A 1,153,433-nucleotide genomic window follows, 5' to 3' on the forward strand; every position below is an offset into this window, starting at 1 on the left:
TTAAAATTCCCGACCCTGCCGGGAATCGAACCCGGGACCCCTGTGACCAAAGGCCAGCACGCTAACCATTTAGCCATGGAGCCGGACATGCATTAATCATTGCCCCAGAGGAGTGTGACAGGCTTCAACAACCGGCACAATTCCTGTCGTCGTCGCTAGATGGCGGCTTCATTCATTCCAATCCTGACCCGGTCGAATGACTGGAAACAGGCCGAGGATTTTCATTTTCAGTAATAATGGTTACCGTGATTCCCATGGCCCAGAGAGGGAAAGAAGCGTGAGGGATGAATGGCTGGACAAAGCATGATGCAAAATTTAAAATTTGTCAAAACTATCTACAAAATTTCATTATCTTTTCTTGTTATTTGAGTGTTCAACAACAACCAAAACAGAGTTTAACAAGAGGAATATTTCACCAAGGGAGCTTAGAAGCTCGGAAATTTACAACAGGGGAGCTTATGAACTCGGTTTACATGATGGGCAGAAGCACTCTCATCTCGAATAAGTTAGTCACAGATTTCCGACCCGTAGTTCTCATCATTTTACGCAAAAGGATAGGCTAGCCTGTACATAACTGGGAAAAACAGTCAATACGGTTCAGAGAAAGAAACCGTAGCTTCCGTAACAAATTTACATCGGACGGGTCTGGAACACTAGAGTTCAGTTTAAAATTACATTTAGAAACGGCTTTTGTTCTCCAGGGGAGTACATTCATGGAAGTTGTCTGACCACAGACACTTGAAGCACAGCCATTCCAGTTGTTACGGTTATTACATTTTTACTAATTTAAAGCCCTTAACATTAAAATGTAAATGCTTTTTGCGAACTTTTTAAACATGAAACGCAGTAACTGCTAATGAACTCCCTACTTAAGAAATTTTGTTGAGTAAAGTGTACTACTATTCCGGAAACTGGGGGAAAAATGTTCGGTCACGGATGTTACAGAATTTGTGAACTCACCTTACAGGCTGTGAACTGAAATTAAAAATTAAGGTAACTGCCTTAGACAACATTCATTTTACTTGCATTGTGTTGATCTGCTAGCTTTACAGGTTCTAATTCTGATATATTAATTTTAAAAATAGAAAAAGGATTGACTTTATAATTGCTTTATTCTTGTCACGGATGTTACATGGAATTTGTCACAGATGTTACATCTGACACGATACATGACGTATTTATAAGATTACATTGTATAATTAACACAGTTATGCAGTAATACATTCTTAGGCCTCTAATTAGAAATTAGAGCAAATCATTTTATTTATTGGATGGAAGAAACTATAGATTGCCTTTTTTTCTTTACGTCGCACCGACACAGACAGGTCTTATGGCAACGATGGGATAGGAAAGACCTAGGAGTTGGAAAGAAGCAACCGTGGCTTTAATTGAGGTACAGCCCCAGCATTTGCTTGGTGTGAAAATGGGAAACCATGGGAAACCATCTTCAGGGCTGCCGACAGTGGCATTCGAACCCACTATCTCCCGGATGCAAGCTCACAGCCACGAGCCCCTAACCGCACGGCCAACTTGCCCGGTGAAACCATGGATTGAAGAAAAGGGTAATGTGTGGCCATTATCCAATTTGTAATTATAACATGAAGTTAAAGACTTTTCTTAAAAAATACTACTACTACAAGCAGACTTCGCGTCTGAAATCATAAATTCGGACACTCCCTGGGCTAAAAGTCATATGCCATTTAATTTAATGTTGTTTGCTTTACGTCCCACTGACTACTTTTACTGTTGACGCCGAGGTGTCGGAATTTAGTCCCGCAGAGGTTCTTTTACGTGCCAGTAAAACTACCGACACGAGGCTGACGTATTTGAGCACCTTCAAATACCATCGGACTGAGCCAGGATCGAACCTGCCAAGTTGGAGTCAGAAGGCCAGCGCCTCAACCGTCTGAACCACTCAGCCCCGCTCATTAAATTTCGAAATTATGTTCTAGTTCATTTACTCGTATGTTATTTTCAACAGATGTATCATCATCTTCTTCATCAGGATTCGATTCAGATCCACTGCCAAAGTCAGATGAATACATATCACGCCACCGCAATTTACTGTTCATACATAGTGGCCCTATTTCTGGAAAGGCAATTTGTACTTGTTTGACATATTTTGATGTCAAGCTAACAGTTACATGTATATTATCCATTTTCTTGATATGATGTATTTCTCGTATTCCTGGTGTTGTACGGACGTACGCCCACCGTTCGTTCAAGAATATTGAAGTTTCTTCTATCTCTTTCTTGGTAACAAAAAGACCTACATTGAGTTTCAGCGACTTTGAAAAATTCTTCACTATTTGAACAGTACAACGTGTAGTTGTTCCTAACTCTCTATCTTTTGAAACATGTAAATCTGCATTTATATTGAAAATTGTGAAATATCTGCACTTAAAATGTAAAATATGAAAATTAAGCTTCATTAAATAAAATACACAATCGTCGAACCTTGTACTCACACTTACTTCTTACCTGCTTACTTACACATACGTTATTTGAAGGGCGCCAGCTACCACTCAGTGCAGCAATAATAGAATGAGAATCCTGACTATCTCTAGGGTGTTGGGTAATAAGCTTACTTTTGACAACATACCATATAAGTTCTGGGAAAAGGAGATTGGCGTTCGGTTTCCCCATTAAATTTGAGGTTATCTAATTCTGTCATTGAAATAATACTATAAATTCATTTGATAGAACAAAATATATTCTTTAAATAATATATAAAAATAGTGAGTCTTGTTGCGATAAAACAGATGAGAATATGAAATTATGACATTGCAACTGAAAGAAACTAGGCATGAATTTGAATTCTTCTTGACCGGACATTTAACAATTTATAGAAAGTATATCCCTCACTGTTTCACTTGACTGTACCTTCAACACTTTGAGTGTAATTACGACGTATTCCTTAAATCTGGTGTTTACTGTAGATGTGTCACGCCTAATTTGGTGATGTATCCATCTGACTGCTTCTTCTCCGTATCATATGATTTCTTGGTAAATCTGTATGGTATTCAACTAAGTGACCGACCAACTTTGGCCTCACTCTCTCAATTACCAAAGACTAATTGCTCCCTGAGTCTTCTCCATCTCGTTCACACTCGTTGACTCTCGTTGACTGACCGACTTAGGCCTCTTCATCTCGTTCACACTCCGACCAACTGTCGCCTCTCCTTCCAATTGAATAATGACTGTTCACTTATCCATTTTGGCTTCTTCACTGTACCGCTTCCGTTTAACTAATGACTGACGCTACAATATGCAGCCACCTTATATAGACGTTAGGATGGCACACACCTACGTAATCTCCAGAAATAACTATAATTTACTCCCACCCGCCTCAAACCGTTGCATGTAATGGTGAAATCCCCTGGGGCGGCCTCAGTATCTGAGCGCATTGTTAAATGCTCACATTGACGTAGCCATGACGTGGCGATGACTCTGCATTTACTCCAGCAGTATTGCACAATGTAACGATGTCACATCCAACATCTGATATTTAACAATTCTCACTGTACATGTCTTGAGTGTTATTCTACACATACAGTACGTATATATGCATACATCTAAGTACAATCATGCAAGCGACAAGCATTGCAAAATTGAATTGAATAAGAATGATAATACAATAAGAGTAATCTCACAGTTAATAATAATACGGATATAATAATAATAATAATAATAATAATAATAATAATAATAATAATACAGATAAAATAATAAAATAATAAAAATACAGCTATCATCTTGTAACGGGATTTGAACCGTTACAAACATTGTGATTTTACTGCTGTCCACACCATTCGTTTAACTTGCAGGCCAATGGCATCTACTACTCCTTTGCCATGGCCAGCTGCAAAATAGTTCCACTCTACAGTTTCCACGATGAGATGATCAGGCAAGTGGCACGTATTGAAAGCCGTATACTTGCTCTTAAATTGAGAAGAACAGTTATCTTAGAATATCATTAGATTACATAAAGGTGCATCCGGGGTACCTGCTCTGAAAATGAGACACTATTGTCTTCCTGAAAGTCCAAGCTGACTGTCTAGAATGACTCAGATCATCATTTACAACCATACAAGAAATTGTTCTGTCGTCAGACCACAAGCAACAGGTGAAAACTGAAAGTTGAGAGGGTTGCCAGTGAGCTGACTGCCCTTCATCCTGTGAAATAGCACTGTAATTCTCGACATAGTCCACCTGTTGCTTCACACCTTTTCAAATTGATGATGATGATGCTTGTTGTTTAAAGGGGCCTAATATCTAAGGTCATGGGCCCCACCTTTTCCTGTTCTCAACATAGCTTGCTTGTTCATCCTTCACTTACATGTACGTCTTGAATTTGGGAAGAGAGGTATTTATTTCTGTAACCAGCTCCTCTAGATTTGTTGTCCTCTCTTCAACAACTAGCTGCCCATTGGTCTTGATCCACAGTTTCCATTTAACTTCCTTTGAAAAGTCACAGTCTGTTTCCAATAGATATTTTGCATCATACGTAATACCAAAAGTACATTTATTTGTAATGCAGCGGTCTTCACAAATATTGCAGCACATTTTCTGTAGCAGTGCCCTTGGTGTTAAAAGCATTTCCTTAATAATCAAGGCAGAAACGAGAAATAGCATGAGCTAAAAATCTGAAATTTTCATGTTTAATACAGATACATACATTGTGGGGAGTTTCTTTTATTGGTTTCGCATGTTTGGGACGTGTTTCAAATAATTTTGAAAGATATACCCGTACTTCAGGATGTATCATTAAGAATCGTTGGTAAGCTTCTGCAACATTCATTACAAGGAAGCGTTTCTGTCTTTTCTCCTTCTTCCCCATGACTTCATCTTTTACTGCAGTGCCGTCTCTTTGGCCAGTTGTTTGCCAGCTGATGCCATCATTTTCAGAAAATGATTTCACTGTTTCCAAATCTTCCTTTGAGTATGATCGTCCCCTGAGAGACACTATAACTGTCGTAACTTGGATATCCAACTTTGGGAAAGCTTCTTTTAAAAGTTGCCTGACAACAGCTTTTTTTCTTCTTTTCGAACGGATGAATGGTAAAGCCTTACGTGCTTTGTGGACAGCTTTTCGAAGTGTGCTTGTTGAAGAATGTGAGCCCAAAGCTGATGGGTTTGGAGATGTATTGTTCTTCATTGCTTCTGCTCCCCCCCCCCCCCCTTTTCCACTCCTGCACCCTCAATCTAGTCTTTTCTCTCTTCAAATTAAAAAGGTTTTTGTCTTTTTCACAATTCTCTTTTTCTTGTTGCCTTTTTAACCTATTCCTTTCTCTATCCTTCTCCAAAGTGAAGACCATCTCTCTGGATTTTTAGATTTGATTTTAGCTCTTATTTTGCCATTCTAGGAGCAGACTTTACGGGTGGCATTATCTGCAACAAGAGAAAACATGAGCTTAGACTAAAATATAGGTTATTTTATGTTTCTGTTTACCTACCATTAATTTAAGGACATTTCATTATAACAAAAAATAAATTATAGATGGAATAAAGACAATTCATTTCATTTTACACTATGACTTAATAAAATCAAATTCTACACATCTGTAATATATTTTAAATCTGTCTGAATTATCCCAGTAATAGCTTATGTAACATGGACTCTACTTCATAAAGTTAGACAGCCTTAACCTAAAAGTATCAGTGGTGATAGAAATGTAACATCCGTAACGTCTATTTTATTCTTATTTAAACTCAGATATTATCTTTAAGATGGTAGGGTGCACGTATTTTAAATAGAATGTCAACATTTTCTACCTTTGACAGAAACACATTTAGTTCAGTTACGTAATTTTTAAAAGTTTCTTCTTGTTTGCCACGGATTTTACACCATGAACATCTGACTACTGTTTTACATTTAATTAATAACCTTGCTCACCTTGGTCTCTAAAATTCATTGTGTAGAGTCTCAAAACATAAAATCAGCAGTAAACTTGCCGACAATGGAGTTAACAGTTGAACTGCATGTAAATATGTGCTGCCAACTTCAGTGAATAGAACTGGCCGTATACTGCCAACTTAAACCTTCTACTTCCTTTAGCAATAAAACATATCATTTTTTTTTTCAAAATATCTCAGCAGAATGCTTAAATTATAAGTTTCATCTACTCACTTCATGAAAATAGAATATTAAAAAAAATGTTTTTAGTAGAATTCTCTCTTTACCCGGAATGGCTGAGCAGCAAATACTCTCTCCTTTAATAAGTGTATAAGTTAATCCCCTCGTTAATCTTGATAAACAGGGGAAGCACTCCAAAGAAGCCTCGAAAGACGCGGGAAGATTACATAGGCTATGAGCAGGAAAGAAAAAAAAGAAGGTGCACTAGAAAGGCCGGTAAAAAATTAATAATGGAGCCTGAAACACTTATCACTCCAATATTCAAGTTTAAAGTAAAACCTAACAAGGCATAAGGCCCGATGACGCAGTGGAAATTAGGTAGCAGAATTTGGAAAATGGTAAACTATGACCCATAAGCAATTAGAAGAAGGAAAACGAGGGTACACACTCGTGGTTCCTTACATTTTACAAAATCCCCATTAGTGGTACATTTTATTTAATTCTTAAGACTGTATAGAAGGCGGTGACCGAGTTTGTTCATTAGAGACTGAAGGCTACCTATTTTTTCATTATTTACTTGATTTTAAGGGTTTTAGAGCATCCTGTGTTCTGAATGGTGATTTTTTGATAGTTTTTATAGCGTGTGTCATTTGTTGGTAGTTTACAAAGAAAATAATGATTTTTTGATTCTTTTGCAATAGTATAGGTTACCGGTTTTTTAAACGATGTTTTCTCTGGGTGACATGACAGGTATCTAATTATGTACGAACCGGAAGTATGTTTATCACAATGTATTTTATACTAACGGGATAGAGTTTGGCTCATCTTATGATATATTAGAATTTACATAACCACGGCAACTTATGTTTCAATAAGAATTAGGTCGCCTTAATTTCATTTTATAAGGCCATTTGTTCTGAGCCTAAACTACAATATGTGTGCTACTGTTGATATTATTGAGTTCAGCTGCGAGCTTGTGTTCGGGAGACAGTGGGTTCAGGCGAAGAGGTGCCAATTACGTCATCTGGTGAGCCAGCTGATCACATTGACAGTAAACTCTGTGGTAAGACCTTTACCAGAAGGGGTATTAATATACATTTGACCAGTAGTCATGCAGCATCCCAAACACCTAAACAATGTGAAGAACCGAATACGGTGATGCTCTTTCTTAAACGTCCCCACTCTGCAAAAATCTGCCAGTCTGCACATGGTGTCAACATTAGAGCTCACCCACAAGTTCATCTTGCTAAAATTGTAAACAGTCACCAACAGAACACTCCTGCCATTTCACTTCCCCCAGATCAATCTTCTTCAACGCCTCAAATAAAAGTTAGTGCTCCCGTTGATTCTAATCAAAACCAATATAAACAACAAATCTCTGCATTTAAGGTGAAATTTAAATCTCAGCTTAACGATCCCGTAATGAATTTAATACCATAGTTGAAGAATTTCTAAAATTCCTTGCTACTGCAGTTGATATGTTACCTGATCCGAGGCATCCCGCTAGGAAATACCGTGAAGCACGAAAGTTTAAGCGTAACATTCATGCATCCCATGCTTATACAAAATCAAGTCATCCGAAAAGAACTTTTTTTTTTGTTTGCTAGTGGCTTTACGTTGTACCGACACAGATAGTAATGTGTAACCGAGTGTGTTGTACGGGCCGTATAGATGTAGCTTGCATTCTGGAGATCGTAGGTTCGAAACGCCATCATCGGCAGCCCTGAAGATTGTTTTCCGTAGTTTTACACCAGGCAAATACTAGGGCTGTTATTATGGCCACGGCTCTTCTTCCCCAGTCCTCTTATTTAAACAGTAATCACCGCCATCACCGCCAGTTGCCATTTCCTGTCTGTTAATTACCGAAAACTTATACGAAGTCGAAGTGACCTATAATTCAATGGAAATTACCCCATGCTTATAATATATCGGTTGCCAAGAATTGTATTCAAGTTGACGGTTGCCGGACTGTCCCTTTGTCAGTATCAAAAAACAAGTCTCTTGTCAAATGAATATTGCTGCGATTTCGCAGCGGGCGACCCACAGAGAGGCCGGCGAACTAACCTTTCTTCCCGGGATCGTCTCAACATAATACAAATTACATGTTTCATGGTACATAACCTCTGATTGTGATTCACTCTTCTCATTTGAGGTTAAACAGTGCTCTCGGCAACAATGGCGGCGCGTGACTTTCATCACTGGGGGTTCAAAAGAAGAAAAAATCCCCCCCCCCTCCACAACCTCTCTTCTCCCCCAGCACTTTTTCCGCTGTGGACCGTAACCTCCTAAAATAAGATGACAGAAATTTAAGAAATGTGATCAAATACGAGAGAAGCAGTCAATACGGTATGCCTACATGCCAACATTTACCACGTGCAAAATAAGAAATGTTTCACAATCAACTTACCATAATATGCAGACAGCTTATACAAAAAATCCATTCTGCAATCCTCGAAGGACGCAAACTTATCTATAACTGCTTCATTGAAGTCCGCAGAGTCTCGAAAAAAGCCCCTTTCAATTGACAACATAGCAAGAGCTTTAAGTCTATCCTCGGTCATGTGCTGCACTAGGAAGTCTTTATTCACTTCAGGGTAGAGAAGCACCTTTCTGCTTCCGATGTCGTCATGGGAATAGTAATAACTATACTTAAAATTCATTGGTATTACCTTGCCGCTATTAATTGCCGCAATGATTTTTAAGTAAAGTTTCTCTCCAAAAAGTAATTATTCCAAAGATGGCAAATGCATAGATGTTTAGTAAGTATTGATATATTTCGGACATGATATCAATTGGAATTTGGCAGTTTAATGTGACTTTTGGTAGTAATGATGCTTTACAACACTAGCGCTAGTTACGTGCACTATTCTCTGTTAACTAGTTAAATTTCCGCAAGGGCAACAGATGGCAGACACATACCCCAACAACACGACTTGCGAGAGACGTGAGAGAGTGGCATATTGCGCATGCGTAAAGCACACATCCATTTATCCTGGTCTTGCCTTAGTGCACGAGCGTCTAGACCGTTGCCTACGCTATAATACAAGGCGTTGAAATGCATTCGTAGAAACGGGTTGCTTCCTAGTTCACCATTCAGCCGCTAGGATCGCATTCTTGCCCCCTTGCATTCGCATGGCCGTATATGTCAATAAGTAAATTATATCCTAAATAAAAAGAACTGAATATTTTTGCGAGTATTGACAGTACTTTATTTATAGAGCGGTGTTGCATTGGCTTGGATATGTCATTGAAGTTTCAAAACTTTCCTTTTGAGGGGCTTCTTATCTAATTTTAAAACTTTCTCTCGTCTACTTGAGTGGCTCAGAGCAATGTTGTCTAACAGAGGTCTCAGAAATTTTCATAGTAGAAAAAGAGGTGGTTTGTCGCCTTTACACTTTCCACACTTAATTTCACTGTTGAACATGTCTTTCGAAAAAATAAACGTACACCTTTTAGTAACTCTTTTCGGGGCAAGTACTGCGTAGCGGAGGTGACAAATTCCGTCGTTCACTGCAGAAGTGCCACAGACGATGATTTTCGGTATCTGAGGGCTCCTCGGTCTTGAAAACGAATAAGACACAATGTTGGACTTTGAGTAGCTCGAGAAGAGATATGTTCTAAACAGCCTTTACAGTCTGTTTTTTCTTTTGCCACACGAATCATAATGTCATTTTATTCCGCTTGGCGTCTTAGGTAGCTGAAGAAGAGCTCAATGTTATAGCTCTTTAGGTTCCTCGTCAATGCATAATGCAAATGTGTACTTACGAGTTATTTTACGCAGACCATAGTGGATTGGGTAGTCGAGATCTATGCCTGATACATTTCTCTCATGAATCTTTTTTACTTTCTCTGAATGCATTTGAAGTTTCTTAATATATGACAGGAAATCATTTATTAACCAACTGAGGAGTTCATCTTCAGTACTAAAAGGTGGTTTTTTTTTTTTTTTTTTTTTTTTTTTTTTTTTTTTTTTTTGCCAGTGGCTTTACGTCGCACCGACACAGATAGGTATTATGGCGACGATGGGATAGGAAAAGCCTAGGAGTTGGAAGTAAGCGACCTTGGCCTTCATTAAAGTACAGCCCCAGCATTTGCCTGGTGTCAAAATGGGAAATCACGGAAAAACATCTTCAGGGCTGCCGACAATGGGATTCGAACCCACTATCTCCCGGATGCAAGCTCACAGCCGCGCGCCCCTAACCGTACGACCAACTCGTCCGATTAAAAGATGCTCGTTTGTTCTCGTTCCTGGAATATGTACCATGTGAGGTGTTGCAGACGTCATACGCATCGAACAATTTCATAAAATTTTCCATAAAGCAAATGGCTTATTCTAAATTGCATTTAATGCTCTCGGGACAAACCACCTCCATACTTTTCAAACCAGAGACTGTTTCGGGGGGAAATACATTTTTTTAAGCTCTTGCTACATTAATTTTCGCCAAATTATTTTCCTCGTTGGTTTCCTAATTTAAGATTTCTGAGTTTGAAGATGCCTCTCAAATGATCGCTGGTCACGGTAGCATTGTTTACAAAAAAGTCCAGCGACAAATTTTGGGATCGCCCGATTCTTATGACGCAACTCGGATCAAAACTAATGAATAGAGGCCTACTTCGATCAGCTTGGATTCGTATCTCATGCGCAATACTTTTTCTGTATAATGTTTCGAACATTGAACACTCACTGGAAACTTGTGAAATGAAATACCACTACCTTTAATTTCTCGTGAATAAACCATGACTGGAACAGCGAATGCTTAACATCAGACGAATACATAATAAGTTACATTCAGCACCAACTCAGTTAATGAACACTTTTAAAGGCGCGAATCTGGTAGACAGGGGGTCAAGAAAGCGATCCTAGCGGCCCGGCATTGAACTTCAGTGTAACCACTTCCATAGCGTTTTACGGGCTCTATTTCCAGGCCTTGTATTATAACGTAGGCAACGGTCTAGACCCTGACAGACATTTCGCTCCATGTGCCCGGAAGTGAGCATAACGATACCTCTCTGTCTTTCTCTCGCTCCCTTGAAGCGAGCATAATTTGAGAGTGGAGCGGAACACGTGTTTCTATGTTGTGTATAATTTGAGAGTGGCGCGGAATACCTGATTCTGAAGCGTTGGTGTAGTGTTCATGTGTTGTAGGCTGTGTATCTATGCGAAAGTCCAGTTCATGTGTTGTAGGCTGTGTATCTATGCGGTAGATTATACTAATCAAAATGTTCCAGTGTGCGCTGTGTGATAAAGTGTACACACAACATAGTAATTTAAGACGACATGTAAGACTGTCCCACAAAACAGTAGACACAGTCCCGTCCTTAAAATCAGATCCTGTCGAGTGGCTTCAGTGCTCCGTTTGCCCGGGAAAGTTTAGAAATAAAAGACTTTTGAGAAGGCATAATTTAATCAGTCATCCAGATTGTACAAAGAAATCGAAACCATCTGCTAGTTCAGACAGGAGAAACGTTTGTCCTTTACAATGTGGTTTTGACTCTAATGATAAGAGTAAGTTTGCCATTCATTTTCAGTCAGATCATGGAATTGAAATTAAATCAGAATCTCTTACGTTTTCCACGTATGCATCATTTGCTACATGGAAAGAGAAAATAGAACATGACACAAAATCGAAATATATTGTCAGCCATTCCGCAGCAGCATTTAAGGCCAAAACTCATTATTTTTCATGCCATCGCTCTGGACAGTTTGTATCAGAAGGTAATAATATGAGAAGCCTAAAAACACAGGGGAGCAATAAAATCGGCGGATTTTGTCCGGCAAGTGTTAAAGTAATAAAAGACAATCAGACCGGAGAATGTCAGGTTGATTACGTACCCACACATGTAGGACATTCAAATGATCTGGGTCACCTTTCGTTAAGTACAGAAGAGAGAGATGCCCTTGCAATGAAAATCGCAGCCAAAGTGCCTTTTGATGCCATTTTGGACGACCTCCGAGAAAATATTTGCAGCTCTTTGGAGAGAGTACAACTTGTAACGAGGAAAGACCTCTATAATATTGAAAATGCTTTCTCTTTGGCATCTGGCGAAAAAAGGCATAGTGATGACGGGACAAGTGTTTCCTGGGTTCAGCAAATGAAGAACCAGGATTCTTGCATTTTATTTTATAAACAGCAAGGAGTGCCATGTACCGACGAACGATTTCCCTTTCTAAAAGAAGAGGATTTCGTACTAATTTTGATGAATGAGGGACAACGTGAAATGCTTCAGAAATATGGAAGTAATATTATTTGTATCGATGGCACACATGGCCTCAACAATTATAATTTTGAGTTGTTCACACTCTTAGTTATAGATGATTTGAATCAAGGTTTCCCGTGTGCCTTTATGTTCACGAATAAGAGCGAAGAACAACTAATGGTACTCTATTTTCAGACAATTAAGGACATAGTAGGTAGTGTCAATCCTAATGTGTTTATGAGTGATATGGCTGACTGTTTTTTAACGGATGGGGGAAAGTTATGGGCGAACCTAGAAAACGACTCTACTGTACTTGGCATGTGATTAAAGCTTGGCGGAAAAATCTTACAGAGAAGATTAATAATTCAGATAAGAGGGAAGAAGTATACAGACAAGTCACAACTTTACTGCAAGAAACAGATGTCAATACATTCAATGTAATGCTTGAAACTTTTGTAGAGAAAACTGTAAATGATCCTGATTCCGAAATGTTTGGGAAATATTTTGTGCAGCATTACGTCCCTACTGTAAACTCTTGGGCATTCTGTTACAGATTGTGGGCACAAATTAACACCAACATGCATTTAGAGTCTGTCCACAAAACTCTAAAGTATTTCTACTTATCCGGCAAGAGAGTGAAACGTCTTGACAAGGCAATACATGCCATGATGCGTTTCATTAGAGACAAGATATTTGACCGTATCATCACCTTAGAAAAGGGAAAAGTCACGTCAAAACTCAAAGATCTTCGAGCTAGACATAAAAGAAGTTTGAGCATTTCCCCTGAAAATGTATTCGAAGATGAAGATGGTTGGCTAATCCCCTCAGAAAAAGACAATATGGATTTTTATAAGGTTGGGAAAACCGAAATTAAATGTGAAAGCTGTCATCTTAAATGTTCTGAGTGTGATACATGTATCCACGAGTTTAATTGTACCTGTATAGATAATAGTATACGATGGAATATGTGTAAGCATATTCATGTCATATGTAGGTACAATGCTGTAAAGAACACAACCAGGAGGCCTTCAGATTCGATCGAGAACGTCAATTCCACTAGCACCGACGTCAGCTCTGCTCCTGACTTGATTATCGACAACATTAACGATAATCAACTAAAGCAAAATGAGACTGAAGTACTAATTGCGGCTCTAAACAAGAACAGTGCTACAAGTAAGAGTGCAACTTTAACCCTAGAGGCGAGGAAAAGTAAAACTTTGAATATGCTTCAGGAAGTAATATCCTCTGCATGTTCTCTGGAAGAAATGGATGCAATAGATGAAATAATTGCAAAAATAAACCCGACTATTTCAGCAGTCCGTTCAAAAATTGGAATATTTTCCTCAGCCTCCAGAAATGTACCAGGGAATAAAAATGTGGATCAACAAAAACGATTTTTCTCCACTAAGAAATCTACACCTAAATTGTCTAGAAACTTTCGACGTATGGACCCCGAAAAAAAGAAACTGGTTTCGTTGTCAATGGTAATTGAGGGCAAACAGAGAGACGGTTGACCGTTGTGTTCAATGTTCTCAATCGCTAGTTATTCGATGAGAAAGAAGGTAGCGTAATTTATTACAATAATTTATTTAATGTGTAATTGTGACATGAGCCTAGCCTTAACTTCTGTGATAAACCACGCACACAAAATTAGAGACACACGGACAATAGAATTCGTGTTAATAAAGTTTGACTTTAAATAAATGTGACGTTTATGCTAAACTGTAGACTATAGACTATAGCGTGTTAGATGGTGTGCATGGACAGTAATCCACCTTCAGGTCTTTGTGAAAGTGTCCGGGAGTCGTCTTCAGCAGACAGCAGTTGTGGTGAGTTAATTAATAACTTTGTTTTAATGTATGCACAGTGTACCTTACACGGTATTTTGTTGTTCTGTTCAATGTTTGGCTCCTGAAGGAAGGGAAATAGTAAATAGCTACGCGCATGCGCCAAATCAGGATCGGAGCGAAGGAGCGAAATGTCTTTCAGGGTCTAGACGCTCGTCCTTAGTGCTGGCCGACGTTCCCCCGCACTTCGCCACTCCCTTCGCCTTTGTACGGACGGAGAGATCGCCTTGCAAAGGGGGTTCATTACAGACGAGTATCCAGCAGTGTTGCCAGCTTATATTTTCAAGATCCGCTAAAATTCCGCCAAGAAATCCGATATCAAATAATGGGAAATAATAATAATTTGAGGAAAATTCTCGGCCCCCGAAAAACAGAAGACGGATATAGACTGAGGTCACGCAAAGTGACAGAAGAGCTTTCCAACGTTGCAGCAGATATCCGCAAAAGACATCTGAAATTTTATGGGCACGTCCGCAGACTGCCGGCAAGTAGACTGACACACAAGATTCTCACCTACATAGAACAGTTAAAAAATATTCCATGGGTAGTGGAAGTGAAGAAGGGTCTGGAAAAAGCCCAGATGAACTCAAATGACACCGCGGACAGAAACCTCTACAGGAAAAAAAATGAATGGATGGAAAGTGCAACCAGAGAACAAAGTGAAAAAGATGACTGGAGCAAAGTGGACAGAAGAACGAAAAAGGATCCACGGAGAAAGGATTAGAGGTGTTTGGCAACTCAGAAAACAGAATCGTTAGAGCTTTGCGTGATCCATTGGCTCCATAAGCACATAATAATAATAATAATAATAATAATAATAATAATAATAATAATAATAATAATAATAATAAATGTCTGTACTCACCTGATCTGTGAGTTCCACTGGGATTAACCCCCTGCTTGCGAGCCGGCAAGCTAAAATTTGTAGGCGTTTTAAGGCCCGGTGCTAACTAGGTGAATCCGCTACCTCAAGGGCCACACACAGAACAGGCCAGTTCATTAAACGGTCTTCCTTCATAGCATAAATATAAATGCTACTCTCTCACAGCTTCATTATCTCTCGTCATTCGTCAACTAAGAGATAAGTAACCTCTCCCCACGCATTGCAATTTTATGATACCACGATCTCATAATATCAAATCATAATAACATGTTTTCCTCAGCTAGCTCCTGACAAGAAATACGGAATAGTTCAGAGATAGACTGGAGTAGAATTTTTAAAAAATTAAAGTGAATAAAACGCTAAATTCCGTTATAATAAATATAGAATTCCGCCAAAAAATCCGCTGTCCGCTAAATGGTATATTTCTCCGCCGACAGTCTTCTAATTCCGCCAAATTTAGCGGAAAATCCGCTAAGTTGGCAACACTTGTATCCAGCCACAGACCTTGTGCAGCTCGCATGAAATGAAAGCCAGTACGAGTATGTATATTACGGATAAAGGGACTAAGCAAGAGCTTCGAGATTGACAAGGGAGTTATGAAAATTACGTAGTTGAGTACAATTTGATATAAAGTGGAGGTTCGTTGCTCCATTGCGCTATACCAGAAACCGCCACTGCTCGGCAGTGTTTAAACATGACCGGTTGAACATCGTTTTAGAGAGTGTCTAAGTGATAAATAACGTCTCTGCAATGCGGCTCAGTTCTTGTAGCCTCTTGTGAGACTGCTGGTTGAATGTGTAGATGACTTCGGTAATGAAGTTAATCAACATAGTCTATATGCACTGAGTGGCCAAAAGTCACGGGAAGGGGTGTCGCATTAGAAAATGTGCCGTATATGACCCCTGAGCGTTGCGGCTAGCTGCGTCGTAGCTGAGCAGTCTATCACAGACACCGTTGTCGTGACGATGGCAACACGTCGCGAGTTAACCGACTTTGAACGTGGGTTGATCATCGGCGCACGGCGCATGGGTCATAGCATTGCGGAGATTACACGCGAATTCGGGTTTCCGAGGTTAACAGTGTCGAGGGTGGATATCTGAGAGAAAATGTTACCACCTGCGTAAACTGCGTCACGGGAAGACCACAGGTGTTTTTAACGAACGAACATCACGTTGTCTCCGCAGAATCATACTGGACGCTCGACGGGCTACTGTGAGGCAGATCACCGTCCGGTAGGATGTTGGGAGTCAGGAACCCATTTCTACCAGGGCTGTAAGGAGGCAACGCATAGGCTTATCAGCCGACGACCAGCTCGTGTCCCTTTGCTGACACCTCGACACAGAGCTCAACGACGTGCATGGGTCCGCGAACATCGGCAATATACCATGGAACAGTGGCGGCGTGTTGTTTGGTTCGATGAATCCCGGTTCCAGTTGTATCGAGCTGATGCGCACGTGAGAGTGTGGCGTGTGCCGCTCTCACACTAAGGGGTTTGAACACAGTGCTACTGGCTACACAACACACGATGACTATTCCTTGGTTCGACTCCATAGACAGTGCAGTAATTCAGTCATATGCAGTGAACAGCTAAACAGCAACAGGTTATCAGTATTCAACAGTATGACGATATTCACAACAGCGAATATTAACACAAGTTCGATTACCCTAACATTCACGGTAACTCCCTCAATCGCTGACTCACAGTGGACCTCCGTGCACACACACACACAGAGAGAGAGAGAGAGAGAGAGAGAGAGAGAGAGAGAGAGAGAGTACTCTCAGGTAGTACACAGTCTTCCGTTCCGCACTCTGTATTCAGTTCAACTATTCGCTGGGTACTACGACACACCCACCACGACAGCTAACACCTCTGTCGCCCTTAGCCCAGCCACCGAACCCCAACACACTTTGCCTCCACTACGGAGTCCAAAACTGACCCCAAGTCCATTACCAACTATGACTGACTGTCCGCGGCTAGCCTCCCTTTTTATAGCTCAGGTGATATGCACCAGAATATTCGCTATGTGGCCAGAGACGGAATATTCTCGTTGCATCTCCAAGGAACTCACAGGTAAGCCAGCCGACGGAAACAATACTCGGAAATGCCAAACATGCCCTTCAGGCCGGCTGGGAGCTCCCCGGTCGGATCACTCACTAGTCTCTCCAAGAAGTACCGAAAGGGGCTATCACAGGGTTGGCACGTAACCGTATCATAATTGATATTGAGTTGAACATACGCCAGAGATGAACAAATTTTACTCCAAAATTGACCGATGAACTGCGGTCATGTCTTCCACACAATATAAATACTATGGAAATGACAAGCCTTTTTGTATTGTTGGGAAATCCCTGAAAGTACTGAAGCCTTCAATTGTTGATATCGCACTGTTGTTCCTGATAATATAGTGGAAAAATATTACATCAAATAACAAAATAGTAGATTACAACATTTGGGTTGAGGTAGATGATAGTGAAAATCCTTATCAAGAACTTGCATTGCTAGCCTTTCCTTTATTAAGACTACCATATTCAAGTGCTGATGTAGAACGTGTCTTTGATCATGTTAATATTGTATAATCAAAATCAGGAATTGGAGTGACACAGACATTAGATGTCATTCTGCTTGTACGTTTTTGCCCCAAAAGAATCTTAGCTGCTGTCATTCATACAAACTCCCTACAAGTGTGCTTAAAATGTTCGGCACCACAGCAGCATATTCTTTTCGCGGGCGCTTCTAATACAGCTACTGTATCTTCTGTTACCTCTAGTAATGCTTTACAATGGCGAAAAATGAGAGTATCCAGTTTGAAATTGCTGTTTTGTCATTTTTACTAAACTAATAATTTGTAAACTATGAGGTCCACAACCTCACCATGTGCTACTATTATTCATTTCCATCTGCATCATTTGTTTTCTCATTCCCTTGTTTCTTAGGTTAACGCAGTTTTTAGTTTCAATTATTATTGTACCGGGCGGTACACCTCCACTCCGCTAATTTAAAATGTGCGCCAGTTGAAACTCCTCTGCTGGAGGAAGTCTGAACTTTATCTACGCTATTAATTCTTTACCTTCTCAGAAGATGTCACCACGTGGAAAATTTTGAGTTTTTGAACTGTGTCATTTTTGATGTGTTTTTGTTTCGCTTGAAGTAAGAAGTGTGAACTTTCTCTTCTAGAGGACACTACTGAAGATCAACAATAGTGCACCCTAGTGCGGAGTCAAAGAACTATTTTGTTGGAGAAATTTTTATTTCAAATGTTTGTTTCTTGCTAAATTTCTTTCTGTTATTGTTTAAGTTGACTGTATACCCCTCTTTTCCCCCTTGTTTTAGATTTATCCAATCCCGAATTTCTTTTAGTAATTTCCGACCAATCCGATGTATCTTCCCCCATCTTGGATATGTTTCTGTACCCTAGCCAATAAAGTAATTGTGGGCGGGTGTTTTCATTCCCCTAACGCCTAGAAACTTCCGCGAGAGGATTTAAACTGCTGATTTTAGGGTCTCCGGGCCACTTCTGTTCCATCTTTCAGTGTATAAAGTACATAGCAGGAGGCGGGAAGCGCCTCTTTCCTCGGCAGCGGTCATCAATAAGGTAATGGCCGATTAATAAATTCTTTCTTTGCTAGCTCAGCAGTTTAACTCTCGGGGCGGGTGCGAAGCGTTCCTCCATGTAACCTTTTCCTAAAATGTAACGATCTTTTCTTCTATTCTCTTTTAAGCTGCATATTGGGATAGAGAGTGCTAACCCTCTCGAGCTCCCACTCACATTGTCTTGAGGTGAACTTATTTTCTCAACCTATTCTTCGTTAATGTAAAACAAATCGCTCTTTTCTAAAGTCACCTCGGTAGTATGGGATTAGCCCTTGCATTAGTGGCCTAGAGCCAGATTAGGTTTTTAAAAACAAGTGTATTAGGAGTGCAAGATCGCCTCCTCTCAAACTGTTATTTTAGAGGTCATGTAATTGCCCATTTTTTTAATAGACCTCAGTAGGTTGGGTATTTTACCCCTGTGTATATGTCTAGTGAGGACAACTTGAAGGTGGAGTTTGGTGTGGCCTGGGAGAGGCTTAAATTTTGAGAGCGAGTGGCTCTTTTGAAAATTGAGTGTTGTATGCCTCGTGGAGGCTTTTCTGTGTAATTTGGAGCAAGGGCTCCTAGGTATGAATGGGGTTTTCTGCCCCTCTGTTAAAACTCGTGTTTGGGGTAAAACTGAGCTGATTGCCCAAGCTGTGTAAAATCAGGGCGCGAAGCCCAATTCCTGTAAATATTGTAACTACCCTTTTTTGACTTGCTACTTTGTACCTGCCATGCTTGTTATTTCTTGTTTTTGAAAAGAAAATATAACCTTGTTAAATTTTAAATTAATTTTGCTTTCGTAGCTGGAGACCTATTCACACCCGCACCTTCTTTCACCTCTACCTACCACGGAAAAACTCCGTAACAATTATTTTAAATTAACACTTGTTTCACTGAATTTTGTCGCAATAAGTTGTTTTTTGCTCTGCATATTGATGTAAATATTGTATATTTGTGCTAATTTTGTTTCCATCTTGGCTCTCTTTTGTTTGTTTTTTCATTTGCTCTTTCATTATGTTTTTAAGCATTTTTTCAACTTATATTATGTAAATTATTCCAACCCCGCTGATTTTTTCACTGAAGATGGCTCAAGCGAGCCGAAACATGTTTGAATTTGTTTGCTTCGTCTAATGACGGAATATATGATGTATTGAACAGGAGGATACTCTCATTTTTCGCCATTGTAAAGTGAAAACCGTCGATACGGAATGATTCTAATATCTTCTAGTAATGCTGTTGAAAACTAAAAGCAGGATGAGGAGACCACATTTTTCTATAATTGGATGAGTTCATCTAGGCTTTTTTAAGCTATTTCAGTCTGTAATTTTATCCTTTTAGCTTATTTTTGATACATTCGAGCTACTTTTTGTGTTTGTGAGTTGCTCCTCCAAAGCGTCTGTTTCGCTATATGTATCTACAAGTCACAGGGTCAAGCGCTCCGCACTGCAAACGTCGATCTGCGAACGAACTGCTGCTCCGACGGATAGCTTTACGTAGCTTGCTCCCTGTATGTCTGCTCTTCCAGTAACAAGGCACACAACGTTGTGTACAAAGAAGCTTTGCGTTAAAAATAGGGGACCTGCTTGACGCCACTACTACGTGATACGGCGACATAAAGTTAGTATCAGGCAAATAGAGGTGCCGTACCGCTGTAGGCCAGGAGGATTGGACAGGCGTATGGCCTGTAATGGGTATCAGAAGGATGAAAGGAAGATGGTGTTGTGTACACAGTTGCGCTCAGGATTTTCTGAAATTTTCTTGTGTCCTTCTTGACTGTCCTAAGATGCCCTAAAAATAAATAAAAAATAATTTGTAAAAACAATTTCAAGTGCACAGAGTCGCGGGCACTGCTAGTAATTTTTATATTCCTCAGAAGTTATTTAGGAGTAGGTCTACCCGACTTGCCTTGTCTGTAGTCGCTCCTCCAACTTTCAGCATTTCACTTGTAATCAGGACAGGTCTCTTGGTGACTTAGTTGTTTTTCAACTGGGTTAACGCTACTGTCAATTCAATTCTGGTCCATCGATGGTCTGCAGTTTTCGGATCTTTCTCAGGCCCTTCCAACTGTTGCAAATTTAGACCTGCGGTTAGGTTCGCGCAGCTGTGAGCTTGCATTCGGGAGACAGTGGGTTCGAACCCCACTGTCGGCAGCCCTGAAGGTGGTTTTCCGTGGTTTCCCATTTTCACACCAGGCAAGGGCTGTACCTTAATTAAGGCCACGGCCGCTTCCGTTCCACTCCTGACCCTTCCCTTTTCCATCGTCGCCATAAGACCTATCTGTGTCGGTACGACGTAAAGCAAATTGCGCAATTAGAGCTGACTGGCCGTTAAGTCTTGTATAGAAGATTTCGACGATTTTTTGTTTGTTTGTAAAATTATAGATCTGACTGTTTATTGAGTCAATAACGAAGGGATGTATTTTGTAGCAGTAACAATTTGGACATTAAATACCATTTAGAATCTTTAAAACCATCTCATAAAATCAAATTAAACAGGTGACTAACGGAAACTAACGGTAGGATGTGGACAGCGGAAGGAACCCTAGGAGGTTGTGGATCGGAGAACTTTTGTGGCCGAAACTTCGAACAAAGAATAATTTAGTTAACATCCACCTATAGTAAACACTTGTTTATTATAGAAACATCTAAAAAGGGACTAATAAACACTACCGTTAATATAAAACTCAAAATAGAAAAGCTAACAAACAAATTGCAGTCTTACAATCTTACCTATGCTAGTCTTCATGGAAAACGCTTTAAATGTGAAACGACCACCTTCACTAAAAAAATACAGGTCGAAGGGAAATAATTCCAAAAGAAGCAGATTTACTGAGGTCAGGCTTAATGAAAAATGATTTAAGTTGCAAAACTTAACAAAATGCTGGCTCGTGGCAACGTGAACATGGATATAAAATCTCTTTACACCATTGAAATTTACAATACTTTCTGGTAGGAAAAATCGACGGGTAAACTCTTGTGACAATTAAAACGAGAAATAAAATAACATGTCCGCCTCTGTGGTGTAGTGGTTAGTGTGATTAGCTGCCACCCCCGGACGCCCGGGTTCGATTCCTGGCTCTGCCACGAAATTTGAAAAGTGGTACGAGGGCTGGAATGGGGTCCACTCAGCCTCGGGAGGTCAACTGAGTAAAGGTGGGTTCGATTCCCACCTCAGCCATCCTGGAAGTGGTTTTCCGTGGTTTCCCACTTCTCCTCCAGGCAAATGCCGGGATAGTACCTAACTTAAGGCCATGGCCGCTTCCTTCCCTCTTCCTTGCCTATCGTTTCCAATCTTCCCATCCCCCACCAAGGCCCCTGTTCAGCATAGCAGGTGTGGCCGCTTGGGCGAGGTACTGGTCATTCTCCCCAATTGTATCCCCCGATCCAATGTCTCACCCTCCAGGACACTGCCCTTGAGGCGGTAGAAGTAGGATCCCTCGCTGAGTCCGAGGGAAAAACCGAACCTGGAGGAGAAGCAGATTAAGAAGAAAAAAAAAAAAAGAATAAAATAAGTTACATTACGAAATTTAAGATTTGCTTACCCCAAGATAAGTCAGAGCTCCCATGGAGCACAAGAGCTCCCGGACAACACGTCCGCTCTATACGATGCCAACACCCTGGGACGCACTTCCCGGAGGTATCTCGTGCCGGATGGTGCAGCCGGAAGCGGCCCCGCAAAATTAATGACCAGTGACTGCACATGAGTTAACTTTTGATTTACCTTTTGATTTATTTAAGCCAATCGAATTTAAACATTTTTATTTGGAAAGATCTCGAATGTGCAAGTCCCAGAAAAATCGACACGTGTAGTACAGTGTGTCCCACAAATTTTGACGATAAAATTTAATACAATTTAAAGTAATCCAAATTTTACTTAAACTCTTGCAGCACACGTTGCATATTTTGTTAATACACTTCTTAGTGTATGGGCTAAACTGTGTCAGTTGAAATTATTGTTTCAGAGAGGAAATATAATAGTATGTTTAGCACAAAATAGCTTTTAATATAGCTAGGTCGTAGGCTGCAGAGTCTCAGTCTATGAAAGTTTTCATTACGGCATCAGTCTGTATTCGGAATATTTCAGAATACAGGCATCTCAGGTTAAGTCAGGCGTTTCTTCCCCAAGTGCCAGTGGCCTTATCCGCTGTGTTTGGCATGTAAGTATGCAGTGGTAACATCGGTGTACTATAGCCATCGTCTTCAGAGGCTGTGTGTCATTCCAACCCACGACCACGCCGGGAGCGAAACGCTAGCTTTATAGAATGCGAAGCTCTATTATTATTATTATTATTATTATTATTATTATTATTATTATTATTATTATTATTATTATTATTATTATTATTATTATTATTATTATTACGGAGATATCCGTGGAGCAGAAAGAGGTGAAAGAAGGTGCTGGGGTGAATGGGTCTATCTACAATACCAAAATTAATTTAAAATTTGAACTGAAGCTTGTATTTCTGCAAGAACAACAAACTTAACAAGTTTCCACTGAATGCACATAACAACATGCAGGAACAATTAGCAATCTTGAAACAAGGCTTGGAAAAATCCCAGATTAGTGAATTTTTACGAAATCTCTATGGTTAGACAGGGACGGAAATATCCCGATTTAAGAGCACTTGCTCCAGAAGTTACAATATTTAGGTTTCTTGACGCACCCTCACTATTACAAAACTTTCAAAAGAGCTTACGTGCTCTCTATTTCTTACAGCCCACTCAACGCAACATTACATCAAAACTTTACACTCTATGGCCTCACAAGGCACGATTTACAAATGGAAATGGTTTTACACAGGGATATCTAGTACTCAACCTACTGGGCCTTTGCGGATAAAGAACAGGTTAAATAAATGGCCCGAACACAAACTGAAGGAAGGCGTACACTGCGCTCCCAGATAATGAAATATTAAAAACCTGCAGGGCTCTCGGCCGATGAAACTGGGGTTAGTCCCAAGCTACTGAGGTGGCTCGCATGGAAATCATATATTACAGGAAAGAAAACAGTTACGAAACAGGAGTCACCTCAAACCAAGATGAAGGGGAGCTCGAGAGGGTAACTCACTCTTTATCCCCGATTTTCAATTAAAGACTTCATGAAATATTACACGAGAAGGAAGAAATTCACATTAAAACGGTTACATAGTTAAAAATTCGGACCTTCCCCTCAGATAAAACAGCAAGAAAGATTGAATTTATGTGGCCATTATCTGGCTGATGTTCTGCCTGCCGAAGAAAGAGGCGCCCCGCCTCCTGCCTTAACACACACACTGAGAAATACGACGATCAATGAGACAAGGAAACTTGAAAAGCCGCAACTTATATACCCTCAGGGAAGGTTGGAGAGGATTCTGGGCTAATCCGGACACACCCTCTCATTTTTATTGGCTGAACCCGAAAGTTACACTCAAAACCGAACAAGAAGCCTGTGATAGGCTGAAAATAAATTACAGAAAATTGTCATTGGCTAGATTCAAAACTGGCGGAATGCGACAGAAGCGTTGCAAACCTAGAATTACATAAGAAAACAAATGAAAGTTGCAAAAACCTATAAACACAAAATTTCTTTCAATAACACTTCCTTTACCTTACACCAGAGAGCATGACTATAGTTTTTGGGCGGTGACATCTGTAGAAAAACGTCCAAACTTTTTGATGTAAACAAACACACAGCAAATAAAACCAGTCAGTTTAGGCAACTTCAGAATAACAGTTACTTAATACTTTAGTGGTGACATCTTCTAATTAAAGTCTCAACTTTATGTAGTAGGAGCAATTTCACATTTTGGTCGATAGAGGAGTTCATTAAGGCGTTTATTTTGAATGTGCGGAGTTGAGGTGTACCTCCCGGTACAATTATTATTATTATTATTATTATTATTATTATTATTATTTGAGTCATCAGTCCATAGACTGGTTTGATGCAGCTGTCCATGCCACCCTATCCTGTGCTGACATTTTCTTTTCTACGTAACTATTGCATCGTACATCTGCTCTAATCTGCTTGTCATATTCTTACCTTGGTCTACTCCTACCGTTCTTACCACCTACACTTCCTTCAAAAACCAACTGAACAAGTCCTGGATGTCTTAAGATGTGTCCTATCATTCTATGTCTTCTTCTCGTCAAATTTAGCCAAATCGATCTCCTCTCACCAATTCGATTCAGTATCTCTTCATTCGTGATTCGATCTATCCATCTCACCTTCAGCATTCTTCTGTAACACCACATTTCAAAAGCTTCTATTCTCTTCCTTTCTGAGCTAGTTATCGTCCATGTTTCACTTCCATACAATGCCACGCCCCACACGAAAGTCTTCAAAAACATCTTTCTAATTCCTATATCAATGTTTGAAGTGAGCAAATTTCTTTTCTTAAGAAAGCTCTTCCTTGCTTGTGTTAGTCTGCATTTTATGTCCTCCTTATTTCTGCCATCGTTAGTTATTTTACTACCCAAGTAACAATATTCATCTGCTTCCTTTAAGACTTCATTTCCTAATCTAATATTTCCTACATCACCTGCCTTCGTTCGACTGCACTCCATTACTTTTGTTTTGGACTTATTAATTTTCATCTTGTACTCCTTACCCAAGACTTCGTCCATACCATTCAGCAACTTCTCGAGATCTTCTGCAGTCTCAGATAAAACAACAATATCATCGGCAAATCTCAAGGTTTTGATTTTCTCTCCTTGGACTGTGATTTCCTTTTAAATTTCTCTTTGATTTCCTTTACTGCCTGTTCTGTGTAAACATTGAAAAGGAGAGGGGACAAACTGCAGCCTTGCCTCACTCCTTTCTGGATTGCTGCTTCTTTTTCAAAGCCCACGATTCTTATCACTGCAGACTGATTTTTATACAGATTGTTAGATAATTCTTCGTTCTCGGTATCTGATCCCTATCATCTTCAGAATCATAAATAGCTTGGTCCAATCAACATTATCGAATGCCTTTTCTAGATCTACGAATGCCATGTACGTGGGCTTGTCCTTCTTGATTCGATTCTCTAAGATCAGACGTAAAGTCAGGATTGCTTCACGTGTTCCTACATTTCTTCTGAAGCCAAATTGATCTTCTCCCAACTCAGCTTCCACTTGTTTTTCCATTCTTCTGTAAACAATACGTGTTAAAATTTTGCTGGCATGAGATACTAAACTAATGGTGCGATAGTTTTCACACCTGTCAGCCCCGGCTTTCTTGGGAATAGGTATAACAACATTCTGCCGAAAATCGGATGGGACTTCTCCTGTCTCATACATCTTGTACACTAAAAGAAATAACCTTGCCATGCTGGTTTCTCCTAAGGCAGTCAGTAATTCAGAGGGAATGTCATCAATTCCAGGTGCCTTGTTCCTATTTAGGTCACTCACAGCTCTGTCAAACTCTGACCTCAAAATTGGGTCTCCCATTTCATCAGCATCAACAGCCTCTTCATGTTCCAGAACCAAATTATCTACATCTTTACCTTGATACAACTGTTGGATATGCTCCTGCCATCTTTCTGCTTTGTCTTCTTTGCTTAGAAGTGGCTTTCCATCTGAGCTCTTAATATTCATACAACTAGATTTCCTTTCTCCAAAGGTTTCCTTGATTTTCCTGTATGCAGCATCTACCTTTCCCAGGACCATACAGCCTTCGATATCCTTGCACTTCTCCTTCAGCCATTCTTCCTTAGCTACCTTGCACTTTCTATCCACTTCATTCTTTAATCGCCTGTATTCTTTTCTGCCCTCTTCATTTCTAGCATTCTTGTATTTTCGTCGTTCATCAATCAGGTCTAGTATCTCCTGAGTTATCCACTGATTCTTAGTTCATCTTTTCTTCCTTCCTAACATTTCTTCAGCAGCCCTACTGACTTCATTTTTCATGACTCTCCACTCTTCCTCTATAGTGTTTCCTTCAGCCTTTTCATTTAGTCCTTGTGCAACTTGTTCCTTGAAACAATCCATCACACTCTTTTCTTTCAACTTGTCTAGATCCCATCTCTTTGCATTCTTTCCGTTCTTCAATTTCTTCAACTTCAGATGGCATTTCATGACCAACTAGTTGTGGTCAGAGCGCACGTCTGCTCCTGGGAAAGTTTTGCAATCCAACACCTGATTTCTGAATCTCTGCCTAATCATAATGAAGTCTATTTGATACCTTCCAGTGTCTCCAGGTCTCGTCCACGTATACAGCCGTCGTTTGTGGTGTTTGAACCAGGTATTGGGAAGGACTAAATTATGATCAGTGCAGAATTCAACCAGCCGACTTCCTCTTGTCCCAATCCAAATTCTGCTACTGTACTACCTTCTCTTCCTTGGTCTACCACCGCATTCCAGTCTCCCATCACAATTAGATTCTCGTCACTTGTACATATTGTATTAAATCTTCTATCTCCTCATATATTCTTTCGATTTCTTCATCATCCGCTGAACTAGTAGGCATATAGACTTGCACTATTGTGGTGGGCATTGGTTTGGTGTCTATCTTGACGACAGTAATTCTTTCACTATGCTGGTCGTAGTAGCTTACCCGCTGAGCTATTTTCTTATTCATTATTAAACCAACTCCTGCATTTCCCCTGTTTGATTTTGTGTTGATAATTCGGTAGTCGCCTGACCAAAAATCTTGTTCTTCCTGCCAACGTACTTCACTTATACCAACTACATCTAACTTTAGCCTATCCATCTCCCTTTTCAGATTCTCTAACCTACCACAACGATTCAAACTTCTAACATTCCACGCTCCGACTCGCAGAATGTCAGTATCCATCTTCCTGATGATCGCCCCCTCTCGTGTAGTCCCCTCCCGGAGATCCGAATGGGGGACTAGTTTACCTCCGGAATATTTTACACGGGAGGAAGCCATCATCAGTACATCATTCATACAGAGAGAGCTGCATGTCCTCGGAAGGTATTTATGGCTGTAGTTTCCCGTTGCTTTCAGCCGTGTAGCAGTATCAACACAGCTAAGCCATGTTGAGTATTATTACAAGGCCGTATCAGTCAATCATCTAGACTGCCGCCCCTGCAACTACCGAAAGGCTGCTACCCCCCGTTCGATGAACCATTCGTTAGTCTGGTCTCTCAACAGATATCCATCCGATATGGTTGCACCTGCGGCTCGGCTATCTGCATCATTGGGACACGCAAGCCTCCCCACCGCGGCAAGCTCACATGGTTCGCAGAGGATTATTATTATTATTATTATTATTATTATTATTATTATTATTATTATTATTATTATTATTATTATTTGGATAAGACGAAATGTTGATTTGCTTATAGGAAGTTAGCTTATGATTTGAGAATCTAAAGATATTATAACTTTTTTCTGTAGTTTTAACGTGTAAAATAAGTAATAATCCATTCATGATGACCATAATTGCCACAGTATGTTTCTTTCCCGCTTGTTCTTTACATTTGTTGAAGGTAAACCTGTGAATCGGCTCCTAAAAACACAGTATTTTCTATTGCAGGCTGTTCCAAATCCATGAGTTTGAGTATGCGTACGCGCGAGTAGGCAGCAGTGTTGCTCGGAGCACTGGTGGACGGGTATTAAGGATTGAGGGTGATAGCCAATACTAGGGATGGGCTGCGAACGGAGTCGCGAAGAGTCGAGACTGCTACCTCTGGAACCGACACTCTCTACTCCACTGATGCACTAACGCCATCTAACAACTATTGTCGAAAGTGCTTGGAATTATAGTTCCACGTTCCTCCCTTGGTGACGATGAATACAAGATGATTATCAGCCACCAAACATTAAATATAGTTTCGGGATATTATCATCGCTAGTGTTCATGTTGTAGGTCTATTTTGGCGACGACGATGATGATGATGATGACGATGATAGTAGTGGTAATAATAACCTGACAATATACTTTTACACAATCCCCAATATTAACTTAAATCAGTCCGGCCTCGCGGTATAGGGAGCAACGGGCCGGGTCAGAGGCTTTTAATTGTAAATGATTAAATGTAAATAATTCTTAATTATTAATTGGCCTGGGGACTGGATGTTTGTGTCGTCCTAAAAGTTCCATTATATCATTTAATATTTTTCTAAACTTCAATGAAAACAGAAAAGAAAAAAAAGAGAGTGCTTAGAGTATGATTTTACAACAAATATTTTACCAATCATTGTGCGTCATAATAGCCGCCTCCACAGACTAGGGAGGCCCCGGGATCGATTTCGACCAGGTCAGAGATTTTTACCTGTATCTCTGGTTTCGTTATGACGGTGAGGTAGAGACCGGGTCTAGAAAGCCAGAATAACGGTCGAGAGGATTCGTCATGCTGAACACACGTCACCTCGTAATCTGCTGGCCCTCGAGCTGGGCGGAGGCCACGTGGTAGGCCAAGGCCTACCAGGGCTGTCGCGAAAAGGGGCTTTTGTATATAATAATAATAATAATAATAATAATAATAATAATAATAATATTTTCTGACATAATAATCTTCGGTAATCGCCAACGTGAACTTGAAGTACATAATACAAACAACTTTCATTTACTAATGGAATATTACAACACAAATGTTTCACCAATTGTTGTTTATAATATTAATAATGTATTATGACAGAATCGTAAGTAATCGCCAGTATGAAATTCAGTTACACCGGCGAGCGTATTACGTATGAGAACAATTTATCAGTTATGGCTTATAATAATAATAATAATAATAATAATAATAATAATAATAATAATAATAATGCAACAAGAATTAAACGCGGTCCTTGATGGCCCCAGCGAATTATAATGAAAACCTACAACCTGTTTTCCAGTCAGTGACCGGGTCAGGAATGGAATGAATGAAGCCCCCATCTTGCGGCGAGGATAGGAATTGTGCCGGCTGCCGAGGCCTGTCGCACTCCTCTGGGGCAATGATGAATGACAGATGAAAAGAAATGATATTGGAGAGTGTTGCTGGAATGAAAGATGACAGGGAAAACCGGAGTACCCGGAGAAAAACCTGTCCCGCCTCCGCTTTGTCCAGCACAAATCTCACACGGAGTGACCGGGATTTGAACCACAGAATCTAGGGGTGAAAGGCCGACGCACTGCTGCCTGAGGCACGGAGGCTTATAATGGTTTAATCTATGTTCGAATTATGTTAGTGAATTTGCCCATATTAGATTTTTTTTCATCGTTCATGTGCAATTCATAATGATTTACCATCGGTATCTGTTCATCAATTTCCTGATCGGGACAAATAAAGACGTGAAATTAAATGCCCGTGGTCTCCTATGCCGATACTTTCTGACCTGACACGTTTAATTTTATTTCAACTACACCATTACGCTCGTCGTCTTCGTTAACGATACCGTACTTCAGTCTACAATACCCTTAAAAATCCCAATAGGCAAATGAGCAGCAACATGTATGATATTTCATGTTATTTTCCGCGCCTCGACATGCTAGCGGCTCCACAATGAGAGTCAAGTTAGCTTGGAGTCGCGAGGCTTCATGCGAACCGAGCCCGGTGTTCGGAGTCGATGTAGTCGACGCTTTCGATTCCAGGCTTCAGTCGCGCCCATCCCTAGCCAATACGTCACTGAGCGAAGTACAGAACACAAGTCCTTGCGCTTTCTGTCAGTCTTGATGCTGTGTTGTTTCATCACTACATAGCACAGTATTGTCACTATGTCAAGCCGGGGAGCTCCGTTGCCTAGTTCGTGGGAAGAACAGCTCATCTTGACCGAAAAGGACGGACCCTCACAGTGTGTGATGTGTCGAAAAGTGCTACATTCAATGAGGAAATTGAACGTACAGTGTTATTTCACGCTTCATTCAGCTTTGTATTGAATAGATGGAAGGCGAAGCACAGCAGGAGCTCGTATCTAGACTAAAGCCGACATACAGAAAGACGTACGGTACGTTTTTAAAAAGAAATATCGCTGTGGATTTGTTTGACATAAACCGTTACAGAATAAAAAGGAAAACGTATTCATACTTTCCTTTCCAGGTGAATTATATTGAAGAAACAACCAATCAGGCAGAAATTCGAGCATGGTACAAAGTCGTTCACATCATTACGATGAATGAGAAACCGTTCTTAGTGGGGTCTATCTTGAAATCGTGTTTGCTCGCTGTTGCGGAATGTTTAACTGTGGGGGAGTTGCAGAAATTGGATGTAATTGATTACGGTTAGCTAACTATATTTGTGAACGGTGTCGACATGGGCTGCAAGTTACGGAGGAACTCTTAGGTGTGGTACCGCTGGAAATGAAATGGCTTTTAGTGCCGGGAGTGTCCGAGGACGAGTTCGGCTTGCCAGATGCAGGTCTTCTGATTTGACTCCCGTAGGCGACCTGCGCGTCTTGATGAGGATGAAATGATTATGAAGACGACACATTCACCCAGCCCCCGTGCCAGGGAAATTAACCTATTACGGTTAAAATTCCCGACCCTGCCGGGAATCGAGTCCGGAATCTCTGTGACCAAAGACCAGCACGCTAACCATTTAGCCATGGAGCTGGACGGTACCGCTGGATTTACACTGCTACTGGTCAAGATACATTTTGAGGCGGTTTGTGAATTTGTGGACAACATAGGTTCTTAGCACAAGTCCATGCGCTTCCTGAAGTTTTGTTGTCTCATCACTGCATAGCATAATATTGTCACTATGTCAAGCCGGGGAGCCCCGTTGCCTGGTTCGTGGGAAGAACAGCTCAGTTCCTCTTATACCGAAAAGGCCGGACTCTCGCAGTGTCTGATGTGTCAACAAGTGCTCTTTTGTTGTATCTGTTGTAGGTTAACCAGTAAACTAATTCTAGTTTTCTAATTCTTGCCCTATTCCCCTCTTTATCCAATCCGTTAGGTTCTATCCATAACCCTAGATATTTAAATTTCTCAGTTACTTTTACAGTCCCATGCTTCACTTCTAATTGTCTCTCCTCTTGATGTCCATATTCCATGTATTCCGTCTTCTCATATGAGACTTTGGAACCCGTTCTCTCAGCGATCTCATGTAGAGTAGTCAGCATAATTTGGGCATTTTCTCGGTTGTGAATCAAGAGGGCAAGATCATCTGCGAAAGCCAAACACTTAATTTCTAAGTTCTGCATCATCATGTTGAGACGATTCCGGGAAGAAAGGTTAGTCCGACGGCATCTCTGTGGGTCGCCCGCTGCGAAATCGCAGCAATTCATTTGAAATGTACGGAAAGGTAGAGCTTAAAATAATATTTCGCTTTTCAAGAGACTTGTTTCTTGAGACTGACAAAGGGACAGTCCGGTAACTGCCAACTGGAATACAATTCTTGGCAACCGACGGGGCCATTTCCATGGAATTATTGGACACTTGAACTATGTAAACTTACATGACAGAATTACTTGTCCCAATCGTCAGAGGGCTGTCACGTACATCAGCCGGGAGTGATTCACTTATATTTACTGCCAAGTAAGCACATATAACAGTGAAAACTAGGTTGTATGTGTTTTATATATATACTAGCTGATGTACCCGTGCTTCGCTACGGAATTCTACATTGTATACAGAATTGTAGGTTAGGTAGAGTACACGTTGTGAGCAAAACTGTATTAAATTGCATAGCTTCCCGCCAATATTCAGGCACACTGTTATACTCGGTACGCAGCAGTAATCCCATATATCAGAGTTGAGTGGCACCATAAGAGACAAAGATTATCGCAATAAACAATGGTCAGTGTAATGTTATTGTTGATCAATGTTATGCGCTTTCGATATTGTAGGCCTTCACATTTAGTTTTCTCCCGGCTCTGAAATACCACTCTTATCATAGTCGGAACGGTAAAACTGAATAAAACATAAATGATCGGAAATTGTATTATCTATAACTTTTGTTATGTAATACTTTTCGATAGGACCTATATATATATATATAAAAGAGTTTTGTCTGTACATTGCTCAGAATTTGAAAATAAATTGCATTTCTGTATCGGTCATGTCCATAGTAACAAGGAAATGCACCTTTTACTTTTCCGTGATTTCTGTCTGTCTGTCTGTCTGTCTGTCTGTCTGTCTGTCTGTCTGTCTGTATGTCTGTATGTCTGTCTGTCTGTCTGTCTGTATGTATGTATGTAATGTACCCGCATCACGAGAAAACGGCTGACGAGAATTTAATGAAAATCGGTATGTAAAGTCGGGGGATGAGCCACTACAATCTAGCTGTAAATAATTTTATTCGCGCCGAGTGAAATGGTAGTTTAGGGGAAGGCCTGAAATGTAATTCCCAAATATTTATATTATTAGTGGTCCTATTGATAAATACTGCATAACTAAAGTTATATAGAATTAAATTTCCGACCATTTATGTCTTATTCATTTTTACCGTACCGGCTATGATAACAGATATTCATGAATTTGTATTTTTGTTGCCAAGTCCATATCAATGCCGAGCCACGAGAAAATGGGTTAACAGAGTTTAATGAAAATCAGTATATGGAGTCAGGGAATAAGAAACTACAGTCTAAGCTATAAACAATTTTATCCACCGTGGATGAAATTGTAGTTTAGGGGAAGACACCTAAAATTTAATTTTTGAATACCTATGTTATTGGTCCTATCGAAAAGTACTACATAACAAAAGTTATAGATAATACGGTTTCCGATCATTTATGTTTTATTCAATTTTACCGTACCGACTATGATAAGAGTGGTATTTCAGAGCCGGGAGAAAACTAAATGTGAAGGCCTACAATTTCGAAAGCGCATAACATTGATCAACAATAACATTACATTGACCATTGTTTATTGTGATATTCTTTGTCTCTTATGGTGCCACTCAACTCTGATATATGGGATTACTGCTGCGTAACGAGTATAACAGCCTGCCTGAATATTGGCGGGAAATAGCTGGGGAGTTGGAAAACTTTCTTCTTTAACATGCCATTCCTCTGGTTCATACATTTCCTGATACTACTGGTATGTAACACAGTGGTTCATCATAGTATTTCAGCTATTCGATCCCTACTCTGACGCGCTGTTTTGAATGAGCAGTGTGTACATTTACGGCAGAGACTCCCTTAGTAGAAGTAGCATGCCTTGGTCTAGAATTACAATTTACCGGGCGAGTTCGCCGTGTGGTTAGAGGCGCGCGGCTGTGAGCTTGCATCTGGGAGATAGTGGATTCGAATCCCATTGTCGGCAGCCATGAAGATGGTTTTCCGTGGTTTCCCATTTTCACACCACGCAAATGCTGGGGCTGAACCTTAATTCAGACAACGGCCGCTTCCTTCCAACTCCTAGGCCTTTCATATCTCATCGTCGCCAGCGGGCCTACGATTACAATGTACATTCCCTAACCCAGTCTTCATATGAGAAAAGACGTTTGGTGACTTCCTCGTCGCGTTTCTAGGGTAACGTTGAGAGCTGTGCGATTTAATACAATCTTGCTCACAACGTGTACACTACCTAATCTAGAATTCTGTATACAATGTAGAATTCCGTAGTGAAGCACGGGTACATCAGCTAGTTATATATTGCGCCGTTCCCGCGTCCAGGCAAGGACACAAGAGATTCAGACTAGCTCTAACTTCAATAAATCAGGTGACTGAGTTCTACGGGTGTGAGTTCCGCAACGGAAAAACAACCAGGTCAAACAACGGTATTCCCTAACTAACGCAGAAAGACGTCTCTTACTCGTATTTAGCTAGGTACCATTCTCATTAATTCTTAAGAAAATCGTCGTCGATCGTTACTACTACAATCTTACAACTAAACCTTATGCTAAGAACACAGAGAAAGAGTTTTTAGGTTTCACCATACAAAATTTATTTAAATATTAAATCAAATATTCAAGCAATTAGTTCAAAATTTTACTAATGAAGTAACCTTAGTATTGACTGACTCATCGTCGACCTAGTAATCCCTATCCGTCGATAACGTTGGAAAAATTACGTCTTTTCACTTCACCCTAAGTGATTGAATGTCTTCTCGGCTTACATAGCTTCCTTTCTTAGTACAGTACTCATTCATCTCCGAAATCATCAATTAATATTGCAAATGACATGACACATGTGGGAAGATTCTTAAAAATAAACTGCCCTATCCTTCTCTTTCAATTCACCTAGCGAGTTGGGTGATGAATAAATAAATTGAATGGGATACAGCTACTAGTATTTACAAGTGCCTTCTTGGCAAGAAAATAAAACATGAAAATTATTTACATTAAAAATATAGGATGCATCCACAGAAAAGAAAAGAAAACTCCTATCAACTACTATTTATAGTCCTTCTAGTTGTATTATTTTGAGAAATAAAGAAACACATGTGGACCTTCTGAGCCATTCTTCAGTCAAGAAATGGAGTTCTATTTGTTTAAGTCAACCGTCCTTGGACATCGCATCAGATTATGTTAACTAATACTTGATATTTATTCAAAAAAAAAACTATCACAGTACTTAAAATTCAACTGACTGATTGACTGACCGTAGCTTTAAGACTATCAATGAGGGTATTCTAAACTCTTCTTGCGTTATTCTGACAAGTACACACATATACGTTTTACGTCTTAAATACTGCTCTCTGCCTATTTAGTTGCTTTTTTTTTTTTGACACTCATATTTCCTTATGTTACACATCATGAGCTAAGCTACGTCCATTGTAAGTCGTAATCATCCAATAAGTAACATCTTCGCAAGATTTAATTCATGAATTTAAGGTAATATGACCTTATCTTATTGACATAAACTACGTGCGTACGAAATGGCAAGAAACGTCATCACTCTGGTTCTACAAGGTTATAACAACACATGCTACCAAATGGAAAATCTACTTAGTCGGATGACAATATCTCCAGCTAAAAGAAATTGATTCTCCTTCGAAACCCTAGGTCACCAGCGATCGGCCTATAGATTGAAATTCATACAGAAGTGTAATTATTCAGTGAGTTCTCGAGATCTTCCTAAGCGGATCAGTGAAGGCTCCAAACTATCCAGAGTAAACATTTGCTTCTCCAAGTAACTTAATATGGATAAAGAAACATTGCACTCGACGTCCTGAGATCATGTCCTGAGCTAGATAAAATGCGTAGGCTAAAAATCATTGCGTGGAATTGGCGAGAAATCAGTGATCTTCTCCATTATAACATTTGAAATCACGAGACCTTATTTCATGCAACTATGACTCTCTCTCGAAGAAACAATAACTACAACCATTATACATCATCAACAACTCTATATCATATACATGACGCGATAATTATTACTCTTATTTCATATAACCACACTATCACTTCATCACGTAACTCATTACCTCAACTTGCACATGAACGTGCCGCGACATTACTAAAATGCCTACTCTATTTACTACAGTCATAGTACCAAATTTAACGTAACTTGGAATAGTCTACTGCCATTCCTTCATAACACAAATCCTATGCATGATCTCGTACAATTTGACGTTGCTTAAGTTTATGACACGCAGATATAAATGCCTACTTCATTCTTACACATCACTGGTAATAATAATAATAATAATTTTAGCGATCTCTTCACGCATGTCTCTGGAAAACATTACGAACGAACATCACTTGGTGACCACGCCTACAAATGGAATTGACGTTTCGTACAGATGAATACCTACTTCCAATGAATTTAGCTAGATGTTTGTTTACGCACTGTGTTCGCACCAATAAATATTACAAAGCAAAATAAAGAAAACAATATCTTCTTACTTACGAAAACGACTTGGACATTGGACTTAACTTTGCTCAAGATGGTCTCGGCGTTTCCTCCTCTCCGGTCATCTGAGACTATGAGCTGGTCATCTGGTTCCTCCACCAGTGGTTGGGTACATCGTGGCTTCTCATCATCTCTCACTGGTCATCCGGGATAGCCAACATCGTCTCGCCTCGTCAGGATCCAAGCAGCATCGCCTTGCTTCCTTACAGACCCATGATGAAGACTCGTGCGTATGGAACAGAACAATGATAGAATGTTTGACTCATTGCTGACATTTTTTCAAGTACTATAGCTCTTGCGTTGCTCAGATTGTACAGGTTTTTACTGGAAAACAGTTAGATCAATAACTAGTCCAGAATTGTCTAAGACTTATATTCAGTATATTCTGATTCGAAAATAAATTTCTTTCCGCCGTCTTTTATCAGCTTAAATGCATTTAATTTACTGGTCCGTAAGTGTCTTTCAATGTTAACCGGTGTCGGGCAAATTTCATCAAGGGCTTGCGTCACTGCGTGACGTAGTTCCACAGTAGTATATCTTATCTCTTATTGTTTCTTGTATTAAATCTCTCGCGCGGCGTTTAAATCTTGATCTCTGCCAAATAGAGTGTAGTCGGGAGCTAATCTTCGTTTCCAAATCTCCAATATATCGCTCCGCTGAATAATTCCTTTAAAATTGAGTTTTTCGTCCTATTAATACACCGAAGTCAGATTAGATAGTAAAAGATGAGCATCTTTTTTTTCTTGAATAATGGTTTCAAATAATGTCCATCTGTCATTTTTTTCTGCGCCTTCTAAACGCGGCTATTACTGTAACCGACTGACGAAAAGACTTATAATTTGGCCCGTACTGACGTTAAATGTATTTTATTTGAGATTTTGACCGCAGAGACTCCATCTTTGTTGCTCTAGCTCTTATAAAGAAATGTGAAACGGCACAATATATATAATCGTCGCGCTAATTCAGATACGTTTTCGGCAACTATGAGATAGGAAAAGACAAGTGGTGGTGATGGTGGTGATTATTGTTTGAAGAGGAGGACTGGGAAAAACAGCCGTGGCCATAATAACAGCCCTAGTATTTGCCTGGTGTAAAAATAGGGAAACTACGGAAAACAATCTTCAGCGCTGCCGATGATGCGTTTCGAACCTACGATCTCCATCTATATGGCCTGTTCAACATATTTGGTTACACATTACTATTGTTTCATCTTCCCTTCGTCGAAGCTATTTACGACTAAATTACACTATGACAACGCTATAATCAAAGCTACAGTTCTCCGTACGTTGGCGTGTCGCTTTAGTGTCGATAATAATTATGAGTTCCACCGAAAGCGATATTCTTATCTGTGGGCAAGTCATGCTCATGCTTGGCTATATTTGAGTAACGTGGAGGAAGACAAACAGCTGACTGGCGTTCGGCGCGCGCGCCAACGAATTTCATTGGTTGCGACAAGCAAAAAGTTGCATGAAAGATTCTTCTATCTCCATTTTCAAACCAATATTGAAACTTTAAACGATGTCTAGTTAAACACCGGCTGAACATTGTTTATGCAATGGAAGATCGTGCTCAATTTAGACGTTGTTTAGGTAGACGTTGTGTAAGGCTTAAAACTAGCCATCGTTTCTGCATACTCCTGGAGGGAGAGGGAGGCCCAGGACTCGTCCACCTCGTGAAAAAAATACCGCCGGCCGTGGTGCGGCAATTCATCACCAAGGAAGAGAAATGTTTACGTCCTATATTTATGCCAATAAGGTGTACAGAGACAAAGTATAGGACAGAGGGCATGTTGAAGGGTTTGTCAGGTTATAGGTACCACCCCTGTTAAAGAATGATAATGTTGTTGATTTTACGTCCTGTAGCACTTTCAAATACCACCGGACTGAGCTAGGATTGAACCTGCTAAGTTGGGATCAGAAGGCCCGTTCTCTGTTGTCTGAGTATAGTTGGGTCGTTCGTGAACTAACTAGATCATTTGAACGACTATTTTATTTGAACTGGTACGAGTTCGTTCAGATATTTTGAAAGGGTCGTTCACGTGAGCATACAGCATGTTAGAGGGCGAAGACCGAAGCAAGCACCATCTATTGTAAAATGTACGTACTAGCTCGCGCCTCGTTCATTTGAACGACTTCGTTGAACTACCTCGTTCATTTGAACGACAAAATAAGCTCGCACATAAATGGCCAATGGCGTGCAGTGTTAATGATCACATGACAGCACATCTCCTCTCACACTTCTCAACTGGCGACGGCGCTGTGCATTGAGTAATTACTTGTTTTCTGTTCGTGCTAGGAGTTCCGAAAGACGACAATCCAATTCCAAGTTCGCAGAATGTCTTATTTGCTTGCTAGCTATAACTGAGCTCATGTTTGTTCGAGTCCGGTTTTATGCAAGATACAGTCCACAATACACACAATGGGGTTATAATGTCGTTGGTTTACCTCTTAAAACATTACGAAAAGAATAATAACGTGTTTACAGTCTGGCACCTACGTACTGTAAGCGTTCGATAATACACGACAGTTGTGGGAATTATACACGGGCACTGGTAAATAAATACTTTGTCTACACCCAAAATAATCAATGTTAACAACATGAGGCACAACGAAATCACACGCATTTGGAGCGGAGTAGCAAAATCATGTTATCACATGGTAACCGACACGAGACTACGGCATTGTATTCAGTACGCATAGGTTATCTTAAGATGAGTGTATCGACGTAGAAGAATAATCAACTAAAATAACAACATGTTAAAATTGTTCCTACCACATAGAAAACGCTCATAAATGTCAAGGTGCCCAAATACGACAGCCTCTTTTCAGAAGATTTACTGGCACGTAAAAGAACTCCTGCTGGATAGAATTTCGGCACCTCGGCGTCTCCGAAAACCGTAAAAGAGTAGTTAGTGGGACGTAAAGCAAATAGCATTATTATTATTATTATTATTATTATTATTATTATTATTATTATTATTATTATTATTATTATTAAGGAATCAGCTTAGGCCTACACTCTCATAGAATAGAATAGATTTATTTATCATCAACAGGTTATTTTCCCAATTAAAGATGATTCAATAAAACATAATATACAACAAATACACCTTAAGTAAATAACACTAATTTCCTAAAATAATAACCAAGTTCAAACTAAATCTAGAGACCTTTTTATATGCATATTTACAAAACCTTAAATAAATAAATAAATAAATAAAACTAAATCTCCTTAAATAATTGGCATTATTAAACTACGTCTAGTAACATTTACATATCTTACAGATAGGCCCTTACATTCATGAGGTCATTAGGGCATGTCTGATTTTAGACGAGGGTGAGTGAAAAGGTCCACCGATTCACCCACCTCATTCAGTGATGTTAGTGCTCTCACAAACCATGAGTTAGCCCGAGCCACAGTTCTCACTTTAGGCAGATGAAAAATTTACCTTTGCCTAGTATTGCGACGAGGAACATGTAATTGAATCAGCTCCAGTAATGTTGAGCAATCCACTCTATTCGTCAGACACTTATAAAGAAAGAGGGCATTGGCATATCTGTGGCGTGAGTGCAATGTCCTCGTGCTCATAGTCTCACAAAAAGAGTCGTAATCGGACGAAGAGAGAGAAATACCCAAACCCTTGTAGCTGACCCATTTCATGAACCTTATTTGGACTCTTTCCAAGTTTTATATTAAATACTGCTAAGAAGGTAGCCACACCTCGCAACAGTATTCTAACGATGGCCTGATTAGAGTGCAAAACAAAGTTATTAGAGTTCTAGGAGAAACAAATTCGGCACAATTTCTTCTCAGAAAGCTAAGTAATTTAAACCTTTTCCTAGAAATCTTGTCTAAATGTTTCTCGAAGGAAGCATTACAACACGTGGAGAATGAAAATAATAGAACAGAAATCACTGAAGGTACGAAATACATACACTCTAAATGTACATTAGCTGCAATAAACTTTTTTTTGCTGGTGGCTTTACGTCGCACCGACACAGATAGGTCTTATGGCGACGATGGGATAGGAAAGGCCTAGGAGTTCGAAGGAAACGGCCGTGGGCCTTAATTAAGGTACAGCCCCAGCATTTGCCTGGCGTGAACATGGAAAACCATCTTCAGGGCTGCCGACAGTGGGATTCGAACCCACTATCTCCCGGATACAAGCTCACAGCCGCGCGCCCCGCAATAAACCTATTACCGGTATTAAATGTACATTAGGCCAGTCCAACGATTTAGAAAGAGGACTTCTCATTATACCTCGTTGTGCCTGTCAATAACCGACTCGTAAATGTTTTTATTTTTATTTTTTATTTTACAAAATATGGAATGTACTTTCTTCTTCGCAAGTAAAACTGCCGTTTCATGTTCGTTTTAAAGTTCTCCAGAAAAATGGTTTTATATTTAAATTTCTTAAACAGACATAGGCCTATCGTTTAAAACATTATAAAATGCCTGGTCATGATTTAGATGGTTTATTACAAAGGCAAACTTCTGTCGCTCATACATTCAAAGTTGTGAAATGTGTGGCACATTAGGACTCGGGCAAAAGGGAAATGTTCAATAAATTTCCAAGTTCTTTGAAAACATTGGACAAATGGCTAGGTATACTATTGATAGGGAAGCTGCCACCTGAGCGATCTAACACCACTCCTGTGCATCTCTGAAGATCCTGATTGAATAAGGTGGCAGTAGCATGGGCATTTGACATGCCGAAGGCAACAAATATCGATTCTTCCAGCGAGTTGTTTCACGTTGTCGACCAGCAACAGTTTATTTCTCCCTGAAACTTTTTGAAATTTTGGAGAAATCACTCTCACTCCAACACTAGCGACACACACTTTCATATCCGTGTCACAATTCGTATATGGTCAGTAGCAGAAATGGGTACTCTTGCCGTGCTTATGCATGCTGTCTATATACCACTAACCTTACAAGCGATGATGTTGAACTGATGGACAAGACAAATGCCTATCGGACAAATATCAAACCTGATCTGGGGTTAGATTCTCATTGTATCTCAGACATTGGCCTATAGTACATACTGTAAATATGTCCGAGGTACCATGACATATACCATGTTAAATCAATGTAAAACCATTTTGAGCCATGAACAAAAATTCCTTCATCTATAGTAGTTCTTTTCGGTACATTTATTTCAATGCAATACAGATCATGATGAACCAATCCAACTACTGGTGTGCTAGCTGTGGAGACTTTAATTTCAATCAATCATCATTAATTTGCATTTAGAGCAGTTTCTATGTGGAGTGATGGCATATGATTCTGCTGATGGTGACTCATCTGTTGGATGGGGATGTCAGGCTTGCACAGACCCTTTGATAGGAGTAAGGTAAGTGCCAACACCGGGTTTCATCCTCTCCCTACCTTCATCATACGCAGATGCACAAGTCGCCCATGAGCATAAGCTAGAAAGTCCTGCCTGCTCCTGGCTTCTCCAGAGTCCACATACCATCATGTAATGGATTAGAATGGTTTCCAATTTCATCCCCAGTGAAAGCATGGTGCCTTTATAATAATCCGCTAATACATTATGACTGTTTCCTTCCTACTACTTACCCTAGTTAATTGCAAATACCAAACCACTTAAGCAGAAGTCATCAGACTGATGGCCATAATTGTAACATAATATTCATAATTTCATATGTTACAGATGTGTTTATTGTAGGGACATACTGCTCATTTTGAGCAGTGCCTGTTGGCTCAGTTTTGACATAAGTTTTTCACTCACCTTTGCAGCTGCCAGTAACATGTGTTGATCAATATGCTTTTTTAATGTAATGTGTTGAGGAGAAAGTAAGTCAGTCAGCTTGTGTTCTTACAACTGACACATCTGTCTGCATGTATGTATAAACATTATTAATAAAGAGATGCAGTTTTATTTGGTACACCTATCTAATACTTCAATAAGATACTGCTAGTTTTATATAGAGAATGTCACAGAGACAGTCAATGTCCAAGCAAAAAATAACTTTTCAGAAAGAGGAAGATAATTGCTTGCTTCATATACAGATATTCATATTGCAAAATATCCCAAGAGAGGTGTTACTTGGACCGTGAACTTATTTCAAAGTAAAATGTGAATTACAACAGTGGTAAAATGACTGGAATTTACTGAACGAAGATTATCAACTTTAATCCTGATTCTGACACTGTGTAACAGTTGACAACCTACCCAATGCACAGGCTCCATCAGTATTTTAAGGGCCTAAAACAAATGGGCGTGGTTATGAATCAAGGACACAAGGCGCAGGAGAAATGAACAGTACACAATTTTCTTCATTAGGAAATTACTAAAGTCTGTAATATATTTTTAGAAAGGCAGTTACAGTGCAAAATTGCTTATTACATAAAGAAAAAATCATAATATACTCATCAAAAATGTTAAGGATATTAGCAGTTTACCTACCAATGTAACATTTATGCTGTATTTATGGTTAGACTCTGAAATGCATTGTGAAGAAGATTTAGTAAAAATTGTGACTGGCAATGGATTTAAATGTTTATAAAGTACATTATCCAGTTCCACGACTAAATAGTTAGCATGGTCCAAAGGGTCCGGATTTGATTCCCAGATGGGCCGGGGTGTTAACTTTCAACAGTTAATTCCCATTATTCGGGGGATGGGCATGTGTGTGCCGTCGCCAGCATTAGAATTCATCATAGGTAAGGCCCCATTCTTGCAGACACGCGAATCGCCTAACAGGCAACAAGTTAAAAGACCTGCATCAGGCCTCTTCGGAGGCCACACAACATAATTATTATTACGTACATTGTTTAAATCAACCATGGCAGCCCTGCCTGTTTTAATTTTCACACTGGATCCTAAGTTATTGAGTATATTTTAATTGTACTTATTATTCTAAGTTTCACATGAAACAGTATGATATCGGTTCTACTTGGAAGCAACAGAAACTGGTATACTGTACCCGCTCAAAGCCTGAGTCCCAACCAGCATTTATCTCAGGGAGTGTTACGGTCCGAATCCATCGCAACTAATACTCAATAAAAAAATATTTTGAGATATAAGATCTCAAACTAAATGTAAGGGCGCCATCCAATCAGTACTAAAGGGTTGAACGGGACACACTAATCTTTAACTTTAAGGCTCATCATAAAACACACAAATTATATATATTCAGATCAAAGGGAAATTATGAAGGCTCCGTCCTAGGAGTGGAGACGGATATTTAAACGGTCACCAAGGGTTTACTATTCTACAAGAACAAGAACCTGGAACTGTTTCCTTGCAAATGCTAAAGGAGCATTTTATTTAAGTAAACAAATTAAATTTTACACACAATCAAAATCTGTTGACCTTTGATTTGCCGGTAATTTGGCAAATTTATTCCTGAAAAATGATTACATAATATTTATCACTTTTGACCACCCTCCCATTTGGGTGGTAGAACCGTTGATATCTGAAGGTATCAGATTTACCTTCGTTAACACCATGACCATATTTGATCATGGACCAATTACCTGTTGGCTAAGTAGGCGCGATCACATGGACCATGTTATCGCCTCCATTTTGATTGAGATGAGACCAACCCGGGAAACTACAAACTCTCCCCGGGTTCCTAACCAAGATATGCTAATCGTTAGTTGAAGGAATACGACAAAGGGACTCTAACCTAATGGTCCAGATGTAGGGATTTGCCTTCATTTTACACATATTAACTTAACTTATTATTTACAACCAATTGACATTATTACGTTAATTCGCCAGCTGACTTCCCTAGTATCATCCATCATCAGCATCCGAAATAATAAGAAAAATAAATTTTAAAAAATATTTTATTAAATATTATTATTATTATTATTATTATTATTATTATTATTATTATTATTATTATTATTATTATTATTATTATTTGTGGAGATCATGATTATCGTAACCCGTAATCGTCCTCGGACTAATATTTCAACTTTTCGCGATTTTTTTACTTTCATCTGAAATAAATAAAAGTAGCTTCTTTGATTATTATTCTTCTTCTCCTTCTTCAAATATTCTCATTATTATTATTAGTTAAAAATCTCAGATTTTTAATTTCAACTCCCAACATCATTATTATGTCCAAATTATAAAAAAAAGTAAATTCTTCTTCAAAAAAAGTAGTTTTTTATTTATTATTATTATTAATTTAAAAAAATTAATTTCGCCTGTTACACGGTAGTCCACTCTTAATATGTTTAACGCATAAGCCCTTTTACAATTCCGATTTATTTTGGCACTAATCAATCCAGATATGATTTACTTGGAATATTATTATTATTATTATTATTATTAATAGTATTATTATTCTTTCGAGAATCTTTATTTTTATTCCCCATCTTTATAATTTAGTCACATACGTTCTCTCCCAAACAGAAATCACCAAGATCCGAATTCACATCGGTCGGGACATAATAGTGTTCGAACCCGCAATCTTATTTTCGTACTGTCGTTAATTCATGGAGACCATATGCTCCTAAGACAATTCTCAAATCCCATAACACCTTGCAGCTGGGCAAATACCTCCAATCTCTGCAAGTGTTAAATTATTCCTTCCTTTCCATTTTGAAGTCCATTTATCCATTGGAACTCTTCAAAACATTTTCGCAAATTAACCCTCGGTGTGTGGACTCTATTCTGCCACTCAATACACCGGTATATAAATACAACCTCTATGTGGGCCTTAAGATCCATCTATTTCTTCATCAACATCAGTACAATTCACTTTCATTTCGGGCCGGATTTCTGTCCCTCAAAACTCCAAATCTCAACTTTTGGCTCATATCCCTCTGGATCTCAAACATAGCGTGACCATATTATAAAAGTGCCTATCTCGTTTCTACCAAAATTATTTATGATTATTATGGAGTCCAAAAACGTTAAATCAACAATTAGTGTTAAAACCGGATTCACTGCACAAATTATAATTATTCACGGCACATGTGATCTCCACATTTAAATTACTTTAACTTGCAATCATTCTATCCAACTAGGCCCGTGCCTTTATTCTCAAAGATTATTATTAAACACGCCTTTACACATTACCAAATTTTAATGTACTACTTCGACACTTGTACAGATTATTATTATTTTGTCCACTGGCGAACTTCGCGATATTTACAAACCAATCAATGGACTTCATTCCGTCCCACAACAATTTAAATCACTTGGCAATCCTACCTCTGGATTATCTTAACAACATGCCTTAATATCTATAAAAGTTCCGATAACGGAAAAACACTTTGGAAGCACTTCTAAATGAATATTACCATTATCTTTACGTGAAACGTGCTCCATATCATATCAAACAACTCAAGCACTTGAATGAACAACTCAACCCTACTATACTCTATTTAATAATCAAATTATGATGAGTGCTCGATCTAATCTACATATTAATTTGTCCCTTTGTCTATCTATCTTTGAATTTATACGAGCCGTAACGGCTCGTTTCACAATCAAGTTACCATGATAAAATAATATGATTTCCTCCCCCTAACGATAGCAATCTACAAATGTGTTAAAAGTTTACTCAACTCTGCCATTGTAGTCTGCTAAAACCGGACGAGAAGCCATAGCCCCTCCGGTTTTTAGCAATGCATTCCACTGGTATTCATGCCAGCTTGAAGAATTAATCCTTGACCCTTTTCAACTTTACACATTTTGAATAAAAACAAATAAATTAACTGTTGCACTTTGGAATAATTTCCACCCTAAATTCTATTCACAAATTTTACACTCTCGGCCTTGTATCTAGCCCACTTAATGTAGATATACATTCTTCATTCCTTTCCCGGACACTAGGAACATGGGATACCTCGGGATTCCCTTTACAACGGCCCGTGCGCGCACTTGAATTTCCCGTCTCACGTTCGTGTAGCTGACCAGGTATCAGTTTAGAATCGACTGTTTACTAGGTGACATAAACACTCGTGACCGTTCTCATGTAACGCACTTCCTAATCTGTTGGTAGAATCTCACACTCCGTAAGTTATGCTTTACTGAGTCCTGTCTATTTGAAACACTTCATACTAGTATACTGCTCAAGACTGTAATATGAGCTACATCACGTCATGAATCACTGTACTATGTTACAATATAATACTTCGAACCCTACTCCACGAGTAAGTACACACTCGCACCCCTGGCGTAATCACGGCTCGAACAAAATATCAGCAGTTGTCACGCACCCCGGGCGTGCTATCAGCTCGAACACACTGTCAAAAGTAGTTACGCACCACGGGCGTGGTATCCGCCCGAACACTTTGTCAGAAGTACTTGCCAGTCGTTGTCTACGACCTCATATTTATACTTGTATCCCCTCTCTTCCGAGTTCAACGGAGTTCATCTTCGGATGCGCAGTCCCGATATCTTCATACGACACTTTGCGGTTTGGCCCGTGGCTTTAATATATGATCCAATGATGTAATCATGTTCTCAAATGCTCTATACCAATTCTCAACTATTATCGTTCGCTGGTAATGGATATATTCGCGAATTTAGCTGCCGTATCCCGGCTCGGGATTTCGCGCTCTTTTGTGGCTTCCTTTGCCTTCAGGCAATCATCGAATAGCGTCCATGAATTCTCAGAATTACACCATGCAATCTCCCGCAATTATTAACATTTTATAAGTTTTATGGTATAGTAAGGCTCCTAAATTCCACTTTATTCTGAATCGATACTTCACTTCTTTCTATCAGTTTAATCCACGGAGTTTGCCTCGCTAGTGCTTCTTACAATACGAAGTTGTCGCCTTGCTTTGGTCAAGTGAATTTTTCCATTGGTCCACCTTAACCACGTGACCGGGAAGGCTCATATTTTTTCTTCCAGTGCCAACCCCGCGTTCAACTCCCGCTAGTTGCATGGAGATACCCCTACGTCATTTCTCAGAAATTTGCACTCGGCTCTCTGCGCTGTTGCTATTACCAAGACTGCCCGGGGCTATGAAAACTTTGGCAACAAGTTATCCTCTCTCTTTCCTCGCTGTCACAATTTCTGAGAATTGTAATTCTGTCACTCATTGTGTTTGTTAATCTCAATGGAGACAACAGTCTGTGGTATGGTGAAACCTACCATCTCGGCCTGGCCTGTTCTTACTGTATGTACAGTAAGATACTATTTATTCTGAAATGAAATATATATATTCTTCAATAATTCATCATAATTACAATTGCATGACGCTTATCACACCCCCACCCGGGTGCAATACACTGAACATTTTTTGACTGGGGTGTATTTTTACAGGGACATTAACAATATATATAATACTCAGAATTGGTAAACAAATCCAGTGCGCTAGAACTGAAGTGGCGTACAAGCAAACTTGTCAGTGTGACTCCCTTCTATGAACTGAAAAACCTCATCCTACACTGTCTACGGCAGATCGTATCACACTAGATAAGCTGACGATAACATTGTGACATGAATCAAAGTGTTGGTTCCAAGTTGTGGGAAAAGTTCCAAGAGCCCCATTCAGTAACAGATGGCCATTGTGCAGGCCATTCACGCAAAACACCACCATCTCAAGAGCAATACATATGAATTTAAGCATGGAAACACCCTATACACACAGCTTCTACTCTGTGACACGAGCTTTGAGACAACAGAAGAGTTATTGTAAGTACACAAACTGTGCACTTACTGGTGGGCAACTAATCAAGATAACCCCCTCAGGACTCCTCCACATGGTGGATTGCATTCAATGGGCTAGAGCACATCAGACTTGGGCATGAAATCTATGATCCAGAACATGGTTCACTGATGAAGTGAGAATTGGTTTACACCCTGATGATACCTCCCCGCGTGTGTGGAGGGCAAGAGAGGAACGTTACAATGAATTGTTCTCGGTAGAATGTCACCAACATCTTGGAGGTTCGGCGCTATCCTGGACAGGCATTGTTTCACCACTGGTTCACATTCAACGTGACGGCTGATGTGTACAACGCAACACTCTCCGACCCGTAGCAAGTCATCTTGCAGAGACTGTAGGAGATGTATTTACTCTATAAGACGATAATGTTCGTCCACATCGTGCAGCAGCTGTGAACATAGCTGGAAGGATATGTGATCGGCAGAATGGACTGGCCAGCATCTTCCCTGGACATGAACTGCATAAAGCATGCGTGGACCCTTCTTAGAGTAGCAGTTTCAAACCATCAACATCCACCACTAACGATTCAGGTCCTAAAACATGCTGCTATCTAGAGGTGGGATTGTTTGCCTCAAGAAATGTTCAGTAATTTTGTACTGAACATATCCCGCTGTATTCAAGAGTGCCACAAGGTTCGTAGAGGACAAACACGCTATTGACTATAGTCGGCGTCAACTCAAGTCCTAAGCGGTCCCTTTTAATGTTATACAGGTAGGCAACAGAAAAACTGAGGAAAATATCATTCCGCGTGTGAGCGCTTCTTCTCTTTCCCCTTCTCCATCTTCGTTCTTCTATTGAACCTGGCAGGTAACGTAAGCGGCTTTCATATAACATGCATAATATTAAAGGGACCGCTTAGGACTTGAGTTGACTCAGGCTATAGTAGATGCATTAAAAACTGTCTTTAATGTGTGGGGTTTAGTTACATACTAAGTGTTTTAATTTTCACACTGGATCGTAAGTTATTGAGTATATTTTCATTGTACTTATTATTCTAAGTTTCACATGAAGCAATATGTTATCGGTTCTACTTGAAAGCAATAGAAACTGGTATACACTGAACATTTTTTGGCTGGGGTGTATTTTTACAGGGACATTAACAATATATATATATTATACATTATAATTAATTACAAAAGCAATCAGAATACTCTAGCATTAAGTACATTCAGCAATACAGTATTTACAGAGAATGAAAATATTACAGCAAACATGAAAGTTCAAATATACATACACTAAATTTACAAACAAAAATTATATTACACCTGCCAATAACCAACTGTTAAATGCACCCGGGTAGCGAACATTTAAATCATATTTTCTCCCAAAAATAATATTTGGAAAAAAAAAACAGTAATGTACACCATTATTTTCAGCTTATTAAGGACTTTCAACTTGTGAGATTACTTTGATTTTAAACACGATTCTTCACTAGAAAATCAAGTAAAGGCAATATTTCAATCAAACGGGCATGTGTTCGGTTACACCTAGCTTTGAGGTAACAGTCTTTTGGACTGCAATTGGATGACCACATTGTGGCAGTTGAGGTGCCTGGTGTCCAGGCTGCTTGAAATTTCTGCCCTTTTTTTAATAAGTGAAGCTAATACAGGAAGCAGGAAAAGTAAAAAGGGACTGAGCAAGTTGGCCGTGTGGTTAGGGACGCACAGCTGTAAGCTTGCATTCGGGAGGTAGTGGGTTCAAACCTTACTGCCGGCAGCCCACAAGATGGTTTTTCTCTGGTTTCCCATTTTAACACCAGGCAAATGCTGGGGGTATACCTTCATTAAGGCCACGGCTGCTTCCTTCCAACTACTAGCCCTTTCCTATCCCATCGTCACCATAAGGCCTATCTGTGTCGGTGTGACATAAAGGCAATCGAAAAAAGAGGAAAAGGTCAGGTGGTGACAGAGACGTACAATAGCCAGTTATTCAGCTCCTCATGGGTGCAATGTTTTTCATTCCCTGCAAGCCTTCTGGTAAGACTTTATAATGCTGCCAGGTAATGCCTACATGAGATACACCACAGGGGTGGTCGAAAACAACAGGAACCGGGAATATGAGCATTTGAGTGTTGGTCAACCTGATAAATATTTTGAAAAAAGTAATTCAGTATCTCACGTCGTCCTTTTATCAGCTGTTGAATGTCAAATGGGCAATGCGAGGCAGTGTTGCTAAATCTGCACATGACATGATACTGCTTGAAAGCACCAATCGAAGAAAGAAATTCGCCAGGGGAGGAATTAGACCCCGAAACTCTGAGCAGATAGTATCGCACCATAGCAAGTATGCTTAAATGACACCAGCTGAATCCATGGTGTGTTTGTCTTTGATGCTGATTTCTCATAATCGGTACCTGAGGGGCTATATAAAATGTTCATTAAGCAGTAGTGGACATGGACTCACACTGTAACGCAAACCTAGTCATTGTCGACCGCCGTCCAGTCGGCATCGATTCTTCAATTGGTGCTGTCGAACTGGTCTTAACCATGTGCAGATTTAGTAACAGCTTCTCCTAAGGCCCATTTGAATTTGCCCATCAAGTGATTGATTCGCTAAATTTGGCAGCTGCTAAATTGACAACGGTGAGGAATATGGAATTATTTATCAGTGCGGCCAATACTATAATGCTCATGCACCTGGTTCACTTTGTTACCAACCACCCTATATATTCAAAAGCCAATTAAATCCTACAAAGAAACAAAGAAAGTCGGGGGAGGCCACTTATCCTCAGCGTAATACTTCGTATAACTCTCAAAGGCAACAATAATTTAATTGTGAAAATCAACTTGTTGGAATAACAAAAACATGCCAAAGTAGTCACAGAACATTGCCAATAACAGTGCATGAAAGTGCTAAGAGAGTTGCAAAGAAAACACACAATCGGTTTCTCAGTCAGCTGAATCTCAAATTTGACTGTTAGAAATCTAGAGCAGTTTCTAATTTCACACACATGACACACATTACAGTCAAGGAAATGAGCAGGTACTGTGTTAATGTGTATGGTTTAAGAAACTACAGATTCAAGATGAAAGTGAGCAAAAACATGACGGTCTCTGTTAAAAAGGGGCATGAAAAGTGAACATATTCGCTCTACTAAATTGATGGAGCTATTATTGATTCAAAGTATTTCAATAAATAATGTTAATCTTAAACATAAACATATTTTTAGGAAAGGTCTCGTAAATGAATGTATGCTTATAAAATAATAAAAATCTGTTTCCAGCCACAAGTCTTCTTCAATGATTTACTCCCCTGTGTATTTCAAAGACTTTGAGCAAATCTTTTCAGAGTGAGGGGTCCGGAAAAATGTAGACACCCTTTGATAGTCAATATTAATGGACAAAATGACACACCTTACAATCCTTGCATGGAATGAAGTTCATTTTCTGTGTTCAAATTGACCCCCATTACCAGCCAAACAACGTCGATGCCGCTGAACTGCTGACCGAACTATGGCTGTCAGGGTTGCCAGTGTGATAGCCACACAGGATGAGGACGCCTCGATGGCTTCTGTCGATAAACTTCATTTTTCAACATCTCCCATACGTAGAAGAGGTGTAAGTTCTGAAGGCCGTAGTGAGTACTCAATACTCCAAGTAGGCTCTGACATATCTGTGGTATAATAGTAAGGTAGAGCGCCATCTTGTTGTAGGTAATATCTTTCATTTCTAAACACCTCTTGGAAGGCAGGCAAAATTGATGTTCGTAGCATATGAAGATACACCTCACCAGTTACGGTACATTGAAAGAACAGGCCAATCAAACCGCGCGATGAGAGAGCGTACCACACACCAGGTAGATTAACATGTTGTCCACGTGAACGTGAGGATTTTCAGGAGCGCAGTATACGCAGTTGTCGCGGTTTACAGTACCGTTCAGTTTGAATTGCGCCTCGTCTGACCAGACAATCATCCCTTCAAACCGTTCATCCTCGTGAAGCATGCCTTCAAACCACTCGCAGTACTCCATCCTTCGATCCGGATCGTCTTCGTTCATAGCGTGCAACGATCTTGGAACGTACACTTTCCCACTTTACAGCCTTCAGAATTCATCGTACGGTTAATCGGCTTACCCCGCTTTCACGTGCACCCTGCTTCACAGGTTTTTGAGGTGACCTGGTAAAATGTTGCAACACAGCAGCGCTGGAAGCTGGATTTGTTGATGTTTTTGGTCAGCCAGACCTTTTCTTATGCACATCCTGAACAGTACCGTCGGCTTCAAATTTATCCCGAATACGATAATTGCTGTACGTGTTGGCGGCCGAGTTCCGTACACATTACGCCATTGCCACTTCAATATGGCCTTGCGTTGTTCAAACGACAATCTTACTTCATTCATTGCTGCACTGTCATCTGCTGGAAAACGCGCGCCAAGATTGTTGCGCCATTCACGTGATCATTGATCTGTTGAGAATACAATGGACTACGCTACTGTGCAAGAATCGCAATGATATGTAATTTTGTTCCAAAGATATTAACTATCAAAAAGTGTCTACATTTTTTGGATCCTCTGTAGAACTTGTGACTGGTAACAGTTTATCTCATAAAGAATTAATAAACTTTGCCTGTATTTTGACAAAGACTGGAAAAGCCTAGAAGATATTACAGAAAAAGATATATCTCATTTCACGGTGTACAGGCCAAGCTACTGCCCTTTAAATAATATTAATTTTGTAAACATCTGTCTCACTTGCTTTTCTCCTGCCTTCTCAGACCTGCTTCTACAAACATGATGCAGTCTACGGGTAAAACACTGATGCAAAATTAATTTAATGAGCGAGGCATAATGAGATTCCTCACCTGGTTCCACGGCAGTGAACAAATGATCAAATTCGAAAAATAAACAATTCGGCAACAAACTTAACACCTCAGTCTGAAGTTTTAACATTACTTTTCTTTCACGCTTTCTCAGTAGTTCATAATCATTTCTAAAAACTTTTTCAGCAATTTTACATAGTTTAACTACATCTTGAGATGGATTCACAAGAGAACCATTCACATTCTTTTCTACTGCTAATTTACTTCCGTATGTACTGCTGTTAGCCAATAGAACCTCTCAACATTGTAAGCATTTCAACTTCTTAGATGCCTGACGAACTACACTCCCTGCAATGTACTCAACTACATTATCAACATATATACTAATTGAATATTAGTTACGACTAAAATAGTCATGATCCAGTTCCAGTGCATTTAACATAAATCTGTTGTCGATTGTATTCTGAAGAGAACTGACACCACTGGCAGGGACAAGGACATCACAATCAGAAAGTTCACAATTTGCATTTTCAGATGGCTGCACACGTGCAATCAAACATTTCCTATACGCCGACCTAAACTGCAAAGCACTTGGATGATTCCTGTTCTCACCTCTAGAGCGTAAAGAAGAAAATAATAATTCCAAATGATCTTGGCTCAACCTACGCGTCAGAAAATATTTCATAATAGGGTCATCATTCCAAACATATGCCTCAGCCAACTCCTTAACAGCCACAAGATCAACAATGAGCCCATGAATCGGCATTTTCCTATTTGAGTTGCAAACAAGTGTTCCATCTGAAAGTTTCAGGTGTTGTAGATAATTGATACAGTCCTTAATTTGATTGCATACAGTTACTGTTCTTTCTGGAAATAGGAGATTTTGTGCCTTTACCCATTGGATGACAGGAATTCAAGATATCAAATATCAAATCAATAATCTTAACAAATTTAACAGTGGGTTCACATCCTGCAAATTTCTGAAACCCTAATGCATTACAGAAAGACAGCACAACCCACTGACCTGCTAAATGTCTGAGCAGCAAGGGCAACTTTCATTTTTTGGGTTCCATAGTAGATATATCGTCGTCTCAATTTATTTGCAGCATGTAAACCCTCTTTTTCCTGGAGAGTAACTAGACTACAAAAATACTCCCATTTAATCTTATTTTCGTCACTTCCTTGAATAGTACCATCAACAAGAACTTCCCTTTCTGCCAGCAAGTTCCGCATTAACTTTAACATATGTGCAGCATCAAAAAAACAATACACTATTCTCTGCTGAAAAGATGGGTGATGGAACCAGCACTGTACATTATCACCAGAAAAAGTTATACCTAATTTCTGCATAACAGATTTATTTGTAGGTGTTCCATCACAGACTACACTTACTATACTGACTCCTGTTTCATGCAGTTTCGTAAGATACTGCTCTATTAAATTAGCTTTCATAGAAGCTGATGTGCCATCTACAAGGCAATACCAACAGGTATCTTCCAGTTACGATTTAAAGCTGTAACCATAAAAACAAGAGCTTCCCTGGCCAAGGGACAGTCATAACTTCCAATAAAACCCTGCCCTAAATTTACATAACCACACATTTGATTACCGTCCCACACAAGATCTTTCTTTATTGGCATGTTATCAAACATTAAAGAAGCAAGGATAGGCTCGGCACTTCCCTCTACCTCCTGTGTAATTTTCACGAAACTTTCCTGTGTGAAGGCTGGATTACCATCCAGAACTGATGCCCAACGACGGAGAGTCCTTGGATGAGGAAGTTTAACGTGTTTCCTGAGATACTGATAGGCTCGTGAGGAATAAAAATGTAGCGTCAATCTTCTTATCTCCTCAGTATAATTCTGACCACAACCCTTGATCTGAAGTTCTAAAAGTTCCTTCAGTATACCTGTAAAACACTTGTCTAAAATTTCAGAGCCAGATTCACACAGTCTTTTATTAAGTCCTAAAATTAGCTGCTGGTAATTAATTATTTTACTCCTCTTTCTAATAATGTTCTGTTGAAGACATTTAATTTATTTCTTTAAATTGGCATTTTCTTCCATTGCATTGTCATACATTCTTTTCATTTTGCGTGGACTAGGGACACAGTATGCATGATCATTTCTTATGATCTTCAGTTCAGCACTTCCTGAAAAGAGGAAAAAAGTAAAAGTGAAACAAACGAATACACATAATCCACTGTTACCGGTAGCATTACTATTGACAAATAAGGACTAGATCTTTCTACAAGGAAAAAATTGCCAGTTTACTGGATGTAGCGGCATTCCGAGAGACTACATCTCTGATGACTTGAGACATGCTAAAGGAAAGCTATACGGTACTCAGTCTTTACAGAAGCATTTGATAGTATTAACAGACAACAATACGTTAAAACCATAATGATAGGAAAGGCCCACATACTGGTAATTACTAAAATAGTTAGCCTACCGTATTTACTCATGTATTAGATACCGTATTTACTCTTGTATTGGACCCCTTCGCGTATTACAACCCCCCCCCCCCCCAGTTGGCTTTTCGAGACGAAGAAATAGAAAAAATAAAACTTGCATACAAGACCCCCCAACGTAATTCATCAAAGAACAACGATTCCGCTTTGAAGCAGCTACAAGCCTTATGCAGCTCTGATAATATCACACGAATTTGTGAATAGTTTCGTCCGTACGACTCACGCAATGTAAACACGCGTCAAAGTCATGCAGTACATCTGTGTTTTGTAGTTAAAGGTCTGCCTCCGTAGCTTAGGCCTACTGCAACTCTGATGATGTCGCACAAATAGGTGAACAGCTTCGTGTCTGACCAGCGCATTGCAAGCACGCATCGGTCATGTATATATGTCTGTGTTTTGCAGTTAAGAATGTTCGCCAGCGTAATTGTTAGCACAATTAGCTGCCGTTCTCGGGAGCCTGAGTTCGATTCCCCGTACCGTATTACCAGAGATTTACGAATGGCAGGAAGGTTGATTTGCTGTAAAAATGGTACATGCAGCTCCCTTCCACTGGGGGCATGTCTAAAAAAAAAAAAAAAAAAAGAGCTGCACCACCTCGGTATGAGGAAACAAATTTACTTAAGAAATATTCACTGTTGTTGCTAGGCCTATTAATATAGGCAGGCGAGATCATTAACAAAGTGATCTTCTAATATCTCGTAACTCGGGCCAGTATAGGACTTTTTGGGAGAGAAGTAGGTTTAAAACATGATAAAAACAATACAATCACAATTGTTTTACTCGCCAAAGTACCTAACAATTAATTTTTTTTAAATGTCCCCACTAATTTTGGAGACGCCAAAGAAAACACACTAGGGTATGCGTTAATAAAAAATGGGAGACAACGAACGCACGAAATTAAATATTATGATAATAAAACGCATTACCGCCACACCTGTAGATATCCATAAAAGCGGCAAACTTTCCTGTTATTTATTTCTATTCTTTCCGTCTTGGAACTTTTGGCACCATTCGGGCGATACCATACCTAACCTAAACAATGCGGTCTTACTTATCTCATTTACAGCTGTTTAGGTAAATCCTGATGTGATATATGTAGAGAAATAGGCAAGAAATATACTTAAAAATAAGGATCTGACTTTCAACAGCTGTAGTTATCAAAACAATGCTTCCAGTCACTATGTAATACATTCGGAAATACAACTCGTAACATACCCTTGTTATCAGCTGGTGGTTTGGCACGCTTTCAACAACATGGCTTTATTCAGGAGGAGTGGCTTCTGCTACAAATACACCAGCTGGGAATATCAGAGACCATCTCCAGAAACCATTTGGGAATAGCTTCACACAGTTTGGACTCTACAGTCGGGAACGAAACTATTTTTAAAAGCTTCAAAAAGACAGGACCTCGAATGCTCTCGGTCTTGATTGCAGTTGCAGTGCATGGCTGACGAGGTAGCAGTGAAGATGACGTCACTTGGAATGACGACACGCCGGTAGCAGGGAAGTTAGCTGCACAAGACAATTAAAATGAAAGCTGTTATCAGGTTTACTGTGTAGTAGGCCTACCGCTCAACTGACAGAGACAAAAGACTGGCCATTGAGTTATTTTGCATCAATATTGCATAATGTGATAATATGATACCCTTATCCCTTTTCTCTATGGGGTAATATGATACCCTTATCCCTTTTCTCTATGGGGTCGAGTATGAAGTGAGACAAATCTTTGTAGCGAGTTTTTAAGTCCGGCCCTTCCCGATGTCGAACTCATCATAGGAACGAATAATGTGATATGAGTAAGTAAAACGGATTATATTTATTTTATATGTAGGCCTAAAAGTAGTGTCCACCATTTATTGATTTTTAATATTTAGAAATACTGCCTTCCAACGAAAATGGCCAGTATAACTCAAATACATTCATAGGTTTTGTACATGTAAACATTCTACACTGTTCTTTAACAAATTATAGTTCTTTATGGCCTTGAAGTCGTGTGTTCACTGCACAAAATTTGAGGTTATCGCATATTGGACACCCCTTTACTTTTTTTGGCTGTAGAAATGGGGAAAAAGGGGCCTAATGCGCGAGTAAATACGGTACATGCATACTAAGTAAAATAATAACGTAGTAATTCAGGACAGTGTTTTTTTTTACTTTACGTCACACGGACACAGATCTTATGGTGACAGTGGGATAGGAAAGGCCTAGGAGTGGAAAGGAAGCGGCCATGGCCTTAAGGTACAGCCCCAGCATTTGCCTGGGAAACCACGGAAAACCATCTTCAGGGCTGCTGACAGTGGGGTTCGAACCCATTATCTCCCGGGTGCAAGCTCACAACTGTGCAACCCTAACCGCATGGCCAACTCGCCCTGTGATAGTGTTATTCTATCACAACCAATTCAGCAAACAATCTGGTTCTACAGGGGGATCCTCTGAGCCGCATTTTTAAAAATATGGTTACAGGAGATATAAGCTGCATTGCCAATTCCACAAAAGTAAATATTTACACATACGCTTATGACCCTTCTACATCAAAAGAAGAACTGGAGTATGGTATCTCTTAACATCTTGCAGCGTGGACAGTGAATTGGAAATTGACCTCCAGAAAACAGAGTCCCTTGAATTTCACAGCAAATGATGAAGATTGGCAGGAGATTGGCAGGGATGACATAAAATTGTTAGTGTTGAACTGTAGAACTATTGTAAGGAAAGGAATAGAATTAAGTAATTTAATAGATATATATTCACCAGATATTGTAATAGGTGTCGAATCATGGCTGAGAAATGATATAATGGATGCAGAAATTTTCCCACGGCACTGGAGTGTGTATCGTAGAGATAGGATAGCTGAAAATTACAGGCCAGTAAGAAGGACATTCCAGGAATAATTAATGAACAAGGGGAGTGTGTATGTGAGGATCTTCAAAAGGCAGAAGTATTCAGTCAGCAGTATGTAGAGATTGTTGGTTACAAGGATAATGTCGAGATAGAGGAGGAGACTAAGGCCAAAGAAGAAATAAAATTTACATATGATAACAATGACATTTACAATAAGATACAAAAATTAAAAACTAGAAAAGCGACTGGAATTGATCAGATTTCTGGGGATATACTAAAGACACGGCCGACTGGATACCTCGCTGCGCTCCTTATACCGGCCTTGACAATCGCTTGTGAAGCCCAGCATAAAACTGTAATTGGAAAGTTTCACCATAATGCCACTGGAGCGCTGGCCTACTACCCAATGACAGGAAGCTGTATACCGCAAATTGCCGCATTTCCAGTTTTATTTTTTGGTTTTGCTGTCGTAAATGTTGGCAATGTGTTCGCAATGAGGTGCTTGTTGGCTTGATAATGAAATCTGATAGTTATGCGCTAGTGAGTTTATTTTTTATTGTGTAGTGTGGTGATTATATTTTTAAATTGTGTTTACAAATCTTGGAATCTGAGACATTCTTGTGCACCTTTTCGTACTTCGAGCAGAAATTTTATGGAAACAAGAACAAAGTGATTTCTCGCTGTAACTTCGTCCTGAACAAGGATTTTAATTTATGTGCTAATTCGTTTTTTAATGGTGTGTTGATTTGCTTTTCTTTAACTCTGTTAGGAAATATTCGAATATATATTGCTGTGTGCCTTTTTTGTATTCCGAACAGGAAAAAAAAAGCAAAGGGACACTATCATTTCACGAATTCTCTGTAGACCAGGACAAAACTACGGAGTGGCTAAAAGCAGGTAACACTCTCGTCTTGGTTTTCCGTTTCTATGTCGAGTATTTACCTTCGTTCTTTCTTTCTCTTTTCATACTCTGTTTACCCCTCCAGCGTTGGCTTTTCTCTCGGACTCAGTGAGGGACCCCATCTCTACCACCTCAAGGGTAGCATCCTGGAGAGTGAGACTGCGGGTCGAGGGATACAACTGGGAAGGATGACCAGTACTTCGCCCAGGCAGCCGCAACTTCTATGCTGAACAGGGGCCTTGTGTCGGGGATGGGAAGATTGAAATGCATATCCAAGGAAGAGGGAAGGAAGCAGCCGTGGCCTTAAGTTAGTTACCATCCCGGCATTTGCTTGGAGGAGAAGTGGGAAACTATGGAAAACCACTTCGAGGATGTCTGAGGTGGGAATCGATACCACCCTCTATACAGTTGACCTCCCAAGGCTGAGTGGACCCCGTTCCAGCCTTCGTACCACTTTTGAAATTTCGTGGCAGGGCCAGGAATCGAACCCGGGCCTCCGTGAGTGGCCGCTAATCACGCTAATCAGGTATTTTTACCCATGAATTTTCTTTCATAGAATAATCCTTTAGGCGGTGTCGTATTTGCCATATGACAGCAACACAGCACATTTTTGTTCAAGATAATCTGAACTTTAACATTTAAACATTGCCAAGTAAGATTCACTACTGCTATGACGGCAAGGGCAGCGTATGAAGTGTTGTTACCTGAGCAATGGGGCCGATGACCTAGATGATAGGCCCCTTTAGACAACAAGCATCATCATCATCGAGCAGAGAACAGTTTACATTTTATTTACTCAAAATACTTTTCTCTCACTGAATTTTTATTTAAAATTCTTCTTCTTCTTTCGCTATTTGTTTTACGTCGCACCGACACAGATAGGTCTTATGACGCCGGTGCAATAGGAAAGGGCTAGCAGCGGGAAGGAATCGGCCGTGGCCTTAATTGAGGTACAGCCTGATGTGAAAATGGGAAACCACGGAAAACCATCTCCAGAACTGCCGACACTGGGGTTCGAACCCACTATCTCCCGGATGCAAGCTCACAGCTCCACGCCACGCGGCCAACTTGTTCCACCCTACTGCATTTCAAGTAAAATTTATTTTCTGAATTTAGCATGGCCAGCTTGCCCGGTATTTAATATTCTAGTGAAAGGTATGAATGAAATGTAATCTGAAACTATATATATTGAAATTAACATTTAAACATGTTTGAGTCAAAATATTTATGTTCTGCATACAACGAATATGGAAAAAGTAAGACTCTTATGTTTTGTCCAGCCACTTTCCTGAGAGCAGCGCTTGAAGAATTTTAAAACTCTAATTGAACAATGACTCTTAATCTCATTATTAACATCAGAAGACAAAAGCATTGTGGTAAGTTCTTCTATGTATCTAAATGCCATGATAATAAAAACGAATACTATTATTCCTCACAATTAAGGAACGTCAGTTGGACTACTCCATCCTCCGCAGTTTCATTTCACGACGTTGTTTTGGCACATATCAATGAAAGTAACTTTTAGGATTAATCATTTTAACAATATTAGTCAATGTAACATACTATTTCATTCCCTAAATTAAGATACATCGGCAATCAGAGTCAACATCAGAACGTCAGCTGGACTAAGTCATCTCCCCGCAGTTTCATTTCACGACATCATTTTAGCAAATATCAACGAAAGTAACCTTTAAGATTAATCATTTTAACAGTATTAACCCATGTAACATTCTCCATAGCTCTAAATTACGATAAATCGGTAACCAAAGTCAATATATTTTCCATAAAGAAGTATGCATTTCTACCGCAAATAGGTCGGCCGCCAGCGCCACGTGTCGAGTTGTGTAACTACTCCGATTACAGTGCGTGGACCCGATTGTCAAGGCCGGTAAGGAGCTAGCTAGAGCGACGCATCAAGTCGGCCGTGCTAAAGACAATGGGTTGGGATATAGTACCATATCTGAAGTACTTATTTGATTATTGTTTGGTCGGAGGAGCTATACCAGATGAATGGAGAGTTGCTATAGTTGCCCCTGTGTATAAAGGAAAGGGTGATAGACATAAAGCTGAAAATTACAGGCCAGTAAGTTTGACATGCATTGTATGTAAGCTTTGGGAAGGCATTCTTTCTGATTATATTAGACATGTTTGTGAAATTAATAACTGGTTCGATAGAAGGCAATTCGGTTTTAGGAAAGGTTATTCCACTGAAGCTCAACTTGTAGGATTCCAGCAAGATATAGCAGATATCTTGGATTCAGGAGGTCAAATGGACTGTATCGCGATTGACCTGTCTAAAGCATTTGATAGGGTGGATCATGGGAGACTACTGGCAAAAATGAGTGCAATTGGACTAGACAAAAGAGTGACTGAATGGGTTGCTATATTTCTAGAAAATAGATCTCAGAGAATTAGAGTAGGTGAAGCTTTATCTGACCCTGTAATAATTAAGAGGGGAATTCCTCAAGGCAGTATTATCGGACCTTTATGTTTTCTTATATATATAAATGATATGAGTAAAGGAGTGGAATCGGAGGTAAGGCTTTTTGCGGATGATGTTATTCTCTATAGAGTGATAAATAAGTTACAAGATTGTGAGCAACTGCAACGTGACCTCGAAAATGTTGAGATGGACAGCAAGCAATGGTATGTTGATAAACGGGGTTAAAAGTCAGGTTGTGAGTTTTACAAGTAGGAAAAGTCCTCTCAGTTTTAATTACTGCGTTGATGGGGTGAAAGTTCCTTTTGGGGATCATTGTAAGTATCTAGGTGTTAATATAAGGAAAGATCTTCATTGGGGTAATCACATAAATGGGATTGTAAATAAAGGGTACAGATCTCTGCACATGGTTATGAGGGTGTTTAGGGGTTGTAGTAAGGATGTAAAGGAGAGGGCATATAAGTCTCTGGTAAGACCCCAACTAGAGTATGGTTCCAGTGTATGGGACCCTCACCAGGATTACCTGATTCAAGAACTGGAAAAAATCCAAAGAAAAGCAGCTCGATTTGTTCTGGGCGATTTCCGACAAAAGAGTAGCGTTACAAAAATGTTGCAATGTTTGGGTTGGGAAGAATTGAGAGAAAGAAGAAGAGCTGCTCGACTAAGTGGTATGTTCCGGGCTGTCAGCGGAGAGATGGCGTGGAATGACATTAGTAGACGAATAAGTTTGAATGGCGTTTATAAAAGTAGGAAAGATCACAATATGAAGATAAAGTTGGAATTCAAGAGGACAAACTGGGGCAAATATTCATTTATAGGAAGGGGAGTTAGGGATTGGAATAACTTACCAAGAGGGATGTTCAATAAATTTCCAATTTCTTTGAAATCATTTAGGAAAAGGCTAGGAAAACAACAAATAGGGAATCTGCCACCTGGGCGACTGCCCTAAATGCAGATCAGTACTGATTGACTGATTGACATAATGTACATATACACATTTCAACTAGTAAATGTAAATAAATTTAAAAATCTAGGGATAACTCTTCATACTCGGGGAATAGTTTTCACTACCCACGTCAAAGAAAGGGTAATTCAAGCTACTAGAGCAATGCGGGACACACAACATTTATCCAAGCTATCCCTTGCGTCTGCAATGAAACTTTTCAAACTAAAAATTAACCCAATCTCTCGTAACATAGGTCTATGACTTCCATACATTCTGGGAATATCGGTACCGCTTCCATACCCGGTGTGCAGACTTAGGTATGATAAAAATCATATAAAAATTATGTGCAACGATACCTTAAGTAGCAGAAAGGAGAGATCCTTCTATTATGCTTGCCAGAAACCCACCATCCCGCCCCTAGAAGTATTCTTACTTATATAGAAGAATTAAAACCAAGACTGTGTGGTATTACATATAGAAGAATTAAAACCAAGACAATGTGGTATTACTCCAGCCCAGTTGAAAACATATTTCTAATGTTATAAGTGGAAACTAATGAAAACTTACTTGGAGTGCGTCTCAGAGGAGAGATATGTTCATTGTGATGTCCAGGAACCCACCATTCTGTCCCAAGAAGTAGTACATTCACTTTTATAACCTAATGAAGAGTATTATACGCCATTTTCATTTCTGAAGTAGCTACTTGCATTCCTATTGGCCAATGTAAAGTAGCACGTGATCTCGCTCCCGTCAGTAATGTTAATCCACCGCCGTCTCGATCTTCTTATACTGCCTGCTCCATGCCACGGGCTCTATTTCCAGGCCTTGTATACAAGGCCTGGAAATAGAGCCCGTAAAACGCTATGGAAGTGGTTACACTGAAGTTCAATGCCGGACCGCTAGGATCGCTATCTTGTCCCCTGTCTACCAGGCTCGCGCCTTTAAACGTGTTCGTTAACTGAGTTGGTTGTGAATGTATTATGCATTTGTCTGATGTTAAGCATTCGCAGTTTCAGTCATGGTTTATTCACGAGAAATTAAAGGTAGTGGAATTTCGTTTCACAAGTTTCCAGTGAATGTTCAGTGTTCGAAACATTATACAGAGAAAGTATTACGCATGAGATACGACTTCAAGCTGATCGAAGTAGGCCTCTGTTCCTAAGTTTTGATCCGAGTTACGTCATAAGAATCGGGCGATCCCAAAATTTGTCACTGGACTTTTTTTAAACTATGCTACCGTGACCGGCAATCATTTGAGAGGTATCTTCAAACTCAGAAATCTTTAATTAGGAAACCAACGAGGAAAATAATTTGCCCAACACATTTCACGAAAATGAATGTAGCAAGAGATAAAAATATTGTATTTTCCCCTGAAACAATCTCTGATTTGAAAAGTATGGAGGTGGTTTTGTCCCGAGAGCATAAAATACAGTTTAAAATAAGCCATTTGTTTTATGGAGCATTTTATTAAATTGTTCAATGCGCATAACATCTGCAACACCTCACATGGGACATATTCAGGAACGAGAACAAACGAGCATCTTTTAACCGGGCGAGTTGGTCGTACGGTTAGGGGCGCGCGGCTGTGAGCTTGCATCCGGGAGATAGTGGGTTCGAATTCCACTGTCGGCAGCCCTGAAGATGGTTTTCCGTGGTTTCCCATTTTGACACCAGGCAAATGCTGGGGCTGTACCTTAATTAAGGCCACGGCCGCTTCCTTCCAACTCCTAGACCTTTTCTATCCCATCGTCGACCTAATACCTATCTGTGTCGGTGCGATGTAAAGTCACTAGCAAAAAAAAAAAGCATCTTTTAGTACTGAAGATGAACTCCTCAGTTGTTTAATTAATGATTTGCTGTCATATATTAAGAAACTTAAAAATGCATTCAGAGAAAGTAAAAAAGAATCATGAGAGAAATGTATCAGGCATAGATCTTGACTACCCAGTCCACTGTGGCCTGCGTAAAATACCTCATAAGTATACATTTGCATTATGCATTGACGAGGAACCTAACGAGCTATGACATCGAGCTCTTCTTCAGCTACCTAAGACGCCAAGCGGAATACAATGACATTATGGTTCGTGTGGCAAAAGAAAAAAAACAGAATGTAAAGGCTGTTTAGAACATATCTGTTCTCCAGCTACTCAAAAGTCCAACATTGTGTCTTATTCGTTTTCAAGATCGAGGAGCCCTCAGATACCGAAAATCATCGTCTGTGGCACTTCTGCAGTGTACGACGGAATTTGTCACTTCCGCTACGCAGTACTTGTCCCGAAGAGAGTTACTAAAAGGTGTACGTTTATTTTTTCGAAAGACATGTTCAACAGTGAAATTAAGTGTGGAAAGTGTAAAGGCGACAAACCACCTCTTTTTCTACTATGAACATTTCTGAGACCTCTCTTAGACAACATTGCTTTGAGCCACACAAGTAGAAGAGAGAAAGTTTTCGAAACTTGATAAGAAGCCCCTCAGAAGGAAAGTTTACCGAGCTCGATAGCTGCAGTCGCTTAAGTGCGGCCAGGGGCCTATTCCACGAACGAACTTTGCAACTTTTCACTTTTCACTTTGCACTTTTCAGTTCAGATTTTGTTCCACCATCACTTTTCAGATTTAACTTGCAAAGTGAAAAGTGAAGAGTGAAAAGTTAGGAATCTTTTCACTTTTCAAGCCTGTTATGTTCCTCCATTGGTACAGAAATGCAAAGTGCAAAGAAATGAAGTAAAAAGTTTTCATAAATCTTGCAAAGAGATGATTCCCTTTTCATATGTTAATTAACAAGTATGTACACTAGTTTCTCGGCGTAGAATTTGGTTTAGTGATATAAACACGTTACGACGTGAGCTTTTATTAGCATCAAGTGGGGGCAGTGATGAAGAATCCAATAAGAGAACGTACAAAGACGAGATTAATTTTCATAACCTCACTTCGACGGACTTTCGCGAGTGATTTCGTATTACCCCAACACAGGCTCATTATATTCTTGAAATGATCGGACATTTATTGAAACATGTAACAAAAAGAAGTCAATCCCTTTCCGGAAAAGAACAAATTCTTATATGCTTACATTGGTTAATAAATGGTGCCCAGCTGCACGGTGTAACACCAATGCATGTGACATCAAAATTATTTGCGAACTGTTACCAAAGTCGTAGATGTTATAGTAAATGTAATATTTCCTAACAGTACGTTGGCCTGATAATCCACTCAATATAGCGACGGCATTTCTAATGAAGGGTGAATTTCCTTTTGTGTGTGAATGTGTTGACGGCAGCCTACTCTCGTTAATATTGATGTGTCATAATTTGAGAGGTTATCTTTAAAGTTGTCGAAAAAGTATGTCACGTTTCTCCTTGACAACTTCCAGCACAGCCAGCTACTTGTAATAACCTTTTTTCCCATGATAACAACGTAAACTGTACGACAATTATACCGTCAAATTCGCCGCGAAAAGTAAAGCATTAAAATCGTAGAGTATTAGGCCTATACAGTTTGCTCATGGAATAAACTCAATCGTATCACTCATTCGCAAAGACTTTTCACTTTGCGAAAAAATTGAAAAGTACAACCTAGACCATGGTGGAACAGAAAGACTTTGCACTTTGCAAAATTTGAAAAGTGAAAAGTGCAAAGTTGAAAAGTTGCAAAGTTCGTTCGTGGAACAGGCCCCAGTATCCAGTATTCGGGATATAGTAGGTTCGAACCCCTCTGTCGGCAGCCCTGAAAATGGTTTTCCGTGGTTTACCATTTTCACACCAGGCAAATGCTGGGGCTGTACCTTAATCAAGGCCACGGCCGCTTCCTTCCCACTCCTAGCCCTTTCCTGTCCCATCGTCGCCTATCTGTGTCGGTGCGACATAAAGCAACTAGCAAAAAAAAAAAAAAAGAGGAAAGTTTTGAAACTTCAATGACATATCCAAGCCAATGCAGCACCGCTCTATAAATAAAGTACTGTCAATACTTGCAAAAACATTCAGTTCTTTTTATTTAGGATGTACTTTACTTATTGACATATACGGCCATGCGAATACAAGGGGGCAAGACCGCGATCCTAGCGGCTGAATGGTGAACTAGGAAGCAACCCGTTTCCACGAGTGCATTTCAAGGCCTTGTATTATAGCGTAGGCAACGAGTTTAACACAGGAAGGCGCGACTACCAATATTTCTCCAAGTCGCCGTAAGAGTGCAGCAGTAGACACACAATCTTCGCTGTCAGTGTGGGTGTAGCACTGTGTTATTGGTGCATGAATGTGTGTGAAAACCTGAGTTATTTCGTACAATGAGTAAACGTGTCTGGTCACTTCCGTTCGTACAAGAGATATTTTGTATAGAACTGTGAAATGGATTAATCATGTTATGCTTATAGATATTTCAAAAGTGATTTTAAGGTGTTGATACTTGTTTATTTCCGTTCGTGCAAGGTATATTTTTCGTAGAACTGAAACTTCAGATTCTTTCCCCTGTTGTGTACCATTTTGCCAATCTCGGCAAGATGGTTCGCAGCCAGAAAAGATACGACTCCATGAAATACCGTCTAGAAGGGAATTAAGAGAAAAGCGGATGTCGGCTTTATCTAGGCAAGGACCTCAGATTACTCTCGCATCTGTGCCTTTACACCTTTCTTCAGAAGGTGATGAAGCCTCCACGGTTCAGGCGGCAGAGCGCCGGCCTCTCACCGCTGGGTTCTGTGGTTCAAATCCCGGTCACTCCATGTGAGATTTGTGCTGGATAAAGCGGAGGCGTGACAGGTTTTTCTCCAGATACTCCGGTTTTTCCTGTCATATTTCATTCCAGCAACACACTAGAATATCATTTCATTTCATCTATCATTGATTAATCATTGCCCCGGAGGAGTGCGACAGGCTTCGGTAGCCGGCACAATTCCTATCCTCGCTGCTAGATGGGGGCTTCATTCCATTCCTGACCCGGTCAAATGACTGGAAACAGGCTGCGGATTTTTTTTTTTTTTCAGAAGGTGATTAAAGCCGTGGAGGATAGTGGATTCCTTGTGATAGGAATTGTGACGGACAATCACAAAACAAACGTCTTCATGTTTAGACATTTTGGACAACCTCAGATATCCAGATGATAATATTCCAATCAAACTAGAAACAGGAAATCAAATCCTAATTTGCGGGTATTAGGTTCTTGTTGTTAAAGAGAGGAAGGAGTGTGACATTTGTGTCAGCAGCATCTCACTGCCTAGAGCAGGGCCTCTCAGGGTGCATGCGCGTGTTGCATGCACTGTGCACGGTGCAAGAGACGACTTGGCTTGGTTGAACAGAGTGCAGACCCCCCACTCCTCGATTTGAAGCAATAGCGCTTACTCTCTCTTTCCTCACGCCTGTCTCGCTCGCTCCGCCTGTCTCCCTCTGCCCCACTTGCGCCGTAGCGCTCCAAATCCAGGCTGACTTGAGCCGAGAATAGGCGAGTTGAGCCGAGCTTAGCCGAGTAGCCCAGAGACGAAGCGTTGATCCGAGGCATGCCGAGCGGCAGCGATGCACAGTGCACGGAGCTCTTGCGCCTCTATCTGCACGCGTGAGATTTTGGGCGTTTGAGAGTCCCTGGCCTAGAGCTTCGACACCGCTAAATGGAACTGATTATGCATCAGGACAAAGGAGGAGTTAGATACCCAAAACCTTGTTTTGTTGCTTTGGTGAAGCATCTGCAGGAGTTCGTTTAAGCTGCTGTGCCCTATTGTCGAAGTCCTTCAAACGTACGAGCATAATACGAGGATTTGCGACGTCTTCCCTTTTAGAATACCGGGATAGTTGGCCGTGCGGTTAGGAGCGTGCAGCTGTCATCCGGGAGATATTATGTTCGAACCCCATTGTCGGTAGCTCTGAAGATGGTTTTCCGTGGTTTCCCATTTTCACACCTGGGGTTGTACCTTAATTAAGGCCACGGCCGCTTCCTTCCCATTCCTTGACCTTTCCTATATCATCGTCGCCATAAGACCTATCTGTGTCGGTGCGACGTAAAACAAATAGAGAAAAAAAACACACCTTTCAGAATGTGTTTTGTTACAGTGTGAGGTCAAAGAACATCAGCAAACTGTGAGTGATATTATCCTAACCAAGTTCGTAAGACCTATATTATTTGATATTGCGTTGGCAAGAACACAAAAAGTACGGTACCACTCCAAGCCTTCGTTCCGGAAAATTTTTAAATTGTGCATGAAGAGGCGAACTGCGACTTCATATAGGTAATATTGTCGATATTTAATATTACTGATGTAATTTACGAGCTTCAGTGAACATATATGACCATACTGCACAGTGTTTTGTAGGCTGTCGTCATTAGAATAAGTTTAGAACATTGTGCGTCTATATCTGCCATCTAGCGGAGAAATTTTGTCGCAGCGTAGTCGCAAAAAGGCTCGCATACAGCAGGCAGTATAGGAGGATCGAGACGGCGGTGTGTTAAGCATAATCCGTTACCAACCCCAGCACAAGAAAAGCGCAAGAAAATGTACTGGCAAGAGCCACTCCAGACCAATGGTCTTGTCCAGGTCCTATCCTAACGTCTGCACGGCAAGAACCAGTCCAGACCAACCGTGTTTCCACGCGAAACTAGGGGCCTAGGGCCCCAGACTTCCTTTGCTTATCCCTATATCACTGGTTTTGTCCAGGTCCTATCCTAACGTCCGCACGGCAAGAACAACTCACCAATCGTGGAACAATAATCACCACCACCAGCTATCGAAGCATCACTCACTCATTAGTTCCTAAGTACAGAGCACCGCTTGACAACATCCTTCCCGAGAAGGCCGCGAGCGTGTAAACAAACGACAGTCGTTATGCGGGTGTGAAAGTCTTGTCAACCGGACTGGAGTTTGGGCTCACATCGTGTGCAAGTACAGGGCTGCCATATTCGCTAAAAGTGAGAGAACCATCAATTTCACTCTCACTTCTTGAAATTTTTGTCTAACATATGCAGACCAATGTTTTTTTCACTAACCTACCGTAACCTATCCAGACCAATGGTGGTGTCATGCAGGATACTAAAGGCCTAAGGGCCGGTAAGCGACTCTAACCTGTACGCCCCCAGGCCAATGGTCTAGTTACTAGCCGGACCTATCCAATCCAGACCAATGGTTTTGTAGCTCCTCCGACGTAACCCACCCAGCCTATAATGGTCTTGTCACTCCCTGGACCTAACAAATCCAGCTCAATGGTCTTGTCACTAATATTGTGTAAGTTGGCAAGCCTCCCGAGTGTTACATGTGCCATGCTGGATCTCTAACCTCACTTTCACACACCGGTTATGAAAGTTTTACCCCGAATACTGTAACAAAACATCCCATAGCGATAATGATGATAGACCGAACACTTCGTACGATAAACCATTTGAAATACTTATTGTGTTAATGTCAATTATGTTAAATCGCATAGTTACCTGAATTGTTCAATTCCATGTTTGTGGACGAAGATTCGAATAGTGGCGGCGCAGGACTGGAGGCTCTCATATTGTTTCGTATCATAGGTGGAGGTCTATACACTGTATTTTCATAAGGTGACTCGGAAAATCAAAAACTGTAGGGATGGCTCTGGACAGCAAGCGTCTTCTATCAGTGTTGATCACTATGTATTTTTCTTCAAAATGTCGTGAACACAGGAAACTGTGCTTTGTCGGAAACCATTTATCACGTTTCATATTTATTACCCATTGTTTCGTGAGTTCCTTATCTTTCAGAGGGAACCTACAAGAGAAAAGCATAGACTGATTTACAAACACTGACAACGGGGAAACAGACTCTGCTAATGACCAAAAATTGCATTTTCAAAAAAAAAAAAACTACTTACCTGAAATATGATATATCCTTTGAGCTGCCTGTACGGAACGTGCAGTGGATTGTTGCACATATAGGCGGCATATTTTATGCAGTTAATTTATCAGATTCAGTGCAATAAACCACGATAAGAACAGACCATAACCAGAATAAACCTTAAAACACAGGCGGATATAATATGGCGTCGCTATTTTGCCTTGGCACCGCCTAGAGCACTGTAGCAGACGTGTTAGCCACTCTATAGTCCTCTTTCTAGCTCGTTGGTCTGAGCTTATCAGCCCGGTCCCTATTATAGATAACGGAACATGAGACCAAGTCAGTCACAGTCTGGCCGGGTAGTCTACAACAGATCACAGCGGTCAGAATGAACGAGGGAGCAAGTGAGCCGGAAGCGAGGGGTAAGAGAAAGGAATGCTGGAATGTGGCAACATCATGAAGTGGCACGTGCAATGCTCCTCCCTCCAGCCCTACCTCTCAGGGTACATCTTAAGGTATTAGAGGTATAGGGATTTACAAAGTAAGTCCGCAATGAGTACAACCAGGAATCTGGAGTTCTCGCAACCTCCGACCAAGAATCCCTCTTCGGTTAAACCCATAGTGTTTAAATTAGTTACCTATGCAGAACTTGACATTGTACTAATTATGTTATTTTTTTTTTTCATTTCTAGGTGAGTGTTGGTGCCACACATTTGGTGATTAACCACAGTTACCAGATACATGTGAGTCAGACAGTCTTCTTTGGGTAGTATTTACTCATTCATGTAAGTTCACAAAGATATTTTGATTTTATTCTTTCTATCCCTTCTTCCGTCAAGTACGGCTCTCCCCACGAAGTGTTGTACCACTTACCAGTACAACACATGCATATAACTTGCCTTGGGACAGTACCGGTATACGTAATTTTCAGAACATAAACTCTAAAGTAAACAAATTCAATTCATTGGCATTGGAAATATTTGACAAGCACGAACCAAAGAAACAGGTGAGGATCACTCGCCATTCATCCGCGTGGCTAACGGCCGAGATAAGATGTGCTATGGCCAGTCATGACAAACTGTAAAGACAGTACAAACTAACGCTTGACGCAGATGATTTTCAGCGGTACAGGATTCTGAGAAACAGAACCAAGCAGCTAATTAGGAATTCTAAATATAAATACTTTCAGGAACTGATGAACACTAACAGCCCGAGACAAAAATGGAGTAAATTCCGTACGTTAGGTATAGGTAAAACCGTAGAACAACATGTACCAAGCATATCGCTAGAGGCTTTAAATGATTATTTCGCACCGCCAAGAATAGCCTCTACCTCCTTCCCTAAAAGTTCACTACCCTTGTTTCAACAGCATTCTGTGCATGGGCAATTCTTTTTTAGAAGTATCACTTCGAATGAAGTTAAAGGTGTGATATACTCTAGTACGATCTAATGCCACAGGTAACGATGACATTCCTATATCGCTGATTAAAGATATCTTGGGAGCTGTTCTGCCAATACTAACTCATATATTTAACTACTGCCTGACAAACGGAGTGTTCCCAGATGTTTGGAAAGATGCACTAATTAGTCCCATCCCGAAGAGCTCCAAGTTAGATTCTCCTTCAGATTATCGTCCAGTATCCATCATACCACGCCTATCCAAGATACTTGAACGCCTAGTTCACACACAAGTTACTGAATACCTTACCAAGCATTCTCTCCTCAATCCCTTCCAATCCGGCTTCAGGAAATGACATAGACCGCGACAGCTTTACTACGAGTGACAGATGGTATTAGACGTGCAATGGACCAACGGGACGTGACTATACTGACATTATTAGATCTCAGTGGTGCCTTCAGCACTGTCAACCCTCAGTTACTACTGCACAAGCTTCGAGAACTACATTTTAATAGTGTGTCGCTTCGGTTCTTTTCCTCTTACCTTGAAAATCGCCGGCAACGTGTAACAGTGAGAAATGTGACTTCAGGTTGGCAAAGTAAGACCCTCGGTGTCCCTCAGGGGTCGGTCCTAGAACCAATGTTACTTATCATCCAAATGAATTATATATCAAAAGCTCTTATTATCGGTACCAGTAAAAACCTATATTCTCTCAAGCAACGGGACATCTCTCCAATAATTTTAATAAAATCATTTCCTACTCGACTTCAGTGACTTAGGAATTATTATGACTAAGACACTAAATTGGACTCGACAGGTTATAAGCACATGTAATAAAGTACACAAATGCTTATATCCTCTGAAGCGATTCTGTAATGCATTCTCGGTTCGACTTAAAGTACAACTAACTCACTCACTTATGCTACTTATACTTGACTATTGTGACACTGTGTTGACTGAAATTACCTGCGACAGTAACAAGCAACTGGACCTGAGCCTGAATAACTGCGTAAGATATATATTTAATCTGCGATATGATGCTCATATATCACCATATTATAAGGAATTGTCGTGGCTTCGAGTGCACCAGCGCCGTGAATTTCACACGTTATCACTTCTGCACAAAATACTTTCCACTAATACTCCCAACTATCTTTCTTCACCTTTTTCTTACCTCTCATCATATCAGGACCACAATACGAGATCTGGTTCCTCTCTTACCATGCCTGTAAACCGCACTGTTGCTTACAACCGCTCCTTCATCTCTGCGTCCCGGGCATGGAATTTACTACCTGCGAACATTAGGGACAATCCCTCTCATCGCAAGTTTAAAGTGGCGTGCCGCGAGTATTTGTTGAGTAGATCCTGCTGACTTGCTGGATAATTGTTGAGTGAATGAATTAATGGGATGAATGGGCGGATTATTGCAGTTACATCACTGCATTTTACTTTGCGTATTTTAGAATTAAGAATTCTTTTGTTGTCATTTTTCAATATTATTACTATTATTTTTGCTATTAATATTATTTGTACCGAGCTCGATAGCTGCAGTCGCTTAAGTGCGGCCAGTATCCAGTAATCGGGAGATAGAGGGTTCGAGTCCCACTGTCGGCAGCCTTGAAGATGATTTTACGTGGTTTCCCATTTTCACACCAGGCAAATGCCGGGGCTGTACCATAATTAAGGCCACGGCCGCTTTCTTCCAACTCCTAGGCATTTCCTATCCCATCGTCGCCATAAGACCTATCTGTGTCAGTGCGCCGTAAAGCAAATAGCAAATATATTAGCAAATATATATATATTTGCGTTATTTGTATTTGTAAGTACTGTATAAGTTATGTACATGTATACTCTTCTAGTGGTTAAGTGTAAGAGAGCGCCTTGAGCCCTAACTTCGCCACCAGTAAAGGCATTATCTGTCTATCAGTACATCACAAGCATCGAAAACTCATAGTAGCCACCGACAAGAATTAGTAATCGCAGAAACTGAAGATCCCGAGAAAGTATCCACACCTGGGAAGCCATGAAGTGCGTTATTGCCAATTGTGCCTGAAAAAATTCCCTTCTCAGTCGCGTTCGGCTCAGAAGTCGTATTCCACCAGGGCGGGGGAGAGGGGTGGTGGTGAGACTTCCCCAACCAGGGCTGAAAGAACGTTCTCTTCACGTCAGATGTGGTTATGGGGGAATATTTAAACTGTGTTAACTGCTCAACAGAGAGAGGCGAGTCTCTTTTTCTCGGTTTTCTTTCGAGAATGTCTCGAATATTGCAATCTGTTTATAACCAGGTTGTTCGAAATTGCGTAATTTACGTTCACTTTTTATCATATACTACCAGGAACAGAACTGCGATTGCTTGCTGTTAACTGGGCGTCAAATTTATGTGCCTTATCACCTGTCCTAATCTTCGCCTGGCTGACTCAACGGTAGAGATCGTCGAGCGTCCGGAGTGGGTCTCCCAAACGGTGGCGTGCCAGATGCGACCGTGCCGCATGCGACCCGTGCCACTAGCGACCGCATAATCTGTAACCGTGCCGGATGCGACCGGCGTTGACAAGCAAATTGTCATTTGATAAGTTGTGTCATCACCCAAGATAAGGTAAGCTAAACGAAGTGCAATGCCATTTCAATAAGTCCTATAAGCAGCTACTGCCCTTACTTTACATAACACTTCTGGGGGAAACTCGTTTTACAACACGAAACATGATGATGCGTTTACGTCTTTTCCCACCGGGCGAGTTGGCCATGCGGTTAGAGGCGCGCGGCCCTGCGCTTGCATCCGCGAGATAGTGGGCTCGAATCCCACTGTCCGCAGCCCTGAAGATGGTTTTACATGCTTTCCCATTTTTACACCAGGCAAATGCAGGGGCTGCACTTTAATTAAGGCCAGGGCCGCTTCCTTCCCATTCCTAGCCCTTTCCTATCCCATCGTCGCCTTAAGACCTGTCTGTCGGTGCGACGTAATGCCACTAGCAATAAAAAAGATCCTAATTCTCTGAAATTTATTTACGACTTAAGCCTACTTACTTATCGTGTCCTATCAGTACCAGGGGTGTCCGAGGACGTGTTCGGCTTGCCTGGTGGAGGTCTTTCTACCTGACTCCCTTGGGCGGCCTGCGCTTCTGGATGTGGGATTATGATAATGAAGTAGGGAGGGATGAAACCCGGTTTCGGCACGTAGCCTACTCCTCTCGATTAATACCAAGGAGTCTGCTCAATGCTTTACGTCGCCATCCGACGGCCGAATCACTATCAATAGCATCATGTCCCTTCACTCCTTTTGAACACGGCGAAAGGGTTTGGATTTGAATCCAGGCTTTTGGCATCCAATCTAGTGATTAGAAACTGTCTACCACCAACTTTCCTACCCTGCCGGCCAACATTCTGATGGTGATTTTTTTTTCATCCAGGCTAAGTAGCTCAGACATTTCAGACGGTTGAGATGCTAGTCTTCCTACTACAACTTGGCAGGTTCGATCCTGGCTCAGTCCGGTGGTATTTGAACGTGCTCAAATACGTCAGCTTTGTGTCGGTTGATTTACTGGCACGTAAAATAACTCCCGCGGGACTAACTCCGACACCTCGGCGTCTCCTTAAACCATAAAAGTAGTTACTGAGACGTAAAGCCAGCAACATTATTCTATTTTTATTTCGACCAACGGCACTCGTACCTGCTAACAACGGTGTCAGACCTTTATTTTAGAAAAGAACAAGTTAGCTACTTATAAGCAATCTGCCACTTGGTGACAGCCCTTAATGCAGATTAATTATAAGTGATTGATGGGTCGCAAGCGGCACGATGTTTATCCGCTGGGTCGCTATTGGCACGATAATGGCCGGGTCGCATCCGGCACGGTCGCATCTGGCACGTAACCTCCCAAACTATCTAGCTAAATTCATACTAATGTTATCAGGACAGGGATCTAAATACATAAATGTGAATGAGAGCTATTTAGATAGGGTGTAAGAACAAGTTTATTGGACCCAAACAAGAACGCGGACTGATATCACCAGTGAAAAATCACACACATATTGTACAACAAAATACGAAAGTCACGGAGTGACGGTGGGCCTCGAACCCTTATTGAATTGAATTTACACCCCGGAATGTGAGAAAATTACGTTGACGTGTGAATGTACTCGCAGTAAGTCTGAACATGATCTCCCAATAGCCTCGAAATCGGTCGTCCATAAACATGAAAAAGTAGAAAATTTTCGCATTTGTCGAAATTAAGCATATAATTCCCTACAAATTCGGGGACACGTAACACAAAACAATAGCACACTTGGTTTGAAACCGGGCCATACATCCTCCAAACTGACACTGCTTCTAACATAGGTCGCCGCTTATAATCACATATTAGGACTTCACCTCGCAACCCTGCAATAGCACTCGAGGTAATCACCCTTAAGCGACAGTCATCAACACAACAAGCAAAGATATATACAGGAACAAAAATCAGACGAATAAATCAACACAAGCCGTGGAATCCTGTAAGGGAAGTACACATACGAAATACACTTAACTTGATGTCTCGAGGTCATGGCCCGAACTCATGTCCATAGACTGCCAGTGACATCCTCACGTACGCTCAGCCAGGCCTTGGCAATACCAAGGTACGTAGAATTCAAGGTAGGGATCACGGGAGAGGTGCACAGTAGCAAAGCAGAGTTGTGACGTCACGCAGGACCCTCGCGTTGAAGCTGTCCAGAATGAGGTAGAGGTAGTTCGAATAAGAATTGCTGTGCACACAGAAGCTAGGAGCTAATAATCCAAGATAGTAACATATATGTGGTGTATGAGAAACTGTGTTTTTATGTGATAAAACGTAAAAAGCAATAATAGTGTACACTTTTCAGTATGGTTTGTTGTGCCATTGCAGGCTGCACAAATCATAGCAGGCACGCGAAGGAACGAAACATACACTTCCATGTATTCCGTAAAACCACTGGCCTAAATAAATGGTGGCAGTAAGAAGTAATCAATACTTTAGTGAAAGCTATCTTTCACAGCTTCGAGAGTTCGGAAGATTTCCTCTTCCGACAGCTGTGACACGAAGGGTGAAATCATTGCTTCTCAGCCTCAGTGCTTCCGAGGCGATACGAAATTCCAGCTGTTCTTCGGAAGATTATGAAACATTACGTCCAAATATGTTATATGCTACTGATGAAGTCGATCAAAACTCTGATATCGTGCGTCGGTCTAAGGCCAGTGTTGTGCCCACAACATCCTATTCTTTACCGGAGGATGAGCAAGGGTTCGTTAAAGCCCTTGAAGAGCTAGTGGAACAGCTCGAGGACAGTCGCGAAACTAAGCACCGTGATGCGCTTCTTGAAGACTTCAGTGGCTATATAGCTTTTTGGGTAAATAAGAACCTCGATATAGAAAGTGATTATGGAGAGAAAACAGGTCAACGTACAAGGGGTGGAAATTAGATTTCAAAGACGTCTAGAGACAGTTTGATGCTGCCTGCAGAGAGATGGTACACCACGGTAGTGCAGATGAAAATAATAATAATAATAATAATAATAATAATAATAATAATAATAATAATAATAATAATCGTATGTTCTCAGCTACCGTGTGCAGACATTTCAATTTGACGCCATCTGGCTGTCTGCTCGTCAATTTCGACGTTCCGTTTTACTCTAGGCCCGCTAGATGGCAGACCGAGTAAACAGAAACTCTCTTGGGCGTCTATGGCTGAGATTAATGAATTTTGGCGGGTAAACACCAAATGTGTCACCAGAGATCTTTTATATGGAGTGTCGAATGGACTTTTTTCCGCCCTTCAAAAACCGACTACCTCTGCCGGGTTTGAACCCGCTATCTTGGGATCCGGAGGCCGACACTCTACCACTGATCCACAGAGGCAGCTAGGGAAAGATCTGAAAGAGGGTTCTAACATCATCACAAACCTTACGGATATCCTGAAGAAGAAATTCTCCGAAATTTATGAGTTTGCATGTTGCTTCGTGAGAAGCCGTTCTTTTATTCGAATGATCGTTTTAAACAAAAGTGACCACGAATCTGCTACGCTGGCGCGTTCCAAGTGGCGGATAGGGGGGTCCTAACCAGCTTGCCGGCGGTCTTGAGGGAAATAAAGTACCTCTCGCGGACCAAACACACAACCACCTGTGGGTGGGGGACGCAGACGAAGAATACACCCACGGTATCCCCTGCCTGTCGTAAGATGCTATTAAAAGGGGCGACCAAGGGATGATAAACTTAGAGCCATGATACTACTTGTAATTAGTACCACCACGCAGGGAACACCATGGGTCGCTTATACTTGCGCGTAGTACCACTATGTTACGTACAAAATAGGTTTGTGATTAGTAGCAATAGAGTACGTTGCCGGCTTCTACATTAGCTGTGATTCGTACCCCTATATGCGCAACACCATGGGATTAGCGACACGATGGTTCTGCCTTCCCTATGCTTAGTACCCAGTATGTGAGGAACACCACGGGATAGTGGGGGTCCCTGTGGTTAGTCCACTTATGTGAGGAACGCCATAGGTTTGCGTTGCCTGTAAATAGCGCCGCAGTGTGCGAAGCACCATAGGTCTGTGTTACATGTGCGAATTTCATTACCTGTGAGTAGTACAATAATGTGTGGAATACAGCGAATCTACGCTACTTTTGATTAGTACCGCAACATGGCAAATAGCATGGTTCTATTTTCCTAGCGGTAAGTACCATTTTGAGGGGTCGATGACCTGGATTTTGGACCCGTTTCGACTACAAGCATCATCGATTCAGTATTATGCTTTAGACGCAATCCCTTGGTCAGTGATACTATTATTTAACGCTAGTTTCTGGGAATGTGGAGCATTGGGGGTGGGATCCATTGATTGTTTTAACTTCATATACATCCGTTCGTTCTTCGCCCTCATGTTTTCAAATCTGGTTAGTGGAGGATTCTAGATTTTAAATGCTCATAACATTTCGTCTCATTTTGTACCATGTTAGGCCCTTTAAACCACAAGCATCATCATCAAACAAAAGTGAGACATTTAGGAGTCTGGGTTTCCGTTAATACAGTACCGATAAAGAAAGAAGAAAAGCGAAGTAATTTTGTATTTGATCTCCTATTATTACTCTAATGTAATAGTGAAGTGGAATGCCTTTTCTGATGGGATGTTAAAATAACAATGAATTTCTCTTATCTCTAACTTGCGGCTACATCAGAATAGCTCATAGCTGTGCATTACCTCATAGATAGGGGCCTTATTTTTTGGTGAAATAAAACTTGATTTCGGTGTTGAAACTGACACTATTTCAGTTGGTATTTCGTGAAATAAATTGTTATACTGATTGATGTTTCCTGCGAAATCTTCGTTGTAGTAGCGTATGGGGTAAATGTAACTAACTTTGTGATAAGGGGTTTTAAAGTAATCTCTTGTAATGTATCATTGTTATTAAATCTTAGAAAAACCAAATATGCAAATTGTTATAGAAATAAATATATAAATCACTGATACTTCGAAATGAAGTTAGGTGATCTGCCCTGTGATATACATTTATACATAGCCTACATTTTTAGACGTTGAATTACTTGTCTCCAAAGTACAAACTAAGCATGGTTTCAACATTATCAGATGCAGAGTTGTGCAACAGTCAGAAAGTGTCTTTGTGTAAGCAGAGAAGCTCCTCTCGCTGACCACATCAGACGTCGGAAACCATAATGCTTGCGAACACTTGGATGCAAATTCACTGTGGTCTTTTATAAAACCTCCTAAAACTTTGCTAACACTGTCTTCTTTCACTTCCTCAACCAGATGTGCTTTCATTGCATTTTGCAAAGTCATATAGCTCTGGAAGATGTTCATGGATATACTTTTTTTCCCCGGTCGGGGATGAGAGGCTCGGATGGTTAAAGCGTTGGCTTTCTGACCCCAATTTGGCAGGTTCGATCCTGGCTCAGTCCGGTCGTATTTGAAGGAGTTCAAATACGTCAGCCTCGTGTCACTAGTTTACTGGCACGTAAAAGAACTCCTGCAGGACAACATTCCGGTATCTCGGCGTCTCCGGAAAACGTAAAAGTGGTTAGTGGGACATAAAAACAATAACATTATTACTACTCAAACAGGCGATTTATTTACAATAGGCCTACCAATACCGTCATATTTTACAGTAAAGACAGTATTATTTATCTTTCCTTTTATATTTATTCTCTTCCTTATGCCAGGATTATCCTATTTTTCTAGAGGCATGTTGGCTTGCATGAATGCTTTTTTGTGTCTATTACAAATTGCTCTCTGTAATTTTTCAACCCTTTACGATCTGTAAAGTATCGCCGATTGTTATTTGCCGCTTAGAATTATGTTCATTCGCTTCATTCTGATTCTCTGCAGTGTATATCGCACGTTTCAACTTGACGAATATTACCGGTACACATACATACAACCCCTCACTGTTGTATTCTTCGGCCCTCGAAAAACATGTTGTGACTTCAGTTTTCGGCATTTTTATACTTAAATGTTGGACATTTGCCGATAAGAATGTTCGTAAGTAATGAACTCTCATTGCGCACTGCTGTATCTACGACCGGTCTTGTATCTTCTTACGACCACAACGCTATTTGCTGTAATCGATGACATATTGATTTTTATCGACTGCCTTAGAGATCGCGGAACTGAATACACATACTTTCGATACACAGTGCGTACCGCTTTGTGTGCATTTGTGTGGAGAATGTACAGCGCTATCAAGCAAATGAGAAGGAAACTACAGTACTATAGTCAAGTTCCCAGAAGCATTTAAACGTTTATTGGAGAGCTCTTCCGGTGCCATTTCGCATTTTTCGCACCAAGTGGTGTATATTTCGCGATTATTTGCCCAATTCGCGCAATAAATCAAATTTCGCCATATTTCGCGAGTTCATTTTGCTAAAATACGGTATTTTTAGTACCTGGGAAGTCATATATAGACAAGAAAGAAGATATAAGAAAAACTCGTGCATATCGTTATTACCAAAAAAATACGGCCACTACTCATAGAGAATACAAGGTGCTGAGGGTTCTCGATGACGTCACCGACGGCCAAGCGTGGTGGGGAGACCTGCGCGTGATCCATACCTCTTTCTGCCTTGGCAGCTAACTGCATTCTTGTCGTACATGACATCTCAGCGGGTCTTAATAGCAATTTGCTAATCTGTGCTTTTCGTCCGGTTAGCTCACACTACTCTCCCTCCATTCATAACTGCGTAACAGGTCCATTCTACTTACAGCGGCCCAGCTGTCAGTGAGATAAACTTTCGCTTGTCGCCTCGCCAAGGGATACACACCCCCGTAACGACACGCTTTCGAACACAAGTCCAAGCTCCTCGGGACTGGGTGTATGTGTCGTCTTCATCATCATTTTATCCTCATCCCGACGCGCAGGTCGCCTACGAAGGTCAAATAAAAAGACCTGCTTCTGGCGAGCCGAACATGTCTTCGGACACTCCCGGCACTAAAAGCCATACGACATTTCATTTCATGGCTTTGATCTGAGGAGAGAGATAAAATAAAGAAAAGTATGAAAACGCTATCAATAGTTATGTTTTGAGGAATATTTACGTACAGTTAGAGTAAAAATTTAACATACCCTTCACTGTATAGTCGGGGATTTGTAAAGTCGCTGATCTGAAAATGATGTGAACAGATCGTATAATTCTTATTCAAGCTTAACGTCCTTCTTTCATATATACCTTATCGAAGTCACTTCTCTGACGTTTCAAAACCCATAGTTCACACCTACAACAGATCGGTATTTAAGGTTGCTGTACTATGTAATGAAAAAGCTTATTATATTTTTAGCTAGTTAAAATGTGGGTCGTGCAGGTCATAAGTTAAGGAAGTACTATAAGAATCTTTGTCACTGGGAGAATATATATGTAAACACAATATTTACTTACATTTTCTTGTCACGAGGGAAACGGAAGAAAGACCGCGAATCCTTGTGCACTTCATATTTAATGCTGCCGAACAGCACATATCCTTCCACTCATGTTGAGAGGAGATATAAAGAAATGATACACGCTACTATTTACTTACGTTAACTTACTGCAAACGCATAAATAACACCAAAACCTTCACAAACAAAGACACGTGCTCTTAAGACAGTATCAATAACTCCAGGTCACTCCGCTAGACAGAGCTCCAATCGCTGTCTCTCGATATCTCGCAGACTGTCGTGTAATATCTCTAATCTATTTGGTTACGTTGCCTGTACGGTGCACTCCTCTAAGAACTTATATAGTCTGTGATGGAGTATGGAAATGACTTTTTTATTTTCTCCAAGTTCATTGTTCTAGTTCAGTGTTGTCTGCGATTTTGTCTTAGCTACTATTATTGGGAATTTTTCCGCAGGACGTGAGATACCGAACCGTCCGTGTTGTGATGTACCCCTCTTAGACAACAATAATTGAACGAGAAATGCAACTATGCAAGCTAAGGGCGCCAGTCTTTAAGTTGATGACTTAAAAACAAAAATTTATAATAAAGCTTGGACGGACTCTCATCACAGGGATGGGGTGATAGTGCACTAATCATTAAGCAGGAGAATTAGAAATCAAAAGGCTAATTAAGGCAGACTGATTAAAATGAACCAAGAGAATAACATTTATTATGCTAAATAAAAATGACGACGGTTTGATGAGAACTGAATTTAAAATAGGAAATGAATTTAACAAAAAAATGAATGACTCTACTTCGCGAAAACTTGCAATATTTTTAACTCGCTTGCTCACCATGTAGTCTTGTTCTGCTTGTCCTGAGAACGCCTCCATCCTTGTAGCTGGAAAACTGCCGGTCGTCTTTGAGGTCTTTCCATCTGCCGCCAAGTACCATTCCTGCCTTGCCAAATGCATCGACCACTAATTGGAAGATGGCTTCGATACTAACACTCCCTATTATGCTCTATCCCATATATTGGAGATGAGCCCTAAATCATAGTTAGAAAAACCTCCTTGGGTTATGTGGAGAGGATACTCAATTAACAATCCTTCCAACTTTACTGAAAATTTGCACCGAAGTTTCATTTCTATCTAGTTTAATGCTACCTATTGTCTTAGACTGGTACAAACTGGTCTAATACAGAGCTGTTCGTACTTCTTGATAAGAGTGGCTATACACCCATCATTCAGAAATCCTAAGTACCACGTTGTGGTAACGAAGTAATGAATGTAGAAGTGATAAACTATCACACTAGTCCACTATGGTACAACAACCATAAGACAAGTTATCAGACCTAAAGCGAAATACAAGATAGAAGAAGAATGATGCCAAGAGCTCCAACACGCCCTTAAGTAAGCTTTACTGGCCCTAATTAATGGTCAAAACACGTGGTCCAATCAGGTGACACGTCTCTCCCTTCTCCAGATATTAAAGTTGATGGGTCCCAACCATGATATCAACTGTTCTTCTATTAGCCCTTTCACTCAGTATCCATGGCAACATGACGCTCCTTTGAAAATATAGGCGGTGATCAGTTTGAATTACTCAGCTCGAAATACAGTAGCTGTGGTTACAACGCTTGAACACGTGCTCGCTTTTCCCAGAATTTGATGTCTAAATTTGTCCTTCCTTCTTCCTCGGTGATGTGGCAAGATAGAGGAAAATCTACTGCAAGTTAAATTTAAACGAATGTCGCAAGAATCTAAATTAATATTAGGATATTCAGCCCTCATTTACAAGTCGTAGTTACAAAGTAATGAAATGATAGTGAGCAAATGATCAAACATGAATTATAATAAAATTACATACGAAGATAAATATCATGACGTAAAAATATATCATACTTGAATTAATTAAACATAATAAAATTACCACAATTACACTGTTAGAATGAAGATCAAAAATTCTGAAGGGGGTAACACACTCAGCCTGACTCCCGTGAGAGTTGGGTTTTGAAATTCGAATCCGTATATGAAGTGGCTTTGCAGTCTGAGCTCGCCTTCTAATCTGTACCAGTAGGTTAATTCCACATAAATAGTTGGAAGTGCGCCCTTGCCCCAGAGCCTGAACCTTTAGAGATAATTTTTGAAGGCGTTTTCTTCGTTATGGGGATTGCAAAGCATTGTTTATTAAACAGAGAATGTCTCATAAACCGAGCGAATTGGCCGTGCGGTTAGGGGCGCATTCGTGAGATAGTGCGTTCGAACCCCACTATCGGCAGCCCTGAAGATGTTTTTCCGTAGTTTCCCATTTTCAGGCCAGGCGAATGCTGGGGCTGTTCCTTAATGAAGGCCACGGCCACTTCCTTCCCACTCCTATCCCATCGTCGCCATAAGATATGTCGGTGCGACGTAAAGCAACTCGTAAAAAAAAAAAAAAGAATATTTTAAAGTTATAAAAGTAATTATTAAGTTCGTCTGAAGCAGTCGAGGAACTATTGACGATGGCACTGTTAATTGTTCATTAGTGCCGGGAACGCGCTTCCTTCCCTGACCTGACCTTTGTGACCCATCTGTGCATCTCCCCACCACCACCACCGCTCTAGCCACCCTTCCGCAGCCTGACGTCAGAACGAGCCCGTACCCTCTCCGCCCCTTTTCAACGTCATCCCGTATTACGGAGAAATTCTGGTTTGCGGAGTGTGTCCAAGTGTTCTGTGCTAATGTAATCATTTGCTCGTTCCAAACGTTTTCCCGATTGCGCTTGCGTTGCAAAGATTCCAAAACAAACTCTGGAGGCAATCTGACTTTCTTGTGACGTCATCGCATTGTGCAGTGTGTGTATTGAACGGTGTGAGGTTCGTTATTTGATCTAGGTCAAGGTTATCAAACGTAGTATTTAAGAGCAATGATGCTGATGATTGTGGTAAGTGGTGATGAGGCTATTATATACTACTTTTGACACACTGTCTTCTGATATCATGGAATTTGTTCCTATATCTTGAGCGTTTAGGGACATTCGACTTGAATCCTTGTATGTTTTGAGGCGATAACACTGACTTGCAAGATAATGCCCAGTGCCTCAAAGGAAGTTAGAAAATCTGAACGCGCTACCCTTCGTTTTCGATGTCGGAGAGAGAAAATAATTTTGCATCTGGGCCAATTAGCCACGTCGAAAATAATAATTTATCGTTTGACGATTTCGATAACATGTAATTTAATGCAGATACGAACGTGGTAGTGAATCATAATGTTTTATGATCTGGAAACTGGTTGTTCATGATTTCATGTATAGGTTTATGTCGTGCCATCATCTCCGTGTCCCAAGCGGTTTGTTATTTGTTTGTTTTCTTTCGAATAACGTATGGAGTCCTACTACTGCTTGCGTTATGGAATACACCCATAGTTACGGATTGGGAATAATTCAGGCCATGATATTTATTACTGTTTCGCTTTTTTGTGCATTAAATATGGAGGAAAAATTTGGTACAACTGAATCGTTCCACATGACTTAGGCTCAAAAGTTTTTTCGTTACACGTATCAGTTGTGGAGATAATTACAGAAGCATCCCTTTATTGATGTAATTTGTTGGGTTAAATGACTAAGTAAAATCCGTGAAATTCTAAACGAAGTAGGAAAAATGGAAGTTCTATTTCGAATTTTCGACCAGTGTACTTTCTAGAGGTTTGATAATTTAATTTTATTCCGTTTTATAAGTTATTGATGCTCACTTTTGAAAGCTATTTCTATGATCCGTGTATGTTTTGTAGCCATTCCGGAAAGTAAATATTTCAGAACCGTCATACGTAAGCAAATTCTGACAGATTAATGTGTACATCTCTTTCTTACGCTATGATCAGAAATCTCTCTGTTTAGTTTTTTCTCATTGCAAGAGTTTCTGTCATTTGAAAATGATTGATTTAACTCAAGCTCGTATTCTACTACAAAATAGAATTATCGTCTTTTTTCAGCTTTCTTAATGTCAATTATTTCTCTTAACGTCATATTGTTGTGTCCATGATACTAGTTATTGGCATCACACGAGTTGGATTAATATTTAATTTAAATTCCATTTAAAAGTGCTAGCCACATTTTAGATATTATATTGAATAGTTAGAGAGATGAGATCATTGTAAAATGTTTTAAAAATAAATTTATTGTAGGACATACATAATGAACACTTGGTAGTACGCCCTCCCTGCGTCCAGGTTGGTCAACGCAAAGGATTCCCAGCCAACTTCTCAGGGAATGTCAAATTTGGTTCAGTTTAACGTGGGATCCAAAAGATTATTAAATGCGCCGATAACTATGTCATCAACTTCGACCTCACTGATGGACGTCTCCATCCGACACATCATGGCAATGTTACCCAACTCGAGAATGCAATACCTTAACTCTAATACATCTATAACTATTTTATTAAACATAATGAAGTAAATAAAGAATAGGAAGAGAAAAATTTCACTATGTAAACTGTCTTCCAATAGATAAACAATCATTGAACAGCTGATTCCTCAATTTCTACAACTAGTCTTCATATCTTACTTCCTACCTTCTCCCTGTCATTAATTGAAATGAGTTCGATTTTTTCTTTTTATATTTTCTTACAAGTTGAAATTGATCATTTACCATTTACATCTGACTATTCATATTATCCTAAACTGATTTCTTTACATTCTTCTTCTTGGTCTATGCCCTTAATTAAGAATTGGAGCTTAGCATCATATCTAACCAAAATTATACTATTCAATATCATCAGGTCAGTATCCTAACTCAAGTACACTGTTCTTTCACTATTTCTTCTGACTCTATCTGATCTGAATTACATTTGAAATTTCTAGTTGGACTTTATTAGCTGACATTTTATTATCTAAGATTTATTTATCTGAAATGTAGACTGTTATGTCATCTGAAGTTAATTATGTCATCTGTCATTTAGATTTCGGAAATGCTCAACAAGTTTCTTATATGCAGCCAACATATGCTGTTATTAACCTATTATTCACAACGAAACATTTCTACATCTAACATACACATATTAAATTCATGTAACACATTAGCAAGGTTCACTAGGTCATACCTATCTTACATTCTATATAAATGAGCATTAGAATTCAAACATGTGCCAAGAATGTATTGTACTTCCTTCTGTGGTGATAGTATAAGCTGACACTACATTATGCTCTCATGTGCCATTTATTGAATCACTTCATAACCTCGATCTTGACTTGCTCTGGAAAAACGCAGTTCTGAATGTGTCAACATTTTTTTGCTATTGGTTTTACGTCGCATCGACACAGATAGATCTTATGGCGACGATGGAACAGGAAAGGGCTAGGACTGGGAAGGAAGCGGCCGTAGCCTTAATTAGGGTACAGCCCCAGCATTTGCCTGGTGTGAAAATGGGAAACCACGGAAAACCATCTTCAGGGTTGCCGATAGTGGGGTTCGAACCCACTATCTCCCGAATACTGGATACTGGCCGCACTTAAGCGACTGCAGCTATCGAGCTCGGTGAATGTGTCAACTAACCCTATCGTATTTCATTACCATGATATCTACACTGGCCGGCAAAAAAAGTGGATCACTTTGAAAAAAAATTGTTTCAATGGATATAGTGTTAGTCCAGTGTCCTAAATAAATAATACTGATAATACTAATCAAACATTATGTTACCTTCACGTTTAACACTAAATTCACTTTCAAAATTTATCTGACATTCACTTTATTATGACATTTTATCGTTTCTGTAATTCCTGTAATTTTTACTCATTTCCATGTCTTTCACTGTATTTAAGTTAACTCCAATTTTAACACTTTCACTGATTTACACTGTCAGAAAATGTTTTAGCAAACCACTAGAGACATTAAAATCTGGTGTTTCCGCCTCTGGCAGTGATGACCTCCTGGAGGCGTTGTGGTACACTGCGCACTAGATTCCTAATTGTTTCCTGAGGAATACTGTTCCATTCTGTCACCAATCGTGCCCTCAGTTCAGCCAGAGTCTCGATATTCTGAGACCGAAGTCTTCTCCCAATCATATCCCATACGTGCTCTATGGGATTTAGGTCAGGACTCCTTGCTGGCCAGTCTAGAGTTTGAATTCCAACTTCTTCTAGGTAACGGGTGACGATACGGGCGACGTGCGGGCGAGCATTGTCGTGCATTAAAATGAAATTGTCGCCCGTAAATTGTGCAAATGGGACAACATGATCCTGCATAACTTCTTCCACATAGCGGTGAGCAGTGAGAGAACCGCCATCAAGAATCACAAGCTCGGTACGGGATTCAAAGTTTATGCCACCCCACACCATCACAGAGCCTCCCCCAAATGGTGTCCTTTGGGAGAGAGTTACGGGTGAGAATCGCTCTCCAGGCCTCCTCCACACTCTTTCTCGCCCATCTGGAGATCTCAGACAGAAGCGGCTCTCATCTGTAAAAAGCACCATGCTCCAGTCCTGAATGGTCCAGTTTCGATGCTGCATCGCGAACTCGAGTCGTCTTCTCCGATGCTGCCCCGTTAATAGTGGCCCTGTAGCGGGCCTTCTTGAAGTAAGGTTAGCCTCCTGGAGCCTTCGTCTTACGGTTCTCTCACTCACACGGACATTTCTTGTAGCCTCTAGACGATTTCTCGCCTGAACCGCTGTTGTTCTTCGGTCTCTCATGACTTGGAGGACAAGAAATCGTTCATCCCTGGCGTTCGTAATTCGTCGACGTCCAGATCCCGGTCTCCTTTCGCATGTTCCACGTTCACGATAACGTTGCACGGCCCGTTGTACACTTCCATAAGATGCTCCTACAGCATGGGCCGCATACCGAAGGCTGCGACCGTCTTCAACCAAGGCGATTACGCGTGCAACATTGTCTCTACTTAGAGGCATCTTGACTCATCAAGGATCGAACAAAAACTGATTTGGAACTCCCCAGAGTTTTTACAAAGAACATCTTATCACTGAAAATGTTTACAGTAACTTTTAACACTTGATTAGGGGGCGAGGAACCACGTTAAAAGGGACCGTCATAAAACCATAAAAGTTAAAAGGGATCGTCATAAAAGCTAATGGCATGGAAAATTATCTCTAATAGTCGATCAATTCGGACCATATGCACCACACACTTACCAGAGAGTGCTGAAAACATTTATTTATAAAGAAGAACATCACAAAATGAAATATGTCCTTAAAAATTTGTTTTAGCGAACAGAAAATCAACATTTTCAAAGTGATCCACTTTTTTTTGCCGGCCAGTGTATTTGAAGTATGGAGGCTATCAGCTGATTAGGGACATTGTTATGAGTTTTATTTAAGATTGGAACATGCTGTAATCATAGTATTATACTCTCTTCTTGACAAAAACCATTGCTATACAATAATTACCAAGTATGATCCTATTTTCGTGCCATCTAATATCAGAATTATTTCATCTTTCTTCAAAATCGACGACGAATGCACCTTCATATCTTTTACATTTCCATATTTATTCTGTTCAACTCTATCACTTCGTAGACTATGCATTTCTCATTTCATATCTTCTTAATATCTCTCATTCTTCATAGCATTTATCTTCCCTCAACGCTATTGCTTCTACACTGGCCCATAATTCACATAGGATCTATTTCTTCTTTGTGTTATACAGCCATCGTCCTTTGTATTAATACTACTATGGCTTAGAATCCATCTTAACTTCATACAGCACGTAACCTCTCCAGTACTCTTCGAATGACAACCACTTACACCTTCAATATGACTTTCAGTCTATATATTTACTCGTAATACCTTCTCCAATAGCATTAATAAAACTGTGGCTAAGATTGGAATTCGCATATAACATTATCACTTTCTTCACGGATATACATTGACTAGAACACCAATCCTTCGTAAGTTCACGTGAAATAGGTTAGCTCTGAAGATCACGTTTGGCACATTGATTATATGACACTTGCAATTAAGCTACTGAAGGTATTTTCTACTAAATGATACATCAAATTTTGAAAAACAAGAAACTTATCTCGTTTCCTCCACCTTTTTGGGATGGCCTCTTCTTCTCGGCTGCTACATGCGATCCGCGCGGTCGACTGCTGCTCAGTGTAATCTTTCATCAGGGTGGTCGATCATCTTGAGTTAAATGATTTAATCTTAAGCAGTCCATTCCATCATCTAAGAAGGACTCCATGGTAACGATATCGTTCACGAAATCATAAGATACAATTTGTATGAAATAATACATGTTGTTGCCGTTCTTTAAATCTCTATTATAGCTATTTCTCCAAGTATTTATGGTGAATATGAGATTTCTGATTATTGACTCTGATTTTCTTGGCTAATATGAGTATTGACCACTTCGTTTTATTCTTTCTCTTGTCTTGGTGGATTGCCTGAAGTTGCGTGTATCGCTCTCGTTTTCTTCCAATGTTATAGATCAATCTTCTGGAATTTTGGAATTTTCTTCACATAATTTTCGCTGTATATCGGCAATTGTATTACCGATTCTAGTTGGTCTTCTCCTAGATGAGCTTCTTTCTTTTGTAGCAATGATTTAATGTTATATTTTATCCTTTCAGTATACTTCCGTGTGTGTCTCAGAAAAAAGTGATTCAGAAGTAAGTTTTTTTTTTTTTTTTTTTTTTTCGTTTCAACAATCCAGCTCCCGTTTCGTGGTCTTTTACACGGCCATTATGATTCTATACCTTCTACTATGATGTTAATCTGGACTTCAATGACATTGTGTATTTATTTATTCCGTTTGATGCCGCCGCCGGCCATTGTATTTATTTCGGTCTCCTTAATATTTCCACTTTATTATTAGCGTAATGGTACAGTAGGAACCACCAAATACAGACATAATTGATCATTGTGTTGACTTCTGTAATATACACGTTTAGTTGACAAGTTTCGCTTGAACATAAACTGGAGATTCCTAGGAACTCGTTATTTCCTCTGATTTGTCCGGTACAGATTTCCCGTTCACCGATCTAATTTGAGTTCGAAGTACAGTATGTCTAATCAGACGACTGAATAGTTTTAAGATCCCCCTCCCTCTTAAAATTTGAAATTTGCTATTACATAATATGAAATAATATTTGGTGTTTTTTTCTTCTGATGGCGTTAATTTTGATTCTCAGAAGTCAAATACAGGAGTTAACACCATAGTAAAATATAATAACGTAATATGTGAGATCAGACTATAAGGTAGTTATAATTTATTTAAGAATTTCATACGTTAAAATACATACTAGAACCCAGTTAATCTACTTTTGCAATATATAGCCCGTTTGTTCAGTGTGTGAATTATGCCAAAAGTATCAGGTTCCAACTCGTCTTTAATTAAAAAGTGGTTACAGGAGTTTCTCCATTTCACATCAGATCGTAAAATTAGAATATTATTCTGTGACGTTTACAGGAAAGAGGTGAGTAAACTTGTTTATTTTCCCGTAACGAGTAATCACTTTAGCAAAATAGATATGGTATTTTAATTCACGCCTGTTAAAATACGTACAATTGAAGCTGCCTCGAAGTATTTTAGAACCTATTTGAGAGTCTTTTAGGCAGCTGAAATAACTTTTTAACACCTAAAGATTCGAGGTCTAGTAATCACTATTGCATGTTTCTGTGGTGGTTGGAAGTGCAATGTGTTGTCTGAATATTAAGAGAAAAGTGGTGGAATAAACACAAACACCCAGTCTCCGAGCCAGAAGAAGTAATTAGACAGGATTAAAATCTCCGATCCGGACGGAAATCAAATCCAGGACCTTCTGAAACGAAGGCCTCATCGCTGGCCATTCGGCCAAGGATTCGAACAAAACGAAATAATTGAGTTTTATTATTACTGTCAGTATTAACATTCAGCTTTCGTTGTAGAACGAAGCAAAAACCATTATTTAGTTTCATTATCAGTTTTAACATGTAACTTTCGTAGTATCATGGACATGAGTAAATGGTCTTCTTTTGGTGTAGTCTTGCATGTTACGGGGCAGGAGACAGTATCCATTGACCTGCTGGAGAAAAGAACTGCATTTCATTCGGACTGCACCCTGCCGTGCTTCTGCGCCACGCAATATCTGCGGGAGCTTCTTAAGGCATTTCGGGGAGTGTGGTTTACAGCTTCCCGATTTTAAAATTTTGTTTAAGATACTGAAAACAAGTCAGCAAATATTTTATTTTCTGGGAATATATTAAAGACATGTTTTACCGATTTAGGGATAAAAATCTTCATCAAATAACAATATATTACAAAATTCTTAATATTTACAAACAATAGGGCAATAATAATAATAATAATAATAATAATAATAATAATAATAATAATAATAATAATAATAATAATAATAAGTAGCTAACAAACAATGTAACCACCTAAAACAAAAAATCAAGGACAACTTATTGTTCACCAAGGTAGATAAAGGCAATACTACTGTACAGTAACCATGGATAAAACAGAGCATTTTCTCCCACAGATAATAAATTCAATATTGTCAAGAAAGACCCCCACTAATGCCATCCAAGAAAAGCTCAAACAAATATTCAAAAATTCTCAATTTTTGTTAAATGAACAACAGACTTCGAAATCGATTAACGTCAACCCCAACTACCAACTGTAAGAGCACTCCCTAAAATACACAAAATGAACATACTTATCAGGTCAATTATCAATTTCAGGAAGATCCCCACTTACAGAACTTAAGTTAATTCAAACATTTCTAAATATAACCATTTTGTAATTACCTGTTCGGTCCAAAATTCCATTGGTTTTTGTAATAAGAGAAAAAATATTGAGTTACAACCTCATTTTTTCCATTTATTCCCACGATATCACCAACATACATTTCAACATACCGACAGCGGAAACTATCCAACTCATTGAAAGAAATCTCATCAATCATAGCAAATTGAGTAAAATCTATTTTTTTTATTTTTATTATTATTATTATTATTTTTTTTTTTAAATGACTCTTCTTAAATTTGCTCGTAACATTTACTTTTCTTATAAGAATACCGTTTATAAACAGGACGGTCTTCCCATAGGATCCTCTGTTTCCAGCATTTTAGTCGATATTTACCTTGATAATTTTTTTCTTACAAGTTGCTTTGCGTTGCATTAACGATGGGTAGGAAAGGGCTATGAGTGGGAAGGAAGCGGAAGAGTCCCAGCATTTGCCTGGTGTGAAAATGGGATACCATGGAAAAACATCTTCAGTGCTGCCAACAGTGGGGATCGAACCCACCATCTCCCGAATGCAAGCTCACAACTGACCGCCCCTAACGACATGCCAACTTGCTCGGTCTTGATAATCTAAAGCACACTAAGATTATTAACAAATTTCAAGGAATCGTTTTCTGGAGGACATAGTATATAGAAGACATTTTTTTTCTATAATTGATCATTATTTCATCAAAGAAGAGACTTTGCTTAATCAATAGAACTCATTAGATGCGCATATTAAATTCATACTTGAATCTTAAGTCAATAATTCGTTAAATATTTTGGATCTCTCAATCACTAGAAACATTAGTATAGAAAACCCACACAAGCTTGCAACATAAAAAGACAAGATTCTCAACACGCGGGTAACCAGAAGAAAAGCTGCATTTTATAGTTTAATTTACAGAGCCTTCAACATTCCTCTTTCAACTGCTAATTTTAAAAAAAAATTGATAACATTTAGAATATCACATTCATTAATGGCTATAACAAGCAATTTGTTGACAAAATAATTCATAAATTGAAAAATAAATCCCCCACAACCCTTGTTAGAGGACCCTCAAACAAAAATAAATATCTCGCTACCACATACATCAATAATATTTTTCAGATACACTTATTTAGAAAACAAAATTTCGAGATAGCGTTTCGAGCTAACAACGCCAATTCTAACATTTTCTATAATATGCCTACATGCCAACGCTAGCAATATATATTCCAATTCAGGTATTTATATTCTTAAATGTCATTAAGTGATCCCAGCTACATACGCTAAACCGGCAGAAGTTACCAAATATGTTGTCAAGTGTACTTCGGTGCCAAGAAGCATAATAGATTTTCTGTCATGGGCAAGCACATCGCAGATTTTAATAATCAATTTACGACTACTGAAAAAAGGTCAATTGACTTTATGCAACAGAAATATTTTCATACATCTGGACCAAAGAAACCATCCCTTTATAATGTCAAGTGATATTTCTGGGCAGTCCAACATTCTTTTCGAGGCTTTAATATTTATTTCCAACAAACGCAAGAAAGCTAAAACGTATTCTGCATCTCATAACTCTCCCCGTAAAATCCTCCCCACCGAGCTTGATAGCTGTAGTCGCTTAAGTGCGGCCAGTATCCGATATTCGGGAGATAGTGGGTTCGAACCCCACTGTCGGCAGCCCTGAAGATGGTTTTCCGTGGTTTCCCATTTTCACACCAGGCTGTACCTTAATTAAGGCCATGCCTGCTTCCTTCCCACTCCTAACCCTTTCCTCTCCCATCGCCGCCATAAGACCTATCTGTGTCGGTGCGACGTAAAGCAACTTGTAAAAAAAAGTCCTCCCCTCCCTTCCCTCCTTATCTCTATCCCCCTCCATCTGCTTTCCTCATTTAACAGCTGACCTGGCTCAGCACTTCGGCAGTTCCCACTGTAGTGCACACTTATTTTCATGTTCCCCTAGTTCAGCATGTCAACATAGTCACATTTTTTGTCCTTAGCACTGCTTATCTCCCATGTTTCTATTCACATTACTTTTTACCCAATTATTTTTCTTTCTCTTTCATACATTTTTAGTTGGAGCATCATACAGGTCATTTCCATCATCAACCAATCACTGTTCTGTTGTTGACTCCTAACGTAAACGTATCAGTTATCACTAGAGCTCGGATTATATGCAATATAAAAATGAGAAATATGTACATAAATATGTAGCTAAAATTGACAAGATGTGTAATTAAACATATAATAAATAAAAATATGTAACTTAATATCTAAGCTTTACTTGATGTATTCTTGTACATAGAAAAGGAAGAAAATTCGAAAAAGTTAAAAGTGCAGATGTTATTCAACCTCTAATTTTTATTTGGAGGTGCAGTTAATAACTAAATATTTTTCTAAATGTTCTCCGGTCATCGAATGCCTCCTGTCTGTTAGGATGTTCTTATTTATAGAAAAAGACCTTTCACTTCACATGAAGTCACTGGCGCGTATTTCAAATTGCCCGGCAAAGAAATATTTAATTGTAGACTTGCTCAAGCAAGGAAGGTCCTTATTAAGAAAGAAGAAATTTGATCTCATGAAACACAGACATGCTTATTAGAAAAATGTTTCTGAAGACTTTTGTATGGAGTGTAGGCCTTTATGGAAGTGAATCATGGGCAATAACCGAAGAAGAAAGAAAGAAAAGAAAGAAATAGAAAAGGCGCTTTTGACATGTGACATTAAACCGAGGACTAGCAAAGGGATCACAAAAGAAGAGTCACTAAATCTGAGAGAACAGTGTGACAAAGTTTGTGCAAGGGAAGGTTGATAAACACAGCTCAAGGCACCCAAGACTTGCATTGTCAGCGTAGCTGAGGGATGCGATTCTTTAGAGAATACCTCACATTAAATTATTAAATTATTTTTAGATGTTAGAGACGTGGGCTTTTAAAACTATTTTCAAGTGTTTAATTAAAACACTTAAATCGATGTAAAATTAGTCAAAAAAGAATTGTTTTCTTTCAAATGCGCATTATCCTTCAAAATATTTAAAATATGTAATATTTATCAAAATATGTATTATGCATCGAAATATGTAAAAATATGTAGCTAACTTTAAACTCCTGGAATAATGGTCCTTTTAGTGTGAATCGCCGACATTTTAGCTTTTCTTGTAGTTACATGTGTAGGAACATAATATGTAATTACATATAATCCGGGCCCTAGTTATCACATTAACTCTATTTCCACAAAATGTGTTCATTATCCAAGAACTATATTTTTGCCAATTCAGATGCAAGAAACTTTATATTCCTCAGTATTCAAGAAGACATAACTTACCATTTGATATTTTGTATCAAAAAATGCTTTCAGACATATGTTTTTACGAGACAGATTCTACCAATTTTAGTGGATTTTTCCGCATCAAGATTAACAATTTTCCTACATGATCATTTTTATGAAAAACAATTTTCTTTACATCATTGTTTTTTCACTATTTTATCTATTAATTTTATTTTAATTTGTGGCTGAAGAAGGCCTAATGAAAGCCGAAACACGTACCATTTTATCACCATAATCTTGTAAAGTTTAATAGATATGATTTATATTGACTAAGGTGGATATTTTTTACATTTTTTGTTTTTCCAAGGGAATTTTTATGTGATATGTATAGTCAATATGTAACAATAAAAATATGAAATTCATAAACACTATGCTTTGTCAATGAAGACATCTCTTAACACACCTCAAATAACTCGCGAACAGTAAAAGATCTGGACATTCTGTTTTCACTTTCAGTTATGGTACCAAGGGACTCATAATGGGATATAAAACATCTTCTGGTGACAACATTCTCTGAGAGAACGGAAATACACTGTTTTCTATACTTAGCCTTAAACCTACAAACATTACTAATTCAGCACTGATTATTTTGAAAACTGAACAAGTACTTCTCGAGAAAATGTAGTGTATTCAAACGTGCTTCATTTGCCAGCTGGGGACTACCCTGTTCGATTCGCACTACGTATGAAATAATGTTATTGATATTTACATCCCACTAACTACTTTTTTAAGGTTTTGGAGACACCGAGGTGCTGGAATTTTTTCCCTCAAGAGGTTTATGTGCCAGTAAATTATTGACACGAGGCTGACGTGACGTATTTCAGTACCTTCAAACACCATCGGACTGAACCAAGATTGAACCTGCCAAGTTCGGGACAGAAAGCCTCAACCGTTTGAGCCACTCAGCCCTGTCTATGTATGAACCTTGAGCTAGCTGTTGACATACAGAGTTGCTTCACTTTTATTCTGACAGCTAAGGTATTCACTCTGCTGTGCTCATAAATACACTGTGATGAAATGTACGACTGAACAACTTTTATACCGCCGTAGATAATTACGTAAAGGAAAATGGATATGCTACAGGTTCTATGAGACATTAAACAACACAAGACCGAATGAGCTAACTGCGCAGTGTGGCCCGCTTACCTGTTATTGCATTTGGAAGATGGTAGGTTCGAACAACACTATCGGTAGCCCTGAAGATTGTTTTCCACTGTTTGCCATTTTCGTAGCATTTCTACTTTAATTAAGGCCATGACCGCTGCCTTACCATTCCTAGCCCTAGTCCTTTCCTATCCCATCGTCACTGAAAACCCACCTGAGTTAGTGCTAACACTAGGAAAAGAAAAGAAAAACATAAATGATTGATGTCAGGAAGGATATCTACTCATAAAACAGGGTGAAATAGACATGCGTGACACGGATCGCAACACATCCCCACCAAGTTGTTGGATAAGTAGCAGAGCAGAAAGGAGAAACATTAATGAACAAAAAGAAAGAAAAGCCTAGTATGAATGTTTTAAACTAATTGTGGTAGTGAAGGTATTATTCAGGAGCGTATTGTACGGGTTACCAGGGCTACGGGCGGTAGGCCAAGAAAACTACATTAAAAATAAAGAACACTGTATTACAGTTTCAACAGAGCACTCAAATGATCATGACATTCATGAGCATTCTTCTTGATCGAAAGAAATGATGGTTAGCGGCTACTGAACGCGGCAACGCTGTAGAAACCGCAACCGGAGAGCGGCAGCCTTAACACCCATCTCCCTCTCCCTCTCACTTTTCAACTTCACTCGTTCGGTGCAGGCTGGGCACTGAAAGCGAGCCAGTTGCCGCTACAGCTAGCGGTATCTCACTACTTAAAGACGTTTAAAGCAACAAATAAAAACGTTTAAGGCAACAAATAGCCTACGATATAATAATAAATTTATTGCAACCAAATGGTCATGATATATACACTTAAATATACATCAATAATAGTAATAATATGCAATCAATGCGTGCAAAACATGATCAGTTATTGAACAATTGTGTCAAGCTTCTTTTTCTACGGACACATTCGATGGCATGGTACAGTATATATCGCATCGTTGGTCACAAAAGAGACATACGCAGCCCGGTCCTGGCTTGTTAAATCCCATGGTTCTGCACACGTTATGGTGGAACCCGTGTACGGCAAACCTGGTCACTGTATACTCAGATCATATCCACCACGCGTCCAATCCCTGTTTAACATCGCATCATAGCCCACTTTGATTGCAGTTGTTGTAGCAACTCATTGTCGCTGAAAGTAACAATCTAAATCTTATGTCTTCAATGAAGTACGTTTCCTTTGCAAGAACGTATACTAGTCTTGATGATGTATATTTAGAAACACATAGAACTCTTGGAACAACTTTCGTATTAAACAGAGCCATGGCTGTCCCCAAAGATAGCTGTGGAAGGTGTTTAATATCACTAATGCTTCGTATAGCTGCGACGATTCTCTTATTTAGGTGTATTGTGAATGTTGTTCCTGTTACCTGTATTGTAATTCCCAGATATTTGTATTGGTTATTAATTCGTAATTGTTGTCCTTTACAAAGGATGTAATCTTTAGATAATTTTCCTCCCCTCCTGAAAACAACCAATTCGGTTTTGTTCGCATTAAGGTCCATTTTATTGTCTTCTGCCCATTCCACGGTTAAGTCCTACAAAATATATACCGTAGACATTATCACACGCATAGATGTGAAAGTTGTAGTATTTTCGATTAGGGATTTGTTGAAGTGCCTGTACAGTAGTGGCATTAATTCTGGACATTTTACTGAAATGTTCATTCATTATAACTTCACGAAATGTACGTAAGTTGTGTTACACTAAATCAATAAATTATGCTTTTATCTTTTGTTTATGATATGTATACTAAATACTTATCATTTTTCGAAAGTGGGATATGTTGTATTTTTATTAAAAATAAGTAAAGAGATATAACTTGTAACTGTTCGCTCTCCTCATCAAGACATTTGAGGAGATGAAAGTTATTATCTTGGGACACATGAATATCAAATAAACTATATGTGGCTTGCCCGCAAATTGCCACGCAAATAGAAACAATTAACATTCCATGGTTTCCCATTTCTCTATGTGATGTTTGGGCGCCACCAAAATTTATATTTACTAGCATAGAGACTTATACTTAAATCACAGGGGTAGGATTTTAAATAATTAACCATTAAGTATCGCTTAAGAAAGAAAATTAACGCAATATAAAATACAAATGAATTTATTATACAAAAAAAGGAGATGAATCGGAAAAGTTTAAAGCTTGGAGGGATTTAGAATTTACTTTACTGAATTTACTAATTGTTTGCTTTATCTAATTGAAGCTCACCAGTTGCAGCTTCCGTTGAAGTCATCTGGTTTCCGTGGTTACTCGTTCTCTTCTTCTCGATGTAGTATTGGCTCCGTGGACATCCTTCCTTCCTTCTCTGATATGGTACGGGCTATCTGGACTAGCACTACCTAATTGCTTAGTCTTTAAATTAGACATTGGCCCTATACTTGTAAAAACTGATCAGCGTTGATCGTATGAGGAGAAAATTCAGAGATATGAATTTTTCCATATTAGTAGAAATCTCAATCCAACTGAGCTATACAATTTATACGGTACAGACTAGTACCAAATTCCGTGGACTGGAACTAAACATAGTTCTTCGTCCAGAAGATTTACTGAATATAACACAAGTCGTAAGCTTGTTTCGTCTCACGCAGATCCGATAACATAACCGCAGCTCAGTACTGTATCGAAGCGATAACACATTGTACAAACATAACTATGTCGCGGAGCGACCACACACTGTTTCAAAAATCAATAACGTCGTGCACAATAGATTTTCTAATAGTAGATAGGTTCACAGCAGAAGTAGTAGTTAGGTGCCGTTCTCGTGGTGAGAATCTCTATATATCCGGGCTCAGGTGGTGGTGGTGATTATTGTTTTAAGAGGAAATACAACTAGGCAACCATCCTCTATATAACACTAATCAGAGGGGAAAATGGAAGGGATCCGACACTTCGAAAAATGAAGATGTCGGCCAAAGGAAGAGAAGGGCCACGAAGGGCGTGAAAATGAAAGACTCCCTAGCCTTCGCAAACCTAATAGCGTCGGGGTCGGAAAAGAACAAGAGTTCACCAAGGGAGGTCGGATAGGATAGATGAAAGTGAGGAGCCTGGCACAAGTAAGTGGAAGCAATGCCAGGACTCAGCTAAGGGCCCCGTGGGCGCCACCCCACGCTCCAAAGTTCAGAGCCCCTGGGGCCCCTTTTAGTCGCCTCTTACGACAGGCAGGGGATACCGTGGGTGTTATTCTACCGCCCCCACCCACAGGGGGATATCCGGGCTCATCCCCACTCTTGGTAACAGTTCAATCTCAAAACTCATATACAACGAAGTATCTGATTCGCAGATCGAATTATCAACTCCCCTTCTCTTCTTTCTTGACAAGTCCAGTAGGCGTGTCGATGATGTAGCTGACCAGCTTGCAAGCCTCGCGCGCGGGTCGCTGTTTACTAGCCTTGGCTCATGAGTTAAACCCATGAGTCATGTAATTTTCCACGCTCAAGAATAACCTTCTCCGTATACACAAATATGAGATGAAATGACAACAACAATATTTCAACATATTAACCAAATCCAATACATAATAAATTCCTATCTTCCATAATATAATAATAAATAATAAATGATGTTATAATATGTACAATATGATTGCAAAAACCTTATTTACAAATGCTTGACGTAGAATAAATATGTTATTACGAATAATTGCCGATGGCGGATAAACTTGATATCAAGTGATATCGCGTAAAATGATATTATGTTAAATTAGTAGGTCTGGAGAAGCCTGGACGGTTACAAACTGACAACGATTAAAAAACTTCACTATTTTATATGCTTTTGCAGCTGTAAAACAAGTTCGTTATTAGTTTTGTTCTGACAAATGAAACAATGAATGCGTATTATTATTGCTTTATCCAGTGAGAAAAAGCATGATCATTGTTGTAACAGTAATAGTCAGCAAAACATTGATGTTGTTGTTGTTGTTGTTGTTGTTGAAGTGTAAGATTTTTTATAAAGTGTGCTGAGTTGTGACGGACAGTATTGAAAATAATGTCTCCTGTACCGAAACGTGCTGATTGGTCACCGAGTAAAAGGAGTAAGGCAATAAAACTCCGTGAAAAAGGTTATACTTACGAAGAAATACCAGAAAAGGTTGGGTGGAAGCGCTACGAAGTCGGGTGTGAGGAATGTTTGCAAGCGGTATGACAGGTTTATATAACCTATACCACTCTAAAAACTGCATTTCTTTTAGTTAAAGTATGTCATTTCTTCTCCGTGAAACTTCTTCTCTCTCAGCATTTTGAAGGTAATTTACCGTAAATAGAGCACCTGAGCAAACACAAAATCTCTTCCAGCCATTTTTATTTTAACATGACGTTAAACAGCGTAACAGGACGGGAGTGCTACGTTAAATTAACGGAAAATTCAACGGCGCATTAGCAAGGTTGATGAAACAACCTTTCTGTTAACTATCCCATTAAAGCAGTTTAACGTGATGTTAAATCCTTAACGGAGTATGATGAAACTAGCCCTAAAGCTGAAGTAACGTAATTGCCTCGTCACGGTTACGTACCAGATGCGACCGTGCCGGATGCGACTAGGCCATTATCGTGCCAGTAGCGACCGAGTGGATAAGCATCGTGCCGCTTGCGACCCATCAATCACTTACAATTGAATTGATCTGCATTAAGGGCTGTCACCAAGTGGCAGATAGCTTATGAGCAGCTAACTTGGTCTTTTCTAAAATAAAGGTCTGACACCGTGGTTAGCAGGTTCGAGTGTCGTTGGTCGAAAGAAAAATATAATAATGTTGCTGGCTTTATGTCCCAGTAACTACTTTCATGGTTTAAGGAGATGCCGAGGTGCCGGAATTTAGTCCCGCAGGACTTATTTTACGTGCCAGTAAATCCACCGACACAAAGCTGACGTATTTTAGCACGTTCAAATACCACCGGACTGAGCCAGGGTCGAACCTGCCAAGTTGGAGCCGGAAGACCAGCATCTCAACCGTCTGAGCCACTTAGCCTGGATAAAAAAAAAAAAAAAAAAAAATCACGATCAGAATGTTGGCCGGCAGGGTAGGAAAGTTGGTGGTAGACAGTTTCTAATCACTAGATTGCATGCCAAAAGCCTGGATTCATATCCAAACCTTTCCGCAGCGTTCAAATGCAGTTAGGCGATATGATGCTGTTGGTGATGCGGCCGTCGGATGGCGACGTAAAGCATTGAGCAGCCCCCTTGGTATTATTCGAGAGGAGTAGGCTACGTGCCGAAACCGGGTTTCATCTCTCCCTACGTCATTATCATAATCCCACATCCAGACGCGCAGGCCGCCCACGGGAGTCAGGTAGAAAGACCTGCACTGCAAGCCGAACATGTCCTCGGATACTCCTGGTACTAATAGGACCCGATAAGTAAGTAGGCCTAAGTCGTAAATAATTTCAGAGAATTAGGATCTTTTTATTTTTTTTTTGCTAGTGGCATTACATCGCACCGACACAGGCAGGTCTTAAGGCGACGATGGGATAGGAAAGGGCTAGAAATGGGAAGGAAGCGGCCCTGGTCTTAATTAAAGTACATCCCCAGCATTTTCCTGGTGTGAAAAGGGGAAACCACAGAAAACCATCTTCAGGGCTGCCGACAGTGGGATTCGAACCCACTATCTCCCGGATGTAAGCTCAGGGCCGCGCGCCTCTAACCGCATGGCCAACTCGCCCGGTGGGAAAAGACGCAAACGCATCACCATGTTTCGTGTTGTAAACGAGTTTCCCCCAGAAGTGTTATGTAAATTAGGGGCAGTAGCTGCTTATAGGACTTATTGAAATGGCATTGCACTTCGTTTAGATTACCTTATCTTGGTGATGACACAACTTATCTAATGACAATTTGCTTGTCAACGCCGGTCGCATCCGGCACGTTTACAGATTATGCGGCCGGGCTGAGTGGCTCAGACGGTTAAGGCGCTGGCCTTCTAACCCCAACTTGGCAGGTTCGATCCTGGCTCAGTCCGGTGGTATTTGAAGGTGCTCAAATACGACAGCCCCGTGTCGGTAGATTTACTGGCACGTAAAAGAACTCCTGCGGGACTAAATTCCGGCACCTCGGCGTCTCCAAAGACCTTAAAATTGTAGTTAGTGGGACGTAAAACAAGTAACATTATTATTATTATTATTATTATTATTATTATCATCATCATCATCATCATCATCAGATTATGCGGTCGGTAGTGGCACGGTCGCGTCTGGCACGCCACCCTCGTCACACTCGCCTTGGTTGCCAAATGAACTGGCGCGCGATTGAAAGTTGTACTCCAACACTACAACATAGCACAGCTCACCGATTTTAACTTGAGCACCTTTGAAAGAATTAATGCATTAACGTAATCGTATTAGTGGAGTCCCATACCGCCACTGCTGTTTGAAACGGACTATGTTAGTAAGTACACCCACGTGGTCAAGGCATCTACTGAATAAGTATGGCAACTCCGCGTTGGCGCCAGCATTGACATAATAATAATAATAATAATAATAATAATAATAATAATAATAATAATAATAATAATAATAATAATCGTATGGCCTCAGCTACCGTGTGCAGACATTTCAATTTGACGCCATCTGGCTGTCTGCTCGTCAATTTCGACGTTCCGTTTTACTCTAGGCCCCCACTAGGTGGCAGACCGAGTAAACCGAAACTCTTTTGGGCGTCTATGGCTCCGATTTAATGAATTTTGTCGGGTAAACACCATATGTTTCACCAGAGATCTTTTACATGCCGACATCGTACGACATGGAGTGTCGAATGGACTTTTTCCGCCCTTCAAAAATCCGACTACCTCTGCCGGGTTTGAACCCGCTATCTTGGGATCCGGAGGCCGACACTACCGCTGATCCACAGAGGCAGCTAGCATTGACATAACTCGTGCTGACATGAGGCATGAAACACGCGCCCCCTTACCCCTCTCTAACAACGTGACGACACCGTAAGCGCAGCCCCTCTCACCCGCATCTATTCCTGGCTTATACTCTTATCTTCCGCTTTAGTCTGCTCAAAATCTTGCCCAGAGAATAAGAATTAACCTGATACTCATTTTTGGTATTGGTTGAATGATACGCAGGGCCGTGTGCACCTCCGGAAGTGGAAATCTCATTTCTTAAATATTTCGACTGCCTGGCAGGGAACCAACCCACGTCCTTCCGGGTGAACCGAGCACGCCTTTACTGCCTCGACCGGGCAGCCCATTTTCCTCCCTCAGATTTAAAAAAATCCACATAATGAAATGTGTGCTAATAACTAAAAGTTAGATGTAAGGCTTCTCAGGCGTTCTATAAAACCAACGTTTCGTTGTACAGAGCAAACGACTGAAAAGCTTTGCATCTATATTTTGATATGCCCTATTGGTGTGAAAAATCTAATTCTCTCATTGCGGAATTACTATTTGCACGAAACAGTTACATCAAATGAATGGAGAGTTGCTATAGTAACCCCAGTGTACACGGGAAAGAAAGGGTTATAAATATAAAGCGGATAATTATAGGTCAGTCAACTAGGCATGTGTACCATGTAACTCCGGGAAAGCATTGTTTCTGGTTATGGTAGACATGTTTGCGAAATTACCAACTGGTTTGATTAAAGGCAATTCGGGTTTCAGAAAGCTTTTTCCATGAGGCTCAACTAGTGGGATTTCAGCAAGATACACAGGATATTTTAGATTCAGGAGGTCAAATGGACTGTCTCGCTATTGACCTGTCCAAGGCTATTGTCACGTATTGGTACCTTCATTTTCTTGATTCGGCACTATGTTGCCGTGTGTTTTGCCATACATGCAGATGTTATGGAGGAACGTATGGCCATGACCTTGGTATGTCAGGCACTCTGAAAGCATCAAGCAATTAGTACAAACCTAGTAGTTTGAGTTAGTTTATTGCAGACTTCAGTAGAGCAGGGCAGTTACATTGCCCTGTTCCCAAGCTTGGGTGTTCAGTCCCGGCTGACAAGGGGTCATTCCCTACTCGTCACCACCGATTTCGTTCAAATTTATAGAACATGCAGGGCTTGGCTAGAAGTGAAATTACCCGAAGTGGGAACTCCAGATGGCCAAATGTATAGAAAATAAAAATAATAATGTTGATGCGACTCTCGCACCGTATAAGCCACTTACATTAGTGCGCACGCCGAGCAATAGTTGGCATAGCGGTAAGAGCTCGGACTGGTAATTCGATGGTCGTAGGTTCGACTCCCCGTGTGGAGCCTGGTTTCTTCTGTCAACTTTTATATTATTCATTTTCCAATTAAGTAAAGAGGTGAATAATTCATTTTATTTATTTATACGCAAAAAGCATACAAAGGGTAAAAAATTGTGATTTGTCAGATTTTTTCAATTGCGCCAAGAATCTATTGTTTGTGTAGAGCCGCCAGGAGCAACCTTCACTTGTCAGGTGAAAACGAATCTTACAGCGAAACGACTATTCACGTTTATGGCACATTCCCCACGGAGGGAGATAGCCAATAAAGGAGAAAAAAGAAGAATTTCTGTTTGAACCCGTCGGGAAAGTTCGCAACTCCATATTTTCTACAATTGTGAGCTCATTACAAAAATGACGTCCTATATGCCTTTTTCATACAAATAAATAAATTAAAATACATGAATAATATAGAAATTGAAGAAAATACGCTCCACACGGGGAGTCGAAACCACGACCATCGAATTACTAGTCCAAGCTCTTACCGCTACGCCAACTACTACTGGGCGTGCGCGCTAACGTAAGTGGCTTATGCGGTGCGAGAGCCGCGTCATCATATTTTTATTTTCTATACGCTTGGCCATCTGGAGTTCCCACTTTGGGTACTTTCATTTCTAGCCAAGCCCTGCATGTTCTATAAATTTGTGCGAAATCGGTGGTGACGAGTAGGGAATGCCCCCTTGTGAGATCAGCGGCATTTGAGGGTATGTTTAAATGCGACAACTCCATGTCGTTAGCTCCCACGATGTTAAGGAATTCTTCCAGAACAACATTCTGACATCCTGGAGCTTCTTCGAATCCATAATTATTGAATAGTTTATTAAGTAGAGCACTGTCAGTCACTTTTGTCAATCTGTATCAATAAAGAGTATTTCATATACTTTGGTCGAGATTAAATATACCTGTATATTCGCCGGTCATGTTCAAAATAATGACATGCTATTTTTAAATGTTTTAACGTTGCCGGCCACGCGATGTAAGGGGAGCGTGCCTGCCTCTTACCCGAAGGCCTCGGGATCGATTTTCTGCCAGGTCAGAGATTTTTACTTGGATCCGATGGCTAGTTCGAGGTCCATTAAGCCTACGTGATTACAATTCAGGAGCTATCTGACGGTGAAATGGTGGACTCAACGGCCGAGTGGATTCATCGTGTCGACCACACGTCACCGTAATCTGTAGCTCTTCGGGCTGAGAAGCGGTCGCTTGGTAAGCCATGCCCCTTCGGGGCTGGAGAATTTAATGGACGTCGGTAGAGGGAAAAGGCGTTTCTGTCTAGACTATAAATAATTTTATTCACGCTGCGTGAAATAGTTCAGTAGTTTGGGGGAAATTCTAAACACAGATTCTCAAATATTTTCTTTAATACTGGTCCTGTCGATAAATGCTTCAAAGCAAACGTAGAAAAAAATTTACGGCTTAATGCACAGTACGAATTTATCATACGACGAATAATGACGGAAATGTTTACGATTTTGTATAAGGAGTTATGTTCCGAAATTTTCTTTATCCAAGAAATTGAAAACAAGTTAAAGGAAGAACGCTGTTAAGTTGGCTACCCTGCATCCTCCGACATTCATTTTTGTGTCAAAAATTGGTAGTATCGCCGACCAAAGTGGCTGAGAAAAATGGCTTATGTTCCAAAACTGTCCTCATCCACTAAACAGTTGGCATCAAAAGTGGCATTATTCTTACCACGATATTTGTGAACAAAACTGACCGTATTGTTAATTGTTAATTCATTGCAGTTCAGATTTGCCGTTTCTGTGAGTTTATATCTGAAAAATAATAGAACTCTATCGTCCTTGGAGAAATAATACAGGAGAATTCAAATTATGAATATTTGGAGGTTACAGCCCGATCTTTTGTCAAACAAAGTTCCCGTCAAAGCGATATAGATAACTTTGAGAAGCACCACAGGAAACAGTTTGGTATGAGTAGATCTCACTAGAAAAATTGGAGTACTACGAGGAAGTAGTACCGAGAGGAAGAGGGGGTGGGGGGGTGGGGGGATGACGAAGATCCTGAGTAAAATGTCGAAGATACAGAAGACCTACGAGTCTGAAGAGAATTCAAGATTTCAAACATTAGAAATATGTGACAATTTTCATTTGAGTCGTGTAGTTGCAAAAGCAGCTACAGCACTTTTTTGTGGAATTGTGATTTTGCTGTGGTTGTTCCCTCCAAATAGTCCTCCTGTAAGTGCAGAACAGTTAATATTCTGATACATCATGCAGTTACAAGCAGGTAAAGTTGGGGGGTTAGTTTCAAAATCAGCCAAGTTACTATTTCACTTGCAAAACCAGATACATCGATGAGAAGGCACTGCGCGGTATACGACTGCGCTTCACCGTTTCCCGCCCATTGTCAGCTGTTCAGTCTGACTGCCGCTTGCGGATGGTTAGTGTCGATTGTTGTGTGGTACTGTTTTCGCATGTGAAATGGAGTGTCATCCAGTTGAAAGTGATAACCCATATATTAATCTATATATTTACAAGAATAACATACAAAACCTCCCACTATTTTAGTTATGTTCGAGTAGCATTCCCACAACAGGAGTACAATCAGTTTGTGTTATTTCATCCCAGCACGTATCGAATGAGTTTTATTCTCATTGCAGATATGGCCACCGGGTCCACCAAAGCTGCTTACATGTAACCCTGGAAAAAAAGCAGCAGCTTACCGCTGCAGGGAAGTAACACGAGCTGATCAGAATGCATTTCATAGGAGGTTCTACGATATTACTGGAAACGTATCACAGTTGAAAATCAAGCAAGACGCGTACATTTTAAAATATACTGATTCATTCACTCCTAAGATATCGAGGCCTGTAAACATCAAAAAGGGGACAAACATGTCACGGTGAAGTACACAATTTAAAAGATATCCACGAGGGAGCGTGTGCCAGTTTGTCCTAAGGCATTCCTAGACCGTGTTTCACGGCATTTTAGTTCAGGGAATAAATATGCCAGTAGAAAAGAGGGGTGGTGATCGCAAGCTCAAAATGTATGAGAAGTGGAATTCTGTGGTGGCGTTTATTAAGAAATTCAATGTGATAGAAAATCATTATTGCAGGAGCAAAACTAGATGCCGGATGTACTTACGTTCCGATCTAAACATTACAAAAATGTGGCGGTTGTATGATACCGCGGCATCAGACGATAGGAAAAAAAGTTAAATTATCTTACTTTCGTTATGTGTTCCGGACTGTTTTCAATATTGGGTTCTGCAGTCCTAGAACGGACGAATGTTCCAATTGCATCTCCCTAGATCAGGGCCTCTCAAACGCCCAAAATCTCACGCGTGCAGATAGAGGCGCAAGAGCTCCGTGCACTGTGCATCTCTGCCGCTCGGCATGGCTGGGATCAACGCTTCGTCTCTGGGCTACTCGGCTAAGCTCGGCTCAACTCGCCTCTGCTCGGCGCAAGTCAGCCTGGATTTGGAGTGCTACGGCGCAAATGGGGCAGAGGGAGACAGGCGGAGCGAGCGAGACAGGCGTGAGTAAAGAGAGAGTAAGCGCTATTGCTCCAAATCGAGGAGTGGGGGGTCTGCACTCTGTTCGACCAAGCCAAGTCGTCTCTTGCACCGTGCACAGTGCATGCAACACGCGCATGCACCCTGAGAGGCCCTGCCCTAGATGAAAGAATGAAAAATACAAGAAAGCCGGAGGAAAGACAGTCTTTGATGTGTGAGAAGAGATGCCATAAGCGAAAAGCACAAGCTTTTTACTCCCTTCTGGAAAGAAAGACGTGACGGCATCATGACAGTATCGTTTGATTGAAAAAAAAATCAGGTTTTGCCCCGTGTAACTGATCGAAGCGCGTATTATTCACGGCAACTATATAAATATAATCTAACCATAGTGGTCGGTGATTCAAAATACAAACAAAGGAGAACGTATTTATTTACCATTGGGGTAAGAGTGAGCACGGTAAAAGCTCTAATGAAGTAGGTTCAGCTGTATTTCACTGTCTGTCAAACCTTAACATTCCGGAGAGTGTCAAAGTAGTTCGCCTCGCATCAGATGGATGCGGGAAACAGAACAAGAACATTTTCATTATGGTCATGGTAGGTGTATGGCTTTTAAACTACGCTCCTCAGACTGTCAGGAAAACAGAATTTATGTTCCCAGTCGTAGGGCACTCTTTCCTTCCGCCCGACCATGTTTTTGCACGAATTGGGAAGGAAATCAAGAGACGTGATACTATACTCGATCCACAAGAATATACCAGTAATATCCCCCTGTGGGTGGGGGGCGCAGACGAAGAATACACCCACGGTATCCGCTTCCTGTCCTAAGAGGCGACTAAAAGGGGCGACCAAGGGATGATCAAATTAGAACCATGAAAACTATTTGTGATTAGTACCACTACGCGGAGAACACCATGGGTCGCCTTTACTTGCGCGTACTCCCACTATGTTGGGTACCAAATAGGTTTGTGATTAGTAGCAAACGTGGGCACGATGGATTTTTACAGTACCTGTGATTAGTAGCACCATATGAGCGACACCATGGGATGAAGGAACTCATGGTTCTGGCTTGCCTATGATTAGTACCCACTCTATGAGGAACACCACGGTATAGTACGAGTCCCTGTGGTTAGTACACTTAGATGATGAAGACCATAGGTTTGCGTTGTCTCTCAAGGGCACCGCAATGTGCGAAACACATTAGGTCTGCAATACATGTGCGAATTTCATTACCTGTGAGTCGTACCATAATGTATGGAATACCGCGAGTCTACGCTACTCTTGATTAGTACCGCAACATGGGAAATACCATGGTTCTATGTTTCTAGCGATAAATACCATTATGAGGGCCGATGACCTGGATTTTGGACCCGTTTCGAGAACGAGCATATTCTAATCGATTCAGCATCGTGCTATAGAAGCAGTCCCTTGGTCCGTACTACTATTGTTTTGTGCCAGCTTCTGTGCATGTGAGGCACTGTGGGCGGATCCGCTGGTCGTTTTAACTTCATATCAATCCATCCATTCATTCTTCGTCCTCACGCTCTGAATTCTGATCAGTGGAGGATTTTGGACTTTTAATTTGTCGTCTCATTTCGTACCATTAGGGACCGATGACCTCGATGTTAGGCCCCTTTAAACAACAATCAATCAATCATACCAATCATTTTTCCCAATTCGGAACCGTTATTCTTTTCGCAGGGAAGGTCTTGACTGGAAAAGTGTGATTACTAATACTGTCTGCCCACCTGCTCAATGGCACGTTCGATTTAATCCCTGCAAAATATTTTTCTTTAGAAGAGCAATAGAAATGATGTTCTTATTAAGGGGAGAAGTCCATTACAGGATTAACTTAGGATGCTACAGGACTGTCTGGAAAAGGTACAAAACAATCAAAGACGTGCTACCTCCTATTCTGATACCAACAGGTGTTAAGGTGTCTCCGTCGAAAGTCCGTGATGTTGCAGCATTACTCGTAAAACATTTCGGTCCTGATTGGTTGTCACTGGAGTCTGCCGTATTACAAGAACATAGTCCAGTTAACTGATATACATAGAAACTGCTGAAGATACTACGCAGCAAGCTTCTGTGTGTACAAATGCATGTGAAGTTACTGATTTGGTTGTGTAGGCCAGTGAATGGCCAAGAAATGTGAACAAACATAGCATTTCCATGCTTCAAACTTTCAGGTTGACTATTCCTCAACATAGAATTTACATTACTACCTGAATGTTCATATTTTGTTCATTTTTTAGAATGGTAGTTATTAAGAAGTATTTATATTGTTTCAAAACGGGATACATATATGCAGCTTGCTTCTAAACCAGATGACCCAAAATAAATTCAATGAATGAATGAATACTGATCTGCATTTAAGGCAGTCGCCCAGGTGGCAGATTCCCCATCTGTTGCTTTCCTAGCCTTTTCCTAAATGATTTCAAAGAAATTGGAAATTTATTGAGCATCTCCCTTGGTAAGTTATTCCAATCCCTAACTCCCCTTCCTATAAATGAATATTTGCCCCAGTTTGTCCTCTTGAATTCCAACTTTATCTTCATATTGTGATTTCCTACTTTTATAAACGCCACTCAAACTTATTCTACCGGGCGAGTTGGCCGTGCGCGTAGAGGCGCGCGGTTGTGAGCTTGCATCCGGGAGATAGTAGGTTCGAATCCCACTATCGGCAGCCCTGAAGATCGTTTTCCGTGGTTTCCTATTTTCACACCAGGCAAATGCTGGGGCTGTACCTTAATTAAGGCCACGGCCGCTTCCTTCCAACTCCTAGGCCTTTCCTATCCTATCGTCGCCATAAGACCTATCTGTGTCGGTGCGACGTAAAGCCCCTAGCAAAAAAAACAAACTTATTCGTCTACTAATGTCATTCCACGCCATCTCTCCGCTGACAGCTCGGAACATACCACTTAGTCGAGCAGCTCTTCTTCTTTCTCTCAATTCTTCCCAACCCAAACTTTGCAACATTTTTGTAACGCTACTCTTTTGTCGGAAATCACCCAGAACAAAACGAGCTGCTTTTCTTTTGATTTTTTCCAGTTCTTGAATCAGGTAATCCTGGTGAGGGTCCCATACACTGGAACCATACTCTAGTTGGGGTCTTACCAGAGACTTATATGCCCTCTCCTTTACATCCTTACTACAACCCCTAAACACCCTCATAACCATGTGCAGAGATCTGTACCCTTTATTTACAATCCCATTTATGTAATTACCCCAATGAAGATCTTTCCGTACATTAACACCCAGATACCTACAATGATCCCCAAAAGGAACTTTCACCCCATCAACGCAGTAATTAAAACTGAGAGGACTTTTCCTATTTGTGAAACTCACAACCTGACTTTTAACCCCGTTCACCAACATACCATTGCCTGCTGTCCATCTCACAACATTTTCGAGGTCACGTTGCAGTTGCTCACAATCTTGTAACTTATTTATCACTCTATAGAGAATAACATCATCCGCAAAAAGCCTTACCTCCGATTCCATTCCTTTACATATATCATTTATATATATAAGAAAACATAAAGGTCCGATAATACTGCCTTGAGGAATTCCCCTCTTAATTTTTACAGGATCAGATAAAGCTTCACCTACTCTAATTCTCCGAGATCTATTTTCTAGAAATATAGCAGTCCATTCGGTCACTCTTTTGTCTAGTCCAATTGCACTCATTTTTGCCAGTAGTCTCCCATGATCCACCCTATCAAATGCTTTAGACTGGTCAATCGCGATACAGTCCATTTGACCTCCAGAATCCAAGATATCTGCTATATCTTGCTGGAATCCTACAAGTTGAGCTTCAGTGGAATAACCTTTCCTAAAACCGAACTGCCTTCTATCGAACCAGTTATTAATTTCACAAACATGTCTAATATAATCAGAAAGAATGCCTTCCCAAAGCTTACATACAATGCATGTCAAACATACTGGCCTGTAATTTTCAGCTTTATCTTCCTTCCTGTCTTCTGTGAGAATCCTAATTATCTCCCTCAAACTTTCCAACTCCTCCCTCATACCCCTCAATGCCTCGCCACACCCACAGTTCGTACACTCGCGCTCCTTAGCCATTCTTTAAAATGAACGGAGGGATATATTGTCTGGGATAGTACTCAAAGATCACCCATTAAGGTAATAAATATACGACTACACTACAATACTACTTAGTCGTGCTCTATTTTTTATCCTACAACCCCTAACAGGATAAAAACTGCTGTTAATTACTGAATATCAAAAGTAATACACAAGAACTACACAATTCCAAACTGCAATTGAGCCTATCCTAATTACAACAACAGTATTTTAGTACGAGTTTCTACGGATACCTCTACTACACCAGTACTACACAAATATTTTACAATAATAAAATAAGCACACTGAATTCTAATTATTACAAAACTATTAAATTATTTAATTATTAAATTATTTACAAAACTATTAACTAATGATCGTTAATATCTAAGGTATATATGCATTTATCTCGTGCAAAATACTTGCCAGAATTTCAAGATTTTCTTCTTTCATGCAGTAGAGTTAGTGTTTTTTATGTCTCCTGAAAAATGTTGTGTTTGTGACTTATCTGCTTTTGAAAATAAACTAATTTTTAAATGAGATATTTGAAATAATCAAGGTGATTGCTGTGCCTTCAAGAAAACAGGGTGTGAAAATTGACTAGGTACTGTTAATTTCTGTTTATCTAGAACTCCTCTTATCCCCTCTAGTTTTTTTCAAAAGTCGTCATACCAATGATTTGGTTCCAAAAGTTGTCTTTGCAAGATTTATTTCTGTCATTCACGAAAGCTTAGCAAATTGTGACCCGTTGCGCGGAAAGGGACTCAAAGTCGGCAATAAAAATTTTACACCAGAGCTGAACCGAAGTATTGTCCCCGTTTTTACCATCAAGGTAATTTGCCCCAGGCTAGTCAGCCGATCCCAGGCGTGCTCAGTCCAAAATATGATAAAAAACAATGCCCTAAAATACGTACACCCTGGATTTTGATGGGGAGCGTATAACTAAATACGGACACGGTGAGGTCAATTAAAACTACAAATAAAGCAAGGCAAAGCATGACGTCAGTTTTGGAGGAAAATCTGTTTATTTAAAAGCTAACAAGATAAATATATTTTAAAAAATAAAAATGTATCAAATAATCCAGATTTACATGACTCAGATTGTTTTTTCCTTTCCAGCTGGATAAAGTCCATCTTGAGAATAAGAATACATTACAGATTTATAATGTACGCCGACACACATACGTAACATATCAAATCAATTTTTTAAGTTATTTTAAAATTGTTATTAATTTTAACACATGGGCTTGCGTGCTCGCACCACGCTCCTGGCTTTACTTTTTGCTAACTTTTTTATCTGTAGATGAGTACGTTCCAATTTCTGCACACTTGACATTGCAGTGGGGTCCCTAACCTTAAGAAAACACGTGATCTAATGCGCAAAATGGGGGGACAAAACTAACCTAACTGTACAATATATAACACGCTGAGTGGTAAAACATCCTGTGCATAAAATATACATCTCGAGTCATGAGCAATCTCATGAGAACAGTAAACAATGTGAATTGGAACCACACAAAATCAAAATCATATAAATGGCAAAATATACATTCAAAGAAACGAAACATGATATCATATTTTCCAGTGTTCGCCAGGGAAAGCATGCGGCATTCACGCAACTCGCATCCATTCAAAGCCTCAACGAAAATAAAAGGAAACCTAATTACACTTAAGCAACACTTCCTATTCAACGCAGGTTCCTGAAAATGATACAGGGCACAAAATCAATAAACAGGTGGACTTTACAGTGTCACGCTCACAATCAACGTGGATTCCTGAAATGAAATTTCGTGACACAAATACGTTTAAAAAATGATCTAATTCAACGTTGTATCCTGGAAAAGATGACATGACACAAATTATTCCTCAGCGCAGTTATATCGAAAAAGAAAATCCGGAACAAACGTCGCGATATAAAACTCTCGTCAACTACAACAACCATAGAGACATGGACAGAAACAATAAAATCACGAAGTATAGGCCGCTCAAATAAAACTCTCCTCGGTAGACAAACATATCACCCTCGCCAACACACGGCGGAATGACTCAAAGGGGAGATCGACGTCTCCCTTACAGCCGCGCGCTCCTAACCGCACGGCCAACTCGCCCGGTGGTCCCTCGATTTTGAGAGCAACTTTCAGTAATTTTCGTATTATTTTAAATTCCTCGTTCTATCGAAATATTGCTGAGTATGTGGCTGGTCAACAGTAGTTCTGACAACCAGAACCGGAGGGCAGTAAAGGGCAGGGTGGCCAGCTACACTGGCCAGCAATGTGCTCCTCTTTGGTCTGTAATACAGTCAAATAACTTCAATAATAGGAAGTAGAAGTCGCAAGCGAGTAACCTAACCTCAGAAGTGGCACGCCACATACGTCTACCCGGAGCAGGACCTGCGTCAGTGCTCGTGTTACGTCACGTAGTAGTGCTTCTTGGTTGTATATCTTAATTATGTTTTGACCAAAATGTCAAAAAATGTGATGCTGTGTTTAAAAGCGCTTATAGTGAAGAGTTTCCGTGTTTGAGTCGAGGAAGGGGCCGACGTTCACATTTCGTACTATATGTACAGTTGCGCATGGCGGGAAGTGCGTTATACTCAAACATGTGGAAACGAAGAAACAAAAGGAGAGTGTCCACTGTGTAGAAAGAAACCAGAAATTGTTTTCATGTGAAAACCAAGATGTAAATCCTGTGACGAATGTCGCGGCTTTATTTACGTAGGGCAAGGTCGGGAGGTATCGGACGGCGGCTGGTATCGGACAATTCACAGATGTCTTTGTTAACAGCATGTGGCAGAACCTGTTTAGCTACTCACAGGTCCGCCTGCATGTTTGAAGGATGGGTACATACTATTCAGTCGAAAGGCAGGGTCGTTTATGAGTGGTGGTGTATTTTTGTCATTTGTGTGATTTTCGGCCGGCACGGATTTATTTTTACCAAGAAGTAGCAGCAACAAGGATAAGTTGCATTGAACTTTAAGTACATTAGCAGAAGCAGTATTCCTTACTTTGTAATATCGTGGGTTTAGAATCAGTTTCTTTTCGAACGTTCCCATTCAGTTCCAGTCGTTTCTTAAGGGAGTCAATGGGGCGGTATCGGACGCGAAACTGGCGTGCGGTATCGGACATCATAGGTTGCAGTTCCGTCCAGATTACTGATAGTACTATCCTTTGTTTTAGGTAAGCATGGGGAAGATACGAGAATAATGGGAAGAAAGCAATATAATATTAGCCGTGAATAGTGTCAGGGACAATAGAATGAGTATTAGAGAGGCCAGTCAATGTTCCTCTGTTCCACAAAAGCACGTTAGATGATAGAATTAAAGCTCTTGAAGGTGGTAAAGAGATTCGAATAAAAGCGTGTACGGCGAACAGTGAGACTTTTCAGAGAACATTCTCAGATGAAGAAGAGAATGACCTGTACATGCATATCAAGGCCCCGACAGTCAGCTCATGCCACTCATCAGAACAGAATTTTTAAAACTTGTGTATCAATTTGCTGAGGAATTGAGAGCTGAACATAGGTTTAATAAAACTAAAATGATGGCAGGAAAGACCCTTTTTATGATTTTATGAAGAGGCATTAAGACCTCCGTTTGAGGACGGCTGAGTCTATCAGCTTGCAGCGAGCAGTAGGCTTCAACAAGGAGCAAGTGGACATATTTTTGATAAATTAAATGATCTTGTGACTAATTATTTGTTTAGTCCATCAAGAATCTTCAACGCTAATGAGTGTGATATTTGCAGAATGGCTAAACGTTAATTTGTTCTATTTTGAATATGAAAAAAGTAAATTTTTGTTAAAAAAGATTGACCGACCGATACTACCCTCCATTTTCAAACCTACGAGAGTGTAATGACCTTCTTAATTTGTTAATATTTTCCGTGTTTTTAATTGTGATTAAATATATTCAGTGAGTACGTTGATACAAGAATATAGATGCTTATAAAATGCATTACATGAATTTTTTCCTATTCCATAAACAAATTATGGCAGAAAAGTTAAACTGTCCGATACCTCCCGACTTTCCCCTAATTTAGGCCTATCGTAGAAAATAACCTGCCTGTAAATTGTGCCGACCAGGCGGGAGTTTTCTGCCGCGAAATGTTTCCTGGTTCGAAAATCTCTATATGATGTGGGTGTGCTAGAACGAAAACAGTAGCTATCCTTACAGAAATATGCATGAAAGAAAGGAGAAAATTTAATCTCATTTGAAGGTAAATGCATTTTCTGTTGCTACTGATTACAGCAATACAAGGGACTTCAAAATATATCCTATTTTTGTAACTGAACTCAATGAAACTCAGAGTTGTCTACTCTCTGTGCTTAATTTAGAAGGGGATGCTACTGGAGCTAACATTGCTATTCTTTTGGTCTCAACTTCTCAAGAATTCCGCATTCCATTAAAAAAACTGCGTAGCTCATGATGCTGATGTCTTATCAGTCTGTTAGGTCATCAGTCCACATGCCGGTTGGATCCTTAAATAGCACCACCAAAGGCTATGCGGTTATAGGTAAACAACAATAACCTAAGGTAGCGCCAAATCGAGGAAGACTTCTCAAAGAATGAGGTTTGAATTTAGACGTTATAATAAAAGTGGAGGTAGTAGGTTCATTCGTCGCCAGATGGCTCACCGGGCGCGGTACAGCCCTAGCGTTCGGGGCGGAAGCTGAGGGAACCATCAGAAACAGTCTGTGAGAGAGTCACATAACAGGTGTACACACCAGTGGCGTACGATAGGATCAAGACATGGACTTATGTTACTTATGTTACCCATTTCCGATAGTTGATTTAGTGAACGTCAAGCCTTAAACGTTTTGAGCCGCAGCTATTAGCCATCGGAGTAGCCTGCTGTGTTTAATAAAGAAGTGTCGATGGATGTGTCATAATAACATATCGATTCACTACCAGTAACAACTAACGTGCAACGGGTTTTAAACAAACGGTCTTCGTCGAAATATGAAACTAACATTGTTGATCTCAGTGATCATTACCGTCATTGTAGCAAGAGACGAAAATATTACATTCAGTTACATTATTCAAATAAAAGTAAAATACTCAGAGAAAGTAAGCCTATGACTCGATATCTGTGATAACTACCCTCATAAACCAAATAACAAAAATATTAATCGACATCTCTGAAAATATATGACACACTGTCATCGCCGACTGAACTTGCTATGATGACCTTCATGGAAAATAAACCAAACACTGTCATCGCAGACTGACTTATCTATGATCATTACTGAAAATGAACTAACCACTACCATTGCAGACTAAATAAACCTGCTGATCTCTCTACTGAATTGGATGTTGATACTATTCCGTTGATAAGGTTTGTAAATGCCATGACAAAATATATCTGCGTCGCTAATTTCTTAACCCTACTTTATTATAAAATTATTTCCAACAAAATGTCCCATGTGGTCACCTAACAGACTAGTTAACTTCATGGTAAAATACCTATAAGTCCGACCGCACTCACTATGATTTGTTTACTGGACCATATGTCGTATAAATCACCCGAAGCTCGACTGTCATAAAGAAACGTAAATAAACCAAAAGAAAGCAAAAATCGACCCGATCTAAAGATTAAACAGAATTCAAACATTAACTTCAATATCATAAATATGTGCAACACGCCTTCCTAGTCTTATTCCAAATCTCATCAGATGTCAACGAACTCAAATCCCAACTAATCTTATCCATATAAAAATCCCCAAATATTCTATATTGGTGCGTGAAAAACGAGCACCGCCATCATCATCTTTAAGAGTCGATAAAAATGCCACAACCAATCTAATAAAGTATTTCCACAACTAAACTAAATATGTCAAGTATTCCCAGTCGCAATTCCACCTACATCTCAAAGAAACGCTAAATCCAAATACAGTTGAAACCGCTTATAACGACTCCGAGGGGACTGCCAATTAACGGTCGTTACAGGCAATAGTAGCATAACCTGGTAATCTTTTCTTTTTTTCTAAAAATAATTTATATCTAAGGTTTAAGCTGCGCACTTACATAGTTAACAGAATAAAGTTAAAACTTCAAAAAATGTAATTGAAATAAATACTGTATTTCCAATATAGTATTTTTGGAGTGGGACAGAGAGGAATATTTCTTCTAATGTTTACATTACACAGTACGTAGGGCCTACCGCGATAATATGGCAGCAAAATATAATAAGCGAGGACAGAAGTAGCAACAGTGTAAGTTGATCAATATTGTCGCACATGGTCTTTGGCCAAGACCTTTTTTTTTTTTTTTTTTTTTTTTTTTTTTTTGCTAAGGGCTTTACGTCGCACCGACACAGATAGGTCTTATGGCGACGATGGGATAGGAAAGGCCTAGGAGTTGGAAGGAAGCGGCCGTGGCCTTAATTAAGGTACAGCCCCAGCATTTTCCTGGGGTGAAAATGGGAAACCACGGAAAACCATTTTCAGGGCTGCCGATAGTGGGATTCGAACCTACTATCCCCGGATGCAAGCTCACAGCCGCGCGCCTCTACACGCACGGCCAACTCGCCCGGTTTGGCCAAGACCGACTCCAATCCTTGGCCTTGCTTTGGCTAATAAATGATATGTTTTCTCTGTCCTTCCAAATTGTAGAAAAAGTTGAGTGTGTTCTCCCAATTCCCTCGCGACGGTGAAGTTTGATTTTGTAATCGCCATAAATTATGTGCGACTTTTCTTCAATATTAAACACTTTCCCTTTCTTTTGCGACATCTTCACAACGATGCTTGCATTGACAATTTAACAGACAGATTTGAAATCTGCAATCTACAGAAACAAGAGTTTGAAAATAAGCTTTACATTGTTGTCAGCAATCCCCAAACGCGTATCAAACAAAAATCAACATTGGACGTTAAAAGCGATTCATTTCTCCGAAAATGTGATAAAAATACGCCGTTTTATACGATATGTCGTAATTAGCGATGCCGTACTAAGCGTTTTTTTAAAATACGGTGTTTATATAGGAGTTAGACGGGACCTTAAGATTTCGCCGTTATATCCAATACGCCGTTAAAGCCGATATCGCAATAAACGGTTTCGACTGCATATAAAAAACTGTGTCCGTTCCCGACAAGCTTACGAAATAATATTGTATTACTACTGTTACATCCCAGACTGCTGTCTGCTAACGAATTAAAGAACCAATCCCTTCCAACTAATGAACTGGCCTGACTTTAGTCCCAGGCTACTCACCACCTGTCATTCTCGCCTACCTACAGTAAAATTTACAAACCTACAGAACCCTCTTGAAACAAGCCATATTTATGCACTTCATGAACTGATAACGGTCGGTACTCTCTGCATTTGCTCCAAATTCGATGCCGTCTCCTGCCGCACTAGTACTACTACTACTACTACTACTACTACTACTACTACTACTAAAAACGTTTTCATTCCTCCCCTGAAGGGGAAGGCGGGCCTCTTAGACGGTTACGCCGTCTCTCAGGCCAGAAGAGTTGTTGCGGTGAGGGAGATGTGCGGAGAAGGTGAGGGGGTGGGCGGCCGTGGCCTATACTACGAACTGTCCCGACATTCGCCTTAGTGCAAGAGAATGGAAACCCACGGAAAACCATTCTCAGGACAGCCGACGGGTGGGGCCAAGCGTGAAGTCCAGCCCTGTGTCCCTGTCCCGTTTTTCGAATGCAGAGGCGTAGAGCCACGGTAGAGCCGTGGCCACCTCTCCTCTGCTCGGTTGGCCGGTCAGAGCACAGAGCTGTTGGACCACAGACAAGCCGTGGCCTCTTAAGGGTCGAAACGCAAGGGCCGAAACCCACTCTGCATCTACCGACCTCCTGCCGCAGTCATCCGAACGTTTTTAAGTTCATAAGCATCATATTACAGTTACAAGTGCTAACGTACATAAGACTCGAAGCAGCCAGCAACAAGGTCCCATCAGGAAGAATACAATAACTAAATATCAGCATATTTCACACTTGCGTCGACGGGCCGATGACCTTCGATGTTAGGCCCCTTAAAATAACAAGCACTTGCGTCGACAATACTTTCTGAAAGAAACATCTAGATTTCAATTCCTTAAAATAGCAACATCTGTCTATAAAATTACATGTCTTGACTGACTGATTCATCATCGCTGAGCCAAAACTACTGGACATAAAGAAATTACATTTTCAGGATACATTTATATTACATTGTAGGGGCTCACTAAGGGAGGATATTTGGATATTCCCTTGCTAAAGGGGTGAGTGGGTGTACCTATATCTCAGACACTTAACAGTTTGACGACGTGAAAATCGGTATTTGGAATCTCCTTTAAAAGTAAGGAAAGACGTATTTTTTCTTCGGAAAATCCTCTTAAGGGGGGGGGGTGAAAAAGGCGAAAAAGGGGTTGAATACCTTTTAAGAGGGTACTTAAATCCCAAACTGAAGATGTTACACTTATGAAAATTGGTATTTGGAATCGCCTTTACAAATAGAGAAACACGAATTTTTTTGGAAAATCTACTTAAGTGACAAAGGGGATGAATTTTTAAAATGAGTATATCTACAATATATCTCAAAAAGTAACATGTTACATACGTCAAAATTGGTATTTGGAATCTCTTTTAAAAATAAAGTAACATGTATTTTTTTTTTCGGAAAATTCACGTAAGGGGGTTGTAAAAAGGACGGAATAAAGGGTTGAATTTTTCTATGAGGGTACTTATATCTCAAAAACTGAAGTAGTTACAGACATAAAAATTTGTACTTCGAATCTTCTTTAAAAATAAAAAAACAGGTTTTTCTTGGTTTTTTGGAAAATCCACTTAAGGGAGTGGGGTGGGTGAAAAGAAATGAAGAAAATGTTGATTTATTTATGAGGATACTTATATATCAAATACTGAAGATGTTACAGACGTGAAAATTGGCATTTGGAATCTCAAATAAAAGTAAACGAACACGCATAATTTGTTTTCTGAAAATCCACTTAAGGGAAAGTGTTAAAGGGGGTGATTTTTTAAAATGAGCATATCTACAATATATCTCAAAAACTTAACATATTACAGATGTGAAAATTGCTATTTTTAATCTTTTAAAAATAAAATAACACGTTTTTGTTTCGGGTATTTTTTTTAAAGGACTGAAAAGGGGTTGAATTATTTTTATGAGGATACTTATATCTCAAAAACTGAAGATGTTACAGACATGAAAATTTGTATTTGGAATCGTCTTTAAAAATAAACACTTCTTCTTTTGTTTTCGGAAAATCCAATTAAGGGGAGGGGGTTAAATGAATTGAAAAATTAGTTGAATTATTTGTATGAGGATACTTATATCTCGAAAACGAAGGATGTTTCGGACGAGAAAATTGGTATTTGGAATCTCCTTTAAAAATAAAGAGACACGTATTTTGTAGCAGGGGAGGGTCGGTGGCGGGGGGTGGAATCAACTTAAGGGCAGGTGTAAATGGAGTTGAATTTTTTATGAGGATGCAAATAAGAAGCGAACTTTAAAAAATAGACCCTTAAGGGTGTTTTGACTGGGGTGTGAGGAATGATGGCAAAAATATGCATTTATATGAAACTGTTTGAATTATGAAGTTAAAATTTCATATGATATCCTAGGTGTTAAATAACAGAAGGTTTGAAACAAATTGAACCGCTTAGAGAGTTAGGCCTAAATGGGGGTTAAGATCCGAAAAAAAAAAAAAAAAATCTCCGAAACGGTTTAACGTATGAAGACAACATTCCAAATAGCGGTATATATTTTAAATGCTAGGTGCGAAATAGGACATCTTTTTTTAACGTTCCACCCCTAAAGTATTAAATGAGGTTAGCTCCGTAAACGAAATTATTCATCCCTCCAAAACCCTTTGACGTACAAAGTTGTAATTTTACGTCTTCTTTTATGTCCTAGGTATAAAATATCGCATACTTCAAAATATTTCTCCCCTAAGGGGTTTATATGGTGGTTGACTCTCAAAAACACAATATCCATTCTTCCGAAATCGTTTCAAGCACAAATTTAATTTTGTTTTGAAGGGTGGTCTTCTATATCCTAAGAAACATTTACCCCTTAAAAAGTATTTCTCCATTAGTTCGATGTACAAAATTAAAATTTCACAGGTTGGTTGCCTTTACATCCTAGAAGTTAAGTAATATAGGGTTTCAAACATTCAAATTCTTCCGTACGGGATTCAAATGAGTGTTAGATCATAAAATAAATAATCATTCCCCCCAAAACCGTTAGATGTGCGAACTGAGGCGTATTTTACAGGCTCAGCTGACAGTGGACTCTCCAAAATGTAAAAGTTTGAATAATAACTTTCAGTTTAAAACCTAGCGAAGCATGGGTACCTTGCTAGTATTTAAATACAATTACAAACCAAAATTTTAAATGTTGACTTTTCAATTAATGGAGAGTAGAAGTGGCCAAACATTTTTAACAAAGTCAAATTTTAAATGTTGACTTCTTAATTAAGGTAATGGAAAGTGGAAGTGGCCTAACATTTTTAACCACACCTATGCATTTCGCATAACCATTTCTCAGTCTGATAAAGTGGGAAGGAAAATGTTTGAGTTGTCTCCATGAGGGAGTTTATACAGTGCCTATGAGGGAATTAACTAAGTCTCTGTGAGGGAGTTAACGTTACCTGAATGAATGACACTTTTTTTTAAAAGAGCCACGTCACTGCCCGATGTCCGGGCGATGTCTACTCTGTGTGCATTGCGCCTTATTCTTGTGCTGCATCTACAGACATGTGGACGGATGATTACAAAATAATAATTTTATTTCCCTTCTACGTTAACGAGTGGGCAATAAAAAGGGTTATTTTAATCTGCCTCTTCCCCAATACACCGATGTCTGGTGAAAACATGAAATACACAATGTGCTGCGTTAGTACTGCAGCTGGCAGATTTAAAAAGAGTTACTTTCGTAACAGATCATGGTGTGAATATTAGGAAGGCCTTAACTTTTTATGACAGCTTTACCTGAATACCTTGTGTAGAGCATTGCTATATATAGACTTTATTGCAGCCAATGGCCATATACAGAGTAAGAGGAAAGATAAAGAAAGAAAGAAAGAAAGAAGAAGATGAATATATATACACAGATTTTTAAAAAGGCTATATCACGTAAGGACTGTTTAACACAGCTGACTCATTGTTTTGCTTTACTGTATTCACTAAGTGACTTGGATCTTTTTTTCACATTTATCAAAGTGGTATCTTCCACAACTTTTCAGACACAGAATACACACGCATTTCTCATTTGGTTGATGGAAGAAGGTATATTTGCAGAATTTATGATGAAAACCGTATACTGCTAGGCGTGTTACGGCATTTCGCAGTTCTTGATTTGGTCTTGTCCAGCTTCTGTCCAACATGGCATCTGTCATGTAAAAATCATAGGAAATTTCGTTCCTTTTCTCTTTTCTCCTCCTCAGTTATTCTGTCACTTGGGGGGGGGGGGGTAGAAGGCAGAAGCATAGCGAACCTAACATCTTTTCAATAAAGGTGGTCTTTTTCGCCAGTTCAATAGACCAGTCGATTAGATGTTACCTTTGAGACACCGAGTGCTACTTTTAAAAATCTGGCCTTTAAAGACAGTTTTGCGGCACACATTCCAATATGATTTTCTCAATTCTCAGGCGCAGGACGTACAGTACACAATTAAGGAAACCAGTGGCGGCTGCTTTAAGGGCACAGGGTCACGTGCCCCCCACCCCACCTTTACCCTTTTATAAGATATGAGCCTCCTTGCTTTGCCGTGCTGAGTGGCTCAAACGGTCGAGGCGCGAGGTTCGATCCTGGCTCAGTCCGGTGGTATTTGAAGGTGCTCAAATACGTCAGCCTCATGTCGGCAGATTTACTGGCACCTAAAAGAACTCCCGTGGGACTAAATTCCAGCACCTCGGCGTCTCCGCAAACCGTAAAAGTAGTTAGTGGGACCTAAAGCCAAGAACATTATTACCTCCTTGCTTTTCAGGTAGAAATTAAAATTAGGAAATAATCGAAATTAAGATATTAACGTCATCATGCCATAATTACTACTACTAAAATGTTTCCATTCCTCCCCTGAAGAGGGGAGGCGGGCATCTTAGAGGGTGACGCCGTCTCTCAGGTCGGGAGATTTGTTGCAGTGAAGGAGATGCTCGGAGAAGGTGAGGGGTTGGCGGCCGTGGCCTATACTAGGAACTGCCCCGCCATTCGCCTTAGTGCAGGATAATGGAAAACCACGGAAAACCATTCTCAGGACAGCCAACGGTTGAGGCCAGCCGTGAGGTCTAGCCCCGACCCGTCTCCCGAATGCAGAGCCGTGGCCATCCCTCCTCTGCTCGGTTGACCAGTCAGAGTGCAGAGCTGTTGGATCTCGGACCACCCGTGGCCACTTACGGGCCGAGACCCACTCTGCATCTACCGACCCTCATGGCATAGATACAGCCAATTACATGTATCATTTGCTTCTATTCAGCTAGTCTCAGTGCTAAATACAGCATCCGGGCATAACCCCTCTGCGACTGAAGGAGCAATGTATAAGGAAACCTTTCCGCTACTTTGCCGCTGGTCATGTGGACGAGGGATAACACTGTGAACATTACAGAAGCTCGGCCACAAGTAAAGAGGATATAATAGAATAGAGATGAAAATCAATAATAAATTTCGGTTCCAAGACAGATGGCCCCTTGTAGTTTCAGTCCGCAATCTCTCGCAATCAGAGATTGCGCCGCAATGCGCATTGTGTGCAATACATTACTATTATTATCAACAGATAGCACAGAGAGGTGACTTCCGCCGTAGTGACGCACATCCGATTATGCTCACCACCCCTCCCACCACCCTCAATCCTATTCCTCCCCTCCACCCCCTCCCCTTCTATGACGATTATAATGCAGTTCTACTATGTCCAGTTCCAGTCATTATAATTCATATATTTTTATTTTCAAGTACTAGCTATGTCCTAAATAATGATCTGATCCCCCTAGTTCGTACAGCATACTATGTTATTGAGAGCATAACCTCACATCACAAAGTACCTTTACATTGAAATGAATGATTGACACATAACCACAAAGCTGATATTATGACAAACATGAAGTCCCTTCTGCAGCAAAACACCATTACACAGCATATGCAAGATGTGGGTATCACATCAGTATTCAAGTACCACATGAAAATAAAAATAACAGAATTAAGTGCACTGAGACAGGAAATATATAGAAATACATTAATAGAATCATTCAGCTTCTAGCCCCTGGGGTGTACTCACACAGGAAATACAGGATTTCAGGAGGACTGGCGAAGATATATTTCTAATATTTCTAATAAACAAGCACAAAGAACAAAGATTTACAGCACAAGCACATGGAATTCAAACGACACAAATACTGTAGCATCATGGGAACTATCGCTCAAGGCAGCACTCCGGAGATAAAAATATATTTTTACCTACTTACTGCATGGATTTTCACGAAACTTTGTGGGAATGTCACCTACATAAAAGTACCGTTATCACAAACATTTCTTTCTTATACAATTAATAGTTTTTCTAAAATATGTTTTTGAAATTTTTTATTCCATTTTTTCATGAAATTTAACATATTAATGTAAATTCGTAATTAGGCAGATAATACTTCTTTTAAAAGCACTACGTATCTATTTTTCTGTAGGCCTACATAATTTATACAAGAAGATATGCCGTACTAAAGTTTGTGTAATTTTTACGTTCTAAAATTTTGAACTTAAAAATACCTACTACTTGAAAAAATTCTGCAGTAAAAAATTCCATATGCAGGTTTCTTAATATAGCTGTGATACATATAGCATACACTTTTTTTTTTTTTTTTTTTTTTTTTTACACATTTGGCAGAATATTATGGGAGAAAAATGGGATTTAAATGTAAAATTACAGTTTGCAAACAAAGTATTATTATAGTGATAAATTGTTTGAATTCAGCGGAATAACTTTGTGACAAGAAAAAAAAGCTCAATCCTTTCAACTTGTCAAAAAAAATTTCACCAAAATGACCAAAATATCGATATTAATTCGAACAAGGTTAATCGATAAGGTAAAAAAAAAAAAGTCGGATTCAATTCTTCAATATTATCTCCATAATACTTGACGTTATACGACTAATTCTCAATATTATCTCCATAATACTTGACGTTATATGACTAATTCTTTGTCAGAAGGGACCACTGATTGAGGTTAGACTTGAAATACTTCACTTCGAGACAAACGGCCTTTAATTATTAAAATCACTCTTTTCATGCCTACTTGCCTGCCATCTACAGAACCTTCCTACAACTATCTATTTTTTGTGAATGACCTCCAGCGCCATCTAAAAATTAGGACTGGAACTACCTGAAGCTAGCTACAGATTGGAACCATAAGCCCCATGAGACTTTCACCGGGGTGGTCACAAGCTCGATGTGTCCGGAGCTCACTGCTTGCGCAATGGGAGATGGTGGATTGGGAGTTTCTAACGGCACTATCTTTTTACCCTGCAATGCTGTTCGAAGGCTGCAAACTTGCTCTTCTAGTCAACGTGTTATAGTTCATTCCATGTTAAGAAAACAGTATTGCTCTTATGGTCCTACAAGGAGTGAACACATCCCCTCTTAGACACTCATAATTCCTCGTGATTAAGGAATACTGTGATGTACATTATATTGTATTATGAGAGAAAGAAAATGGATGGGGCATGTTTTTGCCCATGAGTTATTAAAATAACTACGTAACATTCCCTATTTAATAGATACATTAACAGGAATGGCGGGAACAGGCATCTTTGCCTTCCTTCATTTTTGTCCTGTGTTATTCTGGTACATGCAATGCGTAATCCGTTATGCAGTGAATCGCCGGCAGATAATCACTCTTGAAGAAAAGTCATCTGTTTATATGTGTGTGTGTGTTCTAATATTCTTGTACTGTACAGCAGTTGTTCTTGAGATCTTGCGTTCTGGCTTAGTGGAATTTTTCCATACGACAAAGATATCTCATCTTGAAATTGATGGACCTGGTCTTGAAATTGACAGACCGGGTATTGAAATTAATGAACCAGCTTCTGAAAGATCATTTTAAAATGTAAGTTCTACCCTTTTGTGAATCATAATATTTTGCACATGTGTAGTATGGACGCACACCTATTACATAGGGCCTATATAAAATTCAACGCGGGAAAGACTGTTTTCTTTTATAGGCCTCGTTAAAGAAATATAAATGTTCATATTTAAACAAAATTTTAGACCGCAAAATGTGTGAGAAAGAAGCATAATTAACAATTAATAACAGTCTAGCTGTATGTATTTAAAAAGTACATACTGGTACCTTCCTCTGCAAGATTATTTTTTCACATTAAAAATATCTTAACACAGTCACTAGTTACGTAGATTTATCTGAACACACTGCTGACAACTGACAGTGCGAGACACAAGGATTAGTAAGGGGTGCAATGTTCACACAGCTGTAGAGATAAGATATGCTCTTTTTACCAGAGATAGGTTAATCGAAAATGTATTTTTGTCCGGCCAGATCTCTAAAATTCCACACGTCTATGGAACTCCCCATCTTTCTTTACCGCATGTAAGATATTCCTGAGAATTCTCGTCTCTCTGACTTCCAGTTTATCCGACAGACTTCTTCGGTTCTATGAAAGGCGCTCCGTGCTATACAGAACTTCTGGTCGTATGACTAACGTGTAGTGCTTCAGTTTCAGATTGCGTGGCAGGCATTTTTTTTTGTTAAAAGTGTTCTTTTTCAGTCGATAGGCCAGTTCCAACTTGTTGACTGTCACGGATAATGATGCTCTTTGTAATAGGTTGAGTTCAGTCAGTTTGCCAAAATACTTAAATTTCTCAGTCGTCTTGATTTTTTTTCCCTGTTCTGGTAGTATCTCTACTAGCTTCTTTGATGTTGTTGAAGAAATCTTGTTTTCTCCAATAACACTTGAATACCCGCTTTGGCTGCCTGTTTTCTGAGGCAGTTGACCTGTATTGTTGCTGTACTGTATCTTTGATATTCAAAACTTTCATTGTGGTGTATGTAAACATGCATGCTATTCATATAATCTTTTATTAAAACTAGCTAGGAAATTGCCAGTTTCCTGTTCAGAATCACTCTCATTTTGTCATACTTATGGACAGTCTATGTAAAAACAGAAGGCATGCAGTGATGTTCTGACGTCTTCATTGATTATCGCATCAACTTTCATTGTAATCGGTGCCTGTAATACTTCACATTCTGTTTACAACTGTAGCACCAAATTACTATTTTTTGAAGTCTGTCTTTTAGGTTATCAGCCCAGAGGCTAGTCGGATCCTGAAATGGCACAACGAAATGGGGTGGTGGTAATTTTTGTTTTAAGAGGAAGTTCAACTAGGTAGTCATCATCTCTGAACAAATTAAATGGAAAAGAAATTTAAAATAGAACAAAATTATTTATTCAAAGAAGGAATTTTGAAACGAAGTACAAAATGAAACAAAAAGGTGTTGAATTAAGCCGAAAAATCACTAACGAATCAAAAAGGAACGAGAGTTCCCTGAGTATACCCTTGATTAATCCACTGTCTCTCACAAAGCGGATGACGAGATCAACCGTAGTCGCGTCATTGGCTAATATGCGTTTCCTGCAGGCCGAGGCTTCGTCTTAGGCCAGAGAATTCGGCGCACTCTGTGAGGATGTGGGTCACAGTGAACTCGGCACCACAAGAACACACTGGGGGGGGGGGGGTGTCTTCCCCATTTAGTAGATAAGATTGCGTAGATCGTCCATGACCTGCCCTCAGCCTACACAATACTATGGCCTCTCTCCTTGAAGGCCAGAAGGAGGACCGCCACACGGTAGTTGTCTTCTTAATCGCTCTCAGCTTGTTGGAAGTTGGAATAGCTAGCCACTCCGATTCCCAGGATGCCAAGATGGTTCGACATAGCTGAGAACAAATATCTTGATACAAATGACAATAATGAGGCATTAAAACAAATGCATCATCAAATGCAAAATGCGTACGTGCATCTTAAGTGCAGAAGCAAACAAAGAAAGCTGATTGCCTTAAGCAGTACAGTTTACTGTGGTACGTGTTACTGTATTGCATTTGAAAGTTAAAGCAACTGGTTACAAAATATAAACAACCCTATCTTAGCCTATACTATATTATGTTTTCATAATTGCAATGTTAAGAAATAGCATTTAATGAGCTTTTAGGTGTTTTGTAGCTATGTGTGTTGGATTTTGCTTATTTGTAAGGTACAGAATATCACATTTGTAAACATTTTAAAAAGAGAAACATGAGGCAGTAAAGGCCTTCATAATTTATAGTATTATATTTTCTGTAGGAGAGTACATATAGCGTCCGGTACTGTATTTTCATTGTTGTGATGTAATACAGTAACTGGAATGCGGAGGTGTCGTTCATGGCTAGCATACTATACAGCACATGCTCAACATTTTATTTCATTTATTAGCCAAGACCAGTTTGCATTGTTGTTACTTCTTTCCTGACTTACAGGTTTTTATATTTGGTGGCAAATTATTGGTGTAAACATTAGAAGAAAAATTCCTCCCAGTTCCACTCCACAAATACTGTATTGTAAATACAGTACCTATATGTTTTATATATATTTATTGAAGTTTTAACTTCATTCTGTTATTTAACCATGTAAGTGTGCAGCCCAAAATTTACATATGAAACTGTGCAACTACTGGCTATAACAACCATTAATTGGCAGTCCCTTTGGATTCGATATAACCAGTTTCCACTGTGGTTATGAAAGCCACCTAGCTGAGTTGTATCAAGTGATATCCACCTATGCAGCCACCATGGTCTTATATGAAACCTGGGCATGACACAACTATGAGAGGTGACAGTCTTAATTCCAAGGGCCGAGTAACTGTGGATGGTGCGGCAGTTGGGGCGTTTTTACCCTGGTTTGTTCTTACATCTTCAGTGAAGACTGCCGCTACATATTCAGCTGGACACAGTTTCAGTTTGCACTCTGTTACAAATAATGACAATAGTGCAAAACATGTACTTTTCCAACAAATTACATTCTTTATGTACACGAGCTACAAGATGTGGTCGCTTAGTTTCCTCCTCTTTTACTCTTGCTGGGAGGCATCCCTGCTTTTTCTTCCTGTGCTAGTGTAGTCGTGTACTAGTTCCCCTGTTACAATGGCAAGTACATACTGACCTCTGTGATACTGACTATCTCCCCATACTTCTCATGTTCCTGAATGAAAGACAATCCAAGGTATCGAAGCGTTGGCTTCTTCATCGGGCAAATTGGCCAGAGTTTTCAAAATGCACAGTGATTGCAGATCATGTGCTGGGGTTTGTTGATGATTGTTTGAACCATAACCACTGGAATTCTGGCTGCTGGAGAGGAAACAATATCTTCCTCATCCAGTATCCCTTGCCAGAAACAGGTCCTATGGGGGACTGATGAAATTGCAACAGTCACATATGGTGGTTGGCAGACTTGTAAGCATGATGGCTGGAATCTCACAAGGGTCAATCATGTTGCCTTTAAGCGCCTACGTGCTAAGGCCCTTTTTTATTTTTTTAAAATTCTAGAATGCAATAAAGGAACTTGGGACAAGTACGTGTATTCCATGATGGCTCATACTTCATCACAAATGTGGACAAAATCCCTTCATACTGTTGGAGCCTGTATTACACAGAGAGTGCCGAGAATCTCCATTACTGGAGATGTAGTTAAGATTCCTCCATCACTGCATCACATTTTGGAGATACCATATGTCCTGTTTGGAGAGATATAACCTTGCTTTTCTTCCGATAAAGTGCTAGGCAGAGGCCCACCAACACCTCTCTTTTGGTTCTGCAGAGGAAACGGTATCTTCCTCATCCAGTATCCCTTGCCAAAAACAGGTCGCATGGGGGACTGATGAAATTCCTGTAATGTGCCTTTCACAGAGTGGGAATTGCGGAGCACGGTCACAGTCTGCAGGGTTATGGCTCCTGGTCTGGACAAAATACATAATCAGGTGCTTAAACATTTGAGTGACTGATGTCTCATTGACATCCTCACCGTATTCAATAGAATATGGAGTGAAGGAGTGTTTCCATCTCAGTAGTGTAAGGGAATTGTGATACCAGTTCCCAAGCCAGGTAAAGATCCAAAGCTTCTGGATAGGTATAGGGCAGTATATGTAATGAATGGCCTCTGTAAGTTATTTGAAAGGATGGTAAACTGATGATCTGTGTGTGCCTTTGAGGAGAGAGGTCTTCTGACTAAATATCAGTATGGATTTTGCTCGCATTGGTTTGCCACCGATCATCTGGTTAGACTGAAGAGCACCTTTCAGGAGGCCTTTCTTCTGAGTGAAGCACTTGATTGCTGTTTTTTTTTGTTTTTTTTTACCTTGGAAAATTTTGATCCTAGGTAGCGATATAGTATTATCTCCTCTCTATATCAGTGGGAATTTTGGGGAAATTTGCATGTGTTTATTGAGAACTTCATGTCCATTTGACTATTCCAAGTCCAAATAGGGAGGGCATACTCTCAGTATAATGTTAAAGAAAATGGAGTACCACAGGAATCTCTATTGAGCATCACAGTTTGCTATCACCATCAATAGCATAATTTCTGCTGCAGAGACCGCAGTCATTCCATTGCTGTATGTTGACAATTTAGATCTGCATTTCAGTTCTGGATGGACGACAGTTGCTGAAGGACAGCTGCAGCAAGCTATTAACCGAGTCGACAAATAGGCCCTGCAACATGGTTTTCAATTTTCAGCTGCGAAAACCTCGGTTTTACACTTCTGTTAACACTGATGTGTACATCCTGACCCTGACCTCTGCTTGCAAAACTGTGTCCTACCAGTAGTAAACACCTGCCGGTTTCTGGAACTCCATTTAGATAATAGACTGACATAGCTCCCCACATCATTCAACTGAAGGTTGCCTGCACGAAGAGGCTTAGCACGCTTTAGTTTCTCATTTGCACTCCGTGGGGTGCTGATCATGTGGTGCTGTTGCAGTTTTACATGGCTACAATTCTTTCCTGTATTGACTACAGTAGTGTGGTGTATGGTTTAGCAACCAGAACTTTCACATACTAGCCCATTTCCTAGCCTAATTACCAAATCGGGAGTTCACCTTCATGAAAAAGTCTGCAGCAGATACTTCTCTCATATGCTGTCAGAATTCATTGTTTGCTGAAGCTTTCAAGCCTCTTAAGTACCCAATATCACCAGAGGTAGAAAAACTGGCTGAATGCCACATGATCAGTTGGGATTAATATTAAATAGCTTCCATCATGAGTTAGATGTGGCTATTAGTGGTTGTCTTGAGTGTGGTGGTGGTGTTTATTGTTTTAAGAGGAAGTACAACTAGGCAACCATCCTCTATATCACACCAATCAGAGGGAAAAATGGAAGGGATCAGAAACTTCAAAAAATGAAGCTATTGGCCAAAGGAAGACAAAGGCCACGAAGGGCGTGAAATTGAAAGACTCCCTAGGCTTCGAGTGCTCTAATACTGTCGGAGTCAGAAAAGAACAAGAGTTGACCAAGAGAGGTCGGATAGGACAGATGAAAGTGAGGAGCCTGGCACAAGTAAGTAGAAGCAATGCCAGGACTCAGCTGAGGGTCCCCTGGTTGCCAACCCATGCTCCAAAATTCAGACCCTCTGGGGCCCGTTTTAATTGACTCTTACGACAGCCAGGGGATACCATGGGTGTTATTCTTCCGCCCTCTCTGTTCATCAGAGGTATTTCCATTATTTCATTCACCAATATCCAGGCGCACATTTTTTTTTTTTTTTTTTTTTTTTTTTTTTTGTCTGCTTCCTTGTGTCTGTAGCTTGTATATTGCAGAGTACTTAGCGCAAACTGCAGAGCTTTTATATGATGGCTGAGTTGCAAACGAGGTCACTTTCTCTTGTGTACCAACTCATTAAGTTCTCTGCAGTCCATGACTCATGTTTCCCACAATATCTGCTGGGGCAGCAGACTCATGACCTAGCCAGGTTGTGCAATTCTGGCTCCAGAATCATCTTCATAAGGCTTCCCAGCCACATGAAGATGCAGACAACAAATTTTCATATCAAGCTGTGAAAGAAGCAGTATTTCTACCACCTAGAATTTGAACATACCCTGCTAAGGATATTTGTTCTCAGCTACGCTTAACCATCTTGGCATCCTGAAAGTCAGAGTAGCTAGCTATCCAAACACCCAACAAGCCGAAAGTAATTAAGAAAATAACTACCGTGTGGAGGTCCTGATCGCAGCCTTCATGGAGAGATCACAGTTTTTATAAGCTGCAGATTAGTCACGGAAGATCTACGCACGCTTACCTCCTAGATAGAAGTGACCCCCATTGTGTTCATGTGGAGCCGAATTCACATTGACCCACATCCTGCAGAGTGCATTGAACATCGTCGTGCAGGAAACACTTGACTCATACTAGCAGTTGACTAGAATATTGCTGATCTCGTCATTCACTTTATGCATGGGATTAATCAGGTGCATATAATATCACTTGTCTTGTTAATCAGGGAACATACATAATATGTTTATGTCCATTTCAGCTTAATAAAATCTTTTTTGTTTTATTTTTTACTTTGTTTTCAAATTAGTTAAATACAAGTTTTTTCATTTAGAGTGTTAAGAGAGGATGGTTGCAAAGTTGTACTTCCTCTTAAAACAAATATCACCACCACCACCATTTACCATTCCGTTTATCTCGATAATATAGCTAGAATCCTCGTCAAACCTCCTAATGTTAGAGAGAAGTCAGTTGTAGGACAGAATCAGCACTTGTAACTTTGTTCTGCTACTTTCATGGCCGTTTCCTTCAGCTTATGAATAAGGTATCCCAAATCCACACAGTTTCACTCCTATATAACAAAGTCAGTTTGAAATAAGAGCAGTGCAAGGATAATTTTGTCTGGAAACTCACTTCCTTGTTGTAAAATATTATTGATTGCATCTGTAAACTTGCTGTACTATTACAGTTTTTCTGAACCTTGGTTCAGTTTCTTAATATATCATCGTTGTGGGTGATTATAATATATCATAGTACTTGTATCCTCTATCTGGCATTTTAGCCTTTGGTAGTTGAATAAAAGATTAATTGTATTTAAATCCTGGCAACTTTATGAAATGTATGTGGTTACAAAAACTAATACAGTACTTATATCGTAGATAAAAGTTCCAACATATAACTCTCTTCACAGTGTAGGACTTACTGGAGAATCAAATCTTTTCTTTCTGCATACTTTTGGTAATGATATACTGCTACTACTGTATTAGTAGGATGACACATAACAGCAATATATAAATGGAATGTATGCCAGTGTGCTTGTATTCTACAGGAGTCAAAAGAGAATTTGTTCTGCTACTTTCATGGCTGTTTCCTTCAGCTTATGAATAAGGTATCCCAAATCCACACAGTTTCACTCCTATATAACAAAGTCAGTTTGAAACAAGAGCAGTGCAGGGATAATTTAGTTCCCTTCGGGTCCCTTCGCTACTACTTTAGAGACAGGCAATGGTACGTGTTGTTGGGCCAGGGTCTGACTTGGCCTGATATCTATATTTATAATGGACCAGTTCTCTGTGCTACTGTTATGGCATGATGGTAATTAGTTGGACTGGTATCCATGAGGTCATGCATTCAAACTCAACCTACTGCTAGTTATTTTAGGAGAGAGAAAATATAAATGCTTCTTTTTTAACACCAGGTTCATGAATTCATTATGCCATGACTTTATCCTTATTTATTATGATATTTTGGCTTCATATAGAGTGAATGAAATATTTTATCATCAACAACAATATATTTTATGGCATAAAAAAATAGTAGTGGCATCTGCCTTAGAAAATTCTAACAATTAAAAAATTCAAAGCCTCGATTCAATGTAGTCCATCTTCCTCCCAACTTGATCACATCTTCCAGTTGAGTGGGCATGGAGTTGACTAGTCTTTTCAAATAACGGCTGTTCTCAGCCACAGCATTCCAGGTGTCCACAAAAAATCAGGATGTCTTGGAGGGGGATTGGGCCAATTTTTCTGCATATCCTTCTTGTGCCCATGTAATCCCAGTTAGATTCAAGTCAGGAAAGTGATGAGCCAGTCTATGAATTGAATATCCTGTATCCTTACAAACCAGTCTCGAATCAATTGAGATGTGGGGACTGGATGATTACCCTGGTAAGTTTGAAGAATTCCATCAGGGTAAAACCTAATATAAAAAACCATATAACATTCCAGCAGCCGTTCTTATTTATGCTTGTTCAGTTTTCTGTGAATGCATTGGACTGTGCCCACTCCACTCCATGATGATACGGATACTCGACCGCTGCAGGTGTGAATATATCTGTGGTTGAATTGAGTATCAAGAGGGTGATATACTAAAGTGGGTCTTCCTTTGTAGTAGAAAAGATTACTTCATCAGAAAAGATTAGCCTACCCTTTTCCAATCTTGATATCATAATTTTGTACTGCAAAAACTTAAAGCTTGTCTATAAGCTCCTGTGTAAGTTTCCTAGAAATGGCACGTTGAAATCTCAAATTGGAGGCCCTTAAATGATTTCTCACTGTGGTTGTGGCCCGAAAAATTAACAACTGCCTTCAAAGTAGTAAGTAATGTTTTATTTTATCTGGCCATCAGGCCTTTTCTTCCATCTAATCAGGCACAAAAACATATATTACATTGTATTATCATTATTATTATTATTATTATTATTATTCTGCTTTCATATTTGTGTAAAGTAACATAAGTAGCCTCAAGAGTAATGTAAAAATATGAAAATAACATATCCTGTTGGCCAGTTGCAAAATAATAGCTGCCCCAAAAATTGGGCAGTGGGCACAGGAGTGTAGAGGTAAACAAAGCCACTTGCCAGTGATGTCAGTTTGGATTAAAGCAAATGATGGTTTATTTACAGGACAAGAAACCCCAAAACACAAGATTATTCATACCAGTGTGTTTCCACCGTAGATATTTCTGACAAGTAGCTGACAGCAGACAGTTTACCAAAAAATCCTCAAAAGTCACTTGATTTCAGAGTTCCAGTGAATAGAAACTTTCAAAGCAGTTGACATGACATTCCACATTACACTTTATACAGTTCTTAACAGTGTTTTTGTGACGTCTAGCCCATCTAATGTGTGTTGCACTTGAAAATATGATATTCCAGTCAAAACCTGCTTCATCAGGTACGTCGATAATTTTGCACTCGCCCCCCGAGCTGTCCTTTCCAAAACGTGGGAATGCCTAGCTTCTCCTAATGGTGAGAAACCAAGTTCTATCACAGCCTGTATTACACTCTCTTTTGTTGCTTCACCACTTTGTGGAGTGATGTCAATCAGTCAACTGCAACATGTCAGGCAAAATTGGTGTTGTTGATTAATACTCGTAGTGTGTTAGCCTCTATCTAGGTCTTAAAAATAACTGCAAGCTATTCATAGTATGAATGTATTTGAAAGATTTAAAAGTAAATATAGGTCATAATCTCAACCTCAGAGCTGTAATTTCTTTACGAACGACCTTCATTTAGAGTTACTCTATCCACAAAATCAAGTCATATGTACTACTCGCGCACATTTTAGTGATAGATTTTTGTCCGGGGGTGAGGAGTAAGGAGGGAGCTCTCCCGGTTCCAATAACACTGCCAAATTAATGGAAATGAAATCTGAATTGAATCGATAATATGATCGATGAATATGAATTTTCTAAACCTTTATTATCTTAAGCCAACAGCTGTATCACACATACATTATATAATATTATATAACATTTCTTGATGCGAATCTTGTTCCTAGCATGAATTCTATAGTGTGACTTTGCTGTGTAAACAACAACAGTACTAGTACGTAAAGTGTACGCCAGATGTCTCACGGTGATGCATAACTGATTCATAGTTTGTGTTCAAAGGTTGCCAGTTTGAATCTCGAAGATTGCCAAGGTCTACCGATTCAGCACTAGGGTGTCCATCTATCACTAAAAGGTGCGCGAATAGTATAATTCCTTACTGTTGCTTTGGTTATAAGTTAGAAATACTACTGCGGCTGCAGCTGCTACCGAAACTACAAAATAATATTATTGTTGTAATATAAAGCTCATTTGGAAGAATATTAGAATTTAAATGGCAACGTCTCAGGTTCAAATCCTCATCGTTCCTTTTCATTTTGTTACATGAAAGTATAATTTAATAGTAGTAATAATAATAATAATAATAATAATAATAATAAGAAGAAGAAGAAGAAGAAGAAGAAGAAGAAGAATTAACACTAGTATTATCCACCCGTATTATTCCAAAAAACTTTTTTAAATTGGCTTTATGTCGCATCGACACAGATAGGTCCTATGGTGACGATGGGATAGGAAGGGCCTAGGAATAGGAAGGAAGCGGCCGTGGCCTTAATTAAGGTACAGCCCCAGCATATGCCTGGTGTGAAAATGGGAAACCACGGAAAAACCATCTTCAGGGCTGCCGACAATGGGGCTCAAACCCACTATCTCCCAGATGCAAGCTCACAGCTGCGGGCCCTAACCGCACAGCCAAATCGCCCAGTATTCCAAAACTAATATTTGTATTATTCATATTGCTAAAGAACAAAAACAAAATAAAAACGATAACTTCAGCAAGTCTTGAACTCGCAAATTTTGAATTATTAAGCGAGTGCTTTACTGCTGTTCTTTGAAAAGCAGATATCGAATGACTTCTTGAACACATATTTCTGCATAATTCACAGGGTTCTGCTGTACATCTGCTACTGCATACATCCATTTTATTTCATTACAGGGTAGTATAATGTAATAATTTAAGAAAAACTAACACTAATACACTCGCTGGCAAAGAAGCAGAACACTGCGTATTTCAGACAAAATTTAATGTTAGTCCATTTGAAACTTTGTATAAATTAAATGTTATGACATTACAATAATATGGCAACGTAGCGCAAGTTAATTAGGCCATTTGAGAAGTTTCAGTGCAGTATTGAATCAAGAAGGACAAGCCCACGTACATGGCATTCGTAGATCTAGAAAAGGCATTCGATAATGTTGATTGGACCAGGCTATTTATGATTCTGAAGATGATAGGGATCAGATACCGAGAACGAAGAATTATCTACAACCTGTATAAAAATCAGTCTGCAGTGATAAGAATCGAGGGCTTTGAAAAAGAAGCAGCAATCCAGAAAGGAGTGAGGCAAGGCTGCAGTTTGTCCCCTCTCCTTTTCAATGTTTACACAGAACAGGCAGTAAAGGAAATCAAAGAGAAATTTGGAAAGGGAATCACAGTCCAAGGAGAGGAAATCAAAACCTTGAGATTTGCCGATGATACTGTTATTTTATCTGAGACTGCAGAAGATCTCGAAGTTGCTGAATGGTATGGATGAAGTCTTAGGTAAGGAGTACAAGATGAAAATAAATAAGTCCAAAACAAAAGTAATGGAGTGCAGTCGAACGAAGGCAGGTGATGTAGGAAAGATTAGGAAACGAAGTCTTAAAGGAAGTAGATGAATATTGTTACTTGGGTAGTAAAATAACCAACGATGGCAGAAGTAAGGAGGACATAAAATGCAGACTAGCACAAGCAAGGAAGAGCTTTTTTAAGAAAAGAAATTTGCTCACTTCAAACATTGATATCGGAATTAGAAAGATGTTTTTGAAGACTTTTGTGTGGAGCGTGGCATTGTATGGAAGTGAAACATGGACGATAACTAGCTCAGAAAGAAAGAGAATAGAAGCTTTTGAAATGTGGTGTTAAGGTGAGATGGATAGATCGAATCACGAATAAAGAGATACTGAATCGAACTGGTGAGAGGAGATCGATTTGGCTAAATTTGACGAGAAGAAGAGATAGAATGATAGGACACATCTTAAGACACCCAGGTCTTGTTCAGTTGGTTTTTGAAGGAAGTGTAGGTGGCAAGAACGGTAGGGGTAGACCAAGGTATGAATATGACAAACAGATTAGAGCAGATGTAGGATGCAATAGTTACGTAGAAATGAAAAGGTTAGCACAGGATAGGGTGACATGGAGGGCTGCATCAAACCGTCTATGGACTGATGACTCAACAACAACATTGATGCTTGCTTATTGTTTAAAGGGGCCTAACATCTAGGTCATCAGCCGACAGTGCAGTATTGATAAACATTATTGATCATGACAATTATAACACCAATATTGCCGTTTCCCGCATTTGGACAAGAATAACTACTACCAGCTGTCTTAAGGTTTATTGCTGTGAATTCTCATGCCTCATATTTTTGTGGAGATTACGGTTTGTGTACAAAAGTTAGTCTCGCTTCTATGTCAGGTATAATGGCTCTTTCACCTAAAAACACAGACAGGGCCGTGGCGTTAGTGGAGGACGGGCGCAGTATACACTATGTAGCAGACGTTATAGGCATGTCTTGTTCTGACGTGTACAGAACTGTTAAAGGGTACAGAAAGGATAGTATCTACACCAGGAGGCCCAGTTCTGGTCGTAGAAAAAGCACTACTGAGTGCAATGATTGTTTTCTTGTAATGCAAGTTCTTCATGATAAACACCCAACAGCTGTGGAGGCCAGAAATCGTTTGCAGCAAGTACGGGGCACGAACATTGGCGAAAAGAGAGTAAGAAGGAGGTTGTATGAAGCAAGTTTAAAGTCCAAGAGGCCCGCCACAGGATCTCTGTTTACGCGTGAGCACCTTGTTTCTCAGATGTAATTCGCCAACGGCCATCAGAACTGGACTGTGGAGCAGTGGAGCTCAGTGCTATTAACAGATGAATCCAGATTCTGTTTGAGGACACCGGATGGAAGGGAGAGAATATGAAGAAGGTCCGGAGAACGTTATTGTCCCTGTACTTTCTCTGTAAGAACACAGTGGTCTGGGCTGGGATTACCACTGATGCACTCGCAGATCTTGTGTTCCTGCAAGTTATAAACTTCATGTTCATGGTCCGTATTGATCGTTATCTAATTTCAATGAGGTGGAAATGAATTTTTCTTTTTTAAATAAGTCCACCTTATCAGTACAAAATACAATTACAAAAATAACATATATGTTAAAATGAATAAAACAGGACATGCTTTTCTGTCTTGTCGGGCATCTTCAGCTGTTTGAAAATGCATGCCTCATCAAATCACATCTGTAACTGCGACTAGAGGGAGTAATACCCATTGTTGAGGCTGTGAAAATGTGTTGAAAACATGTGGACAAATAGACTGCATACGAAACGGTACAGAGCTCCGGGTTTCGACATTTCCAAATTTGTGTTGGTGGATTGTGATAGTTACAATAAATAATGTTTCTTAATTATTGAGCTGAAATGTTTCAAATGGACTATTTAATTTAAAATACATTGCTATATTGTTTTAATAAGAAGAAGAAATAAATTGATAAGTACCTTTTCAATACAATATACTCAGTAAATAATATTACATTAGTCTTGGGACTAGCTTTGGCCACTTAGTGGCCATCATCAGGCAAAATAAAAATTAAGCAGATCATATGATAACTAAAACATATGTACATAAGACAATGTTGCAGGAACAGTTTTCTTCTTCTTCTTCTTCTTCTTCTTCTTCTATGTCTCTACAGTTCATTGTGAACCGTGGCCTCTTCAACAATCTTCTGCCATTTATCTCGATCCAACGTTAACTCCATCCATCCATCTGGTTCTTGGTCGACCTTGTCCTCTCTGCCCCCCTGGATTTCCGTTTAATATCTTTTTAGGTACTTCTGTATCACTCATCCGTGCTACATGCCCGGCCCACCTCAATCTGGCTGATTTCACTATTATTCTTCTAATAGGTGGGTCTTTATAAATGTTGTACAATTCATGATTGTACCTCCTCCTCCATGTTCCTCTTTCACAGACTGGGCTGATGATTCTTCGAAGTCCCTTTCTTTCAAAGGCATTCAGCATTCCAGTATCTTTTGCTGTTAATGGCCAAGTTTCCGAGGCTTATGTAAGCACAGGTCTTATAAGTGTTTTATAGATGGTTAATTTAGTACTACGGGTCGAGAACCTTGAGGAGAGAAGCCTTGTTAGAACAAAATAGGCTCTGTTGGCTGCTATTAATCTCTGTTTAATTTCATGAGAGGTATCATTTGAGTAGGTGACTGTCGATCCCAGATATTTAAACTGCTCAACTCTCTCAAAGGTGTAATTGCCCACAGTTATTGAGAGTGGCATGTTCTCCTTACGTGCTTTTCCAGCAGTAATATATTTAGTTTTCTGCTGGTTGATCTTCAGTCCCATTTTCCTACTGGCGCGTCTCCCTACCGTACCCTATTTTGAAAATTTAATGTCTCAGACATCATTTCTCCCATTCTTATACTACTTCGTGTCCCACTCATTGTCATTCTCACCAGCCTTACCAATTTTCCAGGAATTCCCAGTTCAGTCACAACATGGTACAATAGTTCTCTGTCTATACTGTCATACGCTCCTTTGTAATCAATGAAGAGGTGATGCGTGCCAACCCCAAATTCGATTGTCTTCTCTAAAATTTGCCTTAAGGTGAAAATCTGATCTATAGTGGACTTTCCTGGGATAAATCCCAGTCTCTTTCTGAACAATTGCGAGAAGACGGTCAAATAGAATGTTGGAGAATACTTTATATCCCAAGTTAGGTAGCATAATTCCTCTCTAACTATCACACTCAAGCTGATCTCCTTTCTAATATATAGGACATATAATTCCTTCCTTCCATTGCTGAGCCATTTTCTCCTCAACCCATACTGAAGTAGCTATTTTTAGGAAAATCTCTTCCAATTCATTGCCACCTTGCTTGAGCAGTTCTGCTGGAATATAATCTGTTCCTGTTGCCTTGTTATTCTTCAATTTCTTCATGGCATTTATCACCTCTTCTAAAGTTGGTGGACCTATATTTTCATCAGGGTCATTTTTTCCTTCCTCATATAATTGTCTTGTTATCATTCTGAAATTCAAGAGTCTATCAAAACGTCGTTGCCATCTTTCACATATCTCTTTCCCCTCGCTAACAGTTTTTCCTGTTTCATGCTTTATCAGGCTAGTTTTGCCACAGAAGGGTTTCCGTGCAGCATTTACCTCTGTAAAATTCCTTGCCTCATTTTGATTTCTCAGAAGCTCCATTTCTTTGATATTTGCCTTCATCCACTCTCTCTTTTTCCTCTGATGGATCTTCTTTTCAATCCTGCGTTCTTCTTTATAAACTTCCTTCATTCTTCTTGTACAGTTTGATAGCCATGTCCTTCTCTATGCCATGTTCTTCTCTTCTGTTGCTATTTCACACTCAGTGTCAAACCAAGGAGATCTTTTATATCTTATTTCAATTCCCAGTGTTTCATTTGCTGATGCCTCCACTGTATTTTTAAGCATTTCCCACTGATACTCAATGTTGTTGCATTCTTCAGTATTTTCAAGGATCTGCATTATCCTCTCCTGGTATTGCTTTTTAACTTCAGATGATTCTAGAGCTGTTATATTGCATTTTGGTATGTTGGTTCGGGTTCCTTTAAATGCACTGGAGATCCTAGCCCTAATTCGCGCACGTACCAGAAAGTGGTCTGAGTCTATATTTGGGTATCTGAGAATGCTCACATCCAAGAGATCTGATTTGTGCCTTGGATCTATCAACACATGATCAATCTGGTTAACTGTGTTTCCATCCGGTGCAGGAACAATTATAACATTAAAATACATACAACAACAAGACATTAGATGTGCTGTATATATTTCACTCTAGAGATTTACTTCATTGCCTGAGATCCGCTTTGATTTGATTTAATTTAAAGACAGCATCATATTATGACACGGTCACAAATTTCTGTTATATGTATTTTAATGTTATTATTATTCGTGCAACATTGTCTTTATCATATGTTTTAGCTATTACATGATCTGCTTAATTTTTATTTTGTCTGATGATGCCCGAAACTAGTCCCAAGACTAATGTAATATTATTTACTTAAGTTACTATATTGTATTTCTTATAATTGCACTTCATTATGAAACAAAATGAAATTCATAACTTTAACATTGTTTTAATGTCATAATATTTTATTTCTACCAAGTTCCAAATGGAGTAACATTTTGTCTGAAATAGGTAGTGTTTCACTTTTTTTTGCCGGTGAGGGAGTTATGCAGCTGTATTGTTCCAAACCAAACATTTATATTATTTATATTGCTTATTTATTTATTTATTTATTTATTGTATGGTAATAGTACGCACAAATATTTGCAATTACTGTACATACACTGACACCTAACAAGACGAGCTTATAGCCTCAGATCTAATGTGCTGATGCACTAGAGGACTCCAGGTGTTGCCAGCTGAAAATGAGACAAGTCTCCTTGACATGCCTTTGTCTTGCTTTGTCACTATGGGCTGAACAATAGACTGTGGGTGTCCGGCCCCGCGGTGTAGGGGGCAACGCTTCCACCTCTCACCTGGCGGCCCCGGGTTTGATTCCCGGCCGGGTCAGGGGTTTTTAATTGTAAATTATTAATATCCTTGGCGTGGGTGTTTGTGTCATCCTTAATGTTCCTTTCCTCCCATTCAGTATTTACAAAATATACGCAGGTTCCTGACATATGGTACAAGTAGGGGTAAAAGTTCTTTCTAGGTCGACGCCCCAAACAAATAGCTTTTTTTTTAAAAACTATGGGAGCACCACATTTGCACTAAGGAGATGGGATTTTGCCCCACTTATAAATGGATTCAGTGCAGATTCCATGGTTGGACCAAATCCTGTTATGAGTAATCAAAGTTTCCTTGGTACCCGCGACCCCGCAGGTGTGGGAAAAGCTGTAGAGAAAGAATAAAAAGAAGAAAGTTTCCCTGGGTAGAGTAAAACCAGATGCAGGGATTTTTATCTTCAAATAAGACCAAAGCTGAGGACTGGTGTTCAACTGCCATTCTTCTCTCCACTGGGCATTTGAATCAAAATTACTCTGTTAATCTCTGGTCATAACTCTTTGGTGGATATTTTGATTTTATCCAGGCATGTCTTTGTGAATACGTGTCTGGGTTTCCTACGATCTTCTTGTATTCTCAAATCAAAGCAGCTTTCCTGCACAAATGAAGAGGCATGATTTTGCTGAGAGCTAGAAGTTAATAAGTGGGAGTCGGTCTGATTTAGGCCAGTGATTAATCTCGTGGATTTGTTAATTTGGGTATTGACTAACTTAATATGAGGACAGAACAACCAAACTGGAGCAGAGTATTTAAATGTAGAGAAGACCAGACCTAAAGGAGAGCACCTCAGAGTTGTTGCAGAAGCACCCCAAGTTGTACCACAAAGCTTCTCCAATATGTTATTTCAGCTTTTAAATTTGGCAGTTGTGTTTTTGATGATGATGATGCTTGTTGTTTTAAGGAGCCTAACATTGAAGCTCATCGGCCCCTAGTTGTGTTTTTGAGGTATTTCTTGAGAGACAGTGTTCTGATACCTGAAACTGTACTTGTATAACACTGTCTGCCAGTCTGGTGTTCAAATGGAAATGGGATACCTTGCTAAAGAACGATAACATAATAAAAACCGAGCTTGATAGCTGCAGTTGCTTAGGCGTGGCCATTATCCAGTATTACATGTTACAAATATCATGTTATGGTCCGTATTGAAATGAACTTGAAGTCAAATAATAATACTAGGCCTAGATTATAAATTCCACCTGTTCAATACATAAGAATGTTTTATTTAAATTTATAGTTCTTAACATATTGGATAGGCTATAGGGACATGTTTCACCCATAATGAGGGCATCATCAGCCTAAAAATCTCATACCTGAAAGATAGATCAGGATCCTGATTGTTCTTATACGTAGTTTTTAATGAAGGTCTAAAATATAAATAAGAGGATACTGTTTTAGGTACAAATGTGTATAAAATGACTAGCAAGTAGAATATAGTAGTTATAAGTACTCTTATGACAAAGTCTTATAATCAATTCTTATTGTAGATATTTACGAATGCCTTGCTTTTTAAATGTGGTAACAAGTAGTTAGTTAAAAGTTCAAAATGAATACGTATATTGCTGCATTGAAAATCTGGTAAATATGGTGCCTTATTCTTGAGATGACGTAAGGAGCTTATAATAGCTTAATATTTAGGATAAAAGTCACTCTTAGTGGTAGTTAAATTTCAATCCAAAGTTGAAGTTGTTAATTTTATATGAAATGAAATGTCGTATGGCTTTTAGTGCCGGGATATCCCAGGACGGGTTTGGCTCGCCAGGTGCAGGTCTTTATATTTGACGTCCGGAGGCGACCTGCGCGTCACGATGAGGATGAAATGATGATGAAGACAACACATACACCCAGCCCCCGCGCCATTGGAATTAACCAATTAAGGTTAAAATACCCGACCCGGCCGGGAATCGGGCCCGGGACCCTCTGAACCGAAGGTCAGTACGCTGACCGTTCAGCCAACGAGTCGTTAATTTAATATGAAAAGATAAGACGACAAACTTCTTGAAGCACTTAGGAGCGAGGACAAGTACTCGTCAGAAAATGTAGCTATTTTTATAATTAGCTGGGTAGACGTGGTTATAGTTTCTTGTATTAAAAGTCGAAAGGAAAATTTGCGAGGTCGAGTAGAGCTTGTGGTGTTATGTCCCTTCGACATTTATGTTAATTTGGTTAAAGATGAGGTAAAATCCAAAGTTGTTTGTCTGTAGAAGTTGTTAATTTTATATGAAAAGATAAGACGACAACTTGAAGCACTTAGGAGCGAGGACAAGTACTCATCAGAAAAAGTAGCTATATTTATAATTAACTGGTAAACGTGGTTGTAGCTTCTTGTTTACGTTTACAAGCTAATTATAAATATAGCTACATTTTCTGATGAGTACTTGTCCTCGCTCCTAAGTGCTTCAAGAAGTTTGCCGTCGTATCTTTTCATATAAAATTAACAACTTCTACAGACAAACAACTTTGGATTTTACCTCATCTTTAACCAAATTAACATAACTGTCGAAGGGACATAACACCACAAGCTCTACTCGACCTTGCACATTTTCCTTTCGACTTTTAATACAAGAAACTACAACCACGTCTACCAGCTAATCATCAAAATAGCTACGTTTTCTGACGAATACTTGTCCTTGCTCCTATGTGCTTCAAGAAGTTTGTCGTCTTACCTTTTCTAAGAAAATTAACAACTTCAACTTTGGATTTAAATTTAACGACCACTAAGAGTGACTTTTATCCTGAATATTAAGCTATTATAAGCTCCTATGCCATCTCAAGAATAAAGCACCACATTTACCAGGTTTTCAACTCAGCAATTTACATCTTCTTTTTGAACTTTTAACTAACTGCTTGTTACCACATTTAAAAGAAAAGACATTCGTAAAGATCTACGATAAGGATTGATAATAAGACTTTGTCATAAGAGTACTTATACCTACTATATTCTACTTGATAGTCATTTTGTACACATTTGTACCTAAAACAGTATCCTCTTATTTATTTATATTTTAGACCTTCGTTAAAAACTACGTATAAGAACAATCAGGATCCTGATCTATCTATCTTTCTTTCAAGTATGAGATTTTTAGACTGATGATGCCCCCCTCATTATGGGTGAAACATGTCCCTATATCTAATATGTTAAGAACTATTTATTAAATTTAAATAAAAAACTCTTATGTATTGAACAGGTGGAATTTATAATCTAGTATTATTATTTGACTTTCAGTATCCAGTATTCAGGAGATAGTGGGTTCGAACCCCACTGTCGGCAGCCCTGAAGATGGTTTTCCGTGGTTTCCCATTTTCACACCAGGCAAATGCTGGGGCCTGTACCTTAATTAAGGCCATGGCCGCTTCCTTCCCACTCCTAGCCCTTTCCTGTCCCATCGTCACCATAAGACCTATCTGTGTTGGTGCACGTAAAACAACTTGTAAAAAAAAAAAAAAACATAATAAAAATGATAACTTGAACATGACTTCTCGCAACCTTTGAATAATTGAGCACTTTACCGCTGTTCCACGAGAAGCAGATCGAATAACTCCTTCTTAAACACAATAGTTCACAGTGCTTCTATTGTGCATCTACAAGTGCAAGCATCATCTAACAGCACTGGGATCCGAAGTGGTACTTAGAATATATTCACTGCTCAAGTGCGGCCACATCCTTTTTTTTTCTTCACCACTTTGTTTTGGGCATTTATATTTAAGCTGCGACTTGGGAACCAGATGAGCAATTTAGAAAAATTATGTACTTGAATATAGTATATGTTTTGCGAAACTTGAATTGTCATTTATGATATTATTTGTATACTGAGTGTGTTGAATTATGAAGCTACTCAGAAAAAGAAAAGAATGAGTGCATGGCATATTGTATGTTCCAATATTTTATTGGATTTTATTTAAATTATTATCCAGATGTAATTCTCCTCCTACGTAGATAGAAACCATCTGGATACGCACATCCACAACAAGATACACCTAAAAGTTAAGTTGCTTCTGAAAAGCGTATATCTGCGAGGAACTTATATAATACCATGTGCTCACTTTTTCCTTTTTAAGGAACTGTACAACACTATCTAAAACATGAAAAGTTTGAGGTGTACTCTAGTGATACAAAACATCCTATTTTTCATGGTACAATTTTCTTTGATAGGTTTTTAAGATGTCAGCTATTTCCATGACCACCCAATCCTCTTAAAGGACCTATAAGACTCATTACTTCTTGTTTTTATAAATACTGATCATTAGCCTATTATAGCATAATATTGATCCAGTAATTGCAGATTATGGCTTATATTAGAACTAGGTAATAGCATTCAGTACGTATGAAAGAAAACACCATCACAGTTTGTTCTAGTTTGTCTGGGTGTTGGTAATATGGTATAAAAGTTTGGTTGAATCAGTTTGCTAATATTATTAAGTTAAACTTTCAAATTAATAAATTGTGTCCTGAAATTCACACTCTGTATGGTTGCCAGTGAAAGCACTAAATAACATTTTCTCTAAAATTCTTATCTACTTAGAACTCTTCAAGTTTGTGAGGGGAATATTCATATCGCAGGTAAAATTATTAAAGAACACAATTATTTTCTTTCTACTTCAGATTTATTCTATATAAATACCAATACATCTATAGAAAATAAGTTACTTCATTAAGATGTCAAGTTTGTATGAACCATTGGAAAAAAATACTGATAGAGAGCCTTGGTCGGTGTTATAAAAAAAGATCAACAAATCACAATATTCATCTTCTTAATACTTAAATGCAACAACTTAAATGATTCGAAACAATTCACAACTTTCCTTCATCCAACTCAACACGTAATGTAGGCAGTTAGCTTGTTGATATTACTAATAACAAGCTTACATAATTCTTTGGCAGATAACTCTGTCTTCACTCATATACATTACATGTCAGTGAAGCTATTAAGGAATAAAATTGTAACAATAAATACCACACTAATAATAAATTACCAAATATCAAAATGAATTACAGTAGAGGTAAAAAACATGTACCCTAATTTTAAGTATTCAAAATTGTTCTCTTTAATAAAAATATAACCAAACAATTCTTCCTTATAGGCAGTACTTGTCCATAGTCTTTTTTTTTTTTTTTTTTTTTTCCTTTTCTTTTTCCACAGTACACCGGGGCTACAGTAAATTGACAAACAGACGGTGGTGGTTTTAAGGGATAGGCATTTCCCCTTTTAGCACAAATCCGTATTACAGTGTATATAGCTTTTAACTACTTTCACCAAGAAAAGAAAATGGTTGGGTATCCCCTTCTTTAATGAGCAATAGATGAGCTTCCGCCACCAACATTTCTTCTTTCAAAAGTTAACTTTGGCAACTTTGGAAACATGCAGGTTATTAAAAAATTACCCATACCTTTAAGCATGTACAAATTAGATTTTATACGGCCTTACCTATAGGCTGTATCGATTATTCTAATGACATAGAACATGCAGAAGTTTCCAGTTGCAAAAGCTTACTTTTGGATTTACTCTTGTTCGTACTGTAGCAACTGCAGTTATTCGTCAAGACGTGACCGTGATATTTTACGTAGCCATATTGATGTACTCAGGCTTCCACAATTGATTACTAAAAAAACTATCAACAAGATCAATGTCATGATATTGTTTGGCAGACAATGTAATTTCTGGTTGTTTGGGTGTTATTGTAACTTCATGGTGTAACCTTGATGTGGTTAGCGCTTGCTGTAAAGGGCCCATTCTGCTGTGCTCATACTCTCGGGTCTGTCTCACATTACTAGGCGACACTGGTGCATCTCTCCACAACCCCACTTCACCTATCTGACCAACCTTGATTTGGCGTCTCGGAGGCGTGATGAGCGGTCTTCCACCTACTTCAGCGATAAGCTTTTCCCGTTGTAGGCGCACCCTCTTCTCAGTGATTGCAAATACATTCATGTAAGCTTTCTGGCAGACCTCGACCAGCTTCACACCAGGAGGACTTGGCCCTTAAACAGTAACAATATTATATTAAACTCTACACAAAATTATTTTTTTAAAATATAGTACAAAACTTAATCATTTTATTTATAAGTTACTTGAAAAGGAAATTCACATAGTGCTATTATGTGTGTCTGTTTGTTGAATAAGGGTTATGACTGATTAATTTTTAGATTTAAGTAGCTTAACAAGACCACCCAGAAACCATTCCAGTTTCCTTAAAAACTGAGGGCGAGTGGTTCAGGTAAAAATATGGCCATGAAAAGGAATAAATAGAATAAATATCCTAGTATTCAGGAAACTGAGCAGGTGGCTGGTGGTTTGGGTCACATAGCTATCAATTTGCATTCAGGAGAAAGTGGATTCGAACCATACTGTTGGCAGCCCTGAAAATGATTTTCCGTGGTTTCCCTTTTTCCATCCCATCGTCACCATAAGACCTGTCTGTGTCGGTGCGACATAAAGCAAATGGGGGGGGGGGGGGGAATTCAGGAAGCTATTAACATCAGAATCAAAAAGATAAAGGGAAGGTGCTGGCACAATTAAATGACAGTGATTATAGTTCCAGCTTTCTTTAGGATTTATGTGTGTCTTTATAATCTGGGAAAGTTAGGGCTTTCGGTCCTCTCTTAAACTACATATGGTACAATTGAGATTTGTCTGTATTCATTTAAAATATCTTGATAATCAGTTATAATTAACAAGAAAAACATGCAAGTCAAATAAGGAGTAAACAGTAATACAATGTACGGTATTACAATTAATGAAAAAGTATAGAATAAATAAGAGATTAAACCATAAGAGAAAATCATCAAACAGTATCTACTAATTAGCTTAAAACTTATTCTATTGAATATGAGGCAAAAAGAAAAAGAAAAGAAGTGAACTGAATATTACTGTTACAATCTCAATTTACTAAGAACTATGTTACAGACATGATAAGTTTGCACCGTATTCCTCATGAATACGCAAGATTTTCTTACGAAGACGCGGGGCAAAGTCCTCTGTGAAACAGAAAGAATTCTACCTTGTTTTCTCGACGCGGCAAAAGCCAAAAAGCTTGTCATGTCTACATTTATGGGCCATAAAAAGATATCAGTCTAAATATAAGAACTACGTTATCTATTCTTAGGACCAATGCATAATCTTAAACTAGAGGAATAAAACATGGAACGGGACAACCTTTATGATTTAATTCACACATATACCCTAGACGAAAAGCGGTTTTAATATCTACTGGGATTATGTTCCATACTCTCAAAGCAGTAACCAGGAAGAATAGGTTGTAGGCCTAGATATTATTATTTCGGTGTGGTGCTTTTTCAAGCAGTGATCCAGAACGAGTATTAATTTCATGAAATGAAGAAAGAAGCCTAAAATTGGACAATAGATTTTTTCAACATATACTCTAATCTTGGGGGAGTTCATGATTAGCTGTTAGTATTATAAATGATCAAGACATAATCTGCTTGCTAATTTAAAGCTGACGTACAATTTTGCCTTGTGGACTGCACTTACCAATACCATAGCCCACTTTGGAAACAGTAATTTTCTTGATTAGTTATTTACAATATTGTTTATTCTTTTGCTGGGATTGTCTAACATTCCTCCACTTGCAATAGATTTTAGGGTAAGTCTGGGAATACGAAACATGTCCTGAAGGAGTTCTTTAACAGTATCTTCTTGTATAACCGCATAGAATCACTTCTATTAGTCCAACTTTCAGGTCTCTTTGAAGGGATTGTTCGGGCTTTGTGGTCCTCCCAGTACTTCAATCTTCGTGCCCTTTCCTCGGTTGAAAATATGCATGTTGTTGGTCTGTTTCGTGTAAGGGTAAACAGTATCTACTAATTAGCTTAAAACTTATTCTGTCGAATATGAGGCCAAAAAAAAAAAAAAAAACCTGAATATTACTGTTACAATCTCAATTTACTAAGAACTATGTTACAGACATGATGATAAATTTGCACAGTGCTCCTCGTGAACAGGCAAGATTTTCTTCTGAAGATGCAGAGCAAAGTTCGAATGCCAGTAACCTTAATTGAAATAGGATTGAATCGTGAAATTAATAACCACTTTCTGTGAATTTGAAATTACTCTTTAAGGTTAATTTTGATATACATGAATAAATTTCACCATTGCCAGTTACAGATAAATTGATCAGCTTTATGATAGAAGAATATGAAAACTTTGCTGTAGGAAGGCTATCTGCAAACAGCCATTATTCTGTACAATCCTGAGATAAATACTTTCTTACATTTAGCTCAGAAGATTCAAGGAGGAGTGCAACATTTGTACTTTGCTGATAGGTACACTCTAGCAAAACTCCCAGTTGTTTCAGGTAACCTAATATTATCGTAGTTATAGACCTCTATAACTTAATAGCGTGTTTTTAAGTCAGTCATTGAAGGATTATTACTTCTTTCTTCAATGACTTCTATATCTTTATCTTAATGTATCATGTCTCTTACCGTATGTTATGATGAAGAAACTCGCTATAGAGCTTAATACATCTTGTAGAATTGTATAAAAATAGAATGACAGTTATTACTAAAATATGATTCTTCATGGTCCTGAACTGTGATTGGTACTTTTTAACTACAAGAACAACAAAATTGCAACAGCTAAGACAAACAATAAATGAGGATAAATCTATACTTGCCAGGCTGCAAAATGTAGTTCACGAATTAAAAATTTTGGCACTCCAACAGCCCGCAGGCTTGTCATAGTCTGCGCATTAAGCACAGCTACTTAACGACAAAAGGTACAGAATGACGGACACAAAAGATAGGTTACAACTACTAAATTACTTTCTCTTTTTTTTGCCATGCAGAAAGTATGCGCTGCAGCCATTGTAAAGATCCTCTCGAAAGGACTATTTGTGAGAGGCATTGGCCTGTATGTGAATTAATGTGGTAACCCTGTGGCCATACATCATGCAACCTATTGTCAGAAATAAAATGAACATTGCCTTCATCACAGCTAATCAGAGCTAGTCAGTAGGAACAAAGAAAATGGTAGCATTTTGTACATTATGGCTGTCTCGCTTTTAATTCTTCAATATAAGAAAGAATATTTTTGGGGTGAGCTGATAGGTTCCTGGAGAGCATACAGGAATGATCTCTCCTCTCTGCTACTTCAGGTACCAACATTATTTTTCTACAGTTCCAAGTTATTCCAAACACGTGACCTGTCTATCAGTGTCGCCTAAATGAGCACATAATAATACTATATAATCTGAAGAACTTCTGGTATCCACCCAGGAAATTTGTGGCTCATAGTTTTCCAGCCATTCAAGTTCAATTTAGAATGTTCCTTTTTTCATATCCTAATGCACTTGTCACAAATTTATGCCCAAATAATTCCAATTTTATTACACTCATGTAGGCCTAAACTACAAAATAACATTATTTTATAGGTTCGAACCTCATGACTATATACCAGGTTCATGGTACATAGGCCTACTTAAATCAAGCTAAAATCATTGTCCTCTGATCCATTTTGTTTTATAATTTACTGTACAATTAAAAATGTAAATCAGATTAACCTAAACTTTAAGGTACTATACCTGGTGTGATTGGAGGGCTTGAATTGAAGAGGAGAGGAATTTGATACTTGCAGCTTACTCTACGTTTATTGCGTCCTGGAACTTTAAGGTCGAGAGACCGCCGTTGAACTGCTCTAGTCTTAATGTGTGCCATAAGAAAGTCATTTTGAAGTTGATGATCACCTAATTTATAAAATTCTGTAAACAGCTTAAGTCTTACTTCAGCAGGTACTTTTTCATCACAGTGTTGTGGACACTGGCAGAGGGACTCTGTAGAAAACAAGAAAATATGTGATCAGTGGCATGAAATGTCAATATTTTTGTACAATTCATTCTTATACCTAATTATTGTTCTGTGTGAACTGATAAGGAGGCCGATGGGTTCGATTCCTTAACAGCAGTTATCTGTTGGATATTCTCTCTATATAGCCTACTGAGAAACATATCCAAATGAAAGGTAGTAGGGCCTATACATATAAGTATTTCGTTCTGGTTACAAAACCAAGGAACATTTTTTAAAGATTTATGTACTGACATATTACTTGAACTGATTGATATTAAAAAGTTGGTTCCGTTTTGCCACATGTCTTGGAAGTCGGCACAGTTTTCTATAACACTGTAAGGAATCTGCAAATTCCTACGTAATTATGTATCTTCGGTCGACATCTTAATTCAAATATCATAGTTTAATGTACAGCTGCTTCTAAACCGGAATTTAAATTATACGGATTGTATTAGTATGTGTTTTGAGAAGCTGTGGCATTCGGATTGATTATTCCATTGATTAAAATATGAACAATATAAGCAGAAGACGATTTGGCCCATTTTTAAATAGGTTACCATAAAGTTGTCAATGTCATTTTAGTAATAGATTATTCGTTAATGAGAAATATTTACCTGGCTGTGATTTGGCAGGAATCACTTTACCAGACCGTGAAATATACTCTAGTCCCGAACTTCTCAGTTGTTTCTGCAGTTTTCTTTCGTTTAATGGCCAAATTTCATCAGTCTTCTTTTCGATAGGCTCCATTTCAGACGCCATCTTAAAACACATCCGCTACATATCAGAAAAAAATAATCTCTGGTATAACTCCAGTGAATACTCTTTAAAATAGTTGCCATCTACCGACAAAGCTGTAAACCCATAAAAGAGTGAATCCATCTACTGTTGTAGTACGGAAAGCAGCCAAGCAATCGCTGGTGGTGAGTTGGTACGTAATATAGCTAAAAGATAGCGCTCCACGTGTTTTACTCCAGCTGTTTTTACGGAAGTAGATCGATACTGCCTTGGAGCATTGGATACTGCAGCGCTCTACGTGTTTAGCTGTTTTTACTGAACTTGATGTACATTCAATTGAATTGGCCTGTGCATTATCTACAGTGTTGGGAGATGTGTCCGCCTCCGTGGTGTAGTGGTTAGTGTGATTAGGTGCCACCACCGGAGGCCCACGAAATTTGAAAAGTGATCAACTGAGTAGCGGTGGGTTCGATTCCCACCTCAGCCATCCTGGAAGTGGTTTCCCACTTCTCCTCCAGGCAAATGCCGGGATTGTTCCCTCTTCCTTGTCTATCCCTTCCACTCTTCCCATCCTCCCCCCCCCCACCGCAAGGCCCCTGTTCAGCATAGCAGGTGAGACCGCCTGGGCGGGGTACTGGTCCTCCTTCCCATTTGTATTCCCCGACCCGGAATCTGAAGCTCCAGGACACTGCCTTTGAGGCGGTAGAGGTGGGATCCCTCGCTGAGTCCGAGGAAAACACTAACCCTGAAGGGTAAACAGATTAAGAAGATGGGAGATGTACCAGAAAAAAATAATTGGGCTGACTTACAGTTACCTGAGAAATATCTTGCTCAGCTATGATTACAAATCTTTTTTTTTTCAACAATTAATCAGTATAATTACAATTACTTCACCCGTATGTAACTGACATTTTCGCACATCTGGCTGGAATGATACTAACATTTGCAAGGAAAAATATATTACTTAATTTTTTATACAGGTTTTACAGCATAGAAACATTGACTGGAGGAACTTTCGAAATGATTTTTCCCCATAATTTTTATTTTAGTTAGTGGCTATTAGCACTTCAGATATCTTTCCGTTTACCCTCGGACTCAGCGAGGTATTCCACCTCTAGCTCCTCAAAGGCTGTGTCTTGGAGAGTGAGACTTTGAGTCGGGGGATACAACTGGGGGAGGACCAGTAGCTTTCCCAGGTAGCCCCACCTGCTTTGCTGAACAGGGGCCTTGTGGGGAGATTGGAAAGGATAGACGAGGGCGATGGAAGGAAGCGGCCGTGGCCTTAAGTTAGGTACCTTCCCGGCATTTGCCTGGAGGAGAAGTGGGAAACAACGGAAAACCACTTCGAGGATGGCTGTGGGAGTCGAACTCCTCTCTACTCAATTGACCTCCCGAACCCTCTTACCACTTTTCAAATTTCGAGGCCTCGGGAGCGGGGGAGGGGGGCAGCTAATCGCACTAACAACTACACCACAGAGGCGGACTACAAAATAATACATACACATTCATTATCATTATAGACCGTTGTGCCTTTCAGCGTTCAGTCTGCATGCCTCTGTGAATTTACTAAACGTCGCCACAACCCTCTATTTGCAACTAGTGCTGTGGCCTCATTTAGTTCTATACCTCTTTATCTTTTAATCGTAGAAACCGGGTCTAACCGTCGTCGTCTTAGTCTCCCTCTACTCCTCTTACCCTCTATAACAAAGTCCATTATTCTCCTAGGTAACCTATACTCCTCCGTTCGCCTCACATGACCCCACCACCGAAGCCGGTTTATGCGTACAGCTTCATCCATCGAGTTCATTCCTAACTTAGCCTTTATCTCCTCATTCCAAGTACCCTCCTGCCATAGTTCCCACCTGTTTGTACCGGCAATCGTTTTCGCTACTTTCATGTATATTACTTCTAACTTACGAATAAGAGTCCACCCAGCTGTCGCTCCCGTAAAGCAAAGTTGGTCTGAAAACAGACCGATGTAAAGATAGTTTCGTCCGGGAGCTGACTTCCTTTTTACAGAACACTGTTGATCGCAACTGCGAGCCCACTGCATTAGCTTTACTACACCTTGATTCAATCTCACTATATTACCATCCTCCGAGAACACAACCTAAATACTTAAAATTATCTACCTGTTCTGGCTTTTTATCACCAATCTGACATTCAATTCTGTTGAATTTCTTAACCCCCTGACATCAATTTAGTCTTCGAGAGGCTAATTTTCACGAAATTATCGCTACGCGTGGTATTTTTCTTTTTCAATCTGTTTGACGTCGCATCGGCACGGGTTCTTACAGCGACAGTGGGTTAGGAAAGGGCTATGAAGTGGTAAGGAAGGTGATGCTGATGATGATGCTTGTTGTTTAAAGGGGCCTAACATCGAAGGTCATCGGCCCCGGTAAGGAAGGAACCGTGGCCATACTTTAGGCACAGCCCCAGCATTTGCCTGGTGTGAAAGATAAACCATGCAAAACCCATCTTCAGGACTGCTGACAGTGGGGTTCGAACCCACTCATAGGCGAATTCAGGATTTCCTAAATGGGGTTGGAGGGGCTAGTATTGTTTTTTTTAACATACCATAACACAAAGCATTTTGTGGTAAAGCGAGAAGAGAGAACCGTAGTAAGAGGCTTCAACATATCAAACTTATTTTTACGATCGTATTAAAGCGTTCAGAGTTCCCGTTGTTATATGAGTACAATATTGCACTAAGCATTCACTATTAATAATTTTCATACATAAAAATTCTTCAAAAAATTTAGCGAGTTCCTTTTTATATATACACTCATGCTCATAAATTAAGGATAATTGCATATTGTGGTGCCACACAACGCAGCACTACACAAAACTGGCGCTAATAGCATAGGCACATAGTGAACACAAACGAAACATATCTGTAAGTCCACGGTATTGGTGATAAGTTGAGAAAACCGTCCCAAAACACATGTGCTACAAAATGCCACTGTTTCCTGCGCATGTATCCCGACATCAATATGGGATATGATCACCTTGCACACGTACACAGCCCGCACAACGGGTTGGCATACCCTGGATCAGATGGTCGAACAGCTGCTGGAGTATAGCCTCCCATTCTTGCACCAGTGACTGTCGGAGCTCCTGAAGCGTCCTAGTGGTTTGAAGACGTGCAGCGATACGTCGACCGAGAGCATCCCAGGCGTGCTCGATAGTGTTTACGTCTGGAGAACAGACAGGCTACTCCATTCACCGGATATCTTCTGTTTCACGGTACTCCTCCACGATGGCAGCTCGGTGGGGCCGTGCGTTATCATCCATCAGGAGGAAGGTGGGACCCACTGCACCCCTGAAAAGGTGGACATACTGGTGCAAAATGACGTCCTGATACACCTGACCTGTTACAGTTCCTCTGTCAGACATGCAGGGGTGTACGTGCACCAATCATAATCCCACCTCACACCATCAAACCACTACCTCCATACAGGTCCCTTTCAAGGGCATTACGGGGTTTGTATCCGGTTCCTGGTTCACGCCAGATGAGAATCCGGCGAGAATCACTGTTCAGACTATACCTGGACTCGTCCGTGAACATAACCTGGGACCACTGTTCCAGTGACCATGTACTGTGTTTTTGACACCAGGCTTTAATGGGCTCTCCTCTGAACAGGGGTCAGTGGAATGCACCTTGCAGGTCTCTGGGCGAATAAACCATGTCTGTTCAGTCGTCTATAGACTGTGTGTCTGGAGACAAGTGTTCCAGTGGCTGTGGCAAATTCCCGAGCAAGGCTACCTGCAGTACTCCGTGGCCGTCTGCGGGCACGGATGGTGAGATATCGGTCTTGTGGTGTTGTACACTGCGGACGTCCCGTACTGTAGCGCCTGGACACGTCTCCTGTCTGCTGGAATCGTTGCCGTAATCTTGAGATCACACTTCGTGGAACACGGAGGGCCCGTGCTACCACCTGCTGTGTTTGACCAGCCTCCAGTCGCCCTATTATTCTACTCCTCATAACGTCATTAATATGTGTTCGTTGAGCCATTTTCACTACACAGTCACCATTAGCACGTCTGAAAACATCTGCACACTTACTCGCTGCACCGTACTCTGACATGCACCAACACACCTCTGCGTATTTGGACTGCTGCCAGCGTCACCGTGCGACGACCGCAGGTCAAATGCACCACATGGTCATACCCCGAGGTGATTTAAAACCGCAAACCGCCCACCATAGCGTTGTTTCACCATGTATCAGCATTATCCTTAATTTCTGAGCATGAGTGTATTTATATGTAAGATTACTGCATACCTGCCAACTTTACCGATGTAGGCGGGAGACTCCCGATTTTCGACAGTTTTTCCCGCCTCCCGATTATTCTATTATTTCTCCCGATTTTAGCTTATTTTTTCTGGTGAACTTCAAACATTCAAATCCCGCCATTTCAGCTTTGTACGCCAATGGCCGGAAATCCTTCACTCTTTGGCTGCTTTCAAATAAAATATCGACGTTTATTAATACGAAAAACGCGCGCGAATGTGCGATGTTTATTGAACCTGTTTATCGCGACGCGTACTTCGATTGTCAATCTCTCGTTCTCGCGTGCTATGTTCGTGTTCATTCGCATCAGTCTAGTCAATTCTAGAGACTAGTCGCTAGATTTGAAGTTTTTTTTTTTTTTGTAGTAATTTAGTGAAAGAATTTTAAAGAGATTTCTAGAGATTTTAGGAGCTATTTGGAGGCAAATCTGGCGAATTTTAATTTATTATTTGACTAGCTGTTATCCGTGCCTTCGCTCGCGTGGATTTCGTAATGTGATAACAGTAATCGTTCCTCAGTACTGCACTAAGACGTAATCTAAAAATCCCCTAAAGTAGGAGTCTTAACATTTTCAGTTTTTGAGATATATGTACCAGAATTCAACTCCTCCTTCACTTCTTTTCTCCTCCCCTTAAGTGGATTATCCAAAAACAAAAATACATTTTTTTATATTTAAAAGAGATTCCAAATACCAATTTTCACGTTTTTAACATTTTAAGTTTTTGAGATATATGTATCATCAAAAAAAGAATTCAACCCATTTTCAGTCCTTTTCACCCCCTTAAATGTTTTTTCCAGAAACAATAAAAATGGTGTTACTTTGCTTTTAAAGGAGGTACCAAATACCAATTTTCACGCCTGTAACATATTTCGTTGTTTTTTGAGATATAAGTATCCCCATTAAAAGATTCAACAAGTTCTTCAGTCCTTTTCACACACCCCCCCCACAACCCCTTAAAGGATTTTCCGAAAAAAAATACGTGTTTCATTATAAAGATGATTTCAAATGGCAATTTATACGTCTATAACACGTGAAGTTTGTGAGATATACTAATTTCAAAAATTCACCCAATTTTCACTTCTTTTAACCCCTTTAAGTGGATTCTTTGAAAACAAAAAAAAAAAATGTGTGTGTCTTTGAAAGGAGATTCCAAATACCAATTTTTACATCTTGAGTTTTGAGATCTACTCATTTTAAAAATTCACCCCCATTTCTACTTCTTTTCACCCCCCCTTTTTTGTGTGGATTTTCAGAAAACAAAAAACGTGTTTCTTTATTTCTAAAGGAGATTCCATGTACCAACTTTCACGCCGGTAATATCTTCAGTTTTTGATGTAAGTATCCTCATAAAAATGATTCAACCCCTTTTTCACTTTGTATAACCCCCTTAAGTGGATTTTCCGAAAACAAAAAAGTATTTATTTTTAATGGAGATTCCAAATACCAATTTTGATGTCTTCAAACTGTTAAGTTTTTGAGATATAGATATACTGATTTTAAAAATTCACCCTCCCCCCCCCCTCCTTTTCACCCCCTTAACGATGGAATGTCCAAAAATCCTTTCTTTTGAGCACCTGTAATGTAATATAAATGTATCCTCAAAATTTAATTTCTTCATGTCTGGTGATTTTGGCTCGGCGATGATGAAACAGTCGGTCAGGGCATGTTATCTATATAAATGAAGTTGTAGGGGGTCCGCTGTCTGTAATTCCTTTTGTTTTGCCAATTTTTCCAGATATTTATTCGTTTTAGGTCAACTCAGGACCGAATAGGTGGTTTTTACTTTTCGTGTCTGTCTGTTCCACCATCACGTCGAAACGGCTGGATAGATCTCAACCAAGGGGAAGGTTTACCTAAGAATCACTGCGCCTAAATTTCTCCTCTGTTACCGCTTTATTATATCCATAACTCACACCGGCATAATTTATTGAGGGGCATTTGATTTTCTAGTACATTCACTTATAGTTCCGTTTTTATGAGTTTCGACTTGACAGTTAGCCGGAAGTCAGCCGGTGGTGCCAAATTGCCACGAATACAAACAGCTGATTTACGATACACATTCTTTGTAGCAACATACATGATTCACGTAAGATCAATAATGCACAACACATTTAGGATAAGGCTACAAGATAAAAATATGTCAGTGCTCGAACTGATAAACCGTGAGAAAATTAAATTTTTACTCACCATCTAGAAGATCTCGCGTTGCTGTAAGATTCAGTTTCCCGTAACGAAGGAAATAATCCTACAAAGCGAATATACCACTCATTTCTCAGTCACTATCGGACATTGTCATCGTCTGTTGAGGTTTCACTCTCGCCTGACCCCAAAGAGATAATAAAGTCTTCAACATAATCGTCTGAACTACTTTATGCCCGTTCCTTCTCGCTATCCACCACATAAACTGAGTACTGGGGCTTGTTTTGTTTCAAGAGATGCATAAGATTCCCCTTCCCCATATCATCGCGAACCGAAATATTGTTCTACTTCAACCACTTAATCAACTCATTCTTTCTAGCCGCCATTGTTGGTGCTTTGTCAAGAATGACTCTCTAACATCACAATTTCCCGGGCCCCGCTCCTTAGTGGAGTACCGGATCCGAAGGGCATTCTTCTCTTGGGAGCTTCATCCTTAAACGTAGGCGTCGACATGACAGAACATCAAATTCACACACGGGCCTAAAATTAACCTACTATATAACTACCGAACGAAATGTTAAACTAAGCTACTATACAAAATAGATCACCTGTTACACACTATTTACTACAATATAACGCGCTATACTATTAAACATACTAAACATTACATTTATAAACTCTAAACTGCGAAATATAAACGAACAACAACCTAGCACAAAGACACACAAATACCGCGAAAAGAACTGAGCACAATACAACACGCGGCTGATAGCACGTGGTTTCAGTAAACAACAGATCGACAACACAGCTAACCGCAACTGGAGTCTAACGCGCTCTATCGGAGCGATCGGCTGTCTATGATTGGCTGTTGATTAATTCACTTACCCTCCGCCAAAAGGCAGTGCTCAAACGTCAAGTCGGAACTCATAATAACTGAACTATAGCATTTACATATTTGTCGTTATCCGGATGTCCTCAGTTATAATCCATTTTGTATTAATTTCAACCTTCTTAACTGTATTATTTTTCTTCCTTAATTACTCCGTATGTATGCGAGTGCTAGAATCTACTGGATATATTTCCACCAAACTTCATATTTAGAATCCAACTGTCTTTGGGTAGGTTTTAGGGCAAATATTGTTTCTAAATCTCTGAACTGACTGGGGGTTTACACGAAACCGAAACAGTAATTTTGCACTCCCACAAAATATACACAACCAAACTTAATGGAAATCTACCTGCCTTAATGGAATTTAATTTCTAAAACTTCTTTTTCATGTGCATCATTTCGATACGAGGATTAATAAGGAAGATATCATTAACGGACTGTTTTTCGGTACAAGTCCCATCGGACTTTTCTCAAGAGTGGGTGCATGTAAAGCGTATTTCTTACAACTTGACAACTACTGAAGATATTCGATCAAACTTAATATTTGGCATCCACCTGTCCAAAGGTAGGTTTTAAAGGCCAATAACAGTTCATGTTCCCGGAATGGACTGGCGGTTTATAGGGAACGAAATGGTGATTTTACTCTTCCACATCAACCTGACTGGAAATCGACCAAACGTGATGGAATTCCATCTCTTAAACTTTTTTTTTCATGTGCATTTTTTCGTCAGGAGGATTAATAAGGGAGATATCATGAATGGTCAGTTTTGCAGGTTAAATCCAGAGGACATAGCCCAAAAGATGTTGTATGGGAAGCAGATTCTTTATCTATCTATATAAATAAAATCGTAACGACTGTGTGCCTCTACATTGACTATTTTGGTGAAATTTTCGTAAAGCTTTCCGTTTAAGGGGTAATAATGCCGATCTGCATATTTTTTGGTTTAGTTTCCTGAAAGTCCTAATTTTTACCCTCCTCGCCCAAAATCCAGATTGCGGCATAATCTGCCAGACGAACAAGAAAATTGAAATTTGACAAAATTATACGTTTTAGTCTGTAACGGACGGAAAACTTTCAAGATCTTTACATTTTTCACTTTTTATCCCCGAAGAATATCGAAATATGGAGGCAATTTTAATGATGGTGCAGACCTTCGGGAAGTCCTATCACATAACGGATTGCACAATCTCCGTTCAATTTGGAATGATATGCAACCTTGGTCTTATGACTTTTTGCCGTATCTGTATCCCTTTTACGTTTGATTTTTCTCTATTAGTCGATGTTAAGTAAATTTAGACTTTTCACATGCATAATTCATACTTTCAATCACTTATAGGAAATATAGAATCATCAAACTCTTCACGAAATTTGGCCCACCCAGTAGCCATTTGTGAGCCAAATGCTATGTATGTAGCTGTCACATAATTATCCGAATATTAATGCAATGTGAGATAATCTTACAAAAACATTACCTGTTCAACGTTTCTAACTCAATCTGACCCAAGAATGGATGAGATATCATAGGACCAGCCATTTAGGCCACTAAATCCGGCGTCTTATGATATAATCCTTTGTCGATATGACGTACGTTTAGTAGCAGTTAATCTGTAAATGAAGGTCTGCAATATTGTAAACACGCATATACTTTCGTATGTCGATCTATATAATATATTCACTGATGTCGATTTGTAGCGATCGAGAAAAGGTGTGTCTGCTGTTGTATCAGTAGTCCCCACGTCGACTTTGACTGACAGTAGGAATGGGATCCTTCTCCTACTCCTGTGTAACTGGCATTAGTAAGGAAGGGCTACCATTTAATGAATAGTTCACTTCTCGATTTGACTTGCAGAAGGCAAGGGAGCATGCAGTTTTGTTTAAAACTCCCCTACCCGATTGTGTTTGGCTGTAGGCAAGGGTGCCCGTCATTGTAATCAAATGTCCTAATCTAAAATGTGACTGGCATTAGGCATAGTGGCCTGCTATTTTGATGGAAACTGAAAGGGGCCTGACATTATATTGATAACTGCAAACTCAATTTCGACTGATAGTAGGGTAATTGCCTGCCATTATAATCAAAATTCCTCAACTGTTATCTTCTGGAAGTAGGAAAGAGGGGCTGCCATTGTAACGAAAACTCCCCAAATCGATTGTGACCGCGCAGTAGGCAATGGGGCCTGCAATTATAATGTAAACTTCCCAACTCGATTGTGAATGACAGTAGGCAAGTGAGCCTACCGTTATATCACAAATCCGTAACAAACACTTTACATTGGGAACAGCGTATGGGGACCTCCCCATGCTGTTTCTCGGATAACGCTATGAGACATGCAATTTTAAAACAAGCTTATTTACTGCGTGTACAGTATTTACTTCGATATTCGAATACAATGTAGAATACCGTAGCGAAGCACGGCTACATTTGCTAGTGTATATATAGATGATAGATAGATAGATAGATAGATAGATAGCATTGCGCTTCTCATAATCGTGCGGGTGCGTGATGCAATATATTAATCTATGCATTTGCTAAGTAATGGCATCTAAGTGCATGAGTAATCCACATGTGTGGTGCACGAGTTTATAATATTTTCAGAAGGCTTATTAGAGACCGATTGTCTCACTCACATACTTCCTGTGAGGGAATAGAGATGTGTAATTTTTAGCCTTGTAGCAATAGTCAGGTTTTGAGATAATAAGTCTTATAACCCGTATACCATAGTACGGTACTGCTGTATTGTTTGAAGTTGTAGTGGCAGTGTTCTTAATTGTTATCAGAAGTGTTATTGAATGTAATGTGTGATTATGGGGAAGCCGTCATATGTACAAAGCTAAGGAATCGGACCGAGTGAGTTGGTGTCGTGCGGTTAGGGGCACGTTACTGTTAGCTTGCATTCCGGAGAGTGGTTCGAACCCCACAGGCGGCAGCCCTGAAGATGGTTTTGCGTGGTTTCCCATTTTCACACCAGACAAATGTTACGGCTCTACCTTAATTAAGGCTACGGCTACTTCCTTCCCACTCCCAGCCCTTTCCTATCCCATTGTCGCCATAAGACCTATTTGTGTCGGTGCGAGGTAAAGCTAATTGTACAATGCCGAGACAAGGAAAATTTTAAAACATGTGTGCACCCGGTGGCTTTCTGTGGGCAAACGTTTATCCAGGTTGTTGGAACAGTGGCAGCCTTTGTCCAGTCTGCTCAATTATGAAGTGAAGTGAAGTCTGGTAAGACAGGTCAGCTTAGAAGTCTCGAAACTTACCATATTCCAAAGATGAAACGACCATCAGTAGAGGGTGTTGCCCCTTCAAGGAAAAGAACCAATGAATCACCAGTCCAAGAACCAATGAATCACCAGTCCCATGTACTTCTTCACCCAAAACAACTAAACAGGATCCCTTCATTAAGTGCAGTCTGTCTCGTGAAGAAAGGAGTTTTATATTCCTGTCATCAAATTTAAACAAGCCTTTATGGCTGTTTTTATCAAATGTTATACTGTACCTACCTTTGATAAATCAAATTTAATTTTGCAATCAAGTGTGCCTCACATCCATTTTCTGTAAGATCTGATGCTGGACACATTAAGGAATTTAATATCAAAATTTGTGCAACCTTCAGTGGTTAAATCCTCCTCTCTTTTGGAAGTCGATTACCACAGCAGGGGGAAACCAGAAGAATGATTGTGACTTGGTCATTCGTAAAGCATCTGAAGCTTGGCGAGGAGGGATTTTTCTAACCAGTTCGAACGTACTTCACTGATAGATTAGTTCGTGTTATTCTCGGTATTTTAACAATCCCTCGCAGTAACGCTGAATGTGAGAGGATATTTAGTCACGTGACTAAAACACGAACACAGTTCAAGTCGTCTATAGGTGATGAAAACTTTGAGAGGTTCTTGACAGTGAAATCAAGGCTACAGGGCAACTGCTTTCAACAAACCTTTGACAGAGGTTTTCTCAGACAGGCAAAATCTGCCACTGCTGCTTCTTTTAATCAACGGAAATGTTCTACTGATGGAGAAGTTTCTGTAAATCAGTAAGACGGAAGGAAGGTAGACCTACCATACCATACATGTTCTTGTACATTTTCCGTTGTATATGATGTGTATTTAGGTATCACTGAATATGAATACGTCATATGAGAGTAAAATATTTGTGGATTTTGATTTCACTGTTTCCCTGAAAATATGTATTAATTTAAATGTGGACTTGACGACATGATGCATTGAGTTAGGATAATGTATGTATTGTGCAAAACATGTAGAATAAGCAGTTTTGACCAATTGTATCTCCTGATTTTTGTATATACAAATCTCCTGATTTTTTGTTTTGCAAAGTTGGCAGAAATGTTACTGTAAACGTGGAAGATGTACCAAGCATGCAATGTCTTGCAAACTACCGCTAACCGATCTCAATAGCTGCAGTCGTTTAAGTGCGGCCAGTATCCAGTATTCGGGAGATGGTGGGTTCGAACCCCACTGTCGGCAGCCCTGAAGATGGTTTTCCGTAGTTTCCCATTTTCACACCTGGCAAATGCTGGGGCTGTACCTTAATTAAGGCCACGGCCGCTTCCTTCCCACTCCTAGCCCTTTCCTGTCCCATCGTCGCCATAAGACCTAACTGTGTCAATGCGACGTAAAGCAAAAAAAAAAAAAACTACCGATAGCAACTAAGTATTCTCCTGTTTTGGTCATGTGTGCAGTTTGTTATAAATTAATAATAATAATCAGGGTTGTGACTTCTATGTAAATACACATTTGTTTTTTTTTCATCAGTTACAGTTACATTTTTGTCATATATTTACGAATTAGGATATTTGGAGTAATTTAAGACATATTTTATTTCCCAGTCTGTTCATTTTTCCAGATTTAGTGCACACATTTACATAATATAAGCTTTATTTTAAATATCTTCAATATTTTATGGGTTCAAAGTTATTCCCCCGAGAAAATCATACAGGCTAAAATTTATTTTACTAGCATCAATAATTCTAAGCTGGAATCTGGTACTTAAATGAAGTATGGAAAGAAAGTTCTGTTCTATGCATGTGTTTTTCTTTCTTACAGGCTTTGGCCTTGTCACTCAACCCACTATCATCCATATCCAAAAGGTTAAACTCTTGTTCTATGACCAATTTAAATTTTTATTTTTGTGACTTTTATTTTCAAGCAATAAATATTACTGTACACCACTTAACATTTGATGCAATATAGCTATTCTTTACATTATTTTTTACCGTTTTTATATAAAAAATCCGTATCAGTCCATATTTTGACTTTTTTACAAATATGTGTATATATTTTGGCATTTTTATTACATATTAATCCTAGCCTTGATGATAATAAATAATAGTTATTTAATACATGGGTCTTTCAAATATTACACTCAAGTAAATTGATTAATTTTGTAGTTAAGTTTTTGCTCATCACTTACCAACCGCTTAGCGCTAATTGAAAAGTGATTTACTAGTGAACATAGCCCCTGTTTAATTCGCCTACTTGTTTTCCTGAGTCAATCTCAACGTCATTTGAGATAGTGAAGGACTCAGCTTTTTTTCATCATCTGCAGGTCCTTTCTCTTTTTCAGTGGTGATGGTGTCAACGCGCAGAATTTTGACATGTTTTTTCTTCTGTTTTTTCTTTTAAAAATTGAAACTGGAACACTAGAAAATATACGTTTGTTACTCATTGCATGGAAAATAGTAAACTTTCCGCTAGTATTTCAAGTATTAGGCCTACTCTTGAAGTAAAACTACTTTTGAAACGGTGAATGTGTTTATGCACCGCAATCCGTAAGTTCCTCGTAACTTCTTGTGAAGCACTATACTCGTATGGTTGCCGAGTTAAACGGCACATGCCGCCTTGCAGTCTATTGTTGCCAGTCCGCCGGACACAGCTAGGACGAGTCCAATAGTTACTATTTAAGGGATCTATGCTCATGCCTAGCCAACTTTGGCGACTTACATGTTATTTAAGGCAGAAATAAAACTTAGCATAGCGTATAGAAGAGAAAGTGTGCTCCCTTCACCTGTTTCAGACAATCATAGTATTGCGCTCTACGAATGTAAGATGGTGCGAAAAATAAGTTAGATTTGCAACCATTTTATTACAAACACGCGTCCTTTCTTACGCAGCGCACTAGGAAATTTCCCTAACAGTCCACTTAAACACATTCCAACAGGTTAAATTCAGCTCTAGACACAGAGCAAATAAAAATACAGTGTACCGAGCGAGTGGCTGCGTGGTTTGAGTCTCGTAGCTGTCAACCTTCATTCGGGAGATATTAGATTCGAACCCCACTGTTGGCAGCCCTAAAAGTGCTAGTTTCTTTTTTACGTCGCACCGACACAGATAGGTCTTATGGCGACGATGGGACAGGGAAGGGCTAGGAGTGGGAAGGAAGCGGCCGTGGCCTTAATTAAGGTACAGTCCCAGCATTTGCCTGGTGTGAAAATGGGAAACCACGGAAAACCATTTTCAGGGCTGCCGACAGTGGGGTTCGAACCTACTATCTCCCGAATACTGGATACTGGCCGCACTTAAGCGACTGCAGCTATCGAGCTCGGTAGTTTCCCATTTTCACACCAGGAAAATGTTGGGGATGTACCTTAATTAAGGCCACGGTCGCTTCCTTCCCGCTCCTAGACCGTTATTATCCCATCGTTGCCATAAAATCTATCTGTGCCGGTGTAAAGCAAATTCTTAAAAAAATACTGTGCTCATGTTGTTATCTCCGCAACGAGCAGGAATGGGCCGACAAGCGCAAGCAGTTTTACACAATGGGAAACCTGTTCATTTTTCCAAAATGATGACCTAGGGTTTTAATGGGCTTAACAGGTTGCTTTAAGTCTAAATTATCTTTTAAGATCAAACCCAGCGAATCTACTCCAGTATCATTTCTACATTGTATCCTGTTCCTCATCCTTATGATCCATGACAGCCATCTCAGTAGCGTAAGTTCCGTCTCTTTGCCGATCACAAATTTATCAGCCTTAATAATGTACGGTACTAGTCATGGAAATGAACATCATACACAGAACTTTACAGTGAGATGTCTGTCCTTCCGGGGAATAGCATTTGTCCACTTCAAAAAACATGTCGCTTTTTTTTCCGGGTGATTAAAGAAATGTCTTTCCTCATTATTGCTCCTTGTGTCCGGCTCTATTTCGCCGTTTTCCTCATTAGGCTACGTCCGCACCGGAGGTGGCTTGCGTGGGTAGGTGCCTAGCTAGGTGCGTAGATAGACTGTTAGGTAGAATGTGTGGTGGCGGCACTGCCGGGAGCTGCGTTAGTTGCTGTCAAGACGAGGACGACTTAAAAATGTCTCTGTTGAAGTTAGGAAGAAAATAACTTCTTATTGAGAAGTCTAGTTTGAAGTACGAACTACTACCTGCGTTCGTCTTCTTTTTGGGTACACGATGTAAACAAAAATGGAACTGTACCTTTACCTGAAAACATAATCCAACGCTATAATGGCCGCATTTATTTTCAAACAAACAATTGGTGATAGAAACATTTGTACTTACCATTTTTGCCAACTTCCTGCGCTCCCTCTTCTCAAAGCTTTCTGAGGACAATGACATTTTGTGTAGCTCGTGTGATGAGTTCTACACTGCTGACACAAATAACTAATCGATTTTCAGGTCAAAAGTGAACAAAAGTTACGCAAGAAAGAAAAACATGCATATAATAGAACTTTCTTTCCATACTTCATTTAAATACCAGATTCCAGCTTCGAATTATTGATGCTAGTAAAATAAATTTTAGCCTAGATGATGGATAGTCGCTAGGATGATTCATCCAAGCAAATGAACTCCCGAGAATGAATGGAAGTGGCCGCAGAGAAGCTTGGGAAAACAGCCCAGGGCATTCCTAAGACAACTGACAACCGATTTAGCGTATCCTTACGCGTCTTCTCTTCTAATTAGTAGGCTGCAACAATGAGGCCCTAACCTCCGAAGAAAGTTTACATCGCAGATAGTGTCAGGTTGCAGTTTGCAAAGGGAACAAGACAGTTGACATGTGTGCAATCTGTAGAAAACGGGTCTGTGCTTAAGGTCACTTCAAAGATGACCAAGCAAAGTGTGTGTGTACAGTGCGACAAATAAGTTGAATAGCAGAAAGTGATATTCATGTAGATATGTATATAATGCAAGCTAAAATGTGTAAGAACAACATTCTGCCTTACTAGTGTAGGTACTTATTTATTTATTTATTCATAATAGTGTTTATAAGTCCTACATGATAATAATTAAATAATGGTCTGTAATGTTTTTATACTCAATTCGAACCTTTTTCTGGCACCAATATTCTCAAGGAATGAATGTGTCTCTATCGGTCAAGATGACCGCTTCGATAAAAGTAGGTAGAAAGAATGTTTGGTAATCCTAGTGTTAACACAGGAAGGCGCGAATACCAATATTTCTTCAAGTCGCCGTAATAGTGCAGTCATAGACGCACAATCATCTGTCTTACTGATGTATGCATGTGTGTGAAAAACTGAGTTATTTCGTGCAGTGAGTAAACTTTCTTGTTCACTTCCGTTTGCACAACTGATATTGATGCTTTCACGGCCCGCAATTGTATACATGTACAACTTACTTTAAGATTGGGAGTATGTGCTGTATATTTGTGTAAATGGCCAGGACTTTAGGCATAATTCTATCCAAAAACCGAAAACATTCTCTCAGTCGTACGAAGCGAATGAGTGAGTTTTTGGGCCTAAAAGCCTCGGCGAGATTATGGGGTTAAGTAGAAAAATTATTATTGCCATCGTTGTTTTTAAACGTGATTTAAAGTGGAAACATGACGGTTGTGGTTTTATTCACCTTCTCCTGAAATGTTCGATTTGCTTCAAGATTTTAAGTTGTAAAATGACTTCCTTTAATAGAAAAGGATAGTAGAAAAATGTATGATTGAAAAGAACTGAACAGTTATCTACAATAACACAATTCAACAAGGTTTGAGGAACTGGGACGGGAAGTACTGGATTTGATTGCAAATAATGTACTAATTAGGTTGCCAAAACAGAACGTTTCTATCACATCAGGGCAAAAGGTTGTCGCTGTTTGTTTTTCGCTACATGGCAATCTCGCCCTGACTGAATCTGCACCCACACGTACTTGCGGAAGCTTTTCTCACTAGAAGTGCTGACTATGTGAAGCAGAAATTACAGCTGTGTTTATAGAACTTGCCGGAGTGTAGTATCCAGGTTGAAACCGTGTGGTGGTAGGTTCTACATCTTTCATACAGAGTGAAATTTTAAACCTGCTGTGTTGTTGTTGTTGTTGTTGTTGTTGTTGTTGTGCTTAAACAATGAAGAAGCAGAGACGTGTATGTATCAATTTCTCGGTTTGTTTTTGATACATCTGCGGTGAATTCACAACTAGTTAACAAAGGCAACCAATTACAAGTCTGTCGAAAACTGCATATCATCTGTATTTCGGCTGTCCGCTTGGTGACCAAGATACACGTTTCGCACCACATATAAGTTGCATCCGATTCTGTGTAAAACTAACTCAGTGGCCAAAAGGGGAGAAACAACGCATCCCGTTTGGAGTTCCAATGATATGGCGCGAACAAGAAAATAACAGGGCTTCCATTAAAAAAATAAACAGAAAATCTCACATCCCGATTTGCGTTCAGCCATCAGTCCAATACCTCATGGAAATGAGTTACCAATACCAGTAATTCCTTCACATTGGCAAGAACGTTCAGAAACAGAGGACAATGAATCAGACAACGGTGTAATAGCATAAACATCTAGTGAGTCATTTACAGTGCTATGGAAGGAAAGATACCCATATTTTCCATCACAAAACGAACTTAATGACTTAGTGCGCGACTTACATCTGTCAAAGCAAGATGCTGAAGTCCTGGTTTCAAGACTTCAGGAGTGGAATTTACTGGGAACGGACATGAAAGTTACCTTTTATCGAAATTGGAATCAAAGCATATTACCATATTTTAGGCGAGACGGTTCACTCTGTTTTTGTTGTGATGTGACTGGCTTGATGTCAAAGCTATACATTGCGTACAATATTGAAGATTGGCGCTTATTTATAGATTCTTCCAAAATTATTTTGAAGGCTGTACTACTTCACAATGGCAGTGAACTGCCATCTGTTCCTGTTGCCCATGCAGTTGGTATGAAAGAAACACATGAAAATATGCCATTGATTTTAGAAGCTATTAAATACAAGGAACATAACTGGCGTATTTGTGGTTATTTAAAAAGTTGTTGGACCTCCGGGATTACAGATTGGATTCACAAAATCCTGTTGCTTCCTGTGCCTGTGGGATAGTCGAGCTATTGAACAACACTACATTCGTAGTCTAAGTGTCCCAAGAGAGAAGAATTCGAACCAGGGAAGCAGGATATAAAGCACAAGCCATTGCTGAACCCTTTAAATGTGTATCTTCCGCCCTTACATATAAAACTGGGGCTCATGAAAAACTTTGTGAAGGGAATGGACAAAACAGGGGAAGGTTTCAAATACCTGACAGAACTGTTTCGAAGTATAAGTGCAGCCAAGATAAAAGAAGGAATTTTCATTGGTCCTCAGATATGAAAATTGCTTTTCACAATTTGATGCTAAGCTGAATACTGCTGAACTTAGTGCGTGGTTGTCATTAAAAAAAGTGGTGAATGGGTTTCTAGGTAACAAAAAGGTACAAAATAGTGATACACTTATCAATGATCTTTAAAATAACTACAGAAACTTAGGATGTAGGACGTCATTGAAAATGCATTTTCTACATTCGGACTTAGACTTCTTCCATGAGAATTTGGGTGCAGTTAGCGATGAGCAAGGGGAACGTTTTCACCAATATATACTACGAATGGAACGCAGATATCAAAGTAGATAGGATCGCTCCATTATGAGCAACTGTTGTTGGTTTCTTCAGCAGGGAGATCTATCTTCGCATAAAAGAAAATCCCATAGAAAAAGCTTCCCAACTGCTTCATGATCTGAAGTCTAAAGGTAATGTACTAGTAAATTCTGCATGTAATGTTTATTTAAGAACTTCGAATCTCCGAATTTAGTTCGAATCCTGTGAGGAACATCCAACAAAATCCGTGAGGCAATAAAATTATGGAATTCGTCAAGACCTACCTCACTAATGAGCCACTATTTCAGAATATACGAGATATAGAGATCTGATATTTTCACACGGTGTTTAAGCATTATTTCTTAGTGTGCCATTTCGTTTTGATGATATAAATTTAATAACATAAAACGTATATAATCTGTAATGAACTTCCAAAATAAAAAAATAAAAAATAAGACATGTATAGTAATAACAAAAGAACTGAGGGTGATGAAAAAAAAGAATGACAGATTCAATATCAGGATGGCCAAATTACGATAAATCAGGCACTTTCAACTGAGTTCCTTAATTTTTTAAAAATTTGTAGAGTTGTGTAATTTATTGTGCTTGTATGTTGTCCTGTATGACATTTGAAGGAACAATAATAATAATAATAATCGTGTTACTTTGTCCTCGAACGGCAAACACCACCACACCAGATTGGAGAGCTGGAATTTTGTCTCTTCATCGCTGGCAAGGTCTCTCGCATGTGGGCACTCTTAAATGCCAACCTGCTGCTGAGATAGCATCGGAACCTTGGGAACAGAAAGGGAATGCCTAACCAATTCTGGTGCGGAGCCGTTCTCTCACTACTGCTTTTTATGAGTAGATGGCGGATAGATAGGCACTAAAAATGGAAAAAAAGGCAGACAAAAAAGTACTTAGAAAGTTGAAGATTGGGCGCTTATGTAGGCATTTAAACTGAAAAAGGCACTTGCAAAGACAGTGGAACAGTTCTGGCCAGTATTATTATATAATTATATCATTCGTTGGGGCGATCTAGGACCACGCTAAGTCTTGCTACATATGGCAGTTTGCTGCGCTTTCTTTTGAGCCCAGAATTCCCTCATTCTCTGTGAGTGGGCCAGCTTACGTTCCGCTGTCCAGGTGGTACCTTGTCTTCTTTTCGGTTGCTTGTGTCGGTTTATCCCATTCGTCAGAGTCTTTTTGCGGAAGAGATCTCTATTGAAGGCGTCTTCGGGTTTTACATGCAGCATTTGGAGGTCTTCCTTGGTGTTCATAAGCCAGGGCATTGTGGTTTTGGGTTTGGACTTTGGAGTCAAAAAGGTGAAATATCTGTTTAGTCAGCCTGTTTCCGTCCATTCGGTTGAGATGACCGTAATATCGTGCCCGTCTCTTACGGATTGTTTCTGTAATTTTCTCTATTTTATTGTACACTTCCTTGTTGGACTTTTTTTTATAATGGGTTCCATTCTTGTAATTGGATCCCATTATACTTCTGATGAGTTTGCGCTCTTTTTTCTCCAGCTCTTCGAGGAGTCCTTTATTAGCATTTAGGGATAGGGTTTCTGCTGCATACATAACTACTGGCTTCAGAACAGTTTCATACTGATGTAGTTTAGTATTTTGGGACAATAATTTTTTGTTGTAGATTGAGCGCGACGTTTGATAGGCTATTTCAAGTTTGTGTACTCGTTCTTTAAGTGCTTCTGTGTCCAGTCCATTTTTCATCATGATCTCACCCAGATACTTAAATTTTTCTACTCGGTTGATCTTCCCGTTTTTTGTCTGGAGGTTTGCTGGGGAATCTTCGATGTTAGTCATTCCTTCGGATTTTTTCAAAAGATACCTGCAAGCCAGTTTGTTCAGCGATTTCTTTTAGAAGGTCAATTTGCATCCTAGCAGTTTCTACATCGTTTGACAGAATTGCGATGTCATCGGCAAACGCTAGACAGTCGATCATCGTAAATGCAAACCTGCTGCCGAGATCGGAACCTTGAGAACAGAAAGGGAATGCCTAACCAATTCTCGTGCGCAGCCGTTCTCTCACTACTGCTTTTTTATGAGTAGATAGCAGATCGATAGGCACTAAAAATGGAAATAGGCAGACCAAAAAGTACTTAAAAAGTTGAATAGGCGCTTAAATAGGCATGTAAACTGAAAAAAGGCACTTGCAAAGACAGCGGAACATTATTATTATTATTATTATTATTATTATTATTATTATTATCATCATCATCATCATCATCGTCAGCTACGATGTACAGGATTTAAAACACACTGCACTCCGAGATGTCCTGGGATTAAGGGGTGCAGTGATGTAGCATGGAGGACCCCTCGCTGAAAATGATTGTATCTGATTTAACACTTTGAAACTCACTTAATAGATCATTTAACAGTACTGTTTTGCGGTTTATGACGGTTTATGAATTCTTTGGAAATTGAAATGTTAATACATTTCTAAATATACTTGAGTGTGATTTGGTACTGTCGGATGATATTCTTTCAAGAACGAAAAGTGTCATTCTGTTTCAATTAAGTTGTTTCTTTTTCAGGTGTGCAGTAATTCTGCTATCATATGTTTTCTTTTACAGATAGTTTATTCATTTATTTATTCAAAATTAGTTTCGGCAGACTGAAAGATCCAACATCTATAAACATTTAAAAAACGTGCTTTTATTAACGTGCTAACCAACACTAATATCTGACGTTTGTGGTATGATATTATGCCGGACATGACTATTCTTATTCTAAGCGTATTTATTCATGTTCGAGACATTCCGTTTCTTTTTCATTTTCAGTATCTAAATTCTGCATGAATTTCAGTTGTAAATCAGTTTGTTTTATTTAACATTCAATATTTCCTTTACCTGTATCTGCAAATTTCATCGCCCTCTTAACATACAGTTTATTTTCATCTCCCAGAACCAGACGTGTATGAAGCAATTGCCACGTTCATAAAAGAGTCAAATTTACCAATATGAGATCTGCAGTGCTACAGTGCTGAAAAAAAAATCATTTTAACTACAGCAGTTGCAGTACTTTGAGAGAGACAGAGTAATCTATGAACCTAGAAAAATTAAAACTGTGGAAATCCAAGTACACTACCATGGATACCTTACATGTGTATTTGCAAGTGCAAATTTACTTCTAATCTTTTCGTTTGTTCCAAATGTATTTTTAGCTGACTGCTTCTTTTTTAAACAAAACCAACAAAATATAAAGACATTAAATATGCAGAAATTCTGTTCGTTAGTCACATCTGGCGTATCACCTTTTCATTATCGATTGAGACATCTGATTTTGCTCGTCTATATATATAAAATAATAATTTTGTCTGTACATTGCTCAGAATTTGAAAATAATGGTATTTCTGTATCGGTCATGTCCACAGTGACAAGGAAATGCACTTTCTTCTTTTCCGTAATTTCTGTCTGTCTGTCTGTCTGTCTGTCTGTCTGTCTGTCTGTCTGTCTGTCTTTCTTTATGTACACGCATCACGAGAAAACGGCCGAAGAAAATTTAATGAAAATCGGTACCGGTATGTAAAGTCGGAGGATTAGCCTCTAGAATCTAAGCTATAAATCATTTTATTCACGCCGAGTGAAATGGCAGTTTAAGAGAAGACCTAAAATTAAATTCTCAAATATTTATATTATTAGTGGCCCTATCGATAAATACTAAAGTTATACAGTATATAGTCACATTTCCGATATTTATGTCTTATACATTTTTATTTTGCCGGTTATGATAACACAGATATTCATGAATTTGCATTTTTCATATCAACGCCGAGCCACGAGAAAATGGGTAAACACAATTGAATGAAAATCGGTATATAGAGTCGGGGAATAAGGTACTACAGTCTAAGCTATAAGCAATTTTATTCACCTAGATGAAATTGTAGTTTAGGGAAAGGCGCCTAAAATTTAATTTTTAAATACATATGTTATTGGCCTATCGAAAAGTACTAAATAACAAAAGTTATAGAGAATAGAATTTCCGATCATTTATGTTTTATTCAGTTTTACCGTACCGACTATGGTAAGTGTGATATTTCAGAGTCAGAAGAAAACTGAATGTGAAGGCCTACAATATCGAAAGCGCATAACATTGTTCAACAATAACATTACTTTGACCATTGTTTGTTGTGATGTTCTTTGTCTCTCATGCTGCCACTCAACTGCTGCGTACCTAGTATTAGAGCCTGACTGAATATTGGCGGGAAATAGCTGGGGAGTTCGAAAACGTTCTTCTTTAACATGCCATTCCTCTGGTTCATACATTTTCTGATACTGCTGGTACGTAACACACTGGTTCATCATAGCATTCCAGCTATTGGATCCCTACTCTGACGCGCTGTTTTGAATGAGCAGTGTGCACACTTAAGGCAGAGGCTCACTTAGTAGTAGTAGTGTAGTAGTAGTAGTAGTAGTAGTAGTAGTAGTAGTAGTAGTAGTAGTAGTAGTGTGACCTAGTCTAGAATTATAGTTTAGGCCCATTCAAAATTATAGCACAGCAGTTCACTAAATAACTCAAAATTAAACCCTGAAAAGAGCCGTTTCTTAAGAAAAGCTTCTTCCTCTTCATTTTATTCAAAATTAGCAGCGAAGAGGTGTTTCTCCTCTGGCTTGGAGGAAACATTTGCCTCCAAGTCAGATTTTTCTGCCGCCAGTGTAGTGAATTAAGATTTTCCGACTCATCGGGTACTCCTAGGAAACATATTAGTAAAAGGGCCCTGGGAGTCTCCACTATTCGACCCTCACCTCGCCGAAAAAAGACGAAGAGTGTTCACGAATCACAGCTGTCTGCGGCTTGGTCATTCCAGCTTTGGAACTTTGGACTGTTGGATCGGCAGCGTAGTACTGTTCGTTAAAACTGAGAAAATGTGTGGTTTTTCATTTGATCGAGTATTTCATGTGAAAGCATTGCTTTTAATCGCGCCATTCCTTCTGACGTCATTGTAATGACCTGTGTTCATTTCAGTTGGGAAAACCACTAAGACAGTCTTTCTGAGGATGTGAAAAGACAGGTGGAGAGTGAGTGTCTGCCATTATAATGAAATCTCCCAAACCTGATTGTGACTGATGGTAGGCAAGCGGTCCTACCATTACAATTAAAATTCTCTAACCCAGTCTTCATATGAGAAAAGACGTTTGGTGACCTTCACGTCGCGTTTCTAGGGCAACGTTAAGAGCTATGCAATTTAATACAATCTTGCTCACAACGTGTACACGGTCTAACCTAGGATTCTGTATGCAATGTAGAACTCCGTAGTGAAGCACGGGTAATTCAGCTAGTTATGAAATAAATCGTACTTCAGAATAAAGTTTTCATTCTGTTCTAAGTATAGTTGAGTCATCGGGCTTGTAAGCTCTCGTGATTACAAATTACCTTTATCGTGGTAACGTGTGTTAGAGTTTGATCCTCGCTTTCCATTGGAGAAGATAAATATAGTTCGGTGCCTAAAATTAGATAAATGTTGGCATGATAGACACTGAAGTGGGCTTGTGTGTGTCATCTTTCAATGACGTAACCCTTATGGAATTCGTTCGAAAATATCTGTAGTCAGTGTAAAATTGCGTTCTTTCCTCGATTATTTCTGTATTGTTACCACTATACAGCATACCCACAAATTTTTATGTGAAAGCTCTTGTGCTGCAAGAATCGATTGAACTCGTGAGAAGTTGAAGCGCCTGTTGGTGCATATGAACTCGTATGGCGGATATGATCGAATTCTGCCGTATTCAATGCGAGTGTGGAGATTTCACTATTGTCAAGGTCACTGCTAAGTTCAAATTCCAGCTTCATAGTTCAGCATTACCGTTAGTAAAGATTTAAGTCTGATACAAACCCATGGTTTAAAGTATTATGAGTCGAGCAGTTTTATCATCGTTCACAAAGTTGTATATTTAATTTATGATCAGTTAATGTGAGGCACATATAACTATACACGGCATGACTGTATAGGTTACATTACAGCTTCTTTTGATGAACACATTTGTACGATTCTGCCCAACTACCTACAAACGTAAGATGTCCTATATGTCCAGAGGTCCTCATCAGTTTATCATTGGTTCCATAAATCCTAATCACAGGTTTCTTGCAATATAGTTCGTGTGCCGGGCTGAATGACTCAGACGGTTAAGGCGCTGGCCTTCTGACCCCAACTTGGCAGGTTCGAGCCTGGCGTAGTCCGATGGTATTTAAGGTGCTCGAATATGTCAGCCTCGTGCCGGCAGATTTACTGGCGCGTAAAAGAACTGCGGGACTAAATTCCGGTACCTCGGTGTGTTCGAAAACCGTAAAAGTAGTTAGTGGGACGTAAAAACCAGTAACATTAAAAATTAGCACTTCACCTAGCATACTTACTATGGCGCGATCTTGTCAGCTCGGACGTCCGTTTTCAAATTATTATTATTATTATTATTATTATTATTATTATTATTATTATTATTATTATTATTATTATTATTATTGCTTGTGGTTTTACGTCGCATCGTCACAGATAGGTCTTATGGCGACGATGGGATAGGAAAGGCCTCGGAGTTGAAAGGAAGCTGTCTTGGCCTTAATTAAGGTACAGCCCCAGCATTTGCCTGGTGTGGAAATGGGGAACCACTGAAAACCATCTTCAGGGCTGGCAACAGTGGGATTCGAACCCACTATCTCCCGGATACAAACTCACAGACGCGCGCCCCTAAGCGCACGCCAACTCTCCCGGTGTTTTCAAATTCCTCCCCTGGCAAAGTTCTTTACTTCAATTAGTGCTCTCATACCCGTCTTAAGCCACGTGCCGATTTAGTAAGATCGCCTCTCATAGCCTAATTGAATTCACCCACGAAGCGATCTAATTAGCTAACTTCAGCAGTTAATAAAATGAGAATAGGCCACAAACTTATTTTTTCAAATTATTTATCTGTATGACCAACCTTCTAACGCTGATATATCCGGTTCACATTTTTTCCGAACGTCTTGTGTAAGGATGAACTGCATCTATAAGTGCCTAACTTACTAGAGTAAGTGCTCGGCGATTTTATTTCTATAGATAGAGGCTGCGAACCGCCTGTAAAGCCATCAGCAAGTATATCCATGACTCATATAAAAGAAAAGCTGTCTCTGAACAATTGAATCACTTGTAGAGGCACCGACAACAAGCCTGAATCAATAAATGGCACGCAAGGAGCAAGATTTTAAAGGCAATGGCTTAAACCAAGTGAGAAGCATCTTTCTGTGCGTTCAGAGAGATGGTCAACATCGAAGTCGCTAATAGACTGCAGTCGGGTGTAACGATATTGAAAACTTTCATAAAAGTGATACGTGAATGTTCCTTCAGCTTGTTGAAGCCATTTGGGGAGTACGAAACTTGAATAGAATTCAATTTCTCATCACGCGGACTTTGATCTAGTTGGCATCTTTGTGAAGGTTATCCTTTAGTTTGTATTTCAATTGAAGGAAGAGTAAATAGTCGTCAGGGACCAAATCCGGATAATACATGGCATGATAAAGCACTGTAATATTCGCGGGGCCAAATTCTCCAGCACGATTCCAGCGTTGTGAGTCAACGTACACGTCGCAACGCACTCTGTAAATTCGTGCGATTAACCGTACGGGTTGGGTTAGATGGAACGTATTCATGGCTTTGCCAGTTACGAGTCTGAACTTCGGCCTCATGGAAGTCGCTTACAGATTGTATTTGGATGTTACGAGATCAGAACTTAACTTTCAAAAAAGGAGTCTCTATTGGATGCTGTGATATGTGAATGTGAAATCTATAGAAGTGTGCATGGGAAACCCGTGGGCTGTCATGAGCGGCGATACTTTCTAAATAGATGAAACAGTAAACTTTTTTCATCAGAGTGGTACCGTTGACTTGCATGAAACACTGGCCTTCGTTGTGAACCATCTAGTTTTAACTGTCAGATCTCATTCAAACAGGAACTGTCAACACTCATCCAGCCATGATGTGTTTGGAATGACCCCAAGTATTGGACTAACATTTGTCGCACCACGCGTCTTATTCATTATACTACAGCGGGCAAAAGCGAAGAGTAAAAAGAACAAGTCATCAGCATCCAAAGTTGATGTTAGCCTTTGCATGACAGGGTTGACGGACTGCTTCGATGTTTAGTTAGTATCTGCTTGTTGAAGGGCGCCCACTCCTTTGGTTATCTTCTACCACGGTCTTCTACTTCGTCCTGTCTCTCACGGAATCGAGCGTACCACCGAAAAATGTTTAAACGACTCACGACAGTCTCGCCAAACGCTTCTTAAATAATACTTATTTGGTTTGGGTTTTTGCCAAACGAACAAAAATGTTACCGCGTATTGTTGTTCATTAGATGCCTACATGGGAAAATGGAGTTACAATTCCTTACCACCTTTAAAGGTACAAACATGTTTTCACGTTCCTCAACAATTGCTTTAAACCCATCCCAGAGTCTGTTTACATTTTAATTTACCATTTTCCACCGATCATAGTTACTTTTTAAAAACTCCCTCATGCCAGTTTTATCAGCCATATAGTACTGCCTAATAGTCCTATTTTTAAGACTTTACTTTCTATCACATTTATTTTAAACTACCACAAAAACAGCTTCATGATCACTAATACCATGTATTACTTCGGTTTCTCCATAAGCTCATCTTGTTTTACCAGTACCACGTCCAGGATATTCTTCCCTATAGTTGGTTCCAACACTTTCTGAATCAGCTGTCCTTCCCATATTAACTTATTTGTCGTTAATTGGTCATGCTTTCTGTCGTTCGCATTACCTTCCCAGTTGACATTTGGTAAATTCAGATCTCCCGCTACAATCACATTCCTTTCCATGTCGTTTCCCACATAGCTGATTGTCTTATCAAACAATTCTGAATTAGCGTCAGCGCTACCCTTTCCCGGTCTGTACAATCCAGAGACAACAAGTTGCCTATTATCTTTAGAAATGAGCCTTACGCCTAGAATTTCATGTTTAGCTTACAAATTCTTCTTTTACCAGAATGAATACTCCGCCTCCCACCATTCCTATCCTATCTCTACGATCCACACTCCAGTTCCGCGAGAAAATTCCTGCATCCATTATATCACTTCTCAGCCACGATTCAACTCCTATTACAATATCTGGTAAGTACGAGGGCTGATCAACAAAGACTGAGACTGATTTTTTTCACAGATGTTTATTACCCCATTTCAATGTTTACATGATCTTTTTCAAAGTAGTCCCCTCCTACATCAGTGCACTTTTTTAGCGTCTCTGCCAGTCCTTGAACACATGCTGCAGACCATTCTTTGTCGGGTCCTTGGGAATCGCCTCAGTTTTCTTGAGCATTGCTTGAGTTCTCAAATCGAATGCCCCTAAGCTTTTCCTTTAGTGACGGGAATAAAAAAAGTCAGAGCGTGCAAGATCAGGGCTATAAGGTGGATGCTGTACCCAGGTAATGTTGAATCGAGCCAGAAACTGCATGACTTGATTTGCGACGTGAGGCCGTGCATTGTCATTATGAAGTCGCCACCCAGTCCGAGAAAGTTCTGGTCGTTTCTTTGCAATGTGTAGCCAATACTGACATATAGTATGCTGCTGTAACAGTAGTGTGAAGGGGAACTGCATTCTGGTAAATCATTTCATTACAGTCAAAAAGTGTGATCATCACTTTCCCTGCAGATGGAACAACTTTTGCCTTTTTTGGTGTTGGAGAACCTGGCGATTTCCACACTGTGCTGGCTTGTTTTCCTTCAGGATCATAATGATGCAACCATGACTCATCACCGGTATTAATCGATTTCAAAAACGCATCACCTCCATCAGCAAAGAGACGCATCACCGTTCACACAAACTTTTGTTCGGGAGTCAGAAGACGTGGCACCCAACGGGCACAAACTCGGGGCATATGGAGATGATCGTGCATAATCGTAAAGACACTGCCATATGAAATTCTCAACACTTCACTGAGGTTACGTAATGTTATCCGCCGATCCTCAGGGACAATCACAGCAGCTGTGTTGATGTTGACTTCAGTCACAGCAGAAGGCGAAACACCAGGCCCACCTTGCTTAACACAGACAAGTCGGCCTTCTGTGAAGTCGTTGAGCCACCTAAACACTGTTGCACGAGGTAGTGCATCTTCACCGTACGCTTGCTTCAGCTTTTCATAAGTTTCAGTGGCTGTATGGTTTAAACGAAAACAGAATATGATTGCGCTGTACTGCTCCTGTCGCGTCACCTCCATTGTTTCATGTCTAGTATGCGAAATGCACGCAGCGTCTACATAATAGAGCATTACTACCAACCTACCGATACGCGAGTGCTGCCGCATAGGGCATTATACATAAATACCCGCTCTTTTCCAATATTTATACTACAGATAGGAAACTATCACGAAAGCTACAGGAAAAAATCAGTCTGTCTTTGTTGATCAGCCTTCGTAAATATATATTACATTACTTAATTCTGTTCCTTTCTTTACAATACTTCTATAGTTCAACACTAACATTTTTGTCATCCCTACTTGACTTCCAGATCCCTGTACCTTTATCACCGCTCCCTAGACCACCCGGCTTCCCTGAATGTACCTCCCTGTAACCCTTCCAAAAAAATCCTAACTTATACGTACCAGTATCAAGAGAATAGCTGGTGCTACCTGGCAGAGAACTGCTCGAGACCGTTCTACCTGGAGAGTTCAGTTAAATACCTACCTGAGTTCACGACTTAAAGAGGTCACATCATGTAATGATAGAATTGTCTGATGATGATGATGATGATGATGATGATGATGATGATGATACGTACCCGTGCGGTTTAAGTGAAGGCCATCTGAGTGCAGATCCTTATCTCCTACTCACCCATTAGGATCTAGAAATCTCACTCCCAGTTTCTCACATACCCACTCCATAGTTTCATTTAAATCCCCAATCACCCTCCAGTCAGTATCCCTCCTACACAGTATTCCACTGATAACAGCCTCCGTTTCCTTAATTTTCACCCTTGCTGCATTTACCAGATCCCACACACCCCCAACTATGTTGGTACTAATACCTGCTTGCCTTGCGTTGTTGGTTCCAACGTTTAACACTACCACCTACTCATTCCCCTCCTCCACTTCTACTTTCCTCAACATCTGCCTCAACCTAATTCCTGGATACCCCTCTACCCTGATTCCCTTTCCTCCACACACTTTCCCCACATGTCTAACAATGGAATCTCCCATGACCAGAGCCTCAACCCTACCCATCTCATTTGATCCCCTCCCGTCCTGGTCAGCCCTACCTTTCCTGTCAGCTGCAGAAGCTACTTCCTCCTCTCTATTCTCCCTCCCATGGCGCTGTTCCACCTGTCTTTTCCCATCCTCTACACCACATTTCCCTTTCCTGCCTTTTCCCTTCCTTCTATTTCCACACTTCTCAGCAACAGTTCCCTGTTCCTGATCTTCCCTCTGTTGTTCCATTACCTGCAGTGACTCGTACTGATTTCTCACAGACACCTGCCCTTAATTCTGATCCTGAATAGAGCCCTTAGCCTGCAATCTCCTTCCTCTTAGAACATTAGACCACCTATCTTCTACAATTCCCCCTTTCCTTCCCATCCCTCTTTTACACCTGCTGTATCCTGTACATTGTTTGAGGGAGGCCTACCTTCATTCTTGTCTTCTGAGAGAATCGTAATTATCTCCCTCAAACTCTCCAACTCCTCCGTCATACTCCTTAATGCCTGGCCACATCCACAGTTCCTATACTTGTACTCCTTAGCCATTCTTTACGGAAAAATGAAAAGGAAAAATAAAGTAAAGAAATATTGTCTAGGATAGTACACAAAGATCACACGACAGATAATAAATACTGTGGTGAATACAGAAGTGAGCGTTATCCGAGATAATGACATCCAGGTTGTGGAAATCTAATATAACAGCAAAGTTAACTAAAGATGGCAGAGGGGATGAAACTGGGGTGAAACCCTGAAAACCAAAATAGTCAATCCTCCGAAACTGTTCACCGGACAAAGTTGACATTTCACTCAATTATTGCTCCTGTAAGCTATATGTTAATTAAGCCAATTGTAGGAAAAAATCAGCCCTTAGGGATTAAGTGGTGGTTATTATTTCCCTAAAACTGTTTGACATGCGAGGTTGAAATTTCACATGATAGTTCCTCCTACATATCGTAGATTTTAAATAAGAAGTGGTGCAAAACACGTAAAACATATCTAGACAGGAAGTGTTCCACAACACAAGTGATAAAACATGGTGGAACGGGCTCAGGAACTTGTGTTCGAAATAGTGCATGTGATAAAGGGTAGATGCTACAATTTGTTAACGTAATAAAAAGAATAATGGACTGGTTAAAGGCGTAATCGGTTCACCCGGAAGGAGGTAAGTTTCGCTCTCCGTTTGGAAGTCGAATTTTTTTAAAAAAATTACTTCCCTTGGGTTTACTGAGCCTTCACCAAAAACCCTACCTGGTTAATTCTTGAGGGCAAAGGCGGCCGGGCATATAGCTAACCTCGTGGAATGTAATTAGTGCCGAGGATAGTGTGTAAGTTCTCGCCCGTCCGCGTAATCGCGAGCTTCCGTCTGAGTGCTGCGCACCACCTTCACGTCAGCGTGCCCAGCGATCACTTCAACAGTCGAGAGAAGCCTCTCCGCTACAAGTGCACTTCACGTCAATAGCCGTATATAAATCCTCGATTGCTCACTACGAGTGTCTCGCATGTGGGTGAGTTTTTGACCAGAAAGGTGGTCGAGAAGCGGGGGTGTTTTTTTTCCCCTCACTACTGTGGGATGTTTAAATTTACTTAGGGCTTAATCTGTGCGAGCTAGTTCCCTCCTAGCAAAACTTTAAGTTTTCTACTGCTTAATGTTTTCATTCCGTACACTGAAGGACTTTCTAGAGCAGAGGTGCTCACGCTGGGCATTCCGTCCCGGGAACGCCCTGCACTGTAAGCGGGCGGGCGGACGGGCGGGCAGGCAGGCAGGCTATGAGCGTTTCCTATTCAACCAGTGACGTGGTTACTCACAGTAGGGCTCTCTAAAGACTAGGTATGCTCGTCCGCCATTATGGTTCATTCCTGCACTACGTTGGTAAGACAGTTGACCGCCCCAGTCTTGCATAATCCTCTTTTCTACTATTCTCCAACCTAGAAAATAAACTAACATAATGTAAAAATAATCATTATCAGTATTGCTCAAACGGTTGCTCAACATACTGTAAATGTTAGTAGGCTATATTTCGTACATTATTGTGGAATTTTTACTCGAGACAGTGATTGTACGAATAGCAAGGTCGTTGATAATTTGCCTTTTAACAAACAAACTAGGCATGTATTCTCACTGGAGAAATATTAGAAAAAGTAGCTTAGTAATAAATCTATTTATTATTAATAATAATAATAAGTAGAATAGGTTGTCCGTAAGCTATGCGCCGCGGTACCGTCAAATGAAATGAGGGATTCCGTGGTATTGATGTAGGCTACTGTCATTCTTAAATCGTGGAATTTGACGTGATAATCTGTCAGTGTCGAAGATATATAAATTGTGATAAAATATTTTGATACCATATAACCTCAGTCAGTATTTCATACTTGCGTGAAATTTATTTAGCGTTATTTTCAATGTTAACGAAATAATAAGAAAAATATTCTTCGAGCAAAACGCTGAAATGTGATGTACGAAGACGAACACACCCAAGTAACTGGGATTTTTTAAGCTTATTTCTTTCTTCTAAAACTTAGTACCTTTCCTTATTTACCAGTATTTAAAACCAGACCTTCTATGTGAAAAATAAACTTAATTTTTGGTTAGTGTTATGAATCTCATCAGCGTTATGCAGTTGTAATGAACAGAGAATTTCAGTTTCTTCAACCGAACATTCATGAAATAAATGTTATTACAAATTACATTCAGGAAGAAAATAGGAATAGAGTTACTACTTCTATAGCTGAATCTTTTCTTCCAACCTGAAGCATTGCACTGATAAAATCAGTTACCAATGACTTATAAGGGGAGTCACCCACGAGCTGAGGAGAACATTGTATTTTTTTTTTTACTTTGAAGTTAACAGTACATTTTTTATAGAGATTCCATTGGTTTGAGGAGAAGTAGTATGATTCATCAGCACGACTTACCTTGTAAAACTTCAAAGGGTCGCAACATTAGTTAATTTGCTCACGCAGCACATTTTTAAAAAATATGAAATTTAAGTAATATTTTACAAACTTACTGTCTCCTTTTATTACAGTATTTACAAAACAATAACATTCCATTCCTTGTTTACATTTTTCTCTTCTTTTCCCAAGCAGGCCTATACATTTTACCCCGTTTCCGTGCTTTCTTGTTAAAGTCCACAACAGCATAGAATCGAATTTTGAAGAAGTGTCTAATTTTTTAAAAATAATTACAGCACGTTGGAAAACATATACTGGACATTTTCATTCGAAATTTTCTCCATTACAAGATTTCCACCATTTTACAATATATAATGATTATAATCCCTATAGAAGACCTCACGGTTACAAATTCATATTTCATAACTTCATAACCTCGAAGCTGATGTTGGTTTCCACCTGTCACGTCTACAGTTTTGAAGCCAGATTGCTCTCCTAGAATTTTCAGAAGGGAATCTTAAAAACCTGTATCGCGCAGTAGAGACATTACTACAATTAAGTGCAGAACAACCCACCATTATGTAGTAAATATCCGCACAAATATTGCACAATTCTGTCATGCACGTGGTGATTAAAGCAATACGTTCAATGTGATGAAGCGAGCGTTTGTAGGAGAAACTACAGTTTGATCACATGACCCATTGCGCACGTATGAACCAAAATGGCGGCTAAGCATGCCCATCTTATAGAGCCTTAACTCACAGGCCATGAAGGTTGGGCGAAGTTCTCCTGGTCACTCTGTTCATGAATTAAACGCGTGTGTTGTACCATCACTTGTACAAAACTAAGGAGTCGGCATAAATGTTCAACTATTTCAGCGATTCTACATTGCAGGAATACACTAAGTGTCTTAGGAAAAACGTGTTATTCGTACGAACGTCCAGAAAAAGTTGTGCGTAAAATTGGTATCAGCGTATACACGGCCCAAAGCAGATCTTGTTGTGCAACCTGCGTCGTCTGCAGTAGACATTGTTGCCAACTCAGCGGATTTTCCGCCAAATTTGGCGGATTTTTAAACGGAACAGCGGATAAATTTTCCACTTAGCGGACAGCGGATTTTTTGACGGAATTTCAAACTTCTTTTAGCGATTTTCAACGGTAACGACATCACCTTTCATCACCAGGAGAAAAAAAATAATATAGAACTTAGTACGGCATAATAGTCCACTTATTCCCGTCGTATTGAACTTATGCTACATAATACCAGTCGTTTTCTAGACCACCTCTGCTCCACAGCCTCAGTAACTGTTACAGTCGTTACTGCTATTCTTGATGAGCCGGGTAGTGTCGTGTTTCTTTTGACATCAGGTTCTTTTTGGTACGTTAAAATGTCGAAAGAAAAGGTTAAAAAGTAGTCAGATATTTCGTAAATAGTGGTTAAATAATTAAACTTTAAAAGACTAGTTGGTTGAGCTTCCCAGTGATCCCAAATTTGGACGGTGCGTCTATTGGCAGTGCAACATTAATGCGAAATTGTTTGGCACGAATTCTTTCCGCACTTATCAAAAACAATGAAAACATTAATGAATGTGAAATGGATGTGAAAATTTCCGTATGGTCTTGCTGCTGTGAACTGCCAGCATATTCTTTGAAAAAAATAGTACTATGTGGCTTCATATGAAACCGTAGGACTTCAACTCAGAGCATATAGTGAGCGGAGGAGAAGATGATGAACTCCTGTTCTGAAACTGGTAAGTGTTGAGTTAATCTCTTTTATTACAACAGCTGGTATATGCACTTTTACTTCATTTCGAAATTTAGCGGAATTTAACGGATTTTCAACTAAAATTTAGCGGAGAAAATATTTATGGGTTGGCAACACTGGCTGTGGAGGAGCTGGAAAATTACGAATAATTTTTTTCTGACTAGGTACATGAATTTATTTTTTGAATTATGAAATATCACAACAGTACGTTGTAACTGGATTATGGTGGTTAATTCGATTTAGCGACTTTTAATTTAGAATTTGGCGACTTTTGGACAATACTAGTTGGTAAAACTGCATTCCATCATTCAAAGGGAAATCCCCGACCCCAGGCGCGGCTCCATAATACGATCTGCAGAGCTCCAGAACCACCAGAATGAAAGATGTAATATACAGCGATTAGCGATCCCAACCTTCATGCTGAGTATTGATATCGAGCCAGAGATCGATACCCAAACAGATGCTGGTTATCGGGCAACCCTGTTTAGATCTGTGAACGACAGAACATCAGGAGAGCCGTGGCTAATAGTCGCCCGTAAGGTTATGTATGAACTTCACGCCTTGCAGAACGGCTGGCCTATTTGCGTTGAGCATGTTGAAATAGCTGTTTCTCAAAAAGCTCCCTCTAATGTACCCATCAGTGTAAATAGAGAACTTTTAAAACTGTGTGGATATTGATATGGTTCAAAATTCTTACATGTCAACATTCTCAGATACTACAGTATAGTTGTGATGCTTCTGTTCAATAGAAGGAAAGCCCAAACAGCATAAATGCAGGAAAAATGCGTGATAAAAGATGATAACTGTTCATGTTAAGTCTTCAAACAAAGTACTTAATGACTGCAGTCTCAATCGAGTAGGCAGTGTGGACGGATGTGCTGAAGTATGGGGATAGCGCTAGAACTCTATCGAGTGAGGATTGGAAGTTGGCAGTGCAGGGGGAAGAATAAAACAGTTTTGAGTAAGACGGTGAAGGGTAAGGAAGTAGGGGAGATGGCTGCTGGTGGCGGTGGTGCTATCAGCGCTGCTCATAATAGCTGGAGTAGAGTTAAACCCAGGGCCAGGCCCAATTGGTGCCCTAGGGTGGAAAGAGATAGAGGCGCTAAAAGAAGTGCTGAAGGAGGCGTGTCAGATAGACCAACTAAAGGAGGATAATACGTGATCATTCCAAGGAGCTAAAGAACTTGAGACATAGCGTTAAAAGTGAGGTGGATGAGCTGAAGGAAAGGGTGGGAAGAAATGTGTCGCAGATGGAGGAAATGCGATTGAAAGTACAGTTACTGGAGGGGGAGGTGGCGAAACTCAAGAGAGAAATGGTGGATGGGAACCAAGAACGAAGGAGGAAAAATATTTTTATATATGGAGTTGAAGAAGCAGCGAAAGAAGATAAGGTGGCATTAGTTTATAAGGTAGTGAACTTGATACAGGACAGAATGAAGATCAATTTTAGTGAAGTAGATATTGATGAAGTACAGAGAGTGGGAAGAGTGAAAGGCGGAGGTGGGAGACCAATTAAGCTCACGCTGATATGTACTTTATAATTGGGGGTATATATAGGCTTATATTTCTTAATCTTTTGTGTAAATGGCCAGGACTTAAGCGTAATTATATCCAACGACCGAAAACATTATCTGTCGTACGAAACGAATGAGCTAGTTCTTACGCCTACAAGTAATTAAGTAATGGTAGCGAAATCTACCGATTTAGGTCGTCATGAAAATGAAAACAGGAACAATAGTACCCTCAGATGATGTTACCTCTCCATTAAGAAAGCCGACTCGCAAAGATGTATGCAGGCCTGGAATCTCTGTAAATATGAGTGTGTGGATACTAGATTAAAATTTTTTGATAAGCGGAAGAAAGGCTTTATTTTTTGTAACTTTTTAATTGTTGTTTTTTTGGTACAAGTCAGTTATTTATATCGTCGATCTCCCTCAAAATCGGGGTCTTACAAATTGAGATGTACGTCTACCTGTATTTTTTCTGTACTTTTTCGCGAACTTCACACTGATAGGACATGTAGCAAAACGTTTCCGCGGAGTTGGAGGACGGATGCACGCGAGCTCAGTTGGCACTTCCCGTATGCAATAAGAAGTTAGATGTGTCTATTAAACTTATTGCATTGACTGGGCGTTACAGAGCAGAACCACCTACATAATTCAGCACGAGCCGCCACTGCCCGACCCGCATTTAGAATCCGATCAGACTGGTAATTCAGAGTCGGTTGTGATCAGTTCAGTTGGCGACTTGGTGACGTGTGCACAAGTTCATATTATGAGTTCATGTAGGCCTACCAGTAAACCTAAGTATGTAAGCGGTTTCCAAAAAGCAAGAGAGAACACGAAAAGGAAGAATCTGTTAAAAATTTACAAAAAAAATGTTGTTTCCTTAAAATTGTAGGTGAAGATTCTTTGCCAGGTTCCAGTAGCAATAGTGTTCAGTCATGATAAATCCGTGTCCGGCGTGTCGGTGGAAAATTTAAGTGAGGCTGCAGTACAAAAGTCAGGGGAATGCAGTGTCTGTTTTAGTGACATTTCAGCACAGAGTGATTTTGAAACTGATTGTAATAATTTATATAATTTCGTGTGACTATTTCTAGCCGAGTGCAGCCTTTGTGAGTAAGACAGACCCTCCGATGAGGGTGGGCGGCATCTGCCATGTGTAGGTAACTGCGTGTTATTGTGTTGGAGGATAGTGTTCAGTGTGGTGTGTGAGTTGCAGAGATGTTGGGAAAAGAACCATTTAAGGTTAAAATCTCCGACCCAGCCGGGAATCGAACCCGGGACCCTCGGGACCAAAGGCCAGCACGCTAACCACTTAGCCATGGAACCGGACGAAACTGAAAAAGGAATATACCTAATTGACATTGATTGTGGTCGGTACAATGGTGACTTAGATCAAGATTGTTAATTTAGAACCTCACGAGCCGAAATGTCCTTTTCCGAAAGATCATTCAACTCTGAATATTATAACTTTAAACAAAGACAGGGCAAATCATACATAGATTCTGGTTGTGTTACTCAGCACTAAACGCAGTATACTGTTATGCTTGTTAGCTTTTCGCCGACCGGAACAACAAAATCTTTAATAATGCATGATGCAGTCGTATAATGAAAGATTGGCAGGGGTTGTCAGAAACAAGTAGTGATACATGAAACATCGATGATTCATCTCTCAACTTGTTTAACTTACGAGCACTGCAAGAAAAAAAAAAAACAAGTCGGTAGCTTCACATTTTTTAAAGAGAAATATGAAAGAATTACTGTTGTACTATCCAGGATATTGAATATAATTTTAACATTAGCCCGCTGCAACATACCATTCCGTGGTCATGATGAAAATATACTTCTCTTAAAAGAAGAAATATTCTAAGTTTTTATTGAGTTACTTGTTCTGTATGAAGGTTGATATTGACAATGAGAAAAGTAGAACAACATATTTAAGTCCTAAAGTGCAAAATGAACTAATCTCACTATTGTCAAACTCAAACTTATAAAAACATACTTGCGCAGTACCACGTCAAAGGGAAGGGAAGGTTTACTTTCCATTGGTAGTAAACCAGAAGTATTAATGTGGAAAGTGTGGTTAACGAGTTTCTGTCAATGAAACAACGATGCTTCGGAAAATTATGATGGGTGCCACTTCTGGTGAGTTTCAGTTAATTATAATAATCTCTTGTGTGTAAGCATGCGATCGATGGTTAACGTAGGGAGCATCGCTCTCGCACTATGTCAGAATTTGAGGAAAGGGCCCCAAAATATTTTGCTGGGGGAGGAGGGGCATTTCTTTGTTGCGCCACTGTGTGGGGAGATACTCAAAATTTGCTTAATGGAGCCGCACTTTTACAAGAACTGATGTCTTCTAGCCCGTAAATAGACATCTCGTTATATTGCTCCGGTTGAGAGAGATGGACCGATGGATTTCAGTATTGTAGTAAAAACGGCGAGATGCATGAAACTAAGTCGCAAGGGTATTTACCTAAACTTCTTGTTTGACTAGATTGGCCAAGATTCGAAGCACGGCCACGTTGGCAAGAAGTTACTGACGGTGAAACTGTGCTATAACGTCCCGAAATTGTCATAAGTAGATAGCACATCTTTTACTAGTTGTCCAATATTACAAAAAGGAATTTATACTATTTTTAACATACGCCCAGCTATTATATGTTACCGTATTGTTGTTTTGGAGGCCAACATACCACCTTAAGTAGAAACACATAAAGTAGAGCGAAATGATACATCTTTTACCTCGATTTCTTACCATTTTGTACTTTCTTCAACGCCGAGTCATTTACATTAGAAAGTAAGGATGATTTGAAACCTAATTTCAGCGAAGATTAATTCGGTTTCCGAAGTTTGAGTAACGTGAAGCAATATAGAATCCTCTTATATTCGTAAGAAATCTAATAAAGGAGCCCTACATTATGGTGATTAGGTCTGGAAGAGGCATTTGATACCGTCCACTGAACCAGGTCATTCGAGATTCTGAAAATAACTCGGACGGACTAAATACATAGAAAGAACTAAAATACAGCAATCCTCGTTATCATTCTATTGCCTTCAATCACAGGAATCAAATACGAGGCCATTTATTTTATGCTTAATTTAACAAGGAACTAACATGTTTTTGTGTATTAAACAATAAATTAGTGTGCCTAATGAAGCGCAATAAAAATGTGCCTTCTCTCTGTGATTACCTTCTTACCTAACCTATTAATGGACCAAAGTACTATCGTACGTACTACTGTACAAAGAAATGAAACGAAATAAGGGAAGTACGATAACTGTTCCCCGTTAATATTTCTAGTGTATTCCAAAAAGCGACTGTGCTTACAAATCGTTCTAGTTAGTGATAGAAAAAGGGTAGCGAGTACTGGGTGGTTTAGAACCATTACGATTTGCACTATATCGCCCATATACAACGCTTCTACCAACTGAGCTAGTACATCCCACTGTTGGAACAGGTCGCATAACCTACACTTTGCGATGAGGTACGTTATTAACGGGTTCATCGGAACGATAGCTTCTCGTTTACATTCTAGAAATAATCCCCCGCGTTGTTTATTGTTTGTGTGTTATATAAATCGATCTAGAAATTGGATCTCAGTGATGTCTATAAGCCAGATACTATATTTGCTTCCGTTTCACGGCCACTACTGTACAGATAACCTGATTGTTGTATCTCTAATGTGGCGAATTCTTCGATTTTTAGCTGGCGACCGAGGGTTTTTTTTTTTGGTTTAGTACAGAATCGCGACATGTCTTTGGAAAGGGCAGGCAACGGAAGAAGTCATGCTGCGAAGAAAGCTTGAATTTTGGCTTTGTCTTGCTATAATATAGCTCCAGCAATACTTTAAAACTACTTTGGGTTCACAAGCCCATTATTGCTCGAGACGTTTGTGATCCAGGGTCAAGGAAATCCGTCGCGAAGGAGTGAGATCAACCAGTCTTCTTCGAAGGAGACGTCAGTCAGTGGAATCAGACAATGCCTCGCCTGTTGGAGTGCTCCACTTTTCTGCTAACACTTGTAATGAAACTGTACAATCCGTCATTGCCATGCAGACGAGATGTATTTGCTGACGCCACAGCCCGTGATGTACTACTGGATTTCGGATTCGTCCGGGTTTGTTTGGCCCACTACTTCCACACTTTGTGTGGCACTATGTCCCATGCGAACAGCAATGTCATTGTAAGAAAATTCACCTTCACGCAGGTCGATCACTCGTTCCCGTTCAGACTCTGTTGTTGGTTTGCTTATACTGCTTCCATTTAGCGCGATGAGGCATACTGATGCATATAAAGGTTAACAGACTGTTGACTCTGTTACACTTATTCCCTGGCTACTCAGCAGTCCTATCATGACGGTCCAGAAGCTGGTGCTAAAACCGGAAAAATGAGAATCACTGCAGTTCTAATCACTTGTTTGCAATACTCTGGTTAGCATTTACTTTATGTTTCATAAATTTCACATCAGTTTCAGACGTTCATCAATCAGTGATTGAATGCGTGTGGCCTCTGGAGAGGCCCGGTACAGATATTTCTATGTGACCCCATCGTGACCTGCCCGTCTGGGTGTGAGATGATGATGATGATGATGTTGATGATGATGATGATGATGATGATAAGGTAGGGAGAGGTTGAAACCCGAGGTAGGCACACAGACCACTGCCACTCTTCTCGAATAACACCAAGGGGTCTGCTGAAGGCTTAATGATCCCATCTGATAGACTAATCATCAACAACAGTGTTGTATACCCTCAGATTTGAAATTGAACCCAGGCTGTTGAACATGCAATCCAGTGATTAGAAATTGTATGCCACCACAACTCCTTCCCTGCAGGCCAGCATTCTGATCGTGATGTTTTCCATCAACGGGACTCGAACCGGCTAACCGCAGGTGTTAGATCATAAAGGTTTGACGCCTTAACGGTAATGACCACCAGGCGGGCTAATCAATCACCACCAATCTGCATTCTCGAAAGAAGTAATTCTGGTTAGGGTTCCTTACACTGTAATCATACTCTAATTGGGATGTTGCCAGTGACTTACATTCCCCTTTACATCCTTACAACAACTCCCAAATACCCTCATAACCATATGAAGAGATCTGTACAGTTAGTCTTAAAAAATGCGATGGTGCACGCCGCGCTGTAATGCTGTGTTGAGAGCGGTATTGCTCAAACGGAAAACATTTCTTGGGTTTCACAAGCAACACACCGTACAGCTGACCACGCTCCAGTATGAAATCGTCTTCCGAACTTCGCATAGTGACGCTAATGCAAGCAGGTGGGCTGCCTGTGTCTTTTGGAAGGATATCATATTACCCGTCTAGCGCGGTCATGGAATCCAGCAGCTGACGTAACTTTTATTTGCGATCTCGTTCGTGTGATTTGCATCCTAAATTCACTTCGTTTGAATATACTCGTGGGCAATTGAATTAGAGATACCTAGCTGGTAGCGTGTAGCAACCCTTTCGCCTTGTTGAAGGGTGTGCTGCTGCATGGCAAGGACTCCACAAGACACCGAAAACGTTGAGGAGCCATTCTGAACCGTGATAGCTGCACAGCCTCCTTTACTCCGAGAAGTAATGACTTATGGCTTTTAGTGCCCGGAGTGTCCGAGGACAAGTTCGACTCGCGAGATGCAGGTCTTTTGATTTGACTCCCGCAGGCGACCTGCGCGTCGTGATGAGGATGAAATGATGAAGACAACACACACACCCAGCCTCCGTGCCAGCGAAATTAACCAATTAAGGTTAAAATTCCCAACCCTACCGGGAATCGAACCCGGGACCCCTGTGACCAAAGGCCAGCACGCTAACCATTTAGCCCTGGAGCCGGACTAATCCGAGAAGATGGGTCTGAACAGGGTTTAGGGCAAACACATCCCTCTCGACAGCATCCCAGATTTGCTTATTGAAATTGAGATCGAGGCTCCTCGGGGGCGTTCTCATCAAACAAGTCAGCAACAGTTCGAAAGCGATGGGGTGTAGGAACAGGTTCAATGCAGGGTGCCAGAGGCGAACAAAGGGGTGAACGTGATTTGCCAGCAGGTTCGTGTACCTTTCGACAGTGAGGGACGTTGTCGGATGTACCAGGGGTCCCATTTCCTCTCACTCGAACAGTCCCCATACGAGGATACCACCACCATCACCCTGATCTGTGTCCTGCTGACGAGAAGGATCCATTTCTCCTGTGGCTGACGACGCACTCGGACCCGGCCATCGGTGTTTACCAACTGGTACCTGTCCAGGAGACCTTTTTCCATGCTTTGAGTGTCCATTGGCGGTGTTGCTTTGCCCATGTCATTTATGCCTTCTGACGGGTATTGAACAGAGGCCTTCGTGGGACGCGAGATGGTTCTGGATGGTATAACCGCCCACACGTCGTTGTTGTCTAGCATTGAATTGACGAGTCATCTGCACTGTGGCCCGTCTATCCGATCTTACGATCCGAGCTAGCCAACGGCGACTCGCGTCTTAGTGCGTCGTACACGACAGTTGACCCTGCCAGTGGTGATTTTGCCAGAACTTCGGTACAGTCTTGATACGGTGGCCTTTCGAAAGCCCATTCGTCTGGCGCCGACAATCTGACCGCGATCAAACGCGCTTAGGTTTCGTGTCTTGCCCATTCTGCAGTCAACTGTTTTACTCACGTCTGACGTCCTCGCTCGCTGTTACATGCCTCGCTAGGGACCATCAGTCCCGCTTTTCGCAGGACAGGCGTATCCTGCTGGTTGTGAAATATTGCAGAAACTAGGATATGTCCGTTTTTCTTAAATGGCCGGCGAAATGTCCTGATTTTTAAATCAACATAACATATTTGTAAATAGTTTCTAAATTGATAAAAAATGATACTACTGTATTGTTTTTGTTAACTTACCCAATACGTTACAGTAAAAGTAGCACTGGGCCGATGACCTTCGATGTTAGGCCCCTTACAACACCAAGCATCATCATCAAAAGTAGCAGTAAATGAAAAGATAAAGAGCACTTTAATGTTTCTGAAAATAATCAGTCATGGTTTTCTGCTTTTGTGCCAAGAAACACTTTTTCTTTATTTTGCTTCTTAAGTTTCTCAAAACAAGCTTTTCGATGATGAGAGCATCATCCTGGTCCTCGATGTAGGCCTACTCCAGCAATGACTCGACATTTACCAAGGCATAACTGTTTGTTGTGCTTGGGCAATATTTTCCAGACCCTTTGTAATTCTGTATTACTGTAACTCCTAACACTCGTCCATTTTTAGTGTTTTGGATATCGCTATTAAGTCGCAGCGCGGTTGATCCGATTACGGTAAATCGAGAGTTGAGTGCATTTGTTTTTCTTACAGTCACAAAGAGGTGTTTGGTGTTGGGTTTTATAGTTGTTTACACATAACTTCTGTTGCTATCTTCATAGTTACGGCCAAAGAACTTTCCTAACCTCATATCCGAAACTTCTCTTACCTGCCAAAGCATTTAGACATTTTTATAAGAATTTACGTATTTATTGGAGTGTGTTGGTTTTCCACATCAATGGCTACTGCGACCAAATTTGTATGTACTACTCTAACTGATGAAACATTTAACCACAAAAAAATTGTCGGCATTCCAGTTTCAGTAATACTTACTCAAACGAATGCATAACCGATGTTCCACAGTGTTAAAATAGTCCAGTAAACCTAATACTCCATGCGCGATATGTGGACGCCGTTTTTGGTCCGTTAACACACAGACTTCTTGTGCTTCCGTTTTAGAAATGTGATTTAGTTGTGTCACGTAACTGCATCAGAATATGTGTGACCGTATTGTGCAAGATAATGATTCTTTATATTGCCAATTAGAGACTGGATTAAACCCACCTATCAAGGAACACCTTTGGTATTTGTTCAGCATATGACGTTAAACCTCGTCCACAGACCGAATGATCACCGGTGTAAGTGGCCCTCTGCTATCCAATGTCAACGGCCTCCTTGGAGGGCAGATGAGTGGGTAGGGGTCCAGAGTACCCTCTTGTCCTTGGAGTAGGAAACTACCTCCTTAAAGGCAGGAGAGCCACTAGATTGCCAACGGCATAGGATGCAAAAGGCAAGAAGAAACCAAAAATAACCATGCAGGATTGCATCTTCCAAAGTTAAATTAGTATCCGGAGGTAAAATAGTCCCAAACTCGGATCTCCGCAGGGGACGACATAAGAAGATGCAAATAAATAATAAAGTATGTAGAATAGGAACATGGAAGCTAATAGAAAAGGGAAGCGTTTGCTGGGCTTCTGTGCTAGTTTGGGTTTAGCAGATACGAATACATTCTTCAAGCATAAGGCTATTCACCGCTACACATGGGATGGTAGGGGTACCATAATATAATACATCTTAACCGACTTCGAATTTAGGAAATCTGTTAGGAATGTACGGTTTTTTACGGGGATTTTTCGATGAAACAGACCACTATCTGATCTGTAGTGAACTAAGTATCTCTAGGCCTAGGATAGAGAAAGTGAAATCTGTCTGCAAACGAATAAGGGTAGAAAATCTCCAGGACGAGGAAATTAGAAGTACATGCATATAATTAGTGAGAAGTTTCGAACAGTGGACAATAACCAGGTAAAAAAATTGCAACCTCTTGTCCTCATCCCGAGGTGGCGCAGCTATTTTCAGGCACACCCCCATTGGAGGTGAGCTGCGTGTACCATTTCAATCACATACCAGCCCTCCTGTCATTCTTAAATTTCTGGCAGTACCGGGAATCGAACCCGGGCCCCCGAGGACGGCAGCTAATAAGTAATAACACTAACCGTTACGCATTTTTTTTTTGCTAGGGGCTTTACGTCGCACGGACACAGATAGGTCTTATGGCGACGATGGGATAGGAATGGCCTAGGAGTTGGAAGGAAGCGGCCGTGGCCTTAATTAAGGTACAGCCCCAGCATTTGCCTGGTGTGAAAATGGGAAACCACGGATAACCATCTTCAGGGCTGCCGACAGTGGGATTCGAACCCCCTATCTCCCGGATGCAAGCTCACAGCCGCGCGCCTCTACGCGCACGGCCAACTCGCCCGGTCGTTACGCTATGGATGCGGACAATAAGCAGGTTCAGGATGTAGAAAGAGAATGGGTGGCATACATGAATGCTGTAGTAGCAACAGCAGGGGAATGTCTAGGAACAACTGTGTGTAAAGATGGGAAAACGCGAACATCTTGGTGGAATGATGAAGTGAGAGCAGCTTGTAAACATAAAAAGAATGCTTATCAAAAGTGGCTCCAAGCAAGGGCTGATGCAGACAGGGAATTGTACGTAGATGAAAGAAACAGAGCGAAACAAATAGTTGTTGAATCCAAAAAGAAGTCTTGGGAGGATTTTGGTAATAACCTGGAAAGGCTAGGTCAAGCAGCAGGGAAACCTTTCTGGACAGTAATAAAGAATCTTAGGAAGAGAAAAAGGAAATTAACAGTATTTTGGATAATTCAGGTGAACTCATAATAGATCCCAGGGAATCGCTGGACAGGTGGAGGGAATATTTTGAAAATCTTCTCACCGTAAAAGGAAATCTTCGTGGTGGGTCGCGAACAACGGAGCTCGGGGGGGAAGAGGAAAATTATGTTGGTGAAATTACGCTTGAGGAAGTGGAAAGGATGGTAAATAAACTCCAGTGTATTAAAGCAGCAGGAATAGATGGAATTAGACCTGAAATTATAAAGTATAGTGGGAAGGCAGAGATGAAATGGGTTGATAGAGTAGTAAAATTAGCATGGAGTGTTGGTAAGGTAGGGTCTACCTTCAGATTGGACAAAAGTAGTAATGGCACTTATCTACAAGCAAGGGAACAGGAAGGATTGCAACAACTATCGAGGTATCTCATTGATTAGTATACCAGGCAAAGTATTCACTGGCATTTTGAAAGGGAGAGGTTGAAGTGGTTGAGAGGAAGTTGGATGAAAACCAGTTGGTTTCAGACCACAGAGAGGCTGTCAGGATCAGATTTTCGGTATGTGCCAGGTAATTGAAAAGTGCTACGAGATGACTAGACAGTTCTGTGTATGTTCCATAGATCTAGAGAAAGCATATGGCAGGGTACCCGAGGGGAAAGTTGTTCACCATACTGGGAGACTATGGGTTTAAGTGTAGATTATTAAAATCAAAAGCATTTATGTTGACAGTTGGGCTGCAATGAGAATTAATGGTAGAATTGAGGTCTTGGTTCAGGGTAATTACAGGGGTTAGACAAGGCTGTATTCTTTCACATTTGTTGTCCGTAATTTACACGGATCATCTGCTGAAAGACATAGAGTGGCAAGGAGGGATTAAGTTAGATGGAAATGTAGTAAGCAGTTTGGCCTGTGCTGACAACTTGGTCTTTTGGCAGATAGTGCCGAAAGCCTGCAGTCTAATATCTCGGAGCTTGAAAATAGTTGCAATGAGTATGGTATGAAAATTAGCCTTTCGAAGACTAAATTGATGTCGGTAGGGAAGAAATCCAAGAGAATTGAATGTCAGATTGAGCTGGAACAGGTAGATTATTTCATGTATTTAGGATGTGTGTTCTCCCAGGATGGTAATATAGTGAGATTGAATCCAGGTGCAGTAAAGCTAATGCAGTGAGCTCGTAGTTGCGAGGTCAGCTTCCGGACGAAACTTTCTTTACATCGGTCTGTTTTCAAACTAACTTTGCTTATCGGGAGCGAAAGCTGAGTTGACTCAGGATATCTTATTCATAAGTTAGAAGTAACAGGCATAAAAGTAGCGAGAATGGTTGCCTGTATAAACAGGTGGGAACAATGGCAGGAGGGTACTCGGAATGAGGAGATAAAGGCTAAGTTAGGAATGAACTGGATGGATAAAGCCGTACGCATAAACCGGATCGGTGGTGGGGTCATGCGAGGTGAATGGAGGAGGGTAGGTTACCTAAAAGAATAATGGGCTCTGTTCTGGAGGGTAAGAGGAGTAGAGGGAGACTAAGACGACGATGGTTAGACTCGGTTTCTAACGATTAAAAGATAAGAGGTATAGAGTTAAATGAGGCCACAGCACTAGTTGCAAATAGAGGCGCCGTATAGTAAATTCACAGAGGCTTGCAGACTGAACGCTGAAGGCATAACGGTCTATAATGATGAATGTGTGTGTGTGTGTGTGTATGTATGTACTAGCTGATGTACCCGTGCTTCGCTACGGAATTCTACATTGTATACAGAATTCTAGTTTAATTAGTGTACGCGTCGTGAGCAAGATTTGTATTAAATTTCATAGCTCTTAATGTTACCCTGGAAACGCGACGGGGAAGACATCAAACGGCTTTTCTCATATGAAGACTGGGTTAGGGAATTTTCATTGTAATGGTAGACCCACTTGCTTACCATCAGTCACAATCAGGTTGGGGAATTTTCATTATAATGGCAGGCACTCACTCTCCACCTGCCTTTTTACATCCTCAGAATGACTGTCTTAGTGGTTTTCCCACCTGAAATTAACATAGGTCATTACAATGACGTCAGTAGGAATGGCGCGATTAAACGCAATGATTTCATATGAAATACTCGATCAAATGAAGACCCGCACATTTTCTCACTTTTAACGAACAGAACTACGCTGCCGATCTAATAGTCCAAAGTTCCAGAGCTGGGAAGACCAAGCCGCAGACAACCGTGATCTGTGAACACTCTTTTTTTTTTTTTTTTTTGGCGGGGTGGGTTCGAATAGTGGAGATTCCCAGGACAAAAACTATGCCCTTGAACTAATCTGTTTCCTAGGAGTACCCGATGAATCGGAAAATCTCAATTCACTACACCTCCTCTCCACTGCTAATTTGGAATAAATGGAAGTAGGTTTTGATAAAAGTGAAGATGAAGAATCTTTTCTGAAAAAGTGCTCTTCTCAGGGTTGAAATTTGAGTTATTTAATGAATTGTGGTGCTGTAATTGGGAATAGGCCTAAATTGTAATTCTAGACCAGGTCACACTACTACTACTACTACTACTACTACTACTACTACTACTACTACTACGTAAGCCTCTGCCTTATGTGTGCACACTGCTCATTAAAAACAGAGTAGGGATCAAATAGCTGGACCAGATGAAATCCCTGCAGAGATTTTACAGGCCCTATGAGATAAAGCCAAAGGCCATCTATACAAGCGAATGAATTAATTGTGCATAACTGGGAGACTCCCAAGAGATTTTGAGCGAACTATCGTTAATATTACCCCCCTCCCCCATAAAAATGAGTAGAACACAGCTGTGTGAAGATAGAGGAATGTTGAGGCTCTCTCTCGCATGCCTCTAAAATCCCAACTCGAATTATGTAATACTGAATAGAGAGAAAGACAGATGATAATATTTCAGAAGAACAGTTTAGATTTAGGATGGGAAGAGGCACTCGCGAAGCCGTTCTTAGCCTGAGTCATTATCGAAAAATCTCTAGAAAAAGGCAGACTAATGGTAATCGCGTTCATTGATATAGTTAAATCCTTTGATGACGTAAACTGGAATGTGCTGTTTGATATCCTAAGAAAGCTGAAAATAGACTACCGGGACGGAAGAATACTCCAGCCACCTTTTACAAGAATCAAATACCATTGATAGGCAAACAAAGAGAGGAAGCAAAATTTGGAATGGGCTTAAGACAAGAATGGGGCTATCACCATTATTATTTAACATCTACATAGAAGAAGCCATAAAGGAATTTTTAGCTACTAACAATCATGGCATACATGTTAATGGCAAACTGTACTGTACCATACGATTTTTAAATGATGTAGCACTGATAACTATAATGAAAAGGATATGGAAAAGATACTAAGTCACATGATCGAAATGCTAAAAGAGAGGTGCGGCATGAGAATAAACAAAAAGAAGACCAAGACCTGTACAAATGATAATTACCAAAGTGCCAATGTGCTGATCGATCAACCAAAGGAACCTAGGAAGTCTGATCACATCTGACGAAAAATGTACGAGAGAAGTGAACGCTCGGATTGCATAGGCGAAGGGAGCTTTCTCAACTACTCTACTAACGTCTAAGACCATCGGTATGGAGGTACGAAAACACTTCGTGAAAAGTTTTGTATGGAGTGTTTTAAGCCGTGAGTCAGAAACATGGACTCTGCGAAAAGTGGAAGTACTGAAATTCAAGGCGTTCGAGATGTGGTCCTGGCGTCGACTCCTAAGAATACCTTGGAATGTAAAGTCACAAATATAAGGTTCTCAAAAGAGATAATGAGACACGCACCTTGGTTAAAACCTTAAACAGAAGAAGAAATACCGTACATTAATGTTCATAAAAACTCATAAAAACCAGAACACTTTGAAAGACTAGAGATAGGATGTTCATATTTACAGGACATGCGTATTAGTATGTTCTGAAGAAATGACGAGCATTTAAACTATGTCGGCCCTCAGGTTCAAGGTCCACATACATATCTCGGCGCACCACCACCGACTGCACCTCTCGTTGTCGCTATGAACCGAAGGTAATGGTTCAGTGTGACTTGAGCAGACGTGCAGGATGCCTCGCAGACGCATGAGAGAACGTGATGCATCCATCCGGAAAATTGCTGTTCGTGTGGGACGAAGTGGGACGAAGACCGTAGAACACAATGAGATGGGTCTGGTCGCACCACCCAGACCAACCCCTGAGAAGATCGACACCTTATCGGAATGGCGTTGCAGGACAGATTTGCGTCCTCCTCAGCTCTGGCGCAACAGTGAAATAGTGTAACACATTGTACACTATCAAGAGTACAGTCCGTCGCCGTTTATTACGGTCTGATTCTAGGGCGCGTCGTCCACTTCTTAGCCTACCGTTAACTAAGGTGCGTAAACATGCTTGACTGCAATGGTGTATGAAACGATATCACTGAGGACAGGAATAGCAGCAGATAGTGTTTTTGGACGAATCCAGGTTCTGTTTGTTTGAAAATGATGGCCGCATTTTGATTCGGCGTAGGCAGGGGGAGAGGCATCATATTGACTGTATTCGCACAAGACATACAGCGCCAACTCAAAGCCTTATGGTGTGGGGTGCTATTAGGTGCAACCTCAAATCACAGTTGGTGCATGTCCAGGGCACTGCGACCAGTTTGACCTACGTGAATGACATGCTGCGACCCGTAGCCATACCATTTCTGCACGACACCCCAGACTCCATATTTCATCAGGACAATGCGCGACCACATGTTGCTGCATGAACACGTGCCTTCTTGTTTTCACAGGATGTCAGACTGTTGTCCTGGCCCGCCCGATCACCGGACTTGTCGCCAATCGAAAATGTGTTGGATATGGTGAAACGACGGGTGCAGCACTGTGACCCAATGCCAACCACCAAAGATGAACTGTGGAACTAGGTGAATGCAGCATGAATGGCTATACCCCAGGACGTCATTCGCATCTTACACGCGTGGATGCCATCACGAACAAGTTATCAGTGCCCATGGAAGACCCGGTGCCTACTAGGCAACAGGACACATACTGAACCTAGGTGACTGAAATGCTAACCGTTTCTGCAGACCATACTAATGAACAGAGCCTGTGAATATGAACTTCCTATCTCTAGTCTTTCAAGTTGTTCTGTGTCTTATGAACGTGAGTGTAGCTTCGTATGCCACTTGCTTCGTCATTCTGACTAGTGCACTTCCCTGTTTGAATGAAAAATGGAAGGTAGAAGGGCCAGAGGAAGATCTGGAATGCAATTTATAGACAAAAAAAGACAAGCATACCTCTTGCCACTGGAAGCTGTTGGCCAAAGAACTGAAACGCTTGGAAGACATGTATTTTTTTTTTTTTTGCTAGGGGCTTTACGTCGCACCGACACAGATAGGTCTTATGGCGACGATGGGATAGGAAAGGCTTGGGAGTTGGAAGGAAGCGGCCGTGGCCTTAATTAAGGTACAGCCCCAGCATTTGCCTGGTGTGAAAATGGGAAACCACGGAAAACCATTTTCAGGGCTGCCGATAGTGGGATTCGAACCTACTATCTCCCGGATGCAAGCTCACAGCCGCGCGCCTCTACGCGCACGGCCAACTCGCCCGGTGACATGTATGTTACCCATAACCTTAGTGTTGAGGAGAACGAAGAAGTAGTCAACAGTGCAAAGAAAATAGGCTTTGATTTTGATTAAATGCAAGATCTGGACAAGAGTGTGCTATTTCCGATCAGCCAATCAGAAAAGTACTTCATCACTCATCGAAGGTGGCTGATGGCAATTCGGTTTTTAATAATCGATTCATTTCGAGTGCTATAGTAATCAGTTCAATCTAGCGATAACTCGTATGTGCTCGGAGGAGGCAGCCATCGTAGGTTATAATTACCGATGTTGTTTGCTAGTGCTGTGCATTGAAGAGTAAAGTTTTACCACCGGAATGTCGAATGTCAACCGTAAATGTGTATTTAATGCTGAACTAGAGGGCCTTCATCCTTCCATGAGGAAAGATTAATCAGACCAGGACATAACCTGTACTGAGCGAGTGGCTGTGCAGTTTAGATTACGTAGCTGTGGGCTTGCAATCGGGAGATTGTACGTTCGAAGCCCACTGACGGCAGCCCTGAAGGTGGTTTTCCGTGTTTTCCCATTTTCACATCAGTCAAATACTGAGGCTGTATATTAAGTAAGACTACGGTCGCTTCCATCTCACTCCTAGCCCTTTCCTATCACATCGTCGCCGCAAGATTTATCAGTGTTGATGCGACGTACCAAAAAAAAAAAAAAAAGTAGAACCGCATTCGCTGTACGAAATGCTGTGCATTATTTTCGGTAGCTATTGGAGGGAAAGAAGAGTTAATAGGGCACTTGAATGAAAAAGAAATAGATCTTGTATTTGGGAGATAGTGAGTTCGAACCCCACTGTCGGCAGCCTTGAAGATGGTTTTCTGTGGTTTCCCCATTTTCACACCAGGAAAATGCTGGGGCTGTACATTAATTAAAGACACGGGTGCTTCCTTCCCACTCCTGGTCCTTTCCTATCCGTTCGTCGCCATAAGACCTATCTGTGTCGATGCGACGTAAAGCGAATTGAATTGTCTGCGTCTAAAAATAAAGAAATAGAAAACATCAATAAAAGGCAATGTTGCAGCATCCAGCGCATCATTGACAATTTCCTTCTGGGAGTAAGACATTTGGTTCGAAGGAGAAATTGGCTGCTGCCGAAGGATGTGTCCCATTTCACACGTTGGAACACAATCCTTTTGGTTGACTGACTATACATCAAAACTTGTTTTGATACCCAACATTCGTGTGCAAGAACAAAATCGCCGGGCTGAGTGGCTCAGACGGTTGAGGCGCTGGCCTTCTGACCCCAACCTGGCAGGTTCGATCTTGGCTCAGTCCGGTGGTATTTGAAAGTGCTCAAATACGTCAGCCTTGTGTCGGTAGATTTACTGGCAAGTAAAAATATCTCCTGCGGGACAAAATTCCGGCACCTCGGCGTCTCCGAAAACCGAAAAAGTAGTTAGTTGAACGTAAAGCCAATAGCATTATTATTATTATTATTATTATTATTATTATTATTATAAGTCCGCCTCTGTGGTGTAGTGGTTAGCGTGATTAGCTGCCACCCCCGGAGGTCCGGGTTCGATTCCCGGCTCTGCCACGAAATTTGAAAAGTGGTACGAGGGCTGGAACGGGGTTCACTCAGCCTCGGGAGGTCAACTGAGTAGAGGTGGGTTCGATTCCCACCTCAGCCATCCTGGAAGTGGTTTTCCCACTTCTCCTCCAGGCGAATGCCGGGATGGTACCTAACTTAAGGCCACGGCCGCTTCCTTCCCTCTTCCTTGCCTATCCCATCCGATCTTCCCATCCCTCCACAAGGCCCCTGTTCAGCATAGCAGGTGAGGCCGCCTGGGCGAGGTACTGGTCATTCTCCCCAGTTGTATCCCACGACCACGAGTCTGAAACTCCAGGACACTGCCCTTGAGGCGGTAGAGGTGGGATCCCTCGCTGAGTCCGAGGGAAAAACCGAACCTGGAGGGTAAACAGTTGATGATGATTATTAGCAAGAACAAAATCGGTGGCCATAGTGACGAATGTAATCAACCCTTCCGCAATTTCAGAATTACGGAATGACTTAATTGAGGTGAGTTATGTTTCAGTAATCTATTCAGACTCTTTCAATCGCGAGGCTACTGAACTTTTTCCGCTTGTGCGTTACTTCCGTCCTGCTAGTTTTGTAAACGTGATTCTCGATTTTCAGACTAGTGTGGGGAAACTACTGATAATGTGTCTTCATACATACTTGAGATATTGGAAAACTTGCAGATAATACTGTAATTATTTTGGTGGAGCAGCAATGAAATGCAAAAACAGTGTATGTACCATTATTAAGAATTCCCTCAATAAACCACTTGTGGGCGTGGGTTGCGCAGCCCATATTGTAAACAATACTGTGCAGACTGCTGTTCAGTGCCTTCCAGTTTGCATTGAAAGTGTGTTGCGAAACATTTATGGGTATTTTTACATTTACGCAGTTCACGAAGCTGCTTCGCGTGGATTCTGTTACTTTGTGGAAGTTGAATAAACAAGATTACTCAGATACAGCAAAACCAGAGGGCTTTCATTGTTACGTGCAAAGGAGCGTGTGCTACCCAGGTTTGTCATATTTGCAGTCTCAAGAGAAGTGTTCTACTGCTATTAAATATTTTAATGGCAATCCCTTATCTGAATTGTGGCTACAATTTACATACAGTCGAGCGGTGTTTTTTTTTTTTTTTTTTTTGAAGATCAACGTACAAGAAGCCTCAACAGATGTGTAGAACTGAAACAAAAGCTCTGTAGTAGACGTAATGCTGCATTCTTAACTCTTTCGCTCCCAGCTTCCGTATATACGGACGTCGAAGGTAGGCCTATGTGCAAGAAGTCCCAACGTCCGTATATATGGACGTTTCGTAAATATTTTTTGAAAATATAATACGCTCTCAATATACGCGTAACATACACCAAATTAGTCGGGAAGAAATGATCTACTCATATCAACCATTTCAACAAATTTTAGTGTAGTATACAGTGCCGAAAGAAGCGAGCGAAATCTAGAAGGCATTGACCTTGTGTGCCAGTTGCCTACGTTGTTGGAGGGAAGTGAACGGTGTTGTTTGTAGTTCTTCAATTCTGTAGTTCAGAAATTTAGTGGTTTTGTTCATTTTTAAATGTTCTTTTAAGTGATGTGGGGTTGACCAGCCTTTTTTTTTGAAATTTTGTAGAAATGTGAAAAAAATAAAAATGTTCTGATTTGGTCAGTAGATTTTGGAAAATTATATATATTTTTGCGTAACTATTTACTTTTGCATTTAGTATTTTTTAGAGTATGTCTTTGCAAATAAAATATAAACAATATTCAGTTTGGACAATAAATAAGTGAAATATGCATATTTTAATAAAATATACTACAATAAAGAAAGAAAGAAAGAAAGAAAGAAAGAAAAAGGCCTGGGATTTCTTGCACATACCCTGTCAAAATGTCAGGGTTAACAAGGGTAGTTCAAACAAAATTGAAGTAATGTGCAGAAGAAGGGTTGGTTTCTATTACCCAAATTTGTATCATCCGACTCAACTTCTCCCGTGTATTTGGTGCAGTGGACTTCTACTGAAGTTTGTATCTTTGGGTTAGGTTTTATCTGTGATATATTGGAACGACATACTAAGTTCCTTAACTTCATATTCAGAACATTCCCAGCAACAAATATGTGACCGACGAGATTTCAAATGTCCAAGCATTAAAGAATAGAACACCGCTCGTACCAGGTTATACCTGAGATGGTTGGAAAACTTTAAATGTTTTGAAGAATTGTGTATTTTCTTCAAGAACATAGAATTGTAGAGTTCAATTTGTGCCTTCGTGTCATAAATGTGCCAAATGTGTGTGTGTTCTCTCTATTCTGGGAGAGTGATAATCTAGTGATGTTAGTCATTTTATCCAATGCTGAGACTATTAGGTAGTTTTTGATGATATATACACGGTCTTGGAAAAGGAACGGAGCAAAATTAAATAAATAAATACATACATTGGACTGAAGTGGATTAATATCAAACTCAGAAACGAAATCTTAAAAGTGTGTAGATCTTGCTGCTTCGATAGTAAAATAACCAGTAATGTTTGAATCAAGGACTTTAGATATTGACTCACTCTCAAGCTGTGAAGAAGATAAATTAGGTCACGTCAATCTTAAATATGCATGTCAGAAAGTAGTGTACTAAATTCTTTAGTATGGATTGTGGTGTTATTGAGGCGAACATGAACAACATTTGGTGCAGATAGGGATTGATTAAAAACTGTAGAAGTTCGTTGCTATGAAATAATGGTGGTGAACGGGAAGATATTCTATGGGAAGAGAGAACTATTAGTAGAAAAGTAAGCAGGGGAGTTTCCTCCTGGAAACTTCGTGACTTTTTTGAATGGAAGGGGAGGTTAAGACATGAATAATGTGTTGAAATGGTTTCTTATATATTAACTCAGAATAGAATGACATGGCAATCTGCAGCAAATCAGTCCGTGGAGTAATAGCCCATACAACACACCTACTCGCGTCTATGAAATGTTGAATGACAGAATTCTCATTTAAGTTCTTGGTCGTGCATTACTTCGTGTTGCTCTGAACTTCTGTCCACATTATTATATCCTTTTCGTTTGCGCATTCGAATCGGTACAGAATTCCTTATATTCAGAAAAAAATATATCGAATAAGTCTTACCTCTCGTCTTCGTCTTGCGAGTGTACCGTACTGAAGATGTCTGTAGTTTGTCTTACTCCTTCACCTATCGAATGGCCCGAATGCGCCGTGTCTCGTCGCGACGCCTGGCGTCTGCTGCTCCCCGCTCCGCTGGCTGTCCCTTCCCATTCCGTCTCGCAGTGTGCGAGTGCTTGCCGCACGCGGAGAAAGACTTGACCAACCGGTCTGTCCCCATCTCGCATTGCGAGTCATGTGAGCAAGGCACAACAGTCAGTCTTGTGTTGAGTGTGCGAGTGCTATTGTGTGTGCCAGCACCACCGACATGCCAAACAAATCCGAGGTACGCCTACTCTACTTAACTTCTGACTTGAACTTTGACGAGGGTGGGGAGGCATAGAAATCCGTTCTACTGATTATTCAGTAGGGAGAGTATACACCTGTCGCTGCAGTTGTTGGTCATCGTATTTATGTATTATTTCTTAGCTGTGCGTAGAAACCAACTAGTTATGAGCGCCTGTTGGAACGTGTCTTTGTAGAACTCACAACATATTAGTAAAGTCTGCTAAGGTTTAGGAAGTTGGGGGTCACAGAGATCTTGATAGGTCTGTTATGCTTGTAAAACTTATGTGAAATAGATGGGAAATGTGACTTGGGACTTAATGTAACTAATTGTCTATTGCTTTCTTCGAGTTTGTAAGGAACTAGGAAGATTTACTGAGAATGTCTGTGCAAAGTCGGCGTGAGATGGTTTCATCAGTCAGTGCTTAAAGGGTTCGCTTATTCATCATTTTAACAATGTATATGGATCTTCTGCATAGGCCCGTTTCGAAATTGCTGTCACTTGAGTTTTTCACTGAGGAATATATATATCGCGGTTATCATCCACGTGTGTTTTGTGAGATAACCTTTTGTTATTGTATTAATGTGTGCACACTAATAATAATAATAATAATAATAATAATAATAATAATAATAATAATTCTATGGCCTCGGCTACTATGTGCTAGCATTTTGAATTGGCGCTATTTAGGCTGCCTTCATGTCAGTTTCGACATTCCATTTTACTCTTGTCAGATGGCAGAAAAATGTATCTCTTTTGGGCGATCTATGACTGAATTCTAATTTTGTCTGGTAAACTCTAAATGTATCACCAGAGATCTTTTACATGCAATCTTCGTACAACAGAGAGTACCGAATGGACTTTTTTCCGCCCTTCAAAAATCCGGCTACCTCTGCCGGGCTTGAACCTACGATCTTACGAACTGGAAGCCGACACGCACGCACCTATCCACGGAGGAAGATATTAAGTTTGGTTGCCTGTGACGACAGTGTTTGTAATGAATAAGGTTTCTAGGATTTCAAAAGTAACCATCACAGCAATGTCTCTAGTGCACTTGAAAATACTAGGGAAAATGCTAGCTATCGCCGTGATTTCAAGCTGAACCAATCGACTGAGTCCTCTCATGGTTATAGAAGGTGATTGGTACAGTATTTAATGTTGACCTAATTCTTTAATTCTGTTACAGATAGTTGTTAGTTTACACGCACTTAACCATGAATTAGAGTGATGATAGAAAGTGTATTCCACTGTTATGATCCTTATTGAGTCGGGCTTCTTGGCTGATTGGTCAGCATTATGATTTTCGATTCAGAGGGTCTCCGGTTCGTTTTCCATCGAAACGAGAATTTTACCAGGGTTTGAATAATTCCTCTGGCAGGATGTTTATGTTCGTCTTAATATATATCTCTATTTACGTATAGTCGCCGGCCCCGTGGTGTAGGGGAAGCGTGCCTGCCTCTTACCCGGAGGCCCCGGGTTCGATTCCCGGCCAGGTCAGGGATTTTTACCTGGACCTGAGGGCTGGTTCGAGGTCCACTCAGCCTACGTGATTGGAATTGAGGAGCTATCTGACGGTGAGATGGCGGCCCCGGTCTAGAAAGCCAAGAATAACGGCCGAGAGGATTCGTTGTGCTGACCACACGACACCTCGTAATCTGCAGGCCTTCGGGCTGAGCAGCGGTCGCTTGGTAGGCCAAGGCCCTTCAAGGGCTGTACCATGGGGTTTGGTTTGGTATTTACGTATAGTCGCTCAAAAAAAGGAGTGCATGTTATTGTATGTTCTTAGCATTTGCTATTTTATCAGACTTTCAAAATATAATTCACCTTGCATGTACAGTAGATACAGACCCTGTGAATACTCACAACAGAAGATGGTTTCCATTTTCACACCAGGAAAATGCTCGGGCTGTACCTTCATTAAGGCCATGGCCGCTTCCTTCACACTCCTAGGCCTTTCCCATCCCATCGCCACCATAAGACCTACCTGTGTTGGTGTGACGTAAAACAAATTGTAAAAAAAAAAAAATACAACAAACATATCTGTAGGTTCTATTGTTTCTGAGAAAAGTGTAATTGCGAGGAACTGTTTTGCGCTCATTGTTTTTTTTGTGGGGGGGGGGGGCGACTGTACAACACATCGCACTACGAATACTATAGAACACGCAATAGCAAATACATCCCTACGCATACTGTTGGCGTTCGGAAACTGGGTTTAATCCACATGTAGTGCTAACCTTAAGTAAATGAAGAAAAGCCAAGAGGAAGAAAAAATGACCCTCGTTGTCTGTTGTTTCTCCAGTTCGGTTTTTTTTTTACAAGTTTCTTTTACGTCGCACCGACACAGACAGGTCTTATGGCGACGATGGGACAGGAAACGGCTCGGAGTGGGAAGGAAGCGGCCGTGGCCTTTATTAAGGTGCGAAAATGGGAAACTACGGAAAACCATCTTCAGGGCTGTCAACAGTGGGGTTCGAACCCACTATCTCCCGAATACTGGATACTGGCCGCACTTAAGCGACTGCAGCTATCGAGCTCGGTCAGTTCGGTTCTAAGGTGACCCTTGTTGTCTGTGGTTTCTCTAGTTCAGCTCTAGGCAGATAGCGTGCTGGCGCCTTTCTCGTCAGCTACAGCCTTCCTTCGTACAAGGATTGCATCTGCATAGGTTGAGAGGTCGCATGCACGCTCAAAAAAAAAAAAAAAAAAGAAAGATTCTGATAGTCTCAATGTCCATTTTTCATAAAATGCAGCAGCGCTTTTGTTTTCGGTAAACGATTGTTATTGATAATTGAAATGTACTAAATTAGATTTCGTGGGAAGCTTGTGCAACATAATTACGCTGTTATTACTCGTTCAACTGTTTTACTGAAATGATTAAAAACAGTTATGACACTTCAATGATCTGATCTGAAGATTTTAAATTGTGGATTATAGAATGTATGACCACGATTAGTACAGTTTCGTGACTTTTTTTTTTTTTTTCGCTTGTGATTTAATGTCGCACTAGCGCGTATAATGTTTTCGGCTACGTAATGTTGAGAAAATGCTGGGATTAAGAGCGTAGCGGTTATGGGCCTAGTGTAAAAATGGGAATCCGCTGAAAACCATTCAGTGTAGCAGACGGTGTGCTTCGAACCCACATTCTTCCGAATGCAAACTCGCTGTTACGTGACGCGAACCACGTAAGCAACTTATTTGATACAGCACATTATTATGGAAGCGTTTTGTGTCTCAATTTGGTGTCTTGATTACATCCGTTTTAACAGCATCGTCTCGAATAATTATTCTTACTTATACCACTTATTTCGCAGCTGGGGTCATGAGTGAAAATATTGTGTGTCATAGCATCATTTTGCCGTTCATAATATCAGTTTAAAAACTAAGTGAAAATAACCACTATCTGGACTCATAATGATACTCATTAATAATAACCTACTCATAATTAATAATAATCGTAACACCCCTCACTCTTATTCAGTCATTAATGTACACATTCAGTGGTGTTGCCCGAGTGGATAGCTAGATACATAAAGCCTTTATTTTCTGTGGTGAAGTTAGGGCTCCTGGCCCTTTCTTACACTTAACCACACACACATATTATTACTTGTTAATACAATGACACTGATAAACTTAAAATACCAAGAACTACAAATAACACTAATGTTGAAGACAAAAGTATAAATATATACACACAAAGAAGAAAGAAAGAAAGAAAAAAGGAACTGCACAGATTTGAAAAAATTTCCATTTCAATACACAACGAAAGAAATACGAAAGTAAAAATACTAGTAAACTTAGTAAAAATATTAACTGAAATTTACACTAATTGTAATTTTACAATACTAGATCTAAGTTAAATACTGTAATTACTGCTAGCTATGTTTACTTCTAATTGGTAAATACAGTACGGATGTTTTAAATTTAATTCAGTTATCATTTTAACACAATTTTTTATTTAATTGTACAATAATCTCATAACATTAGTTTCACACACAATCACTCGCTCTACCCGTACAGGTTACCTTGCTGGAAGCACATAACGAGGAACTGCTGGTAAGAGGATTAAAATATACTTTTTATGCAGCATCCTTGATGTCTTTGAGAAGAGCATTCCACCATCCCGAAGCGGTGATAGTAAATTATCATGGTATGTGGTTGTTCGGTGGACAGGTATTTCTAGGAGGGACACTGAGCGAGTATCATGGAAATGTAAAGAACCAAGGTGACGAAAATTTCTGAAAAGATAAGCAAGGATGTCTTCCGAAAATACCTAGTACACAAGAGTATTTGAATGTAGTTTACGCCCGTCGTCTAGTCGTTACCAAGATAATTGTTTATAAGTAGGGAGAAACTCGAGCGGCGTCATACCGTAAATCCATAGCGTACTGAAGGCAAGCATTTTGAGTGCGTTGTAGTTTCAAGCTTAATTCATTTGTTATATCCGCAAAAATTACATCACAATAGTCAGGAATGGGAAATAATAATAAAAAATAAAAAAATAAAAATTACTGAACAAGTTGAACCGTTTTAAGGGGTGCAAGCCACAATACACCTTTTTACAGATATATCTTAACTTGCGCTGACCAGTTTAGAGTTTCCGTTATAATAACTCCAAGGTCAGAAACTGATTCATAATAAGGTATAACAGTATTATTTAAAATTATGGGAGGAATGCAATTTTGTTTTTAAATGTGAAGATTATTTGATGTACCGATGATAATGGCTTGCATTTTGTGGGGTTTTAATTTAAGCTTGTTTTAAATTGCATAGCCATTAATTAGCTCAAGGTCAGCATTTGCATTACATATTGTTGTTTTATATTATTGATTCTAGTGTGGTAATACATTTGCAGATCATCAGCATAAAGATGGTACTTGCAGTGCGTAATTGAACTGGTGATATTTGTATATAAAATGAACAGGAGAGGGCGCAGGACTGACCCTTGTGGGACACCAATATTTTTTGTTCATCACGTTGATTTTTTATTATTATTATTTGCAACCACACACTGCCGGCGATTTGTGAGGTAAGAATATAAACATTCCAGAACTTTCTGGCTAAAGTTTAAGGACTGTAATTTGGAACGAAGCAACCTTGGATCGACAGTATCAAATGCGCTACTGAAATCTCAAAGGGTAAGTATTGTCACTCGTTTGTTGCATATCTAATGTCATCTGTCACGTTTGGTAAGTGATTGGTAAGTGTCGAGTAAAGCATATGTATGTAGTACGTAAAGATCTTCTCGTGTACCAGGCGTTCCAGCACTTTGGACAGGGGTGGTAGGATAGAAACTGGTCGGTAATCTGAAGGAATACTGGGTGCATCCTTTTTCGGGATTGGGATGATGAGAGCATCCTTCCACACCGTATACTCCGCACTACTTCACTTCTAAATTGACGTTTTGGCCGATTTTGGCTCTGTCTTGTGGCTATGCGCTGAAACAAAGACATCTGACCAATCGCAAGCTGCCATTTATATCGACTTATATCGGCAAAGTGCCATCTCGAAAGCTAGTTGCCAACTCTACTATTTACATTCACCACGTGGTTTACCTATCTCGCTCAGCGTGTATGGTATTCATTACGGTTCGCGATCTTTTGCATTTTTCTTCAGTAATTAGTGTTTTTCATATTAGTCTTTTATCTCTCTAGTTCAGTACAGTATAGCGTAGTTTACAGTTTAGCATAGCATAAGTTAGTACAATACAGGTTTAATATTTCAGTACCGAGCTCGATAGCTGTATTCGCTTAAGTGCGGCCAGTATCCAGTATTCGGGAGATAGTAGGTTCGAACCCCACTGTCGGCAGCCCTGAAAATGGTTTTCCGTGGTTTCCCATTTTCACACCAGGCAAATGCTGGGGCTGTACCTTAATTAAGGCCACGGCCGCTTCCTTCCCACTCCTAGCCCTTCCCGGTCCCATCGTCGCCATAAGACCTATCTGTGTCGGTGCGACGTAAAGCAGCTAGCAAAAAAAAAAAAAAATATATATTTCAGTGTATAAAAATAGCTGTAGTTTTATTTTCGCCCGTGTATTGGTTGGTGTACTAAGCGGTTTACTATTCCCGAGGTGGAAAACCTCTTAGCCGAAGCCGTGGCGAATGTCAGTGCCGATGAATGGAGGAAAGTTGTGCGCGATACACCAACAATAATACGCGAGGCGTGGAAAAATGAAGGTGTAGTGGAGAATTGCATTGAAAGTTTAATAATATCTTTTGGAGCTGGTAGTGACAGTGAATCATGGTTGGAGGTTTCCAGTGACTCTTGAGATCAGTGAAGTGTTCCCTTTGTAGCCCATAACCTCCTTCCTGTGCCAGCCATTAGCGGTGAGTGATGTTTTTTCCTCATTCTTATTTATTCTTAATAATATATTCTCTTTTTAGTATCGGATGTTGTTAGTAAGTTTAGTTCTGTGAATTTGTTTTCTCGTCGCCGTAAGACCTATCTGTGTCGGTGCGACGTAAAGCCCCTAGCAAAAAAAAAAAAAAATGTTTTCAATCAAGGTTCATTAGCTTTTTTGAGATCGGTATTGCATTTTAAAATGGCTGTTTGCCGCCGTTGTATTGCATCAGCTGTTCTCGCGGCAGTAGCATGCTGGCAACAGAGGAAAGGCGATGCTCATGTGTTTTGCGAAACGTCAATTTAGAAGTAAAGCCGTGCGGAGTATAGATTCTTAACATACAATAGGCCTATGCTCAAGATTTCGGCTTGTAAAATTAAATGAGATATTTGCCCGATTGAAGGCTTTCTTCTTTCGCTGCTCTCCCCACATCATGGTGTGATTACGGGTGCGAACTGTACAATACGTATGGACTTGACCAGACTTTTACGACACCAGCCCGTAGGGCTGATATGTGTCTTTGGTGGTTGGTAGTGGGGTTGCCGTGGGTAAATGAAGATATATATAAACAATGACAAAACCCCACTCCCCCCGCCAGGGGAATTAACCAAACGTAACTTAAATCCCCGGCCTGGTCGGGAATCGAAATCGGGGCCTCCGAACCGAAGGCCCTGGAGCTGGACTCCCGACAACTCTCTTTGTTGCAAAACGTTTGCGTAGTCTAGGTTGCCTTGACTAAAATGGTTCATCCTATAGACCTAATGGTTGGGAAACCGGTACTTCGGCAGAGGCACACAAGGTGTTATGGTAGTGTCTGTTCAAAAGACTTGTTAACAGCAGCCGAGGCTTTGAATCAACAACTGTATATTGAGACGAAGGAAAATAAATCACGTTATATTACTCCTGGATATACTTGATTACTAATTGGTCACTATGGTACCTTGTAAACTAAAAAACCAAACCCCTTCGCACTACAGCCCTTGAAACGCCTTGGCCTGCCAAGCGACCGCCTGCAGATTGCGAGGTGTCGTGTGGTCAGCATGACGATTCCTCTCGGCCGTTATTCTTGGCTTTCGAGACCGGGGCCGCTATCTCACCGTCAATAGCTCCTCAATTCTAATCACGTAGGCTGAGTGGACCTCGAACCAGCCCTCAGGTCCAGGTAAAAATCCCTGTCCTGGCCGGGAATCGAACCCGGGGCCTCCGGGTAAGAGGCAGGCACGCTACCCCTACACCACGGGGCCGGCCTTGTAAACTAAAACCAGAGTTTTATTTAATTAATTAATTAATTAATTAACTTAAAATGGCCAAGAACAGAACGCAACATTGGCCTATTATGAAGCAGATCTGAGAATAAACTTACAAAAGATGTTGCTTATAAATTACGGTAACGCAAATTGAATGTTGTAAAGGCGTTCTCGTTTCTGTTCATTAATTATTAATATTGTAATAAAAATACAGTACCAATATATTGCAAATTGCTGATATACTGTAGATGGGCGGTTGGGAAAAGATTAATATCCGACAGAGGGCACGTATCTTGGTACATCAATTTAAATTTAGTGATTTACATTACAGTATGTCTAGGGGCTGCCTGGCCGAGGCGGTAAAGGCGTGTTTGGTTCGCTCGGCAGGACGTGGGTTCGATTCCCCGTCAGGAAGTCGAAAAATGTAAGAAACGAGATTTCCACTTCCGGAGGTGCACATGATCTTGAGATTCACTCAGTCCACGCCACCAGGTTAATTCCTGGGGATAAAGGCGGCCGGCCACCCCTCCAACGGGCTTCGTGGTATGTACGGAGATGATTTTTTTTTACAAAAATTAGAATTTGTCTACATACTGTAAATATCCTTCGCTACTAGAAACGGTGTCGAGGAGAAAAATGTAAGAAACGAGATTTCCACTTCCGAAGGTGCACATGATCTTGAGATTCACTCAGCCCACGCCACCAGGTTAATTCCTGGGGATAAAGGCGGCCGGCCACCCCTCCAACGGGCTTCGTGGCATGTACGGAGATGATTTTGCTTTACAAAAATTAGAATTTGTCTACATACTGTAAATATCCTTCGCTACTAGAAACGGTGTCGAGGATAAGCTATTTGCTTGTTGTTACCCTTATTACCGAACGCCGTGGCACCATGTGTAATGTATGCTGGTTTCTGTCATATTTCGTATGCTGTGATATCACACCGGATGTTTGTCTTACTCAAAGATTGTTGGTTAAAATCTATAATCTTAAAAATTTACCCTTAGACATAAAAAGGCTTTAGTTGGTGACTTATATTAAAAAGGTCGTTATCGAAGGTAAAGACGACGATGTAGCCACCCTAGGGACACGAACTTCTCCGAAGAACATGGATATCGGGTTCGAGTGCTGAGGGATGTCATATTATGTGCTCTTTCGCATTATCCTTTTTTATCCTTTTTGCCTGATCTACCCATCTTCCGGCTATATCTTCTCTTTAATCTTCTGTGCCGAAGAATACGTGAGTTCTCATGTCTTCAAGGAGAGACACATTTACAAAACCACAACTTTTCATAATTCGTTAGGATTTCGTATTTCTTCAAAAGCAGATAACTGTAGTCTATATGCCTGTCATGCTCCGCGACTGAAAACGTACGCTGGTCTTGACAGTTCAAATCTCATTCCATATGACTGCAGTGTCCACTAGAGACCCATCAAGTCCTTATTATTTTGTGTTATTCCTTATTCTTCATACTGATTCCTGATCTACAATTTTGGTGAAGAGGATACTGTGAGTAAACGTTATTTTTCTTTCTGCCAAATATTGTGTCATTTGGAAGTGTATGTGTTGAAAATTGATCAATGGTTGTGCTAAGTAATATAAGCAGTGTATACCTCTGTTATTGTTAAGACTGGGGGTTACCCGAATTTTGTTACTTATTCATCACACTACTAAAATCTCAGATTTTCCGTAACATTTTCTACTTCGATGCATTTTTAATCCAAATTCCTCATCTGCTGAGTCGTAAGCACATCAGTTATGACTGGTAAGAAATAGGCTTATTGGCAAAAACAAAATACGTTAACTTGCACTACAATGCCATAGATTAAAATTAATAATATTCCCGATCGAGAAAGCAGAGCAATACGGCTTAAAATGTCGTCACATTGACCACATGCCACTCAAATATATATATGTCTGCAGGCCAGCTGACTGGGTCTTAGCAGGTCAAGATCCTTCACGAGCTGGATAATTCATGCTACTTAGGTCTAACAAAGTAAGTATCCTGCATTAAAACCTGAGTTATTACTACTGAAATCGCGATGAGTATCACCTACGTATTAACTAAACGTGATCAGTAAGGCGATGCCTCGTGATGTTTATAGATCTTCATTGAGGTAATCACATAAATATGATAGTAAATAAAGGGTACGGATCTCTGCACATGGTTATGAGGGTATTTAGGGGTTGTAGTAAGGATGTAAAGGAGAGGGCATATAAGTCTCTGGTAAGACCCCAGCTAGATTGTGGCTCCAGTGTATGGGACCCTCACCAGGATTACTTGATTCAAGAACTGGAAAAATTCCAAAGAAAAGCAGTTTGATGTGTTCTAGGTGATTTCCGACAAAAGAGTAGCGTTACAAAAATGTTGCAAAGTTTGGGCTGGGAAGACTTGGGAGAAAGGAGACGGGCTGCTCGACTAAGTAGTATATTCCGAGCTGTCAGTGGAGATATGTCTTAGAATGACATCAGTAGACGAATAAGTTTGAGTGGTGTCTTTAAAAGTAGGAAAGATCACAATATGAAGATAAAGTTGGAATTCAAGGGGACAAATTGGGGCAAATATTCGTTTATAGGAAAAGGAGTTGGGATTGGAATAACTTACCAAGGGAGATGTTCAATAAATTTCCAATTTCTCTGCAATCATTTAAGAAAAGGCTAGGAAAACAACAGATAGGGAATCTGCCACCTGGGCGACTGCCCTAAATGCAGATTAGTAGTGGCTGATTGATAGTCGCCGAGAGTAGGGTATTGTGCATATTATATATCTACTATATTTTTCTTTCTTACTTTTTCATCTTGTGCAGTGGCTTGGTAGATAACCCGTGATAAGTCAGGCTGTTATAGAAAATGTAAGCGATGTTGAAAACATCACTGTTGTATTTTGTTCCAAACAGCATTAAAGTATCCTTGTAAACATAACCTTCGTAATTACGGTTGGAATACAGAGTTCTAGTGGTCTAGGGTTAACCAGCCTATCTCTTTCGCGGAGGCCTGGGATTCGATTCCCGGCCACATCAGGGATATTTCACCTGATCTGAGGGCTGGTTCGAAGTCCACTGACGGTGAGATAAGGCTTCGGTCTAGAAAGCCAAGAATAATGCCGGAGGGGATTTGTCGTCCTGTCTCGCGTTTTAGGCTTTTGCGTTGTCCTCACGCGGGGGGAGGGTTGGAAGTTGTTAACGTTGAGTACGGAATTTCGAGCCAAATATAAAATTGCTCTTACTTTTGCAAAGATTGTTGTCCAATATTCCTCTCGAGTGTCTCTTGGTCAGATGTTATTTTCTCCGGCTATGGCGGTATCAGAGGAGTAGGCTACTGTAAGCTGCCCGTACCTGAGTACGCCTTCATTATTAGGACTTTTTTTTTTTTGCTAGGGGCTTTACGTCGCACCGACACAGATAGGTCTTATGGCGACGTTGGGATAGGAAAGGCCTAGGAGTTGGAAGGAAGCGGCCGTGGCCTTAATTAAGGTACAGCCCCAGTATTTGCCTGGTGTGAAAATGGGAAACCACGGAAAACCATCTTCAGGGCTGCCGATAGTGGGATTCGAACCTACTATCTCCCGGATGCAAGCTCACAGCCGCGCGCCTCTACGCGCACGGCCAAGTCGCCCGGTCATTATTAGGACTGATCATCCCAACTTAAGAGGATGGTTGCCTAGTTGTACTTCCTCTTAAAACAATAATCACCACCACCACCACCATCATCCAACTATAAGGCTTAAAATTACAGATCTGTCAATGTTTATCCGTCGCGTGGTTGACCGTGGGGAACCTCCGCTTTCTGTGTAGACTGGAAGCTAAGTGTGATGTGTAACCAAATTTGCTATTCAGTATAGCACGTATATTATTGCATAAATGAGATTCGAAAAGTCGTAGGATAACTAATGCTGTGCTGTCCTCCTCATTCAACAGGCGACTGTTGCCTCTCAGTCGTCTTTGCGTTTTTATTGGCTAGCTCTTTGCGCTCCTGTGATCGTCCAAAGGCGCAATTACTGTCAGTGTTCGTGATTACATGAAAGTGTTATTAACTCCCAGACGAGGCTTGAAAAATGTTCAAAAAGCTGAGAGCTTGCGTGGGAGCTTTACTCTTTTCGCATTTTAATACTACACCCACATGCTCAGAGAAGTCGCCTTTCTACATATACGTGGGGTTTGAAGGGAGGAAGTTGTAAAGTTATGTTTAATTATTTAATTTAATTATGTACAATTGCACCATTTCAAAGCAAATCACTTGAAATATATACGTAGGTAGAGTCATAAGTCATGGCAACTATTTTTTTCCCTCGCGAACAAGAGACAACACGGAAAATCCAAGATATGCATTTGGAAACATACGGTATGTACTTGCGTATGATGCCACTAGATGGTGTATGTGAACAACAGTGTGGGTCTACGCATGCCCTCAAGTTCAGTGTGTGAATGAGAGCGTCACAAAATGGAAGTCAACAAGCAGGAGCAACGATCGTATATTAAAATAGCAGTTTGCGGCAGAAATGCACGCCAATGCCATGCAGAGCTGCGCAAGCATTTAGGTGTGCATGCCATGCCCTATAGAACAGTGGCGAGGTGGGTGGAGACGTTCAAACGGGGTAGAGTATCAACTGCCGATTTGCCTCGCCCAGGCCGTCCAATGTCCATGGACAAAAATGTACGGAGTAGATTATTTCGAGGGTGTGTAACCAGTGGAGACCTGTCCTTTGTACGTAGTCTTGTATATTTGCTGTCTATACCATAATAAAACAATGTTTACCATGGCCTGTGTTCTGTCACTTTCCTACGAAAATCTCTTGAAGTCAGAATTTGTCTTCAGGCACTATGCATAAGTACATGCCCTATATTTCCAAATGCATATATTAGATTTTCCGTGTTGTCTCCTGTTTGCGAGAAGAAAAAAAGTTGCCATGACTTATGACTCGACCCTCGTGTGTGTGTGTGTGTGTGTGTGTGTATATATACTAGCTGATGTACCCGTACTTCGCTACGGGATTCTACAATGTATACATAATTCCGCGTTAGGTAGTATACACGTTGTGAGCAAGACTGTATTAAATTGTATAGCTCTTAACGTTACCCTAGAAACGCGACGGGGAAATCACCAAACGTCTTTTCCATGTGAAGATTGGGTTAGGGAATTTTCATTGTAATGGTAGGCCCGCTTGCCTACTATCAGTCACAATCAGGTTGGGGAATTTCATTATAATGGCAGACACTCACTCCCCACCTGCATGTTTACATCCTCAGAAAGAATGTCTTAGTGGTTCTCCCAACTGAAATGGACATAGGTCATTACGTCATTACAATGACGTCGGTAGGAATGGCGCGAGTAAAAGCAATGCCTTCATATGAAATACTCGATCAAATTAAAAACCACACATTTTCTCACTTTTAACGAACAGTACTACGCTGCTGATTTAAGTCCAAAGTTCCAGAGCAGGAATGACCAGGCCGCAGACAGCCGTGATCCGTGAACACTCTTCGTCTTTTTTCGGGGGGGGGGGTCGAATAGTGGAGAGTCCCAGGGTAACTATGCCCTTTTACTAATCGGTTTCCTGTGAGTACCCGATGAGTCGGAAAATCTCAATTCACTACACTGGCGGCGGAAAAATCTGACTTGGGGGCAAATTTTTCCTCCAGGCCAGAGGAGAAACGCCCTCTTCACTGCTAATTTGGAATAAAATGAATGTAGAATTTAATAAAAGTTAAGAGGAAGAAGCTCTTCTTAAGAAACGGCTCTTTCAGGGTTGAATTTTGAGTTATTTAGTGAATTGTGGTGCTGTCATTTGGAATAGACCTAAATTGTAATTATAGACCAGGTCATACTACTACTACTACTACTACTACTACTACTACTACTACTAAGTGAGCCCCTGCCTTAAGTGTGCACACTGCTCATTCAAAACAGTGTGTCAGGGTAGGGATCGAATAGCTGGAATACTATGATGAACCAGTGTGTTACATACCAGCAGTACCAGAAAATGTATGAACCAGAGGAATGTCATGCTAAAGAAGGAAGTTTTCTAACTCCCAAGCTATTTCACGCCAATATTCAGTAAGGCTTTTATACTCGGTACGCAGCACTAATCCCATCTATCGGAGTTGAGCGGCAATATAAGAGACAAAGAACATCACAACAAACAATGGTCAGAGTAATGTTATTGTTGATCAATGTTATGCGCTTTCGATGTTGTAGGCCGTCACATTTAGTTTCCTCCGACTCTGAAATACTACTCGTATCATAGTCGGTACGGCAAAAGTGAATAAAACATAAATGATCGGAAATTGTATTTTCTATAACTTTTGTTATGTAGGACTTTTCGATGGGACCAATAAAATAGGTATTTAAAAATTAAATTTTAGACGCTTTCCCCTAAACTACAATTTTATCCAGGATGAATAAAATTGTTTATAACTTAGACTGTAGTTTCTTATTCCCCGACTCTATATACCGATTTTCATTAAATTCTGTTAACCCGTTTTCTCGTGGCTCGGCGTTGATATGGACTTAGCAACAAAAATACAAATTCATAAATATCTGTGCTATCATAGCCGGTACGGTAACAATGTATGACATAAATAATCGGAAATTTAATTCGATATAACTTAAGTTATGCTATATTTATTGATACGACCACTTATAATATAAATATTTGAGAGTAAAATTTCAGGCCTTCCCCTAAACTACCATTTCACTCAGCATGAATAAAATGATTTATAGCCTAGATTGTAGCGGCACATCCCCCGACTTCACATACCGATTTTCATTAAATTCTCTTCAGCCGTTTTCTCGTGATGCGTGTACATACATACATACATACAGACAGACAGACAGACAGACAGACAGACAGACAAACAGAAATTACCCAAAATTTTTGTTACTGTGGACATAACCGATACAGAAATACCATTCTTTTTCATTTCTGTACATTGCTTAGAATTTTAAAAGAATTGTATTTGTATCAGTCGTGTCCACAATAACGAGGAAATGCACTTTTCAATTTTCCGTCATTTATGTATGTACGTAGTCTATGTATGAGCATCACGAGAAAATGGCTGAAGGGAATTTAATGAAAATCGGTATGTATAGTCGAGGGATGAGGCACTACAATACTAATTTAATAAGTTTATTCACGCTGATTGAAATGGTAGTTTAGGGGAATGCCTAAAGTTTTATTCTCAAATATCTATGTTATTAGTGGTCCTATCGATAAATACTGCATAACTAAAGTTATACAGAATTAAATTTTCGATCATTCATGTTCTATACATTTTTACCGTACCAGCTATGATAACAAATATTCCTGAATTTCGATTTTGTTACTAATTCCGCATCAACGCCGATCCACGATAAAATGGGTAAACAGAATTGAATGAAAATCAGTATGCGAAGTCAGGGAATAAGGAGCTACTTGCTATAAATAATTTTCTTCATGCTGCATAAAATTTTAGTTAAGGAGAAGGCACGTGAAATTCAGTTTTTAAATACCTATGTTACATATCCCATCAAAAAGTAGTGCAAAACGAATGTTATAGAGAATACAATTTCCGATAATTTATGTGTTATGCAGTTTTACCATACTGACTAAAGAATGGTGGTGGTGATTATTGTTTAAAGAGCAAGTACAACTTTTTCTCTTTCGCTGTTTTCTTTACGTCGCACCGATACAGATCGGTCTTATGGCGACGATTCAAGTACAACTAGGCAACAATCCTCTATATAATACTAATCAGAGAAAAAAAAAAATGGAAAATCTACATGTCGAAAAATGAGAGTATCGGCCTAAGAAAGACAATGCCCACGAAGAACATGTAAGTGAAAGACTCCCTAGGCTTCCATACGTAACACTGTCGAGGTTAGAAAAGAACAATAGTTTACCTAGGGAGATCGTGATTGAACGATCGCTTGAAGAATAAGACAAGAGGGAGTCATTAAAGAAAGGAAGACTCCCTTTCAATTACATGCCCTAATATCACAGAGTCGGAGGAAAACTAAATGGGAAGGCCTATATTGTCGAAAGCTCATAACTGATCATCAGTAACATTACATTGGCCATTGTTTTTTGATATACACTTTGTCTCTTTTGTTGCCACTCATTTTAATATTTATTCATTTACTAGCTGATGTACCAGTGCTTCGCTACGGAATTCTACATTGTATACAGCATTCTAGGTTAGTTAGTGTACACGTTGTCAGCAAGATTGTATTAAATTGCATAGCTCTTAACATTACCCTAGAAACGCGACGGGGAACTCACCAAACGTCTTTTCTCATATGAAGACTGAGTTAGGGAATTTTCATTGTAAAGGGAGGCCCGCTTGCCCACCATCAGTCACAGTCAGGTTGGGGAGTTTTCATTATAATGGTAGACACTCACTCTCCACCTGCATTTTTACATCCTCAGAAAGACTGTCTTAGTGGTTTTCCCAACTGAAATAAACATACGTCATTACAATGACGTCAGTAAGAATGGCGCGGTTAAAAGCAATGCTATCATATGAAAAACCACACATTTTCTTACTTTTAACCAACAGGCTACGCTGTCGATCTCACAGTCCAAAGTTCCAGAGCTGGAATGACCAGAGTAAAAACTATGCCATTTTACTATTCTGTTTTCTAGGAGTACCCGGTGAGTCGGAAAATCTCAATTCACTACACTGGAGGCGGAAAAATCTATCTGACTTGGAGGTAAATTTTTCCTCCAAGCCACAGGAGAAACCCTCTCTTCACTGCTAATTTAGAATAAAACGAATGTAGTAATATCGTATTTAATAAAAGTGAAGAGGAAAAAGCTTTTCTTAAGAAACTGTTCTTTTCAGGGTTGAATTTTGAGTTATTTAATGAATTGTGGTGCTATATTTTGGAATATGCCTGAATTGTAATACTAGACCACGCCATACTACTACTAAGTGAGCCTCTGCTTTAATTGTGCACGCTGCTCATTCGAAACAGCGTGTCAGAATAGGGATCGAATAGCTAGAATACTGTAATGAACCAATGTGTTGCGTACCAGCACCAGCAGTATCAGAAAATGTATGAACCAGAGGTATGGCATGCTAAAGAAGAAAGATTTCTAACTTCCCAGATATTTCCCGCCAATATTCAGTCAGGCTGTTATACTCGGTACGCAGCAGTAATCCCATCTATCGGAGTTGAGTGGCAGCATAAGAAACAAAGAACATCACAACAAACTATGGTCAGTGTAATGTAATTGTTGATCAGTGTTATGCGTTTTCGATATTGTAGGTCTTCACATTTAGTTTTCTTCCGACTGCGAAATACCACTCTTATCGAATCGTTATTTAGTACCTTTTATAAGACCATTAACATGGGTATATAAAAATTAAATTTTAGGTGCATTCTCTAAACTACCATTTCATCCAGGGTGAATAAAATTACTTATAGCTTAGACTGTAGTTTCTTATTCCCACACTCTATATACCGATTTTCATTAAATTCTGTTTACCCATTTTCTCGTTGCCCGACGTTGATGTGGACTTGGCAACAAAAATACAAATTCATGAATATCTTTGTTATCAAAGCCGATACGGTAACAATGTATAAGACATAAACGATCGGAGATTTAATTCTCTGTAACTTTAGTTATGTAGTATTCACCGATAGGGCCACTAATAGTATAAATATTTGAGAATTATGTTTATGCCTTCCCCTAAACTAGCATTTCACTCAGCGCGAATAAAATGATTTATAGCCTAGATTGTAGTGGCTCATTCCCTGACTTTACGTGCCGATTTTCATTAAATTCTTTTCAGCCGTTTTCTCGTGATGCGTATACATACATACATACATACATACTGACAGACAGAATGAATTTAGAGAAAATAAAAAGTGACTTTCCTTGTTACTGTGGACATCACCTATACAGAAAAATCATTCATTTCAAATTCTGAGCAATGTACAGACAAAACTCTTATTTTATATATATAGAGAGATGCGTAGATTTGTCTTCTTTCAAGTGGCAAAGTTTGGGCGCATGGCCCTCTCTACAGTTAACCACACAATATTTGTCTGCAGATATATTAAGTTATAATTTAGTAGAATTACATTATGCCAAAACTCACGCCATCACTCTCGCATTTTGAAAGGAATTAAACTCTTATACTATACCTTAACCAATATGAAATGATATTGCTCGAACACACACACACAAAATAAATGCACATGTTACACAACTATTATCTGGGTTTACATATGCCAGAAAAACACAAAAGCCATTCACACACTGAGCTGAACAGTGGACATGTCAGTTGGTTTTTTACAACAGGTGATCTCGGCAAGATCTCTTGATTTTAGTTCGTGAGCCACTGTCCCTGACACTGACTGGTAAGGATTTCCAAAGTCTAGAACCGGTCACCGTAAAATAATTGTTACACATAGGTCAATGGTGAAGAGGAATTGCGCGAGTATTACAGTTATGAAATTAGGTGAGGAAGTGAAGTTTATATAGAAGAAATGTAGTGAGGCGAATTGCTGTGTAGGAGTCCATGTATTAATACAAGTATGTGATATTTACATCTTTTGTCAGATTTAACCAGTGAAGTTCTTGATAGTAAGGATTTATGTGCACATCATACTATATCTCAAGTTAAAAATGAATCTGAGGCAACAGTTTGAAAGCTCGCTGTAGTTTTATTTCTTTTCAATGTATCAAGCGAAGCACACACTTTCTGACATATATTTTTGGTATGTTCCGTCTAATTTAGAGTTTGTCATAGCAAAAACAGTAGACACAATACGCGACACTTGCGGATTTAGCCTTATTAAAATTGGAGACAATTCGACGGTGGCGCTCCTAGTGACTTGACCTGAAAAGTCGCGCTAAATTCAAATATCAATGGAAATGCATATACGAAAATGGATAAATAAATTACGTCTAGAAAGGAAGTATTATTGAGATATTAACTTCGAAGTTGCTAAAGCAATTCTGGATAAATGAATGAAGAATTATTTAAAAGGTTATTATTTAAAGACTAAAATTAGACATATAAACAAGATGTGAAATGGACTGCTGTGAAATGGGTTGATCTCTCATTTATGCATTACCTACTTGTTTTGCTTTAGCATTCCTGCCTGAACTTTTACGGTTAGATTTGTCTTTTTTCTCATTTGAGAAACATTGTATCATCACATTAAGACACTTGTCAATAAAAATATCGGCACATTCCTTACACACATGATGCAATGAATTAGGCCTAACATTTAAAAGCTGGACAATTTTCCTCTTAACATGAAGCTTACCAACAGAAAGAAAATCTATAAATCCCGGCTTTAATCTGAAAAGAGGGATAAAAGAAAGAAAAATATGAAAATGTTGTCGATAGTGATGCTTTGAGGAATATTTACGTACAATTAGAGTAAAAATGTAACATACCCTTGGCTGTATAGTCGAGGATTTTTAAAGTCGCTGGCCTGAAATGATCTGAACAGATCTTATAATTCTTATATAAGCGTAACGTCCCTTCTTTCTTGTACAACTTATCCAAATCACTTCTGTGACATTTCAAAACCCATAGATCACACCTACAACACCACATCGGTATTGAAGGTTAACTGCAGCACTATACAATAAAATATGCGTATTAATATTTTAAGCCAGTTAAAATATGGGTCACCGGGCGAGTTGGCCGTGCGTGTAGAGGCGCGCGGCTGTGAGCTTGCATCCGGGAGATAGTAGGTTCGAATCCCACTATCGGCAGCCCTGAAGATGGTTTTCCGTGGTTTCCCATTTTCACACCAGGCAAATGCTGGGGCTGTACCTTAATTAAGGCCACGGCCGCTTCCTTCCAACTCCTCGGCCTTTCCCATCCCATCGTCGTCATAAGACCTATCTGTGTCGGTACGACGTAAAGCCCCTAGCAATAATAAAAATATGGGTCGAGCAGGTCAGAAGATTATGAAGTACTATAAACATCTCTTTGTCACTGGAAGAACATGTATGCAAATACAATATTACTTACATTTTCTTGTCACGATGGTAGCGAAAGAAAGACCGCGCATTCTTCTCTACCTTCATAGTTACTGCAGCCAAACACAGCACATACATTTCCCCTCATGTTGAGAGGAGATATCAAAGAATGGCACACGCAATTATTTAATTATGTCAACTCACTGAAAACGCATAAATAACACCAAAAACTTAATACACAAATACACGTGCTCTTATGGCAGAATCAGTAGTTCCCAGGTCTACCCGCTAGAGAGAGCTCTAATAGCTGTCCCTCGATATCTCGCTGAGTGTCGCGTATTGTCTCTAGTGTATTTGGTCATAGTCACGCCAAGGTTTCTCACTGCTATTCATGAAGTATATTTTTGGGCTTATGCCGTGTAATTAATTATAAATACACTCTACGCGTTTCAAAAGGAACCTTGCCTTTCTTCATCAGGAGACAACAGAGAAATGAAACTATGCATTAAAGGTTGCTGGGACGCCATTTTAGCCCCATGCTGGGGATAGCGAATGGCAACAGTAAAGCATCATTCTGTAATGGTTCTGATAATAGGTAGCCATGATTCACTGAGGTTGTAGCCTGTATCGCGGTTGAAATTATCTGGGTGCTTTTAATCGCGACATTCCTACGGATTTCCTTGTAGTGATCTATGTTTATTTCATTTGAGAAACCACAAAAACCGTCTTTCTGATGATGTAAAAAGGCAACTGGAGAGTGAGTGTCTGCCATTATAATGAAAACTGCCCAACTCGATTGATGTCAGTAGGAAAGAAACCTAAGATAATTGATTGTCGGGTAGGAAATGCAAAACTGGAACAGGTTGATAATTTCAAGTATTTAGGGTATGTATTCTCGCAGGATTGTAGTTAGTTTGAAACAAGGTGCAGCAGAGCTAATTCAATGAGCTCGCTGTTGCGATTAACAGTTTTCTATAAGAAAGAAGTCGGCTCCCAGACGAAACTTTCTTTACACCGGTCTGGTTTCAGACCGACTTTGCTGTACGGGAGTGAAAACTGGGTTGAACCGGATTATCTTATAAGTTAGAAGCAACAGACATGAAAGTAGCGATAAGGATTTCTGGCACTAACAGATGGGAAACTGCGGCAGGAAGGTACTCGAAGTGAGTAGATAAAACTAAGTTGGGAATGAATCGAAGGAGGAACTGCATGCATAAACCAGCTTGGATCATACGAGGCGATTTGAGAATGATAGGTTACGTGCGAGAATATGGACTTGGTCGTGGAGGGTAAGACAAGTAAAGGGAGACAAAAACTTCAATGGTTAGTGAAGGGTTATAGGGAGGTACATTCAGGGAAACAGGGTGCGCTAGGCAGCGGTGTTACGGGAACAGGGAACTGGAAATCAAGTAGGGATGACATAAACCTGTTAGTGCTCAACTGTAGAAGTATTGTAAAGAAAGGAATAGAATTAATTTAATAGATATATACTTACCAGATATTGTAATAGGAGTTGAATCATCGCTGAGAAATGATATGATGGATGCAGAAATTTTCTCACGGAACTGGAGGGTGTATCGTAGAGATAGGATAGGAAAGGTACGAGGGGGAGTATTCATTCTCGTGAAAGAAGAATTTTTAAGCTACGAAAAAGTTAAAGATGACAAGCACGAAATTCTAGGGTAAGGCTCAGGCAGTAAGGCAAAGGTTAGCGCTGACGATTCGGAATTATTTGTTAAGATAATCAGCTATGTGGGAAACAATAAGAAAAGGAACGTGATCGTAGCGGGTGATCTCAATTTACCAAATGTCAATTGGGAAGGTAATGCGAACGACAGGAAGCATGACCAACAAATGGCAAATAAGTTAATATGGAAAGGGCACCTGATTCAGAAAGCATGGAACCAACTAGAAGGAAGAATATTCTGGTTGTGGTGCTGGTAAAACCAGATAAGCTCTATAGAGAAACCGAAGTAATAGATGGTATTAGTGATCACGTAGCTGTTTTTGTGGTAATTAAAAATAAATGTGAAAGAAAGGAAGAGATCAAAATTAGGACTGTTAGGCAGTACCATATGGCTGATAAAACAGGCATGAGGGAGTTTTTAATAAGCAACTATGATCGGTGGAAAACGGTAAATAAAAATGTAAACAGACTCTGGGAGTTTAAAGCAGTTGTTGTGGAATGTGAAAATAGGTTTGTACCTTTAAAGGTGGTAAGGAATGGTAAAGATCCACTATATTATAACAGGGAAGTAAAGAGACTGAGAAGGAGGTGCAGGTTGGAAAGAAATAGAGTTAGAAATGGCTGTGGAAGTAAGGAGAAATTGAAGGAACTTACTAGGAAATTGAATCTAGAAAATAAGTCAGCTAAGGATAACATGATGGCAAGCATAATTAGTGGCCACACTAATTTTAGTGAAAAATGGAAGAGTATGAATAGGTACTTTAAGGCAGAAACAGGTTCCAAGAAGGACATTCCAGGAATAATTAATGAACAAGGGGAGTGTGTATGCGAGGACCTTCAAAAGGTAGAAGTATTCAGTCAGCAGTACGTAAAGATTGTTGGTTACAAGGATAATGTCCAGATAGAGGAGGTGACTAATACTAAAGAAGTATTAAAATTTACCTATGACAGCAATGTCATTTACAGTAAGATACAAAAGTTGAAAACTAGAAAACTGCTGGAATTGATAAGGTTTCGGAGGATATACTGAAGACAATGGGTTGGGATATATTACCATATCTGAAGTACTTGTTTGATTTTTGTTTGCATGAAGGAACTTTACCAAATGAATGGAGAGTTGCTATAGTAGCCCCTGTATATAAAGGAAAGGGTGATAGGCATAAAGCTGAAAATGACAGGCCAGTCAGTTTGACATGCATTGTATGTAAGCTTTGGGAAAACATTCTTTCTGATTATATGACATGTTTGCAAAATTAATAATTGGTTTGACAGAAGGCAGTTTGGGTTTAGGAAAGGTTATTCCACTGAAGCCCAACTTGTAGGATTCCAGCAAGATATAGCAGATATCCTGGATTAAGGAGGTCAGTTGGACTGTATTGCGATTGACGTATCTAAGGCATTTGATAGGGTAGATCATGGGAAACTACTGGCCAAAATGAGTGCAATTGGACTTGACAAAAGTGTGACTGAATGGGTGGCTTTGTTTCTAGAAAATAGAACTCAGAGAATTAGAGTAGGTGAAGCTTTATCTGTCCCTGTAAAAATTAAGAGGGGAATTCCTCAAGGCAGTATTATTGGACCTTTATGTTTTCTTATATATATATCAAAGATATGTGTAAAGAAGTGGAATCAGAGATAAGGCTTTTCGCAGATGATGTTATTCTGTACAGAGTAATAAATAAGTTACAAGATTGTGAGCAACTGCAAAATGACCTCGATAATGTTGTGAGATGGACAGTAGGCAATGGTATGATGATAAACGGGGATAAAAGTCAGGTTGTGAGTTTCACAAATAGGAAAAGTCCTCTCAGTTTTAATTACTGCGTTGATGGGGTGAAAGTTCCCTTTGGGGATCATTGTAAATACCTAGGTATAAATATAAGGAAAGATATTCATTGGGGTAATCACATAAATATGATTGTAAATAAAGGGTACAGATCTCTGCACATGGTTATGAGAGTATTTAGGGGTTGTAGTAAGGTTGTAAAGGAGAGAGCATATTTGTCTCTGGTGAGACCTCAACTTGAGTATGGTTCCAGTGTATGGGACCCTCACCAGGATTACTTGATTCAGGAACTGGAAAAAATCCAAAGAAAAGCAGCTCGATTTGTTCTGGGCGATTTCCGACAAAAGAGTAGCGTTACAAAAATGTTGCAAAGTTTGGGCTGGGAAGACTTGGTAGAAAGGAGACGAGCTGCTCGACTAAGTGGTATGTTCCGAGCTGTCAGTGGAGAGATGGCGTGGGAGGACATCAGTAGACGAATAAGTTTGGATGGTGTCTTTAAAAGTAGGAAAGATCACAATATGAAGATAAAGTTGGAATTCAAGAGGACAAATTGGGGCAAATATTCGTTTATAGGAAGGGAGTTAGGGATTGGAATAACTTATCAAGAGAGATGTTCAATAAATTTCCAATTTCTTTGCAATCATTTAAGAAAAGGCTAGGAGAACAACAGATAGGGAATCTGCCACTTGCCCTAAATGCAGATCAGTAGTGATTGATTGAAAATTATATAAAGATAAGCGGTATGGAACTAAAACGAGGCGGCGGAGCTAGTTTCAAATAAGAGGATTGTGGAGTCGTTTAGTAATCGAAGGCTTGCAGACTGAACGCTGAAACGCACAACAGTCTATAGTGAAGATTTATGTAATGTTTGTATGTATGTGTAGACTTCAAATAAATGGGAATCTGAAGTGAATCAGTAAACGATTTTTATCACATCCAGGAGCCATTTCTGTCTCAGAAATTTGACTTAACGGCGTAAAAGTATATTATTGTATCCTTCTGCCAGTAAACGGCGTTTACTCAAACTTGAACATGGAAATTTACTGAGCAAGTTAGCCCTGCGGTTCGGTTCACGCAGTAGTGAGCTTGCATTCGGGAGATAGTGGGTTCGAACCACACTGTCGGCAGACCTGAAGATGGTTTTCCGCGGTTTCCCATTTTCTCGCCAGGCAATTGCTGGGCTATACCTTAATTAAGGTTGTTACCGTGGTTGGTGGATCAGCAGAGGTGAAAGAAGGTGCCGGGGTGAATGGGTTTAACTACCAAATCAAAGTTAATTTTAAAACTGTAACAAGGTTACGGTATGTTTTCTTTCCTTTTTTAGAATTTCAAACTTAACAATCTTTCTCTAAGTGAACACAATGATACATCAGGTACAATGACAACCTAGAAACAAGACAAGAAGGATCCCAATTTTAGTGATTTTTACACTCTTGGACTACGCGCCCCTAGTTTTACAATTTTGAGCCCTGAGCTCAATTTTACCAAAGCACAAATTTTAATGCAAGGGCAGAAATCCCATAATGCCTGGAGCACATGCTCCCAAAATGTCAATGTCAAGCCTCCCAGAGGCACCTTTACAACACTTGAAAAGAGCTGACACGCTCTCAGTTTTTCAAGCCTCTTAAAGGCAATACCAGACTTTACAATTAATTGCCATCAAGGCACAACTTACAAAAATGACACGGGGGTATCTTGTACCGAACCTACTGGGCCTTAGCAGAAAAAGAACAGGTAGGTTACATGGAAAAGTGTCGGACCTATCCCTCGGGTTAAACTGCGGAGCTAGCAAAAGGTGAAGATGTTAAGTGGCCATACCTTGTCGAAGTACTGCTTCCTGACGAAAGAGGCACCTCCCGCCTCCTGCTTCACATACACACATTTAGTTAGATGTTGATCAAGTGCCAAGAGACGTGGACATCCGTAGTTTATAAACCCTCGGGGAAGTTTCGAGACCTTTCCTGAATATTCAAGACACACCCACGGCGTGATATTGGTTAACATCAAAAGTTACACTCAAAATCGAAGAAGAAATACGTGATAGGCTGAAAGTTAATTACAAAAATTAGGGATTGGCTGAATTCAAAACTGGCGGAAAGAAAAGATAAATATTGCCAACCCAAAGATGAATGAACAAAATTTAGTAAACTTATGAATACAAAATTTCATCAAAAAAGCTTCTTTCATTTCGCACCAGGGTGCATGATCATAGTTTGTGTAGTGACATCTATGAGAGAATGTCCACACTTCTTGATCAATGGAAAACAAAACAAGTTGAAATTCACACAGTACTGGCAACTTCATAATCACAAAATTACGGTAGCGACATCTTCTGAGGAAAAGTGTAAGTAGGTCTAGTTCCAAGTTCAGTGTTCCTCTTGTAGAGGAATTCTAATTGGCGCAAGATTTAAATACGCGGCGTAGAGGTGTACCTTCCGGTACAAAGGTCACGGCCGCTCCTTCCCACTCCTAACTCTTTCCTGCCCCATCGTCGCCATAAGACGTATCTGTGTCGGTGCGACGTAAATGAAACCTTAAACAATTGAAATGTATGTTATCGTATCTATTACCCGTTATGCTCATTATAGTTCTGGACATGTACATTTTGTTTTTGGCAATTGATAGGTGGTCTCTGAAAAGAGTAATGCACACTTTATGTTAGTTTTCGTATTTTCCCAGCCCCTCGGTAATTACGACAGTAACGTGCTTGGACAATATGTCTGTTGCGAATTTCTTTCGACTTATCGTTAACATTCATTGTTATGTATCGTTCTGTTGTTTTCTAGCCGGGCTGAGTGGCTCAGTCCGGTGGTATTTGAAGGTGCTCAAATACGCCGGCCTCGTGTCCATGAATTTACTGGCCATAAAAGAACTCCTGCAGGACTAAATTCCGGCACCTCGGCGTCTCCGGAAACCGTAAGAGTAGTTAGCGGGACTTAAAGCAAATAAGATTATTCTTGTTTTCTAACTAATTAATGTGGGATGTTGGTGATTTCGTTTGCAACAGTAGTTGTTTAGATGTGGCGATTCTTGATCGAGACTTCACAATAGCTGCTAAGGTTTCACACTGCTATCGTGTTCGTTCCCGAGGAAGTTGGCTACACGGTACAGGTCGTGTAGGTGTAAGCTTTCATTCAGCAGAAGGTGGGTTCGAACCCCACCATTGGCAGCTTTGAAGATTGTTCCCCCTTTTAACTCCAGTCAAATCCAGGTTCTGTTTCTGTATTTAGCCGCCTCCTTCTCCGTCCTAAAACCTGACTCCGTTAGTGTGACGTTGAATCTTGCAACAAATTCGAAGATAAGCTCTGCATAACTCGTTCTTCCGCAGGTGTGTCTATTAAGTATCCGAGATAGTCTTTAGCCCGGGTTGGATTCTCAAATAGCACCATAAAGGAATATGTCATTGAAAAACCGATGGCGACGCCACCATGAGGTGTACACGCATGCACAGAAATGGTGCCCCGGCATAAACAATAAAAACTGCCCCACTCCAATAGTGAAAGGGAGGGGAGGGTAGAAGGGGTAGTGCTGAAGGCCACTCCAGTACTGAAAAGGACGGGGTGGGAGGGAACGGGTAGTGTAAAGGCGCTGGGTGTGTATTGTTATGCAACCGCCTATGTGCCCCGTTCAATCAACACAGTCTTGTAGCGGGCTGTCTATCTGCGGCAATGCATTAAGAGAGGAGGTGGGGGACGCCATGCTTTGTTTATATTGGACACCATTTCTGTGCATGCGTGTATAAGGCATGATGAGTGTGGTAGTTTGCCACTACTTTCTTCACTGGACCAGAAAGTACTGTTGCAGCATGATCAGCCCATTAATTAGCACCTTTCAGAACACACTAACGCACTAGTCGAACTCAGTATGTCATTACTCAGCGCCTCCCATATCCTAGCTGCTACCATACTGTCACAACACTCCACAATCGTACGTCAGACTAGGACTTCGGTGGAAGCTACATTTTGCTTTGGCGGATGTTAAGAGACATATTCAAAATACTGCATCTATGAAGTAATAGTCATAGGTGGCTTCACTAGTATAGTATTTAATTTCAAATGCACCTGAAAACGTCTCTTCTGTAGGCAGTAGAAGTTCTAGCGGCTCGTCTGTGTAGTACTGTCGTTTGCTAGCCGCGCTCTTTGACACGGGATAATGAGATGCTGAAGGACACATATGGTTCGTCTCGACATCCAGTTGATTGGCCCTGTAGTGTTCAGTGGCGCTGTGTGGAATTTGCTGCGATGCACAAACTCTTCAGAGAGAGCTGTAATGACAACGTTGACGTGTTGTGTATTCATTTAACATACGTAGAAACACTTTCACACGATAAGCTTCATGAATTATCTCCACGTTTGCACTTAACACATTTTGCTTCATTGTTAGCAAGTCGTTATATTAAATTTATACTGATTACCAGCCTCATTGCTCCATCCTGTCCTTATTCTACAATTCGTGGTGAATACATGTTTAGCTGTTTTTATAAGTTCCCAAAAGGTTCATGCCTGTGTTCTGATGATACATAAATGGCCATTAGTCATTACATACATAGGCTACGTCCTCCTTATAGACTGCTCTGGCTTTCGACGTTCGTTAAAATTTTGACTCGAATCGACGAGAATAATGGAAATGGACGTCGTTAAAATAGGAGCTCAGCTCTGAAACCCTAAGGCTGATTACACACGGAGCGATTTTAGGCGAGTCTGCCGCTGCGCGTGACAGATACACAGGGCGGTTTTTGCTGACTGTGACAAAACACACGAGTTAGCGCGACGTTAGATGAGGCAAGACAAACTACAATTTTCAGACCACACTACGGGAAAAACATGGCTGCCGTACCGCGCCAAAACTGACAAAGCCAGGAGTTACTTAATAATGTATGAATTGATACTCACCAATCATGCCGCGTAAATTCAGCTGAATGTATGTATTCAATCTATGACGCTAGAGCGCGCACAAAGTCTTCAAAACGCTCCCTGCACCGCCAGCACTCGACCGGCCGAGTCGGCAAATCTGCCGCCTGTCGGCGAGCACGGCTGTGTTTATTTCATCTCATCTGATACAATAGAAACGTGCGCCAACTCGGCAAAAACCGCTCCGTGTGTCATCAGCTTAAGAACAATTATAGCACACGTCATGTAAGGTTAACACACGTAATCAGCATAAAATAAGGTAGTTTCCCACTGAGCCAGACGTTACTATCACATATCAGTCCGCCTTGTCCACTACCTGTTAAATATTACATTTAACGCTAAAAATCAATTTTCAGCGCCAAACGGTTGAGGAGATAAGAGTAGTTAAAAGTGGTGGTTCAGCTCTGAAACCCTAGGAATAATTATAGCAGTCTATCTTACACTTTAGCGCACGTCGTGTAAGGTTCACTTACTCACGCATACACACACGTGACCAGCGTACCTCTTACACCAACCATATTACCTACACATAGTCAGCGTGACGTTAAGCCTGCACACATTGTCAGCGGCACGTGAAGACATGTAACCAAAGTGTTTCAGTTGAAGTCCAAAACAATAAAGCAAACGTCATATACACAGAGTGGCCAGAAGTCATGGGACGACACCGAATGTGTTAATAACGAGTTGCTACTCCGCGAGCCCTCAAAACGGCAGTAATACGACAAGGCATCTCCCCTACAAGGTGTTGGAATCGTTCTGTGGGGGGGGGGGGGTCTGGACCCACGCATCTTGGCATTGCTACCCACAATTGGTCTTGTAGTTGGTGCGGAGTTCATGGAGCGTACACCAGCATCGACAGCATCCCATAAATGCCCGATTGGATTAAGATCGGGGGATCTGGAGGGCCAATCCATGGTCGTAACTTCACTGGAGTGCTCCTCCAACCACCTGCGTGCCACCACAGAGCGGTGACATGGCGCATTGTGCTGTTGAAACATGGCATCTCCACCAGGGTACTGTAGGACCAAAAAGGGATGCAGTTGGTCTGAAAGAATGTTCATATAACGTGCACCTGCTATCGCTCCCTGCAGCCGGACAATGGGGCCTAATTGTGACCATGAGAATGCCGCCCAGACCAGAACTGAGCCACCTCCCGCCTGGACAAAAGTTTGTTGACATGCAGGATTCATAGCTTCATGGGGCATACGCCACACTTTCACGGGCCAATCAGCTCCATTTAACTGGAACTGAGATTCATCGGACCATACCACACGCCGCCACTGTTCCATGGTCCATTGTAAATTTTCGCGTGTCCGTGCACGTCGTTGAGCTCTGAGTCGAGGTGTCAGCAGAGGGACACGAGTTGGTCGTCGGCTGGTGAAGCCTATGCGGTGCTGTTGCCTCGTTACAGTCCTAGTAGAAATGGGTTCCTGACTCCCAGCATTCAACTGGGCAGTGACTCACAGTAGCCCGTCGAGGGCCTAATATGGTTCTGCGGAGGCGACGTAATGTCCGTTCATTAAAACATCTATGATCTTCCCGCGCGGCGGTTTACGCGGGTCGTAACATTCTCTCTTGCGATATTGAAGATCCACCCCTGACACTGTTGCCCTCGGAAACACGAATTCGCGTGTAATCTCCGCAATGCTATGAGCCATGCGCCGTGCGGCGATGATCATCCCATGTTCAAAGTATGTTAACTCGCGACGTGTTGTCATTTTCACGACATTGGTGTCTGACAGACTGCTCAGCTACGCCGCAGCTAGCCACAACGCTCAGGTGTCATACACAGCACGTTTTCTAATGGAACACCCCTTCCCGTGACTTTTGGCCACTCAGTGTATATTTAGCCGTTTACCTTACACATTGTTTCTGTTGAGCTGCATGAATTCATGTGCAGGCGAGTCTTGTTTTGCGCTCGTCAACGTTGGCATATTCCGTTATCTGGAGTTTTATATTTCAATTTCCTTTGCGAAACGATCTTCTTCAGTCTCGTTCATGTCAGCGAGGAGAGCGGTTGTGCTGAGGAGCGTGGGGAAACATGGGGAAACATGGGGAAACATGGGGAACTCGCTTGAGCAGTTTCGAGTGACGATGGCAGAGTGGAAAGTATAAGGAGAGACAAGAAGATTAAATGGAGAGAAAACGGTTATGCTTGGAGCCCCACTGGTGGGAACGGTTGTGGTGGTACTGTTAATAAGAGGTGGAGTGGAACTGAACCCTGGACCTGGACCAGCGGGAGGTATAGGATGGGTAGAACTGGGGGTAGTTAATGAGGTAGTGAAGGAGGCATATCAGACGGAGGATATAAGGGACGCTAATGAGCAGTCCAAAGAAATGCAGGACCTGAAACAGTATATTAAGGAAGAGATGAGGGAAATCAAGGGCAGGATAGGAAGCAATTCAGGTGACTTGGAAAGTATGAGGTCCAAAGTGAAGAATCTGAAGGAGGAAGTAAGCAAACTGAAGAAGGATGAAAGGAGAGGGGACAGTGAACTAAGGAAGATAAATATGTTCATTTGTGGTGTGGAGGAAGGTGAGAGGGAAGTTGAAGTGTCACTTGTTTAAAAGTGGTTGACCTAGTGCAGAATAAGATTACGGGCGGAATTCATAGACAGCACTTATACATAAGTGCCCCTTATAAGCCAGCTTTCATTTCATATTACCTACTTAAGTGTCCCCCTTATTGCTATAAGTGGACCTCCCACACACACTTAAGTGACTCATTTATGTTGCAGCAAGATTGAGGATGATTTTGCTGAATATGTTGCATTTCATTCACAGAATACTTTCCGTGCACACAGTAGAGATGGAAAATCCTGTCGAAATGTAATGTGACCAACAATTTAAAGAAGGTTTCGTTTTAGTAAAGTGAGAGTTGTGAATATTCTTGTTCCTTTGATTGAGAGAGTGAACATAACCTCTAGAGGACTCACTATCTCACCATTAATGAAGATATTGTTTTGAGATTTTATGCCACCTCTTAATTTCAGGTTATTATTATTATTATTATTATTATTATTATTATTATTATTATTATTATTATTATTATTATTGATATTATTATCATCGCTATCATCATGACCGGTATTTCGCTTAATTAACTGGAAATGTGTTACAAGTTGATAAGTTACCAAGACTGTAGGCCTATGGAATAGTAAAGAACTATACTGAGTTATAAGAAATATGAACGTGTTTCACTACCACCATTTATTTTACGGTTGATTTGTGCTAAGTATATTTGGTTAGTCAACCAATCGTTTGCCGGTATATATATCAGAAGTTTCTGAAATTATGGCATCGCACATCAAAACATACTAATTTCATTTCATTGGGGAAGTAATTAGGCCTATTACAACGAAACGGCTACGGATATATTTGTCAAATCATTAAAAGCGTTGTAGGGCTAGATATTCTACATTTGGATGAATATTTATATAGGTTCGAGTGCCTGGATAACTATAAACATATTATATTAAGAAGAAAATTAGACTGGGCATTTTCGTAGTTTGCATTATCCACAAAAAGTTTTTCCAGCGTCAATCATATTCTGATGAGAAACTGCGTCGGTCTACTTTTTCTATATTATGTGCATGTACTGTACTTCGACACAAGTTCTTGCAGGTACTGTCTCAGCTCGCTGTTTTATTATCCATTCCGATAATCAAATCCAATATAGACGATCTTTTAACCTCAAAAATTTCGCGCGGGTACGCGCGATGTCCTTCAATAAATAAAACACAATAGATCATCCCACTATTCGGTAGCCAGAACTACACGATCCAGGAAGCATAGGCATAAAATACAGCATTGCCACATCTCCAGCGAATACTTACTGTATCAATGAGTGTGCTCTATAAGTGCTGTCTATGAAATGTAAACTCATGTAAGTGAATACTTACTATAAGTGATCCCTTATTACTTAAGGATTCCACTTATATATAAGTGCCCCTTATAAGCCAGGTTTCATTTCATATTACCTACTTAAGTGTCCCACTTATTGCTATAAGTGGACCTCCCACACACACTTAAGTGTCTCACTTATGTTGCAGCAAGATGGAGGATAATGATTTTACTGAATATGTTGCATTTCATTCACAGAATGCTTTCCGTGCACACAGTAGAGATGGAAAATCCTGTCGAAATGTAATGTGACCAACAATTTAAAGAAGGTTTCGTTTTAGTAAAGTGAGATTTATGAATATTCTTGTTCCTTTGGTTGAGAGAGTGAACATAACCTCTGTCTAGAGGACTCACTAGCTCACCATTAATGAAGATATTGTTTTGAGATTTTTGCCACCTCTTAATTTCAGGTTATTGTTATTGTTGTTGTTGTTGTTATTATTATTATTATTATTATTATTATTATTATTATCATCGCCATCATCATTACCGGTATGTCGTTTAATTAGAAACGCGTTACAAGTTGATAAATTATCAAGACTGTAGGCCTACTGAATAGTGAAGAACTGTACTGAGTTATTAGAAAAATGCTTTTTTTTTTTGGCTAGGGGCTTTACGTCGCACGGACACAGATAGGTCTTATGGCGACGATGGGATAGGAAAGGCCTAGGAGTTGGAAGGAAGCGGCCGTGGCCTTAATTAAGGTACAGCCCCAGCATTTGCCTGGTGTGAAAATGGGAAACCACGGAAAACCATCTTCAGAGCTGCCGATAGTGGGATTCGAACCTACTATATCCCGGATGCATTAGAAAAATGAACGTGTTTTACTACCACCATTTATTTTAAGGTTGATTATTTGTGCTAATTATATCAGGTTAGTCAACCAATCGTTTACCGGATTATATCAGAAGTTTCTGAAATTATAGCATCACACATCAAAAGTAATTAGGCCTATTACAACATAACGGCTACGGTTATATTTGTCAAATCATTAAACGCGTTGTAAGGCTAGATATTGTACCTTTGGATGAATATTTGTATAGGTTCGAGTACCTGGATAACTATAAACATATTATATTAAGAAAATTCTGGGCATTTTCGTAATTTGCGTTGTCCACAAGATGTTTTTCCTACGTCATTCACATTCTGATGAGAAACTACGTCGGTCTGCTTGGACTATATTATGTGCATGTACTTCGACACAAGTTCTTGCAGGTGCCGCCTCACCTCGCCGTTTTGTTATCCATTCTGATATCCAAATATAATATACCGCGCGATGTCCTTCTATAAACAAAACGCAATAGATCATCCCACTATTCGGTAGCCAGAACTACACGATCCAGGAAGCATAGGCATAAAATACAGCATTGCCACATCTCCAGCGAATACTTACTGTATCAATGAGTGTGCTCTTTAAGTGTTGTCTATGAAATGTAGGGCCAAATTCATAGTCAGCACTTATACATAAGTGGAACTCTTAAGTAATAAGGGATCACTTATAAGTATTCACTTATATGAGTTTACATTTAAATGTTAAATCAGAACTCAGCTGGACGATTTCTAAGTTGATTCGTTTTATCTTTACTTTCCATCACTCATGAGTGTCAGGATTTATGCCAGTCCTTGATGTCATGTATCGAACCCTCTATCTCTGATCCACAGAGGCAGTTTATCTATGATTGTAAGGTTAGCAGGCTATTTATCTTACTAATATCGAAAGGCTATACCACTTAATCTCGTTTGAAGTACCCAGATAACTACAAGAATGAAATGAACTCTCTTCAGACACTGAGGCATTTGTTTGATATAAATTGCGTTACCAAAATTCATCTGTAACGCAAACACTATTTCAGAATTGTTAGTTACTTTACCTTCTTAGTAAAGAGATTGTGTATAGATTCATGGATTTGGGCATTAGTGTTACAAAGGTTAGACCATCATAAGTCACCTCGAAATTTGGCTGCGAAATAACAGTCTCATAACTGGACGTGCTCCTGTAATTGAGTCTGCGAATTTGTAATGATAAATTTAATCAACAAATTAATTAATTTAATAAAAACCACCTAATCGATACTTTTTTTGCCTTGGGCAAAATTGAAAATACATTCGCACACACAGAACATGTTTCGACCACTTAGTGCTCATCTTCAGCTGTATATAGATAGCTTAGATGAAAACATTTGGACAGTAAGCACATTAAACCTTAAAACTATGTCCCATGGGATAAATAAGATTTTTAACATGTAGACGCGAATTTTAATTTAAATATCCTTCTCACAAATGCCTGAAGACTGTTACAAACATTGACTTTTTATTTATGCCACCTAGTGTTATTACGAAAAGTGTATCACCATAGACGCTTTTAAATATTTTAAATATGTATATTATTTAATAAGTTTTTTAAACACAATTGTCGACGCGAATTGTAATTTAAGTATTATTCACACATATTATCTTACACCCCAACCTCCCCCCTCCCCCATCCTTTCTTTTAGAGCACCTAGAACAATAGGTTTTAGGATCCCATGGGGCATAGTTTTAAGGCTTAATGTGCTTACTGTCCAAATGTTTTCATCTAAGCTATCTATATACAGCTGAAGATGACCTCTAAGTGGTCGAAGCGTGTTCTGAGTGTGCTAATATATTTTTAATTTTGCCCAAGGAAAAAAAAAAAAAAAAAAGCATGTTCATGTGAACAACTGAAGCAATGAATAGTTCAGGTAATGTAGTAACATAGTCTCAAGGGAACATCTATGTATATAAAATAAGAGTTTTGTCTCTACAGGTAAATTGCTCAGAATTTAAAAAGGATGGTATTTCTGTATCAGTCGTGTCCGCAGTAACAAGGAAATGCATGTTTTACTTTTCCGTAAGGTCTTGTCTGCATGTACACGCATCACGAGAAAACGGCTGAAAAGAATTTAATGAAAATCGGCATGTAAAGTCAGGGAATGAGCCACTACAACCTAGGCTATAAATCATTTTATTCGCGCTGAGTGAAATGCTAGTTTAGGGGAAGGCATAAATATAATCCTCAAATATTTATACTATTAGTGGTCCTATCGATGAATACTACATAACTAAAGTTACAGAGAATTAAATTTCCGATCGTTTGTGTCTTATACATTGTTACCGTACCTGCTTTGATAACAAAGATATTCATGAATTTGTATTTTTGTTGCCAAGTCCATATCAACGTCGGGCGACGAGAAAATTGGTAAACAGAATGTAATGAAAATCGGTGTATAGAGTCTGGGAATAAGAAACTACAGTCTAAGCTATAATCAATTTTATTCACCTGGATGAAATGGTAGTTTAGGGAAGGCGCCTAAAATTTAATTTTTAAATACCCATGTTAATGGTCTTATGGAAAAGTACTAAATAACAATACGATAAGACTGGTATTTCAGAGTCGGAACAAAACTAAATGTGAAGGCCTACAATATCGAAAGCTCGCAACATTGATCAACAATATCATTATACTGACCAATGTTAGTTGTGATATTCTTTGTCTCATAAGCTGCTACTCATCTCCGATAGATGGAATTACTGCTGCGTACCGAGTGTAACAGCCTGCGTGAATATTGGCGGGAAATAGCTGGGGAGTTAGATAACTTTCTTCTTTAGCACGCCATTCCTCTGGTTTATACATTTCCTGATACCTGCTGGTACGTAACATACTAGTTCATCATAGTATTCCAGCTATTCGATCCTTACTTTGACGCGCTGATTGAAATGATCATTGTGCACATATGACAGAATAACGACAGAGGCTCTCTCATGACCTGATCTAGAATTACAGTTTCGGCCTATTCCAAATTATAGCACCACAATTCATTAAATAACTCAAAATTCAACCCTGAAAAGAGCCGTTTCTTAAAAAAAATCCTCTTCATTTTTATTAAATTCTACATTCATTTTATTCCAAATTAGCAGCGAAGAGGGGGGTTTCTTCTCTGGCTTACACTGTTGAGAGGATTTGCCTCCAAGTCAGATAGTTTTCTCCCGCCAGTGTAGGGAATTGAGATTTTCCGTCTCATCGGGTACTCCTATTAAACAGATGAGTACAAGGGTTTAGTTTTTGCCCTGGTACTCTACACTATTCACCGAAATTAAACAAAAAAATAAATATGTTCACAGCTGTCTGCGGCCTGGTCATTCCAGCTCTGGAACTTTGGACTCTTAGATCGGCAGTGTAGTACTCTTAGTTAAAAGTGAGAAAATATGTGGTTTTTCATTTGATCGAGTATTTCTTATGATAGCATTGCTTTTAATCGCGACATTTCTGTTGGCGTCGTTGTAATGACCTATGTTGATTTCAGTTGTGAAAACCCGTCTTTCTGAGGATGTAAAAAGGCAAGTGGAGAATGAGTGTCTGCCATTATAATGAAAACTCTCCAACTTACCTACCATTACAATAAAAATTCCCTTACCCAGTTTTCACATAAGAAAAGACGTTTGGTGACTTCCCCGTCACGTTTCTCGGATAATGTTAAGAGCTATGCAATTTAATACAATCTTACCCACAAGGTGTGCACTATCTAACCTAGAATTCTGCGTACATTTTAGAATTCCGTAGCGAAGCACGGGTACATCAGCTAGTGTTAGCTAAATTTAGACACATTACTTTGTTAACGTTACAATATTATGTTTTCGTATGAAATAGTGCCCAAGATATTTGTGGCATATTTCGTGTGTGTGTGTTTTTTTGTTTTGTAGGTCTCCATAGAGTATGGTGTGCCTTCTGTTTTAATCTCTCACGAAGAATTTTCCGTCGTACCTGTTTGGAGACAGACGTATATGGGGAGTGAGTAGGAACGAAGTGTGCTATCTTCGAGGTTAGACCTTCTGGTTTTTACTCCGCCTTTATGAAAATCAAGAATATGTTTTCAAACGAATAAAGTACATTAAAGATTAACGTTAATTTAATTTGAATGACCATCCTCGGTCTTTGTCTTCGTGGCTTGGTCTTCCAGCAATACTTCGTTTATATTTTTGTATTTGCCAAGGACTACTTAGGAGCACAATAATGTTAGATGTTAGGAATAGAAACGCTATATCAAAGTGTTACAGAGTGTGCCTTGCGCGTATACAAAATATATTATCCGTATCAGTTCCGCATCCGCACTTCCTTAACCCGCATCTGTGAATGGTTATCCTTGGATATTGTAAAAATTTAACTATATTACACCCAAGGTATTGAAACGGATAGATAACATAATACTGCACCCGTACAGTCGGTGTCATGGAGCTCGGCACTCAGGGTCTTGCACAGGTTCTTCTTATTTACGAGGTTAAATTGAGATAATCGAACGCCTCAGCTAACTAGGGTGCCGGAAAGCCGATTAAACGTGATCACATTCATTCTCGAATGGATTTACGACGAAAAATGACGATAAAGTCGAATTGCATTGAGAATCCTGTTACGGAGATATCCGTGGAGCAGAAAGAGGTGAAAGAAGGTGCAGGGGTGAATGGGTCTAACTACAATATCAGAATTGAATTAAAACTTTAAACGGTTATATTTCTTTTATAATATCCAACTTAACAAATGTCTTCACTGAGTGAACATAACAACATGACAGGTACAATAAGCAATCTTGAAACAAGACTTAGAAAATCTCAAATTAGTGAATTTCACAGCTTTGGGGCTTCAAGCCCTTAGTTTACAAATTCTGAGATACCGGATCCAGTTTACAATACTTACGAAATCACAATGGTTAGACGGGGACGGAAATGTCCAGATTTAAGAGCTCTTTCTCCAAAAGTTGCAATATTTAGCCTTCTAGATGCACCCTTCACTATTACAAAACTTTGAAAAGAGCTTACATGTTCTCGATTTCTTACAGCCCACTCAAGGCAACATTACATCACTATCTTACACTCTTTGGCCTCACAAGACACGAATTACAAATGGAAATAGTTTTACACAGGGGTATCTAGTACCCAACCTACTGGGCCTTTGCGGAAAAAGAACAGGTTAAATAAATGGCCCGAACCCAAACTGAATGGAGGCGTACACTTGCGCTCCTAGATAATGAAATATTAACACCCTAACAGGTTCTGGGCCCGACGAAACAGGGGCTAGTCTCAAGCTACTGAGGTGACTCGCGTGGAAATAAATTTAATACATTAGAGGAAGAAAACAGTTACGAAATCGTAGTCACCTCAAACCAAGATGAAGGGGAACTCGAGAGGGTAACTCACTCTCTATCCCCGATTTACATTTAAAGACCTAATGAAATTTTTACATTAGCCGCAACGGAACTTTACATTTTAGAAAATGTTGGTTACATAGTTAGAAATTCGGACCTTCCCCTCGGATAAGTATGCGGAGACAACAAGAAAGATAGAATTTATGTGGCCATTACCTGGCTGATGTCCTGCCTGCGGAAGAATGAGGCGTCCCGCTTCCTGCTTTAATACACACATTCAGAAAGACGGCGATCAAGTGAGACAAGGAAGCTTGAAAAGTCGCAACTTATATACCCTCAAGGAAGGTTCGAGAGGATTCTGGGCTAATCCGGACACATCCTCTCATTTTTATTGGCTGAACCCAAAAGTTACACTCCAAACCGAACAAGAAGCCTGTGATAGGCTGAAAATTAATTACAGAAAATTTTCATTGGCCAGATTCAAAACTGGCGGAATGAGACAGAAGTGTTGCAAACCTAGAATTACATAAGGAAACAAATGAAAGTTGAGAAAACCTATAAACACAAAATTTCTTTCAATAACAACTTCCTTTACCTTGCACCAGAGTGCATGACCATAGTTTTTTGGTAGTGACATCTGTGGAAAAATGTCCAAACTTCTTGATGCACAGCAAAAACAAAACCAAGAGAAATCCAATCAGTTTAGGAAACTTCACAATAACACAATTACTTAATATTTCAGTAGTGACATCTTCTGATTAAGGTCTCAACTTTATGTAGTAGCAATTTCACATTTTGGTCGGTAGAGGAGTTCATTAAGGCGCTTATTTTGAATGTGCGGAGTTGAGGTGTACCTCCCGGTACAAATCCTATTGGGCGATCAACATCCAAAGTTGAAATTTTGAGCTATCAAATCAATCAGATGAGTTTTGTATGGTGGCTAATTTAAAGCTCAATGTTGTATCATTTAATATACCTCATGTATGTTCAGTCCGTCAGCGATGCCGCTGGTGGGATCCTCAACAGCTTTGCCATCAGCTGTCATAGATGGCCTAGGCATCACTGAAGAGGCGTACTAGGTAATGAGGAGTGAGGTAGTTTCCCGTTGCTTTCTTCACCGAGCCAGAGTTGCTATTACATATCAGTCTGCCAAGCCCACTGAAATGCATACACCAACCGACCCTACGAGCAACATTTTCACACCATTCATAGCAGGGACTGGCTGCATAAGGATTGGCATTACTAGCATCACTCATACATCAGTCACTTTCATATTGTCAAAGCCAAGGATAAGACAGAGACAGATCTATGAGAGTAACAAAATTGCTCTAGCCCATACCAGAAGACATAGTGCACTGTAAACACTAGGTCCTGCCAGCAAAGGCATAATGTACCTCATGATCGCATATAATTATGATAATCGTCTTCAAGTTACCCAGACTCATGTTATTACTGTCGCCTCATAAATATTATGCACATGATCTCAAATTGTATTATCATGGAAGGTTGAAAATTTCTGCATTACATAAGCAACAACTGATTCATTCTGGATAGGATGGTATTTATTGAATTAAAGTCTCTAAATTATATTTAGACGAAACCAAAGAATTAACGTTAAGTTAAAATATTTGAAAGTGAAATGTTAAAATAAAAATCAATTATCAAATTCATATCTATCACAGTGTAATGCAGTGAACGTCAATTCGTATCACCTATCCAATTTCAATTTTTATATTTATACGAACACTAGTTCACAATAAATATTTATATTATTCTCTTCAATTATCGTCAATGCGCTGTATCATTTTATCTGACATAATAAACCTGAATATGTTAATCTGTTCCCTGACGACGACTTTTCAATACCCATGATTATTCCGTCGCGTATATCGCAGTTATTAATTTACATATACCGGTATATCACTTTGCAGTTCACATTTGCTTTCGGTACAGGATCCTAATTAATAATGTTCGTCCGTAATTGAAAAATAAATAAAATGAATCTAAACAATCCTACTTTAGGCGTCTCCGAAGACCTTAAAAAGTAGTTAGTGGGACGTAAAACAAATAACATTATTATTATTAATCCTACTTTAAAATAAAATTGCCCTGAAGATGCCAGCATATATATATATATATATATATATATATATATAAGATCAGACACATAATAATATTCTCACATACCTCCGAGGATCTAGCCTATTGATAATATATGATATGATGAATGAAATGATGTGAAATGATACCAAGAAAACAAATTCATATTTAGGAAATAAAATAAATGATATACACAACATCTAATCTACAAGTCCAAACTATTACTTATTTCATAAACAACTACAGTTAAGTTATATTTAAATAAAAGGTTAGCTATCCTCGCAGTTATGTATGTGGTAACCATTTCATAATAACGACGACACTTGTATCCCGTCTCAGTATCAATCATTAGGTAAAAATATAGCGATGAGGATCATCCATATAAAGATCTAAATTTCGCAAGTATTATCGTAATATTATAAATTACGGTAGTTCACGACTGGAAATCATGACCTCTGTCTTATCGATATTCTCACAAATATGCATAGAAATAGGGAGTACACACGCTTATTGCTTCACGCACGTACGATATGAACATAACACATGGATTCAAGCATTAACCTTAATTACCCTATAGGCCTATCAATAAAATCTGATACGGACTCGAATAACTTCACTCGCACTGCATGCCATAATAACACATACTAGTCTCATCTAAACATCCATACGCTTCTGACACATTTCGTAGAATAATTATCAATATGAAAATTATCATCTGTATCGACACTGTCGCTCATCAATACCTTATTATCAATAGCATTTCACCACACCGTAGACCAATCACACGTAGAATATCCATCATAAATTCAACACTACACACACGACTTACCCACGCAATATGTGTATGAAACCATATACCGTAACATTCGACATAGTTTCAACATACAAGCTATACCCTGGGCAATATTAAGCCATTAATTCAAGAATCCGGTTCATAGCATTCGCATAAAATAATACACCTCGTAAAACATATCGACATTTCTTCCCACATTGACAACACATCTTAAAGAATATCGTTATACATTGTAATCAAACCAATGTACGTCACACGCGTTTTCATTGCACTGTCACCAATAATTAATGATATTGACCACTGTTAGATCTACCGAGGTTGAAATATCGCAATAAAATGATCACGCGCACGCTTCTTAAGAAAGGTTAATTTAGAATGCAACACTCGAATAAGTACATATCGCGATACCTTAATTATTAACGACACTCGTAATTACTTATGTGTTTGCTCCATACTAGATTGAACTACTTCAGGACATCTAAATATACTGGAAATCACATACTACGTCTACACAAATAAAATAAAAATAACTACCAGAAGAACATTATTTCACAACCAAAATGACAAAGATTACCGACTTTCAAGCCAGGGTTTAGGTTGCTCATGGCTCAGTATCTCCTCTTTGTATCCACAAGGTTTACGAAGATTGGGGCTCACCTTCACATTTTAGCCTTCCATTTCTTTACTCTTATTTATATTCCAATTCAGCATATATTCTCCTCGGGTAGAATGAGCTTGAAACAATCTTTGATATTATTTAGCGTGAGTACAACAGTTTGCTTTCATTAGGTAGTGCCAATCTTTCTGCTTGTCGTCAACCTTATCATTATCCTCTCGAAAGCTTTTCTCTGAATTTTTACACACTCAGTAATCATCTGCTTTACCTTTCCAGATGAAAATACCTCGACCGCTATGTCGAACTTATGTTCGTGGCCCAATACCGTGTTCTAACCTTTCATCATATGAATCTGCATCTAGAACAGATAACAAACGGAAACAAACAACATGCAGGTCATACGACTTTTGGCCTGCCAGGACAGTACAGTTCATCCCGATGGCCTGCAGATATTCCCGTGTCACCTGATTTAGCCTGACGACATCCTCTGCCGTGTTGTTCGACTTCCGCGATCAGGTCCGCTGTCTTTCATATCAGTAGCTCCTCAGCTTGTCTCAGGAGACTGGGTGAGCCCCATTCGAGCCCTTAGCCGAAATTTATATTTTTGGATTGGCCAAATATCGATATTAGAGCCTCCGGATAGGAGGTAAGCTCGGTAAAACCCTACACCTCGGACTGGAATCCGGAACTGATGCTGAGATTAAATCTACTTTCGCCGGTAAAACATTGATTTTTTTCTCTTGGATTCAGTCATTACGTTATCTGCGCTCCTGTAAATGTTATATCCGAATAGCAAATTACACACATTCTGTTAATAATTCTCCACTGTAAACTGCGATATCAGGAATCCTGTGTCCGTAAGCACGTTTCGAAATAACATTTCCTTTCTGACATACCCAGGCTGAGTAGTTCAGACGGTAAAGCCCTGCCCTCTGAGGTCAAGTTGGCAGGTTCGATCCTGGCTCAGTCCAGTGGTATTTGAAGGTGGTCAAATACGTTAGCGTAATATTGATCGTTTTCGGTTAATTTTACATTGTTAGGGGTGTCTTACGCCAAGTGTCTTTTTCCTTTTTTAGATACTAAGTCACCTGTGCACCAAATTTGGTTGAAATTGTTCCTAGCGCTACACAGCCGTTGGAACAAACGTGCGTGCGTACGTGTATTATGAATATAGGTTGCAATGGTGAAGCGTAAGTTCAAATCGAAGGCATGCATAATTCAATTATACCAATTTCTGCGCATATTTTATTAAAACAATGGAATATAAATTTAATATAGTAATTATATTATAATTTACTGTTCGGATGTTAAGGATCTAGAAATCGTTTAGGATCTAGAAATCGCGAACATATGCTAGTAAATATGCTCTTAGAGTAGCTAAATATCGCCCCAAAACTGGAAAATATAATCAAATATATGTACTTTCAGCGAGTGATTTTTGCCACTATTTTTTTTAAAGATACTATTAATTATACAGTCTTCATGCACTGTTCTTTCAATTTAATTCCACTGGTCTTTATCATAAATGCATCATCAATCATTAAACTGTGGTCAGTACCGAAGATGTTTTTAATATTAATAGTGCAATTTACACATTTGTGACAAAAGACCACATCGCTGCTCTTGCAAACCAATGAAAATCTTATTAGTTATGGGAGTGACTAATGCCCCGACAGTCGCCATGGCCACACAAGAGTTAATTGAAGTAAAATATAAAGAAGTACACTGACTGAGCAAATGTCATGGGATAGCGGAGCACTGATGCGCAGGTGTGTTGTCTGCGCACCACACACCCCCTGTACCAGCGGCAGTTGTATAGGAGACCTTGTGAGCACTGGCTGTGCATGTGGCAGGTGTAACATGGAACGTCGTCGTGAGCTGACACCGTTCGAACGGGGTATGGTGGTCGGTGCCCGACGGATGGGAAGTGCGATTTCGGAAGTGGTGCGGGAATTCGGCTTCACACGATCAACCGTGTCCAGGGTGTATCGTGAATGGCTGAATGCGGTTGTCACCGTCCACAACAGACGAACGACCGGCCGTCCAGCCACCCTCGTTCATCGTGACCGGTGACATCTGAGACGGATTGTCAATAGTGACAGCCGGGCTACCGTGCAACAAATCACGGCTCAATTCAACACAGGCCGTGCTAGACACGTCTCCCAGTGGACAATTCGTAGGACATGGATCATATGGGGCATGGGAGCAGGCGCCGCACACGGGTGCCACTGTTAACCCAACGTCATCGGGTACAACGACGCGCATTTGTCGCCAGTCACCAGCGATGGACACTGGAACAATGGCGTAACGTGATATGGTCGGACGAATCACGATTTCAGCTGCACCATGCCGATGGGAGGCACCGTGTATGGCGCAGACCACATGAAGCGATGGATCCCGCCTGCCTCGAAGGTGCGGTCCAGGGCGCTGGTGTGTCTGTTATGGTCTGGGGTGCGTTTTCCTGGTATGGAATGGGCCCCCTAGTTGTTTTGGAAGAGACTTTGAATGGTACGCGGTATATTGAGCTGCTCGGAGACCGTCTCCACCCATTCTTGGCCTTCCAGCGCTCAGACGGTTCTGCGGTGTTTCAAGATGATAACGCGCCGCCACCATCGCCCGGGAATGGTTCCAGAAACATGCAGCGGAGGTCCAGCGACTGCCATGGCCACCCAGGAGCGCCGATATGGAACCTATCGAGCATATCTGGGATGTCCTGGAACGCAAGCTCCGTGCCAAGGATCTTGCACCCACGAACAGACCAGCATTGGCGGCCGCTCTGCAAACGATTTGGTGTCAGCTGCGTCTGGAGAATTACCAGGGACTTGTCGACTCACTTCCACGGCGTCTCACTGCAGTTCGCAGGGCCAGAGGAGGCCCCATATGCTATTAGGTGACTATCCCATGACATTTGCGAAGTCAGTGTACATACCTCTCATTCCACATTCATCTCAGCATTTTTGTGTCTAGCAGTGTCGCTATGCTGCTGTGGATTTAAAACTTCGCACACTTTGTTGAAGATTTTTACTTCGGGAGAGAAGCATTCCTCTCCGAACTCTTTTTAACGCACTTTCTTAATATAACACTTTCACTACACTTTACCGGGCTGTGTGGCTCCGATGGTTGAGGCGCTGACCTTCTGACCCCAACCTGGCAGGTGTTATCCTAGCTCAGTCGAGTGGTATTTGAAGGTGCTCACATACGCCAGCCTCGTGTCTGTAGATTTACTGGCACGTGAAAGAACTCATGCGGGACTAAATTCCGGCACATCGGCGTAGTGGGACCTAAAGCCAGTAACATTATTATGATTCACTACACTTTCTTTACTATTTGCGTTTGACGAGAAGTCGCGGCAGCTTGTAGGTACGGTGCGAGTAAAAGATACTGCGCTCTTACCTGCAAACACCAGTTGCGGCTGACAATGCGAGGTCTCTGAATCAATGCATATTCATTTTCAAATGGTTCATTATGCAGCGCAGACAGTAAATGTGTCGTCGTCGGCCGCTACTCGTTTCCGAGAATATGTTTTCTCCTGCAGTTCCTTTTAAAGTTGATTGGCTCTGTGGGGATGTCGCTGATGATTGATCAAGCCATCTTTGCATGAAACATGCGGCCACATAAGTCACATCTAAAGTTGGGTGGAGGGCGTGGTTGGACCTGACGTAGTTTCCGCTTTTCACGTGTTTCAATCTCTTGTCTACGACGTGCCTGGTCAAACAATGCGACACCTTCTGCAGTAGCTTTGCGTCGGAGAACACGGTTTTGTGCAGTTGTAGCCCAGGTGTTAGCATGCATGTTGGTGCTATTCATAGTCTGGTGGTGGTGATTATTGTTTTAAGAGGAAGTACAACTGGGCAACCATTCTCTATATAACACTAATCAGAGAGAAAAAATGGAAGGGGTCCGACACTTCGAAAAATGAAGGTATCGGCCAAAGGAAACAAGGGCCACGAAGGGCGTGAAAATGAAAGACTCCCTAGCCCTCGCAAACCTAATAGCGTCGGGGTCGGATAAGAACAAGAGTTGAGCAAGGGCGGTCAGATAGGATGGATGAAAGTGAGGAGTCTGGCACAAGTAAGTGGAAGCATTGCCAGGACTCAGCTGAGGGCCCCGTGGTCGCCAACCCACGCTCCGAAGTTCAGAGCCTCTGGGGCCCCTTTTAGTCGCCTCTTACGACAGGTAGGGGATACCGTGGGTGTTATTCTATCGCCCCCACCCACAGGGGGCTATTCATAGTCTTCTTAAGCTGGTCTTTATAACGTTTCAAAGGAGCACCTTGAAGCCTTTTGCCGTGACCAATCTCACGGCAGAGAAGTTGTTTAGGCAAGTATCTTCTGATCTTTTTTAGCACTTATCGCTCGTGACTACTTCGGGTAGGATCTAAATTACCTTTCTCCCCATACCTTTCTTAAGAATGTCAACAGAGGCAATTTTTCAAGGCTTCATAGCAATATTAACAGTGATAGTAAATGTGCAACTAAGGCACAATTACACTACCACTTCGAAATTTCGCGACAGCACCTCAGTTCGCATGAGTCACCGCGGACAAAATAGATGTTTATTGTCAAACCTTGAGACTTGAGATAGGCGCATGCGCGGTAGTCATGCTTACCTCTCGCACCTCTTAGCCCGCATCCACGCGACTTCTCGTCAGACGACTATAGTAGGTAACCTTGTGTCATCTCTATCACTGTTAATGTTGCTATGACGCCTTGAAAAATTGTGTCTGGTGACATTTTTAAGAAAGGTGTGGCGAGAAAGGTAATTTAGACCCTACCTGAAGTGGTCACGAGCGACAGGTGCTAAAATAGATCAGAAGATACGCCCTTGTAGTATTTCCTTGTCTCTTAATAAGGGTGACATTTCAATGGACGTAAATACCCGCACTGCACGTCCTCATAGTGATGTAAACTCAGACGAGATACAATAAGCGTAAACTATTCAACTTTGGGCACTGAGCTTCAAGTGTGGTCACAATGCCACAAACAAATTTACACAAGCAACATCGGACATCATATTCAAAGTACAGTACATTTTTCGTGCAAAGTATAACCAAAATATGACCTCAAGCAACTAAATTGACCGAAATACGACCAAACCAAAAGGAAAAAGATAAAATATGAATTTATATATCCTATAAAATAGATACAAAATTTAGTCAAAAACGCCCATCTCGTGCTTAATTCCAACAAATAGACAAAATGGAAGACGGGGAAAACATGGCATTTCCTGAACATCCGAATCCTAATATTAGTACAGTAAAATTTCTTTTTTAAACAGACTTGTTTATACGTAAAATCCAGCCGCCGCTCCTTTTTCACGAATTCTTCAAGTAGGCTATAGATGATCAGGTAAACGATTTTCACTCACAGGACTTCGTGCATAGGTTTTATACGTTTCAGCGTGGAAAAATGTTCGATGCCGGCGGTTGTCACTGGGATTGTGAGAATAAGATACCAGTCCACGGCCACTTAGTTTCCGAGCTCTTAAATATTAAAACATATGTCCATCATAATAGTTTGTTTAATTTTTCACACCCTGCTAACCACTTATGTTCTTCATACACTTTTGTATGTAAATGACGATTAAACCCATCTTTTATACTGCATGTCAAATGTGCTCATTTATACACTAGTGTCAAAAGGTTGAGCATAATCACTAAACGAGGCCATACCGCCTGATACGAATGTCAGACGGATTGCTGAACAAACGGAAGCTGAATCACATACTATAAGTCACACAACTTGTCCAAAAAGACAGTGTCAGAAAGGTTCTGATAGCTAAGGTGCACCTTTGACAACAACTAACAAAGCTTGGCAATGTATTCCACAACCAAATATGCTGTTATTAGGGTGCATGGCTACCCCTAACGGCCACACATGCTTCGCAGCGACGTGGCATGCTCTCTATCAGATGGCCCAAGAGCTCTTCTCGCAGTCGATCCCATTCCTCCGAAAGGGCAATGCGAAGGTCTTGGAGGGTCCTCGGTGGAGGCTGACGGGGTGCAATTCGCCTCCCCAATGCACTTCAGGCATGCTCTGTAGGATTCAGATCCGCAGACCTCGCTGGTCAGTCCATGGATGAATGTCTTTCCCATCCAGAAATTCATCCACCAGAGCAGCGCGGTGCGGTCGGGCATTATCGTCCATTAAGAGGAAGTCTGCACCAACTGCACCTCTGAAGAGTCGAACATGTGGCCTCAGTACCCCATCACTGTATCTCCGAGCGTTAATAGTGTTCCTCGGACCACCCATGAAGATGTGCAAGTCCGTACGGCCATTCAACATGATGCCGCCCCACACCCTGACGCCGCCACCACCACCACCACCACCACCACCATACTGGTTCCGTTCCACGATGTTCCTGTGGTTGTATCGGCTACCCGGTTCTCTCCAGATTAATGTGCGACGGGAATCGTTCTGCAATCTGAAGCGGGATTCATCTGTGAAGATCACATGCCTCCATTCATTCATGGTTCAGTTTCGATGTTGACGGCTCCACAGTAAACGGGCCCGTCTCTGTGCTGGAGTGAGCGAGACGCACACCGCTGAACGTCAGGCAAACAGCCCTGCTGTTCTGAGCCTCCGATACACAGTTTGCCGGGAAACGGCAACCCCTGAGACGGCTGCTTAGTTCCACCGACAATTTATTGTCTTGCAGGTGCACTCCGATTTCGTCGGGCGGTTAAGGCCAGATATCGGTCCTGCTGTGGGTGGTTACCCTTCGTCGACCTGGTACTGGCCTACGACTAACATCTCCTGTGTCTCGAAATCGTCTCCAAAGTCTGGAAATGACACTTTGTGGCACATTCAAGGATACGGCGACTTCGGTCTGTCTCTGGCCTGCTTCCAGGCGGTCGAGTATTCTACCCTGCAAAACGGGGTCCAAGTGGCGTCGCTGTGCCATTATGTTCTCACGTTCACCACGAGGCTGCACTCTGCACTCTATAACAGGGCAAACACGACTGAGGGAATATGGGGCGCAGGCACTGGCAGCGTTTACTTGCGGTTACGCCGCCAGTCAAAGCAGGGAACACTCCTTTCTTATACAGAGCGAACACGGAAGGTTGGTAGGTGGATATGTCGTGCGATTTGCTGTCTATTTCCTGTTGCCCTGCTTACTCGTAACTTATGCTTAACTTTTGGACTCTAGTGTAGTTGGACCCCCGAGAGTTGAAGTCTGGCGTTTAGCGCTACCGACGAGAAAAAGTTGTCTAACGCTGTTCGAAAATGGTCTGTTGCTATGGCAACGATAACAGAGATGCCACATTTAAGGATGCTATCGCCACGTGGGTTGGCGAGCTCTCAGTCGTTTTTGTGTTGTTATTCGGAGTGGTACTGTGTTAGTTGTTGTTGGTTTGTGTAATAATTTAAGTGATTGTTTCCTGGATATTATTTTCGTTGTAAGTTTTTTTTTTTGTAATCAGTGGCTAGTTGTACAGTTCTATTCTCTATTTCACATGCGCATTTGTTGAGGTTATTTAAATTAGTCAGTCAATCAATCAATCAATCAGTCAATCACTACTGATCTGCATTTAGGGCAGTCGCCCAGGTAGCAGATTCCCTATCTGTTATTTTCCTAGCCTTTTCTTAAATGATTGCAAAGAAATTGGAAATTTATTGAACATCTCCCTTGGTAAGTTATTCCAATCCCTAACTCCCCTTCCTATGAACGAATATTTGTGTCAATTTGTCCTCTTGGATTCCAACTTTATCTTCATATTGTGATCTCATGTTTATCGGCAATGACATGTTCTGTCTTAAATGCCGGAATTATTAGCACGAACTTAGGAACGGGTAAAAGTTTATTGAACTGTATTAGGCCAACATAGTTCATTAAATATTCAGTGATATTCCACAGATTAAGGTAACTATGACAATGCAGCGTACTTCGTAGTTATTGCTTTCGCCGCTCAAGTGTCAGACTTCAACTCTCGTGGGCCCAACTATAGGCAATGTTCGCCCGGTATCCCGAAAACGTATATTTTGCTTTCCCTTAGATATTAAAAGTCGGAAAGGTTTGAATTTATTTTTTCCAGTATCTCACTGACACATTTCGTTGCGATCACCCGTCAGCACAATGCTGTCCTACTCGTTGGCTGGTCAGCGTACTGGCCTTTGGTTCAGAGGGTCCCGGGTTAGATTCCCGGCCGCGTCGGGGATTTTAACCTTCATTGGTTGATTCCAGTGGCCCGGGGGCTGGGTGTTTGTACTGTCCCCAGCATCCGTGCAACTCACACATAACACTATCCTCCACCATAATAACACGCAGTTACCTATGGCAAATGTCGCCCACCCTCATTGGAGGGTCTGCCTTACAAGGGCTGCACTCGGCTAGAAATAGCTACGCGAAATTATTATAGCACAGTGCTAGATAAAACTACAAAATAAATGTTCTCACTGAAAACAATGCACTTAACATAGCAACCGGCAAGAACACTTTGAAGTCTGCACTGCATGATTATGGACAGAAAGAAATATGAGTTCTCGAATGCAGGTTGACGGTGTCTTGTGAAACAGTCCACTGCATGGAGAGCTCGGAGCTTTTTCAGAGGGTAAAACTGCGTGTTTCTCCACCTCTCGTCTCTTTTACCATGGCTTATTCCTGAGACGCATCAAGAGGCTCCCACTCACGTGGTCGAGTGTATGCGGTCCATATACTAACTAGCTTGACTTGCAGTCTAACCCGAAAAACTGTGGATATAATGATACATTGCATAAACAATTGTGTAACAGATGTATAATTACACAATTACCCTTACAGCAAGGGTTCTCAAACTTTTTCGCTCGCGCCCCCATCTTGAAACATGAAATTTCTAGGTCCCCACCCTGCTCCCACCGTATTCTTCTTTCCTTCCTTAGCATTTCTCATAGACTACTTCGTACAAAAAACGGATCACGAGATCTACAGTATTTGTTTCTGTCTATTATTCAAAAGAATGCTGGTAAAGCCTAATATCAGACAATCGTCTTGATATTTTCGCATTTTGCTTTTGAGTTCAGAATTGGTGTTGCTGGTGGAGGCAGAAGTGGAAGCGAAAGAACAATGCACTTTGATTAAATTCGAATCTTGTTCTTTATTACTACTGAATATTTTCGAAGGAGAGAAAACACTCGATAAATCACTTCCGCCGGGTTTCTTTTTACCACTACTAATACGCCGCTTATTCATGAGTATGGTGATACTTGTACTACATCAGTTTATTGTAAATTGAGCTAACCACTTCCACTAAACACGCACTAGAATTCACTTGTTCACTCACTCACTCTCTTTGAACTGACTGCAAACGCCTGGCTGAAATGGAGTTGGTTGACAATGGCAGAAATAGAATAATGTATTCTGGTAAGGAAGTGGCGGTCACATTGTCAAGCGGCTTGTTGTCATTTGTGATTGTTATAAGTGTTTGGTAAGTTGATACCGTTGCGGGTAGCTGGTGAAAGGGTGCTGTGTGGTAAATGTTACTCGCACCTTTTCCCTTTTCTCAAGAATACGTGCTGGCAGCATCTACTGCTCAGTTATTGTGTAATAAAACAGCAAAAATACGAGTCTATTAGTCTTTAATGGCTGGGGAAGAGCTTCCTGCCAAGGTCATGGATGGGAGAATCTGAGGATAGCAATATTTGTTACAGAATATGAGATATAAATATTTCATTAGAGCCGGCGCCCCCCTCTATCACTATCTGCACCCTCTCAGAGGGGTGGGCGCGCTCCCATTTTGTGGACAACTGCCTTACAGCATGTCTTACACTCTATAAAAATACGCCACAGGCCATTAGTGTATTGCGATCTTCATTCGACGTGAATTTTCGCTGACAGCCTCAGCTGACCTGTCGAAGAGTTGTGCCCGTCATTGTGGGCGCTGCTAAATCTCACAAAAGGCCGGGCTGAGTGGCTCAGACGGTTAAGGCGCTGGCCTTCTGACCCCAACTTGGCAGGTTCGATCCTGGCTCAGTCCGGTGGTGTTTGAAGGTGCTCATATACGTCAGCCTCGTGTCGGTAGATTTACTGGTACGTAAAAGAACTCCTGCGGGACGAAATTCAGGCACCTCGGCGTCTCCGAAAACCGTAAAAGTAGTGGGACGTAAAGCATTATTATTATTATTATTATTATTATTATTATTATTATTATTATTATTATTATTATTATTATTATTATTATTACTAAATCTCACAATACGGTGGTACCACGAACCTGCTATGCTAGCGTAGCGGGGGGAGAGGTGATACTCCCACTTGGCGCGTCTCAGGTGGCGGATAGGGAGGTCCAAACCGGCTTGCCGGCGGATCTGAGCGAAATAAAATAGCTCACGCGGACCAAGCACACAATCCCCTGTGCGTGGGAGACGTAGACGAAGAATACACCCACGGTATCCCATGCCTGTCGTAAGAGGCGACTAAAAGGGACGACCAAGGGGTGATGATTTTAGAACAGTGAGACTACTTGTGATTTGTAGCATTAGGTGAGGAACACCATGGTCAACTTTCCTTGCAATTAGTACCACTATGTGAGGAACACCGTGCATCTACGTTACCTAGGAGTAGTACCCTAATGTGAGGAATACCACGGGTCTGTGCGTTGCCTGTGATCAGTACTATCGTATGTATTCCATTGTGGTTGGGGGGGGGGGGGATTCGGCTACGCGGACTAGTGCCGTAACGCTGCGCTGGAATGTGTCTGTTCCCCTGTGTGTTCAGAATGAGTCTGTGCTGCCTATGAGTAGGACCACTTTCTGAGAAACTTCATAGGTCTACGTTACCTGTGATTAGTACCACTATAGGAAGGACACCATGGTTCTGCTTTACCACTGATTTGTACCATTATGAGGGGCCGGTGACCTGGATTTTGGACCCCTTCAGACAATAAGCATTATCCCAGTAATTTAGACATTGTGAATTAGATCCAGTGATCGTTTCTGTTTCACTATCGTTTTTTCGTCATCATTCGTTTTAGATTCTATTCAGTGGATACGTTTTGAAGTTTTAATTTTCATTTCGTTGCACGTTGTACCATTAGGGGCCGATGACCTAGTTGTTAGATCCCTTTTAAACAACAACAGTAATAATAATAATCATCACCATCATCAATACGATGGTATGGGTGACCCTAACTAAACCTAAGCTCTTGGACCTCACTTACACACACACTGCCTTTACTTGAACCCATCAGTTATCGTATCTCTCGAGGGGGGAAAAGCAAACAAACAAAAAATCAATTGAACTCTGGAATAACGATGTTTACCGTCCTGTAATTTCTACTCAACTGTAGCTCATACTCATAGGCCGCTTTAATTCATAGAGGTGCCACACCCCTACATATCACATTTTGTCATGCATGCAATATTGTTCTTGCAGTGGGGAAATATCCAAGGTATTTATGACTTCCATTTATGGTCTTTTTTATTTATTTTTATGCTTCCCATACTTTATTCTTCACCACCTCATTGTATGATGTAGTTAATGAGCAAGGGTAATATGATTATTATTAAATCCGTGTTTTTTTTCTCTTTCAGGTAAGAAACTTCTCCAGATTAGATATTTGTAGAGGACGTTGAGAGTTCCCGACCAGGTATGACGTGTTATTTTTAAACACAGTTTTTTCTTTTTTTCTTTTATTTGATCCGTATTGTACATAAAGACGACTCGCGAGGCTTGTTGAACCAAGTTTCTGACTCTCAAACTAGTCTACAATCTCTCTCTTATAAACCCAGGCCGAGCGCTCAGTGTTCGTACTCTGCGCTACAGGAGCTGCCTCATCCCAACTTACGCCGCGCACGGTCGCCCTGCTTTAAGCGTGTATACAATCTTATATGAAATCGTACCTCATAAAAGGTGCTGGAAGTGTGATCCTTCGTAATGAGGGACTTCATGAATACCATTAGGATTTTCTGCACACCAATAGCGAGAGTTATTACTGTTCACACGACTATTAAGATGAAACCAGGCCTCATCCGAAAAGAACACACACTGTGGGTCGAATAAACGATCATTCAATGATGCGAGATACCAATCACAATATCTCACTCTTATGGCTGGATCAGCAGGTTTTAAACAATGGGCCCGTGTAAACCTGTACGGTTTGATGTACAACAGCTTTGTAGCTCTATGTGCAGGGAAGAACCGAAGCCCCTACTCTTTGTGCTAATTTTGTGAGTGATTTATTCGGTGAGCGTTCAAGATTAGCACCATCATGATCTACTTAACCAGCACGAATTTACTTTTGTAATATAGTAATGCTGGGAGTTACATTATATCAACTTCCAAGTCTATTGCGGTAAAGCAACGCATCTGTACGCTTTGTAGCATTTATCATTTGGTTCACTCACATTTGTAGATACAGGCCCACACGTCTTGATTGGAAATGAGAAGCTACGGCGTTCGTAAGATCCGAATTCCGAAGCGAACACTGAAGTGACTATCCTCTTAGTTTTAGCCGTTCATTCTTTGAAGTACTGGCACGTCTTTTTTTATTTCTACATTGCAATAAATTTGTTATTAACAGTGTCGCCAAACCCCGCAACAACGGATCAGATAATATTTACGCACGAACTCATGGTGCTGACGAACAAAATGTTCTGATTCCGAATAAGTTACGAATGCATCCGAGAGATAGTGGTTTCGAACCCCACTGTCGGCAGCCCTGAAGGTGGCTTTCCGTGGTTTCCCATTTTCACTCCAGGTAAATGCTGGGGCTGTACCTTAATTAAGGCCACGGCCGCTTCCTTCCCATTACTAGGCCTTTCCTGTCCCGTCGGTGCGACGTAAAGCATATAGCGAAAAAAAATATGAATTGTATACTCTCTTAACAACAAGGAACCAGTTTATTCATTTATTTAATCGTGTCAGAAACATACATTATACTTACAATTATACAGGGCAATAACACATCTGGTACTGTAATCATTAATCATTTCTGATGGCAGGTACCGATGTGATTTATGTTCTACATAAATACTAATTAAGTGTGGTGTGACCAATAAGCGGCTAATTTACATGCTTCCTTGGTAGTGTCGATCACATTCTGGAGAGAGCAAGTAGTTGGACACAAGTTACAAACAAGAAGATGGCTTATTGTCTGTTCTTCACCACATTCACATAGAGTGGAGTCACAAACAAAACCCCACTTTTTCATATTGGTCTTTGTTCTTCCAACTCCTGAACGCAACCTGGTGAGCGTCTTCCATATTGACCAGCTTTCCTCGTGGCCTGGAGGAAGTCTTTCGGTGTCGTCCATCCTGCAAGGTGGCTGGATCTGGAACGCCATGAATTCACTCTAAAGTTTGATGGTGATTCAGTGAGGCTTTCAGTTGTATGGAGAAAGCTTTTCCTTGATTTGAACCGTTGGGTTGCTGGATGGTACCCATATAAAGTATGGGTCGTCAGGTTCAGTGCTTTAGATTTCTCCAGTCTGGATGCACACTCACGGCGAATATCTGGAGGTGGTATACCTGCTAAACAATAAACTTTATCAAGTGCTGTAGATCTCAAACATCCCGTAATGAGTCTGCAGGTTTCATTTAAGGCGACATCCACTTGATTAGCATGACTAGATCTACACCAGACAGGGCAGGCGTATTCTGCTGCTGAATGCTCTTAAAAGGAGAGGATGCGTCCCCCAGGTTGAACCCGTTAACGTTCATAGATGGATAGTAATTACTGGCATCACGGGCATGAAAGTGTGAAGTGTAGGGTACTCCTGAAATGTTAGCATGATGTTAAATACACTTAAAATTTGACGAGTTATCTGACTTCAAAACACACGCTACGCATTAGTTACTATAAGTTTCCCTTGCACCGAATCGATATTGAACTTACAAATCCTACCAATGTATTATTTTGCGTAGTTACTGGTCTAATATATTAAAAATAACTCCCACCTATATTTGCGTTACATTGCACGGTTGATCTGGGATATCTCGGTAAATGGTTTTGTGTTCTTTTGGCGGGCTGCTCTCTTCTTTGCTTTCCTACTTGACTTCCCTTTTTTAACTGCAAGGATTCACAATTTGAAAATGTCGCAATTACGGGGCTAGGGACATAACTACCTCGTATTTGTGCCAAGATCTCCTGTTTCATCTTTCCAATCCAACATTATTGTTCGGTCTGTGTTCGTTTTCCTACCTACCTCTGCAGCAGAACTATGAGGCTTAAAGTGATCTTGAACATTCTGCTGTTCACACCTTCTCATTTCTTAAACCACCACTCCCCACCTCACTTCCCTCCCCTATTCTTAAGAGTGGGCCAGGAATCTCCACCACCACCACCACCACCACCATTGTCTTCATCATCATCCTTATCGTGCGGTAATAATGCTTATCGCTTCGGGGTAATTGCTCTTGAACTGTGTTAAGGATGAATCCAACTTATATTCTGACTAAAATGACATTGTTTTCAGGTTTATTTATCGTATGGCTCTAAGTGCCGGGAGTGTCCGAGGACATGTTCGGCTCGCCTGGTGCAGGTCTTTCCATATGACTCCCATAGGCGACCTGCACGTCTGGATGTGGGATGATAATGATGTAGGGAGAGGGTGAAGCGCGGTGTCGGCACGTAGCCTACTCCTGTCGAATAACACCAAAGGGTCTGCTCAAGGCTTTACGTCCCCATCCGACAGACGAATCATCAACAGCGTCATATGCCCTCACTCCATATGAGCACTGCTGAGAGGTTTGGAATTTAATCCAGGCTTTTGGCACGCAGTCTAGTGATTAGATATTGTATGCCACCACGTCCTCTACCCTGCCGGCCTACATTCTGATAGCGAATTTTTTTCGACCAAAGGGATTCGAAGCGGCTAACCACGGTGTCAGACCATTTAGACTTCAACGCCTTAACGATCATTGCCACCAGATGGGCTTTGTTTTCAGGTGTCAAACCTCGATATCTTTGGTCCCTTAAACTCTTGTTTTCGGATAATGTTTTCGGTTTTAAACCCACACTAACTACTTCTGCAGATTTTGGAGAAATCAAGGTGTCGGGAGTTTTGTCCCGCTGGAGTTCTTTTTACGTGCCGATAAATCTACCGTCACGAGGCTATCATATTGAACTTGAACCGGATTTGGTTGGGACTGAATCCACGCTCTGCCATCTTAACCTCTGAGACTGGTAAACTTTTAATACTGATACCGGAGTATGTTTCGTTGTTCACTTTTCTTCGCCCTACATCCTCTGTAACCTAATATCGTCGTTGCGCGTAGAAAAACTATTATGTGATAATATTTTAGCTTAGAACTCTGACCAGAAAGGTTATGTCACTTGAGGTTCAGTATTGCATGAACTTTGTCAACTAATTTTCGTTCAAAGGATACATGCACAGGGGTCTCTTCCCGCATCGTGCTCACTTGTTTCTCTCCCTGTCCGCCTTCTGCGTGACGTCATGTGGTATGAGACAGCGGTCGCCCGTCCTGCTGACACGTATTACCACTACAGTCTAAAATGGTCATAACTTCTGAACCATTCATGCAAATAATGTCCTGACAAGGTTATTGTAATCCTTGTAAAATACTGGAGGAGGCCAAACAATTTTTGATGAGGAACTCGAGGATAATATCGAAATATTTATTTAATTTTAAGGAGTTACTTTTTTTTACCGCGGACTGTAGCATAAAATCGCTTCTAGAGGGCAGCCGGTTGGAAATAGGTATGTGCCATCGCGGACGTTTTTGTAGAGGATTCTATGCTCTTACATTTCGTACGCTTACACTTGGGGTCTATCGTTGATGGTTCACGCAGCGTAAGCCAAGAAAGCAAATGACCGACCGACATTTTTATCTCTTTCTACGTATTTACTGTATTTCGGATCACGGATATATAGTAATTTTATAGTGGTTCACTACGTGAACAGTGTTCGTGTTGTCATTATCTGAAGTAGAACCACTTTACTGATTAAAATGCAGTCAACATATTCTGGAAACGTGTGTGGCGCTATAAATTGTCGGCACGTAAAAGAACTCCCGTGGGACAAAATTACGGCACCTCGAGTCTCAGAAAACCGTAAATGTTAGTGAGACGTAACACAAATAACATTATTATTATTTCGCATATTATAAAGACAATAACGACAACAACCATAATAGCCAGTTAGTTTGCTACTGTGATGGCATAACAATACTTCCTCGTCAGTAATGCTTGGTTATTGAAACACTTTGTAATAAACTCTTGAATATATCCATTATTACAGCTCATACGGTAAAAAGGTGTCAGATATAAATGACTGAATGAAAATCATATTTTCTATAATCAAATGGTAGAACGCTGGCCTTCTTAGCCCAACTTGGCAGGTTCGATCCTGTCTCAGTCCGGTGGTGAAGGTGCTCAAAAACATAGTTAGTGGGACGTAAAATCCAATAACATTATTATGTGCTAATAACTTATATTTCGAAGCTCGTGAACAGTATCCGTGATCCGATATACAGTAAATACGAAGAAAGAGACAAAAATATCGTGCGAGAAGAGACATGTTACTGGATCTCGGTTATTTCAAAAGGGGGCTCACACATCCCAGTCATGAGTGGTTAAAAAATATAGCCCAGTTCGAAATTTCATTTGGTGTGTTTCACGGTAAGACTGTATGCAGATGCAAAAAAGTGAAAACTCTTACTTCTATTATTAAGTCAAAATTTCCAGTATTTCATGACAAAATAATTTGTCTCTACGTAAGGACCAGGCCATTTATTAGGATATGACATTTTAATGCAAAGAGTAAGGAGCTAGCACTGAGAAAATATGCCAATAAGAAGGCTAAGCTTTGGGTGGTTCATCAAGTAATTGTCTCCTGACACGTACGTTTTTAATATAATTCCATAAAGATGTCGATATGATGCATATTTTCCTATGCCATTTAATCTAAATATTTACTTCATCAGGAAATAAATTAATTATTTTGAGTTGCATGGCAATATTTTATTTCTTATCGTATTATATGTCATGTATTTGATAGTTGATGTTCTGCCTGCTCAGCATGTGACGAAATTTAACGCATTTTCACGTTTTTAAATCTATTGGAATTGCCGTTACTTATCGAATCGGACTAAACCAGACTATTATTTGATGAAAGATTGAGAAGATGTTTCACAGGCACGAGAAATCACAGGCTTGCTGTACTGCGACTGTGTTCCTTACTCGCTATCGTTCATACCGCGTGACGTCAGAGCGCTCCAGCCAATGGAAGCTTCAACGGCCAGAGTAGCCTACCTTATATTCTAGTTACCTTGGGATACATGTGCTTTGAGTCAGTATTTCTTCCGTCAACTTTGTCACGTAGCGGCCTTTCGGGGCGCAACGACCATATACTCATTCGGGACGTCAAAGTCTCTCCTACACTATTCTACGTCGTACTAAATGCTTTTCCGGTTTTCGGAGACGCCAGGGTGACGGAATGTTGTCCCCTAGTAAATATTTTACTTGCGATAAATTACCGACACGAGGCTGACGCATTTGAGCACTTCTAAATAACACCGGACTGGGTAGTGATCGAACCAACCCACTTGAGATTAAAAGGCCAGCGTTTAGCGCCTGAGCTACTCAGCCCGGCTCATTTTGTTAAATGATTCATCTTTATCCCTAGGTATGTTTTGATTATGAATATTTGCTCTCGGACTCTCATTCGATTTTATTACCACCTTCGTTTGCTCGGTATAATTAACAGACGATGGACGTTGTGGATTTTTTAGCAAAACCACTGGGCATTCTGTTGGTGCATATCGAGTGTTCCTGTCACAGATTCTTATACCTATCCTATAAATTGGAGATGAAGATGCTTTTTTACTTTTTCTGTCGGGATTACACGACGCCCAACCAAAACGTAACTGCGTATACTGCGTTTTCATTTGTAAGTAGCAAGGTTGATGTACATTTATACAAGTCAGCAAATGCTGCATTATCTCACAGGAACATAGGGTGTTTTCTCCTTCCGGAAACACCCAGTTTTGCTCTAAATTGGTTTTGCATTTTGTAACTCCCGTGCGTAGTCGGTTCAAAGTCTTTTCACACAGGGAACTTATGCCCAGAAACAAAGGGAAAGTAGCTCTCAACTTTTGAAGACTGATAGCTTCCCCGCTTCCTCTTAAAGGCGTTGCTCTTGCCACGAAGCTATGACGGAATCGAAGTCTAGCTCTGGCCGGTTGATGACCGTACAGTGGGTGTATGTGATCCATCCCTTGCTTGTTCTTTGCTGCCTCTGCTGAAACTTCTGTTCATATCGCTGGGTTGGGTAGCTCAGACGTTGTGGCCTTCCGAGCTTACGTTGACGGGTTCGATCGCGGCCCAGTCCAGTGATATTTGAAGGTGCTCGGATACAGTAGCGTTTTCTCAGGGCGTGTAAGTTGTGTGTGAACGCCCGAATAAAACCGAAAGAAAAATAATACTTTTTTAAATTTTTTAAAATGAAATATTACATTATAGTGTGTTTTTCTCTCGTTATCGTTCGTTGTTCTCTCAGTTACTCTCAGCACCGTCCGTGACCGTCTGCCATGCTGCCAAGGCGTTGGTTCTGTTTCCAACAACTCGGCAGCTTTACTCCCTGGAATCGCGCATGCACGCATACGCTGTCAAGACACTTACATCATGCTTTCTAAATCTGACCGAGACGTTGTTTCATTTACTAACACCCCCTGCGGGTGGGGGACGCACATGTAGAATACATCCGCGGTATCCCCTGCCTGTCGTAAGAGGCGACAAAAAGGGGCGACCTAGGCGCGGACATGGATTGCAGATTGGTATAATGTGTCGGACCTCCTGTGGGTGGGAGAGGTTGAATACATCCACAAGTAATCCCTGCCTGTCGTAGAAAGCGACTAAAAGGGTCAGTTGTAGACCATTTCCAAATTTTGATGTGCGTGCGGCCCGGAGATGGGCCTCTTGCGTGTGCGATTACGCCCAAAAGCCCGCAACTGCCCACCCAGGAACATTGCGGGTGGGAGCGCCATGTTCCTTGGCAGTAGTATCCGCCTGACAACAGAGGTCCCCGCACAGCAGAATGCCAGAAGGACATATTATTATTATTTTTATTTTTTTCTCTATATTTAGTGCTCTGTACTAGTGATGGGACATTCGATTCATTTTACTGAATCGATTCATTTGATTCCGTTTACGTTACTGAATCGATACAGTGATCCGATTCACGGCTCATTGGTTACCGCTCCTACTGTATCTGTGTAGTATTTGCTGGTAAGAGAGCAGCAACAGCATTCAGTGCTCGCAGCTGCCATCTGCTCTTCATAATATGAACTCCTTTCTTAGAAAAAATGCTAGTTACTCTAATACATCGAAGGTTTCCGGCAACGCAGGGTGGGAAAGGTTAGGATTAGGAAGGTAGCAGCCATGGCCTGAATTAAGGTACAGTCCCAGCATTTCCTGGCGTGAAAATGGGGAAACTGCGGAAAACCATCTTAACGGCTGCCGACGGTGGGATTCGAACCCACCATTCCCCGAATGCAAGCGCATAGCCACGCGATATTAACCGCACGACAACTCGCTCAGTCATTTTTGAAAATATGCATTTTTCTATCAGCTGAGGATTTTTTTAAATCGTCATATTTTGTATAGGCTACCCGAGATGTACAGTAGCCCGCTGGTTTTCTGATTCAACATACTGTTATTGCGTCGGTCCACATATGATTGAAGTCTTGTGCAACGATGTGACATATGAACTGAGAGAATACTGAGCCGTTCTTCCCAATATAAAACAGGTACTTTTGAGTGGTCATGAGCATGAATCATAGTCATAGGGCAGGCTAGAGTCGAATTTAATTGTCAAATGTCAACTAAGTTGTAATACTAAGATTCATTAAACTAAAAAATAGTATAACCTAAGCCTACCTACTTACTAGCTACTTCAAAATTATGTTGTGACTACCTTTTCAACACTGTAAATAAATCCATCTATTATTTAAACCTCCCTGTAAGAAGAGGACAGTGAATGCAAATGGGTATTATTTTCAAATGAGCTGAGCTCGAGAGTCCATTATAGCATACGATTATTTCAGTGTAGCATGGCTCACTGTATGTCTCGCTGCAGTGAGCCGATAAGGAGCCGTGTGTATCTTGTGTCTCACTGAGCCGGCTCGTTCACGATTCTTTCGGTGTGCCATGGCTCACTGTATGTCTCGCTGCAGCGGAAGCTTGGCTCCCCGTCAACGTCCAGTGAGTGCGCCACTCAGCACTGTCCACTGGGAGTAAGCTGAATCGTGTGCCGTGAACTCGCCGTTCCTGTGAATCGATTCACTCGGACACTTGAATGATCGAAACACTGTTTCGAATCATGCATTCAGTAGCCAACACTACTCTGTACACGCTGTGGGGTACATGCTACTGCGAGTGACTGGAGGAAGCGAGTCTTAGTGCTCATTGCCTCAGTCATCCCGTATTAGGCATCGTCCAACATCGGACCCCGGGCAGTACCTGCTACGACCAGGTGGGTATTGCCTCGGCTGCTTGGTTCGGATACAGAGACCCCTGATCGGAGTGGATGGCATTCGGGGAGGAAGGTTTCGGGCATGGCTTCCAAACGAAGTCGTCCCTCTCAAGGTGGTCCCCCATCTAAGTCTTTAACTTTTGTTTCCCTGAGAGGTTCAACTCCCCTGGAACATGTGCAGCGTGAAGGAATGGGATCCAGCTTCCCTAGTTTTCTGGTCGCTACCAGAACCGATGGGCATGATTTTAAGCTGGTAAAGTCGATCCTTTTTAGTAGACACATCGAAGGCGTCTACGGCGAACTTGAGGACCTCAAGAAAATGCGCAACGGTAGTTTGCTTATGAAGACTCGTACAGCACTGCAAGCTGATAAGTTGCTTAAATGCGACTACTTTGGCAAAATCCCCGTCAAAGTGGAGGAGCATAAGTCCTTGAATCTGGTTCGCGGAGTCATCTTTCACCGCGACCTTATTTTGAACACTGACGACGAGTTGATGGAAGACATGAAGAACCGTGGCGTGACACACGTCCGGCGCATTACGCGCAAGGTCAACAGTGAAGACGTTGCCACTGGTGCCTTCATTGTCTCTTTCAAGTTGTCAGTGTTACCAGAGAAAGTCAAGGTAACAACTTATCGTTCCGATGTGAGACCGTACATCCCGCCTCCTATGCCATGCTATCAATGCCAGCGATTCGGACATATGGTATCTCGCTGTTCGAATCAGTCTGTATGTGGTACCTGTGGAGGAGTAGCTCACGGCGCGGAGGAGTGCACAACTCCGCACAAGTGCACTAACTGCTCCGGTTTTTCATTCTCCTCGGGATCGGAACTGTCCGACATATCTGAGTGAGAAGAAGATCCAGGAGATCAAGACCCTGGATGGTGTTTCATACCAGGAAGCGCGCCATAAGTTTAATTCCACGAATACACCTGCCCGTACACTCGACTACAGCATGATAGCTCAGAGTCTTCCAGGTTCGTAATTTTCAACATCGTCACCTGTTCTGACCGCTGCTCCCAAGGCGACTGTTGCTGCTTCCAGCAACGTCGCAAAGAGTAAAAGCTCGAAGGAGGGGACCACTCAACCTTCGACCAACCAGAAGGGGAAGGCTAAGTCTCCCCTCCTTAAGAGGTCGGCGAAAGCCGTGCCCCAGCCGGCGGAGGCAGCATCGTCGACCAGGGCTGGGAAACCATCTCCCAGCCCGTCTAAACCAGAAAAGAAGAAGGTGACGAAGCAGAGCGCCCTTGCTGAGCGCTCTCGCACGTCCCTTGCGAAGGAGAAGTCATGCCCCCATCTGGGGGGTATGAGTCTGCGCCGGGAGGTACTCCTGCTTCCAAACCTGCGCGCGCTCTCCTCGTAGGGGACCTGCTCGCCCCCGAAAAACGTCTAAGTTCTGGGCGGCATCCCCGCGGTCTGTTAATGACGGGATGAATGTCGCGCTGTCCTCTAGATGTAAATGTTGATAGTGTTTAGGCTTGCGAGAATTTTGTCGCTCATAACCTAACACTCCTTTTCTAGTCCACACTATGGCACTGTTATAGTGGAATTGTAACGGTTATGACAGGCATCTTGCTGAGTTACGTCAGTTAATTAGTGAGTACGCAGCGAGCATAGTCTGTATTCAGGAGACCAACTTCACACCAGGTCATCATACGGTCTTGAAAAATTTCAGACTATACTCGCCCACCGGGCGTCTGGTGGCGTGGGCATTTTTGTCCGTTCTGATACCTACAGTGAAGAGGTTCCTCTGCGGACCCCACTGGAAGCAATTGTGGTGCGGGTTCCTCTGCCTCTCATAGCAACTGTGTGTAACGTTTATTTTCCACCAGGCTAGCCTCTTAACATAAATGATGTCACTGATCTTATAGATCAGCTTCCACCTCCCTTCCTCTTATTGGGCGATTTTAACGCCCGTCACCCCATCTGGGGCTCTGAGACGTCTTGCTCCTGGGGAAGAGAGCTGGAAACATTGGTAATAGAGCTGGATTTATGTATTTTGAACACAGGGGAACCAACACACTCAGTGTACGTTACGGCACAACGTTGGTTCCGCTGTTTCGGTGGAATACACACGATGATCTCTGTGACAGTGACCATTTTTCCATCATTCTTACTTTGTTGAAACATAAATCCGTCGAGGCTTCCCTTCGATGGATTTTCAAACATGCAGATTGGCCAAGATACACATCAATAGCTGTCTTTAACGACGATACCAGGCGGACCGTCGCCGAGGAAATAACTTACGTCGCCCAAGTTATTCTTGCTGCTGCTGAGGAGTCCATTCCGTTCTTCTCGGGTCCTCCTCGTCGAAAACTCGTTCCTTGGTGGAACGAAGCAATAGCAGCAGCTATCAGAGAACGCCGTCGAGCACATAAACGTTACCGTAGACAGCCTACTGTGGCCAACTTGGTAACATTTAAACAACTCCGCGCTAAGGTGCGAGTCCTTATTCGCCAAAGTAAGAAAGCTTCTTGTGAGAGATATGTGTCGTCTATGACGTCACATACTCCATCATCTCAAGTGTGGACTAAACTTCAACGTATTTCCGGTATCCAAGGATCATCATCTGTACCGGGAATTTCCATTGCAGGCAACATCGTCACTGAACCACTCTCGATTGCTAACCATCTAGCTAGCCATTTCGCGGACGTGTCTGGTTCCGGGAATTGCCATCGTGATTTCCTCGCTCTGAAGCGGGTGGCAGAACATCACCTTAGTTATGCCACACAAGCTTCAGAGGACTACAACGTGCCCTTTTCGGAGTGGGAACTCCGCAGCGCCTTAGCGCTTTGCAAGGACACGTCTCCTGGACCGGACAACATCCATAACCAGATGTTGAAATACCTTAGTGATGATAGTCTACTATATCTCGTTCGTGTGTTCAACCGTATCAGGATAGAGGGTGATTTTCCGTCTCAGTGGCGAGAGGGCATAATCATTCCTGTCCTCAAGCCTGACAAAGATCCTAAGTATGCAGGAAGTTACAGTTGTCTTACAAACTGCTTGTGTAAGCTATATGAGAGGATGGTAAATCGCCGACTCGTGTGGTGTCTGGAGAAACAAGGACTCTTGTCCGAATACCAATGTGGTTTTCGAGCCGCTTGATCCACCATTGACCACTTGGTACGCCTGGAAAGCTCTATCCAGGATGCGTTTCTCCGCAAACGGCACTTGGTAGCTGTTTTCTTTGACTTCGAAGGCCTATGACACCACATGGCGATATGGTATCCTTTCAGTCCTGCATCAGTGGAGATTCCGAGGTAACTTGCCGGTATTTATTGCGAATTTTTTGTCCCTCCGTCTATTCCGTGTCCGAGTAGGGAGGACATATTCGCAATACCACGTTCAGGAAAATGGAGTCCCACAGGGATCGGTCCTTAGTGTCACTCTGTTCGCGATTGCCATAAACGGTATTGTCGCTGCTGTTGGTCGAGCAGTAATACCGTCGCTATATGTGGATGATTTTGCTCTGCACTGTAGCTCGTGCAGTATGGCAGTCGCAGAGCGACAATTACAGCAAGCTATGAGGAGGGTGGAGCAGTGAACCTTAGAACATGGCTTTCGGTTTTCTGCCGCAAAGACCTGAGTTGTCCACTTTTGTCGTCAACGTACTCTTCACCCCCATCCTGAGCTATTTTTAGGAAATGTCGTTCTTCCTGTTGTTTACATCGATTTCTCGGGCTCCTTTTCGATACTAAATTATCGTGGGAGAGACACATGCGGCAGCTAAAAGTGCAATGCACCAAGAGGCTTAATCTCTTGAAGTTTCTTAGCAGCACTAATTGGGAAGCGGATCGCACGGTGCTCCTACGATTCTATAGGACACAAATATTTATCCCGGTTAGACTACGGCAGTGCGGCATATGGCTCAGCAAGACCAAGTGTCCTTTTCAAAGCTGAACAGCATCCACCACAGCGGGGTGCGGTTGGCGACGGGAGCCTTTCGAACAAGCCCCATAGCTAGCCTGCTCGCTGAGTCTGGTGTGCCGCCGTTACACCTGAGGCGCCAGCAAATGCTTCTTACTTATGCTGCTAATTTGCGACAGATGCCACTTCATCCATGCTATCCTTGCCTGTTCAACAATTTCAATCGTTTGCTGTACGCTGCTTGTCCTCGAGCAACGCGGCCGGTTGGAATACGCTTGGATAGCAGTTACAGATTGTTTGACGTACCTTCGGTTCCTTGCCTTGTCAGACAACCGAGTGGGGTACCTCCTTGGGTCGTTCGACGACCTGAAATAATCCTGGATCTGCACACTGGCCCGAAGTAAAACACGGACCCTTCGATTTATCGGAGGCTCATCCTGTCCGTTGTTGGCCGCTATCCAGGTTCAGTCGTCGTCTACACGGATGGTTCAAGGACAGATACCAAGGTGGGCTGTGCGTTCGTTGTCGACAATGATAGGTTTCTTTATGTTCTGGAAATCTGCAGTGTGTACACAGCAGAGCTCTATGCTATCTGTGGAGCTCTGAGGTACGCACTGTACAATGAGCGCCGACACTTTATTGTGTGTACTGACTCCTTGAGTGCGCTCCAGTCTATTGATACCTGTTTCTCTCGGCACCCTCTGGTGCAGCGGATCCAGGACCTGCTGGCCGCGTGTTCGGATGCCGGCACTGCCCCCGTTGCTTTTCAAGGTTCCAGCAAGTGATATTCGCACTCAGCTGAGACATCTGGTTATGTAATATTCTAAATTACATTAATTAGGGACTAGTTTCGGCCTGGGCTGGCCATCTTCAGCCTTAATGTAAAACACCTAATAACTAAACAAATGTACATGCACACAATTGACATAAAAACAAATGAAAACAAATATATACAAAGTGACATTAAAAACTGGGATGGAATATGAATAAATTTGAAAATGAACTAGGTTCTAACATCTTGAGTATGTTCATCATTGAGAATAATTTCAAGTTAACCTGATAAATTAGATTAAATTAAATTAACTTCATGGGCACCGCAATGAATCGCAAAAAATTTTATACCAGACACAATGTATCTGTGTTAACCACATCTGCATGTGCTGTCCTGACAATGTCCAACAACATTTCAGCAAGATTTAACAAGCACCATGAGAGCATCTCATTTATTATTTTGATTGAAGATGAAACAACATCTAACAGTTCCCTGTCAGGTAGTGGTTATTTACAGCAGTGTCCAATGGATTACATATAGCTAACACCACACATATAGATTTGATGACAAACTACAGGATCAACATTTACCAGTTCCTATTGAAATGATCAGCAGTATTAGAACTAACAGTTCTGTGTATATAAATTAATACTTAATACTTGAAATTATTCTCAATGATGAACATACTCAAGATATTAGAACCTAGTTCATTTTCAAATTTATTCATATTCCATCCCAGTTTTTAATGTCACTTTGTATATATTTGTTTTCATTTGTTTTTATGTCAATTGTGTGCTTGTACAGTTGTTTAGTTATTAGGTGTTTTACATTAAGGCTGAACATGGCCAGCCCAGGCCGAAACTAGTCCCTAATTAATGTAATTTAGAATATTACATATTATAGTATTGAAAGGTGGACCATTACTACATTAATTTAATAACTACATTGTACTTGCAATTCAATACGGATCAGAACCATGAAGTTTATAACCTATGATCTGGTTATGTCCCATTGGGAGATGGAGTGGCAGGCCATTCCATTTCCCAATAAGCTCAGAGCGATAAAAGGAACAACAAAGGTATGAAGGATTCCCCTTCGGGCTTCGCGGAGGGAAGCCGTGGTATTATGTCGTCTTCGTATCGGCCACGGTATCGTGATTCACTCGCATCTTTTGAAAGGAGAACCCCCTCCGGTGTGTACCTGCGGCGACCATCTTACCGTGGTACACATCCTTACGGAGTGTATGGACCTGGTCGATCTTCGCCGTAGTCTTAACCTCCCAGGTACTATCTCCCTTATCTTGCGAGATGACGAGCAGTGAGCAGACCTCGTCATCCGCTTTATGAGGGATAGTGGTCTGTTTTATCGTGTCTAATGATGTCCTTTGTCCTCGTGTATGTGTGTCAGTTGCGCTTTTAACCCATTGACTTCATTTTAGTTTGTGTTGCGTATTTTAATGTGTTATTTTAACGTCTAATGTAAATTATGTACATATATATCTGCACTACCAGGCAATGCCTTATTCCTTTTTTCCCTGTATTTTCTCTTATTTTATTAGAAAATAAGGCATTTCGAATTAGATCCACTGCTGTTTTAATCTCATACTCATTTTATCATCACCATTTTTAACTCTTGTCATTGGATACATTTTAAAATTTTAAATATCATGTATCATGTCGTCCATCTCGTTCCATTAGGGACCGATGACCTTCGATGTTAGTCCCCTTAAAACAACAACAATCATCATCATCATCATCATCATCATTTACTAACGCTTTGTGTTGATTTTTATTTTCGAGCCCCGGGCGAGTGTATTATTGCTTACGCAATCAAGTCTGAGGTTTAAACGTTTTAATATGGGTAGTGATAGCATACTAAAACTAAATTATTAAACACCATTTTCTTATAGTGAAAAAAGAAAAAAAAACGATCGATTGACCATGGTCGACCATGCCCAGCCATTTTTATGGGTGCCGGCGATGGTTTGCTCATTTTCTGTAGTTTTGCAATATTATATTATTACAGTACCTGTATACAAAATTTTACAATGGTGGACTGAGTGAAATTGCCAAAGTACGTATTTCACCTCTGAAGGAACATCGTAATTCTCTGCAGACTTCTTTTCTCTCCATACTTTTCTGTTACATTAATTCATTTCGTGATCTGAATAATCTGGTCAAAGAAATTGGGGGGTGGGGGTGGGGGGTGGGGGAGTCCTCGACTGCTGTGAAACATAGTGCCAAAGCTGATGTTCCGAATACTGTTGATTGTGCGTAAGCTTTTGTAGGAAGTTTTTTCTGGCATTAACCTTAGTTGTTATGTTGAGGCAGTGTTGTCTGAATGTAAGGCATCTATCCAGAGTAACTCCAAGGTATTTTGGATCAAGGAAGCTTTCTAGCCGTGGGGCAAATACTAACAGCAAGCTATGAGGAGGGTGGAGCAGTGGACCTTATAACATGGCTTTCGGTTTTCTGCCGCAAAGACCTGTGTTGTCCAATTTTGTCGTCAACGTACTCTTCATCCCCATCCTGAGCTATTCCGACAAACCATATACAATCTATATCACAAGCCCACAAAAAGAATTAGTAATAACAGAACGAGTTCCTTTAACCGATTCCACAGATATTTGTCGGTCGCTAATTTAAAGTTACTTGGGTATCGAAAACGGCAGTGCAGTTGACATTTTTGGGGCTAACAGATTGTCTTATATCTACTGTATTTAATGCATACTATGTACATAGCAAGCTGGCCCCGTGGTGTAGGGGTAGCGTGCCTGCCTTTTACCCGGAGGTCTCGGGTTCGATTCCCGGCCAGATCAAGGTTTTTTACCTGGACCTGAGGGCTGGTTCGAGGTCCACTCAGCCTACGTGATTAGAATTGAGGAGTTATCTGACGGTGAGATAGCTGCTCCGGTCTAGAAAGCCAAGAATAACGGCCGAGAGGATTCATCGTGCTGACCACACGGCACCTCGTAATCTGCAGGCCTTCGGGCTGAGCTGGGCTTGGTAGCCCAACGGCTGTAGTGCCATGGGGTTTTTATTTACATAGCAAAATGTACGGAAGAGTTGGACGTACTTTCTAAAGTTAGTCTCTCTGTAACCCCATGCGCTGTTATTAGTTAAGAGCCAATTTATGGTGGATAGAACTTGCTTCAAGTGATTGTGGTTCGCATTCGGCCGACACGTTTACAGTTACATGTGTCGTCCTTCTGAGAGTTCTTGCGCGAATATTTACATTTAAGAAACTCGGAATTCATTGTATACTGAAGGTACCTAATGTGCCGGGTCCACTCTAGCCTGGCGGAGTGAAGCACATTCTTGTGGCATCGTTCCCACACGTAGGTGGAGGACCTCTGGAGAGATGTTCAGCCTAGCCACTTGGATAGCCGCCCGTGGATCCTTCTTTTGTGCAAGTCCGAATAGACTTTTCATCCTGCTCCATATCCGAGTAGGTTTGGATCGTCGAACGTCATGATCACACATCTGAAACATCCTTTGCCGGAAACAGGCTCCATGGTGGACGGACGAAACTGAAGCAGCTGTACGTGATCCCCGACGGTCTCTTAAACATAATCGGAATCCTACGATGGCCAATTACATGGCATTTAAGCGCCTACGCGTTAAAGTCCGTTTCTTGATTCGAGAGAGTAAAACAGCGGCTTGGGAAAAGTTTCGTCTTCCATGACGACACATAGGCCTACGTAGGCATCGCAGTTGTGGACAAAACTTGCCGTATTGAGGGAGTATTTATGTATTTATTTATTTATTTATTTATTTATTTATTTATTTACGAAGCACAAGATACAGCTACACTGAGCAAAAAACTCACCAACAGTACCGGAATCCCCATTATTGGAGTTATCGTTTCGATTCGTTCAGTCACTGCAGATCACATCACGTCACATGTCTCAGATACAACCATCTTCGGGAAATAGGGCTCTGCTTTTCTGCCTGTTAAGTGGGAGGCAGAGGCTCTCCACCTCGTTTTTGCCTCTAATTCTTCGCATAACGTGCCTTTCACGGAATGGGAAGTGCGGTGTGCACTCGCGCTGGGCGGCGCCATGACTCCTGGGCTGGAAAAATCCACAATCAAATGCTCAAATATGACTGCGATATCTCCCATCTATTCAGTAGAATATGAAATGGGGGAGAGCGGAGAGTTTCCATGTCAATGGACTAAGGGAATTATAATACCAGTTCCCTAGTCAAGTAAATATCCAAAGCTTCTGGATAGCTACAGACCAATATGCCTAAAAATGGTCTCGGAAGTATGGTAATTAGATTGTGTGGGCATTGAGAGAATGTGATCTGGCTATTTATTAGTGTGGTTTCAGCTCTCACCTCTGCCACCGATCATCTGGTTAGACTGGAGAGCGCCATTCAGGACGCCTTGCTTCAGAGGACGCACTTAGCCATGCTTTTTTAACCTGGAAAAAGATGTACGAGACTACCTGGCGGTATGGACTTATCTCCACCCTACAACAATGGGGATTCCGGGGAGATGTGTCCACGTTTATTGATAACGTCATGTCTCTCCGGTTCTTTCGAGTAAGGAAGACAAATTCGAGAAAATGGCATTCACCGAGTGAGTGCCGTCCTGGTAGGGTCGCGCAGCTGTGAGCTTGTATTCGGGACATAATGGGTAATCCCACTACAGGCAGTCCTGAATATGTTTTTCCGTGGTTTCTCATTTTCGCCCCGCCAGGCAAATGCTTGGGCTGTGCCTTAATTGAGGCCACGTTCTTCCCACTCCTAGTCCTTTCCTATCCCATCGCCGCCGTAAAATCTGTCGCCATAATGCCTATCTGTGTCGGTGCGATGTAAAGCATATTGTAAAATAAAGGAGTTCCACAGGGATCTCTACTGAGTGTCACACTGGTCGCAATCGACATCAAGGGTATAGTTGCCACTACTGGGCCCGCAGTCGTTCCATCACTGTATGTAGACGATTAAGCTTGACCCCAGGAGGGTCGTCAGTCGGCTGTAGGTCAGCGATGGGGCGTCACCGTCCTTTTTCGGATGGGGATGTGAGGGTAGGTTAGGTAGCATTATGCTGCTTCTAACCTAAACTTCATAAATCCACACCCACACTATGGCACTGTTACAGTGGAATTGTAATGGCTATGATAAGCATCTTGCTGAGCTGCGCCAGCTCATTAGTGAGTATTCGGCGAGTAGAGTCTGTATTCAGGAAACAAATATCCGACCAGGTCATCATACGGTCTTGAGAAATTTTCGACTATACTCGACAGAACGACATTATGTTCACCGGGCTTTCGGTGGCGTTGGCATTTTTGTCTGTTCTGATACCTACAGCGAAGAGATTCCACTAAGAACTCCGCTGGAGGCTGTAGCAGTTCGCGTTCCGCTGCCTGTCATAGCAACAGTGTGTAATGTTTATTTTCCACCAGGTCAGCCTCTTAGCATAAATGATGTCACTAATCTTATAGGTCAGCTTCCTCGTCCCTTCCTCTTATTGGGAGATGTTAATGCCCATCACCCCATATGGGGCTCTGAGACGCCTTTGCCCCGGGGACGAGAGTTGGGAAGGTTAGTGACAGAGCTAGATTTATGTATTTTGAACACAGGGGAACCAACTCACTTTAGTGTACGTTACGGCACATATTCTCGCATAGACGTAAGTCTATGCAGCCGAACGTTGGTTCCACTGTTTCGGTGGAATACCACGATGATCTCTGTGACAGTGACAATTTTCCCATCACCCTTACTTTGTTGAGGGAATAAGTTACATCACCCAAGTTATTCTTGCTGCTGCTGCTGCTACTGCTGCTGAGGAGTCCATTCCCTCCTTTTCGGGGACTCCTCGCCAAAAACCCGTTCATTGGTGGAACATCGACATTGCAGCAGCTATCAAGGAACGGCGTCGTGCCCATAAACATTATCGTAGGCAGCCTGCTGTGGACAATTTGGTAACATTCAAAAAACTCCGAACCAAAGCGCGAGTTCTTATTCGCCAAAGTAAGAAAGCTTCGTGGGAGAGATGTGTGTCGTCTATGACGTCACGTACTCCATCATCTCAAATATGAACTTAACTTCGACGTATTTCGGGTATCCAAGGATCATCTTCTGTACCGGGAATTTCCATTGCAGGCAGTGTCGTCACTGAACCACTCTCGATTGCTAACCATCTAGCCGGTCATTTCGCGGATGTATCTGGCTCCGAGAATTACCATCGCCACGAACCTACTACGTTGGCGTGGCAGGAGGAGAGGTGATACTCCCACGTGACGCGTCCCAGGTGGCGGATAGGGGGGTCCTAACCGGCTTGCCGGCGGACTTGAGGGAAATAAAATATCTCTCGCGGACTAAACACACTACCCCCTGTGGGTGGGGCACGCAGATGAAGAATACACCAACGGTATCCCCTGCCTGTCGTAAGAGGCGACTAAAAGGGGCCCAAGGGGCTCTCAACTAGGGAGTGTGGATTGGCGACCACGGGGCCCTTAGCTGAGTCCTGGCATTGCTTCTACTTACTTGTGCAAGGCTCCTCACTTTCGTCTATCCTGTCCGACCTCCCTTGGTCAACTCTTGTTCTTGTCTGACCCCGACGGTATTAGAGCATTCGAGGGCTAGGCAGTCTTTCATTTCTACGCCCTTCGTGGCCCTTGCCTTTCTTCGTCCGTTAGTTCATCTTTCGAAGTGACGGATCCGCTCTTCTTTTCTCTCTCTCTTTACCCCCTGTGGGTGGGGGACGCGGACAAATAATACACCCACGGTATCCCCTGCCTGTCGTGAGAGGCGACTAAAAGGGACGACCAGGGGATGATTGAATTAGAACCATGAAACTACTTTTGATTCGTACCATTACGCGGGGAACGCCATAGTTTGCCTGTACTTGCGAGTAGTACCATTATATCAGGTACGAAATAGGTTTGTGATTAGTAGCAGCCAAGAGCCTGGCCTGGGGTTTTCCAGTACCCGTGCGTCGTACCCATGTGAGCAACACCGCGGGTCTGGGCGTTGCCTGTGAGTTGTACCACTATATGAGCGACACCGTGGGTCTGCATTGCCTGTGATTAGTACCCACTATGTGAGGAAGACCACGGGATAGTGTGGTTAGTACACCTAGGTGAGGAACCTCATCGGTTTGCGTTGGCTATGAGTGGCGCCATTGTGTGAGAAACACCGTAGGTTTACGTTACCTATACGAAGTGCAATACTTGTGAGTAGTACTATCTTGTGTGGAACACCGTGAGTCTTCGCTACTTTTGATTAGTGCCCCAACATGACAAATGCCATGGTTCTACTTTTACTCGCGACATGTACCATTCTGTGGGGCCTTCGACATGGATTTTGCACCCTGTAGACATCAAGCATCATTGTGCTTTATAAGTGGTCCCTTGGTCAGTAATACTATTATTTACGATCTTTTTTTTTTAGTCTGATCCACTTTTTGGGGGGGGGGGGGTTCTGTCCATCCATTCATTCTTCATGACATTTTTATTCTACTTTGGTCATTGGATGAATTTGAACTTTTTGTTATTTCATTTCGTACCATTAGGAGCCGATGACCTCGAAGTTAGGCCCCTTTAAACAGGCTAGGTCAAGCAGCAGGGAAACCATTCTGAACAGTAATAAAGAATCTTAGGAAGGGATGGAAAAAGGAAATGACTATTGTTTTGGATAATTTAGGTGAAATCATAATGGAACCTAGGGAATCACTGTACAGGCGGAGGGAATATTTTGAAAATCTTTTCAACGTAAAAGGAAATTTTCATGGTGGTATCGCGAGCAACCGAGCTCGTGGGGAGGATGAAAATGATGTTGGTGAAATTACGCCTGAGGAAGTGGAAAGGATGATAAATAAACTCCATTGTCATAAAGCAGCAGAAATAGAGGAAATTATACCTGAAATGGTGAAATATAGTGGGAAGGCAAGGATGATATGGCTTCATAGAGTAGTAAGATTAGCACGGAGCGTTGGTAAGGTAGGGCCTACCTTCAGATTGGACTAAAGCAGTAATTGCACCTATCTATAAGCAAGGGAACAGAAAGGATTGCAACAACTATAGAGGTATCTCATTGATTAGTAAAACAGACAAAGTATTCACTGGCATCTTGGAAGGGAGGTTGTGATCAGTGGTTGAGAGTAAGTTGGATGAAAACCAGTGTGGTTTCAGACCACAAAGGGGTGTCAGGTTCAGATTTTCAGTATGCGCCTGGTAATTGAAAAATGCTACGAGAGGAATTAGACAGTTGCGTTTATGGTTCGTAGATCTAGAGAAAGCATATGACAAGGTATCGGGGGAAAAAATGTTCACCGTACTGGGGGACTATGGGATTAAGGGTAGATTATTATCATCAATCAAAGGCATTTATGTTGACAGTTGGGCTGCAGTGAGAATTGATGGGAAAACTGATAGGAGAATAATGGACTCTGTTATCGAGGGTAGGAGAAGTAGTGGGAGACTAAGACGACGATGGTTAGATTCAGTTTCTAACGGTTTGAAGATAAGAAATATAGAACTAAATGAGGTCACAGCATTAGTTGCAAATAGAGGATTGTGGCAACATTTGGTAAATTCACAGAGGCTTGCAGACTGAACGCGGAAGGGCATAACTGTCTATAATGATGTATATACACTGACTGACAGAGCAAATGCAACACCAAGAAAGAGTGGTTAGAACTTTATGCCAATTGCAGGGTAGACTGACGTCACTGAGGTATGCTCATGATGTGAAATGCGCCGCTGTGCTGCGCACGTAGCGAACGATAAATGGGACACGGCGTTGGCGAATGGCCCACTTCGTACCGTGATTTCTCAGCCGACAGTCATTGTAGAACGTGTTGTCGTGTGCCACAGGACACGTGTATAGCTAAGAATGCCAGGCCGCCGTCAACGGAGGCATTTCCAGCAGACAGACGACTTTACGAGGGGTATGGTGATCGGGCTGAGAAGGGCAGGTTGGTCGCTTCGTCAAATCGCAGGCGATACCTATAGGGATGTGTCCACGGTGCAGCGCCTGTGGCGAAGATGGTTGGCGCAGGGACATGTGGCACGTGCGAGGGGTCCAGCCGCAGCCCGAGTGACGTCAGCACGCGAGGATCGGCGCATCCGCCGCCAAGCGGTGGCAGCCCCGCACGCCACGTCAACCGCCATTCTTCAGCATGTGCAAGACACCCTGGCTGTTCCAATATTGACCAGAACAATTTCCCGTCGATTGGTTGAAGGAGGCCTGCACTCCCGGCGTCCGCTCAGAAGACTACCATTGACTCCACAGCATAGACGTGCACGCCTGGCATGGTGCCGGGCTAGAGCGACTTGGATAAGGGAATGGCGGAACGTCGTGTTCTCCGATGAGTCACGCTTCTGTTCTGTCAGTGATAATCACCGCAGACGAGTGTGGCGTCGGCGTGGAGAAAGGTCAAATCCGGCAGTAACTGTGGAGCGCCCTACCGCTAGACAACGCGGCATCATGGTTTGGGGCGCTATTGCGTATGATTCCACGTCACCTCTAGTGCGTATTCAAGGCACGTTAAATGCCCACCGCTACGTGCAGCATGTGCTGCGGCCGGTGGCACTCCCGTACCTTCAGGGGCTGCCCAGTGCTCTGTTTCAGCAGGATAATGCCCGCCCACACACTGCTCGCATCTCCCAACAGGCTCTACGAGGTGTACAGATGCTTCCGTGGCCAGCGTACTCTCCGGATCTCTCACCAATCGAACACGTGTGGGATCTCATTGGACGCCGTTTGCAAACTCTGCCCCAGCCTCGTACGGACGACCAACTGTGGCAAATGGTTGACAGAGAATGGAGAACCATCCCTCAGGACACTATCCGCACTCTTATTGACTCTGTACCTCGACGTGTTTCTGCGTGCATCGCCGCTCGCGGTGGTCCTACATCCTACTGAGTCGATGCCGTGCGCATTGTGTAACCTGCATATCGGTTTGAAATAAACATCAATTATTCGTCCGTGCCGTCTCTGTTTTTTCCCCAACTGTCATCCCTTTCGAACCACTCCTTCTTGGTGTTGCATTTGCTCTGTCAGTCAGTGTATATATGTATGTATGTATGTATGTATGTATGTATGTATGTATGTACGTATACATTTTTACGTATTTCCTGTTTTATTTTAAAGTAGAGATTACATTAATGGCAATTTATCGCGTTATTAGATCCGCATTTCTTATCGACGCGAACCCAATTTTTCATAGGGAACTTCGTAATGTCTTTATGTACCTGTTCATCTTATTTGCATTATACAACTTCCCCTAAAAGCATTATACACTACACACATTTGGCCAGTTGTAAGTTTACTTCATGTAGCTTGAAAGAGATCTGATGTGAACTGCAGTAAGAGGGGTTCTGTTGACGTTTCTGAAAATGGTTATCCGAAATTATCGGTTTAATTTACAGAATTATTGACCTGTTCTGGAAGGGCAGAGAGGTACCAGAAAACATTACGCTTTTACCAGCGCAAATTTTACATGGCATTTGATTCTGTCCGAAAGCGATTAAAGAGAGTATGTATCTAGACGTTCGATGATCGGCAACTTCGTGTAACATTGAAGCTAGCGGGCTCAGATTTGAGGTGATCGATCGGCAATGTACTGTAGCAGTATGTGTGAAGCCTGGAATGCCTTGACTGTTGAGGCTGCCTGTTAACCATACTCTGAGCGTGACCGTAAAGGTAACTTGTCGCAGAACTTGCCTTGCCATATGTATTCGTAAACAAGTTTTACAAAAACTGGAAACTCTTAAATAAGTCTGTCGGTATTTATTACAACTTGGAGTATGATGACTCCTGCCTCTTTGTTCAACGTATTCTTTTTCACACGTTGGAACAGTATTGCTCGTTGCTCGTCGTATCTTGTTATGTGTAACAAGGGAATTGTATTTCATGTAATCAGGTGAATTACATCTCAGATACGAGTGCAATAAAGCAATTCTCATACAGATCCGTTTGTACAGAGATAATATATTCTCAGTACCTGCAAATTGGTTCAAACCCGGAAGAGGTAATCGTATATTTGAAGGGCGGAGGAAAGTCCATTTGACGTTTCATGTCGTGCGTTTTTGGTATATAAACAATCTCTTGTGGCATATTTGGTGTTTACCCAACAAAGTTAACTAAAACTCTGCCATAGATCGCTTATAGATTATTATTATTTTCATAACAAACTAACTGCATGTATTAATTATGATTACACAAATGAATACTCTCTCCCCAGTTGGAGGTCATTCGTGACTGGGAGAGGAGAGTATTCTATTCATTCATTCATGAGGTATAGGAATAGCACCTAAGCAGACTAACTTTCTGATGGACAAAGGATAACGCGAGCAAATCCTTAATATTGTACATCTGACCGTGAAACGTAGAGAACGCTCCTCTTAAACTATTGCTTAGTCTGGAGTGAGGCGTTTGATTGCGATGTATGTATTGTACCAGGAAAAGTTCGTGGGTATTGGGCATGAGAAGGACCTTAGGTAGTGGAAGGTGATTTTGGAGCCGATACAGAGCAGGATAGAACCGCAGGGTGAATAATAGATGGTTATGCTTTTGTTAACAATTTATTTATAATGTTCAAAGATTTATCACCCTGCAATATTAATATAGGACTCAAATCTTTCATAAAAATCAAAGGTTTAAACGGAGATCTTCTTGAAGTCAGTTCGAGAAAAAAATAAATGAATATCACTGATCCTATAGTCTTTTTAACTTTTATGAAAACACTAAGTATTTGTCTTGAACCTAGAGTCTTTCCAAGTATAAAATCCAAAAAAAAAAAAAAAAACACACATTTATTATTGAAAAATTGAAATAAAAATTTAACTTCTTGATGAATGTTTCTCAGTTCGTTAGCATTGAAATTAAGGATCATAAAACACTTGAAAACCCTAAAGTTCTTCTACGTAATGTGAACATGAATTCTTTATTAAATTTGAAAAATAAATCTATCACTAAATATGAACTTCTTGGTAATGATGAAAAGTTATGAAATATTGTTCACACGTAGCACTGAGAATATCACCGCTCAGGATTAATGAAAAGAAAGTCAGTCAGTTTGTGACTACTCACTTAGAAGAGAAGATTTTGCTTACAAATGTTGAATGGGAGTCTGGAACATTCCGCGGAGTGTGGACGGAGACTCGAACTCGGCGATGTTCCATGAAGAGACCACGTTGACGTCCCTCGATGGGTACCATAGATGAAATGATGTCTGATGTAACTAGATCTTGAAGTATTTCACCAAGGCTTCCGCTGCTCTGGGAGGTGATATTTGAAAACAGAAAGTTCAATTGGTGCGATTAGTAATCACAGATATTATCATTCACTGTCGTAAAACACAGTTTAGCTCGTATTCTAATTTTATGATGCTAAGTGAATAATTACAGTCACTATGGTTCATGTTTGTGGGTTACTGTAGTCACGTCCTAGTTCGTGAACCATGGGCAACGGCTGAGTGGCCTAGTAAGTGGTCCTGAGAGTCGGGATACCAGTTGCTATGGAATGGGAGTGGGCATCTCGGACATATTCTGAGTCGTGGCCCTCCTTGTGCTCAGGCGGCCAGGACTACACAATTCACCGGTGGTCCATAACCCGTTAGAGGAGAGATCCTCACTTGGACTATGTGCAAGTAGGGCAGCATCCTGCTTCATGAATTTACCGAGCTCAGAACACTTTAAGCAAGCCTCGGACCTATGGGAGTAATGGAGTCCCACTCCCATTTGACAGGCGAGGGACTCCTTGGAAACAACTTGGCGAACGAAATGGAATTCGATGGGGAGCTATCAATATTAATGGGGCTTATGGAAGAAAGAAGGTAGAACTTGCTGAGTCAGCAAAGAGGATGCATCTGGATGTGCTAGGAGTAAGTGATATTCGGGTAAGGGGAGATAAGGAGGAAGAGATAGGAGATTATAAAGTGTACTTGACGGGTGTTAGAAAGGGAAGGGCAGAGTCTGGGGTAGGGCTGTTTATCAGGAATACCATTGCACGCAACATAGTTTCTGTTAGGCATGTAAATGAGCGAATGATGTGGGTAGATTTGTCAGTGGGAGGAATTAGGACAAGAATTGTGTCCGTGTATTCACCATGTGAGGGTGCAGATGAGGATGAAGTTGACAAGTTTTATGAAGCATTGAGTGACATTGTGGTCAGGGTCAACAGCAAGGATAGAATAGTGCTAATGGGCGATTTCAATGCGAGAGTTGGGAATAGAACTGAAGGATACGAAAGGGTGATTGGTAAATGTGGGGAAGATATGGAAGCTAATGGGAATGGGAAGCGTTTGCTGAACTTCTGTGCTAGTCTGGGTTTAGCTGTTACAAATACATTCTTCAAGCATAAGGCTATTCACCGCTACACATGGGAGGCTAGGGGTACCAGATCCATAATAGACTATATCTTAACAGACTTTGAATTCAGGAAATCTTTTAGGAATGTACGAGTTTTTCGGGGATTTTTCGATGATACAGACCATTATCTGATCTGTAGTGAACTAAGTATCTCTAGGCCTAGGGTAGAGAAAGTGAAATCTGTCTGCAAACGAATAAGGGTAGAAAATCTCCAGGATGAGGAAATTAGACAGAAGTACATGGATATGATTAGTGAGAAGTTTCGAACAGTAGACAGTAAGCAGGTTCAGGATATAGAAAGTGAATGGGTGGCATACAGGGATGCTGTAGTAGAAACAGCAAGGGAATGCCTAGGAACAACTGTGTGTAAAGATGGGAAAAGGCGAACATCTTGGTGGAATGATGAAGTGAGAGCAGCCTGTAAACGTAAAAAGAAGGCTTATCAGAAATGGCTCCAAACAAGGGCCGAGGCAGACAGGGATTTGTACGTAGATGAAAGAAACAGAGCGAAACAAATAGTTGTTGAATCCAAAAAGAAGTCATGGGAAGATTTTGGTAATAACCTGGAAAGGCTAGGTCAAGCAGCAGGGAAACCTTTCTGGACAGTAATAAAGAATCTTAGGAAGGGAGGGAAAAAGGAAATGAACAGTGTTTTGAGTAATTCAGGTGAACTCATAACAGATCCCAGGGAATCACTGGAGAGGTGGAGGGAATATTTTGAACATCTTCTCAATGTAAAAGGAAATCATCATGGTGGTGTTGCAAACAGTCAAGCTTATGGGGAGGAGGAAAATGATGTTGGTGAAATTATGCTTGAGGAAGTGGAAAGGATAGTAAATAAACTCCATTGTCATAAGGCAGCAGGAATAGATGAAATTAGACCTGAAATGGTGAAGTATAGTGGGAAGGCAGGGATGAAATGGCTTCATAGAGTAGTCAAATTAGCGTGGAGTGTTGGTAAGGTACCTTCAGATTGGACAAAAGCAGTAATTGCACCTGTCTATAAGCAAGGGAACAGGAAGGATTGCAACAACTATCGAGGTATCTCATTGATTAGTATACCAGGCAAAGTATTCACAGGCATCTTGGAAGGGAGGGTGCGATCAGTCGTTGAGAGGAAGTTGGATGAAAACCAGTGTGGTTTCAGACCACAGAGAGGCTGTCAGGATCAGATTTTCAGTATGCGCCTGGTAATTGAAAAATGCTACGAGAGGAATAGGCAGTTGTGTTTATGTTTCGTAGATCTAGAGAAAGCATATGACAGGGTACCGAGGGAAAAGATGTTCGCTATACTGGGGGACTATGGAATTAAAGGTAGATTATTAAAATCAATCAAAGGCATTTATGTTGACAATTGGGCTTCAGTGAGAATTGATGGTAGAATGAGTTCTTGGTTCAGGGTACTTACAGGAGTTAGACAAGGCTGTAATCTTTCACCTTTGCTGTTTGTAGTTTACATGGATCATATGCTGAAAGGTATAAAATGGCAGGGAGGGATTCAGTTAGGTGGAAATGTAGTAAGCAGCCTGGCCTATGCTGACGACTTGGTCTTAATGGCAGAGTGTGCCGAAAGCCTGCAGTCTAACATCTTGGAACTTGAAAATAGGTGCAATGAGTATGGTATGAAAATTAGCCTCTCGAAGACTAAATTGATGTCAGTAGGTAAGAAATCCAACAGAATTGAATGTCAGATTGGTGATACAAAGCTAGAACAGGTCGGTAATTTCAAGTATTTAGGTTGTGTATTTTCCCAGGATGGTAATATAGTAAGTGAGATTGAATCAAGGTGTAGTAAAGCTAATGCAGTGAGCTCGCAGTTGCGATCAGCAGTATTCTGTAAGAAGGAAGTCAGCTCCCAGACAAAACTATCTTTACATCGGTCTGTTTTCAGACCAACTTTGCTTTATGGGAGCGAAAGCTGGGTGGACTCAGGATATCTTATTCATAAGTTAGAAGTAACAGACATGAAAGTAGCAAGAATGATTGCTGGTACAAACAGGTGGGAACAATGGCAGGAGGGAACTCGGAATGAGGAGATAAAGGCTAATTTAGGAATGAACTCGATGGATGAAGCTGTACGCATAAACCGGCTTCGGTGGTGGGGTCATGTGAGGCGAATGGAGGAGGATAGGTTACCTAGGAGAATAATGGACTCTGTTATGGAGGGTAAGAGAAGTAGAGGGAGACCAAGACGACGATGGTTAGACTCTGTTTCTAACGATTTAAAGATAAGAGGTATAGAACTAAATGAGGCCACAACACTAGTGGCAAATCGAGGATTGTGGCGACGTTTAGTAAACTCTCAGAGGCTTGCAGACTGAACGCTGAAAGGCATAACAGTCTATAATGATAATGTATGTATGTATGTAACGTCTGTAAATACATAGTTCAAACACTTGAAAATGCAACGTGTAATAATTTTTATCACAGTCTCTGAACCAATATCGTAAACAGATAAAGCTGATTTTCTGATCGTGATTATATTATATTAGCATGAATTGTCTAATAAAAAGTTCTTAATATTCACCAAGTTTATTACTGGAGAAAGTCATGTCCTGATATGGCACGAACACTGAGTAAATAAAGAGACATAGTTCAAGGATGTACTGTTTAAAAAAAATGAGTCCTAGAATAATTAGGGTTATCGTAACTGATGGTTTCTGTTTATCACACACGACAGTTTGAGATATCGTAGTAGTTCACTATTATGCGAAATTAACAAAGTTCACATGTCATGCGCTAGTCTGTGAATATCAAATACTTGACTTCTCACTTCAAAAGTTCACAAGTGTGATCTTCCGAAATGTTCTGAATTTCATCGTAGTCGCGGCACGATAGAATGAGTACGGTGCAACGTCTTTTACAAGTTCGCCGGCGATCGATTATGGCCATAATTACGGACTCACGAAACGCAACAGAGTGTATTTTCTTCGCGAACGAGACTGCACTGACAGACTGTACGAGGGTCAGACTGCTCTCTCTCCCTCTGTGTCACACATACACACTGCTTGCCGGCCTTGACATAGTGGCATATAGGCTATATGCCCGCCAGGAGGGATGGCGCTATGAATCATGTGACTGAGAGTGCACATTCTTCTCAAACTTTAAACTGTAATAATTAAAAAACTACTTACCGGGCGAGTTGGCCGTGCGCGTAGAGGCGCGCGGCTGTGAGCTTGCATCCGGGAGATAGTAGGTTCGAATCCCACTATCGGCAGCCCTGAAAATGGTTTTCCGTGGTTTCCCATTTTCACACCAGGCAAATGCTGGGGCTGTACCTTAATTAAGGCCACGGCCGCTTCCTTCCAACTCCGGGCATTTCCTATCCCATCGTCGCCATAAGACCTATCTGTGTCGGTGCGACGTAAAGCCCCTAGCAAAAAAAAAAAAAAAAAAACTACTTGGCAGATTGACTTGAAATTTGCTGGGTTTTATTTTTATAACGTCAGCTACAATTTAGCGTTGGTTCTGTTACAATCGGTTAAGGCGTTAAAAAGTTCATGAAAGGAAAAAAAAACTTCGAGAAACGTCTCTAGGGGAGGCAAGTTACAAGCGGCAGGTGACGTCACTTGACCTTGCCTGGCTTGTTCGTGGAGTCTGGTAGTTACTGGAATGTTCCTTCGCTCAGCTGTTCACATATCAGAAGGGAATTGTATGCTGAAATAAAGTTTTTAATCCACATGTGCCAGGGCCTAGGCATCCCTGGTACAGTATGTATGTATGTTTAGTCCTCAGCCCGAAGGCTGGTTGGATCCTCAACAGCTCCGCCATCAGCTGTCATAAATGGCCTAGGTATCACTGAAGAGGCGTACTAGGGAAATGAGGAGTGAGGTAGTTTCTCCATGCTTTCCTCACCGATTCAGAAGTTGCTATTACATATCAGTCTGCCAAGCCCACTGAAATGCATACACCAACTGACCCTATGAGCAACATTTTTACACCATTCATAGCAGGGACTGGCTGCATAAGGATTTGCATTACTAGTATCGCTCATACCTCAGTCACTTTCATCTTGTCAAAGCCAAGGATAAAGCTGAGACAGATCAATGAAAGTAACAATATTGCTCTAGCCCATACCAGAAGACATAGTGCACTGTAAACACTACGTCCTGCCAGCAAAGGCATGATTGCGATATATGGAATGAACTTTGTGATGTGCTGGAGGAAATGGCCGTCCAGCTCGCCTTACCAAGCTCATCAGAAATGTGCACATTGCTAGCAAGACAGTAGACTAGATAACCGAACTAAGGTCCGTTTGAACGTTCTAAAGGAGTAGGTGAATTCTATCGACAGTTCTATTCACCCATTTATAGGAAATAACGTATATCATTATAAGTGTAGACGGTTGGAATCACAGTTGAAATGGAAATGGCGTATGGCTTTTAGTGCCGGGAGTGTCCGAGGACAGGTTCGGCTTGCCAGGGACAGGTCTTTTGAATGACACCCATAGGCGACCCGCGCGTCATGATGAGGATGAAATTATGATGGCGACGCATCCACCCTGCCGGGAATCGAACCCGGGACCCCTCTGACCAAAGGCCAGCACGTTAACCATTTAGCCATGGAGCCGGACGGAATCACAGTTGAAGGTCTATGAAACGCCAGTCTGTGATTTGCAGACGACACCGCACACTGTGCTGAATTATTAAACTGAAATTTAAAAGAATGTATTGTTGGTCAGAGTTGAATATGAGAGCGAGAATGAAGTGACAATCAATAAAGATCAGATGAAAATCGTTATAATAGTTTGAGCCGAATTGTTTTTACAAACATTCAGGCTTGCTGTCTGCGTATGAGAATGTAGTTAAACTTATTTTTCTGTGATCTTTGGCCGGAAAAGATTGGCGGCTGGGTGGATTAATGTTGTTCTTACAAGAAATACTGGGCCCCATTTCACTTGTCATCCTGAAAGATCGCTCTATAAGTAGACGCACCAGTTGAAACTGCTGAAGACCCTAGCCCTAGTGCTTTCAGTTTTCCGTTGTGCCTCGGAAATATTATCATTTAAGGCAGCAGATTTTAAAATTCATGTTTTCAAGACACGTGCATGTAGGAGTATGTAAGGATGGAGGAAAGAACGGACAACTAAGTCCTAAATGAACTTCGATAAAGAGGCTCTGTGTTACCATTTTTTTCATTTTAGGGCCATTAGAGACCACGTCAAATAACTAAGGTATTTCTGGAAGCCTTTTTTGCAGCCTAAAAGTGTTGCATTCTTTCTCTGGTCGCCTGTCTTCTCTCTTCTGTTCAGCCGTTGTTCAGCTTTTGCTCATCGTGGAAGCCCTTAAAGTTATTGATCACTGACTTGTATTTTGATCGGTTAGAGATGTCCTGATACAGTCCCATGCTCTTGAGGTCCTTCCTTACTTCGCTGAACCAGTTATACGAGACGTTAAGTCTGTTGTCCAATATATTAAAAATCTGCTTCGTTAGTCGGGTTTCGTCTATTATTATTATTATTATTATTATTATTATTATTATTATTATTATTATTATTATTATTATTATTATTATTATTCAGTTTTTAGGGCCTGTTGTACTTCGACAAGATGACGACCTGGGAAAATGTTACAGGACAAAGGTCTAAGGAGGATACCTAATGGGATGCATAAACCAAATGGAGGAAAAAACGAACCGTACATTGGGCCAGCTACTGCCTGAAGCAGAAAATCAAGTGCAGTGAATAGTCAATTGGACACATTAGATGATGCATCACAAACTTTCAATCCTGAAGGATAATACAGTAGTTGAAAGCCATCCTAACAACTTTTCACATGCAACTGATGTAAGTTGCATTATGGATAGCAAATATGAGAATTTGTTACGATGGCTTTCAATTACTGAACGCTGCATTCTCCTTCCTTTCCGTTTCCATCGCACGAAAAACTGTAGATAAATCGGATCACTTCTAATGCACATAACATTCTCCACAATTAAAATAAAATATGGAAATCAGGTTTTTCGCTCTGGACTGATAACATATCATATGGATTGAAAATGCAGGTGTATCGTAACAATAGACTTTGTCGTAGCAATTTACGATAGGAGTGGTAAACTGTACCGTTCGGAGGAATTTGAAAGTTGGTGCAGACAGGGGCTTATTCCGTATATTGTTTCATCGACAGGTGTCTTTCAGAATAGTTCCTTATTTCATAGCACAGGACCAGTTGTACCCGCAGACCAACGAATTTCAGCTGTGCACAGACCCAAGAAGTTGTTGATCACCGACTTGTATTTTGATCGGTTAAGAGGAGCCTCCGTGGCTCAGACGGCAGCGCGTCGGCCTCTCACCGCTGGATACCGTGGTTCAAATCCCGGTCACTCCATGTGAGATTTGTGCTGGACAAAGCGGAGGTGGGACAGGTTTTTCTCCGGGTATTCCGGTTTTCCCTGTCATCTTTCACTCCAGCAACACTCTCCAGGATCATTTCATAGCATCTATCATTCATTAATAATCACTTTGGGAGTGGCGACCCCATCGTACTCACAGCCTATATCTGCTTCATTCATTCAATGACTGGAAAACAGGTTGTAGGTTATCATTTTCAGAGATGTTAAGAGATCTATCAGATTGTTCTTACTGTTATGGAAGAAAACCAGAGACGTTTCAAGCTCTTAACAAGGATCAATTTGTTGTCAATTCAGTTCGAACACCCAATGACGGACGGACTGGGATGGGATGGGATGGGATTGGATTGGATTGGATTGGATTGGATTGGACGAGATTAGGTTTCCTTTACAATTTGTTTTTACGTCGCACCGATACAGCAGGCCTTACGGCGACGATGGGATAGGAAAGGCTTAGGAGTGGGAAGGGAGTGGCCGTGGCCTTAGTTAAGGTTCTCGCCCGGTAAGACCAGGTTTGGTCTTCTAAATGGCACATGAATATTTCTTCTGAAGGGAAACTGCAAGTTGATTTAACCCTGCCAACATAATTTGAAAGTACTATTATGGAGGTTATTATCGGATTACTTCATGTTTGATTCAATTTTTCTTGTATCAGAATTTGCTCTTCTGTAGCAGGGTGCAAAATAGGAGTTGAGCAGACTACGAGACAGTAAACTCGTGCGTCATTGAGAATATACAAAAAATGTATCCCTGTTGAAATTTTGCGCGAGTCTGTAGTAGTTCTAAGTAATCTGTAACAATATTTTGCAAGTTGCTTTTCGTCGCACTGACACAGTTAGGTCTTATGGCGACGATGGGACAAGAAAGGGCTAGAAGTGGGAAGGAAGCGGCCGTGGCCTTATTTAAGGTACAGCCCCAGCATTTACCTCGTGTGAAAATAGGAAACTGCGGAAAACCATCTTCAGGGCTGCCGACAGTGGGGCTCGAAACCCACTATCTCCCGAATACTGGCCGCGCTTAAGCGACTGCAGCTATCGAGTTCGGTAATCTGTAACAATAAAACGGAGAGAGAGGGGGGAGAGAGAGAGAGCGAGTTGGACGTGCCGTTAGAGGCGCGCGGCTGTGAGTTTGCATCCGGGAGATAGTGGGTTCGAGCCCCTGTCGGCAGACCGGAAGATGAAGATGGTTTTCCGTGGTTTCCCATTTTCACACCAGGAAAATGCTGGGGCTGTTCCTTAATTAAGGCCACGGCTGATTCCTTCCCATTCCTAGGTCTTTCCTATCCCATCGTCGTCGTAAGACCTATCTGTGTCGGCGCGACGTAAAGCCCGAGTGGAACGAGTACAAGGAGTCGTTTTAAGTCGATGGTGTAGGAAGCCGCCGGCCCAGTGGTGATGGGGTAGCGTGCCTGCCTCTTACCCGAAGACCCCGGGTTCGATTCCCGACCAGGTCAGGGATTTTTACCTGGATATGAGGGCTGGTTTCGAGGTCCACTCAGCCTACGTGATTACAATTGAGGAGGTGAGATAGCGGCCCTGGTCTAGAAAGCCAAGAATAGCGGCCCTGGTCTAGAAAGCCAAGAATAGCGGCCGAGAGGATTCGACGTGTTAACCACACGGCACCTCGTAATCTGCAGGCCTTCGGGCTGAGCAGCGGTCGCTTGGTAGGCCAAAGCCCTGCAGGTCTGCAGTGCCAAGGGGGTGGGGGTGGGGGGTTGTAGGAAGCTATTTTCGGTCCCGGACACGAGGTGCCATATTCAGTTCGTGATATCCGGAAGTGTTGGTATGTGTGCGATGCCCGACCAAAATTCACGGAACATAGGCGTATTTTTAGCTGAATCTTTATACAGATAAAAATCTGTTTTCACAACGACATGAAAAATTCAGACTGCTTATCTGACAGTCGTTTTTGATTGTACGTGAACCTCTGGCAGCCATGATACTTGAAGGCAAAACGAACGCTTATTTTCTCTTAATCTACCCTAGACAGGATCTAGAGAAGTTGCTGTGTCTGGAACGTGATCTTTGAGAAGACGAAGAAGCTGAAAAAGAAGCATAAATAAAATAAAACCGAATTGTTGATTCATTAATACTCGTCAAGTGATCGCAAATACTTTATTCATCTGCTGAGCAATTTTAATACATTAATAATGTATTTTCAGTGTTATAAAAGAATAACATCATCAGTATTCGAGACCGTCTCCATAGCTAAATGATTAGCATGCTGGCCTTTTTCATCCAGCTGCAGCAGATAGTTGACATCGACTCGAGGAAAAAATGTTATCTGCGTCCTTATCACGCATAATAATTGTGTACACAGTGAGCTGAATGCGGGAATAAACAGCATGCCATTAAAGCATCGTATGCATCTGGCCTAAAGGATGAAAATATTTCATTTCATCTGTCAGTCACTTATCATGGCCCCAGAGAAGTGCGACAGGCTTCGGCAGCCGGCACATTTCCTATCCTCGTCGCTAGATGGGGGCTTCATTCATTCCATTCGTGACAGGGGCAAATGACTGAAAACAGGCTGTGGATTTTCGTGGTTGCTTGCCGCGATCTCAGCCAGACGAACTACGCACTGATTGGTGCATTGGAAGTCACCTCTCCCTCGCTGTGCTGTGTGTGCACTTGTTTCACATTATTGCGTTGTCTTCCTAGTGTTGAAGATGGCACACAAATAATAATTGTGATACGCAACGAACCCGCAATGTGTAAGTCCTCATACGTAGGAAAGAAAACTAAGTCATATCAATATAGACCCAGAAATGGTTAATTTCAACGTTTACTGGCTGTGTAGTGTGACCTTAATGTATGCTGTGCGCTCATTGGCTGAAACTCAATCCGAGACACTGATATGTAGAGTTGGAAATGAGCACGAATTGGATGTTTCTGACCATTTTTATCTTATTTTATAGGATATGTGAATGCTTATTTTACCTTTATTTTATTGTTTTGGTCATATTTCGGTCATTTTACTTAAGGTCATATTTTGTTTATATTTTGCACGGAAAATGTACTGTACTTTGAATGTGATGTCCGATGTTGCTTGTATAAATGTGTTTGTGACATTGTAACGAAACTTTTAGCTCGGGCCTCAAAGTTGAATAATTTACGCTTATTGTATCTCATCTGAGTTTACATCATTAGTTCTAGAATTACTTCCTTTAGAAGACTTGCAGTGCGGGTATTTACAGCTGCTGGATTGTCACCCTTAGTAAGATGCAAGGAAGTACCACAAGGGACGTATCATCCTATCTTAGCACTTGTAGCTCGTGACCACTTCAGCTAGGGCCTAAATTACCTTTCTCCCCTCACTTTCCTTAAAAATGTAAGCCATTAACAGTGATATAGTTGACATAAGGATTCCTTTTAGAGTGTGGTGAACGTGTTAAATTAAGAAACTGCGTTAAAGAGTTCGGAGAAGAATGCTTCTCTACTGAAGGAAAAACTTCTCTTCCGCAAAGTGTGCGAAGTTAAAGTACCATAAAGCGTTTTAATCTCCAGCAGCAAAGCGACACTACTGGATACAAAAATGCTGAGAATGGAGAATACGAGGCAAGCATTTTCTTCTATATATTTTACTTCAGTTGTGTATTTTGTGTCCACGAGGACTGTCGGCACATTCTTAATTCCGATAACTCATACAATTTTCATTGATTTGCAAGAGCTGCGATGTAGTCTCTGTCACCATTGTGTAAGACTGAAATATTAATTAATTAAATATTATTCGGTACTGAGCACATTTAAATGGTTCTTAATTTATGATGGAATTAACTAGTAAGGAAATTAATTACGTAGTGCAATAATATTGTATGATGAATACTTGTATCTTCAATATTCTTCTTCTTCTTAATCTGTTTACCCTCCAGGGTCGGTTTTTCCCTCGGACTCTGCGAAGGATCCGTGACGTCCCAAAACTCACGAGTCTCAAAACGTACGAATTCCAGGAAAAGGATTAATAAGAGCAAGTTTCTCTACCTGGACCAATCTCAAAACTAACGAATTCCAGGAAGAGGATTAGTAAGAGTAAATTTCTTACCTGGGCCAGTCCCAAAACTCACGAGCGGGGCCAGTTCTTCTTTGAATGGATAAATGTACACCCTATTAGTGATGGGATAATGGAATACTTTTAATAATCCAATAACTTCTATCTGATTGTTAAAATAATCGAATGAATAACCAAATCAAATAATGGAATGAGTTTCAAATATCATTCAGTTATATGCGCCATGAATATATTTTTCTTTTTAAGTGTGTCGGGTAGATAATCGACGAATCTCCAAATGTTGAAACTAAATGAGTGAATTAACTGTCTTGATCTATAATATCTCTAAATAAAATTCCTTATTGAAGCAAATGCCGCCTTGGCCGCGTAATGGATCTAAGCCCCAGTACTACCAACTGGCAGTTTCTTTTTACTAACAGCGGGCAATATACCTATTTTAATTTGATGTCGTCCGGCTTTATTCATAAATAGTTAGCATGCTGGCCTTTGGTCCAAGGGGTCCAGGGGGTCCCGGGTTCGGTTTCCTGTCCGGTAGAAGATTTTAACTTTCATTAGTTAATTCCTATGGCCCGGGGACTGGGTATTCGTGCCGTCTTCAGCATTAGACTTCACCTTAGGTAGGGCCTCATCCTCACAGACGTGCAGGTCGCCTGTATGGCGTCAACTCTAAAGACCTGCACCAGACCTCTCCGGAGGCCACACGCCATTATTATAAATTTATGTGAAAGGGAAAAGAATATATTAGCTTTAAGACAACAGCATCTTTAAAATAATAATAATAATAATAATAATAATAATAATAATAATAATAATAATAATAATAATAATAATAATAATACACCTCTGTCTCTTTCATTCACCACCCATTATTTTACCCCTGTGGGTTGGGGTGGCAGAATAACATCCACAGTACCCCCTGTTTGTCGTAAAAGGCGACTAAAAAGGGCCTCCAGGAGCTTTTAAATCATTTAAGAAAACTAGATAAACAACTGATAGGTAATCTGCTACCTGGGTGACTGCCCTACATGCATATCAGTAGTGATTGGTTAATTGATTGACTGACTGAGCAAGAGGACGTGGGTTGGCGACCTCGAAGCCCTTTGCTGAATCCGGGCATTGCTTCCACCTACTTGTGGCAGTCTCCTTGCTTTCATCTATCCGTAGTCAACTCTTGTTCTTTTCCGAACTTCGACGGTATTAGGTTTCCCGTTAAAACAGTAATAACCATCACCAAGTCCGGCTCCATTGCTAAATGGTTACCGTGCTGGCCTTTGGTCACAGAGGTCCCGGGTTCGATTCCCGGAAGGGTCGAGAATTTTAACCATCGTTGGTTAATTCCGCTGGCACGGGGACTGGGTGTACTTGTTGTCTTCATCAGTACTTTATCCTCATTACGACGCGCAGGTCGCCTACGGGCGTTGAATCAAAAGACCTGCACCTGGCGAGTCTAACATGTCCTCGGACACTTCCGGCACTAAAAGCCATACGCCGTTTCATTTTACAGTACCACCACCAACATTTACTTCATTGTTTTCAACCCTTACTGCTTTGTATTGACCATTTACACATTTTCTTGGCGTGGGAAAGAACCAAAGCAAAGTCATCTCCGTACAGGCCATGATGAAGGCCCTTGGAGGAGGGAAAGAACCAAAATCACAAAATATTACCATCATCATCGATCTGGAGTCTCTTTGAAGTCATTTAGCGAAATCATTTCAAAGATAGCGACCAACGACTTCGCCATATTTTAGAGAAAATTCTGACGAATTTTAATTTATGACTTGAAAAATTTGGTGGGCCAAGTAGCCAGTAGTATAGCCTTGCACTTCGCGTAATCGCGTGGGCGCGTGATGCAGAATATTAATCTTCGCATTTTATGTAATGGCATCATTCATACGTCTGCAGCATGAGTTCGTTTTATTTTTGGAAAGCTTAACAGAGACCGTTCGTCCTACCCGTGCACTTCCTGTAAGGGGGTGGAGATAGGTGATATTAATTTCCCTGTGATGAGATCGATGAGTTGATGACGTTAGGATTACTTCTCGTTCCATTATTTCGAAAGCGTTCACTATCTATTTGTCCCAGTCATTCGAATGGAATTTCAAATGAATAATCTAAAAAATAATCGAATCGAAGAAATACTGTAATTGAATAAACGAAAAATTAAGCAAATGGATTAATAGGATAAAATTAAATAATCGAATAATTTGGATTCGATTTTTCAATCACTACAACCTACCCACATAACGGCTGTAGATATTTGAAAATTTAATCGGAATTGTGTGACAAGGTCCATTGTTAGCGCCAGCCGGAACTGCGTGCCCTCTTGTAATTGGCTCTTCTCTCATCAAGAGGTAGGCCTGTCGTGTAGCCTCACACAAAGTATACGCGACAGGGGACTGAGAAACCCACGGACGCCATGGACCCGCGCGGATAACCGCACTCGGCCTTTCAAATTAAGGCCTAGTTCCTTAAGCCGCTGTAAAGCTTTGTCTTTTTCAATGCATTTTATTTTTATCTATTGTATTTTTTTTTACTATTTATATATTTCTGTCAATTGGTTTAGTATGCTTAATTTGGTTCAATTGGTCTTTTCCATTACTTTTATCTACATATTTACACGATTAATTTAACAAGGAAAGATTTACTTTTTGTTTAACCCATCTTAAGGATGAAGGAAGTGACTCTCAGAAATGCACCTACATCTCTTGTCTCATGTTTTTTTGTGTTTCGTTCGATCCTCTTATCAAGTTGGTAGTATTTGTTTCTTCTTTTTAAACCCTCTAGGTTCAACTCAATCTTCATAATCTTCTTATCTGATTTCTCAGCTTCTTGCTTAAGTCCTTTTATTAAGTCTTTTATTCGAGGGTGAGGTCTTCCCAGAACATTGTTTATTTGGTGATTCAACCCTTCCACATAATTGTTTGTTCTGTGTCTTCTGTTGTAGCATTTCCACGTTTCCACTGGAACTAGTGGATTTTGTAGCCAATGATCGACAAAATAGTAAAAGAATACCGTCAACATTTGGTCTTCGGGGGCGTTACTATGAATGTAGATCGACCCCTCGTCTACATCCTCAGGTGGCAGGAAGGCAAGTGCCGCACACATTGTAATTGTTTGTCGGACTTCCTGATTCGTTTTGTAGGCTTCAGTGAGCCCGACTTCCTGAACCTTTCGCCAGAGACTTTGACATAAATGGAAGAAGCATCCTTGCACTTTGATAGAAGGAAATACTTCTTTTATTGCTTTGATAGCGGCTGCCTCAAAGTCGACGTTTATTTCATTTGGGTTCCATTCTGGGATCTCATATTTATGATATTAAATAATCTAGCGTATGTTCCCGTTGTCTTATTAGGGAGAAGAGCAAATATGACAGTGTTATGTTTGTTTCCTCACTGGTGCTTACAAGGTCAGCATGTATTGTACATAGCTGTGAAAACTGACTGCTGCAACTTTTGAAAGTACCATCCATTAGAAATGTCCTATGCGCTTTGAGACATTCTCTTCGCTTTGCGCTTGAAAATACTAATATTCTTTCTCCATCCCTGTTGTCTCCAAGAAGAAATGTACTGCCATCGGTCATGCGTAGTGTCTTCATCTAAATTAATGTCGTTTCGATGTTTTGGCTCTTTTTGGACTTTTTGGGCTTTATTTCGGTGCCTGTAGAGTGATGTTTTTACACTGGAAAATTGAGGTACCCTAGTGATAAATTCATATCCTCTTTGCTGCAAGGATTCATATTCTTTTGTGTAGACCTGAAACAAGAAATATTGTCCTTACCTTCTTGTACCTAACTTATAGTAATAACCAATATGCCTTAAGTACTCACTTACTCGGAACAAATATAATTTATAAACCATTTCTGTTAATGCTTCTTGTTTGAAAGTGCCTACATCTAGGTCATCGGCCCAATTTCTATTGAAACGACACAGATAACAGGCTGTTAGCTACAATGCACGAGCATACACGCGCGCGATTTTATAACGGTCTTTAGTTTTGTCTGCGGAATCTTCAAAAATAAAAACGAGTGAGTTGGCCGCGAGTTCAGGGGCGCGCAACTGGGTTCGAACCCCACTGTCGGCAGCCCTGAAGATGGGTTTTCCGTGGTTTCCCATGTTCACACCAGGCAAATGCTAGGGCATTACCTTAATTAAGGCCACAGCCGCTTCCTTCCAACTCCTAGTCCTTCCCTATCCTATCGTCGCCATAACGTGTCGGCGTGATGTAAACCAACTTGTAAAAAATGAGTTTAACTTACCTCTGTAACTGATGTTCCATGTTCTTCGCGAACTCGTTTCTTGGCGTGGCTGACTGATTTTTACACATCGAGGCTTGTTTCATCAAGTACACACTGGTGGACTGTTTCAATGAAACACTATTGTCACTTGCAGTTATCATTTTACCGGCACACGCGGATGACAGTCTTTTATGGCAAAACCATACTGTTTCGCCCGACTTGTTCTCTCGTTGCTTATAAAACCTATAACCATTGTACACTAAATTTATTTTACACTTTTGTGAAGAAATGAATTGCATGTTGTGCACTGTTCGATGGCACGAAGCAAAACAATCTGAATAAAGATCGGTGTTACACTTGGAGAATTTGATCTTTGGTAGGATGATAATTCCTGTTAATAGTACATGGGAAATACCATTCTAAAAGTCGGTGGAAAAACATGGGTTGAAGGGAAGCGTGAGTCATCGCTCAGCTCATCCCTCCTGCGGTCATCGCAAGCACCTGCTGTCCGGAGTCGTGAATTTTGAGACTCATTAGAATGTTTACTTTAGCGACCAAGTTTGTATTCGTGAGTTTTGAAACTATTTGTAACTAATTTTAGCCCGTGAGTTTTGAGACATAACCGAGGGATCATACCTTTACCGCCTCAAGGGCAGTGTCCTGGATATCCCGACTCTGGGTCAGGGTTACAACTGGGGAGAATGACCAGTACCTTGCCCAGGTGGCCTCATCTGCTATGCTGAACAGGGACCTTGTGGAGGGATGGAAGGACTGGAAGGGACAGGCAAGGAAGAGGGAAGGAAGCGGCCGTGGCCTTTACTTAGGTACCATCCCGGCATTTGCCTGGAGGAGAAGTGGGAAACCACGAAAAACCACTTCCAGGATGGCTGAGGTGGGAATTGAACCCACCTCTACTCAGTTGACCTCCCGAGGCTGAGTGGACCCCGTTCCAGCCCTCGTACCACTTTTCAAATTTCGTGGCAGAGCCGGGAATCGAACCCGGGCCTCCGGGCATGGCAGGTAATCACGCTAACCACTACATCACAGAGGCGGGCATCTTAAATATTACTAGCAGCAAACATCATTCGTTGGCAGGATGTATGCTTAGTCATATTTTCCATTTTTGGGTAATATTTAGCTATTTTTAAGAGTATATGTGCCTGCATTTGTGGGCAATATTTTGGTCCTCAACATAATAATGATTAATAATGTTTTTTATGTCCCACTAACTATGATTTTACGGTTTTTGGAGATGCCGAGGTGCCGGAATTTAGTCTCCCTGGAGTTATTGTACGTGGCAGTAAATCTACCGACACGAGGCTGACGTATTTGAGTACCTTCAGATACCACCGGACTGAGCCAGGATCGAACCTGTTAAGTAGGGTTCAGAAGGCCAGCGTCTCAACCGTTTGAGCCACTCAGCCCGGCGGTCCTCAGCATCCGAACCTCACTAGTATGTTATCATGCGTATCCTATCTTGACTGAACTGAACACCGCTACATAAGCCCTTTGGAAAGAAATTGTGAGTCTGTCACAAAATATGATCTACGTGAGGAATGTCGGTCGGAATTTGTTAAGAACACTTGTATTCAGACAGTGGATGGACGTTTTAACCATTGGATTTAAATAATGGCAATGAAGTGCATCATGATTTCAGAAAATTACCACATTTGAATACAGCCCGCCTGGTGGCCATGATCATTAAGGCGTGAGGTCTATAAGGCGACACCGTGGTTAGCCGGTTCAAGTCACGTTAGTCGAAATAATTTTCACCATCAGAATGTTGGCCGACAGGGTAGGGAAGGTGGTGGTATGCAATTTCTAATCACTAGATTGTGTACCAAAAGCCTCGATTAAATTCCAAACCTCTCCGCAGTGCTCATACGGAGTGAGGGCATATGGCGCTGTTGATTCGTCCGTCGGATGGCGACGTGCAGCCTTGAGCAGACCCTTGGGTGCTATTTGACAGGAGTAGGCTATGTGCCGGCGCCGAGTTTCACCCTCTCCCTTCGCGCTATTATATATCACGCCATTCAGTTCATCTCATTAACTCTTTTGATGAGGTTGACTTCGGGAAGGGCATCCGGTGTGAAAATCTCGCTACGAAGATTCATCTCACTTCATACCCGACCCCGTAGAGAAACGGGAAAAGATTTGAACGTAGCCTACATACATACAGTAGCCACAGAAAGTATTCGTACACCAACATTTTAATGTATACCTTGTATATTAAGCACCATGAAGTATATAAACACATCCAGTGAGACATATGCATAAATAAAAGACACCTAGCTGTACATTTGCTATGAGATTTACAGCGCTCAACATAATAAACAAATAAACTCGTCTTTTAACACAACAAAAAGTATTCGTACACTACTAGATAATTCAAACACTGTCCGAAGTCTTTGTTCACACACAGTCTTAATACTTTGTATGCATGCCTTTAGCTTGGATGATCTGTTCCAGATGTCTTGGCATTGAGTTAACTAAACGTTTTCGTCGCCATAAGACCTATCTGTGTCGGTGCGACGTAAAGCCCCTAGCAAAAAAATAACTAAACGTTTGGTGTACGCTTCAGATATGTTGGACCGTGAATCTGAGGGTATCTCCATAAGATGTTCTTCACTAGTAGGATGGCGTTTTTGCACTTCTTTGCCTAGATGGTCCCACAGGTTCTCTATGGGAATGAGGCCTGGACTCTGCGGTTGAGTGAGAAGTCTTCTTGGGGCGTTGTACAACAACCATTCACTGGTTATCTTTGCACAATGCTTAGGCTCATTGTCCCATTGGAAGTGGAAGACTCCTTCCAGATGAAGCTTGTGTGCACTGCTGCTTAAATTATGGCGCAACACATCTATGTACATCCTGGCATCCATAATACCATATATAAATGCCAAGTACCCCACTGCATTTGCAGCCATGCAGCCCCAAACAATAACACTCGCTTCTCCATGTTTTACCGTGGGGATTACGTATTGAGATTCACGTTCGGTTTTTGGCTTCCGCCATATCTTCTTGCTCCTATCAGTTCCAAATGGTGTAAACTTTGCTTCATCAGAAAAAATAATGGTGTTCCAAACGTCCATTGTCTTTTCACAATACTCTTTCGCGAACTGTAGGCGCATCTGCCTATTTCTTTCACTTATAAGTGGCTTCTTTCGTGGACATCTACTGCGCAGGTTTGCACTGTGCAATACATTCCTTACAGTCTGCGCACTCGCCGTTTTGCTGGGCCTTGAAGCGAGTTCTGTGGCACTTCGGAACGGTTCCTTTCTTGCCGAGTGCACAATATTGTGTCGCTCCCGTATTCAGCACTTTTGGACGACCAGATCTGGGTTTGTTTTCTGTTTTCCCGCTGTGCTTGCATTTTTTAACTATTGAACTCACCGTGGTAAAGCTAATGCCGAGCTGTTTTCCAGTTTGACGATAACTTTTACCTTGCTTACACAGTAACACTATATTATCTCGTTGACTCAATGAATGTTCCGTCTTCTTTCGCCCCATACTAAATAACCTTGCGGCAACGACAGCACAGTGATGACTGAAGAGATAACCCCGCCTGCAGGCACAACTGTGGCGACAATTGATCACAAAGACAGTGCACCCGCACTGTACGAATACTTTCTTGGCGGTACGATCTGCAGTTTGTATAGAGTATAGTGCCGATCATGTTACATTTTTAAACGATCTGTATGTTCAGCGTGTATATCTGATGTCTGTCGTTATGCCGTTTATAAATCTGACTTCAGCTCGTAATTGGTAATGATGTTCTATCACTTTCTATAGGTGTAAGAATACTTTCTGTGGCCACTGTACATACATACATACGTACACACACACATACATACATACATACATACATACATACATACATACATACATACATACATACATACATACATACATAGTTGAAAATACAAAGATCATATTGACAGTCAGATAACTCAAAGTAAGGATTCCCGGAGCCTCGTAAATGTGGCATATTCTCTCTCTCTCTCTCTCTCTCTACGCATATATTACCATCAGAATACTTACGCTGTCTACAGAATTGCGTGCTCCAGCCTGAGTTAACCTATCCGGACTGTATAGAAATGTTTTATTATATTAGTCAGCCCTTCCCTTACGTGATATCACAGATGTTTTTCATGTATTTAAAAAATGTATAGCAAGACAACTCAAAAGACGCTTAAAGACGCTTATTGAAGTGCGCTTTGATTTGGGCGTATTGGTATGTATGTGATTTGCTATTTCAACATTGGTTGTTCCCCTCTCCTGTTCCTACCCTTGCCTTCTCAAGCGTAGTCTTGGCGGCTGGTTGTGTAGCGCATTTGATTCTCATTATTTATTTGTCGCTCTATCTACTTTGGGCTGCGAGCATCGGAGCGTAAGTCGCGAGTGAATGCTGCATGTGTATATCGAGTGAAAGATTAATACTTGTGGCAGCGAATGAGTGTGTAATTGGGTAAGAGTTATGCTTCTGTGTGTGCTGTGCTGTGTGGATGTGCCGGGTTCGTAGCCCAGCGGCCTATGGGCCAGTTGAAGGCCGATTCATTTTCCTAATATGTATTTCTTTAAACTACATTCTAGTAATACTTGTATTTCTTTAATCTGTTCGTAATAGATCTTATGTTCTCTGTTGAATGTAGGAGGTCAGTAGAAGTTTATTGGTTTATTATTGGAAGGGTGCTTCAGTTATGATATTGTAAATATTTTGTTACGTTTGAATAAATGACGGATGAATTTACGGATGGAAAACTCCCTAACCTCGGTCCACCTCGTTTCCCCTCTGGGTATGATCCTTTTTCCTCGGTCCTTCTCAGTGAAGAAGTTGTCCGACTAGTTGGCTGAACGGTCAGTGTACTAGCCTTCGGTTCACAGGGTACCGGGTTCGATTCCCGGCCGGGTCACGGATTTTAACCTTAATTGGTTAATTCCTACGACACGGGGGCTTGGTGTATGTGTTGTCTTCATCATCATTTCATCCTCATCACGACGCGCAGGTCGCCTACGGGAGTCAAATAGAAAGACTTGCACCTGGCGAGTCGAACCCGTCATGGGATATCCCGGCATTAAAAGCCATACGACATTTCATTTTCAGTGAAGAAGCCCTAGAACTTCTCTAACGTACCAAATTGCCAAGTAATTACCACGTTGATTATTATATAGTGCTGTGCTCTTCCCTGTTAATATCAGTCAGGGGAGATACCGTCCATTTGAGTTCGTTGCAAAAATTGGCAATTTCCATTCTTAAGCATGCAGGCAGTTACTTTCGGCGAACTTAGATCTTATTTTGAGATATAGTGAATTACACATTTTACAAATAGTACGCATAACTGCTTCACAAGAAATGATATAATTTACATGATTGTAAAACTACAGTATTCATAAATGTGTAAATTAATGTTGAACTTTAGTTAAACACGCAATTTATTTACCGGTTTCCGACTCGTTGGCTGGATGGTCAACGCACTGGCCTTCGGTTCAGAGGGTCCCGGGTTCGATTCACGGCCGGGTCGTGGATTTTAACCTTCATTGGTTAATTCCATTGGCTCGGGGGCTGGGTGTTTTTGCTGTCCCCAACATCACTGCAACTCGCACACCACACTCAACTATCCTACACCACAAAACACGCACTTACCTACACATGGCAGATGCCGCCCACCTTCATCGGAGGGTCTGCCTTACAAGGGCTGCACCCGGCTAGAAATAGCCACACGAAATTATTATTATTTACCGGTATTTTTTATTATTTCTACTATTTGCTTTGTGTCGTACCGACACAGATAGGATAGAAAAGGGCTAGGAGCGGGAAGGAAGTAACCGCGGCCTTAATTAAGATAGAAAGTACATTTGCCTGGTGTAAAAGTGGGAAAACCGGGCGAGTTGGCCGTGGGGATAGAGGCGCGTGGCTGTGAGCTGGGTTCGAATCCCACTGTTGGCGGGCCTGAAGATGGTTTTCTGTGGTTTCCTATTTTCACACCAGGCAAATGCTGGAGCTGTACCTTAATTAAGGCCACGGCCGCTTCCTTCTAACTCCTAGGCCTTTCCTATCCCCTCGTCGCCATAAGACCTATCTGTGTCGGCGCGACGTAAAGCCACTAGCAAAAAATGGGAAACCATGGAAAACCATCTTCAAGCCTGCCGAGAGTGAGATTCGAACCCACTGTCTCCCGAATTCAAGCTGATAGAAACGTGACCCAAACCCCGCAGCCACTTGCTCGGTAAAGACGCAGTAATTATCATTATTATCATGATTTCAAATTAACAACTCCCCATGAATGAAGGTATTTCATTTCTGTCTTAGTTCCGTATACGATTTTCAAACCGTAAGAGGAACATTGAATCGAATGTGTAATGAAAATACACATGCCGATATTTTACGTTATGCATTGAACATAATGGGAAAAGTATGAATCTGGTCGCAAGGAAAGTATTTATATCCTGAAACGGGCACTTAGGATTCAAATCCGTATCTAATTTGCAAATTAAAAGTGTCGCATATCTGTTAAACCCACGAAGGACTGAAGTTGTTCGACGGGGAAAGTAAACAAGGCTTGAAGTGTGAAGAATGGCCGCTCTGACGCATGACAGAATGTTTAAAATAGAACGTCAAATAATTCTCATTTGTAGTATATATCTTTAATATTCTTGATACAGGAGGATATTACCTTTTGTGTCTATAAACGAGGGGTGAGAAAAGGAGAGCACACATTAGTGCACTTACAAGCAATGTTACAACATTTTTGGACGTCTTATTGAAATTCGGAAAGCATGACATTTCGTTGTGACGAAAGAATAGCATTAAGGGATGAAATTCCCCTTTTTGTTTGTTTTGTTTAAATATTTAGATTGATTCTTTCACGGTCCGTAATAATAGACATGATGATAAAGCTTTTGCACTTTTGCCGTGTCTAAGGTGAAATTCTTTACGTTTCGCTGATAACTTTGGTCCGCGGCTTCAGAAGATAAGACTCAGATTCAGACCGTCATTATTAGAGAAGTGTCCCTCGTGAAGAGACTAGATGTTCTTCTGAAGTCGCGGACCAAAGGTCTCTGCGAAACGTGAAGTATTTTACCTTGTTTCTTTGACACGGCAAGAGCCCAAAAACTTAATTATCATGTCTTTTGAAATTGCTCGTTGTGTTCTTTTTGACACAAGTGCTTTAGGATGCGTTTAATTTCAATCCCTTCTTTTTTCCTATTTGCTTTACGTCGCACCGACACAGATAGGTCTTATGGCGACTATGGGATAGGAAAGGCCTGGGAGTTGGAAGGAAGCGGCCGTGGCCTTAATTAAGGTACAGCCCCAGCATTTTCCTGGTGTGAAAATGGGAGACCACGGAAAACCCTCTTCAGGGCTGCCGACAGTAGAATTCGAATCCACTATCTCCGGGATGGAAGCTCACAGGTGCGCGCCCCTAACCGCACGGCCAACTCGCCCGGTAATCCCTTCTTTGGAACCTATATATGTCATACTTGTTTCTCGCTCTTTCATCGTTAGTCATTTAAAATTAATCTCGGTGAGTGGAAGCACATGTAATAGGTGCGAAGAAGAAGAAGAAGAAGAAGAAGAAGAAGAAGACACTACCATTAAACTTTTTATTATCCGCACACTTTATCTTGGTGCATTTGTGTACGGGGGTGAGGAGTAAGGAGGGAGCTGTCCCGGTATCGATAGTGCTGCCTGGTGCTGCCAACTGAATGAAAATGAAATCTGAATTGAATCGAGAATATGATCTATATGACATTTCTAAACCGTTATCATCTTAAGCCAACAACTATGTCACATACACATTATATAACATTATAAAACATTTCTCGATGCGAATCTTGTTCCTAGCATGAATTCTATACGTTGGCTTTGTTGTGTAAACAACAACAGTACTAGTACGTAAAGTGTACGCCAGATGTCGCACAACGATGCTTAAGCGATTCATAGTTTGTGTTTCAAAGGTTGCCAGTACGAATCTCGAGGATCGCCGAGGTCGACCGATTCAGCACTAGCGTGTAAATGCACCAAGATAAAGTGTGCGGATAATAGGTACTATCTCTTACTTTGGAAGCATTGCCAAATTACGATGTTCTTCTTCAGCCATTTCTTGCGCTGCTTTTCTAAGTGTTAGAGTTGTTGAAACGTAGCGAGTGTTGATTTAAAAAGATGTATATGTATGTTCAATCCGTCAGCGATTCCGCTGGTGGGATCCTCAACAGCTCTGCCATCAGCTGTCATAGATGGCGTAGGCATCACTGAAGAGGCGTACTAGGGAAATGAGGAGTGAGGTTGCTTTACCGTTGCTTTCCTCACCGAGCCAGAGTTGCTATTACATATCAGTCTGCCAAGCCCACTGAAATGCATACACCAACTGACCCTATGAGCAACATTTTCACACCATTCATAGCAGGGACTGGCTGCATAAGGATTTGCATTACTAGCATCGCTCATACCTCAGTCACTTTCATATTGTCAAAGCCAAGTATAAGACAGATCTATGAAAGTAACAAAATTGCTCTAGCCTATACCAGAAGACATAATGCACTGTAAACACTAGGTGCTGCCGGCAAAGGTATAGTTAAAAAGATACTGTACGTCAAATAAAAAACAAAGCAAGCAAGCAAGCAAGCAAGTAAGCATCCGTCCATCCGTCCGTCCGTCCATCGGTTAGGAATATAACTGGAGCGATCTTGGTAAACCTTTACTTGTGGAATGGATATTGTAGATTTCGCTTAAAGTGAATTATTAAAAGAATATGTTGAGATTACACTGTCATGCTTCTGATAATAAAAGAGAAACGTGTTTCTCATTTGAGATAATTTTTATATTACACTCTGGTCCAAAAAATATCTCCACTACGTATACTGGCCCAATATTTCAATTTCATCCTCATTTTCTAACAGACTTACTTTGGTACTAGCGTTTTCGTGCTATCGGTTTATTTACTATGAAGTTAAGGCACTTCTTCAAGTGGTATTTGTTATTAAAAGCTCAGTGTTGATAGGTTAATTGGAGTAATGTGAATGATAGGATAACGTGATAAGATTTATCTTGATATTGGCCGTATTCATGGTACCAGCTTCCGAGGCACATTCAAATACGGCGCCTAGGAGACATTACAATATTTGGTCACAAGATGGCACGTACATGCCTGAAGTTCACAAGATTCCCGCCATATACCTCTAGTTGTACTTCCGTCTGACTTCTTATCAGTTATTCTTCAGTGAGCTGAACTGTAAAAAAGAGAAACCAATCTGGTATCACAATCGATCGATCACTACTGATCTGCATTTAGGGCAGTCGCCCAGGTGGCAGATTCCCTATCTGTTGCTTTCCTAGCCTTTTCCTAAATGATTTCAAAGAAATTGGAAATTTATTGAACATCTCCCTTGGTAAGTTATTCCAATCCCCTTCCTTTAAACGAATATTTGCCCCAATTTGTCCTCTTGAATTCCAACTTTATCTTCATATTGTGATCTTTCCTACTTTTAAAGACACCATCCAAACTTATTCGTGTACAGATGTCCTCCCACGCCATCTCTCCACTGACAGCTCGGAACATACCACTTAGTCGAGCAGCTCGTCTCCTTTCTCCCAAGTCTTCCCAGCCCAAACTTTGCAACATTTTTGTAACGCTACTCTTTTGTCGGAATCGCCCAGAACAAATCGAGCTGCTTTTCTTTGGATTTTTTCCAGTTCCTGAATCAAGTAATCCTGGTAAGGGTCCCATACACTGGAACCATACTCTAGTTGGGGTCTTACCAGAGACAAATATGCTCTCTCCTTTACATCCTTACTACAACCCCTACATACTCTCATAACCATGTGCAGAAATCTGTACCCTTTATGTACAATTCCATTTATGTGATTACCCCAATGAATATCTTCCCTTATATTAATACCTAGGTATTTACAATGATCCCCAAATGGAACTTTCACCCCATCAACGCAGTAATTAAAACTGAGAGGACTTTTCCTATTTTTGAAACTCACAACCTGACTTTTATCCCCGTTTATCATCATACCATTGCCTACTGTCCATCTCACAACATTATCGAGGTCATTTGCAGTTGCTCACAATCTTGTAACTTATTTATTACTCTGTACAGAATAACATCATCTGCGAAAAGCATTATCTCTGATTCAACTTCTTTACACATATTATTGATATATATATATAAGAAAACATAAAGGTCCGATAATACTGCCTGGAGGAATTCCCCTCTTAATTTTTACAGGGACAGATAAAGCTCCACCTACTCTAATTCTCTGAGTTCTATTTTCTAGAAGTTTTTAGAGAGCTATTGTTCTGTTTCTGAATAGATAGAATTGTGTTCCCATAGCTTACTGGCTTTTGAAAGAATTTAAGATTGATATTTGCTTTTTTTTTAGGTTGTGGGAAGGAAGAAAGACCTATCTCCAAGGAAGCATGACGTGATTTTTGCATTCAGTTCCCAAGGAATATCCAACAGGGAAATTGTTAGGTTATTCATTGACCATAAAACAGTGGGTAATGTTTTAAAGAAAGAAAAGGAGACAGGGAAGACATGTTTGAAGCATAAATGTGGTCGCAAGAAGCATGCCAGCCCAAGATTGTGCTGGGTGCTGAAAGCAATGGGAAACAAGGACGAATATTGAGTTCCAGGCAGCTTTTGTGCAAGTTGCAACATGATCCGTTTCACACCAAACAGTGTTAAGACGTCTCTCAGATATGAACATTGAGAAGAAAAAGCCTGCAAAGAAGCCATTCCTGACAAAAAAGCATATCCAAAACAAAAAATTTATTGGGATGTATGAAAATTGGACAGCTGAGGATTGGTGTAGGGTGATTTTTTTCTGACGAAAAAAATGTGTTCGGTAATGATGGTGGTGTAAAATTGTGGATGGAGCCTGGCGAGAAGTTAAAGAAGGAATGTGTTGTGGAAACTAAGAAATTTAGTGAAAGTGTTATGCTGTGGGGAGCAATAACTTCCAAAGGGGTGGGAAGAATTAAGGTTTGCACGGGTTCAATCAGTGGAACGGCATACTGTGACATCATTAAAAAGGAAGTTTTGAATACTGCTAGGGACCTTTTTCGTGGTGGAAACCTAGGAGCGTTCATTTTCCAAGACGACAATACCAGTTGTCACCGATTCAGGGTTGTCCAGCAATGTGTCTCAGATCTCTGCATTCAGCGATTATAGTGGGCCCCAAATTCACCCGATATGAACCCCATTGAGAATTTATTGGCTATTATGTCTGCAAAACTCAGGTAACATTGTTACACTACCAGAAAAGAATTGAAAAAATTGTTGACGTGTGGTATCATGAAATTGAGCCTGCTACTTGCGAAAAACCTGTTCAGTCAATGCCACAAAGAGTACAGGCCCTCAAAAAGGCTAAAGGTGGTCACAAAAAGTACTGAAGCATGTCACATATATTGTAGAAATCCTGTATATTGCTATCCTGAAACAAAACATTCAAATTCTTTCTCAATAGTCTCTTAAAATATTTTTCCTTAAAACATACAGGTGGGGATATTTTTTGGACCAGAGTGTATTCCCAGAAAATTATATTCTTTTAAGTGACTGCTCCCTTGTGTATTATAAAGCTGCCTATGTGGATCAGTGGTAGAGTGTCGGCCTCTGGATTCCAAGATAGCGGGTTCAAACCCGGCAGAAGTAGTCGGATTTTTGAAGGGCGGAAAAAAGTCCATTCGACACTCCATGTCGTACGATGTCGACATGTAAAATATCTCTGGTGACACATTTGGTGTTTACCTGACAAAATTCATTAAATCTCAGCCATAGACACCCAAGAGAGTTTCGGTTTGCTCGGTCTGCCATCTAGTGGGCCTAGAGTAAAATCGAACGTCGAAATTGACGAGCAGACAGCTAGATGGCGTCAAATTGAAATGTCTGCACATGGTAGATGAGGCCATACGATTATTATTATTATTATTATTATTATTATTATTATTATTATTATTATTGTGTATTGAAAGGGACTTACAAGGGAAGGGTGTTCACCGGAGAATCGCGGATCTTACGAAAATTTTGCACACACGTTAAATGAGTAAAAATAACAACCACCAAAACATCTCTTCTGGAAATTGACGTATGCAACCTGCAGAAAGCGTTAAAATTCACATGTTTGAATTGGCGCGCTTGGCTACGCAGGACTGCGGCACGTGCTGGGTTCACTCACGGGCCAGAGTCCTGCAGGGAAGCCCAGCCCGTGACGTCATCGCCTTAGCACGGGCCGGTCTGGGCAAGGTTAATAGAGAACAGTAAGGTTAGTCATTCCGCGTTACGGGCTGCCATTGGTTGTCGCTGTGACGTCACCATGGAACATCGCTGGTAGCCGCTGACGGCAGACTGTATTAGCGCGCGGGTAATGTTTCACATTTTAATAATATACCGAAGTGATAGGCCTATTTTATAATTTTTGAACGGCATACAATGTATTCTATAGAAACATACATTCTGTATAAGATAAAGTACGTGTAACATCGTAGCGCTACAAAATAAGAGGTACTTAGAAGTGCGCGATATGTTAGGTTTAAATCAACAGATTCGGGACAAATAAGACTATTTTTATTTACTGTTATTCACTCTTACCTCAGTGAAGATGATGTTGACGAAATGCATGGAATCTGCACCTCACTCTGACTGACAGATGGGTTTTGTTTTATATCACAAACACTGTTAATTTGTTCAACACTTCACGGTGAAAACTTACAGGATACATTGCGATATGTAATAACTTCAAGTCTTGGAACACTAGCACCAAATAAACGGTTTGTCTTTCTTTCCGTTAACATGAGTCTAGAAGAGTATCACAGTCTAGTATATTCACTATCTATCCGATTTTCATCAAAAGGGCTACAGTTCGAATCGTAGTCAATGAAAGCGAGACAGGGTATGAAATAAGTTCTTTTCCGAGTTCTGCGCATAAGGCAAAGGTCCCGTGGCTTTGCACACGAAGTTTAAAACAACAAATACAACGGTAACGAACATTTCTTGACATTTACTTTGGTGATAAATGCCACATTCTCGTTTTTCGCTTACGGGCAGCGTCTTTGCCGGCTGAGTGGCTCAGACGGTTGAGGCGCTGGGCTTTGACCCCAACTTGGCAGGTTCGATCCTGGCTCAGTCCGGTGGTATTTGAAGGTGTTCAAATACGTCAGCCTCTTGTCGGCAGATTTACTGGCACGTAAAAGAACTCCTGCGGGACAAAATTCCGGCACCTCGGCGTCTCCGAAAACCATATAAGTAGTTAGTGGGACGTAAAGCAAATGACATTAATTAATTCATTATTACGGGAAGCCTCCATTTTTTTATTTCTGTTTTGCAGCTAACCAACGCAAACGGAGTAAGGTTCGGATCTTAGCACATGATTTCAAGACTTGTGGATGGACGTCAGGAAAACGGCTTTTCAACTTCACAAACATATTGTTCACAACTTCTGGTTCCCTGTTCAAATCTGTTCGTCCGTGAACTTCAGCAAATATCAGTTCGAATTTAGTGATAATTTCCATAAAACTATCGGAAGGGACGAGCAAACCTCCCCGAAACAGCACGTGTACCCACCCCAGACTTGGGTCATCAGGTGGTATCAACAACTCTCCTGTAGGCGTGCCCAGGGACCTGTGAAATTTTCGGCAGCGATATGCGATGAACCCTGCAACGTATTTGAATCCCTCCATACTACAGTCAGTATTTTCCTGTAAGGATAGATCATCACTATCAACAGCTGGCAATTCAATGTCATTAATATCCTTGTCACCCTCAGTCATCGCCAGAGCTTGTCATATCCGGGAGGATGTTGCCAAACATAGCCGATGTAACAAATTCTCCTCCGGCAGGAGCTACAGGTGACTCATTGGAATGAGGAATATCGCTGGAATTGGCTCCTAACAACAACAGTCTGATGCTATTTTTCACATCAGGTGGAGATGGATGATCGTAAAAATGCCCAAGACCTCTTAGGCGCGAAAATATATTTTCCAGGCAATCTTGATTCACACTTGCTGTGAGAATGTATTTAATATAATTAATGTTATTTGTTTTACGTCCCACTAACTACTCATTTACGGTTTTCGGAGACGCCGAGGTGCCGGAATTTAGTCCCGCAGGAGTTCTTTTACGAGCCAGTAAATCTACCGACACGAGGCTGACGTATTTGAGCACCTTCAAATACCACCGGACTGAGCCAGGATCGAACCTGCCAAGTTGGGGGAGAATGTATTTAACGCCGAAAGATTCCATGTATTTGAACAGCACAAACGAAAAAAGAAACTAGGTCCTCTGACACTCTTTTAAACACCCGCGCACTTTAAAGGTAAACAAATACATCCGATACATGTGATAACTGAAGAATTTGCCTCGATCTACCCTGGTCCCGCGTGGCTAGCTGTTCCACCGTGACGTCATGCGCTAAGCGAGGAAAATGCAACACCTTCTGCGCACGGCTGAGTGCACCCCCCTGGGTCTGGGCAGTGCTCTGTCATTTGTACGCGGTGAGCCAAGGACAGCGCTGTGGTAGTTCTATGGGCTGCCTGCTTCAATGTAGTGGTGGGGACGGAGCGGTTCGGTTCGGAGCAAGTACTGTGCCGTCATTACTCGGTTAAACCGAGTACAACTTTATAGCGGTAAATTTAAACTTTATATTGACCTTCTAAGCTACAGTTTACATTTATAAAGAAGATGATCAATTATTATCAGTGGTACAATGCTCCGTACTTTCTATTATTGGTTATTTGCACAATTTTTATAATGCAATATAAATTTAACACATAACGTAACAAACAGTGTAATTACAAATCTGCGCTTAATATGAGGCATATCAAGTAGACAAAAATAAAGAAATAGACATAGAAATGAATAAATAAATACAATAAATATTAATGCATATGGATAAACGTACCTTATTCCATAATGTGATAATTGACGAAACGAAATAATCTAGTGCTCTGAAATGTGCCTAAACTCATATAATGTCAAACATTTCATTTATAACTATATGCTAAGGAATTAAATGAAATATCTGTTAAGATAACATCAGTAATGGAAATAAGTAAAGTATACAAATGAACTCAATTCTTCATCTTGAGACAAGCATTAAAATCAAGACACAACACGTTGTACACAGAGAGTAAGGGAAGTACCGTTAGTGTTCTGTATTGCATGGAGCAGGTGTTATATAGGAGGAATTTCCATTCAGAAATATCAGAGTTTCAGCTCGTTTTGCAGAAGGCGACACCCTTCGGTCTGAAAGAATTTGTCCAGCGCATGAAAACACCTCCTATGCGGGCACAGACGTAGCAGATACGGTAAGGTAAGCAAGTGCAGGTTCACTTAAGGGTCAATGAATATTGAATTTTCAAGACCGCATTGTAATCGAAATCGACTTTCAAGCTATTAGGTCGTGCTACGTACATTTAGTATGCGTCGAAGAGGTGTTATGTACAGAAAAAAAAATTGCCAACCGGGCACCAGTGTGATCCGAACCCAGAACCTCCCGAGTTAGCGTTGGTAGCTCTACCAGTTGAGCTATGATGACCCTGCTCTTTTTTGTTCTGTTGGAAAGGACATAAGCTATAGGTCTGGCTCTATTATCTACAACACTCAGTGACTGCATGTCTTCGCATACAAAAGTAGCCAAACTCCTATGCAACTTATTTTTTTCCTGCACTGTTTCATCCTACGTAGGAATGGAATAACTTTCACAATGCGCAACTGTATTTGTACTATGTCCTTACGATGCGCCCGTTTTATGTGATTCCATAAATTTGACGTTCCTCCACCTGCACGATAGATTTGATTGCAAATTTTACAAGTAGCGGATTTTCTACCTGGACTGCTAGTAAAATACTGCCATGCTTGGGAGGACTGTCATGGCATTATTGCTTCTTTCTTATTACAAATATCAGTAGAAAATATAGCGCAACAACTTTAAACAAAGATATATGTAGTATAAGAAAACACAAATAGAACAGACGTCTCAGTCTGGAGTCTAAACAACAGAACAGTGGTGTTGCGAGTGTAGCCTGACTGCACTGATCTCTATACCTGGATGGCTGGTAGCTTGGGTAGCAGTAAGCCGAATAGAAGATGACTGGCGTCGTAAGATGGCAGCGAGCGCATGGTGCAATAGACCACGAGGAGCGCGCTTGCTTTGTTTATGCTTAGTTCAGTGACGCCAGGCCTCTTGATTGTAGTTTCACGAGTGTTCTGTGCTGTGTTATTGCAAAGTAAATAGTAGTATATTTTACGAATTTAGGTTCGTTGCCTTGCAGTATGCTTGTGAATTACAAGATTAAATTTAAATATGTATGTGTTTATCTGAAATATGAATGAAGAAACATTCTACGGGGTATTAACATACCACAGTATTCAGCTTATGGATGTACAAACAGAACCGATCAGCAGAAGGAGAAATCATTTCATCGGGGAGTTTTAATAATAATGTTATTTGCTTTACGTCCCACTAACTACTTTTTTAAGGTCTTCGGAGACGCCGAGGTGCCGGAATTTAGTCCCTCAGGAGTTCTTTTACGTGCCAGTAAATCTACCGACACGGGGCTGTCGTATTTGAGCACCTTCAAATACCACCGGACTGAGCCAGGATCGAACCTGCCAAGTTGGGGTTAGAAGGCCAGCGCCTTAACCGTCTGAGCCACTCAGCCCGGCTCGGGGAGTTTTATACTGTACATAAGAATCTTCCTAGGGTAGTGTTTTCAGTTTTAGGTTTATTGTATCTTATTTCGCATATTCCGGGAGCAAAATGGCAATTATTTTTTGTAGGTTTCCTTTCTCGAGACCCGAACATCTAAGATCATCGATTAGGAGTATCAGGCGGGAGAATTGGGAGCCTTCTAAAACAGCTGTTCTCTGCTCAGATCACTTAGAGAAAGACTGTTTTGATAGAAATGGACAAACTGTACACCTTAGAAGTGATGTACAGCCAACTGTTTTCAATTTTGCTGAACATTAACTGCAAGTAAAGATTTACTTTTTTTTTAAATTTCTCATAATTAAACTGACGGTTTCGATGAAATAATTGACGTGACCTTATAACAATCTTAGAAAATGAAGTCTGGAGGAATTCTAGACCTTATTTACATCAGTAATAATTATGGGTTTCAGACACTGGAGTGGTGGGAGAAGGGAAAGTGTGGTGGGTGTTTGGGGCTATTCCATTATACTATTCGTGGTATTTGGGACTCTTTTAACTGGTGTTACATATTTCTGATGATGACTATCAATATCGCTTTGCTAGCTGAATTTAATTAAAGAGGTCTGTAATAGTACATTAAGCTGCAGGTAATGTGATATATTGACTAGTTTTGAATATTTGCTGGTTTTAGAAATGTGTACATTTGCTTCAATGATATTTTAATTTGATAATGTGCGCGTTATTTCTTGGAAACAGGAAACAGAAATTCATTATCAAGCACCGATTACGATATGTCGAATCTAGGCCTGTATATTGAGCTACGTTTATAGGTACATCATTTTAAGAATGCATAATTTCGTGGCATACATGTATACAATTTACAGCAATGTTTCCAGAAACTGGTTTTCACTCGTATTGTGTTACCGATCGCTAATTGCATGTATTGAGCACCTAAGTTAATATTTGCCGGCCGTTATTATACACTCATTTTTCTTGCTATCCCGGAGATTTACTGACCTCGGAATGACGTGTCAGTGATCCCAATGTCCTTATGCTTTGAGTGAACATGTCTCTATATTTTTAATTATTCCAATGCGCCATTAATTGCGACTTAAAATTGACTATATTATCATTGCTTCCCCATAAGGAGAGCTCGAGGTTGGGTACGCCAACATGGCGAACCGCGCGTTCAACTTGGCGTACTTTCTCCTGCAGCGGAGACCTGCCATCAGCGATCCATGTATAGAGATCAGTGCCTGACTGGAAGGTTTACTGAAGCACCCGCAGCGCTGTACAGAGTATTCGAGTTGAATCGGTGCTCCGCTGTGACGTCACGTAAGCCTGAAGAACCGAGTTACTCTACAGTACTCGCTCCATCCCCACCGCTACTTCAATGTGTACAGTGCACTGCGTGTCAGCGGAGTGCGTTGCATTACGGTCGAGTGGAGCCGATCAAATTTGCTGTGGTTTTCAGTTTGACTTCTCCGTCTATCCTGTTATCGGAAACGAATGTGGACTGTAGTTCCAAACGAAAAGAAACCGTGGCAAAAAAATCTTGAAGTAAAAAAAGCAACAAACGAACGAAAACCGCACAATACAAGACTTCTGAACCGGATCCTAAATTTAAAAGTCGTATTTGGTTGGTATTCAAACCTGCAGTTGACGGTGATGAGAAAGACGTTAATTTTTTGTGCTGTTCGATCTGCGGTGAACTTTATGTTCACACTAGCAGTTACCCGCGGCTTCTCGCTTGGATTTCGTAATTTGATAAAAGTAATCGTTCCTCGGCACTGTACTAAGTCTTTATCTGAAAATCCCTGAAGTATAAAACCCCAGAAACTCTTTGTAAATCACATTTGTGGTATTGCCTTTTGGGGCTAAGATGACCATGCGACATAGAACTGTACACGTGAGAACGTCTTCTCAAGTAAAAAAAAAAAAAAAAGTTTCTTTATGTTTAAAGGGTATTCCAAATACATATTTCCACATCTGTAACATCTTCAGGTTTTGAGATATAAGTATCCGCATTTAAAGAATTCAACCGCTTTATCAGCCCTTCCTCCACCCCCACCTACGTGGATTTTCCGAAAACAAAAGAAAAAGACATGTTTCTTTATTTTTAAAGGACAATCCAAGTACCAAGTTCCATGTCTGTAACATGTAAAGTTTTTGACATACACTGTAGATATTCCCGTACTCATTTTAAAAATTAACCTGCTTTTTCAATTATTTTCAGCCCCTTAAGTGGTTTTCCGAAAACAAAAAAATACGTGTTTATTGATAAAGGAACTGCCAAATATCAATTATCACGACTGTAACATCTCAGTTCTTGAAATATTTGTATCCTCATGGAAGTAATTCAACAAGTATTTCAACCCACCCCGTCCGAAGTTAATTTTAACCCCCCCCCCAAAAAAAAGAGTGCTTTTTTATTTTTAAAGGTGATTTCAAATAGCCATTTTCATGCCTGCAACATCTTTAGGTTTTTTAGATATAAGTATCCTCATACAAATAATTCAACTAGTATTTCAGTCCTTTCATCTCCCCTTAAGTAGATTTTCCAAAACCAGAAGAATAAGTATTTCTTTCTTTTTAAAGGAGACTCTAAATACCAATTTTTACGTCTGTAACATCTTTAGTTTCTGAGATATATTTTAGATATGCTCAGGGATTATGTGTACAAATTTTGGTTGGCAGCTATGCCCAAACGTAGGCTACACGTATAATCTCGCTGCTGTAGAATTCTGGCTCTGGCGTTGCCATGCTGACGGCAGTTCATTTCCTTATCCGATTCCGAGAGCAGGGGTAGTGTGGTGCCAATATCTCCATAACGGTCGGTTTTAGGGCCTTCGTAGGGCTTACCGAGATTTGTTCTTTAGGTCAAAGGGCTTAAAATGAGCTTAGTTTCGTCCTTGCACGACAAATTCGATATTTTCGTCTATATTAGCCTATTCTTTTTATATCTCCCCCGTCGCTCCCCACCTCGAATTGTTTTGAAAATAAAATACAGCCCATGTCCCTCGGGGATAACGTATATTTCTTTCTTTCTTAATCTGCTTACACTCCAGGGTTGGTTTTTCCCTCGGACTCGGCGAGGGATCCTACCTCTACCGCCTCAAGGACAGTGTCCCGGAGCGTGAGACATTGGGTCGGGGATACAAGTGGGGAATATGACCAGTACCTCGCCTGCTATGCTGAACAGAGGCCTTGGTGGGGGATGGGAAGATAGGAAGGGATAGGCAAGGAAGAGGAAAGGAAGCGGCCGTGACCTTAAGTTAGGTACCATCCCGGCATTTGCCTGGAGAAGTGGGAAACCACGGAAAACCACTTCCGGGGCTGAGTGGACACCGTTCCAGCCCTCGTACCACTCTTTCAAATTTCGTGGCAGAGCCGGGAATCGAACCAGGGCCTCCTGGGGTGGCAGCTAAACACACTAACCACTACACCACAGAGGAGGACTAATGTATATTTACATCAGAAAAAGGATTTTTAGAATCGGTCCAGTAGTTTCTGAGATTACCTTCCAGATATACACAAACTAACAAAATTCGCGCTCTCTCTATCGGCAGCCCTGAAGATGGTTTTCCGTGGTTTCCCATTTTCACACCAGGCAAATGCTGGGGCTGTACCTTAATTAAGGCCACGGCCGCTTCCTTCCAACTCCTAGGCCTTTCCTATCCCATCGTCGCCATAAGACCTATCTGTGTCGGTGCGACGTAAAGCCCCTAGCAAAAAAAAAAAAAATATATTATATTAGTATAGATTAAAGGAGTCGGACTGATTTTGTCTTTTCATGATTAGATAAAAATTTTACGATGAACGAGGTGTGCTTGAATGACGAGCATTCTAATGTTTCCGTGTCATCAGACTCCATGACTATGCCACAACCTGCCAAAGTAATGAAGTTTTCTTCGTGGACTGACGTTCATGATGCTCCTATTCCAACAGATGAGCTGGGAAGATATTTAAAGCATAATTGTGGAATGGAAGAAGATAGATATAGCGTCCTATTGGAGAACAAATGGACAAAACTATCCGAAATATCATCAGATCGCTAAGAAAGTAGTATGTAGGCAAGCATCCAGTTCAGCTTCAGAGAGAAATTTCAGTTCAGCGGACTTCATTCTCAGCGCACAACGGTCTCTTCTACAACCAGACAATGCTGATGCTCTTCTTTTCATTCACAGTAATTCCATTCCACCACATTAGCAATGACCAATAAACTACACACAGTAAATAAAAGCTATGTTCAGGTTTGTTTTTGTTGTTGGCATAATGCACGTCATTTCTGTTTGTATTTTATTTTAAGGTAAACGCGAATGAAGTCCTATGAATATGCTTCGTGTTATTTAGATTCATTTTCAGTTAACTTCATGTCAATTGCAGACGAATATTAGTTTATAATAAAGTTTCTGTTTGTTTTCAATTATTATTGTTACGAGATTACCCGTGGAGCAGAAAGAGGTTAAAGAAGGTGCCGGGGTGAATGGGTCTATCTACAATATCAAAGTTGAGTTAAAACTTTAAAAGCTTATATTTCTTTTCCAAAAAGAAAATATTTTCACTGAGTGAACATAACAATATATCAGGTACAAAGCAATCTTGAAACAATACTAGGAAAATCCAAGATTTAGAACTTTAACAATTTTTGTTTTCAAGCCCCTATTTTACAATGTCAGAGATACCGGATTAAGTTTACCAAAACTTTAATTCAAACTAAGGAATCATTTATCCAAGGGCAGAAATCCCCTTAATTCAAGAGCACTTGCTCCCTCAATTACAAATGAATGGATGAAAACCATAACGGTATAAGTGACATTAAAAAAAAAAAAAAAATGAGTTAAGTGCAGGATGTAACTCCGGGAGGATGTATCCTTTCACCAGCAAAGAGATACAAGTGATAGCGGTAATATTCTGCACTCTAGTGATGGGTGGCATAACCACGAATAGCATGCTTTATGAGTGTTAAGATGTTTAAATGCCTTTTTCTCTGAATGACCAAAATGCTACTTATACCATTATGGTTTTCATCCATTCAGATGTCAAGCCTTCCAGAGGCACCCTTCACAATTACAAACTTTGAAAAGAGCAGACAGGATCTCCATTTCTCACGGCCCGCTCAAGGCAATATTACCTCAAAAGTTACACTCTCAGAATTACAAATAACAAGGTTTAATACAGGGGTATCTAGTACCCAACCTACAGGGCCTTTACGAAAAAGAACTGGTTAAAAAACGGCCCGAACACAAAATGAATGGAGGCGCACACTGGCACTCCTAGATAATGAAGAATAAAATCCTAACGGGGTTCTTGGCCCAGAGATACAGGGGCTAATTCCAAGCTACTGAGGTGACACGAATAAAGGTTCAATTAATGCATTACGAAAGGAAGAAAAACAGTTACAAAACGTAGTCACCTCAAACCACGATGAAGGGGAGCTCGAGAGGGTACTTCACTCTCTATCCCCGGTTTACAGTTAAAGATTGTATGAAATGTTTACATTAGCCGGAAGAAAGTTACATTTTGCAAAGGTAGGTAGATTCGGACCTTTCCCCTAGGATTAAGCTGCGGAGGTAGCTACAACAAGAAAGATGTAATTTATATGGCCAGTATCTTATCGATGTTCTGCTGCCGACGAAAGAGGCCGCCCGCCTCCTGCTTAAGCACGCACACTCAGACGACGATCAATTGGCCAGGAAACATGAAAAGCCGCAGTTTATATACCCTTAGGGAAGGTTCGAGATCATTCAAGACTAATCAGGACACACCCTCTTAAATTTTATTGGCTAACACAAAGTGAACAAGAAATGCGGGATTGGTTGAAAATTAATTACAGAATTCCTGATTGGCTAGATTCAAAACTGGCGGAAAGAGAAGGAAGTATTGCCAACCCAGAAATAAATGAACATAGATCAGTTATGCAAAACCTAGGAATACAAAACTTCTTTAAGTTATAAGTTCTTACACCTTGCACCAGGGTGCATGATCATAGTTTTTGGTAGTGTCATCTGTGGAAGAATGCCCAAAGTTCTTGATGAATGGCAAACAAAACAAGGAGAAATTCACTCAGTTTAGGAAACTTCACAACAAAACAATTACTTAATTTTTCAGTGGTGACATCTTCTGATTAAAGTTCTAAGTTCCTGTTGTTGTAGTTTCCACGTTTGTTCTCTAGAGGAGTTCATTAAGGCGCTTATTTTGAATGCGCGGCGTTGAGGTGTACCTCCCGGTACAATTATTATTATTATTATTATTATTATTATTATTATTATTATTATTATTATTATTATTATTATTATTATTATTATTATTATTATTATTGTACCGGGCGGTACATCTCCACGCCGCTAATTTAAAATGTGCGCCAGTTGAAACTCCTCTGCTGGAGGAAGTCTGAACTTTATTGACGGTATTAATTTTCAAGTTTCTCAGAAGATGTCACTACGTGGAGAGTTTGGAGTTTTTGAACTGTGCCACTTTTGATGTATTTTTGTTTTGCTTGTAGTAAGAAATGTGAACTTTCTCTTCTAGAGGACACTACTGAAGATCAACAATAGTACACCCTAGTGCGGAGTGAAAGAACTATTTTTTTTGGAGAAATTTTTATTTCAAAAGTTTGTTTCTTGGTAAATTTCTTTCTGTTATTGTTTAAGTTGGCAATATTAACCCTTTCTTTCCCCTTGTTTTGTATATAGCCAATCCCGAATTTCTTTAATTAATTTTCCACCAATAATGTGTTTCTTCTTCATATTGTGTAGGGGTTTTCTCGGTTAGCCAATAAAGAGTTTGTGGGAGGGTGTTCTCATTCCCCTAACGCCTCGAACCTTCCGCGAGAGTATATAAACTGCTGATTTTAGGGTCTCCGGGCCACTTCTGTTCCATCTTTCAGTGTGTAAAGTACATAGCAGGGGGCGGGAAGCGCCTCTTCCTTCGGCGGCGGTCAACAACAAGGTAATGGCCAATTAATAACTTCTTTCTTTGCTAGCTCAGCAGTTTAACTCTCGGGGCGGGTCCGAAGTTTTTCCATTATGTAACCTTCCTTAAATGTAAAGAAACTTGTATCTATTCTATCTTTTAAACTACATATTGGGATAGAGAGTGCTTAACCCTCTCGAGCTCCCACTCATATTGTTTTGAGGTGAACTTATTTTCTCAACCCATTCTTCCTTAACATTATGTAAATTTGTTTCTTTTCTAAAGTCACCTCCGTAGTATGGGATTAGCCCTTGCATCAGTGGCCTAGAGCCAAATTAGGTTTTGAAACAAATACATTAGGAGTGCAAATCGCCTCCTCTCAAATTGTTGTTTTAGAGGTCATGTAATTAACCTTCTTCTTATTTAATAGACCTCAGTAGGTTGGGTATTTTACCCCTGTGTATATGTCCTTAGAGGGCAGTTTGAAAGTGGAATTAGGTGTGGCCTTTGACAGGCCTAAATTTTGAGAGCAAGTTGCTCTTTTCCCGAAAATTTTGTTTTCTGCGCGCCTCAAGGAGGCCTTACTTGTGTATTTTGGAGCAAGTGCTCCTAGGCTTGAATGGGGTTTTCTGCCCCTCTGTTGAAACTTGTGTTTGGGGTAAAACTGAGCTGATTGCTCAAGGATTGTGATCGCGGGGCTCGAAGTCCAAATCCTGTAAATATTGTAATTGTACTTTTGTTGCCTTGCTACTCTGTACCTGCCATGTTTGTTATTTCGTGATTTTGAAAAGAAAATATAACCTTGTTAAATTTTAAATTCACTTTAATTTCGTAGCCTGAGACCTATTCACCTCCCCGCACCTTCTTTCACCTCTAACTACCACGGAAAACTCCGTAACAATTATTATTATTATTATTATTATTATTATTATTATTATTATTATTATTATTATTATTATTATTATTATTATTGCAGTGCAGGAGAAATCTGTACCGTTAAATTTCAAAATGCGATTAGCCTACTTTGAAATATGTTATTAGCGTACGGGAATTCGTAGAGTGAGTGATCCGAATAGTAGTGTGACGTGAACATTTCGTTGTGCACGGCGCACATGTTATTGTGGAGAAGTACTCTAGGTTATTCTACTGGGCCCGCCCAGTGCTGTGGACTGCGGTGGGCTGTATGAGACCAGTGCTGTGGGCCAGTACGCTGCCGCGTCAGAAGAGAACGGCACTGCAAGGGCTGGGCTGCCGGAGCCCGTGGGTTTGAAGTGCTGCGCTGTGGGCCTGGCTGCAGGACTCTGGACCGCGCCACTGATTTTTTTTATTCCGTTAGTAATAGCGTAGCACGTCGCGAAAATGATATAGCGGCATTAAGAAAAATAATTTAATCCCTGCATTGATTGTGGGTCAATAAATGCAATAGAATAAGATTGTTATAGTGAAAATAAAGGTTAATCAGTATAACAAGGGACTTTACTCACGAAAGTAAGTTACTGCTTATAGTTTCTGCAACATTGATGATCGCGGTAGAAATGAAAGCACAAAGCAGTTCTACACAAACCACACCTAACGAAGCGAGGATAAGGGCAAGTGGAACATTTTAATTCACCGCTGTCAAATCAATATTGCACAGGATGCTCAAAGACTCTCGGGTTTTTGACAAGTACTGGCTTCGACGCTAGGCGTATTGCCACATGGGACGAAAACGAGGAGGCAACAGTTATTGGTATGCCAAAGATTGGATTTTTAGGATGGTGTTTCTCTGCGCCAGAACGATATCCAAAAACAATAATCGAACAGTGTCGGATAAACTACAGACAAAGCCTTTCCATACTGTAAACCCGCATACATCTAGTGGTTCACAGTAAGCTGTGGCACCAAGAGAGATCATCATTAGCTATACGGTATCTTCATTTTGTATAGATTTGTGTCCAGAAAAGCAACCCAGAATTGGCGTAACTTTACTGGGCGGTGTATTTTGTTTGAATACTCCATTAAACCATTTGTTCACATGTATAGATCCAACTTTTCTGAGTTTAGTGCAACTAACATGAATATTTTCATGCGAAAACATGTTCTGCATATAGGCCGCATAAGTTCGCCACTTGCGGTAACTGTCGGCATGATGATGTTACTGTGTGTGGTGGATACTACAGCTTGCACTACGGCGGTAACTGAATTTCTCCCATTTAAAGTCAGTGTCCTTCCCGTACACATCACTAGGCTGAACCCACTCTGATAACTGTTACACACGTTTTCGGGGCCGTATAATAATTTCGTGTGACTATTTCTAGCCGGGTGCAGCCCTTGTGAGGCAGGCCCTCCGATGAGGGTAGGCGGCATCTGCCATGTGTAGGTAACTGCGTGTTATTGTGGTGGAGGATACTGTTATGTGTGGTGTGTGAGTTGCAGGGATGTTGGGAACAGCACAAATACCCAGTCCCCGAGCCAAGGGAATTAACTATTTAAAGTTAAAATCTCCGAACCGGCCGGGAATCGTACCCGGGACCCCGTGACCAAAGGCCAGCACCCTAACCATTTAGCCATGGGGCCGGACTTCGGGGCCGTAGGACGCTATAACTGATTTAACTTCTACGAATATTTATGCTACTTGCCATGGTTTCTATTTCTTTGATTGTCTTCTTTTTCGTCGTTACAGGACGTTATTTTCCGCAACCCAGTACCATTGCATTGCTTAAAGTTACATACCCACGCGTGGCATGTTTTAAACCCCACACGTTCTTCGTCATGAGCAACTTGCATAGCCCACTGCTGGGATCACATCGTGAATTATTTTATTATTTTGATGGGCGACATCGATTTGATTTTTTGGGACAATACGTATTATTGCCCTCAGTTTGTCGCGCCGCGTCCCACCACTGTTCTTTACATGCTTTTCCCCACAAACATGCCTTTTTTTGCTTTTGACACGATGGACCGTTTGTTTCACCAACGAAAACCCCCTGTGGGTGGGGGATGCAGATGAAGAATATACCCGCGCTATTCCCTGCCTGTCGTAAGAGGCGACTAAAAGGGCCGGCGAAGGGATGATTATATTCGAACCATGAAACTCATTGTGATTAGTACCACCACGCGGGGAACGCCATGGGTCGCTTTTCCTTGCGCGTAGTACCACTATGTTAGGTACCACATAGGTTTGTGATTAGTAGCAAACGAGAGCGCGACGGCTTTTACAGTACCTGTGATTAGTAGCACTATATGAGCAACACCATGGGATGACGGAACCCATGGTTCTGGCTTGCCTATGATAGCACCCGCTATATGAGGAACACCACGGGATAGTACGAGTCCTTGTGGTTAGTACACTTCTGTGATGAACACCATAGGTTTGCGTTGCCTGTCAATGGCGCCGCAAAGTGCGAAACACAGTAGGTCTGTAATATATGTGCGAATTTAATTACCTGTGAGTAGTACCATAATGTGTGGAATACCGCGAGTCTACGCTACAAGCATAATCGATTCAGTATCGTGCTATAGAAGCAGTCCCTTTATCAGTAATGCTATTGTTTTACGCCAGCTTCTCTGCATGTGAGGCACTGTGGGTTGGTTCCACCGATCGTTTTAACTTCACATCCATCCGTCCGTCCGTCCGTCCATCCCATCCATCCACCCACCCACCAACCCACCGACCCATCCACCCATCCGTCCATCCATCCGTCCGTCCGTCCGTCCATCCGTCCGTCCATCCGTCCGTCCATCCGTCCATCCGTCCGTCCGTCCGTCCATCCATCCATCCATCCATCCATCCATCCATCCATCCATCCAATCCAATCCAATCCAATCCAATCCAATCCAATCCCATCCAATCCAATCCAATCCCATCCCATCCCATCCCATCCCATCCCATCCCATCCCATCCCATCCCATCCCATCCATCACGTTTTGAATTGTGGTCAGTGGAGGATTTTGCATTTTTAATCTGTCATTTCATTTCGTACCATTGGGGGCCGATGACCTAGATGTTAGGCCCCTTTAAACAACAAGCATCAAATCATCATCACCAACGAAAACTGGCCGCGCTTACCACTTCTCCAATATTGAACAGCCTTCCTTGTCAATGTCTAAATTCGTCTAGTATTCCTGATTGGCTATCATCTTCTACCAAATATTCGTCATCGGAATCGATTGCTTCGTGATCACGTGACATGTCATTTCAGGCAGAAGTGAGAAACGACATGCTGTTTATGAAAACGTTATTATTTTCGAGGCGGCTTCTGATGATGCATGTAAATATATCAGTACGTAAAAAGTTAAACACAAGCTTTGAAACAGATGCAAACCTACAAATAAACAGACCCATCAGTATATCGTCAATAGCATCCAGCACCCTCATGTTCTAGAAAGTTGAAAGGCATAATAATAGATGTTCCGTATTTTTCTTCCAACGTAAAATAACTTTTGGCTACGTATATAACCAACTAGCTGATGTACCCATTCTTCGCTACGGAATTCTAGTGTACACGTTATGAGGAAGATTGTATTAAATTGCATATAGTTCTTAACGTTACTCTGGAAACGCGACGGGGAAGTCACCAAACATCTTTTCTCATACGAAGACTGAGTTAGGGAATTTTCACTGTAATAGTAGACCCGCTTGCATACCATCAGTCACAAACAGATTGGGGAGTTTTCATTATAATGGTAGACAATCACTCTCTACCTGCCTTTTTACATCCTCAGAAAGACTGTCTTAGTGGTTTTCCCAACTGAAATGAACATAGGTCATTACAATGACGTCAGTAGGAATGGTGTGGTTAAAAGCAATGCTTTCATATGAAATACTCGATCAAATGAAACATAACGCATTTTCTCACTTTTAACGAACAGGACTACACTGCCGACCTAACAATCCAAAGTTACAGAGCTGGATGACCAAGCCGCAGACAGCCGTGATTCGTGAACACTCTTCGTCTTTTTTCGGCGGGGTGAGAGTCGAATAGTGGAGACTCCCAGGGCAAGAACTATGCCCTTTTACTAATATGTTTCCGAGGAGTATCCGATGAGTCGGCAAATATCAATTCACTACACTGTCGGCGGAAACATCTATCTGACTTGGAGGCAGATTTTCCCTCCAAGCTAGAGGAGAAACCCCCTCTTCACTGCTAATTTGGAATAAAATGAATGTAGAATTTAATAAAAGTGAAGAGGAAGAAGTTTTCTTAAGAAACGGCTTTTCAGGGTTGAATTTTGAGTTATTTAGTGAATTGTGGTGCTATAATTTGGAATAGGCCTAAATTGTTATTCTAGACCTGGTCATACTACTACTACTACTACTACTACTACTACTACTACTACGTCAGCCTCTGCCTTAAAAATGCACACTGCTCATTCAAACAGCGCGTCAGAGTAGGGATGGAATACTATGAAGAACCATTGTGTTGCGTACCGGCTGTATCATTAAATGTATCAACCAGAGGAATGGCATGCTAAAGAAGAAAGTTTTCTAACTCCCAGGATATTTCCCGCCAATATTGTCAGGCTATTATACTCGGTACGCAGCAGTAATCCCATCTATCGGAGTTGAGAAGCAGCGTAAGAGACAAATAATATCACGACAAACAATGGTCAATGTAATGTTATTGTTGATCAATGTAATGCGCTTTCGATATTGTAGGCCTTCACATCTAGTTTTCTTCCGACTCTGAAATACCACTCTTATCGTAGTCGTACGGTAAAACTGAATAAAACATAATTGATCGGAAATTGTATTCTCTGTAACTTTTGTTATGTAGTACTTTTCGATAGGACCAAAACCATAGGTATTTAAAAATTACATTTCAGGCGCCTTCCCCTAAACTACAATTTCATCCAGGGCGAATGGAACTGTTTATAGCTTAGACTGTAGTTTCTTATTCCCCGATTCTATATACCGATTTTCATTAAATTGTGTTAACCCATTTTCTTGTGACTCGGCGTCGGTATGGACTTAGCAACAAAAATACAAATTCATGAATATGTGTTATCATAGCCGGTACGGTAAAAATGTACTGTATAAGACATAAATGGTCGGAAATTGAATTCTATATAACGTTGGTTATGTAGTATTTATCGACACGACCACTAATAGTAAAAATATTTGGGAATTAAATTTCAGGCCTTCCCCTAAACTACTATTTAATTCAGCGTTTATAAAATGATTTATAGCGTAGATTGTAGTGGCTCATTCTCCGACTTTGTATACCAGTTTTCGATGAGATAGGGCCACTAATGACGTAAACATTTAATAATTAAATGTTAGACCTTCCCCTATACTACTATTTCACTCAGCGTGAATAAAATTATTTATAGCCTAGATTGTAGCGACTTATTCTCCGACTTTGCGTACCATTTTTTTTATTAAGATGGGACCACTAATAACATAAATATTTAAAAATTAAATTTTAGGCCTTCCCCTAAACTACCATTTCTATCAGCGTGAATAAAATTCTTTATGACTTAGATTGTAGCGACTTATTCCCCGAAATTGCATACCGATTTTCATTAATCTTCGGCCGTTTTCTAGTGATGCGTGTACATACATACTTACAGACAGAGAGACCGAGCTCGATAGCTGCAGTCGCTTAAGTGCGGCCAGTATCCAGTAATCGGGAGATAGTGGGTTCGAGCCCCACTGTCGGCAGCCCTGAAGATGGTTTTCCGTGGTTTCCCATTTTCACACCAGGCAAATGCCGGGGCTGTACCTTAATTAAGGCCACGGCCGCTTCCTTCCAATTCCTAGGCCTATCCTATCCCATCGTCGCCATAAGACCTATCTGTGTCGGTGCGACGTAAAGCAATTAGCAAGAATCCGCTTGACTGAGCAACAGCCTGTTAGTGCAGTAAATGTTCGAATAGATGGCCTTCTGCAGTAAGACACATTTGAGCACGCCGTTGAACTGACATTCGGGCTCGTTGTAGCATTATAGATGTTACGAATTCGCAGGCTTCCGTAATAAGGTTTCGAATGCTTTTTAGGATTTTTCGGCTGATGAGTGTGTATACTACATACTTCAAATAGGCCCATAGCAAGAAGTCCAGTGGCGTCAAATCGGGTGATGTAGCAGGCCAGGTGGCATGTCCTCCTTTTCCTGTCCATCGACAGGGGTGTGTAACATTCAGGTAGTAGCGAACATATGCTGACATGTAAGTGAGAGCTCGGTCGTGTTGATACCACATGGTTACACGCTAGCCCAGGGGTACATCCTCTAGCAACTGTGGCAGTTGGTCTTGAAGAAAACTGTAAATGCCGGGCTCCTGTCAAATTATCCTCAGAGAAATATTGTCCAATTAGGTGATCACCCAGTATACCACACCAGACATATACTCGTATCTTGCCTGAAATGCTGCCTGCCTTTACCCAGTGGGGATTTTTAACTCTTCAGTAGTGCATATTATGACAATTCACAGAGTCATCGTGACTCATCCGAAAATAACATGTGAGATACAAACGCGGGATCATTTGTCACTTACTTCAGTATACGCCCAGAAATCAACACGAATTTCGAAATCTCGTTCTCGTCCGTAGAGCTTTTTATATAGCTGCAGGTGATACGGACGAAACCAACTGGAATGCAAGGTCCGTACATCAGACGACTGATGTTGGCGAATTGTGCTACTGCCCGTGTACTCGTGTGAGGATTCCTCCTGGAAAGTGTCCAAAACCATCTCAGCAGTTTCACCGGACGTAACTGGTGCCTCTCTAACAGGAACTGTTTGGGGAAGGGACGAAGTTATACGCAAACGTCGCTCCACTCTCCTAAACGTATTTGAGATTGGTTGTCGTCTGTGTGAAATCTTTCGTGGTGCAGGCGCTGTGCACTGCTAGGCTACACCAAGTGTCAGTCCAGTACACATTGAATATGCATTCTGTTGGTCGAGTGTGGCACGAATGGCCTTGTGTTTGATCCTCAAAGCTTAAAATGTGAATAAAAATATTCAGCGCTTGTGGGATTTGAACCCACGTACCAATGGCACGTGCGTGAGCATGTCTGTGCTTAGCCCATAACACCCTGGTGACTGTTGCATCGAGCTTATCAGAACAAATACTTGTTGAAAACTACTTCCCGCTTCACGAACTCTCACACGTTTTCTATCGGTATGCCATCGCTTTTAGCGTTAATTTCATATCCAATCGAAAGCTTATAATTGGCACGTTCTTTCTACACAACCTTATGGCAGTTTGATGCATTGTGTCGCATGCATGTTTTTGTAAAAGTCTTTGCTGTGATTATAAGTTTTTTAAAGGTAACTGTAGCGTGTATACGGCAAAGGAGAACCGACCATCAGACCACTGACGTTCGTTGGGAGGCCTAACAACAGAAAAAGTCCGGCGCAGCGCACTCACCCGGTGCTTGTTACGAAAAAAGAAGTACTCTAATTATAATAATTTAAGTCAATTAGGTATGTGGATAATGGACCATTTCTTTGTGATAGAACATATTTTAATAAGTAAATAGCTGTATTCGTCATATTTTATTATTTCAGGTAGTAGTGACCTTTTCTCATGCAATTTCTTTCTGACCTGTTCATTTTTACTACTTAAGCCTGGCCTTTATAACATGGAGGGGCGGCCTGGCCGAGGCGGTAAAGGCGTGCTCGGTTCGCCCGGATGGACGTAGTCGTAAAATTTAAGAAATTAAGTTTCCACTTCCGGAGGTGCACATGACCCTGAGGTTCACTCAGCCTACACCAAAAATGAGTATCAGGTTAATTCCAGGGGACCAAAGCGGCCGGGCATAGAGCTAGCTATTGCACCCCATCAAGTGCCGAGGTTACGGATAGTGGAAGCCTTTACCTTCCACCCCTCATGTCCTTCACGGCCTGTACGGAGATGACTTCGCTTATAATCTGGGCACCGGGCTGCAGAGAAGTGTGTGGGAGGTTATTGAATCTTCTTGAAGTCCGAAGTGTGTGTGCTGTGTATTAGGCTTATAGTTGAGAGAAATACCTAAAGTGAAGCAAAGTATTCAAGTATAATTACAACAGTTCCTGTTTCAGTATGATGAAAAAGTGTTTTCGAGTGATGGTAAAATTCTGTACTGTAAACTGTGCGACGTAAGAGTAACTGCGGAGAAATAATTTAATGTTTAGCAGCATGTGGCAATAAAAAAATGAAAAAAATCATAAACTACGGCGAATCAAAAATGCAAAAACCCTACCGAAATTTCGTGAATTTTTTGGAAAATACACAGGCAAATCTCTTCCCGATTCTTCCACTTTAAGAAAGGACTACATCAGCCGAAGTTACGATAAAACTATGCAGTCAATCAGAGAACAGTTTTTTTAATTGAATGGTATCAATTGATGAATTCACAGGCAGTAGAGGAGGATATAATGCGAATGCCAGTGTTTGAACTTTGAAGTAAGATAGTGCAGGTGAAACGTTTCTAATAAGCTTAACATTTTGAAGGAAAAGACAAGAAGCAAATTTTTTCGCCATTAGTAAACTGTTCGACAGGTCTATGGGTGGCATATGGGCCGTAGGCGTTCAGAATAACAATATACTGTCTGCTCTTCGTAACGGATTCTCCTCCTCATAAGGTGAAAACTGCCGGTTCAGTAAAAGCATTACATTGTGAAATGGTGCTCGTTACTTGTTCAGCCCACGCCCTACACAGCGTTGCAGAAGAGATTCGTAATCAGTTCAGTGAGATTCATAAATTAATTAGGTATATCAAAATAGGTCTTTTTGAAAGCCTCTTCACTTGTTGCTTAATTTAAGTTGGTAGCTCCAGACGTTCTCTTGCCGTCTTCTCTCATTTTGACAAGATAAAACTGTGAATAAATTTTCCGCTGTCTCTGGTAAAGTGGGGCAATAAGTGTCTAAGAAAATGGAAAAGGTCTATTTCAGTGATTTTGTGTGGAAGGTTTTCTCTTAATCATCTAGAATTAGTTTCAAATGATATTGTCTATTTTGAGTATAAAGTAGAAATTAGTTTTTCAAAGTACAAGGCTTTGTTGGCTGAAAATAGGAAATATTTCTTATTTGAAATTTGTATATTGCAACTCAGGGCTCATAAACTGAAGTCAAAATAAGCATGCGGAAAATATCACAACATACGTTAATTATGTAGCCTGCTGATAAATTTAATAAAAAGCATACTACAATATCAGATTCCATAGTTTGGCTTGCTTCTCATTTTCGTATTATTGTTAAATAGTTTGTCATAAACTGACTTTATCAATTTATTTTGAAATTTAAATTTTAACTCAATATGTTTAGGATTATATTTTTATGTTACTGTTTATATTTTTGTAAATTTTAGGTCATAACAGCATTTTTATACGCTTATTATGGTAATTTAGGTCATAAAAAACCTAGTTCTAGTGATAAGGTATACTTACCTGCTGTTTTGCCAGTAAAACACTCTTGCTTATTACTGAGCTGAGGACATGTAGTAGACATTGCAATCTGTTTTAGGCAGCCTAAGTAGACATTAAAAATAGGCACAATCAAAATTTTGATAAACTTTTATTAATTACTTAACTATTTAAAATTTAAGTTATCTCCTGAACAATGGTAGGAGATTTTTTTTACTGTTATTGATCTAATTCTGCGAAAACAGAATGAAACTACTAACACTACTGAAACCGGGCGAGTTGGCCGTGCGGTTAGGGGCGCGCAGCTGTGAGCTTGCATCCTGGAGATAGTGGGTTCGAGTCCCACTGTCGGCAGCCCTGAAGATGGTTTTCCGTGGTTTCCCATTTTCACACCAGGCAAATACTGGGACTGTACCTTAATGAAGGCCACGGCCGCTTCCTTCCAACTCCTAGGTCTTTTCTATCCCATCGTCGCCGTAAGACCTATCTGTGTCGGTGCGATGTAAAGCCACTAGCAAAAAAAAAACCAACTATTTTTTTCCAAGCTGTTTAAAGTCGCATTAACTAAGACAGCTTTTCCGCGACGATGGGATAGAAAAGAGCTACGACCAGAAAGGAAGTGTTCGTGTCCTTAATTAAGGTACAGTCCCAGCATTTGCCTGGTATGAAAAATGCGAAACCACGGAAAACCATCTTCAGGACTGTCGGCGTAGGAATCAACCTACCGAATGCAAGGTTACATTGAAATAGCATGCTCTTCGGCTACATTACGGTTGATTTCTGTGTACGTTTCAAGGTTTCAAGGTTGTTTGGTGTAAATGTACACCCCGTTTCGGTCAGGATATTTTTCAATTGACGGGAAGTCCTCTTAACTTCAGAGGAGGTGATTGGGCTATATATATATACCTTCTACCGACCAACGAGATACAGTGTATCAACTACAAAAGTAAAGCAGAGTGGAATTGATTAAATTTAAAAATTACGTTTTAAGCCCTTCAATAGGCATTTATTGGTAAATAGGCAGCGACGGTCAAAATAGGCACAAACGAGTGTCCTTGCTTGCTTTTAGAATGACAACACACTACAAATTGCCCTAAACGATGCGTGTCACTTGTTATAGCAAATTAACGAGTAGACGAGAACGAATACGGTGGCACGAATAAATGCCTTTAGACGTCATAATTTGACCTAAAACGGATTTATCACGTTACTCTGCATTTTTAGCAGTTATGGTAACAAACATTTTAGGAAATATCACCAGCCTATTACATACTTATGAAAGTCTTTGCTTTTAAAATGCTTGAAATTGTCCTCAGTTATACTAGAGCTTGTCACTACATTATAATTTTTAAGTTATTACCGGCATCAGGTCATTGAATAGACTTCAAAGAAATAAGCCTTTTGAAATTTTTAATTATGCCCTGAGAATGAAAACTAGAACTTGCCATCTTCACAAACTTAACATTTTTGATAAATGCTGCGCTTAATGCAGATTTCTTTATTTCTTTATTCATATCTGTGTAAATACACTAACTGTTCACAAACTTTGGTGCCATCCATCGATATGGCCGTTTTATTAAGAAAATCAACTGGCCATGTTGTGTCTTGCATACTTTGTCAGAAGGAGACATCTACCACAAACAAATAAACCCTTCCAAGGATAGGGCCTACTGGTCATCTCTTCAATTATTCAAGATATCTCTTTCAACAACACAGCTTCACCTATAAAACGTTGACATTCCATTACTTTCTCATAACTTTCATTCTGAACATATTCTTAACAATTCCTTTGTCAGAATTGGCCTTTCTGTATTATGAACTTCACTCTTAACCTTTTTAAATAAAGCAGTGATTTTTTCACAGTATCTTGCTCTTTTCGAACGAAATTTGACACCAGTGAATAGATGGTAACTTAGAGAGAAATCGAAGTCAGCTTATTCCTGTATTCAGTATATTACAATTACATGTAGTACTGGACTCTTCTTAAAGTATAAAATATGAATGATCACAAAGTTACCTTACCTCTAAGTAGTATCTTAAAGTTGCTAAGCCCCCTTTTCAAGTTTAATAATTGCAGTAATGGACTGATTAGCCACAACACTCCGAATTTAATTTCTTCTCCGTAAAAAATTCAAGATTGTTCAGCAATTTTTCAATTCTTTACGTTGTACCGTCTCAGAGAGGTCTTAATTAAGGTACAGCCTCATCATTTATCTGGTGTGAAAATCGGAAACCACGGAAAACCATTTTCAGGGCTTGTTTTCAACCTTTTTGATTCTATTCGTAGTGGAAGATCGTCTTACCGTATGTAAAGCCGTGTTCATTACAGGCAGACACTTCGTAAATAATTTGTATGAGCTGGTAGACGGTGCACTTCCTGACACAGAAGGTGAACATCTGAGTACATTACCACCAAGACCGATGACATTTCCCATAGACATTATTCTAGGCTAGTTAATATTATGATGTTTATCTTCAGTTTCCCAATAAATGTTCGTCCTTGCTTGCTACAAATTACCCTGAACGATGCTTGCCACTTGCTAACATAGAAGAACTGTGCAAGTTTATTGGCAAAGTGTGTACTGCTAATTAACGAATACGACAAGAAGTATTTTAATACAGAAGACAACACGGGACATAGTTCTTTCTTGCAAAAGTCCGCTCAGGGTTTTTAAACATTTTCTTAAGAAGTGTACGTTTCAGTAGGTGGTGCTCCTTCATTAAACATCGATCATTTTCATATGCTTGTTTCCGCTTATTTGTGCACTAGTGTCCCATTGCTCATCAGTCAGTTTTTTCGTCGACATTTCCGTCCAACTCCAAATAGTACTTCTGTATTCATTGTTGACACCTCACAGATCGTTTCTGAAGAAGATCATTAAATCAATAATGTAAGTGGGATTTTTGAGGTTTGTTTAATACTGGCATTTCTTCCGATACGCTAGGGGCGCTCTTTCCAAGTGAGTCCTTTGTCACATTACTTGAATATAGGCTGATGCAGCGAGTTCCGCAGTGTAACAGTAGTGCGGTATCCTCCATACATACTGCATGGCAGCGAGCAGTTGCGTGCCTCGCGGACCTTGGATGCCGGCCGCCCCGAGGAGAAATCGATCTGAAGCAAGAAGTCTTCATCTGCATCAAACTCTACGTACGCCTTACGCAGAATTACTTAGCGAAACGTGCAATGTCAGAAACTTGATTCATTAAGGTAGCCATCGAGTTAGAGTGGAAACACAAGTTTCGGTAGGAGCACACTGTTTCCATTGTAGCAATTCAGAAATTTTCTCGACCACTGCCCAACGTGTTTTCTATACGAGCATAATCGGCAAGAGTTCGTTTGGTTTCGATATTCAATAAGAATTCCTTAGTATCGATCTAGGTCAGTGAGTCTCAAACTGTGATGTCCCCACGTAATTCTGAACGAAATCCACACTGTCTGATGATGCATAGAAGACTAACATAAAAGTGAAGTATTTTGGTCTCTGCACTTCTTCTAGATTGTTATCAGCGAAAAGTAGTTAAGCTGCGTGTACTATTTGAGATTATAGACAGTCCGACACGACGTGCGTTCATAGGAAAACTTCTACTAGAGACATGCAACTCAAACCACCTCTGCAAATTAGGCGTGTTCTCCTCATCAAATTAGCAGATCCTACGTGGCGCATAAAAAGGTCATAGTCCCACTCAGTTGAGAATGCTCTAGCTGAAACACAGTGACTAGTTTTGGTATTCTTTGATTTTGTAGTGATAAAAGTCACCGCCCCAAGTCCGTAGCTTCCATTACACGAATCTAAAAGGATGCTCGATGCAAAGTCAATGGAGTTTTAACCTGAGTAGGTTTGGAAACGTCTCTAATTTATATAACGGCTACTTAACACCGTTTGAAGCCATTCTTTCCGGTATCTTCTGAATGTTATAGAGAGTTAAAATGTCCGTTAAGAATGGAATCAAAGTCTTATGATTTAGATGCTTCTGATATTGAATTTGTTGTACTCCGGTTAGAGAAATCACTTAATTATCGAGACAGTATGTTACCCGTGCATAATGTTCATGTCATTATAAATTCTATATAGGTTGCACAGTAATAGAAACTGTACTGAACGTTAGTAATTTTAGTCACGGCATAATGGCTAGAAAACTAAATAGAACTGACCCACTCGAGCTAGTGACCTACTGCTCAAATGGTATGACCAGACCGTTTTAATTTACAACGATTTTGGTGCAATTATCGTGAGCTTAGGATGTCTAGCAGCGATAGTCCCGACATTGATATATTTTGTTTACGACAAGAGATTTAGTTACACACGTACGCGAAGGATAGGTAACAACATAGGATAATTTCGTCAATAGATCCTGTAATTTTATGGTAATAATCGGGAGGAAATAAGAAACAAAGCATTTTATGAATTTCAAAATCCCAGTACTACTATTTATTAGCGACTCATATCACGCTGATGTAGTGTGTGATTAATCATACAAATCCATTATTCTTTCAATAACTCCCTCTGTGGATCAGTGGAAGAATGTCCGCCTTCTGATGCCAAAAGATCACGGGTTCAAACCCGGCACAGATAGCTGGATTTTCGAAGTCTGGAAAATTTATCTTCGATACTCCATGTCGTATGATATCCTGTAAAAGATCTGTGGCGATGTAGTTAGTATTTACCCAACAAAATTAATGGAAGCCATAGATCACCCAACAGGGATCCAGTTTACTCTGTCATCTAGTAGAGTGAAACGGAACGTCGAAATTGAAGCGTAGCAACCTGGATGGTTTCAAATTAAAATACCTACTCATGGTAGCTGAGGTCAAATTATTATTGTTTATTTTTTTATTTATTTATTTATTTATTTCCGAATTTGGCCAAGTATGGACCGCATAGAACTTAAGGCTTCTTGACCTTTTATCTTCTCTGCTTTCTGAAATGGTCCGTTTGGGTCTCCCTTTTAGTAGTTTCTCTTCAGATTAAAGTCGATTCATCTTCTGAACTGTTTTCTATTGTGGGATCATCTTTAGTGTAATTCCAACTTCTTCTGCATCCCTCTTACCTTTTCTACCCATTTGAAGGTGGCCATTAGTCCCATGATGTATCTGAAGATCTTTTTGGTCAGTCGTTTGTCATCCATTCTTACTATAGGTGTCCGTAGAATTTCAGCCTTCGTTTCCGCATTGTGTCACTATCTTCTCAGTGTACTTGTAGAGCTCCTCATTGTTACTTCTGCGGTCCCAGCATTTTCATCAGAACCTTCCTTTCCTTCTTCTCGAGCTCTTGCAGCTCCCCTTTTTAATTTTATAATAATAATTGTACCGGGCGGTACACCTCCACGCCGCGAATTCAAATATTGCGCCAGTTGAAACCTCTCTACAGGAGAAACTCTGAACTTTAAAATCTGTATTAAATCAAAGGTTTCTCGGAAGATTTCTCTACTGTAAATTTTGAAGTGTTCTGAACGATGTCTATTTCGATTTGTATTTGTTTGCTCTGTAGCAAGAAGTGTGGACATTCTCTTCTAGATGCCACTACTTAAGAACTATAATTGTGCACCCTAGTGCGAAGTGAAGGAACCATTTTTTTTGAAGACATTTGGTATTCATAAGTTTGTTCTTTGTTAAATTTCTTTCAGTCATTTTTTGGGTTGGCAGTATAACCCTTCTCTTTCCTCTTGTTTTGAATTTAGCCAATCCCGAATTTCTCTAATTAATTTTTGACCAATAACGTATGTCTTCTCCGATATGGAGATGTTGCTTTAAGCTATCCAATAAAGTTGAGGGGGGTGTGGGTACTCATTCTTGAAAGGTCTCGAATGTTCCACGAGGGTATTTAAACTGCTGATTTTCTTGTCTCGGTGCCACTTCATCGACATCTTGCTTAGTGTGTGATTATCTAGCAGGGGGCGGGAAGCGCCTCTTTCTTCGGGCAGCAGTTCATCCACAAGGTAATGGCCGTTTAATAACTTTATTTCTTGCTGGCTCAGTAGTTTAACCCTCGGGGCATGTTCGAAACTTTCTCATGTGACCTATCTTTAAAATGTAATAGACATTTGGTAAAATTTCGTCTCTTTAACTATAAATTGGGATAGAGAGTGCCTAACCCTCTCGAGCTCCCACTCATATTGTTTTGAGGTGACTACGTTTTCATAACCGTTTTTCTTCCCTTCGTAATGTAATAAAGTTTTCTTATCGTGTCACCTCATTAGTATGGGATTAGCCCTTGCGTATGCGGCCTAGTGCCAAGTAGGTTTCAAGAGTGTATTAGGAGTGCAAGTTTCGCCTCCATTCTATTTTGTATTATGGGCCAGTAACTTAACCTGATGTTTTATTTTCCTCATGTAAAGGCCCTGTAGGTTGGGTATCAAATACCCCTGTTTCTTGGTGTGCCTTAAGGGCAGATAGAAATGAAGTTTGTTGTAGCCTTTGACAGGCTTGTCAAATTGAGAGCGGGTCTGCTCATTTTCTTAACACTGTAATTAGGAGCTAGTGCTCCTTGTACTTAGGGATTTTATGCCCTTCAGCAATAGTAGTTGTGAGCTGAGAGCTCAGGAATTATACTTGGGGCTTGAAGCCCAGATTTTGGTAATAACCCCCGAAATCTTGTAATTTCTTTGTACCTGATTTTGGGCTTGTTGCTGACTTGTTATTTGTTGAGTTGTGAAAGTCTATATGAAAATTGTTAAACCTTGTTGTCTGTTGAAAATATAACCTTTGTCAAAGTTTTAAATTAACTTTAATTCTGTAGTTGAGACCTATTCCAGCCAGCACCTTCTTTCACCTCTGCAAATCCACAAAACATCGTAATAATAATAATAATAATAATAATAATAGCTCTTACCCGCGGCTTCGCTAGCGAGGATTCCTAATCTGATAATCGTAATCGTTCCTCGGTACTGCATGCACCAAGACATTATCTGAAAATCCCTAAAGTATAAAAAACTCACCGAAAAATTGTGTTGCATTTACCCCAGAAACTCTTTGTAAACCACGTTGTGATATTGCCTTTTCGGGCAAGTTGACCAGGCAGAGGTAACTCTGGAACATGCGGCATGGAACTGTACATATGAGAAACACTCCTCGCCCAAGTCGAAAAAACTACGTGTTTATTTTTATGGGAGGTTCCAAATACCTACTTCCACATCTGTAACATACTCAGTTTTTGAGATTATCCTTATAAAAGGAATTCAATTCCTTCTTCACTTATTTTCACCCCCCCCCCATTAAGTGGCTTTTCCGAAAACAAAAGAATGCATATTCCTTTATTTTTAAAAGGAATACCAAAATCAATTTTCACGTCTGTAACATCTTAGTTTTTGGTAATATAAGTATTCTCATAAACAGAGATCAACTCCTCCTTCACTTATTTTTCACTCCCCACCATAAGGCGATTTTCCGAAAATAGGTGTTTATTTTTAAAGAAAATTCCGAATCCAATTTTCACGTCTGAAACATCTTCAGTTTTTGAGATATATGTATCTTCATAAATAGAATTCATCCCCTTCACTTCTTTTCATCCCTTTCCCCCATTATTTAAACTTTCCAAAAACAGAAATACGTGTTTTGATGAATCAGTCAGTCAGGACATGTTATATATATATATATATATATATATATATATATATATATATAGCCTCGTCTCATGTTGGGAATCCCTAGTTGCTCTTCGTTACGATTGGGTTATAACTCGTGTAATCCCACTGTTGATATCCTACATTTTTCACAGTTTCTTAAATATTTTTGCACATATAATACACAGCTATATTCTCAAACTGGACAGACTTACCCAAGTTGGTCCTATGACATGAAAGTACATCTCGATCAGGGCATGTTGGATTGCTATTTCCAAATAATTGGCGCGGTCATGAACCTTCTAGCAAGAAAGGTACCTCATAAAACATGGTGGCGTGTTCCCATCCTCTTATATACAGCTTATCTTACCGGGCTACAGTATAACGAATAACGATATTGCGTAAGCTGCTGTCGCCGAACGACAATCTGTCCATCAAGTCGATCCAGTTTTGGTGTGGGTTTGCAATTAAGATAATTATGTAAAGTTACTTAACATAAAAGAACTACGCATCGGATTTCGTTCAAATCACTTTTTAAACCCTCGCAGAAGTAATAAGAAAAAAATATGAAATTTACAGCGAAATCGGTCCAGTAGTTTTTAAGTCATCAGCCTCTGTGGTGTAGTGGTTAGCGTGATTAGCTGCCACCCCCGAAGGCTCGGGTTCGATTCCGGCTCTACCACGAAATTTGAAATGTGGTACGAGGGCTGGAACGGGGTCCAGTCAGCCTCGGGAGATCAGCTGAGTAGAAGAGGGTTCGATCCGCACCTCAGCCATTCTCGAAGTGGCTTTCCGTGGTTTCCCACTTCTCCTCCAGGCAAATGTCGGGATGGTACCTGACTTAAGGCTACGGCCGCTTCCTTCCCTCTTGCTTGTCTAACCCTTTCAATCTTCCCATCACCCCACAAGGACCCTGTTCAACATAGTAGGTGAGGCCGCCTGGGCGAGGTACTGGTCCTCCTCCCCAGTTTTATCCCCTGACCGAAAGTCTCACGCTCTAGGACACTGTCCTTGAGGTGGTAGAGGTGGGATCCCTCGCTGAGTCCGAGGGGAAAACCAATCCTGGAGGGTAAACAGAGTAAGAAAGAAAGAAAGAAAGAAAGAAAGAAAGATTTTCAGTCCATTCGAGACAGACATTCATTCATTTATATATATAAGATAATAATAATAATAATAATAATAATGAAAATGAAAATCCGCAGCCTGTTTCCAGTCATACGACCGGGTCAGGAATGGAATGAATGAAGCCTCCATCTAGCGGCGAGGATAGGAATTGTACCGGCTGCCGTAGCCTGTCGCACTACTCTGGGGCAATGATTTATGAATGACAGGTGAAATGAAATGATATTGGAGTGTGTTGCTGGAATGAAATATGACAGGGAAAACCGGAGTATTCGGAGAAAAACCTGTCTCGCCTCCGCTTTGTTCACCACAAATCTCACATGGAGTGACCGGGATTTGAACCATGGAACCCGCGGTGAGAGGCCGACGTGCTGCCGCCTGAGCCACGAAGGCTGCATTAATATAATAATAATAATAATAATAATAATAATAATAATAATAATAATAATAATAATAATAATAATAATAATAATAATACATTCCATCCATTGTCCTCGAGAGACGAGTGAGTGAGGCGAAGCAGGCATTATTTACCTTGAGAGTTAGTAGTGATTTGTAATGTAGCTAAGCCAGTTGTAATAGTTCACATAAAACGTATTTTTGTTTCTTTTGTTGCAGGTAAGTGATGCAGTTGTTCACTAGTCTGTTCAAGAAGTTTACGAAACAACATGGGACATACGGATTGGTTTGTTCCTTTTTAATTTTGCATTCTTACATAATCATCTCGCCTTAGAGATAATTTAGTATTGATTATCGGTTAAGTCTTCATGTTGTCCATTCTCTTACATAAAATTTCTTATTGTCTTGATATGATATAAAATCAATCTGTAATGAAGGGCTAAAATTATAGCGACTTAATGCTTATTATTATTTTTCTTCATAACATATTAAGGGATAAAAAGCACTCTTATATGACGATTTTGATTGTGTGGACGGTGTTGATGTCTTCTCTTGTAACAAGGATTAGCAAGTAAAGATGTGCACGAATGAACACTGATCGCGAAAGTCGGTTTCCTTGACTCTGGGGAGGAGTCAACCGTGGAGGAGTCGATTCGCATGCGAAGAACCGATTCCGAGCGCCCAAACAACTCACGGCAAACGTGGAAACAACTGTAGAAGTGCCACGATATTTATCGGAAACATCTCTGAACCCGTTTTAATATTTATTGGCGGTCGAGCGTACCGTTCGTTGGCATAATAAGCTAATAGTACGGTACTTAACTATCCCAGCCATATATCTCTGTGCCAAGCGAAAACCTTTTTTCAAAATCAGGCGTTTTAATGTCCCGACAACGGAGTAGGCTATTTTTTAATAAGAACTGAAAGTACAGTAGATTATCCTGGTATGTGAAAGGCGTAATTTTTTGTGTCATTTACGTTTATTTACGCACTGTATCAACATTTTTTTCATTTTTCCTCCGATCAGGGTTAATCCCATAGAGTTAGTAAATAGTACACTAGAGGTAGTAGCGGCGCCGCCGTCTGCCGGGGTATCACTTTAGCGGGCGGAGCATGTTGACATATTAAGGTGTTTGGCAAAAAGCTCACTCCTCTCTACTCATCAATGAAGATAGGGGTCCGGCTCCATGGCTAAATGGTTAGCGTGCTGGCCTTTGGTCACAGGAGTCCCGGGTTCTATTCCCGGCAGGGTCGGGAATTTCAACCATCATTGTTTAATTTCGCTGGCACGGGGGCTGGGTGTATGTGTCGTCTTCATAATTTCATCCTCATCACGACGCGCAGGTCTCCAACGGGTGTCAAATCGAAAGACCTGCGCCTGGCGAGCCGAACATTTCCTCGGACACTGCTGGTACTAAAAAAAGCCATACGCCATTTCATTTCAATAAAGATAGGGGACTTTTAAAACTGAGTGGATATTAATATGGTTTAAATTCTTACATGTAAACATTCTCATAGACTACAGTATACTTGCGATGCTTATGTCGAGTAGAAAGAAAGCTCAAAAAAGTAGAAATACAGGAGAAATGTGTGATAAAAGGGGACTGTGTTCAGTTGCAGCTAAGTAACACAAAATCAATTTACTGTTCATGTTAAGTCTTTTTACAACATACTTTTAGAATGGGGGCACGTATATTTCGCTTTCTTTTGTGTAAATGGCTAGGACTTGGCATAATTCTGTCCATCGATCGCAAACTTTTTCACTTGTACGAAGCGAGTATGCGAGTTTTTAAGCCTCAAAGCGTTGACGAGATTTTAAAGGAAAGTAGGAAAAATATATTGTCGTCGCCGGTTAAGACGCTGGCTTTCTGAGTCCCTACTTGGCAGGTTCGATCCTAGCTCAGTCCGGTGATATTTGGTGCTCGTGTCGGTAGATTTGCCGGCAAGTAAAATAACTTCCGTGGGACAACATCTCGACGTCTCCGAAAACCGTAAAAGTGATTAGTCGGACGTAAAGCCTGTATATCATTATGATTATTATATTATATCATCGCTGTTTACCAAGTGCAAGTGCAAATACTCGGTTGTGGTTTCAGTGTATTACGGAGTTTGGTATTTAGCTTTTCCTGAAATGATTGATTTGCTATAAGAATTTAGGTTGTAAAATGACCTCCTTTAATGGAAAGTGAGAGTGGCAAATTGTATGATTGAAGAGAGCTGAAAAATCTTCACGATTGTTTGTTTGTTTACAATTTCTTTACGTCGTACCGCCACATATAGGTCTCATGCCGGCGATGGAATAGGAAAGGTCTAGGAGTGGTAAGGAACCGACCGTGACCTTAAAGTAAAGCCCCAGGATTTGCCTCGTGTAAAACCACGGAAAACTATTCAGGGCTGCTGACAGTGATGTTCAAATCCACTATCTCCCGAATGCAAGCTTACACCTGCGCGACCCGAAACCCGCAGCCGCTCGCTCGGTATCATGCTCATCTATGGCATTACAAGAATAAATCCATCAGATTAATCTCTAAACAATGAGTATTCGTGACCATGAGGAACCAATTATACCCGTCAATATAATCAGTATTATGAGAAATATGTTGAGAGATCAACATTATTTTTAGATTATTGTGAGGAGTAACAGTGTATCAACTTATTGGTTACGAAACAGAATTGTCTTTGTTAACCTACTTCTAACATTGGAATCATGCATATAAGTTGTGATCTGCCAACACGATATATACATAGGCCTATAATCGTAAGGGGTCCACTCTTTCACGGCACTTTCTGGATATTCGCGTTCAAAGGCGTGGTCATTCAGTGAAATAAAAATGTCATCCCATATATTTATTAAAACATTAATTTCAGTCTTCAAGCTAAGGACCAAAGAAATTCACGCCAACAGGAGGTGGAAAAACTACAGTCAGCGCAAGTAGGCCAATCCATATGGCTATAAGTGTCACGCAAAGTATTATTTTGCCGGGCGAGTTGGCCGTGAGTTATGGGCGCGCAGCTGTGAGCTTGCATCCGGGAGATAGAGGGTTCGAACCCCACTATCGGCAGCCCTGAAGATGGTTCTCCGTGGTTTCCTATTTTCACACCAGGCAAATGTTGGAGCTGTACCTTAATTAAGGTCACAGCCGCTTCCTTCCTACTCCTATTCCTAGGCCTTTCCTATCGCATCGTTGCCGTAAGACCTATCTGTGTCGGTGCGACGTAAAGCAATTTCGTAAAAAATATTAATTTATACGCACGAAAAAGATTTTCAAATAAACATACCTGTGAAATGATACGTCATTGCCAGTTATGAACCTCTCTGTGCAGCCATACGTTGCACAGGAGACTGACATTTTCGTTAAGAGAGGCATAATACTTCAGTTCGTTGGGAAGCTCCAGTAGTGACAGTGGCAAACAATCTATAGTCCATCTTCGTAGTAAGCGTCTTTCTGGACGACCGGAGGTGTGGCCTGGCCTCGTGTGCGAGGAACTATGGGAGCGTTCGCGCTGGTGGTGGGGGAAGAACTTGAACCTTTCCTCCAGCTGACACAGTCGAGTTCAGGCAGCGGACGTAGCCCTGGGAACTGACTGAAGTAGTGTGGAAAGCTTAGGCGCGATACGTTCCCGGGTCGGGGTGGTCATTATGCAATGGCTCATTGGTGTACATACATCACACTAACTCAAAGGTGTAGGAATTACTTAATATGATAAACTAGTGAAAATAAAATAGTACCGTACATTGTACAAATCGAGTCTTATATTTCGATTGTCTGCCTTAAAACCTTGTCAATTAACTACACAAGCCTTTGAGCATAACATTCTAAAATTTCAGTTCTATTCCAGTACGGAAATACTTCGTAACTTTCGTCGTAAATGTTGGTGACGTCAAGAAATCAGAGGGTCATGCCTAAAAGAATTCATATCGGATGATGCTTTCGACACAACGTGAAATAAATCTCAGTGTATAGTAAAAGTGGAGGTCAATATTTTGGCACTCTGTAGCCTTTAATTTATTCTTATACATTCGTATTATACATTCTTACGAATATGAAATCTGTTATATAAAATTGAAAGGTTTGAACCATTTGGTAGAAAATCGTCCGCCTCTGTGGTGTAGTGGTTAGCGTGATTAGCTGCCACCCCCGGAGGCCCGGGTTCGATTCCCGGCTCTGCCACGAAATTTGAAAAGTGGTACGAGGGCTGGAACGGGGTCCACTCAGCCTCGGGAGGTCAACTGAGTAGAGGTGGGTTCGATTCCCACCTCAGCCATCCTGGAAGTTTTTTCCGTGGTTTCCCACTTCTCCTCCAGGCGAATGCCGGGATGGTACCTAACTTAAGGCCACGGCCGCTTCCTTCCCTCTTCCTTGCCTATCCCTTCCAATCTTCCCATCCCTCCAAAAGGCCCCTGTTCAGCATAGCAGGTGAGGCCGCCTGGGCGAGGTACTGGTCATACTCCCCAGTTGTATCCCCCGACCAAGAGTCTGAAGCTCCAGGACACTGCCCTTGAGGCGGTAGAGGTGGGATCCCTCGCTAAGTCAGAGGGAAAAACCGAACCTGGAGGGTAAACAGATGATGATGATGATGATGATGGTAGAAAATCAATTGAACATAAGACAGTAACTTGCAACTGGTAATACTGCGAATAAAGGAAGTTCGTTTGAAACTGTACTGTACTGTATACCAAGGAAAGGCGCATCGGTACGCGCTATCAGTTCATCAATCGCCTAACGAATAGGAGGAAGTTGTTTCCACTGACAGCCTGGAGATATAATCTACTTAACGTGATTTCTAGTGAAATACGTATAAAAGAGATTAATTAATGCAAATTTGTCGGGAAAATGCGGAGAAGAAGCATTAGTAGAAATACTTCAGCTACTTTCATAATAACATTAACAATGTCTACTTTTCTTGTCCATCAGAAGAAATATAATAATATATAATACTCTTGAATAACCTGCTATTGTTATGACAGAGAACAGGTCTCCTACAGCAACAGCAGCAACAAAAACAACGAAAACAGCAATAAAATGCTCCGGAACAATAGACAATATAAATCTGTCTCATAAAATCAGAGCAAAAATATTATCGGACTTCTTACGCGTTCTATGATCACTTTTGTTTAATATTCGGAGTTCGGGGATCTTATTTACAAATTATTCAGAATAATCTTCACTCTCGTCTGAATCAGTGTCGTCTGAAGTTTCACCGAGGTTGATGTCGGACTGGTCTAATTCTAATTCCTTATGCATGGTGTTGTCACGCTCCCAGTATTCCTGCTCAGTGTCTTTTACGTGGTCGCAACATTTTTTCCGTTTGTCTTGCGAATACTGTGCAAGCAATATCCGCAAAGAGCTTCCTTTTTGTCGAGTGTGTCTGCTGTCAAGTCACGAGTGATCTATAAGACAGAGAAATATTTCGTACAGAATAAGCATTTTTATTTATATTGGGAATAGGAGCGCGTCAATTATGAACAGTGAAGGCATTAGAGATGCTATGGCACACATTTTTATGCTAAAAAACTAATTATGCTGTATTACTATTAATTGAGATATTTTTTTTTTTGCTAGGGGCTTTACGTCGCACCGACACAGATAGGTCTTATGGCGACGATGGGATAGGAAAGGCCTAGGAGTTGGAAGGAAGCGGCCGTGGCCTTAATTAAGGTACAGCCCCAGCATTTGCCTGGTGTGAAAATGGGAAACCACGGAAAACCATCTTCAGGGCTGCCGATAGTGGGATTCGAACCTACTATCTCCCGGATGGAAGCTCACAGCCGCGCGCCTCTACGCGCACGGCCAACTCGCCCGGTGAGATATATTCTTATCACGGACCTCTCCTTTGATATCTCCCCAAACCGACTCAGTGTGATTGAGATCTGGATGATATGTTTCATATGTTCACTCATGGTATAAACACTTTCACGTGCCTAGCCTCGCAGTGGTCTGCCAGATTTAGAAGAGGACCTAGAAGCCATGCTCGTCACTTCAGTAATTTCAACTTAGCCCACACGTAACAACACGCGCCGCTTAAGAGACGTTTTCACTTCAGCGCTAGCCTGGCGACTGGACCTGCTGTAGGAGTGGGGGGACGATAGCTCCCACCACTGCATGCGCAACCATTTCTCGCGCAGGACGCTTTCAACCAAAACGGACTATACCTTGTGCCAAACAGCGCGCTGGTCAACTTCGCACGCGACTGCAGCGCCAGTGCTACCTGTCGTGGATATTTTACTTACGCTATGGTTAATCTAGGCTACACTAAAATATCACTCTTTTTACATTAGTCATGAAGGGGGGGGGGGGGGAGGGGGCTGAGAAAGACTCGCTTGATCTCGGAGGCTGTAATATCGCCGAACCAGAAGAGAACTAGAGATATGCGCGAACACCAAGGTCGCAAAAGTAATTTTCCGCGTTGCAATGTTTAGTCTTATGATGGCGACTGTAGATTTTTTTTTTACCCTACTTAATGAGCTATGGTCTGGATTGGCCGGTGTGTAAATATGCGCCTGATTGACATGCAAGTTCAGGCAAATTGTCTGCTATTTTAATTTGAACGTCAGTTTGATAATTCTCTCACAGAAAGTTTCTTTCATTATTCTGTATTTGATAACGATTACTCCATTTGCAATAAAATGTAATATAAAGCAATCTTCGTCTTAATTTTGGGATGTCGCTAGTGACTTTTCCAAAGAGAATACCTAAATACAGACACTTTTTACTGATTTTTATTGTAAATCGTTAACACTTTCGGTCTTTCTCTGTCTCTTCCCTTAAAATAACAAATTATAAAAAGCGATGCTTTGTCTAGTCACGTGTGGCAATACGGGACGATAGTAGACGAGTTTACGATACATCTTGTATTTAATCGATGCATTTTCTAGTCCACATGGGTTCGAACCCACTATCTCCCGGATGCAAGCTCACAGCTGCGCTCCTTTAATTATTAGTCCGACCTAGACTCATCTCTCAAATTTAAGTTATAGTGACTACACGATGAAATGAAATGGCGTATGGCCTTTAGTGCCGGGAGTGTCTTGAGGACAAGTTTGGCTCGCCGGATGCAGGACTTTTGTACTGACGCCTGTAGGCGACCTGCGCGTCATGATGAGGATGAAATGATGATGAAGACGATATATACACCCAGACCCCGTGCCAGCGAAATTAACCAATTAAGGTTAAAATTCCCGACCCTGCCGGGAATCGAACCCGGGACCCCTGTGGCCAAAGGCCAGCACGCTAACCACTTAGCCACGGAGCCGGACAACTGCACGATAAAGCTGTCATATCACGAACACAAATCAAATAGCGAATGACAAAAGACTCTCTCCACTAGTGACACTGAATGGATATTTCTCTCTGAATGCGTCCATACGAACGGTACGAGTGATCTGAGTCGAATAATATGAAATGAGAATCAAAACCAGACCGCGAATGATAATGAGAATGAAACACTGTCACCTTTCCATCATCTATTTAACAGCTTTTCAATTCTCGCCAAGGGCACTTTTCCCCTTGTCACTACCAACCAGTCTTCCAGTCATGTCTTGCGTTTTCTCATGACGCTACCCGTGATTGGTTTATCAATTTCCGCATGCGATTCCCTTCTTGCTGCCATCTCGACGCCTAACATTCGTCATGCAGTCTATATTTTTAGCTTTCCATCGCTTTGTCAAAGTTTCGCCCCTTTTTCTGGCCTACTTAACAATCGAACGACGTGACTCCCTCCTGGAGCGTTAACTTTATGTAGTTGTTCCGGATTATTGTATCTTTTTAAGAGTTCTTCTCAGATTTCCTGGCAGCTGCTGAGATTTTATGAGATTATTTCTAAAACTTCTTGTTCTCGAAACGCACATCAGCCTATCCCCTAGTGTCTTATCATTTCTAAAGTATTCTTGTCTGAGTAACTTATTTATGACTATTGACGGCTATCGGATGATGAGCTGACCCTTCTCTTGTTACAACAACCTTCTGGTGACTTGCCTATTGAAAACACTTTGTTTTGACTGCACTGTCCAATTACTTAATTTCAATCATATTCAGTATTCTCAATTTGAGCACGCATAGACGGGCTCAATCTATCTATATATAATACGAGTTTTGTCTGTACATTGCTCAGAATAAAAACAAAAGAATTGTATTTTTGTACTGGTTGTGTCCACAGCAGCAAGAAAATGCACTTCTTAATTTTTCATCATGTCTGTCTGTTCGCAGAAGGAAGTAAGTGCGAGGACTGGATAGGTGGACAAAGCATAAATCAAAGTTTGAGAAAGCCTAATACAATTTGAGAATTTTATATATTTTTTAACAGCTTAAACTCTTCAACCGTAATATAACCGGTGAGTAGATAACATTGAACGAAAACAGGAAGCTCGGACAGTAACAAGTTAAGCGTTAAGTTTTAGAAAGTTTAACGAGGGTACATCACTCGTGCTTCCTTATATCTTACAAAGTCCCATTAGGGAAAAATAATAAGTCCGAAAACGGAGAACTGAGGCCTACATCGAGTTTAAAAGAGAAAACCCTACATTTACAATTTAAAGAGATCTGAAACTGAAAAGTTACATTTTAAGAGGGGTCGTAGAAGTCTTTCGTAAGTACACACGCAGATAGCTCACATGATTGGTATTCTGTCTATCTCATAACTGCTTTCTCACGCCGGCTGCTCTTCCCGCCTCCAGCACACTCCCCCTTCAGAGGAACCCTCTTTTCAGTAACAGTATTTAGACTCCACTGCCGTAATACAAGAAATTAGTTTCATAAAAACCCACCCTTTAAATACTAAGAGCGTACTATATTGTTTTACACTTCATTTTTTCTACCCAAATGAAGTACAGTACATTACACATCAGTTCTTACGTCCACCTTCTCAACATAATCTCCTTGTAACTGTATGCACTTTTGCCGTCGATGTGTCAGTCTCTCCAGACCTTCCTGAAACCATTCTTTCGGAGTGCTGCGTACCCATGCCTTGACAGCTGTGTCCAGTTCTCCAAAATCCGCAAAACGGCGACCACGCAGAGGTTTATTCATGTTCCTGAACAGGTGGTAATCACTTGGTGCCAAGTCGGGAGAGTATGGTGGGTGTGGCAGCACCGTGAATCCCATTTGATCAATGGCAGCGGTGGTCTCTCGGCTAGTGTGGGCCCGGGCATTGTCATGTTGTAGAAGCACACCTTTAGCCCATTTCTTGGCCGCTTAGTTTGAATGGCACGACGTAAGCGCTTAAGGGTTGCTACATATGCTGCACTGTTAATCGTGGCCCCAAATTCCAGCCAGCCAATGAGGATGATGCCCTTTGTGTCGCAGAACACTGTCGCCATTCGCTTGCCAACTGATGGCACTGTTCGACATTTCTTTGGCGGTGGACTGTCCCTATGCTTCCATTTCATCGATTGTTGTTTTGTTTGTGGCTCGTGGTAATGGAGCCATGTCTCATCACCAGTCACAAGCCTAGGCACCATGAAGTCGGCTGGATCTTGATCATGGCGTTGCAAAAGTTATCTGCACACGTTCACACGCCTCTGCTTTTCGTCTGCAGACAAGAGTCTAGGCACCCACGTGGATGACACCTTCCCCAACTGTAAGTGGCCGTGCACGATCTGTTGCAGGATGTTTCGGCTAATTCCCGTGGCTGCCTCCTTTTCTGTAAATGTGATGCATTTGTTCCCTTGGATGGCCTGTTCGACTCGGGCAATGTTGGCTGGTGTTGACACTGTCACATCCCTTCTATAGTTGGTTCCCTTGTCCACCGATGTGTGCCCTGTTTTCCAACCTTCCACCCAGTTGTAAACTGTTTTCCGTGACGGCGCATGTTCTCCACAGAATACCACCAAGTGCCGATGAATTTCTGCAGCGGTCACGCTGTCCCTGACGGTTGCTTTCCATATTGTCTGCTCTTACGCTGACAGTGTTGTTATGAAATTGCTATGACGAGTGTATTCGTTGGCCCCTGTGCGTGTGCTGCTACCAAACGATGGAACAAGACACTAGCTACATGTCACCACCTTCAAAAGTGAAATGTGAACCATACCCGGACGTACAAAAAATAAAGTGTAAAACAATATAGTACGGCCCTCGTAGTTCGTGGGACGTAAAGCCAATAACGTTATTATTAAATAACTCATTCTATTCGTTCGGCCAGCGTAACCAGTTATTATTTTTGCTCGGAGTTTGAGTTTTATTTCGTGGTATATTTCCTTTAGTTTGATGGTGGTTGTTTTTAGGGGAAAGTATAACTAGTCAGTTATTGGTAAATTTAAGTATGTTGTTTGGAAAATAGGAAGCCGTGAAAACCGCTTACTTCTAGGATGACAGCGAATTTTTTACTACTCTTTTTAAGCGGTGTTTCCTGAGAATGTAAAGTTCGTGTTCCAGCCTTTCAAGTGAGTCCGTAATTCGTGACAGAGCTATGAATGGAATTCACATCGCATCATCAGGGCACGAATATACACCTTGCTTGTAGAGGCATGTTAACACACTTCATTAATTTGGTGAATTTTTCTGTAAACAGTTCTCTTCGGTTATTCATTAGTAAGAAAATCGTCATTCTTTACGTAGTTACAAAGCTTAAGATTCCGACGGCGTTATATTTCTCTCACTAACGTTGGTTCTTGTAGTTATCATTTAGTCGTTCACTTTGTATCTCATAAGCGAGTGAAGCGACTCTTATTGTCACTGCATAATAGTATCAAATTGTACACCTTTACGCAACCTGATATATCTCAGTGTTGAATGCTGTATATTTTATACAGAGACCTCGGAGTATTAGCGTTTCCTTAGTGCATTTTCGTACGATACACAAACAAAAGAATAGCGCACTAAAGCCTGCGATACTGTCTGGTGTTACCTGCATACCCGACCTTCTCCAGAAGGTGGCTTAGTTTTTATTCAGTTGCCAGGAGGAGAGTGATTATAGAATTAAAACTACATCCCAACTTCATCTTTTTTTTTTTTTTACTATGTCGTTGTTTATTTTAGTTGTTGAGGTTCTAAAGCAAGCAAGACGTCTTGAGTCATAGGTAAGATGCACTTGGAAACAGGTTGAGAAAAATCCAGCTGACATTTTAACACATTGGGCTTCCTGATCATTCCTTCTGTAACATGTATCCAGAAATCTGTATCGTGATGCTCAGGAAACAAAGAATCATATATCACGTACAGTGTGGTTGCATTAATCAGCTGATCACACCATGATGTTGCAGAAGAATATTTTTCGATAGTATTTAACAAAATACAATTTTAGACATGATAATGTTTTTACTCATCAGATGTTAATCACATAGCAAACGAATCTTCTTCTTACAAGCCGTCTACGGCCTTTGAAAATTGGAAGATGAAGGTTTCCTCTGTTCGTAACCTGGGCACTAAGAAAGATAGTGGTTAGCTCTATGCTTGGGCATCTTTACCCCAAGGAATTAAACTGATACTCATTTTCTTTGTAGGTGGAGTGAGCCCCAGGACCATATCCCGCTCCAGATGTAGAAGCCTCGTTTCGACTTCTTGATAGGGAATCGAACCTACTTCTTTTCGGGTGTACCGAGCACACCTTTACTACCTCAGCTAAGCAGCCCCCAGCATATAATGCCGTGAAATTTGTTTGTTCAAAGTATATGCCTATTTATATTGGATGAATAACAACAATGTTATTGGCTTTACGTCCCACTATTGTTTTTTTTTTTACGGTTTTCGGGACGAGGCTGACGTATTTGAGCAACTTCAAATACCACCGGAGTGAGCCAGGATCGCATATTCATTGTTCTTACGACAAAGCAACAACAGGCCTTGGATTACGTGAATATACCTGCTACCAGTCACGAATATCTCAACGTTTTCAAGTTGGTTCCATGTTAATTGTTGGATCAGTGAGACGGTCGTGTTTTTACTCACAACTCTTAATGATTTATGATACCTTTGGCCACCGTAACCGACTTGGTGAAGATAAACGTAAGGATGGTTGAAGTTCGCTTGAAATAAGGCATACTCATATTTTCAGTCTTGCGTTATAGATACAGAAATAGATAATGTAAGGTGAAGAGTGCCAATATTTTTGGACATCTTGCCAGCTAGCGCAGCTGGTAATCTTTACTCGTAGGATGCCAGATTTTCTAAATAGACGGGTTCCGAGTACTTTCTTCTTGTTGGAAATTACATGCATTACGTTCGGGGATAGAAATTTGTACATTGGCATACACACATGTACTACAAATCTGGCATTCTTTAGTTAATTGTTCATGGAATTTCATTCTATATGAAGTTTGGCTTTTTAGACGCAGAAGTTGAGCATTCTATAGATGCTATTAGGTGGTACTCTCTATTGCATGTTGGAGGCTGATATGGTTTGATGAATCACGACACAAGGTGGTAACGAAGTTTCTTTGTGTCAAGTGATTCAGACACTTTCCTGTTAAAATGAGTCTAAAGAATGCCCTGTAACACGTCCATTTATTTGATTTGTTAACTTCATTTTGAATAACTGTTTTCGGTTACGTGCCCTGTTCTGTTCAGATTGAATTTTGGCAGTACATTATGTTCATTTTACCACAGACTCGTCCAATTGAATAATATATATGAAACCCGACAATTTTTCCAATACTTTTCCCAAAACGGGTTTTCCCCATAACAAGTTTTGTCCATTGATAATTTTCCTAATCGAATTTTCCCAATTACTTTTTCCAGTATACTTTTCTTCGCAGTATATGTTTATCCAGTAGGAACATCAGTAATAATTAATTGCCAATCTTGACACATTTTTTCATGTAGAATTTTCAATATGTAAGAAAATTTATATTTTATAGCATAAAGTTATACCCTAATGTTCTAGAATAATCTTGAATTCTGTATTACGAGTATTTTATTCTGTACACTGTATTCCAGCACAGCTGAGTTTATCTTATCCTGTAGTCGAATCCACTTCGTTTTAGGTTGGGTTTTTATTGCTAGTCTGAGGGATAGCTGCATAAGAGATGTGTCCGTATCACTTGTTCTTTTTGCAATGATCTTCATGCGTACAGAAAGGGATGACGATTGCCAACTACGCTTTGAAATCGATGATGAAATCACTTAGAAATTTGTACGGTGATGGTCTATTACAGTTGCAGAGTAACAATTACACTTTTCGGGTAGATGATGGAGTGATGGTACAGAACGTCTATTCTTCTTCTTCTTCTTCTTCTTCTTCTTCTTCTTCTTCTTCGAGGCCTCCCAGAGATGTACTTTTGCTTGAAATAGTTGATGAAGGTTCACTAGTATGTCTTTTGAAAGCCATTCCAATTATTCCAAGACGTCAACAACTGATGCAAAAGAATTACTGTGGGGATTAATTTATATTAGGAAAGTGTGTTTTAAGAAAGAACGTCGGTGGCAAAATTAACTGTGGAAAAAAAAATTGTCATTGGAAAAAAATATAATGGAGAAATTGGTTTTGAAAAAAAAAATGATTGGGAAAACTGTTCGGGAATGACCAGGATGCATATGTAGATTTTGAGGAGGAAGGAAGCTTGTATTCCATTTGCTCTTTTATTGAGGTAACTTATTTTTTTTTATATACAAAGACCATTTTGTCTGGCATTACATATTGCATACGTGTGCTTGGATTAGAAGGCCTCGCTCCAGTCTGAAAACTCATTTTCGAGTATATCAGAAAGATTTTTCATCTTTTCTTCTACACGCGTGCGGTTGAATGGTGCTAGTGGTCGGTTGAGAACACAGTATTATGTTGTTATTTCTTTCTTTTTGTAACCAGATAGATGGTTTAATACTTACCGAGGATGCACTCTAAGCCGTAGTTTGCAGTGCTGCGATGACCGTTTCATATTTCTCGGACAGATACCCTTAGCGTAGTGATTAGGGTAGCTGCTAGTTTGTTGTTCAATTCCTGACTGACACTAAGAATTATTTTGTCGTTGAGTTCCTGACTGACGCTACGGATTATTTTCCTTAATCTGCCAATCGGACGCCGATGACCTCGATTTTTTAAATTTATTGGCTTTAGGTATCAGCTAGCTAGAAATACATTAGAATACAAAATATATACAGTAAATATACACTGAGAATACATAGACATATATGAATCTTCCATAATATTGTATTGGGATTACGTTCTGAGTCGTTACAGAATGCTCTCTCTCTCTCTCTCTCTCTCTCTCTCTCTGTGTGTGTGTGTGTGTGTGTGTGAGAGAGAGAGAGAGAGAGAGAGAGAGAGAAGATGAAGAATAAATTGAAACACTGCAACTTTAATATGTTCAGTTATTAACCTCGATTTTAGACGCTTTAAGATATCATCATATTTTTGGAAATTGCTGAATGCGTTGTCCTGTAAGATCATGCCTAGCTATATTTGTTGCGGAAAGTATATTACCGCGTGATGGGTCGCGTGACAACAAATTATTTCGTTCTATCCCGTGGGGTTTATAACGTAAGCCCCATTTCTGAGCTCTCATTTCTACAGCAGTCTCATAATTGCAGTTAATTAAAGAGGTCGTAAATTATTATTATTATTATTATTATTATTATTATTATTATTATTATTATTATTATTATTATTATTATTATTATTTAGATTGAAATGAAATGGCGTATGACTTTTAGTGCCGGGAGTGTCCGAGGACAGGTTCGACTCGCCAGATGCAGGTCTTTTGATTTGACACCCGTAGGCGACCTGCGCGTCGTGGTGAGGATGAATGGATAATGAAGACGACACTTATTAACCAATTATGGTTAAAATTGCCGACCCTACCGGGAATCGAACCCGGTGCCCCTGTGACCAAAGGCCAGCACACTAACCATTTAGTCATGGAGCCGGACTGTTTAGATTGCGTTTCTTTATTATTCTGTTCCCCATAACCCTTTGGACTGAAAACACATCTGTCCATTTATCTTCATATTTAAGGGTCTATATAGCTTAGGATGGTATCGCTAGCTTTTCACCAATGCGGATCCTGAATCCATACGTAAATAATTTACAGAATTAATTCAATTTTCTCGGTCAGTCAAACAATTCAGTTCATGGATGTATAGATTCTCGTAAATCAAGACTTTTGAGTTTTTATAAGTTACTGGAGTATAAACGCTGACTCTGTTAACCGGTAGACTGCACAGCAACTTAGGTTAACAGACTTAACGGCCTGTACTACGACTGTCAGATAACAGCCAGATACGTAGCCTGCAGTTTTGCAGACTAGAAGTTAAACATTTTCTTGCGTACTATCAACGGATTTTAACGACGGTATTGTTATGCGGAAGATGTAGTAACATTTTTATTACTCTGGTAATAAGTTTACTGAAAATATAGTGACATTTAGCGCGGTGGTATACGTGTTCCCTGGTGTTTTCGTTTGTCTTGCGCTATTCCTTTTGAAATTGTATTACTAGAGTCCAATATCAGACTCTTATTAAGCTATATTGTAGAAATTCGGGTCAAAAACAGAATTAGGACTGAAATCTACACATACGAAGACATGTTAAAATTAATTCTGTAAAGAAACTCAGAAATTGTAGAAAATAGAAAGACCTGGACGCAAAGGCTAAGATTCAGGTTATGTATCTTATCAAATAATTCCTACCACTCGGTATAATCTGGTTTTTTTGTCTAATATTATTTACGAGGATGCGCATTAGGCAAAAGTAAAGTTTATATTCGTAATGAATGCCACTGTTTGTGGCGTAGGATCATTAATTGTATTATTCATTCAATTTATTGTTGCTAATAAGTAGTTTCTTTTTTCCAAGACAATGTTAGAATAGTAACTGGCAAGCATTTATCTCACTTTAGTGGAAATACTTATTAGCTAGTTGTTATGAAGTCAAAGAAATATAACCTTAACTTCCTCATTCGACGGGCGAATCACCATGAACAACGTCGAATACTTTGACTCCATATGTGCGTCGCGGATAGATTTGGAGTAGAACCCAAGCTTTTGACACGTACTCTAATGATTAGGAAATGTGTACTGTCATCTCTAGCACCCTACCGACTAACGTTTCGAAGGTAAAAAAAAAAAAGACTAATGGGACTCGAACTCATAAATCTGTACCTCAGAACCGGACGAGCGTAAGTCACATTATGCTAACTTTACAGGAGAGCAGAAAAACTGAGACCGAGCTCGATAGCTGCAGTCGCTTAAGTGCAGCTAGTATCCAGTATTCTGGAGATAGTATGTTCGAACCCCACTGTCGGCAGCCCTGAAAAGGGTTTTCCGTTGTTTCGCATTTTCACACCAGGCAAATGCTGGGGCTTTACCTTAATTAAGGCCACGGCCGCTTCCTTCCCACTCCTAGCCCTTTCCTGTCTCATCGTCGCCTTAAGACCTATCTGTGTCGGTGCGACGTAAAGCAACTAGCAAAAAAGAAAAAAAAAAGTAGATTAAGGGAAGACAAACTGGACTTACGTCTTTATGGTTCTACATCAACAATGTATTTTTGGACTTAGTACTTTAAAAAGGTAAACCACATGAGCAATCACAATGACAATCTCTCTTTACTACTATCATAAACATTGGAAATGTGCAAAAATGTTGTTCATATTCAGTGTTGTAACGTTGTGTCTTAAAACCAGCAGATTAAGCAAAAACCTTACTCTAGAGTAGCCGAGTCATCCTTGGATTTCAGTAATACAACTGTTCTGTGTCCGTGTTTTATTCATTGAACAAACATGCCTCTTTCCACCTCTTAGTGTAAAAAAAAAAAGGTCTTCTATGTACCGTGCATCCTTTCACGACAAAGGGTTTTTGAACATGAAGCAAAAACCTTACTCTAAAGCAGTTGAGTCATCCTCAAGAAAGTTTCCTAGCTTCTCTTCATGTGAAAATTTTTCAAAGAATGGTCTACACTCTTCAGGAACCCTCTGCATTAAATTCATTAGGACTCTGTACTTGTCAGGTACTTATTTTGTTTTTAGTTACTCTTAATTTTGGGATAGCTGCTGGCCCTTTCTTCTCCCTGATTTCTTTTCAGTTCAACAGTTTTGAAGGTATTGTCGTCAAAACTTGTCTTATAGTACAACTTGGTGTCTCCTTTGCGAAGCTGCAACCACACTACATTGGATATCAAAAACGGTTCTTTATCTGTGTTTTTCTTTCTTGAAACAAATGAAGCTTCTTTGCTTCTCAAGTGCAGAAAAAAAAAAGTCTTCAAGACACATTCTTCTCACAACAAAAGGCTTCGTTTTCGAACAAGAAGCAATAAAATTTACCCAATTATTTCTGGTAAAAATGGTGTGGTTTTTAAAGGCTTTTTCGCTCTCTCCATCACACTATGCTGACCATTTTCTTCCATGTATATGTGTCCAGCGAGTAGGAACTTCTGGTTGATTTCCTCTAGAGTAGTAACTTTTTCTAAGAGCCATAGGTACATGAAAATCATATTCGTATATCGGTTTTGGCCACTGCAGTTATCTGTCCACACTTAAGTTTTCAGTAGACCTAGGAGGAATTCTAAGCTCTATATTCGCCCATGTGAACAAACCTGAATCTATTTCGTTTCCTCCTCGGCTGGCCGTAACTTCATCCCAAATCATACACAAAGTTTTGTCTACGGTTGTGCCATAAATTGTAGTACCGGTACTGTTTAAAGTCCAGAGTGTTCGCGAATAAAGAGAATGTTCTTCAAATCTGGCGTTGGAAGACATTTTTGGTGATCAGACATAACGACTCTGAAACTATTATCAGAGTGACATTTAAGTTTGCCTCTTTTTAATTCATACCTATGTGAAGCTTCTTAAGATGGTTTTCTTTTTCTAATTTAAATTTACTGAGTTTTCCACCATTCTTATTTTTAATTTCACAGTCTAGTTTCTCACAAACATTACAAGTGTCATTGTCTGGGGAGTGGAAAGACAAGTTGAAATCTTCATTAAAGATATGGGAATAAACACATTTTTCTCGGTTTCAGTTTTTCCATTTTCGCACACTCGTTTACATACAGCGAATACATTGTGGAAATGTTCAGGTAATTTGCCCAAATATTTACGTTTACATCTTTCCCCGCTGTAGTGGCTTTCATATACGGGAACTTTGAAATATGGTTTTTGATCCGTTGTAAACTATCATTCGGTAATTTATTTGCTGGATTATGTTTTCCCCTGAGGTCTAATGTCACAAAACCAGACTCACTGGCTTTTTTATAACGCAACTCTCATGAAGGTTTCAGAAATAGAAAGGGTATACAAGAAAAACGTTTTGCAAATAACTTCCTCATTGTTATCAAAGTTAAAAATAAACTTGTGGCTCACGGTTTTGTTTCCTCTTGTACCGTCTATTTTCCGTTGTCTAATGACAGGCTTAAATTTTATACATTAAAGAACGAATTGTCTTTTTGAGTCCCAGCTTCTATCAGCATTGCAGTACTCCGAATGTAATTTCAATCTCTGTTCCTCTGTAAACCTCAGCTTGTATTTGAGTCGACACTTGTTATGACAAGCACGCTTCATACTGTTTTCATTAGTGACAACATTTTTTGTATGAACATACCCCTTTCCTCTTTGTTTTTCTTATATTTTTCTTCCAATTTTTTTCATTTCTTACCTTTTCTTTCCTTTTTTTTTCATTTGGCATCTCGATATTTTCATTATCTTCTGTATCGGAGTCGCTATAAGGGACTAGGCGAACTGTATTCACCACAGGCACACTTGAATGACTGACGCCGCCACACAAGAATCACTTGAGGATGACCCAATTTCTGAAACAGCTCCTGGTGAGAATGTAGGATCATAAGTTCATTACCTGCAATGCCAGTGGACAACTCTTTGTCCTCAAAAACACGTTGGATTTCAGTGACGGGTGCTTCAATTGGGAGGTCGTAATCATCTGGGCCTGTAAAAATGAAATTTAAAAAAAATCTGTTCTTTTTTTTTTTGTTATTTGCTTTACGTCGCACCGACACAGATCTTATGGCGACGATGGGAGAGGAAAGGCCTGGGAATGCGAAGGAAGCGGCCGTGGCCTTAATTAAGGTACAGCCCTAACATTTGCCCGGTGTGAAAATGGGTAACCACGGGAAACCATCTTCAGCGCTGCCGACAGTGGGGTTCGAACCCATTATCTCCCGGACGCAAGCTCACAGTCGCGCGCCCCTATGAGCTCGGGTTCGAACCCTACTGTCGGCAGATACTGCTACAGCATGTGTTGGTTGCTGCATACGGTGTTGGCCCTGAATTCGTACTCATGCACGACAATGCCAGGGCTCATGTAGCCTGCATCACCGGAGCTGTCTTGCGAGGACTGGACATTCAAGAGATGGAATGGCCAGCAGTGAATCCCGACCTTAATCCCATCGAGCATTTGTAGGATAGGCTTGGCAGAAGTGTTCGTGAGCGTCCTGTTCCACCACAGACTCTCCAAGACCTCGAACAGGCTCTCATTGAAGAATGGGACCTGATAACGCAACGTGACCTTCGTCGACTTATACGGAGTATCCCACGTAGGTGCCAAGCTATGATAAATGTTCGTGGAGGACACACACCATACTGAAGCTCTCCAACTGTGATAAAAATCCATCCTGGAGGACTGTTATCACTTTGTTTTCGCCCCTATTTGGACATTTCCGTTTGTGTCCTGAAAATGAAAGCGAATCCATCGATGTTCTTTTGTATACCTCAACGGTAAAGAATAAAGGTTTAGTTGGTAATATATGTGGGTGTGAGGTATTGTTTCGTGGAGCATGGCGTAGTTCAAGAACATGTTCCCCTAATTTTCTTGAACTGTGTATAAATTGGTGTACTTAATTCGGTGAAAGTCGTTGCATTTGTTATAAAACTGTATTAAGTTAATACTGTAGCATTGCACGCTCTAGTACAAACAAAATAAATTATACTACAAATGGTGTATTTATTGTAGACCGCCATATCAAAAGTATTTTTACAAACAGCATTTATAACATAAAAGTGAAAATTTATCTTTCTAGATGGTTTAGAGCTCATTAGTATTTGGTTGGATTTACTTTTGATTTAATATCTGGGGCACAGCGTAAGGGCATGGAGTCGACTAATGAGGTCAAGCGGCTCTGGGGCGTTTTATTCCATTCTTCGCTCAAACACAGTAGAAGTCCGGCCCTCGTGTTGAACGCCCGTTGCATTAGTGTTACAAGAATGGGGAAAACCAATGCATGTTCGAGAGCAGTTATATGCGAAAGGTGAAAAGATAAAGAAAATATTCGAGAATGAAGCACGCCGTAGCACCACTGAACTAGTTGTAAGGGAGATGTATGATTTAGTAAGATATGCAGACTGTGCCTTCTCCAAGGTTTGATAAGTTGATGGTGAAAGTGAAAACTACGTAATCCGAGTAGATAAGGCAGCTAAGCTTAGTGAAAACGAAGCTTCATTTCAATTTCTTTCTGAGCTTTCCTTTTACAAAATGACGGCTGCAAATACGAGAATTGTTTGTACATATTTGCACATATTCCCACAAATGCTTGTCGGATTAAAATCTGGGCTTTGGCTTGGCCACTCAAGCATCCTAATCTTACTCTTCTAGAGACTTAGACGTGATGAGAGGTGTGCTTGAGATCATTGCCCTGTTAAAATTTCCATTTTCGGCCCATTGCCTTTTTAGCGCAGGGCAACATCCTTTAAGGATCACAGTACTTGAAGTACCAACGGACAGACATGTGGACGGGAGAAACATCTTCACACCATCACGTGTCCACGGCCGTGCTTTACAGTGCGTACTTGGTACCGGACGTTTTTCATTTCGTTTACAGATCTGCGTACATACCGAATTTCATCGGGGGAATACAAATACAATTTCCTCTTGTTACTCCAAACCACGCGACACCACTGTCGACTTTTTCAGTCATTATGCGATGTGGCAAAGGCAAGATGCGCCTTCATATTCTTCGATGTTACCAACCTCGATAGCTGCAGTCGCTTAAGTGCGGCCAGTATCCAGTATTCGGGAGATAGTAGGTTCGAACCCCACTGTCGGCAGCCCTGAAGATGGTTTTCCGCAGTTTCTCATTTTCACACCAGGCAAATGCTGGGGCTGTACCTTAATTAAGGCCACGGCCGCTTCCTTCCCACTCCTAGCCCTTTCCTGTTCCATCGTCGCCGTAAGGCCTATCTGTATCGGTGCGACGTAAAACAACTAGCAAAAAAAAAAAAAAAAAAAAATCTTCGATGTAACGAACAGCTTTTTGCTGGATCGTCGTCCTTGCAAATTGGACCATTTGAAGATCGATTTTACGCTACTATTGGATATGTTGACATTGTTGTATTGACGTAGCTCATTGTTTATGTCCACAGCTTTTGACAATCAATTTATGGGATCAGCTTTTGACAATCTTCGAATGAGATTTCTTTGACCCAAGGCGTGATTTTACTGGGTCTACCCGTTCTCGATTTTTTTGTCTGTAGTCTCTGTTGACCGTTTCTTTTTCCACCAAATGTTTGCTATTTGTCTGGACAGACCCACATCTTTTTCCACCTGTGGCTGCGATTATCCCTGTTGTAGGGCATTTATCACGGAATTTGTTAGATCTGTTGAATATTCCTTTGTCTTTGACATGTTGGTTGAGGTCTGAATAAACAAAACCCAACGTAAAATGTATGGGGCGACAAGCAGTATCAAAATCCTTTTTTTGACCGACCAAACTGCGATTTTTGTCTTCTGTAGTCACCACAGTTTGTGCCTAGCTTCGATGCGAGTGTTCACGCGTCTGCATCTGGCTGAGGAGTGTGTACGGACTACCAGGTCAACTACTGTAGTTGTGTGCTCAACTCGCGTTCTAGGGGTATTTGTCAAAATACTTATTGTCGCTACTGTGTATAAAAATAAACATACTAATTAACCCTTCACAAAGAAGCAAAACACTGGATAGTTTTCTCCCTAATATTTCAAAATATACCGGGTGGTCCACCAGCCCCTTGCGATCCAGTTTTATGCATCCCTTCATATTTACTACAATTCTGAAAGACGTGGGTCCCTCTCCCTAAACCAGGCTAATATAACGAGATATGTGTTTACGGGCTAGAAGACAGCAGGGATCGTGAGCGCCACTATTAATTCATTATGGGCACCACAAATTAACCCGTAAAACGAGTACGGATACGCAGAACATGTACTTTAAAACAGGAGGTGGACGCACAGACCGGGAGCACGGTACTCTATAGGCTGGGAAATGGGCGCCGTAGGTCAAGTGTCGCAGTAGTTCACATGGCAAGCGGGCGGGGAGATATGTGATAGTGAACAGTGCTCGAGGTAGGAGGTTCGAATCCCACATTAGATTTTTTTTAACAGCCAGTTGCCCGGAATGTTGTAAGGTTGCATACTTGATAGCTTCCAAGGACTGATTTGTTTATTTGACCCTGTAAAAGACCGTATGTATCGTTGCATTGGGTACAGTGCTGGGTTGGACGAGGATGTGCAGATGATGGTTTGTGGCCAGTATAGGCTGGGAAGTGGGCGTCTTAGGTCAAGTGTCGCAGTAGCTCACATGGCTAGCGCGTGGTAGGATGTGCGATAGTTGACAGTGCTCGAGGGTTAGAAGGTTCAACTCCCATGCAAGTATTTTTAAGCCAAGTACCTGGGATGTGGCAAGATTGTATTCATAACACTGGTATTTTTCACAGACTGATTTGTTTATTTGGCTGTTAGTATGGAGCTGGGTTGATAGAGGCTAGGAAACATGTGGCAGGATTTGTTATCCACGTCGTTTAACGCAGCACCTGCTTGAATTGACGACCTCTTGGTCGATACAAGAGCTGCGCGCGATGTTGTAAGGACTGTCTGGCCCGTTGCAATATCTGTGGCGAAACGGATCGGCTTGCCTCGGTGATGTGCTCTCTTAGGTGACAAGGACTGGCCGGCTCCTGTGCATACCCCAGTTGTTTTTACTTGGCCCCACAGAAAATAATCCAGGGGCGTAAGAACGGGCGATCTGGCGGTCGTTCCCTTCCTATCAATTTATCAGGATATGTCGCATGGATATGGTTCCGGACGACCACCGCCGCGTGCGGTGGAGCTCCGTCATGTTGAAACCACATCCTACTGCGGTCGAGGAGTGGCGTATGTTCCAAAAACGGCGGTGGTTCATCTTGGAGAAACAGCAGGTAGCGTTGACTGGTCAGATGGCCCTCAAAGAAATGGGGACCGATGAGGTGAGCACCCGTGATTCCACTCAATACATTCACGCCCCACTGTACCTGAAAAGCTGTCTGTCGCACCCAATGGGTATTATTCACACTCCAGTAATGCATATTATGGCGATTAACGGTTCCATTGTTGTGGAATCGTGCTTAGTCCGTAAATAAGAGAGTCGCTAGGAAAGCAGGATCAGTGTCCACATGCTGTAGGATCCATTGATAGAACGACACTCGGGCATTGAAATCATGATCGGAGCTCCTGGTGTAAGTGCAGGTGGTACGGGGGAAACCGGTGTGTATGCAATGCCCATATAACAGACGTTCGGCTGAAGTTCGTCTCCTGTGCAGTGGCCTATGTGCTAGTATGAGGGTTACGCCGGATAGTGTCAAACACGGCCTCTACATACTCAGCAGACGTCACGGGATGATCTCGAACAGGTCGTGTCCTTCCCAGGGATGCAGTATCCCGCAGGCGTCTTTCTACACTCCGAAATGTCACTCCCTTCGGTTGCCGTATATCCAGATAGCGTTCTTGGTACAGGCGTTGTGCCTGGTATGCATTTTGTCTAGCTTTTCCATAGATAAGTAGCATATCCCCATACTCGTCGCTGGAATACATCTCGGGGCAGTGAATAAACTTTGTGTTGCGAATTGCTGTGAAGGAGGGGAGTTCGCGCAGCTACATACTTGCCTGCCATCGCATGTTGTTATCGTTCCAATGGGCCATACTTTGCCCTACCTGTGGTCTACAAAGCTTGGAGCATGTACGACGTATCTAGCTGGCCACAGACCATCATCTCCTCATCCTTGTTCAACCCAACACCACCCAAAGAAGGGATGCATAACACTGGATCTCAAGGGGCTGTTGGACCACCCGGTATAACAAAGCAAAATCGGAAATAAAAGTACATCAGAAAACATGGCTCCTCTTCTTTAGCGACAAGATTGTTTAATATATTTTGTGCTATCTGGTTTACGTCGCACCGACGCAGAAAGGTTTTCCGGCGGTGACAATAGGATAGGACTGGGACGGATTTGACCGTGGCCTTAATTAAGGTACAGCCACCTGGTGTGAAAATGGGAAACCATAGAAAACCAACTTCGTTGCCGACAGTGGCATTCGAACCTATTGTACTGTCTCTCGAAAGCAAGCTTACAGCTAAGTGTCCCAAACCACTTAGTCAATTTTCTCGGTGACTCAAGATGATTGCGCGTTACTGCCATTTGCAGTAATCGTTGAACAACGGCGAATGAGTTCAAAAGTGGCACACTTAGCTGAATGTGTGTAACTATACACGTAGGATCTCCAATACTGTACCTTTCCATCACACACTGATTTTAACACAGTTTTAGAATTACTGTTCATTTGCAAAACACAAGTCGTCGTCTCCTCAGAACACACCTACGCTGCGAAAGCAGACCGTAGACTTGAACTAGTGCAGGTTTTCAATAACCGACCGTTTACAGATAGGCCTATTCGGTGGCAAACAATACACAGCAGGTAAATACTGTCATTTACTTGTACAGTTGTACTAGACAGTGTACCACGTTGAACACACCGTTACATAGGCATCGAATCATACCGACTCGGTACTTCATACAAAGATGATTCGTCTGGCTCCCAAGCCACATGGGTGTAGAGGGAATTGAATTAGCAGATAAGGCTGCCAAGGAGGCAGTTACACTGCCCCTGTTGCCTTAGAGGTTCCAGCAAGTGATATTCGCACTCAGCTGAGACATCTGGTTATGTTCCATTGGGACCGTGGTACACATCCTTACGGAGTGTGTGGACCTGGTCGATCTGCGCCGTAGTCTTAACCTCCCGAGTACAGTCTCCCTTATCCTGCGAGATGACGAGCAGTCAGCAGACCTCGTCATCCGTTTTATGAGGGCTAGTGGTTTTTTTTTTTTTATCGTATGTAATGATGTCCTTTGTCCTAGTGTATTTGTGTTAATTGCGCTTTCATCCCATTGACTTCATTTTAGTTTGTGTTGCGTATTTTAATGTGTTATTTTAACGTCTAACGTGAATTATATATACAGTGGCCACAGAAAGTATTCGTACACCTATGGAAAGTGATAGAACATCATTACCAATTACGAGCTGAAGTCAGATTTATAAACGGCATAACGACAGACATCATATATACACGCTGAACATACAGATCGTTTAAAAATGTAACATGATCGGCACTATACTATATACAAACTGCAGATTGTACCGCCAAGAAAGTATTCGTACAGTGCGGGTGCACTGTCTTTGTGATCAGTTGTCGCCACAGTTGTGCCTGCAGGTGGGGTTGTTATCTCTTCAGTCATCACTGTGCTGTCGTTGCCGCAAGGTTATTTAGTATGGGGCGAAAGAAGACGGAACCTTCATTGAGTCCACGAAATAATATAGTGTTACTGTTACTGTTTTAATTTTTTTTTTTGCTAGGGGCTTTACGTCGCACCGACACAGATAGGTCTTATGGCGACGATTGGATAGGAAAGGCCTAGGAGTTGGAAGGAATCGGCCGTGGCCTTAATTAAGGTACAGCCTGCATTTGCCTGGTGTGAAAATGGGAAACCACGGAAAACCATCTTCAGGGCTGCCGATAGTGGGATTCGAACCTACTATCTCCCGGATGCAAGCTCACAGCCGCACGCCTCTACGCGCACGGCCAACTCGCCCGGTAGTGTTACTGTTTAAGCAAGGTAAACGTTATTGTCAAATTGGAAAACAGCTCGGCATTAGCTTTACTACGGTGAGTTCAGTAGTTAAAAAATGCAAGCACAGAGGAAAAACAGAAAACAAACCCAGATCTGGTCATCCAAAAGTGCTGTCAGTACGGGAGCGACGCAATATTGTGCTTTCGGCACGAAAAGAACCTTTCCGAAGTGCTGCAGAACTCGCTTCAAGGCCCGACAAAACGGTAGTGTGCAGACTGTAAGGAATGTATTGCACAGTGCAAACCTGCGCAGTAGATGCCCACTAAAGAAGCCACTTATAAGTTAAGGAAATAGGCAGATGCGCCTACAGTTCGCGAAAGAGTATTGTGAAAAGACAATGGACTTTTTGAACACCATTATATTTTCTGATGAAGCGAAGTTTACACAGTTTGGAACTGGCAGGTGCAGGAAGATATGGCGGAAGCCAATAACCGAACGTGAATATCAATCCGTAATCCCCACAGTAAAACATGGAGAAACGAGTGTTATTGTTTGGGGCTGCATGGCTGCAAATGCAGTGGGGTACTTGGCATTTATTGATGGTATTATGGATGCCAGGATGTACATAGATGTGTTGCGCCATAAATTAAACAGCAGTGCACGCAAGCTTCATCTGGAAGGAGTCTTCCACTTCCAACGGGACAATGATCCTAAGCATTGTGCCAAGATAACCAGTGAATGGTTGTTGTACAACGTCCCAAGAAGACTTCTCACTCCACCGCAGAGTCCAGGTCTAAATCCCATAGAGAACCTGTGGGCCCATCTAGGCAAAGAAGTGCAAAATCGCCACCCTACTAGTAAAGAATAGCTTAAGGAGATACCCTCAGATGAACGGTCCAACATATCTGAAGCGTACACCAAACGTTTAGTTAACTCAATGCCAAGACGTCTGGAACAGACCATCAAAGCTAAAGGCATGCATACAAAGTATTAAGACTGTGTTTGAACAAAGACTTCGGAAAGTGTTTGAATTATCTAGTACTGTACGAATACTTTTTGATGTGTTAAAAGACGAGTTTGTTTATTATGTTGAGCGCTGTAAATCTCATAGCAAATGTAAAGCTAGGTGTCTTTTCTTTATGCATATGTCTCACTGGATGTGTTTATATTACTTCATGGTGCTTAATATACAAGGTATGCATTAAAATGTTGGTGTACGAATACTTTCTATGGCTACTGTATATATATATATCTGTACTTCCAGGCAATGCCTTATTCCTTTGTTATCTGCATTTTGTATTATTTTATTAGAAAATAAGGCATTGCGAATTAGATCATAATCTCATAATCATTTTTTTTTCATCACCATTTTTAACCCTAGTCAGTGGATACATTTTAAAATTTTAATTATCATATATCAGTCGTTCATCTCGTTCCATTAGGGGCCGATGACCTTCGATGTTAGGCCCCTTTAAACAACAGCATCATCATCATCATCAAGATGATTCGTACAAATTTTCCCGTGTGCGTCAGCACTGCCGAGCCACCACCCGTCTGGACACAACTTTGTTGACACGCAAGATCCATAGCTTCATGGAGCGTACGCCACACTGTCACGCGCCCGTCAGCTCGATACAATTGGAAACCGTATTCATCGGACCATATCACACGCCGCCACTCTTCCATGGCCCATTGCCATTGTTTGCGGGCCCATGCATGTCGTTGAGCTCTGTGTCGAGGTGTCAGCAAATTGACACAAGTTGGTCGTCGGCTGGTGAAGCCTATGCGGTGCTGTCGCCTCTTTACAGTCCTGGTAGAAATGGGTTCCTGACTCCCAACATTTAACTGGGCGGTGATCTGACTCACAGTAGCCCGTCGAGCGCCCAGTATGGTTCTGCGGAAGCGACGTGATGTCCGTTCATAAACACCTATGGTCTTCCCGTGCGGCGGTTTACGCTGGTGGTAACATTCTGTCTGCGATATTGAAAATCCACTCTCGACACTGTTGACCTCGGAAACACAAATTCGCGTGTAATCAAAATGCTATGACCCATGCGCCGTGCACCCACCATGATCTCTCGTTCAAAGTCTGTTAACTCGCGACGTGTTGCCATCTTTACGACACTGGTGTCTGTGACAGACTGCTCAGCTACGCCGCAGCTAGCCACAACGCTCAGGGGTCATACACGGCACATTTTCTAATGGGACACCCCCTTCCCGTGACTTTTGGCCACTTAGTTTACAGTGGGTAAACTAAGTATTCATACGCTGCATGTGCGGCTTGTCACATATCTTTAATGAAAACACAAATACTTCATGCCCTAGTACGTGATTTATATTTCTTAATGAAGTGTGGAGAACCATCTAAGGATAGAAATTATGCTGTCTTCACAACAAAACAAAACGAATATTATGTTCTGTCCGCAAAATTAATATTCATACAGGTTGAAACGGCGGGCTGAGTGGCTCAGGCGGTTGAGGCGCTGGCCTTCTGACCCTAACTTGGCAGGTTCGATCCTGGCTCAGTCCGGTGGTATTTGAAGGCGTTCAAATACGTCAGCCTCGTGTCGGTAGATTTACTGGCACGTAAAAGAACTCCTGCGGGACAAAATTCCGGCACATCGGCGTCTCCGAAAACCGTAAAATAAGTTAGTGGGACGTAAAGCAAATAACATTATTATTATTATTATTATTATTATTATTATTATTATTATTATTATTATTATTATTATTATTATTATTATTATTATTATTATTATTATTATTATACATGTTGAAACACTGTCCTCAAACCCACACAGTTTGACAATTAGTACTTCGTATGCATTCCCTGGATTTGTATAACTGCTGAAGCATTTGTGACATGGAGCTTGCAAGGTTTGATGTGGTTTCGGCATCAATTTTCGAGCATTCCTTCTTCAGATGATCGCTGAAGTCTTCTTTTGACGAGCATGTCCGTTTCTTTACTCTCCGTTCCAACAATGCCCATAGATGTTCTATGGAATTGCGGTCTGAGGACTGCGGAAGCATCGGAATTTGCTCACGAACATTACACAGCAGCCATTCTTTTGTTATACGAGCAGTATGCTTAGATTGTTGTATTGTTAAAAGAAGAAACGCGTCCTCAAGATTTAATTTCGCAACACTGTCCAGCAAATTGTCAGGGAGTATGTTCACATACGTTGTGGCAGTCACATGCTCAAGAAAAACCAGTTCTCCCACCTCATCCTAGCTCATGCATCCTCGCACCATGACATGACCCCTCTGCCGATCTCAAGAGAGTTCCGGATCTTTCCCCTCTGAGATGCTATAAAAGCTGGGCGCTTTAGGGCCTTATTGTCATCTTCATCTCTCCGGTCTAGTGTGTGTACGGCGTAATAAGGAGGCAGGGGCTGTAGACCCGCATTCGGAAGGCCCAACAGCTCAAGGTAATGGCAGACATTTCTCAGCATGTGATAGCCCCAGGCAAATATCTTGAGGGAAAGGGTTCAAACTACTTTAATTAATGTAAGGTTCTAAAACCACTGTTTAAATGTAAACTTTCGACAAGTCTGGGATCTTTGTTCAAATCCCTGCCGGGAAACATGTAATTTAGGAATTAGAGTGTGTTCACCCTCTGTTAATTCCCATTCAAGTTGGTATGGGGTGACTAAGATTTTCTAAACCTCTAAATTCTTAACTCTGCTTTTGTACTTAATATTTCGCATCTCGTCACCCCTTTGTAGTTTAGGCTTAGCCTCTGCAACTTCGAGCCATAAGCCCATTTAGGATTTCAAAAGGAGTGCTAGTGTTTCGCCTCCTAGCATTTTGTTCATGGCCGATAGTCTTAAACCTTGTATTGTGTACATTAAAGCCATTTAGAATCGGCACTCATTGCCCCTGTTTAAATTGTCATTATTTATAGACGAGCGTGTAACAGACTGTCGAGCAGACATGACAGTAAACGTATCATCTGAAGTTTGTCAAGCATGATTGTGCCTCCAAGAGGCTGGATTATATTGACTTTTGGAGCTCAAACTACTAGACGATGTGAGTGGAGCAAGTATGCTCTTGTAAAATAGTATACCTTTAGAGCTATATTGCTTATCCCTTGTAAATTATTGTGTTAATAATTTTCTCTGTTGTACCTGAATTCTGGACTTATACTCCACCCTTGTTATCCGAGCTAACGAGCTCTTTAACTGTTGTTTGCCGTTGCTTATTCAGATTATCTATCAAATTTTAAAACTCAGAAGGAAAAAACGAGGAAAGAAATAAAATTTCAAATTTTATTGCTTTAACTTATGCTCTGCGCATTTTCTTGTCCACCCATTCACCCCGACACCTTCTTATACCACTGTGAATAACGGAAATACGGTAAACACTATCAACTAGCAGCAGGCAATACACCTAGGCGTACTGTACTTCCATTTTATGTCAAAGGGGGAAAAATATTAGTATTAAGATCATATTATTATTATTATTATTATTATTATATAATTCACTGGGGCCATCAAGGACCACGTTAAGTCTTGTTGCATTTGACACTGAACTTGGCCTTCTTTAGAGCCCAAATTTCCCTCATTCTTTGTGAGTGGACCTGCTTACGCTCCTCTGTCCAAGGGGCACTGTGTCTTCTCTTCGGTTGCTCGTCTCGGTTTAGCCCGTTCGTCAATATTTTCTTGCGGAAGAGATCTCTGTTAAAGGCGTCTTCAGCTGAGATATGTAGCAATTGCAGGTCTTCTTTGGTATTTCTAAACCAGGGAATTGTGGTTTTGGGGTTTGAATAAAAAAGTGAAAGATTTCTTTAGTTAACTATCTTCTGTCCATTCTTTTCAGATGACCGTAAAATCGTGCCCGTCTTTTTCTGATTGTGTCGGTAATTTTCTCTATTTTGCTGTAGACTTCCTTGTTGGATCTCTTTTGATGGATTCCATTTCTGTACTTTGATCCCAAGATTCCTCTCACAATTTTGCGTTCTCTTTTCTCCAGTTCTTCAAGGAGTCCTTTGTTGGCATTTAGAGACAGGGTTTCGGCTGCATATAGAACTACTGGCTTCAGAACTGTTTCATAGTGACGTATCTTGGTGTTTTGGGAAATTTTTTGTTGTAGATTGTGCGGGATGTTTGGTAGGCTATTTCCAGTTTGCGTACTCGCTCCTGAAGTGCTTCTTTGTCCAGTCCATTTTTCATGATGATCTCACCCAGGTATTTGAATTTGTCTACTCGGGTGATGTCCCCGTATTTTGTGTTGAGTTTTGGTGGAGCCTCTTTGATGTTAGTCATTACTTCTGTTTTCTCAAACGATATCTGCAAACCAGTTTGTTCGGCAATTTCCTTTAAAGTTTCAACTTGAGCTCTAGCGGTTTCTATGTCGGTTGAGAGAACAGCAATATCATCGGCAAATGCTAAGCAGTCTGTTGCGATCCCCTTGGATTTGGTTCCTATTCTCAATGAACTGTAGTTGGTTTCCTGTAATCTCACCCGCCAGGTTCTGATGATCTTTTCAAGAACACAGTTGAAGAGTATCGGGGATAGCCCATCACCTTGGACTCCTGTTTTGATGTCAAAGGAATGCGAGAGACATCCGTGGAACTTCACCTTGGATTTTGTATCGGTCAGGGTGGCTCTAATTAATGCCAGCAGTTTCAGATCAACTCCAAATTCATTTAAGATGTTTAGCAGGACTTCCCGGTCAATGAAGTCGTACGCTTTCTTAAAGTCCACAAAGAGAGACACACACTGCTTGGACCTTAGTGTACAATATCTGATGATCGTTTTGAGATTTTGGATCTGTTCAGCTGTTGAGCGACCTTTTCTGAACCCTCCTTGGTATTCACCTATTTGATGTTCGACTTGTGCTTCCAAACGCTCCAGGATGGCAAGTGATAGAATTTTGTAAGTCACGGGTAGCAAAGATATTCCTCTGTAGTTGTTGATGTTCTTCATGCTGCCTTTTTTGTGTAATGGATGGATCAAAGCTATTTTCCAATCTTCGGGTAGGGTCTCCTTGTTCCAAATTTCTTCTATTTGCTTTTGCAAGATATCAAGTGATTCTTCTGGGGCATATTTCCATAGTTCTGCTACTACTGAGTCTTCCCCCGGCGCTTTGTTATTTTTGAGACGGGCAATGTGGCGCTTGATTTCATCTCTGTCGGGTGGTCTGGAATCTGGGTACCTGAGTAAGGGTTCCTTGGTCTCAATGGCGCTTTGCGGTTTAGAGCAATTAAGTAAATTCTTGAAGTAATCTGCCAAAATGCTGCAATTTTCTTCATTTGACGTCGTCAGTGTGCCGTTCGCTCTCTCAAAGCATAGAGATGGTGGTTTATAGCCAGTGAGTTTGCGTTTGAAGGCTCTGTAGTACTCTCTGCTTTCATTCTTCCTAAAGTTTTGTTCTATCTTTTCAATGAGAGATTTTTCGTATTTACGTTTCTCAGTTCTCAACACCCTAGCTGCTTGGGCACGTTGGGTTTTGTAGGTTTCCCAATCATTTTCTGATTTCGTAGAGTTGTACTGTTTCCACGCATTGAGTCTTTCTTGGAGGACTGATTCGCAGGTACTATTCCACCAGGCATGCTTTTTGCTTCTCTTGATTTCTGCAACGTCTTTGGCGGCCTCAACAAGGAGACTTTTGGCGTTGTTAAAGTCACAGTCATTTGGTCTAGCCTTCTCCTGGAACTCCTCGACCCTTTGCCGAAGTTTATCATTGTCGAAGCGTGTGATCTGTTTGGTTGTCTTTCTTGTGTTTGCGGGAATTGGTTTGAATTTGATAAGAGACATATAATGATCTGAGGCCACATTGATGCCTCTCTTTACCTTGACATTCATAATCTCAGGGCTGTTTCTCCTGGAGATCGCAACATGATCAATTTGGAACTCTCCGAGAGCTTGGACGGGAGAACGCCAAGTCAGTTGCTTTCTGGGTAGATGGCGAAAGTGGGTCGACATGACCTGCAGGTTGTGATTTTCACAAATGGTCACCAGTCTTTTGCCGTTGGGATTGGTTCTTTTGTGAGCAGGGTAATTTCCTATAACTTTCTTGTACTTCTGCTCACGACCTAGTTGGGCATTGAAGTCACCCAAAAGAAGCTTGGCATGGTGTTTGGGGATTTTGTTCAATTTTTCATCCAGTAGGTCCCAGAAATTATCAACTTCGTCTGGATCAGACTTGTTCTTATCGTTTGTAGGAGCATGTGCGTTAACTAGGGCGTAGGTTTTGTTCGCGCATTTAATTGTGGGTATAGACAGTCTGTCATTCATAGGTTCGAAATTTGCAACCGATTTAAGGATCTTGGTTCTAACAGCAAACGCGGTTCCAAGCATCACAGCTCCATTGAGGATTCCTCTTTGCGCTTTGCTCTTGAAAAATCGGTAGCCTTCAGATTCATAAATCTCTTCATCTGGGTACCTTGTTTCCTGTAGGGCCACTATGGATATCTGATTTTCGTGAAGAGCTTTGGTGAGGGTTTTCAGCTTGCCAGTTTGTGTAAGTGAATTTATGTTGAAAGTTGCTAGAAAGGTTTTAGATTTTGGCCTGAGTTTTTGACTTTTCGGGGTACACCGAGACGCTCCGACTCGTCTCTTGCATGATGTCGAGTCTCCCCCAGAATCCGAACGAGACTCGTGCGCCGTGGCGTTCACGACGAGGGATTTATCCGAAGATTTACCCCCTGGGGTATGTTTCTTGAAATGTTGTGCCATCATGCTTTTTGACTTGACTTTGCTTTGGACGGGACCCATCCTTTTACAACTAGGGTTGTTAGCCCTAGAGGTTGCCTCAAGATGTTTTCTGGCTTCTGGTCATTTACCAGTCTTCGCCGTAACCCTGGCAAGGGACCAGTTTTTTTTTTCACGGTGGTATTTTATTTCCCTACTACCCTCTGACACAGCTGGCGGCAGAGCCAGCGAGCTTCCCCAATTCCAATGGGACGCGCCCGATGGAGGTAACCGGTAAATTATTATTATTATTATTATTATTATTATTATTATTATTATTATTATTATTTATCTGAGACTGCAGAAGATCTCGAGAAGCTGCTAAATGGTATGGACGAAGTTTTGGGTAAGGAGTACAAGATGAAAATAAATAAGTCCAAAACAAAAGTAATGGAGTGCAGTCGAACGAAGGCAGGTGATGGAGGAAATATATGATTAGGAAATGAAGTCTTAAAGGAAGTAGATGCATATTGTTACTTGGGTAGTAAAATAACGAACGATGGCAGAAGTAAGGAGGACATAAAATGCAGACTAGCACAAGCAGTGAAGAGCTTTCTTAAGAAAAGAAATTTGCTCACTTCAAACATTGATATAGGAATTAGAAAGATGTGTTTGAAGACTTTCGTGTGGAGCGTGGCATTGTATGGAAGTGAAACATGGACGATAACCAGCTCAGAAAGGAAAGGAATAGAAGCTTTTGAAATGTGGTGTTACAGAAGAATGCTAAAAGTGAGATCGATAGATCGAATCACGAGTGAAGAGATACTGAATCGAATTGGTGAGAGGAGATCGATTTGGCTAAATTTGACGAGAAGAAGAGATAGCATTATAGAACACATCTTAAGACATCCAGGACTTGTTCAGTTGGTTTTTGAATGAAGTGTAGGTGGTAAGAACGGTAGGAGTAGACCAAGGTATGAATATGACAAGCAGATTATTATTATTATTATTATTATTATTATTATTATTATTATTATTATTATTATTATTATTATTATTATTATTATTATACAGCTCTGTCATTTATTTTACCAGTCATTATTTTCCCCTGGGTTTAGAGCCGTAGAATAAGATCCACGTTACCACCTGCCTACGTAAGAGGTGACTAGAAGGGTCACCAGGGGCTATTAAATTACATAAGAAAAGATTAGGTAAACAAGTGATAGACAATCTGCCACCTGGGCGATTGTTCTAAATGCATTTCTATGGTGATTTACTTACTGACCGAGAAGGTGGCTGTACGGTTTGGGTCACGTAGCTGTCAGCTTTCGTTCGGAGATAGTGGGTTGTAATTCCACTGTCAGCAGCCCTGAGATGGTTTTCCGTGGTTTCCTATCACCAGACAAGTGCTGCGGCTGTACCTTAATGCCATGGTCACTTACTTCCCACTCCTAGCCCTTTCCCATCCCATCTTCGCCACAAGAACAACCTGTCTGTGTGACGCAAAGAAAAAAAAAGTGAACGCATGCCAGGCCCGCGGTCTACGTGTAGCGAGTTTGCTTCTTACCCGGAGGCCCCGGGTTCGATTTTCGGTCAGGTCAGGGATTTATACCTGGATCTAAGGCTAGGCTAAGGATAAGATAACGGCCTCGGTTTCAAAGCCGAGAATAACGGCGGAGAGGATTCGTCGAGTTGAGCAGCGGTCGCTTGAAAGGATATGGACCATCAGGGCTGTAGCATCATTGGGAGGAGGGGTGTTGGTGGGGGAGGAGGTGTGAACGCAGGGTCTGAAGACATGCACATGCAGCAGTTTTCCAAAAGCAGAAAACAACACAACATGGATTAAAGCAGAATCTTCTTCTTCCTGAACTTCTTCCCCATTTATTGGGTTCGGCACTTCGTGTAGATTCGGCTCAGTTGTACGGCCGTGTGCCTTCCTGGCGCCAACACTAATGTGGAGGGATGTATTCACTATTGCGCGTATCTCTGGTGTTTGGTAGTAAGGTGTGTTGTATGTACTAAGCTGAACACAAACATCCAGTCTCCGAGCTAGAGGCCCATCCGACAATCGAACCCGGTACCCTCTGAACTGAACAACACTACGCTGACCTTTCAGCCAAGGAGCCGGACGTTCTTGGGTATGGAATACGCCAATATAATTCCACAACGACACCGACTCCTCTCTAGCGTTCAAAAGTGCAGAAGACTCACATGGAACTAAGCGGATTTCAACATTTACTATGGCTTCGGAACTAGTCCGTCTTAAATCCCATACAACACTACTGCGACTTTTCTTAAAAAGTACATCAGACGTCTGGATACGATATACTCCTTTATACGAACATAGACGGCTGCATTAAATACATCCTCGAAAATACTTCTACCCACGTCTTGTTAAAACATTGTTTTCGAAAATTTTCCACTTGGGCCCCCTCTTTTGTAAGGTCTTCAAACTCCACACCCCTCTTAGAGTTATTACATTTCTTTTTCCAGAAACACTTGCATTTTTTGGGAATATTGTAGTGTTTAGATTGCAGAATAAATGAGAGGGCTTCAAAATTAAAAATATTGCAGTAGTAAATTTAACAAAAACAGAACTGCTAGGAAACTGTTGAAGTTTATCATGAAGGTATCCAACTGTAATTTATCAAATTAGTTAATAAAATATAAATACCAACAATTATGTAACTACATAATAACGTAATATTATAACAATAATCAATCTCAAAATCGTAAATATCGAGCTGCTGCTTCAAATGCAAAGTGGTCACATGAAGAGAAAATTTCATTTGAAAAGCACGTAACAGTTAAATTACACTGTAACCAGGTTAATTATTTTAACTCGCATTATTTTATATTTCACCTGAATTTATTTAGCTATTTGTTTTTGTTCCGAGGTATCTGTGGAACAGCAGAGGTGAAAGAAGGTGCTGGGTGGAATAGGTCTCAACTTACGAAATTAAGGTTAATTTAAAACTTTAACAAAGGTTATATTTTCTTTTCAAGATAAATAAATAACAGAATATAACAGGTACCAAGTAGCAGATCAACAAATTAAGAAAGTACAATTTTAGTTCATTACAAAATTTGGGCTTCGAGCCCGACACTCACGAACCTTGAGCTATAAGCCCAACTTTACCTATATACCAAGTTCAAACAAAGGGGCAGAAAACCCCAATCATGCCAAGGAGCACTGGCTCCTGATTACCATATTAAGCCTCCTCGAGGCACACAGAAACCAAATTTAAGAAAGAGCAAACTCGCTCTCAAGGTTCAAGCCCATCAAAGGCCACAATAAACTATACTTCAAACTGCCCTCAAGGCATACCAAGAACAGGGGTAATAAATACCCAACCTACTGGGCCTTTTCAGTAAAGAAGCGGGTTAATTACATGGCCCAAAATACCAACTTGACTGGAGGCGTAACTTGCACTCCTAATACACCTTTAAAACCTACTTGGCACTAGGCCGCATACACAAGGGCTAATCCCATACTAAAGAGGTGACTTGTATAAGAAGACTTTATTACATTAAGAAAGGAAGAAACGGTTGTGAAAACAAAGTCACCTCAAAACAATAGGAGTGGGAGCTCGAGAGGGTTTAGCACTCTTTATCCCAATTTATAGTTAAAGAGACGAAGTTTTACCAAGTGTCTATTACATTTTAAAGATAGGTTCCATGAGAAAAGTTTCGAACCTGCCCCGAGGGTTAAACTGCTGAGCTAGCGAGAAATGAAGTTATTAAATGGCCATTACCTTATGGATAAACTGCTGCCCGAAGAAAGAGGCGCTTCCCGCCCCCTGCTACATAATCACAATAGGAGAGATGTTACAGAAGTGGCGACGAGACCAGAAAATCAGCAGTTTATATACCCTCGCGGAAAATTCGAGACGTTTCATGAATGATTACAACCCGCCCACAAAATTTTATTGGATTACAGCAAAAGCTAATACACCAGACGAAGAAGAAAGACCTTATTGGTGGAAAATTAATTACAGAAATTCCTGATTGGCTACATTCAAAACAGGCGGAAAGAAAGGATTATATTGCCAACCTACAACTGACATAACAAAATTTAGTTAAGACAAAACTTAAGAATACAAAATTTCTTCAGGAAGGTACATTCCTTTACACCAGAGTGCGATATTAGTTTTGGTAGAGACATCTGTTAGAGAATGTTCAAAGTTCTTGATATGGAGCAAACAAACACAAATCGAAATAGACACAGTTCAGAACACTTCAAAATTTACGGTAGTGACATCTTCCAAGAAACCTTTGAATTAGTACAGTTTGTTAAAGTTCATGCGTTCTCCTGTAAAGGAGTTTCAACTGGCGCAATATTTGAATTAGCAGCTTGGAGGTGAACCGCCTGGTACAGTTTTATTTATATTCATACGATGAGTCTCACAAGAACACAGAACAACAATATGAATAGCATTGCTTAAATTTAAGCAGCTCTTTAATGTTCGGTCACTTCCCACGTTCGAAAATCTGCAGTGTTTGGTTTTTATAATGGACAGTGTTGGAAATCCTATTCACATAGGTAAGTGAGTAAGAATTGTAGGAGAACTTTTAAGGCTTCCTTTGCTACTCTTGGGAAAACAGGAAAAAAACTAACACAAAATCTAAGGTCACTTCCCACGTTCGAAAAATCTGCAGTGTTTGGTTTTTATAATGGGTGTTGAAAATCTTGTTTCACAGAAGTAAGTGAATAAGAACTGTACGAGAACTTTTAAGGCTTCCTTTGCTATTCTTGGGAAAACAGGAAAACCAACCTAATGTCCTTGAAATATTTTCCTTTTTGAAATAGTCACACTGCAATCTTCCTTTCTTCCACGGTTGTTTCTTTCATTTTCCTTCCCATTGCTAGCTGAACGCGGAAACAATGCTGAATAATGAGCCCGAGTTGCGGCAGACAGTACGATATCACGATGATATTGTTTACTAGACCAATACTTCTTTGGCGTGTAATGACGCAAGCCGTTGTATTACTAGTCCGTTTGCAAAACAGCGTGAATCTCCTTGGCTCCATATTCAACCTACTGATGTACTTGACTGTCCTACTTATCTACATACGTGTAATTCCATTATATGTATCATTATTTGTACTATACTGTTCCGTTCATACCACGGGTGTGGGCAGACCAATACTTTTTTGAGCCACTGTAGTTTGCCCTATTGTTTCCTTGTTGACAACCAACTGCACGAATACTTCTGTCCGAACAGATGTGGGCATATTATGTCTGTTATTGTTGCCCTTAGTTACACTGATTATTTTCATGAAAAAATAAAGTAATAAAACAAATGTTGCACAAATTAACATTTTTTTTCCTTTGAACATGAAATGATCTATTAATTTTGCCGCTCAGTGTAGTTTGTGATTCCACGTCCCGAATTTTCACGGTTGGAAGACGGCAGGCATGGTTGGTAGTATCTCAGGAGAAGACTTTTGTACCGAACGTGACCTTGAGAGTTGATATTATTAGAATAAGAATGTTTGCTTTTAGGGAACCGTAATTATTCATTTCTGGGGAGACTGACTGTCTCTTCTGATATAATTTTGGCTTAACTATAGTACATACATACATACATACATTATCATTATAGACTGTTATGCCTTTCAGCGTTCAGTTTGCATCTTAGATAAATATGGGAAGTTTTTTTATGGTTGCTCTATAAGCCTGTAATCTGTGCAATGGCATGGGGCAGGTGCTAAATTTGTATCGTCCGTGGGGTTTAGAGGAAACGTAGACTTTTTAAATTTATTGATTTAAGCCCTAAGGGCAGTGGTAAAGAAATAGGGGACTGGAAATAATAATTTTGCATTTAAAATTACTCACATGTGGTTAGGACTCCATTTTGAATATTATTAGGTCCCGAAATGTTGCATTATTAGTGATTTTGTGCGTAATATTGGTAATAATTGCACATAAGAAGTAGGAGGATATATTTATGATAGCCATCTTTGTTTCCAGAGATGTTATGGTATAGACCGGTTACTTTGACTTTACAATGCAAAGCATGGATGTTACAACATAAAGCATGGATGTTACAACTCCTCTAATTTAGTAGCTGTAACTTATCTTTGCAAATTCAGGCCAAGCTCTGTAATTAGAACAGTGGCCCCCTTCCACACTCCCTTCGAGAGGCTGTTAACTATCGCCGCGGCGCATACTGCTCGCACGGCAAGAAAAAAAAAAATTAATAGCTGTAACCTATCTTTGCAAATTCCAGACCAAGCTCTGTCATGAGAATAACATCTTTGCATTGTAACTTCCATGCTTTCCTCACCTATCTGAAGTTCCTTGTTTTGCAGTAAAGTCAAAGTAACCAGTCTATACCATAACATCTCTGGCAAGGGGGTGACACTTCATAGGGAGCGTCCGAAGCAGTTCCGAGATGGGCCCTTCAATCTCCGCCAACTAGTGAAAACTAAAATTCTCATATAGAGGGTTAATTTAGAAGGCAGTGATTGGCATTACACATTCAGTTGCGCGGTACAGCAAATTCAAAACACAACACTGTTATCGTTGCGCGTGAAGGGAACTTGGTCGTACGGTAAGTAATAGTGCTTGTTAGACGAAAATTTGTTGAGATTCTTTCGCATTGAACGAGATTTTTGATCCAGTTTTTTGAGAGTATGGAGTGAAATTACAATTATACGCGTTCTTAGTGTGAAGAAATAGTATTATGATCATGAACGTATTTCACATTGAACTACCTAGCTGTTGCGAGTAAACGTGTGTGTGATTGTGCTTCTTACCTGCTGTTTGGAATAAAATTCAAAATATAAACTGTGTGCATTATGCTGTGTTTTACTTCTTCCTTTCTTTCTCCTGTTTTCCATTCCCATACATAAAAGCCGTGGGAAGGGTTTAACGAACGAGCGAAAGAATGAGGTTACGTTAGATCGTGATTGAGGCAAATATGGGCGTTTTGGGGTTTTATATGAATTGCATTAACATTTTCAGTAATCAATGTTGCATTTATTATTTAATAGATGTAAATGTACATTAAAATGCGAACGGTGAAACAACGATACAAGCTAACATTATAGCAGTATTGCCAACATACAAATACGGTAATTGCAATTTGCTTTTCAAGTAAAAGACACGAGAGAAGCTTTAGATACAACTTTCCTACCGAAATGCAATCATTATCTCTATCACAATTAAAATTTTAACAAAGTAACAACTGTTATTATCAAGTTTATTACGAGGTATTATCGTGGTATTTATTTCCTTATGTTGGCGGAGATACAGGGGCCACTATACCTTCCATGACCTGTTTTCTCACTGAACTATATTATACAGGAGTGACGGATCTATTTCTCTTATATGATCCTTGATCTCTGGAAACAAAGATGGCTATCATGAATACATCCTCCTACTTCTTATGTGCAATTATTACCAATATTACCCACAAAATCGTTAATAATGCAACATTTCGGGACCTAATAATATTCAAAATGGAGTCTTGAACACCTGTGAGTAATTTTCAATGCAATATTGTTAATATTTCCAGTCCCCTACTTCTTTACCGGAGCCATCCTAAGAATGAACTCTATTCGGCAACATTAAACATAATGCTGTGCGTTTAGTGTTTCCAAAGTTAGATTGTTGTTATCTCTTAAAAATACCGAAGAGCGTGCGAGAATTGACGAAACCGGACGAGTTGGCCGTGCGGTTAGGGCCGCTAGCTATGACCTTGCTTCCAGGAGATAGTAGGTTCCAACTCCACCGTCGGCAGCACTGAAGATGGTTTTCCGTGGTTTTCCATTTTCACACCAGGCAAATGCTAGGGCTGTACCTTAATTAAGGCCACGGCCGCTTCCTTCTCACTCCTAGGCCTTTCCTATCCTATCGTCGCCATTAGACCTATCTGTCGGTGCGACGTAAGGCAAATTGTAAAGAAAGAATTGTCTAGGCCTATTTATTCAACACTCAGTTACACACAAGGATTCAAAGAACATTCAATCAGTATTAATTACAGATGGCAAGATTTTGGTCAATTGAAAGTCAGAATCTGCAATATTCCTCCAACTTTATAAGGTATGGGTACCACGGTAATCTTTAGTGGCTAAAAAGGTTTCGATATTTACACTGACTGACAGCAAATGCAACACCAAGAAGGAGTGGTCAGAACTTTATGCCAATTGCAGGGTAGACTGACGTCACTGAAGTATGCTCATGATGTGAAATGCGCCGCTGTGCTGCGCACGTAGCGAACGATAAATGGGACACGGCGTTGGCGAATGGCCCACTTCGTACCGTGATTTCTCAGCCGACAGTCATTGTAGAACGTGTTGTCGTGTGCCACAGGACACGTGTATAGCTAAGAATGCCAGGCCGCCGTCAACGGAGGCATTTCCAGCAGACAGACGACTTTACGAGGGGTATGGTGATCGGGCTGAGAAGGGCAGGTTGGTCGCTTCGTCAAATCGCAGCCGATACCCATAGGGATGTGTCCACGGTGCAGCGCCTGTGGCGAAGATGGTTGGCGCAGGGACATGTGGCACGTGCGAAGGGTCCAGGCGCAGCCCGAGTGACGTCAGCACGCGAGGATCGGCGCATCCGCCGCCAAGCGGTGGCAGCCCCGCACGCCACGTCAACCGCCATTCTTCAGCATGTGCAAAACACCCTGGCTGTTCCAATATCGACCAGAACAATTTCCCGTCGATTGGTTGAAGGAGGCCTGCACTCCCGGCGTCCGCTCAGAAGACTACCATTGACTCCACAGCATAGACGTGCACGCCTGGCATGGTGCCGGGCTAGAGCGACTTGGATGAGGGAATGGCGGAACGTCGTGTTCTCCGATGAGTCACGCTTCTGTTCTGTCAGTGATAGTCACCGCAGACGAGTGTGGCGTCGGCGTGGAGAAAGGTCAAATCCGGCAGTAACTGTGGAGCGGCCTACCGCTAGACAACGCGGCATCATGGTTTGGGGCGCTATTGCGTATGATTCCACGTCACCTCTAGTGCGTATTCAAGGCACGTTAAATGCCCACCGCTACGTGCAGCATGTGCTGCGGCCGGTGGCACTCCCGTACCTTCAGGGGCTGCCCAATGCTCTGTTTCAGCAGGATAATGCTCGCCCACACACTGCTCGCATCTCCCAACAGGCTCTACGAGGTGTACAGATGCTTCCGTGGCCAGCGTACTCTCCGGATCTCTCACCAATCGAACACGTGTGGGATCTCATTGGACGCCGTTTGCAAACTCTGCCCCAGCCTCGTACGGACGACCGACTGTGGCAAATGGTTGACAGAGAATGGAGAACCATCCCTCAGGACACCATCCGCACTCTTATTGACTCTGTACCTCGACGTGTTTCTGCGTGCATCGCCGCTCGCGGTGGTCCTACATCCTACTGAGTCAATGCCGTGCGCATTGTGTAACCTGCATATCGGTTTGAAATAAACATCAATTATTCTTCCGTGGCGACTGTTTTTTCCCCAACTTTCATCCCTTTCGAACCACTCCTCCTTGGTGTTGCATTTGCTCTGTCAGTCAGTGTATATGTAAATAAGAGGGGGCCGTGAGCCCTAACTTCTCCACAAATAAAGTCATGACAAAAATACGTAAATAAATAAATAAATAAATAAATAAATAAATACTGATAGAAAAACAAAATAACTTACTCGGTTTGCACTAAGTACGACGGATGTAAGAGGAGTTAGTGGTCATTTTGCCTTAATGTTCTCGTCTGCTCTTCGTATGTTCTGATGGCGGTGAGAAGTTAAGTGTTTCCTGTCGCTCATTTAAATGTTGAAACTGTGCCAAACTTCCATTAGGAGATGTAATTGTTTGGTGTTGCATAATCCATCTACTCATTCAATCATGCGATGCTCTCCTCAGTACAACTCACTTACCTAGAATGTGACTAGCATTTAATCTATTCTTAGTTATCGACGAAACTTTTCTTTTTGGGAAGTTCCTTCGGCATGGCTGTAGTACAGTTAGAAAGCCGTTGCCGTTTGAAGCGAATCATCATGTAACTATTATGCATGCTAAGAAATACTATGAAATATACGTATCACACTGCAAACTGACATTATTTGCGCGCAGTTGACGTATACTGAGAAGTATAAAGCACTAGAACGACTTTGTTGTGAGCCAAATCTGTATGGCCGAACAGTTGCATTCGAATGATAAGCCATGGATTTTTCCAACATTTAAAACTCAGTCGTGTTTATAAATTATCTTAATGGGAGCCAAAACAGACTACTAAGTAATTTGTCATTATCCTTATCCACGTCTCAGATCTGCTGATCCTTATACTATGTGTGATGGGATTTAATGAATTCTGTCCTAATTACTCCTTTTATAGTTGAGCGTCACCAATTAGCGATCACATGTAGCCGCTCCCGCCTGCGTATAAACAAACATTTTTCTTACCATTTTAACACATGAGCTGCTGATTTTTTTAAATTTTACTAAATTTACAAAATAATTATATCAAAACCATTCACATTATACAGGGCTATTCACCTAGCATGTTACTCAGAAATAACTTATAACCCATTAAAGATATCGGCATTGTTTTCATATTCGTAAATGGTACCCAGGCCCTTGTAAAATAACGTGATATTAGTCTCATGGGGTGATTAATAACCGAGATATTGATACTAACTACATATTTTTAAATGGAACGGAACAAATTCATACAGCTGGCCTAAAAGATCAACTGCGTAAAAGTTCAAATATGTAAGTATTTTCAAAATTGGACAATTACTTTTTGGGATATAAATAAGAACAGCATGCGCGGTTTTGATGCCGCATTAGACGGCGTGAGTCGGGCAAGGCGCAAGCTGCTTCCTGGCCTTGATTCCAGCCACAGAACGGATACCAGGCATGTACTGTAAATATAATGTGATGTACCGTAACATACCCTGGGTGTGCAACGTTATTGTATGACTGGCGAACACACAACGGGGAAGGGAGATTAAAGTTGTTTTGTTTTGACATGCAATAGGTTGCGCTCAGTTTAGCGTTTTTTCTCACGGATGGGAATGGGAAGGGTTTGGAAAGGAAGTCGGCCGTGGCCTATCACAAAGGTACCTATCCGGTTTTTGCCTGGTGTTGAACATGGGACACCTTGAAAATCACTTTCAGGTGGGGCGAGGCAGGACTCGAACCTACGCTCTCCCGAATGCACGCTACTACAGTCGCGCTGGAGCTCTGCGGAGATTAATGCGTGTAAAATGAAACATACGTATATAGATTATTATTATTATTATTATTATTATTATTATTATTATTATTATTATTATTATCTATATCCACAACATATAGAATAATATTCCACACAGCAGTTGAACATTAGCCGGGGAAGGTGTAACCTGGCACAGCTGCATCAGTGGATGTACCTACAACCAGTTGTGGCTATGAAACAGACAATGATGATGGATGGATGTAAAGATTAATGTTTTGAGTTGTCATTGTATGCTGTATATTACATTTTCCTACTCTTTATTTAATAAATAATCACTTATATTTATATGGTATATAAATAATAGTAGGCATTATCTTAGTGGTGGTGTATTGAATTCTGAAAAAAAACACTAGTCCAATCCATTTTCCCTCTTCACGCCCAGAGAATGTACAGTTACTCCCATAAATATTCGGTCAGTCTGATTTTTCACACCCTTTTATTGGGTAGTTATTCTTACACTATAGTGATAACGTTTAATACAACGAAACATGTATGGAAACATAGTAACACGTTCTACAAACATTGTGATGTAATTCAAAATCTTCTGACAGTCATCAGTACGCCCTCTGTCGTACATTAAATAAAAGCAATAATTCCAGTGCCACCTCAAAAATATTCGGCCACTATACAAAAAGCAACATAAACTCGCATAATTCACAACAATGTTACACATTCAGTACTTTGTAGGTCCACCTTGATGTTTTAGGACCTATTCCAGTCGATTCGGCGTACTGGCGATAACTTTCTTGATATAATCAGGGCTTAATGCTGCCCATTCTTGTAGCAGTCTCCTCTTCAAGTCTCTGAAGGAACTTGGCCGCCGCAATTGCAGAGCTGCCTTCATTCGACTCCATACCTTCTCGATGGGGTTCAGGTCGGGTGATTGTGGTGGAGTTTCAAGACCTTCGGGCAGTTGTACAACAGCCACTCCCTGACAAGTTACGACTTGTACTTGAGGTCGATATCTTGGTAGAACTTGAAAGTACACTGTATACCAAGTTCTTCCGCAAACTGTCGCAAATTGTTTTTAGGATAGCCAAATACCCCCTTTTTTGTCAGAGTATCTTCAATGAAACTCAGTGCACCAACCCCGTTCGATGCTACACATCCCTACACGATTGCTCTTCGATGTGGACGGTCTTTGAAACAATAGATTCATTCCAATGAAGAATTATTTCTGATTTTTGGAGTCAGCTGAAGACCACTGTGATTGTCTAGAAGAGCTTCGCCATCTTCATATGCAGAATCTTCATCCGTTAGAACGCCGCAATCTGCGGGCTTGATGTATGTCTTACTGACATTAAGATTATCGACGTAGGCAATCTCAACGGCCTCTTGTAAGTGAAACCAGGCGTGGAAATAAAGAAACGTCGATTTACAATATTTGTCTTCCATAACTCCCATAATCTGCTAGCGTTACCATATGGTAACAGCTCTAATTCTCTCATCATGGCAGGAAGCAGAACCAGTATTTCGGTAAAATTTTATCACAGCATAATAGGATCATGTATCTGGAATACACATCTAGTATAAAAATAAATACAATCCTTTCTAAGCAATTAGTGATAATTCACTTATTGGAATCTGACATCTATTTTCCATGTGTGATAAGGCTCCCGTGATTTTAGCGCCACATAATCCCACCTGAAATTTCAAACTGGAATGAAAGTTATTCTGCTCTATAACTCAACATTCAAAGGGTAACCCATTATAGCCTAGACAATGGAACCTTAATACTGTTGTACGGTGTAGCAAATTATTTAAACAAATACTCCTCAGCCGTGCAACATAACACGAAAATAACAGCAATGACATTACGCTCCACAAACGCCTTAGAGGTTACGGGAAGGGGGAAAGGACAGGGTGAACAAGCAAAATATTCCAACATGTATCAAATTCAGCAATAAACTTATCCAGAAACAAGCAATTAGGGAAGCAAGCTAAAAACCCACCCCATAAAAAGGGAATGAGATCCCCAGGGTAATGTAAGGATGACTACTAAATGATAACATCCGAATACTTTAAATTAAAACTATAATTAATCTTAAGAACAGATTATAAGGAAACAATTAATTTGTGAAAATATAAAAAAAAACTTTTAATATATATATATATTACTTATTGGTGCACCAACTGAATTCAATTTCATAAATTTTGTATACAGGAATTTAGGTACATTTTATTAATTTTGAAGTCTCCAAAAATGTTGAGTGAATTAACGCAAAGATTTATGCAAATTCCCAGTGGAGGGATAACACACATGGAACAAAAACATAACATTAAGCATAGATCAAATTAACCAGTCCGATGTAATAACAGAAAAAGGATCACCCTGAAGAAAAATATTTAAACATACGAAAACAGAGCCCCAAAACTGTAAAAAATTCAATCACAGGTCAAACAAACCAAGATCAGAGCAAAATAAGAAGGGTCAGCAAACAAGCTAAATCAAGTCACATGGGTGACGAAATGATTAGTAATAATCCCAGACTCAGTAATCCATTCATCCATACACAGAGTATCAACAACAATCAATCCCAAGATCAAAACATAAACAAAATCCGCGTCCCCATGCTAGAACAAAAAGAAGAAGATGAATGTCATGTAACACTGACATAATTACGTCACTAAGCAAAATGGAGGGAGGATAAAACAACAATGTAATATAAAAGGAAGAATTTAAACGCTTCAAACACTCCACTAGGAACGTCATAAATCCCCACGTAATTACAAGCTTTAAGGAAAATATCACTCTTTTGAATGTTACAGTTTAAATATAGGTTTAAAATTTTTAGTGTTTTAATATTTACGGCGTCCCAAAGATTAAAGAATAATAATTTGACATTTTCTTTTAAATTACTTATATGTATGAATGTTAATGCTTAGTAAGCTATCAAAAATTAAAAGAAATGAAGGATTTGAAACATCCAAGAGAAATAAATATTTTTGCAATTAAATTATGGTAATAATAAATTTTAAATTTAAGCAAATGGTGATTTACTCAGCGCATGAGGTCAACACGAGGTAATTTACGGAATCAAAAGATAACGAAAATAATAAACCACAGCGGAAGAACCAAAATGAAAACTCAAAAGAATGAGGGCGAGGAATACCATAGCCATACAACACTCCTTTATCTGTTTACCCTCCAGGGTAGGTTTTTCCCTCGGACTGAGCGAGGGATCCCACCACTACCGCCTCAAGTGTCCTGGAGTTTGACTCTGGATCGGGGGATACAACTCGCCCAGGCGGCCTGGGAAGATTGGAAGGGAGAGACAAGGAAGAGAGAGGGAAGCAGCCGTGTCCTTAGGTACCATCCCGGCATTTGCCTGGATGAGAAGTGGTAAACCACGGAAAACCACTTCCAGGACGGCTGAGGTGGGAATCGAACCCACCTCTACTCATTTGACCTCCCGAGGCTGAGTGGACCCCGTTCAAGCTTACATTCCACTTTTCAAATTTCGTGGCAGAGCCGGGAATCGAACCCGGGCCTCCGGGGGTGGCAGCTAATCACACTAACCACTACACCACAGAGGCGGGCATCCACACAAGAAAAATAATAGGAATAACACCAGCACCAAACGAAATAGTACAAGAAATCACAATTAAACAGCCGAAATAATAAGAGAGGAATATAAAATTTGGATAAGCGGAATAGTTTTCAAGTTGACGGCCCAAACCATGCACAAGACATTTTTAAATATCAGCAAAATGGCGCTCAAACTGCGTAATAGAAAGAGAACTTAAAATATCAATATCTCACCACAAACCCCACAAAATTATGTAAATGACGCATAAGACACATTACATGGCGCAACATAAAGGATAAATAAATACAAGAGTGGTGAGGTATTCCATCGTAACTTACCCATGCCGACCTATGCACTAATAAATCACCGAATAAAACAGGAAATAAACTAAACGACATTATTAAAAGTGTTACATAGCTGTAACGATCACTATATCTTACAGGGGTATAATAGTAGTTTCTAACCGACCCCTGTCGGTTTGAGCTTCATCCTACCGAGCTCGATAGCTGCAGTCGCTTAAATGCGGCCAGTATCCAGTATTCGGGAGATAGTAGGTTCGAACCCCACTGTCGGCAGCCCTGAAAATGTTTTTCCGTGGTTTCCCATTTTCACACCAGGCAAATGCTGGGGCTGTACCTTAATTAAGGCCACGGCCGCTTCCTTCCCACTCCTAGCCCTTCCCTGTCCCATCGTCGCCATAAGACCTATCTGTGTCGGTGGGACGTAAAGCCCCTAGCAAAAAAAAAAAAAAAAAGAGCTTCATCCTAGCAGGTGAGGACTGAGACATGGCTTGATGCGTCCGCACATAGCCAGGTACAATGGCAAACAGCCCGCTTTCAGTACGCGACGGCGCGAATGTTTGAACAGGGTGAATTACGCGCACTCTGGCGGGAGAGTTCCTGCACGAGACTAGTAAGTTTATTCATTGCCAGATGGTGTCACATCTATTATACGTCTACGTTTTAATCATGCCCTTACTTCCCAACTTCCTGTGCTTGTGGCTTGTCTGATACTGACAGTAATCACCTTCTGTTACAATGTCCTGCTTTTGATGTTCCCCGCCAGCGCTTCCTATCCTCTTTGCTTAACATGGGCATCCCCTTCCCCACAAGTATTTCGTGTTTATTATCCTCTCTAACTCCTACTCTTGTGAACAGCATAAATCAGTTTCTTGATGATGCACATATTATATTATAATCCTCTGACAGTCTCTTTATGCTCACTCTCCATTGCAACATGTTTATCATAATTTTGGTAGGATATAAATCTCTTTACCCTCTGTCTATATGTCATCATCGTTTCTTGTGTGACTCCTATGGTATGTTTTTTCTATCAATTACATTTTAAAGTTCAATACGAGTGATACATGTGTCAGTGTTAAAGTAATTAATGTTTTCGTGACTGGACGATAACACATGAGTCCAACCACACCTTTCAAGAAGAAGAAGAAGAAGAAGAAGAAGAAGAAGTCCACAACAGTTCCCATGCAGCAGGTATGGACCGCTATGAAGGGATCATTCACACTAAGTACATGACGAACAGACGTAGAGTCATATTTAAAATGAGCGGAAGCAAATGTAGACTATATTCAAACACATAATTTTGAATACAGCAGTTTATTAGGGGAAAGTTTAACTTCTTGGTCAGCCAGACCTTTTCTTATGCACATCTTGAACAGTACCATCGGCTTCAAATTTATCCCGAATACGATATTGTTGTACGTGTTGGTGGTTGAGTTCCGTACACATTACGCCATTGCCGTTGTACCTCCATCATATTTTCGTATTTCCAGTAGTACCACTTCAATACGACAATCTTATACGTTCATGGATTAGCAGACTTAGGACTATCAGCACTAGCATGCTGGCATGGTTGATACCAAAGCGTACTTGGTGCAAGGTCAATTCATCAAATGGTAAAATAAAAACAGACCACCAGCACTATTATTGCTAGTATGGTTTACAACGTTTGAATGCAGAGTCACTCCGTCAAATGATAAAAAAGGTAAAGGTTTAAAAGTTACTGTATGTATTTTGTATTCCATCATTTTATGCAAAATGAACTTCTCTTCTTCGTGACCCTTCTCTGGAGGAAAGGGTTTCTTCTCAAACTCAAAGGCAGCTTCTTGCTTTAAAACAGTCACCTTGTTGGCAATATATTGAGTAACGGGGTATTCCAAGTTTACACTCAAAATGTTAGGAGCAGGTTTCATATCCATGATCTGCCCGAAACTGTGTCCCGAAAATTCATCTACATAGGGGTCCAGAAAAATGTAGACACTCTTTGATAGTCAATATTAATGGAACAAAAGAACATACCGTTACAGTTCTTGCACGGGGGAAGGTCATTTTATGTGTTCAAGGTGACCCCATTAGCAGCCAAATAACGTCGATGCCACTGAACTGCTGACTGAACTATGGCTGTCAGTGTTACCTGTGTGATGGCCGCACAGGACGCCTCGATGGTTTCTCGTAGCCCTTTCAGTGTAGCTGGCTTCTGTCGATAAAATTCATTTTTAAAGGTCGTCCATAGGTAGAAGTCAAGAGGTGTAAGGTCTGGAGACCGTGGTGGGTACTCACCAGTTCTTCGACCTATCCATCATCCAGGTAGATTTTCATCCAAGTAGGCTCTGACATCTCTGTGGTAGTGGGGTAGAGCGCCATCTTATTGTAGGTAAAATATTTCATTTCTAAACAACTCGCGGATGGCAGGTAAAATCGATGTTTGCAGCATATGAAGATACACCTCACCAGTTACGGTATCTTCAAAGAAGAATGGACCAGTCAAACCGTGCGATGACAGACCGCACCACACATTAACACAGGATAGATTAACATCTTTGTCCACGTGAACGTGAGGATTTTCGGGAGCACCGTACGTGCATTTGTGGCGGTTTACAGTACCGTGCAGTTTCATTTACGCCTCTTCAGACCAGAAAACCATCCCTGCAAACCGTTCATCCTCGCATAGCATGCCTTCAAACCACTCGCAGTATTCCATCCTTCGATCCGGGTCGTCCTCGTTCATAGCGTGCAACGATCTTGGAATGTACACTTTCCGCTTTACAGCCTTCAGAATTAGTCGTACGGTTGATCGGCTTACCCTACTTTCACGTGCAACCTATTTCACAGGTTTTTGAGGTAACCTAGTAAAATGTAGCAACACAGCAGCGCTGGAAGCTGGACTTGTTGATGTTCTTGGTCAGCCAGACCTTTTCTTATGCACATCCTGAACAGTACCGTCGGCTTCAAATTTATCCCGAATACGATAAATTGTTGTACGTGTTGGTGGTTGAGTTCCGTACACATTACACCATTGCCGTGGTACCTCCATCATGTTTTCGTATTTCCAGTACTACCACTTCAATACGACAATCTTAGTTCATTCATTGTTGCACTCTCATCAGCTGCAAAACGCGCGCCAAGATTGTCGCGCCATTCACTTGACCATAATTTATTGAGAAAATAATGGACTACGCTACCGCGCAAGAATTGCAACGATATGACATTTTGTTCCAAAGGTTTTAACTATCAAAGAGTGTCTACATTTTTCTGGACCCCTCTGTATGTGGGGCATATAAATCTTACAGTCCAGAACACCACATTAAATGCAGCACTGAATGAAGATCTTTAAAAGATGAATGATTATTTCAGAAAGTTGCGGCTCCAACCTAGTCTTTCAACGTCTGAGGTAGCACCCTATAGGCAAACTACCATCCTTGAGTGTGAAGCTCAGGAATCAATACGTGGAGTACGGCAGCTGCTGTAAGTAGTTACGTGTGACACGGGACAGGGCACTGACTACCTATATCATATCGAGAAAACGGCTGCAGAACTAAAACGTCGTAACAACTTACTCAATAGGTACTTCATGGGACGCTGACGCCAACCCACTCGGGGCTACGGGTCGGGCCGTCGAATATTCTCCAGCTGAACACTGCGCAGGCTTGTGGTTGAATAGTTCCCATTGTCAACTGCTTGATATTCAACTCCTTCAGGCAATGTGTGTCATCCCTGGTAGTCTGCATTGCACGCATTTCCAGTAGTTGCATGTACTTGGTAATATCGCTCTTTCCAATATGATGAAAATGAAAACTACAACCTATTTACCAGTCGATGATCGGGTCAGGGATGGGATGAATGAAGCCTCCAACTTGCGGCGAGAATAGGAATTGTGCCGGCTGCCGAGGTCTGTCCGCACTCCTCTGGGGCAGTGATTAATGACTGACAGATGAAGTGAAATGATAGTGGAGAGTGTTGCTGGAATGAAAGATGACAGGGAAAAACGGAGTACCTGGAGAAAAACCTGTCCCGCCTCCGCTTTGTCCAGCACAAATCTCACATGGAGTGACCGGAATTTGAACCACGGTATCCAGCGGTGAGAGGCGGCGCGCTGCCGCCTGAGCCACGGAGGCTCATTTGCAATATGCTTCCTATTCATCACGACGTCAAACAGCTCTCCACAACCAGATTGAAATCCCGAAAACAAACGTGCAGAACGGGTATGGATTTTGCATCCTCTCAGTTCAACCTCCGAAACGCCTTGTGAGACAAATGGTTAAACTCCTCACCTCGTGGACTCATTCCAATCTGTGACCCTACCACAAGCCTAGCTGGTTTCAATCTGTCTCGGAGAGTCTGGTCAAGATTGAACAGAATTCGGTGTGGCACTGCTCGAACTGGTGCTGCCTTGCATCAGTGGGGTTGTATTATTTTTTAATGGGAGTCGTGATTGAAATGTTGCCATTTTGACCAGAAAATCGAATTTTCAATTTTAACATTAAAAATCTCGCAGTTCTTCCTCTCAAAACCCGTTATCAGTTTTACCCTAACGCATTTTTAAAGCTCTAAATGCCGGATTTAAGGATAGTAGTCGGCGTATAGGCTATACAGTAGAGCAAGCCCACGCCCCTTTCTCTCACGCTGTCAAACAAAATTAGCTCCAAGGGTCTTTGGGACTACTATTTCAATAATACCGCTGGAATACTGTATATTTATCTCGTAGGAGGCCTACGCTATGCGTAAGAGGAGCAAGACATCTGAGGGAGTAATTCGCAGTCCAGGAGAGTCTTAATTAAAGCAAATATGTTTTTAAAACTTTCAATTGCTTTTATCTACCTTTAGACTTTTTCAGCTTTGCCATGCATAAAATGCTCTTTGCGACACCTGAAATTTTGAGAGAATGTTTGAATATGTACAGGAATTAAAATTAGTTCTGTATTTTATTATCAGTTGAGATCACTTTCATATTTTTACTCCTGAAGTAGCACGAAACTAGGTTTTTGCATATTGAATGGATATTGTAAAATTAGTCCGACTCCTTGGCTGAAAGGTCAGCGTTGAGGCCTTCGCTTCAGAGGGTCCCAGGTTCGATTCTCGGCCGGGTCGAGGATTTTAATCTCGTCTGATTCATTCCTCTGTCTCGGGAACTGGGTGTTTGTGCTTGTCCCAACATTTTACTCTTCATATTAATACAACACACTACCAACCACCACAGCAACTCGCAATAATGATTGTATCCCTCCACATAGGGTTGACGTCAGGAAGGACATCCGGCCATAAAACAGGGCCGAATCCACATTTGCTACGCCGCTCGCACCCGCGATCCCACAGGTGTGGAAAAAGCGGCAGAAAAAGAAGAATAATGAACAATTGAAAAAGATATATCTCCGATAGTTTATATACGACTGCGAAACACGGAGTTGTTCTTAAATATATGAGTATTTTTGACAAGCCTACCCCGAAAAATGAAAACTGTGCCGCAAAGAGAATTTTCCATTCAACATACAAAAATAAAAATTATTTGTCAATGATTTTGCAGCCAATTAACTAATAGACTCGTAATTGTGTGTGGGGCTATATCGTATTAATTGCTTGGGCTTTAAATCTGGTTTTTATAAGTGGTAAATTGTAGTTCAAAATTTCAGTCATGATTCCCTGTGTGTGTGTTCATGTTTTTTTTCTTTTCGATTTTCTTTACGTCGCGCCGACACAGATAGGTTTTACGGCGACGCACGAGTGTGTACCCTGGTTTTCCTTATTCACTCTTCTTTGTGGTGACTAAGTTTTCTAACTCTAAATTACAGTCTACTGTTTTGGACTTCAAATTTAACTTCTTTCTGCTCTTAGTCACCTTGCAATATGGCTTATCCTCTGTGTCACCGGACCTTCTTCCCCATTAGGTTTTATGACAAGTCATGTCTCAGGATTGCTTGAGATGTTCAACATCCCTTTATTTCAAGTTGTTCTCGGCCTTTCAGTTAACCTTTGCTTTCCATTTCTTGGCCGTATAGTATGAACTACGGCTCCTGTGTTTCTGGATCTTTCGATCCGTTATTTGGTGTGGATCTCCTATGGAATAAGATTAGCGAGTGAAGAACCTAACTAGCTTTTAGGAATAATAAGACGTGTTCTGATCTGAATTCTTAAATGTAAATCGGATGTGTATTATTGGCACATTGGGCGGTTGAAAACTGAAATTGTAGATTAGTTTTCGAGACCCTTCTGACACGTAACTTTGTAGTTGAGGGTTCGATTCCTCTGTTGGTAACATTGTTCTGGAAGCTTGTGCTTCTTTCTCAATTTGAGCAACGTAAGGTTCGATATCCTCTCTACGGAGGATCTCCTTTTTTAAAAGCCTTCAATAACCAAAGATGTGAAATTGTATTTGTCGGTAAAGACATAGTTTTGTGTGAAAAAATGGGAGCTTCTCCCTTGTTTGTATCCCGAGCTTCTCAGCTTAATCGTTGTTCATTGTTATGTCTTTTACATTTATTTCTTGTAGAAAAACTATTGTTGTTTGGAAAGATTATCTATCAAAGAAAAACAATCTTTTTCAGTAAATGCAGCTTTTAAAATTTAATGTCTTGTACATACCTTACCGAGCTGTTTAACCCTCGCGTTTGTGTCCACCTCTGACCCACCAAAGCAACGTAATAATAATAATAATAATAATAATAATAATAATAATAATAATAATAATAATAATAAGAAGAAGAAGAAGAAGAAGAAGAAGCATATGGCCTCGGCTACTGAGTTGCAGGCCTTTTGAAGTAGTGCTATGTACTATAGGTGGCGTGCTTGACAGTTTTGACATTCCAGTTGAGCTGCTGTCTAGCGACGAAGTAAAATTCTACCTGACCTTCCCGATAGCTGAGTTAATATAATGTTGTCCGATGCCCACTGAGTGCGTTTCCAGAGATCTATAACATGCCAGCAACTCAGGCATCGAGTGCCAAGATTTCTACGGCTGTGGAATAATTATACCGTATTCGATACTATTTACAGTCTGAGAGAGTGAGTCTGAAAACGATTGCTGAGGAAATCAGTTGAACTGAGCTAATTAAGGTCTGTGACCCCTCTTTCAGCAACTTCATGTTTGATTCAACTCTCTCGTATATCGCCATGTTTTTCACAACTTTTTCTCCTCCTCCTCCTCCTCCTCCTCCCTCCCCCCCTCCCCCTCCGTAAAGTGTTACTGAGCGATACATTTTATGCTAACTTCATTTCGTTGTATTCGTTCTTCCTGCGAAGTGTACTGGCTTTTATGAAACTAGACGTAAAAGAGAGAGTCCATTAGTTGCTGGACGTCACTGGCTAGGCGTCATAGTGTCATGATGTCATTGAAGGTGCTACAAAGTGCGTCAGGCATCGCGACGAGGTAGAGATAGATCAAAGCAGTCTGTACTGCTCTGACGTTCTGAGTTAAGTGCCGGACTGGATGTAAGCTGCACGCCTGCCTGTCTATATAGTCGTATCCGTATGAGCGCTGGAAATGACATTTCACCTTGTTTTGAATTCGACTGCGTGATATTTGTAGATCCGTGTGGGGTGTTATGCAGGACTCAGGTTAGATTTTTCTGTGACTGTCGTATGTTAACTAACTTTGGTTATGTGCTCGGCTCCTATGATAAAGATTACAGGATCATACTTTTGGCACAAGCTTTAAGGGCGCTTAAATACCTGACATCTTTGTCAACTCCCATTGGGTTGAAGAGGTAAGAACACATCTACGGCATTCTGCGTTTAGTAAGGGACGGCTAAAAGGGGAACTGGAGGGGCTGTCAACTTAAGAGCATGGGTTGGTGACCACAGGGCTCCTAGCCGAGTTACTGTTTCCATGTACTAGTGTTGAACTCTTCACTTTCACATTGCTTATCCAACAACCCTTGGTCATCTCTTTCTCTCCGACCCCGATAGTATTAAGTTTGTGAGGCCTGGGCAATCTTTCCTTTTTACTCCTTTCGTGACCAATCCCTTTCTCCGATTACACGCAGCCCGACATTTAACGGGAGCGTTAGGGCAGAGCATACTACTTTGATCCATATAATTAATGTTAAGGGAGGATGGTTGCCTAGTTGTGCATCCTCTTAAAACAATAATTCTTACCACCCACTCTGTCAGTAGATATGGTGGCTCGTAGCCTCCTGTTTCTGTGTCAGAATTTCTATAAACTGACATCTCTTATGGGATTTTGTCGTTTGTCGATGTCTGAACTAAATGAGTTCAGCTGAGAGCTTCAACGGCCAGTGCCCTGTGTTCGAAAATGGAGCTCGAGGTGGTAGCGTTTACTTCAAAAATTGTAGAGACCTAATTTATAGTGAGTGCTAATTTGTTTTAAATTGCAGCCCCGTGCGTTAATGTATGTATGTGAGTGTGTGCCTGTGTCCCTCCCCTCCCATCACACATAATGTTTTTGGTTTTCGTTTGTTTACCCACAGTGTTAGTTGTCAATCATCCGCGACTACTACACTCTGTTTAATCACAATGTCAGCACTTACGAACGGACTAGAGGGATTTCAGGAAGAACAAGAATAGCAGCAGCAACGTTCAATTCATCTTTGAAATCAACAACACCGATATCCGCAGTCTGTCCTTGACTAAGATTGTCGCACAACTTGGAACACTTATCAGAACAGAGATGCTCACGCTGGGCATTTCGTCCCGCGGGCACACAGAGCACTGTAAGCGATTGGGTAGGCAGGAGATTAGTGTATACTGTTCAACCACAGTGTCGTTGTGGTTACGTCATAGGCCGTGAAATCTGGACGAAGTTCCTCACTCACTCTCGATCACAGCGCGATACCAGAGTTTCAAATAGACGCAGCAAAAAGTGAAAGGGGGCTGAAATCCACGTCATTTTCAGTTTCCACCTTAAGGGCAATCGGCCTATCATAATAAAAGTCCTCCGCTACCACCAATGGGATCAAGTTTGGCGCGCTAAACGACAGCTGAAAGACTCCAAACTACTCATAACTGAATCCCTCACTAGGCTGAGAAAGGACATCTTGAACAAGGCACGAGACACTTTTGGACTGGGCAACACATACAGCCAAGATGGAAGGATAATCATTCACGTATCCGGCAAGAAATTCCAAGTGAACTCACTCGTGGAATTACAATCATTGATCAGGCAATGGTGAAAGCAACATATTATCAATGTGCATTCTACGTAGTTTATTTATTTTTAATTTAGTGTATAGTTGTGAATGTGTGAGTTTGTGTGAATCAGCTGGCCACTGTATGTACGAGGAAATTAAGGTAAGCGCACTGATCTCTATACATGGATCGCTGATGGCAGGTCTCCGCTGCAGGAGAAAGTACGCCAAGTTGAGCGCGCGGTTCGCCATGTTGGCGTACCCAACCTAGACCTCTCCTTATGGGGAAGCAATGATAATATAGTCAATTTTAAGTCGCAATTAATGGCGCATTGGAATAATTAAAAATATAGAGACATGTTCACTCAAAGCATAAGGACATTGGGATCTCTGACACGTCATTCCGAGCTCGGTAAATCTCCGGGATAGCAATATACATGAGTGTATAGTAACGGCCGACAAATATTAACTTAGGTGCTGAATACATGCAATTAGCGATCGGTAACACAATACGAGTGAAAATCAGTTTCTTGAAACATTGCTGTAAATTGTATACGTGTATGCCACGAAGTTATGCATTCTTAAAATGATGTAGCTCACTATACAGGCCTGGATTGGACATGTCGTAATCGGTGCTTGATAATGAATTTCTGTTTCCTGTTTCCATGAAATAACGCGCATATTATCAAATTAAAATATCATTGAAGCAAATGTACACATTTATAAAATCAGCAAATATTCAAAACTTGTCAGTATATCACATTACCTGCAGCTTAATTTACTATTACAGACCTCTTTAATTAAATTCAGCTAGCAAAGCGATATTGATAGTCGTCATCAGAAATATGTAACACCAGTTAAAAGAGTCTCAAATACCACGCATAGTATAATGGGATAGCCCCAAACACCCACCACACTTTCCCTTCTCCCACCACGCCAGTGTCTGAAATCCATAATTATTACTGATGTAAATAAGGTCTAGAATTCCTCCAGACTTAATTTTCTAAGATTTTTATAAGGTTACGTCAATTACTTCATCGAAACCGTCAGTTTAATTATGAGAAATAAAAAAATATAAGTAAATCTTTACTTGCAGTTAATGTTCAGTAAAATTGAAAACAGTTGGCTGTACATCACTTCTAAGGTGTACAGTTTGTCAATTTCTATCAAAACAGTCTTCTTCTAAGCGATCCGAGCAGAGAACAGCTGTTTTAGAAGGCTCCCAATTCTCCCGCCTGATTCTCCTAATCGATGATCTTAGATGTTCGGTTCTCGAGAAAGGAAACCTACAAAAATTAATTGCCATTTTGCTCCCAGAATATGCGAAATAAGTTACAATAAACCTAAAACTCAAAACACTACCCTAGGAAGACTCTTATGTACAGTATAAAACTCCCCGATGAAATGATTTCTCCTTCTCCTGATCTGTTCTGTTTGTACATCCATAAGCTGAACACTGCGGTATGTTAATAGCCCGTAGAATGTTTCTTCATTCATATTTCAGATAAACACGTACACATTTAAATTGAATCTTGTAATCCACAAGTATACTACAAGGCAACGAACCTAGATTCGTAAAATACACTACTATTTACTTTGCAATAACACAGCACAGAACACTCGTGGAACTACAATCAAGAGGCCCGGCGTCACTGAACTAAGCAAGCGCGCTCCTCGCCCGTGCGCTCGCTGCCATCTTACTACGCCAGTCATCTCCTATTCGGCTTACTGCTACCCAAGCTACCAGCCATCCAGGTATAGAGATCAGTGGGTAAGCCGCATGTTTTACATTCCTTTAGCATGCTTGAGTTGAGAAGTGCTATTGAAAGTCCCCCTCCTTGCTCCCTCCCTCACCCCTCAGCACTCATCTGTATGACAGACCCCCCTCACTCTCCCTTCACAGCCCTTTCACCGGAACATACGTCTGGAAGGACACGGCCTGCCTCTGACTGTTCCTCAACACTTTCTCTTTTTTTTTTTTTTTTTTTTTTTTTTTTTTTTTTTTTTTTTTTTTTTTTGCTTTACGTCGCACCGACACAGATAGGTCTTATGGCGACGATGGAACAGGAAAAAGCTAGGAGTGTGAAGGAAGCGGCCGTGGCCTTAATTACGGTACGGCCCCAGCATTTGCCTGGTGTGAAAATGGGAAACCACGGAAAACAATTTTCAGGGCTGCCGACAGTGGGGTTCGAACCTACTATCTCCCGAATACTGGATACTGGCCGCACTTAAGCGACTGCAGCTATCGAGCTCGGTCCTTCCTATTCTACCCATACCATTGTAGAGAAGGAACTGATGTCATTTAATCGCGCCCTGTTGTGTGCATATGTCAACAGCCAATCCATCGTTGCTCACCTCGACGAACTGAAGACGATATTTGAAGACAGTCCAATTCATATAGCTGCTGTAAGCGAGAGTTGGCTCCGTAGTTCGATTCCCTCAAGCATGGTTGACTTATCGGGCTATGATATTCACAGGCATGATCGGACGAGCAGACGAGGTGGTGGGGTTGCCCTATATTGTAAATCAATGCTCAAGAGTAGAGTTGTTCACACGTCTACTCCTGCTGTAAAAATGGTTCCTTAATATATGTTTGTAGAGGTGCTTGTCAATTCTTTAAAAGTACTTGTCGGTGTAGTATATAGGCCTCCTGGCGCAGTGCGAGACTTCCATGACTTAGAAGACAGCTTACTGAGACTGCTACCATCATACGAGCACGTGATACTTTTTGGAGACTTTAACACCAATTCATTAACTCTGAACAACGACGCCTTACGACTACAAAATATTTTTAAATCCTGTGACATGACTATATTACCCCTTAAACCCACCCACCACGTCCATACATCCACTATTTCCGCGGATACATTCATAGACCTAGTAATAACAAATAACCCTCAAAAAATCCTTCACCACGATCAAGTATCTGTTACTGACATATCTAAACATGACCTCATATACTTAGCAGACTCTCTTCGCGTGCCGAAGTACCGACCGAAATTTGTAACGTTTGGAGATTTTAAAAGGATGAATTTAATACAACTGAGACAAGATGCACAATTCTGCCCCTGGTATGTCATAATGGTGAAGAGTGATATTGACGAGAAAGTGGAAATATTTAATTCCCATTTACATGAATTGTACAACAAACACGCACCAAAGCGTTCTGTGAGAGTAACACGTCCACCCTGCCCTTGTCTTGATGTTAAGACTATGATGAAAGAACGAGACGCACTATCCCGACGCTATAAGCAGACTCAACTAGCTGACGTACATGAGCAGTGCCGTGTTTTTCGAAACCGAATTAAGCTTGTAATCCCTAATAAGAAATGTAATTATTTCCACCATTTAAACAAAAACATTAACACTGGTTCCACATGGCGACAACTTCGGTCACTGGGTATTGGCAAACCACTTGCGAAGCATACTGATCCCGACGTGTCCCTTGATGAATTAAATACATATTTCTCCACGGAGCGTCTCACTCTTGACACAACGACAGTACAAAACACCATTGACAATATATTAAGGCAACAATCCCCAGTCCGTCCTGTATTTGAATTTGATACCGTTACAGCGCATGAAGTAAGAAGGGAAGTTACTTCAATTAAATCTCACGCAACAGGAGCTGATGAAATTCCCATTTCATTCGTGACTTACATAATCGACATAATATTGCCCATTTTTGCGCATTTACTTAATACCTGTCTTACTTCAGGCAAAATCCCAATTAAATGGAAAGATGCACTATACTATTGTGCCTGTCCCAAAAACCTCTCCTGCAATCAATACATTTGACTACCGACCTGTCTGCATCCTCACAGCACTTTCTAAGGTTCTGGAGAAGATAATGCATAAACAAATTGTTAAATACTTGGAAAACCATCCTGTACTTGATCCCTTACAGTCTTGTTTTAAGAAAGGACACAGTACTGCAACAACACTAATCAAAATTACGGACATTAGACGGGCTATGGACGAACGAAAACTTGACTATACTTATCCTTCTAGACTTTCGCGGTGCGTATGACATTGTAAATATAGACATATTGTTAGCTAAGTTACAAAAACTTCACATGGCTCATTCTGCTATTCTGCTCTTGGACTCATACTTCAAAAACAGACGACAGCGAGTTGTATCAAACATGAAGACTACAGAATGGAGGACTGAACTATCTGGCGTTCCCCAAGGGTCTATTCTTGGACCTTTATTCGTAATCTATATTAATGAATGACATTTCTCCTCATCTGAACGACTGCAACTATCATCTTTATGCTGACGATCTTCAGATATACTCACACTTTAAAGTCCCCGACATTGACAAAGCAATTCACCATATGAACTCGACTTTAAATTCAATAAGCTCGTATGCTAAAGAGAACTGCCTATTAATTAACCCGAAGAAAACGCAAGCAATCATAATAGGACAATATAGACCTTCAAATACGCTAAACATCATACAACAGCCTAACCTCATGCTCTGTAGTGAAGCTATGCCTCTAAAAAACCTAGGCGTTGTTATGAATGACACATTAAACTGGAATGACCATATAACAAGTGTCTGCAGAAAAGTTTATGCATCTCTTCACCCCCTAAAAATGAAACAATTCATTCTTCCACACAGCATGAAAATAAAATTCAAACTCTCATTTTTCCAATAATTTATTACTGTGATGTCGTATTAACCGATGCAACTGCAGAACAAACTATGAAACTTCAAAGGGCAATGAACTCTTGCATACGATTTATATTTTCTTTGAACTTTAGGACACACATTCCCCCCTATTATGAGAAGCTATCCTGGCTGAAAATCGATGAACTAAGAAAATTACATACTGCGACACTAATTTTTCGACTTCTGAACGAATCTACACCTTAATACCTATCCTCACATTTTAACTTCCTCTTATCTATCCATGGACATAATACCAGATCGACTTCTACCCTTATGATACCGGTTAATCACTCATCTGTATACAGCCACTCTTTCCAAGTGTCTGGGGCAAGGCTGTAGAACACACTCCTTGTCAGTATACGTAATAGCACTTCAACAGTCTCATTTAAACGGTCTTGTCGAGATTTCCCTCTTAAATACGTGATCAGCTTGTATGAATGTTAGTGTGTATGAGTGCAGGTGTGATTTAGAACTATTGTTAGGTGATGTAGATGTAGATAGGCTAGACGATATTAATCATTAAAAGTAACAATTACAATCTGTTATAATATTACTCCATAATTTTAGGTAGTTCCTAAGGGACTGTTAATGCTATTTTTCCAAATTATGTGATTATGTACTGTATGTAGTAGTTAAGTGTACGAGAGGGCCGTGAGTCCTAACTTCGTCACACACAAAGGCATAAAATAAATAAATAAATATATATATATACAGATCAAAAACAAGGGATCATGTTTTTGAACGTATGTCATGCTCCATAAAACAATACCTCACACCCAGGTATATTACCAACTAAATCTTTATTCTTCACCGTTGAAGTGTACAAAAGAACATCGATGGATTCGCGTTCAATTTCAGAATACAAACGGAAATGTCCAATTGGGGGCGAAAAAAATTGATAACAGTCCTCCAGGGTGGATTTTTAGGTGTGTTGTCTGCGCACCACACGCCCTCTGTGCCAGCGGGCAGTGAGCAGTGGCTGTGTATGTGACAGGTGTAACATGGAACGTCGTCGTGAGCTGACACAGTTCGAACGGGGTATGGTGGTCGGTGCCCGACGGATGGGAAGTGCGATTTCGGAAGTGGTGCGGGAATTCGGCTTCACACGATCAACCGTGTCGAGGGTGTATCGTGAATGGTTGAATGCGGGTGTCACCGTCCACAACAGACGGACGACCGGCCGTCCAGCCACCCCCGATGACCGTGACCGGCGACAACGGAGACGGATTGTTAATAGTGACAGACGGGCAACCGTGCAACAAATCACGGCTCAATTCAACACAGGCCGTGCTAGACACGTCTCCCAGTGGACAATCCGTAGGAACATGGGTTCTATGGGGTATGGGAGCCGGCGCCGCACACGGGTGCCACTGTTAACCCAACGTCATCGGGCACAACGACGCGCATTTGTCGCCAGTCACCAGGGATGGACACTGGAACAATGGCATAACGTGATATGGTCGGACGAATCACGATTTCAACTGCACCATGCCCTTAGGAGACACCGTGTATGGACCAGACTACATGAAGCGATGGATCCCGCCTGCCTCGAAGCTGTGGTCCAGGGCGCTGATATCTCTGTTGTGGTCTGGGGTGCATTTGCCTGGTATGGAATGGGCCCCCTAGTTATTCTTGAAGAGACTTTGAATGGTACGCGGTATGTTGAGCTGCTCCACCCATTTTTGGCCTTCCAGCGCCCAGATGGTTCTGCGGTGTTTCAATATGATAATGCGCTGCCACATCGCTCCCGCGTCGCCCGGGAATGATTCCAGGAACATGCAGCGGAGGTCCAACGACTGCCATGGCCACCCAGGAGCCCCGATATGAACCCTATCGAGCATGTCTGGAATGTCCTGGAACGCAGGCTCCGTGCCATGGATCCTGCACCCACGAACAGACCAGCATTGGCGGCCGCTCTGCAAACGATTTGGTGTCAGCTGCGTCCAGAGGACTACGAGGGACTTGTCGACTCACTTCCACGGCGTCTCACTACAGTTCTCAGGGCCAGAGGCGGCCCCCCACGCTATTAGGTGACTATCCCATGACATTTGCTAAGTCAGTCTACAGTGCATAATTCTTGTATGTGCATCCCACTTGGCAGGTATAATGTCGTTATAATTTCTAAATAGTACGTAACCTACGCACGAGACTTGGATAAGTTATTGCATAAGGTGTTGGGAACTTGATGTTAGCGATTAAAAGTCTCGATACATTACTTTAAAAGAATAAGAGTGAAATATGTTGTGTAGTGGCCTATTTGCTTGCAGCAGTCTTGTTTGTACACGTTCACTACCTCGTATTCACTCGGGAACACTCCTAGTAGCTGGTGTTTATCTGTGCTCTGCTAGTGTTTTTTAGTTTCGCAGTTAGTGCATCAGGCCGTGTGTTACATAATTGATAAAAGAACAGAGTTTACTGACGAACTAGACAATGTAATTGTAGCTCTCGGATCGCAAGGGTATTCCCTGTGTGAAATTGGACGCAAAGTAAATAAACAGCATTCCACAATACGTTATGTGTTGAACAAATTCAGATATAGGGGAATCGCATAGAATTTGCTGAGGAAAGCAAAAGTAAAGATACTGAATAGGCAAGATGAACGTTATATTATGAAACAAGTAAAACAGAATCCACAATTATGTGCGCCTAAGATCCGCGTACTACTGGAAGTACGAAGAAGAAAATACCAAGTCAGACAATTTGTATGGTATTATGGAAATATGATTATCACGGTAGACGACAACGGGAAAGGCCATTTGTACAATTATGATTTGGGGGTGTATGCCGTCTTCTGGAGTGGGAAATATCGAAATCATCGATGGTATATTGGGCAGATGGGGTTATTTAAAGATTTTAAAGAACAATGTCGAACAGAGTGCAGTAAAAACGGGGTTGGGGTCTCGCTACATCTTTCGGCAAGACAATGACCCCAAGCACACAGCTGCTATTTGCAAGCAGTGGCTGATATGGAACTACCAACGCAACTGCGAACTCCTACCCAATCCCCTGACTTGAATCCCATAGAATATGTGTGAGTCGATCTAAGAAGGGTTCATGCAAGGAAATTCTCAATCACTTGAGCAGTTAAAGAAGTATAGTCGACGAAGAATTGGGTAAAACCGACCCAAAAAATGTGAGAAACTGGTTCGTTCCATGCAGCGAATGTTCAAGGAAGTTCTCAAGGCTAGAGGATACTCATCGGGGTATTAAATCAAAGGTAACAAGTGTTTTTGAGTGAACTTTTCATGTTCTTTTGTAGGTGTACAAAAAAGATTGTACATGATGAAACGCCCGGTTATAGTACATTGCTTGTATTTGTGTCAAGTTGTAATATCACGAATCTGTTTTTTATTATTTACATTATTAGTGTATCTAGTGTGACATAGGCAATACAATACACCATAATAATTGTATACAAAAGTTTTAACCATTATTTCATTGCAATAAGTTGGTGTTCAAACAAGACTGTTACGCACTGTATCTGTGTTGAAGCGTTGTAAAGTTCTGCTGACGACATTAATATGGGGGAGTATGTCATATCATATGACTAGCGAACTAAGAAATGTGAAGGTTTGCAACCATTCTGTCCGTATTTTCATTTTCATTCATTTCAACCAATGCACCATAAACCACCGATAAGAGGAATTGTAGCGTCAAATCTATTTTTCCATCGTTTACTTAATGGTTTCAGCGTTAGAGAAAATTTATAACTATCCAGTGTCAAGTTCACGCAACCCATCGAATTAAAGAATGAAGTTGCCTGTAATGATGCCTGTGCAGCATCATTCACTCCTAGGTTCAAGGCATGGCTACTGCAGGAAACATAAAATATCCTACAAACTTACAACCTGTCTTCCAGTCAGTGACCGGGTCAGGGATGGAATGAATAAAGCCCCCATCTTGCGGCAAGAATAGGAATTGTGCCGGCTGCTGAAGCCTGTCGCACTCCTGAGGTAATGATTAATGACTGACAGATGAAATTAAATGATAGTGGAGAGTGTTGCTGGAATGAAAGATGACAGGGAAACCGGAGTACCCGGAGAAAAACCTGTCCCATCTCCGCTTTGTCCAGCACAAATCTCACATGGATTGACCGGGATTTGAACAACGGAGCCTAGCGGTTAGAGGCCGACGCGCTGCCGCTTGAGCTACGGAGGCTACACATAAAATATCATAGGGCTTATATCTAAAATCTGCTTTTACATTCCTATATTCTTGCCTTTCATATTAGAACCATTACCATACCTTTGGCCCCTCCTGTCCACTAAATTTATTTTAATTTCCTCTATCTGTTCGAACACAGCTCCTGTAAGTGCGGTATCAGGCGTATCTCTTACAGGTTTAAATCGAAGGAAATGTTAACGAATTTTCACGTCATGGTTGCCAACATCCATAGAATTTACACAACACAACGCACAATAACTACCATTAGCTCAGTACCAGAAATATCTACTGTACAGTCCAAAATTGTGCTGTAATATTTACCAGCTTTCAGTTAAGACAATATTTTGTTGTTCATTTTTTGATGGAAATGTATCGCCGACTTCATGCATGGATTATTATCTTGTAATCATGTTTATCTTAATTTTCTCTTTCTGATCTTTTTTCTACACTGCCTGCCTGGGAGACGTTCCGTACCGCGAGACATCGCAAGGTTTTAAATTATCTACATTCACAACAGAGCGTAATGAAAGCATATCCTGTCACAATCAGAAAGCTTTTCGCACAATAAACCACTAATCGGTGGATATTGCAGGCCGAAAGTGCAAATATATATAATTATGCTTATGTAGAAGAAAGAAGGTGCCTTAAAGAATCTGGCATTAACACTAAAGAAAAAAGAGAGCAAATGTCTGATCTTGATAGGATTCAGTCTTCTTGTAGAAGAGATAAGAATAATTTCCTTAGTAACATTTGTTTTGATATTGAAGACCATGCAAATCAAAACCACAGGAAGGATCTTTTTGACAAAATTAGAATAATCACTCGAGAATTCAAGCCATATTCCAGGAATATACAGAACTCACAGGGTGATGATGTTATGGATATAAAGAATGTTCTGGAAACATGGGGATTGTACTGCCAGGATCTGTATAGTGAACAATGTAATGCACAAGACCAAGTGAAGATAGACAAACAGTCAGATCCTGAACCTGACATCCTCCGAGATGAAGTAGAAGTGGCTTTGAAAATGCTGAGAACTGGAAAAGCGTGTGGACCTGGTGGAATAAGTGCAGAAGTATTGAAAGCTACAGACGATGCTGGAATTGAAATGCTGTTGAAAATCTGCCAGGCAATATGGAATTCTAGAAGATGGCCCGAGGAATGGGTACAGTCAATCTTTTTCCCAATCCACAAGAAAGGATCGGGGAAAAATGTGGAAATTATCGCTTAATTACTTTGATTTCACATGCCAGTAAAGTTATGCTTCATATTCTACACAAGAGACTCCGGGCATTCCTAGAGTATCAAATTCCTGAAGTCCAGACTGGATTCATGAAAGAAAAAGGCACTCGAGAAAAGATCTTAAGCCTAAGACAAATCATAGAAAAGGCTAGAGAATTCAATGTTCCGGTATACCTGTGCTTTATTGACTACCAAAAAGCCTTCGATACTGTCAAATGGAACCATCTTTGGGAAATTCTGGATGACATGAGTTTGCCACTCCATTTGATTGATCTCCTCAAGTCCTTGTATAAGGAAAATACAGCCACTGTGATGATTCAAAACAAACAGTCTCAGCAGTTTCGTACAAGGGCTGGAGTTCGCCAGGGATGTAGTATCCTGTCACCGTTACTTTTCAATCTCTATGGTGAATATGCATTGAGAACTGCATTAGATGGCTGGGACAAAGGGTTTTCCATTGGGGGATGCAAGATCACCAACTTGAGATTTGCTGATGACACCACCTTGATAACATCATCTAAAGAGGAGTTGACAGAGCTAATCAAGAGAGTAGAGGAAGCAAGCCTAGAAATTGGATTACGCCTAAATCGACAGAAAACCAAAGTCATGATTGTTGATCGTTAGAACAACAGTAGTCCACATATCAAACAGATTGGAGGGTGTGAAGTGGTACATCAGTATGTATATCTAGGTTCCTTACTATCCAATTCTGGTGGTTCCAAAAATGAAATAAAGCGAAGAATTGAAATAGCAAAGGTAGCAATGATCCGTCTGCGGAAGATCTGGAAAGACAATAACATCACCATCAATAGAAAAAAGAAGCTCGTTGAATCTCTAGTCTTCTCAGTCTTGTTGTATGGCGCAGAGACGTGGATCATCCTCAAACGTGATCGTGAACGGATAGAAAGCTTTGAAATTTGGTGCTGGAGGAAAATGTTAAGGATTCCTTCGACAGCTCATCGCACGAACACATCAATCCTGAACCAACTTCAGATAAAAGTTCGTCCACCGTGTAAGGTCTCTCAGCGGATTGTACGCTACTTTGGACATATAATGCGCCGAGATGGTAGTCTTCAAAAGCTGATTGTTGAGGGCAAAGTCCAGGGAACCAGACAACGAGGACGAGTACCAACGCGATGAATTGATATGGTGAACGGCCCCCTGCAGAGTTCTCTCTGAGAAAGCACATTGAAAGCTTTAGATTGGGAAGAATGGCGGAGTATGGTTCATCGGCTAGAGGGCTGAATATTATGATAGTCTCGACGCCTCAGTCATGAGGCAAAACGAAGAAGAAGAAGAAGAAGAAAATATTTACCATCCTATTGTGCAACTTCGTAACTTACAAAATAAACTTTAAGATACTCTCGTAACATATAGAAACTGTCGCACAACTTCGGGCATACTATAGTCCTATTCAAACAACTTGCGCGTTGTGAGAGCTCGCAGCGTGGTAGTTCCAGTTGACAGTTGCTATGACAACCAGTACACACCTCCCATTTAACCCAATCACAGGTAGTCGCGCCCTCTCCCTTTTCCTAACCTATCTTAAAGGTCCTTTAGGCGGCTGGTCCGAGTTCCACGTTGCCAATTCAAGGGCCTTGGCTAAACATCAGCAGTGCTTTAAAGGTAGTCAAGGACCATCACATGACGGGTTATCAATACCAGAGAAAACTTGGCACTCTGCTCCGGATTTCAGTGAAAAGAGGCCTCATGACATGATCGCGAGTTTAACAACCATGCAAAACGACAAGTTGAAGGACGGACTTTTACCGATCACATCTCTCATTTAAATTGTGCCGATACATATGGCAGGGTCCGACTGATTTAATTTTTTTTTAAAATCTAAAGATACTTCTCCCATCCTCACCCAAATTTGAACCCGGAATATTGAACAGGCCAGTCTAATCATTATTGGCGATGATGTCAACGGACATTTCCACGATATAGGACATTTACTATTCTTCTTGTTGCGTTTCGGCCAACTAAGGACCACGTCATTTCAACTGTTTCCCTTGAGTTTTAATGTTGGTCCAGTATTCCTTCATTTGTATACGGTGTTGCTCCTTTCGCTCTTCCGTCTATGCCTTTCCAGTTTTCATCTTCGGCTTCGGTAGGAAACTCTGATGTTCTTGGAGTTTTTTCTTAACTGGGACACGCTCCTGGATATCTTCAAATGAGATCCCAATCTCCTGCAGATCTTTCTGTACCTCACTGAACCATGCCCCCTTTGCCTTTTTCTCTTGGAGGAAAGTGAAAATGCGGTTGGTTAACCGTGTTGAATTCACTCGGGCCATTTATTATTATTATTATTATTATTATTATTATTATTATTATTATTATTATTATTATTAGTAGTAGTAGTTAACAAGTATGATTGTTCAAATCTCATGAGTTCATTGATGGCTGTATAATCCAATTCTGGAACCATAGACTCTTCCACAATGTTGGCACACGGTGTTTTGGGTAGCGACTGGTCCTTGAGGGTTGATACTTCCTTCTGCTATTCATACGTTCTTTCCTAGTATTGCGTTTGTCGGCCAGAAGTTTCCTCTGCTGTACAGTGGCTCAAAAAGTATTGGTCTGTTGAGATAGGCTACATGTTAGAACGAGGAATCGAAGGGAATGATGATAAAAATTGGCATGTACTAGAATCCTTGGTTATTTATCTTCTTGTGTAATACGTACATTTTAATAAAAACATAATTCTTCCATGTCCATATAATTAAAAATCCATAACTTAAAACAATTGTTTTCACTTGGCACCAAAAAGTTATTGGTCTGAATTAGCATAACGCAGTTTCTTGATCTTTTGTGAACTCTTCACTACTTGGTACATCCTCCTTTCCTCTTTATAATCTCAGCTAACTTATTTGCGATCGATCGTATTGCCTTTGTTCTTTTGTACTTGTACACACTATTTTTACAGTTGTAACAGCTCTTCCAATAATTTCACGTATGTCCTTGAAAAATTTCCCGTTTTGAAGTAATCGCACTACAATCCTCCTTTCTTCCACGGTTATTTCTTTCATTTTCTTTCCCATTGCTAGCTGAACTCGGAAACAGTGCTGAATAATACCTTCCAACGTGTCAGCACAGACTCAGCGAGCCCGAGTTGCGGCAGACAGCGCGATGTCACGATGACATCGTTTACTAGGCCAATACTTGTCTGGCGTGTAATGACGCACGCCCTTGTATTACTGGTCCGTTTGCAAACAGCGTGAATCTCCTTGGCTCCATATTCACTACTGATGTAGTTGACTGTCCTACATATCTAAATACGTGTAATTCCATTATATGCTGGGTCGGGAATTTTAACCTTCATTGGTTAATTCCAGTGGCCCGCGGGCTGGGTGTTTGTGCTGTCCCCAACATCCCTGCAACTCTTACACCACACATAATACTACCCTCCACCACAATAACACGCAGTTACCTACACATAGCAGATGCCACCCACCCTCATCGGAGAGTCTGCCTTACAAGGGCTGCACTCAGCTAGAAATAGCCACACGAAAATTATATCGAGGTCATTTTGCAGTTGCTCACAATCTTGTAAGTTATTTTTACTCTGTACAGAATAACATCATCCGCAAAAAGCCTTATCTCTGATTACTCTTCTTTAGTAATATCATTTATATATATAAAAAGACATAAAGATCCAATAATACTGCCTTGAGGAATTCCCCTCTTAATTATTACAGGGTCAGATAAAGCTTTGCCTACTCTAATTTTTTGAATTCTATTTTCTAGAAATATAGCCACCCATTCAGTCACTCTTTTGTCCAATCCAATTGCACTCATTTTCGCCCTTAGTCTCCCATGATCTAGCTTATCAAATGCTTTAGTCTATTTGACCTCCTGAATCCAAGATATGTACTATATCTTGCTGGAATCCTACAATCTGAGCTTCAGTGGAATAACCTTTCCTAAACCCGAACTGTCTTCTATCGAACCAGTTATTAATTTCGCAAACTCTCTCTCTCTCTCTCTCTCTCTCTCTCTCTCTCTCTCTCTCTCTTTCCTAGCGTTTATCCCAAAGTATGGGATCCGCTGCTTTGCTACATCTCCTCCATTTCGTCCTATTGCTGACATCTTCAGCTTTTAAACCAACGTCGTGTATGTCGGCCTTGAAATTGTCAGCCCACCGCTTTAAAGGCCTTCCACATGGTCGTGTTCCTCCCGGATCAACTTGGAGAGCTGTTTTAGCAACTGGGCCATCCTGCCTTCTCATAACGTGACCGTACTAGCGGAGACGCGCTTCCCTTACTTTCTCCACAATTGGAGCGACGCCAAGCCTTTGTCGAACATCTTCATTTCTTATGTGGTCACATCGAGTCAGGCCAAGAGTCCATTGAAGCATCCTTATTTCCATTGTATGAAGAGTCTGCTCGTGCTTTTTTGTCAATGGACGACATTCTGCCCCGTAAATAGTTGCTGGGCGTATCACGGTCTTGTACAGTTTTGCCTTTAGATGGTGAGGCATCTTTTTATCGCATAGGACTCCGGTGATTTGTCTCCACTTGAGCCAAGCTGCATTTACTCGCGCTCAGGTATCAAAAGTGGCATCACAGTTCGAAGTGACAACTGACCCTAGGTATTTAAAATGCATGGTTTTCTGCAAGTCTTGATTATTGATCCTTATGGTCCCACTAGTTTGGGGGCCACATTCTAGGTATTCGCTTTCCTGGGTGTTGAGGCGCAGACCATTCTCAGATAATTTGTCGCTCCAAGTTTGTGTCTGGCGTTGGAGTTCAAGGCGTGTTTGCTGGGCAAGCACCATATCATCCGCATAAAGAAGGGTCCAGGGATGCGATGTCCGTATGTCAGCCGTTGTTGTATCCAAGCAGAGGATAAATAATGAAGGCGATAGAGCTGAGACCCACGGTGATACCAAAAGGCGGAGAGATTCCAGCTGGACTCCGGACCACACTAGTTGCATTATGATACATAAGTTGTACCCTGCTTACATAGGCTTGCAGGACTTCACGACTACGAAGAGCTCGCCAGATGAGGTCATGCGGGACTCGGTCATATGCTTTTTCTAGGTCCAGAAATGCCATTTGTACACTCTTCTGCCTCTCCCTATGTTTTTCCATCAATAGACGTGTGGCATGGATGGCATCGATTGTGCTGCAGCCCTTAACAAATCCACACTGGTTGGATGTTACTGTGACAGTGTTTCTGAGCCTGTTATCCAGCACTCGTTCAAATATCTTCAGTGTATGGCAGAGGAGTCGAATAGGGCGGCATGTTGAGCAGTCGCTCACGTCTCCTTTACACTTCCAGATTGGGACTGTCGTGCTAGTTGTCCATGCACGGGGAAGTTTGTTCTCCATGATGATCTGGTTGAAGAGTGCGGCAAGGAATTCTGCAGCGGGCTTGCCAAGAATTTTCCAGATTTCTGCTGGTATGCCATCTGGGCCAGTTGCTTTACCATTCTTCATCTTCTTTATGGCAATCATTAATTCCTCTGCCATAATCAAAGCCACGGGTCCATAGACGGGATCAGAGCTTGCAATCGGTGGATGATGAAATTCTTTGTTACTGATATCTGCAAAATAGTCTGACCATCGTTGAAGGATAGCTTGTTGGTCTCGTAGTAATTTGTTGTCAGCTCCCGTGATATGCATGACGTATCCAATGTCCTGGGTTGAAAGGTTATGGGACTTCGCGAGGCGATAAACGTTATTTTCTCCTGCTGATCTGTCAAGCTGGTCGTACAGATCCTGGTAACAACGATCTTTTGCAGCAGCCACAGCTCTTTTTTCGCTGCTGATTTCAGCACTTTATACCTCTGAAGGTCAGTATCCAGGCGTGTCTTCCACCAAGTCTTAAAGGCTACCTTTTTTTCCTTGATAGCTTGTAGGACTTCATCATCCCACCACCAAGTCTGTTTATCAATGTATTTTCGTCCGGGTTTTGTTTTTCCCAGAGTTACTGTTGCTGCCTGATGTATCTGTTTTACAGCATCTTCCCACATGTCCTCAACTAAGAAGTTGGTTAATGCTGTCTTCATTTCGTTCTTGTGGACATTCATTTTCCACCACTTGATACGCTCAGGTCCAGTTTTAGGTGACTTAGAACGTTTGACAGTTTTTCGAATATTCAGAACAAGCAAGCGATTTTGGGGGGAATGCTGTTATATGGGATCACTTTGGTATGCATTACCATCTTCAGATCTTGCTGTCGAACCATCCAGTAATCGATCTGAGTTGCATGACCTCCACTGGTATATGTGGCTAGATGTGTTATCCTTTTCTTGAAAAATGTGTTGGTCACAACTAGGTCATGAACCTCTGCACAATCAAGTATACGACATCCCTCATCGTTTCGCGTGCCAAGACCATATCCTCCATGACTTCGCCCATATCCATCCCGTTGAGATCCGACATCTCCATTTAAGTCCCCTCCGAGGAAAATGAACTCATCTGGAGGAATAGTTCCAAGATGGGCATCAAGACTCTTCCAGAACTCATCCTTCTCATCTTCCGTGCATCCAGTTTGAGGTGCATAGCAGGATATATGGGCAGTTATTAATGCTAAATCAATCTTGACAGACATGCGCCTATCCGACACTCTGACGATACTTGTGATGTTGTTGCCGTAGCGTAAGCCAACCACTATTGCCACACCATTCGATGTTGTGCTGGTGCCATGATCGATGAGTTTGTAGTCATCTCCAATTTATTTCGCCTTGGAACCTCTCCACTTGGTCTCCTGTATGCAGGCAATATCAACATCTTTGTTCTTCAACATTTCTGCTAGCTCACGATGTCGGCCAGTCAACGTTCCAATATTTAGTGTAGCAAATCTTACTCTTAATTGCCTTTGTTGGACTAACTTATTTAACCTACCCCGTCCATGGGAAGGTAACCCTTGCACATTTCTCACGTCACTCGAGCGCAAGTGGCGCACGTCGCTTTGGGGGAACGCCCTAGCATGTTCCGAATTTCGAAAAGACGTAGCCATAGATGCGACGAAGACTACTTCAACCGGCTGGTCGCTTAGTCTGTCGTTGAGGGCATTTTATACCTACTGCCAGGTGATATTTAGGCCGCCCCTAATATGGAGAACAGACGCCATTCGCAATCGTTCCACAGGAGTACAGATGCTGCTGATTTGCCCGTTTTAAAGTTGCCTGATATAATCAGAAAGAATGTTTTCCCAAAGCTTATTCATGTCAAACTGACTGGCCTATAATTTTCAGCTTTATGCCTATCGCCCTTTCCTTTATACACAGGGGCTACAATAGCAACTCCCCATTCATTTGGTATAGCTCCTTCATGCAAACAAAAATGAAATAAGTACTTCAGATACGGTACTGTATCCCAACCCATTGTCTTTAGTATATCCCCAGAAGTCTTATCAATTCCAGTAGCGCCGGGCAGAGTGGCTCAGACGGTTGAGGCGCTGGCCTTCTGACCCCAACTTGGCAGGTTCGATCCTGGCTCAGTCCGGTAGTATTTGAAGGTGCTCCAATAGTCAGCCACGTGTCAATAGATTTACTGGCACGTAAAAGAATCCCTGCGGGACTCAGCTGCTTTTCTAGTTTTTCAACTTATGTATCTTATTGTAAATGCCGTTGTTACACCATAGATAAATGTTACTACTTCTTTAGTATTAGTCACCTTCTCTATCTGGACATTATCCTTGTAATCAACAACCTTTACATACTGCTGACTGAGTACTTCTGCCTTTTGAAGATCCTCGCGTACACACTCGCCTTGTTCATAAATGACTCCTGGATTGTCTTCTTGGAACCTGTTTCTGCCTTAAAGTACCTATGCATACCCTGCCATTGTTCACAAAAACGTGTATGACTGCCAGTTATGCTTGCCTTCATGTCATCCTTACCTGACTTCTTTGCTAGATTCAATTTCCTAGTAATTTCCTTCAATTTCTCCTTACATCCACAGCCATTTCTAACTCTTTGTTTCTCACCTGCACATCCTTCTTAATCTACTTCTTTGTTATTATATAGTGGGTCTTTACCATTCCTCACCACCTTTGAAGGTACAAACCTGTTTTCACATTCCTCAACAATTGCTTTAAACCCATCCCAGAGTCTGTTTACATTTTCATTTACTGTTTTCCACCGATCGTAGTTATGTTTTGAAAACTGCCTCGTGCCTGTTGTATTAGCCGTATGATACTGCCAAATTATCCTACGTTTAAGACCTTCGTTTCTATCACATTTACTTTAACTAGCACAAAAACAACTTCGTGATTCACTAATATCATCTCTCTCTAGAGAGAACTCATCTGGTTTTACCAGCACCACGTCCAGAATTTTCTTCCCTCTAGTGGACTCCGTCACCTTCTGAATCGGCTGGCCTTCCTAGATTAACTTATTTGCCATTTGTTGGTCAAGCTTCCTGTCGTTCACATTACCTTCCCAATTGACATTTGGTCAGTTGAGATCAGCCGCTACAATCACGTTCCTTTCCATATCGTTTCCCACATAGCTGATTATCTTATCAAATAATTCTGAATCATCAGCGCTAACCTTTGCCGCTCTGTACACTCCCAAGACATCAAGTTGCCTATTATCTTTAGAAATGAGCTTTACACCTAGAATTGCATGTTTATCATCTTTAACTTTTTCGCAGCTTACAAATTCTTCTTTCACGAGAATGAATACTCTCTCCATCCTACCATTCCTATGCTATCTCTACGATACACTCTCCAGTTCCGTGAGAAAATTTCTGTATCCATATCATTTCTCAGCCATGATTCAACTCCTATTGCAAAATCTGGTAAGTATATATCTATTAAATTAATTGTATTCCTTTCTTTACGATACTTCTAACAGTTCAACACTAATATTGTTATGTCATCCCTACTTGACTCCCACATCCCTGTACCCTTATCACCGCTCCCCAGACCACCCCGTTTCCCTGAATGTACCTCGCTATAACCTTTCTAAACAAATTACCTAACTTCAACGTAAAATCTGAGCACAGATACCTATCTCCTACCCATCCATTAGGATCTAGAAATCTCACTCCCAGTTTACCACATACCCACTCCATAGTCTTACTTAAATCCCTAATCACCTTTCAGTCGGTATCCCTCCTTCACAGAATTCCACTGATAACAATCTCCGCTTCCTTAAACTTCACCCGTGCTGCATTTACCAGATCCCACACGTCCCCAACTATGTTGGTATTTACACCTGCTTGATTTACGTTGTTGGTACCAACGTGAAACACTACCACCTTCTCCTTTCCTTCCTTCTCCTCTTTTACTTTCCTCAAGATCTGCCTTTACCTAATTCCTGGATAACACTCTACCCTGTTTCCCGTTCCTCCAAATACTTACCCCACGTGTCTAACAACGGAATCCTCATAAACAGAGCTTCGACCTTTCCCGCCTCATTTGATCCCTTCCCCTCCCCTCATGGTCAGCCCTATTTTTCCTGACAGTTGCAGAAGCTACTTGCTCCTCCCTTTTCTACCTCCCATGACCCTGTTCCACCTGTCTTTTCCTATCCTCTACTCTACATTTCCCTTTGTTACCTCTTCCTTTCCTCCTCCTTCCACACTTCACAGCAACAGTTCCTTGTTCCTCATCTTCCCTCTGTTGTTCTACCTACAGTGACTCGTACCGATTTCTCACAGACCCTGTCCTGAATTCTGATTTTGAATAGAGCCCTTAGCCTGCGATGTCCTTCCCCTTATTAGTTCACCTGTCTTCTACACCCCCACCCCAATTTCTTTCCCCTCCGTCTTTTACACCTACCGTATCCCGTACATTGTTTACGGGAGTAGGCCTAATCCTACCTTCCTTCCTGTCCTCTGAGAGTATCCGAATTATCTCCCTTAAACTCTCCAACTCATCCCTCGTACTCCTTAATGCCTGGCCACAATCACAGTTCCTACACTAGCATTCCTTAGCCTTTATGGAATAATGAAGAAAGAAAAATGAAAGAAATACTGCGTAGGGTAGTACACAAGGATCACATGGCAGTAAGGTAATTAGTATATTACTATGCTACAACACTACTTAGTCGTATTATATTTTTATCCTTCAACACCCTAAAAGGATGAAAACTGCCGTTAATTACTGAATACCGAAAGGAATACACAAGAATAACACAGTTCTAAGCTGCACTTAAGCCTGTCCTAATTACAACGGAATTCTAGTAAGAGGGTTTCTAGAGATACTTCAGCTACACAAATATTTCACAATAATAGAATAAACATGCTAATTTCTAATAAAATACTACAAGATACTGCCCAGTGGTAGGTCCGTGTCTTCGTACGGAAAATTTCTGACACCAGTGATCCCTGTTTTCGGCTTCTTCCTTCATTCTGCTGTATCTTCCCCCATATTTCACGTCATCGAGATGTTTAATTCTTCTTCTTCCTCGTCCTGAAGTTCCTTTGATCTTCCCTTCGATGACGTCGTGTATGAGCCCCTCGTGTCTAAGTATGTGTCCAATCCAGTTGGCCTTCCTCTGGATAATTGAATACGGAATTATTTTCTTCTCTCCTCTTCTCAGTACATCGTCGTTTGTCACCGGATCTGTCCACTTGATCTTCTCTATTCTCCTCCAACACCACATTTCAAAACTTTCTGGGTACTTTTCTCTTTTTTTCTCATGGTCCACGTCTTTGGTCCGTACAGTGCAATGCTCCAGATGTAGCACTTAGAAGTTTCTTCCTTAGTTCCAATCTCAACTTGCTGGTCAACAGAGTCCTCTTCTTATTGAATGCGACTTTGGCCATGGCGATTCTTGCTCGAATTTAATTTTTGCAAACTACGTTCAGGCGTATCCTAATTACAGTAGGTTATTACTAAGTACAAACAGAATTAAAAATTACAATTAAAGTTTGAAATTCGCAAGAACTACTCAAGGATTACCACTAAAGCTAAATGCGTAAACAGAAGATTATTAATACTATTTTATCCTCCTATGCTCTAATAGAAATGAGAACTGCCGTTTGGTTAAATGCTGAGGTATTGTTAGGGTTACCGTACACAAAGATACACACGAATATAGTGGGCAAGATACTGTCTAATATACTTGTCTACACTACTATTCTCAACTGAAATGTTATGTGATTATTACAGCTGGTGGATTACTATATTTTCCCTACACCGCGGGACGGAGAAGAAAAGTGTCCTTAAATGCTGAAAAATAGGTTGTCTACAATAATTTAAAAAAAAAAACTTCTGTCAAAACTACGCCGGTGAATTGAATTGCAATTATTGGGATATAGGATTTGATTATTAACTTTTACTCGATGAATAATCGAAGATGCAAAGTACAAAGTATGCCGGGGACGTGGAACTACAAATGATCGGAATACAGTAATCAGCAGATTCTTGTATTTGTTTTCTCAATTACCCTATACTCCTTGTTCTCGTCGGAATGCAGCAAACAATCGTCAACAGTCCAAAGACTGAGTAATTCTCCTGTAAAATACCGTATATTCTCGTTAACTTATTTTTTAAAAATCAAAGTTTACAGGCGTATCTTGTTATTTAATTGAATAAAGTATTGCCTTCGTGATGGTTTGAACGGATATCTATATGGAATGCCGCGTCTATTGTCTGCTCGAATGTAAAAGCTGCGGAAGTTACAACTCCTTATGATAATCTGTAAGTCTTCGTAAGTATTATACCAACGAACTTACAGATATTTAAATTTAAGAATGTTAATATTATTGCCTAAATTATTTCCTAAACCTGAATTCGAAACAAAGTACACCTAGCTGGCCTACTTAACATAGAAAACGTAATCTACTAAACTACTTGTAAAATTTAAATAAATATCACTACTCCTGATTTCTATCAATAAGCACTTAACACCAATATATAAATAGCACTAAATGGATCACACACACAGAGAATGAAACAATTCAATAGGTTTAACTACTTTATCGTGTAACGGTTCAAATCCCGTTACAAGGTGATATCTGTATTATTATTAATATTATTATTATTATTATTTCCATAAACAAAAAGGTAAGCTAAATATAAGCTAATGGGTTTATACCCCGTAAATAGAATCGTCCTCCGTTTTAATCTTCACTACTCCTGCTATTATTTTATCTGTGAGATTACTATTATTGTATTATTTTTATTGCTCATTTCCATTCTGCAATGCTTGTTGCTTGCGTGATTGTAGTTAAATGTATGCATATATGCATATATGTGTGTAGATTAACACTAAAAACATGTACAGTAAGAGTTGCTGTATATCAGATGTCGATATAACATTGCTACATTGTGCAATACTGCTGGCGTTACTGCCAAGTATCGCTACGTCATCTTGCTTATTTAGCGGTGAGCTCACGTTCTTGGAGATACCTACTAGGGTGCCGCGGGTGATTTCGCCATAGTGTGAAACATTTGTCGCGAGGTGGGAGTAGATCATAGTTGTTTCTGGAGATTGCGTAGGTGTGTCAACCAATGTCTATAAAAGGTGGCTGCATATTGTAGAGTCAGTCATTATTCAGTTGGAAGCAGAGGCCACAGTTGGTCGGAGAGTGAACGAGATGGAGAGGCCTCAGTCGGTCATTAAGTCAACGGGAGTCTACGGGAAGGAGAGGACTCAGTGAGTTATTAGTCATTGGTCATTGAGAGAGTGAGGCCACAATTGGTCCGCCACTTAGTTGAAGATACGGACGGGAAGGCTTACCACGAAGTCATAGAAGGATAGACTTTCCAAGAAGTCATCACATTGATACTTAGTCGTCAGTGAAACAAAAAGGATACATCACCAAATTAGGCTTGATACATCTACAGCAAATACCAATTCAAAGGAATACGTCGTAATTACACTCACAGTGTTGAAGGTACAGTCAAGTGAACCAGTGATGGATCAATTTCGTGTATAATTGTTTAAATGTCTGGTCAAGAAGAATTCAAACTCATGCCTAGTTTCTTTCAGTTGCAATGTCATAATTTTATATTCTCATCTGTTTTATCGCAGCAAGGCTTACTATTTTTCTATAAAATTTAAAGAATATATTTTGTTCTGTCCATGAATTCATCGTTTTATTTAAACAGTAAACTGTCAACCTCAAATTTAATGGGGAAACCGAACGCCAATCTCCTTTTCCCAGAACTTATATGGTATGTTGTCACAAGTAAGCTTATTACCCCACCAAACCAAACCAAACCAAACCAAACCAAACCAAACCAAACCAAACCCCATGGCACTACAGCCCTTGAAGGGCCTTGGCCTAGCAAACGACCGCTGCTCAGCCCGAGGGCCTGCAGATTACGAGGTGTCGTGTGGTCAGCATGACGAATCCTCTCGGCCGTTATTCTTGGCTTTCTAGACCGGGGCCGCCATCTCACCGTCAGATAGCTCCTCAATTCTAATCACGTAGGCTGAGTGGACCTCGAACCAGCCCCCAGGTCCAGGTAAAAATCCCTGACCTGGCCGGGAATCGAACCCGGGGCCTCCGGGTAAGAGGCAGGTACGCTACCCCTACACCACGGGGCCGGCTCTTATTGTTGCTATTGGCTTTACGTCGCACCGACACAGGTAGGTCTTATGGCGACGATCCGGCTCTTATTACTCCACACCCTAGAGATAGTCAAGAATCTCATTCTATTATTGCTGCACTGAGTTGTAGCTGGCGCCCTTCAAATAACGTTTGTGTAAGTAAGCAGGTAAGAACTATGTGTGAGTACAAGGTCCGACGATTGTGTTTTTTATTTAATGAATATTAATTTTCATATCTTTTCATTTTAAATTCAAATTAGTATGTTTTCAAGTAAGTAAACGAGTTAAGAAATACTACAATCGTTACGATAATGCAAGATCAGTCTCAACAACCTAACGTTCACAAGCGCGTCCAACAATGGAAAAAAACGTACGTAGGTATTATTTACTGAACTTGGCATGTTTTCTTTGCTAAAGATCAAAATCATGCCAACTAAAGCCTGGCATGTGGACATACCGGTCGGTGAAAAAGAGAAAGGTCATACGTATTTTTTCTGATCCGTAATGGTTATTCAGAAAATTCTGCACGGTTTTTGATAGATCCTGATCATTCAGACTGGACAACTAGGGTATGCGGAAGCTGCTGCTTAAAAATTACACGTCAACTACGGTATGAATAGAAGTCAACGATATCGCCAATTTTGGCCCGCCAACGACGGGTACGTTTCTTCTTTATTTCTATTAGAATCGACTAATATACTGTGAATAGTCGAACGGATGGTTAAACATAGACCCAAAACTTTTCATCACCGGCATTATATGTTACATTTACAGTATGGTGCTGCTGCTGATTCAGGGACTGGGCACTTGTTCGATCTTCAGACCTGGGACTCGATTGTATGACGAATGTGTACAACTTGACATTTTAACATTCTGCGTATATTTAACTGCATGGTGGAATGGTTCGTTTCTTTCTAGATGCCCTCGCCAATTACTGCAATCCCGGATCAGCTTTTATTGATATGTTTAAAAATTATTTACGGAGCCAGTTGGCAGTCTGTTATTACAATCAGTAGGCCAGGAGGCCCTAATATACATCAATGTAAAACTGCACAGTGCCCAGGTTTAAGGGCTTAACATACAGTTTGTTAGTTTAAGAGTATGTATGGTGATAGGGATAAAAGACGGTTTCAAAGATCGAAGGTGTCAGGCAGTTAGACAAGAGATGAACCGTGAAATAGTGAAAAATGAACAATCCTCTAGAAGTGTATTGGTCGTAAAACGTTAAGAGCGGAGATATTGCCCTAACATTTTACTTCTAAGCTACACACAGTAAGAGGATATTTTTATATGCTTCCATGGAGAGAAATCTGTGTTGAATGTGGTAAGTGGAGGACCATAGCCAGTAGCAACGCGCGTGGCCCCTGTGTAAGTATTGCTTATCCAAGAATTAGGCGTGTGTTGCGCCCGGACCACCTTGCTCCGAGGCATTGACCCTTGATGGACCGATTCTGAGCTCCCACGCTTCACCCAAATGTTAATGCAACCTCGTCGTCCGCCTCGTCTTATATTGCCTACCATATTTTATGTTGTTTAAAATATGTCAGCTGAAATACTTTTCTTTGTAATTTAATGCCTTTGCCGTTATTGTATAGACTTCGTTTCAGAAGAAAAAGTTACTAGTGGATGTATGCAATCTGGTGTTTTGAAACTGGAAAAGAAATTAATTGCTTTGTGTGGAGTGTTGAGTTATTCTAACTTAGCTTTCAGAAGTAACATTACTATTGTCCTGTACCGCTTTTTCGTAATCACACAATTTGTCGATCTCTTATATGCTCTACAATAAGCGATTTTGTACATTCCCGTCGACATACAATGTTGTCAGAATTGATATTATATGGCTATAAGCGCTTATGCTTAAATAATTCGTATCTATGTTCGGTATTCAGTCCGACTCGTTGGCTGGACGGTCAGCGTACTGGCCTTCGGTTCAGAGGCTCCCGGGTTTGATTCCCGGCTGGGTCGGGGATTTTAACCTTAATTGGTTAATTCCAATGGCACGGGGGCTGGGTGTATGCGTTGTCTTCATCATCATCATCACGACGCACAGGTCGCCTACGGGAGTCAAACAGAAAAACCTGCACCTGGCGAGCCGAACCCGTCCTGGGATATCCCGGCACTAAAAGCCATACGACATTTCATTTCATTTCATTTCATTTCATTTCATTTCATTTCATTTCATTTCGGCTGGTTTGATCTTCCACAGCTCCGCCAACAGCTGTCATACATAGCCTAGGTGTCTCTGAAGAGGCATACTAGGGGAATGAGGAGTGAGGTAGTTTCCCGTTGCTTTCCTCACGGGGCCAGAAGTTGCTATTACATATCAGTCTGCTAAGCTCACTGAAGTGCATGCACCAACCGACTCTATGAGCGATATTTTCACACCATTCATAACAGGGACTGGCTGCATAAGGAATGGTATTACTAGCATCGATATCTCAAATAAGTTTCTTACCTTCTGCGCAGTAGCGGCGATTGGGAATTAGAAAGGGGGGGGGGGGAGTATATACATCAAAACCTAAGGGAAAAAAACCTACAAAATGGTAATTTTTTTGGCGCTCTCTGAGCGAATTTCGACAGAGTGGTAAAGATTCACAGTTTACCAACTGAAGTGTGTTAGTAGTCTAATAGTTTTTTGTTTTGTTTTGATATTTTTATTCAATATTCTTTCTTCCTTTTTCTCTTAATCCGTTTAACCTCCAGGGTTGGTTTTTCCCTCGGACTCAGCGAGGGATCCCACCTCCACTACCTCAAGGGCAGTGTCTTTTAGCGTAAGACTGGATCGGGACAGATACAACTGGGGAGGAGGACCAATACCTGCTATGCTGAACAGGGGCCTTGGGGGGCGGATGGGAAGATTGGACGGGGTAGACAAGGAAGAGGCAAGGAAGTGGCATTTGCTTGGAGGAGAAGTGGGAAACCACGGAAAACCACTTCAAGGATGGCTGAGGAGGGAATCGAACCCCTCTCCACTCAGCTGACCCTCTACTCAGCTGATCTCCCGAGGCTGAGAGGACCCCGTTCCAGCCCTCGTACCAGTTTTCAAATTTCGTGATAGAGCCGGGAATCGAACCAGGGCCTCGGGGGGGGGGGGGGTGGCAGCTAATCACTACACTACAGAGGTGGACGTGATTAAACACTATCTTCCTCTTCTTCTTCTTCTTCTTGCGTTACGGCCTCTGTAGGACCACGGACAGCTCCTTCATGGATTGCATTTTCTTCTTCTCCTCCCAGAACCTCTTCATCCTTTCTCTTCTTCTCTCCCGCTATTCTTCCGAGATATTTAGTATCCTCTTCTCTTGTCTACTCCACTGGTGACTCTCAATCCTTTTCCTGTACCCATCCCTATCATTGATCTCTGGCATATTAGTCGGTATGTACTTGCTTCTCCAATTTTCCTTTTCTTCCACCTTGATCCCCAATTCCGACCAATCTTTCCGGAGTTCAACTACCCACTTGGTTCCTGTCTTTCCTCGTGTCCTCGCTGTTGTTTCCCATACTCTTTTCGTCATTCTATCCATATTCATCCTGATTACATGTCCCGCAAACCTTGCTCTTTTCAGTCTGATTTCTTCTGAGATTGTCCTCATGTTCCGGTATAGTTCTTCCCTGGGTCTCCTCATCCATCTCTCACCTCCTCTCTTAGGGCCTAGTATTTTCCTCAATATTTTTCTCTTCTCTTTCTCTAGTTGTTCCGCACCATTTCTTCCTAGTGCTATTGTCTCAGCAGCATATAATACAGCATTTCTCACCATTGCCTTGTAATGTCTAATCTTTGCGTCTGTAGATATATTCTTTTTATTGTATATATCTCTGGTCATACAGAAGGCTGATCGCAACTTCTTTATCCTCTCTGTTATTCCTTCATTGCTCCTATTCCTTCCTGTTATAAATTCCCTCAGGTACTTGAATTTGTCCACCTTTTGCACGGTGCCTTCCGGTGTTGTCCAATCCTCAGTGGTATTCAATGTCTTTGTCTTGTTGTAGGGGATCCTCAGTCCTACCTTTCCGGCTATATTGCTTAAGTTGTTGAGTTGTGTCTTTGCATCTTTTTCTGTCTCACTTACTGTAGCTATGTCGTCCGCAAAGGCTAGACAATCTACTTGGGCCCTATTGTCGTTTTTGTCCCCAACATGCGTTTTTGGTATTTCCATTGTCTCATTCATTGTTCTCCACTGCCTGATGACTTCATCCAGAGTTATGTTGAACAACATTGGTGATAATCCATCTCCTTGTTTGACACCAGTGTTGATATCAAATTCTTCAGAGAGTACTCCTCTGAATCTCACCCTTGCCTTTGTGTCTGATAGAATTTCCATTATGAGTTCATGTGTAGTGCCATCTAATCCTCTGTTCTTCAGGATTCTTCCAAGGGTTTGTCTGTCGATGGAGTCATATGCCTTAGTGAAATCTACAAAGGTTACCACCGTTTTTTTGTTCTTTAAGGCCCTATGTTCTATCAGTTGTTTCAGTATAAATATCTGTTCTATGCATCCTCTTCCCTTCCTAAATCCTGCTTGGTAGTCTCCAATTGTACTTTCTAATTGTTCTTCCAGTCTATTGAGCAGGACTTTCGACAACACCTTATAGCCAATCTCTAGTAGCGAAATTCCTCTATAGTTGTTTGCATCCCTCTTGTATCCCTTCTTATGTATTGGTATTATGATCGCATTCTTCCATCCTTCTGGTAACTTCTTTGTTCTCCAAATCTGGCCGATGATGTTGGTCATGTTGTCTACTGCCTTGTCACCTCCCCACTTAATCATCTCAGCTGATATTCCATCTTCTCCGGTTGCTTTGTTATTCTTTAGATCGCTTATGGCCTGTGCGACCTCATCTCTAGTTGGAGGACATGACTCTCTCTCTTCTGTGTTTGTCCCCAGCTCCAGCTCTTCTTCAGGTGGTTCACAGTTTAACAGGTCATGAAAGTATTCTGCAAGTATCCTACAGTTCTCCTTCGCACTAACTATCAGATCCCCATTCTTATCTCTTATAAAGAGTTCTCTGCCTTTATATCCACTCAGGCTCTTTTTGAATTTCCCAAAAAAAGTCTCTACTATTGTTTTTCCTGAAGTTGTTTTCAATTTCATCCAATTCCTGCTTCACCCTCTGTCTTTTGGTCCATCTTATGGTTCTGGCTGTTTCCTTCCTTACTCGTAGGAAAACTTCCCATTTTTCCAGGTTCTTCTTAATGCTCCAGTCTCTCCAGGCTTTCCTGCGATTCTCAACCGCTTCCTCACAGTCCGTATTCCACTACCAGTGTTTCCCCATATTTCAGCCCGTTTCCTCATATTCAGCTTCATGTCATCCCATCCATTGCCAGTTTCTATTCCTTCCTCGTATTTGGATCGATTGTGCCGTAATTTGTCTCTGTCTATATTTATTTTTCCAGTTGGTCTACTTGTCTGTGACAGTCTAACCCTGTGCGGAATCCAAAGGCACTTGATTTCTGTAAGGTAGTGATCTGATTCTATTCTTGTGTTCTTTCTGACCTTTGTGTTCATAATCTCTGTAGTGTTTGTCCGATTGATTGCCACATGGTCAATCTGGAATTCCCCAATGTGGGTGCATGGGCTTGCCCATGTCTTTTTTTTTATTCGGTTTGGCCCTGAAGTGAGTTGTCATAAGTGGGAAACCACTGCAGTCAGCCACCCGAGTACCGGCGGGAAAACCGAAGCGTGAGGTTTGGAGGAAATGCCAGCCTGAGCTGAACATCAAGCTCTTATTTCATCTTCTGGGGCTAACAACCTCAGTCGTATAACTGGACAGTCCCGAGCTGTCCCAACAAACATTCCTTTTAGGTCATGGAATGGATCGCACTGTAGAATTGAGATTAAACACTATACAATAAAACTCTCACTCAGGGAACAATATTACACATGTATTATATTTAAATAGAAGTACGCGTACGGCGTGATTACACAATTAAAAATTATTTAGTATTTGACTACACACTAAGAAACTAACAGACCAGACACTAAAGAGATTGCCAGACTGACGAATGCGCGCGGCAAGCGGGTGAATCATACCTCAAATGTCCATGACCTTGGCAAAAAATTTACCCCTGTTACCCTTTTTCACCGCACATGCAAAGTGTCCACTACTTGCTGTGGTGCTATACAAATCGGTTAGCCGCGACGAACGAGTGTTTCTGCGTATTTCCGCTAATAATTGTGTTAATAATTAAAGAAAACAAAGGAAATAATTAGCTGATAATACAACAAGATTTGCACAAACTGCTTGTTAGTATTATACTTAGTTTCGGCCGTCTAAAATGGAATAAAAATCATTATAAAATATTAAAGCCATCTTATTAACAGTGCTGATAGTGGTACTTATTTAACTAGTCATATACAGTCGTATCAGCACACTAAATTTTATTTCAGAACGGGTTTTCGGAATCTAAGGTCCATCATCAGTGTTGAAATAGTTGTAAGACATTTGATTTTACATGAGTGTGTTGTCACATTGAGTTTTAAAACAATTAAAATGGAGCCCTCTTGAGATAAACTGTAAAATAAGAAAAAGGAAAAGTGGAAAAGTATGCTTACAATACATATAAAACTTAATGACGATGTAAACAATATATATGACATACCATAGGAAGGGCCGGATTATCCTCGGGATCTAGTATTAGACAAACGTTCAGGTTTAAGTACAGGGCACGCTAGAAGCACATGATAATGTGTCACCTCAAGGTTGTGAACAGTATGTTGCTTGCGACTGTTTCATTTAAAATTTTATCAGGTCCCGTGATCTGCGCCAGGAATATTTCAATGTTTTCGCGGGTATTTATTTCAAATCCATAATTATCTTTAACAATTAATTTCATGTCCTTTTCGATCCCTAAAAAGTTATGATTATTGTAATAAATGTGTTCCGCAAAAGCTGAATATTTGTTATACTTTATTGCCTTGAAATGATCTTGATATCTTTGATTTAAGACTCGTCCAGTCCTTCTTATGTAAAACATTTTGCAATCGTTACAAATGAGCCTATATACTCCTGAATTGGTGTAAACATCTTTTTTTTGTTATTTATTGTTGTCAGGGACTTCTGGATAGCTGATTCAGTCTCTGTTATTAGCTGTTTTCCACCGGGCGAGTTGGCCGTGCGGTTAGGAGCGCGCAGCTGTGAGCTTGCATCTGGGAGATAGTGGGTTCGAACCCCACTGTCGGCAGCCCTGAAGATGGTTTTCTGTGGTTTTCCACTTCCACACCAGGCAAATGCTGGAACTGTACCTTAATTAAGGCCACGGCCACTTCCTTCCCATTCGTAGACCGTTCCTATCCCATCGTCGCCATAACACCGTCGGTGCGACGTAAAACAAATAGCAAAATTTAGCTATTTAGTGTGGCATTATTACGGTTTCGTTTAAGATTGTGGTTGTGACCTAGTTTTAATAGGTTAGTTTCATCTTGAGTAAAAGGTGTGTCCGAAATGTTGACAACAGGTTCACAAAATTTGTGTTCAACTAAATCATCAAAGCTATTACATGTGTCTTTTTTCTTAAGTTTACTTAATTTGTTTTGAATTGTTTTTCGTTTTTTCTCAAGTCTAATTCCTATGCATCATGTACGATTAAAAAGTTACATTTCTTGGACCTCATATTAACAAAAATCAACAATAGGATAGATTTCGATATTTTTACAAAATCCACACCGTCCATCACTACCATCAAGAAAAACCATAACCACCTAGGAACTCACAAACAAGCAGTTTACAACAGCTATATTAATTAATAGATCATTAAAAATTCCCATGAGTAATGAAAACAAACTGAAAGAAATTAGAATAATAAAACAAATTGCCATAACAAATGGCTACAACCCAGAAATGATAGACAAAATTTTTTTTAAAATGGAGAAAAAAGGAATACCATGAGAGAAGAAAGGAAATCTCTGAACGTAGTCAATTTGTAACATTTACACATTTTGTAAATAAAGTTTTTAAAATCGCTAATATATTCAAGAAATGTCAACTCAAAACAGCATTTAGAACCAGAAATAAAAATCAGAACATACTAGCAGTTTCCCGCTGGCTCCGCCCGCAATGTACAAAGTATGGTGTTGTTCGTTAATATCCTCATGGATGTATTTGCAAAGTTTCGAGTTAATGAAATAAAGCACATAATCTGCTGTGGTAATAGAATGCAATTTTATGTCAACAAAACACTTGAAAATACATCACACAAATAAATTGATTTAAACGTTCCTTGGAACAACAGTACGCGCCGAACTGTTAAAAAGTCCAAAGATCTTCGTCATGGAGACAAATGTACTCATAACTTTTCTCAGAATCTACGAATTTAAGTAGTTATTACCTCAAAAGAAAGCGCTTGATCCACTGAATGTATTTAGACCAAAACGAACTGTGTACCTCAATTAGAACGAAATATATGATTGCTTCAATGAGAAAAAATGTTGAAGAAATGAGACGTCAGATTGAATGTTCACTCATAACTTTCCTCAGAATCAACCAATTTGAATAGTTAAGAGCTGAAATGAAAGAGCTTGATCCACTGAGTGTTCTTAGATCAAAACGTACTCCGTACCTGAATTAGAACCAAAGATATGATTGCTTCAAAGAGACAAAAAATTGAAAAATCAAATAATTTGACGAAGGCGGAAGTTAAGTGATTTTTAGTACCTGATGACAAATCTGTGCATGAATACCTTTCAGTTTTTTTTAAAAAATGAAGGAAATCGACCGGATAGAATGGCCAGACTGACTGACTTGAGTTTTCATTTTTAAAATGTGATATATAGATTTATAATGCACATATTATCGACAAAAAAGATGTCTACACAAAATCGGGAGTATACAGTATAGGCTAACTTGTAACGACTGCAAAATGTTTTACATAGGAAGGACTGGCCGAGCCGTAAATCAAAGACATCAAGAACATTTCAAGGCAATTACGTACAACAAATATTCAGCTTTGGCGGAACACGTTTATAACAATAATCATAACTTTTTATGGATCGAAAAGGACATGAAATTAATTCTTACAGGTGAAGCTTCCACGGTGTGAAGAATTGTTTAGTATATTTGACGGGTTGAACCGTGTTGCTGTTGTCTATACATTACGTACAGTTTGCTCACGTTCCGAATACATTGCAGTATTCTTTGTCAAGGCGACTGAAATACCCCTATTCGATCCGACGTAGTCAGTCTCCCAGGCACGAGGATAATCCGGCCTTCCTGTGGTATGTCATATATATTGTTTACATCGTCATTAAGTTTTATATGTATTGTATGCATACTTTTCCACTTTTTCTTTTTCTTGTTTTACAGTTGATCTCAAGAGGGCTCCATTTTAACTGTTTTAAAACTGAATGTGACAACACACTCATGTAAAATCAATTGTTTTACAAATATTTCAACACTGATGATGGACCTTAGAGTCCGAAAATCGGTTCTGAAATAAAATTTAGTGTGCTGATAGGACTGTATATGACTAATTATAATATGGAATAAAAATGTAATGTTTTCGCCACAAAGTGAGAGCCCCCTTCCTTCCCCACCCCGCGATCACCACCACTGCTTCCGCGGGCATCAAAACGCAGTTCTTACCTGTGCTTGGGAACGTGGACATGTTGTTAAATATAAAATGAAGAGTTTCTGGTATCTAAGCTTATGGTTCCCATATTTGAATCCGCGATAAGCTACCAGGGGATGAGAATATAGCATTGAGTCTTCCACAAACCTAAATCTACACTTTAAAATCTTTTGACACTTGGCAAGAGATCTTGAATTTCACAAACATTACATTTCAAAACTAATTACATGTTTTTTAATAAATAGACTTGATGTACAGAGTAGGTTACGTTGGGATTTATATTATCATTAAATAAGGAATCAAAACTAATTGCTAAAAAAGCAGGTTCCTTCTTCATATGAAACATTTGCAAGTTTGACTGTTTTGATTTCAAGTTATTTTAAATAGACTAGCTGATGCACCCGTGCTTCGCTACGGAATTCTACATTGTATACCTAATTCTACATTGTATACAGAATTCTAGGTTAGGTAGTGTACACGTTGTGAGCAAGATTGTATTAAATTGCATAGCTCTTAATGTTACCCTAGAAACGCGACGGGGAAGTCACCAAACGTCTTTTCTCATATGAAGACTGGGTTAGGGAATTTTCATTGTAATGGTAGGCCCGCTTGCCTACCATCAGTCACGATCAGGTAGGCGAGTTTTCATTATAATGGCAGACAATCTCTCTCCACTTGCCTTTTTACGTCCTTAGTCGTAGTAGTTTTCCCAACTGAAATGATTATAGGTCATTACAGTGACATCAGTAGGACTGGCGCGATTAAAAGCAATGATGTCATTTGAAATACTCGATCAAATGAAAAACCACACATTTTTTCGCTGATCTAACAGTCCAAAGTTCCGGAGCTGGAATGACCAAGCCGCAGACAGCCGTGATCCGTGAACACTCTTCGGCTTTTTTCGGTTGGGGGGGGGGGGGGCGAATAGCAGAAACTATGCCCTGTTACTAATATGTTTCCTAGGACTACCCGATGAGTCGAGAAACCTCAATTTACTACACTGGCGGTGGAAAAATGTATCTGACTTCGAGGCAAATTTTTCACTGATAATTTGGAATAAATGGAATAAAATGAATGTAGAATTCAATAACAGTGGAAAAAGCTTTCCTTAAGAAACGGCTCTTTTCAGGGTTGAATTTTGAGTTATTTAGTGAATTCTGGTGCTATAATTTGGAATACGCCTAAATTGTATTTCGAGACCGGGTCATACTACTACTACTACTACTACTACTACTACTACTACTACTACGTGAGCCTCTGCCTTAAGATTGCACACTACTCATTCAAAATAGCGCGTCAAAATAGGGATCAAATAGCTGGAATACTATGATGAACCAGTGTGTTACGTACCAGCAGTATCAGAAAATGTATGACCGGACGAGTTGGCGGTGCGGTTAGGGGCGCGCGGCTGTGAGCTTGCATCCGGGAGGTAGTGGGTTCGAACCTCACTGTCGGTAGCCCTGAAGATGGTTTTCCGTGGTTTCCCCATTTTCACACCAGGCAAATGCTGGGGCTGTACCTTAATCGACGGTCGCTTCATTCCCAGTCCTAGTCCTTTCCTATCCCCTCGTCACCGTAAGACCTATCTGTGTCAGTGCGACGTAAAGCCAGTTGCAAACAAACAAACAAACAAACAAACAAACAAACAAACAAACAAACAAACAAAAAAAGATCAAAAGGAGAATGTATGAACCAGAGGAATGGCAGGCTAAAGAAGGAAGTTTTCTAACTCCCCAGCTATTTCCCGCCAATATTCAGTCAGGCTGTTATACTCGGTACGCAGCAGAAGAGACAAAGAACATCACAACAAACAATGGCCAATGTAATGTTATTGTTGATCAATGTTATGCGCTTTCGATATTGCAGGCCTTCGCATTATTTTTCTTCCGACTCTGAAATACCACTCTTATCATAGTCGGCGGTATGGTAAAACTGAATAAAACATAAATGACCGGAGAAATTGTATTCTCTATAATTTTTGTTATTGGTCCTATCGAAAAGTACTACAAAACATACATATTTAAAAATTAAGTGTTATGTTCCTTCCTCTAAACTACAATTTGATCCAGGGTGAATAAAATTGTTCATAGCTTAGATTGTAGTTTCTTATTCCACGACTCTATATACCGATTTTCATTATATTCTGTTAACCCATTTTCTCGTGGGCGACTTTGATATGGACTTAGCAACAAAAATACAAATTAATGAATACCTCTGTTATTATAGCTGGTACGATAAAATGTATAAGGCATAAATGATCATAAATTTATTTCTATATAACTTTAGTTATGCAGTATTTATCGATAGGACCACTATTAATATAAATATTTGACAATTAAAAATTGGCCTTCCCCTAAACTACCATTTCACTCAGCGTGAATAAAGTAATTTACAGCCTAGATTGTAGTGGCTCATCCTCCGACTTCACATACCGATTTTCATTAGGCCTAAATTATCTTCAGCCGTTTTCTCGTGATGCGTGTACATACATATAGACAGACAGAAATTACGCAAAAGTAAAAAATGCATTTCCTTGTTACTGTAGACATGAAAATGAAAACATACAACCGGTTTTCCAGTCTTTGACCGGGTCAGGGATGCAATAAATGAACCGTATAGGCTATTAGTACGATGGGGTTACCACTCCCAAAGTGATTTGTTAATGACTGAGAAATGCTGCCGTCTGAGCCACGGAGGCTCTTACTGTGGACATGACCGATACAGAAATACATTTCTTTTCAGATTCTCAGCAATGTACAGACAAAACTCTTATTTTATATGTATAGATTATGTATAATTTAGTGTTTATTTTATTTTATTGAACACCTACAACCTGTTTTCCAGTCATTGACCGCGCCAGGGATGGAATGAATTAAGCCCCCCCATATATTGCGGCGAGGATAGGAATTGTGCCCGTTGCCGAGGCCTGTCGCACTCCTCTGGGGCAATGATTAATAAATGACTGACAGATGAAAGGAAATGATAATGGAGAGTATTGCTGGAATGAATGATGACAGGGAAAACCGGAGTACCCGGAGAAAAACCTGTCCCGTCTCCGCTTTGTCCAGCACAAATCTGACATGGAGTGACCGGTATTTGAACCACGGAACCCAGCGGTGAGAGGCCGGCGCGCTGCCGCCTGAGCCACGGAGGCTTCCTGTTTTTTATTTTTTATTTTATTACATTACAGAATTGTAGTTTTCGTTTGTTTAATGATGATGATTATTCTAATCAACCAAAGGAGAGGAATGGCAGAGATCTGTTCCTTCGAAGAATAAGGGTAGATAGAATAGAGAGGGTAAGGTTTTGAAGGCATTAAAATGAGACTCCTCAAGACTTGCAAACTTAATACCGTCGGAATCGAAAGAAAATAAGTGTTGAGGGGGGAAGGTAGAACTGAAAAGAAGAAAAGCGAAGATCCTAACACAAGGAAATGGTAGACAGCCATACCACAGTCAGGGGATACCGTGAATGTATTCTATCTCCCACCCCCAGCTATTCGTCTCTGTATTTCATAATTTTACGTTATAATCACTAATCCCTGATAGGAATTTCAAAAATCTATAAAAAGTATTTGATGAGTTTGTTATTTTAGTGTGCGAAACATTTGATAGAGTAAATTGAGTAATGACAAGTATTTGAAGAATAATTGAATTGTTTTTATAATATTTTACAAAGCTGTATAGATAATTACTTCATATGCTTTTTGGTTCCTTTCATGTTTTTCTAATGTTCATTGCCAAATATCCTAGTTTTGAGCCTAGGGAGGGATCTGATCGAAAGTCCTCTTTCTTACCGTTCATCCGTTACTTGTCTGAAAACCCGTGTTCTTTTATTTCTGTTATTATGCGTATCTATTGTGTCGACGAATGAACCATCTTTCAGAAAGGTGCCATCCCATCGTTTACTTTAATTCGAATTAGTGGATCATACAGTATTTATTAACTGAATGTCATCAGGATTCGACCCACCTATATCTCCCTTTACGCGCACTGAGTTAACCCTTATGTTTCTAATTTACAGTAATGAGTACTCCGTTGCGAGGCAATAAAAAGGCTAGCTTGATGACTAGAGAGTAGTTTTCGTCTTGTGGTTATGTTCGTGTCGTCGCGAATTGACCCAGAATCTGCTATGGTGAAGTGTCGTGTCCGCACCTAATGAAGGCTGAGAGGGCGAACGTGCCGAGGCCAGCTCGAGGCGGCTCTCCAGCTCTCTTCACGCGGGACAAAGCTCCCCGAGTGGAGCGCCACCCACTACAAGTGCCATTACTGCGTTTCAGATAACACTAGATTGCCTTCATTGTACGTGTCCATTTTATTTTTTTAAATTTATCTGATGGCGTTTGTTGGAACCAGTAATAAATGGGGAGAAACGTAGCATCTTCCAACACTTAATTAGGGAAATTGATCCTGGGTTCGAACTTCGTCATCGCTACAAGATTTGGCATTGTAAGCAGTTCACAGATCACAACAGTACCTGTTCGTATAGTGAACATGTGCTATATGCATTAGATTATCTTTATTTTCCTCTTAAATATGTGACGTTAAATCTATGTATATTCCTGAGAAACATGCATCCTTCAGGAATTGTTGCAGGGTGTGTGGCCCAACGAGCTAGAATAAATTGTATTATATTCTAGCTCGTCGGTGTGGCCTAGTGAACTCGTTTCGTGATGCATGACTACAAACGTACGAATGATATGCCTACTGATGATGTTACTAACATCTCTTACCGAAATACTGCGCTGCTTATTTTTGCAGAGTAGTTTTTCATCAGTTTCCTCCTCCTTGATTATCTTGCGATTATTTCTTCGGTTAGAATGTACAGTAAATCGTGTAGTGTTAAATGGACAAATAAGTTCACCACGCTCCATGTTTGGCACAGCCTATAAGAAAAACAGTTTCCTCACCTTCCTTATAACCACGCTTCAGTTGTCCACCGATCTAGTTACATTCGCGCTAGTCCATAAAAGGGAATAAACGAACAAGAATGAATGATAACCCAGTGATCGAAATGACGATAGAGGGAAGGACGTTGTACGAGAAAACGTGCTTCAGTATAGGTTATGGCGTTACAGCTTACCCTATATGATATTGCTGCTTGGTCCCTCAAAACCTGGTATTTGTATTGGAAATCTACCGACGTGTTTAACTATCATCGAACGTAGTCGAGGTGAAAATAATCTAGTTCCACTGTATTGCAGTCATTTGAATTCGTATTGCGAATTACTGCTGTTTGAGACATATCTATAAACGTGTGGATGATCAGTACGTTCACGCCCCTGCAACTCTAAATCCACCTATGCTATCTATATATATAAAATAACTTGTCCTGGCTGACTGATTCATCATCGCCGAGCCAAAACTACTGGACATAAAGCAGAGATGCCAACTTTCAAGAATCAATTAACATACAATTCAACCAGATGTAACATATTCAAAGACTGACATCAGGGAGGTTTCTTCGCGCATCGCACTCACTTGTTTCTCTCCCTGGTTGCCTTCTGCGTGACGTCATGTGATATGAGACAGCGCTCGCCCGTTCTGCTGACACGTATTACCACTACAGTCTAAAATGGTCATAACTTCTGAACCATTCATGCAAATAATGCCCTGACAATGTTATTGTAATCCTTATAAAATACTGGAGGAGTTCAAACAATTTATTTTGATGAGGAACTGGAGGATAATATCGAAATATTTATTTAATTTTAAGGAGTTTTATTTTTACCGCGGACTATAGCATAAAATCTCTAGAGGGCAGCCGGTTGGAAATAGGTATGTGCCATCGCGGACTTTTTTTTTTTTTTTTGTAGAGGTTTCTGTGCTCTACAATTCGTACGCTTACACTTGGCGTCTATCGTTGATGGTTCACGCAGCGTAAGCCAAGAACGTAAGTGACCGACCGACCGACCGACATTTTTGTCTCTTTCTACGTATTTACTGTAGGCTATATCGGATCACGGATACATAATAATTTTATAGTGGTTCACTACGTGAACAGTGTTCGTATTGTCAGTATTGAAGTAGAACCACTGTACTGATTAAAATGCAGTCAACATATTATGGAAACGTGTGTGGCGCTATAAATTGTCGGCACGTAAAAGAACTCCAGCGGGACAAAATTACAGCACCTCGTAATATATTATTGAAGCCTTACTAGACATATTGAAAGACTCTAAAACATCATATATCTTATATCCTATATCCTTATATCCTATATATCACTATTCATCATAACCTTCTACCATTCTTCACATATAAATTATTCATTTCACATTACACATCTCATGTCTCTCTACATTATAATAAACATTAATTCATCTCAACTTGACGCATGTTACTCTGTCGTCATTAGCCATCCATCTGATTATTCCATTCTGTTCTCAATCTTTTTTAAATTCCATGAAATATCTCATTTCATCTCAGCTTAACAGTACATGCCCTAATGTAAACCTAATGTTCACCACAATGTCGCATTATATTCGCACCTGTTTTCATTCAACATTGACAACATTGCGAACGTAAAATTAAATTATCACTGGCTAACCACTTCCTACATCAATGGATTTGTCATTCATGTTAGATGATTACCTAATAACCTCTAACCTCATTACTTTGGTTGTCTTTTCACGTAACATCACTTCTTTGGAAAACTTAAGATAGCACTTCATATATATCTTTCAATAAAGAAACATAAAATATAGAATGGCACTTTCCAAAACAAAATTAATTAAATTATATGAATTACTCACATAAGGAATAATTGTAATGACTTATCTTTCCTCCTACTTCCATCGTTGCTGTCACATGTTCAGCTGGCTAGGACATGCTGTGTTTGGGTTCACGGCATCCTCTCATCCTTTCGGAAACATCTGGGACGGTCTTAGGTCATCTCCAGTGGTCATGGGCTTGATTTATCGGCTCGTGTCACCATAACCCAGGTAGCTTCTGCCTCTGCTTCTTTAGCACATGATGTCTCTGGTTTCTTGCGCAGTTGGAACAGAAAAGTACATCAACATGGTCATTTTCGTCATCTTACGGACACACAACCTACTATGAACTATTGATAATATATGACTACCGCTTCTTAAATTGATATCTTACTTAGAGCATTTTATTCTACGGAGTTGACTAAATCCTTTATTGCCGATGTCTCACAATGTTCCCGTGGACAATTATTACTATTTTATCTTTAATTTTTGGTCTTCTTTCTTTAGGACTAGCCTTCTTCTCAAATTGATTCGCGTAGCGTTCTGCCAGTATGTCTCGAGTGAAATCGAATGTTATTTTTCAATAATAAATTTTAACGATATTCTGACGTCTTTCTTTCTCATCGCCTTCTATATTTCATTCCCCTCAAGCACCTGAAGAAAGCATCATTCTTTTAACATTTATGAATACTTTGACGTTTTATTACTGACGATCTCACGGCCTAGTCACCATTTTCGTTCCAAATAAACTTCACTGCAAACAGTGAAATGACACAGCATGAATACCTTTCAGTTAAAAAAGAATGAAGGAAATCGACCGGATAGAATGACCGGACTGGCTGACTGCGGTGTTCATAAATATTTTTAATATATAGATGTCAAGAATACAGTTTTCAGTTTAAGTGTGTCGGATAGATAATCGATTGAAATAAGCGAATTTATGAACTCTTACAAAAATAGACATACGCCTATTTTTTTCAAACGAAATGTTCAAGCTAAATGAGTGAATGAAGTATGTTAATCTTTAATATCTGTAAAATAAAGTTTCTTGTTTAAATAAATGGCGGCCTCTGACCACATAATCGACCTAAGCCCCGGTACTACCAATTGACACTATCTTTCAACTAGCATCAAGCAATGCACGTACTTTACTTTTATCTCAAACGAAAAATAAATTATATTAGCTTAAGATCACAGCAAACTATGTTGATGAATAGAGGATACTTCCTCTTAAAATACTAATCACCCCCCCCCCCCCCCAATGGAGTTCCGAATGAACAATCGAAAAAATAATCAAATGGAAAAGTAATCGAATAAAATAAAATAATCGAATAAAGTATTATTTCGTATTCGATTATTCCATCACTACAGTAGGTAGGAAGATGCGAGCGCCTGGCATGTAGAAGATTCCAGCTGCTCTATATCTTAAATGCGCCCGTCAGCACTGCAGCAATATGGAACTCTATACGAAGCACATGGCCACGTGCATTATTTTTAGCGACCGTTGAGTGATTTTAAAACAAGCCATGGATCCTGTGGAGTTACCCTGTTTCAACTAGTGGGAAACCTCCTATGTGCTGTAACAATTCATCTCAAGTGCTCATCTCATTGCCACTATGATGCCAACTATTGCCTGCTGCTCATATTAGTATCCACCATAGTTTATAATTTCTACTTTCTTTGGCTTATTCTCTTTCGTACACTAATGAGGTGAGCTGCAGTAAAATAAATGCACTGATATAGTGAAAAAGATGTGTTGAGGAAGTCGTGGTGTTACTTCCATTGATCAATCACTTACGGAAATCGTTTTAGAAATCCAGATTATTAAAACGAGAGCTAAACCTCCATGGCGCGTAAGCAACCGCGTGGTCAGCGCAACGAATCCTTTCGGATGTTATTCGTGGCTTTCTAGACCAGGGTCACTATCTCACCATCCATTAGGTCAGCATGTCAAGGTCACTAGTTGACTGACAGTTCTGCATGCTTTTATGGTTGCTGGCCCAGGGCGTTATCAATAGACATCGGATTTGTGTGCAAACGCATATTGTGTTTGCCGATATGTAGACCTCCAAAATCGCCAAGGAAGTGCGTCTGAAGGTGAAATGGGAGGAATTATTACGTTCAATAGTGCATATGCATATATGCATATATTTGAGACTAGCTAATGTACCCGTGCTTCGCTACGGAATTCTACATTGCATACAGAATTCTAGGTTAGGTATTATACATGTTGTGAGCAAGATTGTATTAAATTGCATAGCTCGTAACGTTTCCCTAGAAACGCAACGGGGAAGTCACCAGACGTCTTTTCTCATAATTGTGAAGACTGGGTCAGGGAATTTTCATTGTAATGGCAGGCCCACTTGCCTACCAGCAGTCGCAATCAGGTTGGGGAGTTTTCATTATAATGGCAGACACTCACTATCCACCTGCCTTTTTACGTCCTCGGAAAGACTGTCTTAGCGGTTTTCCCAACAGAAAAGAACATGGATCAATTACAATGACGTCAGTAGGAATGACGCCATTAAAAGCAATGCTTTCATACGAAATACTCCATCAAATGAAAAACCACACATGTTCCCACTTTTAACGAACAGTACTACGCTGTCGATCTAACAGTCCAAAGTTCCAGAGCTGGAATGACCAAGCCGCAGACAGCCGTGATCCGTGAACACACTTCGTCTTTTTTCGGCGGGAGGGGGGGGGGGGTCGAATAGTGGTGAGTCCCAGGGCCAAAACTATGCCCGGTTACTAATCTGTTTCCTAGGAGTACCCGATGAGTCGGAAAATCTCAAATCACTACACCGGTGGCGGAAAAATCTATCCGACTTGTAGGCAAATTTTTCCTCCAAGCCAGAGGAGAAACCCCCTCTTCACTGCTAATTTGGAATAAAATGAATGTAGGATTAAATATAGTGAAGAGGAAGAAGCTTTTCTTAAGAAACGGCTCTTTTCAGGATTGAATTTTCAGTTGTTTAGTGAATTGTGCTGCTGTATTTTGGAATAGGCCTAAATTGTAATTCTAGACCAGGCCATACTACTACTACTACTACTGCTGCTGCTGCTGCTGCTACTACTAAGTGAGCCTCCTCCATAAGTGTGTACACCGCTCATTCAAAACTCAGAGTAGGGATCGAATAGCTGGAATACTATGATGAACCAGTGTGTTACGTACCAGCAGTATCAGGAAATATATGAACCAGAGGAATGGCATGCTAAAGAAGAAAGTTTTGTAACTCCCCAGCTATTTCCCGCCAATATTCAGTCAGGCTGTTATACTCAGTACGCAGCAGTAATCCCATCTAGTATAGAGATGAGTGGCAGCGTAAGAGACAAAGAAGAACACAACAAACAATGGTCAGTGTAATGTTGATCAATGTTAATGCGCTTGCCAAATTGTAGGCTTTCACATTTAGTTTTTTCCGACTCTGAAATACCGCTGTTTTCATAGTCGGCGGTACGGTAAAACCGAATAAGATATAAATTGTCTGAAATTGTATTCTCTAAAACTTTCGTTATGTAGTACTTTTCGATAGGACGAATAAGATAGGTACTTAAAAATTATATTTTGGCGCCTTCCCCTAAACTACAATTTTAGCCAGGGTGAATAAAATTGTTTACAGCGTAAGAGTGTAGTTTCTTATTCCCCGACTCTATATACCGATTTTCATTAAATTCTGTTAACCCATTTTCTCGTGCTCGTCGTTGATATGGACTTAGCTACAAAAATACAAATGCATGGATATCTCTGTTATCACATCCGGTACGTTAAAAATATATAAGGCGTAAGTGATCGGAAATGTAATTCTATATAACTTCAGTTATCAGTAGGACCACTAATAATATAAATATTTGAGAATTACATTTTAGGCCTTCCCCTAAACTACCATTTCACTCAGCGTGAATCATTTATAGCCTAGATTGTAGTGGCTTATACCGACTTTACGTACAGATTTTCATTAAATTATTAAATTATTTTCAGCCGTATGTGCGTGTACATACATACATACATACATACATACATACATACATACATACATACATACATACAGGCAGAAATTACGGAAAAGTAAGACGTGCATTTCCTTGTTGCTATGGACATGACCGATACAGAAATACCATTCTTTTCAAATTCTGAGCAATGTACAGACAAAACTCATTTTTTGATATATATATATATATATATATATATATATATATATATATATATATATAGGCATGTTCTACAAACCATCTTCAAGAAAATGTGAAGTAATTAATGCCGTGAATTCTTTCGGCAATGAAACGGTTCAAAGGAAATTAGCCGATATGAAGACACTCTTCCAAATCATACCACAATCAATCAAGACGCTAGAAACACGTGAGTTACGTTTTGGTGATTCGCTGAACATTATGAAGAACATAAAACGTGAACTGGAAGGTATCGCAGGAAATCGCGGACTCCGTCTGCAAACAAAATATCTTGACGTCCGTAAACGAAATCCGGGCTATAACATCATGGTAGCTATAAATAAATATTTGGCTTATACTGATAATGTGGATACACCATAATGTTTAACATCTGCACTCGCTCCCGAATTCAAGTACATTTGCGATCGCAAGAATTCCGTGTGGCAAAGGAAACAGGTAACGTTTGGGCGAAGATTTTGGCCAAGCCTGAGGATGAAGGAGAAGTAACCAAGGCTACGTCACATGTGTTCGTCTATCAGGAAGTATGGCTTGCCACGTTGCGCACTCAGAGGCCACTACGAACCCCATTTATTTCGGGAACTGATTAAGATGTTTCCATAGTTAAACATCCTGGCTGTACTAGTTTTTCCTAATCAAGGAAAACTATTAATTAACTGTAATTTAATTGCAATGAAGTGTGCTCGATGTTATCCCACCCGAATATATGGCATTTAATTGTCTGATCAGCGCTGACAATAACTTCATAGGAACGGTTTTCCAAACGCACTTGCGTCTCTGATAATCATAATTATTTAATGCCAGGTTATTTTTACTTTTGTTTTTGAAGATAACTATTATTATTATTATTATTATTATTATTATTATTATTATTGTTATTATTATTATTATTATTATTTAATGCTATTTGCTTTTACGTCCCGCAATACTTTTACGGTCTTCGGAGACGCCGAGGTGCCGGAATTTAGTCCCGCAGGAGTTCTTTTACGTGCCAGTAGTAGTAGTAGTAGTAGTAGTAGTAGTAGTAGTAGTAGTAGTATTTAACAGGACCTATATTGACGAAAATAAGGTTCATTCTTTCTTACAGTGGTTGAGCGCGATGCCACTTGATAATGAAGTCACAGTCAAGACCGCTAACATTTCAGCCAGACCTCGCACACAGGAATGACAAAGAAACTTGAGAATTTGACCCTCAATGAGTTGGCATACACATTACGTCTGTTGCCTTGAAGGAGGCATGTGATTCCTCCCTTCATTGTCGAGCCAGTGGGACGTGTGGGCAGGCGGGGAAGCAAGTACCTTCCCCTCCGCGTGTGTTTCGTTCATGCTAGGTATCCTCGTACTTCGTTTTCTCCACACCCCCTCACTCTTCAGATGTGTGTGTTTGTTAACGCGTCTAATGGTTGTGACCAATGAGAGAGAGTGTGTAAGCAGGTACTGGGTGGTTCTGAGCGCTGTACTGATTTCTTGTCTGAAAATAATATTTTAGGACACGAGATACTAATAATTTCGAGTGTACTGTGTCTCATTCGTAGATGTAGAGAGATGATTATCGGCACTGAAGCCAGTTATAAGACATAAACGCCACAGATGTATACCAGAAAACTTGGAGAAGATTGTTTTAGTGCATTGCAAAGCAAATTACGGACAGGAAAAGTAGGGTGTGCTGTGTAAAATTAAAGAGGAATGTGTATTTAAGTCTGTTTCTTAATTTTTATGTTTTTTACACAGTTTTCTTACAACGTTACTAATTGATTTATCATTTGTATTAATTAACATCTTATCTATGAGACGTGTGCATATGTTTTAACAGTGAACACTGATAGAATGTTACGTCTCACAATGCACGGATTTAACCATTGATGCTTTCACGGCCCGTACTTACAGGCATGAAATAGGCTTTTGGGCCTATATCGTGTCTATATGCACGGATTGTTTGTACTAGTGGAACAGCCGCAGCTCTAAGTAGTATGATTTTTCATTCAATTGTTTATTCATGATAAAGATTATGTATTGGTGTGGATGAATCGCGTGAGTCTAGTAAATGAATTTCATACAAGTGTTTAATAAGAGCATACTTTAACCCATATTTTTGTGTTTTTCCCAGCATACTGTAGTTACAGTATATGTTTATACTAGCAAGATACCCGTGCTTCGCTACAGTATTATACTGAATTTTATAATTTAATGCTTATTGTTTTAGATATATAATCCGCCGAAATTCGCGATCTGACTCGTTTTTTGCGAGAATCTACCAAAATTCCCGATCTGACTCGTTTTCTATTAGATTACGGCACGTTTCCTCCCATTTTTCAATCTTCCTTTCCAGCAATCGATTTCGTACTTCCCGGGTTAGGCTCAGGTATTCCTCCCGGTCAGTTGGGTCCGTAAATCTTTGCCATCTTTTCCTATAATCATTTTAAATATGGATAAAATCCTTCAGAAGATACGGCGTGGTGTCATATTGGGTGCCTTGGCGGCACTGAACCCGCGGCCGGACTGCATTCTTAGTCTTTACCCGTCCAGGAGCCGTTTCCAGCGCGGTCAGCACATTTGACGACGGTCCGGAACATTATTATTATTATTATTATTATTATTATTATTATTATTAATAATAATAATACTATTATGTGTTGCTGGAATGAATGATGACAGGGAAAACCGGAGTATCCGGAGAAAAACATGTCCCGCCTCCGTTTTGTCCAACACGAATGTCACATGGAGTGACAGGGATTTGAACCCAGGAACCCAGCTGTGAGAGGCCGGCGCGCTGCCGCCTGAGCAACGGAGGATCCTTATAAGTACATTAAGAACAGTAAAATCAATTGGTCTCACCTCCTTTTACACCCCACCGCACTTAAGTTTATTTACCGCCAACACCCTCCCCCCCAAAAAATAAATTAAAAGAAGGCGTGTTTCTTTAAGTTTAAAGGAGATTCCAAACACCAATGTTCACGTCTATTACCTTCAGTTTTGAGATATATGTGTCCCCATAAAAATAATTCATTTTTTCACTTCATTTCCAACTGCTCCTCCCCCCACCCCCCCACCCCCCCACCCCCTAAGTGAACTTTCCCGCAAAAGATACTTGTTTCTTTAATAGTAAAGGATCTTCTAAATTCCAGTTATCACGACTCTAACTTCTTCATTTTTTGATTTATGTGTCCACATGAAAGGAATTCAACTCCTTTACACTCCCGCCTCTCAAGATGGTTTCCCCCAAAACGCGTTTTTTTGTATTTAAAGGAGATCCAAATACGAATTTTCACGTCTGTAACAACTTTAGTTTTTATTAGATGTATGTATTCTCATACAATTAAGTCGATTAATTTTTCAATTCTTTCACCCCACCCCTCACCCCTTCGTTGGATTTCCCGAGAATACGTGTTTCTTTACTTTTAAAGCAGATTGCAAATATCAAATTTCACGTCTGTAACATCTTCATTTTTGAGATACCAGTGGCCTAATTAAAAGAATTCAACACCATTTTCAGTCACTTTGAACCCCCCTCCACCTAAGTGGTATTTCCGAAAACTAAAAATACACGTTTCTTTATGTTTAATAGAGATAAAAAAATACCAGTTCTCACTTCTGTAACATGTTAAGTTTGTTTAGATATACCGTAAAAATTCTCATTTTAAAATTTCACCCCTTTTGAGTTCCCCTTAAGTGGAGTTTCAAAAAACAAATCACCTATGTTTCTTTACATTTACAGGAGATTCCAAACACCCACTTTTTACGTCTGTTACATTTTACGTTTCCAAGATATTCTGTAGATATAGTCTTTCAAAAAATTCACCCCAATTTGTCACTCCTGTTTAACCGCCATTAATTGGATTTTCCAAAAACTAAAAAATACGTGTTTCTTTATTTTTAAAGGAGATCCCTTATACAAATTTTCAGTTCTGTAATATCTTCCGTTTCTGAGATATATGTATCCTCATTAAAGGCATTCAACCCATTTTTCACCCTTTTACACCCCTCCTATTGGGATTTACAGGAAACAAAAAAATACGTGTTCCTTTATTTTTAGAGGAGATTCTAACTACCAATTTTTACATCTGTAAATTTTAAAGTTTTAAGATGTAGACACACTCATTTTAAAAATCTCACCACCCCCTTTTCACCCCCCAATATTTGGATTTTCCAAAAACGAAAACATACGTGTTGCTTTACTTTTAAAGTAGATCCCAAATAACAATTTTCAGGTCTATAATATCTTCAGGTTCTGAAATATAAGTAGCCTCATTAAAGGCATTCAACCCTTTTTAAACCCTTTTCCACCCTTCCTATTGGGATTTTCCGAAAACAAAAAATACGCGTTTCTTTATTTTTAAAGGAATTCTAAATATCAATTTGTACATCTATAAACTTTAAAAGTTTTGAGAGATAGATACACTCATTTTAAAAATTCACCCCCTTTTCACCCCCCATTAATTGGATTTTCCAAAAACAAAAAATACGTGTTTATTTTTAAAGGAGATCCCAAACACCAATTTTCAGGTCTGTAATATTTTCAGTTTCTGAGATATAAGTATCTTCATTAAAGGCATTCAACCCCTTTTTCACCCCTTTTCACCCCTCTTATTGGGATTTTCCGAAAACAAAAACAATACGTGTTTCTTAATTTTTAATGAAGATTCTAAGTACCAATTTTTACATCTGTAAACTTTAAAAGTTTTGAGATACAAATGCACTCATTTTTAAAATTCCACCCCCTTTTCACCCTCCCATTAATTGGTTTTGCCAAAAACAAAAAATACATGTTTCTTTATTTTTGAAAGAGATCAAACGTACCAATTTTCAGGTCTGTAATATCTTCAGCTTCTGAGATATAAGAACCGGAATCCTGATTAAAGGCATTCAACCCATTTTTCACCCTTTTTCACCCCTCCGATTGGGATTTTCTGAAAACAAAAAAATGCGTGTTTCCTTATTTTTAATGAAGATTCTAAATACCAATTTTTACATCTGTAAACTTTTAACGTTTTGAGATATAGATACACTCATTTTAAAATTTCACCCCCCATTTCACCTCCTTAGCGACGGAATATCCAAAAACCCTCTCATAGCGAGCACCTACATCTTAATATGAATATATCCTCAAAATTTCACTTCTTTATGTCCAGTAGTTTTGGCTCGGCGATGATGAATCAGTCAGTCAGTCAGTCAGAACAAGGTATTTTATATATATATATATACACACACTGACTGACAGAGCAAATGCAACACCAAGAAGGAGTGGTTCGAAAGGGATGAAAGTTGGGGAAAAAAACAGAGACGGCACGGACGAATAATTGATGTTTATTTCAAACCGATATGCAGGTTACACAATGCGCACGGCATCGACTCAGTAGGATGTAGGACCACCGCGAGCGGCGATGCACGCAGAAACACGTCGAGGTACAGAGTCAATAAGAGTGCGGATGGTGTCCTGAGGGATGGTTCTCCATTCTCTGTCAACCATTTGCCACAGTTGGTCGTCCGTACGAGGCTGGGGCAGAGTTTGCAAACGGCGTCCAATGAGATCCCACACGTGTTCGATTGGTGAGAGATCCGGAGAGTACGCTGGCCACGGAAGCATCTGTACACCTCGTAGAGCCTGTTGGAGATGCGAGCAGTGTGTGTGCGGGCATTATCCTGTTGAAACAGAGCATTGGGCAGCCCCTGAAGGTACGGGAGTGCCACCGGCCGCAGCACATGCTGCACGTAGCGGTGGGCATTTAACGTGCCTTGAATACGCACTAGAGGTGACGTGGAATCATACGCAATAGCGCCCCAAACCATGATGCCGCGTTGTCTAGCGGTAGGGCGCTCCACAGTTACTGCCGGATTTGACCTTTCTCCACGCCGACGCCACACTCGTCTGCGGTGACTATCACTGACAGAACAGAAGCGTGACTCATCGGAGAACGAGACGTTCCGCCATTCCCTCATCCAAGACGCTCTAGCTCGGCACCATGCCAGGCGTGCACGTCTATGCTGTGGAGTCAATGGTAGTCTTCTGAGCGGACGCCGGGAGTGCAGGCCTCCTTCAACCAATCGACGGGAAATTGTTCTGGTCGATATTGGAACAGCCAGGGTGTCTTGCACATGCTGAAGAATGGCGGTTGACGTGGCGTGCGGGGCTGCCACCGCTTGGCGGCGGATGCGCCGATCCTCGCGTGCTGACGTCACTCGGGCTGCGCCTGGACCCCTCGCACGTGCCACATGTCCCTGCGCCAACCATCTTCGCCACAGGCGCTGCACCGTGGACACATCCCTATGGGTATCGGCTGCGATTTGACGAAGCGACCAACCTGCCCTTCTCAGCCCGATCACCATACCCCTCGTAAAGTCGTCTGTCTGCTGGAAATGCCTCCGTTGACGGCGGCCTGGCATTCTTAGCTATACACGTGTCCTGTGGCACACGACAACACGTTCTACAATGACTGTCGGCTGAGAAATCACGGTACGAAGTGGGCCATTCGCCAACGCCGTGTCCCATTTATCGTTCGCTACGTGCGCAGCACAGCGGCGCATTTCACATCATGAGCATACCTCAGTGACGTCAGTCTACCCTGCAATTGGCATAAAGTTCTGACCACTCCTTCTTGGTGTTGCATTTGCTCTGTCAGTCAGTGTACATAGGTAACATTACTCCTTTGGTGAAGGTATTATTATACAGTATTTAATAAAAAACTTAACAAAAAATCATTACTACTGCACTTAAGTTGGTAAATTGCCAACCTTCACCTCTCCGTGATATTCGCTCCAAGATCATCAGAAGCTTTTTGTACCCTTTTTTTCCCCTTTCTTTCCAGTTTTGATGTATACATCCCGACCTCCCCACCCCGTCTGCTGTACCCCACAAACCCGCGTACTTTTTGTTGTCTGTACATGTTTTGCCCCCTGCTTCTAATTCCCAGTCGCTGCTACTGCTAGTGAGGAAAGCAATGACAAACTACCTCACTCCTCATCTTGCCTAGTACTCTTCATTTTGGCGCCGCCATCGGTTGTTGCGGGTTTTCCGTAACTGCATGACCTTTGATGGTGCTATCTGAGGATCCAACCAGCGTTTGTGCTGATGACCTAACATACAGACAAAGCTGAGAATCGAGGTAGGTAACCTCTCGTATCAATGGGAGTCTTACCGGCGGCCAAAAGACTTGTCACCGGGCGAGTTGGCCGTGCGGTCTGGGGCACGCGGCTGTGAGCTTGCATCCGGGAGACAGTGGGTTCGAATCCCACTGTCGGCAGCTTTGAAGATAGTTTTCCGTGGTTTTCCATTTTCACACCAGGCACCTTAATTAAGGCCACGGGCGCTTCCTTCCAATTCCTAGGCCTTTCCTATCCTATCGTCGCCAAAAGACCTATCTGTGTCGGTGTGACGTAAAGCAACTAGCAAAAAAGACTTGTCAGCCTGATAATGACAACTTTGTGTGATATTGCGTGAATGCTGGTGTAAGCCTGCCGGCACGCTTCAACTCTCCTGTACCTTTCAGTGCAAAATATATGAAAGAGGACTCACGTTGTTTTGAGTGTTCATTCGATGGCCTGTCTCGCAACAGCAAACCTCTCAATTAGGCTCATCAAGAACGTGTCCTGCTCGTTTTTAGGTCTGCCACTGTATAGGTTCTTAATCATATTTTCCTTTTCCTCATTACAAAAACTATCCACATTTTTTTTTTCTTGCACTTGTAGTTTGGACCAATAGCTTTGGTTGGGAGAAGCACTCCTGCAGAAGTTACAAACTCCTCACCTCGACGTCTTGCTAATTTTTCCTTCTCCCTGGCATGTTTCTCTTTATTATATTTTCGCCTTTTACTTCTTGGTTCACCACCACTGTCACTGTTTCACTATCTCAATGTGACGTCACTAATAAGTCAGACAAAACTTATTTAACTTGACGAATTTAGCGATAAGTGATCACGATCACAACGTACTTTCCACTGTTAACATCAAAACCCGAAAAAACTTGTCTGATAAATAATACATGTAAGTGAGCACTAGCGCTGCAGCGGTCGCCACTAGAACTAACGCAGCTTTGAGTTGAAAAAGGAACATATTCTTCAACTCATTTGCTTTTCTAACTCTGGTGCGCGGACTTAAACGTAAGTAAAATGTCCCTTCATGTCAATTGATGTAGATACCTTCAAAGAATAACATGCCTATCTCAGTATAGTTTTTTTGTTTTGTTTTGTTTGAATATATACCTTTTTCGACTCATCCATTCAATTTTAAATGACGAACCTTATCGTATTAAAAAAGGAAAAATGTAGGCGTAGGTAGATAAATGGTATGGTGATGTTTCGTCGCTGTCTATGTGCTTCAGAATGTCGAGTGATATAGATGAAAGTTATTTTACAAGAATCTGCACTTGGCTGGAGAAAAGTTCGGCTCGATCTTGGGAGTCTTAACAAAACTTACAAGTGCGGCAGATGGAGCAATCTGTACACTTTTACTTTAAACAGTGATTTGGAGGGATTGGCGAGGTTTGTAATAAAGGGTTTTACTGTATCAACACCTTCCGACTCATGCAATGGTTGTGTTTTGTCAAGCACACACCATCTCGAAGCTCGTCCATGTACAGAGCTGGACATAAGTATTCGTACAGATGGGTTTATATGGAAACATTTTATCAGATTTAATTATACAAGAGAACGTATTTAATTTATGAACATCTTTTTAATTAACACCTGAACATCTTTTTATTAACACCTCGACTTAAACATATACCTCCAGTATCCAGTAATCGGGAGATAGTGGGTTCGAGCCCCACTGTCGGCAGCCCTGAAGATGGTTTTCCGTAGTTTCCCATTTTCACACCAGGCAAATGCCGGGGCTGTACCTTAATTAAGGCCACGGCCGCTTCCTTCCACTTCCTAGGACTTTCCTATCCCATCGTCGCCATAAGACCTATCTGTGTCGGTGCGACGTAAAGCAAATAGCAAAAAGAAACAAAAAAAACAGAAAATCAGCAAAAATGACCCCTTACTAAAAAAATACAACTCATTGGGATATCATTTTAACGTAGAACATAAATATTCATACAAGTACTTATAGAAGTACCGATAACATCTCCTCCAAATCGTTTCTTAGTACTTGGTATGCATTCCTTTGTTATGGATGACGTATGTAAGCCGTTTTAGCATGGAATATACCAATTTCCTTGTTGTTTCGGAACCAGTTGCATTCCATTCCTGTAACAACGGTTTCTTTAGCCTTTGTTTGCTGGTAATGGCATTAATCCTTACTCTTTTCCCCAGCTCGTTTCACAAATGCTCGATTGGATTGAGGTCTAGGGACTGAGCTGGGGCTTTCAGGGTGTGTGGTGTATGATAGAGCAGCCAGAGACTGACAGTTTCCTCAGTATATTTGGTGTCATCTTGCTGGAAATAGAAATTGTCTCCAATGCCCTGTTTGTCGACACTATTCAGCAAATTTTCCTTCACTACATTCAGGTAACCAAATATGTCCGTAATTCCATCTATGAAAACTAGTTCTCCTACCCCTGAAGCTGCCATCCATGCTTCACAGTAGCCTGGATATTTTTGATGTCCAGCTCAGTATTAGGCTTTCTCCAGACCATCGTGAAATATAATTAAATCTACTTTCGTCACTAAATAAAATTCGGTCCCAAAATCCATTATCTTTTCCTACATACTCGCTGGCAAACTGCAATCTGGCTACTTGATTTTTCAGCCCCAGTCAGAACGTATAACAAACAAAAATCCCTTTAAACATAGCCAGGTCATTGCCACCGGTGAACTCGTTATGTAAATAAATAGACGTAGTCTTCCTTAAGAAATCTCTGACAGACAACACACGTCTCTCCCCTTTCCGCCATCTGCACTTTAATTACCGCTCTGTTAGGAGAGGTCAAGGAGCTACTCTTATCTCGCCCCCGCCAGAACCACCTCATATTTAAGTTAAATGGATTTTGCGCACGTAGTGCTCGGCAACGGAATCTTTTACGATCTGAAGTAAAACTGCTTTCTCTTCCTCACTTTCTCCACGCAGTAAAGAGTGTATATGTAAATAGACACCCATATGTGATGTTTAAAGTAGTATTTCAAGAATGTGCGGTAGTACAATTGAATGTGGGTGAATGTGTATACGTGCACGTTTGGGAGTGATTAGGATTGAGTACGAGCTCGGAAGAGTGTGTAGACAGCGATCCTGACTTTTGGGACTTTTCGGGATGTGAAATGGACAACTGGTGCACAGTGGTGGGATAAACGCCGTGCCCGACACAGCGAGCTAATGAAAACTTACTGGATCAATCGAAAACTGAGTAAACGCCAGAATGTAGCCTATAATGAAACTAGTTGGTCGATTAGCGAATAATAAATAAATAATAATGATGATAAAGCTGTTGGAGAAGAGAGAGTACAATGTTGGTTTGTTGATGTTTAATGTCACGCCAGTAAATGGCAATTTGCTTGACCTTTTAAAGGCCAGGAGTTCAGAAACTGACATTACGGATGTGATATTTTTGTAGCTTTGTACACTTAAAGAAGTTGAGAAGCTTGTTGGACGATCATTGCTTTATTAGTTCTCCCTTGAAGTCGGTATCCATTCGAAGATGTGTGGGGGGTGGCAATTCTCTTTTATATTAACTGCCAGTCTCCAAACATTATTTGCTAGACCAACTCGTAAACAAATGGTTTTGTAAAAAGAAAGAAAAGTGATTGAAAAAGAAGCCACATGAATATTGACAACCTACTTCGGGTGTCATTTGTAAATACGAAAAAAACGGTAGTAAATAACGCAATTTATGTATTTATTTTTGAGACCATTAGTATCTCTTCGCATAGTCCGACAAATTAACAGAATGTTCAGTATCTGTGCCTTCGTTTCAGAGGATCCTTGTTTCGATTATCGGCTGATTTGGGGATTTTTGCACTCGTATGGTCAATTTCTGTGACACGGGGATTGGGTGTTCTATAGTAATCTTAACATCGCACTCACTCGGATACGTTTCCGGCGACGAAGGGAATATCTGTGGGAGCAATGCCAGAAAGCAATATACCTTATCACAAGGTGTAGATCTTAGGCAACCAGTTATAAGCCGGTAAGTTTCATTTGAAGCAATATCTACCAGTTTGGAATGACGTGATACTAAACAGGGCATGCATATTCTGCTGCGGAGTAGCTCAGTGCTAAAGCAGTACTTCTCATTGTTTTGAGCTTGCATTCCCCATTTGGTACCGCATAACTTGCGAAAAAATTGAACTTCGCGTAGATACGTTGTGTTTGGTGTTAACACAATGTTGTTCATGCGTGAGTAGAAGATTCCGAGTTACCCCTAGATATATAGGTATTGAGCTACGATCCAAGAGAACACCCTCCCAGAAAATCTTCAGCTTTCTTCTTGCCTGCACATATTCTTTAAGTGAAAAGCGCAAACTTGCGTCTTTGAGGTGTTAGGCTTTAGATGGTTTTCTCTGTATTATGGACTCAGTTCATCTAAGGCTTCCATTAGTCTCCGTTCAGCACTCTTAAACTGATCACACTGGGTGACAATAGCTCGATCATCTGCATAAATGAAGCTTGTTGTTCCTTTTGGCAAGTGTTTTTCATTTGTGTAAATATTATTGGAGACAAAACACTACCTTGGGGTAGGCCATTCGTCAAGTTCTTCCAACGGCTATGTCTCTCTTGGAAATCTACAAAGAATCTTCGATTCTCAAGAAGACACCGAAGAAATTCAGTCAGCTTATTATCCTTTGTCATCTTATAAAGTTTACTCCACAGAATTTGGTGGCTAACTGTGCCATAGGCCGCAATTAGGTCGATGAAGACTGCCCCAGTTATTTTCTGATTTTCAAAACCATCTTCAGTATATTGGGTAAAATGGAGGATTTGTGATGTACAGTTCTTCCTTTTTCTAAAACTAGCTTGCTCTGGGATCAAACGTGCTCCAACTGTTCTTGTAAGCCTTACCAGAATAATTCGTTCTAAGATCTTGAATAAATGACAGAGCAGGGAAATTGGTCTGTAATTTTTAGGATCATGTTTATCTTTTCCTGGTTTGAGGAATGCTATAACTCTAGATTTCTTCCAGATTTTGGATATTCTGCATGTTCGAATGCAATTGTTGAATAGATTTAGTACCCATTATTTAGTAACAGGTCCCAAATTTGTTGAATACAGATTTCATCTACACCAGGAGCCTTTCCATTTTTGTTGCTATTTTTTTGCTTTACGTTGCACCAACACAAAAAGGTCTTGTGGCGACGATGGGACAGGAAAGGCCTAGGAATGGGAAGGAAACGGCCGTCGCTTTAATTAAGGTACAGCCCCAGCATTTGCCTGGTGTGAAAATGGGAAACCACGGAAAACCATCTTCAGGGCTGCCGGCGGTGGGAGTTCGAACCCACACCGCACGGTGTTTCCATTTTTTCTGATATTTGTAGCATCATTCTGTTCTTCCATGGTAAAGGGATTAGAAAGCATACTGATCTCTGGTATGAATTTTTTCTTAGTATTCATGTTTGTTTTAGAACTGGAGTTTATAGACTTGCCATTTTGGACGAGTTGGTGAGCAGTTTGATTTGTGGATACGTTACAAAGAGATGTTTTATTAGGATAATTACTGAGACGCCTGAGTAACCTCCAGGCCTTCTGGCTACTCCTATTCATGTTAACCTCTTCCATCAATTTTAACCACTGTTCTCGTGTAGTCTCTGAATTAGCAGAGAGAAGTAGTTGTCCGCTTGCAGTAGTTTCAGCACTGAAAGGATCCCTTTTGTACAAATTGAATTAGTTTGTCAGTAGGGAAGATGTTTCCCGGAAAAGACCTTTTATGTAATTAGTTCTGCATCCTCTTGGAATAGCGTCTTTAGAACACAATCTAATGGCATCAATAAATCGGTCATATGCGTCTGGTATGGGACTGATCATACTCATCTTTTTATCTAAGGAGAAAGTGAAACATTCCCAGTTTGTCTTTTTGAAATTATTTCTTCTCTTAAAGTAAACACTCCGTGGTCTGACAGCTGCTAATATCTGGCACATTATGGGACGATGTTGTGTGTTAAGAATAAGAATGCAGCCAGATTTAATACACTGATGGGCAATCCGCTCGCTCACAAAAATAAGGTGTGGATTATATCCACGTTTCCACCTTCCACTGTTGAAGGATGAAGGAAGTTTATCATGAATGAGGGACGGTTGGTGTGATTCTGCCCAATGCGTAACAGCTGCGTTATTCTATTGTGTAACTGCACCATACTATCAGTCTTTTCATTTCCACTCCGAATGCTTCGAATGAGTGGTTTGTGGCCCGATCTCCGGCGAACTGAAACAAGTCTCCTCAGAGATCACATGATCCCAATTAGATTTAAATTCATGTAGGCAAAGGCGCATCAATCGATCATCAGAGAAACGAAAATTAAAAATAAAACCAAGAAGGTATGCACTTTTCAAGCAGATCCCAGGCTTCTACGATATCTTGTACAATTGATTTATGCCAGCCTGTTTATGCTAGGGCCATGGTATCAGGCTGTGTAGGCCTGCCTGTGCAGTGTTGCTTTTTTAGTTCGAATACAACGTAGGTCATGCGTATTTGTGTTTCGTTTTAGTATATACTGGTGAGTAGGGCTAGTAATATGATGACCTAAAACTGCCAAAAATGCAAAATAAGAAAATGCTTTTATGACCTAAAAATGTGCAGAAAATGACCTAAAATTAATAAAAGTGACTTTTGATTTTCTATGATTTCTGTATTGTTTTATTCAAAACGAATTCAGGCTATTGATATTGGTAAAACAGAGATTTTGTAATACATTCTCGAGTTATGAATTTCGAAAATAATACTTTTTACGTGTTTACAAAACAGACATTTCTCAGTCATAAAGGTCCCAATTGTTCATTCCAAAATGTGTGAGTTGCAATGAACAACGAATACATGGTGTAGATTTTCATGTGAAAATGATTGTCTATCATCAGCTACAAAGCTTTATACATAGAAAAGGTCCTTTCTGCCTCCACCGATACAACAGGGGCATACTTAAAGCAAACAATGTCACTTGAATTTAATTCACTGTCGTCAACATCACAAAGAGAAAATGTTTCACCTGACAACATTTTAGCAATTGATTACATTGTCTGATACCCTTTAGTTTTCTCCAAAACCTTCTTCAACTTCTCAGGCACAGCTTGTCCCACTTAGCCACAGGCGCGATCTAAATCATTCACCACTTTCAGCTCAAGTTGTAACTGCTGCACTAGCGGCACGTCCGACTTTTCCAGAGCAGTTATGGCAGTAGGAAGAAATCCAAAATTTGCTTTTATATAAGCAAGTTTCCCTGCAATTTCACTGTCTGCCATAAGTTTTTGCGCTGCTTTGATTTATGCGGCTTCAGTGCTGTCGAATTAATCCACGATATGTTTCACCACTTGTAAGTTCTTGCTATAATACGTGCAGGCTTCAATCCAGGTTCCCCATCTTGTCAAAACGGAAGGAGGAGGAGGAGGAGGAGGAGGAGGAGGAGGAGGAGGAGGAGGAGGAGGAGGAGGAGGAGGAGGAAGTGGAATGTCTGGAGCTTCCGATTTGAAAGTTGAAACTCGAGAGGGTGCCTTCAAGAATACGTTTTTCACACATCCTATCAATTGGTCAACTTCTGGAAAATGACCGCGAACTTCCTTCGCGACTCGGTGTAACGTGTGGGCCAAACAAGTTAAATGCATCATCTTAGAGTAGAGAGCCCGAAGCGAATTAGCAGCCTTGACTATGTAGGGGGCTTTATCCGTTACTAAAAGCAACACATTGTCATGCCGAATGCCATCAGGCCACAATAATGTCAACGATTTATCAAGAACTTTGTTTATTGTTGAGTAGTTCACCTTTTGTAAATGCTCACAATAGAGTAGAAAGTGTTCCCCAGGAATATCCTCATCCAGGGTTCCTAGCACCACGTTAGCTACATATCGTCCTGAAGAGTCTGTCGTCTCGTCCATCTCGTCCATCGATACCCATAATTTTTTATTTTCAACTCTTTTCCTGATGTATTCCAAAGTGTTTTCATAGCATCATCTAACATAGATTTTCCTTAACGTAGAAGAATCCGGTATGGGTTTACCCGTGTGCTTCTCTAAGAAATTGTGCAGTTTAGGGTGGTTTAACGAACTCAATGGGATATCGGCACAAGGAAACACTCTACGCAGTTCTTCAAAGAATGATGAAAAGGATGAATGGATCCTTTCACTGGCCTGACTTTGTCCATGACTCCCGAATTTGGAGGAACTCTGATGTTTGTATTGTTATGGCGCCTCTGTTGGAACTTTGGAAGTCGAAGAGATGACAACTCCTGCAGGTCTGGCTCCTTAAGAAATACATTCAATTGTCAATATGGTATTTTCATCATAATTAATTTTTGTTATTTACGCTATACCATTTTCCTCAGAAGCTTCTGTTGTAGTAATGTTCCTTCATCCTGAAGTCGTTGCAGACCATGTTTGTGTTTCTCACGCGATACTTGATGTTCCACCGTAAACTTTTTTTGCAGCGGCCACTCTCACGTCACGAAGTTTGCAGTAAAGTATTTTCCCGTCAGTGGTGAAGACCTTTTCTCCATATTGCGAAACAAATTGTTTTAGTTTAACAGACACACACTACTTCACTTTAGGCATATCGTAACTTCGCACCTAATAGAACAGCGCTTCCGGCTCGAAGAAATGCCACGAACTCAATGGGTGATGTGAATAAAAATGAGCATGCACTCTTTACTCGCGAATTTAGAGGAGGCACTCGCAATGAGGTGAATAAAAACCGCTGGTCGGTAGCAGTCAGTCACAGCAGACCTGTGACCTTGAGCACACGCTCCATTCTCTCAGTAGCAGAGTGAGCGCTCCAGATTTCTGGTGAATAAAGATAAAGCAGGCACACATTTCCGTTAGCGCCTGTTAGTGTTTCCTTGAGCTAGTCCAGTAGATGACTCAAAGCGATAGTGTCAAGTTTAGTAGCATGGCAGAGTTTATGACAGTGGTTAATCGGAAAATAAAATTATATAAACTTCGCAGAGAATCATGTCAACTTGATTACAAAATATTATATAGGTCAGTAAGGAGCATGCTGAACGGTTAGCGGAGCATTTCTTTGGGCACTCCAAAGAAACAAGAGGTGGTGCACTAACAAACGAAGAAAACAATGACAAAATGACAATCTTATTGCGTTATGTTGGTGACCCTGGGTTTCAGAGTGGAGTTGAAGACATCTCGGAGCACTGTGTGAAAAAAAATTCGCAGGTTTTGACATGAATAGAAATGAAAGCAGATTATTAGATAAAATTCCAACAAATGTTGCTTAGATGCAGGAAGCACAGGCTAAGTGGCAAGAACGTTTTAACTTGCCTTATGCTGTCGGAGCTGTAGACTGTACTCGTGTACAAATTCAGGGAGTGACTATATTTACAGAAAAGGCGTCCCTGGTATTAATGTACAGCTCACTTGCAATAGAAAGGAAGAGTCAAATCAATGTAGATGTATCATGGCCTGACTCTGTCCATGACTCCCGAATTTGGAGGAACTCTGATGTTTGTAGAGTTATGACGCCTCTGTTGGAAGTCGAAGAGATGACAACTCCTGCAGGTCTGGCTCCTTAAGAAATACATTCAATTGTCAATATGGTATTTTCATCATAATTAATTTTTGTTATTTACGCTATACCATTTTCCTCGGTTTATTAACGTCGCAATTTTCAGGCTATGATTTCCTACCTTTCAGACGGCCGATGGTAGGGTTCTTCCCTTGCATCAGATTGATCAGCCGCTTCTCCCATTATTTTAACGATATAGGTTTGTTTCCAGTATGCTTTAATTCTGCTTTATATTTCAGTCTTGTTTTCATGTTTTGTAATTTTTTACCAACAGTTATTGGACGGAAATATTTAAGTTAAATTTAGCAAATAGTTCTCACTTAACTGCATTTATTGGACTTGTTTTCTTATGCTTCGTATCCGGTAACTGTGACTTTGAAAACAGAATTGTATGTTCCTTTAAAATGGAGATAAGCACGGACTTGAATTCCACACTGTCGTCTGCCATGTTAAGTATTGAACTATCCGGAAGTCAGCGAAGTGTTATATAGATGGCACGTGCATGACCTTGATCAGTGATACTGAGTGGCTGCTCCAGACTCTCGAGTTTACACTGTGCTTCCGCTCTACATTTTTATTCACCGCAAGTGCGGAGTGGAAGGTCATCGGCAAGGAGACACTCAGACACTCAGCGAGCACACGCTCACTCGCTTAGACTCATTTTTATTCACACCACCCAATGACTCATTGCTAACTGCAGCCTTCTACCTATGCGAGAGGCAAATGACTTCTTTGTATGGACGAGTCCATTGTACGCATAACTTTGGGAATAGGGGTAGAGGGTATCTGTTTCCTGGAAAATATATGTTATGCTTGTATGAAATCACACAAAATATTCAACACGAACATTTTTTAAAATACAGTACATAATTAAAATAGCTAAACATAAAAAATATCCTTTCTTGAAAATGGTAGAAAAATGACCAGATTGACGTAAAATGTCCTTAGAAAATGCCCTGTCCTTCAAAAATGGCAAAAAAGACATAACAAATAGACTTCATTGAACTCATTGTTTCATAAAACACACACACACACATATATATTGAAACAGGAACGCCCGTACTTCAGTTTATCGGAGAGCATGAGAAACGAGAAGGCGTGTACGGCCCATGCTAAGAGAGTGAGAGAGAGAGAAGGGTAGTGAAATTTTTTTTTTTAATGATTAAGTGGATCCTTCAGTTTATTCAATAGATATGCAAAGAATTATGTCACCTTTTACAGCCGAATCGTGGAATTGTCCTTGAAGGCGTGGAGGGGACGTCGTCCTGCGGCGGCTGCGTCGTCTTGCGGTCGGCGTCGGCGTTGTCTTCCGTCGTTGGGTTTTCTCTGTATTAGTGTTGATGGCGACTCGAACCTGAGGCAAGAACGGGGAAATGTGGACCTTCCACATCGGACGTCATGGGACTGTGATGTGACACCTCTCTAAGGCGAAGCACACCGAAATAGTTCCCACAGTCAATGATGTTGAACGCACTTTAGCAGCAAGGATAAAGTCAGAGTCACAGTTCCATGAGAATAAGATGGAAGGAATTATCGTATTTGGAATAATAAACAAACGAAAACAATCTAGGACCTTCCGAGGTGCAGCGATTAAGCACTTCACAAAGAAAATTAAATTCACCGGGTACAGTCTCTGCACTGTACACCATGAACACAATATTCACACACTTGTTGAAAATAAACGACAGTCCAAGTTCTGTTACGTCGTAATTTTTAGAAGATTATCACTGGCACTTAAGATCATACGTGATTCTGAACAGGTTTTGATGGGAATTGGCATGGTCCCTCGGAAAGAAATTACGATACCGTATTCCACAAGTTAATACTGTCTTTAAGAGGGAATGTTGGCATAGTTTATTACGAACACAGTTCAACGGATAGACACAGTCTTTAAATGAAATGAAGGTCGGCACAGTTTTATTACGAACACAGTTCAATGGATAGGCACAGTCTTTAAATGAAATGAAGGTCGGTACAGTTTTATTACGAACACAGTTCAATGGATAGGCACAGTCTTTAAATGAAATGCAGGCTGGCACAGTTTTATTACGAACACAGTTCAATTGATAGACACAGTCTTTAAATGAAATCAAGGTTGGCACAGTTTATGCTAGAAACACAGTCTTTAAATGAAATCAAGGCTGGCACAGTTTATGCTAGAAACACTATCGCTGTTTTCACACAGTCTTTAAATGAAATCAAGGTTGGCACAGTTTATGCTAGAAACATTCATAGTCCACAAACGAAATATAATCGCCCAGTCGTACAGACTGATAAAAACGAAATTACGTTTTTGTTCATGCACAAAGTTCAAGCCCACAGAGAAAGCTTCTAACACTAACGTTTCTGAACTCAAGTATACAGCCGGACCGAGTGACGAATTATATCGCGACGTGCTTACTTGCACACACGCACTGAACTCACGGCTTACTGCCGACTCCCCTCACTCTCTCTGCCTACGGCACACTTCAGCTGCACACTTCCCACACTGCACACTCTCTGCTTTACCCCAGGCTGGCGATTCGCTTATATTGCCGAAGGTCAGTGGGCATGGCTACACATGTGGGCCCCAAGAAAATGTTATATCTTGGCCATCTTTACACCGATTGACATGAAATTTCGGCTAGCAGCGTTCATTATTCCTGCCTGCAAGGTGACGTTATTGAAATATTGATATCACATTTCGTTCATGCTGCAATGCTATGGAACACGAAAGAACCTTCTGCGTGACGTCGCTTGATCTTGGCCGGTGTTCTGGAACAGCGCGAGCTTGCTTGCAGTTCCCACAATGCCTGTGCGCTCGGCGCAAGTTTTAAATGCTTACGGCCGGGTGTTAGCGAGTTCCTCTTAATAAATGAATGAAACGTGAATGCTCGTAGGGCGTTCCCGTTTCAATATATATATATATATATATTTGAACAACGTGTCAGCCTTACAAAAAATAATAATAACCTACTGATGAGCTATTGAATTAGGGATAGTTGTCGTGTAGGTGAAATGACTGTGGTCGGCCTGGTGAATGCAATATAATTGCGCGGCATATGACTGAGGTGCCTTCAGACCTCGTACTTTCCATGACGGTAATAATATTGAGCTCGGAATGAGTGAGACACGAGATATCTGCTTATTTGATCGCAGCCAGATCGTGGGGGCCAGACTTACTGTACAGGTTATTCCACCTCCCTATTCGTGCAAGCACTGGCTTATCCAAGGGTCATCGTGTCAGGAGTGAACGTGACTTCGTGGATTCGAACAAAACCATTGCAGTCAGTGTCACAAGCCGTGACGTACAACGTGTTGATGACAAGGGTTGTCGTTGGCTAGCTCGGATGCTGAGAGCTCACTGTCTGTCAACACTGCAGCTGTATTCACGAAGTCAATGCTGGATATAAGAACGGAGTGTAACACTAATCATACCTGCAGTGTTGATACAGAAGCTGTTATCTCGTTAGTGTACCTCCACAGACCGCACATCATAAGCCACAAAGATGGGCATGGTCAGGATAACATAACGCCACCATCGTATCATGACATCGGTAGGTCGAGTCATCCAAGCGATCTTTTTCCATGATTCGAGAGGTCATTGGTTAATTAAGGTTACAATTCTCGACCCGGCCGGGAATCGAACCCGGTACCCCCTGGGTCAAAAGCCAGCGCGCTAACCATTTACGCACGGAGCCATCAGATCATGGAGAAGGATGCCTGGACAGATGACTCGAGGTACCAGATGATACTCGTCGATAGCATGGCACGAGCGCAACGCCAAGCATATTAAGCAATGGATCCCTCTTGCCTGCGGGATACAATTCAGGTCCGTGGTGGCGCTGTCCTCGTATGGAGACGGTTCGCATGGCATGGTATAAGATGGTACATCTGCTACGTCCCCTGACGTTGCCCTCCAGCGTTAGGCCCCATACGAGCAATGTGTATGCATTAGCCCTTAGTCCCATAAGGGCAAAGTATACCTCCCATCTTGCCTAGTATAGCAGTTAGGTTAAGCATGGAATCAAATCCAGTCCTATAACGTTAAGCTTGCACTCTTATGCGATTAGCCCCGGAGCGTCGAACTTGAGTCTGTGAGGTTAACGCCCCTATAAGTTTAAACCTGGAGTCGGCTGTTAGGTTAAACTTGCACTCTTGTGCATCGAACCTGGGCCTGTAAGGTTAAGCCTGGAGCCGAATCCAAGCCTGTGAGGTTAAACTTACACATGTAGCCAGCGGTAGGTTATGATATCATGTAAGGTTAAGCATGCACTGTTCGTCAGCAGATCAGTGAGGAGGCTCTGGAGCCCCACAAAATCAGAACTTTTACGCCCGGCCGTCTTTGACCTCAGAAATTAACCTAGTACTCATCGTTGGTGTAGCCTGAGTGAACCTCGGGGCTCTGTGCACCTCCTAAAGAGGAAATCTCATTTCGTCGTTGCGCCTCGAAGTACAGTTATGTGACGGTCTGGAGGGGAAAAATACTGACCAGTAACACATGTGACACTCAAAACGAAAATTCCTTGATAGACTTCATGCAATACTGAAGCTAAGCTGAAATATCATATAGCGGTCTTTATAGGTGCAACGGCGATTTCTTAAATTGTTGAACTTCCTAACGGGGAATGGAACCCACGGCCTTCCGGGTGAACCGAGCACGCCTTTACTGCCCCGGCCAGGCAGTCCTTATTTCTTCAGGTATATGTGTTTGAAGCGTAATGTGTTTACAGTCTTTGACACTGCTTTACCTAGCATGTGCGGCAGGCATCTAAATAAATATCTTTTTCAACTCTGAATTTTCTGTCGATAACAGCTGCAAAGAAGGCAAATAAAGCCCGAAATTAAAAGGAGAAAACTGTAACTTACTTCTCAATCTTTGACGTTACTTAGACAAACTAAAATTTCGGCCAATGTGTATTTTCCTCCCCCTACTACCCCATCAAATATTTGTACGATACACGAATTATAAAGAACAAAGGGCAAGTCTTCATATTAGCACGTTAGATATACGGATGCTGAACAAGTAATAGTATCTCTCTTCTTCCTTCAGGATAGATTTGGGATTTTTTTAGGAAATCTGCACGTTAATTGAGGATATCGCATTCTCACGAGGGAATATTCCTAAAGCTGTTCGAAATTTGACATTGGTAAAACACACTGAAATGATGTTGAGACTTTCCCCCAGTTCCGTGAATTTTATGTTTTATATTCGTTCTCACGTCGCTTGAATCTTGTTACCCATCCGTCTCGTGCTTCCATCTTCAACTTACACAATTGGATTTAAAACCGGAGACAGCGAAATTAGCGAGTGTTCCGCGCCTGCGACGCGACCTGGTGTTGATGAACGTGCTCAAATTCTCTATCAGAGCGATGTCTGCCTGTCAGCTTGTTCCTTTAACGAGATATTTGATCTCTGCTTAGCTCAGCGATTTTCCCCTCAAGTTTCACATGAATATGGATGGCGTTAACAGCCTCTTCAATTGGCAAACTAGCTCTCCTCTACAGTCTATCAATCACAGATCAAGGATGACAAGTACGAATCGAGATGAGGTCTACAGAAGAGTTTTCAAAAGCTTAGTTAGTAAAATCCGCGTAAGGCGCAAATCTGAAAGCAACGTTGACGTAATACGGCACTAAGCAAAAACAACATGGCAGTGTTAGGTAAATATTAATTTCGTGTTTATAACCTAGATGTCTACAGTTTTACGAGGAATCCGAACCATAGGAAGGTGGCATTTAATTTCCAAAATACCACATGCATTGGCCAGGATTCGAGTACCGACAGCCTGGGTGAGAAGCCACCGACCGTGTCACTGACAAATGAATTCTTTGGTGGTGGTGGTGGTGGTGGTGGTGGTGGTGGTGGTGATTATTGTTTTAAGAGGAAGTACAACTAGGCAACCATCCTCTATATAACACTAATCAGAGGGAAAAATGGAAGGGGTCCGACACTTCGAAAAATGAAGATATCGTCCAAAAGAAGACAAGGGCCACGAAGGGCGTGAAAATGAAAGACTCCCTAGCCCTCGCAAACGTAATAGCGTCGGGGTCGGAAAAGAACAAGAATTAACCAAGGGAGATCGGATAGGATAGATGAAAGTGAGGAGCCTGGCACAAGTAAGTGGAAGCAATGCCAGAACTCAGCTAAGGACCCCGTGGTTGCCAACCCACGCTACAAAGTTCAGAGTCCCTGGGGCCCCTTTTAGTCGCCTCTTACGACAGGCAGAGAATACCGTGGGTGTTATTCTACCGCCCCCACCCACAGGGTGATGAATTCTTTGGGTTGGACCAGACCGACTGCAACGAAACTTGGTAGGATGATCAATTACTGTACGCCTACCGTTGTTCCATAGACCGTCCATGGCAAGACAAATAAGTGATTCTTAATCTCTATCCGTCAGTTTTCTCGTACTGGTAAAGCGTTGTTTTAAGAGAACGTAAGTTTATACAGATGAACAAGGATTCATGCTACAGTACTTAGTATTATTTTGTCTTCCACTAGGTGTTGGTAGAACATATTTGCAGAGCGAGAAATTCTGCATGTCGTCAAAATCTCACTTAGAAGTGTTTCATGTAATTTTAAACAGAACTATCGGTAAATTTCTACGGCTCTTATGTAAGGTAATTCTACATCATCAGCTAACTGGTACCCAGCTATTTTTCAGCAATAAATTCTGATGCTACCGTTGACTTACAAAAATGGTTTAAACTTAGGATATGGTAATCGATCATTCACCCAAGTTTCATTTAAATTTGTCTGTCTCAACCCATACAGTTCTCTTGCAAGTTATCAGGCGTATAACCTTGCTTAAAAATGAAGAAACGGTCTCCTGTGAATAGATAGTCTCCCTTCCCAGTAACTTTTAACAGAACCCCAAATTGAAGCTTAATACATCTAAAAATAATTGAACCAAAATATTATACTGTATCCCCAAGAACATTAAAACAAGTTATTAACCAATTAAAATAATCTGCATTTTACAGCGTGACACATTTTGGAAATCTTGCACCTGTAATGCTGGCTTAGTTAGGTTTACAAATAAGACTGAACAGAATTTAGTAGAAATCGGTATGAAGAGTCGAGGAATAAGGCACTACAGTCTAGGTTATAAATAATATTGTGCATGCTGGGTGAAATGGTAGTTTAGGGGAAGGTCAAACATGTAAATAGATAAGTTATTAGTGTTCTTTAAGCCTTTAGGCTTTTTCAATCATGAAATTACTAGCGTTTCTTGCGCCGTTATTAGTGGTTATTAAATACGTTCGAATGACGTAAACATTAAATTAAATTTCTCCCCCGGCACGCCTACACGAACACGCGCAGTTACAGTTAAAAACACAGCAACACCTTTACCCGTAAACAGTCCTCAGATGCACTTCGATTCGCTCTTTGGTTTTCATCAGCAACTTACATTTATACTGAAAAAATAAAACGGTATTTTCACGTGTTAGATACGTAGAACATATACACAATGAACGTACCAGTAATTCCACCAGTTTACTTGTTAATGTCTAGAACAAAATAATGCAAAAGAAGAACGCTCAGCTTTGCCACTCGGTGCCATACAAGAACTGTTTATACTGGAGCATTTTCCTCTTGTTTAACGTGCACATATGCGTATATACAGAAACAATAAAATGCTTTGATTTCACGATTGACGTCAAGATTAACGTAAAGTACCTACACCTCGTTCGTTGCCTCTCCAAATGCAAAGGAAAAAATACATTATACAGGTGAAGTTTCTTTCTACGCTTTAGCATTACAATGCACTACAAACGACACATTCAAGTTTTAGCTACGTAAGTTTTGTATCGCGAAAAGCTTCTCTGCACATTGGACCTTAAAACACATTAATGGGACGACCGGGCGAGTTGGCCGTGCGGTTAGAAGCGCTGCTGTGAGCTCGCATCCGGGAGATAATGGGTTCGAACCCCACTGTCGGCAGTCCTGAAGATGGTTTTCCGTGGTTTCCCATTTTCACACCAGGCAAATGCTGGGGCTGTACCTAAGACCACGGCCGCTTCCTTCCCATTCCTAGGCCTTTCCTGTCTCATCGTCGCCATGAGACCTACCTGTGTCGGTGCGATGTAAAACAAATAGCAAAAAAAAACCATATTGACATAAAAACAAATAGCATTAATAAATAACAGTAATAACATTAATAAATAATAATGATATCAAATAAGGTTGTGCACTTCTCTATAGTTCCATGAGTCAAAATTCTTTCCTTCAGTTATCTGACACTCTGTTCGACTCCTTCGTTGAATGGTCAGCGTTGAAACCTTCGGTTCAGAGGGACGTGGGTTCGATTCCCGGCCGGGTCGGGAATTTTAATCTAGTGTGATTAATTCTTCTGACTCGGAGACTGGGTGTTTGTGTTTGTTCCAACACTCTCCTCTTCATATTCAGATAACACACCACAGCGGAGCGTGGCCGGGTTTTTTTTAGCTAGTATTATATAGATGTACAGGGAGGGGTTACAACTGTATTCTTTGTATATTTATATCCTGCAGTCTCATGACGTTACCTACGAAATTACGCTTTGTTGCCACCTATAAGGTGGTCAAACTTTCAGGATACATTTCTCAGACGTAGAAGAAAATATCTTATATGGACATGGGTCCGGAAACGCTTTATTTCTATGTTAGAACTCATGTTCTACAGCTCTACATAGTACATTAATTACGAGAGAGATACAGAAAGAGATATCCTCGCCGCTAGAAGGGGCTTCATTCATTCCATTTCTGACGCGGTTGAATGACTGGAAACAGGCTGAGGATTTTCATTTTTCGTACAGGAACAGAACGTACCAGTATACCACATGTTCAAAATGCCCTCCATTAGCATTGATACTTGCATCCGGGCTAAGGCCCAGCAGGGCCGTAGCGCCATGGGGTTTGTTTATTGAGTTTTATCTATGGGGATAACTAAAGACTCTTTTTTCCTGAAGGGAAGGTAGTTTGATTAAAAAACAACTGGATATTTTTACGATCCCTCCCCCCTACTTTCACGTTTTGGTGGATGGCGAAGTGCAGGAGTTCTCTTACGTATGGTAAGTCTACCGACACGAGGCTGGCATATTTGAATACCTTGAAATACCACCGGACTGACCCGGGATCAAAACCGAAAGCCATTGCTCTGCCGCCTGTGATATCCTTAACCCCCAAAATGATTCAGTGTAAGGACTGGTGCAGTCTGGCTAGTATATCGTTTTTCATTCTTAATAAAGATGTGGCTTATGTAGCATATTTTGGACAAATCTTCCTTCGGGTGTGTACAGTTATACTGGTGGGTAAATACTTAAGAATGAAGTTCTATTAGCAGACATAAGGGAACTTAATTTACATATATGTGTATTAATTTATAACCATTGGGCTGGCATTGAGCATAAATAACGAGTCGAGCTAGGTATACAAAGTTAGGCTTCGTTTAGGTGTGTGTATTATGATTCTTAGCTTCTAGCTTCTGATTGATTTTTTACCGTAGTTCTTCTTACAGCAGAGCGCGTTACCATGTTGAACAAACAGAAAGGAAGTTTCCTCTCATTTTCCTTAATCTTATTTATGCTGTTACCTTCTTGTAGAATTTTTATCCATTTCATACCGCACTGTATACGTTATAACACTCGTATTTAAAGTAGAGTTACATAGCCAAGGGGTTTTACTGAACTAAGAATAATCCAAGTGCAGTAACGACTAAAGAATGATACCGGGATTCACTAGCCTCTACAACGAAGTATGGCACCTATATTCTTGGTGCTGATAATCTCAGTGTTTCAGAAGCTATATCAACTAATGGAATCAATCGCTGAAGAACACCTATGGGCCATTACACTATGACCACATTTTGACAGCAGAACCGCGGTCATTCGGCGAGCATCGATTCAACGAGATGGCGGAAGGTATATTGGGATATCTGGTATCACAAGTGCAACAGCAATTTCTTCAGTTGCTGTGCACTGCTGATGTAACACGAACGCGCTTCTCCAAGTCGAATCACGAATGTTCATATTGGGGCTTTGAGTGTGGGGGGGGGGGGGGGGCACGACATTTAAGCAAATTCTCTGTTGCGGAATAATGGGCCCCACTGTGTCCCATGAAAATATCCCCCAGATCATTTTACCCCCTCCTCCAACCTGTCTCTTCCCGACCGTGCAACCACGTGCCATAATCTCTGATCAGAATCGACGTACACGTGCTCGGTCATCAGCGTGATGAACCAGGAGTCTGGATCTATCGGACCAAGCGATTTCCCCCCCCCCCCCCCCCCCAATCATTCGTAGTCCAATGGCGATGACTTTTGTGCCCACTTCATGCCCTGCTTTCGGGAGAGTGTAGTCAGGATTGGGGTATGACTTGGTCGTCGACTCCGCATTTCCATGCACAGCAGTGTTCGATGAACTGTGCTGAGAAATATTAGCCTATTCACGACCTGTTGGCTCCGCGGTCGTTCCGCGACAGCGACAGTCTCCGCTGGCCCCTGGCATCAATGATCGGTGTCGACACATGGCTGGAAGAAGCGTTGTTCGTCCATTGTTGCATTACTTTTGATACGTGTTGACAGTGGCACGACAGCAGCCCACAAGTCGCGCCGTTTCAGTGATGCTGGTACCTAGGCGCCGTGCCATCACAATTTGCCCTCTATCAAATGGGAAGATATTGTCCGCTTTTCCCGTTCTGACGCCGGAGTCACTACTATAGCAAGCATGTCACGTGTTAAGGATAGTAGACACCTAGCGACAAAGTTGTGGAACACGTGTATCGCGACAAGTTCCAGGGATGTCCTGCGACATTTTTTCCGTGTTTGGGACTGTCGCGATACAAAAGTTGCATGTCGCAGGTCTCCCATTCGAAATGGGATACATGATACAAATGTTATACGCAACATCATGTAGTCTGGACGTGTCGCGAGACAAAGACCAGGGGCACGCCGATGCCAGTGTGCAGATAGCCGCCACGTGTTGGTGTTGTGTTTCGTGTTCTGTTGTTTTGCGATGGAAACTACTCTAAAAATAATTGAGGATTTACACACCCTTCCTTGTCTTTGGGATGTTATGTCTACCGAGTATAAAAACAGAGACAAAAGGAGCGAAGCAATGGAGTCTCTGGCTAAAAAGTTCGCTATGTCCATTCATGAGATGAAGAAAAAGATTCACAACATTAAGAGGACATAAAGCAATTTCTTGCGCCATTTCACGCCAATTCCTGTGGTGCAACTGGCTCTATAGATGTGGACGCGCGACATTGTATCGCAACAATCTAGAGACAGTGTCTCGCAACTGTCCCCATACAATGTCCCGCGACTTTGTCGCTAGGTGTGTACTAGCCTTTACTCTTCCCGCTCCAGGCGTGCTAAATGTTCCCGTGTTGGGATGGTCATAGTGCGATGGTTCACCGGTGTATCTTAAAATGTTCATGTAAAACTGTGTAAAATATGTATCACTTGCTTTGTGGACGTATTGCTCATAAATCACCGTGTATACGTATAAAAAACTATGTAGAGAATAAGAAATATAATAAACCTACATACAATCGTCACTAATACAATGTGTGGGAAGGGTAGGAAAGAAACTGTGTTAAGACCACGTATTTGCTGCAGGTGTATTTACTGTGAATATGCCCAAATTTGAAATTTCTGTAATGAGTTCGGAAAAAAAATGCACTTAATATTCTTTTTTTAATAGTTTAGTTTGTGTGCTCAAGGTAGTGACAAGACATACGTTCATTCTGCTCTTTCTAACTTTACTGCTTGTGCTAATGGTTATTCCTGTATTGTCGGCAAGGTATTGTACATTATAGTGTGTGCGTTGCTAAGTTGTATTCCCAATAACATAAGAAGTTCCATCGAGTTGCTTAAAATTGAAGGTCAGGTTAATATTACCAACAAGTTGAATGCTGTGCAGACTGTACAGTATATGGAAATGTGATCGGTTAGTCACGTATGCTAATTAATCCCTCGTTTTATCTTGTCCCAACATGTCATGATTCAAGCCAAGCCAATCGATTCGATGTCAGGCCTAATGAACCCCTTTTGCGAAGAGTTTTGTAGATGTAAATGTTTACGGTCAGTGCTGTGCAAATTAAAATTTACGTTATGATGCGTATATGCGGATACTATGCGATCCTGTTTAGAATTGCAATCATAATTCATTTTTAACGTTTATCCAGCCTCGCGTCAGGAAGGATTAAAGTCGGTGGTACAAACATTGTTTTGCACTCAAGGGATTGCGATTATTTAGCATCCTTCCAATAGCTGCATCTGTGGATTAGTAATAGAGAGCCGGTCTCCCAATCTCATGTTTGCGGGTTCAAACCTGGCAGAATTAACTAAAACGCAGCCTTAGATTGCGCAGTCGAGATCCGTTCTTCTCCCATATGGTGGAGAAAAATGGAACGTTGAAATTGACACTCAAGCAGCCTAGAATGTGTGTGATCAAAGTGTCTGCCCACGGTAGCCGAGATAGATTATTTCGTTCTCCGTTAGTGTCTTCTAGGGACCACGTGACAGTTTCAGTCCCTTCTTCCACCTATACTCCTTCATATGCTCCTTTTCCTCCCGACCTTGGAATACTTCCATTTTTAACACTTTTTTCTAATACTTCATTCTAAAAATCTCTCTCTTTTGCTGCTTCTTCTCTTATATTGTTTCTTTCCAAATCTTTCTTAACTTCATGAATCAGGTTGTTGTTGACTTCTTGTTTCAAAGATCTCTTTGGTTAACCCGTCGTCATTCATTCTGTATAAATGTCCAAAAAATATAAATCTCCTCTTCCGCTTTGTTTCTGTTATGCTTTCTATGTTCCAGTATATTTCATCATTACTTCTTGATTTCCAGAGTTCTGTAGTTCTTAGTGAACCGAGTATTTTCCGTATAGTTTTTCTGTCCAGCACTTGTAATTTATTCAGCTTGTAATTCAGTACTAGACATTCACTCATGTATAAGCATTCCGGTTTGACTACTGTGTTGTAGTGTTGTATTTTGAGTTTTAGATAAACATTTTTTGTTGTAGATATTCCTAGTTATACCGTATGCTCTTTCCATCGTATGTATCCTTTATTCCACAGCGGATTTTTCCAAACCATTTTCTTGAATTATTCTCCCAAATATCTGAATTTCTTTACCTCCCTTATTCGACCAATTTCTGTTATTATACATTTTGGAGCACTTTTTTATATTTGTCATAAATTTGCCCTTTTCTACAGAAATTCTTAAACCTGTTCTGTTGGCTATTTCTTCCAAGAGATTGACTTGTATTGCTGCATTTTTCAGGTTTTCTAAAAGTATGGCAAAATCATCTGCAAATGCTAGACTTTGCTTCAACACCTCTGTTCTTCCCAGTGTTATAGTGATAGCTTGTGTTCTTTCCGTTTTTCATTCCAGATTGTTATTATTTTCTCCTTGGCGCAATTTAATAGGAGTGGAGATTATTTATTCTGAATGGTTTAGATTTTTCACCCTTTCCACTCTTTCACTTTCACTTTTGATATGGTGTCTGTGAGGGTTTTACGATTATTATTATTATTATTATTATTATTATTATTATTATTATTATTATTATTATTATTGTGGCACCAGTGTGTTAATATTAATCGACCTACCTCGCTGCATGTACCTTTTGATGAACGGTAGGTGACACACACTGTTATGTTACGAAATAATAATTATCATAAGTTGTGAATAATGGTACAGCTTCTAAAGCACTTGACATTCCTTCCGGTTTAATGAAACTTATTATGTCAAGATCAAACCAAAATTTTTATGGAAAATAGAGAACTTGGAACTAAATCGTTGATAGGAACATTCATCCACATATGCTGTCTTGAAAGAGCTGTACTGCAAGCACGACAATGGGAGGGAATGGAAGTTACGGAATAATAAATGCAGTCAACATGTGAGTCGTGCAGACATGGGCGCCCGCAAGGGGGGGCAAGGGAGGGCACTTGCCCCCCCCCCCTGGAATTCTAAAGATGTTGATGTTCAATTGTTTAATATCATACCAGATTATTTAATAAACTGAAATTACTGACAAGTCATCTAGCATATGTTATAACTGGAAGTTTCTGTAAACAATTTAATGTTGCTGACGTTATATTGGTTTTTATATTCAAGAAAATTGTTAATGTGCCCCCCCCCCTGGAAAAGATCCTGCGGGCGCCCATGCGTGCAGACATGCAAATAAACAAATGTAGTTCTGCTCTGATTTTGAACCCCTATGTGCAATATTTAAAATACCATAAATTATGAATATTAGTGTTTAATAAATCAATTGTTTGCTCCCAAGTCTAACAAGAAGACCGAACCAACGAGCCCCTACAAATTTGATACGTTTTCAAGCCATGGTGAGTTTTTACTGGTTTCCGTCTCCATTCCCGTTTCTGAGAGAATGGAATTTGATTATTGTGTTTCGAGTGTGCTTTAGAAGACCAGCAGCGTGCGAAACAGTCGCAAAACGAACGTACAGCGCAATGAGCAGGCTTTCCGCTTCACAAGCTCGAGATCCACGGATCGAATCTTACCTGCGTAGTGTTTTCGTGGGTTTGTTATAACGTTCTGTTTGTACGCGTTTTTATTATACGCTCATTAAAGATGTTTACAGTAATGTGTTTGGCAGTAACTGTTGACTAATGTGCATATTGCCATCTGCTTCATTGATTGTTTTAAGAAATTCGTAGGTACAGTTGTAACTGATTACAATTAGAGCCGTTTTTGTTTTATGTTTGGTCAAATTGTTTTTTCACATCTTGGTCAATATCTTTTTTGGTCTATCATTTATGGTAAGAGTAGGGAATACCGCGAACCTGTGAAAAATTAGCAGCAGCAACAACTACAAAACTATGGAGGAAAAATTCCATCCGTGGATCATGATTATGGGCTTGTTAAGCTAACTACTCATTCATTGCGCTGTGCGATCCTTGTGCAGTGTGTTGTGTGCTGGAGAGTTGTGAAAGCACTCTTGAAATATTCAAATTAAATTTTCTCAAAACTGGATGAGAGTTGTGCCTTGCAATTTGAACTGTGAGAGTCCTTGCCATGTACTGCACGTGTATTGAAAATGGACCAAATCAGTAGGGACACGTTGACAAGGTCTCTCTGTAAGTTTAGAAGCGTTATTATAGGCGAGTAACCTTTCTTTCTTTCTTTCTTTCTTTCTTTCTTTCTTTGTTAGGAATCACTTCTTGATCCTCTCTGCATTTAATAATAGTATTGTCTAAGTACAGATTCTGTTGACCGATAGTTTGTCGGGTATTGATCAAGATTTTGGGTTTCTAACTCTGTGACTTTCAGTTCAATATGCAATCTCATTTTTGCTCCCAGATGTCATTTTTCTTTCAATTACACAATTTATTTATATTCTAGGAACAGGCCCATGATGCCAAGCAGCAAGCAGTCTCTCCAGAGGACACAGAAGACCTGTCTCCACTACCGTCAGCTGTCCAGCAGCCTGCCCGTCGTCGAGGAGGGATCTCGGCTGAACCTGTTTCAGAGGAGGATGCCACCAGCTATGTTAAAAAGGTATGATGAGCCAGCTTACTGACCATTTCACTGTCTTATTGATATCTCCCCCATTTTCTAGTGCTTTTGACTAAGATTAGTGATAATTTGGGTTTTTAACTTGTAAATATTTAATTTGCCTATCATTGAGTATCTTATTGGTTTCTGAATAAATATGGTGCATCATCATCTGACCATATGGAATTTTGTATTTCACATCAAAAGACATGCTAAAGAAAAACCCTGTTGGAGGTGGGGGGTGGCTACTAACAGGTCCACAGGTAGGGTGGTTTTTTTTTTTTGCATTGCACTGTCTTTTGTTGACAGTGGGATAGTAAAGCTAGGGGTGTGAAGGAAGCAGCTGTGGCCTTAATTAAGGTACAGTCCCAGTATTTGCCTGGTGTGAAAATGGGAAAACATGGAAAACCATCTTCAGGGCTGCCGATGGTGTGGTTTGAACCTCAAATCTCCTCTGGAATGCAAGCTGACATCTACATGATATTGTTTGTTTTATATATTAATCATAAATAAACTCACCGGGGGGGGAAGCGAAACACTAGATATTTCAGGCAAAATTTAATGTTAGTCCGTTTGAAATCTTGTATAAATGAAATGTTATGCCATTACAACAATATGGCAATGTATCATTAGTTAATTAGGCCATTTGAGAAGTTTCAGCACAATAATTCATAAACATTACTGATCATGACAATCACAACACCAATACTGCTGTTTCCCGCCTTTTGACAAGAATAACTACAAACAGCTGTCTTAAGGTTTATTGCTGTTAATTCTTGTGCTGTTTATATTTGTGGACATTACAGCTTGTCTACAACAGTTAGTCTCGCTCATAAGTCAGGTCATAATGGCTCTTTCATCTGAAAATGCAGCAATTGTCATAGGATTAGTGGAGGAAGGGCTCAGTATGCGCTATGTAGCAGACATTATAGGCACGTCTTGTTCTAACGTGTATAGAACTATTAAAAGTTACAGATAGGGCAATATCTACACCAGAAGGCCCCTTTCTGGTCGTAGTAGAAGTACTACTGAGGACGACGATCTCTTTCTTGTAATGAAAGTTCTTTGCGATCAACACACAATAGCTAGTGAGGTCAGAAATCGTTTGCAGCAAGTACCTGGCATGAACATTAGCGGAAGGACAGTATGATGGAGGTTGTATGGAGCAGATTTAAAGTCAAAGAGGTGCGTCACAGGACCTCTCCTTACACGTGAGCACCGCGCCTCTCGGATGCAATTCGCCAACGACTATCGAAACTGGGCTGTGAAGCAGTGGAGCTCAGTGCTGTTCACGGATGAATCCACGTTCTGTTTGAGGACACCGGATGGAAGGGAGAGAGTATGGAGAAGGTCCTGGGAATGTTATTCACCCCATATTTCCTCTGCAAGGGTACCATTCAGTTGAGGCTCTATGATGTCTGGACTGGGATTACCACTGATGCGTGCACTGAGCTTGTGTTAGACAAGAATGGAAGTCTGACAGCCTGCTGATACATCGAGGAGATTTGAGTGGATCACGTGTCATTGGCGAGAACTTTATCCTAATGCATGACAATGCTCGCCCACACGTTGCTGTTTGTCTACGTGAATACCTGGATAAAGTCTGAACTGAGCACATGTTGTGGCCTGCTTGTAGTCCCAACCTAAACCCGATAGACCATATCTGGGATATGCTTGGGAGATGTGCTAGGATTTGTTCCTCTTACAAACTGGCTCAGCTTTGGGTTGCACTCCAGGCAGAATGGGAGCTCATGCCACAAGAGAACATTCAAAATTGTATCCTGAGCATGCCTGATCGAATCACAGCTGTAACTGCGGCTAGAGGTGGCAGTACCCATTACTGAGGCAATGAAAATGTGTTGAAAACAAGTGGACAAATGGACTGCATACAAAACTGTGCAGAGCTCCAGGTTCTGACATTTCCAAATTCATATTGGTCATCATAACAGCCCATTTGTCCACTTGTTTTCAACACATTTCCATTGCCTCAGTAATGGGTATTACCACCTCTAGCCGCAGTTACAGCTGTGATTCGATCAGGCATGCTCAGGATACAATCTTGAATGTTTCTTTTGTGGCATGAGCTCCCATTATGCTTGGAGCACAATCCAAAGCTGAGCAACCGTCTGTGGGTATTTTGTTGTAAGGAAGTATGTATGAGTCAAATTCATATGGGGTGGTAAAGTCTGTATATTCATAACTTCAATATCATTGATTTCCAACAGTTTTTACTGTAATAAGGGGAACAACTCCTAGCAGATCTCCCAAGCATATCCCAGATATGCTCTATTGGGTTTAGGTCGGGACTACAAGCAGGCTACAACATGTGCTCAATTCAGACTTCATCCAGGTACTCACGTAGACAAACAGCAACGTGTGGGCGAGCATTGTCATGCATCAGGATAAAGTTCTCGCCGATGACACGTGATCCACTCAAATCTCCTCAATGTATCATCAGGCTGTCAGACTTCAATTCTTGTCGAACATGAGCTCAGTGCACGTATCTGTGGTAATTCCAGTCCAGACATCATAGAGCCTCCATTGAACAGTGCCCTTGCAGAAGAAATATAGAGTGAATAACATTCCCAGGACCTTCTCCATACTCTCTCCCTTCCATCGGGTGCCCTCAAACAGAACGTGGATTCATCCGTGAACAGCACTGAGCTCCACTGCTTCACAGCCCAGTTTCGATAGTCGTTGGCGAATTGCATCCGAGAGGCGCAGTGCTCACGTGTAAGCAGAGGTCCTGTGACGCGCCTCTTGGATTTGAAATCCACTCCATGCAACCTCCATCTTACTGCCCTTTCGCTGATGTTCGTGCCAGGTACTTGCTGCAAACGATTTCTGGCCTTACTAGCTATTGTGTGTTGATCGCAAAGAACTTTCATTACATACTATCCACTTCATTCCGTATCGATATTGTAATCAAATAAGAATTAAATAAAAACTTTTCCACCTGATCGATACTTTTATTATTTAACCTTAGGCTAAATATTGTCATTTAAAAAAAAAAAAAAAAAGCAAGAAATACAAAAGATGATAAATATGAACCCAGGATTGCCTACAGTAAGAGCCATGCCCAAGTTACATAAAAAAGATATACCCATCAGGCCAGTAATAAACTTCCGTAAGAGCCCCACATACAAAACATCTCAATATATTCACGAATTTTTAACAAAAAATTATGTATTCTATTCAGATACAACTGTAAGAAATGCTAGTGATTTTAGCAAGATAATCAAGGAATTCAAGCTTAAACCCTCTCATGTTACATGCTCATTCAATATAAAAGATATGTATACTAACATTCCCATAGAAAAAACAATCAAAATCATAAAAAACAATTTGTTAGAAAATAAACGGATAAGCAAACCCGAAGTAGAAGAGTTTATGGCATTACTGAAATTTGTACTCAACCAAAACTATTTTTTATTTAATAATAAAATTTATCAACTAGAAGGCCTTCCAATGGGAGCCCCAGCTTCGGGCATATTAGCCAGTATATATCTAGACCATCTTGAACATACCCAAATTGTAAACCATGTCAAAGGGTTTAGACCTGTGGGTACGCTATGTGGATGACACATATGCCATAATTAACAAGGACCTTAATGATAGTCTTAATGTTTTGAACTCCCTGAACAACCTAGATCCCAAAATACAATTTACTATTGAAGAAGAAGAAAATAATCAATTTTTTGGGCATAACTACAACTAGGAAAGGAAACCAATTTTATTATGGAATATACAGAAAACCAACATTCACTCCAACCACGATCCATAACAACTCCTTACATCCTGAATCACAGAAAAAATCTGCCTATCATAGCTTTGTTAATAGAGCTTTCGAAATTCCGCTAACCGACAAGGAGAGGAATAAAGAACTTAATTTCATTCGACAACAAGCCCTCCTTAACGGCTTTAACTTAAAAATGATCAACGGGCTAATCGCTAAACGCAAATATAAACAGCAAACGAGTCTAACTAAACAGACAGAACGGACCAAAAAATATGTGAGGTTCACTTTTAATAATCCGAACATTTATACAATCACCAACTTGTTCAGGAAACATGACATTGAGATAGCATTCTCAACGAACAACAACACTAGACACAGGTTCTTTAATCATAGCAAGGTCAACGAGAATAATGAAAGTAAGTTCCAAAACTCAGGAATTTACAAGTTAACATGTAATCAGTGTTGGGCCACATATGTCGGGCAATCCGGGCGCAATTTCATAATAAGATATCAGGAGCATATTAATGCAGAGAGACACAGGAGGTTTTCGGCAATGGGCGAACATATGAGAGAGACAGGACACAAATTTACAAGCATCAACCAGGATCTCGTAATTATCAAAAGACTAAGTAAGAGAAGACTAATGAATAGTTTTGAAAGTATACACATATTTCTGGACAAAATGTTAAATAAGGATAAAAATTTAAATGAAACAAACGAACAAAGAAACCCCTTATTTGAACATATTTTAAGATACATGGAAGTATTAGAAAGCAATCCAACACGCCCAGTGAAAGCAGGAACCTATCACAAAGCAGCTACGTCACAAATAGAAACCAATTCCCTTAACTCAACAGCAAATGACAACACACTCTCACTTCCCCTTCCCCCTCCAAACCAAGCCAGTAAAACGCACCTGTCACACAGCTATTACACTAGGTCGAAGACGGTAGAGAAGGAAATAAACAAGTAAACTCCGTAACCAGAATAAATTGGAGAGGGGTAAGTTTAAAAACAGTTTCTTTACGGCATAATAACTCTGTGCAAGTAACATGTTTCCAGATTCTCTTAAATAACCAACACGTTCTTCTGCTGGTTTCAGGTCACACCAAAAGTGCCAATCTCTTAAAGATTTAGAATAAATTTACACAACGAACAATTAAGTAGGGGTAAGTTTTGGCCTTTACAATTCTTTTCAAATACGTACAATTCATTTGGATAACAGAATCTTAAACAAAAATTCTTTTTAATTAATAATTATATCTTTCCTGCCGCTTACAGGTCGTACTTCAAACTATCCGTCTAAGTGAAATACTGAACAAATTCGACCATAGTTTACATAAATTCTTCTAGCGGACAATAAGAATGATCTAGAAAAATGAAGGACAACACATAATCAAGACAAGTGAACTGTGCATTGAGTGAAACACAGCTGAAACTAATGAAGAACGAATGTAGTGCCATAGAAGGGAGTTTAGGAAGTTTTTAGTTTAGAAATAGTTTTTTAATTTGTTCATCTAATTTTTAACATCCCCTCCCCCCACCCCCACCCTCCCTCACCATTAAGTGTTCTTTACCAAAAATTTTAATTATCAAATGTTTATATATTCTTTCGCCTAAGCTATAAGATAAGCAGCTGATGATGATTGCCAAGCAATTGAAACATGTACTGCAGTTTTTTTTTTTTTTAATGACATAATTTAGCCTAAGGTTAAATAATAAAAGTATCGATCAGGTGGAAAAGTTTTTATTTAATTCTTATTTGATTAAGAACTTTCATTACGAGAAAGGGATTGTCATCCTCAGTAGTGCTTCTACTATGACCAAAACGGGGCCTTCTGGTGTAGATATTGTCCTCTCTGTAACTTTTAATAGTTCTATACATGTTAGAACAAGACGTGCCTATAATGTCTGCTACATAGCGCATACTGCGCCCATGCTCCACTAATCCCACGGCCCTTGTTGTGTTTTCAGATGAAAGAGCCAGTATGACCTGACTTAGAAGCGCGAGACTAACTGTTGTAGACAAGCTGAAATGTCCACAAGTATAAACAGCATGAGAATTCACAGCAATAAACCTTAAGATAGCTATTTGTAGTTATTCTTGTCAAAAGGCAGGAAACAGCAGTATTGGTGTTGTGATTGTCACGATCAGTAATGTTTATGAATTATTGTGCTGAAACTTCTCAAATGGGCTAATTAACTTGCTATACATTGCCATATTGTTGTAATGTCATAACATTTATTTTACACAAGGTTTCAAACGGAATTTTGTCTGAAATATGTAGAGTTCTGCCTTTTTATATTATTCTTTTGTATATATATATATATATTTTATATTATTATATATTATAAACTGGGATATATTCTAATTAAATAAAAAAATAACGGAAAATTTCAGTGATAGCTTGTAAGCCTATGAGACATTCCTCCCCTCAGTTAGTAATTCTAAGGACCAACTAAAATATGATACTGGATTTTTATTGCGGTGGTTTCTCTTCTGTTTTGAACCCAGTATTTCATCATTGGGTGACTCAATAATAGATCCTCGTTATTGTTGCTTTGATACAAATGAATTAGAAGACTGTACTAAAGAAATTCGATCCTCAGATTCTGAAATAGAAGATGGCATTTTATACAGCCCTCTAGTTGACGCAGTATACTGAGAGGTCTTAAGCAAAGTCTGGTCATGTATATGTTACAAAACCACCAAGAATTTCATGTCAAAATGTTCAGAATATTGTGGGTGAAAAAATGTGACTGCATGCAGAAGGTAAGATGAACTCTACCAGAGAAGCTCTGGGACTATTTCTTACTCCCAATATTATGAATATTATAACTGCATTGAAATGAAGAAGCTAAACCTTTAGGTATTGCACATACTGATGAAAATGAAATACTTTATTTTGTTACATTGGTTTGTTGATTCCTATAGGTTCAAATCATGATTGTTACATACCGATACAAGATTTATGGCCTCGGCTACAAGGCTGGGAACTCTTTTATGGGGCTATGAGTTGCATTCAGTTTTCTGAGCTAGCAAGATTTCCTAGATTTGATAACAGGAATTCTAGAGAAATTCGCTGCCAGACAAGACAAATTTGCCATGATAACAACACTGTTTGAAAATATAAATATATTATTTCCTAAATATTTCATTCTGGGCAGACTACTGTGGATGAAATGCTCTCTTTATTTATAGGGAAATGTCCTTTCAAAGCTTTTTTGTAGGACAAACCCAGAAAGTATCATATTTTAATATGAATTCTGATTCGGAGACAATGTATGTTATTAGTATGGAAGCTTGATGTTTCAGTTGAAAGAGTGGAAAGTGTCCAAGATGCGTTCCTTTGTAGCCCAAAGAAATCAACACATTGTGCAAGTCACGAACTGGGCATTCCTCAGCCAACTGTGTGGAAGATTCTGCACAAGCGATTATGTCAGAAACCATACAAAGTATCACCTACAGTTGGTGCAGCCAGACGACTGCACCATCAGACAACAATTTTGTGAACATTTCCAGGAAGCAATGGAAGATTACTAATTTGCCTCCCAACTCATATTCAATGCTGAGCATAGTTCAACCTGAACAGAAAAGTGAATCATCGCAATATCCACATATGGGGCATGGAAAATCCCCATGTTACAGTTGAGAATGCAAGAGATTCTCCAAAGGTGAATGTTTTCTGTGCTGTTACATGTAGCAATGTTTATGGGCCATACTTTTTCCCTGGGAACAATGTAATGGGTACAATGTACCTACACATGGTACAAGACAGGTTGTTTCCAAAACTAACGGATGATAACCCAAACTTCATATTCCAACAAGATGGAGCTCCGCCTCAATGGCATAGAGAAGTGCGTCACCATCTGAACAAGGAACTTCCAAACTGGTGGATTGGGCTATGTGCTCCAGATGATTGGGCACTCTTCAGGTGGACTCCGGTCTCGTTACCTTACAGTTTGTGATTTTGTTTCTGTGAGTATACGTGAAATACATTGTTTACGTACCACCTTTGCTGACAACATTGGCTGAAGTCCAAGATTGTATCACTGCTGTGCTGGTGAACATTGACAGAGACATGCTTGAACATGTATGGGTCTAACTTGACTACCACGTAGATCTGTGTCATGTAATACGAGGGGGACACATAGAACGTTTGCAATGATATGTAAGAAACGCAAAAATGTGCTTTTCTGTACTGTATAATTCACTATTTTGTATGTAATACTTTGTGAAGTGCATTAATCTGAAACCTGATGAATCATTTGTAATCATCCTGTAGGAATAAGTACCTATACTGTTTTGCTTTTAAACTTCCCAAAGTGGATAGAAAAAATTCAAATTGCTGTAAGATTGTTCTTTCAAACTTAGGGATTGAGCTAATAAGGCCATATGTAGATCAGATGGCTGTATATTTATGCAGTTTCAGAAGTCAACTATTTTGGCCATGGAATGCCTTGACAGAAGGAAGCTGAAATGTTCTGTGGATGTACCAGGATCTTCATTGCAGCGGGAAACATGTGGTCGATGTCAAATGCGCTGCAGTTAGGCAATTCGTATAAGGTGAAATATAACTTTGGAAAATCTACAGTCACGTGCTCAAAGTGTTTCAAACGTGTGTGTGGGAAACACAAAAAAATAATTTGTATTATGTGAACAAACACACACAGTGACTTTATAACAAAAATGGAAAGGCAAATGGCCAGTTTGACCATCAAAATATCAATTCTGACCCCACTTGTTGGCTACCGTTGGAAAGCTGTCTCTGAGCCCGACATGATGGTATCGCAACGGTTGCCCTATGTAACTTAGGGACGAAGTTATGCAGAATAGAAAATAAGAGAATTTCATAATTTGCTTCATAGTGACTTCTGAGTGTAGATTATGATCCATGATGTATGTATCATTGTACAGCGATTCTTTCACAAAACATAACAGTATCATTGTGGTAGACTTAGCAATTAGGGCAAGAGTTACATGGTGTATGCAATTTTGAAAATTACAAAATGTATTGAAAAATATGCTTGAGCTATTTTGTATACTCTAATTAGCCAGTCGTGTCGCTAGGCAACTAACTTTAGTTGGTTATTTTAATCACACTTTTTTCCCCTCTTGTATTAACCCTCGCTGGAATTTCAACATTAGGGTTACCTTTTAGCTCCGTCGTCTATTTTATGCTTTAAGGCTTTAAGTTATCAAAACTAATACCTTCAAAGCTATAAATAAAGACAGAAATTTTTAAAGCCTTAATAGTTTACCTACTCCTTTAGAATTGCAGTCTAACGTCATTATTGACTAAGTTAAGTTCACAATAAATAATATTAATTATTATTTATTTTATTTTACATTTTGTGGCCAAAATAGGACCACTCCACTTACTTTTTACTAAAACTTTATTGTCCACCTAATCAATACATAGTTTACTTTCAAACAGTACTAGTTTTGAACGTATATAGTTGTCATCTTCATCTATTAATCATAAAATTAGTATTAGGACACAGTGACATCATAAACAAAAATAGGGAGGTGGGGGTAAACCTCCTGAATAAAGAAATTTATTGCTTATATATGACCACTCCAGTCAGTTATACAAAGAAAATTTAGTATTTCTATGCTTCCAGTATTTCTTCATCCTCTCAGATGATGACATCCTTTCTTCAGTTGAGAACACTGTACCTTTTGCCCCTTTATTAATTTTGGTTTGTAGTCTCGCATGTGAGTCACTGAGAATCGTAATTTTGTCTGTTTTGTTCTTGAGATCATTTAGAGTTATTTGGAGTTCATTAATATCATCTTTAATTTCCATTCCATTTAATTCCTGGTATTGTTATTTAATTTTGTTATCTTTCCATTATTTTTCTACTAATTCTAGTTTCCGGTGTTTTAATAAGATGTCCAAAGATGAGATGCTCTTCTTTCTAATAGTGCTCAATACTGGTTCGATTTCCTTATAAACTGTGTTATTTGACGCCATTCACCAATGGCCGTTAACTTAATATTGTTTAAAGTAATAAACTTCATGGTTGGGTTCCGTATTGAGTTAAGACTTAACTTAAAAATGAGTACAAAATTTTATTGTTCCACCTTCTCAATACTTAAAATCATTTAATTAACGTTTATCAAAACATTACAATATAACAATAACAGGTACTAGTTTCGGTCCGTTTTTTGGACCATCATCAGCCTAGCCAAAATTACAAGCAAAAGACATAATCTAAAAATGAAGTGATGTGGATGAACAAGGGGATGACATACAAAAGTAAAAACCTTATTCATATGTTACAATAAAAATGACCAGAATATGTTAAAATTAACAGATGAATAAAAGCATTGTGATGTCGTATAAAATCACTTGATGACAAAGTCTTAGGTTGAAGGTTGAACTTGTGTTGCACACTTAAATTCGAGTGAAATCTTATGTAAGTTCTTATGTTTCTGGAAGGTTCTAAAAGCGAGTTCCACAATGGCGCAGAGGGAATTTTCCAATATGACCAGTATAGACTTGACGATTTGAGAAAGATGGACTCGTTCTATGTAGCATGAACGATTGCTGTTTTTTAAAGGTAGTCTCAATTCAGTCAGAACCCAATGAACCTGTAGAACAAAATTAGAATTAACTTGAGAGATCTAATAGAGAAAATACAAGGGGAGGGAGGGCGAAATAACGAGTACTCACCTTGCGCCTTTTGTAGAACAAGCTGCTGGAATGAGTGCAACGGACAGAGTGAGTGTCACGCGGAATAGAACAGCAAAAGAGGAGAGGGGGATGCGGAGGGGAAGAGTGACGTAAGTGTGGAAGAAGGAGGGAAGGGGGAATGGTTCAGGGCAGCTTAGGAGAGAGGGAAGTTACTGGTATTTGTGGTGGTGGGGGACCCTTAATTGATTTAAAGAAAGGGTTATGAACAGCTGATTTATTTTTCCTATAATAGGAAATAAAAAGATCAAATAACATATTGGGTTTCTCTGTAATTTCATTAAGATTGTAGTTGGCATTAAAATATTGATCCAAATGTATGTAAAAACTCGTAATTATGTTGAGTAGAGGTCCCTTTTTAGCTATTTCGAGTATGTCCATGTCTGTTTCAATGTTCGTACTACTGTGGTTATAATCGACCATATGTTGGCCGATGGCTGAAAATTTGTTGTATTTGACTGCGTTGAAATGCTCAAATATCTAATATTGAAGCTCCTACCGGTCTGTCCTATGTAGGAAATATTTGAACATGTGTTACATCTAATTCTGGAGACACCTGAATTTGAGTACCTGTTTATTTTATTAATATGTGAGGTGTTATGTAAGATGTGCATGTTGTTGTTGCTGGTTTTGAAGGCTATTTTCATGCCTTTCTTCTTTAAAACATTAGTAATCATGTGAATTCCATTGACATAGGTAAAAGTGGAGAAAGAATCGTGTTTGAATGGTTCTTTTTTAAGCGTGGTCTTAGGACAGAGTTTGTGTTTCCTAATGATATTTTCTGTGAATTGATTATTAAAGCCATTGAATCTAGCAATGTGACGGATAGTATTCAATTCTGTGTGGAAATCTTTTTTATTCATGGGCACGTTGAATGCTCTATGTATAAGACTATTATAGGTTGCTTTTTTGTGGGGGAAGGGATGAAATGAATCTTGTCGGATTGTGACGGCCGAATGGGTGGGTTTTCTGTATATCTTGTAGATTAAGGATTCCTGTTGTCTAGTAATGGTAAGATCCAAAAAATTGATTTTTTGATCTACTTCTGACTCCAAAGTGAACTTAATGTGAGGATCGATGTTATTTAATGTTAGAAGTGTGGTATTAGCATCTTGCAGGTTCTTGTTAATAACTACAAGGACATCATCGACGTATCTAGCCCAAAAAATAATGTTATCAAATTTATTGTTGATTTTTGTGTTCTCGAGAAAGTCTAAATAGATTTCTGCGAGAATCCCGGAAGCCGTTGAACCCATTGCTATTCTTTATTTATACACATTCTAATTATTATTGAAAATAGTATCACTTTCACTTGCATAAATTACCTCTGGCTGTATGACTGTTTCATAATGTCTTAATATTGCTGCAATCAATAAGCTTTTTTTGTTGTATGTGATTTTGGTGACATAATTTGCTTGTTTAATTCATTTATTCTATTTTACCAGGTTGGTTTTTTTGTTTAAATTATCATTTATAATTTCACGTAAATACTTAAATTTATCAACAGTTTTGATTTCATGTTCATCAATATTAATTTTATTCTAGATTGGTGTATCATTTAACATGATTTCAATTTTTTCAAAAGAAATTCTAACGAGGGTACATCGGCAATGGTTAAGTCTCTGATCGCGGTGAAACTTAGAAAACACATTGAGGTACACATAAAAAAGATGTCGGCATCAATTTCGGGTGCCGACATTCATTAGGGAGTTAACTAAGGGGCCTAAAATTTGCAACATTTTAAGTTCCGTGCAAACAGCGATGAATACCTGCTGGCCAATACTAAGCTAGTACACTGCCTGTCTCCTGCCACACCTCTGCACCTCCTCCCCTCCCCCTCCTATTGGTTCACGCCACACTTACTCCTTCTCCCTGCGCCTGTCAGTCTGCTTAGCTGTTGAACCGGACCGGTGCTATACTTTATTTCTTTTCATACTATAATTATTGAAATCCTTTAAATAACGCTCCTTTTTCACACATAATGATAATAAATAACCTACTGGCAGAGTTGGCCATGCGGTTAGGGGCATGCGGCTGTTCGCTTGCATCTGTAGATAGTGAGTTTGAATCCCATTGTATCTTAATTAAGACCACAGCCGCTTCCTTCCAACTCCTAGGCCTTTTCTATCCCACCGTCGCCATAAGACCTATCTGTGTTGGTGCAACGTAAAGCCACTAGCAAAAATAAATAACCTAAACTAATATATCCATATTTTATTCAAATTTTATACTTTAATTCCTGTTAATTCTGGTGAGTTGTCACATTCTTGGGAACAAGCCCGTGTTAAGCACCATAGGGCATGGTCAAATGTGGGATGGGGTACCACGTCCGACCTACGCTTAAATTTTTATTTACTTCTACAACCACCTTAAAGCTGTTGGCAGCGTCCTCTAGAGTGGACATGCATATGAAATTAATTAAATTAAATCGCCCACATGTAATGAGATTCGGTACCTCGGGATACCAAAACCTTATTAAAATTACAAATGTTATTGAAAGAGGCTTATTTTGTTTCTTGTAATATGCCATAAATACTGTAATTTGAGAGTAATGACCTGCTCAACACAATTTCTCCATGGTCTAAGACCTCCCTGGTATTCTTCTAGCTCTTCTTCTAATTGTTCTTTAATTGTTTCATATAAAATGTGGGAAAAAATCTTGTACAGTCTTGGAGAGATAAGCCTCTATAATTATCAGAATCACTCTTATCACTTTTTTTTGTGAAGATACTCAATTTCCTGAATGTTGTTGGATAATAAATGCAAGGTCATCAGCGAATTGTGGTAGCAGAACTAATTTTTTTAGAACTTCCAATTATTATGTTTTTAGGATTCTTTGAATGTTGGAGGATCTATATGATTAGTTTTTATATTTATTTTTAAATTGGAGTATTTGTATGAATTTGTAGTAATTTCTTTGGTTCTGCACAGTTCAAAAGTTTGCTGTCGTCCAATTGTCAGGAAATTTTTCTGTGATCCAGTTTTTCAAAAGCCATGTGTAAGGAAATCTGATCTGTATTACTTGGATATTTCCACATTTCTACAAAAGTCTGATCTTCTCCACATACCTTATAGTTTTTCAGTTCCTTGAGACCTTTTTCTTCTTCTGTGAATGTTGGAGGATCTATATTATTAATTTTTTTTTAATTGGAGTATTTGTAGGAATTTGTAGTAATTCCTTTGGTTCTGCACAATTCAGAAGTTTTCTGAATGCTTTTGCCATTCACTATTTCACTATTATTATGTGCTAATTTACCATTTTCATCTTTTAGCATTAAAGTAGGAGGATCATACTTTTGTAGTTGTCTTCCAAAATTCTTATAATAATCTCTGGAATTTATTTTATGATAATTATGCTCTGTAGAATTTATTATGTCTTTATGAAATTTTCTTGTAATTCTTCTAATATTTTGTGTGAATTTCTTTTGAGGTTGATAGCATTTTCATCAGTTTTATTGGTTTTAAATTTTAACCAATAATAATAATGTTATTGTTTTTACGTCCCACCAACTACTTATGACTGTTTTCGGAGACACCGAGGTTCTGAAATTTTGTTCCACAGGAGTTCTTTCACGTGCCAGTAAATCTACCAACATGAGGCTGATGTATTTGAGCATCTTCAAATACAACTAGACTGAGCCAGGATTGGACCTGTCGATTTGGGGTCAGAAGGGCAGCGCCTCAACCGTTTGAGCCACTCTGCCCGGCTAAATTTTAAACCATGCTTGGTGTATCTTTTTTTTATTAAGTTCATCACATTCTGATGCCCACCATGCATGCTTTTTTTTTTTGGTATTGAATGAAACTAAATATTCAGCTTGTTTATTTTTTCCAAATCATTTACCAGTTTTATTGTTGTGTAATTTTCTTATAATTTTCATTATTAACTGGTGTGGGTCATAATTTTTCTTTACTTGATTAGTATTTATTTTCTTCTTCCTTAGTGGTGTGAATAGAAGTTTAATTTTGACAATGTAATGATCAGAACGTGTATGAATTCCTCTGAACACTTTGACATTATAAATTTCCTTTTGAAAAAGCTTATCCATACAAGCATGGTCTAATTGCCATTCCCCATTTCTCCAATCAGGATGTTTCCAGGTCATGAGTTTATTAGGTTTTCTTTTGAAAATTGTTGATTTGAATATAAGTTTATGCTCTCTACAGAGTTCTAGAAGTCTATAACTCTTTGGCCTGGTTTTCCGTTATATATTCTATAACCTTGAGATTCAAATGGTTCTTCAATTGTGTTTCTCATTTCTTGAAGTTCTGCTATTAAAATTGTTTGCTTATGCAATTCATTTATAAAACTCTCAAGTTTTCCAGTTTTCAGTAAGGAATCAATATTATGTGTTCCTATATAGTTCATTTTTTTATATTGAATCCTATATTTGTTTCATAGCAAACACTCAGGCTCATTGCTGTCTTTCACTGAATCCAAAATAGTCTTTTTCCTGTCAGTTGTTTAGACAAGTCTGTGGAATTGTTTTGCTAAAAGACCTTCTCATAACTGACTATTGAACTAAAAATTACAACTATGGTTATTAACCATAGAGGTATGATATTGTGTTTAGTCCGCAAGAGCTATTTTGTTAATCTAGACAATTGAGGTAGTCCACCTAATCAATACAATATCAGTTGGTACTTATGTTTATTTTAATCTTGGTACTAGTTTTGGCATATTGATATGAGGCCATCATCGGCCATAAGATCTTGAAACACTTAAAAGGCCATACGTATAACAAAAATAGATAGCATAATACTTGAAAATTGTTCTGATCCAATTTTCAGTATCCACTGATTAGAGGCCTTTGAAATGTAGTTACATAAGAGAATGCTCAGAGTACCCTGGACCAATTTTGGAAACAATAATGAAGTGTTAAGGAGAGCTAGAGCTGAGTAAGATCGGGCAAACATCATCAAAGCCAGGTAGAAAGTACAGGCTTCTACACCTGTGTACAAGGCAAGATAGAAGGCAAGCAAGGAGCTGGCAGACCACCAATTCAATACATTTTATTTATATGGGGCCGATGATAAGTCCAGTAAGAAATTTATAGCATCATAGTGGACAGTGAAACAAACTAACACAGATTAACTGATTTTACTTTTACAGCTGTTATGTAATTGCTATTATTTAACTCTTTTAGTCCTTGACTTGGAAGAAGTTTGTGCCCAGATCAGCAGTCTCCTAAAGATAGGATTGCAAATATCCTTTGAGAAAACAACTGAGATCATGCCCACGAATCCACTGAGCATACGTAAAGTCTTCATAAATGACCAAAAAATTAATGTAGTTCTATAATTTAAATATTTTGCAGAAATCATCACACACGGCTTAAACAAGAAAGAATCATGGATAAATTGAACTAACAAAATGAAAAAATGCCCAATTTATGACCTAGTCAATGTATAATAAGAAATACCTGTCAGATGTTAAAATCCAACACCATAAAACCATAACTCTTCTGGAAGCCACTTATGCTTGTGAAACCCTGTTCCAAATTAAAAGCAAAAGAAGAACTGATCAGCTCCTTAAAACTGAAAGAAGAATCATCAGAGCTTGCATAGATAAAAAATACCAGATCGAAGGAGTGTAGAAAATCCTTCATAAGGAAACTTTTTATTGAGGGATTGATCCAATCACCAGCACAATGAAGAAGAGAAGAATCTTGTATTTCTTTCAAATCTTGAGACTGTCAGGAAATTGGCTGTTATGACAACCAATGATGAAAGATCTTGGAAAGAAGACGAGAGGGCCATGGATCCATGAATTTCAGCAAGATCTCAAAGCAGTTGGACTCAAGATAGCAGATGCAGAGAACAAAAATAAAATTAACACCTTTCTTAAGACAAATTTTCAGCAGAAATAAAAAACATAGTAGGTCTATAGTGATTTCAGACAAATTGAGAAAATTGGAACGAATGAAAAAGTACTGGGCTAATCACAGAACCAAATAATTTATAACCAGGCTTCAAATAATTGCATATGAAATTGCATATTAGGAGCAGTTTTATCTTAACAGCGAATATTTTGGGGTTTTCTGCCTTTTAGGGCATATTTCAAAAGCATTTTTTTGTCTTGAGTGTAGACAGCAGATTCTGCAGGACACTATTGAAAAACATGACATATATTTGAGATAACTGTGGAGTGTTATGCTGTGCTGGTTATCCTCATGTAGGCTGTTTGACATGTTGGCAGTGTGTATAAATTTAGTAACACCAGCTCTACATCCAGCCATGACTGTGCATGGCTGCAATGCAATTAGGTGGGTACTGATTCTTGGAATCTCTGTCAAGGGCTGTCTTTTCCTCATTTCATAAATAGTTACCTTTCATGCACAATTAGTTCTTGTAAGTCTTCCTTTGGTTGAACTGAAACAGGTCATGGTTCATAGTACGTTAAATAGCTGTATCCTTGGTACTTAATTTATAATTCCTAAGGAGAAGAGAACTGTTGTTAAGTCTTGAAAGTGTATGTACACCATTTTCAAGACTTTTTATTGACAGAAGTGTGTTGTTTTGCAAATACTGTAGCACAGGTATCAAATTCAACATCATCTTCAAACAACAAAACACAGTAAATTGAAAGAGGTAAACTTGAAACAAAAACACCAGTCTGTTGTAACCACTTCTGTAGTTAAACCTGGACAACACAAAATAAATTCAATGAAGATCTCAGCAATCATCCCATTGGCTAAGGTAAACAATAAGAACTTAAATCAGTTTCTGCAGGAGTATACAAAACAACTAGTCCCAGATGAATCAACGATTAGGAAGAATTAGGTTCCTTAGCTTTATAAAGTAATGTTAGATAAACTAAGGGAAAAATTTGATGGAAAGTATATTTGGGTCTCACTAGGTGAAACAATGGACATGGATGAAAGATATGTAGCTAACTTCATATTTGGAATTTTAGGAGAGGAAGTAGAGAGGGAGACAAATCATATCTACTAAACTAGCTGATGTACCTGTGCTTCACTACAGAATTCTACATTTGCTAAACAAGAAAGTTATCTAACTCACCAGCTATTTACCGCCAATATTCAGGCAGGCTGTTACACTCGGTACACAGCAGTAATGCCATCTATTGGAGATGAGTGGCAGCATAAGAGACAAAGAATATCACAACAAACAATGGTCAATGTAATGTTATTGTTGATCAATTTTATGAGCTTTCGATATTTTAGGCCATCATATTTAGTTTTCTTCCAACTCTGAAATGCAACTCTTATCATAGCCGGTACGGTAAAAATGTATAAAACATAATTGATCGGGAATTTTATTCTATATAACTCAGCGTGAATAAAATGGTTTATAGCCTAGATTGTAGTGACTCATTCCCAGACTTTACATACCGATTTTCATTAAATTCTCTTCAGCCGTTTTCTCGTGATGCACATACATACATACATACATACATACAGACAGACAGAAATTACGGGGGGGAGTGCATTTCCTTGTTACTGTAGATATGATCTATACATAAATACCATTCTTTTAAAATTCTTAACAATGTACAGACAAAACTCTTTGTTTTATATATAATATATATTATATATGGCTGTTACCTAAGGTGAATCACTCAACAGTTGGTGAATTTTTCAGTGATGCATTTTCTTGTTTGTGGCCATCAGGCATTCTTTGTGATCATGTTCTTGTGGACCGCACTGATGCTGCACCTGAACTTGTGTAAAAGCCATGGGAGGTCATGGGATATTATATCCCAAGATGATGCATGTCACATGTGTAGCTCATGGACTTCGAGTCGTTGAGGCAGTCCAGGCTTCCTTTCCTGAAGTAAACACGTTGATTTTTATAGTGAAAAGAGTGTTCCTGAAGAGTCCACGCCGCAAGAAATTCTTTTTAGATGCAGCTGATGATGTCTCACTCTCGCCTTCACCAGTTCGTACAAGCTGGGGAACATGGCTTGAAGCTGCTGTTTATCATGCCGATTATTTTGAGGTAGTAAAAAGGTAGTTGAAGACCTTGATTCTGAAGAAGCTGCTTCTGTTAAAGAAGCTCAAGAAGTCTTGAGAAAATATGGTGTTTGTGAGCAAATTACAGTTATTCATTCAAATTTGCATTGCATACCTTCAGCCATCAAAAAAATTGCAAGAAAAAGGACTGCCTCTTCACATTAGTATTGAAATTGTTGAAGTCAGACGATCCCTAATGAACCTAATTATTCAAGATTTCTCTGAAAAATTGCAGAGTGTAGTGCTAGAAAACTCCAGTCTCCTCAAACATAAAAGGATTTGTGGTGTTATCCAAGGCAAACGCAAATTTGACAGTGCATTGATACTAGATGACTCTGATTTTGTCAAGTTGGAGTATGCTCCAATTTTGATGTGTGATGTGTTTTTGGAGTATAAGGTAATTTTAAGCAAAAATAAGGTGCAAGTTTGTGTTTCAAAACCTATTACATCATGCAGTGATTATGTGTAATCAGGATGTTTGAATTTCTTTGTCAAACTGGAGCATTTTATTGTGGTACGGTATGTAATTTTTATTTTTGGCAATTTTTAAAGTGTAATATCATTTCTTATCTTTGGACTATTCCTTTCAAGCAAATAGTGTTGCTAATACGCCGGTGTTATTGGAGGAGGATGTTAACAGAGCCCTTTCTGGTATGCATATGTATACCTCTCCTGGCCCTGATAAAATTTCAATGAGGGTTTTAAAGCATTTGAGCTCAGGAAAGTTCATCGCATTGTTAGTGTCTGCGATGATCCATTTTGGAGTGGTTCCAATAGAATTTAAAAGGGAAGAACTATGTAGGCAAGTCAATAAATATCTGCAATTTTGCTCTAATTGTCCTTAGGTTGGCTCAATGGTATTGTGTGCTCACCAGCTGCTAGATGGCACCATTGTCTATGTCTGTGGTGGATTTCAGCGCTATCAGATCAGTACAGCTTCACCTGTTGCAATGTAAAGATGGCCACACCACTCTCTGTTTGCACCAAGGAAGAACAGCATTCTGTAATCAGTTTTTTGTGATCTGAGGGTGGAAATTCATAGAAGACTTTCAGCACAATACGGGGACAATATTTAGCCACAGCGAAGTGTTTACTAGTGGATTGAACAGTTCAAAAGGGGTCGCAGAAGTAGGAAGGATGAGGAAAGATCCAGGCATCCATCTGCAGCCGTAACTGATGCCAATATTGAACAAGTGCGTGATATGATCCTGAATAACAGACGAGTGACTATTGATGACATGCAAACCATATGCACATTAGCCATGATTCGGCATATGAAATAGTGCATAAGAGGCTTAACATTCAAAAAGTCTGTTCGAGATGGGTTCCAAAACAACTCAATGAAGAGCAGAAGGGCAATTATGTGAGAATCTTTCAGCACCTACTGGACCGCCATGCTAACGAAGGTGAAACGTTTCTGAAATGGATCATCACTGGATATGAAACATGGGTTCACCAGTTTGAACCAGAGAGCAAATGCCAGGGCATGGAATGGAAGTATCCCAGATCTCCAGTCAAAATGAAATTCATGAGTCAACCTTCTGCAGGAAAAGTGATGCTTACAGTGTTTTGGGACTCTCAATGGCTAATTTTGGAACATTACCAGCAAAAGGAGGAACAGTAAACTTTGCAGTTATATGCTGAAACCTTTAATTTGCAACAAACACAGGGATCTATTGTCGGAAGGAGTTCTTTTATTGCATGACAATGTGCGTCCACATACCGCTGCCCGCTCAAACTCTTCAGATGCTGCATTTCGAGGTGTTGGAGCATCCTGCATACAGTCCCAATCTCGCTCCGTCGGATTACCATCTGTTTGGTCCACTTAAAAATGCTCTTAAGAGGCCGTCGATTCAGCTCCGATCAACAGGTAAGGAAGGGGTGCATACGTGGTTTGCTGTGCAGCCAAAAACTTTTTTTTTCAGAGGGTATCAGAAAGCTTGTGAAACGGTGGACCATGTGCATTGAAGAGCAGGGTGACTATGTTGAAAAATGATATCAATAAAAAGTGTGTACACTTTTTGTAATAAATTATAAAAATTGATTGTAGATACTTATTGACTTGCCCTCATATTCTTATATTCAAAGGTGGTAACCCATTTGATCTAAAAACTGGAGGCCTATAACCATTTTCTCAGTTATTAGAAAAACAATGGAACGTATGTTAGATAAGATGCTTTGCACTCTGTGGTCTGAGGGTGTACCATGAGCAGAAATTCAGAGAAGACTTTCAGCACAGTACAGGGACAATGTTTTGCCACAGCGAAGTGTTTACCAGTGGATTGAACAGTTCAAAAGGGGTTGCACGAGCGTGAAGGATGAGGAAAAATCCAGGCGTCCATCTGCAGCCGTAACTTATGCCAATATTGAACGAGTGCGTGATATGATCCTGAATAACAGACAACCATCAGAGGGGTTTTGTCTCTTCTCCAGAAGCACACACAAACACTTGGCACTGATTAATGGCTTCCTCAGAATAGCTAAGGCAAGGAAGCAGGCCTGTTGTGTGGCATTCTTAGATGTAACAAAAGGCTTCGATTCAGTAGGACATGAACATATTAGCAGATCATTAGTTTCCTGTGCAATGCCTGAGAATTTAAGAATGTTAATTGTGAAACTACTAATCGAGAACCATATTCAAATAAAAGTAGGTCCTAACAAAACAAAGGCAATCCCTTTAAATAGGGGAGTTTTGCAAGGCAGCCTCTGTTGCCAACTCTCTTCAACCTAGCAATCATCATCATCATCCTAAACCATCTCCAGTTTCCCGGGTGTGGTATATGAGCCTCCTCCATCTCATCCTGTCCTTGTACCATTCTTCCTCCACCAACTTGTCCCAATCATGACCTCTCAGCAGTACATCGCTCTTAACTAAATCTATCCATTTCCTTCATGGCCTTCCCACGGGTCATCTTCCTTCTACCTTTCTGTCAAATTCCTTCCTTGCAGTTCTGTTTACTGGCATCCTCTTCATGTGGCCAAACCACTTCAGTCTTGATATCTGAATCTTATTGAGGAGAGAATCATCTATTCCTACTTCTTCTCTAATTTTCTCATTCCTGATCTTGTCTTTCCTGGTTTTCTGGATCATAGTGCGTAGGAATTTCATTTCAGCTGCCTGAAGTGTGGAATTATCTCTATTGGTCAGTGTTGTGGTTTCGAGACTGTATGTAAGAATTGGTGTATAATAGGACTTGTACAATGCCATTTTTGTTTTCATGGGTATTTGCTCATCCCACAGCAGGTGTCTTACCTGGTGGTAAAATTGTGCTGCCTTATTGATTCGATTGTTCACCTCATGTTTTGCTAGGTTGTCATTTGATATAACGCTACCCAAGTATTTGAAAACTGGAACGCTGTCCAGTTGAGCTTCATTTAACATGACTATTGGTTCTGCTCCTTCCCCATACACTTTCATCACCACCGTCTTGGTCTTGCTGATGTTTAAACCATATTTCTTAAACTCCTCATTCCAGCTTTGTATTCTCTCTCCCAATTCCTCTTCTGAGTCACTCCAGATTGCAACATCATCTGCAAATGTGAAGGCTTTGATATCCATGTTCTTTCCTTTTAATAGATTTCATTACTACATCCATTACAATAATAAATAGAAGTGGTGACAATGAGCTGCCCTGCTGCACTCGTCTCTTTGTTTCAAACCAGTCCGACAAACCACATCCTACTTGAATACAGCTTCTGTTCCCACTATACAACATTTTCACTTTGTCTATGAGGCTGTCTTGCACTTGAAGTTCTTTCATGCATTGCCAAATTCTTTCCCTTGGTACACTGTCGTATGCTTTCTCAATGTCCAAAAATATTAGAAATAAAGGCTTGTTCTTCTCCCAGTATTTTTCCATTAGCATCCTAATTGCAAATATAAGGTCTGTAGTTGACCTTCCTGGTCTGAAACCATACTGCTCTTCTTCCAAAATTGGTTCAACAATATCTCTGATTCTGGTCTCTATTATTTTTTCCAATATTTTCAGGACATGAGACAGTAGTGTGATACCACGGTAATTAGTACATTTTCGTCGGCTTCCTTTCTTGAACAGAGGTACAATGATGCCCATCTTCCAGTCCTCATGAATAGTATTTTCCTCCCATATCTTGTTGAGCAGTCTATAGAGCCATTGGATTCCTGGAACTCCTGCTGCTTTCAGCATATCTGCACTTAGTTCATCTATGCCCACTGCCTTTCCTTTCTTCATGCTCTTGAGCGCATTTTCAACCTCAAGCCATGTAATTGGTGGTTCAGTTGTGGTTCCTCGACTTGGCTCTCCTCTATCCGTTGTTATGTTTTCTGTATCTCCATTCAGCAGCTTTTCGAAATAGATCTTGAGTTCTTGTTTAATTTCTCCCTCTTCTTGTGCCAGAGTTCCATCATCACGTTCTATTGCTTTTATGGTCTCTTGATCCCTTCGCTTGTTTTTCATTACTATGTATAGCAATTTCATATTTCCTCTACTGTCGTCTTCCAGTTTGTCTGCAAATTCATTCCATTTCTTCTCTTTTTCTTCCCTTACAATGTTCTTTACAGCAAGTTTCTTGTTCCTGTATACTCCTTGAAGTCTTTGTATTTCTTGTTCATTTCGTTCTTGTCCCTGTTTTTGTTTTTCCTTGTCCAGTGCCTTCTTTATTTGGTTTCTTTCTTTCACCGCTGTTTTCACTCTATCATTCCACTGTGGTGTCTCCTTTTTTCTTTTGATAGAACTTGTAACTCCACATAGGTTTTTGGCTTCTCTCACAAAGGTGTCTTTGAAGGCCTTCCATTCTTCATTAACGCTGGTTACTTCACACTTCGCAAACTCTGTTGAATCCTTAGTTTGTATTCTTCCTTTATTTGGACTTCTTGCAACTTCCAAGTTTTAACCCTTGGCTTTTTCGTAATAAGTTTCTGCGTTTCATTTGCCTTATGTTTGAAGTCTAATACTAACAATCTGTGGTCACTGTCCATGCTTTCACTGTGATGTATCTGCCACCATCTTTATTTGTGATTATGTAGTCAATCAATGTTCTATACTGGCCATCCCAACTGTACCTTGTTATTCTGTGACTGTCTCTTTTTTTGAAGAATGTATTTTTGATTATAAGATCATTTCTTCTGCACAGATCTAATAGTTGTTCTCCTTCTGGGTTCCTTTGTCCAAATCCATGTGGACCAATGATGTTCTCATACCCAAGTCTGTCTACCCCAACTTGCGCATTTAGATCTCCAATAATAATAATAACATTTTCCTCATTAACTGTATCTTCCAGGTCTTGCCGAAATTTCTCTTTGTCTTCCTCACTGCAGCCTGTCTGTGGGGCATACACTTGTATGATGGTGTACTTAGTGTTCTCCAGTTTCATGAACATTTTAATGATTCTATCTCTTTTGCAGATAACTTCAGCTGTAGCATCAGTCCTTTCATTAATTAAGAATCCAACGCCATTTTTCGCTACCTTCTCCTGTCCACTCCAGTATAATTTATAACCTCCACGAAGTGTCTTACTTCCAATCCCTTTCCATTTGGTTTCACTTAATCCCAATAAATGGAATAATTAAGGATCTTACTGACCATGAGATTTCTGATGTATATGGGTTTTCAGTAGTAGATAGATTAAGCACCCTATCTTGTCTTGCTTTTATGGATAACCTAGGTCTGATAGGAGATAACAAAACCAGCATAAGGCACCTCATTCAACTTGAGGAAAGCTCTTTGGCATCCATTGGTGTACAAACGTATCAGATATCTTGGAGATAGTGTTTTATAAACTAATTTTAAGACCTAAAGCATATCGTTATAGACATACAATTGCACTGTCACACATAGTGACATACACGCTAGTTCCCATTTTGACATGCCCCATTTGGACGTGACCAAATACTTGTTATCATATGGCATTCCCCAGACAATGTAATCTTAATCATAGCTTCATGATCTATATGTGAATGTATTGTTCAGCTGAAGATGACCCTATGTAGGGGGTTGAAACCAGTACTGTACCATAATAAGTGCAATAAATGAGTATTGATAGGTGGAAGTCTTTTCCTGTTTCTAATTGTGTAGTTCATCAGTATGGATACGAAGATCATAGATTACGATGTACATATTGTGTCATTCCAGAATTTTTTTTTTTTTTTTTTTTTTTGGTACATAAGCCAGCCTTGCGGTTTTGGGGTAGTGTGTCTGCATCCTGCCCGAGGACCTCAGTTTTGATTCCCGGCCAGATCAGGGATTTTTTTTCTGGATCTGAGGGCTGGTTTGAGGTCCACTCTGCCTATGTGGGAAGAATTGGGGAGCTATCTGATGGAGACATAATGGTCCCCATCTTGTCAGCCAAGAACAATGGCCGAGAGGATTTGTCGCACTGACTAAGCATCACCTTGTAATTCGCAGGCCTTTAGGCTGAGCAGTGGTCTCTTCGTAGGTCAAAGCCCATCTGGACTGTAGTGCTATTGTTTTTCTCTTCATGTTTGTACAAAAATGAATATTGAGCTCCATATCTAGAGCTTAAAAAAGAAAAAAAGAAAGAAGAAGAAGAAATATTACACACATCTACTTTCACCTTCCATATGTAAATTTCTATTTGTTGATTTAAATTTTTATAGCTTTCTCAGAGGTGTAAAATTCAGAGTGTCACCTGACCTTCCATAGACTGTGTACACTATGTTCATTCTCCCCAGAGACTACAATACCAGGTATGAGTAGAGGATTCGATCCCAGGATCCCGATCACTTTTCAATACCAATATATATGGTCCGTTATTGGACATTATAAATTTTCCAGCTAACTCATTCCTGGTTGCCAGCGTTTCGCCCTCGTGTGCTAGGCTGGGCTCATCAGTTGGTACCTAGCACACCTACCAAGACGCTGGCTAGTGCATACCGTGGAGGCCACTGCGTAAGCTACAGTAATTGTAGCCACCGGCAGTGCCAATGCACTATGAGACACTTTGTCCCATTATCAAAAATTGATGCCTGCTTGACCATCAGATGATATAGATGTAGATTTCAGGATTACGTTTTTGGGATCCCCGGATTTTTGGGATTGACATCATTTTAAAAAATTTGCAAAAGAGACTGCGTGAAGCGAAACTCTCAGTGCGTTATTTATGCGTCTTTTCGATGTGTAAATGCCTGTTCTCGTTTAGCACACGAGTTCATCCCCTATGTGCGTGAAAGTCTGACCAGAATTGCGTGCATTGGTACATTACCTCTCCCGTGTGAGTGAGATGAGTGAGTGCCTTCTTGAAATTTAGCGTCAAAAAGGCACTTATAGTTTGAATAATCCAGTGCAGTTGGAAGAGTCCGATTTCGAGCTCATCGATGAAATCATTAAAGTCTTGGCTCCAGTCAAATTAACTGTAGAAGCACTCTGTCGCACTGACGCGTACTTATGCACAACTGGTGCTGCCCTAAAGTTTCTTTTTAAGCTGTTAAATGACAATAGCTCCGAGTTGGCTTCCAAATTCAAGATACATTTACACAAGCGCATGAAAGATCGCCAAAGAAATGAGTTGAGTGGCGTATTATGCTACCTACAAAATCCTCATAGTGACAATGTGGCGTTGGCGTTCAATGATGAAATAAAGCGTACATTTTCAAGTCTGAGCAAAGTCCTGATAAAAAACACATTGTTTCTTTAATTGAGGCATTAAATGGTAAAAAAAGACGAAGAGGAAGAACTAAATATGCAAGTCGAGCCTACAAATACAGAAAAAAGTGATTTGACGCTCAAAGAAAAACTTCAGCTGGAAATAGAAAACAGCATGAAAATTATGTCTCCTGAAGGCATTAAATGCAAATGAATTTTCCAGAATTGTTAAGAAAGAAATGAACCTATACGAGTCTTCAAATTCTACTTGGAGCTATAACCTAGAGCAGGCTTATAAGTATTTACTAACGATTCCTCCAACTTCCATCGAACCTGAATGCGCTTTCTCAGCAGCTGCATATATGTATAACAAATTGAGAAGCAGGTTTGGTGATGAGACACTGGACGCATTGTTATTTCTCGGATCATATTTTTGCAATTCAAACTAGAATGTTGCTATTAAATTAGTTTTCTTTATATTTACGAGAAATGTGAAATGTGACTGGTAAATGTTATTTTTAAATACTTTTTGCTAAGAAACTTTCTACCTAATTATGTTGTTACATGAAAGTCGTCTATTTAGTCTATGTTCAGAGAGATTGTTGTTAATTTCTAAAGTTTATTTGCGTACTTTGTTACATAAGGGTTTTTTAACTTTATGTAAGTTTAAAGATATCTCACTGATTCTTGGAAAAGAATCATTTTAACATAGAGACTGAGTGATTTTAAATCTGGTTATTCTGACTCTAAGTCTGATTAGATTAGCTAGGTGTATACAGTACAATATGTTTATTTTGTCTAAATTTTGATTTTCTGATTAAATAGCTTATTTCTGTGAGAATATCTTGTTTTTTTATTTGTAACTTTCAATCCCGGGATCCTGGGACTGACCAAGTGTAATCCCGAAATCCCAGGATTAGAAATAAGGGCCGGGATCGAATTTCCTAGGTATGAGTCATAGATAGCCCTTGTCCTCTTGACCTTCAGTCTACTAAACATGAATGGGACATACTGCTTGTTCTTTAATGTGCCCTGTATTGCTATTGCTTCTATAAACTTACGACCATATTAATTTCCATATTGACTACTTACAGTTATAAATTTACTGCAGTGAAAAAACAGGAAATAAAAGAATCTGCCTTGTCAATACTAATCAAGAAAACTATTTAATATATGTTAATTAATTGTACATGTTTCAAGAACATATAATTTTCTTCTTCAGCAAAAGTATTTCACAATGTAAATGACTTGTTTAAAATAAATAGATGTTCAATTATTATCATTATATTACTTAAACAATTGAAACATAGCTATTGCATAATGTCTCTTTTTTTTCATCTTGAGAAATTAATTAACAGATATATATATATATATATATATTTTTGATTAGTATCGAGAAGGCAGATTCTTTATCTCCTGTTTTTTCAGTGCAGTGAGTTTACTGTTGCTTTTGGTTGTCGCTAACTTTAACTAGGTGGTTATCATATGACTTTTGTGCTGGAAGTATCAATCTGCATATTTGGCTTACCTGGTTAAGGTTTTTCTATTCAGTACCCATTACACATCTGGATGTGGGATGGTGATGATAATGAGGTATGGAGAGCTAAGGTTAGTCTACTCCTGTTGAATAACGCAGAGGGGTCTGCGCAAGTCTTTACATCCCCATCCGATGGATGAATCGCCATCAGCATCTTCATATGCCCTCACTCCATACAAACACTGCATATAGGTTTAGAATTTAACACAGTGTCAGACCATATAGACTTGATGTCTTAATGATCATGGCCTCAAGGCGAGCTACTTCAACTAGTCAGAAGATATTTAAGGTGAAAACTGAGCTGGGCCACCCTCAGCTGATCAAAAGTATCCAGGCACCTCTTTTTAAAAGTTGTGTGAAGTCTGGACATCACCAAGACTACAATTATTAATGTAAAAGAAGGAAGGTACTTTAAGTTTTTCATAAATAAGATCTACAAGCAGAAGGGGTAGGTTAGATTTGTGAATGGTAAGGTTGTAGAAGTGAATTTGCCAGCACAGAGCTCTGACCTCAATCATGCAGAGCACTTTTGGGATGAATTAAATATCAACATTACTGCAGACATTAATGAAGAGTTGCCATAAAGGCTGTCTATCCCAGTTTTGAAAAGGTTTCCAGATATTTTTTAATCAGATCCAGCTTGTATGGACATTTAGGCTACTTGTTCATGAACCACAAGTAGTTCTTGACCTTGGTGTAAACTACATGGATATTAAGACAAGACACACCATATTTATTATGCGTCTTGTTTAGTGATGAAGCAACTTTTACTAATCATGGCGAAGTAAACCTCCAAAACGTTTACTATTAATCCTTAAACATTCCCCATTGGCTTTGTCAGGTGGAATGCCAGCGTCCATGGAGTTTAAATGTGTGGTATGGGATAGTGAACCATCAGCTCATAGGCAACTTTTTTGTAGAAGGAACGCTAGATTCTCTTTCTCAACCTCGTAACTGACCAACTTCCACAGATGTACTGTGGGACGGGATATAAGTGTTCATTTCCCCACCACTTGTTCATATCATAACCTGAATAACTCTCAGTGGCGGATAGTGGTGCAGTTCCAGATGGAAGGTCGCCTTGGCACTTTTAAAGCCATCAAAATCAGTGTTTAAATTTTGTGATGAATTGAGAGAAACCATTTTATGCATTCTCAAAGGAGACAGTGTCCTTTGCCTATTATGTTGAGAAGTGTGAATGAGCTTTCACAAAAATAATATTTGACCAACTGTGAAGTACACTGTAAAATTTTAAAAAATTAGCTGCAAAATATCTGCTTGATTTCAAACTTAATTTATATCCAAAAAATGATTTTTGCAAATGAACTCTGCCACATCGAAACACAGACCCTCTTTAACTGAAGAACATCTATTGGTGCAGTTGAAAATGGCTTTCTGAAATAAACCCAAATTTTAGTAAAATACTAAATACAGTTTAAAAGTAAAATCTTGTAATTTAATGTTTGTTTATTGTAATCTAAAGTACATATAATAGTATATTATGCAACGAGCCTATAATGGCATTTATTAAGACGTGAGTGCATTTATGAATTTTTGTTTGTCCATAATTAAATGTCTATGTTTTGATGTTTTACAATATAGTTTGCCCTCTTACTTATTCTATCTGTACTTTATTGCTGCTTTATTGTTTAAGTTTTTATTTTGTCCTCTGATGGGATACAGGTGGCCTCCTAGATGGTTACACCCTCTATCAGGCCAGGTAATGTGTTGTGATGAAGGGGAAGAAGCCGTGGCCTGTAAAATGAACTGTTCCGGCATTTGTCGTAGTGAGGAAGATGGCAAACAATACAAAACCATTCTCAGGACAGCCAATGTTGGGACAGGTCCATCACCTCCTGAATGTAGAGTGGAAGCTACTCTGCTTGGTGTAATTTGTTGGGGGTGGTTACAGTTTTCATTCCATACCCAGACGGTAATGCTGTGTATTTTTTTGCTAGTTGCTTTACGTTGCACCGACACAGATAGGTCTTATGGCGATGATGGGACAGGGAAGGGCTAGGAGTGGGAAGAAAGCGGCCATGGCCTTAATTAAGGTACAGCCCCAGCATTTGCCTGGTGTGAAAATGGGGAAACCACGAAAAACCATTTTCAGGGCTGCCAACAGTGGGGTTCGAACCTACTATCTCCCAAATGCTGAACACTGGCCACACTTAAGCGACTGCAGCTATCAAGCTTGGTATTGCTGTATATTAGGCTAGGGAGATTTGTTTTGGTGATGTGATTTGCAGAGAGAGTGAAGGTGAGGTGGTGTGGCCATAGCCTATAATAGTGTTACAAATAAAACTCTTATCTGTTTCATTACTCTAATTTATTTCATACAAATTACTGTCTATCCACAAATCCCTCTGCTTATGGCACAGCAAGCAGTCCAGCCTGTTGCTATACCTGCAAATGGTTAATCCTTACTACTTTCACTTCCCCAAGTCCAGTCACTGCATGCAGCAGCTGTGTGTAGACGGCTGGATCTGAATACAGGGCTGTGGGCCACTCGACACACGGTGACTGTTCGTTGGTTCGACTCCACAGACAGTCCAGTAATTCACACAGTCACATGCAGTGAACAACTAAACACCTCAATAGTATTTAACAGCAGGATGATACTCACAACAGTGTACAATAACACAGGTCCATTTATCCTCACACTCGCGATAGCAGCTTCCTTCACTGACTCACACCGAGCCTCAGTCCACAGAAATACACGAACACACAGTACAGTCTTCCGTTCCATCGTGTCTAGCCCACCCACTCACTGGTCTCTCCGACACCACCACAACAACAACAACAGCAGCTCCTTGTTCAGACCTCAGGGGGACACTAGCGACAGCCATCACCTCTGTCGCCCTCAGCTCAGCCACCGAACCCCAACACAGCGAGTCTCACACTGACTCCACCACGGAGACCAACTCTGTGACTGACTGTCCGTAGCTGGCGTCCCTTTTTATAGCTCGGGTGATTTGAGCCAGAATTTTTGCAAGGTGACTAGAGGCAGAACATTCCCACTGAATCTAAACTCACAGTTAAGCTGGCCGACGAGAACAATACACAGAAAGGCCGGCCCCACCCCACAAGCTGGCTGGGAGATCCCAGGTTGTCTGAGTTACTAGCTCCTTCCTGGGGGTACCGAATGGGGCTACCACGGGGCTGGCACGTAACAATAGGAACTATCTGGACATTCATTTGAGCAAAAGTTATGGTGTTTTGAGGAATTTTGACAAAAAAGAATCATGACACTGGTTGAGATTGACAATACAGGCTAAGAAATTAATTTTGTTTCTTGTAATTCAACTTAATAGGCTACAGGAGAATGGAAGACCATGGTAATGCCCTCTCTCCTACCAAGGAGATTTATAGAGGTGTTTTGAAGTTCAGAGAAGGTGAGGGTTAGCATCCGTAACCCATAAAAGAATCTGTCCCACCATTTACCTTAGTGCAACAAACCATCTTTACAAGAAATACCTTGTTACAAGATGTACATCACTGGAATGAAAATATTGATATTCGTGAAACACCTTAATGATTTTATCAGAAATTACTAAATGATCCAGTATAGTGGAATGTAGTTTGAAAAATATCTGGCTTCAAAGTTCGAAGGATAAGTTCTCAACCATTACAACAGATGGCAGTCATGATATATGTTGACCGTGGGTGTTGCTGACTAGTTCAAGACATTGCTTGCATTGAGCAGCACTGTGATTTGGAGATTTTAACCTCAAAGGAAAACACATTAAGACACAGAAGTGGCTGGGAAGTGCTGCAGAAGCAACAGAAAGAAACTGAATAGACACAAGTATTTATTTCTTATTAATGAGTACATATTGCAGATGGCTAGATGTAACTTGTAATACTTGATGAAACATGTGATAGCCATAACTGCCATTTTGGATTGCTGTTGCTTCTTTTAAGCCAACCCTGTGGTGTAGGGGTAGCATGCCTGTCTCTTACCTGGAGGCTCCGGGTTCGATTCCCGGCCAGGTCAGGGATTTTTACCTGGATCTGAGGGCTGGTTCGAGCTCTACTCAGCCTACGTGATTAGAATTTAGAAGCTAGTGGCTGAGAGTATTCATCGTGCTGACCACACGGCACCTCGTAATCTGCAGGCCTTTGGGTTGAACTGCAGTCGCTTGGTAGGCCATGGCCCTTCGAGGGCTGTAGTGCCATGGGGTTTGGTTTGGTTTGGTTTGGTTTGGTTTGGTTTGGTTTGGTTTGGTTTGGTTGCTTCTTTTAAGGCTTGGGTATTGTTCTGCATATTGAATATAGTTAGTTAGAAATCAGTTGTTGTTATTACAACAGTACTGTAACGAATGGCAGTACTTTCACATGTGTCATGAAGATACAGATACATGACATGTGATTAACATACTATAATAAGTATTTGTCTGAGAATCAGCAACTGACACTGCACACATTGTCCATTTGTGCCTCTATCTATTGCTTCGTTCTGAACTACGTGATGTTTGCTGACTTTGCAGGTTGCTTACCAGGTGGTTTGGGGTTTGCTGATAAATGAGACTGTGGCTTCTAAAGTAAACATCATGAAAGTGACAGTTATGAGTAAGATATTGCTTATCATCGTATTACTGAATTGGTTTGTATGTTCCAGGTGGTTCCAAAAGATTACAAAACAATGGCTGCTCTATCAAAAGCTATTGCAAAGAATGTCCTCTTCTCTCATTTGGACGAGAATGAGCGCTCGGACATCTTTGACGCAATGTTTCCTGTGAATTTCTTGCCAGGTGAGACCATCATACAGCAGGGAGATGAGGGTGATAACTTCTATGTGATCGACCAAGGAGAGGTTGAGGTAAGTTAAAATGAAGACATATAGTGTTTACAGTACAGATCAAAATATATAAAAGATTAGAATTAAAACACTTGTAAAATAATATCCCATGTCTTTGAATGGGAAATCCTTTGTTTTGTTTAAAAGCAATAAAAGAAGTTAACTTTCTATAAGAGTGAAGGGGACTGCAAAATGAAATTTTCTCTGCAGTGTATCATAGACTGTCCAACACTGATTTTACAAACATCAGGTACATTCGATTAGTAGCAGATGGATGTGGAGGGCAGAATAAAAACACTGTGATGGTGTCAATGTGTTCAAAATGGTTGTTTGAATCTGCCCCCACTGGTATTGAGAGCCTAGAAATTGTTTACCCAGTGACCGAACACTCATTTTACCAGCAGATCGTGTATTTGGACACATAGAGAATGTCGTCAGGAAAAAACCGAGCATAATCCATCCTCAAGAGTATCATGAAAGTTACTCGCAGTTTGGAAATGTTCATTTGATAAACAATGACTTCCATGTCTATGACTTTAAAAATGTCAGCAAAGAATTTCAGAAACCACCATCTGCATGGCATTTCAAGATCCCTCAAATCAAGAGAATAATACTCAGAGAAACAAGCAGTGGAGTCACAGTTCAGGGTGAAGCACATTACCGCACTGATCTGTGTATCCCTAAAAGTATTCTCAAGAAGGGAGAGAGATTAGGGAACACTACTCTTAATATTCTTCCAAATGGTGTCCAGGTGAAAAAAAAAAAAAAAAAACTCGCAGACATAGACAACCTACTGAAAAAGCACTTTGGACTGGAATAGCGAGAAATGGAAAGTCTAAAATTCTACAAGGAACTCATCGATACGTCCAATGAAAATCTACACGAATTAGTGGAAGATGAGCCTGCCTGCGAAGGGAATGGGGGTGAATGTGTGCTTGATCTAAGAGTTTAAAACGATGTGAATGTTTTTCGATTGTCAAGATCTATTTGGTGAACCATAACTAATTCAGTTAACCATTATTCTTGAGTTTACATTTTTAAAAAGCTTTTTATTATTGAAATACGTCATTGTTAACGCAAAATACTTCATTGCAGAGACTTAACTTCTCATTCCTCTACATTACAGAATTTTGAATTGATGATTACTACCATGTTCCAACCAAAACCCTCCAAGTCCAAAATAAGTTCCACATTTACATAGAAAATACGAGGTATATGTTTATTTTTCTTTGCTCATATTATTCCCAAACCCCTTACATATCACTTATCATGTGTGTATTGGGCAACTACAAATTGTAAAGCAGAGGCACATTTTTCTGAATTTCTGAAAATTTTGTCAATGTGGACTTGGTGGCTTTTGCATATGATGTCCTCAAATGTAGTGGGGAGGGAAACACACGGGATGTTTATCCAGATCCTTTTTGATGGCCTTCCTACATAAATCTAGATTGAAAGCCCTCTTCTAACAGTATATTCATATTATTGGTTATTTCATTTACATTCTGACTAGGGTTTTGTTTTTGATCATTGTTGGGGTAATTGGGGCAAATGTTTGTTTATAGGAAAGGGAGTTAGGGATTGGAATAATTTACCAAGGGAGATGTTCAGTAAATTTCCAATTTCTTTGCTGTCATTTAAGAAAAGGCTAGGAAAGCAACAGATAGGGAATCTGCCACCTGGGCGACTGTCCTAAATGCAGATCAGTAGTGATTGATTGATTGATTGATTGATTGATTGATTGATTGATTGATTGATTGATTGATTGAATGGGACAAAATTTTCTAGTGAGATACCAGGAACATGTAAATGCCGAAAAATACAAGAGATATTCTGCCATGAGCCTACGCATGGCCGAATATAATCATACTGTAATTTTACTACATTAGAAAGAGACAACCGTTTTGCAAACTTTAAATAAGGGTAAATTGATGACTATTTTAGAAAACATTTATATTGAGATTGAAAGTTATCTACCTGTTCCAGCTTTGTATTCACAATTTCATATTCAATTCTCTTAGGTTTTTTACCTATTGACCTAACTTTAGCCTTGAAAAGGCTAATTTTCGTACCATACTCATTGCACCTACTTAAAAGTTTGAAGGCATTAAACAGATGGCTTTCAGCACAATCTACCATTAAGACCAAGTTGTTTGCATAGGCCAAATTGCCATTTTATGCATTTCAGTAGATGATCCATGTAAACTAGGAACAACAAAGGTGAAAGATCACAGCCTTGTCTAACCCTTGTAAGTACCCTGAACCAAGAACTTTCTACCATCAATTCTCACCGCAGCACAAATGTCAACATAAATGCCCTTTATCCTATAATCCCCCATGGCAGCCAACATCTTTTCCCTCAGTACTCTGTCTTATGCCTTCTCTAGATCTACGAAGTATAAATATAACTATTACCGAGCTCGATAGCTGCAGTCGCTTAAGTGCGGCCAGTATTCGGGAGATAGTAGGCTCGAACCCCACTGTCGGCAGCCCTGAAAATGGTTTTCCGTGGTTTCCCATTTTCACACCAGGCAAATGCTGGGGCTGTACCTTAATTAAGGCCACGGCCGCTTCCTTCCCACTCCTAGCCCTTTCCTGTCCCATCGTCGCCGTAAGACCTATCTGTGTCGGTGCGACGTAAAACAACTAACAAAAAAAATATAACTATTTCTCACGTAATATTTTTCAGTTACTCGCACATACTGAAAATCTGACCCTGACAGCCCCTCTATGGTTTGAAATGACACTGGTTTTCATCCAACTTGCTTTCAACTACCGATCGCTGGCTCCCTTCCAAAATGCCAGTGAATACTTTGCCATTGTATACCTGATCAATGAGATACTTAGATAGTTGTTGCAGTCCTTCTTGTTCCCTTGCTTACAAGTAGGTGCAATTACTGCTTTCATCGAATTACAAGATACCTTACTAACACTCCATTTTAATCTGATTACTCTGTGATGGCATTTCATCCCTATCTTCTTACTATATTTCACTATTTAAGGTGTAATTTCATCTTTTTCTGCTGCTTTATGAAAATAGAGTTTATTTACCATCCTTTCAACTTCCTCATGCGTAATTTCACCAACATCATTGTCTTCCTCTCCATGAGCTTGGTTGTTCGCAACATCACCAGGAAGATTTCCTTTCACGTTGAGAAGATTTTCAAAATATTTCTTCCACCTGTCAAGTGATTTCCTAGGATCTGTTATGAGGTCACCTGATTTACCCAAAACACCATTAATTTGCTTTTTCCCCTCCCTTTGGAAGATTGTTTTATACTGTCCTGAAAGGTTTCCCTGCCACTTTACCTAGCCTTTCCAGGTTATTGCCGAATTCCTTCCATGACTTCTTCTTGGAATGGACAATAATTATTTGTTTGGCTTTGTTTCTTTGGCCTACATACAGTTCCCTGTTTACATCAATCCTTATTTGGAGCCATTTCTGATATACTTTCTTTTTACATTTACAAGGTGCTCTCACCTCATCATTGCACCAAGATGTTTGATTTTCCCATCTTTATACACAGTAGTTTCTAGACATTCCCTTTCTGTTTCTACTACAACATTCCTGTATGCCAGCCATTCTGTTTCTATATCCTGATCCTGCTTATTGTCTATTATTTCAAACTTTCCACTAATTGTATCCACGTACTTCTAATCTCCTCGTTCTGAAGATTTTATACCCAGCCATTGCCCGTGGTTCACGAATTAGGATGTGACTACAGTATCCCACACCCCAAGCCAAATAAAAAATTAAAAAATGATGGTCTCTACTATCATATACATACATTTTAAAAATACCATTGAGGCTGACTATGTGTCAGTTTTGACATAATGTTTTACTCTACCAGAAAACAGAGAAACCAGAATTCTTTTTGGGTGATCTATGGGTGAATTTGAATGAATTTTGTCAGGTATGCTAAGTGTGCCACCAGAAATCTTTTACATACCAACATTGGACAAATCTGACTGCCTCTGCCAGGTTTCAACCTGCAATTTTGGTTTCTTGGTGCAGAGACACTACCACTGATCCACAGAGGGGGGGAAGTCCAGAACTAAAATCCTTGGATGAATGTAGAATCAAACATGGGTCCCTTAAGTAAGAAGCAGGTGCATTGACCCTACCCCACTGAAGTGGATCATAGTGTGGATGATACATGAGGAATATTGTGTGTTTTAAAATGTAATTTTGAACACTTTTCTTTTCAAAATAATATTGTGATCATCTACTTAAGAGTGTAATTTGGCTCCATATCTAATAGTTTCTTATTTTTTCTCTTGGCTCAAGGTACTGTCAATACTATACCCTGAGACAGTGCTGCCCAAACGCTGCACAGTTCATGGTGTGTACAGTTACCGCACATTGACTTTGCATGCCTGAAGAGCTTGGTAAGTGTGTCCGCTCTCAGGGAGAGAGAGACGTAATGTGATGGAGAGCAGCACTGATCGTAGAGTTGGTCATGTATATTGTATGAGTTTGACAGCTAGGGAACATAGCATACACGGTTCAAGACGGCGATTCATTGGAAATGCTGTTGGAAATGCATTGCATTTTGGAAAGCACATCAAAAAGGAGAAGTGGCAAAAATTTGAAATAGTTTAAAATGGACTGCGATTTGCAGTTCTTTTTCATGCCCAACAGAAACAAATCTGAATGCTTATTATGCCATCGAGCTATCGGAAATTTACTGTTGAGCATCACTATAATGCTGTCCACAAAGAAGAGTATGACACGTTAGTAGGCAAAGCAAGGCTTAAGGATCTGAAGACATGTGATTGCAGTCAGCAGGCAGATTTCGACGTAAGTTAAACATTTGAAAACATATTTTAAGATCCAGTCTTCTGTAGCTCACAACTGCAGTATGTTCAATAGTGTCCTTCTCTCCTACTTTCAGAAAGATTATCTTGACACGCCAGCATTAAGAGCTAGTTACAACATAGCGTGATTGGGAAAGCCATTTGCGGATAGCGAAATTGTGAAACAGAGCTTGGTTGACACAGCAAAACTTCTCTGCCCCATAGAAGCCAGCAAGTTTGAAAATGTTCGTCTTCCCCACCAAATAGTGACACGTTGCATCTGTGTCGTGGCTAATGATGTACGTCGACAATTAATTAATGCAGTGAAGGACTTTGTTGCCTTTTCAATCGCCTTGGATGAGTCCACAGATATATCTAGTACTGGACAGTTAATTATATTTTTCCAAGGAGTGGACAGTAACTTACACATCACAGAGGACCTTTTAGATACGGTGTACATTAACAACACCACAACAGGTATAGGCATCCTTAGAACCATAGAACATGTCATTGATGCAGTCGGTTTGGACTGGAATAAATTGGTATTGGTTACGACAGATGGTGCACCGGCAATGCAAGACAACAAAAAAGGATTCATTGCCTTGTTACGAAATAAAAATTGGGTGCAATGAGACCACGTTGACCGGCGGTCATTGCATTTTGCAACAAGCGCTTTGTGCGAAATCAGCCAAGTTAGTAGATGTCGTGTATGTTGTTGCACGCACTGTGAACTACCTAAGTTCCCACTGCTTGATGCTCCAGAATTTTAGGAAATTTCTGAGAGGAGACGAAGAGTATGATGACATTATGTACCACAGTGACGTCCGTTGGTTTAGTCGCGGTAAGGTTTCAAGCAGGTTTTTGAGTTGAGACTCACGATAGTTAACTTTTTAAATGAGAAAAACAAATATGAGTCAAAATTAGAAGGTCCTTAGTGGATAGCACACTTTGCATTCCTAGTTGATATTATCAATCATATGAATGCTCTCAACGTTGCTATGCAAGGTGAAAACAATGTAATATGTGATATGGTCGAGAAAGTGGAAGTGTTTAGTAGAAAACTTGTACTTTGGGAAAGCCAATTCAAGTGCGGGGAACACAGCTCGTTTTCCAACGTTAGACTCTTTGTGAATGTGCTACATTCGAAGAGTATGTTTCAGTAATCGTAGACATCAAGAAACAATTTGCAGAACGATTCCAAGATAGAATATCTCTCCTCTTGTACAAACATTTGCGAGATCATTCACTCTACAGTCAATGATGCTCCTGTTTACTTGTAGATGGAACTTATTGATCTCCAGTCTACCGCATGCCTTCAAAATTCTTCCTCGTCAAAAGTACAAATTAATTTTAATGAACATTTTCTACGAGTAAACTTTCCACGCCTCCATTACGAGGCTGCTAAAGCTTTCTCAATATTTGGTTCAACATATGTTTATGAGAGGTTTTTGTCTGTAATGAAACTTCACAAGCCGCAGTTGCGTGAGAGATTATCTGTCTAAAGCTTGCAAAACAGCTTGCGCTTGTCTGTGTGCCGTATGTTTGTGCCGGACATTGGTTTCATCATTACTTTGATAAAGCGTTGATAAGATACAATAGCATTTCGTATGTAATATCTTGTTAAGTTAAATTGTTACAGGTTTAGTTAAACAAGGACACATCGTATAGTTGTTTATTGTATATGACGTATAAACCACAATAAAATAATGTAATATTATAATAATAAAATAATGTGCAGTGTAAAATTTTTGAACTCGGAAAGGATGACTGCTACGACTAGATGGCTAGGGTGTCATACTCTTGTTAATTGGTGGGGTGGAAGAGCAGTATTCCCCTCCCGAATGGCTAGTTGAGTTGGTCCTGCTGGGAAGAGCAGTTCCGGAGGGGTGGTAACCTTATTGTGCAAGCATGAGGCCAGCTCATCACACAGCATATCAGTGTTCCACAGGTGCGACATTCCTGGCCACTGCTGCCCTGAGAGATAAGATGTCAAATGCCAGGTTTCTAGATACTGTGAACCAATGGAGATCAATCCTTCGCACAGTCCAGAACCAACATTGTATAGTAGGGTCATACACTGCACCACTCCTTTTTATTGAGAACTGTGGTAGAAGGCTTCATTGAAGGAAAACGTCTACGGGGCAGACCTAGAAACACTTCTTTAAACAAATTCTAAATTACAAGGAGGCACAGGTTTATTTATCACTGAAGGAAATCACAAATAACAGGATAATATGGAATTTTTTTTTAAATAGTACTGCAAACCAATGATATATTATCAGTGAAATGCACATTGTCTCTTTACAGTATCCTTAATGATTTTAGGTGTTGATTTAAGGGGAAATGGAACAACATTTTGCATTTCTTTGCTGTTTTCAGGTGTATGTTGGATCAGAGCTGGTGACTACAATTGGTGAGGGTGGTAGCTTTGGTGAACTGGCTCTCATTTATGGCACTCCTCGTGCTGCCACAGTTCGTGCTAAGACTGATGTCAAGTTGTGGGGAATAGACAGAGACTCTTACAGGAGAATCCTCATGGGCTCAACCATTAGAAAACGCAAAATGTACGAGGAGTTCCTGTCTCGTGTATCCATATTGGGTAAGAGGTTTTTCATTTTCTGTTATATCAAGATGATTGTTCATTAAAAGTCATAATCATTAGACAAAAGATAAGGAAAAATAACCTAACTTATATATATTATAATGTCAGAACATGGCAGATTTAAAGTGAATGTGTAACCCATTGTGTAGAGAGGAGCATGAAGTAGGAAATTTCATTTTTGAGATTATTTTTGGTTCTATAATTGGCATAAGGTATTTTAAAAAAGATTTCATGCTCCTAGGTGAGGTGCATTATTTCAGAAAATATTAATTACTGACTGTTGTTAGTAAGGAAAAACTCTTTTTTGAGACAATTGCAATTACAGGTTTCAGTAATTTTCTTACCAATTGTACAAAGTTTTCATGACATTGAGTTGCGAAGACTCGAACTGCTGCATAACTTACATTAGTTTGTTAAGAAGACCCATAGATAGCACAAGAAGTTAAAACATAGAAATGCAATTTTCACACCCCAGACACTTTTGTTCAGATCCCCTGTAAAATTTCCATAGGCGACTTTGGCTCCCTTTCTGCGCAACAGATCATATGTAATGTGTGTGTGTGCGTTTGTGTGTGTATGGGGAGGGGGGGGGGGGGGGAGGTTTGCAGGTAGGGAAAGTTGTGTAAATGTTAGTAGGTTTTGGTGGACGGAAGTTGAAAGCCATCTATTATTCAGGCCTCAGACTACCCAGAATAATATGATAAACTAGAATCTTTGGAACTAGGTAGTATTAGGTCCAATACATTGTTCATGGAGGCTAGAACCAGATTATCTCTTTAACCAGGACTGTGAGATCTTATGTCTACAAGGACAACTCTCATCAGGTGTGTCAACACTGTGGGGATGGGCAACGGTACCATAGTCCTATATTAGTGTCTAAGTCCCGATAGGTTCCTAATGCTATGGGGTGTAAGATAGGCCTCATGCACAGGGATACGTGTGAAGACGTTGATGGCAGCAAAGGCGGAGAAGATAAAATTTGTTACGGCGGAGCTGGCGGATAAGGCAGCCCATCGCTTTGGGTGTAGTACAGAAGGAACCCATTGCCGTGCGGGGTGTGGAGGGATGTGCAAAGACTAAGGGAGTAAATCCAGAAGAAAATATTTCTTCATATCAGGCCTAGCGAGATTGTTGAGATATATTCATGCAATTGCTTTCAATGAAAGGATGAGCCTACGCTCGAAAAAAATTTCATATGTTTAAATTTTATGTAAAAATTACATTGTATATACATGAAGTGGTTAAGTGTAAGAAAGGGCCGGGAACCCTAACTTCGCCACAATAAAGGATGCTTTAATAATAATAATAATAATAATAATAATAATAATAATAATAATAATAATAATAATAATTAAATATACCAAATGACGACCTTACTTCTAGCCTTTCTGGAATTAATGACGACCCGATGCTGATGCTCATCCTACAAACATGCAAAGAAATATCAATAGAAGACCTAACATCTGGATTAATCACACTGACAGGTAGGTGTGAGGAGAGACAGTAGTTACAAAATAAAATATTAATTAAGGTCAAGCTAATCAATACTTATATTACTTGTGGTGAGTTACAATTGGTCAGTACATGTTGCAGCTTGTGTCAAGTCGTCATCAGCTGACAATGGTAAACAATAATCATTCTCTTATAAACTGGAAGACATTAAAATATACATTAAAAACATGTGAACTTTCATTACGATGACTTAATATTAATGCCCCCTGAAAACAGTGGAATATCATGTTTAAATGTGCCACAAAGTGTCATTTCCAGGCTTTGGAGACAATTTCAAGACACAGGAGATGTTAGTCGTAGGCTAGTACCAGGTCGACCAAGGGTAACTACCCCACAGCGGGACCGATATCTGGCTTTAACCGCCCGATGAAATTGGAGTGGACCTGCAAGACAATTGTCGGCGGAGCTTGTTGCTGTCTCATGGGTTGCCGTTTCCCAGCAAACTGTTTACCGGAGGTTCAGAACAGCAGGACTGTTGCCCGACGTCCAGCGGTGTGCGTCCAGCTCACTCCAGCACAGAGACGGGCCCGTTTACTGTGGAGCTGTCAACATCGAAACTGGACCATGAATGAATGGAGGCATGTGCTCTTCACAGATGAATCCCGCTTCAGTTTGCAGAATGAGTCCCATCTCACATTAATCTGGAGAAAATCGGATAGCCCTTTTACAACCACAGGAACATCGTGGAACAGGACGAGCATGGTGGTGGTGGCGTCATGGTGTGGGGAGGCATCATGTTGAATGGCCGTACGGACCTGTTCTTCGTGGGTGGTCCAAGGAACACTGTTAACACTCAGAGATCTAGGGATGAGGTACTGAGACCACATGTTCGACTCTTCAGTGGTGTGGTTGGTCCAGACTTCCCCTTAATGGACGATAATGGTCAACCGCACTGTGCTACTCTGGTGGATGAATTTCTGGCTGGGGAAGACATTCATCGCATGGACTGGCTAGCGAGGTCTGCGGATCTAAATCCTATCGAACATGCCTTGGATGCATTGGGGAAGTGAATTGCATCCCATCAGCCTCCACCAACGACCCTCCAAGACCTTTGCATTGCCTTTTCGGAGGAATGTGATCGACTGCCACAAGAGCTCGTGGACCATCTGATTGAGAGCACGCCATGTCGCTGCGAAGCATGTATGGCTGTTAGGGGTAACCATACACCTTATTAACAGCATATTTTGTTGTGGAAGACATTGCCAAGTTTTGTTAGTTGTTGTCAGAGGTATCTTGACGGGCCTAAACCTCAGTGCTACCTTTTTGACAGTTTTTTTTTTAATTTTTAATTTTGGACAAGTTGTGTGACATAGGTGTGTGATTCGGCTTTTGTTTGTTCAGCAATCCATCTGACATTCCTATCAGGCGGTATGGCCTCGTTTAGAGACTATGCTTAACTTTTGGACACTAGTGTAGAACAAGCACTAACTTGTATGGCCTGCCTGCTTCCTCCAGCAAGTCACTTTTCTCTCTCTCTTTTTTTTTTTTTTTAGCATAGAGGCATTAAGCGCTTATCATCACTAAGCGAGACTGATACCTTCGAACTTATGAAATGATCCTTTCCCATCATTTTTATTTTAATTAATGCCTTTTAACATTTGAAATATTTTTTCCATTTACATTGCAAATATATTAATTGTTTCTTTGAGCTAGTTGGCCGTGCAGTTAGGGTGCACAGCTGTGAACTTGCATTTGGGAGATAGTGGGTTGGAACTCCACTGTCGGCAGCCCTGAAGATGGTTTCTGTTGGTTTCCCATTTTCACACCCGGCAAATGCTGGGGCTGTACCTTAATTAAGGCCATGGTTGCCTCCTTCCCACTCCTTGCCCTCTCCTATCCCATTGTCGCCATAAGACTTACGTGTGGTGGTGTAATGTAAGCAACTTGGAAAGAAAAAGTTCTTAAAATTCTCATTGCTAATCCTCAACGTTTTAAGGGGAAAGAACATTTTTGTATTTACGGAAAGGATGCCGTACACGGGCACTTGGAGGAATACCTGTGTTTAATTTTGAGGAACATTGTTGGAATGTCTTTGGAAGTACTAGAGAAGTAAGAATGTACCTTATTCAGAATTGGTGAGGCTACTGGTTCTGCTGTAGTAGAACTAAAAAAAGTTATCTTCATAATCATTTATTGTTTCCCGTTTCTACTCCTGTGCAATATATATCAATTACTAGAATATAACAGTTACTAGAATGTAATGATTACAATTTTATTTCAAGAAGTAAATTAGAAGTAAAAACTACATTTGGTAAAAAGTAACAATTACAAGTATGAATTACTAAGAATGTAATCGATACAAGTAAGTTGATTACTTCCCAACTCTGAATTGGTCTAAAGAGTTATTTTAATACAACTGAGGATTCGCACACTCATCATGCATGGCAATTTTTTTAAGAACCATTCTTTTTAGGAATTCCTTTTTGACAGTTTTTTTTTAATTTTTAATTTTGGACAAGTTGTGTGACATAGGTGTGTGATTCGGCTTCCGTTTGTTCAGCAATCCATCTGACATTCCTATCAGTTATTTTATTCATGTACATTGATTTTAATATGAAATTCCATTATTTTAAAGGGACATTTTTTAAGTCATCCTCATGAAGCTTTGCACGTTTTTAATGTATATTTTATGTATGTCTTTAATGATTATTGTTTACCATTGTTTGTCAGCTGATGATGGCTGGAAATAAGCTGAAACATGTGCTGACCACATTGTTCTCCCCAGAAATTTTCATCAGCTGGGTGGCAGGAATGAATAGCTGGGCGGGGAATACTACGTAAATAATGAATATGATGAAATTTCAATATATTCCCCTCAGGGCATGAACATTAATATCAGACAGGTAAACATTAACTGCAAAATTGAACTATTTTAGTGTTATCAGCAGAAAGACATAACAGAGTATTTTGAACTTTTAAGGTTCTACTGCTCGCTCATGAACATCTGTTTCTGTGAACTACCATACGGGTTTGTGATATCCCGCAGAATTGGGCGCTCGCTCTCGCATGCGATTCTTTGCTAATACAGACATTGCTCGCGCATGACACTATGTGATGCTCAAGCTAAACATTTAAACTCCTGTGTAATTGGTGCAATTATGCTGACAATAATGATTTATCATTTAAATAAACAGATTTACAGTACTGACATTTTAATTTGTAGAGTATGTTAGCCGGGCGGTCTGTAAAAAGAGCAGGGCAGTGCGCCCATTTAAAAGGTCCTAGGGAGAACACTGGACCAATTGTGACTCATCACAAGCACTACTAGGATTGATTAGGTTGGCTTAAATTAACATTTTATTTTGTAACTGATAACTGTCATTACAGATCAGAATGAAATTTGTAATGATGTGAGGAAATAGTTAAAGTGATGGAAAGGAGAATGATACATGTACGAGGACTAAATGAGGCAAAATGGAAGGGCCAAACTCCAAGAAACTGAGAAGAGAGTACAAGCTATACTGGCACAGGATCAACAAAGAAGCCAGGAATGGAGTCGATATTGTACCACTTACAGATATTGAAGCCATACTGATGCCTTGTATGCAATTGAACGAATCATCAAAGGTAGAATAGTTCAGATATATGTCCCAGAGCAAGGATGTGACGATGCTGAGGAGGAGGAGTTTCTGGAAGATCTGGAGGATCAAATAAGATAAAATAATATCATGATAATAGGGAATTTCAATGCTCAAATTGGAGTAGACAGATCAGGTTATGAAGAGGTTATAGGTAGAGCCTTGCATGGATGCAGATTTATGGCTTTGTGGTCTCAAGGCTCTTTATATATCACCATTCTCCCATACCACTGACAAGGGTCACCTAACCATAAACAAAAATAAGAGTATACCTGAGTGAAAATCAATAAACTTCATTATTTAGAAATTATCAGAAAAATTATCCACACTTCCATACAGTTTGCATCCACCAAGGCACTTAGGCGAAAATTTCCTAGAGTTTTGTGTAAGAAACAACTTGATAATAAAAATTAATTGTAAGAAATAAATTCTTTAACAAATAGGATAGTCATTAAATAACCATATACAGCTGGGATGGAAGATCTAAAACAGTAATTGCCTATGTGATAACAGATAAATTATTAGGAGAAAGCGTGAGAGATGCAAAAATTATTCACAGTGAGTGTCCAGATAGTGATCACTAAGGTTCAGAAGTTTATGACCTAAAGAAGAACAAAATATGCAAGCAAATATGCCCTGAAAACTAGCTAAATATGACCCAAGAACGATGAATTTTTATGAACATTAAACGTCTGAAGTACTGGTACCAAAACGTGATCAGTGATAATACACTAGACATATGCAAATTGACATAGAGCTACAGTATGTTAAAACATTCAACATTCGTTCAGTATCATATCCTTGAGGTACCCCGGGATTCCAGCTACCCTGTTAGTTTTGGGCCCGATTAAACCAGATACACACTAATCGTGGACGCTGTGCTGCCTTGGTATATAAATGGGGTTGGTAAGCATCGGCTGCCTACCCCCCTGTGGGTGGGGGCAGTAGAATAACACCCATGGTATCCCCTCCCTGTCGTAAGAGGCGACTGAAAAGGGGCCCCAGTTGCTCTCAACTTGGGAGCATGGTTTGGTGACCATTGGGCCCTTACCTGAGCCTTGGCATTGCTTCCACTTACTTGTGCCAGACTCCTCACATTCATCTGCCCTATCGGACCTCTCTTGGTCAACTCTTTTTCTTTTCAGTCCCTGATGGTATTAGAGCACTCGAGGCCTAGGGAGTCTTTCATTTTCATGCCCTTCGTGGCCCGTGCCTTTCTTTGGCCGATATCTTCATGTTTTGAAGTGTTGGATCCCTTCCTTCGCTCGGTTTCCCTAAAAAAAAAATTTTTTTTATTTAAAATGAAGTATTAGCATGTTCAATGGTATCTGTCGGCATAAGTTAGGTAACACTGCCTAACAGGAAGTTTCTTGAGTTCATTATCGTACGTACTCTTAATCTTCTTCTTCTGCCAGCATTGCACATCACAACCATGTGCATTCTCAGGCTATTAAAAATAAATCTCCTTCGAAGGTTGCTCAGTACTTTTTTGTACTGGAAGGAGCTCCTTTCTATATCACATGATGTCACAGGAGTGTATTTAAACGTGGTTTGTTCACTTCTGCTTAGCTGTGGGTCATCTTCATCTAAACCAAATCCACTACTGTGAGCAAGACACGTTAAAGGGACCATTTTTGGTATGAGTACATTAATTCCCATGCTGCTTTTACCATGTTTGGTGCAGCATCGCTTATTAACAACAAGATTCATTCTTGCTTAACTTTACCATCCCACAAAAGCTCTATGGCATTGTCAAAAACTACTGCAATTGTGAAATCTTTAGCTGCATGAAGTAAATATACATCTCCCGAATAAAATACGAGAAGCGGTCCAATTATACCATTCACAACATACCTCCCACAAACATCCGTAGTTTCATCAACGGATATCCAGGCGCTGTTGTTGCGTAAACTGATTCTAATGTTTTGAAGTGATTCCTTATAACAGGGGGGCAGGTAACTTTTTCACAATGTTGTCTCGTCTAGGATCGACTGCTTTGTGTATTTAGTTAAGAATTTTCAAAAGTGTTCGTTGTTCACTTGATTAATCAAAATATTGATAGATACCAACATTTCGCACAGGTCTTTTGATAAATCGGAAAATTTGGTAGACGAAGATTGCTGTATCAAACAAAAGAGCCTGCATGTTTCGTTCAGAAGACTTTCGATTCGCGCAGCATTTACACTTAGCAGTAGCACAGTGCTGTTGCACATCAAATCGCTTTACTGCTGTTACCTTAACTCTGCACGTTGTACAAAACAAAATTGTTCCATCAGTACTGAATATCTCTTCACTGAACTTTCACATAATTTCTTAATTTTACACCTTCACTGCACTTCACTTTTGGCATGATGGGGTTCACTGCAGTACTACAAGTGAGACCAGTCTGTTGAAATTCATTGATAGTGAAAAGGAGCTGTCGCTGGACTTATCAAGGATGCACTGGGCGAGAGATAACATGGAATTTTCTTGTTGGCTAATTGCTTCTGAGTTAAATATAAATACTGGAGTAACATTCTATTCTAAGGCAGAAGTACACTATTGTCATGTTCTGTGAACTCATGCTTTTAGTGTCGCTATCCAGCTTGTCCAGAAAGATGTCCGTACAGCAGCTCCTTCTTGGAATCAGGTCTTCTAAATATGTCACCTGTCTGTTCAGGGAAAAAGAAAAATATACTACACTATTTGGAAATCCTATGTTTGAAACTGTGCAAATAACACGTATCTTGTTAACGACATCTCAGTTTAAACTTGTGAAAATTTAGATTTTATAATTCCACCTTTACAATACTGTAATTGTCTTTATTACAAAGACTACATTAAATTACACTCGTGAAACATGTTTTGTCCTCTTATAGGACATCTTCAGTCACAAATACAAATACATAACATTAAAAATAAGGCAAGGACACATTAAAATAAGTAAATGCAAAGTCTTTGTATACTGTGACGCGGCGTGATAGTGTCTTGTCAATCTTCAATGTTAAAATGGTGCAGCGTGAACATGATATGAAGCATGAAGTCCAATTAAAATCATATGTTAAAACTGTTGTTCAAAACAACGAATTGTCAATTATAAAACTCCGTAAGTGGCTATGCAAATAAAATTATGTGCATATTGTACATAAAACAGTGTTCTGGTGATGCCACATTGTAATAGATTTCTTGATTAGGAGGTGGAGTTATACTGATGCAAGTTGAACCTGATTATGTGTTGACAATAGGGGCCTAAAAAGAAAAAGAAAATATGAATGAACTGAAGAATAAAATGCTGTTGAAATAATCTAAGTGCCCATCCCGTCACTCGCCTCCTTGCCTGTCCTACATCGACCACTCCACCTCAAGTGCTAAGGCTAACTGAGTGACGTCCTCGAAGGTCGTTGATGACTGACTGTGAGGGGAGGTTGAGAGGAGTTTGACGTAAGGGGAGAGGCGTGAGGTGATGTATTACTCATGCGCCTTTGTGAAAAGAATTTCTTTTCTTTTTATCGATTTTGGCCAGCTGTGGACCACGTAAATAACTCCTCATGATTTAAACTTTCTTTGGCGCCAGTACTCCTTCATCCTCCTGCTTGCTGCTTCTTTTCTTTCAGCCGTCCATTGTTGTTTCTTCTTGGTCGCTGTTTCTGGCTCTAGGAAACCCTTAAATGAGTGTAGCTTTTTTCTGAAGGTGGTTCTATTGCGGATGTCTTGCTGTGTGATGTTCATTTCCTGCAAATCCTTCTTCGTGTTAACAAACCATTTTTCATAAGAGCTGCTGTTCCTATTGGGCTTATTGAAGTGGTTAAAGATTTTTTTGGCAAGTGTGTGATCAGGCATTCTTGAAATATGTCTAAAAAATTTAACTCTTCGTTTTCGAATGACATCTGAAATCCTACTGCATGTTTGATATATTTCTTTGTTACTGCGTAATCGATATGTGTCAGTACATTTCTTTGGACCGAGGATTTTTCTTAGAATCTTTCTTTCCTTCTTCTCAATTTCTTCAATGTCTTTCCTGGTTGTTAATCCCAGGCATTCTGAAGCATACAAGCATTCTGGTTGAATTACTGCCTGATAGTGGTGTAGTTTTGTCCTAATAGAGATCGCTTTCTTGTTGTATGTGTTTTTTGTAAGGTGGAATGCAAGCTCCATTTTTCTGGCTCTCTTGCGGTTTGCTTCTTTATCAAGCCCATTAGGTTGTATAATCTTACCAAGGTATTTGAATTTAACAACTTTATCTATCTTATCATTGTTTGTTGTTACTATGTATCTTGGGGCTTCTTTAATGTTGGTCATGAAATGTGTCTTTTCAAATGATATCTGCAGGCCAGTTTTCATTGCTACCTCTATTAAAGTGTTAACTTGTATTATCGCCGATTCAATATTTTCTGATAGCAGTACAAGATCGTCAGCAAATGCTAAGCAGTTGATAGTGATGTTCTCTTTCTTGTATCCTATCCTTATTTGGTCTTTAATGCCCTTTTCTGCGAGTTCTTTTTCCCACTCTTTGATGACTTTATCCAGGACACAATTGAACAGCAGTGGGGATAGGCAATCTCCTTGTCTAACGCCTGTCTTGATTTCAAAGGGTTCAGATATCTCTCCCATAAACTTAACCTTTGAGTATGTGTTTGTTAAGGTCTCCTTTTAGCTGTAATGTCTTGTTATCTGTACCCATTTCTCTAAGGATGTTAAACAATGTGCTCCTATCAACTGAATCATATGCTTTTCGAAAGTCAACAAAAACTGCTACATACTTCTTGCCCCTGGCAACTCTGTCCTTCAGTATTGTCTTGAGGTTCCAAATTTGTTCCACACATGATCGTCCCTTCCGAAAGCCTCCCTGGTATTCGCCGATTTTGTGTTCAACTTGTTGTTCTAATCTTGATAGTAATGCCATAGATAGTATCTTGTATGTCTCTTGAAGGAGAGAGATGCCTCTGTAATTGCTGACATCTGTTCTGTCCCCTTTCTTGTGTAGTGGGTGTATTAAGGCTAATTTCCAATCATCAGGAATCTTACAAGTGATCCAGATTTCTTGCATTAACTGGCATAGGTTCTTGATCATTTGGGGGCTCACATGTTTCCATAGTTCACTCGTTATTGAGTTTTCACCAGCTGCTTTGTTATTCTTAAGCTTCTTGATTAGATTTGTGATTTCTGTTTCATCTGGCGGTGTGGAGTCTGGGTTCTGTTGCGTATGTTCTGTGGCGAGCTTCTCCTCTGGAACTGGGCAGTTAAGTAGCTGTTTAAAGTATTCTGCTACAGTTGGCAATTTTCTTCATTGTTTGTTGCGATGGTGCCATCCTCTTTCTTGAAACACAAGCTCAGTGGTTGGTATTTAGAAAGGCTCCTCTTAAATGTCTTGTAAAAGTCCCTTGTGTTATTCTTTTGGAAGTTTTGTTCTATTCCAGCCAGTTGTTCTTTCTCGAATTTTCTTTTTTCTCCTCTTATGATTTTTGCAGTTGATTTTCTTTGTTCTTTGAAGCTGTTGTAATCTTCCTCTTTCTTTGATGAGTACCACTTCTTCCATCTTTGTAGTCTGAGTGATATTGCCTGTTCACATCTTTCATTCCACCATGGATGTTTTCGTGATTTCTTGAGTAATGCTGTTTCTTTGGCTGCTCCTATCATGGTCTGCTGCATTTGCTTCCATTCAGTTGTTTCAATGTTCGTCAGTTCTTGGTACTTGTTGCTGTTCTGTTTTAGCTTTTGAGTGTCGAATCTTAGTACTCTGTTGTTTGTGCGTTTCTTCTTGCTGCTGGGAATAAACTTTATCTTTATGATTGTTAAATAGTGATCTGTTTCTATGTTGGCTCCTTTCTTAACTTTAACATTCATGATTTCTTTTTGACTTCTATGGGAGATTGCAACGTGATCAATTTGATATTCTCCTAATAGTTTGTTTGGTGATGCCCATGTCGTTTGTTTCCTAGGAAGCTTCTTGAAATGAGTGGACATCAGTTTCAAATTAAAGTTCTTACAGAACTCTATAAGTCTTTGCCCATTTCTGTTGGTTCTTCTATGAGTTGGGAAATCCCCCACTATTCTCTTGTAGACTTTTTCTCATCCTACTTGTGCGTTGAAATCCCCAAGTAGTATTTTCACATGATTATCAGGAATTTTTGATGTCACCAATTCTAATTCTTCCCAAAAGTCGTCTACCTTTTGTGGGTTAGTTCGATTGTCATCATTAATTGGTGCATGAGCATTAATGAGGGTGTATATTTTCTTTGCACACTTAATGGTTAGTAGTGAGAGCCTTCCATTTGGAGACTGGAAGTCTATAACCGAATTTAGAATCTTTTTATTGATTACAAATGCTGTTCCTAAGTGTGGCATATTCTTCAGGATCCTTATACCAACCTTGCCTTTCAGGATTCGATAGTTGCTTGATTCCATCGCGATGTCATCCGTGAATCTTGTTTCTTGAAGTGCCATGATCAGAATATTTTGCTGGTCCATTACGTCTGTAAGTTGTTTAAGTTTTCCTATTTTTAGGAGTGAATTTATGTTCAGCGTGCCAAAAAAGTGTTTCCGTTTAGGTCTTAATTTTAGTGTATTCAGTTTGGATGCGTGTGATGGCAATGGGTTTCCTAGATGCTCCGACTCATCTATGCATGGTGGTTTGGGCTCTCCAGAATCCGATGGCCCAAGTGCACTGCTTGTAGCAGTGGTGGATTTCCTCGAGGCTGCCACCTGGAGTAGTTTCCGTAAGAAATGTTTCCATCATGCGAGTTAATGGGAGTTGTTGGGGGAGCCGACCGGGGTCAGCTCAAGATACCACTAAAGTTGTAAGCCTAGGGTTGCTCCTTTCCAGCAGATGTGTTTGGATTGTAGCTCAACTGTCGGCGACAGGTTATTCTTCACCTTCACCACCGCAGAGGTTATGTATTCTATTTCTGTGAAAGCTGTTGGTCACCTTCTTCGTCTGTAAACCAGACAGGGGCCCTTACAGGGTGCTATCATCCGGAGCCAGATGAACCCTGGTTTTTTTACGAGGTGTTACTCCTCCCCCTCCTTCTTCCTCATTACTTGCGAGATGAAGCCCCGGGCTTGGGACCGGCACTGGCGGAGTTTGAAAAGAATTTATTGATTAATTCCTCGAAAAGTATATTGATATTCTCCGATATCTCATTAAGATTATAAATTGGGTTGCATTTTTGATCAATATTTATAAAGATGTTTTCTAAAATATTCAATAGATTTCCTTTCTTACATAAAAGGAGAATTTGAAGGTCTTGTTGTATGCCCGTGAATGTATGATTGGTATCGTCCATATGAGAACCGAATGCTGAGAATCTGTCGTACTTTGACGCATTAACATGTTCATTATACCTTATGTTAAAATTGCGGCCTGTCTGTCCAATATAACTGGCGGGACACTGCTGGCACTTTAATTTGTAAACACCTGATTTCTGAAATTTGCTATTGCCGTTATTGATAGTGTGCTGATTGAAGAAAAGATGAGTGTTGTTATTGGTTGTTTTAAAAGAAACTTTCATATTAAGTTTCTTGAAAACATTCGTGATTTCATATATTTTACTGTGACTGTAAGTAAAAAGGGCGTAATTATCTTCTTTCTTTTTGGTATCCTTGGTTAATGTGGAAAATGATTTCTTCTCAATTTTGCTAATAATTTTATCTACAAATTGCCTGTTGAACCCGTTTCTTTTTGCTATAAAATAAATAGTATCCAATTCATTTTTACGATCTGCTTCTGACATGGGTATATTATAAGCTCTATAAATCATACTGTAAAAGGAGGCCCTCTTATGTGCTGCCGGGTGTACGGAATTTTGTTTAATTACGTTTGCCGTTTGAGTAGGTTTCCTAAATATTTTAAACCTAAGTTTATTAGAGTCATTAATAATTGTAATGTCAAGAAAGTTTAATGCTTTATTATTTTCACTTTCGAAAGAAAATTTAATCTGTGAATCCATATTGTTTAATTGTTCTAATACAATTTGTAATGCTATGGTCATTTATTGTAAACGTATCATCTACGTATCTCAACCAGCTTATTATTCCTTTAATATTGTCAACACACAATCAGGTTCAACTTGCATCGGTATGACTCCACCTCCTAATCAAGAAATCTATTACAATGTGGCATCACCAGAACACTGTTTTATGTACAATATGCACATAATTTTATTTGCATAGCCACTTACGGAGTTTTGTAATTGACAATTCGTTGTTTTGAACAACAGTTTTAATGATTTTAATTGGACTTCATGCTTCATATCATGTTCACACCGCACCATTTTAACATTGAAGGTTGACAAGACGCTATCACGCCGCGTCACAGTATACAAAGACTTTGCATTTACTTATTTTAATGTGTCCTCGCCTTATTTTTAATGTTATGTATTTGTATTTGTGACTGAAGATGTCCTATAAGAGGACGAAACATGTTTCACGAGTGTAATTTAATGCAGTCTTTGTAATAAAGACAATTACAGTATTGGTGGAATTTTCACAAGTTGATACTTTGACAATACGAGCTCTAATATGAAATTTATAACGTGCAATCTCAGTTTACACAAAAAATGCTGAAATTATAACCAAATATGACCTTATATCACAAAAATGAGCAAAATATGGCCAAAATATGCATTTATGTGCAGCATCAAATTATTTTAAACAGGGACTCATCATTCACACTTATTTTTCAGATTTAGGGTAAAATGAGCGCAGGAAAAGAATATGATTTTCCCTTGACTTCCTAACAGACTCCTAGTGGCTGACTTGAACTATAAGGTTGTGCATACAGCAAGAACAAGAAAACCATCCAGAAAAAAGGAGTGGAAATTAAAAGTTGAGGTAAATAAAAAGGCTTTCCAAAATGTGTTAATATAAAAGCTACCGAGCAATGGAACTTGTTCAAAACAACATTAGCAGACTGTGCAGTAGAAGTTTGTGTTAGAACTAGAGGAAATGTAAACGTGGAAGAAACTAGTTGGTGGAGTGAGAAAGTAAAAATGGCTATTAGAGATTGAATTGTAGCAAAGAAAAATAAGGATGTTGAAAAATAAATGCAAGGTATCATACCACAAATTACACCCCCTTCCCCCAAAAAAAAAATAGCTGACCTTGAACAAAAATACAGATATAAGAAATTATTAGAAAAAATAATTGTGAAGGAAGAGGTGATTAAAACCTGGGAGACATTCACACTAAAACTCGGAGGACTGTATAGATAATCTGCAAAATGTTGTATGGAATATTGACGAGTAGATGATCAGCCAGAGACGTTATTAAGGCAATTGAAATGCAGGATGGAACTATTTTCTGGAATGTAGAAGAAATAAGAGAAGAGATGAACTATTTTGACAAACTATAACATGGGCAGGTAGAATAGAATGAAATCAGTGAATCTAGTGAAACAAAAGAAATAGAAGAAGATGGAAGCCCCATTACATGGGCAGAAACAAGAAATGCCTTGAAACTCATGAAAACAGCGGTCACCAGGAATAGACGGACTGTCAGCAGATATGATCAAAGCAGCAGGCATACAGGGCAGGGCGTACAGTGGTTGCATCGAACACTAGAATTAATCTGCAAAGAAAATTAAGATACCAGAAGACTGGAAGAAGGGAAAGGTCATACCATTCTTAAAGAAAGGGGGTAGGAAAAAGTGTATGATTTTCTGAGGAATTACCCTATTTTCACACTATATAAAAATAATAGAAAAGGTCATAGAGAAAAGATTAAGAACACAGATAGAGCACTGATTTGAGGAAGAACAGCTTGGTTTCAGATGTAAAAGAAGAACAGTAGACCTTGTTTTTGCTATAAGCCAACTTATGGAAAAATACTGGGGAAGGGAAAAGGATCTGATTGTTGTTTTCTTGGATTTAGAAAAGTCCTTATGACAGCATGCCAAGAAGTAAAATATGGGAATGTTTACATAAACCATAGGCTACAAATTCTTTAATCCATAAAATCCAATTCTTATATGAAGACTGTGAAAGCTGTGTTCAAATTGGATCAGAATGGTTTCGAACTAAGAGTTGCATTCAGCAAGGCAGTGCACTCTCTCCACGTCTTTTCATTGCTCTCATGGATGTGATTATTAAGGAAATCAAAGCTGTAGATTCTAAAAATAGTATTTGCAGATGATGTTGCTATTTGGGGAGATACAGAACAAGAGGTGTAGAGGAAGTTGGATTGTTGGAGTAACAAGTGTAATGAGCTTAAATTAACTGTTAGAAAGCAGAAAACAGTGTCAGTGAATATGACCAAAACATCTGCCCAGTGTAAACTAAATCTTGTTGGAGAAATGATTGAATATGTGGGAAGTTCTGGTTATCTTGGAAGCATCATCTCAAATCTTGGGAGTGCTAAGCAAGAAGTCCCAAAAAGAGTGTCCAAGTACTCTACTTTCTTCTACCAAGTGTGGTATCTAGTCTGGGATAATACAGTTCCCATAAGAGCTAAACAGACCATGTTCAAAGCATACCTTCTTTCAGTCATGACATAGGGCTTAGAGAATAGTCTTATTGAAGAGATATATCAGCAAATTATAGGGACGTGAAATGAAATGTTTGTGATCTGCTATGCAGAAGACTAGAAGAGACAGAATCAGAAATGACAGTATTAGGTTTGATATGCAGGTGACCTTAACAATGGAAGAAAGACTGTGCATTGCAGGGCTGAAATGGTTTGGTCATGTACAAAGGTGCCAAAGACATGCATTTCCAGACAGTACCTGGAAAGGAAGATACAGTACCTGGAAAGAAACCCGTTGACATCCCTGAGGAAAGTGGCTAGGAGGAACGATGTTGCAAGATATTGAAGAGGAGGAAGTCTATAATGATAGAGTTCATTGGAGGCATATCGTCCACTCTAATCTCTCCTGCCCACTGGAAGGATCCCTAGATGATTATGAAGAAGACAATACTGTTCACAAAGACAAGAAAAGACATCCGGCAGCAATTTACATCATCTATTGACATGTAACACTAAAATAACTTCAGCAAAATACACAAACAAGAATACATTTTGTGAAAAATATTCATATATATATATATATATTAACAGCTCAGTTCAGTATGGCTATAAATCTAAAATTTTGTTTAGGTACAGTGTATGTATATTAACAGCTCAGTTCAGTATGGCTATAAATCTAAAATTTTGTTTAGGTACAGTGTATGTACCCCTGGAACTAATCCGTAAATAATCCCACACCATGTGAGGCATATCAATCATAAGGTGTATCTTTAGTCTACCGGGCGAGTTGGCCGTGCGCGTAGAGGCGTGCGGCTGTGAGCTTGCATCCAGGAGATAGTAGGTTCGAATCCCATTATCGGCAGCCTTGAAGATGGTTTTCCGTGGTTTCCCATTTGCACACCAGGCAAATGCTGGGGCTGTACCTTAATTAAGGCCATGGCCGCTTCCTTCCAACTCCTAGGCCTTTCCTATCCCATCGTCGCCATAAGACCTATCTGTGTCGGTGCGACGTAAAGCCCCTAGCAAAAAAAAAAAAAAAAAAAAAAAAATCTTTAGTCTTGTTAAAAAGAAACTGCAAAACATGTTATCCGTGGGAAGAATAAATCTTGTTCTCTCAATCTGTGGTTTTCTATAGGCTTAACTCAGGTGGTTCTGTAGCAAACAATGTGGTCATGTGAAGATCTTAATTTGAACTAATGTTATGATTCCCAGTTTGATGTGGAATCATGGAGACCTGATGCAAAGATAGAAAGCCAAATTAGGCGTAATAAAATTTACGTAGACGAAATGGAAGTCAAGTGAAAAAAGGTGAACTCACCTTGAGTAGCGTATTGGCGCAGTTTTTGAAAGAAGTGGAGCTGGGCTACTGAAGAGTGCAATAATAGAGGCCGAGTAGCGGAGGGGAAGGGTGAATGAGGGGGAGGGAGGGGGAAGAGGAGGAGCCAAAGCAGGGGAGTAGGGCTAATGTGGAGTGGAAGGATGAGGGGTAATTGACGGGGATGCGTATTGCGCATAGCTTGAAAGATCGTGCTTGTGTTTGGAATTCTAATGTTTTTAAACCAGTTAATTGGGACATCGAAAAGAATGTTAGGCTTCTCAGAAATTTCATTTAAGTTGAAGTTAGGATAAAAGTATTGATCAAAATGGATGAAACAATTTTCAATTATATTCATGAAAGGCCCTTTATTAGCCATTTGAATGATCTCTAAATCGTGTTCAATGTCAGTAAACTTGTGGTTGGAGTCAGAAATGTGTTGACTTATTGCTGAAAACCTTTTATAGCGTTGACATGCTCTGAATACCTAATCGTGAAACTGTGCCCTGTCTGTCCCACGTATGAGGAACTGCATTCGTTGCACTTGAATCTTTAGATTCCGGACTTTGAAAAAGTGTTGGATACATTAACTGTTGGGGAATTGTGCAGAATTTTGGAATTTCTGTTATTTGTTATGAAAGAAATTTTTACGTTATGCTTTCTGAAGAGATTAGTAATTTTGTAGACATTGTTGTTTAAAGGTGGAAGAAGTGGCGGCTTTAGATTTTTCTTTAGTAAGAGTGGTCTTAGGTCGGTGTCTGAATTAATTGGTTATCTGTTCTATAAAGGACTTATTATAACTGTTAAATGTTGATTGCCCGAATAGTGTTAAGTTCGTTGTTTGAAATAGGTGTTGTGAAGGCACGGTGGATTAAACTATTATAGGCAGTACGTTTAGGTGCTTGGGAATGTGTGGAGTCTTGACGAATGGTAGTTGCAGTTTGTGTAGGTTTTCTGAAAATTTTGTCTGTAATTCTGTAAGTCAAAGTTGAGGGGTATCTATGAATAGTGAGATTTAAAAAAACGTATCTGGCCGTTAGAAGAATGTTAGGAAAGTAGTAGTTGTTGTTTATTTTTGAGTGTTCCAGATAATGTAAATAAATCTCCGCTAAGATTCCAGAGGTAGGTGATCCCATTGCTAATCCATCTTGTTGATGAATAGATTTGTCAAAAGTGAAAATGTTGTTATTGACGACTAATTTCAGAATGGAGATGAAATCTTGTATTTCAAGTTTGCTAAGAGGACTATATTTCTTTAAGTTACTTTCAGTTAATGGAGAAAAGCTTTGCTGTTTGTATGCTTGGATACGTGTTGACTATGTCAAAAGAGTGAAGGGAGTGGTTAGGTTGTTAGTCATAGATCCTTAGTTTTTCACTTAGTCAGTGGTGTTTTTAGTGGACTTATTGGCAAGAAAGTGATAGTTTTTAGCTAGGAAACTTTGGTCAAATTGAGAAGCTTTGTACAGAGGACTTGTTGTTGTTGTTTAAAGGGGCCTAACATCGAAGGTCATCGGCGATATACAGAGGACTAGGCCTATAGTTAATAATAGGGTGGATGGGAATGTTGGCCGTATGGATCTTTAGGAGGGCTTTAGCTGTAGTTAGATTTTTGTGGTCCGTAAAAAGAAAGGAGGTATTCTTTAGGGTTAGTTTTAATTGTCGCTGATTTCTTTGGGTTGGGCCTTTCTTAATTATTGAAAAGGTGCTGTTGTTAAAAAATTCCTTGTTTCTTGAGACAGTCAGTTTTGTTTATTATAACTGTGGTATTACCTTTATCAGCTTTAGTGATTATTAGGTCATTATTACTGATTTTCTTTTTAAGTTCGGTGATTTGTTTATGTTTAGAAATCAACTTATTGTCATTAGGATTAATGGAGGTGAATCTTTTGTTTATGTTGTCAGAGGTAAAAATTTTGTCTAATTTTTTTTTTACTTCGAATCTGAGTTTGTCGTGTTGTTCTGGCGGCATTTTGTTGATGGCAGCTTCAGACTCAGTAACTAAATTAGTGGCTATATTTATTTTGTTCATGTTTGGCCAGTTGTGTTTTGGGCCTTTCGATAGAATAGCGGTTACTTCCTCATTTAAAGGTACTTTAAACAGGTGTGTGTGGTTTCTCAATTATGTTTTTGACAAACTAGTCTCTTTAAACTTATTTTTCCATGGAGCTGTGTTCTTTTTTAAGGTGTTTAATTTTTTCTCTAAGGGAAGTTGCTTCTGCAAAAGTAGGTCGAAAAGTCTATTATTAACCCATTAGCGCCCACTGATACCATATGGTATCAGGAGACAGTAGAAGTTTAACTGAGCTGGTACTGGCTTGAGTTGCAAGAGGGGTTTAGTTGGAGTTTTATACGTTCTTTGGCTTGAAGTGACGCATGCGCCTGAAGAAGCTTCCGACACTTACGAGTGGTTTGTTGGCGGGAGCGCTTGCATGAATTCAGGTGTGATTCTCTGGAGTGAAAATCATGGACGTTCGATATGTGTAAGTATAATATTGTTCTTATTATCTATTATTCCTTTCTAATCAGTATATTATAACATTGACGATGAATCAAAGAAACCTTCTGTAACATTTGAATTTCAACAATGTTATTTGTGACAACACAGCAATGCCTCTAAGTGCGTGATACCATATAGTATCACTGGGCGTTTATGATATCAAGCCGTTGATACAGTAATTTTTAAAATATTATATCGTACATTCGAAGATTACTTATGTGCTAAATGTAGTTGATTACATATTTGTTTATCTTTTATTATTCCAGGGGTGGACTGACCTTATCAGAAGTGATGGATATATTGGAAGCAGACGATGAGTTAGGACATCAGACTGAGGATATTTTCATTGAACCACCGGATGGTAATGTTGACACAGATGAAGATTCAGCCAATGAAGATGAGGGAGGAATGGTTCATAACCTAACTGGACGTCAGCTGCGTGCTGCAGCTGAAATACGCTTAGCAAACAACGAACGTATTGGAGCAGATTATGAACCCCTTGATATTTCCTCTAGTACTTTCTCACCATCCATGCTGCCTACGGAGAAAAATCAACAACAACAGCAGCAGCAGCAGCAGCAGCAGCAGCGGCAACCACCACCACAACAACAACAACCTGAAAAACAAGCTCCTGAGTGGATTCTAGAAAGATTAGCCAACCCACCTATTTATGAATGGATTGACGGTGACTTAGAACGTGTTGATGTTCCCTGCCCTCCTCCTGACTACACAACCTATTCAAATATGTCCTGTGTTGATTTATTTGAATTGTTTTTTGATGATGAAACACTAGAATACCTTGCTGAAGAGTGTAAGCGTTATGCACAGTACCAAAATGAAACCAACCCTGAAATAACAGTGCCCGAACTGCGATGCTTCTTTGCTATTTTGTTTCTAAGTGGGTACAATCCTTTGCCTTCAAAGAGGATGTACTGGGAAACTAGTGAAGATGTTAACAATGTCCTTGTCAGCAATTCAATGAGGAGAAATCGCTTTCTTCAGATACAGAAATTTCTCCACTGTGCGGACAACACAAAACCAAATGTTGAAGACAAGATGTGGAAGATGCGACCACTGATGGACAGAATAAAGAAAAAATGCCTAACTAATTTTGTTCCAACTGTGCCATTGTCGTATGATGAATCAATGATTAGGTACTATGGACACCATGGTTGTAAACAATTTATACGCGGTAAACTGATAAGGTTTGGCTACAAAATGTGGTGCCTAAACACAAGTGATGGATATTTGATAGACTTTGACCTGTATCAGGGCAAAAACCCGCGTGGTGACAGTGACTATGACAGACTATTTGGCAAAGCTGCATCTCCGTTAGTGCTTATGCTGGATGAACTGCCTAATAAACTTATTCCGTACAACATTCATATGGACAATTTATTCACAGGAATAAATCTATTCAGTTATCTCAGGCATTTAGGATATGGCGCAATTGGTACAATAAGAGAAAATCGCATACCCAAGTCATGCCCCTTGCCACACAAGAAAGCTTTCTCTAAAGAGCCCCGCGGGAAGTTTCATCACACTATTGAACGCAACAATGGTATTGCTTTTGTACGATGGAAGGATAATGCTGTTGTCACCATTGTCTCTAACAGTACTGGAGTGGCTCCAGTAGGAAATGTGAAGAGATATTCCCAGAAAGACAAGAAAAATGTTATGGTTCCTCGTCCAGCCTGTATCGCAAAATATAACCCTGGTATGGGAGGAACAGACATAATGGACCAGGGTGTTGGTCAATACCGTGTCAGTATTCGTGCAAAAAAATGGTACTGGCCTATTTTCACTTGGCTGTTGGATATCGCCATTGTGAACGCATGGTTCCTTTACCGCAAGAATCACAAGGGCACATCACAACTTGACTTCCGTAGAGAAGTTGTTAAAGTGTATCTAAAACGCTATGGTGTCCCACAAAAGATTCCTGGGAGAGTAAGTGTTGCCCGAAATACAGTGCCAGCTTTGAGATTTGATGGACTCAATCACTTCGTTTCAAACTGCAATAGGAGAAGATGTGCCAATGAAGGGTGCAAGTCATTCGGCAGAACAATGTGTCTGAAGTGTAATGTAGGCTTATGCATAACATGTTTTGCTACATACCATACTCAGTGAGCTGTGTCAACAGGTTGGAACAATATTAACAATTTATTGTACCCTGTACAATGATAGCAGTGTAACCGCCCAGTGATACCATATGGTATCAGCTAATATTGCGTAAAATAAATTCTTGTTTGAAAATATTGTGTTATTTTCCCATTTCATATACCCTAACCATCACAAATTAATGAAAATATCATTAAAGTAGGAAAATTTTTTTTCTGGGCGCTAATGGGTTAATTTGGTCTGAGAATAGATTCCACTGTGCACTAGGGAGCAATTTGGGTGCTTCAAGGTGAGTCTCACATCATTGGTAAGATTAACGGCATTCAACACTGGACACGCTATGTAGATGACACGTTTGTTATTTTAGACTCCCAGTTGCTAACAGCAACATAGTACTTGAATTTCTTAACTCCATTGACCCACATTTAAAATTCACCATCGAGTCAGAAAACAATAATGCCCTTAATTACCTGAACCTAACCATTATGCGCAACAGCAACAACACTTTATCGTTTAATATATACCGGAAATCCAACCACACTATCACTACCATCCAACAAACTTCTGTGCACCCAGACATACATAAGAAAGCAGCTTACAATAGCATGGTACTCAGAGTTCCTTCATCTCGCAAGAATTACAAAAAATAAATTAATACTATTTACAATATTACAGAACACCACGGTTTCAGTAGAACCTTCATCAGCAGAATCATCAATAGATATAAGAGCAGACCCAAGACTACCCTAGAAAAAGATTCCGCTCCTAAAGAGAAGTTTTCCACTTTAATAGTAGCAATAATAATAGTAGCATTTACCAAATTTCTAATATCTTTAAAAAAATAGAACAACAAAATAGCGTTTAGAACCTCCCACACCAACTCCAAACTCATTTTCAGTCCACACACTGTCAACGATAACAATAATAACATTAGTAATAGATATTTAAACTCCGGAGTTTACAAATTAGAATGCCAATCCTGTAATTCCAGCTATGGAGGTCAAACAGGCCGCATTTTTGTCATAAGATACGCCGAACATCGCAACGCTCTCAAATATAATCGTTTTTCAGCTATGAGTGATCATCATAAAGCATCCAGCCATGAATACACATCAATAAATAAAGATTTTAAGATCTTGCATTATGATAAAAAAGGCACCTTACTCAATGTTCTCGAGAGCATCTACATCGATTTAGATCAGTTTATGAACCCCTCTCATAATTAAATGAAATCAACAAAACAAAAAGAACGTTCTAATTGAAACATTCATTCCATGTATTTGTCAGAACTTCTATAATAAAAACAAACCCTGTCTCCATCTGTCCAACTCACCACCACTCCTCCCTCCCCCCCTCTCCCCACTAGCCTTGCACCCCCTTCCCCCTCCACTCCTCCCATCCATGCAAACACAGATGAGACAACAATAGACACGATTGTACGAACGGGACCATTAACTTTGAGAAGGCCGGGCTGCTTTGAGAGGATAACCACCTTTTTAAGTACCATAAGTTTAAAGTTTCTTCATACCCATTTTACACTTTTTACTTATCAGCCCAAGTTTTTCACACAATCTCATTTTTTCCATTACAGATTGGAACTTCATTGATGGTTTCCACTATGATCACATACAGTTTACCATGCACCTGTTATCTTCTCTAACACAGCTTCTGTTTTTTCGCTGCCCTCCTAACCATTTAAAGTAAGGCAAACACACCTAGCCAACGTTGGAAATAATCATCGAGAACGGGACCACTAAATTGAGAAGAAATACTGCTATTCTAAATTTTTAATTCATCTGCGTTTTTCCATCACTTGTCACATACATTTCACCTGGCACATTGTCTCCTCTCCAACTTGGTTTTCTCAAGCTTTTTCGCTCCCCTCCTAGCCTTTCATGGTGATGGTGACTTTACAGAGACAGACTGTCAGTCTGAATTTTCAACACAGTGATTTCGTTCTCTTTTTGAATTGTTATCAAACTAAAAAGAAAAAGGACTAAGAGGTGAACTGACACTAAGAGCGCGACGAAGACCCAGTGCAGTGGATTTGGTCAAAACTAGCGAAAAGAAAACTGCCAGGAACTGGACTCGGGCCTCTTACAGATAAAAAACATATAAGAGACGCAAAGAAACAAAAACATGACAGTAATAAGGGTAAGAACATAAATTTATTATGGAGTAAAAATCAAAAGAAAATAGTATAAGTAAAACAAGGGGGCCAAAAATCAAATAGGTAATATCAATAATATGTGGCCCGAGATGAAAATACACCAGACACAATGATAATAGTATCTTCACACACGCTTACCTCAGTAAAGGACGTGACGAAAAGTTTGGTAGTATAAGGATTTTGCATCTATATTAATTGGTTGAAGAATATGAATTTAGGTGGGTACAAAACATTTCTTTGTAGCACGTCAGGTCAAGACAGTCATAAGTTTAGAGAGTAATAGCATCTCGTCATAACATACTCTCATTCAGTTCCTCAGTTAAGACACAAAGACTCCCAACAATAAAATCACGTCCCCAGAGAATACAATCACATAAAGTAAAAGGAGCATAAAAATGCGAGAAGAGGGAAGGGTGCACCGAGTTCTTAAAATTCAACCAGAGAGAAAAAAAGGGAAAAGGGGCGGTTACCATGGTTTCACGCAAAACAACAAAAATATGGAAAGGCAACCCTCAAGGAATAAAACATATTAAACTAGAAAATAGGTAAGGAAAGCCAATGACGGCAATGTGAAACGAGCAATAAATAAGTAAATTAGGCACAAAAGGTATCAAAAATAAAGCGTCAGAACCACCCACGCTCACACAGAGACCAAGGGGTCAGGTCATCGCAAATAAAGGGATCTATAAGAGCGTCAACGCACAGCACATAATAAAATAAACAACCGCTCTCGAGCTCAGACAATATGAACCAGAAAGTGGTCCATCAAAGAGACGAAGTGTCTCCAACACCGAAACACACAGAAGCAGGCAAATCGCGTAGTTAGCTTGAATTCATACCAGGTCTATGAAATGGACATGAATTATACAGAACACTTTAAGGTTAAGTTTCAATATTCCACCTTTACAATACCATAAATATTATTGTTTATTTATTTAAACAACATTATTAAATAATACGGGACATGTTTCGTCTAACTTGTAGACATCATCAGCCGTAAGATATTCAAGAAAAAGCTTTAAAAAGGACAAGGACAGAATAAACACAATAAAATAAATCGGTTGTCGAACAATGTCAATCAAATTGACATGGTATTGTAAAGGTGGAATATTGAAACTTAACCTTAAAGTATACGTACGACAATACGGACTTTACGATGAAATTTATTTTATGTAATAATTATACAGAACACGCGATAAAATAATACAACATGAGCTCAAGCGGAATGTTAATGAAGTGACCTGAGAAAAATGTCTCTGCCGGCACACAGCAAACAATCACATACACACACATGAATCCGTGTTACCTTCAGTTCTCAAAATAAACATATTGGATCAGTAAAAGAAAATCAAGGTTAACACACGAATAAATTAAAAAAAACACGTAATGAGGGAAACCTTTCTAACCCAACTAAAAAAGATTAAAGAAAAATAAGTACCTCGATTATATAAGCAATTAACATTCTCTACAGGTCGAGATGTGTACAAAGACGTCTTGAATTTCTTAAAATATCGTTTATATGCTACAAAGGCAACTTGGAAATCCAGTCCTTCCATCTTCTCGGGTCAAAAATCTCCCAACCACCAACCAGAAAGATAATCCAACAAGACTGGGCAGAAAAGAAATGCTTTGACCTATGCTATCGTATGAGATGCCATCTGCCGGAATAGGGAAAGATTACATAGTAACTACACATGATGGGAAAGAGTAATAGTTCATAGATAAAATACAAGAGATCGCTAGGAACGTGAAGACATCAGAAAAAGTAAATGTACCATAAAATGATATGGTGCGGTTGAGAGGTCCGCAACCTCACCATAAGCACTTATTGTTCGTTTCCCTCTGTATCATTTGTTTTCATTTCTTTTCTTCTTAGGTTTAACACACTTTTTAGATTCAATTATGTTTTATATTGACTCTTTTTATCACTGAATTTGTCCCAACAAGTTATTTATTGCTCCATCTAATGATGGAAATATTGCATATTGCATGTTTTTATTTCCATCATGTCTCTCTTGTTTTTCATTTGTTCTTCATTATGTTTCCACCACATTTTTAGCTTGTATTATGTAAATTACTTTAACCCCCGCTTATTTCACTGACGATGGCTCAAACGAGTCAAAACATGTTTGAATTTTATTACTCCATCTAATGATAGAATTATGTTATGTATTGAATAGGAGGATACATTTAATTTTTTTTCCTTTGTAAAGTGCTCATTCCTTTAAAAAAAAAAAGAAAAAAAAAAGAAAAACAAACCTGGCCCAGAGGGTTTGCCTGGTCATCAAAACTCGAAACTCGGTAGTGAAAAGGTTAAATGTGAGTTGCGTATATCAGTTGATTACGTAGATAGAAGCAATAGTTCTACTGTAAATGCCTCTGTTTGCTGTACAGTGCAGCGGTAGTGTTGCCAGTGCCGTCTGTGCGGTGGTTCACGTTTCTTCTATACGCTGTGGTTATGGTGAAGAACAAACTCAGTAGGGTACTGAGTGCAAATGAGGGATACATAACAAAGTGCAGAATTAGTGCCGTTTCAGAGGGCAATGGATGTACTTCCGGCAAAAACAATGCACAGCTAAGCAGCAGTGAACTGTGTTTAAATACGCTCCTGTGACGTCATGTGACATAGGAAGGAGCTTGTCCCAGAACAAAAATATACTGAGTGACATACAAAGGAGATTTCTTTATGACAACCTGAGAATTCACATAGTCATGATGTGCAATGCTGGCAGAGAAGAAGTTACATATGATAATGAACTCAAACTTCCTGTTGGCAGTGTCTTCTAACTTATGCCAACAGATACCGTAATGCATGCTAATACTACTTTCCTTTTTTTTTTGTTTTTGTTTTAAACGGAAAACTGAGTGAAAACTGCACCTCAAGGCTGTGATACTGAATGAATGTTGAAAGTTTTAACGTACTGTAACTCTCTGTATGATTAAATGTGTCTGGTATACTATCCTTGATCACATTTTGGTACTAAAGATGTTTAATGCTAGTAACACCCTAATACTTCCTACCTATCCTTAACATTCATGTCATTTTCTTTAAAGGTTATATTTAGCTAGTTTTTAAGGCATATTTGCTTGCATATTTTGTACTTCTTTAGGTCATAAACTTCCCAACCCTAGTCATCGCAATGCAAAGCCACTGTCATGGATGTGGACAGGTCCCTAATATAACAATAAAATCTAGCATTATTGTTTTTTCCTTCATTCATCCTTTACTCGCACCAGTTCTTATTGTTCTTTTGCATTGTTTCTCTTTTTTAAATATGTAGCAGACTTCATAAATATCAATTAAACCACACTGAAACAAAATTAACTTGTAACTTGAGAGCAAACAGATAAGACAAATATGTACAATGCTCGAGAACCTGTAAGAAAACAACAAATGGACATAGTCAACTGACATCAGCTCCATAACTGGTTCTAGGTGAAAAAGCTCAATAATGATATACAGTAATTACTATTACAGCCATATCATGGAAGAAAAATTTACAAACTAAAATACAATCTAACCTGAAAATAACGAATATTATACCAAACAGATAATCATAAAATCATGCAACGTGTTCGGTACATAGGTCTGCTTAAAGATCTCCTTCAGTTTCTAGATGATCAGCATTTCTCGCACACTCAGCTTCTTATAAGAATAAGGCTGAAATAGAAATAGTGTATTCTGTATAACCTTTCATCTTAATGAAAAAGTTCAATAAGATGGCTGCTGTTTTAACTGGATAGAGTTATAGCATAAAATATATATTTTAAATGCTGGAGAGAAAACATATGATTTGTAAAAAAAAGAAATGTAATTCAAATTTAGCTCACAGTTGTCAATTTAGATACTCTATTTTTTCATATTTATAGTTGTTTTGTTCTTGTTGAGGAAAATTTTTATTATTATCAAGAGAAAGAGAAAGACTGAACAAAAGACAGGCATGAAAGGTTCAACATCATATACGAGTTAAATAAGAAAATCATTTGTTTTAAAGAAATATTGTACCATATTCATGTTAACCTTTTGCACTGCTATGTAAAGTGGGGCTCAACATTAACATATTAGACTTGTGCTCCGATGTCGAGACAATAGCTCATGCTATGCTGTGTTCCAGTATTGTAGAGCTGTCTAGTGGTCTCTAAGAGAACACCTTTTGCTATTGACTATAGTTTGTGGGAATTGTATTGACGTTATATTCTTGAATATTTATGACAGTTTACTGATGATATAAATTGAATGTAAATGCTTCATCTTCACCCACATAAATAGATATTTTAGAACAGTTAGTGGACAGTATTGATGCTTTCAACATCTGGAAACAATTCGACCTTGGTTATCGACAGAAAGAAGCAAAACTGTGTTGGTTTTTCGTTACACGTCAAAGTTGGAAGGGGTTGATCACTCGGACCACTACACATCAAGCCATGCTTTTATAGTGAAAAGCTTGAAATGGTGGCAGAAATTGTACTTCTGGCTATTGTAAGTGGCAATAGACTACAGCATTACTGCACTGTGCATGGACATTCCATCGCACAAAATCCTTGCGTAAACAGGTGATCAATTTGTTGGTTGGCAAAGTATGCAACAAAGTTCAAAAGCGAGGAAGACCATCTACTTATGATGTTGAAAAACATTTGAATGGTAAACTGCACATCATCAACAACCTACCTGGAAAACAACATAAAGACTGCTGCCTGTTCAAACAGGAACAAGTAAGAAGGTAGGAAGGAAACGGTTTACTACTGCAAAACGTTTTCAAGATAACTCAGTCTCCACCCAGAAGACTGTTTTGAAAAGTACCACACAGTGGAAAAACTATAAGGATTAATGAATTTTGTGTTCCAACTGCAAATATTTAACATGTAACATAATTATATTTTGTGTTGTATAGTTTTGCAGTATTCACTTCCTGCAGCTGTTCATACAGTAGTGCAGACATTAATTCGGAGTGGAGCAGGAAGCATACGCTAAGGGTAATGGAGTTGAAAAGGTTAAATGTCCCGTGTCTTGGACAGTTCCTATCTGGGATGGCAAGTGTCCCGTATTTTGAACCTCGAGTGAAATACGCCAGTGTTTTCACCTCTAATAAGTAAAACCAAGAACTTTTGTTCTTTCTTTCAAAGAGGATAGATTTCTTCACTCCTTGGTTTCTTTATCTGGTGTGAGTTTGTAGATTTTTAAAATTGTTTTTTTATTTTATTGTTTGTAGTTCTCAGGTTGCCCATCCTGGTGAATAAAACGCGCAATAGTGGACAGCTACCTGAGGTAGTCTGAGTCCTCTACATATTCGTGTGAAATAGTCAGCTGTGAGAAATACTATGTTCTGTTGTCTTGACTAGGTCTGACTTGTATATTTCTGTTAAGTTTTTTTCCTATTTGTTTTTTGTCGCACTGACAGAGGCAGGCCTTAATGTGACGATGGTATATAAAAGGGCTAGGATTGAAATCGACTTTGGCTTGAAGACAGGCTGCAGCCCCAGTGTTTGCCTGTTGTTAGGTCTGCCAACAGTGGGGTTCGAACCCATTGTCTCCCGAATACAAGCTCATGGCTATATGACTCAAACCACATGGCCAACTTGCTCGGTACTATAAGTTTCAGTCTGTATATAAATGTTAAGGCGTGCATTAATCATTTTGAAACAAAGATTATAACTTGAATACGAGCCCGTTGATTTCCTCGATTGCACACGTCTGTCCCCTGTTTTGATTTCAGGTATCTGAGAACCCTGGTACTAGATGCGAATAAGTGGATATCACATGTCACTAAAGACTTAAATGGTTGTAATTAATGAAATATTGTAAAATTGGAGAATTGCACTTGTGGATGTAACAAGAATCAATACTGTTCTTGCTGCATGAACTCTACCATAAGATAAATATGAAGATTATCATGAGCCTGGATCAGAGAAGTTGACCCTGAGTGAATATAAATCAGCAAAGTAGTGAGAGCAAATAATATGATGTAATCTTTATTAGATGTCATGAGAGGATTTCACCTTGCTTCAGATGAATAGAATCTCTCGTAGTTACCATTTGTTGGTAAAATTGTGATGTTAGTAAAAAGTAATTTTAATTCTTCTCTACTATATCGTAGTGTCAGTGGAAGGCAAATGAATGACTATGGGCCGGTTCGTCCAACTGCCGGTAAACTGGCTGGCAGCTACGCGGGAGGTAAACTACCTGTGGGTGTAAATCAACTGGTACTTTGGCTTGCGTGCAACGACCTCTGTGTAAGTGCTACCTGGAGCTAGACACCGATATGCCGGGTTGGCTAGACTGATTTTCAGCGACTTCTCGCTTTCGAGTGAGGTGCTATCTATCGTTAGAGGTATGAAGCTCATTTGGATTGTCTTGTTTTCCTGTGCTTGAATCTTCTGATTATCACCAACAAGCCTAATAAGCTAATAAGGGGAGTCTTAAGAGTTATGGACAAGATTTATGTCAAGTTTTTGTGAGGTTAATCTGAGCTTCAAAATCAATACCTGATTGGGATTAAAATCTCGAGATTACATTTTCTTACGCCAGTTATAACCTGTCATTTAAGGCAGCGATTTGGAAAGTATTCTCTAAGTAGATTGGTCAAGCTGCTCGCTCCGTAATAGAAGGTACGCAGGTTCTCTTCGTCTTTCTAATTTACATTTTAAAATGTATTTTCATTCCCTGCCATTGTTCTTAACTCTCTTTTACATGCTTCCATGTACATATATACGCACACACATCTTCTTTATGAACTTATTGCCTTTGAGCATTTTATCTGCAGGCTTCTGTGAATTAAGTATCTCCATGATCCTCTATTTGCAACTAGCTCTGTGACCTCGTTTAGTTCCACATGCTTTCATTTATTGATTTCATTCTAATGTTTAACTTTATGACTGGAACATAGCAACTGCATGCCTCACAGTCAGTTCTATACCATGTACTAGGCAATTAATCTCCTTTAATGTCATGGTCCGCCAAGTGATGTACTGCCATATTTGGTCCTGTAATTTTAAAAATCTTCCTATTTAAAGGTGAGAGAGAGAGAGAGAGAGAGAGAGAGAGAGAGAGAGAGAGAGATATGATTTTTTTTTTTTTAAAGTACTCTGCTCAAAGGCCAGTTGGATTCTCAACTGCTCTGCCATTGGCTGTCATAGATGGCCTAGATGCTGCTGAAGATGATTAAGGGGGAAATGGGAAGTGAGGTAGTTTCCGTTGTTATTCCATATCAGTCAGCCAAGCCTACTGAAATACACACACCAACTGACCCCAAGAGTATCATTCTCACACTATTCACGACGGGCTGGTGCATAAGGAATGGTATTTTTAGGAACACTCATACCTCGGTCACTTTCATATCGTCGAAGCCAAGGATGAGACATGTCAATAAAATTAACAAACTTTATTAGTCCATACCACGAGATGTAGCACACTGTGCAGTGTGCAGTGCCATTAAGGGTAAGTATAGAAAGATAGAAATATTGAAAGAAACACATAACACAATCACAGATCCTTGTGGGAAGAGGGAGAAAAGGAAAGGAAATGTGCCATAAAACAGCTGTCTACTTCATAAATTATATGTATATGGTTTTGCAGAAATGTTTACGGATTTCTTGGCATTGATTTGGGCTATTCAGAATCATTTTTGAAACATTGTTCTTTCAGAGAGCCTGGATAAGTGGGAGCGTTTGACAGTGGCAGATGCCTTGGAGCCTGTTTCATTTGAGGACAAAGAGACTATAGTGAGACAAGGAGAGCCAGGTGATGACTTCTACATCATTGTTGAAGGTACAGCCTTGGTGCTGCAGTACCGCTCTGAAGGAGAGGAACCAATGGAAGTGGGCCGCCTTGGACCTTCAGACTACTTTGGTATGCTTATCTTAATTTATTCCATGAATATATCCAGTATGCTGCACTCCCTGAAAGTACTTGTTTTAATGTTTTTTCAACAAAGGTTATTCTGAAACATTTTTACGATTTATTTTATTGTTTTAAATCTGCAATGCCAAGTGATATTTGAATTTAAGTAAGAGGTTGTAAATACAGAGTGGATAATTATTTGACGTTTCTGTGCATTTCCTTCCTCAGTCTAAAAGTCCTATGTGTTATTCATATCCTCAAAGATCCTGTGTTTGTAAATAGTTACCAGTCTCATCTGATTTTAAATCATTGCCTAGATTGGTCTCTGCTTCTCTTACCTTCTTCAGCCAAGTGCTTTGATAGACCACTTCCTAGCCATTAGCATCCTGTGGCTTCTTTATAGTATCTGACTCTGACTTGTACACTTCACTAGCTATTTTACTTGGCTTGATATGAGAAGTCACCTACAGATTTTGATAATAAACACTGGCAAAAATAATGAAAAAATAAATTGTAGTTTAAAATACACTGTTTCCCACTTTAAAAAACAGGAAAAACCTGGGAATAAAATTTGAACCAGCGTCAAAATCTGGGAAGTTTCTAAAAACTACATTTTTGTCAATAAATTCATAATGTTTTCTTTTGAGAATGCCATATATTTACTTAAAAGATAATACAAACTCTTTTCTCTTCTCTGTAATGTGTGACACACTCAAGGAAACCATACCATACATTGGAAAATCTCATTTTTGGCTTATTTTATATTTTGATAGTAGGTAAATTTGCGATCATTTTTGTGAAAACCAGAAGTCTAGCTTAAAATCTGATCACTTTATGTAACTTTGAAGTTGTAAGATAGAATTTGTTGAATTTTGAGGAATTGATTTTAATAATAATAATTTGCTTTATGTCCCACTAACTACTTTAATGGTTTTTGGAGACGCCGAGGTGCTGGAATTTAGTCCCGCAGGAGTTATTTTACGTGCCAGTAAATCAACCAACATGAGGCTGACATATTTGAGCACCTTCAAATACCCCCAGACTGAGCCAGGATTGAACCTGCCCAGTTGGAGTCAGAAAGTCAGCGCCTCAACCATCTCAGCCACTCAGCCCAGCAAAATTGATTAGAAAGTGGGGTATTTTACTCCAATAATATATTAATGATTTAAGAAAGTCTGACTGTTTCACTGGATGCCAGAATGTCAGCTTTGCATATTAAAATAATTTTCATAAATATTTAAAAGTTTTATTTTGTGGAAATTAAATATGTAAACACATCCAAAATTTTAAAAAAGTGAAACAGGATGTTGTAGTCTTGCAACACTCATACATGCAGAAGTTCTGTTTTAAGATGTACCAACAAGATTAATAATAATATAATTATTATTGGTATTCTGTGGAACACAGAGGTGAAAGAAGGTGCGGGCTGGAATGGGTCTATCTGCGATAGTCCAAGATTAATTTAAAACTTTAAAATAAAGGTTATATTTCTTTTCAGATCTTAAATTTTAACAAAACTCTTCACTTGGTGAAAGAACAAGATTTCAGGTACAGAGCAATTTTGGTACAAAACAGAAAAACCAAGAATAGGTAATTTACATTCTTGAGCTTCAAGCTCATAATTTACAAAGGTCCCAACATCGCTAATGTTGGGTTTAGTTAGATAGACACAAAACACAATTTTCAAGAGCACTTTGCTCCAACGAATGCAAGTTACGGCCTTCCAAAGGCACCACTCAAAATTACACAAATATCTATTTCACTACCAATTCTCCCAAGGAGACTGCGCTCCCAAACACTTACGGCCTACTGAAGGCAACTCTTAACTTTTACCTTTGCATAATACTTCACAATTTCCGGCCTCTTAGGCACAACCTACATTTGACAAGACTGTAGCAGTTGGATTTAAGAAACAATTCAGAGGTATCGAGTACCCATTCTATCAGGTCTTTGTAGATAATAACAGGTTCAGTTACTGGCCCAAAAATCAAAATGTGTGGAGGCGAACACTTGCGCTCCTCGAAATCAGAAATTAAAACCCTACTTGGGCTTGTGGCCTGATGATGCAGAGGGTAACCCCAAACTACTGAGGTGACTAAATGGACAAGTTAATTTACAATCTACAAGAGAAAGGCAGTTACAAAATCATAGTTGCCTCAAGATAAATTGAAGGGGAACTCGAGAGGGTCCGCATTCTCTATCCCCGGTTTTCAGTTTAAGTACTTGATTTACTTGAACTATTACATGAGCAGAAAGAAAGATTTACACTTTAGAAAATTTACCATTATATTACAAAAGATATGGAACCTTCCTCTCAGGTCGGCTTGCGGAGATAACTGCAGAGATAGAAATATGGTGGCCATTACCTGGGCTGATGTTCTGCCTTCTGATGAATGAGGACCCCTGCCTCCTCTCTTAACACACACACTCAGTAATACGACGATCAATAAGACAAGTTAGCTCAAAAAGGTGTCAGCTGTTATACCTGAGAGGAAGGTTCGAGAAGGCTCTGGACTAAATCTGAACACACCCTCATTTTATTGGACAGGTAAAAGTTACAAGAAGCCTCTGATTGGCTGAAAAATCAATACACTTTTTTTTTTTTTTTTTGATGAGTCAGAAACAAACGCTGGCGGGGTGAGTAAGAAGTGTTGCCAACCTTGAAGTATCAAAAATAAGGAAAGTCAATTCAGTTTAGAAAACCTATAAACACACAATTTCTTTAAGTTTGTAGTTACTCCACTTTGCACCAGAGTGCATGACATCAGTTCTTTAATAGAGGCATCTATGGAGAAAAGTCCGAACTTCTTGAAATAGTTGTTGCAACCTGTGGGGGAAAAAAAATTAAAAAAAAAAAAAAATCAGTCATTTTAGGGAACTTTAAAACAACACCTTACTCTATCACTTTAGTAGTGACATCTTTTCAACGTCCCAAATTTTTGCACTAGTTGGTTCAATTTTTGTGTGATAGATAGCGTTCTTCATGGCGCTTCATTTAAATGCACACACAATACATTTCGCTAGTTGGCCCAGATTCAGCGACCTTAATGTTGCCTGGCCGTGGGCACAACAAATCCCTTATTTCTGCTATGCAGTACTTTTGAATATTGTTCAACAAATATTTCGTCCTTTCTGCAGTCATGCCTCATACTTCCAACTTCTTAGGCAGATTCTGAGGGAGATTATCTGCCTCACAGATCTTCTCAATTACTGTTGGACCATCCAGTTTTTTTATTACTAATGACCCCAGGCATATTCTTCTTTTCAGTAAAATGATGTGATCTGAGGAACTTCAAGCAGTTGTTTATACTTATCGAAAGAAAATTCATCACTTCATTGACTCCCCTTGTATCTGTTTACAACCACACCTCAACTTTAAAAACTTGTTTATCTTTCGGTCTTCATCCGCATCAGAGTTTTCAAAACCAAAGTCCAATCCTCAAACTTCAGTGCAGCAAAGAAACAGGTAAGAATCATCCGCCATTCTTCCGCATGGCTAACGGCCGAGATAAGATCTGCTATGGCCATTCGTGACAAACTGTACGGACAATACAGACAGATGCGTGACACAGATGATTTCGAGCGATACAAGATTCTGAGAAACAGAACCAAGCAGCTAATTAGGACTTCTAAATATAAGTACTTTCAGGAACTGATGAAAAATAACAGCCCGAGACAAAAATGGAGTAAATTACGCACGTTAGGTATAGGTAATGCCGTAGAGCAACATGTACCAAGCATATCGCTAGAGGTTTTAAATGATCATTTTGCATGGCCAAGAATAGCCTCTCCCTCTTTCCTTAAAAATTCACTACCCTTGTTACAACAGCAGTCTGTGTATGAGCAATTATCTTTTAGAAATGTCAGCTCGAATGAAGTTAAAGGTGTGATATACTCTATTACATTTAATGCCACGGGTAATGATGACATTTATATATCGCTTATTAAGGATATCTTAGGAGCTATTCTGCCATATAACTACTGCCTGACAAAAGGAGTTTTCCCAGATGTTTAGAATGATGCACTAATTAGACCCATCCCGAAGAGCTCCAAGTTAGATTCTCCTTCAGATTATCATCCAGTATCCATCCTACCACCCTTATCCAAGGGGCTTGAACGTCTAGTTCATACAGAAGTTACTGAATGCCTTACCAAGCATTTCCTCCTTAATCCCTTTCAATCTTGCTTCAGGAAAGGACATAGCACTGTGACAGCTTTACTACGAGTGACAGATGAATCAGGCGTGCAATGGACCAACGGGACATGACTGAACTGACATTATTAGATCTCAGTAGTGCCTTTGACACTGTCAATCCTCAGTTACTACTGCAGAAATTTCGAGAGCTAAATTTTAATAGTGTATCACTTTGTTTCTTTTCATCTTACCTTGAAAATCGCCAGCAACGTGTGACAGTTGGAAATTTGAGTTCAGGATGGCAAAGTACAGTAAAACCCTTGGTGTCCCTCAGGGGTTGGTTCTCGGACCACTGCTATTTATCATCAAAAGCTCTTAAAATCTGCAAATTGCAAGTGAACACGGATGATGTACAGATATTGTACTATCATTCAAAACCGAGTGATATTGATACTGCAATTACTAAAATAAATTCTGACCTTCAACATCTTAGTGACTATGCAAATCAAAACAGTTTATTAATGTACCCAAATAAGACTCAAGTTGTTATTCCCTCAAGCAACAGGACATCTTCCCAATAATTTTAAACAATAAAATCATACCTCACTCTACTTCAGTGATTAACTTAGGAATTATTATGACTGAGGCCCTAAATTGGACTCAACAGGTGATAAGTACATGTAATAAAGTACATAAATGCTTATATCCCCTGAAACGGTTCACTAATGTATTCTCTGTTCGACTTAAAGTACAAATAATTCGCTCTCTTATATTACCTATATTTGACTACTGTGACACTGTGTTGACTGAAATAACCTGCGACAGTAACAAGAAACTGGACCGGAGCCTGAACAGCTGCATAAGATATATCTTTAATCTGCGATGTGATGCTCAAATATCACCTTATTATAAGGAGCTGTCGTGGCTTCGAGTGCACCAGTGCCGTGAGTTTCACATGCTATCACTTCTGCACAAAGTACTTTCCACTAACACTCGCCACTATCTGTCTTCATCTTTTTCTTACCTCTTGTCCTATCATGAACACAATACAAGATCTGGCTCCTCTCTTGCCATACCTGTAAACCGCACTGCTGTGTACAGCCGCTCCTTCATAATCTCTGTGTCTAGGTCATGGAATTCACTACCTGCAAACATTAGAGACAATCCTTCTCATCGCAAGTTTAAAGTGGCTTGCTGCAAGCATTTGCTGGTTGGTGGATAATTGTTGAGTGAATGAAGGAATGAATGGGATGAATGACATTTAAGTGTACGTTATTTTGTGTATTTTAAAATTAAGGATTCTTTCATTATTATTATTATTATTATTATTATTATTATTATTATATATAATTCACTGGGGCCATCCAGGACCACGTCAAGTCTTGTTATATTTGACACTGAACTTGGCCTTCTTTAGAGCCCAAATTTCCCTCATTCTTTGTGAGTGGGCCTGCTTACGCTCCTCTGTCCAAGGGGCACCGTGTCTTCTCTTCGGTTGCTCGTCTCGGTTTAGCCCGTTCGTCAATATTTTCTTGCGGAAGAGATCTCTGTTAAGGGCGTCTTCAGCTGAGATATGTAGCATTTGCAGGTCTTCTTTGGTATTTCTAAACCAGGAAATTGTGGTTTTGGGGTTTGAATCAAAAAAGTTCAATTTTTCTTTAGTTAACTATCTTCTGTCCATTCTTTTCAGATGGCCGTAAAATCGTGCCCGTCTTTTTCTGATTGTGTCGGTAATTTTCTCTATTTTGCTGTAGATTTCCTTGTTGGATCTCTTTTGATGGATTCCATTTCTGTACTTTGATCCCAAGATTCCTCTCACAATTTTGCATTCTCTTTTCTCCAGTTCTTGAAGGAGTCCTTTGGTGGCATTTAGAGACAGGGTTTTGGCTGCATATAGAACTACTGGCTTCAGAACTGTTTCATAGTGATGTATCTTGGTGTTTTGGGAAAGGCATTTTTTGTTGTAGATTGTGCGGGACGTTTGGTAGGCTATTTCCAGTTTGCGTACTCGCTCCTGAAGTGCTTCTTTGTTCAGTCCATTTTTCATGATGATCTCACCCAGGTATTTGAATTTGTCTACTCGGGTGATGTCCCCGTATTTTGTATGGAGTTTTGGTGGAGCCTCTTTGATGTTAGTCATTACTTCTGTTTTCTCAAACGATATCTGCAAACCAGTTTGTTCGGCAATTTCCTTTAAAATTTCAACTTGAGCTCTAGCGGTTTCTATGTCATTTGAGAGAACAGCAATAGCATCGGCAAATGCTAAGCAATCTGTTGCGATCCCCTTGGATTTGGTTCCTGTTCTCAATGGACTACAGTTGGTTTCCTGTAATCTCACCCGCCAGGTTCTGATGATCTTTTCAAGAACACAGTTGAAGAGTATCGGGGATAGCCCATCACCTTGTCGGACTCCTGTTTTGATGTCAAAGGAATGCGAGAGACATCCGTGGAACTTCACCTTGGATTTTGTATCGGTCAGGGTGGCTCTAATTAATTCCAGCAGTTTCAAATCAACTCCAAATTCATTTAAGATGTTTAGCAGGACTTCCCGGTCAATGGGGTCGTACGCTTTCTTAAAGTCCACAAAGACAGACACATACTGCTTGGACCTTAGTGTACAATATCTGATGATTGTTTTGAGATTTTGGATCTGTTCAGCTGTTGAGCGACCTTTTCTGAACCCTCCTTGGTATTCACCTATTTGATGTTCGACTTATGCTTCCAAACGCTCCAGGATGGCAAGTGATAGAATTTTGTAAGTCACGGGTAGCAAAGATATTCCTCTGTAGTTGTTGATGTTCTTCATGCTGCCTTTCTTGTGTAATGGATGGATCAAAGCTATTTTCCAATCTTCGGGTAGGGTCTCCTTGTTCCAAATTTCTTCTATTTGCTTTTGCAAGATATCAAGTGATTCCTCTGGGGCATATTTCCATAGTTCTGCTACTACTGAGTCTTCCCCCGGCGCTTTGTTATTTTTGAGACGGGCAATGTGGCGCTTGATTTCATCTCTCTCGGGTGGTCTGGAGTCTGGGTACCTGAGTAAGGTTTCCTTGGTCTCAATGGCGCTTTGCGGTTTAGAGCAATTAAGTAAATTCTTGAAGTAATCTGCCAGAATGCTGCAATTTTCTTCATTTGACGTCGCCAGTGTGCCGTCCTTTCGCTCAAAGCATAGAGATGGTGGATTATAGCCAGTGAGTTTGCGTTTGAAGGCTCTGTAGTACTCTCTGCTTTCATTCTTCCTAAAGTTTTGTTCTATCTTTTGAATGAGAGATTTTTTGTATTCATGTTTCTCAGTTCTGAACACCCTAGCTGCTTGGGCACGTTGGGTTTTGTAGGTTTCCCAATCATTTTCTGATTTCGTAGAGTAGTACTGTTTCCATGCATTGAGTCTTTCTTGGAGGACTGATTCGCAGGTACTATTCCACCAGGCATGCTTTTTGCTTCTCTTGATTTCTGCAACGTCTTTGGCGGCCACAACAAGGAGACTTTTGGCGTTGTTAAAGTCAGTCATTTGGTCTAGCCTTCTCCTGGAACTCCTCGACCCTTTGCCGAAGTTTATCATTGTCGAAGCGTGTGATCTGTTTGGTTGTCTTCCTTGTGTTTGCGGGAATTGGTTTGAATTTGATAAGAGACATATAATGATCTGAGGCCACATTGATGCCTTTCTTTACCTTGACATTCATAATCTCAGGGCTGTTTCTCCTGGAGATTGCAACATGATCAATTTGGAACTCTCCGAGAGCTTGGACGGGAGAACGCCAAGTCATTTGCTTTCTGGGTAGATGGCGAAAGTGGGTCGACATGACCTGCAGGTTGTGATTTTCGCAAATGGACACCAGTCTTTTGCCGCTGGGATTGGTTCTTTTGTGAGTAGGGTAATTTCCTATAACTTTCTTGTACTTCTGTTCACGACCTAGTTGGGCATTGAAGTCACCCAAAAGAAGCTTGACATGATGTTTGGGGATTTTGTTTAATTTTTCATCCAGTAGGTCCCAGAAATTATCAACTTCGTCTGGATCAGACTTGTTCTTATCGTTCGTAGGAGCATGTGCGTTAACTAGGGCGTAGGTTTTGTTCATGCATTTAATTGTGAGTATAGACAATCTGTCATTCACAGGTTCGAAATTTGCAACTGATTTAAGGATCTTTTTTCTAACAGCAAACGCGGTTCCAAGCATCACAGCTCCATTGAGGATTCCTCTTTGCGCTTTGCTCTTGAAAAATCGGTAGCCTTCGGATTCAAAAATCTCTTCATCTGGGTACCTTGTTTCCTGTAGGGCCATTATTGATATCTGATTTTCGTGAAGAGCTTTGGTGAGAGTTTTCAGCTTGCCAGTTTGTGTAAGTGAATTAATGTTGAAAGTTGCTAGAAAGGCTTTAGATTTTGGCCTGAGTTTTTGACTTTTCGGGGTACACCGAGACGCTCCGATTCGTCTCTTGCATGATGTCGAGTCTCCCCAAGAATCCGAATGAGACTCGTGCGCCGTGGCGTTCACGACGAGGGATTTATCCAAAGATTTACCCCCTGGGGTATGTTTCTTGAAATGTTGTGCCATCATGCTTTTTGACTTGACTTTGCTTTGGACGGGTACCCATCCTTTTACAACTAGGGTTGTTAGCCCTAGAGGTTGCCTCAAGATGTTTTCTGGCTTCTGGTCATTTACCACTCTTCGCCGTAACCCTGGCAAGGGACCAGTTTTTTTTTCTTTCACGGTGGTATTATTATTATTATTATTATTATTATTATTATTACTGTTGTTGTTGTTGTTATTATTATTATTATTATTATTATTATTATTATTATTATTATTATTATTATTATTATTCAAAATTATAAGTTATGTAAATGTATACTCTCTAGTGGTTAAGTGTAAGGGAGGGCCTAGAGCCCTAACTTCACCACCAATAAAGGCATTATCTATCTATATATTCCAGGTAGAACTAAATTGTGTAAGTGTCAATTTCTGTAAAAATATTTTCTTTAGTTATTGTAATGAGAACAGGTTGAAGATTTTTGTCCTACAAGAAATTATACAAGAAGAAATTTTAGACTATATGTGAGAAAATGATAACCAATTCTGGCCTTTGGATTAAAACCTCAGACACACTCTATCATAAATGGTTATAAAAAGAAGTGTAAGTATGCATTAAACATCTGTAATTACCACTGACATGTAAGGTAGTGGAATACAGCAAGCACGTCAGATATTACCTTCGCAATGCTCCATGATCACATTAACTATCATTACTGGAATTGAAACGTGAGGAAAGGAATCATTATAAACTTCCTGAATATTAGCTCCACTAGGGAGAGAGTTACACATACCTCACTCCATATCTCCGCCAACTGTAGCGGAAACAACAATCATGTTTGATTCCTGTGCCTCACATCACTATGACTGGGCTCATATGCAGGCAGTATAGTTATAAATATGCAGCCCAGTAAATAGAGTCTGTAATTGTAACAATAGATTGTCTTGATGCACAAGCTGGTTATTTGAGCTTGTGCATATTTTGATACAAGAAGAAAATGTAGGAATATCATTGAAAAAATCATATCATAAGTCTCCAATGTTAAACTACCATTGCGATTTTAGGTATGATTTTGTTAGATTGCACGGCCTGTTTCCAAGCTTCTTTTGAAGACTTTTACGGATGGTGATATCACTGTCACTGCTTCCATCACGTATTTCAAAGATCAGGCTAATTGGTGGTGTTCAAATATAAAAATCAATATATCTGGCCTTTCCCATTTTTTTTCCTTTGTAGTATAAAATTGTGTCGCACAACTTAAGGTATGGTTTCCTGGAGAGCGTCACATATTTTGATCTTTTGATCAAACATTCTGCATCGTTATCAGTTTCATTTCCCCTTGTCCGGCTCCTGCCAGGTCAAGGTGTTTATGGCACTACCCCACCATTCCTCTTCAGTAATTGTATTCCAGTCCAGTCTTCTTTTTCTTGTACTGTTCTTGACAGAGTCCACCCATCTTGCTCCGTGCCTCCCTCTTGCCCTCGTTTCTTCCATCTTAGCCTCCAACACCTGTTTTGGTATCCTTCCCTCCTCCATCCTCATAACTAGGGCCCGGATGTTGATGACATGTCATTTTTTTACTGAGGTGTCTAAAACAATGCTGAAGCACATACAAACTTCGGCCGGGCAACCCCGTCTTCAAATATGTCATTTTTATTTTGCATCTTTTTGCATTTTTTGCTATTTTTTCATTTTAAGAGCATTTTTTAAGTTTTGTAGATTTTTTGGGTCATATTTTAGAGAAATCGGCCTTTTAAGGTCTTTTTTTTTTTCCCGACTTAGTCATGTCACAGCTTTATATGAGGGAGTTACGTCTCTCAGAGTTAAGAACAAGCTAGTAGCTGACACAAGATAATTTAAAATATTGAAATAAAATATTTCAGTATTGCTATTAGTAATAAAATATATATCTTGGATGCTGAAGGTTATGGGGGTAGGTATACAGATACTCTTGTTTTCGTCACAAACCAGTTATTAGCGGAATGGAATGTTACCTGCTCTGTTGACCAAGGTCAGCTGTGGCGGGGTAGAAAGGGGAAGGGGTGGATATTCTTGTCTCAGTTCCGCATAGTTCACGACGAGAGATATTAGTTCATTGATGCTTTCAAAATGCCTAAAATAAATCCGTGTCAGTGCATTTCAAAAACTAGTATCTGAATTTGGTGACAATGTGTTTTTTATCGATGGAAGCAGATTGTTTTACAAACTGTGTGGAACTAAAGTAGCTGCTGAATGATGATTTACTGTAACGCAACATATCGGTCGCGATAAATACATTCGTGCCCTTCAGCGTGTTTCAAATAAACCTGCAACTCTGCGCTTACTGCCTTCAGTTGCTTCAACTTCTGGCAAGTACTCACAATTCAGGAAAGAATTATGTGATGTATTTGTATCTGCAAACATTCCGCTGTATAAACTCAATGTGGATTTTCGGAAAAACACATGAATCAACTTTACGTAAGAATTATTTGCCGCAGTGTTACGAAAAAACATTAAACAAAATAAGATCTGAAACTCGCGGGAAGAAGATATGGGTGTCATTGGCGAAACTTCAGATGCTATGGGGCGTTATATAGCCAACATTGTGGTCGGAACTTTAGAAGTGAATACACCAGGTGAAATATTGTTATTGACTACCGAAGTATGAGAAAAGACCAGTTATTCTACCATATCAAAACTGTTTGATAGTGCTATGTTTCTCCTGTGGCCTGAGGGCTGTACCGGTTACGACCTGTACATGCCGTGTTATTTGATTATTAATTATTCCATCATCACGCAAGACGTTCAGAGCAAACTTGGTTTGTTTAGGTTCGGAGGAGCGAGCAGGCGACAGCTGTGTATGTGATGTAGCTGTAGGGGCAAGATAGACTACCCGCCTGACGCCACGTGTAGCCTGCATTACCTGGTATGGTCTGGATATGAACGTCACCCCTTTGCGAACATTTGATGTGGAAAAATTTTAAAACAACTATTATAATAATCTCAGCGACTTGAACTATATGTCATTTTGAAGAGCATAACATAAACGTCTCAAATTATGAATCTCAAGAAAATCCGTCAAGGGATTCGCGAGATAATCAACTTTGAAGAGATCACGTTATCTGATGACGTAGGAGCCCCAAACTGAATATAAGCTGAGCTCACTTGACCCTGATCAGACAGATAGCTGGGTGTTCGGCCTGACTCTCCACGCCACAGTGTTTGTCAAAGTGCTGACACTTCGAATGGTTCAAATGCATACACACAGGGAGCTCTTTTTTTTTTTTTTTCTTTTTCAAAAGATTGTTTTTGTTTCCATGCATTTTTACATTATAACCAATACAAAAGAGGTGAAGTAGTGCAAAAGTTTCACAATGACTTACTGGCTGTGATGTGTTCGGATAATCAATTTTGACTTTTATTTTATTTTTCACAGTTATAAGGGTTGGATGTTAACACTTAATCAGTGCTATTCACAAATATATGTATTTTCATTTTAAATTACATTGCAGTACTAGTTTTAGGCCTTACAGGCCATCTTCAGCTGGATATATTATAACTTTTATTTTGAATTTTACTAGGTTTGACTTATTCAGATAAAATCTTAATTGAAAATATTTACTATTTCATATTTGAGTCCTATACTTACCAGTATGGAAATTTAAACTCAGTAGTTAACATGAAGATGTGTGGGATATAACTCGGAAAGTTACCAGGAAAAACCATGATCTACGACCTGAAAGAGACTTTGAATTTGAAAATGCAGATATCCGAAAACAGACCAGTTGAACAAATGAAGCATGCTTGACAATAGGATATGTTCATCCATCAGCAATTGTGTAGAGGCCTTGGGGGTAGCACAATATCCAGAAATGGAAAACGATCTCATGGAGTCCGTACATAAAACACAAACAGGCAGATTTTCTGTTTTAACTGAAATGCTATCGTTTGAAGGGAAAAAAATTGCTGAAAGAAAAAAAATTCCTGAAAGTCAACTTAAAGTGAGTTAGGTTGATTTTGGTATTTCTATTTTTTATCTGTCAATAGATCTGATTTTTATGTGGAAGGCGTACCATCAGTCTCAAATACGTAATATTCACATGATATAAATATGGAGGCTTACTCATAATAGGGTTTATATCATGGATCCCTTTGGACTTTAAAAGAAAAATAACTTTTTCTACCATATCCCCTCACAGCTGTGGCATAAGGTAGTTTTGAAACATATGTAGATATGTGATGCCAGTTAGTCTTCTCATGAAAAAAAAATTGGTCCATACACTTTCATGGAACTTTATGCACAAAACACATTGAGTTTTGGTGAGTCCCGGGTATGTTCCAGGCAGTTTGTCGGTTTCCGAGTGTTCCATATCCTCGCATTGCAGTGGTTTACTGTACCACTAAGGTGAAAGTTTCAATGAACACAAGCTTATTAAGAAAACTATCATCTTCCATCCTATTCATCATGTCCACACAGAACTTTTACAGTTTCTGCTTGTCACAAGCACTCAACGCCCAACCCAGTAGCAACCTGTACCCCTTACACTACGATCGTTGTCGTAAACTTCTCCATGCTGTAGGTTGTGGAAAGGCCAGCTCGAAGTTTACATACATTCCTCTCATGGCTACCACAACATGATCTGCTACACAAGGGCATCCCTATCCTTTCTCTCGGCATGTCACGTAGCCACTCTTGCACCACGGATGTGTGACAATGTCTGACGTGCCGGGTCACCTTAATTTTAATATAAATAAATACTTGCTCATAAACTTTTCCATAAGCAATATCCCATGGGCACCAGCCTTCAAACTTACGGCTTGAAGGCGATAGTTGACAATTAATAATAATAATAATAATATATTTTTTTTTTTTTACGAGGGATTGTGGAAAATCTTCAAAAAGACACTTGTGAAGGGTCTGCACTCCACAAGTGTGTGGGATTCTTACCCACTAAAAACCACACACCCTTTTCCCACGATGTGAGTCATCACCCCGGAACCGCTCTCGCATTACTTCAGGGTGATATCGTGCTTTGTCTTTCAGACGTCTTCTTTCTTCATTTCTCCTTTACGAACGTTCGTATGCTTCCAAATCCTTTTTCTTCTGACGAAGGATATCCGCCACATGTACTGCCACGCGATCCCAGGATTCCTGGTTTCGCAGCATCGCCGAAATAACATTATCTGTTGTCAATTCTCCTAGTTCAGTTTCCACACATCTTCTCTGAATTGTCCAATGGCCGCATACAAAAAAAGGCGTGAGATACGTCGTCAATATCATCGCAATATATGCATGCTGCGTCACTCGCTCTGTCCACTTTATGCAGGAATTTCCGGAAATATCCATGTCCTGTTAGAAGCTGCGTGAGGTAGTAATTTACTTCACCATGGGCCCTTTCAACCCAGATATCCAAGCGTGGTATCAGTCGCTTGGTCCATTTGCCTCGAGGGTCACTTTCCCATCTGAGTTGCCATCGCCTCATCAGTTGACTGAAGGCGCGCTTCTTTGCACATTTCTTTCCCAGCTCTCCTTTGGTACGCCAGATTTCATGCCGCTCCAATGCGAGTAGGTCTATTAGGGCTATTGCTGCCACCGTGAGGATTGCCGGTTCGGAAACAGTGCGGTATGCACATGCAATACGTAAAGCCGCTCTCCATTGTACGGCAGCTATACTTCTCCGATACCAACCAAATCTCAAGGATTCAGCCCAGATTTCAGAACCCTATAGAAGCACTGACTGAACCGTCGACATGAGAAGACGTTATTTACTGGATTTCGGACCTTTAATATTTCCCATTAGTCTGCTAAGTGCAGTCATGTATTTTACTGCCTTGTCTGTCGCTCTCTGAATATGAGTCCAGAATGTGAGCTTGGAGTCAAGTGTCACTCCTAGATATTTTGTGCTCGCAGATGTTTCTATCACTAACTCTCCAACAGTCATTGGTACAAGAGTTTCGATCCTTTTCCTCGTCAGAAGAACTATCTCCGTTTTGTGTTCGGCTAATGTTAAACTGTGGCTCATCATCCATTCTTTTATGCGCCGCATCACCTGGTTCAGTTTAATTTGAGCTATTTCAACATTACGAGCTACTATCAAGGCGGCCACATCATCAGCGTAGCCCACAAGCTTCGTGTCCTCTGGCATCTCCAAACGTAACAAGCCATCATACATTATGTTCCAAAGATCTGGACCAAGGATCGATCCCTGCGCTGCACCAGCCGTCAGACGCTTTGTCTTTTCTCCATCTTCCATATCATACAACAGAGTGCGACCTTTGAAGTAATCTCATTATGCGCATAAGATATTGTGGTAGCTTGAAAGTTTCTTCAAGAGCTACCAACATGTCGCTCCATCTTGCCGAATTGAAGGCATTCTTCACATCCAGGGTCACAAGAAGTGTCAATTTACGGGAATGATGGTTGCCCGTTTGTGCCCTTTCTGCTGTATTCACCACCTCCCACACTGCATCTAGCGTCGAGTGTCCTCCCCGAAATCCATGTTGGCAAACAGATAGATCCGCTGCTAGTTGAACTGCTGAGAGGATTCTGGGCTGCAGAAGTTTCTCCAGGCCTTTTCCAGCTGTGTCCAGCATACATAAAGGTCTATAACCACCAAGTTTTCCTTTGCTGATCGGAACCAAACGAGCCATTTTCCATCGGGGACTAAAAACACCCGTTTGCAGGCAATGATTGTACATATTCAGCAACAGTTCTGGGCATAGTTCTGCTATTATCTTTAGCACTTCTCCAGGTATACCATCTGGTCCTGGAGTTTTCTTGTTTCTAAGAGAGCTAATAGCTCTATTCAGCTCTTCTGCAGTAAAGAGGGGTATATCATCCAGTTCTTTTTCGTCGTCACAGTCAATCCTCTCTGGATGGTCTGGGAATAGTGTATCCACAATTTGTTTAATTGTTTGCGGATCCGCACTCGGGGTTGAAAATGTCCCGAGTTTCTTCATGACAATCTTATAACCTTGTCCCCATGGATCATCTTCTACTTCTTTAGCCAGTGCCCACCATTTATCGGCTTTACTTTTTCTGATTGCATTACGGAGTTCCTTCTTCGCTGACTTGTACTCTGCTGTGACTGAGGTATTCTCTTGACTGCCTCTCATTCTCTGAGCCCTGCGTCGAAGTCGCAGACAATTCTTTCTCAGTTCAGCAATCTCTTCGGTCCACCAGTACGCTGGGCGCTTGCTGTTTCGTGGTCTCCTTCGGGACATTGAGGCGTTGCATGCTTGATGGATTAGCTGCATAGTGAGTTCAACACATACACCAGCTGCTTCTTTCCCTCTACGAGCAAAACATTTTTCAGTTATGTTGTCCATTCCATTCCGAATTACATCAATGAACGTTTCCTTGTCAATACCGGCTATGTTCCACCGTGCTGGCCTGCGTAAGATGTTTCTTTCTTGAGGAGATTCTTGGAGCAGTCGAAAGATGATATATTGATGATCGCTCCCCGTGTAGTTCTCGATCACTTTCCATTCGCAAATCTTAGGCGTAATATCCTCTGATGAGAAGGTTACATCCGGTATTGTTCCCTGACATCCTGGCCGTCGAAATGTTGGTACATTTCCAATGTTGTTGACCACCAAACCTGTTCTGGCTACCATCTCCATTATACGACGTCCTCTGGAGTCTGTTTGTGGCATGCCCCATTCCAACGCTTGAGCATTTACGTCACCAGCGACCACTAGTTTGTTTTCCATTCTGCGTATTACGTCCTCAAGACCATCAAGTTTCATCTGAAAGTTGGAAACAGATTCATTTGGTGTAAAATAACAGCTTACAATAGTGATTCCCCCAGTCTGTACCCAAACAAAACCGTCATCGCATCCATGTTGTGTTACTGGGACTTTTCCTGGATCTGGTATCCAAATTGCAGCTGTTCCGAGGTTATCCACAAACCACCCTGGATGGTCTCTCTCTTGATATGGTTCGCTAATAATAATAATAATAATTGTTACGGAGTATAGTGGATGTGCAGAGGTGAAAGAAGGTGCGGGGATGAACAGGTCTCAAACTACGAAATTAAAGTTAAGATAAAATTTAACAAGGTTATATTTTCTTTTCAAGATTAAGAAATAACAAATAGAACAGGTACTCAGTAGCCGAAACACAATTCGAAAATGTACAATTACAGTGATTACAGGATTTGGGCTCCGAGAGCCAGACACACAATTCTTGAGCTATAAGCCCAACCTTACGATATATAGAATTCAACAAAGGGGCAGAAGACCCCTATCATGCCCAGGAGCACTTGCTCCCAATTACACAGTAAAGCCTCCTCGAGGTGCGCAGAAAACAAAATTTTGGAAAGAGCAACCTGCTCTTAAGTTCGAGCCTATCAAAGGCCACACCAAACTCCACTTTCAAGTTGTCCTCCAAGGACATGAAAACAGGGGTAAAAATACCCAACCTACTGAGGCCTATTAAGTAAAGAAACAGGTCAATTACATGGCCTCTAAAATACCAACTTGAGAGGAGGCGTTCTTGCACTCCTAATACACTTTATATAAAACCTACTTGGCACTAGGCTGTTACTGCAAGGGCTAATCCCATACTAGAGAGGGACTTATAGAAGGAGACAATTTACATTACATTAAGGAAGAAACGGTTGAGAAAATAAGTTCACCTCAACACAATATGAGTGGGAGCTCGAGAGGGTTAAGCACACTCTATCCCAATATGTAGTTTAAAAGATAGAATTGATACTAAGTGTCTTTACATTTTAGGGGAAAAGTTATATGGTAGAAAGGCTTCGGACCTGCCCCGAGAGTTAAACTGCTGAGCTAGCAAGAAAAGAAGTTATTAAACGGCCATTACCTGGTGGTTGAACTGCTGCCCGAAGAAAGAGGCGCTACCCGCCCCCTGCTACGTACTTTACACACTGATAGATGTTACTGAAGTGGCCTGGAGACCCGAAAATCAGCAGTTTATATACCCTCGGGGGAAAGTTCGAGGCGTTTCAGGAATGAGAACACCCGCCCACAATCATTTTATTGGCTAACCACGAAAACCCCTACACAAGATGAAGAAGAAACACATTATTGGTGGAAAATTAATTACAGAAATTCCTTATTGGTTAAATTCAAAACTGGCGGAAAGAAAGGGTTAATATTGCCAACTTAAACAATAACTGAAAGAAATTTAACAAAGAACAAACTTATGAATTCAAAATTTCTCCAAAAAACACAGTTCATTCACTTCGCACTAGGGTGCACAATTATAGTTCTTCAGTAGTGCCATCTGGAAGAGAATGTCCACATTTCTTACTACAGGCAAAACAAAAATACGTCGAAAACGACCCAGTTCAGAAACTTCAAAATTTACAAGTAGGGACATCTTCTGAAAAACTTGAAAATTAACACAGTAGATAAAGTTCAGACTTCCTCCAGGAGAGGAGTTTCAACTGGCGCAAAGTTTGAATTAGCAGCGTGGGGGTGTACCACCCGGTACAACAACAACAACAACAACAACAACAATAATAATAACAATAATAACAATAATAATAATAATAATAATAATAATAATAATAATAATAGGTAATGATACTTTAAATACTCCCAGAGGAGGGGTGACTGACACTAACCATTAAATACACACTAATTTGGAAGTTAAGGATCATTAATAAGAATTTCTGCAATAACTAATTAAATAACTATTTATGAGGATGAAAAACGTGACTGCGCATATATGATCTCTGAACTTACGTAAGCAAAAGAAAAATTGAATGAAATAACATTTAATAGACTGAACTGTTGCGCTGAGACTTGCAGTAATTTATCCCAGTACTCACCATTTGTAGACTCTGTTATCTGGACACAATCTATGTAGCAGCTGATGTTTGATGGACCTCTCGTGCTGGTGTCGTCATCTCTCATTGTAGGTACCAGTCCTATTTCTGATGCGTGCATAGCTCATTAATTAAACAATGATTTTCCTGACTTTAACATTTCCTACAGTACTCCTTACATAAAGTTGTAATGAGTCCTAATTTCAATAGCAAAACCCTCTTGGGTTACATTCATGGAGAGAATACACTTGTATTCTTCCGTGTTACAGAATTGTACCATACCTAAATATATAACAAAATTTCTCCTGTCCTATACCAGTCGGTATAGGGACGAACGACGTAGCTCACGACGATGCAAAGAATGTAAGATCACAACTTAAACATACACTAGGGAAGCTGACCCACACTAACGTCTTTGTAGTGAATGTGCCCCACAGGCATGGTTTGAGTAGAGCCTCATGTGTGAACATTGAAGTGGACAAGGCAATACAGATATTGTTAAAATTTGTGAACATTTTCGGAATACTCAGGTTATTGAATGCAGCAGTTTTGAGAGATACTGTTATACAAAACATGGCCTCCATCTAAACAATTCAGGTAAACGAAAGATAGCAAATATTGTTCTAGATTTTATTAATCTTAAGATATGTACTATAAAACAGGCAACTCCCTTGAGTTATAATACTGACCAGGAAAACTAGTAGAAAGAGCCAGCTGTACTTCAAGCTGGCTCAGTCAACTAGAAAAAGAAACTCAGGATAGTAAGGAATTTCAAGTTACCCAATCGCAACAGTCAAGTTTTAGGGAGGAAGAGGGTCTGAGATTGCTCTTGGTAAACTGTCAAAGTGTAGTAAATACACAATTAAAATTCGGTACATTGATGGAATCTTATGAGACTGATCTGGTGATAGGAGTGGAATCGTGGTTGAAAGAAGGGGTGGGTAATAGAGAAGTATTTCCAGAAGGGTACACAGTCTATCGTAGAGACCGAGGAGATAAAAAGGGAGGGGGGTGTTTATTCTGGTGAAGGAAACTTATTGTTCACATGAATGGTTTACCGATGAAAGGGATGAAATATTAGGAATAAAATTAGTTTGTGATAATATGAAGGAGGTGGGACTTATAGGAACATACAGGCCTGGAAGAGAGGAAAGAGACATGGAAATCTTTGAGAAAATAATAGATTATACTCATAAAAACAATAATAATGATATGGTAATAATTGGGGGAGATCTAAATTTGCCTGAAGTTGAATGGAATGGAGCTGCAAGTGAAGCCCATGAACAGAAACTGGCAAATAATTTAATTTGGGAGGGAGGATTTACACAAGTAGTACAAGAACAGACTTGTCTCAATAACTTACTAGATGTATTCTTGGTTAAACCATGGGAAATTGTTGCTAAAAGTGAGGTAATTGAAGGAATAGGAGACCATAAGGCTGTAATAATGGATGTAGGACTCGTACCAAAAAGGCTTAATAAGAGGGTTACACAAGACAAGAAATTGTACAGAAAAACTAAAGTTGATGAATTTGGGACTTACCTTAAATCACAATTCAGTTGTTGGATAAGTGAAGGGAGTAACGTGGATACACTTTGGGCTAAATTTAAAGGAATCATTTGGGAAGGAGAGAAGAGATTTGTACCTGTTAAGAAGGGTAAAATGACCTCAGACCCTGTTTATTACACAAGGGAAATAAGAAAATTAAAAAGAAAATGTAGAATAGTAAACAGGAAAATCAAAGAGGGTAGGGAGAGTAGAGAAACCAGAAAACAGCTAATGAGGGAACTGAATAGAGTGAAAAAGGAAGCAAAAGAGAATTATATGAATGGCATACTTCAAGAGGGTAATGACCACAAAGGGAAATGGAAAAAGCTGTATTCATATATCAGGAATCAAAAAGGAAAAGGAATCCAAATTCCTACAATGGTGGGAGAAGGGGCTGAACACTATTTAACAGATACTGAGAAAACAAACCTATTTAGTAGGGAATTCAGAGATTCAGTAGATGATTGTCAAGAGTTGGAAACTGAAACAGAAGATAGAGAGGGAGAGACACAGAGGGAAACAAGAAGCTTCTCATTCACAAATGAAGATATTTTCAGAGAAATCCAACTGCTTCAGCAAGGAAAAGCAGCAGGAAGTGATCAAATTACTGGGGAGGTATTAAAGACAATGGGGTGGTACATAGTGCCATATTTAAAATTTCTCTTTGACTACGGGCCGGTTCTGCCATCTGCTGGTAAAGTGGCTGGCAGCTGCCCGGGAGGTAAACTACCTGGAGGTGTAAATCGGCTGGTACTTTGGCTAGGTAGCTACCCGGAGCTAGACACCGATATACGAAGTTGGCTAGACTGATTTTCAGCGATTTCTTGCTTTCGAGTGTGGTGCTATCTAGCGTCAGATGCATGAAACCCATTTCGATTGTCTTATTTCCCTGTGCTTGCGTCTGCTGATTATCACCATAAAGCCTAATAAGGGGAGTCTTAAGAGTTATGGACAACGATTCATGTCAAGCTTTCGTGATTTTAATCTATGATCTTCAATATCAAAACCTAACTGGGATTAAAATCTTGAGATTACATTTTCTTACACCAGTTATAACCTGTCATGTAAGGCAGCGTTTTTGAAAAGTATTCTCGTAGTAGATTGGTCAAGTCGCTCGCTCCGTAATAGAAGGTACGCAGGTTTTCATCGTATATCTAATTTACATTTTGAAATGTATTTTCGTTCCCTGCCGTTGTTCTTAAATCTCTTTTACGCGCTTGCATATACGTATATACACACACATCTTCTTTACGGACTTAGGCCTATTGCCTTTGAGCATTCTATCTGCAGGCTTCTGTGAATTGATTAAGTATCTCCGCGATGCTCTATTTGCAACTAGTTCTGTGACCTCTTTTAGTTCCAGATGCGTCCATTTATTGATAAAGCATTTCATTTTAATTTTTAACTTTATGAAGATAAAGATGGAAGGTACTGTAAATGTAAAGAACTAATCGGGATAAATATCCGTTCATAGGAAGAGGAATTCGGGAATGGAATAGTTTCCAATTTCTTCGAAATAATTTACAAGACTATGTAAACAACTAATAGGGAATCTGCTACCTGGGCGACAGTCCTATGTGCTATTAATCATAACATCACTTGCTATAAGTAGCATACATATAAAGCAATTTCCCTAGTAGACATAATATTGTGATAAGAACGTATGAAAAGAGGCATACAGATTAACACAACGCTAATAATGGAAATAAAAATGATTCGTCAAAATAAAGACTCGAACCTGCACACTTCGTATTACGAAGCGAGCGTGTTAACCATTACGCTACGAAAACGCTTGTGTTGGCTAGGATACATACAGTAATATATATCTTGTGTCCGGAACTGAAAAAGTAGAAAATTAAAGCCCATTTGAAATGATTTCGAAATAGATTTTGATTTTATATCCTTTTACAGTTTCTTTACGAAAGCTTGACGTATAAAATGTGTTCCCTGCGCTACCGATGCGAGAGGCTGGTGTGACCGTTGCAACTAAAGGGAAGCACTAATGTTCAAAATCCTGCAATACAATATCGATCACTGTTACAGTATACTGTTTTTTTTTTCAGTTTACTAAGCTAATTTGAGTTGCATATCACCAGAAATACAGCTAATAATGTTCAGCTCTCAGAACTTGCCCGGCAGGTAAAGTCTTATCGGGCCCTCGAAGTGGCCGATAAATTACGCGCCGGGTATCGACGATTTATGCTGCCGATAGCGCTACCTGGGAGTGGTTGGACGGAAACATCCTTTTACGTGGAGGGCAAATTATGCGCTACTTTACCAGTAGGTGGTAGAACCGGCCCTATGTCATAAATAATAGTGTAATACCAAAGGAATGGAAGGAATCTATAATAATACCAATTTATAAAGGAAAGGGTGATAAAAGGAAACCAGAGAACTACAGACCAATCAGCCTGACCAGTATAGTTTGTAAACTACTGGAGAGTTTAATATCGAAGTACATCAGAGGGATATGTGATGATAAAAATTGGTTCATGAGGAGCCAGTATGGATTTAGAAAGAAATTTTCTTGTGAGGCACAACTGGTGGGATTTCAGCAGCACATATCAGATCAGTTGGATTCAGGAGGTCAGTTAGATTGCATAGCCATAGATCTTTCCAAAGCCTTTGATAGAGTGGAACATGGAATATTATTAAAGAAATTGGAGGGAATAGGATTGGACGTAAGGGTTACACGTTGGATAAAAACATTTCTAAATTCAACGCTTCAGAAAGTCAAAGTAGGAAATAATGTATCTCAGGAAGAGAAAGTTTGGAAGGGAACTGCACAGGGTAGTATAATCGGTCCGTTACTTTTCTTAATATACGCAAATGATTTAGGGAACAATATAACATCAAAAATAAGATTGTATGCAGATGACATAATTGTTTATAGGGAAATGAACAACATTGAGGATTGTTCAGAATTACAAGGGACCTTGAAAGTATCCAATGGGTTGAAGAAAATAATATGAAGGTTAATGGAGGCAAATCAACTGTTACAACTTTTACAAACAGGAGCTTTAAAACTGAATTTGAATATACTTTGGGTGAGGTAGTTATCCCGAAAAATGGCAAGTGCAAATACTTAGGTGTGAGATTTGAAAGTAATTTGCACTGGAAGGGTCATGTTGATGACATTGTTGGGGGAAAGCATACAGATCATTACATGTCATAATGAGGCTACCTAAAGGATGCAGTGAAGAATTAAAAGAAAAAAGTTACTTGAGTATGGTTCGTCCATTATTGGAATATGCAAACAGTGTTTGGGATCCTCACCATGAATACCTAATAAAAGAAATAGATAGTGTGCAGAGGAAAGCAGCAAGATTTGTAACAGGGGATTTCAGGAGAAAGAGAAGTGTATCAGAAATGTTAAAGGAACTTGGGTGGGAAACTTTAAGTAAGAGAAGGGAGAAAACTAGACTTATAGGATTATATAGAGCCTATACAAGAGAAGAAGCATGGGGAGATATCCGTGAGAGGCTTCAGTTGGAAAATAATTATATCGGCAGGACAGACCACAAGTACAAAATTAGAAGGAATTTTAGCAAAAGCGATAGGGCTAAATTTTCATTCATTGGGAAGGGTGTGAAGGAGTGGAACAGTTTACCAGGGGTAGTGTTTGATCCTTTCCCAAAATCTGTACAGATATTCAAGAAGAGAATAAACAGCAAAGAGAAAATAAATGAAATGTTAGAAGGCATTCGACCAGTGCAGGTTATTGTAAATAAAAAATGTGTGTGAATAAATCAATTCCATCTCCTGGTCTAAGGAGTTTGGGCAGCCAAAGTAGGGGACTGCCTGTAGGGATGAAGTACAGTGGGGACTTCGAGGGCCCTGGGACCGCTACGGTAGCTGTGAAGGCCCTTCAGGAACTCTGAAAAGTGGTGGCAAAAGGGGCTCTGGTTAAGACGCAGCAGGTCGTTATGCTACTTAGGTTCCAGAACGGGTTAAAAAAAAAAAAGTAAATAAATGCAATGTAAATATTAATCTTATACCAGTTGTATAGTATCATTTGAAGTAATTCCACATACTGTATATCAGTTGACTATATTTGTAAGTAGTACAGGAGATATTATAAGTAGAATTTTGTAAACAATATAAATTTATTAAGGATGAGCTGTGTGTTTAATAGAAAACATTGTTAGCATAAATTGTATAATATTGTATTATAGGAAAATTTTCTTCTCTTGTTAATTTCATATTTAGTGCTTGACAATAATGTATTTTAGTGTAACATTTGCCACCGGGGTAGACACCTCATTTGCAAATAAAGAGATTTTGATTTGATTTTGAAAACCGGTCTCTCGTTGACTTTAACTCTCTTCATTGAGATAATCAGGTCTCAGTGAGAGTAATTTGGAGTAGTGCTCTACTCAGTTACAAAGTGAACTAAGTTAAGATCTTCAGAAGTTAAGACCTCCTTCGATGTCAAGACGTACAGCCCTCCTCCAATGTAATGATAGAATAGATTAGAATTGACCAATAGATGCTCTCTGGTTCTTGTCATGGATATATATATGCTCCAAAATCTCCCTCCATATGCCATATCCATCATCTTATTCCATAACGTCCATTCACATAGGTTGAACTTTCCCGGGCAATCAAAGCATCATCATGTAACGAACGTCAAAAAGTAGGCATTAACAAGGCTTTAACTGTCTCTTGAGAATATGGAAGGAGTAAGGACTCTTGCAAGCTTGATGACATCTTTTTCCTGGTAATGGGCTAAAATGAGCATGGTAGAGTCCGGTCACCTGACCTCGGCTACAGGAAATTTACTGCAAGCTATAAATAAGAGTGATGATGTAATACCTTACTCAAGAAGTCATTCATTGAGAATACATTATAGCCGTGATACAAAGAAATGATATGATGATGTGAAATGGATGACTAAAAACCCTATATATACATATATATAAAAATAATTAAAAATGACCTACCACTAATCAAATCTTTCCAATTAATTACACAGTTTGATAATTTTGTACATGCTGTGATGTTTCAAACATCACATATTCCCCTCTGAGCCTGAAACAAGTGGCACTTCAGACGAGGGTTCACACCTACACTCTGCCACTTACATTTCATTTGTGTTTGCACTTGTGTGTAAAGCAGCTCTACATTCCCTCATTGTACAACATAACACATGAAACAATATTTTACAAAATTATATCTTGGTCTCTTCTACAACTGACTGTTTGTAATCTTGATGCTTCCACATACAACTTAATTACAACAGATAATATTTAACATTGCCTTTGCTGGCAGGACCTAATGTTTACAGTGCACTAAGTCTTCTGGCATAGGCTAGAGCAATATGTTGCTTAGTCGGTTAGTGCATGCATTTCAGTGGGCTTGGCAGACTGATATGTAATAGCAACTTCTGGCTTGGTGAGGAAAGCAACAGGAAGCTGCCTCACTCCTCATTTCCCTAGTATGGCTCTTCAGTGATGCCTAGGCCATCTATGACAGCTGATGGCAGAGCTGTTGAGGATGTGACCAGCCTTAGGGCTGATGACTGAACATACATACACAATATTTAACACTTCAAAATTTCCTTTAAAAAATACACAATATTATAACTTAGCGAGCTTCTAATGTCTTACTTTTTCAAATGTTTATCATATCGTGTTGATTTCATGAATCCAGTGTTTGCAACACTCAACATTTCAATTTACACCTGTACAAAAATAACACAAATAAAATATACCGTATTACTCCTTCAAGTATTTATACGTTCTTGCACTGTAACTATCACTTCACACACGCTAACACATTCACGTGGTTTTAGTCTAGGTTAAAATTATTGCAAGTCTTTAGGTTGACCTTATATTGTCTACGGGGAATCTACAAATCTTAATCTCCAATATTAATGATCCTTGTTCAAATTCTAGATTAGCCCATACATGGCATTACATAAGGAGAACAGATGTATTGTTGGTAATGAACTTGTGTCTATCGTATACACACACACCGTTTTGACAGCAAAACAAATCTTGGAAAACTGCAACGTTCAGAGAGCGGTCACTCCTCTCCGCGACAGGTACATTATATAAGAGATAAGAGCAGCCTAGCCTACTGACCTACATCCCATCTCTACGGAAAATCCGCCGGACTCGTAATATATTTACACAGACTCCTAATGTTATATTTAATGCTCTAATTAAAGCTCCAGAACTTGTCTTAGTCCTGTAGGGAACGTGCTGAAAATGATACAAGCTGTACTTACGACTAAATGCTCTAAGACGCCTGTCCTCTACTCTCAATGGGATCTGCCAAAAGCTACTTCTTAAATCAACAGATGAAAACCATTTTTTACCCTGGAAACCCTGAATTAACTGTTCAATTGTCTGGGATTTTAACTAGTCAGCACAAATACGTTTATTCATATGCAGGGAACTGATTTCTGTGTAAATACACATCTCTTTAGGAAGCTAAAATTAATTATATTTTGCATTCTTCACGAATCATGACGTGGAGTTGAAAAATGGAGTATTTATTTTCTATATTTTTCCATATTTTGGAGTTTAGCACATATGTTCCATATTCTTCGCCATTAAAATCAATATAGTCCATATTTTGGCTAAAAAGTATTAAATTATATTAAATTAGCAGTCCTCTCAATAGTGGAGAAATAAATTAAAAATCTATATTCCAAAAATTAATATTTTAACTGGTATGCAGGTCATTATCACGCCTGTCCACGTCTGGGCTGATAAAATAAGCTGATAAGCAGTGCGAAGAAAGAGAGGGGTTGAGCCCGGAAGTGGTGGAGATCAGTCGGTCAGTACCATGATTATCTGAATCACACTTACAGAACTGATAAGCTGCATTACATAACATCGACTGTGTCTGTGCCATAATTTCGTAACTAGAGAAATCTCATTCATCGACAATGTGCTATTGGTTTCCGGATTAGTTCGTAATTTGGGCATTCCCTCTGATTGCTTCATAACTCCATCTAGTTCATCTATGTTACATTCAGCATAATTTTTTATGCATCACAAAAACAGTGTAAAGGCTCCAAAACTTGCATCTGTCACTTTCTGAAAGTTGTGAAATTGTGAATAAAACTGTGGAACAACTCACTCGTGGTACAGGTAAAATTGCAGATGTAGCAAACATGAAGATGGCCACTGTACTTTCAAAGAGCCTTGGATATGAAGAAATGACAAAAGTTGCTGCAATGCTGTGTGGAGATTTAAGTGTAAAATTAACAGTGGATTTAACCCTAGCAGATCTTGTGAAGTTGAATTATGCCCCCATTACCTCTTCCGATGTTGAACGCAGTTTAAGTCAATATAAATCTGTCCTTAAGAGATAATGGAAGAAGATTCACTTTCCAGCACTTAAAAGAACATTTTGTAATCCATTGTTTAGGTAACAGTAAATAAAAGATTGTGTGTTCTTCAAATATATTAAAATGAGAAGTGTAACATTGTGTTGCATGTAGATCTACTTTGTTTAGCTTCTTTGAACTTTGATATTAAATAGAAATGAATGTTTCAATAATGTTTCAATAAAAATAACAATATATATGTACATATTTCAATAATTATTAGTACATATAAACCCGTTCCCTGTTCATCTCTCTCGCATCAATACACAGTCTCACGCTTTCATCACTCTTAGGCACCATGATTAAAGGATTTAAATACGGGCTATTTTACACTTCAATCACCCCATGAACTAACATCGCTCGTATCTGATTGTCAACTGCCTTGGTATGTTTGTGTGGTATAGCATACCGTGGCCCACTGAAAGGACTGTCATCCAGTACTGAAAAAGTATGTTCATAAACATGGGTTTTACCGGGTTGCTCAGAAAAAATCTCAGCGTGTTCACACAACACTGCCAACAATTCGTCCCTCTGAACTTTCTCTAATTTACTGTTACTTGCAGCTTCAAATAATGCATCCTTCTGATCCTCTTTCAACCACAACTGATATAAATTAAACCCCTCTCCAGGTTCCTCCTCAAATCTAGGGACCTCAATAAAACTCCACATGGCACAAACATTAGTTTTCCCTTGAATTCCGTTTTTAGTTCGAGTTTGACATACTTATTTGCCCACTTCAGATTTACCGTTGCTTCTTTTTAATCTAACTGGGCCGATTTTTAGGTCAGCCAGTCACATCCCAAGATAAGATCAAATACCAGGTAAGGAATAACCAAACTTACCTGTATACTAATCAGCACAGCGACTTGCATGCAGATTTGTTTCGACTTTTTACCAACAGCTGTAATAATGAATGTTGACTTAACAGGCATCTCTTCAATCTTAATACCCTGTTTAACTAATGAATCATACCTTTCTGAGCTAATACATGATTTCTGACTTCCTTGTATCAATTAACACATTAACATACGCCCCCCATACTTCTAATTTAACTACAGGTGTGGCTACTCCAACCACTACTCTTATACCTTCATATCTTCCACATAATATAAATAACATTTGTTTGAGCGCCAGTTGCTTTTTTAAGAAAAACAACAAAATTCGGTAGAGCATACCTCTTATATCAATTATCTCAAGGCGTGAGGTGGTAAACTCACATATCTGGCAATATACAGGGATATGGATCAGGAAAATATTAAGTTACTGTTGCATTTCCACAATTGAGGATTGTACATGGAACTGGAATCACTTATTATAATTAAAATAAAACTGAGTTTCTGACTATAATTTACGTCATAATGAACAATCATTGACGTCTTTTAATTTAACAAAAGAAATATATCGTGAGATTTGCGGTACTAAATAAAAGGAAAATTTAATCTAAACAAAAAAAAACTATTGGCATGAACTTGAAGTGCGATGTGATATCGCCGCTGATTACACTCTTCTTCATGTTATGAATGCATAACATGGCTGATGCTTTAATTACCTGTAGTCTGCATACACCGCTGTTGAACTAGAAATTCTTGGGAAAACCTGTGAGCTGAAGTCGGGAGCCGTCTGCTGTAATCTTCTTATGTCACAAGGAGTTGGCCTACATACCATGTACGCGTGTAGGGAGCTCCAATGTAATTACGTCCACTCAATATATTTTAAATAATTGGAAAATATTATTGAAACATCTTGTGAAGTCCATCCTCACAAGAAGATGATGTTTCTTTATCAGCATAGTACCCGTCTCTGCTCGGATACAAGCACCACTTGTAGACTTCCTCGACGATTACCTCTTCAAACACAACTCTTAGCTCTGACCATCACACTAAGACTACTTCTTCCATTTGATACATCTGACTGTTACATATGATCTGCACGATATGAACTGAATACTATGAACTGAGTACCATGAACTGAGTACCTCTCCCTATCGTAGCATCGCCTTATATCACCTCGCGATGACGACTCATCTCCCCACTCACTGTTCATCCCTTCCACTTCCACATACAGTAGCTGGCGAATACTGACACTTGGTCGCAATCACGTGTCCACGCACTGATGTCATCAGTCATGTGTCGTCTAAGCGTACCCAAGCGGTCCGAGAATGACTATGCCGAATGCGTCACCGGGAAATCTCCTTGCACAGTTAAACATAGCCTCGATTGCAAAATACTATGCCAGCTCATCTAGCCAAAGTTACAAGCCACATCATGACAGTATGAAACCAACAAATCTCACTTACTACAATACAGAATAATTACAAATTAATTTCACTTACCCTATGATTAAATACAATAATATACGTGATACCTAATTATAACAATCTAAATGATGAGAAACAGAATATATAAAATCTAATGAATCGGGATAATAATAATAATAATAATAATAATAATAATAATAATAATAATAATAATAATAATAAATACTGAATGGAATCTGTAACCTAGTTGTACGGTTACAGAACGCCTCCCTCATGAAATAATCGATTAAATGAATCGATTGATTCATGAAATATATACATAACATGTCTGAAATCGAGTACACCATAGATACATGTATAAAAATGCCCTTTACAAATTTGGGTACATAGTATCATCCATCTGGATGTTCGTTGTTACACATATAAAACATTGATCAATTATCATTTTCACTTTGATTATACAGTATTATTTACATACAGAGATTACATTTCTTTCTCACTTCTGTCGTTTCAAACGTTCATTGAGTGTTCAATAGTAATTCTCGAAGACATTTCATTATATACACTGTCTCCAAGCACTGGAGTTTATTGCACTGCCATGCTTCACTTAATATCACAACACACGCTAATTTCACTGAAGTCCTGTTCGCAATGCCAGCTTCATAAAATATGGTGAATTAACATAATAATGGGAATTAATCAACAAACTCACATGATATATTTCTTAAGATTTCTTATATTATATGTGCCTACGATATTTCCTTCCTTGTCTTCTAATGAATAAGCACATTTCCCAATCCGTTTCACTACGGTGAAGTATCCCTGATATAACAAGAAAAACTTAGAAAATTGACCAGCTTCTGCTGATGACGGGAGTGACACTCTGAGTAATACCTTGTCACCAAGTTCAAATTCATCCAATATAGTCTTACAAAAATTATCATGCACAATCTTACCGTGTTATCCTTCTTAGGTATAATAACAAGTGGATTTAAATTAGGACTACATGATGGTTCAATTATATTATAATCTAGCATAATGTCAATCTGCTCTTCAACAGCGCTAGCGTATTTTAACGGAATGGGATATTTCGGTCCTACAAAAGTTGACTTATCAAGAACATTAAATTTGTGTTCGTAAAGATGTGTTCTACCAGGCCGGTCACTAAAAACATCACTCTGTGATATCAATAATTCACACAATTCGTCCCTCTGACTCTCCGCTAAATTACATTTCTCCACTGTCTCATACAATTCATCTCTAGAATCTCTCTGTATAGACACATGGCAGACATCAATATTTTTCCTAATATTAGGAATTTCACAAGATCCTTCCGTACTAGAACACACTTTATTCGCACTAATTTCTGACAAAACATCATATGGTAAACTGACTTCCCTGCTACACTTTCCCCAAATAAGATTGACATTACACAGATCAAAATTTAATTTAGCCTTGTGACACGTTAACCAGTCGGTACCTAAAATAACGGCATAAACTAAATTAGGCACAACTAAGCATGGTTGGAAAATACATTCTCCACTTATGCTAATGGGGACAGCTATTTGTTTATTCACTCTTTGAGACTTGTTTCCAACAGCTGTTACGATGAACGTATTCCTCACTGGAATTTCCGCTACCTCATACTTCTCTCTCAAAACTTCCTCATACAGCTTGGAATTTACACATGACTTCTCACTACCAGAGTCCAACAAAATCTTAACTTTTCTGCCCCATATCAGCAGTTCAATCGTCGGTGTAACAGTAACACTACTTAAATTATCCTCATTACATAATATAAGACCACTTAACAAATCTTGCCTTATATCTAAATTTAAATTACACTTATAAAATTTATTGTCTACGATTAAGTCGTCACTTAAAACATTTGAATTATTGCTACTTAGGTCACAATCATGTTCACTTACAACTATAGGCTGGTCGACATTAACATACTTATCTACCTTATACGTGAACTCACCATTTACGGACTGTCTCAGTGACCTGTTTATACAGTCCGTTGCGCGTTTAAAGTACTAGGTTCGGTTACGACTTGTTGGTTACACACCTCAGTCGGCCTCCCCTGTTGCCTATTTCCTCTAGCGTCATTATTATTATTATTATGGCCTGTATTCTCTCGCCTCCCAGCTTCTGGTTGATTACCATAATCACGCCTCCCAGTCCTGAAATTTTCCGAACTATTCTGATAATTTCTCTCCCTGTGGAAATTATTATTAGGTCTCTCCTGATATTCTCTTCTGTAGTTACGATTATTCATAGTCCTGTCCTGATTATTAGATTGGTTACCCCTTCCTTCTACATTCCTATTTAGTGTCCTACTATGATTCAAGCTACTACCTAAAGCATCAAAACTTTCCAACAAAATCTCCATTTCCTTAATAGTCTCCACTCTTTGCATACAAACAGCTTCTCTTATTCTATCGGGATAGTGCTTAGCCATAAGTCTAACTATATCAGCTTCAGGTCCAATACGTTCTAAATTTCTCCACACCAAAAACATGAGCCAAAAAGTATTCAGTCATTCTAACACCCTCGTTAGAATTATACCTGCCAAACATTACTCTCTCTCTCTCTCTCTACTCTGAACACCTTCACTCCAAAATTTAGCCATGAATTTCTCCTTAAATTCAGTTAGACTAGACATCGAGCTTTTATATACTTGAAACCAAGACTTAGTCTCTCCTACGAAAGCATTAGATAAGATCTCCAATACAGTTTCCCAGCTAATAATATTGTCTCTTAATTGAACAGCAAATTTCTTCTCTACTACTCTCATAAATTCCATCGGGTTAAATTCTTTCCCAGAAAACTTAGGTAAATCATGATCTCCAGTGATTAAACCATTATTTACAATTATCTCACGTACATTCTTACTATCACGCACTTCTTGCTGGAGTACTCTCTGGCAACTCAGAAATTTTTCTTCCAATGTTTCTTCAGCCTTTTCTTCAATTTTTCTTAACTTCTCCTGTAATTTTTTTTTCCGATTCTCTCACCTTCTGTGATAATGATTTTTGTTCACTCTCTAGATCACCTACTTCTCCAAGTTTTCTTTCCACATGTTCTACCCTACTAATACATTTCCTAGTTTCTTGCCCCACTGTATTGGTTATCTTTTCAAACCTTTCTTCTACTAACTCATTGATTTCTCCTTTATTAGACTCGATCTTGGCGCCTAATTCATCAATCTGTTTGATGCATGTCTCACTAATTTGCTCTATTTCCGTATGGAGATTGCTCCGACCCAATTCCATCTCAGCTCTGATGTCACTACACTCCCTATTTACCTTACTTTCTAAATTATTAATTTGCTTACTTATTTCTAACACCTTATGATCTATCTTATTACTAACATCATCGATCTTCTTATTAATACTAATACCCTGAGCTTCAATTTTCTCACTAATGATATTATTCTGAGATTCAATTTTCTCACTCATAATATTATTCTGAGATTCAATTTTCTCACTAATAACCGTTTCAATTTTCTCACTCTTAATTTTATTCTGAAATTCAATTTTCTCACTCATAATATTATTCTGAGATTCAATTCTCACACTCATAATATTACTCTGAGATTCAATTTTCTCACTAATGGCATTATTCTGCTCAGTCATTTTGGACATAAGCAAATTAAATAAACCCAGGTCAATCACCCCTTTACTTTGATCTTGCGTGACAGCGTTTTCCTCAGTTTCTACTATTTTCTGACTTTCAGCAGGTCCCACCTTAGTCACCAACTTCCTATTTATGTTACCACCTTGGATTTCCTTGGACACAATAACCTCAGCCTCATCACCTGACTGCATATTGCTATCCTTGTCCATCTTCGGTTTCCTACTAATTTTTCGCGATCTCAAAGCTATTTCCCCTTGCAATTCCTCTGACATTACCCCTTAAATACAAACTTCAACAAAATGACCTTCCTAACATTACTCGGTGAATTTAACATGTGCGTACTCATTAAAATAACTGATCCATGTATATTGCCATTCAGAAACACTTCTTCTGAACCTTTCGAGTCCCACGTTGCTGGCGACACTATGTGGCTACTCCAACCACTACTCTTATACCTTCATATCTTCCACATAATATAAATAACATTTGTTTGAGCGCCAGTCGCTTTTTTAAGAAAAACAACAAAATTCGGTAGAGCATACCTCTTATATCAATTATCTCAAGGCGTGAGGTGATAAACTCACATATCTGGCAATATAGAGGGATATGGATCAGGAAAATATTAAGTTACTGTTGCATTTCCACAATTGAGGATTGTACATGGAACTGGAATCACTTATTATAATTAAAATAAAACTGAGTTTCTGACTATAATTTACGTCATAATGAACAATCATTGACGTCTTTTAATTTAACAAAAGAAATATACCGTGAGATTTGCGGTACTAAATAAAAGGAAAATTTAATCTAAACAAAAAAAAACTATTGGCATGAACTTGAAGTGCGATGTGATATCGCCGCTGATTACACTCTTCTTCATGTTATGAATGCATAACATGGCTGATGCTTTAATTACCTGTAGTCTGCATACACCGCTGTTGAACTAGAAATTTTTGGGAAAACCTGTGAGCTGAAGTCGGGAGCCGTCTGCTGTAATCTTCTTATGTCACAAGGAGTTGGCCTACATACCATGTACGCGTGTAGGGAGCTCCAATGTAATTACGTCCACTCAATATATTTTAAATAATTGGAAAATATTATTGAAACATTTTGTGAAGTCCATCCTCACAAGAAGATGATGTTTCTTTATCAGCATAGTACCCGTCTCTGCTCGGATACAAGCACCACTTGTAGACTTCCTCGACGATTACCTCTTCAAACACAACTCTTAGCTCTGACCATCACACTAAGACCACTTCTTCCATTTGATACATCTGACTGTTACATATGATCTGCACGATATGAACTGAATACTATGAACTGAGTACCATGAACTGAGTACCTCTCCCTATCGTAGCATCGCCTTATATCACCTCGCGATGACGACTCATCTCCCCACTCACTGTTCATCCCTTCCACTTCCACATACAGTAGCTGGCGAATACTGACACTTGGTCGCAATCACGTGTCCACGCACTGATGTCATCAGTCATGTGTCGTCTAAGCGTACCCAAGCGGTCCGAGAATGACTATGCCGAATGCGTCACCGGGAAATCTCCTTGCACAGTTAAACATAGCCTCGATTGCAAAATACTATGCCAGCTCATCTAGCCAAAGTTACAAGCCACATCATGACAATATGAAACCAACAAATCTCACTTACTACAATACAGAATAATTACAAATTAATTTCACTTACCCTATGATTAAATACAATAATATACGTGATACCTAATTATAACAGTCTAAATGATGAGAAACAGAATATATAAAATCTAATGAATCGGGATAATAATAATAATAATAATAATAATAATAATAATAATAATAATAAATACTGAATGGAATCTGTAACCTAGTTGTACGGTTACACAGGATTGACCACTTCTTCACCTGAATCTAAATAATTATGATCTGGTTCATACATAAGATCTTTCTTAACATGTAGGTCATATGGCAATAGTTTCATAACACAGTTTCTAACTACTTGCGGATAAGGCTAGAATTCTGACCCTTCATTACAGCCTGTATTTAGTTTAAAGGTTACGCTCGTGAACCTATACTTGGTCGATTAGTAAGTTGTCCTCTATCTTGTTGGGCATTTCCCGTTCTATTTTCAGGTGCTCCATTCCTACCGTTATTCCGTGGCTGAAACTGATTATGATTCTCGTAGTTTTGCTGTCTCTTATTGTCCTTTGGCTCACTATGAGGAACAAAATTATGTGGGTTTCCTGTTTTATGCCCAATGTTTCCTAATGCATCAAAACCCCCTAATAACTGCTCCATCTCATGGATAGTTTTAATACGTTGCATTCACGCTGCTTCTAGTACCCTCTCCGGAAAATGTCATAACAGTAATCTGACTACATCTGAATTAGTCGTGATCCCGTCTAAATTCTAGCAATTCATAACGTGACAGGAAATACTCAGTCATAGAGACGCCTTCATTATGTTTGAACTTCCTAAAGACTACCCTTTCTCTTTCACAGCTTTGAGAGTGTTTGTTCCAGTATTTGTCTATGAATTTCGTCTTAAATTCCTTCAGACTTTTCATGTTGCTTTTATAGACTGAAAACCAGCAACACGTCTCTCGCACAAAAGCATGATCAGTAATGTCGATCGTCTCTTCCCAGTACATAAACCCCTCCTCAGTCCATTTCCCAAACGTTTTTCTACCATCTTAAGAAATTCTGGCAGATTAGTTTGTTTCCCATTGAACTTCAGTAATTCTATTTCCTTACTGTAAATCCCTCCATGACTTTGCCTCTCAGTTACCTTGTCTTTCTCTTACTTCTCGCCATATGAGTGTTTCTGCTATCGCTATGCGATTTTCTACATCTTTCTCTCTTCTTCAATTTCATTCACTAAAGTGTTCTGTTTATCTTTCAATGTCTTAATTTCCACTATATTGCCTTCTACAATAGCAAACTTTTCTCTGTGTTTCCTAGTGTTGTCTTCTGTCATACATTTAACCGTATCAATACTGTTTTGTACCTGTTCTTTAAATTCTCTTATTTCCTCCTTTTGGGTCTCAGCTTTATTATTAATACTTGTCACCTGTTTCTTTAACTCCTCTGCTCTACAGATTTCTTTTCTACCTCTAGTTTGTTTTGCTTAGTTTTCACCTTCTGTTCCACTATCTGCTTGTTAAATCTTTCATTTTGTTTAAATAATTTGTTTAACTGTTTGCTGTGTTCGTCCATCCTTTTATTAGCTTCGACCTTTTGTTCATTCAATGCCTTACTTAATTCTCATTTAGTTTGTTCTACTTCATCTTTAATTTGTTCCAATTCATTTTTTATTTCAGATTTATTTTGTTCCATTTCATTTTCTATTTCAAATTTACTGTCCTCTATTTTACTTAACATTAACTGCATCATTTCTAGTAACTGATTGTTACTACTTTCATTGTTAGGGTTAACCTCCGCCTCGCCCCCCTTCATACTATCGTCTGAATCAATAGTAACTTAATCATTCCTACTCTTATTTCCTTCGCTATCTTCACTCCTATTATCTGTTTCCTCTTCTACACATCATCTACCTCTTCCTTAGAATTACTTAAAGTACTACCCATCAGCACGTTCCCACTATGCAGCGTCTTGTCTTTCTTCTCTTGCTCAGCCATGCTACCCCAAAAATCAAACACAAAATAAAATATACTGTGGATACACAACAGTTACCCCTAGAAACACTGATTCTATCTTCTTTACAGCCGTTCTTATACAAGTATTTAATGATTTTCGAGCTCCACGCTTGCGATGACAATATGTGTCGTACTTACTCTTGCATCACGGATGTGCGACAATATGTGACGTTGCAAGAGACTATCCTCATTTTTTCCATATTGTAAGTCTGTTAAAAGGAGAACAGTAAAACTTTGATTTCTACCTATTCAATACATTAATAGCAATTATAAAATTAGGATCTCATCCTTATTTTATTGCTTAATTGTTAAAACATAGGACATGTTTCATTCATATTTTGAACATCTTCAGCTATAAATATTCTTACAAGGTTAAATTGATACCATAAAACTGACAAAACTGATGCACACTGTTGATTACACTGTAGGTTATGTATTTCGTCCTACTTTAAATATTTAACGTCAAAATTTGTCAAATTCACAAATTGCTTGTAGTCTTAACCAGGAGCAGGGCAAAATTCATAACCTATAATCAACAGTGTGCATCAGTTTTGTCAATTTTATGGACAAAAGGAATAATATTCACGCCTAAACTCAGCTGTTTTGAGAGTGTATTAAGATTTCAATTTCATATGGTACAACATGACAAAAAGTTTACGTCCAGTTGTAACAAAATGTTTTAATGTGTATATAACAAATAATTTTAAAACAATCAGCAATTTAACAGATTATAAATGTATTTATACAGAGATTAACTAAAGGCATTGTATTTTAAATATTAGAATAAGGTTTTAAAGTTTCAATCTCAATAAATAGTCATATTATTTTCAATAAGACAACGTAATATATAAACGCTTCATATATGAGGTTTTTAAAGTTTAGAATGGATAAGTTTGTTAATGGCAAACCATAAGTGTAAGTTCTAGAACAATGGCGCATATACAAACTCTGAAAGAAAAATTGAATGAAATAAAATCGAATAAACTGAACTGTTGCACGGAGACTTGCAGTAATTTATGCCATTAGCTCACCATTTGTAGACTCTTTTATCTGGACACGATCTATATAGCAGCTGATGTTTGATGGACCTGTCATGCTGGCGTCGTCATCTCTCGTTGTAGGTACCAGTCCTATTTCTGATTCATGCATAGCTCACTAATTGAACAATGACTTTCCTGACTTTAACACTTCCTACAGTACTCCTTACATAAAGTTGTAATGAGTCCTAATTTCAATAGCAAAACCACCTTGGGTTACATTCATGGAGAGAATAGACTTGTATTCTTCCATGTTACAGAATTGTGATGATAAAGATGATGGTCATAAAAGAAGAAGGATGATGATTCCCATAGGGAACCTGAAATATTTGTTCCGAATTAGTAAATTTAGAATACCATTATAGTTCGTCCATTATTGGACATTATAAATTTTCCAGCTAACTCATTCCTGGTTGCCAACATTTCGCCCCAGTGTGCTAAGTTGGGCACCATGAGTCTTTGTGGGTGTGGTATTTACCAACTGATGAGCCCAACTTAGTACACTGGGGCGAAATGCTGGCAACCAGGAATGAGTTAGCTGGAAAATTCATAATGACCAATAATGGACCAACAGTATTGGTATTACAGAATTGTACCGCAACTAAATGCCTTTGCTGGCAGGACCTAGTGTTTACAGTGCACTATGTCTTCTGTTATAGGCTAGAGCAATTTTGTTACTTTCATAGATCTGTCTCTGTCTTATCCTTGGCTTTGACAATATGAAAGTGACTGAGGTATGCAGCCAGTCCCTGCTATGAATGGTGTGAAAATGTTTCTCATAGGGTCGGTTGGTGTATGCATTTCAGTGGGCTTGGCAGACTGATATGTAATAGCAACTCTGGCTCGGTGAGGAAAGCAACTGGAAACTACCACACTCCTCATTTCCCTAGTACGCCTCTTCAGTGATACCTAGGCCATCTGTGACAGCTGATGGCAGAGCTGTTGAGGATCCCACTAGCGGAAGCGCTGACGGACTGAACATACATACCGTAACTAAATATAACCTGTGACAATAAAGTACAGATTCGACTATAGTTCTTTCATGGATTGCAGCATCGCCTACACAGTGGAAAACTTTCATTGCCAACAGAGTTGCCGAGATTCAAGACAGCACATCGACTGTAGATTGGAAGTATGTTGTTTCAGGAGATAATCCTGCGGATATGATTTCACGAGGACTCGCCACAAACACCCTTACCGATAAATCACTTTGGTGGAATGGACCACTGTGGCTTGTGGAAGATACTCTGTCCTGGCCTGACTCAATCCCTTCTGCGGAGACTCAGGACATCCCAGAACAGTGGAAGCCAGTGGCCAGTCTCATGGCACTTCAGCCTGAAGATGAGTTCATGAAGCGATTCTCTAAGTGTGCATGACTGCGGAGGGTGACAGCATACTGCCTCAGATTTGCCATCAACGCCAAACTTCGTCCTACAGAATGGAAGAATGGCGAATTATAGCTTCAAGAGTTACGTCCTGGACTATATGCATGAATCAAGAGCGTCCAAGCATCAGCATATGATGCAGAGATTGATGCCCTTCAGTCTACAAAGGCGATTAGTAAGAAGAGCAAACTTATATCCCTTAATCCATTCCTCTGCGAGCAAGGACTTGTATCAAATCATTCAAGCAACAACTTCGACGAGTGATGGAAACAGTATTCCTTACCTACGAAGAACTGGCAACACTCACAACACAAATCGAAGCCTGTCTTAACTCTAGGCCTCTAGTTCCCCTATCTGATGATCCCGACAATCTAGTTGCTATCACTCCAGGTCACTTTCTAATTGGAAGACCTATCACTACCCTTCCCGAACCAGATCTGAGTAATGTAGGCCTCAGTGTACTTTCTAGATGGCAGCAACTACAATGGCAGCTCCAAGGATTCTGGAAGGCGTGGTCAACAGACTACTCCCATCTGCAGCAGAGGAGTAAATGGACACTATCAAACAATAATGTGCAACCAGGCACATTAGTGATCGTCAAAGAAGACAACACCCCCGCCCCACTGTGTTGGAAGCTCGCGGTAATTGATCAGATCCACCCTGGTACTGATGGACTAGTACGCACCGCCACTATCCGTACTTCTTTTGGAGTATTTAAAAGGCCCATTGCAAAACTTTGTCCACTTCCCACTTCTCAAGGAGACGTTATCTGAACGTTGTGTGTTTGTATTGTAGATTTCTTCATGTTTGTTCTTTTTTGTACTTTGTTTGTGAAAAAAGTGTTTAACCCTATTTTGGTGGGCAGCATGTTTGATCACTAGACTTAACTTTGCCGCTTTGCTTCCACTCTAATTTAGCAAGCCCTCACCAGAGGTCAGATTAGGACAGTGCTACTTTGTATTACCACTAGGAGGGGGTAGACTACCTGCTACTTTCTGCCACCACCCCGAGGGAGTGAGTCTGCGAGATGAAGTGGTGACGGTCGGTCGTGTGACGTAAGACGTTGACATAGTCGGTGCAACTAGCACATTCGGAATTCTTATGCGAGTGTGTGTAGGGAGTGTTCTTGTATTGTGTATCATGTGTGTATTTAAGTGTAAATATATCTATTTTACTAATTGCACAAGAATCCAGTGATATGAACCAGCTACCTACCTCGTGTCCTATACATACAGTCCACTACTTTTCTCGTGCTATCCTTAGCTAAACCTTGTACATATCCTAACTCACTCAATTCGAACTTGTCTATATTCCTATCCCACCTCATTTCATGCTTTAAATGACAATATTGAGAAATATAATATGAAAATCAGTGTGCAGAAGAGCAAAATAGTGGTGATGGCGAGAGGAGAAAGAGAAGGAAAATCTTTAGTATCAGGAAACAAAACTTTGAGGTTGTTGAATGCTTCAAATATTTGGGAAGTGAAATAGTGCAAGATATAAGGTTGGATAATGAGATCAGCAGAAGGGTGTAAGCGGGAAATACTTTCTACCAAAACGTAAGGAACTTCGTGTGGAACAGAGAAGTTGCTATCAAATGTAAAGAGATAATGTACAAGATGTACTATATCCCTATATTAAAATATGCATTAGAGACTTGTACATTGACAGTAAGAGATGAGAATAAAATTTAGGCCAGTGAGATGAAGTTCCTGGGGAGTATGATAGGGAAGACAAGGAGGGAGAGAGAGAGAGAGAGAAAGTAAGAAATGTTGTGGTCAGAAAAGAAATAGGGGTAGAAAAACTGAGTGATAAGATGGAGAAGAATAAATTGAGATGGTTTGGGCATGTTATGATGATGGAGGAGGCAAGGATACCAAAACAAGTGTTGGAGGCTAAGATAGATGGAAAGAGGGCAAGAGGGAGGCACAGAGCAAGATGGATGGGGTCTTGTCAAGAACGGTATAAGAAAGAGAAGACTGGGCTCAAATACATTTACTGAAGAGGAGTGGTGGAAGGAGAGGTAACGGTGGAGAAGTACCATCAGCACCCTGATCTGGCAGGAGCTGGACAAGTGGAAATGAAAATGAATGACGAAGGAGCAGCGAATAATCTGTCTCAATGGCATCTTCCTTGAAATTGTTTACTGCATTTCGTGGCTTGCTACTAGAACAGGGTTTTGCCATTTCATGAATAGTGATGTTAAATATTGTCAGTCAAAGACACACACACCGAAAGTTCAAAGTACATATATCGTTTTTTTGTCAATACTGGTGATCAGTATTCCCAATCACAGACACAGACAGCAAAATTTAAACTATTAAAGAAATTCATACCGGAAATTCAATGTTTTGTATGTACTACTTTTGTAGCAGATAAGTTGTGACTACCAACAATTGTGTGTCCTGCATGTCTTGCTGGATGAGTCCCAAGTTTCAAGTCATTGTGGGGTGTGGGAGAGTTGCATAATTGTATAAGCCAAGTGTGTGCGCTTGCTTCTCTGAGTGTAGCACAGTATGCACAAACCATTGTTTGATGTAATATTATACGTGGGGAAATTGTCTTCATTTGAAAACTTTGATAATCATCTTTGAAGGGAAATCCAGCTATCAAAGGAAATGCAAGCCAGAAAAGTGAGTAAACAGGAATTAAATTGACTTGAATTTGGAAGTAGAATACATTTATGTTGTTGTTGATTATTTTATGTATTGGGGAAAAAGGGACTTCCCTTTAAAATCCAGTCTCTGGTTATTAAGACATAAGCATCTTTGTGCTAAATTAATATTATAAACTTATTTCTGAATCAAAGAAGCAAAAGTAGAATGTGTGTACTAACAGTGGAGGATTAAAAAAAAAAAAAAATTAAAACATGTTGCAAATGCAAGAAAACATTGTCAACCAAGTTTAAGTCTCTAAACATATAGAATAGGAAAGAAACTGGCAACATTAACACACACCAAGCAAATATTTACTAACTTTTTACAGCTACAAACAGTCAGTTGCCACCCTCATCGCTCACCAGACAAATTTTTTAATTTGAGTTGATGGCTTTAACTGAATTAATGAATGAAAGAAAATATAATGATGTGTTTTCCACAGTGATTAAAACTTATGGAAATGAATTAGAACTATTTATATTCCACTATATTAAAATTTTAACTAATAATTCACTAATATATACCTTACATATTCAATTATCCACACATTACAGCAATAATTCAAGGAAGTTCAATTCACCTCCTGAATCCTTAAGTCTTGTCACGGGGTCTAGAAATCTGGCAACAGCGTGACCACATGGCATTTACAATCATATTTTAAAGGGAGTTTGCCAATATTCATTGCTGCATTAATATGTCAGTAAAATCTGATATTTGGCTTTTATAATCCTTATCATTGATGTGCATGAAATGTGAATAATAAGGCATTGATACATTTCTGTTTGCAGGAGAGATTGCCCTTCTTCTTGATCGCCCCCGTGCTGCCACTGTTGTTGCGAAGGGGCCACTGAAGTGTGTTAAACTGGATAGAGCACGGTATGTCATAATTATTTTGCAGTAATATTGTATGTATGCGAATAATACCCACATTTTTTTAAAAAGGCACGAAATTGGGGTGCGGGTTTTATTTGCGTTAGTGTTGGCAATTTTTTTTCATAATCAGCCTTCCTAAAGTTAAGGCGCGGGGATTATTTGCGTAAATACGGTATTTCAATTTAAGTAGATTTAAATCCCATTTCTCAGCATAAATTAACCCTAGCAAAGAAATAAAGTCAAACTTGACCACAGTTATATCTAAATTTTTTTCTTTGTCAATACAGGTCAAAAAATATGTATAGGAAAACCATGCTGCACATTTCATTTTTATGAGCAGTTGTAAACTTGACAACAAGGTTAACTGTAATTTTCAAGTTATACATAGAAAGAACATGAATAGATAAACACAGGGATGGTCAATGTGGTAAGAGGGAGCAGGAGAAAAGAAAGACTAATGTGAAAATACAGGGTGCGGCAGAAATACCTGACGAATTTCAGACGTAAATAATTCAGCAACGCAACAAGCCATTCACAATTTTGTAGCGCAGTTTAAAAGAGCAAGGTTTGCCATATATGTCACATACAGTAGATTGGAGCGAACTTAAGGTCGTATTGGCCACAGCTTTCAAACAGGTGTTGTTATCGTGGTGCACGCGGTCTTGGCCATGGCCTTGGAGAACATGTGCATCGTCTCGCCTGGGCTAGTCAGTCAGCCAGCCAGTCGCTAGCATGGCGTGGAGTGGTGAACACCGAGGTTTTTCGATTGAGACTTGTTTAAAAAATGCCGACCCCGTACAGGGTGATGGTCCGTGGCCAGCCCGCTTCCCTGACCTCGTCCAGTGCGATTTCTTTCTCTGGGGATATTTGAAGGACCGCTTCTTCTGATGTAAGCTGTGAACACTACATGACCTGAAAGCTGCCATCCGTGAAGAAATCGAGGCAATACCACAAGACATGCTCAAGCGAGTCACGCGGAACTTCAGGGAGAGGCTTCAGAGGTGCTTCGAACAGGACGGTCGGCATTTGGATGACAATATTTTCAAAACCTAGTGTGTATGTATATGTGACGCAAATGGCAAACGCTACTCTTTCCAATTGTGCAACAAATCTTTAAATGGTTTGTTGCGTTGCCGAGTTATTTACGTTCGAAATTCGTCAGGTAATTCTGCCGCAACCTGTACAAAAGATGAAGGACAATCTACACATCTGAAGCTGCTGAGGGGTTTGCTGAATGATTTCCTCAAAGAAGGAGACCATACTGGCTCACAATTACAGCAGTTGTACAGAGAATAGCTGACACAGGATATGTTATGTCAACCCATGAACATAGTGGACCAAGACTTGCTCTTCGTGCAGAGGAATACATAGAACTTGTTGATGAGGTTCCCAGCAGGAGTAGTAGTCAAATTGTGGCAATAGTAGGAGTGTCCCATTGGACCATTTTAAGAGCATTAAGGGAGAACCTGCAACACCCATACCATCCACAGTATGTTCATCACTTATTTAAGAAATATTGTGCACCATATATGGTCTTTGGTGAATAGTTCCTCCCGTCAACCCACAGACTTCATACATCTCATTTTGTTCAAAGACTAGGCCTCTTGTTAGGGGATTTGTATCTTCTGAAATCAGCAAATGCACATCACAAAGTTGCGAATGTTGTGGATGTTACTCTAACCAGGGCAAATGAAGTATTAGTTAGATGTTGGAAATCGTGTAGTTCAGCGTTTCCACTGCAAAAGACAACTGCATACCCTTATGTGAAACAGCTGGGGCTTGTTGGTGCTAGACTGCTAATCTTCTGCATGTAATTTAAATACAGATGAATGCACCTATGGGTGTTCTGTATAACATACTGAATTAGTGTTTGCAGAAAGAAGTGGAATAATAATAATAATAATAATAATAATAATAATAATAATAATAATAATAATCGTATGGCCTCAGCTACCGTTTGCAGACATTTCGATTTGACGCCATCTGGCTGTCTGCTCGTCAATTTCGACGTTCCGGTTTACTCTGTCTGCCATCTAGCGGACCTAGAGTAAACGGGATCTCTCTTGGGCGTCTATGGCTGAGATTTAATTAATTTTGTCAGGTAAATACCAAATGTATCACCAGAGTTCTTTTACATGCCGACATCGTACGACATGGAGTGTCGAATGGACTTTTTTTCGCCCTTCAAAAATCCGACTACCTCTGCCGGGTTTGAACCCGCTATCTTGGGATCCGGAGGCCGACACTCTACCACGGATCCACAGAGGCAGATAGAAGTGGAATAAAAATGCAATACAGAGTACACACAATTTTAAATGCTCACCTCCAGTTGGAAGAAACTTGAAATAGTTTTCTTGGTGCTTTAGAAGATGACCTGGACTTAGTCAGTGATATTTCCTTCACCAAAAAAATACATCTGCAATTAACCCTCTTGGAGGTCACAGCACAATGTATTGTGTGTAGTTGTAAGTGCCGCTGTGGTTACGGCGCAATGTATTGCGTGTCGGAATTTGAAGTGATATATCTTCGTAACTGTATGTCTTTGGACAATTGAAAAACGGATAGCTCCCGACATCTGAAGTCGTTAGGTTATTGTTATCACCACAGGGAGAGCTGGAAATGAAATGTTTTTAAGCGAATGTCTTCAGCTTTAGTGAGTCAATCAAACAGTTGAAAATGGCTGCGCCAAGTTGAGCTGACTTGCTCACAAGCGATGATACGGTTCGTGAAATTCTTATGAATAATAAAAGTGATTGTTCAGTATTTGAAGACGATGTACTAGGTATATCTGGAAAGAATTCAAGTGGTGAAGACTTAAATGAAAGTGAGGATGAGGTCTTACAGTCGCCACGTCCAAAGTGAATGAAGGTAAATAAAATCAAATGGTACAAGAAATTGTTTTTCCATTTCTTGGAAGTGATAATACTAAATTGCTTCTTTATTGAGAGGATTCTGAAAGGAGACAAGAGGTCTCTGAAATCGTTTTGACTGGAAGTTGTTCATTCGCTAACTGAAGCAGGGCCTACAAGAACTTCATCTATTTCTGATGATCGTCCGTCTAGCGGATATAATCCGACAAGGCTAACTCACCGACATTTTGTTTTCCTTATCCCCCCAAACGAACCAGGAAGAAGACCACCTTCAAGAGTGTGCCATGTGTGTGCTCACACCTCAAAAAAGGAGAAAAGGAACACAAGGACTATCTACCATTGTAAGGAGTGCAACAAAACTCTTTGCCCTGTACCTTGTTTTGAGGATTATTATGGCAGCATCTAAAAATGAAACAATTCGAGCAACTAGAAAAAGTGAAAGCTATGTTTTTGAAAAAGGCACTATGTGTGTCGAGGTGTAAGCCTTCAAGGCTTGTATATGAGTTGACTCGCGAACCTTTCTACGTAGAGGATCTCCGTTGTCACCTACCGCTACCAACTACACCTACATATCTACATTTCATAGAGAAATTAAGAACAAAGAAGAGAGTCATATGGAGCGAATTTTACTCAACGGACACAATGATTTATGAAGACTGGCAAGGAGGAGGATATGAGCTCAGACACTTGATTACACACTTTGCAATACACGGATTTCATTATAAGCTGTGTAAAACAAAGACATTCCATCAACCAGACACGGACTGTGTATGTGAACGTTGTGGTAAGAGCTGTGAACGTTATCATGCCATGATTTGTACTTGTCACTCAAATCGATGACAGCCTTCTGCAAAGATGACTAATGTTATGTATTAATGTAAATATATTTTGGCCATTGGCTGCAATAAAATATATAATTATTATTATTATATACCAAAAAACATTACTAAAATTGATGTTTCACAATTTTTGTGCTTAAACTAGTTGTTTGATGTCTTGTTAACGTACTGTGTTAAATTCATTTGTTTCATTAAAATATAATGCCTCTTGAGGGTTGTTTTACATACATGTTCAAAAACTTAAATTTTGGGGTGTGCAGTGGGCTAAGAAACCTGACTCTCAAAGGGTTAATGTAATGAAATACTGTTGAGGGTAAATAAAATAGCAGATGATGCTCCGAACAGCACAAATTTCAAAACACTTTTGAAGTTCGAACATCATCTCTATGCAGTCTGAAAATATATCGCCTCACAACATGCCTTGTCCTCTTAGCGTTTCTTCCATTATAGCATCTACACGTTTCAGGATGTCACAGAAGGCTGACAGTATATGAGGTGTTTAAAGTCACTATTGCCAAAGCTCTGTACTGTAATTTGGAAAGAATTCTTACTTCACTAAGGACATACCAAACCCTTGAACTTACCGTTCCATCATTGGTTGTCTGCCTCAGCTGCTTCGGTAGAGCAATATTGTACTCTCGGATCTTGGGGTTGTTCCGAATCCTTTTCTGTCACTTCATCGACCAAACGATAGGGTTCAGAGGAGAGCATAACTACTTCAAATGGGGAGCAAAAATGTGCTTACTAAAATATTTATTCATTGTAAATCACAATTTATTAATTAAATGGGCAAGAAAAGTTAGTTAAATTTTCACAACATGTTATCACACAGTCACAATGCACAACGTGAGTGGTAAATATATTTTAAAAATTGTTTATTATTGTCTTCCAAAGAGTGAGAACGCACTGTAAAATTCGTGGACAGCAAAAACCAGAAACAGAATAGAAAACCTGACAATTGGAAAACATTGATCCAAACGATAACTGAGAATTAATCCACATGATCCATAGAAAATATGACCTTCAACAAGAAGAATTCCAGATTTGCATTTAATTAACGTTATCCACCAGTTGACTATCCTATTGGAACATCCCCCGAATGGATTCTTAATCAAACCAAGTAGACTGTCAGTTGCTTTGGATAGGTTGCAAAATATTACTTGAAAGCATGGTGTTCATTACAAGTTAACAGCAATTGTCACAAATAAAATTCCACCATGTATTGTCATCTCGTGACACCCTTAAGTTACAGAGGAATCCTGATGCTGAAACATGCATCACCCCAAACAGATGTTCAGAAGGAACCAACAACACTTGATCCAATGGGATCTTACGTTACATCGTTCTGAAGTAACTAAATTGCAAAATGCAGGAAAACATTAATTCATTATGCATTTAGAAGAAATGCCAAACACTGAAGTTAAAGAAAAGTGATAAATCTCTTGAAAATGTTTTTACTAAACCAACTTTCAGGTTACAAAACAGTTATTTTTAAAATACAAGTCCACAGTATAAAACAAACAACAGGAAATCTTTCCAATTCTCTATAACTATGACTACAATTAGAGATCTGTTCACCTACATTTGTCCCATTAAACCAAACTACAAGTGATCGGTAGATCAACATCTCACATAAATAATGTGAATAACCAAAAATGAAAATAAAATATACTAACAGCTGACGAATTGAAACCTTATTCGTAGTGTAAATCCTACATAAATCAACTAAGTGTCAACACACAGCACTACCATAATATACTGGACACCCGAATAATAAATAATAAAGGAAAGAAAGAAAGAAATATAAACGAAAGTTCATCGAACTTGAACACACGCAGCTAAGTAGTAGTGATCAGTCTCCATTAGCCAGGTTTCCACGTGGGACAACCCCTACATTCATGCCGCTACTGATGCAACACTATTATGGAAGCAGCTTATCAAGGATATTACCCAATGGTCGTAGTATGTAGGGTAATGAGAATTTTAATTAATGTAATAGTAGATAGATACATTAAGCACAAGTGGTAAAAGAAGGAGAAGCACAATAAATAATAATAATAATAATAATAATAATAATAATAATAATAATAATAATTGAACAATAACGATAGAAATGCGCAGTGAGAAGGAGCTAGGTCAAGAGAAAAATATAGGGACAAGAGAAAAAGAATAGTTAACAATGTAAATAAGATATATATGTAATGATGAATAAATGAGTAAGTTTGCTAGACATCAATATAGAGGAGACCTCAGAAGACTAGGAAAATGTGACGCTTTTACAATATAGAATATCAGAAATACATCAAGAACTGTATGAATAAGCATTAATTGTACAATAAAGAGTGATACAACTAAAATGAAAGGAAGCAACCTAAAGATGAAAAGAAAAGAAGTTGCAAAAAGAAAGGAAAGGAGAATGGAAGTAGGGATTGAACTGGGGAAAGGATTTACTTTGCAGGTGTTGTTACCCTTCAAGATATTTTATTATTGCAGAAAGTAGCATTGGTCCTAGAAAGCAGATAATGTGAGATCAAAGTTCCATTGTCCAAAGTACCATTCGTGTTAAAATTTTTTATGTATGTATGTATGTATGTATGTATGTATGTTCAGTCCGTCAGCGCTTCCACTGGTGGGATCCTCAACAGCTCTGCCATCAGCTGTCATAGATGGCCCAGGCATCACTGAAGAGGTGTACTAGGGAAATGAGGAGTGAGGTAGTTTCCTGTTGCTTTCCTCACTGAGCCAGAGTTGTTATTACATATCAGTCTGCCAAGCCCACTGAAATGCATCAACCGACCGTATGAGCAACATTTTTACACCATTCATAGCAGGGACTGACTGCATAAGGAATTGGCATTACTAGCATTGCTCATACCTCAGTCACTTTCATATTGTCAAAGCCAAGGATAAAACAGAGACAGATCTATGAAAGTAACAAAATTGCTCTAGCCTATACCAGAAGACATAGTGCACTGTAAACACCAGGTCCTGCCAGCAAAGGCATTAAAAAATTTAAGTAGGAATAAACTCTTGCATATTTAAGTTTGATGCCGGAATAAGCTGACAAAAGCAAAGTTCAACCGGGGCAGAATGCCCAATGAAGAATCTAATGTCAGAATAACATTATGATAGGTCTTGCACACCAAATAATCCAAAGAATTATATTCCAGATGGTAATGACAATATAAACGTAGCCCAGTTGTTCGGTGCTCCACCACTCCGAGACGAAGGCAGACTCGATTAAGAGAGGTGGAGCCCGAGAATATAAAGCGGTATAGAAGCGTTGAGAAGAATAGAGAAGTTGAAAGCCAGCATGTTCCAAACATAAGAATGGCAAGAGGAGAAGGCCTATGCGATGACATCACAGTCACGTGTTGAGCTGAGTAGCAGACGGCAGGTGAGCAGAGCAGTAGAGTGAGTGAAGCAGCAACAGCGTGGTCGGAGAAAAAGCAGCTTGCGAAGGTAGGAGATATACGTAGCATGTAGAGGAGATCGTAACAAATTCCCCACATGCCAGCGAAAGGGCAGCGTCAATGATGATGCAGAGACGATAGCGTAGCGATCTTCACAAGGGGCGCTGACTTGGAAGAGTGATGATCGTGAACTAGAAGGAGAAAGCAGACTGGCGAGAAATGGTGTACCCAAACGAAAAAAAAGGGGAGGGAAGAAAAGGGTGGGGAGGAAAGAAGGGTGAAGAAGGTGATGAGATGGACCGGTCCAAAGAGAAAAAAATAAAGGGGAGCAAGAAGGAGGGAAGGAGTTCACAAAATAGAGTGGTGTTATAAATTTTACAAAGGTTTTATAGTATAAAGCATACAGTATAAAGAATATGTGTGTGGCACAGAAGAAAATATAATATATATAGTTAAAATTGCATAGGTTTTCATAATAAATTCCATAAGGGCAAAGTAATAAAGAAAAAAAGTAAAATGTTTAGGCACTGTGCCCATTGCATTTTCTGGCACATTATAAAATGGCGTCAAAGTAGATGTATAGCCCACGCAAGACGGAATTGTGTAAAATGAACTATGATTCAGAAGTTCACTGCGGGCCGAAATTGGAGAAAGAGACCATAATCACGAAGGCTGTGGAAGAAAAGAACATTGAAATGCTAAGTGGATTGTTCAAAATAAACAAGATAAAATTTAATATATTACTAGCTGATGTACCCGTGCTTCGCTACGGAATTCTAAATTTTATACAGAATTCTAGGTTAGGTAGTGTAAACGTTGTGAGCAAGATTTTATTAAGTTGCATAGCTCTTAACGTTGCCCTAGAAGCACGACGGGGAAGTCACCAACGTCTTTATTCATATGAAGACTCGGTTAGGGAATTTTCATTGTAATGGTAGGCCAGATTGCCTACCGTCAGTCACAATCAGGTTGGGGAGTTTTCATTATAATAGCAGACACTCACTCTCCGCCTGCCTTTATAGATTCTCAGAAAGACTCTATTAGTGGTTTTCCCAACTGAAATGAACATGGGTCATTACAATGACGTCAGTAGGAATGGCGCGATTCAAAGCAATGCTTTCATATGAAATACTCGATCAAATGAAAAACCACACATTTTCTCACTTTTAACGAACAGTACTATGCTGCCGAACTGACAGTCCAAAACTACAGAGCTGGAATGACGAAAATGCAGACATGCGTGATCCGTGAATAATCTTTGTCTTTTTTTCGGCGGGGGGATTCGAATAGTGGATAGTCCCGGGACAAAAAATATGCCCGTTTACTTATCAGTTTCCTGGGAGTACCCGATGAGTCGGAAAATCTCAATTCACTACACTGGCGAGGGAAAGAACTATCTGACGTGGAGGCAATTTTTCCTCCAAGCCAGAGAAGAAACCACATCTTCGCTGATAATTTGGAATAAAATTAATGTAGATTTAATAGAAGTGAAGAGGAGGAAGCTTTTCTTAAGAAACGGCTCATTTCAGGGTTGAATTTCAAGTTATTTAATGAATTGTGGTACCATAATTTGGAATAGGCCCAAAATAATAATTCTAGACCAGTTCCTACTACTACTCCTACCAGTGGCGAATATAGAATATATTTTTGGGGGGGGCCAAGATTGATGTAAGGTTAGATTAAGTAATTTTTAAGAGGTCAGACGATTTCAAACACTTTAGAAAGGAAAAAGGAAACATTGATTGGGCTGATACATACATACATACATAAATACATACATACATACATACATACATACATACATACATACATACATACATACAGTACACCAATGGTTACAAAACGAAGTCCAGGTTTCTTGGTACACTTGCAAACTTATCAAGAACTTCTTCATCACTAACTATAATGTCTCTGTGGATAGAGAGTAAAGCAAGCCTGTTAAGCCTACTTTCAGATGTGCTGTTCCTTAAGTAAGTCTTCAGTCTCCTTAGGCTAGAGAAAGTTCTTCCCACGGTTGCGATAGAAACAGGAAGAACGGCGAGTAATTTGAGAAGGGTATAAATGTTGGGGAAGAAAGTCTTGTCACATTTTTCTAGAGAACTTACAGCCATTTTGGGAAGATTTGAAGGATTTTCCTGACTCCACTTTTCTTTCCACAACATAAACTCACTTTGCACAATCTCTTTATGTGACAGATTTCCTTCGTAGAAACTAAAAGCAGCCTCCAATGAACCGAAATCTGTTACGATACACAATTGTGGAACGATGTTTTGTAAGGATGCAACTATTTCCTTGTGAGATTCAAAGCATTATTTTAGTGAGTTACAAAAATCGTCCAGGTATGGCACATAAACTGCTAACTGTTGGCTCGGAATCTCAACAACGATCGAAAATTCCCATCATTTTGGTCCGGTTCTTCAAGGCTTATACATTTTTTCGGGGGGGGCCCAGGCCCCCTGGGCCCCCCCTTATATACGCCCCTGACTCCTACTACTACTAACTGAGCCTCTGACTTAAGTGCGCACACTGCTCATTCAAAACAGCGCGTCAGAGTAGGTATCGAATAGCTGGCATACTATGATGAACCAGTGTGTTACGTACCAGCAGTATCACAAAATGTATGAACCAGAAGAATGGCATGCTAAAGAAGAAATTTATCTAACTCCTCAGCTATTTCCCACCAATATTCAGTTAGGCTGTTATACTCGGTACGCAGCAGTAATCCCATCTATCGGAGTTGAGCGGCAGCATAAGAGACAAAGAACATTACAACAAACAACGGTCAGTGTAATGTTATTGTTGATCAATGTTACGCGCTTTCGATATTGTAGGCCTTCACATTATTAATTGTCTTCCGGTTCAGAAATACCATTCTTATCATAGTCGGTACGGTAAATCTGAATAAAACATAAATGATCGGAAATTGTATTCTCTATAACTTTTGTAGTACTTTTCCATAGAACGATGAACACAGGTAGCCTATTTAAAAATTAAATTTTATGTGCCTTCCCCTAAACTACCATTTCACCCAGGGTGAATAACATTGTTTATAGCTTAAACTGTAGTTTCTTATTCTCCGACTCTATGTACCGATTTTCATTAAATTATGTTTACCCATTTTGTCGGGGCTCGGCGCTGATATGGACTTAGCAACAAAAATCAAAATTCATGAATATCTGTGTTATCATAGCCGGTACGGTAAAAATGCTTAAGACGTAAATGATCAGAAATTTCATTATATATAACTTTAGTTATGTAGTATTTATCGATATGAACACTAATAATATAAATATTTGAGAATTGAAGTTTAGGCCTTCCCCTAAACTACCATTTCACTCAGTGTGAATAAAATGATTTATAGCCTAGATTGTAGCGGCTTGCCCCCCGACTTTACATACCGATTTTTATTAAATTCTCTTCAGCCGTTTCCTCGTGATGCGTGTACATACATACAGACAGATAGACAGACAGATAGAAATTACGGAAAAGTAAAAACTGCATTTTCTTGTTACTGTGGACATGATCGATACAGAAATACCATTCTTTTCAAATTCTGAGCAATGTACAGACAAAACTCTTATTTTATATATATAGATTACACAACTAAATTGTCGTAAAACTGAATGGTAGATGAAGACTTCAGCTGCGTAGAATCGTAAAAAAATTAGCCAGATCCCGTTAGAAGATATTGAAAATAACTGTTGAGAGAAGAAGATATAGCAGAACATTATATATTCAACACAGAAGAACAGTAGTCCAGCTGAAAATATGAAGATTAAGATTAAATAAGTGAGACAAGTGGTCAGACAAGGACCGTAACGTTGAATGCTGTTGGAATTAAAGATCGTCAAATAAATAGAGGACGAGAATTATTACAAGAAGAATTAAGAGACACAAGGGCATCGGAAAACAAAATTATTATTTTAATTCACATAAAAATTAAGGCTGAATTGGTACGTGAACTATACTAATCCCAGTATTATATATTTGAAGATAGTCAGATTAAGTAACAAACAGACAAGAACATTGATAGACTATTTTAAACTACTGGAGGAGTTGATATGAATCTGTACATATCAAAACTTTATTCTGTTGAGCCTAGTGCAAGAGAGAATATGAATATGTGCTGCTAAATCCGCACTGGACCGACCTGGAGATGAGTGTGTCACTGGCCAACCAACCAACCTGATGTAGAAGTGGAGACCAGCTGATCCATGGGTTCCAGCCGGCCGAGGACAGCAGTTGTAACTCAGAGGGCTATATAATTGTCATAAGCCAGAGAATGACAAGCTAAGTTTACTAGATTATCGTTCTTAATTAAATTAGGATATAGTATCATGAAATTATTCTTTTTAGTGGTGTGTTTAGGAAGTCAAGTGATTCAGTGAAGTGCAATTTCAGAATCTAGCTTTCAAGGTTAAGGGGACCTTGTAGGTAACGAATGTCCCATTTAATTCAATGCTAAAAGTGAACATATTTAGGTACACCCTGTAGACAATATAACCATTACATTAAAAAAATTCATGGATGTACGGGAGCTCATGTTAAACAATGCCATGCATATTTAGTACATTTGCACTAATGAGGTCTGAGAAATAAAATAAATAATTAGCTGATGCATTTTTCACAAAATCAAAATTTTCAATGCTCTTCACACAAGTATTTAAACTTCTACAAAACATATTGACCTAAATGTGCATCACTTTCATTATATGGGTATGGAAAGTAAGTTCAGTAGTTTTCAGTAGCTCTCTTACTTTTCAAGAAACATGTGAACTGAAAAAAATAACTTTTCTCGTAATTTCAATTTCAATTTTTACCAATGAAAATACTGTGTTGTCTTCATAATTAGAACAATCATGCCCCATAATCTGGATCATCTGCATCATTGGTTTCTTCACTCTTCCTTTTAGTGTTCCTCTGATACTCTCTGGCATCTTGCCAAGTAACGTTGGTTCGTTTTTCAGCCTTGATCACTCGCTAGTGGTCTATATCATTGAGGGTTGATTGTGTGTTGACACCTGGTTCAATACATAACAGCTTTAAAATTTTCTTCTTGCCAGATACTCCTTCACTGAATCACAAAACTGCATCATACACATCAAATTTCATTGTTTCCAATCCCACATACACAGGTTTTGGTAACCTTGTCCATATTACAGAATTGAAACATTCATTTGGATTCTGTGTGGCAGGAGATCCGGCTTGCTTGGTTCCTTGCAAATAGGCTTTATTGCCTCAATTACTGTACCATGTAAGGGATGTTTGTGGTCATAGGTGCTTCCTTCCTTTTAATTTTATCAAAACCTGCACCATGTATATGTTAGTTCAACTTTTCCTTGGAAGCACTTGCTTTGCCTTGGAGGTTAGGTTCACTTTTGCACTTACTGTTTCTTATTTCAATAATAGTTCCTTTAAACTCACTACACTGACTTATGTTACAGGTGTACTGATTACCTCTAAATTTAGCTTTGGGGGAGAACTTCTTTATTTTAGGCATTGTAAGATCTATATTTTTAACACAATTCAACACATGCACACAAATTACGAACAAGCTGAGAACTGGCATGTATTCCCGCCCAAACTCTGTATCCAGAAAATAAACAAGGCAAATGCACATACAGTACTGCCAATACACGTGTGTAAATATTACCTTCATGAGAAATATGCTTCCGTGACACTGCTTTACAGAGATCTATGTCGTTTAGTTTCGGCATGTATAAAAGGGGCGGGGCATCAAAAATGAACAGTCCGATATTCATGAAACAAACTAAGATTTATTCATAAAAGTATGCGTAATTAAACTAAACAATAAAATAAATATCCCAAATGTGACCCCTTTAGGCTACATGGTCCCCTTAAGTTATGAGAATCATTATATCTCAATTGGAAGAAGTGGCCGTATATATTGAGTGTAATATGATAGGTATGGAGAATTCATGATTAATAGTAGGAATGAGTAGAGATTAACACAGCAAATTGAAAGCATATGTGAATTGTGGATATCTGAAATGGGTTAGGAAACCGAACATGTTTGTTGGTCATCGTAATGGTATGATACAGAAGGGATATGCAACTAATACAAATTATTCCTTTTCAATGTAGAACGTGAAGAAGTATCTCAGTATACTAGATGGTTAAATGCTATTCTGAGGGGATGAAATGTGATCCAGCGAAGTGAATAAAGATTCAATGAAGTATAATACATTGTGGGAAAGATTGTATACGAGAAGAGGTTATGAGATTTTTTTAAAAGAAAATGGTTACGTTAAGAAGTTTTGGTGAATGAATTGAAGATTGTAATAAAGGAATAAGAAAGTGTTGAAGAGAGTTGATATGGAATTACATGCAGATATTATAAAATGATGGACGCAGAATATGTATATTTCGTTTCTGGATCGTATACATGAAGCAGATGCATAGAAAGAATTCATATCGAGGGAATATAGTAATATAAGGTAGGCATAGCTAACCCAAACGTGTAAGTCAAGGTAAATGATTCTTGCTGTAACTAAAATGTGGTTGCATTATTAGGAAATACCCATATTAAATATTCTATGGAGATAGTGCACAAGGTACTAGATGATATATATATTGCTGTGATGAATAATATTGACATCTGAGATTATATTGGAGCTATCCTGTTGATTTGAAAGGAGTAACTTAATTTTCAAGGCAAATGACATTTCATTGAGCAAAGCATTTATGTTATTGATTTTTAATTATTTTTTTGAGCATGTAATGATTTAAAGGAAGAGTTCAGACATTAAGTAATGATCGAGAATATAAAGTTAGCTCATGTCGGGACTGAAAATGAACATCATTAACCCTTACCACTCGTCTATTGGGTGAGGCCCGACATTACGATATTCCCGTTCCGGTCGCATGTCGGGGGAGACCTGACATGAAATTTTAGCGCCCACCGCTCGTCTGCCGTCTCTTAGCCAACAAAATACACGATGATATACTGTACTGCCATCTTTTGGTTCCGCGTGGAACTTTGTAGAATCCAGATACTATTTGACAGTCAGTCAAAAATCTATTATTTAGATGGCAGTGTAGCCGTCAGCTGTCCACTCACACACGAAAGCTCGAGCGATAGTAAACAAATATGGTCGCCATGTGCTCTTCTAGTCATGTATATGTTGTATATGCCAGGCAACACACGAAACCACAGTATTTTCGCATCTCAGCTCCTAATGAATATATCTAATAGCATTTCACGATGCCTAAAAGTGAACTGACGATGTTCGGTGTGTGTGCCGTAACTCAACATGTACCTGATGCTGACGGCCGACACAATTATAAATCAACAGATCCAGATTTCAAGAAATCGCCGTTTGCAGTGGTTTCAGCCTACAAACTACCGCGAAGTATGAAACCTGAGACTGAATAGTTTTTCAATTGCTCTTTAGCGATAATTTGTACACTGAAATTATTAATGAAACCAATCGGTATGCGGTAACGATAATAACAATAATAATAATAATAATAATAAAATCCAAAATAATTTGTCTTAAAATTCCACATATTGCTTTTATTTGCTCCAGTATAGCTTGCTGTAAACATGTGTAGCCTAACTAAATCATTTAAAAGCAAGTGTTATCTCCAAAATCGTGAAAGATAAATACAGGTCACATAGGATAAAAATTTACATTTAAAATACGAGTAGTAGAGACAACACAGAAAACTTAAATTCGAGGGGTAAGGGTTAATGAGTGCAGTTGTACATAAAATCAATGGATGATTTTTATTTTATTTCAAAGACAAGGAACAAAGACTTAATTTAATTTTTCTTTTTCCTATGCTTAATATCATGATAATAAACTAGTTGGTTAAGATTGAACATGTGTGACGTATTAATTTATAGGTTGATACAGTAGAATAGTGTAATGTTAAGTAGAGATAGTGTGATTAGTGTTACTTTATGTGTTGAGTTAGGTGTGAGGGATGGAGACGTTCATCCGATACATTGAGTAGCGATTTATATGCACTTATACCTCTCTTCAGAACTCACATTAAACGGAGCGACACAAGAAAATTTACCCTGAGATAAATTGAGCGGTCGGAGAATTTTTGTTACGCCGTTGGTGGATGTGGTAAGGGCGCAGGCACTCGTGGGGAGTCCGTCTTGAAACGGAATGGTGGAGACCAGAATATGATGAGCAAGATATATTAGAAAAAGGGCCGTAACAAAAGGGCCCAAAAAAAAAAAAAAAAAAAAAAAAACTGGTAAAATAACTGAACAGTACCAGGACAAAAGAACAAAAAAAATTGTTTCAAAGGAAGCAATCACTCCAGGAAGAAAATCTTTCCCCAGAATAGAAGTAAGGGGGAGGGGGGGGGTGAGGAGGGAGAGAGAAAAAAAATGTATTAGTTAACAGAAATAGGAACATGGAATTAAGCTGAGAATTATGAACAAATTTAACATCAAAGGAATCAAAAGTGGATTGTAAAAGGGCATTAGCAGGGGTAGGCAGGGAAATAATGCGAAATGGGCCTATCCACCAAGAAGCTAATTTAGCAGAAAACTGATCACTAGCGGAACTTTGGGGGTGATTGCGTAAGAGAACCATATCACCAAGTTTAAAGGGAGAAGGTATATGACTGGAGTCCTGTGTTTTCTTGGAAAGCAGTTGAGCAGCACAAAGATGAGAAAAAGCTTCGGTCCAAAGAGATTGAATAGATTTAGAGTCATCTGAATCTAAAAGGGTGTGAAGATCCCAAGTAAGTGATAAGGGAGTATGGAGATCTCGGCCCTAAAAAGTTTAGCAGGTGTTTGCTGGGTGGAACAATTTATGCTTGAATTAAAAGCACGGGCTAAAGCAGAAAAATTTACATCCCATTCCTTATGGTAGGAGTTGTGAAAAATAGAAAGAGCGATTTTAAGATTTCGGTGATAGCATTCGACGTTGTTAGCCTGGGGATAATGTGGAGAGGTATTTATTTTCATAATTCCCAGTTGGAAACACATTTGAAAGAAAGCTGTGAAAGTAAAAATAAAGGCGTTGTCAGAAACTAAATTAGAAGGTAAACCAATAAGGGGAAATATGATGTTAGAGAGAAGATTAATAATAATGGAAGAAGAAATTTTGCATAAAGGGTAAAGGACCAGATACTTAGAAAAACTATCTAATAAAGTGAAAATATAGGTGTTACCACGTGATGAACGAACAAGAGGTCCAACCAGGTCAATAAAAAATGTTTGAGCTGGAGAAGTAGGAGGAAGAGCAGAATGTAAGCCTGTAGATTTAGTTTTTAAAGGTTTAGCCAACTGACAAGGTTGGCAAGAAGAAACATACTGACAAATATATTTACGCATGTTAGACCAAAAATAAAGAGAACCAATGCGAGCATAAGTCTTGGCAAAACCAAAATGCCCTCCCGTAGAAGAAGAATGATAATAAGAAAGTATTGTGGGTTGAAGAATAGAAGGGACAACAACTCTAGCAGAAGATTTATGGGTGGCTTTAAAAAGAAGAAGACCTTTGGAAAACAAAAAGGGACCACAATAGAAGGGGTCAGAAACCAAAGTTTTTGTCTGAATGCAAAAATCATCCTGAAGTTGCCGAGATTGGCAAGACTGAAAAGATAATGGGAAATCGACATGAACAAATTAAGTTATCCAATGGGGGTGAATTAGAGTTGGGAAGCGAATGGAAAATGGTAGGAGAAAGAGGGATCAAACAAACGAGATAGAGCATCCACAACAGAATTCTGGGTACTGGAAATTAAGTTAAGGGAAAATTTAAGCCGGGAAAGACGGAGCAGCCAGCGGCCAGTTTTGCCAATCTTAGGAGCATTTGAGAGAAGCATGAGAGGGCTTGATTACAAGTTTTAATGATAAATTCTTTGTGATCAAGGTAATCAGAAAATTGTTCAAGGGTAGTCACTAAGGCTAAGGCTTCACGTTCATAGATGGAATAATTGCGTTCAGGGGGAGAACAACTTGATTAAGAACACCAGAAATAGCATAATCAGAAGCGTCATTGTGTACTTCGAAGGGTAAAGAAAAATCAGGGAACTGCAGAATGGGAGCTTTGATAAGAAATTTAAGAGCAGAAAAAGCATACTGTTGAGTAGGGGTCCAAAGAAATTTAACATTTTTAGTTTGAGATAGTGCAATGGTTCAGCAATATGAGAAAAATTGGGAATAAAACGGTTATAAAAAGAAACCATTCAAAGAAAGGTACGCAGTTGTTTGATATTTTTAGGGGGCGAGAGCTGAGTAATAGCAGCAGTACGGTCAGGATCAACAGAAACACCTTGGAAAGAAATGATATGGCCTAAAAATTTAACAGAAGTTGAGCAAGAGAAAGTTTGGAGGGGTTGATAGCAAGATCTGCCGTTCGAAGACGAGAAAGTACTTCGGTGAGATGAATAATATGGCAGTCAAAATTAGGAGAAAAATCAATAAATCATCTACATACGGATAAAGGTATTTGTATTTAATATCAGAAAAAAGGGAATCAACAAGACGTTGCATAACCTGGGATCCGACATTTGGTAGTAGGAATAAAAGCAGTATAATCAAGAGATGGTTCATTCTACGGTAAAGAGGTTACAGAAGAGGGCAGGTCAGAAGACAAGGTAGAATCAGTATTACATAAAATTACTATAAGAATTGAAAGTATCCATTTGAGCAAAGAGGTTACAGAACTGTGATGAAGGCAGTAAGTTTAGAACTAGCAGAATCTGAGGGAATTTGGTGACAAGCAGAATTACAGTGAAATATGGAAAAATATTTGGCATTAGCAAAAATTTGAAAAGCATTTTGCAGCTTGGGAAGAGGATAAGCATCATATTTAATTTTGCTATTGAGATGACGATTGTCATATATCTGGATCAACATTACAACAAAGACCTAAATCTTAATGATCCCGTCAAAATAAGAAATCCCTTACACGAGACTTTACCCAATTTATTACAATCTTTAAATCCAAATTTAAATAAAATCCTTAAAAATCTTGAACTAACTTCCAATAAAGATCCCAACTTCCCCTTAAAGGTAACTCCCTCCGTCCACCTCCTCTTCTCCATCACACCCCTCTTCCTAAATTCCACATCTTCAACAGCCAATAGCGCACAAGCTCAACGCCCCGCCCATTTCCTTCCCTCCATTACACCCCCCTCCCTCAGTTCCACACAGATACAATACACGACATTCAAATCTTAATCGTTCCAAGACCATACAGACAACCAGTTCATACTGCAAAAATCGAGAATGTAAGTAATTGAATATACATCATTTCGCCTAATTAACCATTTTTCCTCTAAACTTCATATCTTTCATTCTCTTTTCATTACAGATTCTTCACCATATATTCTTCAATAGTTAGTCTATATTCAAAACTACAGCCAACAACAAATAAGAATGTTCCCATTTAACTATCAGTATCCAAGTTAACAAAGATTTATACGGCAACATTCAATTATGAACTCTTTATAACTCCTTCAACAAGATTACGGAGACCGCGAACCCACTACGTAAATAACGAGACTAATGGATTAGTTGGATCCAACTTTATAATCTACATAGCGCCATACTACAGTTAAACATCACGACTTTTCAACAAGAAAATTTCAATGTCATCTCAAGCGGCTACTAAGTTCCATTAACCTTCTCTTCAACATGTAAATCAAGTTGCTTCCAGCCGAATTTCACTCTAACTTTGATACGACAACTTTAGCCTAGACCTTCTTGTTATTATGTGGTTAAGGCCTAGTTTGTCTAATTTATAAAATCATTTTTTAAATCACTAGTGTAATATCATACCAACTTCAAATATTTTTTCTTCACAAACATTTTAAATGAAGTTTCAATTTTAAATTATTATTTAAGAATCCATAACAATTTCTCACATTGTATAATTTCACTCTAATCTTATATTCTCATTTTATATTTTTTACCATGACAATCAGGATCCTGATTTTTATCTTTAAGTATGAGTGTAAAAATGCTGATGATGCCCTTTTAAAGGGCGAAACATGTCCCTTCAAATTTGTATTGAATAGGTTGATCCTAATAAATTTTAGTAATATATTAAATTGACGTAAATTTCAATACGGACCAAATATGAAATTTGTAACATGTAATGTGTGTGGACCTGGTCGCTCTGGGCCGTAGGCTTAACCTTCCCAGTACACTCTCCCTTGTCCTGCGAGATGACAAGCAGTCATCCGTTTTATGAGGGATAGTGGTCTCTTTTATCGTGTGCAATGATGTCCTTTGTTCTAGTGTATTTGTGTTAATTGCGCTTTTATCCCATTGACTTCATTTTAGTTTGTATTGCATATTTTAATGTGTTATTTTAACGTCTAACATGAATTATATATATCTGTACTTCCAGGCAATGCCTTATTCCTTTGTTACCTGTATTTTCTATTATTTTATTAGAAAATAAGGCATTGCGAATTATATCCACTGATTGTTTTAATCTCATAATCATTTTTCTTCATCACCATTTTTTTTTAGCTCTAGTTAGTGGATACATTTTAAAATTTTAATTATCCTATATCATGTCGTCCATCTCGTTCCATTAGGGGCCGATGACCTTCGATGTTAGGCCTCTTTAAAAAAACAAGCATCATCATCATCATCAATTCAGTATCAATAAGTCTTGTGTGATGACTGTTCATCCAGACCGTAAAACACTTGCCGAAGAATTCCAGGTAGTTCCACAAAGCTTATGAATGATGTTATGTGTTTTCAGTTTCTGTGCGGAGTTCAGCAGATGTTGCTTGTAGGATAATGTTCGATCCAAGGTTACTCAAGGTATTTTGGGTTCCAGTTGTGGTGAAGTATCCTGCTACAGAAACTCACATTCAATTTAGTATTTGCTAAATGGTTGTTCAAATGGAAACAAGATACCTCCGTTTTATTGGTGCTGGGCTTAAGTCTCCAGTTCCTGAAGTAAGTTTTCAAAATGGACAGTTTTCTCCAGTTCTTTGTGTTGCACAGCTAATGCTATATCGTCAGCATAGCAGAATTTCCATGATGTAACTTCAGGAAGATTATATATATAAGCTGAACAGGAATGGCAATAGGACTGAACCTTGAAGCAAACCATTTTTAAGCTTCATCTCCTTGGTCACATTGTTCCCGATGATAACCTGAAGCCTCCTATCGCTCAGCATATTGTTAATAAGTCTTGCTATCTTACTGCATGGTATGACCCAGAGAAGTCTATAGACCATACCTTCCCTCCACACGGTATCAAATGCAGCAGTGAGATCAACAAAAGCAACAGATGTTTTCAGTTTTGTTTGGAACTCGGTTTCTATGAATGTTGTAAGTTGCCAAAACTTGATCACAACAGCTGCGACCTGGTCTGAAGCCTGCCTGATCCATGGGAATGTGCTGTAAAATGGCACTGCTTATTCCATAGGTTTAACCTCAAGATACCCCACACGTGTCCCCTGGGTGGTGCTAAGCAAGCAACAATATATTTAGCAGCCAGTTTATCACTGCGATTTCCTGGCAATTACATACGACGTATCTATACTCGGTCTGTTTTCTCTGTCTGTTTGAAATTGCTAATCTCAGGGAGTTGGCTGCTTTCAAACGATATATCAACGTTTATTAATGCGAGAAATATGCGCGACTGTGTGATGTTTATTGAAACCTGTATATTGCGACGCATATATATCGATTTAAAGATAAAAATTTCATAATGTTCCGTATTGAAATGTATCGCAATGAAATTGAAATAGTAAATAAGGTAGTTCAACCTATTCAATACAAATAAATATGAAATGTAGTATTACGTTCCTATTTAATTAAAAGCGGAAGCAGTACCGGTTTCGACCCTAATCTGGGTCATCATCAGCCGAATAAAATGCAAAAAACAATGCATAAGTAAGCAAGAAAATAAAAGAGTGAGTCTTTCACAAAAACAGTTGAAGAGGCAAAATATGTTAATGGGGATTGGCACTGTGCAATTTTAAATTGTAAAATCTAGAAGTAGAAAGTCAGTCACTTATAAGAAGTAAGGTGCGATCTTCTGAATAGTAGCACAACACGCGCAAATTTCAGCAATGTCTCATAATGTTTACAAGAAGAGGTAAAAAGTTAAATGAGCCAGCAAATGAGGCATGATCTCACAATATAATTAATGAATATGAAGTCCCAAAATTGTTTAGAAGTCGAAGATGAGTCGCTTGATTGAAACGAATTGCTAGCTCCTGAAGATCAGCGCATCATTATATATCGGTTATCAATCTCTCATTCTCACGTGCTATGTTCGTGTTCGTTCACATCAATCTAGTCGATTCCATTCTCTTTGGTCAATTCTAGACTAGTCGCTAGATATGGAGTCTTTCTTAATAATTTAGAGACCGAATTTCAGTGATAACAACTAGTGACTTTTCTAGAGATTTTATGAGCCATTTGGAGACAATTCTGACTAATTTTAATTTATCTCTAAATAAAATAAGAGTTTTGGATTTTACATTGCTCAGAATTTAAAAAGAATTATATTTCCGTACCGGTTGTGACCACAGTAACAAGGGGAAGTGCACATTTAAATTTTCCGTAATTTCTGTCTGTATGTATGCACGCTCATCACGAGAAAACGGCTGAAGAGAATTTAAGGAAAATCGGTATATAGTCGGGGAATAAGTCGCTACAATCTAGGCAGTAGATAATTTTATTCACACTGAGTGAAATGGTAGTTTAGGGGAAGGACTAAAGTTATATATATTATTAAAATTCCCATCATTTATGTCTTAACCTTTTTTACCATACCGGCTATGATAACTGAGATATTAATGAATTTGGACTTCTGTTGCTAGTCCATATCAGCGCCGAGGTCCAAGAAAATGGGTGAACAGAATTTTATGTAAAGTCGGGGAATAAGGAACTACAGTCTACACTATAAATAATTTTATTCACCCTGTTTGAAATGGTAGTTTAGGGGCAGGTGCCAAAAAAATGTAATTACCTATCTTACTGGTCATATCGAAAAGTACTACATAACAGAAGTTATAGAGAGTACAATTTCCGAATATTTATGTCTTATTCAGTTTAACCGTACCGACTTTAATAATATTGGTGGGAATGGTGATTAAATTTTGAAGATGATTATAAGAATGAGAAAAGAGTCATGAAGGAATGATCGCTTGAATAACAACACAAGAGGGAGTCATGAAAGAAAGGATGACTCACTTTACATCAGATGCTGTAATATCACAGAGTCAGAAGAATACTAAATGTGAAGGCCTGCAATATAGAAAGCTCATAAAATTGATCAACAATAACATTACATTGACCATTGTTTGTTGTGATGTGTTTTGTGTATTCTGATGCCATTTATCTCCGATAGATGGGATTACTGCTGCATATCGAGTATAACAGCCTGCCTGAATATTGGCGGGAAGTAGCTGGGGAGTTACGATCTCTCTCTTCTTTAGCATGCCATTCCTCTGGTTTTATAAATTTTCTGATACTACTGGTATGTAGCACACTGGATCGTCATAGTATTCCAGCTATTCGATCCCTACTCTGAGGCAGAGATTGGAATGAGCAGTGTGCACACTTAAATGGAATAACTACACAGGAGTGTTTGCAGCCTGGTCATTCTAGCTCTGAAACTTTGAACTATTTGATCGACACCGTAGTACTTTTTGCTAAAAGTGAGAAAATGTGCTGTTTGTCTATTTATCGAATATTTCATATTACAGCATTGCTTTTAATTGTAACATTATTGTAATGACCTGTGTTGACTTCAGTTGGGAAAACTGTAAGGGCAGTCTTTCGGAGAATTCCGTAGCAAAGCTTGGGTACAGCAGCTAGTTATTTGATCCAAATAGCATTGCGCTTTGCATAATTGCGCAGGCAACTTGGTGCAATATATTAATCTACGCATTTGCTAAGTAATGGCATCTAAGTGCATAACTGATTCACACATGTGGAGCATGAGTTAATACTATTTTCAGTAGGTTTATCAGAGACCGGTCATCTCCCTCACATACTTCCTGTGAGGGAATAGAGATGTGTAATTTTTAGCCTTGTAGCCTCGTATAGCAACAGTCGGGCTTTGAGACAATGAGTGTTATAAATATATCATAGTACTGTACTGCGCAAGACATGTAGATTAAGCAGTTTTGACCAATTGTGTCTCCTGAATTTTTGGTTTTGTAAAGTTGGCAGGTATGCAGTACTAAAATATCAGAGAATTTAAAATAGCACAGATAAAAATCTTAGTGAGCCTGCCTATTTGATGAATGAATACATGATGCACAAATTGTTGACTGCCGTGTAATTGTGTGTAATGTGCACAGACTGTTGCAAGCCTTGGTTGCTTTGTAAGCAAATTTACAAGGAGGTGGAATATTTGATTCAACCGCATAAGTTGTTGCGGATTATGCCGCAGTAATGAAGTTGGCCTAAAAATAGAAAAAAATGTATAAGCAAGAAATAAAGTATAATAAATCGGCTAACTAATCCTAAGTAATGTAAAGGCACATCCGGCTACTCCCGTCCTGCCCCATGTGAATTGACTTGGCTCATCTTGAGTTCCATTGCTAACTAAAGGCGGAACCACACTGCTGTCACTTCACGTGAACTATCTTGGAGCTGAGTCAGCGTGGAGGGAAGGTTGATGATGTCACTGTTTGCGGTATGAAGACAGGAAACACACTGTCCTCACGTTCACAGTATACTTCGTCTGATGACAAGCTACGATAGTACATCCAGTTCATCGGATCTTTTAATGGCCTGTGATGTTTCTGTTGCCATGAGTACTGTCTGTTGCAAACGACTGTGGGTACATGAAAGTAATTTGCGGTGAATACCGCAGTTTATTAAGGGCGCTAAATGGGCATCCAGAAAAATTTCAGATGTAGTTCAGGCTGGAAAAAGAAATGAATTCGACTACTTACATAATCTCATCAAGGATGAAATTGTTGGCCGAAGTACGCTCTGCATTTGCAACTGATTCCAAGGAATCCTACACAAGCTTTACAGATATGAGAAAATTTCAAAAATTACTTCAACTCGCTTGAAGGCTCTGTGCCATGGCAATTACCAACAGTTCGTCATGGAAGAATAAATTGAACAAAGAAGAAAAGAACTGTGCTGTAGTGAAAGGACCATTCTATAAACATTTATTCACCGCTCTCTAATTCAACAGGATAATTTGTATTTGTAATTTGTGTAGGATTTAATTTATTATTATTATGTACGGCTCTGTAGCTAAATGGTTAGCGTACTGGCCTTTGGCCACAAGGGTCCCGGTTTCGATTTTTAACCATCATTTGTTAATTTCGCTGGCACGGGGGCTGGGTGTATGTCTCTTCATTATAATTTCATCCTTACCACTACGCGCAGATAACTTACAGGCATCAAATCAAAAGACCTGCACCTGGCGAGCCGAACTTGTCCTCGGACACTCCCGGCACTAACAGCCATACACCATTTCATCATCATCATCATCATCATTATTATTATTATTATTGGGATAATCATCATAAGCACAATTGTAGACTGTTTCAACAACTGAATGCCTATTAAGACGAGTAGGTGTAATCTTTAACTGCTTTCCTTTTTGTACTAAGCCTCGTGCCACATTTGCTTATTTCTATAGTTAATCGAACCTATGTCATACAGATTCTCATGCACCCGCACCAATTCAATTAACGTTTCTTCCATATCGCTAAAAGAAACTGCTTCTATTCACACTTCATGTCCCCAGATATGTGCTAGAGCAGAAAAATGTGCTCTGCGTGAAGAGCGCTGTCAACAGCCGTGACATGAGTGCAGTGTGATCACTGTACATTCCATACAGTGTGGAAAAGGCATAGCACATCTTTCTTGACAGGTTCGATTGCATCACGATACGTGCGAACTCGCGTGAAGTGACAGCAGTGTGTTTCCGCCTTAAGTGCTGTACTAGGAAGTTGTTTGGGACGTGAGCTACCTAGGAGGGGAAACTGCGGAGGGGCTGACCCAGCGTGGGGGATGGTGAGTGTGTTGACTTAATGTGGTGCCTTAGCTTGAGGAATTTAGCAATAATTTCTTCAATAAGAATGTTTAACTCCTCTGAGATCGCATTTAAATTGTGAGAGGGATTACATTTCTAATCCAAATTGATAAAGATATTTTCGAAGATATTAAGCAAATTGCCTTTCCTACTTAAAATCCGAACATCTTGCTTCAAAGAGGTGAATGAATGATTAAAATTGACCATGTGGTAGCTCATGACCAAAAATCGATTATATTTTGACACGTCAAAGTTCTTTGTATCTAAGAGCAAAGTTACGTCCAGTCTGCCCCACATAACTTGCTGGACATTAATTACAGTTAAGCTTATATACTCCCGATTTATTCTTGACCTTATTTGTAATGATTGTAGAAAAGCTGAGAAATATTAACTGTCTTAAAGGATACCCTTACATTTTGTCTCTTAAAAATATGTAATTTCCTATATGTTCTTATGAGTGTAAGTGAAAAGTGCGTAACTAATATTCTTTCTTTTTGGATTCTCTAACGTTGAAACCGGTCTATTCTTAACTTTTCGAATAATCTTCTCAGGTTCTCCATTGCATTGTATGAGGTTCATTGCTGAGCTGACCTTTCAGTGTTATTTGACAAGTCAGCAATGTGCTTACAACAGGTTACACTCTCTCCTGGCATAATCATCATGTTGCATCCAGACGTGCTGGTTGCCTGAGAGCCTCAAATAGGAAGACCACCAGGCGAGCCGAACATGTCAACAGACACTAAAAACCATTTGCTAGATATCCTTATCATTTATGTCTATGTCTGAAGTAAATACAGTATTCAGACAATTTAATTTCCTCCTTTTACCAATTTGTTTCACACTGTTTGGTTGGCAGTGCTGAAGTGGCACTCTTCTCCCTCCGTCATCATTTCCCCATATAGCGAATGCTCGACAAAACTCATGTGTAGAGTATGTTACTGAAGACAAATGATTGCAATAACATTAAAGTTTATTCCTTGGTAGTATAGCCCTTAATGCATAGGTGGGCTGTCTGTGTGTGTGTGTGTGTGTGTGTGTGTGTGTGTGTGTGTGTGTGTGTGAGAGAGAGAGAGAGAGAGAGAGAGAGAGAGAGAGAGAGAGAGAGAGACACCCCCCCCCCCCCACTTGAACTAATGGCATGATGTCTAATAGAGTGTGCTGTAAAGCTTAGATGGCGATGGCGATATGCAGTATGTTTATGCAACACAATCTTTGTTTATTTGACGTTAGTTGTTTATGTTGGTCTGCAGTATTTCTGTAAGTACAAATACAGGAAGGGTCAAGGGAGTATTGTTATCACATGTGAAAATAATTGTTTCCTATGCTTAACCTAATGAAATTAACAAAACTAAACATATTTTCTCAGCACAAGACATTTGTATACAATATAACTTTTTCTCACCATACCTACACGCACTGAGTAGAATGAGACTAGACAGTAAAAGTTTATCTCTGTTTAGATATGTGCACATTCACTAGTGTGAGAGGCATGCAGACTCTGCTCGTTTACCTACCCGAGCTGGAGCCCTGCTCACCGAGCCGATTTGTGCCCGTTTTTGCCTTAATGCAGTGCTGTAAAATCAATAATGGTTGGAAAGCAATTTACTCCATTTACTAGTTACAACATACAGCATCATTTTGGAGGAAGAGGAGTTGTTTTAGTTTTGAAAGTAGGAATACATTGGTAAACTGAGTGTAACTCAATATTATGGAACTGCAATGCTCACATGTTGAAAAAACTTCTTTTCTCATTTCAGCTTTGAACGAGTGTTGGGTCTATGTGCAGACATCTTGAAGAGGAACATAACACAATACAACAGTTTTGTATCGCTATCTGTGTAATGGCTTTGTAATGCAGCAAGTATACAACAGGCTTTGTAGCTTTCAAACAGCCAGCCATGATATTGTGGACATTGTTTACAATAAATTCTTGTTTTAGAGCCCAGCTTGCCTTTTGTATGCATTGCTATGGAAGACATGTAAAACATAAGAAATTTTCTGTGGTGTTATGTCCAGTCTCAACGTTATGCAAATATTTATATTATGTGTTAATTCAGTATTTTCATTAATAAGTTAACCTTTTCACTCATGACTGACTGCTCAATTGTTTTACAGTCTAGTTCTTTCATTTTTCATTCCCCTTAATAAGCATATTGAGGGAGAAGAAAAAGGTTGTCATTGATTGTAGACTAGTCTCATTTTAAAGTATTTTATTTGTCTCAGTAAATTTACAAACATGTATAACTGTGGTAACAAGGGAGAGGTTATCAATTTCTTTTTAACTTGTAAAAGGAATTGGAAGTGTTTCAATAATAATTGAATATTAAAAAAGAATAACACTATATTTATTACTGAATTAGAAAAGAGAAAAGGCATTATGTACATAAAACAACTTAATAAATGGTTTCCTCTGACAAACTGAGGAAATAAAAATACTACCCGCATAATTGCATACATAAATTCTTCTGAACCTTATCTCAAAGATCACAGTCCAAAATCACATCTTCGTAACACAGGTAAAGTTCACGAGTCGAGTAACAGCAGTTTGTTTTATACAAGTATTTACATATATATACACAAACATTTCCCATTCAAACTGTTAATTCCAGAATATATAACATAACAGCTAAGTTTACCACATTAAATGTATGAAAACTGAAAAAAAACTAACAAGTTTTTAATCTCGTAATTTTCATTCATTTTATGCGATTACTAGGATACAAACGTTTACAGGAATGTTGTAAGCTTAATAAAAACAATGGGAGGAGGGAAGGAGGTGAATAAATAAGGAACAGGATGGAGGTTAATTTTAAAATCAGAATGCAGCTGGGCAGAAGCAGTTGAATACCAAGGCCATTTATCTTCCTTATTCCATGGGGTTGGATGTGGCTGGTACAGCGCTGGTCTCGTCCCATCTCGTCTTCTTGTCTGCAAAGTCGTACCTGGTAACCTGATGATGCTGTAAAAGGTTGGTTATGTTATCCTGCCTATCAAGAACGAGAGAGAGAGGTCCCATTCCTAGCTAGTTGGAAATGCTCTTAATTCTCAGAAGACTGAATATTCCATTAAGGAAATATTTATTGTGAGGAACTACAACTGGATGATAACAAAATGATACAAAGCTGGACACTAGAGAAGAAACTAAAATGAAAAATTCTTATCTTCACGTGATGAAAGCTACGTACACTTTAGCTTGAAGTGGATCTTCATTGGACGATCTTCATGAAGAAAATTTAGGGACAGCATTATTGATTCCAGACACCTGCACTGGGAGAAAATGGTAAATCATGTTCAACTATTCTTCTCATTCATTTCCATCCAAGATCTTCTGTACTTCTTTCTTCTCTGAAATATGATGCAACCTGAGGTTTAAGAGAGGTAAAGGAATAGATTTTCTAAGGAAGGTAAGACAAAGTCATGATATAAAACCAGTAAGAGAGGATAAATGCTTGCAATGATGGTAAAGGTATCAAGTTGCATCATAAATGATGGTCTTTGTTCAGCATCAGAAACTCTTCCTTTGATGTAAACCATTTAAATACAATTTTGATCACAGCTAGTTACTTTTCTTTCTATTCCTGTTGACACAATCTTCAAAATGGACCGTCTTCTTCACATATTCCTCCTTGAAAAACAGAGCATGAAAGGTTTGTACATATCTTGCAAAGTGTAGCTCAGTTATCAAGATACTTGAAGTATGTCTGAATATTTAGTAACAAACTTCTGGATCAATTGTGCGAGAAATTTTGAAAGAGAAGTTATATTCCCTCCTCTCTTGTTTACGATGATTCTATAAAATATGATTGATGTTCTCTTAGTCTTACAAATCAGTACTTGTACCATTCCTCACACACAAGCGGTGATTCAACGATTTCAAAATTCCATCCGTGTCAGCCTTCAAGGAGCTCTTTTGACCAAGGAAACTGCAGGTACAATATGTCCTCTTCACACGATCAGATGAATAAAGACGTGTCTAACCTTGACAAGCGGACTGAAGTAGGGATTTTGACTCCAATGGCAGATCATTCCAGCCTTTCTTATGGCATTTCTTGGGATAAAAATTAATATAATTTGAATAATTATTAAGGCCAAAATATTTCCTAATAATATCTAAGATGCATGCATCTTGATGGTGATAGAGAAAATGTTGTTCTCAGCTCCATTTATTCACTCGGGCAATTATAAGAAAGGGGATCCAATCTTTCTCCATCTAGTGACATTTACCTGTTTAAAAATAATTTCCATTTCTTCTACTCTCACTTCATGACCAACTACTAATTTTGTAGGACTAGGGATTTATCTTATGCCACTGTATACACTTCCTGAGAATACACATTTCCACACCACTCTTGTTTGAAGTATGATTTTTTTTTTTTTTTCTTTCTGAAAGTCCATTAACAAAATTTTCACATTCTTCTTTGGTAACTTTTCTCCAAGCATATTCTGGCAAGAAAATTGGAGGGCATTTTTCTAAAAAAAATATATGTACACATACAAAATTTCCCAGAAAATACCCCATGACAATACAATGGCAGTGACGAGTGGTGATACTTGAAATGACGAAGACATGACAACCACAGTGTGGGACCTCTCAACAACCTCAAACGATGTGCTCAAATAGTGTTGATGGAACCAACACTCGCTTTACAATCTATCTTGGTCCTCTGGAGATCCTCATACACAAGGCCAAAGGGAGCAAGAAACTCTAGGCACTTCTCGAGCGATTCGAAAGCCAATTCCTGCATCACCATATTGACGGGGATAAACTGTCGATAGCTGAGGCAACAAACACAACACAAAGTTAAAAACACAATAGAAGGTGAAGACTAAAATACAGCTGAAAAAAAAAAGAAAAGAAAACAAAATTAATGACAAGTGAAGAAGAAAAACAATAACTGCAGCAGATTTTTAGACATGAAGATAAAATCGTATTTCAAATAACATATTAGCCTAATAGCATTATTCCATAGCATTTAAATGAAATACATTAAAACTTCAATTTTATGTACCTGAAATTAAACATCTCAATATTTAAAGTTCTTCATGGTTTCAGCAATATAATATTTACCATATTTTCTCCAATGTTTTTTGTTCAAAGTGGTGGTGGGGAGGAATGTTTGGATATTTGACACATCCACTTCCTCAACGATTCATAACACAGCTTTAAAAACCTGGTATTCCAAATACTGTGCAGATCTTATTAGTGTTGCTCTATTCCAGTCTGGTATAAACTTATTTTGTGAGCATTTTGGCTATACGCATTATTTTGAGATTTGAAAATCGTCTGTTAATCCACATCAGCAAGTATTTGAGTAATACTGCATCGTATAAACTCACGGGGGTCAGTTATGCCAAAACACACTGCAAGTATACTTGGGGGCCCCGAGTGCAATGTGTGCTACTGGCAGAAAAAGAACCAAGCAAGCAACCAACAATTCTCACAAAGCATTCTGCAGCCAAAAATGTGGCAAATTTCTGCAAGTAGGAGGAGGACCTGCAGAAATGAGATTTCTTTGTTCAATAATGGATATGCTGTTCCTCACAAAAATGCTGTGTTTTAAAGGATGAGAAATTGCTACAGCACATGGGATGAGTGATTTCATGGTTAGCTGAGAGTGAATGATTAATTTTATGAAGAGAAATGGACTTTCTCTTCAATCAAGATCATTATACCAAAGAATGCTGAATTATTTCAACCAAAAAGTCATTTTCATCGCTTCGTGACTGGGAAGCAATAAATGAAGAAATATTTGCTTCTCCCACACAGGAAACTCATAGCAGATACAAATCAATTTTGATATGCCACAGTCGAACAATTGATAAGAAAGGGACATTAAGTGTGTACACACTATAAGAAGTGATAAAATGATGCTGTATTACAATGCTTGCTGTAATAGCTGATGGCAGAAAGCTTGCGCCTTATGTTGTTCTGAAATGGAAAACAATGCTGAAAGTAAAATTTCTGCAGCAATCCACACTTTTATCTATCTATATATATATATATATATATATATATATATATATATATATATATATATAAAATAAGAGTTTTGTCTGTACATTGCTCAGAATTTGAAAAAAATTGTATTTCTGCATCGTTCATGTCCACGGTAACAAGGAAATGCACCTTTTTCTTTTGCGTAATTTCTGTCTGTCTGTCTGTCTGTCTGTATGTATGTACACGCATCATTTGAAAACGGCTGAAGAGAATTTAATGAAAATCGGTATGTAAAGTCGGGGGATGAGCCACTACAATATAGGATATAAATCATTTTATTCACGCTGAATGAAATGGGAGTTTAGGGGAAGGCCTAAAATTCAATTCTCAAATTTTAAGTGGTCCTGTCGATAAATACTACGTAACTAAAGTTACATAGAATTATATTTCTGATCATTTATGTCTTATACAATTTTACAGTACCGGCTATGATAACACTAATATTCATGAATTTCAATTTTTGTTGCTAAGTTCACATCAACGCCGAGCCACGAGAAAATGGGTTAACAGAATTTAATGAAAATCGGTATATAGAGTCAGGGAAGAAAAAACTGTGGTCTAAGCTATAAACAATTTTACTGAACCTGAGTGAAATGGTAGTTTAGGGGTAGGCGCCTAAATTTAATTTTTAAATACCTTCGTTATTGCTCCTATAGAAAAGTACTACATAACAAAAGTTATAGTGAATACAAATTCCGATCATTTATGTTTTATTCAGTTTTACCGTACCGACTGTGATAAGAGTAGTATTTCAGAGTCAGAAGGAAACTAAATGCGAAAGCCTACAATATCGAAAGCGCATAACATTGATCAACAATAACATTACATTGACCATTGTTTGTTGTGATGTTCTTTGCCTCTTATCGTGCCCTCAACTCCGGTAGATGGGATTACTGATGCGTACCGAGAATAACAGCCTGACCCAATATTGGCGGGAAAGAGCTGGGGAATTAGAAAACTTTTTTCTTTAGCATGCCATTCCTCTGGTTCATACATTGTCTGATACTGCTGGTACGTAACACACCGGTTCATCAGTATTCCAGCTATTCGCTCCCTACTCTGACTCGCTGTTTTGAAAGAGCAGTGTGCAGATTTGGCAGTGGCTCACTTAGTAATAGTTAGGGACCTGAAAAATTAGCACCTATTTGTTTCAAAATTAGCATCTATTTACAAAGTTAAAATAATCACATGGTATTATTAATTTTAACGATTCCAAGTTTATGAAGTGCAGTTATTGTCCTTGGTTCACACACAATACAAATTCATTGTTCAAACTTAAGCATTGTCAGTACTTCGCCATTGCTTTTTTTCAAATTGCACCGTCTGTCTGTAACCACTGTGTTGTAATGAGACAACACACGCTCGCTATCTACATTGTTCGTTGGGGTCCACAACTCAAGACAGTATTTAGCAAATATGCTGAACTCTGTCTGAACTGCAGTTAATGCAAGCATGACATCACATTTTTCACTTTCTTTCATCTGGGTTTGAATTGCATGTTTCAGAGAACAGTAACCAGAGCAGATATTGTTTCGTGAGAGATCTGTTACTCCAAACAATTTCTCAAGCTCATATAATTTATCAGTGTTATTCAAAATTATATTTTTTGGATGCAAAGCTTGAGAAATTGACACAAAATGCTTATGGTTGGGGTCTTTAGCTTTCAATGTGGCTAGCTTGCACTGTGAAGAATGAGCAGCTTTGACTAATGTGTCTCTACATGCAGCCTGCTGTAGAGGAGTGAGCTTAATCAAAGCATCATTAGTTGCCGCAGAAAAATTCCCCTCACAAATAAAGGTAAAACTGGCGTCAAGGTTCTGCAGTTTGGGGTAAAGGAGATGAGAGGTAGGATACAGAGATCTTTCAAGTTCAGTAAGGAGGTCAACCAATCCAGCTGCATGATCTGTGACAAAAACCATGTGGGAGTGAAGCTTATTCACTTCTCAGTCACTCAGATCAGTCAGGTACTTAATACCACAGTTGTTGATGTCTTTCATGTCAGACATCTTGAAAAATGTAACATCAGTGAAGACAGCCTGAAACCAGCTATTCCATCGGGTTATGACAGGTGCAGGAAAAAGCTTTGCTTCCTTTGAAGCACCATACTTCGATGTTAAGAATTGTAAATAATTATATTTTCGCTTTCTTGTGTTCAAAAATGCAGACTTTACCATCGCAACCACATGATTTGAATCTGTCATCACTGCGACCCAACTATTGCCAACCAAACTGATCTTATGTGCCCAGCACTGTACATGCATTAAATGATCCCCTATGACCACACTTAATGTTTCATAACACCGGGTCATGTACGGGGCACTGTCACTAACAAACACTTTAACTGCATCATATGGTACACTATAACTGCGCAGAACTTCTAAAACAGCACGAGAGCAGTTTGTAGCATTTCCTGCATCAAGATAGTTCACAGAAACAACGTGCAGCTCTCTTTTCGATCCGGATGGGACTTGGAATATGATAAAAACACAACGGCCCATTCTATCTGTAGTTTCATCACAGAGTATGTTGATGTTCTTCCCCACTAGAGCCTCTGCTGTTCTTTTCTGGTGGTCAGATGCAACTTCTAGAAAGGAAGAAAGACCTCAAATTATAACAAAATAATTTAAAATTACTGTGTCAATTGGGTACGGGTAAGATAGTTTGATATGGAAATCGCACTCAAATTCGGTATCCTTCAATTTTGCGTGTGGTTTCGATGTCATAATACCTAAACCGTACCCCATCAATAAAATCGAAACTTACCCGGTAAATATATTTCACGTAGAGTTCTTAAGCATGGCAGCTCTTCACTTGAAAACTCAGTGATCCAGGCTCTTAGCTCTTTGTTGTCCAGCTTTTCCAGAGCTATATTTGCTTTGGCAAATACTTCAACTGTGCGATTCGAGAAGTTATCTCTGAAAGTTTTCGTCTTTTACAACTATCTAACTGTGTAAGCACAGAAGATTGCTTTTTTTGAGACTTACTAGCAGCAGGGATTGAACTTTCGTTAACGCGTCGCTTACCCACGTGTTTTTCAGATTTAACATGTTTCACAATGCTATCCTTTTTTCCCCACCCAACTCGGCAATTACAATACTTGCAAAACACTGTCGTTGAATCTGTGGCATATAAACCATCCTTTGCATATTGCTGAGCCCTTTCGTGCGCAATTTTTGCCATGCGCCCCATAACCTAAACAATAGCTCGACTTTTTACTCTTCACTAGTTTCAGTTTTGAACCAAAGAGAACAACAGGAAAACAACACTGCACTCTATCTCGTTATTTCCGTGACACTCGATTTACATTTCGATAATAATCGATACAGATCTCATTCCCCTGGCTATTCCCATTGTAAATATCAATTAAAGTCAGCAAGCAGCAATCGATCAGCTACTTTTCTTCATCGATCGGAACGGTCAAAAGATTTATGCATCATATTTTGATTTCTGACGATTTTGCCGAAATATGTTGTTTTCGCCAATAAAATAGCACATTTTCGCAGAATTTGCATTTTGTGTCACAATTCGCATTTTGCCGCACTTCTATTTACGCGTAAAAATGATTTTATTCCACATTAGAATTACCGTAGGCTTGGATTCAGTACAAGATTAAAAAATTTGCATTTATTGCAAATGTGATTTTTTCAGGTCCCTAGTAATAATAGTATGACCTGGTCTAGAATTACAATTTAGGCCTATTCCAAATTATAGCACTACAATTCAATAAATAATTCAAAATTCAACCCTGAAAAGAGACGTTACTTAAGAAGCGTCTTCCTCTTCACTTTTATTAAATTCTATATTCATTTTGTTCCAAATTAGCAGTGAAGAGGGGTTTTATCCTCTGGCTTGGAGGAAAAATTTGCTTTAAGTGTGTTCACGGATCAAGGCTGTGCGGCTTGGCCATTCCAGCTCTGGAACTTTGGAATGCTGGATCGGCGGCGTAGTACTGTTCGTTAAAAGTGAGAAAATGTGTGGTTTTTCATTTGATCGAGTATTTGATATTGCTTTTAACCGCGCCATTCCTACTGACGTCAGTGTAATTACCTATGTTCATTTCAGTTGGGAAAACCACTAAGGCAGTCTTTCTGAGAATATAAAAAAGCAGGTGGAGAGTGAGTGTCTGCCATTATAATGAAAACTCCCCATCCTGATTGTGACTGATAGTAGGCAAGCAACCGAGCTCAATAGTTGCAGTCCCTTAAGTGCGGCCAGTATCCAGTAATCGGGAGACAGTGGGTTCGAGCCCCACTGTCGGCAGCCCTGAAGATGGTTTTCCATGGTTTCCCACTTTCACACCAGGCAAATGCCGGGGCTGTACCTTAATTAAGGCCACGGCCGCTTCCTTCCACTTTCTGGGCCTTTCCTATCCCATCTTCGCCATGAAACCTATCTCTGTCGATGCGACGTAAAACAAATAGCAAAAAAAAGTAGGCAAGCAGACCTACCATGATAATGAAAATTCCGTAACACAGTTTTTATACGAGAAAAGACGTTTGGTGACTTCCCGATTGCATTTCTAGGGTAACGTTGCTATGCAATATAATACAATCTTGCTCACGAGGTGTACACTACTTAACATAGAGTTCTGTATACAATGTAGAATTCCGTAGCGAAGCACGGGTACATCAGCTAGTATTCAATAAATTAAAAAGGATAGATGGATGGACACATCACTCGCACAAAACGATATGAATGGTTTGGGGAAACTGAGCAAGGCCTCTCCTATGAAGCCCACTCCTCCCAGTGTCGGACAGTTTTTATAGCCACCTGATGGAAGACAATATGGAAACCAATTTGTCAGCAATTCCTGGTGGATTGACATTGGTAGTTCTACCCTTGGACATTCAAGTACAATGTGTAAAAACTGTATCAGTGCTGGTGTACACAAACTTACAACAGGCAAGATTTGAAAATCACCTGTGCAACTACTATGCAAGTGGATATTGCATGCTTAGGACTAAATTTCTTCTAAGGTGATCAAAAAGAGCTTCAAGAAAACAAGAACGATGAATATGTTATATGGGAGTGAAGTTGACTCCTTATTGGGAGACATGAACAGTGAGAGCAGCAGCAATTCTTCCTGCAGTGCCAGTAGCTACGTTTATTCACTCTACATCATATCTATTATCTTGATGTATTGGTATTTTTAGTGACTTTGTATCTAATGCCTGATGTGCTGTAATTTAATGCCAAGCTGCAAATGAACTGAACCAATTTTATGTATATTTAATGAATCATTTGACTGTAAATACAATTTTTGTACATTGAATTCCTTTAATAATTTACACATACAAAATTTAGTTAATTTAGTTAAAAACCGTGTTAATTATGCAAGAAAGTACGGCACTAACGCCCAGTTAGTATTCCTCTCCTCACACACCATTCACCTTGGAACCAAAAATTTTAAAAGGGAATCTAAAATAGACATTGCTGGGCTGAGTGACTCAGACAGTTGAGCTGCTGGCCTTCTGACTCCAACTTGGCAGGTTTGATCCTAGCTCAGTCTGGTGGTATTTGAAGGTGCTCAAATACGCCAGCCTCATGTAAGTAGATTTACTGGCAAGTAAAAGAACGCCTGCGGGGCAAAATTCCGGCACCTCGGTGCCTCCGAAAAACTGTAAAAGTAGTTAGTGGGACGTAAAGCAAATAAGATTGTTATTATTATTATTAATATTTAATTTTTTAAATTTCGTGTGGCTATTTCTAGCCGAGTGCAGCATTTGTAAGGCAGACCCTCCGGTGAGGGTGGGCGGCATCTGCCATGTGTAGGTAACTGCGTGTTATTGTGGTGGAGGATAGTATTAAGTGTGGTGTGTGAGTTGCAGGGATGTTGGGGACATCGCAAACACCCAGCCCCCGAGCCATTGGAATTAACCCTTTCCGGCCCTTAGTGCCCGAAAGCGCCTGACTGCATTATCTGCATTCGTCTGTGATCTGCGCGATAGATTTTTTATTTTTCTCACCAGTGAAGTGTTTATAAGGCATTTATGAACAAGCAGTGCAATCTACAAGTCTTAGGAAATAAAGGAAGAGAGATAATCTGTCTTGACGTTGCCTAGGCAACGGTCTTGAACTTCCGCGAGCGCGGGTCAGCTGTTTCGTTCGTAAACATGGCGGGATTGAATATTGCGTATATTGAAACTGAGCTGAATATGGGCGAAAAAAGTGACACAGAATCCTTGAGTAGGGGTGCAGGTGAATTTTATAATGAGTGAATAATATATCAAAGAAGATAATTTTAGTGAGAACAGTGATATGAATGAAAACGAATATCGATAAATCGGACCTGATGGCGATGCCACGGCAATTCAGGTAACACAAATATTACGTTTTGTTACTCCGAATGATTAAATGGATGATGCTGAACCTGCGCATAATTCGGAAAGAGTATTAGGGGAAAGAGATTGTTTTTTACGTATGTTAGGAGGAGAAAAATTATTCAGTGACATAGCCTATTGCGCATATAACAATGCAGCCTTCAAACAGTCGCATTCCGGTAAGATAAAAACAGAATGGGAAGACACTTGCCAAGATGAAATAAAATCCTATATACATGGGCATCATTCCACTTCCAAAATCACGTGATTATTGTTTTTGAGGGATTCAGACAACATGGGAATGTGACAAATGCAGACTGTCTCTGTGTCGAGTATCACGAGGAGGGGGGTGAAAAACACATTATGACTCAATAAACAGAGAAATGGATGTGATGGTATATTTTCTAATGTTATTGAAAATTTGAATTCATTGTGATCAATAGTTTTTACTGTATTTAACTTTTTCTGAAACAATACGGTCTGTTTCAGTTTTTGCTAAATAATAGGTTGAAACCTGGGGATAAGCGGAGTGAAAATGCGGGCGGGAAAGGATTAACCAATGAAGGTTAAAATCCCTGACCCGGCCGGGAATCGAACCCGGGACCCTCTGAACCGAAGGCCAGTACGCTGACCATTCAGCCAATGAGTTGGACGTTATTATTAAAAAATAGACATTAGGTAACACTGTGGTTGGGATACTATGAAATCAAATGTAGAGAAGCTTTAAATAGGCTAGTCTAAATGGAGTTTGAAATAGGTCTATGTGGTTAACAATAGTCTAGTAAATGTGAAACAAAAAAATCCTGGGATATACAAAATTCCTTGTACTTGCGGTAAGGTATACATTGGCCAAACATGCCGGTCCATTGGTACTCGCATCAAAGAACATGAACGTAATATTCGTCTCAACCAGCCAGACAAATCAGCAATAGCTGAGCACGCTCTATCGTCGGGTCATGTCATGTTACAAGATGCTCGAGCTCTTACACAAGACACTACAGGTCCAGTCTTAGAGGTGAAGCTTCCATGGTGTACAGAATTATTTTATTTTCTGGGTTGAACCGTGTTGTTTTCTATACATTACGTACAGTTTGCCGACGTTTCGAAAATAAACTAAATAACTACAGGTCTAGAATTATAGGTGAAGCTGTGGAAATACGTAGAAATCCTAACAATTTCAACAGGGACACTGGCTATCAATTAATATCTGGTTGCCAGCCATTAAGGATTTACATAGGTAGTTCCCTTCCCTATCCTTTCACTATTGTTATTTTGTTTAGGTGTTTTCCAAATTCGTACGTTCATCGCCAGATGTTTCATTCCAGACTTGTGTCAATGTCATACCTTCATATGTGCGTACGCCTGTTATGTTATGTGACCCTTTCAGACTGATTCTGAGGGTTCCGTCAGGTTACGCTTCGAACGCTAGCGCAGTACCGCGTCCAAGGAACCATCTGGTGACGAATGAACGTACCATTTCCGCTTCTATTGGGTAATGTCTAAATTCAAAGCTCATTGTTTTGCCTTTCTCGAGGACAGTCGAGACTTTCTTCTGATGACGCAGAGCATGGTTCTCTGCGAAACGCAAAGAAAAAACCATCGCACGATAAAAGTATAGGTTCACTGCACATGCAAGGAAGCCTGCAGTAGGCCTACTACGATAAATGTGTAATAATCTGTTATACTCAATTACTGGTGCCAATGCTTTTATGGACAGGAATGCACAGATACAAATATTATGACTCAGTAGTATTAAAGGGTATCGTAATTAATATTTGATCAACAGAGGACAATGGAAAATTATTTGTCACAGAATGCAAATTGTCACCTATAACCTCAACCAAACGTATGACAGTATATTTCTTTCGCCTGAATTTGTTTTTGAATTTACTTTCACTATACTTCATTAGAACATTAGGTCGACAATGATATAATCGTGGTCGTTCTAGAATGTTGACCATTTCTACAATTTCTTCGTCAGAAGAAGATGAGAAAGCCATAGAAATATTTAACAAACACAATATTAGCTGTCGGTACTGAAGTTCTACAAACGTACCCACCAAGTTAACAAATAGATATCTCCTGCTCAGGGCCCTCTAAGTTAGTAGGTGATTTATCGAACCGATAGATGTAAAACTTAAGTTTGTGCAACGCCAAAACACAAGCTAACCATTTGATACCACTACAGGTTCGATATCACACATTGCAGAAAACTGGGCATAATTCTGCTTATACATGCATACACCGCTGGGGGAAAAAAACATGCAACATCCTCAAGAACAAGGTCATTTTATTCACCAGCAATGTGATGGGTAGTTCATCACTGCAGGAGTATGAGATTACACATTCAGACGAAATGAAACACACCTCACAGTAAAGGGTGCCCAGTCATCTCATCAATACACAGTGTAACCCCCTCTGGCGACAATGTAGGCGTGTATTCGCGCATGCAAATGATCATAAAGGTGCCAAATGGCATCCTCCGATAGACTGTTCCAAGTATCTTGCACCTTTTGATACAATTCGGGAATGGTTCTTGCAGGCTGTGGAGAAGGCGCAAGTTCCCGCTTTATCATGTTCCATACGTGTTCAATTGGCGAGATATCCGGTGATATTGCTGGCCAGGGATGATGTTGTACACCACATAGAGCATGTTGCGTCGCAGCAACTGTATGGGGACATGTATTGTCCTGCTGTAAAAGCACATCACCTGCGCAATGTAGCAGGCATTGGTCATGCTACCATGCAGAAACACCAACTGTAACCACGAGTTGTAACTGATGCCCCCCACCACCATGAAGCCTGCAGTAAGACCTGGGTGTTGTGGGCGAACGCACTCTGGAATAAGCCGCTTACCAGGTCTACGTCGTACATGTGTACGTCCATCACTTGCATACAGACAGAACCTATTCTCATCATTGAAGACAACTGAGCACCATTCCTCTCTCCAGTCTACTCTTTCACGACATCAGAGTAGCCGTGCTTGGCGGTGTTGTGACGTCTGTGGTAGCCTGGGGAGAGCCACACGTGATTGTAATCCTGCTGCAAGCAGTCTGTTCCCAATAGTCCTTGGTGACACAGCAGGTGCGACATGTGACTGGATTTTGTTCCTGAACGATGTTCGGTTGGCCACCGATGCACGCACAATGAGTGCGTCTATACTGTGCCGATGTCCGGAGCTTGGTCTACGGGTGTCGGAACGTTCCACAGACCACTGCTGAAAGCAGCGGCACACTACCGATACATTATACCCAACATGCACAGCCATTCGCCGATACGTCCATCCAGCTTCTCGTACACCCACAATGTGACAAGTTCAAATGGCTGCAGTTGTTCAACAGGAGCACGTACTCGATGGCAGGGCATGGCTGTACCCTAGAATGTATGTAACAAACACTGTTCACCTCTAACCTCAGCACAATCACTGCCTGTAGAGTCAAAACAGAGTACGCACGGACAGGCCTCCTGGGTGCCATAAGATCGGTGATGTCCACGAGACATGAATCATTAACACAACAACCCCTCAGTATGCACATCATATACCCTGCTACCACAGAACATAGTCCTTGAGGATGTTGCCTGGTTTTTCTTTCTTTCTTTCTTTCTTTCTTTCTTTCTTTTTTTTTTTCCCTTCCTCGGCAGTGTATATATAAAACACTAGGTCTAAGTGATACGTACCTTTTAATCATACATTTTAAGGCAGCCTTACGTTCTCTCTCAACAAACCAATCCACCAAATAGCCAGCCATCAGTGGGGCTTCGCGATAAAGTTTAAAAAATCTGTGATAATTGCCAAGCCACCAAGCAGACCGAAGTGCCAATGCATGCGCCACACATGAGTTGGCCTGATCTTCTGGTGTCAATGAAGCAAGAATGGTTGTTAAGTCTGAAACATAAAGAACAAATTTTCAACATAACATTCATAGAAAGAACTCTAGGATAGGAATCTTACAGAAGTAAAATCTAGTAAGTCATTATCCCAAGGATCTGCATCAAATTAAAAGTCAAGAATATCGCTCACAAATCCTACTTCTGGAGAGAAAGCAAAATGTCATACCTGTTCAGGTCCTATAATCAATATTTAGACTGTAATACCAATCAGTCACCATTGATCTGCTTTTAAGATAGTTGCTCGTGTGGCAATTCCCCATCAGTCGTTTACCTAGTTTTTTCTTGAAAAATGTCAAAGAAGTTGGAAACTTATCAAACATCTCCCTTGGTAAATTATTTCAAGCTCTAGCTCCTCTTCCCATAAAAAAATATTTCCCCCAATTTGTCCTTTTGAATTCCATCCTGTTTTCATGAATGTACCTCCCAATAACACTTGTAAACAAACCCCTGCATTTCAAGTGAAGGCCATCTAAGCGCAGATCCCTATCTCCTACCCAACTATTAGGACGTACAAATCTCATTCCCAATTTTCCACATACCCACTTCATAGTATCATTTAGATCTCTGATCACCTTCCAGCCTGTATCCCTCCTACATAGTATTCCACTGATAACTATATCTGCTTCCCTGGACTTCTCAAGCTGTGGTAACCAGATCTCACACATCCCAACTATGTATTTATTACCCGTTTGTGTTACATTCTTGGTACCAAGTGGAAAAACTACCACCTTCTTATGCTCCTCCTATACTAATTTCCCCGCATGCCTAACAATGAAGTCCCCAATGACCAGAGCCTCAACCCCACTTCATTCGATCTGCTCCCCTCCTGATCTGCCATATTTTTCCTGATGGCTGCAGAACTAACTTCCTCCTTCCTTTTCTCCTGCCATGACCCTGTTCCATCTCTCTTTTCCTATATTCTACTCTAATATACATTTCCCTCTTCTCTTACTTTTCACCTCCTCTGCAACAATTCCCTGTTCATCTTCCTTCTGCTGTTCTACCTGCAGTGACTCATACAGATCTCACCAATACCAGTCCTGAATTTTATGCCTGAATTGAGCCCTTTACTCTCAATTTCCTTCACCTTAAAACATTAGCTCACAACCTTCACCTAATTTTTGATGCCGAAGATCCATCCACCTTCCCGTCAGCTGCTTGGAACAAAGATTTCAATCCTGACCTTATTTTTGTCTCTAAGGATACCACAAATCCAGTCTAGCTCAAGCCAGTAAGAAGGACAGACGTGTCGTGTGGCGTGCGCCTGTTGAGTGGAGTGGAGTAGGAGTGGGGAAGCGGTAGGGTCAAGTGGACGGCAAGGAGATAGATAGGATGAGCTGGGTAGACGAAGTTATGAGGAAAGTGGTAAAAGAGGTAGTACAGGAGTTATGTCCGTTTGAGCAATTAAAAAAGATGCTTCAGGAGCAAGTCCAGGAGCACGAAAAGACGAGACAGTGGATCCAGGATTACATGAAAAATACGAAGGCAATGATGGAAGACAGCGAGAAAGAACTGGTGTCACTAAGAGAGAAAATAAAAAATATGGAAGAGGAGCTGGTAAACCTGAAGAAATAGCAGTCTGCAGACAGGAGCGTAAGAAGAGATCCATATTTATTTACGGGGTGGAGGAAGAAAATGCAGAATCTAAAGTGGACATTATTTACAAAGTGGTAGATCTCATACAAAATAAAATGAAAATTAATTTTAGTGAGGTCGATGTAGACAATGTGGAGAGAGTTGGCAAGGTGGGAGGGCACAGGGCCATAAAAGTGTCGCTGCTATCTTCATTGATGGAAGATATAGTGATAAGGAACGCTGGTAATCTACAGTGTGAGAAAATTGGAGTTAAGAGGGATTTCGGAAGAGAGTATGAATTTCAAAATTCTTAAGAAGCATTTAGTAAAAGCAAAAATTCAGGGGTTGAGAGCGTATATTAGTGGCCAGATACTTGTGGTGAGCAACAGGAATTGGACCCGAAAGTGGACAGTATCGAAACTGAAATTAATGGATGAGAGTTTGAGGCAAGAAGAAACTAGCAGGGCTGATGTGCATATTATCAAAGGAGGAGCACCGAGCAGAAGGGATTCCTGGGAAGCGATCGTAAAAAGAGCTGAGGAAAGAGTAAATGCAAGGAGGATGGAAGTCAGAAGTCAGGAAATTAATGAACGAACTAGTGACTGAGGTCAGCGTTAGAGAAGAAAGCAGGATGCAGGAAGAGAAGATGGAAGAAGAAACACAGGGGATGACAAGTGGACATAATCAGAACGAAAATAATGGTTTGAGGGAGGAAGCAGAAGTAAGAAGTGCCGTGGCTAAAGGGAGAAGCTTGAGTTTGAAGGAGTTACGGGGTAAAAAGGGAAAAATGGAAGGAGTAATTACGAGAAGTAAAAGAACAAGTAACAGTAGTAAGTAACCTGGTTTGCTTAAATGGTATTGGTGATAAGAGAGGTAGCGAAGTTTAGATGGTATTTATTCAAGTGATGGTGTCTGCATGTGTATTATATGATGGATGAAGGATAAGAGAGGTAGCGAGGTGATAAGGTGTTTTTAAGTGTATTGTAATTGTATGGTATTTATTCATAAGATGGATGATTTGTGGAGTTCGATAGATGGATGATAAGAGAGGTAGCGAAGTTTAGATGGTGTCTTTAGGTATAAGATGGGTGGATTGCGGAGTCTGATGATGGATGATAAGAAAGGTAGCGAAGTTTAGATGATTGTAGTTGTAAAGTAAATGAGGACTGGAATTGAAGTGTTAAGTATGAAAGGTGACGATGATGGATGGATGACAAGAGAGATAGCGAAGTTTATTAATTTTTCTTTTGCTAGGGGCTTTACGTCGCACCGACACAGATAGGTCTTATGGCGACGATGGGATAGGAAAGGCTTAGGAGTTGGAAGGAAGCGGCCGTGGCCTTAAGGTACAGCCCCAGCATTTGCCTGGTGTGAAAAAAGCGAAGTTTAAATGGTATTGGTGATAAGTAGGGGCCTTATTTTTTGGTGAAATAAAACTGTTGATTTCAGTGTTAAAACTGACACTATTTCGGTAGGTATTTTGTGAAATAAATTGTTATACTGATCGATGTTTCCTGCGAAATCTTCCTTGTAGCAGCGTATGGGGTAAATGTAACTAAGGGGTTTTAAACTCTTGTAATGTATCATTGTTATTAAATCTCAGAGAAACCAAATATGCAAATTGTTATAGAAATAAATATATAAATCACTGATACTTCGAAATGAAGTTAGGTGATCTGCCCTGTGATATACATTTATACATAACCTACATTTTTAGATGTTTAATTACTTGTCTCCAAAGCACAAACTAAGCATGGTTTCAACATTATCAGGATGCAGAATTGTGCGACAGCCAGAAAGTGTCAAGACAGTCAGAGAAGCTCCTCTCTCTGACCACATTAGACGTTGGAAACCATAATGCTTGCGAACACCTGGATGCAAATTCACTGTCGTCTTTTATAAAACCTCCTAAAACTTTGCTAACACTGTCTTCTTTCACTTCCTCGACCAGATGTGCTTTCATTGCATTTTGCAGTCATATAGCTCTGGAAGATGTTCATGGATATACTCTTTTTCCCCGGTCGGGGATGAGTAGCTCGGATGGTTAAAGAGCTGGCTTTCTGACCCCAATTTGTCAGGTTCGATCCTGGCTCAGTCCGGTGGTATTTGAACGATTTCAAATACGTCAGCCTCGTGTCACTAGTTTACTGGCACATAAAAGAACTCCTGTGGGACAACATTCCGCTATCTCGGCGTTTCCGGAAAACGTAAAATTGGTTAGTGGGACATAAAAACAATAACATTATTACTACTCAAACAGGCGATTTATTTACAATAGGCCTACCAATACCGTCATATTTTACAGTAAAGACAGTATTATTTATCTTTCCTTTTATATTCATTCTCTTCCTTATGCCAGGATTATCCTATTTTTCTAGAGGCATGTTGGCTTGCATGAATGCTTTTTCTGCGTCTATTACAAATTGCTCTCTATAATTTTTCAACAACTTTACGATCTGTAAAGTATCGCCGATTGTTATTTGCCGCTTAGAATTATGTTCATTCGCTTCAATCTGATTATCTGCAGTGTATATCGCACGTTTCAACTTTACGAATATTACCGGTACACTACTGATACATTAGAATCTTTCTTGCAGCATCAAATACATAGAACCCCTCACTGTTGTATTCTTCGGCCCTCGAAAAACCTGTTGCGACTTCAGTTTATAGCATTTTTATACTTAAATGTTGGACATTTGCCGATAAAAATGTTCGTAAGTAACGAACTCTCATTGCACACTGCTGTATCTACGACCGGTCTTGTATCTTGTTACGACCACAACGCTATTTGCTGTAATCGATGACAGATATTGATTTTTATGGACTGCCTTAGAGATCGCGAAACTGAATACATATACTTTCGATAGACAGTGCGTACCGCTTTGCGTGCATTTGTGTGGAGAATGTACAGCGCTATCAGGCAAATGAGAAGGAAACTACAATAGTCAAGTTCCCAGAACCATTTAAACGTTTATTGGAGAGCTCTTCCGGTGCCATTTCGCGTTTTTCGCACCAAGTATATATTTCGCGATTATTTGCACAATTCGCGCAATAAATAAAATTTTGCGATATTTCGCGAGTTCATTTTGCTAAAATACGGTATTTTTAGTACTTGGGAAGTCCTATATAGACAAGAAAGAAGATATCACAAAAAATCTTGCATATCGTTATTACCAAAAAATACGGCCCCTAGTGATAAGAGAGGTAGCGAAGTATAGATGGTATTTATTCAAGTGATAGTGTCTGTATGTTTATCGTAATGGTTAAAGTAAATGTGGCCTTGGAATAGACGTAGTAGCAGAATGTGAGTGCAACGGAAGTATGGAATCAGCAACCCCGAGGGAGTCAAGTAGAGGAAATGTAGGAGGAATGGATACCACAAATCAACCCGTTCAAGCCAACAGAAAGGTTCTTCAAGATTTCCCCCGAAGCTAGCACAGACCTGTTCATCTCGAACTTGGTATCCAAGTCCCTGTCATCTCATCTTTTCCTAGACCAAGATGGAACTTCCAGAAAGCTGATTGGTAGAATTTTGCCATAGATCTTGAAAAATGCTTGAGATGGATACCATCCATATCATCTAATTATAAGCGGTTTGTAGGCGCTGTAATATCAACAGTTGAACATATCCCAAGAAGTTATCGAAAAAGAGTATATACCTGGTTGGAATAAAGAAAGTGAAGAGCTTTATGAAGAATTCCTCAGAAGTGGTGACAATGAAATTGAGAGGAACTGCTCAGAACACAATAGGTAGCTCGTCGGGAGAATTGGATGCAAACTACAAAAAAATCTTGACTTCAAACATTCCAGTAGAAAAGCTTGGAACTTATTGAAGCAGCTTGGAGCTAGCCCACCTGTTCAGAGGAAGAAAACCCTGGTATCGTCTAACGAAGTTGCTGACTGAATAGTCTCTTTATCAAGATCTCCTAAAAATAAAATATATACAAGAATAATAAAACAGGAACTTAGAAAAGTCAAAGCTAATTGCAAAACTCGTACAAAATATTCACAACCATTTATGCAAGACACAACATAGTTTGTTAGGCACGTAAATGAGAGAATGATGTGGGTAGATTTGGCAGTTGGAGGAATTAGGACGAGAATTATCTCAGTGTATTCACCATGTGAGGGTGCAGATGAGGATGAAGTTGACAAGTTTTATGAAGCATTGAGTGACATCGTGGTCAAGGTCAACAGCAAGGATAGAATAGTGCTAATGGGCAATTTCCATGCGAGGGTTGGAAATAGAACTGCAGGATACGAAAGGGTGATTGGTAAATGTGGGGAAGATATGGAGGCTAACAGGAATCAAAAGCGTTTACTGGACTTCTGTGCTAGTATGGGTTTAGCAGTTACAAATACATTCATCAAGCATAAGGCTATTCACCGCTACACATGGGAGGCTAGGGGTACCAGATCCATAATAGACTTTCAAATTCTGGAAATCTGTTAGGAATGTACGAGTTTCCCAGGGATTTTTTGATGATACAGACCACTATCTGATCTATAGTGAACTAAGTATCTCTAGGCCTAGGGTAGAGAAAGTGAAATCTGTCTGCAAACGAATAAGGGTAGAAAACCTCCAGGACGAGGAAATTAGAAGTACATGGATATGATTAGTGATAAGTTTCGAACAGTAGATAGTAAGCAGGTTCAGGATACAGAAACTGAATGGGTGGCATATAGGGATGTTGTAGTAGAAACAGCAAGGAATGCCTGGAAACAACTGTGTGTAAAGGTGGGAAAAGGAAAACATCTTGGTGGAATGATGAAGTGAGAGCAGCTTGTAAACATAAAAAGGCATATCAGAAAAGGCTCCAAAACAAGGGCCGAGGCAGACAGGGATTTGTACGTAGATGAAAGAAAGAAGAGTGAAACAGATAGTTGTTGAATCCAAAAAGAAGTCTTGGGAAGATTTTGGTAATAACCTGGAAAGGCTAGGTCAAGCAGCAGGGAAACCTTTCTGGACAGTAATAAAGAATCTTAGGAAGAGAAAAAGGAAATTAACAGTATTTTGGATAATTCAGGTGAACTCATAATAGATCCCAGAGAATCGCTGGACAGGTGGAGGGAATATTTTGAAAATCTTCTCACCGTAAAAGGAAATCTTCGTGGTGGTGTTGTGAACAGCCAAGCTCATGGGGAGGAGGAAAATGATGTTGGTGAAATTATGCTTGAGGAAGTGGAAAGGATGGTAAATAAACTCCATTGTCATAAGGCAGCAGGAATAGATGAAATTAGACCTGAAATGGTTAAGTAAGTGGGAAGGCAGGGATGAAATGGCTTCATAGAGTAGTAAGATTAGCATGGAGTGTTTGTAAGGTACCTTCAGATTGGACAAAAGCAGTAACTGCTCCTATCTATAAGCAAGGGAACAGGAAGGATTGCAACAACTATCGAGGTATTTCATTGATTAGTATGCCAGGCAAAGTATTCACTGACATCTTGTATGGGAGGATGCGATTAGTAGTTGAGAAGAAGTTTGATGAAAACCAGTGTGGTTTCAGACCACAGAGGGGCTGTCAGGATCAGATTTTCAGTATGCGCAAGGTAATTGAGAAATGCTACGAGAGGAATAGGCAGTGGTGTTTATGTTTCGTAGATCTAGAGAAAGCATGTGAAAGGGTACCAAGGGAAAAGATGTTCGCCATACTGGGGGACTATGGAATTAAAGGTAAATTATTAAAATCAATCAAAGGCATTTAAGTTGACAATTGATGGTAGAATGAGTTCTTGGTTCAGGGTACTTACAGGGATTAGACAAGGCCGTAATCTTTCACCTTTGCTGTTCATAGTTTACATGGATCATCTGCTGAAAGGTATAAAATGGCAGGGAGGGATTCAGTTAGGTGGAAATGTAGTAAGCAGTTTGGCCTATGCTGACGACTTGGTCTTAATGGCAGACTGTGCCGAAAGCCTGCAGTCTAATATCTTGGAACTTGAAAATAGGTGCAATGAGTATGGTATGAAAATTAGCCTCTCGAAGACTAAATTGATGTCAGTAGGTAAGAAATTCAACAGAATTGAATGTCAGATTGGTGATACAAAGCTAGAACAGGTCGATAATTTCAAGTATTTAGGTTGTGTGTGCTCCCAGGATGGTAATATAGTGAGATTGAATCAAGGTGTAGTAAAGCTAATGCAGTGGGCTCACAGTTGCGATCAACAGTATTCTGTAAGAAGGAAGTCAGCTCCCGGACGAAATTATCTTTACATCGGTCTATTTTCAGACCAACTTTGCTTTACGGGAGCAAAAGCTGGGTGGACTCAGGATATCTTATTCATAAGTTAGAAGTAACAGACCTGAAAGTAGCAAGAATAATTACTGGTACAAACAGGTCGGAACAATGGCAGGAGGGTACTCGGAATGACGAGATAAAGGCTAAGTTAGGAACAAACTCGATGGATGAAGCTGTATGCATTAACTGGCTTCGGTGGTGGGGTCATGTGAGGCGAATAGAGGAGGATAGTTTGCCTAGGAGAATAATGGACTCTGTTATGGAGGGTAAGAGAAGTAGAGGGAGACCAAGACGACGATGGTTAGACTCGGTTCATAACGATTTAAAGAGGCACAGAACTAAATGAGGCCACAGCACTAGTTTCAAATAGAGGATTGTGGCGACGACTAGTAAATTCACAGAAGCTTGCAGATTGAACGCTGAAAGGCATAACAGTCTATAATGAAGATGTACGTTTATCCAAGAAGAGGTTAGTTTAGCACTTAAAAGCATAAAAGCTGGAGAAGCCTGTGGGTTTGATGGTATACATAATGAATTCCTACTGAATAGTGGCCCATATGCCAAACTATGGTTAGCAAGGTTCTTTGGTGATATTCTGAAGACGGGTCACATTCCTATAGAGCTAAAGGAAACAAAAATAATAGCAATTCCTATACCGGGAAAGGAAACAAATAAGGCAGAAAACTATTGCCCTATAGCTCTTCTCAGTGCTTGCTATAAACTATTGGAAAGAATGATTCTAAATCAAATCAATTGCAAATTATGGATCATATCCCACATGAACTAGCTGGTTTCCAAACAGGGAGGAGCTGTACAGATCAAGTCCTTAGTCTTACAACTTACATCGAGGCAGGCTTTCAAGATTGCATGAAGACATCCGTAGTATTTATTGATTTGACAGCAGCCTATGACACAGTATGGAGAGAGGGCCTCCTTTTAAATTTTGAAATTCTGAAGAGTGATCCCCTGCAGAATTCTAGCACATTTTTTTTTCTAGTGGCTTTACGTCGCACTGACACAGATATGTCTTATGGCAACAAAGCACAATTATTAAATAACATGCTATGTGATAGATATTTCCAAGTTATCCTGGGCAAAGAAATCAGTAAGCTAAGAACCTCGAAAAATGGTTTAATGCATCCACCACCCTCTTAAGACTCAACAATATTGATCCTCGTATCAAATTCACACTAGAATCCGAATCAAATCTAAAAACCAACTTTCTAGATTTAACCATCACTAGAAACTCAGATTCTTTCAGTTATAAAATATTCAGAAAACCCACTCAAACAGCCTCCACCATTCACCAAGATTTAGTGCATCCCCAGTCCCACAAACGAGCCACATACAACAGCCTAGTTCACCGAGCCTTCAGCATACCTATGTCCAAGAAAGATCTAAAGAACGAACTCAACACAATCCGCGGAATCGCAAAATTCAACGGCTTCAGCAACCATTTTATAGAAAGGATAATCAATAAACATAATATCGCCCAAAAACTACCCTCAAAAAAGAAACAACTAAACCTCTAACATTTTCCACCTTCACGTTCAACAATGATATCTACAAGTTAACCAATATCTTTAAGAAACAAGGCGTTAAAATAGCCTTCAAAACCAACTATAAGAACATGAACGTTTTACACAATACTTCACACATCAACAGGACCAGCAGTTTTTTAAAATCAGGAGTTTATAAGATCAAATGTAACACCTGTGGAAAAACCTACATCGGGCAAACCGGTAGAAACTTCACTATCAGATACCACGAGCACACTAACGCAATACAATACAAGTTTTCAGCCATCGGCCAACACATGCAAGATTATAACCATAATTTCACCAATATCGAAGAAGACATGGACATCCTCGTATTAGCAAACAAGGCCCCTTTACTCGACATAATGGAAAATTACTACATACACCTAGACCAATACTTTAATGCCAGTCACAATCTCAATGAAATCTCAGAGAAACCCAACATACTCTTCAATCTATTTATCACTTTCCTCAGAAACAATAATGCAGCCAACCAAAACTCAATCCTAAATTTAATCAAAGGTACTTTTCCGAGACAATTACCCTTTCTCCCGCACCCTTCAACCCCACCTTAAGCCCTCTTCCCCTCCTAAACCACCTCCACTCTTCCTAAGCCATATCTAATTTTATATATGTCATTTCACATTGCATTCTTCATTATAAGGACTTACTGTTTTCCATGATTATATAATTTTTACAACACTAAGCCCCCTTTTATACTTTGTTCCAAACCTCTTATGTATATTCCTTGTATATTTATTAGCTATTACTCACCTGTCCCATACTAACACCTCTTTTCATTTACCACATTCACTTGTTATTCCATAATAATCCTACTGTTAAAATTAACATGTTCTTAGGATTTCGTCAAGAGTGATCTTTGCTTTCATGTGGCTGATGATGACCCCTAGATGGGTCGAAACTGGTTCCATGTAATTTTAAAATATTGTGAATATATTTTGTATTGAATAGGTGGAAACCTTTACTGTGTTGTTACTCATATGTTATAGCTGGTAGTGATTGAGGAAACTGACAGCACAGTATCATGGTGATATTTTTCAACAGGGTAATGCTCATCCATACATGCCACTTGTCTATGAACTGTCTGCATGATGTTGAGGTACTCCTGACGCCAGGAACATCTCCAGATCGATCCATGATAGATCATGTGTGGGACCAGCTCAGGTGTCAACTCAGTCCCAGTGCCACTATCTAGGATATTAAGGATCCGTTACAACAGTTGTGGGCCAGCTTGCCCCAGTACAGGATGCAATGGCTTTATGATGCCCTTCTCAATCGTATCAGTGCATGCATCCAGGCCAGAGGGGATGCAATGCCATACCGATAAGCAAGCTTGTATTGACTCGATTTTGTGATCACTAAAATAACATCACATACCCTTTCAAGACGTTAAGTTTCATTTCGTTTCCTCCTGTTCTTCTGGAAGTTTCAATGTTTTCGTCAGACAGTGTATACAGAACCACAGCAAAAGTTAAAACTTGCAACAATATCCTGCACAAATTAACTTGAACCAGCAGGCAAGCAGATGCAGCTATTCTACAAATAATAGCTCTTTCTTTAGTTTATCCAGTAGGCGAGTACTGCAAGTCTGGTGTGGCTTAACAGTGTGCAGACGAAAATGACAGATGTCCAGTTGCCTGATTTAATAAAGACAATATCTGGAAACATTGGGTCAACACCTATAAAATGGCTACCAGTGTTGTCCAACATCCACAACTTCACAAAGACAGGTAACACTCAATAAAATATGACTGAAATGTATGGGGATGCCACAGCTACCCATTCATCAGGACTGTATCCAGAAAACATATGAAAGACAGAAATCAAGAAACCCTCCATGGAGAGTGGGGAATGGACTGAATCAAACTGGATTTAATTTAGATCAAGCATTGTAGAAGATCGGGCTACTTCAAACCCTAATGGGCTAGGACAGATAGCAGATCCTGTCAGCTGTCCCCCTTAGTCCAATCTAATCCCTCAACCAAATTTGGATAAATCAAGGCAGGTCACAATTCTGGCTGAAGTGGTATAAAGCCAAACATCCCTACTGTTGTTATGCAAGTTCAATGGGACCATTGAAGAGATGCACAGAGCAAACTAAAATGGAACAGAGGAAGTGAGATGCAAAGGTGCCAGGGTGCTCTCGGTTTTATGAACAGAAGCCTCCGTGGGTGCAAGTCGAATGCCATAGGACGGCTTACCTTGACATTACTGAGTCCTGCCCAGCACCCTACTGCTGCAGTTAAGCTTCACAATTTAGAAGGAATCCAACGTCACAATGGATGATTAAGTAACAAGAAGAGCTGCCTGCCTTCCCTCCAGTAAAAATCACCTCCTTGTGCAAACAGAGAGATATTGCATTTTTACAGAAGTCTCTCATACCCCCCTTTGCACAAACTGAGTCCTACAAACTAGGTTTCTTTGCTTGTTCAGTACATAACTGTTATACTTTTTTTACTTTACCTGTAAGTAGTATATATGATTTAGTGTAGAATTTAGGTGAATACACTATTACAACTGGTAGATAATTATTATTTTTTCCTGCTAAGTGAGATGGAAATTAAAACCGCTATTAATTTCTCAGTAACTTCTCCCAAAAATATGCCGAAGATTCGAAATGCATTTTACATTTTAAAATTTTACAGTTGTATGGGAAGGATTATTCTCTTTATTAACAGTAGTAAAAGAGAAGGAAAACAGAGTATGGAAGTCACAAAATAATGTTTCAACTCAAATTTTACAGGCTGAGTGGCTCAGACGGTTCACGCGCTGCCCTTCTGACCCCAACTTGTCAGGTTCGATCCTGGCTCAGTCCAGTGGTATTTGAAGATCCTCAAATAAGTCAGCCCTGTGTTGGTAGATTTACTGGCACATAAAAAAGAACTCCTGCGGGAACAATTCCGGCACCTTGGCATCTCCGAAAACCATAAAAAAAGTGGTTAGTGGGACGTAAAGCAAATTATCATTAATATTAGACAAGTTTATGAAATTACTAACTGGTTTGATAGAAGGCAGTTCGGAATTTAGGAAAGATTATTCCAATGAAGCTCAACTTGTAGAATTCCAGCAAGATATAGCAGATATTTTACATTCAGGTCAAATTGACTGTATCGCTATTGACCTATCCAATATTTTTGATAGGGTAATTATGGGAGACCACTGGCAAAAAATAGTACTATTGCACTAGACAAGAGAATGAGAATGGGTGGGTATATACAGGGTACGGCAGAAATACCTGACGAATTTCAAACGTAAATAACTCGGCTACCTAACAAACCATTTAAAGATTTATTGCACAGTTGGAAAGAGTAGCATTTGTCATTTGCATCACATACACATACACACTAGGTTTTGAAAATAATGTCATCCAAATGCCGACAGCGCTGAAGCCTCTGAAGCCTCTCCCTGAAGTTCCGCATGACTCGCTTGAGCATGTCTTGTGGTATTGCCTCGATTTCTTCACGGATGGCTGCTTTCAGGTCATGTAGTGTTTGTGGCTTACGTCGAAAGATGCGATCCTTCATATATCCCCCCACCGAGCTCGATAGCTGCAGTCGCTTAAGTGCGGCCAGTATCCAGTATTCGGGAGATAGTGGGTTCGAATCCCACTGTCGGCAGCCCCGAAGAGGGTTTTCCGCGGTTTCCCACTTTCGCACCAGGCAAATAATGGGGCTGTACCCTAATTAAGGCCACGGCCGCTTCCTTCCCATTCCTAGCCCTTTCCTGTCCCATCGTCGCCATAAAACCTATCTGTGTCGGTGCGACGTAAAGCAACTTGCAAATATCCCCGAAGGAAGAAATTGCACGGGGCGAGGTCAGGGGAACGGGCTGGCCATGGAATATTACCCCGTAAGGAGATGAGATGTCCTGGAAACATTTCTCTGAGGAGACCCATCGACGCCCTGGCTGCGTGTGCAGTGGCACCATCTTGTTGGAACCACACAGCAGGATTCCCTAAGTTGGTGGGTGTCGGCTGCAGGAAGTTGCGTAACAGCTGTATGTAACGATCTAATGTTACAGTTCTGTCCTCCTCTTCAAAAAAGTAAGGGCCTACAATTCCAAAATCAGCGACAGCGCACCAAACAGTAACATGCTCACTGTGGAGAGGTCACTCATGGAGCTGTTGAAGATTGGTTGCGGACCAGTACCGAAAATTTTGTTTATTAACGTAGCCTGACAAATGAAAGTGCGCTTCATCACTTGCCAGGACACTGGTGTCAGCTGCTACAGCTTCCAGGATAGTCTCACAACATGCTCTGCGGATGGCCCAATCACTTTCACCGAGTTTCTGAACACCCACCTTTTTGTACGGATGGAACTTCATGTCTGCGTGTAAAATCCTCCTTACGGTGCGATCCGAGAGTCCCATAGCACGTGAATGCCTACGCACCAAACGTTGAGGAGATTGCGTAACGGCGTCTCACTGCATGGACGGTCTCTGGTGTTCAGACGCTACGAGGCCTACCAGGTGGCTTCGTTTTCACACTCGAACCACGTTTTCTCAAACTGTTCACCCATAACAGAAGGGTGTTCCTGCTCGAAACTTTCTCATGTCTATTTAAGCCAAACTGTCTGCGAAACTAATGCTGTGTTGTGGTAACAGAGTCGGCATTTTTTAAGTAAGTCTCAATCACGAAATCTCAATGTTCGGCACTCCACGCCATGCTAGCGACTGGCTGGCTGAATGACTAGCCCGGACGAGGCGACGCATGTGTTCTCCAAGGCTAAGGCCAATACCGCGTGCACCATGACAATAACACCTGTTTGAAAGCTGTGGCCAATATGACCTTTAGTTCGCTCCAATCTACTGTATGTGACAAATAGCAAACCCTGCTCTTTCAAACTGCGCAACATAACTGTGAATGGCTTGTTGCATTGCGGAGTTATTTACGCCTGAAATTCGTCAGGTATTTCTACTGCACCCTGTATCTAGAAACCAGAATGGGAAAGCACTATTTGATCCTGTAATCATTAAGAGTGGAATTCCTCGAGGCAGTATTATGGGTCCTTTCTTCTTAGCGTTTTCCCGCTGGTGCAGAGCCTGCTGTTCTAATCATGGCTCGCTGTTTTGAATGGTCTTGCGCATTGTGTGGTCTTCAGTCCAGAATCTTCATATCCACATTCACTGTGTCATGCCAGCGCTGTTTTGGATGTCTGCGTGGTGGCTGTCCATTAATTTCAAACGTGTGGCTACTGCTCCAGGTGCAGAACGCAGGACGTGACCATACCATTGGAGACGTTTTTCCCGAGCCTTGTCAGTGATGGATGCAATGCCCATTTGCTGGCGGATGATGATGTTTTTGACATGATGCAGGAGTATGATGCCCATCGACCAGTGGAGCACGCAAATTTCCACGGCGTGTAATTGGCGCGCTGTAGCTTTGTCAGCTGGTCGACATTCAGCACTGTATAAAGCAACAGGACGTATTACCATGAGGTATATTTTGGTCTTCAGATATAGTGGCATCCTTTTGTTGCAGAGTACGCCTATGACTTCCCTCCATCTCATCCATGCCGCCTGTATCCTACTTCGTACTTCATCACGTATCCCACCATTAGTCTGTAGGCGAGATCCTAGATACTAGAAGCTTACAATCTTCGTGGTAAGGTCTCTCCATCAACTTGAATTGAGGCGTTGCTTGGGATGGTTTCCAGGTATTCGGTCTTTTCGTTCAAGTCCAAGACCGTACTGTGAGATACTGCTGTTCCAATTTTCAACTTGACACTGCAATCCACTTCTGGTGGTATCAGCAAGTGCGACATCATCTGCGTTTAAGAGAGTCCAAGGGATACTTCTCTACAGGCCCCGTGTTATTGTGTCCATGACAAGAACAAAGAGCAATGGAGACAATGCGGAGGTGTACACCGACTTTCACTGGGAAGCTCTCCGAGGTGCATGGTATGACTTGTAGCGTTTGTGTAAAGCATTTTGATCCAACTGATAAGCATTTCTGGTACACCATGGTCACGAAGTGCATACCAGATCACACGATGTGGAACACAGTCGAAAACCTTTTCAAGATCCAGGAAGGCCACATGCAGTGACCATTGATTCTCTCTATGCTTTTCAATGAGCATTCTGGCAATAAAGATGGTGTCGGTTGTTTCAGGACTTTTGACGAATCCGCACTGCTTGGTATTAATCCAGACAATATCACAAAGTTGCAAATCAAGGATTCTCTTAAAAATCTTCATTGTATGCGACAGGAGGCGAATTGGACGGTAATTTGCACTCTCTGCTGGGTCACCTTTTCCCTTAAAGATAGGCGTAATGCTTGTAGCCCAATCACTGGGAACAGAGCCAGATTCAACTAGGGTATTAAAAAGTTGGTAAGCCAGGTGATCGCAGGTTCTTTTAATTCCTGCAATTTCCACAAGTCTGCCGGAAGATCACCGGGTCCTCGCGCTTTTTAGTTCTTCATACTCCTGATGGCATTGGTGACTTCCTCTGGTGCGATGTGTGAGATAGGACCTGCTGTTGGATTACTTTCTGGAATAGGAAGATGTGGGAACTCAATGTTGGAAATCTCTTCAAAGTGTTGTTGCCAACGTTTGAGGATGTCCTGTTTGTGTTGGAATTGCTGACCATCTTTACCTTTCATGCACACACAGTGCTCAATATCCTGTGCAGACTTTGCTCTAGCTTTGGGCAGACGAAAGATAGTTTTCTCTCCTTCCTTTGAATCCAGTGTTGCATACAGGTCATTATAGTGACAGCGCCTAGCTTCAGTGACAGCTTTCTTAGCCTCACATTTGGCTATAAAATATCTTTCCCTGTTCTCTGGAGTCTTTTGTGAAACCCAGTTTCTATATGCCTTCTTGGACTTGGGTTGTCCATTACCATGTTTGTTTGTCAATACAGCGGGAACTAGGTTTTGTTGTACCCAAGGTTGCTGTGGCGGTTGCAGTGACAGATTTGCAGAATGCCGTTCAGGTGTTATCAATCGCATTCGGGTCGATGAGAGGAAAATTTACACTGTCTGTTGGGGTTTCCTTTTGGTCTTTAAGCTTCAAACACTTGATCTTTTTGGGGGCACTTATTCCTCCACTTCTACGATGTTTACAGATACTGAAGTCTGTCGTCATGAACAGCGTATGTTGAGGGACTACACAGTCGGATGGTATGACCTTCACATCTAATCTAGTCATATCACAGCGTCAAACAAGGATAAAGCTGCTATAGTCACCACTAGTGTTTTATGTTTTCATATAAACACATGGGTTTGTTTTTTAACACTTTGAAGATGATGTGGGTTTGTTTTTTAACACTTTGAATTCGATGTCACCACATGTGGGGTGACGGACCCTCATACAAAATATGTCACCCCTCATGGGGTGACACGTTAGTGTGTCCAGGCCTCTCAACTTTAGGCTGTCACGCGAAAGTAGCATGGGCGCGCATTCCCAACGATCTAGTGTCCAAAAGCTTTAAGAAATGTGGAATTTCAAATTCAGTGGACGGTAGTGAGGATGACTATTTGTGGAAAGATGCCAGCGACGAAATTTCCTAAGGTAAACTTCCGATGACGACGAATTGTGAATGACCCGAGTATTGGACCGATTTTACTTATGGTTTTTGTGATCACTTTATTAATTGTAAGCCGTTTGAATTTATATTTGTGGTACATTTGAAGAAAATTAAATAGGTATGCAAGTTATTTGATTTTTTCCCCGCATTTTGCCGTCTCAAATATAGGATGCGGGTCTTACTCGATGGCGGGTGGTATTCGGGATTATACGGTATATATATATAACATAATCTGGAAAAATTGCTGTAGGGGCAACAAACCCCTAAGATCCCTAAAGGAAGGGGTGAAATGTAAAAATCCGAAAAATGACATATTAGTGGAGAGTTCATAGTCTTTGGGGTAGCTGAGATGAACCGTGGCACTTTGGATGCCGTTTGAGCCAAAGTTCATTTCCAATCAGGATGGGGGTTAGAAGGGGCGAAAGAAATGTTCAAAATCACCGAGATAACGGATGTAAGTGTGCATATTCCAGCATAGCTCTCAACCAAACATGAATGACTTACTAATAATAATAATAATAATAATAATAATAATAATAATAATAATATTTCCTTTACGTCCCACTAACTACTTTTACGGTCTTCGGAGAGAATGACTTACTATTTGGGAAAGAAAACTGTAGGGTAAGTCACCCCTATGGGCGGGGCTTGAAAGGGGGTGAAATATTGACATAGAAAACGACCAACATTAAAAGTGAAAATGATGTATATTTCTTTTGCATTTAATTGAACGGTTTAAACAAATCCAGCGCGGTTGAATGAATAAACGCGGGTGAAGCCGCGGGCACCTGCTAGTAAATAAATAAAAATAAAGTTCGGATCCATGATACTGTTGTGAAAACTATTTGGTAACCAACTGCAAAATAGTACTCTTGCAATCGAATTTCTATTAGTTATGTTAGCAACTGAATAAGACCAGTAAGATCACAAACGTAAAAATTTTCTTTCATTTGTGTTGACGAATATGAAATACCAGTTTCCTGAGCTACTCTCCGAAGTGACTTACGTAGAATGACTTGAAGTCTTACCTGCACGTCTTCTAACCTCTCCCGTATGAGAGCTGTTCTCCTTCGCTGTTTTTTCTTATTAGTTACGGGACCAGTACTACGCCACATAGGGACGAGTTCTTGCACGAAATGTTTCGATAGAACTTTCGAACCGGAAACTGTCTACGGGAGTTTTGAAGGCACCTTTTAACTGGTTTCTTCTTCGTGTGTAAATAACACTTTACAAAAATTATTCTCAACAGTGTAAGTACTTAACCATCGCAATAATAATATCCTCATAACACACCTTAAAAGGTACAATGGTTACTAGCGAACTGAGCGAGAGAGAATTATCTCCTGCATCAGCTGTCAACACTTCTCATCTGGCCCAGCTTGATATAAGCCATATGGCACTTGGGGATTCCTGCAGTCTGTGACCAGAAGTGCAAAGTCTTAAATTATAAAGATCTTCATTAGGGTAATCACGTTAACGAATTTGCAAATAAACGGTTCAGATCATTGCACATAGTTATGAGTAATTAGGGGTTGTAGAAAGGATGTAAAGGAAAGAAAGTGCAAGTTTCTGGTAAGACCCTAACTAGAGCACGGTTCCAGTGTATGGGACCCTCACCAGGATTACTTGATTCTAAAACTGGAAAAAATACAAAGAAAATCAGCTTGACTTGTCCTGCGTGATTTCCGACAAAGGTGTAGCGTTACGAAAATGTTGCAAAATTTGGGCAGAAAAGACTTGGTAGAATGTAGACAAGCTGCTCGACTAAGTGGTATGTTCTGAACTGTCAGAGGAGAGATGGTGTGGAATGGCACTAATAGATGAATAAGTTTGAGTGGTGTTTTAAAAAGTAGGAAAGATCACAATATGAAGATAAAGGTGGAATTGAAGAAGTCAAGTTGGGGCAAATATTAGTTTATAGGAAGAGGTGTTAAGGACAGGATTAATTTACCAAGGGAGATGTTCAACAAATTCACAAATTCTTTGCAATTATTTAAGAAAAGCCTGTGGAAACAACAGATAGAAAATATACCACATGAGCAACTGTCCTAAATACCGACTAGCGGTGACTGATGAACAGCTACAATCACTCTGGCTATCATCAATTATTTGAAGAATATAACGTATAAATACCACATCAAAGGAAAGCAAATGTATGGTCACAGAAATTTTTAATTTATGATATGAATTTGTTATATGGCTCACCAAGGGTATTTTTTGTGAAGATGTAATATAGGATCCTGTAGGCAGTGAATTCCAGTCTGTTTTCTCCACCTACTTCCGAGTATAACATCTTCAGCTGAGTCTGGCACTGGTTGAATTCCTCGTGGTCTCCCTTCTCCAGAGCAATTCTTGCATGAGTTTCATATACTTGCACAGTGAACTCATCACGGATGCCTTGTACCTGTACAGACAGTACCAGATAAAAGATCAGCAAGAGCAGATTTGAGACAATTGTGAAACTTAGGGCTAAAAAAGAAAAGAGAGCGCTCATACATTTATTTCTGTCAGTATCTCAATTCACTCATCCCAGGGAATAACACAGTAAGTAAAAAAATTCAAGTTCTAAGGGTAAGAATTTTTTGTTTTGTTTTTAAACTATACGAAATCATCGATTCACCAAATGTTGTTACACCATTCTGCATTATGTTAAACAGTTTTTTAAATAAAAGTTTTGGTTGGATTTTGTTTGATTCAAGAAATGAATGAATTATCTGCTTTGGATCGTGAATGAAACACTTTTCCTATATTGAACAGGCATTATTTTCTTATGTGGGCCAGTAAAAAAAGAAGCGTGGAAGTCACATTTGTGTATTGTCAGCTAGTTTAGCAGAGGCAGCTGTGTAAATTCACTGCCAATAATTCATTTACAAGATAACAATGTCCATGTTCACAATAACAAGAGAAAATGTATTACAAATAAGACAATATGACTTATCTGGTTGAAGCCACATTTATCAGCAATATTCAGAATAATAACATGATAACTCAACTTGTTTTTGCCAGGACTGTTTTATATTCTTCAATAATCTAGAAGTAAAATTTGTCTATTACTTCAATATTATGATGAAATTACTAATCTTGTTAGTGTCAATAAAGAGCATTGGCCTTAGTAGGTTACTGCAAAAATGAAAAACTAACATGGTTTTCTGCAGGGATGAGGGATCACACTCTTTGGAGAGTTAAATGTACAGATTTACTGTACACACATACACAAACACAGCCGAGTCACATTATTTCCATCTCCTCTATGTATATTAGGGGCAGGGAACTATAATTTATTTACAAGTGAAACAAAAAATAATGTATTAGTTTTTCACATATATTACACTCATGTACATAGAGAACAAAACACCTTGAAAGACTAGAGATAGAAGTTCATATTCACAGGACATATTCTTTTTAGTATGTTCTGCAGAAACGATTAGAATTTCAGTCACCTAGGTTCAGCACGTGTCCTCTTGCCTAGTAGGCATTGGGCACGGATAACTTGTTCCATGTGTGATGGCATCAACGCCCGGCGTCCTGGGGTACTGCCATCCATGCGCATTCACCTGGTTCCACAGTTAATCTTTGGTGGTTGGCATTGGGTCATAGCGCCGCACCCGGCGTTTCACCATATCCCACACATTTTCGATTGGCAACAAATCCAGTGATCAGGCAGGCCAGGGCAGCAGCCTGACGTCCTGTGACAACAGGAAGGAATGTGTTCGTGAAGCAACATGTGGTCGAGCAGTGTCCTACTGATATATGGAGCCTAGGATGTCGTGCAGAAAGGGTAGGTCTATGGGTTGCAGGATGTCATTGTCGTAGGTCAAACTGGTCACAGAGGCCTGGACACGCATCAACTGTGATTTGTGGTTGTACCCAACAGCACCCCCCTATCATAAGGCCTTAAGTTGGCACTGTATGTCTTGTGCTAATGCAGTCAATATGACACCTCTTCCCCTGTCTGCGGCGAACCAAAATGCGGCCATCATTTTCAAACAAACAGAACCTGGATTCATCCGAAAACACTATCTGCTGGCATTCATGTCCCCAATGACGTTCCATACACCATTGCAGTCCAGCACGTTTATGCACAATAGTCAAATGTAGGCGGAGAAGTGGACAACGCGCCGGCAACCCAGACCGTAATAAACGGTGATGGACTGTCACTCCTGATAGTGCACGATGTGTTACACTGTTCCACAGTTGCGCCAGAGTCGAGGATGATGCAGATCTGTCCTGCGATGCCATTCGGAGGAAGAGTCAGTCTTCTTGGGGGGGGGACTGTGTGGTGCAACCAGACCCATCTCGTCATGTTCTACGGCCTTCTATGAACCATTCTGTACACACCTGTTGCACTGCCGACACACTTCGTCCCACACAAGCAGCAATTTCCTGGATGGATGCATCACATTCTCTCATGCCAAAACTGCTCCTTCTTTCCAACTCATTTGACGGTACGGTTCTCGCATACGTCTATGAGGCATCTTGCAAATCTGCTCGAGTCACACTGATCCATTACCTTTGGTTTATAGCGACAACGAGAGGTGCAGGCACATTTTACCAGTCGGTGCAGGCATCGAGATATCGATAACGACCTTGAACCTGAGGTCTGACATGGTTCCAATGCTACCTTTTCTTCAAAACATAGTAACGCACATGTCCTGCGATTATGAATTTTCTATCTCTAGTCTTTCAAGGTGTTCTGGTTGTCATGAACATGCGTGTACATTAAGGGCCGATTCTATAACCTATGGCTAAAGTAGAACGTAACTTGCGTTTTGAGTAAGAGGATATTTCCGCTCGAGTAATCCCGCATAGCGCTATCAGCAGTAGAAATAGCACATACCTGGTGCATCATTTATCGGCCACTTCGAGGGTCCGATAAGACTTTACCTGCTGGGCAAGTTTTGAGAGCTGAACGTTATTAGCTGTACTTTCTTGGTGACATAGAGCTTAAATTCGCTTAGTACAGTATTTACAATATTAAATAGAAGGAAGGATCCACCTTTCAATACTCCGTTGTTAAGCTGAATCAAATAGAAGTTACAATCTGTTCATTTGAGATCGGTTTCAACACATTTGAAGTGTCATCAGCCAATGAGCAAAGCAGTGCAAAAATTAAGTAATAAAGGTCTAAAAACAACTAACACAATGATCACAGGCAAAAATGTAACACTATTTCGTGCCTACAAGACCTGCCTAGGAACAACTATACATAACTGCATATCAAGTTCGATTTTATAACGAGTTATCCTTCAAGTTTGCATATTAGAACAAGTCCTTTAACTCGTTGTCGATCTCAAATACATCTTACGTCTTCATATGTGAATGCGGCATAACAGGATTGTACTAGACCTGCTTATGAACTTCAACTGCATTTGTTTCGGCATGAAATAGTGGTGTTCGTTTTTACTCTTTTGACTGTGATCATTGTGTTATGAACAACTGGAATTGCTTCGGCACAAAAGTGTTAAATTTTTGCCTGTGATCATTGTGTTAGTTGTTTTTAGACCTTTACGACTTAATTTTTGCACTGCTTTGCTCATTGGCTGATGACACTTCAAATGCGTTGAAACCGGTCCCAAATGAACAGGTTGTAACTTCTATTTGGTTCAACTTAACGGAGTATTGAAAGGTGGATCCTTCCTTCTATTTAATATTGTATATCTCTCTATTCAATATGGAACGATCATGAAATTTTTAACTTTAAACAGTACAGTATGTTCATAAAAGCATGATACCACAACAGTGATCGGTATTGTCCAGCAGGATTTTGAACATGAATGCTTCCCTTTGAGTTGCAACGGTCACACCAGCCTCTCGCATCTACAGTGTTAGGGACACATTTTATATGTCAAGCTTTCATGTAGAAATTTTACAAGGATACAAAATGAAAAATTTATTTGAAAATCATCTCAACGGGCTTTAATTTTCTAATTACAATTTTTCAGTTTTCAGACACCAATTTGTTATATGTATCTGTGGCACCGCAAGTGCCTCGTAGCGTATTGACTAAAGTTAAAATTGAAATAATTGATAAATGGATTCAACCTATTCAATGCAAAAGAATAAGAAATGTAGTAAATTACATTCCCATTTAATAATAAGTAGAAATGGTACCGGTTTCGACCCTAGTCCAGGTCATCGTCAGCCGATTAAAACATGAAAAAAATGCATAGGAAAAGGAAAAGATTAAGTACACTCTGGATCAGAAGAAGAGGCGATATAAATAAACGGGGGTAGACACTGTAAAACTCAGAAGAAGTAAAATGCAAGTCACTCAAAAGAAAACTGCGCAATTTTCTGAGCGGCAGCATGGCAGCACATGCAGCGCTAGGCAAAGTCCGACAAAGTTTACGAATAGCGGAGAACGGTTAAACGAGCCAGTTTTTAAACACTGTCAGGCACAAAGTCACATCACAATCGAACACATACGAAGATCCATAATCGTGCAGGAGTTGAAGACGAGTAGATCCATTGAAGCAACTCGCCTGCTCCCGGTGATCAGCGCGACACATTCAATATCAGGCACTGTGGTTTCAAGCGCCAAAGTAAAATGGAGAATAGCTTGAAGATCCAGTAATTTTCCTCGGTCGCGGGAAAGTAACTATATAGATAAATATAATACAATTCAATATAATTGGATAAGTAATTGTGCTCCTATAGAATAGTATTCTTGAAACCACAGTGCCTGATATTGAATGTGTCGCGCTGATCACTGGGAGCCGGCAAGTTGCTTCAATGGATGTACTTGTCTTCAACTCCTGCACGATTATGGATTTTCGTATGTGTTCGATTGTGATGTGACTTTGTGCCTGACAGTGTTTAAAAACTGGCTCGTTTAACCGTTCTCCGCTATTCGTAAACATTGTGGGACTTTGCCTAGCGCTGTGTGTGCCATGCTGCCGCTCAGAAAATTGCGCACAGTTTTCTTTTGAGTGACTTGTATTTTACTTCTTCTGAGTTTTACAGCGTCTACCCCTGTTCATTTATATCACCTCTTCTACTAATCCGGAGTGTACTTAATCTTTTCCTTTTCCTATGCATTGTTTTTCGTGTTTTAATCGGCTGACGATGACCTGGACTAGGGTCGAAACCGGTACCATTTCTACTTATTAACTGGGAATGTAATTTACTACATTTCTTATTCTTTTGTATTTAATAGGTTGAATCTATTTATCAATTATTTCAATTTTAATTGTAATATTCTTCAATACAGAACAATGAAATTTTTAACTTCAAGCGTATTGACTAATGCACTCACTTTGTATTATGAAGTATGCAGGTTCGAGTCCTCATTATGTCGAGTATTTTTTTTCATAATTAGCTGTTGTATTCATCTGAATGCCCCTTTTCATACGTTCTTTTGTTGAAAATAAATTTCATTGAAATATTTAATCATAATATTATTTATACTACGAAAATGTTTAGTGTGTTTGCTACTTATAGAAAGTGATGTTATGATTAATTCCAGTCATAACTGATCTGCATTTAGGACTGTCACCCAGGTGGCAGATTCCCTATTAATTGTTTACCTAGTCTTCTCGTAAGTTATTTCAAAGAACTTGGAAATCTATCGAACATTTTCCTTAATAAACTATTCCATTCCCGAATTCCTCTTCCTACAAATTGATATTTACCCCAATTTGTCATTTAATCTTCATCTTCCAACTTTATCTTCATAAAGTTAAACATTAAAATGAAATATATATATATATATATATAGATGGCCTAGGGAGCGGTGATAAGGGAACAGGGAACTGGAAATCAAGTAGGGATGACATAAAATTGTTAGTGTTGAACTGTAGAAGTATTGTAAAGAAAGGAACAGAATTAAGTAATTTAATAGATATATATTTACCAGATACTGTAATAGGAGTTGAATCATGGCTGAGAAATGATATAATGGATGCAGAAATTTTCTCACGGCACTGGAGTGTGTATCGTAGAGATAGGATAGGAAAGGTGGGAGGGGGAGTTTTCATTCTGGTGAAAGAAGAATTTGTAAGCTACGAAAAAGTTAAAGATGAGACACATGAAATTCTAGGTGTAAGGCTCATTTCTAAAGATAATAGGCAACTTGATATATTTGGAGTGTACAGATCGGGAAAGGGTAGCACTGATGCGGATTCGGAATTATTTGATAGGATAGTCAGCTATGTGGGAAACGACATGGAAAGAAATGCGATTGTAGCGGGAGATCTGAATTTGCCAGATGTCAATTGGGAAGGAAATGCGAACGACAGGAAGCATGACCAACAAATGGCAAATAAGTTAATATGGGAAGGACAGCTGATTCAGAAAGTGATGAAACCAACCAGGGGGAAAAATATTTAGGATGTGGTGCTGATAAAACCAGATGAGCTCTATAGGGAAACTGAAGTAATAGATGGTATTAGTGATCATGAAGCTGTTTTTGTGGTAGTTAAAAATAAATGTGATAGAAAGGAAGGTCTTAAAAGTAGGACTGTTAAGCAGTACCATATGGCTGATAAAGCAGGTATGAGGCAGTTTCTAAAAAGTAACTATGATCGGTGGAAAACGGTAAATAAAAATGTAAACAGACTCTGGGATAGGTTTAAAGAAATTGTTGAGGAATGCGAAAACAGGTTTGTACCTTTAAGGGTGGTAAGGAATAGTAAAGACCCACCTTATTATAATAGAGAAATAAAGAGACTATTTCTTTCCAGTCTGCACCTCCTTCTTAGAGTTAGAAATGGCTGTGGAAGTAAGGAGAAATTGAAGGAACTTACTAGAAAATTGAATCTAGCAAAGAAGGCAGCTAAGGATAACATGATGGCAAGCGTTATTGGCAGTCATACAAATTTTAGTGAAAAATGGAACGGTATGTATAGGTATTTTAAGGCAGAAACAGGTTCCAAGAAGTACATTCCAGGAATAATTAATGAACAAGGGGAGTGTGTATGTGAGGATCTTCAAAAGGCAGAAGTATTCAGTTAGCAGTATGTAAAGATTGTTGGTTACAAGGATGATGTCGAGATAGAGGAGGAGACTAAGGCCAAAGAAGTGATACAATTTACATATGATAACAATGACATTTACAATACGATACAAAAGTTGGAAACTAGAAAAGCGGCTGGAATTGATCAGATTTCTGGGGATATACTAAAGACAATGGGTTGGGATATAGTACCATATCTGAAGTACTTATTTGATTATTGTTTGGCCGAAGGAGCTATACCAGATGAATGGAGAGTTGCTATAGTAGCCCCTGTGTATAAAGGAAAGGGTGATAGACATAAAGCTGAAAATTACAGGCCAGTAAGTTTGACATGCATTGTATGTAAGCTTTGGGAAGGCGTTCTTTCTGATTATATTAGACATGTTTGTGAAATTAATAACTGGTTCAATAGAAGGCAATTCGGTTTTAGGAAAGGTTATTCCACTGAGGCTCAACTTGTAGGATTCCAGCAAGATATAGCAGATATCTTGGATTCTGGAGGTCAAATGGACTGTATCGTGATTGACATGTCTAAAGCATTTGATAGGGTGGATCATGGGAGACTACTGGCAAAAATGAGTGCAATTGGACTAGACAAAAGAGTGACTGAATGGGTTGCTATATTTCTAGAAAATAGATCTCAGAGAGTTAGAGTAGGCAAAGCTTTATCTGACCCTGTAATAGTTGAGAGGGGAGTTCCTCAGGGCAGTGTTATCGGACCTTCATGTTTTCTTATATATATAAATGATATGAGTAAAGGAGTGGAATCGGAGGTAAGGCTTTTTGTGGATGATGATATTCTCTATAGAGTGATAAATAAGTTACAAGATTGTGAGCAACTGCAACGTGACCTCGAAAATATTGTGAGATGGACAGCAGGCAATGGTATGTTGATAAACGGGGCTAAAAGTCACGTTGTGAGTTTCACAAATAGGAAAAGTCCTCTCAGTTTTAATTACTGCGTTGATGGGGTGAAAGTTCCTTTTGGGGATCATTGTAAGTATCTAGGTGTTAATATAAGGAAAGATCTTCATTGGGGTAATCACATAAATGGGACTGTAAATAAAGGGTACCGATCTCTGCACATGGTTATGAGGGTGTTTAGGGGTTGTAGTAAGGATGTAAAGGAGAGGGCATATAAGTCTCTGGTAAGACCCCCAACTAGAGTATGGTTCCAGTGTATGGGACCCTCACCAGGATTACCTGATTCAAGAACTGGAAAAAAACCAAAGAAAAGCAGCTCGATTTGTTCTGGGTGATTTCCGACAAAAGAGTAGCTTTACAAAAATGTTGCAATGTTTGGGTTGGGAAGAATTGAGAGAAAGAAGAAGAGCTGCTCGACTAAGTGGTATGTTCCGAGCTGTCAGCGGAGAGATGGCGTGGAATGACATTAGTAGACGAATAGGTTTGAATGGCGTCTATAAAAGTAGGAAAGATCACAATATGAAGATAAAGTTGGAATTCAAGAGGACAAACTGGGGCAAATATTCATTTATAGGGAGGGGAGTTAGGGATTGGAATAACTTACCAAGGGAGATGTTCAATAAATTTCCAATTTCTTTGAAATCATTTCGGAAAAGGCTAGGAAAGCAACAGATACGGAATCTGCCACCTGGGCGACTGCCCTAAATGCAGATCAGTATTGATTTATTGAAAAAAGAGTTTTGCCTGTACATTGCTCAGAATTTAAAAAGGATGGTATTTCTGCATCAGTCGTGCTCACAATAACAAGGAAATGCACTTTTTACTTTTCCGTAATTTCTGTCTGTCAGTCTGTATGTATGTATGTATATGCATCACGAGAAAACGGCTGAAGAGAATTTAATGAAAATCGGTACACAAAGTCTGGTAATAAGTCGCTACAATCTAAGCCATAAATAATTTTATTCACGCCGGCTGAAATGGTAGTTTAGGGGATGGCCTAAAATTTAATTCTCAAATATTTATGTTATTAGTGGTTATATCTTAATGGAAATTGGTATACAAAGTCGATGAATAAGTCACTGTAATCTAGGCCATAAATATTTTTACTCATGCTGAGTGAAATGGTAGTTTAGGGGTAGGCCTTAAATTTAATTCCCACATAATTATGTTATTACTGGTCGTATTGATAAATACTATATAACTAAAGTTATATACTTTCCGATCATTTATGCCTTATACATTGTTACCATACCAGCTATGATCAGAGATATTCATGAATTTTGGATTTTTGTTACGTCTTTATTGGCCGAGTCACGGGAAAATGGGTAGACAGGTTTTATTACAATTGGTATGTAAAGTCTGAGAATAAGGAACTACAGTGTACGCTATAAATATTTTTATAAGACGCTCTAAGATCACAGAGTCGAAAGAAAACTAAATGTGAAGGCCTACAATGTAGAAAGCTAATAAATAACATTACACTGACCATTGTTTGTTGTGACATGCTTTGTCTTCTGTTGCCACTCTTCTCCGATAGATAGGATTACTGCTGTGTACCGAGTATTTTTTAAAAAACTTGCCTTACGCCGCACCGACACAGATAGGTCTTTTGGCGGCAATGGGATAGTAAAGGGGTATGAGTATGAAAGAAGTGGCCTTGACCTTAATTAAGGTATAGCCTCAGCATTTGCCTGGTGCGAAAATGGGAATCCACGGAATAACATTTTCAAGTCTAAGATCACAAGTCTGCTGGGGTTCGAATGCACTATCTCCTGGATGCAAGATCACAGCTGCGCATCCCTAACCACACAGCCAGCTCGCCCAGTTGTACGAGTGTAACAGTCTGCCTAAATATTGGCGGGAAGTAGCTAGGGAGTTAGGTAACTTTCTTCTTTAGCATGCCATTCCTCAGGTTCATACATTTTCTGATACTACTGGTACATAACATACTGGTTCATCATAGCATTCGCGCTATTCAATCCCTACTATGAGGCACTGATTGCAATGAGAAGTGTGCATATTTAACGGAATAATGGCAGAGAAGTGTTCACGGCTGTCTGCGGCCTGGTCATTCAAGCTCTGGAATTTTGAACTCTTAGATCGGCACCGTAGTACTGTTCGTTAAAAGTGAGAACGTGCAGTTTTTCATTTGATCGAGTAATTTATGATAACATTGCTTTTAATCGCTACATTCCCACTGACGTTTTTGTAATGACCTACGTAGATTTCAGTTAGGAAAACCACAAAGTCAGTCTTTCTGAGAATCCCGTATTTATTATTATTTAGCGTATGGCATACAAATACGTTATTACAAATGAACAAAAATAACCAATGAACCAATCTACAAACAAATATCTAGATCTTGTATGTACTCAATACATTTTGGGGTTGCCATCAAGAAGTCTTCATATGGCCCTCCATATGCTCTGATGCTGCATTCCTCCCTGATGTGTTTAATAGTTTGTCGCGGTGCACCACAGTCGCATAGCGGCGAGGAGAGCATTAGCCATTTAAAAAGTGAATCCCCACATCTTCCGTGTCCCGTCCTGAGTCGGTTGAGCATTGACCATACCTTGCGGGGTTGATCAAACCCTGGAACTGTCTTATCGATGCATGGCATTTTCTGGCATATAGCTGGAGCATTTTGCATCCATTCTTCCCTCCAGGAATCGGTGATGTTGAATCCGATGTGATTGATCTCGGCTGCAAGAGGTGGATGTCTCGAACGAAGTCGTTTGATTTTGAGGTCTGAGATGTCAGAGTGTACCGGTAGTCCAGGGTTTGCTAGGATCTTGTTGTATTCTCTGATCAAAGCTACTTTCCTTCGCAGGTTAGGAGGTGGTATGTTACTTAGGACAGGCAGCCAGATTGTGGGAGTAGACCTGATTGTTCCTGTAATAATGCGCATAGTACTATTAAGTTGGACATCAACTTTGTTAGTATGGGCGCTGTTCAACCATACTGGTGCGCAGTACTCCGCCGCAGAATATACCAGGCTCAACGCAGACGTCCGCAGAGTTGTGGCGGATGATCCCCACGTGGTTCCACAAAGCTTTTGTATGATGATGTTTCTTGTTCTCAGTTTCGCAGCAGTTTTTGTGAGATGTGATTTAAACGACAGGGTCCTGTCTAGCGTGACTCCAAGATATGTTGGTTCCTTATTGTGGGTAAGTTGTGTACCATCAAAGTAGACTTCCAGAGTCCTATTGGATTGTCTGTTGTTGAGATGGAAGCAAGTCACCTCTGTTTTTGATGCATTAGGTCGAAGCCTCCATTTACGAAAATACTCTGCAAGCACAGACAAATCAGATGTTAGAGTTTCTTCCATGGGTTCGAAGTGAGTGTGCCTAGTTGCAATGACCCAATCATCAGCATATCCAAACTTTTTGCTGACAGTTTCTGGCATATCAACAATGTAAAGGCTAAAGAGCAGTGGGGCTAGAACAGAACCTTGGGGGAGACCATTTTGGAGGAATTTCTGGCCACTGGTTTTGTTTCCCATAACAACCTGAAATCCACTGTTTCCAATCATGTTATCAATAAGCTTCGTAATTTGTTGGCATGGAATGATCTTCATCAGCTTGTAGAGTAGGCCTTGCCGCCAGACGGTATCATAGGCTGCTGATAAATCAATGAAAGCCACAGATGTTTTCATCATCTTCTGAAAGCGTGCTTCAATATGTGATGTGAGTGCCAAAACTTGATCTGCGCAACTTCGGTTGGGACGAAAGCCAGCTTGTTCTACAGGGATCGCCGAAAGTATTGTTTGGCCAATCCTGTTAATCAGTACTCGTTCCAAGAGTTTATATATAACACTAAGTAATGCAATTGGACGGTAGCTTTGCACAAGATCTGCACGTTTTCCTGGTTTAAGGAGAGCAATTATCTTGGCACGTTTAAGCTCTTGAGGTACGTTTCCTGTTTTTAGCATTGAGAGAATCCCGTAGCGAAGCACAGGTACATCAGCTAGTTATCAATAAATGTAAGCATACGGAACTAAACAACATCACAGAGCAAACTGCAAATAGAGGACCGTGGAGACAATTCACAGAAACCTGCAGATAGAATGCTCAAAGGAGCATAAGTCCATAAGGAAGATGTGTGTATAGGCCTTTAAGTATATGAAGGGCCGGAGGGGAAAACTGAGTCATTAATCCTTTGTGTCTTGCCAGTAGTTTCAAGTACCGGCTCATATTTAGCAGTATATAAAACTATAGTAGGCAAGGAAAGTTGTGTTGTGTTCTGTGGATACTTCGTAATGCCAACAGAAGTCATTAGTGTCTCCTTGGTAGTGTGGTTAGTAATAACGATACCAGAGAGAAGCACCAAATTAGCTTGGGTTACTCAAACTTTCATCTGGTATCCAAGCACTGACATTTTGCTTCCCTTTAGTTGATGGAAGCCTGAAATATGTAATTATTTTTCATATTATGGTGTGAGACATTGTAAATTATAAAATTAAATAGTTGGCATGCAGCAGAGTCACTTGATCTAGCTTTTATTCTTTGAAATGTAGTAGGTACTTCAAAGTACCCACAGAACTATAGGCATCCCATGCTTCTTATTCTCTTTGGTAACCATGGTTTGTTTATGTTGATCAGATGTGATTGTTGAAGACTTGTTTTATATGTGTTGTGTTAATTATACATGAACTGTATAACAGGATATCATGAGTAAACACAAGAAACTATCAGTGGATGATATTAGCAATTTTCTGGCTGGTATAACAGATACTGAAGTATTATCTGATGTGAGTGATTGCAATAGTGATGAAAAGAGTGTGTGCAAAACACATGGTCTAGACAGAAGAGATGAGGACAGTGAGCTCTTAGCGTTTATTTGTCTTAAATTTATGAAGAGTTATCACAGATTACATCTTACAAAAATTTTGGTCATCTGCTAGAGACCTTGGCGTGGATTTAGTTGCAGATACAATGACGAGGGCAAGATTTCAAGAGATCATATCATATATTCATGCGAATGATAACAGTGCAGTGTCAAAAGAGAAGCCAGGCAGGCTACACAAAGTAAGACCTTTCATAGTAACAAGTTTCAATCTGTATATGAAGGGACTCGGGAAGTAAGTGTGGACAAGTCGGTTGTGCTATTAACCCTTTGGGGTCCAATTGATTTTCCACTTGCATCCTGCACAGGTCCAATATGACATTAGGCAAATATGGGATGGAAGTACTCACATAAGTATAAAGCTGAATTTTTACATTAATAATACGAACTGCAAATTTATTTATTATCAGTCAAGTTAACCACATTATCAGTGATATTTTTTCGAAGTATGGTACTTCCGGAAGCATTTGTTCGGGTGTAGTCCTGGGTTCCCTGGGCAGGACTCACAAAAAAATGATTTCTCCTTTCTGCCTCCTTTCACTTTCCTGTCGGAACACACAGCACAGTCCTTGGTTTTTTTGTCCTGACGAGCATCTATGATGTGTAGCTTCCCGTTCAGTCGAAGTTCTTCGTCACAGCTGCTCCGTCGGTCGCGTTTACGGGCATTTTTGTTCCTAACGTCCCCAACAAGCCCCAAAATAACTCGGTCCCTGAAAGTCTTATGATTCACCCCGGGCTTATTTTCTGCCGCTTGTTGCAAGTTATATAGGTGAAAACTGTTCACCAAAGCTACCTCCAACACCCAGAAGTACAATTTCCTCCACCATTTCAGACTTTTCACTACAAAACCATAAGATGAGCAGTAGTGATCAGCACGATCGACCCCTCGCATTTTGCCTGTGTAATCTATAATGGCAACAGGCTTCAAAATTCTTTCTTCTCCGTGCCCACTACGGTTGTGTCTGACTACCTCCACCATTGATGGGTTGTGCCATGTACTAAGAACTGACACAGTGTGCTTGTCTTTCCACGAAAATACAATGAACTTTTCTTCCTTCCACAGAGCACTAATATCATACTTCTTCAGATTTAGCCTCCTATCTTTCAGCTGAGGTGGTAGTCCCTTCCGATTCAACAGTCCCAGTTAGGTGAATTTTCCTTTTCAAGAGTTCTCTTGCCAGTTCCATATTAGTGTAAAATCGATCAGTAAACAAATGATAACCAACAGCTTGAGTAACGTGAAGAACGTCTGTCACCAGCTGTAGAACTATTCTACTGCCAAATATCAAACCAGGGAAAAGTAAACGAGCCAAAACATACAAAACATACCCATTCAATGCATCAGCAATAACACATATCCTAATCCCCCACTTCGTTGGTTTTCGTGGATTGTACATTTTGAAAAGGACATGCCCCTTGAAGCTGACAGTCGATTCGTTAACTGACAGATACTGAATTGGGCTATAAAATTCCAATAATGACTCCCCTACACATTATAAGACACTTCTAACTTTACTCGTTCTTGTTACCATTGTTGATGCACATGATTGTGGAGGGGGTGAAACATGAAAGCCCCAGAATATCTGAAGAAATCGTTTCCCAGAAAAAATGTCCTTACAGAAGGTCGATGAAGAGAGCCACAGGTCTATCTTCCATGTCATTTTCCTCCTCACTCGAAATATCATACTCAGATTCAGGAATACTAGAGGACTGACTGTACTTAAAAAGTAAAATTGCTAGATTGTGCTCCCAATCACTAGTGGACTGAGGGTACTTCTGAGTACCATGAAAAAAAAATGGGTACTTAGAATTGTTGCATTTTAAAAATATTACTTGTTTCTCTTATTTGAATGGTATTAAAAGCCTTTATGGAGATAAATTGCATTTTTTCATATTCTGTTCTTCTGGGACTCGAAGCATTAAAAAAAAAAGTTATTAGTGCCAGTCGGTTGCTGTGATACTTTACCTTCCAACAATACTAGCACAAGGAAAATTGATGGCAGTCAATAGATATAAGCAGGAAAGAATTTGCCACAAGGGGGAAAGGTGATGAGAGTAAGCTGCCAGGTGGCAAGACTGATGAAGGTCAGCCAGCTGCTCCCAGAATTCCCAGCTGTTTTGTTGTTTTTGTGTTAGTGTTTTATTTTGAGGCTATCTTCAATGAATGAGTTGTCTTTTCTGAGTGTGTTTTACTTATCGTTACGAGTTAATAGAACTCAGGATTATTGTTAAGTGTTATGGAATCTAGTGTCGAAGAAAGTTGTTGCAACCCTAAGGAGAAACCTAGATTAGGAAGGACGACTGATGTAAAGAAGAAGTTGCTGGCACACAGCCATGAGCTAGGACCAAACTGTCACTATTGTAGGTATTAGTATTTTGATGTAGTTGATGCAAGTAGTAGCACGTTTATTATAAATAAGTTTAACATCATTGGAGACCACAACTAATAAAAGTGATATCTCGGAGACCTCATTACAACATCACTGGTAAAAAAGAGATGGCCTCATAAAAAGGAGCCTATATACCATTTATATTCCTACAGCTACAAAGTAAGATGCATGAAAGACGGGTCTGATATTGAAATGCCTATTTGTTACAAAGCATTTTTGTCGCTTCATGGGATTACGCCAAAATGTGATCCAAACCCTGCAATTAATGTTGGTAACTAAAAGGCACATTACAAAAGATGCACGAGGTTCTCATGATAATAAACCTAATAAAGTAACAGAGGAGACACCAAAGGCAAAATCCACGCGCATATTTCCTCTCTGAAAGGTCACACTATAGTCTTAGTGATTCTAAAGAAAGTATAACTGCCAGAAAGAAAGTAACATGCCATGTACTCTTGAAAAATATCCTGACCACCCTACATCTTATGACACGTATAGAGAGATTTTTAATACTAAGTAACTAAGTATAACATTGGGTTTGGGTACCTTCGTACTGACTCATGTAGTACATGAAACAAATTTAGAGTCAAGGAAAGAGACCTCCAAGTGCAAATCGACAACACAAAAGAAGAAGACATTAAAACTGTACCAGATGAAATGAAACAAGTCAAAATTACCCATGAACTTTACTTAAGGAAAGCTGAAGCTTTTTATGAATGTAAAAGGTCAGCAAGAATGGCTTTCCAAAAATCTGAAAGAATAGAGGCAATATGTATGGACTTCCAAAAAATGTTACATGCCCCTAACATATCAACGAATGATGTTTACTTCAGAAGGCAATTGTCATACTACCTTTTCAACATCCATGTTCTGAGTACTCAGCAAAGTGCTTTTTACACTTATGATGGGAGTAGACAGAAAAAAGGAGCAGATGCTCAACCACTTTATTACAAATATTTTGAAACCTGAAGTGACTCCTGTGCAGGCCAAAATAAAAATTTCACCATCTTTAGGTATGCCTACTATGTAATGCATGTTTTGAAACAATTAGATTCAATAAGAATTTTTTTCCATCTGCAGGCACTCCTACACGGAGTTTGACCGAAATATGGGATTAATAAACCAAAAGTCCTATGCTGAAGTGCCTGACGACTGGGATAGTGTTACTGTGAGTTCTAGAGCCAAACAAAGCCCTTTTGAGGTTGTAAAATGCAATGAAAACATTTTAAAAGGGGTTTACAATTTTTTTTCAAGAAGCTTAACTTTGGAAATAAGTGCCCTTTGAAATCCAGACCTGTTAAAGAAATGTGTGTAAATAAGGATGAGCCTCAGTTCATCACAGAGAGTCGTACAACAGAGCACTTTCAAAAATTAACTTCATTGAAGCAAAACAGGATCCAAGCAAAAAAAAAAAAAACCTAAAGGAAGAAAACCATCCAAACTTCCCCGCAAACCCATTGAAATGATACAAGCCCTTGATATTCAACCTGAAGATCTTTATAGAAGCCGCTTACCTGTATCCAATGCCAAATTTGAGGATTTGCAGGAGCTTAAGAAGTTTATTTCTACCGAAGCACAATACTTCTATGACAGCATTATGACAACTGGTAACAATGTTTGTGTTGACAATGATGACTAAATTGATGATTTTTGGTGAGTTTATTTTCAACCTAACCAAACTTTGTGTAAACTATTGTGACCTAATCTACTGTAACTTCTAGAACAAATCTGTAGCCTTGTGTTATACATAATATTATTGTGTAGTAGTAATCCAATGTTGCTGTTTTTAGTTTTACACTAAAACTATTAACTTTTTGCTAGGCTGCACAGTTAAAAGTAGACTAATACTTGTTTTTGTTTCCAGCCAAAGTGCAATGCGAAAATAGAAGCATGCCATGCGAGGACAACCTTTTAACTCAACTTGATAACAACTTTGCTATGACAACTCGAGTATTGACTGATTAATTGATTGAAATATTTCAGACTCAACTAATAACTCAATTTAAGACTTAACTGAACCTTAAAAGTGAAATTAAAAAGAGAATAATGTTTGAAAAACTTTAGTGAAATGACATCTTGGTCCGATGGTTTGAGTAAAACTTGTCTACTATTTATCCCTCTCACAATATGTATTAAGGCGACATCTATATATAAAATAAGAGTTTTGTCTGTACATTGCTGAGAATTTGAAAAAAATTGTATTTCTGTATTGGCCATGTCCATAGTAACAAGGAAATGCACTTTTTACTTTTCCGTAATTTCTGTCTGCCTGTATGAATGTATGTATGTATGTACACGCATCACGAGAAAACAGCTGAAGAGAATTTAATGAAAATCGGTATGTGAAGTCTGGGGATGAGCCACTACAATTTAGGCTATAAATCATTTTACTCACGCTGAGTGAAATGGTAGCTTAGGGGAAGGCCTGAAATTTAATTCTCAAATATTTATGTTATTAGTGGTCCTATCGATAAATACTACATAGCTAAAGTTATATAGAAATACATTTCCGATCATTTATGTCATACATTGTTACCGTACTGGCTTTGGTAACACAGATATTCATGAATTTGTATTTTTGTTGCGAAGTCCATAACAACGCCGAGCAACGAGAAAATAGGTTAGCAGAATTTAATGAAAGTCGGTACATAGAGTCGGGGAATAAGAAATTACAGTCTAAGTTATAAACAATTTTATTCGCCCTGTATGAAATTGTAGTTTAGGGGAAGGTGCCTAAAATTTAATTTTTAAATACCTATGTTATTGTTCCTATTGAAAAGTACTACACAACAACAGTTCTAGAGAATACAATTTCCGATTACTTACGTTTTATTCGATTTTACCGTACCGACTATGATAAGAGTGGTATTTCAGAGTCGGAAGAAAACTAAATGTGAAGGCCTACAATATTGAAAGCACATAACATTGATCAACAATAACATTACATTGACCATTGTTTGTGGTGATGTTCTTTGTCTCTTATGCTGCCGCTCAACTCTGATAGATGGGATTACTGCTGCATACCGAGTATAACAGCGTGACTGAATATTGGCGGGAAATAGCTGGGTAGTTAGAAAACTTTTTTCTTTAGCATGTCATTCCTCTGGTTCATACAGTTTCTGATACCGTACTGCTGGTACGTAACTCACTGTTTCATCATAGTATTCCAGCTATTCGATCCCTACTCTGATTAGCTGTCTTTATGAGCAGTGTGCACTTTAAGGCAGAGGTTCACTTAGTAGTAGTAGTAGTAGTAGTAGTAGTAGTAGTAGTATGACCTGGTCTAGAATTACAATTTAGATATATTCCAAATTATAGCACTACAATTCACTAAATAAAACAAAATTCAACCCTGAAAAGAACCGTTTCTTAAAAAAGAGCTTCTTCCTCTTCGCTTTTATTAACTTCATTAATTTTATTCAAAATTAGCAGTGAAGAGGAGGGTTTCTCCTCTGATTTGCGAGGAAAAAATTGCCTCCGAGTCAGATAGATTTTTCCGCCGCCAGTGGTAGTGAATTGAGATTTTCCGACTCATAGGGTACTTCTAGGAAACAGATTAGAAGGGCATAGTTTTTGCCCTAGGACTTTCCAATTTAGACCCCATCCCTCCCTCACCCAGAAAAACACTAAGAGTGTTCACGGATCACAGCTGTCTGCGGCTCGGTCATTCCAGCTCTGAAACTATTTTGGACTGTTAGATCTGCAGCGTAGTACTTTTCGTTAAAAGTGAGAAAATGTGTGGTTTTTCATTTGATCGAGCATTTCATATGAAAGCATTGCTTTTAATTGTGCTATTCCTACTGACGTCATTGTAATGACCAATGTTCATGTCAGTTGGGAAGACCACTAGGACAGCCTTTATGAGGATGTAAAAAGGCAGGTGGAGAGTGAGTGTCTGCCATTATAATGCAATTCCTCAACCTGATAGTGACCGATGGTAGGAAAGCGGGCCTACAATTACAATGAAAATTCCCTAAAGCAGTCTTCATATGAGAAAAGACGTTTGGTGGTTTCTCCGTCGTGTTTACAGGGTAACGTTAAGAGCTATGCAATTTAATACAGTCTTTCTCACAACGTGTACTCAGCCTAACCTACAATTCTGTATACAATGAAGAATGCCGTAGCAAAGCACGGGTACATCAGCTAGTTCCGGAGATAAAAATCAATATTTTGGTCATTTTGGCGAACTTTTTTTAATGACTGAAATTGAGGATTGAGTTTTTTCTTTCTAGTCACAAAATTATTCCATTGAATTCAAACAATTTATTACTTTAATAATGTTTTGTTTGCCAGTCTGCACACAGCAGAAATTGGTGTGGCATCTGCTGAACTGCTTTGTTAGGTAATTATGTCATTGTCATGTTTCCATTCAATCAAATATGCCTGTTCTTTGCAATTACGCATCCATGGGATGGGCCAAAAGCCCCACCCCCGATATATTTATACAGAATTCAGCTGTAAGATCTACCATATTTCTGAATGAATTTATAAAGCCTGTTACGGACTAATATTTCAGTACTCTACTGTCATTGAGCAACATCGTATGGTTGTACTGGTATTCCTGATTGTACTACAATAGTGCCGACAACTAAGTTTTGTTATTGTATGCTTAATTTTTGAGTTCTGTGGTGGTAGCCAGTCTGTTTACTTTTGTGAAGTACGTGCGCTAGTAACCTCTTGTAGTTGCGTATCAAGATACTATTATTACTGAATTGTATTGGTATATGTATCAACAGCTACATTAGGAAACCTGCGTATGGAATTATTGACTGCTGAATTTTTTCAAGTAGTAGGGATTTTTAAGTCCAAAATTTTAGAACATAAAAATTACACAAACTTTAGTACGATATACTCCTTATATAAATTATGTACAGAAAAATCGATATGCAATGTTTTTTAAAGAGGTATTATATACCTAATTGCAAATTTTCATTAACATGTTAATTATATTTCATGAAAAAAAATTCAAACAAAATTTCAAAAAAATTATTTTGGAAAAACTACTAATTGCAATGAAAGAAATGTTCATGATCTCTTATTTAGGTGACATTCCCAAGAAGTTTCATAAAAATCCATGCATTAGGTAAAAATACACTATGTGATCAAAAGTATCTGGACACTGGCTGAACATGACGCACAAGTTCGTAGCGCCCACCATCCGTAATGCTGGAATTCAATATGGTGTTGGTCCACCCTTAGCCTTGATGACAGCTTCCACTCTCGCAGGCATATGTTCAATCAGGTGCTGGAAGGTTGCTTGGGGAATGGCAGCCCATTCTTCACAGAGCGCTGCACTGAGGAGAGGGAGCGATGTCGGTTGGTGAGGCCTGGCACGAAGTTGACATTCCAAAACATCCCAAAGGTGTTCTACAGGATTCAGGTTGGGACTCTGTGCAGGCCAGTCCATGACGGGGATGTTATTGTCATGTAATCACTCCGCCACAGGCCATGCATTATGAACAGGTGCTTGATAGTGTTGAAAGATGCAATCGCCATCCCCAAAGTGCTCTTCAACAGTGGGAAACAAGAAGGTGCTTAGAACATCAATGTAGGCCTGTGCTGTGATAGTGCCATGTCCGTAAAATTCAACTTGTAGCTCTGTGCTCTTAAGCCTATAATTCGTCTAAGGTAGGTATATCGAGATGCAGCAATTGTCACAGATACCATTAGCACTGGTTTTCTGTCAAGTTTTTTGAATCATTAGCAACTGGTTTTCTGTTTAGTTTATTGAATCAGAATCCCAAGCTTTTAACTACTTTCAAAAGAGTGGAAATTGACATATCAGGAAAATCCGCCATATTTTATAACAGTTTCTTGCGGAGGCTTTTAATTGTGGGAAATACCTTATTCATATAAAAATCGCGTATATTTCTTCGTATTGTGCCCGAGTAAAATCGAGATGGATTTTCGGACGCCACGGTCTCACACACTGCTTCTTTCTTGACCTGGATGACGTACACCGTATTTCCATCATTTTCCTTTGAAGCGGCTCCTACTCTCTTCATGGACGACAGCGATAATCCAACACAGTCTGCCACTTTCTGATACACAGGGAACCTCTTGTCCCCTACTTCCCCCCCAAACCCGCCTCACTTTGAAAGAAAAAATTGCATTCAAAATTATTGCAACCTCACCCTCTGGTAATGGCGGTCTCGGAAGCATCTTGAAGTGACGTAGCCAACATGAGAACATAGGACAATTGAAAATAGCTCGCAGACAAACCAAGGTTTCGGATATTCCATTTCACAACTGCCTGGGGAGAATGTACACGGTAACACTGCGCTCGATTTCTCCACATTGATGAATTACAGTCTTCAGCATACACTTCCCCACTGTACTCCAGGTTTCCAAACCAGCTGTTGCAACAATTATAACCGTCTTCAACGATATAGTCACTGGTTTCCCATGTTGCACAATCATTGTTGCTAGGTTTTCATACTCAAAAGTTATACATACAAAATTACGTACTTATTCAATATTCCATAACTAATTCTTCCTATAATATTATTCCGTTACATCCTAATTTACCAAATTCACATGATTTTCACTACTTTATATAACTACATTTTATACAAAAATTTCCTAACCTAAAATCAGAAGTTCGTCATTTACGAACATTTCCTAACCTAAAATCAGTGATCGGAGCCGTAAAAAGTACGGTATGAACAAGCTAACACATCTCTCATAATAAACAGCATATAACGTGTCCCTGCAAAGGAAAAGGTAAGTATGACCAAGCGTCGGGACAGTAACTACTGTATAAGTGCGATCCCATATGGGGGCGCGTGTATGTGTATAATTCGTAATGACCAACACGACCCCACATGGGGTCGCAATATTTTACCTAATACACATATGTTAACCTAATATATCATAAATACCTCCTCAATTCAGTGATCATTTGTTTGGTTAAGCCTGTGAATGTTTTGGCACCAGGGAGTAACTTTATATATTAGCTCACGGCATTAGAAGGCAATCCTATGAAATTCGGTCTGGCACTAGTGTTAAAAAACGATTGTCAATATGGGCCTCAAATGTCATTCGTTTATTCATCGTAGAAACTAGCGCACACAGAGCAGTTACACCAGTGTAAATCTCCATGCTGCAAATATATCCCGTAGTGGCTTCGTGTACCATCCGTACTAATATACCATAACGGGTTAAGTTTTCCAGAATTGTAGGGCCTAAATCTAAACCTACCACGCCAAGGGGATCATGGATTCATCAAGAGAAAGCTGTGGTATATGTTTTTAAAAAGATATAAACTTAGTAAATAGTCCAAAACAGGCCTTACGTTGTAGTCTGTTTAAATCGTGATCACCAGTTAACTCTAGAACTACGGACCGTCTTTCTGGTAGTGCGATCATCTTTGACAGACTGTGCCTTTCTTCTGCCATAGATTTATAACTGGATGCCAGATAGCAATAATATAGATACCAGTTAAATAGTGATACTTTTATCTTCACTTTTGAAAGCCTTTGAAAAACAAGCAACGGTATGGAGGAGTTTATTTAGCTGTAGAAGTGAAAGTACTTTCATATGTTCTTACAATCAAGATGGCAGCCCGCTTTGTTGACTATTCTGAAATCGAGCGCTTGATTTCCGAAGATCTTAGTGACAATACTGATGGTGACAGCGATTATTGTATTAATTCCGATGAGGCAATTATTCCTGAAAGCAGTGAAAGTGACAGCAAAGTACGAGGTGCCTCGGAAGTAATGGAAAATTCTGATAACCGGAATGATGTTCAAATCGGTGCAGGTTATATTATTATTGGCAATACGTCAATATTTGAAGAACCCAGTGAACGGATAAGTGTGAACTGTTATTTGTATACATTGTTATGAATACTTTGATTGCAACACCCTAAAAAAAAAAAAAAAAACTGCCCTAAGAAAACTAAGATAAGCTGTAGGTCAAACTTCATGAAAAGAACTCAAAATCAGTTTCCGAGAAAAAAATGTGTTACTTAGCTTTTGAAATGAAAAGTGAAGAATTGCGTGGGGAAAATGTAAGAACAAACCTGTGTATTTCAGAATATGATGTTTCAGTAATAAATTATCTATCAGATTTTATTTTCTTAGAGCAAAATATTTCGACAATTGTTATAAAAAAAAAAAAAAAAAAATTGTATATTTCGATAGTTAGAAATCTTGACAATTTTTAAAATTATTTCTGACATCTTCATGTAGATCAATCTTTCAGCTTTCTATTGGTGTATAATACGGATTTATTGGGAATAACGTGAGTTTACAGGCATGATTTTATTTTCATAGTGTATATTAAGGAAAATAACTGCAGCATTTGACAGACAAACCTGCAGCAGTTCTAGGGTTACATTATCACTGAAATGCAAAAATTTCCACATCTGTTCAACACAATGTTCGCTCATAACTTAAGCAAAACGTGGCATGTCAAATTATTTGTTCTCCAATAGTGCCTTGTAGTGCCCTTCCTAACTTGGCCCACTGAAATTATTAGAGCCAAGAACTTCATTTCCACTGCATTTATATTTTTCCATTTCAGGGATTTGGGAGAGGTTTTTATACTTCCCAGAACTTTGTTCATAATAGAGATTTGATTACTCCACAAGTAGCTGAAACACATCATCGCCAAGGAAAGGATCTACCTCTGGGATACTCATGCGATTATTGGCCGTATAAGTGAGGCAAGTAAAAGCTGTAAATGTTTCAAAGTTTTTATTTTCATCCTATCAAGGACCTAGATTTTTTTTCTTCACAAGTTGCTTTATGTTGCACTGACACGGATAGGTCTCATGGCAATGATGGGACAGGAAAGGGCTAGGAGTGGGAAGGAAGCGACTGTGGCCTTGATTAAGGTATAGTTCCAGCATTTGCCTGGTGTGAAAACGGAAAATCACGGAAGATCATCTTCAGGGCTGCTGACAGTGGGGTTCAAATCCACCATCTCCCGAATGCAAGAGTAATAAATAAGTTACAAGAGTTTGAGCAAAATGACTTCGATAATGTTATGAGATGGACAGTAGGCAATGGTATGATGATAAACAGGGATAAAAGTCAGGTTGTGAGTTTCACAAATAGGAAAAGTCCTCTCAGTTTTAATTACTGGATTGATGGGGTGTAAGTTCCATTTGGGGATCATTGTAAATACCTAGGTATTAATATAAGGAAAGATCTTCATTGCGGTAATCACATAAATATGATTGTAAATAAAGGGTACAGATCTCTGCATCTGGTTATGAGGGTATTTAGGGGTTGTAGTAAGGATGTAAAGGAGAGAACATATTTGTCTCTGGTGATACCCCAGCTAGAGTATGGTTCCAGTGTATGGGACCCTCACCAGGATTACTTGATTCAGAAACTGGAAAAAAACCAAAGAAAAGCAGCTCGATTTGTTCTGGGCGATTTCCGACAAAAGAGTAGCGTTACAAAAATGTTGTAAAGTTTGGACTGGGAAGACTTGGGAGAAAGGAGACGAGCTGTTCGACTAAGTTGTATGTTCCGAGCTGTCAGTGGAGAGATGGCATGGAAGGACATCAGTAGAGGAATAAGTTTGAGTGGTGTCTTTATTAGTAGGAAAGATCGCAATATGAAGATAAAGTTGGAATTCAAGAGGACAAATTGGGGCAAATATTCGTATATAGGAAGGGGAGTTAGGGATTGGAATAACTTACCAAGGGAGATGTTCAATAAATTTCCAATTTCTTTGCAATCATTTAAGAAAAGGCTAGGAAAACAACAGATAGGGAATCTGCCACCTGGGCGACTGCCCTAAATGCAAATCAGTAGTGATTGATTGATGCAAGCTCACAGCTGTGTGACCATAACAGCATGGCCAACTCTCTCAGTACCTAGAAAATCGTTTACTAAGCAGGAAGTCTGCAGGCGAGGTGTTCGTTAAGATAGGTTTTACCGTATTTGGTACTTTCACCATTATTAATTTCCTCCTCCTACCATGGCAGGAAAAACAAATCCTGATACAGTATTGCTGTGTTTTACTATGCAATAAGAGTCACGATTATATTGTGAATTCCCAATTAGTGAAATTTCACTGTACTTACATAATGCTACTATACATAACTTCTGTGTGCACACTTACCGTCAGGTCCTGCCTGATGGATTTCATTTGATCACAAGCGTAACGATAATCCTGGACTTTCACCCAGCGTTCCTTCACTTTTGAAAGAGCTGTCTTAAGGATATCTAGAGGGCGTACTACAGAAGCATCAGGAGCCTGGAACACATAAGAACATTCCATTACTTTTCAATCAAAGGAATTATACCAACAGTAAAGGAATCAAAGTGTCAATATATATTTTCTGCTGCAGAAGAATCATAATGACACCACATTCATTTAGCTAGATTGAAACAAAAAAAGTCATTTCAGCACAAAGCATGTTGCCTCTCAAAAAACTGGCACAGACAAGGTTATCCAAGGTCTACAGAGATAATGCTTGGATCAAGGATACGTATTACTTAACAAGAATGGCACTGTCCCAATGTTGTGTCATAATTAACACACTGAGTTCCAGACCATTCGGTACCCCTCACTTCGAAAAACGCAAGATTTTTACGACTATATCAAGTCATTTTGTGCAAAATTTCTGCAAAGATATTCGAAAACCCATTACTATGAACATTAAAGATTCAGAAGTTAAGAATTTCGCGTCAAAAGCAATATTTATGTTTTCTAAATTTATTTGAAAAATGTCAAATAAGCCTAATACGCAAACTTGCAATTTATAGACTTTTTCTTCTATGGCACACTCAATTTCGTCTTCTGTTTGAAAAACTCTCATATGCGACATAATTATGAATACATAGGGGTGAATAACATGGGAACTCATGGAAAACAATTGCTGTAACTTCCATCAAGATGGCAATTGCAATATGATACTGTGTGCCATATTTCCTAATAATTTTCTAACTAGTTGACAGATCGGAACACAAGTCAGCAACATTAAAGATAAATGACCAGTGGACATATCTGGAAAGCCAAATGCTGGTCCTCGTCATACACATGAACTCGCACACAGGAAACCAGTCCCCAACCTATACTTGGGCATGGGATGTGTGAGAACTTTAAATGGCATAAGTATAGGTAGAGTGTAAGCTTCAGTACATTACTAGTTAACTCATCCTGAGGTGGTGCAGCTCATTTCAGGTACATCCCCAATGGAAGTGAGCTGCATGTACTATTTTAGTCACATACTAGCCCTCTTGTCATTCTTAAATCTATGACAATATTGAGAATTGAATCCAAGCCTATGATGACGGCAGCAATAGCGCTACCTATTAATCTAAGGATGCGGACAGTATCTTAATAGAAAGGACCCAAAATGGTTGTTAACTACCACATATTCTCATCAATTTAGTAATTTATACGGCAGAGTAAAACATTTTTTGTAGAGGCCTCAAAAATAACAGAAACCAGGTTGGTGAGTGAAAGAGCAACAGTCATCGATTATGTGTGATATGGTAGACTATTCTAAATTCCAGATTATCCCTGTCAGCAGTAGAATTTTAAACAAATAACATGAAAACCACGTTGCTAAAGGGTCAAATCACTGACCAGCGAGGAACTGCTTCGGGTAATGGAACAGACGATATCCGGTTGGCGTAAGGTCCGGGCTGTATGGTGGGTGGTACATTTGCTCCCATCCAAAAGATCGGATTAACTCAAGTCTGAGCAGCAGAATGAGGTTGTGCACTGTTATGCAGTAAATGACTCCAGATGACAATAGACCATGTCGTTTATTCTGTACAGCATGGCAATGAATGCCCACAGCTAACACGTTTCTTGCTGTAAAAAATTAAATCGCACTATACGGGATGCTCAATTATCTGAAACATTTCAACCGCCCAGGCCGAACCATACACAATGATGTTACGACTGCAACTGGTGTCGTCTCATGCCCAAGGCATGCCAGGAGACAGCGCACGAGCACATTTCGACAGGAGCACCAACTTAACAAAGCTACAGCCGATCAGACCTTAGTTAAAAAATAACCATTGTATATCAATATAACTGCAATAGCAGACTCCAGGAACCCAAACCTGGGATCACAAACACGGCAATATCACTTCAAGTAATTTGGCGAAATTATCAGCAACACTGGCAACAAAAGCAGTGCAGAAAAATGACAAACCCTTCACAATCACCTGAAATATCTACAACAAGAAATAACTTTCCACCAAAGCCAACTACAGTCACTACCACAGTCATCCTCCCTGAAGTACTCTATGTGATTGAGACATCACCATTAATGATCTATATCGAAGTCATCGATGAAGTGTTATGGCAGATACTGATGAAATATTCGGACCTGGTGCCGACAGATCAAGGCATCAGAGAAGAAATGAATGACTACTTCAATGCTTTATTAAATGGAGCAAGTCTTGGAAATGATGACACTGAAAATTGCAGTTTCAAGGCAAGTGATGGAGCACATCATCAGTTAACATGGTTAGAAGTGGAGTCTGGGCTGAAGAAAGTGAGAAATATAAGTCCCCAGGGTTAGATGACCTCACTGCTGACAATGATAAAGGCAGCCGGATCACAAGGCATACAATGATTGTATAGGGTACCCTGTCACCTGGAAAGAACAGGATACCAGAGGACTGGATGAAAGGTATCATTGTCCCCCTGTATAAAAAGGGAAACAGGAAGAAATGTGAAAATTAGAGAGGTATCACTCTAATTTCTCACTCAAACTTCTGGAGAAGATAATTGTCAGAAGAATCAGTAATACAGTAAAATCTTTATTGGAGGAGTAGCAACATGGCTTCAGGAAGAGTCAAAGCACTACAGACCTCATATTTGCTGTCAGAATGCTAACAAAGAGACACTGGGAATATGGAAAGAACTTAGTGATGGTTTTTATGGACGCCGAGAAGAGCTACGAAAGTGTGCCTAAGATAATCTGGGAATGCCTAGAAGGTATAAGTGTGCCAAACTTCCTGACTGATAAATTAAAATTGCTCCATCAAAAAAGCTTTAGCTGTGTTGAAGTAATGGATGGAAGATCAGACTGGTTTGAAATCAAAAGAATAGTCCAGCAGGGAAGTGCCTTGTCAATACTCCTGTTCATCATAATGGATCAGGTTATAAAACCCATCAAAAAACATTGCAAAAAGCCTAATACTCTAATATTTGCAGATGTTGATCTGATATGAGGAGAAAAAGAAACAGAAGTACAAGGAAAACTAAATGTTTTAAGTACCTAGTTTTAAGAATATGGACTTAATATCAGTAAAATAAAAACTATTGAAATGACTATCATTAAGAAAGGCACAGATTCAAACTTTTTTTTCTGGAGGGAACTCTGTTACAATCTGTCTCTAACTTCATTCTAACTTCAAATACCTTGGAAGTATCATTTCAAAAGATAACACAATGAAACAAGAAATAAGACTCAGAAAGCTTCTCAATTTCATTTTCAAGTGAGAAATCTACTGTGGATTGATATCTCTGAAAGCAAAACTGACCATGTTTCATACCTACTTCATTCCAACTCTCACCCATGGACTAAAAACATGTACCCTGCATGATAAGGTTAATAGTAAAATCCAGTCAACAGAAATGAAATTCATCAGAACAATGAACCAAATGACCAAGAAAGACAAGATTAGAAATGAAGCAACGGGAAGGAGGCTGGCATCAAAATACCTGTTACGAAGCTTTTAGGAAGATGCAGGCTACAATGGTTTGGACATATGACGATAGACAGAACGAGAACAGCAAGGAATTACCTTGACAGAGAAGTGAAAGGGGAGAGAGGCCAGTAGGGAGGCCAAGGAATTGATGTACAGACACTGTGAAATCAGAGGTCAGCACAAGGAATTTCAAGTGGGAGGACATGCAGAACAGAAACTGTACTATGACGGGAAGAAATGGCGAGCGCTTGTACTCCACACCCAGGAAGCTGGAAAATTATGAAGTTTCATACTGGAAGTTTTCTTGTGCACCCTTCATGTCTTTTCCCTAATCATGGTTTACTTTCAGTACTACTACTAATACTACTACTACTACCATGATTCTTTCTTCATTAAGCTTGACTAAGGAGCGCAGCTGAACTTGTTTAGCTGATGTTGTCTTTTTCATCTCACCAAATAACTTCCATCATCGGTGTGGTTTTTCTTGCGATCTTCTGACCAGGTTTCGTTGATGGTAGTGCTTGGATATTCTGCAAAGCGGTGATTGTCGAGTAATTTTCTGAAGTTAGATCTGTCTTACAATGTCATCTGGGATGCCTATTTCCTGAAGATATTTTCCAACTTGGAGTCACTGATAGGGCAACATTCAGAATTATTTTGGTTAATTTCTGATTACTAGAGTTTGTGATTTTTAGCATTTGCGATAAATGCGAAATATGTCGAAACTTTGTCAGTGTATGTGCCTTCATCTCATATGACCCGTACGGGTGGTTTTTAGCGATTTCGACTTCGCGATAAAATGCGAAATTTGTTCAAAATGCAAAATTATACAATTTATGCAAAATAGATGCGAACTCTGTTTTATACGAAATAAACGTATATTTTTAAAAAGTATGCATTTTTCTTAAAAATAAGATATAAATGTTATTTATTTCAGGAGAAATAATTATTACGGCGCCCACTGCGATCGTAAAGCGGTAACATGCTTTGACGGACACTTCCGTCTTGGTGCATGGAACATCTATAAGTTCATTATCGCAGTTAGCTGGTCGGAGAGATTTATTCTCTTTGTTTCGCAGCCTAACCGATTGATGTCAGATGATACCTGAAGCTATTTTCTCTGTGTAAAAAGTAACTCGGAGCTGAAATACGGAAAATAAAAAGCACCTCATTTTGCCGCTCGTTGTAAACAATCATGGCGGCATCCATGAGCGGCATGGATGAGTTTATTCGTAACTGGCTTGAAAATAGTGATGTTGAAAGTGGAAAAGATTCTCTGGAGAGTGAAAATTCTTCATCTTCAAATGACAGTGATGAAAGTGATTCCGAGATGATAGCGCCAATTGAAACTACGTGACAAAACCAGAATGCAACAAGAGCGAGTCAGAAGTCTACTTTTTTTTTGCTAGTGGCTTTACGTCGCACCGACACAGATAGATCTTACATAAAAATCAGCTTCATGGTCCGTATCGCACTTCAATAGATTCACAATTAAGTATTTCTTTATTTTCCACCTAGTCGATACGGCGACAATGGGACAGGAAAGGCCTAGGAATGGGAAGGAAGCGGCCGTGGCGTTAATTACGGTACAGTCGCAGCACTTGCCTAGTGTGAAAATGGGAAACCACGGAAAATCATCTTCAGGGCTGCCGACAGTGGGGTTCGAACCCACTATCTCCTGGATGAGCTCACAGCTGCGCGCTCCTAACCGCACGGCCAACTGAACCGTTGAGAAGTCTAGTAAAATGATACTTGGAATTATGATCTTGTTGACAATAATGTAACATCTAAACCAGTTTTTGAAATTCACTCTATAGTGAGGAGGGGGTGGGGTAATAATCCGAAAGAAATGGACTTAAGGAATGAATATCTAAACCCACAGTTCTAGGATCACGTTACTAAGGAAACCAATACCTATGCCTCTACATTTCTTGCTAATTTATCTGCTTCCCTTGAAACCAGTAATACGAACAAAAACATTGGTTTCCTGTTACTATAGACGAGCTAAAAGCTCACTTTGCTTTGTGTATTCTTATGTAGCCTATGTGATTAATCAAATTTATGTTAAAGTGACGAAAAAATAAATAGTATGTAAGGGAATATTTCCTTTCACAAGTAATGGCAGGCCAAAGGGTTAAATCATTCAATGTGTGGAATTCCTTTCACTGGCTAAAGAGCACTGCAAAGACCAGTCAATCAAACAGCAAATACACTTTCAAGCACCACGTTCATTCTCTTTGTGTGTTGACCCTTGATCTTAGTCGGTTATTCTCGACATTGGTGTTGAGTAGTAGTTCCGTTTAAATGTACGGTAGCGATTTATTTTATTGTCTGTTAGTCATGTGTCGAAGAGAAGTAACGATCAAACAGCATGCCGAAAGTCACAAATCGGGACATATTTATGTAAGGATACAGATGGCCTATATTGATGTGCCGACTCTGCAACCAAAACCTTGAAGAAGAAAAAATGTTTTGCAGGCTTTCCTTTGCCTTGGCAGCACTTCTGTGCATTTGGGCCTCTACGAACAGTGTCGATGTAGAGTTTTTTTTAGCAAGTACAACATAATTGTAACTGATAGGCGGTCTCAAATGAAGGAGGACACCTTTTAAATAATTGGCATGTTGTACTTAAATCATCATTGAAATTCCTCTTCCTTGTAGGTGTGTTGTACTGTGATAAATAAATAAGTTCAGAATAGTATTTTTCACTTTGAAATTGTGTTTGTAAATTTGAAAATAAGCATATTCCTGTGTGTTCGTTAATACTTCTTGCAGTCTTATGTTGATGTTTGTCTTATTTTCCATAGTGAATTCAAAACTGCATGACTAGCAATGTGTGATTAAACAGCATGATTTTACTCCCAACTGTTGTGCGTGCAATTTAGCAAATTTTGCCTATTTTTAACCATTTTGCTACAAAATGCTAAATTTGAGAAGTTTAGATGCTACAATACGCTAAATTTGAAAATCAAAACGCTAAATCACCGATTTTTAAATGTTATAAACCACGAACTCTACTGATTACTCATTCTGAAAATATGTCGTTAAAATTTCAAACATATTTTCCTAAATGTGTCTGAGATTTTCTCCGAGTGTTGGAGGTCATAAGATTTCCTTATCATCCAGATTCCCCTTGTACAGACGGGTCCAAACATTTTCCACAAGATTTTCCTTTCTTGCTTTTCTACATCTTTAATCAATGATCTGCCCCCAATGATCAGTGTTTCAGATGCATATAGTGCTTCAGGCTTGATTACATTGTTTTAATGCCTTAATTTTGCATTTCAGGATATGAATTTTTTATTATTATATCTGTTCCAAGCGAGTCTGTATGCTCTTTATTATTATTATTATTATTATTGTAATAAAACATCAATACGGACACACAGATTATTACTCCTGAAGAACAGTACCATTGTGAACAATGCATTATTGTATACACTGTACTCATTTCAAAAGGACAAGAGAAAAATTAAAGAACATGCATTCGTCACAGTAAGTGTTTAAATTTACTCTGAAAGTGGTTTCTTAAAAGCTGGATATAGTGAGGTATGTCTGCAAAAACCCATACCTTCCTTTCAAAGTCTGCAGAATTAACCTTTTTGCTGCTGAATTCTCGGAGAGGCTGGTATGACCCGAGTGCTGGATTTTTTCAGCCAACAACCTCATCAAATATTATTGCCAATTTAAACATAAATACAAGCATTAACTACAGAATAATATTTTGAGACGATATTTTAACTCACCAGTTTGTTCCTACAGTGTTGGAGACAGTTCATGTTTGGAATCCAGGGTTCGATTCCACAAGAGGTGGCAAAAATTACGTCCATTAGGAAGATACTTAGAAATTTTCATTTGCATTATGAGCTATGCCTACTATACTTATGCACAATACCACACCATATACACAACTAACAGCAGAAAGATAAATTAACCACTCAATATTGATAAATGTAAGGTGGAACTTGTCATAAACTTAGCATCAACTGCCTGTTTATAAAATCTGTTTGTTTTGTCCGCTACCCTTGCTGAAGGCTCTTCATTCAAAAATATCCCGAAATAATCCAATTCAGGGCATTCAGGGGTCAAATTATTATTTAACATAGCTAGGTTTGGCGCTTGAAATGTGTGCACCTTTGGCGTAAACTCACCGTCCAACCACGTGGGCAGGCGCCATTTCCTCTCTCAAACAGCAAATCATCAACTCTATCAACATTATCACCACTCCGTATCACTTCACTGATGTCCTCAGTATCAATTCCGTCACTGTAGAAATTCACATCAGAATCTCCTCTAAAAGTGTAAGATTTCCTTCGGACGCATCTTATGTTCGTACGCGGCAGCCATCATTCAAACACTATGTTTACAATTGTGACAAAAGAAAAACGATTTCCTGCAAAACTACTCACGGAAATAATATAAACTACTTAGTTTAAAGTGTGGCTAATAGACGGCAGAAGCATATAATACAGTTATAAGGCAGATCAAGTATATTCAACCGCAGCAGTGACGGCACATATTTCATCCTCTCTTAATGAACTAAATGGAAACAAAAATGAAATATTTACTCTTAACGAATTTGAAAATGAAGTGAAAAAACAAATATTTTATGAAGACGAGATATACACAAACTCATCAAAAGGGAACATAAGTCCCCTCAGTGGCAACACTTGAAATTTATATGCACTTGACTAATCCAGTCTCACACGAAGTGAATGGTGAGATCATTAGTATTCTTGTCATTGGCTAGTATGAATTAGTTTCCAGCATGCCGAGGTTCCGTCATAGGTCAGAGAGATTGCTGAACTCGGCAAGGATGTGGAAATTAATGAAAACTTAATATTTATGTAAGAGATTTGCAAGTGTGAGATATTTATTAAAAACAGGGAGGAGTATTTGTTAAAAACAGTAAAGTCCATTATAGCAAGAATTCATAACGGTGAAAAATTTACTCGCTATAGCGGACTGTTATATCAGAGTTTTCCGTAAAAGTCAGGGAAAAACCAATACACATTAAAATCAGTATGAAACGACAATCAGTTTGTTCAAAATTTGAGTTTTCGTGGATGATATCTGCACTATGGCTTACTCACTTGTTATTTTACAAACTTCGATACTACATGAAAGTGTACATTTAATTTCATTCTGAAAAAATTATATCATCACTCAAGAGGTTTCTGTGGCAAAAGTATCGGTTCTCTTATTCAAACAGCGTCACCTAACATAAGCATATATGTCTCATGAAAACATATTTCAAGCACCTACAGAGAAATGAAAACCTCCTCGCTATAAATTTATATGGGAACAGCCTTTGAGATTTGACCAGATGCGAGAAAATATAAACTTTCTTCTGAAATCAGTGATGCACTGTGCTATATCTCGAGGTGCATCACATTCTTAGTTAATTTCAGCATATAACATGAAAATTAAGCAATCGTTTACTTCAGCCTATATTTCTAACAAGTTAACAATTGCCATTGATGCTTTCACGGTCCGTACTTGTAGACATGATACTGTATAGGCTTTTGGGCTTGTGCCGTGTCAAGAAAATAAGGTGAAGTTATTTATGTTTCGCAGAGCTAGTTAACAATTGCTATCGGCCATGTTATTTAGACATTTATTACGGAAATATGTCATCCTCTTTCATTTTGCATTTTCCTTAGAGAACAACAATTGACGGGTATTACTAATCTACTCTGACATTGCCTCTGAATGATGACAAGAGCCCTTGCAGGTGCAAACAGAGAGAAAACGATACCAAAGATAATCGATCGCACTGTGTGGCAAAAGTTTGTTTTCTTACTCAAATAGTCACCTAACCTAAATGTATATGTACCATGAAAACATATCAAGGGCCAGTAGAGAAATGATAACCTTCTCACTACAAATTTACATGCAAATAACCTATCCAAAATTTAACCAGACGTGAGAAAATTTAATCTAACCTCTGAAATCAGCATTGCGCATTCCTATTTAATTTCAATTATTTGGTATTAAAATCAAGTGATCGTTTACTTTAGCGTTTATTTCTAACTAGGTAGTTAACAACTGCTAGCAGACATTTATGCATTTATTACGAAAAGTATTCTCTTTCATTTCAATTTTTCTTCAAGGAACAGCAGTTGATGGGTGTTACTAGACTCAGACACCACCTTCGAATGTCAACGAGACAGCTCGCTAATGAACAAAGCAAGAAACCTATACCGAAGGTGATTGATCACATGCAATATAAACAATGGGGTACATAAATATCAGTAACTGAAAACACTGTGCATGCTCAATTGCTCGTAATAACGGATGTGTCAGGAATAGGGCTCTCGTAACTGGAGCGTAATACACCGTTCAACATGCTGGGTACCACGTGCCGCTATATGGTGTCATGCTGGTCTTCAAATTTGAGATGGCGTGACGCCATATGGTGGCACAGTAGAATTTCAGGCAATGTGCTGTAGAAAATTAGCTGCGACATCTATGCGAGTAAAACTGGTACTATGTGAAGAGCGAACTTCAGGGTCTATTCCAGCTATGCATTTCTACTGTGTGCCACCATATGGTGCCACAGTATTCTTCCGAAGTCACTGACTGGCCAGTGGTCATTGTCACAAGTGAAAGCATGCCAGGCATTGTTTATTCCTCATTTACGTGCGAATTATCTCTCAGTTCGTATAGTTGTAGCCTCCGTGGCTTAGGCGGCAGCACGCTGGCCTCTCACCGCTGGATATCGTGGTTCAAATTCCAGTCACTCCATGTGAAATTTGTGCTGGACAAAGTGGAGGCGGACAGGTTTTTCTCCGGGTACTCCGGTTTTCCCCGTCATCTTTCATTCGAGCAAAACTCCACATTAGCATTTCATGTGTCAGTCATTTATCATTGCCCCAGAGGAGTGCAGCAGGCTTTGGCAGCCGGCACATTTCCTATCTTCGCCGCTAGATGGGGCCTTCATTCATTCCATTCCCAACCCGGTCTAATGACTGGAAACAGGCTGTGGATTTTCATTTTTTTATAGTTATGCAAAAGATTTAAAAAAATGGAAGATATTGGTAATAATCTTGGTAGAAATGGTAACCGACTTGCAAAGAAGAGAATTAGTAAAGTGGATATTTGAGAATTACTGATGGATTCTGATGGAGAGGAAAATGTAAGTGTTGATGGCAGTGAACATAACGCTAGTGATGATGAGTGCAGTGACAGTTACAGCATGATTGATGTATCGAGTGATGCGGAAGATGATGGCGATACTGATAGTGATATTATAGGTGGGGACGGTGCTGGTGCACACGGTGTAGACAATCATGTTAACAATGATACCTGGGGTCCTTGTGTAGGGGCACAGAAAGATATTCCATTTCCAAGACAGGACTACAAACTGATCTCAATGCAAATCAAACACTAGTGTCTATGCATATTAAGCGGTCTAGTCGTTTGAAGTAGTGGATATATACTACAAAAGAGGAAATGAAAGTTTTTATAGGTTTGAGATTGTGGAAGGGTCTTGTAAGAATGCCTTCATTATCAAATTACTGGAACCAGTTTTCTGTGTATGGAAATAGTATAGCTGGTAGGGCAATGCCAATAAATTGTTTTCAGTTACTACTTCGATTCTGGCACTTTGCTTTCAACGATGCTTTAGCTGGAAAGAATGATGTATTGCTACGAGCAAAAAGAACAGGAAACACAAAGATGTGCTTAAACCGAAAATGGTAATAACGTACAATAAAATGAAAGGAGGAATAGATATTGCAGACACACTTTCTTCGTATCACACTGCAATGAGGAAAACTATCGGATGGTACTACAAAGTTGCAGAGGACATTTTTTTGGTACTGCAGTTGTAAATGTACTGCCTCTGTACAATAAGACGCGGGCTACTGGACATCGAGAAATGTCTCTTGCAGAGTTTCGAAGGAATGTGATCAGCACTCTGCTTTGTCTAACTAATGATACTGTTAGACGTACTCTGAAGAAAGAGAACCTCTACCTTGGGGAACACAACAAGACAGAAGGACAAAAAAGTAGCAGGCAAGTGTTATCAAATTCAACATAATCGTACTTCTGAAGGATGTTAATACTAATTATAAAATTATTTTTTATTTCTTCCTTTGATTATAGTAGGAAACCTCGAGGTTGGTGTCGAAGCTGCTATCAACAACTATGCTAGGTCATGGGCAGAACGGCTGCTGCTTCTGCTGCAAAAAAGGTGTCAACTGTGCACAACCTGTCCTGACACACTTTTCCTTTGCCTTAAGTGCTTTGAATCATTTCACAACAAAGAGTGACTGAAGATTGTTGTTGAAAGTCCAATGCTTATGTACCGAGACTCATATTTTCATTGTTTCGATTTATCAGAAAACTGTTTACAACAATAATTATGTAATGTAATATCAGTACTGGTTTTGCATTTTACTAGGTTTTCATAAATATTGTGTTATCTTAGTTTGAATTAGCAAATAAATCTCCCATATTTGAAATTTGTGTTGCACATTCCATGTCAAAAAATTCTGCAACACCCTATGGCGACACGTTATATTTTATCTTTTGTAAAACTTGATGTGACACATATGGCGTCACACATGAACTTGGTATGGTGAGATAAAGTTTACTTGGTACATCATATAAATACAGGGTGAACTTTAATAAAACCGACAAACTACAGGGACTAATTCCTGACTGGAAATGGAGGAAAAAATGTCCTACGAACACGTGTCCGGAAATGGACGGTGTGCGTGCAACGACAACAAATAGTCCCGGAACAGTACATAGCTGAATCGCATCCACGTCACAGCAGATGTTCAAAGTGGCCTCCATAGGCTGCAATGCACGCATTCAGACGTCGTATCATGGATTGCCTCACTCTTTTGCACGTTCCGGTCTCTCGCCGAATAGCGTCACAGGCGTCATGAACACGCTGTTGAAGGGTCTGCACCTAAGGAACTGGTTCAGTATACACAACGCCTTTCAGATGTCTCCAGACGTAAAAGTCCCAGGGGTTTAAGTCCGGTGATCTAGGAGGCCATGCAACAGGACCTCCGTGTCCTATCCAGCGCCTGGAGAAGATGTTGAGGTGTTGGCGAACTGTATGCGGAAGTGGGGTGGTGCTCCATCATGCAAAAACCACATAACCTGTCTTACTGCCAAAGGCACATGCTCAAGCAATCCAGGCAGAGTAATTTGCAGGAAGTCCAGGTACGTTCCTCCGTTGAGGCGTTGTGGAATAATAACTGGTCCAAGTATGTGGTCGCCAAGAATCCCTGCCCAAACATTGATGCTGAACTGATGCTGGTGAGACGCTTCAACCATTCCCCGGAGATTTTCTGTAGCCCACAGATGACGATTATGCAGACTGACGATGCCATTTCTGGGAAATGGTTGCTTCATCGGTAAAGAGGACTGACGACAGGAATCCCATAACTGTGATGGCCTGGTGCAAAAACCATCAAAAAAATCCTTCCATAGAGGGAAATCTGCTGCTGATAATCCTTGCACTCGATGCAGGTGATAGGGATAATAGCGGTTGTCATGCAGGATACATATAATCGCAGTCTGGCTTACACCATGTTGGTGGGCCACTTGCCTGGAGCTTGTACTAGGGTTCATCTCAATGTCCTGTAAACCTGTTCCTCCAGATTTGGTGTATGCACAGTCCGCCGCCTTCTTCCACGTTCGGCTGTCTGAAAGGACCCATGATCACACAAACGCCCAAAAATGGCTTGAAACATTGTGTGATGTGGTTGGTGTCTGTGAGGGTACTCGTTTTGGTATAGCCGTGCTGCCTCTCGACCGCTTCCATTGGCTTGGCCGTACACAAACACAATCTCTGCTTGTTCCCGACATGAATACTGGACCATTCTGCTTCCGACAATACGCTGCTTCAATCACATTGACTGCAACAGAAGAAACACACTGCAAGTAGTCAGAGAAAATTTATTCATCAGTGCCATCTACCGTCGCAACAATGCATTTCCGGACACGTTCATAGGACATTTTTTCCTCCATTTTCAGTCAGGAATAAGTCCCTGCAGTTTGTCGCTTTTATTAAAGTTCACCTTGTATAGCCCAAGATTATATAATCAGCCTACAACGCACCAGCAGAATACTATTCAAATACATGCCTGGCACCAGTGGAATAGTGTGCTACAATCAGCTCAGCACTCAACATCTTAATGCAGGAAAGTTAAGGGACAGACAAAAAGTGCCGTTATACAGGGGCTCCAGTTATATGACGTACGCGCTATAGCGGACTTCTACTGTAATGCTGTGGATCATGACAAGAATGTCTCTTAAGAGGGATTTATAGAAAGCCACCAATACAAATTACTGCACAACAAAACAAATGCTACAACTACCACATATTTTTCAATAAGCAAATATCATTAAGAGAACAGTTATAGAAATTCTGAGATACATACCGATGTCAGGCGCAGGTACGGTTTCTCAATGTCTTGACAAGTTCCCACAATATGGTAACTTGACCAGTCTATGTCCCCATTTGCATCTTCACATATATTCATGCTGTTAATAGTAGTGACTAGGCTAAGAGGTTTCTTTCGCCGTTGAGGAGTGGCTGGTGAACTGCAATTACTACTGTTGTTATTCGACTTCATAGTAGAACTGAAACGAGCAGCGCGTTGTTGAAGTCTCTCAGAATTGCCCAGATCATCAACACCTCCAAGGAGACCAAACTCAGAATAAAAGTGGGACTTGCCACTGCAATAGAAAAAGATAGTATTGTATCTCCAGATATAAACACAAAATTACGACAAGATAAAATATGATACTATCATTATGCTGTGGATCATGGTTAATGCTGGAAATATTTCACTGGTTAGTAGGTTCCTTTTCTTAAGTCTCAATCACTATCTGAACAAACATATTTCAAAATAACTATTGATATGTCAATTACCTCATCATTATTGCACATTCACAACTCTTTGAAGTCAAGATTTTAAATTTACAGCACCAACCAAGGACTCTACACACTGCACTCCCTTCTGATTTGTGACATGAGACCTATTATAGTTGATCATTTATCGTTATGGGTATTTACGATTAACGAAATAACATGTGCCTGATTAAGGAGAAAGTAAAAATTGAAGTTTACACCAATCCAGGTATGAAAAGAGTAGAAATAAGATCAAAAATGCCAACCGTCAAAGGTGGTCATCAGTAGTGTGAATCTCAGAACAGATGGTGGAGAATGAGACATCTCGGGCAAATTTTAATATGCCATTTCAAACCATATCAACATTTCTAAGTGTTAAAACAAAACATACATACATCATAATTATAGACTGTTATGCTTTTCATCGTTCAGTCTGCAAGCCTCTGAATGAACTAAACATCACCACAATCCTCTATTTGCAACCAGTGCTGTGGCCTCAATTAGTCCTATACCGGTACTTCTTACAATGGTCAGAAACTGAGTCTAACCATTGCCATCTTGGTCTTCCTCTACTTCTCTTACCCTCCAGAACAGAGTATTATTCTTCTAGGTAACCTATCCTCCTCCATTCACCTCACATGACCCCACCACTGAAGCCGGTTTATGCGTACAGCTTCGTTCATCGAGTTCATTCTTAGCCTCTGTATCCTCGTTCTGAGTACACCTTGCCATTGTTCCCACCTGTTTGCACCAGGAATCATTCTCGCTACTTCCATGCCTATCACTTCTAATTTATGAATAAGATTTCCTGAGTCCACCCAGCTTTCACTTCCGTAAAGCAAAGTTGGTCTGAAGACAGACCAATGTAAAGATCATTCTGTCTGGGAGCTGACATTCTTCTTACAAAATACTGCTGAAAATTACACTAATGAAGTTACTTTTCTTGCAGCATCTTTACAGTTGCTTCTTCTGCCTCACAGAGATCCATATCGGAAAAATACTTCTGATAGCAGATCTTAGAGCATGACTTTCCTTTCCAACCAGGAGAGCACCAAAAGCCCTTGCACCCATATCTAGTCTAAAGTCAGTGGGATTCTTGCAAAAAATACTGAACATTCGCTCAGTTGAAGCATTGCTGTGAGATCACAAAAATGGCAAGCATTACTTGAAGAACTGAAAATTTCATATTTCCAGAAGCATCTCAGCTTCAAAATTTTATTCCAGGCTGCATCTTTTTTTTTTTTCTTTTTCCTTTCAAAGTTTGAAACATCTGTTTAATAGATCTGCCAAGTAGGAAGCAAATGCTAATTCCAGTTTGTCTTGATCACTGTTCTGAATTATGTTTTGAAATAATTCAACAACAACAAAAAACACGGATGAAAATATAGTTGCTCGCAATGAAACACCCACTACTACTACTACTACTACTACTACTACTACTACTACTACTACTACTACATGCTTCAGTCATGCAAAGGAAATTTGTTCAAAATATAGTTGGATGCTGTGGTGAAGTAATTTCCTACCAACCTGAAGAACTGTTTAATGTCACCTACAGAAAAACTGCTGATGAGCCCAAATGGCATGTCTGGGCGAAACTCTGCAAAATGCACACGGCCTAACCACCCAAACGCTGGTTCTATCCAGAAAAACTGCCAACCTCACTTCCTCACTTAATGTGCTGTCTTCTTGTAACTCCAGTTACAAGATCATCTTTCTGACAACTCTTGTTACTGAACATATTGGTAGTGCATTTCAAGTTACTTCTAACTGCTTTCCTATCTTTTCACAAACATTACAATTAAATCCATCAACAATCTATTCATGTATTTGGACATTTTATGTATGGAGAGTGCTTCTACTTGCAACATCATGTTGTACTCTGTGAAAACGGGGAGAGTGATTTTCAGACATAACAAGTAGCAACATTTTCCATTGCTGGTTTCTTCTGAATGACTTCTTCACCAACATGAAACAACAATTTCAATAGCTCCCATTGTTTTAATACCTTGTTTATTGAATCTGAGAGATAACCATCTTGTACTGTATGGTTAAATGGCTGAATGGTTAGCGTGCTGGCGTTTGGTCATAGGGGTCCCGGGTTCAATTCTCAGCAGGGTAAGGAAATTTAACCATAACTGGTTAATAAGACCTGCACCTGGAGAGCCGAACATGTCCTTGGACACTCCCGGCACTAAAAGACATATGCCATTTCATTTACCATCTTGTACTGACATGTTTCAAGAATTTGTGGCTTTTGAGCTCAGGTTCACTCATTTCTCGATACATTTTCAATTGCTTTTTCTCTTGGAGCTTCTTTTAAGTATGTCTACTAAAAATGTATCCACATTTGTATTTGCTTCCAATAAATTAGAAGCCGTTTGGGCAGCTAAGTGAAGTAGGTGACAGATACAGTCTCGTACAACCATTGAAGGTTCTGCAGTTTCAAAAATGCTGACACATTCTTAAATACAGTATACCTACCATTGTATTTGTGTTGTTGCAACCAAATAATAGAACAGTTTCCCCATTTCAGCATCTTGATCATAACTTTTTTATCCAACACCTGAAATATTCCTTCCCCAGTGGTAGCATATTCCACCAAAGCAAGCAGTAGAGTATAACCTCCTTTTTTAATTTTTTATTTGTGGGTTACTGTAGTCACATCCTAGTTTGTGAACCATGGGCAACGGCTCAGTGGCCTAGTAAGTGGTCCTGAGATTCGGGATACCAGTTGCTATGGAATGGGAGTGGGCATCTCGGACATATTCTGAGTCATGGCCCTCCTTGTGCTCAGGCGGCTAGGACTATACAATTCACTGGTGGTCCATAACCCGTTAGAGGAGAGATCCTCACTTGGACTATGTGCAAGTAGGGCAGCATCCTAATTTACCGAGCTCAGAACACTTTAAGCAAGCCTCGGACCTATGGGAGTAATGGAGTCCCACTCCCATTTGACAGGCGAGGGACTCCTTGGAAACAACTTGGCGAACGAAATGGAATTCGATGGGGAGCTATCAATATTAATGGGACTTATGGAAGAAAGAAGGTAGAACTGGCTGAGTCAGCAAAGAGGATGCTGTATCTGTCACCTACTTCACTTAGCTGCCCAAAAGGCTTCTAATTTATTGGAAGCAAATACAAATGTGGATACATTTTTAGTAGACATACTTAAAAGAAGCTCCAAGAGAAAGAGTAAGTGATATTCGGGTAAGGGGAGATAATGAGGACGAGATAGGAGATTATAAGTGTACTTGACGGGTGTTAGAAAGGGAAGGGCAGAGTCTGGGGTAGGGCTCTTTATCAGGAATACCATTGCACGCAACATAGTTTCTGTTAGGCACGTAAATGAGTGAATGATGTGGGTAGATTTGTCAGTGGGAGGAATTAGGACAAGAATTGTGTCCGTGTATTCACCATGTGAGGGTGCAGATGAGGATGAAGTTGACAAGTTTTATGAAGCATTGAGTGACATCGTGGTCAGGGTCAACAGCAAGGATAGAATAGTGCTAATAGGCGATTTCAATGCGAGAGTTGGGAATAGAACTGAAGGATACGAAAGGGTGATTGGTAAATGTGGGAAAGATATGGAAGCTAATGTGAATGGGAAGCGTTTGCTGGACTTCTGTGCTAGTATGGGTTTAGCTGTTACGAATACATTCTTCAAGCATAAGGCTATTCACCGCTACACATGGGAGGTTAGGGGTACCAGATCCATAATAGACTATATCTTAACAGACTTTGAATTCAAGAAATCTGTTAGGAATGTACGAGTTTTTCGCAGATTTTTCAATGATACAGACCACTATCTGATCTGTAGTGAACTAAGTATCTCTAGGCCTAGGGTAGAGAAAGTGAAATCTGTCTGCGAACGAATAAGGGTAGAAAGTCTCCAGGATGAGGAAATTCGAAGTACATGGATATGATTAGTGAGAAGTTTTGAGCAGTAGACAGTAAGCAGGTTCAGGATATAAAGTGAATGGGTGGCATACAGGGATGCTGTAATAGAAACAGCAAGGGAATGCCTAGGAACAACTGTGTGTAAAGACGGGAAAAGGCGAACATCTTGGTGGAATGATGATGTGAGAGCAGCCTGTAAACGTAAAAAGAAGGCTTATCAGAAATGGCTCCAAATAAGGGCCAAGGCAGACAGGGAGTTGTACGTAGATGAAAAAAACAGAGCGAAACAAATAGTTGTTGAATCCAAAAAGAAGTCATGGGAAGATTTTGGTAATAACCTGGAAAGGCTAGGTCAAGCAGCAGGGAAACCTTTCTGGACAGTAATAAAGAATCTTAGGAAGGGAGGGAAAAAGGAAATGAATAGTGTTTTGAGAAATTCAGGTGAACTCATAATAGATCCCAGGGAATCACTGGAGAGGTGGAGGGAATATTTTGAACATCTTCTCAATGTAAAAGGAAATCATCATGGTGGTGTTGCGAACAGCCAAGCTCATGGGGAGGAGGAAAAGGATGTTGGTGAAATTATGCTTGAGGAAGTGGAAAGGATAGTAAATAAACTCCATTGTCATAAGGCAGCAGGAATAAATGAAATTAGAACTGAAATGGTGAAGTACAGTGGGAAGGCAGGGATGAAATGGCTTCATAGAGTAGTAAAATTAGCGTGGAATGTTGGTAAGGTACCTTCAGATTGGACAAAAGCAGTAATTGCACCTATCTATAAGCAAGGCAACAGGAAGGATTGCAACAACTATCGAGGTATCTCATTGATTAGTATACCAGGCAAAGTATTCACAGGCATCTTGGAAGGGAGGGTGCGATCAGTCGTAGAGAGGAAGTTGGATGAAAACCAGTGTGGTTTCAGACCACAGAGAGGCTGTCAGGATCAGATTTTCAGTATGCGCCAGGTAATTGAAAAATGCTACAAGAGGAATAGGCAGTTGTGTTTATGTTTTGTAGATATAGAGAAAGCATATGACACGGTACCGAGGGAAAAGATATTCACTATACTGGGGGATTACGGAATTAAAGGTAGATTATTAAAATCAATCAAAGGCATTTATGTTGACAATTGGGCTTCAGTGAGAATTGATGGTAGAATGAGCTCTTGGTTCAGGGTACTTACAGGGGTTAGAGAAGGCTGTAATCTTTCACCTTTGCTGTTCGTAGTTTACATGGATCATCTGCTGAAAGGTATAAAATGGCAGGGAGGGATTCAGTTAGGTGGAAATGTAGTAAGCAGTTTGGCCTATGCTGACGACTTGGTCTTAATGGCAGACTATGCCGAAAGCCTGCAGTCTAATATCTTGGAACTTGAAAATAGGTGCAATGAGTATGGTATGAAAATGAGCCTCTCGAAGACTAAATTGATGTCAGTAGGTAAGAAATTCAACAGAATTGAATGTCAGATTGGTGATACAAAGCTAGAACAGGTCGATAATTTCAAGTATTTAGGTTGTGTGTTCTCCCAGGATGGTAATATAGTGAGATTGAATCAAGGTGTAGTAAAGTTAATGCAGTGAGCTCGCAGTTGCGATCAGCAGTATTCTGTAAGAAGGAAGTCAGCCCCCAGACGAAACTATCTTTACATCGGTCTGTTTTCAGACCAACTTTGCTTTACGGAAGCGAAAGCTGGGTGGACTCAGGATATCTTATTCGTAAGTTAGAAGTAACAGACATGAAAGTAGCGAGAATGATTGCTGGTACAAACAGGTGGGAACAATGGCAGGAGGGTACTCGGAATGAGGAGATAAAGGCTAATTTAGGAATGAACTCGATGGATGAAGCTGTACGCATAAACCGGCTTCGGTGGTGGGGTCATGTGAGGCGAATGGAGGAGGATAGGTTACCTAGGAGAATAATGGATTCTGTTATGGAGGGTAAGAGAAGTAGAGGGAGACCAAGACGACGATGGTTAGACTCGATTTCTAACGATTTAAAGATAAGAGGTATAGAACTAAATGAGGCCACAACACTAGTGGCAAATCGAGGATTGTGGCGACGTTTAGTAAATTCTCAGAGGCTTGCAGACTGAACGCTGAAAGGCATAACAGTCTATAATGATAATGTATGTATGTATGTATGTATGTACAAAAACAAGTCAATACCAATCGATACAATTTGCAATCAGTTATCATTACTACCGTCAGTAGACGATGAGCAAGGTGCACTTTGAAGACTTTACTATTTCAGATACTTCTGACTCAGGAAACGTGGCTTTGAATGGTGATCTAGTGTTGTCTGCTGCAGACAAGGGAAGGTTTATGTTCAACCAATAAGCGTGTGAAGTAACATTCAGCCCGTATAACAATATCATAGCCACTTTTTAGAGAAACAAAAGACTAGAGAGCCTTGGAACGCCCTTTAATGCACCCGTACTCTTAACATTTTTTAAAAAATTTCATATGGCATCTGCAGTCATCGCATTCTCCATGTTTAACTGAAAAATCACACTTGCATGTTTCACAAAACACGTGGTCGAGTGAAGTTTAGATGGTCCTAGGCATGGATGCTCTTCTGTATAGTGCTTTTGGTGATGTTGACATGCTGCAAATTGTGTTCAGTCTTAGTCGCTCAGCTCTCCATTGCTTTTACACTTATTTTATTTAACACAGAGAGACTGGCCCTACATGTGATCAGCATCACTTTGTAACACAGTTTTGTAACAAAGACAGGCAACTGATTACTAAACCAGAGGAAATAGAATGGGAATAAAACAAATATGCAGGTAATGTGTTTGGCAAAGACTCATGGTCAAAGGCTGTCACCTCTCAATTTTTTCACGAACTATGTTGAATAGTGTCTGCTACATCACGTACCGTACAAAAGCTTTTTTCATATTCATGGGAAAAAGGAAAATTTAAAAACAGCACTTTGAATTACACTCCATGATACAGCTGCCCACAGCGGCACATCAATGTGACAGAATTTCTTTTCAACACTCTTGCTACCAAGCCTGTAGATTTTACAGGCTGCCTTCCTCCCGAAAATCACCAAGCCCAGGTCTGAACATCGGGGATTACGTCTCGTACTGTTAATAACATTACTGAGCATCAGATAACAATCCAGTTGCTATATTTGCAAGGCTACACCTTTCTCACGAGTGTTATTACGCCACTTCAACGTGCACGCATGAGTGGAAATGGGAGCTCGCCAAAGTTTATCATGGCATGATACAGATGATTTGTTTCGCTGATATGGGTGTTGATGTGGATGATTTGGAATATGAGGAATTACATGCTGGTATGTTTGAAAGTATTTAATGTAAATCCAGTACAGATGCCGCATACACTGTAGCCAAAGGATCCCATCGTTACAGGTAGATGGCAGTATGTATGGTTTTTCAGTCTCTAAAGAAGAAATACTGTCTGCGGGTGTGATGAAAGTTGCTCATATATTATGCCAATTATAGCCGATATCTTGAGGCGAGTACATGTTTCCTCCTGACAAAGTTTTTTCTTGTGTTAATTTATTGTATATTAAGTTGGTTTCAAATGCTTAAATAAGCCATTCTTAGTACAGTATAAGTCAGAAGCATAACCATAGCTGACAGTAAGTTTATTTTGGGCCATGATAGCCTTGAGGTACGACAACAGGAGGGTGCGGCGTCTCTACCTGATAGTTGGGAGAGCTGCCGCACAAAAATTAGAGATTCTTCAATGCTATCAGATTCTTAAAGCGATCTGGAAAACATTCAATACTATTCAGAGGGTACCGGTATTTTATTTGAATATTTTATCGTCCCACCAGTCTAAAAATATATAATTTATTTTTATTACTTTCATCGGTAACATTATTTTATTATATAAAGTTATGTTATTTTCAGAAATAAAAATGTATGATATGTCTACTCTGCTCAGTATAAAAAAAAAGGGCACTTTTAAAAGATCTCAATCGACAGAGGAAAATTTGAGAGAGGCTGTTAAAAGACAAAGCAAAGGAAATATTGATCAGGGAGGCAGAATGATAATATAGAATTCCAGCATGAATACTGAAACGAAGAATGGAGTCAGGAAATCTGGAAAAAGGCTCACTAGGTCCAGCAGGTACAGCTACTTCAATAATCACCAAAGTCAAATTCATATTCAAAAGGATGATGACTGGATCCAGTGTTTTGAGTTGCAACCAGTGGCTGCACTAATCTTGCTCTACATATTACGACGGATGTATAGACTGTGGCAGCGAAATTGGTAGAGAACAAAGTCCTAAGAAACAATCTGTATAAGTTTGTAACTTGCTCTCAACTCTTCAACAATTCATACTACTAACATGAGTTTCCCAATTATCATAACTTCCAAATAAATTCTATTCTCAATATCAAAATGTTTCCTTTAACATGCTTTCCTTGTTATGTCATTTTTGGTGTTCCACACACAATATTCCTACATATTTGATCCTTTATGGCAGATGACTCATGTTACTGCTTGTTATATAAAATGATCAAATAACCATTACAATGCACAAAGTCTGATTTTTTTTTTTTTTTGGTGGGGGAGAAATTTCCCAGCAATTTTGGAAGAAACAAATATTTGCCTATGAAACTATGTATCTACATATAAAAGCATATTTGCTTATGTCTCATGTTCAGATCATCTACCCAATTATAAACAGATAAAATGGCACGATGGCTTGTCGAAGTAATGAACTTCCGGCTACCTGCAATATATTCTTGAGGAGTTTCCAATAAATCTTATTTTTCATATACTGGATTAAGACCTCATCAACAGAAAATAATTTAACACCAATTAATCGATGCAACCACAGGTTGAGTTCAGCTGCCCTCTTCAGCTTTAAACTTTAAGAAAGACTCGTATCTTCCAGGGTTTTCCTTTCCCCTTAACATGCCATAATACGCAACTTCAAATGAAATTTTTCTCTTTTATATTGTGTCCATTAATTTCTTATCAACCTCCCTAAAACTATATTGATCCTATGCCATTCCTAACGCTCAAGTTTCATGATTCGCCTGCCGTGCTGAATGTTCCAAAAAACTCATCACATAAACAGTCATTAAAAGTGTATTGTTGAAGGGTCTCGTGAAACCATGGCGCACTCCCGACTATGTAAGATCGCAGCATCTTCTTGGCAGTTTTTCCTGGGTGTATATCACAAGCAGATCTAGTTCATGAACACCAAATTCCAGTCAGAGATGTTTGAATTATCATGTTGTCCCTCCCCAGCGAACCATGTGACCTTGTCGTAGCGGGGAGGCTAGTGTGTCCCAATGAAGCAGATAGCCGAGCCGCAGGTGCAACCAAATCGGATGGGTATCTGTTGAGAGACCAGACTAACGAATGGTTCATCGAAAGGGGGTAGCAGCCTTTCGGAAGTTGCAAGGGCGACAGTCTGGATGATTGACTGATATGGCCTTGCAATAATACTCAACATGGCTTAGCTGTGTTGATACTGCTACACGGCTGAAAGCAACGGGAAACTACAGCCGTAACTAACTCCCGAGGACATGCAGCTCTCTCTGTATGAATGATGTACTGATGATGGCTTCAGCCCGGGTAAAATATTCCGGAGGTAAACTAGTCCCCCATTCAGATCTCCACTACACGAGAGGGGGCGATCATCAGGAAGATGGATACTGACATTCTACAAGTCAGAGCGTGAATGTTAGAAGTTTGAATCATGGTCAATTAGTTGAATCTGAAAAGGGAGATGGATAGACTAAAGTTAGATGTAGTTGGTATAAGTGAGGTACGTTGGCAGGAAGAACAGGATTTTTGGTAAGCGACTACCGAATTATCGACACAAAATCAGACGAAATGCAGAAGTTGGTTTAATAATGAATAAGAAAATAGGGCAGCGGGTAAGCTACTATGACCAGCATAGTGAAAGAATTATTGTTAATATAGACACCAAACCAATGCCCACCACAATAGTGCAGGTCTATATGCCTACTAGCTCAGCAGATGACGAGGAAATCGAAAGAACATATGAAGAGAGAGAAGATTTAATACAATATGTAAAAGGTGACGAGAATCTAATTGTGATGGGAGACTGGAATGCAGTGGTAGGCCAAGGAAGAGAAGGTAATACAGTAGGAGAATTCGGATTGGGACAAAAAAACAAAAGAGGAAGTCGGCTGGTTGAATTCTGCACTGATCATAATTTAGTCCTTGCCAATACTTGGTTCAAACATCATTAGCGACGAATTTATACGTGGACGAGACCTGGAGACACTGGAAGGTATCAAATAGACTTCATTATGATTAGGCAGAGATTCAGAAACCCGGTGTTGGATTGCAAAACTTTTCCAGGAGCAGACGTGGACTCTGACCACAACTTGCTGGTCATGAAATGCCATCTGAAGCTGAAGAAATTGAAGAAACGAAAGAATGCAAAGAGACGGAATCTAGATGGGTTGAAAGAAAAGAGTGTGAGGGATTGTTTCGAGGAACATGTCACAAAAGAACTAAATGAAAAGGCTGAAGGAAACAATAGAGGAAGGGTGGATAGTCATGAAAAATGAAGTCAGCAGGGCTGATGAAGAAATGTTAGGAAGGAAGAAAAGATCAACTAAGAATCAGTGGATAACTCAGGAGATACTAGACCTGGGGCCTGTTCCACAAACACACTTTGCAACTTTTCACTTTTCAAATCTTGCAAAGTGCAAAGTTTTTTCTGTTCCATCATGATCTAGGTATTACTTTTCATTTTCTTTGCAAAGTGAAAAGTCTTTGCGTATGAGTGAACCAATCATATTTATTCCATGGTCAAACTGTATAATACTCCATGATTTTAATACTTTATTTTTTGCGGTGAATTTGACGATAATTGTGGTACCGGCAGTTTTAAAGTTTTGATCATGGGAATGAAAGAAAATTACAAGAAGCTAGCGGTGTTAGAAGATGTCAAGGAGAAACGGGACATTCTTTTTGGCAACTTCAAAAATAATCCATCACATGATGACAAGCGATATGCTTGGACTGAAGTTCAAAAGAAAGCTTAGTCTTTGCAGTTAGCTAGAGCCGAAACGCGAGGGATAATCTATCTGGATTATGGAAATGTCGTGCACTAGTAAGTAAATATTTATGTTTTCATTAAATGCATTAATCGAGAATATATCGCTTAAATCAATTCGTATAACCTCACATATGTTGATGCAGCATGTTACATAAAATTGTAATGTAGAAGTGACTGAAGAATATATGTAATGATTTCCTCTTACCTATATATCACGTCTGAAGCATTAAATTCTTGCTTTTAGGCAAAAAGAGATAATGCCAAGAAAACTGGAAGTGAAGGAGGGAAGGTTAAACAATTGGATGAGGTGGATGCTGCTATTTTCGGCATCCTGCAGAAAGATTCGGCCGTTTTAGACGGGCTGAATCTTCCTGAAAGCTACACGGTAGATCAAGCGACCGTGGAGCCAATACCGACTCCTGCTGAACTTCCCAGTGGCGAAAACCTCGAAAATACACCGAGGAGAAAGAAAAGGAAGCTGTCGAATTCCCCGCGTCCTATTGCTAACATTGAAGAAGATACGATGACAAAAAAACTGAGGCAGGAACTTCTCCGTGTGGAAATTTATTACAGGAAATTGCACACACTGAAGTTGTAAAGGGAATTGGAGATACCACCATCAGAATTTACTAGTGACATTGCAGCATCTGCTTCGCAGAATTTTGTCTATAATACAGACGAATACATAGAATACATAGCCAATTAAAGTACTGAGTGATTGATTTGAACTTAAATTTCATGGTAACACGTTTATTATATGTAGATTAGTAGAAATATAGTATAGTGAATAAAAATTAATGTTATTAATATAGAAACAGATATTATTGTTCAGTTCAGTTAGTGAAATATCTCAATAACGAATTGAGTTAAGCAACGGCGTCTAAATCGGGTGTCTCATCATTTCCAGGATTGGGGTCTTCATTTTCATCCATCAAGGTAGGTAAATCATCTTCATTTTCTCTTCCAACCTTACGTGCAATATTATGCAATGCAATACACGCTAAGACCACCTTTCCCGCTTTTGTTGGACATAATCGTAAGTGGTTTAAGCAGAGAAAACGTTCCTTTAAAATTCCGATACTGTTCTCAACAATACGCCGTGTTGATTTATGTGCCTTGTTAAATCGTTGCTCAACAGCATCGTCAGGATTTCTATTAAGAGGGGGTATTAGCCACTCTGTTAGTCCATAGGCACTGCAACCTAATATAACTGCTCCTGGGAACAGCCTCCAACCCGAGTCAAAACGTCTACATACGGCAGTGTTTCTTAAGACCCTGGAATCGTGCACACTACCCGGCCAACTAGCATTAGCACTGTAGAAGGTCAAGTCTGCGCCACTAATCACCATAATATTGAGAGAATGATGCCCATGTCTATCAACATAAACCTCCTCGTGCTCAGCAGGAGCATCAATATTAACGAGAATACCGTCAACACATCCACACACAGAAGGAAAGCCACCCTTCATTAGAAATTCAGTCGCTATATTATGTGGATTATCAGGCCAACGTACTATGTTAGGAAATATTACATGTATTATAGCATCTACGACTTTAGTAACAGTTCTGCAAACAGTTGATTTTGATGTCCCATGCATTGCTGCCACACCGTGCTGCTGGGCACCATTTCCTAACCAATGTAAGCATATCAGAATTTGTTCCTTTTCGGAAAGGGATTTACTTCTTTTTTGTTGCAGGTTTCAATAAATGACCAATCATTTCAAGAATGTAGTCAGCCTGTAATGGGGTAACACGAAAACACTCACGAAATTCTGTCGAAGTGAGGTTATGAAAATTAATCCTGTCTTTGTATGTTCTCTTGTTGGATTCTTCATCACTGTTCTCACTTGATGATAACAAAAGCTTTCGTCGTAACATGTTTATATCACTAAACCAAATTCTAGGCCGAGAAACTAGTGTACATACTTGTTAATTAACAACTGAAAAGTGAATCATCTCTTTGCAAAATTTCTGAAAACTTTTCACTTAATTACTTTGCACTTTGCATTTCTGTACCAATGGAGGAACATAACAGGCTTGAAAAGTGAAAAGATTCCTAACTTCTCACTTTTCACTTTGCAAGCTAAATCTGAAAAGTGATGGTGGAACAAAATCTGAAATGAAAAGTGCAAAGTGAAAAGTTGCAAAGTTTGTTCGTGGAATAGGCCCCTGATTGATGAACGACAAAAATACAAGAATGCTAGAACTGAAGAGGGAAGAAAAGAATACAGGCGATTAAAGAAAGAAGTGGACAGAAAGTGCAAGGTAGCTGAGGAAGACTGGCTGAAGGAGAAGGGCAAGGATGTCTAAGGTTGTATGGTCCTAGGAAAGGTAGATGCTGCATACAGGAAAATCAAAGAAACCTTAGGAGAAAGGAAATATAGGTGTAAGAATATTAAGAGCTCAGATGGAAAGCCACTTCTAGGAAAAGAAGACAAAGCAGAAAGATGGCAGGAACATATCCAGCAGTGGTATCAAGGTGAAGATGTAGATAATTTGGTTCTGGAACAGGAAGAGGCTGTTGATGCTGATGAGATAGGAGACCCAATTTTGAGACAGAGTTTGACAGAGCTGTGAGCGACCTAAATAGGAACAAGGCACCTGGAATTGATGACATTCCCTCTGAATCACGGACTGTCTTAGGAGAAACCAGCATGGCAAAGTTATTCCATTTAGTATGTAAGATGTATGAGACAGGAGAAGTCCCATCCGATTTTCGGCAGAATGTTGTTATACCTATTCCCAAGAAAGCCGGTGCTGACAGTTGTGAAAACTATCGCACCATTAGTTTAGTATCTCATGCCTGCAAAATTTAAACACGCATTGTTTACAAAAGATTAGAAAAACAACTTGAAGCTGAGTTGGGAGAAGATCAATTCGGCTTCAGAAAAAATGTAGGAACACGTGAAGCAATCCAGACTTTACATCTGATCGAAGAGGATCAAATCAAGAAGGACAAGCCCACGTACATGGCATTTGTAGATCTAGAAAAGGCATTCGATAATGTTGATTGGACCAAGCTATTTCAGATTCTGAAGGTGATTGGGATCAGATACCGAGAACGAAGAATGATCTACAATTTGTATAAAAGTCAGTCTGCAGTGATAAGAATCGAGGGCTTTGAAAAATAAGCAGCAATCCAGAAAGGAGTGAGGCAAGGCTGCAGTTTGTCTCCCCCTCCTTTTCAATGTTTGCATAGAACAGGCAGTAAAGGAAATCAAAGAGAAATTTGGAAAGGGAATCACAATCCAAGGAGAGGAAATCAAAACCTTGAGATTTGCTGATGATATTGATATTTTATCTGAGACTGCAGAAGATCTCGAGAAGCTACTGAATGGTATGGACGAAGTGTTGGGTAAGGAGGACAAGATGAAAATATATAAGTCCAAAACAATAGTAATGGAGTGCAGTCGAACGAAGGCAGGTGATGCAGGAAATATTGAATTAGGAAATGAAGTCTTAAAGGAAGTAGATGAATATTGTTACTTGGGTAGTAAAATAACTAACGAGGGCAGAAGTAAGGAGGACATAAAATGCAGATTAGCACAAGCAAGGAAGAGCTTTCTTAAGAAAAGAAATTTGCTCACTTCTAACATTGATATAGGAATTAGAAAGATGTTTTTGAAGACTTTCGTGTGGAGTGTGGCATTGTATGGAAGTGAAACATGGACGATAACTAGCTCAGAAAGAAAGAGAATAGAAGCTTTTGAAATGTGGTGTTACAGAAGAATGCTGAAGGTGAGATGGATAGAGCGAATCACAAATGAGATACTGAATTGAATTGGCGAGAGGAGATCGATTTGGCTAAGTTTGATGAGAAGAAGAGAGAGAATGATAGGACACATCTTAAGACACCCAGGACTTGTTCAGTTGGTTTTCAAAGGAAGTGTAGGTGGTAAGAACGGTAGGGGGGTAGACCAAGGTACGAATATGACAAGCAGATTAGAGCAGATGTAGGATGCGGCAGTTACGTAGAAATGAAAAGGTTTAGCACAGGATAGGGTGGCATGGTAGGCTGCATCAAATCAGTCTATGGACTGATGACTCAACAACACCACCACATCATGCTGTCTACTTGTCGTGGAGAAATGTATCAAGGTTTGAAAGCATGCGAAATTGGAATACGTTAGAAATTAGTGGAGATACTGTAGTAAACTTCTTAGTAGAGGTTTACAATAATATTCTGATGAACGTAGTAGGGATGATTCTAAGAATCATAAAAATGTCAAGAAATATTCTGTAGACAGAAATGTTACTAGTAATATCACAATAATCATTCTAATGAACTGAAAATATGGGAAAGCAATGCTGGTTGAAATGATTTACCTTCCAGGAATCCAGGGGGAAAATGCATATATTTTTCAATAATACAATTTCTAAAATGAAGTTCAGAGGAGAACGTTCTGAACCATTCTTGGTAATAACTGTTAAGATAAGGTGATTGACTGTCACCTCTTCCTTTTTACCGTGCACTAGAGTACGTTATGAGGGAATGGGGCAAGAACTTGAAAAATATAAAAACTGGAACCCAGAAAGATAACATACATTTTTAACTGTCTAGGATTTGCTGATGATCTAGCTCATCTGGTCAATGATATTCAGGAAACAAAACAACAAATAAAACCTTTACAGAAAATAGCTCAAAACGTTGGTTTGAAAATTTCATTTTAAAAAAAAACCCTAGAAATTATGCTAACTCAACTTCCACTTGCAAACAAAATTAAACTGGGAGACCAAGAAATAAATATTGTAGAAAAATTAAAATATTTAGGTGAAATTATCGGATATAACCTGAACAAGAAACCAGCATGGCAAAATAAAATAGATAAACTGGTTACAGCACAGCATGTTGTGATGTTTGGAACATCACAGCATGTACAAAATTATCTGTGTAATTAATTGGAAAGATGTATATATTTAATTAGTGGTAGGTCATTTTTAATTATTATGTTCATATATAGGGTTTTTAGTCATCCATTTCACTTCATCATATCATTTCTTTGTACCAGGGCTATAACGTATTCTGAACGAATGACTTCTTGAGTGAGGTATTACAACATCCCTCGTATTTATAGCTTGCAGTAAATTTCCAGTAGTCGAGGTCAGGTGACCGAACACACCATGCTAATTTTAGCCTATTACCAGGAAAAAGACGTCATCAAGCTTGCAAGAGTCCTTACTCCTTCCATATTCTCAAGAGACAGTTAAAGCCTTGTTAATGCCTACTTTTTGACGTTCGCTACATGATGACGCTTTGATTGCCCGGGAAAGTTCAACCTATGTGAATGGACGTTATGGAACAAGATGATGGATATGGTATATGGAGGGAGATTTTGGAGCCTATATATGTCCATGACAAGAGCCAGAGAGCATCTATCGGTCAATTCTAATCTATTCTATCATTACATTGGAGGAGGGCTGTACGTCTTGACATCGGAGGTGTTAACTGCTGAAAATCTTAACTTAGTTCACTTTGCATCTGATTAGAGCACTACTCAAAATTACTCTCATGGAGAGCTGATTATCTCGATGACAAGAGTTAAAAGTCAACGAGAGACCAGTTTTGACTGGTACAGGACAGGAGAAATTTTGTTATGTATTTAGTTACGCTACAATTCTGTAACACGGAAGAATACAAGTGTAGCCATTAATACTTTCATGGCCCGTACTTACAGAAATGATTTTTTTTTCTTGCCAGTTGCTTTACGTCGCACCGACCCAGATAGGTCTTATGGCGACGATGGGACAGGGAAGGGCTAGGAGTGGGAAGGAAGCGTCCATGGCCTTAATTAAGGTACAGCCCCAGCATTTGCCTGGTGTGAAAATGAGAAACCACGGAAGACCATTTTCAGGGCTACCGACAGTGGGGTTCGAACCTATCATCTCCCGAATACTGGATACTAGCCGCGCTGAAGTGACTGCAGCTATCAAGCTCTGTTCAGACATGATATTGTATAGGCTTTTGGGCTTGTGCCATGTCAAGAAAATAAGGTGAAATTCTTGTCATTTCGCAGAAAACTGTGCTCTGCGTCCTCAGAAGAATTCTCGACTGTCCTTGAGAAAGGCTTCTTAAACAATGACACAGTTTTCTGCGAAACGTCAAGAATTTCACCTTATTTCCTTGACACGGCACAAGCCCAAAAGCCTATACAACATCATGTCAATACAAGTGTATTCTCTCTATGCACACAACCCAAGGTGGTTTTGCTATTGAAATTAGGACTCATTACGACTTTATGTACGGAATACTGTAGGAAGTGTTAAAGCCAGGAAAGTCATTGTTCAATTAGTGAGCTATGCACGAATCAGAAATAGGACTGGTACCTACAACGAGATGATGACGCCAGCACGAGAGGTCCATCAAACACCAGCTGCTACACAGATCGTCTCCAGATAACAGCCTACAAATGGTGAGCTAATGGCATAAATTACTGCAAGTCTCCGCGCAACAGTACAGTTTATTAAATTTTATTCAATCTTTCTTTTGCTTCCGTAAGTTCAGAGTTCGTAAATACGCCATCACGTTTTTCATCCTAATAAATAGTTATTTAATTGGTTAGTGCAGAAATTCTTATTAACGATCCTTAATTTCCAAGTTAGAGTGCACTTAATGTTTAATGTTTTATCACCCCACCACGAGTATTTAGAGTCTCATTACCTATTATTATTAGTATTATTAAAAACAGATAGGAACCCAATAACCCATGTACTGTACGTGATAAAAACTCTTGCTAATCAGCAGTTATGTACAGAAATAAAGTGCTGTATTCGCATGAAAGTCTACTTTTTAATCCCTCTAGTCAACCATTGGCTTTAACCTGATTCTGGCACAAATTCTAAAACCTTTGCTTATATAATTTGTCCTGACACAAGGACATTCCAACCTCTATTTTATTGAACCACGCTTTGAAACAGTTTCATCCGCTGTTTACTGCCATTTAAACTCCTCTTGATTTTTCACAATTTTTGCTACCTGTGTCTGTCCAATCTTAAACATTCTGGAAAGTTTATGCACACCACATTCTCTATTATGCCAACCTTTTCTTTTAAACACTTCCTTGGAACCATGATTAAACACACCAACTTATTAACATATAAATGAACACATCAAAAGCCAATGAGTCAATTTAAAAGTAGCCTGACAGTGAAAGTAAGAATTCCAGCATCATCGAGCATTTCAAACAACAGAAATGCCAGGGTGAGAGCAAAGATTAGCATTGCCTTTCAAGAGTATATAACCTATGTCGCACCTTGGTAGCTGCAATTCTTGGAAGTACGGTCTGTTCAGGGAACAAGATCAGCACACAAATTTACTTTGAAAACTACTGTCCATTTATGAGAGGTTTCATGGAAGTTATGTAGTGGCTATGGTGTACGTGTAATAGAGGATGTCCATGTAAGAGGAATGAATTACACTCCTTCATATCATGGGATTTTATCACAAACCTAGAAAAATTGTCCACTAAGGAGAGGTTAAGACAGGTTTTACTGTATTATAGCCTTATACAGGGCAATTCAAAATGGACCCGATTTCATAAACTTATTCTATGAAATCTAATGAACGTATCATACTGAGATATGCGCAATGAAAGGCAAACTCTCAAAGGTTAGTTGAGTTTAGATTTCATCCCACGTGGTTTCATTTCCAGCCGTTACGAGCGTGCAGGAAGTGAATAAAGAAAATGGCTGCGGCTGAAGAGCAGAAGTCGTTCTGTGTGCTTGATTACCATGTAAACAAGTCTGTGATTAGTGTTCAACAGCATTTCGGTACAAGGTATGGAAGAGACCCACCGACTGGAAAAGCCACTCGTGCGTGGAATGCAAAATTCAGAGACACAGGCTGCATCTGTAAGTGAAAGTTGATGGCCGTCCTTCGACCGGGGAAGAGACAGTGGAACGAGTTTGCGCCAGTTTCGTGCGGAGTCTGCAGAAGTCCACCTACCGGGCAGCAAGGCAACTTGAACTTCCACAGGCAACTGTTTGACGCATTCTGCGGAAACATTTACGAATGAAACCCTACCGCTTGCAACTGGTGCAGGCCTTAAATGACACTGATTACGCTGCTCGAGCGTCCTTCTGTGCTGATTTTCTCGCATTAATGGAAGAGAAAGGGTTCTCTGAAAGGGTAATTTTCAGTGATGAAGCGACTTTTCACCTTTCCTGGACTGTGAATAGACACAACGTAAGGATTTGGGGAAATTCTAATCCCCATCAAGTCGTGGAACACCAACGCGATTCTCCCAAGAATGTGTTTTGTGTCCTTTCCCATGAAAAGATTTATGGACCCTATTTCCTCATTGAACCTACTGTGACAGGAAATGTTTTCTTGATATGCTGCAACAATGGCTCCTGACACAGCTCGAAGAGGATAGTGCAGACTTCATCCTTCCACTGGACGGTGCCCCTCCACATTACCATGGCAATGGTCGGAGCCACCTCAATGAGACATTGCCACAACGCTGGATAGGTCGTGCATCTCAGGAGGATCGAACTCTCATTCGTTGGCCACCGCGTTTCCCCGACTTAACCCCATGTGATTTCTTCTTGTGGGGTTTCACAAAGGATCATGTTTACGTACCACCTCTTCCACTAACATTGGATGACCTTCGTGCCCGCATCACAGCAGCCATCGCAGAGGTTGGCTGCGACACACTACACAAGGTTTGGCAGGAGATAAGACTATCGGCTTGATGTATGTCGTGTTACGTGAGGTGCTTACATAGAACACTTTCAATATGACTGGAAAAAAAAACTTGGAGAGTTTACCGTTCTTAGCACAGAATAAATTTATGAAATCGGGTCCATCATTTTGAATTGTCCTGTATAATTATGCTAGCTTATTTCAGGCTTAGACAGTTTTTAAATTAGTACAGCAAGTTGGAAATTGTATGACTGGGACCCTTAAAAAAATTGAGCTCACCAAGTGTAGTTAGAACACAATTTTCTAGGGGGAAAATCTGACATAGTGTAACATGATTTGTTACATGTTCTATCCAATAAAAATAAAAATGAAGGGTAAACGTACAATAAATTATGCTACTTCCTCTAAAATATTCTGATGCACCATCTGTGTAACTAGGATTTGGCAGAAAATTGCACTCTTACTGTGTTGAAGGAGCCACTTCAAGCACACAGTCCAGAATACTTGCATTTTTAGTGCAAAGTAGTAGGGCAATTAAGGCTGAAAAACATTATTTTGTACCAATTAGTTGTAGCCTACACATCGAGAAAGTGTTATACTTTTTCATTCTCTGAAAAAAGTTTGAGGCAGAAGGCAAGGACAATTTAAAAAAATGTGGGCCAAGCCAAAGGAAATTTACATCTGGGACCCTCAAAAGAGTGTATACTGCTGAATCTGGTAGAAGTGAAGATTTTGGATAAAGTTGTGTTTCCTGGCTACAGTCTTGGACATGCTACATAATACAGAGGCTGAGGGGTGAGATGAAATTTGATATATTGTGATCATAAACAATTTATTGGACTGTTCACTACTGTTACCAACAGCAAATAAATCTAAATCAGACCTGAACATGGGAAAATTTGTGGGAACTGTCAGTACTCTTGAGTTGGTTTTATTTTCTGTTGAGTTTGTTCACATCATCTTCCACCAAATTTTGTATCTCCTAGAGCTTTAGATGCTCTTTCCTTTTTACCTATTGTCCAGCCCTCAGCCCTGCACAGTAACATCCTCCAAACAAATGTTTTCCGTACATGTCTGCATGCTTCATCATCATCCTCATCCTTTCCACTTATCCAGCTCCTGCCAGGTCGGTGCATTTATGGCATTTCTCCACCTTCCTCTCTCCTTCCACCATTCCTCTTCCATCTAGTCCCAGTCCAAGTTCCTTTTTCTTGCATTCCTCTTTATTGAATTGATCCGCCTTTTTCTATGTCTCCCTCTCGCTCTCTCTCGAATTTCATCTCCGTCATATGTTTTGTATCCTTCTTCATAATCTGTTTTGGTACCCTCCCCAATCATCTTTATATGTCCAAATCATCTTAGTTTACTCCTATCAATTCTTTCACTTAGGTTTTCCATTACGTGAATGAAACTTGTATGGTTCCTTCCGTCTATTTGCCAAGTTTTCATCCTTTCCTCTTTTGTACATTTCTTTCTTTGGTTTATTAGGTTCTCTAATTAACCAGTACTTCTGGTTTGACTGAAGTTCTCTCTCAAAAACTGCTCCTTTAATAAGCGATGAAGACCTATTAATAATCTTGACCCTAGTGGCCGGTATTTGATCCGTATTGACTGGATCACAACAATTATGTAGGTGGATGGTCCGCTTAGTCAATTCTAAATATTAATTATTTGTATTTATTTACATAAGTCTAGTACATGTTTCGAGAATCTGAATACATTCCCTTCATCAGGTAGTCAAATTAAAATTAAAATTCCTGTACATAAAAATAATTAATGGGGGGGGGGGGGCCATTAAGAAATCCAAAACTATTGCCAATACAATTTGACATTTTAAAAATCGAAGAGTGGATGCATGGAATTTAATTCCATCCAGTCAAATATGATAAAACACAATATAATAAAGTCTGTATGAATTAAAATATTGAGCACTATGTTCTTGTTGTGGCGTTAGATCACTGTGTACTTGATCAGATGATTTCTTGTAAAATTCAATTGGAGTTAAGAATAAAATAAAATAGTGCAAAAACTTGTTAATGGCTGTGTTATGCATCCAGGTGATATGAGCTTAAAATGATCTGTAAGAGGGAAAAGTAAGTAGAAACTATAATTGGAAGACTATAACAAACAAAATGAGAATACAACGCATAAAATTATTAAAACTTACCAATATAATGATACAAGAAGTACGTGAAGCTGTCATGTAACTATTAAGGATATATAAAAGCGGCTGAAGTTGTTCGGCGACTGATTGCGGAGTTGCAGTGGGAAGCGCAGTGAATGGACAGAGGAGGGGAGAGTACTGCCCCTGTGTTCTAAGGTCATTCTTGCCCTCTTACACGCTTTTCTTCCTTCTCTTTTGCTCTCTTCATAGCGTATTGGGTCACCAATTTAAACAACAGGTTATCCTCTGCCATGTGCTCGTTAAGGCAATTTTCATTATCAAATTTTTGTAACATGTAAATTTCTAATTTCTTAAGGGTATTCATTTGTTTACCTTTGTTTAGCGGGTGTAATAGAACCATGTCCCGTTCAATATTAGTGAAGTGATGATTGTTTTCGTGCATGTGTTCGCACATGGCAGAGTATCTAGAATGTCTTCGTGCATTCACATGCTCTTTATACCGTACCGACACACTCCTTCCCGACTGTCCTACATACTTTCTTTTGCGGTTCTGGCAAGACACTTTATATACTCCTGACTTACTGTAAATACTACTGGTGTTTACGCTATTTGAGTTGAACAAAATTTTATTATTATTATTGTTGTGTGTCCGTCGCAATCTCAGCTCTGCGCCTGATAGCTCCGCAACACGCCGCAGCCCGGATCTTTCCAGACTCTACGAGGTACTGCAGTGCGCTTGCTTATGACGTCAGCCAGCGCTATAAAAGGACGCTTCATTCCGATGACTCCACAGTGTCTAACGCCAGATTACACTGCACATCAAACATGGAGGCTATCCCTCAAACATGTGTATCGACCAGGTGGACTGAAATTCTGGTTGTGAGGTCTCACCTCAAGACACTGCCTCACCTCCCGCTTCCTGTAGCCACGTCGAGCCCCGATGCCAGTATTCTACTCATCCCACAGTCCTCACTTAGGCTCCGACATTAACATTAGTATTCTACTAATTGTAAATATTTACGTCAGCTCCCGACAAGCCTACGGCAACTACTAGCATTCTGTTACTACGAACTTTCATTGCAAGTTACACTTGTAATTCTTCAAAGCAGATAGTTTTCGACTATCTTGGACTCTCTCTTATTTAACAGACTATCTCCGCGAGATAGATGCGTGTGTATATAGACTCTCTTGTATATAAAGTGTATATTTCCACAGACTCTCAGTCTACAATAATACCATCATTAATTGCTTACAAGTGCATCCAGTTTCAAGAAAATTTAGTTGCATTTATGTATATATTGTGTAAAATTGATTGAAACAATAAATTTATGTTGTGTTTTCTGTATACCAATTCTTTGTATACAACAACAACAATTATTATTATTATTATTATTATTATTATCGGCCCTGAAGGATACATGGATGTTGCGTTTCCTATAGAGTTTAACCAAGCCATATGATTGTTTATTAATATAAGTGAATGTAGCAAATTTCTTCTTCTCTCTCCTATTTACAAGTAGAGCGTTAGGTCTATTCACGACCTTACTCTTTATCCTATTGACATAGCTCGTAGGGTAGCCCTTTCTTCTGGCAATATCGTGGATAATGTTTATCTCTTTATTAAATTCACTTTTATCTAGTGGCGTTTTTACTGCTCTATTGATCAAGCTAAAACATGCCGCTTTTTTGTGTTCTCCCGGGTGGTTTGAGTCTTTCCTGATAACATCTGTATGTGTAGGCTTTCTGAATACATGATAGACAAGGTTTTTATTTTCTCTAGTTACTGTTACGTCTAGGTAGTTCAGGTTTTTATTATCTTCCGATTCAATTGTAAACGTTATGTGTTTACGTTGTTTAACGGGTCTAACAGCTCGTTTGGTTTGAGGTCCTGTTTGTTAATGATAACGAACGTGTCATCAACAAACCTCAACCATAAATCTAATCCTCTTATTTTACCGACTATTTTATTAGATTCCATGTGGTCCATATATATATCCGAAAGGAGGCCAGAAGCTGGTGATCCCATAGCCAACCCGTTAACTTGTTTATACATGTTATTAAAAGTAAAAAAGTTGTTTTCTAGTGTGAACATTAACAAGTTGATGAATTCGTCTATCTCTTCTCTACTCAACGAGCTGTGTGTAGTCAAGTTATCTTTACCGATGTTAATAGTCTCCGTAATCGGGATATTCAAGTACATATCTTTAACACCAAAGCTATGGATGGTATTATGTTGCGATAAAAAGAAGTTTTTTGTCCTAGTGTCTACATTAAATCTATAATACTTTAAAAAGGTGTGTATAAATTTGGCCGTTTTATATGTGGGACTGTTTCTGAAGTTCACGACCGGTCTAATAGGTATACCTTCTTTGTGTACCTTAGGCATTGCCCTCAATTTAGGTAATACTGGATGGAATTAAATTTCATGCATCCACTCTTTGATTTTTTAAATGTCAAATTGTATTGGCAATAGTTTTGGATTTCTTAATAGGGGCCCCCCTTTTAATTAGGTCTTTTTGTGTACAGGAATTTTATTACATATTTGTTGAAGACCTATCAGCATGTATATGGGAGAGATTTGTTCACCATGATCACACACAACATAACCTGCTGATCTGCCTTTGATTTATGTTTTTATCAAAAAGAAACACCATTTCTTCACAAACAAGTTTTGAATGGTATCAGTAAGCTGCATTGGATAACAGGTGTATAATGTTGAATTTTATTACACTTCTGAATCTCCTCCAGCCCAAATTTCATGAATTATGGCATGTCACAGGTAGCTTAGAACATTACACCAGATCATAATGGCAGCACTGAACAGAGGGATGCAATCCTTCAATCAGGGGAGGATTTTTGGCACCACTCTCTGTGAACTAACAGACAACGTGGAGTGAAAGACAAAGCTAGACAGCGTAGTTTCTAAGGAGGGACTGGTAGCTATGGAGTGGTGCAGAAGCACCATCATGGGAAACTGTATAAACGGGATTGAATGCTGTAAAATATCTGAACTCTAGCAGAGAAGAGTATAAGTTCTCGAAGGACAGAAGTTCATATAAATTATAAACAGGAGAGGTTTCCACCTATTCAATACATAGCTGTATTTACAATGTTATTTACATTACGTGGGACTAGTCTCAACCCCTACTCAGGGTCATCATCAGCCACATTTAAACATACACAATATATGACGAAATCCTAAAACATGTTTCTAATCAGTAAGAACCTTATGAATATATAATTTACAGTATGATGTGTGGTTGAATTAGGCAAGGTGCTATGGTGCTCAAAGTGTTGCAAATGAAAGTAAAATATTGCAAGTGACACAGGCGAGCAATATATAATACAAGTACAGTAACATGCTAAAAAGTCTGGGTGTAAAAGTACAAATGAGATGTTCTGTGTTGTATTGTAGGCCAATTTCAGTGTGATTTTAGACACAGGGTGTATCAGATGGAATTCAGCAGGTCCTGGTTATACATAACGGTTGTGGACCGAGTGCTATGGTACTAAGAATGAACACAAAATAACATGACACACACATAATAAAAGTATACAAGTATGTATAATGTTAGAGTAACAAATGTGTAGATGATGCTCTCTAGAAGAAACTGTGAAGAGTTGATTTATACACTGTATCAGCTTAAGCAGAAAGTTGATTCAAGTATGCAGAAAGAAGAATAGATTACAACAAAGCGAATGGACACTCACCTCGCGCGGCGGAGTGTGCAGCTTAGCTGGTAGTGTGCGACTGATGGCAGAAGGAGAAATATGGGAGGGGAGGGAGGTGAGGGGCAGGTTGGGTAGAGTGGAGGTGGCTTGGGAGGGGATGGAAGGGAGAGGGGGGAATTTAAGGCAGAGCTGAAGGGTGTGGGAAAAAGGGTGATTGTTTCAGAAAAGTACGTTTAATTAAACTTAGGATTGAATTCTGGTTGGTTGAATTATTGTTTCTGATAAAAGTGATAAATAAATCAAAAAGGATGTTGGGTTTCTCTGAGATTTCATTAAGATTGTAATTGGCGTTAAAATATTGGTCTAGGTGTATGTAGTAATTTTCCATAATGTTGAGTAAAGGACCTTTATTTGCTAATTCAAGAATGTCCATGTCTTGTTCGATATTGGTGAAATTATGGTTATAATCTTGCATGTGTTGGCCGATAACTGAAAACTTATTGTATTTTATTGCGTTAGTGTGCTCATGGTATCTTATATTGAAGTTTATTCTGGTCTGACCAATGTATGATTTGTCACAGGTATTGCATTTGATCCTATAAACTCCTGATTTTAAAAAACTGCTGGTCTTGTTGATTTGTGAAGTACTGTGTAAAATGTTCATGTTCTTATTGTTGGTTTTGAAAGCTATTTTAACACCTTGTTTCTTAAAGATATTGGTTATCTTGTAAATATCATTGTTGAACGTGAAGGTGGAAAATGTTAGAGGTTTACTTATTTCTTTTTTGAGGGCAGTTTTAGGGCGATGTTTGTGTTTATTGATTATCCTTCTATAAAATGATTGCTGAAACCGTTGAAATTTGCAATTCCGTTGATTGTGTTTAGTTCATTCTTTAGATCTTTCTTGGGGATAGGTATGCTGTAAGCTCGATGAACTAGTTTATTGTATGTAGCTCGTTTATGGGACTGGGGATGCATTGAATCTTGGCGAATGGTGAAAGCTGAGTAGGTTTCCTGAATATTTTATAACTTAAGGAATCTGAGTGTCTAGTGATAGTTAAATCTAGACAGTTTATTTTTTGATTCAATTCAGTTTCTAGTTTGAATTTGATATGAGGATCAATACTGTTGCATACCTGCCAACTTTCAAAAACAGAAATCCGGAAGATTGTCAAACGGAAATTTTTTAACAACACGCGGATGCGTCACAAAATCTTGAGACGTAATGAAAAAGGATGGCAAGGGGGAGATTATAAACAATACTAATACAAGTCAAATATATGTTATGATCAACCCTGAAATTAAATACTTGCACAAAGTTACATCTTGATGAGTGCTCATCTGTTAACACTTAACACTGGGAACCCTTTCCTTGATCGTATAAAACAAGGAAATTAAGCAGAATATGCCTCCCTAAAAGACTGATAAAATGTCCTTTCTTAGTTGAACTCATTACGAACACCACTAAAGATACTGAATCGCTTACAAATTTGTCACACTAATCCAAGAGTCTCAGAACTACCGCCAATGTTACTCACACCCACACATAAACGAAGCCTTTCACAGCTGCTACAAAGCACGACGCAGTTACTAAAGTTGTTATATATAAATTCACAGCCAGCTACTTTTCACGGATTTATTTTCTTCAGAATCACAGCCTGCTACTTGTTTGGGAACATCTAAGAGAATGAAGTAGCAGTTGAGGTTGAACAGGTGACAAAAGCACGGTGATAATCAATGTGATCAATACATTTACCGGTCGAATTTCAAACACTGCATCTAGTATTACCAGCTACTATCGAAAGTCAAACAAATCCGATTTGACCGCAGAAAGCGAAGCCAAACGCGGATATTCAAAATCTGTAAAACATTGTTCACCCGTACAACCGTAAAACACACTCAAAACCCGTACATTTTACGGAAAAACCGGAATACTCGGCAGGTATGCTGTTGCCTTAGGAGGGTGGTGGAAGCGTTAATTGATTTTTCGTCCATAATAACAAAAACATCGTCAACATATCTGGCCCAGAAGTGAATATTTTCTAATTCACTGTGAATTTTGGTGTATTCGAGGAAATCTAGGTAAATTTCTGCCAACGGCTAGATTCTTCAGTCTGCTGAAACTAATTTTGAGTAATAAATTTATAAACTACCTGAAAATAAAACCTTACGGTAACATGTTTTGGCAGACTGAAGAACCCAACAGTTAAACATTAATAGAGTCGAAACTGAATCTTAAGAGATGGCTTCCGACATTACTATTAAAAAAAAACTGGTTGTAAATACATAATTTACAAAATAATGTGGAGAAACCAACAGTGCAAGAACAATTGTATTGGGGGAGGGGGCAGAAATCAGGTCAAAATTCAGTCAAGTATCACTTACTTTTTGTTATTTTGTTTTCCTTTCCCTCGGACTTTGTTTCCTCTACCTTTAGCTGAAAGCCTGTCACTCAGGCGATTATTATTCCGATTCTTTGTCACTCTCAGAGATTTGAAGTTGTCGTCGCTGCTAGAAGAACTGTCACTGGAATAAAAAGAATTGCAATGAAACGATTTCAAACTGCCTACTAAAGACAAGGAGAAATACTTTGAATTGCATGTTGTAAATTACAGTTATTACAAAACATACATGAAGACTTATGCCTTTCAACATTCAGGCTGTGAGCTGCTGTAAATTAACTAAGCACCTTCACAATTCTCTACTTGCAACTACCTCTGTGGCATTGTTCAGTTCCATACCTAAAATAAAAACAGTGTCATCGCCTTGATCTCCATCTACTTCTCTTCACCCTCCATGGCAGAATTCATTATTCTCTTAGGTAACCTATCCTCCACCATTTGCCTCATCACATGATCCCACCACCACCACCGTCAGTTTATGTGTACAGCTTCATCCTGATGAGTTATTCATTTCATTATAGGTCCATACTGATGGTACAGCTGCCTCTGTAGATCAGTGGTAGAGTGTCTGCCTACGGATCCCAAGATAGCGGGTTCAAACCCGGCAGAGATAGTCTGATTTTTTAGTCTTAATTGGGTATGTGTTTAAAATCTTGAATATAAACATTAAAATCTTGCTGTGACAAAAGTAAAAATGGATCTCTAAATAGAGAAACAACTTTTTAAAACCAACTGATGTATAACAGCGGCTTTAAAGTTTTAAGTGTTGTTGTATGTCAAGGAGTGGAAAGCTATAAAGGTGAAGGCCCTCCCTGTTTTTTTTCCCCTGTATAAGACCTATGCTTCTCAGTTTGATGCGGAGTGTAAACAACCACGCTCCATGGCTCAGCATTAAAGCTTTGCTTTCCTTCTCACATCAAGATTAATCAAGACTATCGTGCCTTAAATACGTTATAACACGAAGAATCATGTTTTTTCAACTTTAATGTGGATTTTCCATCAAGGACTATCGTACTTTTAACTATTATACTTGTTATTTGTGTGTTATGTGAGTGAAGATTGTCTTTTATGTTTTATTATTTTGCTCTTTTTAATAATCGGCTGATGATGACACAAACAAAGTGTCGAAACCGGTACCATATTAAACATGTTGTGATACATTGCAAAATATAATTGTATTGTTGGCACGATGAAGCAGAATGCCACAGAAAAATCTCATGTCTACAGCGAAATAATCACCGTAGTTACGTACATATTTCTCTAGTAATAATGGTATTTAAGAATTTACCGCAAATTTTACGGTTGATTTGTGTGAAAGCGATTATCCTCCATGTAGGACAAAAATTACAAAGAAATTTCATGGATACGATTTGTTCACGTAACCCATGCCATACTTAGACGGAATGTTCCGCCCAGTGAGTGAAAAGTGCGGTCATACTTTGACAGAACCTTCCGTTCGCGTGCACGGACTACCTAAAGACGCATATTGACAGTTATTGAGTCAGCAAGGTTTGTTCTCTAAGTTTTAAAATGTAATCAACAGATGTCAGGAACTACCTGAACTTTATATCATAAACAGTAACTCGCTCCTGGAATAAGAAAAATAAAACACACCTCACCGTGTGTTATTTGTAAACAAATATGGCAGAGCCTGGAGTAGAGAGCATGGTGTTATTCATGATTGGCTTGAGAATACCGATGTTGAGTTTCACTATGAAAGTGTGCAAAGTGAAAATAATTCATCTTCAAATGATATTGATGAAGGTGAATCTGATTCTTATTTCTGAAGAACCAGTGACAATGGATAATTCAAGATTTACACAAGGTACAACATGAATAGGTAGGAACGTCAGTAAGGACTGGATCTGGGAATATGAGAGCTAATAAACTTACTGATGTCATATATAAGCCAATTTGTGAAATTCACTTTGTGGTAAAGAAAAGGTTACAAGATAATCCAACAGAATTATAAGTCGTCAATGAATTTCTAACACCACAGTTCTGGGATCATGTGACAAAAGAAACCAATGGTTATGTCTGTAAATATCCTGCATCTTTGCCAAATTCCCCTCACACAGCTAATATTCCCTTGACGTCTCAGGGTCAATATACTGGCTATTACCAATAAAAAATGGCTCCAACTCAGAGGAAATTAGAGCCGTCCAGACGATGCAGTGGTGCATAGCACGGAGAATCTGCAAGGATACCTCATCAGAGTACCCCAAATGTGAGGACACCTGCTTTTCTTTTTTTAGTATTGCATACTTGAGGACTTCTCCAAAATCATAAATGTATGGTGGAATGAAAAAAAGAAAATTTATGTGTGATATCCGTGTAACATATATTCGCCTGCATTTCTTTAAAATAACGGAAAAAAATATATACTGTATTTACTCGTGTAAGACCCCCTCGCGGATTAGACCGCCCTTGACTTTTTGAGATGAAGAAAATGAAAAAAATCTCCCATACAAGAACCCCAAACATAATTCATCAGAGAAGAAAAATTATTCCCCTTCGAAGCGGCTACAAGCCTTAAGCAGCTCTGATGACATCAAATTTATGAATAGATTTTTCCGTACAACCCACGCAATGAAAACACCTGAAGTCATGCGGTACATCTGGGTTTCGTAATTAAGAAATGTCCGCCTCCATAGCGTAGGTCTACTGCAGCTCTGATGACGTCGCACAAATAGGTGAATAGTTTTGTGTCCGACCCATGCATTGCAAGCACACATCAGTTATGTATATTAGTCTGCGTTTTGTAGTTAAGAATGTCTGCCAGCATAATTGTTAGCACAATTAGCTGCCGTTCTCAGGAGCCTCAGTTCGATTCCCAGTACCGCATTGCCAGAGATTTACGAATGGCAGGAAGGTTGATTTGCGGTAAAAATGGTACATGCAACTCCGACTGGGGGCTTGTCTAAAAAAAGAGCTGCACCACCTCGGAATGAGAAAACGAGTTTACTTTAGTTAAGAAATATTCACGGTTGTTGCTAGACGTATTAATATAGGCAGACAAGATCGTTAACAAAGTGATCGTTTAATATCCCATAACTTGGACCAATATAGGGTTTTTTAGGGAGAGAAGTAGGTTTAAAACATGATAAAAACAATCCAATCACAACTGTTTTACTCGCCAACGTACCTAACAAATAATAATAATAATAATAATAATAATAATAATAATAATAATAATGAATAATGGCCCCACTTTCAACGATTTTCGGAGACACCAAACAAAACATACTAGGATATGCGTTAATAAAAAATGGGAAACAACATATGAAATTACATATGATAATAAAACTCATTACCGCCACACCTGTAGATATTCATAAATGCGGCAAACGTTCCTGTAATTTATATTTATTCTTTCTGTCGTATTCACCATTTATTGACTTTTTACAATTAGAAATACTGTACTGCCTTCCAACGAAAATAGCCAGTAGAACACAAATACATTCAAAGGTTTGTTAAAGAACAGTGTAGAATGTTTACATGTACAATTTATAGTTCTTTCTAGCCTAGAAGTCATGTGTTCACTGCACAAAATCTGAGGTTATCGCATATTGGATCCCCCCTTTACTTTTCTTGTCTATAAAAGTGGGGAAAAAAGAGGTCTAATACGTGAGTAAATAAGTATGCAAGGGTACAGTTTTTTCCAAAAAATTGGTAGGCCAAAAGGTTAATGAAGTAACAGGAAAAATAACTAATCTCTATGATGCATCTATTCCATTACAGTAGAACCTTAATAATTCGAAATATGTTAATTCAAAGTCCTGCCTAATTCGAAGCACCTCTCATTCCTGGAAACATGAGGTACAGTTTTGCATGTTATTTAAATTATTTAATTTGAAATACAGATAATTCTCAATTCAAAGAGTAATGTCTGTCCCATTACCGAAATTCAGACTTTTAACTGCCTTTACATTAAAAATACAGTTTCTTCAGAGTAATTTAAATTCAAAATTTATCTGTGTCATGATAGAACTATTAAATTGAAATAACAAATAACGTAGATCAACAAGTAAATAAGAAATGTAGTTTTATATTCTTATTTAATTATAAGCGGAAGCGCAAGGCACGAGTTTAAATTTGAATGTTGCAAAGACCCAAAATGCAGGTGGCACTATAGTATACTAGTAGACAGTTCAATTCGGAAAGTAGGGTTTTTTCTTTTTTCCGGAGGAGAGGTGAAAAGAAAAGATAGAAAAAGTTAATAAAAGAGGCGGATTAGTAGATACGAGAAGATTAAAAGGATTGGAAGTTAAAAGAGGATGGGAAAGGATAGGATAGGGAAATAAAGGAAGGGTAGTTTAGGGTGGGTTACTGGAGGTAGAAAACGGGGGTAAGAACTGTGTAAGCCATGGAAAATTGAATTCGGGTTTAGAAATTTAGTATTTTTGAGAAGAAGAATTAGGAAGTCAAATAGAATATTGGGTTTTTCAGAAATGTCGTTTAAATTGAAATTAGGGTTGAAGTATTGGTCAAGGTGAATAAAACAATTTTCCGTAGTGTTTAGAAGGGGGCCTTTGTAATGATTTTAAGTATCTTTATGTCTTTTTCAATATCGGTGAAATTATGCTTAGAGTCTTGTATGTGTTGTCCTATAGCAGAGAATCTGTTGTATTTAATGGCGTTGATATGTTCGGAGTATCTGATGTTAAAGTTGCGGCCAGTTTGTCCGATGTTCGAGGAGGTGCAGTTGTTACATTTGAATCTGTATATTCCAGATATAGAAAAAGCATTAGATTTATTTAGTGATTTAGAGTTGTGTAATATATCAAGATTTCTGTTACTGGTTCTAAAAGAAATTTCCATGTTGCTTATTCAACTGTTTTTGTGAAAGACTCATCCTTTAAGTGCTGGGGTAGATTTCAGTATTGTCACTTCGGTGTCTCTACAGCGTGCTTTATACTTTCTAAGTTCGAGTAAAATCTTAATTCTTTTGTATTCAGCGTTTTAAGCAACACCATAATATCACTTAGCAAGTTATAGACGAGAAAGGTTGCACCTTATCAATACAAATTTATTTATACAAATATCTACAGTACCGGTTTCAACTCTTTACATGTAGTCATCCTGAGCTGTACACCGTTACCTTCACATAAATCAAATTAGTTGATTTGCCTTGTCCATAATAATAGTTATAATGATAGGATATATCTTACTTCTAATTGAGCATACTTCAGGGTAAATTAGACCATGTACAATCTGAAATGTGTAAGTGAATCTTTTAGGCCTAAAATCATGTAAATGGGCTGTTACTACAAGTACAATTACGTAAACACTTTTTAAAAAATATATGCGATACGTGTAAAATGTTGTCTTAAAATATACAGTTCAAGTAAAATCCGTTTTAATGAATAAATAGGAAACATTTTGTTGGAATAAGTTTTCGTCTTGCGTACGTTGATTTTCTTCAATATGATGTGAAAATCGTATAAATGGACTATTATTAAAAGTACAGTTACATAAACACTCTTAAAAATATATATATAGTACATGTAGAATGTCATCTTAAAATGTGCAGATTCATGTATGATCCGTTACAATAAATAGGAAACAATTTTTTAGAGTAAGTTTCCGGTCTTGCATTCGTTGATTTTCTTCAATATGGTATGGAGAATGTCTATGCTTTTTTGTAAGGGGTGCTCTTCTTTCTGCTGTATATTATGCTTATTCATTAGTTTATGGTTGACTTATCAATCATTAATAACAAGTCTGATGTATTGTCTGAGGTAGATGCGTGCAGCTGTGGTTGAATATGGCTGGATTATTGAATGTAATTTCTTTTTGTAAGTGTCAAATGCAGGAAGGTGGGTCTTCTCCGGTCTATAAATACCGATGTGTGTGTGTAAGAAACGAAAAATGAAATTAAGAATTTTGTAGTCTGAGGAATGCCTGCTTGTGTGTGTGTTTAATACAGAGTACTTACGATTGCTATTGTGGTTGTCATGCGCTAGCTTTGACTGCCTGGCGTGCACTGTGTCGTGTTGTTCTGGTGTTAGTGTCCGCTGCTGTAAGTGTTTACGTAATTGTACTTTTAATAACAGCCCATTTACATGATTTTAGGCCTAAAAGATTCACCTACACATTTTAGATTGCACATAGTCGAATTTACCCTGAAGTATGCTCAATTAGAAGTAAGATATATCCTATCATTATAACTATTATGGACAAGGCATATCAACTAATTGATTTATGTGAAGGTAACGGTGTACAGCTCAGGATGACTACATGTAAGAGTCGAAACCGGTACTGTAGATATAACTTACGATAACGGTCAATACGGAAAATGAAACTGATAAATCAAGATCACTTAGCAGGCAGTGTGCGGAGAAGCAGAATCCGCGAACACCGGCGATGCCGAAAGTTGGCGAAAAAAACGTGGCTCATATAATAAATTCGTACGCACTGAATATTGTCAATGCCGATGAAAATGCATTTTTTTAATGCAGAGTCCAAACAGACTTATGGTTTTAATAATGTTATTGGCTTTACGTCCCACTAACTACTCTTTTACGGTTTTCGGAGATGCTGAGGGGCTAGAATTTAGTCCCGCAGGAGTTCTTTTACGTGTCAGTAAATCTACCGACACAGGGCTGACGTATTTGAGCACCTTCAAATACCACCGGACTGAGCCAGGATCGAACCTGTCAAGTTGGAATCAGAAGGCCAGCGCCTCAAATGCCTGAGCCACTCAGCCCGGCGGACTTACGGTTTTATAGGAGGAAAGTGCCAGCCGGGAAAACGTAGAAGGGGGGTCATTGCACAGAGTTGCAATGCACACGGAAGCAAGAGACTTCCCCTCGTCATAGGGAAGCCACAATGTTTTAAGGGCGCCAGGTACTTTCAGTGCAAGTACAGGACATCTAAAATGCATTCAGTACAGTAATCCAATGAATAAAGGACTTGCACAAGGAAGCCAGCATAATTTGTCCTCTTCTTTGAATCGCGCGGGTTTTATTTTCTTTCGATCCGTGATTTTATGCTTGCCAGTGATTTATTCAAGTGCATTATTTGAATAATATAAATGCACCTTGTTGGATACATTTCGGGACTAGATTTTTCCAAAACATTTGAAAGATTTAAACTGTGAATCAAGGTGATTGCATATATTAATGTGTCTTCGAATACTTTGTGATGCAGCAAGGGTTCGCATTTCTGAATTACGAGATAAGTACTATGGCGGGAAATCGTACAAGGATAGCTGAGTCACTGTACTGTGTTTGAATGCAGATGGAAGTGAGAGACTTTCTCCCCTCGTCATAGGAAAGTTTGATAAACCACGATGTTTTCACGGCATCGGGTACTTTCCGTGCAAGTACAGGACATCCAAAATGCGTTCAGTTCAGTAATCCAATGAACAAAGAACTTGCTCAGGGGAGCCAGCTTAGATTTCTCGCCTTTTAATCATGCTTCTGTTTTCTTTCGTTGCGTGAGGTTATGTTTGTCAGTGAGTTATCCAAGTGAATACTGTATTGTGAATTTGAATACTGTAAATGCACCTTGTTGGATACATTTGGAATTATTTTTTTCCATGGCATTTCAAAGGTTTAATCTTTGAATCAATGTTAATTGCATGCAGTACAGGTCTTCGAATATTTTTTGATGTAGTAAGGGTTGGCATTTCTGAATTAAGAGTTGGCAGTTAATTCAAAATCACGTAATCCGAAGTCCGATTTTTGCATCCCAACGACTTCGAATTAACGACGTTTTACGATACTCTAAAACAATATATGAAAAATGTCAACAAACAACAAAAACTTGTAATCAGGATTGCACAGAATATACCCCCTCCTCCTCAGAATGCCCTTGCAAGTCTCCCCTGTATCCCTCCTACCCTCCTCTCCACTGTTCCAAGCGTTAGCCCTCACTGCACAAAAAGCAGTACACAGCACGCTTCCAGCAGGAACATGAATAACCAGTCCGACAATGAGAGAGTAAGTCACAAAAATTCTTAAACTTAGTTTGAATCTAAAAAAACATTCTCTAACATTAGCCCTTTCTTTCTTTCCTTCCAGACATGCCAATCTATTACGTGGTCCATCGCAAACAGTTCACAATTACAACAGCAAGGGATGTTCTCACCCAACTCAACCACACAATAACAACCAACAAGAATGAATATACCAAAAAGACACTAGACCCAGCTCCAAACTAAGAAGTATTTATTTCAAAACAGACATGTTTTAACCAATTTTATTCACACTACGACACAATTGGATTAACCATTTACAACTGACCTGTCTCGAAGTGGACGAAGTTCTATTAAAAAATGTTAAAATATAAAAACAATACAAGTGAAGATAACTACAGACATGAAATATTACCATATTTAATATGCCATCATGCACATTTTATCATTAATATAAAAAATTGTACATTGTCTTAGAATAAGTAATTTATTAAATAGACTAGCTGATGTACCCGTGCTTCGCTACGGGATTCTCAAAAAGACTGACTTGGTGGTTTTCCTAACTGAATTCAACATAGGTCAATATAAAAACGTCAGTAGGAATGTGGCAATTGAAAGCAACGTTTATCACATAAAATACTCAATCAAATGAAAAACTGCACACTTTTTGAGAATTAAATTTCAGGCCTTCCCCTAAACTACCATTTTTCTCAGCGTGAATACAATTATGTATAGCCTATATTGTAGAGACTTATTTCTCGTCTTTGTCTACCGATTTCCATTATGATACGACCACTAATAATATAAATATTTGAAAATTAAATTTTAGGCATTCCCCTAAACTGCAATTTCACTCAGCGTGAACACAATTATTTATGGCCTAGATTATATCGACTTATTACGCCGACTTTGCATATCGATTTTCATTAAGACACGACCACCAATAACAAATATTTGAGAATTAAATTTCAGGTCTTCCCCTAAACTACCATTTCACTCAGCGTGAATAAAATAATTTATAGTCTAGATTGTAGTGGTTCATCACCCGACTGTACATACCGATTTTCATTAAATTCTCCTCAGCCGTTTTCTCGTGATGCGTGTACATACATACAGAAATTACGGAAGTGTAGAAAATGCAATTTCTTGTTACTGTGGACATAATCGATACAGAAATACCATTCTTTTCAAATTCTGAGCAATGTACAGACAAAACTCTTATTATATATATATATATATATATATATATATATATATATATATATATAAAAATATAGATTTATTTAGTTTTTAAAATCTTTTTGATATTCTTGTCACTGTTAATGTTTTACAGCAGAAGATGATCTCTAGGAGACTGAAACTGGAACTATAGTAATTTTTTTTTTGGGGAATTCAGTAGAATTCCATTATTCTGGCATCCAACAATCCCAAACGCCCGATGGTCCGGCACCGTTCCACGATGTTTTTATGTTTTTTTTAAAATGTTTGTGACAAAGCGCACGGCACTGTTCGAAATCATCCGGAAGTGTCCACTACGGGTCTGCTATTGTTAGACACAATTGGCATTGTTGGCTGTCACCATACACAGGTTCAGTTCATTGTTTTGATCGCGAGCACTTTTTGCTACAGTATTTTTTTCTTGCGATCTAGGATCCGTATTACAGTAGTGCAGTAGTGTAGTGAACATACACATCAAAGTGCCCTGTGAAAGTTTTCTTGGTATTTAAGCAGCGAAAATGTTCTTGAAACTGAAACCTTCTTCAAGTTTCAAATCAGGAGAGAAACGTAAGCACGTAACTCTGACCATCAACCAGAAACTGGAAATCATCAAACGCCTGGAGAAAGGTGAGAATAGAAATATTTCGTTGAATGAATTTAATATTGGCTCGTCAACCATTTACGACAAAAAAAAAAAAAAATGAAATTTGCTTCTCAATCGGTAACAACTGAAAAATTGGCTTCCAAATAAACATTAAAAAAAAAAAAACTGGAACAATTAGATAGCTTCTTTTAGAAAAAAATCAAATGTCGTGCTGCCCTCCAAACGTAACCCAGCCAGTGTGAACATTTTAAATTTCTTCACATTCGTGTCTGTCATAGTGGAATTCATCACTTTCATCTCAAAGCAAGAGCATTTGCTCAATATCACTGCTAAATTACTTTGTTTACACTTGGGGTTTATAGCGTGGAAGCCATACTGCTTCAACTGCTGACCACACGGATAACATGTGCACGGGCTACATGAATTCTACAATGTCATGGAATACAACATTCCATGGAAATGTGGTGCTATGTTGTAAAATAAGGCCAATAGATGGAAGTATCTATAAATTTCTCACGCTTATAAACGGTTGGCACAATCTGTAATAAACACACAAACTTGGATGATGCTTATAGGTGATTCACGCGACTTGCAAATAATTATCTTGATGCTTATAAGCAGTTGACACTGGGAAGGGATTAAACAGCAATGTTCTAGGTTAACCTTTGAGGTTAACTGCCAAAGTTTACCATGTACACTGAATATGGTGAAACAAATACCAGAATCTGTACTTACAGTGTACTGAAGAGTACTATATCTTCTGTAACTGGTGTTTCATGGGCATAAAACAATGGATAGAAATAGTTAATTACTTAAAAATCACTGAGCAGACTCACAACACTCCAACTTCTATTACTAGGCAAAGTCTTCTTAGAAGAAACTTGTCAGTTCAATTCTAGTAACTTTTGTCTGTGTAAATTAGGCATAATGTATCTCCTTACAAGCTTTGAAAGCATTTTTTTTTTTTTAAACTATCCAAAGCATTGTTTACAGCAAAATGAAATACATATAATCAAAATTTACTGTATAAAATTTCCACTTCAAATGCTTTCTTTTGTCGCTTCTGGTTATATGGTTTCACGATATTCTATCCTTAACCTATTAACCAGGTCGTTTCCACTGAGAAACGAACATTTGTAGCGGGGAATATATTTTGACTGAAAATGATTGAATTCGTTTCTGCCCAATTTGATGATTTGGGTGATGAATTACCTCGTCACGCCCTTTATGCTTCCGTGAACGACGGAGGAACTCTTTCCGCACATTGTGCTTCCGCGAATGGCGAAGGAACTTGTCCCGCACATTACGCGCATGCCTTCACGGAAGACGAGTTATCTAGCCTGCCAGTTTTGACATAAATATGTCTTATGGCTGGTGGTCATCTGAAAATTTGAGTTACGGAAGTTAGCGTCACAAGAGGAGTGACAGAAGTGTAACTCTTGCAGGCTGTGATGTAAGATATGGATCGATGGTCATACAGTGGTTGGTGGTTATTTGAATTTAGCAGTCGTTGACGAATGGCCATGACCGAGAGACATGTTTATGATCATTCAATTTTTTTTGTTTCTTTTATTGATTGAAAAAATATTTTTACATATCATCTTAAGCGGGATGTTTCGTCTATTTTTTAGACATCTTCAGCCGCTGTTCCTTATTCCTAAGATCAAAATAGCCAGGATCCTGGGTTTAGTTTAATAATAAACTACTTAAAATGGTTAAGCTGACATGAATTGTTTTAACTAAAAAATATTTTTATGTGTATTATATATTCTGTAGAAACATCCAGCTGGTGTAAATTGTTATGACTAGTATGAAATGAAATGGCGTATGGCTTTCAGTGCCGGGAGATACCAGGACGGGTTCGGCTTGCCAGGTGCAGGTCTTTTGATTTGACTCCCGCAGGCGACCTGCGCGTCGTGATGAGGATGAAATGATGACGAAGAGAACACATACACCCAGCCCCGTACCAGGGAAATTAACCAAGGATGGTTAAAATTCCCGACCCTGCCGGGAATCGAACCCGGGACCCCTGTGACCCAGGGGCAGCACGCTAACCATTTAGCCATGGAGCCAGACGTTATGACTAGTGAATTGTGTTTACATGTCGTATACATAATAACATTTAGCTTGCATACAATTGCTCTATCTAAAACAGGGTAAGTTTACAATTACTGTACATCTGATAGAACATGACCGATATGCATTACAAACTTATGATATTGGTTAGTTTGGGTTATTTAGTTTGTAATATCCAATGTGCATGCTCTCACCGGAACCTTCATGGACTCTAGTGTCACCTTGAGAATAAAATTGGGTAGTGTTCTTGTAAGATATGGAGATAAAAATTATGTAAAATCTTGCTGCCTGTCGTGTGGGTTTGAAGAGGGGACTTCTCAAAGTCGTCGTGACATTTGTTGTGGTCTTGTTGCTTCTTTTAAGGGTTGATATTGGTGGACTGAGAGTGTAATGAAATAAATGTGTCTTAGTCGTGATGTTTGTGTGAACTGAAGTGTAAAACGGGGATGGTCAGCTGGCTCTTACTCACCCCCTCGCCTCTGTTGTGGCTGGCTTGCTCTTGTGACACATTCTGTCCGACTGGCAATGGCTAATTCCGTGTGCCTCGTGTTGTATCTGTGAGTGTTACGCGGAGGGGTATGGGTGGAGGAGGGGTGGGCGGATGAGGTATTGGCCGTTCTCGGAGGAGGGGATTTATCTGTGGGCGGAGCTTTTACATATGGAAACTTATTGACGTTTTGGAACATGTTTTCTTTTATTTTTAACTAGCTGATTTACCCGTGCTTCGCTACGGAATTATACGTTGTATACAGAATTCTAGGTTAGGTAGTGTACACGTTGTGAGCAAGATTGTATTAAATTGCATAGCTCTTAACGTTATACTAGAAATGCGACTGGGAAGTTACCAAACATCTTTTCTCATATGAATACTGGGTTAGAGAATATTAATTCTAATGGTAGGCCCACTTGCCTACCATCAGTCACAATCAGGTTGGGGAGTTTTCATTATAATGACAGGGACTCACTCTCCACCTGCCTTTTCACATCTTCAGAAAAACTATCTTCGTGGTTTCCCCAACTGAAATGAACATAGGCCATTACAATGACGTCGTAGTAATGGCGCAATCAAAAGCAATGCTTTCAGATGAAATACTCGATCAAATGAAAAACCACACAATATCTCACTTTTAACGAACAGTACTACACTACACGTTATAATTCTCATGTTAGGTCCGTATTGAAACGTACGTAAATACAAAATACGATACAAGTGTTATTTTTTTAATATCCACCTATACAATACAGAGAGATCTTTTTTAAGAATTAAAAATTATTATAAAATGTTAAGGGACATGTTTCGCCCATATTAAGGGCATCATCAGCCTCAAACTCAAACCTGTATGGTGAAAAATCAGGATCCTGATAAATACAACTATACTGTAGACAGCCGAATACTTTTCCTTGCTCCTACAACTACTTAAAGAAGACTTATCATAACACATTCGACTTTCACACCTTCAAGCCAGTTAAATAAGACTATAGACAGCTGAACAGCTACTTAAGAAGACTTGTCTTATCTTAACATACAAAATTTTTTTTTTTTTTCTTATCCTCCAACAGGAGTTATCAAGGAAACACATTTCAATTTCATTATAAAGATTGAGCTTTTATTGCTCTACCCTCAACAGGTTTTGGGCGCATTGACTCAACGCTCTGCAAAATATAATTTTGTGAACTTTGACATGCAGCTTGATACTACGATTTTAACCAAGGACATTCTGATAATTTTTTATATTTAGACTATCGCCTACATTGATATCCTCTTTTTACGAGTTGTAAGAACAATCAGGATCCTGATTTTTCACTAAACAGGTTTGAGTTTGATGATGCCCTTAATATGGGCGAAACATGTCCCTTTACATTTTATAATAATATTTAATTCTTAAAAATTGTATTGAATAAGTGGATATTAAAAAAATATCACTTGTAACATACTTAGTACTGCACTACCAATCTAACAGTCCAAAGTTCTGGAGCTCGAAAGACCAAGCCGCAGACAGGCGTGATCAGTGAACACTCTGTCTTTATTTGGCGGGGAGTGTCATAGTGGAGAGTCCCAGGGCAAAAACTATGCCCTTTTACTAATCTGTTTCCTAGGAGTACCCGATGAGTCGGAAAATCTCAATTCACTACACTGGTGGAGGAATACTATCCGACTTGGAGGCAAATTTTTCCTTCGAGGAATACTATCTGACTTGGAGGCAAATTTTTCCTCCAAGGCAGAGGAGAAACCCTCTGTTCGCTGCTGATTTGAAATTAATATAGAATTTAATAAAAGTGAAGAGGAAGAAGCTTTTCTTAAGAAACAGCCCTTTTCAGAGTTGAATTTTGAGTTTAGTGAATTGTGGTGCTAAAATTTGGAACAGGCCTAAATTCTAATTCTAGCTACTACTAAGTGAGCCTCTGCCTTACATGTGCACACTGCTCATCCTGGTCATCCTTTTACGTGTGTTTTGCAACAATTATCATCCAATAGAAGAATTGCTTATGCTGGGGTGGGTTTGTACGTTCCAGAAACTCCTACCTGATATGGGTATGGTATTATTGAACTTGTGGTATGCTTGTGGAATACTTGAGTATGTAAGCTGAGGGGGTTGTATTTTAATTTTGAACATGCCATATTATTTATTATGTTGATAATGTGACAATATTTAGAAGTTTCTTGAGCTATTCTTTAATTTTTCGGGTAACAAGGTCTTACAGTATGTACTTCTTGACACATTGCCAAATTTAGTAGCTGTATTTTCCATAGTAGTTTATAAGAGAACATAGAAATAACACAAGAGCACTTTTATTTTATCGTATTTATTGCCAGGTGTCATGTTTTCAGGGAGTGATGTTACATTTGAGAGGGCACCTTTTATGTTAAACAGGTATTTTGTCATTTAACAAATACAGTTCATTACCTTGGTGGCACATATCCTTACAAAATCATTAACCATCCTTTTCTTTTGTCTGTGGTAAGCTGAGGCTTGCTCATTTTTTGAGTACATTACTATTATTAATTACTGAGTTGATGACCCTCTATGAATTCCATTGAAAGGGAATGTGTAAACTCTGAATTCAGGATTAATCACCGTAAGTTCCTTCAGTAGTAAACATTCCTGTTTGAGTAATTGTGAATTCAATTATGAATTTCCTCTTCCAGCATTATAGCCTATTCACACTTTGGTTGTGAATTTTCTCTTGGAGAAAGTACTCCTTCCAGCTTTTGTTACTGCATGGAATGAATGTAACATGCATCTGTGGAAAATTGGGGATTAATTACTTAATTGATATCATGTGTGCCATATCTATAAAATGCAGCTGGTTCATAAAGCATGAAATGAGTAGTTCAATGTATGTTCTGCTACATTTTTATTAACTCATTGCAGACCGTGGACGGCGTTTGCTCCTATGCTGCGGGCTGTGGACGGCGTAAGACGTTTAACGTTCCGCGCGAAACAATGCTGTTTATATACGTCATCTATGCATTCTTACACCTTAGTCAGCATTACTAGTTGTAGCAGGAAGTTTGTTGACCTTTTTGAGATAACTCTCGCGTTGAGTGGGCTCATGTTTATCTTAGATGTTTTAGCAGAAATATCTCAGCACTTCCTCGTGCGTCAAGACTGTACTTGTGTTTCCAATGCAGTGTGTGTCGTTCTTACCGAGTATAGTATAATGGCTTACAAAACAAAGTTTCTTACAGAAGATTAATTATTCAATATTGTTCACAATGATTATTCTGGTGATGAACTTATTCCTGAAATAGACTCAGATAGTAAAAGTGAGAGTGACGAGGAAATTCCGATAGGCCTATAGAGAAAAGTGAAGTGCCTGATACATTTCATCCTAGTTATTGTCCACCCGTTCCACCATTTACAGAGAATTTAGGTATAAACGTTCAAATAGAAAAGCAGGATATTTTGAGTTACGTGAGTATTTTCATGAATGACGAATTTTATGAGTATGTGTGTCAGCAGACCAATCTATACGCAAGTCAAGTGAGGTGCCCCAGCCTTTCACAAAAAATTCAATAATGCACTCGTGGAAACCGATTAGTCCAAAATCCTGATATAAAAATGTACTGGACCAAGGACCCTGTTTTTCATACTCCGATATTTTCTAATACAATATTCCGAATACACTTCCTTCGCATTCTTTCATTTCTTCACTTCGGTGACAGTAATCATTATGCCGAAAATACAGACAGGCTGTATAAAATTAGACGTATTTTGAAACCTGTGATACCAGATTCACACCCTAAATATTTACTAGAGGTAAGCACAAAGTATCATTTTCCTAACATTTATAGTTTAGGAGTAATTGTAAATTGTATTAAGTGATGCACGTCAAGAGGGCCGGGCATGAAAATGGCTGGTCCAGGCATTCAAGTGCCCCGCTCAGAAGCAGGTACTGAACGTGTTAATGTAATGGAAGGGATGCAAGTTCTTAATATGGTTTCTTAGGATTTTAACAACTAATGTTCATAGAGACTTCCTTTTATATTTTCTTGTATCATGTTCACCTAAGGTCCATTTCAGTTTTAAGCAACCTGGTGAAGTTAAATTGAAAACTATTTCAGAAAGTGTCCAGGTGAAGGTCAGTTCACATGTTATCAGAATTGACATGCTACTTTTCAAATTTAAGTTTATACATTTTAATAAGTTGTTTTATTTCCAGTTTAATTTAAATATTTCCCCTGTTCTGGTTATTTGAATCAGGGTCCAAAATCATACGAGTACATTTATATACACTAGGGAATGTGAATATAATTTTGATGACTTGATGAACAAACTATTGTTGGCATGTACTGTAATAATTCTCTTTGCATAACAGCCAAATTTTGTGAGCTGCTCACCACCTTCATTTATGTTAGGCTTCTATTGTAAAAAAATACCTGCTTTCATAACCGACAACTCTGAACACTACAGCTTGTATGTTCCTGGACTGCTACTAATATACTGTAAGGTCGTTTATATGATGATATATTTTTATTTAATAGCTTTTGTTGTACTTGCATGTTGTTTTTGATCTTTTATCTTTCATCAGCAAGTTCAGTTTTGTAAAAGCTTTTTTTTTGCTAGGGGTTTTACGTCGCACCGACACAGAGGTCTTGTGGCGAGTTTTGTAAAAGGAACTGATCGTTTTTTACTCAAGTGTCATATAGGCATATTATTAAAACTGTTCAGTATTAAGACTCTTAAAAAGTACTGAATTTGATTCTTTTTGCATTTTTAATTGTTCTTCCTAATTATTACGGTATATTACTAATTTTGCTTCCGATATGCGCGCCTACGAGAAAGAATATTCGTAGAATGTAGGTTAACCAGCATATTTTTCAATCATCGTAAGGAATTAGCTTCATCTACTATCCACTCGCGCTGGGCCCAGTCGCGTGACGTCACGAATCGTATTGCCAAGCCTTGTTCTCTAGGTGCCGGACAGATAGAAATTATGGAAAAGTAAAAAGTGCACTTCCTTGTTACTGTGGACATGACCGATACAGAAATGCCATTCTTTTCAAATTCTGAGCACTAGAAATTATGGAAAAGTAAAAAGTGCACTTCCTTGTTACTGTGGACATGACCGATACAGAAATGCCATTCTTTTCAAATTCTGAGCAATGTACAGACAAAACTCTTATTTTATATATATATATATATCTATATATATAAAATAAGAGTTTTGTCTGTACATTGCTCAGAATTTGAAAATAATGGTATTTCTGTATCGGTCATGTCCACAGTAACAAGAAAATGTACTTTTTACTTTTCCGTAATTTCCGTCTGTCTGTCTATCTGTCTGTATGTCTGTACACGCATCACGAGAAAACGGCTGAAGAGAATTTAATGAAAATCGGTATATAAAGTCGAGGGATGAGCCGCTACAATCTAGGCTATAAATTATTTTATTCACGCTGAGTGAAATGGTAGTTTAGGGGAAGGCCTTAAATTTAATTATGGAATATTTATATTATTAGCGGTCCTATCGATAAATACTATATAACTAAAGTTATATATAATTCAATTTCCAATCATTTATGTCTTATGCATTTTAACGTACCGGCTCTGATAACATAGATATTAATGAATTTGTATTTTTGTTGCTAAGTCCATATCAACACCGAGCCACGAGAAAGTGGGTTAACAGAATTTAATGAAAACCGCTATATAGAGTCGGAGATAAGAAACTACAGTCTAGGCTGTAAATAATTTTATTTTCCCAGAGATGAAATGGTAGTTTAGGGGAAGGCGCCTAAAATTTAATTTTCAATACCAGTACCTATGTTATTGGTGCTATCGAAAAGTACGGTGCTACATAACAAAAGATGTAGACAATACAATTTCCGATCATTTATGTTTCATTCAGTTTTACTGTACCGATTATGATAAGAGTGGTATTTCAGAAGGCCTACAGTATCCAAAGCGCTTAACACTGATCAACAATAACTTTACATTGACCATTGTTTGCTGTGATGTTCTTCGTTTCTTATGGTGCCGCTCAACTCCGATAGATGGGATTACTACTGCGTACCGAGTATAACAGCCTGACTGAACATTGGCGGGAAATAGCTGGGAAGTTGGAAAACTTTCTTCTTTAGCATGACATTCCTCTGGTTCATACATTTTCTGATACTACTGGTACGTAACACACTGGTTCATCATAGCATTTGAGCAATTCAGTCCCTACTCTGAGGCACTGATTGGAATGAGTAGTGTGCATATTGAACGGAATAATGACAGAGGAGTGTTCATGGCAGTCTGCGACCTGGTTGTTCCAGCTCTGGAACTTTGGGCTGTTAGATCGGCACCGTAGTACTGTTCGTTGAAAGTGAGAAAGTGTGCGGTTTTTCATTTGATCGAGTATTTTATATGATAACATTGCTTTCAATCGCTACATTCCTACTGACGTTTTTGTAATGACCTATGTTGAATTCAGTTAGGAAAACCACCAAGTCAGTCTTTCTGAGAATCCCGTAGCGAAGCACGGGTACATCAGCTAGTATTTATATAAAATTGTGGGATTTGATTATATAAAGAATTTTTAGTCTCTATAATGTAATTTAAATTATGGTTTCTGTTGAAAAACTGGTCTATGAAAATGTCGACGTTTTCGTATTCGTTCATCAATTTGCATTTTTTAAATTCTCTTTAGTATAGTTAAATCTTTAGGCGTAGGGACGTGGCGACCCCATCGCCCAGTGGGAAACCACTGCAATCAGCCAACCGAGTATTGGCGGGAAAACCATACCTCATTGGGTTAGGAGGAAATGCCAACCCAGAACCCTGAACATCTGGGGTTGTCCCTCTGCGGTTAACAACCGTAGTTGTAAATCGGAGCTTGCTCCACCCAAGGTTAACTACCTTCGAAAGTCAACCATGGAAAGGTCTTTTAGGAAAAAAAAAAAAAAATACCGTCCTGTCCAAGAAAGCAGGAGAAGTCTACATCGGATTCGGTGGGTAGCCACCTTGAAGGCATCGAGTCGGAGCGTTGGCAATTGCCCGCTCCTGTGCCAGCGCATAAGAACAGGATCAAACAAGATCAGATCAACTACACTGCAACTTATAATAATATTAATTCTCCACTTAAAGCAGGAAAACTAAAAAACTTGACGGACGAATTAGATAAACAGAAAATTTTAGTAGGAGGACTCCAGAAAAATGAGAAATACTACAGGAGAACCATTCGAATCTCAAGGCTACAGACTTTACAATGGGAAACCTGGACTAAGGGTTATGAAACAATGTCCCCAATCTGGAACTGGGTCAATGTGAAAATAATAGATTCGATAATCGTTTTTCAAGCCATCTCAGCTAGAATTGCAACTTTGAGTTTAAAAGCATCGAACAAAATTTATACCATCATAAATGCCCATGCCCCTACTTGAAAAGAATTTTCCAACAAAGACTAGGAAAGAAGTGGAAAAGTTTTGGGATCTCCTTGACCAAACTGTAAACCAAATAAATATTAACAACGTTAAGATCCTATTAGGGGACTTCAATGCCCAACTCTGAAGAGAAAAGAAATACCGAGATATCATTGGGAAATGGGCTCCACATAAACATACGAATATGAATGTTCAAAGACTTGTTGAACTCTGCAGAGAACACAAACTAATCTTGAAGTCCACCTACTTCAAAAGGAGGCCCAACAAACTTAAAACTTGGATATATCCTGACTGGAGAAAAGAGGAATGGCAGCTGGATCACATATTTATGGACAAAACCTTCCACAGAGAAATCTACAATGTTAAAGTATTAAGAGGTTCAGATCATTACATAGTCAAAATTAAGTTCACACCACTAAAAAAGAAACCAAAACGCAATAAACGAAAGAGGAACTTTGATCCACGTCAATTAATTAGAAATGATAAATACAGTAGAACCTCGATAATTTGAAATCGGTTAATTCAAAATGCCGCGTAATTAGAAGAATCTCTTGTTCCCCGAAACACGAGGTACGGCTTTTCATGTTATTTAAATTGTTTAATTCGAAATAGGGATAATTCGTAATTCGAAGAACAACGTCGGTCCCAGTATTGAAAATCAGACTTAATTCGAAATTGTCCTTCAATTTGTTAAAAATAATACTTTACGGCGTAATTTGAATTTAAAATTCTCCGTGCCACGATAGAACGCGCCTTCGGGAACTTATATCTTTCCGCACTTTCACTTTTAGTTTGGTGTGTCTACAGCGTGCTTCAGAGTTGCCAAGTTCTACTGAAATCATAGTTCTTTTGTATTCTTCTAGTTACTAATTTTACTTAAAGTTTTAGTGTGCAGTTATAAATTTATTAATACTGTGTTTTAGTTTATTGTTATGATATTTTAGTTTAGGGCACGTGTGTTCCTTTTTTTGTATTGCGATGGCTAAGCGTCAGTATTCTTCAAAGACACTCAGCGAGAAATTGAAAATTATAAGGGAGGCCGACAAAGGACAAAAGACGAAAACTGAAATAGCTAAATAATTTGGAATTCCTGTGTCCACACTTTCTACGTTTTTAAAAAATCGTGAGAGCATAGAAGCTCAGGAAATGCAGGGTATAAATACAGCAAAACGAATGCGCATTCGAGGAGCTAAACACTCCGATTTGGAAGTACAATTGATCGAGTGGTTTTGGCATGTTCGGGCAAACAATATCCCAGTAGATGGTGAGATTATTAAGGGGAAGGCGAATGAACTGACGCTGAAGATGGGTCTTGAGCTTCAGTGTTCGAACGGGTGGATTCAGCGTTTTAAGGAACGGCACAATATCACGTGGCAGGCAGTGTGCGGAGAAGCCGAATCAGTGAACACTAGTGATGCAAACAGTTGGCGAGAAAACGTGGCTCACATAATCAATTCATATGCACCGAACAATATCTTCAATGCCGATGAGACTGCATTGTTTTTTAATGCCGAGCCCAAACAGACTTATGGTTTTAAGGGAAAGAAGTGCCATGGCGGGAAATCTTTCAAGGATAGGGTCACAATCCTTCTGTGTTGCAATGCGGACGGAAGCGAGAAACTTCCTCCCTTCGTCATAGGCAAGTTCGAGAAACCGCGATGTTTTAAAGGCATCAGGCACTTTCTGTGCAAATGTAAGTCGTCTAAGAATTCCTGGATGACAGGCAAAATTTGAGGAGTGGCTGGTATGTCTTGAGCGCAAAATGGCATGCCAGGACAGGAAAATACTTCTGTTGTTGGATCAGTGAGCTGCACACAAACATAATCTAATTTTAAAACATGTGCGTCTTTCTTTTTCTGCTGGCCAACACTACGAGCTACTTGCAGCCCCTAGACCAAGAAATAATTTCTTCTGTGAAACGTGCCTACAGAAAGCGACTGGTACGTTACTTTCTCCGGGAAGTTGCTAGAAATATTCCGGCGGGAGAAATATGCAAGTGGAATGTAATTGATGCAATGCGGAGTGTGACAGTTGCCTGGGACTCTGTTCCTTCATCGATCATCGAGAACTGCTTCGTCAAGTGTTGTTTTGGTTCGTTAAATGAAGTAGAAAAAGAAGCAGAAGAAGACGACAGCAATGAAGATGAATGGGAGGAGTTACGGCAAAAGTCCGATGTCGGTATGACTTTCTCTGAATACATCGCCATAGACCATGCGGAGACAAGTTCAGAAGAGCGGGATCCCGCCATGATGATCAGCTGTGATCACGTGACGCCAGAGGGAGATGCAGCTACAGCTGATGTTGAACACGACGAAGATACGGCGCAGGCGGCAACTATTCCGTCAAAGAATTACGTACTTGCCGCTCTCGCCGTGTTGGATTCAGTCATAAGTGCTAGTGATGCTGACAACGCTACAATTAAGGCTATGGCCTACATGGAGCAGTTCGTAGCTAGTATCTATAAAAAAAGATGAAGCAACCTCTCATACACTCTTTCTTTAAAAGGCAATAAGCCTAAAGTGTGACAAAAAAAAGCCCTACTGGATCATTAAACATTTGTGAACTATTCAGGTACTGTACATAGTTATCTATTATTCTTTATATTTGTTTAAAATGTATGTCTGGGGTTTTAATGTTTGTTTTGTTGGTGTAATGTGTTTCTAATTTGGACAGCCTAGCTGGCTCTCCTGTGCAAGTGCTTTATACTGCACTTAAATCCAGTATTCTCCCATCACCGAGAGAACCGAACCTGATGTAAACAAAGAAAAATGTGTATCCGTATATATCCATCCGCGGTCTAAACGCTGATTGGAGAATACCTGGGCTACTCCCGGACACATGGCAGGACATAAACCCCATTAATATTGATAGCTCCCCATCGAATTCCATTTCTTTCGCCAAGTTGTTTCTAACGAGTCCCTTGCTTGAAATGTTCTGAGCAGTCTTGAAACTGTCGTTACTTCGTTAGATTGCGGCGATTACATCAGGATTAGCTTTACATATAGTCCTCTCCGTGTAAGGACGTACCCTAAGGGTGCAACCTTACCCTTTCTCCCCTGTAATATTAAGATATTGATTAACTTTTCTTGCTGTTGGGTCTTTTTCAGTGTCGGTAACCATACAGTTTAGGGACCCTACTTGCCGATACGACGTCTTACATTTGCCGTTAATCTGGCACATTGGCAACGTTCAATCACTGCTCTAGCGTGAAGTGCGTGTTGCCACCGCATCGCCGTTAAAGTCACTAGTGATACATTTGCGAGAATATTTAAAGCATATTTTCTTTTTCTGTGGGATTGTAAATCTATTTGGCTAATGCCAGGTAAGTAGGATTGTGGCATGTTCGGATAATGCATTTAATAACATAGTTTGTGTGAAATGATGAAAGTGCTCAAATACGCCAGTCTCATGTCTAGATTTACCGGTACATGAAATAACTCTTGCAGGACGAAATTTTGGCAGTAGAACTTATAACATTATTATTTTCAAATCCGCAGTGAACTTGAAAGATGACCTAAATTCCGTTCACGGAGCTTGGCACATTAGTATTCCTATATGTTTCCTGATAAGCTTGAAGATATAACCAGCCTGCAGGCTGAAAATATGCCCAATAATCTCTCTCCTTACTGGTTACCGGTATTGAAGAGAGAAGGAAATATTTGCGCAAAAGAAAGGGAAGTCATTGGATGTCTGGAACTTTCGAAAATCACACTGCAAAGACTTATTAAATAAATTGCATCGTTTAACACGCCCCTCTTTTCAAGAATATGGTTATAGTACGCCTACTGTATATCAAAATAAAGACAGATAATTTAAGTGAGAAAGTGTGTTTATTTCCTTAATTCCTCATTGAGGAGATATTCATAATTATCTTGATTTATTTCATCTTATCTTTTATCATTTACTAGGGTAGGGAAACATTCATTATCGGTGTTTACATTGAGGTTAGTTTGTTATGGTTATGTCTGATGATTTTAATATGTAACCAGACAGGTTGGCAGCAGTGATCAGCCTTTACAAAAAAAGAGAAAAGAAGAGCATCGGGCGGCGATATTTACTTTCTGGGGTATTTCCTTACGTGGCAATTACTATAGACTGTTGCCGGATACCACTGACGTCAACATGTACAGTAGTTGACAGGCAATTGTGATGCGGATTACGGCACAAATTACACTCACTGTCCGAGAAAAATAAACAACAATGAATGATAAATGGTATAACGATATTTAACATATCAGAAAAGAAAGGTAGATTTGAATTTAGGGCCGAAAAGTAAATACGTAATAAATCAATAATAACAGCGCATATAAGTAAAACTTCACACATTTAATATTATAATCAAGTAAAATTCTAGCGAGGAACTTAGAAGAGGCAATATTAAAAAATAAAATGTACAGTACCGGTACTTTACCTAATCAGAATATGATAAAGGACGAACGCCTTCAAAGTAAGTGCTTCTTCGATTTCCCAGGTGTTCTTACCAATCCTTGGTGCAGTCGTTCGCTGTGCGCGGTATTAATGCTCCACTCCGAAAACACAAGTGAACTCGGATGTCAGTTTCGCAAATCCTTTAAAGCTAAAATCGGCTATTTCTTACAAAATTTTTGAAACACATTCAATGCAAGATTTCCCTTTGCGATGTTTAACGAACTCAACTCTGTGATCCACATTGCACAAGAACAAGTAATGTCTCGCTCACTCACGCACTGTACTGCTTGCTTCCCAAGCTCACAGCTTAACAAAATGGCGGGTCAAGCATGAGCGAATGCGTCCCTTGTGCTCTTCAATTTGAAATGCTTGTTTATATTAAATAACATTGAATACAAATAATTTTTTGTATATTTCTCTGCCTTAAATTATTTGAGGAATCATATTTCGGACATTTTGCATCTAGGATCGCATTAGCCATGATGTGGCTAACGAACTAGTTTCCTGTCTCCGCGTAGGTGTCCCGCGGCAGCACTAACCAATAAACGTTAACCCAAGCACGTGCTTATGTTTACATCACGAGTGGTTCTCTGGGTGAAATCTGCATAGGTTATAACCTATTTGCTTAAATTGCGTCGTGCATATATACAGTAGATTACCGTACTCGTTGTCTTTGAATCGTGTTTTATTTTTCCCGGGTGTGAGGTTACGTTTGACAGTATACGGCCTTATCCAAGAGCATTATTTCAATAAATGCACCTTGTTAGATACTTTTTTCCCTACGGCATTTGAAAGGTTTAACTGTGAATCAGGGTTAACTTGTACAGTAACGGGCATTAGAATTTGTAACACAGCAAGGGTTGGTACTTCTGAATTGCGAACCGGCGGTTAATTCGAAATCATGTAATTCGAAGTCCAATTTTTTTTTGAGTCCCAACGACTTCAAATTAACGAGGTTTTACTGTATAGAGTCACACAAACCATAAAACTGCGAGATAACTTAGAAGAACTGGTTCCAATTCTCAGGCAACAAGATGAAAATTTAGCCACATTGAACACACGTAAAAGACATGCCTGATGGACCTCAGAATGTGACAAAATTCATGAAGACATCAGGCATGGTTAAAATTTCATACACACAAAACAGAAGAAAGTGCAACCAACCTCAAAAATATCAGGAAAAAGTTCACACAAATTATCAGGCAAACCAAGAGACAATCACAGAAAGATCTAATCAACTCAATAGAAGAAAACTACCACAAAACCAATTCCAGAGACTTTTAACAAAATGTTTGGAAGACAAGTACAAAAATTTGCCCCTCCCACATTCATGCTGAAAAGTGAGGATGGAAAAACAACACAATGACAAGAAAAATGCCAAAATCATGGCAAAAGCATTCATTAAACTTTTGAATTGTGAAAAACCCCAGGAACTTTTAACAATTAATACAGGCACACACATCAAAACCCCGCCTGAACTCAAACCCCCCAACAATGCAAGAGGTGGAAACAGCACTCAAAGAGTTGAAAAATTATAAGGCATGCGGAGAAGACCAAGTTTTCGCAGAAATGTAGAAATATGCCAGTGATACAGTTCGAACATCCTTACACATGGCCCTAACAAAAATCTGGATAACAGAAAAGTTTACTGAACATTAGACCACAGCCATAATCAACCCACTCCACAAAAAAGGAGATAAAAGCAATCCAGACAATTACAGAGGTATCTCTCTCTTAGACTGCACATACAAGATTTTCTCCAGAATCCTATACAGGAGTATCAGAGAGCTACTAGGGGAAGAATTAGGTGAATACCAAGGAGGCTTCAGACCTTGGAGAAGCTGTGCAGAACAAATCATCACTTTAAAATTAGCCATGGCATATTACAAGAAGCAAAACAAACCTCTTGCAACAACCTTCGTGGACTTTAAAAAAAGCTTACAACTGTATCCACAGACCTTCAATGATGAAAATTTTAAGAAATTTCAGGCTCCATCCTAAATTAAGAGTGATGGAACTCACCTTAACCAACAATAAATCAAAAGTCAAGTTCAGAGGGGAATTCTGAGCCATTCATCATAAAAACAGGCTTAAGACAAGGAGATTGCTTGTCACCACTGCTGTTCAACTGTGCCCTGGAATATATAATGAGGGAATGGTACAAGAGTAACCCAAAGAACATCCAAATTGGAGAACCCAAAGACAACATCAGTTTAAACTGCCTAGGTTTTGCCGATGGCCTTGCTCTCTTGTCCAACAACATTCAGGAAACCAGATAACAAGTTATATCACTACAGGAAATAGCACAGAAAATTGGTCTTGGAATATCTTTTGAAAAGACAGTAAAGATGTTTACTGAACCACCACTCATAAACAAAATTGCCATAGGAAACCAAGAAATCAAAATTTAAATATCTGGGAGAAATCATAACATATAACCTCAATGAAAAGCCAGCATGGCATAACAGAATAAATAAACTGACCAGAGCACAATATGTCACCAAGAATACTACAACAAAAAAGGGCCTGTCAATAGTAACAAAATTAAAACATTACAAAACAGTCACTCAACCAGAAATAATATAAGCAAGCGAAACCATCTTCAAAACAACTAACTCTGCACAAATAGACAAAATACTCAAGATAGAGAGAAGAATCATTACAACGTGCATCAACAAATCATACCAGAAAGATGGGCACTGGAGAGTAGCTTCTAATGAAACAGTCTACAAGGAAATAGAACCAGTAATGAGCACAATCAGAAAGAAAAGCATTTCATTTCTTTGGACATCTAATCAGGACACCAGAGAACAGGATCAGGAGAATAGAAAAATTATGGAATAGTAAATGCAACATTAAGTGGATTACAGAAATCAAGGAAGATATGGAAGAACTACAAATTATAGCGGAAGACCTAAGAAACAAAACCGACAAAATCAAGAAACTCACAAACAAACTAGACTGCAAATCAGAATCAACAAACAGACAATAGGAAGGGTGATTTAGAAGAAAGGAGGATAAGATCAGAGAGAATGGTACTGGGCTGACAGGAAACTGAAAAATTCTTTGTATAAAGTTGGCTAGAGTGGTCCAATGAAGGCCATAAAATAATAATAACAACAATAATAATAATAATAATAATAATAATAATAATAATAATAATAATAATAATAATAATAGTTAAATCTTGTTCTAAGGTCGTGTCATAAGTGAAGAATTTCATTATGGTCCATATTGACAACTGATCACTATCAAAGGGTAGAGAAAGGTCCACCTATTCAATACCATGTCCAGTTTCTTTCATATGCACGCTCATTGCCGAGAATTTATGATTTTTGTTTGGATCATAGTGTTATAAGTATCACGTTGAGAAACTTCATCCTATTTGTCCTATGTATGAGACGAAACATTGGGTACAGGTGAATTTGTAAATCTCAGATCCTGAATATTGGTCTGTGTTGGAGTTGACTCTATTGTGATTTAGGAACATGCTTTGGTTGGGCAAGATTTGACATAATTTTAATCTCCATAATGCAACATACAATATCTTACCAAAAAGCTACACTATTTTACTCCCAAGGTGACACACAAGTCCATGAAGATTCCAGTGAGAGCACGCACATTGGATATTACAGACTAAATAACCCAAACCAACCAATGTCATCACAAGTTCTTAATGCAAATCAATCATGTTTTTATCAAATGTACAATAATTGTAAACTTACCCCTTTTTAGACAGAGTAATTGTATGCAAGCTAAATGTTTTTATACATAGGACATGTAAACACAATTCATACATAACAATTCACATCAGCCAGATGTTTCTACAGAATACTGTATACACAAAAAAATATTTTTTAGTTAAAACAATTCATGTCAGCTTAACCATTTTAAGCATTTTATTATTAAACAAAACCCAGGATCCTGGCTATTTTGATCTTAGGAAGTATGCACAGCAGATGAACCCAAAGAATAAAGACTTCTCTACCATCACTGCCTGACAAAAAAATAAGCACCCAGGAGTGGTCCCATATTATCCCATTTTGGTATACATGCATATCATTGATGTGTGAGTAAATGATTAGATTTACAAGGATCTGTAATGTGAAGAACACCCACCAGAGTGCTACCTGAGGCTTTACAAGCTTAACAGGATAGAACAAATTATTGACACTTGTCTTCAGACTCACCAGGTTTTTTAAATGCAAAACCGAGGGACATTTAGCTAAACTCTTTCCAACTAGAGAATAAAGTAAGTGTAAACAAAACCACGCGACTGACTGCTTCACACTTCTTTCCTTCTTCATCTGCCCATAAGATAGTCCATTTCTAAATTTAAAAATACAAGTTGTTTCTGAAAGTTTGAAGTATGAAGTACTGCAAAAGTTTTTTATCTATTGAAAATTATATTATTGTTCCAAGCTTCTGGTCAATAACTTCAATATATGATATCTGCTTAAGGAAATTCCGTATTTATCGAGCACTCTTCCTCACTCGTGAGATTAACAACAAACTAACAACTTTAAATTTTATTTTAAACCCCACTTGGAGTGATCAGAAATACTTGTTTTTCATCATTATTCTAAAGATCAAAACTGTCTACGAAGTTGTAGCGGTTGGATGTACCGACCCTAATGTAACTGCACAACAGGTCTACTTGAAAACCTCCAGGTGGAGGATTGGGGCTGTGTTGTTTTTAAAAGGCAGCCTCAAGGTTGAAGAACATGCAGCAACTATCCTTTTCTAGCTTCTTAACTTTGGCTGCTGTTCTTTGTCTAACATTGGAAGGTGCAATAAGACAGTAAATTTTATGGACAAGAGTTTGTCTCAAGCAGTCTGTCACAATACGTTGTGCTTCACTATACCAATTTGTTATGCGAGAGTGGAACTTTGCCAGATTGGTGTACAGTATTCTGCAGAAGAGAAATGCACAAGAATACTTGTCTGTACCCCCCATGCATAACTAGTAAGTTTCTGGATAATGATGTTCCAGGCCCATACTAAATATGTTGTATTTGCAGTAGGTTTAGAATGAAAGAATGAGAACCAGATTTACTCCCAGGTACAGAGTATCACAATGGGGGAAAATTGTTTTTAAATTGGAAACTGTTAGGCCTACTGTAGGTTCTGTTTGAGACTAACAATGGATTATGGTACAGATAGTAACAAAGGTGAGCGTAGAAAAGGCACATTCCTTATAGAATTCAAAACATACTGTTCTAGAAGAGTTATCAAAATGCACAGAAGAAGAAAGCCCACACTCAAAACAATATAACAAGACATTCACATTCTTTCAATCTTTCTCAGGTAATATGAAACAAAATATTTTGTATATAATCTATTTTGAATCTATAAAGAAACTCCTTGTAAACTGTCAAGATTACTACTGAAGATGATGATTTTCACTAACCAAGATTTTTGCTTTGCTAACATTATACCACCAAATGGGGGCGATATGAACTCATTTGTTTAGCAAATGTGATGACAAGGTAATACCAATGCAAAATATTTTTAAAAAATTAACTTTCATGAATCTCAATCTAAAAAGGTGAAAGAGTTGAAGAAAATAAAAATTTATCTTATAATTTAAAGACAGTATCAGAAATGATAAAAGAACACATTAGAAAAAAGGAAAAATATAGCAAACATACCTCCTCCTCCTCCGTCTTGCTGGACTACGAGAGCTATCACGAGAGCGTGACCGTGATCTTGAACGCCGCCGTCCCCTACTTCCGCCTGAAGGAGAATGGGACCGTGATCTTGATCGGGAGCGAGAACGAGATCTTGAATGAGATCTTGAACGTCTGGGTGTTCTGTAACCTGTTCTCCCACCCAATCGTGATCCCAATGCGGCAGACAAGCCTGATTTCTTTGGACGAGCAGGAGTTGTCTGCTTTGAAATAGATAAATTATTTCCTGGACTTGAATCCACTGCTGACTGGAATGTCTTCTTCACTTCATTTAACTTTCTATCATTATGTACACTGGGGAAGAAAAAAAAAAATCCATCAGATATCTGCAAATATTCAGTGCAAGTATAGAACGGGAAGTAACATGTTCAATCTCTAGCAACCACATTTGAAATATTAATCAATATACATTTCAATGAACAACATTAATCAATCATATATATGTTAATAAAATTGTCAGAGAATGTAGGCCTACTGTGTTAACTCTCATATCTCACCACTGTGTACATATGCAACTCTAAATTATAAACTGAGGGAGAAAACCTTGCATATATCCTGCATGGGTTTTTCTTCATTTGTCAGTATAAATAAGACAAGCTACATCCTGCGGTATGCATACCTGCTTTCAGCTCAAGATCTGTCTACCCTAAATTTCCCCAGGTTTTTCTTCATTTGTCAGTATAAATACAAGCAACACCCTGCGGTATTCATACCTACTTTCAGCTCAAGATCTGTCTACCCTGAATTTCCTCCTATCTTACTTAGTTGCAGCAGCTCCCTCCCCTAGTTGTAAAAAGCGCACAGATTAATTCCAGACCTTGCAATTTCAGTATAATGTATGTGCAAGACTTATAACATCGAGTTCAGAATACTGCGATACCGTAATATGCTTTCCAGCACGACTTTACTTATAGGCGAGTTATGGAGAAGCAAAGTTTAACCACTAGTTTTAAAATGAGAGATTCAATTTACGGAGCAACACTGTAATTGTGCCATGAGCCAAGAATTTAATGCGATAGTTTAATACATCCTACTGGTGAAAACAAAAAGTTGCACTAGAAAAAGTGGAAAGTTTCACAAGGTTGAAAATGAACTACTCCACTGGAAATGCAAATGGTGTTTTACACAAAATGTACAATTTAAAGCAAATGAAATGCCATCAAAGCAGGATAACAGCTATACCTAGCTGAAGGTGAGCCATGCAGTGAAATGGAATTGGAAATGGCATGCGAGCATATTCAGCTACAAGTGGTATCCTACAAAATTTACAACACTTTAGTTAACTTTCTATAGCATGTAATGGAGCATAATAAAATGCAATCACTTCAGCAAAATCGTAAGGCTTTATTACTTTCAAAATATATTTTAATTCTAATCTCAACAAACTTACTTCCCACATAACTTGCACCCCGAGTTTTAAGCTCAAATACAGAAAGAAAGAAAGAAAGAAAGAAAGAAAGAAAAAAAAAAGATATACTTGAGTAAATAAGGTAAGTGGCCCTCAGGTAAAGTGCACGTTCCTAGGTTAGGGTTATCAGATGCTTCAAGTGGAATGTAGGACTTAAAACACTGAAGACTGAGCAGGTGAAGTTAGATCTTACACCATGCACTGAGCATTTTGGTGCGTTTTCACTTTTTTTATACAAAAATAACTGATAACGTTACTTAGTCACAAACCTATTTTGGACTCGGCAACGTCTGAGCTATGCATGCATACCTTGTTTTTCAAAATTGGAAGAAAACTGCTAACTTTTATAATTAAATTTAAAAAACTTGTTTCTACTTTCATTTTTTTAAATTTTCATAATGGCTATTTATTAAAAACATAAACAGTTAGGTATTCACACAACACAATACATTTATGAAACATACATTCTAATTGTTGAGAAATGAAAAAAATTACATCGATTGTAGAAATTGGCTCTAGTCGTCAGCCGCACGAGACCATGCAACTATGAAGTTGCTTCCGTAGTACCGACTTAGTATCATAATAGAATTAGGTTCTGATGATGTGTTGCAACCTGGTATTTTTTTAATGAACTACAAGGACTGCAGAATGAGTTCCAGCACGTTTGTAGTACACAGAAGTTGATATATAAGCACTAGAACTCAACGCCGCACGTCACTTGTTTTCCACGGAACATTACCATCGACGTACGGCGCACGTCTTGAAGGTGTTAAAGCTCTAGAATGTAGGTGTGAGAAATTATACACTGAAAGCACAACACATGGAAATAAGCAATGATGTCAACAATGGCGGTGTGAAGACGTATGTGGGTAGTGCTCCAATTAAAATGTATAATTTACATGGAGGTTATACGATCTCGATAATGGAAGACTGTCGACAGTGATTATTCTGCCAACTTAGCGAATGCTACCACCTTTGAAATGTGATTTTTCTTGCAAGGTAGACTTTCAATTGTTGCCGCCAGGTTGGTGTATACTCCATGTTACTAAATTTACTTTCCATTGCATGCAATGTATTTCTTGCCGTTACAACTTCGTTTTCAATAAACATTTCAGTTAAATAATAAGAACGCACATTAGGAATTACTTAGGAGTATCTCATAAACCTAAATTACAATGAGCGATTGCTGTGTGTAATCTGAAACTCCCAAACAAATCAGATAAATGTGATAAATTACAGTGTTCTGAATGCAAAAAAAAAAAAAAAAAAACATTGCATGCTAAATGTGTAAGCTTGAAGAAAGGGGAAATTGAGCACCTTAGAGCATAATATAGATGTTGATTCCCATAGGGAATCTTTATAATACCAATATAAATGGTCCGTTATTGGACATTATAAATTTTCCAGCTAACTCATTCCTGGTTGCTGGCAATGTCATAATGTCCAATAACGGACCATTTATATTGGTATCACCTTAGAGCAGTCTGTGGCCAGTGGAAGTGTCCAGAATGTTTTTCTTGTACAGATGAGAAATCCAAAAATGAAGACACAGAGACTTTGAAGGAAGTGTTAACAATTCTGAAGGATGTAAGAAAGGAAATGGTGGATTTAAGGAAAGAAATTCAACAAATTAAGGATTCGCAGAAAATTCGGAAAAGGGAAATGGGCAGATCTTTAGAAGTACGTCATGAAAAGCTAGGCAGTAACTCTGCTATGATTGCTGAGCATGGGAGAAAATTTGACTCGTTTCTACTCATGATCAAGTCCTTGAAATATGAAAATAATCATTTGAAAGAAAAAAAAAGGAAGAAAAAAAAATAGATTGAAAACTTAAGTGAGAGGATTACTGACTGTTAATAATATTCCAGGGTGATCGCTTAGAAATCCATGGAGTTCCTCATCAACACAACGAAAATGTGAATGAAAAAGTGGTGGCTGTTGGTAATCCCATCGATATAAACAAGAGCCTTGTCCTACTCTTAGGAAACTGTTTTCAAAAGCTAGGCAAGTCAGGATTTCCAAAATTGTGAAATACCTCTGGATCAGGAACGGAAAAATTATGAGGAAAGAAGATGGCTCACAAATAGTTAGAATTCAAGACGAAAGTGATTTAAATGTTTAAATGTTAACTTCACTCTGATATTTGTTATCAGAATGTCAGAGGTCTCAGATCAAAGACAAACTTATTTTATAACAATATGCTGCGTAATTCTAACAAGCTTATTGTATTAACTGAAACATGGTTCCATAATTCTATTTATGATTCAGAAGTGTTTGACGATCGCCAGGACAGAAATATACAACTCGCTAGTAAGAGCAGAGGTGGGTGTTGATTGGCGTAAAGAATAGTACCATCACTGAAAGAATAAATCTAGCTGAAGGAAATGCTGATTCACTATGGATTTCATTCCTCAGTCACAATGTAAGATACATTATTAACATAGCTTATTTTCTACCAATTTCAGATCTGACAGACTATAGTTTCTTCTTTGAAAGTCTAAATCAAATCAGAGGTATATTTATATCAAAACGGGTGATTTTCATTTAGCTGAAATAGCAGGCAGCAATTATGATATGAGTGAAGGTAGCAACAAGGTTAAAGAAGTCCCAAAGTATTTACATTTGTTTAATTTAAAATCAATTATGTACGGAATAAAAATGGAAGAACCCTTGATCTTGTGCTTTGAAATATAGATACAATTGATCTGAGCGAAGAATCAGCGATACTTACTTCCATCGATCAACAACATCCTTCTTTGTTAGCCTCTATCAAATACAGTAGACGTCCACTATAGCGAGTACAGCATATAATGAGAATCCCGCTATAACGACAATTTTTGCCGGTCCCTTCAAAATTCCTATATTAAACTGTTGTATATTATCCTTTGGTAACAGCGAAAGCCCCATCACTGACGCATCTGTTATTACGAGCGATTTTTTCCATTACTGATATTTGTGCACCCCAGCGATTATATTGCATGCGATCGATCTCCTTCGGTATTGTTTCCTCACTATGCCCTCTAGAGAGTTCTCTTGTCGACATTCGAAGGCGATGTCGGAGTAATACCGATCAACTGCTGTTCCGTAAAGAAAATTCAAAATGAAACAGACCTTTTTTCCATAATAAAAGCATAAATAACATGTCCGATAACAGTTAAGTCTACAAAAATAAAGGCTGAGGAAACGATCGCTTAATTTTAATGTTAAATAATGCAATTAATTAAGGATGGAATACACCTCAAGATATGGCAGATTGCATCATTGATTTTAGGTTTTAGTTTCTATTTTCTCACATCTGTTTAATTTCAGAAAGGCTATTATCATGAAAATTTATTGCGAGAAGGGTATTTTCTACTGGGGCTAGAATCATGCAAGTATTCATGATAAATATAGTACAGTTAAGTTAGGTCACACTGTTTGAATAAAAAACTGAAATGTTTACCACAAAATGCGATCGATCATCTTCCGTATGGTATAGTTTACTTGCTATGTGCATTTACAAGCTCTCTCGTCGACATTCAATGGCGAAGTTGGAGTTGATTAGTAATACCCGTCAACTGCTGTTTTCTAAAAGAAATTCGAAATGAAAGAGGATAACACGTTTTCGTAATAAATGCGTAAATAACATGGCCGATAGCAGTTGTTAACTCATTAAAAATAAAAGCTGAAGTAAACGGTTTCTTGATTTTAATGTTATATACTGAAATTAAGTAAGAATGTGATACACCTCTAGATATGGCAGAGTACATTACTGATTTCAGAGGATAGTTTATATTTTCTCGCGTCTAGTTAAATTTCAGAATGGCTATTCTCATGTAAATTTTAGCGAGGAGGTTATAATTTCTCTACATGCGTTTGAAATATGTTTTTATGGTACATATATCGCACCCCCAGAACAAGACTGTCGTAACTCCCAAAAGTTGAATTTTGAGATACGAACACATTAAAAACTGATATTTTGTCCTCTATCGAACAGTAAAACTGTTGTAACTGTAAGTCATACCATTTCATTCAAAACACGTAAACAACAGTTTTTAGGTTTTGTGAATTTGTAGAGGTACATACTGATAAACTGTCGTAACTATTACGACAGTTATTTTGCGGAGGAACATACCGACAAACAGTCGTAACTCTATTACGACAGTTTTCCTGCAAAATATGTATACTGTTCAATGTAGTAACTTAAGTTACAAGAGTTGCTGTTGCATTTTCATTGTCTTCATTGTCGGTACGCTTCATATACAGCACCTCTTTCATTTCACTGGAGTAGGTATTCATTTGCGCGCCAATAAGTTGTGTGTGGGGCACATTGTTATTGTCTGTATAGTGTTGACAGTGTTATGCTTTCTATAGGAAGTGTTGTACCAATGCATTGGCATGTTGTGATTGTGTAGCGAGTAAAATTCCACAAAGTGATATAGGTGCAATGATGTCCTGTAGAGATTGCAACCGTGTATTCCCAAGTAGGGGATCGTTACTGTGTCATATTTCTTATGGCGAATGTTGTATTAGAGTAACTGAAAGTGCAGAAGAAATGAATATTTCAAACCCGCATCTGATGCATGTTGACACCGATTCCTTGCCTTCTCAGAAAACATACATAGACCTAATGCCGTGGCCACCAGAGGCCAATGATATTGTGGTAAGTATTTATAATTTTACATTAAATATTTCTGTGAAAATGACTACGGGAAAAATAATTGTTAGAAATAATAATCTAATGACAAATCGATCGTCATGAATTCATTTGATTATTCCGAACACTACAAAATAAAAATGGTATGAGAATAGGCATTAGTACCGTAGAATAAAGCTAGCATCACTTTTCTCCTTTCTCAGTAAATTAATGCATAATAATAATTCCAGTACAATACTGTATAAATATCCCTTTTAGGTTCCAGATGCCTACTACAATTACTTCAGCGAAAATGTTGCTGAGAGAGAGAGTGTTTATGTTTCAAACTCGGTTGAAGATCAACATGGAAAAGAGTTAGTGATTAGATCATCACAGGATACTGAAGATGTTACCAATGATTCCCTCATTGATCCCAACTGGATGCCTGATGAAGGACCCAATGAATTACACCATACCAGTGATGAGAAATTCGAGGACGAAGGAGGTGAGGAAATAAATACTTCGGAAGGAAACATTTGACAGAATTTCAAGATCATTCAGATGCAGGTTCTCAATTAACCTTTCATTATTATTTATTTTCAGCTTCAGAAGTTGGGCCAAATGAACTACAAAATACAAAAGATTTGAGCTCTGAAGGGGGAAATAGAGGTAAGGAAATAAATACTGTATTTGTCGGGGTAACATTGAAGAGTGTTTGAGTTTTATTCAAATACAGATTTTGATTACATTTCCATTCACCTTTCATTTTTATCTGACTTCATTTTCAGAGAACGGAACTCGGAAGAGGATACGACATTCAAAAGCATGGCTGGCCAATATTCGCAAGGCAAAAAGAAATAAGGGCGAGGAATATGAAACGATGGGTGGTAAGATAGTCCCTGGAAGAAGAGTGAAAGCACCGTGTAATAAATGTTGACTCGAATGTTCCAAAAAAATTAACAACGATGAGAGACGGATAATTCACAACAGATTTTGGGGACTGGGTGATAAAACTCAACAGCGTACATTACTTGTAAAGAGCTTAAAATCTATTGAATCCACTCACAAAAGTACTCAGAAACGCGCAAATAATTTTGGATATTATTTGTCGGTACAAGACAAGGCAATCAGGGTATGTAAGACATTTTTCTTGAATACCTTCGCCGTTAGTGAACGATATGTTTATACTGCATGGAAGAAAAAAGATGATCTAGGTTTGGTAGGTCCAGATAATCGTGGTAAGCACAACAATCACAAGAAAACAAGTAGTGAGATCCTGGAAGATATTCGCAGTCACATAAAGTCTTTTCCGACGATAGAAAGCCACTATTTACGTGCCCAAACACGTAGGCTATATTTAGACGGTAGCCTTTCAATATCCGAAATGTACAGGCTGTACAAACAAAAATGCAAAGAAGAAAAGAAGCCTTTTGCGAAGGAACATACATACTCACGTGTGTTCAATAATGAGTTTAACCTGGGATTTTTCATGCCTAAGAAAGATTAATGTATAGTATGTGAAGCATATCAGAATTCTTTTGGTGCATCAAAGGAGGGGTTAGAAGAAAGTTATCAGAATCACATCAAAGGGAAAGAGTTACAGTAGCAAGAGAAATGAAAAAAGCTGATTTAGAAAAGGCACTTGGAGGTAACGACATTAAAGTATGTGATTTTGATCTGCAGTCTGTCCTTCAGACTCCGCGTGGTGATCTATCAGTGTTTTATTATAAACGACGGCTAAATGTGTACAATTTCACAATTTTTGATAATGCAACCAAAAAAGGTTATTGCTACCTTTGGAATGAAGCATCTGGTAAGAAAGGAGCAATAGAAATTGCATCCTGTCTCTATGAATATCTGAAGTCCATTGAGTCTAAAGACGTAATATTTTACAGTGATAATTGCCCTGCACAGAACAAGAATAAGTTCCTGGCAACAATGTATCTGTATGCAGTGGATACAATTCCAAACCTACAATCCATAACTCACAAATATTTAATTGTAGGACATACGCAAAATGCTGGTGATTCTATGCATTCCTGCATAGAGAAGCAAAAGAAAAGAGCTATAAAGAGTGGTCCAGTGTATGTGCCTGCACAGTGGACTGGAATCATACAATGTGCCAAGAAAACAGGGACACCATATCAGGTCCGAGAGATGAATTACAATGAATTCCATGACTTCAAGAAATTAACTGAAAAAATGGGTAACAACTACACGGTGAATGATAAAGGGGAATCAGTCAAATGGAATGAAATTAGAGTGTTGAAAGTTGAAAAAGGCCAGAAGTATACTTTATGCTACAAGACAGACTGAGTGTGAGGAGTTCAGTTACATTAATATTAGGTGCCGTCAAAGGGGAAGAAGGTCAACTCGAACACCCACAATTACTCCTGCCTACACACGCCAACCGTGTATCTCGGCTGAAAAGAAGAAAGACCTAATGTCATTGTGTGATGGAAATATAATACCTAGAGTGTATCATGCGTTTTACCAATCATTGCCAGTTTCACAGAAAGGAGGTAATAGGCCTATTTCCAGTGATGAAAGTGATTCAGTTGAAAATGATTAGTGTGCACTCTGGTGAAGAATGTATGCTAGTTAATATTTATAAAGACACTAACTTAGTAGGTTTTTATTCAAATTAATTATCAGTAACTGTGCATTTATTTTTATAGACTACACCAGTAACTTTGTATTGTATTCCTTGTTCGAAGTTACATTTTGATACAAAACTGAATTTTTATAATAGGTACTATTTATTCTTTTTATTTTAAGCATTTACAGCCCATTTAATATTAGGACATTTGAATTGTAAAAGTATTCACTTTAATAACACTTATTTAAATCCTCGTGATGTCTCAACTCACTTCTATGCATTTCCTACTGTATTGTACGACTGATGTTGCTTTTTATTTCAATAATATACCAACACAAACTGTTGTAACTGTAGTTTTTTGTCTATTTTATGCCTATTTGTGTACATTGAAGGTAAACATTTACATTTCTGGGTGCCAGATTGATACACAAGTGTGTGTAAAAAAATTCTAGTGTCTATCTTAAAGCACTGAATTTTGAAGTGCATTTGAAATCTTTTATCGCAATTTACTCAACAGTGATTTGGTAGTTACGACAGTCTTGTTCTGAGGGTGCGATATGGTTAGGTTAGATTAGGTGACACCGTTTGAAGAAGAAAACTGAAATGTTTGCCATAAAAGCCTCTGGAGTGATACCGTATTTCTCCGAATCCAAGATGATAATATTTTCCCTCAGAATATCATGTGAAATATTCAGGGTCGCCTTGCATTCGCGGCCTTGGCAACTACCGTAGTAACCACTTACCCCCCCCCGCGCGTGCGTGCACACAAAACTTGTTGACAAACGACCGTCTCTTGATTAACGTCCGCGATTAGGCTTATACTTTGCTAGCCGCTGAAGTTGGCCGAAGCTGGCAAGTGAGATGTTCGTCCAGCAGCAGTTTTATAGAACGAAAGAGTATCGTCGTATTGTAGAGACGCGTGAAATAGGTATTACCGGCAAATTTTCAACAGGTTCTCTTCGATATGATACCAATTATAAGTTAATGGTTATTAAACCCACTGTAATAGAGAATAATTGCGCAGCCGAAAAATAATATGCCATAACTAAAGCCAATGTTCAGCGTCTAAAATTAGTCTAAAATGTGTACTCTATAAGAAAGGCATTCATATGATTTTACAAAGCATTTTTTAAGACTGATAAAAATATTTTGAAGGAAAAGGTGGGGATTCGGAAAAATATGGTACTATAATTTTTCAGAATGAATTTCTTTTTGCTTTACGTCGCACCGACACAGATAGGTCTTATGGCGACGATGGGCTAGGAAAGGCCGAGGAATGGGAAGGAAGCGGCTGTGGCCTTAATTAAGGTACAGCCCCAGCATTTGCCTGGTGTGAAAATGGGAAACCACGGAAAATCATATTCAGGGCTGGGGCTCGAGCCCACTATCTCCTGATTATTGGATATTGGCCGCACTTAAGTCACTGCAGCTATCGAGCTCAGTCAGAATGAAATTAAACATACACTTTCACGTAATACCAGATTTCAAAAACTAACATACAAGTAAGCCATAGAGTGGATATTATCCACAAAAATACTGGTTTTGTGCAAACTGACTGTCATTTCATACCGATTTTAATATGTATGGGGGTTTCGCCGTCTTTTACAAAAAATATGATATAACGACAATCCGTTATAGCGAGTAAATTTTTCGCTGTTATGAATTCTCGCTACAATGGACTTCTACTGTATACAGAAAATAAAACAAGTAAAATTCACAGATGTGAAAAATGGATATTTTAAACGAGCAGATTTTTTTTACACCTTTATGTTCTGCTTAGGGAAGAAAACTGGAATGATATTCTGAATTGTGATGATATAAATCTAGCTGTAGATGTATTTTACGATAAGTTGTATTCAAGTTTTAGTAAATGCGTTCCAAAAAGTAAGCACTATAAACTGAGGTATCCAGACTTTCACTAAGGATTAGATACGTAAACTGAAGCTTAAAGAAAAAATTAGGAAAATAAAAGGAAAAATAATTTTGATTTGCTTAGGTATAAAGAATTAAGAGCAAATATTAAGGAAATGAATATTGCTTTCAAACATTACATTGAAACCGTTTGGTTTCCCTACGGCGTCGGGTATGAGGCGAGATGAACCTGTCGTGGCAGGTTTAATGACCGGATGCCTTTCCTGACGTCAACCTCATCAGAGGAGTTAATGAGATGAAATGAATGATGTGATATATAGTAGGGAGAGGGTGAAACCTGGTGCCGGCACATAGCTTACTCCGAATAGCACAAAGGGGTCTGCTCAAGGCTTAACGTCCCCATCCGATGGACGAATCACCATCAACAGCGTCATATACCCTCACTCCATATGAGCACGGCGGAGAGGTTTGGAATTTAATCCAGGCTTTTGGCAAGCAATCTAGTGATTAGAAATTGTATACCATCACCTCCCCTACCCTGCTGGCTAACATTCTGATGGCGAAAATGTTTCTGACCAACAGGACTCGAACCGGCTAACCTCTGTGTCAGACCGTTTAGACTTCAGCGCCTTAACGACCATAGCCACCAGGTGGTGGTGGTGGTGGTTATTGTTTTAAGAGGAAGTACAACTAGGCAACCATCCTAAGGGAGTAAAAAAACCTAGTGAATTTTCAACCAGGAAATATAATCAACTACGGTTCTGATCTTAAGGAGTTCCCCAGATTGTTACAGTTTAAAATTCAAAACTCTGTACATATTACACATTAGTGGAATGTACACAGTATAATATCAACACCATTATTATATTTAGAATAAAGAAGAACCTCTTCCCTTTAAAAACTGATTCCACAATGAAGTATACTATCAATACGAGCAATGGCGTGTTCAGTGTTTTAATTCCCTTCGGAAGAGCATTTTAACATTATCACCTTTAGCGTTCTGTATTTTATATATACCAATATCTGTACTTAATGTATGTTTTTTTCAGTTGTAGATGTTCCAAAAAGTAATGAAACATGTTCTTGTAATGTTTAGCTAGAATTTAAGCCGACATGTTTGTATATGCATAAAACTAGCTATAAAGGTGGAAATAATACTTTGACTTGAGTTAAAGCTCATTACAGAATAAAAAATGAGATTTATAAGTTGGAAAATTACAGCAAAATATTTCATAGCACAACATGAATACAAATAAAATGCCTGAAGCAAATACCTTGGTAAAGGTTCTTCATCCCAATTTTTAGTCCAAAGTGAACCATCATTAGCAGCTCTAGTGATCTTTCCTTTAAGAATGATTTCAACTCTGTCTTTATCTACTGCCTCTACACACTTCTGGTAGCAACGGTGAACATACTCCCTGAAAAGAGAAATTTCAATTATAATGGCACGAACACCTTTTTCTCCCTATTGCAGGTCATTTAAAACTCAGGAACAAATACACTCACTAAGGTACAGTACTGCTATGTGCCATTTTACCCATTAAAATGTTCTTAAATGTGTTTTTAACATGCCTTTTACAATTAATAATCTTAAAGGTAGCAAGGTGTTATAATTTTGGCATTTTGGTATAGTTACTAGTTGTGGTTCAACTTCAAATTATATAAGCAAGATTTTGAAAACTATATCTGTTCAATCTCCAGACAGACTTCTGGGTTATTATAACTAACTTTTAAACATTTACCGACATCTCCCTAGCAACTGTGGATGGCATTAGTGGAGCAGGTGGTCCAGTCACAGTGTCCTTTATATTACCTAAGCTTGAAAAAGTGATTTGGTATGGATGTATGTTATACAGCTAGCTTTTGGTAGATGATGATGGTGATGAGGAGGAGCAGGAGGATCACAAACTCTTTATTTGTCTGTCATCAGATCTACTCTGACCAACTTTGGGAATTATAAAAAAAATAAACAGGCAGAAATTTTTGGAACACACTACCACCTTATCCTTAAAAAATCGAAGCTATAGTAATAATGTCTAAATACCTGAATAGCGATAGCCATCTTGCGCACACATGCTTCAACAACTGAAGTGTGCAGCCGAATAAGGGTGTATGTTACACATAGAGTATTTCTCGAGTTATGAGCTTGTAAATGTCGGAGAGCTTCAGTATTGCAAAAATCAGCTTCATTTTCCGTATCAAATCCTATTTACAAAGACTTAATTACAATAAAAATCTTCCACCTACTTTATATATACATTTGCAATGTAACAAATTAATTAATTACTAGGGCCCAGATTTTTAGGTTTTTAAAAACCATGTTTTAGTTTTTTTAATAGCTCAAAATAGTTTTTTTAAGTTTTTATCCCCCTGAAATAGTTTTTAATGATCATTTCAATCATTACTAAAGTCATACTATTCATTCACATTTTTTGTACTTTATTGTAACCTTCACACCTCTCTAGTACAAAACTATACCACTAATTTCAAAATATGGGACAGAATGGCTTCATGAAAGCACTTCAAACACATCATGCCAACTGAAATTAAAAATAACAAAGAATATTTATGCGCAAATACAATAAATGGTTCATGTATGTTAAATTTTTGTCACTTCCAATGCATCAAGAGACATTGTTAATAAACTTAACCATGATAAGTTAATATTGTGTTTGGTCCGTATTGACTAGTCTAAATGCCAACCGGCAAAAAAATTGTTTAATAGATTTAGAATTTTTACCACTGTGGAAGGGAATGGTTGAGATTACCCGAAACATGTTTGGTTTAATAAATAGTTTTTCTTTCATTTAATGAGTGTATTGATCAAGGCAGAATAAATAAACTATTTTAAATAGTTATATTATACATTCAAGAAACATTTTCAGAAGCATAGAACACAGTTTTCACTTGCTGTTACATTGTACAACTAAATGCATTTCCAGATTTTTCAGAGTAAAACTTTTTCTGTTATCTCTCAAAATATTCTTATAGCAGGAAAATGTACGCTCCACACAAGAAGAAGTCATTGGAGCAAGCGTCACTGAAGCAATAGCTCTCGGTCCCCATGGTACCTCGTCAGTAATTTCTTCTCCCTGAAGTACTGTATTGCAGACACACTGTTCATTGTTGAAAATCCAGGGTTCCACTGTAGAATTTTGGTGAGCTTGAATAAATAGGCTTCACCCACCGGTCCTGGTATTTCCTTCTTCGAAATGGAGTCCATAACTTCTATTGAATCCTTTAACGGCAACGATACCGACTCAACACGCTGAATAGCTGCAGGAATATCAGCCAAGTGTGCCCTAATGAAGGCAAGTGAAACAGCGTTCTTGTTCTTGAAAGCTGTTTTAGCCTTCACTATGCAGAGTGCATCATCGACCTCAAAAGAATTTATAACATTTTTAATATCGTCAAAGTAATTGGCATAGTATAGGGCTGCATTGAGCCATGTCTCCCAACGAGTGATGATGGGTTTGGGAGGAAGAGGAGGTTGAGGCAACATTTCCTTGAATGTGATAATACAGCTAGGAGATTTAAGAAACAACTTTCTCACAGAAGAAACAATACTGTTTACTCATGGAACATTACAGTATTTCTAACTTCTTCAGCCAATCTGTGTAAGCCATGGGCTATGAAAGTTACATGCATCATGTTAGGGTAGAAACTCTTCAATACTTCACCACCTTTGATCATATATGCCGCACTATCACTCAAAAGAAGTAAAAACTTGCCATCCTGTTTTTCTCTTGGCCAAAGATTGCAAAGAGCATCTCGGACGGTGCAAGCTATGGTCAGCGTATTCCACGACACGTTTGCAGAAACCAGCGCTTCACATAAACGGATATTACCGAGCTCGATAGATGCAGTCACTAAAGTGCGGCCAGTATCCAGTAATCGGGGGATAGTGGGTTCAAACCCCACTGTCGGCAGCCCTGAAGATAGTTTTTCCGTGGTTTCCCATTTTCAGACCAGGCAAATGCCAAGGCTGTACCTTAATTAAGGGACGGCCGCTTCCTTCAAATTCCTAGGCCTTTCCTATCCCATCGTCGCCGTAAGACATATCTGTGTCGGTGCGACGTAAAGCAAAAAAGACTTAACAAAATATAATTTTGCCATCTGTAGTAAAGTCCGGGTCGTTACCAATCCACTGGCGAATCAACCAACTTCAAGATGACTTGCCTTTAGGCATCGCTACTTCCGAGATGCGTAAGTTTCTTAAACTGCCTTCAATAATAAATTGATTTATAGGGAAAATTAATTTTAGTCTTGTCGCATAATAGTGTGTATAGAGCTAAACAGTGAACAGCGCCGTAGCTGGCGGTAGTCGACCGTACACAATGAGAGATGCACTGAAGCTGGCAAGTTCGACGGGCTTGTACCTGCTAGATACAGGTCAGTGAACGCCAGGGGGTTGTCTCTTGATTTGTGCTGTACGCTAGTGGAATAGTATCGATCACGTTGTTTCGCTCCACTAGTTATACTTACAAACCACTTCCAGTTCCAAACCATGAAGTCATTTCAAAAACTCGTGCATAATGTTTATTTTTTAAAAAAATCATTCAATTTCATTAATATTTGGTACTTCTATTTCAAAATAACGTAATAATGTCTTGAATAGCCCATTTAGTTTTTTTTTTTTTAAGTTTTAACGTCTTATTTAGTTATTTTTAGGTTTTATAAGATTTGCGTAATTTACTCCAATGGCAATGAAATGGATAACTAAGTTAAAATACTGCAGTTAACTAGCAAGGAATAAAATAGTTTAAAACCTAAAAATCCAGGTCCTATTAATTACAAACAGTACACGTTTCATTCTTTTATAGAACATCTTCAGCTGTTCACATTGCTTAGGTGATTCTTAAATACTACGTAAATATAAACTTCTGTAGCAATTCTACTTATAAAACGTCGCAATACATACATACATTTCTAACCAATCATTAAGTTTTTTCACAATAAGAAACCAATAAAAAATTCCATACATTTCTGTAAAGTACTTAAGAATTTTAAATTAACACATCATGTAACATGTTTCTTTGATATTAAAGACATGTATACAAATATTCCAGTGGAAGAAACAAAAATTATTAGGAAGAATCTAATAGAACATAAGCAACTCAGCCTACCAGAAATAGATTTCATTAATATACTTAAATTTGTTACAAAACAATTATTTTACTTTTAATAAGAAGATATACAGACAGGAAGGCCTCCCTATGGGAGCTCCTGCTTTTGGCATTGTAGCCAACATTTATCTAGATCATCTTGAACACACCAAAATAATAGGACAAACAGAGCGTCTTAATTTACGGATACGCTTTGTAGACGACACTTTTGTAGTAATAGACCACAGAGTGAACAACAGTAATAATATCCTCAATAAATTAAATTCATTAGATTCTAGAGTAAAGTTTACAGTAGAAGAAGAAAAAGAAGGTTCCAAATTTTTTTTTAGACAAATATAAGATGGGATAAGGAAGAGTTTACTTTCAAGATACATAGAAAACCCTCTTTTACTCCTAATACAATAAAGAACTACTCATTGCATCCGGAATCACAAAAAAGATCGGCTTACTACAGTTACATATATCAAGCATTTAATATGCCTATCCCCCACGCAGAACGAGAAAAAGAACTACTCTTTATTCGTAAACAAGCCCAATATAAAGGCTTTGGACTCAATATGGTAAACAAGACAATAAAAAAATTCGAACAGAAGTTTCACACTAATCTAACACCCAAAATAAAGAAGAAAGATAAATACGCCAGATTTTCTTTCAACAATCCTAATTTATATGCAGTAAAGAATTTGTTCGGAAAACTAAGATCGTGTATTCAACCAGCAACAATACAAAACAAAATTTTTTAAATTACAACAGTGTTAATTCTCTAGGGAAAAACAAACATTCAGAATCAGAGGTGTACAGATTAAAATGTCATCAATGTGAAAAATCTTATGTCGGACTAACTGGGCGTAGTTTTACGGTAAGATACTTAGAATGTGTCAATGCTGAAGGCATACAAAAATGGACCAACATGAGTACAACCGGTCATCAGTTCACAACTATAGAGCAGGATTTGACAATATTATGTAAAATAAACAAAGGAGGTCTTCTAAATACATTAGAAAATATATATTTTTTTAGATCAACAAAGTAATCAGGACAATAACCTGAATGATATAACTGATAACAGGAACCATTTTATACGAAGGGATATTATCAAATCTTGAAACATTAGGCAAAATAAACAACAGACTATAAAAGAAAATGAACGAACTTCCGCCATCTCGTATATCTACTCTCCCTACCCCTTCTAAAGCCGAAACCGTGACTGTAAGCGACACGCCTCCTCTCCTCCACACAGCCTTGCTTCCCCTGAAGGTGGAGTAAGCATTAGAACACACACATCATCACTATACAAGACGGAAGGCTGCTTCAAACTTAGCTCCTCCAAGGTCACAGTAGGAGTGGATTTTGACAACAGCAAGGTATGAAACCATTTTTATAGACTAAGTTTGGTTGAGCAGACATGGCCTTTTATCAAAAAGCAAGCCCCCCATTTTACTTTATTTCATTTCAAAATATGGGGAAGCTCCTTTATTAATAGCATAACGGCAATCAGCTTCAAGGTTCCAGAACCAACCCAATTCAAGACATTTTGTAAATTCAAAACAAACAGCAGACACCTCGGAGGGAGTAAATGACGTGAACATTTAACAATACTCAGAACTGTGACAAAGGAAAGTCATACATTTTTCAAAACCTTTTCATCAGAAGACAAGTGGAATATTTTAGTGATAAAGTGCTGGAAACATTTTAACAACTGTTCAAATGAATAGAAATACCGTAGTTTTTTATAATAGGCTATCTATAAGTCAATCCATTCCCATCTCATTTCACTAACCCATTTAACCAACACATTGTTTTTAATTCATTTTAATTTAATTTATATTTACGTAGTATTTAAGAAGAACAAGGTACCTGATTACGATGTACTTAAAAAGATAAACACTTAGTGAATCACCTAAGCAATGTGAACAGCTGAAAATGTTCTATAAAAAAATGAAACATGTACTGTGTGTAATTAATTTGCTAAATAGCAAATATAATATGTATCAAAAAGGTGGAAAATTTTTGTTGCTATTAAGTCTTTGAGCTTCAGTATGCCTGGCGGTAAGCAAGTGTGCACGCAGACCCTTATTCCACACAAGCTAATTATGTAACAACTTTGGAAATCGTGTCCACTGACCTTACCCCGCCATGTACTCAACATTGGTAAAAATGCAATTATCCAAAACCATTATTCAGCCGCATAATTCAACTTTCTTTTCCATACATAATTTGAAATTTCTAAAAATAATGTTATTTGCTTTGCTTCCCACTATCTACTTTTACGATTTTCGGAGACACCGAGGTGCCGGATTGTTGTCCCGCACAAGTTCTTTTATGCACCAGTAGCGACACAAGGCTGACGGATTTGAGCACGTTCAAATACCACCAGACTGAACCAGAATCGAACCTGCCAAGTTCGGGTCAGAAGGCCAGCGCCTCAACTGCATGAACCACTCAGCGCAGCCTTTAAAATTTCTGAAGACGTTCTTTTCTTTTGCCATTCTTTTCTAAGAAATTTAAAATATCAACAAGTATCTCATCAGTTCTAACTGGTAAATTTACAACAGCATTATCAGCAGCTGAGTTAATCAGATGGCAGCTGCAACCAATACCAAAACTATACTGATCTTTCAAAACTGCTAAAAATCCATTTTTTTCAGTCTAATCATAAAAGGAGCACTGTATGAACAGATCGCCACAGTTCTTTAAAAAAAAAAAAAAAGTGGAGATTTATCTCCCGTATGCAGTTATCAGACTGTGCCTCTTATAACGGCTTCTGATAAGTTCACCTGCATACACCCCAGCGTCAGTGGGTAGGATCTGACACATCCCACTTTGATGAGTCTAGTGTCAGACCTACGATGAAACGCTGGTTAATAGAGCAAACGCCTGAAAAGCCTTACATCTGATATGTTTTCGACATTTTTTACATGCTCTATTGGTGAAAAATATCTAATTCCCTCCATGGGAATTTAGAATTTTCCATACAGTTCTTAATTGGCACTTTAATTCTAACTGCAACAGCTGCACCTTTTCTATGTTGCACCCTGTCGAATCCCCTTCAATGCTGGTAATGATGAAACAGTACTTATAATACTTTCTCAAGCAGCATCATAAAAAGTAACCACTATGGGATACAACTTGGAATCTGTATCATTGCTTCCATCCATCGACAAATAAAATTGACTATTCCGTAAACAAGTAACAACGTCCTGTTTTGCAGTACACGCCTTTTTGTTTAGGACACACGTTTTTGTGCGACCACAACTATACTTTTTTGTGATTTCTGACATAGGAAACAGAACAAAGCTCCTGCATAATCGGCAGCACTCAATAAAATGTTGTGTTCCACTCAAACAGAAGTAAACAAACCCTCTGCCTTGATTACATCATACACATTATTTCCAGCTTTGTTAAAAAACTATTTCCTGATTTTCTTCCTTAGATTTCAAATTACCAAGATGTTTAAAACAATTTACATGATTAGTTAGGTTCTTTTTGCCACAACGTGCTATGTTAATATCACAAGAGCACACTGTACAAAACGCAAATTTGTCACCTTTTCTAGATTTCAGTATGCATGTGAAACTCCAAGAATAGATATCAATACACACCAGATGATAACGTTTCCTTGTAGATTTACTCATAATTACCGATGAACAACGCGATCATAAGGAAAAATGGGCAACTAATACAATTCACATTACTTCACAACTACATAACCTCAGCCTCGCAATACATAGCAATAAATATGAATCAAATTGAGTGATCAACATAATTAATATGTTTTTCCAGAACTACAAGACGACCTATGCTTTGTAATTCGTGGTGAAGAACAAAAGAACTATTTTTTATAGAGTTAGTCTCGTTCAACACAAATCAATATTGATCGATTAGTACACAGGACATATCTCGTATTCCCAGTCAAAGACTGTAACGATAGTATGAATATTTTATATAAATCATAACGATGTATCGAATATTCGTTGGTCACACAGTATTTACCAGCAGCCTATGGAAGCTTGTTCTGGGACAAATTTTGAAAAGAAGATCTTGCTATGCAAAATCATCATCCATAAAACAGTTAAACACAGTGTCCTTCTGTAAATTTTACGAAAAAGCGTAAAGGTTGGCAGGTATGCCTATCCTGCAGATGAGATTATTTAATGATAAGGCTTTTCACAAGTCATTCAAATAAATGTTTTCAAGATGATACCTCCAAAAACACTTGGTATACAAACTGCCCAATAGCGACCACACAGACAAGTGGGTGTGTGTTCAACAACACTGTGAGTGTTCAAAGACACGGCTTAGCTTCAAAGCAGTGATGAAATTTGTAAACAATTCCTGAACATAAGTACAGTATTGGAAAGGAAGGGAAGGGATACAAGAAACCAGCCTCCCCACAGATTGTGTTTACACTGTAATTAGAAAAGAACGGTACACAATCTGGCACATCCTGGGCAGTCAGTCAACTAATCTAACACCGGCAGCTGATCCTTTCACACTGGAAATATCAACAGTGGAGTCCTTTTCAGGGCCACAGTTAACAATTATCTCTGTTAATATAGAAGGCATATCATCAGCCAAAGAGGAGCTGCTACAAGAACGATGTAGCCAACATAAATGCCATATGCTGTGCATACAAGAAAAACACCAAAGCATTGATATGTGCTGACCAAAGGTGAATGGAATGCTACGTGCTATTGAGACCCCACAGTATGTACTGAAGTGCTATCTTTGTCCAGCCAGATGTCCAGATACTTTCCACTGCTTTTAAAGACAAAAATAATGTTGAAATTCTCACGGTTGAGCCAAATAATTACACAATCTCCTCTGTATATAAATCACCCAACATCGACTTCTAAGAAAACGTACCATCCAATTTTGGAAACCAGCATTCACAGATATTTATTGGTGACTTTGCCACAGTACTGTATGGGGCTACGAATCTGATGATAGTGGCATTGCATTGCACAAATGGGCAGAAGTAAGTCACCTTACTCTCAGACACGACTAAGCTCCCAGCATCTTTTCAATAGTGGGAGATGGAGACAGGGCTATGACCCTGATCTTATATTTAGCAGCAATAACATCAACCAGCAATGTGTGAAGTCAATGTGTAGCCCATTACCAAAAACACAGCATCTATATATAAAATCCTTCTTTCTGTATGTCATTCACAGCGATATTGAGAAAACTATAAGGATTCAACACCTGAAATTGGTACCAGTTACAGATTTATATGCCTTCTTTACAAGAAAAATACAATGAACCTTTCACAGCCATGACTTTTGTACCTTTTTAAAGAAAAATGGTTTCTGTCAACAAAGTTATTGTGTCATCGCAACGGCAATGTTAGTACACAGTTATATATTCACAATTAAGTATTTATTTATTTTCCACCTAGTCGATACAATGATTGCTTATGGCAATTTTTAATGGTGGTACCACTTTTGACCATTAAAAATTGCCATAAGCAATCATTGTATCGACTAGGTGGAAAATAAATAAATGGTGGTACCACTTTTGACCATTAAAAATTGCCATAAGCAATCATTGTATCGACTAGGTGGAAAATAAATAAATACTTAATTGTGAATCTATTGAAGTGCGATACGGACCATGAAGCTGATTTTATGTAATCAGTTATATATATCGGCAAGATTTGGAACAAGTAATGAAAATCATTTTATTTTCCGTATTGAAAGAATCTCAATAATAATATAAGAGAATTTATTGGACACCAACCTATTCAATACATTACAGGATGTTAACATTTTTAGTTAAACATCGTTAAAATGGAGACATGTTTCGCCCTCCATGTGGGGCATCATCAGTCATATCAAAGCACCTCAAAATTAAACCAGACGTCTGATTGGAAATTATGAACGTAATATGCAAGAAAGAATACATTAAAAAACACGTACAAGGTCCTATCCTAAACGAAATAACAATAGACTAGTTACACCTAGTAATATACGCTAGTGGTTTCTTAATATTAAAATGAGGTCATATGTACAGTATAACAATGAAAGTAATCAAAGTCTATATTCTATAGAGTTCGATGGTAGTTCTACGTAGTATATACAAATGTTGGCAAAATAAAATTCAATTTATTATTACTGTACACTTTTTTACCTCATCAATTTTAACAATTATAAATCATTCCAATTTGTCTATTTGTAATTTGGCTCCAACCAAAATAATTCGCCCTAGGATTCATGAGGTAGTCCACTCCGTTGGTCACTCTCTATATGAATGGAGTGCACAGTGCAAGTGAACAGCTTTTGTTGATTATAAAATGAGGCTGTGCTAAGACAGAGTTAAAACAACACCAGCTTCAAATGAAGATAGTTAAAAACATCATTAGATTCTTCCTAGTTGACTAGAGGTTTGCGTATATTTTGTTGTTGAAGAGTGGGAAAGTCAGTTGTTGGTTGAATGGGCAATGGTCGAAAATGTTGTGCAGTGCAATCGGTGTTTGAGCTGTCCTACATGTGAGGGAATCTGAAAATGGAGGATTTGTCTTAATTAGTTAAGTGAAATGACGGAAAAAGAGAAAAAAAGGGGGGAAATCATTGAGAAATGAAAGATGTGAAAGTTAAAACTTACCTTGAAAGCTGTTGAGCTGTTACCTAATGTGTCGATGACACACTAGCAATAATAGACAAAAGCTGCAACAATAGTGAAGACATACTAACTTACTTAAACAGCCTTGATAATTGCATCAAGTTTACTAAAGACGATGAGGACAATAATTTCATCAATTTTTTAGACATTACAATCACCAGGACCTTAAACAATTTCGATTTCCAGATTCACAGAAAACCTTCATTCACTCCCACAACCATAAAACAAAATTCTCTTCACCCACAATCGCACAAACAAGCCTCGTTTTACAGTTTAGTGTACAGAGCGTTAAAAATTCCCATGTCAACCGTCAATTTAAAAAAAGAAATAAGTACCATAAAAGAAATAGCTGTTCTCAATGGATACAATAACTCAATAATACAGAAAATAATCAATAAAGTGAAATTGAAATTGGCCACGAGCCTCTCCCCAATAAAAATTAATAAGCCTAAATATGCATCTTTCACCTACATTAACCCCATTAGACATCAAATCGCTACCCCTTAAAAAAAAAAAAAAAAAAAAAGATATTAGGGTAGCCTATAAAACCCATAATTCTAGTCAAAAGCTATTTTTCAACCACAATAAGATAAACTCGGACAACAATAAATTTTCGGGCTCTGGCATTCATAGACTGAAATGTGCTGAATGTAACAGTTCATATATCGGTCAAACTGGTCGAGGCTTTGCAATTAGATATGCAGAACATTGCAATGCCCAAAAGCACAATAAACACTCAGCCATGAGCATCCATATGAAAGACACCGGACATAGTTTTACCACAATCGAACAGGATCTCCAAATTTTAGAAAGACTAGATAAAGGCAGGCTCATGACCGAGTTCGAAAATTTATACATTTTTTTGGACCAAAAATATAATAAGAATAAAAATTTAAATGATCCAATAGACAACCGAAGCCCTCTTTACGAACAATTAATATTTTCGCTCAATAGTTTAAATCTGAAAGACAAAAGACTTGTTAACGTCCTCAAAACAAGCTCTCCAAGCACCCCCACTAAGCCGCTCAACTCATCGCGCCCCTATTCTCCCTCCAATACACACAACTCCTCCCCAAGCGCCAATCACATACCCACAGCCCCGCCTTCTCAAATCCACTCCCCTCCTCTAAGACATCACACGTACAACACGAGGAACAGGACATTAGCGACAGCCAGTGCTCCACAAACCTCCTAGCAATTAGGTAACAGCTCAACAGCTTTCAAGGTAAGTTTTAACTTTCACATCTTTCATTTCTCAATGATTTCCCCCCTTTTTTTCTCTTTTTCCGTCATTTCACTTAACTAATTAAGACAAATCCTCCATTTTCTGATTCCCTCACATATAGGACAGCTCAAACACCGATTGCACTGCACAACATTTTCGACCATTGCCCATTCAACCAACAACTGACTTTCCCACTCTTCAACAACAAAATATATGCAAACCTCTAGTCAACTAGGAAGAATCTAATGATGTTTTTAACTATCTTCATTTGAAGCCGGTGTTGTTTTAACTGTCTTAGCACAGCCTCATTTTATAATCAACAAAAGCTGTTCACTTGCACTGTGCACTCCATTCATATAGAGAGTGACCAACAGAGTGGACTACCTCATGAATCCTAGGGCGAATTATTTTGGTTGGAGCCAAATTACAAATAGACAAATTGGAATGTTTTACCTCATCAATTTTAACAATTATAAATAAGTGTACAGTAATTATAAATTGTATTTTATTTTGCCAACATTTGTATATACTACGTAGAACTACCATCGAACTCCATAACATATAGACTGATTACTTTCATTGTTATACTGTACATATGATGGCCTCATTTTAATATTAAGAAACCACTAGCGTATTTTACTATGTGTAACTAGTCTATTGTTATTTCGTTTAGGATAGGACCTTGTACATGTTTTTTAATGTATTCTTTCTTACATATTATGTTCATAATTTCCAACCAGACGTCTGGTTTAATTTTGAGGTGCTTTGATATGACTGATGATGCCCCACATGGAGGGCGAAACATGTCTCCATTTTAACGATGTTTAACTAAAAATGTTAACATCCTGTAATGTATTGAATAGGTTGGAGTCCAATAAATTCTCTTATATTATTATTAAGATTTGGAACTACGTACCGTGCATTATGACTTCTGTTGCCCTCCAACTTGTACCAGACTTTGGTTATAAGTAGGGCTCGGATGTTTAAGACCTAAAAATAGCCCAAATAAGCAAGCAAATATGACCTCAAAAGTGACAAAATATGATGTAAAAAATACAAAATATGACCCAAAAATGGTTAAATAGGGTCATTTTAAAATAAGTTATAAATTAAAATGGACCTTTGATACATATGTGTTAACTAAATTCTTTATTCTTATTTTCATATCAATTTTCTGAATATACATGTTTAGCAGTTATTCAGTTTATTGTCCTCGATTCACTTATCAAACCTTTGTGAATATATATCCATCTATGTATCAAAAGAGTTTACTAAAAAACAGCTTTGGCAAATCAGTCCATACTGGACCGATTTGCTTTATTTTTGTTTTATTCTCTCAGGAATTACCTGCCGGTGAATCATAAGACACTGATAGGTCTCTAAGTTCAGCCAACTTTGAGTAATCATAAAATAAAATCATTAAATGATCACTCCAATAATTGCAGGTAGAGGCTTACCCTAACCCATGAAGCATTCTGTTCTTAGCAGGCTGCTAAGCGACTAACACTTTCATTAATATTCTGATACAGCCTATGTGGTTTTCACCCTTACTAATATCGTTAAATGCAGCCATGCTTGATAACTACCTATCAAGCCAGAGAGTATACACTTCCTCTGATCACAGAAGAATACTGTTGAGACAATATTAAATAATGTGAGCCTCCCCTTTATAAACATTTTGAACTGGCCTTTGCGCCCTAGAATATCATTGCCAATTGACTGCTCGACTAACGGTTTTATGCTAATGTAGGCCGCGCGCCGTTTCGCCTAGCTCTGTTTGGTTGCGCATAACTCCGCATGCGCCGACCTATTTCCAGGGAGACTTGCCTCTTGCTCGCTTGCCGACGCGAGACGGAGTTCGCTTCAGTCAGCCATGTCGAGCTCGTGTGTATTTGTGTCCGGCGTCATGGAGTGTTGGAGTACCAGGAAACCACCGTAATTTCTATGTTAACGGGGATTTTCCCCAGGTGATCTAGTGGGAGACCTCCTGCCATTTCTTCTGATCATGTTTTTGGATTTATTTTTCGTCTGGATACTTCCCAACGAGGTCTGGATGCCGGTCGTGTGACTGTATTTCTTCGTCAACAATGTCAGGTTTAAATTCCTCTCATTTCTTCATCACCAAAGGTATGTACCAGTGTTTGAAATCATTTTAAACGTCGTCCTGAAGAGGATTTTGATATTTTCGAAGATTTCTGGAAAAATAATAATAATAATAATAATAAATATTTGGACTTCGCCGTTAAATTAATACCTATTTGCGTGTGTGGTATCGAAAATCTGGAAAACTGTTTCGGCAACTAATCACAGTAATGTGGAAGGTTCACCGTGAACTAAATTGGAATTATTAATTTAAAATTTAAAAGAATTATTTTTGGCACTTTAAATTGTAACCTTCTTTGTAAACCAAGGTACAGTCTCCAAGGTACCGAGCTTTACCTTCTTCGGCTTGCTGTTTACTTTCCTGTGTTTGTTTCCTAATTCGTTTGGTATGTTTTCTTCTCCCTTCCCCCTTCTGGGGTTTTTGGGTGAATTAACATTTAGTTTCTCTAGCCTGTTTTCCTCCTCGTTATTTGGAGGCGTTGCTTTTGTTTGATGGTTACCTTGGCAACGTTTTGGTGTGTGTATTGTTGTCGGGTTAAGAGTTGTCTGGCGTGTTGAGCCTGTGTGGATCTTGAATTATTTATTTCGGGGTTGAGTGTATCGTTTACTGTTTAAATTAATTAATTTATTTTCTCCTCCTTTAAAGTTTGTGTTACCATTTCCTTGCCCGGCGTGAGGAGGTATTTTTACGTAAAATTCTGTTTGTCTTGGAAACTGTCCTTGGTGAGAACTGAACGTTTTTAATTTTGGTAATTATGAAAAGCGGCCGCGTTGAAGATCCATTTTATTGAATAATTGTTAACTGAGTTTTTTTACTAACTAACTAACTATCCGTGATCGATCACATTTAATTTCAAGGTAGTACTTATGTAAGAGAGTCTATTGGTTTTCCGTTGTTTTCTGATCACATTTTATTAGGTACGGAGGTCGTCCTTTCCTTTCTTGTTGTTTTCATAAAATTTCAATTTATTATCTGTTAAAGAGTATTTATTTACCATTAATTGTTAATTAATAATGAATTAATTTTCCTTTTAAACCATACCTGGGTATTTTCTGTTTAATTTTATTTATTGTTAATTACCTTTTTCCACCTTTCAACTTTACGTTGACTTTATTTACATTTTGGCTTTACGTCTTAAAATAAAAATAGGTTTTATCAACTTAATGACTTGGTTTGTTACCTACAATTTGCCCTTCAATTAAAATTTTTTTTAAACTTCATGTAAATGGTGGTTTTAATTCGCCACGTTCGGTGGAGCACTGCCACCGATTTTCTTGTGCATTAACTTCCACGGCCTTAAGTCGTCTTCCTCCGCTGCTTCCGGTAAGTTTTTCTATGGTTTCTTGTTTTTTTTATATTGTGATTGTACTTTGTTGTTGCTCTTCTTGTGCCCATCTTCTCCCTCGTGTTCGCTATAACTCCCATTTTGGGGCGGACACGCTAACAACCTTCTCACCAGGGTCTCTCTCTCTCTTTCTCTCTCTGTGTCCTTTTTCCTCTCTCTTTTTCTCTCTCCCTGGTGGGTAAGGTTATTCACCTCATCATCCCTAGGTGGTACCGGGGTCCTAGAGGGTGGTGAGCGGTGAGAGTGGTATCAGAGCGGTGGTTGTTTGTTGTTGTTGTTGTTGCTCTGCTGCCTAATCTCAGTTGTTTCTGCCTTGTGCAACCTAACTTTCCTCCCCTCCTACCCTTGCTTGCTGCAGTGCTGTAGTGAATGTTGGTGAATGGAAACCAAAGACTTAAGAAACTGAAAGTGTTATTGTCAATAACTATTGTAAAAGGAAATGCAAGGATCTCGTGTAATTCCCTATGTTATTTGTTTCATGTACCTGTGATTTGGAGTTCCCTGTTGCTTTCAACTGTGTTTATGCTGAGCTGTATGGACTTACCTACTCGCTGACTATGATTTTGAAAACCTATGGGTACCTGTGCTGTGAATTCTGCTTCTGCCTTGCTGTTTCGAGGTGACCTGTAAATTTTTCTTCCTTTTCCTGGCGGATTTGGTGAGTGACTGCATGTAATTAATTATTCTGGGTTGGTGGAAGTTGTAATAATTGAACAACTTGTAACGGAGTATGACTAGGTTGACTCAGGGCTACTGGTGTACTACCGCTTAGTACATGTCCTGTAATATGTGTACTGGCTGTCAACCTTGTATCTTTGCTGCCTACCTGCATTCTGTGGTTGCGATTTCGGTGGGAATTAATCTGGTTTTATCTTGGAGAGCTTTTCTGATCATTATGTTATGTGAAGGTTGCTCGGTTGCTTTTGGAGAATGACATAGTGTGTCCTGGGATCACTTTATTGTGTTATCTGTTCTGGCCTTGCTTTGGGCTCCGAGGCTTAGTGTTGTTATTATCATTTCTAGCATATTTCCTGTGTGGTACCTCGGTGGTGTACATGCTAACCGTTTATTTGTCTTCTAAATTTAATACCTTCTTACTGTGTTAACTCTGGTGTGTGATTCTGATTATAATTTGACCTGGCCACTAAGCATGTCCAAATATGCCTACTTATATGTGTAAACGGTTATGTGCTGAAGTGTACGGTGATGTGTTATGCCCTTTCATGGTTTTGAACTGTGACCTGGTGTTTTGGCGTTGATGGTCGTATGTGCTTTTCATTTAATTGGGGCTGTGTGGGTAAAGTTATTTGCCCCTACTAACTTATGGCTAACCTCTGTTGTTTCCATGCCAGTAACCGTTCTTGGCTGTTAGTAGCTGATAATCTAGTGGGCAACATCATGGTATTTTGAAATTTATCAAGTCTGTAATGTTTCCGTTCTCTTTGGTTGGTTTTTAATTTGGAAATTGCTTATCCTCTCTTGTCTTTTATTATTTCTTTAAATTTGGTTTAAGTTTCTGTTATCTGAAGTGTAGTTGGCTTTTAGTGTGCCGTTAAATATGCACCTTTGTGAGATCATGTCCGGTTTATTTGACTTGTTACTAGTGACGTGTTCCCATCCTTGTGTGGAATTTGGTATATTGAATCTGCCTATATGATGTGCCTCAATCATTACCGAGCTTTGGTGTGTTTCTGCTTTGCCTGAGTGCTGTGTGTTGTTGGCTTGAGTGTCTTTTCATTTCATCATCCCATCCGTGAATATGTATGTATGTCTGGTCTTGGTTTGTGATTGGAGTTATCTTTTCTGTCAACTGCTCGTGAGGCAGTCATCAGTTATGGTTGGGCCATGTTGGCCGGTATTAGGTTGGGATAACTGGATGGCCTTGTGCCTGAGCTATTATAGTTTTAACTGGTTTTTTCCCTTCCTGATTATTGGTCGGACGTGCTTAGCTATTTCTGGTGTGTCGTGAACCATCTTCCTCGTGTAACCTATCAACTAGTTGAAGTACATTTATCTGGTGTTTGGGCCACTTCAAGTTTTGCTACTCGTAACTTGTCTTGCTGTGTATTAATTAATCTGACTGACCTTTTTTGAACTACTGCTTTGGATTTCATCCTGCTGTAAACATTACTTGGTGGTTTAGTGTTTCTTATGCCCGATTATTCACTCCATTTTGGTATCGTGCACTACCGTGGTAATTATAGGCCTAGAATATGTGTTGTCAAAATTTTGTTAACCTATCGGTACTTATCTAATTCCTTTGAGTTGTGGGTTCAAGTATTCTCTACCATATCTACTTGTCGGGTCTTGTGTTGTGTTGTTGATGATCCTCTGCCTGAGGGGTGGTATGTGCCCTTTTGAACCTTCATTGGGATGGCTTTGGACATATGTAAGGTGGTTGTGTGGTGACGGTACCGTGGATTATTTTTGGGGATGTATTTTGGGGTGGCATGAGAACTTCACGGCATGTTGTTGAGGATGTTAGTGTTCCTTTAATCCCTTTGCGGAGCTGACACATGTCCGGTGTGGTTTGTCATGGTTGGGTTATTCTTTTGTGTTGTATTATTTGGTGATGTTGGCACCTTGGTATGGGCAGTGTTCGTGCCTGTCTTTGATTTACCTCCGTGTTCTGTGGATATGGCCATTTCTTCTACATGAATCTGCTACTCTCAGAATTAGCTTGTTGGTTTTCAGTAATGTGTCTGTTTGGTATGCTCGGGTTTTTCTTTCCCTGTCTCCATGCATTTCCTATTGATCTGATGTCGTGTCTGTAACTTCTTCTACTGTAAAGCTCATTTTAATTTTACCTACCACTCTATGGTGTTTCATTTTTCTCAGTGGATCTCTTAGTGCCTGTTGACATTGGTGTTTGTCATCTTACCGTGCTCTGGGTTTGCTACTCTGGTATGGGACGGAGTAGTGCTCCCTTGGTCGGTACTGGAATCTTCCTGCGAGTAGATTATGGGGTCTTCTTGTAGAGTACTGCCTTCTTCATGCTACTGTGAGCATTTTCCATGGACTCGCCTCGTATTCCGCCACTTATGTTTTATTTGCTTGCTCTCCTGGTGGATAGGAGAAAGTACCTGTGGCCGTATTGGGACGGTGTGATTGGAAAGTCACGTACTTATAGACCGGGTAATGCCGAGACCCTATTGGGTATCCGGTGGTGTACGTTGTGTGCGTCATTGCTCGAAATTTTCCATTTTGGTTTTCCGATCTGAGGTTTTATTTTGCCTTTTAATTTGATTGGCTGGCCATTGTGAAATTAATTGTATTTAAGGTTCTGTGTAGTAGGTTGGTTACTGATTCCAGTCTGTGTCCCTCCTGTGGTTCTTCTATCGCTATTTCTGTTCCGTTAAGTCCATGTCGCTTATTTGTGACTAATGATGTGTGCGGTTGCTTGGTGTTGCTTGGCTGATCTGTTGTCGATGACAGACTATTCGCGAACCCTCCATCTGGATACCTTAAGAAGTCTCCAACCGGTCCAGTCCATCCTTCCCTTGCTCTAAACATGTTTACCCTTTTAAGCCTTGGATTTGCCATATTTAAAATCCTAACATTGACTTCTTGAAGCTGGATTTATCTATTGCATCTTGGTTGCTTGTCCTCACTCTTATTCAACTAGGTGGTGTATTTTGATGTGGGAAGTTGAACCTGTATTTGAAATTTTTTTTTTCTTCTCCTAATGCTCTTGTCAGTGGATCTCGGAATCTGTTAGTGGTCGATTCTTCACTGTGTCGTAGCCCTGTATCTACTAAATTCAAAATCTTGGACTTAGCCTGCTTTCATTGGTGTACGCCTGGGTAATGACCTTCGTCTAGAGGAAAAATTTCTTGACCTATGTCATAGTTATTTATGTTTAGCTAGTGATGGTAAGCCGTTGTACTGTTGTGATGGTACTTGTAGGGTAGGTGTTGTTTCACTCAGAGCTTCTGATCTGAACTTCTGTGGAATATTGCTATTTGGCACTGGGGTTATGGTACCTTATGTTATGGTTGATGCTCTTGTTGTTGGGTTGTTTTTGCGGTAATTTTATCCTGGGTGTTTGATTGCTAACCGAATCGAGTGTTGAAGGTTGAGGTCTTGTTTGGTTATGGTGATGGGTGTGGTTGCTCGTTCCATTCCGGTATTATGGATACTCCGTGTACTAACTGGTGCTTACCCTGTTGACTACCTACTACTGTGGTTTGAGTGGTGTACCGTGGCCCTGACTCGATCAAGCGTAACAAAACTGTATTGATCTAGATTTTGCGGTTCACTTATTTTGAAGATTTCATTCACCAATTGCGCCTTCCTTTGGTCCTCCCCTGATTCCGTTGTGCGTTTGATTCTCCTGGTGTCACCTTTTGTAACTCGAGATCATGCATTTCCTTAATATCAAAGGAGACTTGTAAAGGTATTCATGCATTAAAAATTAATTTACCACTGTGCTTGAGAAAATAACCTGGATGCGTGGACTTATCATGTGGTTTTCGTTTAATTTTGGTCAGTATATCTGTGATTAGTGTGAGAGTTGCCAAACGTCAAGGTGAACTGCGTCATGTGTCATAAACTATATCATTGTGTGATGCATAAAAACAAAGTGTATTGGGTGAACCTGAATATTTGGCGAACTCTGGTCATTGTGCTCTCTATTTGATGATAAACTTTACTCTGGTGATTTTCCGAGTGCTCGGTTAACGTTTCTGGACACTGATGTTGATCGCACCCCGCCAATTATTTCTAAAAACTATGTGATATGGAACTGTGTCTTGGACTATTAACCTGGTTATGTGAACTCCTAACTAAAATTAGTTAATCTTGGTGGTCGTTTTCTGTTGGACTACTCCGCCCAAATTTAGTGTATGTGTGACCACCTCATCATTGATGGCATATGCATGAGATTTTGTCGTCGTTTCGGGGCAGGAGGGCTGAGACAATATTAAATAATGTGAGCCTCCCCTTTATAAACATTTTGAACTGGCCTTTGCGCCCTAGAATATCTGTGCCAATTGACTGCTCGACTAACGGTTTTATGCTAATGTAGGCCGCGCGCCGTTTCGCCTAGCTCTGTTTGGTTGCGCATAACTGCGCATGCGCCGACCTATTTCCAGGGAGACTTGCCTCTTGCTCGCTTGCCGACGCGAGACGGAGTTCGCTTCAGTCAGCCATGTCGAGCTCGTGTGTATTTGTGTCCGGCGTCATGGAGTGTTGGAGTACCAGGAAACCACCGTAATTTCTATGTTAACGGGGATTTTCCCCAGGTGATCTAGTGGGAGACCTCCTGCCATTTCTTCTGATCATGTTTTTGGATTTATTTTTCGTCTGGATACTTCCCAACGAGGTCTGGATGCCGGTCGTGTGACTGTATTTCTTCGTCAACAATGTCAGGTTTAAATTCCTCTCATTTCTTCATCACCAAAGGTATGTACCAGTGTTTGAAATCATTTTAAACGTCGTCCTGAAGAGGATTTTGATATTTTCGAAGATTTCTGGAAAAATAATAATAATAATAATAAATATTTGGACTTCGCCGTTAAATTAATACCTATTTGCGTGTGTGGTATCGAAAATCTGGAAAACTGTTTCGGCAACTAATCACAGTAATGTGGAAGGTTCACCGTGAACTAAATTAGAATTATTAATTTAAAATTTAAAAGAATTATTTTTGGCACTTTAAATTGTAACCTTCTTTGTAAACCAAGGTACAGTCTCCAAGGTACCGAGCTTTACCTTCTTCGGCTTGCTGTTTACTTTCCTGTGTTTGTTTCCTAATTCGTTTGGTATGTTTTCTTCTCCCTTCCCCCTTCTGGGGTTTTTGGGTGAATTAACATTTAGTTTCTCTAGCCTGTTTTCCTCCTCGTTATTTGGAGGCGTTGCTTTTGTTTGATGGTTACCTTGGCAACGTTTTGGTGTGTGTATTGTTGTCGGGTTAAGAGTTGTCTGGCGTGTTGAGCCTGTGTGGATCTTGAATTATTTATTTCGGGGTTGAGTGTATCGTTTACTGTTTAAATTAATTAATTTATTTTCTCCTCCTTTAAAGTTTGTGTTACCATTTCCTTGCCCGGCGTGAGGAGGTATTTTTATGTAAAATTCTGTTTGTCTTGGAAACTGTCCTTGGTGAGAACTGAACGTTTTTAATTTTGGTAATTATGAAAAGCGGCCGCGTTGAAGATCCATTTTATTGAATAATTGTTAACCGAGTTTTTTTACTAACTAACTATCCGTGATCGATCACATTTAATTTCAAGGTAGTACTTATGTAAGAGAGTCTATTGGTTTTCCGTTGTTTTCTGATCACATTTTATTAGGTACGGAGGTCGTCCTTTCCTTTCTTGTTGTTTTCATAAAATTTCAATTTATTATCTGTTAAAGAGTATTTATTTACCATTAATTGTTAATTAATAATGAATTAATTTTCCTTTTAAACCATACCTGGGTATTTTCTGTTTAATTTTATTTATTGTTAATTACCTTTTTCCACCTTTCAACTTTACGTTGACTTTATTTACATTTTGGCTTTACGTCTTAAAATAAAAATAGGTTTTATCAACTTAATGACTTGGTTTGTTACATACAATTTGCCCTTCAATTAAAATTTTTTTTAAACTTCATGTAAATGGTGTTTTTCATTCGCCACGTTCGGTGGAGCACTGCCACCGATTTTCTTGTGCATTAACTTCCACGGCCTTAAGTCGTCTTCCTCCGCTGCTTCCGGTAAGTTTTTCTATGGTTTCTTGTTTTTTTTATATTGTGATTGTACTTTGTTGTTGCTCTTCTTGTGCCCATCTTCTCCCTCGTGTTCGCTATAACTCCCATTTTGGGGCGGACACGCTAACAACCTTCTCACCAGGGTCTCTCTCTCTCTCTCTCTCTCTCTCTCTCTTTCTCTCTCTGTGTCCTTTTTCCTCTCTCTTTTTCTCTCTCCCTGGTGGGTAAGGTTATTCACCTCATCATCCCTAGGTGGTACCGGGGTCCTAGAGGGTGGTGAGCGGTGAGACTGTTCCCTGCTAGATACTATCTGATTCACTAACCTTTACCAGGCTTCCAAATATGTTCAACAGATGACAGTGTTCCTAATAACTTACATGCTGTTGAGAGAAAAAAAGTCAATGTACAGACAGACCTCATCATGACGTACGCCTTAGACATTTCCCAGTAACAGCTATTGAAAGATAATCTAGCTACACTAGAAAGAGTAAAGGCCACGTCTCTTAAAAAAATTTGCAGCCTGGCAAAAAATGCTCCTTCAATATTAACCTATGAGCTCACAAGACAACCCAGGCAACCGTTATATATAGAAGAACTTGTATGACAATACCAAGCTTTACATCAAGAACTGCAGGATAAAAAAGCAAATACAGTACAACCCCGATTTTTCATGACCTTGATTTAGCATAAACCCGCATTTAACGCAAGAAATTTCCAGTCCCGAAAATTATTCCATAAGAGCAATAGCCGCATTTAGTGTTAAGGAAATATTAACATTTTCAAACATATATATTTCTATTCATTTTTGTTTCAGGACATAAAGAACCTATGAAAAAGACAAACTTGCTAAGGATGATTCAAGGCAGAAAAGGTATTTAGAGCGTGGGCACTTAAGGCTAAAATGAGATGTCAGACTGTGATACACATCCAATCGCAGCTGCTCTAGAAGAAGAGAATCCTCGGTTTAATGACGATATTATAATCTTCAAACATTCCTATATCATCCCTGTTCTGCCAAAACGGTGAATGTTACAATGCTCTTCCTATCCATTATTTCCCTAAAGACTGGTCACGCCTTCCAGCTATATCTTGATATGCGGTCCATCAGAACAATTTTCATTTAGTTCATTTTCCTATGAGCGTGTGTAAATGTACAGTAAGGTTCATTTTCCTTTACACACGCACATAGGAAAATTGAACTCAGCGGAAATTGTTCTGGTGGACCGAATATCAATATGTGGCTGGAAGGCGCGACCAGTCTTAAGGGAAACAATGGATAGGAAGAGCATTGTAACATTCGCCGTTTTGGCAGAACAGGGACAATATTAATCTGGGCAATCTCCTTCGGTTACACTGAAGACACGGATTCATCTGTTCTATGGGCAAATTCGGGCATGCTGATGTTAGTTTTTATCCGTTATCAGTATTCATACACTCAACTCAGGCATTTATATTGAATGCGACCGTATAGATTCCTTGCTACGCGCAGGCGAGTCGATATTGAGCGAGCCTGAGGTCTCAAATCTGAATGGTGTAAACAAACATCGTGAGAATATGTGTTCGCAATAAGTGGAATGACAACAGTTAACTCCTTAGAAATAAAGGCTGAGGTAAACGACTGCTTACTTTCAATGATGATGATCCCTGTTTAAAGGGGCCTAACATCTACGTCATCGGCCGCTAATGGCATGAAAAAGAGACTAATGAATAGATGGATATGAAGTTAAAACAATAAGTGGATCAGACCCGCAATGCCCCACATTCCCAGAAACTAGCATTAAACAATAGTATTATTAATCACAAAAGTAATGCGTACCTAACATAGTGGCGCAAGTAAAAGCGACCCATGGTGTTCCCTGCGTGGTGGTACTAATTACAAGTAGTATCATGGTTCTAATTTGATCATCCCTTGGTCGCCCCTTTTAGTCGCCTCTTACGGCAGGCAGGGGATACTGTGGGTGTGTTCTTCATCTGCATCCCCCACCCACAGGGGGTAGTGTGATTGGTCCGCGAGAGGTATTTTATTCCCCTCAAGTCCGCCGGCAAGCCGGTTAGAACCCCCCTATCCGTCACCTGGGACGCACCACGGAGTATCTCCTCTCCCCCTGCTACGCCAGAGTAGTAGGTTTGTGGCTTAATTTTAATACTGTGTACTGAAATAAAATAATGTGATACTTCTCCTCAAGATACAGCGGTGATCCGAACTAATTTCAGAGGTTAGGTTATGTAATTTCACGTCTTGTTAATTTTAAGAAAGGCTGTTACCATGTAAATTTATAGTGAAAAATTTGTCACTATTCTACAGGGAGTTTGAAACATGTTTTCATAATACATGCGCATTAAACCTAGGTTAGGTGACGTCATTTGAAGTAAGAAAATGGAAATGTTTGCCACAAGCCTCTGGAGTGATGAAAATGAAAATCTACAGCTTGTTTACAGTCATCATTTGACCGGCTCAGGAATGGAATGAATGAAGCCCCCATCTAGCGGCGAGGATATGAATTGTGCCGGTTGCCGAAGCCTGTCCCACTTCTGGAGTGATATTACAATTTTTAAGAATGAAACTGAATATGCGTGTTCAGACTATTGGAATTAGAAAATACGTGCTAATTAGTAATCCGCTGTTTGGAAAACATCCGCAAAAATGTTTAAACAAACCGAATGCTGTTTCATACCAATTTTAATGTGTTTTTGTGAGAATTTGGTATCTTCCCTGACTTTTATGGAATATCATGTGTAACATTATAAGAACAACCTTAAACCGAAACGATTTTGCATTTACCGTCAAAAATTTGTCAAAATGAAGCCAAACTGTAACTGCAGTTCAGTGCGTAGGGTAGATATCTCCTTGTTTTATTGCTGTCACTGTGTATTTATTTATTTATTTATTTAGCGCATGGCCAGAGATACAGCGTCTATTGTTTAAGATCTACACTATATACGTATGTCCAAATTGTTTATATAGTAAATAATGTATGATCAAACAATTTCTGTTAATACAGGCAAAGATCTCTGGAAAAGGTGTGCTTTCTACTAAAAACGTTGATTGAAGGTAAACCCCCATTTAAGGTTAAAAAAATCAGGTCCCTGTAAAAACCTTAAATAGGGGTTCTACTGTATATGGATAGATTTTTACCAGAGTACATGATATCAGGCGTAAGTTACGATCTTCATTTCCGTGTTGATGTTTAACCGATAATGTAGAGTTTGAGGGATGTTCCACCATTCAACAATGTGTTCAGACTATTGGAATTAGAAAATGCAATGTGTTGAATGGTGGAACATCCCTCAAACTCTACATTACATGATATCAGAACGGATGAATTCTGACTACAAACTGTGGCATGCCATAATGTGCTTCTTATTAAATGTTCATAAAACCATTGAAAAGGGCAGGCAAAACAATATGACTACGACAGGCATATCAGCACGAGTTATCTGACCTGTTTATAACGAATGCTGCGGAGCAGCACAGGTCCTGTAGTAAAGTACTAAGTTTGCTAACATTATCAGATCACACAACATTTTAAAAGTGAAAACATGTTTGCACCCTGCATTGGTGGTGTGAAATAAGAGAAAACTAGAAATCAACATATTTTTTTAAAATATCTTAGTACGTTTAAGCCCAGATTTCATTAATCCATTCCGCTACAGTGACTGGTACAACCGTCAAGAGTTTTTCATTCGTTAATGTGCAATGACAGGTACAACCATCACCGTGTACTCAAGTCGGAAATACGTCTGCAATTTCTCCTTGATAGTGGTGATAAAGATATCTCACATTATCTGATAGTTTTAGCAGTGATAGTGCGTCTGAGAATTGTGACTCCGCTCACGAAAACGACAGTGAGGATGAAGACAACTCCGTAAATAACCTCACCACATCGAACAATTGGAACTGGAATTTGGTCAGTCATGTTCTGAAAGGGAATGCAGGTATGTGAAAGCATACAAGAAATTGTACTTCTACTTGCTGGATGTGACACTGTAGAATGCTAACTACATACATGACATTCTGATCACAAGGAAAAAGATAATGAGCTTTTCATCATTCCGAGTCAACATTGCAGAGCAAATTTTGGAAGATATCACCCACTAAAAGATGTTCATCTCGGATAGCACACAAATCAGACTACAGGGAAAGCACTGGGGTAATTTTCCTGAGAAGATTGCTCCTACAGCAAGTAAATCATCCCTATCAAGGAGATGTAAAGTCTGTTTTGAGCATGGAATCCGGAAGGAATCTTGCTTCGAGTGCAACAAATGCAAAGTTGTCCTCCACGTGGACGGATGTTTTAAGGTGTACCATACCTTACAAGACTTCAATTTATCATAGGAAGTTAAACTGCGCACCAAAATGTTGTCGGTTTGATGCAGTGTGCTTTTGTGACCATTTTAACCATCCATAACTTAAAATGTAAAAAAAAATTGCATTCCAACGTACATTCTGCAAGGAAAATAATTGCATGCCACTGGGTTAATATTAGTGAAATGCGTTAAAGTTTAAACTGAGCACCACAAAATGAATTCAGTAGATGTCTTTCAATACATTATGGTAAGGCGTCAGGGCCTATAGTGCAAACTCTCATACCTTTATCATTCTTCTTCGCAGGTGGAATTGAAGTGTTTGACAAGATTCATCTTCAAAGCATCAGGCCCGAAAGACCTCCAATTTTCACTTAACATATTCTTGTAAGAAGAGAAGCTCCTTTCTATGTCACAAGACATTATCAGTGCATATTTAAATAACGTTAAATCAATGATGTCGAGTATGCACTCATCTTGAAATGTACTGGTACCTTCTCCTCTAAGAATATCATTTATCTTGCACACAAGGCGAAAACTGTCATTTCGACTAAGCACGTTTTGAAGTTTCCGTTTTACACTGTCGCCAACTATTCCATGTGATTATTGTATTGGAAGTTCAACAATTCTCACAATTTCAATACTCGCATGAATTTCTAAGCTAGCAGCTTCTAAAAGAGTAATTGCACTCAATCTTTATAGCTTAGGCAGGGTATCCCACTTGTATTAACTGCAGATGTGATACCAAAATGCAGCTTCGTGAACACTCGCATTCGGTAAGTTGAAGATGATTTTGCTCAACAACTGTACGAGCACATATCAGATACCGAAGATATCGCATGGGTCTAACTGCCTAGTAAAACCTCAAAAAGAGGGCAATGATCCAAAAGATTGCAGACCTATAGCTCTTCTGTGTCACACCTACAAATTGTTCGAAAGATTGATTTTAAATAATATTTTACCTGCCATTGATCCCTTAATAATATCACAACAGTATGGGTTTCGTCCTGACAAGAGCTGTACCAGACAATTACTGAACAAAAGACAATTTATAGAGGATAGATATGAAACCAGTAAGATCATATGTGCAGTATTTGTGGATCTCTCAGCAGCATGTGATGTCAACCATTAGTACTTCTAGACAAGGTCTACAATCCGATGAACGATAATGGTTTAACTAGACTCATCGCTACATTTCTCCAGAACTGAAGGTTTTTCGTCGCCTTCCAAGGACAGCGTAGCCGTTTGATACAGAAAAAGGGTCTTCCCCCAAGGAAGTGTATTGGTTCCGTTACTTTTTAATATTTACATGAATGATCAGACAGTATTTTCGAACACTAGAAGCTTCCTGTATGCTGATGACCTTGCCCTGGCCTAGACGCTCCAAAATATCTGGGCATAACCTCTGTCAGAACTCTCACATTCAAGAAGCACTGCATGAATTGCAAACCTAAAGTGTTGGCAAGGAATAACCTACTTCGTAAATTGGCTGGTTCATAGTGGGGTAGTCAACTGAAAATCCACCATACATCTGCAATGGCACTTTATTCTGTCAGAGAATATGCATCTCCTGTATGGTATTCATCATCCCATGCTAGACAGGTGGATGTGGCCCTCAACGAGACATGCACGCTAGTGACTGACTGCTTAAAGTCTACTCCAGTTGAGAAACTGTACTGTCTTGCAGGGATTGCTCTACCTTGTATTTGAAGGAAAGTAGCTGCAGATAAGGAGGGGACTTGACTGGAGCAACAAAGTGCTCATTCCCTGCATGGTCAAACACCTCCAGCCCAGAGACGGAAGTCAAGAAAAAGTTTCCTATAAACATCTGAGGAACTAACTGGTCACCTGACACTGCCTTGAGTACAGCTTCGGAAAGCCAAGGCCCCTTCGTCCCACGACAGACTACAGTTGCAGAACATTTGCCACCTGGATGTCAAAGACTGGTCTGTCTGGAAGTCCTTGAATAGACTGAGGACAGGAGTGGGCAGATCCAAAGTCAATCTAGTAAGATGGGGCTATATCGATGCTAACAACATCAAATGCGACTGTGGCAAAGAACAAACTATGCAGCATATGCTCCAGTGTTCGTTGTGTCCATCTTCCTGCACTGAAGATCTTTCTCATGCAGCACGGAATGCACTTGATGTTGCTAGGTTTTGGCCAAGATTGGTGTGAAGTGCTTTGATTTTTATCTGTCTTATAGTTGTGCAGTTTAGTATGCTATTTTTTGCTATTTGCTTTACGTCTCACCAACACAGATAGGTCTTATGGCGATGATGGGATAGGAATGGCCTAGGAATTGGAAGGAAGCGGCCGTAGCCTTAATTAAGGTACAGCCCCAGCATTTGCCTGGTGTGAATATGGGAAACCATGGAAAACCATCTTCAGAGCTGCCGACAGTGGGGTTCGAACCCACTATCTGCCGATTACTGGATACTGGGCGCACTTAAGGGACTGCAGCTATCGAACTCGGTCAGTTTAGTATGCAAAATTCAACTGTGTAAACGGTATTTCTATATTTCCCTTAATTAAGTGTGACTTGATAGAATCTCATGTTCTTTTAACCCCTCGGCATGGTGGATTTAAATGCCCAGTCATCTCTGTGCTGCGGGAGGAGTTCTGAGCGCAGTATTAGAACCTTCTCAGATTTGTGCAAAGCTTTATTCAAAACAACAAAACTTCAGTACAATTTTATGGATTAATTTTCACATATATGTTTAGAAAAACTACACTGTCTTGGAAAATGTGATGCTATCTTACCTTAATATTTGAGTTTGGTGTGGAAAGTCTTGAAGCATCCAACACAAGAGACCCGCTTCGCAATCTGGATACTAAAACACTGTCTCTCTCCGAATTTTCTGTTTGTAGCACACACACATCGCTTGAATGGCCCACTCTTTCCCTCAGTTGGTGGAATTCTCTCACGGAAATGCCTTTCAGTGAGACAGGGCACACTTTTGTCTGAAGAATGATGTCCCGGCACTTTTCTTTCAAATGAACCTGAATGTTCCACAAGCAGTGCTTGGACGACATCCATCCTGAATTCAAATGATCTATTCTAGTTTCGGGTGAATTTCTCCGGCAAATGATCATTACATTTAGAATTGCAACATTTATTAACCTCCTGAATAACTTGACGTACCACTTCGTCATCTCTTTCTCCTCAAAAAGCTAGTCGTGAAGTAGCTGATCTTTCAGATGGAGTCCACCCATGTGATCATTATTGTCAGCAACAGTAACAGGCTCTTTTTGTTTTTCCTGACCAAGCTTTGTTTTCTTTGTGATGGTTTCTGCCCCAAGGAAAGTAGAAATCATTGCGAGATCTTTCTTATCACGCCACTTTAGGACGGAAATCTGGTCGGAATGCCGAGCTATAATTTCCCCCTTCTTTACTTTTTTGTTGATCACATCTTTTGAAGCGTCCTTTCTGTTGAGGCGCAAAGTTCCCACACAGTCAGTTTTCAATGATTTTAGCTTATGAGCCAAAGCATGTGAATTATAAAAATTATCCATCCACAACGTGTATCCTTTGAGTAGTGGCTCCACGAGTGATAAAACAATAGCATAAGTTTTTGTTCAGTCTGTTGATGTGTGTATAATTTCAAATGCAGTATCTTTGCGGGGTATGAAGGAAATGCCTACTCCCAGTCCTGAACAACTAGCACGTCATTTATCACCAATTCATACTTCATTAATCACCTTTCCAGATCACATCTGGAATTGTAAAGCCTGACCTCGGTCAGAAATGTTTCGATCAAAAGATCAGACAATCAATGATGATGAGTCTTCTAATGAATAAATCCACCGGTGTGGACAAACAACAAGGATCTGCACAAAGACGCCACTCGGAATTGGTGGGGTGTCAAGTAGAAGACCTAGGCGAGTCATAGTGCCTGGAAGCCCAACAGACAATCGACAGACAGCTGACAGACAGTGGACTAACCCAACAATGTAAGACTTAAGTTCAACAAATCAGAAAAATTTTCATATTTTGCAACATAACATTAATTCACTAAGTAAGGTGGGCAAGTTGAAACATTTACAGTGGTCTGCCAAATTATTATACTCAGAACAAGTATTTGCCTTTTTTAACAGCAAAGCTGTAATATTTTCCATTGTTAGTTCTACAGCTTGTCCATTCATGAGTTATTTATTCTTTGGAGACTGCTGCATATATCAAGAAGTTGGCAAGTCCTGAAATAGTGTTGTGTAACTGTTGGTGAGCCTGAAACGTCTGCAGTATTGGCGCGCAAGTTGTGTATTACTATTGTTCGTTGATGTCCTATAGTTATTGTGGTCTATCTGTTCTCTTTTAATGTTTGTAATTACAAGTTACTTTTACAGTATGGAATGCGGAGTACTTAGTAATAAGAAGCCGTGTGGAAAAATGCATTAAATCCGTTGTTATTCCCCGTTTAGGGATTCTAACCTACAAATTGAGGTGGGGAAGCTTTGTGACATAACCCCTCGTAAGAAAGCCACAATTTGTACATTATTGCCCCACTGTAAGTATAACCAACGGCAGATTGCAGCAATCGTGGGGGTTTCACAGTCATCACTGAGAGATATCGCCAAAAAAATGAAAACAAGCACACCTGTTGACTCATGCCGCAGAGGTCAGTAGGGCAGAAAAAGAATAACTTCGCCCAGAATTGACAGAATAATTCGAAATTATGCAACAAAAATTTGTCTTACACCTGCTAAAGTGTTAACCAATAAACTTCGGAATGCTGGGATTCCTTTGTCGCAAAGAACTTTTGAACGGCGTTTCAAAGAGATGGATCTGAAGCCTCCGCCCTTTAAAGAAACCAAACTTGACAACTGCTATGAAACCAACAATTCTTCAGTGGGCTGCGGATCACAAAAATTGGTCAGAGGAAGATTGGAATGAGGTCTGTAAAATTGCACATGCAATTTCTTGTGTTCTCATGATATAAGATAATATTGATTAATACTTTCTTGCACTGGCATTGTATTTTTTAGGTTTGCTTCTCAGATGAATCTTCAATACTGATCCTTGATGATAAAACCGAGTTTGTTCAACGCCGCACCCATGAAAAATTTAATGAAGAATGTGTTGTAGAACAGGTGAAACATCCTCTCTCCATAATGATATGATCTGAGAATGATTTTACCTCAATGCATGAATCACCACCATGCCACAAGGATAAATCGGTAACAGCATTCCTACAACATCAAAAAATTAATGTATTGGACTGGCCAGTCAACTCCCCTGACATGAATCCAATAGAAAATATTTGGAAGGCACTGAAAAAAGAAATAACTTAACAAGGTGTCATTACAAGCAAGAACATGCTCCTATAAAGACTCAATAAGGTCTGGAACAGCCCGTATATGGAGGAACATTCAAGAAAACGCATTACGAGTATGCCAGGAAGGGTCTACACTGATTGTGGCTAAGGGTGGCTTCACAAAATACTAAACGTTTGATCATTACAAAGACAATTATAGTTAAGAAACTGTTTTTGTTTAAAAATGGCAAACAGAATATGTGAAATACAAATGAAATAAAGATAATGCACGAAACATTCCCAGAAATATATTTATTTTGCCAGAATGTTAGCAAATTCATGTATTTTCAATCTGAGTATAATAAATTGGCAGACCACTGTAACTGATGTGATGGACCAAAATAGGATTTTAATAATGACTTTACAAGAACTTAAGAACACAGACCAGGACCCAATTGAATCAGGAGGTTATCGTCTCTACAAAGGACCTAATGAAGAATGTCCCTCAATTTGGTGTAGGTTTTCTTGTTCATAGTAGCATAATAGACTCAATTGAAGAATTTTCTTCAAACTCTTCGAGGATGGCACGTCTAACAGTTAAAGTACGGAATAAAAGTTACTTTAATAAATGTCCATGCACCAACAAATGACAAAAACAATAAAGATATAGGAGTTGAAAATTTTTGGGAGGAACTTGATTACATATTATCGAAGATCCCTGATGAGCATATAAAAATCTTACTTGGAGATTTCAATGCTAAAATAGGCAGAGAAAAGAAGTACAGTTGTAGGAAAATGGCCAGCTCATAAATTAATGAACAAAAATGGCCAAAGATTAATTGAACTTGGCGCAGATCATGGACTCGTTTTGGAAACCACCAGATTCATAAGGCGACCACATAAACTTATGACATGGAAATGCCCTAACGTAAAATTGGGAGAGTTTCAGATTGATCATGTTGCCATGGATAAAGCTTATCATAAATTTATAATGTCGGAGTCCTCCATGGGGTAGACATTGACTTATCAATATCTCAAAAATAAAAATCACGTTAACACCAAAAAGGAAACACAAACGCAATCATCTCAAAGCAAGGAGAAATTATGATCCCAGTTACTTAATAATAAAATATATTTAGAGAGATCCAAAACACCTTTAAATGACAAATTAGAGACGATGATCAACAAACTTAAAACCATAGTTGAAGAAATCGCTAAAAGGCGAAAGAAACATGCGTGGTGGAACGGGGAATATGACAAAGCAATTCAAGCAAGGCACAAGGCATGGTTAAATAATCAACAGAGGAAAACAGAAAAATCTCGAGAAGAACTCATTAATGCCAGAAGACAAACAGCTAAAGAAATTAGGACAATTAAAATAAATTATCAAAAGGAAATGCTTAGCACTATAGAGGAAACATTCAATCAGCACAAAACAAGAGACTATTACAAATCATTCAAGCAATATCAATCTAAATTTACCCCTCCCACACTTATGTTAGGAAATAAAAATGCAAAAATGGCACACAATAATTAGGATAATGCCACGGGTGGCCCAGATTGGTTGCGCAGTAGATGTTAGTTTTCCCTCGTCCTCCTCGTGACGTCATCACAGGAGATCCGTGACTGTGTAGCATACAACCGCACGTGTATCTCATTTCGTTGTTTATAGCTGTCTGTCTTATAAAGAAAGGATTTCCACGTAATAACTATACATAATTTCTTTCCGTATATTGCTGTTGGTTTAGATAGTGGCCTACTGTATTTTGCGTAGTGCGTGTGTCATAGTTCGTTTCTGTGAGATCTCTGTTAAGTTGCTGTATTTCGTGCAGTGAGGTGCACTTATTTTCTTTTCGTTAGTTGCATGAACAGTGTGATAGTAGCTGGAGTGAAATTTCCGTGTTCACAGTAGCATTGCGACAGAAAACCGTGCCGTTAATGATTCACCGCAATCTACAGCGATGCCGGATTGTTCAGCAGAGGGATTTTGGTACATCGCCTACCGCGAAAGAAAATATGACAAGTCAATGGGAAGTCCCACTGGGGAAATGCTTTCCATTTCTTCTGGTACAGCCCCTGTGGGAATGGATAGAAGTGTTATCTCAGGGAGGTCAACTCGTTCCATCGAAAGAATGGTAAACCAAATAAAGGTATTTGAGTTAATTGTCAGGGACACTCAGGGACGTGCTGAACTGTGACGCATACCTAATATTAAACGCAAAGTGTGTTAAATAATTAGCAGTAAATTTCCCACTGTACCACCAGAAATAGTAAAAATGTATGTTAGAACGAGAACATTTATACGCATATGACAAATGACCATTTGGGCAAGAACTGAAAAATCCATAGCAGTTCATCGGCGAAAGGCACGACAGTGGATTTCATCTTCAAAAGCAACCACTTCATGACAGCTGATCTCACAGGACTGTGTTCTAAGTGTTTTTCCTGTTCTTTCTTATTGTTTAATTAAAAAAAGGACTATTTATGCGGAGCCTCCGTGGCTCAGACAGCAGCAGGTCAGCTTCTCACTATTGGATATCGTAGTTCAAATCCCAGTCACTCCATGTGAGATTTGTGCTGGACAAAGCGAGGCGGGACACGTTTTTTTTCGGGTACTCTGCTTTTCCCTGTCGTCTTTCATTCCAGCAACACTCTCCATTATCATTTCATAGCATTTATGAGTAATTTTTTTTTTTGCTAGGGGCTTTACGTTGCACCGACACAGATAGGTCTTATGGCGACGATGGGATGGGAAAGGCCTAGGAGTTGGAAGGAAGCGGCCGTGGCCTTAATTAAGGTACAGCCCCAGCATTTGCCTGGTGTGAAAATGGGAAACCACGGAAAACCATCTTCAGGGCTGCCGATAGTGGGATTCGAACCTACTATCTCCCGGATGCAAGCTCACAGCCGCGCACCTCTACGCGCACGGCCAACTCGCCCGGTTTTATGAGTAATTAATGGGAGTGGCGACCCCATTGTAATAGTTGCCTATATATGGTTCATTCATTACATCCCTCTCCTGGTCAAAGACTGGAAAACAGGTTGTAGGTTTTCCAAGACTATCTATGCATGGTTTCGACTATGAACTTACTTCTGCTGCTGTTATAATATCTGTTAAGCTTTAAACTTGATAACTGCGGAAGTGAGTCAGTATATCGAACGTTAACATACGGTAGTTCCATCACAGAAGTTCTGCTGTAAAGATTTAATATTATAAACATTTCATATCTCTAAATATTTATGTTTACAGATTTGAGAGCGCGTAACCTACCTCAAACTAAATAGAGGAACTTGGAAATGTTAATAAATTTCAAGCGTTGGTCAGAGTTCCGTCACGTTACATTTACTCCTTATTCGTATTTGAAATAATGAAAACTTACTATGCGGTACTCTCTTTCAATCTTATAACAGCAGTAATCTTTATGTCTGGTCTGCAATTAGTTCTGAGAAACTGTAATGTTTGCTGGTATTATGAGATTCCACTGATATGCACGCTCTGGGCTCGGCTGCTTTGCTCCTACTGTGACGTCATTTCGTTAACCAATAGCAGCTCGTCTCGCGTTGGGCCCAAACTTTAGTAGTGTTGAAGAACCTTGGGATAATGCTAACATCCTTGCAGAATACTTTAAAGAATTACTTAATTGTGAGGATCCTGTGGAACATTTAGAATTTGACCCTAACCCAAAAAATAAAACTCCATTACAAAAGATTATACCACCAGTTTACAATGAAGTGAAAACAGCAATTAATGCACTTAAAAACTACAAAGCAGCAGGAGAGAATAAAATAGTAGCAGAAATATGGAAGAATGCTAATGATCAGACTATTCAAAACCTACATAAATGCATCATTGATATTTGGAACACGGAGAAGCTTCCCGAGGAATGGAATACAGCGATAATCCACCCGCTGCATAAGGAAGGTGATCCGTTCCAAATCAAATAATTATCGGGGGATTTCCTTGCTTGATATTACATACAAGATTTTATCCAAGATTATATACACAAGAATCCAAGAACAACTCGACCAAGAACTTGGAGAATATCAGGGAGGATTTCGACCAGGTAGAAGCTGTCCAGATCAAATCATTAGTTTAAAATGGATAATGAAGCACCAAAGAGTTCAAAGTATGGGTCTAGTCATCACGTTTGTAGATTTAAAGAAAGCATACAACAGTATTCATCGTGAATCATTATTAAAAAGCCTTAAAGAATTTGGCTTACACCAAAAACTTGTTAACCTCAGTAGTATGACTTTTAAAAATATGAAGGCAAAAGTTAAATTTAGAGGTGAATTATCAGAATCATTCACTATAAGAACTGGACTTCGACAAGGAGACGGACTTTCACCATTGTTATTTAATTGTATATTGGAGAAGGTTATGCGTGAATGGAACAAGAAATGCCAACCAACTATCAAGATCGGTAGAAATGTTAAACCCATCTGCCTTGCTTTTGCAGACGATTTAGCATTACTTGCAAATACAATAGAAGAGGCTAAATTTCAAAATGAACAACTAGAAATTATAGCTAAAAAAATGGGATTACAAATTTCATTTGAAAAAACAGAAATGATGCCAACTTTTAAAGTTGATTTACCAGTTATTCAACTGAACAGTAATAAACAGATTAAAATTGTTCAGAAATTCAAATATCTTGGGGAAATAATAACATGGAACACAAATGAAAAAGAAGCAGTAGAACACAGAACAACTAAATTTTAACAAGTACAAACTCACCTGGCTAACCTATTAAAAAAAAATCTCTTTCGATAAACGCTAAGTTGAAACACTATAATTCCATAGTTAAACCAGAGGCAATGTATGTTAGTGAAACTTTATTCAAATTAAATGTAAAATCTACAACAGACAAATTACAGAAAACTGAGAAGAATTCTCAGAAAACTGAGAAGAATTCTCAGAACAATTATTAATATAAAACACCAAGTTGATGGAAAGTGGAGATTGTTGCCTAACAACATTGTCTATCGTGAATGTGAATCAATAATATCTACAATGCGTAAAAGAAGAATTTCCTTTTTCTGTCACATATCAAGATTACCAGACACCAGGATATTGAAACAACTATTTGATTACCTTTTTAAGAATAAAATCAATAATAATTGGTTCAAAGAAGTTCAGGATGATTTGGAAGAATTGGGTATAACTCAGCAACAAATCAAAGACAGAAAAGAGAAAAGAATTTTGAAGAACAAAAGCATAAGTCTCAAACTAAAAACAGTTGAACGGAAACAATATACTATATCGGACACACAAGAGGCTTCCAGGTCGGAGAGGATAAGAAAGTTCTGGGAGAAGAAAAAGAAGAAATTAACTCAAATGTATTGATTTCAGTGCTCCAATGTGGGCGTAAAATATGTAAATAATAAATAAATAATAAATGACTAAAGACAGCCTGAACTTGACTCACATAATTCATACAATTTTATGCCAAATTTTGCAGATTTTAGAGGTATATATTGCCTAAAAGACAACCTACCTACCATAAGATTAGTGACTTGCTAACTGCGATGTTCTGTTCTCGTAAGTTCAAAGTCTGGAACTTATTTTTTAGGAAGGACATAATCAAATAAATTCTGAGAAGTTTGGATGGTCCCTGATATGAATAAACTGCCTAGTTGTTGAAATGCATATAATTATGAATTGATTCAAATCTATCCATTGAAATAACAGACCCAAAAATTGGCATAGACAGAAGAGCTTTTAGAAAAATAGCTTTGTAGCAAAGGCTTTTGTATTATACCCATTAGCATATAAAGAGCAATCACAATGTGTATATCTTCCTTCGTGACAGGTTTCCAATCCCGCATTCTGGAACGAAGTGGTAATAAGCCCCTCGATCGGATTCTTTGCTCAACATATAAATTTGTTTCATGAACTACTATTTCCACTAACTCGTCCGTAAAGAACATCTTAAAAACCCTTCACACCATCACATTCCCCAACTGCTTCATTCTGAGGTCCTGAGTTTCCTATAAACTGTTCTATTTGACCCAAGTAATTAGACATGTTTTCCCATCGAAATGTATTAGCCTTAACATGCACACTGACATTCTGTGCACTGCCACTTGTATCTGATACCGAACCGAGGACTTTGCGTACAGCAATGTCATCCACATCACCCAAATCACCATCTGAATCCAACAAACTTTCATCAGAACCACTCAACTGTTCTAAAACATCCTCTACTTCCACACTTGCTTGTAGAAGCCATCTCCACTCATGAAAGACGGAATTCAAGTCAGCGTGTTATAAGGAAAAAGGACAGAAAAACAGTCTCAAGAGAGCCCTGAATTGATAAAATTTATGATTCCCCAGGCTCTTCCCTGATAGGAAATGAAGGTATAATGAGAGAAGTGTGCATAGTAGTCACAAAATAGCAGACAAAAACAGTGCTTGTCTCTGGTGAAAGACAAACATTCCTTGAAATATCTCTCCAATTTCAGTGACAAAATACTATCAACATAAGGATCAAGATACAGTGAAACCTTGATAGTGCGTTCCTCGACACGTTTTCCCGCTTAGCACATCGTAAATTCAAAGTCCCGATTCTATTCGTATTAAATCCATATAAAAATACCTCGCTTATCACGTCACAAGTTTTCACTCTTACTGCTTAGTACAATCACATTTTTCCTTGCCCTGATAATGTTATCTGTCATCCCTTGTGGAAGGAACATGATTTCCAACTATGGGTAAGAGCCCTCGCCGCAGTTGCGTGATAACGAGAAAAGGCCTTGAACTCTTGAACTTCAAAGGATAAACTACAACTTCGGGGAGCAAGCCATTAGCCTCAGAAATGCTCAGAGTTGCTTGCCGGTTAGCAGGGAAACTGCAGAACAACACAATGAGCCTGTTTGTGGTTGTATTTCGCATTCCATTCAGAAGTTAGAAATGTATTTCGCGTTTAGTTATACAGTGAAGGGTAGCAAATATTTGTCACGCAATAACCTATGCAAACATACATAATCATTATAGACCATTATGCCTTTCGGCGTTCAGTCTCCAAGCCTCAGTGAATTTGCTAAATGTCGCCACAATCTTCTATTTGCAACTAGTGCTGTGGCCCCAGTTCTATACCTCTTATCTTTAAATCATTAGAAACTGAGTCTAACCATCATCGTCTTGGTCTCCCTCTACTCCTCTTAACTTCCATGGCAGAGTCCATTATTCTCCTAGGTAACCTATCCTCCTCCATTCGTCTCATATGACCTCACCACTGAAGCCAGTTTATATGTACAGCTTCATCAATCAAGTTCATTCCTAACTTAGCCTTTATCTCCTAATTCCGAGTACCCTCCTGCCATTGCTCCCACCTGTTTGTACCAGCAATCATTCTCGCTACTTTCATGTCTGTTACATCTAACTTACGAATAAGATTTCCTGAGTCAACCCAGCTTTCACTCCCGTAAAGCAAAGTTTGTCTGAAAACAGACCAATGTAAAGATAGTTTTGTCCGGGAGCTGACTTCTTTCTTACAGAACACTGTTGTTCGCAACTGCGAGGTAACTGCATTAGCTTTACTACACCTTGATTCCATCTCACTATATTACCATCCTGGGAGTACATACAACCTAAATACTTGAAATTTTCTACCTGTTCCAGCTTTGTATCACCAATCTGACATTCAATTCTGTTGAATTTCTTACCTACTGACATCAATTTAGTCTTCGAGAAGCTAATTTTCATACCATACCCATTGCATTTATTTTCAAGTTCCAAGATATTAGACTCCAGGCTTTCGGCACAATCTGCCATTAAGACCAAGTCGTCAGCATAGGCCAGACTGCTTACTACATTTCCACCTAAATTAATCCCTCCCTGCCATTTTATACCTTTCAGCAGATGATCCATGTAAACTACGAACAGCAAAGGTGAAAGATTACAGCCTTGCCTAAACCCTGTAAGTACCCTGAACCAAGAACTCATTCTACCATCAATTCTCATTGCAGCCCTTTTATCAACATAAATGCCTTTGACTGATTTCAATAATCTACCCTTAATTCCATAGTCCCCCAGCATGGCAAACATCTCTTCCCTGGGTACCCTGTTATATGCTTTCTGTAGATCTACAAAACAAACACAACTGTCTATTCCACTCGTAACATTTTTCAATTACCTGGCGCATACTGAAAATCTGATCCTGACAGCCCCTCTATAGTCTGAAACCACACTGGTTTTCATCCAACTTCCTCTCAACAACTGATCGCACCCACCCTTCCAAGATGCCAGTGAATACTTCGATAATTGTTGCAATCCTTCCCGTTCCCTTGCTTAGAGATAGATGCAATTACTGCTTTTGTCCAATCTGAAGGTACCTTACCAACACTCCACGCTAATTTTACTACTCTATGAAGCCATTTCATCCCTGCCTTCTCACTATAATTCACCATTTCAGGTCTAATTTCATCTATTCATGCTGCTTTATGACAGTTGAGTTTATTTACCATTCTTTCCACTTCCTCAAGCGTAATTTCACCAACATCATTTTCTTCCTCCCCATGAACTTGGTTGTTCATGACACCAGCATGAAAATTTCCTTTTACGCTGAGAAGATTTTCGAAGTATTCCCTCCATGTGTCCAGCGATTCCCTGGGATCTGTTATGAGTTCACCTGAATTACTCAAAACACTGTTCATTTCCTTTTTCCCTCATTTCTTAACATTCTTTATTGCTGCCCAGAAAGGTTTCCCTGCTGCTTGACCTAGCCTTTCCAGGTTATTACCAAAATCTTCCCATGATTCTTTTTGGATTCAACAATTATTTGTTTCACTCTGTTTCTTTCATTTACGTACAATTCCCTGTCTGCATCGGCCCTTGTTTGGAGCCATTTCTGATAAGCCTTTTTTACGTTTACAAGCTGCTCTCACTTCATCATTCCACCAAAATAATAGCTTTTTACCATCTTTACACAGTCGTTCCTAGGCATTCCCTTGCTGTTTCTACTACAGCATCCCTGTATGCCACCCATTCTCTTCCTATATCCAGAACCTGTTTACTGTCTACTGTTCGAAACTTCTCACTAATCATATCCATGTACTTCTGTCTAATTTCCTCGTCCTGGATATTTTCTACTCTTACTCGTTTGCAGACAAATTTCACTTTTTCTACCCTAGGCCTAGAGATACTTAGTTAACTACAGATCAGATAGTGGTCTGTATCATTGAAAAATCCCCGGAAAACTTGTACATTCCTAACAGATTTCCTGAATTCGAAGTCGGTTAAGATATGGTCTATTATGGATCTGGTACCCCTGGCCTCCCATGTGTAGCGGTGAATAGCCTTATGCTTGAAGAATGTATTTGTAACTGTTAAACCCATACTAGCACAGAAGCCCAGCAAATGCTTCCCATTCCCATTACCTTTCATATCTTCCCCACATTTACCAATTACCCTTTCGTATCCATCAAGTTCTATTTCCAACTCTCGCATGGAAATCGCCCATTAGCACTATTATATCCTTGCTGTTGACCCTGACTACGATGTCACTCAATGCTTCATAAAACTTGTCAACTTCATCCTCATCTGCACCCTCACATGTTGAATACACTGAGGCAATTCTCGTCTTAATTCCTCCAATTGCCAAATCTACCCACATCATTTGCTCATTTACTGTACGTGCCTAACAGAAACTATGTTGCGTGCAATGGTATTCCTGATAAACAGCCCTAACCTATACTCTGCCCTTCCCTTTCTGGCACCTGTCAAGTACACTTTAAAATCTCCTATCTCTTCCTCATTATCTCCCCTTACCCGAATATCACTTACTCCTAGTACATCCAGATGCATCGTCTTAGCTGATTGTCAGTTCTGCTTTCTATCTCCATAAGCCCCATTAACACTAAGAGCCCAGATGTTTCAAGATGGCGTCCCTACCCTGTGCCGGCATAATTTAAACTCTCAGGGGAAAAAAAAAAATCACTGTTCTGTCATTTTTCGCATTATAAATTAACAAATTTATATACGTATTGTACAAAGAATGGGATATCCCACGAAATCAAATAAAAAATGCTTGCCTTCAGCACTGGAAAGTAACTTGGGCTACAATATTGGTCCATTCTGAAGCACTTGAATTTCTAATTCACTAGAAAAGTTTGATAGTTTTTAGTCACTGAATAACAGAATTACACATTATTATTCCCAATACTTAGCTTTGGTATGGTAACACTCAAAACCTTCTCCCATGCAAAGACCTACGTCACATTTACGACAATATATGGTTGTCATTTTCTTCACAGCATGACCGGTGTTATCTTTGGACACGTCATAGCAAACCTTGCACGTACGCTGCGTGTGTCCTTCGCGCCTACTGCAGGTATTCTGTCTGGAAAATGATCTCTACCTACTAGCCTTCCCGCAGTTGATGCTTGTGATTCTTCAGTAATTTTGGCCCCAGCACTACTCACCAAATCATTCGTTAAACAATTCACAAAATTTTGAAAGGGGAAGTTTTTGTGAAGAAGCCTTACGGTACAGTATATAGGCATTCACTATGGCAAGATCAAACAGATGGAAGAATAATTTTTTCCACCACTTGATCGATTTCCTTGTGAATGCATAATATGCCAACAATTGGTCGGACTTATCAACACCAATATTGAATTTGTTATAGTCTACTACTACTACTACTACTACTACTACTGATGGTTTGGATTTCTTGTGGCTCCCTCTTGCTGCAGGTACTTCAGTCATGTCATGTGCATTGCTCAGCATATACACGTCTCGAACATCTCACCACTTTATTGCTAGATGGTGTTCTTTCTGCACGGACATTTTCACCCTTTTCCAGTTTTTTTGCGAACTCTGATTTTGGCATTCCTTCCGATTTGGCATCACTGTCTACAGTCCCACAGATGGTCATAATTATACAGTATAAATCGACTACTTCAGAGATGATTCCAGACTGTTGCCACACTATACTTTCATTCTAAATCTGTGAAGTCATATAATCTATCACTTGAACACACGCACATAAATTTGAGCTTATCTAACCAGAGCGCGCGAGGAGTACGTATATCAGCAATTACGTAAGATCTAACTGAGCGCACTTGGCTACGATACATCGTCCGTAAGTTGCACTACCAATCACTATTGATCGACAACACCACCTAACGATAGTAAAGGAAATCGACAACACGTCAAAGCAAAAACTAATTCGATAATGTGTATAGCTTTCAAGTGGCTGATTTTCAAAGATCATGGTAGAAGTATTACTAAAAGGGGCACTCAGGCGCACGCCGCGTGGTAGTACTATTACTACCGGCAGGCACATTGTGTTAATATTGATAGCTCCCCATCAAATTTCAGTTTGTTCGCCAAGTTGTTTCCAAGCAGTTCCTCGCCTGTCAAATGAGAGTGAGACTCCATTACTCCCATAGGTCCAAGACTTGCTTAAAATGTTCTGAGCTCGGAAAATTCATGAAGCAGGATACTACCCTACTTGCACATAGTCCAAGTGAGGATCTCTCCTCTAACGGGTTAGGGATCATGGTGGATTGTATAGTCCTAGCCGCCTGAGCACAAGGAGGGCCACGACTCAAAATATGTCGGAGATGCCCACTCCCATTCCATAGCAACAGGTATCCCGACTCAGAACCACTTACTAGGCCACTCAGCCATTGCCCATGGTTCAGAAACTAGGACGTGACTACAGTAACCCACACCATGAACCTATGTCTGGAACATAATCGTTTCAAGTTGACCAGTGTGGTGAAATTTGTCTTGCAATAGCCTAATTATGTATATAAAAGAAGTAGTGAAATTCCTTACTAATGAAAACAAAATTACCGTAAATTCTCAAGTGATTACCGCACTTTTTTGACGAAAAATACAGACAAAACTTTGGATGCGTAAATTATTGAAGGAATTCAGATATTAAAAATATATTTACAATTCATTTACATTTAAAAGATACATAAAATATACACTAAATTGGATCAACTCATTTGCGGTTAATTGTCATTTGGCGTAAAATTCTGGCGCGAGATTTTTTCTGAAATGTCAAATAGGGTACATTAGATAAATTGGACACGTGGGTCTCATATACCGACACTGGAAAATATTCTCCGTTACGAGCTGACAAGACGATCTGAAGTGAAATAAATGTGTACTAATAAAAGTACAATTCATGTAAGTACATAACATGCTGGCAAAAAAAAAGTCCAACACGAGAAGGGCTTGGCATCAAAGAGGGACCCCTGTTATTTTTGTCCAAATCGTTCGTATCCAATCTTGTACAAGTGACGTGCCCATCCACCTTTGTTTTGGATAGGAACATAATTCCTCACGAAAATTTTACTTTAGTCATTGGTTTGCAAGCTTTCTGCCATCACCTGATACAGCAAGCATTCCCAAAGACAATAGCATTGCATTACAGGGTTTCTTTTTCGCTTCCGGTAGCGTGTACGATAACACTCGATATCCCTTTCTTATCGATTGTTCGACTTTGTGGTATACAGAAAATGATTGGCGTCTGACCAGTGGCTCCTATTTGGGACAGCAAATATTCCTTCACCTTACGCTTCTCTATCACAAAGGGATGAAAATCAATTACTTTTTTTTGAAATTATTCGTCATTTTGTGACAATGGTGTTCTTTGTCGAAGAGAAAGACCATTTAAAATTCATCATCAAGCCTTGGTTAACCTTCAAATCTGAGACACTGATTCCATGAGCAGCAGCTATTTCTCGTCCTATAAAATACAGCAATTTGTGAGAAACGTTGCGTAGTGAAATCACAGATCATCCCCTGCTTTTGGAAACTTGCCGCTTTTTGGTCTGTGATGTGCTTTGATAGACTTGTTGGTCACTTGACTTGCACTTCTCTGTTACTGCAGTAGCGCACATTGCATTCGGAGACTGAACACTTGCAGCCCACTCCCCTATTCCCGTATGTTTTGTCATAACTGATCACTGCAAGTTTATATGATGCACTATTAGTCAGTTACTTGCTCACTATGGACTAACAAACAATTTTGAGATCAGGGAAAGCACAACATGCCCCGTACCCGAAACACTCTTAAAATAGGTTTGTTCCAGATTGGAAAAGAGGGTCACTAATCACCTCTGCGCTGATTCTCTCACTGAACTAGTGGTATTTCCTACTGGCTGATAACAGCATGTTGCCCGGTATTAGGAATGCTTTGTTTAGCAATAGGAAGGCTGCTACCTGAGTAGGCCAAGTTAACATCCATATTTCGAAACCCATCGTCCACTTTGGACCCCAAAATATTGGGGTGAGTAAATTACCGTATTTCACGGCATAATCGTCGCCACCGCGTAATCGTCGCATCCTTTATTTTCAATACAAAAATCTGACTTTAAACCTTTAATTACATAATAGTCGCACCTCCAAATTTTGTTCACTAATCTGGTTAAAAGGTAAATGGAACTGCAACGTAAGTTGCACATGAATGTGCAATTTAAATACGGGTATGGTTTATGGGCAATTTGGCAACACAGTCACGTTTGCGACATGTTGCACAACGTATAAATAAATAATACCGTAATACCGGTATATGTACGACACATGGCTTACCGGTAGACTATCGGCAGTTTGACGTGGTCGCGAGACAGTGTACTATTTATTCACCACCTACATATTATGAGTTCCCATTTGAAATACGTAAGGCTGTAAGTTATCGCTTATCGGCAACGTCGCCAGGAAATACCGGCTAGGTAGGTTGAATGGACCTCGAACCAGCCCTCAGATACAGGTAAAATTCCCTGACTCGGCCGTGAATTGAACCCGAGGCCTCCGTGTAAGAGGCAAGCACGCTACCCCTACACCATGGGGCCGGCTCCTGTGTTATTGCGCACGAAGTGAAATCCAAGACGATAACGCAGATTTCCACGGAATTATTCAGCCGAATTATTTACGATGTCTCACTTGTCATCGCTAGACTCTTATCTTACTACTATGTCATAAGTGTCCGGGCATGGGATGAAAACTTTTATCCAAGCAGTCAAGATAATTATTATCCAATACTATTAAAGTTTTATTTTATAAACTCGTCAGTAATGTAATGTAAAATCATGAGTAACTGGGAAGAAATATTAACCTAATTACCGTATGTTTAAAAGAAATTGAAAAAAATGAATGTTTGTTACTGACGTCTCGGAATACAGTCAACTATACAGTAGATCTACACCGCGCTAGCTAGAGCTCTGGTTTGCAAGCTTTGCGCAAGCGCAGTAGTGTGTCGCAACCAACGAGCTAAACTGATAAATTGTTGCATGCTTCCTTGCTGCCTAACAGTATTGGCTGCTCTGGAATGGACAGATCACAGATGCATTTATTTGTTTCAGATTTACGTGATTACTGTAGACATGTGTGCGTGAGAATTTAAGTTTTTAATTTGTGTTTTGGGTGTTTGCAGAAATAATTTGTTTTAATAGTGAACAATTACGGAAAGTCATTTATATCGCAAAACATTAAAGTGTGAAGCATTTATAGGCGATTATGGGTAAATATAGAAACTATTCTGCGGGCTTCAAGCTAAGCGTAATTGCCTTCGCTGAACAGCACGGGAACAGAGCTGCAGAAAGAAAATTTTCTGAGTGAAAAGTTGGTGCGTGACTGGCAGAAAGTAAAAAACAAGCTAAAAAGCACAAACCCTTCTAGACGCGCGTTTAGAGGTCTTAAAACAGGGAAGTTTCCTATAATTGACGAAGAAGTGTTTAGGTACGTCAGTGAAATACGTAACAATGGCTGCAGTGTATCATATGAAATGTTACAAATTAAGGGACAGGAGGTAGCGCGCAAACACAACATACCGGTAACTCAGTTTAAGGCGACTCGTGGGTAGATTAAGGGGTTCATGCGACGACACAATCTGTCAGTGCGAAGGAGAACAACACTAAGCCAAAAGTTGCCTGCTGATTACACGGACAAGATTGTAAATTTTCACCGATTTGTCATACGTTTGCGCAAGGAAACTTCGTACTTGCTTTCTCAAATCGGTAATGCCGATCAGACTCCAATCTTTTTTGATATGCCTCGCAACAGCACTATTGCGCTAAAAGGATCACGGAGTGTATTAATGAAAACCAGCAGTAGTGAGAAGTTGCGATGCACGGCAATGCTAGCCATTACAGCTGACGGGAGAAAGTTGCCGCCTTACATCATTTTCAAGAGGAAAACGATGCCTAAGAATATACAGTTTCCCCATGGAATTCATGTACGAGTGCAACCAAAGGGTTGGATGGACGTAGAACTCATGCTGGACTGGGTTAAAACTGTGGAATAGAAGACCTGGTGCACTACTAAAACAACCAGCTCTGCTTGTTTTAGATAGTTTCCGAGGTCACCTCGTGAACGAAGTGAAGCAAATTCTCACTACAAATAAGACACGACAGATAGTCATTCCTGGTGGCCTAACATCTGCTTTGCAGCCACTAGACGTATGTGTTAATAAACCCTTTAAAGACCACTTACGTCGATTTTGCAACGAGTGGATGATGAGCGGCGATCAGCAATTGACGCCCACCGGAAATATCACGCGTCCACCCTTGGACTTGTTATGCTCGTGGGTGAAGAAGAGTTGGGATCTTATACCACCTGAACTAGTCTCCAAGAGCTTCAAAAGGACTGGGATTTCGAATGCACTAGACAGTTCCGAAGATGCCGCAGTGTGGCAGGGAGACGAAGAATCTGATACTGGTATTAACAGAGGCGAGGACGGCGCATCAGATAGCGAAACCTGCGATAGCGACACCGAAGATTTGGAATAAATTGCGTACCGGTAAGTCCGCATTTCACAACAAAGCGATAGTTTTTTGCAAGTGTATTTTAACTTTAATACTCAAATTAATGACAAATTAACTTAATACGTTCATTTTTATTTTCAGGTTGGAAAAACGTTCGCCGAATTGTTGCGAAAAATTATGAATATTGTTTTAGACTATTTTAATTATTTTGATGTATAAACGCGAGTATTACGTGCATCTTAAATTTGTATCAAATACAATTTAGTTATAAATACATTTTTTGAGTAATACAAATACTGGTATTAAATATTCATCGTATAATGGTCGCACCCTACAATTTTTTTTCGAAAATTTTGATATAAAAAGTGGGACGATTATGCCGTGAAATACGGTAAGTAAAAAAAACCCAAGCCAAACCAAACTCCATGGCACTACAGCCCTTCAAGGGCCTTGGCCTACCAAGCGACCGCTGCTCAGCCTGAAGGCCTGCATATTACGAGGTGTCATGTGGTCAGCACGACTAATCATCTCCGCCGTTATTCTTGGTTTTCTAGACTGGGGCCGCTATCTCATCGTCAGATAGCCCCTCAATTCTAATCACGTAGGCTGAGTGGACCGCGAACCAGCCCTCAGAACCACGTAAAAATCTGACCTGGCCAGGAATCAAACCCGGGGCCTCCGGGTAAGAGGCAGGCACGCTACCCTTGCACCACGAGGCCGGCGTAAATTACGCAAAGGCGTTAACTGAAAATCTACAACCTGTTTTCTAGTCACTGACCAGGTCAGGGATGTAATGAATGGATCATATATATAGTAATTGCCACGTAAGGAAATACCCCAGAAAGTAAATATCGCCGCCCGATGCTCTTCTTTTCTCTTTTTTGTAATGGCTGATCACTGCTGCCAACCTGCCTGGTTACATATTAAAATCATCAGACATAACCATAACAAACTAACCTCAATGTAAACACCGATAATGAATGTTTCCCTACCCTAGATGAAATAAATCAAGATAATTATGAATATCTCCTCAATGAGGAATTAAGGAAATAAACACACTTTCTCACTTAAATTATCTTTCTTTATTTTGATATACAGTAGGCGTACTATAACCACATTCTTGAAAAGAGGGGCGTGTTAAATGATGCAATTTATTTAATAAGTCTTTGCAGTGTGATTTTCGAAAGTTCCAGACATCCAATGACTTCCCTTTCTTTTGCGCGAATATTTCCTTCTCTCTTCAATACCGGTAACCAGTAAGGAGAGAGATTATTGGGCATATTTTCAGCCTGCAGGCTGGTTATATCTTCAAGCTTATCAGGAAACATATAGGAATACTAATGTGCCAAGCTCCGTGAACGGAATTTAGGTCAGCTTTCAAGTTCACAGCGGATTTGAAAATAATAATGTTATAAGTTCTACTGCCAAAATTTCGTCCCGCAAGAGTTATTTCATGTACCGGTAGATCTAGACATGAGACTGACGTATTTGAGCACTTTCATCATTTCACACAAACTATGTTATTAAATGCATTATCCGAACATGCCACAATCCTACTTACCTGGTATTAGCCAAATAGATTTACAGTCCCACAGAAAAAGAAATTATGCTTTAAATATTCTCGCAAATGTATCACTAGTGACTTCAACGGCGATGCGGTGGCAACACGCACTTCACGCTAGAGCAGTGATTGAACGCTGCCAACGTGCCAGATTAACGGTAAATGTAAGACGTCGTATCGGCAAGTAGGGTCCCTAAACTGTATGGTTACCGACACTGAAAAAGACCCAACAGCAAGAAAAGTAACTATAAATCAATATCTTAATATTACAGGGGAGAAAGGGTAAGGTTGCACCCTTAGGGTACGTCCTTACACGGAGAGGACTATAGGCTATTAGTAAGATGGGGTCGCCACTCCCAAAGTGATTTAATAATCACTGATAGATGCTATGAAATGAGAATGGAGAGTGTTGCTGGAATGAAAGATGACAGGGAAAACTGGAGTACCTGGAGAAAAACCTGTCCCGCCTCCGCTTTGTCCAGCACAAATCTCACATGTAATGACCGGGATTTGAACCACAGTATCCAGCAGTGAGAGGCTGTCGCGCTGCCGTGAGGGCCACGGAGGCTCCCAGAGGCGTCAATTATGCAAGAAAATACAGTAAAGTCAGTCAGCAAGTCGACTGGCATCCACATCTTCAAGTGCGCAGAATTGGTGTGAATGCTGAAACTCGCACTTTCCACTTTCAACTCGATCACTCGAATCCGTCTTGATCAAAGTTTTGTTAGATTCAAAATGGTGGCCAAAGTCATTCTGTTGCAGTCACACATGGTCGTGTATAACCTCCAATTCATTGTCTAAGTGTATGACCACAAAAATAATGTTCAATAACCAACTGGTCCAAAATAAAACGCTTCTACTAACATTTGTTTTAGAAAGAGTATGATCTGCAATAATACTTGCATATTTTTATGGGGCCCGTTCATATATTTTCATAATTGTTGCTTGGTGTGTTTAACACTTTACAGTGCAATATTATTTTACAAGCCGCAGCGGAATACGTTTACTTACTTGTTCTCTCATGTTTCTCACACCCTTTATTACTCTCTTCTCATACAGTTTTCACTGCACCTGCAGATATAAGACGTAAAATTCCATTATGTCTGAAAAAATCCCATCCACTGTTTCCATATACCTGTTGATAGTTTTTGTTCTTGTATTCAGTAGTACATTTTCTCGCTTAACACATCATTTTTCCTTGTCTCCTGCAGAAACGTCTTAATGAGGTTTTACTGTATATCGTTCGAAAGCTCAAAGCTTCTGCTTCAAGGAGAAATGAGTTAAAACACGAACAGCTTCGATCGTAACCTGCTAGATTACAGTAGAGTACACACGTGTACCGTGTGAGTAGTGCTCGTCACTCCACCACGTGCAATGTTCACTGCTTGGCACTCCATGCTTTCGTCATTCTTTGTTTAATAGTGTGTATCTTGATTACTTGTTTAATTTTTCTTTTTTACAAGTATGCTATAGTGTAATATTTATATTGAACTTGTGTGTTCGACAGCCTGAAAAGATTTTCCACACTGGAAAGTATGCGCCCTTCACAAAATAAGTAGTGTTTAAACACGTGCAAAATGTGTCACAAAGAAAGATATTCCAGAACATGCACGAGCAAATCATGGGCAATAACTAATATCTAAAGATTTGTTTACAATGCAATACTTACTTTAAACTGTTGGGCCAATCATTCTGTAAGGCAGCTGCAGCACTTCCATCTCCTTGAGTCTGAGCAGCATTACTGACAGCAGCCGATGCACGCTCTTCAAGGGTCTTAGGCTTCTCTGAAGCTCCATCAGCAGGCTTTGAAGGAGGTGGAGGATCCACTTTTTCATCAATAGGCATTGGCTCCCCCGGTAATGTGGGAGCTGGTTCTTGAGGTAGTGGCGGAAGAGGCGGGAAATGCGGACTTCCCTCCATAGGCGGAAGAGGAGGAGGATTCAAAAACAATGTATTATTGCTTGAGTTCATATTTCCAAAACTATTATTAAACTGATTGTTATTCATATTATTGTTCTTGTTCTTCTTGCGTTTCTTCTTGCCACCGCCACCACCACCAGCATTGTTGAATGGCTTGAAACCAAGGCCAGCTTTCTTGTTGTTGGGAAGATTGAATTTTATTGGACCATACGCTAAAACAGATAAAGACTATTAAGAATGAAATTATGAAATTGCAACATATCAACTAGTACATGTACAGATAATCCTCCAATAGACCCACAAGAGGTGCAAGGACATCAGATAGATCGATTGTAGAAATGAGAGAGGAAGTTAAGTTAGTTTAATACGCCAGGAAGAAGTGTGTTAGAGTAGAACCTCTATAACTCGAATTCGGTAGTACATTTTCTCACGTAACACGTTCTTTTTCCTTATCCTCTGCAGAAACGTCTTAATGAGGTTTTACTGTATATCGCTCGATACCTCAAAGCTTCCGCTTCAAGGAGAAACAAGTTAAAATTCCAGCCGAATTCCAGGAATGACAAATTCTTTGAAACATAGGTACAGTATTGCATGTTATTTAAATTACAGTAAAACCTTGTTAATTCAAAGTCGTTGGAACTCAAAATTCGGACTTCGAATTACGTGATTTTGAATTGACCGCCAATTCGCAATTCAGAACTACCAACCCTTGCCGCATTACAAAATATTCTAAGGCCCCTTACTGCATGCAGTTAACCTTGATTCACAATTTATACCATTCAAATGCCATGAAAAAAGAACCATTTCCAAAATGTATCCAAGAAGGTGCATTTACAGTATTCAAATAATGCACTTGGATATCTCACCGGAAAACATAACCTCACCCAACGAAAGAAAGAAAGAAAGAAAGAAAGAAAGAAAGAAAGAAAGAAAGAAAGAGAAAACAATAAGCAAGATCAAAGACGAGAATAAATCTGCTGGCTCCCATGTGCAAGTGCTTTATTCATTGGATTACTATATTGTATGCATTTTAGATGCCTTGTATTTACACCGAAAGTACCCGATGCCGTTAAAATCGAACTTTCCTATGACTATCCTTGTACGATTTCCCGCCATGGCACTTCTCTTGTACTTCAGAAATGTAAACACTTGCCATGTCACAAAGTATTCTAAGACCCATGAATACATGCAATTACCTAGATTCACAGTTTAAACCTTTCAAATACCATGGAAAAAAACTATTTCCGAAATGTATCCAACAAGGTGCATTTACAATGTTCAAATAATGCACTTGGATAAATCACTGACAAACATAACCTCACGCAACGAAAGAAAAAAACCCACACAATTCAAAGACGAGGATATATTATGCTGGTTCCCCTGTGCAAATGCATTATTTTTTGGATGTCTGTACTGTTTGCATTTTTAGATGCTTTGTACTGGAATGGAAAGTGTCCGATACCCTTAAAACATTGTGGCTTATCGAACTTTCTTGTTGTTAGGAAGATTGAATTTTATTGGACCATACGCTAAAACAGAGAGACTATTAAGAATGAAATTATGAAATTGCAACGTATCACCTATCCTTGCACGATTCCCTGGCTGGCACTTTCTCCTTTAAAACCATAAGACCGTTTGGGCTCGCATTAAAATAAGCAATGCAGTTTCATCGGCAATGACAATATTGTTCGGTGCCTACAAATTTATTATATGAGTCACGTTTTTCGTCAACTGTCAGCATCGCCAGTGTTGGCGGATTCTGTTTTTCCGCACACTGCCTGTTGCGTGATATTACGGCGTTCCTTAAAAGGTTGAATATGAAAGAACTCCGATTGCATTCAACTTGGCTATCATGAAGTGCACTGTAGACCCACCGAAGCGAGTGTAAGTGCGGAAAGCTATCCCTCCTCGTTCCGGAACACACGTTCTATTATGACACGGATAAATTTTGAGTTGAAATTACTCTGTAACATACTATTGTTTTAAAATCTAAAGGCAGTTTCAAATTAAAAGTCTGAATTTCGGTAATGGGTTTGACATTGTACTTCCAATTACGAATTACCCGTATTTCGAATTAAACAATTCAAATAACATGCAAAACTGTATCTCATGTTTCCGGGAAGGAGAGCTTCTTCGAATTAGGCGGGATTTTGAATTATCGAGGTTCTACTGTAATTCAAAATACGGGTAATTCACAATTCAGAGAACAGTATTTGTCCAATTAAAAAGATTCAGACTTTTATTTCGACGTTAACCTCTTTTAAAAAATTGTATTTGAGAGCGTAATTTACACTCAAAATTGTATTATGATAGAAATATGGAGGTGCAGCTTTCAGCAGTTTCACCTCTGTGTGTCTACAATGTGCTTCAGAGTTGCTAAGTTTAAGTGAAATCACAGCTTTCTCTCGTATTCTTGCAGTTACTCATTGTGTGTGTTTCAGTGTATATTTAGCACTTTGTGGTTATATTTTATTCATGGTGGATTTTAGTTTTTTGTTACAGTGTTTTAGTATAGGGTGCATGTTCGTTTTTGTGTTGCAAGATGGCTGTGTGTCCATGTACTTCCAAGAGACTGAGCAAGAATATGAAAATAAGGGAGGTCAACAAAGGACCAAAAACGAAAACAAATAGCTATACAGAAGTTGACATTCCTGTGTCCACATTTGTAAAAGAATTGTGAGAGCATAGAAGCTCAAGAAACACAGGTTGCAAACACTGCAAAGAGAATACGCATTCAAGGAGCTAAACACACTGATTTGTAAGTCTAATTCATTGAGTGGTTTTGGAATGTCCAAGCAAACAATATCCCCAGTGACAGCAGGTTCTTACGTGGAAAGCAAATGAATTGGTGCTAAAAATGGAACTGGAGTCTGTTCAAACAGTTGACCTCAGCTTTTTAAAGAACACCATAATATCACATGGCAGGCAGTCTATGGAGAAGCAGAATCTGTAAACACTGGCAATGGTGACACTTGGTGAGAAAGCGTGACTCATCACAATTCACATGCAATGAACAAAATTTTCAAAGCTGATGAATTGCATTGTTCTTTATTGCCGAGCCGAAACAGACTTACAGTTTCAAAGGGGAGAAGTGCTATAGTGGGAAATCCTCACTGTCCTCCTGTATTACAATTCGGATAGAATCGAGAGACTTCCTCCCCTCATCATAGGAAAGTTCGATAAGTCATGATGTGATATATAGAGCGTTCCAACCTTAAATTGCAGTACAGCAGTAATGGGATAATTCCGTCTCTTTCCTTCTCTCATGTTTTGCGGGTAGCGCTGTCCTACTCTAATGCAGCGGGTTTGCCAAATATCCGAAAATCAAAATGTTATCGGTTAAAATAGGTAAATATCGTGTTATGCACAGAATTTCAAGGCGCATTTGATGCTGTTAACAAAAAAAAGTAAACAAATAATTTAGTGTAAAAATGGTAATATAATGGAAAGTTTCGCCAAATGCAAAATCTTCATTGCATAGAACTTATCATGTCATAACTCCTATTTTATATTGGTAATTTTCCTAATTTTTTCACTGCTGGTAAAGAAACCTTTCAGCTCGATGTAGATAAGTTTATTTTTAAATTTAAATGATAACAAAATGCAGTATATGCATTTATTTTCAGTCATGTTAAGGGAATTTTATGTGCAGGCACGAAAGTCAGTCGCTGGCCAGCGTCTTTCCTATTGAATTTGCACGGGGGGGTCAAAGCGAGGCAAATGGTCTTCAGATATGGAAGTTATTTTTTAAAAAATCCCGAAGTTCTTATCTTGCTTAGTTCTTAATTTGTGACAGGAAGAATATCTCCTTGAATTTTGGTTTCGCGCGTGACTCGGCTGGCTGACTGAAGTACCGGTAATGATCTCCCAAACATGCGCTTTTAACATTTCCAGACAGTTGCATGCAGTGCAGTGCTCATTTCATCAGTATTATGTATAATAGTGATTAAATACATATCAGTGACATATGTACAATTCTTAAGGGAAAGTGTATTTCGTTTGTGTGGTTCGTGAGTTCGTGCTCGTGCGTGCGGATCTAATTTCGAAGAAAAAGTGCAGAAGGATCATGGCGTGGTTAAAGCAAAGCAAACGGTCTTCGGATATGGAAGTTATTTTTAAATCATACCTCAAGTCCTTACCTGGTTATCTCTTAATTTATGACAGGGAGAACGTCTCGTTTGTTTACGTTTCACAAGTGACTCGGCTGGCTGAGCTTTTAAATATACTGACAGCCATGTGCACTGGTGTTCGTTTAATATTATAAAATTGATTAAATAAAGATCCGAAGAGGCCGAGTGCAGGTCTTTCGAGTTGACACCGCACAGGCGACCTGCGCGCCTATAAGAATGTGGCCCTACCTGTGATGAATTCTAATCTGAAGACGGCACACACACCCAGCCCCCGAGCCATTGGAATTAACCAATGAAGTTTAAAATCCCCGACCCGGCCGGGAATCGAACCCAGGGCCCTCTGCACCAAAGGCCAGCATGCTAATCGTTTAAGCCATGGGGCCGGACAAGATCAATGATAAATGTATAGTTCTTGAGGACAAGTGGATTGTGTTTGTTGTGTTTGTGTAGTCTGTGTAGCTGTCAGTTCATGCTCGTGCGGGGAAAATTAAATATGATGAAATTGTGCAAAGTGGAGTGCGTCGGGTGGTTACACTCTCTTTTATTTGCTAACATACCACCGACATTGAACGTGGTTTTGAGTTGGGTAAATGGAGAAGATTCTTTGCCACGATTTTCCAAAACTACGTTGTATCGCTTCTTACATGGTATAGGCTTCCAATATTTAAGACGGGGTAATAAAGCAGCTTTCATTGAAACCGATGAAATTATTAATTGGAGGCACATATTTCAGGGAGATAAAACGTTTGAGGGCACAAAATAAATAAATAAATAAATAAATAAATAAATAAATAAATATTGGGCAGATAGTGACAAAAGAATGGAAGAATACGACAGTGAAAAATGCACGGCAGGCCGCCATTGAAAGGGTGAATTCGGGACTTAGGCCACCAAAAAGCCGAGGACCGTGATTTGCCTTAGTCCACCCGGGAAATGAACATGGTTTTGTTCCAAATGCTGAACTAACATTTTTGCCATAAAAACATAAGACAATTGGGCAAATTACGTGAACGAAGTAAAGAAAAATGAAAGATTTGTGGAAAACAGACGAAGTACAGGACGATGTCGACGATGAAAAGTTTTTAATACGACTTTCTTCATCGTCCGAATCATCCTCAAGTTCATCTCCCGAACCCGGTTGATCTAAAGTGGGAACATCAGGCCTTGCAGAAAGGATAGAAGGTGTACGTCCAATGTCTGAGAGCAACGCCAGTGATTAAGGTATGTTGTATTTATTTTACCATCCTACAAATATTAATTTATGAATGAATGAACTTAAAATTACAAAATTACAAACGAAAAATGTGGAACTGTGACACTCTGTTTGAGTCACACTCAAGCGTGATCTTCACGAGTCGATTTCGCAACAGCGCACTCCATCTACGCTGTACTGCAATTTAAGGTTGGAACGCTCTATAGATGTTGACTCCCATAGGGAACCTGGAATATTCAGCCCGAATGATTAAATTTATAATACCAATATAGTTAGTCGGTTATTGGACATTATAATTTTCCAGCCAACTCACTCCCGGTTGCCAGCGTTTTGCCCTAGTGTGCTAAGTTGGGCTCATCAGTTGGTAAATAGCACAGTCCCTAAGATGCATGGCTAGTGCATACCGTGGAGGCCACTGCGTAGGATACTTGGAGCCACCGGCAGTACCAATGCACTATGACAGACTTGTCTCATTTCCAAAAATTGATGCCTGCCTTGCCATCAGATGATATAGATGTTCATTCCCATGGGAACCTGAAATATTTATCCCGAATGAGCCCGACTTAGCACACCGGGGAGAAACTCTGGTAACCAGGAATAAGTTAGCTGGAAAATTTATAATGTCCAATAACAGACCAACTATATTGGTAATAATTCATTATGTTTCAAGGGCAACATGCACTTTCTGCGCAAATACCAGGAATATGAAAAATGCCTGGATGACAGGCAAACATTTTAAGGAGTGGCTGGTACGCCTCGCAAGCAAAATGGCATACCAAGAAGGAAAAATACTTTTAAGACCTATGAGCTGCGCGCAAACATAATTTTTTTTATACATCTCTTTCTGCAGGCCAACACTACGAGCTATTTGCAGCCCCTAGATCATGGTATCATTTCATCTCTGAAACATGCCTAAAGAAAGCGACTGGTGCGTTACTTTCTCTGTTAAGTTTCTAGAAATGTTCTGGTGGGAGAAATACTCTAGTGGAATGTGCTGGATGGTATGCAGGATGAGACAGTTGCCAGGGATGCATTCCTTTGCCAGCAAACATGAACTGCTTTGACACGTGTAGATTTTGTTCCTTAAATTCAGACAACAATGAAGATGAATGGGAGGAAATCCAGCAATAGTCTGATGTCTCTACACCTTTGTGGAACACATAGCCATCGACCCTGAGGAGACTACTTCAGAGGAGCGGAATTCTGCAATGTTGATCGGCTGTGATCACACGATGCCAGAGATCTCATGCTGAACAAGGTGAAGACGCAGGCACCAAATATTCCAAAGAAAAATTATGTACTTGCTGCTCTAGCCGTTGGTCTCTGATAAGTGCAATTGATGCTGATAAAGGCTATGGAATGCATAAAGCAGTTTCTTGATAGTGTTTACAAAAGATGAAGCAATCTCTCATCAAGCATAATGTGTGACTTTTTTTTTTTTTCAATTTGCTTTACGTCACACTAATGTGTGACCAAAACACTACAGGACCTTTTTTTAAAATATGTTGTACAAAGGTATTTGTTATTCAATATATGTCTGGATTTTTTGAAATTTGCTTGTTGCACCATGTTTTTTCAATTAGACAATGTCGTTGCGTCCTTAGTGCAACTGCTTTATACATTGGCATTGTGCATAGATTTCTCCCTCCTTGTCTTTGAATCTTGGTTTTACTTTCTTTCTTTCTTTCTTTCGTTCGTTCTTGGTGTTAGGTGATTTGCCAGAATATGGCTTAGTCTTCAGACAAATCAAAGCACATAATTTGAATAAATTCACCTTGTCTGATACATTTTGGAAACAATGTATTTTTCCATGGTGTTAGAAAGGTTTAAATTGTGAATCAAGGTGACTGCATGCTTTACTGGATCTTAGAACATTTTGTGACGTGGCAAGGGTTGGCGTTTCTGAAGCACAAATTGGTGACTTAATTCGCGTAAATGGAGGTCCGATTTTTCCGACCCAACAACATTGCATTTCGTGATGTGGGTTACTGTAGTCACGCCCTAGTTCATGAACTATGGGCAACAGGTAAGTGGCCTAGTAAGTGGTACTGTATCGGGATACCAGCTGCTATGGAATGGGAGCGGGCCTCTCGGACATATTCTCAGTATGGCCCTCCATGTGCTCAGGCGGCTGGGACTATACAACCCACCAATGGTCTCTAACCCATTGGGGGAGTGATCCTCACTGGGATGTGTAAGTAAGGGTAACATTCTAAATCACAGAATTTTCACCAAGCACGCTCAGAACGTTTTAAGCAAGCCTTGGACTTGTGGAATTAACGAAGTTCAACTACCATTTGACAGGCGAGGGACTCCTTGTAAACAGCACTGCCAGTGATGGAGCTTGCATTTATTATTATTATTATTATTATTATTATTATTATTATTGAACAATAATTTTTATATCATTTTCATCATTGTCTTGTAATTGCAATGCATATTTTATATGAGCAAAATAGGGTAAGTATAACAACATTTCAGAAAACTGTAGTTATTAGTAGACAGTCTGATTTTATTTTTATTTGCAAAACAGGGCATAATATAAACAATTTTAAAATCTCAAGTGCTAGTTGACATGAACATTGTTCATAACTAGATGCTCAATCAAGTACAAAGAAAAAAGAATAATGAAAATATATCTTATAAGTACAGACATATAATTTTTTAAACCCTTAAAAAATCCCCGGTCCAGAACCTTTGTTAGGGATAGTCAAGCCCAGACTGGAATGAGTTAAATATTTCTGGAACAAAAAGTTTTCAGTAACAGAAACCAGTCCTTCTACAACAGCACAGGAGTAAGATTTTGAAGACTTAACTACAACATAACGAAGATACTAATGTATACTTGCAATAACATATGAGCGGTTCACCAGCCCCTTGCAATTTAGTTGCATGCATCCTGCTATATTTACTATAATATACACTATAATTCTAAAATGCATCGGTCCCTCTCCCTAAACCAGGGTATTATAAAGAGGTGTGTGATTACGGGCTAAAAACCAGCAGAAATCCTGCGCGCCACTATTAATTCATTTAGAGTACCCTGAATGAACACAACTGAACTAAAAGTCTCTTAGTTTCCACCTTATTCAATACAATGTTGTTAGATGGTATTTACAACATATATTCTATTGCAATGTTTTACATTAAGGCTGATGATGGCCAGCCAAGGCCGAGACTGCTTCCTAGTTTAGAAAAGTAATTCAAAGATGGCATATTATAGTATTGAATAGGTGGACCATTACGACATTAGTTTAATTATTACTGTGATCACAATTCAATACGGATCAAAACCATGAAGTTTATATCCAACTAGCAAGATACCCGTGCTTCGCAACAGTATTATACTGAAATTTATAATTGAATGCTTACGTTTTATATACAGGGTGTACCAAAACTCAACGGCAAGTTTTTGGGAAGGGATTCCTCACATAGAGAGAAGAAAAAAAAGTTTATGACAACATGCGTCCAGAAACATATACTTACAGATTTATTCAAATATTTGTACATTTACACCGTACGTCTGTAACGGCAGCTGAAACACTGAGTATGCATCAGAGGAAATTTTCAAAGTGACGACCTTCATCTTGAATACAAGCTTCCACTCATCATCGCATGGAGTTGTGCAAGCTATAAAAAAAATGCCTGGTGTAGTGCGTACTGCCCGACAGGTTGTCACAATGCACTCACGTAAAGTTGCTTCATCAGGAACAGGAGTCGCATACACGAGAGACTTAACGTGTCCCTACCGGTAAAAGTCCAGGGGGTTCAAGTCAGGAGAGCGTGGTGGACAAACAATCGGTCATCCTCGCCCTATCCAGCGCTCAGGAAAATGGGTATTCAGGTATCTGAGGGCAGGTAGACTGAAATGTGCTGGAGCACCATCATGCATGAAAAACATTTGTCGACAGGATGCAAGCGACATGTCTTCCAAGTAATCAGGCAATGCAGTACGCGAGAAATTTGTGTAGTTCTGTCCAGTAAGCCTATTCGGAAGAACATATGGTCTCAACAAGGAATAACCAACAATGCCTGCCCAGATGTTAATGGCGAACCTCTGCTGATGAGAAGATCGAGTGATTGCAGGAGGATTTGTATCACTCCACACGTGTTTATTATGGAAATTCTGTATTCTGTCTCTTGGGAATGTTGCTTCATCTGTGAACAACACAGAAGCTGAGAAGTTAGGTGTCATGCCGCATTGTTGTAGGAACCACCGGCAGAACATTACTCTTGCAATCGGCAGGCGACAAGGCTTGTACACGCTGCAGATGATACGGATACAACAGGTTTTCTCGAAGCAGTCTCCAGATGTGTCAGAACTAAGGTATTTTATGACTCGCATAAGATTCATTCACATGATTACTTATATAACTGTAACCGGTGTCGCAAATTTTTTTGCAACAAACAGGACATGTAAATTACTACTAACATTAAATTGTGTCACAAACTTTGAATAAATCCGTAAGTAGACGTTTCAGGACCCATGTTGTCATAACCTTGTTTCCTCTCTCTAGGTGAGGAATCCATTACTGAATTTTTGCCGTCGAGTTTTGGTACAGCTGTATAATCCACCGAAATTCACGATCCAACCCGTTTTCTGAGAGATTATGCCGAAGTTCCTCCCATTTCTCAATCTTTCTTTCCAGCAATCGATTACATACTTCCCGGGCAAGGTCCAGGTATTCCGCCTGGTCAGTTGGGTCCCTAAATCTTTGCCATCTTATCCTAGAAGCATTTTTAATATGGATCAAATCCTTGAGGAGATCTGGCGTGGTGTCGTCTTGGGTGCCTCGGAGGTACTGAACCTGCGGTCAGACTGCATTTGCAGTCATTACCCGGCCAGGACATGTTTCCAGCGCAGTCCGCACATTTTGACGACAGTCCAGAACATTATTATTATTATTATTATTATTATTGATGTTCTGGAGCCCGCAGCAAGATGCAAGACCGCTACTTGGCGGTAAATTACATCTGCTGCCATTGTCATTGCTGACAATATGACCAGCACCATTGTTGTGCGTAGGCAAGTGCGCGGGATTTCTGGCGATACGAATGATATACTTCCGTGCATTATTGACCTTATTATAGAGGTGAACAATTGCATGGTCAATTTCATTCCTATCGTTTATTTCAAGTGTGTTTTAAAATTTTATTTATATGCCAGGAGAATCTACCGTAATCTAACTTTCTCCGAAAGAAAAGATGGCTCTTGAAAACAAGCCCAGGAAAGATTCAAAATGATTGGATTATGATCAAGTTCATCAATTGGCATCAACTCCTCTTACACCCCAGCACCATTGATTTACTAATTTTCCGGAAAAAAAAAAAAAACTTGTTTCTTCATTAGTAAAGGATCTTCTAAATAACAAATATCAGAACTGTACCATAATCAGTTTTTGAGATGTGTCTCCTCATAAAAGGAATTCAACTCCTTTCCAGCTCCCCCCACCCTAAGGTAATTTTTCCCCCAAAATTTGTTTTTCTTTGTTTTTAAAGAAGATCCAAATACCAATTTTCACGTCTGTAACAACGTTAGTTTTCATTAGATGTAAGTATCCTCAAACGATTAATTCAATTAATTTTTCAATTCTTTCACCCCACCCCCTTCATTGGAATTTCCTAAATCAAAGGAATACGTGTTTCTTTACTTTTAAAGCAGATTCCACATACCAATTTTCATGTCTGCAACATCTTTTGTTTTTTAGATAATAGTACCTTCACACAAATAATTTGACTAATTTTTCAATCCCCTCCCCCTCTAAGTGAATTACCAAAAACAAAAAAATATGCATTTCTTTTTTTTGAAAAATTCCAAACACCAATTTTCACGTCAGTAACATCTCCAGTATCCTAATAAAAAGAATTCAACCCTTTTTCAGTCAAGTGATTTTTCCAAAAACAAAAAAAAACCCACTATTTTTAATAGAGATAAAACAAAACCATTTTCCACTTCTGTAACATGTTAAGTTTTTGAGATATACTATAGACATGCTCATTTTAAAATATCACCCCCTTTTTAGTTCCCCTAAGTGGAGTTTCTGAAAACAAATCACCTTTCTTTACTTTTTACAGGAGATTCCACATACCAATTTTTACATCCGTAAGATTTCTTGTTTCCAAGATATACTGTAGATATAGTGTTTCTTAAAATTCACCCCATTTGTCACTCCTGTTTAACCCCCATTAACTGGATTTTCAAAAAAAAAGGAAGTGTGCTTCTTTACTTTGAAAGGAGATTCCAAATGCCAATTTTCAGGTCTGTAATACATAGGGCACTAGGAAAGTTTTGCAATGTGAGTGAACGCTTTACATTTTTTCAAAAAAATTTCCACCACACTCAATACACTTCTCCATACATCGAAACCAGTCACTGAACCAACTCTGCCACTTTTCTTTGGTTACATTTTCACACTCTTGATCTCATGCTGCCAGATGCTCCTTGTCGGAGGCAAAACGCCGCCCTTTCAGCATCATCTTCACTTTTGGGAAGAGTGTGAAATCACATGGGGCAAGATCAGGACTGTATGGAGGGTGATCAAGCACAGTCAACCCTCATCTGGCAAGAAAATCCATTGTTACATTAGCACGATGTGCTGGAGCATTGTTGTGATGCAAGAACCAAGTGTTGAGCCGTGAACTTGGAAGGAGCTGCTTGAGAGCCTGGATGACCTGAGGCAGACAAGTCTCACTGTACCACTCCGCAGTAACTGTCCTGTGTGTTTCTAGCACAACCCAAGTCAGGATGCCCCGTTTAGTGAAGAATACTGCAATTATCCTTTTCTTCACTGACCTTGACTTTCGCAGTCACAGGAGTACCCTCATCTTCAAACAGCCACACCTTATTCTGGGATTTTGTTGGGACATCATAGTAATAAAGCCAAGTTTCGTCACCTGTAACGATGCTATTGACATTACGCGAAGTCCCATGTTCAAACTGTTTTAGCATTTTTTGGCACCATTTCACTCGATGTGCCCTTGGTTCCTCTAAAAGTGAATGGGGCACTCAAAGGGAACAAACCTTTCTGACATGCAGATGGTCGTGTAGAATTGAATGAATAGCTGGTGCAGGGACTCTTCTACCTGCTGATATGTCAACTGCCTCTCTTGCTGCAACATTTCCCTCACAGCTTCAATGTTTTCCTCAGTCACTGATTCAGACGGTCGCCCAGAACGAGGATCGTCTTCAACCCCAAAATTTCCCCTCTGGAACTCTTTGTAACAGTGGAAAATTGTTGTCCGATGTGGACAGTTTTTCCCCAGCACAGGAGTCATTTCCTCCAGGCACTGGTCAACAGTTGCAGCGGATAATTGCGCGATATTCACCTTTGGACCACACTGACATCTTAACCTGCTTCCAGTCTCACTGTTTGGTAACAACTGGTGTGAAGGTCGCGCCTTGCTGTCTTCTAGACCGGTCTCCACCCCTCATCATAACAGGGGTGTCCAGCCAACCGTTTATGTGTATTACAAAGGGCAATAGGAAAGTTTTGCATCTTCAGTTTCTGAGATATAAGTATCCTCATTACCTCTTCGCTGGTGGAAATATAATATATATATATATATATACACACACACATACACACTCCATTCGAAAATTGCGGGTTTATGCTCGGAGATGGCAGGAGCTGTTCTCTCAAATCTTCCGGTGAGGGAAATCCCCGCAGTATTTTGCCGAGTTTAGTTTTTAAAGATGATTCTAAATAGCAATTTTTACATCTGCAAACATTTAAAGTTTTGAGATATAGATACACTCATTTCAAAATTGCAACCCCCACCCCTTTTCACCCCCTTAGTGATGGAGTATCCAAAAATCCTCCCTTAGAGAGCACCTACATTGTAATATAAATGTATCCTCAAAATTTCATTTCTTTATGTCCAGTAGTTTTGGCTTTACGATGATGAATGAGTCAGTCAGGACATGTTCTTTTATATACATAGATGATTATAATTCAGTACGTTGTCAGTGTATGGATGTGGAAGATATTGAGCAACAGCAGTACAATGACGACAACTTAATCCATTAATCCATTATGCCAGAAATATGTTTCAATCCAAGAGCGACTTGCTTTAAAATTTTCTTTTGTTTTCCCTTTGCAAGCTGAACTGCCTTGCAACAGCACATCTATGTAGATAAGGTGTAACCAAACTGTCGTTTACTCTAGACACTTTTCTTGAGAAACATCAAAAATGTTTATTTTTTTGCCACAAAATTCCCTTCTGTTGGAGTTACCTTTGGAAAACCTTTCCCTCTAGCCTCAGATGCAACTTTCGTCTGTCTTATTTTCCACCTGCAACATAATTTCCTGTTATTTCTACTTTAGCTAAAGCTTTGTTTTTCGCTCACTGTAAATGATCAAAGCAGTTTTTCTTTACCGGTATTAATTTCAACTTACCATCCCTTAAGATGTGCTACATACCACGTGTGAATGAACTTAAATTGCACGTACTGACCAATCATGGAATGTACATATACCGGTGACAGGAATGAAAGGTACTGGTATTTCATGTTAGCTCTCCATCCCGGGGATTTCTACTACCTCGAAAGATGTTAGAATGCTGTTCAGAACCCTTTACCTGTAGTTGAGCCAAATGAAGTATTACTATCAGGAACTTTGTATGAAACTATATTCCAGGCTTTAACAGACCTACAAACCTATTATTCCAGTAAAAAAACTGCATAACTTTCCGTTGCGCAAGCCACACCTCAGCACTCCTAACATACGAGGAATGAAAAGTATGAAGTTATGAGTAAGAACCACACCCTAATTTTATGTTACAACTTTTTAAATAATGCATGGAGGTTACACGAGTAAATGCGGTACAACATTTTCAGGGTCATCGTACTTGTCTAAATATTTGTTTTAACGAAATATGACTGGAACAGATCAGGGTAAGCACCTGACATTAAGATACTACAGCCTGCTCCAACACCATTGTTCCTAATCCTCTTCCCCCCCAGATGCCTCTTCAAAGGTCCAAAAATATAGGTATCAGCCAGCGCTACGCCAGGACAGGATGCCCAGCACCAACTAATGGTAGTACTGAACTGACACTAGGAACACGACGAAGACCCAGTGCGTTGGATTTGGTCAAAACTAGCAAAAAAAAAAAAAAACTGCCAGCCGGGCCTCTTACAGACAACAAACATAAGAGACGCGAAGAAATAAGAATATAACAGTAATAAGGGCAAGAAAATTAATTTATTATGGAGAGGAAATCAAAGAAAGGTTGCATAGGTAAAAGAAGGGGGCCAAAAATCAAATAGCTAATAATAATACGTGGCCCATAATCAAAATACACCATACTCATAGATTACAGCACCTTCACACATGCTTACCTTCATAAAAGACGTGACGCAAAGTTTGAAATAAGGGCTTGGCATCTATATTAATTAACTGAAGAATATGAATTCAGGTGGGTACAAAACATTTCTTTGTAGCACATCGGGTCTAAACAGTCATAAGTTTAGGGAGTAACAGCCCCTAATCATAACATTCTCCCATTCAATTCCCCAGATAAGACAAAACTCTCAACAATAAAAAAATCACGTCCCCCAAGAATACATCATTAAGTAAAAGAGCTTAAGACGGGAGAAGAGGGAAGAGTGCACCGAGCTCATTTATACTCAAAATAAATGCAAAGAGAAAAGGGGAAGTTACCATGGTTTCACGCCAAACAACAAAAATATGGAAAGGCAACCCGCAAAGGATATAACATATTAAACAAGAAAATAGGTAAAGAAAGCCAATGACGGCAATGTGAAATGAACAATAAATAAATTAGACACAAAAGGTTTCACGGACTCAAACGTCAGAACCACCCACGCTCACACACAGACCAAGAGGTTAGGTCGCCGAATAGAGGGACGTATAAAAACGTCAACACACAGCACATAACAAAATAAACAACCGCTCACGAGCTCAGACAGTATGAACCAGAAAGTGGTCCATCTTAAAGAGATGGAGCGTCTCCAACACCAAAACACAGAGAAATAGAGCAATCGTGTTGTTAGTTTGTATTCATATAACACCTATATTTGGTGGACATGAAATATACAGAACACGCGATAAAATAATACAACATGAGCTCAAGCGGTATGTTAATGAAGCGGCATGAGTGAAAGGTATCGGCTGGCACACAGCAAACAATCTCATATACACACACATGAATCCGTGTAACCTTCTGTTCTCAAAACATAGTGAATCGGTAAAGGAAAATCGAAGATAACACACGAATAAATTAGAAAATCATGAAATGAGGGAAATCTTTCTAACCCAACCATGGTGAGCACAAAACGAAGCAATAATAAAACCAAGAGAAGATTAAAGAAAACTAAATACCTCCATTATATAAGCAATTCACGTTCTCGAAAGGCCGAGATATGTACAAAGACATCTTGAATCTATTAAAATATCTTTTATATGCCACAAAGGCGACTTGGAAATCCAATCCTTCCATCTTCAAGTCAAAAATCTCCACACTACCCACCAGAAAGATAACCCAACAAGACAGGACAAAAAAGAAATGCTTTGACATATGATAATGTATGAGATGCCATCTACCGGAATAAGGAAAGATTACATAGTGGTAACAACACATGATGGGAAAGAGTAATAGTTCATAGATACAAGAGTTTGCTAGGAACGTGAAGACTTCAGAAAAGGCAAACGTACCATAAAATGATATGGTGCGATTGAGTACTATAACAAATTGTGTGCAGTTGGCAGTGACCTAGTCTAAAGGCCTTGTGGAGAAGTAATGGTGTAGCCAGTCCCATTTGGTAAAAAAGAAATTGGAACAAGAAACACCAGATAGGTCTCGTTATACTTATTACTGAATGACCAATTAAATTTATTCAATAATATGCCATTGTTACAGTTACCAACCAAAGATGAGGTCCAGAAGACTACAGTAAGGACACTGAACACAAGAAATTAACAGTACACTAAGCTCCAGAGATATACCACAATATTTATCTCATTCAGCTAAAAACTTACTGTTATTTGGTGGCTGACCATAAAACTGCGTTCTTGTGACAGGTGAAGTACCAGGTGGCGGAGGAGTAGGATAGTTATGACCACTCATTGGTGGAGGTGGTCCTGGTGGAAGGGGTGGCATGTCAGTTTCCATTTTTTCCGACATCTCCAGCTGGCTTCCCAAACTATTTGAGTTAGGAAGAGGAAAATCTGAGGGGAAAAGAAAAAAACTGCGGTTATTATATGTATAACCCATTACACAGACCAATGCCGTCTCAATCTTTATATACTGCCCGCTCTGTGCCACGAGAATTGCGTTTACAGCGACATTGTAGATGGCAGCACTTACCGCACCCAGAACACATGTTGGTTAAATGATAGTTGGTCCGTAACACCAATATAAAATGAAAAATAATCTGTAACATGTTACTAATTGTAAAGATAATGCACATACAGAAACTAACATTTGAGCTTGGCTTAAGATATAGAAACGTAAAATATATAAAATCTTACCAGTTACAGTAGATATTATATTAGGATCACCCCATGCTGCATGGTACATACCAATTTCAGAATTTCCTCGACACAAATAATGGAGCACCTTTTCCGTACTTTTCTGACTATTATTAACGAGCAGTGGGCGCACAATATTTTCTATCACTATTTCGCTGACCCTTTGTTTATGACCAGTTTTCAGGATACGTTTTAGAGCACATAATGCAGTGCATGTGTTCGTCATGACAATCCACCACCCAATCTCACTGAACTAAATAGATCTATTGAGTCTCCAGAAAATCATCTAGTGAGAACATAAAATAGCCCATTTTGTAACAGATAAGACACACATTCCACTACAAATTTCACAGTTAGCGAGACAGCATCTGCCGTCTCAGTCAGACACTTCAGTTTTTCACGTTTTGATTCCAACTGAATTATTTTAACGTACTTGTCAGTTTTTCACGTTTTGATTCCAACCAAATTATTTTAACGTACTTGATGAAATCATCATTCAACAATTGTATTATTTTATCTGCTGGTGAATAGAAATACACACAATCTGGATTGTTTTGCCGAAAGGCAATACAGTAATCATTTCTGAACTACGAGGGACAGATCGGAGACTTTAACGAGGAAGTAAGCAGCAGGACTCGAGAACATCTTTGAAAGTCGGATTACCAGAAAAACAATAGTTTATCACGAGAGCAGGAGATTTTACAATATCTGTGCCGCAGACACTTTCAACGCTAGCCACGCAAACAAACTTGTCACTGGTTCGGTTGTAGAGGAGCCATACCTAATTAGCCATTTAACCAGCAATCACTGTTACACTCCTCTCTGTTGGTCTGAGAGTTTTACATTCAGCTCTAAGTCTTTGCTTCACTAATAGGGAAATCCTGACAAACACAATTAACATTTTCCATTTTAAGCTACCTGTCCAGAGTACCTTGTGACGGAGCTGACACTAGACCAGGAGTCCTGCCATATTTGTAACCGTTTGGGATACAATTCGCAACGCCACATAGTACAGCGTGATTTGTTCTGACTGCCCGGATTTTGTCTTGCGAAAATTATGAAATTAATTTTTTAAAATGGTAGCTTTTCCATTATGTTTGGCTGCTTCCTTTACTTTATTCAAACGATCAATTTCTGGCTTGTCTTCGAACTGTCTCTGTAGTCTTAACTTCATTATGGTTAGTCATCAGCTGTTATCGCAGTCTCAGAATTCTTGGTCGTAGCCTCTAATATCTGATTTTCTGATCACTAATGTCATTCTTACTGGTTGGAATATTGACTTCGATTGATACATCGTTGTTCAAATGAATTTCGTACTCGTCATCCAAGAGCTTGTTTAATCACAGATTTCTTTCGAAGAAATATCTTGTCGCTGTCTGGTCTTTTGTAGAGCTATTTTTCTGGTTTGGAGGTAATGGGGATAATTCGAAGACCGACTAGGCATGTTCTGTGGCTTCAATATATTTTTTATTTTAATTTATCTTTTACCTCCATCTCTAAAATTTAGGCAACAAACATGGGAATAATCGGATGGAATCCATTGATTACCCTTGGTTGATCCTGGCTTCGATATAGCGTTAAGCCAATTTCCCCAAAGTTCTTTACTTGGGAGGTTAACAGGAATCCTCACACCCGAGGAATTTGGATTTCCTGCTTTGATATACAGAGAGGAACACAACAATTAATCATTTTACAACCAGAGAGAGACACACACAAATGCTTGATGCAAATGCACTGGAACACAATAATGTGGATACGGAGAGAAGTTGGGTGCGTTAGCTGGCGCCTCTAGCGGAGGTTTGTGACACTAAGAGCTCACGCTGAGATGCATGTTAACTGCATAGCATAGAGCAGGCAGTATATAAGATTGAGACGACGGTGACACAGATTACTAAAAAGTATTTAATAGGAAAAATAATTCTTATTTTCCAACAGAAACAACATCCAGCTCCAAATTAGTCATTTGACTATGCATAGCTGCCAACTTTTAGAAAGCAAAAAATAGGAAGATTTTATTAATTCTTGGATTTCATCACATATATTGCGCCACGGTCTGAGTGAAAAAAAGGACAGGATAAAAGGCATGTATACCTACAGTTACAATGTGTGATCATTAAATTAAAAATTTTAAACTAATAAAAACATTAAAATGGTTACAAGAAAATGTACATAATCACTCTCATTTACGACACATACATACGAATAATAATACAGTTGAACCTCGACATCTTGAACATCCATTACTCGAATTTTCAGTATCTCGAACTAACTTAGATTTACCGGCCGTTTATCCTATTCATCACATGTATTTATTTCTCTATTGTCGAAATTCGGTTATACAAATTTCTCGAAGCAAACATTTCCTCCCTTGAAGCAAAAAACACTCTCTAATTCTAATTTTGTGCAACATTAACTGCACAATACCGCATTTGCGGTTTGTGAGGAACAGTTAACAAGTAGAGAAAGGGTTCCAGTGAAGCTAGAAACGAATATGACGGCAACCGAAAAACTAACATCTAGTGATCGGCAAATTGGCAAAGCCTCGTCGTTTCTCGGGTGTCAATTACCGGTCACGTACAAAAGCAAGCCCAGAAGTCGCAAATGACAAGCTCCATTTACGAAACTCGGCTGCGTGGTATTGAACAGTTTCAACCTGAAGGGAGGAAAGGTTAACCGCAACAAACAGAAGAGACTAATGGATTTTTTCTAAACGTGTTAATGAAGCTAAGTTTCTTATTTCACTACTGTATGTACTGTATCCTGTCTTTAAAAAATTACTATAATAAGGATTATAATTAAAGTGATGCCGTAAAATAGAGTTTTTTGTATATTTTTAATTACCGGTACCGTTAAACATAATGTATTCAGTAAAAGCCTGTAGATACATATGATTCAATTATGTGCAACACATGCTCAAAAACTGTATTCCCTATAACTCGAAATAAAATGTATCTTCCGAAGTGATTCGCATAATAGTTTCCTTTTTTAGACTGTAAAATGAATGGAAATTATATAGGTATCTCTGTACACTTGGAGATAACGTTTATGTTTTTTCGCCATAATGTGAAGAGAAAATACCAGAAACTGTCACCGACACAACTCCCTGAAATACATTCAACTCATTAAAATTATGAAGTAAGAATAAACAAAAATGCAGTGAAATCCATGAAACTAGCACATACAAAACAGATAGGTCTCATACATTATTAATATACGACTGACACGGGGAAAAGCACAGAACCACTAGAAAAAACACGTGGCATACAATGCCACTGAAATTACGCACAGAAATGATGTTAATACTGCGCGAACCACACAATAAGAAACAGATTCCTTCATCCAGATTAACTGAGTCGCTAGCCTATCTTGCTTGTAGGACGACTGCCGTCCCGAATCCCCAGCTGCAAAGCACACATGCTGCTGTAGCGAGCAGGAAACAAGATACACAAAGGCGACAGACGATACACTTGCGAAATAAAGATCAAATAAAAACGCTTGAAAATGAGGTTGGGTAAATAACACAAGCACGTAAGAACTTTTCCTTTATTCTAGGGGGAAGAGTATTGACTACTGGAGGTTATATTGGTAAAAAATAGGAAGAATTAAAAATAAATCGGAAAACGAGTTAAAAAACGGAAAGTTTCCGGGTAAATCGGAAGGGTTGGCAGGTATGACTGTGCCTTAATCATAATTCAATCCATGAAACAATTGAATGTTATCCTAATTTGAAATTAATTAAGTTTCGAAATAGTTAACTGGCAAGAACGATTTGCACACCACCACCTATACATATGTGTATATAAAAACAATATTACCGGTACGTTTGACTGTCTTCTGAAACTACATAACATCTAAACCACCGAGAGGAATATGATTAAATTTTGTACAAACATTCTCAGAGGGAGCAGTCACATGGCTGTTTTATTTCAAAATACTGATGTGAAAATACACTTGCTAGAAACACACCACATAATGGCTTAAAATGAGATGGTCTTTGTTTCTTTCCCCAGATATATATCACATATACAGTTATTAACAAAGCTTATTTGATTTTTCAATAAATAACAGTTTCAAGATGACTACCACTAATATACAGTATAGTACTTAATAAACTTGGGCATGTTTTATTCGTTAAAAAATAAAATAATGGGCAAATGGTTAGTTTTCTATTTAAAAAAAAAAAAAAAGAGCATTTTCTTTGTGACCAAAGCCTAGGTCACACTTGGCGATATTCTCGTTGCTAGTTCTAGCTGTCGGTTCTCGCTGAGAGTAAAATCTATACGAGAAATCTTTTTTTTGCTAGTTGTTTTACATTGCACCGACACAGATACGTCTTATGACGACGACGGGACAGGAAAGGGCTAGGAGTGGGAAGGAAGCGGCCGTGGCCTTAATTAAGGTACAGCCCCAGCATCTGCCTGGTGTGAAAATGGGAAACCACGGAAAACCATTTTTAGGGCTGCCGACAGTGGGATTCGAACCTACTATCTCCCGAATACTGGATACTGGCTGCACTTTAGCGACTGCAGCTATCGAGCTTGGTTACGAGAATTTATGTCGCATTACAAAGACACAAGTGATGTAGTATATAGAGGTACAAGCAACAGTAACATTGTTTTTCTGCGTTTTAGTAGACTGGTTTGCTGAGTTTTGTGTAATTTTCGTGGTGTTTTATAATAATGCCGTCTGTTGGATTATGGAGCAATGTTATAAGACGTTTGTTGAGACTTACAGTGCATGAGGTCAGTCACGAATTATTGATAGTGTTTCGTCGAAAGAAAGAAGAAAACTTAAATGGGTGAGAGACCGGAGAGAAAGGAGGGGTCAGCTTGGAGCCTCCAACAGACTAATGCGCCTTTTAAAGTTTTTATCTTCTTCTTGACCTCATCTAACGTAACCGTAAATCCCAAATCCCAACTGATCATTTTAGAGTAAGCACTATCTCTACAATATCTTTCCATGTAATCATAGGTCAAAGCGTCCCATAGGGTCTCATACTTCCGTAAAACCTCCAGAAATGTTATCTGACCACCTGACCACTTTATACTACTCACTTTAAATGATAACACTGGAAGGTATATTTATAAGGTGTTTTAAGCTAAAACTTCTCGCTACTGTGCACTTCCTGGATCAGCGATTATGCTGTCACACAAGGCGATGAGTCGCTGCGTGATGATCACGTGACTAGCTAGCAGCGAGAAAAGTTAAACATGTCCAAATCTTCTCGCAGCGATTTTCCTTCTCGCTGGGTTTTCGGCGAGTGGCAAGTTTTTTAATCACACTGAGCGATTTAAACAGTGAGTACTCGTTGCTAGCTGACTCGCTGCTATAAAATGGCCAAGTGTGACCTAGCCTTAATGGTTCTCCGCGAAATTATGCTTTTATCTGTGAATGCAAATATTTCAGAGAATTCGCCCATTGAACGCTGTACGAATGGATTGTTCACAATGATATTGGCATACCAGAATGACACTGGTTGTGAGCGAGGTAGTGCGAGGGATTGAAAGTATATCAAAGAGAAGCATCGGTTGACTGTTTAAACACGCGCTGGCTAAAATGCCACACATTTACACTAATGGAAAATATGCAGATATGGTATTTGCTTCAGGTCGTATTATCAACTCATGACAGAAAACAAATTTTCAATGTCAGTAGTTCAATCCCATGTGTTCTGTTTGCCTGATGTAGGGCTTACCCTGCTTTGACTGTACAGAAGAAAATTATGCTGTAATTTCTTACCAAACGATAACTGCAAAAGAGTTTAACCAATTGAATGGATGCACACAGAAACAGGGCTAACCATCATCTTAAATTGAAAAGACTTTCCCACACATGGGAAAAAAAAATCTTTGGAGAATAATATCAACAGAGCCCTCAATGCCATACGGAAGGATGAAAGGATACCTGAAGATTGGCAACAAGGAAGCACTGTACTACTGTTCAAAAGAGGAAATAGGAAGAAATGTGAAAATTATAGAGGTATAACCCTATTATGACATGGGCTAAAATAATGGAGAAAGTCATAGACAAAAGACTGAGGGATATAATAGAAACACACCAGGAAGAACAATATGGCTTTAGACCAAATAGATCAACAATAGACTTTATATTTACAGTGCAAACAATAATGGAAAAACATCTGGAAAGGAACAAGGAAATCATATTTGTATTTTTGGATTTGGAAAAAGCTTATGAAACAGTTGTGCCATTTCACTGTTTGCAGTGAAGTTGTCTGGAGCAAAAATGGTCGCCTCGAGAACGTTGGACATAACACGCTAACATATTCATAAATGTTTTTAAAAAATGATGCTTTCATCAGGTACAAGAAGGGAATGAAATATTGAAGGCGGTGAGAAAGAAAGACAACAGAATATTGTTAAAATTTGTTATTGAAAAAAATATTCGATTCACAGAAGACCTACAGGCAGATCACTAACGCAAATCAATTCAAGAAGGAGGTTGAACGTATAAAAGGAAGTTTAAATTTAAAGATAATTGAAAGTAGTCGTCCACAAGAACACTGCAAGACATTGGCGGTAAAGAATTCAGACAGCTTCGAAGAAATAGAACTGCACAGTTGGATCGGCAGATTACATAATTGCTACGTCACGAGATACCGCGAAGAGTAATAACTTGTGAAGCAAGGCATAGGAAATTATATAACGTTCCGATTGAAGCTTAAATAGCTATACTGACAAACTACAAAAGCATCATAAGATATCATAAAAAGCAGTAGTTGCAGAATATTACTAGATCATAGCAGACCTTATATCCATTAAGATGATGAAAATGACCATGTCAACGTGTTTTTCTGTTTCAACTGCACAACCTACCAGATACGCCATGTGCTAGAAAGGCTGAGGCTACCTGGATTATGGGGACACAAGCCAACAAATCAAGCCCATGATGACCAAAAAAGACCAAAGACCTTCCCAGATGTTCCCAAGAGGCTGATACAATGCCGTGAACGCAAACACAGCATGTCCTAGCCAGCTGGACATGTAAAAGCTACGAGGGAAGCAGGAGGAAAAGATAAGTCATTTAAGTCCATCGTACGTAAGTAATTAAAATAATTTGTTTGGAAAGTGCCATTTTAAATAAGTTCATCGTACGTAGGTAATTAAAATAATTTGTTTGGAAAGTGCCATTTTATATTTTCTCGAAGAATACATGTGAAGTGCTACCTTAAGTTATCCAAAGAAGTGATGTTACGTGGAAAGTCAACCAAATTAACAATATTAGAGGTTATTAGGTAATCATCTGATCAGAATGCCAAGTTCATTGGATTAGGAAGTGTTTAACCAGTGATAATCTAACCTTGCGTCCGTAATGTTGTCAATGTTGAATGAAAAGAGGTTAACTTAGCTTAAATGCAAAGATGATATAACATTGTGGTTAATAATAGGTTTACATTAGGGCATATACTGCAAAGTTGATTTGAAATAAGATTGTATACAGGTTACAGCAACATCTTAGGAAGACATATGAAGATAATTGTTGGAATTTGAAGAAAACTGATAACAGAATGGAGAAATTTCGATGGATGGTTAATGATGAGAGAGTAACATGCGTCAAGTTGAGATGAATTATAATGCTTAATGTAATATAGAGTGAGACATGAGATGTGTAACATGAAATAGAGGTTTTATTTGTGAAGAATGGTTGAGTATTATGAAGAGTAATGGTGGTGATTGTTTCGTCGAGAGTGAAGAGAGAATTTTAGCGACGATATTAGGGCAATTGACGCAATTTTGAGATAGAGGATAGTTATAATTGGTTGTATGTTAATTCTTCAGGAAGCCACATATAATACCAATTACGATCTATATAATGTGCCTATGTTAATTACTACCTTTAGATCATCAAAGATAAATCTACATACGGAGGATAACACAAATGTAGCCTATATTAGTACGAATTTCTAACCACAAATATATTCATTCAAATAAGGGAAGTCAGGAAGCTTACTTAGTTACATTGAATAATATCTGGTAATATTATCCGTAATTGAAAGTTGATGGTGACTGATAGTCTTCTTACAAGCTAGACTACTAACTATCTAGAAGAATTTCAATGAATAGTTGTCAGATGTGAATGATAGCATGATGGCAGCTCACATATAATTGTGTTGGCACTTAAATTAATTTTTGAAATTAATATTTATTTTTAATGAGCAACTTGAGTAAATAACAGTAATGACATTTCGATTATTTTATTTTGAATGGAGTGATGACTTAATGAATTATCTTTTCTTCCACATAAAGAGCATAACAACGAGAACATTGAAATAATAGAAAAAATATTTTCTTTTAATAAACTATATTGCTGATGATGGAATATGGACAAATACTGGCAAATGAAACTAACTCACCGTAAATTAATTAGGTGATATGTAAATCAGGCGAAAATTTTAAAAATCAGATTATGTAATGATTGATGAAGGAGGGAAATTATGATTTTCATTTTCTTTATAATTGAATCCAATGTAAATGATTTGCGCCAGAGACATTTTCTATCTCCCAATCGAAACTTGTAAATATTGCGTACTTGTTCTTTTTCAATTTAATTGGAGGCCTCTATTTTAAAAAATATTTTCAAGAATGGTTGATGAAATACGAAGTTAGTTGATTATTATTTTTTTAACTTGATATCAGGTTACTCAACTCATTTTCAAGATTTTATTTTATTTAATAAAACAGTATTACAAAAATGTATTTATTCTTTCAATGACTTTCTAGGATAAGTATCTAGACTTCAGTAAATGTAGGTTAAGAATTATATGAAGATATTGAGGAAACGAACTGGATTGCGAACTGGAGACGTCCGTTGAGTAGGTTATGTTTATCCGAAAGTATACCCCAATGGTCCGCTCTCTATACCAAACCCATGACCCGAAATTTGAACCCAATTGGAAGTTTATATTATATTGAGCTAGTCTGGATCTTATGCGACTTGACCTGGACGCGGGGATGATGCACAGTTAAGAGAAAACCTGTGGGAATATCTACTGAAAATGAATGTACCAAAGTAATTAATTAACAAGATAAAAATGTTGTATCATGATAGCAAAAGCAGTGTACAACTGGGGAGTCTGAAACATTTTATACAATAACAGGTCTCAAGGAAGTGCACTGCCGCCATTATTGTTTATTATACTGATGGATGAAATCATAAAGCGTGTAAAACAGAGCATCAGTAGCAACGAAGTGAATGCTTCGGTATTTGCAGATGATGTGGTGATTTGAGGAAAGGGAGAAGTACAAAAGAGACTGGACATTTGAAATGAAAACCTGAAGGAATTTGGAATGGTAATTAGTAAAAAGAAAACTGTGGAAAAGAGAAAAAGGAAAGCCAAGTGAACATAGAGAACAGAGAATGTGGAAAACAGTTTACATATCTGGCTGGGTAGTATGAAAGTAATGAAATCAATACTGAAATTAATAACAGACTAAGTAAAGGTACAACATTTTATCAAGTCAGAGAGCTTTTATGGGATGACAAAGTACCCAAGAGAACAAAATTAACATTAAATAAACAGTATTTCATACCAATTGTAACATACGGACTATAAATGCTGGTAACTAATAAAGGGACAAGATAGCAAGATCCAAGCAGTAGAAATGAAATTTTTAAGAACATCGGTTAAAAAGGCAAGAAGAGATATAATTCAAAATATTAAAATCAGAGAAGAGCTGAATATAGAACTGTTAGTACAGAAGATACAGAAAGCAAGATTGAGATGTTTCGGACATGTAAAAAGAATGGGAAAGGAACGGGTAGCAAGAAGGGAAATGGAAAGAGAAGTTAAGGGAAAGAGACCAGTTGGATGGATCCACTGACCTCTATACGTGGACGGCTGGTAGCTTGGGTAGCAGTAAGCCAAATAGAAGATGACTGGCGTAGTAAGATGGCAGCGAGCGCACAGAGCAGTAGACCACAAGGAGCGCACTTGCTTTATGCTTAGTTCCTTCGAGCATACAAACAGATAGAGAGGTCGTTCCCTATGTTTCTACAGGCTAAGCGTGGCACCAGCATCAAGCTCTGAGCGATCAGCTGATGCAGGGCAAAACAAGGCAGTCTTCCATAAGAAGAGCATTACGGAGTGTTTTTAAATCCCGATTTAAGCGTGCTCCTTATAGTTAATTGATTTAAACTATTCAAGACGGTGACAAATGCTATTCCCTTGGAATATTTCCTTTCCTTTTTGTTTGAAAAGTGTTAAGTTTCACTATATAAGAGTAATATTTGGACGTGTTTACATATCAGTTAAGCGTTACGGTGGTGTGATTAGGTGTTACGTGGTTAACACTATAATTACCACTTTTCTATACACTAAAACAATGCCCAGTGGACTCTACACTATAAATCATACATTTACAAAGGAACTAAGATGAAACACATCAATGAAAAATCACTAGTTTAGGTATTTCACTCGCTGAATTGAAACCACGTGTTACTTCTGCATGTTAGTAAAATCTAAAACGGAGCCATACTTGCATTACTACGATTAACACAAATACGAATTCCTAAATGTAAATAATACAAATACGGTACATAATATATTTAAACTATCAAAGTGTATATGTGTGGCAGATATAAATTGAGTACTGTTTGGAAGAGGTACAACGTTCTCTCCGTTAGTTCAAATTAAAATATTTCCTAACATAACGTAACTGTATTGATTACGTAGTAAACAAGTGACTGTCAGCATGCCCAAGTGTACTTCTACAGCAAATACGCTGCGAAATACTTAAATATCCAGCAAAAAACACACAGTAAACTATCACTATGCCATTACAGGAGAAGTGGGTGTGGTTCTGGGCTTTTAAATGTCCTGCGGGCTCATATTAAATGGCTTCTACAAGCTTTAAACAAGCCAGAATGACGAAAGTAAAAACATTTTATGAAAGAGGAAGTATTGGGTTATTTTTGTATGAATAAAAAGAAAAACAGAGTTTTTGACTCAAAATACGAAAAATTCAGTCATACCTCCCCTTAAGAATGTATAATTTCGTGGCATACATGTATACAATTTACAGCAATGTTTCCAGATACTGTATTTCATTCATATTGTGTTACCAATCGCTAATTGCATGATTGTATTCAGCACCTAAGTTAATATTTGTCGGCCGTTATTAAACACTCATTTTTATTGCTATCCTGGAGATTTACTGACCTTGGAATGACGCGTCAGTGTTCTCAATGTCCTTATGCTTTGAGTGAACATGTCCCTATATTTTTAATATTGTTTCAATGCGCCATTAATTGCGATTTAAAATTGATTATATTATCAATGCTTACCCATAAGGAGAGCTCTAGGATGGGTACACCAACATGGCGGACCGTGCGCTCAACTTGGCATACTTTCTCCTGCAGCGGAAAGCTGCCATCAGCGATCCATGTATAAAGATCAATGGATGGATCAGATTTGGAAGGACAGAAAGGAGTCGAGGATGCTTGTTAACCACAACCGGGTGACTGGAGTGGGACACTGATTATGATGATGATGAAAAAAATTTTTTTTGTTTTCATCTGAAAGTAGCATCGGCAGACAAATTGTTTTATTGATAATCATAACAGACGTGGGATAAATTATGTTCAGATGAAGCCACTTAATCATAATCCAGCCCACTGAAGAAAGGTTCATCAAATGATAGCTGGTTGTCGTCATGGAGTAGGTGCTGGGGGACTTGAAATATAGCATTATCCCGGCATTAGTTTGGAGGGAGGGTGGAAAAACCCAGGGCAAAACCACACTCAGGGCAGCCGCTGTCAGAACCGGGATTCAAATCTCGCATATCGGAACGTAGCAGCTTCCTCTCCTGAAGTGAGTAAACATGCTTAGTCACGGAGGTGAATGGAATACAAAATACTAGGCTAGAACATTAAAACCACAAAAAGTTTTTTTACTATTTTGTAGCATAGTATTAACTTTGGCACACATTTACAGTCTCCATCCAAGCTTTTCTTTTCACTCTGTTTACCTCTGTACATAATGTAATAATCAACACTAACCGTTTTCCTTTTCTGTTTTTCCCTTTTCCAGTTTCAGACATTCCTTTTACGTTTTCTGTAACTTCCATTGGCAGAACACTTGTTATGTTCAAAAGCAGAAGCCAGCTTTACTTGGTTTATAAACAGACAATGCAGCTAATAAGAAACAATAAATGTCCACGTAACACTTCTTAATTTACATTAATTAATTGCACTGAATATGCTTCTAAGACAATGCATTATTAAAATTAATATATCTGCATTTTAATTCTATTCTGAATTAACATCATTAACAAAAGGGACATGTATCATGGACTATCAAACTCTGTAGCGTTTGCTACCCTGCCAATGATATTCTGGCACCATCATACACAAACTTTTAGTAACAATCAGTTAGCCTGATTCTGCAATTCTGTTAAGATGATTTGGATATCCCAAGAAATTCTAAGCATTGTATTTCTCTATAAGTAATTCAATGATGGTAGGCCACTTCAGTAAATGTAGTTTATATCATTAACAGTACTAGGGTCGACTGATGAGAAGTCGCGTGGTTGTGGGGTAAGGGATGCGAGGGGTAAACACGGCTGCTGCGCATCCACCTATCTCAAGTTTCAAGGCCTCTCAATAAACCTCTGTCCCATCCGGTTATTCTGTCGAAATGAGGTACTGTAGTGAAGCTTCAAAGTGGTAGTGCAATTGTGCTTTAGTTACACATTTACTGTAAGTACTGCATATGAACAAGTCAATAGTGTACATGCAACTGTTTCAGAGTGTTCGCACTGTCTGTCGCGACGAATGTTTGTAGCTTAAAATTGTAGTATCTTGTTACTCATGCCGAACCTACAAGTTGCCGCAACTTATAGCGAGACGCAGATCTAACTCAATTTTCACAAATTTAATAGTTGGCCAAGAGCCAGCGTGGCTCAGGCGGCAGTGCGCCGGCCTCTCACCACTGGGTTCCGTGGTTCAAATCCCGATCACTCTATGCGAGATTTGTGCTGGACAAAGCAGAGGCAGGACAGGTTTTTCTCCAGGTACTCCAGGTTTCCCTGTCATATCTCATTCCAGCAACACACTCCAATATAATTTCATTTCATCTGTCACTCATTAATCATTGCCCCAGAGGAGTGTGAAGTCGGCACAATTCCTATCTTCACCGCTAGATGGGGGCTTCATTCATTCCATTCCTGACCCGGTCGAATGACTGGAAACAGGCTGTGCATTACCATCAATAGTTTTGTGTGTGTATAGTATATTTGATGTATCTTTCAAAGGTAAATAAAATTTTTGTGTCTCTGAACTCCATGAATAATTCATGAACCCGAATTTTATACATGAATTTTTCGTTAAAACAAAGGAATGTTAATCACATGAGAAAATACGGTATGTCCCATGAGTGAGTGAATAATAAAGGTCCATTTTCTACTGCTGCAGACGACGTTAATTCTCAACATGGCATAAGTACAAGGAAAGCATTCGTTTTGACAGCCTTAGCTTGAACAAAGTCAGTGACATTACTGCAGTGGTGTTTCCACAGGAAGTTTAAAATACGGATCCTGCAGCCAGGAAGATGATGCACAGGAGGGTTAGGAGAATTGAAGATACTGGATGTCTAACTGGCAGAGCAGTGGGCAGTCTGGTCCATTGGCGGAGACTAGAGCTACCGAGAGAGGTGTACCAACGGAGCCCCCGGAAGTCATCCACATCAGGCCAGGAGGGAGCTACCCAATCTCAGCCGATTGCATGGAGGATTCTACAGAAATTTCTGCAAGCAAAACTGTACAAAAAGCCACAGCAAGCCCTCATGCTGAATGAATGTGTGTGCTATCAAAAATGTTGATGCGCTTTACAAGACCTCATGGATGAGTACAGGTTCGCCAATGGACTTGTGCTGATGCTGAAAACAGAACTCTAGAAGTTGCAAAGCTATGAAAAGGTGACTAGGCAGGAGTTATTCTCACCAAGTTCACCTCCAAGGTTAGTGTGCTAGCTTTTGTTCCATGGGGTCCCAGGTTCAATTCCCAGCCAGGTAAGGGATTTCAATCCTCACCGGTTAAGTCCGATGGTTTGGGGGCTAGGTGAGTAGGGCCCAATACTCACAGACATGCAGGTTGCCCATCAGGCGTCAACTCAGAAGACCTGCACCAGACCTCACAGGCCATTATTATTATTATTATTATTATTATTATTATTATTATTATTATTATTATTCCTCAGCAAGATGGAGCCCCGCACATTTCAATATCCTCATGCAAGCACACCTGAATGTGCCACTCCCAAAATGCTGAATTAGTTTTTATGCGGGAAATGGCGATGCACTTCTATAGCCTCCCTGACATCACACCCCATGATCTATTCCTTTAAGGCTTTGTGAAGGGTGAGATTTATGTTCCTCCAGTGTCATCAGACATCTATGATCTGAAACGGTGGATTATCGGTGTGGTTACACGAGTTTTGCCTGACATGCTCAGTTGTGTGTGGCAGGAATTAGAGTATCATGTGGGTGTATGCCGTGTCACAGTTGAAGCCCAAAGAGTACTTGCAGGGATACCACAAGGACAAAAAAGTGTTACCTTCTTTATGAACAACCCCGTATTTTGAAAGAAAAAAAAACAATCTATATACGTAAAAAAAGTCATCAAGAAAATCATACCACACTACTGAAATTAATAAAATTGAATTTCACATACCTGATTGAAATGGCTTGTTGTTCAACATAGCTTGATTAAGATTTTGCTGCATCTGTCCATGAGGGCTATTTTGATCATGAGGAGCAACAATTTGCCCTGGGCCACTGTTTGGACCAAATCCCATACCCTGTTAAAGAAGTTTTTAGATATAAAACAATAAAAAGTCTTATTATAAATAATATTTTTGCAAAGACTGTAATATGTGGTGGTGAACAATTGCTATACACAAGATATAGGAGTCACTGTAAAACAATTGCAGAAGTAAGGGGTTTTTTTTGAGCTGACATAGTTGTGCAAATCAACTGGGACTACTATACAGTATTTTCCTAATATGTTCATAAACTACAAGTAACTCAGAGCCAGAGCTGGGGGTTTTCAATATTAATAATAAAGAAAATGTAACAAAATATACACCACTAACCAAGGGCAGATATTATCATAGATATGGTGATGTTTTCTACTGTTCAAATTATTTGGGAAGTAGACTGGAATTCAATTATCCTCTGGCCTGCAGGACCATAGATGACTGCATTTTTATAATCCTTCTACAAGTACTATCATAATATTTTGACCTAACTCCAGAAATATTCAATGGAAAACAATGCAAACTGGAGGTAGGTTGAACAATAAAATAACCATAAATCACTTTTGCCAAATGCCTTGGGTTCCTTTCACTCAACCTATGAATGCATTGCAACCCCGAAGATCCACTACATTTATTAATTATTCCTCTAATTGTATAATCCTACCTACTTTTAGCTATACTATCACTACCCTATAAATATTCTTGAAATTTATTCGTATGTACTTCCCACATCTTGTCTCGCATGCTATATAGCGTATTTTGGAATTTAGAGTTTTTCGAACCAAAATTCTTATTTTTATTGACAGAAAATTGATACTGCCGATGCTGTGAGAGAGAAGGAAAATGATATACATGCAATAATAATTGCTCATTTGAAAGCAGAACAAAAGAAAAGAGACTTAAAAATAAGTAAAAAGAATTAACAGTTTAGTATAAAATACTGTATAGCACCAAAGTGAGTCTGATAGACACTGAATTCTGTAATGCAAAAATAGACTTTTGTGTAACATGTCTGAATTTTACAATTTGTTAGTAGCAAATATAAATCACAAATACTAGGACTGCAGTAACTGTCACTACTACAAGTGGGTTTAAGTAAGATTTCCCGTTCAAGCTTTACGAGTTTCAAGACCTCGTTTCACCTCACTCTTCTTCTTCTTCTTCCATGTGCCCTGCCCAGTCTCCCAGACGTTGGCGATCAATGTGAAGAGTGCTTTTCTGTCTTCAGCAACACAGTACAGTTCTTCGGTACTTTTTATGCCTGTCCAGTCTTTAATATTCTTAAGGCATGTTGTTCTCCTTCTGCCTACTGCTCGGCACCGTTCAATTTTGCCTTTCAAAATTAGATGTAAAACTGCATGTTTTTCACCACGCAAAACATGCCCTAGGTATGCAATTTTTCTGCATTTGATGGTGGTTACCAGTTCTTTTGTGCATTTTGCTCTCTGTAGTACTTGTTCATTGGTGGCATGGTCAATCCACGAGACTCTAAAAATTCTTCTATAAAGCCAAAGTTCTAAGGCTTCCAGTCTTTTGATGGTGGCCTCTTAACGTCCAAGCTTCAACCCCATAAAGGAGAGTAGACCAAATATAACATTTCACCATACGCTGCCGAAGTTCTAAATTTAATGCATCATCACACAACGTTTTCATCTTCCTGAATGTTGATCTTGCAATTTCTATTCAGCTCTTAATTTCTAGGTCTGGATTCAAATCATCCGTTATCCAACAACCAAGATATTTAAGGGCACGTGCACGTAAATTATTTTCAAAAAATAGAATTTTTTATTTTCGTGTATGATTATTCTTTGGAGTTCTCTCTTTCAGAATATATACAGTTTACATATGTTAGCAAGCATATTTTGTCCTAAATGTTGTTTTTAAAAATGTCTGCACTAACTAGCCAAGCCCCTTTAAATGTCAAATATTTGAAAGTGTCATAACTTTTCCACCAGCAAATATATCGGAAGGCGGTAAGTAGTATTTTATCGATTGGCTGCCGTGCGTAAGAACCGATTGTTCTTATACCTGCCACCTGCAACGTGTTAGGTTGTAAACAGAAGCTTCTTAGATCTGCCAGCTGCAACGTGTTAGGTTGTAAACAGAAGCTAGGAGCGTCCAAGGCGGTCTCTATTTGTAAACATCCAGCATTTGCCTGGTGAGAAAATGGTAAACTACACAAAACCTCCTTCAAGACTTATTACAACTGTACTATGGCTTAGCTATAAAGAGAAACCAGGGTAATTTGGAAGCTATGAGAAAATCTGTATGGGCTAGTTTAATTCACAAAGCATCAACTGATGACCACCCACAACACGTGTTGTGTCCTCCAGGTACAGATTCCTGGTGTGGGTATCAGAGAGCAAAAGCTGAAGGTAAAGATTATTTTCATAAACATTCATTACCTTGTGCTGTTATTGAACCCATAAAACCTATTTATATAGATCTTAGTGCCAAAAATCTCTTCGAAAAATGTTTACATAAACGAACACAGAACCCTAATCAGAGTTTCCATCATTGCATTTGGGAATTTGTGCCAAAAAGCATATTTGTAGGTCTTCCTACTCTAGAAATGGGTGTATTGGATGCAGTAATCTTCTTTGATGCAGGAGCTGCATCCCGATGTAAGGTACTGGAGTCTTTAGAAATGTCTCCAGGGGAAAATATGGCCTCAGCATTAGCTGCAATTGATCGTCGTAGGGTTTTTGATGCTGAAAGGGGTGTATTTGAAAGCTCGAAAGAAGCCAGAGAGAAGGAATATGGAAAAACAGCAGGATGATGAGTGTGTCCTCAATCATGAGGAATATGGAGCTGGAATGCATTGAAACTGGACGGGTTGATCACAAACTTAAATTTTTACTTCGGTTGGCTCTCCTGAAAAATTTTATTTTTTTAGTATATTTATTTTACTACCTCAACACAGTTTTAGTGCGCAATTATCTGAAAAGTAGACTACAATTATGAACATAGCTCTTTATTTATGAAGCATAGGCCATAAAATATTCAACAAAATTTATGAAAATACTAATAATTTTAGAAATGTTCCCACAAAAGAACCATTTCACCAAATATCATGATTGTAGTCTACTTTGTAACTACATGCTGTGGGTAGCACATGTAAAAATATCATTCAAATCACACAAGTAGTTGCTGAGCTTACCCTTCCGACAGCTTGGAGTCATTGTGCAGACTTAAAAAAACATTGCAAGAAATAAACTCTTATAAAAAATTTAACAATGAACTTTAATCAATAACTAATAATATAACAATCTAAAATGTTCATTCATTGCACATAATTTTTGTCCACCAAGAACAAGTGTATCTGGCCAAATTATGATGGCAAATATAGTGATTTTCCACTATTTTACTATGGTCTTTAGAGACACGTGCCCTTAAGTTTATTTACTTGTTCAATATGTTGGTCTTTAAGTTTTAGAGTAGCATTATTTCTTCCTCTGCTGAAAGCCATTAGTTTTGTTTTATTGATGTTGATGTTTAGATCCATTTCACCTCATTAGAGAGAAGTAAATACAGTGAATTCTCGTTATGCATTCCCCATTTACAAGTTTTCTTGCTTAGCACGTCAAATTCGAAGTACTGATTCCATCGTATTGTTACTAATAAAACTCCATCTGTTTCATTACTCTAACTTACTGTAGGATGACCCAATAAATGCACACACACATTTAAAGACAGAATTCTAACTTACTAACTACAAGTCCCACTTTTTAATGATGCAGCAGGGGTCCGGCCCGTTAATATACCTGTGGACGCTTAACCCTTACTTTTGCTTTCCCCTGTGTGTAGACAGCTGGATCTGAACACAGAGCTACAGGTCACTCGACATACAACAACTGTTCGTTGGTTCGATTCCACAGATAGTCCAGTAATTCACAGAGTCACATGCAGCTAACAACTAAACAGCTCAACAGTATTCAACAGCAGGACGATACAACAGCGAACATTCACACAGGTCCATATATCCTCACACTCACAACAGTGAGTTTCCTCACTGGCTCATGGTGATCCTCAGTCCACAGAATTACACAAACACACAGTACAGTCTTCTGTTCTGTCGTCTCCACCCCATGCACTGGACTCTCCGACACCACAACCACCACTCACTCGTAGGGGCTTTGTATTTATACCTTGATGTTGGGCCACTAGAACATTTAAGGTTCTGCTGGATACTGAACTTTCCTGACGTATCTTCTAGAAATCGCATGGAGAAACTAGATGAAGGGAACAATAGAGAAAGGGCCGTAGCATGTCTTCGGGCGGGCTGGGAAGTTCCCTGAGCTGGCTTAGTCATCCCCTCTCAGGTAATACTGAAGGGGCTGCGACAAGGCTGACGGCCTCACATCAAAAAATTTACTGGGTGAGTTGACCGTGCAGTTAAGGGCACACAGCTGTGAGCTTGCATCTGGGAGATAGTGGATTCGAACCCCAACGTCGCCAGCCTTGAAGATGGTTTTCTATTGTTTTCCATTTTCACAAAAGGCAAATGCCGAGGCTATACCTTAATTAAGTCCATGGCCACATCCTTTCCACTTATAGCCCTTTCCTATACCATCGTCGTAATAAGATCTACCTGTGTCAGTGCAACGTAAAAGCAAATTGCAATTGAACATCACAAATTTTCGCTATTACTGCTTCCTATGATCATTTTCTTACAAAATTTTACAAAACTATTATCATCCTCCTAGTCAATACTGCATAGTATAGTATGATGTATAATAGAATATATGTAGACAATAGTATATAGGCCTAAGTATAGTATATTGCATATACACTCTATAAAAAAAAAAAAAAAAGACTCACTGGGAAGGCATTGTCCGATTGTAAGGAAATTACGTATGCAAAGACATTCGGACCGAACATGCAAACGATTCAAGTTTCGTATCCAATGAATGAATTTTTTTTTTTGCTAGGGGCTTTACGTCGCACCGACACAGATAGGTCTTATGGTGACGATGGGATAGGAAAGGCCTAGGAATTGGAAGGAAGCGGCCGTGGCCTTAATTAAGGTACAGCCCCAGCATTTGCCTGGTGTGAAAATGGGAAACCACGGAAAACCATCTTCAGGGCTGCCGATAGTGGGATTCGAACCTACTATCTCCCGGATGCAAGCTCACAGCCGCGCGCCTCTACGCGCACGGCCAACTCGCCCGGTCAATGAATGAATAGCGGGAGCTCCCGCGCATGCATCAGGTGTATATAAGGCGCGATTCTGAAGCATATGCTCAAGAGGTCATGCGATTGGATTGAAAGAAGCTCGTTGGTGGAATCGAGCTGTCGCTGGACATTTGGGTCGAAGTGATGCGGCGATCAGACGATGCTGGCAAGCGTGGATCAGCAACGGCGGGCATCAGCATCAGAGGCAGTGGTCGACCAAGGGCCACAAAAGCACTGGCAGACAGAGCGATTGTCAGAACAGCTGTCATAGCACCGGAGTCGTCGTTATCAACGATTCAGTGTATGACTCAACGTGTCCACCATGACCATCAACAGACGCCTGAGCGAGAGGAACTTGCACTCGCACCGTCCGTTATGGTGCTTACCACTCACGCCTGTTCACCGTCAAGCCAGATTACAGTGGTGCCGCGCTCGAGCAATGTGGAACTACGCTGACTGGGGACGTATAGTCTTTAGTGACTAGTCCCGTTTCCAACTGTGCCCCGACGACAACCGCAGATGTGTTTAGAGAAATCCAGGCCAGCGTGGGGATCCTGCTTTGACTATCGCATGCCACACAGCCCCCACAACAAGGGGTGATGGTCTGGGGTGCCATCTCCTTTGATAGCCGGACCCCTCTGGTAGTCATTCCTGGCACACTGACAGCACAGCAGTATGTTGATGACATTCTACGGCCGGTTGTGTTACAGTTCTTTCGGCGACATCCAGGCCTTAGTTTCTAACAGGATAATGCCCGGCCGCACACGGCGCGTGTTGCTATGAACTGTCTTCAAGCTTGCCCTATCCCTCCTTGGATAGCTCGGTCGCCGGACCTCTCTCCCATAGAGCACATTTGGGACGTCATGGAAGGCGATTGCGAACATCCCGGAATGTCGCCGATTTAGCCCAACAGTTGGAGACTATTTGGCACGAAATTCTGCAGGACACCATCCGGGAACTTTATCAGTCTATGCCAGTTCGAGAGACAGCTTGCATCCAGGCCAGGGGTGGACCAACACCTTATTGACATCCTCACTTTTTAATGCTCTTAATTCTGCAATAAATCATTCGATTGTTCTGCACTTTTGATCATTTGTTTTTCTATGTTTGTTCCTCACATCCGATTCATCGCCATCAGACAATTCCTTCCCGGTGTGTCTTTTTTTTGTTATACGGTGTACTATAGAGTATATAGATATATATATATATACTATATTATATAGAGTATATAAGGCTATATAGTATTGACTAGGATTAAAATAGTTTTGTACAATTTTGTAAGAAATTCAACCGTCAATACGGGTTTAACATGAGATTCATAGCCTGAAATCCTATGATCATGTTTTTCCTAGCCCTGAAAATATTCTTTGCTACCCCTTGTGAAAGCATGATTTCCAACACAGCCCTAGCTACAAGGTCATGGAAAGCTGAACAATAGCAGGGAAAAGTCCTTCAATTCCTGAAATTCACAGGGCAAGTTGCACCTTCGGGAAGAAAGCCGTTAGCCTCAGGAATGTTCCATTTTGCCTGCCAGGTAGTAGTGAAATTCCTGAATAACCCAGCGAGCCTTTTTGTGCTTTTATATCACATTCTAGTTAGAACGGTAGTGAATATTTGTCTCATAGCCTACCTACGGATTACAAACAATCGTGTGATGATGACTAGCATGGTGCACATTTGTCTTGAGATGGCCTAATTATGGATATGGAAAAATGTTGTGAGATTGCTTACTAATGAAGACAAAACTTAAAATCCTTCAGGAAGTAGACTGGCATCCACATCTTTAAGCAAGCCAAAATCATTCTCACACACACGCCCGAGTGTAACCTCCACACAATTCATGGTCAAAGAGCGTGACCAGAAAAGAATCCACTCGACCAAAATATAAGCCTTTAACTAACATTTTTGAAAGAGTGTGATCTGCAATAATTAGTTGATACTTTTATGGGCCAAGTGCACGTTTTCGTATTTGTTGTATGGTGTTTTTCACACATTTCAATACACTGTTATTACATAAGCCCCAGTGGAAAAAGTTTTCGTATTTGTTCTCTTGTGTTTTTCACACCATGTAACACTCTCCTCATACCTTTGGAAACTGTAGATATACCAATCACTGTATCTGCATATACAAGACTTAAAATGTATTCATACCAAGTGTTTGTATTCAGTAGTACGTTTTCTCACTTAACAGGTTCTCGTTTCTTGTCCCCTGCAGAAATGTCTTAATGAAGTTGAACTGAATTTTAAACTTGAAATTGATGAATAATTTTGGTTCCAATTCTGAAATTGATACCATTCCAGTTTCAAATTTTAGGTCACTCAGTGATTCAGTGTCTAATGAGTTTGTGAAGTGATCGGTACAATCAACTGCAATGCTTTCATAGGACAAGTCAGTTCAAGCAGATCTTGATAGTGAGTTTCACATCAGTCATCAGAAGTACACAGTTTCGACAGGAACTCAGAAATTTATTCACAAGATAACCCCTGTCATGTCATGGCATGTGGCCTCCAGGAAGGTACTGGAGCATGACTTTCGAGTCGATGCCGTACAGGCGACCTGTGCATCTGTGAGGATGGGGCTCTATCTAATATGATTTCTAACACTGAATATGGCACAAACACCCTGCCGCTGAGTCACAGGAATTAACTTATAAAAGTTAAAATCCCAACCCGGCTGGGAATCGATCCTGGGACCCCTGCGACCAAAGGCCAGGATGCATACCATTTAGCCATTGAGTCGGACAAAAGATAATCACTGTGTACCACACATACTGTAATTTGTTTTGCATGTTAACTACTAGGGATAAATAGAATATAAATAGCAACTAATAGGCCTAAACATATTATAAAGGGGCAGTACCATAAATATCTAACGATACAGTTTAGTAATACTATATTAATTCTTAATTAGCCAAGCAAATGGTAAAGTATGGTAATCTTCACTTAAAAGGCAATCACTATGCAGGCACTCCTTTCTTATTTTGCTACCGCTTTTTCCCCCACACCTGTGGGGTCGCGGGTGCGAACTGCACCATACATGCGGATTTGGCTCTGTTTTATGTCCAGATGCCCTTCCCGACGTCAATTCTATTTGGAGGGATGTAATCACTACTGCGTGTATCTGTGGTGGTTGGTAGTGTGGTATGTTGTCTGAATATGGCGAGTGTTAGGACGGAAACATACCCAGTCCCCGTGCCAGAAGACTTAATCAGAAGCGATTAAAATCCCCAAACCAGCTGACCCTTCAGCCAACGAGTTGGACAATCACTATGCAGTCACTAATCATCATATAAGGGTTCAATTAGATAAGGGATTTAACATAAACTTTAATGTGACATTATCAGCACCAAACCACTGCTTTAAGACAGGCATTAAGGTACAGCCCCAGCATTTGCCTGGTGTGAAAATGGGAAACCATGGAATGCCATCTTCAGGGTTGCCAACAGTGGGATTCAAGTCCACTATCTCCCGAATGCAAGCTCACAGCTGTGCAAGTATAACTGCATGCCCAACTCGACGAGTTAAAATTCTCTCGACCATCCTCTACAACACTTTTGTTACATATACTATTCTTTGTTGTACTTTCAAGAACTTCCTTCTATGCTGTTCTTGTGTTTTATTCTTACTCTCCTCAGCTTCCTTATTCATAAAACTATGAACGCTGAGAACAATCTTTCACGTTTGTCCTCTTGTTGTAAACTTCGGTTTAGAACTTTCTGCGGCATAATACACTCTGCGCACGAACGGTAGGAATATGTACTGACAATGAACCAATTTGTTTTAAGCTACTGACCATACTTCTCAGTCAAGTCTGCACAAGAGGGAAACCCTTCTCTTCCTTCTTCATTCCATCAATATACTAGCTATCAATCAACATGCGAGAGATCCATCAGCAGGCCCTGCCTTATGTTTCAAGTGCCAAACTGATTTGAGGCAGTTATACAATTAATTTATTTGTATATATTCCCTTACTTCTTACCTTGAACACCACAATACTTCACACTCTCCAAATTTCACCCCCGCTGACTGCTTCTTTCCTAAACTAAAAGGTACTGTTAAAAAGATGTAAAAAACATCCAAGCCAACGTGTTAAGGGAAATGAACCCTATTCCAGTTTCATACTTCAGGAATTACGGGGTGTCATCGCTGATACCAGTTTGAGCCATCTGTATTCCAGAAGTACAACTACAGTGGTGGAAATATTTATTGCAACACTTTACAGTTGCCTGTTTCAGTTTATACCAGTCCCATTATTGTTAAACTTTGCTGACATATTCTTACCTTGATAGTTTGACTTCTCACATTTTTTCCAACAATATACAACTCTTTGTTGTTGTTTGCTTTTACAATGAAGCCAGTGTTTATACAGTCATTTTGAGTTGAGACTTTGCAGGAAGGAGACGGGTAGGTCAGTTGAACGCCAGAAATGAAAGCTGCTGTACTTCCTTATTGATCTGTTGGTCTCAGCACCAGAGGGATAGCCTCTAAGACAGGTTTTAACCCTGGAGTGGTCGCATGGGTTTTGTCAATATTAATGGTCGCACCGGGTCTCTCAGACCCATTTTTTCTCAGAGTTTTACCATTAGATTTTTATGCTTTATTTCCAATTACAGTATTGTAGGACATTATTTCGTTTATTTTAATGCAGTTTACATGTCTACAATATTTACCTATCCCGTTTCTTAACCAAAAATGTATTTTAATAATTACACTGAAAAACTGATTGTTTTCTGTTAACCTGTGAAAGTTAAAACATGGTAACAGTAAAACAACATTTTTTTTCACTTTTTCCTGCATCTACATGCATAAAGCAACACTTTCATCTATTTTCTACACAGTCTTATTAAAACATAAATTTTGAGAATTTCACACTTCTATTGGTACAAAAATATGGATTTTTCTTAGGTATGTGTGAATTATGTATCATAATTCATAACATTAAAATCAAATTAATTTTTAGAAACACATCTAGGTACATGGAAACATCATTTTAATCAATTTCTATGCACATTCTGCAGACAAATTGTCCATGTTCTCCGCAAATGAAATGTTGGCCCTCGGGGCAGATGAAGGAAGTCGTCCTCTTTGTTTGTCGGGCAGAAATGACTAAGAGCTTCTTCATCTTCAGATTCCTCCAATATTGAACGAATCCAGGCAGAGTTAGCTTCATCCATTGTTACAAGGAAGAAAAAGTGTACTAAACTAACAATGCGAAGTTTGACAAAAAAGACCAACGTTAACAGGTGCACCGGGTCTGCAAGACCCTGAACAGCCTGTACGCGAAAGGTTTCCAAGGCAACTGAGAGCGGGCTACTGTGTTCGGTTGAAGGTCGGGAGCCAAGAAGCTACCAGGGATCGGGAAGCGCTCGGTGCATTCCAACAACAGGAACACAAATAAGTATGTCCGCCCGGGTCTCATAAGACCCATTGCGACCACTCCAGGGTTAATCAGTCTACAATTTCAAGGTTACTGAAAAATACAGGGAGGAAGGAAATATTGATCATGAGAAAGGGAGAGGTTGGATAAGGGCATCTACTGCCAATAAGGACAGGACATTGAAAAGGCTTTCGCTCAAGCATCGTCGACTGTCATCAACTGAACTAAAGTGAAACTGGGAAGAAATGTGCGACATCTTAGTAACCAGTAAAACTGTAAGAAATAGGACTACTGGGAGCTGGACTCTCAATCTGTCATCCTAGAAAGAAGCCTTTATTGACCAAGACAATGTGACAATAGTGGTTAAAATGGGCAAAAGCACATGTGACATGTACACCACAGATGTGGAACAGAATAATCTTTTAAATGAGTCCAAATTTAATCTCCATGTTTCAGAAGGAATAGTACCTATGCATCGAAGGAAAGTTAAAGAATTTTTGCCATCATGTATAACACATACAGTAAAAAACCCACAAGGACAGATGATCTGGGAGTGCATTTCCGCATCATGGCGTAGGTCATCTGGACTTCATAAATGGCACTGAAATCCTTCCTTAGACAAAATGGAGTTCGAGTGTTAAGAGTGGCTTGGAAACAGCTCTGATCTCAATCCTATTGAAAACTGTTGGAAGGTTGTGGGAGATGTCACCAAAAAGAAGTCAAGCATAAATGGGATATGTTGGTGACCCTTATGTGTGTGTGGTTTCATGACCTCAGTGAGGATTCCTACATAAAGTTAATTCTGTCAATGCCTTCACGATGCCAAGTGGTGATTAAGGTGTGTGGTAGAATAACAAAATATTAAATGGCAACAGCGTATTCCTGAGGCAACAGTGCATTTACAAACACTAAAAGCAATCAGTGTTATGTTTCTTTCAAAATTGGTATACATATTTCAGAAGATCAAACAGAATAGCTCACATATCCATTTGCATCCATTTCTTTTTACTAGTGCTTAACGTCGCACCGACACAGATAGGTCTTATGGCGACGATGGGACAGGGAAGGGCTAGGAGTGGGAAGGAAGCAGCCGTGGCCTTAAGGTACAGCCCCAGGATTTGCCTGATGTGAAAATAGGAAACCACGGAAAACTATTTTCAGGGCTGCCGACAGTGGCATCCATTTTTTAAGAAAGTGTTAAATTATTAAAAAAACAGATGTTTTTATAGAAACAAACATTAAGAATAAAATAATATGGGCAAAAATTATTGCACATTCATTTCTGATCGAAATGAAAAGAAATCAGGTCAATTCAGGTCAGTTATCCAACGATTATAACAAAAAAAAAAAAAAAAAACTATAAAAGATGATGCAATAAATATTTCCACCACTGTAGAACTGCGATAGATCCAAGTATTACTACTCAACACTTCAGTTCCTCGGCCGAAGAGGGAGGTGGGTCTCCTTGATGGTGATGCAGTCTCTCAGGCCCGGAATTTTCTGGTGAAGACAAGAGGGTTCCCAGCCTTGCCTATATTAGGAACTGTTACGGCATTCGCCATAGTGCAGAAGAATTGAAAACCACAGAAAACCATTCTAATGACAGCCACCTTATGGGACCAGCTCCTCTTCATTTCCCAAATGCAGAAATGTTAGATCTGAGGAATAACAACTTCTGCATAACTCTGGCATGGCATGAGAGAGTAAACTGCAAACCTTGACAAACTATGTGATGCATTACCTAGATTCCACCACCTTGTTTTGAGCTCCCCCAACACACATTCTGGTCAACCCTCAATAGGATACTATCAGGTCATGGGAACTGTGTAGACTTTATCTGTAAATAAACAAAATCTCCACAGTTGGAAGTGGCTGTGGTGCCCCATAACAGATCATTTAATGTCCAAAAAGAGTACAATGGAAATACTGTGGATTTTGCTAATGTAATACCAGAGCCAATTATCTCTAACAACTTAACCATCGAAGTGCTATCGTCTTGTTACGAGACGACTCGGATCCCAGCTCAAGTGCTATCGTCTCGCAGTGAGACAATTCGTAAAATCTATATAAGAACTCCTAAAATCGGTATAACAATTGATTTTACGAATATTCTCGCTGCAAAATGAAATTCTCTATCTGGTAGGCAGTGCAAGTTGGTCCTTGGTTGGGGAAGGAAAGCAGTAAACGGCGATCTTGTCAGCTGTGTACAGGCCTTTGTTTACGTCTGTTCAAACTGAGCTGTTGCTTTGCGCGCTTGAAGGTTAATGATTGCTAGCCGATTTGTGACTATTGTGTGGCTGATTTACTCTATTTTAATTGGTTTATTTTAGTTTAGTGATTATTATAATATAAACATGAGTGAACTAAGTGGTTCAAGTGCAATTGGAGGGACCAATAAATAAAATCACCAAGTCCAATTTTTGGCAAATGGAGATAATGCATGTATCCGGACCAAAATTTCCCGCCCTTTTCAAATCTCCAATCAGTTTCAACGATAAATAACCCTAAGTCTATGTAACTTGCGTAAGTATAATTCGTACTTTCTAGTAATTAAATTTAAGAAATCCGTAAGTCCAAAGAAATCACTAAGTCCACTCAATGCAGCGAAATAAATCCTCAAGTCCACTCAAGGCAACGAAAGAAATCCCTAAGTCCACTAAATCCATTAAAATAAATCCAACATTTCCGTCTTCCCATCCTACATATTGCTGTCAACAAATACACTCTGCCAACTTCATTTATTGCTCAACAATCAAGTCAGAGGAATAATATTGCTTAGTAGTGTGTTTGTAACACTCCCATGTGTAATGAGGAAGATGTCGAAGTACGTTTTAGGTGCAGATGAAATACGTATGTATGTAGAAACTCATAGTTTTGCTTTATTCCACTTCATTCATATGGTTTTACTGAAAGTTTAGACTATAAAATTATCTGTGTACAAACATATTTCATCTTTCGGTTTAATGTTCAGAGAGAATATTGATGGACCTCTAGAACACCTCTAAAGAACACGACAATGAATCTGTGCAAGAGACTACAGAGCAAGCCAGATATCCACCGTTATTCAGTTACAAGAAGACAATGGAAGTATGGAAGAGAGTGGCTTGAGAAAAGAGGGTATATTGTACATTGTAACAGGAAACAGCCAGGCATCAGTCATGTTAGAAGAGATGGTAACAGTTATATTTTCTGCAGAAAGAGAGGGTGATAATTTACCAGGTCAGTAAAGAAAATTCATTTGGCAATATAGTAATTACTTCCCCTATTTAAACTGCAATAATTCAAAATTGAAGGGTTATCTTTTGTGGTATTTACGCTTAAACATTCTTGTGTCTTTTGTTGCAGAGCATGAGAGTCCTGTTCATCAACAAAGCAAGAAATCTGTGACAGCCAATGTTGATTATAGATCATCAGGTACTGCAGATGGTATGAAGAGGAGCGCCATTACAGAAGCAGAATATAATGACAGTGTTAATATTCAAAGTGTTAAGAACGTGAAATTGGGCAAAAAAAGAAAGCTTGATGTAACAAACTGGAAACAAAATAGGAAAATAGCCAGTAACACAAACGGTGAAAAAAGGGTGATGGGGAACATTCCTCCAGGCCGGTGCAAGTGTGCCAGTAAATTATCAGTGCTCGACAGGAAAAAGTTGTACGACAGATTAAACAGTCTGCAATCACACACGGAGCAGAACATATATTTACAAGGCTGTCTGCAGTTAATTCAACCGAAAAGACATCGTCCAAGGGTATCTGATATTCTTTCCCGTCCTAGGCGAGTTTTCAGATATTCTGTAACTGTAGACAACAATCAAACAATTTCATTGTGCTCCTCTGCATTTACTGCTCTTTTTGGTATTAAGCGGGATCACCTGGTAGCAAAAGTGCAGAAACCAGATAGTGTAATAGACATGAGAGGAAAGCACCAACAACATCGGAGAACAAGTGAGGAGACACTAGAGAAAGTTAGAAATTTTATTGACAATCTGCTCTGTAGAGAATCACACCGCACACAATTAGACAATAGGCTGAGGAAGTTCTTGGACCCAGAAATGAACACTTCAAAGCTTCATAAAGCTTACAATCAAGAACATAAAGACGGTGTCATCTCATACGAAATCTTCCGGCAGGTTTTTACATCTTTAATATATCGTTTGGTCTGCCTAGAAAAGATGTGTAATATCTGCACAAGCTACAAAATAGACCTTGATGCAGCTAAATCATCCAAAAATGATGAAACTGATGGAACTGAAGAAAATCTGGTGAAGTGCTTGGAGCAGCACCAGAGAAATGCAGAAACTTTTTTAAAGCAACTCAGTGCTGCGAAAAACGATGACACTCTAGATACTCTTGCCATTTGCTTCGATTTCCAGAAGAATTTGCTCTTACCTGTCACAAATGTGCAAGATGAATATTATCGCCGTCAGTTGTGGATTCACATATTTGGAATTCATAATATAAAGACAAAGCCGTTATGTACATGTATGCAGAACATTTTGCTGCAAAGGGCCCTGATGAAATAGTAACCTGTCTTGACGATTACATTAATGTTTACAACTCAACAGAAAGGAATCTTGTTCTTTTTCGTGATAATGCATTCTCACAAAACAAGAATAGGTATCTCTTTTGTTATTTAGACCAGCTATGTGTTAAGAGGATTTTTTATAAAATAACAATAGTGTACCCTGTACCATGGCACAGTATGATGCCTATTGATTCAGATTTTGGAGCAATCGAGTGATATAAGAAGAAGTCTGAAACAGTTTATGGTCCTGAAAAGTATATGAAAATGGTAAAGGAGTGCAAGAAGAAGAACCCCTTTGATGTTGTGTTTGTGCAAAAATCTCTCACAGGTAGTTCTGACGATCCTGTCCTACACTATCAGGAAATGTACAGGGGCATATTAAAGCCCAGTTTGCCAGGTATATCGAAATGTCGTTTCCCAAGCAGGGGGAAAGATGCAATTATCTGAAGAGACCAACGGAACAGGCTTTAAGGAGGTGTCACTGTATAGATATGATGTATCTAAGAATAGCCTGCTGAATTCAAGACCCAAGCAGAAGTACAGAACGTACTTGCCATTGAAGGAGGGAAAGGAGAAGGACTTAAAACACATGCTCCTGTATGTGCCGGTAAGTGACAGATTGTTTTATAGCGGTGTGTTTCAAACTACTGACTCCAGTCTTGATAGTTCTGATGAAATGGGTGATGTGGATGAGTATGGGTGACATTTGAAGCCCAAACATTAACAGGAAAACACTATACAAACAAAAAAATCACTAAGTCCACGAGTGTATTTTGCATTTTATAAACTATATTTCACTACTAATAAGAGCTTTTAGTTATTTTAAATAGTTGATATGTATATTTCCACATAACAGAAAATTGGATTACAGAAGTGAAAAATATAGATTTTGTGTAAGTTTGAAACTTTGTACAGTAGAAGTCCGTAATAGTGAGAGTCCATAACAGCGAAAAATTTACTCACTCTAGCGGATTGTCGTTATATCCGATTTTAATAAAATCCAGGAAAAACCCATACACATTAAAAATTGGTAGGAAACGGCAATCAGTATGTTCAAATCTTGCGTTTCCGCAAATGATATCCACGCTATGGCTTACTTGTTTGTTATTTTTCGAATTCCGATACTACGTGAAAGTGTATGTTTAATTTCATTCTGAAAAAATGTAGTACCGTATTTCTCCAAAACCAAGACGAACCCCATTTTTTCCTTCAAAAAATTTAAATCAGGACAAAAAGTACTTTGTAAAATCATATGAATGCCTCTGTTGCACATTAGGATTGCGCATTATTAGACTATTTTTAGATGTCGAACATTGGCTTTCGTGATGCCTTTTGTTGTGGCTGCACAATTTTCTTTATTTCCGCGGGTTTAACAACAATTAACTTAAAATACCGAAGTGAACTCGTTGAAAATTTGCCGGCAATACCTATTCCATGTGTCTTTACAATACGACAATCCATCAGGAAGTTTTTCTTGCTGTCTATAAAACTGTTACTTTTGCTCAGCGTCAGATATAACCGGCTACCGCTACACACACGTCTCGTTTGCCGGCTGGTGATGTATAGGCCTAATAGCGGACGTTGAAAGTCAACGAACGAGTTTACTGCGCCACGGTATGGCCATTGCGCCCTTGCGTTTTTCGTGCACATACCTCACAATTTCATCTTTAACTTCTTTAATGCGTCCTTGTTGCAGACCATTGAATGCATTTTTTGTACAGTACGGTACCGTACGCATTTTTTAGATCTTTGTCTTCACGCTAACGCCAAATATTGGCTTTAGTTAGGCCTATGCCGTATTTTCTTGCGGCTGCACAATTATTCTACATTTCCGAGTGTTTACTAACCATTAACTTAAAATTGGCATCATAATATCGACGAGAACCCGCTGAAAATTTGCCGGCAATACCGTACCTTTCCGACGTATCTTTACAATACGACTATCCATCATGAAAATATTCCTGCTGCCTATAAAACTTAATTTTACTAAGCGTCAAGTACAATAGACGCGTTATAACTGCCACTGAGTAGCCGGACTTTCCAAGAATTCCTAGGCTCGCATGTTTCGATGCCGTTCTGCAGATTTGAGAAACGGTTTTGTAGAGGCTAATTGAACGTCATTCTCTCTTCACTATTTCCCGAGATCCAGTGACGTTACACACAAAGCTGTACAATGAATAATAAAGAGGCGGTCGTTTATATTGTCAATGAGTTTTGTTTGTGCGTGCGCGTGCTGGGGGCAAGAAAATAAGCAGCGTAGTTACCGCGGTATTGACTGCTAGACCGCGATTGCAAGACAGCCCTTGAGTTTTTGCATGAGGTTCTGTGAAAAAAAACTGTAGTCTTGGATTCAGAGAAATACGGTATCACTCCAGTTGTTTCTGTGGCAAACACTTCAGTTTTCTTTTTCAAACAGCGTCACCTAACCTAACCGTATATGTATCATGAAAACATATTTGAAACGCTTGTAGAGAAATGATAACCTACTCGCTAAAAATTTACATGTAAATAGGCTTTTCGAAATTTAACTAGTAGACGCGAGAAGATATGAACTATCCTCTGAAATGAATGATGTACTCTGCCATATCTTGAGGTGTATCACATTCTTACTTAATTTCCGTATGTAACATTAAAATTAAGAGATCGTTTATTTCAATCTTTATTTTTAACAAGTTAACAACTGCAATCGGCCACGTTATTTACGCATTTATTACAAAAACGTGTTATTCCCTTTTATTTCGATTTTTTTAGAGAACAGCAGTCGACGGGTATTTCTAATCGACTGCAAAATCGCCTTTGAATGTCGACGAGAGAACTCGCTAGCAGACATAGCGAGAAAACTATACCGAAGGTAATCGATCACTTGCAATATAATCGCGGGGGTGCATAAATATCGGGAATGGAAAAATTCGCGCGTGCTTGACCGCTCGTAATAACGGATGCATCAGTGATAGGGCTCTCGCTGTAACCGAAGGACGATACACAGTTTAATATAGGAATTCTGAAGGGACAAAAATAAATTGTCGCTATAACGGAGTTCTCGTTATATGCAGTACTCGCTATAGTGAACTTCTACTGTATTTCATTTCTTGAAAAGTTGAAAAAACGGACTTAGGGATTTCATTTATTGGACCCTCCAATTACAGTAGCACTGGAGGAGCTTGGGAGTGATGAAAGTGAAAATGACATTGGTAATGTAGAAGATTTTCCTAATGATTTATCATTAGACGACTTTTCTTCTGGAAGTTGGGAAGAATATGACCCTAATTTTGGTAATTTAGATACCCATGATTATAGTGATGTATGAAGTACTGATGTAGACAACCCAAACGTGCTAACCCTACCAGGCACATCTAGACCTAATGACCCACCACAACAGACTCTTTCAGAGTCTGATGATGACTCAACCAGCTCCTAATCAACCCAGTAGGCCTAATAATGACAAAGGACATTGAGTGAGGGTTTATCCTCCTGAACCAGCATTTAATGTAACTAATAATTTCCAAATAAGAAATCGTGGAGCAAGAAACTTGCCTGATAGAAATAGTTCACCAGTCGGAGATGGGGTAGACGAAGCTTTTACTCAAAAGGTGGTCTTTCATTTACTAAATAAGTGTCAACTCCTGAGTAAGTATTACCACTTGTACACTGATGATGGGTACACTAAACTTCCCTTGGTGGAAAACCTTTACAGCAATCTTAACATATATAACTGGCACAATGAACAAAAATTCTAAAGACCTGTCTAAAAAAGTAATTGGAAGTAAATTGTGACGAAAAGAAAGAGTTTATTTTAGGAAACAAAAAGTGTTACTTGTGGGATATAAACAGAAGAAAACCTGTACACCTCATTTCAACAGCCTTCCCTCCAGATGACTGAGTTATCTGTAGCTGCAAAAGTGGTAATGAAGCAATAAAACCCACCCTAATAAATGAATGTAACTTGCATATGGGGGCTGTGGATGTAAAAGATAAATCCGGGTACCATCTTACCTGCACCAGACCTAGTAGGAAATATTGGAGAAAGATTTTTGAGAATTTCTTGGATATGGCACTATTGAATGCTTACATATTGTATAAATTCAACACAACAAATCCAGAAAGCAGATACAGCTTTACTGTGACTGTTGTAGAAGCTCTAGCATATGGTGAGCAGGGCAAAGACAACCCGCAACCTGAACCAGGACCAGCTGGAGACATGAACATACCTGCCAACTTTACAAAACCAAAAATCAGGAGATTTGGATATGAAAATCAGGAAAAATCAGGAGATACAATTGGTCAAAACTGCTTATTCTACATGTCTTGTGCAATACAGGAGTACTACTGGTACACTAACACCTATTGTCTCAAAACACGACTGTTGCTATACGAGGCTACAAGGTTAAAAATTACACATCTCTATTCCCTCACAGGAAGTATGCGAGTGAGGTGATCGACCTCTGATAATTCCTTGCACGATTATGCACAGCACTATGTTATTTTAGTACGGTAAGGGTGTATTCTGCCCGAAGGCAGGTCCGAACCACCACAGAGGTATGCCTGAGCCGGAGTTTAAGTATGGTAGGGTGGCTAGTTCCTTTCCGCCCCTCCATTCCCTTACCCCCCACCAACAGCGCGTGGCAACCAATCCAAATCTTGACCACGCTCAATGTTGCTTAACTTCGGAAATCTCATGGGATCCAGTGTTTCTCAACACGGCTACGGCCGTTGGCTATGTTATTTTTATCTAGTAATACATTAAAATTCGCCAGAATTGTCTCTGACTGGCTCCTAAAATCTCTAGGAAAGTCACTAGTCACTATCCTTGAAATTCTGTCACTAAATTATTTAAAAAGACCCCAAACCTAGCGACTAATCTCTAGAATAGACTAGACTGATGTGAACGAACACGAACATAGTACGCGAGAACGAGAGATTGACAATCGATATACGCGTCGCGATATACAGGTTTCAATAAACATCGCACATTCGGGCGTATTGCTCGTGTTAATAAACGCCGATATTTCATTTGAAAGCGGCAGTGAGTGAAGGAATTCCGGCCACTTGCGTACAAAGCTGAAATGGCGAGATGTGAAAACAAATTTTTAAAGTTCACAAAAAGGAAAGAAAAAAAGAAGCTAAAATCAGGAGAAACAATAGAACAATCGGGTGGCGGGAAAAACTGTCGAAAATCGGGAGTCCCGCCTAAATCGGGAAAGTTGGCAGGTGTGCATGAAGCACACACGAACAAAACTAACTTGCTCTAGAATGAGGGTATGTGTGTGTGTGTTTTCTCCACAAATGACCCAAAGAAGCAACTATTGGTGCCCAGGGTGTAATTCAGGAGTACATCCTACCCGCTCCAACCAATTGAAGCACTTTTGGAGGACAACCAAAGGGGAGAAAAGGAAAGCAACCTGCAAAGAAGCTGATTCAGATTAGGTACACTAATAATTCATATAGAGGTATGCATATTTATTACACAAAAATCAAAAAAGGGCATTACTAATTCTTTTACTTTTCAGGATCTCAAAACAGACTGGTGGCTTGTAAAAAAAAAATTTTTGATTTTCTGATGAAGAAAAGGATGACTTTCTACTTATGTATATATGCGTTTGAAAAAACTGTGAAAGTGATACGGTTAGACTTTTTACTTGTGCCTTTTCATTATCCACTGGAAGTTTCTATTATTATATATCATTGTGCTTGTAATGAAATTTGGCATATTTTGTACATCGTGGAATTTATTTTCAGCTAATGTTGTGCTTGTGACCAACCTCAAAAATTGGAATATCTTTTGATTTTTTTTAATGTGACTAATAATCCATTATACTTTTACTGGATACTTTTAAGTAAAACGTCCTGCTATTAACCTATTCTCTAATTCTTCCTGAACAAACCGATATATAATATATGCCATATGCAGTTATAAATTTGTAATTATTATAATTTTTTTTCATGTATCTGCACGCTGCCTTAAGAATGCTTAGCACTTAAGAGTGAAACGATCAGCACTTGGAGGGTTAACATATAGAATAGTATCTAACAGGTTGTACATGAGGTTATATAGGTATATTTGTTGTCTCTTTAAAGCCACATGCTAAAATATACAGCATAACCGCAATTTTGCATAACCTTAATTTAGTGTAAATCCCGATAATTCCGTAAGAGCAATGTAATTTTATATTTGATTTAACATAATTCACATTAGGGCAAAATCTGCATTTAATGTAACGAAATGTTATGATTCTTAAGTATTTATTTCTATTCATTGAAAAAAATGAAATGGTGTATGTCTTTTAGTGCCGGGAGTGTCCGAGGACAAGTTTGGCTCGCCAAATGCAGGTCTTTTTTGATTTGACGCCGTAGGTGACCTGCGCGTTGTGACGAGGATGAAATGATGATGAGGACGTCACTTACACCCAGCTGCCATGTCAGAGAAATTAACCAATTATGGTTAAAATTCCCGACCCCGCCGGGCATCGAACCCGGGACTCCTGTGACCAAAGGCCAGCAAGAACGATTCAAGGCAGAAAAGGAATTTACAGTGCAAGCACCAGATTGATACACATTCAACTGCAGCCGCTATAGTACAGTAGAAGAGAACATTGTAATGACATAGCTCTACAGGGAGCTTGAAATACGTAGGTTGATGAAATATAAATGGAATTTTTGTTCCTGAACATCAACAGTTGGTAGGACTGGCCCCGCGTTTCTGCTATGCTTAGGCAGGACTGTTAGGAGTGGGGAGACCGTGCTGTTAGATAACTTTGTCAGCAACGCTCACGATGTCGGAGCAACAGGTGCACCCCTCCACTGCGTAACACAATTATAAAATTTCCTGCTCGTGAAGGAGTTACAGCAGTGGAAATTTGCCAGAGATTGACTGCACAGTTCAGTGATCAAACATTGTCAAGGACACATGTTTGCCTGGCATAAAAAGTTCAAGGAAGGACGAGAATGTGTGGAGAATCAACACAACCGCTGTCCCCAGACCAGCATTACAGACAGAAACATTTGTGCGGTTAGACATTGATAACGATCGACTGGCGACAATAGCAGAATTTGCAGAACAAGTCTGAATCAGTTATGGGAGCTGTCACTTGCTTAACCCTCTGGAACCTGCATAAATTGGAGATGCAGTAGAACTCGTGTGGCGGCAAATTGGCTATATGAAAAAAAAAAAATTCTTTGTGCTCATAATGCAATATTTTGTAACTATGCAGTTATATAAAGGCATAACAACATTTGAAAAACACGCTCATGTTAAACAAACATATTTAATACAAGAAACAATACATAGCATTGCGATCTGAACTAAGAAAAAATACATTCAGCCTTGGGAAAAATTTAGCATGCATATACAAAAATACCCTGCTCGTTATAAGAAAATGAAAAAAAAGGCATAACGTGTATCTCATGAAATGTAAAGTCACAAAATTAAAAATTACAAGAAAAAACAAGAATTGAGGAACTTTAAAATAATAATGGAGTAACCTGAGAAAAGTTTCTCATAATTGCCAACTTTACAAAACCCAGAATCAGGAGATTTTGATATGAAAATTAGGAAAAATGAGATACAATTGGTCAAAACTGCTTATTCTAGATGTCTTGTGTAATACAGGACTACTATGGTATATATTATAACACTCATCGTCTCAAAACCTGAATGTTGCTATAGGAGGCTACAAGGCTAAAAATTACACATCTGTATTCCCTCACAGGAAGTATGTGAGGGAGATGACCAGTCTCTGATAAGCCTTCTGAAAATAGTATGAACTCATGCTCCACATGTGAGAATCAGTCGTGCACTTAGATGCCATTACTTAGCAAATGCATAGATTAATATATTGCATCACGTACATGCGCTATTATGCAAAGTGCAAAGCTATTTTTTTCAAGTAATAATTAAAAATTTGCCCGAATTGTCTCCAAATGGCTCCCGAAATTTCCAGAAGTCACCAGTTACTATCTTTGGAATTCTGCCACTACATTACTAAAATAGACTCCAAATCTAGCAACTTGTCTGATGTGAACGAACATGAACATAGCATGCGAGAACGAGAGATTTACAATCGACATGCGTGTCGCGATTTACAGGTTTCAATAAACATTGCATTCACGTTGTGCTGTTTCACAGTTCTTTATAAGAGCTGTAGGAACAAAGATGGAGTCTCTGCGATCAAAATGTTAAATAAAATGCATTTAACGTCAGTACGGGCCGAAATGCAAGTATTTTCATCAGTCGGTTACGGAAATAACCATGTATAGAAGGCGCAGGAAAAGAATGACAAATGGACATTATTTAAACCTATTATTCAAGAGAAAAATTTGCTCATCACCTACTATATAATCTGACCTCGAAACAGTAAGAAGACGCAAGACTAGATTGAAAAGGATTATCCAGCTGAACTAAATATTGTAATTTGGAAACGAAATATAATTCGCGACTACATGCCAAACAGCTGTTATCAAGATTTAATCGCTGCGCGGAAGATTAAATACGTTAAAAAGGAAATAAACAGATTACAATAGAACTACGTCACGAAGTGGCGCAGAGCTTCAATAAATTTGCCCAATACCGCTTAATAGGGAAGGAAAATTACTGATCAGCTGTTGAGTGCATTCACACCAACAAAAATATAGAGGAAAGAAATTCATTTTCAAATTGGAATAAATATTTAACATCTATATTAGTCGATTTGGAGCTAGTTTATTGGATTAACTGTACCATAACGAAATCCATACAATCTGAGCTTCACAACAGATATATTAGTTGAAGAATGACAGCAATCAATCACATATTTTGTTATTCTGTTACATACGTACGAGATTCCACTATGAGCCTGTAAAGAAGCAAGGCAACGCTATTTGGATCCTGATGAGGCGATACGATGTTGGCTATCCCGGATGACCAGTAATCAGTGTTGAGGAGCTACGATGTACCCGATCACTTGTGGAGGAACCAGATGACGAGATCCTAATCTCAGATGACCAGAGATGAGAAGACATCGAGACCACCTTGAGCAAAGCTAAGTCCATTATCTAAGTCGTTTTCGTAAGTAAGAGAATATTATCTTTTATTATTGTATGTTGATATGTGTGTTTTGTGCGAAGACAGTGCGTAGATAAACGTCTAGCTGAGATGATTGGAAGTAGGTATTCATCTATATGAAATGTCAATTCCATTAGTAGGCGTGGTCACCAAGTGATATTCCGATCGTAATGTTTCTAGTGATATGCGAGGATAGATAGAGTTATTATTATTATTATTATTATTATCAGTGAAGAGTAAAGAGTGAAGTTGGCATTAATACAGTGTGCCCTATTTTAATCAAAGTCACTCAGTGCGGGATCGTATATAGGAAGTGTTTTTAGAAGGAATAAGGCAGTAGACTACTCAGAGTTATGATGTTAAATTTGGCACTATGACACTAGGAAGTAAAGTATGCATTTTATGAATGTCACGGCACGTTGATGTGCAGTTTAAGGAAGTGATTTGAATAGGATGAAGTGAGAGATTTGTTATACGTGAAATGTGTGTAATAATTAACGTGTTACAGATATGGTATAAGGATGATAGTGATTTATGATGGTCATATTTATTAGTTTCTTCGAGAGAGATAGTCATAGTTGTGCGAAGTGAGATCTCGTGATTTTAAATGAGGTTTCTGAGAGTGTCAGTGAATTCTCGCCAATTCCATGTGATAATTCTTGATCCTATGCATTTTTACATAGCTTAGGATATGATCTCGAGACTGGTAGAGCGATGTTTTTATCCATGTTAGGATTGCCTAGAGAGTCATATGCAGTCATGATAAGATTTAAGCCTTCACTGATTTATTTAGGATGATCTTGAAAACTCTCACTGTGTATAACATTATTCTGGACAAAATTCAACCTACTAGACTAATCACTGGTGACAGATATTCAACAGAGAATTATTTTTAGTCGGAGGTAGTGTCTTTTGACCAAGTAGATTTTTCGTTAGTAGTATGTGTGATGATAACTACATAGGATATGTGTGGTGACGTTTCTTGCAACCAAATACGCATGTAGACTAATACTTATCACTAAAATTAAGGTCACATTACCTTAAGTTCATAAGTTAAATCTTACGATAACGATACTTGAAGGGTGATTACGACTTACAATGGACGTAGCTTAGCTTATGGTGTGACACAGGGAAATATGAGTAACTAAGAAGCAATTAAGCATGTGAAAGTGAATATTTAAACTGTGAAACATACAAGAGAGTACTTGTTGATTCAAAGTCAAGAAAATTTTGTGATAATTTTTATTGAGAATTTTAAACCTGCATCGAGACAGAGAGTTAGTGAAAATTAAATAATGTGTCAGTTTAAAGAGTAAGGAATAGGTGGTAACGAACAGAATTTCATATTTATTCCAAGAATAACTGATATTCAGACAACTTGAACTCCAATTCTTAACTGAACATTAACTCAACGATTACACAAGCGTTCTTTATTTCTTAATAGAGCATAATCAAAGATATTGCAAATAGTAATTGATACAATTTTTATTTTTCTTCTTAACGGATGCATCCTATACTCTTAGTATTTTTGATTTTAATGTTTATTTTCTTGCCAGTACGGCTCATGTAAATATAATTAATTTCATTCACATTAATTTAATTCTTTATCGCCCAACTTCGTAAGCGAGTTGCATACGGATGAAAACACATGTTTCTCAATAGTTTCCAAATGTTACATAATATTTATTCTAATATTATATGATTTTGAGAGATCAATGGACTTATGAAGTGAAATAATGTAATCCGAGGAGGCATTTATTTATGATGAATTCGGAAGACGTAATTTTTCTGAAATGTTGATGACGGATATAGACTGCAGGAATGACAATGAGTCACTCACTTCAAGAAGTATTCATTGGTAAAATTTGAGATAATTTTTATTAAATGTCTGATTTAATATTTGAATAAATATGGGATAGTGAAACCTCAACATTCTTTCTATGTGTTCCTAGAATAAGTATTAGTTGTAAGATTATAGTAGTTTCAGTTGACGACAACTTCTCTAAGAGCTAGTAAGAGTATGGTATCTAACTAGTTACGGGTAAGAGACGTCTTTCAACGTTAGTTAGAATCTACCATTAACCGACCTGGACGTTTTTCTATTACGGAACTCACACCCATAAAACTTAGTCATCGGACCAATTGAATTTAGAGCTAGTCAGGATCTCTTGTGTCCATGCCTGGACGCGGGAACGGCGCAACGTGCATTTCTCGTATTGATAAATGTCTATATTTCATTTGAAAGCGGCCAATGAGCGGACAATGGCATACAATGCTGAAATGGTGGGATTTGAAAACAAATGTTTGAAGTTCACCAAAAAACAAGCTAAAATCGGAAAAAAAAAAAAAAGATGGAATAATCAGGAGGTGGGAAAACTGTCGAAAATCGGGAGTCTCCTGCCTAAATTACAAAACTGAAACACACCACTTCTGGGTGGTTTTTTTTTTTTTTTTTTTTTTTTATCACAAAACTCGACACATCGCGTAGAATTTATTCCAGTCTGCAATCTCCCGTCACTCTTCAGTTTCTTCAGCATCATCATCTCCTTGGCATCTTTCACAAATCACTGTTAGTTTGATGCATTTTTTGCAAACTTAGTGCGAGCATTTCTTGCAGACAAGACTTGTTCTCTTATTTTTATGTGACCCACATAAGTAACAAATTATTCTTTGAACAGCTGAGTTGGTATTAGGGACAGATGAGGGTTCCATGTATTTGGAGAGGAAAAGTTGGATATTCTTCAGAAGCCTCCAGTTTGCAGCTCTGATCCTGAGATTCTGTTCCATGAACAGCTGGGTAAGTTCGTCTAGATAATGTCTTCCTCTGAAATTTTCTTCTGTGCAGACATTGGTTGTGTAAATTTTGTACGAGTTAATTCTCGCAATATCCAGTTGCCTGAAGAAAACTGTCACAGGCCATCACCTTATTTTCCTACCTGTGGTCAATGTAGAACACGTGCGGTCCACCAAATCCACACCCCCTTTTGCCATATTATAATCAAGTATCATTATAGGCTTAACCATTTCTGGATCGATTTCAGCAGTATCACGAGAAGTTTAAAAACTTCATGTATTTATATGGTATTGAATAGGTGGACCTCTCTTGTTTCCATTAGATCATGAGAAGTTGACTAGAGTATGACAATTCTTTTCCTCTTCGTTACAAAACTCACGAAGGACTTGAATGAAAATCTACAACCTGTTTTTCAGTCACTGACCAGGTCAGGGATGGAATGAATGAAGCCCCCATCTTGCAGCGAGGATATGAATTGTGCTGGCTGCCGAGGCCTGTCGCACTCCTGAGGCAATGATTAATGACCGACAGACGACATGAAATGAAATGATAATGCAGAGTGTTGCTGGAATGAAAGATGACAGGGAAACTGGAATACCCGGAGAAAAACCTGTCCTGCCTCCGCTTTGACCAGCACATGGAATGACCGGGATTTGAACCACGGAACTCAGCGATGAGAGGCCGATGCGCTGCCGCCTCTGAGTCACCAAGGACTTGTCATACCGAAAACCAAATAACAATGATCCTATATTACGAGAATGATTATTCACAAATTCTGGAGATATCTCCTTTTTATTTCTTTTAAGTGTTCCTAGGAATGTCATTCCACTTATGAGCAAATATTCTGCTAAGAGAATGCTCGACTGGTAATTGTCCGTAGTCAGGTTACGGTTGGACCTTTCTAGTGGTTGAATCAATCATTTAACAATGTCCAGGGCCTTGTTCGAATGTCCAAAATAGGGTCCCTCAGGCTGCTTCCCACAATATATTTCAATTGTGTGTGTGTAAAACGTCTTTCTGCCCACAACCTGCATACATTTTGATGCCATATTTTGCTGGTTTTGTGGCATAAATTGAGTAAAACTGCACCCGCCACATAACGCAACAAGCATCTCATCTATTGTCCTAAGTTCACCCAAGCTGTAGCTATTTTGGCAATTTCTGACAAATTTGTCTTGAAGCTTTGGTTGTTACATCAAAATGAAGCAGAAACATATTGAAGCTGAAATTCGCTGTGAGCATTATCAGTCCTGTCCCATCGATTTTCCACAGTTCCCTCACATTAGCTCGATTCAACATTTTACAGGCAATCATAAAGACAGCCCCAAAGTGTCACGATTTCTTCCCTATTTGTCAATATGAAGTCCCTCTCGCGTTCATCGACTTTCCTCTGTTCTTGCCACTGCTTGTGTCTGTGTGGTGAATCTTTGTTATAGAAATATTTGTGAATTTCACAAGTTTATCCATCATTTGGAGACATGATTTGTAGAAATGCATCCAGAGGGGTTTTGGCATCTTTTGCAGCTCCTTTCAGCCCAGGCAAAATTTAAATAATATTTTTAGCACTTGTTTTTCCAGAAGTAGTGTTTCCTAGTCCCTACCATTATTTAAAAACGTTATCCAGAAAGATAGTCATACTCAAGCGACATTTCCTCATCCAATCTGCCCTCTTCCTCTCCTTTTTTTAACGACTGGTCAGAATCTGAGCAAGTATCCTCTTGTTCAATATTCTCGTGTTCGTAATCAACATCACTTCGTTCACTCTCGATGTATCCTTCCCCCTCAGATAGTTCTCAAACACTGAAGAATATCTTCATTGGTACAAAATCTGCGGTCCCTAAGAAGCGAAAATACGATAAAACTGGGAATGGACAATGTTATTTGGGTGATAATTTTCAATCAATAGCCTTCCCCATTCGCTCACACCTCCATCCCAGGAACCCTATGATAGAAAATGCAATATCACACTAGAACACTAAGAAAACATAAATAGGTAGTACTTACACAACCGTGTGCACACGATAATTTCTGCAAGTTTAGTATCTGCATAGCAGCAAGCTGGCTGCAGGTCTACTCACTGTTATCTGCCACACTGAACTGACACCACATTGGCCAAGGCTGACCATGGTACCTTCATGCGCCGAATAGAGTAACGTGAGCATACCTGACAGCTTTTCCCGCTACGATTCAATCTGAATTTTTTTTTTTCAGAAAAAGCTAAATTTGCGGCCGATCTGCCGCACGTGCGGGTTCCAGAGGTTTATATGGCAGGCGTAGTTTAACATAAGAGCCATCTTCAGCAAAAAGCTGTTACAGTATAGTGTGTAGAGATATATCTTTGTTTTATTGCTGCCACTGTGTAAATAATGTGTGATGGTACAATTTATGTAAATACAGGCAAAGATTTCTGGAAAAAGAGTGCTTTCTACCAAAACCTCAATTTAAGGTAAACTGCCATTTACAGTTAAAAAATTGAGATCCATGCAAAAATGCTAAATAAGGGTTTTACTGTAAATAAATTTCCAGAATGCCTTAGTGTGCCAAAGTTGTATTATCAGAGGGACTGTATAGAGCTGTACAGTTTTCATGTTGATAAAAATGGACTTTTTTCATCAGTCATAAAATTTTCCTGTCAGACTGTATTTTCTCGTTAATGTTACTCGTTTTATGTCCCACTAACTACAGTAGAACTGCGTTAATTGACATTTTAAATTAGAATTTGTGAACAATTTAACTTCTCATGGCCCCTTGACATTCCTATATAACTCAATGTTAAAAAGTAGTGTTTACCGTATTTACTCAAGTATTAACACCCCTTTTTCACTTTCACAACAACAACAACAACAACAACAACAACAACAACAACAAAAAGGAGGGAGAGGGGTCCAATAAGCAATATACTCAAATTCTGTGCTGTGAACACGACTTCTAGGCTATAAATACTACATGTACACATTCTACATCCTTCTTTAATGAACTTATGAATGTATTTGAATTATACTGACTATTTTCGTTGGAAGGCAGTATTTCTAAATGTAAAAAGAGAAATGGTGAACAAGACTTTTAGGCCTACATATAAAGTACATACAATTAGTTTTAGTAACTCATATCACGTCATTCGTTTCATCTCATTAATTCCTCTGATGAGGTTGACGTCAGAAGGTGCACATGGTCTTAAAAACTCGCTATGAAGATTCGTCTCACTTCATACTCTACCCCATAGAGAAATGGGGCAAGGGTATTGTATTATGCAATGTTGATACAAAAAAACTTAATTGCCAGTCACTTGTCTCTGTCAGTTGAGCAGTAGGCCTAACACAGAATAAACCTGATCACTGCTCTCATTCCAATTATAGTCTTGTGCCGCCGACTTCCCTGCTACAGACGTGTCATCATTCCAAAAGACATCATCTTCACTGTCATCTCATCAGCCAAGCACTGCAATCGAGAGCATTCAAGATCCCATCTTTTCGGAACGTTTGTTCCCAATTAGTGTGTCCAAACAGTGAGAATCTATTCCCAAATGGTTGCTGGAGATAGACTCTGATATTTCCAGTTGGTGTATGTGTAGCAGAAGCCACAACTTCTAAATAAAGCCGTGCTGTACAAAGCGTACCAAACCACCAGCTCATAAGAAGCATATGTTACGAGTTGTACTTCCGACTGTAATACATAGTGAGTGAAAGCATTCTTAGTATAACTGTGGCTGTTGAAAGCTAGACTCTTATTTTTAAGGATATTTCATGCTTGTTCTCTACATTTATAACATCAGGATTTACCTAACCAGCTGTAAGTGACATAAGAGAGACTGCATTGTTAGGTTACGTATGCTATCAAGTGCCCAGATAGTGCCATTAGTTCCACGACGGAAATAATAAAAAAATAACAGGGAAGTTTTTTAGAACTTGTTTTATGTCGCACCGACACAGATAAGTCGTATGACGACGATGGGATAGGAAAGGCCCAGGAGTGGAAAGGAAGCGACCGTGGCTTTAAGGTACAGCCTGGTGTAAAAATGGGAAAACACAGAAAACCATCTTCAGGGTTGCCAACAGTGGGGTTCGAACCCACTATTCTCCTGGATGCAACAGGAAAGTCTGCTGCATTTGTGGATATATACAGGTGTGGCAGTAATGCACTTTATTATAATGTTTAATTTCGTACGTTCATTGTCTCCATTTTCTTAATCAACGCATAGCATGTTTTGTTTGGCGTCTCCGAAATTCGTTAAAAGTAGGGACGTAAAATCAATATTATTATTATAATTATTATTATTAGTGTTTGTTGGCGAGTAAAACAATCGTTATGATTGGATTGTTTTCATCATGTTTTAAACTTCTCTCCAAAAAATACCAATATTGGCCCGGGTTACGAGATATTAAATGATCACTTTGTTAATGATCTCACCTGCTATATTAATAGCAACAACTGTGAATATTTCTTAACTAAAGCAAACTTGTTTCCTCATCCAGCAGTGGTGCAGCTATTTTTAGACACTCCCCCCCAGTGGAGGGGGTGTTGCATGTACCATTTTTATCGCATATCAACCTTCCTGCCATTCGTAAATCTCTGGCAGTCGGTACCGGCAATTGAACTAAAGACTCCCAAGAACAGCAACTAACTGTGCCAACCATTACGTTGGCGGACATTTTTAACTACTAAACACAGACATATAGCACGACTGATACGTGCTTGCAATGTGCGGGCCGGACAAAAAACTATTCATTAAGGGTTATGAACTTCATATTGTTGGTCTGTATTGAACTGAGATAACATAAATAATGCACAGTAGAGTTTTCCACCTATTCAATACCAAGTTGTATATACAATATTTACTTAGTATTAAATAGGTAGAAAACTCTACTGCACATTATTTATATGACCAAACTATTCCCCTATTTCTGAGACGTTATCAGAGCTGCAGTAGGCCTACACTATGGAGGCCGACATTTCTTAACTATAAAACACAGATGTACTGTATGACTGACGCGTTTTCATTGCGTATGTCGTACAGGCAGAACTATTCACAAGTTTGTGTGATGTCATCAGAGCTGCAGTAAGGCTTGAACCCACTTCGAAGCGGAATAGTCGTTCTCTGACTAATTACGTTGGGGGAATCTTGTATGCAAGATTTACTTTTTTAATTTTCTTTGTCTCAAAACTCCAGGGGGAGGGGTCTAATACACAAGTAAATATGGTATTTTGAATAGTATATTGTGTAATTTGAGTTAAATACGCCATATTAGAACTCTTTATACTTCCAAAATATGCTGTTTAACACTTGGCACTCAAATATGTCTAGTTACACAACTCTATTTGTGTTTACATTTTTGGATAAGTATGGGTGTAGTGCAATCTATTCTTACAGTCAAAACTGAACAGAAACTGAAATGATCTATCCATGATTACATAAATCTGGAAATTAAGAATGATGTAGGTATGTTATCATAGTTTACTTTCACTGTCGGTACGTCTCAACGCAAACATATCGAACGCCTAGTTTCATTGCAAAATTTTAAGAAAGGGGTCTCTCCTTACCTTTCTTAGTTATGTCTATTACTACACTTATGCACTGTCCTATGTAATATTTCTAGAATGTGCCTAGATGAAGTGTGGCTCTCCGTCAGTGGTCCCTCATCTTGACTGAACTAATACATTCCACAGACTGTAAACTAGTACTTTAGAGACATGATACTGTCCAAGAATTGCTAAAAGCTTAAATGATGCCTGTAAAGCAGGCTGTGTTGGAGATACAAGTGCAAAGGGTTAAGAATGATGAACCGAGCCAGAAAGGAAGAAAAAAATTGTGCAACACCTTTCCGGTGCTGGAAACAGAACTAGGAGTTACAAAGCAAAAAAAAGGTTGAAGCTCTAGGCTGTCTAAGCCAATGTTCTTTTAGCCTTCTAGGTAACAAATTCTGATTTTCAGTAACCAAGATAATTTGTTTTTCATGTTTAAACCCAAAATTCCACATGGAGTTGACTGAATGCTGTCAGCAGATGAAATGAGACATGCTACTGGCTAATGAATGCTTAGAAGGCAGAGGGACAACTGATAAGATATGTCATTGGTTATGGACTAATTAAGCGGCAATGGCGAGGGCTTATACTGCAAGACCAAAAAAACGTAGGTTGATTAACGGTTTCTAACAATAAATTTGATGAGTTAGCACTTATAACACAAAGAAATAAAGCAAAATTACCACTCTTATACTGCTAACAAATTGAGAACGATTAATAATGTTTGTAGTGTCAAGATTAACAAGAATTTATTTTTTATTATTGAAGAGTTTTTATGATAAAAAGCCAAACATATTGTTTCACCATAATATAACATCATTGCAACTCAAAGAACCACTGAAAAAGTAGAGATATTTTTGAATTCCAGTTTCAGGTGAGTACAGTTTAATACCAATTCTATTTATTATTTTCCTAGGCCTTTCAAGTTTGAATTAACAAAATTCTACTGTACCTTTTTGTGTTCTTTTTAAGACACTATGAGGTGCTGTAATTTTGCTCCAGAGGAGATGCCGGTAAATCTACAGACAAGAAACTGATGTATCTGGACACCTTCAAATAACACCAGACTGAGCTATGATCGTTATTAGTTTATAGAAAGATGAATTAGTGATTGAAATGTCCGACTCCATGGCTAAATGGTTAGCATGCTGGCGTTTGGTCAAAGGGGTCCCGGGTTCAATTCCCGGCAGGGTCGGGAATTTTAATCATCATTGGTTAATTTCCCTGGCACGGGAGCTGTGTGTATGTGTCGTCTTCATCATCATTTCATCCTAATCACAACGCGCAGGTCACCTACGGGAGTCAAATCAGAAGACCTGCACCTGGCGAACCGAACATGTCCTCGGACACTCCTGACACTAGAAGCCATACGCTATTTCATTTCAGTTATTGGAATAATTTAGTAAGGGAGATGTTCGACAAATTTCCAACTTCTTTAAATTTTATAATCACAGCAATAGAACCGGCCGTGAAAGCCTTTTTTGATGTTCTTTAAATTTATTTAAGAAAAGACTATGTAAACAATTAATAGCAAATCTGTCACCAGGGCAACACCCTAAATGCAGATCAGTGGTAACATGAGTTTGTCAAACCCACCAACAAGAGCTCAGAAAGCTAGTGCTCTACCACCTGGGCTACTTTTAATCTATTTTCATATTAACTGCATCCTGAATATCAAGATGGTATCTAAAAATAGTCCACCATACATGCATGTAACACCTGCAAGTCAACTGAGTAACCACAATACAGTATTTTACTATCATAAATACTTACAGAATTATAGAAGTAGTACTGTCCCAAAGGTCCATAGCCTGGATGACCATATGCTTGGCTGGAAAAAGTAAAAATCTTTGTAAGCTAGCTAATAGTTTAATTCATTGTAACAGAGCAACTTTCCAGCACTTAAACCAATATTACCAACAATTTCATTTTTATATATGTACCATCAAATAGAGTAACTTGGGATACAATTCAGGTCCTTTTTTTCCCCCCCTTTCTTTGTCTGGTCACCTATTCATCAAGGCAAAAGGTATTTTCAATTTTGCCACATTGCTAGGAACACTACTACTGAATTTACAGAACCTCCTGTTGTGCTCAGTTGTTAATGTTCTGGAGGTAAAGAAGGATTCAGCATTGTTTCCGCTGTTACTGAAAGACATGACTGTCAAACTTACTATACTATCTCCTCAACGTAGCTCAGAATGATTTGTTTTATGCTGCAGATACATTGTTGATATGTTCAAGACAAATTTGCAACAGCAATGAAATTTATGCAAACACTGGGTTTCCCAATAATGGAAGTTCATATTTTTGGGTGTAACTTTGGACGGTTAACACAAATACATAAATCCAATTTTAAATTTATGTTTTACTCATTGCAGTGTTGTTAACTACCAAGTTAGCAGGCAATTTTGTGTGGTCTCCATTTTGCTGCACCTTTGGACCAGCTTATGTCCAGATTACACCAAGGAGGACAAGATTCTACAACTTTAAAATCTGGAATACAACCTCTTGATGAAGAGAATGTGTTCAAGCAGATGCCAGAAAAGAGGACCAGTAATGATACCACAGAGCTTCAAAGTTCTGTTTCCTATGCTGTGGTAGACATTCTTGAACTTCAACAAGGAAGAATGGCAGAAATAAAAATTTGTCCAGCCTAGAAGAAGTATTACCAGTGAGGACTGCTACCAACAATAAGCCTGCCAAGAGAAGAACGACACCTCCACCAAGTGCTGCTAGCAAAGATGCTCGGCCTAAACAATGCACTCTTACACCTACCCTGAAAACATCCTCCCTCCAGTAACGTTTACCTTGATTTATTGTGTGTGTTTTATCCAATCATAATTGGTGGGTGTGTAAAGTGCGTGTCAAGAAATGGTGTAAACTGAGTTAACAGTGGCATCGAAGAGAGTAGAGCAAGCTGCTTGCACGTGTATAGTGATGTCATATTGTGGATGGCTACGGAAGTTATTGAGCTGCGCATTATGTGTTAAATTGACTTGGGCCAGACTTCAGGTGTGCAAAGTACTTCATGACTTACCACACTGAGCACTATTCAACACTTTATTCTGTATGTGCAAAGTGCGTTATGTCAGCTTGGTAGTAACTAACAAGGGAGCATTCCCTACTCGTCACCACCGATTTCGCTCAAATTTATAGAATATGCAGGGTTTGGCTAGAAATGAAAGTACCCGAAGTGGGAACTCCAGATGGCCAAGCGTATCCAAAATAAAAATGTTGACGCAGCTCTCGCACCGTATAAGCCACTTACATTAGTGCGCGCGCCGAGCAGTATTTGGCATAGTAGTAAGAGCTCGGACTAGTAATTCGATGGTTGTGGGTTCGACTTCCCGTGTGGAGACTGTTTTCTCTCAATTTTTATATTATTCATTTATTTTATTTCATTTATGTATTTATTTATATGCAAAAGGCATATAAGACGCCATTTTTAATGAGTGCATAATTGTAGAAAATTTTGGAGTTGCGAACTTTCCCGACGTGTTCAAACAGAAATAATTCTTTTTTCTCCTTTAGTGGCTATCTCCCCTCCTTGGAGAATACACTATACACGTGAATAGTCGTTTCGCTGTAAGATTCGTTTTCACCTGACAAGTGAAGGTTGCTCCTGCAGGCTGTGCACAAACAATGACATCCAAATTTTTTACCTTTTCTATGCCTTTTGCGTATAAATAAATAAATAAATAAATAAATAAATAAATAAATAAATAAAATTAATTATCTACCTCTTTTCTTAATTGGAAAATGAATAATATAAAAGTTGAGAGGAAAAAAGACAGTCTCCACACGGGGAGTCGAACCCACGACCACCGAATTACAAGTCCGAGCTCTTACCGCTACGCCAACAACTGCTCGGCTTGCGCACTAACGTAAGAGGCTGATACGGTGTGAGAGCCACGTCAACATTTTTATTTTTAGTTTTATTTTCCATATGCTTGGCCATCTGGATTTCCCACTTCAGGTACTTTCATTTCTAGCCAAGCCCTGTATGTTTTATAAATTTGAGCGAAATCGGTGGTGACGAGTAGGGAATGCCCCCTTGTAAGTGCACTTTATTCGCGCTTTTCGTGAAGTTACCCAAAAGAATAACTTCTTACACTAAACACCACTCATCATCACTGAGTGAGTACCGAATTAAATTCCCACTAACTGGATGGTCATGTAGTCCATTGTCAATCGTCATTTCCTAGCTGTTCTGCTTGTTGGGTAGTCACAGCTCTTGTTGCTTTGCCCACAGAAGCTCAGTTTTCACAGTGTATGTTATGTGAGCTCAATTAAAGTGCATTATGTCTTCCTGAGCAGAAAATACTTTTTATTAGCATTAAAACAAGCAAGGATCAATCTACTGAAAGCAATGTAGGAGAATGGTACATAAAAATGCCTCAATTGTCATTCTTATTACTTAAGCCAGATTTATTACAAGTTATGTTGTTATCAGAGAATGCTCTTGAGTTAGGTTACTGATTCATGATCAGTTCTGATAAATCAATTCTGTCCTGGAACTAAAGACGAGAAACACAAAATTAGAATGTGCTAACTTCATTATTTTATAACATAACTTTGTAACTTATTTTATAACTTAAAACCTACAAAAATTATAATTGGGGAATAAGATGTAATGATTCTTATAGCATGCTGTAAAACTGATGGTAATGTAGTTCATGCTGTAAAACTGATGGTAATGTAGTTCTCTCTCATTTATAGATTCAAGTTCTGCACCTTCTATTCCTGAAGAACTTTGGTATTTTTGAACTCTGACAATTTCCTGGAGGACCCAGACTTCAGTATTACGGACTTCTCATCTGATTCATCTTGTTCTGATGTTATTAAAAGTACACACCAGAAAAAAATGAAGAGTATATATCATACAAGGAACATGCAAGTAGTTCTTTTTTACATACTTTAGAGTGTGCACCTAGTACTGAGAGAAAAGTGACATTGCATTAATTGAAAAATTCCACACAGTTCAATTGTCAGTACATGAACCTTCTCATGATTCTAAAGAAACTGGATCTGTCCGTACGCAAAAAAACAGCTACAAGCAAAACAAAAACAGTACGTCTCAGCAATGTGTATAATGGCATTCCAAGATTCTGAAACGCTGCAGATCATCCATAAATTTCTAGTCCCTGGCCATACCCATACGGAATGTGATTGTGCTTACAGTATGATAGAAAAAGCAAAGAAAATGTTCAATGGAAACGATCACCTTCACAACTGGGCCCAACTGATTAGGCAGTCCACCATGAATAAGCCTTTAATTGTAAAGGAAATGAACAGGGAAGAATTTTTGAATTTCTCTGCGCTTTTGCGAGATCCTCTGCAACACAGGAAAGTAAACAAAGACTGAGATCGTCTCAACTGGAGGGAAGTGAAATGGTTGCATTTTGACAAAAGTGACATGGGCACCATTCATTATAAAGCAAAACTCGATGCCAGTGAATTTGAAGAAATTTTGTTTTCGAGGAGCGGTAAGCGTGCCACCCTAAACCCATCTGCAGCTTACAATGGTCCAGTTCCCATCTCAGACGAAAAGAAGAAAGATTCATGGATATCTTGCCAGTCTTCCACAATCTCTACAGTGAGATTCCATTGTCAAGCACAGTAAGATACTTGCATTACGACACCCTGGCTATACTGGCTATTTTTGTTCGAAGGCGGAATTTATAAATTTAAAAAAGGCAATAAATGGAGAACACATGACTTAGGCTTACATATATTGTAAATATAATGTTTTATTTACCTTATTAAGCAATATCAACACAAAATAATGAAATAGAACTTAATGGCCAGTAATTTGTGTGTCAGTTCCATTTGACAGTTCAGAACACACGCGAGCATCGCCGTACCTATGTTGCCAAGCTCAGCTGATGCAATACAACCTCAGTGCACAGCCCGCGTAAACTGTAATACTGTACTCAGAAAAACTAACGAATAATGAGGGAAATATATTAAATTATACACTTACAACATCAGACAATAAAATGAGAATACAAGAATAAAAGAGTGAGTAAATAACAAATTACTTGCATCTAAGGGATGGCAAAGGAAGTTATGGCCTACAAAAGAAACACTCCACTGATCTCAGTCACTTTCTTGCCAAGTATCTTTCCCGAAATGAACAGATATGGTACACACAGATGAACTAAATACGCTAACACACGAATATAAACACCTACAATGGACTAATAAACCTATAAAAACTATACATTAATGTACTAACTTATGCTGTGAACTACGCTATCCTGGAGAGATTAAGACTAGAACTACAATATAAAAGACACAAATTACTGATGAAATGCACAAGATAGCGAACCAGACTTGATGCCACACACGTCGAGCAAGATAGCTTAACTACGTGGTGAATGTACACACTATACAGGTAGCAACTAGGTTTCGAGATTGCACTCAAAAGTCTTTACGCTCAACCAATATAGTTATAAATAGTAGCTAGGGCCAAAGCAGCCAAAAAGTCAATTTAGAAGCTACAGTATAATGTTCAGATTATATTAATCCTAATCACTGCTTTCATCTGAACCATCATCTGTGCAGGCATCTTCCCTGCTGCTGGCCTTTTCATCCCACGTTGACATCTTCACAGCCATCAAGACCTTGCAAGATCCCCGATTTTTTTAAACCTCTTCACAGCAGTTCCATTCTTGATAAGAGTCCACGCAATGAGAATCCATTCACAAATTTCTATAGAACACTTTCTCACCTTTTCAATACTTTACATATTTTATTGTACTTAATTCCCATACATGTTTCGAGAGCCAATTACTCTCTTCTACAGCGGTGCAAAAACAACAATAATTATGTTGATAAGTATATTTGTAACAATGTACCAAGTCCAAAGATTGATTGATGATTGTTGTTTAAAGGGGTCTAACATCTAGGTAATCAGCCCCTAATGGTACGAAATGAAATGACAATTAAAAACCCAAAATCCTTCACTGACCACAATTCAAAACGTGAGGACAAAGAATGGATGGATATGAATTTAAAACGATCAGTGGAACCGACCCACAGAGACTAACATGCACAGAAGCTGGCGTAAAACAATAGTATTACTGACCAAGGGACTGCTTCTATAGCATGATGATTGACTGATTGATGCTTGTAGTCGAAAGGAGTCCAAAATCCAAGTCATCGGCCCACATAATGGTACTTATCGCTAGAAAAGTAGAACCGTGGTATTTGTCATGTTGCGGTACTAATCAAGAGTAGGATAGACTCACGGTATTCCACACATTGTGGTACTACTGACAGGTAATGAAATTTGCACATGTATTATAGACGCACATTGCGGCGCCATCGACAGGCAACGCAAACCTATGGCGTTCATCACCTAAGTGTACTAACCACAGGGACTCGTATTATCCCGTGGTGCTCCTCATATAGTGGGGTACTAATCGTAGGCAAGTCAGAACCATGGGTTCCGTCATCCCATGGTGTCGCTCATATAGTGCTACTAATCACAGGTACTGTAAAAGATGTCGCACTCTCATTTGCTACTAATTACAAACCTATTTGGTATCTAACATAGTGGTACTACGTGCAAGGAAAAGTAATGCATGGTGTTACCCAGGTGGCGGTACTAATCACAAGGAGTTTCATGGTTCGAATATAATCATCCCTTGGTCGCCCCTTATGACAGGCAGTGGGTGTATTCTTCATCTGCGTCCCCCACCCACAGGGGTAGTCCAAAGATTATTGATGTTTTGGCACCGCTGAAGAAGAAGAGTAATTGGCTCTCGAAACATGTACGGGAATTAGGTATAATAAAATATGTAAAGTATTGACAAGGCGGGAAAGTGTTCTACAGAAATTTGAAAACAAGTCAATACGGACAGGATTAACCAACATGGTGAAAATAATCCATTCACATACAATTTCTAGAGATGGTCTCTGTATTCTCAAAGTTGGTGCGAATGTATGTGTAGCAAAAGCCGTCCATTCCGAATAAAGCATTTTTATGTGATCCGTAAATGGCTCCTTAATGGACACATCAAGAGGATGGAGAATTGATGTTAGTCCTCCAGGGATGATTGCGAGATCCGTCTTTAGGGATTTCAGTTTGTTCTTAATGGCATCTATCAAATGGCACCTAAAACTATCCAGCACAATTAAGGCTTTCTGCTGCAGTAGTCTCCAGGACTACGACCCCATAGTAGTTTTTTGCCAGTCTTGATCAAGGTCTGCCGTCATCCAACCTTCCTCATGTACTCGAACATGAATACCGCTCAGAAACTTTCCCTTTGGTAGACTCTTCAATTTACCGAGCTTGATAGCTGCAGTCGCATAAATTCGGCCAGTATCCAGTAATCGAGAGATAGTGGGTTTGAATCCCACTGTCGGCAGCCCTGAAGATGGTTTTCCATTTTCACACCAGGCAAATGCTGGGGCTGTACCTTTATTAAGGCCACGGCTGCTTCCTTCCCATTCCTAGGCATTTCCTATACAATCATCGCCACAAGACATATCTATGTTGGTGCGACGTAAAGCAAAATAGTAGACTCTTCCATTTAAATATTATGTATGGAGGAAGCTTCCTACCATCGGCAGTACGCCCAGGACGACTGTACATTTAATATTCTCAGCATTACTTGTACGTATTATGACACTAAACCAAACCAAACCCCATGGTGCAAAAACCCTGAAGATCCATGGCCTACCGAGCAACCGCTGCTCAGTCCGAAAGCCTGGAGATTACAAGGTGTCGTGTGGTCAGCACGACAAATCCTCTTGGCCACGTAACACAACACTAGAAGCACCTTTCATGATTAGTATTGTTTGGGGCATGTCAAAATAGGACCGAGTTTGATCAGCATTGCCAATCTCAGAAAGCAAAGTAGTTGTTTAATTTCCTTTGCTGAATGATATAACGATGAAAAGTGATTACTTTATCCATATGATCACAAGGTAGTCTCTGTAAAATAGTTGTTCATCTTCTCAAAACTCAGACCATTTCTCTGCATGAAACGTGTAGCCAAACCCCTGCTAGCTTTGAACTGTTGCCAACTAAGATTCAATGATTTTGCCAATTCCAGTGCTTTTAGCTGCATCATATCATGAGTTCAGCTAAAACATCACTTCTCAACTCCGTTATATATTCTAGCGCTTTGGTATCAATCTCAGGATATTTTCCAGTTTTGGTCCCACGAAAAGATCCGACTCTTATTTGCTGCTTCCAGTTTCTCCTTTTGGTTGCATCAATATCTGATCAGGTTAGCTTGCACATTGAATGCCCTGGCCGCTGACTTCACACCATATTTTCCCGCAAAATACAGAGTTTCAATTGAAAGCTGGAGTGAAATTACACTTCTTATTTTTCATACTATAGATCATATTTTGAAGTAAAACTCACTTTAACAGCAGGCAATTGAACAAAACGCCCGTTAATATCACAAGGAATTTATTATTGCTTTGCTGCAGGTAGTCGATAAATTATAATCTGAAGTACGATTTCTTGCCGTCCTTGTCCAGCTACAACTGCCTTCGTGATTTAATCGGTACTGTAGGCATACGTGCAATCCCACCAGCTGATTGCAATTGGGACGGGCTAAGCGAATGTTAGGAGTACTGGACGTGCGAATGTAATACTAATTAGGGTTGGGGAGACCAGAACAGTCAGTTGTTCCGAAACATTAGAAGCATAAGGTGGAGTGTTTCGGTACAGCGTGCCGGCACACGGATCTGTAACTGCACAGTAGAGAGACCTTCACGTAGCAACATGACAAGTTCCGTGTCGGTGGGAGTGTGCCTGTACCGGATGTGCTGTATGTAGTTACGTCCAGCATCAAGCTGCACGGAATATGAAGGAACAGTGGAACACTGAAATTCATGCCCAGTAATCACATTTAAAGGCTGCTTTTTGGTTAAGAATTTTTCGGTCAATATTAAATACACATAACATAGCCCGCCTGGTGGCCATGATCGTTAAGGCGCTGAAGTCTAAAAACGGTCTAACACCGAGGTTAGCCGGTTCGAGTCCCGTTGGTCGAAAAAATTTTCACCATCAGAATGTTGGCCGGCAGTGTAGGGGAGGTGGTGGTATACAATTTCTAATCACTAGATTGCGTGTCAAAAGCCTGGATTAAATTCCAAACCTCTCCGCAGTGCTCATATGGAGTGAGGGCATATGACGCTGTTGATGGTGATTCGTCCGTCGGATGGGGATGTTAAGCCTTGAGCAGACCCCTTGGTGCTATTCGACAGGAGTAGGCTATGTGACGGCACCGGGTTTCACCCTCTCCCTACTATCATATATCACGTCATTCATTTCATCTCTCATTAACTCCTCTGATGAGGTTGACGTCAGGAAGGGCATCTGGTCATAAAAAACCGCCACGACAAATTCATCTCACCTCATACCCGACCCCGTAGGGAAACGGGACAAGGGTTGGACAAACATTAAATACACATAAAATGGTTACAATGGCAGTACAGATGTTTATTTTTTTCTAGTTGCCTTACGTCGCACCGACACAGATAGGTCTTATGGCGACGATGGGACAGGGAAGGGCTAGGAGTGGGAAAGAAGCGGCCGTGGCCTTAAGGTACAGCCCCAGTATTTGCCTGGTGTGAAAATGGGAAACCACAGAAAACCATTTTCAGGGCTGCCGACAGTGGGGTTCGAACCTACTATCTCCCGAATACTGGATACTGGCCGCACTTAAGCGACTGCAGCTATCAAGCTCGGTACAAACTAATCCAAGGTATTTTCACCAGGTGAATGTATCTGCCTGTATTGCAAGTAATAAGAGCCAAGATAAAAATTCTTGGCACATGAAAAAGCAGTTGGAACCCTGAAATATGCACCCGAAAAAAATCAGGTCTAAATGTTGTTCTTAGGATAAGAATGTCTACAGTCATTCTGAAATACACATGCCATCACAATTACACTGGCAGTAAATGTATTGTTATTTTCACCAATTAAAGTATACTCGCACAACTGAACAAAGATTCGTCAGTAGTCTATTTGTACGGTATGTATTACTAGGCTTCAATGGAAACTCTCTTACAGTACAGTTGAAAACAAAACAGAACACATTAAGTTATTCGCATGTACCAAAGGTCAGTGGCTGGAGCAATGGAACTCACAGAACAAAGAGGATATGACAGAACAAAGAAAACAGAACACTCCAGCACTTGGTGGCACACTGCCGGTACGACAGTCAGCTAGCAGGCAAAGGGAAGTGCATAGTGATGCTTCTGACTGGATAGCGAGTCACTGTCTGTCTGGCTTGAGAATGTTTTGGAACAATTGACAATCGGTGTTCCGGAACAGAATAACATAACTGTGCACCGGTACAGTGTGTGCAAACAGGGACATTGTGCCCAAACCTAACAATGAAGACTGGAAGCATTATTATTTAAATAATTGCAGCTGTTAAAGTAAGAACTTTAAATTATATTTATTCTTATTCTCTACATTTATTCCACTACTTTGAAATAGACAGCAATGTTTAGGTTAGGTATGTTATTTCTAAGTGCATGAAGGATAGTTCCAGAAGATCCATGAATGAATAAAACATCACGAAATATTGCCACATTTATGGATATCTAAAGGTGTGGTGGAGGTAATGAGTTTTATTATCATAAATTTTCATTCCGTTCACTGTCTCCATGTTTTTTTTATCGCATAGTATGAACTGTCAGGTATGTTGATGAGTAACATTAAATACTTTCATCGTTATGATTGAAGTGCTTTCATCATATTTTAAACCTTGCTATATTAATGCAACATCTATGAATCTTTCTTAACTAAAGTAAACTTGTGTCCTCATCCTGAGGTGGTGCAGCTCTTTTCAGGCACACTCCCTAGAGAGATGAGCTGCATGTACCATTTTATTGCAAACCAACCTTCCTGCCATCCTCCAATCTCTGCCAACACCAGGAATCAAACTCAGGGCCCCAAGGACAGCAGCTAATAGTGCGAACAGTTAAGCTACGGAGATAAACATCTCTTGACTATAAGACAGACCTATCTCACATGACTTTGGTGTGTGCTTGAATCGCGCGGGTTGGACGGAAGAAACTTCAACTCTCTTGGTGTAAGATGGAGGGAGTGGAGGGTTGCACTTCCACTTCTCTTCCTGCAGTGAGGCCAACGAACCAGCAATGGAACCAACAGTAACAACGTTCGTCATATTGACAATAAGGTTAAGAATTCAAAGCATATTTTCATAAAACCCCATTTGCATCATAATTACTGCTTATATCAGCATTTTAAGTTGCAATTCATTCACTGATGGCCGATTTAGAGTCTACGGAGGCCACTTGTATTTCCTAAACATGTTGATAACTATTTCATCCCTAGTAATTTTGCACAACACAATCGCGCCTCCAATAGTCTTCCCCAAGTTCTCACCTTAAATACATAAGAAAAATACAGTTAAATCTAAACCTCTAATAATAATAATAATAATAATAATAATAATAATAATAATAATAATAATAATAATAATAATAATAATATTTAAAAACTTTTATAGGCTTGAGTGATGGGCCTGGAATAGCCTCAGATCGGAGATGTACAGGTTGTAAAAGAAAAGGTGTATTCTCTGAACTGTTGGGACATTTGGTCAGCCTAAAAATATAATATTAATTGAATGGAGTTGAAGCTCAGAGTAGTTAAGTCCTTTAAATCAGTTATCTTACTCATTAATCCAATCCCTTAACACCTACCATGAAGGTCTGTAGTTGGAAAGTCGAGAATAAAAAAGGAATGGGCCTATTTCTCCATTTACGGTAATCTACCTACGAACTCTGACAACATTCTGTACTGCTTGTACTGCTGTAGTGGCTTACATAAAATCAGCTTCATGGTCCGTATCGCACTTCAATAGATTCACAATTAAGTATTTAATTTATTTTCCACCTAGTCGATACAATGATTGCTTAAGGCAATTTTTAATGGTCAAAAGTGGTACATGTTTCGTATATTATCAACATCTTCAGCCACATAACACTGTTTAGATGAAAAATATATAAAATTGACAAAGTAATGCTTTAGAGGAAGTGTCCTTAAAATTAACATAAGATTGACAAGATTAAAACAAACAAAGAACTCAAGAGAATATATATAAATTATTTCTACAATAGAAAGCAGTCGTCAAGGAAACACTTGTACAATATTCCATAGAGAAATTGTCCTAATAAATATTCTTTTCTTAATAATTCATGAAAAAAGATCAATTTATAAATTAAAAATGATACAATTTATAAGTAATTATCAAAACGAAGAAATCCTGATATCACAGTGCGGCTCTTATTATTAATGTAGATGAAAATATAACTAATTCCTAGTTGTCAAATCTTATTAAGCCTGCTTTCCTTTGGAACAGTAACTCCTGTCATTCTTTCACAGTTTGCGCCGGGTGTAATATTGATGATGCAATCTTCCTTGCTCTTGCACCTGAGGAGGTGGAGGAGCGGGGTATATAGGTGTATCAAGAACTTCCTTGCTGTTACCTATAGCTTCAACTGAGGAGGAATAAGTTGTAGGGCTATCTGTAGGTGGAGAAATTCCAATTCTTTTTTCGTGATCCTTCTCAAGCATTTTCAAATATACTAGAATTTGATAATATAATGGATTCTTATATTCTACAGCCTCATTAAGGTTATCATTTTTCTTTACAAGTTGGTCTAGATGAATGTACAGGTCTTCATATGTGTTCATTAAGCTGCCCTTTTTCACATATAATAATCCAAACATTCATGTAATAAATTTATTTAAGAGAAAAAATTTCAAAATTGCATTTTCCACCAATAACAACATGAAACATAGTATTTTCAACCATGATACAATAAATCTCTCGGAAAAAGATAAATTTTTTGATTCCGGAATATATAAACTCACATGCTTTGAATGTAAGAATACATACATAGGACAATCTGGCCGCAATTTTAAAGTTAGATATTTGGAACATGTGAATGCTGAAAAACATAGAAGATTCTCAGCAATGGGATCACACATGACTGCCACAGGTCATAAATTTACCAACATAGAACAAGACCTGACCATCATAAAAAAGTTAAAAAAGGGCAGCTTAATGAACACATATGAAGACCTGTACATTCATCTAGACCAACTTGTAAAGAAAAATGATAACCTTAATGAGGCTGTAGAATATAAGAATCCATTATATTATCAAATTCTAGTATATTTGAAAATGCTTGAGAAGGATCACGAAAAAAGAATTGGAATTTCTCCACCTACAGATAGCCCTACAACTTATTCCTCCTCAGTTGAAGCTATAGGTAACAGCAAGGAAGTTCTTGATACACCTATATACCCCGCTCCTCCACCTCCTCAGGTGCAAGAGCAAGGAAGATTGCATCATCAATATTACACCCGGCGCAAACTGTGAAAGAATGACAGGAGTTACTGTTCCAAAGGAAAGCAGGCTTAATAAGATTTGACAACTAGGAATTAGTTATATTTTCATCTACATTAATAATAAGAGCCGCACTGTGATATCAGGATTTCTTCGTTTTGATAATTACTTATAAATTGTATCATTTTTAATTTATAAATTGATCTTTTTTCATGAATTATTAAGAAAAGAATATTTATTAGGACAATTTCTCTATGGAATATTGTACAAGTGTTTCCTTGACGACTGCTTTCTATTGTAGAAATAATTTATATATATTCTCTTGAGTTCTTTGTTTGTTTTAATCTTGTCAATCTTATGTTAATTTTAAGGACACTTCCTCTAAAGCATTACTTTGTCAATTTTATATATTTTTCATCTAAACAGTGTTATGTGGCTGAAGATGTTGATAATATACGAAACATGTACCACTTTTGACCATTAAAAATTGCCTTAAGCAATCATTGTATCGACTAGGTGGAAAATAAATTAAATACTTAATTGTGAAGCTGTAGTGGCTGTCGCAGTTAAAGTTGTCAGCTCTGATTACGAAGAGTACCAAGCTCTACCGACACAAGGGAGCCAGAAAATGTAGGCAAACTTGTACATATATTTGTATGACGTCATCAGCGCTGCAGTACGGCTTGTAGTACCCGCTACAAAGTGGAATCGTTGTTGATCTCTGCTGAATTACGTTAGGGGGTCTTATATGCAAGATTTATTTTTTTCCAATTTCATTATCTCAAAAAGCCGGGGGGGGGGGGGCTGTCTAATAGACAAAGGGGGTCTAATACACGAGTAAATGTGGTAAACGCCCTTGATTCTCTTTAATTATCTACTAGGGGACCCGTGCTGCTCTGCAGCATTCGTTATAAATAGGTCAGATAACTTATGATATACCTGTCGTAGCCATATTGTTTTGCCTGCCCTTTTCAACGGTTGTATGAACATTTAATAAGAAGCGCGTTATGGTATGCCGCAGATGGTAGTCAGAATTCAACCATTCTCAAGTTTGATAAAAATCTATCGATATTTTTGCTTTTTTAACCTGCATTTCTTGCTGTAAAGCTTGGTACTGTGTCATAAAAGGCAGTGGTATTTTTAATCGCAGTAGTTCTGTATAGAACGGTTGTCTTGTGATTAGTCTCGAAGGTGCATTTTTTGCCAGGCAGAGAACTTTCTAAAATACATGGCCTTCGCTCTTTCTAGTGTAGCAAGGTTATCCATCGATATGTGTTCCCAGATAATGCCCAAGGTATATGTCTTGATGCATTCGTTTGTTACCATATCTGAAGTACTTATTATTGATTGCATGAAGGAGCTATACAAAATGAATTGAGAGTTGCTATAGTAGCCCCTGTGTATAAAGGAAAGAGTGATACACACAAAACAGAAAATTACAGGCCAGTCAGTTTGACATGCATTGCATTTAAGCTTTGGGAAAGCATTCTTTCTGATTATATTAGACATGTCTGCGAAATTAATAATTGGTTCGATAGAAGGCAGTTCGGGTTTAGGAAACATTCCACTGAAGCTCAACTTGAATTCCAGCAAGATATAGCAGATATTCTCGATTCAGGTCCAATTGGACTGTATCGCGACTGACCTATCTAAGGCATTTGATAGGGTAGATCATGGGAGACTAGTGGCAAAAATCTAGAAAATAGAACTCAAAGAATTAGAGTAGGTGAAGCTTTATCTGGCCCTGTAATAATTAAGAGGGAAATCTGTCAAGGCAGTATTATTGGACCTTTACATTTTCTTATATAGGGCCTAAAAGAATGAGTAAAGAAGTGGAATCAGAGATAAGGCTTTTTGCAGATGTAATTCTGTACAGAGTAATAAATAAATTACAAGATTGTGAGCAACTGCAAAATGACCTCAATGTGAGATGTACAGTAGGCAATGGTATGATAAACGGGGTTAAAAGTCAGGTTTGTGAGTTTCACAAACAGGAAAAGTCCTCTTAGTTTTAATTACTACATTGATGGGGTGAAAGTTCCTTTTGGGGATCATTGTAAGTACCTAGGTGTTAATATAAGGAAAGATCTTCTTGGGGTAATCACATAAATATGATTGTGAATAAAGGGTACAGATCTCTCTGCACATGGTTATGACTGTATATAGGGGTTGTAGTAAGGATGTAAAGCGCCTGACAATGTGCAGCCACTCTGAGCAACTCGGCTTGGCATTCTGTCTGGCGCATAATTTCACATGAACGGGCGCCTACACCTGGTTTCATAGGTACAGTTTTCTGCTGAAGCATTGTTGTTTAGTATTGAGAATTGGTGAGTGAAGTATAGAGAGAGAATTTTGACATTCTATCTGACGCGTATTTTCACATGAAATGGCGCCTACAGTTGGCTTTATAGGCACAGTTTCCCGCTGAAGCATTGTTGTTTAGTGTTGAGAATTGGTGAGTGAAGTATATAGAAAGAACGATATAGAGTCTTCTAATTAGTAAGTGGAGGTGACAAACCAGTTCCGCGGCATTCTTAGAATGGAGAAATTCAGGTGTGACGTTTGTAGTAACGATTTTAATTATACGAAAAACTTCAACAGTCACGTTAGATCGAAACATTCAAATTCCTCTCCCGAGTTTCAGTGTGATTTGTGCTGCTTTAGTACGAATAATAAATTCAGTTTCATTTGCCATAAAAATTTTAAGCTTAAGAACCACATTTCTGAAACTCAATCAAAAATGAAATGCCCCCTTTGTGTAGAAGATCGTGGAAGAAGAGACGAAATTGTTCAACATTTTATCAGTGATCATGACATTCCAGTTAAGACTGAACTGTTAGAATTCTCAAACGAACAAGAATTTAAAGACTGGAAAATCAAAATAGAAAAGGATGATGTTTGAATTTGTTACATGGCGGTCAAAATACATTCGAAAGATTTATGGCTCAATGAAATGTTCCTATCAATGCCACAGAGACGGTAATTTGCAATGTAAAGGAAATGAACTGCACCATCAAAAAATAGCTTGGTAGCCATAAAATAAATGGACACTGTCCCACGTCAATTGATGTTACATTTCATGTATCAGGAAACTTATCAGTGTCATACTGTAAGTCTCATGTCGGTCACCAGGGCGAGTTAGGTCGGTTGAGGCTCTCTGAATCAGACAGAAAGGAGCTGGCAACAAAAGTTGCCATGAAAATTCCATTCGATAATATATTGAATGAAATTAGGGATTCTGTAGGTACTGACATGAGTGTGTGCACTTACTCACTAGAAAGGATCTTTTAAACATTGAGCAACAATACAATTTAAAGTCCAAAGCTGTACGCCATGGTAATGATTGTACGAGTGTTGAATTGTGGATCCAAGAGATGCAGGAAATTGGCGGCGCAAATCATTTCTACAAAGGTCAGGGAATACCTTCTGAAGCAAATCCTGAGCTAAATAGGGAAGATTTAGTCCTCATTATTATGAAGCGCAGAAAGAAATACTTGAACGTTTTGGAAGGAACATTGTTTGTATTGATGGTACCCACGGTCCAAGTAAATACGCTTTCGAACTAACTACCCTCTTAGTGATAGATGATAAATGTCAGGATTTCCATTGCACTTTCATGCTATCAAATAGGTCCGACACAGCAGTATTTGAATTTTTTTTTACAACGATTAGAAATGCTCTTTCAGGCGCGTTGAACCCTAAAGTGTTCATGTCGGACATGGCTGAAACATTTTATAATGCATGGCTTGCAGTCATGCTTGGTAACTGAACAGCTGACCTGAAAGGTGATCCCAACACCAAGGAATTCGGTGAGTACTTTGAGGCTAACTACGAACAGACGGTGACTAATTGGGTTTATTATCATCGCCTCCATGCAGGGCTCAACATTGATATGCACCTAGAGTGTATGCATGGAGTAGTTAAGCACATTTATTTGAAAGGCAAGAATCCCACGAGACTTGACCTAGCAATCCATACTCTTATGAGGTTTGTCCGAGAAACTGTTTGATCGCCTCATTTTCTTAACAAAGGCAAGCTTACGCATAAATTGTCAGCGCTGAAAAAGGCACGTGAAATCACCGTCACTGTCCTCCGAGGGAGTAAACTATGAGGATGGCGTGTGGAAAATTCCTTCTGAAAAGCAGACTGAATTTTATGAAGTAAGGAAGGTGGATGGCGAAAACTGTGACTGCAGTTTAAGGTGTACCGAATGCAAGTTCCGCCTCCGTGCTTACATTTGTACGTGCATGGATTCGTCCATCGGATTTAATATGTGCAAACACATTCATCTGATTGGAAAGAGTTTAATCAGCATCAGAGACAGAAGTGGTAGGAGCCCAGGGAATGAACCAACTATTCAAGAATTGCCCTCTTGTGACAAAAGTGCAGCTGTTTTCAAGGAACTGAAGAATCCTCTCAAGAGAAAACTTGACAGTGACATGGAAAAGAAAAAGTTACAACTTTGAGAACATTTTGAAACAATTCTCGCCAAAATTCAGTCACCTGAGCATGCAGACATTGTTGAAAATTAGCTTAAGCCTATAATTTCAATTATCCACGCCCAAAATAAAGGGACAATATTGACTCCATCGACTTCATCGCCTGGCACAATTTAGTTTCAACTTCAAAGAAGACTGTTCTCCACGAAGAAGGCCCATAAAAAGACACCGTTGAGTTTATCAAGACCTACCGACAGCGAGCAAGAAGCTATTGCTGCCAATTTAATGCTATGCTGACTTGCTTAAAGTGTAAATACGTGAGTGTACATAGTGTATGTTACCGTACTGTACATGTGTGCCTGCATGCTTGAATGAGTGAAGAATATTCATGTGTATGTGATAGGTCAAGACGAGAGTGAGACTCGAGTGTAAATATCGTACTGAAGCATGATCACTTTATTCTGCTGAAGTCTACGTGAAGATGTCTGGAGGGCAAAAAAGAAGTATTAGGTAAGCTATATATTACAAAAGCCATTAAAATGTGTAGTAGTTAATAATTTTGTAGTTACGATATTGCAATTTTAGTTATGCTATTGCCTTGCCATTCGCACTGAGGCACGATCAGTTTATTATTTTAATAGGTTGAAGTGCTGTTTAAGTTAAATTTACTAGGAGATGTCTTGAGGGAGCAAATTAGATCAGCTATACATTACAAAAGCCATAAAAATGTAGGCTACTACTTAGTAACTATAGTCTTTGTACTCCCTTGCCATTCGATACCGAATGTTAAATTACAATAAAACAACTTAGTATTTGAATACTGCCTAATATTTGGACACTCATATTCCATTACTATCCCACTACTATTTGAAGGAGCGCTAGTAGAACAGCCCAATGACTTCACCCGAGCACAGCCGAGTATAGCCGACAGATCTCACCCGAGCGTAGCCGAGCGGTTGCACATTGTCAGGCGCTAGACACAAAGTCTCTGGTAAGACCCCCAAATAGAGAACTGGAAAAAATTCAAAGAAAAGCAGCTTGATTTGTTCTGGGCGATTCCGACAAGAGAGTAGCGTTACAAATATGTTGCGATTTCCAGCTAACTCATTCCTAGTTGCCAATATTGACTCAGACTTCATCACCTGGCACAATTAAGTTTCAACTTGACTGTTCTCCATGAAGAAGGCCCATAAAAAGACACCGTTGAGTTTATCGAGACCTACTGACAGCGAGCAAGAAGCTATTGCTGCCAATTTATTGCTATGCTGATTTGTTTAATGTGTAAATATGTGAGTGTACATAGTGCATGTTACCATACTGTACATGTGTGCCTGCATGCTTGTTGCCCAGTGGCAACTTAGCCCAACTTAGCACACCGGAGGCAAACGCTGGCAACCAGGAATGAGTTAGCTGGACAATTTATAATGTCCAATAACGGACCGACTACATTGGTATTATAAATTTACTCATTCGTGACAAATATTTCAGGTTCCGTATGGGAATCGACATCTATATCATCTGATGACCAGGCAGGCATCAATTTTTAGAAATGAGACAAAGTCTCTCCTAGTGCATTGGCACTGCCGGTGGCTCCAAATTGCCTACGCAGTGGCCTCCACTGTATGCACTAGCCATGCACCTTGGTGGGTGTGCTATTTACCAACTGATAAGCCCAACTTAGCACACTGGGGCAATATGCTGGCAACCAGGAATGAGTTAGCTGGAAAATTTATAATGTCCAATAATAGACCAACTATATTGATTGGTATTATAAATTTACTCATTCGGGACAAATATTTCAGGTTCTCTATGGGAATCAACATCTATCATAAGTGGTATGTTCCAAGCTGTCAGTGGAGATATGGCGTGGAATGACATCAGGAGACGAATAAGTAGGAAAGATCACAATATGAAGATAAAGCTGGAATTCAAGAGGACAAATTGGGGCAATATTTGTTTACAGGAAGGGGAGTTAGGGATTGGAATAACTTGCCAAGGGAGATGTTCAATAAATTTCCAATTTCTCTGCAATCATTTAAGAAAAGTAGTGATTGACCTTTTTCTCTTACCAGCATGTAAATTATTAGAAATGCTCTGCCATCTGTTAAATATATTTGGAAGCTGGGAAAGGTTAGAGAATCAAAGAGTATCTAACAAGGAATAGTATCCTTCCGTGATTAGATGAAGTGTATACTCTCTGGATTGACAGGCAGTAATCAAACATGGCTGTATGCAATGTCATTATTAAGGATCAGGATATTAAGGAAAGTGTTAGTCGCTTAGCAACCTGCTAAGTACAAAATGTACTGCGGGTTCAGGCAAGATTTCACCTGCAATTATTGGAGTGATCATTTAATGATTTGATTTTATGACTACTCAAAGTTGGCTGAACTTAGAGACCTATCAATGTCTCATGATTCACTGGCAGGTATTTCCTGAGAGAATATCGGTTGAGTACAACGATGGATGTATTTGCCAAAGATGTTTTTAGTGAACTCTTAATATACAGATCTAGCCTTAATCCCAGTCTCCCAGTATGGCAAACAACTTCTCCCTCGGTAGTCTGGTCATATGCCTTCTCTAAATCTCCAAAACAAACTTGACTGTCCATTCTTCTCCTAGCATTTTTGAATTACCTGACACATACTGAAAATCTGATTGTGACAACCACACTGGTTTTCATCAAACTTCCAATGTCAGAGAACACCTTGACTGATATACTGATCAATGAAATACCTTGATACCACATTTTACTGCATAATCATCACCGCCGCGTAATTGTCGCATCCTTTGTTTTCAATACAAAAATGAGCTTTTAAAATTCTATCACATAATCGTCGCACATCCAAATTTTGTTTATCAATCTGTTTAAAAGCTAAACGGAAATGCAACGTAAGTTGCATATGAACGCGCAACTTCATTACGTATATGGCTTATCAGCCATTTGGCAACACAGTCACATTTGTGAGATGTCGTACAACATATACAGTACAAGTATGTTATAGCGAGAAATCATAATGGCAAAACATTTATTTGCTATAGTGGATTGTCGTTATACCAGATTTTTCGTAAAAGTCTGGTAAAAATCTCACACACATTAAAATCAGTACCCAACGGAAATCAGTTTGTTCAACACCTGCGTTTTTGCATATTTTCTTACTACGGTTTACTCCTTAACTTTTTAATTCCGAGACCTGAAAGCGTATGCTCACTTTCATTCTGAAAAATTGGAGTAATATCACTCCAGTGGCTTCTGTGGCAAAAGTTTCCGTTTCCTTATTCAAAAAGCGTCACCTAACCTCATATGAATCATGAAAACTATTTCAAGTGCTAGTAGGGTAATGATAACCTTTAATGCTATAAATTTACACGGGAATAGCCTTTCCAGAACTGAATCAGACAAGAAAATACAGTGGTCTCGTTAACGCATTTCACATTACGGCGATTTCTCGCTTAGCACTTCATAAGTTCCAAGTCCCGATTCACATTGTATTAAATCTATATATAAAAATACATCTATATATAAAAATACATCACTTATCGAATCACTAATTTTCACTACTTTGCCGAGCTGAGTGGCTCAAGACAGTTGAGGCACTGGCCTTCTGACTCCAACTTGGCAGGTTCGAACCTGGCTCTGTCCACTGGTATTTGAAGGTGCTCAAATACATCAGCCTTGTGTCAGTGGGTTTACTGGCACGTAAAATAACTCCTGTGGGACTAAATGCCGGCACCTCAGTGTCTCCGAAAACCATACAAGTAGTCAGTGGGACGTAAAGCAATTATCATTTCCCTTTATCCAGCTCCTGCTGGGTCGGGGTATTTATGGCACTTCTCCATCTTCCTCTTTCCTTCCACGATCTTGTCCCAGTCTAAATTTAGTCTTCCTATGCCGCTCTTCACACATTCAATCCACCTTTTTCTAGATCTTCCTCTTGCTCTCTTGCTTTCGCACTTTGCCTCCAGCATCTGTCTTGGAATTCTATTCTCCTCCATCCTCTTTACATGTCTAACATCTTCATTTCTCACTCCGTCTTTCCTTGTCTTTCGTATCATACTTCTTAGGAATTTCATCTCACTGGCTTGGATTCTACGCTCTTGCCTGCTAGTCAAAGTCCAAGTCTCCACTGCATAAGTCAAAATGGGTACGTAGTACATTTTGTACATTCTCTCCTTACTTTTCCTTGGTACTTCTTTGTTCCAAACAAGTTTTCTTACACTTTGGTACAATGCAATTACCCTGCTGTACCCTCCTGCTAATCTCCAGGTCCACCCTAGCATTTCGCATTAATTCACTTCCTAGGTATTTAAAGGTGACCAAAATTTCCAGGCTCTGACTTCCAACTTTCACCATGCCCTTCCCTTTTCTTTCCCCACTTGACATCACCATGGTCTTGCTTTTCTCTGTACTGATTATCATGCCATACTTCAATTTTTTTTCAGTACATCTAGTTGCTGCAGTTCTTTGCTGTTCCTTCCCCAGACCACGTCATCTGCAAATAGCAGTATCTTCATCTCCACAGGCCTCCTTTGTTTCCTTTACAATTTCATCCATGACCATAATAAACAAAAGAGGTGACAGCATACTTCCCTGTCTTCGTCCAGTCTTACTCCTAAACCATTTTGTCTTTCCAACTGGGGTCAGTACTCCGCTGACTACATTGCTTGCACCACATTTCTCTTCAGGGTCTCTTTTTAACCATGATTTCTCAAACCTTCTCTCTGTGGACACTATCATATGCCTTTTCTATATCTATGAAAGCCATGACCAGATCCTTTCCATATTCCCAGTTCTTTTCCATCAGCTGTCTCATGCTAAAGATTGGGTCCACTGTAGATCTTCCACTCCTGAAGCCATATTGTTCCTCTTGTACTCTTCTTCAATCTTCCTTCTCATTCTTTCTAATATCCTTTCCAGTATTTTAACTACCTGCAATATAAGTGTGATTCCTCTCTAGTTACCACAAACTTTCTTGTCCCCTTTCTTAAACACTAGTATTATTATACCTTTTTTCAGTTTTCTGAAACACATTTGTGTTTCCACATACACTTTAGTAGTCTGTACAACCATTGCATACCAACAGGTCCAGCAGCCTTTATCATTTCCACACTGATTTCATCCATCCCTGTTGCTTTTCCCATCTTTATCTTTTGTACTGCTAACTCCACCTTCAGCATTGTTATATCATCGACACACTGTATTGCTTCTATCCCCCCCCCGTACAGTGGTTCACATTCAATAGCTTATCAAAATACTCCTTCCATCTTCTCTTTATCTCTTCAGGGTGTGTAAACAATTCATCATCTTTTTTTCACTAGCTTTGTGATAACTTTCTGTCCTCTTACTTTTTATAAATCCACACAGCATCCTTTTACTGCCGCTTACATCAACTTCCATTTTTTGTGTAAATTCTTCCCAACTCCTCTTCTTTTCTTCTCCTACCACCCTCTTACATCTCTGTTTGCTGTTGAAATACTTTCTTCTGTTTGATCTTGGTTCCATTCTCGCCAGGCTGTCTTTTCTTTCACCACTTTCCTCACTTCCTCGTTCCACCACGGTGTCTCCTCTTCTTGTAGGTGTCCTGCCATAAGCACTCTGCTGCACTCACAAATGCCTTTGTAAAATTGGCCCACTCCTCTTCTACATTTTCCAATTCATTAAATGGGATTTGTTGCTTCAATCTCTCCTGAAAATCTTCCTGTACATATTTTCTTTCATTTTCCATACGTTTATTTTGCTATCTCTTATCTCTTAGTTTTTCCATTTTTCCCCAACCGTAATTTTACCACCACTCTATGGTCCCCATCAAATGCTTCTCCTGGTAAAGCTGTCACATCCATAAACTTCCCGAGATTTGTCCTTTCCACCAAAATGTAGTCGATTACTGATTTTGTTCTATAACGGCATTCAATTTACCATAATCCTAAAATACATGTGCTTTTATCATCTTTGTGTCTTATCATTTAACTTTTAAGCTTGACAATGTCATATTTGTTTATTTTAACTAAAATGTCATGTTAAAAATGTATTGTTTTAGGACCTTTCGACTGAATTGTATAATTCAATGTTTATGGCTGATGATGACCCCAAACAAGGTCGAAACTGGTACCAAATAAATATTAAACTGTAATGTAAAAACTGCACTGCAAAAGTATATTGTATTGAATAGGTGGAATCGTAAATTTTACTTAAATAAATATAAATAAATATATGTAATCTCAGCTGAATACACCGAAATGAAGTTTCTAACCCTTAATGATTTTGCTTTTCCGTAATAATTTCTCCTTAACAGCCTACAGGCAATCCGTAATTTTTAAAACACTGGGCATTTTAAAACATTAAGAAGATCAGTGTTATTTTCTTTTTAATTTATAATAACAGAATAAGAATGATCGACAGACATCAGATTGTTAACAACAAACAACGTTACCAACTCAGTTGGAAGTTTCCACCTTTCGGATATAAGCTAATATATAAACTTTAATGAATGAAACAAATAAGAAGTTGGCAACAATGAGCGAAGGTCATACTCAAATTAATGCAATACTAGATACGTTGCGCACCTCCTGTACTGCCATTTTTGAGCAGTTAGCGCAAATATGCCCATAATTTTCATTCACTCTCCTTCACCATGACGCGTGCTCACTCGTATCTATTTCTCTCTGAGTACAGCAATACTCACTGCTTGCCTCATGTCTTGTCTACTTATCAGTCTTGATCGATCACACCGCTCGGGTCCAGTCTTAGATCAAAAGCTTAATTTTTATGTGATCCTTCTTTTTCCAGAAAATTGGTACCCTGAATTAGTCTCTGTTCTGTACAGTGAAAATAGTACAGAATGAGAAAAAATTCTACAGCCCTGTGGAACAGCCTACCATTTAATCAACTAATTATTTGCTGTTTGCTTACCTGGCAGCAAACGGGTTGTACATTCCATACTGAGGCTGGTACTGCCACGGATTTGGCAATTGAGGATTCTGACACTTGTCTCCCATTGGTGTCTCCTGCTAGTATTAAACAATTATACCTGCAAAGATATCCAAAGGTTATTGTACAGAGTGCAAGGTTATTTTCTTTGGCATGCATTTGTAATGGTAAATACTGAAATTATGAATCTTGAACCCATGGTAAATAAAATTAAACTTCAGAAACAGAATTTGGCAAGGAGAAATCATTCAAGCAAGTCGTCGTCTATTCCAGAGACATAATAAGTAACACACCATGTAAGTCGAACCCTAGACATTTTATATTATTTTTTGCTAGTGGCTTTACGTTGCACCGACACAAATAGATCTTATGGCAACAATGGGATAGGAAAGTCCTAGGAGTTGGAAGGAAGCAGCCGTGGCCTTAAGGTTCAGCCCCAGCATTTGCCTGGTGTGAAAATGGGAAACCACGGAAAACCATCTTCAGGGCTGCCGACAGTGGGATTCGAACCCACTATCTCCCGGATGCAAGCTCAAACCTGTGCACCCCTATCCGCACGGTCAACTCGCTCGGTGATATTTTTTTGGAAAAAAAAAAAATCTATTCTCAACACGCCGTCATTATCTGACGTCGTGATTATTGCATTTAGAGGATGTATTGAGCATTGGGTGCCATTGTCACTGAACAACTTGATCCCGAGAAAGAAGTGAAACAGAGGATAGCAATAGCACGAAAAATATTTGCAAAAATGAAATCTTTCTTTCGCAATGACGACTTAAATTTAAAACTTAGACAGAGGATGGTCAAGTGCTATATATGGTCAGCCTTGCTATATGGTGTGGAAACATGGACTCAAGAATATATCAGTGAAACGCTTGGAAGCCTTTGAAAAATGGATCCACCGTAGGATGCTCAGGATTTCGTGGGTTGCACGACTAACGAACCAAGAAGTACTCAGAAGGGCAAGAGCAAGTCGGGAACTCGTTCAAACAATAAAACTCCGGAAGATCTCTTACCTTGGCCATATCCTTAGAAATGACCATTACCTCATCTTACAGTGGATTGTACAAGGCAAAATACAGGGTCGAAGAGGTGTCGGGAGGAGGCGAACATCATGGCTTGGAAACATCAAAGAATGGATTGGAATTCACAGTGTTGAAAGACTTTTCCACCTAGCAAGAGATTGTACTGCATTCGCCACAGTGATCGCCAACGTCAGGGGGGACCTGATACGGTACTATGAAGAAGAAGATTGAGCAACCATCCTCCTTTAATCAAAAATTGCCGGGCTGAGTGGCTCAGACGGTTAAGGCGCTGGCCTTCTGACCCCAACTTGGCAGGTTCAATCCTGGCTCAGTCCGGTGGTATTTGAAGGTGCTCAAATACGACAGCCTCGTGTCGGTAGATTTACTGGCACGTAAAAGAACTCCTGCGGGACTAAATTCCAGCACCTCGGCGTCTCTGAAGACCGTAAAAGTAGTTAGTGGGACGTAAAACAAGTAACATTATTATTATTATTAATAATCAAAAATTGAAATGGAAGAGGACCAGCCCAACAAAGAATGATGGTATAGGCAAAAGATAAGGAAGGGCTACAAAGGGCATGAAAATGAAAGACTCCCTAGACCTTTGCAAACTAATACTGTAACGGTTAGAAGAGAACAAGAATTGACCAAGGGAGACCAAATAGGAAGGATGAAACACCTGAGGTCACCATTCTTCATCCAGTTGTCAAAATAGGTTTCAACATATAACACTAGAGGAAACAATTTTATATCGATGTGGAGGAATTTTAGGGAATTTAAGGTTATGTCCGCAATTGCGCACATAGTGAACAAAAGATTTAACAAACTCAGAAATTGAGAATTTAAGACAGTTTCTCTGTTCCTACATAAACTTGTGGAACATACATTGTGAATCAGGTAAAAAAAAAAAAGTTCTAAATTTCCGTAAATCCAGTAGAGTTTACTTGTAACCTTTTGTGATACTACTGGTATATATTATCGTAACATTTACTGGCGTATTTAAAGCCAGATTATAGTCAGCTGATTTCTTCTGCATTTTCTAACACCGCAGTAAGAACCTCATAGATTTATCCATAATTTCATGTGATAATATAAAAAGTGCAATTGTTGGCCGATTTCATTTGTATTGTGCATCATCATGATTAAATCGAAAGCACATTTTTAAAAGCTCATCGTTATCAACTATTATGGCATCAACATTCCTACGGGCTGTATTGCAGTATATCCACCATTCTGCGCAGCTGCCACGTGAAACCTTATGATGGCCTACCAATACACTGCAATGCAACCGAGTAAAGAACAAAGGAGCGTAGCCTCTTCTTACAAGTCATGCTTCTACCCTCCAATGAATAACTTCATAATAGATCGGTCGGTGATGATAGATTAGAAGAGAGGGGAAAGAGACAGTCAAGATCAGAGACCACGCACTCCGCTACTCACCCCCTTTATCATAAATTAAAATTTCTTTAATTTGTTTTAACCAAAAAAAAATTTCCACACATTATAAATATCATATTTGATCAGTATCGACAAGAATTCACAATACTTCAAGATAAGACAGGGTCCACCTAGGGCCTAGGAGTTGGAAGGAAGCAGCCGTGGCCTTAAGATACAGCCCCAGCATTTGCCAGGTGTGAAAATGGGAAACCACGGAAAACCATCTTCAGGGCTGCCGACAGTGGGATTCGAACCCACTATCTCCCGGACGCAAGCTCAAAGTCAAATAATAATACCAGATTATGTCCCTATATCTAATACGTTAAGAACTATTTCTTAAATTTAAATTAAAAAACTCTTGTGTATTGAACAGGTGGAATCTATAATCTAGTATTATTCGACTTAAAGTACATTTCAATACGGACCATAACATGAGATTTGTAACGTAATGCAAGCTCAAAGCCGTGCACCCCTAACCGCACGGCCAACTCACCCGGTGACATTTTTTGGAAAAAAAAAGTACAAAGCCATGGTAGACTTTTAAATTTTTACAGTCATTGGTACGAGTTTTAACCTGCCAAAACGTCATCTTCAGCCATTCATCATCATTATTTTCATTTCCCCTTGTCCAGCTCCTGCCAGAGCGGGGTGCTGATGGCACTTCACCGTTGCTTCTTCCACCATTCCTCTTCAGTAACTGTATTCCAGTCCAGTCTTCTTTTTCTTATACTGTTCTTGACTAGAGTCCATCCATCTTGCTCTGGGCCTTCCTCTTGCCCTCTTTTCTTCTATCATAGCTCCAACACTTGTTTTGGTATCCTTCCTTCCTTCATCCTCATAACATATCCAAACCATCTCAATTTGTTCTCCATCATATCACTGTTTTTCTACCCCTATCTCTTTTCTGACCTCAACATTTCTTACTCTGTCTCTCCTTGTCTTCCCTACCATACTCCTCAGGAACTTTATCTCACTTGCCTGAATTTTACTCTCATTTCTGTCAAGTCCAATTCTCTGATACATACGTTAATATAGGGGTATAGTACATCTTGTACATTATCACTTTACATTTCATAGGAACTTCTCTGTTCCACACCAGGTTCCTTACCTTCTGGTAGAACATATTCAACAACCTTAAGGTTTTGTCCCCTGATACTAATGGTTCCTATTCCTTCTCTTATCACCACTGTTTTGCTCTTCTCCACACTGATTTTCATACAATATTTCTGAATACTGTCCTTTAAAGCCTCTAGCTGGATATGCATTTCTGTATCGTTGACTCCCCAGATCACTACCTATATCACATGCAAACATTTTCATATCCCCTCTATCTTGCTTTTTGTTTCCTTCAGAATTTCATCCATAACTATCACAAACATAAGTGGAGACAATACACTTCTAAACCAATCTGTTCTCCCCAGTGGAGTCTGGACACAACTGAAACAATTCTTATACATTCTCACTACTTCCCATGATTGCCTTCCACATCCTTTTCTTTCCAGGGTTTCCCCACACCTTTTCTCTATAAACACTACTGTTTGTCAAAGAATACCATCACCAGATCTTTTCCATATTCCCACTGTTTTCCATCAGTACTCTCATGGTTCATATAGGGTCTACCATTGACCTGCCCTATCGAAATCCATACTGTTTTTCTAAATTTCTTTCCACCCTTCCTCCTTTCTATTATTCTCTCCAATATTTTTGCTACTTGTGATGATGTAATACCTCAACACATACCTTCCTGTCACTTTTCTTAAATACTGGTATTATTACACCTTTACACTAATTAGGTACTTGGTTTTTCACCCAATAAACACTCAGCAGCCTACATAACCAATACAGACCAATAGGTCCTGCTGCCTTTATAATTTCCATACATTTCATCCATCCCTGCTGCTTTTCCTGTTTTCATTTGTTTAACAGCCATTTCCACCTCTGCCATTGCAATATCACTCTCCATTTCTGGATCATCCTCATTTACCACCACAGTCTCTTCTGCATCATATCTCACATTCAGGAGTTTATCAAAATAGTCTTTCCACCTATTCTTTATCTCCTCTGAGTCTGTTAATACATTCTACATTCTTGCCATTTTTCTTCTGTTAAACAACCTCCTTCACCTTTTCACATTCCACTAAGGCATCTCCTTTTCCTTCAATCTTGCCAAAGTTCTGCCACAAATCATCTCTGCACAGCTTATAATTTATTTTTTTATTTGGTCCATTCCTCTCTACAATGTCTATTTCTGATATAGGGACATGCTGTTTTAATTCCTCATGAGGTTCTTTTATCTTCTAATTTCCATAGTTTATTTTCTTCCATCTTTTACTCTCATAATTTTACCTACTTTCAATTTTGCTACCACTACTCTGTAGTCTCCATCAAACGCCTCAATATTTAGTGATCTTTCTGCTATTCTTTCTAAATCAAGTGTTACCCACAATCATTCCATTTCTCGTATTATAACATGATCTACAGACCCTTCGAAATCCCGCTATCACGAGAAGATCTCAAAATAGAACAAGGCACAATATATTTAATTGCCAAGAATAATTGTTACATTAAACATTTAATTGATAGAATTATGAACAAAATTATAAAAATTAACCTTCCTTTAACCTAACTAGGGAAACTAACTCAAGTTAATGCTTGAAAACAATCTGTCTTTCACAATATGTCAACATACGAGTTTAATCATGCTTTCTCATAAATAGAACAAGATTTGGATATTATTTTAAAAGCAGCAAGAAAAGTTCCCTTGCTCAACATTCTGGAAAATTGTTATATCCATTGACAAATATTCCAATCCTGATCTTATTCTCAATGAAATTTCTGATAAAACTAGTCTAACATACTTTTTGGCATCATTGCCCTGCTTTACAGGAAACAAAAATCAACTCTAAGCTATTGGTCCATCCCTTCAATCCCCTTCCACTTCTCCACCACCTCACCTCTCCCAACACCAATCTGCTGGCAACATTCAGAAAGCACAGCTACTTAAGTGAAGGGACGCCCTTGAAGCAACAGGGGTGCGAGTCAATTACCTCAATGTGAACCAACTTAATTCTTGATCTTTTAGCTTCTAATACCCCTTTTTTCATTTTTCAGGCATCTTACTGGATTTTTTACAACTCACTGGACCTGGAATTGTCAAGAGTTTATTAGCTGCTTTGAAAAAGTATTGGACCACACACTTCAAACCTCTTATCAAGATCTGCAGCTGCTGTAGCGCAGAGTACAAACACCGTGCATTTGGTCTGGATTTATGAGAGACCCTGTATACGCAGAGTGAAGCAAGAGAGATAGTTGAGTGAGTGAGAGTATGTGCATGCATGAGTGAATTAATCCATCACCATTGGTGTTTTTGCCTGTATTAATTTATCACTACCGTACAGGTGCCATAGTTAACAGCATCTACACTGACTGAGCAAATGTCATGGGATAGCGGAGCACAGATGCGCAGGTGTGTTGTCTGCGCACCACACGCCCCGTGTGCCAGCGGCAGTTGTATAGGAGACCTTGTGAGCAGAGGCTGTGCATGCGACAGGTGTAACATGGAACGTCGTCGTGAGCTGACACCGAACGGGGTATGGTGGTCGGTGCCCGACGGATGGGAAGTGCGATTTCAGAGTGGTGCGGGAATTCGGCTTCACACGATCAACCGTGTCCAGGGTGTATCATGAATGGTTGAATGCAAGTGCCACCGTCCACAACAGACGAACGACCGGCCGTCCAGCCACCCTTGATGACCTTGACCAGCGACATCTGAGACGGATTGTCAGTAGTGACAGACGGGCAACCGTGCAACAAATCGCAGCTCAATTCAACACAGGCCGTGCTAGACACGTTTTTCAGTGGACAATCCGTAGGAACATGGGTTCTATGGGGTATGGGAGCCAGCGCCGCACACGGGTGCCACTGTTAACCCAACGTCATCGGGCACAATGACGCGCATTTGTCGCCAGTCACCAGGGATGGACACTGGAACAATGGCGTAACGTGATATGGTCGGGCGAATCATGATTTCAACTGCACCATGCCAATGGGAGGCACCGTGTATGGCGCAGACCACAAAGCGATGCCTGCCTCGAAGGTGTGGTCCAGGGCGCTGGTGTCACTTATGGTCTGGGGTGCATTTTTCTGGTATGGAATGGGCCCCCTAGTCGTTCTGGAAGAGACTTTGAATGGTACGCAGTATGTTGAGCTGCTCGGAGACCATCTCCACCCATTTTTGGCCTTCCAGCGCCCAGGCGGTTCTGGGTGTTTCAAGATGATAACGCGTCGCCACATCGTTCCCACATCTCCCGGGAATGGTTCCAGGAACATGCAGCAGAGGTCCAACAACTACCATAGCCACCCAGGAGCCTAGATATGAACCCTATCGAGCATATCTGGGATGTCCAGGAACGCAGGCTCCATGCCATGGATCCTGCACCCATGAACAGACCAGCATTGGCGGCCGCTCTACAAACGATTTGGTGTCAACTGCATCCAGAGGACTACCAGGGACTTGTCGACTCACTTCCACGGCGTCTCACTGCAGTTCGCAGGGCCAGAGGAGGCCCCACATGCTATTAGCTGACTATCCCATGACATTTGCTAAGTCAGTATATTTAGGCAAGAATCTGCACTGATTTAAGGGACGTCACATCGAAATATTTCAGCCAATAGCAGCATTCCTTCACCCGCCTTCTCTGTAAGTTGTCATCTGTTTTGTGATGCTTTACCATAGAAAGGTTAAAGTATTACTTAGGGCAGGTTGGTGGATCCCCAGCAGTGACAATTAACACTCTTCTCTCCTACATGAAGTTCAAGGAAAGATTCAACTTCTTAAATTGTGTAGTTTATATCCACGACCGTTATTGAATTTAAACCATATACGTTTGTTTTCTCAGTAAGCTGATAACTTTGATAACCACTGATAAAGAAGGGGAAAACTACACATGAGCATTGCACAGCATGATGAGGATTTCACTGAACACAAAATATTTCCACCACCATTAGCCTTAGAGGTATTGCTAAAGTCAAAATTTAAAAAAGAATACATGTTTCATCCTATCTTAAAGGCTTCTTCATTGGATTGGATTCTTTACATCAACACTATAAATAATTTTATGATAACTGATTTTTTTTGAAGTAGCAGTTCTTAGAAGAATATACTTATATTGGGCCACCGGTCCAATAAAATTCTAATGTAAATAAATAACTAAAACTATATATAACTATAACACCTCTTTAAAAAACCTGGCCCGGTTGGTAGCACTTTGTAGGGGCCCCTTGCCAGGGTTACAGGTAAAATCTGGTCAATGGCCATAAAGGCAGATGAGGAACCTCACTCCCAACGGCTGAGAGAGCGGATGAACCTAGTGAAACAAGCCACGAAAAACAATCCTCCTAGAATCTGTTCTCCAGGTTAGGGGTGGCTAGAGTAGGCGCCTGTTCCCCAGGTCAGAGGCGGTCTCAGTTACGTGCAGAAGGCAACGGGAAACCACTGCACTACATAATCCCAAGTTAAGCAACCATGATGTCACAGCAACATTTACTGGTCAAAAGGGGCGGAACCCAAGATTTGGCAGGCAAAGGAGCGAGGCTTCCCAGGTCATCATTAAGTGAAATCCTTACAAACCCCAGTCAATGAAAATTGGAGAGTGAAATGTGAGAACGCTGCTGGAAGCAGGAAAAATGGAAGAAGCTAAAATTGTCAGGAATGAAAGAGAACTAAGATATTCTGGGTCTATGTGAAATAAGATAGCCAGGAAATGGTAATTTCTACAGACTTTAGAATGATCTAGTGGTAGAACAAATGGAGGCACTAATAGAGTTGATCTGCTAATTAGACGTAACTAGGCAAGAAATGTGACAAACACCTACAACGTTAATGAAAGGATTCTAGTTATAACAATCAAAACAAATTCCAGGAATCTGGTTATTGTTCAAGTGTACTTTCTAACATCAAACAGCTTGGATGGAGAAATAGAATAAATGTATGAGAACACTGATGAAATGTGGAATCTGACATATGAATCAGATGTTATAATCATGGAAGATTTCAATGCTATTGTGGTGGTGGTAGTGGTTGTGATTATTGTTTGAAGAGAAAGTAATAATAATAATAATAATAATAATAATAATAATAATAATAATAATAATAATAATATTTGCTTTACGTCCCACTAACTACTTTTACAGTTTTCGGAGATGCCGGGGTGCTGGAATTTAGTCCCGCAGGAGTTTTTACGTACAAGTAAATCTACTGACACGAGACTGACATATTTGAGCGCCTCCAAATACCACCAGGCTGGGCCAGGATCGAATCTGCCAAGTTGGGGTCAGAAGGCCAGCTGCCTCAACTGTCTGAGCCACTCAGCCCAGCTTAAAACGAAGTACAACTAGGCAACCATCCTCTCTGTAACACTAATCAGAGGGGAAAAAATGGAATCGACCCGACACTTTGAAAAATGAAGGTACTGGCCAAAGAAAGACAAGCCACGAAGGGTGTGAAATAAAGACTCCCTAGGCCTCGAGTGCTCTAATACCGTTGGGGTCGGAAAAGAACAAGAGTTGACTAAGGAAGGGTGGATAGGATAGATGACACAAGTAAGTGGACGCAATCCCAGGACTCAGCTGAGGGCCTTGGGGTTGCCAAACCCACTCCTCCAAGTTCAGAGCCCCTGGGGACCTGTTTAGTCGCCTCTTACGACAGGCAGGGGATACCGTGGGTGTTGTTATAGTGCCCCTGCCCACAGGAGGATCAATGCTATTGTTGGAATGTAACCAGACCGAGAAAGAATTGGGAAGTTTGGTCTAGGTGTCAGGAACAAACGAGGGGAGAGGTTACTAAACTTCTGCAATCAGTACAATATTACTGTGACAAACATTATTTGACATTCCATTACGCAAGAGATACACCTGGAAAGTCCCGGGTGACAATGCCTGGTTTCAGAATGACTAGGCCCTATATCCTTGTCAAGAGAAGATACTGCAATCAAGTCAAAACGAGTCACAGCTATCCTGAGGCCGAGATTTACAGTGACCATAGCCTAGGCATGGCCAATTGCAGTACCCAACTGAAAAGAATCTATCATTGAAAAGAGAAACTTTTAGATTTAGCCAAGTTAAAAAGACCATCAAACTAGGGATGTTTATGTACAAAAAACAAACAAATTAACCAAAGGAAATGAAGAATGAGAATAGGATACTATAAAAGAAGGTTTGCTAGGAGTAGCTCATGAAACATAGGGAACAAAAGAATGGAACGAAGAAAACCGTGGATTACCAGAGAAATATTGGATCTGATAGTGAAGAGAAATCAATACAAGAGAAGGAACACTACAAAAAGCCAAGAACAATACAGAAAAGTAAAAAATCAAATTAAAAACTCTGTGTAGAAGAGCGAAAGAAGTGTGGACGGTCGAGGTGACTGAGAATATCAGAAAATACATTGCCGAAAGAAGGACAATTAAAATATTAAACCAGAAATCTAAAGCAAAAAACTGCAGGAAGAGATAAAAAACTGAAAATATCAATAGATAATGACATCAGTGCACAGTGGAAGGAATACCTTGAACAACTGTATGAAGGAGGAAATGTACTGAATAATCTCAGGTGTATTGAACCATATATGAAGTACAGGATGATTAAGGTCCTACAATCACTGAGAGAGAGTCTGAATCAGCACTTCAGCAATTACATGAAAATAAAGCTACCAGTCCACATAACATACCTGAAGAACTGCTAAAGACTATGCGAGAGAAATTGAAAGAACTTCTGTTTACCATGATATGCAAATGCTATGATGGTGAATTTCATAAGACTTCATCAAAAGCAAAATAGTTATGACACCAAAGAAGGGAAGTAGAGTAGAATGTTCCGATCACAGAACCATAACTCTGCTCTCTCGCACATCCAAAATACTATCAATAATAAAAAACAGGATAAATACCAAACTGAATTTATGAATTGATCGGGACCAGTTTGATTTAATGCAAATACCCAACGTAAATGGGCACCATATCCAATGCATTCAATTTGCAGATGACATAGCAATTGTAGCAGACTCCGAGAAAGAGCTATCTTAAGACGTTGAATGTATTGTCACCAGCATTGTCAGATTCACGTCAATGTCAAGAAGACCAAGATATTAGTTGTGAGTAAACATCCTGAACCAATTCAACCAACATCAAGCTTACTGACAAGAAAGTGGAACAAGTCATCAGTTTGATTGCCACACTGACAGCATCGTAAAAGAAAGTCATATTCAACTGCACTTGTTAATTAATCTAAAGTTAATATTCAAACCACATGTGCATTAATGGCCATGAATGACTAATATGTACCTGTTCTGATTAAAGATCACCCGTATCACCTATGATATAATCACAAGGGAACACCTGACAGAACACAACATGGAAGATAATGAAAAAGTAAGAGAGACTTTCCTGGATATATATATATATATAAAGCACTATGCATATCGAAGATCACCTCATCCTGACTTGTATACCTAATGGCTAAAGAAAACTTTTTCCTAGAAGATCTGAGGAATCATCCCCAGCTACCATTAAGAGCAACATGGGATCAAACAATTATTCAAAGATAAAAAAGAGAAATCAACCAGTGTAAACCTAACCTGCACAAGCTGAGATGAGTGGCTTTGGATGCCACGTTATACCAAGACTGGACTAGAGCCAGATATGAACTAAGACGTGTAATAACCAAATTACGTGACCATGGTTTTCATCCCCATTTATGTACACTTAAGCTATTCCATGAGCCCATCAGTGAGTGTATAAGTAAACTGTGCAAGCTAGAATGTGGAAAATATTGCATCCAGTGGTGTACCAGGTTAAAATCAATAACAGTTAACAGTATGGAAGAGTAAGATAGTAAAAGCACAAAACAAACCAAAACCCATGGCGCAACAGCCCCAGCGACAGACCAAGCAACTGCTGCTCAGCCCAAAGATGATGTGTTGCGTGGACAACATGACAAATCCTCTCGGCCGTTATTCTTGGCTCATTAATACTTTACCCCTCGCAGCCCAGTACTCACTACATTCAGCTGCGCGCGGAATGACTCGTTTGTTTACACACTTGCGGCCTTCTCGGGAAGGATGTTGTCAAGTGCTGCTCAATGCTGAAAACCTCTGTACCTAGGAACTAATGAGGGAGTGGTGCTTCAATAGCTGGTGGTGGTGATTACTGTTACACGATGGGTTTTGAAGCCACAAAGCGGCCCTAGGCCTCTAGTTTCGTGTGGAAACACGATTGGTCTGGACTGGTTCTTGCCATCCGGACATTAGGATAGGTGCGGATGGTTAGGATAGAACCTGGACAAGACCACTGATATAAGGAGAAGCAAATGGGGTCTGGAGACGTAAGCCTGCAGGTTAGAAGCCGCGAAGCGGCCCTAAGCCTCTAATTTAGTGTGGAAATATGATTGGTCTTGACTGGTTCTTGCCATGCGGATGGTCAGGATAGGATCTGTACAAGACCCTTGGTCTGGACTGGTTCTGTACTTTTATTCAGCCGGGGTTGGTAACGCAATGTATTTATCAGCATTGATGACAATGACTTCACATTGACCAATAAGAATGCAAGTAGCTCCTTTATTCATGGACGATGCCGGGTGCTGCTCTTTATTAGGTTATAAAAGTAAATGTATTATCTGCGCACTTTTTAGCGAATCGGTCGACTTCGGTTATCTTCGAGATTCGTATTGGCAACCTTTGAAACACAAATTAAGAATCACTTATGATTGCAGTGCGACATCTGGCGTACACTTTACGTACTCATATTGTTATTGTTTACACAGCAAAGCCAAACTATAGAATTCATGCTAGGAACAAGTTTCGCATCGAGAAATTTTATATAGTATTATATATTGTGTGTGTGACACAGTTGATGGCGTAAGATAATAAAGGTTTAGAAAATTCTGTAAAACTTCCACAAGCGGGCCGGGCGTGGCGCGCCTCACACTCCGCTCGCTGTACACGCGGTGGCTTGGCGGCAGGTGATGCTGTCACCAACTGTTGAGAAAATGTGACGATATGTTACAACCACTAAATTAACTTTTTGCTTGCCGTGCGGGCAGTATACGATGCGGCGGTAGTTAAGAGCCTCTCGAAGGGAGTGTGGCCCCCAAAGGGGGCCACTGTTCCCATGACAGAGCTTAGCCTGGATTTACAAAGATAGCTTACAGCTACTAAATTACTTTTTTTTTTTCTTGATGAGAGAGCGTTTTTATTTTGCGTGGGTTGGTGTGGCGCGCATGCGACCTCTAGCGGGAAAAAAGTTACATAGACTTCTTCACAGCTGATCGGAGCTGGCCAATGGGAGTAAAGATAATGGTGGCAATTTCTTCTTTCATGCTGTCTTTCTTTCAATTTTCCTATATAAGAAAGAATACTTTTTGGGGCGGGGTGGTGGGATTATAGCAAGCGTAGAGAAAGGATCTCTCCTCTCTGGTATTCCAGGTATTGTAAACCGTTCTTTTTCAATCTTTACTAATGATTAGAAATTCCGGCCCACTTGTGGAAGCGCCACCGAAAATTCATATTGACCGATCATATCGATTCAATTCAGATTTCATTTCCATTGAGTTGGCAGCATTACTGGAACCGGCAGTGCACCCTCCTTACTCCTCAACCCAGTACAAAAATCTATCACAAAAAACTGCGTGTACAATAATTCTGGGGTGGGATGGTGGGTTCCTAGACATCGCAATGAATACATCTCTCCTCTAAAAGGAATTCCAAGCAAGATTTGTATTATTTTCACTTCCTTATAATGTTACAAACTCTGGGCTGCGGAGTGTGAAGTTTTGCCCTTTGCTCTCTAGACCGGCGTCGCCATCTCACCGTCAGACAGCTTGTCAATTGTAATCACATAGGCTGAATGAACCTCGAACCAGTCCCGACATACACGTAAAAATCCCGGACCTGGCTGGGAATCGAACCCAGGGCCTCTGGGTAAGAGGCAGGCACCCCTGCACCGCAGACCGACAAATGCACAAGACGGTTCGTATTAAAATATTGATGTCAAGTTAACACTTCTGGCCACTTGGCTGCAATTAATATTTAAACAGCCAATCAATATTGCTTTCCAATTAATAATGCCATTCAAAAGTATATATGCACACTAGTAGCCTACTGTGAGGATTTTGTTAGAAGCTATATCCACTCCTTACAGCTGCATGCAATGAATATATAGTGTGGTTTCATGATGCTACTAAATGAAATACTGTTAACAGCCTACATTAGATTTCTTTTATAAACAAAACTTTTGCTTTTGGACCAATTGAACAAATTCGTTCATTTTATGCCTATACCATAATTCAGTCCCTCAAATATGAAAACTGAACTCTTAAGAACAAAAAATGCGGCATACAATCAATACTGTCAACAAATTAACGAAAAATGCATTAGAACGTATGAACCACATTACTTTCATTGTATCAATCGTCTTCTTCCCTTAGACATTAAAAACTAAAGAATAATGCTGAAACGAAAATGAATGTAACCAGTTAACGAGCCAACTGATACGTCGAAAATTTACATCTAATTAACGCTCTCGAATCTATCTCCAAAACAGACCTGATAGTTACCTAGTTGTATTTCCTCCCAGAACAACAATCACCACCACCACCACCACCATGCATGTGATAGATAAATAATGGAACAGCTGAGATGAGTAACCGAACGTGTTGTGCGTGCAGAATCAGTCCTATGCCAGAACCCATTCGCACAAATCTCCCCCAGTTAACTAATGAATGTTTTAACCGGTGTATCATACGTAACCATTCGCATGTTCTACAGTTAAGTGGATTTCGAAGCAATGCCTACTTCCTCACAACCAGGCCTAATTTCTACTCACAACACCCAGCGGTATAAAAGTAATAACCTAACTACACAAAATCCGAGCAAAACCGAAAGAAATGGTAAACATGAACTTTGTAAGCGTTCAAAAACAAATTGCCGGAAAAGCCACTTTCCAAGTCTTTCAACAAAGACGACACTATGTTGGAACTAGTCCCTTCGCATGGCATTAAATCTCGCATACCGAAATGAACTTCACATTTCTTAGACAGAACTTCAGATTAATATTACTCAAAATTGCAATACATGAAGCTTTACAGCAATACCCCTATGAAAAATGACTGACAAATGTCAATAAACTAACCAACTAGCCTATAAACACAAAATCACATTAAAGTATTAGTTGAACACTTCCAATTCATCCCAGCTTTAAAGCGCCATTTTGTAACATACCATCAGCAACTTAAACAGCTTACCGTAATAAAACTCTCCACAACACGTTTACAACTAGTTTGCAAACATAGCAAACTGCGTAAGTTACGATTCTGAACTTTCCAACCTAACAGTTCGCAATACAATGTGACGGCTAACTCAATGGTTGTTTCTATGGATATCCGCCATTAATCACAATTCAGAACAGTGCAGATAAAGAGCTACGAGAGGGCGAAATAGAAATAGTAATCAAAGAATAAAAAGAATAAAAGGTATGCATATTCTTCATTTTCTTCTGCTTCGGCTTCTTGATCGTTATTGGATCCCGCACGCTCCGCAAAAATAGCCTACGTCCAGCCTCCGAACCTCATTGATGCATACAATGCTTATATTAATGGCCTTACGGCAAAAAAAAAAAAAAAAAATAATAATAATCAACTAGGGAGACGAACTATTAAAGTTGGGTCTGTATGACTGGCTAGATAGTAAAAAATAACTGTAGGATCACAATGCACAGGGATACAGGTATCTATCTCTTCTCGCCAGCGTGATTGATCACGACATTTAATTACCGAACACACAAAACCGAATCACATATAAGAGTGGGTGTTAAAGGCATATTAGTAAAATTATACTGCGAGTTTGCTTTCCTGAAGGAAATGGACAAGTGACCCCGCCAGTTAAACTGCAGGGCTATATAAGTAACGAGAGATATTCAAGTGAAGTTGAAAAACCAATTTAATTATTTACTGAAGAAAATTGTATCCCCGATGATTGAATTTTTCGAATGATTCCAAGTACCGACTTCTCATTCACATTCTCAGATACTCGAATCGATTACCTTTATTGTAAATAAAGTCTTAATCTTATTATCGTGATGATATGACACCTTGTGTAGGAACCGGTAGAAAACCATGGATGTTTGGGAATAGTCGGCAAAATATCAAATAAATGTTTGCCTTCATACTGAGACTCGCGTTCGCTAATTTCAATCCAGAGCTTACATAACTGTTCCACCACTTATCCCCATGAATCTCAAAGAGGTACCGGTACTGCTAAATGATATGCTAAACCAAATTCATTGGCAAGTTTATCAGCTTATACAATGCCCGTATTTTCTATATGGCCTGGAAACCAAAAAAAATATTACTTTGACATTACGAATGTTTTGAATACACCAAATCGAGGATTGTGGCGACGTTTCGTAAATTCACAGAGGCTTGCAGACAGAACGCTGAAAGGCATAACAGTCTATAATGATAATGATAATGAATATTGCGTATACCAATTGGTAGGGTTATCAACGCGAAGCAAAGAGGAAAGGGTACTAAGCGAATACGTACAAATAATTGTTTCTTTTATCCTTAAATACCGTATTTTATGAATAATAATGTTTGCATTATAGCAAAAATTTCCGCAATAGAAGATAATGCTTTTGGTGGTATGGAAAACTCCTTTGCTACATGTAAATCTGGGGAATAAAAAGCTTCCCCTACGCCTGCAGGTTCTCTATGTTTTGGTCCATCTGTATAAAACGGGACTAAAGTAGTGTACGGTAGTTCTGAAGAGTGCTTGTTACGATTTTAGCCTGTAGTAGGGTTCTTTCTTTCGAACGGCTAGTATCACTGAATATTGATGTTACAATTTCCAGCATGTAAATACCCGCTTGATAGGAGGATAAATATTTCAAACGAAAATTAGTTTGGATAATTTTATTTCTCCACCGGGCGAGTTGGCTGTGCGGTGAGGGGCGCGCAGCTGTGAGCTTACGTCGGGGAGATAGAGGGTTCTAACCTCACTGTCGGCAGCCCTGAAGATGGTTTCCCATTTTTTCACCAGACAATTACCTTAATTAAGACCACAGCCGATTCGTTCCGACTTCTAGCCCTAACCTATCCCATCGTCGCCATAAGACCTATCTGTATCGGTGCGACGTACAGCCACTAAAAAAAAAAAAAAAGAATATTATTTCTGAGCCCGCCATAGTGTTTATGTAACAAATGTAGTTTGGGAATTATGGGGTGTTGAGTGTTAGACATTGTTTGTAGTAAATATTTAGTAGCAATAATTTTCGAACTAAATTTTAGAGGTGGTTCTGACTTTTCAGTTAAAACTGCATTATTTGGAGAATATGGCATGTATGTATGTTTGTCCGACTCGTTGGCTGAATGGTCAGCGTACTGGCCTTCGGTTCAGAGGGTCCCAGGTTCGATTCCCGGCCGGGTCGGGGATTTTAATCGCTTATGATTAATTGTTCTGGCTCGGGGACTGGGTGTATATGTCCGTCCCAACACTCTCCTCATCATATTCAGACAACACACTACACTACCAACCACCACAGAAACACGCAATAGTGATTACATCCCTCCATAGATGGTTGGCGTCAGGAAGGGCATCCGGCCGTAAAAACAGGGCCAAATCCACATGTGCGACGCAGTTCGCACCCGCGACCCCACAGGTGTGGGAAAAAGCGGCAGGAAAAGAAGAAGAAGAAGATGGCATGTATGTATGTTTAGTCATCAGCCGGAAGGCTGGTTGGATCCTCAACAGATCCGACATGGCCTTGTCATAGATAGCCTAGGCATCACTGAAGAGACGTACTAGGGAAATGAGGAGTGATGTAGTTTCCCGTTGCTTTCCTCACCGAGCCAGAAGATGCTATTACATATCAGTTTGCCAAGCCCACCGAAATGCCTGCACCAATCGACCCTATGAGCAATATTTTCACACCATTCGTCGCAGGGACTGGCTGCATAAGGAATGGCATTACTAGCATCGCTCGTACCTCAGTCACTTTCATTTTGTCAAAGCTAAGGATAAGACAGTGATAGATCAATGAAAGTAACAAAATTGCTCTAGCCCATAACAGAAGACTTAGTGCACTGTAAACACTAGGGCCCGCCAGCAAAGGCATGACTATGGCATAGCACCAAAAATTATTTTGATAATTTCTATCTGTAACGACCTAGTTTTAGTAGACTCCACAGCGGCATATTGGAAACAGCTGTCATAATCAAGGACAGACCTAATGGTATTGCTGTACAACAGTTATAGTACAAAAGGATCAGCACCCCAGATCCTTTTTGATAACGATTTAAATATAATGCATTTTAGATTAGGTTTTAAACAAAGATGATATAGTTTGTGTCTGCATAATAATTTAGATTCCTAAAAATGTAGTTGAATTCTTAACTGGGATCTCAGTCCTGCCACATTGCAATTGAGTTTTGTCACAATTACACTGTTTAGTGAAAACGTTGCAACTGATTTTTTGAATTCAATTTCCAAACTATGATTCAAATATCAAATTATTGCTCTCTCTCTAATACCTGTAGTAATGTATGACGTGATTGATCCACTGACTTATGTGGAACATAGATTATTATATCGTCTGCGAATTGAATTATCCTGGCAGACTTGGTTACTAAGTATTCTAAGTGGGAAGTATATAATGAATATAAAATAGGTCTTAAATATCTCGCTGTGGCAAACCATGAGATACGAGTCTTTGTTCTGGTATATTATTACTATTTTAAGCAAAACTTACGCTTGGCAAATAGATTTTTTTTAAGAGCGTAATAATAATGGGAACTTCCATATTAATAATTTGTTAAACAGTATGTTTAAATATACATTATCATATGCTCCTTTCATATCTAGAAAGGCTGCTTTTATTGTCTCTCACCGCGCTTTCGCAAGCAGAATATCTGTAATTAGAATATAAATAGCATCGGACACACTTCTTCCTTCAACAAATGAAAATGAATATTTCGAAACACCATAGTAGTCACTGTTATAAAATCCGTTGAAATATTTTCAGTATAAAAAATCTTAAACAGATACCTCTATAGTCGAGAGAATCCTGATAATTTTTACCTTTTTTAAAGAATGGGGATAACTATAAATTCATACCACGAAGTCGGAATGGCTTGATATTTAAGGATGTCATAATATTTTATAATGGAATGTTTTGTTTTCTGAGGCAGGGCGTGTAACATACTGTAGAAAATGTTGTCTGGATCATGGCAAGAAATCTTTCTTGAATTCAATGCAAAATTTATATTCACTCTTGGCTATGGGAATTAGTAATGTGGCAAATCAGTCAGGAAAATTGGACATACGATATTGGAGGGAGGAATCGATGAAAACCGGTGTGATGTTTCGATAAAATCGAAGTAATACTGGGCTATTGTATGCAGGAGAAAGGTTTGAGTCTATCAGATTATTACGCATATATCTAATTGCTGCCCAAATTTCTCTTGTAGGTGTTTGCCCATTTAAGGACGATACGTACAATTTTCAGGAATTTCTGCGTTTTTTATTTTAAATAATTTGAATTTTTGCTACTGTAGCTTTTTATATTAGTATGTGGTCAACGTCCCCTATCTTTAAACTTTAAAAAGCTTGTTTTCTATCCCTAACTAAAGTATCACGTTCATTATCCCACCAATGAATTTTATTTGCCCTGTATTTTATAATGTTTTGTTCAAAGGGATAATACCTGTTTAGATACATCTGTAATACATCCTCACATTAGTGATGGACAGAAAAACGCCCAACTGTTTGGAGAAAACAGTTTTCTGGTGGAAAACGAACGAACTGTTTTTAAAAGTTCCACCAAACAGTTTTTCCTTCAATACAGTCCACAGTTTGTCTTTCACTGTTCGCTAGTGAGTAGACACTGATGTAACCTTGAACCTACCCGCGCGTTCGGAGCTATTCGGCCTGAAATCGGCATTGCTCGGTACTTAACCACTCCCATTCCCTCGCTGTCAAATCGACTGTTTGTCTCGTATTTAGTTGGCAGTGAGCCAAGAGCTGTTTGGAAAAGCAATATTTAGCCGTTGAACAGTTCTTCAACGTTTTTGCAGTTATTGCTGGTTGCGGGCTGTTGGCGGGTGATGTACCGGTGTTCTCAAGCCCGTTTTAAAACGGAACGGTGTTAAGTTTGCCGAGTGCTGAGCGAGGCGAGTTGTTTTACAACATGTCAAAACGAAGCGAGGTGTGGAATTATTTCACGAAAAGTAACAATGATAAGGCGCTTTGCACTAACTGCAAGCAACTTATTTCTTACAAGTCAACTATTACAAATTTGAAAGGTCATTTGCAAAGAAAACATATAGCAATATATACTGAGCTAACGTGTCATAGTGTTAAGGAAATGCCTTCAGTGGAAAAACGACCAACTAGGCCTACAGAAGATAGAGAGGAACCTAGTATTAGCACTAGCAGGCCTGATAGCGAAGCCTCGACTGCTGATTCATGCGTTGCGCCTAAAAGACAAAGATTAATTAGGTCTTACGTCACTAAAAATGTTTCATCTGCCCAAAAGAAATTAATTGATCGTGACTTACTTGATTTATTTATTTTAGATTATCAGCCCTTTAGTATTGTTGAGGATAGAGGGTTTTCTAAACTTATGAAGTGGATCCCTGGCTATGAATTACCTGGTAGAAGGACTACTTCAAATGTGATGGTTCCAGCACTCTATCATCAACAGTTTTCTTTAATAAGAGAGATATTGAAGAATGAAGCAGTGAGTGTGTGCATAACAACTGATTTGTGGACATCGTTAGTTGCAGAGAGTTACATTGCCGTAACAGCGCATTACATTACGAAAGAGTTTTCCTTCAAGACGGTTTTACTGAAGTGTTCTAGTTTTTCTGGAAGCCATACGTCTGTTGCGTTGGCAAACGAAATTAAGTGCTTACTATCCGATTGGAAGCTGCATGACAAAGTGAATTTTTCAGTTTCTGATAACGCTAGTAATATAACAAACGCGTTTGAGGAAATTCTGAAGTGGGAACACTATGGCTGTTTTGCTCATAAATTAAATTTGATTGTCCAGGGTTCTCTTCAGGACATGCAAGTCACCATTGAGAAAATCAAAAAAGTTGTCAGCTATTTCAGGAGAAGTTCACTAGCAAGCGAAAAACTACTGAAGTACCAGATGTCAAGTGGACATACCAGGGGCGTATTCTCCTTGAATGCAAGGCATTCATTGCATGCGTTATGATAATACAAAGAACTGTCTGATGTACGATTTTAAGTTGTTTCAAATGAAATATTAACGATTTCATCTCTCAGAAGTTCAAAAGTGACGCGCAACTGCACTAGTTCCGTTGCTTGACTGCGTGTGGTGCTGGTGTAGTCTCGCCGTCTACTCCACTCTAGGAAGAAAGAGACAGCAAACGGAGTAGTTAAGGATGAAAGGCATTCAATTTTAAGATTGCATTCGGTGGCATGCATAGTTCTGAAACCCTCCGAATGATGTCGCTGCAATTGAAACTTGGCCAGACTTTGTCACCCCATACACGTGCTACCGTCTGCCATCTATTAGCAACTTGGAGAAAGTCATGTCCAAATTTACACCTAACGGGACCCACGGATTACCTCCAGCGAGAACCCAATGTGATGAAACTGACCAATGCCACTGGGGTGACTTAGACCTACCTCCAGTGCTTGAGTTCTGGCTGATTAGTGAGTTCATTCATTGTGCTTTTTTTCTGTGTGTGCTGTTCCTGTGCAACTCGTCGTTTTCGGTGTTCTGTTATATTTTATGCCTATGTGGTATTAACGATGGATGAGTCTAAAACGGATATAATTGTAAATCTGTTTGAAAAGTCATTTGCTGGCCGTTCGTTTGATGAAAAGATTAAAAGAGTTAAAGCCGGGAGACCTCTCCCTTCCCTCGCAAATTTAAAAACAGAAAACAAGAACTTCGTTCGCACGTTCAATCCAGAAACTTACAGTAAAACGGTTTGGCTCTGCGGCTCTGAGTCACTAAACAAATTATTCTGTTGGCCTTGCGTATTGTTTGTTGCTGAAAATTCCCCTTGGAACAGCAAGAAACGTTGATATGCAGATCTAAACAATCTGCACACTGCTATTGCGAGGCACGAGAAATCAGATTGTCATATCCACGCATGGATATCCTTAGGTGCCTTTGGAAAAACTAGGATAGATTTGCAGTTGGATAAGCAGAAGCAGGAAAATGTTCTAAGGCATAACGAAGCCGTTAAGAAAAATAGAGAAATTCTGAAACGGCTGACCGCGGTGACATGCTTTTTGGGGAAGCAAGAGTTACCATTCCGTGGTCACAACGAGGCTAGTGAATCCAACAACAGAGGGAATTACATAGAACTAATTAAATTGTTAGCCGAGTTTGATGAAAAATTAGACAGTCACTTCACAACAGCGAGTGTATTTACAGGACTCTCTCCACTCATCCAGAACGATTTAATTCAAAGCATCTGCACCGTAATGACCGCTGAAATAAAGATTCAGGTTGGGGAAGCTAAATTCGTAGGAATTATGATCGATGGGACTTCTGATGTTTCGAACTTTTCACAGTTATCTATTGTCCTCAGATACGTTCATGATGGTGATGTTGTTGAAAGATTTGTTGGTTTCTATAATGTGAGTTCTGATAGGACAGCGAATGCATTGGTGAGACTTGCGATTGAGTGTCTGGATAACTTTGACTGCCGCGAAAAGTTAGTTGCGCAGACTTTCGATGGAGCTGCGGTGCTTGCAGGTCAGCTGAATGGTGTGCAGGCTAAATTAAAAGAAGTAGTTCCTGAGGCTGTATTCACCCACTGCTACGCTCACAAGCTTAATTTAGTCCTCTCTCAAGCCGTATCATGCACAAAAGAATGCCGTATATTCTTCGCAACGATGAGTGGCTTTGCGACATTTTTTAGTAATTCTTCTAAGAGAACTAACCTGCTGGACAGTGTCCTCAAGAAAAGGTTTCCTAAACTAGCTCCAACAAGGTGGAACTATTCTAGCCGTTTAGTACAGACCATCGCGGAATATCGTGCTCCTCTCCAAGAGCTTTACGAAAGCATTTTGGAGGAACCTGGGAACTGGGATAATAATACAATTAATGAGGCAAGCGGGTTTCTTGCGAAGTTAGTAGAATTTCAGTTCAATTTTCTTCTGAACGTTTTTAATGAAATATTTTCATTGACTGATGTTACATATAACATCCTTCAATCTAAGACACTAGACATTGCATATTGTACCAGAGAAGTGAGCTCTTTAGAAACTAAAGTATCTATAATGCGAAACAGTGGATTTGCTAACATCTGGGACAGAACAGAAGAGAAATATGATCCACCAAGGAAGAGAAGAAAGGAAGAAACTTCATTTTCGGTTAAAGATGAGTATAAGAGGGTTTACCTGGAAATATATATTATTCTAGCACAGTTAAAATATCGCTTTTGTTCATTAGGAGATCTGTACTTCATTGAAATGCTTGATTGTAAGAAATTTTCATTTTTTTCCGTCGATTTTCCTGAAGAGCAATTCAGTAAATTGATTGAAGTTTATGGACAATATTTTGATATAGTATGACTTAAATCCGAATTGAGGGCAATGTTCACTTCTGAACACTTCAATGATAAGACTGTGGCTTAAATCCAGAAATTCCTATTGACCAGTGGTCTCCACAGCGGTCTTCCCGAACTTTATAAGTTGTGCACATTGATTACAACTATTCCCGCTACATCATCATCTGTAGAACGCTCTTTCTCGGCTCTAAAGCGAATAAAATCTTTCGTCCGCAATTCTCAAGGTCAGAGTCGTCTCTCTGCATTAGGAATGATGTCTATAGAGAAGGACCTTCTTGCCGAGATGAAAACACGTGAGGACTTCTACGGTGACGTCATCAAGGAATTGTGCAAAAAGAATCGCAGAGTCGAGTTCACCTACATGTAATTAGGGTGAGTACTATTGAAATTTACTTAATACATTGTGTCACTGCATGGTTACTAGTTGCATGCCTTGGTGGAGATTCCAGGATACGCCACTGGGACATACAGTGCCTAAACGCCTTTCCCAAGACGTCACGACGCGCTGGAATTCAACTTTTTATATGTTGCGTCGATTTGTAGAACTCGAAGAAGCTATCAGGGCCACTATTGCTCTGCTAGATAAACATCTGCCCGTAATAACTGGCGAAGAGTGGCAAGCTTGTCGTCAACTTTGCAATGTGCTAGCTCCGTTTGAAGAAATGACTAATTCTCTGAGTTCAGAAGCATATATGACTGGAAGTTCTGTGATTGTGGTCGTCAGGTGCCTGAAAGGTATTTGAGAAAAACTCGGGCAATCAGCCGAGTTCACAGAAGGAGTGAGGGTCGTAATTGCTAGCCTTATTAAAGGGTTAGGAGAAAGGTTCAAGAACGTTGAACACAACAGCACCTTCGCCTTATGCACTTTATTAGATCCACGCTATAAAGACCACGTTTTTCAGGACCCTGCGGCACTAGATAACGTCAAAAAAGAGGGTGCGTAATTTAGTAGTAGGCTTAATAGAGAGAAACACCCAGACCAGCGAGAAGCAGAATATTGACATTCCGTCCTCCTCACTTCCATCTACAACTGGTGCATTTCAGCCCTCTTGTCCAATAAGCGCTTGGAGCATTTTCAACGACATTATTGGAGATAAACGTCCTAAAACCAGCCCTCTGTCACGAGCCAACAAGGAACTGGATTTGTATTTAAAAGATGACATTTTACCTTGTAAATGAAGCAGGGGAATCTAATTGTCCCGTAGATTGGTGGAAAAATTACCAACATGTGTATCTCAATTTAGCACAAATATTCATAACAAAGTGTAACATAGTGGCCACTTCAGTGCCCTGTGAAAGACTTTTTTCCCGAACTGGACTGATTATTAATGAAAGGAGAACAAGGCTGTCATCAAGAAAGGTAGAAATGTTGATGTTCCTCAATGTGAATACGAAGAGTTAGTGCTTGAGTATTTTTCATAACGGGTACCATGTGAACAGAATAAAGTGTAGCATAGTGATCACATCAGTGCCATATTGAAGACCTACTTTCCCAAATTGGATTGGTAATTAATGCAAAGCTCTCACAAAAAGAGGTCGAAATATTAATGTTCCTTAATGTAAATATGAATAATTAATTTTTAAGTGTTTTCCTAATATTGTGCATCTTATGAATACTCTCGTTTTTTGTGTGTGTATTTATCACTGTTATCTATAACATTCTGTAACTTCTATTTTTTACAGTAGTTCTCGTTGAACAATAATCTTATAATGGTATATGATGAACATAGACACTGTATAATAATACTGCTATAGATACTTCACTAATAACAGACTGGTTCATGGGCGCCCGCAAGGGGGGGGGGGAGTGCCCCCCCTGGAATTCTAAAGATGTTGATGTTCAATTGTTTAATATCATACTAGATTATTTCATAAACTGAAATTACTGACAGTCATCTAGCATATATTACAACTGGAAGTTTCTGTAAACAATTTAATGTTGCTGACGTTATATTGGTTTTTATATTCAAGAAAATTGTTAATGTGCCCCCCCCCTGGAAAAGATCCTGCGGGCGTCCATGGACTGGTTAACAAAAACTCCGGGTGTGTGGAACCGTATTGATGAGCAGACCGCCGCGATCACAAAACGCTAATGTCAGTTGATAGCCTAATGATAAGTAAATGTCTTTACAGACTATATCCTTTGCTTAACAATGGAGTCTTCACTCGTCTTATCGTTCTTCCCTATATCCTTCATACAGGTATTTCGTCAGCCTTCAGCTTGTGCTGTCTGCTTAGACATTACGAAACAAGTTAGATTGAAAGGTGGTGAAATATCTCATTTCCTATCCCGCAGCCCCCTTGTGCATGTGACTCACTCGTCCTTCACTTTCTCGTTATGAACGAATGACCTGTTGTATTCAAACTGTTTGGGAAAACAGTTGTTTTTAACAAACAAACAGTTCGTTGGCGTTTTCCTAAAACAGCAGAAATGACCACAACTACCTCACATGTGTGCCATTTTCACTGTTAGCAGTGAATATTCTGGAGCAAAAATGGACGCTATGCCATGAGAACATTAAAAATAACACGCTAATAAAACCGTAAATGTCAAGAACATCATACTTTTACCAGGTACAAGTCGAGAAAGAACATATAGAAGGCAGTGAAAAAGTTTGAAAGATGGAATATTTAAAAAAGTATATTATTAGAAAAATTTCATTCGAGAAGAAATCTACTTAAGGAGTTCGCTACGGCTAACTGACACGAAAAGAAGACTATAGTAAGAAAATAAGGTTTTTGGTTGAAGAACAAATACGAGTATACAGCGGAGAAATCGAGCGAGACAACGAGGACACCGCACTTCCGTAAATTGATAAATTAAACAGAACAGCTAGACTAGATCGTTACGTAATCACTTACGTCACGAGACACCAAGGAAAGAAGTACCCCGTTTCATAGATTTGTTCTAAAGAAAATAAGAATAACAACAACGATTAGAAACAAGCTATAAGAAATTAAAACTCATTATAATTGAAGCTTTGATAACCATACTAGTAATCCGCAACATTTTAATGCGACACGATAGAGGCGGAAAACTATCGATAGCGCTATCGATAGTTATCGATCGCGACAACTATCATCATACATCCAAGACCAACTACAATATCTCAGACCTTAACCGACCTATCGAAACTGTCCATAATGGCGGCAGCTGGAGTGCTAGCATGCGTTTGCTTTGATTTGTGTAAGCCGTGTTGTTACCAAATATTTATGGAAATTTGAATATTATTAATATTGCATGATATTTATTTATGGTCTTAAGAAGATCATAGATCCTCTTTCAGTGCCGTAAGAAGCTGTTTGTTCTCAAAGAGCTTATTTATTCCAACAATGTCGGTGGTGATTAGGTTAATTTTGATTCTCGTGTTCTTCTCCGAAAGTACTTTCTTTATTGTTAGTTACCTATGCAATATGTTTATAGTTCAATGTGCTGTGTGCCTGGATGTAAGTAATAGCTCAGTGTTCCCGTTTCCAATAGACATAGTATTAAGGCAAAATTGGGTTAAGAGCATTCGTAAGGAAAACTTCGAAACGAATCATAGGACTAATAATGTTGTGTGCATTAATGATTTTACCATTTTCGAAAATCAAATGTACTCTGAGGGAAGACATATACCTATAGAAGGTGGTGATCTAATTCCAGTGCCGCGCAAACTTCCGAAGTTAAAACTAATGATACCTATCCTAGCATTTACCCTATCAGCCAACGTACCTTACTACAAAGAAAATTAAATCAGTCCCAGAAAGATCCGGAAAATCATGACCAAGATTTATGATTTGGAGACTAAATTAATCTTAAACGGTGCTGCAAGAATGATGTAACTTAATTAACTTTCAACATTTTACTCTGAACATACGTAAACTAAACATAACCCCATTTCCCGTGAGTTAACGTGAAGATTATGTTCTTTTTTTATATAAAATACAATTATGCCATCAATTCTGATGAGTTTTAAGGTGACGAGTGCTTTAGACGGTCAAGTTTATCACACAAATATCGCTTGTACCTACTCAACAATACAGATGGATTTTGGAGGGTTGAAATTTTGTTGGGGAAATTTGTTTGCGTCTTTTACATAATGGGCTTTGGTTAATGGTGGTGTTACGTAGTACTTCATGTAAGGTTAATAATGTACTTTGTTGACATCTATATATCGTATTTGCTGACCGGAGATTCATATGTGAAATATTTTTATACTCTGTATTTCAGCCTGACGTTGATACAATAATTCTCCCTTCGTTTTTTCCCTCTGAAATTTCATTTAGACTTACAATACGCGATAACGCTACTTATGGTGTTTAATTATTCATATTTTGAGTTAGTGAGTTGCATTTCATGAGGTTCGACTTGTGATATTTTATTTAGGTGACTAGGAATAAACATGCATAACCTTTCCCCCAACCTCCCATATCGCACGCCGATGACTGCCATGTTTCTTCTGCATTAGGGTCTGATGTAATTGTAGTTGGTCTTGATACATCCATAGTCAGTAGCCTATTATCGATAGTCAAAGATAGTTTTTTTCGTGCTCAGCTCTTTCCATTTAACTGGTGAGGAGTTTATTTCAATTCATAGGTGTGCATTTAAGTATCTCTGCGTACCTGCGACTTCAGTGTCGGCAGAAAGACTATTTAGCATTTTGGAAGGTGGAATTCTCCATTCAACCTAACCTTAGTTGAGTTGATGCCAATACGGGACAAAAAATGATATTTATATGTTGTAAGAGACTGTATGTAGGCGAGAGAAAATAGGCACATTTTAGGTCAAAGACTTCATGAAAGCAGCTGAAAACTCTCCTGCTATCTGTTGAGAATGCTGTAAAACGTTTTCCAAAGACATTACAATACCCGAGAAAATGTCGGGAGGTGGCAAAATGAACACTGCGGCTGAACGAGAATTTCTTGGGCGGTCAAGTAATGGGTAAGCGCGTGCAGCCCAAGAATGTCTCGGACGTGCCCCTGAAGAAATTTTTGAGTGATTCCGATTTGAATTTCAGAAATTACATAGCATGAAATAGTTGTGCTTTCTATTGATTTTTTTTGTGGATCGTGTTCAATAAATGTTCTATTTTCGGGCATAATGATATGATCGTTCCATATTTTAAAACTATCGATTACTATCGATAATGGAGCTCATAATATCGGAAAATATCGATGGCGATTACTATCGATAGTTTGTCGCCTCTACGATACGATTACAAGAAACATTAGTAGCAATACATTCCTCAATCATAGAAGGCTTTGTACGCTAAGATGACGAAACTGACCATCTCAATATATATTTCTGTTTCAACTGCGCAAGAAATGGCCTACGTCATGAACTAAGAAGACTGAGAAACCTATTCCTTGATGACCGTGGTGGAACAAAGACCTTTCCAGATGTTCCCGGAGGCTGTAACAATGTCGCAATCACATTGACAGCATGTCCTAAGCATTTGGACATACACAGCAACTAAGGAAAACAGGAATGAAAAAATTCATTAAAGTACAAATTCTGTAAGTAATTAAAATATAATGTTTTTAAGAAGTGCCATTTTATATTCTTATAAAATATATGTATATGTTTAGTGTTGTCGTGAATTATATTCAAAGGAAGTGATGTTACGCGGAAAGGCAATCGATTTAATAACATAAGAAGTTATTAGGCAGTCAATTCACAAGAATGTCAAATTGTTTGAGTTAGGATATATTTAGCCAGTGATAACCAAATCATGCGTTCGTAATGCAATCAATATTGAGTAAAAAGGTTAACTTATCTCAGCTGTTGATATGATATGACGTTGAGGTTAATGTCAGCATTATATTAGGATTTTATACTACGAAAAAGAGTCGATGTAATGTCGTATACAGGTTATATCGAGGTGACAGGAAGACATATGAAGAAATTAAGAGGAATCTGAAGACAATTGAGAACAAAATGGAATATTTCAGTAAATGAATAGAAAATATGTAGTCATATGCGTCAAATGAAGATGGATAATTGCGGTTATTATCATGAAGAGGGACATACGAGATGTGAAATATGAAGTAGATGATATATATGTGAAGAATTGTCGAGTAATATGAAAAATTATGGTGGTGATTATTTTTTCGTCGAGATTGAAGAGACGGATATTTTAATTGACGATATTAAGTTAGTTGACGCACTTTAAGATTGAGAATAGTTATATTTGATTCCATAGCGCATATTAATCCTCCAGTTTTCTATACATAACAAAAAATACGATCTATGCAACGTGCACATGTTAGTTAAATTCCTGTAGATCATCAGAAACATATCCACATAGGGAAGATAATGCGAACTTAGTCTATATTGTCCCGAATTTTTCACCACAAATAATTTTACTCAAATGAATAGAGTTAAGAGGCTTGTTTGATCACATCAAATGGTATCACTGGAAAGTATATCTGTAATTGAAGGGAGTTGACATTGATTAGTGGAGTCTTCATAGAAGTCAGACTACAGAATGTCCAGAAGAATAAAATGAAATAGATGTCAGGTGTAACTAATAGCATAATGGCAGATCACATATGATAAATACATTGGCACTTAACTTAATTTTGAAGTTGATATTCATTTTTTATGAATAACTTAAGTGATTAGCAGTAATGGTAATTTTGGTTTTTTAGAGCAACATGATGATTTAATGAATTATCTTTTCTTCCTGAAGTGTGAATGTTAGGGATATGTACTTTGAAATACTGGAATTTTCTCGAATTTTACATGAATTTTAAATGAATGAGAAGATCAGTGTTTTTCTTCTTAAGATAGTTAACAAGCATGATGATTGTGGTAATAACATATGCAGATAGTTGCAGGAAAAGCAAACTTAAATCCTGTGAACTGATTGGCAAATGTGATATAGACAAATTAAGTGGAGAATTTAAAAAATTAGGTTCCATAAAGACAAAGCAAGAATATGAAACGTGATTTTATATTTGACGAACTATATCAAATATTGAGCATCAGAAACATTTTCTATATCCCAATGAAGACATGTATATAACATGCATTTATTTTTAATTAAAATTAAAAGCCTTTTCAAATGTTTTATGAATAATAAGCAGATTGAAAGTCAGGTGATGAAATAATTAGATTTTTCATTATATTAGTTTTTCTCAAATCATTTTTCAAGATCTTTTTACTTAATGAAGTAATCTTAGATTAAATTTATCCACTCTTTCAAAGACTACTTAGGTTAAGCATGTGGTTATAAATGAGCATAGGCTAAGAATCGTATGAATTTTCCAGGAAATGAACTGAACCGCGAGATGGAGACGTCCAACCCGTAGATATAATATAATTTCAGTCGTTATCTCGTCTGGCTTCTCTCTATCAGAACACATGACTCCGATTCGACACTGACTGAAGATTAACGATAATTTTGAGCTAGCCTGGACCTTATTGCGACTCAACCTCGACGCGAAAACGGCGCATATGTAAAATTATCAATTTTAGAATTAGAAATTTGTCCACTGATAAATTGTTGGAAAAAGCCTGAACTAATCTTGATAGATTACAACCTGTTCTGTTCATATAGATGACAACAGGAAAATGGTACTGTATCGTATTGTATTTTATTTCACCCAACCGATCATACAGTGATATGGGACACGTCAATAATCATATTTACAGGAACAAAGGATAGAACAGTAATACACATGCCATGAGAAATAAAGAGAAATATACAATGTGGTAAAGAGGCACCGGTTTTTAAAACAAGGCGATACATAAGTTAATTTTCAAGGGCTAAGTAGTCTTCAATAGGATAAACACCATGGTTGAAAACAAATTTCAATAATTCTTTCTTAAATTTTGAACATGGTTTTATATGCTTAATGTAGTCTGGCAATTTATGAAATAAAAGTACTCTTGCATAACTCAAACTTCATTCATATAGCTTAGTTTTGTGTGGTTCTATGTGCAGGCTGTGTCTATTTCTAGTATTATACCTATGTACATCGGAGTTTATGGTGAAACTGCTTACATTCTCCTTCATATATACAAGTGTATGAAGATATAAAGGCTAAACAGTGGTAAAATAAAATAGAGTTTAAAGTAATTCTTACAGCTTGTCCTCCTGCCGACACCGGCCATTGCTCTAATTATTTTCTTTTGTGACCTAAATATGACTTCTATATAACGTGAATTCCCCCAGTAAATAATTCCATAGCTTAGTATGGGATGGACATATGCAAAATGCATTATTCAACAAGTCTCTAAATTAAACCTATTTTTCAAAGATGTTATCATGAAATAAATTCTACTAAGCTTTTCCCGTAAAAAACCTGTATGTTCTTCCCAGGTTAATGATTCATCCATCCACAAGGCAAGAAACTTCGTTGATGACGAGTACTCACCTATGGTCTCTCCAAATGATATTGGGCTTTTCCATATTACTTTAAGCAAGCCTCGGACCTATGGGAGTAACGGAGTCCCACTCCCATTTGACAGGCGAGGGACTCCTTGGAAACAACTTGACGAACGTAATGGAATTCGATGGGGAGCTATCAATATTAATGGGGCTTATGGAAGAAAGAATATAGAACTGGCTGAGTCAGCAAAGAGGATGCATCTGGATGTGCTAGGAGTAAGTGATATACTGGTAAGGGGAGATAACGAAGAAGAGATAGAAGATTATAAAGTGTACTTGACGGGGGTTAGAAAAGGAAGGGAATAGTATGGTGTAGGGCTGTTTATCAGGAATACCATCGCACGCAGAATAGTTTCTCTTAGGCACGTAAATGAGTGAATGATGTGGGTAGATTTGGCAGTTGGAGGAATTAGGCCGAGAATTTTCTCAGTGTATTCACCACATGAGGGTGCAGATGAGGATGTTGACAAGTTTTATGAAGCATTGAGTGTCGTTGTAGTCAGGGTGAACAGCAAGGGTAGTATAGTGCTAATGGGCGATTTCAATGCGAGAGTTGGAAATAGAACGGATAGTGCTAATGGGCGACATCAATGCGAGAGTTGGAAATAGAACTGAAAGATACGAACGGGTGATTGGTAAACGTGGGGAGGATATGGAAGCTAATGGGAATGGAAAGCGTTTGCTGGAGTTATGTGCTAGTGTGCGTTTAGCAGTTACAAATACATTCTTCAAGCATAAGGCTATTCACCTCTACACATGGGAGGCTAGGGGTACCAGATCCATAATAGACTATATCTTAACCGACTTTGAATTCAGGAAGTCCTTTAGGAATGTACGGGTTTTTCGGAGATTTTTCGATGATACAGACCGCTATCTGATCAGGAGTGAACTAAGTATTTTTAGGCCTGGGGTAGAGAAACTGAAATCGTCTGCAAACGAATAAGGGTAGAAAATTTCCAGGACGAGGAAATTAGACAGAAGTATATGGATATGATTAATTAGAAGTTTCCAACAGTGGACTGTAAGCAGGTTCAGGATATAGAAAGAGAATGGGTGGCATACAGGGATGCCGTAGTAGAAACAGCAAGGGAATTTTAGGAACGACTGTGTGTAAAGACGGGAAAAAGCGAACATCTTGGTGGAATGATTAAGTGAGAGCAGCTTGTAAACGTAAAAAAAGTTTTATCAGAAATGGATCCAAACAAGGGCCGATGCAGAGAGGGAATTGTACGTAAATAAAAGAAACAGAGCGAAACAGATAGTTGTTGAATCCAAAAAGAAGTCATGGGAAGATTTTGGTAATAACCTGGAAAGGCTAAGTCAAGAAGCAGGGAAACCTTTCTGGACAGTAATAAATAATCTTATGAAGGGAGGGAGAAAGGAAATGAACAGTGTTTTGAGTAATTCAGGTGAACTCATAACTGATCCCAGGGAATCATTGGACAAGTGGAGGGAATACTTTGAAAATCTTCTCAACGTAAAAGGAAATATACACGGTGGCGTCGTGAACAACCAAGTTCATGGGGAGGAAGAAAATATTGGTGAAATTGAGGAAGTGGAAAGGATGGTAAATAAATTTCATTGTCATAAAGCAGCAGGAATAGATGAAATTAGCCCTGAAATGGTGAAGTATAGTGGGAAGGCAGGGATGAAATGGCTTCATGGAGTACTAAGACTAGCATGGAGTGTTGGTAAGGTACCTTCAAATAGGACAAAAGCAGTACTTGCACCTATCCATAAGCAAAGGAACGGGAAGAATTGCAACAACTACCGAGGTATCTCATAGGTTAGGATACCAGGCAAAGTATTCACTGGCATCTTGGATGGGAGGGAGCGATCAGTAGTTGAGAGGAATTTGGATGAAAACCAGTGTGGTTTAAGACCACAGAGGGGCTGCCAGGATCAGATTTTCGGTATGCGCCAGATAATTGAAAAATGCTACGAAAGGAATAGGCAGTTGTGTTTATGTTTCGTCGATCTAGAGAACGCATATGACAGGATACCGTGGGAAAATGTTTTCACCATACTGGGGGACTATGGAATTTAGGGTAGATTACTAAAATCAATCAAAGGCATTTATGTTAACAATTGGGTTTCAGTGAGAATTGATGGTAGAATACGTTCTTGGTTCAGGGTACTTACAGGGGTTAGACAAGGCTGTAATCTTTCACCTTTGCTGTTCGTAGTTTACATGGATCATCTGCTGAAAGGTATAAAATGGCAGGGAGGGATTCAGTTAGGTGGAAATGTAGTAAGCAGTCTGGCCTATGCTGACGACTTCGTCTTAATGGCACATTGTGCCGAAAGCCTGCAGTCTAATATCTTGGAACTTGAAAATAGGTGCAATTAATATGGTATGAAAATTAGCCTTTCGAAGTCTAAATTGATGTCAGTTGGTAAGAAATTCAACAGAATTGAATGTCAGATTGGTAATAGATACAAAGTTAGAACGGGTAGATAATTTTAAGTATTTAAGTTGTGTGTTCTCCCAAGTTGGTAATACAGTAAGTGAGATTGAATCAAGGTGATGTAAAGCTAATGCAGCGAGCACGCAGTTGCGAACAACAGTGTTCTGTAAGAAGGAAATCAGCTCCCGGGCGAAACTATCTTTACATTGGTCTGTTTTAAGACCAATTTTGCTCTGCAGGAGCAAAAACTGGGTTGACTCAGGATATCTTATTAATAAGTTAGAAGTAACAGACATGAAAGTAGCGAGAATGATTGCTGTACAAACAGGTGGGAACAATGCAGGAGGGTACACGGAACGAGAGATAAAAACTTAGGAGTGAACTCGATGGATAAAGCTGTACGCATAAACCGGCTTCGGTGGTGGGGCCATGTGAGACGAATGGAGGAGGATAGGTTATTTAGGAGGATAATGGACTCTGTCATGCAGGGTAAGAGGAGTAGGAGACCGAGACGACGATGGTTAGTCTCAGTTTCTAACGATTTAAAGATAAGAGGTATAGAACTAAATGAAGCCACAACACTAGTTGCAAATAGAGGATTTTGGCGACGTCTATAAATACACAGAGGCTTGCAGAGTGAACGCTGAAAGGCACAATGATAATGATAATGATAATGTATGTATGTATGTATGTATGTATGTATGTATGTATGTATGTATGTATGTATGTATGTATGTATGTATGTATGTATGTATGTATGTATGTATGTATGTATGTATTGTACCCTTACGGACCTCGAATGGACGACCCACGCATAATAATGCTTCAGCATAACCTGGTGAACAACCACGGATGAGACTATAGTGAAGAGCGGCCCGGATTGCCTAACGAGCTTCGCACCGTTCCCCGCCTACTTTCTGTGCTGGCCTCGGCAGCTCGAGAACTTTGGGGTGGACACGTTCGCAAGAAGAAAAACAAATACTTAAGTTGGAGCCTTAGATAAATATGAAAGTAGGATCTCTGGGTTCAACTGTCTACTGGATACTGCTTAGTAATGCTAAGAATGACAAGAATTGTGTAATGGGGTTACAAAGACTAATTTATTCAGAATTATGACATAAAATAAAACAACCCTATACAATGAATTCTCCGCATACGGAAGGAAACAAAAGAAAAGCCTTGAACACTTTAAATTGACCCGACAGAGGGCGTTCATTTAGCACAACGGTATAATTGAGGTTTTGCGACTAATATCGTCTATTACTTTCGTACTATTTTCGTTAATTTTATTCTTCTGTCGATCACACGTGTAATATGAGATGATGTCCTCTTACATAATACATTCTATTAATTAACCGGTCCCTACGCTACATAATTTACATATTAGAAATATTTACATAACACACAAACAAAAACACACAACTAAGCTAAATTCTCGGACTCCCTAATCTGGCACCAAGACGAACGACGTTGAAAATCGGTTCTGTTTGAACTCAAGTAATGCACACTAAACACTACACACAATCATATGTACACATCATGTTTAAACGGAGCCATTCCTGTAAGGAAAACATGGTTATCAACATCTTCTGCCCCGGCCAAGTTTAATGGAAATTCGCACAAGGCGGCCCACTCTGACATGGGCTCGAACTGGACGCCTTCCGACTGAGAAATACATGTCTGAAAATCCCTAGGCTATCTACTGCCTCATACTACCGGGTATTGGGGGATCTATATTCATTTAAAAACTACCTTCTAAATCACCGTGATATTATCAGTTACACAAATGTTCTTAGCCGAACCATTGAAACCAAACAAACAAGCACAGTGTGAAATCCAGAGTCCCGAGTCTTTAACTTCAGTAACACGGTGGGGCCGCTTTGTTGCTAGGAGAGAGAGAGAGAGAGCTAACAGGCTGTCATTGTGCGCTACTACTGTCACTCATTCACTGGCTACGCAGGGTCCCTGACCCCTTTACCATTACAACGGCCAGCTCTCCTTTCCCCGGAGACACATATTTCTGGCCCACTTCATTTGTTTATTTTATCTCACCGCGGAATTCCCAAGAAATACTCATTTATTCTCTACCCTCTCATTCTTATCATTGAGCGCCGAATAAGGGGCAACATAACATCCGAATTATCTCATCGTAGACCATATGGGCATTCGGCACTCTCACTACATCTCATCACGCGTATTCTAATTCCTCGGGGCACAGAGCTCTCATGATTCCTTTCCCGACCCTTCTTAGTTCTCTTCGCACATCGCAAAATATATATAAATTTACCATCCACTAAAGCCCCCGGCCTCTATGTGTCTCAAACTGGTAGCGAAGAACCAGAAAACTCCAGACAAATTCTGGTCAAACAAACAATACTCACGGAACTTGCATAATGTCCCTCACATAATTGACCTAAATAACACAGTTCTGTACCTCTCTCAGTCAGGACTTCTTCCCTCTTGATGTACATCCCTTAATTGTATGTATCAGCAAAGCATGCATTGACTAACTGGCCCATGAGCTTCCCCAGCATCTACGACAGCCATATTGGACATTAAACAACATTTGGGCATGGTCCTCCCTGCTCATCCACACTACTTTTCCAACCACCCGTAGGGAAGCTCGAAATACTCTTCTACCTTTGTTTCCCATACTTGCTAGGATAGTATACATATTACTAATAATTACTCCTCACGAAAAACTAATCTCTAAGAAAGAAATGGGTTGTCCGGAGAGTAAGCTCCCTTTAATATACGTTATCATGTTAAAGAACAATAAAGTTTCCATATTAGGACATTCATTATTTACAACATTTAGGTACTACAAAAGAAAAATCTCATCATATGACCCCGGTTATCCATTATCGTGCTAAGAAATTATATATGACATCAACTCATCTATCTGGTGGCCGTCCTTCCTTCCCCGGGAGACACATGGTGGAGTCTACTGCTGCATTACCTCGGCGCTGGAGACGAGCGTGTTGTCCTTCGGCCCTGGTCTGCACAAGTCCGTCATCCTGGTTGGCTCGTTCACTGCTACAATCTTAAAGTAATCCAAAAGCGTTGACACTCCACAACTCGTCACACGTTCATCTGTTTACAGCGGCACACACACAGAATTTACACAATGTATTTTCTTAAGCAAGCAGGCCATTCTAATCACACGCGGCGCGCGTTCACAGCATGAATCGGGTGGCTCACAATACTTGAGAACCTTGACTCAGAGTAGCGGTTCGGATGATACCAATTTATTGATACCACGTACCCATTTAGGCCGAATTGTTCATAGCCGACTCCCACTACTCGTTCAGAAATTATGCTCGCAGCTTAATTAATTGACACGCGGCACTGAGACAATTGCCTAGGCTCGCTTGGCTATTACTTGACTTCTCACCTACACTTCACAAGGCTTTTATAATTCACGGCCGCGACGGACACAATAACTCTGTCTTAGTAAGCGGTCAATAGATTGCGGACGGTAACTGTAAAAACTGGAACACAATGTAACACACTGCCCTCTCTCAACGACCCTCTAGGAACTGTCTTCAGCGAGGGCTAGTCCAGCCTTTATTATTTCCGTGCCGAAAGACTGGGGCGTAGGCCTTTCACGGTTCATTAAGGACAAGAGCTCCTTTCATCCTGGGAATTCAAGACATTTAAATGGTGCGTATTGTAACCCTCTACTTCCTCTTTCATTTGAACCAGGTGTGATCGAACTGCGATCGGCAGTTCTCACGTAATTAGGCTCCCGCCATTAATTATTTCACTAGCGTCCGCTTGGGGGAGGAGCCATTTTTGAGCGTGATTCTTAGCTTGGGTGACCTCTACATTCACATGTGTTAGTACAGCTGGATATCTAGTGACCTAATTTCGCCCCTTGAATGAAGTATTCCATATTTTCAGTCTGGGATACGCAGAAAATTCAGCTCTATTCATTGATGTGCCTCCCATAATTTTCTCATGTCTGGATCAAAACATCATATAATTTTTACGCGCCAAAATTCGACGTTGGCATCCGTGGAACGTGCATGAAAAACCGGAAGTTCCTTCTCTTAGTGTGGAACCCTGAGAAACTAGGCCACACCTCTGGGCGTATTAGGCTACCGTAGCGTCGCGTCGTATCTCCAGCTCTGTCTGCAAGTTGAGAGGGCTATTTTTACGAATTCCATTTTGACAAACAGCTAATATATTATGCTTCTATAAGAATGCTAATAGACTATCGTACATAATTCTTTCCAGCATTTTGGAGATACAGAGTGGAGGGAGACAGGCCTATAGTTACCAGCATCTTCTTCTCAACCCTTTTTATGTATCGGAACAACTTTTGTTACCTTGAATTTGTCTGGAAATTTACCAGTGATTAATGACAAATTTATCAAACAACAGAGAGGCTTGATTTTGTATTGGTAACAGCATTTAATAAGGTAGTTTGAATATCCATCTAAACAAGTAGACTTCTTTTTACACTTCTGTTTTATCTTCTCTATATCTTGCTCAGTCACAGGAGTAAGAAACATGGATGATTAATTCCTGTGCATTGTATTCAAGTTTGTTCTTGTCATTGATGATTGAAAATTTTCCGTTAACCTCAAAACTGCTTCTAGAAAATAGTTACAAGTTTTCTGCAACTTCTTCTGGATCATTGACTTCTTTCCCTGCATTTGCAAGAGTAATATTCCTTTTTATTGGAACTAGAGTACCTTTCTCTCTTTTTATAATGTTCCACGCACATTCAACCCTGTTTTTAGAATTTTTAGCATATTCTCATTATGCCATCTGTTGGCAGCCTTCAAAATTTCTCGATATATGTTCTTAAATTTCTTATAATTATCCTTCAATTCAGATGAGGTGTTACACCCTTTCACACATTTCCTTAAAAACCTTGATCGTCTACTTGAATTTCTAATTCCTATAATTCTTTACAATTACCCTTTTGACTGGCATTGGCACTTGAAAATAATAGTTGAACAAACCCAAACCTCACTGAAGGCCTCGTTTGTTGAATTATTTTTATATACACTCTCCCAAGTTTCCTTGGCAAATATCTTATTAAAATGTAAAATATTTTCATTGTTACACATTCCTGGTTTCTTCCATTCTCTGTTTAATAGCCTTGAAAGTGTGTAAAGTTCATGTTCATTTAGGATTTTATCCAACTCTTTCCTTTCTATGCATTTCTCTCTAATATGTCTTGTTTCTTTACAGTCCTTAATCAAATGTGCCACTTCCACATTTGAATTACATAAAATACATTTAATTTCGTCATTTTTTCTCTTAAAGCTGTATTTTATACAGTCCATCAACCACCAGATTATTCCCCTCAACTCCGTTTTTTAACATTTGTGCCCTTATAGTCATATTCTCACTTACTTTACAAAATTCATTATTGTTTTCTTGCTGTTGCATTCTGCCGTTATTGTTTGTCTTTCTATATCTTTGAATCTTTGAACTACTTTCCTATGCAATCTCATGTCAACCCTTGATATGTTACTTACCCAGTATGATCCCAATCCCATGTACTCTAGAAGTTTCTTCACCACATCCACCCAGTAGCCTTCGTTTAGATGTTTCATTTAGTGCTAATAAGCGATGCCTCATATTCACCACTTCCCCCCGTCTTTAACATCAACCAATACTTGACTGTTCGTTTCTCAATATCGACCCTTATACTCAACCCTTCACACATCATTCTTACTCCACTGTTTGCATTACAGTTTGGCAGTCCCATAATTATTTTGGTAAATTTACTAACGATTGCCTCTAATGTTACAATTCCCTGTTCTATTTCCCAAATTTCTGATCCATACAATACCTTAGCTTTAACTAATCCATTAAATATGTTTTCCTGAAATTTCTATTCTATGTTAGGCATCGTTTTATCTAATATTTTGATACTAGTCAAGGCACTTATTCCCTTCACTTTTTATCTTTTTATTTGGTCTGACCATCTACCATTACTACTTATAATCGTCCCCAAGTATTCGATTTTTTGACCACTTCTAACTTTGTCTTACCCATCCACCACTGTTCACTCTTAGAAAGCTTTACACCCCTTTTATAAAACATTACTCTGGTTTTCTGTGGGTTAACCTTAAAAATACCATCCTTTACAGTTGTTCTCTACCTCATTAATACTAGTTTGCACCTTGTTGGATGTTAATGCGAGTAGAATGATATCGTCCACAAAGATTAGGCCTGGAATATTTTGATACTCGAGACATGGATAAGCTCCTTTCTCAAATTCTTTCGAGTGGAAAATATCGTTAATAAACACTGAAATTAATATGGGGGACAGTTTACACCCTTGTTTAAGACCCACTTTAGAAGTTATCTCTCCCACTACTAAACCATTTTTAACTTGGACAGTACATTTAATTTCCGAATATATGTTATCAATTGCTCTTATAATTTTAGCTGATACTCCGATCGTCCCCAGCTTGTAGACGACAACTCTTCTACTCACCGAATCGACCGCTTTTTCTAAATCGATTACATTAATGTACAACGTGCCTCCTTTCTTCTTAATATATTTATCTATTATTGTTTTAACTACCACTATATTGTCACTTGTCCTCATTCCCTTTCTGAATCCTGCATGTAATCTCGACAGGATCGAGTACTCCTCCGCCCAATTCATTAATCTTTTTGCCAATATCCGTGTATATATCTTACTTAAAGAATCTAGCAACGTAATCCCTCTCTAATTACTTGGGTTAGATCTATCTCCACGTTTCTTTTATACAGGACAGATGATTCCTTCTTGCCATGATTTAGGGAATCTTGCTCCCTCGAAGATCTTGTTAAATATTTTGACTATACTTGCTAGGATAAACCTGTTTAGCCCACTTCCTTCCAGAATGCATTGTTTATACCTGAAATTGCTCCTGATTTTCCCTTCCTCCTTTTCTTTAATATTTACTTTACTTCGTCGGCTGAAATTTCCTTATCTAAATCAGGCAGCGTGCACTCCATTCCTCTCGAGATTCTCATCTTCTGTACATCCTGTTTCAAACTATCTTCACCACTTAATAATTTACTAAAGTATTCTATCCTTTCTCTATGACTTATATTTACCCGAGTTATATTTTTTATCTTTAAAAATGTGATTTATTCTATGCCAAACTTTCTTAATGTCAATATTCAGAGCATCTCTGTTTAAGTTGTCAGTCTGTTTCTTCTGCCACAAATCTTTAGTTCTTACCAATAATTCGTTGTTCACTTTTCTTTTGCTCCAGAATGCAGTTCTTAGTTCATGCCCACCTATTCTTCTGAAAGTGTCTAGTGCTTGCATTACTTCTCCTTTTTTCGTCTGCATTCTTCATTGAACCACCCACTATTTCTTTGTATTGTTACCTCCCGAGCCCTCATCTTATGTCCTGCCATCAGTATTGTGTTTTCTATTAGCGTTATCGCCTCGTTTATTTTATTTTCTTCCATTGCGGTCTTAATTCCTGTCTTAATAATTTCGAAGGTCCTCCCTTCGAAATATTCCTTGAATACTGCGCTAAGATCTTCTCTCCATATAAACTTTGTTACTGATCTCTCTTTAATATTACTTTGATAATTCCCCCCACTATTCACTTCCGTGCTTACCATACTTATAATTAAGGGTAATTGATGCGATTCTCCCCAACCTTTGACATTATTCTCCCAATGAGTAGTAATGCCTCCTTAGAACATAATACCAGATCAACTGCACTAACACCCGTTTCTGTTATAAACGTTAAATTACTCCTTTCATCTCCTGGCCATCACTCATTTAAAATATAGAGTTCTTCTGTTACACATAATTCTAATAGTTTTTCGCCATAGTTATTGCAAACTTTATCTCGACTAGTTCCTTTTCCAATTATTATTTCCTCAGCCTCTTTACAATAAACTGGGTTTAAGTCTGCAATACTCGCATTGAAGTCCCCCATTATTACAATACTTATGTCCTCATGTATAATCCTTAATCTGTTTACTTCTAATGCTAACTCTGTGAAGAACTCCTTGTTTGCCAGTGTCGAGCCCTCGGGAGGATTGTACACAAAACCGAGACATAGATTAAAATCATTTTCCCCTTCCTCCCTTTCTTTAATATTTCCTTTACTTCGTCGGCTGAAAGTTCCTTATCTAAACCAGGCAGCGTGCACTCCAATCCCCTCGAGATGCTCATCTTCTGTACATCCTGTTTCAAACTATCTTCACCACTTAATAATTTATTAAAGTATTCTATCCATTCTCTATGACTTATATTTACCCGAGTTATAATTTTTATCTTTAAAATGTGATTTATTCTATGCCAAACATTCTTCTATATCAGATTCTATTTTTTCCTTTACTTCTTCCCTTATCAAGGTTAGTATACCACCGGGATATCTATCTTTACGAGCATTCCTGCCCCTTGACTTGCTATACGTTTTAAAACCTTCAATATGCACTTCATATCCCGGTACTATCCAACTCTCAACGAAGGTAATGATATACTTTTCTGCCATTAACAATTTCACCTGTTAGTTTCCTAACTTGTCCAAAAAACCTTCAATGTTGACCATACCAATATTCCATTCTAGCTATTTCTTACTTTTACCCTCAGACGAGTTACTTGTCTTACTTCTAGTTATTCTCTTTTCCTCCAGTTCTAGAATACTACCCTCTGGTGAACTAATAATTTCTTTTTCTAAATTGTCTTTCTGTTCTTTGCCCTCTTTGTCCCAGAATTCTATTACACTCAAGGATTTGCCTTTCTCAGCCAACGTCTTGGTCTGACATCAGATGGGCCGCTGATCCCTGGATTCGTGTCGACTCAACAGTCAGCTGATTGTCTATCCCCCTCTACTATGCGTTCGTCACTCTACAGTCTTCTGTTCTTCTGTAGAGTAAGAAGTTCGCTGTTGTCATCAGATTGTACATTATCAACCACGGTACAGGCAGCTGACTGGCACATTCCTTGCTTTACAGACATTTGCACTTTCTGGTGCGATGAACTCAACTGTCTATCCATTTCCCGTAGCTGTGCAATTGACCAAATACGTGACCAAATACTGTCACCTACTACAAGACGTTTGCCTGCAATGCATGCTTTTATTTCATAGTTCCTAGCTTTTACTAGATGAAATCGCAACACTCTCTGTTCCATGACTGTCTCTTTATCCACACCGGTATCTCTTCTCACCAAAATCCTTTCTCCTTTTAAGTTCTTCCCACTGAGGATAATTGGTTCGCCTTCAGAACCGAAATCAATTTAACTTTAATGCGTATTTTCCCTTTGAATCTCCTCAGTCCATAAATTTCATCAATATATTCTTCTTTACAATTTATCTTTATATGATTATTTTTTAATATCCAACACTTTACTCGTTAGATCATTTAAATCATCCTAATCGTTCTCCGGAATGCCATGTATGAAATTTTTTTCCTCTTTGTGTCCTGGATGGTCATTTCCTGTTGCCACGTTAATTTTTCCATTTCCCCTTCAATCGCCTTCATTTTTGACTTCAATAATACTATTTCCCTAGAGTTTTCCACCACCTTTTCTGTCATAATTCTTATATTTTCTTTTTTACAGTCTTTAAGTTCTGTCATATAATTTCTCAACTCGCGAATTAGCCCCCTCGTTTGCTCAATCTGGCAAGCATATCTGACTATTTCCCCAATCCTTTCTATGTCCTCCCAGCTCAATGATCCCGTTGGTCCAGGGTTCACTTCTAAGCCCCATATTATCCGAAGAATTGCCACTACTGCTGCCACCATCATAGTTCCCTCGATACCAGATTGCCGTAGGTTCGCCTTCCCACTTGCCATCGGCCTATGGCCGCGCGATATTCCTCTACAGCAATATTCATACTTCTCACTCAGCACTCACTGAACAATACAAACTCTCGCTTCGCTAGCTCGATTACAATTGGCTTGTTACACATTCTAGTTTCCCTGTAAATTACATTGTTATTTTTTAAATTACGGTTTCCTATTACCCTAAAATTTAGATGCACAATTTGAGCAAAAAGATCTGAAAAACCTTATCATAAACTTCTATTTCATAAATCCACATTTCCTCATTCAATACAACTTGATCTACTGCTGACTTTGAATCCCCAGATATTCAAGTTGGTTGATTTACAACTGCCTTTAGACCATGCAAGGAAAGCAATATTTCTAGCCCAGTCTAGCTCGAGCGGTCGAGGAGAGAGGTTGTGTAGAGTAGTGCGTGCGGTGAATATGGTTGGCATCGAGCAATACCGGGCGGCTATTGGCAAATGGCAGGCGATACGGAAGAAGGAGAACAAGAATGGATTGGTGATAAGTAAGGACGGATTAAAAATGAGTGAAACGGTGCTGGTAGTGGCAGTGGTAGCGGTGCTACTGGTTATTGGGGGGTGGAATTAAACCCAGACCCAAATACCAGAGGAAAATATAACACAGAGCATTTGGCCGCACTCAGGGTGGTTGTGAGTGAAGTCATGCAGGAGAAGTGCCAGTGGGAGAAATTGCAGGAAATAAAGGACATGATGGAGGAGCAGAGAAAGGAGATAGGCAACATGAAGAAATGGCTGGAAACGAGGACGGAGGAATCAAGCAGAAGAGTTGACAATAATGAGAAAGAAATCGAGTTATTGAGAGGGGAAGTGAAATATTTGAAAGAGGAGATGATGAGGATGAAGAAAGAAGGGGAGGAGTACAAGCAGGAGAGATGGAAGAAAGCCATATTTATATATGGAGTTGAGGAAGATGTGAGGGAGGACAAGTTGGAACTGATAGGCAAGGTGTTCGAAGTTATACGTGATACAATGAAGATAAATTTCAGTAGTGTTGACATAGACGATGTAGAGAAAATTGGTAAAACTAAAGGTCGGAGGCCAATTAGGGTAAAATTTTATCTACCCTAATGGCAGAAATTGTGGTAGGTAACAGTAAGAATTTACAGGGACAGAAAATAAGGGTGAAAAGAGACATGGGAAGAGAAGGAAGTGAAAATATGAGGATCTTGAATAGGCACCTATGGAGAGCGAGGAACCAGGGGCTAAAGGCCCGAATAAGAGGTCTGAGGTTGGAGGTGACAAACGGGCGATGGGTTAGAGTACATTCAGTGACGAAGCTTAAAGGAGATGGACGAAAACGAGAGGGTTGATGGTGGTGAGATGACAAGGCAAGATGGGAAGAAGAAAGAAGAAAAGAAGAGGAGGAGAGACGTGGCAGGAGAGGAGAATATCTCAGAAGAGAATGGGCAGTGCAGCCGGGAGACAGAAGATCAAGATAGTGAAGTGGACGGTGAGAGTGTGCAGCAAGAAACTGGGAGAGTAGAGTGTAGTGTTGCAGTGAGCAAGAAAGGACATGGGAAGGTGGATTCAGAAGTCCAAAATAGTGAGGGGTTGAGCGGGGGTGAGCAGCAAGAATCGGTGAGAGCAGGGTGCATTGGTGTAGTGAACAAGAAAGGACAAGAGGAGACAGATCGACAGGAAGGTAAAAAAATTATGAGTAAAGTCAGAAGTAGGAGCTTAAAAGACATATGGGGAAAAGTACGTAAAGGGATGGAGGATACAGAGGACATGGAACGGTATAGGTTGGTTAAAGAAGGAGGAATGGAGATGAGGGATGAGAGGTCGATAACTACTAGAAGTAAGAATAGAGGGGGAGACCTAGAAGGGAGGGAGGGAAAGTTATAACTATATTGGAAAATAGGATGTGTGAATATTGAGGGACTAAGGAACAAATTAGGAAACAAGAAAGTTCGGGAAGTAATTGAAAGTTTTGATGTTGTGGCACTCTTGGAGACGTGGCTGGAAACAGGGAGGGAGATTTCATGGAAGGGGTTTGTGATAAAATATAAATATAGAAGAAAAGAGAGGAATAAGGGACGAGCACCAGGAGGGATGATAGTTCTAATTAGGGAAGAAATTAGTGAAAGAGTAGAGGACATAGAGACCGATATGATGGAAACTATATGGTTGAGATTGAATATGGGAGGGGGTGAGGGAAGGAGGAAGAAAATAAATCTAGCTTTTGTTTACTGCCACCCTAGTAATTCAGCATATGCAAATAAATATTTTTCCAAGAGTTATTGGTAGATATTGGTAGGATAAGGGGAATGTTTCCAGGTGAGGAGGATATGTTGTTATTCGGGGATTGGAACGCGAGAATAGGGGAACAGAGCCCAGTTTATAGTAGGGAGGATGGATTGTGTTTGTTGGAAAGTAGAAGGTGTGAGGACAAAATTACAAATAGTTATGGAGAGAAGCTCATAGAGATGTGTGCTGTGGGAAATTTGTATATTCCGAATGGGTAGATAGAGGGTGACAGGACGGGGAAATTGAAATATTTTACTGAGAAGGGTGGTAGTGTGATAGATATGGTTTGAAGTTCGGAAGGGATGATTGAGGAAGTTGTAAGAATGGAAATAAGAGACTGGATTGAATCACACCATTTCCCGGTGAGGGTTACGCTGAAAAGGGGGGAAGAGAAGTGTACAATGAAGGAAGATGAGACAAATGATAAACGAGGGAGTGGTTATAATAAGTATAAATGGACAGAGAAGGTGGGCCGGGATTGAAATAGGGTAGTAAAAGAGGAGTTACAACTTCTGAAATATGGATGGGAAGGGGCGTTAGAAGAGAATAATACTGATAAAGCCTTGGAATTGTTGCTACATCCAATAAAGATAATAGCGCAGAAGGCGAAAGCTAGAAAGGGAAATAAGAAAGAGGGAGAAGAATGGTTTAATAGGGAGTGTGAAGGAATGCGGAGGAAGGTGATGGAAGCGTTAGGAGAATATAGAAGGAAAGGTGGGAGCCAAGAAAGGGAGTTTTTCTGTAGATTGAGGAAGGAGTATAAATAGAAAATTTGTGAGACAAAAAAGACGTGGTTAGAGGAACAAATGGAAGCCATAAATAATGACTGCAAGACAAATAATTTTGAGAGAGTTTGGGATGATTAATAAAATTATTAAGAGTGGAAGGAATATAGAGAAAACGAGTATTGAGGAAGTGCAATGGGTCAGACACTTTGATGAATTACTAGGGAATAAGGAGGATGAAAGATGTAGAGGTTCGGGAGAAGAAGTAATTTGGAGGAATAGGAGAGTGGCAATTTATGACCTGGATAAAGAAATCACAAGGGAGGAAATCCTGAGAGTGACAAGCAGAGCTAGAGCAAAGTCGGCCGGGGGGTGTAATGGTATAAATAACAAGTTTTGGAAGGAAATGAGCAAAAATGAGATAATGATAGAGGGCATGGTTAAATTATTCAATAGGATATTTGAGGGAGGTAATTACCCTAAGGAATAGGAAACAGGAATTATATGCCCTATATACAAGGGGAAGGGTAGTAGGAACAATGTGAACAGTTATAGAGGTATATCTCTGTTGGATTCTTTGAGTAAAATATATACTGGGGTGTTAGCGAACAGAATAAGCGGGTGGGCGGAAGAAAATGAAATTTTGACAGATTACCAAGGGGGATTTAGGAAACAGAAAAGAACAGTGGATAATATAATGATAGTAAAGACTATTCTAGAAAAGTATAAGAATATGGCTAGAAGTACAGTTTATGAAGCAGCAATAGATTTTGAGAAAGCTTTTGACAAGGTGAATAGAGAGGCCCTATTAGAGAAATTAGGCAGGCTAGGGATTTCGGAGAAGATGTTGAGGGCAGTGGAAGGAATATATAGGGTTGTCAGATTTTGTGTAAAATTGGGAGAAGGGAGACTGAGTGGACCATTCGAGTCCAAGGTGGGTTTAAAACAAGGATGCAAGTTATCGCCAATACTGTTTATTTTATTTATCAACGATATTTTAGAGGGGTCTGGGGCAGAAAATGGGGGGTGTCAGTAATTAATGGTTTAGAAGTACCAGGACTGATATTTGCGGATGATGTGTTATTGATGACGCTAACTTCAGGGGCGATGAATAGGGCCTTAAAGTCAGTGACGCTATTTGCGAGGAAATGGGGATTGAGAATTAATGGAAATAAGTCTAAAATATTAGTAGTCCAGGTGGACAAAAGAAGAAAGATAGAAGGTAATTGGGTAATTCAGGGAGAAAGATTGGAACAGGTAAGGAAGTTGGAATATCTAGAAGTTATTTTTAATGATAAAGGAACTTGGAGTGACCAGATCAAAAGGGTGAAATATAGAGGATTGACAGCCTTAGCCTCAGACAGAAATTTGCTAGTCAAATACCCGGGGATCAGTTATAAAACACTGAGGCTAGTGTTCAGGTCGGTAATCGTTGGGAGGGTATTATACGGCTCAGAAGTTTGGGGCTGGATGAGAAAAGAGAGGAACTAAGAAGGATTGTTAGTAGTTTTGCTAAGTTAGTGATGGGCTTACCGAGGTGTACAGCAAATGTAGGGGCGGAATTAATGTGTGGGGGGGATTTGGAATCAGAAGGTGTGAAAAGAATAGTTAGATACTGGATGAATTTAAAAAGGCAGGAAGGTGGGAGGGTATTACAGGCAGCGTATGCACAGCAATGTAAGAGCATGTATAAGGGTGGATGGTTAGAAAAAATAAAGGGATATTTGGAGAGGATAGGATTAGGGCACCTGTGGGGGGAGGTTTGGTCGATGACAGAAGTGAGAGGGATGAATATACTGGAAAGGAGAATTAGAGATATCCATAGGCAGAAATAATTGGGGGAAAGCAGACTAAGAAATTCGCTGACTGTTTTGACGAAAATAGAGGAGATAGCAGGGTTGAATATTAGATACGTCGATAGGTCGAAACGGTATGGGATGATGTGGTGGCTTTTAGGTTTGCAAAGGAATACAGGGTGGATACAGGGGAGGGATAAGACAAGGTGTGTACTTTGCGGAGATGTGAATGATGATTTTCACTTGCTAAGAGACTGTGAGGTAACGAGGGGGTTAAGACATGGATTATTGTGTGCCGAGCATCGGGAAATATTGGGGAGAGAGGATGAGAACGCAATCCTGAGATGGATTATTAAACAATGGGAAAAAGGGGGTGAATTGAACAGGTATTTTTGTGCGACAAAAAAGGCCTGCGAGAGTAAAATGAAGGAGAGTGAGTTAGAGGGTTGGCAGGGGAATAGGGGGTGGAATAGTTATGTATATAAGGGAAGGGGATAGTATGCTAAAATTCTAATGGATTAGGGAATATAGGGACCGAGTACTTAGTTATGTGGAGTTGGGTAATAATACAGGATTGCATGGTCTGTTTGTTTTAAAGTTAGCCGGAATGCAAGTGCTGAAATGCTGAGTGTTGTTTGATTTATTGATTAGGTGTAGGTCAGGAACAATAATGTGACGCAAGTACAGAGCACAATAAGGACACTGGATGAATATGTTTGGACATTGAGTGAGTGACTGCTACAGCTAATGACTGCTAGAAGAATACTATATTCTTCTGCTTCTTCTTCTTCTTCTTCTTCTTATTATTATTATTATTATTATTATTATTATTATTATTATTATTATTATTATTATTATTATTATTATTATTTATTTTACTCTGCATGTGAACATATATAGGGGCGAAGTCGCCTTTTATGTTCAATAAATGTACTTAATATTTCTAGCCTTTGCTTATCTCGCTCACCATTATTCCCTAAGAAATCTGCATTAAAGTTGCCCATGATTATTGCATTTTGTTCTTATTCTTTAGGTGTTCTAATATAATTTCAATATTATTATAAAAAGTTTCAACATTACTAGAAGGATTCTATAAATGCACAAAAGTATTAACTTATAATCCACTAGTTCAACAAAGCTAGCCTCGAAATGCTCCTCTACATTCAGATATTCAAATTTATCCAACTGCTTACATTTGATATTATTATTCACACATATATATACGAACCTCCACACTTCATTTTCTTTTTACAAAACTTACTTGCAAGAGCATGACCTTCTAATACGAAGTTTGAAATCTCATCTTCTATCAACCAATGTTCATTTAAACATAAAACATCATACCCTTGTAGGTGATCTTCCAACAGAACCTCCATACTTAGAATTTTATTTCGTAAAGATATTCTGGCGGAACAAATTTAGCTCTCCCTTTAGATTAATACTATTGCTACACTTTACCTTAAAAATCCTGCTCTAGTAATACTGGTCGTTTCCTTGTCCTACTTGACGTTCTTATTTCTAGTTGCTTAGCTTTATCTCCTTCAGTTCGTCCTGATGGTTCTCCAATATCCAATTTCTCCAGTAACTCCTCTCCTCGTTCATGCAAGTGACTGCTACTGACGAGCTCAATGTTTTTCTCATGAGTTTTCCCTGAGTACTCGTTGCTTTCTGGTATTGCTGTCGCTGATGATTGAGGTAGAATCACATTAATCCCTTTCAGCTGATTTTCTTCTCCTGGGTTTCCTTCTTTAGTGGTAGCGCTCACCTCAACTACTTCCTCAACTCTTCTTACTTTCATTACCAGCAAATGTTCTGCAACTTCCTCATCTTTATCGAACAGCAATGGTATGGCATTATACATGATACTTGTTCCTGGGGTCTGTCGTATTTTTCCTTATAACATTGCGTAGCTGCTTATTTTCTCTTCTGCTAAGATGCATGCCATGATTTGTGAAATACCCTCGATCCATATTGCCCATATCAATTACTTCTGTATTTTGAAATCATTTGATAATCTTCTGTAGCCGCCTGTTTGTATCAACTAACTTATTGACACAAGACCATTCAATTAAATCATTACATAATATTACATTGGTGGTCTTTAATTTGCAAAGAGCTTTCTTCACCACAGAAATCACATTTGATGCTTCATTTCTAGCAATATCATTCGTCCCTGACATAATAACAACGTAGTCATTCTCACTAAGTGCTCCCATCTCTTCCATATCTGACTTAAGAACCTTTTTGAACAGAGCACCTGGCTTGACAAAACCTACAACTTCAGTCCCCGGTAGCATATCACCAAGTTCGACAGCAATACCCCAACCATGGCTATCCCCGTACACAACTACCTTACATTCTACGGATCAGTAGTGACCCTCCATGTCAATTTATGCATAATATCGATTGTACAAACAGTTAAATTTACTGCACTAACATTAGGGGCAGTAAGTCTTGTCAGTGAGCCATCATTGAGTAGAGACCGATTATATTTCCGATATTACTAACATTCGTGCAACATACTTCGCTACCTCATATAGTGTTGTGGGCGTTGTAATTACAGCCTATAAGTGCTAATTGAGAAAATTGGGCTAAAAACCTATTGTTGATAGTAACCCTTTATCCGTGGTAGACAGTATGTAGATACTATAGTTAATCAATTAATTTCCACAGCCGTCTTCTGAGTGCCTGGCATAATGTGCACTAATTGTATAGAGTAGTAAGTTAGGGAATTATCAATTAAATGCATGTACCACCTGCACAAGCCCCATCTGCCCGTTGATTGTACAATATTTAAAGGTAATATAAAATGTGGTTTTAACAATATTTCACTTAAGAGAAGTACCTGTGGATCAAACAGTTTTATTAGTACTCTTAATTCGTGTCTCTTACCTAAAATACTCCTACAGTTCCACTGTATAATTCTCATCCTTCTACCTCAAATTAGTGACATAATAATTGAATAATATCATCGTGTAGAGTCTTAAGTGAATGCTTTACGTTGCACCAACACAGATAGGTCTTATGGCTTAAGTAAATTAGTCCATTGGCTACTATGCCGTAGCCGTTCCATTAACAGCTCAAATTTCTTGGAACTTTCGTGAAGTTGCGGGTTTACCTTCTTACATTGACTAACAGAGTGTGCAAGATTGATACTCGGTGCTACATCTGGAGTATAATCACCAGTCCCCTGAACTTCCTGCTCAAGAGTACCGGTGCTTACAAAAGGTGACTCAGTTAACCATTGAGTTGTTAAAATCGGTCCTATGTATTTTGGGTGTTGCTAAGATGTTCTGATACGCCTGTCTGTCATACCCTAGTTTCGTTGGTTGGCGTGGAAGACTGGTTACGATGGTTGTAAATTTCATTTTCCTGCTAGAAAATTATTCCGCGTGGCTAGAAGAACTACAAAGTAGGGGAGGAAATTGTTGCGCAACATTTAAAGGATGATAGGCCCGGTTTATAAATACATTGGACTGATGTAGCGTACCTCAGAGAATGATTTGTTTTCAATACTCGTTCCTTTTGGATCTCTTTTTTGCTTTTGGTGTTCCTAACATCTTTCTCCCCCAGACTGATGATTACCCGCACAATATATGCATTTGAAAAATTGTTGAGAGCAAATTATAGTATCATGAGGTAATGCACATTTACGAGCTCTGCAATTTCTAGCCGCGTGGCCATAACGTTGACATCTCTTATATGATAGCGGTGAAAATACAAAGGTCTCAACTTCCAAATTATATCAAATACCGTATAGAAACTGTTTTGGTAGCTTTTGACTGAAAAATGGTCTTGACTGAACGTGTATGGACATAATCCACTTGACCGTGGTATTGCTGTCTTTGATTAAAAACATAAAAAACAAAAAAGTATAAAAATAAAAAGGATTTTTTTCTTTTTTTTTTCGTACTGCGAAAGTGACCTGAATTCTAGTTCGTCCTTTCCTATGTATCTCTTTCACATCTGAAATTTTGTTTTCATAGCAAAGACTGCCAATGTTATTTTTGCGTTTACTGCTTCTACACATACTTCATACTGTCGTATATGAATTGAGTGTGTACCGTTTTCATCGTCCTGATATCGGAATAAAGGTCGTCGTACGAAATTATAAGTTTGCCATGCACGGTAATGATCGCGAAGATTACGTAATTGGGCCATACGTCAGAAAAGAATGCATATATTAAATAAAAAAGGCCGTGATTTCGAAGTGTATACATTTTACGAACGTATATATTCAAGAAGGCCATGCACGTGACGGCAAAGATATTTATTTGATGAATTAAAGATGCCTAGATCACGGACTGAGACGGAAAGTTATAAAGGATCCATGCGGCCGTGATAAAATAATAGAAGGTGTTCAAAATTGTTAAAACAAGAAGAAGTAGCTGAACAATAAAAAAATCCGTTACGAAAAACGACGTAAATTTATCCTCGAGAAGTAAAGCCAATCTTCGAGTAAATAAGAAGGGAGATATTGCAGTAATTTCCGGCTGGAGAACCTTCGAAGCGAAAGAATATTTGGAAATCAAATATATACGAAGGAATATCGTGAAGAGCGAGTTAGAAAATACCCGAATAGTAGTCGGAGTATAGGCGCAAGACCGTACGAGGAATCAAGTTGAATATAACGCAGTATAGGTTGATTAGCCGAACAAAAGAAATTTTTAGAGAGCTAACTTGATATATTCTAACTGTTAAATTGCTACAAAGAATTAACCTTGAATTACTGTCCTAAAAACCTGATCTTAGATACAAACTTGATATACATTCCTGAGAGTATGGATGTGAAATTAACTCCCGATTTGGAAATGTTTCTTTCTTTTATGACTGACTGCAACAACATGATGAGAGGCTAAATCGGAGATGGAGCCGGCTGTCTGACGGAAACCGCCCAGCTGTTTCTACTATCCCGAGTCCCAAAACTACAACCTGATGGTGACATAACGAAGGATGGAGTCGTTCTACGCAATCTTAAGATGACAACATCGAAGCCAGAGCCAGTCATCTAACGTCAGTGATCGCAAGATAAGTTCCAAAGAGTTACTTTATTTTCTTGAAATTAATATGCAGTAAATATAGTAGTTGTAATTATAGTGAACATTGGTATGTTGTTTTTACGTAGTTCTTCGTGATAAAATCACAGTCGTTACCATCTTCGCAATGAGATTTTCCTTGTTGACTTATTATTATTAATGTGGGAATAGGTATTTCTTCCGGAGTTTACAATCAATGCCATAAGATAGGAATGCTTATAACTGAGCAAGGAGAGATTCAGAATGTAATTTTTAACCAGTATGGGACAAAAACATCGTATTTAAAGTGACGTAACCCTAATTTTATATTCTTGAAGAAGATAGTTGATTTCTGAATAACCTATATGTGTTTGCTGATACGACGCAATGAAATGTGAGTACATATTAACTTATTTGATTTATATATGCATTTCATTTTTAGGCTAACGTGTTTATGCGTATAATATATGAATTCTAACCCAAAAGAGTACCGTTATAGTACAGTAATGTGGTGTTAAGTTGATTTGCCGTCATGTTGATGATGATAAATGTTTACGTAGAGAAGTTATGATTTGAGTGGCATGTTAATGTGGAATTATGAATAATTATTCGCTGTGATATGTTTATGAGAATGAATAATGACATATTATGGTAATTAATATTGGTAAAAGGAGAGATAGATATGTTTATGGATAATTGTGGCGGTAAATACGGCGTATTAATGGGCCGATGATGATGTTTGCCATACGCCGCAAAATATAAATATGGTATGCGAGATATATTGGGTTAGTGGTACACGAGTACAATGAAATGCATCGCGGATTTCATACATGGGTTACCATAAACTGTCATCAAAGGAAATATCCAAGTAGGGAATAAATAAAAGAAGGGAAACTTGTTGTCTTCATAGATAATATATATCAACGTTGTACTGAATATTATTGGAAGCATGTTGTCAAGAATGAATTTAATTCATAGAACAATCCCATAATTTAAAATCTCTACAAAAATTAAATAAAATAGGTTACCAAATGCATTCCTACGGAATTATAGATACCTGATTAAATATTGCTAAACCATAAAACATGTTAGGTACAATTTCTATTTGAACTACGATTATAATTAGTCTTTGTACGATACCTACATTTAGTTTTAAGGTGTTATTTGAATATTTTAACCAAATGACATGGTCGAGGTGACCAATATTTCTCATTTAAAGAACAATATATATTTGAAATAGCCATTTTTGGGCCGATATATTTGGAACTTACTTGTGATTGCTAACGTTATAACATCAAAATAAGTGAATGATAGTGACAGAATGTTGATGTGTTAATGATTTAAATAAGCATTTTTATATAAAAGAAAGAAACAAGAACTGATGGACTCAAACTATACAATTCTATTATGAAGTTTAATTAGGATTAGGGACTTAGACTTATTTTCAACCTAAAAAATATGATACTACATTTTTTCAATAGAAAGAAAATGTACTTTTAACTTTATAATCAAGAAAACTTATCCTTATTTTTGTGATGCGCTTAACTAATGGAGAAGAATAGTTGAATCAGATTGAAGTTAACTTAAATTTTATTTTCTTTGTTAGAGAAGAAGAAGATAATTGATGATGATAATTATTAGTAGATTTTCTTTTATGATTCCGGAATCAAGAAATAAATTATAGATTACCCAATTTAGATGTTATTATTTTAGGAGATAGGCTAATATTATTAGGATTTAAGTAATTTTGTATTAATCCATTAAAAAAATATTTTATTTATTTTCTTCACTTACATTCGGATGATTGGACTTGAAAAATCTAATATTGATTCAGGATGATGAATGGTATCGATAATAATTTATTGAAGAGGAAATGAGGTGTCTCAGTTGATCTCACGTAAAATATTATGGTTCGTAGATGCAATTTAATTATCCCTGAGAGGTGTCGCGTGGCAATGTAAGGATTACAATATCAAATATTCTGATAGGAAAATTGAAGGTTACGACATCGCTAAAATTCTATGATGCGATAACTGTTTATACGATGAGGATTTAAACCGAACTTAGCCAACGACACTTAGCATCAATTTTATTATGCATTCATCTGTTTAATGGTCTGTAAGAGTGATGCGTGATTGAGGGGAAAATCGCCGGAGCAATTGTTAGGTCACCCAATGGGACGCACATATTAGAAATGGTTGCCCAATATGGTGCATGACAGAAACCCCCCCCCTCAGGATGGTGCAAGTGTATATGTTCATGGTACGAGTGTTAGAACTCGATTGCTCTGTTTCATCAGAATTCTGCTGTGTTTGATTGTCATTTAACACTACCATACCTTCCATCGAAACTTCTTCCTCAATACACAATCACTCCTCGGGAGGCCTGCCTAATACAGGGCCCCCGCTATCACTCGCCATAAGTCAAAAATAGAACTTATAAGCTTACCTCTCCAAAGTGTAAACGTCTACTTCGTATGCTAAGATAAAATATATCCCCACCAGCCATACACTCAAACTACGAGAGGCCAGTGACTGGATGATCACTTAAGCTTCACGGTGATGAAGTTATATATATATATATATTATCCCCTTTTCCGGGGTCGCTCAGTCGGCGGAGCGAGAGTCCCAAAGTGTGGAACGTTCGCAGGGCCAACTTTACTGTTTCGGGACAGACCTTCTGAATTTCTTTTATTTACAGGGCTATAGGTGACCGGATATGTGACACAGCATGGAAAGAAAACGGAACAAAAATAACAATAACATTTATTAAATAAATAACAGTCTGGACATGCAGATGAGGAAAGGAAAAAACTATTTACACCAATACAACTCAAATTGACTGCTTCTGATCTGTAACGTGAACATATGTACACTGCATGCTTGTGGGTTCCATTTGATTCAACCTGTCTTCACTTAAGCACCAACCGAAATCATGCTTCAGGTCAAATCCTCGATTTACGGAACTGTAACATTGGACCAATCATAATGTTAGCGACAATCTCGTTATGACCAACAGTGCTACATTGCATCATTAAATTATACAATATTCCCTTGAGTGATAAATTCTTTACCAATTTTACTACTCCTTCATATAAGTTCTGGGCAAATCCCCATCAACCCATCAATTTTATCACTAATTCACCTGACACTTTGGAAAGTCATTTGATTAAATTTTGTGGAAATTTCCTTTACCAATTTTTGGAGAATTCTGCAATATTTTCATTTCTAAAATTCACAGTACTCAGAAAATTCGCTTACAAAATACTTGGAAAATCTTTTAACATTATCGTAAGAAAATCCTTTCAACATTCTTTACAATTTCATTGGAAAATTATATTAACATTCCATTGGAAAATTCATTTAACATTTAATTTGGAAATTCTTTGGCAATTTTCCCCTCCTTCTCAGATTACGTTCGACTGTATTCTTTTATTGACAATTTTAAACAATTATTCACTTAATAATTTACTGTGTTTAGATAGCAGAGAATCACGTAGCAAAACGCGCAACAAACGGAAACCAAAACATCACATGACAAACCACATGAAAAATCACCAAAAGATTTAACACTTGTTGAAACACATGGATAAGCTGTTACACAATTACACAATCTCCCCCAATTATTTATCAGCAGATAATATCATAGGTTATTATTATTATTATTATTATTTTAATATTATATCTCCCTTCAGAATTAGGTTGAATTCCCTCGCATTATTTGCAGATAATAGCAATGAATCACCATGACCTGTGATGAATGACCAAAATAGGATGAATAAAAAAAGAAGAAGCAATCATGACTACTATCAGTTAGGGATACATTGAAGAATGCACTCATAACATCAGGGAAAATAAATAAAAACAAATTATTGAGTCATTACTTTACACAATATAAGTTGTTGAGCGAAAGTTTATTATTATTCCCTGAATATCGCCATAAATTACAATATCCTTACGACTAACATGTACCCTAGCGGTCATCATGTTGTCTATTATCATAAAAATTTAACATCGCAATCGTCGCTCACATTTAACTCTCAAGAACGAGTTTAAATAGTTCCGACTCATTATAATTATATCCCTGGTTTTTATTCCTAAACGCATGATCTCGATGAGCTGCCTACTGTCCACAGCTATCACCTTCGCTTCTGAGGTCAGATTAACTGCACAAGTCACTTCTTTACCAAATCTTCGATTAATTTTTGCTTTAACATAATCCGATAACTTCTTATTATAGTCATGATTAATGAAGTCATACATCTTCCTTATTATTATTATTATTATTATTATTATTATTATTATTATTATTATTATTATTATTAGCCTTCATTCCCCCATAATTCATTTCGAAGAACTTAATTACACGTAACCACGTGAAATTCACTAAAAACTGGGGTCATCAATCACTGGATCAACACAGCAATATTTCAAGAAATGTACAAAAGGAAATAAATGAATCAATGACTACTCTACCATCACCACAACTTAAATACTATATCTCTAACTAATCTACGTTTTATTATATAAGAGTACAATCCAACTAGCAATCTACCGAAAGAGAAGAAAATGTGACAAGAGTACTTATTATCACAGGAATAGAACCAGCTTTTGGATGGTTAGGCCGTGTGCATTATGCAGAGTTTCGTCCAGACGTGCCATTTGGACTCATCAGCTGGAATGGCACGCAGTTTACAGCACTTCGTTAAGTTGTCGGAATCTCGAATAGTCCACTATATTACTGTTGAAAACGATGTTCCTCGGCCAAGTTTACTCTCGAAGATTCCATTTCAATGATAATCTTCCCTCGTAATTCCTAATAAAATATTCCATAAATTTCTGCGGCAAAACTTGACGTAACGTCTTGTACTGACTGTCCGTGGTTTGGAAACTTCCACCCAGGCAAATGTGCGGCAATGATATATTGCACTAGGCTGATCCGTCTAAACAGAAAATTAAATTAGCACACTCGAATAACATAATCGTCGTTCAGTACCGTACTATCTCGTAGTCAACTAGTTCCTTCAACGGCTTTAGCAGTGACCATCGTACTCTATCAGCCTTACTAAAACCACACTGTTCGTCTTCTTTCCAGAATGATTCTCTGACTATAGAACAGCTTCGCTAATTCTCATTGGTCGTCAGCTATTCTGCGACGTGATTCGTTATTCGCGATTTGGAATCTCACTCCCCTTCGCCTCCGGCACTCGCTATGTGACGTAAACCCTATGACGTATGATGTCCTTGACCGCCTGACACAGGTTCCTCTTGTCCGCAGCGGAACGGCCTGGTAATCAGCTGGTGCTCGCCCGCGCGTAGACCCGTGTTACATTACGAAAATTGAACCAACTTCTCTAAGTCCAATAAAATACCATTTTAACGGGTACATAAATCCCGCTTGGTTGATTTATGATTTAATTGTAAGGTTAAATCATAATAGCTTGGTTTTCCTCTCAATGTACACGTTTAATATATACTCATGTTCTTCTCACATTACTTGCTCTCACGTCGTACGTTGATTACTCTACTTTCTTCTTGATCTTAATTTCTAGATCGATTCCTAGTAACGCTTCTGGGTCTATGATAGACACGTAGATTACCAGCATTATAGGTCGCCTTAAAACAGCCGTCTAGGCTCTCCACTGTGTATGCATTATTGCCCAGATTCTCGATCACTCTGTATGCTCCAATATATAAGGGCCTCAATTGCCCTTTCGTAATGATTGAAAACAAAAGGTTTGTATTTTGTCATCATGAACTTGACAGATTTAGCATTTTTGGTACAATACAATATTTGAAAAAGAGTTCGAAATAATCTCTGGACATCTGGCACTTGGGCCCATATTCACCAACGTCAGTTACTTTTGCTGTTATCTTAGATTTCCAAAACTCAGATAATATCATTATCTCGGATAACGCTCGCTTCTGAATTTTTTATCTCGGTTTACCAAAACTATATTTTCGTTTCAATATGAATTTGATCCTTAAATTTTTATAGCATACTGACGCACAGAAAACAAATGACTACGTGCTGCCGCCACTATCAAAATGAAAATAAGCATTAATCATATTCGGTGTTTGCAAATAATTGATAATAAATTACGCCCGCTAAGGAATTGCTGTTGAATTTGGTGGCAGAATGCATTGTCAGAGGGGGTAAAAGTTCAGCAGCACACCCGCAAGTTTATAAGATAATAATCATGGCTGACGGTGGGCAAATGGACTCTGCCATTTGTTGAAGGTTACGCCAATGAAATATCGTTCCCATAATTCAAGACATCCAGAATTTATGATCAACTTACGCGATGACAATACCTAAGGGAATGAGGCAATGTAAAAGAATAAGCATACGAAATAAATAAGAATAAGAATATCAATATCTGCCCGCCTTGAATTATGGGAATGACGTTTCATAGGGCACATATTCAGGCGATGGCAGTGTCCATTAGTGGCACCGCCAGCCACGATTATATATGAACACACCAAAGAGAAATAATAACATGTTGAAATGGTTGAGATGTAGCGATGCAGTAATTACGATTCTGAACAGTCGAAAGCATAGATTGCGCTACTTATGCTTTAATATGAATTGGAAATAGAGGCCTAAAGCTGCGCGACTTATGCTTTAATATGAATAAGAAATAGAGGCCTAAAGCCGATTCGCGGCTTTTAACGTTTGCTTGTTCACAGACCAATGGCTTTGTCAAGAGATTAGTTCGCGGCTTCTAATGTCTGCTTCTTCACAGACAAATGGTTTTGTCACTAACCGGACCTAGCGAATCCAGACCAATGATTTTGTCACCAGCCGGACATGTTGAAATGGTTCAGAGATAGCGGTACTTACTAGTCCAGGAAAAAGAAATACTGAAAATTTATTTTATACACACATATAAAGAGGGATATAGAAAAAGAAAGGAACATTCATTCGGACATAGAAAGTAGCTTAATGGAAATCAGCAGCTGCCAGAAAGCGACTTGTAGATTACCATAACATGCAATGGAAAGAATAATTACATATAACGTAACTTGTTGATTACCATAGCAACGAAAAGAATAGTTAAACATCACGCGCAATAAATTGTTGATTACTATAGCTACGAAAAGAATAATTAAACATAAAGTAACTTGTTGATTACCATAGCAACGGAAAGAATAATTAAACATCACGCGCAATCAGTCCCCTCCCCTTGAGGCCTATGCTAACTGACGGCCTAGTTCCTAAGTAGAGTGGTTGGTCGGTAGCGTTGTGCTTCGCTCCATTACGTCGTCTGCAAGTCATCTGAGAGAAATAAACATAGGACAGTCATACCGCGCGTAGATATTGCCGATCCAAGCGGTAACCATGGTACTAATGTTGCGTGACATGTACTGAACTTTTAATTCAGAGAGTATAAGAAAACACATTATAGACTACACAATCTACATTTCACAAAAATAAGACAATATGCCTTATTTATTCATTAAAAATCACCCAGCCCTGTACCGTACAAGATATAAGTTACCATCAAGAATTCATTTTAGACCTACCTATGTATTGGGAATTCCAGGTTATATTCGATAATCGATAACACCGACAGTGTTGAAGCAAGACCGACTACAATATATCATACCTTAATGCTACTATCGATTGGGAGGAAAATGGCGCCTTCGTGGGCGAGCATTTGAGACATGTGTTTGGTACATATCTGTGTTTACATTCTGTTAAAGAGTGTTATTTTGACCGAGTTATTGAAATATAAAGTATATATTTGGTAAAATAGTAATCTATATCGGTTTATTAGAACGTTGTATTCTTAGGAGTGTATATGATGGTATTTTTAGTGAATAGTCAAAGACCAAACTGTCGTATGTGTGTAACCAAAATTTGTGGTTAGGGAAATCTCTTTCCAACCGAAAATGATGAGCCTATTCGTTTTTGTTTTCTTATTCAGTCGGTGTAATTTCATAAAATTTGACAGTACATATTAGTTTCATTGTAGAATATAAGTGTGTGAGTGTATTTATATGGGTCAGTGGTCACTTAGGATCTGTAATTATGCGAGGTCATGTGAGGATGTGTTGGTTTTGATCGTGTTGTGAACCGAATTTAAATCGAAATATGGCAATGCCTCTCATACAACTATTCTTTACTTTTCTAAGGAATAAAACATTAAGAGAGAAGTGGATTAAGAACATATATCTTGAATATTTTTACAAAGCAGTAGTTTGCATATGTCATCTGAGAGTAAGTATGAGGTTATGGAAGGCATTATTTCTAATTCTAAATGGTTCACCTATTCGTATTCTTCGAATATAATTCATTTAGATAGATGATAATTGATACGGTGACGTTCCATCAGTGTCTAACGTGCTTCAAAGTGTTGCGTGATTTAGATGCAATTGTATTTTGCAAGAATCTGTGCTTGCCTGCAGAACCACTTGGCTGGATCTTGAAGGATAACAAAATTTACAGTGTGACAGATGGAGCAATCTGTACACTTACACAAAAGAAATAGTCACTTGCAGGGATTAGCTTCGTTCGTAACGCAGGGGTTTTATTGTACCAATACCTTCCGATTCATGTTGTGGATATCTATTATCAAGTAGTCTACACCAAATTGATGCTCGTCCATGTAGGTTAAAGGCATCATTGTTTAGAGTCAATAGAGTTTTATACTCATGTTCTTCAATGGGGAACATGCTATTATATATTTAGTGTCTGAACGTACCATTACTAAGTTTACCATCATAGTTGGAAGTTGTGCTATACCATATGTCAAGATTTTCCAGTAAGGAAGGTTTAACATCACCAGGGTCGTTCATTGGGTTGGCATAATCATTTCGGGTGTACTTCCCTTTCATTGAGTGCTGAACGTTAGAAATTGTCCACCACTTTGAAATTAAGGCAATACGTTATGTTTCATAGTTCAGATGTGCGCCGTTCCCGCGTCCAGGTGAGGATACATGAGTTCCAGACTAGCTCTTGATAAACGATTCTATCTGTTTAACATTGCTGGGTTGTGGGTTCCGCACGAGAAAGTACGCCGATGGCCTATGGTAAATCTCAACCTATGCAGAAGGACGTCTCCAACACGCTATCAGTCGGATACCATACTCGCATGTCGCCGAAATTTATCGCAAAATCCTGGTAATTACGGCATTTCAAGAAATTCGTGCATGTTGCTACCGAAATCGCAATCAGAAAATGAGACAATATAGCCTTATATCTAGCTCTTATTCTAAGTAGGCATTAAAAGAATTTTATAGTTTCACTACTCAGCTTTTATTGGCAATTCAGTCTAAGTATCATTTAAATGTTATGTAAAATATCATTAGAAATTGCCTCATATAACGTAGACAGTCTCATGATGCTATCAGCATCTCTATGCGTTTTGATTACGTTGCAATAAAGGAAACCAGGTTTTGAAAAACCTTTAACAAGTAATTGAAAACCAGGCCTTAATCATCGACATACTAATTCTGGCCTGTCGAAATACTATGTTGTATTAAAATATATATAATCAAATGAAACATATTAAATATAGTTGAAATAATTAGATGCATCCAATTGGTTAAAATGAAGCGAAAATTATACTCCCTACTATATACAACATTTCAAATTATAGTTTCAAATTAGAATGTAAAAACGCAGTGAAAATAACCAAATAATTAATTAATTAAGATCTGGAATCTTTCTTAGTGAGTTGGATTGCTCCTCAAAGTTACCAAAAATTCTATCATTTAATCTTTAATTCACATGTGACTAGTGAAATGAATATCACTTTGCTGAAAAATTAACATCTGTGTCTATGCACAGTAGGAAATCGTGTGAGAAAGCAATGTTTGTTTCCTTAGGACTTCAAATAATTCATAAGTTTGAAAATTTCCATGTTCGTTTCATATTTCACAATGTCTGATCTCCATATAAGCAAATTCAAGTCCACTGTAAGTCGTAATTAATTTCAAATTAATTCTATCATAAGGCTTATGTGGCTAACTCACTCAATTATTATTTTAATCCATGATTGAAATTCAATTTAAGTGCGTATCTGGCTGAATGTAGCATTGCCAAGTGTATTTTATTAACTTTCTAACAAATTATACCATAAGTGGAAAAATTGGCATATTAGAAGACTCTACCTTCATCTAAAAATCCATATATGAATGACTAAGTCACCAGTGATGTGTCAAACTGCTACCATAAAATCATAAATTAAGTTATCGTGTGTGAGAGTACTTCAAAATGATCGTAGATAACTCTGTGAAGGCCTAAATATTAACGTTATTCGCCTCTTGGCTCAAACGATGATTCTACATACTCAAATAACTCTGTATTGATGGCACTGAGATCGTATCCTAACCTATTTTGTGTATCAGGGAATAAAAAACAGCAATTGAAAACAGTACGTTTCCATATATACCTTAGCATGCGCAATTTACACATACTATCATCTCTCAGAAGAATACTATGACCAACTTTTCAAATAACAATAACTATCACCATCACAACTTAACATCAACTCATATTATTATTTCATTCACCATTTATCACTTCAAATATCACGTACCATTCATATAAGTGCGTCTCAGGCACTCATTTCATCAAATACGCTGCATATGTGCCATAACCTACACATATAAAAACATTATCCTTACCGTCATAGTATCAAAGAAAAGTGCATCACAATACTAAGCTGTGTTACTATACTTCGTCGTAAACATTCCCTAAATACGATCTCCAAGCTTGTTATTCTGTTAAAGCCATCACACATGTATATTAACCTTCATATAATACTCTAACACTTCACTGACAACGATTTAAAAATATCAATCACTTTCTCTAACACCACATTGATAAATTTGCGAACGGCTTTCACTGGTATTTTACGCCTATATATGGGATTAATGGTAACTTCAGATGAATACCTACTCCCTTGTAACTACACTTGAATATCATCTACGCACGCACAATGTCACAAATTATATCACACATAGCCAAAAAATAAAGGTTTCTACTTACGAAAAACGACTCATAGGGGACTTAACTTTGCTTATTGGGTAGTGTCTCCCATCTCGCTGTTGTTCATCGGGAATGGTAGGCCTCGCTTCATGGTTCTGCTTAGGTAATCGGGTCCATCTCGTCCTCTCAGCTGATTACCAACCATCCTGGGTCATCAATCTCGTGAAGCGCCACCATAGTCGGAGTAGTCTCTGCCTTGATCTTTTAGAACATCATAGTGGTCTCTAGTACGTCAGGAACAGAATAATATAATTCATTAGTTAATATTGACATACTGCAATTCGTTTCGTTCTGCCAATGATATAGGAATATATATTGCTCTGGGCCGTCTAGTTTAGCTATAACAGTTCTAAATGTGCTATTATTTGTCAATTCTCTTGCTTGTTGGACGAATGTAATTTTTTCGTGTTTTTCTTTTAGAATTGCACTTAACAGCTGATTGAATTCTGCTCTCTACGATGTGCAGTATCGGACAAAATATAATGCTTCCAAGTCCAACCGTGACGTAGTAGCTGAACAAGACTTAACGATTCCTTATCGCTGGTCTTAAATTTCGCGTATATATGTCAATCTATACAGTTGACGTTGAGCGGGCTGCCGCGGATTTAATTCTCCTCCAATAATTGATCATAAAATCAGATAACTGGCTTGTTTCTTTACTCGATTCCGTCCTATTTGCTGCAGTGCTGGATTGAGTCTAGTGTTGTAATGGAAGTCTTTTTTTTAACAATGAGTTTAAATAATCCGCTTCTGTCATTCTTTTCTCACAGCCTTCTAAGAATGGTTCTTTCGGTGACTACCGGTTGAAAGGATTATCTTTTCGGCTCGTACCGATGTTAATTGCTTTTATATTGATCTTTTAATGGCTGGAACGCCATTTTTGTTCCTAATACTGTAACTATAGAACGGTGAAATGGCACACATGGGAGTGAAGAAACTGAGGAATACCGCTCCTTAAATAATTTTAAACATTCAAAATGATGTTATAAATATCATTTTAACAGTTTGATAGTGTTTTTCCATCTATCCAGCGAAGTGAAATCTAAGAGAAAACGTTATTTGACTAAGTGAGATTTCTAAATAATCAGCGTGTTGTTCTCCTTTGCTGTGGAGTTGTTAATCTATTCTAGCAGAATACGTGTGATTCTAGTTGATTATATGTGATGAGTAATTATTGGCGAAGCGTTTTCATAAGTGCAACAGTGATTTTCCCTATGACATTACATTTATCATGTTAAATTACCACCGTTGGCAGAATATGTACGTGATCTTTTCGTAATTTCTGGCGAATTGAACCAGATATTGTGTAGCTCTTTCAGTGGTATTAACACAAGTAATTTAATGTGACGCCGGGCTGAGTATCTCAGACGGTTGCAGCTCTGGCCTTCTGACCCCAAGTTGGTGGGTTTGATCCCTGCTCGGTCCAGTAGTATTTGAAGGTGCTCAAATACGTCAGCCTCGTGTCGGTAGATTCACTAGCAGGTAAAAGAACTCCTGCGAGACTAAATTCCGGCATCTCCGAAAACAGTGAGTTGGTTTATCGTTGAAATTAAGTTATTGCGTGCTACGCTAACGTTCATCAGTCGGCAGCTACTGCGCCCACGACGTCCACCATCTTGGTTTTGATATTGCGGTCTGATATATTGTAGTCAGTCTTGGTTGAATCTTTAGATAACCTAAAACCTATTTAAAAATCAGTGTCATCGTAGTCTTCAAAGTATGTAGTGAATTCTTTTAACCTCCTAGGACGTTTTATTGCATAATCATGGTGGCATTCCTCGTCTTTATGCTTTTCTCTTTCAGTTAAATATTCCAGCGGTCTACGAACTGCCATCCTGAATGACTATTATCTTAGATTTTCTGTTTTACCGGCCAACCTTTCTCCGGTAAAATGTTAACCGAGATAATACCCCTTATCCAAAATATTGTTGTTGGTGAATACAAATGTAACTGTTATCTCGGTTTTTTTAAGCTTTAAACGAAGATAAAAGCTCTCACTCGCTTTGGTGAATACGGGATTTAGAGGTAAGCCTTGACTTATTACTTGACAACGTAATTATAAACATGTAGTGTTTAATCAGGAAACGGAAATTAACTAAGATGGCGTTCTCAAAACCGTACGGTACCGTAATGAAATTATTGGAATAAGAGGACTGTTCTGTGGACACTGTCAAGGTTAAATACATTGCTATAGAAGGACTTGCTAAAGAACTGTACGCGCTGGAGTGTGACTGGTACGACCTTAACATTAAAGCCATTACGGGGAAGAGCGACGCCGGGTTGCCGACAGTGGGGTTCGAACCCACTATCTTCTGAATGCAACCTCATAGCAAGGCGACCCTAACCGCGCGGTCAACTTGCTCGGTGCATTCATTAATCTCTCTCTCTCTCTCTCTCTCTCTCTCTCTCTCTCTCTCTCTGTTATCATAGCCGGTACGATAAAACAGTGGAAGATCGGAAATATTATTATCTTTAACTTTTGTTACGTAGTATTCATTAATAGGATTATTATATTTCGTATGGCAGAAGGATAGGGGCAAAAGGTCTTTCTAGGTCGACGCCCCGAACAAATAGCATTTTAAAAAATGGCAGAAGGATACAAGTTTACAATGATGATTGTTTTAAATCAATAATAGGATCAGAGAGAGGGACAGGGAGAAAACATTTATTTACATATGTACTGCTATATTTTCATCTAGTTGCCACAAGACGCACTAGCCTGTACTAAAATCAATCAACATTGACAATCTGGTGTAAACGCGTTTTGCATGTATATACATTTGACAAGATATGATCAATTATTTTCCGTGTTTATTTTTTCACATACATGTGATGGTGGATGACGGCCACGGAGTAGACGATGATGCTCTCCACAACCATCATTAGTTCTTGACGTGAAATACCCAATGTTGCGAGAACCTGGGCCTTAGATATCTGAAAATTAAATGTTAGTCCTTCCCCTAACTACCACTTTACCCAGCGTGAATACATTATTTATAGCCTAGAATGTAGTACCTTACAGTCCGTATTTACCTACCGATTTTCATTAAATTCTGTTCAGCCGTTTTCTCGCGATGCGTGTACATGCATACAGACAGACAGACAGACAGACAGACAGACAGACAGACAGACAGACAGACAGACAGACAGACAGACAGACAGACAGACAGACAGACAGACAGACAGACAGACAGACAGACAGACAGACAGACGTAACGGGAGTAAAAATTAAAAATTGCATTGTTGTCCACATGGTTCACATAGTACAAAACATGGTGAGACCGAACGGGTGCGGTAATTTTCTCCTCCATTTCTCAACTAACAACGTGGCACTTGCGCAGGAAACTGTGTTTCGAAGACTGCGTGTGGTAGGGGTAAGTAGATGCAGAACCGGCCTGCTCTGCTCTGTCCTGCACTGTCTGTCAACTTGCGATGGTGCAATGATTTGTGTGGATTGCAAAAATCTGATCTGCGCTGTTTTAGCTGCTTCGCCTGCGTTCCGATGTGCGCCCGACCTTAACCTCGACTAGTCAGGGTATCTCTCCATCGATCTCTCCTTTTTTGAATGTAAGACTCTTCAGGGTTAGGCAGGGTCAGGGTTCAGATAAAGTTGTAGAATGAGGTAACACGATCACGTAATAACGGTACAATAGTCAGAGACGTGGAAGAGTGCCTCGTGCCATGGCATGATAACAATGTGTGTATCCGGAAAGAGCACAAAGGTGCGAGCTTCGTCTGGTTTATTCACATACATGGCAAAGTGTGGGTGGACATTAGGCTGACACTCAAGTTTACAAAGGAACTGTTTACAGAACAGACGAGCTAAATCTCATATTTGCCTTCCGATTGGCACTAGTTGACTATCATTAATACAGTATCACAAAGGCAATGACTTCATTAAAAATAAGAAAAATAAACACTTTCTTTCAGAGCCCATAGCTAAGTTTACAGAATGAATCGAATTCAAGTCTGAACGACTCCAAAAATATGGTCAAATAATTAGCTCTGGAATATATTACACAAAATTCAACATGATTCTTACTGTGAATTCTTGTCCGTCTGTCCTCCTATTATAATATCTATTTGCAATAATTCTAGGATACGTCGGTTATTGCGTTTTTCCTCATTGTGTGGCCTGCTAAAGAAATAATTAGCCTTCAAAAATGGAAATATCTAATTGGAAGCGATTCAACAATCGGTGTTGTATCAATGCCACAGTATCATCTGGTAACAGTTTACAAAAATGACAGGTCTAGTCCACCGCCGTCTCAATCAACGAGCTAGAATAACATAGAGAGGCGAAAGGTAATAGAATGTACGTCCGCCATGTTGTCAGTGGTCAATTAAACAAGGGAGCGTGGCACTCGAATGACGAAAAATGTTCAAGATACGCATTATAGAATCATTGGTGTAAAATTGAGTACCGCTAGCTGAAAGCTTTGATCATTGATGTTCATGTAGTGCGAATAGTGCATCTTCATCCATGATGCGGCACTAGGCCAACATCACGATCAGCGGATCGTAGGGTAATTTGAAAAGTATATAGGGAGAAACTTCACACTGTTACATGCGAACAGGCCGCAAACTTGGAACAAGAGCGTTACCCTGCTCGGCTGTTTTGGTTAAGCGTAAAATACTATAAAAACGGTGGGCATAAATGACTATGAGAAAACCAAATATAACGAGAGGATTTGCTGCACTGACCATGCGTCACATTCTATTCGCAGGCCTTTCAGTCTGAGCAGCGGTCGCTTGGTACAAGATTATTCAGGGATGTAGTGCCACGGTATTTTTATTTTTTCCCATGAGTACCGCTGTAATTGTTTAATGTAATTATTTTTGTAATGTAGGGGATATATTTTCATATTTTTTCCCAATACCGTATCATACTGGGATTACTTATTTTTTTGCTAGGGGCTTTACGTCGCGCCGACACAGATAGGTCTTATGGCGACGATGGGATAGGAAAGGCCTAGGAGTTGGAAGGAAGCGGCCGTGGCCTTAATTAAGGTACAGCCCCAGCATTTGCCTGGTGTGAAAATGGGAAACCACGGAAAACCATTTTCAGGGCTGCCGATAGTGGGATTCGAACCTACTATCTCCCGGATTCAAGCTCACAGCCACGCGCCTCTACGCGCACGGCCAACTCGCCCGGTACTGGGATTACTAGCTGTAAGGTAACCTTGAACGTTGTCCATTATGAAGTGTAGCCTAAATTGAAATATTAATACGACTGACATCTACAATAAACACTTCGTAAATATCACAAACATAAATAAAGTAATGTATTTACCATGCTTGGTGTACGTTTAACTGATAAGTGCCTACATCAAACCAATGCCCAAGCACGACACTCGAAATGTGACACATAGCCTTCAGGACCATTATGGAGAAAAAAGGAAAGAACCTGAATATCAAGGTTCGATGAATCATAGATCACCAACAACATGTGGAAACAAAAATGAAATCTCAAGGACAAAATGTAAACAGGTACTAAGAATTCATCACTTATCATAAGTCGCAAAATGGGAACATTATATAATAACTATCAATACAGTCCTGTCCCTGGTGGGCTTCACACGTGGTAGTGGTGGGGGTAAGGTTTGAGGGTTTGTATTTCTGATCGGAATTAAAAAAATGAAGATACACCGTCGTTGAAGAACTATGGAAAAAAGACGGCACTGGAATGCCTATCCTGAGAGATATATTCAGACTCAAGCGGTATCGTTTTTTGTTGCGAGCACTTCTATTTGATTATGTGCACACTCGTCAAGTACGACAACAATGTGTTAAGTTAGCAGCTATTAGGGAATAGCATACTAACTTCTTCAATAAATGTCAACTGAATTATTCATATAGTGAGTTCGTCACAGTAGATGAAATGCTCGAAGGATTTGGAAGACGCTGTGGTTTCGTGCAGTGTATACCAAACAAACCGGCTAAATATGGCATATAATATACGCCGTATGTGATAGCATAACATATTACATATATAATTCTGAGCGGTATTACAGAATGTAGAAATCAGATTCTTTTGTGATGTCCAACAAACGATTTGACATTGTAAAGAGATAGACTGTTCCAATTCAAAATTCGAACCGAAACTTTACTACCGACAACTATAACTCCAATTATGAATTGGCAACGTGTATTCATTAAAATGGCCTCGCATTTTCAAAATTTTCCAAAATATGTGCATTTAAGTGATATTTTGTAGAAACCGCACTCAATGCGCCCGAGTCCCGTCCGCGTTAAGTTCTCATTATATCAACAACTACTGACAAAGTTTATATTAAAGAACGGAATTCGCATTCTGTCACCGTTTCGTTAGGGCGTGTTTATTCTGATCGGACTTTTTGGTGATTGTGACTACTTATTGATGGTATTCTTATGGCACGAGTATTGTGAGTCGAGTTCCTATGCGTTTGTGATAATTGTTGTTAAATTTATGTACCGTACTTATACCCAAATTAAAAGTGCAATGAGTAAGCCTGGTAATATTAATTATGTACAGACTCTTATGAAACAAACTTCTCGTCCTTGCCTCCTGAAAACAAAATAGGAGTAAATGCTGTCGTTAGACCTTCGCCAGTGTTTCGAATAATTAGAACTACAAGAAATAACGACAAAGAAGTACCATGAATATTCAATAGAAATTTGTAATAGAAAAGATTGGATACCTAGCCTTGTGTTCCACGCTCATTGTTTGAGAGAGCCGATGCAGAAGGAGCTTGGAAGAAAAAAGCCCTAATGGACGTTCCTCATTCATCTCAGAAGATGAAAAGCACGAAATGTCTAAATATCACATGAATGCGCAGGTTGAATACAATTTCTGAGGAAAGCAGGACATTCGAGAGCAGCACAACATTACCTAGAGGCAGACATACAGTAATGACCATACGCTAGGTTCTATTCAAAATAATCGACTGCTTCGTCGTGTATTAGAATTGGCTCTTAACGGTCACGATGCGTCATCTGAGTAGATAAAGCCGGGGACGTTTATCCTGTTGTTGAAAAAATTAAAACTGAATTTGTAATTCGACACTGATATTCTTATGGAATCTCTACTTGACTTCCAAATCCATGTACCCTTATCACCGCTTCCTAGACTACCCCGTTTCCCTGAATGTACCTACCTATAACACTCCTAAACAAATTTCCTAACATATGTGTAGCACTACGGTTTAAGAGAAGGCCATCCGAGTGCAGATCCCTATGTCCTACCCACCCTTAAGATTTAGAAATTTCACTCCCAGTTTCCCACATACCTACTCCATAGTCTCATTTAAATCCCCAATCACTTTCCATTTAGTATCACTCCTACACAGTATTTCACTGATAACAATCTCCGCTTCCTTAAACTTCACCCGTGCTGCATTTACCTGATCCCACACTTCCCCAACTATGTTGGTACTTGTATCTGCTTGCCTTACATTGTTGGTACCAACGTGAAAAGCTACCACCTTCTGTTTTCCTCCTCCTTCTCGTCTACTTTTCTCAACATCTACCTTACCCTAAATCCTGGATAACACCTTATCCTGGTTCGCTTTCCTCCACACACTTTCCCCACATGTCTAACAATGGAATCCCTCATGACGAGCCTCAACCCTACCAACTTCATTTGATCCCCTCCCCACCTCTTCATCCCTCTCTTCCCTGACGGCTGCAGAAGCTACTTCCTCCTCCCTATCCTCCCTCTCATGAACCTTTTCCACCTTTCTTTGCCTATCCTCTACTCTACATTTCCCTTTCCTACCTCCTCCTTTACTCCTACTTCCACACTTATCTGCAACAGCTCTCTGTTCTTCATCCTCCTTCTTTTGTTCTACCTTCAGTGACCCGTACCGATTTCTCACAGACACCTGTCCTGAATTCTGATCCTGAATAAATCCCTTAGCCTTTAATTTCCATCCCCTTAAAACATTAGACCACCTGTCTTCTACAATTTCTCCTTTCCTTCCCATATCACATTTACACCTACTGTATCCTGTACATTGTTTGAGGGAGGCCTACTTTCTTTCTTGTCCTCTGAGAGAATCCTAATTACCCCCTCAAACACTCCAACTCCTCCCACATACTGCTTAATGCCTGGCCACACCCACAGTTTCTATATTTACACTCCTTATCCATTACTTACGGAATAATGAAAATAAAAGAAAAAATTCTGTGCACGAAAAAGAAAGGAAATAAATATTGCCTTGGTTAGTATGCAAAGATCGCACGATAATATCGTAATTAACATACTAAAATACTACTTATTCGCACTATATTTTTATCCTACAACACCCTAACAGGATGGAAACTGCTGTTAATTACTGAATACCGAAGGGAATACACAAGAATTACACAATTCTAAACTGCAGTTAAGCCTATACTATTTATGACAAAATTCTAGTATGAGAGTTTCTACAGATACTTCTACTACACAAATATTTACAATAATTAAGCACGCTAATTTCTAATCAGATACTACAATAATTGCTAAACTACGCGCAGACGTATCCTAATTGCAATAGGTTATTACTAAACACAAACAGAAATGAAAATTGCAATTAAATTTTGAAATTCGCAAGAACTGCTCATGGTTTACCAACAGAGTTAAATGCGTATACAGATTATTATTAGTACTATTTTATCCGACTATGCTCTAATAGATATAAAATACCGTTTAGTTAAATTCTGAAGTATCGAAAGGTTTACCTTTGAGCCCATCTCACGTCCAGGTACGACACAGCTCTCACTCCGACTAGTCAGATGTACTCTCAGGGTATCATCAAGTAAGAAAAATATTTAACGTTTCTATAGGTTAGGTTTTACTTGAATTCCAAGGAAGACGCAACGACAGTACGCGATACTTTCCGATGAACTTCTCCATCTTACCGCATAAAATCGTAATTCGCAAATCATACGAAAATCACTTTACAAACTAAGTCAGTCTACTAATTACTACTATAAATTATCACTCATTGAATTATGAAATAATGAAGAAACATATTTATTAAACTAATAAATTGTCGAAAGAAATGAGAATTAGTATTATTATGAACTTCCAGAAGTGTTGTTTCAAATAAATAATATTCCGTGAAATCCAATATCTAAGTCAGCGGTGGCTTATTAATAAAATATTATGATATGAATCAATCTTTCTGAAATGAGATCAAATTATCTCGAATTATCCTTGAAAAATTAAATTAATCATTCTCATGTATCAATGTGACACAATTACATTAGCTTTAGGAAAATTTAGAATTCCTCCTCATAATTTATACACTTGTATGCATTGAAATCTGAATGCGGCTTCCAGTTTACGTTTTCCGAAGTATCGCTGATCTTGCACCTCGTGTCTATCAGTATATGTATTTGAATAAATTCTCGTATATTTCGTCGTATTTATATCCTCCACAGTGTTTTAACAGGTTGTTTTGCCGTCTTCTTCTAAATTATAGTTGTTTTTTCTAAAAATTTCCGCCACAATCTTGATAATCTTCTTATTTTTACAGAGCAGAAGCAATTCACTTCTTATCCTCTCGAGTTCACTTTTTCAAGTATATTTTTACAATAATCTATTCTATCTTACTTGTTTTTTGAAACAATTCATTTGACCTTGTTCTGTTCTGCACTGCCTTCGAAATGTAGTGGTTTCAAGTAAGTCATGGCCTCCTATTGTGTTTAAATGTTAAGACTTCGTTGTGTACTCTTTTTAGTTTGAGTGGTCTGTACCTTCCGTAGGCGCCATTTTGGAACACGTCCGAAAATGTAACTGGTACACCGTACACAAAAATATGCACGAATATAACAGGCAAGATACTATATAATGTACAATATCTACACTACAATTCTCAACTGAAATGTGATTATGTGATCATTACTGCTGGTGGATTACTAGTATTTTCCCTACTACGCGGGACGGAGAATAAAAGTGTCCTTAAATGCCGAAAAATAAAAGGTTGTCTACAATAATTTATTAAAAAAATGTCTGTAAAAACTACGCCGGGGACTTGAATTGCTATTATTGGGATGTAGGAATTTGATTATTATTAGTCAACCACTCGCAAGTACTGAAAATCGAGGGTGCGATATACCAAATTACGGACACTTGAACTACTTATTCAAAACTACAAATAAGGAATGATCGGAATACAAGAATCAGCTGATTTTTATTTATATTTTCTTGACTACACTATACCCTTTGTTCACGACCGCAGCCAACAATGCAATATTTGAATACGAAGAACGGCAATAATTGATAACAATACAGCGAATCTTAACCATTTTGCCAGTAAAATTCAAAATTTACAACAGTATCGCGTTATTTAAAGAAAATATTACCTTCGTGATGGTTGGAATAGTTGAACTGCTCTTTGAAGTACCCTGTTTATTGCCTGCACTAACATAACTGCTGTGAAAGTTCCAACACTTTTTCATATCCCGTCTATCAACAAACCTACTGATATTAATTACTAATATTTAAAAAATGTACATTTTCTTTCATGCAACCCTAACCTACATGTTGTAACCTAGCGAACGGCTGCGGAACTACTCAGTGTAAAAATGTAAATAAATACCAATAATGTCAATTACTACAAAAGAATACTGAACAGCAATATTTGTGGAACTAAATGTATCATACACACACAAAATTTGATAAATTTCTGCAACTATAGTTGGGCCCACGAGAGTTGAAGTCTGACGTTTGGGCGGCGAAAGCAGTAACTAAGAAGTACGCTGCGTTGTCATAGTTACCTCGATTGCGGCATATCACCCTTTCATACAGGTTGACTATTTAATCAACTATATTTGTCTAACGCAATTCAATCAACTTTGACCCGTTCCTAAGCTCGTGCTAATAATCCCGGCATTTAAGATAGAACACGCCATTGCCGATAAATATGACATTTCATATTCACTAATCTGCCAATAATCTCACCAAATGCACATGTTAAATAGAGAATAGAACTGTACAACTAGCCACTGATTTACAAAAATAAACTAACAACGAAAATAATATTCAGGAAACAAACACTTAAATTATTACATAAACCAGCAACAACTAACACACCTAATACAGTACTACTCCGAATAATATCACAAAAGCGACCGAGAGCAAGCCAACCCACATGGCGATAGCTTCCTTAAATGTGGCATCTCTGTTATAGTTGCCATAGCAACAGACAATTTTCGAACAGCGTTTGTCAATTTTTTCTCTATCACGCGAAGCCCATCAAATTATCAAGACAAGATAAGCCAACTTCTTTTCTCGCCGGTGGCGCTAAACGTCAGACATCAACTCTTGTGGGCCGAACAGTATTGACTACTTTTTGACTAATATAATACAGAGCTGTTGGAACAGCCAACCACTCGCTAGCGCGTCCAAAATGTCTATATCGTTGGCATTTATGATATCGTAACGGAGAAAAAATAGAAGCCTGGATCTCTAGGCACACATTAAATAATTGAGCATATTTCGGTAAGGTTTGAATCCATGACGAAATTGTGTGTTAACTTTTCGTGACAACCTGTTTATACACATTTGTGTGAAATAAACAATTCTTTAATATTATTTTTAAACGTATCTTACGCATTAAACCATATGCAACAGCTGTTGCTATGTAGGCCTATTTACTCTGTAAATGCTTGAAATTGGCTCATAGTGGTAGCGGTATATGATTTTATAAATACGCCACAGGCGTTTCAATGCCGGTGAAATTTTGCGGGAAGTAACTGGTACTGATTCAAAGACAGCAAAAACTTGAACTGCTCCCCATCCAAGAACATGACTGTTAGAGAATGCAGTGCCCTGTATCTTTCCCTGCTGCCCATTATATCTACCATCAAATTCTGGCAGAACCAGACAAAAAGTAAAATTGAGAAAGAGAAGCAATAAACAGAGAAGTGTGACGGTCCAGAAATAATATCACTGCTCCAACTGCTCCAGTGACACGACTGGAGCAGTGACACACTGCCGGTCCAGTGACAACCAGTACAAGCACAAATGGAGCTGAGAAACATAGAATAGTAGGCTCACGTAGCCAATGGATGCACGATTTGCTCTGTTCTTCGATGATGTCATGATCAGGTCTGTCTTATCTGATTCGATAATGGCACACTGGTGGTAGGTTGAAAGACTCGAAAATATATTTTTTATCTTCAATTAATAAATACATGCATAATAATGTTATTCGTTTCGCGTCCCAATAACTACATTTACGGTTTTTGGAGACGCCGAGGTACCGGAATTTTGTTCTGCAGCAGTTCAACTTGCCAGTAAATCTACGAATACTAATATTATTTGCTTTACGTCCCACAAACTACTATTACGGTCTTCGGAGACGCCGAGGTGCCGGAATTTAGTCCTGCATGAGTTTTTTTCGTGCCTATAAATCTACCGACACGAGGCTGACGTATTTAAGCACCTTCAAATACCACCGGACTGAGCCACAATTGAAACTGCCAAGTTGAGGCAGAAGGTCATCGCTGTTCCGACCAAGCTACTCCACCCGACACAATTTTATTTCAAGAAGTAAATTACAAGTAAGACTTACCGTACTTTTTTTTGTAACACGTAATGGTTACAAGTAAATTTGCTATGAATGTAATTGTTACAAGTAATTTATTACTTTTACCCAATTACTTCCCAACTCGGAAAATGAAAGCATTTTGTGTTCAATTCTTCCCTAAGATTCTGACATGTGAATGACCTATAATATTGTTTAGAGATCGCCAATAATCATTTTGAAACATTTGACGTTTTAAAAAGTATTCAGTGTTGCGAATTTGAAATGTTAATTGATATATTCGCCAGATTAAATGTTTAGTTACAGTATCAAAAATGACGTTTGACTACATTTTAACTATATTAAGAAAAGCAACCATTAACAGTAATCACAATAATAAATTATTATTATTATTATTATTATTAGTAGTAGTAGTAGTAGTAGTAGTAATAGTAGTAGTTTTTTTGTTATGGCAGGGGAAAATCTTTTAAAGACACCACTCCGTGTGGGAGTTGGATTTCCACCAACTAAAAACCCCTGCCCTCTTCACACAGACCATTCTGGAACTGCTTGTCGGCATGACATCAGAATGGAGTGATGTATGTTATTAAGTTCTTCCTTTCTCTTCTTTCTCCTTCATCCCCATAATGCTTGTCGCCATTGCCTTTACTGTGTCCCAGGCAAACGGGCTCTGTAACATAATCTGAACCAGATTCCCTGGCGTGAGTTGCCGGCCAAGTTGTTGGCAGGCTTTTCTTCGTTCTTCTTCCCATCGAACACAGTAGAAAAAGGTGTTTTCTACTGTATCCCTTTCAGAACAGTACCAACAACCATCTCCCTGCGTCTTTCCCATCTTCATGGCGTATACGCCGAATCTTCCATGTCCTGTCAGGCTCTGCGACAGATACTAATCTACCTACCGATGTCTACATTTAAGCCAGTCTCCTATGTTGGGTATTAGCTTTTTTGTCCATTGGCCAACATCGGTTGTGCCATCCCATCGGTCTTGCCAGTCTAGTAAGAGTTGGTTCCTCGAGGCTTTCTTTTCCTCAGCAGATACAGTTGCACCCCTTTCATGCCAAAGTTTTCTCTCTACAACGAGGAGGTCAATGGGAATACTGGCAGCTACAACTTGTAAAGCTGCTGTCGAAACAGTTCGATATGCACAGGTAACTCTGAGCAGCATTTTCCTCTGTACTCTTTCCATAGCTCTTCGGTGAATCTTCCTCCTGAGTGCATTGTGCCAGATAGGTGCAGCATAAAGTAAAATGGAATATACTGCAGAGCACATAATCTGTCTCTTAACTGTTCTTGGTCCCCCGATGTTAGGCATAAGTCTGGCTAAAGCCGATGCCTTCTTCTCTGCCTTTTGGGTTACTGCCTTCACATGTGCACCTAATGTGCAATTCCTGTCAATAAGAACCCCAAGGTATCGTACAGACTTTCCTGGGATAATCACTGTATCATTTAATAAGAAACGGACATTTTTCCAATTCCTGGAACCTTTCAAAATTACAGCCTCAGTCTTATGTGGAGCCAATCTCAACTTATTATTTACCATCCAAAGGTTAACTCGTCTCAGTGATTCATTTACTCGGAAGGTCAGTTCTTCTACATTCTCTGCTATTACCACTATTGCAAGGTCATCTGCATAACCAATAGATGTTGTCCCTTTTGTCAGCTGCAGGCGTAAGACACCATCATATAGAATGTTCCACAAGGTGGGTCCTAGGACAGATCCCTGTGGAACGCCAGCACTCATTTCAAGATCTTCTAAATCATGAAATCGTATTCTTCGTCCTTTGAAGTACTTAACGATTATTTGTTGTAGATACTGAGAAATGTTCATCCTACGAAGTTCTCTCAAAATAATGCTCCAAGAAGCAGTGTTAAAAGCATTTTTGACATCTAGCGTTATCAAGGCAGCCCATTTCTCACTGCTTTCTGCCTGTATTTGAATCACCCTCTCAATAGCTTGGGTTGTGGTTCTACCCTTTCTAAATCCAAACTGGTTCGAAGAAAGTCCTCCCTGTTGTTCAAGTTCTTTCTCCAGTCTAGTTTTAATCAATCCTTCGTAAAGTTTGCTCAAGGTGTTTAATAAGCACAGTGGCCTGTATGCTGATGGATCTAATGATAATTTCCCTGCCTTCAATAACAGCACTAGCTTGGCTACTTTCCACTCATCGGGGAATTCACGCTTTTTTAATAAATCATTGAAGACTGATAAGATCCAACCAGGTGCTACCTCAACTGCATACTTGATGGCTTCTGGTGGGATTCCATCTACACCTGGTGCCTTACCAGTCTTCATATTGCGTGCTACCTCTTGTAACTCAACCACAGTGAACGGTTCTGCAACACAAAAATCTGATTCCGTTTCAAGTCTTCATTAGTACAAGGGAACAACGCCATTGCTATGGCTTTCCTTCTATCACCTGGGAGCTGAACTTGTACCCTGTTGATTATTCGACCGCTCACTATCTTATATCCCGCTCCCCAGATGTCACTGTCTAGATCTTCGCATAGCTTTTGCCAGAGATTTCTCTTAGAATCCTTTATTAGCTTCATTAGTTGCCTCTTTGATGCCTTATAGTCAGCTTCTAATGGTATGAAGTTGACCTGGCTGATTTTTTCCCTAGATCTTGTAAGAATTCGTCTCTTGCGATTGCAGTCTTTCCTTTGCATGTCTATTTCATTGTTCCACCAGTAAGGGACTCGTGTTTTATATTTTGTTGATCCCCTCAATCGGCTGGTCCTACAAGCATCTTTAAGAGCAGCAGTTACATCTTTTAGAGTATGTTGCACTGTATCTACAGATTGTGACATCCACTCGATTGCAATTTTAAAGGTTTCCCAATTATAGTTCCACACCGTTTTCGTGATATCATTAAGCTTCTTCGATCCCTTAACTTGAAAGTAAATAAAACGATGGTCGCTGAGAGATTCATCTTCCATAACTTCCCAGTCAACAATGAATGATGCTATACCCTGCGTTGAGGAGGTGACGTCTATTAAACACTCTGAGTTCCCTCTGGAAAAAGTTGGTAAGATTCCAGTGTTATGAACCACCAAGTCTAGGGTCGCTATCCATTCTGCCCAATATTCTCCCCTACGATCTGCAGTTGGTGCCCCCCACAGAGGCGACTTGACATTTAGGTCTCCGAGAATGATAGATTCAATACCTGACGCCATGCAGTCCTGAACTATTGCATCTACTTCAGCTTTGAAAATATCAAAAGGGATGTTAGGAGAGATATAGCAACAATAAATCTGATATTGCTGAAGTTGAATACACAAATATCCTTCTTTTGCCCTTATGCTTAGCACCTCCAACTTATCATTTAAAAAATATGCAGCTACATCACATCTTTTGTCCGTGAACCAACCACCTTCGGCTACTCGCCTTCTGTTTGGCTCGCTAACAAGCAATAAGTCTACTTTCTTTTCCAAGGCTGTCGCATACATGATGTCATGACTGTCGGATTTCCTCATGAGATTCGCCTGCAGTATGTCAATTATTGGTCGTTTAAATTCAACTTCCTTGCCTCTAATATTAGCTTCCTGTAAGTAGGGCATTTCATTTGATCTGAGCGGTGGCCCTCCACTTGGCACATGGTGCAAAACGAAATGTTCCCAAAATCCTTCGCCAAATGGCCTTCTTTTCCACAATTTAGACAGCTCCGTGACCGGTCATCCTTAACGTCGCAGTGTGGCGCTTTATGTCCAAATCCAAGACATTTAAAACACCTTGCAACTGTAACTTTTTCCTTCACCATACAGGTTGCCCATCCCACATTTATTTTGTTTTTCTTTAACAGTATTTTCGATGGTTCCGTTGGCAATATTACGGTAGCATTCAGATTTCCGAACCTCCCCGGTCTTACGGACTTAATATTGATCTGAGATTCTTCGACAGCAGCTTCTAAGGAGAGTACTGCTCTGAGATAGTTTTCATTTAAATCCGGATCCATACCGTACACTAGAATTGTTGTCTCCTTCCTTTTTGTTGAAACCTCTATTTCCTTGACGTTTTTAGTTATCTCACGTTGTAATACGTCAGCCTTTCCTTTGCCTTCTACAGTAAGTATAAGGTCATCCTTTGCTGTTTTCCTTATTCGTTTTATTTTAACGCCAATTTTTTCGATGTTTACTCCTTCCTTTACTGTTTTAAGCAATTCGGCGTACGTTTTTCCCGCAGCTTTGCACGTAACTGTTTCCTGAGTATTGTCATTTAAGGATTTCTTTTTCGATGTTAATCCCACAGAAACAGCCTGTTTTACCTGCGTTTTACCCGATTCCAAGCACCCTATTTCAATATCACTCTTACGAAACATCCATTCCAAGATTTTACTTATATAATTCCGATCAAGGGTATCCGGGATAGTTATCAGCACCTTCTTTCTTGCATGAGTCTCAATTATCTCTCTCCAGTGGCTGAGACATGAATACAGGCTCTGCAGGTCATTTACTCCATCTTGATTAAATGAATATGGTATTACATATACATACCGCAGCTTCTCCCGTTCTCCTCCTCGACTCGTGTAGGTTTGCGTAACAGTGCGCAGGAATTCCGTCTTACCTTCCTCCAGATTAGAGTTCAGCAAGTCAGAGATTTCTGTATGCATATTCTTCATGCTTCTCATAATTCCATCCTCCTTTGTAAGATGTTTGGGATTTACAACCATTGATATATCCCAATCAGCCAATTTCCCTATATTTCCGGAGATGACGTGCGTGTTACTGTAAACACAGTCAGGCCAATCCTTATCCAATAGCTTCGCAAACTCGTCAAAGCACGTAGCTTCCAAGAGGGTCTGCTCTATATCTAGCACTCTGTCACTGAATTGCGCCTGTGTCCCAACTTCACGGGTTATTTTCTTACTGGAGGTAGTGCCCTGTTCCAAATCACTCCTAGCCTTTGGATCTTCATTCACATCAAATTGTTCCCATTCCCACGAACGACTACGGATTATTTCTGCCATTTGTCCCATTTCTTTAATACCTTTCTTTATCTCCGCTTAGGCATTGGGAGTCATCTTAACTAATGCTAATAAGCCTTCACTATGCTTGACTAACTTATCAATTTCTAGTCGCATCTCTTCTAATCCTACTCTTTGGTTTATAGTCTTCGTACTCTGTAGTTCCATGGTTACGTCCAGCTCCTCATCCGACATAGTATCTCTTTGGTTTTCTACGTCTATTTCAACCTCTTTGGATTTGACATTTCTATTCTCAGTACCTCTACTCTCTTTCTCTTTGAAAACATAACCTTAAATCATTTAAAGCAATATAAATGGCCTATTTACCTTGTCAGAAAAGGGATGCCTCTTTAGCTAATCAAAGAGAGATAATACCGTGTTCTGAAGGGCAGCACTTCCATTTATAATCGCAATATATTTTAACCATACACAGACTTTAAAACACCACTTAATTAAGCAAATACGCGGAGCACTAAACAACACCAGCCATTCAATAGCAGCACGCGAGTAGTAGTAGTAGTAGTAGTAGTAGTAGTAGTAGTAGTAGTAGTAGTATTTGCAGGAACGTTTTAGTGTTGAAGTAGATTACTTTGGATTTCTTTCGTTCACATGAAATAATGAACACCGTACCGGTATGTCTCCGTCCTGTTCTTGCCATAACCTCTTTAACGGTACGGGACGCCGATGGCTGTATCACTAGACAGTTTGCGGGTAGCAGTAACAACACTTCCTGGTACAGCCAACTGCGAGTCGTAGCGCAACACTGTCACAGTCGCAGTGGACCGGGGCAACAAACTGCGAGTCGCAGCGCAACACTGTCACATTACCAGTGAACCGCTAGCAGCAAAACACTGTCACAGCAGTGGACCGGTAGCAGCAAACTGCTAGTCGCAGCGCAACACTGTCACCGCAGCAGTGACCGGTAGCAGCAAACTGCGAGTCGCAGCGCAACACTGTCACAGTAGCAGTGGACCGGTAGTGGAGAGACTCCACTTCTCATTCTGAGAATAGGTGACGCGCACCGGTACACCAGTACCGACACACCTATACTATTCCCTATTGAAGATAGTAAGAGCAGCCATGCCTCACACACAGACAAAATTTCAGTCCACAATGTTACACAACTTAAAATACACATGTTGATGTTACCTGATGGTTGGTGTACTGTGACGAAAAGAACGCAAGTAATATTTCTGTACGTGGGTACATCAAAGAAACCACACTGCTAAGCATATGCAATTTGTAGAGGACATGATATCAAAAGTTTATTGTAAAGGGGTTTTATTACTGTACCAATTTTCTAACAAATATACACTGACTGACAGAGCAAATGCAACACCAAGAAGGAGTGGTCAGAACTTTATGCCAATTGCAGGGTAGACTGACGTCACTGAGGTATGCTCATGATGTAAAATGCGCCGCTGTGCTGCGCACGTAGCGAACGATAAATGGGACACGGCGTTGGCGAATGGCCCACTTCGTACCGTGATTTCTCAGCCGACAGTCATTGTAGAACGTGTTGTCGTGTGCCACAGGACACGTGTATAGCTAAGAATGCCAGGCCGCCGTCAACGGAGGCATTTCCAGCAGACAGACGACTTTACGAGGGGTATGGTGATCGGGATGAGAAGGGCAGGTTGGTCGCTTCGTCAAATCGCAGCCGATACCCATAGGGATGTGTCCACGGTGCAGCGCCTGTGGCGAAGATGGTTGGCGCAGGGACATGTGGCACGTGCGAGGGATCCAGGCGCAGCCCGAGTGACGTCAGCACGCGAGGATCAGCGCATCCGCCGCCAAGCGGTGGCAGCCCCGCACGCCACGTCAACCGCCATTCTTCAGCATGTGCTGTTCCAATATCGACCAGAACAATTTCCCGTCGATTGGTTGAAGGAGGCCTGCACTCCCGGCGTCCGCTCAGAAGACTACCATACACTCCACAGCATAGACGTGCACGCCTGGCATGGTGCCGGGCTAGAGCGACTTGGATGAGGGAATGGCGGAACGTCGTGTTCTCCGATGAGTCACGCTTCTGTTCTGTCAGTGATAGTCACCGCAGACGAGTGTGGCGTCGGCGTAGAGAAAGGTCAAATCCGGCAGTAACTGTGGAGCGCCCTACCGCTAGACAACGCGGCATCATGGTTTGGGGCGCTATTGCGTATGATTCCAGGACACCTCTAGTGCGTATTCAAGGCACGTTAAATGCCCACCGCTACGTGCAGCATGTGCTGCGGCCGGTGGCACTCCCGTACCTTTAGGGGCTGCCCAATGCTCTGTTTCAGCAGGATAATGCCCGCCCACACACTGCTTCATCTCCCAACAGGCTCTACGAGGTGTACAGATGCTTCCGTGGCCAGCGTACTTTCCGGATCTCTCACCAATCGAACACGTGTGGGATCTCATTGGACGCCGTTTGCAAACTCTGCCCCAGCCTCGTACGGACGACCAACTGTGGCAAATGGTTGACAGAGAATGGAGAACCATCCCTCAGGACACCATCCGCACTCTTATTGACTCTGTACCTCGACGTGTTTCTGCGTGCATCGCCGCTCGCGGTGGTCCTACATCCTACTGAGTCGATGCCGTGCGCATTGTGTAACCTGCATATCGGTTTGAAATAAACATCAATTATTCGTCCGTGCCGTCTCTGTTTTTTCCCCAACTTTCATCCCTTTCGAACCACTCCTTCTTGGTGTTGCATTTGCTCTGTCAGTCAGTGTATATACAGTATATGAAAACAAAATTACCATTATTTAAACTGAAATATGTTTGTAAATTTATATTGTGTTTGTTAGCAATTCGGCCTAGAGAACATTACATATTACAAATAATAATGATATGTAATTTAATATTATACATATTATATGTAATATGTTATTAATGTTATAATCATTATTACTGCAACATTGTCTTTGTTATACATATGTTCTAGTGATCACAATTTTAATTTTATTTGGCTGAAGATTGCCACTAGGTGGCTGAAACTAGTCCCAAGACTGTTGTAATATCACTTACTTGATATATTGCACTGAAAAGGTGTCAAATTTATGTCTTATAATTGCACTTCAGTATGGAACAAAAAGTAAATTTATAGCTTATAAACCTCATCCGAATGGCGTTGCAGGATAGATCTGCGTCCTCCTCGGCTCTGGTGCAGCAGTGGAACTACAGTGCAACACATCGTACACTATTAGAAGTGACAGTCCGTCGCCATTTATTACGATCTGGGTTACTAGCACGTCGTCCAATTCTCCGCCTACCTTTGACTAATGTGTATAAATATGCTAGACTGTAATAGTGTATAGAACAACGTCACTGAGGGCAGGAAAGACAACAGATAGTGTTTTTGGACGAATCCACATTCTGTTTGTTTGAAATCGATGGCCGCATTTTGGTTCCCTGTAGGCAGGAGGAGAGGCTTGATATCGACTACATTCGCACAAGACATACAGCGCCAACTCAAGGCCTTATGGTATGGGGTGCTATTGAGTACAACTACAAATCACAGTTGGTGCGTGTCAGGGCACTGTGACCAGTTTGACCTACGTGAAAGACATCCTGCGACCCATAGCCATACCCTTTCTGCACGACACCCCAGACACCATATTTCAGCAGGACAATGCGCACCACATGTTGCTGCATGAACACGTGCCTCCTTGTTGTCACAGGATGTCAGACTGTTGCCCTGGCCTACCCGATCACCGGACTTGTCGCCAATCGAAAATGTGTGGGATATGGTGAAACGACGGGTGCGGCTCTGTGAGCCAGTGCCAGTCACCAAAGATGAACTGTGAAACCAGGTGAATGCAGCATGGATGGCTATACCCCAAGACGCCATTCGCGCCTTATAAGCTTCGATGCCATCATGCATGGAACAAGTTATCAGTGACCATGAAGGACCCAATGCCTACTAGGCAACAGGACACATGCTGCACCTAGGTGACGGAAATGCTAATCGTTTTTGCAGAACATACTAATGAACATGTCTTTCAAGGTGTTCTGTTTTTTTATGAAAATGAGTGTAGAAAGATGCCTACATGTAAAATCTGACATTTTGTAAATAGCACATGCCTGGATGTGTTTCTGGAAAGGTTCAGGTAATTGTGTTAGTTGGGAGCAGGTGTCGTGCACAAGTCATTAGCCTATTCTTCGCCAGTCCAGTCATCCATGGGATCAGTCTTTCTGGACACTGCCGTGACTAGCGTGGGCCAATTTGGGAGAATGAGGCCAAGCCCTCCTAGTGGGACATAACGCTGGGGCTCCTTTCTCTCTGCCCAGCCCATCGCCCTGTAGTTCGGACAACTGCGATGAGAGGCCAGGTGCCCCCCACGCAGTTGGCATTAGCCGGCGCTTTCCTAAGTGCTGTGTAGGCAGTGTAATGGTATTCATCACCACAACAGTTGCACCTCACTTGGATCCCACAGCTAACCTAACGATAGCCCCATCTCAAACAGCGGAAACACTGCAAGAGCTGCTAAGGGGGACATTTTAATCTCACTTGACTGCCGCTATCTGCTGAGGTCTTCTCCTGATAGGCTCCTCGGTTGACTACCTTACTGGGAGTAGTCCTGGACTGCGTCTGGGTGACCCTCACCCTGGTGGGCCCGCGCCGGCTTCTTTCTGGTCAGTGGGTGGCACCTGCATCCCGGTGGTTGCGGTCTCTTCTCAGCAAAGAGGCCTTGTCCTGGTGGCCCTCCTCCTAGTCTGGTGACCCTGGGGTAGTGGAGGGTCCCACTTCAGTGCCGGATTCTCCTTCCTTCTGGCTGGTGGCTGCGGCGTCAGTTATTGCTTGCATTTTAGTGTATTCCCTGTCCTGTGGGGTCCACATCGATATCTGCATTGTGAAGATGGCGTAGGTTGGCCGTGAAGCCTGGGTAGCCACCTCTGAACGCCCAGGGTTTTCCGCCTCCGTAACACTTTCCTCTGTCCGTGGCGCCCTCCTGGTCTGCTCCCAGGTGATGAGCCTTCCCTGGGTGGCCCGCGCAGTTAGTGGACGGTCCTAGTTGGCGGCCTTGTCTGTCTGCGTGTACTTGATGACGTGCAGTAGTTCGACCTGGGTTACGCCGTCGTGACGCTTGGGAGCCTTGCTGTCCTTGTTCACGTCTGAGGTATGTGAAGTGTTCTATTTCCAGTTCCCTGTCTCCAATTTTGACAGCCTCCTTTTCCTTCTCTACTTTCTCTACCATCACCATTTTGTCTTGCTCTTTTTCACTTTGCTCCTCAATCCCCATTGTTCAATCCTTCTGTTCAGTATATTCTGCTGTTGTACCGCATCATCATCATCCACCAACATTACATTCCATCTTTTCTCTATATAATTTTCCCTTGCTACCTTTGATGTCATCCATCACCATTATGAACAGTAAAGAAGACAACACACTCCCTTGTTTTAGCACAATATCAATTTCAAAGCATTCTGTGCTATCTAGTGTAGTCTTCGCACAGCTGCAGTATCAAATATTGCTTTTATCATTGTTATCACTTCCTTATCATTCCCCTGTGCGTCAGGTTTTCCCAACCGGGATCGGTAGCTGCAGTCGTATAAGTGCGGCCAGTATCCAGTATATGGGAGATAGTGGGTTCGAACCCCACTGTCGGGAGTACTGAAGATTGTTTTCCATGGTTTCCCATTTTCACATCAGGCAAATGCTGGGGCTGTACCTTAATTAAGGCCACGGCCGTTTCCTTCCCACTCCTGGCCCTTTCCTATTCCGTTATTGCCGCAAGACCTATCTGCGTTGGTGCGACGTAAAACAACTTGTAAAAAAAGGTTTTCCCAAACTTTGTTCCGAGGATGCTGTCATATCTTTCTAAATCTATAAAAGTAATTTCACATCCTACCCATATTCCCAGCTCTTTTCCATGAGCAGTCTCGCAATGAAAATGGATTCCGCTGTTGACCTTCCACCTCTGAATCCAAATTGTTCCTCTTGTAATTGACTTTTCTCCGTTTCTTCTATTTCTCTTCTCAATATCCTTTCCGTTATCTGTGCGACAGGGGGATTCCTCTGTAGTTACTACACATCTTATCTTCTTTCTTGAATATTGGTATTATAACCCCGTTTTTCCAATCCTCTGCCACTCTTTTCACTCTCCATGTTCACTTGAGTATTCTATTATTCCACTGAAGACCTGCTGGTCCTGCAGCCTTGATCATTTCTATGGCTATTTCCTTTATTCCCATCTTCATCTTTTTAACTGCCCATTCCACCTCTGTCATCTTAATGTCTGATTTATTATCTTTTACTTCCATTCCTGTTGCCTATATGTCTTCTTCACATGTCTGTTTTCTCATGTTTAACAGTTAATGAAATATGATTTCTGTCTGTTCATTATCTCTTCCGGTTTAGTTTGTGTTACCGGTACTTGTCCTTTATTCTTCACAGACGCTCTGTTCATCGTTTCATTCCTACAGTTTCTTATAATTTAAAAAAATTCCCACATTTCAAATCTTCCTTTACTTCTTAGGTGAATGTTTCCCAACTTTTCTTTGCCTGCTATTCTTTTGCAACCTTTTTTTGCTCCTATGCATCTTGCTTTACTCTCTTCAATCTTTTCTGTTTTCCATTTCTTCTAAGTTTTCTTCTTCTTCTTTACTTTTTCTTTCACTGTCACTCCACCATGTGGTCTCTTTCTCTCTTACCTTTCCTGATGTTCTGCCACATGTTCTCTCCGCAAACCTTACAAATTCACTTTTCCTAAACCACCTTTTCCTTCAATCTCCACGCCCAAATCTTTCTATTTTTTTCTTGTAGTCTTGTGACCTTGCCTTTCAACTTTACTATCACTGCTCTATGGTCATCCCAAGAGGCTTCCTCAGGCATAGCTACAACATCCATAAGATCTTTCTGATGTTCTTTTTCCTCTAACATGTAATCAATCAGTGTTTTTGTTCTTTTGTCTTTTCTGTCTATCTTGGAAGTATTTATAAATAAAAACAGGTTATAAAGTATAATATTCAGTTCTGGCATTTTATTGTGCAATCTGTTCCATGGTATGTATAATCTGTGTATGCAGTGGTGACTGTGGTGTACCGGTACCTTAGTACGTACCTACAGTTTGACATAACTATGAATTATCTCTTAATGTCTGCCTCTATATCGTAACTGTTAGTGTATTAGCTGCCGTCCTCTGGGGCTCGGGTTCAATTCCTGGTACTGCCAGAGATTTAAAAATACCAGGAGGGCTGGTATGTGGTTAAAATGGTACATGCAGCCAGTGGCGGCTGGTGCAGAAAATCAGTTGTGTGCTGTAACCCATTCCCCGTCCAAAAATAAAAAATATTTAAAATATATGCGGTTTTCAAGAGTCTCTCCACTGAGTTCTTCACACTGAATAAACACGCAAACAACCCCAACACATATACACATTCCTCATAAAAAACTAATTAAACACACAATAACACCTTCAATCACAAAAATTTCACGAACTCAGAATCACTTGGTGTGAGCGCGCAGAAACAGAACTTCGCAACGTTATAAAAATCATTGAAATAAAATTAGCAACATCGTAATGCAAAATTACATGTGATAGTGAAATTTATATCCGCCTCCGTAGTGTAACGGTTAGTGTTATTAGCTGCCGTCCTCGGGGGCCCGGGTTCGATTCCCGGTACTGCCAGGAATTTAAGAATGGCAGGAGGGCTGGTATGTGGTTGAAATGGCACATGCAGCTCATCTCCATTGAGGGTGTGCCTGAGAAGAGCTGCACCACCTCAGGGTGAGGACACGAGTTTCTTTATTGAAATATATAAACTAGACATTTTGTAATTAAAGGACATCACAATAGCATGTCCTTATTTTGACAACATATAAAGTACATTTTTATAGTTCATCGATTTACAAATGTGGCTGCAGAATGGGCAAGTTGAGAGTATTAAAAGACCTGCAGCTGATGGCTTTCTCTACAGTATTTTGTTTCCCATTTGCTTTGAGCGATCCACTCTTAAATACTACCGATGAGTCACCTGTCACATTCTCATTTCGGTCGAAATGCTGGTGCGATCAATGCTGCCTCTATGTTGTCGAACGAAGACTCGCTGTGAAAGTGTAAAGTGATGTCTTGGCTGTTCTTTCCACAGCCTATCGAAGAAGTTTGGTACGCATGCGCAAAAGGCGGAGTTCCTGCTTTGTGGCAAATGGCTTAGAAATTCTCGCTGAGCCACGCTGAGCTGTGATCTGCACAGCCAGCACCCGGCGTGGAGCGCACGACTAACGTGGTTGTGAGGAAAGTTGAATGATATGTTATTCTTTGGCTGGCGTCCTTTTCATTGCACTGTATTTGATTGTAGATAATATTATTAAAGTAATTTATTTTTCAAATAGACAATGTGCTGCAGCACTTCAGCACATAAGGTACGGCCGCCCCTGCATGCAGCTCTCCTCGATTGAGGAAGTGCTTGTAAAGAGCTGTACCACCTAGGGACATGGACAAGCTTACTTTACCACATAATATCTCAGAAAATTCAACATTTTTCCAGTTTGATATTTTAAAAATAATTAGAGCTCTAGAAACGGTTTAGCCCTTGTAAACTTTAGGTCTTTGTTTTGGATAAGTATAGATATAGACTGCATACTTCTTTGGCTTCTGAGCGCAAAATGTGAATCACCACTCCGTCCCAAGCTTCGTCAAATGAAATGAAATGAAATGAAATGAAATGACATGAAATGAAATCAGTCACTACTGATCTGTATATAAGGCAGTTGCTCAGGTGGCAGATTCCCTGTCTGTTGTTTTCCTAACCTTTTCTTAAATGATTGCAGAGAAATTGGAAATTTATTGAATACCTCCTTTGGTTAAGTTATTCCAATTCCTAACTCCCCTTCCTATACATGAATATTTGTCCCAGTTTGTCATCTTAAATTCCAGCTTTATCTTCATATTGTGATCGTTTCTACTTTTAAAGACACCACTCAAACTTATTCGTCCACTGATGTCATTCCACGCCATCTCTCCACCAAGAGCTCGGAACATACCACTTATTACATGTAATGAACTTCATGGTGGTCCGTATTGAAAATTGTATATTATCTTAAACAATTACGTTTATTAAAATGGTCAACCTATTCAATACAATACATTCTTAAGAATGTTTACAATTTATACACGATACTCAAATTGAGACATGTTTCGCCCTAGTTGTGGGCATCTTTAGCCTAATTTTCCTCCTCAAAATAAAATGTTATCAGGATCCCGATATTCTCAAATTGAACCATCTTAATAGCTAAAATAGAATGAGTTAAAAATACAAAGTGTCGGTCTAATTACTGATAGGTGAACTATTATTTAACGGAGTTCTTGAAGCAGTCTTAAAAATAATTCATTAAACTATTAAAATTATCATGAGGTTAGGTACCCTCTGTCTTATAAATCAATGTTTAACAAATAATGATACATTAACACTTGATACAAAATAAACACCACATTAGGACACTATATACGGTCACCGGATAAAGAGATAAAGACACTCCTGCCTAATGAAGTCATCTGGATGTTAATTAAAATGTTTGTTGTCTGATGACAACTATCAATAGTATTCAAAAGGCGACCTAATTTATACGCTGTAATGGTTTGGAGAATGAGATAATAAAGATAGATCAACGATAATTCCAAAGTGCTCGAAGCATGTTATCTGCCACAATTCTGATGTATGGTTACTCAAAATAGTAATTACCGTAAATTTTTCAATCATAACATTGTAAACCATAATAACGATCCCTTCACAACTTCGAGAATTTACAGGCTAACATGCGCACAACATGTTTGCTCATATATAGGTCAAACGGGCCGTAGCTTCCACACTAGATACCAGGAGCATTATAACGCGAGTAAACATAACAAGTTTCTCCGATTGAGCATCCATATGAGAGATACGGGCCATCAGTTTACAACCATAAATCAAGATCTTACGATCCTCAAGAAGTTGAAAACAGGAAGGTCATGAATGAATGAGAATATTCATATTTTTCAGATCAGTACTTTAATAGGGATCGTAATTTAAACGGTGTTTCAGATACTAAAAATCCCACTTAGGAAGTTTTACCCGAATTACTGCAATTATTAAATATAAAGGGTAGCATGTTTATCTTTAAACTTCCCCCCTCAAATACTCCTCCAGTTTCCAATAACATAACATCCCCACAGTCACCCCCTACTAACACGCCCCCACTGACCAGTCAGATACGTAACACTCCGCCCACCCCTCCTTCCCATACTCTCCCTCTCCTTAACTTAACACGTCGCACTGTTACAACACGCGGAGTGCGAGAGCAGTTGCTAACAGTCGAGCTGGCGACACGAGCGATACAACCTTACCACATAAAACACAAGGAGGTAAGCGAAAAGCCTGATAACTTAGCTCTTCATGCGATCAATAACACACATTTTCTCCAAGACATCCTTTTCAATTTTGTTACAGAGATTCTAACAACTTTATTTCCTTCAGTATTAAAGGCCGTTTTTAGTCTCTCCCAATTAACCATACATCAGGAATGTGGCATATAACATTCTTAGAGTACTTTGGAATTATCGTTGATCTATCTTTATTATCTCACGTTCTCCAAACCATTACAGCGTATAAATTAGGTCGTCAGACAACTATAGATCGTTTTAAAATAAGCATGAACCAAGTGCTTGGCTACAGTATACCTCACAGTTATTTCGATTTCACAATGTGTTAAAGTGCCTTTTGTAAAGAAGACTTGACTTAGAAAGAATAGGACTATGATTTTAGAAACATCAAGAGGTTTTGTCTAATATCCTTTTGAATACTATCGATAGTTGTTACCAGACAACAAACATTTTAATTAACATCCAGATGACTTATCTCTTTATCCGGTGACTGCCTACGTTATAATACAAGGCCTGGAAATAGAGCTCATAAAACGCTATCGAAGTGGTTACACTGCAGTTCAATGCCGGGCCGCTAGGATCGCTTTCTTGCCCTCTGTGTACCAGGTTCACGCCTTTAAACGTGTGTATTGAGCTGATTGTGAATGTGTATTCTTGTGATAAGCACTCGCAGTTTCAATCATGGTCCATTACTATGTTCGTTATTGTAATTCATGAGAAATTAAATGTCGTGGAATTTCATTTCACAAGTTTCCAGTGAATAGTGCTTTAAAACATTGGTGGCTTGTTGCTATATCTCACGGAGGAGACAAACCGGGATCTCTCTGGGTTCCTACAGAAAAATCGAGGGTTTGCAATAAACACTTCAGAGAAGACGACTTTAGTATAAGTACATGTAAAAAGACACTCCTGCCTAATGAAGTTCCTTCCGTTTTTACAGAGTTTTCCAAACACAAATTTCAAATGTAAGAAAGCTCCCAAGAAAAGACAGCTTGAAAAACTGAAAAGTGAAAATGAATACATAAGAAACAAGTGAAAATGTGCAGAACAATTGGATTCTCCCGTGCCTGATAATATTGGAGAATCTGACCTAATAAATGCAGGCACCGCAACAGTAGGTACACAGTTTTCTCCCGTCCTAAAACCAACAGTACCAAAACACATCACCAGGAAATTGAGCAAGGAGATCAGAAGAAATAGAAAGCACGTGACCATTATTAAGAAGTTGCGCGTAAAAATCCGTGACTTGAAAGCAGAACTTAGCCAGGTAAAAAAGGATCCCGGAAACCTTTTAAGTCTAGTTTCTAAAATTCAGAAGGAAGCTGAAGGGGTAATATTTGTTAGAGCAACGTCAGAACTTCGGAAAAAAGAAATGTAAATACCAGGAGACCACAGTTAAAATATGTGTGCCGTTATCTTCAAGGTCACCAACGGGTTATCGGCTTCTCAGAACACTCGATATTTTGTATCTTCCTCATCCAAGAACGTTGAAATCATATGTTGGATACTCAAAAGGGGAAACGGGTATAACTTCGCTAACTAAAGCCCGATTACTGGCAGAAAAACTGTCGTTAGTGAGCGATAACGAAAATGTTGGTTCCCTTATAATAGATGAAATGTCCATAAAGCTGAGACTAATGTATGACAGGAAATTAGATATATTTATTGGACTGAATGACATCGAAATTTACGCTCTTGGAATCGAAGATAGGTTGGCCAATAAACTACTCTGCATTTTGTCCAAGGGACTTTCTACATACCGGTATTACAGAATACCGGTGTCTTTATATTTCACTTCATCCGGTATGGACTCACAACTTGACAAAATAACCTTGGATGCGTTAAATGCTGTTGAAGAGTGTGGTTTCAGAGTGATCAGAATAGTGACCGACAATTCCGTGCAGAGGAAGCATTACGCATGAGATACGGCATCCAAGTGATGAAACTAGACCTCTGTTCCTAAATTTTGATCCCAGTCACGTCATAAAAATTATGTGATCCCAACATTTGTCACAAGAATTTTTTGTAAATAATGCTACCGTGACCGGCGATCGTTTGAGATGTCTTTTCAAACTTCAGAAATAATCAATTATGAAGCTGGTGAGGAAACTAATCAAAAAAGTTTTTCTGACAAATTTGGAGAAAATGAATGTAGCAACAGCCAAAATTGTATTTTCCCAGAAACAATCGCTGGTTTGAAGAGTATGGAGGTGGTTTGTCCCGAGAGTATTAAAGACAGGGACAATTTTCTTTATGGAACATTTTATGAAGTGATTCGTTGCACATGATGTCTGCAACACCACGTATGGGGCATATTCCAGGAATGAGAACAAACTGGCATTTTTCAGCATTGAAGATGAACGCCCCAGTTGGTTAATAAATGATTTTCCGTCATATATCAAGAACATTCAAATGCATCCAGAGAAAGAGAAAAGATTCACGAGGGAAACGTATCAGGCATTGGTCTTGACTACCCAATCCACTGTGGCCTGCTTAAAATACCTCATAAGTATATATTTTCATTATGTCTTGACGAGAAACCTAACAAGTGATATCGAGCTCTTTTAGACACCTACGACGCAAAGCAGGATACAGTGACAATGGACGCGTAGTCATGCCTTAACATAATCGAAACAATACTCCATACAGGAATTATTGCAGCATCAAAACATGTCAATGTTGACCTGAGGGATGAAGATAAGATCCGCAATGAACGAATCAGTTTACTACAATCAAGAATGTGCTATATGGATGAAAAATGTGGCAGGAATGAAAGTCGCGAGGTTGTGCAAATTCCGCAGCTTCCTGAACACAAAACCCTTGCAAGGTAAATTATATCAGATCTGTGTGAAAAATCCTTTATTGTCAAGTGTTCGCTAGTATATAAATATGATTAATTTGTTTCAGATTAAACAGTTACAATGCCTGGTATTTCTCTAGCTATGGTAGCAGGTGTGGCAGAAGAACAGACTGAAGGCTGTTTAGAACTTCTCTCTTCTCCAGTTAGTTAAAGTCCAACATTGTGTCTTATTCGCTTTCAAGATCGAGGAGCCCTCCGATACCCGAAATCATCGTGTGTGGCTCTTCTGTAGTGTATGACGGAATTAGTCACCTCTGCTGTGCAGTATTTACCCCGACGACAGTTACTAAAAATGTGTACTTTTTTCTGAAAGCCAGCTTCATCAGTGAAATTAAGTTCAGAGACTATAAAAGACGACAAACTACCTCTTTTTCTACTCCAAAAATTTCTGAGACCTCTATCAGGCAACATTGCTTCGAGTCACTCAAGTAGAAGTGAGAAAGTTTTGAAACTTGATAAGAAGCCCCTGAGTAGGCCTAGGAAAGTTTTAAAACTTTCGATACCTATCCAAGCCAATGAAGCACAGCTCTATAAATAATGCATTTTAAATACTCAAAACAGCTTTCAGCTCTGTTTATTTAGGATACAATTTACTTTTAGACATACACGGCCATGCGAACACAAGGGGGCATGAACACGATCCTAGTGGCTGAATGGTGAACTAGGCACCCGTTTTCATGAGTGCATTTCAAGGCCTTGTATTACAGAGTAGGCAACGGTATATACTGTAATGTCCTAATGTGGTGTTTATTTCGTATCAGGTGTTAGTGTATCATTATTTGTTAAACATTGATTTATAAGACAGAGGGTACCTAACCTCATGATAATTTTAGTAGGTGCCAACACCAAATATTTTAATGAATTAATTTTAAGGCTGCTTCAAGAACTCCATTAAATTGTTCACTTGTCAGTAATGAGACCGACACATTGTATTTTCAACTTATACTATTTTAGCTATTAAGATGGTTCAATTAGAGAATATCGGGATCCCGATAACCTTTGATTTTGAGGAGAAAAATTAGGCTGAATATGCCCACAACTAGGGTTAAACAAGTCCAATTTGAGTATCATGTATAAGTTGGAAACATTCTTAAGAATGTATTGTATTGAATAGGTTGACCATTTTAATAAACTTAATTGTTTTAAGATAACATACCACTTATGAACATTAAAATAAGAATAATAGTTTACACCACCTTTCCAATACTTATCTTTCCTTGTATTTAGGATATAATCATTACAACAGGTGTTGTAAGTTGGGACATGTTTCGCTTAACTGTCGTAAGCATCATCAGCCGAAATAAATCTTAGCCGGAAGTAAGGTCAGGACCTTGTACCTAGTGTTATTAAAATATATGGTACCCTAAGATTCAACATTTACATTATAGAAAATCAAATAGGCTTAAAACCCGTGTGAAAAACATAGAACGTTCATCATGGTTAAGAGAAAAATACAGAATTGTGTTGACAGAAGTTTAACCCCACATTCGTTTTAAGCCTATTTGATTTTCTATAATGTAAATGTTGAACATACCACTTAGTCGAGCAGCTCGTCTCCTTTTCGCCAAGTTTTCCCAGCCCAAACTTTGCAACATTTTTGTAATGCTACTCTTGTCAGGAATCACCCAGAACAAATCGAGCTGCTTTTCTTTGGATTTTTTCCAGTTCTTGAATCAAGTAATCCTGGTGAGGGTCCCATACACTGGAACCATACTTCCGTTGGGGTCTTACCAGAGCCTTATGTGCACACTCCTTTATATTCTTTCTACAACCCCTAAATAACATCGCAACGATGTACCCTTTATTTGCATTCATATTTATGTGATTACCCCAACAAAGATCTTTCCTTATATTAACATCTAGGTACTTACAATGATCCCCAAAAGGAAATTTTACCCCATCAATGCAGTAATTAAACTGAGAGGACTTTTCCTATTTGTGAAACTCACAATCTGACTTAAAACCATTTATCATCATACTGTTGCCTATTGTCCATCTCACAACATTATCGAGGTCATTCTGCAGTTGCTTGCAATCTTGTAACTCGTTTATTGCTCTGTACAGAATAATATCTGAAAAAAGCCGTATCTCTTATTCCACTTCTTTACTCGTATCATTTATATATACAAGAAAACAAAGGTACAATAGTACTGCCTTGAGAAATTCCCCTCTTATTTATTACAGGCTCAGATAAAGCTTTGCCTACTCTCATTTTCTGAGTTCTATTTTCTAGAAACAGAGCCACCCATTCAGTCACTCTTTTGTCTAGTCCAATTGCACTCATTTTTGCCAGTAGTCTCATGATCTACCCTATCAAATGCTATAGGTCAATCGCGATACAGTCCATTTGACCTCCTGAATTCAGGATGTCTGCTATATCTTGCTGGAATCCTACAAGTTGAGCTTCAGTGGAATAACCTTTCCTAAACCCAAATTGCCTTCTATCGTTCAGGTTTTCCTTCCAATTTTTTTTAAAAAAGTTACTTTTGGAATATGAGGTTCTCTGGTAAAATGTTTCATGTTTCTGGAATTACTGGATGTGCCTCATTAATGCACATGTATTTTGATTTTATACCAACCTCTGTACACCACTACACTTCAACTTCCGCTATTAATATGCATAGGACTCAATATTCCAATAGCATAATGTATTTCCTTTTAAATGTTATTGATCATATTTGTCGATTATATCACGTTTTCTATTAGAATTTACCGAGAATGCTTGCAATAGTTTGTTGAACAGAATACCGTACCGACTGGATAAATGTATGTCAGAACACTCGCAAGAATTTATACTGAATAATTATCTGGTAAGAAATGCAGAAATACTTTAACACTATAACAAAATGTTTTATTCTTAATATATACAAGTATTTACAAGTCAAAATAATAAAATTACTGTTTCATCGCATCACATTCACAGGTCACTGCCTAGCCTTTCAAATTCCTTAATGAAAAAATCCATGTCAGAGTGATCAAGGCCTGAATTTTGTAGTACAAGTCTGAAGAAATTTGGTAGATCCTTGAGAGGCTGATAAGTCACCATCATGGAGCCATCCTTCATCATCCTTTCCTTTATCTTGGGAGCAACCTAAAAGCAAGAAAATGTATTGTTCTTTTAAGCTGTGTCATAAGATGAAGGTATGTAGGCCTATCTGGATTGGAAATGCCAGATGGCAATTACTTTAAGGGGAAATGTCATGAGAAAATTATTGCTTCTGGACTTGTATAATAGGAGAAAGAAGAAGAGATCCAATTCTTTGAAACAGAAAAGAAAGTGAAGGGCTTTACAAGTTTGAAAATGTAATTAAATTCGACAAGCCCTCTAAATCATATGAACTTTTATTTATTCTGAAGATTAATTCATCTATGAACTCTGACAGTCCATTCATTAATCCACATTTTTAAAAAATGGGAAAGATTAAGACTTTTTGCATGCTAAACCTCAAACACTTATAAAGATTGAAGATGCAATCGTGTTCTACGAGTAAAGCACTATTGCAGTATTTTTTTCTGCAGATGGAGGAACAACAGAAAAATGGCAGACAGTGTGGTTATACAAATGTACTTTTCTCCCAAATCTAGACAGCAATTTGGACAATTTGACGTAGTTTACTCATTTGGTCTTTTTTTATAATGACTGTGTCCCTTACTTTGCTTATGAGACTAATCAAGGAGTAACAGTCTCACCCGATATAACACTGAAAGAGAAAAATTACCTGGAAGAAATGGTCTAGTTTGAACATAATTTGGTTCACCAGTACAGCACTGATAGGTAAGCGACCTGCAACATCTAGAATGACTACCAAAGTGAATTAGTGATACCAGCAGGTTATAGCATTATCAGTAATGTGTATAGTGGCAGCAAGTCAACTTGGTTAAAGGGAGGTCAGCGAACATACAATATGCCTCGTAGATACACGAGACTGGACATTACTGGATGTTTAATAGGAGCCATGTTTGAGGTTTCCATGCGGTGAAGTGATTGTATCATGAAAATACAAGGCATGTGGGGCATTCAAATGTCATAATGGCCCAAGAGTAATAGAACCAGTTGGTATGCAAGGATACCCACACACATCGTGAAGTTTCTAGTTTACCCAGATCACTCCAAGGATGGACCTCCATATTGTGTGCCAAGAACTGTTTAACACAATCATATATGGCTATGCAATCTGGATACAGTTACTGGACTCAATATTATCATGCCTCAGTGACTGATATTAGCACAGTTTCACCATTTCACATGTAGCCTGCCATTAACAGCAGTGTTTGGAATATTGTTTTAATAATCATGTGTGATAATAACATTGAGAGTAAAAAACACACACACCCCCTAGTGTGAGAAAGCACCAAGTTAAAGTTATCATTGGAGAGCTTTACAGCACAGCAGTAAGTTGGCAATTTCCTGCATCCTCTTTCATTAACCAACCAAGATACAGAACCTTATTTCAATCTTTGAACAAGGAAACATTCATCCACACAATGCACATGTATCTATGGACTGCCTATATGATAAGGCATTCTTGTTGCTAGCAAGGTCCCAAATCTGTGTAGTGGAACATGAATGGGACCAACTCAGGATGTCAACTCTAACTCATTGCTACATACAAAGTGTAGGCCAATTTACTTCAGAAGAGGGTACAATGGCTAAATGAGCCCCTTTCAAACTGAATTGGTGCTCATATCCAGGTCCGAAGATATGTCACTGTAATAATAGTTTTCTGAGATTTTGATGTTATACAATAAAACTTTCACCAAAGGAATAACATTACACATGTATTATAATTAAATAGACGTACAGTGTAAATATACAATTAAAAATCATTTAGTAATTTAGTAATTTACTACACACTTAGAAATTAACAGACACTAAAGAGACTTTCAAACTGACGAATGCATGTAACAAGCGGGTGAATCACGCCTTCGTGTCTATGAACTAGGTACTATCTGCGCACTTTTTAGCGATAGATTTACACCCTAGAGCTGAAGCGGTCGACCTCGGCAATCTTCGAGATTCGTACTGGCAATCTTTGAAACACAAACTATGAATCGCTCATGCATCGCTATGCGACGTCTGGCGTACACTTTACGTACTAGTCCTGTTATTTACATAGCAAAGCCAAACTATAGAATTCACTCTATGAATAAGGTTCACATCGAGAAATGTTATATAATGTGTGTGTGTGTGTGTGTGTGTGTGTGTGTGTGTGTGTGTGTGTGTGTGTGTGTGTGTGTGTGTGACACAGTTATTGGCTTAAAATAACAAAGATTTAGAAAATCCATATCGATCGATCATCTTATCGATTCATACCAGATTTCATTTCCATTCAGTTGGCAGTACTTACGGAATCGGAAGCGCTCTCTTATTACTCCTCAAACCCGTACAGAAATCTATCGCTAAAAAGTGCGCAGATAGTAAAGAAGTACACTCCTGCTACTGTTCCTCAAAGCACATGCAAAGTCTCCACTACTTGCTTGGCGCTGTACAAATCAATTGGCCGCGTCGAATGACATTTTGAGCGTATTTCCGCTAAAAATGTTGTCAATAATTAAAAAAAAATAAAGGAAAGACTTAGCTGACAGGATAACAGGGCTTGTACAAATGGCTTTTTCTATAATTCCTAGTTTCAGTCGGCTAAATTGGAATAAAAATGTAATATTTTCTCTACAAAGTGGAGCGGGGCAGCTACCCCCACTCGCCTCCGCCCGCCAATTGCCGCTGCTGGTTTTATGTGGCTTCAGTTTATTGCTATACACACATGTATTCAATATTCCAATTCTTGCCACATATAGCGACAAACATCATGTGTAACATACTGAACAACTCTGATTCTCTCTTCCAGATTATCAATGTTGTTAACACAAATACTGCACACATATTGCTTGATGTATCCCCAGAAGTAATAAAGTAATACATCAGCTTCAGCAACTGTGGTGACCATATCTTCATATCACTGCCGTGGGAGTTTCTTATCTAGAAACTTTTCAAACAATGTTGGTGTAGTGTAATGCTGGTGTTCTCACCAGTGAACATTACTTTCATATGGTGGCAATTTATTTCATACTAAGATGATATTCAGAACAAAATGTGGATCACCGATTCAAATTTAACAATCCAAAGCATGTACTCAACTTTCTTCTGCACCATCCACATCTTGATTGAATGAATGGTGTGTTTTGCTTCACTGTCATTCGATACATACATTAGTGCATCATTATTCTTTAATATTGAAAAACTCTTCGAGATACTCTTCAATGCAATGTAATCAGTGGCGGCGCGTGACTTTCGTCACTGGGGGTTCAACAACAGGAATATTTCTTGTCCCCCTCCCCCCCACACACGCACACACACTACCACTCCGATTTTTGTCCAAGTCCCTTTGCTTTCATCACTCACGAAACAAACAGGTAAAACAAAACGCATCCTGTTAGTAATTTCGCACCCACAGATCCACTCTGTTAGTCGGATCTTTTGCATATATCCATTCTGAATTTATGCACGATTTCTTTACTTTTAGTCTGCTTCCTTACTGATCAGGCAGTGGGCGGCCGGCATTCTTAATCTCAAGTTTGCGCTGAAGAGAGAAAAAAAAGTTTGTCTTCCTAAGTATCTGGACACTGTTCATACCCTTTTTGAAGTTCCTTACCTTTCCCGGGCACAAAGATTGTGGACGCAACCACAATGCACAAAAACACACACATGGACAAAAGATTGTAACTTCTTTATGTCCTAAAAAGAAAGCTTCTGCACGGCACAAATAGTACACTGACACGTTTGCACAGCGTGCAATAATATAATGAATTATGATAAATACCGTAAAGTTTTATAAATCCTAGTAACACATTTGAAAAGCAGGGGGAAACTTTAGGGATGTGTGTTCGCACTGTTGACAACTATGGTAACTTAATTTTACGAACTTGTGTGTGATAGGCAATTAGCATTTTCATTGGTTTTATCTTCCCGTAATTCTTTGCCTGAAGGATTTTTAATTTAAGTTTCTCCCCAAAAAGTAATTACTCCAAAGAAAGCAAATGAATAGATGTTAGTATTTATATATTTGAGACAAAATATCAATCGAAATTTGGCAGTTTAATGTAACTTTTGGTAGTAATGATGCTTTCCAATACTAGTGTTAACTATGTGTACTAGTCTCTGCTGCCGTAGTTAAATTCCTGTAAGGGCAACAGATGGCAGGGATGTAGTAGTTTGCTAACCCCAACAGCACGATTTGAGATTACGAAGACGGGTGAGAGAGAGTGGCATATTGCGCATGCGTAAAGCACAGATACCCATTTCTGCGATATCCTGGTCTTGTCTATGTGTTGGCCGGCATCTCCCCGCACCTCACCACACCCTTCGCCCAGAAACGGACGGAGGTGTTGCCTTGAATGGGGGTGCATTTAGGACGAGTATCCAGCCAGGACTTTGCGCGGCTCGCTTGAATTGAAAGTCAATACGAGCATACAGTATTACGGATAGATGGGCTTAGCAAAGGCTTTGAGATTGACAAGGGAGTGGTGAAATTTGAGTAGTTAAGTACAATTTGATATGAACTGGAGGTTCATTGCTCCGTTGCGCTATACCAGAAACCGCCACTGCAATGTATACATCATCCTTTGTGTTTGATTCATGTAGATATCATAGAAGTCTGAAGCCCTACCATGACTATATGGCACATTGTATACGAGTCTATACATAATGCAAGAAAAGAATGTTCGATGATGTTGACAATGAAATCTTTATTAAATATACAATATTATATCTGATGATATCTGCGAGCTCATCATCATCATCATCATAATCTACTCCTCACAGAAGGTTGATAACCATCATGAAGCAACTATTTATATTTTGCACTTCCTCTATCATGGTTGACATACTGTGGATATAGAATCGCTGAGATTTAATGTCCAAGATAATCTTTATATAATATTATTACTATTAAAGATGTCTGGCTCCATGGCCAAATGTTTAGTGTGCTGACCGTTCCCAGGTTCAATTCCAGATAGGTTTGCAGCTCTTCAGAGGCCATGATCATCATCATCATCTACTGATTTGTATTCCTGTACTATTAGGGTTGCCAACTATCTATTTTGAACTGGTGATTCTGGTTTTTAGGGCAATTGTCCAGTCTCTAGTTACAAGTTTAAACTGAATGACAAATCTCCGCTTATGATAAGACTAGCAAGATACCCGTGTTTCGCTACGGTATTATAATGAAATTTATAATTGACTGCTTAACGTTTTATATATAATCCGCCGAAATTCGCGATCTAAATCATTTTCTGAGAGATTACGGCAAAGTTCCTCCCATTTTTCAATCTTTCTTTCCAGCAATCGAATTCGTACTTCCCAGGCTAGGTCCAGGTATTCCACCCGGTCAGTTGGGTCCCTAAACCTTTGCCATCTTTTCCTATAAGCATTTTTAATATGGATGAAATCCTTGAGGGCATCCGACGTGGTGTCGTCTTGGATGCCTTGGCGGTAATCAAGCCGCGGCCGGACTGCAATCTCAGTCATTACCCGGCCAGGACCCGTTTCCAGCGCGGTCCGCGCGTTTTGGCGACGGTCCAGATTATTATTATTATTATTATTATTATTATTATTATTATTATTATTATTATTATTATTATTATTATTATTATTATTATTAATGGTCTGGAAGCCACGCAAGATGCAAGGCCGCTACTTGGCGGTAAATTGCATCCTCTACCATTGTCATTGCTGATAATGTGACCAGCGCCATCGTCGCGCGTAGGCATGTGCGCGAGATTTCTGGCGACACGAATGATATACTTCCGTGAATTATTGACCTTATTATAGAGGTGAACAATTGCACGGTCAATATCATTCATATCGTTTATTTCAAATGTGTTTAAATTTTTATTTATATGCCAGGAGAATCTACTGTATCTAACTATGTACTCCAAAGGAAAAATGGTTCTTGAAAACGAACCCAGGAAAGATTAAAAATGACCAGTTTATGATCAGAATAAGTACATTATGAACAGTAAAATCAATTGGTCTCAACTCGTTTTTCACCCCACTGCCCTTCAGTAGACCCTCCCTTCCCCCGCAAAAAAGAAGGCGTGTTTCCTTATGTTTAAAGGAGATTCCAAATACCAACGTTCACGTCTGTTACCTTCAGTTCTGAGATATAAGTATCCCTATAAAATGAATTCACTTTTTTCACTTCCTTTCACCCGCCCCCCCCCCCCCCTTCTCAAGTGAATTTCCCGTTAAAAATACTTGTCTCTTAAATAGTAAAGGATCTTCTAAATACCAGTTATCACGACTAACACCTTCAGTTTTTGAGATGTGTGTCCACATAAGGGAATTCAACTCCTTTTCACCCCCGCTCCCAAAATGATTTCGCCCAAAAACGCTTTTTTCTTTGTTTTTAAAGGAGATCCAAATGTCAATTTTTACGTCTGTAACAACTTTATTTTTTATTAGATGTAAGTATTCTCATACAATTAATTCCAATTAAATTTTCAATTTTTCACCTCCCCCCCTTCATTCGATTTTCCGAGAAGACGTGTTTGTTTAATTTTAAAGCAGATTCCAAATACCAATCTTCACGTCTGCAAAATCTTTCGTTTTTGAGATAATAGTATCCTCATACAAATAATTCATTTTTCAATTTCCCTCCTCCCTTTAGGTGTATTTCGGAAAACAAAAAATAAGTATTCCTTTATTTTTAAAGGAAATTTCAAATACCCAATTTCACGTCTGTAACATTTTCAGCTTTTGAGATATCAGTATCCTAATTAAAAGAATTCAACCCCATTTTCAGTCACTTTTACCCCTCTACCCAAGTGGTTTTGCAGAAAACAAAAAGTACATGTTTCTTTATTTTCAATGGAGATAAAAATACTACTATTTTTCACTTCAGTAACATGTTAAGTTTTTGATATATACTGTAAAAATGCTCATTTTAAAAATTTACCCTGTCTTTAGTTCCCCTTAAGTGGAGTTTCCAAAAACAAATCAACTATGTTTCTTTACTTTTACAGGAGATTCCAAATACCAATTTTTACGTCTGTAACATTTTACGTTTCTGAGATATACTGTAGATATAGTCTTTCTAAAACTTCACCCCAATTTGTCACTCCTGTTTAACCCCCATTAAATAGATTTTCCAAAAACAAAAAATACATGTTTGTTTATTTTTAAAGGACATATCTAATACCAATTTTCAGGTCGTTCATAGCTTCAGTTTCTGAGATATAAGTATCCTCATTAAAGGCATTCAAACCCTTTTCACCCCTCCTATTGGGATTTTCCAAAAACAAAAGAATACATGTTTCTTTATTTTTAATGAAGATTCTAAATGCCAATTTTTCCATCTGTAAACTTTCAAAGTTTTGAGATATAGATATACTCATTTTAAAAATTCACCCCCTTTTCACCCTCCCATTAATTGGATTTTTCAAAAACAAAAAGATGCGCGTTTCTTTATTTTTAAAAGAGAACAAAAGTACCAATTTTCAGGTCTGTAGTATCTTCAGTTTCTGAGATATAAGTACCAGTATCATGATTAAAGGCATTCAACCACTTTTTCACCCTTTTCACCCTTTTCACCCCTCCTATTGGGATTTTCAGAAAACAAAAAAAAATATGCGTTTCATTGTTTTTAAAGATGATTCTAAATACAAACTTTTACATCTCTAAACTTTTAAAGTTTTGAGATATAGATCTCATTTCAAAATTTCATCCCCCCTTTTTCACCCCCTTAGCGACGGAATATGCAAAAATCCTCTCTTAGCAAGCATCTACATCTTAATATGAATGTATCCTCAAAATTTCATTTCTTTATGTCCAGTAGTTTTGGCTCGGTGATGATGAATCCGTCAGTCAGGACAAGTTATTTTATATATAGATATTTTCAGATACATGATGAAGTTGGATTTTTGTGGATCTAGAAAGATCTCGAACCAAGACAGATCTCGAGCACCAAGTTAACAAGCGAAGAGTTAAAGAGGCATTTTCAAGAAACCTCGTCTATCAATTTACGGCTTCAATTTTACCACATAGTGTTGGATACAATTTTAAATTATAAGTTACGACCAATTCTAATGACACATTTTAAAATTAAGCTGATTCCGTGTATCCATACAAGACATATGTCATTAAATCTTTTATTCTAATAACAAAAAATATGAACACTACATATAGTTCACAAATCACATTCTATGTGGAACTGTTTTCTATCAAAATTGGTCACTGAAAATGGTCTACCCATTTATATTGTACAATGATATTCTAGAATGAAGTCAGCTGTTAGGCACTCTTTAAAATAATAAACTAAGACAGAGAATTTTTAAAATGTTTTTATGTCTCTTCAAGGCTAATTGCACATCCTTAACAGCTGAATAAGATAAAAAGAAATTTTATCTAAAGTTTTGGTGTCATAGTAAATTTTTTATAGTAGTTCCACACAATTTGACAATGCAAGGAGCTGTATATTTAAAAGATTGTGTAAGTTTTATGACTTATCTAGAACCTGGTAATACAGTAATTGAATTAGTCTCTGTATTTCAATTACATAAGCTTTAAGGTATACACGGAATTATAAAAATAACATAAAACTTAGTTTAGAAGGTCCTGTTTATGTACATACAATTAGTATAAGTATTTTAATGTAGCTATCAAAAATGTCCTGTAACAATCCCCTAGGCTGATGATGGCAAATTAAGTTGCCAAAACTGGTACCGGTTCCAGAAATGACATTAAATTAAAATGTGATGTTTTAATAATTTCACTATTTTGTAGTATTGAACAGGTGGAAAACCCTACCCTTATCTTTGATTGTATATCATGATGTGCCAATGATATGATTTCTAACAGAATGGAGCTTTAAAGCTGAACTCTTGGCAGCCATTAATTTCAACATGTGATGGTGTGATTGTCAAACCACCAAGATTCTGAGGGCAATACAAGGTTCCTCAAAGTATAATTTTAAGGTATAGGCAAATTCTGCAACATTATAAGTGGTAAGTTTTTCAATATTTCATGTTTAATTTGAATTACTTGTTAAAAAAGTAGGGTACCGGTACTGGTTAATATGAGAGAGAGGTTCAGGATATATATTTTCTTGTATCTTTGTACCATATAACATTTATTTCAAATTCAAATCATAGAATTGTTAAATTCTGGAATAGGCAACCCTATTACTAACTACCGGTACCTAAACGCTAATATTGATTATATGATGGAAATAGATTAGAACATTTTAATGCCTTATCTCATAATAACAAGACATCTATTAATATTAATTTATGCCACAATGATGGTCATAGTATCTACTTCTTAGCATACTAAGTTTTTAAAAGTAATTACTGTATATGCAGTCAGTACTACAAGTAGATGTACTAATATATTATTCAAGAGAAATACACTAGATTAGGATCAATGTTTGAAAAAAGGTATCAAATCTAAAGCTCAAACACATAGAGGTAGAGAACTCCACATTACATGGCAATCTTTACTGAAACTTTCATGAACAACCCGCACAGTCTTTCATACATACCTTATGTAATCTCTCATTGAAGTCTGGCTGGTCCTCAAGTCCTCTTAAACTTGGTGGCACATACCAGAAGCATACATTAGTGCATTCTGGTTCCAGCAGTAGTCTGAATCCTTCCCTGTTTTTAATTTGTGTAGTAAAATATTCGGCATTTTCAAAAACTGTGTCTACATGTTTTTCTAGACCAGTATTACCCTGAAAGAAAAGAGAATAAATTAATAAAATGTCAAAAAAAATCCACCACCACCACCACCACCACCACATACTCCACATGTACCCATTGTCGATGGTTAGGTTTTGCATTTGCAGCAGTAATGAGTGGCAGTAGAACAAGAGCACACCTTAACAACAATAGTCTGCCAGTATTTCTGCTGTAATTACGAAAACCAACGCATCAACAATGGGCACACACAGCTGGTAAGTAATAATAATAGTAGCCCCTGTATCAATCAGTCACCACTGATTTGCATTTAGGGCAGTTGCCCAGGTGGCAGATTCCCTATCTGTTGTTTTCCTAGTCTTATCTTAAATCACTGCAAAGAATTTGAAAATTTATTGAACATCTCCCTTTGTAAATTACTCCACCCCCTTGGTATATTATTCCAGTCTCTAACTCCCCTTCCTATAAACAAATATTTGCCCCAATTTGATCTTCATATTGTGATCTTGATTACTTTTAAAAACACCACTCAAACTTATTCGTCTACTAATGTTATTCCATGAAATCTCTTCACTGACAGCTCGGAACATACCACTTAGTTGAGCAGCTCATCTCCTTTGTCCCAAGTCTTCCCAGCCCAAACTTTGCAATATTTTCGTAACTCTAACCATTTTGTCAGAAATCATCCAGAACAAATCGAGCTACTTCTCTTTGGAATTTTTCCAGCTGTCAGATCAAGTAATCCTAGTGAAAGTCCCATATTCTGGAACCATACTCTAGTTTGGGTTTTCCCAGAGACTTATTTTCCCCTCTCCTTTACATCCTTATTACAACCCCTAAATACTCTCATAATGATGTGCATAGATCTGTGCTCTTTATTTATAATCACATTTATGCAATTATCCTAGTGAAGATCTTCCCTCATTAATATGTAAGTACTTACAGTGATCCCCATAAGGAACTTTCAACCCATCAATGCAGTAATTAAAACAGAGAGAACTTTTCCTATTAGTGACACTTACAACCTGACTTAACCCCATTTATCATCATACCATAGCCTGCTATCCATCTTACAATAATATTTAGGTCTTTTAGCAGTTGCTCACAATCTTTTAACTTATTTATTACTCTATACAGAATAACATCAACCACAAAAAGCCTTATCTCAGATTCCAGTTCTTTACACAGATCGTCTATCTATCTATCTATCTATCTATCTATCTATCTATCTATCTATCTATCAGCAAGATACCCGTGCTTCGCTACAGTATTGTACTGAAATTTATAATTGAATGCTTAACATTTTATATATAATCTGCTAAAATTCGCGATCTGACAGCAAATCTTTCTTTCCACCAATAGATTTCGTACTTCTCGGGCTAGCTCCAGGTATTTCGCCCGGTCAGTTGTGTCCCTAAATCTTTGCTATCTTTTCCTATAAGCATTTTAATTATAGATCAAATCCAGTGGCGTACACTGAGGGCTACCAAGGCTATCAGTAAAGCCCAAACCTCATTTGAGAACAATGGAAGTCTAAAGCACATTGTGATATACACATCTGACACATTGTTCCATTTTAAAAAAACTTGAAAGCAGTGAGAAAAAACGTTGCATGTATTTCTACGAACAAGGCATTGGAGACTGATAATGCAGCCCAAACTCTCGCCCCTTTCCCCTCGACTCACCCCAAGCGGCTTGCTGCTGTATATCGGGCAGGAGTGGATACCGAGGTGATAAGTGTACTAGGCTTCGGTCCGTCAGATCGCCACTGCTAACATATCAACCAAGCGTTACTCATCGTATATATTTCCTCACCTCGTACTTCTGACGCAATTATGCAGATAACAGAGTGCTGGTATTTCATTCCAGTGTTCTTCTACATCCTTGTAAGAAGACACTGCAGGGCTGATCTTATGGGAGCAATATAGTTTTCATTTTATTTGTAGATCTGTTAAAATGAAATGCAATCTTTCAGGCTTAGTGTTCTCTTTTCTTGGCTGGAATTGAACCCGTAATCATGGGTCGGACACCACCACTGATCTCCTGAGGAAGCTAATTAACCAATGAACGATGGATATGACCACTGTAAGGTTCAACATTTTTATTTAATAATAATAATAATAATAATAATAATTACATACATACATAAATACATACATTCATTATCATTATAGACTGTTATGCCTTTCAGCGTTCAGTCTGCAAGCCATTGTGAATTTACTAAACGTCGCCACAATCCTCGATTTGCTACTAGTGTTGTGGCCTCATTTAGTTCTATACCTCTTATCTTTAAATCGTTAGAAACCGAGTCTAACCATCATCGTCTTGGTCTCCCTCTACTTCTCTTACCCTCCATAACAGAGTCCACTATTCTCCTAGGTAACCTATCCTCCTGCATTCGCCTCACATGACCCCACCACCGAAGCCGGTTTATGTGTACAGCTTCATCCATAGAGTTCATTCCTAAATTAGCCTTTATCTCCTCATTCCGAGTACCCTCCTGCTATTGTTCCCACCTGATTGTACCAACAATCATTCTTGCTACTTTCATGTCTGTTACTTCTAACTTATGAATAAGATATCCTGAGTCCACCCAGCTTTCACTCCCGTAAAGCAAAGTTGGTCTGAAAACAGACCGATGTAAAGATAGCTCCCAGACGAAACTGACTTCCTTCTTACAGAATACTGCTGATCGCAACTGCAAGCTCACTGCATTAGCTTTACTACACCTTGATTCAATCTCACTTACTATATTACCATCGTGGGAGAACACACAACCTAAATACTTGAAATTATCGACCTGTTCTAGCTTTGTATCACCAATCTGACATTCAATTCTGTTGAATTTCTTACCTACTGACATCAATTTAGTCTTCGAGAGGCTAATTTTCATACCATACTCATTGCACCTATTTTCAAGTTCCAAGATATTAGACTGCAGGCTTTCGGCACCATCTGCCATTAAGACCAAGTCGTCAGCATAGGCCAAAATGCTTACTACATTTCCACCTAACTGAATCCCTCCCTGCCATTTTATACCTTTCAGCAGATGATCCATGTAAACTACGAACAGCAAAGGTGAAAGATTACAGCCTTGTCTAACTCCTGTAAGTACCCTGAACCAAGAACTCATTCTACCATCAATTCTCACTGAAGCCCAATTGTCAACATAAATGCCTTTGATTGATTTTAATAATCTACCTTTAATTCCATAGTCCCCCAGTATGGCGAACATCTTTTCCCTCGGTACCCTGTCATATGCTTTCTCTAGATCTACGAAACAAACACAACTGCCTATTCCTCTCGTAGCATTTTTCAATTACCTGGCTCATACTGAAAATCTGATCCTGACAGCCTCTCTGTGGTCTGAAACCACACTGGTTTTCATCCAACTTCCTCTCAACGACTGATCGCACCCTCCCTTCCAAGATGCCAGTGAAAACTCTGCCTGGTATACTAATCAATGAGATACCTCGATAGTTGTTGCAATCCTTCCTGTTCCTTTGCTTATAGATAGGGGCAATTACTGCTTTTGTCCAATCTCCAGCTAATTTTACTACTCTATGAAGCAATTTCATCCCTGCCTTCCCACTATACTTCACCATTTCAGGTCTAATTTCATCTATTCATGCTGCTTTATGACAGTTGAGTTTATTTACCATTCTTTCCACTTCCTCAAGCGTAATTTCACTAACATCATTTTCTTCCTCCCCATGAACTTGGTTGTTCATGACACCAGCATGAAAATTTCCTTTTACGTTGAGAAGATTTTCAAAGTATTCCCTCCATGTGTCCAGCGATTCCCTGGGATCTGTTATGAGTTCACCTGAATTACTCAAAACACTGTTCATTTCCTTTTTCCCCTCATTTCTTAACATTCTTTATTACTGCCCAGAAAGGTTTCCCTGCTGCTTGACCTAGCCTTTCCAGGTTATTACCAAAATCTTCCCACGACTTCTTTTTGGATTCAACAACTATTTGTTTTGCTCTGTTTCTTTCATCTACGTACCAATCCCTGTCTGCCTCGGCCCTTGTTTGGAGCCATTTCTGATAAGCCTTGTTTTTACGTTTACAGGCTGCTCTCACTTCATCATTTCACCAAGATGTTCGCCTTTTCCCATCTTTACACACAGTTGTTCCTAGGCATTCCCTTGCTGTTCCTACTACATCATCCCTGTATGCCACCCATTCACTTTCTATATCCTGAACCTGCTTACTGTCTACTGTTTGAAACTTCTCACTAATCATATCCATGTACTTCTGTCTAATTTCCTCATCCTGGAGATTTTCTACCCTTATTAGTTTGCAGACAGATTTCACTTTCTCTACCCTAGGCCTAGAGATACTTAGTTCACTACAGATCAGATAGTGGTCTCTATCATCGAAAAATCCACGAAAACTCGTACATTCCTAACAGATTTCCTGAATTCGAAGTCTGTTAAGATATAGTCTATTATGGATCTGGTACCCCTAGCCTCCCATGTGTAGCGGTGAATAGCCTTATGCTTGAAGAATGTATTCATAACAGCTAAACCCATACTAGCACAGAAGTCCAGCAAACGCTTCCCATTCCTATTAGCTTCCATATCTTCCCCACATTTACCAATCACCCTTTCGTATCCTTCAGTTCTATTCCCAACTCTTGCTTTGAAATCGCCCATTAGCACTATTCTATCCTTGCTGTTTTTTTTTTTGTTTTTTTTTTAGTTGCTTTACGTGACACCGATCCTTGCTGTTGACCCTGACCACGATGTCATTCAATGCTTCATAAAACTTGTCAACTTCATCCTCATCTGCACCCTCACATGGTGAATACACGGACACAATTCTTGTCCTAATTCCTCCCAATGACAAATCTACCCACATCATTCGCTCATTTACGTGCCTAACAGAAACTATGTTGCATGCAATGGTATTCCTGATAAAGAGCCCTACCCCAGACTCTGCCCTTCCCTTTCTAACACCCGTCAAGTACACTTTATAATCTCCTATCTCTTCCTCATTATCTCCCCTTACCCGAATATCACTTACTCCTAGCACATCCAGATGCATCCTCTTTGCTGACTCAGCCAGTTCTACCTTCTTTCTTCCATAAGCCCCATTAATATTGATAGCTCCCCATCGAATTCCATTTTGTTCGCCAAGTTGTTTCCAAGGAGTGCCTCGCCTGTCAAATGGGAGTGGGACTCCATTACTCCCATAGGTCCGAGGCTTGCTTAAAGTGTCCTGAGCTCGGTAAATTCATGAAGCAAGGATGCTGCCCTACTTGCACATAGTCCAAGTGAGGATGTCTCCTCTAACTGATTATGGACCGCCTGAGCACAAGGATGCCCACTCCCATTCCATAGCAACTGGTATCCCGACTCTCAGGATCACTTACTAGGCCACTCAGCCGTTGCCCATGGTTCACGAAATAGGATGTGACTACAGTAACCACCACCACCACCACAACAATAACAATAACAATAACAATAACAATAATATTGCATGGCATCAGTATAGGCTTGGTGGTGACCGAATGAGGATAAAATGAATGGCAAAGATGTCAAACACCCAGCCCCCAAGCCAGGGGAATTAACAGTATGATGGGGTTGATTCTGAAAATTGAACCGGGGCTATTGGGCCAAAGGCAAGCATTCTATCCATTTAGCCACAAAGCTGGACTTTAATTTGCTAAACCTTATACTTATTATTATTATTATTATTATTATTATTATTATTATTATTATTATTATTATTATTCTGAACCACGTAGCAAGATGCAAGACCACTACTTGGCGGTAAAATACATCTGCTGCCATTGTCATTGCTGAAAATGTGACCAGCACCATTGTCACGCGTAGGCAAGTGTGCGGTATTACTGGCGATACGAATTATATACTTCCGTGCATTACCGACCTTATTATAGAGGTGAACAATTGCATGGTTAAAATCATTCCTATCGTCTATTTCAAATGTGTTAAAATTTTTATTTATATGCCAGGAGAATCTACTGTTAAGTTCTCCAAAGGAAAAGATGGCTCTTGAAAACAAACCCAGGAAAGATAAAAAATGATCAGTTTATGATCAAAATCAAGTAGAACAATATGAACATTAAAATCAATTGGTCTCAACTCCCTTTTATCCCCACAGCCGTTAAGTTGATCCCCCCACCCCCCAAAAAAGAAGCATTTCTTTATGTTTAAAGGAGATTCCAAATACCAATGTTCACGTCTGTTACCTTCAGTTTTGAGATTTTTTCCACTTCCTTTCAAACTCCCTCCCCCTAAGTGAATTTTTTGGCAAAAAATACTTGTTTCCTTAATAGTAAAGGATCTTCTACATACCAATTATCATGACTCTAACATCTTCAGTTTTTGAGATAACAGTATCCTAATTAAAAGAATTCAACCCCATTTTCAGTCACTTTTACCCTCCACTCAAGTGGTTTTTCTGAAAACAAAAAATACATGTTTCTTTATTTTTAATACAGATAAAAAATACAATTTCTCACTTCTGTAACATGTTAAGTTTTTGAGATATACTGTGTAGACATGCTCATTTTAAAATTTCACCCCCTTTTTAGTTCCCCTTAAGTGGAGTTTCCAGAAACAAATCACCTATGTTTCTTTACTTTTACGTGAGATTCCAAATACCAATTTTTACATCTGTAACATTTTACGATTCTGAGATATACTGTAGATATAGTCTTTCTAAAAATTCACCTCAACTTGGTCACTCCTGTTTAACCCCCATTAATTAGATTTTCTGAAAATCAAAAGATACGTGTTTCTTTATTTTTAAAGGAGATCCAAAATACCAATTTTCAGGTCTGTAATATCTTCAGTTTCTGAGATATATGTATCCTCGTAAAAGAAATTAATCTGTTTTCATACCCCCTACCAATTTGATCCCCCCCCCTCAAATGCATGTTTATCTTTAAAGGAGATTCTAAATACCAGTTTTCACATTTGTAATACCTTTAGATTTTTTGGTATACACACACACACACACACACACACACACACACACACACACACACACACACACACACACGTACAGATATGGCCAACTCGCCCGGTTTTTTGTCTTTACCTGATGTTCTTAAAAATGTCATTTCTACTGCTTGGATCTTACTATGTTGTCTACCGTGCGAGTTGGCCATGTGGTTAGGGGCGTGCAGCTGTGAGCTCGCATCCAGGAGAGATAGTGGATTCAAAACCCACTGTCGGCAGCCCTGAAGATGGTTTTTCCGTGGTCTCCCATTTTGACACCAGGCAAATGCTGAGACTGTACCTTAATTAAGGCCATGGCCACTTCTTTCCCATTCCTAGGCCTTTCCTGTCCCATCATTGCCATAAGACCTATCTGTGTCGGTGCGACACAAAGCAAATAGAAAAGAAAAAAAGTCTGTTGTCTCTTATTAGTTACCAGCGTTTCTAGTCCATATGTTATGAAATACTGTTTATATAATGTTAATTTCGTTCTCTTGGGTACTTTTTTATCCCATAAAAGCTCTCTGACTTGATGATAAAATGTTGTACCTTTACTTACAAGGGGGCATTCCCTACTCGTCACCACCGATTTCACTCAAATTTATAGAACATGCAGGGCTTGGCTAGAAATGAAAGTACCCAAAGTCAGTACTCCACCATAGAATGTTGAGTGGTAAGAAAATTGTGGTGTTGTTTATAGATTTCAAAAAAGCCTTTGATTCGGTGAACAGAGAGACTCTGGATAAGATCATTAGGGAATTTGGAGTCAAAACCAAACTGGCAAATATAATCAAAGAGACCCTAACAGATACAACTTCAAAGGTAAAATTCTTCGGGCATCTCTCACAATCATTTGAAATTAAGACAGGCATGAGGCAAGGGGATGGACTATCCCCACTCCTATTTAACTGTGTCCTAGAAAAGACAGTGAGAATATGGAACTCAGAACTTGAACATCAAGGGATAATCCCAATCTGTCTAGGGAGAAAATCAGGTGGGATTAAAGTCAATTGCTTGGCTTTTGCTGACGACTTTGCTATACTATCAGAAAGTCCAGAGGTCGCAACCATCCAGATTAACCTCTTGGAAAGAATCGCCAGCCAAACAGGACTTAGGATCTCAGCAGAAAAGACCAAATTCATGATGAACATCAAAGATGGACCAAAATTCCTGGAAACAGATAGGACGGATAGGAAGGGTCAAGAAGTTCAAGTACCTTGGCGAGACGATACAGGAGAATGGACTAGAAAAAGCTGCAGTGGAAGATCGGATCTCAAAAATGGAGAGAGCATACGGCTTGACAAAAAACATCTACAATAAGAAGTGCTTATCCTGGAATTCAAATTAAAACACTACAGCACCGTGGTCAAAACAGAATGCCTGTATGCCAGTGAATGCCTGTCTATGAACTACAAGCTGGAGAAGCTAGAGGTCCTGGAAAGAAGAATTCTGAGAAAAATTATGGGAGCTGTCCAAACAAAGTGGATGGAAACTTTGGAGTAACAAAGAAGTTTACCAGAAGGTGGAAAGAATCTCAGAGATGATGAAGAAAAGGAGGCTGGTGTTTCTTGGACATCTATACAGAATGAATGCAAACAGACTTGCTGAACAGATATTTGATTATTTCTGGAGAAAAAAGACCACTACAGCATGGATTAAGAAAACGAAGAAGGATATGGAAAGGAATACATTTAGAAACACACTGAAGAATTTGGAAGGTGTTCAAGCCGCAGGAAGAACTAGAAAGACCGGAAGAGCCTGGACAGATTAACAGCAGAAGCAGGCCACTGAACGCATGAAGGAGTATTGGACATAGAGAAAACTCCACACGAAGAGAAAGAAATGAAATTGTAGCATGATCTTTAGTGCTCCATTCGCTTGTAAAAAAAAAATGTTGACGCAGCTCTCACACCATATAAGCCAGTTATGTTAGTGCACACGCTGAGCAGTAGTTGGCGTAGTGGTAAGAGCTTGGACTGGCAATTCGGTGGCCGCGGGTTCAACTCCCCGTATGGAGAATATTTTTTCAATTTTTATATTATTCATTTTAATTTATTTTATTTATTTGTATGCAAAAGGCATATAGGACGTCATTTTTTTTAATGAGCACACAATTGTAGAAAATTTCGAGTTGCGAACTTTCCCGGCGTGTTCTAACAGAAATTCTTCTTTTTTCTCCTTTATTGGCTATCTCCCCTCCTTGGGGAATGTGCCATAAATGCGAATAGTCGTTTTGCTGTAAGATTCATTTGCACCTGACAAGTGAAGGTTGCGAGAGCCGCATCAACATTATTATTTTTATTTTCTGTACGCTTGGCCATCTGGAGTTCCCACTTTGAGTACTTTCGTTTCTAGCCACGCCCTGCAAGTTCTATAAATCTGAGTGAAATCGGTGGTGATGAGCAGGGAATGCCCCCTTGTTAGTCTGTTATTAATTTCAGAGTTGATTGCATTACTTCCATTAATAATGCTACCCAGATATGTAAACTATTCTACATTTTCTAACTGTTCTCCATCTATGTTCACTTTGCTTCTCTTTTTCTCTTTTCTACAGTGAATGACAACGGTTTTCTTCCTTGCGTGAGAACTTTTTTTTTCTGTATAAAATGTTTCAGAGTCATCATTCTCCACTTGTACACTGCTTTTACTCTCATGATACAACATTTATATCTTGTTAATTAATGATTTTGGTAAATTCCTTTTCTGTAGGCATTCCCATACATGTTTTCTCTTAACTGTATAATCATCATCGTCATCGGCTGCAACTCGGTCCAAATATATATATATAACTTCTTCCTGCATACATTGACCAGTTCAACTCAGTTTATGGATGTGTTTACGATGACTAAACAGACTAATCCTGGCATAAAACATATGCCCACACAAATCACACTGAATGGATGGAGGAGGGCGGAGTTGTAATTGACGGAGTTTTCTTGCTTGTCGCTTGGCCTCTTGATGTCTGCAGTGTTCTCTTTCAAACAAGTTGACAGCGGTGGATGTAGTGTTCCACCACAGTGAGCGGTCCACAGCACATTCTTCCCATGTCTGTATATCTATACCAATTGTCTTCACGATTGTTTCAGCTTGTCCTTAAAACACTTAAGAGGGGCTCTATGAGGTCTACTGCCGGAGCAAAGTTCACCATAAAGAATTTGGCAGGGAAGCCTGGTATCGCCCATGCAGTGAACATGGCCTAACCATCTCTGTTTATGAGCGAATATTGTTGCCTCAGTGCTATTTAGCTGCGCTTTGTCGAGAACTGCCGTGTTTGTCACATAGTCCTCCCACTTAATATTCAAGATGAATCTCATTTTCTGTTGGTGGAAGCACTCAAGTTTTTTGATATCACGGCGATAGAGTGACTGAGTTTCACAGCCATACAGCTGCGTGGAAATGGCAACAGCTTTGTACACCATGAGTTTGGTGTGCAGTTTTAGGTCGTTATTCATGAAGACTCCGTGCATTAACCATCTGAATGTTGCATGAGAAGCCCCAATTCTTTTATCAACGTCTTGTTAACAGGTACACCGTTTAGATAAGATGCTTCCAAGATATGAAAAGTGATCAACCTGTTCCATTGTTGTGTCTAAGATGGAAATACTGAACTCGGGAAGTGTTAAACCTGGGGCAGGTTGTGCAAGTACTTTCGTTTTTTCCGCATTAATGGCAAGATCAAAGCGATTACATGCAGTTTTAAAGCAGTTGACTGACTGTTGTAGTTCTGCAGGTGTTAGAGCAGGAGATGCGGTGTCATCAGCATACCGCAGTTCTCTCATCCGGGTAACCAGAGTACGTCTTTGTGAGCGAAGTCTTGCCAGACTGAAAAGGCCTCCATTAAAACGAAATTTAATCTCTATGCCTAAGTTGTTTGCAGATGATTCATGCAGCATGGCAGCCATGTACAGTGCAAAGAGTGTAGGAGCAAGCACACAGCCTTGTTTCAATTCATGAGTAATTGGGAACAAATCTAATACTGTGTTACCATGAAGAACCTGTCCAGACATGCCATCATGAACAGCTTGAACCAATTCCACAAAATGTTCAAGACAAACAAAATGTCTCAGTACTTTCCATATAGCAGATCTTGGTACTGAATAAAAGGCTTTTTGCAGATCATAGAAAAATAAATACAGAGGCTGCTGTTCTCTGCATTCTTCCTGGAGTTGTCTAGCAGAGAAGATCATATCTGTTGTGCCTCTGGAGGTTTGGAAACCACACAGACTTAAGGCAAAATACTCTCCAAGATAACTCGGAGCCGGTTTAATAGAATTCTTGCAAGAATTTTACCTGCAGTTGACAAAAGCGATATACCACTGTAGTTCCCACATGCACTATGATCGCCTTTCTTGAAGATAGTGATGATGGTAGCATTCTTCAAGTCGTCAGGTACTTTTCCAAATCTAAAAATACAAAGATGATTTCCTTGTTCCTTTCCAGGCGTTTTTCCATCATCATTCGCACTGTAAATATCAAGTCTATTGTTGATCTATTCAGTCTTGTCTATGATTTTCTCCATTATTTTTAGTCGATGTGATATTAGGGTGGTTGTTATTGTTGTTTGAGTCTCAGCCCATAGACTGGTTTCATGCAGCTCTCCATGCCACCCTATCCTGTGCTAACCTTTTCATTTCTATGTAACTATTGCATCCTACATCTGCTTTAATCTGCTCGTCATATTCATACCTTGGTCTACCCCTACAGTTCTTACTAACTACACTTCCTTCAAAGACCAACTGAACAAGTCCTGGGTGTCTTAAGACGTGTCCTATCATTTTATTTCTTCTTCTAGTTAAATTTAGCCAAATCGATCTCCTCCCACCAATTCGATTCAGTATCTCTTCATTCATGATTCGATCTATCCATCTCACCTTCAGCATTCTTCTGCAACACCACATTTCAAAACCTTCTATTCTCTTTCTTTCTGAGCTAGCTATCGTCCATGTTTCACTTCCATACAATGTCACGTTCCACACGAAAGTCTTCAAAAACATCTTTCTAATTCCAATATCAATGTTTGAAGTGAGCAAATTTCTTTTCTTAAGAAAGCTCTTCCTTGCTTGTGCTAGTCTATATTTTATGTCCTCCTTACTTCTGCCATCGTTAGTTATTTTACTACCCAAGTAATAATATTCATCTACTTCCTTTAAGACTTCATTTCCTAATCTAATATTTCCTACATCACCTGCCTTCGTTCGACTGCACTCCATTACTTTTGTTTTGGACTTATTTATTTTCATCTTGTAGTTCTTACCCAAGACTTCATCCATACCATTCAGCAACTTCGAGATCTTCTGCAGTCTCAGATAAAATAACAATATCATCGGCAAATCTCAAGGTTTTGATTTCCTCTCCTTGGACTGTGATTCCCTTTCCAGATTTCTCTTTGATTTCCTTTACTGCCTGTTCTATGTAAACATTGAAAAAGAGAGGGGACAAACTGCAGCCTTACCTCACTCCTTTCTGGATTGCTGCTTCTTTTTCAAAGCCCTCGATTCTTATCACTGCAGACTGATTTTTATACAGATTGTAGATAATTCTTCGTTCTCGGTATCTGATCCCTATCATCTTCAGAATCATAAATAGCTTGGACCAATCAACATTATCGAATGCCTTTTCTAGATCTACGAATGCCATGTACGTGGGCTGCTTGTTCTTGATTCGATCCTCTAAGGTCAGACGTAAAGTCAGGATTGCTTCACGTGTTCCTACATTTCTTCTGAAGCCAAATTGATCTTCTCCCAACTCAGCTTCAACTTGATTTTCCATTCTTCTGTAAATAATACGTGTTAAAATTTTGCAGGCATGAGATACTAAACTAATGGTGCGGTAGTTTTCACACCTGTCAGCACTGGCTTTCTTGGGAATAGGTATAACAACATTCTTCCGAAAATCGGATGGGACTTCTCCTGTCTCATACATCTTGCATACTAAATGAAATAACCTTGCAATGCTGGTTTCTCCTAAGGCAGTCAGTAATTCAGAGGGAATGTCATCAATTCCAGGTGCCTTGTTCCTATTGAGTTCACTCACAGCTCTGTCAAACTCTGACCTCATCAGCATCAACAGCCTCTTCATGTTCCAGAACCAAATTATCTACATCTTTACCTTGATACAACTGTTGCCATCTTTCTGCTTTGTCTTCTTTCTCTAGAAGTGGCTTTCCATCTGAGCTCTTAATATTCATACACCTAGATTTCATTTCTCCAAAGGTTTCCTTGGTTTTCCTGTATGCAGCATCTATCTTTCCCAGGACCATAGAGCCTTCGACATCCTTGCACTTCTCCTTCAGCCATTCTTCCTTAGCTACCTTGCACTTTCTATTCACTTGATTCTTTAATTGCCTGTATTCTTTTCTGCCCTCTTCATTTCTAGCATTCTTGTATTTTTGTCGTTCATCAATCAAGTCTGGTATCTCCTGAGTTATCCACTGATTCTTAGTTGATCTTTTCTTCCTTCCTAACATTTCTTCAGCAGCCCTGATGACTTCATTTTTCATGACTATCCACTCTTCCTCTATTGTGTTTTCTTCAGCCTTTTCATTTAGTCCTTGTGCAACATGTTCCTTGAAACAATCCCTCTCACTCTTTTCTTTCAACTTGTCTAGATCCCATCTTTTTGCATTCTTTCCTTTCTTCAATTTCTTCAGCTTCAGATGGCATTTCATGACCAACAAGTTGTGGTCAAGAGTCCACGTCTGCTCCTGGGAAAGTTTTGCAATCCAACACCAGGTTTCTGAATCTCTGCCTAATCATAATGAAGTCTATTTGATACCTTCCAGTGTCTCCAGGTCTCGTCCACGTATAAAGCCATCGTTTGTGGTGTTTGAACCAAGTATTGGCAAGGACTAAATTATGATCAGTGCAGAATTCAACCAGCCGACTTCCTCTTTCGTTCCTTTGTCCCAATCCGAATTCTCGTACTGTATTACCTTCTCTTCCTTGGCCTACCACTGTATTCCAGTCTCCCATCACAATTAGATTCTCATCACCTTTTACATATTGTATTAACACGTTGAGTGCCAGACCGATTTTCATAGGCTTGCCGTCTAGTGCCGTGAGCTAATAACATCGAGTTACTCCCTGGTGCCAAAAAAGTTCACAGGCTTAACCAAGCAAATGATCGCTGATATGAGGATGTATTTATGATATATTAGGTTAACTTATTATGTATATTAGGTAAAATATTGCGACCCCATATGGGGTCGTATTGGTCATTACGAACTGTACACGTACACGCACCCCCATATGGGGTCGTACTTATACAGTAGTTACTGTCCCGACGCTCGGTCATACTTACGTTTTCCTTTGCGGGGACACGTTATATGCTGTTGATTATGATATGTTATCTTGTTCATACTGGAGCCGTTAAAATGTACGATCTCCGATTTAAGGTCAGGAAATGTTTGTAAATGACGATCTTCCGATTTTAAGTTAGGAAATTTTCGTATAGAATATAGTTATATAAAGTAGTGAAAATCATGTGAATTTGGTAAATTAGGATGTAACAGAATAATATTATAAGAAGAATTAGTAGTTACGGAATATTGAATAAGTATACAATTTTTTTGTATAACTTTCAATTTGAGTAAGAGAAGCTGGCAGCGCTGGTTGTGCACATGGGAAACCAGTGACTATATCGTAGAAGACTGTCATAATTGTTGCAACAGCTGGCTTGGAAACCTGGAGTACAGTGGGGAAGTGTGTGCTGAAGACTAATTCATGAATGTGGTTGAACGTGTGAGATCGATATTTGCTGTATACTGGGTTCAAAATCACTGTAACTAAATACTTCATCTACATCATCATTGTCTGACATATCGTCCAGACAGTCTGCACTAAGTCTTTTACTGCTCGATTTACTCGTAACGACTTAAAAAAGAAAAGGAAACTCACAGCACTGCACACTTACATAAACAACCCGTGCGTGAGATAGACAATGACTTTGTCACCCCACAAAGCACTCTTGACGTACCCATATGGGGTCGCGCCAAAACAGAAATTGAGAAATGGAAGGTGGACTATGCACGTACTTTAAATAGATGACCAGCAGATGGCAGGAAGAGACTTTATACATCTTCGAAACACATACTTACTGCGCACCCAAATGGGTTCGCACAGTTCTCGATTTAGAACGAACGTACGACCCCATATGGGGACGTGAGGTTCAAAAACTTGGCTACTCTCACGTACCCATATGGGGTCGTATGGCACTCAACGTGTTAAATCTTCTATCTCCTTATATATTCTTTCAATTTCTTCATCATCCGCTGAACTAGTAGGCATATAGGCCTGCACTATTGTGGTGGGCATTGGTTTGTTGTCTATCTTGACGACAATAATTCTTTCACTATGCTGGTCGTAGTAGCTTACCCGCTGCCCTATTTTCCCATTCATTATTAAACCAACTCTTGCGTTTCCCCTGTTTGATTTTGTGTTGATAATTCGGTAGTCGCCTGACCAGAAATCTTTTTCTTCCTGCCAACATACTTCACTTATACCAACTACATCTAACTTTAGCCTATCCATTTCCCTTTTCAGATTCTCTAACCTACCACAACGATTCAAACTTCTAACATTCCACGCTCTGACTCGCAGAATGTCAGTATCCATCTTCCTGATGATCGCCCCCTCTCGTGTAGTCCCCACCCGGAGATCCGAATGGGGTCTAGTTTACCTCTGGAAAATTTTACCCGGGAGGAAGCCATCATCAGTACATCATTCATACAGAGAGAGCTGCATGTCCTCGGGAGTTAGTTAATTCCTGTTGTTTTCAGCCATGTAGCAGTATCAACACAGCTAAGCCATGTTGAGTATTATTACAAGGCCGTATCAGTCAATCATCTAGACTGCCGCCCTTGCAACTACCAAAAGGCTGCTACCCCCCTTTCGATGAACCATTCGTTAGTCTGGTCTCTCAACAGATACCCATCCGATATAGTTGCACATGCAGCTCGGCTATCTCCATCATTGGGACACGCAAGCCTCCCCACCGCGGCAAGGTCACATGGTTCGCATGGGAGGATATTAGGGTTATACCTCTATAATTTTCACATATCTTTCCATTTCCTTTTTTGAACATTGGTACAATGCTTTCTTGTTGCCAAACTTCAGGTATCTTTTTATCCTTCCATATGGCACTGAGGGCTCGGTATAGCCACTGTAGTTCACCGCTTCCTGCTGCCTTAATCACATCAGCATCGAATTCGTCTTTTCCACTTTCTTTACCTTTGGTCATTGCTTTCACTGCCCTTTCAAGTTCCAACCATGCGGGTTCTCTTCTTTTTCCCCAACTATTATTTCCATTTTCTTATCTCCTTCCTCTGAGCAGCCATCCTCAAAGTTTTTCAAAATATTTTGCCATCGCCTTCTGAAGACCCTATTCTTCATGTACTATGGATCTATCATCTCTCTCTCATGCCTTGAGGTTTTTCTTGATTTATTTGTTTTGATTTTATTATTCTATATAATAGTTTCCGATTTCCTCAACTATCTTGCTCAAGTTTGTTCATAAACTCTCCCCAGCATTTCTCCTTTTCTTCCTTGATACTCCTCTTTACTTATAGTTTCAATCTTTTGTATTCCACATGTAACCTTTCTATCTTGTTCTCAACCCTCTGATATGGTTTTTGCTTTTCCTTATCCATTTTTTTCTTCACCTTGTTCTTTTCTTTTCTTTCTTTTTTTATTTTGTCTGTCCACCACCATGTCTCCTTTCCCTTAACCTTTGCTTTTGCTTTCCACGCATACCTCAGTTGCTGCTTCCACAAATGTGTCTTAAATTGTCCCATTCTTGTTCTCCACTTCGTATTTCTGTGTTAGGCAACTTCCTTTTTATACAATCTTGGAATGCCGTTCTTTTATCCTTGTCCTCCCAATTCCCAAATCCTGATCTTTGGTTTCTTCTTCAGTACAATTTTAGGGATTTCTACTCATTTTAATTCCATAATTAATAATCTATGATCACCTTCCATACTTTCACTGGGGATTATCTTCATATTCATGATGTGTCTTCCCCATTCTTGTCTGTTATTATAAAATCGATTAGTGTTCCACACTGTCCATCTCAACTATATCGGCTGATCTTATGGCTATTCCTCTTCATAAACCATGTGTTCTTTATTATCAGGTTATTTCTGATACAAAAGTCCAACAGTTTCTCTCTATCCTCATTCCTATCACCATATCCATGTGGGCCCAGAACATTCTCGTATCCCATTCTATCAGTTCTCACATGGGCATTCAGATCTCCCATTATCATGATCCCATCTCCAACAATATGTGTTCATTGAGGAAATCTTTTTCCTCCATGCTACGTCCTGTCTGTGGAGCATACATCTGTACTATCTTCAGTAGTTCCTTGTTGACATGTGTGTGCATTATTATAATTCTTTCATTTACATACTCAACTTGGTTGGTTGAACATTCTGATTTACTATAAATCCCACTCAATTTCTTTTCTCTTTACTGTTACCCATCCAGTACAAGGTGTATCCATTCTTAGTTTCATTTCTTCCCCTTTCCATTTTACTTCACTTAATCCCAGGATGTCGAGTTTTTATCTCCCCATTAGGTCAATCAATTCATTTTCCTTCCCATTCATTGTTAAAATATTTATTGTTCCAAATCTGGTTTTGTTCTCTGATCTAACACTTGCACGAACATCAGCATTACCAACATATTGTGCAACTGTAGCCAGAGGCTTGTTAATTCCATTTCCATTTTTAAACTTTCATCTGAGGCTTGTATTATAGTTGAAAGCAAGTACAAATTTACTCATCTGCTGACCTGCTAAGCCTAACACATCTGAGGATTTTCTTTCAGGATTTACTCTCAGCCTTTGAAGATCCCTCTTCTCCACAAGGCAGTGGTTTCCTCTTCTAATTTTCCCCAGAGAGGATGGGTTGTCTCATCCACCATCTTCGCCATTCTGAAGGTCTCCTTCTCTGCCTAAGATGCTGTTAAGGTCTTCACCCATAACCCTGGGCATGGATTCTACGTTATACACCATGAGACCGGGTCCCTGCCTGAACCTAGCTCTCCTTCACACCGGCCTACTGATGTGGAGGATACCCACCCCTGCAACGTGGATGAGCCAAACAAGAATTACTCAAGTGGAAAATGGGGATGGTGACCCTATCTCCCTTGAGCCGGGTTAATGGTTATGTATGTCACAACCAATGGGGTTTAAAACATTCGAATTCTTCTGTATGCATTTCATAATGAGTGTTACATCAGAAAATAAATAATAATCCCCACAAAACCGTTTGACGTACGAATTGAGTTTTTTTTTTTTTTTTTTTTTTTTTTTTTTTACAGGCTCAACCAACAGTGGACTCTTGAAAATGTAAAACTGACTAATAAATTTCAGTTTAAAACCATAGCAAAGCACGGGTATCTTGCTAGTTTATATGTAAGAAACTGTAAGGTCCAATAATACTGCCTTGAATTCCTTTCTTAATAATTACAGGATCAGATAAAGCTCCACCTGCTCTAATTCTCCAAGTTCTATTTTCTAGAAACATTGCCACCTATCTAGTTATTATTCTTGTCTAGTGCAATTGCATTCATTTTTGCTAGTAGTCTACCATGATCTGCCCTATCAAATGCCTTAGATAAGTCAATCATGATACAAACCATTTGACATCATCATCATCATCATCATCATCATCATCATCATCATCATCATCATCACTTTCAGGTAACGCACAAGAGGTGTCTTTGCTTCCACTATAACTTTTGCTATCACTATTTCTCTCCAGACAAGACTCCCAGACAATGCTGGCAGCTATGGTATGATTTTCAATTAGTTCGATCACATATTGATCCATCTCTCTTTCTTCTAAAGTTACTTCACGGGAAGAAGAGGAAAATTTTTCATGAAAATAATGTAATGTATACTTTAGAACATTAGTCTGTTTCACGACCGCTCTAAGGAAACTGCCTCGCACAGAAAGCTTTATATTGATTTCAGGACCTAACAGCTCGAAATGGCAACTAAATTTTTGTAGACCACCTAAATCAGCAACATCCTGCAATTAAATTCACTATGGAGATGGATTCGGATGGATGCCTTCCTTTCTTGGATGTTCTAGTAAGAAAGAAACCAGATGGCTTCTTAGGACATACCATCTATCGTAAGCCTACCCACACAAATCGCTATCTTCTTGCAGATTCTCACCACCATACAGCACAAAAACAAGGCATTCTCACGACACTCGCCAAGAGGGAGAGACCAATTTGTAAGCCATCAAATATCCAGGTGGAGATGGACACGCTCAAAGTCATGTTCAAGGGTAACTGTTACAGCAATTTGCAAATTCATAGAGCCCTGCATCCCAGAGAAACGACTAAGCAAAGCTTACAGAAGGAAGAAGTGAAGGGAACTGCCGACTTGCCTTACATTCACAACACCACAGATCGAACTGCCAACGTCCTCCGCAAACACAATATAAAAACAGTGTTTGGGACCACCACTAAAATTGCTCACATTCTGGGTAAAACCAAGGACAAATTCTCCCCTCCTGGGGTATACGAAATTCCCTGTACTTTCAGTAAGGCATACATTGGCCAAACATGCTGGTCCATTGGTACCTGTATCAAAGAACATGAACGTAATATTCGTCTCAACCAGCCAGACAAACAGCAATAGCCGAGTACGCTCTATCATCAGGTCATGTCATGTTTCAAGATGCTTGAGCTATTACCCACACTAGACACTACAGGTCAAGGATTATACACGAAGCTGTGGAAATACGTAGAAATCTTAATTTCAACAGAGACGCTGGCTATCAATTAAGAAATGCCTGGTTGCCAGCCATTAAGGATTTACGTAGGTAGTTCCCTTCCCCGTCGCTTCACTATTGTTATTTCGTCTCTGTGTTTTCCAAATTCGTACGTACCTCATCGTCAGATGTTTCATTCCAGGTTTGTGTCAATGTCATACACCTGTCAATGTCATACGTTATGTACACATGTTATGTGACCCTCTTAGACTGATTATGATGGTTCCGTCAGCTTTCACTTTGAACGCTAGCACTGTACCGTGTCCGGGGAACCATCTAGTGATGAATGAATGTACCATTTCCACTTCTATTATATAGTCTAAATTCAAAGCTCATTGTTTAAGAAGCCTTTCTTCTGGATAGTTGAGACTTTTTCTGTTAACGCAGAGCACAGTTCTCTGCAAAACAAAGAATTTCATCTTATTTTCTAGACACAGCATAAGCCCAAAAGCCTATATCATGTCTATAAGTACGGGCTGTGAAAGCATCAATGGCAACATTAAATTTTTGTACATTGCTTTCTTATAGTTCCCTCATCCTCTCTGCAGAACTTCATTGTCTGTTTCGATGCGACCGTATCCATAGTTCCCTTGTTAGAAAATTTTAGTGCACGACATTCTTTTCTTCTTGCTTGGCAATATTAAAATATTTGAGACCTAGGTTTTCAAATCTCCACACCACCCTCTCATTCCTTTAGTGATCATTCCTTTCAGATTTTCCTTCCCATTTGATATTACTTTTTGTTATCTTCCTGATTAATAGGGGGCTAATGACAACATAGTAACAGCTTATAAAAACAAATCATGATAACCACCAGTTAGTTCATTACCACAATAATGGAATATTTCCACACTTCCATTGATAGACTTCATAATCAAGATCGAAATTCATAAATATCTCTGTTATTGTAGCTTGTATGGTAAAAATGTACCAGATATAAATAGTTAAAAATTAGATTTTCTGCAATGTTTGTTATGTACACCTATATACCTTACCTTTGCTTTCCACATGAACCAGAACTTGAGAACGTCAGCTCTGCGACCGCATTGAATGTGTTTGTCTCCAGTGTCATAACGAGTATCATAGAATTTATCCTTTTGGAACAGGTACTGAGCACTGGCAGAGTGAGAAGCAGACAACACTTCTGGATGTTTGGTAAGAAATGTGGAACACTGCTGGGGAGCTGTTAGCAGCTTATGAGGGTTCCACGTCACCGAATCAGCTCTAAAACAGCAATGTATAATTGAGAATTTTACTGCCAAGGTTGAGGTCTATAATCATTAAATGGACCTATCAGCTGTACTGTAATGCAAAATATTCCAGCTCATGAGTTAAACACCGACATTCTTGATGGGTAGCAAGGGAAAGTACTCCAGTGGGAATCATATGCATAAATACAGTTGCAATGTCTCTATAACTTTCCTGTCTTGGCTTGCAGAAATTAAGAAGAGGGAGAAGTTGATACACCAATGGTCACATAATTTAAAACAAAATGAGGACAAAGAAGAAATGAATGTAGTTTTATTATTGTATATTTTATTTAGTTAATCCAACTGATCATACAGTGATATGGGACATGTGAATAGTGTAATCCTATTTACAGTAACAAAGGATAAAACAGTAATATACATGCCATGAGAAATAAAGAGAATATACAATCTAGTAAAGAAACACAGAAACAAAAATATGATGCAAAAGTTAATTTTCAAGAGCTAAGTATTTTCAATAGAATAAAAGCAATGGTTAGAAAGAAATTTGAATAATTCTTAAATTTTGAACATGGTTTTTTTACGCTTAATGAAGTCTGGCAATTTATTAAACAAATGCATTCCTGCAACTCAAACTTGACTCATGAAACTTAGTTTTGTGTGGTTCTGTGTGCAGATTGTGTATTTCTAGTATGATACCTATGTACATCTGAGTTTATGGTAAAACTGATTATATTCTCTTTCATATATACAAGTGTTTGGAAGATATAAAGGCTAGGTAGGCAATGGTAAAATAGAATAAAGTTTAAAATATTTTTTGCAGCTTGTCCTCCTGCCAACACTGGCCATTGCTCTATTTTCTTTTGTAACTTAAGGATGACTTATCTATATCGTGCATTCCCCCAGTAAATGATTCCATAGGTTAGTATGAGATGGACATATACATTATTCAACAAGCCTCTTAATTAAAACTATTTTTCAAAGATATTACCATAAAATAAATTCTACTAAGTTTTTTTCCTATAAACTCTGTATGTTTTTCCCAGGTTAATGATTCATCCATCCATCCATACCAGGAAACTTTGTTGATGATGAGAACTCAACTATGGTCTCTCCAAATGATATTCAACAAATTCTATGTTTAGATTAATCTTATGGTGAAATCTAATCACAGAAGTTTTCTGTTCACTTCCAGCATCTTCTTTACTACCCTTTTTATGTATCAGAACAACTTAAGTTACCTTGAATTTGTCTGTAAATTTACCAGTGGTTAGTGACAAATTTATCAAATAACAGAGAGGCTTGATTATTTATTGGTATCCGCATTTAATAAGGTAGTTTGAATAACCATCTAAACCAGGAGGTTTCTTATTATCCATGTATTTTATTATTTTCTCTATATCTTGCTCAGTCACAGGAGTAGGAAACATGGATGATAAATTCCTATGAACTGTATTTAAGTTTGTTCTTATCTTTGATGTTTGAAAATTTTCTGTTAAACTGAAAACTGCTTCTAGAAAATAGCTACTGAAGATTTCTGCAACTCCTTCAGGATCACCGACTTCCTTCCCTGCATTTGTAAGAGTAATATATTTTTTTGTGTCAAAACTAGAGTACCTTTCTCCCTTTTTATAATGTTCCACATACATTCAGGCCTCTTTTTAGAATTTTTTAGATTATTCTCATTTTGCAATCTTTTGGCGGCCTTCAAAACTTCGATATATGTTCTTATAAAAATTCTTCAATTCAGGTGAGGTATTACTCCCTTTCACACACATGTGTAAAAATCTTAATCATCCACTTGAATTTCTAATTCCTGTTGTAATCTACCCATTCCCATAATTCTTTACGATTACTCTTTTGACTGGTATTGCCACTTCATTATAATAGCTGAACAAACCTAAAATCTCGCTGAAGGCCTCATTAGTTGAGTATGAAATGAAACTACGTATGACTTTTAGTGCCGGGAGTGTCTGAGAACAAGTTCGGCTCCCCAGATGCAGGTCTTTTGATTTGATACCCCTAGGTGACCTGCGAGTCACGATGAGGATGAAATGAAGATGACACATACACCCAGCCCCCGTGCCAGAGGAATTAATCAATTATGGTTTCAGTTTAGTTATTTCTATATACACTTTCCCAAGTTTCCTTGGCCAATAACTGGTTAAAATATGAAATATTTTCCTTGTTACTCATTGTAGTTTCCCTGTAAATTGCAGTGTTATTTTTTAAATTATGGTTTCCTATTACCCTAAAATTTAGATGCACAGTTTGAGCAAAATGATCTGAAAACACCTGTGTCATAATTCCACTTTTCCTCGTTCAATACAACTAAATCTACTGCTGACTTTGTAACCCCAGATATTCTAGTTGGTTGATTTACAACTGCCTTTAGACCATACAAGGAAAGCAACATTTCTAGCCTTTGCTTATCTTGTCCAGTATTATTCTCTAAAAATTCTACATTAAAGTTGCCCATGATTATTACATTCCTGTTCTTATTCTGTAGGTCATCTAAAATTTCTGTATTATTATAAAAAGTTTCAACATTACTAGAAGGATTTCTATAAATGCATACAAATATTAACTTATAATCCAATAGTTCAACAAAGCTAGCCTCTAAATGCTCCTCTACATTCAGATACTCGAATTTATCCAACTGCTTACATTTGATATTATTCGCATATATATTTGAACCTCCAGACTTCATTTTCCTTCTACAAAACTTACTCGCAAGAGCATAACCTTCTAATACAAAGTTTGAAATCTCATCCTCTACCAACCAATGCTCAGTTAAATATAAAACATCATACCCTTTTAGATTATCTGCCAACAGAACCTCCATACTTAGAATTTTATTTCTTAAAGATTGAATATTCTGGTGGAACAAATTTAGCTCTCCCTTTTAGATTACTACTATTGTTACCTTCTACCTCAAAAAACCCTGGTCTAGTAATACTGGTCGTTTCCTTGTCCTACTTGATGTTCTTATTTCTGATTGTCTAGTTTGCCCTCCTTCAGTTCGTCCTGATAGCGCTTCAACATTCAGCTTCTCCAGTAACTCTTCTCCTCGTTCATCCAAGCGACTCCTACTGATGAACTCTATGGTTTCTTCACGAGTTTTCCCTGAATACTCTGTACTTTCTGGTATTGCTGTCTCTGATGATAGAGGTAGAATCACATTAATCCCATTGTTGATTTTCTTCTCCTGGGCATCTGTTTTGTGGTAGCACTCACTTCAACTACTTCCTCAACTCTTCTTACTTGTATTACCTGCAAATGTTCTGTATCTTCTACATCTTTATCGAACAGCAATGATATGGTATTATTCATGATAGGTCTCTTACTTTTTTCCTCATATTACATAGCTGCTTCCCCCCCTTCTGTTAAGTTGTACGTCATGATGTGTGAAATATCCTCGACCCTCATTGCCCATAACAATTATTTCTGTATTTTGAAAGTATCTTCTGTAGCCACCTGTTTGTATCATTAACTAACTTATTTACTCGACTTATTTGCCGTATGTGATGAACACAGTAGTCATAGATCTAGAGTGCAGTCAGTTCTTTCTTCTTCAATCCTGTTGATCCTAATGGATCTTTTCCTCTTGCATAAGTATTTAATATCCTGCAGAGATTGCTTATCTTGTTATTTTCTCATTCAGACTATAATAATTTGATGGCAGTGACAACCACAGTCTTTTGAGATGCAGCATAGCATTTACCATGGTGCAATTATTTTAACAACTTGTAGAAAGAGGATTTGATCAACACCTACTTTGCATACAGCCTGGTAGCTGTGCCAATTAATTCAGTCCAACTTTTGAATAAATAAAAATGTTAATGCATTGCCTTGTAGCAAATGCAATGGCAAATAAGATAACCGGTCTAGGCCAGTGGTAATTGGTGTACTAGTAATAACAAGGTGTACTGTGTGTAGTTTCCAAACACCGTTGACAGGCAACTTTTAGAGAATGTAACAGTATTTAGTATATTAAGAAAGAACAATCTTACTCGCCACATGTTAAATCACAACTGTTTAGCATATAGTACTATCACAGTCTAATAAACACAGTCAGAAAGCCCACTGGGAAGGAAGCTGCTTCCTGTTAACAGATAGGACAACACTAGCTCTTGCAGCAGTCTGTGAGCTAGGGGCAGGTAACCTACGATGATGCTGTGTAATTTTTTTGTCATTTGTTCTTCATTACTTTATTAATTCATAGCTTGGGCATAATATCATGTGATTTATCTAGTAAGTCTTGCATAACTCTTTAACGGATGTTTCAAAGGAAATGTTATATGATTGCCCATATTTTGTACTAATTTTACAGAAACTGAAATTTGCAGTACAAGTCCAGCTCACCTGTAAAACAGGTTTTATCTGCCTCTCAAACGAAAGTAGCAATATTGCTGGCACTCTTTTAGATATTTCCACAGTTCATTATACACAGTTTCAAAGTTTGTCACATTTTTCACCCATCTGACTGTAGTACAATGGTGCAGCCAGGAAGCTACTACTGCTCTGTTTAATGGAGTTTGCATGTAATAGTCTCGTTAAAAGTGGTATATTTATACCATTTTAACATTGGGTTTATGAAAGGAGATGAGAGTAGCACAGTAAACTACATACATTATTCCTGTAAGATGGCAGAAATGTCATTCTTTAGGTTTCTGAAAGATTCTGTACAAGGCATTTTTAAATTTTAAGTGAACTTTAAAAAGATATATGCTTCTAGATTAATAACAAGTAAATGCATAACTAAGAGGAGGTTCCTTTAATTTTATTGTTGAATCCATTAACCAAGAATTCTAAAATTTTAAACATCAGAATATACAACAGTGAACAGGAGTAATCATGCATTTCTTACCTGTGGATACCATCAAGCAGATGTCTGTATTTTTTGGAAATTAGAGCACCACCTCCCCAGGCTGCATCAACATGAAGCCACATATTATGTTTGATACATACATCTGAAATACTGGAGATAGGATCAAAAGCACCTAACACAGTAGTCCCTACAAAAAAGAAAAAGAACACTCCTTAGCATATGATACATTAAGCAATGAAAATGTTATTACAATATTTTTCAAATTGTTTTGTTTTATTTCATCAACACCTGAGCAAAGAGATTTGCAGCTGCTGCCAATTGTGATTACTTATTAGTACAAGGCATGTCAAGGATTGAAATTCTCTTTATCAGCCCTAAAGGGCTGGAACAATAAATTGTTAAATATGCATAAACATAGTGTATCTAAAAGGACTAACATTCTCTATGAACAAATTCAATTCCTCATCACATGCACTATAGAACTACTCATTAAAAATGACGTCATAACTGCTAACTCTATGGATAGAAGTCTGTTGCTGAGGATGACCACCTACAGTGCTCCAACATCTAGTATTAATTTTACGATGCAACATTAAAGCAAACCAGAGCAAATGCTTCCCATTTTGGTTGGTAATGTAGTTATGAATATTTTGTCATAATGTGTCAATTAGTCCTATAAATTTGAATCTAGTGTTCCGCTAGAACCTGAGAATGTTTTATTTGTGACAAAACAATTTGAAACATTTTATTGTGGCAGGATAAGGTAGTGACCTGATTTTTAATGCATTCAAAATATTTCTCTTATTTTTAAAAGAAAGATGAATACAGTAAATGGTTAGTTACAACAACCAATCCAAGCATAAGACAGTTGCTACAAATTACAGGGTCAAACTCCTGCAAAATCAGGTTGAATTTCCAGCTGAAACTGTCTTCCCTAAAAACCCTTATTCTTGCAGTTAAATTATCAATGTTTTCCAATCATTAAAATCTCTAAACAGAATCTTGCACCACTTGGTTTTTGTTCAGTTGGTGATATCTATTGATCACTAATTTCTCTTCTGTGTAGTTCTTGTTCCTATCTGCTTAGCATGTTTGTTGACTGTGTTGTCAGTCTGGTAAGTCCATGCTTTGTCCTTGTGGTTTATCATACCATAACGTGAAATGGGTGGAAAATACTTATGTTCTCAAAACAGAACACGTAAGAAGGAGCTGGAGAAAGAAACATCACAGCAGAAAGGTGCATTAAATTTGTAAAGTGAATGCAAGATGATAACGTGGCTGTGGGTGCTTGTGAATAAATTATGTGATACGTGAATAAAGTATGTGATATGAATACAGGTATTGCAGGGAATAAGTGTAGAGCAATACAAATCTCAGCAACTGAGTGTAGCAAAAATCCATTAAAACTCATTGTTTTAAGTTAAGAACAGTGTACAATGACAAGACAGTGCGAGAAATTCAACACTAGTTATTGTGGAAAACAGTTTACCGTTATTGAACACGAATATGAATGTTTCTGAAACTAATGAAGTAGTAGACTGAACTTCATCCCTAGTGTTGTGTAATGAAAATTATACTTTCAACTCCATAGAGAGGAAAAAAGACTATTAAAACTACAAAAGGTACCTTCAGTGTGTATTCGATTCAAGCGATCCAGGAAATTAGCCAGAAGTTGTAGACAAAATATTTAGAACTAAGTTATTAAAGAAGACCCTATAGATTTACGAGCTAAGAATGTGATATTTCCTACATACAAAGAAACTTAGACATTGTTTTAGTGTATACCACTGCTTTTACTGGCTTCTAAATGGGAAATGTTATTGAATACAAGGATTCCAGATCTGTAACTGTGAAAAAGCAATTTTTAATGAAAACAGGGATGACCCTATTTTGGGAGAAGAAAATCTTCCACAAGTTAACTCTTTCAATATTGTAATAGACACTGCACCTAAGTCTTTGAGAGAAAGATTTGAACAGTAATGTAATTGGTCTGATGTGTTCAGAGTTATTTGTCACATTAGGAATTTGACAAGAAACAAGAAGAAAAATAACAGTTGTAAGAAGCTTGCAGAAACTCTTAAAGACCCTAAACAGAAGTCAAGATGTAAAAGCACCATATCTTGATACTGAAATGAAATGTCTTATGGCTTTTAGTGCCGGGATATCTCAGGACGGGTTTGGCTTGTCAGGTGCAGGTCTTTCTATTTGACTCCCGTAGGTGACCTGCGCATCGTGATGAGGATGAAATGAGGATGAAGACAACACATACACCCAGACCCCGTGCCAGTGGAATTAACCAATTAAGGTTAAAATCCCCGTCCCGGCCGGGAATCGAACCCGGGACCCTCTGAACCAAAGACCAGTACGCTGACCGTTCAGCCAACGAGTCGGACTTGATAATGAATTAGTACCGTTATTCATGCTACTACAAAATTTGTAATAGCTGTCTAATAGTATGTCAATATATCTGAGAAACGCATATAGAAGACATTTTTCCAAATGAGACAGTTGTATTAAGAACTTCTTGTGCATGCCAGTGCATCTGCAGAATGGAGTTTTCTAAGCCGACATTAAAAATTACTAGAGATCTTCTAAGAGCAAGGGATGACTAAGGGGCCTTTCTGTAACAGCTGTGGAAAGGAAGATAGCATGATCCTTAAATATTAAGTAGTTAGTGCAGCTCAAAAAGCAAGAGAAGTTAAGATTTAAAAGTCAGATAGGTAGAAAAAGATTGTGTAATTATAATATGCATTAAATTGTATGTAAACTGGTAACAAATTATTTAGCGACAATGGGCTAGTATTTTGAAATTTGTTTAATACAAATGATCTACTTTAAATACTAGGAGCATGTTTCATTAGAATGTTTTGCAACATGTTTTCATACTGTTTGACTGAGAAAATCTATACCATTTTGATGAAGATGATTATTATGATGATAATTGCTAATGTACAAAAATACACTTGTTAGTGCCTATGGTGCAGTTTTTGAAACTAAGTTATTGGTAGCAAATTATGCAATAATCTGAACATCCAGTACTGTGAAAAGGTTTACCTGAGGTAAACATAATATGGGGGCCCGAAAATAATGTGTTTTAGGGGACCCCAAAATTCCGTCAACCAGAGCTGGGAGTACCTACCTATAGTATCTACTTTTATAGGCAGGTAGGCAGGCAGGCAGGCTACAACTTAACTACTACCAGTACTGAAATGACAATTTGTTCAGATTTTAAGATATGAGAGTTTTTTATGCTATATGCTATACCTGCTCGTAATGCTAATATGAAAATTATGTTTAGATTATGCCTTTGCTGGCAGGATGTAGTGTTTACAGTGCACTATGACTTCTGGTATGGGCTAGAGTAAATTTGTTACTTTCATTGACCTGTCTCAGTCTCATCCTTGACTGACAATATGAAAGTGACCGAGGTATGAGCGATGCCAGTAATGCCATTCCTTATGCAGCCACTCCCTGTTATGAATGGTGTGAAAATATCGCTCATAGGGTCAGTTGGTGCATGCATTTCAGTGGGCTTGGCAGTCTGATATGCAATAGCAACTTCTGGCTCAGTGTGGAAAGTAACAGGAAACTACCTCATTCCTCACTTCCCTAGTATGCCTCTTCAGTGACATCTAGGCTATCTATGACAGCTGTTGGTGGAGCTGTGGAGGATCAAACCAGCCTTCGGGCTGAATACCCAACACATATTTAGATTAATGGAAAAACAGTGGACACCTGAAAGAAATAGGCCAGTGGTGGACTCTGAAGAACTTTTTGTTGACTCAGCTCGGTTTCAAAGACCTAAATTGTGTCCAGTTTTCTAAAAATTGTGAGGGACAAGGAAGGGGAGTTATGGATTGGAATAACTTACTAAGGAAGATGTTCAATAAATTTCCAATTTCTTTGAAATCATTTATGAAAAGGCTAGGAAACAACAGATAGGGAATCTGCCACCTGGGCGACTGCCCTAAATGCAGATCAGTATTTATTGATTGATTGATTGATTGAAAGAGCTACCATAATGTACTTCATAATATTAGAAGTTCTTCAAAGTACAACTAACCTAACCTAATGCCATGGCACTAGAGCCCTGAAGGGCCTTGCCCTACCAAGCAACCGCTGCTCAGCCCGAAGGCCTGCAGATTACGAAGTGGCATGTGGTCAGCACGATCAATCCTATTGGCAGTTATTCTTGGCTTTCTAGACTGGGGCCGCTATCTCACCGTCAGATAGCTCCTCAATTCTAATCACGTAAGTTGAGTGGACCTCGAACCAACCCTCAGATCCAGGGGAAAATTCCTGACTTGGCTGGAAATCGAACCCGAGGCCTCCGGGTAAGACGCAGGCACGTTACCCCTACACCATGGGACCGGCAAAGTACAACTAAAGGTAACCTTAATAATGGAAAAATATATAGTTAATATAATAATGATGCTTGTTGTTTAAAGGGGCCTAACATCTAGGTCATCTGCTCCCTAATGGTACAAAATGAGACGAAATGTAATGACAATTTAAAAGTCCAAAATCATCCAATGACCAGAATTCAAAACGTGATGACTAAGAATGAATGAATGGATGGATGGATGGATGGATGGATATGAATTTAAAACAATCAGAGGATCCAACCTGCAATGCCCCACATTCCTAAAAATTAGCATTAAACAATAGTAGTACTGACCAACAGACTGCTTCTAAAGCACAATCCTGAATCAATTATGCTTGTAGTCTAAAGGGGTTCAAAATCCAGGTCATCACATAGGCGATATCCTGTTCCTCAGACAGTGGGTACTAGTCATAGGCAAGGCAGACCCATGGTGTTTCTCACCCATGATATGGCTTATATAATTGTACTAATCAAAGGTACTGTAAAACTCTCTCACTGTCGCTACTAAGCACAGGTCACAATGGTACTCATCGCTGGGAAAGTAGAACCATGGTATTTGTCATGTTGCGGTACTAATCAAAAGTAGCGTACATTCACGATATTCCACGCATTATGGTACTACTCATACGTAATGTAATATGCACATGTAATGCAGACCTATGGTGTTTCTCACATAGGTGTACTAATCACAGGGACTCTTACTGTCCCGTGGTGTTCCTCACATATTGGGTACTAATCATAGGCAAGGCAGACCCATGGTGTTGCTCACCCATGGTGTTGCTCACCCATGGTATCGCTCATATAGTGGTACTAACCACAGGTACTGTAAAACTCGTCCTGATTCACACAGTCGCTTCTAATCACAAACTTGTTGCATTGCTAACATAGTGGTACTACGCCGCAAGTAAAGGCGACCTATGGTGTTCCCCGCGTGGTGGTACTAATTACAAATAGTTTCATGCTTCTAATTCGATCATCCCTCGCTCACCCCTTTTAGTCGCCTCTTACAACAGGCAGGGGATACCATGGGTGTACTCTTCGCCTGCATCCCCCACCCACAGGGGATGTGTGTTTGGTATGCGAGAGCTATTTTATTTCACTCAAGTCCGCCGACAATCCAGTTAGGTCCCCCATACCCGCCACCTGGGACGCACCATGTGGGAGTATCACCTCTCCCGCTACTATGCCAGCATACTAGGTTCGTGGTGTTAATATGATTAGGACAGGCCTGGCCAGTTTAATTAGGATGTCTTTCTCTTCTAAATTATTTCACAGCAAGAGTTTGGTCTATACTGCTGACACCACCCTTACCATCACTATTAAATCTGGTAAGGTTCCCATGAGTCACTGAAGAACTTCACTGATCTGGTAACCTATACAAATAGGTATCCATATCTTTAGAAATAGGTTTTTTTTTTTAAACCTAATAATGTTGGATAAACATACCCATTTAGCCCAGATAGTCACCACCATATTAATATAATTCAAATGGTGCCCTTCAATATATCCAACTTGTGACAAAAGCCCAGGAAAATGTGCCGAACGCAGTTAAGGCAGATGGAATTTCAAAACTGTATCTATCATTCAACAGTCAACTCTGAGTGTACGAAGTTATTTGATGAACATATTTCCGACCATTTGACTGCTTTTCATGAACCTAATGGTTCATAAAAATCAAGATTCTGCAAGTTGTCGGCGAAAGAAGGAATACAAAGGTAAAATGAGATTAATAATAATAATAATAATAATAATAATAATAATAATAATAAAGGTACACCTGCCCCGTGCATTTAAATTAAGTGCCTTGGAGAATGCCATATAAAATATAGAACTTTCAACAACTAGTGCAAGAAGTTTGAACATTTCTTAATAGATGTTGCTACTATAAACTTATGTTATGCCCTCTGGTGTGAAGATCAACTATTAAAATTGTAGAGTAATTTTGTATGGTAAGGTTTACTAAACTGAATTGTTTATTCTTTGTTTTCGGTGTGTTAGAAGATCAACTATTAAAATTGTAGAGTAATTTTGTATGGTAAGGTTTACTAAACTGAATTGTTTATTCTTTGTTTTCGGTGTGTTAAAGATTACAACGCTTCTGTCTCTTCCCGCCAACTTAAGATATTGCCAATGACAAATTTTGTACATGTATTTTTCTACCAATCAAAATTTTCTGGTATTTATTTAATTATCCAATCAGATTGGAACTTTGTCCTCTATAATAAAAGCTGGCACTTTTGGGACCAAGTTTTCTTTGTGATCGCTCCAGTCTACAGAATGTGTGATAGTAAAGGAGGTGGGGGCGCCTCTTCCATCTTCAGAAGGTCTACCAGCTCAAGGTAATGGCAGATTCAGTATAACCATGTGATAGTCTTTGAAAACTAGCTCGAGAGGAAGGTTTCACATCTTTAGTAATTTAAATTAATTTTCTGAAAATGTAACTTTCAAACTAGTCAAAAGAACTTATCCGAAATCAGGGAATAGAGAGTGAGGTACCCTCTCTTATTCCTTCTCAACTTGATTTTGAGGTGACTGACTTTGTAACTTTTCTATCTTGTAAATTCTGCAACCTAAATATGTTTCTCCATCTAGTCACCTCAGTAGTATAGGCTTAGCCTCTGCGACGTTGGGCCATAAGCCCAAATAGGGTTGTATGCATTCAATTGTAAACTTCTAGGAGTGCAAGAGATTGCCTGCTTACCATTTTGGTTTTTGGGCCAGTTATTAACCTTTTGTTTTTACCAAAGGCCTTGTAGAATGTGTAGGGTACAGTTAAGTAACTCCGTGATACTAAGCTTTCTCTGCTAGGGATTCGGAAACTTTAGACTACGGTTGTTTTCATTTGTTTCATGCGAAAGAGGGATGTCCTACGAAGAATTTCTTACATATATATTACAAATATCTACATGTTATTTCTAGGAATTAACTTACAAATATTGGTAGTAGAAGTAGGTAACTCCGTGATATTCAAGTTACTCAGTGATAGTGTTCAAGTTACTCTGTGATAGTATGCTGCTTACCATTAAGAATACTTTTTAATCATGGAAACTAGTTTTTCATGTAATGGAAGTGTTCAATTAATATGAATAGTTTCAGTTATCTTTTATTGGCCATATTGAAACTTTGTATCATACAAAAATAGTAATAAAGAAAAAAAAGAGCCAAATATATTCAACAAAAAATATTCACAAACAAAATTCTGCTCTTGTTTTCAGTCTGCTTGACTGTTCGTAATCACTATCTGATTCCTGACAGCCATCACACATAAAATAGACATTATCTAACACTTTCTGGCACTTCACATGGGATCAAACATTACAGAACTGGCCTAGACTGATTTATCGTTTTCATGGATTTGCCCACTCCTGACGTCGTTGGCTTGTTGTGGTTTGGCGAAATTACCTTCGTAGAAGGGTCACTTCTTCCTTCCTTCCTTCCTTCCTTTACACTCTGTTTGGCATGCAGAGTGTTTCAAAATGTCTTCTAGAGTAGCCATTAACTTTTCACATGATTCCTGCCTCCGACCCTGTGTAACAAAGTAAGGAGCAAGAGCATCATCGGAAACAGCATCTTTGTTGTAGGGGAAAAGCCCAGTCCTTGCGAAGCTGTTGCAGATAGTGGTGGCCTGAAAGGAGTCTTGGTAAGCTGTAGCCAGAAGTCTGTTGAAATCATAGAGAACTGGTTTCTCTCCAGGATAATCAACCAAAAATCTAGCCAACTCTTTCCTCCATGATTCGTTAAGAGGTTTACAAACCCCGACGTCCAGAGGCTGGAGAAGGTAAGTTGTGTAGGCCGGGAATGTCACAATGTGGACATCATTCTCAGCTGCCAAAGACTGCATCGGTGTTATGTAGTTCACTATCTTCACTTCAAGTTCAGGTGGCATAACAAATGGCTTTCCAATTTTGAAAGAGTTGCGCTTCCTGGATCGTCTAATGTTTTTTTTTTTTTTTTTTTTTTTTTTTTTTTTTTTTTTTTTAATTCCTTACGTGTACTCCACGGGATACCAAATCGTTTACTGGCCTTGTATACTGTTCATCCTTCTTCTTTCACCAATCGCAACGCTTCTTTAAGTGTTTCAGATGTGTAAGAGCGCGCCACTTTATCCCGCCTTGGCGCCATCTCAGCGTCTAACCTAAGAAAAACGAACCTTCAACGCGTGATACTATGTGCAAGCAAATTTTGTATGTGAATGATCTGTATCTTACCTGTGACTGGTGTTAAAATGAAACTTATACATTAGAATAACTGTTTGTAAGAAACTGTTCACTACTGATTTCACTGCCTGTGCACGACCTGCTCACATAACAACATAATAGGAATACATTCTTAAAATCTCTTTGAACTGCTCAAAGATGGAGCGCGAGGGTTTGCTAGACTCCTGGATTCTTCTGCCATCTACTACCAAAATTTTGTAACCTTTCAAACTGAAGCAACGTAGTGATACAGGAAATACGATTTATCACGGAGTTACTTGATATCACGGAGTACCTTGACTTTACCCTACATGCTACCCCTGTTACAATCAATGTCATTCCTTTTCAAGTTAAAGATATCAGACTGTTGAAATGAAATGGCGTATGGCTCTTAGTGTCGGGAGTGTTCGAGGACATGTTCGGCTCGCCAGGTGCAGGTCTTTTGATTTGACTCCCGTTGGCGACCTGCGCGTCGTGACGAGGATGAAATTATGATGAAGACAACACATACATCCAGCCCCCGTGCCAGAGAAATTAACCAATGATGGTTAAAATTCCCGACCTTGCCGGGAATCGACCTGTGACCAAAGGCCAGTACGCTAATCATTTAGCCATGGAGCCGGACTGTTGAGCAATTATGACAGTGAAATTTTGTTAAATGTAGGTTGTGCCTTTGGTAGGCCTGAAAAGTACGATTTTTCGGAAAAAGATTCCTAAGTGTAGACAAAGTTTAGAGCGAAGATGCTCTTCTTATTAATGTAAAGATTGAGTGGTGCGTTTGGAAGGCTGGAATGTTATAATGTTCGGAGAGTAGTCTCCTAGATCATTTTGTGGAGCAAAGGTGCTCTTGTAAGAAATGTTATTGAATGGAGCGGTGGTCGCTCTTGTCACAGTGGTAAGGTTGGAGCTTCAAGCTCGTATTGTTAATGTTGTTCAATTGTTCTATGAATTCATAATATTACGTCTCGAGATTATTGTTGTGCCTGAGATGTTATTCGCTTAGCTAATTGTTTTTGTTAGAAGTTAACAGCTGAAAAGAAAAAAGGGGGAAAGAAATAAAGCTGACAGTTAAAGTTTTAAATCAATCTTTCAATATCAACCCATTCATGCCCACACCTTCTTTCACCTCTAAAGCACGGTAGGCCTATCCCCATATTAATAATAATAATAATAATAATAATAATAATAATAATAATAATAATTGACTTTACGTCCCACTATAACTGTTTTCTGATACGCCGAAGTGCCGGAATTTAGTCCCGCAGGAGTTGCTTTAACGTGCCAGTGAATCTACCGACACGAGGCTGACGTATTTGAGCACCTTCAAATACCACAGGACTGAGCCTGGATCGGGGTCAGCATGCCAGCGCCTCAAGCGTCTGAGACACAGCCCGACAGGTAAGTATGGTACCGTATACAAGAAGTAACTTACGTATACGCATACATTCCCAATCCCGCAAGTAATCCTTCAGTACCGTACCATTCAGAGCAGTGATACGAAAATGCAGGATGTGACTGTGATATTGTGTTGACTGAACGGAGCGTGCCTACCTGCAGTGGCAGACACCATAAACGGTAAGGCGCCTTCTTCCAACGCCTGCTCCACCAATTGCTCCAGATGGGCGACCTCCATCTTGCCCCGCGAGTCTGTTCGTACCAGGTACACGTTATCCGAGCCGATACCCATGAAGGACGCCATTTTCTTGATTGAATAATGGGCTCCTTCTGATGTGAACATTACCAGGCGCGGAAGCTGGTGAAGGCCTTTTCTCTGCAACAACAAACAATGAGATATGTAGAGTAAATAGGTACCTATAGACACTACCGGTATTCCAAAATCAAATTACACCAAATCATTCATTCTTAAGGATACAAAGTGGTACGGATACAATATAAATGTATTTAGGAGATGCAGGTTTGCCTCTGCTAGCACACATCGACGTAGCTCGGATAGCATTGAGGATTGAGGTGCGATACGGAAAGCGGCACTGTTCGGAGATGTAACGGTTGAATCATCGAGTTGGACTGCAGCTATTTCAGGTGTATTTTCCCCTCTCGAGTCTACCACATATTTGTCTCGAAAAATGCTGGAAAACGTAGGTACGTTTGGAAACAAAAATTCCAACTTTGGGTGCCGCTACATCAAAATCATTCCACTTATTATTTACTAATTAGGAAGTAATTAAATAAACTACTACGGTACCTAATGCCTTAACTACTTGTGAAAGCATTATACTCTGACGCCATTTATGCTGCCTGCGAGTTAATTTTGACGATCCGTTTTACTCTACGAAATGTCAGAGTAAACTAGATTGCCGACATGGAGGATCGCCCTTCAAAAGTCCTATCACCCATGCCGGGTCTGAACCCACGATCTTGGGATTCAGAGGCAGACACTTGCCACTGATCCACAGAAGAAGGAAGCTACTTCCCAATGTATTGAGTTGCCATTACGACCAAATACATAAGTTGTGTGTGTGAATTTGTACATGCTGGGTTGATGTTCTTTCTTTCTTTCTTTCTTTCTTTCTTTCTTTCTTTCTTTCTTTCTTTCTTTCTTTCTTTCTTAATTTGTTGACCCTCCAGGGTCAGTTTCTCCCTTTGACTCAGCGAGGGATCCTACCTCTAACGTCTCAAGGGCAGTGTCCTGGAGCGTGAGACTTTGGGTCGGGGGATACAACTGGGGAGGAGGACAGTGCCTCACACAGGCTATGCTGAGCAGGGGTCTTGTGGGATGGGGAGGGGATTGGAAGGGATAGACAAGGAAGAGGGAAGGAAGCGGCCATGGCCTTAAGTTGGGTACCATCCCGGCATTTGCCTGGAAGAGAAGTGGGAAACCACGGAAAACCACTTCGAGGATAGCTGAGGTGGGAATCGGACCCTCCTCTACTCAGCTGACCTCCCCAGGCTGAGTGAACCCCGTTCCAGCCCTCGTACCACTTTACAAATATCGTGGCAGAGCCGGGAATCGAACCCGGGCCTCGGAGGGGCGGGGGGTGGAAGCTAATCACGCTAACGACTACACCACAGAGGCGGACTTTAGAATGTCAAACTAGCAGTATTTCTTTTCTTGCTAGGGGCTTTACGTCGCACCGACACAGATAGGTCTTATGGCGACGATGGGATAGGAAAGGCCTGGGAGTTGGAAGGAAGCGGCCGTGGCCTTAATTAAGGTACAACCGCAGCATTTGCCTGGTGTGAAAATGGGAAACCACGGAAAACCATCTTCAGGGCTGCCGATAGTGGGATTCGAACCTACTATCTCCCGGATGCAAGCTCACAGCCGCGCGCCTCTACGCGCACGGCCAACTCGCCCGGTTAGCAGTATTTCTTGCAATATCCTCCTTCTCCCCCCACCCCTACACACACACACACACACACACACACACACACACACACACACACACACATTCTTAGCACAGAATGAAACAATGTATCACACAGTATTTATTACGAGAAGAGAGCATGGTGATAGAATATACCTACGTTTTGATGAGCCCTTTTTCCTAATTGAATACACCAAGAGACAGTCCACTTGGAAGCCTGCGAGAGTTATTTGATCTCGACCCAATTTTGAGGCTATCTGGAATGCCGTTTTCTCTTCAACTCCCGTCTTTCCTTCTTCTTCAGACAAATGTTAGGATAACATTTTCCACAAGACCGGCCCATGTATTCTTATTCTTGGCAGAAGACAATTACGGCGACGGTATATTTTTGGTCAGCGCAACGATTCTAGTTTTCCCGTTACACAAACACTTATTGCGAATTAACAAAAACAGCAGACGATTTAGAAATCTGTTCGGAGCCCCTTAGACTTCAAGAACGTCCACCCATTATAAACCCATGAGTGAAAACGATGATTAGTCATCGCGTGTTTAGAATGTGTCATTGGATTGTCAGATATTAAAGTTGAGAATAGGGTAAGGTGGTACATTTTCGATCAAAATTTAATGAATCGTGCACTCACACTTCATTTGCAGTACTATGAACATCATTTTACATTGACAATGAAGTAGCCACCTTAAACAATGACATATTAATAATCGTATTTAAACATATCCTCATTTTAACATCAATGTACGAAACAGAGGAGCCTGTCTTTGATCGTAATTGTACTGTTGATGGTACAATTTTGATCACACAATGCACAATTTGGATAACACACATTTTCCATATACAAAGTAATCTCTTTGCTTTACTCGCAACCCATATTTCAAGATACCGCACTTTGCAGTCCTGGCACTGAAACCATGGTACTTTCATCACGTTATTCTCAGTTATAATCCAGATAACAAATTCCACACTAGTTTTCTTTCGAATGCTCTCGTTGAGATTTATCGTGTTTAAGATGTCTTGTGTTTGACATGCCGGTTATCTTTTGATTTATGTTTACGCTATTGCCATTCTTAAAGAGAGATTCGCTTGAACTTAATCTGAAAATGCCGATCCGATGTTTAATGGGATGGAGATATTACCTTTTATTTATTTTGGCGCGGATTTCTTTTCAGGTGACAAGATTTTTTCATAGAGTCGTCGGGTGATGCAGGGCTTGTAACATTAAAAGTTGAAGCGTTTATCTCTAATGGTTGAATTATTTAGTGTTGAATTAGTACTGAATGGATCTATAATTTTGACCATAATGGCGACAGTTGGCCTTATTGACTTCAATGTTACGTATTAACCCTGGAGTGGTCGCGCGGCGTCTGAGAGACACCACACTAGATTATTTCTGTCATAGCAAGAAACTACAAGACCACTGACTGGAAATGCCGTCTACCTTTCAAGTAATTATTCACAACCAACATAATAAAGCACCAGTGCGCCAGTGTTAGTCTAACTCGTGTGGTGGTGTATTGTTACTTAAGTGTCAACGGCGTCTGGTAGACACCACGCGAACTTCACTGCTACAAGTTAAGTTCCCGTTCTGATGTATTACCTTCAATATTAATGCAGCAATTATTCTTCAGAATGTCTCAGATTGCATGATTTCTTGCTAAAACATAAATGTTTCATATTTTTAGTGCATGAAATGGGTGGAAAGAAGAGATATAATCTTGATCGCCTTGAAGACAAAAGGATTGTGCAGAGTTTGCTTGAAAATGATGGTGAATTTTATAGTGATGAGGAGGACGATGTTCTAAAAATCAGAAAGAGAAAGAATATACACTGAACAAGACGAAGACAGATGAGATGAAGGACGAGAAATTGACAGTATTTATTTCCTAGGGCGAAATTGAGTTTCTAGATAGCGTAAAGCTAATCCTCCCAGAAGTGTTCAAACCCGGTGACAAAGTATCGTCATGCATTTACCTGTGTGAAAGATTTTGCTAAGCTTGCTAAAACACCTGAAGAATGTTGGAAACTATTCTTTGACGACACAATGCTATCTACTATAGTCGAGTACACAAACGGGAAAATTGAACATGTTCAAAGGATCTACTGCAGGAGAGGGATGTTCAATCTACAGACGTATGTCAAATAAAGGCCCTAATAAGCATCCTGTATTTACGTGTTGCAAGGAAAAATATAACCACACAAATACCAAGGAGATTTGGCCCAGCGATTAGCCTCTTGGTTATGTCATACGTTTTAGGTTTATTTTATATCGAATTAGATTCAATATCCTCCCGCGTAAAATATTCCGGAGGTAAACTAGTCCCCCATGCGGATCTCCGGGTGGGGACTACACGAGAGGGGGCGATCATCAGGAAGATGGATACTGACATTCTGCGAGTCGGAGCGTGAAATGTTAGAAGTTTGAATCGTTGTGGTAGATTAGAGAATCTGAAAATGGAGATGGATAGACTAAAGTTAGATGTAGTTGGTATAAGTGAAGTACGTTGGCAGGAAGAACAGGATTTTTGGTCAGGCGACTACCGAATTATCAACACAAAATCAAACAGAGGAAATGCAGGAGTTGGTTTAATAATGTAAGAAAATAGGGCAGCGGGTAAGCTGCTACGACCAGCATAGTGAAAGAATTATTGTGGTCAAGGTAGACACCAAACCAATACCCACCACAATAGTGCAGGTCTATATGCCTACTAGCTCAGCGGATGATGAGGAAATCGAAAGAACATATGAAAAGATAAAAGATTTAATACAGTATGTAAAAGATGACGAGAATCTAATTGTGTTGGAGACTGGAATGCAGTGGTAGGCCGAGGAAGAGAAGGTAATACAGTACGAGAATTCGGATTGGGACAAAGGAACGAAAGAGGAAGTCGGCTGGTTGAATTCTGCACTGATCATAATTTAGTCCTTGCCAATACTTGGTTCAAACAGCACAAACGACGGCTGTATACGTGGACGAGACCTGGAGACACTGGAAGGTATCAAATAGACTTCATTATGATTAGGCAGAGATTCAGAAACCCGGTGTTGGATTGCAAAACTTTTCCAGGAGCAGACGTGGACTCTGACCACAATTTGTTGGTCATGAAATGCCATCTGAAGCTGAAGAAATTGAAGAAAGGAAAGAATGCAAAAAGATGGGATCTAGACAAGTTGAAAGAAAAGAGGGTGAGGGATTGTTTCAAGGAACATGTTGTAAAAGGACTAAAAAGGCTGAAGGAAACAATAGAGGAAGAGTGGATAGTCATGAAAAATGAAGTCATCAGGGCTGCTGAAGAAATGTTAGGAAGGAAGAAAAGATCAACTAAGAATCAGTGGATAACTCAGGAGATATTAGACCTGATTGATGAAATACGAAAATACAAGAATACTAGAAATGAATAGGGCAGAAAAGAATACAGGCGATTAAAGAATGAAGTGGATAGAAAGTGCAAGGTAGCTAAGGAAGACTGGCTGAAGAAGAAGTGCAAGGATGTCGAAGGTTGTCTGGTCTTAGGAAAGGTAGATGCTGCATACAGGAAAATCAAGGAAACATTTGGAGAAAGAAAATCTAGGTGTATGAGTATTAAGAGCACAGATGGAAAGCCACTTCTAGGGAAAGAAGACAAAGCAGAAAGATGGCAGGAACATATCCAACAGTTGTATCAAGGTGAAGATGTAGATAATTTCGTTCTGGAAAAAGAGGCCGTTGATGCTGAGGAAATGGGAGACCCAATTTTGAGGTCCGAGTTTGACAGAGCTGTGAGCGACCTAAATAGGAACATGGCACCTGGAATTGATGACATTCCCTCTGAATTACTGACTGCCTTAGGAGAAACCAGCATGGCAAGGTTATTCCATTTAGTGTGTAAGATGTATGAGACAGGAGAAGTCCCATCCGATTTTCGGAAGAATGTTGTTATACCTATTTCCAAGAAAGCCGGTGCTGACAGGTGTGAAACCTATCGCACCATTAGTTTAGTATCTCATGCCTGCAAAATTTTAACACGTATTGTTCAGTGGCGGTTCGTGCATGAAGGGCTTTCGGGCGCCGCCCCGCCATCTTTACTAAAACACGTAACATAATTTCACTCCGTAGCTGATTATATAAAGAGATGGACAATGTAGCAAAGTCTAACTTATGGTACTGTGTTATTCAGTTATTCAATGTTATCTTTATTGTTTTGGCTGTAAAGGTTTCACTTTTTTTATTTTCAAAGACAAGGCAAAGGCTGCCTGACCGTGGGATCCGTTCAGCAAGCACGATGTTTTCTCTTTGGTCCAGCACAATGTTTTCTCTTTAGACATTAGGCGGGCAGGTGTTGGCAGGAGAGCCCCCAGTAAGCTCCTTGAGTTTAACAAGAGTGTGGGGTGCGGGAGGAGCCTTGGAAGACGATTTGGGCTTGTCAGGGAAAGGAAGAGTGCAGGCGGAGTGTATGCTTAGAGCATTTAATACTTGAAGGTTATATGTGCTGTCCGGCAGAGCCCGTAGCAATGTCGCCAACCACTTTACAATGTACCTAGGCCTTTTCCCACACGTCTTGCGTTAACTGTTGTTAGAGGTTAATTCCAAAACTGCTTACAAAACAATGGATTCCATTAGACTGACTATTTAAACAATTCAGTTCTAAAAATAAGCTAAAATAAATATTTAAAATCTAATCATAAGGTGACGGCACTATTTGTACGTTGGTCACATTTCTTTGAGATTTGAGGAAGCCGAAAGGAATTCTGGCGTGCATTGTTTATTTGTTCTCGTGAATGTCATTGTCGTTTGTGATCAGTGAAACAGGAGTAGCCGTGATTGCAGTAGCTGTTAGCCGACTAATGTGTGTGTGTTTAAATGCCATTGTAGTGTAGTGTTGCTGTGCAAGTGTCCAGTAGATAAAACTACGGTACCATAATAGTTTAAATAACATTGTAAATTCTACCTTCAGTTTTAAGTGTCGTTTTAATATCTTCATTCGTGTGTTTAGTACTTACCTGCCCATTTGAAAACTAAATGTTACAGTCTTAATTTAGGAAGACAAGGAAGATGAATTCTGAAAATAGTATTTTAAGTAGTGACGGGAAAGTTTTGAACATAGGATAGAATTGAAGAAATTAGGGTCTTCTCGGCCGAATTTAAATATTGCACAAGAACAAAAATGCATATAGGCCTACTAGGAAGTTCAGTCCGTCACTTTATAAGCAGGCTGACTGGCTGTGCGGATGTGAGAAAGAATGCGTTCTTCTGTTACTCTTGTTTAGCAATGAATGTCGTTGACGCTCCATGGACATCATTCGGGGTATCAGACATAAAACACCTAGGTGAAAAAGTGAAAAAGCATAAAATGAGCGAGAAACATATAAACGCTAGTATTGAATTTGCTATGCTTGGTAGAGTAGATATTCGATGCGAATTAGACAGCGCATACAGATTTAAAATTAAACAATCAAATGAACAGGTTTCGAAGAATCGATACATTCTTAGTAAATTAATTGATGCTATTAAGTTCTGTGGGAAGTTTGAACCAGCGCTCAGGGACCACGTCTGTCTGATAAACCAGGCATTTTTCGAGGTTTAGTCAATTTAATGTCAGAGCTAGACAGCACACTGAAATAACATATCGAAAGAGCAAATAACAGAGTATTTGTTGGGTTATCTAATACCATACAGAACGAGCTTCTGAATTCAATCTATGCCGTGTGCCATCAAACGATTTCGGAAGAAATCTCTCAGACAAATTTTGTGGCAATTCAAGTTGAAGAAACCACCGATTGTTCCACCTTATCTTAACTCGTTTTTGTTGTACGGTACGAGCTGGGTAGCAAAATAAATGAAAAATTCATAAGTTTTGTGTTGCCTAATAATCACTCAGCAGAAGTATTCTGCAGTATTCCAGGAGTTGGAAAAACTTAAGCTGGACCAAACTCCGGACAAAGTCATTGCGCAGACGTACGACGGCCATTCAGTAATGAGTGGAAGGCAGACTGGCGTTCAAGCAAGGGTCAAGGTCGTTTACAAAAACTCTCATTTTGTGCACTGCTACGCGCATCAATTAAATTTAATTGTTGAGCGATGCGCTACTCAGAATAAGCAGGTCAGGATCTTTTTTAGTAATTTAGAAGGGTTTTCATAATTTTTTCAAAATCTGCGAAACGAACTGCTGTTTTGGACGAAGTGGTAAAAAGGCGCATCCCAAGAAATGCCACCAGAAGGTGGAACTTCAAGGCACGATGTGTAAGTACGGTTTTTATGTACAGAAATCGTATTTTCGCTATGTGATCGTTCTGCATCGGAAGAAGATACATACAGTGTTTAGCCAGTGTCATCGGATTATTATTATTATTATTATTATTATTATTATTATTATTATTATTATTATTATTATTATTATTATTATTAATTATTATATTTCATCTACAATTATCGTGGTGCTGGACAGTGAAAACTGGGCCGTTGGGGGGGGGGGGGGGGGGAGGAGATGACGGCACAGCCCTGCCAAAGTAAAATGTCACGAACCGCCACTGGTATTGTTTACAGAAGAATGGAAAAGCAAGTTGAAGCCGAGTTGGGAGAAGATCAGTTTGGCTTCAGAAGAAATGTAGGAACACGTGAAGCAATCCTGACTTTACGTCTGATCTTAGAGGATCGAATCAAGAAGGACAAGCCCACGTACATGGCATTCGTAGATCTAGAAAAGGCATTCGATAATGTTGATTGGACCAAGCTATTTAAGATTCTGAAGGTGATTGGGATCAGATACCGAGAACTAAGATTTATCTACAATCTGTATAAAAATCAGTCTGCAGTGATATGAATGGAGGGCTTTGAAAAAGAAGCAGCAATCCAGAAAGGAGTGAAGCAAGGCTGCAGTTTGTCCCCCCTCCTTTTCAATGTTTACATAGAACAGGCAGTAAAGGAAATCAAAGAGGAATTTGGAAAGGGAATCACAATCCAAGGAGAGGAAATTTAAGATTTGCCGATGATATTGTTATTTTATCTGAGACTGCAGAAGATCTCGAGAAGCTGCTGAATGGTATGAACGAAGTCTTGGGTAAGGAGTACAAGATGAAAATAGATAAGTCCAAAACAAAAGTAATGGAGTTCAGTCGAACGAAGGCAGGTGATGTAGGAAATATTAAATCAGGAAATGAAGTCTTAAAGGAAGTAGATTAATATTATTACTTGGGTAGTAAAATAAGTAACGATGGCAGAAGTAAACAGGACATAAAATACAGATTAGCACAAGCAAGGAAGAGCTTTCTTAAGAAAAGAAATTTGCTCACTTCAAACATTGATATAGGAATTTGAAAGATGTTTTTGAAGACTTGTGTGGAGCGTGGCATTGTATGCAAGTGAAACGTGGACGATAACTAGCTCAGAAAGAAAGAGAATAGAAGCTTTTGAAATGTGGTGTTACAGAATAATGCTGAAGGCGAGATGGATAGATCGAATCACAAATGAAGAGATACTGAATCGAATTGGCGAGAGGAGATCGATTTGGCTAAATTTGACGAGAAGGAGAGATAGAATAATAAGACATATCTCAAGACACCCAGGACTTGTTTAGTTGGTTTTTGAAGGAAGTGTAGGTGGTAAGAACGGTAGGGGTAGACCAAGGTATGAATATGACAAGCAGATTAGAGCAGATGTAGGATGCTATAGTTACGTAGAAATGAAAAGGTTAGCATAGGATAGGGTGGCATGGAGAGCTGCACCAAACCAGTCTATGGACTGATGACTCAAACACAACACACGGTAATTTATATTCATCCTTTCAAAATGTCCAAAAGTTAATTGAATCATTATTCGAAACATTGTATAGCATAATTGCCTCAGAAACGAAATGGCATCTCTCAGATGCCATGCAACCTTCTATGACAATTTTGTGCGACCACTGCAGGGTTAAGGATCCGCCGTGTCAATACAAAATAATACCTGGTTTATTAATATCATCATCATCATCATCATCATCATCATCATCATATGATGAACCTCCGGTATGCTATGTTAAGCGACAAATCAAGAAATATGTTATACATCAATGGAACAATAGTTGGACTTGTAGCTTGAAATGATCTGTTACAAGAAAACTATTCTTCCCCGAAGTTAAAGATCGACTTCAGAGTAAAGTATTAGTGCCTAACTTTGTCCTAACTCAATTTCTATCGGGATATGGAAGATTTGAATCTTAGCTTGAGCGATTTAAAATCGAAATTATAGATGGATATTTATGCTTTTGTGGTTCTGCTCAGATGGTGGATCATCTACTTTTCTCCTGCCCAGTGTTTGGAATGAAAAGAATTATATTAGAGTACCACCTTAACAGCCGTGATCATGTATTTTCTAAACCATTGCGTGATATTTTCAAGAAGCCTTGTTGTTATAAGCAATTCTTAACATTAATTCAGCACATCTTTAACAAATTGAACTCTTTATAATCTTAAAATATTTGAAAACGAAAGATTAAACTACAGCCCTAATGCACTCTTGTGAAACAGGGCTCCATGCCGTACTGGATATTCAATAATATTAACCAAACCCCATGGCACTACAGCCCGTGAAGGGCGTTGGGCTACCAAGTCAATAATAATAACCTATATACATAGGTAGTCAGGACATGTTCTTTTCGGACTCATTCATCAACGCCGAGCCAAAACTACTGGACATAAAGAAATGAAATTTTGAGAATACATTTATATTATAATCTAGGTGCTTGCTACGGGAGGATTTTTGGATATTCCATCTATAAGGGGATGAAAAGGGGGGTGATTTTTTGAAATTAGTATATAAATGTCAAAACTTGAGAAGTTTACACATGTAAAAATTGGTGTTTAGAATCTCCTTCAAAAATAAAGAAACACAAATGATTTGTTTTCGGAAACTCCACTTAAGGGGAACTAAAAAGGGGGCGAGTTTTTAAAATGAACATGTCTACAGTATATCTCAAAAACTTAACATGTTACAGAAGTGAAAAATGGTATTTTTATCTCGATTAAAAATAAAGAAACGCGTATTTTTTCTTTTCGGGAAAACCACTTGGGTGGGGGATAAAAATGATTGAAAATGGGGTTGAATTCTTTTTATTAGGATACCGATCTCAAAACTGAACATATTAAAGACATGAAATTTTGTAGTTGGAATTTCCTTTAAAAATAAAGAAATACGTATTTTTTGTTTTCGGAAATCCACTTAAGGAGGGGAGGGGAAATTGAAAAATTAGTTGAAATATTTGTATGAAGATACTATTATCTCAAAAAAAGAAAGATGTTGCAGACGTGAATATTGGTATTTGGATCTCCTTTAAAAACAAAGAAAAACGCATTGGGGGGGGGGATAATCTTGGGGACGGGGATGAAAAGGAGTTGAATTCCTTTTATGAGGAGACATCTCAAAAACCGAAGATGTTATGTCGTGATACTTGGTATTTAGAAGATCCTTTACTAATAAAGACATGAGTATTTTATCGGAAAATTCACTTACGGGGGAGGGGGGAAAGTGAAAGGAGGTGAGAAAAGTGAATTCTTTTTATGGGGATACTTATATCTCAAAACTGAAGATAACAGACTTGAACACTGGTATTTAAAATCTCCTTTAAACATAAAGGAACAAGTCTTTTTTTTTTGGGGGGGGGGGGAGAATCAACTTAAGGGCAGTGGGGTGAAAAAGGCGTCGAGACCAATTTATTTTACTGTTCATAATGTACTTGATTCCGATCATAAACCGATCATTTTTAATCTTTTCTGGGTTCGTTTTTAAGAGCCATCTTTCAATCAATCAATCAATCAATCAATCAATCAATCAATAGGCTACTGATCTGCATTTAGGGCAGTCACCCAGGTGGCAGATTCCCTATCTGTTGTTTTCCTAGCCTTTTCCTAAATGATTTCAAAGAAATTGGAAATAAATTGAACATCTCCAATCCCTAACTCCCCTTCCTATAAACGAATATTTGCCCCAATTTGTCCTCTTGAATTCCAACTTTTTCTTCATATTGTGATCTTTCCTACTTTTAAAGACACCACTCAAACTTATTCGTCTACTGATATCATTCCACGCCGTCTCTCCACCGACAGCTCGGAACATACCACTTAGTCGAGCAGATCGTCTCCTTTCTCCCAAGTATTCCCAGCCCAAACTTGGAAACATATTTGTAACGCTACTCTTTTGTCCTGCCTGCTGTCATTTCTTGATGGATACAGTAATTTTGCATCCATCTCTTGGCACAGGCCAGAGTAAAGTGTAGCTTCCACCGAAGTCCCAGTCAACATCCATGGCTGTGACAATATGGAAGTTGCTGGGGTATGGGTAGTGCTGAGTAATGACATTCAGAGCATGACTAGTGCATCTGAGTGTTATGAAAGGTGCTGCTCATAGGGTCAGTTGTGCTGCAATAGTACTTTCTGACCCAGTGAGGAAAGCAATGGCAAACTACCTCACTCCTCATCTTGCCTAGTACGCCTCATTTTAGTGCTGCCATTGGTTTTTGGGGTTTCCTCATAACCGCATAACCTTTGGTGGTGCTATTTGAGGATCCAACCAGCCTCTGGGCTGATGACCTAACGGACAGACAGACTCTTTTGTCAAAAATCACCCAGAACAAGTCGAGCTGCTTTTCTTTGGATTTTTTCCAGTTCTTGAATCAAGTAATCCCGGTGAGGGTCCCATACACTGGAACCATACTCCAGTTGGGGGTCTTACCAGAGACTTATATGCCCTCTCCTTCACATCCTTACTACAACCCCTAAGCACCCTCATAATCATGTGCAGAGATCTGTATCCTTTATTTACAATCCCATATATGTGATTACCCCAATGAAGACCTTTCCTCGTATTAACACCCAGATACTTACAATGATCCCCAAAAGGAACTTCCACCCCATCAACACAGAAATGAAAAAGAGGACTTTTTCTATTTGTGAAACTCATAACCTGACTTTTAACCGCGTTTATCATACCATTGACTGTTGTCCAACCCACAACATTATCGAGGCCATGTTGCAGTTGCTCACAATCTTGTAACTTATGTATTACTCTATACAGAATAACATCATCCGCATAAAGCCCTTACCTCTGATTCCACTCATATATAAGAACTTAAAGTTAGATTACAGTAGATGCTCCTGGCATATAAATAAAGATTGGAACAGATTTCAAATAAACGATAGGAATGATATTGAGCGTGCAATTGTTCACGTCTATAATAGGATCAATAATGCACGGAAGTATATCATTCGTATCGCCAGAAATCCCGCGCACTAGCCTACGCGCGACAATGGTGCTGGTCACATTGTCAGCAATGACAATGGCAGCAGATGTCACTTACCGCCAAGTAGCAGTCTTGCACCTTGCTGCGGGGTCCAGAACATCAATAATAATAATAATAATAATAATAATAATAATAATAATAATAATAATAATAATAATAATAATAAATTCAACTAATATCACCCACCCTAATAATAACAGTAATAATAATAGTAATAATGTTCTGGACCGTCGTCAAAATGTGGGGACCGCGCTGGAAACGGGTCCTGGCCAGGTAATGACTACGAATGGAGTCCGGCCGCGGGTTCATTACCGCCAAGGCACCCAAGACGTTACCACGCCGGATCTCCTCAAGGATTTGATTCATATTAAAAATGCTTATAGGAAAAAATGGCAAAGATTTAGGGACCCAACTGACTGGGCGGAATACCTGGAGCTAGAGCAGGAAGTACGAAATCCATTGCTGGAAAGAAATATTGAAAAATGGGAGGAACTTTGCCATCAGGTCGCGAATTTTGTCGGATTATATATAAAATGTTAAGCATTCAATTATACATTTGAGTATAATACCGTAGGGAAGCACGAGTATCTTGCTAGTCAATATATATATATATATAAGCTTTATTGTGTGTTGTCGCAGTTCATTGCCTGTATAGAGGAAGCTGCGCTCTATCAGTTTCACACTGCTCATTTAACTATTTAATAGGACCTAACCGTTCCTGATTCATCATAATGCCATATGTTGCTCTTCTATTCTTATGTAGTTTTTCATTTTCCCGCTATTCGGAGCTCTTTCTTTTCCTACTATATTCTTATTCATCGCGGGATGCCTGTACAATATAATATGACAAAGTATGTGTGTTATTTTACAAGGCAATGGATTTCAGGAAATTTCGGACTTTTACAATCGTCAGACCGGGCGAAGCAGAGTACGACAGCTACTTATAATGAACACCCCAAGCCGATTGTGACTGGTGGTAGGCAATGGGGCGTGCCGTTATAATAAGTCCCCTTTTCGACTGTGACTGGCAGTCGGAAAGAGGATCTGCTCTTATACGTAATGAAAAATTCCCTTTAAAAAATGTGAATAACTGTAGGAAAGGTGCCTGTCATTATAAAGTAAACTTCCCTATTCGATTTTGACTGGCAGTAGGCAAGGGAGCGTGGCATTATAATGAATACCCCTGCTTGATTGTGACTGGTAGTAGGAAAAATTAATGACAATGCCCAACTAAGTTAACCTGCTCGGTTTCTCGAAACTATTTCATCTTCAGTTCCTATCTGGGTGATAGGAAGCAGTTCGTTGCTTTCCAGAGACATTCTTCCCGGGAATACACTGTAAATTCTGGGGTCAAATTTAGACCCTTTAGTTCGTCTTGCATTTATCAATAACTTGCGTGAACAAGTAAAATATTTCAGCTGTCTGCTATACGCGGACTTTTAATCCTTTCGATCAATCTTCATCAACGCTGACAGAATTTTCCTGCTTGTCCGATGGACACGAGGACTTTACATACATAGGAGATCCGACCAACTCACAAGTACTTAACGTATTATTCGTCACAATTACTATATTTGCTTGAGAGGAGCAGGAGCCTAGTTCAGTCAGGAATAGAGCAGTTAATAATAATAATAATAATAATAATAATAATAATATTTGTTTTACGTCCCACTAACTACTTTTTTACGGTTTTCGGAGACTTCGAGGTGCCAAAATTTTGTCCTGCAGGAGTTCTTTTACGTGCCAGTAAATCTACCGACACGAGGCTGACGTATTTGAGCACCTTCAAATACCACCGGACTGAGCCAGGATCGAACCTGCCAAGTTGGGGTCAGAAGGCCAGCGCTTCAACCGTCTGAGCCACTCAGCCCGGCCAATAGAGCAGTTCTCACATTCTCTGGACTGATAAGCGCGTGATGCCACCAAGCCCTTCAAAATTCAGTTTGACTAGTTTGAGGAAATACCTTCATAGCTTCTCGAAGTAACATCAGACGCACGTTCCACCTAACAGATATATGTATTGTGCTAAGGATGTTGGGCAAATTAATGTGTACAAAGGCAAATCGTGTGCAAGTATATTCAAGAAATATCTTCCAGAAAGTATAACAATTTCGTGAGAGTCTGCCAAAATTATGTCTATGATCATGTTCGTGACCGTAGTGAGCGTAGAAAACGATGCCTAACATCACTGTAGCGACATTTGACTATCGTGACACGTGGCCTCCGGAGAGGCCAGGTGCAGGCCTTTATAGTTTAAAACTATGGGAGACCTGCGCGTCGGTAGTGGTGGTGGTGGTGGTGGTGGTGGTGGTGGTGGTGAAGGTAGGAAGAGGGTGAAACCCGGAGTCGGCACATAGCCTACTCCTGTCGAATAAGATCAAGGGGTCTGTTTAAGGCTTAAGGACTCCATCCGAAAGACGAATCACTATTAACAGAGTCATATCGCTCGTGGGGTGCGATTTCCAGCAGCAACAGCAGCATGTCTTTTAGTTAAACATTCCACCAACAAATGGCAGAAGTGCCGCTGTTGTATTCTCTGATTTGTTGTTTACATTAGCTGCAATACTGGCGCTTCTCAGCACCTGGAGCTCGGCAGTCGCGTGACGCATTCAGTTCATCAATAGTAGCACATTGCAACTTGTGTCAGTGTTACAGAAGAATTTAATTATTGTCTGCGGTCCGTCAGAAACTTTAAAAACTCATTTATCTCAGAACTTGCTTTTTTCCTTTTTCTTTGTAAGTTTTGCCACTATTTTAGCCCACGAGCGATATGACTGAACACCGCGGAGAGGTTGGGAATTGAACTCTGTGGCACGCAGTCTAATGATAGGAACTGTATACAACCACATTCTTTATCCTGCCGATTCTAGAAATAAGATATCGACTCTTCCTTCCTATTTGTTTTTTGACTCCATTGATTGCTGTCCGAATTCCAAGCTCTCACCTTGGGGGGAATGGGTTGGCCACGAGGCTCCTTTAAAAACTGGCATTGCTTCCACTTATCGGTGCTAGGCTCCTCACCTTGCCCCGACCAGACCAAAAATACTTTCATTTTAACACCCTTCGTGTTCCTTCCTTCCTCTCTTTTCTTTCTTTCGCCGTTGCCATAATTCTTCCAAACGCCAAATCTTTTCCTTTTTCAATTCGATCACAGTTTACAGGGATTTCGTGCTTCCCATTAAAGCAATCACCACCACCACCACCACCACCCCTCCCCCGTCTATATCTCACTTCCACCACTCTTCACAATTAGACTGATGGTTAAGACCAAGACACATTAATCTTACACCACAGGGTTTTCCTCAGAGTAATTAAGGAAATATGATCTAGAGAATTTACAATGTAAACATTTAAAGTTGAAATTATATTACACAAAGCACTTTAGAAATTGAAATGTCGTATGGCTTTTGGTGCCGGGATATCCAAGGACGGGTTCGGCTCGCCAGGTGCAGATCTTTCTATGTGACACCCGTAGGTGACCTGCGCGTCGTGATGAGGATGAAATGATGATGAAGACAACACATACAGCCAGCCCCCGTGCCATTGGAATTAACCAATTAAGGTTAAAATCCCCGACCCGGCCGGGAATCGAACCCGGAACCCTCTGAACCGAAGGCCAGTACGCTGACCGTTCAGCCAACGAGTCGGACACTTTAGAAATTAATTAAACTACTTAAAATCGTAGAAATAAACAAATAAGCCTACTCCTAAAACTATCAGAGACCTTGGAATCCGACCCCGACAATATTAAGTTTGTGAAGCCTAGGGAACATTATTTTCATCTTAATATCCTTTGTGACACTTCTCTTTATTTCGCTGATACTTTAAATGATTCGGACCTCCTTTTTCTGTTAGAGACTTAACGAAGGACGGTAGCTTTACTTCCCCTTAAAAAATAATCACTACATCAGAATCCTAAGCGGCTCTTCACTCTGCAGTAAGTGGTGCGAGAATGCAGTAATTTCTTACCTTTACGTCTGGTACTCTATGATACCGCGCGCAGCTGATTGCGTAGCCATTGGCGATAGAACCTCCTGGACAGAAGATGCCATCACCAGCGCCGTCAAGCCACCCTACGATACGACGCATCTCCTTCAGCACAGTCTCTTCCATGAGGGTGAATACTGGCGAGACCTCGTATGTGTACACGCTGGGGTTGAGTGCGTCGCCTAACCATTGGCCGACCAAGCCGTAAGGATCCACACTAGAAACAGACAGCACACCATGATGTTAACATTGATACTTTCACGGCCCGTACTTTTAGACATGGGCTTATGCCGTGTCAAGGAAACCAGTGAAACTCTCTACGTTCCGGATAGAACTTTGCTCCGCGTCTTCAGAAGAAAATCTCGGCTGTTCATGAGGAAGACTTCTACAATAATGAGGGTTTGAATTGAATGCCTGCCGCTCACGGTAAAATTTTCTGTCAAATTTATTGTACAAAAATTCAATTTTATAAAATTTCTGTTGCTCACGGTCAAATTCAAGTTTTATAAAACCTTTGATAAAACTTTTCATAAAATAGGACATGTTCTATTCCGTAAAATAATTTTATGAAACGAACCAATCAGCGAAGCTGACATCACGATGATGTTGGGGCTACGTCGTGAGAATATTGTGAAGCTCGATTGTAAACAAACACTTCTTTCTAAAATGGCAGGATCCGGGTGGACTAAGGAAGCTGTTAGTGTTTTACTGGACGAATACCAGAAATATCCTTGTTTGTACGAAGTTAAAACGCCACTTTACCACAACAAAAATCAAGAAGAGGCAGAAAACACATTCGCCGAATTCCTATATGAATGCTGGTCTTCTAACCTCAACTAATTTTCGACCAAGCACAGCAATACACTACCTTCTTATCTTCTTTTAATCCAATCCCGAGTTCAGCATTTCTTTTCTTCCTTTTTACCACTGTACAACATAATTGCAGCAAGTTTTGCTTTGTTTGTTGTACAACAAATTTTACGAAACATTTTACCGTGAGCAACAGGCACAAGAACGCTTTACCATTCGTCGCTGTAGTGGTACGCTCATTCGTCAACAGATGGCTCGCTGTATGCTGACACAGCGCTAGCATTCCAAGCGGGAGCTGACGATATCATTAAGCTCCAATATCAAGACGTTCCTTCCTATCACACAATGTGTGCATGAGAAGTAACAGAGAGATCATCAGACGAATCAGGGAGGAATGTGGTAGAAGAAATAAATATAAAGTAATAAAACAAAATAAAGTGCAACTAAAGACATCCAATATAGAATAGCACAGAGCTGAAGAATAGAAAGTAAGTGTGTGGAAGAAAACCATACTATAGCTAATAATAATAATAATAATAATAATAATAATAATAATAATAATAATAATAATAATAATAATAGATGGTGTGGCAGGGATGGCATAACTGTCGTACACATGTTATGAAAGTATGACAACACATAGCCTGGAATGAACCATCCGGTGATGAACGTACGAATTTGGAAAATACCGAAACGAAATAATACTGGAAGGACAGGGAAGAGAACTACCTATCCAAATCCTTAATGGCTGGCAACCACGTATTCTGGTAGCGAGTGTCCCCTGTTGAAATTGTTAGGATTGTTACGCATTTCCACAGCTTCTATATAATCCTAGATCTGTAGTGCATATAAAATTTCGTTAGAGTCTGTAAAATTATGTCTATGACGACTCCTGCACATGTAGAAACTACTAATAATGAATCTAAAGCATCTACTGTTCACACCAGCAAGTCACAATTAGGTTTTAAGTAAGACCATTTTCTTAGAACAAAACGTACTATTCCCAATGTGCACATTTTCAAATATAGTTTGGTTTTTATTTCCTAGCTGACGACAGGTTAAGAGTTTTCTTTAAATCGTCGAAAGTTGGTTTGGAACTTATGAATATGGACTAGATGTGTATGTGTTGAAGTATTATGAAACAGCCTACGCTTTTAAAAATACACGAAAAGAAAGTAACCGAGATGACCGACTTCTGAGTTTACATCATCTTGTGTACAGTCATGACCTCCGATTCGAAACTCGTTGTGTCTTGAAATGTTATATGTTACTGGTGCTGTTTTACGGGATCGACGCCTGGGCACTAAAAGCTTCGTCAATGAACCGACTGTATCGCGGAATTTTCATGATCCTACATCACCAACGAGAAGGTACTCTGTCGTGGAGGGAAATCATATGAAATCTAACGCAAAACGCAGAAAAGTAAAGTGTTTTAGTCGCGTCTTCCGAAATGACAAATACAGCCTGATACAACTGTTCATGGAAGACAGGATAAAGGGAAATGAGGACGATGGAGAAGATTATCCTGATCGCAGAACCTGCGCCAGTGGTTCGACATCCAAAATACGGTAAATGTGATAAGGGAAACACAAAATATTGGGGGGGGGGGGGGATTACTCCATCATGATCGCCAACCTTCCGTGAGAAGATATTTTATATAACTAATATATGTTGAAGTCTCCAGTCCGAAGGCTGGTTGGATCCACAACAGATCGACCGTCATAGATCGCCCAGGTGACACTGAAGAAGCGTGTAAGAGAAATGAAGGAGCGAGGTGGTTTCCCGTTGCTTTCTACACCGGACCAGATGTTGCCCTTATATATCAGCCCATCAGGCCCCCTGAAATTTATACACTAATCGATTCTAAGGAGTGAAACTTTCACACTACTCACACCAGGGACTGGCTACAGAAGAAATGACGTTACTAGCATTGCTCATACTCCAGCCACTTTCATATTGTCAAAGCCATGGGTGAGACTGACACAGAAAAATGAAAGTATAAACATAATTTAAAACGTTCAAGAAGACAGTGCAGTGGCAGCAATACATCTTCCGATATGGATCTGGGCAGTGGGTTCTATCGAATGGTTTACAGATATATTGATAGAACATTAAGATCGGGAACGGAATTATAATTCCACCAAATTATCCTTAACATCATCATCATCATCATCATCATCATTATTAGTAGTTATTAAATTAACTCTTCCATTAGTCAACACATTATTACGACCCAATTATCGTCTGCTTCAAGTTCTAAAACAATCACGCAGTTGAAAACTTACCATCGTTCCATCTTTTATTTAATATCAATACATTGTTATAACGGTTCAACAAATAAATAGTGTGACGAGTTGGCGGGGTAGTAAGATAAATTTAATCGGGAGATAGTGGGTTCGAGCCCCACTGTCGGCAGCCCTGAAGATGGTTTTCCGTGGTTTCCCATTTTCACACCAGGCAAATGCCGGGGATGTACCTTAATTAAGGCCACGGCCGCTTCCTTCCAATTCCTAGGTCGTTCCTATCCCGTCGTCGCCATAAGACCTGTCTGTGTCGGTGCGACGTAAAGCAAAAAAAGTAAGATAAAGTAACACTAGACTGGTAGCTTCTATTTAGGATTCATTAACCAAGCACTCAACTACACAGGACTACACAACTTTCGCTCATGACATACACTTGCACAGTGTGTGTGTGTGTGTGTGTGTGTGTGTCACCCACCCACACAATTCTTACAAGCTAAACAGTTATGTCACAAAAGCACATGCACTTGCACCGTAGGGCAGAGTACACTGTATTTTAAAAATGGCCGCACACTACACAGTTCGCGCACGCCTACACAGTTTTACATTCATACACAGGTCCGTCGCACAGGTTGACGGTCCCTCATTCGCAATTTGAGAGAAAGAATTTATTGTGGAACCATAAACTTCCTGAATTTACAGGTTGCCACTGTGGACAAAGTGAAATAATAAAATATAGAATATAGGCCTAAATCACAAAGTTTACAGCCTGTAAATACAATGTACAGCACTGGTTATTTCTAAACTGTAGAGGTGGGATTTTACGATTCCCAATGAACTACGGATTAGATTAAGCGTAATCAGGAGAATAGGAGAGAAATTATCCACCTTTCAATATAAAATTAAATGGAATAACTAAGTATTACAGCATGTTCATATGTATGGGTTCGGTTTCGACCCTTGCGTAGGATCATCTTCAGCCATGTAATTTAAAATCGGCAAGTTAATAAAAGTATATAAAACATTTAAAACCAAGAAAAACACGTCTAAAACATGAAACACGTTAAAATACTACATACACAGAGCTAAAAACCAAATTACTATATGTCAGCCGATTACATGTAATACGGAAGGTGCTTTTAAGACTATCATTCATGCGGGACTTTCAAATAAGTTACCGGTAACATAAACGAAATTTGACAACGCTTATACAGTAGGGCCTACAAAACGTTCCTATGAAAACACGCTCTATGGTGAACAGTTTGCGAGTTATCCCTGTGTGGGTTTTTTTTTTTTTTTTTTTTAGTGGCTTTACGTTGCACCGATACAGATAGGTGTATGGCGACGATGGGATAGGAAGGGCCTAGGATTTGGAAGGAAGCGGCCGTGGCCTTATTTAACGCACAGCCCCAGCATTTGCCTGGTGTGAAAATGGAAAACCACGGAAAACCATCTTCAGAGCTGCCGACAGTGGGATTCGAATCCACTATCTCCCGGATGGAAGCTCACAGCCGCACGGCCCCTAACCGCACGACCCACTCGCCCGGTGTACTTCGTATTCATTTTGGAGTCGGGTATTCTGTTTTAATTTACTATCTAGTTATCATGACCATTACGAGTTTGATTTCCGGCATTGCTCTTCTTCCTCTAAGGCCAAAATAACGTACGGTAAGATTCTCTCGTTTACACCGTCATGCACAATTCCTCTAAAATACGCTGTTCGGTAACAGAAAAGCCGTCAGACTTGTGACTCACCTTGAGCACTTTTGGCATACAAACATGGCTACTCGAAGTGGGATATGCCAGGTAGGGCTATTAGTGATTTTTCGCAATAACTATGCATATTACGCGAAGTACTTTTAGAGGCTGTACTTTTGTATTTCCATTTCTCAAGACCAATAAACAACTTTCTACAGTGTTTTGAAAACGTGATAAATGTACTCAAAATACGAAATCTATACTAAAAATATATATAAACGTGAAACCGACGATTTTCTTAAATATTTCATGATTTCTTCTTTTAGAAACTTAAAATTAAGAGTTTATGTTCACTTTGAATTGCCTGCAAATGTTGTTAGCTCAGATGCCCAGAGTTTACCCAAGCTCTATAATCTATTTGATGTCCTAACAAGCCCGTTACTGCTGAAAGGCGAACAGGGAAATCGTTCAAGAATGTTCAACGATTTCCTTCAACTGTGTCACTGATTCATAAACATAACATTTTGTATCTTTTCTTTTCATTATTCCGATTTTGAATGAATTTACAGTTTGTCTTCTTTCTTTTATGGTTTACTAACTAAATACTAAACGTTTTCATTCCTCCCCTGAAGGGTGAGGAGGGTCTCTTAGACGGTGACGCCGTCTCTCAGGCCGGGAGATTTGTTAAGGTGAGGGAGATGTGCGGAGAAGGTGAGGGGGCGGGCGGCCGTGGCCTATACTACGAACTGTCCCGACATTCGCCTTAGTGCAGGAGAATGGAAAACCACAGAAAACCATTCTCAGGACAGCCGACGGGTGGGGCCAGGCGTGAAGTCCGGCACTGTGTCCGAGGCCCGTCTCCCGAATGCAGAGGCGTAGAGCCACGGTAGAGCGTACAGCCGTGGCCAACTTTCCTCTGCTCGGTTGGCCGGTCAGAGTACAGAGCTGTTGGACCACAGACAAGCCGTGGTCTCTTAAGGGACGAAACCCAAGGACCGAAACCCACTCTGCATCCACCGACGTCTGTTATGGTTTAGCCTATAACAATTTAAAATACATACGATTGTATTATACTTTAAACATCTTTCTCTATGCGATATTAATTTGACATTAAAATGATTAGAATAATACCTTATCTATTTATCAAAATTAACTTACATTATGAGTTTCTTCAAAAATGCTACAAAACAAAATTACGAATGTATAAACGCTAAAAATCATAACCGCTAGCTATTCCAGTACAAGTCTGGAATGCCTGCATGCCTAACTCTTAAACGACGGATCATAGGACGTAGGTTCGCAGGGGCGTTTGGCGTTGTTTTCGGATGTACTACCGAAGAACACCCTGTGTGTGCCCTGACTGGCCTAAGAGGAGATTAAAAGCGGATCTCAACGGGCTGTCAACTTAAGAGAGTGGGTTGGTCACCATTGGGCCTCTAGCGGAGACTAGGACTGCTTCCAATTACTTGTGCCAGTCCCGTCACTTTCAGCTTTTCTATCAGAGCTCCATTGCTAAACTCTTGTTCTCTTCCAGTCCAGACGGTTAATAGATCTGTGACGCCTAGGATGTCTCATTTTCACGCAACTCATGAACTTTCTTTTGCCGATACCCTCAATCTTCTAAGGGCGAGGCCTCTTCCATTTCTCCTGTAATTGATATTATAGAGATTAGCTGCCCAGCAATGCAGTAATTCCAGCAATTCCTCTTAAAACGGTCTTTTTCTTTCCTAGATTTTTACCAATTATTATCGGGGGTCGCACTAATATTGATCAGATCCATTTTTCCGGTCAGATGATGCCAGCTGTATAGGTAGCGTGCCTACCTCTTACCCTGTGGCCCTCGGCTCGATTCCCGACAAGGTCAAGAATTTTTACCTGGATGTGAGGACTGGTTTGAGGTCTATTCTGCCTAAGTGAAAACGGTGAGATAGCGGTCCCAGTCTAGAAAACCAAGAGTAACGGCAGAGAACATTCGTCGGGTTGACCGCGCGTCACCTCGTAATCTGCAGGCCTTTAGACTAAGCATCGGTCGTTGGATAGGCCAGTGCCCGTCAAGGCTGTAGAGCAATAAGGGGTTTAATGTCGGATGTCCTTTCCGACTTCAACACTATGTGGAGGACGTATTCGCTATTGCGTGTTTCTATACTAGTTGGTAGTATGGTGTGGTGTGAAAATGATTTGTATTAACGTGATCGCGTGCACTCAGCCTTCGAGCTAAAGGAATTAACCAAACGTGGTTAAAATCCCCGGCTCGGGCGGGAATCGAACCTGCGGTCCTCTAAATCGAAAACCACTCACTACTCTGACCATTCATCCAAGGAATTGGACGTCCTCTTAAAACAGTAATCACCACCAAAACCGTGCAAGCTTCAAAAAACTTCAGGATCACAGGACTCTCACCGTACTGCGGCCTTAGCGACCATGTGATCCGGAATGCTTCTCCTGACATTGGAAGCAGGAACGGACCGAGGCACTTAGCGATCATTGGCAACTTTCTCGAGGAAGGACAACTTCTTTTTCCTTATACGTTCCATAAATTGTCGTACATTCATTTACGCTTACTACGTAGCGGCCATGATCAGCTCGCGTCACGTTAGTCATTGCCATAAGCTGTATAGTTTATCTAGTAAAGAACGCTGCTTCGGCGGATCAGTGGTAGAGAATTCGACTCATGAAGCTAAATTTGCTGGTTCGATCTCTGTTGAAGTATTTTCGAAGGACGGACTCCTGTGGATACCAGAACAACACAGGTTATCTAGAAAATTCCATACACCTCACCATTTTATGTACGTGCCGAAAAATACGGCCTCAGTCCAGTGTAGCACCCCATAACGGGCTCAGCTTTGGGGCGTAAAATAGCCACCTCGGAGCTCCTAGCTAGACTTTCCACTTTCATCCTTCCTGTCCCACACACCTTGGCCAACTTTAGGTATCTTCCGGCTCCGTCATTAGATTTTGCGAGACAGAGGGAGTCTTTCGTTTTCAATCCTTCGTAGCTCTTCCGCCTCTATTGGCTCTATCACGTTCTTAAATTTACAAGGGACGAATACTTATGTCATGATGCCTTTAAAAGAACAGTCACTACCACACCACAGTCATCATTGTATTTTCAGCACATAAGCTAACGACATCTAAGAAGGCTATAAAGCATTTTAAGGAATCTTAACAGTATCGTAAGATGAGCTATTGATCCATGTTTAAAGCTTGTAATTATATCTCCCCATCAACTTACTGATAAGGAGACCTTGACAACGTGTCTGCACTGATTTGACCCATTTTCAATACGTATGTAAGCCCATGGAGAGAGAGAACTTTCACCGGTTCAAATTGCAAGGCGCAACTCCCACTTCCGAGAAAATGGAATTCCGTATATTGACAGTGCACCACAAGACCAACTACAGCATGCAACATTCCCACAAGGAATTCACAGCGCAATGATCAAGCTGTCTGCTTCACAAGTTCGAGATCCATGGATCGTATCTCACCTCCGTAGAGGTTTTGTGGGTTTGTTGTAACGTCGAGTTTTTACGTTATTTTCATTACCGTCATAAGCACATTAAAGATATAAGGAGTAATATATCTTAACGTCCACCTCTATGGTTTAGTGGTTAGCAGCCAGCTTCGGAGGCCCGGGTTCGATTCCCGGCTCTGCCACGAAATTTGAAAAAGTGGTACGAGGGCTGGAACGAGGTTCACTCAGCCTCAGGAGGTCAAATGAGTAGAGGTGGGTTCGATTCCCACCCCAGCCATTCTCGAAGTGGTTTTCCGTGGTTTCCCACTTCTCTTCCAGGCAAAATGCCGGGATGGTACCTAACTTAAGGCCACGGTCACTTCCTTCCTTCTTCCTTGTCTATCCCTTCCAATCTTCCCATCCCCTCACAAGGCCCCTGTTCAGCATAACAGGTGAGGCAGCCTGGGCGAGGTAGTGGTCCTTCTCCCCAGTTGTATCCCCGACCCGATGTCTGACGCTCCAGGACACTGCCCTTGAGGCGGTTGAGGTGGGATCCCTCGTTGAGTCTGAGGGAAAAACCAACCCTGGAGGGTAAGCAGATTACGAAGAAGAATATATCTTAATATTGGTTGACTAATGATCGTATTGTCATCTGCTTATTTCTGATAAATTAGATAATATGTGTTGAAAGTGTGAGTGCCGGTACCTTATTGTTAAACGTTGCTTCAAGGACTAGGTAGGTAAGTACAGATATAACTGATGATTGCGAGTCTGGTATACATCATCCCATCCGGGATTTAATGTTTATGCACGTATCAATACTAACTGTGGGCATTTTCAACATTTCATGTCATCAATTATTTCATGTGGTATGTTAGTACGCTCTGTTCCCATGTGTTTTCCCATGAATAACATACTATATGAAGTTGTAGAAAAGTAGTTCTAACATGGAAATAGAGTTTCTGGACCCATGTCCAGATATCATTTTCTTCTCCTACGTGTGAGGAATGCGTCCGGAAAGTTTGGCCTACCTTATTGTCACATCCTGTAGAATAGCTGGTATTTGAGCAGTTTTTGTTATACTTGGGTAAAGGCGTGTGAGCGAAGCATGAAAAAAAAAATGAAAAAAAAAAAGTCTTCGTCAATTTATTTGTTGTCGCTCATGGGTCTGTGAAAAATAGCAGCAACAACAAAAACACTGTGGAGGTGAGATTCGATCCGTGGATCACGAGCTTTTTAAGATGACAGCTTGCTCATTACACTGTGCATTCGTTGTGAGATGTATTGCGTGTCAGTGTTCTTGGGAAGCACTCAAAATATTACAGGTAAAACTCAGTTTTCTCGAAACTGAATGTAATTTGAACCGGTGAACAGTTCTCGCCATGGACTGCATGCACGGTATATTGTAAATGGATCAAAACTGTTGGGACTCGTCAAAGTCTCCTTACGAGAGACAGAACCATTTCAAGAAAGGTCGGGACACATCATGTTTTGCTTACAAGTTCCTTTACGTCGCACTGACACAGATAGGTGTTGCGGCGACCATGGGACAGGAAAGGGCTAAGAGTGGGAAGGAATTGGCCGTAGCCTTAATTAAGATACAGTCCCAGCATTTTCCTGGTGTGAAAATGGGAAACCACGGAAACTATCTTCAGGGCTGCCGAAAGTGGGGTTCGAACCCACTATCTCCCGAACACTGGATACTGGCCGCACTTCAGCGACTGCAGTTATCGAGCTGGGGGAGACACATCTTAAAGCTAGAAACAGATATCTCTGAGGAGAGAGAGAAGCTTCATATGTTGAATGTTATGCCATTGTTAATATTTAGTAACCTGCCTAGCCGTCTACAGGTAGTGAGCTTGTCTCTTACTCTGAGGTTCCGAGTTAAATTCCCGGCCAGGTCAAGGGACTATTATCTGGACCTCAGGGGTGGTTCCGAGGTCCACTTAGACTATGAGAACAATTAATTGAGAGTGAGATAGCAGCCCCGATCCAAAAAGTCAAGAATAACGACCGAAAGGATTCGTCGCGCTGACCACATATCACCTCAATCTGCAAGCCTTCGGGATCAGTAGTGGCCACTTAGTAGGCCAAGGCCCTAAGGACTGCAGCACCATGGCTCTTTATGCTTTTTATTTTTTTAGTTTTAACCTACAGGAGCTATAATTGTCTGTGCAAACGAGCTACAGGGATATGACTTGCCAATTGAACAATCCCATATCTATTGACCGTGACGTCCATACAGATCGAGCAGCGGAAATGGAGTGGACATACTCTGAGGAAGGAAAATGAAGCCATCGAGAGATAGGCTTTGTTTTGAAATCCGCAGGTGAAAAGGAACAGAAGGAGACCCAGACACGCTAAGATCTGTTCATAATAAAAAATGGTATTGTTTTTACGTCCCACTAACGACTTATGACGGTTTTTGGAGACTCAGAAGTGCCGGAATTATGTCCCGCAGGATATCTTTTACGTGCTAGTAAATCTACCGATACGAGGCTGACGTATTTGACCACCTTCAAACACCACCAGACTGAACCAGGATCGAACCTGCCAAGTGGGGATCAGAAAGCCAGCGCCTCAACTGTATGAGTCGCTCAGCTCGGTGGCTGAGAAGGATCTAGAATGAAGTAGAGAAGATGGCCGTCAGCAGGACCAGATGATGGTTTGTCGATGCCGTATTTCCACGAGCGACAACATTAAACATGCAAGCATTTGAACTACGGCCGCGATGATTATAAGCTATCAACGATGTCACTTACGTCCGTAATTATGAACTCGACTGAAAGCTTTTATCTTTGTTTAAAGCTAAGAAAACTGAAATACCGTATTTACGCGAATAATACCCGCATATTAAAAAAACATGAGAAACGAAATTGGGGTGCGGGTTTTATTTGAGTCAATGTTGGCATTTTTTCGAAATCAGCCTTCCTAAAGTTACGGTGTTGCTGGAATGAAATATGACAGGGAAAACCGGAGTACGCGAAGAAAACCTGTCCCATCTCCGCTTTGTCCAGCACAAATATCACATAGAGTGACCGGGATTTGAACCACGGTATCCTGCGGCGAGAGGCGCACTGCTGCCTGAGCCACGGAGGCTCTGTTTAAAATTATACCGGAGAAAAGTTGGCCTGTAAAATACGAAATCGTAATTCCACGACCACTTCCTTCCCACTCCTTCCCATGGTAGCCATAATACCTATCTGTATCATTGCGACGTAAAACAACTTGTAAAAGGTGAAAACGCGGAAAACCATCTTCAGGGCTGACGACAATGGGGCTCACAGGTGCGCGCAATAGGAAAATAAATTATAGCCTACATTTCTCTAGTTCCTTAGTTCATTAAAAATCATCCGAACGAGAATTCCAGGTTATGGTCGATCATGGATAACACTGACAGTGTCGAAGCTTTAGATAACCTGAAATGTGTTTCAAACTGTGTCATCGTAGCCCTTAAAGTATGTAGCGCGTTCTCTTTTATCCACCTAGGACATTTATTGCATAATCGTACTAAAATAATTTCCTATTCTCTACGATAACTTTTGCCACCAAATTCAATATAAATTCCTTCTCTTGGAACGTCATATTAGGCTTCTTTATTCGTTTATAGTCAACAGTGGACATAATTTATGATAAATTATTTGCAAACACTGAACGTAATTAACAACTTATTTACATTTCGATCATGGCGGCAACATATGGTCATTTGTTTTCCGTGCGTCAGTATGACAAATTTAGGCTGAAACGAATACTTTTTTTTTTTTTGTAAACAGAGATAATACATTTTGTAGTAAATACAAAAGTGATCGTAATCAAAGGTTTGGAAATCTAAGATAATAGGAAAAGTAACCGTGTTGGTGGATACAGGCGTTAACCATCGCATCCGTCTAAATCCCTAGGAATACGCAAGCTGTCTTGACATTGCAGAGCATTAATGATGATTGGTCTTATTTGTGTGTACGTTTTACCCAAACGCTGTACTTTAGGGCAATAGTTGCGATAATTATTCAGTAAGATAGCTCGCCGAGGGATCTCCATGGTCACTCAAAGAAGTGTGTTGAGAAAGGCCGATTGTGCCCTGCAGTCTGATGAAATAGCACTTTAGTAATTGCAAGTGGCTACAAGAAGGACACTCCTTTCATGAAATACCTCCTATAAAATATGTAAGTGAAGGAATGTTCTCTGTTATGAAGGTCCGAGAGAAAGTTAATTTATCTTCACAACTTAAAAAGGCACCATATTGCAAGTCAGGGTCTCTTCAACTGAGCATTTCTCGTTTTGTTTTGTTTTTCCTATGAAAGGAGTCGTTTCGTTCACGAACTTAAGGTATCCTGGTTATCAACCTCGCATGGTTTAGAATTACCTGACAGCGTACGTTGAGTGTACCTGTAGTGATCATCAAGAAAACAAAATCCATGATTGTCACATGAGAGCCAGGTACAGATATAGTCAGCGATGATAGGTCTATGTAAACAATCGCCTGCCTACTATAGAGGGCGGGGTTACTAGGAACATCAGTGCAGTCTGACTTCTGAGGTATAGTAGTCATGTTCGAAACGTATTGACGCCATTTAACTATCCTAAAAATACTGTGCGTGTCTGCGAATAGTAATGTTATATATTTTATATGAAGTATCAATGAATTGTTTTATTTTCCATTACGGTGGTTTAAATATTAATGTACATTCGACCTATTTGATTATGTAATTTGGAAGTAGAACCTAAAGTTCAATATTCTCGGCTGGAAAATATTTGTGTTATTTCTTAGGTAAATATTTACTATGTAGTTATCTTGTGTTCGTTTGCAAAGTTCAAATTCCTTAAAAGTTATACATTATACACATTTTGTATTATAAAAAGTCGTCTAAACATTCAAAACATTTAAAAAATATTTGTAATTTATTCTGCATCGTTCAAAACAAATTATGTGTGTCGTGCTTTTAATGTCAAAATTTTCAGAATTTAAACTTATAATCTGTCCGCCACTGTGCTTGAAGTATTAACATAATACTTCAACGCATCTGTTTACTCTTTGAACTCTAGCATTGGGAAGGACAAACCGAGCGCTTGTTTTGTTTACATCGGGCTAACATCGCTGACGACTCTTGTACCTGTATTAATGCTAGCTTAACCAATAAAAAGAATGAATATATAAATTTCAATACTTTGGAAAATGGTGTAACAACTGAGATGAGAAAGAAGAAGAGGTCTTGCAAGAATGCCCGTAAGTTACTCGTTTCATGAAATTCAAGAAAGAGTTTACATGTTGAGATTTTAGAGTCATATTCACCAACGTCAGTAACTTGTTCTGTTATCTTAGATTTCCAAAATTCTGATAATGTCATTATCTCGGTTTACCAAAACTAAGTTTTCCCTTCAATCTAAATTTGAACCTTAAATTTTTCATACTGACGTACGGAAAATAAACGACTACCTGCTGCCGCCACTATCGAAATGTGAACAAGTTTTTGATTCCATTCGGAGTTTGAAAATAATTTATCATAAATTATGTCCGCTATTGACCAGAAACGAAAGAAGCCTAAATGACTTTCCAAGAGAATTGTTATTCAGTTTGGTGGCCGAAAGCATTAACATACCAGAGAACAAGAAAACAAATTATAGCATACACATTGTATATTTCATACCAAATTAAGGCAGTATTCCTTAATTCTTCATTAAAGAAGTCATCCAGTCGTGTGCCGTACAAGATATATATGCTAGAATCGAGAAATCATCTTAGGCCTACCTATGTGTTGGGAATTCCAGGTTATGTTCGACCATGGGTAACATTGACAGTGTCGAGGCTTTAGATAACCTCATGTATGTTTCAAAATCAGTGTCACCGTAGTCCTTGAAGTATGTAGCGCGTTCTTTTTATCCACCTAGGCCGTTTTATTGCAAAATATTGATTCCTCATCGCTGTGATTTTCTCTTTCGGTTAAATGTTCCAGCCGTCTACGAGCTGCCATCTTTAAAGGCTATTATCTTAGATTTCCTGTTTTACCAGCCAACCTTTCACCGATAAAATTTTAAACCGAGATAATACCCGTTATCCGAGATAATGTTGTTGGTGAATACAAATGTAACCGTTATCTCGGTTCTTTTAAGCTTTAAACCAAGATAAAAGCTTTTACTCTCGTTCATGAATACGGACCTAAGATTTCTGTATGGTGTTGAGAACTATCACGAATATTATCAAGGCATTTGAAATTTAGACACACCGCGCGATGCTTAAAGTGGACAGCGAGAGAACCTAACTAATGAAGAAATCTCGGAACATAGGCTATGATCGAGATCAAGGACTGGTGGTTAGAGAAAAAACAGAGTGCATATCTGGGATACATCGTGCGGAATACTAAATATTACCTTGAATAGCCGATTGCAGAACGGAAGTTCGAAGGCTAAAAGAGGAGCAGAATGAAAAATAATATAGGCCCTAGGAGATATATAGCACAAAGCAGTGGGCAGGGTTACTTACTGTTAACAGTGTGCTGTACAAAGTAACCAATCGGGCAGAATCGGTCGCCTACATCCATTCAAGAAGAACTAAAATTGGGAGTAGTCCTCAAGTTCATTGGATCAACGAAGACCATCTGTGTGTTTATGGAGAAACTCCAAATATCCATTACAGCGATGTGATGAGGCCTATTAGGCAAAATGACGGCAGAGAGTTTGCCATTGACTTTTTAATTAAGAAGCCAGCGTGTGTTACCGCAGTCCCACCAGTTATGAGCAATACTTCACAGCATTCATAGTCACTAGCTATAGTAGTGCCTATGTTTAAAATACCATTTTCCATACCTCGGTAGCTTTCACGTTATGAAGATCACTTGACGCAAACATCTGAGGAAAATACATTTTGCTATGTCTGAGAGATAGCAAAAATCGCATCCATCAAGAAAAGGCAGGGGCTGAGAATTGGAGATCTAATGAACTTCATCCGAACATCTCCCTGGTCAAGAATGGGAAATTCCTAAAAAAGTACATGCAAGGGTACCGATTTGTAACCTTACGTTATGGAACGTCGTCTTATTTCATTCATCATAAGCCGCTAAAATGAACTTCCAACATTAAACTCACTTTTGATTTCCAGTCCGCTTTCATATTTTCTTTCCAACTACTTGTTAGGCAAGAAGTGGCGTTTGATAAAATATTGTATGAACGGTGGTATGAACCAACGTGGAGCACTGTCTGGCTAAGTGATTGGTCAGCACTAGGGTACTACAACAGTCAATACTGCCCTGTGGAGGGTCAGAAGCTTTTGGCCCCGCAGAACTTTGTTTGGCAGAGTTTACTCATATCGGGATAAATTATTGTCAGTCTCTCTTCACCTGGGACACGTACTTTGTATATGTATTTGATCTGTTTTATGAACTCCGTTATCGAATGGTATGCAACAAACATAGCTGCAGAGGACATAAAAGAAGACGTCATGTATGTCTTGTCTTCGATAGCCGGCGCAGTTCACAATGGCCTTAAAATTAACCTTCAATTTTAGATTTTCAATCTACAGTATTCTTGAGGTTATTGGCATGAATAGTCCATGAATGTGTTTAAGTTACCACTTGTATAAAACATTAGAGGTATAATGGCTTATAAAAGATAGCTTTGTTTTTGCACCTGTACTTTAGCAAGAATGTAGGTACAAAACGATGGTAACAATGACAGAAGGGTACTCTGAATAAGGATTTTAAATGTTAAATTAGGAATGAACTCTATGGATGAGGCTGTGCATATAAAAAAAAGCGGCTTCGGTGGTGGGATCATGTGAGGCGAATGGAGGAAAACCATAAATTCGGCCATGGAGGGTAAGAAAAGTGGGAGACAAAGACGATGTTGGTTAGACGTAGTTCCTAATGATTTAAGATAAGTACCATATTGAAGTGAACGAGGACAGATGACCGTAGGATTGTGGAGGAGCTGAATTAATTCAAAGAGGGTTGCAGATTGAGCAGTGAAAGGCCAAACAGTCCACAACGAAGATATATGTCATCATCATCATCATCATCATCATCATCTGTTTACCCTCCAGGTTCGGCTTTTCCCTCGGACTCGGCGAGGGATCCCACCTCTACCGCCTCAAGGGCAGTGTCCTGGAGCTTCAGACTCTCGGTCGGTGATACAACTGGGGAGAATGACCAGTACCTCGCCCAGGCGGCCTCACCTGCTATGCTGAACAGGGGCCCTGTGGAGGGATGGGAAGATTGGAAGGGATAGACAAGGAAGAGGGAAGGAAGCGGCCGTGGCCTTAAGTTAGGTACCATCCCGGCATTCGCCTGGAGGAGAAGTGGGGAACCACGGAAAACCACTTCGAGGATGGCTGAGGTGGGAATCGAACCCACCTCTACTCAGTTGACTTCCCGAGGCTGAGTGGACCCCGTTCCAGCCCTCGTACCACTTTTCAAATTTTCGTGGCAGAGCCGGGAATCGAACCCGGACCTCCGGGGGTGGCAGCTAATCACGCCAACCACTACACCACAGAGGCGGACGAAGATATATGTACTGGATTTATTTATTTATTTATTTATTTATTTATTTATTTATTTATTAATAATGGACCTTTTTCACGAATCCTTAGTTTAAATGAAAAAACAAAATAACCTATTGCTATAGAGCACAAAGTTTATATTTAACAGTCACCGTTACCAAAGAGTGTTAATACTACTGCTTAAAATGTCAATCTAGCATCTGCAACTATAAAATGAAGCAGCTTCGGCATTCAAAATTCCGAACATAGTCTTAATTTCCAGTCCTACTAATTTTAATATTACCGGGCGAGTTGGCCGTGCGGTTAGGAACGCGCAGCTGTGAGCTCGCATGCAGGAGATAGTGGGTTCGAACCCCACTGTCGGCACCCCTGAAGATGGTTTTCCGTGGTTTCCCATTTTCACACCAGGCAAATGCTGGGGCTGTACCTTAAGCCCACAGCCGCTTCCTTCCCATTCGTAGGCCTTTCCTGTCCCATCGTCGCCATAAGACCTATCTGTGTCGGTGCAACGTAAAATAAATAGCAAAAAAAAAAGTGTGAAACTCAGTAGCGGCTACTGAAGTTTCATTTAGGAGGGTCACGTTTTGGTTTAAATGCAGGCACGGATAATTAAGTCTAAATTTAGAAAAAAACAATATGTCAAAACACACCTAGGGTTACTTTGTCATTGTTGCTTATGTCAGATCCGCTTTTCTTTCTTTAGCCAGCACATTTTTACCTCTCTTTTGCCATTAAGACTTAGGAATCTCTTTATTCTATTTAATGTAGAGAAACATTGGTATGGTTATAGTATTATTTTCAACAACAGGACATTAGAAAATACAAATCAGTGAACTGGGTAGCTTTCTTTCTTTCTACCAGGTAACTATCTGCTATCCTTCTCTGTCACAGTTTGCTTGTGATCGAGGCTGTCCCATTATAGCAGGCCTCTTCTCCAAGCAAGATAACCACCGGCGACATTTGGAGACTACTGTATTATATCAATCAGTCAATCAATCAGTCAATCAACACTGATCTGCATTTGGGGCAGTTGTCCAGGTGGCAGATTACTTATCTGTTGTTCACCTAGTGTTTTCTTAAATAACTGCAAAGAATTTGCATATTTATTGAACATTTCCCTTGGTAAATTATTCCAATCCCTAACTCCTGGCTGCCTGGCCGAGGCGGTAAAGGCGTGCTCGGTTCACCCGGAAGGACGTTGGTTCGAATCCCCGCCAGGAAGTCTTAAAATTTAAGAAACGAGATTTCCACTTCCGGAGGTGCATATGGCCCTGAGGTTCACTCAGCCTACACCAAAAATGAGTACCAGGTTAATTCGTGGGGGCAAAGGCGGCCGGGCGTAGAGCTAACCACTCTACCCAATCACGTGCCTTCAACTCCTCCAAGGGCCTTCATGGCCTGTACGGAGGTGACCGACTTGACTCCTCATCCTATAAACGAATGTTTGCCCCAATTTGTCCTCTTGAAGTCTATCTTCATCTTCATATTGTGATCTTTTGAAAACACCACTCATACGTATTGGTCTACGAATGTCATTCCACCCCATCTCTCCACTGACAGCTCGGAACATACCACTGAGTCGAGCAACTCTTCTCCTTTCTCCCAAGTCTTCCCAGCCCAAACTTTGCAGCATTTTCGTAACGCTACTCTTTTGTCGGAAATCACCCAGAACAAATCGAGGTGCTTTTCTTTGGATTTTTCCAGTTCTCGAATCACGTAATACTGGTGAGTGTTCCCATACACTGGAACCATACTTTAGATGGAGTCTTACCAGAGACTTACAAGCCCTGTTATTTACATCCTTACTAAAACCCATAAATACCCTCAACACCATGTGCCCTTTATTTACAATACCGTTTAATTTCCCAATGAGGATATTTCCTTATATTAGCACTGTATGTACTTTAAACGTCTCCTCTGCGGTCACATGGGGTTTGTGAACGGGAGCTGATATAAAGTATTTTATTCTCTATCCCGAAGTCAGAATTATGTGCTCATGAGCTTAAAACATGTGTCCACCTGTGTATAATGTATTGAAAAGTAAAAATTAGAATATTTATGTGACCCTGAGATCGTATGTGCAGGCCGCCACTGGTGAAACTAGTTTGGCGAGAGACACTTAATTAGAAACAGCATTTGGTTGTAGTTTAATGCCATGTGGTTTAGCTCTCTAAAAGCAAAAATCGCACGAGACTACATGTATTCATTATACTATGTATTCCTGTCGCAGAAGTTTCATACTGCTTAGCCTATATTTTTTGTACGAGAATTTCTTGGATACAACCCTCAGTGAGTGGATTCGTGAAGCGCAGTAACCTACGCAGCAAGCAAGACCTTGAAGCGCACAGACTAATATGTTCGCGTGTATGTATGTATGTATGTATGTTTGTTTGTTGGGTATTCAGCCCGAAGGCTGGTTTGATCCTCTACAGCTCCAACAGCTGTCCTAGATAGCCTAGGTGTCACTGAAAAGGCTTATTAGGAAAATGAGTGAGGTAGTTTCCCGTTGCTTTTCTCATTGAGCCAGAAGTTATTACATATCAGTCTGCCAAGCCTACTGAAATGCATGCACCAACCAACCCTATGAGCAACATTTTCACACCATTTATAACAGGGACGGGCTGCATAAGGAACGGTATTACTAGAATCGCTCATACCTCAGTCACTTTCATATTGTCAAAGCCAAGAATGAGAGACCGGTTAATGAAAGTAAATTTATTCTAGCCCATACCAGAAGACATAGTCCACTGTAAACACCTGCCAGCAAAGGCGTATGTTCGCATAACCTAATTAATTGTATTTATTTCTCGCATCTCCACTACGTGATCTAGGGCAACGTCCATGGCAAAGTGCTAAAAAAACAAACAAACAAACAAACACACACAGAGAGAGAGAGAGAGAGAGAGAGAGAGAGAGAGAGAGAGAGAGAGAGAGAGAGAATATATACCACTTGAACCGAGTGGAACTCTTGTGTACCGTATCAGCGGTGTTAACAAGTTGTCATGCACGTACGATGGACAATCCATACAAGACGTAAACCATCTTCTCTTCAACTATGCACATTATCACACACAGAACAATTTTCATGATATCTCTTGAACAACAACAACAACAACAACAACGTGTGTTCTTAAACAAATGATCATAAAATGTGAGCGCGTGTCAATATTTCATTAATACGCACTGCGCATGTTAATTATTAATGTTTGTTAACCGATTTGGCTGCCTGGTCTACCATGACCTAAGGTCACTAAATTCATGTTTAAACATAGTTAAAAGATATATTCCAAATACAATACGACACTCTGAAAATGGAACACCACGAAGTTTTGCGAGTCCATGTTCATAAACTAAGTACAATTTTATTGCACTCAGATACTTCTAGTCTCAGAAAGACATCGAATAAAGTATCCCACTCTTTCGAAGAATATAAAACTCCCACTGTGGATGAGTCTGCCTCCGAATCCCAGGTACGAACTCAGCAGAGATAATCCGCTTTTTGAAGGCCGTAGAAGTCTATTTGGCAAGTAATTTTTTTTTTTTTTTGCTAGGGGCTTTACGTCGCGCCGACACAGATAGGTCTTATGGCGACGATGGGATAGGAAAGGCCTAGGAGTTGGAAGGAAGCGGCCGTGGCCTTAATTAAGGTACAGCCCCAGCATTTGCCTGGTGTGAAAATGGGAAACCACGGAAAACCATTTTCAGGGCTGCCGATAGTGGGATTCGAACCTACTATCTCCCGGATGCAAGCTCACAGCCGCGCGCCTCTACGCGCACGGCCAACTCGCCCGGTATTTGGCAAGTAAACTATGCCTGGTGACACATTCGGAGTTTACCCAACAAACTTCATTGAAGCTCTGGAGTAGGCTCCATTTCCTTTGTTGTGTAGTAGAGTAAAACAGGACGTCGAAATTTACACACCAATGGTCTAAATGGCGTCAAACGAAAATGGTAGCCGTATTATTATTATTATTATTATTATTATTATTATTATTATTATTATTATTATTATTATTATATAAATATGTCCTTTAATTCCCTGGAAGGGGAAATAAATTCACTTTCTTAGAAGAATATACGTATGAAAACAGTGGCTGATGAACGTTAAAATATCAAACTATAAACACAAAATTAAAGCAACGTAATCCGACAGTTTCCAATTCATCCAGCTTCTAAGCAGCATTATATAATATATAATAACCAACATTTAGAGCTTTTCCGTGAGAAAAATTTCCACGACACGGGTTCACAAGAAGTTCGCAATAATTGCCAACTGCATAAATTATGATTCAAAACTTTCCAACCAAACAGTCTGCAATACGATTTGAGGGCCAGCTCAATGGTGGGTCCTACGGATAACGAACATTAATCAAAATTCAGAACAGTGCAGATAAATCGCTACGAGATGAAATGCTTTTACTCCAGAAAAAAATCTTCTAATGCCTACTTTTGGCATAATCATCGCCAGAACTTATTTTCACCCTGAATTGCGACAATTTTGTCTGACCTTGAAATGTCACAAGCGAAATATTATTATTACACACAATTTTATTCTGTATTTAAAGAAAGGAACCGGTTTTGCCTAGGGAAATTTAGGAATTTTCTATATATGACAATCTTTAATGGTTCATTCACAACAGTTAAAGATAAGTCAATTTCGACGACAGCAATAGAGACGTATTGTACCAAATTGTAGTGAAGCCCATTTGTAACTCACCAGACCTATTTTTCTTGAGTCATAGCTCCTTCGTTTCGCTTGGTAGCTTATCATTAGAGCTTAGTAATGACTGATATATTCAATGTGCGAGGTGAAGAACATTTTGTATTTAAGAAGAGAACATTAAGTGTATAATTTCCAGCGAATTACAGTCTGTATGGACACGTAAGTGATGGAAGGTTAACCCATCACTTCTTTCTTGTTTGAACAGGACATCGGAATGGAGTGCCCAGTCAATAATTTAAGAAACCTTCAAGAAAGTTAAAACTACCATTAATATTTAGTCTAATTGGAAAAACTGTGTTTTTTCTTTTCCATGACACACAGAAAGGTGATTTCCTGTCATGTCAAAAGGAGAAGTGTGTTGCATTTCTTTCTCTCCTCACTTGAAGTTGATGAAAGAATAAAATGTGCTTTAAGCTATTGTAACTAATGTTACTGATAAACATATTCGATGAAAATGAGGTTCTATGCAGGTGAAACATTTTTCCTTTAATGTCAGGTCATGTGCGAATATTATCAATTGGAAGTTGTTATTTAAACTTTCGGTTTGTTACTCAACACTTTGAAATGATCGGAAGTACTGGAGGCATCCCAAAATATACTTTCTGAATACAACACTAATCACAAAATGAATAGTAATTGAAGGTAAAGGTCATGGATCTCTATAAGCATTCAATTTAAGTAAAGAAATACCTATTAAGGAACAAATCTTGTATCGCGCACTGCGATTTTGTGCTTGTCATGAAGCTCTGCTTTTGTTATCACATTCATCACAATAGTTTGTACTATTCTAGTCGACTGGGAAGTAATCTAGTTGATTATCGCGGGTGTAACACAATCTCGGGCCGACAAAGAATAAGGGTATGTAAACGGACAGCGTTGTGTGGGCATTTTTCTTTTATACGAAATAAAATTCGAATGGGACTCGTTTCCCACTCTCTGCAATCAACATTTCTTGATATTATATTATTATTATTATTATTAATCATCTATTTCAATAATTCGCAGTTGTTCAAGTTTATTACCTTCTGTTTTTAATATGGCTCATAGAATTTGCACTAAATATACTAGTGAAGTTACTACTACCCGTTCATTTCTCAATCATTGTAGATATGGGGATTGTTCACAATAAATTTGTATTACAAATATTTTGTTCAGAGTTCAAATTGTGAATAACGTACCTGGAAAAGAGCTGGTTGATGAAGTGTGGATGTCCTGTCTTGACGCTGTATTTGATCACGTCTTTAAGGAGCTGCAGAAGCTTGTCGTGGTTGGCTGGCTGAGACTCCAGATCTAGCTCTATTAACTGACGCATTTGTTCTGGAGAGTGCCACTCCAACACGGGGTTGCTACGGCTGGTTCCCTCGAAGACTGCCTTTTCCACCAATATCTGAAGAGCCTCTCGGAAGAAGGCGTCGTGCGTCGCAGGGTCTGGCAGACTCGCGAACCACGGCATCTTCCTTCGCGTAGGAAGAGGCTCCGCCATTCCTGCAGCGACGTCTTGCTTGGCGTTGACGGGAGGCGCGCTGACGCTACTTGCAGTCTCGGCGGCGGTCGGCATAATTCTACAAGGACAAACACTCAACTGAGATACTGATCACAGAGTCGGAGCTTATATAGGCAATGTGTGCGGGACTTTCCCCGCCAGCGTAGCCCTCTCCTCCTGCACTACTGCACGGTGACGTCAAGCAAATCCCGTACGGATGGGCCTTTGTATTGTTGTAGAAACACGTTTAGCCGCAATTTCCTCCTCAACAATTACATCCTCTGTGTAATATCCTGGCCGCCTGTAGCTCGTGTCCTGTCAGCGTGATGGTCACTTCGAAGAACTTCACGTCTGTTTACAGTGAGTGTGGTCGGGATTGGCCAGACCTTGTTATAATAGGCCTGGCAAATACTTCGAACTCCAAACGCTGTCAAACTAATCGGAGGAAATAAGTCCATGCTTTTGGGCACGGCTGCCTACTCCTCAGTCTAACCTAGCATACATGAGGTCGGTTGGTACCATTGAGATAGGTTATACCGGGCGAGTTGGCCGTGCGGATAGAGGCGCGCGGCTGTAAACTTGCATCCGGGATATAGTGGGTTCGAATCCCACTGTCGACAGCCCTGTAGATGGTTTTCTGTGGTTTCCCATTTTCACACTAGGCAAATGTTGGGGCTGTACATTAATTAAGGCCACGGCCGCTTCCTTCCAACTCCTAGGCCTTTCCTCTCCCATCGTCGCCATAAGACCTATCTGAGTCGGTGCGACGTAAAGCCACTAGCAAAAAAGAGAGATAGGTTATAATTTTATTGATGTCTGAAGTTTCATTTTAAAATAATAATAATAATAATAATAATAATAATAATAATAATAATAATAATAATAATAATAATAATAATAATGCTATCAGTTTAAGGTGTACCGGGCGAGTTGGCCGTGCGGTTAGGGGTGCGCGGCTGTGAGCTTGCATATGGGAGATAGTGGGTTCGAATCCCACTGTCGGCAACCCTGAAGATGGTTTTCCGTGGTTTCCCATTTTCACACCAGGCGAATCCTGGGGCTGTACCTTAGTTAAGGCCACGGCCGCTTCCTTCCAACTCCTAGGCCTTTCCTATCCCATCGTCGCCATAAGACCTATCTGCGTCGGTGCGACGTAAAGCCACTAGCCACTGCCTAGCCGAGGGGAAAATTACGGGCGCATTTCACCTGAAAGGACGTGGACTCGATTCCCCGTCAGGAAGTCGAACATTTTAGAAACGAAATTTCCACTTCTGGAGAGGCACATAGTCCTGAGATTCATTTGGCTTACACCAGAACTGAGAACCAGTTTAATTTCTGGAGGCAAAGGTGGCTGAGTACTGACATAATAACTCTATCCCATGCAGAGCCGAGGTTAAGGATAGTGACTTGGCCCTCCAGCAGAGAAATAATTCCACAAGAAAAGTAAATTACAAACGTCTAGCTAAAATCAGTACACATAGCCTACGAGTAAATAGAAATATTGCTCCAGAAAGAGATTTATTTATTTTTAAAATAAGGGAAGTTTTCTTTACGTACGGCTTTCTTGGTTGTCGTTGATGCCAATCACTGATTTTTCATCTATGCAGCTTGCTGTGCACGGAAAAAACTTGTGTTATGAAGAAATGATTGAAAGTAAATATTCATAATGGCCAGAAAAGTAGTCCCGTGAAACAGACATGTTTTAAGTGCAGTGATAAACAATATTTCCCTAATACATGTGTTATTCTCAAAATATTAGAAGCTTTGCCAGTTTCAATTCCTTATGCAGAAATAGTTTTTCCACATTGAGACAATTAAATAAATATCTGAGAAGGAATATCTTTTTTTTTCGTCGCACCAACACAGACAGGTCTTGTGGCGACGATGGGATAGGAAGGGGGTAAGAGTGGGAAAGAAGCGATCGTGGTCTTGATTAAGGTACAGCCTCAGCATTTGCCTGTTGTGAAAATGGGAAAACACGGTAAACTATTTTCAGGACTGCCAACACTGGAAGTTCGAACTCACTATCTCCCAAATGCAAAGTGAAAGCTACATTACGCAAACCGTGCAGCCACTTGGTCGGTAGTACAACACCTGAATCACGTTCAGGTGGACTTGCCTTGCTGTCGTTTCATCGAGATATTCATGTGCCTGATGTAGTTGTACATAGATACATTTGTCAGTATTCCAAGAAAAGTTGATTTTATGTACATTTTTCTAAAAGTATATTTCAAAATATGTGGACTACTATTACGCAAAATTTATATATTCCACGTTGCAGAAAGCTGTGTATTTATATAGACCTAACACACAAAAACAGGAAGATTTTAGTCTTACACCCCACAGATTATACTTATTTTGAATAATAACTCTTGACAATATTGGTGTATGTATCAGTGTATTATGGCTGTGCCTCATTCATAAGTGTTGTAAAATTTTATGGGGGTTAGTCTCTCTCGCCAAGCAAATGGCCGCGTGGTATAAGATGCGTAGCTGCGAGCTTGCATTTGGGAGAAGGTGGATTCGAATCCTACCTTGTGAACAGACCTGAGGGTGGTTTTCCGTGGTTTCCCGCTTTCACACCAGGACTGTTCCTTAATTATGGCCACGGCCGCTATCTTCCCAATCCTAGCGCTTTCCCATCCTTGCGTCACTGCAAACCTTCGATGTGTTAGTGCGACGTTAACCAGTAAAAATATATATACACAGAATGGCCAAAAGTCACGGGAAGGGGTGTCCCATTAGAAAATGTATGGACCCTGAGCGTTGCGGCTAGCTGCGCCGTAGCTGAGCAGTCTGTCACAGACACCAGTGTCCTGAAGATGCAAACACGTCGCGAGTTAACCGACTTTGAACGTAGGATGATCATTGCCGCACGGCGCATGGGTTTCCGAGGTCAACAGTGTCCAGGGTGGATCTTCATTATCGCAGAGAGAATGTTACCACCCGCGTAAACCGCCGCACGGAAAGACCTCATGTGTTCAACGAATGGACATCACGTCGCCTCCGCAGAACCATACTGGGCGTTCGACGGCCTACTGTGAGTCAGATCACCATCCAGTTGAATGTTGGGAGTCAGGAACCTATTTCTACCAGGACTGTAAGGAGGCAACTGCACCGCATAGGCTTCACCAGCCGACGACCAACTCGTGTCCCTTTGCTGACACCTCGACACAGAGCTCAACGACGCGCATGGGCCCGCGAACATCGGCAATGAACCATGGAACAGTGGCGGCGTGTGGCGTGGTCCGATGATCCCTGTTCCAGTTGTATCGAGCTGATGGGTGCGTGAGAGTGTGGCGTATGCCCCATGAAGCTATGGATCCTGCGTGTCAACAAGGTGTGTCCAGACGAGAGGTGGCTCAGTTCTACTCTGGGCGGCGCTCTCATAGTCGCAATTAGGCCGCATTTTCCGACCACAGGGAGCGCTGATAGGTGCACGTTCTGTGGACATTCTTTCACACCATCTGCATCCCTTTCTGGCCCTAGAATACCCTGATGGAGATGGCATGTTTCAATAGGTCAATGCGCCATGTCGCCGCTCTGGGGTGGCACACAGGTGATTGGAGGAGCACTCCAGTGAAGTTACAACCATGGACTGGCCCTCCAGATCCCCTGATCTTAATCCAATCGAGCATTTATGGGATGCTGTCGATGCTGCTATACGCTCCATGAACCCCGCACCAAATACACAAGGCCAATTGCGGGTAGCAGTGCAAGATGCGTGGGTCCACATCCCTTCAGAATGATTCCAACACCTTGTAGAGTCGATGCCTCGCCGTAATGCTGCCCTTTTGAGGGCTCGCGGAAGAGCACACGTTATTAACATCACATTCAGTGTCATTATTTGACGTTTGGACACTCAGTGTACTTTTAAAACTGTATACGCTCCTGTTCCCACTATTCCAATGGTCTTAATGGCCTTTACGGAGATGGCTTTTGTTTTTTGTTAATAATAATGCTGTGGCCCCCTTTACGACTAACATTTTCAAGATATAGTGGAATGCAGGGCTGAGTGGTTCAGATGGTAAGGCGCAGTCTTTCTGAGTCTACGTTGGTGGGTTCGATTCTGACTCAGGTCGGTGCTATTTGAAGGTGCTCAAATATACTAGCTCATTTGTTCGTGACATCAACTACGTTTACGGTTTTTAGAGAAGCCGAGGCATCATAAAGTTTGTCCTTCAGGATTCCTTTTATGTGCCGGTAAATCTAACAACACGAGACTGGTGTATTTCGACACCTTCAAATACCACCAGGCTGAGTTGGGATATAATCCGTCAACTTAGATTCATCAAGCCTCGCAGCTCGGCAACAACGAGTTGAAGAAGCACTGATATTCGAATCTTCGATCCCACGACCATATAATGAAAAGATCTGACCTTGAAGAATGAAGGTATAGATTAGAAAATAATAATAATAATAATAATAATAATAATAATAATAATAATAATAATAATAATAATAATAATAATTGTACCGGGAGGTACACCTCAACGCCGCGCATTCAAAATCAGCGCCTAAATGAACTCATCTATTGGTAAAAAAAATGGCGTATGGCTTTTAGTGCCGGGAGTGTCCGAGAACAAGTTCGGCTCGCCAGTTGCAGGTCTTTTGAGTTGACACCCGTAGGCGACCTGCGCGTCGTGATGAGATGAAATGATGATGAAGAAGACACATACACCCAGCCCCCGTGCCAGCGGAATTAACCAATTGTGGTTAAAATTCCCGACCGTGCCGGGAATCGAACCCGGGACCCTTGTGACCAAAGGCCAGCACGCTAATCATTTAGCCATGAGCCGGACTCATCTATTGGTTAAAAAGTGAAACTGAAACTACACCAACTTGGAACTTTAATCAGAAGATGTCACCACTAAAATATTGAGTGATTTTGTTATTGTGAAGTTTCCTAAACTGACTGAATTTCTCCTAGTTTTGTTAGCTATACATCAAGAAGTTTGGACATTTTTCCACAGATGACATTACCAAAAAACTATGACCATGCACCCTGGTGCAAAGTGTAAGAAGTTATAATTTAAAGAAGTTTTGTATTTCTAGGTTTTTGTAACTGACTGATGTTCATTTATTTTTGGGTTGGCAATATTTCCTTTTTCTTTTCGCCAGTTTTTGAATCTAGCCAATCCCTATTTCTGTATTTAATTTTCAACCTATCACAGGCTTCTTGTTCGATTTTGAGTGTAACTTTGAAATTGACCCATTAAATTGAGAGGGTGTGGCCGGTTTAGTATTGAATGATCTCGAATCTTCCCTGAGGGTTTATAAACTGCGGCTTTTCACGTTTCTTGGCCAATTGATTGACGTCTGTCTGAGTGTGTGTGTTAAGCAGGAGGCGGGCGGCCTCTTTCGTCGACAGCTAGAACATCTCCAAGGTCATGGCCACATAACTTTATTCTTTCTTGCTACTTCCGCAGTTTAATCCGAGGGAAAGGTCCGAATCTTTAACTATGTAACCTACTTTTCGAAAATGTAAAATCATATTCCGGCTAATGTAAGAAATTCATAAAATCTTTAACTGTAAATCGGGGATAGAGAGTGATGAACCCTCTCGAGCTCCCCTTCATCTTGGTTTGAGGTGACTTCGTTTTGTAAAGGTTTTCTGCCTGTAATGTGTTAAAGTAATTTGTTGGGGCCGATGACCTTCGATGTTAGGCCCTTATAAACAACAAGCATCATCATCATCATCTCATCAGAAAAAACAGCTTTGGCAAATCCGCCCGTCCGTTCTAGTGAACCGATTTGCTTTATTCCTGTTTTATTATTTCCGAAATTACCTGCCGATGAATCATGAGATACTGTTAGGTCTGTAAGTTCAGCAACGTTGAGTAACCACAATATAAAATCATTAAATTATCACTCCAATAATTGCTGGCGAAGGCTTACCCTAACCCACAATGCATACTGTAGGCTACAGGTTGCTAAGCGTGTAACACTTTCATTAATGTTCTGATTTATTTGATTTCCATGCTTAGCAATTTGATTGCATGCAGAGATGTTTGATTACTACCTGTCAAGCTAGCGAGTCTATACTTTCTCTGATGATGGAAGAATATTATTTTGTGCTATATACTCTTTGATTCTCTGATCTTCCACAGCTTCTGAATGTACTCAGTAAGATGACAGAACGTTCCTAATAACATGCTGCGAAAGAAAAACAGTCTAGGTATGTATAGACGGTAAGATATCAAGTTGACTAGACTTCTGTATGACCATTAATAAAGGGCAGCGACAAACTCTTGAAAAAGTGGCTGCCTACTTATCCGAACCAGTATTCAGCCATGGCCAAATGTGTTGCACTACCTCGGGCAAGATGGTTTGAAAATGTTAGATCCAGATACGGCCGAATGGTTGTAGCACAGAGAATATTGTATGGAAAGTGGTGTTATAAACTAAATTACGAATGAATCAGTTATTATGTACCGGTATTAAATGTTCATAAAGCTATTGAAAAGGGCAGGAAAAACAATATGACTGCGACAGGCATATCAAGAAGAGTTATCTGACCTATTCATAACGAATGGTGCGGAGCAGCGCGATTCCACTAGTGTAATTAAATTAAATTAAACAAATGCTATTAGTATAAAAATACGATTGCATTGAAGTAATACAATACCAGAGGACCCGCGGTGCTCCGCACCATTCGTTATGAACAGGTCAGATAACTCTTCTTGATATGCCACTCGTAGTCATACGGTTTTTTGGTATGCTTCAGTTCGTAGTCAGAATTCTTCCATTATGACGTCATCGTGTCGTCTACTTAGTAAAAGTCCATCCATATATTCGCTTTCTTAATTCTGCCGTTCTTGATGTGAAGCTTGGTGCTGTGCCGTAGAAGACAATGGCATTTTAAATTGCAGTTCTTCTGTATAGAACGGGCTGTCTTGTGAGCTCATAGGTTAGTCCCGAAGGAGCGTTTTTTGCCAATCAGAGAACTCTTTTCAAGATACATTTTTAATTAACATTTTGGCATTTGGTCTGTAAGGCCATGCTGCCAGCTCTGTACATTTATAAAATAGGAAGGTTGACCTTTACAACATGGGACCTTTCATGGCATTGTGACTAATTGGTGATAGAAAGCCACAGTACAGGAACTTTGGTTGGATAAGAACAGTTTAACTACAGACTATAGAACAAACGTATCACAATGTTAAATAGGGTTCAATTAAAAATTTGGCTATTGCTTGATATATACGGATGTCGTAGCTACTTAACAACGACGAAACGTATGTGGGAAGTGGAACTTTGAGTTGTATACGCGTTTGATATAAATTGGTTACTTGTAGTTTGTATCTAATGCATCCTAAAATTGTATGGTTGAGGTCTACTTCTTGATTGGGGTCAGAGGGACAATTTGGGGCATCTATAACTTTGAGTCTGAACAGATGACTGGGGTAAGATGCATGTCCAAGTCTAATTCTGATAATTGATATGATATAGTGACGAGTTAGACATAGTAGTGAACCAAGGTTTCTGTGGGATGTGTCTCTGGATAGCGGCGTAGTGCTTGCCTTTGATGAGTTGAGTTGTTGCCCAGTGATTTGACCATTCTTTGTAAGCCTGTTCCCTGATGTGGCTTGGAAGTCCGTATATGGTAGGGGCAGTGCTTGGAACTGGCCTTCTTTAAGATACACGTCTCTAGTGTAGCTAGTTTATCCATCAATAGGTGTTTCCAGATAGTGTCTAAGGTGTATGTTATGATGGGGTCTGCTTGTACGTGGACTTTCTTCTCTTAGCAGAATAGATACGTTATTAGGAATGCTCTGTCATCTGTTGTATATATCTGGAAGCTGGGGAAGGTTAGAGAATCAAAGAGTATCTAGCAGAGAATAGTATTCTTCCTGTCGTAGTGGAAGGACGTGTTCGTCTCACTAGCTCTCTCTCTCCTCGCCAGGCGATCTGTACTTCCCCAGTACTAGTCAGGCAGCTGTACTTGTTGTTACACTTCCGAAAGAGCTTTTGTCTGAGCTGAACACTTCTCAGTGCTCACCTTCTATTTCAGGAGGACCACGGCGGACAACAGAGAGGACAGCCAGATGGAACAGAAGACGCTCGAAGAATGTGCGAGGGAGTTCGGGCTCATGGTCCGAAGCCTCTTCAGCCGAGTGCCACCGGCGCCGCAGAGCAACACGGAGCCGGAGACGCCAACACCCGAGCCGGAGCTGGAGGAGGAAGCGCCGGAGATCGAGGTGGAGACGGAGCCGTACAGGGACGGGTGCGACCCCCCTAATGGCTTTTTCTTCTCCGAGGGTTACACGGACCCGGAGTGCGAGGCGCTGTTTGTCTACTACAGGCCGGGGCGCCCTTTACCTTCTGAACGGGGCCTAGTCCTGGACAGAATGTGGTGCCCTCGCCACGGAGGCAGGATCATTTCGACGATCATGTCCGTGGAGATATTCTTACCAGGAGGCCTCATCATCAGGCATCACGACCAGGAGCGGATGCGCGATGCGGAGAAGAAGCTCCCTACTCTGTTCCAGATCATCCGTCTAACAGGGAGGGACGGCGTGCCAGGGATGAACGCCGGCGCCCTAAGGAGCAGGGCCGAGACGGAGACCAGGGAGGCCACCACTCAGACGCCGAGGAAGCTAAGGCATAAGGTGTTTAACACCGACCTAGTCCAAGCCACCCAGCCACAGACCAGCGACGCCACCACGGAGGTGGAGCATGCCGCCCCCTGGTGCAGTGACTGTGTGACCCAGGATGACCGGCTCGGCACTGCGAAGTGGAAGCAGACCGCTCCTTCAAGGACCACCTCTGCGAGATGGACGCAGACGAAAGCCTGTCAGGAAGGGCCTATCACTAGGGCGCAATCCAGGGAGGCGCTCCAGACGGCGGACAGCAGCATGGCAGTAGAGGAGGACGCCCCTGGCGTTCGGAGGCTGCTATCCAGGCCCAGCCCGCCAGCGTGTCTGTCGAGCTGCATACATCGACGTGCGGCCAACAGGAAGGGAACGCAGTCAGGTGTCAACACCGATCGACGCCACCGCGGCCAGCCAGAAGGAGGGAGAAGACGGCGACACACCGGGACCACCAGTTATCCTGAGGCCACCAGGGCGGGAGGAGGGCCATCAAGACGAGGCCTCTTCCCCTGCCAAGAAGAGACCCCCGGGAAGAAGACGCCGCCCCCGGACCAGGAGAAGGAAGACGACGCAGGCCCACCAGGACCGGGCCGCCCAGGACTGTTCCCAGGCCAGCAGTCGACCGAGGAGCCAATGAGGAGAGGACCTCAGTGGGTAGCGGCACTCATGTGAGATCCAAACGTCCTCCTCAACAGCTCTGGCAGTGTTTCCGCTATCTAAGGTGGGGCCAATGCAGGAGAGGTGTGGTCTCTTAGTGAGGTGCAACCGTTGTGGGGGTGATCACTAGGGCCCGGATGTTTATGCAGTAATAGGGTAGAATGCAAATTTACTGAAGCGAGTAACAAGTAGAGTCTACCTGCACGACGGTAATGTTATGAGGTTTGCATAAATATTAGGTGTTCTAATGGGCCTAACTCCTAATGTTTATGCAAACCTCATAACATTACCGTCGTGTAGGTAGACCCTACTTGTTACTCGCTTCAGTAAGTTTGCATTCCAAACTATTACTGCATAAACATCCAGGCCCTAGTGATCACCACTACACGGCCCGTGCAGCACTTAAAGAGGCGCCGGTGTGAGCCAACTGCGCGGGGGGCCACCCGGCCTCCCATCGCAGTTGCCCTGTCTACCGAGCCGTGGCGCGGACAGAGAGGAAGGAGGCATGGCTTCATGACCCACCCCCCATCCAGGAGACCCCCGCCCAGGCGGGCTTGATCTCAATCTCCGGGATCGGAGACTGGGTACGACGGACCCCAAGGAGGCGGCGCTGTGCGGCGGGCTCTAGTGGTACTTGACCCATGGCTCCGCAACCGGCAGGGCCCGCGCTAGTCACAGCAGTGCCCAGACGGACTGATCCCCTGATTACTGGACTGGCGAGACTACGTTTCATGGCTGGTGCATGTTAGGCCTACCTATTCTCAACCAACACAACGTCTGGACCTTTCCAGCCCACATCCTTGCATGTGCTATCAAAAGATGTCAGGTTTTACATGTAGGCTCTTTCTCTTTCTGCCTAGGTGGTTTTCTCCTGACCCTTAATACCACACCTTAACACCACCTTACCAACACAAACTCTGGCCGCGGTAGCGTGTTTGACATGGAAACCGGCAGATACTCCTTGTATCACTTCCCACTCTTCGCCCCCCCCCCCCCGAAAAAAGAGCGAGTCAGTATTCAAATGACGAAGGCAACACAGCCATAATAAGAGACGGCTCAATCCACCTCCGCCACCCCACCCCGCCAGTGACACGGGAGTGAACAGAAAACCCACCTCCCCAGTTATAATTGTCCAGTTATTGTTTACTTGTTTTACAGGACACGAGAGCGGAAGAGCGGCCCGCACTCTACTGAGAAGTGTATAAATGTATATAGCTTGCTTGCTTGCTTGTTGTTTTAAGGGGCCTAACATCGAAGGTCCCGGCCCAATGTATATTGCTACAGATTGCAGTGACAAGTGTTTGCCACCAACACCGCAAGGAAGGGATGTCATCAGGCGAAAAAGAAGAAGCCCCTTACCTTAAGTTAGGCTTGGCTCTACTTCCTTACTCATTAAAGGAGACTTGGCACCAGACCGCTGGCTGCTGGACCAAGGGACTGACCTATGGCCCAAAGCCCAGACACCAGTGGACCTGAGCCGCACCAGGCAGTGACAAGAAGGATCCCCATAACAACTGACAAACGCAAGGAAAATGGTTATGACTGCATGACACCCATTCCTAACTAACACAACCTCTGAACTTTTCCAGCCCACATCCTTGCATGTGCTATCAAAAGCTCAGGTTTTACATGTCAGCTCTTTCTCTTTTCTGCCCATGTGGTCTTTCTCTGACCCTAATATCACACCTTAAAACCACCTTATCAACACAAACCTTGCCTGGTAACGCGTCTAACGTGCAAACAGGCAGGTACTCCTGTAGCACCTTTCCCACTCTTCCCTACTATCTCTTTTCTTCTTAGAAACGAATAGCATGTCGGAGGCATTGTAGATTGAGTCGATTGTCACGGGGGGAGAGCGGGCTTCGCCTCCTCCCCAGAAATTAAAAAAAAGAGTGAGTCAGTCAGGTTTCGAGCGACGGACTTGTGTGGAGGGAGAACACGTTTCGTACGGCTGGCCCGTACGATTTTGTTATTTTTCCGACCATCTGGAATAGCACACTTCGCAACGCTGAGCTAGGTGAGCAAGTATTATATTGGATATGTTATAAAATTCAAGTTTCTAACTGCTTAACATTTATGCCCTTCAGGGGTGGTGTGATTAATAAAATTCTATACCGCTGATGTTGATGCTGGTGGGCTCACCAAAAGTGAGTTCCCCCTTCTTATAGCATAAAGTGGTTTCTTCGATTGCGTGCGGCATGATAGATACTCCGTGTGGACATTTTCTTGAGGACAGACAAATGTGAGTGTTTCTACACGGGAACTAATGCGCCTCTTTTTTGGTGCTATTTGGAAAGTTCTTCAAACCAAACAGGCAGACTATTTCCGTCCCTTTACCGCCCGTCCTGTACCTATTTTCTACCATCATTGTTTTGGGTAATCGATCGATAAAATATTCTTATGTCATTCTCGATTTTTATCTACAACCCTGGAGGTTGTCTTTGTAAAGTGACCATGAGGTGTTACCTTTAAATCCGTTTTAATCTTAAATAATTATTGTAACCAAATTGTCGTTCTTCCAAAAAAAAGTACTAATAGACAAGAGATTTGGGTGAGGAGAACTGGACTATTCGTTAACCTTGAAAAAATAACCTGTTTAAAATTCTAGTCAGTATCTTTGGAGATTAATGTTTTTACCAATTGTTTTCGCGTTACATAAATATTAAGCTATTGAGCATCAAAACTTTATAATCCCTTCAAGTGTTTCAAAAGTTAAAAGCATTTTATGAACGAATTTTATTCGGTGTAAAAAATTGTTGAATCAATGTCTATTCTTTTTCCTATGTCTCCCTTTTTTGTTTTGTCTAAAAAACTTTTGTCGAATCTACGCCGGAGGCTTGAATTGCAATTATCGGGAGATAAGAATTTGATTTTAACTTTTACTCGATTAATAAGGTGCAAAGTACGAAGTATGCTGGGGACTTGGAACTACAAATTATCGGAATACAGTAATCAACTGATTCTTGTATTATTGTTGTTGTATCAGCCTGATGGTGTCGAATTAAAACGCTTTCACACGGTAGCTGAACAGGGGCCTTATGGGGATTGGGAAGATCGGAAGGGATAGACAAGGAAGAGGGAAGGAAGCGGCCGTGGTACCATCCCGGCATTTGCCTGGAGGAGAAGTGGGAAACCACAGAAAACCACTTCGAAGATGGCTGAGGTGGAAATAGAACCCCCCGCTCCCTCTACTTCTACTCAGTTGAGCTCCCGAGGCTGAGTGGGTCCCGTTCCAGTCCTCGTACCACTTTTCAAATTTCGTGGCAGAGACGGGAATCGAACACGGGCCGTCGGCGGTGCAGCTAATCACACTGACAACTACACCACAGAGGTGGACATAATAATAATAATAATAATAATAATAATAATAATAATAATAATAATAATAATAATAATAATAATAATAATTGGCTTTACGTCCCACTAACTACTTTTACATCTAGCCGGGACATTTGAAAAAATCGCCGTTTTCCCATTTATATTACATTTTAGTAAATTTCTCATTTTGAGTTAATTTCGCGTTCTATTCGTTTTCCACAACACATTGAAACGTGTTTTACAGGTCGCAAAAATGAAAATACTAAAGCACAAATCTTTATGAGCATTTGGCGCAATATCGCTCCTGGGAAGGATCACCGCCCATACTGACAAGTTCTACGAGAGAAGGAATAATATGAAACTATCTGCGCATCAGGATCAGTGGCGTGTTCTGGGATTTTCAATCAGGAGTGCCCGGAATGATTATCAGACAATCGTGTCGAGTTTCGTAGTGCCCGTAAATCGTGTGAGTTTGTAACCTACCAACATATCGTCTGTTAAGATTGAAAATCTCGTAACCTACAAGACTCAAATTTTACAGGAGAACAGAAAAAAGTTTTAAACTGTTATTTTTCGCCTAGATGTTTGGGAACTCTCTCATAAGTATACTAATTCATTTCCTTGACAACCTCAAGTTATATTTTGGTAATTATTTAACTTAATGTGAGTGATCCGTGGTTTACGATGTTTCGACTTCGAATGTTTAGCAGTTTTAGTGGGTTACGATTATTGGTATCATAGTTTTAACGCATGTTTTCTTCACGCGAAGATTTTTTTTTTGTATATTGCTAAAAAACATTTAAATTACAGTACCAACACAAAATTAAACACACTGTCTACTTTTAGAGAAACTTTTATTCAATAAAGCAAAATGTGGAAATCACTGACAACTGTCAGAAGTTATAAGTATTAATTACTGTAGCCATTGTACATAATGCCAGTTTAATAGAGGAGAGGTTTTACTGAAACACACAACGATTTAAATGCATAATATTACATAGATTCTGTCCAAAATTATGCAATTGCAGATACTCAATAGACAAGTTTACACGTACTCCAGGTTGTCGTAGAAGCTGTGACACTGAGAAGGAATAACACTCTTTAATTCCTGGAGGTGTTTTCATTTCTGATGTTTAATTTTTTTCTTCAGTGGGTTGAGTTGTGGCCACTGTAATGTGGAAAGCATCTTCAGTTTCCTCTGCAATAGTGTGTGCCATTCATCATCAAATCTCAGTGCGTACAAGATGTCATCGTTAGGGATATACTGTATCTCAGTACTCTGATATCTGTTACAACATTAGATATTGTGGGCCTTATCGTAGTGTACATCTGATGTTCACATTTAGAATAGTCATAAAACTGATGGTGTTCCATCCATTTTACTTTGTATGAAAGGAAGTCTCCTCGCTTCTTTAGACTGAGATGTAGTCACTGGGCAAGTAAATTTCTCTACCGCTTTTAAGTTTTCTTTCAGTGCAGCTGTGTATGGAATCACACTCCATCTGAGTGTGTCCTTTTTCTAAAAACGTTTGCTCTATTGTTATGTTTGTCTTTCAACTAATGCTCAGCAATGCCTCTTCCATCATTACCGGGCGAGCTGGCCCTGCGCGTAGAGGCGCGCGGCTGTGAGCTTGCATCCGGGAGATAGTAGGTTCGAATCCCACTATCGGCAGCCCTGAATATGGTTTTCCGTGGTTTCCCATTTTCACACCAGGCAAATGCTGGGGCTGTACCTTAATTAAGGCCACGGCCGCTTCCTTCCAACTCCTAGGCCTTTCCTATCCCATCGTCGCCATAAGACCTATCTGTGTCGGTGCGACGTAAAGCCCCTAGCAAAAAAAAAAAGCTTCCATCATTGAGTCCCTATTTTGATCTCAGTATACGATGATTTTGGTCTTTTCGGCAGAGCGGTGTGTTTCATTGTAATCGCTAATGCACGTAGCAAACTGGGACTGAGTTTTAGGCGTATTTGATCCAATATTTCGATTTTTTGATTTTCACATAATGCTCTACCCCTGACCATTGCGGATAAATTAGCGGTATAATTTTCCACGTTCCGACATTTTTAAAGTCACAGCGCAGCCATTTTAGCGCCCCTTCCTCTTCGCTTTTCACAGAATATCCTGCACACGCATATATGCGTTTCTTTAAATCACATAATTTTGAAATATGGTGTATGGCACCAACAACGTACTGAAGGAGGAGTGTGTAAATCACATTGCTAAGAGAATGGGAACAGGTTTGAGACAGATGCTACAAACTTGGAAAGTGAAGGGTGTTCAGTTAGGTGGCCGTTCAGGTGGACTTACTAATGCTACAATTACCAAGCTTACCAGCTATTATAGGAATGATATTGTACAAAACACACTTATTGTTGCAAACATGAAAAATGCTATCTCTGGCACACTCTACTATTACATGATGAACCCGAGTGACTTAGGCCCACAGTCAGTCATGATTTGATCGGTAAAATAATATGGTACATTTATTGAAATGAAGAAGTGTAGTTGAAAATATTTCGTTTAGGTAATGTCAAAATCAGAGCGAAGGAAGGACGACAGACTGGAGCCTGACGGATTAGCTCAACACGACAACTTTTAGCTACTTCACAGCAGGGAATATCATTAGTTGGCATACAAGGAAATACAGAGTCCACAAATAAGTCTTGGTCAGAAAGAGGAAGGGGGAGAGTCATACAAAGGAAACTCACAACATGAGTAATACCTTGGGATATTTTTGGTAGGACGGAAATTCCGTGACCTCATGGAAAATTACAGCGGCTGAGTGTACGTTCGCTAGCCTAAGTTCGAGCAGGTGGAGATTTAAATCACGTGACCGCTTGCCGGCCAATAGTAAAAATTTGATGGGAGACTCAGTGATACCATCTTAAGGAATGATGGATGAGATATTTTCGTAACTACAAAAGTAATCAGTAATAAATTATTATGAGTACACGGATGAATGTAATGAATTTATTAGATGTCACGCATGGAAAAATAATCAATACTTATTGGCAAATTAATTAAATTGAAGGCTGGATTTCTTGGAAACCAGACAGCTTGAATCTCATTGGCTGAAAGAAGACCACGTTGTCAGAGACGCTTACGAAGGCGCGAAATGTGAGGAGCTAAATCCACCCATATCTCCTAAATCTGTGATCACCAGGAGTTCATATTTTATCCAGCAGATACGCTAGCGGAGTGGATTAATTTGATGTAAATTTTAACTTCCAATTCGGAGTGCAAGTACCGATATTAAAAATCCACCCCCTCCCTCAGGGGTATGACGTCAATGAATCCGCGGGAAAAAGGCTTCATCCATATATACGGGGCAAGGGATCCTCGCCAGCACACTTGTCTTGAATCGTTGGAGCTGAATTGACGGTCGCCAGCGCACGTGAATTGAATATCGGGAGCTGAACTGTTGGTCGCCGGTAACTTAGAATTCTACGGACGTACAGTCATTTAATGGCGCGAGCATCCGCCAGTGTTTGTAAAGTGTGATCGCGCTCAAGCAACAGGTTAAATCTGGAAATAGTTAACGTAGGATAGTGTTTGTTATTTATGAATATCAGTGACGTAAAGTAATTACCCTGCAAGAGAGTAGTATAAAATATATCACCATAAGTACGTACATAATAGACTGTGTGACGAACAGTACTTTAAGGAAGTAGTAGCCTGTACTTAGCTATACCGAACCGATGTCATGAACACGTCAAGAATGCCGTATAAATCGGGCGTATCGCGACGGGCGTAATAGTTGACACCTCGTCGTACGTGTCCAGGTCCATTGTGCGGTAGGTGGACGAAGATTAAATAGTGTAAATATATTAAATTCTTGGGTCTAGGATAGTAATTTGTTGTATCCAATTTAAATTATACAGTGTTAACGTTGTAGATGGTGAAGGTTTGTGGTAATCAAGATATGAGTGTAAAATGGTAGTGTGCCAGGAAATCTTTTGTGAAACTACGCCATCAAGAATGGAGGAGTAAAACGCAGAGAGGGGCCGGATGGAGCCTCTCGTCTGCAAAGCTGCAATGGAATACCGATAACTAAGATGAGTACTAAACTGTAAATAATATTTGGGAAATGTTATCGTGATGGGAAAAATGGGAATAATTTGATTATACTTGGTTACCTTCTGTAACAAGATGGGTCGCTTAACGACCCCATCCTAAATTTGTAGCACGGACAGTAGTAAATCATAATAATGTAAATAATCGGGTCTTTTATGTATTCAGTTTGTGGGAGATGTAAATTTGTATATATAGTGTAGTACGTTAAGTCATGCATGCATTCATATTTTCTTTGTAGTCAATAATTTTCTTTACGTTTGATTTTGGTTATGCTAGTTAAATAAGACCCGATATGTGCTTTTATGTTTTGTCAATTTTAACGAGCCATTTAGTGACATGGAAGGAAAATCCAGCTTCGCCATACCAAGTGTGTTTTGTTGTAATTAATATGGTCATATTTTCAAAGTGAAGTTGTTAAATTTGTGAGATGCGATTAATATAATAATATTCCAAATTAATCATATCTGGAGGGGTTAGAGCCAGAATAAATCGACTTTGTGAAAGGGGTTATGCGTTAAACATATTGCGAGTGGACTACCGTGTTACAGGCGAAATTATGATTTTTTTAAATAATAATAATAATAAATAAATAATATAACTATTTTTTTAAAGAAGATATATTTTTTTAATATGATTTGGAGATAATAATAATTTATGTGATCAAGTGTTGAGTTTATTGGGAATCATTTAATGACGGGATGTCGTTTTTTTTATTCGGAATTAAAGTGCGTGATAATTTAATTTGGTCAATTAATAATATTGAAATGTAGATCGGTGTTAATAATCCGTACATGTTAATGAACGTGTGGTTTTAATTACGGTCCAATATTTTTTTTACGTATAAATGTCGCGTTTTAAAGTTGCGATTCATTAGCCGGAAAACGTAGGGCTAATATTACGAGACCATGATTGTCAAAATTTGGTAAATATAATTTCAAGATGTTACGATTATTTGTGGAGAATGAACTAAAGCGTAGATCAAAACGAGATAGAAACTGTGAAAGAATCTGCAGTCAGATAATAAAAGGTCGTATGATGTCAGAAATGAATAAATAAGTCAGTTGATAATTCTGTGAGAAATAAATGAATCAAGGAATATTGAGATAGGGAGGAAAATAAATTCCGTACGAGAGACACTTAGGATATTGATATGAGTGTAAAATGTACGGGCAGTGTCACAGAGAAATACTGAGTTACGCAGCGGGTAGAATTCGAACCCGTGACAGCATGTACGAAATAAATAGACTGCACAGCTATTCGTTGAGATACAACGGATCTAGGATAATGAGAGTTCAGATTCCACTTAAATGGTCGTATATTGTATTCATTGTAATGACGAGCGAGAACAATCATGATGTCGTGATAATAATAATAATAATAAATATTGCAGATAAAGGATTGGACCGCCTTAATTAATTGAGCGTTGATAACGATGTTAAACGGGAATCTAAATGATAATATGCAACCGATAATAATAATAATAACAATGTAAGGACGATGTTAAATCATCGCGGTCGGATTAATAATAATTGTCATAATAATAACTGTAATGATGTCATAGGTTGATCAGTGAAATGTTTGTAATTGCGACCGATATCCTAATATATATATTTTGGCGGAAGTGACCGGTTCATTAATAATAATAACCTCTTAAGTGACGTGAATAATAATAATAATATCTGGAGTCACATATTCATTAATAATAATAATAACCACGAGAGGGATATAATAATAATAATAACAGTAATAACCATTGGTGTTTGCATCCCGCATAATAATGATGATATCAATCAAACGTGACAGTGCCAGGAACCGTTGAATAATAATAATAATAATAATAATAATAATAATAATAATAATAATAATAATAATAATAATAATTTCGAGGATGATAATTTCGTGGATTAGATTGTTTGGTGACAACATCCCTCTATTCGCATGTTGAATAATACGAATGATAATATTAGAGTCATTTGGTACCTCTTTATTGTACGGTTTCCGTATGGGACGATGTGACTGTATCTTGGCGTGTTTGTTTACTTCGCTCGCGATGCGAGGGGGGCCATTGGCACGGTATTTTCCCACCGCTTCTCGTTATCTCATCTGTGGCAGTAGTCTACTGAGGCTAACTGGTGACAATTCAGATCACATGTAAATAAAATGTAAATGCTAATTCAGTGGTATGGTATCAGCTGGATATCGTAAGATAGGAACTGTCCGTGGAATCCAGTTTTCGCACTTCACGAGAAACATTACCCAGTCCGAGTACCGGTCTCGGAAAAATGTACATAGCCGGAGTACGTCATCTTAGTTAAATCGGGAAGCCGACCGTAACATGGGTTATGCTCGGGCTCCCGATAGAAGGAAGCTATATCCTTGAGTAACGGTTCGATTCAAATGGAATCGATCCGTAAATTATACCTCCAAAATGTCATTTTATTTCAGAAGCAACGCAGCAAGATATTGATACCACTTGCGGTATGGCAAGTGATTTATATATGTAACATGTGTGTAAATTCAAATATTGTTGCCACGTGTATCAAAGTTTTATACGTCAAATGGCGTAATAAACCGCTCCTTCTGGCAAATTATTTCAAAGGAAACCACTCTCATAATCTTTTTATTGTAGTTAGATGATGCCCTTTTTAAAGTAACAGTCACTTCCTAGTCCTATCATGGAGTCCTTAAATTCAAGTTACAATCGAGCCTTCCCCCTTTTAATTTTACGTTGCTCCGTTCATCCCCGTGTTCTATTATGCCGTTATATTTATATTTGATGAATTAAATAATGAACCGACACCCCTGAGATAAATGCTAGTCTGGGACTCGGGAGGTGGACGGGTGCAAAATGGCTGGCCCAAAGTGGGGCTTTAAGAACGGCAAAGTGGGGCTTTAAGAACGGCAAACTGTTGCTTTAAGAACGGCAGAGAGGGCCTAACAAAACAAGGGAAGAACTACGAGTCATGTTGGTTGACGTCAGTAAAATGTTGACCAATTGTAGGACATGTTACAGTTGGGCCACAAGCAAAATTGCTTGCCCAACGTGTTGCTTTAAGAACGGCAGAGAGGCCAATATTATTGCTGATTAATTGTAATATTTTTATATTTTTATACTTTTTTTTTCAAAGTTTATATTTTTAAATTTTTGATTTTTATTAATTGATGACCGCATCACGGTCAAGTGTGTGTTCACTTGTAACGTAATATCATGCTAGAGTAAAGTTAGTTTCGAACGGAGCTAGATTTGACTAGTTTATTAATATAATCCATTGCTAATCTCTTCAAGTTTGGCAATGATTCAAAATTCAATAAGCTCGAAGATTTGATGTTTCTCTTTTTCCCATATGAAATTTAATATTATTTTGGTAATTCAGGACTCCATTTAAATGTCATTGGACATGAGATGAATATTATAAACAGTTGTTTAGGAAGGCTTGAAATGGTAAAAATATTACTGAGCACCAATTCAAGTTAGTATTTAAAAAAGAGGTTGAGATGGTATAAATTAAAATTAACATATTTCAGGGCAGAAGATTTCCGACTTCATCGTTGTTTTTAATGTTGTTGTTGTTGTTATATTGGAGCAGTTTATTGTGAAATCTTAGGCGCAAGCCAGCATTCAAGGTGAATGACCTGCAAATGTAAACAAGTTTTGAAGTCAAATTTTTTTTTGTTAAATGAAAGTTAGTGTAGGGGTATAATGTCATAGGATAGGGCCTAGACCCAATAGCGTATTCCTTCGTGTGCAGCAAGGTGAGAGGCCGATCGGCCCTTTTGCTTTCTCAAGAAAAGTTATAATGTCTGACGACGGTGGGGAGCGATCCCAGGACATAGTGGTAGAAGGACAGGGAGAGATGAAAGATACAACGTTAGAGAAATTAATGCAAGCGTTGGCTTTGAATAATGTTGCGATGGAACGTAGGCTAGATCAAATGCGGGCCGATAGTGTTTCGGAAATTGTTCAACAAATGAAGGCTGATAGGATTTCAGATAAACAGGAAATTATTGAGCAAATGAAGGCTAATAGTGTTTCAGATAAACAGGAAATTATTTATAAGATAGACCAAGTACAGGCTGCGAGTGTTTCACTAGAAAATAAGATCGACCAAGTACAGGCTGCGTGCGAAGTTAATAAAACAGAACTCAAGGCACAAATAGATGCAGTTCAGGCCGCGAGCGTAGCGATGGGACAGGAACTTAGGGACAAATTAACTCAAGTCCAGGAAGCATGTCACTTCGCGAAAGATGAATTAAAAGTGCACATGGATGCGTACATTACCATCGTTAATGAAAAGGTTGACCGCGTTAGAGATGAGGCTCAAATGGAACGCGCAGAAATTAAGGAAAAATTGAACGCTAGTGTCAAGGAACTCTCCGCTCTACGATTAACTGACAGACAAGACATAGAATCACACATAGAGGAAATTCGGGATGAGTGTAGGAAGGAGAATGACATCGTCCGGGGACAAGTCGAAGAAAAATGCGCGCAGATAGCTGGCACCTTGGACAAGCATGACAAGGGCATGGACGAGTTACGTGGGGAAGCCGCACGTACACTTGTCATCGTAGCAGGACTGAAAAACAAAGTCGAAGAACTAACTATAAATTTAGAAGACCGTAGCCAGAGAATAACTAAGTGCGAAGACGCAAACTTAGCGTTATTCCAGCGGACGGAAGATCTAATCGAACAGGGCCAATCATTTGCCGACACGGAAGTTCGCCTATTAGAACAATGCAAGGCGTATAATGGGCAAAATTCCGGCACAAAAGAAATAGCCAGTTGTAATCCCGACGGAATGGATGACATCCGAAAAGACTTGGAGATGTTGAAGGCTAGGTTGGAACCATCAGCGTCTAGCCAAGATTTTAACCTCCAATATCGCGAATACGAACCCCATGATAACCAGGGGATGCATAAGAAAGGAGGCCTATCCCATGCTGATACACACGGTTTCAAGTTTGAAAACAGAGATGGGTCGTCTACGTCATCAAATGCTATCCCGACATCGGTGGTACACGTCATTAAGATGTCTGATGACAAGCCACCAAAGTTCGATGCCCGTGGGCATATCACCCCGAAAGGTTTCATCCGGGAAATCGCCGGTTATATAAATGAGAATAAAATACCAGTAGAGCGACAACTGCGAACGGTAGAGAAATTCCTAGACGGAGCACCAGCTGTATGGTTCAGGGCTTTCTTGTATACCTTTGAAGATTTTGAAGGATTTCGGCGGGCTTTTCTCCAAAAGTTCTGGAGTATTCAGGAACAGCAGGAGTTAAGGCTGGAAGTATACTCCAGACGATATTCAACATCTTCACCCACGAAATTCTCTGATTACTTTGTGGCACAATTTCACAAGCTACGGGAGCTTGATAATCCAATGAGCGAAACAGAATTGATTAGCGCCATTGGAAAGCAATTGCCATTCGAGGTCCAACGAATGATGATAGCGTCAAATGTCCAGACAGCTGTCGATGCGGAGGCTTTATTACGTCAATTAGACCTCACAACGCATCATTCGAACCCGAGACAAATTAGGAGCAGGGACCAACAGGTGAATAATATCGAACGGACAATCGAACCGAAGACCACGAGTACAAAGAACCAGGGAACTAGTACTGATCCGGAACCTCGTCGAGCATATAATACGGAGTGGAAGCCGCGACAATGGACGAGACCAAGGAATTTTGCGGAAGGCAACCGGCAAACCAACCAAGGGAACTTTCGAGCCGACAGGGGATACCGTGGATTCCAGAGAAGTAATTACAGGCCGTATCCAGCTAGGAATCAAGGGAACCCGAGATATTACCAGCGAGGATCTCGTCAGGAGAAGGATGACAGATATCAAGAGTCTAGGCGGTACATAGAAGAGCTGAACAAGAGAAAATGGAAGGAGGCAATCCATGATCGGGGCCGTGATGAGGAAGCGACAGGAGCGGAGAGCTTGCAATTCCAGAGAGCAAGGAAAGGGGGCAGCGACCTGAACCCGAATGCACCGACGTTCGATTCGGGACAAGGAAACAAAGAGATGTGACTGGAAGCAGAGGATGAACGAGAGGAAGCAGATGACGAGCCGGAAGAAGATGATGTCAAAGAAGAGGATGAAGAAGATGACGGAAGGGAAGAAGAAGTCCAAGTAATCCATACACCAATTGAAGCAAGGCCATGTCCAGAGTGTGGAGAGATAGACAGAGACGTGCAGGAATTTGTAAATACGATCCATCAAATCGAAAGACAGAACGAGGAGTTAAGGTTCAGGAACCAGATGCTGAGAGACGAAATCAATAGCCGTCGCAGAACAGAGGATCCGATGTCAAATCATGATAGTGATGATATGGACACATCATAAAAAAAAATCTCATGATACTCACTAGATTTTTTTTTTTACCTGGGCAAGAGGAAGATGAACCCGAGTGACTTAGGCCCACAGTCAGTCATGATTTGATCGGTAAAATAATATGGTACATTTATTGAAATGAAGAAGTGTAGTTGAAAATATTTCGTTTAGGTAATGTCAAAATCAGAGCGAAGGAAGGACGACAGACTGGAGCCTGACGGATTAGCTCAACACGACAACTTTTAGCTACTTCACAGCAGGGAATATCATTAGTTGGCATACAAGGAAATACAGAGTCCACAAATAAGTCTTGGTCAGAAAGAGGAAGGGGGAGAGTCATACAAAGGAAACTCACAACATGAGTAATACCTTGGGATATTTTGGTAGGACGGAAATTCCGTGACCTCATGGAAAATTACAGCGGCTGAGTGTACGTTCGCTAGCCTAAGTTCGAGCAGGTGGAGATTTAAATCACGTGACCGCTTGCCGGCCAATAGTAAAAATTTGATGGGAGACTCAGTGATACCATCTTAAGGAATGATGGATGAGATATTTTCGTAACTACAAAAGTAATCAGTAATAAATTATTATGAGTACACGGATGAATGTAATGAATTTATTAGATGTCACGCATGGAAAAATAATCAATACTTATTGGCAAATTAATTAAATTGAAGGCTGGATTTCTTGGAAACCAGACAGCTTGAATCTCATTGGCTGAAAGAAGACCACGTTGTCAGAGACGCTTACGAAGGCGCGAAATGTGAGGAGCTAAATCCACCCATATCTCCTAAATCTGTGATCACCAGGAGTTCATATTTTATCCAGCAGATACGCTAGCGGAGTGGATTAATTTGATGTAAATTTTAACTTCCAATTCGGAGTGCAAGTACCGATATTAAAAATCCACCCCCTCCCTCAGGGGTATGACGTCAATGAATCCGCGGGAAAAAGGCTTCATCCATATATACGGGGCAAGGGATCCTCGCCAGCACACTTGTCTTGAATCGTTGGAGCTGAATTGACGGTCGCCAGCACACGTGAATTGAATATCGGGAGCTGAACTGTTGGTCGCCGGTAACTTAGAATTCTACGGACGTACAGTCATTTAATGGCGCGAGCATCCGCCAGTGTTTGTAAAGTGTGATCGCGCTCAAGCAACAGGTTAAATCTGGAAATAGTTAACGTAGGATAGTGTTTGTTATTTATGAATATCAGTGACGTAAAGTAATTACCCTGCAAGAGAGTAGTATAAAATATATCACCATAAGTACGTACATAATAGACTGTGTGACGAACAGTACTTTAAGGAAGTAGTAGCCTGTACTTAGCTATACCGAACCGATGTCATGAACACGTCAAGAATGCCGTATAAATCGGGCGTATCGCGACGGGCGTAATAGTTGACACCTCGTCGTACGTGTCCAGGTCCATTGTGCGGTAGGTGGACGAAGATTAAATAGTGTAAATATATTAAATTCTTGGGTCTAGGATAGTAATTTGTTGTATCCAATTTAAATTATACAGTGTTAACGTTGTAGATGGTGAAGGTTTGTGGTAATCAAGATATGAGTGTAAAATGGTAGTGTGCCAGGAAATCTTTTGTGAAACTACGCCATCAAGAATGGAGGAGTAAAACGCAGAGAGGGGCCGGATGGAGCCTCTCGTCTGCAAAGCTGCAATGGAATACCGATAACTAAGATGAGTACTAAACTGTAAATAATATTTGGGAAATGTTATCGTGATGGGAAAAATGGGAATAATTTGATTATACTTGGTTACCTTCTGTAACAAGATGGGTCGCTTAACGACCCCATCCTAAATTTGTAGCACGGGCAGTAGTAAATCATAATAATGTAAATAATCGGGTCTTTTATGTATTCAGTTTGTGGGAGATGTAAATTTGTATATATAGTGTAGTACGTTAAGTCATGCATGCATTCATATTTTCTTTGTAGTCAATAATTTTCTTTACGTTTGATTTTGGTTATGCTAGTTAAATAAGACCCGATATGTGCTTTTATGTTTTGTCAATTTTAACGAGCCATTTAGTGACATGGAAGGAAAATCCAGCTTCGCCATACCAAGTGTGTTTTGTTGTAATTAATATGGTCATATTTTCAAAGTGAAGTTGTTAAATTTGTGAGATGCGATTAATATAATAATATTCCAAATTAATCATATCTGGAGGGGTTAGAGCCAGAATAAATCGACTTTGTGAAAGGGGTTATGCGTTAAACATATTACGAGTGGACTACCGTGTTACAGGCGAAATTATGATTTTTTTTAAATAATAATAATAATAAATAAATAATATAACTATTTTTTTTAAAGAAGATATATTTTTTTAATATGATTTGGAGATAATAATAATTTATGTGATCAAGTGTTGAGTTTATTGGGAATCATTTAATGACGGGATGTCGTTTTTTTTATTCGGAATTAAAGTGCGTGATAATTTAATTTGGTCAATTAATAATATTGAAATGTAGATCGGTGTTAATAATCCGTACATGTTAATGAACGTGTGGTTTAAATTACGGTCCAATATTTTTTTTACGTATAAATGTCGCGTTTTAAAGTTGCGATTCATTAGCCGGAAAACGTAGGGCTAATATTACGAGACCATGATTGTCAAAATTTGGTAAATATAATTTCAAGATGTTACGATTATTTGTGGAGAATGAACTAAAGCGTAGATCAAAACGAGATAGAAACTGTGAAAGAATCTGCAGTCAGATAATAAAAGGTCGTATGATGTCAGAAATGAATAAATAAGTCAGTTGATAATTCTGTGAGAAATAAATGAATCAAGGAATATTGAGATAGAGAGGAAAATAAATTCCGTACGAGAGACACTTAGGATATTGATATGAGTGTAAAATGTACGGGCAGTGTCACAGAGAAATACTGAGTTACGCAGCGGGTAGAATTCGAACCCGTGACAGCATGTACGAAATAAATAGACTGCACAGCTATTCGTTGAGATACAACGGATCTAGGATAATGAGAGTTCAGATTCCACTTAAATGGTCGTATATTGTATTCATTGTAATGACGAGCGAGAACAATCATGATGTCGTGATAATAATAATAATAAATATTGCAGATAAAGGATTGGACCGCCTTAATTAATTGAGCGTTGATAACGATGTTAAACGGGAATCTAAATGATAATATGCAACCGATAATAATAATAATAACAATGTAAGGACGATGTTAAATCATCGCGGTCGGATTAATAATAATTGTCATAATAATAACTGTAATGATGTCATAGGTTGATCAGTGAAATGTTTGTAATTGCGACCGATATCCTAATATATATATTTTGGCGGAAGTGACCGGTTCATTAATAATAATAACCTCTTAAGTGACGTGAATAATAATAATAATATCTGGAGTCACATATTCATTAATAATAATAATAACCACGAGAGGGATATAATAATAATAATAACAGTAATAACCATTGGTGTTTGCATCCCGCATAATAATGATGATATCAATCAAACGTGACAGTGCCAGGAACCGTTGAATAATAATAATAATAATAATAATAATAATAATAATAATAATAATAATAATAATAATAATAATTTCGAGGATGATAATTTCGTGGATTAGATTGTTTGGTGACAACATCCCTCTATTCGCATGTTGAATAATACGAATGATAATATTAGAGTCATTTGGTACCTCTTTATTGTACGGTTTCCGTATGGGACGATGTGACTGTATCTTGGCGTGTTTGTTTACTTCGCTCGCGATGCGAGGGGGGCCATTGGCACGGTATTTTCCCACCGCTTCTCGTTATCTCATCTGTGGCAGTAGTCTACTGAGGCTAACTGGTGACAATTCAGATCACATGTAAATAAAATGTAAATGCTAATTCAGTGGTATGGTATCAGCTGGATATCGTAAGATAGGAACTGTCCGTGGAATCCAGTTTTCGCACTTCACGAGAAACATTACCCAGTCCGAGTACCGGTCTCGGAAAAATGTACATAGCCGGAGTACGTCATCTTAGTTAAATCGGGAAGCCGACCGTAACATGGGTTATGCTCGGGCTCCCGATAGAAGGAAGCTATATCCTTGAGTAACGGTTCGATTCAAATGGAATCGATCCGTAAATTATACCTCCAAAATGTCATTTTATTTCAGAAGCAACGCAGCAAGATATTGATACCACTTGCGGTATGGCAAGTGATTTATATATGTAACATGTGTGTAAATTCAAATATTGTTGCCACGTGTATCAAAGTTTTATACGTCAAATGGCGTAATAAACCGCTCCTTCTGGCAAATTATTTCAAAGGAAACCACTCTCATAATCTTTTTATTGTAGTTAGATGATGCCCTTTTTAAAGTAACAGTCACTTCCTAGTCCTATCATGGAGTCCTTAAATTCAAGTTACAATCGAGCCTTCCCCATTTTAATTTTACGTTGCTCCGTTCATCCCCGTGTTCTATTATGCCGTTATATTTATATTTGATGAATTAAATAATGAACCGACACCCCTGAGATAAATGCTAGTCTGGGACTCGGGAGGTGGACGGGTGCAATATCCACTGACAGTAATCCCCAACATAAGAAATGCCCCCAAGTCTAAGATGATTGGTGCTTCTATACCAAAAGCATAGCAGAAGGTAAGGTACCTCAGAGTCATGATAATATGTCGGTCAAGCTTTCTGAGCCATTAGTGTGTAAGATTATGCCTGTGTATCAGAGGCTGGCCTCTGATGAAGTACCCTACTATCCCGATGTGTCCGTGGTGCCACACAGAATCAGAACGAAAGTCTACATTCTAGCATCTGGAGAAAGTGTCCAAAAGAAACTTTTCTATCAAGAAAGAGACTTGAAATTGGTATATGCAGTGCTGTGACAGAGTTCAATACGGGGTGCAGTGCAACAATAGACTTGAAGTCGATATCAAAGAACTTCAGTCCCTCATGTGACAGAAAAATCAGTCCTTAGACTGATGCTCGCAGAAAGTATGAAATACAGCGATCGTCCTCTGAGAAGAAGAAAGCAACTCGACGGAAGGCGAAGGTCACAAACATGAAGAAAGAGGCTGAAAAACGGAAGACGGAGGGTGTGACTTATGCTGCAGGACCGTTCTAATGAGTAAGTCAAGTGACAATATTAAAAAATATGCATGGTTTTAGAAAATGCTATTTTCTCAGTTTCACATTTTCAGATGTATAAAATGTTATGCGAATTACAGATATGATGCTATTACCTTGAAATTTCACATGAATGTTCCTTAGTACATTATCCATAAACGTGTGCATTACTTTTATAACTGAAATTCTGGTTTGCCTGCAAAAAATTTCAAACCTTAAAATTTCAATAATTTTACAAAAAATAAACTTCAACAGGGGAAAAAATCCTATCTCCATAGTAAATAATACAATCTCAAAAATGATGCACAGTTTCATTTATATAAGAATAAAGTACTAGATCATTATTTAAAAAATGTGCTGTCTGGATCGCTTTGATGTGCTTAACATTTAGAATATTTGAAAAATTTGCATATAAATATTGGAAAATAATTAATATCTATGAAACTAGTAAAGCTACACTGATCAAATCTAGTACAGATATTCATAATAGTACGTAACTTGAGCCAACCTAATATTAAGGTGATATCTTAATTTTCACAGGAATTAGAAATTTCAGTCCCAGTGTCCCTTAGTCAGAATCTACCTCACTGAACCAATAATACGTGACATGCTTAGTAAGTGAATTCATTACTGTGAAATTGTGACAGCAGAGTTTAGTTTTATAGTACACTGCACTAGCTCGTAGACTTGGAGAGACTTTAACAGTTTGCAAGTCCATCGTGAGCACAGTGCATTGGTCTTCTTACGCTGCTTTCTTGTCTTTCTATTTTTCTTCCCTAGTTCTCTCTTTCATTCGGACATGGGAAAAATATTCTTCCTGTGTGGTGTTTCCCACTTCAAATATCGTATATGTGTCACATTTGTATTTCTTGGGATGATAGAGACCAATATTCTTTTTATGAAAAGTTCATCGAAAGTTCTTCTTGACAAGGTCCCGTGTTGCTTTTCAGAACACTCCTGAATATACGTGTTGTAGAGCTGGCTAATCGAAACAACCGTCTGATCTAAGTATGCTTTGCTTGAGTTGTTCCTGCAGTAATGAGGGAAGCTTAGGAAGACCGTCGAAGAATTTCTCCAAGAGCAGCTTCCTGCCCCTTGAAGTGCTCATATGTGTTATTCTCGCTTCATTCAGTACCTGCGTAGATATTCTCATTCCACGCCTACTTTTCTTGACCCAGCTGGATTCCTGAAATTCCTCAAGAGAAATGAAAAGAAACATTTTTCTGCAAATTTCAACTGTGTCATTTCCAACAGTCAGGTTGTATGTCAGTGTGCAGGTTCTACGAGATTCTGGATTCTTAGTGTACTTTCTTTCCGGCTGTATGAGCGTGACATGATTTGCTACATATACCTTGCGTTGGTCCCAGTTAAGTTCCTTCCAACATTTGTTAAAATCATCAGCCTGTCTTCCTCTGAAACGCTTTCATAAGCGCTTAAAGTTGTCTTTGACACACATCTTGTACCGTACCTGTACTTTTCGCACTCCGGGGCACTGTTCGCTCAGCCTTTTTGCTTTCTTTGTTCATTCCAACTCCCATGTGTTGTTCACCTTTTATACGTAATATTTTGTTCTTTTGTTCTTTTCCCTCACCCACGTTGATACTTTGAGCTCGTTTCTCCTTTTACGACAAGGAAGAAGAGTTATTTTTGATGTAATCTTCATTCTTCACCTCTGATTGGTAAGTGAAATCATTTTGGATACCACCTTGTTCACGCTCTTTTTTTCCCTATTATTCTGGAATATAGATCATTACTCACGTCAAGCTGGAATAGGTCAATGTTGCCACTGTCATTATGGCATACGAGGTACTTCACCAATAAAGGAACTACGAACATTTGCTTGTCCTGATTCTATGTCAAGGATCTGTAAAACATCGTTTGCAGCTTCCTGTACGCATGAAGTAGCATCTTGTGCTGGTAATTCCAGATCGCATGTATCCTCATGAAGTTTCTCACAGTGGAAGACGGTAGGAGGTGAAGGTACAGCTAATTCATACTGCTGTGGGATGATACTTCGGGTGTAGCAACAGCTGTCATTCACGGATCTGATTCCATTTTCATTTGTCACCATTTCTTGACCATCAGGGAGGATGGTTGCCCAGTTGTACTTCCTCTTAAAACAATAATCACCACCACCACTACCATCTTGACCATCAGAAACATCCATTCCAAGTGTTTCCATGGAGATGGGTTGCAAGATGGCGTCAGCGAAGGATATAAGTGAAGATAGCTCCCGGTTCTCTTGCGAAATAATCGGGAATAAGTGTGGTGTAAACAAGAAGCGAGTGAAGAATGGTATCCAGTGTGAACAGTGTTTAATTTGGTACCATTTTGAGTGTATATGTAGTACTGGTTTTGTTAAAAATGAAGATACTTGGACATGTGTTAGCTGTGGCGAGATCAATTTGAATAGCGGTAACAAACCTAGGCCTACAACGGTCAACGAATTGCTGGCGTCTCATTCCTTGGAGGATGGAGGTAATGATAATGTACTTGTAATTCTCTCTTTATTGCAACAGGATTTACAAGCATTAAGAGCGGAGAATGAGATTTTAAAGGAGAAGGTACGTTTACTGGAATCGAAAGTACCCGTACCAGTAAACACTCATAACACAGGTGGCTCCGTGAATTCTAGCGCGTGGTGTCAAGTTGCTTCAGATTCTAGGAGGAAAAGTGTACAGTTAAAAAAGGACAACTTTGTAATTGACACCAAAAATAGATTTTCAGCCCTGAGGGAAGTAAGCGATACCCAAGGTATCCGTACGGGAAGCAGTCAAACGTATAGCGCAAAATCCGTTACGAGAAGCGGCAAAGTTAGGCCTAAAATCGAACACAGTCCATCGGAGAAAGTGTCGAACATTCTTATATTTGGTGATAGCCAGGCGAGGGGAATTGCGGAGAAAATGAATGAAGATATTGCAGCATCGGCTGTCATCTATCCTGGGGCCCCAATGAAGAAGGTAGTGAAAAACACGGAGCAGGCGGCAAGAAATCTCGGAAGTCGTGATGCAGTAGTGATCATCGCCGGGACGAACGACGTAGCTCACAACGACGCTAAGAATGTCATTTCTGAACTTAAATGTACACTAGGTAAGCTGACTCACACTAACATCTCTGTAGTGAACGTGCCCCACAGGCATGATTTGATTAGGGACTCGTGTGTGAACATTGAAGTGGACAAAGTTAATGCAGATATGGTTAAAATTTGTAAACATTTTCGTAATACACAGGTAATTGATAGCAACAGTTTCGAGAGACACTGTTACACAAAGCATGGCCTTCATCTAAACAATCCAGGAAGGTAAACGACAGATAGCAAATATTGTTCTAGATTTTATTAATCTTGAGATATGTACTGTAAAAAAGGCAACTGCCTTGAGTTATAATACTGACCAGGAAAACTAGTAGAAAGAGCCAGCTGTATTTCAAGCTGGCTCAGCCAACTAGAAAATGAAACTCAGGAAAGTAAGGAATTTCAAGCTACCCAATTGCAACAGTCAAGTTTTAGGGAGGAATGGGGTCTGAGATTGCTCTTGGTAAACTGTCAGATTGTAGTAAATAAACAATTAAAATTCGGTACATTGATGGAATCTTATGAGACTGATGTGGTGATAGGAGTGGAATCGTGGTTGAGAGATGGGGTGGGTGATAGAGAAGTATTTCCAGAAGGGTACACAGTCTATCGTAGAGACCAATAAGATAAAAAGGGAGGAGGGGTGTTTATTTTGGTGAAGGAAACTTATTGTTCACATGAATGGTTTACCGATGAAAGGGATGAAATATTAGGGATAAAATTAATTTGTGTTAATACGAAGGAGGTGGGAATTATTGGAACATACAGGCCTGGAAGAGAGGAAAGAGACATGGAAATATTTGAGAAAATAATAGATTATACTAATAAAAACAATAATAATGATGTGGTAATAATTGGGGGAGATCTAAACTTGCCTGAAGTTGAATGGAATGGAGCTGCAAGTGAAGCCCATGAACAGAAACTGGCAAATAAGTTAATTTGGGAGGGAGGATTTACACAAGTAGTACAAGAACCAACTTGTCTCAATAACTTACTAGATGTATTCTTGGTTAAACCATGGGAAATTGTTGATAAAACTGAGGTAATTGAAGGAATAGGTGACCATAAGGCTGTAATAATGGATGTAGGACTGGTACCAAAAAGGCTTAATAAGAGGGTCACACAAGACAAGAAATTGTACAGAAAAACTAAAGTTGATGAATTTTGGACTTACCTTAAATCACAATTCAGTTGTTGGATAAGTGAAGGGAGTAATGTGGATACACTTTGGGCTAAATTCAAAGGAATCGTTTGGGAAGGAGAGAAGAGATTTGTACCTGTTAAGAAGGGTAAAATGACCTCAGACCCTGTTTATTATACAAGGGAAATAAGAAAATTAAAAAGAAAATGTAGAATAGTAAACAGGAAAATCAAAGAAGGTAGGGAGAGTAGAGAAAGTAGAAAACAGCTAATGAGGGAACTGAATAGAGTAAAAAAGAAAGCAAAAGAGAATTATATGAATGGCATTTTTCAAGAGCGTAATGACCACAAAGGGAAATGGACAAAGCTGTATTCATATATCAGGAATCAGAAAGGAAAAGGAATCCAAATTCCTACAATGGTGGGAGAAGGGGGTGAACACTATTTAACAGATACTGAGAAAACAAACATCTTTAGTAGGGAATTCAGAGATTCAGTAGATGATTGTCAGGAGTTGGAAACCGAATCAGAAGATACAGAGGGAGAGACACAGAGGGAAACAAGAAGCTTCTCATTCACAAATGAAGATATTTTCAGAGAAATCCAACTGCTTCAGCAAGGAAAAGCAGCAGGAAGTGATCAAATTACTGGGGAGGTGTTAAAGACAATGGGGTGGTACATAGTGCCTTATTTAAAATTTCTCTTTGACTATGTCATAAATAATAGTGTAATACCAAAGGAATGAAAGGAATCTATAATAATACCTGTACCGGGTGGTACACCTCCACGCCGCTTATTTAAAATTTGCGCCAATTGAAACTCCTCTGCTGGAGGAAGTCTGAACTTTATTTAAGGTGTTAATTTTCAAGTTTCTCAAAATATGTCACCACGTGGAAATTTTGTAGTTTCTGAACTGTGTTGTTTTCGACGTATTTTTGTTTTGCTTGTAGTAAGAAGTGTGAACATTCTCTTCTAGAGGACACTACTGAAGAACTACAACGGTGCACCCTAGTGCGAAGTGAAAGAACTGTTTTTTTGGAGAAAATTTAATTTCAAAAGTTTGTTCTTTGCTAAATTTCTTTCAGTCATTGTTTAAGTTGGCAATATTAACCCTTTCTTTCCCCTTGTTTTGAATTCAGCCAATCCCGAATTTCTTGAATTAATTTTCCACCAATAGTATGTTTCTTCTTCGTATTGTGTAGGGGTTTTCTTTATCCACCAATAAAATGATTGTGGGCGGGTGTTTTCCTTCCTGAAACGCCTCGAACTTTCTGCGAGAGTATATAAACTGCTGATTTTAGGGTCTCCGGGCCACTTCTGTACCATCTTTCAGTGTGTAAAGTACGTAGCAGGGGGCGGGAAGCGCCTCTTTCTTCGGGCAGCAGCTCAATAATCAGGTAATGGCCATTTAATAACTTCTTTTCTTTCTAGCTCAGCAGTTTAACTCTCGGGGCGGGTCCGAAGCGTTTCCACCATGTAACCTTTTCCTATAATGTAACTACTCTTAGCATCTATTATCTTTTAAAGCTACATATTGGGATAGAGAGTGCTTAACCCTCTCGAGCTCCCACTCATATTGTTTTGAGGTGAACTTATTTCTCACAACCGATTCTTCCTTAATGTAAAGTAAATTGTTCTTTTCTAAAGTCACCTCTGTAGTATGGGATTAGCCCTTGCATTAATGGCCTAGAGCCAGATTAGGTTTTAAAACAAATGCATTAGGAGTGCAGATCGCCTCCTCTCAAATTGTTATTTTAGAGGTCATGTAATTAACCTGTTTTTTCTCACTTAATAGGCCTCAGTAGGTTGGGTATGTTACCCCTGTGTCTATGTCCTTAGAGGACAACTTGAAGGTGGAGTTTGGTGTGGCCTTTGATAGGCTTAATCTTTGAGAGCAGATCGCTCTTTTGAAATTTGTTTCTGCGCGCCTCGAGGAGGCTTTATGATGTAATTGGGAGCAAGTGCTCCTGGGCATGAATGGGGTTTTCTGCCCCTCTGTTGAAAACTTGTGTTGGGGTAAAACTGGGCTAATTGCTCAAGAATTGTGAGGTTGGGACTCGCAGCCCAAATCCTGTAAATATTGTAATTGTACTTTTATTGCCTTGCTACTCTGTACCTGTCTTTCGTGTTATTTCTGAATTTTGGAAAGAGAATATAACCTTGTCAAATTTTACATTAACTTTAATTTCGTAGTTTGAGACCCGTTCACACCCGCACCTTCTTTCACCTCTAACTACCACGGAATACTCCGTAACAATACCAATTTATAAAGGAAAGGGTGATAAAAAGAAACCGGAGAACTACAGACCAATCAGCCTGACCAGTATAGTTTGTAAAATACTGGAGAGTTTAATATCAAAGTACATCAGAGGGTTATGTGATGATAAAAATTTGTTCATGAGGAGCCAGTATGGATTTAGAAAAAAAAAAATTTGTGAGGCACAACTGGTGGGATTTCAGCAGGACATATCAGATCAGTTGGATTCAGGAGGCCAGTTAGATTGCATAGCCATAGATCGTTCCAAAGCCTTTGATAGAGTGGAACATGGAATATTATTAAAGAAATTGGAGGGAATAGGATTGGACATAAGGGTTACACGTTGGGTAAAAACATTTCTAAATTCAAGGGTTCAGAAAGTCAAAGTAGGAAATAACGTATCTCAGGAAGAGAAAGTTTGGAAGGGAATTGCACAGGGTAGTATAATCGGTCCGTTACTTTTCTTAATATACGTAAATGATCTAGGGAATAATATAACATCAAAAATAAGATTGTATGCAGATGATATAATTGTTTATAGAGAAATAAATACCATTGAGGACTGTTCAGAATTACAAAGGGACCTTGAGAGTATCCAACAATGGGTTGAAGATAATAATATGAAGTTTAATGGAGGCAAATCAACTGTTACAACATTTACAAACAGGAGTTTTAAAACTGAATTTGAATATACTTTGGATGGGGTAGTTATCCCAAAAGATGGCAAGTGCAAATACTTAGGTGTAAGATTTGAAAGTAATTTGCACTGGAAGGGTCATGTGGATGACATTGTTGGGAGAGCATACAGATCGTTACATGTCATAATGAGGCTACTTAAAGGATGCAACAAAGAATTAAAAGAGAAAAGTTACGTTAAGTATGGTTCGTCCATTATTGGAATATGCAAACAGTATTTGGGATCCTCACCAAGAATACCTAATAAAAGAAATAGATAGTGTGCAGAGGAAAGCAGCAAGATTTGTAACAGGGGATTTCAGGAGAAAGAGTAGTGTATCAGAAATGTTAAAGGAACTAGGGTGGGAAACTTTAAGTAAGAGAAGGGAGAAAACTAGACTTACAGGATTATATAGAGCCTATACAGGAGAAGCAGCATGGGGAGATATCCGTGAGAGGCTTCAGTTCGAAAATAATAATATCGGCAGGACTGACCACAAATATAAAATTAGAAGGAATTTTAGCAGAAGCGATTGAGGTAAATTTTCATTCATTGGGAAGGGTGTGAAGGAGTGGAACAGTTTACCAGGGGTAGTGTTTGATCCTTTTCCAAAATCTGTACAGATATTCAAGAAGAGAATAAACAGCAACAGAGAAAATAAATGAAATGTTAGAGGGCATTCGACCAGTGCAGGTTAATGTAAATAAAAAATGTGTGTGAATAAATTAATTCCATCCCCTGGTCTAAGGAGTTTGGACAGCGAAAGTAGGGGACTTCCTGTAGGGGTGAAGTACAGTAGGGACTTCGAGGGCCCTGGGACCGCTACAGTAGCTGTGAAGGCCCTTCAGGAACTCTGAAAAGTGGTGGCAAAAGGGGCTATGGTTAAGACACAGCAGGTCATTATGCTACATAGGTTCCAGAATGGGTAAAGGAAAAAAAAGTAAATAAATGCAATGTAAATTTTAATCTTATACCAGTTGTACAGTGTCATTTGAAGTAATTCCGCAGTTGACTATATTTGTAAGTAGTACAGGAGATACTATAAGTAGAATTTTGTAAACAATATAAATTTATTAAGGATGAGCTGTTTATTAGAAAAATTGTTAGCATAAATTATATAATATTGTATTATAGGAAAATTTTCTTCTCTTGTTAATTTTATATTTAGTGCTTGACAATAATGTATTTTAGTGTACCATTTGCCACCGAGGTAGACACCTCATTTGCAAATAAAGAGATTTTGATTTGATTTGATTTGATTTTGATTTCTTCGTAATGGTGATAGTAAACCTTTCCGTGTGCATTGCAGTCAATATATTCTGGAAATTATAAAATAAGTATGCAAGCTTTTAAAGGATTAGGGCTGATAACTCTTAGAGTTTTGACTCATGAATTCAAGTAGATACCCAATAGGCAATACATTACTATTGATGAATAATGATAGTAGTGTAGCGTAACATCTACAGATTGTTGTCTTCTTTTTGTATATTGCTCAGATAACTGTATTAATTCCTTTAATAATCTGGTTCTAACAATGAATAAGAGTAAAATCTACCTTGCGAATAGTAAGTTACATAAAACATATATGCGCCTGTTCTTGATCACTAGTATGGACATATTACAGTCAGCAGGGGAGGCATATTACAGTATTTAAATATAAATAATGTTAAGTACAGTATACCTCGTTCTGTGTAATTCACAGGATTCTGCGTTAACAGCTCATTAGTTTGGCTCAGTTTTCCTTCTCCAGAAAAATCACCTGAAATTAAATGTTCATTGACTTAGAAGCTCTTGAAAGTCAGGGTAGTTAATATGAAATATTTTTTTAATTTACTTCCGTAGCACTAAGGCCAGATTACCTATCCATGTTGGTTGAAAAGTTAACTAAACATACTTCCATACTTCTCACTTCCTTCAGAGAAAGCTCCATGAGCTTTATCGCTCTTGAACTACCTCGTAGGCAACGACTAAATATACTTCGGCACAGAACGTCTACAATACAAAGTAATTCAGAAACAGTGAACTCCCACGTCTGATTTACTGCTTCACGGAAATCAACAATTAGCTACAGCATTGCCACCCTCAGTCAGTGTTGTGAGTCACATTTCCAGGAAGTATTAGAGCTGTAAAACCACGTAAGTCTCAAACCGGCAAAGCGAATGGGGTTACGTGTATTTATCACATTCGGATAAAACGCACACCACAAAGGATGAAAGATCGTGGGTTAGGTGGTTATGCTACAAATTATGGGGTTACGTTATTTTGTAATTACGTTATAACAGGCTTGAACTGAAATATTTCTTTGCGAGGTTTCGCAGGACGATAGATCTCGGTTATAGGAATTCAACCATACCAAAAACTCCAATTCGGAAAATTTGTGGGTTACAAGGTTCACGTTTGTGGGTTACTGTAGTCACATCCTAGATCGTGAACCATGGGCAACGGCTGAGTGGCCTAGTAAGTGGTCCTGAGAGTCGGGATACCAGTTGCTATGGAATGGGAGTGGGCATCTCGGACATATTCTGAGTCGTGGCCCTCCTTGTGCTCAGGCGGCTAGGACTATACAATTCACCGGTGGTCCATAACCCGTTTGAGGAGAGATCCTCACTTGGACTATGTGTAAGTAGGGCAGCATCCTGCTTCATGAATTAACCGAGCTCAGAACACTTTAAGCAAGCCTCGGACCTATGGGAGTAATGGAGTCCCACTCCCATTTGACAGGCGAGGGACTCCTTGGAAACAACTTGGCGAACAAAATGGAATTCGATGGGGAGCTATCAATATTAATGGGGCTTATGGAAGAAAGAAGGTATAACTGGCTGAGTCAGCAAAGAGGATGCTTCTGGATGTGCTAGGAGTAATTGATATTCGGATAAGGGGAGATGATGAGGAAGAGATTATAAAGTGTACTTGACGGGTGTTAGAAAGGGAAGGGCAGAGTCTGAGGTAGGGCTCTTTATCAGGAATACCATAGCACGCAACATAGTTTCTGTTAGGCACGTAAATGAGCGAACGATGTGGGTAGATTTGTCAGCTGGAGGAATTAGGACAAGAATTGTCTCCGTGTATTCACCACGTGAGGGTGCAGATGAAGATGAAGTTGACAAGTTTTATGAAGCATTGAGTGACATTGTGGTCAGGGTCAACAGCAAGGATAGAATAGTGCAAATGGGCGATTTCAATGCGAGAGTTGGAAATAGAACTGAAGGATAAGAAAGGGTGATTGGTAAATGTGGGGAAGATATGGAAGGTAATGGAAATGGGAAGCGTTTGTTGGACTTCTGTGCTAGTATGGGTTTAGCTGTTACGAATACATTCTTCAAGCATAAGGCCATTCACCGCTACACATGGGAGGCTAGGGGTACCAGATCCATAATAGACTATATTTTAATCGACTTCGAATTCAGGAAATCTGTTAGGAATTTACGAATTTTTCGCGGATTATTCGATGAACAGACCACTATCTGATCTGTAGTGAACTAAGTATCTCTAGACCTAGGATAGAGAAAGTGAAATCTGTCTGCAAACGAATAACGGTAGAAAATCTCCAGGACGAGGAAATTAGAAGTACATGGATATGATTAGTGAGAAGTTTCGAACAGTAGACAGTAAGCAGGTTCAGGATATAGAAAGTGAATGGGTGGCATACAGGGATGGTATACTAGAAACACCAAGGAAATGCGTAGGAACAACTGTGTGTAAAGATGGGAAAAGGTGAACATCTTGGTGGAATGATGAAGTGAGAGCAGCCTGTAAACATAAAAAGAAGGCTTATCAGAAATGGCTCCAAATAAGGGCCAAGGCAGACAGGGAGTTGTACGTAGATGAAAGAAACAGAGCGAAATAAATAGTTGTTGAATCCAAAAAGAAGTCATGGGAAGATTTTGGTAACAACCTGGAAAGGCTAGGCCAAGCAGCAGGGAATCCTTTCTGGACAGTAATAAAGAATCTTAGGAAGGGAGGGAAAAAGGAAATGAACAGTGTTTTGAGTAATTCAGGTGAACTCATAATAGATCCCAGGGAATCACTGGAGACGTGGAGGGAATATTTTGAACATCTTGTCAATGTAAAAGGAAATCATTCTGGTGGTGTTGCAAACACCCAAGCTCAAGGGGAGGAGGAAAGTGATGTTGGTGAAATTATGCTTGAAGAAGTGGAAAGGATGGTAAATAAACTCCATTGTCATAAGGCAGCAGGAATAGATGAAATTAGACCTGAAATGGTGAAGTATAGTGGGAAGGCAGGGATGAAATGGCTTCATAGAGTAGTAAAATTAGCGTGGAGTGTTGGTAAGGTGCCTTCAGATTGGACAAAAGCAGTAATTGCACCTATCTATAAGCAAGGGAACAGGAAGGTTTGGAACAACTATCGAGGTATCTCATTGATTAGTATACCGGGCAAAGTATTCACTGGCATCTTGGAAGGGAGGGTGCGATCAGTCGTTGAGAGGAAGTTGGATGAAAACCAGTGAGATTTCAGACCACAAAGGGGCTGTCAGGATCAGATTTTCAGTATGCGCCAGGTAATTAAAAAATTCTACGAGAGGAATAGGCAGTTTTGTTTATATTTCGTAGATATAGAGAAAGCCCATGACAGGGTACCGAGGGAAAAGGTGTTCACTATACTGGGGGACTACGGAATTAAAGGTAGATTATTAAAATCAATCAAAGGCATTTATGTTGACAATTGGGCTTCAGTGAGAATTGATGTTAGAATGAGTTCTTGGTTCAGGGTACTTACAGGAGTTAGACAAGGCTGTAATCTTTCACCTTTGCTGTTTGTAGTTTACATGGATCATCTGCTGAAAGGTATAAAATGGCAGGGAGGGATTCAGTTAGGTGGTAATGTAGTAAGCAGTCTGGCCTATGCTGACGACTTGGTCATAATGGCAGACTGTGCAGAAAGTCTGCAGTCTAATATCTTGGAACTTGAAAATATGTGCAATGAGTATGGTATGAAAATTAGCCTCTCGAAGACTAAATTGATGTCAGTAGGTAAGAAATTCAACACAATTGAATGTCAGATTGGTTATACAAAGCTAGAACAGGTCGATAATTTGAAGTATTTAGGTTGTGTGTTCTCCCAGGATGGTAATATAGTAAGTGAGATTGAATCAAGGTGTAGTAAAGCTAATGCAGTGAGCTCGCAGTTGCGATCAACAGTATTCTGTAAGAAGGAAGTCAGCTCCCAGACGAAACTATCTTTACATCGGTCTGTTTTCAGACCAACTTTGCTTTACGGGAGCGAAAGCTGGGTGGACTCAGGATATCTTATTAATAAGTTAGAAATAACAGACATGAAAGTAGCAAGAATGATTGTTGGAACAAGCAGGTGGGAACAATGGCAGGAGGGTACTCGGAATGAGGAGATAAAGGCTAATTTAGGAATGAACTCGATGGATGAAGCTGTACGCATAAACCGTCTTTGGCGGTGGGGTCATGTGAGGCGAATGGAGGAGGATAGGTTACCTAGGAAAATAACGGACTCTGCTATGGAGGGTAAGAGAAGTAGAGGAAGACCAAGACGACGATGGTTAGACTCGGTTTCTAACGATTTAAAAATAAGAGGTATAGAACTAAATGAGGCCACAACACTGGTTGCAAATCGAGGATTGTGGCGACGTATAGTAAATTCTGAGAGGCTTGCAGACTTAACGCTGAAAGGCATAACAGTCTATAATGATAATGTATGTATGTATGTATGTATGTATGTATGTATGTATGTATGTATGTATGTATGTATGTATGTATGTATGTACGAGGTTTTGAATCTTAAGCGACGGTATGGTAATAGTTCGTATTCGTCGCCATAAGACCTATCTGTGTCGGTGCGACGTAAAGCCCCTAGCAAAAAAAAAAAAAAAAATGTTCGTGTAGTTTGCGCGGTAACTTTTATTAGGACAGGAAGGGAAATGTGGAGTTAAATCTCGTTTTAAGTCGATGTAACACTAAATGAATTAAATATAATACTTGTTTTTAACGTCCGGCTGTTCGGCTGAATGGCCTTCGGTTCACAAGAGCCCCGAGTTCAATTCTTAGCCAGGCCGGGTATTTTAGACGCATCTGGTTATTTCCTATGGCTCGGGGAGTGAGTGTTTGTGTTCGTCTTCGTTATTTACACACAACACATCGCACTATCAACCACTACAGAACATGGAATAGTGAATACATCCCTCCACACAGACTTGGCGTCAGGAATAGCATGTGGATGTTAACTAGGACTTAATCCACATATATTGCCAATTCCAGTTAACTGGTAAACGATCGGCAGGAACAAGATTATTTGCTATACATTTATGTCACGGCAGGTCGTTGAAGATTTGTGCCAAAGGCAATGTCGCATTTAAACACCCTAACATTTCACCGACCTTAGTCAGTGTTACCATGTTTTTGTGGATCACTGAGATGAAAGAAAGTGCGGGCATGAATGGGTGGATATACGAAAATCGAAGGATTGAATAAATTAAAACTTTAAAATTGGTACGGAAGTTTTATTTCTTTTCTTAACCTTTCCCCCTTTTTTCTTTTCAAATCTTAATACCTTGCCAAGTAATTAACAATTATTTACAAAAGTTAGCTCGTAAGCTTGAATAACACTTTTAGAGAGGTCTAAAACAATCAGATAACAATTTTACAAGCTGAGCTTGAAGCTCCCAATTGCAATTTTTACCTGAGCACAACTGCTCCTTTAAATCAATAGTCAATAGTCAATAATCAATAGTCTCCCAATTTCATTTACACCAATAGTAAAAGCATCTTTGTTGTATCAATTTACACTTAGGAATCTATTTTCGAAAATTCACATATTCCAGGCCTATCAAAGGCACAACTTATATCTAACAAAATTAAACAGTATTCACTGTCTTAACTGTTGGCGGGGTAAATAAGTAAATAAATGAGTACAGCACCTAGTAGCAACCTATTTCTACGATTTAATATCTTAGCACTACAATTACAGATTTACACACACGCACACACACACACACACACACACACACACACACACACACACACACACACACAGACGATAGCCGAGCTTACAAGTTACACAGGTACACTTACACACGGTTCGCGCTCTTTCTCTTAGTTTCTCTTAGGTTCCATCTACAATGACACACACAGACACACACACACTCACACACACACACACACACACACACATACAAAGACTCATCGATTATTTACAGTACACTCCCTCAGCCACTCAGTCACACTCGTTAGCGCTGTCACAGTCCACAGCCTACACGTCAGCCTCGCAGGTCGGGATAGTATCCGCTGTTCACTGTCCGTCGAACCCCGTTCGCGGTCTACACACGTCGTCTCCTAGTGTTCCTTTCTTCGCCGCTCCAGAACACCCAAGGTTCTTCTCCAGCAGCCAGCCACAAGGGACGCACACACACACGACGTCAGGGGAACCGGCACGAGTCCTCGGCTCCAACAGGCTGATACTCGATCAGGCAGACATCTCAGCCCAGGCTACCACTGACTGCGCTCTCCGCTCACTCACTCTCTAACTCTCACTCTCCAATTCTCAACTGACTCCATTTTTTTTCGTGGGGGGGGGGGGGGGCGAAGCCCGCTCTCCCCCCCGTGACCATCGACTCAATCTACATGGCCTCCGACATGCTATTATTTCTAAGAAGAAGAAAGAGATAGCAGGGAGGAGTGAGGAGTGATACAGGGATTATCTGCCTCTTTCCATGTCAGACACGCTACCAGGCGATATTGTGTTAGGTATATGGTATTGAAGTATGGTATTGAAGGGTCAGGGAAAAACCACATAGGCAGAAAGAAGAAAGAGCCTACATGTGAAACCTGACTTCTTTTGATAGTACATGCAAGGATGTGGGCTGGAGAAAGACCAGAGGTTGAGTTAGTTAGGAACAGGTAACATGCACAAAACATAAACCAATTCCTTGCCATTCCATCGCCTGGGGATCAGTCCGTCTGGGCACTGCTGTGACTAGCGCGGTCCTTGCCGGCTGCGGAGCCATGCGTCGAGTACCACTAGGGCCTGTCGCACGACTCCACCTCCTTGGGGTACCTCGTACCCAGTCTCCGATCCCGGAGAATGAGGCCAAGCCCGCCGAGGCGGGGGCCTCCTGGAAGGGGGTGGGTCATGGCGCCGGGCCTCCTTCCTCTCTGCCCGCGCCATGGCCCGGTAGACAGGGCATCTGCGACGGAAGGCCGGGTGGCCCCCCGAGCAGTTGGCGCACACCGACGCCTCCCTAAGTGCTGCGCAGGCCGTGTAGTGGCGGTCACCACCACAGCGGTTGCACCTCACCTCGAGCCCACAGCTGATTTGACGGTGGCCCCACTTCAGACAGCGGAAACACTGCAAGAGCTGCTGAGGGGGACGTTTTACTCTCACCTGACTGCCGCTTCCCGCTGAGGTCCTCTCCTGATTGGCTCCTCGGTTGACTGCTGTCCTGGGGGCAGTCTTGGGTTGCGGCTGGGTGGCCCTCTCCTGGTGGTCCGGCGTCGCCTTCTGCTTCCTGGTGCGGCGTCTTCTTCTCCTTCTTCTTCTTCTTCTTCCCTGGGGGTGCTTCTCGGCTGGTGAAGAGGCCTCGTCCTGATGGCCCTCCTCCCGTCCTGGTGACCCCGGGGTGGCTGGTGGTACCGCTGCATTGCCATCTGCTTCTTCTCCCTGGCTGGCGGCGGCGGCGACGGTCAGTGCTAACGCTCGACTGCGTTCCCTGTCCTGTGGGGCGCACATCGAGGTCTGCATCTCGAACGACATGTTGGCTGGCAGGGCCTGGACGGCGGCCTCGGCACGCCAAGGGGCGTCCTTGTCCACTGCCGTGCTGCCATCCACCATCACGGGCGCTCTCCTGGTTTGCGCCCGGGTTACAGGCCCCTCCTGGTAGGCCTGCGTCTGCGACCACTTCGCCTTGGTAGGTGGGCGACGGTCCTGGTTGGCGGCTTTGTTGATCTGCGTGTACTTCGTAAAGTACAGCTTTCCAACTGGAGTCGCGCCGCCGTCGTCCTCGGTCATTGGCTCCGTCTGCGAGGCTGCCTCCTGGTAGCCAGAGACGTCCAGGTGCTCCCTGAGTCCTGGTAGCCGGGCAACCTGGAACTGCTGGGACGCGTGCTCCTCGAAGACCCTGAACCTGGCTGCGTCGTTAGGGCGAATGATGATCGCCCAGATAGCAACCACAGAGTGGCTCTCCGATGTACTCCGCAGTCGCATTCAGGTTGTCGAATACGTGGAGCGTCCCCTGGTGGTCGTCTTCCCCCAGCCGGTCGAACACCACCAGTCCCGGGTGTTCATAGCTGGGGACATCCGTCATGTCGAGCACGTCCAGCAGCTTCTCGACGGCTCCCTCATAGTCGTAGTCGACCAGTCTCACTGGTAGGGTCGGCTTCTCCATCCCGGTCCTCCTGTAAGATATCCTGAAACAGAAGAGCGAGCGAGCACTGAAAAGTGCTACAGCTCAGACAATGCTCCTTCGAAGATGTATTAATAAGTACAAGTGCCTGGCTGATACTTGAAAAGTACAGAGCGCCTGGCAAGGAGAGAGAGAGCGCAGCGAGAGGCACGTATGTCCTTTCACTACGACAGTCAGCTTGTCCTTGGTGGTAACTGACTCCAGGCTTTTTTTCGGGGGGGGGGGGCCGAAGCCCGCTCCCCCCGCGTGACCAACGACTCAATCTACATGGCCTCCGACATGCTATTATTTCTAAGAAGAAGAAAGAGATAGCAGGGGAGAGTGGGAAGTGATACAAGGAGTATCTGCCTGTTTCCATGTCAAACACGCTACCAGGCGATATTGTATTAGGTATATGGTGTTGAAGTATGGTATTGAAGGGTCAGGGAAAAACCACATAGGCAGAAAGAAGAAAGAGCCTACATGTAAAACCTGACATCTTGTGATAGCACATGCAAGGATGTGGGCTGGAAAAAGACCAGAGGTTGTGTTAGTTAGGAACAGGTAACATGCACAAAACATAAACCAATTCCTTGCCATTCCATCACCTGGGGATCAGTCCGTCTGGGCACTGCTGTGACTAGCACGGTCCTTGCCGGCTGCGGAGCCATGCGTCGAGTACCACTAGTGTTGTATGTCCGGCGCTCCCTTCTCGCTCCGCCAGCCAGCTGCACGCGCGCCTGTGTATCATTCTGCTAGCTTCGACGCGCAGCCCTCAGTGCGCGTGCCTGACCATCGAGTGTACTATAAATAGGAGCTCCCGGCCTGCTCACTTGCCCACTTGCCCCGGTGTCCAGCTCCAGAATACACCCTACGTCGAGCACGGAGGCTACTCCTCTTGAAAATGTGCTTCGACCAGGTGGACTGAATTTCTGGCAGTACGAGGTTTCACCTCTGGTCACCGCTCCCTTACCTGTTTCCGCTGCCTATGTTCCGTAATTCTTTTACAAGCCATTTTCATTACCTAACTTATGCAAGCTCCCTTAGTTTCGCTAGGTGGAATTTCTTCAATCAATTGAACTTGCTTTTTAGGAATTCAGGCACTTCAACAAACAAGGACTCTCATGAACATTTATGTTAGTGTGCCAGATAGTTCTCGACTATCAAAGTGTCAATTCACAAAGACTATCTTTTCAAGATAGAAGTGTATATAAAGACTGCAAACCTGTACATATTGTATAAAGACAGACTTTTCTCAAGATTCAATATTCCTTTTTGCTTCAAAATAAATTTCAGTTATTTGTGTAAATATCATAAAGTGAAGCAATAAAGTTGTGTTCTGTAAACTTCAACCTTGGTTACAACACAACTCTATGGCGACGAGGTAAAAAGCACCCACTCCAATTCTTCAGCCCCAGTCGCCAACTCTATGGCGACGAGGTAAAAAAGCGACACTACAATTCTTCGGCCCCAGTCGCCAACTCTATGGCGACGAGGTAAAAAAGCAACAACCTACAATTCTTCGGCCCCAGTTGCCAACTCTATAGCGACGAGGTACACACGAAACCAACACTACAATTCAACGGGCCCAGTTGTCACCTCTACGGCGACGTGCTAAACAGCAACGACACTCCATCCAGTTCTGACACACAGCTTACCTTACTATTTCTTGCACGCATCTCGCAATGGCTACTGCGGAACAACTCGCTACGATCTTCCAAGCCTTACAGCAGCAACAACAACAGTTTATGCAACAACAACAGGCAGCATTAATTCAGGCTATTCAAGCTATTTCTGTCTCTACACAGCCATCAGCTATTCCTCCGTTCTCTGCTTTTGATCCGGCTAAGGAAGAATGGTCAGTTTATTTAGCCCGCTTGCAACAGCATTTCATCTGCCATTCTGTCACGGATGATCAACGCCGCCGCGCACTATTTCTTAGTTCGGTTGGCAATGCTACGTGTGAATTACTACGTAAATTAAGTCCAGAAGAACACTTATCTGAGGTACCCTTCACGCAGCTCTTGGCCCGTCTCACGGAACACTATGCCAAAGCTCCTCACATAGTGGCTGCTCGCTATAAATTTTTTCAGAGCAGGAAGCAACCCCATCAGACACATACTGAATGGATAACTGAATTGCGTGGTCTAGCTAAACCCTGCCAGTTCATCTGCTCCAAGGACGGTTGTGGTTCATCCTACACTGATTCTCTCATTCGGGACATGATAATTTTACATACTCCTGAAGACAAAATACGTTTTGACGCTGTCAAGCAGAGTAACCCTTCTTTAGAAGACGTCCAGCGTATTGCTACGGTTTATGAGCTTACTACCAAGACTGCCGCAGCCATAGCTTCTCCACACGAAGTTTCACAAGTCTCGCCTCAGGCCCGCAAGTCCTCTGCTACAGTGAACCGTACGGATAAGGCGCTCTCCACCAAGCATTCTCGCCAGGTTCCCTCTCGTAATGCTACACGGAAGCCCAATTCTAAAAGCACCTCGAAACTCCTGCCTTCCTGCCGAGGTTGTTTCAAGCATCATGAACGTCGTGACTGTCGTTTTTTCAAAGCTACTTGTGAACGATGTAATAAACTTGGACACATTCAGACTGTCTGTCAAAGTTCGCCCCGCCCTGCTAAGACTACTGCAGCGCGCCGGAAGCATATACAGCCCCGCCAAGACATGGAAGTTGACCAGATCAATCTTATTCTTCCCACAAAGGATTCTCACAAAATCATCATTCCTCTCTCATTTTCTGATCGATCTGTCGATTTTCAATTAGACACTGGATCACCTGTCTCTATTATTAACCTGACTACCTACCACGACTTAGGTTCACCTTCATGCTCTCCAGCTGACATCCAGCTCGTGACATTTAACAAGAAGAAAATTGACATCAAAGGTCAAATTAAGCTCCAGGCTAGTTATAAAGGAATTCAGAAGGCCATTCCTCTTCTCGTAGTTAACAACTACACTGCATCAAACATTATGGGCATGGATCTATTTAACTTATTTGGTTTCCAGATACATGACAACATTAACGTCGTATCTACATTGCATCCTACTTCTGACGTTACCGCTCTCCTAGCGCAGTTTCCTGAAGTCTTCGACTCTCAGCTCGGAACAGCAAAAGACTATACAGCTCACATACAGCTGAAATCCGGAGCTAAGCCTCGCTTCCTCAAAACACGTCCAGTACCCCTAGCACTTCAAGACCAGGTCACGAAAGAATTAGAAAGATGGATACAAACTGGAATTGTAGTACCAGTTACTTCTAGTCAATGGGCTACTCCACTCGTGATAATCAAGAAACCTGATGGTAATGTTCGACTTTGTGGCGATTTTCGATCTACAGTCAACGCACAACTAGAAACCGATATCTTTCCTATTCCACGTCCAGAAGACTTATTCCGTCGTCTCTCTGGTGGACAATTCTTCTCTCGAGTTGATCTTAAAGAAGCATATCTCCAGCTACTTTTAGACGAAGAATCTAAGAAATTTCTCACACTCAACACTCCTCTCGGACTGCTCCAGCTCCAGCGGCTCCCATTCGGTGTTTCATCCTCAGCGGCTATTTTTCAGCGCTATTTGGCTCAACTCACCGCCTCAATTCCCGGTTGTGCTAACTACCTGGATGATATTATTGTTACTGGAAAAGATCATCAGGAACATCTAACCAATCTCCGCCTTCTTCTCCAGAAATTGAAAGACAATGGCCTACGAGCGAATCTCGCTAAATGTACCTTCTTTCAGCCTCAAGTTCACTACCTCGGACATATACTTGATAAGAATGGAATTCGTCCTAGTATACAGAATGTCTCCGCGATAGTAAACATGCCAGCACCTCAGAACCTCAAGCAGCTTCAGTCCTTCATAGGCAAAGCGAACTATTATAATAAGTTCATTCCACGCTTCGCTACAGTGGCAGCTCCATTAAACGCTCTACGTAAAAAAGGTGTTAAGTTTCAGTGGACTCCGCAATGCCAACAGGCCTGGAAAACAATCAACAACGCCTTAATTCAAGCTATACAACTCACTCATTTTCAGCCCGACAAGATCATCACGCTAGCTACTGACGCTTCAGACTATGGTGTCGGTGCAGTTCTCTCCCAGAAGGATCGTCATGGACAAGAACGCCCCATCGCCTTCGCTTCGAAAACACTTAATGACCATCAACGTCGATACTCACAGATAGAGAAAGAAGCTTTAGCCATCATCTTTGGTATTCGCCGTTTCAATGAATATCTTTATGGCAACCATTTCCTGATCATTACCGATCATAAGCCTCTCGTATACTTATTCCATCCTGGTAATAAGATCCCAGAGAATTCCCTCAGAAAGCTTCAAAGATGGTCCATGTTCCTTTCTGATTATTCCTATCAGATTGTATATCGAGCCACATCCCAGCATTGTAATGCTGATGCCCTCTCCCGCTTACCCGTTGGTCCTGATACTGCCTTCGATTCTCAAGAATCTGAATGTCTTCAGTTGGACATAGAACTTGAAGATACTGTATCCAGTTTTCCTATTGATGCTACCTGCATAGCTAAAGCTACGGATAAGGATAGTACACTTGCTACTGTACGTACTTACATCCGCAACGGTTGGCCTCTTCAGAGCACACTTCCTGCCCACCTGGCACCTTATCATCGTATGCAGCATCGTCTCACGACTCGTGCCGGAGTTGTACTACTAGAAGCAGGCACCATCTTCCGAGTGGTTATCCCACTTAGCCTACAGAAACAAGTTCTCGAATTATTACACCAAAGCCATTGGGGTATATCCAGAACAAAGCAACTCGCCCGTCAACACTGCTACTGGCCCGGTATTGATGCCGCCATCGAAAAGCTAATACGTCATTGTGAGCAATGTCAAACGAATCAGAACGCCCCGTCTTCTGATCTTGCTTCATGGCCTCCTGCTACTACTCCATGGGAACGAGTTCACATCGATTTCGCAGGTCCTTTCCTCAATTCCATGTGGTTAATAGTCATCGATTCACTGTCAAACTTTCCATATGTAGTGGATATGCATTCGACTACTACAACCGAAGCTACCATTCGTGCTCTCCAGAAAATCTTTACTACAGAAGGTTTACCGCAAGTACTCATTTCGGACAACGGACCTCAATTTACAGCTACTGCTTTTCAGAACTTTTGTACACATAATGGCATTCGTCATATCCTAGCACCACCTTTTCACCCTCAATCTAATGGTGAAGCTGAACGCTTCGTACAAACATTTAAAAGAAGTATGAAGAAAGCTGTCTCTTCAGGCTTAACTAAAGACCAAGCCTTGCTCCAACTCTTAAACAACTACAGAACTCTCCCCGGCGCTGATAAACTCACTCCTGCACAGAAGCTCCATGGACGACCTCACAGAACTTTACTTTCTCTGTTACAGCCTCTTCCGGCCCAGCATAAGACCTCACCAACGAAGTTCTCCCTCAACGACAAGGTCTACACCAGGACATTCAAATCCAACCCACTCTGGATACCTGGAGTCATCTGCAGATCTTTGGGTCATCGTCTCTACGAGATACAGACTACGGAGAAACGTATCTGCCGCCATCAAGATCAGATACGTCTGCGCTATCGCCCCTGTCCAGCTATTGATGCTATTGCTAAACCAGATAAATCTATTGCTGAACGCGCTTTAGATCATTTAATAACAATGGGTTCCTTTCAGGACGAGACAGCGCCACTCCGCCCAGTTCCAGCTCCGGACAATACAACAGAGATATCAGCAGCTCCGCCCCAGCATCGCAGTCGCCGCCAGCGCCACCGCCGTTTCACGCCGTACCGGCGCATTTAGGAGGGGAGGGTGTTGTATGTCCGGCGCTCCCTTCTCGCTCCGCCAGCCAGCTGCACGCGCGCCTGTGTATCATTCTGCTAGCTTCGACGCGCAGCCCTCAGTGCGCGTGCCTGACCATCGAGTGTACTATAAATAGGAGCTCCCGGCCTGCTCACTTGCCCACTTGCCCCGGTGTCCAGCTCCAGAATACACCCTACGTCGAGCACGGAGGCTACTCCTCTTGAAAATGTGCTTCGACCAGGTGGACTGAATTTCTGGCAGTACGAGGTTTCACCTCTGGTCACCGCTCCCTTACCTGTTTCCGCTGCCTATGTTCCGTAATTCTTTTACAAGCCATTTTCATTACCTAACTTATGCAAGCTCCCTTAGTTTCGCTAGGTGGAATTTCTTCAATCAATTGAACTTGCTTTTTAGGAATTCAGGCACTTCAACAAACAAGGACTCTCATGAACATTTATGTTAGTGTGCCAGATAGTTCTCGACTATCAAAGTGTCAATTCACAAAGACTATCTTTTCAAGATAGAAGTGTATATAAAGACTGCAAACCTGTACATATTGTATAAAGACAGACTTTTCTCAAGATTCAATATTCCTTTTTGCTTCAAAATAAATTTCAGTTATTTGTGTAAATATCATAAAGTGAAGCAATAAAGTTGTGTTCTGTAAACTTCAACCTTGGTTACAACAACTAGGGCCTGTCGCACGACTCCACCTCCTTGGGGTACCTCGTACCCAGTCTCCGATCCCGGAGAGTGAGGCCAAGCCCGCCGAGGCGGGGGCCTCCTGGAAGGGGGTGGGTCATGGCGCCGGGCCTCCTTCCTCTCTGCCCGCGCCATGGCCCGGTAGACAGGACAACTGCGATGGGAGGCCGGGTGGCCCCCCGAGCAGTTGGCGCACACCGGCGCGTCTCTAAGTGTTGCGCAGGCCGTGTAGTAGTGATCACCACCACAGCGGTTGCACCTCACCTCGAGCCCACAGCTGATTTGACGGTGGCCCCACCTCAGGCAGCGGAAACACTGCAAGAGCTGCTGAGGGGGACGTTTCACTCTCACCTGACTGCCGCTACCCGCTGAGGACCTCTCCTGATTGGCTCCTCGGTTGACTGCTGTCCTGGGAGCAGTCCTGGGTTGCGGTTTGGCGGTCCTCTCCTGGTGAGCCAGCGTCGCCTTCTGCTTCCTGGTGCGGCGTCGTCTTCTTCTTCTTCCCGGGGGTTGTTTCTCGGTGGGGGAAGAGGCCTCGTCCTGGTGGCCCTCTTCCCGGCCTGGTGACCCCGGGGTAGCTGGTGGCTGCGCTGCGTCGCCATCTTCTTCTTTCCCCTGGCTGGCGGCGGCGTCGGCCGGTCCCAAGGGTTGCTTCTCGGCTGGGGAAGAGGCCTCGCCCTGGTGGCCCTCCTCCCGACCTGGTGACCCCGGGGTAGCTGCCGGCTCCTCTGCGTCGCCATGATCTTCTTTCTCCTGGCTGGCGGCGGCGGTGGCGTCGGTCGGTGCTAACACTCGACTGCGTTCCCAGTCCTGGGGGGCGCACATCGAGGTCTGCAACTCGACAGACGTACAGGCTGGCTGGACCTGGGCAGCAGTCTCAGTACGCCAGGGGGCGTCCTTCTCCACTGCTGTGCTGCTTTCCACCATCACGGGCGCGTTCCTGGTTTGCGCCCGGGTAACAGGCCCTTCCTGGTAGGCCTGCGTCTGCGACCACTTCGCCCTGGTTGTCGCCTTGTTGGTCTGCGTGTACTTAGTGAAGTACAGCTTTCCAACTGGAGTCGCGCCGTCGCGGCGCTCGGTAGTGCCGCCGTCGTCCTCGGTCGTTGGCTCCGTCTGCGAGGCTGCCTCCTGGTAGCCCGAGACGTCCAGGTGCTCCCTGAGTCCTGGTAGCCGGGCAACCTGGAACTGCTGGGACGCGCGCTCCTCGTAGACCCTGAAGCTAGCTGCGTCGTTAGGGCGAATGATGATCGCCCAGGAAGCAGAAAGAAGGCCGATGATCGGCAGGAGAGGCTCTCCGATGAACTCCGCAGTCGCATTCAGGTTGTCGAAGACGCGCAGCGTCCCCTGGTGGTCGCCTTCCCCCTGCCGGTTGAACACCACCAGTCCCGGGCGTTCGTAGCTGGGGACATCCGTCTCGTCGAGCGCGTCCAGCAGCCTGTCGACGGCTCCCTCGTAGTCGTAGTCGACCAGCCTCACTGGTAGGGTCGGCTTCTCCATCCTGGTCCTCCTGTAAGGAATCCTGAAACAGAAGAAAGAGCGAGCACTGAAAAGTGCTACAGCTCAGACAATGCTCCTTCGAAAATGTACTAATAAGTACAAGTGCCTGGCAGATACTTGAAAAGTACAGAGCGCCTGGCAAGGAGAGGGAGAGCGCAGCGAGAGGCACGTATGTCCTTTCACTTCGACAGTCAGCTCGTCCTTTCTGACTCCAGGCAGGTCGTTCCTCTCTTATATACCTGCGCTGGTTCTTCTAGAATCGTGCGGATGTTCGATGGATCGAGGAACCTCGCGAAAGAGAAGACTCCAGATTAATCTTCCAGTCGTTTCAGTAGCCCTCTGCGGCGCGACCACGGATAGAAGTGAGAAGGGCCGGCCCAGCGCTTGAGTGTTGCTCGCGAATTGGCACGCTCGAGCGTAAGGGGGGTGGGGCGATGGGAGACGCCCCTGGCGCGTAGCGAGTTAGCATGGCGGATTCTACAACCATTACATTGCCCCCTCCTTAAGGCTGCTCGTCCCGAGCAGCTCAACGATACGCTGCAAGATGGTTTGCTCGGTTGGCCACCACCTTCCCATGGGGGATCCGCTGGGTCCGGTCGACGGTGTCTTCGTTTCCGGTGATAACGGTCAACAAGTCCTCGCGTGGCAGCCGGGACTTCGGTGGTTTTCCTTTCGTCCACACCCGCTTCTACTTTCAGGGCTTGAGCGCCTTCGTAGTCCTCTGGTGTGATGTCCGGGACTGGTTTTCTCGTCCCATGTTTAGCCCTGCTGGATTTCCTCTTCTTCCGGGGTGCGGAATTTGATGTTCGTGCCGGCATGCAGCTTCGTGCCGGAACAAGTGTCCTAGTCAGGTGGCATCCTCGTTCGTTGGTCATCGGTTCGTCTTCCATTGCTGCTCCGTCCCCTAGTAGGGGCCCCTCCAGCCGTGCCGTTGCAGTCGCTGCCTCTGTCTCGTGGGCCATCATCAGAGCCTCTTCATAGTTCTGTTTCTTGCCGATCGTCCTCCCTGGACGGATCTCAGCGCGACGTAGTTTCTCACAGGCGTCAGCCGCCTCGAGCTTGGTGTCACCTCGCGATAATTCTTCCACAGTCACGTCGCCTAGTCGCTCGATCTCGGCGTCGATTATCCGCGGCGTTATATCTGTGCGCTGAGTCCTCTCCTGCGATTGGACTCGGTAGATGGCTCTCTGTTGGTGGACACCGCAGCGTACGTCGAGTACTCCCATAACCTCCTCGTAGGTCGACCTTGGCTGGGGGCTGCGTTGTACACGTAGTCCGGCGATCGGATATTCGGCACTCTTCTTGGACGTCGATCCGGTCTCGAACTTGGTCCGGCATGTCCACTTGGAAGTAATCCCGTCGTCCCGTATGGTTTCCAATTTCACGATGGTGGAGCCGCCGTCGCTGCTAGCAGGATTCATTCGCGTCTCCACAGTCATCGTTTCCGCACGCAGGGCACTCACTTCCACCTTTGGTCCTCGAACTCCGGACTCAACAACAGCGGGCATCTCTTCGGACCGCTTCTCGTCGAGTTCGTTGCCATCCCGCACATCGTCATCGTCGACCTCGGTTTCGAGGGAGCGCACTTCGTCTCTTGACTTTAACTGCTCACTCTTCCGTTCACTTAAATCTGTTTTCAGCTGGTCCGGGTTTGACCTCCGCTCAGATCTCAGTTCACTAATGAGTTCGCCATAGGAAGATAAGATTTTGTTTTCAAGCTCACTAAACTTGCTTAGAAAAATCTGAAGCTGTTCGGAATTAATTTCGCTGGTAGATATTTCTGTCGACTACAAAATTCGCTACCAGATACTCGATTCTGACACCAGTTTTACTTAAGAGTTTATCCACTAGTTTATCACACTTGTCCATCCCACTTCTGACGCCAGTTGTACCGTGTTGGCGGGGTAAATAAGTAAATAAATGAGTACAGCACCTAGTAGCAACCTATTTCTACGATTTATTATCTTAGCACTACAATTACAGATTTACACACACACTCACACACACACACACACACACACACACACACACACACACACACACACACACACAAAGACTCATCGATTATTTACAGTACACTCCCTCAGCCACTCAGTCACACTCGTTAGCGCTGTCACGGTCCACAGCCTACACGTCAGCCTCGCAGGTCGGGATAGTATCCGCTGTTCACTGTCCGTCGAACCCCGTTCGCGGTCTACACACGTCGTCTCCTAGTGTTCCTTTCTTCGCCGCTCCAGAACACCCAAGGTTCTTCTCCAGCAGCCAGCCACAAGGGACGCACACACACACGACGTCAGGGGAACCGGCACGAGTCCTCGGCTCCAACAGGCTGATACTCGATCAGGCAGACATCTCAGCCCAGGCTACCACTGACTGCGCTCTCCGCTCACTCACTCTCTAACTCTCACTCTCCAATTTTCAACTGACTCCAGGCAGGTCGTTCCTCTCTTATATACCTGCGCTGGTTCTAGAATCGTCCGGATGTTCGATGGATCGAGGAACCTCGCGAAATAGAAGACTCCAGATTAATCTTCCAGTCGTTTCCGTAGCCCTCGCTTGAGTGTTGCTCGCGGATTGGCACGCTCGAGCGTAAGGGGGGTGGGGCGATGGGAGACGCCCCCGGCGCGTAGCGAGTTAGCATGGTGGATTCTACAACCATTAAAATATTGAACCGTTCTGTTCATTGCCCATTAGTAACATTATTAATGTAATTGCGATATGCAGATGAGACCACAAAGGGATGGTATAATGTTAGGTAATATGGTGCAACAAGACGCAACACTGCGCGTTTTTGAGAGCATCATAGCGTCAGAAATTATAGTAGACAACGTCTTATTCTCGGCATTTTAGGACACTTTTATTCTCCGTCTCACGTAGGAGGGAAAATAATACTAATCCACCAGCAGTAAAAGTTCATATAACAACACTTCAGCTGAAAATTGTTGTGTAGATACAGTATATTTGGATAGTGCCGTATCTTGCCTGCTATTGTGCCCTTTTCAAGGCAGCAACTGCGGTGATCTCTTCCTTCTTCTTTGCGCCGGCTGCTCCTGTAATAGATGACATGTAAATAATACTCACCGCTGCATGTAGACTCTTCTTCCTCAGTCGTGCCCGTCCGTTATCCCCGGAGAGGCCACCCGTCGAATAAGGAGTGAGGGAATGAAAAGAGGGGGGTAAACTAACTAAAATGACGGTACCCAAGACTGAATTAAAATTTAAATAAAAGACTGATTTATTAAATAAAATGCAAAATGCTGAAAAATGAACGTAAACTGAACTACTGAAAATGTAAACAAAATGAACTAAAAGAGACTAATAAAATTAAAGATTTAGGATCTGCCTTACAAAACAATCATAATCTGCCTAATCAACTGACTGAAGGTCAAACACATTAATTAAAATTATTCCAAACTCTGTTGACACTGTCTTCAAGTTAATAAAATGACTCAGTTTAAAACTCTGGTCAGAAAAACCACCTTCTTGGAATACAGAATTATATTATGTAGATAATACTTCTCAAAAATAAATTTAAAGTAGTTGAATCACAATAAAGTGAAATTAAATTTGTTACGTCATCAATCCACTGACTCATAGGAGTTATCAAATATTAAACACATGTGGCTCATTTAAAAAAAATACCCAAATTTAAATAATCACGGACTGCACTAAGCAAGTGTATCACATAAGGAAATAATTCGAAGAAAACAGCCATGAACATCACACTTCATTTCCTACATAACCGTTGTCTTATTCAACACCTCATGATTAAACAAAATAAATTATTGAAACATCAATCTGAGTGTATCCAACCACTCATCTAAATTTTTAAACTTCACTTGCATACCTGTGATAGACTGGACTTCTTAAGAATAAATCAAAATTTAGGCCAAGTGCCTGATGTTAACATTTCAAATGATAGCGATCCTTGTACATTAACATTTCTATTGGATTTGCCGCTGACTGCATTTCATTATCAACTCATATTTGTGGTACCACCACTAGATGGAGGCAGATGCCATCTTGTTTATCTCGTTCATTGCGGCAGTTTATACAATTTATTTATTTAAGGATCGCTTCATTTCAGAATAAAATGTAGTGGATTTTAAAAGGAAAGTTTGGTAATTACTTAAATGCCTGGTATGAGCATACCACTACTATAGTTTCGACTGTGACATAATCGATGATCCATAAACCTAACATCTGAGATCTTATTTACATCATTACATTAATTAACGGAGAAACTCTGCTCCGACAAAGAGAATACAGAAATCAAAACTAGCCTATCTACACCTATCTATTTACATCAAATCAAATATAAATAATTCACATACGCTTACGTCCTACAAATGAACGGTAAAAAGTACACACAGAAAGAAAACAAATAAAACAAAACTAGATCCCACCATCGCGGCCTACTGGAAATTAATAAGGATGGAATGCGCACAATAACGTCGGAGTCTCCATAAAAATATACCCCGCTGCGAGTAGCAAAAATATCGTGAATTTGACGGCAATCTTTAACTCAGACGATAAATGTCTGGACATGATACAATTTAACCTTGATGGACAAATTACTGTTATTTCATGTGATCCATGACTCTACATGATTATAAAAAAAACACATTGACTCGTCGCTCTGCTCACATTGTACAATGGCTAGCATATTTGCCGAACATCTACTTTCCCTGGAATTATTTAAACAAATACAGGCCTCTGCCTACAACCATAACCCATGTCGTAACACACCTAACACTCGTGGTTAAATTCTTCATTTCACAATTCTATTTACTCATTAAATCTCGACGTCATTATTATTCATTACTCTCACAATACGGCCTCGCTCGGATCCGGCGGGCAAGAAAAATCTGTCGTGCACATTACGACTTCTTACGACAATTCATGACATGGTCCAAATATCATATTTCCATTACCAACGTAGATCATCAGGGATATTAATCATCTAGCTCGATCTCTCGATCATTCTTTGCTTAACGCATCACAAAAATCTCAGAGCTGACTCATCAATGGCACTCACTGCTTCTTAAAATAAAAAAAAAAGTGACGAGATTGCCTCTCAAAACACAGATGTTGAAACATGCGTAACCGCAACTACACAGAATAAAATACTCGCGTCTACCAAAAATCGTCGCAAAATACACGTGATAGGTACCATCAAAACCGGTCATCTGAAGGATGACTCCACAAATAAAACAAACTGAAATGCGCAAAATAGCAAAAAAAATAAACATTGAAATCACCGCGGCGGCGTCTACAAGATCAAAACTCCAACAAAATGTGACTAAAAAAAAACAACGATCTAATAACATGATGAAAAATAATAATAAAACGGCATTACACTCAATAGATCAAATATCATAGCTGCCTAACTGTCAAAGTGACATACTACAGAAATAAACCAAAAACACGCAAACAAACATCTACCTAAACAAAGTGCGCAAATAATCCTAGCTGAAAGTGCAACATAAACATTATTATTATTATTATTATTATTATTATTATTATTATTATTATTATTATTATTATTATTATTATTATAGTTATAGTTACAATTATCAACCGTGAATTATTTACAATCCTACCTAATACTCTAAACTACATTAATCATCGATTAGCCACGGTCCTACATATTTATTTACATTATTTATCGATGCTCATACCTGTGTGATGGAGGCAGGCTGGCTCGCCCTCCGGCCTCGGTCATGGTGAAATTAGAATTCCATCTTCAAGCTGATGTGGTATTCCAGATTTTTACACACGCAAATTCGACACATTTTTTGCCATACCGTGACACACGCTTATATTAGCATAAAACACTCGCATTTCTCTCACTCCAGTGAAAGTTAGAAGATACCACTGCAGACTCCTGTACCTGTTGGACGGTCGTCTCGCTATCTACCTGGAAATCACCTGCTGATCTGCTCGCCGGTCTCTCAGCTTTGTTTACACTGCAGCTTACAGAACATTAACCCCACCAGGACATAACTGTTTCCTCAAGGTTTACTATTGCGGCCTGCATTGAAGAAAGTCAATCTCCTCCCTGTCTGTCTTTACTAGTTTCTGGCCGTAAATATCTCGCTTGTTAAAACAGTTTATTGAATGGTAGAAACAAGCTAAAATACAGTTTATGTTGTGGAGAATATTTATGCTGTTAACACATGTGAAACTACCCGTTGGTTAGAGATGTTTTTATGTAAATATGCTGAAAACATGGACTTGTTCCTCTCGACTCGTAATGTGAGTTCATTTAAGTTGAAAGTGTAGCTCTTGCCTACTCTCCCTGCATTTACAGTAAAAGTCTGTTAAAGTGTTCATTTTCTGAAATGCTATTCTCCCAAGTAAATAATACAAGGCTCTCTAAAAATGCCTACAAGTGTCTAATCGCTTTCTTACCAGCCAAAAGTAAAGCTGACTAAATGAATTTGCTGACACACTCTGTCACTCTGTCAAACGTAGATACATTGAGAATATTGAAGTGACACTAAGACACACAGAATCACTGCCAAGACTCAACAAAACAACTGAGAGTTCTGAAAACACATCGAGAGTACTCAAAACAACTGAGAATTCAAGAAACACACTGAGAATATTCAAGACAACAACTGAGAGTTCAAGAAACACACTGAGAATTCAACCCTCTGGTCGCTGGGTTTTGTGAAGAGTCCTCCCACCACCTGGAAAATAGTTCCGTGGAAGGGATGTGGCGTAATAATCTAGTCCTCGGGAGCGCTTTATCGTACATCCGTAGGTTATACTTTTCAAAATTTATATGCAGAACTTCCTAAATTTTGGCTGACTCACATGTGATAATGCGCCGCGGGAAATGATCACAGGATAATCCACACGACGGCGCGCGTCACTGGTGTTATTTTCTTCCGGTGGATGGCTCCATCCCGCCATGACAGCTCATTCTTCTAGGTCCTCTTACTCCTCCGTGTGAAGTTAAATTTTATTAATTAGGCACTAATTAACCACAGATTCGCACTGATAATTCACCAAATATTATAAAGAAGTCAGGACACTGTTTTTCGCTACCACACCGGGCTTCAGATCGCGAAATACTGACTGTAGATTTCCCGCTGTGACAGTTCATTCAAATTTAGAATTTTCTGATTGGCTGAGACTTTCGCGCTCTTCCAAACGTGGGTACTTCCACTTCCTCCCAAGGATTGGCGGTTATTGTCGTTGTCCCTTCTGTCCTAGCTAAGTAGGTCAGGCCTCAATGCGTGCTTTTCTCGTGAGAACCAAACAGCAAGTCGCCACTCCTACGCGGTGTCATAAAATTTATTGGAAGGAACCCTTAGGTTGGTTTACAAGTTGGTCGTGCTTAGAGAAGAGTTTCATGGATTCTACTTGCAGTCTGACAGGCGCCAGAAAGTTCCTTTGTGACTGCTAGTTTCCCACCTACTGTGGTATCTCATATGTGAAATATTCAACTTTTAATTGTAAATTAATTAGGCAAATTCGCTTATGGGTGCACTATATTCGTGTGTTATCTTTCGTGTGTATCTATTAGAGCGTAGTTCTAATTATAAAATGTCTAAGCATTTAGCTTTTGAGTACAGTAGTTCGTGCAAATTTCATTTCTGTTTGTGCTTAGTAGTGACATACGGTACCGGTATTATAATTAGGATACGTCTGAAAGTAGTTTAAAAATTACTGTAGTGTACTGTACAGTAGTATACGAGTAGCCTAATATCCTATCAGAATTTAGTGTGCTTATGTTATTATTGTAAAAAATATATGTAGTACTGGTGTAGTAGAGGTATCCGTAGAAACTCTTACTAAAATTTTGTTGTTGTAATTAGGATAGGCTTAATTGCAGTTTGGAATTGTGTAGTTCTTGGGTATTCCTTTAGATATTCAGTAATTAACAGCAGTTTTTATCCTGTTAGGGGTTGTAGGATAAAAAATAGAGTAGTATTGTGGTGTAGTCGTATATTAATTACCTTATTGTTGTGTGTTTGAGTACTATCCCAGACAATATATCCCTCCGTTCATTTATTTTTTGCAAATAAGTTATTTTATTTTTATTTTCATTTTTTCCGTAAAGAATGACTAAGGAGCGCGAGTGTACGAACTGTGGGTGTGGCGAGGCATTGAGGGGTATGAGGGAGGAGTTTGAGAGTTTGAGGGAGATAATCAGGATTCTCACAGAAGAAGGGAAGGAAGATAGGACTCCCTCAAACAATGTACAGTTTACAGTAGGTGTACAAGAGGGAGGGGAAGGAAAGGAGGGAGTTGTAGAAGACAGGTGGTCTAATATTCTAAGGGGAAGGAGATTGCAGGCTAAGGGCTCTATTCTGGATCAGAATTCAGGACAGGTGTCTGTGCGAAATCGGTACGAGTCAGTCCAGATAGAACAATAGAGGGAAGATGAGGGACAGGGAACTGTTGCTGAGATGTGTGGAAGTAGGAGGAAGGGAAAAGGTAGGAAAGGGAAATGTAGAGTAGAGGATGGGAAAATACAAGTGGAACAGGGTCATGGGAAGGAGAAAAGGAAGGAGGAAGTAGCTTCTGCAGCTATCAGGAAAGATAGGGCTGACCAGGAGGGGAGGGGATCAAATGAGGTGGGTAGGGTTGAGGCTGTGGTCATGGGGGATTCCATCGTTAGACATGTGGGAAAAGCGTGTGGAGGAAAGGGAACCAGGGTAGAATGTTATCCAGGAATTAGGTTGAGGCAGATGTTGAGGAAAGTAGAAGAGAGAGAGGAGGGCAAGGAGAAGGTGGTACCGGTAGTGTTTCACGTTGGTACCAACAACGTAAGGCAAGTTGATATAAGTACCAACATAGCTGGAGATGTGTGGGATCTGGTAAATGCAGCACGGGTGAAGTTTAAGAAAGCAGAGATTGATATTAGTGGAATACTGTGTAGGAGGGATACTGACTGGAGGATGATTGGGGATTTAAATGAGACTATGGAGTGGTTATGTGGGAAACTGGGAGTGAAATTTTTACATCCTAATGGGTGGGTAGGAGATAGGGATCTGAGCTCAGATGGCCTTCACTTAAACCGCAGTGGTACGTATAAATTAGGAAATTTGTTTGGAAGGGTAATAGGGAAGTACATTCAGGGAAACGGGGTGGCCTAGGGAGCGGTGATAAGGGAACAGGGAACTGGAAATCAAGTAGGGATGACATAAAATTGTTATTGTTGAACTGTAGAAATATTGTAAAGAAAGGAATAGAATTGAGTAATTTAATAGATATAAATTTACCAGATATTGTAATAGGAGTTGAATCATGGCTGAGAAATGATATAATGGATGCAGAAATTTTCTCACGGAACTGGAGTGTGTATCGTAGAGATAGGATAGGAATGGTGGGAGGGGGAATATTCATTCTGGCGAAAGAAGAATTTATAAGCTGCGAAAAAGTTAAAGATGACAAGCACAAAATTTTAGGTGTAAGGTTCATTTCTAAAGATAATAGGCAACTTGATATATTTGGAGTATACAGACCTGGAAAGGGTAGCACTGACACAGATTTAGAATTACCTATTTGATAAGATAATCAGCTATATAGGAAACAAGGAAAGAAATGTGATTGTAGCAGGAGATCTGAATTTACCAGATGTCAATTGGGAAGGAAATGCGAACGATAGGAAGCACGACCAACAAATTGCAAATAAGTTAATATGGGAAGGACAGCTGATTCAGAAAGTGATGGAACCAACTAGAGGGAAAAATATCCTGGATGTGGTGCTGATAAAACCAGATGAGCTCTATAGGGAAACTGAAATAATAGATGGTATTAGTGATCATGAAGCTGTTTTTGTCGTAGTTAAAAATAAATGATAGAAGGGAAGGTATTAAAAGTAGGACTATTAGGCAGTACCATATGGCTGATAAAGCAGGCATGAGGCAGTTTATAAAGAGTAACTATGATCGGTGGAAAACGGTAAATAAAAATGTAAACAGACTCTCGGATGGGTTTAAAGAAATTGTTGAGGAATGCGAAAACAGGTTTGTACCTTTAAGGGTGGTAAGGAATGGTAAAGACCCACCTTATTATAATAGAGAAATAAAGACACTAAGAAGGAGGTGCAGACTGGAAAGAAATAGAGTTAGAAATGGCTGTGGAAGTAAGGAGAAATTGAAGGAACTTACTAGAAAATTGAATCTAGCAAAGAAGGCAGCTAAGGATAACATGATGGCAAGCATAATTGGCAGTCATACAAATTTTAGTGGAAAATGGAAGGGTATGTATAGGTATTTTAAGACAGAAACAGGTTCCAAGAAGGACATTCCAGGAATAATTAATGAACAAGGGGAGTGTGTATGTGAGGATCTTCAAAAGGCAGAAGTATTCAGTCAGCAGTATGTAAAGATTGTTGGTTACAAGGATAATGTCGAGATAGAGGAAGAGACTAAGGCCAAAGAAGTAATAAAATTTACGTATGATAACAATGACATTTACAATAAGATACAAAAGTTGAAAACTAGAAAAGCGGCTGGAATTGATCGGATTTCTGGGGATATACTAAAGACAATGGGTTGGGATATAGTACCATATCTGAAGTACTTATTTGATTATTGTTTGGCCGAAGGAGTTATACCAGATGAATGGAGAGTTGCTGTAGTAGCCCCTGTGTATAAAGGAAAGGGTGATAGACATAAAGCTGAAAATTACAGGCCAGTAAGTTTGACATGCATTGTATGTAAGCTTTGGGAAGGCATTCTTTCTGATTATATTAGACATGTTTGTGAAATTAATAACTGGTTCGATAGAAGGCAATTCGGTTTTAGGAAGGGTTATTCCACTGAAGCTCAACTTGTAGGATTCTAGCAAGATATAGCAGATATCTTGGATTCTGGAGGTCAAATGGACTGTATCGCGATTGACATGTCTAAAGCATTTGATAGGGTGGATCATGGGAGACTACTGGCAAAAATGAGTGCAATTGGACTAGACAAAAGAGTGACTGAACGGGTTGCTATATTTCTAGAAAATAGATCTCGGAGAATTAGATTAGGTGAAGCTTTACCTGACCCTGTAATAATTAAGAGGGGAAATCCTCAAGGCAGTATTATCGGACCTTTGTGTTTTCTTATATAGATATGATATGAGTAAAGGAGTGGAATCAGAGGTAAGGCTTCTTGCGGATGATGTTATTCTCTATAGAGTAATAAATAAGTTACAAGACTATGAGCAACTGCAACGTGACCTCGAAAATGTTGTGAGATGGACAGCAGCCAATGGTATGTTGATAAACTGGGTTAAAAGTCAGGTTGTGAGTTTCACAAATAGGAAAAGTCCTCTCAGTTTTAATTACTGCGTTGATGGGGTGAAACTTCATTTTGGGAATCATTGTAAGTATCTAGGTGTTAATATAAGGAAAGATCTTCATTGGGGTAATCACATAAGTGGGATTATAAATAAAGAGTACAGATCTCTGCACATGGTTATGAGGGTGTTTAGAGGTTGTGGTAAGGATGTAAAGGCGAGGGCATATAAGTCTCTGTTAAGACCCCAACTAGAATATGGTTCCAGTATATGGGACCCTCACCAGGATTACCTGATTCAAGAACTGGGAAAATCCAAAGAAAAGCAGCTTGATTTGTTCTGGGTGATTTCCGACGAAAGAGTTGCGTTACAAAAATATTGCAAAGTCTGGGCTGGGTAGAATTGAGAGAAAAAGGAGGGCTGCTTGACTAAGTGGTATGTTCAGAGCTTTCAGTGGAGAGATGGCGTGGAATGACATTAGTAGACGAATAAGTTTGAGTGGCGTTTATAAAAGTAGGAAAGATCACAATATGAAGATAAAGTTAGAATTCAAGAGGACAAACTGGGGCAAATATTCATTTATAGGGAGGGGAGTTAGGGATTGGAATAACTTACCAAGGAGACGTTCAATTAATTTCCAATTTCTTTGAAATCATTTAAGAAAAGGCTAGGAAAACAACAGATAGGGGAATCTGCCACCTGGGCGGCTGCCCTAAATGCAGATCAGTATTGATTGATTGATTGATTGATTGATTGATTGATTGATTGATTGATTGATTGGTTGATTGATTGATTGACGTCAGTTTGGGGTGTAGTTCTTAGCCAGACAAAGAGGGAAATAAAGCCAAGCCAACCACTTGACTTCGGGGATTTCTGATGCCATTCTGGGATTTCTGATGCCATATCTCTGCAGGGAATAGTGGAAGAAACCAGGCCTGGAGGAAATAGAACTTGAGAGATATCTCCATCCACAGATGGAATATAGGAATTATAAAACAATAGTATTAATAAGAGCAATTTTCTGAGTGATTTGTTATGCCTCATGAAGCAAATTATCATCTCTTCGAATTAACTGGCATTTATCTCAAGTACAGTGAGAAGAATTCCAGCCCAGGAGAGGAACTCAAGCGGCCAACGCCAAGGTACGTAGATTACAAGGTAGGGATCACGAGAGAGGTGCGCAGTAGCAAAGCAGAGCTGTGACGTCACGCAGGACCCTCGCGTTGAATCTGCCCTGAATGAGGTAGAGGTAGTTCGAATAAGAATCGCTGTGCACGCAGAAGCTAGGTGCTAATAGTACACGATAGTAACATATCTGTAGTATATAAGAAACCGTGTGTGTTTATTTTATGTGATGAAACGTAAAAATCAGTAATAGCGTACCCTTTTCAGTATGGTTTGTCATGCTAGTGCAGGCTGCACAAAACATAGCAGGCACGCGAAGGAACGAAACATACACTTTCATGTATTCCTTAAAGCCACTGGCCTAAATAAATGGTGACAGAAGTAATCAAGCCATTATCGAAAGCTATCTTTCTCAGCTTCGAGGGTTCGGGAGACTTCATGACCATCCTCTTCCGACAGCTGTGACGCAAAAGGTGAAATCATTGCTGTCAGCCTCAATGCTTCCGAGGCGATAAAAAATTCCAACTGTTCTCCGGAAGATTATGAAACATTACGTCCAAATATGTTACATGATACTGATGAACTCCATGGATATCGGGGGGCAACGCGTCTGCCTGTCACCTAACGGCCCCGGGTTCGATTCCCGGCCGGGTTA

The 1,153,433-nt window shown here is 39.7% G+C and overlaps 4 protein-coding genes across 5 annotated transcripts; 1 reads left to right on the plus strand and 3 right to left on the minus strand.

The window, feature by feature from the left end:
* Nucleotides 1–148,717: 148,717 nt before the first annotated feature.
* On the minus strand, nt 148,718–154,241 carry LOC136857102 (uncharacterized). The gene is made up of 3 exons (XM_067135500.2): nt 154,009–154,241; nt 153,133–153,381; nt 148,718–149,572 (listed from the first exon to the last, which is right to left on the minus strand). Exons 1-3 carry the CDS (start codon nt 154,163–154,165, stop codon nt 149,151–149,153), a joined length of 828 nt encoding a protein of 275 aa, XP_066991601.1. The 5' UTR covers nt 154,166–154,241; the 3' UTR covers nt 148,718–149,150.
* A 55,098-nt stretch (nt 154,242–209,339) lies between these two features.
* Pka-R1 (protein kinase, cAMP-dependent, regulatory subunit type 1) lies at nt 209,340–622,119 on the plus strand. Its single transcript, XM_067135499.2, has 7 exons — nt 209,340–209,598; nt 480,398–480,553; nt 512,702–512,902; nt 520,055–520,274; nt 551,547–551,750; nt 594,485–594,572; nt 621,430–622,119. Exons 1-7 carry the CDS (start codon nt 209,581–209,583, stop codon nt 621,512–621,514), a joined length of 972 nt encoding a protein of 323 aa, XP_066991600.1. The 5' UTR covers nt 209,340–209,580; the 3' UTR covers nt 621,515–622,119.
* LOC136857100 (leukocyte receptor cluster member 8 homolog) lies at nt 621,998–919,047 on the minus strand. 2 transcript variants are annotated; one of them, XM_067135497.2, is made up of 14 exons: nt 918,877–919,047; nt 904,103–904,220; nt 880,167–880,224; nt 845,881–846,007; nt 830,705–830,893; nt 814,111–814,573; nt 763,758–763,901; nt 751,951–752,283; nt 722,163–722,303; nt 693,938–694,235; nt 679,975–680,109; nt 654,988–655,186; nt 635,669–635,876; nt 621,998–624,448 (listed from the first exon to the last, which is right to left on the minus strand). In XM_067135497.2, the coding sequence occupies exons 2-14, from the start codon at nt 904,186–904,188 to the stop codon at nt 624,286–624,288; spliced, it is 2,544 nt and encodes an 847-aa protein (XP_066991598.1). In that variant the 5' UTR covers nt 904,189–904,220; nt 918,877–919,047; the 3' UTR covers nt 621,998–624,285. The 2 variants fall into 2 exon arrangements, with proteins under 2 accessions (XP_066991598.1, XP_066991599.1); XM_067135498.2 differs by lacking the exons at nt 845,881–846,007; nt 904,103–904,220; nt 918,877–919,047 and having other exon boundaries at nt 880,167–880,185.
* An 83,012-nt stretch (nt 919,048–1,002,059) lies between these two features.
* On the minus strand, nt 1,002,060–1,087,857 carry b (glutamate decarboxylase-like protein black). Its single transcript, XM_067135501.2, has 7 exons — nt 1,087,467–1,087,857; nt 1,064,861–1,065,095; nt 1,047,855–1,048,074; nt 1,037,763–1,037,910; nt 1,032,680–1,032,908; nt 1,011,770–1,011,961; nt 1,002,060–1,002,324 (listed from the first exon to the last, which is right to left on the minus strand). Exons 1-7 carry the CDS (start codon nt 1,087,844–1,087,846, stop codon nt 1,002,151–1,002,153), a joined length of 1,578 nt encoding a protein of 525 aa, XP_066991602.2. The 5' UTR covers nt 1,087,847–1,087,857; the 3' UTR covers nt 1,002,060–1,002,150.
* Between the last annotated feature and the right edge of the window lie 65,576 nt (nt 1,087,858–1,153,433).

Source organism: Anabrus simplex, chromosome 1, assembly GCF_040414725.1.
Source record: "Anabrus simplex isolate iqAnaSimp1 chromosome 1, ASM4041472v1, whole genome shotgun sequence".
Lineage (NCBI taxonomy): Eukaryota > Metazoa > Arthropoda > Insecta > Orthoptera > Tettigoniidae > Anabrus > Anabrus simplex.

Bases quoted from the DNA above. Each gene is read 5' to 3' on its own strand.
- LOC136857102 (XM_067135500.2), bottom strand. From the start codon at position 154,165: ATGTGTTTTAAGATGGCGTCTGAAATGGAGCCTATCGAAAAGAAGACT. The intron at 153,382-154,008 runs GTAAATATTTCT...TGTTTTCTACAG, and splicing joins TCCTGCCAAATCACAGCCAG to AGTCCCTCTGCCAGTGTCCA. The intron at 149,573-153,132 runs GTATAGTACCTT...TTACTGTTTAAG, and splicing joins AAGCCCTCCAATCACACCAG to GGCCAAGTCCTCCTGGTGTG.
- Pka-R1 (XM_067135499.2), top strand. The intron at 512,903-520,054 runs GTAAGTTAAAAT...TGCTGTTTTCAG, and splicing joins TCGACCAAGGAGAGGTTGAG to GTGTATGTTGGATCAGAGCT. The intron at 551,751-594,484 runs GTATGCTTATCT...TTCTGTTTGCAG, and splicing joins TGGACCTTCAGACTACTTTG to GAGAGATTGCCCTTCTTCTT.
- LOC136857100 (XM_067135497.2), bottom strand. From the start codon at position 904,188: ATGGGAGACAAGTGTCAGAATCCTCAATTGCCAAATCCGTGGCAGTAC. The intron at 752,284-763,757 runs GTATTTGCTTCA...TTTCTTCCCCAG, and splicing joins GATGAAGAACCTTTACCAAG to TGTACATAATGATAGAAAGT. The intron at 680,110-693,937 runs GTATGTATCTCA...TATGTGTTCCAG, and splicing joins CGTACCTGCGCCTGACATCG to GCTCCTGATGCTTCTGTAGT.
- b (XM_067135501.2), bottom strand. From the start codon at position 1,087,846: ATGCCGACCGCCGCCGAGACTGCAAGTAGCGTCAGCGCGCCTCCCGTC. The intron at 1,011,962-1,032,679 runs GTAAGGTATATA...CTTTTCTTTCAG, and splicing joins GGTTCATGTGGAAAGCAAAG to GGTAATACTGGTCTAGAAAA. The intron at 1,002,325-1,011,769 runs GTATGTATGAAA...TCTTGCTTTTAG, and splicing joins TCAATGAGAGATTACATAAG to GTTGCTCCCAAGATAAAGGA.